The 1064942-nt window shown below is 46.0% G+C and overlaps 1 protein-coding gene across 1 annotated transcript; it reads left to right on the plus strand.

Annotated features, from left to right (window-relative positions):
* The first annotated feature begins 4310 nt into the window (after positions 1-4310).
* WHRN (whirlin) lies at positions 4311-967916 on the plus strand. The gene is made up of 13 exons (XM_086919999.1): positions 4311-5024; positions 350548-350760; positions 525617-525742; positions 716067-716272; positions 717428-717464; positions 763150-763362; positions 785870-786082; positions 800521-800553; positions 868040-868111; positions 879569-880181; positions 931940-932136; positions 951533-951655; positions 967037-967916. Exons 1-13 carry the CDS (start codon positions 4311-4313, stop codon positions 967217-967219), a joined length of 2943 nt encoding a protein of 980 aa, XP_086776125.1. The 3' UTR covers positions 967220-967916.
* Positions 967917-1064942: the final 97026 nt, after the last annotated feature.

Genomic DNA, 1064942 nt, shown 5'->3' on the forward strand with positions numbered 1-1064942 from the left:
TTGATGTTTCGCAGCACTGTAAACATGCGTGAGCGCACTTTGTTTTACTGCCTTTGAAGTATAAATGCAGATCTCTGCAGCCGAGAGTAAGTTTAAACTGGTAAACCGAGATAGTGCTCCCTGCACCGTTGATCACACCGAGCTCTCGAGATGCTTTTGTAGTTATGCATTTGCGCTGACATTTGTGGTAAGCACATTCACTGGTAAGACAGCGCAGAGGGTTAATGCACCTGCTACAAAGAGCGGAAGGCAACAGGCTCAGGAGTCATCTAACACTTCTCGTCCTGTGTCTCGTACATGAAGAGAACCATTAGGTAGAACCTGGCAGCACTGAACTTGCAGACTCTGATAACATTTAAATGCCCATCCCTGAGAATCACACAGGTGTAATAGTGGCAGTGGGAGGGGAGTGGCGTAGCTTCCATTGGTGCAGCAGGTGCAGTGACGCCGCGCCCAGAGGCCTGGGGGGCAAGTGAACACCGATTGTTGCTCTTATTTATGTGGCCAACAGCATCCAGTGGGCCCGTGTCCTTTCTTGCACTAGCGCAGTGTCACACTGGCTACGCTACAGAGTGCTGGATAATGTGGTCTTCTGTGGGGGTTACCATTACACCCTCCACCACAGCGTGCTCCAAATTGCTCTAAATGTGAGATCTCGAAAATAAACACACTGGTCCCACGCTGGACATCCATGTGTGCAGGGAATTCAGCAACGGCGCGGAAAATAAATCTTGTATGAACTTCAGTCAGCTTAAGGATTCGACAGAACATTTGGATTTTGGCCAAACGAAGTAATTCCAGACATTTCCCTGTATGTTTACCTATTGGAAGCTTTACTTGGGTGAGTGACTCCATAACCCCAGGTATGTTTCTCCTTGACTGAAAGTAGCTGCCCCGTTCACGGACCCCCGCGGCACTCCGGTCGCCAGGCCATAGATAAACCCTCCGGGCACCCCCAGCACATGCTGCAGCCCCAGGCACTGTTCTCTTCACCTATGCAGAGCTGGACTGTGTCCCTCCGTCTCCTGGCAACCGGCTCCTGAGCCGCCACGTCATTTCCTGAAGAGGAGCCGCTGACAGGGCTGAACCTGGCAGCCAGGAGCATCGGAGCCACCGGCGCTGGGGAGGGCGCCCGAGGAGAAGAGGAGGCCAGCCGGCACTTTCCGCAGAGCGCTGCAGCCTGAGGAAGCACCCCACGTGTGACCCTGGGCACCGGGGGGCACCTGCTGCCCTGTCCGTGGATCTGCGCGGGGAGAAGTGACTTCTTCAGAGGCAGCAGGTGTGGGGGAGTTGGAGCAGCTTCTCGGAGCGCATCATTAGCACTGCCGGAGATGAGGGGTCCCCTTCCCGGGGAGCTCCGCAGCGCGCAGCACACGCGGGATACTGAGCCGAGGAGAACAAACTAACTAAAAAACTTTGACAGCAGAAAGGATCGAGCCGGGGGTGCTCAGCGCGCGTTCGGATCATACAGGGATCCGAGAGCGCAGAGAAGACACGGAAACAGCTGGGGTTCGGCTTCTTGTCAGAGCGAGGGACAGCAAACTGCCGGAGGGGGTCCTGGATGCTCGGCCGCCTGGCTGCCAGGCTCCCTGCACACCACACCGCGCGCTGCGCCAACTGACAGGCGGGCACTGCGCGCAGCGCATGCACATGTACGGCATCAACAGGCGGGCAAGCACCGTGCGCGGACACTGCATCGGAAGGAGCACCGACCCGCAGAGCAGCACCGACAGGCAGGAACTGTGCACGCTCCCAAGAGGCAGCCGATCGCTGTCATACCACACCAACAGGCAGCAAGGAACAGCGAGCAGCACGAGCCGACGGCAGCAAGGGGACGTGCGTGGCACCAACAGGCACTCGGGAACTGAGCATATTGCACAGTACTATAAACCAGCTAACCTCCGCGTACAGAATCAAATAAACAACCAAGCACCGAGTAGGATTCAAAGAGGCACCCGGCAACCGTATGCACCCACAAGAACCACCCAAGCACAGTGCGCAGCTCCAACAAGCATACCGGTTCTGTGCATTGCATACACAGGCAACCTAGTCTTGTAGCTACCCATACAAGCAACCAAGAATCAACAGGTCATCGAGCACCGTGTTCAACAACAAACAGACACTGTGTGACCGGCCACTAACTGCGCACAGCGCCAACAAGAAGAGACTGTGCACAGAGCCTCCAGGCAGCTAAACGCTGCGTGAACCCCGTCGGAGAACACATCATAGTGGCGAGCACAACAGGCATCTGGGCTTCGTGCGTAACACAAGCGAGCAGGGAGGGACGCGCACAGCCACAACAAGCAGCTAGACTTGAATGACACAACCAGACCACCACCACCTGCCAGCCTGGCGCGGCGCGTGACTCCCCAAGATAGCCGGTTCCTTATGCAGCACCGTGGACAGGCGCCCTGCACAGCAACGGCCGGCCACCACTGCGCAAAGGCATAACTTTCAATCAAGCTACGAGTACAGCAAGGGGAAACCAAACTCCTTGCGCTGTACCCTCAGGGAGCAGACCTAGCAACAACAGCCAAACCAACCTACCACCTTATACACATTCAAAAGCAACGAATCACCCTTTCCACGAGCAACAGGAATTGAAACGTCTTGTATATGAACAGGTAACTACATTTCCTCAGGCTCACCAACATTCAGTCGAGCATCCCGTCCAGCAACAGGTAGCACAGACACCAATCGCCAAGTTCAATATCAACAGCAAATAAGTTCGCACAAAAGGTCGCTCGAAACGTATGCACTGGATACAGCAGAAACAAGCAACAGAGCTATCCGATTGAGCGGAGCTTACTAGCAGCACCACACCCTATGCTGGCACCTTCCAGTTGCAAGCAACCAGGCCCTCCACAATCTGGCTTTGTGTGCAGCCCGCCAGGCGAGCAACCACCCAACAAATACCTGCATGCTCTGCAGCACAGGTGCGGAACCAACAGACACAACTACCATTGAGCAGTGCCCCCAGGCGAAGACGCACCCGAATACAACCTCTAGAGTGCAAGCAGTCTACGCACCTAATGCTTCTAATGTAGCGCCAACAACCAGGCAGGCTTCTTGAGTGGCAAAGGTACAAAGACCAGCTCAATGCAGTCTCGCCATATAGTGGAGCAACTTTCACCACATCAGCTATATCCAATAATCCTGTAAAGCAACCTCAGACAACAAACCACGCTATAGAACAGCACTGCACAGCTGAGCACCCTGCGCAGGGCCCTCAGACATCACAGAAAGCTCCTCCCTACAAAGCAGTGCTTCCAGACCAGCAGCAGAGCTCCCTGCACCCCCAGGAGAACACGCATATGCCCAGCACTCCAGTCAGCAAAGCTCACTGCTCGCTGCTAGCCACAAGAGGAGCCCGGAGGGAGGCGCCCTAAGAGAACCGGGACCTGCAGCCCTAGTTGCTAGACAGCACTGAGGCCACAGAAGAAAGAGACCTCATGACCCACCACTGCTGTCCAAGGAGAGCAAAAGGCTGTATATCTTAACTTACAGCTCATGTCCAAGGAGAAGCGAACGAGAAATCTCTTAACTTGCACGCTTGTCCAAACAGAGAAGTGGACAGAGAAGTGGCTCTTGCTTAACCTACCAGCGGTGTCCAAAGAGAGGAGAGTGAGAAATCTATTAATGCAACACAGATGTCCAGGGAGAGTAGCAGGAGATACCCACTAACTTACAGCTGGTGTCAAAGGAGGGACAGAGGACATCTCTGAACTTACCACTGGTGTCCAAGGAGAGGAAAAGGCAACATCTCTTAAATTAATGCCAGTGTCCAAGTGGAGGAGAAGATATCTCTTAATTTACTGCTGATGTGCAAGTGTAGGATAAGGAAAGACTTGTCTGAATTTAACACCGGTGTCCAAGGAGAGGAAGAGGAGATCCCATGTTTCACTGTTGGTGTCGACAAAGAGAGAAGGAAAACTCATGATCTAGCACTGGTGGGAGGATAACTGAATGCGATACTGGACAGCTATCCTTCCCTTCACCCAGATTGTACTGCGCTGAGTGGACCTCTAGAGAGATGAATGTACTGGAGATCATCAGACCACTCGCTTTCACACCAGGAAGCCACGTTTTACTGTTACCTGCTCAGGAGTGAAGGGTCCATTTGTTTTTGTAGGAGGCTGGGCATTATGTGCCCGTAGGCTGGAGAATTGCATTCGCTGCTGTGTGCACCAAAGTCATCCATGGAAGCTGAGATGCAAAGGCTTTCTGCCTTGCAATGAAGATAGGCTGAAGATGCTTTGACTGCCCTGGTCCAGATAATTTAATGCATCCCGGGGGATTTTAAGGGGGCCATGAGCTCGGATTTGGAGGGTGTGTCCCTGAACTCGTCCCCTGGCACTTCCATGGGCTCTGATTCTGGGGGAGGAAGGCTACTCTCCGCCAATGTGCGGAGGTTGCACCGTGCTCTGACCGTGTTGTTAAGTGAGGCTGAACGGGAACAGTTTATCCACTGCCTGAATGTGTACCATGGTCGCAGGAATGTTTATGACCTGGTGCAAAGCCTGAGAGTGCTTCTGCGCAGCCCATCTCAGCGACAGCTCCTACCATTATTGCGCCTCGTTATCCCACGCTCCGACCAGCTACTCTTTGACCAATATACCTCAGAAGGGCCTTACATCAGACCGCCGGACTACAATGTCCCATACAGGAATGTGCCAACTGATTATGGGGCAGGACTTGGGGGTCCTGGTAGGAGTCCACCCATGGAGTATGGGACAGCCCCTGCTGACCCTACCAGGACCCCACCACTGGAATATGCCACCTCCCCGTTGCTTATGGATGGCTTGCATGGTGGGGAGATCCGACAGGTGGTTCTCAGGAGGAACCGGACCAACGAGGGTCTGGGCTTCAGCATCAGGGGGGGCTCGGAGCATGGAGTGGGAATATATGTGTCCTTGGTGGAGCCAGGTTCCTTGGCTGAACAGGAGGGACTGCGGATTGGGGACCAAATCCTGAGAGTCAATGACACGTCGCTGGACAGACTCTGCCATGGTGACGCAGTCAAGGTGAGTGTGCAGAGTTGAGATCTTTTGCATAGTTTGTGTACAAGGAAAGGACTGGGCTAGGCACCTTCTGCAGAGATGTGTGGCTGATTTTCTGTCGCTTATCCTTGTGAGGTTGATAGATGCCTACACCATTGAGCTGAGCAATTGTAAAATGTGTTATTGCGTTTCATTTGTGCTGGTGCAGCTCTCGTAAACTAAACTATTAAATTAAATTAAACTAAACTATACCATTCAGTTTATTTATTGTGGCTTCCTAAGCTCAAGAGGACAACCACATTATTTACTGCAGTCTTTGCTATTTCTGGAAAAAATACCTTCGTCTTCCTGTTTCAGACTGTTACCACCACCTGCCTATGCACACACTAACATTAATATCATTCATATGTGTTTAAGACCAATGCAAAAATCATAAAGCCAAAGACAGCAACATTGATGAATCCCTTGACGTTATATTTTCAATATTTTAATAGTTTCACACCAGCCAACACGTGTTTCGTCGTTAGGAACAGAGTGTTCGCGACTCTTCAGGGCTTTTGTTTTTCAACAAGAAACTGGCCTAGGTCGCTCCACCGGTGATAATTCCGACCCGGCAGGGCCCGTGACCATCTGAAGTTGCAGGGCAACCAAATCAAAATATCGCAACTGACATTCACAGATTCCTTGTAATCCCTGGTATAGTCCTTTAAAAAACACCGTAAATCTGTGGTCTCGAGGTGACTATCAGTGTTGGTTGTTCTTAGAACGAGTGAGCCTAAGTGAAACGACCCAGGAGACCTTCTTTATGTCCGGAGCGGATAACCCCAATTTACAAAAATGCACTGCGTACGCCGCTTCCAGTCTTCCCGGGTCCAACACACGGAACACAGTGACCCAACACTGATAGTCACCTCGAATCCACAGAGTGGATTCGAGGTGACTATGCATAGGCAGGTGGTGGTAGAAGTTATCGGTGGGTCTGTTGTGATAGACCCACTTTTGAGCGGTCCGAGGGTTTTCCCGCTCACCAGTTGCACCACACAGGCACGTAGTTCTATATACAATCTGCGTATACTTGTGGCAGAGCGCCCAGCTTTTTCTCTGAGACCTAATTAACCCTATGTACCTGTAAACCCTGTTTCAGACTCTTCTTGGTTGAAGCTCATTCTCTCCAGTGCCCTGCATCTTGTTCTTGCAGGTAATTTAGGAAGGAGGCTTCTGTTCCACAGTCCTCCGGTCACTGCATGCTGGTCCTGAAACTAGTTCTGAAGCTTTCTATAGCCTGCGTGGTGGTCCCGTTTGAATCTCCGTGGTCCACCATTCATTATATGCTGTCCATTAGTCTTTCATTCATTGCATTCTCACGCTTCACCTTTCCATTCACGTCATACTGTTCCGTCGTTGTTCATTCACTGCACAGTCTTCAGTATAATGCACGCTCTTCCATAGTCGTGAATTCCATAATGATGTTTCTCGGTATTCCATTCACTGGATGTTGTTCCTTCGACTTCCATTAACTGCAATCTGAACCCAAAGCAGAATATGTTTTCAATGCTGTATCTAAACATAGCTCGCAGGGCTATGGTTATCTGGCTGCATTTAGATCTACTTCCTTCATATTCCATTCCCTGCATACTGTACCAATAATTGCTCAGTGGTGTTTTATTCCCAGCATAGTTTATCTGGGACGATTTTCTTATTTTTCGTTCCCAGCATGCAGTTTCTAGAAATATCTACTGCCCTCTTATTCAGTTCATTTTGTTTCTAAAAATAGTCCATGGGTCTTCCACCCCCTTTCTGTTTTACCTAAAATAGCTCCTTGGGCTTCAATTCACTCCAATGCGTGTTCCTTCCAGAACAATCTCCTTGGTCCTCAATTCACCACCGTCCCCTGCTTGCTCCTTCTAGACCCATCTACTATTTTCTGTCTTCTAATCGACAAAAATGGGCGCACCAGACACTGCCTATTCACATTTCTGTATGTTTATTTCTATTCTATTGTAATTGCATTTATATAGCACTTACTACCCCTGACGAGGCTTTGAAGCGCTTTCTCGGCGAGTAGCACGCTACTCAAGTTCCCATAAAGGATTAGTGGTGAATTAGTCCGAGGAAATATGAAATTAATTTGAGTGTGGACATGTTAGTCTGTTATTGGGATTGTAAAGGATAGTGGAGGGATGGAAGAGGGAAGGGGTTGCATTTATATAGTGCTTGCTACCCCTGAAGAGGTCCTTAGGCGCTTTTTTGTTGGGTAGCACACTACTCTGGAACCCAAATAGGATTAGTGGGGAATTATTATAGGGAAATATGAAATTAATTTGAGTACTGGACACGTTAGTCTATTATTTGGATTGAAAAAATAGTGGAAAGAAAGAAGAGGGAGGAGTCTAGAAAGATTGTCTGTTTTTTGGAGTTCATAGCAGTAGGAGGGTGTTTGGAATAAGTAAATGGGAGGTGGAGGGAAAAGAGTCAGAGGGAAGGGTTTAGAAAGGCTTGTTTGGGAGATCAGAATAGTAAACAGAGGTATGAGATTATGCAAGGAGGGGTAGAGGAGGCAAGAGTCTAGAAAGGGTTATTTTGGGGATCCTAATAGTGGTAGGGGGTTTGGGATGAATGAGAGAGTGTAGTTAGAGGACATATTTGCTCACAGGTGAAGTATAACCCCACTGTTTTGAGTCTCCCAGGTCTCCAGGTAAAATTGGTTCAAATTCCCAGTACAAACTGTCCAAAGAAAATTCTTGGCATCACGTTTTATGTATTTTTACCCTCCCCACAATCCTCTGGATGAATTCAGCCTAGGAGAGGGGCTTTTCGGTTGGTTGACAGTGATTTTACTTGCTGAAAGTGGAAATGAAAACAACAATTCTCATTTTTACTTTGCTATTAGTATTCTAATACATATCATGTACTTGTGCTTATAGTTCCATCCTTATGCATATTTATATATTTAGCTGTGCTTACACACATACTTTCTCTTCATGATATGAGGTATGGTCATACATCTGTACTTATACCTATTGCCATTGGTATTGTTAACTAGTATTTGTACAGAATATATTGTGCCATTAGTATGGCACTCCCACAATTATGTTTATACCTACACCTAGGTTTAGAATCATATTTATACCTAAACACCCACACTTATATAAGTATTTGTTATTGTACCTATACTTATAATATTACTTATGTTTATGTATATTTGCACATATATTTGGAATCATGATTTTATTATTTATGATTATACCAACACTTATACGTACACCAAACATATATAGCCATGTTATGTTAAGAAGCTTCTGTAGAGCTCTCATATACTGCTGATAGTTTCTTGACGTTTGAGGAGGCCCTGAACCTGATGGACATGTCCAATATCAAAGAAGTTTTGATAATAACCAGGGGCCAGAAAGTACTAACAATTAATTTGCAAAAAGCAGCCACAAATTGTGCACTAAAAATGCCAAGGAAATCAGACTTTTGAAACCAACCTATGTACTAACAGATCAATTTGCAAACTCGCCATTTGCAGGTGGTCACAATATGCCCTACCTCACAATGACTTACTCTGATTGAATGCCGGACAGAGTTGGTGGCCTGCTGGAGTCAGCAAGAACAGCATGTCTGTGATCACATTTAAATAAAGAACTTACAAAAAAATGCTGCCAGTTTTCCTTAAAGGAAATGGGACTGCATTTAAGAAAAAAATATATGCCTAAAAAAAAGTTTAAGAGATGGCATTGGTCCTCTGAACCCCAGCCCACTCCCATACAAACTTTTTTTCATTCATAATAGGGAAGTGTTTCCAGAGTGACCCTTTACCTTTTGCCTATGAGTTTCCACCTCCTTGGCTCACACCATAAGTTGCGTTAAATCATTGCGCTCATAGGTTAGATACTGTCACGTGATTCCGAAAAATTGGTTCACTTAGAATTCTACTCTATACGTCCACGCAATCATATGTTTGGAAGTAAGTTATTCAAACGCGTTTAGATTGCGGGACTATATTTCTTGTGTAATACGCTTATTCAACGCGGCTTGATCTTGTGACATGCAGTTTGTTAAAAGTTGTACCGCTTTAGCGTTATACTTGCAACACACGCAGCTTAATCCGGTTGCATTGTAGAGTTGTTATGGCAAGAGATGCTAACACACTAGATACTGCATGAAAGACAAGTCATTCCATGTAATTTAAAACACCATGGTATTCAGCCGACTTGATGATTAGCACTGTAATTCTTGATGCAATCATGTTTTACTGAATATGTTTATATGAACTAACTAGCAGCCCGTCCAGACGTTGTCCGGGTATGAATTGCTGCCGGCCAGTAGTACATTGTTTTGTAGGATTTCGTTTTGGTAGCATTTCTTATCTGTGACAGGCCTGTGAAACGCTCCGATTTACAGTGCACTGCTGATGCACTTAAGAGTGCGCATTCAGTAGTGTGTGAACTCGAGTTTCCCTACTTTATTTTCTCTTGCAATATTATATAGCGCAAACTCGACTACATGGCATGAGCACAATTTACATTACAGAAGAACACATTCATTTGTGGTAGACACGGGGAGGCAAAGCGATTTCCCTGGAATCACAGGATGTTGAGCTGATGCCGAGATTTGAACGTAGCCCCCCAGCTCTAAAGTTCGCTATTCTAGAACTTGTGGCGGGAGGTGTGTCTAAAAGTGTACGTTGGTGCTGGCCATCAGTGAGAGAGACCTGTGCATTTTTCAAATCGGTGGTGAAAAAATATGAGTATGTTGCTGGAGATGTGGGCCGCCGTGCCACCAATGTACTTACCGGGGGAGGGTAAAAACCCATTATTCCGCAACTTTATTTCCGCATACCATCACTCCGCATACTTTCATTACGAAAGTACCATGACTCTGCAATGCCATTATAACGCATGGCATTACATTTTATATGCTTTTACCACGCATACATTTACAACGAAATTCGTTGTAAATGCATGAATGGTAAAAACATATTTTTTTAAATGTTTGGATAAGGTAAGTATGGGTATGGGGCATATGTGTTGGGGTACTGAGGTATATGTTTTGGGGTGTTTGGGTATTTTAAGGGTTCAGATATAGTTTTGGGTTATGGGGTACAGGGGTAGTTTTAGGGTTTAGGGATAGGTATGGGTTTTGGGGTACAGGGGTATTTTTAGGGTTCAGGGCTAGGTTTGTGTTTTGGGGTATAGGGGTATTTTTAGGGTTCAGGGGTAGGTTTTGGTTTTGTGGTACTGGGGTATTTTAAGGGTTCAGGGCAAGGTTTGGGGTTTGGGGTACAGGGGTATTCTTAGGGTTCAGGGCTATGTTTGGGTTTTGGGGTACAGGGGTATTTTAGGGTTCAGGGGTGGGTTTGGGTTTTCGGGTATAGGGTTTTTTTATGGTTCAGGGCTAGGTTTGGGTTTTGGGGTACAGGGGTATTTTTAGGGTTCAGGGGTAGGTTTGGGTTTTGGAGTACAGGGGTATTTTAATCGTTCAGGGCTAGGTTTGGGTTTTGGGGGTACAGGGGTATTTTAGGGTTCAGGGGTAGGTTTGGGTTTTGGGGTACAGGGGTATTTTTAGGGTTCAGGGCTAGGTTTGGGTTTTGGGGTACAGGGGTATTTCTAGGGTTCAGGGGTAGGTTTGGGTTTTGAGGTACAGGGGTATTTATAAGGTTCAGGGCTAGGTTTGGGTTGTAGGGTACAGATGTATTTTTAGGGTTTAGGGATAGGTTTGGGTTTGGGGGTACAGGGTATATTTATAGGGTTAAGATGGGTTAGTGTTCAAGGGTGTTGGGGTATTTTAAGGAGTAAGGGTGGGTTATGATTATGGGGTGCATGGGTATTTAAAGGGAGCAGGGTGGACACCCGGAGCTGGAATGTACTGATCCTGGGAAGAAAAAGCAATGAAATATTGAGCACAACGCTCGCTTTTTTTTTTCATAATCCCGCGCCCCGCACACTCCCACGCCCCCAGCACACGCAAACAGCACACGGTATGAAACATGGCATGAAGGGCGGAACGTACCACACGCCCCCAGCGTTTGTCACGCCCCGAGCACACGCCCACAGCACAACGCAGACACGCCCACAAGGGACTACTTTGGCACGGTTCTTTTACCTTTTAAATGTATATGGTGGGCGTCTGCATAGCCTATGTCCTTCTGCTGCAACTGCCCTTTCCAACACTGTATTGGGTGTTGTTGTTATTGGTGCTGTGGTTCCTGAGATTACCCGCCTCAAAGGTTTGGGCTCTCTCTTTATTATATTAATATAGATATTTAATTTTTAAGTTGAGACCTGCTCACAAGGTTTTTCTGTATTTTTTCCTTTAGACCCCTGATGAAGGGTCATAGAATGACCCGAAATGCATTAGGTACGATAAAAACTATTTTTGGATTAAACTGCCAGCTATGAATTCCATGATTCAATGATTTTGAATTGACATATGAAGCATATGGATGAATAAAAATCACAGAATAATCAACCAAGGAGTTTTTGAAAATCTTTAATGAATCGAGTATCACTTAGTGAAGAAACCTTTTTTGTTTTATGTAAAAGTGCACACATCCTAAGGAACAGATTCGTCTGCCTCACATAGTTTAAATAATATATGAGCACTCTAAGACACAGTGCTAGGATGGAGTAGCACAACATGAACTTGTACTAATAACATCGGATAAATAGATTTAAATTGAGTGCACGGAAGAAGTTAATTTTCTTATGACACATAAGACACATCTTTCTTATTGTGTGTATCTTTTATGATCTGCCTTCAGGAGATCAAATAAAGATGAATGCGGTGCAATGCCAGTTTCAATCTCCTTTGAGGAGTTGCAAACCTGTTAAGGTTTGCAACTGAAAATGTGGTTGTAAACCAATGATACATAGCAGTGTGAATCTGAATTTGACACATTAAACAACCCTCTTCTAAATTGCAATTCATAATTCATTTCTAAACTAGTTCCAGAATCACAAAATGGGTTACTTACATTTAAAAAAGCCATTTAGCTGTAGCTAATTCTGTGATCTAGCGAATCGCAGGCTTTGCGACTGCTAAATGGTTTCAGACATCTGGCCCGATCTTTGCTTGCCTTCAAAACATCAGATGACCAGATGTTTGGCACAGAGGTAATGGCAGTTTGTCCCAGGCTAACAAGTCAGCACCAAAAAGAGCTTTCCACCTCGCTGAAGTTTTTGAAAGCAAGCAATGCTAAGTAAAACTCAATTCTGATAACATGAAACTCACCTCAAAGGCTTATTGATGTGGCACAAAATTCGTTCTTGAAAGTCAACCTAGCAAAAAAACAGATAGCAAACGCCATGAGTGCAGAAGCCAAATGGCAGAATGGAAACTGTGTGTCTTATTGAGCAATGCTGAGTTCTGGACAGATAAATTGGCTGACAGTTACTCCAATAGATAGCTAAACTGATTATTAGATCATATATACATAAAAAGGGAGTGCTTAGGTAATCCCAAAAAATGTAATCTAATCTTAAATTAACTCAATACAATGTCCGTCTAAATTCATTTTCCAGTCATGCAACTTTCTCTTTCAGGTCCAGCCAATGCACAAAAATTGCTTAGGAAACCGAGTAAGTAAGATTCCAAATTTGAATAGATGTAGTGACCATTCAAACACATAGATTCTTCTAATAGATTTCAATATAATGTAGGAGCCATGGCATGATATTTCAAGGCAAACACATTCTTTAGGAAATCCAATAGCAGCCCAGCCAACGTGTTTCGTCCCTATCAGGGACTTCATCAGGGATTAAAAAGATTATTGTTCTTCTCTCTTTTAATTTTGCTTTGCTGGATATAGATATCCCATTCAAATTCTGGCGTAGAGTGAATGTATCCCCAGTGGCACCTGCTACATTATGCATAATTGCGCCAAATCACATCTACATGAATCCATATCATTTTTATTTTTTTTTAACATCATTTTTATTGCATCACCAATAGAAATGTACAGACAATATAACCATCAGTAAATATTCAGCATGTACAAGATGAGTATGGTCCAGTTCTTCTGCATCCGGGGGGTCCACCTCGTTCTCGGTGTGGGTGACCTCATCCCTGATCGCTTCTCGTAGCTCCTTACAACGTCTGACCGCTACATTAGGCAAATACCTCTGGGTTGCCTTTGTGATTTTCACCCCTCCCCCTCCCCAAATTTCGGTACCCCAACACCTCTCCAAACCAGCCTCCTACCCACCCTCCCCCGTGGTCGCTCTGCGCCAAGTTAACAGTGTAAAGGTGTCTGGTGTGGTGCAGGAGGAAGAAGTCATTCGCTAAGGTGTTTTCTCCTGTGTAGTGACAGGGTCTGCCCGGTCCAGTTCGCTCTCGCCCTCCTGCTCCTCATCATCCATATCACGGAGCGCCTGCACCATCACTTCCCATGCAGTAGCCCTCTCCAGAGCTTTCTCGTCATTCATCCTCCAGGCCATCTGGTACCGCAGAGTACTTTCACACGCGGCCCATCTCAGGCACTCCCCATACCATCTTTTATACGTGGGCCCCACTCTGGACTTCCAGTTTCTCGTGATCTCCCGCTTGGCCAGAATAAGCCCTAAATCTATAAATTTACTAGTCGTCTTGTTCCTAGGCATGTGGGGGAACCAATGAAGGACGCCTACCGCTTTAGTGAACTGGATATCCCTATCTGTCGCGCCGTTAAGGGCCCGCCCAACTTCCTGCCAGTAGTCTCCCAGAGAGGGGCAATCCCACAGCATATGACCCAGATCCGCCCCAATTGTGTTACATCTGGGGCAAGCAGCGTCGGCCACCCCAAAATACTGCTGGATTTTCCCGGGGGTGAGGTATGCCCTGTGAATGACATAAAAGTGAATTAATTGAAACCTGGCATTCCTCGAGCTCTTCCGTGCCCGCCTTAGCAACTGGCCCCAGGTCGTATCAGGTATCTCCACTTGAAGGTCCAGCTCCCACTTGGCCTTCAGGGCTACCAAAGGCTGTAAGGCCTCCCGCTGCATCCTAGAGTACAGGCACGTTACAGCCTTAAAAGTCCCCGCCGCCATCATTGTGTACTGGCAGGACATCGAGGTGCCCGGTTCCTGCAGCCCTTCCCCCCAGTGGGCTTGCATAGCGCCCGTGACTGCCGCGTGCAGCAAGTAGTCGCCCCTCGGAAGGTCAAATCGCTCCTGCAGGTCCTGGAACGGCAGCAACACCCCATCTTCGTAGAGATCACCCAGCATTTGTATTCCCGCCTCCTCCCATCCTAGCAAGCGCGACCAGTCGCCTCCATGTGGGAGGGCGGTGACCATCCCCAGCGGAATTTCGGGGGCATACATAAGGCGGACACCCGCCCGCTTACGGGCCCGGTCCCAGCAGAGCCGGATCGTCTGCTCCTCGACCGTCAGGTCTCCCACCCGGAGCTTCTGGTGCAGCGTGATGTACGCCAGAACGTGCCGCGGGGTGCCTTCCGCTCTCGCGTCCTCGGGGCCTCTATATACTCTCGCTACCTCCTGAGTAAAAATCTGCAGCTGCGCGGCTAGGTAATACCCTTCGAAATCCGGCACCGCCATACCTCCTTCATCTTTGGGGCGCAACAGAGTGTCTAGCGCTATGCGCCTCCTTCCCGTGCCCCATAAGAAAGCTATGATCAACGACCTCAGGCGTTTGAAAACAGAGCTCGGGATCCATACCGGGAGTGTCCTAAAATAGTACAAAAGTCTGGGCAGGGCTATCATTTTAAGCAGGGAGATCCTACCAGCCAGGGATAACGGCAGAGTCGCCCAGAAGTCCATGGATCCCCGCAGGGCATTAATACAGCGAGTGATGTTGCCGTCCAGTAAGTCGGCCGGGGTATGATAAACATAGACCCCCAAATAATGCAGACAGCGCGGCTCCCACCGGAGTTCCTGTGCAGTGAGTGGGCACGGTTCCTCCGGCCTCAGGGGGAACAGGCAGGATTTAGGCCAGTTGACCCTCAGGCCCGACAACCGGCCGAACTGCCCCAGTAGCTGCCGCGCCCCCTGGAGCTCGGGGCCCGCATCGGCCAGAAACATCAACAGGTCATCTGCATACAGGGAGATGAAGTGCGGCCTGCCCCTAAACGATAAACCTGCGTAATGGCGGCCCAGTCTGGCCGCCGCAGCGAAGGGTTCCATCGCCAATGCAAATAGGAGCGGGGATAGGGAACAACCCTGTCTAGTGCCACGCCTGATCGGGTATTGTCTCGAGATCAGAGTGCCCACCCGAACCCTCGCTACCGCCTCGGTATACAGGACCTTGGTCCATTTTATGTATCCGTCCCCCAGTCCGAAGCGGCGCATCACCTCATACAAGTATCCCCATTCAAGGCTGTCAAATGCCTTCTCAATATCAATGGAGAGGACAAATGGGGAGTCGGCACCCGGCCAGTCCGCACCCATCAGTCTCATAAGTCTACGAATGTTATGAGTGGTGTTGCGAGTCGGTATGAAGCCACACTGGTCACCGTGAACAAGGCCTGTCATGTGTGCCAGCAGTCTGTTGGCAAGAATTTTACTGAGGATCTTGTAGTCCGTCGTCAACATAGACAACGGACGGTACGAGGACAGAGCCGCACCCTCTCTGCCCGGTTTCAAGAGCGGGATCATGAGGGCCTCGCACATGGAGCCCGGGAGTCGACCCCTCGCCTGTGCCTCATTGTACACCTCGCGCAGCCGTGGGGCCAGGTATTCTAGGTATTTACTATAAAATTCGATCGGTAGCCCGTCAAGTCCCGGGGTCTTATTTCTGGCCATCTGCTTTACTGCACAACCTATTTCTCCAAGAGAGATGGGCCGACCCAGCTCTTCCGCCTCCGAGTCCTCCACTCGTGGGAACTGTAACCCGTCCAAGAACTCTGCAAGCTCCTCCGCCCCTCCAGTTCCACCACTCTCATAGAGCCCCTCATAATAAGCACAAAACTTATTCAGGATCCCGGGTTGAGTGTGGCAGGGCTCCTCCCCTGTCTCCTGGATCCCCATGATCGGCACTCCCCTCCGAACTGGGTTAGCGAGCCAAGCCAGCATCGACCCCGCCTTATCACCCTCCGCATGCGCCCTCGTCATGTACGCCTTCTGGTCGAAGCTACGCAGCCGCTCCAGCTCTACCGCCAGCCCCTCCCGTGCCCCGCTAAGCCCCTCCTGCAACTCAGGGTGATTCGGGCGCCTCTTCTCCAAGTCCCTCAGCCGTGCCTCAGCCTTATCTAAGTCATCTAACAAAGTTTTCCGAGCCCCAGCCGTGTGCCCAATACAGTGACCCCGCACCACCACCTTAAACGCATCCCATTCCACCGCCCTCGTGGAGGCCGAGCCACTGTTCTCCTCAAAGTACCTCTCTATGCGCTCACCCAGGGCCTCCCTGAACAACAAGTCATCTAGGGTGTCGGGTTGCAGGCGCCATGTTGGCACGCAGTTAACAGTCACCATCCAGTCCAGAGACATCAACAAAGGGTTGTGGTCCGATAGAGTCCTCGCCAAGTATTCCGCCCCGCCCACCGCGGGGAGCACACATGCCGAACAGAGAAACGCGTCCAGCCTCACATGCAGGTCATGTAGGTGCGAGTGAAAGGAGTAGTCCCTGGCAGTGGGGTGCAACGCCCTCCATGCATCCGTGAGGGCCCAGCTCTCCTGCCATTCCAACCTACGCTTGGCAACCCTATGCACTGGGGATGCGCGCAGCGGGGGATGGGACCTATCTAGTAACACATCCTCAACCGAGTTGAAGTCCCCCCCCAAGAGGACCGGTCCTGCCAAATAACCCGCCATTTTGCCCGAGATGGTAGACAAGAATGCGGGCAGGTCTACATTAGGAGCATACACATTACAGAGAGATATCACCCTGCCTCTCAGCCTCCCTTCCACCGCCACATACCAGCCCTCCGGGTCCACCAATGACTTTGTGACCTGGAAGGGGACCCCCGCCCGTATCCAAATCAGTGTCCCCCTTGCAAAAGCTGAGAATGTCGTGTAAAACAGCTGCCCCCTCCAGCGCCTCCGCAGAGCAGCCCCTTCTTGCTTATTAAGATGCGTTTCTTGCAGGAACGCTATATGAACCCCCCTACGCTTGAGGTACGCCTGAACTTTATGTCTGCGCGTCATGGATTGCATACCCCGCACATTCCAGGTCACACATTTCAACGCCCCAGTACTAGCCATCCCCCCCTACACAACCGGACCAGATAACAAAGAACAATGTCCTCACAAGTCCCGCGACCACGGGCCCACCCACCCACCCTCTCCAAACAGGAAGCAGAACCCCACCAACAACAACTACCCCCCGAGCAACCCCAACTGCTCGCAACTCCCACCCCCCCAGGACAGGCCCCCCGCAACTGGAAGTACCCCCATCCAAACCAACACTCCCGACCACCCCTCAAGGAAAGGTGGTAATGGTCGCAGTCCCCACTGCGGTGACCTTAGGGGCCAGTAAGGCGTGGCTCGATGCGATAGAACCTCAAAACAAATCAGCCCCGCGCACTCCACCCCGCAATCCCCACATTACAGTTCCCCAAAACCTCAAGTAATAGCGTTCCACTGCCACGGGCCCAGTGCCCCGGTGTCCAACCAACGAGTTCACTCCACCAGTTCAGTTCAACACGCCTCTAGTATCTCCCCCGAAGTCTGCGGTGTCACAATAGGGCCCCGGGCTCCACCAAATTCCGATTGTCCCGTCTCCGAGCCCGTGCCCGGGTCCTCTGATTCCGTGCCCTTCCCGGACTGACTCCTGGCGGCCCTGGATAAGTCCGCTACCGCCTGTAGCGCCGCCAGCCTCTCCGCCTCCGTCTGCGACATCGATGGTTTGCCGGTCCTCCTGCGGTTCTTCCTGATCCGTTGGGATTGCCTGACCGGTTGCGCCACCTTAGCCTCCTCCTCCCTGGCCTTAGCACCGTCCGTTCCCGCTTTATAAGTGTCCCACCAGTCCCAAGCGTCCGCGGAGGTCGTGAAGAATAGGGATTGTTCATCCACCACCACTCTCAGCTTGGCGGGGAACAACAGGGAGTACTTGATGCCTTCCTTGCGGAGCTCCCGCTTGATGGACAGAAAGTTTGCCCGAAGCCGCTGCGTCTCAAATGTGTAATCCGGGAACATAGTGACTCTGCTGTTGTCCACTTGAAAGGGCCCTGCCTCTCTCGCCCTCTGTAGAAGCCAGTCTCTGTCCCGGTAATGGAGCAACTTGAACACTACCGGGCGAGGAGGAAGGCCCAAGGCTGGCGGGCGCGCTGGAACCCTATGTGCCCATTCCAGGGAGAAGAAGGGGGACAATCCTTCCGGTGCCACCTCCGTCCGCAGCCAGTTATCAAGGTAGCCCACCATGTCGTCGCCTTCGATTTTTTCCGGTAGGCCCACTAGGCGTACGTTGTTGCGCCTGTTCCGGTTTTCCGCATCTTCGGCCCTCCGTTCCAGCACCTTCAAGCGGTACATCACGTCCGTCATTTGGGCCTTCATCGTTGCCTGGCCCGGGGCTAATTCCTTAACCGTGATCTCCACGGATTTCACCCTGTCCTTAAGTTTGTCATGGTCGGCCTTCAGGAGGCCCAAGCCCGTCGCCACCTGAGCTATATCTTGTTGTAGGGCGTCCTTTGTGGTGGCGATGGCCTCTAGGATACGATCTTGCATCCGCTGCAATGCTGCTTGGTCCCGCTCCGCTCCCTCCGCAGCCTCTGTATCGGTCGTACCATCTCCCTTCCCCTTCGGCTTCCCCATCTGGGCCGGCCCGAGCGGTGGCCTCCGAGTATGTTCCTGGTCGTTCTCCGAGCGTCGCCGGGGTTCGCCCTCCGGTAGGGTCCCCGGATCCAAGGTTATCTCCAAGAAACAGGAACTCTGAACGACCGTCAGCCCGGCTGGCGCCAGTCGTGCCAGGGGTCCGGGGCTTTCGTCACTGGGTCACTGCCGCACTATCGTCGCCACTACCAGGGGGCGGTTCCCAGCCCCCGCCCGAGGGTGCGCCCAAGGTCCACTCCGGCACCTAGGGAGAGGTGCGATACAACCGCCAGCACCACTGAGTTGTCAGGGAGCAGTCCTTAGTGGGTCTCCGGGCAGATGACTCCGTTGTCTCCGAGTCTCATGCCACCGCCGCCATTTTAGGGTCTGCGACTTCTCGCCTGGGTCCAACTTTCAAAGTCGATATACTGCTGTGGAATGGCTCGGCGTCGTCCTCCGTGGGCACCGGACCCTCCGCAGTACCTTCCAGTACCGGATGATACCGATTACATCGGGGATCGATCAGATTTTCAGGATATTTTCCGGGATCGGGCACGGAGCTCCGAGCTCACGCTGCCTACCTCCTCGGCATCCAAGCCACGCCCCGAATCCATATCATGATAAGGATTCTCTAGCCACAATATGAGATATCTCTATCCAGAAAAGAGTCACTAAAAGAGAGAAGACCAATAATGTTTCTATATTCTGATAAAGTCCGTGTTAGGGATGAAATGTGTTGGCTGGGCTGCTGTTGGATTTTGTGAAGAAAATGTTTAGTTTGAAATATCATGCCTTGGCTCCTGCATTATGTTGAAATCTATGAGTTGAATCTCAGTGCTTGAATGATCATTATATCAAGCCAAATTTGGAATAATACTTAATTGGCTAGTGATTTCTCCTGAGGCGGAAGCCGGGAGTAGGCCTGCATGTTTTTTAAAACTTTGAGTGTTACTATTTACCTGTTGCTTTTAACTTTGGCCTGGGCGCCCCACGCTCTCCATTACACCGCCCAGCGGAGTTTAATGCTGCCGCGGGACCTTGTGATTGGTGCCATTTCCGACGCCCATACAGGCCCCGCCCCTTTTTAGAGAGGCCACGCCCCCCATCGCCACCCTCTTTCCCCTATAAAAATGTGCATATTCCGGTCGCGCAGCGGACGAACGCAGAGGCGTGCCGATTGCGCGCCGAAGGCGCGCTTAAGGCAAGCCCGTCTGCGCCCGTCCGCGACCGACTGGGACACGGGGCACAACACTATGTGCGATCTCTAACCTATACCTCTGAACAACTGTGATCCTTCAAAAAGAACTGGCCGTTGAATCCCGCTATATTGTCTTATGTTCAAAAGCTTGGTATCGCTTCCCCTATGCCCATCACGTCCACTCCACCCTCCCCTTCCACTACTGCCCTCCTTCTCAACACAAGATCAGCCGTCAAGCATCAGACTGAGATATTTGACCTTTTGGATTCTAATTCCCCAAACTTTCTGTTTTTAACCGAAACCTGGTATAGACCTGACTCCCTGCCTAGTGTCTTGGCCTCCCTCCCGCCCCACTACTCTATGCTCCGTGCCGATCGACCAGAGAACAGAGCAGGAGGCTGGGTAGCCCTGATTGCTCGCAAGGATTTTCATTTCCAGATACTGCCCTGGCCCACACTTCCAGCAGCCGACTACATTGTAGTACATTCCACCTCCCTAAAGACCCCAATCACTTGTGTAATAACGTATCGACCACCTTAGCCATCCCCTGGCTTTCTTTCCGCTTTTCAGAACTTACTTGCCACCCTGGTAGTCAATAGTGCTTCTGTCCTTGTTCTGGGCGACTTCAATTTTTGGCCTACTGACCCCGCCGAGGACACTATCTATAAAGACTTTACTCAATTGCTCCTCAGCCTTAACTTTACTCAGCACGTCCATAGCCCCACTCACGTCCGAGGCCACATTCTCGATCAGATCTGGACTCTTAACATTCCAATTACCACCCCCACTATCTCGCCCTGTCCCTGGTCGGACCATTCCTTGCTTGCTTTTTCTCTGGATTTGAGCCATAAAACATCACTCTCTCGCCCCAAAAACACCTGGGCTAGAAATTGGCAGAAAGTCGATCTCCCTTCTCTTTGTAACTCATTAATTGTCACCTGCCCAGATCTTTCGGACTCGGATCCTCACTCCCAGGCTACCACCTTAGATCGCTGGCTCACCAAAGCCTGCAACCCAGTGGCCCCCCTGAAGCTGATTACCATCAACCGCACCCACAATGCCAACAAGTGGTTCACCCTTGGCCTCAAAGCCAAGAAATTAGAGCTAAGGCAGTCCGAACGAGCCTGGAGAAGAGCATGCTGCCCCACCCGCAGACAACATTTTATCACTGTACTCAATGAATACAAAGTAGCTATCCTGACTGCCAAGACCGAATACTTTTCTGGGCGCATCCTAGCTGCAGAAAGCCAGCCTCGTGAGATTTTCTCCACCGTCCACAAGCTGGCATCATCGGACAGAACTCTACCCAAGATTCCCCCCTCGCAGGTCTTATGCGACTCGCTTAGCGAGTTTTTTATTGAAAAGATAGCCCTCATTAAAGCCAACATTCCCCCCCTCCCCTCACCTTCTTTCCCCCCCAACCCCCTGATAACAACCGCTTCCTCACTTCCATTCATCCCCTTACTAGAGAATCCTTGCTCCTTCTGCTCAGCCGCGTCAAGTCAGGCTCCCCACTTGACATCGGCCCGGCACGCATTCTCCGTCAGTTTTTCTCCGCATGTCCATCTCCCGTCCTCACTCTCCTAAATAACTGCTTTATCTCTGGCACCGTTCCGGTCTCCTTTAAGACCGCCATAATCCTTCCTATATTAAAAAAACCTGGGGCTGACCCTTCCTCCCCGGCAAATTACCGCCCTATATCCCTTCTCCCTTATCTGGGAAAGGTAGCAGAGTCCCATGTCACCCAAGTGCTCAGCTCCTTTATAGAGAACAGCAACTACCTTGCTCCCTGCCAGGCGGGCTTCCGTCCTTGCCATTCCACTGAGAAGGTGGTCATTTCAGTCATGGACCATCTCAGAGAGGGCATTGATACTAACATCCCCCAGGCCCTGGTCCTCCTGGATCTGTCCGCCGCTTTTGACTTGGTGGACCACTGAATTCTTCTGTCCCGTGTCAAGGCGGCGGGCATAGGGGAGCAGGTTTGAACCTGGATAGGTTCCTGCCTGGAGGGCCGTACTCAGGCGGTCCACCTTGCTGAATTTTCGGCCTCGGCCAGTAGGGTGAAATGTGGTGTCCCCCAGGGCTCTTCTCTCTCCCCCCTTTTATTTAACCTCTATATCTTTCCTCTTATCTTTGCACTTCAACAAATAGAGGTCACAGTTTATAACTATGCTGATGACCTCCTACTCATCTTTAATTTTTCCTCCTCTTCATCTGGTGCCACCAGCTTCCCATCCGTCTTGCTGTTTATCCGGGGTTGGATGAACGCAAACCATCTGAAACTCAACCCGGATAAAACAGAGCTGATTCTGACTGGAGGCAGTGGCAACCCCTGGTCACCCTCCTTCTGGCCCTCTTCTTTTGGTCTTCCTCACACCCCTTCCCATTCAGTCAAGACCCTTGGCATCACACTCAATCACCACCTGACACTCCACACCCACTTTAGTTCTGTTCTCTCCTCTTGCTTTTTTACTTTACGTATTATTAGGAAAGTATCCAGATTTTTCTCTCCCTCTGCACTTAAATTGATTGTAATGGCCATGGTCTTATCCAAGATCGACTACGGGAACGTCATCTATAAGGGTGCTCCCGCTTATGCACTTCAACTCCTTCAGCTGGTGCAGAACCAGGCAGCTCGCCTGGTGCATGGCCTATCGAAATTTCATCACTCTTCCCCCCTTCTTATGGCCCTTCACTGGCTACCAATTAAACAAAGAGCCCTTTTCAAACTTGGCTGTCTCACTTTCCAAGCCCGGGCGGGCACTGCCCCCGCCTTCATTAGCTCTGCTATCACCAACTACAGTCCTGCCAGAGACTTAAGTTCCTCCACTAAATCCTTGTTAGTTATCCCCTGTTTCAAGAAAAAACGATCTGGCGGCCAGAAATTCTCGGTACTTGCGCCTACTTTCTGGAACTCCCTTCCCCCCTCTGTTAGATCCTCCCCTTCCTACACTGAGTTTCGTAAAGTCCTTAAGACCTTTCTGTTCCAGCAAGCTTTTAACCTATAGCCCCCGACATTCTCTTCAGTTCTGAAATCCTACAGCGCCAAGAAACTGCCTAGTGAATGTGCGCTCTACAAATTGTTAAAAAATTCAAAATTCAAATTCAAATTGGCTTCCCAAGCAAATTTTGTGCTTTGTCTGGACCTGAAAGAAGAAGTTGCATGATTGGAACAAGAATTTGAACTGTCAGTGTATTGTGTTAATTTAAATTTAGATAATACGTTTTTGCGAACTTTCTAAGCAAACCCTTTTTACATATATTTGTACATTTGAATTTATGATTTCTGAGCAGTAGAACCATTTGAAGGCTGAGTGGAATTGTACTTATATTACAGAATTAATGCCTGTGCAGCCGGGTAGAGCTAATACTGCTTTTGTTGGATGTATTTGATTAATAGATCAATCACTGTTTCTAAATAATGCATACATTAGAGTAATCCTTTACTATGTGTCAAGCTAGCATACATTTCAGATCAGCATTTTTTAAATAATGCTTAAGCAATTTGTCATTTTGAAATTGCAAACAAAACTCATGTCCACCCGAATACAACTTTACTGCTACCCCATTGGTTTATACCTCGTCACATTGCCCATATTCGGAAAAAGAATTTACAGTCGATCGAATCATGGTTTGGGAAAATGAATGTATGTATGTATGTAATATTTGCATATGGTGAATATAGCTAAGGCAGTGGAGTGATTAAAAAGGGTTAAATCCGGATACAGTGCACCAGGGATTTGAGAGGAGACTAGTTTGTGGACTATTAATGCATCATCAAGTAGCGCTCTATGAAGAGATGCATGTTCACTCTTTCCTGAATTAGAGCAGGATTGGATTGGTCCTGTTTGACATGAGGATCTTGTCAAATTCTGGGTGCATAGATTTGTATTTATTTTATTTTTTTACACTACTTTCTCTCTAGTCTGATGGTTTTGTTGCTGAAGGAGTGCCGGAGATGATGAGCTAACTATTTAGATAGATGGGGGTGCAGTTTGTAATGACTTTGTAAATGCTGCAGCTAGTTTCTAATAAGATGTAGGCTTGCAAGGGGCCCAGTGGAGTTCCATCAGAATGGAGGGGATGTGATCATATTTCTACAGGTCCTGGATGAGATGTTTTGTGGCGTGTTGAATTCTCTTAAGAGGGACCCGTGTGTAGTCTGTAGGCCACAGAGTACGGTTTTTGGTTAAGAAGGTCCTGAGTTGTGGGCCACTGAAAAAGATAAAATAGGTATTGGAGACAAAGCCATGTTGCTGGCTCACTTGCAAATATTTGTACTTATGGTGTAATCAATTGGTTGATTTTGTCGAGTATATGGCGCTCTTAGACGGGTCTCACACTTTTTATAATTCAATGAAGTCTCACCTACAGTGCTTAAAGAGGAGGTAGATTCACCCTACTTCCCCTAAACCGATCCTGTAGATCGGAAAAACACACTCCAAAGTTCTAGCACATGCAATCCTTTTCTATGTTTAAGAGCTACAGTAATCAGTGCATATACAAAGATTAACAATTCGCATTGGAATATATTTCTTTATCATTTTCGGCACATTGAACTCTTCATTCATTTTTTCAGCCATCTACATCTACTTGGCAATCCAAACATGGCATCTACTTGGAAATCCACTCAGCCTGCGGGGTGACTGCTGGCAGGGATCTCTGACTGTGCCAGGCGGTCCTCCACAAGGAGAGCTAATGCTATGGCCTCTGCTTGGATGACTTTGCAGGATGCCGGGCCACCTGCCAGGTTTTATATTACCCTGTAAAACATTTAGATCGGTTTAGCTAAAAAAAGGTGCTGATGGAAATTGATATCAATTGTCATATTTAGAGATCTCTTGTGCATTTAGAACCTCGCCAGGAGATGCTAGCTGCCATTTAGAAGCGTTTTGCTTAGAATTATTCTTAGAGGTGTTCTCAGCAAGGGAAATCAGTCACCGATGCCTCACCTTTCATTCTTAGCCAAAGGAGAGAGGAAGTAGAGCTGGAGATCACTCCCTCCTACTGGACACCAACTTGTGGCTTCAGAAATATGATTGCAGGCTTTGGGTTGAGCGATAGACAAGCACCTAATGTGGCTGAAAATGTATACTGCCATGGGATCTCTCTATCTAGAACCAATGGCTATTCCATAAAATGGAACAGGGTCAACCCTACAAACTTTCTCAATAGTCTAGTAGCGGGTCAATTAAACGACTTTATTATCTGTCTTGCGGATAATTCTGATCCAACCGCGGTCATTGCAGCATTCCAGAAGATCACAGCACAAATTAGCAGCAAACTCACAGGGAGAATACGAGAAGGCGCGAGGGACAAGGCCGAAGGTTGGTTCAACTCCGAGTGCCGCAAAGTAATGTAATGTAATGTTAATGTAATGTTGGCTTCTTATATAGCGCACTAATCACCCCAAAGGGTCTCATGGCGCTTGCTTTGGGAACCCGTCCTGATTTTTCCCTGTGAGATAGCCCTACTGGGCACCCCCAAGGTGAAAGCCAGGCATCCCGCTGCGGGGGCCGTAGTGGAGATTGAGCAAGCTATTGCCCAGAGTTGCAGAGTGTGAGCCCCTGATTTGAGTAGACACCGAAGCGAGAATTATCAAGTCCGTGGACATTTTGAGCTCAGGACCCTGCTGCATCGGGAATTGAACCCTGGTCCCAGTCTGACCTCTGCTTCAGGGTCTGCCTCCTCTAACCAGTGAGCCACACTTCTCCACTGATTATTTAAAACGCACTCTCACTGATTCTTGCACTCTTATTTAAAACGAACCCTAAAAAGATACCTAAAAACAAGCAAGATATTAGGTCTGCCAGACTATCTTATAAACTTACTTTACAAAAGCGGAAAAACGAATTGAAGGAGGCTGCCTGGGAAACTTTGCTCAAGGTGTGCTCCCTGAGAGACAACACTGCTTTCTGGAGAGCGGTAAATGCCCCCTTCTTTGTTGATAGGAAATCTGACTTGGTAGAAATTGCCATAGATGAGATGGTATGGGTCGATCACTTTACCGAGCTGTACAAGAAAGATGACCTGGTTGGAACAGATAGCCGTAGTGCTGGACAGTTGATAATTGCTGAGTCTGCCCCTTCTGATCTGTTTCCTTTGGAGATAGTCTTTTCCATATCCGAAGTGGAACTGGCAATTGTAGAAAGCACAAATAGGGCCAGATGGTGTTCCTATAGACATTTACAAGGATAATGCCACCTTATGGGCACCGCTCCTGACAAATGTGCTCAATAGCTGTAACTATAAAGGTTGTCCACCCACTTGGCAGGAAGCAATAGTTGTGCCAATATTAAAAAAGGGCGATCGTAACGATCCTAAATGCTACAGGCCAATTTCATTACTCGACTCTTTAATGAAACTGGCAGGTAGAATTATATTAAATAGATTACAGATATGGGCTAACGACGCAGGTGTTCTTTCTAAATTCCAGTATGGATTTAAGTTAGGTATAGGCACCGTTGAACAAGCACTAAATCTGGCTATGCTAGCAAGCAAATATATGGTGGCAAAAAAGGGCAATTTGTTTATGATGTTTGTTGACCTTCGCTCAGCTTTCGACTGCTTGAGCCACGAAGTTCTATGGGGTACGTTATCAGGTCTCGGCATTGATACTAATATTCTTAACTTCCTCAAAGAATTGTATAGAGGGGCTGGGGCAAAGGTGCGCTACGGAAAGAGGGGTGAGTGTACACCAACATTTTCAATATTGAAAGATGTCTGTCAGGGTTGCATCCTGGCACCTCTACTTTTCAATTTGTACATCAACAGCGTGGTAGACCATTTAATTAAAGTAGACGCAGATTATCCCCAAATCGATGGTGCTGCAGTGCCCATTTTATTGTACGCAGATGATGCGGTCGTAATGGCGAGAACCCAAGTAGACCTCCAGAAGGCGCTAACTAGTTTCTCAGCATATATGGGAGCTAGGGGCCTAAAGATCAACACTGGGAAAACGTTTACCATGCGCTGCTCATCTAAAAATAAGGTTTCCTGCAATACTTTTATAGATCAGTCAAAGATAGGATCCACTAGTACTTTTTTATACCTGGGGATTGTTTTTAACAAAAAAGGTATCTGGACTTCAGCTATTACCACCAGGAATTTAGTTTTTTCGAGTGCTATTGGCACATTGAAACAATTTGCCAATAATTTGGGGGGAGGCCGTTCGCATTTTGCTCGATATTTATAAGGCCAAATGCGTGTCAACGGGCATATATGGGGCTGGCATTTGGGGGGTTGCAGACTGTCAGGAAATTCAAGTAAAGGAAAATGCTTTCCTGCTTTATCTGTTAGCTGTACCCAAATCTACCTCCACCTATGTTTGCCACAAGGAACTTGCCTTGGTCCATATATCAGATCTAATCAGGATAAGTCCAGTGTTGCTCTGGTATAAGATATGGACCTCCTCTGCAACTGACTTCAATAGGGTGATCATCAAGGATTGCATTAAACTTGAGGGGTCTAAAAATATTCAGTAGCTTTCCTATGTTAAGGAATTCTTGACAAACCTAGGCCACCCTGAATTCTATAACATGCCCTCCTCACTATCCACTATTTCCAGAAAAGCACTAAAAGAATGTTGCCTTGCTTTCTTGGAAGACCAATGTTGGTGCGTAGAGGGGAAGAAGGCTTCCGTTATCCAACATCACTCCTTATTGCAGGGTCAGGGCCTGCAGATCTATTTGTCTCCCGAGCAGTCCAGTTATAACAGAATGGTACTAGGACGATTGAGAACAGGTAGTTATTATAGGCTGGTTACCTTCCCAGTCACAAACGACTGGTCGAAAAATCTAACTTATTGCCCATGCGATGACTCCTCCATGCAATCAACAATTCATTGTGTTTTATTTTGTAAATTTTAGGCGTGGGGAAGGAAGAGATATTTAATACCTCTGTTAATTACTTGGGGCATGAGACAGTGCAGACCCGGCCTATTTAAAATACTACTATTGCAAGATGAAATGACCATAAATGCTGTATCAAAGTTTTTAAAATCTATAATCAGATGCAGATCCACCATGGTTCCTTCTTGACGCGTGGAGTGATTTGTTAAGAAAATGCCTCTAGAAGACTGTACTTCATCTATACAATATGAGGCGCGGTACCAATGCACTTAAATGCCCTTAAATGCACTTCTAAGAGAATGTCCGAGCATGAAATATTTAAAAATGTTTTATATTCTGATTGTATAATCGAGTTTTATTGTGGGCATGTATTTTATTGTGCTTTTATGATTTTAACATGAAATCGAATAAAGCTATCTTTGACTTGACTTGATTGCAGGCCATACATCCTCGGATTTCTTGTCTCCAGAATTGTGTCTTTTGTATTACACCAGAGCCCTTCTTTTGAAATGTAATCCCAGTATATCTTCCATAGTGATTGGCTCTACGTGTTAGGCCTCTTGTCATCTAGAGTCTTTTGACACTCTGTGTTTGCTTTTGTAGGTGTCTGTTCTTATTGGAAGTGACCCTTACGTCTTAAAATTACCATGCTGAAATTTGCTTCTAGACACGTTTTTACTTTCAAAAGAGGTCAGGAGATGGTTTTAGTGGCCACAACTTTCATCCAAATCTTTTAGGATGGCTCATTGGAAATTCAAGCAGGCTCATTGGTATTGTAGTTCGGTTGCTAAGCTGGCACAGATTTACTTATTGGAATAGTGGTCTGCCCTTATAAACAATACACATTTGAAACGGTTTGGACAGGTTTTGTAGGAGTGGATGTTCTTGGCTAGGCATCTTTGCACAAGTAACTAGCCAGAGGAGATGCTGGCAGGGTCTCTGTGCAGAGAATGTGTTGTTAGCACAACCACTTTGGTTCGGGTCGATTTGAACACAGGATAGTGCTGGGAGGGGTCTTTGTAGAGAGGGTGGTGCTGGCTGCATCTCCATCTCTAGAGGACGGTGTGGGAGGGGTCTCTTTGTACAGTGTATGGTGCTGAGAGGGTCTCTTTTTTCAGTGTATGGTGTTGGCGGGGTCTCTTTGTACAGTGTATGATGTTGGGAGGGTCTCTTCGTACAGTGTATGGTGCTGGGAGGGTCTCTATGTACAGTGTATGGTGTTGGCGGGGTCTCTGTGCAGTGTATGGTGCTGAGAGGGTCTCTTTTTTCAGTGTATGGTGTTGGCGGGGTCTCTTTGTACAGTGTATGCTGTTGGGAAGGTCTCTTCGTACAGTGTATGGTGCTGGGAAGGTCTCTTTGTACAGTGTATGGTGTTGGCGGGGTCTCTTTGTACAGTGTATGGTGCTGGTGGGGTCTCTTTGTACAATGTATGGTGTTGGCGGGGTCTCTTTGTACAGTGTATCGTGCTGGGAGGGTCTCTATGTACAGTGTATGGTGTTGGCGGGGTGTCTTTGTACAGTGTATGGTGCTGGTGTGGTCTCTTTGTACAGTGTATGGTGTTGGCGGGGTCTCTTTGTACAGTGTATGGTGTTGGCGGGGTCTCTTTGTACAGTGTATCGTGCTGGGAGGGACTCTTTGTACAGTGTATGGTGTTAGCAGGGTCTCTTTGTACAGGGTATGGTGCTGGTGGGGTCTCTTTGTACAATGTGTGGTGTTGGTGGGTTCTCTTTGTACAGTGTATCGTGCTGGGAGGGTCTCTTTGTACAGTGTATGGTGTTGGCGGGGTGTCTTTGTACAGTGTATGGTGCTGGTGGGGTCTCTTTGTACAGTGTATGGTGTTGGCGGGTTCTCTTTGTACAGTGTATCATGCTTTGAGGGTCTCTTTGTACAGTGTATGGTGTTGGCGGGGTCTCTTTGTACAGTGTATGGTGCTGGTGGGATCTCTTTGTACAGTGTATGGTGTTGGCGGGGTCTCTTTGTATAGTGTATGGTGCTGGTGGGGTCTCTTTGTACACTGTATGGTGTTGGCAGGGTCTCTTTGTACAGTGTATGGTGCTGGTGGGGTCTCTTTGTACAGTGTATGGTGTTGGCGGGGTCTCTTTGTACAGTGTATTCTGCTGGGAGGATCTCTTTGTACAGTGTATGGTGTTGGCGGGGTCTCTTTGTACAGTGTATGGTGCTGGTGGGGTCTCTTTGTACAGAGTATGGTATTGGCTGGGTCTCTTTGTACAGTGTATGGTGCTGGTGTGGTCTCTTTGTACAGTGTACGGTGTTGGTGGGGTCTCTTTGTACAGTGTATGGTGTTGGTGGGGTCTCTTTGTACAGTGTATCGTGCTGGGAGGGTCTCTATGTACAGTGTATGGTGTTGGCGGGGTGTCTTTGTACATTGTATGGTGCTGGTGGGGTCTCTTCATACTTTGTATGGAGCTGGTGGGGTCTCTTTGTTCAGTGTATGGGGCTGGTGGGGTCTCTTTGTACATTGTATGGAGCTGGTGGGGTCTCTTTTTCAGTGTATGGGGCTGGTGGGGTCTCTTTGTACAGTGTATGCTGCTGGGAGGGTCTCTTTGTACATTGTATGGAGCTGGTGGGGTCTCTTTGTACAGTGTATGGTGCTGGAAGGGTCTCTTTGTACATTCTACAGGGCAGGTGGGTTCTCTTTGTTCAGTGTATGGTAAAGGAAGGGTCTCTGTTCATTGTATGGAGCTGGCTGGGTCTCTGTACAGTGTATTGTGCTGGTGGGGTCTCTTTGTAAATTGTATGGAGATGGCGGGGCCTCTTTATACATTGTATGGAGCTAGCGGGGCCTCTTTATACAGTGGATAAGGCTGGTGGGGTCACTTTGTACAGTGTATGGTGTTGGCGGGGTCTCTTTGTACAGTGTATTCTGCCGGGAGGGTCTCTTTGTACAGTGTATGGTGTTGGTGGGTTCTCTTTGTACAATGTATGGTGTTGGTGGGGTTTTTTTGTACAGTGTATGGGGCTGGTGGGGTCTCTTTGTACAGTGTATGGTGCTGAGAGGGTCTCTTCGTACTTTGTATGGAGCTGGCGGGGTCTCTTTGTACATTGTATGGAGCTGGTGGGGTCTCTTTGTACAGTGTATGCTGCTGGTGGGGTCTCTTTGTACAGTGTATGGTGCTGAGAGGGTCTCTTTGTACAGTATATGGGCCTGGTGGGGTCTCTTTGTACAGTGTATGCTGCTGGTGGGGTCTCTTTGTACAGTGTATGGTGTTGGCGGGGTCTCTTTGTACAGTGTATGGTGTTGGCGGGGTCTCTTTGTACAGTGTATGGTGTTGGCGGGGTCTCTTTGTACAGTGTATGGTGCTGGGAGGGCCTCTTAGTACAGCGTATTGTGCTGGGAGGGTCTCTTTGTACATTGTATGGAGCTGGTGGGGTCTCTTTGTACAGTGGATGCTGCAGGTGGGGTCTCTTTGTACAGTGTATGGTGCTGGTGGGGTCTCTTCGTACATTGTATGGAGCTGGTGGGGTCTCTTTGTACAGTGTGTGGGGCTGGTGGGGTCTTTTTGTACAGTGTATGGGGTAGGCGCGGTCTCTTTGTACAGTTTATGGGGCTGGTGGGGTCTCTTTGTACAGTGTATGGGGCTGGTGGGGTCTCTTTATACAGTGTATGGTGCTGGGACTGTCTCTTTGTACAGTGTATGGTGTTGGTGGGTCTCTTTGTACATTGTATGGTGTTGGTGGGGTCTCTTTGTACAGTGTATGGAGTTGGCGGGTTCTCTTTGTACAGTGTATGGTGCTGGGAGGGTCTCTTTGTACAGTGTATGCTGCTGGGGGGTTTCTTTGTACAGTGTATGGGGTTGGCGGGGTCTCTTTGTACAGTGTATGGTGCTGGGAGGGTCTCTTTGTACAGTGTATGGTGCTGGTGGGGTCTCTTTGTACAGTGTATGGGGTTGCCGGGGTCTCTTTGTACAGTGTATGCTGCTGGTGGGGTCTCTTTTTACAGTGTATGGTGCTGTTGGGGTCTCTTTGTACAGTGTATGGTGCTGGTGGGGTCTCTTTGTACAGTGTATGGTGCTGGGAGGGTCTCTTTGTACAGTGTATGGTGCTGGGAGGGTCTTTTTGTACAGTGTATGGGGTTGGCGGGGTCTCTTTGTACAGTGTATGGTGCTGGGAGGGTCTTTTTGTACAATGTATGGTGTTGGAGGGCTCTCTTTGTACAGTGTATGGGGTTGGCGGGGTCTTTTTGTACAGTGTATGGGGTTGGCGGGGTGTCTTTGTACAGTGTATGGTGCTGGGAGGGTCTTTTTGTACAATGTATGGTGTTGGAGGGCTCTCTTTGTACAGTGTATGGGGTTGGCGGGGTCTTTTTGTACAGTGTATGGGGTTTGTGGGGTCTCTTTGTACAGTGTATGGTGCTGGGAGGGTCTTTTTGTACAGTGTATCGGGCTGGGATGGTCTCTTTGTACAGTGTATGGTGCTGGGAGGGTCTCTTTGTACAGTGTATGGTGCTGGTGGGGTCTCTTTGTACAGTGTATGGGGTTGGCGGGGTCTCTTTGTACAGTGTATGGTGCTGGGAGGGTCTTTTTGTACAGTGTATGGTGCTGGTGTGGTCTCTTTGTACAGTGTATGGTGTTGGCGGGGTCTCTTTGTACAGTGTATGGTGTTGGCGGGGTCTCTTTGTACAGTGTATCATGCTGGGAGGGACTCTTTGTACAGTGTATGGTGTTAGCAGGGTCTCTTTGTACAGGGTATGGTGCTGGTGGGGTCTCTTTGCACAAGGTGTGGTGTTGGTGGGTTCTCTTTGTACAGTGTATCGTGCTGGGAGGGTCTCTTTGTACAGTGTATGGTGTTGGCGGGGTGTCTTTGTACAGTGTATGGTGCTGGTGGGGTCTCTTTGTACAGTGTATGGTGTTGGCGGGTTCTCTTTGTACAGTGTATCATGCTTTGAGGGTCTCTTTGTACAGTGTATGGTGTTGGCGGGGTCTCTTTGTACAGTGTATGGTGCTGGTGGGATCTCTTTGTACAGTGTATGGTGTTGGCGGGGTCTCTTTGTATAGTGTATGGTGCTGGTGGGGTCTCTTTGTACACTGTATGGTGTTGGCAGGGTCTCTTTGTACAGTGTATGGTGCTGGTGGGGTCTCTTTGTACAGTGTATGGTGTTGGCGGGGTCTCTTTGTACAGTGTATTCTGCTGGGAGGATCTCTTTGTACAGTGTATGGTGTTGGCGGGGTCTCTTTGTACAGTGTATGGTGCTGGTGGGGTCTCTTTGTACAGAGTATGGTATTGGCTGGGTCTCTTTGTACAGTGTATGGTGCTGGTGTGGTCTCTTTGTACAGTGTACGGTGTTGGTGGGGTCTCTTTGTACAGTGTATGGTGTTGGTGGGGTCTCTTTGTACAGTGTATCGTGCTGGGAGGGTCTCTATGTACAGTGTATGGTGTTGGCGGGGTGTCTTTGTACATTGTATGGTGCTGGTGGGGTCTCTTCATACTTTGTATGGAGCTGGTGGGGTCTCTTTGTTCAGTGTATGGGGCTGGTGGGGTCTCTTTGTACATTGTATGGAGCTGGTGGGGTCTCTTTTTCAGTGTATGGGGCTGGTGGGGTCTCTTTGTACAGTGTATGCTGCTGGGAGGGTCTCTTTGTACATTGTATGGAGCTGGTGGGGTCTCTTTGTACAGTGTATGGTGCTGGAAGGGTCTCTTTGTACATTCTACAGGGCAGGTGGGTTCTCTTTGTTCAGTGTATGGTAAAGGAAGGGTCTCTGTTCATTGTATGGAGCTGGCTGGGTCTCTGTACAGTGTATTGTGCTGGTGGGGTCTCTTTGTAAATTGTATGGAAATGGCGGGGCCTCTTTATACATTGTATGGAGCTAGCGGGGCCTCTTTATACAGTGGATAAGGCTGGTGGGGTCACTTTGTACAGTGTATGGTGTTGGCGGGGTCTCTTTGTACAGTGTATTCTGCCGGGAGGGTCTCTTTGTACAGTGTATGGTGTTGGTGGGTTCTCTTTGTACAATGTATGGTGTTGGTGGGGTTTTTTTGTACAGTGTATGGGGCTGGTGGGGTCTCTTTGTACAGTGTATGGTGCTGAGAGGGTCTCTTCGTACTTTGTATGGAGCTGGCGGGGTCTCTTTGTACATTGTATGGAGCTGGTGGGGTCTCTTTGTACAGTGTATGCTGCTGGTGGGGTCTCTTTGTACAGTGTATGGTGCTGAGAGGGTCTCTTTGTACAGTATATGGGCCTGGTGGGGTCTCTTTGTACAGTGTATGCTGCTGGTGGGGTCTCTTTGTACAGTGTATGGTGTTGGCGGGGTCTCTTTGTACAGTGTATGGTGTTGGCGGGGTCTCTTTGTACAGTGTATGGTGTTGGCGGGGTCTCTTTGTACAGTGTATGGTGCTGGGAGGGCCTCTTAGTACAGCGTATTGTGCTGGGAGGGTCTCTTTGTACATTGTATGGAGCTGGTGGGGTCTCTTTGTACAGTGGATGCTGCAGGTGGGGTCTCTTTGTACAGTGTATGGTGCTGGTGGGGTCTCTTCGTACATTGTATGGAGCTGGTGGGGTCTCTTTGTACAGTGTGTGGGGCTGGTGGGGTCTTTTTGTACAGTGTATGGGGTAGGCGCGGTCTCTTTGTACAGTTTATGGGGCTGGTGGGGTCTCTTTGTACAGTGTATGGGGCTGGTGGGGTCTCTTTATACAGTGTATGGTGCTGGGACTGTCTCTTTGTACAGTGTATGGTGTTGGTGGGTCTCTTTGTACATTGTATGGTGTTGGTGGGGTCTCTTTGTACAGTGTATGGAGTTGGCGGGTTCTCTTTGTACAGTGTATGGTGCTGGGAGGGTCTCTTTGTACAGTGTATGCTGCTGGGGGGTTTCTTTGTACAGTGTATGGGGTTGGCGGGGTCTCTTTGTACAGTGTATGGTGCTGGGAGGGTCTCTTTGTACAGTGTATGGTGCTGGTGGGATCTCTTTGTACAGTGTATGGGGTTGCCGGGGTCTCTTTGTACAGTGTATGCTGCTGGTGGGGTCTCTTTTTACAGTGTATGGTGCTATTGGGGTCTCTTTGTACAGTGTATGGTGCTGGTGGGGTCTCTTTGTACAGTGTATGGTGCTGGGAGGGTCTCTTTGTACAGTGTATGGTGCTGGGAGGGTCTTTTTGTACAGTGTATGGGGTTGGCGGGGTCTCTTTGTACAGTGTATGGTGCTGGGAGGGTCTTTTTGTACAATGTATGGTGTTGGAGGGCTCTCTTTGTACAGTGTATGGGGTTGGCGGGGTCTTTTTGTACAGTGTATGGGGTTGGCGGGGTCTCTTTGTACAGTGTATGGTGCTGGGAGGGTCTTTTTGTACAGTGTATCGGGCTGGGATGGTCTCTTTGTACATTGTATGGTGCTGGGAGGGTCTCTTTGTACAGTGTATGGTGCTGGTGGGGTCTCTTTGTACAGTGTATGGGGTTGGCGGGGTCTCTTTGTACAGTGTATGGTGCTGGGAGGGTCTTTTTGTACAGTGTATGGGGCTGGGATGGTCTCTTTGTACAGTGTATGGTGCTGGCGGGGTCTCTTTGTACAGTGTATGGTGATGGCGGGGTGTCTTTGTACAGTGTATGGTGCTGGTGGGGTCTCTTTGTACAGTGTATGGTGTTGGCGGGGTCTCTTGGCTCAGTGTATGGAGCTGGTGGGGTCTCTTTGCTCAGTGTATGGGGCTGGTGGGGTCTCTTTGTACAGTGTATGGAGCTGGCGGGGTCTCTTTGTACATTGTATGGAGCTGGTGGGGTCTCTTTTTTCAGTGTATGGGGCTGGTGGGGTCTCTTTGTACAGTGTATGGTGCTGGGAGGGTCTCTTTGTACATTGTATGGAGCTGGTGGGTTCTCTTTGTTCAGTGTATGGTAATGGAAGGGTCTCTGTTCATTGTATGGAGCTGGTGGGGTCTCTGTACAGTGTATTGTGCTGGTGGGGTCTCTTTGTAAATTGTATGGAGATGGCGGGGCCTCTTTATACATTGTATGGAGCTGGCGGGGCCTCTTTATACAGTGGATGGGGCTGGTGGGGTCTCTTTGTACAGTGTATGTTGTTGGCGGGGTCTCTTTGTACAGTGTATTATGCTGGGAGGGTCTCTTTGTACAGTGTATGGTGTTGGCGGGGTCTCTTTGTACAGTGTATGGTGCTGGTGGGGTCTCTTTGAACAGAGTATGGAATTGGTGGGGTCTCTTTGTACAGTGTATGGTGTTGGTGGGGTCTCTTTGTACAATGTATGGTGTTGGTGGGGTTTTTTGTACAGTGTATGAAGCTGGTGGGGTCTCTTTTAAGCATGGGCGAATTTTGCGGATCTCGAGTTCGTGAATTTTGCGGATTTGCGGATTCGCAATCCGCAAAATCCGCGAATTCCCGCGAATTTGCAGATTTTTTTTTTTTGTGTTCGCCGTGTTTCTGCCAGTTCGCGAGGGTTTTTACAATTTCGCAATTTGCGAACTTACCTGTCGGGTCGCAAGTTTTGCGAACTTGTTGTTTCTACGTGTCCAGCCTGTTTGGGACACTCTTCTTCATCACTGCCACTCTCTGTCACCACTGCCACTCTCTGACTACTCATGCCACCCTCTGGCCCACCCATGCCACCCTCTGTTTCATCACCACACCCTCTGGTTGTCCAGTGTACATTATTTTCGGCAAAGCAAAGCACACCTTCCCTGCCTCAAGTGACCTGAATTAATTTGGGGCTGATTAATGTGTCACAGAATATTTTTTTAGCTGGCACCTGCTTCCTTAGTGCGCCCTGATTAGTGATCTTTTGCACTTGCTAAGTGCTTTCATTGTTGCAAAATTAGTTACAACACCTGCCCTGCCCCAACTGACAATAATGAATTAGGGGCTGATTAATGGATTTTAACTTCCAGCCTGGCTCCTGCTTGTCTCCCTTAGCTGTAATTCAGGACCTTTGTGGCATATGTGTAACTATTCTGAGGTTCAGAGCAGGGTCACATAATAGTTTCAACTGGCAACTGAACTCTGGAGGGGCCCCTCAGGAAGCACTACAGGAAATGGCTACTAATGATGAGCCTGAACTTTTGAACCTGGTAAGTAGTTACTTTCAGTTTTGCTAAGATCGTATTTCTGCAATTTTGCACTTATTCGCGGGGCGCAAACTCACGCGAACAGTGCGAGCAGTGCGAGCAAAATCCGCTGCTCGCGGATTTGCGGATTTTGCGGGAGATTCGCGAATCTCGCGGATTGCGAATTTCCCGAAAATCCGCAAAATCCGCAAAATCCGCGAGCGGAACGGATTTTCCGCCCATGCTTAGTCTCTTTGTACAGTGTATGGTGCTGAGAGGGTCTCTTCGTACTTTGTATGGAGCTGGCGGGGTCTCTTTGTACATTGTAAGGAGCTGGTGGGGTCTCTTTGTACAGTGTATGGTGCTGTTGGGGTCTCTTTGTACAGTTTATGCTGCTGGTGGGGTCTCTTTGTACAGTGTATGGTGCTGAGAGGGTCTCTTTGTACAGTATATGGGCCTGGTCTGGTCTCTTTGTACAGTGTATGCTGCTGGTGGGGTCTTTTTGTACAGTGTATGGTGTTGGCGGGGTCTCTTTGTACAGTGTATGGTGTTGACGGGGTCTCTTTGTACAGTGTATGGTGCTGGGAGGGCCTCTTAGTACAGCGTATTGTGCTGGGAGGGTCTCTTTGTACATTGTATGGAGCTGATGGGGTCTCTTTGTACAGTGGATGCTGCAGGTGGGGTCTCGTTGTATAGTGTATGGTGCTGGTGGGGTCTCGTTGTATAGTGTATGGTGCTGGTGGGGTCTCTTTGTACATTGTATGGAGCTGGTGGGGTCTCTTTGTACAGTGTATGGGGCTGGTGGGGTCTCTTTGTACAGTGTATGGGGTTGGCGGGGTCTCTTTGTACAGTGTATGGTGCTGGGAGGGTCTTTTTGTACAGTGTATGGGGCTGGGAGGGTCTCTTTGTACAGTGTATGGTGCTAGGAGGGTCTTTTTGTACAGTGTATGGTGTTGGAGGGCTCTCTTTGTACAGTGTATGCGGTTGGCGGGATCTCTTTGTACAGTGTATGGTGCTGGGAGGGTCTTTTTGTACAGTGTATGGGGCTGGGAGGGTCTCTTTGTACAGTGTATGGTGCTGGGAGGGTCTTTTTGTACAATGTATGGTGTTGGAGGGCTCTCTTTGTACAGTGTATGGGGTTGGCGGGGTCTTTTTGCACAGTGTATGGGGTTGGCGGGGTCTTTTTGTACAGTGTATGCGGTTGGCTGCGTCTCTTTGTACAGTGTATGGTGCTGGGAGGGTCTTTTTGTATAGTGTATGGGGCTGGGAGGGTCTCTTTGTACAGTGTATGGTGCTGGGAGGGTCTCTTTGTACAGTGTATGGTGCTGGTGGGGTCTCTTTGTACAGTGTATGGGGTTGGCGGGGTCTCTTTGTACAGTGTATGGTGCTGAGAGGGTCTCTTTGTACAGTGTATGGTGCTAGGAGGGTCTTTTTGTACAGTGTATGGTGCTGGGAGGGTCTCTTTGTACAGTGTATGGTGCTGCCGGGGTCTCTTTGTACAGTGTATGGTGCTGGTGGGGTCTCTTTGTACAGTGTATGGTGTTGGTGGGGTCTCTTTGCTCAGTGTATGGGGCTGGTGGGGCATCTATACAGTGTATGGAGCTGGCGGGGTCTCATTGTACATTGTATGGAGCTGGTGGGGTCTCTTTGTTCAGTGTATGGGGCTGGTGGGGTCTCTTTGTACAGTGTATGGTGCTGGAAGTGTCCTTTTGTACATTGAATGGGGCTGGTGGGGTCTCCTTGTACATTGTATGGAGCTGGTGGGGTCTCTGTACAGTGCATTGTGCTGGCGGGGTCTCTTTGTACATTGTATGGAGCTGGTGGGGCTTCTTTATACATTGTATGGAGCTGGCGGGGCCTCTTTTAACAGTGGATGGGGCTGGTGGGGTCTCTTTGTACAGTGTATGGTGTTGGCGGGGTCTCTTTGTACAGTGTATTTTGCTGGGAGGGTCTCTTTGTACAGTGTATGGTGTTGGCGGGGTCTCTTTGTACAGTGTATGGTGCTGGTGGGGTCTCTTTGTACAGAGTATGGAATTGGCGGGGTCTCTTTGTACAGTGTATGGTGCTGGTGGGGTCTCTTTGTACAGTGTATGGTGTTGGTTAGGTCTCTTTGTACAGTGTATGGTGCTGAGAGGGTCTCTTCGTACTTTCTATGGAGCTGGTGGGGTCTCTTTGTACATTGTATGGAGCTGGTGGGGTCTCTTTGTAAAGTGTGTGGTGCTGGTGGGGTCTCTTTGTACAGTGTATGCTGCTGATGGGGTCTCTTTGTACAGTGTATGGTGCTGAGAGGGTCTCTTTGTACAGTGTATGGGGCTGGTGGGGTCTCTTTGTACATTGTATGGAGCTGGTGGGGTCTGTTTGTACATTGTATGGAGAACGCGAGGCCTCTTTATACAGTGGATGGGGCTTGTGGGGTCTTTTTGTACAGTGTATGGTGCTGGTGGGGTCTCTTCATACATTGTATGGAGCTGGTGGGGTTTCTTTGTACATTGTATGGAGCTGGTGGGGTCTCTTTGTACAGCGTATGGTGTTGGCGGGGTCTCTTTGTACAGTGTATGGAGCTGGTGGGGTCTCTTTGTTCAGTGTATGGGGCTGGTGGGGTCTCTTTGTACATTGTATGGAGCTGGTGGGGTCTCTTTTTTCAGTGTATGGGGCTGGTGGGGTCTCTTTGTACAGTGTATGGTGCTGGGAGGGTCTCTTTGTACATTGTATGGAGCTGGTGGGTTCTCTTTGTTCAGTGTATGGTAATGGAAGGGTCTCTGTTCATTGTATGGAGCTGGTGGGGTCTCTGTACAGTGTATTGTGCTGGTGGGGTCTCTTTGTAAATTGTATGGAGATGGCGGGCCTCTTTATACATTGTATGGAGCTGGCGGGGCCTCTTTATACAGTGGATGGGGCTGGTGGGGTCTCTTTGTACAGTGTATGTTGTTGGCGGGGTCTCTTTGTACAGTGTATTATGCTGGGAGGGTCTCTTTTTTGTACAGTGTATGGTGTTGGTGGGGTCTTTTTGTACAGTGTATGGTGCTGGTGGGGTCTCTTTGTACAGAGTATGGAATTGGTGGGGTCTCTTTGTACAGTGTATGGTGTTGGTGGGGTCTCTTTGTACAATGTATGGTGTTGGTGGGGTTTTTTGTACAGTGTATGGGGCTGGTGGGGTCTCTTTGTACAGTGTAAGGTGCTGAGAGGGTCTCTTCGTACTTTGTATGGAGCTGGCGGGGTCTCTTTGTACATTGTATGGAGCTGGTGGGGTCTCTTTGTACAGTGTATGCTGCTGGTGGGGTCTCTTTGTAGGGTCTCTATGTACAGTGTATGGTGCTGGTGGGGTCTCTTTGTACAGTGTATGCTGCTGGTGGGGTCTCTTTGTACAGTGTATGGTGCTGAGAGGGTCTCTTTGTACAGTATATGGGCCTGGTGGGGTCTCTTTGTACAGTGTATGCTGCTGGTGGGGTCTCTTTGTACAGTGTATGGTGTTGGCGGGGTCTCTTTGTACAGTGTATGGTGTTGACGGGGTCTCTTTGTACATTGTATGGTGCTGGGAGGGCCGCTTAGTACAGCATATTGTGCTGGGAGGGTCTCTTTGTACATTGTATGGAGCTGGTGGGGCCTCTTTGTACAGTGGATGCTGCAGGTGGGGTCTCTTTGTACAGTGTATGGGGTTGGCGGGGTCTCTTTGTACAGTGTATGGTGCTGGGAGGGTCTCTTTGTACAGTGTATGGGGTTGGCGGGATCTCTTTGTACAGTGTATGGTGCTGGTGGGGTCTCTTTGTACAGAGTATGGAATTGGCGGGGTCTCTTCGTACAGTGTATGGGGCTGGTGGGGTCTCTTTGTACAGCGTATGGTGCTGGGAGAGTCTCTTTGTACATTGTATGGGGTTGGCGGGGTCTCTTTGTACAGTGTATGGTGCTGAGAGGGTCTCTTTGTACAGTATATGGGCCTGGTGGGGTCTCTTTGTACAGTGTATGCTGCTGGTGGGGTCATTTTGTACAGTGTATGGTGTTGGCGGGGTCTCTTTGTACAGTGTATGGTGTTGACGGGGTCTCTTTGTACAGTGTATGGTGTTGGCGGGGTCTCTTTTTACAGTGTATGGTGCTGGGAGGACCTCTTAGTACAGCGTATTGTGCTGGGAGGGTCTCTTTGTACATTGTATGGAGCTGGTGGGGTCTCTTTGTACAGTGGATGCTGCAGGTGGGGTCTCGTTGTACAGTGTATGGTGCTGGTGGGGTCTCTTTGTACATTGTATGGAGCTGGTGGGGTCTCTTTGTACAGTGTATGGGGCTGGTGGGGTCTCTTTGTACAGTGTATGGGGTTGGCGGGGTCTCTTTGTACAGTGTATGGTGCTGGGAGGGTCTTTTTGTACAGTGTATGGGGCTGGGAGGGTCTCTTTGTACAGTGTATGGTGCTAGGAGGGTCTTTTTGTACAGTGTATGGTGTTGGAGGGCTCTCTTTGTACAGTGTATGGGGTTGGCGGGATCTCTTTGTACAGTGTATGGTGCTGGGAGGGTCTTTTTGTACAGTGTATGGGGCTGGGAGGGTCTCTTTGTACAGTGTATGGTGCTGGGAGGGTCTTTTTGTACAGTGTATGGTGTTGGAGGGCTCTCTTTGTACAGTGTATGGGGTTGGCGGGGTCTTTTTGCACAGTGTATGGGGTTGGCGGGGTCTTTTTGTACAGTGTATGCGGTTGGCTGGGTCTCTTTGTACAGTGTATGGTGCTGGGAGGGTCTTTTTGTATAGTGTATGGGGCTGGGAGGGTCTCTTTGTACAGTGTATGGTGCTGGGAGGGTCTCTTTGTACAGTGTATGGTGCTGGTGGGGTCTCTTTGTACAGTGTATGGGGTTGGTGGGGTCTCTTTGTAGGGTCTCTTTGTACAGTGTATGGTGCTGGTGGGGTCTCTTTGTACAGTGTATGCTGCTGGTGGGGTCTCTTTGTACAGTGTATGGTGCTGAGAGGGTCTCTTTGTACAGTATATGGGCCTGGTGTGGTCTCTTTGTACAGTGTATGCTGCTGGTGGGGTCTCTTTGTACAGTGTATGGTGTTGGCGGGGTCTCTTTGTACAGTGTATGGTGTTGACGGGGTGTCTTTGTACATTGTATGGTGCTGGGAGGGCCTCTTAGTACAGCGTATTGTGCTGGGAGGGTCTCTTTGTACATTGTATGGAGCTGGTGGGGCCTCTTTGTACAGTGGATGCTGCAGGTGGGGTCTCTTTGTACAGTGTATGGGGTTGGCGGGGTCTCTTTGTACAGTGTATGTTGCTGGGAGGGTCTCTTTGTACAGTGTATGGGGTTGGCGGGATCTCTTTGTACAGTGTATGGTGCTGGTGGGGTCTCTTTGTACAGAGTATGGAACTGGCGGGGTCTCTTCGTACAGTGTATGGGGCTGGTGGGGTCTCTTTGTACAGCGTATGGTGCTGGGAGAGTCTCTTTGTACATTGTATGGGGTTGGCGGGGTCTCTTTGTACAGTGTATGGTGCTGGGAGGGTCTCTTTGTACAGTGTATGGTGCTGGTGGGTCTCTTTGTACAGTGTATGCTGCTGGTGGGGTCTCTTTGTACAGTGTATGGTGCTGGGAGGGTCTCTTTGTACAGTGTATGGTGCTGGGAGGGTCTTTTTGTACAGTGTATGGGGTTGGCGGGGTCTCTTTGTACAGTGTATGGTGCTGGGAGGGTCTTTTTGTACAATGTATGGTGTTGGAGGGCTCTCTTTGTACAGTGTATGGGGTTGGCGGGGTCTTTTTGTACAGTGTATGGGGTTGGCGGGGTCTCTTTGTACAGTGTATGGTGCTGGGAGGGTCTTTTTGTACAGTGTATGGTGCTGGTGGGGTCTCTTTGTACAGTGTATGGGGTTGGCGGGGTCTCTTTGTACAGTGTATGGTGCTGGGAGGGTCTTTTTGTACAGTGTATGGGGCTGGGATGGTCTCTTTGTACAGTGTATGGTGCTGGCGGGGTCTCTTTGTACAGTGTATGGTGATGGCGGGGTCTCTTTGTACAGTGTATGGTGCTGGTGGGGTCTCTTTGTACAGTGTATGGTGTTGGCGGGGTCTCTTGGCTCAGTGTATGGAGCTGGTGGGGTCTCTTTGCTCAGTGTATGGGGCTGGTGGGGTCTCTTTGTACAGTGTATGGAGCTGGCGGGGTCTCTTTGTACATTGTATGGAGCTGGTGGGGTCTCTTTTTTCAGTGTATGGGGCTGGTGGGGTCTCTTTGTACAGTGTATGGTGCTGGGAGGGTCTCTTTGTACATTGTATGGAGCTGGTGGGTTCTCTTTGTTCAGTGTATGGTAATGGAAGGGTCTCTGTTCATTGTATGGAGCTGGTGGGGTCTCTGTACAGTGTATTGTGCTGGTGGGGTCTCTTTGTAAATTGTATGGAGATGGCGGGGCCTCTTTATACATTGTATGGAGCTGGCGGGGCCTCTTTATACAGTGGATGGGGCTGGTGGGGTCTCTTTGTACAGTGTATGTTGTTGGCGGGGTCTCTTTGTACAGTGTATTATGCTGGGAGGGTCTCTTTGTACAGTGTATGGTGTTGGCGGGGTCTCTTTGTACAGTGTATGGTGCTGGTGGGGTCTCTTTGAACAGAGTATGGAATTGGTGGGGTCTCTTTGTACAGTGTATGGTGTTGGTGGGGTCTCTTTGTACAATGTATGATGTTGGTGGGGTTTTTTGTACAGTGTATGAAGCTGGTGGGGTCTCTTTTAAGCATGGGCGAATTTTGCGGATCTCGCGTTCGTGAATTTTGCGGATTTGCGGATTCGCAATCCGCAAAATCCGCGAATTCCCGCGAATTTGCGGATTATTTTTTTTTTTGTGTTCGCCCGTGTTTCTGCCAGTTCGCGAGGGTTTTTACAATTTCGCAATTTGCGAACTTACCTGTCGGGTCGCAAGTTTTGCGAACTTGTTGTTTCTACGTGTCCAGCCTGTTTGGGACACTCTTCTTCATCACTGCCACTCTCTGTCACCACTGCCACTCTCTGACTACTCATGCCACCCTCTGGCCCACCCATGCCACCCTCTGTTTCATCACCACACCCTCTGGTTGTCCAGTGTACATTATTTTCGGCAAAGCAAAGCACACCTTCCCTGCCTCAAGTGACCTGAATTAATTTGGGGCTGATTAATGTGTCACAGAATATTTTTTTAGCTGGCACCTGCTTCCTTAGTGCGCCCTGATTAGTGATCTTTTGCACTTGCTAAGTGCTTTCATTGTTGCAAAATTAGTTACAACACCTGCCCTGCCCCAACTGACAATAATGAATTAGGGGCTGATTAATGGATTTTAGCTTCCAGCCTGGCTCCTGCTTGTCTCCCTTAGCTGTAATTCAGGACCTTTGTGGCATATGTGTAACTATTCTGAGGTTCAGAGCAGGGTCACATAATAGTTTCAACTGGCAACTGAACTCTGGAGGGGCCCCTCAGGAAGCACTACAGGAAATGGCTACTAATGATGAGCCTGAACTTTTGAACCTGGTAAGTAGTTACTTTCAGTTTTGCTAAGATCGTATTTCTGCAATTTTGCACTTATTCGCGGGGCGCGAACTCACGCGAACAGTGCGAGCAGTGCTAACAAAATCCGCTGCTCGCGGATTTGCGGATTTTGCCGGAGATTCGCGAATCTCGCGGATTGCGAATTTCTAGAAAATCCGCAAAATCCGCGAGCGGAACGGATTTTCCGCCCATGCTTAGTCTCTTTGTACAGTGTATGGTGCTGAGAGGGTCTCTTCGTACTTTGTATGGAGCTGGCGGGGTCTCTTTGTACATTGTAAGGAGCTGGTGGGGTCTCTTTGTACAGTGTATGGTGCTGTTGGGGTCTCTTTGTACAGTTTATGCTGCTGGTGGGGTCTCTTTGTACAGTGTATGGTGCTGAGAGGGTCTCTTTGTACAGTATATGGGCCTGGTCTGGTCTCTTTGTACAGTGTATGCTGCTGGTGGGGTCTTTTTGTACAGTGTATGGTGTTGGCGGGGTCTCTTTGTACAGTGTATGGTGTTGACGGGGTCTCTTTGTACAGTGTATGGTGTTGGCGGGGTCTCTTTTTACAGTGTATGGTGCTGGGAGGGCCTCTTAGTACAGCGTATTGTGCTGGGAGGGTCTCTTTGTACATTGTATGGAGCTGGTGGGGTCTCTTTGTACAGTGGATGCTGCAGGTGGGGTCTCGTTGTATAGTGTATGGTGCTGGTGGGGTCTCTTTGTACATTGTATGGAGCTGGTGGGGTCTCTTTGTACAGTGTATGGGGCTGGTGGGGTCTCTTTGTACAGTGTATGGGGTTGACGGGGTCTCTTTGTACAGTGTATGGTGCTGGGAGGGTCTTTTTGTACAGTGTATGGGGCTGGGAGGGTCTCTTTGTACAGTGTATGGTGCTAGGAGGGTCTTTTTGTACAGTGTATGGTGTTGGAGGGCTCTCTTTGTACAGTGTATGCGGTTGGCGGGATCTCTTTGTACAGTGTATGGTGCTGGGAGGGTCTTTTTGTACAGTGTATGGGGCTGGGAGGGTCTCTTTGTACAGTGTATGGTGCTGGGAGGGTCTTTTTGTACAGTGTATGGTGTTGGAGGGCTCTCTTTGTACAGTGTATGGGGTTGGCGGGGTCTTTTTGCACAGTGTATGGGGTTGGCGGGGTCTTTTTGTACAGTGTATGCGGTTGGCTGCGTCTCTTTGTACAGTGTATGGTGCTGGGAGGGTCTTTTTGTATAGTGTATGGGGCTGGGAGGGTCTCTTTGTACAGTGTATGGTGCTGGGAGGGTCTCTTTGTACAGTGTATGGTGCTGGTGGGGTCTCTTTGTACAGTGTATGGGGTTGGCGGGGTCTCTTTGTACAGTGTATGGTGCTGAGAGGGTCTCTTTGTACAGTGTATGGTGCTAGGAGGGTCTTTTTGTACAGTGTATGGTGCTGGGAGGGTCTCTTTGTACAGTGTATGGTGCTGCCGGGGTCTCTTTGTACAGTGTATGGTGCTGGTGGGGTCTCTTTGTACAGTGTATGGTGTTGGTGGGGTCTCTTTGCTCAGTGTATGGGGCTGGTGGGGCATCTATACAGTGTATGGAGCTGGCGGGGTCTCATTGTACATTGTATGGAGCTGGTGGGGTCTCTTTGTTCAGTGTATGGGGCTGGTGGGGTCTCTTTGTACAGTGTATGGTGCTGGAAGTGTCCTTTTGTACATTGAATGGGGCTGGTGGGGTCTCCTTGTACATTGTATGGAGCTGGTGGGGTCTCTGTACAGTGCATTGTGCTGGCGGGGTCTCTTTGTACATTGTATGGAGCTGGCGGGGCTTCTTTATACATTGTATGGAGCTGGCGGGGCCTCTTTTAACAGTGGATGGGGCTGGTGGGGTCTCTTTGTACAGTGTATGGTGTTGGCGGGGTCTCTTTGTACAGTGTATTTTGCTGGGAGGGTCTCTTTGTACAGTGTATGGTGTTGGCGGGGTCTCTTTGTACAGTGTATGGTGCTGGTGGGGTCTCTTTGTACAGAGTATGGAATTGGCGGGGTCTCTTTGTACAGTGTATGGTGCTGGTGGGGTCTCTTTGTACAGTGTATGGTGTTGGTTAGGTCTCTTTGTACAGTGTATGGTGCTGAGAGGGTCTCTTCGTACTTTCTATGGAGCTGGTGGGGTCTCTTTGTACATTGTATGGAGCTGGTGGGGTCTCTTTGTAAAGTGTGTGGTGCTGGTGGGGTCTCTTTGTACAGTGTATGCTGCTGATGGGGTCTCTTTGTACAGTGTATGGTGCTGAGAGGGTCTCTTTGTACAGTGTATGGGGCTGGTGGGGTCTCTTTGTACATTGTATGGAGCTGGTGGGGTCTGTTTGTACATTGTATGGAGAACGCGAGGCCTCTTTATACAGTGGATGGGGCTTGTGGGGTCTTTTTGTACAGTGTATGGTGCTGGTGGGGTCTCTTCATACATTGTATGGAGCTGGTGGGGTTTCTTTGTACATTGTATGGAGCTGGTGGGGTCTCTTTGTACAGTGTATGGTGTTGGCGGGGTCTCTTTGTACAGTGTATGGAGCTGGTGGGGTCTCTTTGTTCAGTGTATGGGGCTGGTGGGGTCTCTTTGTACATTGTATGGAGCTGGTGGGGTCTCTTTTTTCAGTGTATGGGGCTGGTGGGGTCTCTTTGTACAGTGTATGGTGCTGGGAGGGTCTCTTTGTACATTGTATGGAGCTGGTGGGTTCTCTTTGTTCAGTGTATGGTAATGGAAGGGTCTCTGTTCATTGTATGGAGCTGGTGGGGTCTCTGTACAGTGTATTGTGCTGCTGGGGTCTCTTTGTAAATTGTATGGAGATGGCCGGCCTCTTTATACATTGTATGGAGCTGGCGGGGCCTATTTATACAGTGGATGGGCCTGGTGGGGTCTCTTTGTACAGTGTATGTTGTTGGCGGGGTCTCTTTGTACAGTGTATTATGCTGGGAGGGTCTCTTTTTTGTACAGTGTATGGTGTTGGCGGGGTCTTTTTGTACAGTGTATGGTGCTGGTGGGGTCTCTTTGTACAGAGTATGGAATTGGTGGGGTCTCTTTGTACAGTGTATGGTGTTGGTGGGGTCTCTTTGTACAATGTATGGTGTTGGTGGGGTTTTTTGTACAGTGTATGGGGCTGGTGGGGTCTCTTTGTACAGTGTAAGGTGCTGAGAGGGTCTCTTCGTACTTTGTATGGAGCTGGCGGGGTCTCTTTGTACATTGTATGGAGCTGGTGGGGTCTCTTTGTACAGTGTATGCTGCTGGTGGGGTCTCTTTGTAGGGTCTCTTTGTACAGTGTATGGTGCTGGTGGGGTCTCTTTGTACAGTGTATGCTGCTGGTGGGGTCTCTTTGTACAGTGTATGGTGCTGAGAGGGTCTCTTTGTACAGTATATGGGCCTGGTGGGGTCTCTTTGTACAGTGTATGCTGCTGGTGGGGTCTCTTTGTACAGTGTATGGTGTTGGCGGGGTCTCTTTGTACAGTGTATGGTGTTGACGGGGTCTCTTTGTACATTGTATGGTGCTGGGAGGGCCTCTTAGTACAGCGTATTGTGCTGGGAGGGTCTCTTTGTACATTGTATGGAGCTGGTGGGGCCTCTTTGTACAGTGGATGCTGCAGGTGGGGTCTCTTTGTACAGTGTATGGGGTTGGCGGGGTCTCTTTGTACAGTGTATGGTGCTGGGAGGGTCTCTTTGTACAGTGTATGGGGTTGGCGGGATCTCTTTGTACAGTGTATGGTGCTGGTGGGGTCTCTTTGTACAGAGTATGGAATTGGCGGGGTCTCTTCGTACAGTGTATGGGGCTGGTGGGGTCTCTTTGTACAGCGTATGGTGCTGGGAGAGTCTCTTTGTACATTGTATGGGGTTGGCGGGGTCTCTTTGTACAGTGTATGGTGCTGAGAGGGTCTCTTTGTACAGTATATGGGCCTGGTGGGGTCTCTTTGTACAGTGTATGCTGCTGGTGGGGTCTTTTTGTACAGTGTATGGTGTTGGCGGGGTCTCTTTGTACAGTGTATGGTGTTGACGGGGTCTCTTTGTACAGTGTATGGTGTTGGCGGGGTCTCTTTTTACAGTGTATGGTGCTGGGAGGACCTCTTAGTACAGCGTATTGTGCTGGGAGGGTCTCTTTGTACATTGTATGGAGCTGGTGGGGTCTCTTTGTACAGTGGATGCTGCAGGTGGGGTCTCGTTGTACAGTGTATGGTGCTGGTGGGGTCTCTTTGTACATTGTATGGAGCTGGTGGGGTCTCTTTGTACAGTGTATGGGGCTGGTGGGGTCTCTTTGTACAGTGTATGGGGTTGGCGGGGTCTCTTTGTACAGTGTATGGTGCTGGGAGGGTCTTTTTGTACAGTGTATGGGGCTGGGAGGGTCTCTTTGTACAGTGTATGGTGCTAGGAGGGTCTTTTTGTACAGTGTATGGTGTTGGAGGGCTCTCTTTGTACAGTGTATGGGGTTGGCGGGATCTCTTTGTACAGTGTATGGTGCTGGGAGGGTCTTTTTGTACAGTGTATGGTGCTGGGAGGGTCTTTTTGTACAGTGTATGGTGTTGGAGGGCTCTCTTTGTACAGTGTATGGGGTTGGCGGGGTCTTTTTGCACAGTGTATGGGGTTGGCGGGGTCTTTTTGTACAGTGTATGCGGTTGGCTGGGTCTCTTTGTACAGTGTATGGTGCTGGGAGGGTCTTTTTGTATAGTGTATGGGGCTGGGAGGGTCTCTTTGTACAGTGTATGGTGCTGGGAGGGTCTCTTTGTACAGTGTATGGTGCTGGTGGGGTCTCTTTGTACAGTGTATGGGGTTGGCGGGGTCTCTTTGTACAGTGTATGGTGTTGGTGGGGTCTCTTTGTACAATGTATGGTGTTGGTGGGGTTTTTTGTACAGTGTATGGGGCTGGTGGGGTCTCTTTGTACAGTGTATGGTGCTGAGAGGGTCTCTTCGTACTTTGTATGGAGCTGGCGGGGTCTCTTTGTACATTGTATGGAGCTGGTGGGGTCTCTTTGTACAGTGTATGCTGCTGGTGGGGTCTCTTTGTAGGGTCTCTTTGTACAGTGTATGGTGCTGGTGGGGTCTCTTTGTACAGTGTATGCTGCTGGTGGGGTCTCTTTGTACAGTGTATGGTGCTGAGAGGGTCTCTTTGTACAGTATATGGGCCTGGTGGGGTCTCTTTGTACAGTGTATGCTGCTGGTGGGGTCTCTTTGTACAGTGTATGGTGTTGGCGGGGTCTGTTTGTACAGTGTATGGTGTTGACGGGGTCTCTTTGTACATTGTATGGTGCTGGGAGGGCCTCTTAGTACAGCGTATTGTGCTGGGAGGGTCTCTTTGTACATTGTATGGAGCTGGTGGGGCCTCTTTGTACAGTGGATGCTGCAGGTGGGGTCTCTTTGTACAGTGTATGGGGTTGGCGGGGTCTCTTTGTACAGTGTATATTGCTGGGAGGGTCTCTTTGTACAGTGTATGGGGTTGGCGGGATCTCTTTGTACAGTGTATGGTGCTGGTGGGGTCTCTTTGTACAGAGTATGGAACTGGCGGGGTCTCTTCGTACAGTGTATGGGGCTGGTGGGGTCTCTTTGTACAGCGTATGGTGCTGGGAGAGTCTCTTTGTACATTGTATGGGGTTGGCGGGGTCTCTTTGTACAGTGTATGGTGCTGGGAGGGTCTTTTTGTACAGTGTATGGGGCTGGGAGGGTCTCTTTGTACAGTGTATGGTGCTAGGAGGGTCTTTTTGTACAGTGTATGGTGTTGGAGGGCTCTCTTTGTACAGTGTATGGGGTTGGCGGGATCTCTTTGTACAGTGTATAGTGCTGGGAGGGTCTTTTTGTACAGTGTATGGTGCTGGGAGGGTCTTTTTGTACAGTGTATGGTGTTGGAGGGCTCTCTTTGTACAGTGTATGGGGTTGGCGGGGTCTTTTTGCACAGTGTATGGGGTTGGCGGGGTCTTTTTGTACAGTGTATGCGGTTGGCTGGGTCTCTTTGTACAGTGTATGGTGCTGGGAGGGTCTTTTTGTATAGTGTATGGGGCTGGGAGGGTCTCTTTGTACAGTGTATGGTGCTGGGAGGGTCTCTTTGTACAGTGTATGGTGCTGGTGGGGTCTCTTTGTACAGTGTATGGGGTTGGCGGGGTCTCTTTGTACAGTGTATGGTGTTGGTGGGGTCTCTTTGTACAATGTATGGTGTTGGTGGGGTTTTTTGTACAGTGTATGGGGCTGGTGGGGTCTCTTTGTACAGTGTATGGTGCTGGGAGGGTCTCTTTGTACAGTGTATGGTGCTGGTGGGGTCTCTTTGTACAGTGTATGGGGTTGGCGGGGTCTCTTTGTACAGTGTATGGTGTTGGTGGGGTCTCTTTGTACAATGTATGGTGTTGGTGGGGTTTTTTGTACAGTGTATGGGGCTGGTGGGGTCTCTTTGTACAGTGTATGGTGCTGAGAGGGTCTCTTCGTACTTTGTATGGAGCTGGCGGGGTCTCTTTGTACATTGTATGGAGCTGGTGGGGTCTCTTTGTACAGTGTATGCTGCTGGTGGGGTCTCTTTGTAGGGTCTCTTTGTACAGTGTATGGTGCTGGTGGGGTCTCTTTGTACAGTGTATGCTGCTGGTGGGGTCTCTTTGTACAGTGTATGGTGCTGAGAGGGTCTCTTTGTACAGTATATGGGCCTGGTGGGGTCTCTTTGTACAGTGTATGCTGCTGGTGGGGTCTCTTTGTACAGTGTATGGTGTTGGCGGGGTCTCTTTGTACAGTGTATGGTGTTGACGGGGTCTCTTTGTACATTGTATGGTGCTGGGAGGGCCTCTTAGTACAGCGTATTGTGCTGGGAGGGTCTCTTTGTACATTGTATGGAGCTGGTGGGGCCTCTTTGTACAGTGGATGCTGCAGGTGGGGTCTCTTTGTACAGTGTATGGGGTTGGCGGGGTCTCTTTGTACAGTGTATGTTGCTGGGAGGGTCTCTTTGTACAGTGTATGGGGTTGGCGGGATCTCTTTGTACAGTGTATGGTGCTGGTGGGGTCTCTTTGTACAGAGTATGGAACTGGCGGGGTCTCTTCGTACAGTGTATGGGGCTGGTGGGGTCTCTTTGTACAGCGTATGGTGCTGGGAGAGTCTCTTTGTACATTGTATGGGGTTGGCGGGGTCTCTTTGTACAGTGTATGGTGCTGGGAGGGTCTCTTTGTACAGTGTATGGTGCTGGTGGGTCTCTTTGTACAGTGTATGCTGCTGGTGGGATCTCTTTGTACAGTGTTTGGTGCTGGTGAGGTTCCGTGAGAATGTAACGACTTTTCGGGCTTGTTCGAATATGGACGGGTTTGGTATCTACGAACCGCAAATGACGAGTTTAGTACGTGTACACGTTTTCGCTACACTACCTGGAAGGGTTCGTCTTATTTGCGGGTTTCTCCATTTGAACCCTCGGGTTCCATTTTAGATACGGCATCCATTTTGTTTCTTGCCCTCACGTAGCCGGCGAACGGACAATGTCCGCTTGATGACCCTGGGTTTCCCAAGCTCTTGCGGAAGATGCATATTCCTTTGAGTGTGTCTTTACGACTAGGGGGATGACACGGCAAAGGCAGATGGCTCCGCTCGAGGCTCATCTTGCCGTGCCGGTCTATTGTTTCAGCCTTGCATGCGTTAGGCTCGAATCCTTTGATCCTGCGATAACGCTTCAGATATTGCCCCTACACTCTTTTCAATCTGTTGTCTGTCTTTGTCTTCCTTGCACCTGTTTCTGTCTCTTTTCTTAGCTCATTTACAACTAGAATGGAATGTGCCTAAATGTTTGATAGCGTGCTTTTACAGTTGGGAACCGGCAATGTTTCTGTAATTATGTTCTGGGCTTCTGAAAACATGAATGCAATCCTTTTGAAGTTTACTGTGGGAACTGAGCTGTAACCTTTTGTTCGCCATGTTGTGCAATGACGAAAATGTGTATAAAAGGAGCGATCCACTTTTGCAATTCGAAGCAGACTCTCAGAACCTACACTCTGTTGTACTTCTAGCGATTTCTGTATCCCTGCAGTAAATAAACGCTGATCTTTGACGCCGAAGGAAGTGTCCCGTGTCTCTGTGATTTGTACGCCGGAACAGGTATATCCACAAAGGTTTCAGGTGTTGTCCCCTGGCATCGCTGGGCCTTAAAATAGCCCAGTCCTTCAGTTGGCGCCCAACGTAGGGCGACAACAGTGGTACCGGTCCAAAGCATGATGATCGTGAGGAACTTCGTGTGAAATCTCCGAGGGAAGGTGCACCCCGCTTCATCGATCCTGTTGTCGAAATAAGTGGTCCGAAGATTTTTCCCGCGAAGATTCCCGCCTCCTGACGGCTGCGACGGACTGATGCCCTGACTGTCGACCTGTTTTGGTGCCTGGCGTAGTCCTTTGTACGGCGAGACGATTGACGGGCCTTCCTGGTGACGCCATTGTTCTTTCAGTTAAGTATTTGTGGGTCACTCCCAGTCCTTAGGTTAACGCTTTGGTTCCTTCTTGGAACATTTGTTGCTTCGTATTCTGATACTTGGTTGTTGTTGTTGAAACTTAGTTGTTTGCATCGTTCCATTGCATTTGTGGTCCTTAGTTGTTGGTTCTCTCTTTTGTTTTTTTTTTTTTCTTTGACAATTGCAATTGCCAAAAACCGAGGGTCTTGTATTTTTACGAGGATATCGTAATTCGGTAACCCTTGAAGTTTGAAACTCGGTTAGTGTGCACGATGCCTGGCCGTAGTATTTTGTTTGGTTTCCTTAAATGTTGCAACACGGATTCCCGGTTGGAGGACTCATGTCCGATACCTCCAGTTGGAACTCCGATTTATGAGCTCTATAGTCGACATGTAGTGGACCCTATTGTATATAATGAATGTTGGATCCGTTATACTAAAAAAGATGGTGTCCTTAGTTGGCCACCTCATGGTAGTTTTGACAAAGAGATTTTAGATAATCTCGAAGCAAGATTGTTTAAAAAGAAAGCTAGGCCAGCAATGTTTGATTCCTTTTGGGTATGGCGCAAAGAGGCTAGACAGAAAGAAATCAAGCAGATTAAGAAAAATAAGAGAGACGGTATCATTACGATGATGCAAAGTGCAGAACAGTATCAGCGAGACAAAGAAGAGAAGGAAAAGGATGTTTCTACCAGACAGCATCGCATGGCGGTGGATAAATGTTATCCGGTTTTGCCATCGAGTTCTGAAAAGAAGGAAGAAGCATCGAAAGAGGATCCTTTGTTATCTTATTTATTAAAATCACCACCTCCTTATGTACAGGGTACTACAGCCCCTGTAGTTCCTCCTGTTCTTCCGCCTGTTGCTCCAGCGGCTGCTGGTCAGCCTGTAGTTGGTCCTGTTCCTCCGAATCCCCTTGTTCCTCAAGTGGGCCCTGCTCCTTTACCTCCTCTTCTTCCTACTGCTCCTTTGCCTGTACCTTCTCAGTCTACTGTTACTACTACTCCTGCTATCTTGGCTACTCCCACTGTTCCTACGTTTACTCCTAATGTTGTTGCTCCTGTTTTTCTTTCTTCTACCCCTTCTGCTCGTAATCGTATACCTAATTCTGTTGCTACTCTCTACTCTCCACTTTTCGGATCGTTATTCGAATCCGATGCCTCTGAAATCTCCCAGAGACGAAGCCAAATGCCTGGAGGTAGGGAGAGTGAGACGTTAGTAACTATGGCGCGTAGGTGGATTAGACATCCTGCTAAGTACACTTCGCACATAGTTTTCGATAAGTTCTCTCAGTTTAATGAGCCCACACAAAGATTTGTGTTCGAGGAGATGTGTAAATCCTTGAGAGAAGAGTGGGATAATGATGAGCTAGATAATGTACCGCCCGATATGACTGAACTTCAGAATCAGTTTTCGAATGGTATGATTGTAGGCGGTGATGTACGACGTGCATTGGAGCGTTTGTTAGCTTTTAGATCTACAGTGCCTCCTCGAGTGTCGTTTGACGACGACTCCGATGATTCGAAAGTGCAATCTGGTCAGTATCCTATGCGAGAAGTTCCCCCAGTGTGGATGCCAGGTGATGCTACTGTCGCTCCTCCAATTTTGCCACACTTCCAGACAGTTTGGATACACCTCCCATGGAAGCGATCAGAAGTTTTGCAGGTGAAACAATCTTTGCCTGACCCCCGAAAGAATCCGGCAGGTTATTACAAGGAGTTATCCCAACTCGTGGATGCTTCTATTATGAACCTTGCTGACATTGATATGTTGTTTGGTAATGTCGTACCGCAACCGATTTGGGCGAAAATTCGTCAAGAGAATCATGCAGCTGAGTTAGGTGGTGATTGGGCTGCTCTAGTAGCGGCCGACAGACGGCAAGTTGGTGGGGCTAAGCCTGAACAGTTAATTACGGATCTGCCCCAAAGAATCATTACGCTCATGAAAACACTTATGCCAGCGATGAGGGTGAACTCGGATAAATTGTCTGCTTGTAAACAAAAGAAAGACGAGAGTGTCTCCGATTTCTTTACTAGATTTGAGGAGGCATTCATCGATCATAGTGGTCAGGATATGAGCACTGAGGGAGGTCAGCGATTGTTTGTCGATAAGTTTGTGTTAAATCTGTTGCCTGAGCTATGCAACAAATTAAAAAATTCTGAAAGTGCATGGGCTGTTTCAACCACAGCTCAAATATTAGCAACGGCTCAATATTATGAAAATAGAGAAAAAGAGGAGAATGATCGTGCAGACAAGAAAACGAAAGAGCTAAAAACTAAGGTCTTATTGCAGCAAGCGTATCCTCCACGCTCGAATCAGAATGACTCGCAACAGCAGTATCCACCGCAAGCGCAGTCTTCTAGGATGCAGTCGCCCTCTGACTCCTCTACATCCAGATCTATGCTTGGGTATAATCAGTGTGCATATTGTAGGGGTGAGGGCCATTTAAAGTTTAATTGCCCTGTTTTACGTGACCGAACGGATGGTGTCTCGGTTCGAGGAGGTCGTGGTGGTCATCAGCAGGCATCTCGAGGTAGAGGTCGTGGCACCTCTCAAAATCAAAATGAGCGTTCTGCTCCTTCATCGGACACGGACAATTGTTTTGATCAACGAAATACATCGTCTGGTAGATCTGCACAGTATCATGTGGATGACTATTATGTTGAGCATGAGATTGGTGCAGACAACCATTACTAGGACAGCCATAGACAAAGAAAGAGAGTCGTATCAGTTCCGGTTGATCAGAGAGGGCCTTACGTCGCAGTTGCCACATCGGGCGTAGTTGAGCCTTTTCTGTTGGACACTGGTGCAGCAAAAAGTTCCATCATGCATTCGAAACTCCCTGGCGCACCTTTGTCTGGCTTAACAAACGTTTCTGTTGGATTCTCTGGCGCCCCGGTTAGCAATCCAGTTTCTAGCCCTTTGTCCCTTAGGATTGGGCCACGTGAGCTAGAGGCTCCTTTGATTTTGACTATTGGTTGTGGTGAGAATCTCTTGGGTCTGGATTTGTTGAAGCGGTTATATGGGACTCTGTACTGCTCTCCTACGGGAGTGGAGCTTACATTAGGTCAGAGAGTGATCTCTCCTATGTACTTGTCAACTGATAAGCTCCCGCCGGAATTGAGTTCCGTTCCTGAGTCTTTATGGGCAACTGGTCCCAATGATGTGGGCCTACTGGACATTCCACCTTATGTCGTCCAATTGAAATCGAATGTGAGATTACCACGTATTCCCCAGTATCGTATCTCTCTTGATGGCGAGCGAGCGGTATTAGCGATCATTTCTGACTTGATCGAAAAGGATGTGATTGAAGAAACTCGGGGAAATGTGTGTAATAGTCCTGTGTTACCTATTTTGAAACGAACTGACCCATCCAAGCCTCCTGTGTACCGTTTTGTCATTGATTTGATAGAAGTGAATAAAATTGTGATTCCACAGTTTCCAGTGGTGCCTGACATTACAGCTTTACTGACCCTGATTCCAGCCTCTGCTTCCTGGTTTTCGGTGATCGATCTGAAGAATGCTTTCTTTAGCATTCCGATTGCTGAGGAAAGCAGAGATCTATTCAGCTTCTCATTAGGTGGTCGCAGTTTCAGGTTTAAATGCGCACCTCAGGGCTACTGTGAGAGTCCATCGATCTACAGTCAAGCCCTTAAGAGTCAACTTGATGCATTTGTGCTACCTGCTGGTGCGGCCCTGATTCAGTACGTTGATGATCTGTTAGTGGCTGCTGACACTGAGCAGATTTGCAAAACTGCTACAGTATCGCTGTTAAAGCATCTATGTGACTTACAACACAAGGTGTCACCTTCTAAACTACAGTATTGTTGTCAAGAAGTAACCTATTTAGGTCACTTATTGTCAAAGGAGGGAAGAAGGTTGACCCCAGAAAGAATTGCAGCGATTGCTCGAATGACTGTGCCAACAACTCAGAGAGATGTACGTGCCTTTCTAGGTATCACGTCATACTGCAGACAATGAATTCCGAACTTTTCATTGTTAGCGAAGCCATTGTTAGCTCTCACGTGCAAGGATGTTCCGACTCCTTTGCCATGGACCGAAGAGTGTCAGAAAAGTTTTTCTGAACTGTGTGATGCGTTGTGTTCGGCTCCTGTGTTAGGTACTCCTGATTACAGTAAGCCGTTTACACTATACGTTCACGAGAGAGAAGGTTGTGCGTTGAGTGTTTTGACGCAACAATTTGGTGGCAAACAGCGTCCGTGTGCATATTTTTCCTCGACCTTAGACCCAGTAGCTAGAGCATTGCCGAGTTGTCTAAGGGCAACAGCGGCAGCTGGGGTGTCCTTTCGACAGTCCGCAGGTCTGGTCATGGATAATATGCTTACAGTGTTGGTTCCGCATGCAGTTGACACTCTCTTGAATCAAACCAAAACTCAACACTTGACGAGCGCAAGGTTGTCCGGTTATGAGTTGACACTTTTGGCAAGTCATATACAGATAAAACGTTGTAATGTGCTGAATCCAGCGACACTGTTGCCGATTAATGTGGAATCAGGTGATGTAGCACCACATGACTGTTACTTAAGAACTGAAGAAGAAACGAAGGGTCGTATCGACCTGAAACACACTCCATTGGTAGATCCCGATGGTACTTTGTATGTTGATGGTTCATGCTTCAAGTTGCCGAATGGTGATGTGACGACTGCGTATGCTGTAGTGACATTGAGTACGGTTGTGGAAACTGCGAGATTGAGTCAGAATTCGGCGCAAGCGGCAGAGTTGATTGCGTTAACGAGAGCGTGTGTTTTGTCTAAAGGGAAGCGAGTGAATGTGTTTACTGACAGTCAGTATGCATTTGGCGTAGCGCATAGTTTTGGTCGATTGTGGAGAGAAAGAGGATTCATGACGTCGCATGGAACGAAGATCCAACACGGACATCCCATGAACGATCTTTTGGACGCACTTACATTGCCTAAGCAGGTGGCAATCATTAAATGCAGTGCGCATCGAAAGGTTACGGATGATGTTGGTCGTGGTAACGCGTTTGCGGATGAGATTGCTAAGGAAACGGCTAAGAATCTGACAACTCGAATGTATGTTACGAGTTCAGTGAGATGGCCGACGGAGACTGGTATGTGTGAGGACACAGTTGAGAGTGTGAAAGCGATTCAGAATGAGGCCACCGAAACTGAAAAGACTAAGTGGAAAGAAAGCACGGGGAAGGTAGACGTGAAGGGATGTTGGGTTGATTTGTCAGAATATCGGAGATGGATGTTACCGGATGCGTATGTGCTTGCCGTTGTTACTATGGCCCACGGCATGTCACATATTAGCGCGAAAGGTATATGTAAGTTGTTGTCTCCTGTATGGAAGAATGATGGGATTGCTAAGTGTGCTGAGAGAGTGGTCAAGAACTGTATGGTATGTTTGATGTATAATCCTGGCAAGGGCACCCCCACTCCACCTGGTCATTTTGCTCCTTCTACATGTCCCTTTGAAGTTATCCAGTTGGACTTCATCCATATGAAGAGATGCAATAACTTGAAGTACGTATTGGTTGTGGTTTGTGCGTTCTCCAGATGGATCGAGGCCTACCCCCTTAAGGATAATACTGCCCTGTCCACAGCAAAAGTTCTACTCAAGGAATATTTTCCCAGGTATGGCATGCCACGGATTGTATGGTCGGATAATGGAAGTGAGTTTGTGGGAAGTGTGATGAAGAGTGTGTGTAAGGGCCTGGGAATTCGTCAAAAATTTCATAGTGCTAATCCTCCTCAATCGGCGGGTTTAGTGGAAGGGTACAATGGTACTCTGAAACTGAAACTTGCCAAAATTCAAGCAACGACTGGTTTATCATGGCCTGATGCACTGCCTCTAGCTCTCTTATCGACCAGGGCGACTGTGCACTCTCGAGTAGGGCTTAGCCTATATGAGATTGTGTTAGGCCGTCCTGCGAACGTTTGGGGAGTTCCGAGGCCTAAGGAGTTTGACAGACTTGAATATCCAATGTTGATTGACTATCTTTATGATCTGACTGCTAAATTGAGTTTGATTCATCAACAGGTTTTTGAGGCTCTACCGGCACAAACAGAAGGACTTGGTCATCGGCTCCAACCTGGCGACTGGATGGTAACCCGCAACTTTGGGAGAAAACGGAATCTTGAGCCAAGGTTCGTGGGTCCCTACCAAGTCCTGTTGGCAACGAGGACTGCAGTTCGGCTGGACGGCAGGAAGCATTGGGTGCATGCCACCCATACGAAGAAAGTCCCGCTTCCTTTGCCAGCAGATAACTGGGTAAAGACAGGATTTGCCCCGATTGAGACCGAAGCCCTTCCACACTACGTGCCATTTAGTGATGCTCAACCTGTAGAGAACGATTCAGTTCAGTCAGATACAACTGTTGAATCATCTGGAACTGTACCTTCGTCTTCAGCCTTGGAGAATTCAAGTTCTGAATTGTCACCTGAACACTCGAACACTGTTTTGCCATCTGAACCGTTGTTTGAAGAGCAAACTCGACCTGGGAAATGTCGATAATTTTTTCGATCGCGTGATATGGACAAATAAAATCTAACCTTTTTGTTTTTGAATATATTACCCCCTCACTGTTGCTACGAATATTGTGGATATTTGCATTTTTTATTGATTTTGAGCTCTTCAATTTTGTTTTATACATTACGTGTGTTCCTCTTTTGTGCAGTTAGGAGACTTATATTAAATTGAATGTTTATTTGATTAAAACCTACCATCTGGGTTGGCCGTAGGGCCGTGCGGGTACCTACTTCTGTTTAGCAGGTTTCTGACACTAGGTCGGTTACTTTTGTCGATTCCTTAGAACTCCTGGGAATTGATAATCGCTACTCAGAACCAGGTGCGTCAAGAACGTTACCGACGGTCTTTAGAGGATGGAGTTCTCTAAGCTGTCGGAAATAGAGAGGATGTCGGCGCAAAGATCTAAACTGCATAAGATTTTACGAACAAAATGTTTTCTGTTTCAGGTTTTCACGTTATTCCTAACTGTTTCTATGTTATTGATGGGTGGAGTGTATTTTGGAATTCAGTCGCTATTGCCTTCCACTTCACCTACTTCTCCTTCTCATGATCTGAATTCTGTTCTCGTTCCCACTATTTCTCCACATTCCTTTCATCTTCTGCCCCAACATGAACATCGCTTATTCCAGAGGAAGAGGTGCGAGCCTGCAAGGATCTGAGTGAGGCTGAGTATAGTATGTCAGTGGGTGATAGACAGCTCAAGAGCTCGTCTCCGATCAGGATCGTACCCCACCTTGGTCATTTCTGCCTGCAAGGTCTTGGTCGAAATCCGAGAGCTCAGCTTGGGAAGAGTGCTTGTACTGAGACGTACGTTTTACCGATGCTCTCTTCCCCTGTATTCCTGACTGCCAAGGGTACCTATGTTGTATGTTATGATCGCGCTTATACGTGGTTGCCCCGTGACTTCTCGGGCACATGTTATATCGCGGATCTTTTGCCACCGACTTTTACAGTTGCCTCAGACTATCACAAGACTAGAGTTGTGAGAGGCATTATTAGCAAAGAGGACACTGCCGGTCAAGAAGCAGGAGAGTTCTTTAAGGGTTTCCTACCATTTTGGGGACCTATGGTCAATAGTAGGAACCTGAGACAGTTGACTCGTGTGGTAGAATCGACTGCTAACATAACTGCAAGTGCTCTTGGTAACCTGACAGCAGAGCTTCAAGCGGATAGACTTATGACGTTGCAGAACCGTATGGTTTTAGACGTTGTACTCGCAGATAGAGGTGGTGTGTGCAAGGTGATCCATTCGAGCTGCTGTATTTTCATACCTGATAACGCTCCAACTGTTTATCAAGCCATCTCGAAGTTGCATAAAATCTCCGAGTCCATACACGTGGACGAAGGTGATTGGACGCTTCTAGGATGGTTTTGGGGTCTGAAGTCGACTTGGGGTTGGAAAATTCTGATGATTGTAGGGGTTGTTGTGACGTTTCTGTTCACGTGTTGTCTTTGTGTACAGTGTGGTCCAGCCTTATGTGGCCTTTGTGCTACAACGTGTATAAGAAGGCCATCTGTTACCAAAGAGACATTGATGGATAGAATAATGTTCCAGCAACATCTGAACGATCTGATGAATATCGATATTGATTCTGATATCGACTAGTGCTTGCCTACATGAGGGCAAAAGGAGCGTCTGAGGTTCCGTGAGAATTGTAACGACGTTTTGGGCTTGTTCGAATATGGACGAGTTTGGTATCTACGAACCGCAAATGACGAGTTTAGTAGGTGTACGCGTTTTCGCTACACTACCTGGAAGGGTTCGTCTTATTTGCGGGTTTCTCCATTTGAACCCTCGGGTTCCATTTTAGATACGGCATCCATTTTGTTTCTTGCCCTCACGTAGCCGGCGAACGGACAATGTCCGCTTGATGACCCTGGGTTTCCCAAGCTCTTGCGGAAGATGCATATTCCTTTGAGTATGTCTTTACGACTAGGGGGATGACACGGCAAAGGCAGATGGCTCCGCTCGAGGCTCATCTTGCCGTGCCGGTCTATTGTTTCAGCCTTGCATGCGTTAGGCTTGAATCCTTTGATCCTGCGATCACGCTTCCGATATTGCCCCTACCCTCTTTTCAATCTGTTGTCTGTCTTTGTCTTCCTTGCACCTGTTTCTGTCTCTTTTCTTAGCTCATTTACAACTAGAATGGAATGTGCCTAAATGTGGGATAGCGTGCTTTTACAGTTGGGAACCGGCAATGTTTCTGTAATTAAGTTCCGGGCTTCTGAAAACATGAATGCAATCCTTTTGAAGTTTACTGTGGGAACTGAGCTGTAACCTTTTGTTCGCCATGTTGTGCAATGACGAAAATGCTAGCAATTTCTGTATCCCTGCAGTAAACAAACGCTGATCTTTGACGCCGAAGGAAGTGTCCCGTGTCTCTGTGATTTGTACGCCGGAACAGGTATATCCACGAAGGTTTCAGGTGTTGTCCCCTGGCATCGCTGGGCCTTAAAATAGCCCAGTCCTTCCCTGGGTGGGTCTTTTTGTACAGTGTATGGGGTTGGCGGGGTCTCTTTGTACAGTGTATGTTGCTGGGAGGGTCTCTTTGTACAGTGTATGGTGCTGGTGGGGTCTCTTTGTACAGTGTATGGGGTAGGCGGGGTCTCTTTGTACAGTGTATGGTGCTGGGAGGGTCTCTTTGTACAGTGTACGGTGCTGGTGGGGTCTCTTTGCACAGTGTATGGGGTTTGCGGGGTCTCTTTGTACAGTGTATGCTGCTGGTGTGGTCTCTTTGTACAGTGTATGGTGCTGGTGGGGTCTCTTTGTGCAGTGTATGGGGTTGGTGGGGTCTCTTTGTACAGTGTATGGTGCTGGGATGTCTCTTTGTACAGTGTATGGTGCTGGTGGGGTCTCTTTGTACAGTGTATGGGGTTGGCGGGGTCTCTTTGTACAGTGTGTGCTGCTGGTGGGGCCTCTTTGTACAGTGTATGGTGCTGGGAGGGTCTTTTTGTACAGTGTATGGGGTTGGCGGGGTCTCTTTGTACAGTGTATGGGGCTGGTGGGGTCTTTTTGTACAGTGTATGGCGTTGGCGGGGTCTCTTTGTACAGTGTATGGAGCTGGCGGGGTCTCGTAGTACATTTTATGGAGCTGGCGGGGTCTCTTAGTACAGTGTATGCTGCTGGTGGGGTCTCTTTATACAGTGTATGGTGCTGGTGGGGTCTCTTTGTACAGTGTATGGTGCTGGTGGGGTCTCCTTGTACAGTGTATGGTGCTGGGAGGGTCTCTTTGTACAGTGTATGGTGCTGGGAGGGTCTCTTTGTGCAGAGGCTAGTGCTGACAGTCTCTCTGTACAGTAGATGGTTGTGTCAGGGTCTCTCTGTACAGAGGCTAGTGCTGGTGTGGTCTCTCTGTACAGTAGATATTTGTGTCAGGGTCTCTCTGTACAGAGGTTAGTGCTGGTAGGGCCTCTCTATACAGTAGACAGTAGTGACAGGGTCTCTCTGTACAGAGGCTAGTGCTGACAGTCTCTCTGTACAGTAGATGGTTGTGTCAGGGTCTTTCTGTACAGAGGCTAGTGCTGGCGTGGTCTCTCTGTACAGTAGCTATTTGTGTCAGGGTCTCTCTGTACAGAGTTTAGTGCTGGTAGGGCCTCTCTCTACAGTAGACAGTAGTGCCAGGGTCTCTCTGTACAGAGGCTAGTGCTGACAGTCTCTCTGTACAGTAGATGGTTTTGTCAGGGTCTCTCTGTACAGAGGCTAGTACTGGTGTGGTCTCTCTGTACAGTAGATCTTTGTGTCAGGGTCTCTCTGTTCAGAGGCTAGTGCTGACGGTCTCTCTGTACAGAAGATGGTCGTGGCAGGGTCTGTTGGTACAGAGGCTAGTGCTGACGGTCTCTCTGTACAGTAGATGGTGGTGGCAGGTTCTGTCGGTACAGAGGCTAGTGCTGACGGTCTCTCTGTACAGCAGATGGTGGTGGCAGGGTCTGTCGGTACAGAGGCTAGTGCTGACGGTCTCTCTGTACAGCAGATGGTCGTGGCAGGGTCTCTTTGTGCAGAGGCTAGTGCTGACGGTCTCTCTGTACAGCAGATGGTGGTGGCAGGGTCTGTCGGTACAGAGGCTAGTGCTGACGGTCTCTCTGTACAGCAGATGGTGGTGGCAAGGTCTCTTTGTGCAGAGGCTAGTGCTGACGGTCTCTCTGTACAGCAGATGGTGGTGGCAGGGTCTGTCGGTACAGAGGCTAGTGCTGACGGTCTCTCTGTACAGCAGATGGTCGTGGCAGGGTCTCTTTGTGCAGAGGCTAGTGCTGACGGTCTCTCTGTACAGCAGATGGTGGTGGCAGAGTCTCTTTGTACACAGGATACTGCTGACGGTCTCTCTGTACAGCAGATGGTGGTTGTAGGGTCTCTCTGTACAGTAGATGGTCTTGTCAGGGTCTCTCTGTACAGAGGTTAGTGCTGATAGGGCCTCTCTCTTCAGTAGATGGTGGTGGCAGTGTCTGTCGGTACAGAGGCTAGTGCTGACGGTCTCTCTGTACAGCAGATGGTGGTGGCAGGGTCTCTTTGTACACAGGATACTGCTGACGGTCTCTCTGTACAGCAGATGGTGGTGGCAGGGTCTCTTTGTGCAGAGGCTAGTGCTGACGGTCTCTCTGTACAGCAGATGGTGGTGGCAGGGTCTCTTTGTACACAGGATACTGCTGACGGTCTCTCTGTACAGCAGATGGTGGTGGTAGGGTCTCTCTGTACAGCAGATGGTGGTGGTACGGTCTCTCTGTACAGCAGATGGTGGTGGTAGGGTCTCTCTGTACAGTAGATGGTCTTGTCAGGGTCTCTCTGTACAGAGGTTAGTGCTGGTAGGCCTTTCTCTTCAGTAGATGGTGGTGTCAGGGTCTGTCGGTACAGAGGATGTGCTGACGGTCTCTCTCTGTTCAGCAGATGGTGGTGGCAGGGTCTCTTTGTACACAGGATACTGCTGACGGTCTCTCTGTACAGCAAATGGATAATGCCAGCAGAGTCTCTTAGGTCTGCGGAGGGTGCAGTCCTAGTTCATTTTTACCCGAGGTAGTTGCTGACGCTACATCTTTGCACAGAAATATGCAGGCCATGCTTCTTTTGCACAGACGATGACCCCAGCAGCTTTTTGTACATGGGGATGGTTACTGTCAGGTCTCTCCAGAGACAGGATGTTGCTGGCCTTGTGCGGGACGATGCTACCGAGAGGCTTCATAGACAATGGTGCTGGCAATCGTCTCTGTGCAGAGGATGGTGCAGCCACTTCTTCTTTTAGATCATTTTACTGTCAACCTTCTTCGAGTAGAAGGCGGTGCTGTCACTCGTTATCGCCCAGAGTAGATGCAGTCAGCCCTCTTTGTGCAGGTGTTGGCGCTATTGATCTTCTTTGCACTGTGTGTGTTGCTGTTAAGCATCCTTGCATAGAGAATGATGATGCTAACCTTTGTTGCACAAACTAAGGTGCTGTTAACGGTAAACAACCTTTACAACAAAACTTTTACAACGCACTACCATTACGAAGCAACTTTTACAACGCAAACCATTACAACGCATTGCGCTGGGGGGGCGCTCTAGGATAGGCAATAGGTTTAATGTACTATCCAACACCTACCCTACTATCCACGGGACTGGAGTTGAAATAGTAAATTAAACTATTCACTATCCAGCGCCCCAAAGCACTATGCGTTGTAAAGGCATGAGTTGTAAAAACCGCGTTGTAAAGGCATGCGTGGTAAAAGCATGCGTTGTAACGTCATACATCCGCTGTTAACATTTTGGCACAGAGGACAGTGCTGTCTCCTTTCTATATACAGAGGGCATAGCTACCATTCTTCTCTGCACAGAGTATGGTGCTGTGAATCCTCTTTATACATATTATTGTGCTGCCCTTGCTTGTTGCACAAGGGATGGTGCTGTCAATGTTCTCTGCACAGCAGGTAATGTTGTTATGTTAACACTGGATTTGTAGAGCGCACAGCTACTCAGAAGAGTATCCCAACGCTAGGACAGAAAGATGCAGAGGCCAAAGAAGGAGCATCGGGCTCGCGCCAGTCGGTCATTATACTGCTCGTTGGAACAGCCATGTTTTCAATTGTTTCCTGAAAACCATAATGCTCGTGGCCTGCCTCAGCGAAAGAGGCAGCTTGTTCCAGAATCTAGCCACTAGCACTTGAAAAGAACGTCTGCCGCAGCGGGCCCCAAGACACTTAGGGATAACGATTAAGTCTTGGTGTGCTGATCTAAGGGATCTGCCAGGCACGTAGTAAGAAACTCTTCTATGGATGTAAAGTGCCCCCATGCCATGTAGAGCTTTAACGGCAAGGGCAAGTGATTTGAAAAGTATTCTGCATTGGACAGGCAGCCAATGCAGCTTCTTTAGGTGGTGGGAGATCCGGTGTCTGGGTGCGAGTCTCCGGACTGCCCTAGCTGCAGCATTCTGCACGATCTGCAGTCTATTGAGCATAGACTCCGGAAGGCCCAGATAGAGGACGTTGGCATAGTCCCATCTGGAGGTGATAAAGGTCTGAATGACCGTCTGTCTGTGCGAGGTCGGTAATAGGAAGAGAAACCCATGTAGCATCCTCAAGAGGCCGAAGCACATGCCCACTACTGACTGTACTTGGGGCGCCATAGATAAGGCATCGTCAATTTTCACTCCCAGGTTTTTTACAATCTTAACACCTTAGATGCGGCGCAAATATCCCGTCCCAGTGCTGCGCTGTCCATTGGAACTAGTACTGAATGGACGTCCAATGGACGTGCGCAGCACTGGGGAGGTAGTGCTGCAGTCGGCCAACGCCCTGACGCAGCACTTAAGAGGTTAACTGCTGACTGGGAGGGGAGACATGTCCGTGGGCCACCATTGTTGTTTCCAGGCATCCAGAAGGGGGGGGCGGGGGAGGGGGGGGACTGAAAAAAATGATTTCCGACTTTTCCGGGTTGCATTTAAGATGGTTATTTCTCAACCAGGCAAAGATTTCTCTCAAGCATTTATTAATCTTCTCCCCGTTGAGCTTCTCCCCCTTCTTGCAAGTGAAGAGCCGTTGAGTGTCATCGGCATAGGATATAATCATAGCCTCACCCGCTTCCGCCAGGGGAGCCAGGGGAGCCATAAACAGATTAAAAAGTACAGGGCTCAAGATAGATCCCTGGGTCACCCCAACCTTCAAGGGCGGCATACTGGCCTAAAATGGGGGCAAACAGACCTCTTGATTTCTATCCTCCAACAAGGAAGAGAACCACTTCAGCACCATGCCTTACATGCACAGTGTGCTGCTGGCTGAGTACCTTCACTCCTGAGATGATACTAACAAAGCAGTTCTGTACAGATAATGGTTGTACCATCCTTCTTAGCCTAGGGGATAGCGCTATGTATCGACTGCACAGAAGATGGCGCTAGAGGCGGTGCCATAAACCTTATTTGTATACAAAATGGGCCTGTCTTTGGTGTTCAGTGGCGGTCCATGATGGTGTTTGCACTGAGAATGATGCAGTCAGCCTTCCGCACTGAGGATGGCGCTATCAATCTTTTTGGTACTGAGGCTAATGCGGTCAGCTTTCTTTGCAGAAAGAACGGCGATGTGCACCTTTGTGAAAGGAACAGTGGTGTCAGAGCCTGAATATGCCCCAGTATGGTGCCAGCTCACAGTTGTATACTGGTAATGATACCGTCACAACCCCTTTGCACAGAAGATGGTGCTTTCAATATTCTTTCCATGGTGGATGGTACTGGTGGTGGGTTGTTTAATAGGTGAGGATGCCAAGCAGTGCAACTCCGAGGCTTTGCGAGTCTTATGCACTGAGATTGCCAGGCAACCACGTCCACACTTGTAATATACACACGAGTTGAATAGAAGCCCCATGCTGTACACCATTAATGTTAATTTATTTCTCAAAACACTTAAAATGTGCATTTCAGGTTGATTATATGGTAACGGTCTCCCCCTTGACTTTCAGCGTCGCTAATCACCTGCCCTTGTTTTACACTACAGCTGAACAGCCTACATTATTGACCTGCATCCATCCAGGCCTTACTTTGAGTGGTGGTTGCAGGTGGGGACCACGGGCACTCATTTTGGGGACGGAATGCATTTTTGTTTATCAGACATTGACAGAGATCGAGAGAGAAACAGAAAAGGAAATAAAAGGAGGGAGCGAAATACAGAAAAACAGACAGAGGGAGAAAAGAACCGTCAGGGAGCGTCTGATGCTGGATTCAAGACTACAATCCTGTGTATGCCTCACCCTGGCAGTCGATAGCACAACTTTGAGTATTGGCACTTAGGGCCAGATGTAGGTAAGTTCCATTTACCGATTCTAAAATACCGAATTTTACCGATTCGGTATTTCAGAATCGGTAAATGGTATGTAGGTAAGTATTCTGTAAAGTTTACAGAATCGGTAAGATTCAGTAATTACCAATTCGGTAAATACGGAATTGGTAATTCCCGTTCATTCCTATGGGCCTGGAGGCCCATAGGAATGAATCGGAATTACTGAATCGGTAATTACTGATGCGGTAATGGGGGAACATATTCAAGGGTGGCAGGGTATCATAATGACACCCTGTTCCACCCCTGAATATTGCACAGGTGCACATATAGCACACATACATGCCCTATGTCTGCCACATGGCACTTTTGAAAAAGCACAAATTTGCTTTTTTAAAGGTTTTCGATATTTATCAACAACTTTTATTTGGTGGTAAATACTGAATCCTTAACCATGCACTGCACTCATTTGAGTGCTCCGTACATTTCAGATTCGGTAATTTACTGACTCTGGGCCAGATGTAGGTCGCCAATTACCAGTCGGTAATGGCCGATTTCAGCCGTTACTGACCGGTAATTGGTTTTTGAGATGTAGGGGCCTTCATTTTACAGAATCGGTAAATTTACCATATCAGTAAATTTACCGATTCTGTAAAAATCCGAATAGGTAATTTGACAGATTCAGTAAATTCCAGATGTAGGTAGCACTGTTTACTGTGCTACAGGCCTTCAGAATTCGGTATTTTACCACCCAATCCAATTGGGTGGTAAAATACAGAATTCAGGTGTACATGCACATCTGTGCATGTACACCTGTGCCATGTGACACACAGACATGCCCTTAGGGCATGTATGTGTGCCAGATGTCACACAAGCCTGTACTTGGGGTGCTAGAGGACGTCAAAGTGACACCCCCTGCACCCTTGCAGAATTCGGAATTTACCAATTCTGTAAATACCGAATCGGTATTACCCATTGATTCCTATAGGCTTCAAGGCCCATAGGAATCAATGGGCAATACCGATTCGGTATTTACCGAATCTGTAAATTCCGAATCATACAGAATCAGTAATTCTAAATTAAGAATTACCTACAACTGCCCCCTTCCGATTTACCGACTCTTAAATACCAAATCGGTATGATTCGGTATTTAAGAGTCGGTAAATCGGAATTACCTACATCTGGCCCTCTGTATTTTAAGGAATCGGTAATTTACCGATTCCTTAAATTACCGATTCTGTAAATTACAGAATCTGAAATGTAGCCACCTACATCTGAAAAGCCTAATTCCGGTCGGTAACAGCCGAAATTCAGTAATTTCGGGTGTTAACGACCGTAATTAAGCTTCCTACATCTGGCCCTAAGTGTTTTACAAATAAAGTGCTAGTGTATCCATTATAATTGTTGTTTACTGCTCTGCCTGTTCTAGAGTAGTTCCTCTAATCTCCACCTTGTCTTCAGAGGCTGCAGGGGCTTTGGGTCGGCGGGGGAGGGTGGGAGCAATTTCCTCTCACATTATCAAAACCTAGGACCCTGATGAATGGCAGGGCCTTTGCTGAAGCCTCAATATACCCACTGCTCAAGGGTTACAAGAGGACCTTGCAAGTTCTCCCTAAGAGACATATATATAGCAGTTAATGGTGGGCGTAATTCGCACCTCCACTCAGCTTTGGTTCCCTCCCTGTATCTCCGATTCTTCTCCCCAACACTCCACCAGCCAGGCTACTCACAAGAGCGTAGGCGCTGGCTGTAGAGTGTGAGTGTATGTCCAGCCCACTAGCCCACAACTTACAGCCCAGTTGTTGGCACCAACGGTCTAGCCCACCACTCTAGACTGGTATTTAAACAGTGACGGTAAAGTGGTGAGCAAAGTGTGTGCTTGTAAATGTATAGGCATTTATATAGCGCACTACTTACCCGGAGGGTCCCAAGGCGCTTCGACCGCTGTGAAACCCTTCCTGGCTTCCCTGAGAGATGGTCCCTTAATGGGTATCTCCAGGGTGAGACCAGGCATCCCCGGCGGTTTGGTGGGGCCGTTAGTGAAGATGAGGCAAGCTAATGCCCAGAGTGATCGCTGATCAGAGTGGGCACAGAGGCGAGAGAATTATCGAGTCCGCTGACCCTGGTCCAGAAACCTGCCGCGCCGGGAATCGAACCCTGGTCCCGGGCCGTCCTCTGCTCTCGGGTCTGCCACCTCTAACCAGTGAGCCACACTACTTCACAAGGCTTGTGTGGGCCCACCTGATCACTGGTGTTCACAAGTATCTTTTGTGGTTCCTCAGCATCTTTCTGCCTGTACGTGAGAGGGCCTCTGCATATGTTTCATTTCTGTCACTGGCATATGATGGGCACCCCTAGGGTTGGCATATCTCTGCCATGAGCTCATTATCTCTGGCCTTTGCTGACCATGTCTGGCATCCAGTGAGAATCTGTTGCCTCTCAATGGCACACAGCGATGACCCATTTCAGGTGGTGACATCCCTTAGCATCTAATGGCCATCACTGGCAGAATGAAGTTATTGGTGGCTTATGGTGGCCATCAGTGGGGTCTGCTTTCTCCCACTCCCTGCTGGTTGCCCCAGGCATATGCTGAGCATCCTTGGCAAGTGAGGTAGTACCTGGCATTGCACTGTGCCTTTCAACAACAGCATGGTAAGCTGATCCAGCTATTGATACTGGTGCATAGGCCTAGGAGGGTCTGTATGGACCACAAGCAGGACCACTGGAATTATGTGATTCTGAGGCTGCGGGGTTTTCACATACTCATGGATTTGCTGCACTTGCCACATAATCCATATGCCACAGAACCTGCAGATTTTAACAAACAATGTCCGTGGGGCAAAGAGATCACATATTACTAAAAAGAAGGTAACCTGTTCCTGCGTGAAATCTCTGTCCACACTGTTACCAAAGTAAAAATGACAAAATAAAATATAATACTGTCACAAAATGTGGCGCATTACACCGCAAAATTTGCATTTTCTTTCTGCATAATTTAGTCAATCCTGCTGCATAATTTGGTCCTCCTCTGCTACATAATTCCAGAGGCTCTGCCCTTAGGACAGGATGAGTCCTTGCGAGCAATATTACATTAATTGTGAAAAATGTGGACAATAATTGTATATTAAAATTAAGAAGCTACCTTCTATGACAAAAGCGCCCTATTATCAGAAAATGACACATTTGTTTTGATGAAAGTGAGTCTGCTAAAAATGACTACATGATTACAATTAGTGTATTATTACAAAATGACCTGATGAGGTTTGGATACAAATTAATTATTTCGCTACATATGAAAATATTATTTTTTTTTGGGCCAAAAAAGTATAGTTGCAGAACTGGACTGCTCTGGAAAATAGGATGACACCTGCTGACCGTGAGAACCTTAGAGCTGGAGTTATGGCAGCTGATCCTCGATGTTAAAAGGCACTTGCTGCTCTGAAGATTATTTCATGAGCAGTGTAGGCATTTCACAATCTGTACTTTTATGACTTTCTTTACCCTGTCAGTGACTCTGCTTGGTGTCTGAGTCCAGAGCCTTTGAGATCAATGTCATCTAAGCATGGAGTCTGCTGTCTGGACTTGTGTGTCTCTCTAATAGCAGGGCTTGCTCTCCCCTCTGATCCTGTAATATCTGTCTGCCCGAGGGATGGTTTAGCTTTGTCAGGTCCCACATTGTGAGAGCATTGTATCCTTTTACTCTCATGTTATTCCCTTTCTAACTGGTTTGTCAGTCTTCAGTGGCGTCACTAGGGGGGTGCGGGGGGTGCGGTTCGCACCGGGTGACACCATCAAATGGGGTGACACCAAACTGCTAAATATTACTGTCTGTGACCAGTAGGAGACCGCTTGTTTTTTCGCTGGACGCGTATAGCCCAGGGTGTAATCCGCCTTATGCTGCCAGTAGATCGAATAGAAACAGTTTGTAACTGATGAAGTACAGTGAGTGCCCGCTGATTTGATCTGCTAAATAGATGCTTACCTGGTCTTACATGTGCCCGCCCCTCCGTTGCGCTTAAATACAGCAATGCGCTTTGCTAAAAACTTCCTAAAACAATGATTTTCAAAGTGAACACATCAGAGCAGAAGCGGCGGGCGGCTCGTTGCCTGTGAATGAAGAATGAGTCACAGTTTTGTTACTTGTTGCTGGTGATGGGGGCGAACGGACATGTCTGGACCCTCCCCCTAAAGTCATGGCCTGGAGCCGCCTGCTCTGGCCTCGGATTGTGCGCTCCACCAGGCCACAGCCTCCCTGTGCCTCCCGGTCTCCAGCGGTCAGCCGAGAGGATGCTGCCAAACGAGGCTGCTCAGCAAGTTTCCCTGGCGTTTAAGGGACTCTGCTCTTTCACTTTTTGGTGGGATGTTTGTCTTTTGGGGGATTTAGGCAGATGTCGACGATGCAATCCCTGCTTGACAGTCCGATACCACCTGTGATCGTGAGGCTGCGGGGGTGAGGGCAGTCCTCATGACCTCATCCCCGGCTGCAGCCAGACAGACAGTTTACCTTCTATAGACACCGGAAGCAACCTGTGGATTTCTCCAAGTTCTTCCGCTTTTCTTTCGAAAAGGGAAACTGTACAGCCTTTCATTGCCAGTCAGAGATAGTAATGTAAGTTGTTGCAAGAAAGTATGTTGTGTTTCACATACTTCACAGAGACATCGGGTTGTGAAACGGAAAATGAATACTATGTACCCGTATGAACGCCAGCTCACGGGTGCAGTGGCTGGCACGAGAAAGCTCAACTGTGGCACTTATTTGGCTAAAAAGGATCATTTGTGGACAGGCCTTCTGCTGAAAATCAGTTGGCACAGCAGCAGCAGCAGTTGAAAGTTCCCTGCTCGTGGCCTTTCCTAGACAGAGGTTGAGCCAGGGTGCAGGAGAGCGCCAAACAGCCGGAGTTTTCACACCAGCCAAGCCCGGCTCCCATGCATCAGTTACTTGAGTACAACCTTGGCTGTGGAATTTGCGCGCCACCGCATAACGCACCGGGCACACCGGCAATGAGTCCACGTGCGACTTTGGGCAGACAAGCACAAGGGTTCGCCATGCTGGGATGGTACTTTATTTGGTGCACCTGCCACTCTGGTCTATGGATGGTGCTGGGGGTGACAAGGGATGGGGCAATGTGGGAGTTAGCACTGAAACCATTCTGTATGGTCCCGTTATTTGGCACTGGCGGACTCGGAGTAGAGCCATGGGGTAAGTCGTGAGGGGGTGACACCATGAGTTACCAGCACTGGGTGACACCAAACCTAGTGACGCCACTGTCAGTCTTTTATTTGGAAGGGATAGCATCAAGGGGAAATGAAAGGATGCGAATATTTGAAATGCGTTATTTCATGGGAATATTTCATGGGTGCCCCTCTGGAGTCCCATTCCTTTACCAATTGTTCTGTAAAATGCACTCCTTGGCCATATCCTTTCCAAAGTTACATCTATGGGAAGCAGATTGAGTTTGGGGGTGTTCGCTCGCTCAGTTAAAAGTGGGCATAGAGTTTAGAAGTTCACTAGACTTCACACCCAATATTTTTATTATGTGACAGTATTTTGTCCCTCTCCATGAAGATAGTCTTACACTGTCTACCATTGGGAGATTCATGAACCTCCACATCTCCCAGATTTGAGTTCCCCTTTAAAGCCCAGCCTAGTGCTACGGTTGGTCTTCTAGGCACCAGCTCTCCAGTTCTCCCTGATTCCCAAATGTTTGTGATTCATTCACTCTGCAGCACGATTGGGCTATCTTACATCTGAGGACTCCAACCTCTGTGCTGTCACTGTGTGGTCTGTTGCCTGCAATACATAAACAGGTAACCCTCTTCTATTGTAGGGTCCCTGTGACTATCATCACTGGAACTATGTGGGTAGTGTTCACTAAATTATGTGGTGTGAAGGGGCTCATTATGCAACGTTTTGCCCTACATTTTGTGATGGTATTATCTCTCTATGTTGTCATTATCATACATTGCTCCAAAGGGGATCCAAATCTTTTTGAAGAAAAAAGTGTGCACACATAGCAGATCTTATTAAAACGTTATCAATCTTCTTTGTCCTGCATGGAATCACACTTTTAGCTTTCAGAGTAAAATAGTTTCTTTAAATTATAAATTGCGGTGTTCAGTCAAAAACAAACCTGAGTGCACACTTCATGGAATAAAATGCATGCCTCTTTTATTCTATCTAACCTAGTTAATTTTTAGAACATGTTTACATTGTTGATTTCACTCTGACCCTGCAATGGGCCTCTAAAAGTACCAATTTCCATTAAGAAACGCCCTTTCAAAACTGTATTTTATTTTTAAATATGTATTCATACCCACGCATGTTTCAGTAATGGATGCTGCATGGACGTCGATGCACCAAAATGGCAGCGGTGGAGGAAGTGATATCACACACCCTTTGACTTAATAGACATCAAAGGAAGTGACCTCATATTGCCTTTAACCCTGAATCTTCTCAGGAAGTGATGTGACTTGACCCTAACCTGATGACACCACAATAAGCAACATCACTGAAGTTACATTATGAATCATTGGCACAAAGGGCACTAACGCTCTGACAGAGTTGATCTCACCTCCGAACCTCCTTAATAAAGGGCCAACAATGGAAGAGTTTTTCCACAAAAATACTACAACTAAAAAGGAAACAGAGGGACAAGATCGGGATAACAGCACCGAGCACAGCAAAGTCCAGGAGGACCAAATTGAAAGGTTGATAAAAAAGGTCGGAAAAATGGGGTCCCAGGACCGGCTGGTATTCCTCTGGCCTTGTTTAGGGAGGATCCTGCCTTCTGGGCCTCCAAGCTAGCCCCACTTTTTACCTCCATCTTAGTACAGAACATCATTCCACCCTCCTGGCAAGGATCAATTCTCGTTCCAATCTTCAAAGGTGGGGACAAAAAATCCCCAGGGAACTTTCGGTTGGTCGCTCACATTGATAATGAAGCGAAGTACTTTGCAGGGATCCTGCTGAACTCATTGCGGGAATGGGCCGAGGATCATTCAATAATCCCTCCAAACGAAGCTGGATTCACAAGTAAAACTGGCACAGCGGTTAACCTTATGACTCTCTCGTGTGTGATAGACCAGGCGGAGCCTAGTACCAGACCGTTTTACATGGGATTTAAAGATTATAGATCAGCGTTCGACAAGGTCAACAGGACGAAATTATGGCTGAAGCTCTGCACACTGAACATCCCAAATGGTTTACTAAGAGCCCTCGAATTACTGCACCAGGGCACATGGGTGAGGATAAAGATTGGCGATGGTTCTAGACTGTCACAACCAATTTTTACAACAAAAGGTCTCAAACAAGGATGCGTCCCTGCCCCTACACTTTTTAACTTATTTCTATCGGATCTCCCAGAAGCCCTAAAAACAGTTAACGCTCATGCTCCCAAACTGGGCAGCCTACAGTTGTCAAACCTTTTATACACCGATGACGTGGTCCTCCTAAGTAACACAAAGATAGGTTTACAAAGGCTCATGGACGCAACTGCCACTTACTCAAACAAAAATGAGCTTCAGATAAATAATAAGAAAACTAAAATTTTGGCGGTTCGCCCGGGAAGGCCAAAGAAGATGGCATGGGTCCTAAACTCAGAAAGCATCACAGAATCTAAAAGCCACAAGTATTTAGGAGTCTTCTTAGACAATAATAGAAGATATAAAAGCCATCTGGAAGAGCAAAAAAAGAAAGGAACAGAGCTAGCTTTTGCCCTCAGATCTATCCATAAAAAACTATTTGGCCCAACATTTGCCCCAACACTTCAGGTGGCACAGGCGACCAACTAGATAAAATTATAGCTAAGATCTTCAGAACAGTCTTCCAGCTACCATCCTTGACGTCACCGGCACAAATTAGGCTGGAACTGGGTATTTGCAATCAATCGCTGGGCAGAATGATTAATTTTTTAACGTGTTGCCACAAGCTGAGGTCATCGAAAGAGGGCAGCCAAGCGGAACACCTATGGTCCAATCTGAATACAAAACGATGGCTAGCAGGGCATAGCTTCTTGTCAAGTGGGCTAAACATCCTAGGCCTGAGTGAAGTCTGGGACCTACACGTTAGCCAAAAGGAGTTTAAAAGGCTAGCAAAAATAAGTGCAAAAAAGCTCTCCTCTATGGAAGACAAGGCGAACCTTGCCAGAAGAAGCCATGGTTGGATGACGCACACAACTTATGACCAGCTGACACCTCAGAGCTACTTAACTTGTCCTTTTAACACACACACCAAACTTTGGTTCTTAAGACTAAGATTGGGGGTAATCAACTGATCGTGCCATCTTCCAAAATCGAAAAGAGTTCAAGCCCAGGAACAATGTCGATTTTGTGGCAACCATAGGGAAGACATAACTCGTGTTCTGTGCCTGTGCCCAAGTCTATTGAAAGAAAGAAGGACCCTTCTACGGAGGGCATGGAACAAGAATGAAGTTAGATCGTGCAGATCTGCAGTTTTGGCTTGCTTTGACCTACGGAACACACATTTAAACTGTTCCCTGGTGAAGTTTTTGGACTGTGTAGAAAAAAAAATCAGGGGAGGGGAGATGTCTACCCTAATCGCAGTTAGAGGTGCAGATCCACGGTCCTCCAAAATAGCAGGAAGTCTGCCTAGTTATGTAACGGTTGGAAACATCCAAATAAGACCAATATTAAAAAGGGAAGGGCGAACAGGCTGGACAACTTTTGGACTCAAAATATAATCTTGGCCACGACCACAATTGCCCTGACGGGACTGTTCCCATATGAATCCGGGGATCAGTGTACCCACAAAAGAGCTCGGACATGAGGGGGCTGGGTACTTTCTATTATTGGAACTGGGGTTCCATTTTACCAAACCTACTAAGGGTTATAATCTATCAATATTTTAACAGTGTCACAATTTTATCTTTTGTACTTTGCAAAGGTTTTTTTTTTTTAAATCATGCAATAAATAAATACTTCCCCTAAATACATTATGAATGTGTAATTAATATAAAAATACGACACAAATAAATGTCTGTTTTGGATCAGTATACATTAGGGTGATGGCATAACCTCTGAAACTGTTGGGGAGTATGTAATACAATACTTGCCCTAAATTTGACTCAGCAAAGTGAATGAACCTGAGCTGTTTTGAATAGGTTTTGGGGTAATGGGTGAAAGAATGCATTTTTAAGCACATTTTTCACATAAATCTGCAAAAAAGCCATGGGCTATGAAAGTGAACTTGTTAAATATATCAGTACTTTCCTTGGGTGTCAAGCAGGTGAAACCTTATGTACTACAGGAGTTGACCTCCCTTTTTAAAAATGTTTTCTACGGTTGTCCCCATATTCCAAAAATAACCTCCATTGCATGTAAAGGCTGTGTCAATGGGTCACAGTTAGCATGTCAAGGGGCGCAGCTGCGATCCCCAAATGAAGCCCATGAGATACTGTGAGAGTCGAGACATCAGATCTTAAAATACGCATGTGCACACTTCGTGCACTAAAACGTGTGCTTCTTTTATTCTATCTCATCCTGTTGGACTTTACTCTTTGCCACTACTATGGGTGTATAGAAGCAACCATTTAAATTATGCGACACCCTTTCTAAATAATGTTTCACATTACATATATATCCATTCCCTCTGATGTTTTTTACTAAGAGGTACTGTAAGAGTGAAGACATCAGACTAATGTGAGAAGTAAAATGGGTTGGATTTTTTTATACCCTTAGTGGCATATTGATGGATCCAGATGGATCCATTATTTACATCCTGTCTAAATTACATAATTGAATCATATTTTCCATATCGAACTATTTGAAGGGGAAAAAATATGTAAATTATGCAGCATAGGACTGAATATGTAGCAACTGTAGCAATGCATATTTGTGCAGAAAAATCTGGAAGCCCAGAATTGGAGTCTTCCAGTGGCCCTCCCCATTTCTGACTATGTGTTGTTGTTATCAGTCCTACTTTGATGTATGCCTTTATTTTGACACTATAACTGGATTTACTGCTTCTGTTTCCACTTGTAATTCCTTAGCATCTAGGACGACCCAATTAATTTCATCTAGTTCCCTATTTCATCTCCACCTTCACCCTTAACACATCTCGGCTACATGGGGATTTGATATTTCTCTTGCTTGAATATTTTGGACTTCAAAATAAATGAACTGCCCCGGACTGGGTTTATATTATTTGTGGCTCACATGTGTTATGTCTCAAAGAAACCTGGAGTATTGAACCCATCTGTGTAGAAGGGTTTACAACTGTTTTTACTGCAGCTCCTCAATGGTAGTCAGGGCGGCCTAAAGGTCGTCTGCAAATCTTAATGTCCAATGTGTTACCTATTGTCATCAAAAGGTCTGGTATTGCCTCAGCTTATTATCAGCCCATGTGGTTGTCGTTTAAGGGTGGGCCACATTTGGTGGTAATCAATTTTTACAACAATGTATTTGACTCTTCCCGGAGTGATGTTGCTGTTGTTCTTGATTCCGTTCTCGATATATTTTTGTGGCCTCTTAGATAAACTTGTACTATCCTTTGGGCTGGTGAGTTTAATATCCAAAAATGGTCCCTTTTGGCAAGGCGGGTGTGGCATAATCGATCGCATGGGTGTGCCTGTTTCACACTTTCCACACATGGTCAGTCCTTAAACTCACTCATTTTTAAACATGACTTTTTTACTATTAGAGAGAGCTGTAACACAGGGAACAATGTGCAGATTGCCTTTTTTATTGGCAGAGGAGCCCATGCTGTTATTGATCATATTGTAATTACCTCTGCTGTTAGTGAGTCTATCCTCAAGCTTAGGGTAACACCAGCTGGAGTGAGTGATCGTAATCCTTTGGTTCTATCTAGGGCTTTTTTTGCTGATAGCCTTACAATAAACACTGGTTGTTAATGCTGACTCCGTTAGATCTAATGGTGTTCGAATTAAATTGGCAGGGGCAAACCCTCTAAGTGTACTTGGAAAATTCAATTATTACCTGGGTACGGAGGTGACCAATACTAGGGTGATTTGTGCATTTGAAATCATTGCTAGATCCCTTAATGCTTTACTGACGTGATTTCCTAGACCATGGTCCTAAAGAGACATGGTTGGTTTGACCACTCGAGTACTCTGCATAATTGACCTAGGGACCACGCTGCTTTTAAACTATTTAAGAAGGACTATCATCTGGATATATTCTCTAGGGAAAAGGCACTTAGGGAAGTGGCTTTGGACCAACTTGGCCCTGGCAGCTGAGACCAATGATGCCACTCTGTTGTCGAAAACCATTAATACTGCTTTTAAAAAAAAATTATACAGCACCAGAATTTATTTCACTTGTCCTCCTCTCCTCCAAGCATGGGCTGACCATTTTTCCAAGATTTTTGGTTCACTCGAGGTGGATGCTTGTAAGAGTGCCAATCAAATTAGTGTTGGGTACCTAGAAGTTACTTTTGACAACGTCCTTAGTGCCCAATAAAATGAAGTGCAGGGTGCAGATCTTCTGTCCCTTATGATGTACCGGTTGAATGCTGTTAAGGCAAGGAGTGAACTCTGGGGCCCTATCTTGAGTCGACTATTTAGTGTGGCTATTGAAGGTTCAATCTATTACACCTGGACCAATTCCATCATAGCGCCTATTTTTAAGAGGGAGTTAGATCTGACTCGAAGTGTTATCGTCCCATCTCCATTGTGAATTTCTCTGCAAAACTGAGGATTAGGGTTCTCCTCCAGAGACTACAGCAGAGGGCCACCGGCAACTCAATTCCTTCGGAGGCCCAATATGGATTTAGAAAGGGGTTTGGAAAAGTAGAGCAGTGTGTGACCCTGGACCTGCTCATGGGAAAGTACACAAAGGCAAAGCCTGGTTTTCTTTACTTGTGCTTTGTCGATCTCACTAAGTAGTGTATTAACTGTGCAATTACTAACATCTTTACAGTATAAAAACACAAAATCAACACCCTTCAGCCACAGCTCCCACCACCCACACTGCTTCCCATCCCTTGAAATTAAAAGGCACCATGCTACCATGCTTGCAAGTCCACTAATTATTGCTTGGACCCTTCATAGCCTACAAGCTGGATGCATTTTAATTGCACGAACTTTTCCTTAAAGATGGCTTAAAAAGTGTAACTTTACCTTTAAGATTTACTTCTGTTATACTAGCATTGACTGGGAACCTGTTAAAAGTTCAATAGATTCAGATCTCCCCCTTCCAGCCACCCATCCCTTAATGACATAAAGCACCCGAAACTGGCTAAGGACCCTTCTATTGGTGAGACCCGTTTGTGCCATAAGTGGGACTTTTTGAGTCATTGCTATGAAATCGGTTGAGAGAATGGGGTCATTGCTGTCAAGAGGGTGAACAATATCTTTTGCATTAACATTTCCCCAAAAACATTAAGGGTTCGTAAGTTCTAATCCCTGAGTAGAAAGGTTCATAGGAGTAGCCAGGAAACTTGTTTATATGTGGGCACTCAGCCCTGATTCGTTGTCTTCTTCGGGCATGCCAATCGGTGCTCATCTTTTTGGATTGGAGGTGGTCGGTTGTTGCCTCTTAGTATGATTTCTGTTGTGATAGTGCTGCTGCCCTTTATAATAGCCCAGGACCTTGGTTTTGAAGTTCCAAATGTACCCGCTGCTGGGCCCCGCTGCTTCCTTTGTGGTTGAGTTATCAATGTAGTTGTCCCTCAATTGTTACATGCTTGGCCTGCTTGTGCTGCGAGGGCACCAACAAATTTTGTTCCTGATTGGTACCGACCCTAGATTATGACATCTGTAGCTGGACATCAAGTGTAATTCTGTTTGATGAATACATTTCCCTGCTCTCGCGAGTAGGCAAGTGTTTGTTTCTGAAAAGCACCAATCCGAAGCCTCCATGCAGGACCTCGTGCCCTTGACCTGTAGAATCGGGTGTAGCAGTCGGTGATGGTCACTGGCCTATTTAGGGCAGCTGCATAGAAGATATAATCAAGATTCACTGTGATAATTGCCTAGCCGACAGGTGACTGCACTGTCTTTTCGTGCCCATGTTGGATTAAAGTCTGAAATCTTAAGGGACATAAGCCACATGAACAATATTTTCCTTTGGACTTGAGCTGAGAGTAGGGCGACCAGGCGTCCCGGGTTTGCCTGGATGGTCCCGGTTTTTCACCAGCTGTCCTGGCAGATTTCCAGAAATTTAGCTCATGTCCCAGTTTCTAAAAAGGGTCGACTGAAAACGGTGAGAGGTGCTTTTTAAGCATGGGTGAATTTTGCGAATCTCGCGTTCGCGAATTTTGCGGATTTGCGAACTCGCAATCCGCAAAATCCGCGAATTCTCGCGAATTTGCGGATTTTTTTTTTTTGTGTTTGCGCGGGTTTCTGCCAGTTCGCGAGGGTTTTGTACAATTTCGCAAATTGCGAACTTACCTGTCGGGTCGCAAGTTTCGCGAACTTGTTGTTTCTACGTGTCCAGCCTGTTTGGGACACTCTTCTTCATCACTGCCACTCTCTGTCACCACTGCCACTCTCTGACTACTCATGCCACCCTCTGGCCCACCCATGCCACCCTCTGTTTCATCACAGCACCCTCTGGTTGTCCAGGCAGTGTACATTATTGTGGCAACGCAAGCACACCTTCCCTGCCTCAAGTGACCTGAATTAATTTGGGGCTGATTAATGTGTCACAGAATATTTTTTTAGCTGGCACCTGCTTCCTTAGTGCTTCCTGATTAGTGATCTTTTGCACTTGCTAAGTGCTTTCATTGTTGCAAAATTAGTTACAACACCTGCCCTGCCCCAACTGACAATAATGAATTAGGGGCTGATTAATGGATTTGAACTTCCAGCCTGGCTCCTGCTTGTCTCCCTTAGCTGTAATTCAGGACCTTTGTGGCATATGTGTAACTTTTCTGAGGTTCAGAGCAGGGTCACATAATAGTTGCAACTGGCAACTGAACTCTGGAGGGGCCCCTCAGGAAGCACTACAGGAAATGGCTACTAATGATGAGCCTGAACTTTTGAACCTGGTAAGTAGTTTCAGTTTTGCTAAGATCGTATTTCTGCAATTTTGCACTTATTCGCGGGGCGCGAAGTTGTACTGGGAAGCCGCGAACTCACGCGAACAGTGCGAGCAGTGCGAGCAAAATCCGCTTCGAAAATGAAAGTTCAATAAAGCCAAGACATTTACAATGTCATGTGGGAAAAACACTGAAAAGTGCAGGACATTTTATATCAGGGGCTCCCCAAATGTGAGGATAAATTAATGTAACTACTTGGGTATTCTTTTTTTATCAACAATGGTTCATGGTCCCAACACATTCAAAATGTTGGATCCAAAATGAGCAGAATCTGCCAGGGTGTCTGTAGGTTTTCCCGCAAACTAGGTAGTGACCCTGTTAAAGAAATGATTAAAATCTACAAGGCAAAGGCATTGTCCTCTGCTCTCTATAAAGGAGGCCTGTGGGGCTTTGTGTGGTGTTCCTCTTCTGGTTGAGGAGATGCGATACATTTAGTCCATTATTTAGAGCAGTGATACTCAAAGTACGGCTCGGGGACCACCCACGGCGCTCTTGACCTTTTGAATGTGGTCCTTTGGTGAACAGCAGCACCAGCTGCTTTTTATTTGCTAGCACTAATATTTAGAAAGTGAATTTAACCCCTTCCATGCGTTCGTCCCCCAACGGCCGTCACGCACTACTTCTGGAGTGCCGCGCACGTCCGTTGGCCGACGCGACCCCACCCACTCCGCTAAACCGCCACACTGCTGTGGAATTGCTGCCGCACTGCGGCGGAATTGCCGCCGCACTTAAGTGGTTAAGTAAATGGGCAATCATTTATTAACCTGCAAATAAATGCTTGATCGTTTATTTAACATGGTTTTGTACCTCCAGTCTTTACCCTATCCATGACCCACCCAGATCCCCTCATGCCACCCTGCTGACATCAGAGCGGCCCTCGGGCACACCACAAACTGTACTTTGTGGCCCCTGGGCAAATGTTTGTGAGTACCCATGATTTACAGCAACTGTGCTGATAATTGTAAACTAACACATTTAATAAACATTTATCTCACTGCTCAAATGCAACCCCTCACTCCAAAACAGGAGAACATGGCGCCTGCCGTCTGAGCTGATGCACGCACCGGTAATTCCTCTCCTACTACCGCAGTGACGGTATCACTCACCGTTGAGCTCTTGGTCTCCGACCTCCCTGTTTTGGCGTGCGGGAGAAGGATCGCTGACTTCGTTGTTTTTTTGCGGGCGGATGACTTGGAGCTTCGGTGCCGCCTCTCGCGCTGGTGTGTTGCCGCCCTGGAGTTGAAGTGCGGCCGCAGAGCGGCGGCCCGTGGCCTCCTCTGGGTCAATAACATCAGCGCCAGTATCGGGCGTTTTTTTGAAGCTGTGAAGGTGGACACAGAAAGCAAAGAATGCACCGAGAGTCCTTTAACAGCTTTAGTTTCCCCCACCAGTCCCGCATACTGGTGATATTATCGCGTCCCAAGGGTCGGTGTTATCTTCCCTATCTGACGCCCAGAAAGATCAGGGCATTCAATCTTCTCCACATTGTCAGGACGACAAAGACGGCCAAGATGGTGGGAGGCTTCCAGCAAAACGAGGTAACGCCACTACTAGAATAAAAGAAAGGCAAGGTAAGAAAATTGGTAGAAGGGTGTCTAGAAGGAAAAAAGGTCAACCCAAGGAAAAGGGAGAAGCGTGTGGTGATCAATCAGCAGGGGACGGGGCCAAGAACATTATAACTATCCCTGCCACATCTAAGTCAACTATTCTGCCCTGTGATAACTCAGCATTTCAAAATTTCCAAGTTAAAGGCAGAAGTATTAAAAGAGGGAAGAGCAAGGCAGCACCTAACACACTGAAGGTCACCCCCTCATTAAGGTCCTTTTTTAGGGTCTTGCCTCAGGTCTTACTGATTACAAAGCATGGGGTAGAGCGGGCTGATATGCAGCCTACAGGGTTATCAGGGGTGGACTCTGAGCTTCCCAAATTGGCTTTTATGTCTGTCACCGACTCGATCACTACTACAAAAATTGTAATTCCCCGCTATCAAAACTAACGCTGTCACCACTGCCACTGCCAGTTAGAATTTGGATGGAGCTGGGCTGGAAATAGATTCAGGTCCCGGAAGTTTAGAGCAGAGCGGGTCCCCCTCATCTCTACTTCCATCTCCCTGGAAGCTCTATTTGCATCCTTGAAGGAAGATATTAAGCAAGGGTTTGCTGTATCAGCTGCCAATCAAGGGGAGATCAGGAGCTCCTGTGAGATCCTAGAAAATAAAGTGGATCTCCTAGAACAGAATCCCTTGAACATTCAGTCGCGGAGATAAAATCCAGCTTAGGGACAGCAGAGACAAAAATCCAAGAGTTACAAAGGGGCGAGGCCGCGTTTCGCGAAAGAATAGAAAAGTTGGAAAATAATTCCCGCAGGAACAACTTCCGCATTTTGACTATCCCAGAAGGTAAAGAAGGCTCCGACTTAAGAAATTTCATGGTAAAATCTGCTAAAGGAAGCCCTCCCGCTTGATGATTCAGTAGATTCCTTGTCAAAAGATATACAGAGAATCCACTGGGATCCTTTCCGGTTAAATCCAAATCGGACTAAGCCGAGGAAAATTATCATTAACTTCCTGACTTATGCCGCGAAAGAAAATTTTTTGAATTTGGCATTAAAGATGAAAACAGTAAAAAGCAAGGATTTCACTTTTGAAGTTCGCTCAGACCTCTCAAGAGACACACTAGTAAGACAGTGGGAGCTCGGGAGAAGAATGGATCGTTTTAAGAAGATCGGTGCCACGGTGCAACTTAAATTCCCTGCCTTTTTTAAAAGAATGCACAATAATAAAATGCATAACATCAGGTCCATTCAGGAGGCAGATGAACTACTGGGCAGCATCATTAAAGGGCCCCCGTAATGCAAATCAACCACAAAACTATGTTTTGTAGGCCGAGACGTGGGTTATTACCTTCGGCTGAGTAATGGGGAAACAAAAAAGGGAAGAAGATAATGAAGAGAGAGGAAGGAAAGGAGGGGGAAGGGGAAAAAAGAGAGAGAATATTTTTACATGCACAAATACACAAAGAAGGAAATCGGGTAGAGAAAGAAAGGGAGAAAAGGCAAAAATAAGTAATTAAATAAATAAAAAGAAAGGGAAATCAAGGGAAAATGGAAAAAATGGGGATATGATGCAAGGCACACTTTAGCTTTTTCTATTTTCTTTTATTTCTTCACTCAGGTGGGTAACACATTGGGGTAAATAGGTAGAGGAGAAGGAGGTTACAGGTGCCACATCTGGACAACAACTAGTCCAGGTAAATAGGGGTTGGGTTCACCGTGGGGGGTGGGGGGTATGGGAGCACAGGGGCATAAAATATAAAAAAAACTCATTTGTTTTATTTCTCATAGGTTATGTTGACCAGAGTGTTTTAGTTAGACCAGGATTGACTGATGGGCTAAAATCAAGGTGTAGATATTGCTTTCCCTCAAGAAGGGCCTGGGGGGGTGGAGTATTTCCCCAAATGAATTCTTGCAGTTATTGTCCTGGAATGTTAATGGCTTGAGGGTGGGGTCGCGTAGAAGGAAAATTCTACAATATCTGAGAGATTCCCCTGCCCAAGTTTTGGTTATCCAGAAGACACATCTCCTCGAGGTAGAGACAAAAGATATATTAAGATCACAGAAGTGGGTGGACTCTTACGCATGCACTGATCAGACTGCAAACATCAGGGGGTGTGGATCCTTTTTAAAAATTCAGCTAAAGCACAGATTTTACAATATAGAAGGGACCCAGGGGGCAGATGGTTAATAATAAAAGTCTCTGCTAGAGAGGTTCTTTTTATATTAATCAGCTACTATGGTCCGAATTGTGACGACCCCTCTAACCTCCAAACCATCTTCTGGCATTTATTGGACTTTCCCGAGCCGGTGATATGGGGAGGGGACTTCAATATCTTTTTAGATCCTAAATTTGATAAATACCCCAGTAGTAGAGCAATCACCCCTTCGAGATCAAGGACAGCCCTCTTGACAATAATGACGCATTTGGGTCTTAGCGATATCTGGATAGAAAGGTCAGGGCAACACATGGGTGTTTCGTTCAGGAATTTCAAGTACAAACATAAGTCACGATTTTGATTTCATACTGGTCAGCCATATTCTCAGAGATAAAGTAAATGACATAACTTATTTGCCATCGGATATGTCAGACCACTCCAGTATTTTATTGACACTACAGAGCCCAGGAATTCAACAGGCAAGAGGGTGGTCCTTCGACCGTACACTCCTACTAGAACAAAATAAGGTGAGTTTCCTTTCTTGGGAAACAAACCAATTTTTAGAGATCAACTTGGGAACCAGCGACATCTCTATAGTTTGGGATACTTTCAAAGCTTTTTTGAGGGGTACAATCACCAACAGGGCAAGCTATAGATTTAAGAAATAAAGAGAAGAGATCATGGGCCTGGAGGAAGATATGAGGAAGGTGGAAATAAAATTAAATGCTCAAGAGGGAATTGGACAGAAGGAAGATCGGGAAATTAGTAGGAAACTGAAGGAACAAATGGATGCAGTCCTCCAGGGGAGGCTTATGCGTAGGTGGGACGTGAGCAAGATGGCCCACTTTGAGTATGGGGAAGGAGCTGGTAAATTACTAGCTTGGAAAATCAAACCATATCAAGGAGATCTCAGTGGGCAATGGAGAAGCCCCTATTCTTTCAGATGCGGGCATAGGAGAGGCTTTTCTGCACTATTTCCAGGAGATATATAAAGAGACCTCTACAGACGATAAATCTAAGGCTAAGTCTTGGCTGGAGAATATTGCTCTAACACCTATTCGCTCTAAACAACAATTGGATTTAGGGCAGCCCATCATGCAAGAAGAAGTGGGGAAAGCATTGGCAAGTGGGAAAAGGGGTAAGGTGGCCGGTCCGGATGGGCTTCCAATAGAATTATTTTGTGGACTTGAAGAGAGCTTAATACCAACCATAACTCTTTTATTTAATAAAATCTTTATAAATGGAATTAGCCCTCAGGTAACGTGGAATGATGCTACTGTAGTTCTCATTCTGAAACTGGGAAAGGACCCCTCCAGCTGTGGGTCTCATCGGCCCATATCGCTCTTGAACACCGATTATAAAATGTATACAACTACTTTGGCTACCAGATTGGGGGTGGTGGTTGGAGATATTCTTCACCCCGATCAAGAGGGGTTTTTGAAAGAGCGACAGTTAGCAGACCTCACTTATGATCTGGTCGGAGCAATAGATATTGCCTCCGCATATTCGCTACCTCTTGCTGCTTTGTCTCTAGATGCCACCAAGGCTTTCGATAGGGTAAATTGGATTTACCTATCGGAAGTCATGGAGAAATTCAAACTGGGCGTAACATTTTGCCGGGCTATACAATCGATTTATAAATCTCCATCGGCTAAGCTCCTGGTGAGTGGCTGTCTTACAAAGCCATTTGGTATAACTAGAGGAACCTGACAGGGCTGCCCTCTCTCCCCCTGTTGTTCAATATGTATATTGAACCATTTGCACAGAAATTAAGAGATAACCCTGATATCGAATCTTTTAGACATGGGGATTGGGAGAGGAGGGTAGCCCTGTACGCGGACGGTACAGCAGACCTAGACAGAACTCTCCCGGTAGTAATCAAACTGGTGGAGGATTTCGGTAGGGTCTCTGGTTATGAGATAAACGCTGGCAAGACAGAAGCTATGACTTGGAATATCCCAAACCCTGCATACCATACTAGTCGCAGTTTGTGCTATCTTGGGCTCACAATTACCCAGGACACTAATAAACTGAAAGACATCAATTTATCACAAACTCTTTGGGATTGTCACAAACAAATGAAGTCTCCATTCTGGGAAGAGTTATCCTAGTCAAAATGTCTATACTGCCCAAGGTCACTTTTCTCTTTAATACAACACCTCTTCATTTCGATAAAGATATCATAGAAAATTCCAGCAAGAAATTAACTCTTTTATCTCGGCATATAGGTATACCAGAATTGCATGGAAGAAACTAAGACGTAGGAGAGAAAAAAGGGGGGTTGGTGTTACCTGATTTACAATTCTATGCTTGGGCATTTCAACTCACTCACTCTCGTATTTTACTGAAAACGCCAAGTGACAAAGGGAGTGGAGCTATGTTTCTGGCCATGCTGAAAGGGGCAGGGCTGCAAGTATATGGGTTTATGTACAAGTTTGGTGACCACAAATATTTTTTAAAAATCAAGCTTAAGGTCCTGCAGGGGATTGCCAGGATATGGGTATTATTGAGGAAGGCGACAGGTCTTAGTTATTTCTCCAAACTGGAACCACTCTGGGACTCTCCAGATTCCCCAGAATGTCTTCGTGATAGACTGGCTATTCCACTTAGAGATGCTGGAATCAAAGTATGGAGAGATTTAGTCAGTAATAAAACACTTATCCTATGGAAAGATCTAGAAAGGATAGTGAGTAGTGACCTTGCAAGATTCAAATACAGCCAGTTATATAGTTGGACACAATCCCAGCTCAAAAAAGGAAAAAATATAGGGGAAGGAAACTGTTTGAAGCAACAGCTCGTGTAAAGGCCAGTGGGTAAAAAGGAAGTTTCCTACTGGTATTGGGCCATAGAACAGGAGTTTGATGGTGAATTTAAGTTGGCCGATGAGCTGTGGGATGGAACGTTTCCTAATGAACAGTGTGACCATCTATGGCAGGAATCTTTCAAAATTATTTTCAACATTGTTAATCCGGCATGGTTGAGGAGGAACCACTTATTTACGGCCCGTCGTGCATACCTATCCCCGCTTAGATTAGCAAGAATCAGTAAAGGTTCACAAGTCATTTGTAAAAAATGTGGATTGGTCGAGGTCTCGGACCTTTCATATGTTTAGAGACTGCCCCTACATTCAGACATTCAGGGAAGACGTACAAAGAACACTGGAGAGCATATTGGGCGACAATCGTAATCGACCTAAAATTAATAATCTTTGGCTTACATACCCAGATACTAGGTCCAGCCAGACGCTTTCTATTTTACTCAATTCTACTGGCAAGAAGACAAATATGCAAACATTGGGTTGATTCTGCCCCCCTCACTCACCAGGGCTGGTTGACTTCCTTGTATGAAACATCCAAAACAGACATGGCCAGAGTATGTAGCAGGAAAAAGATTGCATACTGGGACTTTTTGTTACAGTGGAGATGAGGTTTTTTTTTTTTGATCCTATGATTTTGCCAACTAGATACTCCCTGGACCAAATTAGGTTTGCCCATGGCTTATGGGACATTGAGAGGGTCCATAGGATATTTTGATCAATCTGGAGTGATACCTAACCTCCCCATACCAATCGCTGGGTAGTACCCTTCTGTCTGAAAACATATCCCTTCGGGCTTTCGGCTGATGGCATCGAGAGAAACCGAGGGAAGAGCCCACGTCATCCTAGCTCATTGAGAAAGGGTAATGTATAGACGATCAGCACGCTATAGGTATTGGCGAATGAGGGCAAACATTTTTTTTTACCCCTTGCATCTTGTTTTTGGTTCAATATATTTTTTGAAGACACATAAAAACTAAAATACATGTCATAAACCATATATGATATGTTCTAATAATACATGTATAAAAGCTGAGTTACATTTCTGTCTCTCTATTTTTTCCCGCCATGGAACCAGCATACATATTGACAGTATGATATTATTTAAGACATAACATATTCATCATTAATAACTTCAACAACATACATATTTATACAAATAGAGGAGGAAAGAACAAAGGGGGGAGATATTATAAAATATAAACCAAAAGAATAAATAAGTAAATCTAAAGTTTTGCTCTGTTTCTCCACTTTATGTGTCCCAGGACTAGTTCCAATTCAAGCTGGACCAGATCCCTTTGTACTTCATTAAGGATCTCGGACCTCTAGCCTTAGCTAGGGCCACTTCGGACTCATAAGTTTGCCGCAATATTGCCCACAATTCGGTGTTAGTCGGTGGAGTGGATTTGATCCAAGCTCTAGCAATACATAGACGGGCACTCATAATGATAAATGAGAACAATGACCCTACGTGGCCCACACATCCTTGCTTATATCCTAAAATCATTTTTTTATTAGTAGTTGGAATTCTTCCCCTAAACGTTAATAGAAGTATAAATAGGTTAGTCCAAAATTGTTTAAGCTGTGGGCAGTCGACAAACATATAATTTGCTGCAGTTACAGTTCTGTCTCAAATCCATAAAACCACTTAAATTTACCAATTATGGTTGTGAATGCACGCAGCTTGCTACACAAGTCACTGCATCCGCTAAGTTGTTCTCCTGTTAGCTGTTTTTGTGTATTTATGAAATTGGCAAATAGGAGTGGTGTGCAAGGAGCAGCTGTGAGTTATGGTATGTGTCGTGTCCGTTCATTTCTTTTACTGTTGAAGTTCAGTGTTTGTTATGTGTTTTTTGCCAGAACCATAATTCAAATTCGCCTGTTTGTTTTTGCAGTAAATGTAATTGTTTTTTTAGGATGTACTTAAGTTCCAACTCTCACAGTGCACGACCTTGAACTGTGCTCAGCGGTTGTTGGGTGCACATCCCCTCCTGCAGACAGCCTTTGGCCAGGAGCAGTGGGGGTTGGGTGCAGGAAAAGGCCTGTAACCAGCCATGAGCCTGCCTGCTACTGCGGGGCAACCCCTGCTGGCCATGGCCTTTGGCCGTATGCAGAGATGTGGGCTAAGGGTCTGTCCTGCAGCCAGGCAGCGCCCCCAACCCTGCCCGGGACACAGCCCTTTGGCCATGTGCATCGGATCGGGGGTTGGGTGCCTGGCCCCAAGCCATAGGCTACATCCAACCTGCAGCAAGTCCTGCACAGCGGGGGCTGGGCGACCTAGCTCCTGCCTTCCAAGCAAAGGTAGGCTCTAATTATAGTATTTATGCTTTCTTTGTGCTTTTTTTAGACAGTATGAAACTCATGAGTCAGATGTGACTTACGAGCCAGGAGCAAAATGACTCAAATCCAGCACCTACAATGGGCACACTGAGTGTGTGGGTCAGCCTTGACTCACGAGTCATGTAACATTTTAGCAGTTTTTTCTCTGAAGCAGTTTTATTTTTCCATGCACAAGGATATCCCTGATCACTGCTCGGGTGTCGATCACCTTTGGGCTTGGCATCTTGTTTTTTTCCACAGTGTGAAACTCATGTTTCAGAGCTAACTTGCAAGTTTCTAGATGGCAGACAAAAAAGATTTTCAGCCAATGAGGTGTGCTTAAAAAAAATATATGTATACATATGATTGACAAAGTTTGTTACTCGCGAGTTAAAATGGCAGAAATATACAAAAGTGTTAACCCTTTCAAGTCTGCTTAGGCTTTTTAAAAAAAAAAAAAAAAAAAAAGCTTATATATCAAACACTACTAAACAGATTTGCCCTAAACTAAAAAATGATCACATTCTGAGTGAAGTTTTAGTTTCATGTCATTTATGGTGTAAATTTGTCCTGGCAGTCCAGCTGTAGATGTAAGCAAAATCTTCTGAATTATATATTATATAGATACATTTGATATATTTATATATATATGTATTAATATATATTTCACAATATCCCTATAAAGGATTGTTTGAGGCTATCAAGGCACTGTAAAAAAATTGTAATTACAAATATAGGAGTTGGCCTAACAGCTAGGGCGGTCGACCTCGAATCTGAGGAACTGGGTTTTAGTCTCAGCAATGACGCTGAACATCCTGTGATTCTGGGCAAATCACTTAATCTTCCAGTGCCTAACAAAAATGAATGTGTCCTCTTGTAACGCAACTGGTGCTATGTAAAGCGCTCTGATACCCGATACCTTCGGATCAAGTTCGCGCTGTATAAAACTCTGTAAAAAAAAAAAGAAACAGCTTAAGCAAACACCAACTTCTTTTGCCCAGGAGTCAGTCTAGCTAACAGCCTATGTTTTATTGTCCTTATAATGTTGGCCTCCTTTACGTCTTCCACTACCAGTTCCATTGGCTTGTGAGACATGATCATTTTTTTTGTTCTCAATCACAAAATATTTTTTGTATCTATCTAAGTTTTCATGTGTTATTTATTTTCAGTTATAACAAGTTCCACAAATTATCGCTGTCCAGATATAGAAAATCGAAATGATCTTTAAATGCTCCTAATTGAGGTTTAAAAAGATTGACTCTCGTGGATTGGCAGTAATCTTACCCTCTCACAGGTTTAATCTATTGTCCGATCAATATTTACTTTCATTCATGTGCTTTTTTGCTGAAGTGGACCTATTGTAAAACAAAACTTTATTTTTGTTCTCCATTTTATTGTAATGTCCATTTCACACACATCATGCCAATGTGCCTTCATATTAAATTTAATTTTAAAAGTCTTCATCAAAATAAGAGTTAATCATAATACATCTTCCAATTTGTATCACCAAATAAAATCATTTCTGAGAAGTTCTTTGATCAAAGGGAATTGTATGGAATGTAGGTTGAATACTAGTGTATGTGACTGAAGTTTTGCTAAGAATTGACCGGTTCAATTCAAGTGTAAATGAAGACTCAGCTAAAGGTCCTCTTGGAACCTCGAACGAAGCTTTCACGGGAAACGATGTGGCCCAGTGGCTACATCTGTCAAGTATGTAACCTGAAGAACCAGGTTCAAATTCCTGGCAAATTTCCCTTGTTTTCAAGACTTAGCTTATGCACAGTTTCTTAAACCTTTGGCTTGGCTCAAAAAAATTATATATATATATATATGTGATCAAGGGCAGTTCCTGCCCGAAACGCGTCATGCCTACCTTAACTGCCAATGGATAATAAACCTTGGATGTGAACACTCTGAAAAAGCTGTGTGGTGGTCCGTATTTCTCTGCGGTTACAGCCTAGGAAGCAGGAATCAACCTATATATATATATATATATATATATATATATATATATATATATATATATATATATATATATATATATATATATATATATATATATATATATATATATATATATATATATATATATATATATATATATATATAAGTATATAAGTATATTGCGATCCAAGGATTCCACAGAAGGAATTCAGGTGAGCCCACAGCAGTTGCAGCAAGTAAGTTTTATTTCGGACAGAAAAGACAACGCGTTTCGACCACATCCATGGTCTTGGTCACATGACCCACGTCTCCAAAGTGCAGATATATATAGGTGCATTAACACAAAGTCATGATCATGGACATAGAAAACATTTGGCTTTCAAATCTGTTTGTGTCACAAAATGAAACTGATTGCTTTTGAAGGTGCAGTACATGTATTGATAAGCATTTGTGACTTGTTAGGGAATATGTTACATCACATATTGATTTAATGGCATGACATTCAATGTGCATTTAAAACAAAGGGTACTGTTCTTAACGTTTATATGATTGATAGTTGTCATATGTAAAGTACATTGATTGCAGGTAGCTCTGAATACAAGTAGATATACGTTTGGTTCAGGTATAACATGTAAAAGTACATTTATTTTCCTGGTGACTTTTGGTCATTATGTGTCGCAGCTTGAATGTCAGCGGAAGAGTGCCATCATATCCTTGAGGTTAATCCTCCTAGTGCCGGTGTAGTACCCGGGTGTGCTTAATTCTTGTAGGTGACTTAGAGTTTGGACTGGTGTCCATGACTCTGGTGCTTTTATCTTTGCCATAGTGGTGACATAGCGCAGCCAGTTGTGTGGTACTCTCCTGTGGGATCAAAATCAGACCGTTAGTGCTCAGGACACATTGAATCGAGTTGTGCTGACCTACAAAATGCTGATTGAGACAGTACCCTAGGATTAAAAGGTGGATTATGTGGTGAGGGACAAGTGAGGGGTGTGTGAATTAAAAGGGGAAAAGGAGGAATCAGCATGTTTTAGCGATGTGTGATCAATGTAACTGTATTGGGCATAGAGGAGTTCTATAGATGACTGTACATCTCCTCATCTTGGTTCATGCCATTGGGGAACTTGGTGCCTGCCTGTAATATGAAGAGTGACTCGCGTTTCCGGAGTGAAGCAATACGATTGCCTCCTCTCTGGTTAACACTGACACTGTCCAGAGCAAAGAATTTTGCTTTGGTCCAATCTGCCTCATGTTCTCTGGCAAAGTGTCTTGTCGTGCTGTAACTGTTGTCCCTATTGGTGATGGCTCGCCAGTGTTCCAGTATGCGCTTTTTCACGGCAAAGGTAGTGGACCCAATATACCAAAGGCCACAGGGACAGACAATAACGTACACAACAAACTCGGTGTTGCAGTTAATTAGAAGAGGTATTCTCCATTTAGTTTTTGTTCTCTCTAGAGTAACCTCTTTAACATTCGAGCTATGCTTGCATGCCTTGCAGTTTCCGCATTTGCGAAACCCCTTAGTCTGTTGTAACCAGCTGGTTTTCTTATCCTGGAAGTGGCTTTGTACTAGAATCTCTCTAAGGGACTCAATTCTTTCATACGGGACTGATGGCCTGACCCTATTTCATTTCTCAGGATGGGATCTTGCCTGAGAATGTCCCATCTGTTTTTGAGAATGTTGCGGATCTGATTGGAGTGACTGCAGAATTTGGTGATGAATCTGATCTGTTGTGTGTTCCTTTCTCGTGTGCTCTTCTTGGGGGAGATACTGTCTCCGAGTGCCTGATACCTGTCGTTTGCTTCTACTCTGGTTTCTGCCTGGTGTAATGCCTTTCTAGAGTACCCCCTCTCCTTGAATCTGAGTTTCATGTCATTTTTGGTTTGTTTGTAGGACTCCTCTGAGCTACAATTGCGCTTCGCTCTTAGAAACTCGCTGTATGGGATGCCCCATCTGAAGCTTGGGGTGTGTGCGCTGGTGGAGTGCAGAATGGAGTTTCCCGCAGTTGCTTTGCGGAAGAGATTGGTGCTGATTCTCCCTTTCTCTATAGTCAGTCTGAGGTCAAGAAAATCAATCTGTGTTTGGCTGTTGTGTCTGGTGAAACATAGGTTGACATTGTTGGCATTAATACAATCAATTAACAAATTTAGCTCACTTTCCGAGCCTTTCCACACAAAGAAATTGTCATCTATATACCACAGCCATTGGTTGACATTCAGTGCCCATTTCTCTGTCTGGTCGTTCCAGAGCACCCGCTTCTCCCACCAGCCTACCATGAGATTGGCATAGCTTGGGGCAAAGCAGGTGCCCATGGAAGTCCCTTGTAGCTGTTTGAAGTGCGCATTCTCAAACATAAAAACATTTTCTTTTAGACAAACAGAAATAATTTCGAGCAGCGTAGTAGTGTGTTGGAGGTACTCCACTTTGCGATTCCTTAGGAAATACTTGCAGGCTTTAAGACCATCCTCATGTCTTATGCTTGTATAAAACGCTTTCAGATCTAAACAAACAAGCCAATCCCCACCCCCCCCCCCCCCCCATCACAGTGTTTCTGGTTTTGTGCAGGAAGTCTGTCGTGTCTTGTATGTATGAATTCAGTTCTTTTACATAGGGGAATAGGAAATGATCCACAAATGTGCTGGTTTTTTCCATCAGGCTGTATTTTGAGGAAACTATCGGCCGTCCTGGCGGATTGGTCTCACTCTTGTGGACTTTGGGCAGGAGATATAGGGTAGGTGCGGCTGGTGTATTGTTAGTGAGGAATTGTTTTTCATCCCAACTAAGGAGACCTTGTTCAAGCCAGTTTTTTTTATTTTCCATGGTATGTGTCTTTGAGGGTGATGAGGTATTTCCTGTCCACCTTAGCGTAACAAGTTAGGTCGTTAAGCTATGCGTATATTTCCTACTGGCGGACGCCATTAGGTAGTTATAGTAAGGACCTTCTTTCTATTCAAAAAGCGTTTTTTCTTTTCCCATTAACTTTGGCGCCGGTTGACGAATCTTCGCGAAATTTTCAAACCTAGTGGGGCGCTCCGTCAGTTTCTAGCTTGAAAGTTTCGGGGTGATTCGGCAAGCGGGGGCCGAGAAAAAAGGGGGGTCCCAAAACATGTTTTCTCTATGTTAATTCCCGTAGGAAACTTTAGACACGGCTACAGCCCGAACTGCTGAACGGAATAACACCAAATTTTGTAAAAAGGTAGCCCTTCTTTCAGAAAGAACTTTTTTTTTTACCTGGTGGGCTAGTTGGCCCCCAGGGACCCTCAGGATTGAAGAGGTAGTAATTCCCCAACTTAAAACACGCCACAGGGCATGTTTGCACACATGTCAACTTAGGCCCCTCCCCATCCCTTCACCACTGTGCAAACGCGCCCCATGGTGCATTGTAAATTGGGGAATTAATTCCCCTCGAATACTGAGTGTCCCTGGGGGCCAACTAGCCCACCAGGCACCTCCAATATGCGCCAGGGAGGTGCGTTGCAGAGAGGTGTTCAGAGGCCACGCCCCTTTTTACACCTCTCGGCAATGCAGCTCTGTGGCACTTACTGGAGGTACCTCGTGGGCTAGTTGGACCCCAGGGAGCCACAGGATTCAAGGGTACTTAAGCTCCCAACTTAAAACACACCACGGGGCGCGTTTGCACAGTGGTGATGGGAGGTGGTTGGGCCTGAGGTGACATGTGTGCAAACACTCCCTGTGGTGCGATCTAAGGTGGGGAATTAATTCCTCTTTAATTATGAGGATCCCTGGGGGCCAACAACCCCGCCAGGTACCTCCAGTAAGCACCATAGAGCTGCATTGCAGAGAGGTCAGCCAGGCCATGCCCCTTCATACACCTCTCTGCAACGCAGCTCTGTGGCGTTTACTGGCGGTTTCTGGTTGACTAGTTGGACCCCAGGGACTGTCAGGATTCAAGGGGACTTAATCTCCCAACTTAAAACGTCCACAGGGAGTGTTTGCATACATGTCACCTCAGGACCCCCCCTTCACCACTGTGCAAACCGGTCCAGTAGCGCGTTTTAAGAGGTAGTTTTAATTCCCCTGCCCTATTATGTACTAGGGCCTTACAGAGGAGGTCATGCTAATCACAAGGGTACCCCAACGCATAGTGTTCCCTAGTGTATGTAGGTGTTTTCACTGTATTGTAAGTGTCTTTTAGCATAGCACTGGCTCTAGGCCTGGTTAGTCAAAGTCAATTACCACCAGTACCCGTCTGAAAATGTTGTGGGCACAGGATGATTTTTGAACAAGGCCTCTGTCTGCTCCTCTGTTGGTTCTTTCTGCACATGTCTTGCTTCTTCCTGCACTTTTCTTCATCTTTGTGGACTTCTGTTGCTTCTTTCTGCATTTCTTTTGATTCTTTCTGTGCGTATTTTCTCCTTTCTTCACATGTCCTACCTCTGTAGGCATAGTTAGAAACTAGCATTTGAAAAACCTTTGAAAATCACTGAAAAAACCATAGGTTGCAGGCACGTTATAGTTAGAAATTAGCATTTAAAAAACCTTTGAAATTTACAGGAAAAAACTGAGATTTCAGGCAAGTTATTGTTAGAAATTAGCATTTAAAAAAGGTTAGAAATTCACTGAAAAAAACATAGGTTTCAGGGGTGTTATAGTTAGCTGGGCATTTCATTCGTACAAAACCATAGAAATTCCTGCGTTATAGCTAGTTCTGCTAACTATAACTCGCGCCCCCGCAATACACTGCTGATGACGTCACATATTACATCACTCATGACATGTTCAGTGACATCACTGATGACATCATTGATGACATCTCAAATGACATCACTGATGACATCACTGTTGACATCATCCATGTGATAAATTGATGCATCTTCTCACACCCTAATATAACTTTTGATACACCCACTCTAAATTACAGACTGTCATTCTCAAAACCATAGACATTCCAACAGCAATAACTACATACGCACTCACTGATTCTTAGGTTTACACACACATCCACTCACTCAACCGTTCAGTCATTCATACTTATGGTCACTCAGTACATGACTATTACATGCACTCATACACCAATATAAACACTCACACACCACCACACATCCATAGAGGTACTCACACACCTAGTCAGTCATGCAAATAATTAATCAGACTGGGCCTGATTAACAGAACCAACTTAAGACAAAATCCTAAACTTATTACCATTTTGGTATTCACAGAAGGTACTTACTCATTTTCGTATTCACAGAAGGCACTTACTCATTTCATTCACAGAAGTTAGGAGTCCTAACTTTAGGAATCCTAAATGCCTTCTGTGAATACTGAAAGTCTTAAAGTTAGGATTTTTCTCAGTTTAGGAGTAGTAAAGTTCGGAGTCCTAACCTTAGGACTCCAAAATGCCTTCTGTGAATACCGAAAGTCTTAAACTTAGGATTTTTCTCAGTTTAGGAGTAGTAAAGTTAGGAGCTGTATTACTTTAGGGCTCAAGCTATAGAGTGTTACCGGGGAGTCTCAGGGCTTTTGTGGCTCCAGCAGGCCCCCCAGCCAGCCCCACATTGGGGGTTGGCAGGAGCAGACACCTTTCCTTTGCTCCTTCATGGGTGTGAGCTGCATTATTCTACAGCCTCACATAATACATCACTCATGACAGGGTAAGTGACATTACTGACATCTCAAATGACATCACTGATGACCTCATCCACAGAATCACTCACACACCCACTCACACCCCCATGCAACCTCTCATGCACCCACTTACAACCACTCACAAGCCCATTCACAGACCCATACAAGTATTTATTCATTTATAGAGCGCAACATTCATCCGATAGGATATCATGCCGCTGGAAGAGCGAGGTCCATGGTAGGGGTGAGGTGATGATTGATGCCAGTGTATCCGGAGCTTCGGGAAAAAATGGGTTTCAAGCTTCTCTTTAAATGACATATAGTCATCAGTTAGACGTAGTTCTAGCAGTAGATCATTCCTTTTAGTTGCAGCCAGGTGGGAGAAGGCACAGCCTCCTGCCCTGGCTTTCTTGATACATTTTGTCTTGACTCGCGCCTGGCAGCATGACCTTAGACTCCCTGTTGGGGCATAAAATTGAACTTTTTCTTGGAGAATTCTGAGACCTCAATGATGTAGGGCTTTGTGTGCAGGGCTCAGGAGTTTGAATCTGGCTCTTTGACACACGGGCAGCCAATAGAGTTGTCTCATGCATTCTGATGCTGAGCTATGCCTACTTTTATTGCATACCAGTTTGGCGGCTGCATTCTGGATTACCTGCAGGCATGTGAAAAGATAGTCAGCCATGCCCACGAACAGCGTATTCCTGTAATCCAGTTTGCTTATAAGTAGGGCCTGTGTGATGGTTCGCCTACATTCCGAAAGATCCATGGGAAGAGTCTTTTTAGGAGCTTTAAAGTAACGAAGCTTCTCCAGCACAGAGCCTGGACGTGGTCCTGCATGGTTAGAGTGTTGTCAATAAGAATGCCCAGGTGTTCTGCAACCAGCTTGGGTGCTGGGGCGGATCCCAACCACTCACTCATCCACAGTTATTCATGCAACCACACACACACCCATACAGCTACACTTATTTACCTATAGAGCTACTCACGCACCACTCGCCCATACAAGCACTCACACACTCTCATTCACCCACACAACCACTTACTTACCTATTCACACATCCATACAAGCACTCATACATCTGCTCACTCACCCATACAGCCATTACACATCCAGTCACTCACTCATACAGCCATTCAGACCCCCACTAAATCATCTATACAGTCAGTCACCCACCCACTTCCCTACCATGGAGCCACTCACAAACCCATACAGCCACTGACACACCCACTCACTCACCAATAAATCCACTCACACAGCAACTTACTCACCCACACAGCTACTCATACATCCACTTACACAATCATACAGCCACTCTCACACCCATACAGCCACTCAGACATCCACTCACACAAGGATACATACAGTTACAGAGCCAATCACATCATATATGTTAGAAGTAGTATCACTCATTAGTAGTGCACACAGTTAACTAATTTAACTTTTGTAATAGGTTAGTATATGTGTTTGACAATTATAAACTCAGAAAAATACACTCACTAGATGATGTCATCAGTGATGTCATTTGAGATGTCACTGACCATGTCATGAGCTATGTAATATGTGAGGTCGTAAGCAGTGCATTACGGGGGCATAAGTTAAAGTTAGCTTAGGTAACTATAACTGTTGCATTCCTGTGGTTTTGTATGAGTGAAATCTGAGACTAACTATAAAATGATATGATATGATATGATATGATATGATATGATATGATATGATATGATATGATATGATAAATGGGATTTGTAAAGCGCACGTTCACCAGCGGTTTCTTGGCGCTTGAGTGGGAGGGCTGAGGGGTACAGTGAAGTGAAGGAATTAGTTGTTGGCTAGGGAGAAGAGCCAGGTTTAAAGTGAACCTCTACCGGTTTCAAATATTATATCCTATTTACAAGGCTCATGTAACCTTTGTTTCTTTTAAAGTGAATATCTCTCTCTCTCTTATATGTGTGTGTGATGCGTCAGCAGTCTAATACATGTTTGCACTTTGTGATGAAGGCAAAATAAAGAAACTTTTTGGTTAAAAATAAAATTGATCATGATGTTGCTTTCTCCTTTCTGATGCAGAAACGTAAGGAGGTGATTGGGTTTATATATATATATATATATATATATATATATATATATATATATATATATATATATATATATATATATATATATATATATATATATATACATATATATATTCACTGAAAAAAACATAGGTTTGACACCAGTTATAGTTAGCTGGAAATTTTACTGACGTAAAACCATTGAAATTCCCACGTTATAGTTAGTTGGACTCACTATAACTTGTGCGCCTGCAATGCACTGCTGATGACGTCACATATTACATCACTCATGACATGGTCAGTAACATCACTCATGACATCACTGATAACACATTCCAGTGAATGTGTGTCTTTCTGAAAAATAAATATGTGTTATATATGTATATGTAAAGGTCGATGGAAGAATAAATGTTTAAATGAGTGTCTTAATGGTTGTTTTTTTAAAAAAAAATTGATTGGTTAACTGGCTTATTAAGTGTATCTTAGTGAATACATATATTAGCGAGTATTGTTTAAGTATTTAAATGTTTGTATCAGTGTTTCACTTTGTGTATAAGTGGCTGCATGGGTTGGTGAGTAGCTACATGTGTGTGTATATGGGTTATTAGATTTTTTTTTATTATCAGTATGAGTGTCTGTATGGTTTGGTGGGGGTGTTACTTAGCACATTGATGCATCAATGACTGACTCACTGTTTGTATGTGTTTTGAAGGCAGCATATGTGCAGGACTGTATGGGTGGATGAGTGTGTATATGTGTGTGTTAGTGAGTGAATGACTGTCTCACTAGTGTCTTTATCAGTAACTACATATGTTTTAATCTAGTATATGTGAGTATTGATGTATATAAGTGAGTATATGTGAGAGTGAGAGATTGAAAGTGTTCTTGTTTAAATAAGTATGTGTTTCTATAAGTGATTGTTTAAGAGAGTAAGTATGTGTACATTTCCTTAGAAGTAAGGTGGTAGTGTGTGTATAGCTGTATATGCAAATAAATGGATGTTCAAGAGTTTATTTGCATGTGTGATTATGTATGTGAGTAACTTTTGGATGACTGTCGGTGTGTAACAGGATGTATAGGTGTTTCACTACATATGATGAGTGAATATATGTATGAGTGACTATATAGAACTGTTGGTGAATGAGTGGATGTGTATATAGATGGTGGTATTACTGAATTGGTTGTTGTAACTGGTATGGGTATCTCTATTTTTTTGAAAATGTTAGTTTCTATTTTTGAATATGTGTTTCAAGGGTTACATTACACTGAAAGGAGGTCTGTCACTCTGTCACAAGGATGGTGTCATCAGTGATATCATGAGTGATGTCACTGACCATGTCATGAGTGATGTAATATGTGACGTCATCAGCAGTGCATTGCAGGCGCGCAAGCTATAGTGAGTCCAACTAACTATAACGTGGGAATTTCAATGGTTTTATGCCAGTAAAATTTCCAGCTAACTATAACTGGTGTCAAACCTATGTTTTTTTCAGTGAATTTAATAGGATTTTTAAATGTTAATTCCTAACTATAACTGGTGTGAAACCTATGGTTTTTCCTGTGAAGTTCATAGGTTTTGTAAATGCTAATTCCTAACTATAGATAGGGCCTCAAACCTCTGTTTTTTTCAGTGAATTTCAAAGGTTTTTTAATAGCAAATTTCTATTCTATCAAATATAATATTTTTTATAGTGAATCCTATATTGTATATTTATGTAATACTATTTTTTTATGTATATTCTTCATTTTTTTAATTTTTTTGTGCCTTGCAGTGCTCCCGGTGCTCGTACCGGTGTGCGCACCGGAAAGCGCTATTGCCGCGAATGAAAACATCATCGTGACGTATCGCGTAGACGCGTCCGCGTGATACGCACGGTGTAAGCGCACCCGGAAGCACCCGAGCGCATACGATCGCGCTACGTAAGCGCCCCGGGGCGCGTAGCGTAAGCGCGTCGGGTCATGTGACCTGAAAATAACACTTTTCATTGGTTCAGAACACCTTTTTTTTCCAAATGATGAAAGCCCCCACCTTTTTTCCTCATTCTCACTTTGTACTTTGACTGAGGAAGACCTGTTTGCAGATCTATTTGTACTGAGAAATAGCTACAGTAGCAGCAGCAGCAGGAGCATCTCAACCACCACCACCACCACCACAACACCACAGTGGTGGAGAAGAAGAAGAGGAGGAGGAGGAGAAGAGGCGGTTCCTGCCTGAAGATAATACCCCCTATAAGCCAAAGGAGCACATTGTCTGGGAGTTTTTTAAAATCCCAAGGGGCCTAAAGAAAGTTAATGCTCCAAAAGTTACATGTCTGATCTGTGGCACTGTACTTTCCAGGGGGAACCCTGCCAAAAAGTATTCTTTTGGCAACAATACTATGATTCGCCACATGCGACGCCGGCACCCAAACAACTATGCTGCGGCAGAGGTCAGAGAACTGACCAGAAACCCTCCCCCATCTTCTCCCAGCACCTCCCTAAGTAAACAACCCACTCCATCGGGTCCAGAGACAATGGAGATGGTCCTAAATATCCAACCCCAGTTTGGAGATTTCAAAATAGTTTGTAAATTTGGCGGGACTACAATTTACTATGGAGAGCAAAGTATTAAACTGATTAACCGTGCTGGAGACAACCACAAGTGCAAAAACAAACCTTAATTTTTTCCTGTTTTATTTTGCTCCAGTTTAACCGTTTACAATTCCCTGTTTTTTGTTTGTCCCCATAAAAATTACAAAAAAAATATAAAATTGTTCATAAAAGCCAAAAAAAGTAAAAAATGTTCCAAAAAACAATAAAAAAAATATAAAACAACAAAAAGAATTTAAAAAACAGTACTTTTTAGAACTACCTCCAATTTATAAAAAATGCTACATTTTTTAAAAACTCTGTCATTCTTTTTTCCCCATGGTACGCTCCCTGGTACGCTCCGCGGTGCGCGTACCGGGCGCTACCCCGTGCAAATCGAAAATAAATAATATATTTTTTTGCCCCGCGGGGCCCTTTTATGGCCCCCACATCAAACCTAAGGGGTCAGGGGGGTCTACCCTGCCCCCTTTTGGTTATTTCCCCCTTTGTTTTTGCCACCTCTTGTGTCTCGATCCTACCGAGACACAAGATGGCGGCCGCTCCGAACTGTTTGAAATGTTGACAGACACCCGAGAGCCAATCTGCTTTCCGCTCGCGAACTCGCGTAGCACGCTGGAGCGCGCCCCGGTGCGCGTACCGGGGCGCGCTTATAGATATATATATATTTTTTAACCTAAATTACTCAAAATCCACTGGAGCACATATCTTGAGACATAGCAAAGGCACATCGGGCTACCAGTCCCTACAATTTTGCCAAGTTTTGTGGAAATCCATTCAGCCGTTCGGGCTAAAAGTGAGTCCAACAGCCCTATGGAAATTAACATGGGGAAAACACGTTTTGGGACCCCCCTTTTATCTCGGCCCTCGCTTGACGAATCCCCCCAAACTTTCAGGGAAGGAGCGGAGCGTAGCAAGGCAAATTTAAGGAAAATTACAGGAAGATTCCTCAACCGGCGCCAAAGTTATTTCCAATAGAATGTTGCGGATTTCCTATGGAAAACAATCCTAACTTCCTAACTATAATTTATATATATATATATATATATATATATATATATATATATATATATATATATATATATATATATATATATATATATATATATATATATATATATATACATACATATATATGTATATACACATATATATATATATATAAAGTATAGAAAGGCTCTAAGTGAGAAAATTGTACATATAAAAAAAGACAAATTAAATTAAATCTAGACTATATATCTAGTGAGTAACTGATCTTATTTCCCGATGATAAATTTGAGGAATCTGAAGCAGAGTGGCTGGGCATTCTTTAGAAACGGGTGTGGAATGAGGATGTTGGATACCCGTGGGGATTCTTGCAAAATTTTTGCCTTTTTGTGCTGTCAAATACTATAAGAGAGTAAAACAAATGCATTCCCTTTTAACAGTACAATTAAACCACATATCCTGCTTGTTTCTTGAGCCTGCTTATTTCCACAGCCCTAGTTCCTGCAAGTTCTCATCGGTGTCTACCATATAGAAAGTTAGTATTCTAGTATTTCATTAGAACTGTGCCCTGCAGATAGTGTAGACAGCAATAACACAATCCCCAATGATCTCTCTTATGAGAAAGTCTGGGTTAGAGCAATGCACACTATATAAAACACTCGTAAAGAGAAGAAACCTAAACTGTATATCTGGCAGTTTTTGTGAGTGAACAGAGGAATGGATAGATTAGCTCACCCATGATTCTGAAATCGTGTGAAATTATTATAACTTTGTTTTTTTAAGATTTCACATTTGAAGAGCGGGCATTTTTATAATACTACTTGATGGCTGATACCTCTGTGTAAAAAGTTATCTCATTTATATGATTTGGGATTTGCAAAAATATCAGTTTAAGAACAGGTTTTTAGCTTGAAGGTTTAAAATAAAAATTGGAGTTTTGCCCTAAAAAACATTGTGTTGACAAATGTTTCAGATTACTGTTGACATGATGCAAAGTGCCTTTGGATGAAGATTATATTCATAACTGTGCGTTGATGTCTTTACAAAAGACTGTAGATTAATGTTGTACAGATTACATGCACATTGTGGTGCCAAGAGGGACACATTTTATTTTTAAAGGGGATTTTTATGGCATTGATTTTAATAAATTGCGAATTCATTTTGATTGTTAATTTTATGGTCATATAATATATGCATTGTTCTAAACCCAACGTTCTGATGTGAGCTCTTTTTAAGGGCAGTGTTATTGATATTTGAACCTTTCCCCTTTTTCCCTATTATTGTTATACTACTTAGATAGCATAGTATGTGCAATCAACAACAAATGATTGTTGAATTAAGTGTATAGTTCTTACAACATATGAAACAATTTTACTGAGATCGGGACGCTATGTGTCCATTTATAGAAAATGTAACCTCTTGTCAGCCATCTGGACCAGCACTCTTAACCCCTTCCGTGCTCATGATGAGCTGAGCTCGTCATGTAACGCAGCTTTTTGAAAAAAGCCGCAGGCATGTGGTTAATTTTGTGGAAAATAATTGTAGGAAACCCCTGAGAGATAATACATCGACCTCTTTCAAAAGGTCCAACATTTCTAACACAGTAATTAAGCCTTAGAATACACCACAAATTTTAAAAACATTGCGGCACCATCAATTAATAGTTTACATTGTGACTTAAATCTGTTATCTTCTTGATTCTTTTGCACATTTGTCTTGACCCTTAGTTATCCATTCCAGTGCATTTCAACAGAAGGTGCATATTGTGTTTATTAACATTTTAAATGTATCAACTACCCTCCATGTAACCTTCCACCTATTTAGCATTATGAATAAATATCCTACAAAACTTTTGTCAATGATGACCAGTATGCCAAAGATCCTGCTTACTGCAGCAATATTCTTCAAAGGGACTTGTTGACTGTGATGGGGTTAGACCCTCAGATTTTGCCCCAGCCCTCTGATTCCACCCAAGTTAATATTTACCAGGCAGTGCTCGTTTTCTATGTCTTCCTGGATCTCGCTTATATCCTTAACCACCTCCTCCAGCATCAACTCGTGAGGGACACGCCTAGAGTCAAATACCTTTGTGGTGCTTCCATAGCAAGTAATTGGTATAACAAATGACTTCATGTGATTGGTTTCTTATAGATGAGAAATATTGGTCTTTTTATGGATATTCATTCACAAGCCACTGTCTGGGGTGTCTTTCTAAAAAGCAGAGGGGAATCCCCTCTTCATGCCTACTCAATCATACGTTTCTGCTTTTAAGGTCTCTTTATGGCTCACTTCAGCGGGAAAGCTGGTCCTTCCATCTTATTTTCCATACAATCCATGCACTCCCTGTGGACATTATTTTATTGTCATTGATGAATCTCCTAATCTTTATTTATGGATGTATCACCAATGGTGATGGAGTTAGTTATTCATCTTAATGGCGGTCTTCAAACGGGGTCATCCAAGTCTGCTGGATAATTTCTTTGCAAAACATTTGATTATTTTTGTTTTCAAATGAGCCCTGCATTTTCAACATCACATATATATTTTCAGTCTCTGTCTACATATCCAGATTAGGGAGAGGGAATGAATGGAGTGTAGCATTAGGGAGTTGTGTGGATTGATTGGAGCCAGGAGAGCATCAGCAGCAGCTGTGAACAGATGCTGACAGCACTGACTGTACACACTAGGGCAGTCATTTGAATTAATGGCCACTCTGGTGAGGCAATGTAAAAGTCATGTGGTCTGCACCTGAACGTCTAGTCTGTTCACGGAAGCAGCTCAGCCCAATTCACTCTGTCACCCAGCCAGGGCTTCCCTGCCCCTTGGAGCAGGACAAACACATGTAGTGAGTGTACATGGCAATAAATGTAGTTGAGACTGTGCTTAACTTGAAAAGAAATAAGTGCTAGGGCCCTTGTCAGGAGGTCATTGCAGTTTGCACCACACATTGCCCCTCCCAGCACTGCCAAAGGCAGTACTAACACAATTTCTAATCATCAAACTGCACCAAGTGTGACAATTCAGGTCCCTCAAGCTATAAATGGCTTGGGTAGTAGTCAATAGTTATTTTTAAAGTATATAAACAACTGTTGTTTTGCTCATCTTTAAATGAGACTGACAGCGCCACCAGGTGGAATACTGTACCACACCCCGGTGTTGACAATTAAAATGTAGGTGCAGAGCACTGGAATCCACTGGCTCAAATAGGGAATTGGTTGCGCTGTACCGGAACAAAGGTAAGGTTTAAGGCCGATCTCGATGGAGCACAGGTCAGAAACGAGGCCCTGGTAGGTCCAGATCAAAGAGTTACCTCCAGACTTGGACATCTTTCTGAAGAAAAAGTATTGTTGATGAGCCATCAAAGGGGAAGCTGTAAACTGGATCTGAGCCTGGGTTTTACAATGGTTTGTTGCTGAAGAGCGGGGTGCCGGCGCGGTTGTCGACTAAGGAGGGTAATCTCAGAGCAGGAGAATTCCGACATTCATGCCCAGGCAGGCCTCAACATCGATTGGTTTGGGCTCAGCATCACTCTTGCTAAAGCCTTTTACGATTGTCCTTAGAAACTTTTCTGGAAGTCAGATCTCCTTCAGCAAGGCATGTGGGAGTAGGTCCAGCCCTCATGATAAATCGCACTGCAAGTGCAGTCCTTCTGGCTTCAATACAAAAGGAGCAATTATAAGTGACTGACACCGAGAAATAGAACAATTCCTGATGACCGGTATGATGACCGGTAAGACGAACACACATATGTTATTGGGACCTGCATATTCAAACTCAGCATCTATGTTTCACCCCAGTTTGATACCTGGCTTGAGTGTGTAGGTCTAAGTGGAGCAAAACCACACTTCAAGGCAGATTTCACCTATGTATATAGTACAGTGAAGCACTACAGGTTTTTCAGTGAAACCTTACTGACCTATCTTTGAATGACCACTAATATTATATGGTAATCCCACATGCGCAGCCTACACATGCATGTGCACGCGTGTTCCTATGTGATCAGCCCTGGGCTCATTACCCTAGTTTCTCTGCAGCTGACTGATCATAAAAGGTGCATGCTGATGCTAAACAAGCCAAGTCCTGTTACTGTGAAATTACCACGAGTATGAATTAGGTAGTGAGACTCGCGTTACGTAAAGGTCCAAAAAACGGACGAACAAAAGCAAAAAACCTGGGAGGATGAAAATGGTACACAGTGTATATGTATTATCCCATTCATCACAAATAAACTTCACCGCCTATGTAATCATGCCATCATCAATACTCTAAAGTGCTCTCATGTTGTTATGTAGCATATCCTATAGATATACTTATTAGGAGAATGAATGTGAAATGTTTGTACCCATAAGGGGTCACAAAGAGTACGGTCCGCTGACTAGAAATGTGCCTTTTAGACACAGTGGCACTGGCAACTGGTGAGTGAGATTAAGTGGAGATATTTTTTTTTATAAAGCCCAGCTCAACCATACAAGTGCAAGTGCACTGTACATTATAAAAATTTACGTGGGATGGGTTAACTCTACCTTTAATTGGCATGCAACAAAGGAAGGCATAAAATCAAAAAAGCAAAGAGAGTAGTAAATAAAGAATGCACAGGGCTGGTGTACAGAGCGGCTGAGAGGGGGGGGGAATTAAAGAAGTTAGAAAAGTTAGGAATTAGGAGTACTAGAGAACATATAAGGAAAAGAGTTTAGGACAAATCAATACATTGGAAACTTGAGGTGGAAGGATCTGAAAGGACAGCTCAGGGTCGTATGAAGAGGTGGGGTCGCCGTGACAGGAAACCAGGACATAGAGAGATGAAAGGAAGCTAGGGTGGGTCTAAAGAATTCAAGGAAGATATGACTGGGTTTAGAAGAAGACTGAGAGACTGAGAATAATAAACAGGAGGAAAGAGAAAGAAAAACTGCGAGTGAGAGTACTTCAGTGGATGAAAGATGTGTAGGCTACGTGTGTGGAGTAAGGGGAAAGTAAAAGATGTTAAAGGAGAACAAGTACAATGTAAGAAATAGGCATGGCAAAAGCAAAGAAGATTAAATTGGGCCGATTGTAAACAAGTGGATTTTTAGTCCTGTTCACAAATCAATGAGGTTTTTAGAACTTCTTCGATCAACTGAGTTCCGGATTGCAAGATGTGCTGCCCAATGTCAAAGTGAAAGGGCAGGAATCCACTGTATCTATCCAATATGGTGCCTTCCTGTCCTTTCCCTCTATGTTGGAGCTGTTTTGGTGCCTAGCACCAACGCAGGCACCCCTGCACCATGGGGCAAGGGTGCCTGTATTGTCAGCAGGGTTGCTTTTCTGCAGGAAAGGGTACCTTCCTGCCTAAAACAATTGTAGAAGGCTTTTTCCTCTTTCTTTGTGTGCGGCAGAATGCAGCACACATGGCAAGAGTAAAAAACAAAGAGAAATAAAGTTATTTCTTCTCTTTGTGCCTCCCCCGCGGAAGCATGAGGTTTTGGAGCATATCCAGGTTTACACGGTTTTGTAAATCTGGGGAAGCCTCAAAATCTATGGGTCAGTGGTGTAACCCAGGCCCTCGCAGCCCTCGCGGTGCGGGGGCACGAGCTGCCGGGGGCCCCTCAGCACAGTTCTCTGGCCCAAGAGCCCCTGAACAAATCTGCACCAGGGGTCCTCCTTGTACTTTGCAGGGGAGCCCCCTCAAGTTTTGTCACGTCACTGCTATGGGTGTTGCGTGAGTACACCCACCGCAATGCGCATGGAATGCCTTTCGAGTGCAGAGTAGGGCAACTCACGCCAGACTCCTCCTACCATCCATTTCATCTCCATCTTGCATGGCAGCAAGCTTGGCCTGTGTCTAAGTGGTGCTACAAGAAGCCCAGAGCCTCTACTTGGAGCCCCAGTTGACTACTGCCAGGGGGTGTGGGTGACCAGCAACTGCCGACCTTTGTAACAAATCTACCTGAAGAAAAATATAAAGTCCTGAGCCCCCGACAAACAAATCCATCCAACCAGTACCTCCTGAAAGTAAGCACCCAACTTAACTGGATAACTCTGGTCTATCAGCCTGAAGAGCAAGCCTAGGACCCTACCTCTAACCCTGGTGTGCCTAGGGACTGGGCATCTGGGGAGGAGGAGGTCATTTTAATCTCCAGGACAGGTTGTCCCTTGAACTACCCATCAATGAACCTAAGAATAGGATGTGTGAAATTCAAGACAAGCACGACCACCGGAAAGATATTTTGGGACGGAGAGATCCTGAAATACCAACCCGTTTTGCCATCCACTAAGTTCACACCATAACCTGGAGCAATGGGAGACAGTTGCCCTATTCTAGACTAGAAACGGGCTGTGAGGTGGCTTTGTGGGAGCAGAATGTTCCCGATTCCAGATGAACTTTATCAGTGCTTCTCAGGTTCTTCATGCCACCAGAGATGTGTGAACGGGTCAGAGGCTCTATCCTCAAGTAGCCCAAAAAGGTGTGTCGAGGGACAAGAAACCAATATATAGGCTGAATTGAAGGAGACTGAAAACGTGTTTGTGAGAGCAGTAGCCCTGGCACCAGGACAATCAAAGGAGGCTAGAGGAGATTTGTTAGGGTGGGGCATGAAAATGCACCGATGGACTTGATGCGAGGTCTGCGAGTGGGACTAAGACCCCTTCAAAAGGCTGTGCAGAGAAATGGGTGAGGGGATGGAGGCCTCATTACACACGCCCCTGCATTTTGGAAGAGAGTACCACTCAATACCGAAAACGAAAGTAATGTATTTACTGGGTGCAGAATTACTTCTCCTTTCCAAAATTCACACCTCGGATTGGAGGGAAAAAAAGGAAAAATTGCAGAGTACAGTTACACCTATTATTCACAGTGCTTAGAAACAGCAGAAATGTGGTATGAAGCACTAAATAAAAACATACTGCTGCTTATAATGCCGAATGTTGTTTAGCGTAATTAATTTATATCATTTTACATTCAAATTGAAACAATAGTTATTTACACTATCGTCTGCATATTTTGAATGATCCCTGTAAATGTTGACCATTTTTTACAGAAGTTTGAAAAACACTCCTTATTAATAAACATCATTTATTAGACTTCTCCTACTCGCTATGACTTTCACGTGAATTAAGGGGCTTGATACCGCTGTGCTTGGGCAGCAACAATAGTCCAATGCATAATGTAGAAAAATATAATGTGCAATATAGTAAAACTGACATCAAAGCTCTGTAAATTGCCTAAAAAGACACGAAATCACCGTGATGGAGAGGCGCTGCGGCAATTTATTCGTTCTGTTAAAACTGATGAGGCCGTTTGACTCTAATGGGAAGGAAAGATGACTGGCATACGAGATGATACAACACACTCACTTACTATCAACTCCATCTAAAACACGGCCAGACAGATCCAACCGAAGCCTCTTCCTGCATGAGCATCTGTGTATGCAGTTATGTTTGTTTACGGGAGTGTGTGTGTCTGAACATGCTAGACTGTGGTCACATGTTTTCTTGTACACATGTATCTGGCCATAGTTATGTTTCTTTTTTTTTCTTCATTGTGCGTTCTTGTCCCTGAAGTTATTTGTGTGTGTGTGTTTGTTTTTAGGAGTGTACTGCCATTATGTATATCTGGTCGTGTGTTTGGCTTGTGTATTTTTTGTTACTGCTTTTGTTTTATGTTGATTTGTGGGCAATCGTATGACCTCTGTGTACATATATGCGTTATTCTACGTGTGTGTATTTATATCTTGGTGTCTATGCGTAGCCGTATTCACTCCGTTTGTCTTGTCTGTTGTGTGTCAGAGTGCCTCTTTGTCTTGTAGTGTTATTTGTACATGTAGCAGTGTTGATGAACATGTTTAAGATTTTACGTACAATAATTTGCTGGAGCATACTTTATTCCTGGTCTGCTTTCTTTCTGCAGTTATGTTTTGATGTGGGTGTTTGTGTGTACGTGCAGAGCCTAGAATTTGTGGCAGCGACTCCAGTGCCTTTAGTTACGTTTTCTGTAGGAGTGTGTTCACTTATGTCGTGGTTATTTCTAATGTGTTTATATTTGCGAGTTTTCATTTTTTGTGTGCTGTTTGTGTTTACAACTGGCGTATGCACAGTGTATGTGTGGCTGCATGAATGTGCATGTGTAGGTTTCTGAGCGTATTTCTCTGTTTTAAGTTTTTTTTGGGTCACGTGCAGAGATTTGATTGTACAGGCACATTGTAGACCCTGGGGGTAATTATACTCATGCTTTAGTTCGTGTTTTTGTCTTATGTGCTGGTCTTTGTGATTGTGTTTGTTTGTGACGTGGCATGCTCCTGTCCTTTTGTGTCTTTACCACCACATTTCTGTGGCAATCTGCTGTGTGTGTGTGCTTATGTGTATGTGTCCGTGTCTGTAAGTGTCTGGATCTGCCTACAGAGGCTCACTGATGTTTGTGCTGTTATGTTTCCCAACTGTCATCCTTAACATTGTACTGTAGACTCTGATAGGTGCTCAGTTGACTGGATATGTGATGGTTCATGTCCTGCTCTAATAAACTTCTCATAACTTACCGGTCACATGGACTTCACTTTATAACACTGGCTACGAGTAAATGGGATGGTGAATGTCCTGCTCTAATAAACCTCTCACGGTAGGGTGACCAACTGGCATTGGTGCAAATTCAGGACGGTGAGTGTAAAAATTCAGGACACAGGGTCAAAATTCAGGACACAAATTCAGGACAGGAGGTCAAAATTCAGGACAATTGGATACGTTTTACAGACACATCAGAGGTCGCGCAATATTAATTAAGTAAGCCCAGCCATATCCAAACATATTCAACCATTTGCAAACCTATCCATCATGTATCCTTCCATCTATCATTTCACTCATCCATCCATTATCCATCCATCCACCCTTTCACCCTATCCATCTGTACACTCATCTATCCACTCTTCTACCCATCCATCCATTCACTCATCCATCCAGCCATGTACCCTTTCACCCATCCAGCCATCCTTTCACTTACTCATCTATCCACCCAGTCACTCATCCTTCCACCCATCCACCCTTTCAGTCATCCATCCATCCATCCACCCTTTCTCTCTCCGTCGACCCTTTCACTTAGCAATCCTTCCTTCCATCCATCCACCCACCCATCCATCTACTCATCCACTCATGAATCCATCCATTGACCCTATCACTTATTCATCCTTTCTCTCATCCATTTATCCTTTCACTCCTTCACTCATCTATTCATCCTTTTGTCCATCTACCCTCTCTGTGACTCACTCATCCATCTTTACATCCACCCTTTCACTCATCGGTCCATCCATTCACCCTTGCACTTATCAATTCATCAAGCCATCCACCTTTTCACTCATCCATCCTTTCACTCATCTGTCCACCCTTTCACCCATCCAGCAACCCTTCCACCCATACATCCAGCTATTTACCTTTTCTCTCTCCATCCTTCCACTCACTCATCAATTCATCCATCCTCTCTCATTATCCATCTATTCAATTGTTCATTCATCCATTCACCCTTTCACGAATTCATCCAGCCATCCACACATCCCTTCACTTACTCACTCACCCACCTTTTCATGTTAATTTTGAGCTGAGCCTTTTTGAGAAGAGGCCCATCAAGAACTTCACCCTCGCTGCAGGGGCCGTTCCAGGACTGGGAAAGAAGCCACTCAGGGCAGAGACAGGATCCACCACAGGAGGGGGACAGGAGCCTTCACAGGCGGGGGGGGGCAGGAGTCATCACTGGGTGGGGGGGGCAGGAACAATCACAGGAGGGGGGGCAGGAGCCACCACATGGGGGGACAGGAGCCATCACTGGCGGGGGGCAGGAGCCACCACATGGGGGGACTGGAGCCATCACGGGGGTGGGGCAGGAGCCATCACAGGAGGGGGAACAGGATCCACCAGGTTGGAAACAGGGGTGGGCATGCAGTTTTCTAGTATCATCTTGGTCTCTTCCAGACCCTCACCCCCTCCTGGACAAGACAACGAGAAGACAGGCTCTCTTTCCAAAATGTTAGTTTTGCCATCCCCAACTGTGATGTATAGTACTTAAAGGAGATACTCCATGAGAACTGATTTAACATTGTCCCCATACTTTGTTAATCATTGTGGGTGTGATTATGCCATTTCTTAATTTTATTACATTATAGACTGCATGTTTGAAGAACCGAGGTTTGTTTATAATTTAGTGACAATAATTAAGCTCTCAGTGGCGGCTCCTCTATGGGGGCGTTAGGGCGCCGCCCCCCTAATTTCTCGCCATGCGAGAAGGCAGAAACAAATGGTAGTTATTACCATGATAACTACCATTTGTTTCTGCCTTCTCGCATGGCGAGAAAGCAGAAGTTCCTGGTTGGGGGTGGGCGGTGTTATTCGAGGGCAGGGGGAGTGGCTTGCCCACTGTTGTTAATACTGTCTGTTTGGGCACCCTGAGGCCGCCCAAACAGACAGTATTAACAACAGTGGGCAAGTCACTCCCCCTGCCCTCGAGTAACACTGCCCACTCTCCCTGTTCTTTCTGTATGCTGCAGCATACAGAGGGAAAATGACGCGGGTGGGGCAGCAGCCGCACCTATCAAAAACGAGGCGGTGGAGCGGAGAGAGGCTGCCTGCCACCTTCCTGATGACGACGAGCCCAGAGGAATTCAAATGAAGCGACAGCGGGAGTCTGGAGTCTGGAGCCTCTGGACTTAAGAAAAGCGGGAATCCAAGGTAAGTTATTTATCCCACCAAGCCCCCCATCCCCTCCGTGGCAACAACCCCATTTCCACCACCCCCCACCCGCCCGTAATGCCGGCCGCGACTGCAAGCACAATCCCCATGATAGCAAATCCAGACTGAGATTCCATATGCAGGTCACAATTTGAGTTCATAGCTGCATAACTAACAACAGATAGTCAGGGTTGTATGTGGCCTAACCCGAATCATCTTTAGCTGCCACCCTGCCAAGAAAAGACCAGCGTATGTCAGGTATAGAAAATAAAACATAGTGCTCACGGTTAAAGTTTGGACACGTTGCGAAGTACTGCTCTAGAGAGATGTGGTGGATTGTTGCCTGCTCTGTTATGTGTCACCAGGGTTGGATTGGGATTAAAAATCGGCCCGGGCACGCATAAAAAAAAAATCCGCCCACATTTGCATAATGCCTTTCCTCAAATCTCTGCTTCAGCGTAATTTTACATAAAAAGGGGGGGGGGGATATGCACATCAGTTTACACTAGTGAAACACCCCTGAAAACAAGTGAGGCCACTTCTGCACAGGACCCCTGCCCCTCTCAGTATGCCTACATTAATGGGAGGCCCAGCGAGAGAAAAGGGGTGACACCTCTACTTGTTGCTGCTATATAGGAGGTAATGAGCGCTCATCTCGCTCCAGAAAGGCTACTTAGACACCCACTGGGCCGTTGGAGGTATAGTCGAACAACAGACACCGCCCAAATCAGCCCCAGGCTGCTCAAAAGCAGCCCTCAGCTGGAACTCGGACATCGGCCCCTCGGGCATTGCCCGAATGCCCCCGTTACCAATCCGACGCTGTGTGTCACACTGTGCAATTGAATGTTATTTGTGAAATGGCGATATTGTTTAATTAATGCACAGCTGACAAGAGTGCCATTGTTTCACGGTGCTCAGGTGAAAAAAATCGTGTGTGGCAGGGGAGGAGCGAAAGAGTCGAAAAAGGCAGTATGGCTTAGTAGAAGTGAATGCAGGCCAGTCTCGTTCTTTTATAGGAGAAGACATTAATTCTGCAGGGTTATTTAACTGCTTAGCGGCAAAGAATTGAAACAGAAAGCAAAGATACATGATACTAACCTGGCACCAGTATGGGTTATCTGTCAAATAGAAAACAATGCTATGTCTGTGGTAAATTGCAGGCCAGGTCACGTAGCAATGACAAGCAGGTCAAGTGGAGGTGCGCAGGAGGGGCCGATATTGGTACTAATAATTTAGCAACATTATACTTCCATCATGTGCATTGTCACAGAAACACACTAGAATGCGTGATCATTGCTCTGTGCCTCTGCAGAGAGGCCAACAATTGGATGACCATGCATTCTGCACACCTTTTTGACTCAGTGACAGGCATCGCCCTCAGCCTCAACTCCAGGGCTTAGCTCTCAATTGTGGTATGCAGGCGATTCGGTTTAAAGCATACACTGTACAAGAGTAATATGCTAAACAAACAACGAGCAAACAACCAACGTTCTATGAGTTTTCCTTTAAAAATGAATATAAGGACAATATTTTTGGATAATTTATCAAGGAAATAGTCCTGAAACTTAAACTACATTTGACAATTTTTAAAAACCTTCTGGGAGGACCGTATGAAACATCGCTCTCTCTTACGCATAAATGACTTGGTCTTAGCATCATTGCATTCAAATTCCACCAGCCACCACTGTAGGCTCTGTGAAGAGAACTACGTTCTGCCTCGGTGTAATCAGGGCCGGTTCTCGGATGTGTGAGGCCCCTCTAAATTGCAGAGACATGACGCATTTAGGGCTGTTTGCATCTGAATAGATGCCCCAGAAGCTGCAGCCCCCTCCTCTCAATCACCTTCAAGCACCTCTTAACAGCTCATCAAGGGCTGAAGGTGTGAGGGTTGCCATCCCGCTGTGCCTCTCGAATGCTGTGGGGTATCTGAGCTTTGGTACAGCATCGGAGTCAAGAAGGGAGGTGGGTGGAAGCTGTGCCCGGTTAAAATTACGGACAAATGGCGTCCGTTAAAGAAGGCTTCACGGACAACGGACAGACGGCCGAAATTATGGACTGTCCGTGAAATTACCGGACGGTTGATCACCCTACTCTCACAACTTGCCTGTCTCATGACTTCACTTTATAACACTAGCGACGAGGATTGGATGGCGCATGCCCTGCTCTAATAAACCTCTCACAACTAACCTGTCTTATGGACTTCACTTTATAACACTGGCGATGAGGATGAGATGATGCATGTCCTACGCTAATAAACTTCTCATAACTTACAACTGTCTTATGGATTTCAATATTTAACACTGGCGACGAGAATTGGATGGTGTATGTCCTTCTTTAATAAACCTCTCACAACTTGCCTGTCTCATCAACTTCACTTTATAACCGTTTCTTTTCCCACAATGACCTCCAGGCCTTGGCCTTAGACAGCACTTAAGTGTAAGGCCTATATTTTCGATGCTTTGTGAAAGGCAAGCCATCGAGCAGATACTTACTCCCTTGAAAGATGATATTCATTGCAAAGTAGCAGTTGTATCCATGCAGTGTGTTGTACCAGAATATCATTGCCAGGATATCATCTGACTTAAAACGGTGTGTTCTGTATATCATTCACAAACATTTTGCCCAATTGGAGTTAATAATACACCCGTTGGGAAGATGCTATGTCAAATGACTTTTAAGACGCAATATTATTTTAGACAATATTTCTGTACGCAGTATTCTGACATACAACCAATGGCGCAGCTTCCACCTTGTGAATGGCCTTGCTATTGAGGCGGCAGCAGCTGGTGGTTCAGGAGCTCACTATATGCCCACTCTAAATGCTATTCACAGGATTCTGGATTTTCTGAGTTTTCTACCCGGAATGGGCAATAACAAGAACATAGCAAGAACAACAAGATGATGGACAGAGTGCTGAAACTTTTCCTTGCGCGCAGTTCCATTGAGGAGCCGGATCAAGACTGATTTGCATGCTTAGGTCCAAACTGGGGGTGGCATAGTCATCAAAAGAACAATGGATTAAACCCAGATCTCTTCACTGGGTGTGAGTAGTTGAAAAGTTTCAGCACTCTGTCCATCTTCTTACAAGGAAAAAGCGGTAACTGTTAAGGTTAGAGCGCACAGCAGGTAAAGGTGTATTATAACTTGATTGTCCAGAATGGTGCTCAAAATGAAGCAAGTCGGTTACCACGACAAGAATAGTGCTATAAATAGCTCAAACAAATATATATTCCATCGAGCACTCAAATAAGTCCAATAGAAATCTTTTTCAAGTAGTGCAATTGTTATTTAATCTTGAATATTTCAATTCTTCTCTTCATTGAAATACAATCTTCAACAGTCTCCAAAATGTGCAGCCAACACGTGTTTCGTCTAGTCTGATTTGACTAATGACTTCCTCAGGGCTATGTGCCTCCTCGTTGCGCCAAACTTGTCAAACTGATGTCCTTAAATCTCGGTATGTCAATCTCGTTATCGTGGTGTTTTACCCATAATAAGGGCTTTGTGTTCGGGTGAACATATCTGTCACCTAGTGCAGGAATATCCTTGCTTCGAACCTCGTCTCGTCTTCTCGGCGTCTCGAGGAGGCACATAGCCCTGAGGAAGTCATTAGTCAAATCAGACTAGACGAAACACGTGTTGGCTGCACATTTTGGAGACTGTTGAAGATTGTATTTCAATGAAGAGAAGAATTGAAATATTCAAGATTAAATAACAATTGCACTACTTGAAAAAGATTTCTATTGGACTTATTTGAGTGCTCGATGGAATATATATCTGTCCATCTTCTTGTTGTGCTTGCTATGTTCGCCCCAAGTGGCCAAGGGTATACCCAGACGTCGGTTGCTTGCTCACTGTGCCACTGGATTCGAGCTATCCTGGCTGTTGAAGGATGATACGGTGAAACCAGTCCTACAATGCTTGTTTCCAGTCCAGGGAGAACCTGGCCTGGCAGTTCAGGCAGGCCTGTTCCCATGAGGAGCAAGGTCAAGCCTGATTTGCATGTGGCTGAGTCAAAACTGGGGTGGTGTGGTGAGCAAAAGAACAATAAATTAAACCCAGATCTCTTGACTGGGGGGAGTGGTTTAAAGGTTTCAGCACTCCGTCCATCATCTTGTTGCGTTTGTTGCTGCCAGCCAGGGTCAGGCAGGGGCTAGGGTGTGCTGCTGCCCGCAGTCCTTGATGCTCTGAAAGTAGTCTTGCGTCTTCGGCCCGGATTGGTCGGTCCGGAGTTTGGAGCCCTGATAATTCCAGACCCGGCGGTGACACATGTAATTGCTCTCGGTGAAAATTCGCCCCTCGTAATGAGATAATTGGCAGGTAAATGCTGGCCCCTGTTGATGGTGTACCTGTTGTTCCATTAATTATCTGTCAATCACCTATGACTCACCCCTTACTCATGTTCACCAGATCGTCATGGCCTGCATATAGATTGTCCTTTCAGATTTCTTTAAACATTTCCTAAATGATATGTTGCGAATGTTCATCACAATGTTATTACTTTTCTTTCTTGCGTTTCTTTTCACTAACAGCCTGACTTCCAAAACGCTACAGGAGCCTCTCCCTGTAAGAGGGGTCGTGTCCCCTTCTAAAGGAGGCAAGCTTGTTTATTGCGTAAAATGATGTGTTGAATTATAAACAGATGTGCCGTCTGTGCAGCATTGCCACTTTGTATTTTTAGTTTTAAAAATTGGGAATCAAGATCTTCACACCCATTTTTGGATGTTAATGCACTTTTCTCCTGATGCCTTGAACCCCTAGGTTTGTTTTACTGATTGATTTATGGGTTTTCTCACAAAGCATGACTCTGATACAGAGCTCTGAACATCAGATGTAAACTGAGAATGTCATCAACATAATCCGATATCTGACAATGGCCAAGGAAAAGAAAAGGGGATTTATATCGGTGAATAACGGAGTCAATAAAACATTACAGGCAGGCTGTTAGGTGCCAACCAGGGGAAAATAAAGTGGATGATAAAACGTGACGGCCCATAAGAAGACTTAAGAGCTGTGTACAATGTGTCTTGGTGTCGCTGTGCTTACACTGTGTGTCTGTGTCGCTGTGTTTACACTGTGTGTCTGTGTCGCTGTGCTTCTGTGTCACTGTGCTTACACTGTGTCACTGTGCTTACACTGTATGTCACTGTGTCCGTGTTGCTGTGCTTACACTGTGTGTCCGTGTCGCTGTGCTTACACTGAGTGGCTGTGCTTACACTGTGTGTCTGTGTCGCTGTGCTTACACTGTGTCGCTGTGCTTACACTGTGTGTCACTGTGCTTACAATGTGTCTGTGTCTCTGTGCTTACACTGTGGCGCTGTGCTTACACTGTGTGTCACTTTGCTTACACTGTGTCTGTGTTGCTGTGCTTACACTGTGTGTCATGGCTTACACTGTGTCTGTGTTGCTGTGCTTACACTGTGTGTCTGTGTCGCTGTGCTTACACTGTGTGTCTGTGTCTCTGTGCTTACACTGTGTGTCTGTGCTTACACCGTGTGTCTGTGCTTACAGTGTGTCTGTGTCACTGTGCTTACACTGTGTGTCTGTGTCTCTGTGCTTACACTGTGTGTCATGGCTTACACTGTGTCTGTGTTGCTGTGCTTACACTGTGTGTCTGTGTCGCTGTGCTTACACTATATCGCTGTGCTTGCTCTGTGTCGCTGTGCTTACACTGTGTGTCTGTGTCGCTGTGCCTACACTGTGTCGCTGTGCTGACACTGTGTGTCTGTGTCGCTGTGCTTGCACTGTCTGTGTCGCTGTGCTTACACTGTGTGTCAGCCATGTTACCTGTCCAAGTCCTTGCCGAAAGCCTAGTTTCAAATCCCTGGTTCTGGTCTCTCCTTGCCCTCTCAGGTGCAGGCACTGCCTCATTTGTACTAACAATACTTAAGTATTTTTTTTCTCTGACGACAGCCATCCTGGCAGCTCCCCACCGCCCACCTTACCAACTGTCCCGTCATCGTTTGCAGCCTCTGACAGTAAGGCGTACCTCACAGTGTTGGGGAGCAGGGGGAGCGGATTATGGAGACTTCTGCCTCCATCAGATCGGTGTATTCCTAACTTATGGGCTGCAAACGAATCAAGCGCCCAGATCCCTCCCCCTGCCCCCACCATGCAATTAACCGGGACTTACTAATGACTGTGCGTGGGGTGGGATAGAGTTTATTGTCAGTGCTCGGTCCTGTGAAATACTGGAGTAGAAGGGGTTGGTAGAGGTTTGCAGGTTCCAGTATTGGAATATCAGTAGTACTGGAGCTCAAGACTGAGATTTATTGGCAAAGGTGTGTTGTGCCTCAGTACTGGAATAGAATGGGTTGGTAGAGATTTGCTGGGTTCTTGTACTGGCATAGCAGTGGTATTACAGGTCAAGGCAAAGGTTTATTGGCAGAGATGTGTTATGCCCCAGATCTGAAATGGAAGCAATTGGCAGAGATGTGTTATGCCCCAGTAGTGAAATGGAAGGAATTGGTAGATACGTGTTGGGTTCCAGTACTGGAATAGTGGTGATGTTGCGGGTCAGAACTAAGGTTTACTGGAAGAGATGTTTTGTCCCTCACTATTGGAACATCAAAGATTGCCACCTGTTCTGGAAGAGCTCTATAGTAAGAGACGCCTTGTACCCAGTACTGGATAGCACAGCAACTAATACTCTGGACTAAGGTTTATTCACATTAGTTAGTTGGTGTTAGACCTGGCACCCTTGACATGGTGTTCCCCTAACTTTTTGCCTTCAGACTTCCTGTTTTTGCTGACTTTGTTTTTGTTGGCCTTCGGAGACTACACAATTTGCCAATGCTAACCAGTGCTGAAGTGCTTGCACTCTCTGCTCAAAACATGGTAAAATTGGTTTATGCCCAATTTTAATATTTAATTGACTTATAAGACCCTAGTAAAGTGCAATACATGTGCCCAGGGCATGTAAATCAAAGGGTACTAGTGGGCCTGCAGCACTGATTGTGCCTCCCACTTGAGTAGCCCTTTAAGCATATGTCAGGCTTACCAATGCAGAGCATGTGCTGTGATGTGAAAATCAGAATGGGCAGAATGGGGAGAATACGATTTGTTAGATAGGGAAGAGGTGGTTACAGGAAGTGTATAAAGGGAGTAGTTAGACACATGGGACTGCACATTTATTGTTTATCATAGCACATTTTGGGGAGTGAAGGATATTGGTTGGTGTTAATGGGAGCAAGTCAGTTTGAATTTAAATGTAATTGATTTTGATTACTTTTTGAGTAATAAGCACAAGGGAAATACATTTGCACGATGAATTATGGATTTATGTGATTATTATTGGTAATGTTACACAGAGGATAATTCAGTAATGGTGCACTTTCTTAAATTGTTAACTTGCAGTTACCCCTGACGAAGGGCTGGAAATAAGCCCAAAATGCATTGGGTTCCTAATAAAGAAATGCTACTTTGAATGATTCTCTGCATTTTGATCGTATTTTCAAAGAGGTCCGGATGGGCACACGTAAATGGGAAGTATTCAAAATGCATGATGCCATACATGTGGATAAGAAAAAGGACAACAAGAAATCCTTAGCAAATATTGTGGATTAAATGGGATTAATCATGAGCAAGGTCAAATGTCGAATCACTAACAGGATCTAATATTCATTTATGCTGTGCATCTGGTAGTGGAGCGTTTAGACGTTCTCCGCACAGTATTGTACTTTTAGAAAGTAGACATTTTCTTACCTTACCCATTTGGTGCCTACACCCTATCTCTGGTCACATGACTGTGTGTGGTTGGAAGTCGAGCTTTCTGAATTCCTCCTAGACAGCCACACACAATGGGAGCTTAGATGTGACTGGATGGACAATCACTGGAAGGATGGGAGGAAGGAACTGGGCCCAGCCTCACTTACACCTGAATAGGCTGTGTCTTGTGTCCACACAAAGGGCTACATACACCCTGTAGGTAGTCCAGTGCCAGGGCCAGGAAGGCGGGCCATCTGTGTCCTTCAAAGGTATTCTTCTAGAAGTTTCTCCCCACTTCATAGGCACAACTATGTATAAAAGAAGGACCTCAGACACCACCACTTCAGTACACTTACGACATGTGGATACTCTGTCAGTAAGAAAGACAGATGTGCTGCTGAAAGAACTGCCACTGTGCTGGACTACTGCTCTGAAGGCACTGCTGCCCTGCTGTGCTGACTGGCTGGACCAACATATCTTGAACCTAGAACCAAGAGTGACTCCAGGGGCTCGTTGGCTGGCCTCCTGATCTGAAGCCTCAGGGATATAACAGGCTTCCAATAACCTTACATCTGCACCTGGACTCTGCCATCTATGAGTCTACCCTGCCAAGTGGTGCCACCTCAGTCCTGCACCCTTTAAAGTGGGCTTAATTTTCTTTGCCAGCCTCTGTGGAGCCAGCAGAACCAACACATCTCCTCTACTGCACGGTGCATCCCTGAGAAGAAGCAACACATCTCCTCTGTAGCATGGACTGGATCCGTCATAAAGACTTACATTACCGCTGCAGCCCATATCAGATCTGCTGCTGTATGACACATGCTTGGTGCAGGTCATTGCATCTCTCATTTACGGCAGCCTTCACGACGGGCTCTGCATTTCAGCCTCACAGCTCCTCTGAACCGACACATCGGCCCAACTGCTAAATGCATCTCCGAATCCGGACTTCGAGTCACAAGCCCTGTCGACGTGATCCTCAACGTTGATGCAACATGACCTCGCATCACAGCCTTGCCACATTTCGGAACTGACTCATCACCTCTTTGACATGAATCAACTCAACTCCCCACAAACCAGAATGTATGATGCTGTGCTCAGTGGGCCTAGCTGGATTCCAGTAGCCAGCCTGCACTCCAATGAGGTCGACCTGAACTCATGACTTTGTCCCATTCTGGTACTGTCAGATATCCACAGTTGGCGCTTTACGCCTTTTGGTGATATTTATCAAAAACTTTAAAATTCAATATCTCTGGTTCAATTAATTGGATTCTTGTTGTTTCTGTCTTGTTTTATTTAATAATTTTTGGTCTACTGTTCCACCTGGTGTGAGATCTTTTTGTGTGATGTTTTCACTGTTTTACTGCTTGAAATGTTGCACAAATACGTTACCCATTGTTTCTAAGTCAAGCCTGGTTGCTCTGTGACAAGCTACCAGGGGGCGAGCACAAAGTAATTTGGGATTTGCAGGTGCCTTACCCTGACTAAGATTGTGGTAGCTGCTTGACCAGGGCTCACACCCCAGTCAACCTGTAAACCAATTTCAAACTGTTGGAATCAAGCACTGGATTAGCAGTAGTGCTTCTGGTCAGATGCACTGCCGGATTTTGCTTAGTTGTAGAGCAGCATTTCAATGGATGGGTACTGGCATCCATTTTCACATTCTTTCCTTACTGTGTGATCTAGCCATTAGACATTGATAGCACACAACCTCAGTTCTACCCTTTAATCATTCCTATTTTTTAATTAATGCTGGGGATAGATGGTTGAGGGTCTTCTTCTGGTTATAGGGGTTCAGCATTGAGGACAGAGGCAAAGGAGACAAACTGGGCAATATAACAGAAAAGAGAGGGGCAACCTTCACAGAGGGGGAGGTGTGGCATTAATGGCTCACACACTGTCAAGATCTGCAAGCCCAACATTGACAGGATGTTTCCCTTTCAGTATGTTTCTGGCAAGTAGCTGCTCCCACCCATCAATGTCATCCTCCTCTAGTCCAGTCCTTGTTATCCTCAAAATTCCAAGCCCGTAACCCATCAAAAGACTCTGTCATGCTTCTCGAAGGGAAACGTTTCTCACTCCATTTCTGTGCAGACGAAACACACATAAAGGCCCGTCTGGCTCAACAAAGTGTGTATACGTAAAATAGACCATTCTGAATATTGAACCAAATGTTTGGGATACAAAAATATGAAGGGGGAAGTGGTAGGGGAGGGCTCACAAGACCTTATTTTATAACCCCCCTCCACCCAGCACTATAGGATACAAGGTGTCATGACATAATGCATAGCAAACAATAGTAAACCATAATATACTCATATCAACAGCCCTGTGCTTTTAGGCTTGTTTTGCCTTCCCCGCGGAAGCTGCGGCCCCATCCAGGGTGTGGTACTGGACTCGCGTTTTAAAAAAACACTACACCAGCTTTATTAGTCCCACTCCGACTCTACATGTACATGTACAGATGATTTCTTGGGTCCATTCCGATAGCCTCTGGTCTGTCGCCTTTTTGAAGCCCATTGTTGTGACCAATCTGATGCTATAGCTTGGTAACTATCCGGAGTCCATTCTTCTCCACATTCCATTTGCCAGTTTAACGCTTGATGCTGCTAACATTTTTAAATATTTTCATTTATTTCACTGTGCACACAATCTGTTGTCATTTTAAAGTCACAAGGGAATTAACTGCTATCTCGTTGTTTCCCTGCCTGGCCTCACTTCTGGTTCTCCTCCCCGGTCCACCGTGGGTCCCTGTCCAGTTTGAGTGGAGGAAAGTGGACACTTTGGTTGGCAGTCTAGTTCTCAGCCTGTTCTGAACATAAATAGCCATGCAGAGCGGAGCGCGCAGCGGACGCGCGCAGCGGGTGCACTGGTGGCGCGCGGAAGGCGTGCCATAGGCAAGCCTGTCTGCGCCCGTCCTCGCCAGGACGCTGCCAGGAGCCAGAGACCCTGGTCGATTTCCTATAATTTTTAGCCCCCCTACACAACTATGCTATACTAAACAATAGCTCTTTAATTTACCCCCTCATTTGCCAAACGGAGTCCTGGCCATGTCCAGACGGCCCGTTCTCTTGCCGAGCATGCCAATTTCAGGCATGCTCTATCCCTCTTGATCGACTTACTAACTCCTCCATGGATATTTCACAGAGGGGGTGGCAAAACCTGCTGTGTCACATCCGATCCTTGCCCAAACACTCAATTGAGGTATGGGACCTAGTGTCCTCAGCTCAACCTGAGTTTTTTTTTTTTACTGAAACTTGGCTAAAACCCCACTCTGTGCCTGCTATAATTTTAGGTATACCAGAAGGATACAAAATTATTAGATTGGACAGGTCCACAAAAACCTGGGGTGGCATTGCCATTTTATATAAAGATGGAATTAGCATTTCTGTCGTAGACCAACGTAGGGATGCTACTGTAGAGATGTTGGACTTTAGGATAGATTCCCCCTTGCCGGCTAGATGGAAAGGGGCAGGACCCATAGCAGACTTCTCTTTGCAATTGGTTGAACTACTAGCCCCTCATATGAATGTATGTAATAATTTCTTACTGTTAGATTTCAATATCCATAGCGAATGCCGTGCCAATTCAGATGCTCAGACTCTCTTGGCTGACCTATCTGTCTTAGGCTTATCCCAGCTCAATGAAGGCCCGACTCATATAGCTGGCCATACACTGGATATTATATTCTCTAATTCTTCTAAGATCAAGTGCGATCCCCCCCAGCAACTTAGCTGGTCACATCACTCAGCTTTTGAATTTTATATTCAGGACCGCACAGATCCTAAAATCTCTAAACCAGTTACATTCTATTTGCATAGGCAATGGCAGAAAGTCTCTGGGGAAAACTTCCAAAATGTTTTTATGAGGCCCCAATATTCTGCATCTGACAATATTGAGGAAGCACTGTCTAAATACAATCCGGCTGTCTCAATAGCCATTGATCACATTGCACCTCTGAATTTTTTTTGAGCCATTCTAATCGTCCACAGGCAGTTTGGTTCACGACTCATCTGTGAACTCAAAAACAACTGTGCAGGAAGTGGGAGAGAATATGGCGTGCCTCACATAATGAGGCGGACAGAGATCAGTATTATTCTACTCTGGCCAGTTATCATAAAAACATAAAGAAAGCACGCAAAACGCACATAACATCTCATTTAACCCTGGTTGGCAACTCTGTGAAAACCCTGCATCAAATCCTCCAGTCTTTTATTAATCCTAAGGCATGCAAAAGCCTTGAGGCCCCTTCCCAACAGTTATGTAATGATATTGCTCTATATTTTACTCAAAGGATAGAGCTCATCTATGGTAAAATCACGGCAGCAAGCATTCTGCAGCAGATTCCTATGGCCTTGGACCAACTGAAAACAGCTAAGCCTCAGTTGCTAGAGAACTTTCCCACCATTACCTTAGTAGAGGTTGAAGTACTGATCCATAGATAAAGTCTGGGCCCTCCTCCAACCATATTCCAGCCAGAGTCATTCCATCTCTGGCTAAACAACTTTCCCCCTTGGTGCAATGTCTTATCAACCTCTGCCTCACAGAATTTCATGTTCCACAGGAGTGGAAGGTTGCTCAGGTTAGACCTATCCGAAAGGATTCTAAAACTCCGTGGACAGACCTTTCCAACCTCCGCCCCATCTCACTTCTTCCATTCTTGAGCAAACTAATAGAGAAACATGTCAATACCCATCTTTCCAACTATGTCGAACTGACTGGATGTTTAGACCATTCCCAGTCCGGTTTTAGGCTCAAAAACAGCACCAAATCTGCATTACTTGCAGTCACAAATAACATCAGAATGACCCTAGATAAGGGCCATTCTATGATTCTGGTGCTGTTGGACGTTCGACACAATTTCCCATAGTATCTTGTTCAAAAGATTTAAAGAGGTTGGGTTAAGAGAATCAGCCTTATTATGGATGAAGAGCTTTCTGTCTGATCATTCTCAGATTGTTAATCTAGGCTTGTTTCAGTCGGCTCCTGTGGAATTGATCAAGGGAGTACCCCAAGGCTCATGTCTGAGCCCAACATTATTTAACATCTATATTGCTCCGTTGGCCAACCTTCTGAGGATACATGGGTTCATTCCCATATCATATGCCAACAATACCCAGCTTTTCTTCCCATATAATGAATTTACGTCTGCTTTGCAGCTGGCCTTCTCTAATGGGATGAGGGCCATATCACACTGGATGAAGAATAATTTCCTCCAGTGTATCATGGGAACGACAGAGATAATGCTCTTTGGAGAGGCCCCCTTTTTATGGACCCCAGATTGGTGGCCAACTGACCTGGGCCCGCATCCCGCTCCTAAGCTTACAGTCAAAAATCTGGGTATTCACCTAGACCAGGCCCTCAGCCTAAATGAACATATTGCCCAAACAGCTGGCTCCTGTTTTCATGTAATAGGCCTACTCCGCCGAGTTTTCCTCCTGCTTCCTGATTTTACCAGCAAAACTCTAATCCAGGTACTGGCACTAAGCCGCCTGGACTATTGCAATAGCCTGTTGATCTCGGCTAACGATGCCTTACTCAGCAGATTGCAGGTAGTGCAGAACACGGCAGCACGGTAGGTCCTTAATGTCCCACCCCGGACCCCTTCCCACCCTCTCCTTGTAAAGCTGCACTGGCTTCCTATCCATCAACGGATCAAATTTAAAACATGCTGCACTATCTACAAGGCACTGCTCAACCTGGGCCCTCTCTATCTCTCCGAGAAATTCCTGCCCTATGTAGCACCAAGATCCCTTTGTTCAAGTGCTTAACACCTTCTAGTGATACCTCGAGTAAGAAAGGCTAGATTAGGAGGTAAAGCTCTCTCCTATCTCAGTCCCTGCTTCTGGAACGAACTACCTCTCCCTCTAAGACAGTGTCCAGAACATCTGCAATTCAGAATGTTGCTTAAGACCTTTCTGTTCTGTGTTCGCTGATCCTATTGGAAACTGCTGCCTCTCCTCACAGTCTGCTCCAAGCGCAGAGATACCACTTTGGGGGTCAATTCTAGCGCTGTACAAATATATAAATAAATAGTGGCTTCCAGAATGTAATTTTTGTGCACATTCTGCTACCCTGTTCCATGGTACTTTCATAGGTTAGTGCTGTAATACTTTATTCGATAAATATTTATCATAAAAGTACAAACATACATACAAAGTACATAAAATTAATCTGCCCAAAAGTACTACATTTTCAACAGAATAACATAGAGAATTTAAAATGAAGGAAAATTAAAACTATACAGTCGTTTCAGATAAGTTTGGTACATTGCCTAACAACCTAGATCGAATTATCCAGGCACCCGCAAGATATTTTGCCACCCCACAAACGATATACATTGAGGCGGTGTTGGTTGACATGATGCGCAGGGCTGATCTATGATCTTTCACACCCAGGACCCTGCACACTGGTTTCAGCCATTTGTTCCTGGCGTGCTTATATGCTGTGCATGCAAATAAGAAGTGGCAAAGGATTTCCTCCGGGCAGCTACAACCTGGACAATTTAAGTCATGCCCCCCCAAGCCTTTCCAACCTTCCATGATTTTCTTAAGGGCCAGAGTACCATATCTCAATTTCAAGAACAAGGTCCTGTCTCTGGGTAGCTGAATAAAGTCCAAAAAGGGTTCCAGCTTACACGTTGGTTTGTGTTCAAGGAAGTTGGTCGTCAGGGATCCCAAATTGGGGTTGACATGGACCTTAGTCTCAATTATAGAAAAGGAGAGAACCCTGCCTCAGGATATATAGGCCCTAGCTATGGGGTCCTGACTGATACATATGGAGGGGTGATTAACCAAGGGGTTGACGGCACATAGCAAATTCACATGGTCGAATCAAGGGGACTAAACAACTTCATTTTATGAAAATATATTTTTTTATTTTTATTTTTATTTCATGATACAGAAAATACTCTTTTTGTGGAGCAATATAGATTTAATTAGGATATATCACAGGTGCATATAAAAACAAATAGATTTAAAGGCAAAGATGTCACAACAATTCATCCTACCCAGTAACAGCCTCAATTCACACACATATACTCATTCATTTCAACCCTACTTGCACTCTCTCTCCTAGTTGCATACACCAATCGCTCTCTCATTCATTCTACTTTCCCTTGCAATTATAGCACATAGGTGGTCAAGTCGGGATGTTCATCCGGGTAGTTGGTTTTAGCTACGGGTCCTGGTGTTATGAGGGCAATAGCTGTATTCCAGGGGACATACGCCGACGCGCGTTTCGGTGACCGGCCAGTGAGGCCGCACCTTCGTCAGGGCAAGGGGCAGTATACTGGGGCAGGCACAAAGGTATAAAACTCTGTAATAGAGAGCAGAACAAAATACATTTTTACTATTCTGTTTAGTTATGTACATATTCAGAAAACTGATCTCTCTCTTTTTTTTTTTTTTTTTAAAAACACAACACCAATAATGAGTTTTCATCCACAATGATTATAACAATTTTCAAGTATTTAAGCAGACATGATTCTAATGTTTCCATCAATTACTTTTTACATTTTAAACAGTTTTGCAGCAAAAACTCCTGCATTCGGCCAGTGACTGCCACGCCACGTCAACCCTCTTAAGACACTCCCTAATGCAGATTCCCTGGTGAGTGGAATCTGGAAGGCATCATGATGGCCTTAACTGTATGGACCATGGAGTACATTTAGCACAGAACGGGACATCTTCACTTACATACAGCTGTATTTTTATTTTTTTCTCACACACATTCACTTGTATTTAGATTTATTTCCGTCTTCACCTCGGGTACACGCATGACATGAACAACCCTATAGTTACCTCCCCTGGTTAGTTAGAGAGGGTCCTAATGGCGCATGTCTAGATGTTTATGATCAGAAGAACGGTTGTTATATACTTCCTCCGCCATATAACATTGGTAGTTTCAATATTTTACCTGGTTCTTTATTCAGGTCTGCTGTTCAAAGAAGGCAGGCTTCAGAGGACCTCATCGGGTACAAAGGCGTTTACGCTGTAATAGTTTCGTAGGACTTAATATTTACTGAATATTAACAGTTAGATTCCTGTAAGAAGCAGATGGAGAACCTATTTTATTTCTAAACTAGATCATAGTTCGGGTACTTGACTAGAACCTTAGTTTTTTCCAAGTTTAGTGTCATGTAGAATTTATATAAAAATTCTTTCTTCCAATTCTTTCGTTTATTCAGTAGGAACAAATTTTATAGACTCCTACTTAGAATGAAACCTATTCATTACAGATTACGCTCTAGAACGCACCCCAAGTTGCATTTATCACCTACCTATTTGGGTATTGTGGTGTTCAAACTGGTTTCTGGGAGGCAGTTCAAGGCAGTGGTTGACCACAACAGGGCCTATCAAATAAAGCACAGTTGTATCAGTTTATGGTACTGGCCCCCCTAAATAGAAAGTCATCGCTGTGGGGGGAAAAGTGGGAGCATTTGTTGACCCATTCCAACGCCCCTCCCCATGGTAAAAGGTTTAGTCAGATACATAGCTGGGGTACAAGCTTTCAGTGTTAGTCCATTTCATTTCGAGGTGTCTCATGTCCAGCGGTATTCCTTTATATAGAGTCTATCGATTCTAGGTCCGTGGTAATCAAGGGCCTGATCCACCCATCCCTCATATTTAAATTATTATTATTCACATCTTTGAATAATTTCAATTACCTTTCAGAGTTCAAGACGGAGTTAGAACTCTAGAATGCCACTCGTGTTCAAATATAGATATTTTATCTCTCAGTGGGTTCCTGGAGCGTAGGGATACACGGTTCCAGTAGGTGCCTATATGCCTGCGAGTAAGGACAATAATTAAAGGCGGCTAGTGCCCCTCGTTGTCCCTCTTCATTAGTTTGTAGTTATAGCTATCGTTTTTACCTCTTTGTAGGCGGGAAGACGTCTCGAAAGCGGTTTCAATATTATTCAATTTCCCTGCTGTTTACAAGAGCCTTTCACGCAGTTCCAGGCCGTTTTCGACAAGAGCTGACTGCTACATTGCCTACAGGGGGATAATAGAGGAAGTTTTTAGAAGCGGGGAATATCCCTGGTGGTATTCCGAGATACGCGAGGCTCCCGCATAGCACTTACCTTATTCCAGGCCGCCTGTATCCTCAAGATGGGGTTCCGCCGACTTAGTCCGTCGGCCAGTTGAGAGATGCCGGTTCACTCGCATTTTCGGCGTCCTATTTAAGTATCGGCATATCTGCACTTCGTGGGCGTTCCTTCTCAGCTGGCCCCGATTAGAACGATGGAAACAGAGGGCGGACTCTCGCTACCTTTGTGTTCTAAGTCGCCATATTGTGTATACTACCGACGGTCATGTTAATAATATTCTGAGGGAATGTGGCGGCCATCAAAGTAAAGCCGATCGTCTCTTGTCACAATGTCTAATGTTATTGAGGAAAATAGTACCCACCGTGATAACCAACGTGTTATTTATTATCAACGGCGCTCTTGCTTTTTAGAACATTATTTTTCTCTCGCTGCCTTAATTTCCCAAGTCGCCATATGATGTATGTCGTCGACAGTCATATTAATAATAATCAGAGGGAATGCGGTAACCATCAAAGTAAAACCGATGTTCTCTTTTGCCGCAATGCCTCTTATTATATTGTTAGGTTCCTGAGGGTAAAATTATTCCCCGTAGTAGCTGGCGTATTATTTAGTATCCCCGGCGCTATTGCTTTTTAGGACATTATTTGATGTAGGCGCACCCGCAATTAGACTTCATACAGACTCAATTACAGCAATATTTAATTTTATGAATCTTATTAAGGAATCAATCAACGCAGCAAGTAGGACAGTATTCCTAAGATCTGTTATATACCCAAGCTAATTAGTAAACCTAGTTATACAGTTTCACCTTGACCCAATCAGAGGTACATCTAGTTTTAAGTTATTAAAGAAATGCCTGATGCCAGGGGCACTCCTCATTCAAGCCTTTTTTGACAGAGTCCAGATAGAAGATCCAAAAGACCTCCCGTTTCTTTCGGAGGCATGTGGGGTCAATTCCAGGGTTGGCCTTTATCTTTTCTAAGATAAACCAGCGGATTTCCATGTCTGTATGGCTTTTCTCTAACCAATGGGTCACAATAGGAGCTGCTGTCTTTTTGTTCCTTATATTTGACTTATGCTCACCTATGCGTACCCGGCATTCTCGACCAGTTTCTCCAACATATGGGAGATTGCATGGACACAAGATAAGGTAAATGATGTTATTAGTGCGACAATTGGTTAACGTGGCATTCCTGCTGACAGAGATGGTCCGTGTATTGGTGATGACTGTATCACCCACTATCGCCTGTGGACAAATGTGGCATGTTCCACATTTATGGTTGCCGTATATAGGCTCCATTCCTGTTAGGGAGGTTTGTTTGTTTGTGGGTGATTCCTGTATTTTTCCTTTTACTAAATGACTTCTTAAATTCCGATTTTTCTTGAAGGCAAAGATGGGTCGTCGGAGGTGTGCTTTATTGTCCTCCAGGTTTAGGATATGCCAGCTTGAATTTACTGCCTGCCTGATCTTGTGGTTTAATTCCGAGTGACGGGTGACGCACACCAGTTGATTCAGTTTCTCCGATTTGTTTTCCACAAACATAGCTTCCCTGTTAGTATATCTGGCTCTTTTAAATGACTCTCTGATCAATCTTGGGGGGTATCCACGGAATCGTAGTTTTTCTTGGAGTATGTCCGCTTGAGTCAAAAAGTCTTGTAGGTCCGTACAGTTCCTTCTAATCCGAAGGAACTGACTATAGGGAATGCTGTCCCTCTGACTGCGCGGGTGGAAGCTACCATATTGGAGCAAGGTGTTTCGTGCTGTCGGTTTAGTATACAGCGATACTTTAATGACATTATTTCGATGTTCAATCCAGATGTCTAGAAATTCAATTCTAGACCTACTGGTGTGGCTAGTAAATTTCAGGTTGGAATCCGCTAAGTTGAGCCAATCAATGAATTCCGTCAATTGTTCTTCTGCCCCCTTCCAGATAAAAAAGATGTCGTCAATGAACCGTTTCCAGTTCATGACGTTCTCGAAGAAGGGGGCTATTTCGTTGAAGATATTCATCCTTTCGAATTCCCCCATATACAGACAGGCAATGCTGGGGGCACAGCTGGCTCCCATGCTGACCCCGGATGCCTGTCTGTATATGGTGTTATCGAATTCAAAGTAGTTTTCAAATAATACCACTTTCAAACATTGCAAGATGAAATCAGAATTAGTTATGCCATTGTTTCTGGAGAGTACTGTCTCAATTGCATTGTATGCTCCTTGTTGTGGTATGTTTGAGTACAAAGACTCCACATCCAGTGTAACCATTATTTCTGAGTTTTCGAGAAACGGCATCCCTTCCATTTGCTGGATAAAGTGCCCAGTATCTCTTACATATGATTTTAGCTCTGTCACCATAGGATTTAAAAACTTATCGATATACTTCGATAAGGGCTCGGTGGCAGAGCCAATGGTAGAGACTATTGGTCACATGGGGGGATCTACACTGTTTTTATGAGTTTTTGGTAAACCATATATAATAGGTATTTTGGTGTTAGATGGAGTCAAATATTCTGCCTCAGATTCACAAATGTGGTCTTGGTTAACCGCTTTTTGGACCATACTCAATATCCGTTTCTTAAGGGCATTCTCGGGGTTTCTGGTGACACGTATGTAGTGGCCCGAGGACGATAGTAGATCATTCATTTTCCTTTTGTAGTCAGTGGTGTCCAGAACTGTTATCCCACCACCTTTATCACAAGGTTTAATTGTGATATTTTTGTTTGTTTCCAGATCCTTTAAAGCTTTCTTTTCTTTAATGGATAGGTTGGATTTAGGAAGGGGCACATATTTGGTCACCTTATTGATCTTCTGCATGACAGTTTTTTCAAATATATTGACCTCGGGTCCAACCATCTCCAACGAGGGTGTAAATGAAGATGGGGGTTTACAACCAGATTTGTTGTTTTCGTTTCTGGTGGGGGGAGCTTCCAGGAAAAACTTCTGGAGGCGTATTTTCCTAAAGAATAATTGTAGATCTTTATTAAGTTCAAATTTGTTAAAGTTGGAAGATGGCACAAATGAGAGGCCTCTAGATAAAAGTCGAGTAGCCTCAGGGTCTACAGTTTCATTGGATAAGTTAAATATAGGGAGCCCCCTTATGTTCGCCAATACTGCTGTTGGCGAGTCTGCACGTACATCTGCGGCTGTCCGCGACCCTGATGGTAACTCCTCGTTTGGGGGGTTCTCGGCGGGGGACGGGTGTTGCCCCGGCGATTCCCTAAAAAACGGTTAGGTTGGTAGTTACGGTCATATCCTACATTTCTGTTCCCTCTGTTGGAATTGTGTCCCTGATTAGGGTTGTGTCCTTGTTCATAGCTTGGGTCATATTCCTCTGGGGTGTCCCCCTCAGAGTCAGTTGTTTCAGAGAAGGTAGTGACCTTTCTTCCCTGTCCCCACCTAGGTGCTTGTCCTCGGGGGGCATTTTCTTCTTGGTTGGTGTAGAAATTAGTCCCCAAGTAGGGATAGGCCCTTTCTTGTGAGAACATTCGGACATCCTTCCTCAGTTTTTCTGTTTTCCTATTTAGAAGGTAGTCTGAGAAGGATTCCAATTCAAATTGAATTTCTTCAAGTTTCCTTTTTCCCTCATCTACTGGGTCTCCCTCCTTTAACTTATCTTCCAACTCCCTAATTTCTTTCTCAAGAATCTCCATCACAGTTCGTGCTGTTTCCACGATCAGCATCATCCAGTCCCTGGAGCAACGGTTAGAAATAAGGGCCCATCGCTCCAGGAACTGTCTGATTTCGATGAACATTCCAGGGATGTTCCGGACTCTGAGCCCAATCGGGATAGTGCCAGCTCGTAAATAGTCTAACATGAACTTAGCATGTAATTCTGTTCTCTTCGATTTTTTCCGGAGATTTAATAGTTTGTTCCAATCTCCATTTAGTCCCTTGGGTACAGTAAAATCTTGGTTGCCATCAACTGGGAGGCCCAACATTTTAGCAAAGTCATCATCCGTGAAGCCGAACGTTTTTATGGTGTCCATTCTAGTTTTTAGTGAGGAGAGATAGGTATAGGGCCGACAAGTGCTTGACTAGTTAGTAGGGGTCAGTCAAGGAGAGACCACTCCTCTAGATATGATGTTAATTTATTTTTCTTCCCAATTTGTTTGGCCTAAGATGGTATTAAGCACAGGTCATGCGTGTATCGCTATTGAAGTCTCAAACAAGTTATCCCAACATTCAAACACAATCACTCAAATTTCATTCATAAGTTTTCCTGGTCCATTCAGTTAGAAGAACCCAAATAAACCCCCACAGCTCAAGGCTGGGAATCAACTAAACAGAGAAGGGGGTTCCCCGTGGGTGTCTTAGTGATGTAGGCAGGTAATGAGGGGGAAGAAACCAATTATAGAAAAGGAGAGAACCCTGCCTCAGGATATATAGGCCCTAGCTATGGGGTCCTGACTGATACATATGGAGGGGTGATTAACCAAGGGGTTGACGGCACATAGCAAATTCACATGGTCGAATCAAGGGGACTAAACAACTTCATTTTATGAAAATATATTTTTTTATTTTTATTTTTATTTCATGATACAGAAAATACTCTTTTTGTGGAGCAATATAGATTTAATTAGGATATATCACAGGTGCATATAAAAACAAATAGATTTAAAGGCAAAGATGTCACAACAATTCATCCTACCCAGTAACAGCCTCAATTCACACACATATACTCATTCATTTCAACCCTACTTGCACTCTCTCTCCTAGTTGCATACACCAATCGCTCTCTCATTCATTCTACTTTCCCTTGCAATTATAGCACATAGGTGGTCAAGTCGGGATGTTCATCCGGGTAGTTGGTTTTAGCTACGGGTCCTGGTGTTATGAGGGCAATAGCTGTATTCCAGGGGACATACGCCGACGCGCGTTTCGGTGACCGGCCAGTGAGGCCGCACCTTCGTCAGGGCAAGGGGCAGTACACTGGGGCAGGCACAAAGGTATAAAACTCTGTAATAGAGAGCAGAACAAAATACATTTTTACTATTCTGTTTAGTTATGTACATATTCAGAAAACTGATCTCTCTCTTTTTTTTTTTTTTTTTAAAACACAACACCAATAATGAGTTTTCATCCACAATGATTATAACAATTTTCAAGTATTTAAGCAGACATGATTCTAATGTTTCCATCAATTACTTTTTACATTTTAAACAGTTTTGCAGCAAAAACTCCTGCATTCGGCCAGTGACTGCCACGCCACGTCAACCCTCTTAAGACACTCCCTAATGCAGATTCCCTGGTGAGTGGAATCTGGAAGGCATCATGATGGCCTTAACTGTATGGACCATGGAGTACATTTAGCACAGAACGGGACATCTTCACTTACATACAGCTGTATTTTTATTTTTTTCTCACACACATTCACTTGTATTTAGATTTATTTCCGTCTTCACCTCGGGTACACGCATGACATGAACAACCCTATAGTTAACTCCCCTGGTTAGTTAGAGAGGGTCCTAATGGCGCATGTCTAGATGTTTATGATCAGAAGAACGGTTGTTATATACTTCCTCCGCCATATAACATTGGTAGTTTCAATATTTTACCTGGTTCTTTATTCAGGTCTGCTGTTCAAAGAAGGCAGGCTTCAGAGGACCTCATCGGGTACAAAGGCGTTTACGCTGTAATAGTTTCGTAGGACTTAATATTTACTGAATATTAACAGTTAGATTCCTGTAAGAAGCAGATGGAGAACCTATTTTATTTCTAAACTAGATCATAGTTCGGGTACTTGACTAGAACCTTAGTTTTTTCCAAGTTTAGTGTCATGTAGAATTTATATAAAAATTCTTTCTTCCAATTCTTTCGTTTATTCAGTAGGAACAAATTTTATAGACTCCTACTTAGAATGAAACCTATTCATTACAGATTACGCTCTAGAACGTACCCCAAGTTGCATTAATCACCTACCTATTTGGGTATTGTGGTGTTCAAACTGGTTTCTGGGAGGCAGTTCAAGGCAGTGGTTGACCACAACAGGGCCTATCAAATAAAGCACAGTTGTATCAGTTTATGGTACTGGCCCCCCTAAATAGAAAGTCATCGCTGTGGGGGGAAAAGTGGGAGCATTTGTTGACCCATTCCAACGCCCCTCCCCATGGTAAAAGGTTTAGTCAGATACATAGCTGGGGTACAAGCTTTCAGTGTTAGTCCATTTCATTTCGAGGTGTCTCATGTCCAGCGGTATTCCTTTATATAGAGTCTATCGATTCTAGGTCCGTGGTAATCAAGGGCCTGATCCACCCATCCCTCATATTTAAATTATTATTATTCACATCTTTGAATAATTTCAATTACCTTTCAGAGTTCAAGACGGAGTTAGAACTCTAGAATGCCACTCGTGTTCAAATATAGATATTTTATCTCTCAGTGGGTTCCTGGAGCGTAGGGATACACGGTTCCAGTAGGTGCCTATATGCCTGCGAGTAAGGACAATAATTAAAGGCGGCTAGTGCCCCTCGTTGTCCCTCTTCATTAGTTTGTAGTTATAGCTATCGTTTTTACCTCTTTGTAGGCGGGAAGACGTCTCGAAAGCGGTTTCAATATTATTCAATTTCCCTGCTGTTTACAAGAGCCTTTCACGCAGTTCCAGGCCGTTTTCAACAAGAGCTGACTGCTACATTGCCTACAGGGGGATAATAGAGGAAGTTTTTAGAAGCGGGGAATATCCCTGGTGGTATTCCGAGATACGCGAGGCTCCCGCATAGCACTTACCTTATTCCAGGCCGCCTGTATCCTCAAGATGGGGTTCCGCCGACTTAGTCCGTCGGCCAGTTGAGAGATGCCGGTTCACTCGCATTTTCGGCGTCCTATTTAAGTATCGGCATATCTGCACTTCGTGGGCGTTCCTTCTCAGCTGGCCCCGATTAGAACGATGGAAACAGAGGACGGACTCTCGCTACCTTTGTGTTCTAAGTCGCCATATTGTGTATACTACCGACGGTCATGTTAATAATATTCTGAGGGAATGTGGCGGCCATCAAAGTAAAGCCGATCGTCTCTTGTCACAATGTCTAATGTTATTGAGGAAAATAGTACCCACCGTGATAACCAACGTGTTATTTATTATCAACGGCGCTCTTGCTTTTTAGAACATTATTTTTCTCTCGCTGCCTTAATTTCCCAAGTCGCCATATGATGTATGTCGTCGACAGTCATATTAATAATAATCAGAGGGAATGCGGTAACCATCAAAGTAAAACCGATGTTCTCTTTTGCCGCAATGCCTCTTATTATATTGTTAGGTTCCTGAGGGTAAAATTATTCCCCGTAGTAGCTGGCGTATTATTTAGTATCCCCGGCGCTATTGCTTTTTAGGACATTATTTGATGTAGGCGCACCCGCAATTAGACTTCATACAGACTCAATTACAGCAATATTTAATTTTATGAATCTTATTAAGGAATCAATCAACGCAGCAAGTAGGACAGTATTCCTAAGATCTGTTATATACCCAAGCTAATTAGTAAACCTAGTTATACAGTTTCACCTTGACCCAATCAGAGGTACATCTAGTTTTAAGTTATTAAAGAAATGCCTGATGCCAGGGGCACTCCTCATTCAAGCCTTTTTTGACAGAGTCCAGATAGAAGATCCAAAAGACCTCCCGTTTCTTTCGGAGGCATGTGGGGTCAATTCCAGGGTTGGCCTTTATCTTTTCTAAGATAAACCAGCGGATTTCCATGTCTGTATGGCTTTTCTCTAACCAATGGGTCACAATAGGAGCTGCTGTCTTTTTGTTCCTTATATTTGACTTATGCTCACCTATGCGTACCCGGCATTCTCGACCAGTTTCTCCAACATATGGGAGATTGCATGGACACAAGATAAGGTAAATGATGTTATTCGTGCGACAATTGGTTAACGTGGCATTCCTGCTGACAGAGATGGTCCGTGTATTGGTGATGACTGTATCACCCACTATCGCCTGTGGACAAATGTGGCATGTTCCACATTTATGGTTGCCGTATATAGGCTCCATTCCTGTTAGGGAGGTTTGTTTGTTTGTGGGTGATTCCTGTATTTTTCCTTTTACTAAATGACTTCTTAAATTCCGATTTTTCTTGAAGGCAAAGATGGGTCGTCGGAGGTGTGCTTTATTGTCCTCCAGGTTTAGGATATGCCAGCTTGAATTTACTGCCTGCCTGATCTTGTGGTTTAATTCCGAGTGACGGGTGACGCACACCAGTTGATTCAGTTTCTCCGATTTGTTTTCCACAAACATAGCTTCCCTGTTAGTATATCTGGCTCTTTTAAATGACTCTCTGATCAATCTTGGGGGGTATCCACGGAATCGTAGTTTTTCTTGGAGTATGTCTGCTTGAGTCAAAAAGTCTTGTAGGTCCGTACAGTTCCTTCTAATCCGAAGGAACTGACTATAGGGAATGCTGTCCCTCTGACTGCGCTGGTGGAAGCTACCATATTGGAGCAAGGTGTTTCGTGCTGTCGGTTTAGTATACAGCGATACTTTAATGACATTATTTCGATGTTCAATCCAGATGTCTAGAAATTCAATTCTAGACCTACTGGTGTGGCTAGTAAATTTCAGGTTGGAATCCGCTAAGTTGAGCCAATCAATGAATTCCGTCAATTGTTCTTCTGCCCCCTGCCAGATAAAAAAGATGTCGTCAATGAACCGTTTCCAGTTCATGACGTTCTCGAAGAAGGGGGCTATTTCGTTGAAGATATTCATCCTTTCGAATTCCCCCATATACAGACAGGCAATGCTGGGGGCACAGCTGGCTCCCATGCTGACCCCGGATGCCTGTCTGTATATGGTGTTATCGAATTCAAAGTAGTTTTCAAATAATACCACTTTCAAACATTTCAAGATGAAATCAGAATTAGTTATGCCATTGTTTCTGGAGAGTACTGTCTCAATTGCATTGTATGCTCCTTGTTGTGGTATGTTTGAGTACAAAGACTCCACATCCAGTGTAACCATTATTTCTGAGTTTTCGAGAAACGGCATCCCTTCCATTTGCTGGATAAAGTGCCCAGTATCTCTTACATATGATTTTAGCTCTGTCACCATAGGATTTAAAAACTTATCGATATACTTCGATAAGGGCTCGGTGGCAGAGCCAATGGTAGAGACTATTGGTCGCATGGGGGGATCTACACTGTTTTTATGAGTTTTTGGTAAACCATATATAATAGGTATTTTGGTGTTAGATGGAGTCAAATATTCTGCCTCAGATTCACAAATGTGGTCTTGGTTAACCGCTTTTTGGACCATACTCAATATCCGTTTCTTAAGGGCATTCTCGGGGTTTCTGGTGACACGTATGTAGTGGCCCGAGGACGATAGTAGATCATTCATTTTCCTTTTGTAGTCAGTGGTGTCCAGAACTGTTATCCCACCACCTTTATCACAAGGTTTAATTGTGATATTTTTGTTTGTTTCCAGATCCTTTAAAGCTTTCTTTTCTTTAATGGATAGGTTGGATTCAGAAAATTAAAACTATACAGTCGTTTCAGATAAGTTTGGTACATTGCCTAACAACCTAGATCGAATTATCCAGGCACCCGCAAGATATTTTGCCACCCCACAAACGATATACATTGAGGCGGTGTTGGTTGACATGATGCGCAGGGCTGATCTATGATCTTTCACACCCAGGACCCTGCACACTGGTTTCAGCCATTTGTTCCTGGCGTGCTTATATGCTGTGCATGCAAATAAGAAGTGGCAAAGGATTTACTCCGGGCAGCTACAACCTGGACAATTTAAGTCATGCCCCCCCATGCCTTTCCAACCTTCCATGATTTTCTTAAGGGGCAGAGTACCATATCTCAATTTCAAGAACAAGGTCCTGTCTCTGGGTAGCTGAATAAAGTCCAAAAAGGGTTCCAGCTTACACGTTGGTTTGTGTTCAAGGAAGTTGGTCGTCAGGGATCCCAAATTGGGGTTGGCATGGACCTTAGTCTCAACCCAATCCCAATATAGCTTTTTGACAAATTGTTTAGGAGGTGGACATTGCGAGACCCAAGACTCTCCCAAACCTATAGAAATTACCAACAGCTTAAGATTGTTAAGCCACTTTATCTTATTGTTAACATTAAGGGAGATTAATTCGTCCAACACTCGGGCATATTCAATTAATTCTTGAGTCCTTCTGAGGCGCACCCAAAATAACAGGGGCCTGAGATGGACTTTATCAGCAATTGATTTCTTGCCCATGTCAAAAAATAATGGTAACAAGGGGGTTGACACTGGAAGTGATACCAAATCTCTGATAAACTTGTTCTCTGCAACCATCAGAGCCCTGATGTTTTCAGTACCCCAAAATTCAGAACCGTAGACTGCCGAGGCTACAGCCTTCCCCTCATAGACTGCCAGGGCTGGAGCAAGCGGTCTGCTGATGGAGAGGCGCTGGTTTTTTAGTATCGCTCCAGACACCCTTTTGAGATTAAGTACCATTTTAGATATGTGAGGGCCCCAGGACATGTTATTGGATAACCTAACCCCCAGATAGTCAAATTCATTTACCACCTCCAGAGGTGACCCGAAAAGTGAGATATGTACCTTTCTAGACTTTCTTTTTGCAGATAAAACCATTAGCTTTGTTTTCGCTGTATTTATTGATAGACCACGCTCTTTACAAAAGAGAGAGAAACGGTCAAGCAGTTTCTGCAGGCCCTTCGGGGTCTTGGACATCAGGAGGGTATCGTCCGCAAAGAGGAGTGTGGGGGTCTTCTCTCCGGCAAGGACGGGCGCATCCGCAGGGTCCTCTCTAAAATGGTCCACCACCCCATTTATAAAAAGGGAGAACAACGTCGTGGCCATCACGCATCCCTGCCGCACCCCTCTGTTGAATGGTACCCTCCTTGTCAGTTGCCCCTGACTCCCCCACTGTATCCTAGCAAAATTGTTCTCATGGAGCTTGATGATAAGTTGCAGCAAATAGCTAGGGAGCCCCATGGCCAATAATACCTCCCAAGTTTAACACGTGGAATGACATCAAATGCGGTTTTGAGATTTATGAAAGCCAGATACAGGCTGCCCTTGTTAATAGATACTGACTTCCAATAGACCGCACAAAACCGAAACACCTGGGGTCCATTGCTCCGACATTCTGCCTAAACCCAGCCTGGAAGTGTGTTAATACCCCTTCTTCCATAAGCCATGTCTCAATTCTGCTTATAATGACCCTGCCAACTACCTTTTGTATTGTGTCAATTAAATTAATTGGTCTGTGGTTGGCAGGGTCCTCTCTATCTCCTTTTTTATAGATCGTGATTAACACCGCCCCTTTCCATGAATCCGGGACGGGGAGACCTAGCTGGATTAGATTCATTAGGCATGCTATAAAGTCTGCCCATATTAAGTGATCGTAGGATAACAAATCTCCAGGCAAGCCATCTGGACCGGCTGCTTTACCAGGAAGGATTTTTGAGATGGTATCTCGGACCTCTCGCGCAGTAAATGGGATTGCCTCGGTGGGTGAATCTATTCTTAAGTCGGACGAAGCTAATGGTATTGGATGAGCTTGAGCGTCATCATCACAGTATAGTTTTAAAAAATGGGCATGCCATTGCTGTTCACTTATGTGATTTAAAATGGGATCAGCTCCTCTACGGTCTAAAATATTAATGAATTTCCAGAAAGTGACTGAATTCTTTTCACATGCCGTGATTTTGACCTGCTGCCAGTGGTCCTCCTCCCAGTTCTTTTTAGCTAGGGTAATTGTTTTGCGATAATCCCACCTGGCCAGTCTCACTGCTCTGGAGTCTTTTAGTTTTCCTGCTAGGGCAATAGCCTTCCTCTTTTTCCTGCAGTTTGCTGTGTACCAAAGATTAGTCTTCGGGGTTCACTGCTCGGCCGAAGGCCTCCCCTTGGAAGTTTTAAGGAAATGCTTTCCTATTTTAACTACAAAGTTCTGATAATGGGCTAGTAGTTTCGGCCCAGAGAGATTTGAACTTGCCAAATCCATCGCTGACAAATAGGAAGTTTCTGTGATAACTAGTTCCCTGATATAGTTAAGTTCTCATCTTCACACTTAACCACATCCCATCTTAGTTTCCTGTTGCAGTTAGAGGGAAAGACCTCCTTAGTGATCAGCTTCGGTCCTGCACTCTCACTTAGCCCATTGGCCCAATGAATTCCCATACACAAAGGGTTATGATCACTGTCTGAGGACTGATTGATCTCCATATCTACAAGGTTGGCCCAGGATTGGACGTCTAAGAAAATATAGTCAATTTGCGATGGGGAGCCTAACCTATTATAGGTCATCGCCCCATTGCGATCAGAAATGGTCCGCCCATTAAGAGCTCTTAGGTTATGGCCCAGGGCCAGGGCATTCAGCTGTATTGCTCTGGGGTACCATTTCTTAATGGGAGCCAGATCTAAAGGGGGTATAGAATGTCTCCAGTCCTCCAAGCTCCAACCCAATATGTCCTCATCATCCAGGGGTTCGAATGTGCAGTTAAAATCGCCCCCACCAGGATTTTGGATCCAGGTGGCAGTTCTGATAACTTGGAATCCAACAGCTCGATTGTTTGTGAAATTTGGCAACCCTGTGCCCCTCTTGCATAAATACAAAAAAAATGTATTTTGCCCCCATGGGAGCTTTTCAGGGAAATATGCAAGATGTCATTTGAGGGGACACTGTGCATGGTGACAACATAGTTTAAACTAACTTTCACCCATATGCGGAGGCAACCAGACGGGCGACCTTTCCCTGAGGAAACTGCCGGAACATAATAGGTGGAATTCCCATTTTTATATTGCGGGGACAGACACCAAGTTTCCTGGAACATGCAGATATGGAAAGGATCGATAAATTCGTTCCAATATGGAGTTGCAAGGTTTTTCTTAAGCCCTCCTATGTTACAGGAAAGGATATTAATAGGAGTGCCGTCTACAGTCGGTGCAGTAAATAAATGAGTAGGACCGGGTTCCTCTTCAGTGAAACTAGGTCCGCAAGGTTCCGAGTATGGCTCGCCCTCCCTGACACTACCAACTTCAACCTCCGAAGGGTCTATCATTTCCCTCAGTACTTCTTTATCCAGTACAGTTGGGAGTGAAGGGCCATCTATCTCTTTACTAAGAATAGGGCTACAGGTTTTTGGGTATACTTGAGCCTCTCTAGACATACATACATCAGTCCCTGAAGGATCTAGCACTTCCCTCGGTGCTACTTTCCCCGGTGAAAAAGCTAGGAGTCAGACAACTGCTTCCAACCCACTATAACGATTAAAACAAGGTATAGGAGGAGGGTTATGCTGTTGTCCTGACCATGCTTCATTAAAATGGTTTGCCCCATACAGTGGCCTGCTGGTTCTTCTCGGGACTGAACTCCACCCTCCATTGTCGCCACCATCCCACTGACTAGTATTATTGTGATGTTGCCCAGACCATGCCCCGTTTTGCTGGTTGATGCCATGGGAACGGCTACCCATTATAGACTGCATTGGATTCCACCCTCCGGTATTCCTACCATTCCACTGATTTAAGTTATGGTCCAGCCAAGGTTCCCCTCTTGTTCCTCTTCCCGTGTGGTTGGAGCCTCTCAGCCAGCTCCACCTATTACTGCGATAGTCGGAAACCATATAGAAATAGGATAGAGGTTTGGCTGAAACTGAGGAGTTAATGTTACATGGGGGCCCTGCAATTATATGTTCCACCGAACACGAGTCCTCAAATGTCACAACAACACAGTCCCCTTGAATGTTTTTTTTGTTCTCGCCTACCCAGGGGGCTCTCTCTACCATGAGTACGTTACTGTGGATATTTGGTGGTAGTGGATGGTTTTGGTCTAACCAATGGCAGACTTTGTTTTTGAGAGCCCAAAAGGATTCAGTTGTTGTGGGGCAAGCTCAGGAACGCCTGTTAACACTATTACATAGGTGCATGCGTCAGGTGGTAAATTAATATTGCGGCGTACCTTAGGTTTCACAGGTGGAGGAGTTGGTGGTTTAGGCACCGGGATGGGGGGTCCTTCAGAAGTCTGGGATTTACTGGGGGCATTGGGTGGCAGTTTGGCTGCACAGTTATTGGTGGTCTTCAGAGTGGGGGTTTTAGATGGAAGTGATTTGGTGGTCACATTTTTCCCTGTTGGCTGTTTAGAGGGTGCCGGTGGTTTGGTATTGGACAGTACTGGAGTACTCAAGGCTTTTTGGACAGGGGCTTTTGGGTGGTTTTTTAGCTCCAGGTGTATAGCCTGGAGCTGCTGTTCAATCCACTGTAATCTAGTCTCCAAGGGTGTGAGTAAAGATTTCATAAGATTGGATAAGGAACTCATGAATATGCCATTTCTGTCTTCCAATCCCTCCGTGGTTTCATCCAGGCTGCTTGTCTCAAGGAGACTCGCAAGACTGGTGTTGGAAACTGAATTGTCAGGAAAACCCATCGAGGGGGATGGAGCACATGGGTCACCTCTACTCTCGCTACACTGTTACCTGGGTTGACCATGCTAACCCTTCCCTCCATATTGCCACTGGTGTTGCTGGCAATCTCTATAGGACCTCCCACTCCATCGTCAACCTCTATACAATCACTACTTCCCTTACTAGATGGTTTAGAACATTTGGGGATAGCACCCTCCCTTACGCCCCTAAGATTAGATATCTCTTCCTGGCGGTCAATAACTGCCTGGGGAATCACAGAGGGTGTAGGAAGAGCTAAGGGGGGGGGGGGGGAATCAGGGTGGGGGATTCTAATGGGGCAGGCTGGCTACTATTAGTAAAATGGCAAATAGGGGATGAAACGGTTGGATTTAGTTCAGGGGTTGGATGGATTTTTAGTGGAGTGCGTGCAGAGGCTATAATACCTAAGGAAGACCTTCTCGCATGTGCGAGGTCCTGGGACACCCTTCTTTCCATAAGGGCGATGCCTTAATCAAGTAATGAATTAGTGCGTACAATAAAGTGATCTAAAGTGCCCGTCAATTTGGAGGCACCAGCCGCGGTCTTACTACGTGTTTCACGGGTACACATTCCTATAGTATGGGTTTGGGCCTAGCTAACTAACAAGCTCAAATCAAGGGACCCACTTTCAAAATACAAAGCAAATGCAGCAAGAAAAGGTAAAACACTCACAGTAATAGTGGGCCCCAATAACTACGCAAAAAGATGGAATTGACAAAGCCAAGGGTTCTGGCCCAGACCAGACTCTACAGGCCTCGGAGGGCCACAAAGGGCCCGCCCTTTGCCCGGGCTTAGCCCCGGGCGCTCCAGCGCAGTGGTATTGTAGACCTACTAAATAGGGAGGAGGAGGGGGCTGGACAAGCAGGGAGAGCGTCCCAGGTGTTGAGGGTTAGTCAAGCAGGGACTCCTGAGAAATGGAGTCCCTGCGACAGCGCTCGCAGCCCTGCTTCTAAAACAGTTCTCCCCTGGATAGTTCTGTGGCACACGACCTCTGAGGCTGCGCACTCCCGCTGAGTCCAATCCGCGATGCGGGACCCGCGAAGCGGGTCCGGCGAGGTGATGAGTTGACAAAGGGCTGAAGAGCCGGCAAGCAGAAGTCCTTTCCTGATGCTCCACAAGGTATGGCAATATTTCAAATGGTATCCCACAGGTCAGTCAGGCACACAGGTTTTTCACCTGCCAAGGAGGGGGCGGGGCAAGCAGGGAGAGCGTCCCAGGTGTTGAGGGTTAATCAAGCAGGGACTCCTGGGAAATGGAGTCCCTGCGACAGCGCTCGCAGCCCTGCTGCTAAAACAGTTCTCCCCTGGATAGTTCTGTGGCACATGACCCCTGAGGCTGCGCACTCCCGCTGAGTCCAATCCGCGATGCGGGACCCGCGATGCGGGACCCGCAAAGCGGGTCCGGCAAGGTGATGAGTTGACAAAGGGCTGAAGAGCCGGCAAGCAGAAGTCCTTTCCTGATGCTCCACAAGGTATGGCAATATTTCAAATGGTATCCCACAGGTCAGTCAGGCACACAGGTTTTTCACCTGCCAAGGAGGGGGCGGGGCAAGCAGGGAGAGCGTCCCAGGTGTTGAGGGTTAGTCAAGCACGGACTCCTGGGAAATGGAGTCCCTGTGACAGCGCTCGCAGCCCTGCTGCTAAAACAGTTCTCCCCTGGATAGTTATGTGGCACACGACCCCTGAGGCTGCGCACTCATGCTGAGTCCAATCCGCGATGCGGGACCCACGAAGTGGGTCCCGCGAGGTGCTGAGTTGACAAAGGGCTGAAGAGCCGGCAGGCAGAAGTCCTTTCCTGATGCTCCACAAGGTATGGCAATATTTCAAATGGTATCCCACAGGTCAGTCAGGCACACGGGTTTTTCACCTGGCAAGGAGGGGGCGGGGCAAGCAGGGAGAGCGTCCCAGGTGTTGAGGGTTAGTCAAGCAGGGACTCCTGGGAAATGAAGTCCCTGCGACAGCACTCGCAGCCCTGCTGCTAAAACAGTTCTCCCCTGGATAGTTCTGTGGCACACGACCCCTGAGGCTGCGCACTCCCGCTGAGTCCAATCCGCAATGCGGGACCCGCGAAGCGGGTCCGGCGAGGTGCTGAGTTGACAAAGGGCTGAAGAGCCGGCAAGCAGAAGTCCTTTCCTAATGCTCCGCAAGGTATGGCAATATTTCAAATGGTATCCCTTAGGCTTTTGTGTACATTCTGATGACCTCTAGATCGATACCTTTCTGAAACCTATTGTGCACATTCTGATGCCATCTGCCTTGGTGCCCTCTTGGAAATTGATTCTTGTGCACATCGGGTGCCATCTTACTTGACACCTTCATGAAATGCATTCATTTACACTTTGAGGTGACACCATCCTGGAAATCATGTGTGTGAAAATGTTGATGCCTATATAATAGTGCCTTTCTGGAACTCTTTCTTTTTTGGTTGGTGTCCTATGACATAGTTCTTTTGCTCATTCTGATGCCTTCTAGCTTGGTACTCTGTTCGAACCCATCATTGTGCACATTCTGATGACCTTCATGGAACCCTTCATGCACACCTTCTGAAGACCTCTCTAATCGTTCCTTCCTGGAATCCATCATTCTTGACTTTCGGAAAGGTGGGTCTTTGGAAACCAATATTGTGTACCTTCTGACGAAGTTTGGCTTGGTATCTTCCTGGAAACCATTATTGAGCACATTCTGATCACCTCTAGAATGGATTCTTCCTGGAACTCATTACTGTGCACATTCAGATGTCAGCGAGGTTGGTACCTTCCTAGAACCCACTTATGATCTGGCTTCCTACCTGTCTGCATGTCTGCCGGGTGCAGCGATTATGTCTGGGTTTCCATTAGAGAGCTGGGAGACAGCTTTATCTTGCCAGCCAGAACTGTGGATGAGTAAATGTCCTCCCGCTTCCAATTCTCTGCCTCTCCTTGTCCAATCTTTCATGTTGGCGATAAAATTGACTGCCAAATGGGCCCGCTGTTTCTCACATTTACAGTCTATTTGCAATGAATCAGCTCGAGGCTCCTCTCGCTGCTCACAAACAACAACAGTGAGGCAGATTTTATTAGGGAGCAAAGCATTTTCTTTGTTAAAGTCTAAGCGTCAGCCCACAATGAAAACAAGTATTTAAAATAAGTGCATCTGCCATCCCTGACAGACACATACCTTTAATATATTAGCCGTCTCAGGGACGAGGGAAGTGATTGGTGCCTGCCAGGGTATCTTTTCTCATAGCCTCACTTCTCCCACAGCCCACATTGCTGGTTTGCATGCTTATAATAACCCTTAAGGTCTCGATCCTTGGATCTCATTTCCTCTCCGCAGTCATTCTTTGAAGCCGTCTTGCATGGCCGCCATGAGGCAAGTACAGAATTAAGCAAGAAATGCAAAGCCAATAGGTCTGGGTTTAACATGCTAATGCATGCAAGAGAGGCATGACCAAGTTTGCATTTGTGCATGCATTAGCACCTGAGAGCCGATGGAGGGAGAGGCAGGAAGATGTAAAATAGTCCTCCTAGATTGCAATGCATGGACTTCTTTAGAGGTGGAATGATACTCCCAATCAGCCAGTTAAATTAGGTGAAAGAAAATGCTCCATTGGGCTGAGTCAAGGTGTGATAGATAGCGCCTCAAACTGGCTGAAAGAGGCTGATTAAAAAAAAAGACAATGATTTAAAGGGGCGAGCCTAAAGCCCGCTGTATGTATACTGGAACCAGCTGGTCTGTCTAGAGAGCTGCATTGTTTACACCTGGTCTACGCCCATGGGGGCATTTGGGTTATCAGCACACACTGGCCTGAACAGATCCCCTGTTAAACCACCAAAAGGGCTGGAAGATTATACAAATGGTAGAAATGTGCAACGCAAAGGCCGTAAACATAAATCAACATACATAACATAACCCGTATAAATACATTGGTGGTAAAATCATTGCAGCTACGGCTGATATATATTACATATATAGAGGCATTCCACATTGACAAAGCCTTTTTAGCCTTCCTGCTGGCAAATTTGTCTGATGCACTGAGGAGATTACTGCTTGTAATCTTGCAAAGTGTGATGACTAATGTAATCAGGTCTGATGTGGTCACTTTTACAACAATAATAATATCAGTAGCTCAAGTTGATTTTCATTGGACGTAAGTAGTTCTTATTACAGAAAAGGTTGGAGACCCCTAGTCTAGGCTCTGCTGCCTAGGAAGCGCACCTAAAGGGTTCCCCCAACCTCAGCAGGAGGACGCTACTGTCCCATCATACCACACTAGAGGCTGGCCATTGGCTGGTGACAGGTGACGTTAGTACAAGGACACATCTTTTTTACTTCTACCCCAGAGGGGAAGGGTCTTGCTGGCCTGTAATATGTCAAATATGTGCAGGCCTGCATAACTGGGGCCCTTCCTTTCTCCACCCCTATTTTAAATCACTTTGTACTGTCATATGGTGTTTTATACTTTTGTAAAGATTTTAATTAATCATATACAAATAAATATTTTACTTACTTACTTACTCCTTTCTCCACCCCTATGATACACAGTGAGATGTGTGCTGTGGCTGAAACGTTACAGTGACAGCTGATGAACTTTCAAAGTGATGTGATGGCCATACAAACCCTACATTTTCCTGAATTATCATATGCAGTGAGTATGGTGTAGGGGTTCTCACCCGGGAAATTTCTTTAAAAAAATGGGTGGCATGGTGTATATTCCAGCCCAATATCTTTAACAAGTTGGTCAAAAACGAATCACTTCTAAGTCCTTTTGTGTTGGAACTCTCAAAAATTATTTGAAAGAATGTCTGGTTTGCTAAGCAAGCCCAGGAGAGCAGGCATCGTGCAAGAAGAGGGCCTGGGGCTTAGAGCTCTCATGTAAAAATTTGGTTAATTTATTTTGTGCGCTACAGACTCAGAGGACCCTACTGCATATGCAGGCGGTCTCTTACCTCAATGGGCCTGCATGTCAGGCTGACAGGCTGAACATTGAGGGGAAACATTGTTACCACACTCGAGAGCTGGTCCCTCACATTCTCATCTTTGTGCACTAAGACCACACTGTTGTCCAGTGCACAAACTGTGCAAGAACACCGCTCCAAGCAAGAGTCTAACTCATCTTTACTGGAAGAAATACGCCTAGTAACTAGTTATTGCTCTGCATGTTTATGAAAATATGGAACAGATTGATGTTAACCTACTACACATGTATATACATAAATCATTAGCATTTATGTGTAAGAATTCAACTGAAAACTAAAAAAACGTTATCTTATTTTAGGCATGCTTTTTTTTGTACCAGTATTTGTTTTCTCATCATATAGAACAAACCTCAATCGGTGGTAAATGTTTCCTAAAAAATGGCCAGCAGTCTAAAATGCCCGGCTTTCAGGCAGCAGAAAACAGTTCACGGGGCCTGATGTAAAAACATTAGTCAGAAAACATTGGTATGTGACCAGAAATTTTACTACATGTGTGGAATGTTGTGAACCAACCTATGTGCTAATTGCTCGGTTTGCAAAATTCCCATTAGGTGTGGACCACCTCCTGAATTTTAATGAGTTAGCCGCAAATTGCTTCTCACAATGGTTGTGGTCCCTTGTGGTCAGCAGACCACCATGTCTGTGATTGCATTTCAATAAAGTAAACCTGATTTTTATTTGTAATTTTCCACGTTGGAAAAGGGGCTGTGTTTACAAATAAAAAGTTTAGGGCCATATGTATCATCAACTTGATTTGCGATTCTGAAATAGCGATTTTTTAGAAATCGCTATTGCAGAGTCGCAAATTGGGATGTATGTACAAATTCGCAATTTTTTTGCGAATTTTTAGTATTCCTTAATTGCGATTGGCAAATTGAGAATCGCAATAAAAAAAATACTTTCCCATAGGAATAAATGGGAAGTTATTCTCAATTTGCGATTCGCAATTTAAGAATCGCAAACTGAGAATAATTTCAAGGGTGCACCCTGTTGCACCCCTGAAATAAGCATGGGTGTACATGTAGCGCACATACATGCCCTGCGGGCATGTATGTGCGCCACATGGCACTTTGAAAAATGCAAAAATTTGCATTTTTCAAGGAATTCGCAACTTACCACCAACTTGAAATTGTTGGTAATTTGCGATTTCTTAAGGATAATTTGCAAATTTATTTTGCTTCATACGTTGCATTTAAGGAATCGCTAAATGTGCGATTCCTTATATGCAATTGCAAAATAAGGAATCACACATTTTTTCGATTCCTTATTTTGCACCAGATTTTCCTTAATACATACCATTTAGCAAATTCGCATTTGCAAACACCAAAATTCTGTGAATTTCGGCGTTTACGAATGCGATTTTGCTTGATGTATATGGCCCATACTCTTTTAACCCCTTGCCTGCGGGGCTAATTCCCCCGCTGTGCTGGGGGGCGGGGGGAGCGCACAGCGCCCCAGTGCTCATGACGAGCTCAGCTCATCATGAGTGATGGTGGCCGTGTGCTCATGACGAGCTGAACTCGACACGGCCACACCTGTTTCTTCAGAATGCTCAGCACAGCAGGGGAATTAGCCCCGCGTGCGAGCGTTCTGACATGAGCACACGGCCACCGTTGCTCATGTCGAGCTGAGCTCGTCATGAGCATTGGAGGGGTTAAAGAAGTGAGTTTGAGAAAAGTTTTTGTGAGTGTTGGCAGTTGTACTCAAGATCACTGCCTGCTACCCAAGAAGGATTTTATTTTAATTCACAAAGAGAAAGGCGTTCCATGGCGCCAAGTCCCTTTTGCAAATGCATTACAACGACAGCACAGGAGTCAGTAAATTATCAATGTTTTGTGGTCAGATTACAGTTGTGAAACATTGATGCATCGTATGCTGATTTCCAATTTTAAAGCGATGCTTATAACACACTACTTCCAAACTATGAATCGGGATCGATTTGCAGTCCCATTTAAAAAGTTTACCGGCTCCTAAAATAGGATTTGTACATACTTAACCCTGTTTTACAAATGATAACATTTGCAATCACATATTAGGTGTGTATATCAGGCACTTAATGAGTGATGCAGGTCATAAAAAATGGTTCATGTAAACATGGGAGTCAAAGTACAGAAAGTGGTGGGGTGCTGCATTCCCATGATGAACCTCGAATACCCCAGGGGATGCACCTGGGGGTGGACCATTTTAGCCCCCTCGAGTGCTGAAACCTGCAAGAGTGAAAGAAGGGGGTAGGGTGTGTCTGAGAGTGGCATGAATTGAATTCAAGACTATGCTGACTTAGTATTTGGCGCAATGACATTAAATTGCACCGGCATCGGGGTACTGAGCAGCAGTTTGGACACTGGCACTCATTCTTTTACAAACTAAGCACTGCCCCTCCAATAAACAATGGGCCAACATTGCACAAGTCTTCTCACAGCAGGTGTGCATGCGTTCAACGCACGGGATATCAGGCAAAAGAAACTTTCAGCTAACTGTGCTGTTTGCTTTCTATTTCTTTGCCTTGTAAGCATGTGAGCTTGTTTTAAGGTTGGTTTGATTTCAGGTATAGAGAGCAGAGCAGGTTATGTAATACCTGGACCACCAGTTCGTGAGATAGCATTATTTTCCAGTGGTTCTCCGTCACCCCTCAAGGTTAGATAAACATCCACAGGAACACACAGAATCACAAAACACTTTAAATGCGTAGCAGTAGCACATACCCACACACCAACGGCCTGATTACGAGTCTTGTGAAAGAATCCCAGATGAAATTCTGCTACACCCGATCACAAATGACCTGGTGCTTTCGCATGTACAGCCTCATTAAGATGTTGGGTGGAGTTTCCTCTGCCCGTCCGCCTCAGTCAAGGTATTGACTGACAGCCAGTTGGCGGTCCCTACCGACTAATTAGGTTGCAGCCTAGGTTGCAGCCGAACACTGTTCAGTTGCACTCCTATACTTAACATTGGGAGCATGCATTCCAACCAGAATGCATGCTCCCATTGTATAAATGTGAGGTGCAGTTCATCCCTGCACCCCGTGGCAGGCACCTTCAGGGTCAGGGTGCAGGATCAACAAGGGAGCCTACAACCAGAGGCTATGCACCCATGGGGGTCCTGCTTGGGGCCCCCAAAGTCGAGTTCCGACAGCATTTCTGTGTCGGAAAGTCCGGCACAGAAAGGCTGTCTCCACTGGACATTGTAATCCCTGGGGTGGAAAGAGCCGCCCTTGGGATTACTGAAAGCATTCCGACTGGTGGACGGGCTCCGTCGGAGGGCAGTCCGAATGACCAGTCGCATTCCTTTATGACGAGACCATCATAATGGGTCAGTCAGAAAGGAATCCGACCTGCTGATTATGATGCGGTCGGAACGGCTCCGACCGCACCGTAATCGGCCCCCTAGTGTCCCAGGTAAGGGAACGCCCGCCCCCCATTTTACCGGCCAGAAAAACACACAATAACATTCCTTCAGAAGCTTGGGCAAGGGCACCCAAGCCCCTTCCCCACCCCCGCCAAACATTTTCTCTAACAGGTGCTTCCTCTGTCCTGACTCTACTTCCCTAACCCTCCTCTCCCCTTCGTCCCTCCTCCCTGCTTTAAACCAGTGCCTCATTGCACACGTTCACCACCTTCTTAGAACAGGTGTACAGGTGCGTTGCTGAAGCCCCTCATAAGAGGGAATGGCACTTCTGTGCCTGTCCGTTTATTTCCAATCAGAGAAGTCTAGCTTGTAATAGGTGGAATTCCAAGTTGAGATACCTGCCCTTAAAGCTAATTACGACCCCAGAAATCACGGCAATTAATTCTTTTGTACTTGGGATCAGTGCCCAACACACACAGAGTTCAGTGGCGGCATAGTACCCCGGTACACACTCAAGCCAGCATGCACAGAAGCACAACCATGGCTGTGCTGCACCGTGGGTGAAGCCTATCAGATTGCTTGGAGATCTGTGGCACTAGAGCAATAAGACTCCAGTGGATGTGAACCTCTTACTCCCCACCCTTCATTCCACAGACCCCACACACACATGATGCAGGCTGCTCTGTCTGCTGCTGGGATCTGGTATTACTGCTCTCTGAACTAGATCTGGGTCTTGCAAGTGTGCAAGAAGTGTACCTTAATAGAACAAGCAACAAACAGCAGCTTCCAAGCAGTGGTGTAGGAATGAGGGTGTGGTGGGTGCGGGCTGCCCTGGTGTCATCACTGAGGGGTTGACAAATTGTCACTGAGGGGGGTGGGGACAAAACTGGGTACCACCGGACCTTGCTACGCCACTGTCAAGAAGCGGAGACCTTTTTTTGGGTGAGACAATTGCAGCGTCCCGTGGACAGTATCAAGATACATGCCAACACAACTGCATCATGTACTCATGCGAGAAGTACCTCGAGGTGTCTACAAATAACATCACCCCCCCCCCCCCCCACTCCTCAGTGCAGCCGCCGCGGGACGCACAATGCAGGGACCGCACCAAGCAGTCTAAGGGCTAGCTACATCACTGCTTCCATGTGCTATTTTGTGCTTAGTGATACCAGAGCTGCATGTCAGCCTGGAGGTGAGAGAGCTTTGCACATGTTGTCCAGACTCCCACACCCTTTGCACATGTTGTTCCGACCCCCACACCCTGCAGGCTATCAGCTACTGAGTAAAATGTGATGGCCCGCCTGCACTTCAAAGCAGAGAAGTCTGACTTCCAACATCACTTAAGAAGACCTAGTATACATCACCGACTAGTCAAGATTACTTACATTGTCCTCGCATTGTAACAGTTATAAGCATGGGTTGAAAATGTGTTCCCCTCGCGGAATTTGCGGATTTATGGCAATTTCGCGGTCCGCGAATCGTGTGAAATTGCCAAACAATCCTCAATTCGCAAGTTTGCTAATTTTTTTTGCTTGTTTGAGCTTCAAAAATACAATCCTGCGCGTGCTGCGTTAACTTACCTTGATTCTGAGTTTGCCAACCTGTTTTCCTCCAGAGAACAAGATGGCCACCCCCAAAAACGACCGCATGGGTGAGTTCGCGGTAGCCGTGCTGAAAAAACGCGCAAACACGCAAAAATAAAAAAATCTGCAAGTTTGCACAAATTCGCTGATTTTGCGGACCGCAAATTCGCTTTCGCACTAATTCCCGTACCGCAAATTCGCAAATTTCGCCCATACTTAATCATTACAGGAAAGTGCTGGTAATATTAAGTTGTAATCTTTGTTATCACTTCAAAGTGGTTTAAATTGATAAGTGTGAGGTTATTTTTTTCCAGCTGGTCTTTAGAACCATCATGATTTCATTAAAGGCTGCTGGAGCATTGTTTGCAATATTCAGGAGAACCAGCATGAACATCCACAACTAATTGCATAACAAACACTGGCAAAGCAAATATGTCTAGCGTGTCTGCCAGCATTTTTGCTTTATCAGTGCTTGTTTTGCTGTGTAATGGCTTTTGAAAAACTTTGTAGTTGAGAAAGCTGCCGAGCCATCACCAATCTAAAGTAAAAAACTGGCTAATAGCAAAATTAATTGTTTGGTCTCAGAAAGAACACAATGCTGTAGTATTCCCTGGCGCTTAAGGGAACTTCTTTGTGTGTGAATGGGCTCCTTACGAAAGGGAATAAAGCTGCACTCACAGTGAAGTTAGCAATGTCTGGCATATGCTGTCCTATTGCCCTATAGCATGGGTACTCGCAAATCCTTTCCCAAGGGCCAAAAAGTTTGGTCTGTGGTGTGCCCGCGGGCGGCACTGATGCCAGCAGGGTAGCGGTAGGTTGGGGGAGGGTGCAGCGTACAGGACTGTAAGGTGGGTGTAGTGTAGTGAACCATGTACATCTAGTAGCTGAATTGCACTATGTGAAACTACAAAACCTGGGATCAGTCCTGGCTTCCCAATTTGACCAAATTGTGTGATTCTAAGCAATTGTTTTTTTTTTATTTCACTTTCCATCTTTTTTCTTCATTATCAAATATAAGAGGATCATGAAATACATGACTTTGGGATTTGCCCTGAATGAACCTTCCTCCTGCGTATGATACAGTAATGATAATGTTGTCCTTGCATAATAGCAAACCAGGCCACCCAAAGAGCACACATAAGGGACTTGCCTCTTAATTCACTATTGCGATTGTTGTCAGTGTTGGTGAGTGGTAGGAAGCATGAATGTTTCTTAAATTCATGTTTGAAAATTATCGCTTAATAAAAAAAAGTTCTTAATGCACTGATATATTCCGATATACTTATCATATTTTCATACTTTTGATGCAAGAGGTCTTTAAAAATGATTACAGTGTAACTAAAGTTAAGTGGTTCAGGAAGCCTTAGCTACTTCCTTACTATAACTTCAATTAACCTGAAAACAAATGAGTGCTTGTTTATTTAACAACGTTTTAATGTTAGGTCTAATTAGAGGAAACAGCAGCCCAGTACTGCTGTTAACCAGGGGGACCGCATCTAAAGGTCCGGAGGGCCGAATGTGGCTCCCGAGCCATACTTTGAGCATAACTGCCCTGGATCACTAACAGAATATCGAGGAGCAAAATATCGACCTGCCAAAATATCATGGAAAAAATATAGAATGCCAGAATATCGACTTCTAATCTTCAAACAGGTAAGTACAAAAATATCGACTCCAAAAAATAGTTGTAAAAAATATAGACAGTCAGAATATCGAATGTTTTTAATGTCTTAAAAGTAATTCAAAAATAATATAATAAATATAATTAATTTAAACGTACTTAAAATACTTAAATAAACTTAAAAATTAATAATTGATTAATTTAACTTAAATTTATTTTATAATTTTAATATATATATATATATATATATATATATATATATATATATATATATATATATATATATATATATATATATATATATATATATCCACACAAAAAGGTTGCCCAATTAGGAATTGCCACACAGCGAAAGTTTAGAACGCCTTTAATGGAGGAACACAGGGCAGCAAATAACACAGGTCCCCCTCCGTAATAAAGCCCAACGCGTTTCGAGTACTCCATGTACTCATGTTCACAGGCAAGGTAAGTAAGCAGAACAGCAGCTGCCAAGGACCCATTAATTAAGTTCGACCAACAGTCCCGCCCTCATAGGCGTGTGCACTCAGGCATTCTGGATGTTGTGGTCCCTTGGTATATTCAAACCCGTGTGGGTGCCAAATTTGCTTAAAAGTGACTCAAAGTCTTCCCCCAGTGGGGTGAGTGGGGGCTCAGCATCTCGCCATCCTGTGAAGTGTTCATTCTTCCACACGGCTATTTCCCTCCTCTGTACCTGGAAGATTCCAAGCACCGGTTCCGTGCGCCGCACGGCAGGGCGTTTCCGCGACCTAGGCTGGCCGCTTTAATGTCCACACAAAAAGGTTGCCCAATTAGGAATTGCCACACAGCGAAAGTTTAAAACGCCTTTAATGGAGGAACACAGGGCAGCAAAGAACACAGGTCCCCCTCCGTAATAAAGCCTAACGCGTTTCGAGTACTCCATGTACTCTTGTTCACAGGCAAGGTAAGTAAGCAGAACAGCAGCTGCCAAGGACCCATTAATTAAGTTCGACCAACAGTCCCGCCCTCATAGGCATGTGCACTCAGGCATTCTGGATGTTGTGGTCCCTTGGTATATTCAAACCCGTGTGGGTGCCGAATTTGCTTAAAAGTGACTCAAAGTGTTCCCCCAGTGGGGTGAGTGGGGGCTCAGCATCTCGCCATCCTGTGAAGTGTTCATTCTTCCACACGGCTATTTCGCTCCTCTGTACCTGGAAGATTCCAAGCACCGGTTCCGTGCGCCGCACGGCAGGGCGTTTCCGCGACCTAGGCTGGCCGCTTTAATGTCCACACAAAAAGGTTGCCCAATTAGAAATTGCCACACAGCGAAAGTTTAGAATGCCTTTAATGGAGGAACACAGGGCAGCAAAGAACACAGGTCCCCCTCCGTAATAAAGCCCAACGCGTTTCGAGTACTCCATATACTCTTGTTCACAGGCAAGGTAAGTAAGCAGAACAGCAGCTGCCACGGACCCATTAATTAAGTTCGACCAACAGTCCCGCCCTCATAGGCGTGTGCACTCAGGCATTCTGGATGTTGTGGTCCCTTGGTATATTCAAACCCGTGTGGGTGCCGAATTTGCTTAAAAGTGACTCAAAGTGTTCCCCCAGTGGGGTGAGTGGGGGCTCAGCATCTCGCCATCCTGTGAAGTGTTCATTCTTCCACACGGCTATTTCGCTCCTCTGTACCTGGAAGATTCCAAGCACCGGTTCCGTGCGCCGCACGGCAGGGCGTTTCCGCGACCTAGGCTGGCCGCTTTAATGTCCACACAAAAAGGTTGCCCAATTAGGAATTGCCACACAGCGAAAGTTTAGAATGCGTTTAATGGAGGAACACAGGGCAGCAAAGAACACAGGTCCCCCTCCGTAATAAAGCCTAACGCGTTTCGAGTACTCCATGTACTCTTGTTCACAGGCAAGGTAAGTAAGCAGAACAGCAGCTGCCACGGACCCATTAATTAAGTTCGACCAACAGTCCCGCCCTCATAGGCATGTGCACTCAGGCATTCTGGATGTTGTGGTCCCTTGGTATATTCAAACCTGTGTGGGTGTCAAATTTGCTTAAAAGTGACTCAAAGTGTTCCCCCAGTGGGGTGAGTGGGGGCTCAGCATCTCGCCATCCTGTGAAGTGTTCATTCTTCCACACGGCTATTTCGCTCCTCTGTACCTGGAAGATTCCAAGCACCGGTTCCGTGCGCCGCACGGCAGGGCGTTTCTGCGACCTAGGCTGGCCGCTTTAATGTCCACACAAAAAGGTTGCCCAATTAGGAATTGCCACACAGCGAAAGTTTAGAACACCTTTGATGGAGGAACACAGGGCAGCAAAGAACACAGGTCCCCCTCCGTAATAAAGCCCAACGCGTTTCGAGTACTCCATGTACTCTTGTTCACAGGCAAGGTAAGTAAGCAGAACAGCAGCTGCCACGGACCCATTAATTAAGTTCGACCAACAGTCCCGCCCTCATAGGCGTGTGCACTCAGGTATTCTGGATGTTGTGGTCCCTTGGTATATTCAAACCCGTGTGGGTGCCGAATTTGCTTAAAAGTGACTCAAAGTGTTCCCCCAGTGGGGTGAGTGGGGGCTCAGCATCTCCCCATCCATAACAAAACATATACAATATTTTCAACGTAGCATAGCGAGAGGGTTAAATTTACTATTACCACTCCAGTGAGTACAACAGTGGAGAAAACATTGGATAGTGTAGGGGTAAAAATTACTATTCCCACTCCAGAGAGTGCAACAGTAGGGAAAGCATTGGTTAGCGTAGGGGTAAAAATTACTATTCCCACTCCAGTGAGTGCAACAGTAGGGAAAGTGTTGGATAGCGGGAGATTAAAAATTACTATTCCCACTCCAGGGAGTGCAACAGTAGGGAAAGTATTGGATAGCGTAGGGGTAAAAATTACTATTCCCACTCCAGTGAGTGCAACAGTAGGGAAAACGTTGGATAGCGGGAGGGTAAGAATTACTATTCCCACTCCAGTTAGTGCAACAGTAGGGAAAGCGTTGGATAGCGTAGGGGTAAAAATTACTATTCCCCCTCCATAGAGTGCAACAGTAGGGAAAGCGTTGGATAGCATAGGGGTAAATATTACTATTCCCACTCCAGAGAGTGCAACAGTAGGGAAAGGGCTGGATAGCGTAGGGGTAAAAATGACTTTTCCCACTCCAGTGAGTGCAACAGTAGGGAAAGCATTGGATAGCGGGAGGGTAGAAATCACTATTCCCACTCCAGAGAGTGCAACAGTAGAGAAAGTGTTGGATAGCGTAGGGGTAAAAATTACTATTTCCACTCCAGTGAGTGCAATAGTAGGGAAAGCGTTGGATAGCGTAGGGGTGTAAATTACTATTCCCACTCCAGTGAGTCCAACAGTAGGGAAAGCGTTGGATAGCGTAGGGGTAAAAATTACTATTCCCACTCCAGAGAGTGGCACAGTAGGGAAAGCGTTGGATAGCGTAGGGGTAAAAATTACTATTCCCACTCCAGTGAGTGCAACAGTAGGGAAAGCGTTGGATAGCGTAGGGGTAAACATTACTATTCCCACTCCAAAGAGTGCAACAGTAGGGAAAATGTTGGATAGCGTAGGGGTAAAAAGGGAAAGCATTAAATAGTGGGAGGGTAAAAATGACTATTCCCACTCCAGTGAGTGCAACAGTAGGGAAAGTAAATACTTCATATATAAATAAAAATAATATAAATATTAATACCAATTACAAATTAATTTAAATAATTAACAATTATATATAATATATTAATTAATCAATTAAAAAAACAAATAAAAAATAATTATTATTAATAATTACCTAACACAAATTATTTACCAATTAACAATAAATTAATTAACAATTTTTAATTATTAAAAAATTAGATAAAAAAATAAAAATTAAAGAAATGTAATTACTTACAATTAAATTACTTCCCACCCTATTCCCCTATAAACCCACAAGCCACTACAGAAAATAAATTAATAAAACTAGCATAATTATCAATTAATCAATTATTTAAAATTAATTAACAATTATATTTTAATTAATTATCAATTAGTAATTAATTAACAATTAATTCAAAATAAATACCAATAAATAAATTAAAATATTTAACTAATTATAATTAAATTACTTCCCACCCGATTCCACTCTAAACCCACAACCCGCTACAGAAAATAAATGACTACAATTAACATATTTATCAAATAATCAATTAAAATAAATTACCAATTATATTTTAATTAATTACCAATTAATAATTAATTAACAAATAATTCAAAATAAATACCAATAAATAAATTAACATATTTAATTAATCATAATTAAATTACTTCCCACCGTATTCCCCAATAAACCCACAACCCGCTACAGAAAATAAATTACAAAAATTAACATATTCAGCAATTAATCATTTAAAATTGATTACCAATTATATTTTGATTAATTACCAATTAATTAACAATTAATTCAAAATAAATACCAATAAATAACTTAACATATTTAAATAATTATAATTAACTTACTTCCCACCCTATTCCCCTATAAACCCACAACCCGCTACAGAAAATATATTACTATAATTAACCTATTTATCAATTAATCAATTAAAAATAATTACCAATTATATTTTAATTAATTACCCATTAATAATTAATTAACAATTAATTCAAAATAAATACCAATAAATAAAATAACATATTTAATTATTTATAATTAAATTACTTCCCACCCTATTCCCCTATAAACCCACAACCCACTACAGAATTATATTACGTAAATATTGAAAATAATATTAACTTACTTACCTCAAATTCGATATTTTTGTTGTCTATATTCTGTCCATTCGATATTTTTGTATTCTATATTCTGTCCATTCGATATTTTGTCCATTCTATATTTTGATTCGATATTAATGCTATTCTATTCGATAATAATACTATTCTATTCGATATTTTGGTAGTCTATACTATGTCTATTCTATATTTTTTACTCGATATTATTGCTAATCGATATTAAAAACTCGATATTTTGACTGTACACCAACTGCCCTATACTGTATGCTTTAGAGGGTGGAAGAAAATCTGAATGACACAATAACAGACCAATGGATTGGCTGAAAATTCCCAATTGTAAGCATATTGTAGATCTAATTTTACTAAAAGAAAATGATCCTAGCTAAAGCAGACCTAAAAAATATTGCTTAAGGCTAAAATCAGACACACACAAACTGATGGGTAAATCAATATATTTTTAACCCCACACTTTTACACTGCATATCTTAAACTTTCAAGTGCGCTTTATTTTAAGTAGCGGAAACAACGGAGGCCTATCATAATCTCTCCTATACTAATGTATATGGATAGATATGTTCATATAGGCAGAACTTGCTCCTACTTCAGATCTGATCATATGTGTGTACTAGATTCTAGGTATATCTGTGCATTAAAACATTTATTTACAGAGAAACAAAATGGAAAAACTGCAGAAGAAAGAACTGTATTGTTATATAAAAGAAGTTCTGATAAAGAACTTGCTTTCATGTACCTGTCTACTGTAGCTCTGCTGTTTAGTAACACTGCTGATACTAAGTTCACTATTAACAAATGTAATGGTAAATCAGTTATTGCTGTTATTATTTGCTTTTGCCAAAGGTATGACATTTTCTTGACTGCAAAATGGATAGCGACCTCAAGTTCAAAACACTTTCCTGTTAAACTACTTTCTTCGCTGTTGCAGTTTTAAGTACCATTTTCAACAATGCAAAGGGTGTGATCATTTTCTGCAGTTATTTCTTGGGGATTTCGAGCGCACAAAGGAACCATTTCTTTTTAAACTATTTTCTTCGCTGAAATCATTTGTCAACCGTGCAATACGTGTCATTATTTTCTGCAGTTCTTTCTTGGGGATTTCAAGGGCACAAAGGACTAGCAAGCGGAGCTGTAAGCACGTCATTACAGGATCTAAATGTTCCCCTTGTAGACGAAGAAGTTCCATGTGGAGGACACTGAGCTCAGAAGAACCCTGATTTGTCTGGTCGTAGGAGGGAAGAAACCTCCCGAGAAATGCAAACGACAGGAGCTTAGCACTTCAAATTCCGCGCCATTGCCTGCTGACGTGACAGTTCTTCTGGTACTGTGACCAAGCCTGACCCCGCATTCCTAAACATTCCACTAGGAAATTCGTCATTACGTGCACCCACTGTTGTGTCAGCAGCAATACTTGGTGCAGTATGGGTTAGGGAAGCAGCTAAAGAGTATGTGAATATTCCGCTGCCTTGAAGGCAAATCTGGAAGTGTGGGGCCCCTGAGCCACCCTGCTGGGCACAAAGAGGGTGTTAACGCAGGATAGTGACTCCCCTCAAAGTATCTGTGCGCTGGCCTGGCACCTTTACAATCTGCAAGTACGTTATGAACCCCAAAACTAAAAAGGGATGTGGCACCCTCAGAGCATGCCCATCTGCTTAACCTGCCAGGCAGTTTCTACATACCTCTGTTCCTGGGCTCTCTGTCTTCACTTGTGATGTTCTAGGCATTGCCTAGCAACTCTGAGGCCTTGGCTGAGAGCATCTTGTTTTTGTCCAAATGACAGGCATAAGCTTGACCAGTTTCTTCCAGACCCCCCTCTGTCTTCCAAAAAGCTTGTGGAGATGCACCCTGTCCTTATTCCGGGGGAGATCAAATTGTGAAACAAGCATGTGCTTTGGTGACTGTGTGCCAACAAACCAGGATAAATGCTGGATCCAATCAGGTTGCAGTTATATTTACTCTGGCCTTCAGGGAGAGTCCATGCATAGGCCCAGACAGACATTTGTCTGGAAAAGGACCCTTCTGGATTGCCTTTTTGCTGAAGTCCAGACTTGAACTTAGCCTGTCTTCTGTTGCCTGCCTTGGATAAAGAGGTGGCTGCACTGCCCTGTGTGAGAAGAGGAGGAAGCCCCTGACTAATTGGAGAAAGAGGAAAATCCTTCTGACTGCTACCTGTGTGGAGGTCTTCTTGAGGGAGCGAGCCATTCAAGAGACAGGGGGTTCTTTGCTGTCCAGTTGGACAAGCCGACCCCAAAAATAATGTCTGTGAGCGGGGGTCAAGTAGATACCACATCTTCACTTAGAAAATATGGAAGCGGTGGAGGTGGAGAATTATACTCGTAGGTTTGTGAATTGCATTTTGTATTAAGTAACAAGTGCCACTGTAGAAGTACTTAAGGTACTACAAAATGCAATTTGTGAACCAGGCCCTGTACGTGGAAAAGCTCTTTTTCCCCCGGCAGCAGTCAATTCAACTGTACTTTATTAAGGTCAACAAATGGACATGATTCTAGTGCTGCTGTAGTCTATTTGCACTTAGTTCAGTATTTTCTTCCTTAGTGTAACCAAAATATGTCATTCCTATTAACTTAAATATGCAATGCAATTTACCCATCACTGTTGCGAATTTACTAGTGCAGAGCAAACAAGAAAACAGGTTCATTAACAACAAACATTAAGTGCAATTAAATTAAAGTCAGCAAGAGCCCATAGTTTAAAAAACACCCTAAAGTGATGTTCTTTCTCTTAATCCTGATAAACACTGTGCTACACAAACAACAAATGGTGTCCCACTGAGGGTCACAGGACTGGGGCTCCTTTTTTAAGCGGGAACTTTATTGCCTCATTAGCAGTTCTGTCAGACTATTGAAAGTCCAATTATTCAAAAGTGCTCCTCAGTTTCAACCTGACTCCATTTCAATCCCATAAGTGAGTTGGTAGCTCAGTTAAGCTCTTCTTCAGGACGGATATCCAATAACATTTGGGTCCTGAACATGTCAAAACATACATTCACATATAGAACAGTGTTTCAAGTGAGGGTAACACACCCCTCCACATTGTGGCAATTTGATCAGAAGTCGTGAAGTTTATACATCTAAAGAGGTTGTGCCCTAAGAGCTAGAGTGCTCGACCTCGAAGCTGGGGGCAACCAGGATTGAGTCTCAGCAGGGAGGCTCAACATCCTGTGATTCTGGGCAAATCACAATCTCCCCCTACCTATAAAAATGAATGTGTTTTTCTGTAGCGCAACTGGTGCTCATGCAGACCGCACTCTGATACCTTATTTATTTATTTATTTATTTATTTATTATAAAGTTTTGTATAGCGCGAACAAGACCCGTGGGTATCAGAGCGCTTAACATGAAATAAGAAAAGGAAACAAGGTTAACATATGTATAAGCAGTTAGCAAGCAATCGCAGTGAGGTAGATGACATATATATTTGTAGCACACGTGACGTTAGCATAAGTAAATATGCTATGATTAAATAATAACAAAACATGTATATATAACAAATATGAGGTAGCACGGTATAGGTTCATGTATGAGGTAGCACGGTATAAGTTCATGCAAGATGCTGTTCTCCTGTTCAATCAAATCTCCATTCCTATTGGCCTTTGGGTTGTTCCCATATCATAGGATACGTATTCCATTATAGTATTGACTATGCCTCCCATTTTGATGGCGTACTTGATCTGTACTAAGGCAGTATTATAGCAGATCCATGATCAGTGATCTTCGCTAAGTAATGTATCTATTCATCAGCAGGCTCTTCACTTCCCGTTTGAATGTTACCAGATTCTGGATCTTCCTGATGTTTGGAGGGAGTGAGTTCCATATTCTGGGGGCCGCTCCTGAGAACGCTCTGTCATAGGTTTTTTTCTTTCAGAAGAAGGCTGGTCGTAGTAGCAGCTCCCCAGCACTCCTAGATGGTCTGTTGCCACCGGACAGCTGAATTTTCTTTGCAAGATATCTTGGGGTGTTGTCGTGTAATGCTTTATGTGTGATACATGCTATCTTTATTTGGATTCTTGCTTCATATGGTAGCCAGTTTAATGCTTTCAGGTGCGGGGATATATGGTCATATTTCCTAGTTCCGGTGATAAGTCTTGCTGCAGCGTTAAGGCAGGCTTTCAATGGTGCTGTGGACATTTTTGGTAATCCAGCCAAGGTGGTGCACCCATATTCAATCCTCGAGATAACTAAGGATTGGATTGCCAATTTGAGGTCTGACTCTGTGATGAATGGTTTCAATTTTCTTAGGTAGTTCAAGTGAAAGCGGGCACTTTTCGCCATTGAGTTAATGTGGGCTTTCATGTCTAGATTCTCATCTAAGATGATTCCTAGAGATTTGGCTGAGTTGACAAGGGTTGGGGTGCAGTTTAGCGCAGTCAGGACTTTCATCCATTCCATTATTTCTGTATTCCTCTTTGGTGGAGAGATTAGTAGGAACTCTGTTTTATGTGCATTCAGCTTCAGGTGGTTTGCCGTTAACCATTGAAGTGTCATTTTTAGTGTCTCATTCATTAATTCCAATTCTTTTATGGATCCGATCTTTACGTAAATTTGCGTGTCGTCAGCATACATGTGATAGGATATTTGAGATTTTTGGAGAGTTTCTGTGAGTGGCTCGACGTATAGGTTAAACAGATCTGGGGATAATGTTGATCCTTGAGGGACTCCAATTGTGGTAGGGCAAGGAAGGGAGATTGATTGGTTAACCAGGAAGCGCTGTGTTCTGTTCTGTAAAAAGGACTCAAACCATTTCAGCACTATTCCCGATATTCCCATCCTTCAGGTCAAGTTTGTGTTATATAAATTTAAAAAACTAATAATAAATGATGATGGCCTCTGTGTCTTTCACACAGGAAGATACTGTTTTGGCAAAAGATTTGCTGAAAAAATTCAGCATATTTGACCAGTAGTTCCAGCACAGAGTTCATGCCCGATACTATTGACCATCCTGCTGCAGTTTCTGTGCTTTTTATGTAGCTTTGGGAAGGTGTACAGTACTTCGATCCTAGGTTTTTTCTTCAGGAACTGAAACTCTTACTTGCTAGTCCCCCATAAACACCACACCGATTTGGACGCAAACCGTGCTGCGCAGCTGCAAGAACCCATGCTTCGTCCCGGATCGTCGCATCGGGCGCCTGGTCTGAAGCATCATTGGGGGACGCAGGAAGAAGCCGACACATCACCTCCCCATGCGGTAAGAAATTCACACATCACCTCCTCTCCTGTAAGGAACTGACACATCACCTCCCCTGCACAGCAGTAAGGAACCGACGCATCACCGCCCCCGGAGCAAGGAACCGAGGCATCACCTTCCTTGAGTGTAAGGAACTGATGCATCACATTACCTGCGGCCCTTTTTGTTTGTGTGCACAACGCATCCAAGGTACTTTGTGTGAAAAGTGTCGCATCTACAATTTGCTTGGAACTGATCTATTTCTACCATTTTAGAATCATATTTTTATTACGGTATTGTGGATTTGTATCGTTTTGGTCTTGTTTGGTTTAGATAAAGATTACTTATTTTTCTAAACTGGTGTGGTGTCCATTTGTAGTGTTTTCACTGTATTCCTGTATTTGTTCACAAATGCTTTACACACTGCCTCTGATATAAGCCTGTCTGCTCGTGCCAAGCTACCAAGGGGGTGAGCGGGTTTTTTTTTTAAGTGTATCCCCTTTAACCTAACTAGAACGAAGGTTCCTTACTTGGACAAAGGTACCTACCTCTACCAACTAGAGACCCCATATTTCTAACAGTGTCCTACATATGAGGTCAACATGCATGCTTGAAACTGAGAAGCACAATTGAAAAATTGAACTTTTATTAGTCTAACAGGAGTGTTAATAAGACAATATAGTTTCCTCTTGAAAAAGGGGTCCAAGACTGGTGACCCTCAGTGGGGGCATCATTTGTTGTTTGTAATTAACAGTGATTCACAGGACCAAGAAACAACAACACTTTAGGGTGCATTTTATACGATGGTCTCCTGCTGATTTTAGTTTAATTGCATTTAATGTTTGTTGTTAATGAACCTGTTTTCATATTCACTGTACACTAATAAACTCATGGCAGTGACAGTTAAATTGCATTGCATAGTTAAGTTGATGGGAATGACTTGATGGTTACAATAAAGTAGAATATATTGAACCAAATGCAATTAAATTGTGGCAGCACTAGAATCATGTTCACGTGTAGACCTTAATGAAGTAGCGTTGAATTGGTGGCTTCCTATTATTGCCTGGAAATGTAGCAGACTTTATTGACAGCGCTAAAGATTAACAGGCACATGAGAAGACAACACAGTAAGATAACACGAAGCAAAATATCAACCCTGCAGAACATAAAAGGACACAACAAAACAATCAAACAGAATGAAACATAACCGCAATACAACACAAAAATAACACAACACAGTAGTTAAGCACGAAAAAACAAAACTATACATCACCACCACAACAAAATGCAACCCAGCAATTATGCACAAATATTGCCGTGACACATTCTCATCTACACAATATGCTTCCATAATACAGTGGTACAACCTGTTCACACTAAGCACTGGCTTGCTAACTGCCAAGGGCACGCTAAATCTGTTTTAAGAACCAGTCCCTAGTGTCTGGATTACTATACTGCTCTGTATCGCAGATCACCCTCCTATCCTTTTGCGATCATACAGCAGATTAACAATTGGGGGCATCATTCGATTGCTCAACCAACAGTTCATCATACCATCTCCACTGCTGGTATGTTGTACTCATAGTGGGATTCAAGACACTGCACTAAGCCAGAAAGCACATTAATTGGAGTGGGCCCACTTTATGGTAGGATAAGCATCAAGTTATATTTATGGCCACAGTCACTTATCTTGGGCTCACTCTTCTAATTGCAAACCCCAGATGCCAAAAGGCAAGGACTGTGGACTGCAAACCTGTAGTTCAGGCAGCTATTTATTTAAAATGTATTTAAAATCTTATATTGCGCGCAGCTACCCTTGGGCATCCCGGCGCTTCCAGACAACATCAGATGGTAGAGGGGACAGCATAGAGGCGTTATGCCGGAAACAGAAAGGTTTTAAGACCTTTGCAGAAACGCAGTGTACAGGGCTCAGCTCGAAGTTTTAGGGGGAGCGAGTTCCAAAGCTTTGCCGTATTAAATGAGAATCTTCTCCCACCAGTGCGGGCCTTTTTGACTCTAGGCACCATCAAGAGATGTTTCGTGTCTGATCGCAGCGTTCTGCAAGCTTTGTAGGGAGTCACTAGATTTTTTAAAATAAGGGGGCCTTTACCTGCGAGAATTTTATGAGCGGTGCAAAGTGCCTTAAAGGTCACTCTCTCCCGCACGGGGAGCCAATGCAATGCCTTCAATGCCGGTTTCGCTGATTGCGTCCTCGGAATGTCCATGAGCAGCCTTGCCGCTGCATTTTGGACCTGTTGAAGAGTCTTAAAGGTTGATTCAGGGGCGCCTAAAAAGATGGCGTTACTATAATCGAGTCTAGATGTTATAAGACCCTGAATCAGCAGCTTCCTCGATGTTACCGGTAGTAGAGGGAAGATTTTCCGAGCCGACCTGAGCAGGGCATAACATACTCCTGCTGTTTTCTTGGCTTGGGTGCGGAAAGACAAGTCTGGTTCTAGCCAGACTCCAAGGCTTTTGATCGCATCTTTGGGGGCCGGGGGATCGCCCATACATCCCGGCCAGCTGAGCGGCGGGAGAGGGGTAGTTTTACTCCCCAGCAGCAGTATTTCCGTCTTTGAGCCGTTTAACTTGAGGGAGGAATCTCCCATCCAAGTGTGAACATCTGCCAGGCAGGAGTTCAAGATGTCAGGATTGTCGGCCAGATGTGATAAGGAAACCACTAGCTGCGTATCGTCAGCGTAGCTGACGATTTTGATGTCATATGGGGATACTACGTCCTCCAGGGGGGCCATATATACATTAAATAATGTGGGGCTCAATGACGAGCCCTGTGGCACTCCACACTGGAGGGGAATGGATTTGGATCTCTCAGGGCCATCCTACACCTGGTAGGAACGATTCGAGAGAAAAGATCTCAGCCACTGCAGGGCCACCCCGGAGACCCCTACCTCAGCCAGCCGTCGGATCAACACCTGATGGTTCACGGTGTCAAACGCCGCGCTGAGGTCCAGGAGGATCACCGCCACTGACCCTCCTGAGTCCAGGATGCATCTTGCTTCCTCGACAACTGCCAAGAGGGCCGTGTCTGTGCCCTGACCTGGGCGGGATCCAGTTTGTGATGGTCGAAGGAGTCCATTCGACTCCAAAAAGGCTGACAGCTGCCTGTTGACCAGCCGTTCAGCAACTTTGCCGAGGCCTGGCAAGAGCGAGATAGGTCTAAAGTTCGCCAGATCATTGGGGTCCAGATTGGTCTTTATGGTATTAACGTCTTGAGCGCCTGCGTACAGAACCTGTCCACCTCAGATTTAGCATACCACAAAAGAATGTCCTGTCTATGCAAGCTTTTGGTGTGAAGAAGTTAGAGCCCTTCCCATAAGTGCTACGAATCCGCCTATTTGGATAATGTTTGCAAATTTTCCATGCTAACATGATCTGATCATGCCAAGATGTGGATTAGAATGAATTGCAACCATTGCCAACAAAGAGAGGTTCAGGCTGGACTGTTCCCATTGGAGCATGGTCAAGACTGATTTATATATGGCTGGGTCCAAATTAAGGTGGTATGGTTTGCAAAATAATAATGGACTGGGAAAGAGACCTGAGTTCTAACCAGTGGCTGATTATTAATCGATCCACCTCTTTCTTATATACTTTAGTATGTCGCCCAAGTGGGTTGGGTATGCCATGATATGTGTCCCATGCACACCCTGTCACCGGAACCAAGCTGTACCTGGTTAATGAGGCCTAAGTAGGGCGAAACCAGTCGTAGGTTGCCTGTGTTTCGGTTAAGTGAGGACCTGGCCTGGCAGTTCAGGCTGGACTGTTCCCATTTGAGCAGGATCAAGACTGACTTGCAAATGGCTGGGTCCAAACTGAGGTGCATGGTATGCTGAATAATGATAAACTGGGATGCAGTCCGAGTAATTCCCAGTGACTGAGTTTAATTTAAGCATTCCATTCATCATTTTTTGTATACTTTAGTATGTTGCCCTAAGTTGGATGTGTTTACCCAGACATGGGTCCTGCAGGGCCCCACTGTGTCACTGGAACCAAGCTATGCCTGGCTGATTAGCCCCAAGTAGGGCAAAACCGGTCCTGAGTTGCTTTTGTTCCAGTTTAGGGAGGCCGTGGCCTGACAGTTTGGACTGGACTGTTCACAATGGAGCAGGGTCATGACTGATTTGTATGGAAACTGAGGAGGTGGTAAATGTGTGTGGTGCTATTCTGAGGGTTGTGGTATAGAAAATGGACTTGTGTTTGAAGAGCATAACTGAATGAGTAAAGAGTTGGAGGAGCCTTTGCGACTTCCTTATTCTGGTGATTCAGCATGGGTGGGGGCCACGTACAACAGCTCCCCTAGCCCCAAACCTCCGCCTAAAGGTCCAGTGACCGCACGTCGGAAATTTTCCGACAGTTTGCACACTCAATAATTCTTGGCCCCCAGAAACTGAGAATGGTGGGGGATACCGCTCGAGGCCAATCCGCATGAGTACCTAACCTGGCTCCGACCACAACACCCGCAGTTCACCGCACTGCTGCAGGTACTATTACATTAGGTGCTGAGACGAAAGGGACACCGGCCAAATTCAATAGTGTGCGCGCTTCCAAATGATGTATTGGCAATCTACATGCCATTAATGTGCATGTCCCTTCATAGATTTACAGTCAAATAAATTAGGGACACTCAGATCTCATTCACTCAGTTTCCTTAAAGCCTTGTGCAGGCAGTGGGTGATGCGGAGCGCCCTTGGCTACGGATTTGTCGGTGTCTGGCAATGCCATGTTGGGTGAAGAGCTGAGCACCTGTTCTAGCAGTAGACACATTTCTGCTATGTGAAAGATGATAAATCAATCCTCCGAGTATAGCCAATAAATCTTTCAGCCTTCCGTAAATTTCGATGTACTCTGTACTAGGATGACCGCCCATCTGTAATGTGTACAATCCAGTGTCCATCATTTTTTTTTTTTTACTTTTTTGACAATTGCCTTTTGTCTGTAGTTACATAGAGGCCATGAGAGAAACCATGATTTCAAATGTAGCCCCTGCATGTACAAATGCCCCCTTATGCACAGCCCGTGCATGTCAACTAGCAAATAAAACTCATTTGAAGAAGATGCTGAGCCTGCAACATAATTATTTACAGTGAGCACAGGCCTTCTTTTGTCTGTGTTTGTTATGTTTCACCTTATACTTAAAGCTGTGGTTCACAAACCTCTTAGAACCACAAACCACTTTTTAGAACAACAAACTTTGGTGATCCACCTACCTTTAGCAAACATGAGGAGGGGTGTTTTTTTTATGTAACTAAAGCACCGTGTGGTAGGGCATTGCCAATCAGACAGCATCTTTTCCATTGAAATGGCCACTACCTTTGCACAGACATCAAGTTTTATTGATAGAACTTTACAGCACTCAAATGATGGGTGGAGATTGGGGTTCTGTAAATATTTATAATTTTTCCATCACTAAGTAAAAAGTATTAATTCGTTTTGATCCTGTTTAAATCTCTATTTCCAGCACATTTCAAACTCACAGAAAGTCTTCAATTATTTATTTATTTATTTTAAAAGTTTTATATATCGCTGGCTAGACCCAGAGGTATCCGAGCGCTTTACATGAGTAAGATAGTATAAACATGGCGTACAAGTAGATAAAAGATCATGAAAACAACACACGAAGTATACAAATCAAAATAGATATACAGGTGCAAGAGATAAACACTTCAAGTAATTATTGCTTCCCTAATTGCTTAACACATGAGGTTAATTTACAGATATTTACATTGTTGAGTGTTGCAAAAACATTACATCCTGCAGCCTTTCCTTTCACAATCCCCATACTCCAGGAAGGAGTGCCACATAATTCACTTTAAAAACTGTTCTCACTTTGCTGTTGGAGAAAGAAAACACCAATCCTTATGTTAAAAAAATAAGCATCGATTTGTCAGAAGACAAAGGCTGATGACTGATCTCTGTATTTGAAGCACCGGAAAGTGCGATAAGATAAATATAGAATTTAAAGTAATTTTATTTATTGCTCTAACTTTAACCGACCTACCAAAATCAGCTTGGGCAACGCTGTACTAAAAGGATAATGCTGTCTTCCACTGTCCACCTTTGGGCCTGCCTGATATTCTTGCTAGAGCAAGGACAAGGTAAAACACATCCCTGAATTTAATTAACAAGAGAACAAAGTCATTCTTCAAAAGTGGCAGAACTCATTTCTTTATTCTTCTCTGGAGTGACGATTTTATTTTTAGTTTACAGCAGGTGAGGGGACAGTACATTTGGCAGTTTGTGGTTGTGGTGTGAATCACCAGCTGTAACAGCCAGCACAAATATGTTGTCCATAGAAACATGATGTTCTGTGTCAATCTTTTTCACTGACAATGTTTTAAGTTTGTCAGTCTGAGTGAGGGTGAGAGGCTGCATTTTTGGTAGGTGTTCAACCTTATCTGAATTCTGTGCTAGAGGAGATCCTGAACCTGCTAGTTTGAGAAAAGCAGTCCCGCAGAGAAGGGAAGAGGAGAATTACAAGGAGCAAATGAGATATGGATGGACAAAACAACAGACAAAAACCCTAGCAAATGTATCCGGATAGGTGGAAAGAGAGAGGGGCAAAGGGAAAGATAATGGTACAATTTAGAAAAGAAAATAAGCATTGCTAAAGCCAATAGTTCTGTCTATAATGTGCCAATGCATGTAAATGTAACAATTAACAAATGTTGGTTTTAATTAGGGCTCCCGGTTTTGTGGAATTTCTTTTTTGAACATTTCCATCTGTATTTATCCATATTTATTTTTTACCCAACTGATCAGTATTTATCCATATTTATTTTGTGTTTTGTGAATAAATTATATGCACAATCTTATATTTCCTCATTTATTGAACTGATAAACGTGCACGCATACTTTGAAGTGTGCACGCATACTTTGAAGTGTATGGGTTGTATCAAATGAAGCAGACAAATATAACAAAACAATACACCCACAGATAAATATTAGCATTCTACTTCAAATATATGTAAACATATGCTTTATTTAAGGATATCTCGCCCTCTTTTTTTAACTCCCCATCCTGTCTATCTACTCAGCTGTTGGCCCGGAATTCATCAAAGACATCATAGAGAGTCAATGAAAAGAAGTCTAATTTTCTGTATGTTTCTGCTTTTAAAAATAAATGCAGACTGGAAACACATTCTTTTCTGTCTAGATGTATCTGTACAAATCAGTGAGAACAGAAAACTAGGAGACATAGTTATATTAAAGTTTTCCCTATCACTTTGCCAATACTGAGAATAAAATAAGCAAAGAAAGGATTGCTTTCGGACTAGAATGCATATAGGAGACAAAGAATGTCCCCAACAGTGTGATGATTGAGTGTACCTATAGATGTAAAATAGTCCAAGATGCCTTCCAATGCTGCACTTTCTGAATGATACACCAAAAAATCAAACAGCATGGGACGAGAGTGTAATACGTCCTTGTATGGAGACAAAGCCCGCACTGTCTATATTTTAAAGAATTGCTTACAATGCATGTTGCAGACAGCTGGCTGTCACGTCAAACTTAAAAAGGATAGAAAATGGAGTAAAATGGAAGTGGATGAGAAATCACTAGCAAGAAAGAAGCAGAAAGAGAATAAAAGAAAATAGGTGAAGTTAATGAAAACAGAAGAAGTAATAGGAGATAGAATGAGAAGTTGGTTTAGGGAAAGAAAACAGCGGCAAAGATAAGATAGAAGGGCATGGAGTAAAAGAAAATAGGACAATGAACCCATGGTGAGAAATAGATGATTAAATGAGAGGACAGAACAGAAATTAGAGAGGAAGGGGATTAATAGGGCATATGGAAAAGGAAATTGATTAAGAGAAATTAAATTAAATGGAGAGTCCAAGGGGAAGCAAGAGTGGAAAGAGAGAGACTGGATGACATGGTATGAGCACAAGAAATTTATGAGTTCTGAAAAGCATGTTGTGCTAAACTAGTTGGTGAAGGTGTTGTTCACCTAATTATTGCTTACAGGATGGGATGGAATGTGGAAATGTAGATACAGTACGTTGAACATCGTAGTGTAGTTAATTATAGCTGGTGTTTCTCTCAAACAACAATGGCAATCTTACTTCCTACAAGTAGGGCAGACTAGAAACCAAAAGTATCTCTTGCAAAAAAAGTTCAAACCAGCCACATTTGCCCGACGGCTTGAACTAGACCAGAGTCACTGTGTCTTGGTTGGGTCATGGAAGCTCATCCAACACTAAAATCAGCCCCTCCGTCTGCAGCCCGCAGGAGAAATGCCAGAGCGACCCAACACTTCTATGTATTATACAACCCAAAGAAATAAAATGTATTTTCATTTGTACTTATGTCCGCCTTCTATTTACACAATTTCACATTATTGCCTGACCTCTTCAAGTTTGTCTGTAAAACTGAATGCTTGTCCTGAATTTTTGTCTTGAATTTTGATCCTTTGTCTTGAATTTTTACAGTCACTTTCCAGAATTTACTTCCATGACAGGTGGTCTCCCAAATATACTCTGTAGTGTCCCACTACAATAATACACGGACACTGGTGTATATACTCAACCCTTTATTTCTGTGTCCATTCTGTTCCCCGTCCCTACTCTAACTAACTCTTTCCTGTCCTGTCCCCACTTCTCCCCCTCTGCTCACCTAGCTCCGCCCACCCCAGCTACTGGACTGCTGACTTCTGTACATCTCCCCCTTTCTTAATAAAGTAACAAATGAAATAGAGATTAGTCCATCTCTACGATCAGTCTCTTTGGAGGCTGCACGTGACGTCGGGGTCTCGCTGGAGTGGACACTATGCTTTCAGCTGGTGGTTCCTTTGCCGAAGCATGTCCAGTGTCAGGTGTGACAGACTCAGGATTATCGTGACCCTCAGGCGTGGGGGTTCTGGTTGTGCTTTCATGGTCCTCAGGAGGACATTTCTTGAAGTGAGAAGCGTTGCGGGTGACTCGCCGATTCTCTGATTCTGCGGTCACCATGGTGCCCTTTTGTTGTATAATTGTGAGAGGCTCGTCCCTGAAACGACAGTCAGTCTTTTGGCGTTGTTCTTGCTTGACGAGGACTCTGTCGCCTTCCTTCAGGGAGGGGGACCGGGCTCTTCGCTTGTGGTCAGCATATTCCTTTATTTTGTCTTTGCGGCGTTGATCTGTTGCAGCCATTTCTCTGTGTTGTTGATCTGAGAGGGGTTTCCTCAGGGCTCCGTCCCATGTTGGGATCCGATTTCTCATTGTCCTCCCGAGCATGAGAGTGGCAGGGCACTGGCCCGTCGTAGAGTGTGGAGTGGTTCTATAAGCGCAAAGGACCTCGTTCAGCGCCGATTTCAGATCTTTCTTCTCAGCTGTGGCCTGCTGGAATGTTCTCTTGATGGTGGACATGAATCTCTCCACAGTGCCGTTGGCCTGGGGCCAGAGGGGTGTGACTTTGCGGTGTTGAAAGTCCATGTGCTTCGCAAAGTCGCTGAATTCATGACTGTTGAACGGGGGCCCGTTGTCCGTCTTTATGACCTTGGGGACGCCCCACGTCGCGAAGATTTCTTCAAGTACCTTGAGGGTGCAGGTGGCACTGGTGGATGATATGAACTGGGCCACTGGGAATCTAGAGTACTCATCCATGATGACAACTACATATTTCCCTGATTGCAGGGGCCCGTAAAAGTCCATGGCAACTTCCTGCCACACCCCATCGGGTAATGGGGTCATCTGTAGAGGCGCAGGTGGGTTATTATGGCTGGTCAGTTGACAGGGGAGACAGTCTTTCAAGGTGTCCTCAACCATCTGGTCGAGGGCTGGAAACCAGACACGCTCTCTCAGTGCTCTTTTGGTGGATACGACCCCTCGATGGCCTTCGTGAGCGAGGCCGATTACTCCTTGTCTCAGTGTCGCCGGGATGACTAGTCTGTGATCTCTCAGAAGGAGGCCATCGCCAGTTACAGAGAGTTCGTCAGAGACATGTCGGAAGGCCTGGAGTTCTTTCTTGACAGCGGGGTCTTCTTCTTCCTCCTGCGGGTGGTATCTCCACCTGTTGGATTGGATGCGCTTCAGTACTGTCTGTAAGATGTTGTCTTGATTGGTCGCTTCCCGAATGGTGTGCATGGGGATAGCCGGTGGACGAGCATGCCCAGTCACAAAGTGAATGTATTCTTCCGCGATGGAGGGCGCAGTTTCTGAGGATTCTCGGGGGTGGCGGGACATATAGTCGGCTGGATTCTCTGCCTTCCCCGGTTTGTGGACGATTGTGAAAGTGTACTCCTGTAGCCGTAAGCCCCACCTTTCGATCCTGGGGGGCATCTTGCATTTGGGATTTCCGTAGATCGTGACAAGCGCCTGGTGGTCGGTTATGAGTGTGAAATGTTTCCCGTACACAACGATGTGGAAGTGCTCACACGCCCACACAACGGCCAGGCTCTCCTTCTCAGGTTGGGAATATTTCTTTTCTGGGTCGGTCAAGCTCCGACTGGCGTAGGCGATGATCCTCCTCTGATCTGAGTCATTGTCGTACTGAGCCAGGATGGCTCCTAAGCCCACGGGGCTTGCGTCCACGGTGATTTCTGTTTTCCTCCTGGGGTTGAAATAGGAGAGGCAGTCGGCCGATTCCACGGCGTGTTTGATGTCTCTAAAGGCACGCTCACATTCCGGGGTCCAATCAAAAGGCTGGCCAGCTTTTGTGAGGAGCCTCAGCGGGTGACTTACGGTGGCGTAATCACGAATGTAACGGGCACAGTAGCTCGCCATCCCCAGAAAGGAGCGGAGGTCATTGACGTCAGTCGGACTCTTGGTGTTATTGAGCATGGCGATCTTGTCAGGCTCCGGTTTCATGCCATTGGACGAGAAGATGTGATCGAAGAATTTCAAGGTGGATTGATGAAATTCGCATTTTCCTTTGTTGAGAGTCAAGTTGGCGTCCATCAAGGCGTGGCAGACACGGTCAAGGTCTCGTATGTCAGATCCGTAAACCAAGATATCATCACTGTAATTGAGGGCGTTAGGTATGTGTTGGATGACAAGACGTATCGCCTCTTGGAAAATTTCAGCAGCCGATGAGACGCCAAAACTGAGCCGCTTGTAGCGGAATAGACCAAGGTGTGTGGCAAAAGTTGTGATGGAACGAGAGCTGTCGTCCAATTCGAGCTGATGGTAGCCCTTGTTCGGGTCCAATTTAGAAAATACTTTCGCCCCATTGAGCGCTATGATCATGTCGCTCAAATGTGGGCCGGGGTGTCTCTCCCTTTCGATGGCCGTGTTCGGCAGGCGCATGTCCACACAGAGACGGACCTTGTTGGGGGTCCCTTTCTTGGGGACAATGACCACCGGGGACACCCAGGGAGTGGGGCCCTCCGTGCGCTCGATGATGTCAGCGTCCAAGAGTTCCTGCAGTTCATCTTCAACCGCAGATTGTAAGTGGAAGGGCACTCGCCGTGGATGCTGGGCCACTGGCTTGATTCGTTCATTAACGTGTAGATGAATTTGCCGGCCTTTCAATTTACCCAGGCCCTGGAATAGCGATGGAAATTTCACAGCATAGTCCGAGCTGTCAATCACATTGAAGAGGACATGCACCAAATGAAGGCGTTCAGCGGTGGGGAGGCTCAGCAGACAGTCGGCATCGGGCCCTTTGATGACGTGGATGACTGCCGGGATGGAGATGTCGCCGTGCGTGAGGGTGGTGTCGAACTTGCCAAGACACGGGAGTGGTTTCCTCGACATCCAGGTGTACACACGGACAGGCGCGAAACGCAAGTGAGGTTTTGGGTCCATGCGTTCATGTTCAGCAACTGAGATGTAGTTGAGCGACGCGCCACTGTCCATCACGAATTTGGCCGCGTGGTTGCCCACCTTGATGTTGAGACGTGGGTATCGTTTGAGCTGATCGTTGTCAGCGATGTTGATGTACTCAGTGGTGTATGAAGACCGCCTGGACGAAGATGATCTTGAATCTCTTGACGGAGAACGACGGTCCCATCTGGAGCGTCGAGACTCGTGACTGGAGTGAGAAGACGCGGGAGATCGAGTGGGTTCACTCTGAACCGCTCTGATGTGGTGACGTTTGGTCTCAGATCTCGAGGGCCGCTGCTGGCTATCACGTCCGTCATTGTCACTGCATCTTTCTCTGTGGTATTCACTACACATGGCCTCAAAATGGTTGGACCGTCCACATTTTCTGCAACGTTGGCCCATGGCAGGGCAAGAGTCGATGTGAGGGTAGTCGTATCCGCACCTGAAGCACCGCCTCGTGCGATCGGGTCGCCGATCCCTCCTCTCAGGTTCCTTCCTTCTGTAGTCCGGGCGTCGCCGGGGCGAAAATCTGGAGCGACGTGGCCTGTCACGTGGGTTGCATCTGCTGTTGTCACGATAATCCTGTCTTCCAGGGCGTCGGTCAGAGACGCGGTTAGCATGTTCATTACTGGTACCGGGTCCGGTTTCGATGTCTGCTGCATTTTCTTCAGCCTGGTCGTACAACCGGGAATTCTCTTCGATTTCTGCGAGTTCTTGCGGTTTCCTTAGTAGTCGTCGTCTCAGCGACTCCGAGTGACATCCAGTGATTATTTGGGATTTGATGGCTGCATCAGGCGAGAAATTTGTAAAGTCACAGTATTGGGACTGTTGTCGCAGCCGATGTATGAAGGAGCTCAGGGGTTCCTCTTTTCCCTGGCGCTGCTGGTGGAACTTGTGTCGCTCGTAGTCGACGTTTCTCTTGTGCAGAAAACGGTTGTTTAGCACATCTCTCACTTTGACATAGGTGTCGCCTTCTGTGGTTGGGATCTATCGCACAATCTTGCTTATCTCACACCCCCCTAGGTTGCGAAGGGCTATTATCTTGTCTTTGTCCGGCTCTATTTTGGACCCTTCAATATAGTCCTCGAAGTCCTCTAGCCATTCTTGCCATTTTAGGCCCATGCTGCTTCCAGTAGTGACTGTTAGTGGCTCCGGTGCTCGTAGATGCGTTCCTCCTTTGACTTCCTTTGGTGCGAGAGGGTTGGACATCTTGACGGTGGGTCTTCAGTGCTTGTTTCCGACTTTTATTTTCTATTATTTTGGGTTGCCGATGTACGTTTCCAAGAATTTGTTGTTGTAGCTACCAATGCTTGTTTGGTTCTTGTTGCCAGTAGTCACTTGTCGAGATTAGTTTTAGCTACCAATGCTTGTTTGGTTCTTATTGCCAGTGTTCACTTGTCGAGATTTGCTGCGTTCCCTTGCCACTGCTTGTTAATTTTCACTGCCAGTGCTTGTTTCCGGTTCTTGCCTGACTCAAAGATGGCCGCCGCTTATTCTCATAGGATTTGTCCTCCAAGCTGCCTGACCTTAAGATGGCCGCCCCCTCTGCAGTACACGAGGAGCTCTCCCTCGCTCCAGACACACACTCAGGGCCACTGGACTCACGGTTGCAGGCCGCTGCTCTTCAGGTACAGTTGAGGGGTTTTCCGCTGCTCAGCGTGGCCTTCGGGTCTTGCGCGCCGACCTGATGCTGAGTCTCACGCATCAGGCGGCAAGACTTCACTTTTCCGACGGTGTCGGTGCTGGCTGGGGGCGCTTTTGCCGCTCGCTTGTGGGGCGCTTCTCCCGCCCTCGCAGTGTCTCAGGAGGTGATGGGGCAATGTCGGAGTGGGCTCCCGACATTCACTCACGTTCTCGTCGAGTCTTCGCGCCCATGGGTCTCGCGCGTCCAGCGCGACCGGCTCCCTTTCCTCTGGCGCTTCGGCGCTTTCACTCGGTGCTCTTTCTTCTGGCGCTTCGGCGCTTTCACTGTGCGCTTCCTTTTTCTCGGCTCTTCCCGCTTCCGAGGGGTTGCCAGGTCACTCCTGGGGGCCTCACTTTGGCGCCGCAGGGTCACGGTCGCAGCGGAGCTCTGGACGCTCCACGCTGCGGGACGGGGCTCGCTCTGGTGGGTTTGCTGCAGTATCCCACCCTCGTCGCCAGTTGTAGTGTCCCACTACAATAATACACGGACACTGGTGTATATACTCAACCCTTTATTTCTGTGTCCATTCTGTTCCCCGTCCCTACTCTAACTAACTCTTTCCTGTCCTGTCCCCACCTCTTCCCCTCTGCCCACCTAGCTCCGCCCACCCCAGCTACTGGACTGCTGACTTCTGTACATACTCTACTCATGAAGGGTTGACTAAGCACTGGGATTTTTCCCAGTCAACTAAGTGCATGTCTGAAATGATCATATTAGTCATTAGCAGGTGTCAATTACTATCATAAATGTTGCTTCCTTGATTGTAAACGTCCCCATATTGTTCTATTTTATTGCCAAAATCAGTATGTAGTTCCAGTGTCTCCTGTCACCATCATTGCTTGTGCCCACAGTTACCGCAAAGTTCGCCCACATCACCATCAGAGTCAGTACTCTCATTCACCACCCATGCCATGTTACCAAATCACCTTTGTGCCTTTGTAACAATTGCTGTGCACCTAATCATCAGCAATACCAGTATCCCCATGCACCATCACTGCTATTGTGTGTTCTGTGCTGACGCCAAGGCACTCGGCCACCATCACTACCAGTGTCTCCGTTTGCCATCAGTGGCAGGAGACCCAGTCACCAATTGAACCAGCGGCCAGAGTCGCCGCCTTCAAAAGGACCGTGAGCCACCTCCACGCCAGTGCCTCAGTCATGTCCATTTCCATTGCCACTTGTTGCCATGAGGACAAATACCCCTATCCCCATACACAGAGGAAACACAAGTACATTGGCAATTGCATCTTTTAAAAGGTATATAGAAAAAATAAACACAAAAGAATACATTTCCAAAGGAAAAGACTAAATCAAAGATAAATGCAATACATATTAAACAAGCATTTGAAATGCAATGGTCTCGGCATCATTAAAGGTAGAGCTATTGGCATTGCTCATGACATTTTTTTTTCTTTAAATCACAAATAATCGGCATTGTCATTACCATTGCCAATACACAGCACTCTGCACTCAACAGCACACAATGCTCTGCACACTCACTCTGCACTCACTACTCTGTACTCACTACTCTGCACTCACTACTCTGCACTCACTACTCTGCACTCACTACTCTGTACTCACTACTCTGCACTCACTACTCTGCACTCACTACTCACTACTCTGCACTCACTACTCTGCACTCACTACTCACTACTCTGCAATCACTACTTTGCAATCACTACTCACTACTCTGCACTCACTACTCTGCACTCACTACTCTGCACTCACTACTCTGCACTCACTACTCTGCACTCACTACTCACTACTCTGCACTCACTACTCTGCACTCACTACTCTGCACTCACTACTCTGCACTCACTACTCTGCACTCACTACTCACTACTCTGCACTCACTACTTTGCACTCACTACTCACTACTCTGCACTCACTACTCACTACTCTGCACTCACTACTCTGCACTCACTACTCACTACTCTGCACTCACTACTCTGCACTCACTACTCTGCACTCACTACTCACTACTCTGCACTCACTACTCACTACTCTGCACTCACTACTCACTACTCTGCACTCACTACTCACTACTCTGCACTCACTACTCTGCACTCACTACTCTGCACTCACTACTCTGCACTCACTACTCTGCCCTCACTACTCACTACTCTGCACTCACTACTCTGCACTCACTACTCTGCACTCACTACTCTGCACTCACTACTCTGCACTCACTACTCACTACTCTGCACTCACTACTCTGCACTCACTACTCACTACTCTGCACTCACTACTCTGCACTCACTACTCACTACTCTGCACTCACTACTCACTACTCTGCACTCACTACTCTGCACTCACTACTCACTACTCTGCACTCACTACTCTGCACTCACTACTCACTACTCTGCACTCACTACTCTGCACTCACTACTCTGCACTCACTGCTCTGCACTCACTACTCTGCACTCACTACTCACTACTCTGCACTCACTACTCACTACTCTGCACTCACTACTCTGCACTCACTACTCTGCACTCACTACTCTGCACTCACTACTCTGCACTCACTACTCTGCACTTACTACTCTGCACTCACTACTCTGCACTCACTACTCTGCACTCACTACTCACTACTCTGCACTCACTACTCACTACTCTGCACTCACTACTCTGCACTCACTACTCACTACTCTGCACTCACTACTCACTACTCTGCACTCACTACTCACTACTCTGCACTCACTACTCTGCACTCACTACTCACTACTCTGCACTCACTACTCTGCACTCACTACTCTGCACTCACTACTCTGCACTCACTACTCTGTACTCACTACTCTGCACACACTACTCTGCACACACTACTCTGCACACACTACTCTGCACTCTGCACTCACTACTCTGCACTCTGCACTCACTACTCTGCACTCTGCATTCACTACTCTGCACTCTGCACTCACTACTCTGCACTCTGCACTTACTACTCTGCACTCACTACTCTGCACTCACTACTCACTACTCTGCACTCACTACTCACTACTCTGCACTCACTACTCTGCACTCACTACTCACTACACTACTCTGCACTCACTACTCTGCACTCACTACTCTGCACTCACTACTCTGCACACACTACTCTGCACACACTACTCTGCACACACTACTCTGCACTCTGCACTCACTACTCTGCACTCTGCACTCACTACTCTGCACTCTGCACTCACTACTCTGCACTCTGCACTCACTACTCTGCACTCACTACTCTGCACTCACTACTCACTACTCTGCACTCACTACTCACTACTCTGCACTCACTACTCACTACTCTGCACTCACTACTCTGCACTCACTACTCACTACTGTGCACTCACTACTCACTACTCTGCACTCACTACTCTGCACTCACTACTCACTACTCTGCACTCACTATGCACTACTCTGCACTCACTACTCTGCACTCACTACTCACTACTCTGCACTCACTACTCACTACTCTGCACTCACTACTCACTACTCTGCACTCACTACTCTGCATTCTCCCTTCCGTAGTGTAAATGCCCTTCACGGCCGGATGCAGTATGTAGGTACTCTCATATATTTCTTGGCACCTACGATGTAAGACTGTGTGTTGGATCTAGGAGGACATATATAGCAGTTTTGTTTTACTCATTGCACTAGCACTGTGCTTTTATCCTCTCTTCTCCGTTTGATTAAACACATAAGCCAGCATGTAAACATTTGTATTAATGAACACTGTGCCCCGGAAGTCAGGCACGGTCGCCTGTGACGGGGGCGGGGCCACGTCCAGACCGGAAGAGGAGGCCGGCGGAGTCAAATGCGTCTCGCGCCCGGGACTCCTGTGAGCGGTGTGGAGCCCCGGGGCGGCGCCAGCAGGAGGTTGGGCGCCGCGTGCTGAGAGCGGAGTCCCCGACATTGGCCAGGTAAGTTCCAAAAGGCTGGGGGGGCTGGGTGCACTTGTGTGTGTGCGTGTATGCTCGTGTGTGTATGTATGTGTGCGACGGTGACGGCGGGGGAGGAAGGGAGGGAGGGGGGGCCTCGGTGCACTTGTGTGTGTGCGCGTGTGTGTGTATGTGTCGGGGGGGTGTCTCTGTATGTATGTATGTGCGTGCGTGCATGGGCGCTTGTGTGTGTGTATGCGCATGCGTGTGTGGTGCTTGAGCTTCCCAGGAGACAGCGCCTGGCCACAGCGCGCGTTCACGTTTCAAATCGGCTCCAAGGATGCGCGCGGCCGAAACTGTCTCCTGGGAAGCACACTCGCTAACAAAAGATCTCGGCGAGACGCGCTTCCGCGCGTTTAGCCGAGACCTAAGCTGCAAACAGTTTGTCAACTTTTAAAAATTGTCTCAAAGAGGTATTTCACTTGCAATATTCTTTTTTTCCATTTAAAGATAAATATATCTTTTCTATCAGGCTCCATCTATGTAAAAGTGCTCTTTTCAAGTTCTTTATATTATAGGAATAACGAAGAGTGGTCTGCGAAATTTGAGTAATTTGATTTTGCGTAATTATGCAAAAAAAAGACAAAATTGTGTAAAAAAAACACAAGAACAGACGCTCATGTTCTGTTCGTTTGCATTATTCCCATTATCCTGTGCTAAATTTCTTCTGCAAATGTGGTGTCATGACACAAAGTGAGATTATGACGCACTTTCAGGAATTTTTGCATGTTTCAATAAGAAGTGTAATATGAAATTCTCAAATGTACACATTACGCCAGCGTTAGGGAAATTGCCGCCCAGGCCTATTTAAGTATTGTCAGCAATGTAAAATAACTGAAGAATATGAATCATTGGCTCTGTTTCAGTGTCTAAGAGAGACACGTGGGGATGTAGGGGGTGCTACGAAGCAGCGGCAAAGATTCAGTTACCGATGTGCTCTCCCCCAAGTAATGCTTTTCAGGCTGAGGGAGCTAATACTAGCTAAGAGAATCACCCCCTCCAAATAAACCCACCCTGATTAACTAGTAAAAGACAGCTATTCTTAGGGTGCAGTGGGACCCTCAATCTCACATGCTGTGGTGACACTGCATCACTGCAAATTATGACAGCTGTACACCTATCTGCAGGAGCTTGGCCCCAAGCTTGAGCTGTGCACAGGTAGTCTTAAAGGGACCAGACATCTCACAGACCCTACATAACATACTTTCGCAATCTTCAAAAAGCCGAACATAGCTGAGACAGTTTTGTACTTCATCCATTTGCAGGTGTCAGATCTGAAGGTAGCTTCCCAAGTATTTGCAATGATAAGATCACCTGTGATGTAATGAGTGAATTAAACCACATCAGTTCTTGTGCTTATTGACACTCTGCTGATATTTGTGACCGGGTCCCCGCTCATGAATCAATCCATATGGGTTGGTAGTGGCAGACTATGGCACAAGTGGCAGGCAATCAGGTACAGTGGAATAGTGAGTTTTTCAGTTTCAAGCCCTGATTGCTTTTAGTAGTGACCAAAACAACACAGGACGTCTCGCACCTTGATGGGGACAGACAAAAGATGCCCAGTTCCAAGGTCAGGGCAAGAGAGGGAAGGACTGACCACCTTTCCCCTGCTCCTGATCAGGCGTGCTGAGCAAGGGTACCATTGTGTGCATTTTTCTATTTTTCTTAAGAGGGAAATGTTTAAATGAGTGGAAATGCAACAGTTTCCTACTCCCGAGTGAGATTCATTAAAAGATGCCTCACACAGGCAGTGAGTGTCACTCCACGACAGATGCTCCAAAGACCAATGTATTTTTGAATCAACTATTCCACTTTTCAAAGTAATGACCTATTTATCCTCATTAAAAGATTTAAACCCACGCAAAGAATTCATAATACACGCCGCATGACTCACCGTAAACAAAGAAGGTCTATTCTGATGTATTTACTTACAGGGACTGTAAAGGCAAGCACAGTGTTGTGAGGAATACAATTGGAAGAGATGAGATGGCAAGGAGGAATGGAACAATTCTAACAGGGGTCTATAGAGGGGAGATGTGCTGACAGGAATGAAGTCCATTGGCCAAGTCTGACGTTATTGACTCAAAGCCAAGAAATCCCATAAACCGAGCAAAGCGGGTGTTTTCAATCATGCTTCTGAATTTGTATAGTTTTTTGTAGGTGTGCGGAAGGCAGGAGGGAGCTTTCAAGAGTAGAGCCTTGAGTGTGCATGCACCTTCCTCTGTAACACTTGTACCTCATTTCATCAAATGACAGAAAGTTCAAGCTTGCTGGTTTTCGTTACCTTGTCTGCCTAGATTAATAGTAGGAAGTAGAGGACGCACTTTCCTTCACCAATGGCGACAGTGTCAATGAGTTATTGGCATAGAAATTACTCCTAGGAAGAAGATCGTCTGCATAGACAAGGGTGGACTGTCAGAAGAAGACAGCTAGCTGAAATGGAGAGATGTTCTGATCACCTCACATAAGGGCGTATCAATATTTAGAGGGGAGGGGAGCGACCTCTGACCCCGCTCGCAGGCAGGTCGCTCCCCTCGCTGCTACACGGCTCAGCCTGCATTGGTTTTGCCTAATCTTGTATTTTTCCACTGTGCCTAACTTGCTTTCTTGCCCAGACTTATTTTATTCCCCTGTGTCTAACTTGCTTCCTTGCCGAGACATGTTTTTATTCCTCTGTGCCTGTACTTGTTTCCTTGCCTAAACTTGTTTTTCCTTCCTCTGCCCTGTTCTCCCGTGGCCCTATCTGTTTTTCCCCCCGCTGCGTCCCTGCGTCCCTGCTTCCCAGCTGCTTCTCCCTCCCACATCCCCTCATATGGAGGCCGCTCAGCGGCCATGCCGCTGGCATGCCTAAGGCAAGCCTGTCTGCGCCTGTCCGCACCAGGACCGCGCCCAGATCCAGGACCACTGGGCCCCGCGAACGCCCGACACCACTACAATGCCAGAACCCTCCACGTACTGCAGGAAAGAACCCAACCACCTCAGATGCATCCTTCTCAACACCTGCTCCGCCCGCAAGCACGCCGTTGAACTCTGGGACATACTCGACTCGATTTCCCTGACGTCACCTTCCTGACGGAGACCTGGCTGAACCCCACCACGGCACCCAACATAGGCATAGCCATCCAGGAAGGCTACAAGATCACTCGCAGGGACTGCACCAACGGAGCAGGTGGAGGAATCGCCATCGTCAACAGGAACACTCTCAAAGTCTCAAGCAACACCGACGACACCCTCAGCACCGCTGAACACCTGCACTTCCAGATCCACACCGACCCCAACACCACCCTGAGAGGAACCCTCATCTACAGACCCCCCAGACCTCGACCACAGTTCAGTGACTACATGGCCAACTTCCTCAACACACACACCCTCGCCTCTATGGACTACATCCTACTCGGGGACCTGAACTTCCACCTCGAGTACAATAACGACACCAACTCCACCACCCTGATCGACAACCTAGACAACCTCGGACTCAGACAACTCATCACAAAACCCACCCACTCCACTTGTCACATGCTTGACCCCATCTTCTCCGCAAGCCCCCACATCTCCTTCAACCACACCACCGAACTCCACTGGACTGACCATTGCTGCATCCACTTCACCTTCAAGAAACCCACCACGTAGCATCACACCCAACAGATGCCTCGCCGATGCTGGAGCAAAGTCACCGAAGAGCAGCTAACCACCACCTTCGCCCAGAGCCCACCAACCGCCAACCCCATCGACCCCGACACCGCCGCCCGCAACCTCAGACATTGGATCAACGACTGCACCAACACCCTCACCCCGTACAAGAAACCCTCCAACAGTCACACCAAGAAGAAAGCCAGCTGGTTCACTGAAGACCTCCGGGCCTCCAAGCAAACCTGCCGAAAGCTGGAGAAGTCTGGATCCGTGAACGAACACCGGACAGCAACGCAGCCCACAAGAACGCCACCCGCAAACACCATCACCTCATCAGATCCGCCAAAAGGCCTTCCTTCAAAGACCGCCTAGACAACAACGTGCACAACAGCAAAGAGCTCTTCAACATCGTGAAGGAACTCTCCTGCTCTCCTGGACCAACATCAACAATAACAACACCATCAAGATCATGAACACCATCCACTCCGGATCTCCGTCAGACCCATGCCAGACCACATCTTCAACAAAGCCATCAAATCCATCGCACCCCATCTCCGGAAAGACATCAACACCCCCTTCGAGACAGCAACCTTCCCGGAGAGCTGGAAGTATGCCGAGATCAACGCCTTACTCAAGAAAGCCAAGGCGGACCACAAGGACCTCAAGAACTTCCGGCTCATCACCCTGCTCCCGTTCCCGGCAAAGGTCATCGAGAAGACCGTCAACGAACAACTGACCCGCTACCTCGTGGAGAACAACATCCTGGACCCTACCCAGTCCGGGTTCTGCAGCAACCACAGCACCGAGACTGCCCTCATCGCCGCCACCGATAACATCTAGTCCCTGCTGAACAACATAGAAACGGCGGCCCTCATCCTCCGGGACCTGTCAGCCGCCTTCGACACGGTCTGCCACCACACACTACGAACACGCCTCCACAACACCGGGATCCAAGAGAAGGCCCTGGACTGGACCACCACCTTCCTCTCCGGCAGAACACAGAGCATTGCCTCCCCCTTCAGCTCTGAAGCCACCGAGATCATCTGCGGCATACCTCAGGGTTCATCCCTCAGCCCAACTCTGTTTAACATCTACATGGCACCGCTCGCCCACGTCGCCCATCGGCACGACCTCAACATCATCTCCTACGCCGATTACACCCAGCTGAACCTCTCTCTCACCAAGACCCACACACCGCCAAAACCAACCTTCACGAAGGAATGAAGGCTGTCGCTGAATGGATGAGGAACAGCTGACTGGAGCTGAACTCGGACAAGATGGAGGTCTTCATCCTCGGATCCACCCCTTCAGCCTGGGACGATTCCTGGTGGCCGACCGCACTGGGAACCGCTCCAACACCCACGACCATGCACGGAACCTAGAGGTCATCCTCGACTCCACCCTCTCCATGACTAAACAGGTCAACTCTGTCTCCTCCTCCTGCTTCAACACACTCCGCATGCTCCCCAGGATCTACAAGTCGATCCCCACTGAAACGAGAAGAACGGTCACCCAGGCCCTCATCAGCAGCAGGTTGGACTACAGAAACGCCCTCTACGCAAGAGCCTCCGCCAAACTCCTGAGACGGCTCCAAAGCATCCAGAACGCCTCTGAACGCCTGATCCTCGACATCCCTCGCCTCAGCCACATCACACCCCACCTGAGAGACCTGCACTGGCTCCTGGTCAACTAGAGGATAACCTTCAAGCTCCTCACTCATGCACACAAGGCACTCCACAACACCGGACCAATGTACCTCAACAAAAGACTCAGCTTCTGCACCCCCACCCGCCAGCTCCGCTACGCCAACCTCGCTACAGTCCCCCACTTCCAAAGAGTGACTTCCCGTGGCAGATCATTCTCCCACCTCGCCGTCAAGACCTGGAACACCCTCCCCACCCACCTACGGCAGACCCAAGACCTGCTGACCTTAAGAAAACTCCTCAAGACCTGGCTTTTTGAGCAGTAGCAGCATTCCCCACCCCAGCACCTTGAGACCCTCACGGGTGAGTAGTGCGCTTTACAAATTATATGATTGATTGATTGATTGATTGATTGATTGATTGATTGATTGATTGATTAGATCTGGGGCTGGGCCAGTTTGAGGAGATCGGTGAAGCATTGTATACTAAATCTCAAATAAATATGCACACTTTGCTGGGCACACAAAAGAAGAGGTTGCTCTACTGTGTGTGTCGAGTATGTAGTTTAGCAACTTTTAATTTGGTATTAGTATCTACTTGCATTAATGTCTGTGGTGTACAGTTCAACTAGTCTTCCATCACTCCCTTTTTTCCACATCTTGCTGATAATACTGCAGTTTTGCTGTGTTAATTTGCAGAGAAATATGCCAGAACAATTAAGCAAATAAGTCCCTCTCATTGCCAGGATGTGGAGCAACACTTCAATGATCAGATCATGTATGTTGTTGAAGCTCTTTATTGATGACTTAAACAGCAAGATGCATTCTTAAATGATCATTGGTGAACGTGTGTTGGCCATTACTTGAACAACATTGTCAACTGAGGCGCAGCTCAAGAGTGAGAAGCTTATGAGCGAGGGTGGTATAATCAGCAGACAGGTGGTATACCATGAGCCACTGGAGGAGTTGAAGCCTGAATGCTTGGCTTTATGGTCTGGATCCCCCAGCGGAGTTAGTCCAGGGCTAAGCAACTGGAGTGGGAACCATGCTGAATCCAGGTAATCATAGAGGAGATCTTATAATGTTAAATGTTCCTTCAAAGAGATCTAAGGTTTTATTATTTTGTTGCACCATAAGCATTACTTTACAGTAGATGTTTATGATCAATAGAGATCTGGCGGGGCTGAGCGCGTATGGCAAAGGCACCATCACGAACAATCTTAAGGGATTTGATATGTGGTAGACTGTGTAAAATGCCTCTTTTCATGACGAGGTGCTCCATGTTTATAAGAATAATTCAGGTCCGAAAGGACCAAATAGTCAAATACTGAGGGAGATTCTTCAAGTAGAGGACAGGTGCAAGAGGGGGTGACGAGGAGAGTACTAACAATGGAAAGCATTACTACAAATGTGCTTGCTATGTGATACACTCCTGGAAAAATCATATCCTATTTTATTGTATTACATTATAATTGCATTTACGTAGCACTTACTACCACTGACGAGGCATTAAAGTGCTTTTTCAGTGAGTAGCACGCTACTTCAGAACCCATAGAGGATTAATGATGAATTAGTATTTGGCGCCTCCGGCTGTGGGTGCGCCGAATGAGGCCTTGTGTTTCTGCATACTGAAAGTTCTCAATCCTCACCAATGGCCTAATGTAAAATGATGGGGACCCCCTGCAGAATGTGAAGGAGGGCCCCTGAGAGACCCATATCTCATAAAAATGAATTTGCCTGGGGCCGAGGGGTTTGTGGCTTCTGAAGGGCTTGGGGCCCCCTGCGCTGCAGGGGCCTGTGTTACACCACTGACCCTCACCTCAGAGGAAGTCTCCCAGGGCACAAGTCCTAAAAAAAGAAGTGAGGGACGCAGTCACCGGAAGTGACCTCACGACAGGAAGTGACTTCACAAAAGGTGGCTTGCACCATCAGACTCATTGCCTCCCCTCGCTCACCCCTTAGATGCGATTGCATCAGAGAAGCCAGCGCGTGAGCAGCGTTCTGAATGAGCTCCGATCTCACCTCAGAGAGGCCAAAGAGTGAAGTCCAGCTTTTGGGCAGGGGGGACGGCGTCCACCCGTTAAAAAAACGGTAAAATAAGTGGGGGGACGCCATCCACCCGCGTGGTACCCTGACTTGAGCCCTGCCGTCTCCACAAACTATGGGGCCGATTATGATCGCGGTCGGACTTGCGTCCGTCCGCGATCATTGAGGAGGAGGGGACGTCCGCATGGGCTGCGGAGTCCCCTCCTGTGCGATTAGGATGTGACCGCCAGGGTGGCGGTCACATCCTCTATTTTTAACTTTGCGGCGGGTGCGGCTTCAAGCTGCACCCGCGGCAATGTTAAAAATGCACGCATTGCATTTGCATGCAGAAAGAGGCAGGCACCGCGCGGTGCCTGCCGCTTTCTGCATACAAATGCAGGGGGGTACCATAGGTACCCCCCCATGTGCACCCCCCACCCCCCCCTTCACCTAGGGGGCCCGCAACGGGCCCCCGCAGTGAAGTTACACATGCTTTTCCACGGCGGAAAAGCCGCTGCGGAAAAGCATGTTTGCAGGCACATACTAATCTGGCGGACGGTGTCTGAGAGACACCGTCACCAGATTAGTGCTTTTCCTTTGCGGTTGTAATGCAACCGCGGAGGAAAAGCTGAGGACCGAAACCAGGACCCACCAGCCATCCTAATGTGGCGGTGGGTCTTTGGTGGGTCCGCTGCGGATTTTCCGCATCCTCCGGGCCGGCGGTGGCTTCCGCCGCCCGGAGGATGCGGAAAATCCGCAATCATAATGAGCCCCTATATGTGGAAAGGTTACTTTGCATTCTGATGATGTTCTCCTCCATCAGCACCTAATTACGTGGCCGCTCGGATAGTGCGTCACGCACAGTCAGCGTGGCCTGCCTTTGTCGGTATCAGCAGGTGTTGCTGGCCTCAGTGAGGTCATTTCAGTTGAATGTCTGTGACTAACCACAGGCCGCCGTCGCCCTGTGGAGCTGGGGTTGTAAGAGAAGCAGGTTTCTGGTAAATGGAATGTTTAATGTCAGGCGCGGATAGCGTCCCGCGGGGCCGGCCCTGCTCACGTTCAAGTAATTTCCATCTTCCCGCTTAGCTGAGTCGACAAAACACGGGAGAAGCGGGAAGAGCTGCAGTGATCGGAGAAGAGACTCCCTCTCTGACCTAACCACTGGGAGAGAGTGCAACAGAAGCAGTAACTTAGCAAGGAGGCCCTGGGTTCTGGTGCCAACAAGGAGATTGGGCCATTTTGCTGCTGTTGGGCTAGCCCGCTGGACGTTAGGCTCCGGTACCACTGCACCTGCTGCACCAATGGTAGCTTAAGAGGTAAAGAGGGTTGGGTAAGAGGAGAGTCTTGGACAGAGGAGGAAGGATTTGGTAGATGGCAATTGAAGATTTAAGGCAAAGGGTGCATAGACAAGTTGGACATAGGACCCCGTGTGCAGTTCACGGGTTGTGGAAGAAGTAGGTCAGAACTGTAGGTGTCCCTGGGGAGGAGATTGGAGTTTTTTAGGAGAACATTTTCTTCAATGTGTTTTTTGAAGTTTTATATTTTTAACTATAGGTCTGCAATATTCCTCACACTGGCCCGTATTACAAGTCACTCATAATTTCTGAAGGGCCAAATAATGGTATACTGGACTCTTCCTAATTACAAGCGATGCAGACAGCGACAGACCAAGGCAATATCCCACCCCCCTGCATCAAAGCAGCCACATATTCAGGGTGCAAATTTAGAGAGGAATGAGAACTAACCATGCAATCTGATCTGATTCCCTGGTTATTCCCCACTCGCAAGTGGACGCTCTGGACCCACCGTCTAATATTGACAAGGCACTCATAATGCTGGTTTCTGCCCCCCACTGCTCAGAAGGAGCTAGCAATGGAACCTGGGATAGGCACAAAGAGCACTGTACTGTATGTGGTAACCCACTGATCTACATTTCTGGCTTGTGACCAATACATTTTACATAAACCTTCGCAGCTTTGTCATTAATCCAATGCTTTTAGAATCTGTCTCTTGTAAGTGCATGTACCCTCGGTTTTCGCATTCATATCCGAACCTGTAGATCTGTCAAGCTAGTATATTAAACCACTAAAATCTGTCGAAAGGATTGAAACCAATAAAATACAGATTCCACCTGTAACTTTGGGACAGATTTATTAACCCAAAGTGGTATGCCGCTTGCGTCCTAGCCTTTCAAATTCAGGGCCATCTGACTTTTCTGCTCAATTTTTACAACTTAAAATATTTTTTCTTTCTTTGACGCTTTTCAATTTGTTTTTTTTTCTTTTGCCTGCAGTCGCTGCTTCCTTTGTTTTGTTTAAATTTTTCTTCATGTTTTCCTTCCACTCGGTTATTTAATTTGCCCTTTGTAGTGGTGTAGCCTCTTTTCCATCTCTCTTTCTTTTCGTTCCGAACCTTTGTATGTTTTCTAGCGTTTGAGATGTTGGTTGCTCCATTTCTGCTTTTCTGTACATCTTTTCTATCTCGCTTCTTTTCCTATAGTTTTTTTTTTATTTCCCTACCCATTTCTATTGCTTGCTCTTTAACTTCAATCCTTTTCTTTTCTTGCTCTGAACTGTTTTACCAACGTCATCTTCCGTTTATTCTTTCCTTTCACACATATGCAGACGGTGCGCAACATTTACAACGCACGCGTTACCATGACCTACTATTACCACGCGGTTGTAACAACGAAAGTTGTTACAACGCATTGCGCTGGGGGCGCTCGAGGATAGTAAATCATTTAATTTACTATCCCAACACCTTCCCTACTATCCACGGGGACTGATGTTGGAATAGTAAATTAAATGTTTTAAATTTGCGCCCCCCCAACGCAAGTCGTTGTAACGACTTGCGTTGTTACAACAGCGTTGTAATGGTAGGCCGTTGTAACGCGCGCGTTGTAACGACATATATCCATGCAAACAGATGAAGTGATCAGGCCTTTGCGAGTGCTACATTAGGCACTGAAGGCAACTGCCTTGCTACATGAGTGCAAGGTGCCACATTGCAATAGACCACCCTAAGAACACATTTTGCCTAGAGCTCCTGAGCTTGACAAAGCTCTTGATTGTGAGCTCAGAAGGAATGATCTAGAGAGGGCCTGCAGTAGTGATGAGAGGCCAAGAGGAGCAAAGAGCTAGGCACACGAGCCCAAGGGCTAGACCAGGTTACGAGGACCGGTTGGCTTTTGATGACATTTCCAATGTTAAATACAACTGTAGGAGATGGGTGTGTAGAGCTCAATTTGTGCAGGGGGTGGGACCTGACACTGGTTTTCAGGGACCCACGCATATTTTTCATCACCAGACTTTGACCAAGAAAGAGAAAAGCAGAAAAGAGAGAAAGAAGAAAGATAAGATAAGATAAGATGGGTGTGTAGAGCTCAATTGGTGCAAGGGGTGGGACCTGACACTGGTTTCAGGGACCCACGCATATTTTTCATCAGCAGACTTTGACCAAGAAAGAGAAAAGCAGAAAAGAGAGAAAGAAGAAAGATAAGAAAACAGTGGCAAAGGGAGAAAGCGGGTATGAAAAAGAGCCTGCAAGAGTAAGATTAAGAAACAGGAAGTGTAGGAAGGTAGAAGAAAGAGGCATGAGGCGAAATCCATACTAGCCAGCCCTGGTATTCACATACAGTAGCATTCACTAATGTCCCAGCAGGCACCGTTCTGTTTGTTAGATTTTTTACTGAGTCAACTCGGTTTGCTGGCTTTGGTGGGACTGAGCCACACTCTGAGTCTCTTCCAAGAGGCAGTGAATTCTAATTTTAGTATCAAATGAACTGCTGATTCACCAATTGGTCCTGATGTCCAGCAAAGACATACCAGCTAGAGCAATTGTGAGATAGTCCGAGTGACCATTGCCTTTAAGTGTTTAGTCGGAACCCAACAAAAAGTTGCATGATGCGGTGATGCTAAAATTACCCTGTGTATGATTGAGAATTGAAAAAGTGCAATGCATTATGGATCTTGGTGCTGTACCTTTGCCTGATTATTTTGCATTAGAATTTTATCAAAAATTCCATATTTATGAATCATTTTAGTTTATTAATGTTTTATTTACTCAATTTGTCTGAGCAATAAAGTTACTTAGTAATATGCAAATAATCAGCGCCATCACTCAATCAATCAATCAATCAATCACGGCATTTGTAAAGCGCACTACTCACCCGGGAGGGTCTCAAGGCGTTGGGGGAGAGGGGTACGTTACTGCTCGAACAGCCAGTTCTTGAGCTGCTTCCTGAAGGAGAGATGGTCTTGGGTTCGCCGAAGGTGGGTGGGGAGGGAGTTCCAAGTCTTGGCTGCCAGGTAGGAGAAGGATCTTCCTCCGGCGGTGGCTCTGCGGATGCGTGGTACGGTGGCGAGGGCGTGGCTGGTCGATCGTAGCTGGCGGGTGGGCGTGTAGAAGGTCATGCGGTCGTTGAGGTACTTGGGGCCCAGGTCGTGGAGAGCCTTGTGTGCGTGGGTGAGGAGTCTGAACGTGATTCTCTTGCTGACGGGGAGCCATTGCAGGTCTCTCAGGTGTCCGGTGATGTGGCTTTGTCGGGGGATGTCCAGGATGAGTCGTGCGGAGGCGTTCTGGATGCGTTGGAGTCTTTTTTGAAGTTTGGCTGTGGTTCCGGCATAGAGGGTGTTCCCGTAGTCCAGTCGGCTGGTGACGAGTGCCTGGGTAACGGTTTTCCTGGTTTCTGTGGGGATCCATCTGAAGATCTTGCGGAGCAAGCGCAGGGTGTTGAAGCATGATGAGGAAACGGCGTTGACTTGTCTAGTCATCGAGAGGGAGGAGAAATCAGAGATATTCCTCTGTGAAAGATAGTTTGCAAGGTAAAACTCTGCATCTTTACTTTTATGAAGAAGATTATGCTGCAAATATCTCTTGAAGAGACATCCTTCATCACTGCTGTGATTGAGCGAAATGGATTTTTCATTTGTGCGTCACAAAATAAAAAATTCTGAAATGTGGCTTATTTCACCAGAAGAATTAACATCGTGCTTGTGGCTTCATAAGTTTGACGCAATGGTTGCACTATGTTGAACTGTGTCCGGCATTGATTTTGTATCCTTGACGGATGCTAGTGGGTTCTAGACTGTGTCCTAGACTGAAGCGAAAGTGTACTAGACAGCATCCGAGGCTGCTGCTAGTGGGTTCTAGACTGTGTCCTAGGCTTTGCCTTAGGCTGATGCTAGTGGGTTCTAGACTGTGTCCTAGGCTGCGTCCTAGGCTGCTGCTAGTGGGTTCTAGACTATGTCCTAGGCCTTGCCTTTGGCTGAAGCTAGTGGGTTCTAGACTATGTCCTAGGCTTTGTCTTAGGCTGATGCTAGTGGGTTCTAGACTGTGTCCTGGGATTTGTCTTAGGCTGATGCTAGTGGGTTCTAGTCTGTGTCCTAGGCTTTGTCTTTGGCTGGTGCTAGAGGGTTCTAGACTATGTCCTAGGCTTTGTCTTAGGCAGATGCTAGTGGGTTCTAGACTGTGTCTTAGGCTTTGTCTTTGGCTGGTGCTAGTGGGTTCTAGACTACGTCCTATGCTTTGTCTTAGGTTGATGCTAGTGGGTTCTAGACTATGTCCTAGGCTTTGTCTTAGGCTGATGCTAGTGGGTTCTAGACTATGTCCTAGGCTTTGTTTTAGGCTTATGCTAGTGGGTTCTAGACTATGTCCTAGGCTTTGCCTTAGGCTGATGCTAGTGGGTTCTACATTGCGTCCTAGGCTGTGTCTTAGGCTTATGCTAGTGGGTTCTAGACTATGTCCTAGGCTTTGTCTTAGGCTGATGCTAGTGGGTTCTAGACTATGTCCTAGGCTTTGCCTTAAGCTGATGCTAGTGGGTTCTAGACTGTGTCCTAGGATTTGTCTTAGGCTGATGCTAGTGGGTTCTAGACTGTGTCCTAGGCTTTGTCTTTGCTGGTGCTAGAGGGTTCGAGACTATGTCCTAGGCTTTGTCTTAGGCAGATGCTAGTGTGTTCTAGACTGTGTCTTAGGCTTTGTCATTGGCTGGTGATAGTGGGTTCTAGACTATGTCCTATGCTTTGTCTTAGGTTGATGCTAGTGGGTTCTAGACTATGTCCTAGGCTTTGTCTTAGGCTGATGCTAGTGGGTTCTAGACTATGTCCTAGGCTTTGCCTTAGGCTGATGCTAGTGGGTTCTAGACTATGTCCTAGGCTTTGTCTTAGGCCGATGCTAGTGGGTTCTAGACTGTGTCCTAGGGTTTGTCTTAGGCTGATGCTAGTGGGTTCTAGACTGTATCCTAGGCTTTTCCTTAGGCTGGTGCTAGTGGGCTATAGACTATGTCCTAGGCTGTGTCTTAGGCTGATGCTAGTGGGTTCTAGACTATGTCCTAGGCTTTGCCTTAGGCTGATGCTAGTGGGTTCTAGACTACGTCCTCGGCTTTGTTTTAGGCTGATGCTAGTGGGTTCTAGACTATGTCCTAGGCTTTGTCTTAGGCTGATGCTAGTGGGTTCTAGACTATGTCCTAGGCTTTGCCTTAAGCTGATGCTAGTGGTTTCTAGACTGTGTCCTGGGATTTGTCTTAGGCTGATGCTAGTGGGTTCTAGACTGTGTCCTAGGCTTTGTCTTTGGCTGGTGCTAGAGGATTCTAGACTATGTCCTAGGCTTTGTCTTAGGTTGATGTTAGTGGATTCTAGACTATGTCCTAGGTTTTGTCTTAGGCTGCTGCTATTGTGATCTAGGTACCAAGATGCGTCCTGGGTTGATGCTAGTGTGTTCTGGGTACGTCTTCGGCGATGTTCATGGCTGATGCTTGGGTGTGTTCTAGGCTGTCTCCTAAGCAGGCATTAATTACACTGTTCATTGCCATAATTTTCTGGACAGTGGGTACCATAATTAGAATCTGTTTCTAGCGAAGCGAGGCTTGCCAAGGCTTTCTACTCTCAAAATACATAATGCGAATCCTTACAAGCCGAGCTCCATCTCCTGCACACAGAGAGAAGTATTGCTTCCCACCAACACCTCCCTGTCTGAAGAGATGGCCCTCACTCCAAACTGATCTAATGAGGCCGCCCAGGACCTGATTAGCAGCAGCCATCTCAATAGTTGTCACGCATGCCAGTCTTCGACATATATAAAGCATCCACCCCCGCCTCTTACCCATGAAAATAATAGAGAGCTTAAGGAGGACCCCCCACACACTTTAACAAATAAGTGAGGAAGGAGCTTGGAAATGCGCTATAATTGGTTCCAAAGGGCTCGAATAGAAAGCTAATCCATTGACCGAGATTTGCTTCTTACGACAGAGGCCACACCGGTCTCTTCAGCCCTACGTGTCACCCTGGAGATGTGAAAAGCTGTGCTGTGTTCAGGTGAATGGTGAAGACCTGGAAAGATCTGCCGGGCAAGGGTGGGTCAGCATGGAGGGGAAGTGAAGCTATTAACATCACGTTTGTACCCAGAGTTTGTCTCAGTCCTGTGTTGTCCATCTCCCTACCTTTGTCATCATTTCTTCCTGTTGCCCTCTTGGAATTATGACCAGCTTTCACTGTCATCGAAGCAATGCAGGTTTAGTAGATAAATATCGAAAACATATCTTTTTCTGCTCTGCACTGTTTACCTCACTCATCTGAACTTCCCCTACCAACCCATCTTTTCTCTCTCTCTCTCTACCTACTGGCGAAGATATATATATATATCTTCGCAAGTAGGTAGAGAGAGAGAGAATATATATATATATATATATATATATATATATATATATATATATATATATATATATATATATATATATATTTATATATATATATATATATATATATATATATGTATATATATATATATATATATATATATATATATATATATCAGACCCACTCAGAGACTCAAACACTCATACACATCCCCACTCACGCACGCTCACAAGCAGGGATTAAAACAATTTAAAAACATAAAAATTCACTAAAAAACTGAAGGTTTCTGGTATTTGTTATAGTTATAGCTTGGAAATAACATAAAAAATCTGTAGAAATTTACACAAAAAACAAAGGTGACAGGGACGTTATAGTTAGGCAAGAGCATTAAACAAAACATAGAAATTCTCTGAAAAAAAACAAAGGTTACATTTACGTTCTAGTTAGAAAATAATATTTTTAAAAAATTAGCAATTCACTGAAAAAAAACAAAGGTTACAGGGACATTATAGTTATGCTCATATTTAATTCATACAAAATCATAGAAGTTCAGCAGTTATAATTATTGCAGCTAATTTTAATTTACGCCCCCACAATGCACTGCTTATGACCTCACATATTACATCACTCATGGCATGGTCTGTGACATCACTGATGACATCTCAAATGACATCACTGATGACAAAATCCACAGAACCACTCACAGTCACACTCACATCCCCATACAACCTCTCATATGCCCACTCACACACCCACACAACCACTATCATGCCCATTCACAGAACCATACAAACACTTACACAACCACTCTCTTATCCATAGAGCCACTTACACGCTCACTCACTCATAGAGCCTGTTCATATAACTAGAACCTCACCCATACATCCATTCACACTGCCACACACTCACCCATACAGCAACTGACATGCCCAGGTATTCACCTTTACAGCTACTCACATACCCACTCACTCACCCATACAGCCTTGTCAACAGAGCCACTTACACACCCACACACATACCCACACAACCGCTTACATACCCATTCACACGTCCATACAACCACTCACACAGCCACTCACTCACCAATACAGCAATCCCACAGACACTCACTCACCCATACAGCCAATCCCACAGCCACTCACTCTTCCATACAGCCACTCACACATTAACTCACTTAACCAAACACTCCCTCAAACAGCCACTCTCTCACCCATACAGTGGTGTAGTCAGACCACCTTATTCTTCTTATTTTGATTATGATGCCTTCTCCTCCTCCTTTACCTAGAGGGTGGTAGATCTTAACGTGAAAATGGGCTAAGGTCCCCCGGCCTCCTTTACGGAAGCCTTGACCTCTACCCACCCTATTCTTAGTGATTGCACTAACACAGCCATGCTCAATTTGAAAACTGGAAATAGTGAGGCATTGGATGGCATTGGACCTCTGTTGACTCATACTATCACCCATTCTAAACCTTTAGCAGAATGGTTTAATGAAGAATTACTGGCATTTAAAAAAAATTGCAACTGGCTCGAGCATCAGTGGCATAGGAATTGCAGTGATATTGAGAGAGGTAACTTCCTCAAGGCTCTGAGGGAATATCATAAAGATCAGATCATCATGGAACCAGTTCTATGCTCATAAACTTGAGCAGGCCCGGAACTCCTCACCGGAGATGTACTCCGTAGTTAAATCTCTATCCTCCATGGAGCGGGTTTCAGCACACACCATGCCCTCAGAATGTAAATGTAAATGTATAGGCATTTATATAGCGCACTACTTACCCGTAGGGTCCCAAGGCGCTTCGACCGCTGCGAAACCCTTCCTGGATTCCCTGAGAGATGGTCCCTTAATGGGTATCTCCAGGGTGAGACCAGGCATCCCCGGCGGTCTGGTGGGGCCGTTAGTGAAGATGAGGCAAGCTAATGCCCAGAGTTGCCGAGTGTGATCGCTGATCAGAGTGGGCACCGAGGCGAGAGAATTATCGAGTCCGCTGACCCTGGTCCAGAAACCTGCCGCGCCGGGAATCGAACCCTGGTCCCGGGCCGTTCTCTGCTCTCGGGTCTGCCGCCTCTAACCAGTGAGCCACACTACTTCACAGAAGAAAACTGTAACCAGATTGCCCAATTCTTCTATGATGAAGTGGCACAAATCTATGTCACTTTTCTTCAGGAATTCAGAGAAGCTGCCTGCTTGGATTCCTGGTCCACTCTCTCTGATTCAAGTGAGTGCTTTACAAGGATATAGACCCTGTCTCTGACTGATCTGCGGATTGTGATACCTAAAATAGGATCCTGTGCACCAACAGATCCCGCCTCTCCCTCAATTTTAACAAAGGTATGGAGGATTTTCTTCAGGGACTCTGTGATATGATTAACCTATCTTTTATGACAGGCCAGATCCCCTTCAAGGGGAAACATGTCACTGTTGTCTCTCTTCTGGAAAAACCTACGCTTGGTTCGGCCAAACCAGAACATTTTAGTCCTATTTTTCTGCTCCCGATCTTTTCTAAAACAGGGAAGAAATTTTTAAACCGTCAGCTGATGAAATTTATTGATTCTAAAGATCTTTTGCGTGAGACTGAATCTGGTTTTCATCCTCAGTGCAGCACAGAATTGGCCTTAGTGTCAGCCTCTGAGTCCCTTAGGCTCATTGCAGAGAAACGTAAGACCGCGGCCCTGATAATGCTGGATTTAAGCGCAGCATTCGACACCATATCCCACCGTCTTCTGCTTGATGGGATCAGTGGCACAGCCTTAAGATAGCTGGCCTCCTTGTTTCAGAACTGGACCATCCAGGTAGTACAACAGCCTTCAACAGCCAAGGTTTTTTCATTGCACCGGGGGGTGCCTCAGGGTATAGCATCGAGCCCTCTGCTGTTCAACCTCTATAGGTTCCCCCTTAGCTGATGCCATTGACCAGTTTGGCTTTAAAATCGTGTCATATGCTGATGACCCCTAGCTGATCATAACTCTGATGCAGGATGGGGCCCTCTCAGCTGATCTTTTTAGATCTTGCTTGGACGGCTTGACTGAGTGGATGGGCCATAGCTGCCTCAAGCTGGTACTGGGGAAACAACAATCTATCTGGTCCACATCATGGTGGTGCTACGTGGGTTTTTCATCTGTACCCACGGGTTCCATCTTAGAAACGGCATCCATTTTGTCTCTTGCCCTCAAGTAGCCAGCGAACGGACGTTGTCCGCTTCGCGACCCTGGGACTCCCAAGATATTTGCGGAAGACACATGTTCTTCGTAAGTGTCTTTATGATGAGGGGGATGATACTGTAAGGCAGATGGCCCCGCTCGAGGCTCATCTCGCCGTGCCGGTTATTGTCTCAGCCGTGCATCTCATTAGGCACGTCTCTTTGATGCCTGTAGCTCGTGTTTCCCGATACCTCCCCTTTTACACCCTTTCCAATCTCCCCACTGTTTTTCATCTTCCTATACACCTGTCCCTGTTCCTATTTCGATTTGTTTTACTGCTGATTGGAATGTACTAGTGGTGGGAAGATGGGTTTTTACAGTTGGGAACCGCCAAATGTTTCCGCACTTATGTTCCGGACTTGATGAGTATCAGAGTGACCAAAAGCGACCCCTCCCGGGGATAATTGTGGGAACCGGGTTGTAAACTTTTGTCTGCTATGCAAACTTATGGGAAAATCGTGTATAAAAGGAGCGATCCACAGAACCAATTGGAAGCAGTCTCCCTGAACTACACTCGTTGTACTTCCGTGATCTCTGTGTTTCCCTGCAGCAAATAAACCTTGAATCTTTGACGCCGAAGGAAGTATCCCGTGTCTCTGTCATTCGTACGCCGGAGCAGGTTACCCACGAAGGTTTCAGGTGTTGTCCCCTGGCACCGCTGGGTCTTAAAGAACCCAGTCCTTCAGTTGGCGCCCAAAGTGGGGCTCGATCAGTGGTACCGGTCCAAGCCCGACGATCGTGAGGAACTTCGTGTGAAATCTCCGAGGGAAGGTGCACTCCGCTTCATCGATCCTGTTGTCGAAACAAGTGGCCCGAAGACTTTTCCCGCGAAGATTCCCGCCTCCTGACGGCTGCGACGGACTGCTGCCCTGACTGTAGACCTGTTTTGGCGCCTGGCATAGACCTTGGTAGAGCGAGACGATTGACGGGCCTTCCTGGTGACGCCATCGATCTTTGAGTTAAGTATTTGTGGGTCGCTCCCAGAGTTCTTGGTTGTGGTTGCTTAGTGGTTGCATGGTTCCATTGCATTTGTAGTTCTTGGTACTTTGTTGTGTTGTTTGACGACTGCAGCCGCCAAAAACCGAGGGTTTTTTGCTCTTTGCTGGGACTTGGTAAATCCCGTAACCCTTGAAGTTTGTGAAACTCGGCTAGTGTGCAATATGCCTGGTCGCAGTACTTTGTTTAGTTGTTTTAGACGTTGTGGTGCGGATTCTCGACTGGAGGACTCGTGTCCGATACCTCCGGTTGGAACTCCGACTTATGAACTGTACAGTAAACATGGGCTAGGCCCGATTACTTTTAATGATTATTGGATTCGCTATACTAAGAAGGACGGTGTCCTTAGTTGGCCACCTCATGGTAGCTTTGAGACCCCGATCTTAGATAACCTAGAGGCTAAATTGTTTGAGAAAAAGTCAAGGCCGGCCATGTTTGATGCCTTTCGGTTGTGGCGTAAAGAAGCCCGACAGAAAGAAATCAGACAGACTAAACGAAATCAGAGAGATGGTGTTGCTACCATTGTAAAGAAAGCAGAGCAATTTCAGCGTGATAAGGAGGTTAAGGAAAAGGAAGTGTTTGATAGATTACAGCGTATGACTATAGATAAATGCTATCCTGCTTTGCCTACGGAGTCGGAAAAGAAGGAAGACGCAGTTGAGGATCCCTTAATGTCTTATCTTATGAAGTCCCCACCTCCGTACGTACAGGGTACCGCAGTTCCTGTGGCTCCCCCTGTGCCTGTTCCTGTGCCTGCTCCCCAACCTGCATCCGTTCTTCCGATTGTTCCCGCTCCCTTGCCTATTGCTATTCCTACTGCTCCTCCGCTTCCACATACTCCTGCTCCCGCTACTGCTCCTGCTCTGTTAACTCCTGCTGTTGCTTCTGTTTCTACTCCTTCGCTTGTTAGTCCTGTGTCCTATGCTTCTCCCTCTACTCGTAGCCGTACTTCTCCTCTTGCGGCTAGCTTCTTTCATTCTCTCGGACCTGTTCTTGGGTCCGCTGGTTCAGATGGTCCTCAGAGACGTAGTCAGCTTCCCGGTAATAGGGAACGCGCTTCGCTATATAATATGGCGATGGGTGGGATGACGCATCCCCTTAGAAATCCACCACGTATTGTACTCGATACGTTTTGTCAATTCAATATACCAACACAAAGATTCGTGTTCGAAGAAATGTGTAAGGTTCTTCGTGATCAGATATCGGCCGATGCACCTGACGAGGTGCTGACCGCTTTGTCTGACCTACAGCTTCAGTTCTCGACTGGACTGATAGTGGATACCAACGTTCGACGTGCTGTTGAACGGTTGCTATCTTTTCGTCCCACTCCTATACCTCAAGCCTTGTTTGTTGAAGATGTTGAGAGACAGCCAGATGAGTCTGGTCAATTTCCTATGCGAGAAGTTCCACCAGTGTGGATGCCAGGCGACGCTAATGCTCAACCTCCGATCTTGCCACATTTCCAGAGAGTATGGATACATCTCCCATGGAAACGATCAGAAGTTTTACAGGTGAAGCAATCTTTGCCTGACCCTCGCAAAAATCCTGCAGGGTATTATAAAGAATTATCGCAGCTCGTAGACGCTACGATAATGAATCTTGCCGATATCGACATGCTGTTCGGCAATGTTGTACCGCAACCGGTATGGGCTAAGATTCGGCAGGAAAATCATCCGAATGAATTAGGCGGTGATTGGGCTGCCCTTGTAGCGGCAGATGGTTTGCAAACTGGTGGTGCTAAACCCGAGCAGTTGATTGCTGCTCTTCCTCAAAGAATAATAACGCTCATGAAAACTCTTATGCCAGCTATGAGGGTGAATTGGGACAAATTGTCAGCTTGCAAACAGAAAAAGGACGAGAGTGTCTCCGATTTCTTTACGAGATTCGAGGAGGCATTCATCGATCACAGTGGTCAGGATATGAGCACTGAGGGTGGTCAGCGGTTGTTCGTAGACAAATTTGTTTCTAATTTGTTGCCTGATTTGAGCAATAAATTAAAAAATTCGGAGAGTGCGTGGGCCGTTTCTACCTCGGCTCAGATACTGGCCACAGCACAGTATTATGAGAATAGAGAGAAAGAAGAGAACGACCGTGCTGATAAAAAGACGAAAGAACTCAAAACTAAAGTGTTGTTACAGCAGGCCTATCCTCCACGTTCGAATCAGAATGCCTCGCAACAGAATAGATCGCAGCCGCAATCGAACCGATCACAAACTCGTAATGACTCCTCTTCCCAAAGGTCCTCATTGGGGTACAATCAATGTGCCTATTGTAGACAGGAGGGTCATATCAAATTCAATTGTCCTGTTCTGAACGACCGTAATAGTGGTAATTCATCTAGAGGAGGTCGTGGTGGTTCACAGCAAACGTCATGTGGTAGAGGTCGTGGTGCTCAGAATGACCGTTCAGATAACTCATCGAATTCCGATAATTGTTTTGATCAACGTGGATCATCGCAAGGACGATCTGCGCAGTACAATGTAGACGATTATTACGTCGATCAGGGAACTGACGACAGTAATTACTAGGACAGCCATAGACAAGGAGAGGGAGTGGTATCAGTTCCGGTTGATCAGAGAGGGCCTTACGTCGCGGTTGCTACATCGGGCGTCGTTGAGCCTTTTCTGTTGGACACTGGTGCAGCGAAAAGTTCCATAAAGCATTCGAAACTCCCTGGCGCACCTTTGTCTGGCTTAACAAATGTTTCCGTTGGATTCTCTGGCGCCCCCGTTAGCAATCCAGTTTCGCGCCCTTTGCCCCTTACAATTGGGCCTCGTGAGCTAGAAGCTCCGTTGATTTTGACCACGGGATGTGGTGAAAATCTCTTGGGTTTGGATTTGCTTAAACGTTTGTATGCAACTTTGTATTGTTCCCCTGCGGGTGTAAAGCTTACGTTGGAAGAGAGGGTTGTCTCTCCTATGTACTTGTCTCTCGATAAGCTTCCACCGGAATTGAGTTCTCTTCCTGCATCTTTGTGGGAAACAGGTCCCAACGACGTGGGCCTGCTTGACATCTCCCCTTATGTTGTTCAGTTGAAATCTAATGTGCGGTTGCCACGTATTCCCCAGTATCGTATTTCTCTTGATGGTGAACGAGCATTGTTAGCGATCATCTATGATTTGATCGAGAAAGACGTTATTGAGGAAACACGGGGAAACGTGTGCAACAGCCCTGTACTGCCCATTCTAAAACGTACTGATCCTTCGAAACCACCTGTTTATCGTTTTGTTATCGATTTACGGGAGGTGAATAAAATTGTGATTCCTCAGTTCCCCGTTGTGCCTGACATCACGGCACTACTGACTCTGATTCCAGCTTTTGCATCTTGGTTTTCGGTGATTGATTTGAAGAATGCGTTCTTCAGCATTCCCATTGCAGAAGAGAGTAGAGACCTTTTCGGTTTCTCTCTTGGTGGACGCAGCTTCCGTTTCAAACGCGCTCCTCAGGGCTACTGTGAAAGTCCATCGATTTACAGTCAAGCCTTGAAGGGTCAACTGGATGCGTTTAGGTTGCCGGCTGGTGCGGCCTTAATCCAATATGTTGACGACTTATTGGTGGCTGCAGATACTCAGGACATTTGCAAAATTGCTACGGTGTCGTTGCTGCAACATCTCTGCATGTTAAATCACAAGGTGTCACCTTCTAAACTCCAATATTGTTGTCAAGAAGTAACCTACTTATGTCACTTATTGTCAAAGGAGGGAAGGCGGTTGACCCCAGAGAGAATTGCAGCAATTGCACGAATGGCTGTGCCAACAACCCAAAGAGATGTGCGTGCCTTTCTAGGTATCACGTCGTACTGCAGACAATGGATTCCAAATTTCTCATTGCTAGCAAAACCATTGGTAGCTCTAACGTGCAAGGATGTTTCAACTCCTTTACCATGGACGGAAGAATGTCAGAAAAGTTTTTCTGAATTACGTGACTCATTGTGTTCGGCTCCTGTGTTAGGTACTCCTGACTATAGCAAGCCGTTCACATTATATGTTCACGAGAGGGAAGGTTGTGCGTTGAGTGTCTTAACGCAACCTTTTGGTGGTAAGCAACGTCCATGTGCATATTTTTCCTCGACCTTGGACCCGGTAGCTAGAGCATTGCCGAGTTGTTTGAGAGCAACAGCGGCAGCTGCGGTGTCCATCCGACAATCAGCAGGATTGGTCATGGATAATATGCTTACGGTGATGGTTCCGCATGCAGTCGACACTCTTTTAAATCGTACGAAAACTCAGCATTTGACGAGTGCAAGGTTGTCTGGGTACGAATTGACGCTGTTGGCAAGCCACATTCAGATAAAACGTTGCAATGTTCTGAATCCGGCGACTTTGTTACCAATTAGCTCAGAGTCAGATGAAATAACAGAACACGACTGTTATTTGAGGACAGAAGAGGAAACAAAAGGTCGAGTGGACCTTAAAAACACTCCTTTGGAAAATCCAGATGGAACGCTGTATGTGGATGGTTCATGTTTTAAATTGCCGAATGGTGATGTGACTACTGCATATGCTGTTGTAACATTGAATACTGTTGTTGAGACTGCAAGATTAAATCAGAATTCTGCCCAAGCGGCAGAATTGATCGCTCTCACTAGAGCGTGTGTGTTAGCGAAAGGGAAACGTGTGAATGTGTTTACCGACAGCCAATATGCTTTTGGCGTCGCACATAGCTTTGGACGATTGTGGAGAGAGAGAGGTTTTCTGACATCGCATGGTACGAAGATTCAGCATGGCCAGCTCGTGAATGATCTTTTGGATGCACTTACGTTGCCTAAGCAAGTAGCGATTGTTAAATGCAGTGCACATCGTAAGGTGACGGATGATGTTGGTCGTGGTAATGCGTTTGCGGATGAGACTGCTAAGGAGACTGCCCGGAACCTTAGTACTCGAATGTATGTGACGAGTTCGGTTAGGTGGCCTACAGAATCGAGTATGTGTGAGGACACTATCGAGAGTGTGAAAGCAATTCAGAATGAGGCCACCGAGACTGAAAAGGCGAAGTGGAAAGAAAGTACGGGAAAGTTGGATGCGAATGGTTGTTGGATTGACTTATCGGATCAGAAAAGATGGATGTTGCCTGATGCATATGTGCTGGCTGTTGTGACAATGGCACATGGGTTAGCACATATTAGCGCGAAAGGTATCTGTAAGTTGTTGTCTCCTGTGTGGAAGAATGATGGTATCACGAAATGTGCTGAACGCTTGGTTAAGAACTGTATGGTATGTATGTTGTACAATCCTGGTAAGGGAACCCCAACTCCTCCTGGTAGTTTTGCTCCCCCTTCATGCCCCTTTGAGGTGATCCAATTAGACTTCATCCATATGGAGCGATGCAATAACCTGAAATACGTTTTAGTTGTGGTTTGCGCGTTCTCCCGATGGATTGAAGCCTATCCCCTCAAAGACAACACTGCTTTGTCAACTGCGAAAATCCTACTGAAGGAATACTTTCCTCGGTATGGAATGCCTAGAGTTGTGTGGTCCGATAACGGAAGTGAGTTTGTGGGGAGTGTGATGAAGAGTGTGTGTAAGGGCCTTGGAATTAATCAGAAGTTCCATAGCGCCAATCATCCCCAGTCAGCTGGTTTGGTTGAAGGGTACAATGGCACCCTTAAACTAAAGTTAGCAAAGATTCAAGCCACGACTGGTCTTTCGTGGCCTGACGCTTTACCCTTAGCATTATTGTCGACAAGGGCAACCGTACACTCCCGAGTAGGGCTCAGTCCCTACGAAATAGTGTTCGGTCGTCCTGCAAATGTTTGGGGGGTCCCTAGACCGGGTGTGTTCTGTGATCTTGAGTATCCAATGTTGATCGATTATCTTCATGACTTGACTGCTAAACTGAGGTTAATTCACCAACAGGTTTACGAAGCACTGCCGACGCAGACGGAGGGTCCAGGCCACCAGCTCCAGCCCGGAGACTGGGTGGTGACGTGCAATTTTTCGCGCAAGAAGAACTTGGAGCCAAGGTTCACTGGACCCTACCAGGTCCTCCTTGCCACGAGAACTGCTGTTCGTCTAGAGGGGCGGAAAAACTGGGTGCATGCCACCCATACCAAAAAAGTCCCTATTCCGTTGCCGGCAGACTCGTGGGTGAGGAGAGGCATTGCATCAACTGAAACCGAAGGATTGCCGGCGTTTGTACCTTTCAGCGACGCACAACCTGTCGGAGAATCCTCAGTGCAGCAGAAAAACACTGTTAAACATTTGTCATCAAAAGTCTCAAGACCAGAACATTCAACTGATCAACAGAACGCTGTCTCTTCAACGGATCCTTTGTTTGATGAGCAGACACGTCCTGGGAAAACCCGATACTTTTTGCGATCCAGCACTAAAGACTAATAAAAGATCCTGTTTTGTTCCTTGACAATTGCACTATCTCGTTTTCCACGATCAGTTTGAACACTCGTATTATTGTAATTATTTTTGCATATATATATATATATTGAGTTTCGTTCCTCATATTTTTGCTTCCACAGCTGAGCGACACTTTGCATACACGTAATTGTGAATAAAGGCCGTAGGGCCGCGCGTGTACTTCCTTCTGGCTAGTAGGTCTTGACATTAGGTTAAAGACCGTCTTTTCCTGGGAACTCCTAGGGATTGACTACTGCTACACAGAACGAAGTGCGTCAAGAAACGTTGCGGACGGTCGTAGGGGATGGCATTTTCGAAGCTGATGGACTTGGAAGGAGCTCAGGCGAAAAGGTTCATGTTGCAACAACTTAGTCGTACCAAATGTTTTATGTTCCAAATATTTGTATTGTTTTTGACTGTTTCTGCACTATTGGCGGGTGGGGTGTATTACACGATGTCTTACTTCTTACCTTCTGCCATACCTACTCCTAACCTTGACCCTAAACTCACTTCCACTGCTTCTCCTCATTCTTTTCATATCTTACCTGAACACGAGCAGGCTAGACGTGCAGAATTCCGCAATAATTCCTTTATTCAGCTCCTTCATCAGCACCAGTTAGTGGTTAACACTACTGATTGTTGGGTGTGTGGGTTGATGCCGCACACTACGGATAAGGGAATTCCATATCTGGTGTTACCGTATAGTTCCCAAGGGTCTGCTCGAGCATTTCAAACAATGTTTCGAAGCGCACTAGGCTTCCACCCCATTCGAGAACCACGCTCCCCCTACTCTGGTCCTAGCTCGTATCAAAAACCTTTGTCTATAGCGATTGAAGACTTAGATAGCGATATCTATGATCCCTCGCTTATTCCAGAAGAAGAGGTACAAGCCTACAGGGTCCTGAGTAGAGGCGAGTATAGTGTGTTCACTGGTGAAAAACAACTTAAAAGCTCGCCTCCGATATGGGTCGTACCCCACATTGGTAATTTTTGTCTAATAGGTCGTGGCCGAAGATCGAAAGCCCGGCTTGGAGAGAGTGCTTGCACTGAAAATTACATTCTGCCAATGGTCTCGTCCCCTGTGTTTCTGGCTGCCAAGGGTACATACTTTATCTGTCATGATCGTGCGTATGCATGGTTGCCCTCTGACTTCATGGGCTCATGTTTTATCGCAAACTTGTTGCCTCCGACGTTCACTGTAGATGCAGATTACCACAACACTAGAGTCGTGAGAGGCGTAATTAGCGAAGAGGATACTGCCGGTCAAGAGGCAGGAGACTTTTTCAAGGGTTTCCTCCCGTTTTGGGGACCTATGGTCAATAGTAGGAACCTGAGACAGTTGACTCGAGTGGTAGAATCGACAGCTAATATTACTGCCAGTGCCCTTGGTAATATCACCACAGAACTTCAGGCGGATAGACTTATGACGTTACAAAACCGTATGGTTTTAGACGTAATCTTAGCAGATCGTGGTGGGGTATGTAAGGTGATCCATTCGAGCTGCTGTATTTTCATTCCTGATAACGCTCCGACTGTCTATCAAGCCATCTCGAAGTTGCATAAGATCTCCGAATCCATACACGTGGATGTAGGGGATTGGACGCTACTTGGGTGGTTTTGGGGCCTGATGTCGACTTGGGGTTGGAAGATTCTGATGATCATCGGAGTCGTTGTAGCGTTCCTGTTCACGTGTTGCCTTTGTGTGCAGTGCGGTCCTGCCTTATGTGGCCTCTGTGCTACAACGTGTATGAGACAGCCGCCTGTTACCAATGGAACTCGGTTAGACAGAGCTATGCTACAGCAACATTTAGATGGTCTGATGAATATCGAATATGATTCCGATTAGTGCTTGCCTACATGAGGGCAAAAGGAGCGTCTGAGGTTCCGTGGCAATTGTAAGTGGTGTTTTCAACTCGCACGAATATAGTCGAGTCTGGTATCTACGAACCGCAAATGACGAGTTTAGTAAGTGTGCGCAGTTTCGCTGTGCTAACTTAAACCGTTCGTTTGCTACGTGGGTTTTTCATCTGTACCCACGGGTTCCATCTTAGAAACGGCATCCATTTTGTCTCTTGCCCTCAAGTAGCCAGCGAACGGACGTTGTCCGCTTCGCGACCCTGGGACTCCCAAGATATTTGCGGAAGACACATGTTCTTCGTAAGTGTCTTTATGATGAGGGGGATGATACTGTAAGGCAGATGGCCCCGCTCGAGGCTCATCTCGCCGTGCCGGTTATTGTCTCAGCCGTGCATCTCATTAGGCACGTCTCTTTGATGCCTGTAGCTCGTGTTTCCCGATACCTCCCCTTTTACACACTTTCCAATCTCCCCACTGTTTTTCATCTTCCTCTACACTTGTCCCTGTTCCTATTTCGATTTGTTTTACTGCTGATTGGAATGTACTAGTGGTGGGAAGATGGGTTTTTACAGTTGGGAACCGCCAAATGTTTCCGCACTTATGTTCCGGACCTGATGAGTATCAGAGTGACCAAAAGCGACCCCTCCCGGGGATAATTGTGGGAACCGGGTTGTAAACTTTTGTCTGCTATGCAAACTTATGGGAAAATCGTGTATAAAAGGAGCGATCCACAGAACCAATTGGAAGCAGTCTCCCTGAACTACACTCGTTGTACTTCCGTGATCTCTGTGTTTCCCTGCAGTAAATAAACCTTGAATCTTTGACGCCGAAGGAAGTATCTCGTGTCTCTGTCATTCGTACGCCGGAGCAGGTTACCCACGAAGGTTTCAGGTGTTGTCCCCTGGCACCGCTGGGTCTTAAAGAACCCAGTCCTTCAGTTGGCGCCCAACGTGGGGCTCGATCAGTGGTACCGGTCCAAGCCCGACGATCGTGAGGAACTTCGTGTGAAATCTCCGAGGGAAGGTGCACTCCGCTTCATCGATCCTGTTGTCGAAACAAGTGGCCCGAAGACTTTTCCCGCGAAGATTCCCGCCTCCTGACGGCTGCGACGGACTGCTGCCCTGACTGTAGACCTGTTTTGGCGCCTGGCGTAGACCTTGGTAGAGCGAGACGATTGACGGGCCTTCCTGGTGACGCCATCGATCTTTGAGTTAAGTATTTGTGGGTCGCTCCCAGAGTTCTTGGTTGTGGTTGCTTAGTGGTTGCATGGTTCCATTGCATTTGTAGTTCTTGGTACTTTGTTGTGTTGTTTGACGACTGCAGCCGCCAAAAACCGAGGGTTTTTTGCTCTTTGCTGGGACTTGGTAAATCCCGTAACCCTTGAAGTTTGTGAAACTCGGCTAGTGTGCAATATGCCTGGTCGCAGTACTTTGTTTAGTTGTTTTAGACGTTGTGGTGCGGATTCTCGACTGGAGGACTCGTGTCCGATACCTCCGGTTGGAACTCCGACTTATGAACTGTACAGTAAACATGGGCTAGGCCCGATTACTTTTAATGATTATTGGATTCGCTATACTAAGAAGGACGGTGTCCTTAGTTGGCCACCTCATGGTAGCTTTGAGACCCCGATCTTAGATAACCTAGAGGCTAAATTGTTTGAGAAAAAGTCAAGGCCGGCCATGTTTGATGCCTTTCGGTTGTGGCGTAAAGAAGCCCGACAGAAAGAAATCAGACAGACTAAACGAAATCAGAGAGATGGTGTTGCTACCATTGTAAAGAAAGCAGAGCAATTTCAGCGTGATAAGGAGGTTAAGGAAAAGGAAGTGTTTGATAGATTACAGCGTATGACTATAGATAAATGCTATCCTGCTTTGCCTACGGAGTCGGAAAAGAAGGAAGACGCAGTTGAGGATCCCTTAATGTCTTATCTTATGAAGTCCCCACCTCCGTACGTACAGGGTACCGCAGTTCCTGTGGCTCCCCCTGTGCCTGTTCCTGTGCCTGCTCCCCAACCTGCATCCGTTCTTCCGATTGTTCCCGCTGCCTTGCCTATTGCTATTCCTACTGCTCCTCCGCTTCCACATACTCCTGCTCCCGCTACTGCTCCTGCTCTGTTAACTCCTGCTGTTGCTTCTGTTTCTACTCCTTCGCTTGTTAGTCCTGTGTCCTATGCTTCTCCCTCTACTCGTAGCCGTACTTCTCCTCTTGCAGCTAGCTTCTTTCATTCTCTCGGACCTGTTCTTGGGTCCGCTGGTTCAGATGGTCCTCAGAGACGTAGTCAGCTTCCCGGTAATAGGGAACGCGCTTCGCTATATAATATGGCGATGGGTTGGATGACGCATCCCCTTAGAAATCCACCACGTATTGTACTCGATACGTTTTGTCAATTCAATATACCAACACGAAGATTCGTGTTCGAAGAAATGTGTAAGGTTCTTCGTGATCAGATATCGGCCGATGCACCTGACGAGGTGCTGACCGCCTTGTCTGACCTACAGCTTCAGTTCTCGACTGGACTGATAGTGGATACCAACGTTCGACGTGCTGTTGAACGGTTGCTATCTTTTCGTCCCACTCCTATACCTCAAGCCTTGTTTGTTGAAGATGTTGAGAGACAGCCAGATGAGTCTGGTCAATTTCCTATGCGAGAAGTTCCACCAGTGTGGATGCCAGGCGACGCTAATGCTCAACCTCCGATCTTGCCACATTTCCAGAGAGTATGGATACATCTCCCATGGAAACGATCAGAAGTTTTACAGGTGAAGCAATCTTTGCCTGACCCTCGCAAAAATCCTGCAGGGTATTATAAAGAATTATCGCAGCTCGTAGACGCTACGATAATGAATCTTGCCGATATCGACATGCTGTTCGGCAATGTTGTACCGCAACCGGTATGGGCTAAGATTCGGCAGGAAAATCATCCGAATGAATTAGGCGGTGATTGGGCTGCCCTTGTAGCGGCAGATGGTTTGCAAACTGGTGGTGCTAAACCCGAGCAGTTGATTGCTGCTCTTCCTCAAAGAATAATAACGCTCATGAAAACTCTTATGCCAGCTATGAGGGTGAATTGGGACAAATTGTCAGCTTGCAAACAGAAAAAGGACGAGAGTGTCTCCGATTTCTTTACGAGATTCGAGGAGGCATTCATCGATCACAGTGGTCAGGATATGAGCACTGAGGGTGGTCAGCGGTTGTTCGTAGACAAATTTGTTTCGAATTTGTTGCCTGATTTGAGCAATAAATTAAAAAATTCGGAGAGTGCGTGGGCCGTTTCTACCTCGGCTCAGATACTGGCCACAGCACAGTATTATGAGAATAGAGAGAAAGAAGAGAACGACCGTGCTGATAAAAAGACGAAAGAACTCAAAACTAAAGTGTTGTTACAGCAGGCCTATCCTCCACGTTCGAATCAGAATGCCTCGCAACAGAATAGATCGCAGCCGCAATCGAACCGATCACAAACTCGTAATGACTCCTCTTCCCAAAGGTCCTCATTGGGGTACAATCAATGTGCCTATTGTAGACAGGAGGGTCATATCAAATTCAATTGTCCTGTTCTAAACGACCGTAATAGTGGTAATTCATCTAGAGGAGGTCGTGGTGGTTCACAGCAAACGTCACGTGGTAGAGGTCGTGGTGCTCAGAATGACCGTTCAGATAACTCATCGAATTCCGATAATTGTTTTGATCAATGTGGATCATCGCAAGGACGATCTGCGCAGTACAATGTAGACGATTATTACGTCGATCAGGGAACTGACGACAGTAATTACTAGGACAGCCATAGACAAGGAGAGGGAGTGGTATCAGTTCCGGTTGATCAGAGAGGGCCTTACGTCGCGGTTGCTACATCGGGCGTCGTTGAGCCTTTTCTGTTGGACACTGGTGCAGCGAAAAGTTCCATAAAGCATTCGAAACTCCCTGGCGCACCTTTGTCTGGCTTAACAAATGTTTCCGTTGGATTCTCTGGCGCCCCCGTTAGCAATCCAGTTTCGCGCCCTTTGCCCCTTACAATTGGGCCTCGTGAGCTAGAAGCTCCGTTGATTTTGACCACGGGATGTGGTGAAAATCTTTTGGGTTTGGATTTGCTTAAACGTTTGTATGCAACTTTGTATTGTTCCCCTGCGGGTGTAAAGCTTACGTTGGGAGAGAGGGTTGTCTCTCCTATGTACTTGTCTCTCGATAAGCTTCCACCGGAATTGAGTTCTCTTCCTGCATCTTTGTGGGCAACAGGTCCCAACGACGTGGGCCTGCTTGACCTCTCCCCTTATGTTGTTCAGTTGAAATCTAATGTGCGGTTGCCACGTATTCCCCAGTATTGTATTTCTCTTGATGGTGAACGAGCATTGTTAGCGATCATCTATGATTTGATTGAGAAAGACGTTATTGAGGAAACACGGGGAAACGTGTGCAACAGCCCTGTACTGCCCATTCTAAAACGTACTGATCCTTCGAAACCACCTGTTTATCGTTTTGTTATCGATTTACGGGAGGTGAATAAAATTGTGATTCCTCAGTTCCCCGTTGTGCCTGACATCACGGCACTACTGACTCTGATTCCAGCTTCTGCATCTTGGTTTTCGGTGATTGATTTGAAGAATGCGTTCTTCAGCATTCCCATTGCAGAAGAGAGTAGAGACCTTTTCGGTTTCTCTCTTGGTGGACGCAGCGTCCGTTTCAAACGCGCTCCTCAGGGCTACTGTGAAAGTCCATCGATTTACAGTCAAGCCTTGAAGGGTCAACTGGATGCGTTTAGGTTGCCGGCTGGTGCGGCCTTAATCCAATATGTCGACGACTTATTGGTGGCTGCAGATACTCAGGACATTTGCAAAATTGCTACGGTGTCGTTGCTGCAACATCTCTGCGAGTTAAATCACAAGGTGTCACCTTCTAAACTCCAATATTGTTGTCAAGAAGTAACCTACTTATGTCACTTATTGTCAAAGGAGGGAAGGCGGTTGACCCCAGAGAGAATTGCAGCAATTGCACGAATGGCTGTGCCAACAACCCAAAGAGATGTGCGTGCCTTTCTAGGTATCACGTCGTACTGCAGACAATGGATTCCAAATTTCTCATTGCTAGCAAAACCATTGGTAGCTCTAACGTGCAAGGATGTTTCAACTCCTTTACCATGGACGGAAGAATGTCAGAAAAGTTTTTCTGAATTACGTGACTCATTGTGTTCGGCTCCTGTGTTAGGTACTCCTGACTATAGCAAGCCGTTCACATTATATGTTCACGAGAGGGAAGGTTGTGCGTTGAGTGTCTTAACGCAACCTTTTGGTGGTAAGCAACGTCCATGTGCATATTTTTCCTCGACCTTGGACCCGGTAGCTAGAGCATTGCCGAGTTGTTTGAGAGCAACAGCGGCAGCTGCGGTGTCCATCCGACAATCAGCAGGATTGGTCATGGATAATATGCTTACGGTGATGGTTCCGCATGCAGTCGACACTCTTTTAAATCGTACGAAAACTCAGCATTTGACGAGTGCAAGTTTGTCTGGGTATGAATTGACGCTGTTGGCAAGCCACATTCAGATAAAACGTTGCAATGTTCTGAATCCGGCGACTTTGTTACCAATTAGCTCAGAGTCAGATGAAATAACAGAACACGACTGTTATTTGAGGACAGAAGAGGAAACAAAAGGTCGAGTGGACCTTAAAAACACTCCTTTGGAAAATCCAGATGGAACGCTGTATGTGGATGGTTCATGTTTTAAATTGCCGAATGGTGATGTGACTACTGCATATGCTGTTGTAACCTTGAATACTGTTGTTGAGACTGCAAGATTAAATCAGAATTCTGCCCAAGCGGCAGAATTGATCGCTCTCACTAGAGCGTGTGTGTTAGCGAAAGGGAAACGTGTGAATGTGTTTACCGACAGCCAATATGCTTTTGGCGTCGCACATAGCTTTGGACGATTGTGGAGAGAGAGGTTTTCTGACATCGCATGGTACGAAGATTCAGCATGGCCAGCTCGTGAATGATCTTTTGGATGCACTTACGTTGCCTAAGCAAGTAGCGATTGTTAAATGCAGTGCACATCGTAAGGTGACGGATGATGTTGGTCGTGGTAATGCGTTTGCGGATGAGACTGCTAAGGAGACTGCCCGGAACCTTAGTACTCGAATGTATGTGACGAGTTCGGTTAGGTGGCCTACAGAATCGAGTATGTGTGAGGACACTATCGAGAGTGTGAAAGCAATTCAGAATGAGGCCACCGAGACTGAAAAGGCGAAGTGGAAAGAAAGTACGGGAAAGTTGGATGCGAATGGTTGTTGGATTGACTTATCGGATCAGAAAAGATGGATGTTGCCTGATGCATATGTGCTGGCTGTTGTGACAATGGCACATGGGTTAGCACATATTAGCGCGAAAGGTATCTGTAAGTTGTTGTCTCCTGTGTGGAAGAATGATGGTATCACGAAATGTGCTGAACGCTTGGTTAAGAACTGTATGGTATGTATGTTGTACAATCCTGGTAAGGGAACCCCAACTCCTCCTGGTAGTTTTGCTCCCCCTTCATGCCCCTTTGAGGTGATCCAATTAGACTTCATCCATATGGAGCGATGCAATAACCTGAAATACGTTTTAGTTGTGGTTTGCGCGTTCTCCCGATGGATTGAAGCCTATCCCCTCAAAGACAACACTGCCTTGTCAACTGCGAAAATCCTACTGAAGGAATACTTTCCTCGGTATGGAATGCCTAGAGTTGTGTGGTCCGATAACGGAAGTGAGTTTGTGGGGAGTGTGATGAAGAGTGTGTGTAAGGGCCTTGGAATTAATCAGAAGTTCCATAGCGCCAATCATCCCCAGTCAGCTGGTTTGGTTGAAGGGTACAATGGCACCCTTAAACTAAAGTTAGCAAAGATTCAAGCCACGACTGGTCTTTCGTGGCCTGACGCTTTACCCTTAGCATTATTGTCGACAAGGGCAACCGTACACTCCCGAGTAGGGCTCAGTCCCTACGAAATAGTGTTCGGTCGTCCTGCAAATGTTTGGGGGGTCCCTAGACCGGGTGTGTTCTGTGATCTTGAGTATCCAATGTTGATCGATTATCTTCATGACTTGACTGCTAAACTGAGGTTAATTCACCAACAGGTTTACGAAGCACTGCCGACGCAGACGGAGGGTCCAGGCCACCAGCTCCAGCCCGGAGACTGGGTGGTGACGCGCAATTTTTCGCGCAAGAAGAACTTGGAGCCAAGGTTCACTGGACCCTACCAGGTCCTCCTTGCCACGAGAACTGCTGTTCGTCTAGAGGGGCGGAAAAACTGGGTGCATGCCACCCATACCAAAAAAGTCCCTATTCCGTTGCCGGCAGACTCGTGGGTGAGGAGAGGCATTGCATCAACTGAAACCGAAGGATTGCCGGCGTTTGTACCTTTCAGAGACGCACAACCTGTCGGAGAATCCTCAGTGCAGCAGAAAAACACTGTTAAACATTTGTCATCAAAAGTCTCAAGACCAGAACATTCAACTGATCAACAGAACGCTGTCTCTTCAACGGATCCTTTGTTTGATGAGCAGACACGTCCTGGGAAAACCCGATACTTTTTGCGATCCAGCACTAAAGACTAATAAAAGATCCTGTTTTGTTCCTTGACAATTGCACTATCTCGTTTTCCACGATCAGTTTGAACACTCGTATTATTGTAATTATTTTTGCATATATATATATATATATTGAGTTTCGTTCCTCATATTTTTGCTTCCACAGCTGAGAGACACTTTGCATACACGTAATTGTGAATAAAGGCCGTAGGGCCGCGCGTGTACTTCCTTCTGGTTAGTAGGTCTTGACGTTAGGTTAAAGACCGTCTTTTCCTGGGAACTCCTAGGGATTGACTACTGCTACACAGAACGAAGTGCGTCAAGAAACGTTGCGGACGATCGTAGGGGATGGCATTTTCGAAGCTGATGGACTTGGAAGGAGCTCAGGCGAAAAGGTTCAAGTTGCAACAACTTAGTCGTACCAAATGTTTTATGTTCCAAATATTTGTATTGTTTTTGACTGTTTCTGCACTATTGGCGGGTGGGGTGTATTACACAATGTCTTACTTCTTACCTTCTGCCATACCTACTCCTAACCCTGACCCTAAACTCACTTCCACTGCTTCTCCTCATTCTTTTCATATCTTACCTGAACACGAGCAGGCTAGACGTGCAGAATTCCGCAATAATTCCTTTATTCAGCTCCTTCATCAGCACCAGTTAGTGGTTAACACTACTGATTGTTGGGTGTGTGGGTTGATGCCGCACACTACGGATAAGGGAATTCCATATCTGGTGTTACCGTATAGTTCCCAAGGGTCTGCTTGAGCATTTCAAACAATGTTTCGAAGCGCACTAGGCTTCCACCCCATTCGAGAACCACGCTCCCCCTACTCTGGTCCTAGCTCGTATCAAAAACCTTTGTCTATAGCGATTGAAGACTTAGATAGCGATATCTATGATCCCTCGCTTATTCCAGAAGAAGAGGTACAAGCCTACAGGGTCCTGAGTAGAGGCGAGTATAGTGTGTTCACTGGTGAAAAACAACTTAAAAGCTCGCCTCCGATATGGGTCGTACCCCACATTGGTAATTTTTGTCTAATAGGTCGTGGCCGAAGATCGAAAGCCCGGCTTGGAGAGAGTGCTTGCACTGAAAATTACATTCTGCCGATGGTCTCGTCCCCTGTGTTTCTGGCTGCCAAGGGTACATACTTTATCTGTCATGATCGTGCGTATGCATGGTTGCCCTCTGACTTCATGGGCTCATGTTTTATCGCAAACTTGTTGCCTCCGACGTTCACTGTAGATGCAGATTACCACAAGACTAGAGTCATGAGAGGCGTAATTAGCGAAGAGGATACTGCCGGTCAAGAGGCAGGAGACTTTTTCAAGGGTTTCCTCCCGTTTTGGGGACCTATGGTCAATAGTAGGAACCTGAGACAGTTGACTCGAGTGGTAGAATCGACAGCTAATATTACTGCCAGTGCCCTTGGTAATATCACCACAGAACTTCAGGCGGATAGACTTATGAAGTTACAAAACCGTATGGTTTTAGACGTAATCTTAGCAGATCGTGGTGGGGTATGTAAGGTGATCCATTCGAGCTGCTGTATTTTCATTCCTGATAACGCTCCGACTGTCTATCAAGCCATCTCGAAGTTGCATAAGATCTCCGAATCCATACACGTGGATGTAGGGGATTGGACGCTACTTGGGTGGTTTTGGGGCCTGATGTCGACTTGGGGTTGGAAGATTCTGATGATCATCGGAGTCGTTGTAGCGTTCCTGTTCACGTGTTGCCTTTGTGTGCAGTGCGGTCCTGCCTTATGTGGCCTCTGTGCTACAACGTGTATGAGACAGCCCCCTGTTACCAATGGAACTCGGTTAGACAGAGCTATGCTACAGCAACATTTAGATGGTCTGATGAATATCGAATATGATTCCGACTAGTGCTTGCCTACATGAGGGCAAAAGGAGCGTCTGAGGTTCCGTGGCAATTGTAAGTGGTGTTTTCAACTCGCACGAATATAGTCGAGTCTGGTATCTACGAACCGCAAATGACGAGTTTAGTAAGTGTGCGCAGTTTCGCTGTGCTAACTTAAACCGTTCGTTTGCTACGTGGGTTTTTCATCTGTACCCACGGGTTCCATCTTAGAAACGGCATCCATTTTGTCTCTTGCCCTCAAGTAGCCAGCGAACGGACGTTGTCCGCTTCGCGACCCTGGGACTCCCAAGATATTTGCGGAAGACACATGTTCTTCGTAAGTGTCTTTATGATGAGGGGGATGATACTGTAAGGCAGATGGCCCCGCTCGAGGCTCATCTCGCCGTGCCGGTTATTGTCTCAGCCGTGCAGCTCATTAGGCACGTCTCTTTGATGCCTGTAGCTCGTGTTTCCCGATACCTCCCCTTTTACACCCTTTCCAATCTCCCCACTGTTTTTCATCTTCCTCTACACCTGTCCCTGTTCCTATTTCGATTTGTTTTACTGCTGATTGGAATGTACTAGTGGTGGGAAGATGGGTTTTTACAGTTGGGAACCGCCAAATGTTTCCGCACTTATGTTCCGGACCTGATGAGTATCAGAGTGACCAAAAGCGACCCCTCCCGGGGATAATTGTGGGAACCGGGTTGTAAACTTTTGTCTGCTATGCAAACTTATGGGAAAATCGTGTATAAAAGGAGCGATCCACAGAACCAATTGGAAGCAGTCTCCCTGAACTACACTCGTTGTACTTCCGTGATCTCTGTGTTTCCCTGCAGTAAATAAACCTTGAATCTTTGACGCCGAAGGAAGTATCCCGTGTCTCTGTCATTCGTACGCCGGAGCAGGTTACCCACGAAGGTTTCAGGTGTTGTCCCCTGGCACCGCTGGGTCTTAAAGAACCCAGTCCTTCACTACTCTCACCCCCTACTCTCTCTCACCCACTACTCTCTCTCACCCTACTCTCTCTCACCCCCTACTCTCTATCACCTCCCTACTCTCTCTCACCCCCTACTCTGTCTCACCCACTACTCTCTATCACCTCCCTACTCTCTCTCACTCCCTACTCTGTCTCACCCACTACTCTCTCTCTCCCCTCTACTCTTTCTCACCCCCTACTCTCTCTCACCCACTACTCTCTCTCACCCCCTACTCTCTCTCACCCACTACTCTCTCTCCCCCTACTCTCTCTCAGCCCTAGTCGCTATCACCTTCCTACTCTATCACCTCCCTACTCTCTCTCACCTCCTACTCTGTCTCACCCACTACTCTCTCTCTCCCCTCTACTCTTTCTCACCCCCCTACTCTCTCTCACCCTACTCTTTCTCACCTCCCTACTCTCACCCCTATTTTCTCTCACCTCTCTACTTTTTCTCCCCCTACTCTTTCTCGTCCCTGTATTCTCTCTCACCCTACTCTCTCTCACCTCCCTGGTGTCACCTGCTACTCTCTCTCACCCCCTACTCTCTCTCACCCACCACTCTCTCTCAACCCTGTACTCCTATCCCTATAGTCTCTCCCCTACTGTCTCTCTCCCTACTCTCTTTCACCCCCTACTCTCTCTCCCTCCTACTCTCTCTCTCCATATTCTCTCTCTCCCCCTACGCTCTCTCCCCCACTCTCTCTCACCTCCCTACTCTCTCCCCTCCACTTTCTCTCTCCCCCAATCCCTCTCACCTCCCATTTCTCTCACCTCCCTACTCTCTTACCTCCCTACTCTCTCTCACCCCCTATTCTCTCTCTCCCCTACTCCCCTACTCTCTCACCACCCTACTCACTATCACCTCCCTACTGTCTCTCACCCCCTATTCTCTCTCCCCTCTCTACTCTCTATCACCTCCCTACTCTCTCTCCCCCTACTCTCTCACGCCCTACTCTCTCACCCCTACTCTCTCACCCCCTACTCTCTCACCCATACTCTCTCTCACCCCTACTCTCTCTCACCCCCTACTCTCTCACCCCCTACTCTTTCACCCCCTACTCTCTCTCACCCCACTCTCTATCATCGATGTATTCTTTATTACCTCCCTACTCTCTATCATCTCCCTACTCTCTCTCCCCCCACTCTCTCTCACCCCTACTCTGTCTTACCTCCCTACTCTCTCTCCCCCTACTCTCTCTCCCCTCCTACTCTCTCTCGACCCTTTACTCTCTCTCCCCTTACTCTCTCTCCCCTCCTACTCTCTCTCACCCCTCTACTCTCTCTCCCCCTACTCTCTCTCCCCCTACTCTCTCTCTCCCCCGCACTTTCTTTCCTCCACCCCATACTCTCTCTCCGCCTACTCGCTCTGCCTACTCTCTCTCTACTCTCTCTCACCGCCCTACCCGCTATCACCTCCCTACTCTCTCACCCCCACTCTCTATCACACCCCACTCTCTCTCTCCCCTATACTCGTTCTCTCCCTCACTTCCCAACTCTCTCTCACCCTAATCTCTCTCACCTCCTACTCTTTCTCTCCTCCCTACTCTCTCTCCCCCACTCTTACACCTCCTTACGCTCTATCACCTCCCTACTATCTATCACCTGCCTATTCTCTCTCAACCCTCTACTCTCCCTTTCAACCCTCTACTCTCTCTCCCCTCCTACTCTCTCTTGTCCTATTCTCTTAACCCTCTACTCTCCCCCCTCTACTCTCTCTCCCCTTCTACTCTCTCTACCCCTACTCTCTCCAACCCTCTCTTACCCCCTACTCTCTACCAACCTTCTACTCTCTCTCAACCCTCTACTCTCTCTCACCTCTCTACTCTCTCTCACCTCTCTATTTTCTCTCACCTCCCTACTCTCCCACCCCCTAATTTTCTCTCACCCCCTACTCTCTTCACCCCCCTACTCTCTATCACCCCCTACTCTCTATCACCCCTCTACTCTAACTTACCTCCTACTCTCTCCCCCACTCTCTCCCCTCCTATTCTCTCTCAACCCTTTTCTCTGTCTCAACCCAACCTCTACTCTCTCACCCCTACTCCTACTCTCTCTTACCCTTATTTCTCTCACCCCCTACTCTCTCTCATCTCCCTACTCTCTATCACCTCTGTTAAAAAGGGTTTCAAAGACAACCAGTAACCAAAGACCCTTTTATGTTGCCCGGCGGTATCGCCTCTATGACCCACCAATGTTAATCAATGAAGAAGCAGGCGCTGGAGACTGGAAGGCAGGAAACGAGGATTTTATTCTCTCCGGAGGAGAACACATCAATTCAGACAGCAAGTATCGTCACGAGGTGCTCTAGCCACATCTCTGAGGCCTGGCCTCTTATACTAGGGTTTATGACCTTTATTGCACATAACACATTCTCGCAACACGTTGATAGTTGAAAGAACATCCTCGGAATCTCCCCTTCAGGCTCGTTCCCACATACATTTACAGTTGGATTCCCCACCCCGGTCACAACAGGTGATGGTTGCCGCACAGCAGGGCATTCCGCCGATTCACGGAATGCATGGGGTTGATCGGATCTCATAGGGTGGGGGCTTTGATCGGTTCGAGGGTCTTTTGATGGGGAGGGGAAACTTCCTACTGTACGGGGCAGTAAATAGTATCCGCAGGGCCAGGTGGCGGCCTGGGAACAAGGAAGACAAACGGGGACACAGGAAAAAGGGGGTTTGCATCAAAAGGATCTGAGGCCATGAAAGGAATGAGGGGAGGTGTCGCGTTGGGAACAGGATGGGATTCTGTGGTGAAGCTGCGCTGAAGGGGGGTTTATGACCCAAGGCATGAGAGAGCGGGGGTTGTCAGTGTGCGGGGGGATGCTTGCGAGGTTAAGGGAGAGAGAGAGACGCGCTGGCTATCAGCGAGGGGCAGGGAGGCCATGGTGCTCAAAATGGCTGCCGCTTACGCGCACGAATGGGCTCGAAAAGGGGGCAAGATGGCGCCGATAATGTTCACCAAGTTTGTATCAATTTTCCACAGTCCTCCCTTTAACATTTCCAAGACATCTTGCTGGCCTATTTCCTATCTATACCTATATGCAGCGATCATAAGTAAGGGAGGGAGGACTTAGGCAAAGGAACTGTACATTTACATCATATTATAAAACGTCACATTGAAAAAATCTCATCATCTAGTAAGCAGGTTCATCGTTAAGTTGGTTGTAGAAAGAAAAATCATCGTAATGTAATATCAGACTAGAATTACGTAGTGAGGGCGTTGGGTACAGATCATAGGTACTTATAGTCATTCGAAATAGGAGCTGGTAAGTTATCATATAAGTAAGTCCTTTTTGCATTCGGCGGGTGCATAGTTAGTCCAATGGTGATTGGGAGAGAAAGGAGATACAGTAAAAATATCAGAGTTCTCGTTGTCTTTTGTCGTCTTCTGTCGGCACTGTTGAGCACCTGGCTTACCTATCAACAGAAATGTTCATGTGGATTGAGTCGTTGGGGGTCTGCGGGTAGGGGTGCATTTTGTTTGGTTTTCGTCAGACCTCGTAGGAGAAATGCGTTACGGATTTGGAGCAGGTGCATCTTCTTCCGTAACGCAGAGCATAGATTTGCAATGAAAAATGCAATTTGTTCCAGAATTGTGAGATCTGTTTGTTTCTTGAGTCTCTGTGGTGGACATTTCCTGTTGCTTCCATCATCTTCGAGGCGTTCAGCAGCGGGTAGAACCACATACTTCGTTCATCTTCTCTTTAGAGGCGACCCTTGGTGGAGTTCTAGGTCACCGTTCTAAGATTAACATAGTTCGTGGTCTACTTAGTCGGAGCTCCCTCCCTTCTGATGCAGGGAGTACTCTTCTCTGGGTAGCTCAGTAGGATTTGGAGGAACTTGGAAGTTTAGGTGGAAAGGTGTGGGTGTGAACAGTCCTTATGGTAGGTCGGAGGAGGAGGGGATGGAGCAGGGCCAAGTCGGGAACAGATCAGGGGGGCGGAGAGTTTGCGACAGGCGGGTCCGTAACCATGTTCAGAGAGCGGGGACTTTTTGGCACACGTTGATCATAGAGCAGGGGCTTCAGGTCAGCCCTTTCCTTAGCTTTGTCTGAGACAGTGCCCCGTCCTGCGACTCCTTACTGCTGTGGTCTCGCCTCGGCCTCCGTCGCTGATGTTCCACAATCCGCAGTCAGGCCGCGTGCTCCCACATCCGGTCTCTTTCTCCTCCGACAGTGATACCCTTAAATGAGTTTTGAAAAGACAGTCTTTAGAGATATTGCAGAAGAAGGTAATTACATAAATCTATTTCTCTCCCAACACCAAGCAACTGGGGTAAGCACTCGCTACATTTGAGATTTTTGCGGCTAACGTATAAACAATTGATGATGGGTTTGCTGGATTCCTTACAACCTCCTTTTGTTGGCTAATTCTTTGGCGCTTTGATGATTATTACGTTCATTTGTAATAGGTACGAGGTCTGGTACTCATTTATTGCATACGTCTATTATAGTAGATGTCAGTTCTTCTGGTAGAGACCCATTTCCCTAGTACGAGTCTTGCAAGGCTAGGCTGGTCTTCAGGGCCTTGTATTTCACAAAAAAAGGTGCAACGTGCTATTCACCACAGTCTGATAGGCATCCTTCTGAGGGGTGAACATAGGCTAAACAAGTCTTCATTACATAAAAACATCTTATTTTCAACAAGGCTTACTGCAACAAGTTTTTTCGATTTTCGATCTAATTTTTAACTTTGCACCCATCTTTCTAACTTTCTATATAAATCCTCGCAACCTGGTTACTACAAAAAAAAACTCGGGGGGGTGGTTTGCAATAATTATTAAACTTATCCTCGGGGAAGGCGGGATCTTATGGGAAACAATTAGGAACACAGTGAATTGGAGCAGGGGGCGTTTTTCAGGTTCTCGTTCAGGGCAGCAGATACCAAAACTGGGGACATTTTGGAAAGACGGGGGTGTCTCGATCACTTCTTACTGTTTGGGGTGTAGAGACAATTTGGAATGGGGATGGTCGCATTACCACAGACGTATTTTATCATAGAAGCCACTGACAAATAGTTCCCTGACTGTGGGTCAAATTTAGGGAACCTCAGTCGTCTTACCTGTCCCTTTCCTATTGGCCAATTTAAATTTCATCCATATTTAGCAGAAAAGGAGAGGTAGTAACGTGGTACCGATACAATTTTATTTTGGACAAATTTGTGCAAATACTTATGGTATTTGGGGCCAATCAGGAGGTGCACCAGGTCCGTCAATTAGGTGCCAGTCACTAGGGAGAGGGAAAGTGTGGAGGGGTGAAAGAGAGAGAGAGAGAGAGAGAGAGAGAGAGAGAGAGAGAGAGAGAGAGAGAGAGAGAGAGAGAGAGAGAGAGAGAGAGAGAGATATAATAGGCCAAACAATACACATGTGACATGGGGAATAACCGTGTATTGTTTGGGCTATTCAGTGCGTTACCCAACGTTAGACGTTTCGGGTCTGTGTTAGGATGTAGAAAGCATGCAGTTTTGGGACAGAAGAGCATTAGATCAGGTAAAAAAGGTCGTGCATTGGGTAGGGCGTCCTTTTTGTGTCGTCTTGCAGCGCTAGTCCGTTTTCATGCATCGGGCGTGACGTGGTTCCAGATCCCTTACGATACTCTAATCGGGATTCTAATGTAACCTGCAGAGGGAAAAAAGGAGGGAAAGGGGGAGGTGGGGGACAACATTCGAACACATCAAATGTACGGGCACGAAAGTCCTTTACTTACCGCATACTCGTACTTATCTCTTCGGGATATAATCCCTTAGGGTTTTGGTTTCCGAAAGTCAAGGGGGCGGGCAACGTGATAGGTGGTTCATGGGGAGGTTCGAGGATGGCATTAAGGATCGTGTGTAGAGAAACGCTTAAAAAGGAATCAGAGGTGCCTAGCATGAGGTACCCGGTTTTGTAGATGTATCCGGCCTTCGGGATCCTTAAATCATTCCCAAAGCTGTGAGGTTCTAAGGCATATCAGTTCTTCGTTTAACCCGGTATCTTAGTACCTTCGACCACCATATCTTAACAACATTTTATCAATCACCCCGCTTTACTTTACCCATTCTCAGAAGTCGAGGTCCTTCTTCATACGTTAGTTCCTGAGCTTAGTCGCATATTTTGGAGGCAACGTATCATACCTGGGATCCGATCATCAATCCGGGGCCGAACAACCATTTCTCGGATAACTTTAAAAAAAGAGCAGAACGGTTGCGCACAGAAAAACCCTCCCTCCGATACCCGTATTTACAAAAGTATGCGATGCCTATTCATAGTTTTCAAGACCTTTATTTGTATAATCATTCAGTACGTAAAATGTGAGAGCACAATCATAATTTGGCCTGACATGTCGTCGATGGAAGCACATACAGTAGGGGGTTATTTTGTAGCACAAGAACATGTAAAAAGGCCTAATTTATTATTTGCAAGTAACTAAAAACATTTCATTGCGTGACGAGGGAATCAGGGGCATTTTAGTTCATAAATGGAAACACAGTCAAGCTCATCGGAATCACATTTCCTAGATGTAAACCGTGGGTGTGCATCATAAGCGACGTTATGTACCAGTTACAATAAATATCAAAAATAAATCGTTCATTGAAATCAACATTTTTACGGAACCCCTCTCAAACGTTCGCCAAGTGAACCCTCCTCCCTTTCCCATCGAGTGCACAATGGTTCGTATATATATCTTAGTACATCAAGTTTCATTAGTTAAGGAACACCACGAGGCGTCCGTTAGTTTCCATTGATACCGGCGCCATTTTGGGCGAGGCCGGTTTAGTCCGGAAGTAGCACCAGAGGAAAAAAATATATCCCCGACGATTGGCGGTTGGACCAGGGTCCCTTTCGGCAGTTCAAAAGAAAACTGTGCTAACAGAGGGGCTGGTGGTGTGGACCGTCAATCAAGAGAGGGAGGGGGTAGAGTCTTTCTTACCGGGTCATGTTGATGTTCAGCCGGAACTTACTCGAGTTCGTTAGCCCATAATGTTCCTGGGTGGTTCAGACGGAAGCTGATGCAGACACGAGAGCACCGCCATCTTGTTGCTGTGCCGTGGTTATTTCATTTGAGATCAAGGCAGCTGTTCCTCACCGGAAGCCTGAAGGGGCTGAGGGCTCTTAGGACTTTGGTAGAATCTTCAAAGTCGAGGGGATGTTTGTCGATGGTGGGGGCTTGCGCCCAGGTGGGCAAGTGCCTGAGTTGCAATTTCGGACAAAGTTACTCCAGCGGCCTAGACCCGCCTTCCGAGGGCCCAGACGCCATTTTGAGACCCTGCGGTAGCCACCCTTCGCCGTACCCATCAGGAGTGGAAGAAACTTCTTTGTGATGGCGAAAGACAGAGCATCATGCTGCTGGAGCAGGACATTTTGGTTCGGGGCGCCAGGGTGCAGCAGTGGAGCCTTCGTCTGGGGAGGTGAGGGAGGCTCGTCCGTGCCGCCTTCCTCTCCCGGTGCATCCTACGCCGTCCCTTTGAATCAGGGGTGCACATGATGACCACCCTACACCCCTGATTCCGACTCTTGGGGGACCATCGTGCGTCCGGTGTTATTCAGGTAGACCCATCAGACATTGTGTGTCCTGTACTATGCAAGTATACCAGTCGGGTCTTGTATGTCCCGTGCTGCGTAAATACATGTGCGTCGGGCATTGTATGTCCTGTGCTAAGGAAATATACCAGTCGAACATTATGTGTCCTGTGCAGCGTAGGTATATAGCCGTCGCCCGGCTGGAGGACATCGGCGCCGGACCAGGGCAGGGAAGCCTCCTACCTGTGGAGGTGGAAGAGGCTCGTCCGTGTCGCCTCTTCCTCCCTGCCCACCTTGCATCCGTTCGATGGAGGAATTCGTGATGGCCGGACCAGGAGATACGAGGGAGGGGGTCATTTGCAGCCGCCCCCTCCCTACTCGCGGCCCGGGGGACGCCATCCCTGGAAGGGTAGTATGGGAAGACCATTTCATTGCCTGCTTTGTGGAGCCTCCAGTACCTTCTCGCCAGCGATCTCTTTTTGGCCCATGGTTGCTGGCAGGCCCCGCCCCACACGTGCTATGTGTTTCGGATGGGCGGGACCATCGAACTGTTACATTTCGAGGACTTCCGGAGTGAGCATAATACGTTTTATATTTCTCCTATTAGTACAGTTTGTTTTAGAGAGTGTTCTACTAGTTATTCTATTTGCCGTTGGTTGTGTGTTTTCTTTACCGTAATTAAATCCTAAGTTATATAATAGACGCTTGGCTTCCTTGAGTCCTTTCTCTAACGGGGGTTGTTTACACTGGTCTGTAATTGTGTTTGGTTTTCAGAGTGGGGGGAGCAACAGAGAGCAATCAGTCCCAGAACTCTAACATGTCGTTAAAATTGGTCTGACGAAATCTGTGCCATCGAGCATAATCAAACGGGGTGGTTCTATCTGTCCTGTCCGCACTTGTCTGATTGGTTTTTATTTCGCGCCTTTTCCCTTTCTGTCGGCCTGTCCTTTCTGTCGACCCTCCGTTCTTACCTATGCTCCGCAAAGTCGGGCATTGGGCTTTCCAGTGCCCGAGGCATTTACAGAAAGCACATTAGTTCTGTTTTAAATCTATTCGTCCTGTGCGCGGTGTCGGGGGGTTACCTTCGGGTCGTTGTGTCCCGGGGTTGACTTGTCGGCACATCCCTCTACACCGTTCTCTTTCCATGTCTACTCCTCGGGACTGTGCCATCGCTGGCCTTTCCCTTTGCCTACTAGACGTTTGGAGGGTTGTCCGTCGTGTCCCTTCACCTTTTCTGAATTCGTCGCCTTCCCTTCGTCGTGTGGCTTCTTTGCGCCACATACCGAGACTATCGAGCATAATAGGTGTTGTTTCATTCCTACGAAGGGCTATTTCTACCGTTTCTATTTTGTCAAGATCAAAGGATCCTCTCAGTGGCCACTGACTTTCTCGATCCTTTTTCGTATATTTATGCCACAGCTCACTATAGGCTATAGCGATCAATCCATGCTTCATGAACATGTCCTTATTAGGGGTGCCTTCCAGCGGAGCCGGATGGTTCATCTCTAATAAGCGGTCCGGGTTAAACAGGCTACTAACCAGTGGGGAGAAGACAGGCATGACGGATCACAATGGGATAATAGTCAGCACTACCTATCTTATCACTGTGCGCAAAGACTAGACAGAATATTTCTATTCTACGTTGTTTGCACGTAGTGAATACCTCATGAACCAATCTTGAGCAATCAATGTTAGGTCAAAAATAAAAAATCAATATGGTCAATGGGGAGAATAAGTAGGCTCGCAAAGGTTCGCGTCACCTACCCTTTCACTATCTGTAAAGAGGGGACCTATTCTTCCCTGTTTGCAGACAGAGAATCTCCAGAAAACAATCTATAACAGTTAATCAATGTGGGGGGGGGGGGCAATTGTTCAGTGGGGGAGAAAGATAGGTCCGACGGGTGCGTACCTATCCTTCGCTGTTTATAAAGGGAGAGCCTGTTGTTTCTCCGTTTGCAGACAGTGAATCTCCAATAAATTAACAAAAAGTAATACTAGTATTTTCTCATCAATTATCAATCACTTTCAATTATCAATCACTTTCGCAATTTGTCGTGTTTACACGACCTTACCCGGACCGCATGGACAGTTTCTTGTCTTCCGAATCCAGCGCCCGATCGTCCTCTTCTCTTCGTACTTCTCGTGGCACTCCTGATGGTTCCCAGTCAGGACCGCAGATCACTCGAGAGAGGTCTGTTCGGAACCAGTGAAGTTCGGATGATCGGCTGTCAGACGAGGGTCTATCGGACAGGGTACCTTCCGATCGTTGCAGTCGTTCACTCTGTCGTCAGGACCTCTCCCACTGGATCCACGAGTCGCTGATGGGCCCCACGTTTGGGACGCCAATTGTTAAAAAGGGTTTCAAAGACAACCAGTAACCAAAGACCCTTTTATGTTGCCCGGCGGTATCGCCTCTATGACCCACCAATGTTAATCAATGAAGAAGCAGGCGCTGGAGACTGGAAGGCAGGAAACGAGGATTTTATTCTCTCCGGAGGAGAACACATCAATTCAGACAGCAAGTATCGTCACGAGGTGCTCTAGCCACATCTCTGAGGCCTGGCCTCTTATACTAGGGTTTATGACCTTTATTGCACATAACACATTCTCGCAACACGTTGATAGTTGAAAGAACATCCTCGGAATCTCCCCTTCAGGCTCGTTCCCACATACATTTACAGTTGGATTCCCCACCCCGGTCACAACAGGTGATGGTTGCCGCACAGCAGGGCATTCCGCCGATTCACGGAATGCATGGGGTTGATCGGATCTCATAGGGTGGGGGCTTTGATCGGTTCGAGGGTCTTTTGATGGGGAGGGGAAACTTCCTACTGTACGGGGCAGTAAACAGTATCCGCAGGGCCAGGTGGCGGCCTGGGAACAAGGAAGACAAACGGGGACACAGGAAAAAGGGGGTTTGCATCAAAAGGATCTGAGGCCATGAAAGGAATGAGGGGAGGTGTCGCGTTGGGAACAGGATGGGATTCTGTGGTGAAGCTGCGCTGAAGGGGGGTTTATGACCCAAGGCATGAGAGAGCGGGGGTTGTCAGTGTGCGGGGGGATGCTTGCGAGGTTAAGGGAGAGAGAGAGACGCGTTGGCTATCAGCGAGGGGCAGGGAGGCCATGGTGCTCAAAATGGCTGCCGCTTACGCGCACGAATGGGCTCGAAAAGGGGGCAAGATGGCGCCGATAATGTTCACCAAGTTTGTATCAATTTTCCACACCTCCCTACTCTCTCTCACCCCCTACTCTCTCTCATCTCCCTACTCTCTATCACCTCCCTACTCTCTCTCACCCCCTACTCTCTCTCATCTCCCTACTCTCTATCACCTCCCTACTCTCTCTCACCCCCTACTCTCTTTCATCTCCCTACTCTCTATCACCTCCCTACTCTCTCTCACCCCCTACTCTCTCTCATCTTCCTACTCTCTATCACCTCCCTACTCTCTCTCGCCCCCTACTCTCTCTCACCCCCTACTCTCTCTCACCCCCTACTCTCTATCACTGCCCTACTCTATCTCAGCCTCTACTCTTTCTCTCCCCTACTCTCGCTCCCCTCCTACTCTCTCTTCCCCTGCTCTATCTCAATCCTCTACTCTCTCACCCCCTAGTCTCTCTCCACTCCTACTCTGTCTCCCCCACTACTCTCTCGCCCATCCTACTCTCTCACCCCTTCTACTCTCTCACCCCTACTCATTCTCCCCCTACTCTCTCTCCACTCCTACTCTCTCTCACCTCCCTACTCTCACCCACTACTCTCTAACTCACCCCTACTCTCTATCACTGCCCTACTCTACCTCAGCCTCTACTCTCTCTCTCTCCCCTCCTACTCTCTCTCCCCTCGTACTCTCTCTCCCCTCGTACTCTCTCTCCCCCTACTCTATCTCAACCCTCTACTCTCTCACCCACTAGTCTCTCTCCACTCCTACTCTGTCTCCCTACTACTCTCTCGCCCATCCTACTCTCTCGCCCATCCTACTCTCTCCCCCCTCTACTCTCTCCTCTCTTCCCCACACTATCTCCCTCCACGCCTCCTTACGCAGCCTGCCCCCCCCCCCCCTCCCCTGCTCATCCATGCGCGCGCTCATGATGCTTTTCTCCAAGTGACACTGATGTTTGGTTTCATGAAGTGATTGCGTGATACTGATTGCAATTAAGGGTCGGCAATAACGAGGCAAATGCAACAATATCGATCGACAGATCCCTTCGGACATTAACATGCACGAGCTCTCTGACTGACTCTGGATAGCCTCACGTTAAACGGGGAGAGGGGGGGGGGGTTGGGGGGCAGAGCGGCGAGCTGTTGGTAGCCCTCCCCACCCCTCTTCACACGTCTGTGGTTCACCTCCTGCGCGCCGAACACCTTCAGAAGGTAATAAAAGTCACTGCCGTCATGTGCCCTCTGAAGCCTATCTTCAGGGCTTGCTTTAAAACACACGAGGCGAGAGGCTTTTTTTGCCTTTCTTCTTGTATTGCATCGCTTCACGTCCTGTGCATCTTCCCGCCTCTTGTCAGGTCCCAAAGCGCCTTGCAGGCGGCAGGTGAGCGGTTCTGATGTGCATGGATGTGACAAGGGCGTGGGTAGCCCTGTCACCTGTCAGTCCTGAGTACTGGGGTCGTGCAGAGAGGTCCATGGGATGTGCTCACTTGAGGGATGTGATGGAAGCGCAGACGTCTGAGGATAACTTTGTGAGCAGTATATACCAAGCTGTCAGGACTGTGCTTCTAGAGCTCTTTGTAGTTTGGTTATTTGAAAAGCCAGGGCTTCTTGGCTCTTCTGCAATGCAGGTTGCTGTCAGTGGCTCGAATTTTCTTTGGCCCTTTGATCCCATATATGCCATATCTTGCTCCCCTGCTTGTTTGTCTATATAACGTCGCATCTTTCTGCTCGTTTATTATTCCCTTCTTATTCTGCGGGTAAGCCTATTTTTTATTTATTATTTCATCGTCACCATGTTATTGAGTATACATTTACCTCATACGTTTGCCTTGTCATTTTATCTATTTTTTAAATGTAATATATACATATCCGTAGGGCCGACCCCTTCACCCCTAATCTCTTACCTTTAGCATTTTACTCTTAAGAAATTATTCTTATTCCTTTTCCCTGGTATCCTTTCCTTGTTACTCTTAATAGTTACCTCTAAATCCTTACTTTCTTGCTCCTAACCCCTGACCCCGTTAACTTCCTACTCTTACCCCTTAATCCGCTGTCCTTAACCCATCAACCTAACTAATTACCTTTACTGTCAAAACCTTACAGTTAACCCCTTCTTTTTAACCATTCCTGTGTCCCCTTTCGTTTATTTCTAATCCTTTACCCTTAAACCCCTTATCTCTTTATCTCTAACCCCTTACCTCGGTACCCTCAACACCCTACTCCAACCCTGTCCTAAAATAAATCCATGTATCTACTTGTATATTATTCCATTGTGTAACTTACAATGAAATGTCAAATGATAAGTTGGTTTACAATGAAAATGTAGTCCTCAAGGGAAATCTCAGAAGGGAATGGCATGACAATAACATGAGTGCAAAGTAATGGTGGCTTCCTTTTTCTTCCTTAATTTACATGCATATACTAATATCTTTTTACTAAAAGAAGCCACCTTCTCTGTGGGTGTAGGAATTGTTAGAAGTGGGGCTGTTCCTGACCTGAGGTTTCGGCTTTGGGTTTATATCCTGAGTTTCAAGTGCAAGAAGCTAGGCCCCCCAGCCCGTGGACCGCCAGATCTGTAACACTTAGGGCGTGCCTGAGTGTGGTCACATTGTGCACCCCTGCAGTTCGCAGTGAACCATAGTGCTAGACGTGTTCAGTTACCCAGAGGCCTCGGGCAGGGATCTCTGCCTACTTCCTTGGTGAGAAATTCACCTAGGGTGCTTCTTTGGTCTCTGCCATTTCAGCAAATATGTGTTAAAGTACTGGGCCCTTCTTTTTTGGGTGTGGCTCGGTGACACAGCTGTCTTGACACTATTTGTAGGATATTGGAGTATTACTTGAGGGGGTAACAACCCACCTCAAAAGTAATCACAATACTTGTCAGGATGAGCCACTACATTCACTAAATATACCTGTGCTTAACCCTCTTGTAGCTTGACACAAAGCAGCCAGGCTCACTTTGGAGGCAAGGTACAAAGTATTTATGCGGCACACAAACAAATAAAGTGAAAATACAACACAAGAAAGTTCCCAAACTAATTTAGAAAAATAAAGATTGTTTTAATAATAAAATGACACCAAAATGACACAAACCAGTAAGTAGATCCGCAGATATGATTTTTTTTTAAGTTTGCATTAAAAATAGCACCAAAACGCACTAAGAGCAAACTGTGGTATCTCGGCGCACTACACTACAGTTTACAACTGGTTAGCAGGGCTAGTCAAGAAAAAGGTAAAAAAGTCCTAGAAGGAAGGGAAAATTTCCAACACTAGTGTTACTAGTTCTTCAAACTATTCATAGAGTGGCCTTTGGCTGCACTCAGAGAAGCCAAAGGTCATTATGTTTCTCTCCCATCTCATGCTCTTGGTTGCTTGATGTGTTAATCCACCTTCTGTGCAGTGCTTGCATTGAATGCATGAGAGACTGTTTTACATTGCAAAAGTGCACTCAATCATCATACATGAATTCTTTTTATCTCATATTTTTTTATCTCATACAATCATTGATTATAGAAAATGTATTGCAGAAGACGTTTTTAATGGTTTAATCAGATATAATTTGCAAGTCAAACAAACACGTACACTTATCTTTACACACATACATACACACACACACACACACCCACACACACACACACACACACACATATGAATGTTGGTGCACAATCCAGGCGTTTAAGACAAAGTATGCACTGGCAAAGCCAATGGGCCTGGGCGTATTGTAGAAATTTACAGAGACACAGGATGCCCAAATGCAATTTGTATTCATTTGCAAATTAAAGATATATCCATTGACATTGCGAATGCTTGCAAGAAATTGCTCTTGGATCAGGCCAGTCCCACACTAAGAAATATGCACCAATGAGGTAGATAAAATGTAAATGTCTCTGGGCTGAAAGACACAATTTTGGGTTAGGGGTGACGTTTTGAACTTGTTCTGACTGTCACAGAAATGTTGAGGTATGCAAGAGGAGGTGATTTCGAATCTCAGAGACTAAGTGTGAGAGGAGTCATTGCACAAATCCCACATTTTATGTACCCTCAAACCACACTGTATCTAGTGAAATCACTTACGGATTGTTGTTAGGTAGTACAGAAAGGTGGAGGCTAGCGCAAAGAGCAGACAGGAGGAGCTGTGCATCAGTGGGGGAGCGACCTGGCCTGCAGGCAGTGTCAGGGGTCGCTCTTACTGCCGCGCGGCGGCCGCCATATAAGGGGATGTGGGAGGGAGGAGCAACTGGAAGGTGGGAGCGGGGTGGCGAATAGGAGCGCGGTGGGGGCGGGCCGCAGGGGAGCAGCAGCAGGAAAATGGGCCGGGGAACACGGAGGAGAATGGTGGGGTGGGGGGGGGGGAGAGGAGCTGAACAGGAGGGAATAAAAAACGGCAAAAGAACGCGGTACAGACAGAACAAAGATTACAGAATGCGCAGAATCGCCAAAAAAACACTGGGAAGGAATTGCAGGCACAGGCAGGCAGTCAGCACGATCATGGGCACAGGAGGATCAAACTGGTGATCTGCATTAGCAAGGGGGAGAGGCACTGGCAGACAAGACGAGCGGTGCGTCAGTGGGAGAGCAACCTGGCCTGCAGGCAGGGTCAGGGGTTGCTCTTACTGCCACGCAGCGGCCGCCATATAAGGGGATGTGGGAGGGAGGAGCAGCTGTGAGGTGGGAGCGGGGTGGCGAATAGGAGCGCGGTGGGGGCGGGCCGCAGGGGAGCAGCGGCGGGAAAATGGGCCGGGGAATATGGAGGAGAATGGGGGGGGGGAGAGGAGCTGGACACGAGGGAACAAAAAACGGCAAAAGAACGCGGTACAGACAGAACATAGAGTACAGAATGCGCAGAATCGCCAAAAAAGCACATATACTTGTCTTTAGGCACTTTAGCTTGAGTGATTCTACTTTAAACACACAGACACTTGTCTTTGGGCACTCTGGCTTGAGTGATTCCAGTTTAAACACACATAAAACATGTCTTTGGACACTTTGGCTTGAGTGATTCCAGTTTAAACACACAGACACTTGTCTTTGGGCACTTTGGCTTGAGTGATTCCAGTTTAAACAGACATACCCTTGTCTTTGGGCACTTTAGCTTGAGTGATTCCAGTTTAAACACACATAAACATGTCTTTGGACACTTTGGCTTGAGTGATTCCACTTTAAACACACATAAACATGTCTTTGGACACTTTGGCTTGAGTGATTCCACTTTAAACACACATAAACATGTCTTTGGACACTTTGGCTTGAGTGATTCCAGTTTAAACACACATAAACATGTCTTTGGACACTTTGGCTTGCGTGATTCCAGTTTAAACACACAGAAACATGTCTTTGGACACTTTGGCTTGAGCGATTCCACTTTAAACACACATACACATGTCTTTGGACACTTTGGCTTGATTGACTCCAGTTTAAACGCACATAAACATGTCTTTGGACACTTTGGCTTGAGTGATTTCACTTTAAACACACAGACACTTGTCTTTGGGCACTTTGGCTTGAGTGGTTCCAGTTTAAACACACATAAAACATGTCTTTGGACACTTTGGCTTGAGTGATTTCACTTTAAACACACAGACACTTGTCTTTGGGCACTTTGGCTTGAGTGATTCCAGTTTAAACACACATAAACATGTCTTTGGACACTTTGGCTTGAGTGATTCCAGTTTAAACACACAGAAACATGTCTTTGGACACTTTGGCTTGAGCGATTCCACTTTAAACACACATACACATGTCTTTGGACACTTTGGCTTGATTGACTCCAGTTTAAACGCACATACACATGTCTTTGGACACTTTGGCTTGACTGATTCCACTTTAAACACACATAAACATGTCTTTGGACACTTTGGCTTGAGTGATTCCAGTTTAAACACACATAAACATGTCTTTGGACACTTTGGCTTGAGTGACTCCAGTTTAAACACACATAAACATGTCTTTGGACACTTTGACTTGAGTGACTCCAGTTTAAACGCACATAAACATGTCTTTGGACACTTTGGCTTGAGTGATTTCACTTTAAACACACAGACACTTGTCTTTGGGCACTTTGGCTTGACTGATTCCACTTTAAACACACATAAAACATGTCTTTGGACACTTTGGCTTGAGTGATTTCACTTTAAACACACAGACACTTGTCTTTGGGCACTTTGGCTTGACTGATTCCACTTTAAACACACATAAACATGTCTTTGGACACTTTGGCTTGAGTGATTCCACTTTAAACACACATACACTTGTCTTTGGGCACTTTGGCTTGACTGATTCCACTTTAAACACACATAAACATGTCTTTGGACACTTTGGCTTGAGTGATTCCACTTTAAACGCACATACACTTGTCTTTGGGCACTTTGGCTCGAGTGATTCCACTTTACACACACACCTGTCTTCGGGCACTCTGGCTTGACTGCAACAATTCATTCAACTTTTCTTCAGATAAATCAGTCATGTGTAGGGTAGTGTGCAAGACGACTACCTTTTCTCAAAATCGTTGTTGTCGTGAAATATAAGCAGGACCTCTGGAATTATGTGGCAGGGGATGACCAAATTATGTGGCAGAATTGACGAAATGATGATGGTAGCAAAGGCAAATGATGAAGCATAATGTGGCACATTATGTGGGAAAGAAACACTTTTTTGTCAAAATCTGCAGATTATGCAGCAGATGCTGGATTAAGTGACATATAAGGCAAATCAATAATTATGTGGAAAATGCAGCAGCTGCAGAATCGCATAACTTTAGGGATTCTGCCTATGAGGGAAAAGAGTGAGATGTGTCACTTTGGTTTCTGCAGTAGTGCTGAGAAAAGGGCAGCCTTCTAAATCATTCTCCCTTTATCGTATTTCCTCTCTCACCTTATCCTTTCCTCTTCATGCACTCCCATTGATTCATTCATTTATTCTGTCACTCTCTCCTCTCTCTATTCACGGTCCTTGTGCCTCAGGTATGGCTTGTATTTGGGGTTTCATTTATCTGTGTTGATGTACGTGTAGGTAGTCACATAATGTGATTTTAGCTACAAAGCTATGAAGCACTGTGCAAAGGTAGGGGTTGTGAGGGCTGTGATGCAGACAGCTCTGGAGGGATTGCTCGCCTCTGTCCTTCCTTGGAAAGGTCACCAGTGGATGAGGGATTGCTTTAATATGGCAGTGTTGAGTTCCTACATGAAGAACGTAAGGGGGAGGGGGTCCCGGATCCCTGCAAGGAAGGAGTTTAAGGTCCTAAGCATGGAGCAAGAGTGGCAAATAGCCAACCAAAAATCTTGCTCTTTCTTGCCAGAAATGGAGTTGTAGGTGAAGAAACATACTTTGAAGGTGATTCGGGCTGTTAGAGGCAGCCAGAAGGCTTTGGAAGGGTGGATACGATTCTGTCAAACTTCCTCACACCCCATTGATCTGTCAGACAGACTGTTACAAAGACTTGATAAGTGTTTCATTGATGCAAACCCCCGTTTGGTGGAAAGTTCTCACCACCCTTTTTCATATTTAAAGTAGCCATGTATAGTTTAGGGCAAACACTGGGTCACCCTATCCTTCACTAGGATAGGGTGAAGGCTCTTAAGAACAAAAATATTAACTCCTGTCAAAATCAAGTCAAAAACACCATCTCAAGGCCAGAAACTATTTATTAATTAATAACTACAATGTATTAATATAGCCACAATTTGCCAATTTAAAATAGTATTACAAGTTAAATCAATGTCCCTACCACAGGTTATGTGGTCTAGTTTCAAACAGTATGCAGAGATTTTGCCAGTCTGTGGTTAATAGCAAAAGAAAAAAATATGGACAGACTGCTGAACAATGAAAATGTTTACCTTAGTCAAGAGATCCCAGTTAAATTCATCATTCTTTTGCTCACCATGCTACCCCAGTTTGGACCCAGTCGTCTGCAAATCAGTCTTGACCCTGTTCTTCATGGGAAAAGTCCAGCTCGAGCTGCCAAAGCCAGGTCCTCCCTGGACTGGAAACCAGCATCCTAGGACCGGTTTCAGGGCATCACCCCTCATCAGCCAGATTAGCTTGAATGCAGTGAGCAAGGGAGCCACGTCTGGGCATATCCTTCCCACATAGGGCAACAAAACCAAAAGAAACAAATGACGAATGGAATGCTGAACAATGCAAACATTCACCCCTAGTCACAAAGATCTGGGTTTAATCCATCATTCAGTCAATGGTTAACAGCACAAAAACTGTTACTCCTCTTCCCCTTATGCGTCCTCTAGCTCTTCCATAACAGCTATTGCCCCATCATATCCATGCCACTATGGATTCCTCTACCCCTACCCTCTCAGGACCACATCACTCCTCTACTCCTGACTCTTCCCACCCTAAATACTTCCACTCTCTTACAACACCTCTGAACACCCAGACTCCCATCTCTCGGCTCACTCTCATTCTCCCTTCTGATTATTCTTTCTTGACACTCCCCATGGTTTGTGGGCCATTTCTGCCAACTCACTAATTAGCGAAAATATATTTTGTTATTTCATTTCTTTTATCAAAAATGTTTTCATCATGATACTGTATTTATAATTTTTTTTTACTATATATAAACAACTCAACACAAAACCTTTCAAATAATACTATAACCATATCTCAGTGGAAAATACAATAAAACAATGAATAAAGAATATCCCCAGGTAAAGGAACACAGACCAAACTCACACATTCACATTCATACCATACTCTCGCACTCCCAACACAACCTCCACACTGATTACATATATCTTGTGAGCTTAACTATTGAATGACATAGTAGTCTAGGTGACCAAATACAACAACTGCATATAGCAGGGTCTAACAAGGCAGTGGTCGACGCGTTTCGGTGGCTGAAGAGCGATAAAATGCCACCTTCCTCGTCACCTGTCAGATAAGGAACCTTAAAAAAGCAGCTCCACCTGGGGAAGAAAGACACAACTAGTGATGTAATTCCACTGTCATCTATTATAGTCAACTCGGTTGTTTCAATTATCCAGATCTTCAATATGCTGCAACGACTGAGGACAGTAATCTGCCACTTCTCATGAGGATTGCCACAATATTAAGCCCTACTCTCCTGAAACGACTGAAGACAGTATTTTGCCACTTCTCATGAAGATTGCCACAATAACAAGCTCTACTCTCCTTTCTGAAGGCGGAATTGCACCGGAAGATCACTTCTCCAATTCGTAAACGTAGGGCACACAAGTTCTCGAGCAATCGCAGTACGACGTCACTTGTGGGACGCGGATTTGCTGTTCAAAGCACCTTCTATAACTCCATGTACATGTCGTATCCTATAGCAATAAGGGTCCGCTATCACCCTCACTGTCCGGAGCAATACTCCAATGCCTCGGAGCGATGGAACCACGCACCTTGCCGGGAGTGGGATGTAGGTGCCAGCTCCAGTACACCTAACCCGTCCATACGCCCGTCGGGAGTACGGACTAGGGGTGGGCGGACATTTCCTTTCCGCCCACGGAATGTGTGAAAATTTGCACCTTCCGCAAAGAAGGCGGAAAAACGGGGCAAATTTCCAAACATTCACAGGCAGAACGGAAGTTGGCCGCCCACCCTCCTCCCGCCCGCTTCCCGCCCGCATCCCGCCCGCCTTAATAAATTATATTTAAAGAGTAAAATAATAACTTAAATAAAACTTACCTTAGTGCGCCGCAAACTTCCCCCATCGCGGCTTCATCTTGTAAACTGCGTATGCGCGGGAGCCTGCGCATGCGCATTCCTGGCCAGGACTGCGCAGGCGCAGGCTCCCGCGCATGCACAGTTTACAAGATGAAGCCACGATGGGGGAAGTTTGCGGCGCAATAAGGTAAGTTTTATTTAACTTACTATTTTATCCTTTAAATATAATTTAATAAGGCGGGCGGAAAGCGGGCGGCGGGCGGAAGACGGCAGGCGAGTGGGCTCGCGTAACGGAAATATCGCGGAGAGGCATGGAGATTGGTTCAATCTCTGTGCCTCTCCGCGTTAGTCCCTTCTGCGACTTGCGCCCACCCCTAGTATGGACGGGTTATATGATTATATTATTATTTAAAAGGTTTTGTGTTGAGTTGTTTATATATATTAAAAAAAACTTATAAATACAGTATCATGATGAAAACATTTTTGATAAAAGAAATGAAATAAAAGAATATATTTTTGCTAATTGTTTGAGTATTTGGTTATTAAGGGTTTTTGAGCTCAAGTTTTGTATCTGTGTCAAATCAAGTGAAAAAGGAATATAGGTTGAGAGGGAGACTTTTTTCTTGTTGTGTCATAATTTCCCCTCTTCTCATTGACCTTGCATGTTTTTTACAGGGGGTCCATATCATATTGCATGCCACCTCACTAATACCACCACAGCTCTGTTCGTGCCCCCATGCGCACATGTGCTCCCACTCATCGCTTACTGCAGTGTCTTATCTCCATCTCACCATTCCCCCTCTCCCCTCTGGCCTTGCACTTCTATGGCCCCTCACTAACTATTGCTGTCCACACTTTCTACTCTCCTACACATAAAAAAAACGATTTTTATTTAAAATCGAAAAGGGTTCAAGGGAAGGGGAGTAAAGGAAAAAGAAAGAAAGTGGATATACAGTGAAACAAAACAATACTGCGCCAAATGACAACACATTATAATTTGGTCAGGTGACAATTTCATTGAATGACACATCATTATCAATTTGTGAGACTTTCCTCTACCTCTGTATCTCCCACTACTCTCCTAGAACTCTTCTAGGTGGCACTGGAAGGGTACACAACCCTCCCAGCACGTCGTTCCATTTACCCCACACTTTCACCCATTTCCTGAGGCATCCTCTATTTGTGTTATCTGTCTTTTCTGCCACCACATATGTGTCCATGTCCTTTTCCTAGACTTTAAGACATGGGGGCACTGCCACACTTAATTGCGAGCTATTTTGCTTTTGGTACCAACAAGGCCCAACTTCATCCATATTTTTTCTAATTTTTGTGATAGTTACTTCCTCCCGTATGTTCAAGTGGCACCATGTTGGCGTTGGGGTTATCTATGTTTCCCACATCTCATTAATTTTTGTTACCACTGCACTCCAGAAGGATTGTATGACTGGGCATTCCCACAGAATATGGATACGGTGCCCCTTTCATGACACAAACGGCGACAGTTCTCAGTGTGTGCTCGCCCCAATTTTCATGAGTGTAGTGCAGTTGTAATAGACCCCGTGTAATATTTTAAGTTGGATCAGTCTGAATCCAGCCTTAATGGCTTCTCCTCCACTTTTGTTAAATCATGTCCAGCTCCAAGAAGCCGGTTGGTGAATGTGCACTTTATAAATGAACATAAAATGAACATGTCCTTCTGATCCTTGCAGTCATTCCCCCATCATGGTTCAACCATTGCACTTCTTAGCCTTCTGGACACTTCCCAATCATCATTTTACTCTTCTTGCAGGTTCCGCTCCCTTTTATCATTCTCCTGCTTTATGTTGCCAAAGTCCCTCTTTTTCCCATGGTCGCGTCTGCCTCATCGTTCTACCCGTGTCTCCCTTCCCCTCTGGTCCATCCCACAGATCTGCTCTGATTCCACTTCCCTTTCATCATTCTACCCTACTCCATCCCATTGTCCCATCTGACTCCTCCCCTTCCTTCTAAGGCCCTTGGGGTCACTCCCCATTCCATGCCCTTCTAGCCCTTGTCGTTGCTCCCCCTAATCTTTCCACTCTTGCCCCTCTGGTTAATTTAACCACTCGCCTTGCATCTTTTACCCTTACCCCTCAGATCCGTAGGTTCAATCTCCCACCATCTTGCTACTCTTACCCAAGGGATACCTTCAGCCACTCACCTAGCATCTTCTCTCCCAGCGCCTTAAACCCTTGTCTTCACTTCTTCGCTATTTTTCTACCCCTGATTATAGGGTCCCTTTAGCTCCTCATCGAGCATTATTTCGCCCTCCCCTCCTAGATTACTGTGGTCTCCTCCTCACCATGTTATTACTAGGCCTGGGCGCAATTTAAATGATGCTGGCATAATTTGCATAATTTTGAGAATTTCACATTACCCTTGTTATGTGAAGTTCCGAAGTCGCTTTTTTTCATTCGCAGCACAATTACAGTGTGGGTACAGCGACCAGAAGTCAAGTGGCTGTTTTTAGTGCTATATTTACCACAAAATGCATCCTTGTGTCCATATTCGATGTGAGTTTTGTTTCACGCTAAAATCTAGCACTAAATGCCACAATTTTCATTTTGTGTTATTATACGTAATTATGCATAATTTTCCAAAACATTCGGATAATTATGTGAAAGCAAATTGCATTAATTTTGCACAACTTTCCTTTCTTTCTTTCTATTTATTTATTTATAAAGTTTTATATAGCTCGAACAAGATCCCATAAGGATATCAGAGTGCTTTAGGAAGGACAATAATGCAAAAACAACATCAGACTTCACCCACTCATCCAGCATAATTTTACCTATCTCTCTTGTACTCTTATGTTTATTCCCTCACCGTCTTTCGACCCTTATCATTTCTTTTGTGATCCTTTCCGTTAGGCCTTCATCATTCTACCCATGCCATGAAACCAATTGGTGACCGTGCGCGGTAACAAGTTCTTTTAACATAACATAACATAACATGCCCTTCTGGTTCCTATGTTTCCCCTCACATCACCTTTCTACGCTTTCTTTTTTCCTTCTTAGTCACTCTTCTCTATCTCTCCCCTTCATCTGTCTTCCGCCATCTACCTGAGCCCTATGACCGCCTCATCATCTTCATACCTTGGACTTTCCTGTCCCTGTCACCACTCCCCATCCTTTCTTGAGCTCTCCATGGAGGTTCTTCTTGTAACTAACTTCCTATGAAAGAAACTTGCTGGTCATAGATGCATAGAGTGACCCTGCAGCTAGTTCTTTCTGGAGGTGTATGTCCTATATTTCCTGACAACGCTCTCCAAAGGAGAGATCATTGTCTATACTTGGGCCAATTTATAAAAGCATTTATGAGTGCGGGAATTAGTGCAACAAAATGACTCTTTTATGTACTCTTAAATGCCTTCCTGACTCAGTCCTGAAATGTCCAACTCCTTATTAGTAAAGGTGCCACAAGGACACTGTCCTTTCCGTTTATATTATTTTCATGTTACCATTTTAGATGTTTTAGGGCCAATTCACAAAGGTATTACATTAAGAATTGATCAAACATGAAAAAGGGGTTTCCTGGCACTGATGGCGTGATTCAACAAGATTCAGGGAAAACCGAGTTCAGGAGAAGAGCCAAGGTTTTGGTCGGTGGGACCGTGTGTACAGGAGCATTCTGTGGGACAGTGCATGTGGTTCTATGCGACCCTGTGTACAGAGGAGGGCTGTGAGGCAGTGTTTAGAGGAGGGTGCTGTGGAACTCTGTGCACTGGAGCAGTCTTGTGGGACCGTGTTTACAGAAGGGCTCTGTGAGGCACTCTATATGGGAGCAGTCTGTGGGACAGTGTGTACAGGAGTATCCTATGGGATACGGAGTAAAAAATGTAGTCTGTGGGAGAGTGAGTATGGGAGAATTCTGTGGGATATTGTGTAAGGCAGTGATCTGAGGTACACACTAGATGGACTTATGGCAGTGGCATATTGCAAGCGAGGAAAATGGCTCCCTCTATCGTGGCTAATGAAAAGCCATAACTGATGTGCAGTGGACCCACACACACCTAGGCCTGGTGCCACTGCACCTAATGCACAATGATCGCTAGGACCCTTCTGCACCCTATCCTGGTCTCTTAGTCACTTTTATCCTGGATGTGACCCAATGATGAATCATGCCACTAACCTAAGGGGTGAGGGTCTTGTTTTAAAATGCAAGTGAGTTAGGCTAATGACACTCCTCTTAAGGTGTAGAGACATTTGGTCTGAGGATACCTTTGTGTAACATAAAACAGTTAGGAGGTGGTATCCAAGGACCACTCTTGAGACCTCTCACTCCCAGGGTAATTATAAGAGTGGTAGGATCGCCCACCTAGCGCTGAGTGATAGACGGTGGAGAATATTTAGAATATAGAAGAAGTGGTCGATGGGGAGGGGATAGACAGAGAGAGGGACAGGGAAGAGGTCGGAGAGTTAGATGTCAGGGGTTCTTGAAAAAACTGATAACAGACACGAATTAGGGAAGGTCTTGTAGGTGGTGGAGAAGTGTGGCTCAATGGTTAGAGCGGCAGACCCTGATGCAAAAGTCTGGCCCGGGACCAGGGTTCAAATCCTGCCTCGGCGGGACTTAGGCTCAATTTCCTCGGACCTGTTAATTCTCACCTCGGTGCCTAGTCTAATCATGGGTCCCACTCTGCAACTCTGGGCAATAGCTTGCTTAATCTCCACAACGGCCCCAACAACGCTAGGATGCCTGGCTTCACCTTGGGGGTGCCCAGGAGTGGACACTTCACAGGGAAAGGCCAGGAAGGGTTCCTCAGTGGTAGTCGTACAAGCGCCGAGATGCCTCCGGGTAGTCGTACGCTATATAGGTACCTCTACATTTACATTTGAGGGCCTATGAGAACGAGAAGGGATGGAGGTGAGACTGAAATAATGAAGAGGAGAGAAAAGGTAATCAAAAGAGAATAGAAGGAATGATAGGCTGACGAAAGGGAAGAGTGACCACCCTGCACCCCCCCCCCCCTCCTCCACCCCACCCCACCTCAGATAGGCATGCAATGAGTGAGATTATGTAAGTGCGCCGACTTGAAGGGGACATGCAGCATTTATCGATCGAAGCAAATGAAGGACTGCATTGGAGAGGACTCGAGCAGAGCCTCTTGGGCCTGTGCCAGGAAGAGCTCGTCTCACACTGAGCCAGACCCCTCCCCCGCCTTCCGTCTGCAAAGCCCCCTCTTATAGACTGTGGTGGAGTCCTCTCACCTGCTGTCGGTGTTTATGAGCTGCGGATATGAGGGACTCCTTAGATAAGAGGCGCCCTTCTTATTTATTTATTTATTTATTTATTTATTTGTGCGTTTTTATATAGCGCAGACTTTACCCGAAGGTGTCAGAGCGCTTCACAATAGGAACAGAACTGATACATGAGAACATTACAAGTGAACAAAATACAAAAGCAAACTTTACATTAAATGAAGCAATAATGACAATCGTGAGCCAACAAAATACAAGAGGTAGCAAACGGTGCATTACAGGAGGAAAAAGTGACGTGTGCAGGTTACAAAAGCGTACAAGGTAAACAGAGGTATAATACTGCAATATATGGAGGGCCCTCAAGCACACGAACAAACGTTACGTAGGCCATCCATTCCCAACCCCCCTCCCTCCTGCCTCAAGTTCTCCATGCATGATAATGTGCGCTCGAGATCTCCCTCGTGCTGCAGGCCTGGGGAGAGCCCTAATGTCCCCAAGCTGTGCATGAGGGACACGATGCCTGTCCCAGGAAGGGCCAGTCACATAATGTGACAGAGACCCGGCCCCAGCCTCCAGGTGCTTGGCCCCGCTCATAGACTGTGCTAGATACGCCATTCACTACTAAAGAGTCTGCTTTTCAATTGAATTAGCAGAAAAACATTTAGTTTGATGCTTGTATAACTTTAAAGACTATCCAATGGGACACTGAATACACGTTCACGTCTCTGTGTGTATGAGGTACACTCATTCTGGCAGTGTTCATGTCCTGCAAGGTATATGGACACAGAGATTCTTCTGCCACTGTGACCTGCCAGTGGGTGAAGAACCGATGGGCGGCCATTGCCAATGTTCTGCATGGGGTGGTGAGGGTGGTTGTGTGTCATCGCTGGCAATGTGGGGTGTGTGAGTGCGCGCGCACGCGCGAAGGGGATCCTGTCTATGTCTGTGCACTTCAACTTAGGGAACCATTCCTGCCAGCTAGAATTCTTGCCGTGGATTGATTGTGAGAGAGGGCGCACGTGCAAGTCTTTGTTTTGACCCCTTCAGAGCTTGATTGTCTGCTGATGCAGATCAAAATCTCTCTGGGTGACGATCTGTGCCCCTAGAGGGTCAGTCAACATCATGTTTAAACACCTCTTTTCTACTGTAATGTGTATGCTATTTCAGCTGTTTGAAATTAGAGGCATTTAAATGGACCTGGATATCTTTTTAAGACTACACAGAACACACACTTTGTGGAAAGCTGATCTGACTGCAAGTACACTGAATACCATCTCTTATGACCTACTTTTATGGAGACAAAAGTCATACAAAATATCATCCCAGAATGCACTTGGCATGGGCGCTAGAAACTCAAAAGTAGCTTAGTGTCTAATCCTCTTTGCTTATATGCAAATCTTTCCCTCCCCCACCTTTCTTCAGAGCTTTGCTTTGAAGACTGCATTCGGGAAATACTCTCAACACTCGCTCCCGGTTTTAGGTTATCCTCCAGAAATCGGGTGCCTTTGGTATCAATTAGATGGTGAATAACAGAGGAGCGTCACCTCCAGGTGCCTCTCACCCTGGCCTCTGCCATTCACTAATTTCCACCTGAAAGTAAGAAGAGAAACATTTACTGTTAGAGTGGATGGAAAGCTGAGTCCGCCTCAGTGATATCTGAGCTGGCAATGTTCAAAATACCATACATGTCAGCAGAGAACCTTCCCTCTTGCTGGACCACCTTGCCAGCTCTTAAATTATATATAGTGCAGCTTCACTTTAATAACATAGAAGAAAGCAGTATGCTTCATCCAGCCATCATCAAGGCAGTAGGAAGGTTGTCAGAGCAGACCATCATCTGCATATTTTAGTTTTAAAGGAAAATGAGTGTACCTTCTCAGCAGATTAGTGAAAGCGTTCAGTTTACCCCCCTGTCTGATCATTGAAGGCACACAGAGCTCCAACTCTCCATTCCTTCCTTGCATAGAAAGGTTTCAACATAACTTAGGTGTGTCCCTTGTTTGTGTTGTTACCTACATGACTGGCCTGAGTCCTTTCCTGTAGTATATTCAAGGTTCTGCCCATTCATCAGTGATCATTTCCGGATTCTTGGTACTTCAACCAGCCTCTTTCCTGTGTCATGGTGGTCCTGCCGGCACCCGTGTTGCTTCCAAAGAAAGACCCCAAAACTGGGATCTTTATTTGCAGTAAAAACAAAACTAATGTACCTCACGTGCTGGGACTTTTTTTTACCAGCAAAAGGGGGTATGTGTGGACAGTCATTGCATACATGATTACCATGGCCAGGAAGGAAAGGGACAGGACTGACTTCAGGGGGGCAACACAAAATAGGGTGTCCATTAGCGACCACCATATCCACTGGTGTTGATGCCACACAATAGTTTTACCAATAGGACCTCTACCGTTGTCAAACTTGCCTTCCTCTGACTTCTAAATGAGGGCATGGAACCAAAATATAGTCAGACGGTCAATATTTCTGTTTTTGATAAATTTTCCATTACTGCCTAACTTTAAAAGTGGAGTTTTAAACCTGGTAGCAGTAGTTTAAAACACAATGTAACCTATAGAAGGTTTTGACTTCCTGGCTCGTATATTTGGAGGCTTTTTTTTGGCTTTTTTCCGACTTAAAAACGTCTTCAAATTACAGGAATAGGCTCAGTTTTTGTTCCCCTTACTATTCTATTTGTCTTTCTTTCCTCCCGCTCTGCAGTGAGCCTTTACAATTACTGGTGTGTCATCCCATCTCCTGGTACAAAGTCTCTCCTCTCCCGAAGCTCAATGTCCGCCTCTGGGTAACCCTGTACAATTCACCTAAATGAAGAGACCGAAAATAAAGAGTTCAATTTATATACAGGGAGGCTGTTAGTGTCTGTTCTAGAACAAATGTTGGAAATTGAGTTACTGGTTGAGGGGGTGAAACCCTACTCAAGCAGCCGCCACGGTTTCTGTGAGGCTGAAATCACAAGCAAACTTCAAACTAACATGTTCTCAACCCTCTGGTTGCTTGTCACAAAGCTGTCAGGCTTACCGTAGAGACACTGTTTAACCCCTTCGATGCTGGTGTCAGAACGGTTCCGTCATGCACGTCGGGTGAGCTGTGCGGATGACGGAACCGTTCCGTCATGACTCCGCCCAAGCAAGGCGGAGTCAGCATGGGCAGGGAATTCGCGCCGCAGCGATGCGTTTAAAGTATTTATGCTGCACTTCAAACATGAATACATTGAAAACACAACTCAAGAAAAATCCCACACCAATTTAGAAAAATAGAGTAACATTTAATATATTAATTGGGTCCAGAATTAAAAACAAAAATAATCAGTAGTACCAGAATTATGCCATTTCAAAGTTTTAAGTACCAATGGTGCCTAGAAACCCAGAGTTCCACCTGTAGTTATCTGGTCACGCTGGACTTAGACAAAGTCACAAGTTCAGACTGACCACAATGGAGTATGTGCTGGCTACAGGGACCGAGTTAAGGCAGCTGAACAAAAGTATCTTAGATCCTGGTTGCGGTGTGATGAGAAGTCCCACATTAAGGATGTGTCATGCAGCAGAGGTGATGCAAGGTCCTTGAGTGGAAGTGCGTCGGGCAGCAGCAGTTCCGAGGAGCTGCAGTGGCGACGTGCTGTCCATTCAAGGAGATGCATTGCACAGCGGCACTACAGAGGAGCTGCAGTGGCGATGCCAAGTCCTGTTCGGGGATGCTCGCACAGAGGTTCCGATGCAGAGACCTGTGAGGCAATGTGTTGCTCTGCATCGGTTCTTCTGGGACCACAGATGGGCTGGCTGAGCATCTTTAAGCTCAAGACAGGACGGGCACCGCTTTGGGTTACAGGACTCAAAGCTGGCAGAGTTCAGGTGCTGGGTTCAAGGTTGTTGGAGCCTGTTCTGTCCCTGAGGTTCTGATCAGGAGGTCAGACAACTGGCCTTTGATGTCACTCTGTGATCCTGAGTTCATGATGCTGCCCCAGTCCTTCACTCAGGCAGCAGGGGAACAGAGTAGCTGTCCTTCTTGCAGAATAGCGCAACAGTTCTTCTGAGTTTTCCACAGGTCCAGAAGTGTACTGAAGATTTGGGTTTGAGTGTCCAAGATTTTAACCCAGTGCCCACTTTGAGGTCGGAGAAGGTTCTGCAGGTTTGCACCTCCAGATGTGTCTGGAATTTCTTGCCTTCCTGACCCGGCCCAAGCTTGTCTGGGGTCATAAACCACCAGTGTCAAACCCTTTGCGGGTGGTCTCAGGCAGAACCTTGGTGATATGGTGGGGGCAGCTCCAACCCCTCATCAAGTCAAAGATTGCCCATCCTGCCAAATCCTATTGACCGATGTCTTATTGTCTGGGAGCAATACACAAAGACCAGCTACCAGCTTCACCTAGTCAGGGGACCCAAGGAAATTTGCAGCAGACACCAAATGGTTGGGACAAGTAAATGCAAACTTTTTTAAAGTGGCATTTTCAGAAATGTGACTTAAAAGCCCAATTTACCCTTAACAAGGATTTTATATTACAACTTGTTAGACACCAAACTCGATATTCCTACCTGCTCCCAATTAAGAGTTATCACTTGCTAAGTGTAATAAGTTAACCCAATGTTTTCATATGAGAGAGGCAGGCCTTGTGGTAGGGAAAACATATTTAAGAGTTTTCTACTACTAGAACATGTAAAACTTAAAAGTGCATGTCCAACTTTTTAAACATGTTGCACCCTGCCCATGGCTGTTTAGGACCTGCACTAAGAGTGACTTATATGTATCTAAAAGGAAGGTTTACGCCTGGCATAAAGTTTATTTTGCCAGGTCGAAATGGAAGTTTAAACTGCACACACAGTCTGTAATGGCAGGCCTGAGACATGTTCACGTGGTTGCTTAAGTGGGTGGCATATTGAATGCTGCAGGCCCACGGGTATCATTTAGTTTACAGACCCTGGAGACATGCAGTATTACTTTACTAGGGATTTACAAGTAAATAAAATTTGCCAGTTGGGTGTAAGCCCATATTTAAAGAAGAGAGGACAAGCACTTTAGCGCTGGCTAGCAATGGTAAAGTGTGCAGAGTCCTTAAGCCAGCAAAAACGAGGTCAGCAAAAACAGAAGGCTGGAAGGCAAAACATTGGAGGGAAAACCACACCAAGGATGTCCATTCGAGCAGCAGGGAAATACTAGGTGGCTGCCACGAGCATCCCCACCAGATATGCTGCTGGATTGGCAGTGCAAGCTGTAAATGTGGCCTAAATTATAGGGGTGTGTTACCTTGTGTAGTACAATAATGCATACGTTGGCTATAATGTTTACATTGACTGCAATTCTTGCACTGGGTTTTGCTAAAAGTTGAGACTCCACCCTCAGGGCTCCCTATGACCTCATGTAGAGAAAGCTAGCTTAGAAGAAGTTGTCCTACTTGCAGATCTCTGGTTATTCTCTAGGATCACTGAGTCGGACCCCCTTCTCGTGCTACCACAAAGCAATACACATTGCATTCTATTTGCACCACTTCTCATAGAACAGCTTTTACAATTCACACAAGTATTTACCCTTGGGTCATTTCTACCTGATTCCAATGCAGCTTGGAACTAACTCACTCATCGCTTCCTTATTGGTGCAGTGGCAGCTCATTCATAATGGGCTTTTGGGCTGTGCCCAACCAATTATGAACAGATGGGCAGCAGGGATCTTTAAAAACAATCATCCTTCTATTTTTAGATCTGTAAAAAGACATTCCTGCTATTTAAGCAAAGAACATAACCGTACACTCCTTGCTTAACTGAGCAGCTGCCGATAACAAAAGTGTTCTGTCCTGTCTGCGCGTGGTAGGGCGTTATGGGAGCACGACCCCTTAAAGGCAGATACAGCCATTGAAAGGTTCGAGGAAGAAAGGGTGAATGATGAATGCCCCATGCACTGCAGCGGGGGCGTTTGGTGCAACAGCCCAACGTGACCACGTCAGACATTCTGGAAAACATCTGACGTGCAGCAGTCTTATTTTCCTTGCCCTGGTTTTTGTTTAATAAGCTTGCTTCTGTGCAGTGATGAAAAGACATCCTCTGTTTGAGAGGCCTGTTATTACAGAAGATCACCTTTAAGCTGGAAGCAGATCAGCAGCGCACCGCTCTGTGAATGATGACAGCTGTCAGTTTCGCATGAGCCGGGCAACACGCTGATCCGATGAGGGCCAACTTAGAGACCTCGGTCGTTTGGTTTGATTGCGTTTCCACCCAGCAAACTGTGATCCTGTCCAAATCACAGTTACAAACAAGTAATCTCTCTTTACTAATTTGTAAAAAAAAAAAAAAAAAAATGGGGCGTCAGGAGGAGTTTCAGTTTTGATTTTGTCTTATACAGGAAGCCTAATGCTGCAATGTGGTATAACTTAGCTGTGGTACATGCACATTTTGTACTCAAGGCGCACAACTCTCAGAAGTGGCTCTGGGAATACGGTCAGACTGGGTGCACTGTTAAATGAAGAAATCCATATGCGGACCCACTTCCAGCAGGCATTGTGTAATTCTGCTTTAAAAAGATTTGCCGAAAGTCAACAAATGAAAATATCGGGCGAGGGGGTGGGGGGCATAAAGGTCTGATAGCTGCAATCACTTAATCTCATCCAAATAGTTCAGAAAACCGTTCAAGGCAAAAATCAGCTCGTTTTTTAGGTCTCGCCTGTCGATGCGCATGCACATCGAGCAAGGCGAGAGTATTGGGACTTATCCACTCTTTATCCACACTGCGAGGAATCGTGGCGATTCCTTGCAGTGCCCGTGACTTTTAAGCTCAATGCGCATGCGCATTGAGCTTAAAAGCGCGTGCACGTCCGTCTTTGTTTACCCGCTCCGCCCCCTCCCCTTCCCGCCGTGTTGCATTTCTCCTCCCCCCTCCCCTCTCTTCCCTCCGTCTTCTTTGTTTATTTTACCCGCTCCGCCCCCTCCCCTCTCTTCCCTCCGTCTTGTTTGTTTATTTTTGTTTTATATTTATATAGCCAATATTTTAAGTGCTCGGCTTGCACACGGGATGGCAGATCCGAGCAAGACCCTTAGCTCGCCCACCTCCGTCCACTATCTTGCAAATCTCTTCCTGGGAGCAACAGTCGCGACTTTTCACAAACGCAGCTTTGTTTCTGCCGATCTGCATTATTTTTGTGCCTTGGAGTGAGTAAGTGAACGTGATTAAATCAGACGCTGTAATCACGCCCTATACGATGTTTGGTAGGATAATGCTGGTTTTAACGAACGGATTGAAATACTTTATTGGCGAAGCAAACACCACAGGATTAAGCGTTTAATTTTGCCGGATTCCGAAGTAATTCTAATTTGTTTCTCAAGTGCGCTCCGAGCAAGACCCTTAGCACGGCTATCCCGGTTAATTTCTTGGCTCGCCCACCTCCGTCCACTATCTTGCAAATCTCTTCCTGGGAGCAACAGTCGCGACTTTTCACAAACGCAGCTTTGTTTCTGCCGATCGGCATTATTTTTGTGCCTCGGAGTGAGTAAGTGAACGTGATTAAATCAGGCGCTGTAATCACGCCCTATACGATGTTTGGTAGGATAATGCTGGTTTTAACGAACGGATTGAAATACTTTATTGGCGAAGCAAACACCACAGGATTAAGCGTTTAATTTTGCCGGATTCCGAAGTAATTCTAATTTGTTTCTCAAGTGCCCTCCAAGCAAGACCCTTAGCACGGCTATCCCGGTTAATTTCTTGGCTCGCCCACCTCCGTCCACTATCTTGCAAATCTCTTCCTGGGAGCAACAGTCGCGACTTTTCACAAACGCAGCTTTGTTTCTGCCGATCTGCATTATTTTTGTGCCTCGGAGTGAGTAAGTGAACGTGATTAAATCAGGCGCTGTAATCACGCCCTATACGATGTTTGGTAGGATAATGCCCTCAACCCCTCAGCCTCACCCTCACTCACCCTCACCCTCACTCACCCTCACCCTCACTCACCCTCACTCACCCTCATTCACCCTCAACCCCTCACCCACCCTCACCCTCAACCCCTCACCCTCAACCCCTCACCCTCACTCACCCTCACCCTCACTCACCCTCAACCCCTCACCCTCACTCACCCTCAACCCCTCAACCTCAACCCCTCACCCTCACTCACCCTCACTCACCCTCACTCATCCTCACCCTCACTCATCCTCACTCACCCTCACCCACCCTCAACCCCTCACCCTCACTCACCCTCACCCACCCTCAACCCCTCACCCTCACTCACCCCCTCACCCCCTCACCCTCAACCCCTCACCCTCACTCACCCTCACTCACCCTCACCCACCCTCACCCTCACTCACCCTCAACCCCTCACCCTCACCCTCACTCACCCTCAACCCCTCACCCTCACCCTCACTCATCCTCACCCACCCTCAACCCCTCACCCTCACTCACCCTCAACCCCTCACCCTCACTCACCCTCACTCCCACTCACCCTCACTAACTCTCTCACCCTCACTCACCCTCAACGCCTCACCCTCACCCTCAACACCTCACCCTCACTAACCCTCACTCACCCTCAACCCCTCACCCTCACTCACCCTCAATCCCTCACCCCCTCACCCTCAACCCCTCACCCCCTCACCCACCCTCACTCACCCTCACTCACCCTCAATCCCTCACCCTCACTCACCCTCAACCCCTCACCCTCACTCACCCTCAACCCCTCACCCTCACTCACCCTCAACCCCTCACCCTCACTCACCCTCAACCCCTCACCCTCAACCCCTCACTCACCCTCACTCACCCTCACTCACCCTCAACCCCTCAGCCTCACCCTCACCCTCACTCACCCTCACTCTCTCACCCTCACTCACCCTCAACCCCTCACCCTCACTCACCCTCACCCTCACTCACCCTCACTCACCCTCAACCCCTCACCCTCACTCACCCTCAACCCCTCACCCTCACTCACCCTCACCCTCACTCACCCTCAACCCCTCACCCTCACTCAACCTCAACCCCTCACCCTCACTCACCCTCACCCTCACTCACCCTCAACCCCTCACTCTCAACCCCTCACCCTCACTCACCCTCACTCACCCTCAACCCCTCACCCTCACTCACCCTCAACCCCTCACCCTCACTCACCCTCACTCACCCTCTCCCTCAACCCCTCACCCTCACTCACTCACCCTCAACCCTCACCCTCACTCACCCTCACTCACCCTCAACCCCTCACCCTCACTCACCCTCAACCTCACTCACCCTCAACCCCTCACCCTCACTCACCCTCAACCCCTCACCCTCAACCCCTCACTCACCCTCACTCACCCTCAACCCCTCACCCTCACTCACCCTCACCCTCACTCACCCTCACTCACCCTCAACCCCTCACCCTCACTCAACCCCTCACCCTCACCCTCACTCACCCTCACCCTCACTCACCCTCAACCCCTCACTCTCAACCCCTCACCCTCACTCACCCTCACTCACCCTCAACCCCTCACCCTCACTCACCCTCAACCCCTCACCCTCACTCACTCACCCTCACCCTCACTCACTCACCCTCAACCCTCACCCTCACTCACCCTCAACACCTCACCCTCACTCACCCTCAACCCCTCACCCTCACTCACCCTCAACCCCTCACCCTCACTCACCCTCAACCCCTCACCCTCAACCCCTCACTCACCCTCAACCCCTCACCCTCACTCACCCTCAACCCCTCACCCTCACTCACCCTCACCCTCACTCACCCTCACTCACCCTCAACCCCTCACCCTCACTCAACCTCAACCCCTCACCCTCACTCACCCTCACCCTCACTCACCCTCAACCCCTCACTCTCAACCCCTCACCCTCACTCACCCTCACTCACCCTCAACCCCTCACCATCACTCACCCTCAACCCCTCACCCTCACTCACCCTCACTCACCCTCACCCTCAACCCCTCACCCTCACTCACTCACCCTCAACCCTCACCCTCACTCACCCTCACTCACCCTCAACCCCTCACCCTCACTCACCCTCAACCTCACTCACCCTCACTCACACTCAACCCCTCACCCTCAACCCCTCACCCTCAACCCCTCACTCACCCTCACTCACCCTCAACCCCTCACCCTCACTCACCCTCACCCTCACTCACCCTCACTCACCCTCAACCCCTCACCCTCACTCAACCCCTCACCCTCACCCTCACTCACCCTCACCCTCACTCACCCTCAACCCCTCACTCTCAACCCCTCACCCTCACTCACCCTCACTCACCCTCAACCCCTCACCCTCACTCACCCTCAACCCCTCACCCTCACTCACTCACCCTCACCCTCACTCACTCACCCTCAACCCTCACCCTCACTCACCCTCACTCACCCTCAACACCTCACCCTCACTCACCCTCAACCCCTCACCCTCACTCACCCTCAACCCCTCACCCTCACTCACCCTCAACCCCTCACCCTCAACCCCTCACTCACCCTCACTCACCCTCAACCCCTCAGCCTCAGCCTCACCCTCACTCACCCTCACTCACCCTCAACCCCTCAGCCTCACCCTCACTCACCCTCACTCACCCTCACTCACCCTCACCCTCAACCCCTCACCCTCACTCACCCTCAACCCCTCACCCACCCTCACCCTCAACCCCTCACCCACCCTCACCCTCAACCCCTCACCCAACCTCACCCTCAACCCCTCACCCTCAACCTCAACCCCTCACCCTCACTCACCCTCAACCCCTCACCCTCACTCACCCTCAACCCCTCAACCTCAACCCCTCACCCTCACTCACCCTCACTCACCCTCACTCACCCTCACTCACCCTCACTCACCCATCCTCACCCTCACTCATCCTCACTCACCCTCACCCACCCTCACTCACCCTCACCCACCCTCAACCCCTCACTCACCCCCTCACCCTCACTCACCCTCAACCCCTCACCCTCACTCACCCTCAACCCCTCACCCTCAACCCCTCACCCTCAACCCCTCACCCTCACCCACCCTCACCCTCACTCACCCTCAACCCCTCACCCTCACTCACCCTCAACCCCTCACCCTCACCCACCCTCACCCTCACTCATCCTCACCCACCCTCAACCCCTCACCCTCAACCCCTCACCCTCACTCACCCTCACTCTCACTCACCCTCACTCACTCTCTCACCCTCACTCACCCTCAATGCCTCACCCTCACCCTCACTCACCCTCAACACCTCACCTTCACTAACCCTCACTCACCCTCAACCCCTCACCCTCAACCCCTCACCCCCTCACCCTCAACCCCTCACCCCCTCACCCACCCTCACTCACCCTCACTCACCCTCAACCCCTCACCCTCACTCTCCCTCAACCCCTCACCCTCACTCACCCTCAACCCCTCACCCCCTCACCCTCAACCCCTCACCCTCACTCACCCTCACTCACCCTCACTCACCCTCACTCACCCTCACTCACCCTCACTCACCCTCACTCTCACTCACCCTCAACCCCTCACTCACCCTCACCCACCCTCACCCTCACTCACCCTCACTCACCCTCAACCCCTCACCCTCACACAGTGCAATAGGTCTCGGAGCATTTGAGTTAGAGCTTTTAGAAATGTTTATGGCTTTTTTTTTTTTAATTCTTTAGCATTGGCTACAGGAAACAAAAATGCTAAAGATTTACAAAAAAACCCATAAACAATTCTAAAAGCACTAACTCTAATGCTGCGAGACCTATTGCATTTCCAATGCTTGTATTTTAGTGTTGCCGGCCCAGTGAGCGAGTCGGGAGGGACACAGTGATTTTATTTGGGCTGAATTTTGGTTCTATAGTGGTGGGGTCGTGCGCAGTAGGCTGCAGGCAGCGTGTGCGCACTGAGCAGGTTCATTTATTGCCACGCCCCACAAGTACAACTCCAAGAGATCTGAGGGTCAGTGAGGGTCATAGGTTCATCAGCCTAGGACAGGTCCAATCTGAGAGGACTGCAAGACTCCCATGTTGAGAGCATCATGGCCCCGACATGCAGCACTCCATATCACTGGCTTACTCTGTAAATGCTCCCGCTGCTCTTCTTGGAACTAACTAGCCCCCCATGCTGTACATCCCTAAGGTGCTGCTTCCCTACGCCTGTGGTACGAGAATCAGCTTCACGCTGGAGGCCATTGAGGGCTGCTAGTGCTACTGATGGTGAGTGCTGATGTTACAGGGGTGAGAGGGCACAGAGAGGTGACAGGAAGCAGAGCATGTCTGCACTATGAAGCGGAGCATGAAACCACCACAGTGCATGTGCCTGGTCATAGCTCTGAGCTACAATTGCTAAAACACATCATCATTTCTCACCCACATGCAAAATGCTCTCAGGTGCGTGCGTCGCTCACAAACCAGTGAACAGCAGCTTCATGCATTGAACACATGCAGAGTTACAAACCACGTGTTCTAAGGATGCCTCCCCCAACACACATGCTTTGGAAGGTGGTTTGCACTGTTTTGAATCCAGAGTTCTAGCCACAAAGTTTTCATGGATTTCTTTCAAAATGATGACCGAAAGACGCTGTTACTAAGTGCAATGTCTCTTTTTTTAAAGCTATATTATAAACTGATAATTACACTAATAGTCAAACTAAACTGCATATTTTTGTTTTAATTGCTCTCATTTGGATTTGCCCTGCTCTCATTCCTTTTCCCAATGTTCTTGTTCAATCACTTTCCACACTCCTTCCTCCTCCATTTCTAGGGCATGGACACACACTTTTTGTTAATCGAACCCTTCTAAAATCAGTATTCATTCATTTTTTGGTTCTTTCATCTCTTCCATTTTTCTTGCTCATATAAGAAGCAATTGAGACGTATGTGTTGATTTGTTGAACCCTGCCCGTCCTTGCAATTATAGAATGCATGCCAGCAACAAAGCTTAGAACACTAATACCCACACTTGACTTCATTCAGTTAACTGCGAGATACCAGACTTTCCACATCATATACGACAAATGACCAGCTGACTAGAATGGTCTTAAATTGAGGTGCAAACCCTTGGGGAAATATAGTGTTTATTGAGCAGCGAGCTGCTCAATGGAATTCCACATGAAGTGCTGACATTCTGTGAAACAAAGAGATAGATCTGTCAAGTGGGGATCACATGTAATCCTGACCTAAAAAAGTAAAAAGGCATCAATTTTCAACATTGGCTCTCTTGTATTCCTTTGGAATAGGGACTGTAGAGCACCCAATACTTGCTACTGTCATGCTGCTTCACTTCATCCACCATTTTGCATGGAGGCACCCATATTGCATCTGCCCAGGGTCCACTAAATCAGCCTTTGCCACCATGTGCTAGTTTTCTGGTTTTCTGGTACTTGCGAGTCAGCAGTGCCAGTTGAGGATGTGGGTGGGGCAACTAGAGTAAGTAAGTGGGTCCACTTGTGGAAGTGGGTGGAGCCAAGAGAAAAGGGTGTGGCCTCCTAAAAAATATTTGAGCACCTGCACTTCATATTTTACAAATTAAGCACTGACAATACCAATAGCTCAAACTTTCCTAATGCGAGACCTATTGCATTGCAAATGCTTGTTCTTCTTTTTTTCAATATTCACAAAACTAAAAAGACATCTTGTACCCATTATTTGGTGATTTACTTTCTTTAGAGAATCCTGCTGGCATGCTCTAATGTTATTTTGTCGTCTTAATGCTATTTCACTGAGCTTCTCAAGCAAAAGCTAAGCATAGTTGCATTATAACACTTTATCAATGAGGACTGTCACAGATCTCTCCAAACGATGATTAACAATCACAGACAGGGTTTGCCTTGCTTGACTTTCGTCAGTGTGGTGGTTTCATATGGGTTACGTGTAGGGACGTAGAGGAGTCGAGAGCAAATATCAGGCACTCTCGACAAAATGCAGTGCACAGTGAAATCGAAACATAACCCATTATAGTGTAATGTAAAACACTTTCTGTGGCAAATGGTGAGCACTCTAGAGTCATAGCAAGGGTGATATGGACCATAGTGCAAGGAAGGGAAATGGGCCTCTCTCGGCCTAGCTGGGTAAACTGACACTTCAGACCTCTGGGACCCGGTGCCACTGCACCTTCTGCACCAATCATAGCTGCAACCCTGTATTCTTGGCTTGGTTGAACTGTAGCTGTCATAATGGCACCAATCCTTGACATTTGCTGGCATGATTGCAGCCATATCCATTGTAATGGCTCTCACTTTTGACCAATTGATAACATTCCCACTATAATTCTATTGGGTCCTGCCATAGTGGTGGCCCAGAATTAATGGCGCACATCCATTTTGAGACCAACCTTGGCGTGATTATGGCAAGCCCTGGCATAAGAGTAGCCCATTCCTATCAAGTTGTGGGTGATTTTGGCATCACTGCCAAAATGTTGTCATACTGGCGCCAATCCTTTAATGGGCATTCATGGCAGAATGCTAACTACCCCTGCCATAATGGTGGTGAACAACCCTGAAATGTGTTTATAGGTGAGTGAGAATCTGTTCAAGTCTAACAGCATCACATGTAAGTGCTCCATGACAATGACGAGGCTTGCCTGGCATGCAATGGAAGTACTGGATCATTTTGGGGGAGATGCCGCTGGATTCACCTGAAAGAAGTGAGACTTGTTGGCATTGCTTGCTCTTTGCAACAGACTCAGGTGTTTACACCCTCCATTTTCAAGGTTCTCCTGCTGCCACTGCATCGGTGTTAGAGTGTCTGTCTACTGTGCCAGTTGGTATTCCTATTCAGGCAGTAGTGCTCCCCTTGTTAATTCGATCAGTCATATAGAATTGGGATTTATACAGCACACGTCTACACCTTTTCAAGGTCAAAAGTGCTCTCTGTGTTGTTGTATAAGTAGCTACTTGTTGGATTTGGCCCTTTTTGCAGGGTCATCCCTGAACTTTTTGCCTTCCTCCTGGTATTTTTTCTGAACTGGTGTTGGTGGTTTTAGGACTCTGGGCACTTTATCACTGCTGTCCAGTGTAAAGTGCATGTGCTCTCTATGATAAAACAAGGTAATATTGGTCTACACCTCTTTGGCGTATTTAATTTACCTATCAGTCCCTTGTAAAGTAGTATCTCAGATACCATGGGGCAGTAAATTAAATGCTACTGCTACTTTCACCGCTGCTTGCTCCACCCACCAAAGTAGCCTTTCAAACTTGCCTCAGGCCTCTGCCATTGCAGGGCCTGCGCGTGCAGTTTACTGCCGCTTTGACGGGCACATAAAGTGGGTATCACGTCTATGACTCCACTTTTACTACATATCAGTCACCCCTAAGGTAGGCCCTAGCTAGCCCTATGGGCAGGGCGCAATGTAGGTAAAAGGTAGGACATGTGCCTTAACTGTGTGGCATGTCCTGGTAGTGACAAACAGCCATTTTGATTTCTCACTACTGTGAGGATTCCTCTCATAGGAATGCATTGGGGATTACCTGATAAGTGTGTCAGTGGCAATTCCTGATCTGAGAGGAGTAGCGTGATCAAGTTTGGTATATTTGGAATAGTGGTAATAAATGATGCGCAATGGTGTTCGCAGATTTATTATCACTATTGTAGAAATGCCACTTTTAGGAGTGGGCATTTCTGTGTGCTCTGTGTCTTTGTGCCTGCCTGTTGTGTATTGCAAGTCCGGCTCTGGAGTGACAGGGGCTAGGGAGCTGCATTGGCTGCAGAGGGGCTGGGTGAATCCGCACTAGGCTGAATAGGCCCATGTGCATTTGGAGTGGTGGGAGGAGTAGCACCTGGGCCTGAATAAGACAGAGCCTATCTCGCACAATGCTGGCTCCACTCCCCTGTTGTGTGTCTAGGGCCAGGACCTACACTGTCAATGGGGACTGTTGGGCACTTGTTAAGTGCCCCCCAGAACTAGTTTAAACTGGGTGCCCAAGCCCTGTGCCAGGGCAGAACAAAGAAAATAACTGGTATAAGTATTGGGGCTGTGACCCCATGAGAGGTATGCTGTTGGTGCTTACTTGGGACTTGTGGCCGGCATGCTGTCGGGCTGACAGGAGGAACCGCCACTGGGGACTGACCTGCTGTCCTGCTTGGCAGCTGGAGGGTCTGCTGTCCTGTCTAGGAGACCCAGTGTGCTGGCCTGCCTGTGTCAGCTCTGCCTTTGCCCTCACCTGGAGAGAAGCGCTGCCTGCTCTCTGCTGGTGTCTGGGAGGGGAGACCGGCGGAGCGCAGCATACATTGCAGATTGCCCTAGGCCTGGGCTTGGAACTCTGCAAGGGTTCCCATGTGCTCGAGTTCTGGCAGGGGCTCGTGTTGCAGTAGCGTGTGGTGAAGAGCAGTAAGGCCAGCTTGCAGCTGGAGTCCCTAAGGAGGTGTTTTATCTGCTCCCTGAGGCGCCCGGACCTTACGGGGTCCGCAGGCCAGAAGCACGGTGGAAGCACTTCCACTTGTTGCCTGTTGAGCCCAAGGAGTTGGCTCGAAACCTGAGCAGGCAAAAGCGGCTGCAATCGCGGACTGGAAGTCAGGCTGAGGGCGCCTAACCTGAGGTGGAGCCCCCCTGTGGAAAGGGGGAGCCCCATGGGTGTCGTCCGCCGTCATTAGGGGCGAGGCCGGCCATTAAGGAAGGCCCGCCGGAAGTCAGGCAGAGTCTATGCCTGACGGTGGGTGGGGCCCACTATCGCAGGAGAGAGAGGCAAAAAATCCCAAAGTAGGGCGGGAGCCTACCCCGCGTTCGTAGGCCTTCTGTGGCCACTGAAAGGAAGTCAGGTGGTTGCGGCCTGCCTGGGAGCAGGACCGGAGGTGAGTCCAAGTCAAATCCTCATGGGCTCCTGGAGAAGTCCAGAGGAGGGTCTGCTCACCGTCGAGAGAATGAGAAGGCCCGGTGCGGAACCCTGTTGTTGTTTCATTTTTCTTTTGCTGTTCGAGTGGAGCCTTGCGGGCTCCTCCCTTCAACTTCCCGCCCCCGCCTGGAAGAGAAGACCGGGTGAGGGCCTTGGGTACACAAATCGCACTGTCTGGGGGCACGGCCGCGGGAGAGCAGTCTAGGTCTCAGGGCCAGGGTGCCCCTTCCAAGGGAGCGGACCACCTTGTTGTTTTCCAGGCTTGAGGGGCCAGTGGATGTCCTCACTGAGGTGCCTTCGCAGCACCACGTCACTCCCGCATTTTCCTATCTAGTTGCTGCTGCACTGCATGGTCTCGGGCAGCTGTACGCACACTGACATCTTGGGGGTATAACAGAGGAAACCTCAACGGAGGCTCCCACTGCTCCGTGAGAAAGAGGAGTAATTATTGGAGGGGAAGGGATCCCCTGCATTACTGCATTGTGCATGGAGTAGGCGAGCATGTAGCCCGGGAAGCACTAGGAGTTGTCCCAGGGGCTGTGTTTTGTCCTGATGGGAATACCTATGGAGTGTTCTTTTACCTGAGGTGCAGAATGTACTAATGAACATGATTTTATGCCTATGGACTGGTAGTATGCGCACCGCTGTAGGTGGTTAAGATGGTGCATTACTGATGATGTTTTATGCCCTAATGCAATTGCCATAAGGGTAATAGGCGTTTCCATGAAATGTTGATGATTAGGATGTATGCCTAAGATGATCTATGCATAATGTGTTTATGCTACATGCAATGTTACGAGTAGTTACTGGTTGGTTGTGATTTTCACTACGTGTGTAATGGTTATGACAGTGGCCCAATTAGCCCTGTAATGTATATAAACCCCTGTAAAAGTCATACCTAGTGCCAGGGGCCCCGGTGTATATATGTGATTATGTTCTAATGTAGTTTATGAGTAATACAAAGGTTATTTTTATATAAACTTGTGTGGATTTTCTTTTGTGGTGTGCCTAGTGTTTCGCTGCTGTGTAAGTGTTATACGCAAATGCTTTACACATTGCTTCTGGGATAAGCCTGACTGCTTGAGCCAACTACCAAGGGGTGAGCAGGGGTTATCTTCAGTGTGTAATTCCCTTGCCCTGACTAGAGTGGTGGTTTCTGTCTGGCTTAGGCGCATGCCCTAGCCAACCAGAAATCCCATTTCTAACACTACTCCATAGGTATTATTTGTATACCACTTCATAGACTCGAGTAGGTCATCCAATCCCCATGCTGTAGAGCAGCACAGGGATTGGTCTGAGGGGGCTGGAAAGATCCTACTCTCATGCCATGGAGTCTGTGGGGTTTCTCCAGCCTGACTGCTGAAAGCAGCCAGGCTGGGGAAACCTAAGTGTGCATGTGTGTTTTTGGACGGCCTGACGCAGCCGGCTGAACACATATGTTCCCGTAGGGAGTGCACATGCACTTCTCCTCCCCCCTCCCATGCCCCACCCCTCCCTGCACAAGCTGACTGAGAGCCAGCAAACGAAAAAATAAAATGTTGCTAGAACATCATTTTATTTTTCATCTGCTGGCTCTGAGCCAGGCAGTGGGGCGACGCTTCTCCACCACTGTGGAAGAGCCGTCGCAGTGTAGTGCTTTAAATACATTGGTTCCTGGGCACTGTACCTTGGATCTTGTAGAGACAATTTGAAAACCTCTGTACTGGAGCTCCAACAAGGGTAGGTTTTGGTGTGTCAAAGAAGCTTTTTGCTACAGGAACATTATCAGTGGGTGTCTCATTGACATGGTGGCGCAACCAATGCCATGGTCGAACAGCGGGTATATTGGTGAGTCTTGTGGCTCAGGGGTTAGTTCCTCTACTCCAGCAATCTATGTTTGATCTCCTGGGCCCTGGTTTATATCCTCGTAAGTTCACTCAGCCATTTATCCTTTCAAGGTATTGAGTTTGGAGAACAATTAACATCTTTTATTCAGGGCCAATATGTCCCAGTGGTCGAATGCGTGCTGCTCAAATAGACATATTACGTTGCTTTATGTTATACCCTGTTGCAGTAACAATGCAAGCATTCGAACCAGATGTTGTGGTGGAAGGATGTGTCTAAGAACAATGTCATATGAAGAGGAAACATGTTTACACACATTTGATGTAGTAGACGGGCAGTGCTTCGCCATTGCTATGGCGACAGAAAAGCAGCTCTAGGTAATTTCTATGGCAACTGAGCATGACTTAGCAATAACTGTGAATGCAACAGGGCAGGTGTGTGGACCGGGTGCAAGAGCAACAGGGCGCTCGAGCTTGTTGCTGGTGTACATGGACTCGGTGGTTCATTCAATAAAAGAAAAAGAATAAGTTGTCCTCTTGGCCATCAGACACAGATGGCGGCCGAGAAACTGATTCATCTGCTTGTCGCCTGCAATTAACGCGTGACCCTAATCTTATTCATTCCAGTAACTAACCGGCTGGTAATGTGAATCTAGAGGGGGGAGGATGCTTCAGTGCAGCGAGGCCCCCTTATTGCAGGGCTGGGGAGAGGATGAGAGGTTCGAGGGGGGGGGGGCGGGGGGGGGATATAGAGGGGAGGAGGAAAGGCTACAGAGGGAAGGGGGGAGCTAGACAATGAGTAGGAATGCTGCTGAGAGTTGTAGGGAGGGTCGAAATGGCAGACGAGAGTCTACATATGAAGACTTAAAAGTGAGGGAAGGGATGTAGAGATGGAGGAGAAAAATCTAGGGGATGTCGAAAGGAATTAAGAGAGGAAAGAATTAAGGCCAGAGAAGAAGGAAAGGACATAAGAGAGTTAAGAGGGCTGGAGATGGATGGATGAATGAAGCTAGAGAGGAAGAAATGGAGGTCAAAGAGGGCGACTGTTAGTCTAGAGAGATGGAAAAGGAGGATTCAGACGGAGAAATTGAGGTTAGAGATGGATGATGCAAGAGGAGAGGCTGGAGAACTCAGAAGCGAACCTAGAGCGGGAGGAAGAGAGGCTGGAGCACTGAGAAGGGAACTTAGAATGAGTGGAAGAGAGGCTGGAGCACTGAGAAGGGAAGCTAGAGCGGAAGGAAGAGAGGCTGGAGCACTGAGAAGGGAACTTAGAATGAGTGGAAGAGAGGCTGGAGCACTGAGAAGGGAAGCTAGAGCGGAAGGAAGAGAGGCTGGAGAACTGAGAAGGGAACTTAGAATGAGTGGAAGAGAGGCTGGAGCACTGAGAAGGGAACTTAGAATGAGTGGAAGAGAGGCTGGAGCACTGAGAAGGGGGGCTAGAGCAGGAGGAAGAGAGGCTGGAGCACTGAGAAGGGAACTTAGAATGAGTGGAAGAGAGGCTGGAGCACTGAGAAGGGAACTTAGAATGAGTGGAAGAGAGGCTGGAGCACTGAGAAGGGGGGCTAGAGCAGGAGGAAGAGAGGCTGGAGCACTGAGAAGGGAACTTAGAATGAGTGGAAGAGAGGCTGGAGCACTGAGAAGGGAACTTAGAATGAGTGGAAGAGAGGCTGGAGCACTGAGAAGGGAACTTAGAATGAGTGGAAGAGAGGCTGAAGCACTGAGAAGGGGGGCTAGAGCAGGAGGAAGAGAGGCTGGAGCACTGAGAAGGGAACTTAGAATGAGTGGAAGAGAGGCTGGAGCACTGAGAAGGGAACTTAGAATGAGTGGAAGAGAGGCTGGAGCACTGAGAAGGGAACTTAGAATGAGTGGAAGAGAGGCTGGAGCACTGAGAAGGGGGGCTAGAGCAGGAGGAAGAGAGGCTGGAGAATGAGAAGCTAACATTGAGCCGGAGGGAAAGGCGCTGGAGGACTGAGAAGGGAAGCTGCAGCGGGAGGAAACGAGGATGGAGAAATGAGAAGGGAAGTTAAAGTGGGACGAAGAGAGGCTGAGTTAGGCTGGAGAACTCAGAAGCGAAACCTAAGTGGGAGGTAGAGGGGCTGGAGAACTGAGAAAGGAAGCCAGAGCATGTGGAAGAGAGGCTGGAGAATTGAGAAGCAAACCTTGAGCGGGAGGGACAGGGGCTGGAGAACTAAGAAGGGAAGGAAGAGAGATTGGAGGAATAAGAAGGGAAGCTTACCTGGGTGGAAGAGAAGATGGAGAACTGGGAAGGGAAGCCAGAGTGGGAGGAAGAGAGGCTGGAGAAATATGAAGGGAAGCTAAAGTGCACGGAAGAGGGGCCGGAGAACTGAGAAGCGAACCTTGATCAGAAGGGAGAAGGGCTGGAGAACTGAGAAGGGTGCTAGAGTGGGAAGAAGAGAGTCTGGAAAACTGAGGAGGCAAGCTAGAGCAGGAGAAAAGAGGCTGGAGAAATAAATAAGAAGGGAAGCTTGAGCTGGTGGAAGAGTGGAAGGGAACTTAGAATGGAACCTAGCGCAGGGGAAGAGAGGCTGTAAAAATAAGAAGGGAAGCCAGTGCTGGTGGTAGAGAGGCTGGAAAACTGAGACGGGAAGCTAAAGTGGATGGATGAGAGGCTGGAGAACAGGGAAGGTATACAAGGAGAAAGGTAAGCTAGAGGGAGATAAAAGGAAACTAATAGCTTAGTAATGCTAGAGAGAGAGAAGTATGGAAAAAGGTATAAAGGCTAGTGAAGGAAACCAGCGGGTTAGCCTGCACAAGACAGGAATAAAGGAAACAAGCATTGAAAATGCAATATGTCTCGCCTCTGATTAAGTTAAAGCCAGTTGATTTGCTAATGGTATTGTATAGCAAAGCAAATGGCATTAACTTAATAAATTGCGAGACCTATTGCATTTTTAATGCTTGTTCTCATGGGTGCTGAGCCTGTCCAATAAGATGGCACCTGTGTTTTAATAACTTGGCGTGTTTCACAAATGATATGATCGTCCATAACTGTTTCGCGGCTGTTCACTGGCCATTGCGGATGAGTTGACTGCTAATGGGGACGTGCGCTTCATTGGAATGACTTTGTCCTCCACAGTGATCTTTGTGGGAGCGTTGGCTGTCCCCAAGATGGTGCCTGTGACTGTTCTTGGCCCTTGCAATCAGGGCTGTGGCCATCTGGTGGTGCTGTGGCATTGATATTGGTCGTTTCACTTCCCTGTTGCTCCAGGCAGGGGGGAATCTCATCTACACTGCCAGTTTCTTGGTAGACTAGCCTGCAGAGTTTTTGCCATACCACTGAAATAGGGGGCCGGAATCTGCGTGCTCCTTGCACAGAGTGACCTTCGACCAGCTGGGGAGAGATGAGTACCAGATAGCTGGAGGTTTAGGCGGGCAGCATTCCCCAATACCACCTGAGCCTGGTGTTGCTGATGGAACTTTGACTATGCCCTCTGGCAGAAACATTATATGTTATAAACTGCGTTGCCCGAATAACATGGCGGATGCCCCGTGGAGCTGTTTTGGCAGCTATAGAGGAGATTGACTTTGGTTTCACCCCTTACCTGTCACCTATACAGTGGACTTTGGACATTGTTTTTACTCGTCTCTCTGCTGTGTTTCCTTTCCCTCCCCCACCTTCTCCCTCTGTGAGCCTGCAGATAACTCCCCTTTCCAGCCCTACATAACCTTGTTTGTTTTTCTCCTACCCCCCTGTCGCGAACCCTCACCCTCACACTCCATCATGCTCCGGATAACTCGTTTTATATTTTATGCAATGTTAATGAATGTAACTGTGCAACTTGTTCTTATGTAAAGCGCTTTGATACCTCCTGATCTGGCCAGCGCTATATAAAACTTCTCAAATAAATAAAATAAAGGCGCTGCCCAAGGCAGCGCGCTCCTTCCCGTACCTTTTATCAGGGGCGACTCTACAGGTGTCATGCATGGGGCTTGACGAGGCCCCAACCACCCTTTGCATTCACCGGATCTCAGTCCTGGGCAGACAGACATTCATTCCAGGACCGGAGTGAATCTAGTTCAATGCATCTCAGCGGCTCCTGGGCAAAGGGCGCCTTGAAGGTACCAGTGCTTGGAGCATCCCTTGGGGCTGGTTCATGTCTCCTGCCCACAGCTCGTTCCGCCCCCTCAAACTTGCCTGACATGGTCCTGTTATGGACTGCACCAGGACAGGCCGGAGCAGCTGGGAGACCTCAGCTCCAAACACTTTGAATCTTAATTGATTCAAGGTTGTTCTCTTGTTAGCAGGTGATGGAGGAGGAGGAAGGGGGGTGGGGGGAATTCCGGAACCGTGTCACAGGGGGTCCCCCTCACTAGGCCTGGAAAAACACTCCCAACTCGAAGTTCAATGCTGCTGGGCCGACAAAGGGCCTGCAGTGTGCGGGGAAGGGGGAGGGGTGGTATGTGTTCCCTGCCTCACTCCCTCTCCCCCAGCATGGGAGAAAGTTTGTGTTTTGTCTCGCTTCAGCCGCACCCCAATTTCTCCGTACTGGGCACCCCGCGCCCCCATACAGCAGACCCCAGCACACAATTGGACACAGATCTCTGTGTGCACCAGGGGACCATGCACCTAGGATGCCGACACACCCAAAAGAATGGGCTGGAGAGGCCGTCACCAGAGCCACACCCAGGGACACCCCCGGATATCTTATCCGAAGGCTGCGCCCCTGTACACTAACCAAGGAAACTTCTGCCAATCCCTGCTAAACTCATGAAGGATGAACCCCCTCCACTTCATGCACTCCTGGACGGAGACTTCCTGCCCCACTGAAGACGAGAGGGGAGGGGCAGACAACCCTCTGACGCCCCCATTGCAATTCTTGCACCATGTAACGCACTCAACCCCGCATTCACCCAACTCATCCAGGGAAGTGAACGCCCCCACCCAGAGACGTGTCCGACATGCAAAGCAAAGGCAGGGAGCCCTGACCCACCCCCGCCAGAGCAGCACCCACTGCACAGACAACAACTGCCCCCACCTGAAGACAGGATGAGACCCCATTCCCAGCAAGTACATCTGCCAACGAGAAGCAATGAAAAAGGCAACACCCTCCAGCCCTGGTAACTACGCCCCCCCCCCCCCCTTCAGAACCATTGACCGGTAACAACCCGCCCCTCCCAGACAACTCATGGGGGCCACTCAGAAGCACCAACAGTAACAAGCCCTCTGCATTCCCACACACAGGACTACCCCCCCCCCACGAGAGAGTACCGCTAATAGCGCCACTGAACACTGAAATTAGCACCCCCACTCCCCACTTAAGCCCGTTACTGAAAGCTACTAAAAAACATAAAATCTCGCCGAGCGAGCTGCGCATGTGCGCAGCCAAGCTAGCCGAGACCTAAAAAAGGTGAGGTGGAACAATAAGCAGTTGGCTAGCTAAAGGCAGATGGGTAGAGGAGTGGACACAGCAGATAAGTATGCAGCTCGTAGGCACATTGTTAAATGGACACAACTGTATATACTGAGCATGTAACTTCTCAAACCTTTTTCCTCAATCTTCTCCCTAGTGCTGTTTCCTTGCACTTTCTTTCTCCGAACCACACTAGAGCCCTGACTGGTTCTTAAGATTCATTTTTCTTTAAGGGATGCTGTCTGAGCTATGGTTCATCCGGGTAGACTTTGAGTTTGAAACCCATTAGTTTTTGTTTATTTTCAGATATAGAACTCTGGATGGGTGGCTTTCAATAAAGGTTTGTTATTCACTAAGGATTTGTTAGTGGCGTCATCGACTGAGAGCAACATTTCAATTCTTGAAATAAATAACTTTTTATACACATAACACTTCAGCCCACAGTTGTGCACCTCTAGGAACGGTAATAAATAGGCGTACTCCTATTTAGTTTAATGGTATTCATTATTTTGACTTGGGATGGATGGAAGGCTCGGTGGGATTTAGTGATATTTTCGACTTGTGACCTGCGGAATTCTGCTGGAATGGAGGCTTGATTGTGTCTGTCATTGTTTTGTATAATGAGATGTGCAACACATATCCTTGTGGTCAGTGGTCTAGGGTCCCATTTGCTTTGAAGTTCCCTGTTGCTGTCTGAGCTTTGGAACCATTCCGGACTTGCATGTCAGTTTTTAGACACAGGTGGAGATATTTCCTCCGTAGTATAAGTTTTGCTCTAGAGCCCTCCAAAAGATCTGAATCGCTCTTGCTCCAGAAATAGAGATTCCTGCATTGCCCGTAGAACTCAGTTGAAAATTCTGGCATCCTGGTCAATGCATTTTCTGTTGAAACTGAACGTTTAGGTGTCTTTGATAATACTTATTGTCTCCGAAACCCCACCCGTTGGTCCATGAGTGCCTTAGTTCAAACATTTGATATAGTACCCTGCTAGAGCCCAGGGCGCCTAGGGCTCACAGTTGAAACATTTGATATAGAACCCTGCTAGAAGTGAGAGTGTTTTGCTCTTACAATTCAGACATTCAATATAGAACCCTGCTAGAGCCGAGGGTGCGTTGCGCTCACAATTCAAACATTTGATATAGAACCCTGCTAGAGTTGAGGCTGCCTTGCGCTCACCGTTCAAACATTTGATACAGAACACTGCTAGAGCCGAGGGTGCATTGCGCTCACCGTTTAAACATTTGATATAGAACCCTCCTAGAAGTGAGGCACCTTGCTCTCACCATTCAAAACATTCAATATAGGACACTGCTAGAGCGGAGGTTGTGTTGCTCTCATCTGTCAAACATTCGGTATAAAACCCTGCTAGAACTGAAGCCACCTTGGGCTTAGCGCTCAAACATTTGATATAGAACCCTGCAAGAAAAAAGGGTGCCTTGCACTCACCATTCAAACACTTGATATAAGAACCCTGCTAGAAGTGAATCCACCTTGCGCATACCGCTCAAACATTTGTTATAGAACCCTGCAAGAAAAGAGGGTGCCTTGCACTCACCGTTCAAACACTTGATATAGAACCCTGCTAGAACTGAAGCCACCTCGCACTCACCATTCAAACATTTGGTATAGAACCCTGCTAGAACCGAGGGTGCCTTGCACTCACCATTCAAACATTTGATATAGAACCCTGCAAGAAAAGAGGGTGCCTTGCACTCGCCGTTCAAACACTTGATATAGAACCCTGCTACAACTGAAGCCACCTTGCGCTCACCGCTCACACATTTGATATCCAATCCAATCCAAAATTCTTTATTTCGGCCTTTTGAGACCACAAAAGATGCAGTAAAAGCATATAAAACACATAGAAGCATACATTATAAAAACAGTGCAAGGAAGCGTAGGACTAATTAATTCAGTTTATACATGAATCTTGGAAACTAAAAACCCCATAACTGCAGTTAGTTGCGGTCCATTTCACATTTAGAGATTAAGAGTTATCCTTTCAGCATTTTTCCCCTTATCTGCCACATAGCCATTAAATACTTGGCTACAGCAAAAACAATAAAGTGCAGGGTGCTTGTCTTTAGAATTCTGTATGATTGTAGATACTTTCTGAAGCCCAGATTCCTACAGAGTGGCACTATCCAGTACTTTCTCGGTCTGATGTAGGCAGGGCAAAAAAACAGCACGTGTAGTTCGTCCTCCACCTTCGTGCTGCAACAAGGACAAATTTTATCATCCAGCATTGTCCATTTACTCGTAAAGGCTTTAAGGGGCAGTGTGCCAAACCACCACTGGATAAAAAGTTTCCTTGCAGGAATAGGGAATATAATATCCATGTATCATTCAAAGTAAAAATAACTTTTGGTGGTCAGAAATTGTTCAGAGAGAGTGCCGGTTTTCAGGGCAAACACAAGAGATGTTAGGCTCTTGTCCTTAAAAGTCTTGTTGAGCATTTTGCGGGACACCCCTAAACAGCCTCTTTCGGGATCATTCCATAGATCAGCCAGTCCCAGTCGATAGAATTTTCGTTTTACATACGCCACCCATGGAATTCTGTCGCAGGAGTTAAGACTCAGAACGTGCTTCAGATCTTGTCTATAGTGGGAGAGTTCACTAGTAGACCAAAGCCTATGCCAAAACCTCAATGGCTTTAGAGCCAGTTCAACGCCTATTGAAGGGAGCCCCAGATCTAATCTCAATGGTAATAAGGGTGTGCCTTGTGGTAAAGCCAGCAGACGTCTGAGGAAATTATTTTCCACCTTGACAAGTTCTGTCCCAACATTATGGCCCCACAGCTCGCCACCATAGGATGATGCTGCTCTGGCTTGGGTTTTGTACATCTCCAAGGCTGAACTAACTGGTTTGAAGGTTGATGAATTCGAGACCTTCAGAATTGCCCCCACCATTTGGGATAACTTTAAATGGGATCTTGCTATCTGAGGACCCCAGGATAGATTTTCGTGTAGAGTTACCCCCAAATACTGGAACGTTCTAACCCTTTCCAGCCTATCAGATCCCAAGGTTGGATTAGGCCTAGTGGTTGTCGAGGGATTGAATACCATGAATTTGGATTTTTCTGTGTGGATCTCAAGGCCATGCGTCCTGCAGAAATCCCCAAACCCATCTAGTATCCGTTGAATCCCCATCGGGGAATTGGAGAGCAGGAGGGTATCATCGGCAAACATAATTGCCGGAACCCTCCTGCCTGCCAACCTTTGATATAGAACCCTGCAAGAACTGAAGGCGCCTTGCGCTCACCGTTCAAACATTTGATATAGAACCCTGCTTGAGCCGAGGGTGCGTTGCTCTCATCGTTCAAACATTTGGTATAAAACCCTGATAGAGCCGAGGGTGCCTTGCACTCACCATTCAAACATTTGTTATAGAACCCTGCAAGAAAAGAGGGTGCCTTGCACTCACCGTTCAAACACTTGATATAGAACCCTGCTAGAACTGAAGCCACCTTGCGCTCACCGCTCACACATTTGATATAGAACCCTGCAAGAAAAGAGGGCGCCTTGCATTCACCTTTCAAACACTTGATATAGAACCCTGCTAGAACTGAGGGTGCCTTGCGCTTAACGCTCACATATTTGATATAGAACCCTGCAAGAAAAGAGGGCGCCTTGCGCTTACCGCTCACACATTTGATATATTGAACCCTGCAAGAAAAGAGGGTGCCTTGCGCTTACCGCTCACACATTTGATATAGAACCTTGCAAGAAAAGAGGGCGCCTTGCATTCACCTTTCAAACACTTGATATAGAACCCTGCTAGTACTGAGGCTGCATTGCGCTTACCGCTCACACATTTGATATAGAACCCTGCAAGAAAAGAGGGCACCTTGCGCTTACCGCTCACACATTTGGTATAGATCCCTGCAAGAAAAGAGGGCGCCTTGCGCTTACCGCTCACACATTTGGTATAGATCCCTGCAAGAAAAGAGGGCACCTTGCATTCACCTTTCAAACACTTGATATAGAACCCTGCTAGAACTGAGGGCCCCTTGCGCTCACCGCTCACACATTTGGTATAGAACCCTGCTAGATCTGAGGGTGGTGTGCACTTACCAATTTTGTAGTATAAAAATGATAAAGCCATGTTCTCACTGCACTAAAATAGTTTTCTTTGGTTGAATTTGCAAATCAACCATATTAAAGATGCGGGAGACTGTTTTGCAAGTGCAACAGACACCTCCCTGAAGCTGTAGTAGCCAGGTGGTACCACGTTATTTTATGTAGTGCGAAGTCTGATTTTTCAATGCCCCTCCTCATTGCTAGAAATTATAAACCCATTGAAAGGGTGACACAAAGTGAAGGCTGCTACCATGGGGGAATTCGTTTTTGTCTCCTGTGGCATCAAACTACATCTGGGTGTGTTAGATATTGTTTATTTCTTGCTCCTGTTGTGAGAGGCTTGTTAGTAGTTCTGTGTTCTTGCTCTTTGTTTGTTTCTGGTCACCTTGCCAGCTGAGTCTCAGTCTCAGTCTATCTCCACAGCACTCTCAGTATGGAAATGGTCTTGCAGCCTCTAGCATAGTAATATAAGTAAATGGGATGAGGCATGTGTGTTTTGTCTTGTTGGAATGAGGTGTTCATGCCTGTGTCTTCATGTTCATTGATATTACTTTCACTGCTGCTGTGTGGCATAGGGTTGGCTACATATTTCTTACCGTCTCCTTTGACTGCACAAGATCTTACTCGTGCTTATAGATATAGTGTTGTGGTGTGGGTTTGTGCGACTATGTGGGCTATATTGAGGGATGGTGTTGTATACAAACAATGGTGTTTTTGTGATCTGATTTTTGTAGGATTAGTTGATGCGGTGTGTTGTGGTATTATGATAAGGGATGTAAGAAGTTGCGTAGTCTGAAGCCTCACAACTGTGTTTGGGGTGAAGTTCAGTCAACTACAGTAGAACACAATTACTGATCACACAATAAATATGAATGTCCAAATAAGGGCATTACTAGACACAAAAATACTTTAATAAATCACTTACAATTATAACACAGTAATCGTGTTCATCTGAGCCAAGTGGAGTTTTTAATTATGACTTGTAGGGCGAATTTACTGAGTTTCATACTTCACATAGCAGAACACAGTTTCTCGCATTTGAGGTGAGGTGGCACAGTTAAAAAATGTGCAAATACTACAAAAGAAATAGCCAAACGAGGTGAGGTGGAAAGGAGTTGGATACTCCGATCTGATGTTGACACTAAGCATGAGCGAATTTTGCGGATCTCGCGTTCGCGAATTTTGCGGATTTGCGGATTCGCAATCCGCAAAATCCGCGAATTCCCGCGAATTTGCGAATTTTTTTTTTTTTGTGTTCGCCCGTGTTTCTGCCAGTTCGCGAGGGTTTTTACAATTTCGCAATTTGCGAACTTACCTGTCGGGTCGCAAGTTTTGCGAACTTGTTGTTTCTACGTGTCCAGCCTGTTTGGGACACTCTTCTTCATCACTGCCACTCTCTGTCACCACTGCCACTCTCTGACTACTCATGCCACCCTCTGGCCCACCCATGCCACCCTCTGTTTCATCACCACACCCTCTGGTTGTCCAGTGTACATTATTTTCGGCAAAGCAAAGCACACCTTCCCTGCCTCAAGTGACCTGAATTAATTTGGGGCTGATTAATGTGTCACAGAATATTTTTTTAGCTGGCACCTGCTTCCTTAGTGCGCCCTGATTAGTGATCTTTTGCACTTGCTAAGTGCTTTCATTGTTGCAAAATTAGTTACAACACCTGCCCTGCCCCAACTGACAATAATGAATTAGGGGCTGATTAATGGATTTTAACTTCCAGCCTGGCTCCTGCTTGTCTCCCTTAGCTGTAATTCAGGACCTTTGTGGCATATGTGTAACTATTCTGAGGTTCAGAGCAGGGTCACATAATAGTTTCAACTGGCAACTGAACTCTGGAGGGGCCCCTCAGGAAGCACTACAGGAAATGGCTACTAATGATGAGCCTGAACTTTTGAACCTGGTAAGTAGTTACTTTCAGTTTTGCTAAGATCGTATTTCTGCAATTTTGCACTTATTCGCGGGGCGCGAACTCACGCGAACAGTGCGAGCAGTGCGAGCAAAATCCGCTGCTCGCGGATTTGCGGATTTTGCGGGAGATTCGCGAATCTCGCGGATTGCGGATTTCCCGAAAATCCGCAAAATCCGCGAGCGGAACGGATTTTCCGCCCATGCCTAGTTGACACCCCCTCCTAAAAACTCTATGTTGTTGCAAAAAGATTCTGCCCCACATATTCCTTGTGGCATGCTTCACCATAGAGCCCTTCATCTGGAATGACCCTGCATCTGGATGGCCTCAACCTATGTAGTTGCTCTTGATATTATAATTCCAAGGGATCTCATGAAGAAGACGTGGTTAAAATACCTGGCAGGCTTAGCCAATTATATCTTTATTGGTGTGACCCTCTGGTAAGGTTAAAAACCGAGTGACAAATAGCATGCACCTCAGGTAGGGGTCATTGCGGGTCACAGCTGTGACCCCTGGATTGCCCCTTTCCTGACCTGGCACTGCCTTTTTGACCCCTGGACTCAGAGATTGCAAAACCAGTGCCAGGAAAACAGGGGCAGCTCGTCTTTATGGGTATGGTTGCCACTCCAATATCCTTGTTTTCAGTCCGTTTTTTGTATTACAGTAATGATCAATAATGTCATATTTTCACTATTGGTGTAATAAAAATAAATGGAGTAGAATTAGCTGGAATATGACCCTTTCTGGTAGCTGAGGTAAGTAAAAAATGCTTATAAATGTATGTTATGTGAGTGCTTGCAGATGAGAGTGTGCTTATGTGTAAGCATGTGTGTGTGTGTGTGTGTGTGTGTGTGTGTGTGTGTGTGTGTGGGTGCGTGCGCGTGTGTGTGAATGAAAGTAAAGGTCAAATGGCGTGTGATATCACTTCTGCTACCCCTGGCATTTTTGGCATTTTGGTGAATTGATGTCCATGATAGATAAAGATGAGGATTACACCAATGTCATATCTGTGCCGATTTACATGTTGCGGCCAATTTTAGTTGTCTATTAGGGTTACACAGCCTTCGTCAGCACAAGGATCTCTCCAAATTCAATGTATCCTAAACCGATGTGTGAATCACCTGTGCGAAAAAATCACACTCAAAGTGTGCACCCACTTATGTATTCAGATGTTCTCTGCATAGAGGAAGCCAGGCTGTAGAGGTTGTCCGCATATCGGATCACAGTATCCAACTCATTTCCACCTCACGTCTGTTGGCTACATCTTCTGTGGCATTTGTAGATATGAGGATAGGAAGGTGATATGGTTAACCATTATCCTTCTGCCTCCCTCTGCATTCATGATATATTCATGGTGTACTTATAATAATCATTACAACCATATATCTGGTATAGCGTGAACATGACATCAAGTCGTTAGGGGACTTCACGGTACTTGTGTTCTCTGTTCCTAAAAGCCCCTCCTGAAATTACACAACGAAGCAGGCAGGCAGTGTTGTGAGAATGCGGGTCCTGACCCTGTTGCGAATCCAGAATCCTCTTGCTACACTACAGAACAGCACTCCATTTTCTCTATTTTTTTCAAATCTGTCAGCTTTGTAATTATTGGAAGTGGGCAAACTTTCAACAACAGCTGTGTATGGTATCGTGATTAATGTTGATACTCAAGTCTTTTGTCATAACCATTCGAGAGAGACAATGGAGAAGAACTTTTGGAGGCAGGGCTCTTTCAGAGGTCTGTGGTCCTGTTGGAGTCACTGTTCTGTGGACCACATCTCCTACTGAGGCAATGGATCAATGCTATCCTATGAGAGCTCAGCGCCACATAGCATGAGCTAGTCACAGTGCGGAGAGCCTTCAACGTTGAAGCCTATGGCGATTCCTCTCACTTTCTAGGGAAAGTTGAAGCAGATATTCAAATCAAAGAGTGCTTTGAGAAGAAACGTGCAATGGAGTTGCACTACAGGGGGCTTCAAAGTTAAATATATGGATGCGGAGGACTTTGAGAACTGGTATCATTTCTCCGGTGCTAGCCGCACAGGGTCAGTGGTACAAGGTGGAGGCCCCATTTGATGCTAGTGGCTTCGTCTGGTTCCCAACCCAACAAAAGATTTTGCAATCCAAGCATAAAAAGGACTAACTTTGAGGTTGGTGTGAACCTTGAGAGGATAGGCAGAAAACACCACTGATTCAGAAGTCTCTGACCAAGTGTGATGTTCATATAAGTATGGATCATAGGTTTTATCAGTTATTCAAGCAACCTACTACCAACTAGAGACTGAACCAGTGTTAAACATTTCCCTCCAAGCCATCACTCCTGCCTGTTTAGCAGTTGTTTCAACAGTGTAGTATTGTCTATTTATCTGGTGTGCATTTATTTATTTATTTATTTGAATGTATGTTCTAGCAAGGAATTTCTCTCTTTCTTGGAACACACAGTGAGAAAACATTCCCTGCTTATTGTCATTGGCACTGGGTGCCATTGCCAACCCTGTCTGCGGTTGCAAAGCTTGATGCCACGTTAATTTTCGTTAAACTGTTACAAAAAAAACACATCAGTGCACATCATATATAGTCTCTTTTATCCATATTCATGGGCTTACAGAGCTGCAGAACAGACTCCTTACGCAGGAGTATTCTGCTCATAGGCAAGTTAAACCCTGATCATCTCATTTTCACATATTAACCCTGGCATCCACTCAAATGCAAGTGCATGGTGTTTTATTTTGTGGCCAGTGGTAGTTTTCAGTAATATTTGTGTCCCTTGGTCTACAAATTATAGCACAAACCTCACCTCGCGGACAATAAATTACTCAAACTCAAACCTCCTTTGTCGGATCTCTTTCATGCTCACATATTTTAGTTGCTGATTTGCAACCTTTCATTTCTAGCTCAAAACCACTGAGAGTAAATCAGCCAAGTAAATACACTGCTTTCTGTTGCCCTCTCTGTGTGCGCAAATGTGCAATTGAGATGAAGGTGGCCATGGTAGAGGGTCAATGCCTAACGCATGTTTCTCTGCGTCCGTGAGGAGGAGAGGAGTGACGAGAGTAATCACTGGTGCTGGAGCTACAGATGTGGGGGTTACTGTGACAGCCTCCAATTCTAGATCTGTTATGGGAAGGGAGTATGTATGTATGTATGTATAGCATACTTATATAGCATGAACTGTCACCCAAAGGGTATCCTGGCGCTTTGACTCCAACATTACAGCACACGCAGAGAAGAATCACACAGCCCTAGGAAAGAGGTGGGACTTCAGACCCTTTTAGGGCTCGGCCTACATCCCACAAAGTGGGTGTGGCTTCAGAGCCCTCTAGAGAGGGACTTCGCCAATCTAACCTATGAATTCCAGAGAAGCGCATGATTTTCGCTCGTTATTTATGGCAGCTGCATGGCAATTGGCCCTCGCATGGCTTTGTTTTTACAAGCCAGCACGCAATAGGCCATACATAGTCTGTAGAGTTGCTCCGCTTCCTGCATATTCCGCACCAGAAGGCTATATTTTATCAATTGCCAGCTGTCAGGGGCCGTGGTAATTGAAGCCAGATGCCGGGCGCACGCGCACCATTCTCCTGTTTTCAGGGCTCGGGGCTACGGGCGCTCGCCTCTCCCAGCCTGCTCATATTGTGTGCACTGTGCCTAGTCAGGATTAAGACTGTAAGCTGCCATCACTGCAACCCGTTCTGCTTCTCTTTTCTGTGTTCTCTTTCTACTTTGGAAGCTTCAACTTGACTTTATCGATTTTCAATTTACATTTAAAGCACACCTGCCGCCACACAAATTTCCAACTCAGCCTAACAGCTCTATGCTCCTTTTCTACGTAACGCGTTCAGAGACAGTTATCATATTTTAAAATGAATACTTTCACTGTGTTCAAAGTCTTTGATCTCAGCACAGAGCATCTTTCAAATGCACACGCACCGTTACCTGCATGCACCTAACGCTTTCTCGTGCCTGAGATCCTCTCCATTGTTCATCACAGGGAAGAGTGCAGAGTGTGAGTGCAGATTCAGATTCAGAGTGCAGATTCAGAGTGTAGAGTGTGAGTGCAGAGTGCAGATTGTGAGAGCAGAGTGCAGATTGTGAGTGCAGATTGTGAGTGCAGAGTGAAGATTCAGAGTGCAGAGTGAGTACAGAGTGCAGATTCTGAGTGCAGAGTGTGAGTGCAGAGTGCAGAGTGTGAGTGCAGAGTGCAGATTGTGAGTGCAGAGTGCAGACTTCAGAGTGCAGATTGTGAGTGCAGAGTGCAGATTGTGAGTGCAGAGTGCAGATTGTGAGTGCAGATTGTGAGTGCAGTTTGTGAGTGCAGAGTGAAGATTCAGAGGGCAGATTCATAGTGCAGATTCAGAGTTCAGAGTGCAGATTCAGAGTGCAGATTCAGAGTGCAGATTCAAAGTGCTGATTCAGAGTGCAGATTGTGAGTGCAGATTGTGAGTGCAGAGTGCAGATTCAGAGTGCAGAGTGTGAGTACAGAGTGCAGATTCAGAGTTCAGAGTGTGAGTGCAGATTGAGAGTGCAGAGTGCAGATTGAGATAGCAGAGTGCAGATTGAGAGTGCAGAGTGCAGATTCAGAGTGCAGAGTGTGAGTACAGAGTGCAGATTCAGAGTGCAGAGTGCAAGTGCATAGTGCAGATTCAGAGTGCAGAGTGCAGATTCAGAGTGCAGAGTGTGAGTGCATAGTGCAGATGCAGAGTGTGAGTGCAGATTGAGAGTGCAGAGTGCAGATTGAGAGTGCAGAGTGCAGATTGAGAGTGCAGAGTGCAGATTCAGAGTGCAGAGTGAGAGTACAGAGTGCTGATTCAGAGTGCAGAGTGCAGATTCAGAGTGCAGAGTGTGAGTGCATAGTGCAGATTCAGAGTGCAGAGTGTGAGTGCAGATTCAGATTCAGAGTGCCGATTCAGAGTGCAGAGTGTGAGTGCAGAGTGCAGATTGTGAGTGCAGAGTGCAGATTGTGAGTGCAGATTGTGAGTGCAGATTCTGAGTGCAGAGTGCAGATTCACAGTGCAGATTCAGAGTGCAGATTCAGAGTGCAGAGTGCAGAGTGCAGTTTGTGAGTGCAGAGTGCAGATTCAGAGTGCAGATTGTGAGTGCAGAGTGCAGATTCAGAGTGCAGATTCAGAGTGCAGAGTGTGAGGGCAGAGTGCAGATTCAGAGTGCAGAGTGTCAGTGAAGAGTGCATTTGTGATTGCAGAGTGCATATTCAGAGTGCAGATTATTATTATTATTATTATGTTTCTTATATAGCGCCAGAATCAACCCCCGAAGGGGTATCTCCGCGCTTGCTTTGGGAACCCGTCCTGGCTTTTTCCCTGTGAGATAGCCCCTACAGGGCATCCCCAAGGTGAAAGCCAGGCATCCCGCCGCAGGGGGGCCGTTGAGGAGATTAAGCAAGCTTAATGCCCAGAGTTGCAGAGTGTGAACCCATGATTAGGTCAGGCACCGAAGCGAGAATTATCAAGTACATGGACATTTTGTGCTCAAGACCCTGCCGCTTCGGGAATTGAACCCTGGTCCCGGGTCTGACCTCTGCTTCAGGGTCTGCCTGCTCTAACCAGTGAGCCACACTTCTCCAGATTGTGAGTGCAGAGTTCAGAGTGCAGGGTGCAGATTCAGAGTGCAGATTCAGAGAGAGTGATAGTGACTGCGGAGTGACAGTGACTGCAGTGTATGAGTGTGCAGGATGAACACATGGATAAAACACATTGCCATTTACAATGCCATTACCTCTAACTCAAAACAATCTGAGACCTATTGCATTTCCAATGCTTGTTGAAATGAGTCAACTCATTCAACTTCCTTAAAGAGAGTGGGAGAGCATTCCATAATTTAGGGGCAGTAGGCTTTATATTTCATCCTCTGTTGCTACCCCATAATGCATCACTGCCCTGCCAGTCTGTCCCTCTCTATTTCCACCATCATTTGTTTTATCAGGGGGAGCGACCTCTTTTGGAGACATCAGAGTCAGGATCATGGGAAGAAGATCATGTGCTGGGGCATTTGATTTATTGGGGGGGGGGTCCAGCTCTTAACAAGACTTGCCTCTCTGAACTGCTTTTTACTGCAGCAAACGGTCAAAGGGGATTAGAACACTGGAATGTGGGGAGCTCCATCGAAGATAATAATGTGGCTCCGGGCTTATAATGGCTGGTACAAGCCTTCTGCTACAAGATGCTAATGTTTGTCTTCCTTTTCCTCCCTTTCTAACTTAGAACATTCTACCCTTAATGGGTGGAATGTCCTAATAGCCTTAAATCCCTTCTACTTCAGGCTATACCAGTTGTTAAAGGCCCTCTCCTTCGTTCTACATAACTCTGGCTTAAGGCCTTTAACAATCTGCATCCGGCAGTGGACCATAGCGCTATATTAGAACACTGGAATGTTGGGAGCTCCACTGAAGACTTTGGTCTCATAATTGCTGGTATAAGAGTTCTGCTCTAACATGCCAATGTTGGTCTTTATGTTTCTCCCTTTTTAATTTAGAACATTTTGCCCTTAGGGGGTGGAACGTTCTAATAGCCTTATAGCCTATGTTCCTTCTAAGCTCCGTGCCTGTGCACAGTGTCATTTTCACCGAGCATGGGGTCTTAAGGAGCACGCAAAACTGCTGACAGACGTGCTCTCGATGGCCGGCTAATGAGCGTAGAGTAAGGGTGATCATTTTCTTCCTGAATGTGCAAACTCCCCCCCCACCCCCCCCCCCCCCCCCCACTATCGACATTCTCAGAAGACCAAGTAACAAACTGTTTTTGAAACTGCAATGGCAGACAAGATTTACACACTTTGCAAGAGAGAGAATAAGTAACATGTTTGTGCGGGTTCTACAATTTTTTTATAATAAAAGCATAAGCTGTTTTATTTACATGCTTGTATTTCAAAGATGTTGCTACTGTGACAGCCTTGGCTGTTCCAAGAAAATAGTGTGATGTTCAACCTAATTTAATTAGGGAGGCAGAGAAATGCCAAGCTGTAAAGGTTGAAAATTACTGCCATAAAATAATCTGCATCTCAGACATGCTGTTCTCCACCTCTAGGAAGGACATTTCCAAACTAACATTTCTAAGGTAAATCAAATAGACCAACTTTGTCGAAAAAGTTGAGATATTACATTCTTTTCTGTGAGCACATTTGAAAAAAGCTGTTCTCCTGTTCTTTTACACACACATGTAATTTCTCCAAATTGCTCTTAACAATACAGTTCCTGTTTGGAACTGGTACGTGTACAGCAGAGGTTACTGCAAGCAATTAGTGGGAAAAAAATCACATCAAATAAATACTCAAAAGACAGTTGGCAATACCATGATTGCTGAATGGAAGCAGAAGTAAATCCAAGCTGTAGTTAAAAATAAGACCCCTAAGGAAAATGAAGTAACCTGAGTGTGTGCACCACTGAGTTGGGTTATAAGTATTTGTAACATAGCGCCAACAAACCCTTGGATGAACGTGTATTTCACAAATACTTGCATGGTTTCCTATCTGGTACACATTTTATCCCAAACATTGGCATACAATCTGATGTGCTTTGAACCTGCATTCTCTCCATCCCTTCTTCCCACGAGTTTCTCTGCTCCTCCAGCTTTATGGAGGATACCATGCTTGATGCAGGCAGCACTGAGTTACATTTGATGGTGCTTGGGTCACAGAGCGATGTTGGTCTAGGAATGGGATTCCGCACTGCACTAAAGTGACGATGCTGAAAGAGTGGTGAGTCCGTTCTGCACAAGTCATGATGCAAGGGGGGGGGGGCAGAATTCCCATCATATCAGAAGTCAAAAAATGAGAAGAGGATGGGCTAGATTCAGCTTGGCAAATTCAGAGGGTTGTCGGAAAGGAGGTCCTAGAAGAAGGAGTCCTAAATTGCTTTAGACCAAAACAAATGATTGCTGTGTGTGCAGTACTACTCCCAGAAGCCACATTAGTAATTCAAAGCATCTATTTCTTTACAGTACAATGTAGAAAAACATCAATTTTTAAAAGACTAGGAACACCAGTGTTGATTCCACGATTGGACCTTCCAGTTGATTGACATGAGTTTTACCTTGGTATAGGATTCAATGCAAAAGTTAGTGGGGATCTAACACCACAGAGAGGAACCGAAGCTTACTGCCTAGTCTGCTCTCTTCGAATTTATTCAAGCCATCTTTTGAGCAGTGCTTGAACTGAAATCACATAGGCAATACAATGCCATGTTAGCTCTTTCTTTCTCTCATCAGATCAGTCAGTTTTCAATCTGATGGGATCAAATGTGTAACCCCCAAAACCACTCTCAGCTTCGGTGCATCACATGATTAAGAATACTGCCACTGGTGGGGCACAACCCAAACAATATGCTGAATCAACTAGGAATTCATCAGAATCTGAAAAAAATACCTTTAATCTACTCTGAAAATGGCTTCAAAGTCATCATAATGTAACAATTTATGCTTTACAAGTCACCAAAAGAAATGAAAGCAAAAATAGGCACATGCTCCACGTGTTTACTCATTATTGTGCTGTGCACTGCAAATTAATTGTGGGGTAGTTCTCAGCCTGCTGAGCTAGGAAGACTCGTTTTTTCTTCTGCACAGCAGTCTCTCTCAATAAATACTGTTTCAATCCAGTTCTTTTTCTGTCCACTGCTGTCACCAACCCTGAGCAGCATTTTCCTCTTTGCACAGCTGTGTCCCATAGTTACAGCTGTATCAGATCTTGTTCTCTCTCTCTCACTGCTACTTCCCTGGCACTGCTTCTTTAGTCGTGGTCTCATTCTCTTTGTGCAACCGTCTCTCTAAATTAAGGCTCTCTTATCTTCAGTTCCCCATCACTGCAGTCTACTGTGTCAGTTATACACCCTGGGCAGGCTCTTTTCTTCCCTGCACAGCTCTCTCGGCCGCAATCCCTTCTTTTACTTGTGTCACATCAGGGAACCCCAATCCCCGCACAATCTCTTTTTTTTGTAATGTTATCTTCACATAGTTTGCTAGGTTTGCTTCTAATTACCTGCTTGCCTCACTGATGTTATCCTCATTACTGCCTATAATATAAAAGATGCTCCATGCTTACATTCACTTACAAGGATTGTATTGTGTCTCTTAATTCTAAATCTCATGCACCCATCTCAGTCTAACAAGGATGGGGAAAGGGATGAAATTGAATTCTCCTTGGCAGCTCTCCTCCTACTCCTACAGGTTGGGCTTTGCAGAAGCTGCTCTGTGATAGTCCCCCCCAATGTCTCTGACTTGGTGCATGGTGCGTTGTATGCCTCTGTTAGTACAGGGATATCGGTATGTCTGTATTAGTGTAGAATGGTTCCTTTGTGCAACTGAGCAGTGTGCGGCAGGATGAGCAGTATACTTGTGTAGGGCGAGGAGTGCAACTTTGTGAATTTACTGTGCGTGCAGGGTTAGTGGTGTGCATAGTGCATGCTGGAAGGAGTGAGAGTCATCAGAAGTGCTTAGTGAAGTGATTGTCTGTATAAGTACAGAGTGAGCTGTGTGAATGTAGGGTCAACAGTGTGCCTGTGTGAGAATGAGGAAGTGTTCAGTCTGTGCAAGGCGAGCAAAGCATATTTTGTGTGCAGGTTGAATAGTGTGTATTGTGAGTGCAGTGTTGCTTTATGACTGTTCAATGAGTGGTTTGCCTGCATGAGTGCAGTGTGAGTAATGTGAGTGTAGAGTGAGTGATGCACATAGGAAGATCAGAGTGAAAAGATTGCTTGCAGAGTGTAGACTGAGTGGTGTGCCTGTGTGAATGTATTGTGAGTCATGTGTCTGTGTGAGTGTAGAATAAGCAGTATGTCCAAGTGTGTGTACAGTGAATAAGGTGCCTGAATGCAGAATTTAGGTGTGATTATGAGAGCATCTGAATGCGAGGTAAGGGAAGTGCCTGAATGTAGCGTGAGCAAAGTGTCTGTGTGAGTGCAGGGCAAGCGGTGAGTCTTCGTAAGTCTAGGGTGAGGAGTGTGCTGTGTGAGTGCAGCGTGAGTATGTGCCTGAGCGCAAGTTTCTAGCATGTTTTGTGAGTGCAGGATTAGGGGCATACTTGTGTAAGTGCAGGGTGCACACATTGCCAATGCTTGTAAGACAATTTAGCAGGGAAATGTGCTTTCAAGGAACTCTAACTTCTAAATGTTTGGGGAGGTGTCCTTTCTAATCTCAGGAGAAAGTAGTATACTTTTTGCTAATATCACTCAGTTGCACACACAAACAAGAAATGTGTGCACACAAATAGGTCACTGCCTCACAGAGAGAAAAATAATTGGAAAGAACACTACTCGTAGCCCTTCTACCTCGGGCTATACCTGTTGTTAAAGGCCCTCACCCTCGTTATAACTCGGGTTCAAGACCTATAGCAACAAGTATTGCCCTCAGCAGTTGGTTATAAGACTAGATTAGAACATTGGAATGTTGAGCACTCCATTGAATGTAATGATGAGGGTCAGGTCTAATAATGGCTGGTGTAAGCCTTCAGCTCCAAGTTTCCAATTATTGCTAGAACATTCTGTCCTCAGTGGGTGTAATGTTGTAATAGCCTTATAGCTCTTCTGCCTTTGCTATACAGTTGTTAAAGACCCTCTCATTCCTCATAGGCCTGAGCCTGCAGTTTCAGGCTACAACAAAGGCCTTTAACAACTGGAATAGCGGGAGGCAGCGTACTATAAGGATATCTTAAAGGGAAAAACTTTTTAATTCCTGTTATTTTCAATTTACTGATTCTACTCTGTGGCGTTAATGCATTTTCGTCACTCTATTCGGCCTAGATTCTTCAATTTGCATAGTTGATTTAATCTTTCAAACAGTTAAAATGCTTAAAATTACATTTTTGGTTGAGCAATAATATATTTCCTGATGTTTAGATTCAATTCCACAACCAGACTTCAAGGGCAGACTCTTTCCCATGTCCAGAGATTGAGAGAACCAATGACAATTCCAAAAGTGAGCCCGCAAGGGTGTTCACGACTGACCTGGATTCAGGCTGTTTTGGTCTGAGAAGCAATGCTGGGCATTCCAAAGACTCATTGACACTCCTGGTTCACTTGGTTAAACAGGCAGTTCTTGCTAATTGGAGGCAACGTGATTGTTGATTCTGATACAGTATAACACAACTGAAACATAGACAAGAACGGGGCGTAGCCTGAGAGCGAAAGTTGGAGGTTGCTCTGTGAGAAAGCTTTAGCAGTTGCTGAACTAATCCTTAATATTCTGAAAACTACAGCACCTTGGCCTGCTCAGATGCCCCCCATTACAAGAGTTTTGTCACTGCTGTTTTGGATGGCCTATTTTAGCAGTGTGGATTTGAGAGTGGAGGTGGAGGGAGAAGTTAGGTTGGCCTGCCCTTGCAGTTGTGACCACATAGGGAGGTGCCACCTTGTTGCCGGGCTCAGCGGCCATTCCTAAATGTGCAGGCCTCTGTATGTGCCAGGGTTCAGCTCCTGCATCAGATTTACCACACAATCTGCTGCGGTGAAGGAGGCCGGAAGTCTGCGCCTCTTTCCCCGCCCTGCAGAGGGCCAGAGACTGACCACTAGGATTTATGCAGTACATGGTGAGGATGCCTACCTGCTGACTAGGAGTTGCTTCTGAGGCGGTGAGCTCTACTGTCCGCAATTGTGCCAGGAGAGGAAGTATCCTAGGGCACAGTAGTGGTGAGCTGGTCCTGAGAGCAGCCCAGAACTGCACCGCTCTGGGTAGTTCATATAAGACAATGACTGATCGAGTGAAGGATGCAGTGGGGAGAGCCAGATTCAACCTCCATCTGGTGGACTGTCCGGGAGCAGAGGGCACACAATCGGAACGCTTCCTTAAGAAGGTCTGTGCTCTTGGATGCCAGTATATGCACTGTCAGCATGCTTTGTGGAAGAAAGGACCCACTAAGGCTTAGTGCAGGGTATCCGGATGTGCCTCCACCAATGGGCACCAAGATGCTTAATTATAAGGATAGAGTCTCAATCCTAAAAAAGCATGCTCAAGAGATACATTTCTCTTGGAGTCCTCCTAGACATTGTTTATGAACTACATTAAATTCTTACAAAAACAACAAAAGTCTGTGGAGGTGTCAAGCAAATGCTCAGGGCAACGATCCTTAATTTTTTCCAGCCCGATTGAAGGTGTTCTTTAACTCTAAAGCCATCTTTTTTGACACTCCAGAATATGCATGGGATTGAGTAGCTTAGTGGAGGCAGCTTGAAAATAAACTCTATTAGAACATTGGAATGTTGGGAGCTCCATTGAAAACAATGGAGTGCTCTGGGCTTATAATGGCTGGTATAAGCCTGGAGCTCCAACATTCCAATGTTTCTTTGTTCACAGCTCTGGCTGTGAACAAAGGCTTCAGGGAACCTGAGGGGATTCCAATCCCCTCACACTCCCAAAAGGCTTTGTTTTTTTGTTAGAACATTCTGTCCTCTAGTGACAGAATGTTCTAATAGCCTTATAGCCCTTCGTAGATGGGCTATACCGCTTTTAAAGTCCCTCTCCCTTGTTAAAGGCCCTCGCCTTCGGCTCGGGGCCTTTAACGCTGGAGAGGGCCTTTAATAGCCGGTATAGCCCTCTACGGTGGGCTATAAGGCTATAATGACTGAAAAGAGTTCGAGATCCTTTTGCTGAACATGCTCTCCGCACTGGAAATAAGGAACAGAGAGGAAAAATACCTTGTCGTTGAGGCCCACGGAGGGGCGTGCACAGAGAGTCTAGCATTATGGACCAGGACTCTTTTACCCTGATGAGCTTTCTGAGTCTGGAACTTTCGTAAAGGACAAAATGTGACTTGACTACACATTCCTTTTTTCACCATTTTTAATAATTATGTTCCTCCGCTTCCTTTCCATTATGCTTACAACCTTTGTGGAAACCCAATACTTTCTCTACTCATCACAGTCGGGTTTTAGGGCCAGGCACAGTACTGAGACCACCCTCCTAGGAGTCATGGAACATATTAGATGACTCCTGGATGAAGGAGGTACAGCTATGCTGATTTTACTAGACATCAGTGCGGCCTTCTACACTGTGTCCCACTCCATGCTCCCAGAAAGGCTGAAGACAGAGGGTCTCCAAGGAACAGTTTTAGCCTGGATGATCTTGTTTCTGAGTAATCATTAATTTCAGGTTTTCTCAACCAGTGGCAGATCAGAGGCATGTGCTCTAACCTCAGGATTTCCCAAGACTAACCCTGCTCTCTTATGCAGATGACATGCAAATTATCTTCTCCCTGTCATCTGCACAGGGGCACTGCACCAGGACCCTGAACCTGTGTTTGAGTCGGATCTCTGCCTGGATGAACAACAACTCACTCAAGCTCAACGGCTAAAAAAAATGAGATAATGCTACCAGGCAGGAATCCTCCACTATGGGACCCATAGCATTGGCCAGAGGTTCTCGGTCCTCTCCCTGTGATGTCCCCCAAGTTAAAGAACCTTGGTTTCTGGTTGGATGAAAGTCTATCAATTAATACAAAGGTGAACAAGGTGGCTGCCACATGCTGTGCTGAAGTGGGCAAAAATAAATCATTTGGATGAATCCTTCATCAGCCCAAAAAACTGTGATCCAAGCCCTTAGGCTTTCAAGAAATGACTATGGGAACATCAAATTCAAAACAAGCTTTATTCGATTTAAAAAAAGAATAATTCATAAAAGCACATTATATAACATATTTAAAATATCCCGTTTAAAACTAGTGTATGTTGTTGACCAGATCTTATACCATAATAAAATAGGTTGTATCTTTATTAGACCTGATATATATGGCATCCCTAGCTCTGAATGGCAAATATAGGTGGCTGTACTGTTTGGAACTGCCAATAGGTATCTATAAAGGGCATTCTCAATTAGCTGCAGGGGCTGAGAATCAACATAGCCCCAGATGTCGGCACCGTACTTAGCAATTGAAGCATCATGTATCTAGGAGCGGACAAGTCAGCCATTCGAGGCCTACAAGTCCATAACTCTGCAGCCAGACTCCTCTAACATCTCCCTAAATCTGCCGTTGCATCAAACCTCCTCTGTGAGCTGCCTTTACTCCACGGCCGGATTGGGACTCTAAACCAGCCCTGGAAACTACATCCGACCGGCCCCTGGGGGGAATCGGTGGGAAACATTGAAACACCGCCGCTGCGCTTTTGCTACAGGGGGCAGTATAGCAGCCCTTGTGCAAAACCGGCCCCCAGTAGCAAAAAAGGTCCCCACTGGTCCAAAACCAGCGCTCATCCTTCCGACTCACCAGGAAAATGCCTGGTGCCCACTATGGCCAGTCCGGCCCTGATTGGCTTGCCGTGGATAAGAGAATACAGTTCACAGCCTTGCGCTTTATCGCACAAGGCCACATCTGATACAAACCTGCAATACATCCAAGACCTGGTGGTGCTTTAACAATCTGCACCCACACTTCGATCACTTAATTGGTCCCTCTACAGAGTGCACAGAATCCACCTGGTAGATATGGGAGGCCGATCCTTTGCATACTTGGCCCCGTAGTCATGGAATTCCCTATAAAAATCTTTGTGAAGCTGCTCTTCTCTGACCCTGTGCCATAAAAACTTGAAGACCTGGTTGTTTTAAATCTGTGGTCTTGCTGTACTCTACCTTTGTCCAGCGCCGGGAAGCCCTTTCTGGGTAGCCGAGTGCTCCAAAAGATGCAATAATAATAATTATAATAATTCACACCTGAGTGAACCAGGCTTTATTCTAGCCTTATCACTTACCACGGCCATTATAAACGTGGGACATTGTATTCCAACAATTGTAAATACAGTGTGTGTCCCCCTTTGTAAGACAATTTTCTTTCAGCTCCCCTCCTGTTTCGCAAAAGTTTTGGTTTTCTTTCTTTTTTCTTTTCTTTTCTAGATCCCATATACAGACGACCCCGACCCCCCCCCCCCCCCCCCCCCCCCAACAGCCCCATGCCTTCTCCCCCACGCCCAGGCTGATTAGGATTTGCCGGCATGGAGGTGCATGGACTGTTGGGCTTTGTTAGTTTATTATGACTGACTTTTCTTCAGAGAAACGTGGCAGGGGTCTTTGAAGCCTTAACTCCCACTGATATATGTATTCTCCTGTTCTTCCATATCTGCAAGCCTCGTTGCCCGCACTATATTTATTTCTTAGAATGATAACGGGTAAAATAATAGGATTAAGCTGAATGGGGTCCGAAAAGCTGCCAACCATTACTCATTCAAAATGTTGCTGCTTCAAAGACCCACCTCCTCTGTCATTGTCCCTTTTTATATTGGTATGCGTCCCACAAGGTCTATCTTGCAGGCTTCACCAGGTGGCCTCTCTCCATAAAAAGGAGTGATCCATTTCGAGTCCATAAGACTTGATAGCACTCCCAGGGTAGGCACCTGATGCTTTAAGGAACATGGAAGGGTCGCCCGTTGATATGTCTCAGTGGATAGGCACCTCCTCCTGTGTCTGCCTCCATCTTTCTAAGGCTGGGACCCATTTACTTCAGGCTCTGCCTGGACTACTCATAAATGGAAAATGCTTCAAATGAAATAGAGCAGCTAGACTAGTATAGAGCTCAGCATAGGATCCGTACTACTTCAGGATTGTGTTACATCATTGGGGATATATTTGCATGCAGTTTTTCCCACCCGAAACAATGAAACTTTTTTCTCAGAAGTTTATCGCTCCTTCTCCCTTAACAACTATTTTTCATTGCACTTTCTGACTTTTACTTGGTATCGGTGTCTCTTCTTCCACTTAGCCTACCAGATGACTCTTCCATTGAGCTTTCACTCGGGGCGCGGGCGGGCTCATGTGGGGAGGATGTGGAGAGTAAACTCATGATGGTTGACTAACTATGATTTTCTACACAGCAAAAATCTGTTGAATCTAATTTTACCCCAGCCATTTGGATGCCATTCAAACCAGGGCTTAGGGCCATGGCAAAAGGGCATATCTCTAGCATTAAAAAAGATAAGCGCAAAGTTATCACTCTCCTGGAGATGAGTTCGACAGATATTATTGTCAATTTTGCATACCCTGGGACTAACTGACCTTGCAGGCCCTGCAACATGCTCAAATCCCGCCTTATATAGATGTTGACAGATGAGTCCAAGAAGCAATGGGAGGCTTCCCAGACGACATATTTGGTGATGATAAAACGGACAAACTGCTTCCCTGGTTGGGTGGTGGATAGTGTTGCGATAGGCTCGCGGCACTACTATCCCTCAGTAGCTCAATCAGACTCATGTACCATGAGGTAATGTGACTTTTTGGACAATAATTTGTGTTGAAATTTTTTATTGGCATTTCATAAATACAACACAGAGAGAATATCATAAAGTAGCAGATTCTATAATACTTAGCAGAAGGGAAATATTAATAAATGCAGTTATATATAAAAAAACAAATATATCAGAATATTGGAGAATAATTTGGACTGGTTGCAATCTTGTAATCTGGTCCAAATAACTTGTGTACTGAGTGCAGGGGGTTTTGACAGATGTACACTGGACACCAGAATGTCTGAAACACAAAGCTTCAGGGACCACTGCATCTTTGTACCTGGGGATTCTTATGGTGCATGGAGTGGCAACATGCTCCTGATGTTGGGCCCTCTTGAACATGATCTTGATCACTGGAAGCCTCTTCTATTATTCACCATGGAATTCACGGCCATGGTTAATATGGTTTCGCTCCCTTAACTACTATTTGTGGTACAAAACTATCCATTTCGTATTCCCAACAACTTTCTCTTGAAAACAGTAGCATTACTTTGAAACTTCCTTAGTGGAGGTGAAATGCGAGGCAGGGCGGGGGAAGGTCAAGGCTCCTGGGCCTCATGGTCAAATGTTATCAATCAACCTATGATGGTGGATTAAGTATATTGATGATGAGGATGATGATGATGAAGATGATGAAGGAATTTGCAAAGTGCCGGAATCGCCCCTAAGGGGTATCCCGCACTGGAGGAGTGGAAAAAGCAGGTTCAGAGCGATCTGTTACAGAAAAGTTCTGCCTTCAGGAGTTTCCTAAAGTGGAGGAGATTGGTGCACTTATGTAGTTGATTGGTATTGAATTCCAATATTTTGGAGCAAGATAGGCAAAAACTTTTCCCCCAGCTCACAGTTTTCTGTAGTGGCGATCAACAAGCAGAGCATTTTCCCCTGAGCGAAGAGATCTGCCAGGTAGATAGTGCTTAAGTTTTTCCGCCAGGTAACTTGGGCCTCTCCCATGTAGTGCTTTGTGGACTAGACTGCAGATTTTGAACTTGGTTCTCTGATGGATGGGAAGCCAGTAAAGATGCCTCAGCAATGGCCGGGAAGAGGTACTTGGGGGCATATTAAGAGCCACCCAGGCTGCCGTGTTCGGAACCACCTGCAGTCTGTTCAGCAGGGATTTGTTGGCGGACGCAAGAAGGGCATTACAGGAATCGAGGCTGCTGATTACCAAGGCTTGAATCAGGGTCTTGCGGATAGATAGAGGAAGCAGATGAAACACTTTCTCGAGAAGACTCAATGCGTGGAAACAAGTACCTGAGGTAGCCATGTTGGACATACAGATCTACTGCCGTGCCCATCTCCTTGTTATCAATGTTTGACTCCCAGTCTGGCCTGGCATACAGGACCAAATGATGGGCCTCGGATGAAATCTGCCCAAAAATATTATTGATATACGGGGAGGCCTCCTACACATATACCACCGTCCACTCAATTAGTATTTAGAAAATGAAGTAGATCTCTCCTTGCTGTATTCTAGAACCGTAAACAATTGGAAGAGACCCCGTTGTGGGTGGGAATGTTTCCCACATGTTACATACAACACTTTAGTGCTTTACTAGATGGTACTATATCATCATCTCTGCAGATGCATCAAGCCATTGCCATTTCTCCATCCTTACAAAGTCTTGCTAAAATTCCTGATTTCAAACCACTCGATGCAAAATTCACAACTTAATCACTGGGGATCAAGATGATTTCACACACATACAGATCTCTTATCTATAATTGGAAGATGGAAAGGGGTTCTTCTATGGCCTACCTTAGGTGGTACCCAACAGAGCAAGACCCCTTCCATGCAATCGGCAGTGGTCTTAACAGGGCCCTGATGCAGGAGTTGCGTTGACATGTGCCTCTGTACCCTAAATTGGCCATTTGCCACATTTTTGAAGTCATGGACTCCAATTGGTATATCAAATATCTTTTTTACTTCGATTTTGTTCCCGCCCAGCAAGACACTGCTCAGCACTGTTGGGCGGCCTCTCCTCTCCTCTAGATGGTTGTTGGTGCAGGGGCATGATCAGTTACATGGTTTTAGAGAAGTTCTTTATAATGCCCGAGGCTGCCACCCTAAAGATGACCAGGTCTGGGGGCCCTGGCAGTCAAAATTTGGTACTTCAATGTGACAGTCATAATGTTGTAAACATACTTAAGTCGAGGGTTGGGGGTGGGGCATCCCAGGCGTCCTAGTCCTGCTTTATGTTTTATACTTGATCTATGATAATCACAATAATTTCATTATGTCTAATAATATAAAAACAATAAAGAAATGTTATATGGAAAATGCACACACGAAATGTGAATGTCCTTTTAGCATTATGATTTGAATAAAAAAATACTTTAATCTATACTAATATAATAAAGAGAGCCCAAACCTTGAGGCGGGTAATCGCAGGAACCACAGCACCAATCCCAACACCCAATACAGCGTTGGAAAGGGCAGTTGCAGCAGAAGGACATAGGCTATGCAGACGCCCACCATATACATTTAAAAGGTAAAAGAACCGTGCCAGCAAAGTAGTCCCTTGTGGGCGTGTCTGCTTTGTGCTGTGGTCGTGTGCTGGGGGGCGTGACAAACGCTAGGGGCGTGTGGTACGTTCTGTCCTTCATGACATGTCTCATATCATGTGCTAATCCCACCCTGCTCCCTTTAAATACCCCTGCACCCCATAATCATAACCCACCCTTACTCCTTAAAATACCCCAGCACCCTTAAACACTAACCCATCTTAACCCAATAAATATACCCTGTACCCCAAAACCCAAACCTATCCCTAAACCCTAAAAATACACCTGTACCCCAAAACCCAAACCTAGCCCTGAACTCTATAAATACCCCTGTACCCCAAAACTAGCCCTGAACCCTAAAAATACCACTGTACCCCAAATCCCAAACCTACCCCTGAACCCTAAATAAACCCCTGTACCCCAAAACCCAAACCTACCCCTGAACCCTAAAAATACCCCTATACCCCAAAACCCAAACCTAGCCCTGAACCCTAAAAATACCCTTGTACCCCAGAACCCATACCTATCCCTAAACCCTAAAACTACCCCTGTACCCCATAACCCAAAACTATATCTGTACCCTTAAAATACCCAAACACCCAAAACATATACTTCAGTACCCCAAATCATATACCCCTATACCCATACTTACCTTATCCAAACTTTTTTTTTTTAAAACATGCTTTTACCATTCATGCATTTACAACGAATTTCGTTGTAAAGCATATAAAATGTAATGCATGCGTTATAATGGCATTGCAGAGTCATGGTACTTTTGTAATGAAAGTATGCGGAGTGATGGTATGCGGAAAGAAAGTTGCAGAATAATGGGTGTTTACCCTCCCCCGGTAAGTACATTGGAGGCACGGCGGCCCACATCTCCAGCAACATACTCATATTTTTTCACCACCATTTGAAAAATGCACAGGTCTCTATCATTGATGGCCAGCACCCACATACACTTTTAGACACACCTCCCGCCACAAGTTCTAGAATTGCGAACTTTAGAGCTGGGGAGCTATGTTCGAATCTCGGCATCAGCTCAACATCCTGTGATTCCAGGCAAATCGCTTTGTCTCCCCGTGCCTACCACAAATGAATGTGTTCTTCTGTAATGTAAATTGTGCTCATGCCATGTTGTCGAATTTGCGCTATATAATATTGCAAGGAAAAATAAAGTAGGGAAACTCGAGTTCACACCCTACGGAACGCGCACTCTTAAGTGCATCAGCAGTGCACTGTGAATCGGAGCGTTTCACAGGCCTGTCACAGATAAGAAATGCTATCAAAACGAAATCCTACAAAACAATATACTACTGGCCGGCAGCAATTCATACCCGGACAACGTCGGGACGGGCTGCTAGTAAGCACATAAAATTATAATATAAAAACAACGAAAAATAACGACAGTGTTATCGAGCCCTGACACCTGCAATGATTTTGGGAGCATTTCGGTTTTGAGGTAGGGTCCTACTTTGTGGTTCACGGGGAGTTTCACCTGCACTGTGTCTTTTGACGCTGTCGACCCTCTCTTGAGATGTATTCTCTGACCTGCTGCAGGGCACTCTGTGTGGCTTCCACTGCTCTCTTTGTCTTTGGATCTTCTTCTCTGACTAGACTTCCAGTGATGAGTTGGGCAGAGATCAGCAGACCCTCTGGCCAAAGTACACATGATGGAGGGGACGGGGCATGGAACTCGGATCCCCGAAGCACCAACAGCCCAAGTGGTTCCACTTGAGTAAACCGCAGAAGTGGACTCACGGTTTACGTGCTCCAGTTTGTAGAAGTTGGACAGCCGCCCAACCACTACCACTGAAGTCTTCTGCTGATGGACAGCCAAGAATGCTGGCGGTCTCACAGGGTGTGGAGTCCCAGGTCAGCCATCTTGTGCAGAGGGGTTGGGTTGATGCTTAGAACAAGTACTTCTCATTCTCCCAGCATGCTGTGGGGTCTCACAGAGGTGCTGCGGCTCGACCCATCTCTAGTCTCCGTCCTCCATCTTCCCGAAGGGGCCGCTTGCCAGCACCGTGTGTGCGCTCTCTCTCCTCTGACAGTGAAGACGGAAGCATGAAGCGCTCTGACCGAAGTTCTCACTTGTGTGGCAGAGAAACTAACAGCGTCAGACACATGTTGCTTTGGTGACAAGTTATTGTATTTTTAGTTATTATCGTCAATTTGTATGATAAACCACGTGTAGGAATGTGGGCGATTGAATGAATATATTAATGTCAGCCCAAGTTAGAAAAATATGTTTTGATGTAATTGATTTTTTACTAGGTTTGAAAATTACGTTGTCTTTCATGCATACATAAGATGTCTAACTGTAACGATGGTATCATTTGATGAAGTGTAAACTTTTATTCTGAAGGCGTTTACACGCTTTTGTGAAAGTGGCACTTAAATATAATTCTGAAATTGAACTTTGAAATTGAAGAAGAAAGGGACAGGGGATCTGGCGTTGTTGTTGTTCTAGCAGGCACGCAATCAAGCTTTTGATAGGCACACTGCCATGCCCTAAATGACTCATCGTTGACACACGTTTATAGGTTCCTGGCACATTGAGGCTGGGTGATAGGGCCTTGCTGCGAGACTGGAGATGGGTGCTAGACCCACCTCCTCCTCTTGGATACAGTCATTAGCCTCCCTATCAATAAATGATGTCACCAGCCAATAGCTGCACAATAGGGGGGCCAGTGATGATGCTTGTTCGATAGCACACAGTTGCTGGCCGCGTTTGGCCGTCCGCGTTATCCCAGCAGCTCATGTCCCCTCAAGAACACAACGCAAGGTGCCCCTTTTGGTTGCCTCCCTGTTCCAGCATTTGTATGGAACTCTTCTCTGGAGCACGACAAGTGAGGACTAGTCAAGCCCCTCTTACCTGCCAAGAAAATAGGAAAAAGCTAGGGAAAGTCAGTATGATAAATTTGGTATTGTATTGAACATTTATCTCTATTGCCTCTGTGTCTTAATTTTTTTCTAATATATATTTTATTGATTTTTTACAAATCCACACAATAAACACCAACCAAAGCATATCAATTCAGCAAAACCCAGCATCCATCAACAGAGCAATCCCTCCCCAGTCTTCTTCAACTCCTCCCACTCAGAAGAATGATCACGCTTTACATCCCTTACCCCCATATAGCCCCGGACCCCCCACTTGGTGTATTACTTGATGTTGTCATTTAGGGTTGTTTCTTCTGGTCCCAGTTAGGAGGTGCTGTCTGGTATAATAATGCTTGATGTTGTGTTTCGTGGCATGGTGTGCTTTTGCATGTTTGGTCTCGGAAGGGATGGAGTGGTTTTCTGTGGTGTTTTATGGTGTAGTGGGAGTTGTGCAATAGAATGTATTGAGGTGAAGTGCAGAATTGAGTTATATTGTGTTGTGTGCTGTAATGTGATGTGGTATGGTGTTGTATTGTGTAGATATTGATTGTGTGATGTGTTGTTTGGCTGTGTGTTAATTCATGGTCTCATGTGCCAAAGGTTTTGGTGATAGGACATGTGAAATATGATTTAACACAGTGTGTGGTGGCGTTGTAAATTAGCAAGGTGTGATATTATTAACCTGTTGTAAGTTGTGGCAGTGTGCGATGTGGTGCTGCCTGGTGTAACGAGGTAGCTGATGGTATGGCATTTTGTAGTTTAATATAGTTCTGAATCGTGTGATGAGATGGTGGATGCTATGGGATTTTGAGATTTGGCATAGCGTGATCATGTCTGATGTGTTATTCGATAATGTGATGTGGCAGTTTTAGGTGTGAACATATGGGGCCGTATTACAGATGACTGCGCCAGCGCTTATTGTCACTGTGTACCAGAGTATGTGCCCAACGGCATTAGAGGATCGGTCTGTAATGGGCCTTGATGTTGGCGCAGACTTTGAACTCTCTGTTTATGTGCGTTTGTGTCTGTGCGCATATTGTATTAGCTCACAGACGCAAATGCACATAAAAACAAACATACTTTGGCGCACAGCGACAATTAACTCCGGCCTGTAATACGGCCCAAGGTATTATGTGCTATGGTCTGATGTGTTAAATGACATTTGCTTTGGTGTTGTGGCAATGTCCTACGTGGAGTGGCATGGTGTATGGTTGCATAAATGTGCTTTATTGTGGAGTCATGTATGAGAGTGGTAAATCATAGTATGTGATGGTCTTGTGTGGAGAGTTAAGTTTTCCAATGAGAGGAGAAAAGTTGTTTTTGCAGTTTTAGAATGCATTGGTCATTGATTGGTGTGGTGAGATGCTCAATCGTGATGTGAGGTGCTGTGTTAAGGAATGTGGTTCTGAGTAATCTTATGCCCGGTAGGTTTGGTGCGCGGGGTGGCGTATGTGTACTATTCTGCTGACCTGTTTGATAAGGAGGAAGGTTGTGAGCTGTGCTGCATGGTATGATGTCATCTAGAATGTTATGCAGTAGTCTTTGTGTGGTGTGTGGTTGAGTCCAATGGATGGGTGTAGTGTCCTGAGATGTGGTGTTGCATGGAGTGGCATAAGATTATATGAGACCAAGGGACATATGTATCATCAAACCAATTTGCATTTCCAAAATAGCGAATTTTAAGAAATCGCTATTTTGGAAATGCAAAATGGTATGTATAAACAAAATCGCTTTTATATAGCGATTCCTTACCATTCCTAATTTGCGATTAGCAAATTGCTAATCGCAAATTACCCATTCATTTCTATGGGCCAGGAGGCCCATAGGAATGAAGGGGCAATTTGCGATTAGCAATTAGCTAATCGCAAATTAGGAATTTTTTCAAGGGTGCAGAGGTGTCTCAAGAAAACCCTGCTGCACCCCTGAAAAAGACATTTGGGGGCATATGGCGCCCATACATGCCCTAAGGGCATGTATGGGCATCATATGGCACCTTTGGTTTGTTTGAAAAAAGCATTATTAAAAGAATTTGCAACTTACCACCAACTAGAAGTTGGTGGTAATTTGCGATTCCTTAATGGCAATTTTTGCATTTTTTTTTCTTTGATACATTGCATTTAAGGAATCGCAAAATTTGCGATTCCTTAAGTGCAATCGCAAAAAAAGGAATAGCAAATTTTGCGATTCCTTATTTTGATGCAAAAATGTTTGATACATCCCATTTAGGTATTTAGCATTCGCAAAGGCCGAAATTCGCAGAATTTCGGCCTTTGCGAATGCTAAATAGTTTGATACATATGGCCCCAAGTGCTGTACAACAAGGGTGCTGGTGTGCTGTAGAATGGTGTGGTGAGGCTGTGTGTTGTTATATGGTGCAGTCTAGAGTGAATCCTGCTGAAGCTATAGTTTTTAACAGCTTTTCTGCTCCGGATTTTTGTTGAAACTGTGGCAGCCGTCATTATTGTATTTCTTCTGGACTCCTGCTGCAGCTTTGGGTTATGCGGACCCTTGTTAATGTTTTGCGGTAGAGCCGTACTGCGGGTACGGTTGACCGTTATTCATGTGAGGATTTTCGTTACTCTTGGGCAGGTCAAGCCTAATCTGGCATCACATTATTAGATTATCTCAGAAACATAAAGAACATTTTGTCCGTAGAACAACAAGCCTAACACAATCATGTAGTTGTAAGCTTTGGAGTGTTCCTCGCCAGTCCTAATAAGGCGCCTGAAAGGCAGCTCAGTCTTTCAAAGGGCAGGCTGTGTTTCTTCTGAGCAGCTATGGAGAGCCATCAGGTAAAGATCAAAGATGTCATTTAAAACAACAAATATAATGCATGGTGAAAAAAACAAGTTGTGATCCTGCTAATCAACAGAATCTGTTCACAGACACTGAAAAAGTATCTTGAACAGCCCCCAGCTGCAAACAAACAACTTAGGTGTAGTACAGTTTTTGTTACAAAGGTTCAATAATCCTGGGTGTTTTTATTTTTCTTATAGTAAATGCTTACATGGATGTCCACAGTGAAATAAACACTGTGAGTACTACTGGCCGATTTATTTTGTCCTCACGCAATGCGACTTTTTCAAGGCAACAACAGTCGTTTCGCGTCTGAGTTGTCCCAAGTTAAGAAGAGAAGTCCAGGGTAGTAAGATGAATGTGTACACAATGAAGAAAGGAATTCTGCTCAAATCTTTAAAAAGCTACATGGAAAGGACCAGCAAGCGATGCCTATCTGTAGGTTTAACAGAATTAGTAGTGTCGGATGCTGGATTGAAGTTGACATACATATGGCATAGGTCTACAAAAGGTAAACGTATGTAAACTTCAATTCAATTGATGCCAATAGCATCAGACACTATTAATCCTATCACAAAAGGTAAACTTTCAGCAAAATATCCTACGTAGGTTTTCTAGCTCTGTTTGGATCTGAGTAAAAAGTGAAAATTATCTCGCTGGGTGGTGAAATGTTTTGGGCAATGCAAATAAAAACTGCACTGGTGAAGGCAAATGTAAACCAAGAAACATGACATATGTAGAAACCTTGCTTTCGCCTATCTTCAGCCCTGTTGGATGTTTTGCCACTATATGTGCAGTTTAAGAACCAAGCAAGAGTGGTGATGGTCATTTTAGGTATTGCTTGCTGACAGCACATGCACTCCCGCTGCAAGTGGTATTGTTTCCAAGTAAGGGTTTGGGCCCTGCCCTTTGCTCACCATTCGTTGGCTTCATTGTCACTCTTCTTTGCTACATCCTAATTGGCCAGTGTGTGGAGCATGGAGCAAGCGCAGATTGCTTTCTCTTGATTAATGTCTGTCTGCTGCTCTCACTGAGTTTGAAGTACTGCTTTTTCTTCCCCTCCCACTCTACCTTCTCTGTGCTGCCTCCTGTGTACCCACCCCTCTCTGTTGTCATTGCTTTCCTGTACTCCCAACCACTTTCCCCGTCCTTGGTCGCGCGTCCTGCCCGCCTGTAAACTATGCAATGCATGTTTATTGACATGGGATGGTTTTGAATAAACATTCAATAGGATCAAAGTGTAGACTTTCCTATATTGTATCATTCCATTCAAGAAGGACTGGTTGTTTTTAGCACAACAGTGGACCGTTTAAAAGAGCATCCACCATCCTTTAAAATCTGCGATGTGGATGCATGTACAGCGGCATGATGCCAGCTTGCAGGTAATTTTGCGAAATCCTGCTCATCAGAACACACATACTTTCAAACTCTTTGTCTCACAAGCATCTTGCAGCACTCATGGAAAACATACAAAGTCTTAGCACATCACCTTCGTTTTTGGAAACGCCGGTTGCATTGGCAATCTCCCACCCACTCCTCTGTTTTGCTTTTTCACTCATCCTTTATCCATGTACCACCTCACATTCCTCCCACCCATCCACATTGCCTTTGGTTGCCCATAGCCCTATCTCCTTTCCCCTTCCTTGCTTGTCTTCTCCCCCGTCCGTCCTGTCTGAAGAAAAAGCGACATGACGCAGCATCAGTGCTGGCTGCATCATAGCACGTTTTGTTCTATGCTTACTTTTTGCCATGCTGCATAGCCACTGTGCTGTACAACATGGCTAAAAGAAATTGCAAAGCCAATAGCTTTCGCATGAGTGAGACCTATTGGCTTTGCCAATAATTGTTTGTCTTTGGGAAAGAGGAACTGCATGTGTGCTTGACAATGTCTTTTTTCAAGGCATATGCAAGGACTGTGGGTCTTGGAGCCTACTCCATTGTTTACCATTGTTTTGCTGTATCATCACTCTCATTTCTTTGCTTCTCTTTGGGTAGCCCGTGCCGGCGTTCCTTCCTCTTCCTGTGTTTATCTCTCTGTTGGAGCATGGCCCAAGATCTGCTTCCATGCCCAGTGAGTATCCTTCTGCTACTTGAGCTTTTGGTCCAGGGATACTTTTTAGGGCTCGGCCTACGTCAACCCTGCGTCAGCAGGGGAGGCGGAGCTCCGAGCTCTTATGTTATAAAATAAAAAAAAGTTTCTTTAGGGGTCCGGGCTGCCACATTCCTTAGTGCGCGCGCGTGTTTTTTGGCATCTGCATAGTGATTCGTCTTCGCTGTGCTGTGTTTTTATTATCCTTGACGCGATAGGCTTAATGTAATTTGTCGGTCGCCATGTTGGCATTTTGTGTGTGGTTACGCGCACAGCAGTGCATTAATTTCAATTAGGAGCTGTCAGGGTGCCGCGATAATGTAATGCAGATGTTGTGGGCGCGTTCACCAGTCTGCAGTGACTGGCGCGCGTTCGTGCTTTTCTTGTGTTTTCTTTCCGTGTAGGGCAGACGTGAAAGGCATGGTCTTAAGAGCAGAAGGCCATATCTCGCCATCACGGCGGAGATAATTCAAAACATATGCCTGGAGTGGCGCGCGCACGAGGCCGAGAGCTGAGCAGGATGAGGGCAGAGTAGTGAGGGCAGAGTGCAGAGTAGTGAGGGCAGAGTGCAGAGTAGTGAGGGCAGAGTAGTGAGGGCAGAGTAGTGAGGGCAGAGTAGTGAGGGCAGAGTGCAGAGTAGTGAGTGCAGAGTAGTGAGTGCAGAGTGCAGAGTAGTGAGGGCAGAGTAGTGAGGGCAGAGGAGTGAGGGCAGAGTAGTGAGGGCAGAGTAGTGAGTGCAGAGTAGTGAGGGCAGAGTAATGAGTGCAGAGTAGTGAGGGCAGAGTAGTGAGGGCAGAGTGCAGAGTAGTGAGGGCAGAGTGCAGAGTAGTGAGGGCAGAGTAGTGAGGGCAGAGTAGTGAGGGCAGAGTAGTGAGGGCAGAGTAGTGGGGGCAGAGTAGTGAGGGCAGAGTAGTGAGGGCAGAGTAGTGAGGGCAGAGTAGTGAGGGCAGAGTAGTGAGGGCAGAGTAGTGAGGGCAGAGTAGTGAGGGCAGAGTGCAGAGTAGTGAGTGCAGAGTGCAGAATAGTGAGGGCAGAGTAGTGAGGGCAGAGTAGTGAGGGCAGAGTAGTGACGGCAGAGTAGTGAGGGCAGAGTAGTGAGGGCAGAGTAGTGAGGGCAGAGTAGTGAGGGCAGAGTAGTGAGGGCGGAGTAGTGAGGGCAGAGTGCAGAGTAGTGAGGGCAGAGTGCAGAGTAGTGAGGGCAGAGAAGTGAGGGCAGAGTAGTGAGGGCAGAGAAGTGAGGGCAGAGTAGTGAGGGCAGAGTGCAGTGTAGTGAGGGCAGAGTAGTGAGGGCAGAGTAGTGAGGGCAGAGTAGTGAGTGCAGAGTAGTGAGGGCAGAGTAGTGAGGGCAGAGTAGTGAGGGCAGAGTAGTGAGGGCAGAGTAGTGAGTGCAGAGTAGTAAGGGCAGAGTAGTGAGGGCAGAGTAGTGAGGGCAGAGTAGTGAGGGCAGAGTGCAGAGTAGTGAGGGCAGAGTAGTGAGGGCAGAGTAGTGAGTGCAGAGTAGTGAGGGCAGAGTAGTGAGTGCAGAGTAGTGAGTGCAGAGTAGTGAGGGCAGAGTAGTGAGGGCAGAGTAGCGAGGGCAGAGTAGTGAGTAGTGAGGGCAGAGTAGTGAGGGCAGAGGGCAGAGTAGTGAGGGCAGAGGGCAGAGTAGTGAGTGCAGAGTAGTGAGTGCAGAGTAGTGAGTGCAGAGTAGTGAGGGCAGAGTAGTGAGGGCAGAGTAGTGAGTGCAGAGTAGTGAGTGCAGAGTAGTGAGGGCAGAGTAGTGAGTGCAGAGTAGTGAGTGCAGAGTAGTGAGGGCAGAGTAGTGAGTGCAGAGTAGTGAGGGCAGAGTAGTGAGGGCAGAGTAGTGAGGGCAGAGTAGTGAGGGCAGAGTAGCGAGGGCAGAGTAGTGAGGGCAGAGGGCAGAGTAGTGAGGGCAGAGGGCAGAGTAGTGAGTGCAGAGTAGTGAGTGCAGAGTAGTGAGTACAGAGTAGTGAGGGCAGAGTAGTGAGGGCAGAGTAGTGAGGGCAGAGTAGTGAGGGCAGAGTAGTGAGGCCAGAGTAGTGAGGGCAGAGTAGTGAGGGCAGAGTAGTGAGGGCAGAGTGCAGAGTAGTGAGTGCAGAGTAGTGAGTGCAGAGTAGTGAGGGCAGAGTAGTGAGGGCAGAGTAGTGAGGGCACAGTAGTGAGGGCAGAGTAGTGAGGGCAGAGTAGTGAGGACAGAGTAGTGAGGGCAGAGTAGTGAGGGCAGAGTGCAGAGTAGTGAGGGCAGAGTGCAGAGTAGTGAGGGCAGAGTGCAGAGTAGTGAGGGCAGAGTGCAGAGTAGTGAGGACAGAGTGCAGAGTAGTGAGGGCAGAGCAATGAGGGCAGAGTGCAAAGTAGTGAGGGCAGAGTAGTGAGTGCAGAGTAGTGAGTGCAGAGTAGTGAGTGCAGAGTAGTGAGGGCAGAGTAGTGAGTGCAGAGTAGTGAGGGCAGAGTAGTGAGTGCAGAGTAGTGAGTGCAGAGTAGCGAGTGCAGAGTAGTGAGGGCAGAGTAGTGAGTGCAGAGTAGTGAGGGCAGAGTAGTGAGGGCAGAGTAGTGAGTAGTGAGGGCAGAGTAGTGAGGGCAGAGGGCAGAGTAGTGAGGGCAGAGGGCAGAGTAGTGAGGGAAGAGGGCAGAGTAGTGAGGGCAGAGTAGTGAGTGCAGAGCAGTGAGTGCAGAGTAGTGAGTACAGAGTAGTGAGGGCAGAGTAGTGAGGCCAGAGTAGTGGGGGCAGAGTAGTGAGGGCAGAGTGCAGAGTAGTGAGTGCAGAGTAGTGAGGGCAGAGTAGTGAGGGCAGAGTAGTGAGGGCACAGTAGTGAGGGCAGAGTAGTGAGGGCAGAGTAGTGAGGCCAGAGTAGTGAGGGCAGAGTAGTGAGGGCAGAGTAGTGAGTGCAGAGTAGTGAGGGCAGAGTAGTGAGGGCAGAGTAGTGAGGGCACAGTAGTGAGGGCAGAGTAGTGAGGGCAGAGTAGTGAGGGCAGAGTGCAGAGTAGTGAGGGCAGAGTAGTGAGGGCAGAGTGCAGAGTAGTGAGGGCAGAGTGCAGAGTAGTGAGGGCAGAGTGCAGAGTAGTGAGGACAGAGTGCAGAGTAGTGAGGGCAGAGTAGTGAGGGCAGAGTGCAAAGTAGTGAGGGCAGACTAGGGAGTGCAGAGTAGTGAGTGCAGGTGCAGAGTGGTGTGTGCTGTTGAGTGCAGAGTGGTGTGTATTGACAATGTAAATGACAATGCCATTTATTTATGATTTAAAGAAAAAAAAAGAAATGTCATGAGCAATGCCAATAGCTCTACCTTTAATGATGCCGAGACCATTGCATTGTAAATGCTTGTTTCTTTTACTTCCAGCACTCCATAAGTGTGCATATGCTTATAGGCCCTCTCCTACCTGTTCTTCTTCTCCTTCCCACCTTCTCCTGTCCGTCATGTGCCCCCATCCGCCTTCCTCCCTCTATCTCGAGTGTTGCCCTCTCCGGGTCATTACTTACCCAATTCACATCTCCACTCCTGCGTTGTTGCCCCATCATTGTTACTTGCCCTGTCGTATTACCCCAGTCCCACGTTATTATTTAAACCATTGTCTCCTGCTCCTGACACCCTCCTCCTGTTGATCCTTCCCCCACCCCCGCTTGCAGCCACGCTGCTGTGCAGCATGCACTGGCGGCCGCCACTAACAAAGAGTGGTGGACTGATGAGGGGAGCACGGGGGAGCGGGGGAACGGGAGAGTGAGGCCAGGTTGGAGACACAGGATGGGTAAATTATAATTTTAAAAACTTACCTGACGCAGGCTCCCCCTTTTCATCACTCCTGCTGGCCTCTTCCTGGGTCCCAGCAACCCCTGCGACAGACTCCCAACAGAGCAGCGCAGGGATTGGTCTGAGCAGGCTGAAAAGACTGCTCAGACCATGGAGTCTGCGGGGGTTTCTCCAGCCCGGCTGCTGAATGCAGCCAGACTGGAGAAACCTAGGTGCGCATGTGTGTTTTGGTCACCCTGAGACGTCCGGCCAAACACACATGAACACTTAGGGAATGCACAAGCACTCCTCCTCCACCCGCCTATAGGGCATAGGCGGGTGGAGGAGGAGTGCTTGTGCACCTCCATGCACAAGCTTGCAAACAAAAAATAAAACGATGCTATAGCATGGTTTTATTTTTCGTTTGATGGCTCTGCGGCAAGCAGTGGGGCGACGGTCATCCACTATTACGGAGTAGCCGCCACTGGGCTAAAACATATTGTCAAATTCAAAAGGTCCCGCATAGGCGGGACCTTTTGCTTGGCTTTGCCAATGCTTGTTGAATGTTATGTCCTGTCCCCCCCAGTAAATGCAGCGGTGATTTGCATGTGCCATAGAACACTGCTGAGGGCATGGCTCAGCATCTGTTTTAGCTTCATCTGCAGCTTATGGGTTTCTTTCGAGGTCCCTCTGGAATCGCGCAGCCCCTGAATGTCTCTGGTTCTTTCTCCTAACTTTGAGATTATCCTTTGCCCTTCACCCCCAGCCTTCTCCCACCTGCCACGACTCCTTTCTTGCAGTATAGCGCTTGTGGCTCCCAGCGTCTCCCCAGCGCTGACGACTCTTCCGGCTTTCTCTGTCACGCTCATACATAAAACATATTCTAAATTGAGATTCCATTTCCCTGACAGCCATGTCACGAGACCACAGGGTTCGTTTATTACGGGGCTCTGTAAATCCATCATGACGCCTCTTTCCCCGAGGTATGCCACTTCTCTGAGACTTTACATCATTTGCCGACTGGATCAAGGACGCTTTTTTTGCTCCCACTCTGGAGCGCCTGACCTGTAGCCCGACTAACGTGCTCGCCGCAGAAGATTTCTGTTTTAATAAAGTAACCTCCCTGGGGCTGCCTTCAGACGCGGTGCGGGGAATTTCTGTGCACGAGTCAAACCAGTATTTCTCCATTGGAGCGCTCCCCATCCCCTAATGAAGAAGCCATTTCCGGATTTTTCTTGTAATTTGGTCTCACGTAGGAATGCTGCCCTTATGCAGCTGGCACACTTCACTTTAAGGTGGAGGACATGGAAATATTTTAGAGTTAGAGAGGGGTTAACATTTCTACCTTTTCTGCTTCTTCCGTCGACCCTTGTGGAACTCGTTGAAACCTTTGTAATTTAATTAATCAGATTTTTGCTCTTTTTAATTTCAGTATGATTTTTTGGTCTGTTATATATATATATAATGCAAACTTTTCAGGTTTTGATGTTATTAATTCTTCCTATGTGCACAGTAAGGAAATCAGTGTACTACAGTAGGTATTGCATGACACATATTAACGCATATCACAATTTCCGAAACTTTCCATTGCCTGTATGGTATCGCTTACAGTTTCTCAAATTCAACAAATTTAGGAGATCCACTTCCCCGCCCACATATCCTGCATTTTCAGAATTCCTCCTCAGCTTTGGGTGCCTCGTGTTTTTATGTCAAGGGCGAGACATATATTCGCAAAAATTAATACATTGTGGGCCAGATGTAGGAGCCCAAATACCGGTCGGTAACGGCCGAATTCGGCCGTTACCGACCGGTATTTGGTGATTAGGATGTAGGGGCATCATCTACAGATTCGGTAAATTTACCGATTCGGTAAATTTACCGATTCTGTAAAATACTGAATCAGTAATTTTACCGATTCGGTAAAACCCAGATGTAGGTGGGACTCTTCTGAGTCCCAAAGGCCTTTCAGATTCGGTATTTTACCACCCAATCCAATTGGGTGGTAAAATACCGAATCCTGGTGTGCATGCACACCTGTGCAATGTGACACACAGACATGCCCTTAGGGCATGTCTGTGTGCCACATGGCACAAAAGTCCGGAATTGGGGTGCTAGAGGGTGTCAAAGTGACACCCCCTGCACCCTTGCAGGATCCAGTATTTACCGAATCGGTATTGCCCATTGATTCCTATGGGCTTCATGGCCCATAGGAATCAATGGGCAATACCGATTCGGTATTTACCGAATCGGTAAATACCGAATCCTACCGATTCGGTAATTCTCAATTTGGAATTACCTACATCTCTCCCCTTCATATTTACCGACTCTAAAATACTGAATCAGTAAAATTTGGTATTTAAGAGTCGATAAATATGACTTACCTACATCTGGCCCTGTGTTATTTGAAATCAAGACTTTATAATGAAGGAACAACCTTGCTCTTTTCAGGATACCTATTGCATGCTTGGGTTGACTCACCTTTGCAATTAATTAAAAATCGTTTGTTTTTCTTGCCCTATTTGTCTTAGCTAGCTTGTGATATATGCTGTGATTTCACTTCTTACCTTTAATGGCTTTAGCTTTACTTCCATTTAATTAGGTAAACACTACTTTATTAGGGAACATACCATCCGGGCTCTAAAATGAATTCTAAGAAGCCTCCTCATCACTTTAGTTCTTCGAAACAAAGCTATCTCCCTTTTGAGGAAGGTGGAATATTAAAACAAAATATCGAAATCTCTAAACTAGTTTATTTTCATCACGGAATGATGGGTGTCCTTTTTCCATGCTTGTGAAAAGACAAGGTGTAAGGAAAACAATGTACCACACTCTGAGACACTGATGTTTCGCGCCATGCATCTAGAGTAAAACTTCTGGTTCAAATAAAGGAGACTATGCATCCACTGCTTTTAAGGAGAGGAAAGAGGGTCTGTTATCCAGTAGCTTCTCGACTGAGTTCGCTCTTGAAGAAACCTTTCTTGACAGCAGATGATACATTATGTCCATCTCCTTATTGACATTCAGAAAAATTGGTGGAAAAGTAATTAGCATGTTAGCTTCTGGAGTCTGTATGGGGTAGGCATACTTCTTCCTTGATAGAAATTGGGATTTTGGTTGGCAGAGTATGCACCCTGTCCAAGCAGAAGCCATAATCCTAGTCAGAGTAAATCACTACACAACCTAAATTATCCTGTGCTCACCCTCTGGTAGCTCTGCACAGAGCAGTCAGGCTTAATTTAAGAGGCAATGTGTGCAACAGTAAAACAGTGAAAACACCACAAAAGACTCCCGAACTGTTTAGAAAATAAATGTAATTTTAAGATAAAAAGATCAAAATGATGATAGTCCATTCAATAGACATTGAAGTATGAGGTTGTGCGGAATCAAAAAGTCAGAGGAGCGATTAGCAACAATAGGCGCTTAAGGGATTTATCGGGTCGCCCTAGGCCAGGATAAAGTCATGAGTTAAGGCCAACTGCGAGTGAGCGCTGTCTGGCAGCCGTGAGCTCCTTGGGTCCACTGAACAAAAGTACCTTTGATCCAGACGATGTCATTGCTACGAGGCTGCATAGATCCTGCTGTGGATGAGGTGCATAAAAGTCTTCCACGTGAACCCAGTGATGCACGAGTCCACTACATGTTGAGCCGAGTGTGTGCTGGTTCTGACCCACACAGAGAGGCATTGATCTGATGCAGATGTGTGAGTGTGAGTTGACGAGCACCTCAGGGCCTCATTTCCAAGGGTCCAGGACTGGGTTAGCACTACTTGGAAGGGCAGACTCATGGCTCATAGAGTACAGGTACAGATGCAGGTGGTTCAAGTCTTTGATATCCCTGAGATCTGGGATCAGGAGAAATGAATGAATGAACGAATGAACATGAGGATAGCCCGCAAGTCCTTGGAGTCACTCTGGTGTCAAGTCTGTCTCATCCAGTCGGTCGATCAGCAGGCAGCAGGGTGGCTCAGCACAGCAAGGTAGAACTCTGCAAAGCAGTGGTCCAGCAGCATAGCAGTCCTTTTAACAGCACCACAACTTCTTCCTGGTGGTGTGGTCAGGTTAGGAGGTGTACTGCCTTGGTAGTGTCAGTGCCTTTGAAGTGGGGGGGACTTCAAAGAGTGGTCTTTGAAGTGCACATATCTCCTTTAAACTCAGCCCTGTCTCCAGACTAGCTATGGGGGTAAATTGGTGCTTTGTGTAGGGACAGGACACTACCTATTGATGTGTAAGTGTCAGCTCCTCACTTCCCACCTGCCCAGGAAGACCCAACAGAATGCAGATGTATTTAGACGGGTACTCAGACACACCCAGCCTTCCTGGGTTTGTGGCTGTCTAGATGGAATACACTAAGTGTAGGTGTCACCCACTCCAGACATGTATTTGAGACTGGCTGCGAACCACATAGAGCTGTAAGAGCAGAGAAATATCCACTTTCTAAAAGTGGCATTTCTAAAATAGTAATGTTAAATTCAATTTTACCAGTAAAGAGGATTTATCATTACCATTCCAAAATATATCAAACATAATGCAGCTACTCCTTTTTGATTAAGAATTACAGCTTAAAAGTGTATCGAGGAATTCCCAATATTACCCATTGAGAGGAGTAGGCCACACAGTACTGAAAACAAATTGAGGACATGTAAAACTTAAGAGTACATGTTCTACCTTTTACTTAACAGTACACTGCCCTTAGGGCTACCAGGGCCTACCTTAGGGGTGATATTGGTGTAATAAAAGTGCAGGTTAAGGCTTGGCAAGTAGCTTTAAATGCCAAGTCGAAGTGGCAACAAACTGCACTCTCAGGCCCTGCAGTGGCAGGCCTGAGACATGGTTAAGGGGCTAGGTATATGGGTGACACAATCAGTGCTGCAGGCCCACTAGTATCATTTAATTTACAGGCCCAGGGCACCTGTAGTGCACTCTACTAGGGACTTATAAGTCGATTAAACATGCCAATTGGGGATGAACCAGTATTACAATATTTAAGAAAGAGAGCAAAAGCACAAGCACTTTAGCACTGTTTAGCAGTGGTAAAGTGTGCAGAGTCCTAAAGCCAGGAAAAACTAGGTTAGAAAAATGGACGGAGGCATGCAAAAATCTGGGGGAAGACCACCCTAAGGCTGTCACATCTAATGTGTTTCCCCCACCTCAAATTGAGGAGAGCTACCCAAACCCTTTGGACCTCTCTTCGCAAAGGCAGAAGAATCTGTGGAGATCATCCGCATGGGTGTGGTCTGTCCCCGGGCGATGTTCCACCATAAAGTTCCTTCCCTGTAGGTAGATGGACCATCTCAACAGTTTGGAATTTTCATTCCTCATCTGCATGAGCCATCCGAGGGGTCTGTGGTCTTCTGAGCTCAGAAGTGAGTCCCAAACAGGTATGGTCACAATTTCCTTAATGCCCAGATCAGCACAAAAGCTTCTCATTCAATGGCACAACACCTCTGTTCTTGTGAAAATAACCTCCTGCTAATGAAGGCTATGAGTTGGTCTAGGCCCACCACATTCAGTTGTGCTATGACTGCCCCAAGACATGCTCTGAACGTCTTCGTGATGAATTCCTTGGAGAAGTTAGGGGCCCTGAGAGCAGGTGGTGTGTACATGGCTTCTTTGAGAGAATCAATGGCTTTGTGACAAACCTATGTCCAGATCACCAATCTGGGCTGCTTCTTGGAAGTCGGCTCTGTTCAGGGGGCAACAATGGTGCCATTGACTTTAACCCCTTGCATGCTGATGATGGCCCCAGCTGTCATGCACTACGGCACTCGCGTGCTGATGACGGCTGGGGGCCGTCATAAACCCGCCCACTTGCGATTTTGCCGCACAGGCGCAGACTCGCGGCCGCATGCAAGGGCTTAACAAATCTGCGGTAGAAGCCAGTGATGCTTAAGATGGCTCTGACTTCTGTTTCGGTTCTAGGTGGTTCCTAGGCCATGATGGTTTCAATCTTGGCCTGGAGGGGCTGCCCAGTGCCTCCACCTACCAGGTGTCCCAAAACATCACGGAACTTTGCCCAATCTGGCCCTTACCTGCCTTGATGGTTAGGCCTGCCTATTGCAAGGCCTGAGGCCCCTCATGGAGGTGATGCAGGTGTACTTCCCAGCTGGAACCGTAGACGTCAATGTTGTCCAAGTAGGCGCCACAAAAAACCTCCTTACCAGCCAGGACAATGTTAACCAACCCACGGGAGTTAGCAGTAGCATTCTTCAATTCATGGAGCATTAACCGGAATTGGTAATGCCCCTTTGTGGTTGAGAATGCTGAGCTCTCTTTTGTCCCCTCATTCAAGGCGAACTGCCAGTACCCTGATGTCAAATCAAAAGTACAGATGAGCCTGTCAGTGAGTTCATAAGCTCTGGGGATGGGGTGTGCATCAATCCTTGTGACAAAGTTAAGTCCTCAGTAGTCCACGCAGAACTGGAGTTCTAGTTTGGCGCATGGCGGGCCAGTCTTTGGTACCAACACCATGAGGCTGGACCAGGGACTGTTAGAGGGTTCAATCACCTTTAAGGATAACCTCTTGGAGACTTCCTCCTTGATGCAGGCTCTCATCCTGTCTGACAAACAGTAAATTTGTTCGTTACAGGGAGGACCGTCTCCTGTGTTGACATCATGGATACACAGATGTGTGAGTCCAGGGGTGAGAGAAAATAGTGAGGCACTGTCCCAGCAACTGGTAACAATTACTTTGCTGTTCTGGGGTCAGGGTGGTAGAGAGGTTGACACCCTCCACTAATCCATCGTGCTCCTGTGCAGAGAGGAGGTTATGGAGAGGTTCACTCTCCTCTTCCACTCCCTCGTCTGTCACTAGGAGCATGCTCACTTCAGACCTCTCTAAGTGAGGCTTCAGTTGGTTCACATGGAACACCCTTAGGTGGTTCCAAAGGGTCTGGGGGTACACCAGGCAGGTTATCTCCCCTTTTCGCCCCTTGATCTCATATGGGCCCGTCCAGCAGTCCTGGAGAGCTCTGGGCTCAACTGGTTTCATGACCCATACCTTTTGGCAAGGTTGATTCTTCTAGTGTGGCCTTCTGGACGTGCCAGCATGAACGTCAATTAATGATTTGCTAAATGATTGGTTAGAAAGCAAATTTCCAAAGGTTAAATTGGTGCGTGTTTCAGTACATTGTAACCAGGGAAATTCCAGCTTTAATTTTCTAAATATGAAGAGATATTTCACATTTGAATCTTTCTGGGCCTCAAAACAAACGCAATGCAATGGATTTGAAAAGGTACACTCACGCCATCGTTTGATGCTCACAATAGAATGCATAGACGCATTAGTCATGTAATGCTTTTTTCCTAACCGAAAATTAATGTTGTCAATAGCATGTTGCGACAGCCGTTCACGTTTTTCCAAAACTGTAGAGAGTAACATTTAAACGCTATGCTCATTTTAAAGATCATTCTGAAGAAAACAACCACTAGAGTTGGAAAGCCTCAGGGTAAAGCATTTTTTAAAGCTGGTTTACAAACCTGCCTGTTGGCGCCGTTGCAAGGTGTCCTGGCTCACCGCTGTTTGAATTTTCTTTATCAAGTTGGCAGTTCTGTAAACTGTGCTCAGTGCCCCAAATCTGGTTAATAAAGATTTTGCAAACTAGTAAATAGTTCTATATTCAGGTGGGTGGACGAGACTCCTTGTCAATTAACTATACACGGTGATGGGAAATGGCACAGTTTTCCATTGCTAATATGGTATATGTTTGGACTACGTTATGTATAATAATACTATTTTTAGTTTTGGGAGTTATATATAGTGCAAAGTAAACTCGATCCGAAGGTATCAGAGTGCTTTACATGAACACCAGTTGCATGACAGGCGGAGACATACATTTTTTAGGCACAGGGAGTTTAAGTGATTTGCCCAGAATCACAGGATGTTGAGCCGAGACGCGAACCCAATTTCCAGCTTCAAAGTCGGCCGCTCTTGCTGTTACCCACATCCGCACCTGCTGCGGGGCAAACGCATGCCGCAAATCAGAGCCGGCTTTTGCTAAGACAGCACCCCGTACAGAGAGAAATGTGGTGCCCTTACCGTTGCTAATGCTATCGAATTAAATGAAACAGCTGGAGCCCCTTTCGTGTTTCCTGGTCAGTCCCAGGCTGAGCAGTGACTGACCCCTGAACGCAAACATCTCTGGGCCGCCGCCAGCGCACTCAAATCACTGTTAGTTTTGCTGCCTTACGCTGATGAGGGCGGTGTTGATGTGTACCAGCAGGGGTGAGAGGATGAAGGGAAGTAGGGCAAGGAACGGGGCTAAAAACATTACCCACAGTATAATGAAGGATTACATCTGTTTTAAACCTTCAAACCTCTTTAAACTTGCAAATGAGACAGAATTGAGCACGCAGGGGCACTGACAAGACTGGAGCAAGAGGACAGGGGTGGTGCTGTAGAAATAACCAAAATGCATCCAGCTCTGTGTGCCCCCAGAATATTGCAACCCGGGCCTTGCTGATTTCCCATGCTAAAGGCCAGCCCTGCTGCCAATGTAGCACGAAGAGCTGTTCCACTTCATTGTTCGCCTGCTGCTTAATATACTGTTTGATAAACTATTTTTAGCTGCATTCAGTCATAAATAAAAACTGCAGGCGCTTTGTGGTGATGTAGGATTGGAAAGGGCTTGTTGCTCTGGTAGTGAATGATTCCCGCTGGCTCAGTACTTTGGTATTTCAATCTGCCCTACGGGTCCACAACACTTCTTTGAGCCTGTACACTACTTGTCTTGAGCACGTGTGCTATTACTATCCCACCTGTACGCATTTGTGCTACTTTCTCATCCTCAAGCCTGTGTGCTACTTGCTCCCTCTCAAACATGTGTGCTACTTGCTCCCTCTCAAACCTGTGTGCTACTTGCTCCCTCTCAAACCTGTGTGCTACTTGCCTCAGGCCTATGTGCTACTTGCCATTGTAGAACCAGTGTCCTGTTTACCACCCACCCCCATATGAAATTGTAAGCCATCAAACCGCCTTTAAACCTGTATGCTTCATGCCCACTCTCGAGCCTGCTGTCTACCTGCCTGGAGCCTGTGTACTACTTGCCTCCTCTTCAAACCCGAGGACCACTTGCCCACTCTTGAGCCTGTGAACTTGCCTACCCCTGAGCCTGTAAACTATCCACCCATCCCTGAGTCTGTGTGTTTAATGCTCACCAATAGACACCTCTTAATCCAATGCCAATGTTGAAAGAATACAGCTATAATCAGGGTTCAGTGGGCCCCTCAGGCATCTTGCCCTGGTGCCACTGCACCTGCTGCACCAATGTAAGCTACCCCCACTGAACCCCGATTATTGCTGTATTTGAGTGGCCATTTCCTGTCTTGCACTAGGGAACATGACTGATGCTTTAAATGAGCTTCATTTAATGCTGTCAGATTATTTTGAGAAGGAGAGTACCTGCACTTCTCAGCAGAAGTGCGACATTTTTTATTGGAAAGTAATGGCATTTCTGAGATACAAACAGGCACTCTGGCATAGGGTTTAGAAACAGAATGGAGGCAGCACCAAGTATGAAGTAGACCAGGACCACGTAGTATCAAAAATAAATTCTTTTATTTTTTCATTTATAAGACAGCCAACGCGTTTCGCTCCCCAACCATGGGAGCTTCGTCAGGGCAAGGGTGTTATCAGATCTTGAAGCGACGGAATGACGTCAGTGAAAACGTTTGACCAAAACAGTACGGATGAAAATTAACAGCGTCCTGTTAGTGCGGTGTCCCCATGACGGGTCGATCGAATCCATAATGGGGACACCGCACTAACAGGATGCTTTTAGCATTTGTGGTGGCAGCTTATTATGGTCTGCGCATGTGCTTGTCTTTGGACGCCAAAAATTTTACATTAATTTTCATCCGTACTGTTTTGGTCAAACGTTTTCACTGACGTCATTCCGTCGCTTCAAGATCTGATAACACCCTTGCCCTGACGAAGCTCCCATGGTTGGGGAGCGAAACGCGTTGGCTGTCTTATAAATGAAAAAATAAAAGAATTTATTTTTGATACTACGTGGTCCTGGTCTACTTCATACTTGGTGCTGCCTCCATTCTGTTTCTAAAGTCTTTGTCTGGATTTCCAGTAGGACCAAACCGCAGCAGGTCCTGGAGGTTATCAGCACAACAATAAATTGGACATTTGAGGGACATCGGAAAATAGAGGTGCTGGCTGCCAGATCCGCTGTGGAACTTTTTTCTTTGGACTCTGGCATTGAAGGACTGGGTTATTTAAGACCCAGCGGTGCCAGGGGACAACACCTGAAACCTTCGTGGGTAACCTGCTCCGGTGTACGAATGACAGAGACACGGGAATCTTCCTTCGGCGTCAAAGATTCAAGTTTTATTTACTGCAGGGAAACACAGAAGTCACAGGAAGTACAACGAGTGTAGTTCGGGGAGACTGCTTCAAATTGGTTCTGTGGATCGCTCCTTTTATACACGATTCTCCCATAGGTTTACATGGTACACAAAGGTTTACGACTTGGTTCCCATAATTATCCCCGAGAGGGGTCGCTTTGGTCACTTTGATACATTCAAGGTCCGGAACATAAGTGCGGAAATATTTGGCGGTTCCCAACTGTAAAAACCCATCTTCCCACCATTAGTACATTTCCAACCAGCAGTAAAACAGATCGAAGAAGGAACAAGAACAGGTGTAGAGGAAGATGGAGACAGTGGGGAGATTGGAAAGGGTGTAAAAAGGGGAGGTATCGGAAAACACGAGCTACAGGCATCAAAGGGACGTGCCTAATAAGATGCACGGCTGAGACAATAAACCGGCACGGCAAGATGAGCCTCGAGCGGGGCCATCTGCCTTACAGTATCATCCCCCTCGTCATAAAGACACTTTCAAAGGACATGTGTCTTCCGCAAATCTCTTGGGAATCCCAGGGTCGCGAAGCGGACAACGTCCGTTTGCTGGCTACCTGAGGGCAAGGAAACAAAATGGATGCCGTATCTAAGATGGAACCCGTGGGTACAGATGAAAAACCCACGTAACAAACGAACGGTTTAAGTTAGCACAGCGAAACTGCGCACACTTACTAAACTCGTCATTTGCGGTTCATAGATACCAGACTCGACCATATTCGTGCGAGTCAAAAACACCACTTACAATTGTCACGGAACCTCAGACGCTCCTTTTGCCCTCATGTAGGCAAGCACTAGTCGGAATCATACTCGATATTCATCAGACCATCTAGATGTTGCTGTAACATAGCTCTGTCCAACCAAGTTCCCTTGGTAACAGGCGGCTGTCTTATACATGTTGTAGCACAAAGGCCACATAAGGCAGGACCACACTGCACACAAAGGCAACACGTGAACAGGAACGCCACAACAACTCCGATGATCATCAGAATCTTCCAACCCCAAGTCGACATCAGGCCCCAAAACCACCCAAGTAGCGTCCAATCCCCTACATCCACGTGTATGGATTCAGAGATCTTATGCAACTTTGAGATGGCTTGATAGACAGTCGGAGCGTTATCTGGAATGAAAATACAACAGCTCGAATGGATCACCTTACATACCCCACCTCGATCTGCTAAGATCGCGTCTAAAACCATACGGTTTTGTAACGTCATAAGTCTATCCGCCCGAAGTTCTGTGGTGATATTACCAAGGGCACTGGCAGTAATATTAGCTGTCGATTGTACCACTCGAGTCAACTGTCTCAGGTTCCTACTATTAACCATAGGCCCCCAAAACGGGAGGAAACCCTTGAAAAAGTCTCCTGCCTCTTGACCGGCGGTGTCCTCTTTGCTAATTACGCCTCTCACAACTCTAGTTTTGTGATAGTCTGCGTCTACAGTGAACGTCGGAGGCAACAGATTTGCGATAAAACATGAGCCCACAAAGTCGGAGGGCAACCATGCATACGCACGATCATGGCAGACAAAGTACGTACCCTTGGCAGCCAGAAACACAGGGGACGAGACCATCGGCAGAATGTAATTTTCAGTGCAAGCACTCTCTCCAAGTCGGGCTTTCGATCTTCGGCCACGACCCATTAAACAAAAATTACCAATGTGGGGTACGACCCATATCGGAGGCGAGCTTTTAAGCTGTTTATCACTCGTGAGCGCACTATACTCGACCTTACTCAGGACCCTATAGGCTTGTACCTCTTCCTCTGGGATGAGCGACGGCTCATAGATATCTCTATCTAAATCTTCTATCGCTATGGACAAAGGCTTATGATACGAGCCAGGGCCAAAGTAGGGAGAACGTGGCTCTCGACTGGGGTAAGAATCTAGTGCGCTTCGAAACATTGTTTGAAATGCTCGAGCGGACCCCTGGGAACTATACGGTAACACCAGATATGGAATTCCCTTATCCGTGGTATGTGGCATCAACCCACACACCCAACAATTAGTAGTGTTAACCACTAACTGGTGCTGGTGAAGGAGCTGAATAAAGGAATTATTGCGGAATTCTGCACGTCTAGCCTGCTCGTGTTCGGGTAAGATATGGAAAGAATGAGGAGATGCAGTGGAGGTAAGTTTAGGGTCAGAAGTAGGAGTAGGTATGGCAGAAGGTAAGAAGTAAGACATCGTGTAATACACCCCACCCGCCAATAATGCAGAAACAGTCAAAAGCAATACGAATATTTGAAGCATAAAACATTTGGTACGAGTAAGTTGTTGTAACTTGAACCTTTGCGCCTGAGCTTCTTCCAAATCCATCAGCTTTGAAAACGCCATCCCCTACGACCGTCCGCAACGTTTCTTGACGCACTTCGTTCTGTGTGGCAGTAGTCAATCCCTAGGAGTTCCCAGGAACCGACGGTCTTTAACCTAGCGTCAAGACCTGCTAACCAGAAGGAAGTACACGCGCGGCCCTACGGCCTTTATTCACAATGTATATGCAAAAAAATGTCTCTCAGCTGTGGAAGCAAAAACACATATGGAACGAAACTCAATATATATATACAAAAATAATTACAATGATACGGGTGTTCGGACTGATCGTGGAAAACGGGATAATGCAATTGTAAAGGGGCAGAACGGGATTTTTATTTGTCCTTAGTACTGGAACGCAAAAAGTATCGAGTTTTCCCAGGATGTGTATGTTCATCAAACAAAGGATCCGATGAGGGAACAGAGTCCTGTTGATCAGCCGAATATTCTGGTCTTGAGTCTTTTGATGACAAATGTTCAACAGTGTCTTTCTGCTGCACTGAGGATTCTCCGACAGGTTGTGCGTCGCTAAAAGGTACCAACGCCGGCAATCCTTCTGATTCAGATGAAGCAATGCCCCTCCTCACCCACGAGTCTGCCGGTAATGGTATAGGACCTTTCTTCGTATGGGTGGCATGCACCCAATTTTTCCGGCCTTCTAAACGAACGGCAGTTCTCGTGGCAAGGAGGACCTGGTAGGGTCCAGTGAACCTGGGCTCCAAATTCTTCTTACGCGCAAAATTACGCGTCACCACCCAGTCTCCGGGCTGGAGCTGGTGGCCTGGAACCTCCGTCTGCGTCGGTAATGCTTCGTAAACCTGTTGGTATATTAACCTCAGTTTAGCAGTCAGATCATAAAGGTAATCAATCAACATTGGGTACTCAAGATTACAGAACACACCCGGTCTAGGGACCCCCCACACATTCGCAGGACGACCGAACACTATTTCATAGGGGCTAAGCCCTACTCGGGAGTGTACGGTTGCCCTAGTTGACAACAAAGCTAAGGGTAAAGCATCAGGCCACGAAAGACCAGTCATAGCCTGAATCTTCGCTAGCTTCAGTTTAAGGGTGCCATTATACCCTTCAACCAATCCAGCTGACTGGGGATGATTGGCGCTATGGAATTTTTGATTAATTCCAAGGCCCTTACACACACTCTTCATCACACTCCCCACAAACTCACTTCCGTTATCCGACCATACAATCCGAGGCATTCCGTACCGAGGAAAGTATTCCTTCAGTAGTATTTTCGCAGTTGACAAAGCAGTGTTGTCTTTGAGAGGATAGGCTTCAATCCATCGGGAGAACGCGTAAACCACAACTAAAACGTATTTCAGGTTATTGCATCGCTCCATATGGATGAAGTCTAATTGGATCACCTCAAAGGGACATGAAGGGGGAGCAAAACTACCAGGAGGAGTTGGGGTTCCCTTCCCAGGATTGTACAACATACATACCATACAATTCTTAACCAATCGTTCAGCACATTTCGTGATACTATCATTCTTCCACACAGGGGACAGCAACTTACAAATACCTTTCACGCTAATATGTGCTAACCCATGTGCCATTGTCACAACAGCCAGCACATACGCATCCGGCAACATCCATCTCTTATGGTCCGACAAATCAATCCAACAACCATTCGCATCCAACTTTCCCGTATGGCTGAGATACCCGCCACCCCCTCTCGACACAATCCCCAAGGATGGGAAACCGGAAACGGTTCTGAACTTTTGGAAGGCGGGAGGGAGTGACCCTCCCGGCCGTATTTATTAAAATATGAAACAAAATCAAAACATTAAAATAACAGTTTCATATTATGTACAATTTCATTTCCACATTACGATGTTTGGCTAACCTTAACATATTTCTAATACAAAGGTTCTCCTAGCCGAACTAACATCCTACAAAACATTTAACTTGAAACTGTACATCCTAACTTTTAAGGGCCAACGGCAAGGTCGTAACCGGTGTCAGATCCCTAACCAGAAATACCCCCCCCACTTGGGAGGGGCGACCGCACAGAGGCGTACCTCAAGTGCATCTACCAATTTCCCTTGACTTGACGGGGGCCCCAATGAACTCGACGCCATTTAAAGGTCGTCCGAGGACTCGTGTGAGGTGTCTAGAAGGTAGCGTAAACCCCCTCCCCACCCCACACAACTTACCACATCTGCCGTCGCAGGTGTCCTGGCCCCGGGAAATTCCCCAGGAGGGGCCCGTAGCCCCTCCTATCCAGGAAGGGGCCTTGACCGCCTTTCCTTTCCTTTCGGCGGCCCATCCTTAGAAGGGACCGCCTCCCCGTTGAGGGGCCAATGGCCACCTCCCCCGAGCGCTCCCATCCGTAATGGGTGACGCCCCCCCATAGGGATCTTCCAATTACTGCTCACCGATCATGACCTTACCGCCCGACCAAAATAAATACAATTTAACTAAAATTACTAAATTACTAAACAACCATAACTATTTCACGTATGATTACTGATCAAAACTAGTGCAGAATTACTTTATTTGAAAAAACATACTGTAAATGACCATTCTTTATTGCATACTCAAAATAACACGACAATCATCACAACCTGCAAGAAATAGAGTTACCACATCAAAACTTTATTTAAAACAACTGGCTGTCCTCAGGGGCTGGTGGGTGGGTCAAAATTGGCTCTTCGTTCCGTCTCGAGCTCACGTGCAGCGGGGAGGTGCAGCTTCAGAGCACAGGAACAAGAGGATGCTTTCTTGGCTTGTTGCTCCTTTTATCCGTCTTCGGGCGGGCGTAAACCCGCCTCCGCCTGCCTCCGGGGGCGTGGCCAGCCGCGTCAGTGTCTAGGACAACCCACTCCAGGGCGGGAAAAGGCGCGCCCCGGCTACGCCGCTTCGGGCATACCAGCCGAGACTCGCCTCCCGCCCAAGATGGCTTCCCGGGGGGATCGGGGTACTCCACCATACGTTCGGGGGGACCGAATGGTCGCCCCTTTCCATATGGCTGAGATACCCGCCACCCCCTCTCGACACAATCCCCAAGGATGGGAAACCGGAAACGGTTCTGAACTTTTGGAAGGCGGGAGGGAGTGACCCTCCCGGCCGTATTTATCAAAATATGAAACAAAATCAAAACATTAAAAAAACAGTTTCATATTATGTACAATTTCATTTCCACATTACGATGTTTGGCTAACCTTAACATATTTCTAATACAAAGGTTCTCCTAGCCGAACTAACATCCTACAAAACATTTAACTTGAAATTGTACATCCTAACTTTTAAGGGCCAACGGCAAGGTCGTAACCGGTGTCAGATCCCTAACCAGAAATACTCCCCCCACTTGGGAGGGGCGACCGCACAGAGGCGTACCTCAAGTGCATCTACCAATTTCCCTTGACTTGACGGGGGCCCCAATGAACTCGACGCCATTTAAAGGTCGTCCGAGGACTCGTGTGAGGTGTCTAGAAGGTAGCGTAAACCCCCTCCCCACCCCACACAACTTACCACATCTGCCGTCGCAGGTGTCCTGGCCCCGGGAAATTCCCCAGGAGGGGCCCGTAGCCCCTCCTATCCAGGAAGGGGCCTTGACCGCCTTTCCTTTCCTTTCGGCGGCCCATCCTTAGAAGGGACCGCCTCCCCGTTGAGGGGCCAATGGCCACCTCCCCGAGCGCTCCCATCCGTAATGGGTGACGCCCCCCCATAGGGATCTTCCAATTACTGCTCACCGATCATGACCTTACCGCCACAGGCCGGATAGTTGACCGGCTATCCGGACCCCCCACACCAACTCCTGCCTAAAGGTCATGTTTTAAACTCTTTAGCCAAGCTATGAGGTCTCCTATGAGTAACTCATTCCCCACCCGGGACAAATGGACCCCATCTCCCAGATACATACTGTCCCCCTTGATACAACCATGCGGAATAGAATGCAGTGTACTTGAACGAAACAATCTACCCAATTTGTTATTTACTTTCTTCACTGAGTGATTCAGAGCAGAAACCGAATTCGCCCCCCGCCACACTTTCCGTGGAATCATATGGGACCATGCAATTGTGCACCCTGGAACTCTTCTCGCCAACCAACTTACTGTGGAGAGTATTGCCTCGAGAAGAAGTCGTCTACCAGTGGCCACCAAATCGTTGCCCCCAAGATGGACTATGATTATAGACGGCGGTGACCTCGTCCGCCCTAACAAACCCTCGAAAAAGGATTGAAACTGGTCAATACAGAGCCCGCCCCTTCCGTAGAAGGTCACCCTGTACCCGTATTCCCCAGCCATGTGAATCATGTCACCTGCTTTGAATACGTCCGCGGCACGCCTCACGTATGAGTGGCCCACGACCCACACCTCTCTTTCCGCAGCCGGTCATGTCTGACCGCTGGTTCCCAGGTGTCGGGTCGACTGCACAGTACGCCCCGCCTCGTAAGCTTGCGAAACTGTAAACCAAACAAAACAAGAAGCGTGAGTACATCATTACAGCTTCACAACATGTGCAACCGCACATACCTTTTGTAACAATTCGAGGACCAACGCCCCAAACGTTTCACTTTTTCCACACTCAGACCCCTGGCTGTAGCCTCAGTAGCAGCCCCTATCCGAAAGGAATGGGTCCCGAACTCGCCGGGGTTCAAGCCCGCGGCCGAAATTGACATCGCAAGCACCCGCTGGAACTGAAACCTCCTCAGTGGGGTGGCGTCAGCGTGTCTCAACAAGGTCCCCCCCCATGATGCCACCCTCTGCGCCAAATATTCCTCTACGCAAACAACAGGGCACATGGGAGACCCGGGAATCCTATGTATGACTATGCAGTCCCCAATCGCACCCTGATCGGTCTTGGACCTGACAAACGAGACAGTCATCGTCTCCACCTTAACCTGAATGTGCTCTCGGCACAGTCCCCCCACCGTATCCTGCTTGTTCTTCGCCACCAGTTCGCTTACCCGCATAGCCCCATGGAATGCTAGCGCAAAAGCGGCTCGGAATAACACTGTTTCATACTGGGATGAACATGTCGCAGGGAGTACAGAAAATAACAGGGCCAATCTATCCAGACCTATCGGGTGTCTCTCATCTACTCTGCGACCCTCCAGGCGTTGCCACCCACGTAGCGCTTTCTGTACCACGAAAGACGCTGTCGGGTCCTGGATCCCATGAGCCCTTGCCATAAAGGAAATGGCGGCCCGATGCCTCTGGGCCGTAGCTACTGATTTGCCTGCCTGATGTAAAGACAGCAAAAATTTTACGACAAGCTCTTCCTGGCCCCAAAGCTCCCCCCTAGCAGAACCCAAAAAGGACCAATAGGAACGAAACGCCCCTTCATATGCCTTCCTTGTCCTGGGTGCTAAACTCTCTCCCACGAGGTTTTGTAGTTCGGGGCACCGAGAGACCAGAGAGCTTCGGGAAAGGGTGCCGCCACCGGGTCCGCTGTGGGCAGAAAACCCCAGAAGGCCTGCATACGGAAACGAGAAAGCGCATCAGCCGCTTGATTCAACACCCCCGGGACATGTCGTGCCCTAAAGAGCACATTCAACTGCATACACAATAACACAATTTCCTTGAGCAGTCTCAGAATCCATTTGCAACGTGCTGCCTGACTATTGATACACTCAACCACGGTCATGTTATCAGACCAGAACACCACAGAGTGATCCCGGAACCCCTCAGGCCATGTTTTTAGGGCCACCAAAATAGGGAAAAGTTCGAGAAAAGCAATGTTACTCGTCAGCCCGCACTCGTGCCACCATGACGGCCATTTTTGAGCCGACCATTGCGTACCGAATATGGCGCCAAAACCTATACTCCCCGCCGAATCTGTCCACAGCCCCAGCTCCTCGGAGGACACCGCCGGTTTGTTCCAGACAATTCGACCATTGAAATCCGCCAAGAATGCCAGCCAAATGCGCATGTCCTGGCGAATCTCTGCCGAGAGCCTCGTGCGGTGGTGTCCCTCCTTAAGGCCGACCATGGCTTGTGCAATCGAGCGGGAAAAGGGGCGGGCCATTGGCATTACTCTGAGGGCAAAATTCAACTGGCCCACCGTTTGTTGCAATTGATGCAGGTTTACCTTAGACTCTCGAATACAAGTTTCAAGTGATGCCCTGAATTTTAACACTTTTTCTTTGGGTAACCGAAAACAACCTTCCTCCGAGTCGAGCTCGATCCCCAGAAACTCGAGTGAAGTCGAGGGACCCACAGTCTTACCTGGTGCCAATGGCACACCAAAATGATTCATTAGAACACAAAATTCCTTTAAAGCCTGTCCACATTCTGGGTCCCCGGCTGCCCCCAGGAAAAGAAAGTCATCGAGATAATGCATAACATGTTGAAAACCCGTCTTTCTTGTGAATACCCATTGTAGAAAACAGCTGAACTTTTCAAAATAAGCACAAGATATAGAGCATCCCATTGGCATACATCTATCCATGTAATAGCGACCCTGAAACATGAAACCAAGAAGACGCTGATCGTCTGGGTGTACCGGGAGCAACCGGAACGCTGACTCGATGTCTGATTTTGCCATCAGCGCCCCGGGCCCCAGGCGATTCAACATGGCGACGGCCTCATCGAAAGATGCGTACCGCACCGAACACACTTCCGGGTCTATCGCATCATTCACGGAAAGACCTCGTGGGGCTGACAAGTTATGTATTAGCCTAAACTCACCCGGGTCCTTCTTGGGGACCACCCCTAATGGGGAACAAACAAAGTTAGCAACCGGTGGAAAATCGAATGGACCGGCAACACGCCCTCGAGTCACCTCTTTCCCAATCTTTACCTGTACCACCGCTGTAAGCTGCAGGACCGACAGTTGGTTCTTACAACTTGCTTCACCCCGAAAATCCCCCACTGGAATGCGGAAACCATATGAAAAACCGTCTCGCAACACCCCAGCGGAGACATGATCCGGGTATTCGTTGAGCCAAGGAATCATTGCCATGGTATCAATCGGGGTAGGTAAAGGCGCCCCTCGGACTATTTTAGACCTGTTTGGCGCTTCCCCTACCACCGTTATCACCCGTTTTGGCTCTGCACATGGTCTCAGGATGGGAGGACTGTCCACACCCCCCACATTCATGTCTAAACTTGCATGACCCCTGGGGCCTCGTACATTTTCCCCTGTTAAAATTCCAACAAATCCCCCTTTTACCTGCGTTGCCACTCGACTTCGAGTGGTGCTCGTTACCTGCACCCGTCCGAAAGGGTGTCCCAGAGGATTGGCGGGAAGACTCACCCCCGTTACTCCCCGACAATGGTACTTTTAACATGCCTGAATTCTCCATTTTTTGCCAAGAAATGGAGTCATAACAATCCCATGTTAGAGCTGGGTCGTGCTCCTTAGCCTTCCTAAAAATATTGTCATAACAAAACCACTGATTGCCCTCGTACGCTAGAGAATACTCCATGATACGTGTCTGATAAATAGGCAACTCCGTCAACAACTCAGGCCTTCGCTCACCCATAATGGAGGTAAAAATGCCAAACGCTCTGCCCCAAGTACCTATGTTTTCGTCGACCTTAAAGGCGGCCATTTTTGCGCGCCAAACACTCGGATGCATAAGCTCTTTTTGGCCCTTCACATGCTCCATCTCGTAATGGTCAGTAAGCAAAGAAAACATGTTCACATACTTATCGGCCCAAATCTTTTCCTTAATTTCAAGTGGAACATGCTGGGCCACTTTCTCCCTTCGTGAGGGTACAGACCCCTCCCCCGCAATCGGCAGTAGCCGCTTACCTGAACTAGGTGCTGTACTTGCTGCTGAACTCGCGCCTGCTGCAATCTCAGCCACCGGAACCTGTGGGGGAACAGAAGATGGTGCCTTCGCAGCCTCTCTAGATTCCCGCAGTTGTCTCATTACTGCCCTGGCGTCGTCAGCCGTGGTGCCCTCACCATCTTTTCCCAACCACGCTGCCAGTTGTGCCGCCAACTCGGGAGGCATATCTTCCCCGTTCACGGGGGTGACCACCACGGGGCTCGGATGCCCCTCCTTCGGAACCGGGGTTGGCTCCTCTATCGGTGTATCGGGAACCGGGGCCTCCCCCCCAGGTGCCCCCCTCTTGGACCTCTTGCCTCTCCCGCTAGGGACTACTCCCGGCAATGCTGGTCCGACGATTCGCTTCGGTCCTCCCTCCCCGTTCTTTACCGCCATCTGCTTCTTCAAATCGGCTACCTCCTTTATGAGCATGCGGAGCATCTGATCGGTCCCGACCCGCTTTCCGACCTTCTTGCCCGGCATTCTCCAACGAAGATATCTGAAAGAACAAGAACAAAATTACAACGCTCAAAATTGGCTCTTCGTTCCGTCTCGAGCTCACGTGCAGCGGGGAGGTGCAGCTTCAGAGCACAGGAACAAGAGGATGCTTTCTTGGCTTGTTGCTCCTTTTATCCGTCTTCGGGCGGGCGTAAACCCGCCTCCGCCTGCCTCCGGGGGCATGGCCAGCCGCGTCAGTGTCTAGGACAACCCACTCCAGGGCGGGAAAAGGCGCGCCCCGGCTACGCCGCTTCGGGCATACCAGCCGAGACTCGCCTCCCGCCCAAGATGGCTTCCCGGGGGGATCGGGGTACTCCACCATACGTTCGGGGGGACCGAATGGTCGCCCCTTTCCATACTTTCTTTCCACTTCGTCTTTTCAGTCTCGGTGGCCTCATTCTGAATTGCTTTCACACTCTCGATAGTGTCCTCACACATACTCGATTCTGTAGGCCACCTAACCGAACTCGTCACATACATTCTAGTGCTAAGGTTCCGGGCAGTCTCCTTAGCAATCTCATCCGCAAAGGCATTACCACGACCAACATCATCCGTCACCTTACGATGCGCACTACATTTAACAATCGCTACCTGCTTAGGCAACGTTAATGCATCCAAAAGATCATTCACAAGCTGACCATGCTGAATTTTCGTACCATGCGATGTCATAAAACCTCTCTCTCTCCACAAGCGTCCAAAGCTATGGGCGACGCCAAATGCATATTGGCTGTCGGTAAACACATTCACACGTTTCCCTTTCGCTAACACACACGCTCTAGTTAGAGCGATCAGCTCTGCAGCCTGGGCAGAGTTCTGATTCAATCTCGCAGTTTCCACTACAGTATTCAATGTTACAACAGCATATGCAGTAGTCACATCACCATTCGGCAATTTAAAACATGAACCATCCACATACAACGTTCCATCTGGATCTTCCAAAGGAGTGTTTTTAAGGTCCACTCGACCTTTTGTTTCCTCTTCAGTTCTCAGATAGCAGTCATGGGCTGCTATTTCATCTGACTCTGTGCTAATGGGTAACAAAGTTGCCGGGTTCAGGACATTGCAACGTTTTATCTGAATATGACTTGCCAGCAGCGTCAACTCGTACCCTGACAACCTCGCACTCGTCAAGTGCTGAGTTTTCGTACGATTCAAAAGAGTGTCGACTGCATGCGGAACCATCACCGTAAGCATATTATCCATAACCAATCCTGCTGATTGTCGGATGGACACCGCAGCTGCCGCTGTTGCTCTCAAACAACTCGGCAATGCTCTAGCTACCGGGTCCAAGGTCGAGGAAAAATATGCACATGGACGTTGCTTACCACCAAAAGGTTGCGTTAAGACACTCAAAGCACAACCTTCCCTCTCGTGAACATATAATGTAAACGGCTTACTGTAGTCAGGAGTACCTAACACAGGGGCCGAACACAATGAATCACGTAATTCAGAAAAACTGTTCTGACATTCTTCCGTCCATGGTAAAGGAGTTGAAACATCCTTGCACGTAAGAGCCACCAATGGTTTCGCTAGCAATGAAAAATTTGGAATCCATTGCCTGCAATACGACGTGATACCTAGAAAGGCACGCACATCTCTTTGGGTTGTTGGCACCGCCATTCGCGCAATTGCTGCAATTCTCTCTGGGGTCAACCGCCTTCCCTCCTTTGACAATAAGTGACCTAGATAGGTTACTTCTTGACAACAATATTGGAGTTTAGAAGGTGACACCTTGTGATGTAAGTCACAGAGATGTTGCAGCAACGACACCGTAGCAATTTTGCAAATGTCCTGAGTATCTGCAGCCACCAACAAGTCATCGACATATTGAATTAAGGCCGCACCAGCCGGCAATGAAAACGCATCCAGTTGACCCTTCAAGGCTTGACTGTAAATCGATGGACCTTCACAGTAGCCCTGAGGAGCGCGTTTCAACCGGAAGCTGCGCCCACCAAGAGAGAAACCGAAAAGGTCTCTGCTCTCTTCTGCAATTGGAATGCTGAAAAATGCATACTTCAAATCGATCACCGAAAACCAGGATGCAGAAGCTGGAATCAGAGTCAGTAGCGCCGTGATGTCAGGCACAACGGGAAACTGAGGAATCACAATTTTATTTACCTCCCGTAAATCGATAACAAAACGATAAACAGGTGGTTTCGAAGGATCAGTACGTTTCAGAATGGGCAGTACAGGGCTGTTGCACACGTTTCCCCGAGTTTCTTCAATAACGTCTTTCTCGATCAGATCATAGATGATTGCTAACAATGCTCGTTCACCATCAAGAGAAATACGATACTGGGGAATACGTGGCAATCGCACATTAGATTTCAGCTGAACAACATAAGGGGAGATGTCAAGCAAGCCCACATCATTGGGACCTGTGGCCCACAAAGATGCAGGAAGAGAACTCAATTCCGGTGAAAGTTTATCGAGAGACAAGTACATAGGAGAGACAACCCTCTCACCTAACGTAAGCTTTACACCCGCAGGAGAACAATACAAAGTTGCATACAAACGTTTTAGTAAATCCAGGCCCAAAAGATTTTCACCACAACCAGTAGTCAAAATCAACGGAGCTTTCAGCTCACGAGGCCCAATTGTAAGGGGCAAAGGGCGTGAAACTGGATTGGTAACAGGGGCGCCAGAGAATCCAACGGAAACATTTGTTAAGCCAGACAAAGGTGCGCCAGGGAGTTTCGAATGCATTATAGAACTTTTCGCTGCACCAGTGTCCAACAGAAAAGGCTCAACGACGCCCGATGTAGCAACTGCGACGTAAGGCCCTCTCTGATCAACCGGAACTGATACCACTCCCTCTCCTTGTCTATGGCTGTCCTAGTAATTACTGTCGTCAGTTCCCTGATCGACGTAATAATCGTCTACATTATATTGCGCAGATCGTCCTTGCGATGATCCACGTTGATCAAAACAGTTATTGGAATTGGATGAGTTATCTGAACGATCATTTTGAACACCACGACCCCTACCACGTGATGTCTGCTGCGACCCACCACGACCTCCTCTAGATGAGTTACCGCTGTTACGATCGTTTAGAACGGGACAATTGAATTTTAAATGACCCTCCTGTCTACAATAGGCACACTGATTGTACCCTAACGAAGATCTTTGGGAAGAGGAGTCATTTCGAGGTTTTGACCTATTTGATTGCGGCTGCGGCCTATTTTGCTGCGAAGCATTCTGATTCGAGCGCGGAGGATACGCCTGCTGTAACAACACTTTAGTTTTGAGTTCTTTCGTTTTCTTATCAGCGCGGTCGTTCTCCTCTTTTTCTCTGTTCTCATAATACTGTGCCGTAGCCAATATTTGAGCCGAGGTAGAAACGGCCCACGCACTCTCAGAATTTTTTAATTTATTGCTCAAATCGGGCAATAAGTTAGAGACAAATTTGTCCACGAACAACCGTTGACCACCCTCAGTGCCCATATCCTGACCACTATGATCGATGAATGCTTCCTCAAATCTCGTAAAGAAATCAGAGACACTCTCATCTTTCTTCTGTTTACAGGCTGACAATTTGTCCCAGTTCACCCTCATAGCTGGCATAAGTGTTTTCATTAAGGTAATTATTCTTTGAGGGAGAGCAGTAATGAGCTGTTCAGGCTTAGCCCCACCAGTTTGTAGTGCGTCTGCCGCAACAAGAGCAGCCCAATCTCCACCTAATTCGTTTGCATGATTTTCCTGACGAATCTTAGCCCATACCGGTTGCGGTACAACATTGCCAAACAACATATCGATATCGGCCAGATTCATTATCGTAGCATCTACAAGCTGCGACAATTCTTTATAATACCCTGCAGGATTTTTACGAGGGTCAGGCAAAGATTGCTTCACCTATAAAACTTCTGATCGTTTCCATGGGAGGTGTATCCATACTCTCTGGAAATGTGCCAATACCGGAGGTTGAGCCTGAGGATTAGCTGGCATCCATACTGGAGGAACTTCACGCATAGGAAACTGACCAGACGCATCTAACTGACTCTCAACATCCTCAACGAACAAGGCTTGGGGTATAGGAGTGGGACGGAAACATAACAACCGCTCAACAGCACGTCGAACGTTAGTATCCACTATCAGTCCGTTTGAGAACTGAAGCTGTAGATCAGACAAAGCGGTCAACACCTCGTCAGGTGCATCGGCCGATATCTGATCGCGCAGAACCTTACACATCTCTTCGAACACGTATCTTTGTGTCGGTACATTGAATTGGCAGAACGTCTCAAGTACAGCACGTGGAGGGTTTCTAAGAGGATGCGTCATCCAACCCATCGCCATGTTATATAGCGAAGCACGTTCCCTGTTACCGGGAAGCTGACTACGTCTCTGAGGACCATCTGAACCAGCGGACCCAAAAACGGGTCTGAGAGAATGGAAAAAACTAGCCGCAACAGGAGGAGTACGACTACGAGTAGATGGAGAAGTATAGCACAAGGGACTAACAAGAGAAGGAGTAGAGACAGAAGCAACAACAGGAGTTAACAGAGCAGGAGCAGTAGTGGGAGCAGGAGTATGTGGAAGTGGAGGAGCAGTAGGAATAGCAGTAGGCAAAGGAGCGGGAACAGTCGGAAGAACGGGTGCAGGTTGAGGAACAGGCTGAGGAACAGGTACAGGGGGGACCACAGGAACTGCGGTACCCTGCACGTACGGAGGTGGTGACTTCATAAGATAAGACATTAAAGGATCCTCAACTGATTCGTCCTTCTTATCTGACTCCGTTGGCAAAGCAGGATAGCACTTATTTATGGACATACGCTGTAGCCTGTCAAACACTTCCTTTTCCTTAACCTCCTTATCACGCTGAAACTGCTCTGCTTTCTTTACAATGGTAGCAACACCATCTCTCTGATTACGTTTAGTCTGTCTGATCTCTTTCTGTCGGGCTTCTTTACGCCACAACCGAAAGGCATCAAACATGACTTTCTCTCAAACAATTTAGTCTCAAGATTATCTAAGATCGTTGTCTCAAAACTACCATGAGGTGGCCAACTAAGGGCACCATCTTTTCCTAGTATAACGGATCCAGTAATCATTAAAAGTAATCGGACCTAGCCCGTGTTTGCTATGGAGCTCATAAGTGGGAGTTCCAACCGGAGGTATCGGACACGAGTCCTCCAGTCGGGAATCCGTACCACAACGCCTGAAACAACTAAACAAAGTACTGCGACCAGGCATCTTGCACACTAGCCGAGTTTCACAAACGTCAAGGGTTACGAGATTTACCAAGTCCCTGCAAAGAGCAAAAACCCTCGGTTTTTGGCGACTGCAGACGTCAAATATCACAACAAAGTACCAAGGACCACAAATGCAATGGAACCATGCAACAACTAAGCAACCACAACCAAGAACTCTGGGAGCGACCCACAAATACTTAACTCAAAGATCAATGGCGTCACCAGGAAGGCCCGTCAATCGTCTCGCTATACCAAGGTCTACGCCAGGCACCAAAACAGGTCTACAGTCAGGGCAGCAGTCCGTCGCAGCCGTCAGGAGGCGGGAATCTTGCGGGAAAAGTCTTCGGGCCACTTGTTTCGACAACAGGATCGATGAAGCGGAGTGCACCTTCCCTCGGAGATTTCACACGAAGTTCCTCACGATCGTCGGGCTTGGACCGGTACCACTGATGCAGCCAACTGAAGGACTGGGCGCCAACTGAAGGACTGGGTTATTTAAGACCCAGCGGTGCCAGGGGAAAACACCTGAAACCTTCGTGGGTAACCTGCTCCGGCGTACGAATGACAGAGACACGGGAATCTTCCTTCGGCGTCAAAGATTCAAGTTTTATTTACTGCAGGGAAACACAGAAGTCACAGGAAGTACAACGAGTGTAGTTCGGGGAGACTGCTTCAAATTGGTTCTGTGGATCGCTCCTTTTATACACGATTCTCCCATAGGTTTACATGGTACACAAAGGTTTACGACTTGGTTCCCATAATTATCCCCGAGAGGGGTCGCTTTGGTCACTTTGATACATTCAAGGTCCGGAACATAAGTGCGGAAATATTTGGCGGTTCCCAACTGTAAAAACCCATCTTCCCACCATTAGTACATTTCCAACCAGCAGTAAAACAGATCGAAGAAGGAACAAGAACAGGTGTAGAGGAAGATGGAGACAGTGGGGAGATTGGAAAGGGTGTAAAAAGGGGAGGTATCGGAAAACACGAGCTACAGGCATCAAAGGGACGTGCCTAATAAGATGCACGGCTGAGACAATAAACCGGCACGGCAAGATGAGCCTCGAGCGGGGCCATCTGCCTTACAGTATCATCCCCCTCGTCATAAAGACACTTTCAAAGGACATGTGTCTTCCGCAAATCTCTTGGGAATCCCAGGGTCGCGAAGCGGACAACGTCCGTTCGCTGGCTACCTGAGGGCAAGGAAACAAAATGGATGCCGTATTTAAGATGGAACCCGTGGGTACAGATGAAAAACCCACGTAACAAACGAACGGTTTAAGTTAGCACAGCGAAACTGCGCACACTTACTAAACTCGTCATTTGCGGTTCATAGATACCAGACTCGACCATATTCGTGCGAGTCAAAAACACCACTTACAATTGTCACGGAACCTCAGCATAGGGTACCTGTCAGTGCTTAATTTGACCCAGCGGTTGCAGGTGGGACCCACAGCTACTCAATTTTGGGCACCAGCACTTATTTTTCTTCATCAGACTTTGACCCAGAACAAGAGAGTGAAATTCACACAAAGGAAGAGGAAGCAGGAAGAGAAAGATAGAAACAAAAGTGAGAGAAAGCAGGGGTGAAAAAGAGCACACACAAATGAGATAAAGGGTCAGGGAGTGTCTGGCAGTGAAATAAAGAGTTTAATTCACCATAGAGCTCAAGGGGTTCAATGTAGGCCAGGTCAAGCCCCCACTCACTGAATATTACACAATCTGATTACCTGGTCTTAATTTGATGGAACAAATAACTTCTGACCACTTCTGTATGTGTATTCACTACTTTTTATGTAATACACTGGCACTTGTCGAAGTCCAAGCTATGCCACAGTCACTCCCTGCTCTCTCGTGTATCGTGTCCCACATCTGTACTCATCTTCATGTGTGATGTGCCATAAGTCATTCTACACCAATGTGAAAAGAAATTTCAACATATGTGTGATATATACAAAATTTTGAATATGCAATTAAACAACAAAAATGTGACAATAAAATGTGTACAAGGTATGGAACACCTCACAGAAGTAACCCCTTCGGAGTCCACTGATAGGTTCTCACCAGTGGACTCTGGTTCTCATCATTAGGGCTTCCATATCAACAAAAATTGTGAAGACAAAAAACTTTTATAAATCTAAGCAGTCTGCAAGTGTTGTGAGCAAATACTATCACTAATTCGTGAGTTGTGATAAGCTATAGGACGTGTCTCCCTATTGCTTAACTCCTGACCCCTAACAAAGTGGTACCTACTTGTTCTATTAAAAATTAGCTAAACCATCACTAGCTACCATTCTTTATTCTCTGCCGTGGGTTGCTCGTTTAATAGACACTCAGTTGCTGTCTAATTTTAGAGGGCCAACATGCCCTCTTTGGGCATACCGTTGACCCATACTATGTGTTGCGGTTGTCAATCACCAACTACCTTCGGTTACTCGGGTGTATGTTCGGGCGGCGTTTTTCATCGACCGATCTGTCACCGGTATGCCCAAAGAGGGCATGATAGCGGTACTCATTGATCGCTGATATAAAGCAGAAAGGTGAGATCTGACCCTTGCCCTGAAGAAATTGCCACAAATCATAATAGGCAATGAAACATGTTGGCCCTCTAAAATTAGAAGGCAACTGAGTGTCTTTTAAACGAGCAAACCCACAGCAGAGAATAAAGAATGGTAGCTAGTGATGGTTTAGCTCATTTTTAATAGAACAAGGTAGTCCTAATAGCAGTAGGTACCACTTTGTTAGGGGTCAGGAGTTAAGCAATAGGGAGATACGTCCTATAGCTTATTTTATCCAGTTAATCACAACTCACTGATTAGGGATAGTATTTGCTCACAACACTTGCACACCGCTTAGATTTATAAAAGTTTTTTGTCTTCACAATTTTTGTTGATAGGGAAGCGCTAATGATGAGAACCAGAGTCCACTGGTGAGATCCTAGTCCTAAAGTCAGCAAAAAAGAAGTCAGAAAAATGGAGGGAGGCAGGCAAAAAGGTGGGGGAAGATTATCCTAAGGCTGTCAGATCTAACATGGCTCTACAGTCATCATCCAGCAGTTTTTGCCTGGGTCATGGTCTGTAGAGAGTGGTAATTTCAGTAGTAGTCAAACTGCATAGAATCATGGGTGGCAGCAGTGTCTGTGGAATTGGCCTGGACTGTCAACAGTATTTGACATGGTGAACTACCACATTCTATGGTGGTGCCTACGCGGGAAGTAAACTGGAGGTAAATCAATTTACTGGATGTTCACTTTCCAATCAGTTCATCTTGAGGCTATTACATCCGCACCAAGACAATTGTGTAGAGGCTTCTGCATGGTTCCGCTCTCTCCCCTTCATTGTTCAATATTTATCTGGTCCTGTTGGCCTGACTGTTTCATGTGTTAGGTGTCACCATGTTCATGCTTGCAGATGCCTCCCAGTAATTGCTGAACATTAGAAGGGTAAAGGATTCGGCTTCTGGAAACTGTGTAAGGCGGCATGACTCCCCCAGATAGATAAAAACTATCCCAGGCAACCTTCCTCAAAATCTGAGATTTCTTTACATATAAAAATCAGTTGTATGTTTGACACACCACTTTTGAGCCTGAATCTGTGAATGCCGCCTTGATACTACTACTGTAGGGAGAATCCAAATAATGTTACTATACATAGACATCTAATAGACTGTTCAAATTTCCTCAGTGACAAAGTCATGTTTTTGCACCATATGTATGCTGATGACACTCAGATCTACATTAAAACCTCATCTCTCGAAGAGATTCTTTCCCTGAACGAAGCCCTGAAACTCACTGTTCAATGGCTTTCCTCCAATCATCTCAAACTCAATGATAAGAAAACTGAATTTCTCCTCCTAATACCAACACTGAGATTCAAACATGGATCAACACTATCACAGCCTTTAATTGCCCACCGACCAATGTGGACTCGGCCAAATCCCTGGGAATTACCCTTGACAGCAACCTGAACATGCGGGACCACATCAATTCGATGCCAAATCAGCCAGATTCCACCTGAGCTACCTTAGGAAACTGAAACCCTTCCTTGATGCTCCTGGCTTTCAAATGGCTGCCCAAGTACTCATCATCTCTAGACTGGAATGTGGCTGCTCTACCCTCTCAGGTTTACCCAAGATCACCCTGGCACCTTTAAAAGCCTGCCTCAATGCGGCAGCGAGACTACTTACCGGCTCAAGGAAATTCGACAATATTTCCCCACACCTGAAAGCTCTGAACTGGCTTCCCTTTGAAGCAATACTACAGCTCAAGCTTGCATGCATAACACACAAGGCTTTATACTCAAACTCCCCTGCATATCTTTCACGGAAACTTGTGATTTCCAGAGGAATCAGAAACTCCCAATTGCTGCCAGAGACCTCTTGCTCCAACCTCCAACCTGCACGCTTTTGGGGAAAAAACATTACAATCGGGCTTTCTCCGGAGCCACTCCAAGAATATGGAACCCTCTCCCACCTGACATCAGAAAAATCCCTTCTCTGGCCCGCTTCAAAAAGGATGCCAAGACCTTCCTTATAAGTAAATTCCTTGTTTAAATTTTGCCCTCAACCACCACTATGGCCCTGATCTACGTCTGTCTGTTGCCTCCCCTCGGATTACCTATTCACCCCATCCAGAAATCAGGGGTCTTGAGTAATGGTAAATGTAATCTGTAAAGGCGTGTATCATCTTGAGTAACTGTAAATGTAATTTGTAAATACGTGTCCTTCTATCTCTTTACCTACTATCTTTTTTTTTTTTTACTTGCCGATTCTATGCCTTTTTGTACAATGCTATGGGGTCAAGTTCGCACTCTATAAAACACAGTAATAAATAAATTATGTTTTTAATTTCTCTTTGTTCAGGCCCACGCTCAGAAAACAACATTTGTAGCTATGAATACTGTGGTATGTAAGTCAATTCCCTTAATAAAACATATGAGCAGAAAGGAAAAAAATAATAAAACCCTTGTTGCTTTAGTCGCCTTCGATGAGCTCAGCGTCTACTCCAGGTGTATCCCAGAGGAGGAAAGGCCACACACTTGAGGTCTCCTTTCCCCTTCACTGAACTTGCAGTCTAAAAGTAGCAATGAGGTTGTCCCAAGAGAGATGGTGCGAGCTGCTCAGTACCTGCCCATGAATTGCGCATGATGGATCCGATCCAAACATTTGTGACTTGTTTCCCACTTGCATTACTGCAGTTCTCCTCCAAGGTCCCTGGCTTTGAGCCAGCTTATGGTTTGAAGAGAATGGTTATTTGTCTGTTGTTTCCCTCTACCTGTCGAATTGTTTTGTACTTGCACTGTTTTCTGAGTTTGGACTAGGTTCGATTATAGTTTTTCTGTTATGTCAATGCATGTTCAGGATATCTTAAGGATTTGTGGGGGCCCGGGGCCAATTGCATATTGGGTGCTCCTGTTTGGAACAGTTTTGAATTTATGATCCGATTTCAGCTCTGTCATGCCCTCTTTGGCCAAGTCACTGACAGTGCACAGGCCCACTCGTCCAAATTCTAAAGATGTTACACCTAATATTAGTGGTTAGTGATTCCTGTTTTTAATATTGTAAACAGCCGCAGCAGCTCACTAGTATTGTTTCAAATAATCTCTGTGACATCCTCCCATTTCTCATATATGAGGTCCTGTTTTGATCTAAAAGAAACTTTATATATGGAGGTTGCGCAAAACAAACACATTTTTTCTGCAAAATGCCTGTAATAGACTTTCACACACCACTCTTAAAAAATAGAGAGAAACAGTACTTAAAACAATCTGTTGAAGAATTATTCAAGGTAATCAGGGCAAGCCTCTGCAGAACAGAGATGGCTCTATCAGGGGCCCCTGGAAGGCTGTCTCTGTGGAACTGCCATCATCAACCTGCCACCAACTTTGTTGACAAGTGTTAGTCTTACATCTATATTTATGGTTTGACGTTTTTTGTTGTTTTTCTAAAATCTCGTTGCCCCACTATGTTATGTCTACTGATGATGGAAAAACTAGAGCGCTTGCAGTGTTCAGCCACCAAAGGGCTGGTCGTCTTCCTGCGGCTGCAGGAACCATACACTGGGTGGAATGAACAGAAAGCTTGTGTGGGACCAAAGGTCAAATACTTGGGAGGGGAGCAGGGATCTCACTTAGCCCCACCGGTGGTTGCACTTATGTGGGAAACTGTATTTGCAGGGCAGGTCAAATGAGGGTAGAGGCACTCATGTCATATTAGTTCCTTGTGTGGTGTGTAAGCTGCCCTCAGATCAATATACGGAAATACATGAGGGAAGGCGCTAACATGAGAGTAGAAGAAGCAAAGAAAAGTGGGGCGGGTTCTGTCCCTTGGATGTCAGAACTAAGGGCCTGATTATGGTGGCGGTCAGACAAGCGTCCGACCGCCATCTTGTCGGCAATGGGACCAGCCGACAGGGAGTCGGAGGTTCCGCCAGACAAATTACGATCCGGCTGCCGTGGAGGTGGTCGGAAACACACCTCTTATCATTGAGGGTTTTGCTGTGGCCCGAAAAAGGGCTGCAGCACAAGCCTCACTTCTAAGAGCCATGTTTGTAAACATCCCTGCATCTTTTAGCTGGCACTATGCGGTGCCGACCCCACGGTGCAAGGATGTTTAGGGGGGCACCGTAGCTGCCTCACAGACTCCATAGCAGAGGGTCAGGAGGGAAGAGGGGCCGGCTAGGGACCCCCAAAGTCACTCTCTGCCTGCCTTTTCATGGTGGGCAGACCGCCATGAAATGGTAAGCGGAAAGGGACATTGTAATCCCTACGCTGGTGCCTGAGCAGCCCCCCCCCCCCTAGTGTAGAGATTGCAGTCCCGCTGACGTGCTCCTTGAGCCCGTCATATGCAAGGCGGACGGTCCCTCCGCCAGATGCCTCTGCCTGCCGCATCCAGATGCGACGGGCGGACCTGCAGGGTCCCACCGCCATTGCAATCAGGCCCTAATAGCACTAGGAAAAACACAATACAATCCTGAAAGTGTGCCTAAAAATGGGAACACAGGCTACAAAAATATAACCAAGTCAGTCTTGGGGCTAGCTATATATCCTGTGGAACTGACATCCATTTGGGACTCAGTGGAATAACATTCAGGATATGAGCTTGGGGGAGACTAGGTGAGTTAAGGGTTCGGAGCTGATATCTGTGGGAGACCAGCAAATCACAGGTTCGGCCACTGGCAGGCTGACTCAAATCTTCATCTTTCCGAGACTTATTATCTAGTGCAGTTTCACTGGGTAGTATGAACATATGTTGTTTTCAACACTGCAAACTGACAAAAGCATGGCTAACAATGTGTACATAAAGGCAAGTTACTGTTCATAAACCGGATATTGAGGAAGTATTTCTGAGGATTGTCATGGCAGCAGTGCCGGGGGAGGGAAGGGTTAAACTCGAAGAGACATGACAAGTGCAGCATGCTCCGTCCAGCCTGACTGCTTCCAGGAGTGTTAGTTTGCTGTAGGGTTGTGTTAAGTTTTGAAAGTTCAAAAGTGGACACGGGAATAGACTTATAGAACCCAGTGCTTAATTTGTAAAAAAAGAAGTGCAGGTGCCATGGAGGCTACAACTCACTTCTTCCTCCGGCGAGCCCCACTTTCAACACTCCCTGCCTCAGTCTCTATCTTCTAACCTTGATCTGTTGTCCTTCCCCTAAGTCTTTGCTCTAAGAGTCTATCCTCTCACCTCTCAAATTGTTTTCTATCATCTTTGTAACACCTGGTGTGTTACCTTATTCCCTGCATTTCTGATTTGCCCTCTATTCATTCTAGCCCTGCCCTTTTTCCTCTTCACTTTTAGCCATGCTCTGCTCTCTCTCCCCTCGATCTTGGCTCTTTACTATCACTCTTCTAGCAGTGATTAGCTGTGTCTCCGTTTTATCATTTGTCTGCTTTTTTTCCTCTGTCCTACATTCTTTCATTCTATCTTCTCTCTTCTTAATGCTCTCTTCTTCACATCATGGCTGCTTTCTCTTTGTGTTTGATTTGCTCACCTTTTCTTCTACTTAGCTCTGTCTTATCTCACTCCTGCTCTCTCTCTTATCTATAACACTGCTTCTGCCTGTGACCCCTGTCATCAGCCTGTCAGTGTCCCTGCTATTTTCAACTATTTTCCTGTTGTCTTTCCTAAAGAAGTGGAAGATGCCATGTTTTACTTTTTTATCTACACTGAGTGCAAAAACAAAATGTACACCAAATGAAAATGCTTTTTTGCATATATTAATCAGTGCAGTATGATTGGGTTTATTGCGGAACATGCGGCTGCTCAAGCACAGCAGGGGATGTCACTGCTAGTGCTGCCTGTAATTAGTAGGTCCAAGGATGGCGATGGCCTCGGCATCCACTGCTCAGCTTTCTGTAACCCTGCCTGCTACAGCACAGGCATTGTCCCCAGCCGTAATGCTGCTAATGCCGGTAAGTATGGCTGTGGTACCTACTGGACTGACGCACGCTCAGCAATTACCCTGCTGGGATGCAGCGCACAGATTCTACAGGTGACGCCATGGCGCACAAAAGTTGAGTTGGGCCACAGCTGCATCGAGCACGTTGAGGATAGCAACAATGCCGAGCTGCAGGATATGCTACTCTGGATACGCAGCAAGTGGAAAGTCCACACTTACTTTCCTTTATTCTTTTTCAAGAACTCTCACTCCCAAGTTCCAAATGCGCTCTCGTTGCTTCCTTGCCTCAACTCCATCATAAGCCAGCCCCAGCTACAATTATCCAATGGGAGGCTTAGTTCAGGCAGTGCAGCAGACTAGGGGAATAGAATGCAAGCCATAGTTTGTCAATGACTTCTTGGATTTGTGATCGGCGTGATGACATCATCACTGACGTGGTGATGCACAACCATGCCTGCCTGGACTGGCGTATGCTGGCCTTTCTATGAACATTTACCAGCCAGTCACCCTGCAATGTATGTTATTCTTTTAATTTTGAATTTGAACAATTAATATTGAGACCACCACCTGCAGGGTCAGAAATTGAAGCCCTGTGAAAGAAGTGCCGGTGCTGAGCACCTGAAAGCACCTGCTCAAATTAAGCACAGATAGAACCCCCTTATCAGTACCCCTCGACCCTCTCCGCGCTGTGTGCTCCTGTCAGGAGTGACACATTCCTACGAGTGTAGCATTCTTTTGTTACACGAATCCCCTAACCTCTGTTCTCCGGGGGTTTCAGGGCTTACTTACAGACGACAGATAAGGTGGTCTAACGTCAACACACCCAAACTACAACTCCCAGAACACACTAGGTTGTACAATGAAAGTCGAGGAGTGTTGATGACATGAAGCAAGGAGACAGCCCTGCCTCTTCTGGTCTGACTCCAGTCTCAGGATTCGCTGTGCTGTAACCAGACCCTGCAGACTCTCTGGGTCAGAACCGCTGTCTTAGAACTTCCAGTGCTACCTCCATGGAGCAAACTCTCTGGGTCAGATTCCAGGGGTAGTCGCCATTCCTGGGAACTCCTGGCCAGATGTACTATTCACTGCTTACAAAATACTAGTGTCAGTTTGCGACCAATAGTTTTCCGACCAATAAATATTTTAAGAGGGGGACGAAAAGCAGAATCGGAAATGAGTCACATTCCGACCTACCTAATTAATATTTATTTATTAGGTAGGTCACAAATTGCAACTGAATCAGACGGGCAACAACCACTGGGAGGTGACCTGCAAGGGTCAACAGACCACCCTGTCTGCAATTGAAGTTCAACACAGCAAACTTTTTATTTTTATGTGCAGCCCACTTTCCATAGAGAGGAATATGGCTGCATTTTTTAAAAAACTTTTCTTCCCAAAGTGTGTTTAAGATTCTTGGAGACCACTGCCTACACATCAACAAACCTTTTTTTAATGTATTTTTTTAATTTGTTTACATTCGCACAGGTGGAGTGGGCCCAAGGTGACCCCTTCCATTATGCAAATGTGCTAGCACCTCCTTTTAGGAGTCAGTAAATTTTCAATGTTTTTCCGCAACTGGATTTTGCTTGTAAAACATTGATACATAAGATACCGCTTTGGCATTTGGAAGGGACGCCTAAAACACGCCCTTGCAGATACTGAATCAGTATTCATCGGGAATCCCATTTTAGAGTCTCAATAACTTTTTCGACTCCTAAAACGGGATTCATACATACGGAAAAACATTTTAACTGTCACAAAGTACCGAATCGGAACGTTCGCTATGTTAACCTGGCCCCTTGACATTTGACCTCCATTTAATCAATGTAGTTCTTTGGACTCCACTTTCAATATTTTAGGTGATCTCTTCCTTACAATGAAATCTCAAGGCCTGGCCCCCAGAATCTGGATTTGCTCTTATAGCTGCCCATGTGAGAATGCCAAGGGTAATTATGCCTCAGTTTATGGTCGTACTGTGCTGTCTCTCTATGTCATGCTGTTTGCTTGTATAGCGTTGATGATGCCTTTAGGCCACTTCAAATGGCTGGGACTACAGGCCTGCATTTCAAGGACATGACCTTGGAAAGGAATCTAACACAAGGACTTTAAAAGAAAACGACAATTTCTTTGAATGGCACATGAGAAATATGATTCTCCTTTGATGTTTAACTGGATGGGACCATGGTATTAACCGCTTGCGTGCGGCAGAAATTCCAGCCCTGTGCTGGACATTCCAATCGCGGGCGTGGTCGTGACGGAACCATTCCGTCATCAGCACAGCCCAACCGTGACTCATGATGCAATGGTTCCGTCACGAGCATGGAAGGGGTTAAGGACGTCTGGTCCCAGACCTCAAGTCAGAGCCTTGGAATCCCTCAGAAATGAGGGACTGAGGGTGGAGGAGATTCTCTTCTAGGCGTGCTGGCTTAAAGAGACCCTTTCAGACTGCCCTGGGTTCTACAGCAGAGTAACCCCTGTTTGCACGAGGCTCTGGGCTTCCTCTCTAGTGAAGGGGTGGGGTTAGAAGGAATCCAAGATACTCAAACCTGGATATCGAATTGAATTCTGGTCATCCTTGTTATTTATAGACATTTTATTGGTCCTAGACGCTAAGGTTGGACTTGGCATCCAGGTTTTGTTAGTGCCCCCTGGCAGGCTTCCTGAAGGTGGTGGTAACATCTGATGGTGCCCCTACAGTGACTTCTAGGTGCATTGCTTGGATTGCCTAGACTCCTCTATGCAGACTGCGGTCCACTGGCCAAATAGTTGCCTGAAGACCTAGACTATGTCTGACTTCAAGTGCTCCCCCATATCGCAATCACCCCCTTCTGTTACTTCTATGAGCTCTACGTGGGTTCTGTAAATTATCTTTCAGGCTGCTGTCAGCTTTCGAAGAAGTAGCTTTTAAACCTAGATCATGTTTGGTTGTGCATACTCACCACATGACTCTCACTCTCTAGAGTGACTTCTAGGCGCTTTACCAGGATACAAGAAGCTAGACAGAATATACTAGACCAAGCCTTTTGTAATACCTTAGCGCCCACCTTTTGTAGTAAGGTAATGAGTATCTATGATTTGTTCGTGACTCAACCGGTATTGGATAATTTTACCCAGTCTGCACTCCCTGATGCTGGAAAAGGGATTCTCAGGACTCTAGTATTCCCATAATTTCCTCTCCTCACTCTTCACGCTCTGATGCCGAAAGAATGGGTCCTCATGACCCCAATGTTCTTTACTCTTCACATCTCCTTGAGTTTCCGCCCATAACGAGTGAGCAAGACATCAAATTTCTTTCCGTCACCAATTCTGGTTCACCATTGGACCCGTGCCCCCCCTCCCCCTACACTCAACGACCGAGTTAGTGGCTTGTCATCTTACTGAGTTATACAACCTTGTCTTCAAAACTGGAATCTTTCCTAAAATGTGGAAAAATACATCTATTTTACCACTTCTAAAAAACTAAGCCTGGACAAATCAGATGCAGGAAAACTACTGGACAATTGCCCGACTGCCTCCACCAGCAAAACTTCTGGCAAAAATATATGAATCACGTACTGGCCTCATTCATCAACCATAATCACATTCTGGACCCTTCACAGTATGTTTCCGGAGTGGTCATAGCACTGAGCCTGCTCTGATCACGGAGTCAGAAGAAATCAGGCGCTCTGTGGATAACGGGGGCATGGCGGCCTTGATATACTGGATCTTTTTATTGCATTTGATACGGTAGTTCATACCCTCCTAATACATCGCCTCCATGAAATAGGCATAGCAGGCACTGCTCTATCTCTTTTCAAATCCTTCCTTACGGACAGGGAACAATTTATGGAAGTGGATGGTCTCAGGTCCAAGCATTTTAAACTTCCATGTGGGGTCCCTCAGGGCTCATCCCTAAGTCCAACTTTCTTTAATATATATGTGGTCCCCCTCACTAGACTGATCAAATCTCTTGGCTTTGCCATGGTGTCGTATGCCGACGACACTCAGATTATAGTTTCTATCTCAAACAACACTGGGGAGACTGCTCACAACTTTCACGCCTGTATGCAACAGGTGAGCAGTTGGATGTCAGAGAACTGCCTCAAGCTGAACACTATAGGACCGAGGGTCTCCTTTTTGGCAGAGATCCATCCATCCATCCATCCATCTAGTCCTGGTGGCCCTCGGAGATGCCCCCCCCCCCCACTCCTGGCACTAAGGCGAAGAATCTGGGAGTCATTTTGGACACCACCCTGTCCTTCTCCCATCATGTGAAAGCGATCACTTCATCCACCTGCTATACATTGAAGATTCTGAGGAACATATTTCCTTACATACTGTCGGACCTACAGAAAACTGTGGTTTCTGCTTAGTCTTGTCAAGGCGTGACTACTGTAACGGCTTTCTGATCGGCATAAACAAAGCACTTCTTGAGAAATTGCAGGTTTTACAGAACTCTGCTGCCCGTTTGCTCTCTGGTATCCCAAAATATTTCTCGGCCAAGCTGGCCCTCAAAGCTCTACATTGGCTTCCCGTGGAAAAGCAGATTAATCTTATGGCCCTCTGCACCGCCTTTAAGGCACTGCATAATCAGGGACCAGCTTATTTGATGGACCGCTTCCGCTGGTATACCCAGACCAGAAACTTGAGATCCTCCTCACACATGTTAGTGGAGGTCCCCAAACCACGTTTATCAAGCCTGGGTGGTAAAAGCTTTTTAAACATCACAACCAGATTTTGGAATCCTCTGCCTTACAAACTTAAAAACTCACCTGACTTGATTTCTATTAGGAAAGCCTTGAAGACCTGGTTATTTACTGCAGAATTTCTGTCTTTTCAGACTCTAGCCTTTAATTTAATCTCAGTGATGGCCTGATGTTGGTTGACAAGTGCCTAGACACCCCAGGGTATTAGCCGCACTATCAAATAAAAATAAAAACATTTTTTAGATTCCCCACAGCTGTCAGCAATTCAAGAAGTGGTTTGGAGACTTAGATCAGCTCTGAGTGCAAGTGCCTCCCTCTACTTGTGTTATGCGGTGTAGAATACCAAACAGATCTGCTGTGACTGTTCCACCCTAAAAGAAGAGGACCTTTGCTGGAATAATTGCCAGCCTGGGAGAGCTGGTGGGTTGCCACCCATTGATCCATTGTTCACGGTCGATGCCATGTTCCTGCACCATGCCCACACCCTTAAAACGTTATAGGAGCTCTGACGGATGAGGCCTATCAGCCTGTAACTTATATGTTTCAACCTCTTTGGTGGTGGAGCAGGTCTTCTCAGGGCACTGTTACCTCCCGGTCTTTCAACATCCAAACGGCGATCAACTATACACTAGTCCACCCTCAAAACACAGCATGCAAAATTGAACACGTGGAGCGTAAACAATTCTTGTTCTAAAACAATCCAAGGATAGGGGATTAACCTGTTATAAATTATGTCCATCCGCCTAATTAGCTACTGATGTTGTTTGTTATTCTTTATCCTAAACCACGGGAGAAAGAACCCTACTTGAAAGGTTGAGTGAATAGCTCAAGGACAGTCTGGCTAATCGTAATGGGCCCCTTAGTTCTCCTTGTATGGGCAGGTGGATTGTCCCCAGCTGGTTTCACCACAATCTTATCACATGGGCTGTTTAACCAAGGAGTGCATCACTCCAGATAGTCACTCAAGATCAAACAGCATACCGCAGTTTTATGGTATTCACTAACTCCTGCTACTATATTAAAGACAATTGGTGGTGTTGGCCGGATGCTGAAGTGCCACACTCACAATCGTGGGGACCCTATGTCGATAAGCCCATTAACATATGTAAAGAAAAGAAAAAGAAGAAAGAATGTGTATAGCCGGCCTAAAGGAAAAAACTGTTCAAAATACCACACACCGTAGATCATTCCCAGTTCATTTAACGTATTTAAATGTATATTTGTAGTCCTTGTACAGGCTTTACCTATCATAATAGATGGCCTACTCAAGCACAGTCTCGCAGTCTTTACCTGGGCTTCCTGCTGCTTGAAGACCACCCTGTGTGTGCCACGTCCTGCCCATAGGAAATCTACAGAGTTCCTCTGCTCTCCATTTCCATAATATGGATCTGCTCTGTCAGTGACGTCACCACTGACAGACTGTACATTTGTGTTTTCCTTTCACTTGACCAGGTTGTGACACACTCTTAGTTTCTGTTTGTCTATTGCCACAAGGGGGCGAAATACAAGTATCAATTTACATTTAAGCCCCATAGTAAAAGAGGAAGACGTGCAGTGTGTTTACCAGGGCATTCCTCTCCAAGCAGTTGCATTAAGTGCTGCTGTTTCTACTTTTGTGAAGTGCTATTGCACATCTTGTTTCTCTTTTAACTCGGATAGTTCCCTCTTGCAGTTTTGGTGGATATGGTAATATTAACTCATACATGCAGGGATTACTTGGAGAACACTGGTATTTCAAGTACATAGAGCAGTATTTTCATTATTGCGGATGACAAAATATTTGTGAGTTGGTTCCTGTCTGCAAAGCAGTCATGAAAGGACTCCTAGCAGGCGCAAATGGATTTACTACTGTGGATTTGTTCCCCTCAAGGCGAAGAAATGCACAGTAGTACATTGCAGGAAATGGGTGGGAAGTTGGCATTACAAAGCACGGTTGTGCCTTGTAAGTTTTTGAATATCGCCAACATTCACAAATTTCCATAGAACACCTTCCCTCCCTGAAAATAGTAGGTAATTTACTCCAGACATTAAATGTAGTAGCTCGCCTTCCGGGATATGTAGTGGACCAGTTCAGTCCCTGATCTGTTGGAGAGTAGAGAAAGGGCCTTCTCCAAAGGTGGTCGTTTTCTCTACAGAGAAGAAAAGGTGCTGATGCACAGTGGGCTTTATGGTTGTTGTGCTTAAATCTAAGTTATGTAGATTTCAGCACAAAGGGGCTATGAGCCCGTGTGTGATGTGTCACCTGACATTCTCAGTAGTTTTTGAAATCTGCAGCTGGAGCAACTTTTCAGGCGTGCTGCTGGGAATATTTGTGAAATTGAAAAAAAAAGTATCTCTGGCAGAGATAAACATCTTTACATGCACTTCCAAGTTTTTCTTTGTGTGCCTTGGGCCCACTGTGATGATATAGAATGAAATCCGTCAATCCATGTCGACATTTTAGGGGAACATCATACCCTCTGGGTTAACTATGGAATACATTCACTGGCACAGTCCCTAGAGGAAGGAGAACTCAAGGCATGTTGCAAACATCAACTTCAATATGACCTACGGCCAAGGAGGAATGTCCTTTTAATGTTTCTACATTTCCTAATTCTGGGGAAAACCTGTAAAGGTATAGGAAGGCTGTAAAAAAATAAGGAAAAGGGTTTGACTTTTTTTTTAAAAAAATCATGCATGTTTGGCCAACTAACTCCCCCAGCCACATAGAGATCCTGATTTCCTGGTGAGATAAAAATTAGATAGTGATTGTAGTGTTTTGTGACCCTTGTGGTCATTTCTGATCTCCTTACAAAGTTACATAATCAGTTGAGAGGTGTTTGGGTGTCTCTGGTTCAATAAAGTTTATGACACGGTGTATTAAGTTAACATTTGAATGCCAAAGTACAAAGATGTGTGTTCCTGAGCTCCATGTGTGGTGTTGTCATTTGCGTGCTCCAGAGCTGGGGAGGACGTCACAGGGATCTCAATGAAGGAGTCGAGTAAGCTAGATAATGTGGCACGTTCAACACAACTCTATGCACAGATTGCGCTAAACTCCCACCTGTATCCGCAAGATCTTGCCTGTAGCTGACAGCTAATGCTCCAGATGTTCAACTGAAGAAGAAAAGAGGGCAAACAAGTTAGGTTAATACCCAGCATTATATCATTTGTGAGTAGTAATATTTCCGATCAGCTTTGGGAATAATTCAGGAGTTCCCACAAAATCTTAAAATAATCTTTCTAGGGCTCCTAGGTCAGCAGATTCAGCATTTAATGAACCGGGAGAATCTAATGGGGTCACTTTTGGCAATTTCACTAACAGTTCAGAAAAGGAATAATCAGATAATGGGAGCTGAAGGTGAGGATATGATGGCTATGGAAGACAGTTGCTACAGAAAACTAAGGAAATGGTTGAAAAAGCGGAAAGTCGGAGAGAAACAGTAAATTACCAAGTTAATTGTTTCTTTACTAATATTTCTCATTTTGTATTGTTGGCAGGTACTGCGTTTCTGCATAAATACACATCCAACTATAGACATAACAAAAGTCTACTATCACATTTAAAATAATTAAGAATGCATCTATATTTGTTTATTTGCAAGATGCTTGTGTGACAGGATAAACAACTAGATTCATTCAGACAACCAGTCAAAACTCTGACTCCTCAGTAAGTCTCTCATGTGCCTGCACAGGGGATTGTCAAGCACATCACGTCCAAACCTCCTTTGACACTTCACAAGGATGATCTTTTTTTATAGGTATCGCATACGTAGGCTCACCAGGCCACTCTGTCACTGTATCATATTTCTCTAAGATGCTTTGCTAAGGATGTCTCTGGTATCTCTCCTATCCCTGCTCCAACAGTTTCTATGCACAACTTTGACATATAGGATATCCCTCCCTGACTCACCAACCATTCAATCTCTAACATCTCTGCAAGCCTGTCTTTATTTTACATACAACCTTCTCCTGAATGTGTTTATAACTTCTGTAGTGTCATATTGTAGAAAAACGTTACATGTGTTAAATTCCACCAATATCTTTCAGGTTCTGAAGGGTGCTAAGAAGTTGGTCCTGTCAGTTCTGTCCATGGGACGAATACCCGGAGGCTATGTTACCAATCACATTTACTCCTGGGTGGATCCACAGGGCCGAAGCATCTCACCACCCACTGGTCTCCCAAGGCACCAAAATGGGAACGCCCAGGAGGGGGGCCGAAGAAGCAATCTGCAACTTCTACAGGACGGTGATGAAAAGAAGGTAAGTTTGGCTTTGAATACCTTATGATGCATTAATTTAGGGTTAGGATCTGGAGGGGGAAGAATAGCATTTTAAATGTGAAAACATGGGGGTGGGGGGGTGACAGGCAAACTAACATTTGTTGAGAGATTAGGGAATATAAGAAAATAAGGATTTAGTGACTTGTTTGGTCAGCAGTGACAAGGGCAGAGTGACCATCGAGAATGATTCTAGATATGTACTGGGTCAAGTAACATTTATCCAGCATTGCATTACTGAATGACCGACCGTCTTCTGATCAAAAGGAAGCGGAAGAGAACGCTTATTTATCCAGGGAGACAAAAAACGTGTTGTTTGACATACGAAAACAAGGATGCTCATTGTTGATTATTGACTGGAAGAAAGTTTGAGAACATTATACCAGAGAGAAACCATTAGAATTGACAATGTGTTTTTTTTTATATAATTTAAAGTTGTGTGCGACTGTTTAGTTCAAAACTTGCTATCATGTGTGGTGGTGATTTCAAAGAAAACATGCAGAATTACCACCTCAGAAAGATCAGAAAAAGCCCTTTGTAATTGGACGAAGACCTGGAAAAATAGTTGAAGGTCATGGATAGAGTGCAAGAATCCTACAAAGCCTTGTTACCAGGGAAATATAAATCTCTCGTGGTTGCAGAATGCTACCCCATCTGTGACACATGGCGAGAACCCAGTTAATATTCTCCCTGAAGAAGCCCACCTGAATTTGGGAGGATGTTTTTCACATTGAGAATGATAATGGAGTGGAAGAAAACTCAGAATTAATGTTTTCAATGAGTCTGAAGGAGAATTTTTTGCAAAAATAAGAGTCTCTGGGTCACAGAGCAAACAAACAAGGGAATGTGTTTCTGGGATCAAATGTCATGAGTCATTTTGCATCAAGGTACAATATTACCCCAGTCAAAATTCGTATAATTTCCTCTGCAAAAATTACATGAAATCACATATGATGCGGACAGCAATCGCTCGCATCCAATTCATTTGTGTGATTCCTGTGCTCCCACAGTTCCAGTTTTACCACAATAAATTATTGTTTACCAGACATGTAATGGGGGCGGGTAGTGACGTAATCGTCGGCCTTACATGTACAAAACAGAATGTGAAAAACTGGAAATTATCTAAAATTACACCAGCAAGAAGGACATTTCACCCCCTTAAATACAAGTATGGGCAGGTGTAATTCATGAGAGAAGACGCAAATTGTAATGCCAGTGTCACCGTTTCCGCTGAGCAGGCTGATTATAACAGGGTTTGCCCGAAGTGCCAGGGTGTTCCTCGGAGGGAGGCACATCCGGTAAGCAAAACTAGCATGAGCACAAATTGTGCCAATTATTGGTTATTATAGTCAAGCATGTTACAAAGTAATGAGATTACATTTCACAATGACCCATAAGGACTCGATTTGGAATTGAAAGCAGGACTTGCAAACGTTTGTAAATGCAGTATATGTAAGAAGGATTGTGCCAAATAAACCAAAATGGGAGACATAAATATCATCTTATGAAAAAAATAAAAAAAAGCCTCTCCATTTTCCTCCAAAGGATGGCGCCGCTATGCTGTACAGGATTCCATAGAAGAACTGTGTCAAAAGACCGAATTTTAATCTAATGCTGTTTGGCCGAATCATGCGGTTCCTATTATCATCCTAAGGAATATTTTCATCTAAAGTGAAGACGAAGAGACAGTAGTTGTTATCGGCACCGGCCAGTGGACATTCTGGGCCAAAAACCACATTGTGCCAAGGATTCCTGCCAACCAATAGACATTGGACTGTAAAATGCCTGCTCCGCTCACAGGAAAGCTCCTAGGATTGGCATCGAAGAATACAAAAATGTTGATGAACATCAAAAGATGTTAAGTGAGAAAATGACTGAGCAAAGATGACTACTGATGGAAAATAATTGCAGCCACCATTTCCAAAAGTGGATTACAGTTTTGATGTGCTCAAACCATTACTGTTCCATATAAGGAAGGAGGCCGGACTGTCAAGCAGTCGCGGCTGCTCCTGTGAATTAGTAGTGGGGCGGGGAGGATGGAAGGAAGGGGGTGAAGGGGGAGAAAACAAATCACTTACCTGCCAGCCAGCTGGCCGCCGCTGCCTCTCTTCCTGGATTCAGTTGAAACAGGAAGCAGGATAGGCTCCCCTAAGGCAATCACAACACTGCAATGCAGCCTTGTGATTGGTAAGCACCCAGGCTCCCCCGAGCCAATCAGCGTTGTGATTAGTCTGAGCGCCCAAGTTTGGCGCTCAAATGGGGAATGGAAGCCTGGGCATGTCCTCCACTGGGAGGAGAACATGCAAAGTGTGCATGAATGTTTGGCCGGGCCTAGAGGGTGCAACCACTCCTCGCCCCTGCACAGCCTAGTCCTGCCCCACAAAACTGTCACAGCACAGAAAAATAAAATGATAATAACATCTCCTGAAAGGCAGTGGGGCAACATTCCTCCGCATTAGCGGAGGAGCCGCCCCTGCTATCAAGCCACAGGTGTGCAGGAGGATATAACCTCTCCCCACCAGCAGGAGCAGGTTCACGCCATTTAAGTAGTGCAGCATTAGCTGTTCACTTTCCACTGAAACGACCTCCACCCAGTGGTCAAAGTGGGTTGGATCGGCAGGATACTGTGTGCCCCAAGTTTTTAAATTTAATAAAATCCATTCCCCAACTTTTTTATTTTAAAAATGTTTCCTGACCCGGCAGATATAACCAAGGCCTAAAGGTAAGGCTCGGCCATTAGGGGACGGGCGGGCTGGGAAGAAAATGAAGAAGGACTCTCTTTTCCTTCTTGCCAGTGACAGTGTCCACTTCTGCTGCTCTGCCTCTGGCAGCTGTTCTCAACCCCCCTCTTTCTTTCTCTTCTTCCCTTGCTTTCTTTCTCTGTCTCGCTACTCAAGAAACGGCTCTTAGCCTCTCTTTTCTCTCCTTTCCTTCCTTCGTTCCCCTTTGAAATGGACCCATAAAAGAAAGAAACACTTTTGCTGGAAATGTCTTCATTTTCTGAAATGTTTGTATTCCAAAGTGCAGCCTCAGGACTGAGAGAAACAAGCATTTGAGTGTTTGAGCTATTGGCATTGTAAATGACAATGGCTTTTATGTATGTGTTGTTTTTAAAACAGATAGATAAAAGGCATTGTCATTTACAATGCCAATAGCATAAACTCTCGCAAATGAGAGACTTATTGCATTGCAAATGCCGAGAGAGCGTGTCCTGCCTGCGCTATTTGAGAAAATAGTGCTTGGAGGCTGTAATTAAAGCCTACCGAGCAACGCATAACAGGCATTGTTGCCATAGAAGGTTACAAAATGAGACAAGCCGGTACTAAGGAGGGACTACTAGGCCTTTTGACAAATGAACAGCCACAGTTTACAGTGGACAATGACACAAGGCAATAAGAAATGTGGGCGGAGAGTGGGAGGAGCTTCAAGTCCCTACCTCAATACAGCATGCATCGCAGAGCAGCGCTGCCCTGGCTCAACACTCCACTCTGCACCATTCTATTATGCACCACTCCACTCTGCCCTGCACCTCACCTCCACTCTGCCCTGCCCCTCTCCACACCACTTCACTGTACTCTGAACCCATCTACTCTACTGCACTCTATAACATTATGCTCTTTGCCACTCTACTCCACTCCGCGCCACTCCACTTTACAAGACTGCAATCAGCACTACGCCACTCTACACCACTCTACTCTATGCCACTGCACTCTACCCTGCACCACCATGCTCTGCCCTGCCCCACTCCACTTTGCCACTGCACTCTACCCCACTCTACGCCTCTGCTGTCTATGCTATGTCACTGTTCTCTAAACCACAGCACTATACACCAATTCACTCTACACCACTGTACTAAAAACCAATGCACCCTATGCCACTGCACCTACACCAAATACTTTGCACCATTGCACTTTGTGCCACTATACTCCACAACATTCTACTCTGTGCCACTGCACTTTACGCCACTCCATGCTACGTCACTCTACAGCATAGCACTCTAAGTCACTGCACTCTACATCACTGCAGTCCACGCCATTCTATTCTACTCTGCTCCATTAAACTCTTCTCCACTGACACTCTACTCCACTCTATGCCACTCCACTCTACAGCACTCTGCCCCACTCTATGCCCTTCTACAACACTACCCCACTATAAGTCGCACTACGCAACTCCCTCTATGCCACTCCATGCCACTTTACTCCACTTTATTCTATAACACACTACTCCACTCCCTTCTATGCCACTCCACTCTGCTCTACACCACTCCACAACACTCAACTCTACGCCCTTCCACTCTAAGACATTCTACTTCGTCAATGGCACTCCATAACATTGTACACTACCCCATGACACTCCTCTCCACACTGCTCTATGCCACTCTATAAGATGCCACTCTACTCCACTTTGACACTCCACTCCACTCTCGTTTACTCCACTAACTTTTAGCCAAGCTGAACAGCAGCCACTCTGGTGTACAACATTGCTAAAACATATTGGCAAAGCCAATAGCTCGTGTATAGGCAAGACCCATTGGCTTTGCCAGTGTTTGTTTATAGCACAGATTACAGCTGACAGCCAAGCACAGAAAAAGCACACTCCATTGTGCCCAAGTAGTGTGTTCCTGCTTGGAGACAGCCCCATTGCTACTGGCTGTGAGAAGCATCCCTTTAAACAAAGGCTGTTTCCAGGGAGCATTCTAAGGAGGGCCCCCAAACCGGTTCTGACATTTAAGACAGTAGATCCACATCACGGAGGCCAGCCATTGGAGGAGAAGGGAGTCACTCCAATAAAGCCCTGTCTCTTTCGAATTCGGGGGCGTGTTTTTGGCGTTCTTTCCACCTGTGACGTCATCCGTCACTCAGAACGCCAAAAACACACCCCCGAATCCGAAATTTTTGGATGTTTGCAGCCGCCATTGTTGCCCGGCCGCTGCTGAGTCTTCCAGTGAGTGCTTGTTCCTTGTTCTCCTTCCCTTCCACTCCCCTTGTCGTCTCTCTCCCTCCCTCTTTCCCTCCGGGAGGAATTCGCTGCTGATAATATCGCTGCTCTGTGATTTCACTCTGCTTTAGCCGCGGGGTCCAGGTGAGGCTGTTCTGCACATACCGCGGTGGAGGGATCTTGACAGGTGAGCATGGGGGGCAGAGCAGGCGTGGGACGCTGGCTGGACCCCCTCCCCTTACCCCCTTTCGTGCTTCGACGTGAACCCTGTTCGCTGGAACAGGGGGGCAGTGTGGTGAAGGCGATTGCGTAATAATCCTGTTCCAGGTCTCCCAAGGCCCTGGCATGCCAGCCGCTCATTGTTTGGTTGTGCTTAATGGTGATTAGCTTAAGGCTGATGTCTGGGCCTCTGGCATTATCTGGATTGACGCAGTGATGTCATGCATGAGTTTGGTGCCAAGGACTACCGTTGTAAAGTTTGGCGAAGTGGTGATGTGCAAGACATTGTGTTCCCAGAGTCGCTACGTTTGGGTTATGTACCATGATGAGATGCAAGATTTAGGGTGGTCATTGTGTGTATCATCATAGAGGTGATATGCAGGAGTTCGGGTATCCACAGCGGCAGTCTGTGGTTTAGGGCACTGGTGATATGCAGGAGTTCGGGTATCCGCTGTGGCCAGTGTTTTGTTTAGGGCAATGGTGAAAGTCAGGAGTTCAGGTGTCCGCAGTGGCCCGTTGTGGTTTAGAGCAAGTTTGGGTGTCTAAAGTTGTCCGTGTGTGGTTTAGGCCAGTGGTGATATGCAGAAGTTTGGCTGTCCGCAGTGGCCAATGCTTGATTTAGTGAAGTGGTGATATACAGGCCTTCGGGTGTTCGCATGGGCCAGTGCTTGGTTAGCGAAGTGGTGATATGCAATAGTTTGGATGGCCACAGGAGCAGTGCTTGATTTAGTGCAGTAGTGATATGCAGGAGTTGGGTGTTCGCAGTGGCCAGTGATTGATTTAGGGTAGTAGTGATATGCAGGAGTTTGGGTGCCCACAGGGGTAGTGCTTAATTTAGCGCAGAGGTGATATGCAGGAGTTTGGGCGTCCGCAGTGGCCAATGCTTTATTTAGCGCAGAGGTGATATGCAGGAGTTTGGGTGTCCGCAGTGGCCAGTGATTGATTTAGTGCAGTGGTGATATGCAGGAGTTTGGGTGTCCACAGGGGCCAGTGCTTGATTTAGCGCAGTGGTGATATGCAGAAGTTTGGCTGTCCCCAGTGGCCAATGCTTGATTTAGTGAAGTGGTGATATGCAGGCCTTCGGGTGTTCACATGGGCCAGTGCTTGGTTAGCGAAGTGGTGATATGCAATAGTTTGGATGGCCACAGCATCAGTGCTTGATTTATTGCAGTAGTGATATGCAGGAGTTTGGGTGTCCGCAGTGGCCAGTGATTGATTTAGGGTAGTGGTGATATGCAGGAGTTTGGGTGCCCGCAGGGTCAATGCTTTATTTAGCTCAGAGGTGATATGCAGGAGTTTGGGCGTCCGCAGTGGCCAATGCTTTATTTAGCGCAGAGGTGATATGCAAGAGTTTGGGTGTCCGCAGTGGCCAGTGATTGATTTTGTGCAGTGGTGATATGCAGGAGTTTGGGTGTCCACAGGGGCCAGTGCTTGATTTAGCGCAGTGGTGATATGCAGAAGTTTGGCTGTCCGCAGTGGCCAATGCTTGATTTAGTGAAGTGGTGATATGGAGGCCTTCGGGTGTTCGCATGGGCCAGTGCTTGGTTAGCGCAGTGGTGATATGCAGGAGTTTGGATGTCCGCAGGGGCAGTGCTTGATTTAGCGCAGTGGTGATATGCAGGAGTTTGGGTGTCCGCAGTGTGGCCAGTGCTTGATTTAGCGCAGTGGTGATATGCAGGAGTTTGGGTGTCCACAGTGGCCCATTTGTGTTTAGTGCAGCTACGATATGCAGGAGTTGGGTGTTCGCAGTAGTTAGAGTGTGGTTTATTGCAGTGGTGATATGCAGGAGTTTGGATGTCCACAGTGGCCATTCTGTGGTTTAGGGCAGTGATGATATGCAGGAGTTCGGGTATCCGCAGTGACCAGTGCTTGATTTAGATCAGAGGTGATATGCAGGAGTTCGGTTGTCCACAGTGGCCCGTTTCTGTTTTAGTGCAGCGATGATATGCAAGAGTTGGGTGTTCGCAGTAGTCAGGGTGAGGTTTATTGCAGTGGTGATATGCAGGAGTTTGGATGTCCACAGTGGCCATTCTGTGGTTTAGGAGCAGTGATGATATGCAGGAGTTTGGGTGTACGCAGGGGCCAGTGCTTGATTTAGCGCAATGGTGATATGCAGGAGTTCGGGTGTCCACAGTGGCTTGTGTGTGTTTTAGTGCAGCGATGATATGCAGCAGTTGGGTGGGTGTACGCAGTGGCCACTTGATGTGGTTGCACCACCTCACAGTTTTAACATTGCTGCAGCTGCAATAACCATTAGCGGACTTTTTTTTTCTTTTGCCTTTCATGCGGACTGTTAAATTTTCACATGTCACTGCAAATATTTAATACACTGGTGCTTGATACTTGCAGGGAGATAACATTCGAGGGTGGGCAGGGACGAAAAGGATTTGTTTTGAAACTTTTAGCGTTCTGCCCCTGAGAAATCAGTGGGCGCATTGTTGTGGTTCTCTGTGTGTGTGGGGCTCTGTGTGTGTGGGTAGGGCTCTGTGTGTGTGGGTAGGGCTCTGTGTTTGTGGGTAGGGCTCTGTGTGTGTGGGTAGGGCTCTGTGTGTGTGTGGGTGGCTCTGTGTATGTGTGTGTGTGTGTGTGTGTGGCTTTCTGTGTGTGTGGCTCTGTGCCCGCAAATAATCACTACTACTCTCTAATGCTCACCTATTGCCATTGTAAATGACAATACCATTTATTTATGTTTAAAAAAAAATGTCATGAGCAATGCCAATATCTCTTCCTTTAATAATGCTGAGACCATTGCATTGTAAATGCTTGTTTTTTAAGCTGCAAATAAACTCCCAACATTTGCCTTGGTTGGTGGCACACAGCCCAAAAGGCTGCTGCAGGGGAAGAGCAGATGCCAGACCTCAGTATGACCAAGTGCAGACCCTGGGTGCTCATTGTCATGTGAAGTAAGACAATGGACCAAACTGAGCCGGCACAGCATGTGGTGCGTCTCCTCCCATCCTGAGTCACTGAGCGGGACAATGAGGCCTCAGGGAGTCACAGCACCACAGCTAGCACTAGTGAAGGTGGGGATGGAGTGAAAGGGGGTTTGTGCGTGTGGAGACAGATTACAAAAGGTGGCCATTTAAGAGGCTCTACTTTTGTCTCCAGCAGCAGATAAATGAGCCTGAGGTGTTTGCTGCCACCTTCAAAACTGTGAGGGGCCCCCCTTTTCAACTGAGAGAAAATATAAAAAAAAAATAAGGCTAGCAATCAAACTGAGCAAAAAAAACGTTGTTGACAGCTCAAAACAACTTTTTTTTACATCACTGTGAAACCTATTCATCCTGGGGCCAAATGGGAAAGGGAGTAACAAAACGAAATCAAAGACAAAAAGAAAAGTGAGACATGCCAAGTGAAGAAGAATAACAACAAGAAGGGAATAGAAAGGAATTAAGAGAGAGGAAAATAACTCCCCCGATACTAAGTAAGCAACATTTTATGAAAACGAATTATCCACAAGTGTGGCCAGTTCTTCATTTGGAGCCTAGGCCTAACTTTGATCCTAATCCAACTGTGTCCAAACCCTTCCTTTTTAGATAGCGTTCTCCAAACCATGCTGGCACTGAAGAAAAATATCTGAATATGCCCGAGCTAGTTTTTCTAGAATGGTCAAAAATTTAATTTTGAACCAGGCATTACTGTTTTCATATTAAAATTACGATAATCGGCCATGGGCCCTCTGTAATCCATTTTCTTAGAATTGTGTGCAATGGGTAAACTAATGTAAATTTCACTTCCGGTTTACAAAAACAAATAAATACTATAATTTAAAGATTTATGAACTGCTGCTGTTATTGTTTTTTGTTTTTTTACCACTGGAACCTCAGTTCACTCTGGAATGCTTCGCAGCACATCTATGTTTTAGAGAGTCATAGAAGAAAGAAAAGAAGGGCACGCTTAGACAATAAACTGAAAGCGAGGCCGGGCCCACCAAGTGACGATCATTTTAATTGCCATTCATCTTTGACAGGAGAGAAGAATTTTTTTTTTTTTTTAAATGACTTCACGAGCAATGTTATTTTTCGATTTAAATTTGTTTATAACTTATCATTCATTCCCTTCTCCATATACTTGGTATACGTATGAAGAAGCTGTTGGCTAGTCAATTTACCACTTTCTGGAAGAGTTGAAGTCTTTATTGAGACGAGAGAACTTGATTTTGAATGAGACAAACGTAGTGAGAGAGACTTGGCCATCTGAAATAAGACAACATTCTGCAATTCTACAATGTGGACACTGGAGAGCAACATTAAATTTAATATCAAATGTTATCACATTTACAGTCAAACTTGCTGTTTAACTAGTTTAATAAGTATAACTTATATACACGCGTTAATAAGGTCTATCTTTTTTCCTCTCAATCTTGCAAAACGAAGGTACACATTTAAAATAGTTGCCTAGTTAAGTAAAGTAACCTTACAATGCAAATGTTTGAGTTTTAAGGGCGATGGAGATTTTTTTAAATTCGAAAGCACGGTGCTTCTTCTCTGTGTTGTTGCAAGGGTGTAAACAAAGCATTGTTGCCCGCTTTACAAACAAGCCCGCGAGTGGTGCGCGCGGGCGCGCCACTGCGAGCCATCAATCAATCAATCAATCAATCAAGACATTTGTAAAGCGCACTACATACCCGTGAGGGTCTCAAGGCGCTGGGGGAGGGGGAACGGGTGCAGCTACTGATTGAAGAGCCATGGCCTATTGGTGTCTATTACTCGCACCAACGCGTAATAGACACCAATAGGCCATGGGCGAAGCAATGCGCCCGCCTTTGGCCAATTGCTTGTAGTCTTTTATAAAAAGACGCATGCAAAGGCCAATCGCGCAGCACAAAAGGAATCGCACACGCACGAGTGTGTGTGATTCCTAGGTCAGTTTGAATACCCTGTTTTTTCACCCACTAAAGGTCTTGTGCTGCGCATGCTAGGCGCGAGACCTAAAAAAGTTTAAAATATGAAAAATAAATAACCAAATAAAGCACAATAGAGTTGTTGCAAAGTGACCAGATTGGTTTTAGTCGCACCCAAATACATTAGCGCCACTTTACAGAATTTTAAAGTCAAGCACTACTTTCGTTTTCCCTTCTTTCTCTGAACAGAATTGTTTTTTCCTGGTGGGGAAGTACATCATTACTGAAGGTACTGCACTACATGGTTGATGTGTGGAATGGTAAATGTTTATTATGATCCTTATCACCTGCTTTCCTAATTTTAGTTTATAAAATGCAGCTCTGTGTTCAGGGATGTAGTCTTTTTAAAACATACTGCTTATGTTTTTTTAAAAGATTTAGCACTGGACATTGAAACAGGTCCCTTCTGGGCCCTATAGTCATGTCGTTAACCTTTCAGACAAAAACACTCATTGTTTCTGAATAATTAGTGTTAATTAGTGTTAAAGCTTTAAAATAACTGTGTTGTTCCTGCTTACATTACTTAATCTTGCATTCCCTATGAGTGATTGCTTTTTCCAAAATATTGTTACTTTTTCAGGTAGCATATTACTCTTGTCTAGTGCGGAATTTGAATTGAGTCACATCCAGGTGTTTATAGCACAGCACAATTGGGTTGTAGCTAAATGCAATGAGAATCTCTCAGTGGGGCATTATGATGGTCACTGGGGGAGAGGATGTGGCACTATGGGCAGAGCTGCCAAATGTGGTACTGGAGAATCAGGTTCCACCTTCATGACCAGTCCACCAGACCAATCTCCTGGGGGAGCACATTCCCATGATAGACCCAGGCCCGGACTGGTGCTTTCGGGCACCGGGCAATCCCCCGGTAGGCTGGAGGGGGTGGGGGGCCGGTTTTGGATCAGGGGGCCGGTTTTGTGAGTGGGGGCCGATTTTCGGTCCGACCCGACCGGTACAGCGTGTCAGTGTCAGTCTGACACTGACACGCTGTACCGGTCGGGTCGGACCGAAAACCGGCCCCCTGATCCAAAACCGGCCTCCAACTGCCAGTACTGTACTCACTCAGTCTTAGAGTGCCGCGCCGCCCATACACTGCAGCAGGCAGCAACAGGCCTGATTGTCGAGTCGACCTTTGCACTGACGTGCGGTGCAACCTAAAAAAAAAAACGGAAGCTTAACATGGGGGAGAGGGAGGTGCCTGACTGTGCGCAGCGCGCAGTTATGCCCTGCCTCATCCGGCGCGTCTGCGCGCCGCCTAGGGTGCTGTCTTTCGTGCATGCAGGTTGCAGGCCCTGATCACGAGAGCCAGCCAGAGCCAGGAGAGGTCCGGAGCGCCAAGCGGCCACCATAATTTAATTTATTGTACTGTGGTGGGATGGCTAGGCTAGGCCCAGGGCCGCTGGCACGCTGCCCGCCCCTGCAAGTAGGCAGCCCTCCTGTCCTGTGTCTGCCACCAACAGCACAAGCACGGTCCGACCCGTGGTCCGTGAGTGACGGTGTGACTGGCCGTGAGTGAGTAAGTGTAACCGCACCGGGCTACTTGTTCTCGGAGCATTTTAGAGTATTTAAGAAACATTTCTCCGTTTTGTTTTTTGTGGTAGCTGTTAGGTTATATTGAATTTCCACCTGAGGTCGTTTTCCGTCGCTTTTGCACGAATGTTAACAGAATAACACCTACACCAATGATTCCATCCATTATTTGTCCTCTTTCACTTTACCTATAACAATAGCAACTGGAATTATGGAGCAGTATTTAAGTAAATTTCATGATGTTGTCATTTTTACGCATAGCAACACTATCTAATTAAATATGTCACCTTTGTAATATTGGTTTAACACCCAAATGTGGCAATGGACAACTGAGGGATGATCAGTCAACCAATGTAAATGGCCTACACTGTACAGGAACACGTTTCCATGCTTTTAGTAACTTTTGAACCGTTTTGGCTAGAAACATAATTTTTTGTTAGCATCTGCAAATTGTGCTGCACATGATGGATTGTGTGGCAAATGCGTTAAATCTGTAACTGTGGGAAATGCAGCAGAATCACATAATTCCAGTTTTCCTGCCTATAATTGATGTTGCAACCCAGTGTCTTTGGGATATTTTATATAATTGCATATCACACTAATGAAAGGCCGGGCTGTGTTTATAACCGTTTCCAATAGCTTATGTATTATATGGTTGTGTTATTGATTGTTCTAGTAATAGTTTATAGGGTCAAATCTGAACTTACCCTGGTAGTATGATGCCTTCAAAATAGCCTTCCCGTCTTTATTATTTTTTATATTAATTCACTTCTATGAGAACAGTTGTTTTTAACTTAAGTTTAATATGAAAGTAGCATGATGGAAAGTGACATTAGCACTGTGGATAGGCACACTGTCTTTAGGGCATGAAAGTTGCATCATATTAGCAGATGGTGCAAAGGAGAGTAAACATCCATTGGAATGAAGCCGTGAGGGTGTTAAATATAGACCAGGTATAAAACGGAGTATAGTGCATGGATCTGAAGGGGCTTAATATACAGAGGGGCAGTGCGAGTGCTAAGATCGGAGCAGGGCAGCAGGGGCTGATACTGGACCAGGGGGCGAAGAAGGCTCATATTGAGGCGAAACAGTAAAGAATTAAGTGTGGACTGTATCTTGACTGTCGGTCTTTAATGCAAACACTGAAGTTGGCTCAAGACAGCTTAATTAACCCTTGGAAAATGCAATTTATCCAGAGGCTTGCCAGGTCTTTGCGAAGCCTTATTGGTGAACTGATAGCACAGGGAGCTGTCAGGCCTGAGTTCCCATCCCCCGCTTTAATGCGGTTTCGGTGTGAATTGCAAAGAAAACATAATTTTGGGTGGATGTGTTTAGTAATCTTGTCCTAAGGAGTGTGCTGTGGCAGGCCTCAGAGGAGGGTATTTTGTAAGAACTAGTGTGTTCTCAGCAGAGGCCGGGCCCAGCAGCAGGCCGATTGATCTCACAGGCCCCGCGCTCTGCATGCATGTGGACGAGAGAAACCAATCGCGGCAACAAGAGAAAGGCCTCTCCCCCTGACCACCTGCTCCTCAGCTCCCTCGTTAAGATGTTCCCCTGTTAGCTGTCTATTTTTACTGTCTTTTAAGTCGGAGTCGTCAGCTAGAGCCTGCCAGTGCCCGGCCGTAGCTGCCAAGGTTTCAGATTGCTATGTGTGTGACATTTTCATAAGTTCAGTGTACTTATGAGTTACTATGTTCCCCTGTTAGCTGTCTATTTTTACTGTCTTTTAAGTCGTAGTTGTCAGCTAGAGCCTGAGCCTGCCAGTGCCAGGCCGTAGCTGCCAAGGTTTCAGATTGCTATGTGTGTGACATTTTCATAAGTTCAGTGTACTTATGAGTGACTATGTTCCCCTGTTAGCTGTCTATTCTTACTGTCTTTTAAGTCGGAGTCGTCATCTAGAGCCTGAGTCTGCCAGTGCCCGGCCGTAGCTGCCAAAGTTTCAGATTGCTATGTGTGTGACATTTTCATAAGTTCAGTGTAATTATGAGTGACTATGTTCCCCTGTTAGCTGTCTATTTTTACTGTCTTTTAAGCCGGAGTCGTCAGCTAGAGCCTGAGCCTGCCAGTGCCCGGCCGTAGCTGCCAAGGTTTCAGATTGCTATGTGTGTGACATTTTCATAAGTTCAGTGTAATTATGAGTGACTAACAGTCACTCATAATTACACTGAACTTATGATGACTGACGTTTTTCTCGCAAGATGACAGCAACATATATCAGAAATTAAGCAACTTCATATTCTATTCAGATTTTTGTACAGTCCACAGCCTGAGCTCGCGTGTTTGTAGGCACTTTCGATGTGGTAATGAAGGAAAAGGCGCTTGGTGAAATAAAATATTGCCTAGCGCCACAAAATGTGTTCAGCCGGGATTGATGCCATGTATCACATTGTACAACTAAGCCACAGTATTGGGATCCCTTTTGCTTTGGCCGGCCGAGCAGAGCTCTGCTCCCTCTGGTCTTGAGGGGTCCAGAGGACCTCGAGATGAGCCAGAGACAGGCATCTGTCTTGACTCGAGCCTGGCTGGAGCTTCAGTGGCTTGCCCAACTCTACATCATATAGCGCTCACCAGAATGGGAACTTTAATTATATTTCATTAATACACAACAACAACTCTCTCTTAAAGACATTGAAGAGCTGAACCGGGGAGTTGACCCAGTTCACCATCTATTCCATCCATACATTATTTTGTACACGGATCCCAGTAGGTGCTGCTCCCAATTCACAACCCTACCTTACTGGAGTGGTTGGGCTCAGACACGAGGCACATGATGAATATTCATGAGCGCTTTTTACACATGCTGTTTTATACACAGTGATCTTTAAAGTCTGGCTGAGGTTTGCTGCTTTGCCACATATTGTAAAGGTTTCTGGTCATTTCTCCTCAGGAGTACATGTCAATGTCAATGTCAAAAGCTCTTGTATAGCGCACTTATCACTGGAACGGTCTCAATGCGCTTTGCAGGAGAAAGGCATTGACCCCCCGGAGCCAGATAAGCATAGGGGGACTTTATTTAGGAAAAAGCCACGTTTTTAAAACCCTTCGAAACTCCAGATGGTTAACAAGGGATAGGATGTGGGTGGGTAGTTTATTCCAAAGTTGGGGGGCCACATATGAAAAAGAGTGGCACCCATTCCTAGCTGAACGAGCTCGAGGCTGGGTCAACATGAACCTAGAACTAGAGCGAAGAGTTATAGATGGGGTATACCAGGCCAATTTTTTTATTAAATAGGACGGGCCAATCCCATGTAAAAGTTTGAGTTAAATTTAGGATTTTGAAATTACATCTTTGGCGCACGGGGAGCCAGTGCAACTGTTTAAGGGAGGATTTAGAAGCAGACCTGGGAGGCAGGCCCAGCACCAGCCTTGCTGCCGCATTCTGTATAGTTTGCAATTTGGTCAGCAGGCTCGCATTAATGGAAGCAAACAAGGCATTTCCGTAATCGAGCCTACTGACAATCAGTCCCTGAAACAGAGGCTTTCTGGCTTCGACTGGGAGCCATTAAAAATTTTTTTCGCAGTAATCGGAGAATGCCAAAACAAGTTCCAGCCACATGATTAACGTGAGTCTTCATGGAGAGATCCCCGTCAAGCATAATCCCTAAATCTCTTACAGCTTCTTTAGGCTCAGGGCAAGGCCCTAAATCCGAGGGCCACCAGTCCTGAGACCAGAAGGTCTTGGCCTTGCCAAATAATACAATTTTGGTATTACTGCAGTTGAGTTGGAGTTTGTTTTCACTCATCCAGTTTTTAATGTGAGTCATACAATGTTTAAAACTGGAGCAGGTCTCCTGAAGGTTAGATTTACAGGTGATAAGTACCTGCGTGTCATCTGCGTAAGACACAGTAGAGAAGCCATAAGATTTTATAATAAGGGCCAAAGGGCGAAGATAGAGATTAAATAATAAAGGGCTGAGGATAGATCCCTGTGGGACCCCAATGGAGAGTGGAGTGGTATCGGATGAGAAGGAATTCATCCTGATGTAGGAATGACGGTCCTTGAGATAGTCCGCGAACCAGGCCAAGGCACTGCCTCTGACACCAACCTCCCACAGTCGATGTTTCAGGATGCTGTGGGAGATGGTGTCAAAGGCAGCGGAAAGATCCAATAGTACCAAAAAAGCTGATTCACCCCTATCCAAGGAGAGTCGAATGTTATCCACTATTTCTAGGATTGCGGTTTCCGTGCCGTGTGCGGCACGGAAGCCAGATTGTGACGGGTCCAGAAGTGAATGAATTTCAACATAAGAAGATAAACGTTTATTAACCAGGTATTCCAGGACCTTTCCAAAATAAGGTAACAAGGAAATCGGTCTGTAGTTGGAAAAAATAGAGAGGTCACTGTTAGAATTTTTAAGGATTGGTCTGACATCACCAGGGTTATTGTTGCTAGGACATGAGACAAGATCCTGGTTATATTCTTTGACTAGAATAAGGCCATGGGACTGTAGGACTCCCACCAATGAAGGTTTGGACTCAACCCCTTGGATTATAGGCCTCAATTAATGGAGGCATAGAACTCTAACCATGAGACAACTTAATTTATAAGATTCAACTAGTCTATAGATGCTAGAACTCCCCACCAAGGTTGTGGCCTAACGGCTAGGGAAGTCGTCTTCGAAGCTGGGAAACTGGGTTCGAGTCTCAGCAGGGACGCTCAACATCCTGTGATTCTGGGCAAACCACTTAATCTCCCTTTGCCTAACAAAATGAATGTGTCCATCTGTAACACAACTGGTGCTCATGGAACTTGGCTTATACCTTCGGGTCGAGTTTGCGCTATATAAAATAAAAAAATTAAAATAAAAAAGAAGGAAGATAGGACTCAATCCAGGAGAGAATTAAACTCCTCGGAAGAAGTATAGACCTCAAACTACAGGCAAATGAGTTTAAAGTCAAGCAAGGAATGACTCCCACCAGTGGAGGTGGGTCTATCATAGAAAACCGTGCCAGAAGGATCTGAACTGAAAAAAAGCAAGCGCTCAACTGATGGAAGGATACGACTCAATTAGAGATCAAATGTTATTTTATTTTATGTTACCTAACGGTTGTACTTGCTAGACAGGAGCAAGCCACTGAAAGCTCAAACCAGGCTTGAGGTAAATGCCGGCTCTGGCTCAGCTCGGGTTCATCTTAGAATCTTGAGCCCAAAAAGAACGAAGGTTGTGTGTCCTAGTGGCTACAGCTAACAACCATGTAACATGGGGGGGAACAAGGTTTAAATCCTGGCCTCAGCTCTGCATTCTGTAAATCTGACAAATCTAACTGCAACATTTAAAAAACAGCATGCAAGGTGGTCTTTGTCTGTTAAGCTTTCACAAGTGCGCACTATGTAAAACCGTAGAAAATAAAATGTGGATTCTGACTGTCACCCACACGCTAATCTCCTCTTCCAAGAATTAAGGACAAACCATTAATCTTTGATGTCAGAAAGAGATACCCATCAAGTGGCTTAACTGCACAGTGTGAAACTCAAAAATCTGCTATCAACCCCGGCTTCCGTGGTTGACCAAACAGTGTAATCCTGAGCAAATATTTTGCCTCCGAGCCTCCTTTTTCATCATTATCACATATCAGAGCACCTTCAAATAAGTGTGTTTGGGTTGTGTGCAGTACAAAAAACCTCTTTTGTGATTGACTTAATGTTACTCTCTGTATGATAAGAATTTAGGCCACATATAGGGTAGAAATGACAACTCACTTGCTTCTTAGTTCACTAATAGCATTTTTAGCATGGCATGGGCAGGAATATTTGTAAATGTCTGTTTAAAACCTTTCGCTTGCAATAAATACTTCTCAATGCAGAGATACAATCTGATGGACTAAGGTGAAATACTCAATATTAAAGAAACACTTTTTTTTAATTTTGAAGACAACTTATATTCTAATATGATGTTTCTTGCATGATTTTCAGGGCTCAGCTTGCGCATGAGCTTTTACAGCCAGAGCCCACCCTTGGCTTGGCTCTGTCTCGGCTCTCCCTGTTAATTTCTTTGCTTGACCACTTCTAGTACTTGTAGACATATCACAGTAGAGTGTGGATAATTTGATCTTCCACCTAACCTGTGTTACTAGAGTCTGCTAATCCACCTGCATGGGTTCTTGGTAGATCTTGTTAATATGGGGTGTGTCTGCTCTTTCCTATGTGTTATTGGAATGCTTATAAAAGTGGGTGTGAGAGGTGTATGGGTTTGATGGCATTGTTGAGAGTTTTCATGTTAGTTCTAAAGTTATAATCAGGCTGCTGGTTTGGTGACCTCTATCTCTCTCTCTATATCTATATATATATATATATCTATCTCTATATATATATCTCTCTCTCTCTATCTCTCTCTCTCTATATCTCTCTCTATCTCTCTCTCTCTCTCTCTCTCTCTCTCTCTCTTAGCTCTATCTCTCTCTATCTCTCTCGCTCTCTCAGCTCTTTATCTCTCTCTCTCTCTCTCTCTCTTACCTCTTTATTGCTCTCTCTCGCTTTGTTTTGGCTTTTCTGTCGCCCAAATTTTCTTGGGGGGTAGAAGTTCAACCCCCCAAACTCACCCTAGTGGTTGCTCACAGCGCTTGCTCGCTACACATCATGTGGGGGTTGGTCTCACTTTTACTTTGTTCTTTCTGATTCACTACTTGTGTCTATTTTTGGTGCTCTCTGAAAGAATGCCTATGAATACATATGACTGGGTGGGTAACCTGATGTTCTTTAAGGTCATCATCTATTGTTTACTGTGCTTTGAAAGTTTATACAATTTGAATATGTAATGAAAAATGTGCTGTAAAATTCACCATTTTGGTCTGTCGTTTTTGAAAAATTTCTTGGGGGGAGAACCCCCCCAAACACCCCTAGTGCCCGTCGGGCTCGCTCGCTGCGCTCGCTCGCTACACGCCGGACGGGGGCTGGCTCGCTACGCGCCGGAAGGGGGCTGGTCTGGCAAAATTTGCCAGGGCTGCTTTCACTTCCCAGTCCGGCCCTGGATAGACCTTAGAAGGCAGGCACTGCTAGACCTTAGAAGCCCTGGTGTCTTAGCACCAGCAGGTGAACCTAGCTGTGGCAAGTGTGGGTTAAACTTGAAGCCCTGTCCACCACTATACAATCCATGCTTAAGTTCACCTCTTGTCTTGCGGGCAGGCCTACGAAACAGCGCATTTTAGAGCAACACACTGAGGTCACAGGGCCCTTGAGGCGAGTCCACCTCACCCATTGGTACCTCATTTGACCTGGTTCAGCAGTAGTAGTGCAACTCCCCAGGGATCGTCAATGCACACCTAACTAAGTTCACAAACTTCACACTCTTTCTGTTTAATGTACACACACTTTTAACATTTGCTGCCTGCTTTGGGGCCACTGGAATTATGCAACAATCGAAGACATAATTATGTTGCAGTGTTGACTAAATTATGCAGCAAAGAAAGGCTGCAGCTTAATGAGATACCTTTTCTGATGCTGTATTATTTTGACATTTTTACGCATACTAACAGTCGCTGCAAAGATTTTGCCTCATTAGTACCAATGTAAGATACAAATACAGCAGTGAGAAAGGTGACCTGTCAACCTTTGCAAAGGTCCCTCTTCTTCGCAGCAACACAAGTTACAATTTTTAGTAACTTTTGATCCGTTTGATCTACAAACAATTTTTTGTTAAAATCGTCAGAGGATGCAGCAGATGATGTATTATATGGCAAATATGGCAGAGCCATAATTATGTGGAAAACATCTGCAAACTAGGATATTTTGCCATTCATGTCAAGCTGCTCTTGTGGAAAACGGGAAGAGAAGTGCTGATGACAGGAACTGCGTGGCTCGGAGACAAACCGCTTGTGATTTCACTTTTAAGCATATTTGGGACATTCTGTGATTGGAAACGTATCTCACTTTGTGAAGGTTTTTTAAAGTCAATAACTCATATTAAACCTTAAATAAATATTTGTATCCATTGGTTGAATTAAATAAAGTAATAAACTGTATCTGGTCAGTGAAATGCCAAACAAATACTAAAAATTGGGATGTTTTGCTCTTTCTGTCCACATTTTTGACTCAGCGCATTGACCCAATAATCTGGTTCTTCCCGCCCTCTAATTCTCCTCCCCAACTTTGTTTTCCCACTTCAACAACTGCCTCCACCAACATGGTGGGATCTGCCTTGTGGAAAAAACTTGGTAAAGCTCAGGCACTAAATAGGAGGTGCAAAAGGCCACACACAATAAATCAATCATTTTACCATGCACTTTTCTTTACAAGAACATAAAAACAGCAATCTAAAAGTTACAGAAAGTTGATTAATCAAAAGAAAATGAAAACATTATTTCAGTTTTGTCCCCAAAGAAAAAAAAGTACTATAATTCATGCCTTAGACCAGCAGTTTGACCATGTCTCTCAGATTTACATCTGGATATATGAAGCGAACTGTAGTCTTACTTCTGTCCTTCTCTCTTGAAGGACTAGATATTTTGCAGTCCAATACTTCTTCCAAAAGAACTCAATATACCTATTCAACTGTAGTTATTCTTCCATGGGGAGCTCTGTGAAGAAATTGACACCAAACCTTCGATTATGGGTCATATGAATATAGACCAGAGTTTTTCATCATAAGTATACCACTTCTTTGTCTTTTAATTTGAAGGGATATTTCATCATAAACAAGTAGGACATTCGGTCTTTTCCCATTCTGACCCATGCAAACCTTCTCTTGGGTTGACTTATTCAGGGTCCTGGTACAGTCATTGATCCAGGAGAGAGAAAAGCGGTCAATCACCAAGCCATCTTGCTCCCTGATTCTTTCTTCTTCCAGTCTTATAATTCCCTTTCCCAAGCGCCGGTACCCATCACTGCCCTGGAGAGCGAGAGAGGGAGAAGCTGACAATTACCAAGCTATTTTGTTTCTGATTCTCCTTTATCTTCTAGTCGTGGTTTTAGCGTTATCTAGGGTTTGTAAGGAGGTGTGTCTAGAGCCTCCTTCCTGTCGCAGTCTGTGGCTCATTTCTACCTGTTTTCGAAGAAAGGGCAAACGCTGAAACTCTCCCGGTATTCAGTAGTTCCATACGAGCTTCTTTCTAGCACCCCTCCTTTAAAAGTTTGCCGCACCACTCCAACAGGGAGAAATCATGTCTGCTCTGTCAGTGTTTGTTTTGTCATTGGTAAGAAGTCATGGGTCCGGTCAATACATGGCAAGCCTTTTTTATCATGGCCTGCAGACCAAGGCTGGCCCCTTCCCACCTGGCAATGCCTCTACCCTACCCACAGGAACCACCACCCCCTGCGTAATACCCAGAGACCTGCGTTACATGGTAAAATGGTGCCCTTTTCTTCTGTCCTCCAAAAGTCACTAAAGTTCCAGACCTAGGATCTCCCGTAAATTTCTATTAACAGTTTCCCCAATGGGTAAGGTAAGGGAAGTATCTGGACTCATAAGAGGCTCGATATGCTACTCGAGCTGCAGTCCTTCGTCCAGGAGCCCTGGTTGTGCTGATCCAGCCGTAGTCCTTTTTGTTTGAACCAAACCGTGGTCCTACTGTAGTCCTGCTGCCATGAAGGGCGGATATGCTACTTCAGCTGGAGGTCTTCTTCCAGAGACAAGGGCCCCTTGTCAGAGACAGACATTCATCTACTGATGCTGATCCAACTACAGTCCCTCTTCATACAGAAGGACTTCAACAGGATCAGTATGCCAGAAGACTGTGATTCTGGGAGAGACCACTCAAAGCTGTACCCTAGCTGGTCAATGGCAAGCATGGTGGGTTTAGGGGAAGCCTGGGGATTATATTTACATTGCTTTGACTTAATCGCATTTCCTCCAGGTATATTTTTGTAAAATATAACCGGCCGCACATTTTTGATGTGATGTACTACACTAAGGTGTGTGCCACATGGCTCATACTGAAAAAACTCTGTAAGGGCAATTTCACTGTACCTGCATGCATGGTGCAATTACTGACAATAAATGTGGATCCAGGAAATGTGGCCTGTTAGTACAGGCAATTACAAGGCTGTGATGTACTGAGATTTTTTCCAGCAGGTAAAAGACTCTTGCAGGTTTCTCTATAAAACCTCTCAGATTTACACAGAGGGCATCAGAGAAAATGGTGGCAGTTGGCAACTTGACTAATATAAATGGATGTCATTTTCTGTGGTATCGCTTGGCTTCTCACCTAACCCCGACCCTGGCATGGCCTATACACCTCCTGCTTCAGTGCTAGGATATGGGCTGGACTGGCCGCAGCGGGCACCGGGCATTTTCTTGTAGCAGTGGAAAATCGACCCCCCTGTAACAAAGCTTCTCAGTAGCCCCCCGCCCGCTCCGAGTGAATGTGCCAAGGCTAGTTCCTGTTCCCAGTCCGGCCGTGGCCAGGATACCCTCCCGGATGAGTTGTGCGCTGTTCAAATAAACATAAGACAACACAACAGCCCAGTGCAGTTCTTGGTTTAAGAGCTAGGGCCAGCTCAGCCATCTGGCAGACCACCTTCCCCTACACTCGGAGTGAGGTGAGGCACGTAGATAGAAGACCTGTTCACACTCCTCTCTAAATATGACCTTTTATTTGAACCAATGTTATTTGAATCAACTCTTAGATGGAACATGTCTCCTATTATGGTTTTTACTGAAACGAAAATTGTAAATATTTTAGAAAGATGTAAAAATGTTATGAACATTCATTAAAACTAAAAGGCAGCCACAAGGCACAGGTGACAGTGAGGAATCAATACATCGATTTAAAGTTGACATTGAAGATGGGTTTTTTGATTCATACAGGATTCGAGCCAGAACCATGAGAAAAGCAGAACAATTCAAAACAACTCACTGGGGTGAAGCCCTCACCTCAATCGCTCAGTTCAATAAATGTGTTAGAGGGGTGATTTAGCTAGATGAGTAGGATGTGGGTGGGGAGAGAGGTTGCAAGCCTATCCTGTCCATCAGAACAGCACAACTCAAAACAGCAGCCCGTCCAGCAGCAGGGACCAAAGTCTCTGTCATCCATTGAAGACACTGACAGTCCTGCCAATGGCGCTCTTTAAGAGGACTCTGTAGTACATTTCCTCTCCACTGTTCTTCTCTGGATAGACTGTACTATGATATCTGTGACATCATAGAATGCCAGGGTGTCCCTCTGGCTCACAGTGTCTCTCTCTAACTTACTGTGGCTGTTGGTCATCTCAGGCTGAGCTGCTAACAGCTGGCTCCTGGTGGGGTTTTACTTATGATCTTGACCTGTCTACCTTACTTGGAAGGAACTTGCAATAAAGGATCTTAACTTACACAGTGGACTGTACATCATTCATTTACCACAACTCTCTACATTTTTCAAGCGTAGATATGTTAGATAGAGGCTCTAAAATAGAAAAAATATAGACAGAGAGAGAGAGGTAGGTAGGTAGACAGACAGACAGACAGACAGACAGACAGACAGACAGACAGACAGACAGATAGATAGATAGATAGATAGATAGATAGATAGATAGATAGATAGATAGATAGATAGATAGATAGATAGATAGATAGATAGATAGATAGATAGATAGATAGATAGATAGATAGATAGATAGATAGATAGATAGATAGATAGATAGATAGATAGATAGATAGATAGATAGATAGATAGATAGATAGATAGATAGATAGATAGATCACTACTATGCAAGTATCTTTGGGTGGAGAAGTTGGAATAAAGGGCAGTAGGGAGGGACTGTAGTTTGTTAATATTAAGTCCACTTGCCCAGGATAAGGGTGACTGGCACCAGTGTCTTGTTTCTTTCTCACACGTGACACAGTGCAAAACCCCTGCAAGAACTTAGCTGCATTTGAAACCATTTGAAAATATGAACATTTGCTATCTGTAATGGTATGCAGCCTTCCTGCCGCGTCCCTCTTGTCAACAGACATTTCCCGCACCTGCTGCATTGTTTCATTGCACGGTGCAGAGCATGTGGCAAAATGCCATGGCTGCGGAGGGCAAGTGCAAGTGGAGGTGTGGGGGTCACCTCCCATAAATAAAATGAAGCAGGTGCATGGGGATTATCTTCTGTGGAGAAAAATAAAAAGAAACCCAGGGTAAGAGGGGAAAGGGCACCAAAATCACTGTGGGGCAAACAGCCGTGCAGACAGTGCATCGGTGTTTGTTCAACGGTGAAATAAGTTGTTTGTCCAACGGTGAAATAAGTTGTTTGTCCAACGGTGAAATAAGGTGTTTGTTCAACGGTGAAATAAGGTGTTTGTCCAACGGTGTTTGTCCAACGGTGAAATATCCACAACTCATCTCTAAGCATGAAACTTGCAGCATTGACAGAGAACCTCTAGCAACCTGCAGCTTCGAAAGCACGGTGTCTTTGGGTAAAGTGAAACAGAATCACGGGCACAGTGGTCTATAAGTTTCTGTCTTGTACATATGTTCTTAGCGGACTGCTCCTTTTCTGATCATAAGCGTCAATTCACCAAAATATGAGTAGAGGAAATTACATCATGCATCCTGATGACATCACAGAGGTGAGTGCCCTGAGCCAGGGCCGGACTGGGAACCCAAAGTAGCCCTGGCAATTTTGTCAGACCTGCCCCCACTCTGGGTGTGTGCAAGTGTGAAGCACTGTTGCTTACCAAAACCAACCCCCAGCACCGCTGCTTTTGTTACTAGGGGGCCAATATTGCAGCATATCTTAAAAATCAGCGCCCACCATTCCAAAACCGACCCTCCCCCTTCTAGCCAACCACACGCTATGGCCAGCCCGGCCCTCCCCTGAGCCTCTCAGCAGATTTATGCAGAAAGTGAAATCTAAAATCATTAATACACAAGGTTTTGAGCCCTGTTACTTTCTCTTCCTGCAGCTGAATTTTTTTGTTGCAGTTTTATATAGCGCAAACTTGACCCGAACATATTAGAGCAGTGGTTCACAAACTTTTTACTCCCGAGGACCCCCATTGAGTCACCACTGGAAGCCAGGGACCCCCAAGCAATTTGTATGTTTTAAATTTCAAATAATAAAACAGTAATTTGAAAAAAACACGTGTGCAAACAAAACAAATACTCAAAGTACTAATGATTTTGGGGCCAGATGTACGCCCATTTCATTTAGCGCCTCGCAATTGGCGACACATTACGAGTGGAAAATTGCGAGTCACTAAATGAAATGTACAACAATGTGTTTAACACTGTTTGGGATTCCCAAAGGGGGTCGCAAATTGCGAGGCTCATTAATATTAATGAGCCTCTCACAATTTGCAAGCCCATTGGGAAGTCCAGCCCTCGCAGGGATGCTGGCCTGTTGGGCTCAGCAGGCCACCATGTCTGGGACTGCTTTTAAACAAAGCAGTTAAAAAAATGCAGCCCGTTTACCATGCATTTAAAAACAAAATAAAATAAAACGTTTTCGTTTCATTTTCTAAGGGCAGGCAGAGGTCCCTGGGATCACTGCCTGCCCTTAAAAATAATTTTGCATGCATTTGCAAAGGGGAAGGGGTCCCCAGGGGACCCCTTCCCATTTGAGAATGCATTACCATCTACTTGAAGTAGATGGTAATTGAAATGTTTTGTGACCGCAAAACATTTGTACATGGTTTTGAGATTCGCTATATGGAAGGGAATGCCCCTTCCAAATAGCAAGTTGCAAAACGTATTTAGTGAGTCACAAAGAAACTGTGACTCGCGAAATAGGCTATGTATATGGCTCAATAGGTTTTTGCATGCGCAAACGGGTTCGCGAACCGGTTCGCGCATATAAAAACGGTTCGTACATCTGGCAGTAGTATTTTATATTGAAGTAATACCCCCTCTGTCACAAGTCTTTCATTTGTTTTATAGCATCTCTCATACCATTGTAGGATGTCAGAGCACTTTACATCACACACATATAGAGACATTGAATCGTACATGTAAATCAGTGTGTATATAAAATGTTTAACCCCTTCGATGCTTATGACGGCCCCCAGCCTTCATGCATCATGGTGGGCGTGTGCTGATGACGGCTGGGGGCCGTCATCAACCCGCCCACTCGCGATTATGCCACACAGGCACAGAATCGCGGCCGCGCCCAAGGGGTTAAAGAGTGCTTGGTCTGGAAAAGCACAAACTCAGGATTCACAACATAACACAGTGGCTAGCACTGACTTTAACGTTAAAAATGTATTTACACCCAACTAAATCTTTTTAGCAGCATCAGGATTATGAATAACTGGGAAAACCATAAGTTACTAACTGGTACCATGCAGTTTGCAAGCAGCTCTTTGATGACAGTTTATAGGTCTCTCTGCTAGATTACGATGGTCACTTATGAAGTGCACAGTAACAAAAGAATGTCTGTGACAAAAGCAGTAACCACAAACCTATGCATATAAAATACAGCTTTTTAAAATGCATGTTACACGTTCTTTGCAGTAGGCACATTAACCCTCTGTGCTACATTAGTTAAGTCAAAGCTGCCACTGAACAACACTCTCCTCACTCTCCAGCAGGTACATTAATCACTGGCATTATCTTGACACTTTTATTGTTGCTGGAAAGCTGCTAATTATACAAGAAACTTTTCTCTGCTTTTAAACTACTGCCCCCGGACCCCTTGGGAATGTGTCACGAACCCATGGGGGTCCGCGGACCCCAGTTTGGGAAACATATTGTATTAGAGTGCTTTACATGCGCACCAGTTGCATTATAGATGGACACATTCTGTTTTTAGGCAGCAGCAGAATATGTGATTTCCCCTTGCCTGCTTTTCCCCTTACGTATTTATGCTTATTGTTTATCTCAACCTTAGAAGTAACTATGTTTCCATGCTCTAATAACTATGTAACCTTTGTAATGATGTAACCTGTAACTATGTTCTGATGCTCATGTAAAGCGCTCTGATATCTCCGGGTCTAGCCAGCGCTATAAAAAACCTTTAAAATAAATAAATAACTAAATAAAATACAACCAGACTCGAAACTGGTTTCCCAGCTTCAAAGTAATCAACTTTAGCTGTTAAGCCACATGGCTGTTAAGCCACCCCTGAGATGCAGGCTAGCAAGCGCAGCACCTGGAGTGAAGAAGGCCAAGATGGGAGTAGCAGCTGCAACCCCTGGCTGCCCGTCCCCCCCCCCGACGGCCATGCCTCATTTAAGTGTTCTCTTCTTTTGAATCCACTCAGAAGCCGCTATTCACTAAAGCTGCCTTCCCCCTCCCTCCCCCCTGCAACCGTCTTCTGTGCCTCCCCTTCACACCTCTGTCCACATCTATCATTTTCAAACATCAAAGACTAGCAGACTGAAGTGATGCTCACTTCACGCCATCTGCCAGGCGGCGCCATTAGCTCTCCCTCCCTTTGATGCAAGTTCTCACCTTGATTATTATCACCGCTTCTGAGGGTCACTTGTGGAGGAGCTTGTTATGAGTAGCTTCCAACAGGAGGGGCCCTGTCTTTGCAGCGTGTTTGCCTCCTGCATGCAGATGAAGGACTCTGACCTGCATCGCCTCCTTCGCACAACTCCGCCGTGGTACCTCGCTCGTGTGTGCAGCCCAGCAGTGCCTAATTTGAGACAGTGGGGGCCACCTGCAGTCCTCTTTGGGGACCAGCACTTATTTTTCTGCATCAGACATTTACCGAGAGCAAGAGGGGGGGAAACACACAAAACGGAAAGACGGAGAAACACTAATTCAGAAAATCTGTCACAAAGGGAGAAAGCAGGAACTTGCAAGAGTAAAAGGACAGCGAGTACCCGGCAGTGGATTAAGGAGCCCTGACTGCGGTGGATTCAGGAATACACTGGCTTAGTATTCAGAACCTCACATTTAATGAATCCGCCTGGACTGCTGAGCAGCACTCTGGGCACCAGCACTTATTCTTTTACAAATTAAGTACTGCAGCCCACACACAATCCAAGTGGTACCAGCACCTCACATACTTGCCAACTCACCCAGTGCCACTGTGTGACACACAATATCGGCTTCCATCACACAGTCTCCCGGTTAGGAGCCAATATCACATGGTGGCGGGGAAATCGAGCTGGAAACCATTGTAAACAGCGGCTTTCACTTCGTTTTCAGAGGCCTCGTAGGTACTTCTTGGCACAAGGCCCCTCCCCCTTCTCACACGGTGAGATTGTTCTTCAAGTTGGCAGGTATGGCCTCAACATAATCAGCCCGGATGATTCAACTCACTCCAGGTGTGCAATCATGCATCTTACAAGTGTCTATGACTGAGCAGCCACCAACACTCCTGGAGATACGGACGTCTGGAGACACCCACACACCTAGCCACAAGCAGGGCACGGTGGGGGGAGGGCACATGCAGTTAGACAGGCATCTACCAACTATTTTCACAGGGTGAACACTGTCCATCATGTCAACAAGAGGGACCTTACTAAAATATGTGGAATTTGTTCTGGTGTTGGGGGAGGTGGGGAAGGAACACTTTTAGCAGCGCCTGCATTCTGTCTGCTTTCATTACAAGCAGTGGGCAGGCAGTGGGCTCTCTTATTTTAAATTCCAAAACCCAAAATAAAGGTCAAAGTTAAGGGGCCAGCAGGCCTCCTTTTGTTGGAATATCCTGGCAAGGAGCTATCGTGAGCCTCACACCTAAATGGAATGGAGGGGAAACAAAGGCACACAGCTTATCAATTCACAGGTACTTAAAAGAGGCATGGTTTTACTGTGTTTACTGTGTGCACTCCCTGGATATAAGAGATATGCATGCACTGTAAGTATGTCAGAGGTGTTGTTCTGTCCCAGTGTTTACACAAATAATGTAAACATTATACATTGACAATAAATCACATATGTGCAAATCAATGTACAGGATAGGATGTGTTATGTAAGACAGTGAGCTACAAGGTTTAGAAGTAACATGTCCTTCATAGCGCACAGTGCTATATTACTTGGATGACAATGTATGAACTGCAACAAACAAAAATACATTTGTGTTAAAAGCAGTATTCCACTTACCTAGCTACATAAAGTAATACAAATCTGCCATATGCATGTTACATGATTTGGTTTGCAAGAGACATATTAACCCTCTTTGCTATTTTCATTTAAAACTGAGACTAGAAGAAAACACAGATCTCTTCAGAAAATCTGTTGACCTCCAGAGCTATTTTACCATTATTGTTATTCCATGATATTTACTGGGCACACAAAGATCTCTGCAGCAGGAGCATTAACCTCAGAAGATATTTTAAAATGAAGACTTTGAAACCAATTAAGCAGAACAGATTTACTGACACATTTCTTCTTGCTTCCAATTTCTTTGCAGCAGAGTTTGAAAACAGTGTATAAAGTGAGGCCCAGATTTTGTGTTGGGGTTGCTTCACTTGTTTGGCACAACCCTGACACAAAATCTCACTTGTTAAATCTCTTGATGGGCCCAAATATACTCATGATGGAACTGCTATACACATGTCTGAGGTGGTAAGATCTGATGTCACTTCCTGTGAGGTTATAGGTTGTGATGCAACTTCCGGTGATGCCATGTGTGATGTCTCACGCCATGATGTCATGCATCATGATGCACTTGCATACTGCCTAACCTGGTTGGTACTCCCATTTCTCTTTTTAGGGCTTGTGCCCTGGATACAAGAGTGCATTGCTAAGGTTTGCACCAAGTTATACATAGGCTGTGCTTTACATCCATTCTCTGCGTCATGTTTTGTGTCTCTGCCATTCTGTGTACGAATAGATATTCTGTAATTCTGTGTTACTGAGCCAATGCGAGTATGTTTGCTGGGAAATAATAAACTGGTTTGAATAGTTTATGGAGGAGGACTGTGGTAGTCATGGTAATGAGTATTGTGCAAATTCAAGTGCTTGTTGAATCCGCGTCAACAGTGACTGTGGTGAGGGTTGTAAGAATGCAGATAGAAGTGTTGGGAATTCCCTTTGCAAGTCAGACTAGCAGGGCTGTGGAAAAGACAGAGATGTAGGCGGTGACATGACAGCTGAGTTTGTGGGAAGACTTGCAAGGAAAATAATTCGAGCAAACTGAATAATAAAAATGTCACGTGAATGAACTGTGAACGATAACTGGAATATATTTTGTGTGTGTACTTCTATTGGTTAATGTGACTGTGGTGTAGTGTTGAGGCCAACATGAAGTTGTTCATTGGCATCCATGGCTGGTAACATTCCATGCCTCAAACCTGTATTCTGAGTTCTACATCCTGTTATGAAGCATGTTGGGTTGGGTTCTGTGGGCAGCTGGCGAGGAGACATTGGACTGGAAGCTAATAACTGACCTTTCCTTTACCACAAAAGTGGCGTCTGTTTTTTGCCTCTACACAGCAGAACCCTCCGCATCCCCCATCTGGACGAGGCTTATAATCCCTTAGAGAGCTCACTCCAGACCTGCAGCACCATATAATAACTTTGTCCATGCAGCCTGTTCCAGTATCTGAGGAGACCTGATATATCCATATCTGTTAATGCATCTCACTCCAAGCCTGCAGCCCCACACACCATCTCTGCCCTTGATGCCTGCTACAGCATTACAGGGGCCCGGACGTATCCAGCTCTGTTAATACATCTCTGTCCTGGTCTGTAGCCCAATACAGTATCTCTGCCTATGTAGCCTGCTACAACATGGCAGGGGCCCTGACATATCCAGCTCTGTTAAAGCATTTCGCTCCAGACCTCCAGCCTGCACACCATATGTTGGGACCGGAAGTATTCTGCATATCTCTAGAGTTAGTGCTTTCCCTGTCTTATGCTGATCTCCAGGCAAGTCACTTAAAAGTTACTGTATGCTTTCTGGATCCCTACCTCAATGAGCATTACAATCATACGTGTCCACTGAGGGTCTCCCTGTTTACATGGATTGTGACCCGAGAGCTTGGCTCTGAGGTTGAGGGGAGGCATGCATAGTGCACCCCTATTTCACAGAGTGGCTACTGCCCTCTCTCTACACAGGCTGTGAGAGACCGACAATGGTGGGATTGGCAGCAATAAATCTACAGTCTCTCATGCCTGTGGCCCTCTTACCTTTTGTCTACCTGACATGTGTTTGAGAGGCTGTGTGTGTACTGGGGAAGGATGGTGAGTTGAGCCATTGTGTGTAATGTGAGCTGTCCTGCTGGACGTTCCAGCTCCCTCTTGGCCCTCCCAATTCCTTGGGCAGTCCTGGTGGGCTGTGGGTGGAAACTCACTCTTATCTGTGTTTAGCTGCCCGTACCCTGCTAAGAGGGACCCTTTCTGTTGGGAGATGGTCAGGCCGACTCTGGGGAATAGCCCAAGCTATTTTGAGGGAAGACAGTAAGGCATCCTTTGCATGCTTTGGTCACACAGTGAACATGTCATAAATGTGCAGTGTGATTGGAATGGCACCTAGGATTCAAAATTAGTAGGCCCTCTGATTAGATCAGCCACCAATGAGAGGGAATACAAATCTGGCCCTAGCAGTCAGTTGTTGTTCTAGACTGGTCTATCATTCTGAAGAGGCAGCGCACACCGGGTCAGTCCAGGGAAGCCAACCGCGACCCGCAGTGTGAGATAAGAAGCTTGCTCATGGCGTCTGGAACTTGATGATGTTTTCTCTATGTCTGATGGATTATGCTGCAAAGGAATATGCCAGTTTGACGAGGAGCAAGGGCATCAGCAGCATCAGGCAGAGAACCAGCTGTTCCTGTGAGGCTTGTGGAGCTGACACTTTGAACAAGGAAATTTCAGGTGGCAGCTTAAGATAAGGAAGCTTGCAGCACATCAACAGAGACAGAGTCAGGCGGTAAAGCTTGATCCCAGTCCTTGAAGGTGAGATCACTTCGCCCAGAGCCCTCTCCTGTGCTGTGATAGCCTGTTTGGAACTTTCAGTTACAATCTGTATCTGGGGAAGTGTGTCTGGTGGTACAGCCCCCACCTTTCTTTTTGTGATTTTGGGGGATCCTTGACACCACTGGTGCTGTGTCCTCGCTCAAGATGGGAGGGCACTTCAGTTTCTTCGAGTGGTGGGTTATGGGGATGATCAAGAACCTTTGACTTCACATCATATGCTTAAACTATATCATTTCAATACAAGGGTTGATATCATGGGTCTAGCGAATGAGAGCAACCCTGTGCAACATGGTCTGTAAGATGCAATGCTAATTGAGTTTCTACATGTAATCTGTGTTTTTATAGTGGTTAGAGTCTAGGTGCTATAATACTGTTTGGGTATAAGGCGCTCTATAAATACTAAATATAAATACACACAGCATCTCTGCCTATGCAAACTTCTGCAGTATCACAGGGGCCCTGGCATATCCAGCTCTGTTACTTCAACTTACTCTGGCCTGCGGCTGCACATACCCAGACCAGCCAAAGCAAACCATTCACGTCCAACAGCCTCATGCCGCACTTCTCTGGATACAACTCACTTTATTCCTACAGAACACCTACATTTCTAATTCTTCTGATGTTGTACTGACTTACCCATCCCCCTTGGTATTCTTCCGCCCTGGCAATCCAAACCAAAAAGCCCATATCTCCGTTCTGTGAAAGCAACCACACTTGCAGCTCATCTAATATAGAGGCCACGTCCTGGCGGCATCACCCAACCCACAATGATAAGGAAGATGTCTACATGCCTGCAAAAAATAAAACACACACACTTTCTCTCTGATTTCACCTTTCTCTTCCTCTCTCATTCAATCTCTTCTCATGCTACTCTCTTCCTTCTCATTCGGTCTCCCCCTCACTTGTTTTTTCTCTGTTACTCACTCTCTGTCTCCATTAAGCATGGGTGGATTTTGCGATCCACGATCCGCGGATTTTGCAGATTTGCAAATCGTGGATCCGCAAAATCCGCGGATTTTGCGGATTTGCGGATCCGCGGATTTGGGGCGGGGCTTCCATGCGAGTGCACATGCTTCTTGTGTGTATAAAAGGTCAGAGAAAGATCAGTTCAGCAGATGAATAGAAATAAGCTCCTGGTCACAGAAACAGCACGGGTATTGCGCTCGTGAAAGTCACGGATGCAAAAGCCTCTATCCAGCATCACAGCTGATTTTCCACGGTAGAGTTGGGAAGAAGGCACACCTGTCCAGCCTCGACGACGCTCACGATTGTTTTTGGGCTAATGAATGAGTCACTGAATTTGAGCATCAACTAGTCCGAGCGACCATGTGTGTGTTACTATGCAATCGCCCCGAAGGGCGCAGGGGTCCCTTGAGTGAGCTGTCCATCATAGTGGGTGAATGGCGGGAAGACGTTGCAAACCGCGAGTGTGTGGGCGGGGCCAAACGGGCAGGGCTACCATGCGAGTTCACACATGCTTCTAGTGTGTATAAAAGGTCAGAGAAAGATCAGTTCAGCAGATGAAGAGAAATAAGCTCCTGGTCACAGAAACAGCATGGGTATTGCGCTCGTGAAAGTCACGGATGCAAAAGCCTCTATCCAGCATCACAGCTGATTTTCCACGGTAGATTTGTGAACTAGGCACACCTGCCTCGACGACGCTCACGATTGTTTTTGGGCTGATGAATGAGTCACAGGAAGGGCATGTTGTAAATATTTTAGGATGGCGCCGGCAAGCTGCCAACGCCATCCTAAAATACTTACTAAATTAGCTTCAACAGGAAGCTCTAATAGATAAAATCGAGCACCTGCTTTATTTTATCTATTAGAACTTCCTGTTGAAGCTAACTTAGTAACTATTTTAGGATGGCGCTGGCAGCTTGCCGGCGCCATCGTAAAATAGTTACAACAGGCCAGGCTTCAACTTTTGCCCCCGGAATAATCCGCCGCTCGCGGATTTGCGAATTCTCGGTAAATTCGCGGGAGTTCGCGGATCGCGAATTTACCGAAAATACGCAAAATCCGCGAGATTTTCCGCTCATACTTAGTCTCCATCTCATCTCACTCTCTCTGTTATGTGTATTTGTAAACCATTAGAGTTTCCTGGTGCTGAACAAGCATGTGTGCCTAGCCCTGCCTATGGCAGATTATTTCACTGAATGCCTCCCATTGCCTCAAATCGATCATGCCAGCCACAAGGGACAAATCAGCCACAGGAGCAGGAGGCATGCCCCCCCCGGCCCCCCTGCCCCTCCCTCCACTAGACTGTGCTTCACAACATCAGCAGCCTCATCCCTCTGAAGGAGTACCGCCGCCGCCCCCTCCCCCTCCCGCCTGATCCTTGCATTGCAGCAGCTCCCCAGTGGACTCATGAGGCACCGCAAGCCCTCCCGCCCCTTGGACCATAAAGTCCAATTGCAAGAACACAATGCGCGGAGGCAGGCTCTTCCGCCTGCCCCCGCGGGTGGTCTCCTTCCAAGCCGCGCCCGCCCCCGCACCAGCACATGTTCCTCCGGTGGCGGCGGATCCTCCTGGCAGGCAAGGACCCAGCCGCCACCTGCGGGGCCCTCGTGAAACCCACACACGCCTCCCCAAGGACGCTGGGGCGGAGGAGATCCTCCCGCCCCACGTGCCCCAGCAACATCAGGGCTGCTCTCACCTCTTCGGCGGACACAACTGCCATGCTCAGACTGCCGCCTCTGCACAGAAGAAAGCACCCTGAGCCACCGACCAGTGGCTCCCGAAACTGCTGCACCACGGCGAACTGCACCGGAACCTGGAGAGCGCCCTCCTGACCACAATCGGTAAGCTCCACAAATGTAGCCTAACTGCACATGTATAATGCCCTAACCAAACACTCCTACACTACACCTTGCAAAAACGTTCCCCTCCTGATGGTGCCGAGCTCAGGAAGAGGAAGGTGCCTTCCTCCCCTGCGCTCTTATACCCACCCCCTAACTCTACCCCTTACCCCTGCCTGGTCCTACCCTTGTGCGAATGACCACGGTGGAAGACTAGTCTGCGACTCTGCTTCCCCCGGGGCCCGGCAATGCCTCAGAAATGCGCTTAACTACATTGAAGAAGCGTGCGCATCTCTGAGGAATACAAAGAGACGCGCCAGCAATGACACGCGTCCTTGAAGTAGTGTGGCTCACTGGTTAGAGGCGGCAGACCCGAGAGCAGAGGACGGCCCGGGACCAGGGTTCGATTCCCGGCGCGGCAGGTTTCTGGACCAGGGTCAGCGGACTCGATAATTCTCTCGCCTCGGTGCCCACTCTGATCAGCGACCACACTCGGCAACTCTGGGCATTCTCTTGCCTCATCTTCACTAACGGCCCCACCAGACCGCCGGGGATGCCTGGTCTCACCCTGGAGATACCCATTAAGGGACCATCTCTCAGGGAAGCCAGGAAGGGTTTCGCAGCGGTCGAAGCGCCTTGGGACCCTACGGGTAAGTAGTGCGCTATATAAATGCCAATACATACATACATTTTAAGGATAACATTTGTACCGTATTTGAAGAAGTGTGTGCTTTGCTGTAGCGCTGAAAAGGTTTTCCAAAACAAAATGGCAGAGACGTCAATGACGTGAGAGCTTAATGATGTGCGTGGTGAGCGTGTTCCTCCCAACACCTCCAGCTCGCGCCCAAGTGCTTCCTCACATCCAGCTCACGTCAGGGCAATAAATTCTCCCACAAAGTTGGCAAAAACAGGTAAGCCGTCAAACCTGAACACGAGGTGTATACGAAGAGCTTGCTGCATCGCCCATGGGCCTCATGCTGAGTTGTATCTGGAAACACCCTTGCCACACAATACGATGACGCTGCATGCTGTTGGATTCACAGCTACCTCCGAACGGGGCAGTGGATGGCTGGCCTCCTCGTCGCCAATTCTTGCATCCTCTGAGTTGTAGAGGGTTTTATTAATTCAGATGGTTTCCTTCAATAAGAGCTTAGCTATCCCTGGCCAGTTCTAACATAACTGGCTTCACTGGAATGCCTGCTAGATACAAAGGATGCAAAATGCAAGCTGACCCCCACACTTCACATTCCCTTACAGGGTTAATTCCACTTGACATAATAAGATGCATAATCTCAACTATAGACCTCTTACTAATTGTTGGGGTCTCCTTCCATTCTCTGGACGTGTGGAGAATGGAGAGAAATTAGAGGACCAGGGCTTCGGGAGGAGACGGTAGAAGGAGGTTGGAAGAGGAGCTATCTCACTCTCCTGTTGACTACCAAATAAATGATTTATCCTCACCAAGGTGAGGATAAATCATCCACGCGTCCTTACACTATACTAAATACGGTTCCTCAAATATTGGGGAAAGCACATGAAACGCACACAGTTGATTAATTTTTTTATCTCTAGTTGAATAAACATTGAGAAACCTGTATACATTGTTGGGTTAGTTAGATTAATTATTCAAACGCGGGTTCCAAAACATTTGGACCAGTACATACATTTGGAGGAAGTCAAATTTACTGTTCTACGTCAATGCTCAAAACATTGGGGAAAGTGTGCATAAATCACTGGGCGATATTTACTATTTTAACTCCAGTCCCCCAAACAGTGACGTAATTCATACATTTGGCCAGTGATGTGATTTATTATCTACAACCAATCCCACAAACGCTGGAGAAAGTGTATCAATCATGGGAGCAAGTTAGTATTCTAACACTGATGCTGCAGACATTTGAGAAGAGTGCATACAGTAATGGGCATGGGGGAGATCAGATTTACTGTTCTAATTAAAATCCCACAAATACTGGGCAACGTTGGGGGAATGGGTCAAATAAATACCCCTTATTCCAAATCTAGAAATTGTTTCCAATATGGGGACTCATCTTTACTAAAATTCTTTATGGAAGCACTTTTAAACTATAGAATAAAATAATGTAAAATACCAAAACTTAAAAAAATCTTTACAAATATGATAACGTTAAAAAAACCTTTACAATTAACATAACCCATGGAACATATAAACTAAATTAAAAATAGAGGTGGGTGAAACTTACAGAGTTACACTCTGCAAAATTCCATGGAGTTACATAAAAACTCAGCGAGATTCTAACAACGAGCGGAAGATATGCATGTCGCACTGCCATTTAGCGTGAGTAGAGTGAGCAGTGCTGAAAAATAAGTGCAAACAGCACCATGCGGTACTCGAGAGCTTGAGTTGATTTTGCTGCCACACGACTAGAAATTACACTCCAGCGATGGCAAATCTACTTGCCCGTGACCGCCCGCAACCACCCACTTTGGAAGATGGTGCCAGGGACATCACAACTCACTCACTTGCATTTCTGGAGATTGGCGGGAGACGATTCTGCCAGGTGACAATTGGCCAAATTGACGGGAACTCCGCTTTTCAAGAACAGTGCAGAGTCACCAAATTCTGCCTATTACGTGGGTGGAATTAAACATTGCGCCCTCCTATAATAACATTTAAACCTCACAACCCATAAAACAATAAAATAAAAAAAATACACTCCAAAATATTTGAACAGCTATATTTTAGAAACAAAAAATTAAATTACATTTTTTAAAATAATAAAACCTATTTAAAAATGAATGTGTTTGAAGAAATACAACTCACAAAAAAGTAACATACTTTTATAATGAACACTGCCCACCCAAGCCCCCCGTAAACCACTTAAACTGTAGCATACATGCAAGTTAAAATATGAGAAACAGAAAATAATCCATATACTCACATTTGAACCTAATATATTTTTGCTGTCACAATATGTTTACTAGATTATTGTGGTTTAATGTGATGTATTGTGATTTAAGGATGTCACAGCATTAGACACCCCTGCTCTTACTCCATCCAAGTTGTGGGGGTTCCAAGGTAATGAAATACTGGTTGATCTCAGGTTTTTAATTCAAATCGAATCACATCAAAGAAGGCTTTTTTCGATTGAATAAACAAACAATCATAAAAGATCAAAGTTAAAAACAATCTTCCAATTCATACAGACATAATTTCATTATTAATTACTATCATAAAAGTTAAAAAAGATATTACATTTACAAAGCCATCATACAATAGGTTTGTTATAAAAGTCCATAACTCATTAAAAGCAATTAGGTACACTGTTGTTTCCTTAGACTCAAAACAACTTTCAGGAAAGTTGTTAATCTATAAACAGTGTGCTCATTCTCCAAATGTTGGAGAGCCAAAAAAGCAGGACGGCATTGACGTAGCCTGCAGTGTTTCAAAATAGGAACAAGAAATGAGCTCCTAGGTGGTGAGTAAAACCTACAGAAAAAAGTAACATGTATCGTGGATTGTGGGGAAGTATTATCGCAAGGGCATGGTTGGAGGTTTTGAGGCCAGTCGTTCCTTGTAGGGAAAGTAACCAGTCTGTGAAAACCCCCCAGCCTAAAACGAGTTAAAAGAAATCTATCATAGGCACTAGGTACAAAAGTTTGATAGGGTTGAATATTAGAAGTAGTTAAAACCATCTTATTGCGCAGGGCTGTGGGTTTTATTTTCTCACATGACATTCTGATGGTGTCCAGATGGAGAATACCCTCACGCTTTAATTCCTTCCTTGTTATTGCCCCGATTGTAGTAGGATTAGTAAAGTAGTCTAGATGGCCAAGATCCTTAAAAAAAAATTCAACATAGTTTAACCAAGGAATCCTCATTGCACCTTCCAGTTTCAAAATGTCAATATAGATGTCCCTGTTATATTTGGCCTCAATTTTTGTCCAGAGTCTGTGCCATAACAGAACAGGCTCAAGCCTGATTCGATCTTAAATAAAAGGTAAACCCAGCTCGGCGTGACAGATACAAGCTGAGGTACTACTCAGGACCGATAAGATGTATCTTAGGCAGAAGTTCTCTACTCTCTGGATTGGTAGCGGGTCAACATGCCCCCAAACCCCACTCCCATACACTGCAGCTGAAACACACTTGGCTTCATAGATTTTAATAAGCTCCTCTGGGGGTTTTTACCTATTTTTTTCACAAAGGCAGTAAGAGCAGAGGTAGTTCGTAAAAGTGCTAGTTTTTTGCTGCAGCTGCCTACACTAAGCTATCATTATGGGAAAAAAGAATTCTCAGATAAGAAAAGGTCTTTGTAACCCCAATCTTTTGTCCAGCCAAATACAACACTTTCTATTTCTTTATTCCAGAGCTGCAGCGCATAATAAACGTTTTGGAGGAGTTTACCCGTAGGCCTAAGTCATTCATAAAAAGGGAGACACTATCCAAAATGCGCTGAAGGCCTACTTGCGTACGGGACATCAGCACCGCGTCGTCTGCGTATAGGAGGGCTGGGATGGGGCAGTGGAGCAGGTAAGCTGGCAAACCCAGAAACAGGCTGTTTGCATAGTCAAGTTTTGATGTAACCAGCGCATGAGTAACAGATTTGTGGCTCTCCTTCAGATCAAATAAATCATTCTCCTAATTGTTTTAATGTCAGAAACAGCTGGCAGACACAGATCTGACCCAAGGTTCGAACAAATAGTTGGAATCAAATTTGACCCCCAGGTTTATTACCAGTGCTGAAGGGGAGGGTGGCCACCAGTTGAGGCCATCAGGCTGACGGTTAGTGCCAAAAAAGAGAATCTCTGTTTTGTCAGAGTTTAACTTGAGGCAACTCACATTCATCTATTTGCCTACAGCCCTCAGCATCCCTTACACGCTGCTAAATGCCCCAAACACCTTCTCCTGAAATGTAAACAGCAGCTGTGTATCATCTGCATAGAGAGGATTCTTATGCCCCGGGCCTTCACTAACTTAGCCAAAAGAGCCAAGTAGAAGATAAAAAGGGTTGGGCACAGGGCTGAGCCCTGAGGTACCCCTCAATCGAGTGGTTTAGCTGCATATGTAAAAGGAGGCCAAAAAAACCTTTGAGAGTGGTCCTCCAGATAAGATTTCAACAAGGCCCAAGCTGAACCTTGAATACCAATATCCTATAATCTGTCCAGGAGGATACAGTGGAAAACCATATCAAAGGCCGCTGACAAATCAAAAAGGACTGCCATGGCTTCCGAGCCCTGATCAAGATTGACCTTAATGAATTCAGCGACCTCCAGGAGAGCAGATGCCATGCTGTAGCCCGCATGGAATCCCGTCTGAGTATGATGGAGTAAGATGTTGTCTTCCAAAAAACTAGATGTTTGAAGGTTAACCCACTTCTGTAACATTTTGACAGCCATTGGAAGCAAGGAAATAGGCCTAAAATTGCTATGCATCTTGGGGTCCGCATTCACCTTCTTCAATAAATGTAACAGCATAGCTTGTTGACAAGCCCGAGGCACTATCGCTGCCTCTAGTGAAATATTAAGCAGCTTGTGAAAAATGTGACTAATTACAGGGGCGGCCATTTTGAAGATGTCTGGAGGACATGGCTCCAAAGGAGAACCAGACATCAGCTGGTCAGCAGAGAGGAAGTTTCCAAAAGCAATACTTCCAAAGTGTCCAAAATCATATGCTTAATGTTCTGTACAAGAGCCACACAAAAACAGATGAAATATATCTTGCCTCTGTGGATCAGACATCTTTAATGAGACTACGGCTGGATAGAAAGAGACAGAGGGGGAGGTATTCAGAGAAGAGGGAGAAAGTTCTCTTTCCCAGGGGGACCCTTGGATGGTGGGAGTTCCGTTTGCTCATGCCTTAAACGTCTCTGCTCATGAGAGCTAAGAATAAAGGTTGTTCCCCGTTCATCTTTCCTCCCACTGACACGGACTCGCGCAAAGCACCTGTGAACCCTGCTCATCTCATATTTCCTTGCCACTGCTGTGGCTGCTGAGGCCAGCCCCAGCAGCCCAGGGATTGGGGGAGGTATGGTCAGCAGAGCCAATGATGGGAGCCGCTCTACGAGAGGAAGAGAGGATGCAGAGAGAGGAGGAAGGGAAAGACAGAGAGGTGAAGAAATGGACAGGGAAGGATGAACTGATGGGCAGACAAAAGAGGGCAAAATTAAGGAAGAGAGTGAAATGGAATGTTGGAATAAAAGGGGAACTGGAAGTGGAGAATCTGTATAATGCTAGACGCAGTAGGATATGTGGCTGGAAAAAGTGACCCAATAATGAGACAACTAATGAGGCACAAATCTTAACGTGCTTCGAAATTAACGATCAAATATTGGTAAGTTTGGCTCCGTTATTAACATATTAACAGCAAACCTATAAATAGGGTCTAGGTGGTTTAGTAAGTGTACCACGAGGAAAGGCAATCTGGGAAAATGGGGAATTCTGTTCTCTGGTTGGGTAATAAAAAACAGCTTTTATTGGGGTTCAGCGGGACCCTTGCACCCCAGGTCCTGGTATAAATACACCTGTTACTCTCATGAAAGGTACACCCCATGCACGCCCTAAACAGTGGCAAAATGAATACTGAATGCAAATGGGCTGTACAATGTGTATGCAAACCTGTCCCGCAAGGCGTTTGGATGGAAGTGTTTTTCCTTTCACTTTCTGGGACGGCGGCACTTGAGCCGGAAGCTCGCGCCCCTTGTTGGACAAGGCTCGGGCTGCGACAGCCGCTGCATTCTAATTGAAGCCCTGCCTGGAGGGTCCTTGTCCTGCCTTGTATCGAGTGCCCACGGCTGGTAGGTCCGTGGGATTGCAGGGAAGAATATATTACCACACCTGAATGCTTCAGTGGTCCTGATGAAATATTCATAAGCACAACTGGACAGCGAGCCGCGCATTCTCATTTACAAAGGGAGGAAAACAGCCTCAAGCAGGGCCAGATGCTATGGGATTATGGTTGTGTGTTCTGCACCCCATACATGCTGAGATGCTGCTGCATGTGTGCTCTGTATCCCTCAGATGAGACACTGCGGCATGTTCTATACGCATCCATAAGTTGAGCTACTACGATATGTGTGTTCTGCATCCCTCATATGATGAGGCGCTAAGGCATGTGTGTTCTGCATCCCTCATATGATGAGACGCTAAGGCATGTGTGTTCTGCATCCCTCATGAAATGAGACGTTAAGGCATGTGTGTTCTGCATCTCTCATGAAATGAGACGCTAAGCCATGTGTGTTCTGCATCCCTCATGAAATGAGATGCTAAGGCATGTGTGTTCTGCATCCCTCATAAAATGAGACGCTAAGGCATGTGTGTTCTGCATCCCTCATGAAACGAGACGTTAAGGCATGTGTGTTCTGCATCCCTCATAAAATGAGACACCAAGGCATGTGTGTTCTGCATCCCTCATAAAATGAGACGCTAAGGCATGTGTGTTCTGCATCCCTCATGAAATGAGACGTTAAGGCATGTGTGTTCTGCATCTCTCATGAAATGAGACGCTAAGCCATGTGTGTTCTGCATCCCTCATGAAATGAGATGCTAAGGCATGTGTGTTCTGCATCCCTCATAAAATGAGACGCTAAGGCATGTGTGTTCTGCATCCCTCATGAAACGAGACGTTAAGGCATGTGTGTTCTGCATCCCTCATAAAATGAGACACCAAGGCATGTGTGTTCTGCATCCCTCATAAAATGAGACACCAAGGCATGTGTGTACTGCATCCCGCATGAAATGAGACGCCTAGGCATGTGTGTTCTGCATCCCTCATAAAATGAGACGCTAAGGCATGTGTGTTCTGCATCCCGCATGAAATGAGATGCCTAGGCATGTGAGTTCTGCATCCCTCATGAAATGAGACGCCTAGGCATGTGTGTTCTGCATCCCTCATAAAATGAGACGCTAAGGCATGTGTGTTCTGCATCCCGCATGAAATGAGACGCCTAGGCATGTGAGTTCTGCATCCCTCATGAAATGAGACGCCTAGGCATGTGTGTTCTGCATCCCTCATAAAATGAGACGCTAAGGCATGTGTGTTCTGCATCCCTCATAAAACGAGACGCTAAGGCATGTGTGTTCTGCATCCCTCATAAAATGAGACACCAAGGCATGTGTGTTCTGCATCCCGCATGAAATGAGACGCCTAGGCATGTGAGTTCTGCATCCCTCATGAAATGAGACGCCTAGGCATGTGTGTTCTGCATCCCTCATAAAATGAGACGCTAAGGCATGTGTGTTCTGCATCCCTCATAAAACGAGACGCTAAGGCATGTGTGTTCTGCATCCCTCATGAAACGAGACGCTAAGGCATGTGTGTTCTGCATCCCTCATGAAACGAGACGCTAAGGCATGTGTGTTCTGCATCACTCATAAAACGAAACGCATAGGCATGTTTGTTCTGCATCCCTCATGAAATGAGACGCTAAGGCATGTGTGTTCTGCATCCCTCATGAAACGAGACGCTAAGGCATGTGTGTTCTGTATCCCTCATGAAATGAGACGCTAAGCCATGTGTGTTCTGCATCCCTCATGAAACGAGACACTAAGGCATGTGTGTTCTGCATCCCTCATAAAACGAGACGCTAAGGCATGTGTGTTCTGTATTCCTCATGAAACGAGACCCTGAGGCATGTGTGTTCTGCATCCCTCATGAAATGAGACGCTAAGGCATATGTGTTCTGCATCCTTCAAAAAACGAGACGCTAAGGCATGTGTGTTCTGCATCCCTCATAAAACGAGATTCTAAGGCATGTGTGTTCTGCATCCCTCATGAAATGAGACGCTATGGCATGTGTGTTCGACTTCCATACTAATATCATAAAGAGAGAGCCCAAACCTTTGAGGCAGGTAATCTCAGGAACCACAGCACCAATCACAACACCCAATACAGCGTTGGAAAGGGCAGTTGCAGCCGAAGGACATAGGCTATGCAGACGCCCACCATATACATTTAAAAGGTAAAAGAACCGTGAAAGCAAAGTAGTCCCTTGTGGGCGTGTCTGCATTGTGCTGTGGGCATGTGCTGGGGGCGTGACAAATGCTTGGGGCGTGTGGTATGTTCCGCCCTTCATGCCATGTCTCATATAGTGTGCTAATCCCATCCTGCTCCCTTTACATACCCCTGCACCCCATAATCATAACCCACCCGTACTCTAAAAATACCCCAACACCCTTAAACACTAACCCATCTTAACCCTATATATATACCCTGTACCCCCAAACCTATCCCTAAACGCTAAAAATACCCCTGTACCCCAAAACCCAAACCTACCCCTGAACCCTAAAAATACCCCTGTACCCCAAAACCCAAACCGAGCCCTGAACCCTAAAAATACCCCTGTACCCCAAAACCCATACCTATCCCTAAACCCTAAAACTACCCCTGTACCCCATAACCCAAAACTATATCTGAACCGATAAAATACCCAAACACCCCAAAACATATACCTCAGTACCCCAAAACATATACCCCTATACCCATACTTACCTTATCCAAACATTTAAAAAAAACATGCTTTTACCATTCATGCATTTACAACGAATTTCGTTGTAAATGTATGCGTGGTAAAAGCATATAAATTGTAATGCCGTGCGTTATAATGTCATTGCGGAGTCATGGTACTTTCGTAATGTAAGTATGCAGAGTGTTGGTATGCGGAAAGAAAGTTGCGGAATAATGGGTGTTTACCCTCCCCCGGTAAGTACATTGGTGGCACGGCGGCCCACATCTCCAGCAACATACTCAAATTTTTTCACCACCCATTTGAAAAATGCACAGGTTTCTCTCATTGATGGCCAGCACCAACATACACTTTTAGACACACCTCCCGCCACAAGTTCTAGAATTGCGAACTGTAGAGCTGGGGAGCTACGTTTGAATCTCGGCATCAGCTCAACATCCTGTGATTCCAAGCAAATCGCTTTGTCTCCCCGTGCCCAGGCCCGGACTGGCCATAGCGGGCACCGGGCAATCCCCCAGTGCGCCGTACGGCCCTGTAACAAAATCGGCTGAAAACTGGCCCCGGCAAAGTGCTCGACCGCCCCCCCCCCCCCCCACCTCCCCCCATCCGAGTGGGGAGGGCGGACCAGCCGAGCACTTTCCCAGGGCCGGTTGTCGTTCCCAGTCCGGCCCTGCCCGTGCCTACCACAAATGAATGTGTTCTTCTGTAATGTAAATTGTGCTCATGGGACGGGCTGCTAGTCCCTCATAAAATGAGCCACTAAGGCATGTGTGTTCTGCATCCCTCATAAAATGAGACGCTAAGGCATGTGTGTTCTGCATCCTTCATGAAACGAGACGCTAAGGCATGTGTGTTCTGCATCCCTCATGAAATGAGACGCTAAGGCATGTGTGTTCTGCATCCCTCATGAAAAGAGACGCTAAGGCATGTGTGTTCTGCATCCCTCATGAAATGAGACGCCTAGGCATGTGTGTTCTGCATCCCTCATGAAATGAGACGTCTAGGCATGTGTGTTCTGCATCCCTCATAAAATGAGATGCTAAGGCATGTGTGTTCTGCATCCCTCATGAAATGAGACGCTAAGGCATGTGTGTTCTGCATCCCTCATGAAATGAGACGCCTAGGCATGTGTGTTCTGCATCCCTCATGAAACGAGATGCTAAGGCATGTGTGTTCTGCATCCCTCATGAAACTAGACGCTAAGGCATGTGTGTTCTGCATTCCTCATGAAATGAGACACTAAGGCATGTGTGTTTTGCATCCCTCATGAAACCAGATGCTACCTGCCAGATTCATCAAAGACCCGTTTTGCAAGTCTGTAATAGCGATTCATAAGGAATCGCTATTAAAATGAGACCTTGGCATGCTTGTTCTGTATCCCCCGTAAAACAAGATGCTCTGTGATGTGTGTTCCATATCGCTCATAAGATAGGATGCTCTCCGATATGTGTTCTGTGCCTCTCCAAAGAAGACACAATACTGTGAGATGTGTGTTCCCTTTCATCAGCAAGATAAGACATTATGGGAAGGGTTTTATACAACCCCCATAAGATGGGACAACATTGCATGTGTGTACTACATCTTCTCTATAAAGAGACACTACTACATGTGTGCTCTGTATCCCTCCATAAAATAACATGCTACAGCATGTGTGATCTATATCCCACTTAAAATGAGATGCTTTATCATGTGCGATCTATATCCCGCATAAAATGAGTGTCTACTGCATATTTTTGGGTGCTTTCTTCCCCTTGACATTTTCAAAGTGGAGTGTGAGTAACCAGGTTGTGAAAATTTCATGGGTTTGAAAGTTATGCAGGCCAGTTTACATGTTATTCTTAATACTGGTGGAGATGGGGGGTGTTCTTTAGGAACTGAAGGGGTCAAACTTTCAACAGCTTGACAGCAATATTGGTACTGAATGAAGGATAGCAGTGAGTGGGTACACCTGTCACGACCTGAATACATACAACTGAAGGGTAGCGACATCCATACCTCGGGTCAGCTCAACTCCTGTATTAGGCATCAGGTTTCGGAATGGAACAGTGTAAATGCCTATAGATTGTACTGCGGACATACATTCAGAGACGTTTTAGGGCATAGGCAAAGTGGATTCCCCTGGAGGGGACCTAGAAATTAGCCAAAATACAGCAAAAGGGTTTGTGGGGATAAAATCACTACTTTCTCAGCTTTTAGGAAATGACACAGTTTTGGCATTTTTCTGGAACATAGCCTATTTTTGCTATTTTTCTGCTTTCAACCCCCTTCCAGTTAATGGTAGAAATGGTAGAAATGGGTATGAAAGCAATAATGGATCCTGGAAAAGTTTACAGTTCAGAAAAGTAAACCACATTCTGAATTCAGCAAGGGGTCATTTGTGTATATTCTTCAAGGTTTCGTTATAGAAACTAACAGTTAAATCTAGGAAAAATTGAAAATTAGTTGAAAAAAACAGCATTTTCTGGCAACTTTTTCACCTGTAACTTCTTCTAATTATGACAGCCCTTTGAAAGCAATACACCTTACATCTGCTACACAGTATGGGTTGTGGGTATATATAGGACTTGTTAGTTCACCAAGAACCAGATGAACCCAGAGCCAAAAACTGAGCTGCGACTTGCAATGGTTGTTTATTATGTACCTGGTATATAGCAATTATTCTGGGTAAATGTATAAATGGAAAAATCGGTATGAAAGACACCTATGGATTCCTGAAATGGGAACGAAATATAGGGTTTAGAAACAGTAGATATTTGCAAATTTCCGAAATTGGAAACACTCATATTAGCCTGAGAAGTATCGGTCATTTTTAAAATTACTTCTTTTTTATACATTGTCTTTCTTTGGAAGGCAGAATAGCATCGAAAGTCAATAGGAAATAACAGTTGCTCTACAAATCTGAATTACCCTAAGTCTCTCGATATAAATGGTACCTCACCTGTGTGGGTAGGCATGGTGCCCACAACAGGAAACGGCTCAAAACGCAACCTAAACACACCGTATTTTCACAATGAAAAATTATCCTTTTTTTGCAAAGTGCCTACCTGTAGTTTTTTAACCCTAGCTCTGCCGGCACCTAGGGAAACCTTTCAAACCTATACATTTTTGAAAACTAGACATCCAGGGGAATCCAGGATGGGGTGACAATTTCACGGTGAAAAATGACCCTTTTTTGGCAAAGTGCCTAGCTGTAGTTTTTTAACCCTAGCTCTACCGGCACCCAGGCAAACTTATACATTTGAAACCTACACTCCAAGGCGAATTGAGGATGGGGTGACTTAACTGCCTCTCACCAGGTTCTGTTACCCAGAATCCTTTGCAAACCTAAAAAATTGTCCAAAAAACAAATTTTCCTCACATTTCTGTGGTGGAAAGTTCTGGAATCTGCGTGGATCCACAAATTTCCAAACACCCTGCGTTCCCCACAGTCTCCCAATAACAATGGTGTCTCACTCGGGGGAACACTAGGTTGTGGGACATTTGTGTCAGCCGGGTGGTGCCACAACTTTACCACACAAAAATGTGTTGGAAAAAGTGATTTATTTCAGTTAAATTTGAGGTTTGCAGGGGTTTCTGGGTAAGAAAACATTGTGGGATCCAATCAAGCCACTCTCCCCTGGAATCCTCTGGGTGTCTAGTTTTCAATAATGTGTGGGTTTGGTAGGTTTCCTTGGCTGGCCGCCGAGTACAGAACCGAAAACCCAGGTGACCCTCCTTGCAAAACCAGGTTGTTTTGTGATAGGCAATTTTGATGTCACCTCACTTCGTTTTGGGCCCTTGCCTGTCGTGGGTACTTGAGACTCCTACACGAGTAAGGCACCTTTTTTATCAAGAGACCAGGAGGAATACTGGGTGGTAGGAAATTTGTGTCAGTCCGGTAATGCCACACCTTTCCCACACATAAATGTGTGGAAAAAGTGATTTTTTCAGCAACATTTGAGATTTTCAGGGAATTCTGGGTAAGAAAACATTGCGGGATCCACGGATGCCACACCTCCCTGGAATCCCTCGGGTGTTTAGTTTTCAGAATTGTGTGGGTTTGGTAGGTTTCCCTAGCTGGCTGCCGAACACAGGGCCAAAAGCCCAGGTGACCCATTTGCAAAACTAGGTTGTTTTGTGATAGGCACTTTTGATGTCACCTCACTATGTTTTGGGCCCTTGCCTGCCGCGGGTACTTGGGTCTCCCACGCGAGTGAGGTACCATTTCTATTGGGATTCTTGGAGAAAGGCGGGGGTAGGAAATTTGTTGTTTCTTTCTGCAGCGGAACATTTTTGTGAAAATAATGCAATGAAAATGTGACAGACATTTTGAGGTTTGCAGGACATTGTGGGTAAGATAACGTGTTGGTATCCTCAAGAGAGACATCACCATGTACTCCCATGGGTATTTAGTTTATGACAATATCTACAGTTGGTAGGTTATTCTAAGATGAAAAGTACACCTTAGCAGAGAGACTAAAAAGACAATGATTACTGCACAGCCATCTATTCCTCAAGCACACACACATACTGGTTTGATTTGGCACAAGGGCGAGTGATGGCTCAGTATATAACACTTTATTAACAAGAGATTTCACAAAAATGAAATGCACTGTCAATAATTAAAAGGACAAAAAACTGAACCAGTGACTCGCAGCTCGTGAGCTGTAAAGCCACAGCAAGGCCCCAATCAATTTACAGGCCATTCACACACTTTTCATACATGATACACATAAGAACCATTCACACCACCAGGCACGAAGCCAACACATTACAACATTTACAAAAAGGGACAAGGTATATCCTGCTTGAGAAAGACAGAAAAGACAAATATTTATGCACAACCACCTATTATTCAAGCACACAGACATACTGGTTGAATTTGGCATGAGGGTGAGTGATGGTTCGGTATATACAGTTGTATTAATCATAGATTTCATAAAAATGAAATGCACTGTTAATAATTGAAAGGAGGAGAAACTTAACCATTGACTCACAGCTCATGAGCTGTAAAGCCACGACAAGGCACCAACCACTTTACAGGCCATTCATACTTCGGACACATACAAAACCATTCACACCGCCAGATGCGGGCCCAGCACATTACAACAGTCACACCAACAGACAGCACCTTTCAAGGGCCCATCACTTTCACACGCCCACATTCCTGACACACCAACCATACCAGCTGGTGGATTGCGTGGAGTGGCATTTAGCTAGCAGTGTGTGTAGTGACCAGCAGCAAGTCACTACGCACACATCACCAGCCAAGGGCCAATCCACGCACACCGCCATCCAAGCGCCAATCCATACACACTGCCAGCCAAGTACCAGTCCACTCACCGCCAGCCAAGCACCAGTCCACGCACACCGCCTGCCAAGCGCCAATCCACGCACACTGCCAGCCAAGCACCAGTCCACTCACCGCCAGCCAAGCACCAGTCCACTCACACCGCCAGCCAAGCGCCAATCCATGCACACTGCCAGCCAAGCGCCAATCCACGCACACCGCCAGCCAAGCACCAATCCACACACAACGCCAGCCAAGCGCCAATCCACGCACACCGCCAGCCAAGCGCCAGTCCACTCACTGCCAGCCAAGTACCAGTCCACGCACATCACCAGCCAAAAGCCAATCCACTCACACCGCTAGCCAAGCGCCAATCCACGCAAACCGCCAGCCAAGCACCAGTCCACTCACCGCCAGCCAAGCACGGTGAGACGCCAGTGTTTGGAGTGCGCCGCTGCCACTCTAACTTTTGGAAACTTGTTGGCGAGTAGGAAGCCCTTACAGCTACTCCGCTCAACCCATGTGAGTTGAGGACTAAACCGGCCAAGGGTTTTTACGCCTGATTATTCAACTATTGGATTGGGACGTCACTATTAAGATAATATACTCATGGAATAAGTTTGAGGAATTCTCACAATTAGAACACACAGTATCTACTTGATTGCATCTTTGGACTCGGACATTGCCTCGCGTTTCCATTGAAATCCACCTGGGAACATAAACCCATCAGATTCACTGTGCAGGTTCTGGTATCTGGGCTTAGAATACAAGCCATTGGACCACATGAAATAATCCTTATTTTGAGTAAAAAACGACTACTACCTCTACAACAGGGGTCAACAAGATAACCCTGGTTTGCCCCGTCTTTTATGTCCTGAGGAAGACTCGCATGGCCAAGGCACAACTGACCGCAAGGCCGCAAGACGAGTCGAAACGTCGACATTTTGGTTAATACCTGGACCACTACCTATATCCTCCCCCTGTGATATAGTGCAGACAATGGTTACATCTTATGTCTATTAACAATGATTTAGAAGTCTATTTGGACTATTTGAATGTGGTCAGGTTCTTTGATTCAGCATTTTTGGGCTGATTTTTTGAAAAGCAGAAATTGTTGTTTTTATTAATTTTGTGTGATTTCTTTTTCTTTTCACCCTATCACTGGCACTTTCTTTGACACACCTTTTCTACTGCACGCTCTATACGGGGCAACTATTACTATAACTCTAGATGTATATATAAACATTTAAAAATACATAAAAATTTGTAATTCGCAATACAAATGCTATATATGACAATTGATTAAATATTGCATATATTCTTGGACCGTGGTGCTGTTATTCTTATGTTTTTTCATTAGTTGGGTTGAGTAGCGACAAATTGTATATGCTCTCTAATCAATTATGGTTTGATTCATTTCATTTATTTCAAGTTATAGGTCTCGGACCATTGTATGTTGTTATCAAGCACCAGTCCAGGCACACCGTCAGACAAGCACCAGTCCACACACTCTGCCAGCCAAGCACCAGTCCACGCACACCACCAGCCAAACGTCTATCCATGTACACCACCAGCCAAGCCCAAATTCACACACACTGCCAGCCAAGAGTCACCCACGCACACCACCAGCCAAGTGCCAGTCCACTCACCGCCAGCCAAGCGCCAGTCCACGCACAACACCAGCCAAGCGCTAGTCCATGCACACCATCATAAAGTTTTTTTTAAACAAGAAAGAAAACACAAACCAATTGCAACTAAATACAAACTAGAACTAGAAAAACAACAGAAGTAACTAAAGACATCATTCTTTTGCCAAACGTTAAACTGAATAACTATATAAAACCATACAGACCAGGCAGTACACTATTAGTCTCATGGTTGCTCCCAAAAACTCTTTTGAGCATGATACAATCTGAAACATGTGGGCAAACAGCCCAGGATTAGAAGGACAATCGGCACAGTGCATACGACTCTCCTTCCGCACACTTCTTCGCAAGCAGACTCTAAATCTCTTACAGGGATTGGTTTTTTTTGGGAGTGGGAGGAATTAAATCAGAAAAATGGGCGATTTTCAATCTAGCCACATCCTCCACCATTCCAACTCTAGGATCACTTGCCTGTTCCACAACAACAAGGCTGCCTATCACAGACTCCTGAAACTGAATAAAAGTCAACTTTGACGCAGGAGGACACTTCTTGAACACAACAAAAGCATTGAAAGTTGCTAAATTGAAGAGATGGATGGCCAACTTCTTATACCAAATGTAAGCCTTACGAATAGCAGTGTAAGGTTCCAACCTCTGTTCTACTCTGTCATCACCACCCATGTGCTTATTGTAGTCAAAAATGCACACAGGTTTGTGCACTTCAGCAATCTGACCCCAAACAGCCACAGGTGAAGTACTCTCATCGCGGATGGTATTCAGCATGTACACATCTCTCCTGTCCACAAATTTCACAGCTAGTAGTTCATCACTATGCATGGAACTGCACTGTCCCCTCTGACTTTTTTTGCAAACAAGCTCTTTTGGATAACCCTTACAGTTAGAGCGGATTGTGACACAAGCAAAAGTGTCCTCTTTGAACAATTCCTTAAACAATTGCACAGCAGTGTAAAAGTTATCAAGGTACAAATGGTGGCCTCTGTTAAACAGTCCTCTAGCAAGGTCCGACACAATTTTCTCTGAGACTCCAACAGTGGACGGACAACCAGGGGGGTCAATAGTGGAATTCCTACCAGTGTACACTCGGAAATTAAAAACATATCCTGTCCTACTCTCAGACAACATATACAGCGTAATACCATAACGTGCCCTCTTGCTAGGAATGTACTGCCTAAAAACCAAACGGCCCTTGAACAGGATCAAAGACTCACCCATAGATATTTCTTTCCCTGGAGTATAGATCTCTGAAAATTGATCTAAAAAGTCATCAAGAACAGGCAGAATCTTAAAAAGACTTTCACAGTCAGGGTGATCTTGTGGCAACGGCAAACCATTATCAATAAAATGCAGCATCCGAAGCAACAGTAAATACTGATCACGAGTCATACTTGCAAGAAATATGGCTGTTGCTATCAAGGGACTGGTAGACCAATATGAAGACATGGACGGCTTCCTTATCAAGCCCATCAATAGTCAAACCCAAAAATTTCTTAATTTCTTCCAGATTTGTGGGAGTCCACCGGGTAGATCTAGAGTAGAGCCTAAGTCTGGCTTGTTGTCCCTGAAAAACTGTTCAGCATACAAATTAGTCTGCTCAACAATCTCACCCAAAAATACATCATCCATAAACAAATGAAAAAACTGTATAGGCAAAAATAATTCACAATCCACTCTACACCCTGCATCACCACTAGAGGCAGGCAACACCGGCTGCACCACATTTGGATCAACCCAGAGTCCAGCACTTCCAATGGGAAGCCTTAAAGCCCCAGGCTGCAATCTAGATTCCTCTTGCACCATCGGCACAGCAGTGTCCTCCTCTAAAACAGGCACTTTATCCGCACGGAGAGTAGCTTCATCCGTACTGAGAGTAGCTTCATCATCCGGGGATTGATTGTGGAGAGAAAACTCACTGCCTAAATATTTCCCTCCCTCCTCTCCCTCAGACGCACTGTCAGTCTCAAAATCCTGCTCCGAGGTAGATTCAAGAAGCATACCAACCACCTGCTGAGCAGTCATTCTACGGCTAGCTATAATGCATACTAATAAAGGTAACTTGTCAACCAAGTCAACAACAACAAATCCTTTGTAAAAAACAGAAATAAACAAAAAGTAGCTTTAGCACAATGACCTATATACTCCAACACTATACCACTCACTTGCCAAAAGCAGCTTGACTCACCACCACCTACTTTGCACAGTAAGGATCAAGAATATCCCACTAAAAAAGAAAAAGGAAGACAATTACACATAAGACAATGCAAAACACATCACAAAAGAATTCCATGCTCAGAACACTAACAAATATGCTGCCATTATGACGCCACTTACAAAAAAATTCATTCATACATGACAATAATACTCATTTGGAGTAAACACAACAAAAGTGTTTTCCTTACCAAATAAATGCAATTACGCAAAACTGCAGAACAACCACTGCCGAAACCGCAAACAAGAATCAAAAGCGTAACACTAGAATAAAAAGGAGAAAAAAACATTACAATCACATATGCAAATAATGCACCAGTCTACACACAACCCACCAACCAAGCTAAGGGGTAGGTGGGCCTAACAATATAAATAAAATATTAACCCCCGTAAAAAGGGGAGCAACCCTTGCCCAAGAGGCCACTCCCCAACACCAACATTTAAAAAGCCCTGGTATCTAGTGGCTTCTACCCCTCTTGGGGGCAGTTGGGCATAAAAACATACTGCTGATCTGCCACCCAGAGAGGGCAGAAGTGGCCCGACTCATTCTCCCATAAAGTGGAGTGACCCTGGCTCAAGGGGCCGCTCCCCAACATAACAAAAAACCATCTCTGGTGGCCTAGTGGCCATATCAAAAACAAATCCACCGAGCTGCCCCCCAACATCCAAATTAATGCTCCCCAAAGGAAGGCGACCCTTGCCCAAGGGGCCACTTCCCACAAATTAATCCCTGGTGGTCTAGTGGGCCATTAAATAAAAAATGGCGAGATCTGCCCCCCTAGGGGGGGAACAGACAGCCAAAAACATTGCCCCCAAGGGGGAGCGACTCTTGCCCAAGGGGCCACTCCTCACAAATAAATCCCTGGTGGTCTAATGGGCAACTACATAAAAAATGGCAAGATCTTCCCTCCTAGGGGGATGCAGACAGCCAAAAACATTGCCCTCAAGGGGGAGTGACCCATGCCAAGGGGCCACTCCCCACAATATAATCCCTTATGGTCTAGTGGGCCACTAAATAAATAAATATGGTGAGATCTGCCACCCCGGCGTCAGACACATAAAAACAATGTACCAAGTAATCAAAAAGTGGGAATGGACACTTGTAACTACGTGAACGTAGGTTAAATTGAATCACCCTCATAAACGCAATGTTATTTGTGCGGTGTATATCGGTTCTCCGCCCCACATACGCGTTGTGGCATAGTCATTGGGTGTCCAAAAGTGCTGTATGCCTACCTCATCCTGAGGTAACCTCTGGTTCGTGTAGTAGTGTCCAGAGAAATGGAGGACCCCTCGAAAGATAGGAGTGGGTGAAGGTGATAATTAAAACACAAATACCTCACCAACAGAACTTTAATATAAAATGTGAGACTTTGTAATTAAAAATAAATGGGTATAACTTTGGATCGTGTTACTTGATCTGGTTTTCTAAATCAGCAGCGTCGACATGTTTCTGCTCCTTCTGTGCCCAGCCGGGTCTATGGTCTGTGGGTAAAAACAATGCCCCCAAGGGAAGCAACCCATACCCTTGCCCAAGGGGCCACTCCCCATAAATGTATCCCTGGTGGTCTAGTAGGCCACTTTAATTTAAAACAAATGCTGCGACCTGCCCCCTAGGGGGGCAGACACAGCCAAAACAAATTACCCCCAAACAGGGAAGCTACCCTTGCCCAAGGGGTCACTCCCCACAAACCGGTAATCAGTTTCAATAAAAAAAATCCCTGGTGTCTAGTGGGCATTCCTGCTGCATGATCGTACAGCAGGAATGCTCAAAAGAGGCATCAGGGGAAAGGAAAACCTTTTCCTTTCCCCTGATGGCTCTTTTTTAAAATCCCCCTCCCACAAGGAGAAACTCACCTCCATGTTCTCCAACGCGCTGGAAGCAAATGGCTTCCAGCTTCTTGGGAATCCCTCAATGACGTCAGCGCGCCTCGCGCGCTGATGTCATTAATGACGTGGAAGGAGGGGCGGGGGAGGCAGGGGAAGGGCTTCCCCTGCCAATCCCCAGTGGGGGCATGTAGGTGGGCGGCCCACAGGGGAGCGCTAGCGCTTCCCCCATGGGTGAGTGCTAGGACAGCCGGTAGCCATCCTGAGCACACGCCCACCGTGGTTCAGGACGGCTCCCGACCATCCTGAGCACGTAAGGGGTTAAATAGCTTCTGTTTTGGTACAATTGAAAACACTGCTCACTATTCCTGAATATTAGATGTAAACACATTTAGAATTTGGACTAGTGTAACTGTGAGTAAACAACAAAAGTTCCCTTGGGGTATACTTACTATTCAAATACTGAAATGCTCGACACTTTCCTCATACATACTTCACATGACACCAGTGGTAACAACTATAATGAAACTTTTGCAAAGGTAGACATAAGCTCAACAACATAAAGTTATATAAAAAACGACTGTTTTATTAATGAAAAAAGACAATAAAATCACGCTAATTTAGTGAATGATGTACATCACATGAATATAAGAACAATTAATAAAAACCCATGTGCATAAAATTTGTGAACAAAGGTACAGGAGAAATATGTAAACAAAGACAGCCCACTATGTCTTTTGGATAGTCAATTCATAAACGTTTGGATCAACTGGGAGTTAGAGTATCCTATTTCTCCGGAAAGGTTGACCAATCAGAATTCTGATTGGTCAACCTTTCCGGAGAAATAGGATGGGTTTTTATTACTTGTTCTTATATACATGTGATGTACATCATGCACTAAATTAATGTGATTTTTTGTCTTTTTTCATTAATAAAACAGACATCCTTAACATGTCCCTGCAGACATTGTGCTTTATCTGGCCTGTTTTGTTAAAGGCAAAACATGGCGTCCATTACTTGTGTAAATAAACAAACAAGAGGTACCTGGTCAGATCGCTTATCTATGAGTTGTGTCGTGCCAAGGAGACCACTACACCAAATTATCCTCCCAATGATAATACTGAGATTAGAAAAAGTCCCATCAGCCCACCCTTATTGGTGGAGTGTCGTCATGTGGGATATGGACCATGAACCAAGATTTTCTCGTAATGCACCTAATAATGATGCAGAGATAGGTTCTGGAAGGTGATCTTCTTAACCACAGTATTACAGAGGTAGGACCAATGGAGTGCAGTGCTGGTGAAAACCAAACATAAAGGTGATTTTAAAATTGGCTCCTGGGACAAAAAATATGTTTATTCAGTATTGTCCAGGGTCAAGAGTAAAAACAACGCCTATAGTCTTAAAAAATGGCTATGTCATGGCGTAGTGCATAGTGGTCGACATGTTTCAGCTCAGGGGACAACTAGTCCGAGCTTTCTTCAGGACCTTAAGATGTTATGCATCTGCACTATTAGAAACATGAAGTGTAGTTAACATTTTGGATCAATCCTACCGGATCTTTGAGCCCAAAGTATTCCCTGGTAGTCGTCCAATTGGTCTTGAATTTCCTAAATGGAAAAAAGTGAATGTGAGAGGCAATTTGTGAGGCAGTGGCACTTAGAAAGACACAACACAACCAAGAATAAGCAGTGGCTGCAGAAAACTTTTCTCAGCCCTTCAGAAGTTGCATATGTCTTCTGATTTACAACTAAGTTAGTTACACAGTGTTCATTAATCTATGTTATACTCACCCAGCAATCTCTGGGAAAGCGCCTCACCTCACCCGGCTCCCACTCGGGAAAGAAAGAGGCCCCGCTCTGTTAGAGATGGAAAAGTATAGTGACCTCTAATGAACAGATCTATTGAGGTACAGAGTGTGTATGCTCTACTTATCCATATACATATTTAGACACTAACTAGAACTAGTGGATTAAAAAGAGACTCAACCCAGACAGAAATACATGGTTGTGACTAGGCTAGGGAAAAAAACTTGATGAAAAAGTTGATTCCATAGGTGGGCTGTAGATGTAAGCTAGACCCACATGCAGAGATTAGAGTAGAAGAGACCAAAACAGGCTAAGTTGGTGCAAGTAGAACAGCCAAACTAAAATTAAGTAAACCACAGAGTTAGAAGTAGATTAAACAATGTTGAAGCTTAATCTTGCTAATTCCAATGTCTCAGGGTCAGCTTAGGCTATACCTGTCCGTCGGTACCCCAATGGCCAGCGTCCAAATGGGAGTGGAGGTGGTCAAAGCTATGTGGAATGGTGAGTTAAATACACCCTCTAATTGGTTAATTATCGAGAAACGCGCGAAAAACGGCGTTTTTTAGTAAACACAGCCTGCCCATTGGTTAATGCTGACTGGCTAGTGTTACTGGTGGCAACTAGTGTTAGAAGCGCGTGCGCTTAAAAGTTAGCGCTGTCAAAACATGCTACCGAGCATGCGCGTATTGTATCTACAGACGAAGTCTGAACGTGCATGCGCCGTGCAAGGGCGCTCCGCGCATGTGCGGCGTAACGCCACCGCTCGCGTGTAGCAGCGGTAGCGGCAGTGTCAGAGGGATTCAGGCAAGGTGTGCGCATGCGTCATGCCAGCAGTGTAGTGCACAGTTTTAAGAGGGAGCCACCTCGGCGTGTTAATGCTGTAGCTGTAATGTTACAGTTGCACGTTACAGTAATGTGTACGCTGAAGTCGGCGGAATGTTTATGAAGTTAATATCTACCACAGCTGAACAAGAGCTAACAGAGGATTTCTAAACATATAACAACGTGATATGAATTGTAATCCGTGTTGCTCAGAACAAAAATAGATAAGCTTAACAAAAGAAGGCAGGGATGCTGATCCTGGTGAGGTGTATGCTCAGAAATCGATCATACAGCTATAACTTATCACAAGTGTCATTGGCACAACATGGTTAGTTGGTTGGACTAGTGGGCATCATGGAAATAAACAATTAGTATTGTTCAGACAGATAAAGGGGGGTGTGTGTAGGGGCAATCCTATTTGGGGAAAGCAACAGTAAAGAGAAATGGATATAATCCTCGCACACACTGGCTAGACACGTGGTCATATATCTGTGACTGTTATGTATATTGTTAATATAGCCATGGTTGATTATAAAGATGACCATGGTATGTCATCGTTGAGCCCTTTGGAATCGCTTTGTAGCTGGAATACCCATTTCTGCTCTTTCTTGAACAGGAATTTGGAGACGTCATTTATATGAGTGGGGATATATGGATGTTCTAGAACCACCCATCTCATGTCTTCTGCTGTATGTTTGTTGGTAAGGAAGTGGTTGGTCAGTTTGGTTGCCTGTTTGTGTCGCCTGATGGTGCTCTTATGCTCACCAATTCTGATTTTGATTTTCCGGGTTGTGTAGCCAATATATCTAAGAGAACAAGGGCAGGTGATCATATAGATCACGTTCTCTGTATTGCAATTAGTGTGTTTTTTAAGGACCCAAGTCCTACCTGAACCCAGATCAATGGTGTTGGTTTTACTAGTCTGAGGGCAGACACTACAAGATCCACATGCATGGCGTTGCACGCGAGACTGGCTCATATTAATCATTAATACGGCGAAAAGGGTGGCAGACGCCATCCTCATAGAGATCCAGACTCTGGAGGGACAGATCAAGGCCACTTGCACTACTTTGTTTAAAAAACGTATGGATGAAACCAACAAAGCCAATAAAGAATACAAGGACAACATACTCACAAGCAAGATGGACAAATTCAAAAAGGATCTTGAACGCTTTTCCTTAACTAAAGTCTACCCCTATACTAGCGACAATTATACAGCCCCCGGGTTTAACAGCAGAGGCAAACGATACGGGTCCAACTACTCCACCTCTGGATCCGAGTCAAGTGATTCGGATACATCAAACCAAGCGAGTACATCTGCCGGCTTAGATGGGCAACAACAACGACCCTTCAGAAGAGGCGGTAGACAGAGAGGAGGGAATCATAACCAATACCCAGGCAATTATCAGCACTCTGGACCTTGGTGGCATCCAGGGCCTTGGGGTTTTCAACCCCCACCATTCCCGCAACAAATGAATCCATTTGGACAACCTCCACAGTTTTTTTCCTAACCAGTCTTTTTTAGGACGTGGCCGAGGACAGAACCGGGGCAAAAGAAGAGGACAACAAACGGTTCAATGGGACCCCGACATCTCAGTTCCCAACACACGGAGCAGGAAGGCAGCTCAACAGAGCAGCAGTGCAGAGACGACAGGGATCTAATAGTGAACTTAAGCTCCCGTATTTTGACACCGGCTGAACAAACAGTCCTGGGAAAAGGCCTCGGCTTTGTCCCCACAAATAAAGGGGATCCTTTTTTGATGCGGACTGAACTAGAGAAATTCTTTCGCAAGGTGCGCTTACATTTCTTTTTTAAAGATAGAACTGAACCTTCTGACAGCAGCAGTGATGAACCCAGGAATACCGGGTTGCGACCAAAATCCACCTTCACCCCCCTGAGTCATCAAGTGCCATTGCTTGTAACTACATTCGAACAAGCAGTCAGACATGAGGTTGCACTAATACAAGACAAGGAGTCCACAACCTTCAACAACTTTTCCAAAGTAGAAAGACAGGCCGTCACCAGTCTTACTAAAGATCCTACAATCATTATAAAACCGGCAGATAAAGGGGGCGCGACAGTAGTTCTAGACATGGTCCAATACCGACAAGAATGTCTTAGACAACTGGACAACCAACAATTCTATCACCGTCTGACTGAAGACCCTACTCCTCGCCTACTTTTAATGATCAAAAATCTGGTAGATGAAGGATTGAATGAAGGGTGGATCACATCGCAGGAGGCAAGATTCTTGGTAACAGAGAACCCGGTAACTCCTGGTTTCTACTGTTTACCCAAGATCCACAAGGCCACCAGACCACCCCCGGGACGTCCCATCATTTCCGGGATTGGCTCCCTATTGGAGCCTTTGTCTACTTTTGTAGACGTCTTTCTTAGACCTCTTGTTAAGAAAATGCCCACGTATTTGGAAGACACTGCCGATGTACTACGCTTACTACCTGACATCGAGTTTAATGTAGAGACCGACATACTAGCCAGTTTTGAAGTCGAGTCCCTCTACACTTGCATACCTCAACAGGACACTCTTGACACCATCAGGCACCTTCTATCATTGGAAGAATTAGACAGCATCACACCTGTGAATTTCATTCTTGCATGCGCAGAAATCGCCATGAAAGAAAATTTCTTCAAATTTGAGGACCAATTATTCCTCCAGGTCTCAGGGACGTCAATGGGGAGCGTTTTTGCCCCTAGCCTCGCCAACCTCTATGTCCATCAATTTGAGCAAGATCTTGTCCTCCACCATAGCAACCCCTTCTTCCACCAAGTAGTGCTATGGAGGAGATATATACATGACATTTTGATGGTATGGCGAGGGACTGAGAACGAGATCGAGTCCTTTCACCAATGGCTGAATGAACGGAACCAGTTCCTCAAATTCACACTAGAACATAGCCGTGTCAGACTCGCATTCCTAGACCTGTCCATTTTTCCTGAGGCTGGTAGTCTACAAAGTGAATTATACACCAAACCAATGGCGAGAAACTCTCTGCTGCTCTTCAACAGCCACCACCCACGCTCGTTGAAGGAAAACCTTCCCGTGGGACAGTTCCTCAGAGTGAGAAGGAATTGCTCATCCCTAGCACTATTCAACCAACATGCAAAGACCCTTTCAAAACAACTACAAGAACGAGAATACCCAGCACATCTGGTGAAAAGGGCATGGAAAAGGGCCTCTAACAACAACCGCGAGGCACTGTTGGATAGACGTCCTCCCAAACCACCTCTAGAGAGACTCACATTTGTAAGTACCTTCAACGCACAGTCCAACAGACTTCAGAAAGCAGTGCGTAAACACTGGGGGATTCTCAACACCACCAATGCCAATATCCCGTTACCGCTCTTTTCATTTAAAAGAGCACAAAGCTTACGTGACACATTGGTCCATACAAGACCCAGGATACAGAATACCGTAGGACCAGCCACTCTGTGGGATCTCCCACCAGTCACGGGGCACCACCCATGTGGATCTTGTAGTGTCTGCCCTCAGACTAGTAAAACCAACACCATTGATCTGGGTTCAGGTAGGACTTGGGTCCCTAAAAAACACACTAATTGCAATACAGAGAACGTGATCTATATGATCACCTGCCCTTGTTCTCTTAGATATATTGGCTACACAACCCGGAAAATCAAAATCAGAATTGGTGAGCATAAGAGCACCATCAGGCGACACAAACAGGCAACCAAACTGACCAACCACTTCCTTACCAACAAACATACAGCAGAAGACATGAGATGGGTGGTTCTAGAACATCCATATATCCCCACTCATATAAATGACGTCTCCAAATTCCTGTTCAAGAAAGAGCAGCAATGGGTATTCCAGCTACAAAGCGATTCCAAAGGGCTCAACGATGACATACCATGGTCATCTTTATAATCAACCATGGCTATATTAACAATATACATAACAGTCACAGATATATGACCACGTGTCTAGCCAGTGTGTGCGAGGATTATATCCATTTCTCTTTACTGTTGCTTTCCCCAAATAGGATTGCCCCTACACACACCCCCCTTTATCTGTCTGAACAATACTAATTGTTTATTTCCATGATGCCCACTAGTCCAACCAACTAACCATGTTGTGCCAATGACACTTGTGATAAGTTATAGCTGTATGATCGATTTCTGAGCATACACCTCACCAGGATCAGCATCCCTGCCTTCTTTTGTTAAGCTTATCTATTTTTGTTCTGAGCAACACGGATTACCATTCATATCACGTTGTTATATGTTTAGAAATCCTCTGTTAGCTCTTGTTCAGCTGTGGTAGATATTAACTTCATAAACATTCCGCCGACTTCAGCGTACACATTACTGTAACGTGCAACTGTAACATTACAGCTACAGCATTAACACGCCGAGGTGGCTCCCTCTTAAAACTGTGCACTACACTGCTGGCATGACGCATGCGCGCACCTTGCCTGAATCCCTCTGACACTACCGCTACCGCTGCTACACGCGAGCGGTGGCGTTACGCCGCACATGCGCGGAGCGCCCTTGCACGGCGCATGCGCGTTCAGACTTCGTCTGTAGATACAATACGCGCATGCTCAGTAGCATGTTTTGACAGCGCTAACTTTTAAGCGCACGCGCTTCTAACACTAGTTGCCACCAGTAACACTAGCCAGTCAGCATTAACTAATGGGCAGGCTGTGTTTACTAAAAAACTGCGTTTTTCGCGCGTTTCTCGATAATTAACCAATTAGAGGGTGTATTTAACTCACCATTCCACATAGCTTTGACCACCTCCACTCCCATTTGGACGCTGGCCATTGGGGTACCGACGGACAGGTATAGCCTAAGCTGACCCTGAGACATTGGAATTAGCAAGATTAAGCTTCAACATTGTTTAATCTACTTCTAACTCTGTGGTTTACTTAATTTCAGTTTGGCTGTTCTACTTGCACCAACTTAGCCTGTTTTGGTCTCTTCTACTCTAATCTCTGCATGTGGGTCTAGCTTACATCTACAGCCCACCTATAGAATCAACTTTTTCATCAAGTTTTTTTCCCTAGCCTAGTCACAACCATGTATTTCTGTCTGGGTTGAGTCTCTTTTTAATCCACTAGTTCTAGTTAGTGTCTAAATATGTATATGGATAAGTAGAGCATACACACTCTGTACCTCAATAGATCTGTTCATTAGAGGTCACTATACTTTTCCATCTCTAACAGAGCGGGGCCTCTTTCTTTCCCGAGTGGGAGCCGGGTGAGGTGAGGCGCTTTCCCAGAGATTGCTGGGTGAGTATAACATAGATTAATGAACACTGTGTAACTAACTTAGTTGTAAATCAGAAGACATATGCAACTTCTGAAGGGCTGAGAAAAGTTTTCTGCAGCCACTGCTTATTCTTGGTTGTGTTGTGTCTTTCTAAGTGCCACTGCCTCACAAATTGCCTCTCACATTCACTTTTTTCCATTTAGGAAATTCAAGACCAATTGGACGACTACCAGGGAATACTTTGGGCTCAAAGATCCGGTAGGATTGATCCAAAATGTTAACTACACTTCATGTTTCTAATAGTGCAGATGCATAACATCTTAAGGTCCTGAAGAAAGCTCGGACTAGTTGTCCCCTGAGCTGAAACATGTCGACCACTATGCACTACGCCATAACATAGCCATTTTTTAAGACTATAGGCGTTGTTTTTACTCTTGACCCTGGACAATACTGAATAAACATATTTTTTGTCCCAGGAGCCAATTTTAAAATCACCTTTATGTTTGGTTTTCACCAGCACTGCACTCCATTGGTCCTACCTCTGTAATACTGTGGTTAAGAAGATCACCTTCCAGAATCTATCTCTGCATCATTATTAGGTGCATTACGAGAAAATCTTGGTTCATGGTCCATATCCCACATGACGACACTCCACCAATAAGGGTGGGCTGATGGGACTTTTTCTAATCTCAGTATTATCATTGGGAGGATAATTTGGTGTAGTGGTCTCCTTGGCACGACACAACTCATAGATAAGCGATCTGACCAGGTACCTCTTGTTTGTTTATTTAGTGGATATTAGGGGTTTGAGCTACCGTGGTCATTAAATTTTCCCCTGTTGACCCCCCCACCCTCTTTTTCTAGTCCATTACTTGTGCCCTGGCTGAGGATGGTGTTTACTGGGCATACCAACTTGACAGGATGAAGTGTGTAACGCTTTTGCGGTGCAGGATTTTGGATTTCCCATCCCGACTTTCCAATAAGTGCATTGGCCTATATTTTTGTAGTGCTGTGGGAGGTTCTCTGTATCACCCTACTGCCGCATTGTGGAAAGTGTCTCTGAGTTGTAGCTTGGTTGTTTTGTGTACACTGGGTGTTCTGTGTCTACATATTCAGTGTGTGGGCCAGAAGTATATTCTCTCTTTGCCATTTTTATATTTTAGTGGTGCTGTTCATGGTGTTCAGTCTTGCCACAAATAAAACGTGCAGATAGAGGGTTCCTGCTGCTGTGTGTTGCTTTGCCGATCACTCAATCTGCTGTTTTTAATGCCTCTGCATTGTGAGCTCACCCACCCAATGCAGCCAATATAAAGTGTTCTTTCACTGTTTTCTTCAAATGAGTTAGGTGTTTGTATGTATTTAATCAATGAGTTTCTTTTGTAAAGCACTACATCATAGTGGCCATTAATGGATGGCTCTACTCCATGACAAGCCACAGATCTGCAGTGTGATATTTTTACTCCATGAAAATTCATAGTATTTGAGCTGTCTTTGAATTAAATGCACACTAAAATATATTTTCTGATGTTAGGGTAATAGTATTGTTGGAGCTCCCCTTTAAATTAGTAAACATCTGCATTATTCTGACTTTCCTATGCTGACAGGGCACCCCTTGCATCTCAGATTCTCTCAAATTCACCACTTTTATGGGCGCAAACAGAGCTAAAAGTTTTCATCACAACTGGCTTGATATTTATGCTGCTGGACTTGTTTTTTCATTAGTCACTTAGAAATATTAGTGCCTTCAAAAATGGAATTGTTTGCTTAAACTGGTTTGATTTTTATGCTGCAGGACTTGTTATTGTTTCACCAGTTACTTTGAAATATTTGTGCCTTCAAAAAGTAAATTGTTTGCGTAAGGGTTTGATTTTTATGCTCCTGTGTTTCCAGTCACTTTGAAATATTTGCACCTTCATATGCACAAACCAAAGGGGCATAGGTTGACTAGACAATTTATTTGTGTATGCTGCTGCCTGCTGTACTTGTTATTAACAGTCACTTTGAAATATTTGCACCTTCATACACAAGCCAAAGGGGCATAGGTTGAATAAACTGGATTTATTTTTGTTTGCTGCTCCCTGCAGTACTTCTTATTGTTTTAACAGTCCCTCTGAAATATTTGTACCTTCATGAACAAAACAAAGGGCCATAGTTTGATTAAACTGGCTAGTTTTTCTTAAGATGTGGCCCCTGTTTTTGTTTGACAAGTCACTTTGAAATATGTGCACCTTCATGCACAAACCAAAGAGGGAATTGTTTGACTAACAATGCTTCATTTTTGCTGGTCTGCTGTTCTTGTTTTTATCATGCACTTTGAAAGTATTTTCACCTTGATGCAAGAAAAAAGGGGATTGTTTTACAAAACATACTTGATTTATGTATATTGCTGGAATGGTGATTGTTGTATTATGCACTTCAAAAGTATTTGCGCTTTTTCCATTGCTTCACCAAATAAAATTAGTATAGATTCTGTCTTTAGGTACTTGCTAATATGGTTTTTTAAATTCTGATGCGTTATTTGTGATGTTGTTTGCACTTGTCTGTAATATGTTATGTGTGCCCTAAATCTTGAAATTAGCATTATTTACACTACAGACATAACTACGAACAGACAAACATCTGCATCAATGTTCTGAAGCATCCTAAATCTAGTTTGCATGCCTGTTTTTGTCCAGCTTATTACGAAAGCAATGATGGTAGGAATTGAAATTACTTCCTCAGTTCAAATTAAATACTACTATAGAGTGGATATCATGCACAGCCCCTGACAGACGCAAGTTTGTGGCATGCAGATAATTCACATCAGTTTATTTCTCTTGGCGCGGCTGGATACTGAGTTATATCTTGTGTACTCCTTGTGTATATTGTCAGCCATGTCTGTGAAATTGCAGGCTTGGATTTAGCTTTCAAATTGTGGAGTTATTTTCCATCAATGTCAATTCTAATTTAGGCCTGTATGTATTTGTTCTTTGTTCTTCAGCAATAGGCAGTTCCTGAGACAGTACGACGGCCCCTTAACATTATTCTGATTGCTGTCTCAGTTAAATAATCTGCCCTTGACAATAATGTTACAAATGGCATAACTGATATGTTAAGAGAACTTTGAGCAAGACAATATGGAGTAATTTCATTAAACGCTGCAGATTTCAATTGTAAATATACCAGTTTTTTGGTTGTAAGGCAAAGTGATGGGCTGGGGGTGGGCTACCCTCCATGTACTTCGCAGGGGGGCCCACCCAAATCTTTGTATGCTACTGAAAATGAGATGCTACAGCATGTGTTGTATATAGATATATCTCCATGAAACGAGACAATATGTTATTTGTGTTCTATATTACATATAAAATAAGATGCAAAATGTGTGTTTTACATCCAATCATAAGATTGAGACCCAATGGCTTATGTGTACTTTATCCCTTATAGGATGAAACACTATGGCAAGTGTGGCCTATCTCCCCCATAAAAAGAAAAGAAAGCCATGTCTGTTCCATATCCCTCCACAAAATGAGATGCTACTACAACATGCATGTTCGATATCCCTGCTAAGAATTAAGCTACAAGATGTACATTTTTATATCCCTTATATAATGAGATTCACTGCATGCTTTTTCTATATCCACCAAAAAACAAGACACTTTGGGAAGAGTGTTCCATTTCTGCCATTGTTATATTCCATGTAGGCACCCTATATAGGCGCAGGTAACACTGCTACCTTTCACCTATATCCTTCCCTACATTATATACATAAAAGTTCAGAGGGACTGACCTTTTACCTAGATACAACATTGCATTCAGAACGCAGGTTTTCCTAGTTCGAATCTGATACATTATGCATGAGGTTTCTTGTAGGCACAGCAGAACTGACAGCAGGACGAACATCTCCTGTATAATATCTCTATATATAGTTCAGGCCCAATTTCACCCTTTAGGCCGACACAGTAACAAAGTAAGGTAGGACCCCTGGGGAGACCTGTGGGTCTATATACATCATGTCTTTCTTAGAAAGACAGAGACGACCGTGACTTCCCGGCTGACACACTGACCAGAGACGCTGAGGTTCCTGCATGCAGACACTCAAGCTGGCAGTGGTCTAACATCCCTCGCTGGGTGTCCAAATTTGAGACCAGGACGGAATCCCATATTCCCTCATTCTCAGGTAATGGGGTTGACTAGATCCTAGAGGGATTCTTGGCATAACACCAACACAGCAGCTAGGTACATTTAGGTACATCTAGTTAGGGAGGCATTGTAGGAGTACACATTTATTATCATGTGTTTTATGTACTTGTGTATATTCATGATCATTACAAAATGGTAGAACTGTACCATACCTTTACTTTCGTAGTACTGCTAATCATATATCTCTGCTACTGTCTAATGCAGAGCTTTCCAAAATGTGTGTCCCAACACATTACTGTGTCGCCTGCAAATGGTGGGTGTGTCGCGGGACGACACTGATATTACCGGGCACTTAGCACATAACTGCTGCTAATTAAGAGGGAGGGAGACAGAGAGAGAGGGAGACAGAGAGAGAGGGAGACAGAGGGAGGGAGACAGATGGACGGAGACAGATGGACGGAGACAGAGGGACGGAGACAGAGGGAGACAGAGATAGAGGGAGACGGAGGGAGACAGAGAGCCAGAAAGGGAGGGAGACAGAGGGAGGGAGACAGAGGGAGGGAGACAGAGGGACGGAGACAGAGGGAGGCAGAGGGTGACAGGCAAAGGGAGACAGACAGAGGGAGGGAGACAGATAGAGGGAGACAGAGGGAGGGAGATGGACGGAGGGAGGGGGACAGAGAGAGAGAGAAACGATGGGAGACAGAGAGAGAGGGAGACAGAGGGAGGGAGATAGAGAGAGGGAGACAGAGAGAGAGGGAGACTGTCAGAGTGAGGGGGACAGAGAGAGAGAGGGAGAGAGAAGGAGAGATAGAAAGAGGGAGTGAGACAGAGAGAGAGAGGGAGGGAGACAGAGAGAGGGAGGGAGGCAGAGACAGACAGAGACAGATAGAGGCAGAGACAGGGGCAGACAGACAGAGGCAGAGACATACAGAGAGACGGAGAGGGAGACTGAGGGAGGGAGACTGAGGGAGGGAGACAGGGACATACAGGGACTCAAAGAGACAGGGACATACAGATAGAGGCCGAGACAGTGGGGGGAATTGGGAGGGAGACAGAGAGAGAGAGGGAGACAGAGAGAGAGGGAGACAGACAGAGGAAGACAGACAGAGGGAGGAGGGTGACAGAGGGAGGGAGACAGACAGAGGGAGGGAGACAGATAGAGGGAGTTAGAGGAAGGGAGACAGACAGAGGGAGGGAGACAGAGAGAGAAGTAAACCGTGGGAGACAGATAGAGGAAGACAGACAGAGAGAGGGAGACAGACAGAGAGAGGGAGACAGAGGAAGGGAGACAGAGGAAGAGGGGGACATAGAAAGAGGGAGACAGAGAGAGAGGGAGACTAAGGGAGACAGACAGAGGGAGACAGAGGGAGACAGAGGGAGAGAGAGAGACAGAGGGAGGGAGACAGACGGACGGAGACAGAGGGAAGGGGACAGAGGGACGGAGACAGAGAGAGGGAGACAGAGGGTGACAGAGGGAGGGAGAGGGAGGGAGACAGAGAGAGAGGGAGGCAGAGAGAGAGGGAGACAGAGGGTGACAGAGGGAAGAAGAGGGAGAAAGAGGAAGGGAGAAGGAGGGAGACGAGCGAGAGAGAGACAGCGGGAGAGATAAAGAGAGTGGGAAAGAGGGAGGGAGACAGAGGGAGGGAGTCAGGGGGAGACATAGGGAAGTAGAGGGAGGGAGACAGAGGTAGGGAGACAGAGGGAGTGAGACAGAGAGAGGGAGACAGAGAGAGGGAGACAGAGGGAGGGAGACTGAGGGAGGGAGACAGAGGGAGAGAGAGAGGGAGACAGAGGGAGAGAAAGAGGAAGACAGAGGGAGAGAGAGAAGGAGAGGGAGGGAGACAGACAGAGGGAGACAGAGGGAAGGCGACAGAGGGACAGAGACAGAGAGAGGGAGACAGAGGGTGACAGAGGAAGGGAGAGGGAGGGAGACAGAGAGAGAAGGAGGCAGAAAGAGAGGGAGACAGAGGGTGACAGATGGAGGAAGAGGGAGAAAGAGGAAGGGAGAGGGAGGGAGACTAGAGAGAGAGAGAGACAGAGGGAGAGAGAGAGAGAGTGGGACAGAGGGAGGGAGACAGAGGGAGGGAGTCAGGGGGAGACAGAGGGAAGTAGTGGGAGGGAGACAGAGGGAGGGAGACAGAGGTAGGGAGACAGAGGTAGGGAGACAGAGGGAATGAGACAGAGAGAGGGAGACAGAGGGAGGGAGACTGAGGGAGGGAGAGCGATGGAGGGAGACAGAGGGAGTGAGACAGAGGAAGAGAGAGAGGGAGACAGAGGGAGAAAAAGAGGGAGACAGAGGGAGAGAGAGAAGGAGAGGGAGGGAGACAGAGGGACGGAGACAGAGGGAGGGAGACAGACAGAGGGAGACAGACCGAGGGAGACAGTTGGAGGGAGAGGGAGGGAGACAGAGGGAGAGAGAGGGATGGAGACAGAGGGAGGGAGCGAGAGAGAGAGGGAGAGAGACTGAAAGAGGGAGACAGTTAGAGAGAGAGAGAGATGGGGAGACAGACAGAGTGTGTGAGACAGAGGGAGACAGAGAGAGGGAGAGAGGGAGGGAGATAGAGAGAGATAGATAGAGAGTAGGCCTGGGTGGTAAATTCCATTCTGCTCGCAGAATTAACGAAATTTGGGTAATTTCTCGTTCCACAGAGAATGCAGACTTGCCCAAAATTCTGTGTTCTGTGACTTTGCGAAATTATTTGCTTGTTTGAGTGCTCAAAGTGCGTGTTCGCAAGATATTTCCCCCGAGCACGCAAACAACGATTGCGAACAGGAAATTAGCATTGCGAACAAGCAATTCCGTGTGTTCGCGGAATTTCTGTGTTCGTGGAGATTTTTTACCATTTCCCAGAGATTTGCGTAACGCAATTATGCAAATTCCACCCACCCATAATAGATAGAGGGAGGGAGAGAGAGAGGGAGGGAGACAGAGAGAGGGAGGGAGAGAGAGAAAGAGAAAGAGAGAGAGAGAGATGATGTGTGCGTGCAGGGTCTGGTAGCTCAGTGGACGAAGGCATCCGCTGCAGGGGCCTGTGTTCAACCTCATGTCAACAAATTTGCTGGAAAATGCACAATTTGCCCACTTTTATTTTTTTAAAAATTTTGGGGGGAGAACTTCCCCAATCCCCCCTTGAGTGGTTCGGGCTCGCTTGCTCGCTACACTGCCTTACTGTGTCCCAAAACGATGCATATCTAAAAAGTGTGTCACCAACATAAACATTTTGGAAAGCTGTGGTCTAATGGTGGTTACAGCCAATCTATTCTACACTAGAATAACAACTGTTCAATAAATTCTTATTGAAACGCCCAGACTGTTTATTCTGTGTATCTCTTAGAGAAACTAAGTGAGCACGAGTGACTTAGCGAAAGGTAGTATATTGTTTCCACGATTCTGAGGGATCAGGGTTGTCATGTTCTGAGGTTGCCAGAAACTATTCTCTCCCCGATAAGAGGAGATTATAGTGGCACTGTGAGCTAGCTGATTCAAACAGGCTAACATATCCGGTGGGGAGGCTCTGAATCAGTCTGCCACCAATCCCACAGTTTGTTATCCAAACGCACAGATCTTGTTTAGGGTATATAGGAACTACATGACACCATGAAATGAGAAGCTCTGTAAAGCGTTTTCCACACCTCTCTTAAAAAAAGAGGCTATGTGAAGTGTGCTTGATATCCTTGGTAAGATGAGAATCTCTGGCAATGCGTTTTTTTATCCATCTTAGAGTGAAATGCATGGCCTGCTTGTTTTATTCCCCCATTCTATATCTCCCCTATATATCATATAAAATGAGACAACATGGCATGCTTGTTCTGTGTCCCCCAAAGAAAATATTCTATGCAATGTGTGTTCCAATCCCTCATAAGATGAGAAGCAAAGCATGCGTGTTCTGTATTCCCCAATAGACAGGATGCTATGTGTTCCATTTCACCCATAAGGTGGGATGCTCTAGGATGTGTGTTCCATGCCTCTCCAAAGAAGACCAGATACTATGCGATTGCCCATTAAATCATTTACAAGATAAGACACTATGGGATGTGTGTTCCCTATCCCCCATAAGAGGAGACTCTTCTGCATGTGTGTTCTGTGTGTCTCCATAAGATGAGACACTACAGCAAACTTGTTCTGTATTCCTCCTCAAATGAGTTGTGTCCTCTATCCCCCATAAAATTATATGCTACGACACATGTGTCCTATATCCCCATGAATTGAGATGCCTTGACCTGCGTATTATATATCCATTCTTAAGATTAGATGCTAAGGCATTTGCGTTCTACATCCCCTCATAAACTGCTACAGTATGTATGTTCTCTGTCCCTCCAAAGATGAGCCCCTATGGTATGTGTGTTCTATATCCCCACATAATGTGACATTACAGTATATGTATTATATATCCCTCTTAAAGCAAGACTCTTTTGTGTTTATGTTCTCAATTCCTCCTAACATTAGATGCTTTTGCATGAGTGTTATATATTCGGCATAAAATTAGAGACTAGATCATGTGTGTTCTATATTACTCATAAGATGAGATGCTTGCCATGCTTGTTCTATGTCGCAATAAAACAAGATGGTGTGTGATGTGAGCTTCATATTGTCCTTAAGATGAGATGCTCAGGTGTGTTTTTGTATGCCTATCTAAATAAGACAAGATGCTATGGAATGTGTGTTCTTTATGCCCCATAAGTTGAGATGCTATGGGATGTGTGCTCTATATCCACCATAAAAGGAGACACTACTGCATGTGTGTTCTGTGTCCCTCCATGAGGTAAGATGCTACTGCATGCATGCTCTAGCTCAGTGTTTCCCAAACTGGGGTCCGTGGACCCCCAGGGGTCCCTGACACATTCCCAGGGGGTCTTCAGGCAGCAGTTTTAAAAGCACTCGAAAATTCTTTTTAGAATTAGCAGTTTGAGCATCAACAAAAGTGACAAGATAACACAAGTGATTAGCGTACCTGCTGGAGAGAGAAAAGAGTTTTGTCCAGTGGCAGGTTTGACTTGTAGCACAGAGGGTTAATAAGCCCGCTGCTAAGAACATGTACAGTGCATTTTAAAAAACAGAATTTTATGTGCAAAGGTCAGTGCATTACTTATTTTGTCACAGAGATTCTTTCGTTACTCTCAGCTCATAAGAGACAATCATAATCTAGCACAGTGACCTGTAAACTGTCATCAAAGAGCTGCTTACACGCTGCATGGTACAAATTAGTAGCTTATGTTTTTTCCCAGTCTTTCATTATCCTGATGCTGCTAAAGGGGTTTATTTGGGTTAAAGTCAATGCTAACCACTGTGTGGGGTTCTGAATCCTGAGTTTGTGCTTTTCCAGACCAAGTACTCTTTAAAAATGCCTACCAGTATGAATAACATGTGAATCCTACACCTTGTAGTCCCCTTTGCCTTATTTAACATTTTCTCTACATTGATTTACAAGTATGATTCATTGTCTCTATATGTGTGTGATGTAAAGTGCTCTGACATCCTCCAATGATAATGAGAGATGCTATAAAACAAATGAAATACATGTGACAGATGTGCTATGGAGAAATGAGAGGCACTGGAGAAGGGTGATAATAAGGGAGTCATTGAAGAACCCCAACAAAGTTTGTTGTATCTTTTAATGTTGGAGATTTAAATCCTACAAATTGCTGGGGGTCCCCGGCTTCCAGTGGTGAGTCAATGGGGGTCCTCCGAAGTCAAAAGTTTGGGAACCACTGCTCTAGATCTCTCAAAAGACGGGATTCTATGCATGTATGTTCTATATCTTTTATAAGATGAGAACCTATGTCACAGCTTTCCAAACTTTTCATGTTGGTGACACACTTTTTTGATATGTATCATTTTGGGACACAGTAAGGCAGTGAAGCGAGCGAGCGAGCCCGAACCACTTAAGGGGGGATCGGGTGAGTTCTCCCCCTAAAGAAAATGTTAAAATAAAAGTGGGCAAATGGTTCATTTTCAAGCAAATTTGAGAACATGGGTTGAACACAGGCCCCTGCAGAGGATGCCTTCGTCCACTGAGCCATCAGACCCCCGCATACACACACCATTCTCTCTCTCTCTGTGTCTCCCTCCCTCTCTCTATCTCTCCCTCTCTCTCTCTCTCTCTCCCTCCCTCTCTCTCTCTCTCTCCCTCCCTCTCTCTCTTCCTCCCTCTATCTGTCTACCTCTCTCTCTCTTGCTCTAACAGTCTCTCTCGCTCTCCCTCCCTCTCTCTACCTCCCTCTCTCTACCTCCCTCTCTCTCCCTCCCTCTCTCTCCCTCTGTCTCTCTCCCTCTCACTCCCTCTGTCTCCCTCTGTCTGTCTACCTCCCTCTGTCTCCCTCTATCTGTCTCGCTCCCTCTATCACCCTCCTCCCTCTGTCTGTCTCCCTCTGTCTCCCTCTGTCTGTCTCCCTCCCTCTGTCAGTCTCCCTCTGTCTCCCTCCCTCTGTCTCCATCCCTCTGTCTCCCTCCCTCTACCTCTCTCTCTCCCTCTCCCTCTGTCTCCCTCTCCCTCTGTCTCCCTCTCTGTCTCCCTCTCCCTATCTCTCCCTCTGTCTCTCTCCCTTTGTCTCTCTCCCTCTGTCTCCCTCCCTCTGTATCCCTCCCTTGCTCTCCCTCCCTCGCTCTTCCTCTCTTGCTCTCCCTTCCTCCCTCTGTCTCCCTCCCTCTGTCTCCCTCCCTCTGTCTCCCTCTCTCTGTCTCCCTCCCTCTGTCTCTCTCCCTCTATCTCCCTCTCTCTCCCTTTCTCTCCCTCTCGCTCTCCCTCTCTCTCTCCCTCTCTCTCCCTCTGTCTCTCTCCCTCTGTCTCCCTCCCTCTGCCTCTCTCCCTTGCTCTCCCTCCCTCGCTCTTCCTTCCTTGCTCTCCCTTCCTCGGTCTCCCTCCCTCTGTCTCCCTCTCTCTCTGTCTCCCTTTGTCTCTCTCTCTGTCTCTCTCTCTCTCTGTCTCCCTGCCTCTGTCACCCTCTCTCACTGTCTCCCTCCCTCTGTCACCCTCTGTCTCCCTCTCTCTGTCTCCATCCCTCTGTCTCCTTCCCTCTGTCTCCGTCCCTCTGTCTCCCTCCCTCTGTCTCTCTCTCTCCCTCTGTCTCCCTTTGTCTGTCTCCCTCTGTCTCCCTCTCTCTCTCTCTGTCTCCCTCTATCTGTCTCCCTCTGCCTCTGTCTCCCTCTCCCTCCATGTCCCTCCCTCTGTCTCCCTCTCTCTGTCTGTCTACCTCTATCTGTCTCCTTCTCTCTGTCTCCCACGGTTTCCCTCTCTCTCTGTCTCCCTCCCTCTGTCTGTCTCCGTCTGTCTCCTACTGTCTGTCTCCCTCCCTCTAACTGCCTCTAGCTGTCTCCCTCCCTCTGTCTGTCTCCCTCCCTCTGTCACCCGTCTCCCTCTGTCTGTCTCCCTCTGTCTCCCTCTGTCAGACACCCTCTGTCTCCCTCTCTGTCTCCCTCTGTCTCCGTCCCTCTGTCTCTCTCCCTCTGTCTCCCTCCCTCTCTTCCTCCCTCTCCCCCCTCTGTCTCCCTCCCTCTGTCTCCCTCTCTCTCTGTCTCCCTCTGTCTCCCTCCCTCTGTCACCCTCTGTCACCCTCTCACTCTCACTCTCTCCCTCTGTCTCCGTCTCCCACAACGTCTCTCTGTCTCTGTCTGTCTCAGTCTCTGCCTCTATCTGTCTGTTCTAGTCCCTATTTCAGCCTCTATCTGTCTGTCTGTCCCTGTCTCTGTCTTTCCCTGTATGTCCCTGTCTCCCTCCCCCGGTCTCCCTCTCTGTCTCTCTGGCTGTCTCTGCCTCTATCTGTCTGCCCCTGTCCCTGTCTCTGCCTCTATTTGTCTCTGTCTGTCCCTGTCTGTCTCCCTCCCTCTCTCTGTCTCCCTCCCTCTCTCTGTGTCCCTCTCTCTCTCTCTGTCTCCCTCTGTCTCCCTCCCTCTGTCTCCCTCCATCTGACTCCCTCTTTCTGTCTCCCTCTATCTGACTCCCTCCCTCTGTCTCCATCCCTCTGCCACCCTCTTCCCTCTGTCTGTCTCCCTCTATCTGTCTCCCTCCCTCTGTCTGTCTCCCTCTTTCTCCCTCCCTCTGTCTCTCCCTCTCTGTCTCCTTCCCTCTGCCTCCCTCCCTCAGTCTCCCTCTCTCTCTCTCCCTCTGTCTCCCTCTCCCTCTGTCTCACCCTCCCTCTGTCTCCCTCCCTCTCTGTCTCCCGCTCTCTGTCTCCCTCTCTCTCTGTCTCCCTCTCTCTCTGTCTCCCTCTCTCTCTGTCTCCCTCCCTCTCTCCCTCCCTCTCTGTCTCCCTCTCTCTGTCTCCCTCTCTCTCTGTCTCCCTCCCTCTTAATTAGCAGCAGTTATGTGCCAAGTGCCCGTTAATACCAGTGTCATCCCGCGACACACCCACCATTTGCAGGCAACACAGTAATGTGTCGGGACACACAGTTTGGAAAGCTCTGCCCTATGTCCTAGCTTTTCTGACACATAAGACACTAGAGCATGTCTGGTTTATATTCCTTTAAAAATGAGACTCTACTGCATGCATGTCATAAAATTAGACGCAATGGCATGTGTGATATGTATTCCACTTAAAATTAGGAGCTACGGCATATTTGTTCTATATCACTAATAAGATGAGATGCCCGGCATGCTTGATCTATCTTTCAATAAAACAGGATGCTGTGTGATGTGTGTACCATGGTGCCCATAAGATGAGATGATCTGGCTGTGTGTTGTATGCCTCTCCAAACAATACAAAACACTATGGGGTGTGTTCTCTGTATCACCCATAAGACGTTAACCTAAGGGATGTGCATTATAAATCCTCCCAAAGAGCAAATGCCCTGGGAAGTCTATACCTCTCCAAAGAGTCGATGGCGGAAACTACATTCATGTTTTATACCCGCAGGATGAGACACAATGAGGCATGTTCTATGTCACTCCATAGGACATGGGGTGCTGTGGTGTGTGTGTTTTATATCGCCCATAAGATGAGATGCTATGAGACGTATACTGTAGATCACCTATAAGATAAGACCCTAAGAGATGTGTTATATAGCCACCCAAAGAATAGTTGCCCTGGGAAGTCTATACCAATGGTAGGAACAGCATTTATGTTTTATAACGCCAAGATGAGAGACAATGGGACGTGTTCTGTGCCAATCCATAGGATATGTGGTGCTATGGTGTGTGTGTGTGTGTGTTTTATATCCCCCATAAAATGAGATGCTAAGAGATGTATGCTGTAGATCACCTATAAGATTAGACTATATGGGATGTGTTAAATATCCAACCCAGAGTAGATATCCTGTGAATTCGATACGTCTCCAAAGATCAGATGCTAGCTACAGCATAAAATGCTCTATACCACCAAGAATAGAAACAATGAGATATATGTTCAATATCGCTCCATAGGATGTGGAGTGTTATGGTATGTGTGTTTATTGTCCTCCATAAGATCAGACACTATGGGATACATGCTCTGTATCCCTTACAAGATGAAACACTAAGTGATGTGTGCTATATATCCCCCCAAAGAGTGGATGCCCTAGCAAGTCTATACGTCCCAAAATATCAAATGCAAGCTACAGCATTTATACTATACCCCCAAGATGAGACACAATGCCATTTGTGTTCTATGCCGCTCCAAAGAAAATGAGATGCTATGGTGTGTATGTTTTATATCCTCCATGAGATGAGGCACTACGGGGGCGGGGAGCTGTGCTTTATATCCCCTACAAGATGAAACAGTTAAATGAGACCCCTTGTGATATCTGTTTTATACCCCCATGGTGCATTCTTTGTACCCCTTAAGAAGGGACTCAATAGGATGTGGGTTCTATACCTTCCATAAGATAAGGCGGGTTGAGATGAGTCTTATCCAAGGATGAAACACTATGCGATGTTTGTCTGTGGTGCGATCATTCATTTATTTGAATTTTTTGTTGTGAAAAATAAAACAAAAGTAGTTCCATCATGGGGAAAAGAGGTAGTCTTTTTTCATAAAAGGTTTTATGCATGAAAGCTCTTTGTGTATTGCTGCAGACAATAGCCCCTTCACCCCTGGTTCATCAAAGTGAGACATTTACGTTATATTTCCCTTTTCCCTAGCAGATTGTCGCCTTTTTCATTGCTTGTTTGTAGCACTCAACACCTGAAATTTGACTAGTTACTTTTTGGAAAGTCTTAGGCGATTACTCCAGGTTTACAGCAATTTTAGTAACGTTTGATTCGTGTAAACCAGAAACAAATTATGCAGCCATGGATTGATTGAGGCCTATTTCTGGCCATTCACATTCATGTTTGGTTCCTTTTACTGGTGTTAAAGCTGTACAGGTGCACGGCCACAGAGTTATCCTGCTATGCATCAAGGGCCATTGAGGAGTATGGACAGAGTGCAGACATAGCAGCTCTTAGCCAACTTGGCCATTCCACTGTCTCTGCCCCACTGACCGGCTGTAAGAAGTAGAGAGCTCATGGTAGAGTTGAAAGTTCATAAAGTCTGCAGATGATTCCGAGTCATTATCTCACAGGATAGCATTAGCTTTGTGGACACACCTTGTTTGATTTTTATACCTTAACACTAAAGCCTTACATTTGTGTTTGTGGTGTGTCTTAGTCCCAAAATGTGCACTGGCCTTCGGTGTGTGTTTTATTTCTAAATGTACTTGCCCTTCACCCCTACTTTATTATTTTTAAAGATATCACCCTGACTGGAAATATAATTTATTGAACATACTTGTGCCATAAAATATTACTTTATTGAATGTAATTACTTATGCCATATAGTATTTGGGTGCCAAATTATCCGCCGCCATCTTGGAGGTACGCTTCACTGCACGTCTCCATTTGTACTTCTGCAGTAAATGTGGAAAGGGAGTTACATTGTTCTTTAATCGGAATGTAATAGTGCCTGAGGCCGCGGGGCTCCAGAGGTAATATGGTAACTCGCTATAGGCACTATTGAGTAACAACTGATTACTAGTTACTCCTGACCTCAAGAGACAAACAGACATTCACTGGCATGACTGGATAAATCACGCCTGCCGCTACCATGCAGCCTAAACCACGAATACGTCTTAACCACGCATTCCTTTACCATGTAATTTTGTGGTAAAGGCATGGATGGTAAAGGGATATGCGTGGGTAAGATCGTGACCCCCTCCCCTAGCTACAAACTGCCCGCCCCTTTCCCCGCCCTGAGGCCTAAATAGCCCGACCCCCTCCCAACCCCCATGCTGTCGCTAACCCTCTCAGACGCTCTTGTGCTGTCCCTACATCTACCCCAACCCCTTCTACTGCCCTTAGGCCTAAAACCCAAACCACAATTTTTAAAAACTACCCCGCCCTCCCCTAAGCCCTAAAGACTACCCCGACTACCCATTCCATTCCCTCTGCCTTGAGGCCTAAAATCGTGTCCCTTCAAAAACACTATCCCGACCCCCGCCCAGCGCTGTATATAAAACTACCCCAACACCTACCACTGCCCTTAGGTCTAATACCCTAAGCCCCAATTAAAAAAACTACCCTACCCTCCACAAGCCCTAAAAACTACTCCAACCCTCCCCCAGCCGTGTAAACTACCCTGACTCCCCCAGCCCTGAAAACTGCCCGACCCCCCAGCCCTGAAAACAACCTCTGACCCCCCAACCCAGAAAAACTACCCCTGAACCTCCCAGCCTAGAAAACTACCCCCACCCCCACCCAGAAAACTACCCCTGCCCAGCAAACTAGCCCCAAACCCCCAGCCCAGAAAACTGCCCCAGCCGAGAAAACTACCCCCAACCTCCCCAGCCCAAAAAACTACCCCCACCCCATCCTAGAATACTAAACCCAACCCCCCAGCCAAGAAAACGAAACCCCACCCCCAGCCCAGAAGACTACCCCTGACCCTCCAGCCCAGAAAACCACCCGTGAATAATCAGTATGCCCTATGTTTGATGAGCCCTGTACAGGCAAATGCCTAGAAATCTCTTTTGAAGCTATACAATTGCAACACTTTGTGTTTACGTCCTGAAGCTCTTTTGAATACAGTATTTTGTCACTGTGTGCTGCCACTCCTGGTGTGGCATTACGTAGTGCTAAAATAGAGTGGGCCACGGAGCACCCCTAGGTGATCTCAATGTGAAGCCCCTCAAAGAGGAACCTCCCTGGCAGAGTACAGCTGCCTGCCTATTTGGTAGGACAGTGATTGGAATAGTGAGGTGCCATCCCTTTCTGTGCCAATGAGGGTGGGGTTTATCAAGCACCCCTCACCCACTATCTGTAAATGCAATATGGTCATATATGCTTGACCTTTTTCCTTAAACAACATGCATGAGCGTGGATGTGGTAAAGGTGATTATGCTGCATGCCTGTGGTCCTTGTTACCAGGGTGGGTGCTTCCCAATGTGTTCCCACAAGGCAAGGTCACACATTGAGTCCCTGTGCTAACTCCAGGTTGCCATGATTCCTCCAGGGAAGATTGGTCATTGCTGTTCTTGATCCTCCTCAAATCCAAGAAAGGTCTGCATTGTTCCTCGTGTTCCTGACCCTTCTCCATACCCTGCCTCAAGAGTGTATTGTTCAACTTTTGGCTGGAATCTTTATCAAACTCCAGTTGAATCTGATTGTGGCTTGAACATCTCTTCCAAAACTCTATAGATTCATCTAGCTCTCAATTGACTGTATCTTAAAATATGAAACAAGCACATCTCCGTTTGTATGCCAGCCTCCGTTCACCTCCCCCAATATCTGGATACTAATCTCACCCCTAATGGGCAGTACAAAAGGATCTATTGGATCTTGCACTTGACCAAACTTTTGCTGGTGGTCCTTAGAGTGGGAAACGTCATGTGGCTCTTTTCCCTTCAGCCTGCAGAGGTTTCTGTTAAACGACTGCCACTAGGGCTCAGGACCTTGTGCAGTGCCCTACACTTTATATTTTCCAAATGACCCCAGCCACTGCTGTTCTAAGCAACACTGTACCCCTTCCAGTTGGCTTTCTTTCTTAAAGATGCCTTCCATGGGGTCAAAGAGGTCCGGTCAGCCTCCGCAGTCTCCTGCACTGTCTCCCTAATAGACCCAATTGACTGAGGCAGTGCAATGCTCTCTGTACCTTAAAACAGATTATTGCCTTCATCTTCCATTCAGTCACCGGAACTCTGCCAGTTTCAAAAACACCTGGTCATCCTGTACATCACTTGCACTCCATCTCTCACAATAGTATCTTCATTGTGTGCAAACACCTGCACTGTAACTCCCACATAGGACTCCTCCCCCTGTATATGCTGCACTCTAGCTCTTCTAATAGACCCCCCATCCCTTGCAGTCATGCACTCTCTGTCTTTTCCACTGTCACGTCGCTTGCACTTATCCCGGCTCTTCCATTGACCTGTCACACGTCCATTCAGGCAGGATCCTTCCTGGTTTCTTCAGCATCCCACGTTGTCTCTTAACCACTCTCTATAGGACTGCAGCTAGTGTAGGCATTGAACCTGTTCAATGCCAGACTTATATTTTGGGGAATCGCCTCCAGGGTGAAAGAAGAGTCCATTATAGTGACTAATTCCAAATTTGATCCCGGAAACCAGCTCTGACCAGGGCAGCTGCTGTGACAGCACTACATCTGTATGGCCTGGTACTACCTATACCCCCTCCTTCCTTGTCAAGACCCACATAATATCAAGAACAAGAGTTTCTTTGGAAAAGGTGGTCGTAGATAACCCCTCGGCCGTATTTATTAACAAACAGTTAAAACAATTAATATTAACAATATTAATAAAATCACGCAGAAAACATAAAATTGACATTGATTACATTGATAGGTACAGATGTCAGATGGCTAACCTTAACATAACTCTAATACAAGTTATTCCAATCAGAATCCAAACATATCATCATCAATAATCATAATGGCAATTACTGTTCTGCGTATCCATATTTGAGCCTACGGCAAGGTCAATAACTGGTTACAGATCCTTATCAAGTTAAGCCCACCCTCCAGCCGGAGTGTGCATGCACACTCCGGCTGGTCCCCCCCCTCCCCCGGTTATCCCTGTACCCTCGGTATACTCTCTCCATCAGGGGCCCTTGCAGTTCTGCGCCCTTTACTGGCGCCATTGTGCATGCACGGGGTGGCCAACCGGCCTAGGAAAAGCGTAACTCCCCACTCCCCCGCACCCATCCAGCCAAAGAGGCTGTAACTGCCCCTGGAGTTCTAGGAGGGACCACTTGTCCCTCCCCCTTGGGTGACCCCATTTAAGAATGGTGTCGCCCGCTAAGGACCTTAAATTTACTGCTTACAAATCATGACCATACCGCCTGACCAAGGAATAGCACTAAAACACGACAATATATTACCTTAAAAAGGGAAAAAGCACGCTACTTGACATAACACAACACAGAATGGAAACAAATCATACACTACAAAACCTTTGCTTTAGGGGATGGTGGGTGGGGAATTAAAATAGCAGCCTCCTAGCGAGGCTGGTTTCGCAAGCTGGGTAGCGCAAATTGCAAACAGGACGATTCCTCTGCTCCCCATTCTTTTATGGCCAATTTTTCCCAGACCGGTTCTAGCTGGCCTGGTGCTGGCCACTCGCGTGACCCGGAAGTGATTCGCATTACTTCCGGGTCACACCTTGGACCCACGACCAATCAGACTTGAGGTGTGCCTGTCACGTCACTGCTGTGTGCGACAGACCCGCCTCCCGGGTCGTCAGGGGCCGACATGACTGCCATACTCTCAGCGTGTCCAATGCCAGCCCCGCCTTTTCTCTTTATGCGGCACCTCATATTGATACTAGTAGGAACCACGACTACTATAGGCAGAATGTGGGTTGGGGCATTTGCCTTTTGCTAAGAGCAGCTGATGGCCCAGATCACGAGATGTAGAGAAGGTCAAGGTTTCTGCAGCCAGTTTATCCATTCAGTGCATGCACGGCTACACCTAGCTCAGTTCCCCTGGTAGCACGTATTACACTTGACCTTCATGTACTCATTGTTTACTTACTTGGGGAGACCTTCAGCTGCCAGGGAATGTATACCTGTCTGGTTCAAGATGAAGAAAGACGAGCTCTAATTATTTTTTAATTTTATTAATTAAAGATTTATTAGACACAGCAGGCTGCCCGCCAGCATGCGAAGAGGAAGGGAAGTTCATAATAGCAATGTGTACAAAAAACATTTTTGCTATGACTTGATATCCCGCTCATTACCACAAATCTTTTTTTCAATAGTCCTTGTAGGCTTACTGGGTTTTCAGTTTTTTTGTGTATTTTTAGACAGTTTTGTTGAAGACGCAATGGATTCCAAGTTGATGGTGTCTTTTGAAGAGAGAAGGGGCCGAGGACACATCGATCAGAAGTACATTAGCGAAAGAGGCGCAGAGCGTTCTGATTAGTGGTACCTATCGACATTTTGATTTATCCCAGGGTCAGTTCCCATCTATATCATGTTTTTCAGCTGGTAGCCTCTGAGACCTTCAGTGTGCCAGCTCTAACTTGCCACCAGCCAGAGTAGTGCCCTTTTGTTGAGGAGCAACATTCTTTCATCTCCAGGGAATAATCTCTGTGGTCGAATGTGGATGTCTTCCTGGTTGGTGGCTGGGTGATTAGATAGTTGAGGAGGAGCCTTTTGCTGTACCTATAGGCATGATATTTACCACACTCCCTGAGTAAAACCCTGCATGGTCATTCCTCCTCAAAAAAACTTTTAACTCTTAATAAAAGTGTGGTTCCTGTGTGTTAAGCATACAAGGGTACCCGGGTAATATGAACTGATGCCTACCATAGCTCCCCTCTCTGCCTCTGTGTGTGTGTGTTCAATGTTGTAGCTGGGTTGCTGTGGTCCCACCTTGGATGGTCACTTGTTTAGATGGCCTCCTTTGTCCTTCATGTTTTAGGCTCTTTCCCCACACCCTGCATGCTTCAAGAGTTTTTCCCATCTAATTCAGAGTTGGAAACAACTCAGACCGGTTTCAGTATTCTAGTTCATGTAAAAGGTAGTGCATACACCATGGTCTCAGGCAGGCAAGGCAGGTGATTTAACCAGCACCTTGGCAAATAGGAGCTGCACCTCCGACTAGGTTCTTCACAACTGAATATATACTGAACCACTTGGGCCCACACAACAGAAACATTTCAGCTCAAACTTGCCTGCCACTCTGTATGGATGCTTCTAGGATACTTGTCTCTCTCCAGCTGAGAAGAAGCTTGGAAATATGGTTTGGTAAGTGGGCTGCCTGCCTGTCTCTCCCCAAGTGAAGCCTGGATAAGTAGTACAACCATCACAAGTAGCCAGTGAAGAATCCACAAAAGCCTGTCTACTCTGCTTCTAGGATTCATGGAGACCCCTGGTTAGGGGGATGCACACTTTAGATAACCCCTGCTCACCCCCTTGGTAGCTTGGCACAAACAGGCAGGTTTATTCCAAAGGCAATGTGTAAAATATTTGTTCCAACACTCACAGTAACACAGTTAAAGCACCACAAATGAACACCACACCAGTTTAGAAAAATAAAATATGATTATTTAAACTATACATGACCAAAATGACAAAAATCCAACATACACAGTTAAAAACATGACTTTCAAAAGGTTTCAAGAACTTGTATCATAGAAAACTATGGATGCATGACTTTTACACAAAGTACCTGTAGTTGCGTCAAAATTCACAAGGCCAAACAGCCGCAGAGTGAAGAAGCATTGAAAACAAAGAGATGGGTCAGTTCCTGAGACCTTGGGAAGGTGATGCGACAGTTCTGCTGCATGCAGAAGAAGTGATGCATTGAATCCGGTCAGTAGGGGGAAGTGCTGCATCGATTCTCAGTGACGATTCTGGTCCGCAGGTTATGCGTCGGGAAACCTAGCCGCACAGGTGCGATGCATGGAAATCCGGGATGCGTCAGGAATCGTTGCAGGGGCGAGCTGCTCTGCATCGCTTTTCTTCAGCTGCGATCAGTCGATGCGTCAATTCCTGCAGCGGTGACAGGCTTTGTCGGTTTTCATAATGGCGCAGTGATGCGTGGAAATTCTTCTTGCGCCATGGATCTGCATCAGAAAAACAGCCATAAGAAAAACAATGCGTCGATTTTTGCAGTTCTTCAAGTTACCTCTTTCTTCCAGCTCCCAAACAGCAGCAGCAACATCCAGAGGTCCAAAACTAGCACAGGCACCTCTTGGCAGGTCAGAACTCACAGCAGCAGAGTTCAGAGGAGCTAGGGGTGAAGTCTTTGTGTCCCTAAGACTTCAGAACACGAGGCCAGCACACACAGGCCCTTGGAGATCTCCTTCACGTGGGGGACACAGCACACTGCAAATTCCTTCTCCTTTCCTTGGCAGAAACAACAACTGCAGGCCAACCCCATACAACACACAGCAAATGGGCTGTACTTCTCCTTAGTCTCTCCAGCTCTTCTCCTTGGCAAAGGGTCCTCTTGAATTCCAGGGATTATCTAAAAGTCTGGGCCCATCTTTTTATACAGTAAATCCCTGTGTCCTCTCATGTCCCAGGGCTCTGATCCAGTCCAAACCAGTTCTGGAGGGCACTTAAAAATCTCCTTACAGTGCACAACACTCCCCATTCTAAGTGTAAGCCATGGCCCCAGACACACCACATTGGGGCGGAGCTATAATTGTGGAAGTTAGGTACTTCCCTGTTCGGGTGCAGGTGATAATCCTCCCACCACTCCAAACGCAGACCAGGCCTTTTTAGCCTAGTGCTGACTCAGCCACACTCTCTGGAGCAACTTCACCTCCCCAGCGCCTGTCACTCCAAAGCCAGACAGTCAATACACAACACAGCAGAGGCACACAAGATGGCTAAGCAAGAAAATACCTACTTTCTAAAGGGATATTTTCAAACACAGAATGTAAAAATCAGCCTCTCTAAGAGATGCATTTTAACATTCCGAGTCCAGGCATACAACACTTTATTTTCCTACCTTGCTCCCAGGGGTAGTTATGTTTATAAGATGTCATAAGCAAACTCCCCATTCTATCCAATGGGAGCAGGAAGCCTTGCAATAGTGAAAAACAAAATTGGCAGTATTTCACTATCAAGACATGTTATACCTACCAGTACATGTCCTACCTTTCACATACACTCCACCCTGCCCAGGGGTACATTGGGCCTACCATAGAGGTGTCCTACATGTAAGAAAAGGGAGGGTAAGGGCCTGGCAAGTGGGTGCACTTGCCAAGTCGACATGGCAGTTAACATACTGCGCACAGGCACTGCGATGGCAGGCCTGAGTTACCTTTTCAGAGCTACTCATGTGGGTGGCACAATCATTGCTGCTGGTCCAGTAGTACCCTACATCACCGGGCGCCAATTGAGTTCGAATAAATTGGAAAATACTCTGGACCCGTAAAATCAGTAAAACTAAAATGGGTGGTCGTGCGTTCTCCCATTTATCCCCATTCCACTGGAAAAAACTGCCAGACGAGATTCAAGCCTGTTCAAACCTTGCAAAGTTTAAGAAACAGCTCAAAACGTGTATGTTCTAACTATCACTTGCAACCTGCAGTGTGCCACCAAGTCGCAGAGAGATCCCCTTGGGGATGATTCGTTGTGCCATACAAGTCCTAATAATAATAGCATTTAATTTACAGGCCCTAGCACACTCAGTGCACTTTATTAGGGCCTTATAAGTAAATCAAATCTGCCAATCATGGATAACCAATCATCATAACAATTTACACAGAGAGCATATACTTTCTAAAGCCAACAACAACAGGTCGGGAAACAAATAGGAGGAATAAGCAAAACGTTTGGGGATAACCCTCCAAAAAGGGCCATTTCCAACAACCATTCATTCCTATCTGCCCAGCAGAATGCATCAACATTTTGGCGGAACCACCTTTAGTAACTGACAAATTACTTAGCTTTGCCATCAAAACTGCAATGATCAAACAGGATGCTGCTTCCACCAACCTGAAAGGCAAGAGCTCTGAAAATTTCCAGAAAAATGTACATACACTATGCACATTTGCATTGAGATATGAAATGTACTTAGCACATTTGCCTCTGTTCTTTGGCAACAGACAAAACAGACTCATTTGACCGCCTCTTCGGTCCGCTCATACAACATGCCCTGCATCCCAGCGTCATGTCTAATGCATATGCATGTATTCGCTTGTTTACTTTTTCTGCATTGCATGGTCACAGTTTGAGCACTGTTCAGGTCATTTATTTAAAATATTTATTTGATTTTTTTACATGAAAATAAATCTGTTCTTCCTTACTTTGGTTGTTTTTGCAATGTATTTGAATATTCCTGAACTGCTTTTGTGCTTATGGCTTATTGCCACTGCATTATGCAACCCTTGATTTGAAAACTGCATAAGTCTACAGTCTTTTTGATCACAAGGTGGGAGTCACCACACTGCCTCTCATCCAAGCACAGTTCAACCGATTGGATCCTGGTAAATGCAGTATGCTTACTGTTTCTTTGATGCTTATATTGCCTCTGTTTCCTGCCTAGCACAAGGGGCATGCCATTGTTTTCTTTTCTTGTGGTTCTATTTTTGAGGCAGGATGTATAGGCCTATTTGAAGAGAGCACATGGTGTAATTACTTCCTAGACATAATTGAGGAGCAACTATAATTTGTCTCAAAAGCATCCTTTGACTGTCTCCGGGCCTCTGCCTTGGCTTCGACCTCTGCAATTATTGCTCATCACCACATCTGGCTCGGACATTGAAGGCCGATAACTCTCAGTGGACCTTGGCAATAAAGCCAAAAATGCTGTAAACCTCTATCATATAATTGGTGGCATATCAAACAGGTGACAAACAGTAGCAAACATTTGGGTCCCTTCAGGCCATGACAACTACCCAGTCTTAAAGCCTGTTGTGCTCATGCCATCCTTCTTAGCCCATAGACCTAGATTTCAGCATAGAAAGAAGGAGAGAGCAAGAGGTTCCAGTCTTTCGGCTTATGTAAAACTCAGCAGCCATCATGACAGTCCCTTTACCTTACCAGTGGATTACAGTACTATTGGGTGTCCTACTTGGAAGACGTTATACTTCCAAATTTGACTATAACAAAGAGGCAACCAAAATAAAGCAATAGTTGTGGAGAGAAGGTATCATGTAGACATTGCGAACATAGCGATAACTCGAACGACTTCAGTCAATAGACTAGACCTGGTTTATAATGAGCAAAAGCCAAAGTTAAAACATTTTGAGGGTCTCAAAGAGAGTACACACATTTATGAGATGATGTACTTATTACTCTTGGAGGAGGCTCTTGTCCATCACTTAATTCCCAAACCAAACATAACATTTAAGAGCAGGTTGACGCCGGAGAATATTTTATGCCCCAGTGATGCATTTAAATACTAAAGTAATATAACTGAAGGTAACAAAATGATCGACCTACTGGGTTTCTTTAAGTGTGACAGCTGTATTTTGCCTGTACTATGGAATATTGCAGGTGAATTATCGACAGGGCAGACCATCCTTACTAGATCTTGAAAGACACAATATCATGGCCAGGGAGGAGTAAGGATTTACCATTCTTTACTTCACATCTACAGACCTTGAAGATATATATCACCAAGGTATATATGTATGGAGTTACATATAGAAATTCTGTACAAACTTACTTTATGATATTTTGTCCCTTAATATTCTGGTGATGACATTCTCTCCTGTCGATATTCTGCTGGTGATATTCATGACCTACACAATGTATTTCTTGTCCTTATGTTAATGATAAAGCGAGAATGTTGACATTCCAAACGTGAAAAAAGTTATATCAAGGATTTTCTGAACTGCATCAATACTTTTTGTTACTATATTGTTTTCGGATTAATGTGGGTTCTGCAATCCGATCTGTTAATGAAAGATGGAAAGAGCATCACTGATCCTTGAACAAAACAGTTGCGAACTACCATTGTCACTGCGCATTCAAGAACCAACTTGAAAAAGCAACTTACATGACATAAAGTGTCTGCAAAATTGACACCATGAAACAAATATGGAGCGTGTCTAGATTTATACACTGTGCTGTTCATGTTATGGTTTCAATGGGGACAATGAGATGCATTCCTTTTACTGATTGAATTTTAGGTTGTTTTCTATAGTTACTTTTGTTGAAGGAAAGTTCGCATTGGACTCAAATTCTACTCAGTTCATTAAATATATTTAATTACCGATACAAAGTCAGTTGTAATTTATTACAAACTTTGTGAATCATAACTGAGCAAATATAGTAAATTCTGGGATGGAAGACGCACTCCATGTTAAATATGATAAAGGCAGAGCGCACCTGATGTGGGTTGCAGAGGTATGTTTGAAAGTAGATTGTGGTTTAAAGTCAAAGCCTATTCTAAATTATCTGTGAGAAAGGCCACCGCTAGACGATACATTAACCACCTGTGGCTATCTAGGCACATACTCATGATAATTAGTTGTAATAAAGTTTTGTAGACAAATTTTGTAAACTGTGCAAGTTTATTTCCATAATTTCACAACAAATTTTCAGGCACTGCAGATTATTGAATAACGTATAATGAAGGGATGTCCCACCTAGATGGTTAATCTCATACTGGTCTTGCTAGCGTGGCACTATGGTTGCATTCCATTATTCCCATCTCAGCATTGTGTCTAGTGCATTTTGCTAAACTACTGAGTGTTGTCCATAGGACCTGACAGAAGGTACATTACAGTGTTAAATATATACCTGTCAATCTCTTGACTTAAACTTGTGGGTCACATGAATTCTTCAAGAGAGGAATCAAATTAAAATGAACAGATAATAGTCCACAGGGGTATCATGTTGAATTACGTCAACTTCACAATATATATAAATAACTGCTGAATTTCACTGGTTTTGTATGGGTGAAATCTGAGCCTAACTATATCGTCCCTATAACCTTTGTTTATTTCATTGTATATACACATTGTTAATTTAACAGACCTGAAGTTGAACAAGGAAGAAGCTCACACTTTATCTTTGGCATTTTTATTTTGTATTCCAACTAAGTTTGATTATGTACAGACAAGAATAGATTGCTTTAAATTTATCAGAAAACTAAAATCGAAAAAGGTTTTTGGGACTAAAAATGCAATTCAAACAAGCAATCTACAAGGTCAAATAGAAAGTGGTAATTTAGCTCTTTCTGATCTAAGTGTATTGCTTGATATGAACAGTTTGTTAAGAGAGGACTAGATAGAGGCCTCAGATGATTGGTTTATCCAGGACCAGGGGTTACATGCTTTTGGGAGGCCAAATACTCCATTTAGACCCAAATCAATTTTTCTCCCGGTTATGCTAGGGATTCAATAGATACGTTTGCTGAAGTGGTAATCCAGAATCTCAAGAAATTGCAAGCTAGCAGTCAGACCACCAAGAAGGTGCATGAAAAAAATAGGTAGACAAATTATAAACAGCTTGTGCAAAAATCCATCCAAGAAAGAACATAGTGGTGAGCAAGCAGATAAAGGTGGTAATATTGTGCTACGGCCTCTGGCTTTATAGATGGAGGCGGCCAAGACACAGTTGGGAAACGTTGACTGCTATGAGAACATAGCCAAAAGGGAAGCTTTGAGATTCAAGAATGAATATTATATTGAACTTTGTAGATGGAAATCTTTGGGCCTTTTAACACTTTCCTAAAGTAAGTGAACCTGTGGTACTTGTTTTTTATCTGTTGTCTAAGGTACATAAAAATATGACTAAACCACCAGGCCGACCGATAATCGGCAGCCTTTTTGAGAATACATTGAAGTATGTTGATTTTTTTTCTTCGGTATTCATTCAGGAATTTGTCATCATACGTAAGGATACAGGGGATTTTCTACGTAATTTTATGATATCAATTGGTAGGATGACTATATATTTATGACTCTACATGTAGCATCGTTATATACGATCATCCCCCATGAGGATGATATGAGAGCAGTAAAATATTATTTAAGCTCAAGGACTCTTACTTTATACAAACGTACAGAGATGATTTTGGAAATGATCCATTGGTGCTTTAGTAAAAAACATTTTTTATTTGGCACAGACCTTTTCGATCAATTGAGAGGGACGGCAATGGGCACCTGCTTCGCTCCCAGCTATGCAAATGTGCATATGGGCTGGTGGGAGAAGCAGTTGCTCCCAGCGACGTGTTCAGAAGAACTATTGGAGAATATTGCGTTATGGTCCTGTTTTATTGACGACCTGTTCATCATCTGGGAGGGACCAGTGGGCCCGGCTGAAGAATTTGTGAAGAAAATTTACAAAAATGAACTTAATTTGCCTCACACATTAGTCAGGAATCAGTAGAGTTTTTAGATCTTACTTTTTACATTGAATAAGGGATACTACACACAAAAGTGTTTAGGAAGAGCACCACAGGCAACACAATTTTACATGCCCGTAGATTTCACCCAAACAATCTGAAATATAGCATTCCCTCTGCTGAGAACCTGCGTTTGCAAAGGAATGGTAGCGAAACAACACAGTTAGAGCACACACAATTAGATTTAGAACAAAGATTCTCAGCTCTAGGGTCAAGTATGAATGTGCTAAAAGAAGCTAAAATTCAAGCAAATCTGAAAGAGAGGGACAAGCTTCTTTTTACAGATGATGTACAGGGTTACACCAAACAGAAATTATGGTTCATCCAAACATATGAAATCAGACATGGAGAAGTGAGGTGTATATTCCAAAAAACTGTCATCTGCTCTGCATTGAACTAGTCATTGGCCAAAAGTTGCACAAGAAACCCTTAATGACTTTTCGAAGGGCGAGGTTGGGGAGGCATGACCTGGTAGTAAGCCATCCAGAGATGAGAGTGGTGTAACATGCCACAGATGTAAGGCTTGTAAATAGGGAGTTATTATCATGCAGTTCCCTATACCACCAACGGATTGATCATGGAAAATCCAACCATCCTTGCACTGCAGGAGTAATCATGTGGTTTCTGTTCTAAGATGCAGTTGTCAGAAACTATATATATGGTGCACTATTTTGAGTGTACACCTAAGAATACTGCAACACAGATCAATTGTGAATAAAGATCCCACGTATCCAGTGACAAGGCACTTCGAGCAATTGCATGACAACATCCTGGATTGCTTGCAATATTTGGCTAAATCAGGTGCCTTTTCACAGCAGAGGTGGGAATAGGGAGAGCTGTTTTAGACAGTTTGAATTAAAAAAAACATTTGAGATTCAATACGAAGGTTCCTGCAGGACTTTAATATTGAAGAGGACCTTCACGTTCACTTATAATTTAGAATTTCTATTAAATGAACTTTGCAGTACAGCTAGTCTGTAAAATGATTTGGAGATATAAATGCAAAGGTTTTAACTATGAGCACATGTCACTTTAGATGAATTGAGTTGAACAAAAGAGCAGCTAAAAGTAATTAGGTAGAAGGCACTTTGCACTTTGATAAGAGCCCAACACACCAACAATTATATGAAATTCAGACGTTGCACCTTTTTTGTAGATAGGATATTGACCTATTTATTCCAGCAATTCTGTATTTATTTTCAAATTACAATTGCATCTGAAATGTTTCTTGCATTTGGCACTTCATAAAGTAAGGATCTACTATTTGCACTATATTTATGTGAAAATGTTTACATGTAGATACAGGTATTGTATTTTTGTGTACTTGTATACATTTGGATCCTGCCTAGAAGATAATAGGATTGCCAGTAACAGGTGCAGTATCTATAGGTGCAACAAAACTTCAATAATTGAGGCAAAAAAAATTGTTTCTGTACACTATGTGTTTCTGGTGAAAGAGCACTGGCCCTTTATGAGGAGAAGCCTGTGATTATTCCCTAAGAATAGGTAGAAATGTTAGAAGGCTTGTTTTGCACTAAGCACTTTAAAAAAAAGAAATTATTTAATTGGGGCACTGGCACTTTAAATTTCTTAACACTTGTGTACATATCAACCTGTAGAGAGAGGAGGAAGAAAAGACAATGTGAAGCGCTGTCAACAAATTTGATATGTGTAATTTAATGCTTGTTGTTTTACAACTACGATCCTGCAATGCTTCTCACAATGTTAAAAGTTCACAATAAATTTATGTTCATGCACAGAGTTTTTAGATACAAACTTTGCTTTGGAACAAAGTCAGTGGATATGACAATGTTGGTATAATAAGTCTAATATGGAGCGGATTGTTAAACTCACTGTTTGATTAAACGAGTGCAAGTTCAGATAATGAATTTTAGGGAAAATAATACTGTTTGGCGACATACATTTATTTGACCTTGAAAATTTTTATTGTTGGCGAGAATGTGAATAAACTTTGCACTGTCACCTTAAGTGCTGTTCAAGTATATAATGCACAAAATGGCATTGATAAGCAAGTGTAAGAAGAAGAAGAAGAAGAAGAATTCTTTATTGCTCAGTTCATTAAAACCATTGCAATCAGCATATTTACATGTAGGTGAACTTAAAATAAAACTTTTGTCTAGTAAAATATAACTATCAAACATTTCAATTAAATAAACTTTAAAATGTTCTAAGAACTTACTTGAGCAAAAAATATATGTTGGAAGGCGATTAGGCTTTCGATTATCTAAATGCTAAGTCATTTTGTGAGCAGGAAGAGAAAAAAAGAATAAAAGGCAAGCTCGCAGACTCCCTGCATCCTTTACAGATTCTTTGGGGTTCGTAATCCATCCGTGGTAATTGTGGCTTGAGTTTGTGGTAGCGGCTTGATGGGGCGGTAGTCGGAGTTAAATGTTGTGTGGGTTAGTGTCTTCCGGGCTCTCCCTTCTGTCGTTCTGCTTCTTACCAGCTTTTTCCAGGAATTTTACCAGATGACTTGCTAATTGGATGTTTTTTCCATCAAAGCATGCTTTAAGCAAGTGTAAGGAACCTCGAGTAAACTCCTTCCCTTCATAGATAAATCTGTATTTGCTTTAACTGCCAAATGTGTGTGCATAACAGCGCTGTGATCGCCCCAACACAGCATTATCATTGAAATTGGAACAAGGGGGCAACACCTGTGCCCCTTGCTGCTGCACTGCGAAAATGAGGAACCATATTTCACCAAGTAAACCAAAGTAATCCATTGTAATCCAATTGAAATTTATAAAACTGATAATCCATGTACTCCATTCTTATTAAATCACTTCAGACAGAGCCAGGTTGAGATGGAATGTTTTATTCCGCATTTTTAAATGCCAAATGCTGCCGAAAGCTTAAACATTGACACGTGCTTTCAACCTTCCTTAGACCAGTACAGTAAATAAACCTAATGCATTTCGAACATTTGTTCTTCTTCAGGGGTACTGCAAATAAATTAAAATGAACTGTATCAACAATAATACAAAAGTACAAGACATTTCATTTCTAAAAAACAGTAACGTCAGCTACAGTTTTACCGAGGTCTGCCACTGGATTTCCATGTTTCCTACCTCCCCTCTCGAAAACCTGTGCTAACAAAAATATAATTCAGAAAGAAATGACAAAGATTTCCTTGCCCAAACTCCCTTGTTATGTTATAAAACCATCATGAAACAGTGTACATTTACCTTGTGAAACCGGCAACTCAAATCTGCGTGTCTTCCCTTGTTTGCAAAAATCATCAACTTTCCTCCTTCCACAACTCTTTCTTAAATCCTGTTTGCCCACGTTTTCCCCATTGGACCTTAATTAGACCAAGTCCCGTGCCCTGCTGTATCCTTTGGTGCTCATGAGCGAAACTAAAAACTACCCATCCCATAATGCACTAACCCAGGAATCAAACACCATATGGCATTTAGGCAGTGTTGTGAGAAGGACCGTGGAGATGGTTGAAACCCGTCACCCCTGGACACAATAAACTGCAGAAATAAACCTGAGTGCATTGGGACCTGTTTATTTATTTGAAACGGGTTTGTTGATTTATACATTCACTGGAAAAAAAAAGGTTACAAGGACGATATAGTTAGGCTCAGATTTGACCCATACAAAATCAGTGAAATTCAGCAGTTATAGTTACCTGATCTAACTTTAATTTAAGCCCCACAATGCACTGCTTATGACCTCCCATAATAAATCACTCACGACATGGTCAGTGACATCACTCATGACATCATTCACAGAATAACTTGCACACCCACTCACATGCCCACACAACCACTCACATGCTCACACAACCACTCACATACCCATTCAAAAACTCACACACCCACTCACTTATCCATAGAGCCACTCACACACCCACTCACTCACCCATACATGCACTCATATAACAAGTCACTCACCCACACAGCCACTGACACAGCCACGCTAACCCATTTCTTCAACTATACAGCCACTCTCACACCCACTCACTCGCTATATACAGCCACTCTCACACCCACACACTCACCCATACAGCCATTCACACAGGCACTCACTCTTCAATACAGCCACTCACACACCAACTCCCTTAACCAAACACCCACTCAAACAGCTACTTACTCACCCACACAGCAACTTACATACCCTGTCACTCACTCATACAGGCATTCAGACACCAGTCCACTCACCAATACAGTCACTCACACACCCACTCACCCATCCATACAGCCACCCCCACATCCACTCACACATCCATACAAGCACTCAGACAAGCTCTCACTCATGCATACATCCACTCACAGAGACACTCACTCTCTAATACAGCCACTCCTACAACCAATCAATTAACCAAACAGCCACTCAGTAGCCCATACAGACACGTACACCACCCTGCCTGTCCAGTTTCCATGCCCCTATCCTCTCCCTCCTGCCTCTATGGTCCATTTTTCTGCACCTCCTTTCTGCCCTCCATGCTCTCTTGTGCTGCAACTGCTCTTCCTGTGTGGTCTGTTTTAAAGCATCTTTTCCTGTCCTCTTTTGTCTGTGTCCAACCCCTATCCCTCTGTTCTGTCCTACATGGTCCTTTGTACATGCCCCATGTGTACATGCCCCTGTCCACTCCCTCTTCCCCACCATGGCCGTTGTGCTTCCACTAACCCTCCTGCTTTCCATTCATGGTCAGCTTGCTGCCCCTGATTCCCTCCCACCTTCCCTTCGTTGTCTGTGTGCATGCCATTACAGTCTCACTGTTGCCTTCCATGATATGTTGTACTTCCAGTGCCCATCCCGTCTGCCCTCCATGGTCAGATTGCTGCTCCTTCCCTGCCCTCTTTCCCCCAGCCCTCCGTTTTCCATGTGCAGACCCCTATCTACTCCCTCCTGGCTTGTCTGGTCCGTTGTCGTGCCCCTGCCCTGTGTGGTCTGTTTTGTAGTCCCTTGTCCTGCCCTCTTTTGTCTGTGTCCAATCCCTATACCTCTGTTCTGTCCTATATGGTCCTTTGTATATGCCCCTGCCCCCTTCCTCTTGCCCACCATGGCCGTTGTGCTGCCACTAACCGTCCCACTTTTCATTTATGGTCAGCATGCTGCCCCTGATCCCTTCCCACCTTCCCTCTGTTTCTGTGCGCTTGCCATTATAGTCTCACTGTTGCCTTCCAAGGTGTGTTGTCCTTCCAGTCCCTATCCCACCTGCCCTCCATGGTCAGTTTACTGCTCCTTCCCTTGCCCCTTTCCCCCTGCCCTCTGTTTTCCATGTGCAGACCCCTATCTCCTCCCTCCTTCCTTGTGTGGTCTGTTGTCATGCCCCTGCCCCATCTTCCTACCCTCCATTGTCCGTTATACTGCACCTGTCCCTCCTATCCATCTGGTATGGTCAGCCTGCTTCCTTGCCTCTTTCCCCCCTGCTCTCTGTTTTTCATGTGCATGGCCTTGTCCCTTCCCTATTGCTTTTCATGGTCCGGTATGCTGCACTGCCATCTCGCTTGCCCTGTGTGGTGTATTGTGCCGCTGCAACCACTGATGCCTGCCCTGTAAGAACGGTTTGGCGTCCCTGCCCATCTCCCGCCTGCCCTTCGTTATCAGAGTCCATGTTCCTACCCGATTCCTCCTGCCCTCCGTGATCCAATGTGCCTTACTTGCCAACATTTTGAAATTGGTAAAAGGGAGATATTGAAAAAGAAAAACCTGGGGAAATGATTTTCCCTATTGACTTACATTGAAAAAGATGAGATTTCAGACAGAAGGCAGCTAAAATAAATCCCCTTTGGGCTTAAAAACAACAGGAGTCTCCTGCCGAAATCAGTTCTGTTGGAATGTATGGTTGTACTGCCACTGCCTCTTCCTTCTGACCTCAATGGTTTTTTATAATGCCACATGCTCTCTTGCCTGTACTGCATGGGTAGTTTGTTGCCCCTGAACCCTTTTCCCCCACCCTCCATGGTCCGTTGCGCTTTAACTGTCCCTCCCTTTACTGCCCAGCGTGGTCAACTTGTTGCCTCTGCACCATTATCCATGAGAGGGTCTTATTCCCATATAAATTATGGTTAGTGCTCTAAACAACCAAAATGAGAACATATTTTCTGAGTTCTCAAATAGCGACAAAGTGATTTTGAATAATTTGCTGTCTTTGTGGTTTTTTTATCCAGTTGATCACCTGATTATATGTCCGCCCTATCAAACTGCAACAAAACAAAAAAATGAAGTGTTTTGAACACTTTTATCTTTGGGCTATACTCTGGCTACATTTGGGTGATATTTGTGCTATATTTGGGCTTTTTTTTTCTCTGGTGGCCATCTTGGGAGCTTTATTTGTTATGAAGCACCCTTATTCTATGTCAGGACCGGAGGTGAGGATTATGCATTTATTTCTTCACTTTATTAATTCAGCAGCCTTCAAAGAACATAAGTAAGAAAAAGCATTAAGACCACATACCCATGAACCATAGTCCAATCGTAACACAGTCCGATGCATATAAATGTGTGACAGCCCTTCCTGTTTCTCTTTCTTCACTGCTCGTCAGTTAAGTCATTGCCTTCCTAACTATTTCTCATTAACATGATCACTACTTAATAATTGCTTTGTGGTTTAGTACAAGATTATCACTGTGATAACTGGACATTGTTCTATCCTTCACACGCAGTAGGCATTTGCCCGAGCATGCTGCATGATCCCACGCAGGTCCTGAAGGGGCACTGTTTCGTGCCGACTTTGATCCCGTCAGGTGCGTCGCGGCTTGTGGGGGCAACTTGGAAGCTCTCTTGTCAAGCTTGCACGAGTGTTTTGAGGAAACCCTGCAGTGGATTTCCGTTTGGGTATTCCCTCAGGTTTTTCTCTACCAACCCTTGCATTTCTTACACCACCATTGGTTGTTTCCATACGAGTAGCTGATCAGTGAAAACGCCACCTAGTGCCGATGACATCTTACTGCAACTGTTTTATACAGTAAAAGAGCACTTGCGAGGGGGCTGTCCAGTGTATTTTTTGGGCGTGATATTACAATGTTTTGTGCTCACACCCTCAAGTGATATGGACCAGTGCAGAGACCATGGATATTCCTCTTTTCAAGAGGTCGGAGAGGCGTGGCCTACCTAACGCCTCCCTGAAGAGGTGGACCAAGCGCTTTCCCAGGTGATTTCTAGAGAACTGGCTCTCCTGTGAGTTCAAGTCGATAAACTGGCCAAGAGCATCCCGGGGGTGTTTAGTGACCCTTCATCGTTAGGAGCAGGGCCAAGTGGAACTGTGGCAGGGAAAAATGCCTCTAAGCGTGACTTAGGGCACATGGAAGGTTTCGAAAAGCTTAGAAAGACCATAAGAATGTGTTCACGCTTAAACATGCATCCTACTGGGAGCAAGACAAAGCCAGAGAAAATAGAATCTTGGTCGCTCCAAATTTAGACATCGATAGTGGGACTCCCTATAAATGGGAGGGTGATTCGGATGGGGACCTCTCCAATGAGGATAGGGACTTGGTTAGACCATGGTGCATGGGATCCAATTTCTCAGATTTCTTAGACGGGGACACTGGACATTCAGATATGTTTAATCTCACTGGTATTTATCATCCCGGTCGTTCGAATGGACCCTACACCGAAAGGTAGGGGACCACATAGCCAGTAAGACCCGCCAACTTCTGGAGAAGGAAGGCAAGGTGAGACTTAGAGCAGAGTGTGCCCGAATCTCTCTGAAAGGGAAGGTGGCGGCCATGACTGACATAGATGCCAAAATGTGCACCTTCTTTGGCAAATACATGAGGGAGCCTAAGAAGGGAAAGATAGATCATGGAGGACATGCCAAGATAAGTTTCTAGACGTGGTCGGACCCCTCACGCAAATCATTCAGATAGCAGAACAGGCTAAACAGTCGGACGTTCCCATGTCTATGGAAAAATTGGCTCGTTGGGTGCAGAGGGCTATCTGCTTTCTGGGCAACGTGAACAGCAAAATAGCGGATGAAGGAGGATATCTTGTTATCAAGATAGACCCTAATCTTGGGGAGTTAGCAAACTCAGAAGCCAGGGCCGTAGCTCAATGTAATGTATTTGGGGAACCCTATGTCAAGGAGCTAGGTACATTTGGGGCAACCTTCTCTGCCCTTGACAAGGTGCAATCCTCCATTATAAAGATCTTTCCTGGGAAGGTTTCTGCAGAGGCCGCATGAGGCTGGGGCCTCTCCTCTGGATGGTTGTACCAACAAGGACCCTCTAAAGGTCAGGTCATGAGGGACAAGAGCTGGAACGATAGTCGGCAGGGAACTTTGTACACCAGCAAGGGATCAGGCAGAGGAAAGGGTAACTGAGCCAGCAAAGGAGGTGCAATTGTGCCAAGAGGAATTTCCGGTATGCAGTGTCCTTTCCTCTCCTCAAAACCTATGAGGGAGACTTCTAAAGTATGGTCACAATTGGAGGATTTCAGTGAACCCACTTGTCCGCCAAACGGTTTGGGGCTACCACATAGAAATCTACAGAACTGCAGTTTAGGAGGTACACCGAGACCTCTGGTCTTCTCAATCGAAGAGATGAATCGATTAGGACCACGACTCACCACCACCCGCAACAGGCCCCCCGCAGGAGCTGGAACAAGATCACTACCAACCAGCTCACCACATCACTGAACCAGAACCCTCCCGCCAGATCAACGGACCCCAACCAAGAAGCCAACAACCTCACACAGTGGATCACCAACTGCGCTGACGACCTCGCACCCCCGAAGAACCATCCCAACAGGCCCGGCAGCAAGAGAGCCTCCTGGTTCAGCGACGACCTCAAAAACTCCAAGAAGAACTGCCGTACCCTCGAGAAAGCCTGCTAGAAAAACCCGACTACAGACAACATGACCGCCCTCAAGCACGCCACCCGCAAACACCACCAGCTGATCCACACCACCAAGAAGACAGCATTCAAGGATCGACTAGACAACAACGCACACAACAGCAAGGAACTCTTCAGCATCGTCAAAGAGCTCTCCAACCCCAGCGTCGGAAACAACGACATCACTCCCTCACAAGACCTCTGCGACTCTCTCGCCTCGTTCCACCGCAAGATCGCAGACATACACAACAGCTTCGGTGCACAGACAATGCACCCAACCTCAGAACCAAGGCCCCCACCACCACCCTCCGCGCCTGGACCCCGATCAGCACCGAAGACCCCATCCACACGATGAACACCATCCACTCCGGATCGCCAACCGACCCATGCCCCCACCACGTCTTCAACAAGGCCGACTCCGTCATCGCACCCCAGCTCCGGGACATCATCAACTGCTCCTTCAACACCGCCACCTTCCCGGAGAGCTGGAAGCATGCCAAACTCAGCGCCCTCCTGAAGAAACCATCAGCAGACCCCACCGACCTCAAGAACTACCGCCCCATCTCGCTCCTCCCGTTCCCGGCCAAAGTCATCGAGAAGACCGTCAACAAACAGCTTGCCGCCTTCCTCGAGACGAACAGATACCTCGACCACTCGCAGTCTGGCTTCCGAGCCAACCACAGCACCGAGACCGCCTTCATCGCAGCCACTAACGACATCCGAGCCCTGCTCGACAACAGGGAAACAGCGGCCCTCATCCTCCTGGACCTCTCCGCAGCGTTCAACACTGTTTGCCACCGCACCCTAGTGCAACGCCTCAGCAACACCGGAATCCAAGATAAGGCACTGGAGTGGATCATCTCGTTCCTCGCCGGAAGAACGCAGAAAGTCCTCCTCCCCCCGTTCAGATCCGAGGCCACAGAAGTCATCTGCGGCGTACCACAAGGATCATCACTCAGCCCCACCCTCTTCAACATCTACATGAGCCCCCTCGCAGCCATCGCACGCCAACACAACCTCAACATCATCTCCTATGCCGACGACACCCAGCTGATCCTCTACCTCACCAACGACCCAGCCACCGCCAGAACCAACCTACACGAAGGGATGAAAGACGTAGCCGAGTGGATGATGAACAGCCGCCTGAAACTGAACTCAGACAAGACGAAAGTCCTCATCCTTGGATCATCACCCTCTGCCTGGGACGACTCCTGATGGCCCCCCGCCCTGGGCAGCGCACCCAAACTAACGGACCATGCACGCAACCTGGGCTTCATCCTGGACTCCTCCCTCTCGATGACCAGACAAGTCAACGCCGTCTCATCATCATGTTTCAACATCCTACGCATGCTCCGTAAGATCTTCCGATGGATCCCCAATGAAACCAGGAAGACGGTCACACAGGCACTCGTCACCAGCCGACTGGACCACGGAAACACCCTCTACACCGGAACCACAGCCAAACTGCGGAAAAGACTCCAACGCATCCAGAACGCCTCTGCACGACTCATCCTGGACATCCCCCGACACAGCCACATCTCCGGACACCTGAGAGACCTGCACTGGCTCCCCGTCAGCAAGAGAATCACGTTCCGACTCCTCACCCACGCACACAAGGCCCTACACGACCTGGGCCCCAGGTACCTCAACAACCGCCTGACCTTCTACACTCCCAGCCGCCAGCTACGAACCACCAGCCACGCCCTCGCCGCCGTTCCACGCATCCCAAGCGCCACCATGGGAGGAAGATCCTTCTCCTACCTGGCAGCCAAGACTTGGAACTCCCTCCCCATCCACCTCCGTCGTACCCAAGACCACCTCGCCTTCAGGAAGCAACTCAAGACCTGGCTCTTCGAGCAGTAGCGGACCCCTCTCCCCCAAGCGCCTTGAGACCCTCCGGGTGAGTAGCGCGCTATACAAATTTCTTGATTGATTAGATTCAGAGATGACAGACCTTCTAAACTAAGGCACTATTTATTGGTTAGTACTTCATTCAAATGGGTTTTTGAACAATTTATTTTTCATAGAGAAGAAGAAGAAGAGATTTGTGCCAGTCATTAACTTGAAAGAATTCAGTAAGTGGCTGGTGTACCTTCACTTCAAGATGGAAGGTATCCATCTTCTAAGAGACATACTCCCAAAAGGGGATTGGATGGTCACAAGGACGCCTACCTCTCGGTTCCCATTTTTCCACCTCATCGGAGGTTTCTCCTTTTCTTATGGAGGGGACTGGTGTACGAGTTTTGGGCTCTCCCTTTTGGCCACTCTTTGGCCCCATGGTGCTTTAGCAAGCTCCTGCAAACAGTGTTGGAGATCCTCCACACAAGGGGAGTACGGATGATCATCTTTCTCATGGACCAGTCTCAACTGCAACTCAGACACAATCTGTACATGACTATTGCGCTCCTCCAGGAACTGGGTTTTGTCATCAATGAGCGGAATTCTGAACTGATTCCAACCCAGCAGATGACCTTCCTGGGATTGCTCATAGATTCGGTTGAAGCATCTAGAGCCTCCCAACTTCTACGGTCTCCAAAATACAGAAGTTACTCAGAAGCGTCATGAAGCGGGACAGAATCTTTCTTTAGCAGCTGGTGAGGATAGTGGGACTCATCTCGTTATTCATACAAGCTCTTTTCTCAGGGCCAATGCACTACCAAGCCTTACAGAGACAGAAAGCGACACACCTATGGAGGGGGATAACTTACACAGAACTAATCTCCTTGTCAGCCAAAGCCAGGATGGGACACCAGTGGTGGATTGACAACATGGATGCCTGGGACGGATAGAGCGATCTTCGGTACAACACCAGACATGGTCATAGAATTGGATACCAGCCATCTGGGGTGGAGGTGGGAGCAGGTGCAGTGAGGTATTGATGGGAGGCAAAGGGTCAGAGGAAGTACTCCAATTACACATCAATTGCCTGGAACGCCTGGCCAGATCCTTTCTGGTCAATTCCCCACCAGGGACACAGTATCTTGTTGTATTCTGTTGCAGATGGACAACATCTTGGTAGTCCAATACATTAATCGGTTGGGAGGCACTCACTTCGAACACCCTGCCAGATATGGCGAAGGACTTCTGGCATTATTGCTTGCAGAAGCATATTTCAGTGAAAGCGGTATACCTTTCAGGGATATAAAATACTGTAGCGGGCTGGAACTCCAGGAACTTCACGGACAGCAGTGACTGGCAGTTGGATCGCATGACTTTCCAGGCCCTGATGGACAGATGGGGTCTATGCGACTTGGAACTGTTTGCATCTCAACTGAACCATCAGTTAGCACGATAGGTGAGCTGGAGACCAGATCCAAAAGCAGTAGCAGTGGATGTTTTCCTCCAGGACTGGTTAAATGAACATCCGTATGCCTTTTCACCATTTATGATTCCCAGATTAGCGGCTCAGGTCAGAAGACAAACTGCAACACTGGTATTAGTGATCTGGAAGTTGCAGGCATTGTTTCCGACGTTGATGGAACTGTCATGGGATCTCCCAATAGAACTGCTGTTTTTCCTTTCGATCCTCCGGGACCATCAGGGTTGACTGCATCCAATGGTTGTCCAGGGACATCTCTCCTTCATGGTATGGAGGATTTCTGGAGATGCTGTAAAGAAGACCACCATTCAACAGACACTGCAAACTTTATCCAACAGGCGTGGGCTGCAGGCACCATCAAGAGATATCTCTTGGCTTGGAGATCATGGCGTTGTTGGTGTTTGGAGAAACATCTGGATCCCTTGGGGGTCGAAGTTGATCATATATTTAACTTTTTGGGAGATTTCCCACAGTCAGGCTGGCATTACCTTACAGCCAATTCCTTTAGGTCAGCTGTCTCTGCCGGACAATATACCATTGACAATATACCTGTTGGGGAACACCCTGGGTTTGTAAACTAATGAAAGGTATTCGCCTTTCTAGACCACTGGAACCCAGATAATCTGGCCTATGGGATGTTAATATGGTATTAAGACTCATCTTGAGTTGGCAAGATAATCAGCCATTGTAACGAAAGAGCTTCCTGCACAACTGGTCATTTTATTATATTGAATATAGCGCAATAGGGTTTCAGATGTTACGGCATTGGATATTTCAGCTAGCGTTTTCATGTTTACCATATCTAGGAGAACTAAGACTAATACCATGTCAGTATCTTACCCTGCTTTTCAGAGAATCCTAAGTTATGTGTGGTAAGATGCATTAAGGCATATGAGGCTATGACAATACAGATTAGACTGGCAGGTAAGAGGCAACTTCTGATTGCTATGCGGCAGTCGTTTAAGGTGGTATCCTCACCTTCCATTGCCAGATGGGTACGAAGGATCATGACAGAAGCTGGTGTGGATATACAAATGTGTGGGGCTCATTCTACAAGAGGGTCATGGCATCTAAGGCCATAAAGGTTGGTGGCAGACTGGAAGACATTAGTGCAGCGGACTGATCGGCATTTAAGAAGTTTTATTTCAAACAGATTTTGGAGGCCCAACTCTGGTAGTAAGTAAGCTTTGAACATGCATAATCTTCATCTCGGGGCCTGACCTAGAATGAAAAATTTCCAAGCTAACGAGAAGGAAAGATTTAGTTCTATTAAGGACAAAGAGGCAAGGATTATCACACCTGGGGACATCACAGAATGATATCCTGGTCCTCTCTTTGGTACTTTGTTATCTGTAAGTAAAGTTAATAATTGATTATGTTATGTAAATGTATAGCTACTAAACTTGATTGATGTTTTCTCATTTACGCTGTAAAACAAATCAAATGTTTTGGAGCAATAGATACGACAAAGACTCTGGTAAACTGTTATAAAATATTGGATAATGTGGGTTACCTCTCCGTTTTTGTAGGTAAGGATCAGAAATTGGAATAGGACAGGCATTCAAAGTTAACTTCCTCCAGTGAAGAAGAGGAACAGGAAGTGATGTCACACATTTAAATACATCAGACTGTGTTATGATTGGACTATGGTTGTTATGGAGACTCATCCCAGTGGTTCATGGTCTAAATAGTCTTTTATTTAAATCTTAATTATGTTCTTTTAAGGCTGCTTATTTAATAAAGTGAAGAAAGAAGTGCATAATCCTTGCTTTCTTGTCTTTAAAAGAATTAAAACTTTCCTTCTAGGTACCTAGGAGATTTTTTGTTCACTCATTTACTGCAGAATTTTCAGTGGAAAGTGCTTTCAGTTTTCTGCTTTGACTCCATCAAGATGGCATTCATATGTGCCATACTTTTTGCATTAAGTCCGAATGTTGCTCACTAGAACACTGTAGTACAGCTACTGATCACTAGGGAATTAACTGGCAGTTGCTGGAGTTGAAAGTGCATTTTCAGTCTGCATGTCAGAATGTTTTAATGAAATAGAAGAGGAAGATATTTGAGAACTCACTTAAAATGTGTCCTAATTCTTTTTTCTACAACACTAACCACAATTTATTTGACAAACTGAACATCCTCCTTTTGTTCCTTTCTAAATTAAATATTTTAGGTTTTACCAGTTTGATTCAATCAATATTGCTTCTGGTGTGCCATACATTTATCATCAGTAACACTGTTAGCGCTCTAGTTGTTCTTTAAAACACTGGGAGCTTGCAGTGGATCACAAAGGGAATCAACTGACTGGCTGCTCCTATTGAAAGTACATGATTTACTGAGAATGTCAGACTTAATTTTCATATGGCTGAGAAAGATAGTGTGAATTTACAGAAAATATGCTCAAATTTTAGCTTCTGGGGCACCTTCTATAAACTCCATGGGAAAATCATGAGAAAAATAGTTTTCTCTCAAACATGATTCATGAAATCCCAGCAGAAGGCTTTTTCAAGGGTAAAAGCACCTTAGAACACACCACAATTCCTAAAATGAGTATGGTACCATCAACAAATGATTTATATTGTAGCTAGAATCGGTAATCACCCTTTATACATTCTCCTTTTGGTGACAGTCAAAACCTGCTATTCACTAAAATGGATTTCAGTGGGGTGCCGTCATGTATATTAGTCCCAAGATAGCTGCCAAAATGTCCTGGTTGAAGTGTTGGCAGCCAATCAGATCACGCCGTGAGATCTGTGCTTAGGCTACGCCCGGATATACAAATTTGGTTTTCCTTTAATATCTCCCAAACTACCAAACCGATTTCCACCAAATAATAAACCCTGTGATCTCTGGAACAAAATCTACTTTGCTGACTTATTTGGTGTCATACCGTCCAGCGGTTCAGGTTTCAGGCGTATTTAAATAATCTATGGGAATTAACATTGGAAACGCACTTTATTTGACCACTCCCCTTTTTCTAGGTCCCCGCTTGATGGTTCGCCCTGAAACTTTCGATGCATAACTGGATTTATTGGCACACTTTTTTGGCAAAATGTTGTGAAGATTCATCAACCGGTGCCAAAGATATAGGCAAGTCAAAAAAACTATTTTCCTATCCTATGGAACCATAGTCCTAACTATAACTACCTCCTGGTGACCACCAGTTTTATATATACATACACAAAATAAACCGCTGAAAACTTACCCTTTGCTTTGTGGCTTCTACTATGGGGACAACTCCTTTTGTGCTTGTATTGTTGCAGCCAGTCCTGCCGTGGTGGAAGCCCTGCCGTGTTTCATGGCCCCTGTGCTGGCACCAACCGACATCAGTATAGGAAGCAGAGGGCGCGGGGAGGGGAGAGTCGAATGGTGTCTCTGCCTTGTTGAAACCTTCATCAACCCACTGAGGAATTCATTGCATATTGTTTGTGATTACAGGCAAGACTCCACTGTGAGGATATAAGCAGGCACTACTGCAACCGGCAGGCAGCGGGACTGTGTCCGCCCACTTGGGCGTGTATTGGACTTAATACAGGCGTCCTGAACCCACTTGCCATTTTTACTACGTCAAGCCCATGAAGAAGTGCGCGCAGCGAACGAATTGCGTTGGCAAGATTGACATTGATCCCTGATGTTTGTTCTCACTCTGCAGCGACAGCTCTCCCAAAATAAACCGCTGAAAACTTATAACCGATTTCCACCAAATAATAAACCCTGTGATCTCTGGAACAAAATCTACTTTGCTGACTTATTTGGTGTCATACCGTCCAGCGGTTCAGGTTTCAGGCATATTTAAATAATCTATGGGAATTAACATTGGAAACGCACTTTATTTGACCACTCCCCTTTTTCTAGGTCCCCGCTTGATGGTTCGCCCTGAAACTTTCGATGCATAACTGGATTTATTGGCACACTTTTTTGGCAAAATGTTGTGAAGATTCATCAACCGGTGCCAAAGATATAGGCAAGTCAAAAAAACTATTTTCCTATCCTATGGAACCATGGTCCTAACTATAACTACCTACTGGTGACCACCAGTTTTATATATACATACACAAAATAAACCGCTGAAAACTTACCCTTTGCTTTGTGGCTTCTACTATGGGAACAACTCCTTTTGTGCTTGTATTGTTACGGCCAGTCCTGCCGCGGTGGAAGTCCTGCCGTGTTTCATGGCCCGTGTGCTGGCACCAACCGACGTCAGTATAGGAAGCAGAGAGCGCGGGGAGGAGAGACGAATGGTGTCTCTGCCTTGTTGAAACCTTCTTATGAGTGTAATTCAATGAATGTATATAAGCACAAGAAAGGGAGAAAGGTGAAAAGACAAATCTCATTAGATTTTTTCAGGAAGCCCTCACTCACCACCCTGGGTGGTGACATGCTTCATCATCGGGCCCACCGGGAGAAGCCGAATGCCTCCCCGGTGTGCTACTGTGAGGATATTAGCGGCACTACATCAACCAGCAGACAGCTCTCCCAAAATAAACCGCTGAAAACTTACCCTTTGCTTTGTGGCTTCTACTACGGGGACAACTCCTTTTGTGCTTGTATTGTTGTGGACAGTCCTGCCGCGGTGGAAGCCCTGCCGTGTTTCATGGCCCATGTGCTGGCAATAACCGACGTCAGTATAGGAAGCAGAGGGCGCGGGCAGGAGAGTTGAATGGTGTCTCTGCCTTGTTGAAACCTTCATCAACCCACTGAGGAATTCATTGTATATTATTTGTGATTACAGGCAAGACTCCACTATGAGGATATTAGCAGGCACTACAGCAACCAGCAGGCAGCGGGACTGTCTCCGCCCACATGGGCGTGTATTGGACTTACTCAAGGTGTCCTGAACCCACTTGCCATTTTCACTACGTCAAGCCCATGAAGAAGTGCGTGCAGTGCACGAAAAACGTTGGCAAGATGGACATTGATCCCTGATGTTTGTTCTCACTCTGCAGCGACAGCTCTCCCAAATAAACCACTGAAAATGTACCCTTTGCTTTGTGGCTTCTACTATGAGGACAACTCCTTTTGGGCTTGTATATATATCCGCATCGTGAACAAGGCAGCGAGAAGCTGTTAAAACGCGTTGATGTATCATCACTGCAATAGATAATTGAGTGACTAAATCTTTGGAGTGCCGGCTGATTTCTGTAAAAAAACGGCAATCGTATTTTCTGATATATATATATATATGAACCTGGTGAAAGTCCTTATCAAATATGCTGTCATAGATCGGGAAAAGCTGTTGGAGGACATTAAGGGCTTGAATGAGCAGCTGGATGCTATCACTGAACCTGATATTAAACTTTTGATAACAGCTACTCGCAAGGAGATAAGTGAAAGGCTGCACAAACACGAAGAGCGCATTAAAATAAGAAAAGTGCATAAATTTGCGAGGGATTTAAAGGACTATGAGACCGGTCAGATTTACACATTCTCCCGCAAATATGACCGCGCCAAGCAGGTTAAACTAACCAAACAAACAGCAAGTGGTGGTGGCAGCATGGTTAGAACCAACCAGCTGGAGGAGCCTAATGAAAACTCCGATGCGGAAACAATCTCTCTGGCCAGTACATCAAGTACGTCCCTCTCGGAAATCAGTAATGTGGAGGGCCAAGCAGGAAGAATATTAGATCTCGGAGAAGAGATTGATTTTTTAGTGGAGGACCGGCTGCAAACATTGCGTCCGAGACTGAGAAAGAATCAAAACGCAAAAGGCGCAATGCAAGACGTCACGCAAGACGTAAGAAAAGAAAAGCCTCAGCAGCAGCAACAACAAAAAAAGAAGAAGCAATGGTTCAATAAAAAGAAACAATGAAGGATTGCACCATTACTAATCTTTCCGATGTAACATTAACAGCAGCAGAAGAACAATTACTAGCTTTAGGACTGAACTTTTGCCCTGAAAGTTCATTTAATTACACCAACACCAGAGCGGATGTCTTCAAGTTTATTCGCAAATTAAAACTAAAAAAGTTTTTTTCTTCGAAATCCTTATCCAAAGAAAAGGAAAGTAATGCCAAACGGAATACCAAGATTGTGACCAACGTTACAGCCCCAGCAGCACGAGATGCTAGGCTGCTACTTACCTTATGTGATCTGGGGGAAGCTGTAAATCCAATGCCAAGCAATGGAGCCATTCCGAACACACAGAGTGAACTCTTCAATGTGGATATTTGCCAAAAATGAGCTGGAGAGAGTCCGTTCAAACCGGTAAGCACGTTTATGCCTGTTATGCCAAAAGACGCGGTAGACATATATCACGAATGTGTTATAGAAGATCTGAAAAAGTTAAACCGTGTGGTGCAGGCACAAACACACAATAACAATGCCATGGTGAATCAATACAATATGCTAATGAAAAAACTGAGTCAAAACCAGGAAGTGGTAATAAATAAATCGGACAGGGTGGGAATATTGTTTTATGGAGGAAGGATTATTATACTGCCGAAGCCATGAGACAATTAAATGACCCTAATTGTTATGAAAGATCGAACGGGATGGCATATAAGAGAGCAAAAGACGATTTGAAAAAAATGCTTATCTCATACAAAAGAAATAATTCGATCTCACAAACTGAATTTGACTATTTACATATCGAACATCCTGTGATACCCATTTTGTATTTGATCCCAAAAATACACAAACAGAAAGTTCCTACACCGGGCCGACCTATCATAGCGGCAATCAATAGTGTTGGAGAAAATATTTCTCGCTTCATTGATTTCTTTCTGCAGGACATTGTAAAAGACTTACCTAGCTATCTCAAAGATACAGGGGACTTTTTAAACAAACTGAACTCCATCCAGTGGCAAGAAAATTGGTGTCTGTTAACTCTTGATATAGAGTCATTATATACATCAATAGATCACTCCAAGGGTCTGGAAGCTATTAGACACTATCTTGGTTTACGATCTTGTGAATACTATACACACAACAAAATGTTATGTGAACTAGTGCACTGGTGCCTTCATAATAACTATTTCATGTTTGCTAAAAATGTATGGAGACAAGTCCGAGGTGTGGCGATGGGATCGTGCTTCTCCCCCAGCTATGCGTGTTTACACGTAGGCTGGTGGGAGGAGCGCGGTCTCATCAACACACCGGGATTGCATCATGTTCAATACTGGAAACGGTTTATTGATGACGTGTTCTGTATATGGGAGGGGGATGAGGAAAGTGCTCGTTCCTTTGTTGATGCACTTAACAAGAATAATGAAAATCTTTTCTTTACGGCTAACATCAGTAAAGTGCAGGCGGACTTTTTAGACGTCCATATAACCGTTGAGAATAATGCTGTCACTACATCTTTATTTCGCAAACCTACGGCTGGTAACAGCATACTTCATGCCAGTAGCAAACACCCACAACATGTGATTGCGAACATTCCATATGGTGAGTTGCTGCGTGTTAAAAGGATCAGCAGCACTCCTGAATTATTTGAGCAAGAAGCTCAAAATACTATCAGCAGACTTAGAGCGAGAGGCTATAATGAAAACATTTTGAATAATGCCCTGAGACGTAGCCGTGACAAACCTAGGGAAGCGCTACTGAGATCAGAAACATCAGAGCTAGAATCTGATAACAATGCCCCTCGCATGATTCTGACCTACAGCAAACAAGAGAGACAAATCAGGTCAATTGTTAAGAAACATTGGTCCATCCTTATGACGGACGGTTTCTTGAGTGATATACTTCCCAGCACTCCTACAATAACTTATAAGAGGGCCCCTAGTATGCACAACAGTCTAGTCAAAAGTAGTCCAGAGCTAGGTAGTGGCAGTGCCTGGCTTAAACAGAAGGGTTTCTTCAAATGTTCCTTGTGTAGGGCGTGCAAATTTGGTGTTAATACCACACATTACAATACACCATTCAGTTCCATCAGAAAAACCATCCGGGGTAACTATAACTGTCACAGTGAGTATGCAATATATGTCCTGACATGCACCTGTGGCCTTCGTTATGTGGGCAGTACCAAACTACAGGTACATGTCAGGATTTTGCAGCACCTACGTGCGATAGTGAATAATGACAATACTTACCCGGTAGCACGCCACTTCAGGTCTACCCACAACAATGACTTGTCCAAGTTAACGTACTTTGTCATAGATGTGGTACCTCCCCTCAATCGAGGAGGAGACAGAGAAAGATTGTTGAGGAAAAAAGAAACCGAGTACATAATGGAGCTGGACAGCAAATATCCCAATGGGTTAAATACAACGGAAGATTTGCATCATTTGTTGTGATTTTGCACATGATCATTATTATCTGTTTGTTCATCTGAAAATATTTCACTGATAAGATATAGAGTGAATATTTATGTGGTCTTTCATGTTTATTTCTTTCAAGGTCTTGCAGAACTTAAGAACAAGTACAAATACAGAAAATTCTAACTGCGCTGAAGTTGCACCCTGTTTGAAACATGTTAAAATATTTTATCTTATATGATCTAGATAAGAATATATTTGTCTTTGTAATTATTTGTCTCTCATGCAAACTTCATGTATATATTGTTGATGAGCCAGTTTTGGGTATCAACAAAGGTTTTTTTTGCTTTCACTATTTCACATTATCACTTATATGTAAAAATCACTTTTGGGTTGGTCGTATGAGTTGAGGCACTGGTAGCATACACTTTTTTTACTCCAGTTACAAGTATAATTCCCTCCAATGAATTTTGTGACAATTTGATGTATTAAGTATTTTGATACTGGGTTATGGAGTCATGATTTTTGAAAGTTGTAAATAGCAATGTAAATAGATTATATGTAAATCTTTGTACATAGGATATGAGTATATATATAGTTACATATTTTTCTATGTGTAAATACTTATTTTTGTATTTAGGTTGGAGTATTGTCCCAACTAATTTATTTTTGTCATGACTTTACATACCTGGAGTATTTGATGTCAAAGTTAGTGTTTTTGCATTCATGCAGCTATATATTGTTTCAGTGCCTTTCATTGTTTATTTAATGTTGGTGTGCACTTATTTAAAACAAAGATAGTTAGTTTTTTATGTCTATACACGATGTGACTCACTGAGAAGGTGGAGCATCACATAGCAAAAAAAGTGTATAAAAATGTTTGCTGACCAGGTGGGCGGTGTGTGAACAAGAGCACTAGTTGCTCGAAACGCGTCACCTGAGAGGTTGGAATTAAATCTCCCTTACTGCATCCTTCTGGGTCCGTGTCTTCATTGTTGGCAGGAGTGTGCTGATTGAAGATTTGTTTATATATATATATATATATATATATATATATATATATATATATATATATATATATATATATATATATATATATATATATATATATATATATATATATATATATATATATATATATATATATATCAACAAAAGTCCGCCAGTCTCCCAGCCACACATAGTGGCGGGCTCGAGTGAGGAGGCGACCCTCGTACTATTTCCACACAACAACTTTACCTTCAAAGAAGTTAACTCGAGCCCAGATCCTTTTTGTGTGAAGTTTTATTTAACACAAAATGTCAAGCAACACCCGACGCGTTTCGGTGCAGCCGCACCTTGGTCACGGGTATCAGTGTTTTCTCCCATCACAAGTTTTAAGGTAAAGTTACATCAAACAACATAAACGTAGGACTACTCGTCCTCACACAAGTGTTTGTTTTACCACCGTTTGGCGGCCATATTTGAAAGTGTTTCTGACCACAAACGTAATATACATCGTGTATATACAAAAATTATAAGGACAACTTAACTCCTGAGAACTGTAAACAAAGTGTTGTAACCGATTACAATCTGGGAAATTGTTGCATTTAAATGCCAAAAACATTCAATTCTGATTGGCCAAGTGTCTAGTTGTCTATTTTTGCCCAAGTGGGCAAGTATACCTGGCTCAGATATTTTTCACATTACAATTCAGCCCCAGTGGGCGTTGATTCACTATGCAAAGTGTAGCCCCAGTGGGCATACCAACTTCAAAATAGTTCTATTAAAGTGTCCTTAAACTCAAAAAAGTTTTTTCTTAAGTAAACTAGATGCATTTTCATGTGTTTCCATCCAATTAAATCGGCAGCAGCCAGTGGTTTCAAATCCTCACTGTGCGGCGACATATGTGTCTCCTACAAACATAAAAAAATACAATCACTTTAAAGTATACACAAATATTTAAAACAACTTCGAAGACAGCTTGAAGTTAATGATTTATGAAGGATCCATTCGTTAGAGTATCGTGCCTGTCTCTCAAGTAACTACTTCTTGTTTAATCATGTTGTCTACTGCCAGGCTAGGGGGACTGCGATGGGAACCTGCTTCGCCCCCAGTTACGCGGGATTGTACCTGGGCTGGTGGGAGGAGCAGGTGGCCAGTAACATCTTGGCCTTTACCCAGAACGTAGTCCTCTGGGCCAGGTACATAGACTACGTGTTTTGTCTGTGGAGAGGCAGTAAAGAAGCAGCTATACAATTTGTCAGGGAATTAAACCAAAATGAATGCAATTTACAATTTACCAGCACTATAGACAAACAGTCTATTGAATTTCTGGATGTTTTGGTGTCAGTGGACAAAGGACGACTCATTAGTAGACTGTATCGCAAGCCTACGGCAGGCAACAGCATACTACATGCGTCGAGCTGTCATCCGAAAAACTTGATTTGCAGTATACCTTTTGGCGAATTGCTGCGTGCAAAAAGGAACTGTGCAACCAACGCAGACTTTTACAAAGAAATGAGTGTAATGAAAGAGAGATTCAGGGAGAGGGGCTATTCGGCCAAAGTGGTCGAACAAGCCTGTAACAAGGTCAGAAACGTAAATAGGAAAGATCTTCTCATCCCCAAACCATCAGGTGACAGTGAAGAAGGACCAATTAGATTTATTACCACATATTCGGACCAAACATGGCAGGTTAGAAGAAGTCTTAAGAAATTTTGGCATCTACTCCAGCTAGACGGGACATTAAAAAGTGCTGTAGGGAATCAACTAATGATTACCTTCAGGAAATGTCCGGCCCTGAAAGATGTGCTCTGCAGCAACATGGTAAAGAACAAAAAAGATACCAAAGGAGTAAAGGGTTTCTTTACCTGTCGCTCGTGCAAAGCCTGCAAAAACAGTGTCAATAGGAAAGAAATAACCCTATCCAAAAATAACAGACCTTTCAGTATCCAAAAACATCTGACGTGTAAATCTGACCACTGTGTGTATGCATTGCAATGTCCATGCCCCTTGACGTACATTGGAAGTACAAAACATCCAGTCAAAAAACGTGTACTAGAACACATGAGGGCCATAACTAATGAGGATAAAAATTACCCCATTGCAAAACACTTTAAAGACTTTCATGGTAAAAATCTAAGTTTATTTAAATTCTGTGCTTTAGACAGGATCTCACCATCGGAACGAGGTGACAGACTCAAACAATTACGACAACTTGAGTCCAGGTTCATAATTAAATATGACACTGTGCAACCTCTAGGGTTGAATAAAGATGAGAAGCTATCTGTCCATTTAACCTAGGAGCCCATTTAATGCATTCACCATACTGAGATACTCTAATGAATGGATCCCTCATAAATCATTAACTTGAAGCTGCCTTCGAAGTTCTTTTAAATATTTGTGTATACTTTAAAGTGATTGTATTTGTTTATGTTTGTAAGGACACATATGTCGCCGCACAGTGAGGATGTGAAACCACTGGCTGCTGCCGATTTAATTGGATGGAAACACATGAAAATGCATCTAGTTTACTTAAGAAAAAACTTTTTTGTGTTTAAGGACACTTTAATAGAACTATTTTGAAGTTGGTATGCCCACTGGGGCTAGACTTTGCGTAGTGAATCAACGCCCACTGGGGCTGAATTGTAATGTGAAAAATATCTGAGCCAGGTATACTTGCCCACTTGGGCAAAAATAGACAAATAGACACTTGGCCAATCAGAATTGAATGTTTTTGGCATTTAAACGCAACAATTTCCCAGATTGTAATCGCAGTTACAACACTTTGTTTACAGTTCTCATGAGTTAAGTTGTCCTTATCATTTTTGTATATACACGATGTATATTACGTTTGTGGTCAGAAACACTTTCAAATATGGCCGCCAAACTGTGGTAAAACAAACACTTGTGTGAGGACGAGTAGTCCTACGTTTATGTTGTTTGATGTAACTTTACTTTAAAACTTGTGATGGGAGAAAACACTGTTACCCATGACCAAGGTGCGGCTGCACCGAAACGCGTCGGGTGTTGCTTGACATTCTGTGTTGAATAAAACTTCACGCAAAAAGGATCTGGGCTCGAGTTAACTTCTTTGAAGGTAAAGTTGTTGTGTGGAAATATATATATATATACAATGTTACAAGAGGCTTGGCGAGGAAAAGTGCACACAGCGTCTGGGGTAATTGACTTTGAAGCGGACATATCTCAAACCCCACACACAGCAAATAAACATCATGCAAGTGTGCTGTGAATTAACGAACTTTATTTAAACTTGCAAACATTACCTTCAAGTATGGCGTAGCCCTGTTTCAACTGATACACCTTGGGATCCAACCAATCAAGAGAGATGTGCTTCTCTTTAAAAAACGGAAAGCTGTGTGCGAGCGATTGACACCCTGAACACCTTGCGCACTGATGAAAGCCCACTGCTGAAACGCGTCTGCGAAATAAAGGTGTTTTTAAAACTTTCCGGAGTGCCCGTGTGTGCCTTGCATACGTTGGAGCTTATATCTACAAGTGAGTCCCTTCCTCACTACAACGAGAGCACCCGCCTGGAGTTCGAAGTCTGCCACGAAGGATCTTGGAGCGTTAAAAATATACAGACGCTGAACCGTCTCTTCATGGAAGGGCCCGTGACCATATGTCAAGAATTATCCCAATTCAAGGTACAACTTTAATTATTGTTGCCTGCGGTCCCGACCTGTTACAAGAGGCTTGGCGAGGAAAAGTGCACACAGCGTCTGGGGTAATTGACATTGAAGCAGACATATCTCAAACGCCACACACAGCAAATAAACATCATGCAAGTGTGCTGTGAATTAACGAACTTTATTTAAACTTGCAAACATTACCTTCAAGTACGGCATAGCCCTGTTTCAACTGCCACACCTTGAGATCCAACCAATCAAGAGAGATGTGCTTCTCTTTAAAAAAACGGAACGCTGTGTGCGAGCGATTGACACCCTGAACACCTTGCGCACTGATGAAAGCCCACTGCTGAAACGCGTCTGCGAAATAAAGGTGTTTTTAAAACTTTCCGGAGTGCCCGTGTGTGCTGTACCTTGCATACGTTGGAGCTTATATCTACAAGTCAGTCCCTTCCTCACTACAATGAGAGCACCCGCCTGGAGTTCGAAGTCTGCAACGAAGGAACTTGGAGCGTTAAAACTATACAGACGCTGAACCGTCTCTTCATGGAAGGGCCCGTGACCATATGTCAAGAATTATCCCAATTCAAGGTAGTACTTTAATTATTGTTGCCTGCGGCCCCGACCTGTTACAAGAGGCTTGGCGAGGAAAAGTGCACACAGCGTCTGGGGTAATTGACATTGAAGCAGACATATCTCAAACGCCACACACAGCAAATAAACATCATGCAAGTGTGCTGTGAATTAACTAACTTTATTTAAACTTGCAAACATTACCTTCAAGTACGGCATAGCCCTGTTTCAACTGCCACACCTTGAGATCCAACCAATCAAGAGAGATGTGCTTCTCTTTAAAAAAACGGAACGCTGTGTGCGAGCGATTGACACCCTGAACACCTTGCGCACTGATGAAAGCCCACTGCTGAAACGCGTCTGCCAAATAAAGGTGTTTTTAAAACTTTCCGGAGTGCCCGTGTGTGGTGTACCTTGCATACGCTGGAGCTTATATCTACAAGTGAGTCCCTTCCTCACTACAACGAGAGCACCCGCCTGGAGTTCGAAGTCTGCCACGAAGGAACTTGGAGCGTTAAAACTATACAGACAATGAACCGTCTGTTCATGGAAGGGCCCGTGACCATATGTCAAGAATTATCCCAAATCAAGGTACAACTTTAATTATTGTTGCCTGCGGTCCTGACCTGTTACAAGAGGCTTAGCGAAGAAAAGTGCACACGGCGTCTGGGGTAATTGACATTGAAGCGGACATATCTCAAACGCCACACACAGCAAATAAACATCATGCAAGTGTGCTGTGAATTAACGAACTTTATTTAAACTTGCAAACATTACCTTCAAGTACGGCGTAGCCCTGTTTCAACTGCCTCACCTTGAGATCCAACCAATCAAGAGAGATGTGCTTCTCTTTAAAAAAACGGAACGCTGTGTGCGAGCGATTGACACCCTGAACACCTTGCGCACTGATGAAAGCCCACTGCTGAAACGAGTCTGCGAAATAAAGGTGTTTTTAAAACTTTCCGGAGTGCCCGTGTGTGCTGTACCTTGCATACGTTGGAGCTTATATATATATATATATATATATATATATATATATATATATATATATATATATATATATATATATATATATATGTACATCACAAGTTGCTCTTAAGGAAACACCACTCACGGGGGAAAGTTTAACTACCTTTAATGGTGGAGAACAGTGTAGCAGCATCTAAAACTCCTTCCATTAAAATCAAATGCCCAACACGTTTCAAGCACGGCTGTGCTCTTGTTCACGGGCTGAAAGGTGAGTAACAAAACCGGCAAGTTACAAAGGCTCCTTTATGCTGATAGAAATCCCGCCCTGGTGGGCGTTTATCCAGAGGCATGTTGGTCTTCGTGGTCCTTTGAATGTTCCTCCCCAGTGGGTGCCGATATGCCTCAAGTGTCCTGAAATGTTCCCCCAGTGGGTTTGGAGGCGTAAAGTCCTGCCAAACTGCCTTCTCCGCTCCTTTGTGCTCGGTAGTTACCAACCACCATGCTAGCAGAGGGGCATCTCCGCGACTGAGCGAGCCGCAAAAAATCCACATCACAAGCTGCTGTTCAGGAGATGCCACTCACGGGGAAGTTTAAACACATTTACACACTCACTTGAGGCATATCCGCCAAGCTCCTTGTCCTGTTCAAACTCCAGTGGGTATTTGCATTATGCCACCAAGGTTCCAGGCACAAGTGAAATAAAAACAATTGTTCCTTTGTAGGTAAAAGCGCTTTAGGTTCGCTGAAGTGCTGCCGAATATATACCCGAGGCTCAGGCCCCTCTGTTCCAAGTCAGGCTCGGGTTTACCAGCATGCAGGATCCGCAACATCAGCGGCGGGATGCTTTCATGGCTGGACAGGCCGTATACATCACCGAACGAGAGGTTGCCCCACTGAAGCCATCACACGCAGAGGGGTATCAGCACAAATGCCCCAGGTGGCTGCAAACTCATTGTGCCTTCCACCCTTCATATTACAGTTAAATGCGTTTCAAGTATCTTGTACCCTTGGTCACTGGCAATTCATTCACGGCTATCATGTGCACGGACACTGCAAAAAGTATTAGGTAATATGAAGCGTGGAAGGCACAATGAGTCTGCAGCCGCCTGGGGCATTTGTGCTGATACCCCTCTGTGTGTGATGACTTCAGTGGGGCAATCTCTTGTTCTGTGATATATATATATATATATTCAGTTTTAACCCAGGCTGGTGTTGGCGCTCTGTTGATGGCGTGGTGCAGTTTTCTACAACTGGGTTAGTCGTTGCAATATCGCTCAGGGTTCCCAGCAGGGAAATGAAAACGCACTCTCTCGTCTCAGTTTAATTACAGCGGTTTATTTCAGAAACCAGTTGGTATATATATATATATATATATATATATATATATATATATATATATATATATATATATATATATATATATATATATATATACATATATATATATATATTAATACCAAATGCCCTGAGCATTGAGAAGGCACACGTCACCTCCCGCCTTCCAGGCTTGTTGTGCAGCTTACATCTTGCTTCCCCTGCAATCTATTCACCTTCGCCGACGCGTTTCGGGGCTCACGGCCCCTTCTTCCTGGGCGTGAACAAACGAGCTCTGAGCCTGCATTAAGTGATTGCTTTTTTATTTCACCTCAGCCCCGCCTCCATTGTCACATGTTTAGGTGGTAACACGGGGTGTTGTGGGGCACGTAGTTTCCCATGCAGGATTAAGTTCGAGTTTTCAAGTTCAATTGAAAGGTCCATTAATAACTCTGAGTGAGTTTCGGGGAGGTATGTTGTAAGCCCATTATGCACCAAGGGGGATGACGCTGTCAAAAGTTCGGATAAGTTCCAAGCTGCAGCTCCGTGCAGTAGATGGGGGGCGTTTCCTTCAGCTGCCGGTGGTGCTCTTCTCCACGGCCGGGCCGCCGTGCGTTAATCTTAATACCAAATGCCCTGAGCATTGAGAAGGCACACGTCACCTCCCGCCTTCCAGGCTTGTTGTGCTGCTTACATCTTGCTTCCCCTGCAATCTATTCACCTTCGCCGACGCGTTTCGGGGCTCACGGCCCCTTCTTCCTGGGCGTGAACAAACGAGCTCTGAGCCTGCATTAAGTGATTGCTTTTTTATTTCACCTCAGCCCCGCCTCCATTGTCACATGTTTAGGTGGTAACACGGGGTGTTGTGGGGCACGTAGTTTCCCATGCAGGATTAAGTTCGAGTTTTCAAGTTCAATTGAAAGGTCCATTAATAACTCTGAGTGAGTTTCGGGGAGGTATGTTGTAAGCCCATTATGCACCAAGGGGGATGACGCTGTCAAAAGTTCGAATAAGTTCCAAGCTGCAGCTCCGTGCAGTAGATGGGGGGCGTTTCCTTCAGCTGCCGGTGGTGCTCTTCTCCACGGCCGGGCCGCCGTGCGTTAATCTTAATACCAAATGCCCTGAGCATTGAGAAGGCACACGTCACCTCCCGCCTTCCAGGCTTGTTGTGCTGCTTACATCTTGCTTCCCCTGCAATCTATTCACCTTCGCCGACGCGTTTCGGGGCTCACGGCCCCTTCTTCCTGGGCGTGAACAAACGAGCTCTGAGCCTGCATTAAGTGATTGCTTTTTTATTTCACCTCAGCCCCGCCTCCATTGTCACATGTTTAGGTGGTAACACGGGGTGTTGTGGGGCACGTAGTTTCCCATGCAGGATTAAGTTCGAGTTTTCAAGTTCAATTGAAAGGTCCATTAATAACTCTGAGTGAGTTTCGGGGAGGTATGTTGTAAGCCCATTATGCACCAAGGGGGATGACGCTGTCAAAAGTTCGGATAAGTTCCAAGCTGCAGCTCCGTGCAGTAGATGGGGGGCGTTTCCTTCAGCTGCCGGTGGTGCTCTTCTCCACGGCCGGGCCGCCGTGCGTTAATCTTAATACCAAATGCCCTGAGCATTGAGAAGGCACACGTCACCTCCCGCCTTCCAGGCTTGTTGTGCTGCTTACATCTTGCTTCCCCTGCAATCTATTCACCTTCGCCGACGCGTTTCGGGGCTCACGGCCCCTTCTTCCTGGGCGTGAACAAACGAGCTCTGAGCCTGCATTAAGTGATTGCTTTTTTATTTCACCTCAGCCCCGCCTCCATTGTCACATGTTTAGGTGGTAACACGGGGTGTTGTGGGGCACGTAGTTTCCCATGCAGGATTAAGTTCGAGTTTTCAAGTTCAATTGAAAGGTCCATTAATAACTCTGAGTGAGTTTCGGGGAGGTATGTTGTAAGCCCATTATGCACCAAGGGGGATGACGCTGTCAAAAGTTCGGATAAGTTCCAAGCTGCAGCTCCGTGCAGTAGATGGGGGGCGTTTCCTTCAGCTGCCGGTGGTGCTCTTCTCCACGGCCGGGCCGCCGTGCGTTAATCTTAATACCAAATGCCCTGAGCATTGAGAAGGCACACGTCACCTCCCGCCTTCCAGGCTTGTTGTGCTGCTTACATCTTGCTTCCCCTGCAATCTATTCACCTTCGCCGACGCGTTTCGGGGCTCACGGCCCCTTCTTCCTGGGCGTGAACAAACGAGCTCTGAGCCTGCATTAAGTGATTGCTTTTTTATTTCACCTCAGCCCCGCCTCCATTGTCACATGTTTAGGTGGTAACACGGGGTGTTGTGGGGCACGTAGTTTCCCATGCAGGATTAAGTTCGAGTTTTCAAGTTCAATTGAAAGGTCCATTAATAACTCTGAGTGAGTTTCGGGGAGGTATGTGCATAATGGGCTTACAACATACCTCCCCGAAACTCACTCAGAGTTATTAATGGACCTTTCAATTGAACTTGAAAACTCGAACTTAATCCTGCATGGGAAACTACGTGCCCCACAACACCCCGTGTTACCACCTAAACATGTGACAATGGAGGCGGGGCTGAGGTGAAATAAAAAAGCAATCACTTAATGCAGGCTCAGAGCTCGTTTGTTCACGCCCAGGAAGAAGGGGCCGTGAGCCCCGAAACGCGTCGGCGAAGGTGAATAGATTGCAGGGGAAGCAAGATGTAAGCAGCACAACAAGCCTGGAAGGCGGGAGGTGACGTGTGCCTTCTCAATGCTCAGGGCATTTGGAATTAAGATTAACGCACGGCGGCCCGGCCGTGGAGAAGAGCACCACCGGCAGCTGAAGGAAACGCCCCCATCTACTGCACGGAGCTGCAGCTTGGAACTTATCCGAACTTTTGACAGCGTCATCCCCCTTGGTGCATAATGGGCTTACAACATACCTCCCCGAAACTCACTCAGAGTTATTAATGGACCTTTCAATTGAACTTGAAAACTCGAACTTAATCCTGCATGGGAAACTACGTGCCCCACAACACCCCGTGTTACCACCTAAACATGTAACAATGGAGGCGGGGCTGAGGTGAAATAAAAAAGCAATCACTTAATGCAGGCTCAGAGCTCGTTTGTTCACGCCCAGGAAGAAGGGGCCGTGAGCCCCGAAACGCGTCGGCGAAGGTGAATAGATTGCAGGGGAAGCAAGATGTAAGCAGCACAACAAGCCTGGAAGGCGGGAGGTGACGTGTGCCTTCTCAATGCTCAGGGCATTTGGTATTAAGATTAACGCACGGCGGCCCGGCCGTGGAGAAGAGCACCACCGGCAGCTGAAGGAAACGCCCCCCATCTACTGCACGGAGCTGCAGCTTGGAACTTATCCGAACTTTTGACAGCGTCATCCCCCTTGGTGCATAATGGGCTTACAACATACCTCCCCGAAACTCACTCAGAGTTATTAATGGACCTTTCAATTGAACTTGAAAACTCGAACTTAATCCTGCATGGGAAACTACGTGCCCCACAACACCCCGTGTTACCACCTAAACATGTGACAATGGAGGCGGGGCTGAGGTGAAATAAAAAAGCAATCACTTAATGCAGGCTCAGAGCTCGTTTGTTCACGCCCAGGAAGAAGGGGCCGTGAGCCCCGAAACGCGTCGGCGAAGGTGAATAGATTGCAGGGGAAGCAAGATGTAAGCAGCACAACAAGCCTGGAAGGCGGGAGGTGACGTGTGCCTTCTCAATGCTCAGGGCATTTGGTATTAAGATTAACGCACGGCGGCCCGGCCGTGGAGAAGAGCACCACCGGCAGCTGAAGGAAACGCCCCCCATCTACTGCACGGAGCTGCAGCTTGGAACTTATCCGAACTTTTGACAGCGTCATCCCCCTTGGTGCATAATGGGCTTACAACATACCTCCCCGAAACTCACTCAGAGTTATTAATGGACCTTTCAATTGAACTTGAAAACTCGAACTTAATCCTGCATGGGAAACTACGTGCCCCACAACACCCCGTGTTACCACCTAAACATGTGACAATGGAGGCGGGGCTGAGGTGAAATAAAAAAGCAATCACTTAATGCAGGCTCAGAGCTCGTTTGTTCACGCCCAGGAAGAAGGGGCCGTGAGCCCCGAAACGCGTCGGCGAAGGTGAATAGATTGCAGGGGAAGCAAGATGTAAGCAGCACAACAAGCCTGGAAGGCGGGAGGTGACGTGTGCCTTCTCAATGCTCAGGGCATTTGGTATTAAGATTAACGCACGGCGGCCCGGCCGTGGAGAAGAGCACCACCGGCAGCTGAAGGAAACGCCCCCCATCTACTGCACGGAGCTGCAGCTTGGAACTTATCCGAACTTTTGACAGCGTCATCCCCCTTGGTGCATAATGGGCTTACAACATACCTCCCCGAAACTCACTCAGAGTTATTAATGGACCTTTCAATTGAACTTGAAAACTCGAACTTAATCCTGCATGGGAAACTACGTGCCCCACAACACCCCGTGTTACCACCTAAACATGTGACAATGGAGGCGGGGCTGAGGTGAAATAAAAAAGCAATCACTTAATGCAGGCTCAGAGCTCGTTTGTTCACGCCCAGGAAGAAGGGGCCGTGAGCCCCGAAACGCGTCGGCGAAGGTGAATAGATTGCAGGGGAAGCAAGATGTAAGCAGCACAACAAGCCTGGAAGGCGGGAGGTGACGTGTGCCTTCTCAATGCTCAGGGCATTTGGTATTAAGATTAACGCACGGCGGCCCGGCCGTGGAGAAGAGCACCACCGGCAGCTGAAGGAAACGCCCCCCATCTACTGCACGGAGCTGCAGCTTGGAACTTATCCGAACTTTTGACAGCGTCATCCCCCTTGGTGCATAATGGGCTTACAACATACCTCCCCGAAACTCACTCAGAGTTATTAATGGACCTTTCAATTGAACTTGAAAACTCGAACTTAATCCTGCATGGGAAACTACGTGCCCCACAACACCCCGTGTTACCACCTAAACATGTGACAATGGAGGCGGGGCTGAGGTGAAATAAAAAAGCAATCACTTAATGCAGGCTCAGAGCTCGTTTGTTCACGCCCAGGAAGAAGGGGCCGTGAGCCCCGAAACGCGTCGGCGAAGGTGAATAGATTGCAGGGGAAGCAAGATGTAAGCAGCACAACAAGCCTGGAAGGCGGGAGGTGACGTGTGCCTTCTCAATGCTCAGGGCATTTGGTATTAAGATTAACGCACGGCGGCCCGGCCGTGGAGAAGAGCACCACCGGCAGCTGAAGGAAACGCCCCCCATCTACTGCACGGAGCTGCAGCTTGGAACTTTTCCGAACTTTTGACAGCGTCATCCCCCTTGGTGCATAATGGGCTTACAACATACCTCCCCGAAACTCACTCAGAGTTATTAATGGACCTTTCAATTGAACTTGAAAACTCGAACTTAATCCTGCATGGGAAACTACGTGCCCCACAACACCCCGTGTTACCACCTAAACATGTGACAATGGAGGCGGGGCTGAGGTGAAATAAAAAAGCAATCACTTAATGCAGGCTCAGAGCTCGTTTGTTCACGCCCAGGAAGAAGGGGCCGTGAGCCCCGAAACGCGTCGGCGAAGGTGAATAGATTGCAGGGGAAGCAAAATGTAAGCAGCACAACAAGCCTGGAAGGCGGGAGGTGACGTGTGCCTTCTCAATGCTCAGGGCATTTGGTATTAAAAAAATATATATATATATATATGATAATCAGCTCCTTGCAGTTCAGCTTAGCGCATCCACGCCAGCAACGATGGAGATGGACCGACCAGGTACAGCAAGATGGTAAGTTTATTTTCACAGAGAACAGCTACGCGTTTCGGGCCGACTTGCCCTTGTTCACACTGTAATTGTACTGAAAACAATTGCGTTTTTTATATGCTTAGAAAGTGAACACACCTCTAATGATTACATCATAAGTCACATGATCATAGACCTAGATAAAAAGAAAAGAACATTTTCACTTTTGCTCTTTCTTTCTAGTTGTAAAACATAGTTTTTGCAATAACGGGATCTAGAAGCGATATAGCCAGGCTCTGAGCTGGGATGGTGCAGTGAGCTAAAAAACGGTGATGGATCAAGCCCTGATCTTTGGACTGGGTAAGAGTGGTCTGCTTAATTCAGACACTCTGTTCATCACCACCCCCTTTTCTGAATCACATTAGAAAAGCAGCAATTGAGATAAAGTGCATATAAGATTGTGTAAAAGATTGTGCAAAGAAAGCAAAAAGTGCATACTGCATAGTCAAGAAGTCATTCAATATCTGCAACTATATATACCCAGGTCCCTGAGATAGTTGCATTAACATCTACTAAAACATCCTTAAAAAGCAGTAAAAACATGTACATGTGTATGTCAACCACGGTTCTCAACAAAATATGTGTTGAACCATGTATGGACATTAAAAAGAGAGATAAAGAATCATCATACATTTATAAATAAGGTATACAAATATCTAAAAATGCATAAATAGTGTAAGTAGAAACATAGTAGAAATTTTCAATTGGAATGAAGATATATATCATGTTATCTGAAAATAAAGAAGAAAAGTACAATGTATTTAGATGAAGTTCAAAAACTGTGTCATAGTATATATAAATATCTCTATACCATAGTGTTAAAGTTTTGTTTATATATATCATTTTTATCTCATATATCATAAATAAATCAAAAATAGAAAATAGAGAAACGCTAGCTTTGAAAAGAGTATACATTTATATGGCAACTGATAGTAATGTCACACTCAATAATAGGGATCCTGACTATTGAGTGTAAAGTTGTTATACAATATAGATGACATAAAAGAGAGCGAGATGTATAAAATATACAATAAATTATATAAAATGATGCATCTCTTCTGTGGTATTTAATCCATTAGGCCATCTACTGTCAAATTCTAGAATCATTTTGGTTTCCAACTGTCTGAGCATAAGTTCTCGATCACCCCCTCTTCTCAGTAGGGGAATGGCACTCACCACAAAGTACTTGAGACATGACACATCCTTGTTATGGACATTCTTGAAGTGGCGAGCAACAGGATAAGCCGAATCACTATGGATGATAGCTCTCAAATGCTGCAATATCCTGACGTGCACCTGCAGCCTAGTGCTACCAACGTAGTTTAAGCCGCAGGTGCAGGTCAGGACATATACAGCACAATCAGTTTTGAAATTATAACTTCCAGTGATAGGCTTGCCTTCAGGGCAGAAAGGGGTCGAGTAACGAGAGGCATTTATCCCAAATTTGCAGGCTCGACAGCTTGAGCATTTATGAAAACCTTTAGCAGGCTGAAGCCATTTTTTATTCTGCTTAAGTTCAGGTGCTGCCTTGTCCAAGGCAGATCCCATGTTTTGAGCCCTCCTGAAAGTGATCACAGGGGACTGGGGAAGCATAGGCCCAAGAATGTTCTCACTTAGTATTATGGGGCACTTCTTTTTCATAATGGATTTAAGTTGTCTATCTTCTTTGCTAAAGGTAGTTATCAAGCGTGGACAGTTGGAATTGGAATTTGGTTTAACAGAGATAGCTTGAGTATCACTTTCCTGATCATTTTGTTTAAATAGACTTTCTCCGGTTTTAAGTTTGGACTTATCAATGGCCAGTTTAAGTATGTCATCAGTATACCCTCGTGCTTTGAAACGGACAATCATATCACTAAGGCAAGATTCGAAATCAGTGTTGGTGCTGCATATCCTTTTTAATCTTAAGATTTCCCCGTAAGGGATGCTGGAGATAGTGTGTCTAGGATGCATGCTACTCGCGTGTAAAGTAGTATTTCCCACGGTAGATTTTCTGTGCAATGTAGTATGGATAGATGAATTAGATACATACATCTCTACATCCAAGAATTGCATGTTCGTGGCATGAATATGGGCTGTAAAGTTTAAATTTAAAGAGTTGTTATTTATCTCTTTAATAAAATCATGTGCTTGCTCACTACTTCCATCCCATAAAATAAAGATGCCGTCAATATAACTTAAGTAGCATCTGATATGCTCATGCATCCATTTGTTGTGTCTTGTTGCGAGGACCTGTTCTTCCCACCAGCCAACGTGTAAACGCGCGTAGCTGGGGGAGAAACAGGCCCCTATTGCAACTCCTCGCAATTGCTTGAAAACATCCTTACCAAAAAGAAAGAAATTGTTATATAAACACCATTCAATCAGTTTTAAAATGACTTTGTTATGTTCATAATACATAATGGGGCACTTGGCTAAGAAATTACCTACTGCTGACAATCCGAGGGGGGGGGGCAATGTTAATGTAGAGTGACTCTACATCAAGAGTGATAAGCAGCATGTTAGGACTACATTTTAAGTTTGCAATTTTGGTTAAAAACTTAGACTGCTGTAGTGAAAATTATACTTATGTCAGTTACATTACATAAAACTGGTGACTTTGAGTGTTTTTTGGTTTTATAACTGTAGGTTATTTTAAGATTAGAAGACCTGCTTATAACTTCACTTTGACCTTTATTTTTTTCATTGAATTTCCAAGGTTTTCTTAACGCAATTTAAAATTTTACTGCCTTACTTACATATAATTTTACTTGATCCTTTGTTTTTTTATAGCAAATTTCTTTTTTTTTAGGTAAAGCTAAATCTTATTATGATACGTCTGAGGCCAAACCCCAGATGCGCACGGCCTTTAGCTGTGCATGGCGTGGTGTTGCCCGCAGCCAGGCCCTGCACCAAACTTCCCAGGGGTGGTTTACTTGCCCACAAAAGTCCATCCAGCCACAAACCTGCACCCCGCATTTTCTTTTATTTTTAAATGTTGTTTTTTGGTCCAGTGAAAATCCTGAAGGACTACGGCTGCACCACATGCGGAAGCCGAGCTGGCTCCTGCTGCAGTCCCACTGGACCTCGACAAGGTAAAAAGACCTTTGGGCAGGTCCCACTTAGACCCCAAAGGGGATCAGAATATCCCTACCCTGCCTCCTTCTATGTGTTTTTGATCATTTTCAGGACTGTGGGACCGAGTCTATGAGTCCTGTAACGGCGGCTGCAATATTTTTCTTCATCTTGGGTCTGCAAATCACAGTGCTTGGTCCCGCATGCCCAGCCAATCACAGTTCTGTTTTCATCCTACGGGAGTCCTGTGGGAGTCAAGCGGCACTAGAAATGGCTATTTTTGAAACCTTTATTTCTCTAAAACAGCTGAACAGAATTACACCAAATCACTTAAAGCACACTTTCTGGATAAATATCTAGCATTCTGCTAAATGTGGGGTAATTCTGTTCAGCTATTTTTGTCTGTATCGCTGTTCAGTTTTCACTGTAGAACTTTTATGGGACAAAATTGTTTTGGCATCCCACCCCCTTCTATCTTGGCCACGCTTGATGGTTCACCCAGAACATTTCCACGAAGGAGCTGAGGTGAATAAATTCTTTTTTTAGGGAATTTTCATTTTGAAGCCACGCTCCTCACCTTTGCGTTTCCTCGACCCAGCCTGCTGTGAGCCGCTGCTGCTCGCCGGACCCGCTGCACGGGTCCCGCTTCGCGGGTCCCGCTTCGCGGTATCACAGCGGCTGTTGATTAACCACAAGGGGCATCACCTGGTGACCGGCAGGGCTGCGAGGGTAGAGCGGGTGGACTCCATGGACCAGGAGTCCCCGCGCGCCCGTTTCCAGCTGGGCTCCTCTCCCTGCCGGCCCCGCCCCCATCACAGTAAGTCTTAAGAGGCTGCTTGACTTACCATCGGCGGAATTTTCATTTTGAAGCCACGCTCCTCACCTTTGCGTTTCCTCGACCCAGCCTGCTGTGAGCCGCTGCTGCTCGCCGGACCCGCTGCGCGGATCCCGCTTCGCGGTATCACAGCGGCTGTTGATTAACCACAAGGGGCATCACCTAGTGACCGGCAGGGCTGCGAGGGTAGAGCGGGTGGACTCCACGGACCAGGAGTCCCCGCGCGCCCGTTTCCAGCTGGGCTCCTCTCCCTGCCGGCCCCGCCCCCATCACAGTAAGTCTTAAGAGGCTGCTTGACTTACCATCGGCGGAATTTTCATTTTGAAGCCACGCTCCTCACCTTTGCGTTTCCTCGACCCAGCCTGCTGTGAGCCGCTGCTGTGAGCCGGACCCGCTGCGCGGGTCTCGCTTCGCGGTATCACAGCGGCTGTTGATTAACCACAAGGGGCATCACCTGGTGACCGGCAGGGCTGCGAGGGTAGAGCGGGTGGACTCCACGGACCAGGAGTCCCCGCGCGCCCGTTTCCAGCTGGGCTCCTCTCCCTGCCGGCCCCGCCCCCTTGGTGACCTTTGCAAAGCTACAAAGAGGAGTTGACATACCCGCTGCGCGGGAGCGCGCGGGAGGGCGCCGGGAGAAGCCCGGGACAAGGGCAGGACCGTCTGTGGCCGTCCGGGGCCGCAGGAGGCCGGGCTGGGCTAGGTTATTTACATCTTGCTTGTTGTATGCAATGTATCCTTGCACTGTGTATAGCTAGCTGTGGTTTATAGTTACTACACCAAGCGCCTTTAATCTGGACAATCCTCCTTTAACATGAGTCACTCTGCTCCGCCCGGTGTGAGTGTCTCTGTTCTGGGCCCCCTAGATAAATTCTTTAAGAAATCCGCCAAGGAGGTAGATATGGACTTACTTCTTGCTGAAAGAAGAGCTGAGCGTCGACGCTCAATTGAGCAGTTAAAGAAAAATCCACTGCCAGTCTCAAATAATACTCTAGATCTTGCCGCCCAAGGTTTGAGCATTATTGAGGCCGATGCCACTGATCTTAACCTTACCCCTAGTATATTTAGGTTTCCTGCTATCTCCCCGCCCTGTAGTAGTGCCACCTGCGGAGGTCACCTTGTTTGTGCCCCTATTGATCACTCAAACATTATTGAAATAAACATCCCCGAGACCCATATCAGGGAAGTAGAACCAACCCCTATGCTGTCCAACATGTCTCAGGTTTGTATCGTCCCAGGTGAGATCATTCCTGAAATGAGTGGATTAAAGTCAAGAACCACGTCTGACAAGGTTATAGGGGTTGTTCACTCCCCACCAAGGAAGAAAAGGAGAAAGGGAGGGGTAAAAAGGAAAGGGCGTAGCTGCCAGACTTCCTCACCACCCCTACCTAACCCAAATAGTGAGCCAGGGCCTCCAAACATAGTAGAGCCTCTACCTTCAGATACACGTGAACATGCATCCCCAGAGCTAGTAACCATAGGGGTAAATGAGGTGTCCCTTGGTATTTTGGAGAAGCTTATTAAATCATACATGCTTCCCCTGCTAGAACGTGTGAGGACTATGGGAGAAAAATTGGACCGCCTTGTGGCGACCATTGAGTCTACACATAGCACTGGCTTGGATAAGAACAAGGGTCCATCTAATAAACCAGCCGGATCATCCTTTGTCGCTGGCAAACCACCTAGCACTACCAGCCAACACACTACTCATGCTACCAAAGTAGCCACTATTTCTAACAAAGCACCTACTGTGGTTGCGAAACCCACTCCAACATTACCCCCTGTGAAAGCAAATCCCAGTGTGGTAGTCAGCAAACCACTGGCTAAGGGAGTAGCTCCTCAGACAAAGAAAGGGATGGGCAAACCCGCTGGCTCAAATGGTAAAAACAACAAACCCCTACCATTGAAGAGAAATGTAGATTTGCCCCCAGACTCACTAAACTTTGTTATTGTTATGACAGGTGTGCCACCAGTTCAGGAGGGGGATACAGAAAATGAAGAAAGTTTAAAAAATAAAGTCATCTTTTGGCTGAAAACAAATAGACCCCTTCCTCCCAACCTTAATGGGGATATCGTCACGGTCAGAAGATGTCAGTGGGTTGGGGTGCGACCTAAGGACATAGAGGGGGACATAGTGATCATCAACTTCAGGGACCACAGAGTTGTATCTCAACTTACAGATTGGTATGTGGGTAACAATGAGGGAGGGATTTCCACAAGGAACCTAAGTTACTTCTACCCCGAGACTTTGATCAATCCAAATGACCAACCCCTTGGCAGAAATAACAAAAACACCAAAAGCCTCCTTAAATGGTCCAATTTCACGCCAAGTTTCCATGTACCCCAATTCAACCCAGAGGCGCTGTATCGCTCCTATATCCACTCTACCTACAACTGCCCAGTACAAACGCCGGGCTGGGCTAAGTCATACACCCAGCCCACTGGCCCCCCAGCCCTATTGGATCTGCCATTCTTAAATAAGCCCCCGTATCCTATGGCTCCCTCAGCACCAGCCTTTACACAGTCACTGCAGCATCCCAGCTTTTTTCCAGCAAATCTTTACGCCAACAGGCCCACCCACCCCAAAGACCTTTGGAACATCCCCCTGAGAAATGTATATGACCCACTCTCAGGGTTGTCGTCTAATGATTGACAAGCACTAGAGAAAAGTGATGACGACCCATACAATCCGTGTGTGGGAGATGACTTGAGCATCCTCCCATGTCATGTTGTGAGTTTTAAAGACTCACTCCACTGCTGTGAGGAGGGAAGTTTAGTTTACCCAAGAGAGCTAGTTATATCAACACCGTCTCTTGCCACAATGCAATCTAAGGTTATTTCTCCCACGGGTACATCTCCTGTGCAAGTAGCTCAGGTTGGGTTAATAAGCTTGACAAGGGAAGGGTTGTTCACAGAGGCACTTCCATCTGAAGAATCTTCCTTTCAACCCTGTGAACCCCTCCCTATAGACACAATAGTCGCGTGTGCTCAAGCTTGTGTTAAGGGTACTACTTTGGGATGTTGGAACGTGGCTGGTATAGAATCCTGTATATGTATACCTGACTGGGCTGACTTCATTCGAAAATGTGATGTTTGGTGTTTTCAGGAGACATGGTCAACCCTTCCAGTTTTTCTCCCAGGTTTCCTGAGCTTTAATAAACCCGCAGTTAGAGGCCAAAGAGGCAGGGCCATGGGGGGCCTCACTATTTGGGTTCGTCAATGTGGAGAAGTGTGGCTCACTGGTTAGAGCAGGCAGACCCTGAAGCAGAGGTCAGACCCGGGACCAGGGTTCAATTCCCGACGCGGCAGGGTCTTGAGCTCAAATGTCCATGGACTCGATAATTCTCGCTTCGGTGCCTGACCTAATCATGGGTTCACACTCTGCAACTCTGGGCATTAAGCTTGCTTAATCTCCACAACGGCCCCCCGCGGCGGGATGCCTGGCTTTCACCTTGGGGATGCCCTGTAGGGGCTATCTCACAGGGAAAAGCCAGGACGGGTTCCCAAGGCAAGCGCGGAGATACCCCTTCGGGGGTCGATTCAGGCGCTATATAAGAAACATAATAATAATAATAATCTGTAGGGGTCTCTGTGAAGGAAATTCATATTGACTGTCCTGATATTTTAATAGTTAGCATGAAATCTAATAATGGTCTGGACATTTTGTTGTTTAATGTATATGCCAGAGGTACTCCGGGTGGTCGTGTATCATCCACCTTAACATGCTTAGATGAATTCCTTAACTCTACCCAATCAGTGGGTCATGTGGTTGTAATGGGTGATTTTAATACTTGTTTTGAACCTCTGAGCAGGGAGGATGGGTTGCTAACTGAGGCAGAGGACATGATGTGGGGTATTCCACAACTCGAGTTACCTCCGATCACTAAGTGGTCCCAATGCGCCACTTTCATTAAAGGTTTATGTCTGAATTGGGGGCTGCGTGCCCTTAACGGTCGTACAAGATCGGATAGGTTGGGCAACCCAACATTCTTCAATGGCAGGCATAGCAGTCGCATTGATTATATCTTAGTCGACACAACCCTGTGGCCCATAGTATCGGACATGACAATTAAACCACGACCAGAAAGTGATCATGAACCACTCATAGCAGAACTGAAGGACTTTAGTTTTGCTGGGCCGATTGTGCGACATCCCAATACCGTTCAAGAGGCCATGGTATTAACTAATGATATGAGGAGGGTTCGTTGGCCAAAGGTAGCTGTAGATGTGAATGCACGTAGTAAAATAAGAACTCTGGTTTCTAATTCTCTAAGGGAACTTGATAAGTGTGACAACATGAATCGGACAACCCCTAAAATTTCAGACATTCATGCCAGCCTGTTTTTGTCCCTAAAGACATTATTTGTTAAATATGTAGCCAACAAGGGTTTAGGAAAGGCGAGGAAACCTGCTAACTGGTTCAACGAAGAGTGCGGCAAGTCCCATTCAATCTTGTTCCAAGCTTTAAAATCTAAGAACCCAGCCCTAATCAAAACCAGCAGGAAGGCTTACAATGAAGTTAAACGGCGGGCTAAAGCCGCATGGGATGATGAGCGCTGGGCTCTCCTAGCTGAGGCCTGCGGCTCTAGGAACCTCCAGCAATTTTGGCACCTCCTCAGATGGGGACAGTCCCAGGATGATCGTCCCAGCCCCGCTTCTGTTGATCAACTAAAATGGGTGTCCCACTTTGAGGAACAGTTTAGGTGTCTTAGGGATGGGGAAGCCCCCATTAGTTGGCCATTAACCTTTGATACCCTTGTGTTTTCAGCCAAAGAGGTTGAGAATGTCTTGAATGCTATCCCTAGGGGCAAAGCGCCCGGTCCGGACTGTATCCCAGCAGATATTTTCCAGCAGGACCAAGACTTATGGGTACCGTATCTATTGTATTTGGCAAACACGCTGGCTAGGGGCGCCAAGGTACCTGATTCATGGGCTGGTGCCGAGATCTTGCCCATCTTTAAAAAGGGTGATCGGTCGGTTCCTTCGAACTACCGGCCGATCAGTCTAATTGATGCGGTACAGAAGATAGTATCCCGACTTGTTCTTTCTAGGGTCCAGGCATGGATCGAGGAATTTAACGTTCTCACCCCCTTCCAAGCAGGGTTCAGACCTCATGTAAGCACCCTGGATCAGGCTTTTCGTTTTATGCTCCTCCACTGGAAGACGATTACCCTGGGTAAAGGGAATTTATTTGCGGCATTCGTTGACCTTAGGTCTGCGTTTGACCTTGTCCCGAGGGCTGGGCTCTGGAATTGCCTACTAGAGATGGGTATGCCTCCCACTCTGGTCCGCCTTATAGTTAACCTCCACACAGGGACTTATGCTTTTGTAAGATGGGGCAAACCCGGAGAGGTGACTAAGAACTTCCCTGTGTCGAAAGGTGTCAGACAGGGATGTGTTTTGGCACCCACCCTGTTTTCTCTATATATTAATAGAGTTACCAAGTATTTTGACGGCTTTCCCACTGATACTCCAAGTTTGGCTGGCATGAAAATCCCCCTGCTCATGTTCGCTGACGACACTCTCTTGATTTCACAAACTAGACAGGGCCTACAGCTTGCACTGTCGAGGTTTGAGAGTTTCTGCAGCGAACATGAGCTGGAGGTAAACGTGGCCAAAACTAAATTTATGGTTTTGAGGGGGCATAAACAGGTTAAGGCTAAGGTTACCATGGGGGACACCCCCCTGGAGCAGACAAAGCACTTCACCTACCTGGGAGTCACCTTCAGTGACACCCTGAGCTGGACCCACTGTAGTGTAGTTCCTAGTTTCCCACTAGGCCCTGCGCATTGGAATAACATAAACAGTAGTATCGACGTGGAACTGCTTATATTCCAGGCCTCCACTGACTATGCTAAACTTAATTGGGTTGTGTTACCAACTAGCTCAGAGGTCACTGGAAACTTTCTTCTCTGCATAGGAAGTGATCAGCTTCCTTGGCACAGACAAGAAGGGATTCAGCTTTCCAACAACCGTGCAACATGACAACTTTGCTCCTCAGATCAAGAGTCGATCTCTAGGGTCGTGTGAAACAATAGACATAGATTTCACTCAGTCAGTCTAGTGCAGTTTACTTTCACAGTATGTAGAGAATAGAGAGACGGGCGTGTATCAATAAAGGGTTGACATTTATTGAACAGTCTTTCTTCTCATACAAGAGAAATGTATTGCCACAATTGCAATAACTGTTATTATAAAAAGTACGTACAGTAAGATAAGAATAGCGAAATAGAACTGTAAAAGCATTGATATGGTTTCTTAGCCATACAATGGTTTAAAAGTAATAAAACATTTATACAGTTATATATACATTAGGCTAACATACTCAACTGGTGCTTCTAACTAAGCCTACCCCAGTGTGCCTGACCTAAGCCTAACACGTGAGAAGGGGAGTAAGTAAGTAGCTTAAGTTAAGTTGATTTTGCCAAGGTTTGTTTCAAGAATTCTCGTCTAAGGGTTTAGTCAACACCATACCTCTGAATAGAATGATGGAGGATTGGTATCTCCTTCAGGGGTCTCTCTCGATATCCCAGTCACCTGCGAGGGTAAACTGGAAGCGCCGGGACTGGATTTCTCTGCACGAGAAAGGCAGCGGCTTCTCTCAGCGCGTCGAGGAAGGAGGGGTGACAGCGTCCGCGGGCAGCTGGGCTGGATGTCTTCGCAGAGGACGGCTGCACGGCTCCTCAAGCGTACTGCACCATAGGTCGCGCTGTAGCGGCGATAATGGTAATCAGTAGCTTCACCACCACAGGATAGCAGGCTGCAGCGACAGGCAATGCTCAACAGCAGTTAGCTTCGCTCTCACAGCTCACAGCTTCGCATTGCTTAAGGCAACGTTGGTAATATTTATACCTGACAGGTGCCGGGTTTGACGCAAGTTTGCTGGACATAAGACGTCAATTAAAGATGTCACTAGGAAGTGGCAGCTATCAGTTGCTCATTAGAGTTCTATTACTAATCAAAACATAGCAAGCGGGGATTTCCAGGTTTGCTAAGTTTTTATCTTGTTGAAGAACTCGGAGTGTTATCTAGGAATATCAGATAGTGACTGCTGCTCTGTCATTGCACTAATTGGTCGCAAAGGAAGTAGCAGAGAGTCATGCTGGAATGTGGCTCTGTGGCTCTGCTCGTGTGAGGCCAGAGATGACTTTACAGAAAATCGTACTTGAACGGTTATGCCAATATAGGGAATAAAGGGCTTTATAGCCGAATAGGGGCATAAGGTCACAGTATCGATCAGGAACCTAGATAAGCACATGACACCCACTCCACGAATTCATGTCCATCAAAATTACTAAAACTAAGCAATTAGATGTATGTGTAACATTGCCCACCCCAAAATACATAAATGCATTCGAAATAGGCGTACTTGTAATACATGGAATTTAGGTACTGTACGTTTTTTTTTAAAAGCATAGTAATCATTCAAAAAATATTGCATATGAAATCAATGAACGATTATGCATAAAGAATTACACATGAAGTATCTCTGACAGAAGAAATGCGAGATAAATCATCACATAAAAATGCATTGTAATAATATGTGTGCTAGAGGCTGGTGTTATGTTGTTATGTCTCTAGATGTGTTTAGAAATAGAAGTGTGAAGCTTCTGTTCTCTAAGAATAGTTTTTACGTTAAGCAAAGAATTGTTCGTGCCAAAAAAGAAAAGGGTCAATATTTGAAAAATTGTCCAATTCAAAGAAAAAATCAGTTTTACCAAAGCTCCTGGCAGTTTTATGTTGATCAAAACTGAAGGCCGAATTCAGAGTTCATGGGAACGCCGTGTGTCGGAAAGCTTCTCAAAGTTATTGTTTCTCTGTGGGTGAGAACATCGTATCAGACAGGCTCGCAAAGAATTGGTCTACAAAATCAGGTGATAGTTCAACCAAATTAGATAGCGCTGTAACTTGGCAGGTGTGAGAATGATTGCTGTCATCGAAGGCAGGATCAGCAATGCTCACAGAACGTTGTACCTGGATGATGTTGCCTTTGTCACTCGCTCCACTGTTACCACTTGGCTGTAGTACAGGAGTCGCCACGAATGCCGTCATCAGGATTGGTAGCCGCTGGGGACAACACAATGCGTGAGCCGTTATTGGACTTAGCAAAGTATCGACGTCCATTGGTACTGCTGATGGAAGTGAAAGACAGATGTCCAACACGCATTCATCGCCGCAAAGCATACACCGTAGCACAGGTAAAATGCAATTTTGCCATATTGGTCTGAATGAAAGGAACCAGGTCATGTTTAGGTCTCTCAGCCTGGCCAATCCGAGGACGTTAGTTATCCTGTCCCTGTAGCGCATTGCTAGGATTGTCTCTTCCATTCCCATGGGAGCTATGTCTGAGCCGAGGCTTGCCATAACGTAGCAGAAGGGTCAAAAATAGAATCCCTGCGATGAGTCCAAAAAATAGTGGAATACCACCAAAGATGGAGTGCACAAAATTAGGAAAGATTCCCAAAATTGCCTGGAAGGGTGTTAGCAGTCCCGTAAAGACTGTCTTAAATATGCCTGGGATGCTTGTAGCACTAGACATGTTAAGGAGTTGGTCGAGCATTTGTACGAAATGCACGGGGCAATTTGTTGATAAAAGGTCATGGACCTCAGTAGCCGTCCTTGCGACTAGAAGATCATACGTCTCTTTAGATGACGTTATAGGCACTGTTGTCTGTAAAAGCACAGATTTCATTTTGCTTAATGTATCAATTCGTATAGAATAGAGATTCAGACGAGGCCAGAGGGGAGTCACTAAGTCTGGAGGCCCGCTCGGGAACAATGCTTGCATGCAACATTTGACCATGGACGTTACTTGTACTAGATAACTTTTTCCGGGCGCGAGGCCACAGCACCTGTGATCCGTTCTTAGAATGTAACTCCCGTTTGCGAGTTGCATAAAGAAGGGCTCTATCTGAGTTGCAGGTGTGACTAGCTGCTGGCATGAAAGGTTGTTTGAATTGCCATCACATGCTCCGTGTAAATTAATACCCTGACACAAAAGTATACCGCTTAGTGAGTGTTTACAGTTGTCACCACTAAGAAATACATTTTTGTCGCTGTCACTATAGCAAGAATGAGTGTATGGTAATTTCCATTCGGATTTTACATATCCCTTACCCAATTGTTCATACTGGCCAGCAGGTATGTATTCAAGGCACTTTTTAAAGCGGAAAGTTGTTATCGGAATTGTGATAATTCCGTGTATTATCCATTCAATGACAGGACTCTCTGACATTGTCAATGGTAATCTCTCGAGTTTCTCGATGCTCAAGATTGTATAGTCTGCTCCTTTCTGTGCCAAACTGATCTGTTTATCAGTAAGGTTAAAAATGGAAAATAATGACGTTGTGTTTATCAGACGCCAAGGCACATAGCCTGAACGAAGATTTTGCAGCGTCCAGCCTAATTCTATAATAGAGCGTAATTGAGACTGGCCATGTTGTAACATTAGCAAATCTCTGTCTATCACATCAAAGGCAGAGGATACAATATTGTCCAAAGAATATATTCTGGAAGACAGAGTCATTAACCCATTGTCTACCACAGAAAGTGATTTTTCCAAATTAATACGATCAATTTCTCGTATTTTTTCAGCAGTTTCAATTTGCTTTACTTTCCAAGCCTCGTTGTAAGCAGCATAGATGCTGGTCGCTATGAAACGCTTTTGACGCTGTTTGCGTGGTCCAAGAATGAAGTCGCGCAAATCAGCACCATCTTTTAATAAAGACAAGTGTTGCTTAATTTCAGCCAGTGTGGATGTAGTTAGCCATTCAAGGCAGAGTTTCCCTACACTGTATGTTGTTATAATTCCTGGATGTTGTCTCTGGGAATATCTAGGGTCTAATCTGGTCATTTTTAAACCCTGTGTTTTATTCAGGAATCTATCTTGACAGCTATTTGTGTCTGTAGGCCAGATTAACCACTTTTTCCAATCAGGATGTGTTCTGTTGAAATGTAAAATGTGTAACACGTCTAACTCATTATCTGCAGTTGTATTCTCAGCTATTGGCTTTGGTATAGACGGTGTTTTAAGGTCTTTGTTCTTAGCTAGGCCAAGACAAGATGTTTGGTGTACAGTGTCATTTAAAAATAACATTTGTTCTGGTATCATGCAGGTTCTAAATAGTGCTTCTATGCCTTGCACCTGCCAATCTTTTGTACCCCAAATTGATTTTGTTTCAATATTATTTTTCCAATAATCAAAACCAAATGTCATCATTTTGTCATAAAATGCTTCTGAATATATCAATTTAGAATTTGTCAGCATTGTTTTAATTCCTGTTTTATCTAACAGTTTATAATAAAACGTTTCTGCATCACTGGTGTTAAAACCTGAAAAGTATTTGAATTTCTCAAAAAATGCTTTAGAACTGCTTTTAGGTGGTGTAGAACAATGTTCCCATTGATTATACATAAAAACATTTCTAGGCTGTGCAGATTTATGCAAGTAATGATCCCCATAGTGGGTGTAACAGAATAACTGCTCATAACTAGATGAACCTTGTAAATAATCATGATCTGTGAATCTAGCTGACATTACTAAATCAGACATCATGTCATTAATACTGTTAAAGTCCCAATCATCAGAGAATGTACTTGGTGTCAAAAAGTCACTTAAGGAAACCTTCAGTTGATGAGGATACTTCAGGATTTCGACCGGACCATAGATCTCATAGTCTATTTTCTCCCATACTACCCCACCAGGTATTGGAATTGCTGTGACATTTACTGTTGACAGTTCTCTTTTCTTCACGTGGGATGATCTGTGTGGTTTCAGGACTAGGTTGATGTTCTGAATTGCTGTGTCCATTGTAATATATTTTCCTTCAATGAATTTTCCCAAACACAGTACCATGACGAGCCAAAGCAGGAGGAAAAATACACCTAGACCGAACCAGAACTCTAGCCAAGGGGAAATTAGGTAGATTTCCTTCAGTTGATGAAAGAGTTCCGTTGCTTTTTCTTTAAAAGACTTTTTTGTTTCTGGCATCACTTCGGGGTCATTTAAATCTTCAGAGAAGTTGTCGAAGTTGATGAAATAACCAGAGGCAGTTCTGTCAATTGATGGGATTGTTCTTTCAATCTGTCTCTCGGTAGCACTTTCTGATGCCACATCATTGTAGACTGGTGTTGTTTCTTGACGAACTGTTTCAATCTGTGTTTCAAGAGGCACGAGTTCCATGGCATTATTGCATAGTCCTTCATTGTGCACTGCAGGCTGATCGAATGTGATGAGTCTTTCAGTTTGAACCTCTTGGATTGTTGCAAGTTTGGGTATTCTGTTGTTTCTTGGGAGTCCACTGGGCCTACTGTTGATTATAGGCCACATGCTTGTGGTTTTACCAGATCGATGGACACGATTCTGTTCTCCTTTTTACCAGCAAGGGGCGGTAGCACAACTGATCTTGTTCCGGTGACTGCTAAGACAGGTACTGCTTTTCTGTAAGAAGGCCCAAATTCCTTCTTCACCGCGATCTTTTCTCTGACTAGATCCCCAATCTTTGGAATCCAGACAGGCCTTGCTGGGGCTGTTGCGGGTGGTGCCTCGTCAGTGGTACTTGGCTGTTGCTTTAATTTTATGTTGCTTAATTATTTTCTTATTTCATTCAGTTCCTGTAAAACAGCCAAACGGTCTTTTACTTCAAACTCCTTTGTTTCTTTTTGTACCACTGACATCTGACTATCGAGGTCCTGAACGCGCATTCTTATTCCGAACAATAGTTCGTATGGGCTGAAACCTTTTAGAGAATTTCTTGGCATGTTGTTAAGACTAATCTGGACACTTATTAAATGTTTGACCCACCCAGCGCCTGAACCTAATACCTTCGCTGTTATAGATTGCTTTATATCCCGGCTTTTTCTTTCTACCACACTTGTGCGACGGACAAGAATACCGCAACCCAATTCCCATGCTGGCCATGGCCTCCTTATAAGCTCGAGAGCTGAAAGCAGGACCCTGGTCAGAATGGAACGTGGTAATTGCGTATATGCCGATATGGACTCGCTAATCTTTTATAACAGTTCTAGCGTCAGCCGAGCGCTGGGGCCGCATTATTTTAAGTGCATTTCGTCTTAACTATTAATAGGACGCAGGACGGGGTGTAGGCAGCGTTACGCTCTTTCGGATTGGTAGCCGGTAGCAAGGTTCGCTACTGCGATCCCTATTACAGTTTTCACAGTTGTTTGCATATATTTGGTGTTCTACACTCATTCCCGGCCACCAGAATACTGATTGTAATTCAGTCAGTGATTCCTTGATCTCTCTGTGCCTTAGACCCAAACCCATGTGTGCGTCTGCTATTAAAAATATTCTCCTGTTCATGTTTGGAATTACTCTATCCCCCACTCCAGGGATTCGAGCAAAAGGAACGGAGTTTGCATCGATTATGTATGCATAATTGAGTGGATAGTTTACGGGTAGTGCTGCACAGTCGCCTTTTACGGTCATTTTTACCGCTAGCATGGTTTCCCCGTCTATATACTTATCTGTACGCTTTTTTGTGGCTACGGAAGCCCGTTTAGTTGCTTCCGCGGTGGCTGCATTAGCCAATGAATTCCCTGCAACGTGAACGCCATCACGTCGTAGACTCTGTGCGTGAATCACGTGAGTCTTTTGTAGTTCTTTGTGTAAAAGAGCTACCTCGTTCCAGAGCAATTTATGCTTTATTGTGGCACCTGTGTCATCTTTGTAGTCGTTTTCGATCCAACTCTGCATTTTATTGTTGTAAGAATTGACGCAAAAATGAGAATCGCACACGATAAGTGTGGGGAATTCGCGTTCTGCATTTTCGAGCGCCATCTTTAAAGATCTGATTTCAGTTCTCTGAACCGAACAGTTTCTTACAGATTCAGTTTTTGTTACTTTCGGTCTGAATTTACCGCACAGCCAACGACCTTTAATGATCGCACATGCTGCATCGTAGGATTTTCTCTCTACGTTGAAATGCTGTACAAAGCTATCTGTATAGATTATACATGCGTATTGTGGGAGAGGCAGGATTTCGATTGGCAGAGGATATTCTTCTTCATATTCTAAATCATTCAGTTCTTTGTATTGCGGGGCGAAATAGTATTTCACATCTTCCGCTCCTAGAGAATCTATGCACTGTATCCATTTCGGATCCAGTGACACTGTAGGCAGGTTTACTGGGCTGAATAGCGCTTCGAAGGCGGATTCCGCTGTAAGGATATTAATCCGTTTGCCGTGTGCTAGTTCTCTTTCATTTGCTAATACGATTTGCACTGCGTTCACAGTTCTTTCTGTGTGACTGAATGTTTTTTCTGCTTGTGTGTACAAGTGAGATTTAATTGAAATTGGTACCTTTTCTCCCTCATTAGAGGTTAGGTATGTGAATCCGCATCTTCCTGAGATGACTCGGATTACAAGATCGATCGTGTTGTCACGTGTATCTAATTTTGTTTTTGCTAACATGTCTGTTTGCAGTGATCTCAAAATTTCTGTGTGTTTTTGAGTCCAATTGATTTGTTTTAAATCAGGTTTAATTAGTTCGTAGAGAGGTTTAACCCTCTCTGCGTAATTTAGTATGTAAGTTCTTCCGAAATTCAGAAAACCTAGTATTGATTGTAAATTCTTCAGCGTTTTTGGAGCTTGGAGTACAGCGCACTTCTCTAAGAAGTTGTCCGCCAGGCTTTTCCCTTCACTTGATAATTCGTACCCTAAGAACAGTACTGTCAGATGGGCAATTCGAGACTTTTTAAAGTTGAATTTGTAACCCTCTGCTGCGAACCCAAGTATAATGGTGTTCACTCTTTTCAAGTGAGTATCCAAGTCGTCGTCTGTGAGATAAATATCATCTACGTAAGATAATGCTTCATCATCATAGAGTTGTAGTAACTCTGTTACCCTAGCTGAGAATAGTCCTGGGCTGTTCTTGAACCCCTGTGGGAGTCGACAGAATTTTTTCTGCGACCCAAATGCGGAGAAAGCGGTCAAGTATCTGCTTTCTGGTGCAATGTTTTGACAAAAGAAACCATTAGAAATGTCTAATGTCGTTTTATATTTTTTCCTAACTATGTTATTCATTAGGGCTGCACTATGCGAGTTTTGTACTGCAAAAGTTTTGCAACATGTATTAAGATGTCTGTAGTCCAAAACTAGACGATATGAATTGTCTGGCTTGGAGACAGGAAACAAAGGATTGTTCATTTGAGAGGTGCATGTTTCAATCACCCCCTGGTACTCAAGTTGATCTAAGATCTCCCTGACTTGTTTTTTAGCTTCTTGCTTTATGGGATACTGCCGTTGGGCAGTTGGTTCACTTTTTAGTTGGATTTTGTGAGGCGTTGAATCCTCATCCCATCCTACATGATTTTTATACAATGCAGGTGCCTGGGCTACTGCCCATTTCCTTGCATATGTGTATTTTTTGTGAATCGGTATGTGATTCGAGAAGGCAGGCATAATTACCTCTTCGCCACGAGGGCACTCCCTGACAAACTCTGGGGGCCAATCTTTTTCAGCTAACAGAATATCATAGCCTTTCGAGAGCTTATCCCAAAATAGACCCTTAATTTTCCTAGTCTTATCACCCTCCATACGCAATGTTATTTCGTATATTTTATGGGGCTCGCTAAGTCTGGCGTCGGCAGTTTCAACCTGAATGTATTCATTCGTGTCCACTGTCTCCAGATGACTCATCAAGATCTTGCGCGCTATACTGATTTCTGCTGCACTGTCCAACATTGTCAATGCCCACTCCCCGTTTTTCAACTGTGTCCTCAGTATTCTCGGCATGGTTGATTACTCTAATACTGGCTACCTTCTTTTTAGGAAATTGAGATTTCTTATTTTGAGCAGGTTCCTTGTCTTTGGACTTGGTGTGCTCTCCTGGGTCTGACCGTCCTCTTCTTTCCGAATTCTGTGGAAAAGATCGAGAGGGACGTGTATCAATACTTTGATATCTATCAGGTTTTTTTATATTATCCCTATTTCTAAGGTTATATCTTTTCTCAGAGGGCTCCCGTTGGGGAGACTGGCGTTCTCGAGTCGGAGTTCTTTCCCTCCGTCGAGGAGACCTTCCTCTGGACTGGAAAATTTTTTCCTTGGGAGTGGATTGTTTATTTCCATCCCAGCTCTTTTTAGGAGTGTTTAAATTATTTTTAATAAATAATTTTTCAGGATTTTCGAGCAGTTGGGGCTTAACTGGTTTTCCACCCAAGCTGTCTCTACCTAATTCTTCATAGCATTTTTCTATGATTTTTGCAAGCTCAACAGGATCTTTTATATCTGTTTCCCTCAACTTCTGGCGAATCGCCACAGATGCTGCTTCTCCCTTTACATTGGCTAATAATATAGCCGTGACCTGCTTGAAGTCTTTCAGTAATTTCATACCTAGATTTAAAGCTGGTTCTGGACCGAATTCATTTTGAATCTGTTTTAGCACGTCTGGTATTACCGCCATAGACGGAACACCGTGTGTTTTTGTGTAAATGGAAGCAAAGACTGTACCCCAAGTGTCACAGTCCTCCATGTGTGGTGCGATTCCCATAGGAAGGCAGATGGTCAAGATTCTGTGTTTCTCAATAGGGGTAGTATCAGGAAATACTGCCTCTATTTGAGTGATTTTCTGGGCTAACCAGAAAGGAATTTGTTCCCGTTTTACGGGTGTTTTACCAAGACATGACTGTATGTTCTGTGGTGTAATTTTATTTGTGTTCCCCTGATGAGGGGTCAGCTGGTGTGAATTAACAGCTGGCTGGACTGTTGCAGTCCGTATTACATATTGGACTAATTGCCTATGTATTTTTATTAATGTGTTTAGCTGTGCTAACAGCTCTTCTCTAGACATTTTTATAATGTCAGGATGTGGTGTGTAGCTGGCTAGAACCGGCCACGTGGCTCCTGGTCTACCTAGTGGACCGAGCCTGGTTATGTGATCATTGTGTTTTAGGGCGCCATTAAACCAGAGCAGGTGCTCTTGAAATTTAAGTGGAATTTCAACCTCCTCGAAAGGGGCGTACTCATCCGGAGGTTCCTCTATTTTGTAATAGTGAAACTCTTGTGTTATAGCGTTTACCGCTGGAAAGTTTATCCATGAATAGAATACCTCTGTCTGCCGATACTCGTGAGCCTCTATCACGAAAATTACTGTACCACCTTGAGGTGTCAGTCCATGTTCTATAAGTTTTAAAGTTATAGATCTTCTTAACTGGACCGGGATGATAATAGCATCCGGGTCTGCCTGTAGGAGACTCGAGTCCTCCTCTATTAGTATGGAAGCCAGCCTAGCTGCTTCCCTTTCTTCTTCACTGTCTGTCATTTTAAAAATGCAGGCTTTGCAGAGTAGGTCTCCAAGGAGACAAAGATTAGATGCACAATATTTTGGAACACTGTATCCTTCAACGTTGAATAAACCAGAGCTTTACATAGGAATCTCTTCCTACTAAGGTCGGGCGGATTTTAACCTTTCACCCACTCCAGACGTCTATTGGAGTATTTACGGGAGAAAGGGGTGTGAAATATGCACGACTGAGTTACTCTACAAGTCTTACGTTAGTTTATCGCCTTACCAAACGTTAGGGCGCCATGTAGTGTAGTTCCTAGTTTCCCACTAGGCCCTGCGCATTGGAATAACATAAACAGTAGTATCGACGTGGAACTGCTTATATTCCAGGCCTCCACTGACTATGCTAAACTTAATTGGGTTGTGTTACCAACTAGCTCAGAGGTCACTGGAAACTTTCTTCTCTGCATAGGAAGTGATCAGCTTCCTTGGCACAGACAAGAAGGGATTCAGCTTTCCAACAACCGTGCAACATGACAACTTTGCTCCTCAGATCAAGAGTCGATCTCTAGGGTCGTGTGAAACAATAGACATAGATTTCACTCAGTCAGTCTAGTGCAGTTTACTTTCACAGTATGTAGAGAATAGAGAGACGGGCGTGTATCAATAAAGGGTTGACATTTATTGAACAGTCTTTCTTCTCATACAAGAGAAATGTATTGCCACAATTGCAATAACTGTTATTATAAAAAGTACGTACAGTAAGATAAGAATAGCGAAATAGAACTGTAAAAGCATTGATATGGTTTCTTAGCCATACAATGGTTTAAAAGTAATAAAACATTTATACAGTTATATATACATTAGGCTAACATACTCAACTGGTGCTTCTAACTAAGCCTACCCCAGTGTGCCTGACCTAAGCCTAACACGTGAGAAGGGGAGTAAGTAAGTAGCTTAAGTTAAGTTGATTTTGCCAAGGTTTGTTTCAAGAATTCTCGTCTAAGGGTTTAGTCAACACCATACCTCTGAATAGAATGATGGAGGATTGGTATCTCCTTCAGGGGTCTCTCTCGATATCCCAGTCACCTGCGAGGGTAAACTGGAAGCGCCGGGACTGGATTTCTCTGCACGAGAAAGGCCGCGGCTTCTCTCAGCGCGTCGAGGAAGGAGGGGTGACAGCGTCCGCGGGCAGCTGGGCTGGATGTCTTCGCAGAGGACGGCTGCACGGCTCCTCAAGCGTACTGCACCATAGGTCGCGCTGTAGCGGCGATAATGGTAATCAGTAGCTTCACCACCACAGGATAGCAGGCTGCAGCGACAGGCAATGCTCAACAGCAGTTAGCTTCGCTCTCACAGCTCACAGCTTCGCATTGCTTAAGGCAACGTTGGTAATATTTATACCTGACAGGTGCCGGGTTTGACGCAAGTTTGCTGGACATAAGACGTCAATTAAAGATGTCACTAGGAAGTGGCAGCTATCAGTTGCTCATTAGAGTTCTATTACTAATCAAAACATAGCAAGCGGGGATTTCCAGGTTTGCTAAGTTTTTATCTTGTTGAAGAACTCGGAGTGTTATCTAGGAATATCAGATAGTGACTGCTGCTCTGTCATTGCACTAATTGGTCGCAAAGGAAGTAGCAGAGAGTCATGCTGGAATGTGGCTCTGTGGCTCTGCTCGTGTGAGGCCAGAGATGACTTTACAGAAAATCGTACTTGAACGGTTATGCCAATATAGGGAATAAAGGGCTTTATAGCCGAATAGGGGCATAAGGTCACAGTATCGATCAGGAACCTAGATAAGCACATGACACCACCAGATCGAGCTCATGACCCTGAAACATCAACAGTTGGGCGGAGCCTTGATTAAGGAACACAAAGGGTCATTTACGAAGCCTATGTCGCCGCTGATGAAGATCTATGGAGGAAAGGTTTTATCAGCGGTGCTATATGGTGCAGAGCTATGGGGTGGAAGCAATCTGGAGTCCTTGAAATATGCCCAAAACAAGTTCTTAAGGATGGCAACAGGTCTGCCTCAGTCAACACCATTAACCCCCCTATTATATGATCTGGGGTGCCACTCGGTGGTCGACCATGCAAAATTTCGTCCTTTATCATTCTGGCGACGCCTGTGGACGACACCAGAACTACATCATTACGCAGAAGCTTGTCTGGAGGTAAAAAATAGACCTGGAGCCACTAAAATCGGATGGTTGAGAGATCTTAGGGCCAACTTACTATACCTGGGCCTTAGTGAGTTGTGGTCTTCGCCCGAGACAGCCAAATTCCCATCAAAAAATGAGCTCAAAAAATGTTACTGGGAATGGGTGACGCACAACATCTTCTTAAAAACGAGTTCGAGCAGTCTTTCGGGACTGTTTATGGTACATAAAGATTCTCCCATGTTAGAAGGGTATTGGGAAATTATTACTAAACCTCTGGACCGCAAACTTTTTTTTCAATTTAGATGTGGTTCACTTCCCATAGGCGACTTTACCAAAAAGTGGGGATCGGATAGATCGGGGTTCTGTGCTAACTGCCACGGCACCGGAGAAAGTCTCACTCATTTCTTGTTTGTGTGCCCACTATACTCAGCCCCCAGAACCAAGTGGCTCAAGCCAGTATGTAGACAACTAGGCACCAGATCGGCTGCTGAAGCTTTGAGACTGTTAAAAACTAATCTGGATCCGCTTATTGTTGTGGGGGTTGCTAAGTTTCTTGGGTGGGCTTGGGTGATCAGATGTAGGTTTATCAAAAACAATTTTGCTGAGAATGTCTAAATTTTTGTATACACTGTGGTAGTATGGGCGGTCGTACTGGACACCTTTTTAAACTTTTGTATAGTTCTGTATGAAGTCAACTCGATGTCGATGATTTAATACTGGTTTTATATGTTTTATGTGTATTGTGTATTTATGTCTTTTATGATGAATCAATCGAATAAAGACTTCTTGAACTGAATAAATTCTTTTTTAGGGAAAGTTTTGTGAAGATTCATCAGATGGTGCCACGGTTAAGAGCAAAACAATAAATGATCTTCCTATGGAAACTGTGACTCGTGTAACTACACAGTGACTATATATCTATAGATATAGATATAGATGCAGAGAGATCTATATAGAGCGATACGGTCTCTAAGTCTGTGGCACCCTCTGCCATCTGGTACTCACTATAGGCAGACTGTAGTCTTTGTGATCTTGGAAAAACCTCAACAACAGTACTCCAAGAATTTGTGTTTAACAGTAATCTCTACTTTATTTCATGACAGAGAAGTTAAAAATGCTAAAAATTTCGACCTGTGAAAGTCTTAGTTACGGCCATGATTCCTAGTATTGTTTAGGTGGGTACATATACTTTTCTTATCCTGCTGCAAAGTGGTATTCTGGGAAACAGAGTTTGTTAGAACACTTCAGAACTGTAATCGTTGGCGGTGTCATGGATTATACTTGGCTCGCAGTTTTATGGTATTTGTTTTTTCAATATTTCCACCTGTATTTAAACATTCATTTTTGGGCCTTCCTATTGGTATTTATCTAAATTTATTTTGTGTTTTGGGAGAAAATGGATTCGCAAAATGGCATATTTCCACATTTTTAACACCTATGAACATGGATTCATAATTTGATGCCTATTGCAATTTTGCAATTTAAATATTACCATTATACTTCATATAAATATTAACATATGTTGTATTGTAGGAAATCTTACTGTTTTTTAATTCCCCATAATGTGTATCTGCTGAGCTGTTGGGCTGTGATTTATGAAAGACAGCATGGGGAGTCACAAAAAAAGCACAATTTTCTGTATTTTTTCACTTTTAGAAATAAATACAGACAAGAAACACATTGTTTTCTGTCTGTATTTATCTGCAAAAATCAGTAAAAACGGCACACTAGGAGCCTTAATTATAACACATGGATGAGTTTGTGTGAGCTCACTTAGCTCATACAAAATGCCTTGCAATTAAATATCCAGGCTGTCCTCACAATTTCTGATGTATTGAAATGTACTTGATTTATTTATTTCCCTCCTTAGCACAACGATGTAATTAATACCTTGGTAGTTAGAGATTGTCAAGTTTGAAATAAACCATTTCAGTGGTTTTATTTAATTCTAAAGATTCTTTCATTTTAGTCATTCATCTTTGTATCGATTTAATGTAAAAATGTTATATTTGACTACATATAGCTTATTTTCACCAGAGTGGATGTATTGTGGGCTGTATAGATCCACTCTTTTTTCACCACCAATCTAGGTCTAATGGTTACATCTTTGATTGTAGCGGCTTTAGTTATATCGTTGTATAATGTAGCGCTAGGTTATTTGAGGATGTCATCATTGGCGTTACAACTTTATAAATAATGATCTCTAGGCTTTTCACGTGCCTACATTACATGCCACAATTTTTGTTTTGTCGTTTGATACGACAATCACTCCTTCCTCATCCTTCCCTTTGTTCTTAATAGGCTTTATGATCAGGTTATCTGTATATTTTGCATGATTTAATTGATGCTGGTGCAATTATAGGTGGAGATGCAGTGATAGCACCCTGGCATATCTCACAGCTGATCAGCCAAATTCAGGGTCTCAGGACTGAAAATCCAACGAGACCTACAATTGATTTTCTCCCGAAAATTCATACATTTCTGATCAGCCTCCCTGGGAGAACCATAGAACCGGCCACCCGACTCAACGCAGCTTTTGCATCATTTGAATCACATTGGCCCTCATAACAAACCGTCTCTTAAAACCAATGAGGCCAATAACAGCAGTTAGTGCCCCATCGAAATTATGACTTTCAATTGGAGTTTTCAGCTCATAAATGAAGCTGAAAACTCCGGGTGAAAGCCTGGCTAACAAAATTAAATATTACAGGTGTGAATCCGACCTAGAATGACCAATTCCTGGATATCATTCGGCAATAAATGAGCAAGGTGATCAGACTGAGTGAAATGGCAGTTCTCATGGTGGATTAGTGGAGACACCATACTAGAATTCAAATTAGTTACTTTGTTTGATGTGTGGCAAAGGGAGAGAGCGTGCATTTCCGGCACAGCAAACGAAGGCAAACAACAGCTTGATTTTAGCAGTGTTTTTTTCCAGTAGATCAATCTCTCAGCACGGTTTCATAGATCAGTGCTTGTTTTGCTCTGGGGCAGACAGTGTGCTGGAAATCTAGCCAGCATGATACTGTGGAGAAGCATTGAGGCCGCCGAAAGAGAAAAGGGACTAAAAAGCAAATGAGGGGAGCTGATGACGCAGGAGAAGACTCAGTAGAAGAAGTGACGAGGAAACCTAGAGGGACTGAGGGGCATCGCAGGAGTCAGACCAGTGGAAAGAGGCTTAAGAGACCGCCAGAGGATGAGGATCGTGAGAGGGTGGAGGAGACACTCATCAGGCTGAGGAGACTGTGAAGGGAGTTGACATTGCTTCAAATGGGCCGGTAGCGCCCTGTACCGAGTATCAGCACTTTTTTATTTTGAGGAGAGTACCGGCACTCAGGGTCGGATTGGGATCACAATTTGGCCCGGGCACTGACGAAAAAAGTGGCCCACGTTCAAGGGGCGTGGCATACATTTAATGGGCGTGGCCTACAGTTAAGGGGCGTGGCCCACATTCAAGGGGCGTGCCCTTTCATGAAACACTATTTGGTTACTCTTTGAGGTCTAATTCATAGACAAATATTTAGTAAATTAAGCCTTTTAAAGCTTACAGAGCAAGTAACATTGGTAAAGACTAGGAGCACTGCAGGTCGGATAACTGAATACTTACATGCAGTCTTAACGCCCTGCACAAGGTCGTTAGATACTCTTTCCCAACCAGCTAATCATCACATAAATCAGAAATCTAGTACAAAGTCAAGGAGAAAGGGTAAGACTGTAATCTCTGGGAACAGAACATGTAATAACAAAAGTAAGAATTCACAAATGAGGAAAAGGCAGTCTGGGGTGTAAAGAATGCTGAAAAAATGTATCTGTACAATCTAGTCATAAATTTATTTCACAGCCAGCAAGTGATGTCTATATACAAAAAACAGTTTTATTCACATCTGTTGCTGCCCTCAAGTCTGGGCCATGAGGAGACTCAGGATTACTCAATTAACCATGAAAATGATATAAAATCTGCAAAAAGGAATTCTAACCTGAACATGCTAGAAAAATTAATTCTTCTGCACAGAGAAAGAAGTGCCAAGTTTGCAAATTTTGCTTAGGCCTTGAACAAGGCCTAGCATAGAATGAGGCTAAACAGCTCTCTTTTGAGAAATCACATTACAAAAAGTCTTAGACATGTCCTGAAATCAACACACAAACATGTTGCCACATTAGAGTGCAGTCAGACCTACACACTACAAACAAAAACTAACCAAAACTTACTAATTAATATTTTTGGCATATAGAGAAATATGCCCCTTGTCTGCGTTTTGGATGAGGCCATTAAAATAAAGTTACATTATTAACTGGCACACAAATGAATCAGTAAATTGTGCAAAGAAATGGTAAAGAAAATGGTTCCTACCGGTTCCTTTTTGCGTCAGAGGAAGGGATCGGCTAGCAACACATTGCATTTCTGGGTGCTGGATGTGGCAAGTCAAGTAAACCTTTGAGGAAGACCTACTGCACTGAGTCTAGTGCAGTATTTTCTGGATTCGGTGGGATGACAATTGAGGCACATTCGATGTAGCTTTGAGTACTGCTTTACTCAGCCTACTTTGGTCAGCCCTGTGGAGAGTGGGATGCCAAGGGGATTAGATGGCCCCTCTTGAGTTAGAGCTTGGCAGTGTGGTGCATCTGGTTACAAGAGTAACCAAATAGAAAAGGCAGGGTGAACACTATGTAGTTCTGTATGGGAGTGTCAGGACTAGGGTGACTAACTGGCATGGGTGCAAATTCAGGATGGGGAGTGTAAAAATTCAGGACAAAGGGTTAAAATTCAGAACAAACCTTCTGGACAAAAGGTACGTTTTACAGACCCATCAGAGGAGGTTGCACATTATTATGTAAGTAAGTAAATAGACAACCATTTAAGCACTAGTCAAAATAAGTTTATATCAGGTTGAACCAATCTTGTACTTCACGGTTTTTCAGTATGCACGCAGCTTTGATCAACTGTGCAGGTCTTTTTGTGATATTTCATATGATAATAATCTATATATACGGTTACAGCACTGGGTTGTCCAGTCTGATATTTTGTTTACAATTCATGGTTCTGAGCAGGCATGTTTGGTGAGAGAAATGGTTGGGAAGATCTGCTTGGATAGTCATTGTGAGATGTAAAGTGGCAAACATAAGATGCCGCTAATCCAGATCCAAACATATTCAACCATTTGCAAACCTATCCATCATGTATTCTTCCATCCATCATTTCACTAATCCATCCCTCCATCCACCCTTTTACTCATCCACCCATTATGTACCCATTCATCCACTCTTCCACCCATCCATCCACTCATCCATCCATTTACCCTTTCACCCATCCAGCCACCCTTTCACTTACTCATCCATCCACCCAGTCACTCACCCTTAGACACATTCACCCTTTCAGTCATCCACACATCCATCCTCACTTTTTCTCTCCATCCACCCTTTCACCCAATCCATCTCTTCACTCATCCATCTAGCCATTTGCCCTCTCACCCATCCAGCCATCATTTCACTTTCTTATCCCTCCACCCAGTCACTCATCCTACTCAACCTATTCACCCTTTCAGCCATCCATTCTCCCTTTCTCTCTCCATCGACCCTTTCACTTAGCCATCCATCCTTCCTTCCATCCACCCAACTATCCATCTACTCATCCACTCATGCATCCATCCATTGACCCTATCACTCATCCATCCTTTCAATCATCCATCCATCTTTTCTCTCATCCATCCTTTCACTCCTTCACTCATCTATCCAATCTTTTGCCTATGTACCCTCCCTTTCACTCACTCATCCATCCTTACGGCCACCCTTTCACACATCTGTTCATCCATTCACACTTTCACTTATCAATTAATCAATCCATCTATCATTTCACTCATCCATCCACCCATTCTCTCTCATCATCCATCCATTCACCCTTTCATTCATCCATTCACCCTTTCACTGATCCATCCAGCCATCCTTTCACTTACTCTCTCACCCACCTTTTCACAATAATTGTGAGCTGCGCCTTTGTACGCAGAGTTGCAGACAGAAGAGACTCATCAGGAACTCACCCCTCGCTGTAGTTCCTAAAGCAAAGGGAGGCGTTCAAGATGCCCCTGCACATAGTCAATCTGAAACCTTGGAAGTCATGAGTCATGCATGATGCACAGTGCCAGGCCCTGAGGTGTCTGTGACATGGTCTTGTTTCCAGGGCTTTAAGTGGGATGACAAAACTGAGGGGTCTCTCCAAAGGGGGTGTTCAATGTAATTACAGGCTTAGCTTAAAACACCTAAGCTACAAATCTGTGCTTAGCATAGTGTGCCGCCCGACTGGTATTTTGCTGCTTCTCTCATTGCGTTCAGATATATAATACAGCAAGTAATGTTACACCTACAACAAGCCAGAACTATAGGTTTTGTCAATGGTTGTTAGTTGCATAAAATAGAAAAGCTGCAACCATGACTTCCTTGAATGTAATATTGAAAATGCATCAGTTCTAAAATGATGACACCGAGAAAGAACTATAACCCTTTTTTTTAAATGAAAGGTGTTGAGGACACACTGAATGGGCTTAGGAGATACCGAATGGGCTGAGGGGAATGTGAGGAGAAATATGAAAGGAGACTCACTGGACATGGTGCTGATGAGACACTGCTGGCTGATGAGCACATCCGGTGTTAGACGGGTAAAAGGCGGTTCGAGAGAAAGAGAGGATCAGGACAGTGAGAGAGTGAGGATAGACTGAGTGGGCGGAAGAGACGTGTGAAGGAAGCTGATGTAAGAAAGGAGACTGACTAAGCATGGTGCCGAAGAAGTGCAAAGGTGCTGAGGGACATCTCAGGTGTTAGACGAGTGAAAGAGGGCTTAAGAGAAAGAGAGGATGAGGACAGTGAGAGGGACGAAGAGAGGCTACGTTGGTTGAAGAGACTTGTAAAGGGAATTGATGTATGAAAGGAGGCTGACTAAGCATGGTGCCGCGGAGTCATGTTCGAGGCTGAAGAAAAACTCAGGTGGCATCCGAGTGAAAGAAGACTTAAGAGAAAGAGAGGATAAGGACAGTGAGAGGGACGAAGAGAGGCTACGTTGGTTGAAGAGACTTGTGAAGGGAGCTGATGTATGAAGGGAGGCTGACTAAGCATGGTGCTGAGGAGGCATGTTATGGGCTGAGGGACAACTCAGGTAAAAGAAGACTTAATGTAAATGTGTTTGTATTTATATAGCGCCTTCTACCCAGAGGTCTCGTAGCGCTGTATTCATACCGCTGTGGAACGCTTCTTGGCTTTCTTGTGAGATGTCCACTCCTGGGCACCCCCAAGGTGAAGCCAGGCATCCAAGCGCTGCTGGGCCCGTTGTGGAGATTAAGCAAGCTATTACCCAGAGTCGGACCCATGATTAGACTAGGCACTGAGGCGAGAATTATGAGGTCCGGGGAGATTGAGTTCAAGAGCCGCCGACGCAGTAATTGAACCCTGGTCCCGGTCCCGGACCAGACCTCTGCATCAGGGTCTGCCGCTCTAACCATTGAGCAACGCTTCTCTTAAGAGAAAGAGAAGATGACTATAGGGCAAGTGATAGAAGAGAGACCTAAATGGGCTAAGGATAATGCGAGTCGAGCTTAGGAATACAAGAAGACTGATTGGACATGGTGCCGAGTAGAGAGTGGAAGGCTGAGATGCATATTGGGTATCAGATGAGTTAAGGAGGGTTAAGAGAAAAGTTGAATGTTGATAGTGGGAGTGCTCAGGAGAGACCAATGTGGATTATTATTATGATGCAATTTGTAATGCGCTACCTGTCCCAGAGGGTTTCCCGACCTGGATGGGAAGAGATAGGTAGAACTCAGGATAAGTAGTTGTGCTGAGGAACAACAAGAGCCTCATGAGAGAACGACGACAGCTGTCGGACTGGTGCTGATGAAAGATTGAGGGTCACACGGAGAGACAGAAGAGCAGCTGAGGACAAGGTACTGAGTAGAGAAGAAATAGAATTAAGAATACACTGGGGGTAGGAGAAGCAGTCACTGTATGAAGAGAAATGGTGCTGAGGAGAAAAATTGGTCCAGAAGAGACACTTTCCATTATCGCCTTACAAGATAATTTACATGCACATAGAGACATTTGTGCAATGACAGTTTTGAACGTGCTGAGACACTTGCGCACATAGACACATCAAAAGACAGCTATTGGGGAGATGGAATGATTACGGGCAAGATAGCTTATTTTGAGGGTTTTATTCCATAATCCCCTGCTCTAAATCAGCCCACTTAAGAGATATAACTGAGCTGGATAATGAGATTATTAAGCTTGTCATGATGTTCTTGGATTCCAACCACTTTACCATCTCCTGCAGTAAGTCTTGACTGCTCCCTGTTGGCACCTTTGAAGGGATAAGTTCACAAAATGATTAATTCTGGCATCCAAATGGAATTAAGTAGTCCTAAAATATGAAACACCAAGGGAAAACGATAGCATCCACCACAGATATTGCCCTGTAGCCCCCTACTGCCCGAGGACTTAACGAAAAAGTCTTGAAATCTACTTCTGCCTTATTCCCATTCTTTGAAAATCTTTGGTGGCGAAGAGCTTAGAAATAGGCAAGTGCCAAAAAAAATCTCGACAGAAAAACCCTAACAAGTGGGGCAATTCCCTTGGGTTCGCAGACACCACCCGTAACCTTAACATCTAATCATTTACCACTTTACCCACATATGCTTGAAATAAACATTGAATTATAAATCTGGGCAGAGCCTACAATGCAGTGATATTTCTGTCAGTGGGAAAGTCCATTGGTCTTTGCATCAGAATCACTGCCACCCCCAGGTGAAGTCTAGGGAATTACTTAGAAATTGTGCATCCAGTGTAGACACTGGGACTTGTTCACAAAGGTATTTTGGTACTGGAAGCTATACTTCTGTACTATTATTTTGTGTACTCTTACACGTATTGTGAATTGCTACCAAGACATCTAAAATGGGAATATTCAGGGAATATTATTGTAAAGTAGTACACACAGAAATGTGCCCTCTTACTAATAGGGTGTTGGGTGTCTCAGGGTCGATTCTCGAAGAATGTAAACATACAGAAAAGCGTCCTCCTGCAGTGGTCTCTTTCCCTTACTCATAAATATTGTTGTGTGTCTGCTCCAGTGTTTTGAATCCAGGCCTCTGTTTGTCCAAATTGAGCGCTTTAGGCACTCATATTTTTAACCTAGTGCTCTGCCCTCATGATTTTTTCAAGTCTGGATGTATTTAGAAATAAGCTAAGCGCTGAAAGTAACTTTGTGGTAAACAAAAAAAACAACTACAAACAAACCGGGCTGGTTATTTCTTCAGTGGAAAGTGGGGAGACATGTCCTTTCTAATGGTCTGTTCACCAAACTATGCAAGAGTGCTGCATTACAAGCTCGGCCTCCACCTTAACAAACTGATCTTGAGTACATCTCACTCTCCTGATCTGACAAGACGTGTGCACCTTGAATACTTTTGAATAGAAGAAATAAACCCCAGAGCGGTTCTTAGTCTCAGAGTGTGCCCAGAGCAGGCTTTCCATTCACACATTCGAGGCTGCGTCGCGGCAGGTGTCCATTCTCTATTCGAGTTACTGAAGGTGACCGTGTCCCTGCCGCTGCGTTGTGCCGGACCCCTCCTGTGCGTCTGCTCGCCCCCTTCTCTCTCTCTCTCAGCCACAGAGAGGCATCTCTTTCAGAGCTTCTGTGGAGCGGAAACAGGGAGATGTGCACACCGGGCCAGGCCGCAAGAGATGTCTCTTCAGGGGGCTCGTCTGGGCGAGTAAAAGCAGGACATTTGGTGTCATTCAGCAGCTAAGCGCAGGCAACAGGACAGACCACCCACATGTGGAACACATCTGTAAGAGAGGTGTGGTGCAGCGGCCAGAGCGGCAGACTCCAGAGCGCGGGGCTCGTTGCCGGCGGTAGCTCAGTTCAGCATCATGTGACTCTAGAGAATAGCTCTCTTAATCTCCCCGATGGCCCCCAGCGCCTGGATAACCTTGCGGGTGAGAACCACACTTTACAAATGTTGATTATGTTATTTATTTATTTAAAACCAGGAGGGTTATTCCCCTCCCCCCACCACCAGTGGGAGGTGAAGTGGGTCAAGGAGGCTGATGAGAAAAGAAACAAAGAGAGGCGAGAGTAAAAAGATCAAAAGGTGAAACTAGGGCGATAAAGATGGGGGATGTGGGAGGAGGCAGCTCACCTGCTGGTCCAACATCCCTGAAATGTGAGCATTTTAAAATGCATGCTGCGGCAGGGAACATGGACATGGCGAAAGTTATCGAAAAGGACGTCAACGATTAACTGACCAGTTTCCTCAAGGAGAACAGCATCCTGGACCCTTCCCAGTCCGGGTTCCACACCAACCACAGCACCGAAACTGCCCTCATTGCCGCTACCGATGACATCAGGACCCTGCTTGACAATGGAGAAACCGCATCCCTCATCCTCCTGGACCTGTCAGCCGCCTTCGACACGGTCTGCCACCGCACACTACGAACACGCCTCTACAACGCCAGAATACAAAAGAAAGCCCTGGACTGGACCACCTCCTTCCTCTCCGGCAGAACACAGAGTGTCCACCTCCCCCCTTCCGCTCCGAAGCCACCGAGATTATCTGGGGCATACTCCAAGGCTCATCCCTCAGCCCAACATTGTTCAATGTCTACATGGCACCGCTCACCCACATCGCACGACGGCACGACCTCAACATCATCTCCTACGCCGACTACACCCAGCTGATCCTCTCCCTTACCAAAGACCCCCACACACTTCCAAAACCAACCTCCACGAAGGAATGAAGGCCGTCGCCGACTGGATGAGTAACAGCCGACTGAAGCTGAACTCGGGCAAGATGGAGGTCCTCATCCTCGGATCTACCCCCTCGGCCTGGGACGACTCCTGGTGGCCGACTGCACTAGGAGCACCCCTTACACCTGCGGACCACGCACGCAACCTAGGGGTCATCCTCGACTCCACCCTTTCCATGATGAAGCAGGTCAGCGCCATCTCCTCCTCCTGCTTCAACACCCTCTGCATGCTTCGCAGGATCTACAAGGGGATCCCCACTGAAACAAGAAGGACGGTCACCCAGGCCCTCGTCAGCAGTAGACTGGACTACGGAAACGCACTCTATGCAGGAGCCGTGGCCAAACTCCTGAAACGGCTCCAACGCATCCAGAACGCCTCCGCATGCCTGATCCTCGACATCCCTCGTCGCAACCACATCACACCCCACTTGAGGGACCTGCACTGGCTTCCCATCGACAAGAGGATTACCTTCAAACTCCTCACCCACACACACAAGGCACTCCACAACACCGGACCAGCGTACCTCAACAGCTGACTCAGCCTCTACACCCCCACCCGCCAGCTCTGCTTCGCAGACCGGGCCCTCGCCACCATCCCCGCATCCAAAGAGTGACCGCCAGTGGCAGATCATTCTCCCACCTCGCCGCCAAGACATGGAACATCCTCCCATTCCGCCTGCGGCAAACCGAACACCTTCTAACCTTCAGGAGACTTCTCAAGACCTGGCTCGTCGAACAGTAGCAGCTACCCCCCCTAGCGCCTTGAGACCCTCACGGGTGCGTAGAGCACGTTATAAATGCTATAATTGATTGAGACAAGAAAAGTAGGACAGGGGCACCGAACTGGGCCAAGGAGCCAGAGACCGGGAAAGGGGAACACTCACCCCAGGACCGGCCTTAGGCATGTACAAGCTGTGCACCTGCACAGGGCCACCAAACCTCAGGGGCCACCACACCAATATATATCCTTAATATAATAATGCTCTGAGGATGGGTACATATCTGCGTGGTGGCCCCTGGCAGGGATTTGGCGACTTCCGGCTCTGTTCCACTTCCAAACACCCTGACCCCCTCCTCTTCACTGGCCTCCGCGCTCCGCCCCGCCAGACCATCTCTTCCGGGGCCCCCTACCTACGCTCCCTGCCCAGGGCCACCATGAGCCTAGAGCCGCCCCTGCTCACCCTGGGATGAAGTGTCACAGCCACTGGGATAAGGAAATGTTGACAGTAGGTCTGATGCAAAACTTGTGAGCAGGCAGACGCTAGGACATGCAAACACAAAGGGGCAGGAAGACATGAAGGATGGAACAGATAGGTATGGATGCAGACATTAGGACATGGAGTCACTGACAAAAATAAGGGATGGGCGAAGGTTTTCCTTCACCCGCTAAGTCAGGAGAATGTCATCTAAGTGAATGAGGGAGGCAAAGATGTACCCACACAGGCAGCACACTGGACTGAATTTGTTGAGGATGCACAGCCCAAGAATGGTGGGATGTGCTGAGGTTGTGGCCGGCCCTCAGCAGTGTGGCTGGGGAAGGGGATATGCAGAAGAGCAAGGGGGGGTGTGGTGGGGGTCTCATGCTTTGGGGATTGTGCAGGGTTCGAGGACAACTCTGAGGAGCAGGGTGCAAACTGTACCCAGTCTCTGAGCTTTTCACCCACAAGTCATTGCTACCAGGTGTGTCACTTTAATTACCTCCAATGAAGCAAACCAAGACTACAATACACAGAATGCATTAGGTTATCACTTTAAAGTTCCTCAATGGAAACAGTGTGAAAGAAATGGCATGTGGTGGCTACCCTAGAGAGGATGTTTTTTTTCTTTTTCTGCTGACTGAGGGTGTCCTCGGTGTGATGGACCTTGACCCTGGGGCATCTCCGTGGCGTGGAAATCATAGGACAGAGGGCAGTTTCAGCAGTTCACATGCTGGCCACTCCATGTTTAAGTCTCGCCTATTCTATCCCGCAGGGATAAATAGGTGAGATTATAGTAGGTGGAAAAGAAAAGTCTACCTAGCTGCGGATCGCGTACAGTTCATGTGAGATATGCGCGTGCACATCATCGCCACTCACATCACACATGACCATTTGTCTGTGCCTCGGCATCAGACTTCAAAGGCTTCCGCTCCTCGCCCCCGCATCAAACTTGAAAGGAATTCACACCCCCGCCACAGCAATGCCGCTCGCGGCCATCTGCTTTGCTTTTGGCCATCTGCTTTGCTTTTCCTGCCTTTCGTCATGGCGCCTCTCACAGCTGCCCCTCCCCCTTCCCCACCACAGAGCGCGTCTCACGGCTGTGTCCTCTTGCTTTCATTTTCACGGCCTCTTTCACGTACACACTTTTGTTTTGTTTAATTGTGGCGTTGGCTATCTGAAATCAGTACAGCACTCGTCGATTGGTCCCTGGAGACTCTTCAATGCGATACAACTTTAGCCAACTTCTTAATAACATTGACAGGTCGTATAGCGAACAACAAAAAGTGAACGTCTGACGGGTAATTGCATAGTGTGCGTTACTCAGAACATACCTCTGTTGCATCCATTTTATAAGCCTTGAGAGGCTGTGTGGCTAGGTGCTCCTGCTACACGCTTCATCTATGCTTACATATAGCTGTTGTTTCTGCCTCTCGTTCCATGTACACAAACTGCCTTAGCTAATAAACTGCCCACTGCTTCTCAGCTGCCTATCTCTTCAGCTGATGTGCTGCTCCTGTGTATGTCTGGGCCCTCGTATAAATACTCTTGGGATCATTGCCCACGGTTTCACAGAACGTGACTCTTAAATCTATAGATACCTTGGTCTTTTTTTTTGCCAACCTAGTATAAGGCCTCTCAAATAAGGCATAACAAGGCTTGCTGCTGCAAGGGAGCATATTTGTGTTTTGGGTATTACAAAAGTATGGGCCACGCTAAAGCTTGACTTTATAAAAGGGCTAAATGTGCAGCTGACAGTAGTACGCCTAAGTCTGAAAATTGGTGCGACCCCTCCCTGTGCAAGCCGCCGTCCTTGAGGTGCTTGCTGCACTCATACCTGCTATGTCACCTTGTTAAAAACCTTGCTAAGCTACAGCTTTTTTTAAATACTGTAACATAAAGTTCATTACATCATATTATTTTCCTTTAAAACAAACTCTTAAAATTGTAGTTCTAACTAGTAATGTTGTTTGCTATTTTTCACACAAACACTTAACAGTGATCTGGCACACTATTTAAAAGCAACATTAGTTATCTGCTAAAAAGGGGGTTGTTGTGGCCTATCTACTACATGCTGTGAAGTGTTCCTTCTATAGCCCTTTGCTTTGTATTGCAACAACTCCCACGAGAGGAACTAGGCAGCAGTTTTACTGGCACCATGTGTGCTTCGCTAATTAAGAAACACACAACAAATGCATGCTCGCTTTCACGGTCGGCTATTGTAATATGCCTCCTTTGTATTTGTGTCTGTTGTTTTACTTACTTATAGTAGCTGTGTATTGTTTGTTTAATGTAACAAATATATAAATGCCTACAAAAGTTTGTGCATACGTTCTTAACAATTGTTTAATGACTTTAAACAATCTATGTAGGCTTTGTATTATTCTGGATACAGCATTTTTGCTTACATACGGCCGTCTCTCACGCAGTGCCTTAGCTGATAAACTGGCCTCTGCTGTTCAGCTAGCTACCTATTCAGCTTATGTGCTGCTCTTGTATTTATGTGGGCCCTTGCATAAAATTCCCTTGGGTAGCAGCCAGTGGTCTCACAAAATGGCGAAAAACACACGACAAATGCATGCACGCTTTAGCTCCTAAAATAGTTACATGGCAATAGTGTGCATGGGCCGAAAAAATGGCTAAAAGCGGTGGGCAATGTGCTGACTTGCTAGGTATAATGCCTGTCATAGTAGGCATATGAAGGCTTGTTGCTGCAAGGGGGGCGTACTCATCTTTTGGTGCTACAATACTATGAGCCACACTAAACCTTGCCTTTATAGAACAGACAGATTTACAGCTGGCTTTTGTTTTGCTTTCACTTTTTTATATTTTCCGTGTGCGATGTTGCACTGTACTGTCAATTTTTTTCTTTACTTTTAATAAGTGTGCTCGTGCACTAGGTTGCTCTACACTAAGCTCCAAAGCCGCACAACCGTTATTCGCTATGAAGTTGACTGCCCTGCTGCGCTCGACTCTCTTTCCCCCTCCCCCTTTAATAGGCTTCTCTGTGATTATACCTCTCTGTTTTGTTGTCTATCTATCTATCTATCTATCTATCTATCTATCTATCTATCTATCTATCTATCTATCTATCTATCTATCTATCTATCTATCTATCTATCTATCTATCTATCTATCGCCTTCACTCTATCTATCTATCTATCTATCGCCCTCAATCTATCTATCTATCTATCTATCTATCTATCTATCTATCTATCTATCTATCTATCTATCTATCTATCTATCTATCTATCTATCTATCTATCTATCTATCTATCGCTATCACTCTATCTATCTATCGCCCTCACTCTATCTATCGCCCTCCCTCTATCTATCTATCGCCCTCACTCTATCTATCTATCGCCCTCACTCTATCTCTCTATCTATCTATCACTGTGAGAAGTTGGCCTGATATATGATGTTTCCAATTCTGGAACCACCTTGTATCAGTCCAAACAATCCCTTATGGTGTCTGGTTGTAAGTCAACCTTATAGACAAGCTATCCTAGTGGTAGCATGGACTAAGCAGCCTTAAAGGCTAAACTCAAGAGGTTGTTTTAAGCGAGCTGTTTTACCAATCACAATCCTGTAATATCAAATGTACAAGTATATATTATAAAAATATATGTGTTTATTACTAAAATAATCCCCAGTACTCTTTATGAGCAAAGGGGCACAAGCGTTAAATGAAAAGCACAGTATAACATATGAAAGTTGCACAATTATGGATGAGGGCGGTTGGCCACTCAAACCATATACTAAGAAAGTGGTATAAGAGATACCAATCGAACAGTGGTTAGGCCTAGGGCCTAGGGAATCGCTGGGAGCAGTCGGGACAAGCAATGCTGAAGTCGGGAAAAGACCGCGGGATTCGGGTGCAGCGCTTAAAGCACACGCATGCACCAATGCAAAGTCAATGGTGCGTAAAAGTTAGACAAATAGAGTTTAAGGATACTTCCGCTGAACCTAGATGGACAAAACTTTAGACACAGACCATAGAGGTGTGTACCAGTGTGGGAACACTGGTGTTGCTGAGTTACCTCACCCACAGGAAGCGGGTGCATAGGGTCGAAGTGGCATCGGGTTTCGTCACGCAGGTTGTTGGTGCTTGAAGCTGAAGATGCTGCAGGCGATGTGAAGGAGAAGTGTCCGGTGGGATCCAAGGGTGGATCAGAGTTGTAAAGTACCTGAAAGCAGAGAGGACAGAGTCTGGGTCACTCAGCAGTGACCAGGGTGGAACCAGGACAGAACCAGGCAATGTCGGGCGCAATCAGGTGGTTGTTGAGGAGCTTCTCTCCGCTGCCACGTGGGCTCTGGGGCATCTGCGACGTCCAGGAGCGGGTCACACGATGTCCAACGCAGGCTCTCACCGTCGGCGCTGTTGGCTTCAAGATCGGAGCAAACAACACTTGGCAAGAGCAATCCACGCGGGATTAGAAGATTGCTTCTCCTTCGGACCAGGAGGGTCAGAGCAGGTGCTCCTTTTCAGAGGAGCGGGTGCAAGTCTGGAGCAACCAGAATCACCAGTCATATTTTGGTTTTCGTCGGCACAGGGGCCACAAGCCAGCTGGCAAGTGACCGGGCCAACGCGTTGAGCCAAAGAAAGCAGAAGGGCCCCATGCAGCACTCATCGAGTGTAGAGGGGTGAGCTTCAGTGCAAAAGTGGCTCAGGGTTGGGGCTTCTCAAACCCCGATGTACAGCTTAGAGGGTCACTCGTGGGCTGCACATTCAGTGTCTCGTGGTCTTTTCAAGATGGCGTGGTCCACGCTTCCTGTCGCCTCCACGGGTCTCAGCTCTGCAGGGACTGTGGATCGGGCTGTAAGAAGGCAGGCAAGTTTGATCTCGTTGATCTCTGTCGCTCGAGTTCCGGCAGGAACTGCAACAAAGCAGACGTCGAGGTGCTGGATGGTGCCTGTTTGCACAGGGTGGTCACTCCTTGACCACAAGGGAGATTCTTCAGTCTTCTACGTCGAGTAGGATGTCGAAGGGTCCAGAGTTTTGTTTCCAATGTTTCATCAGGATAATCTGAGTGCGTTGGCACAGCTCCCATTCTTATACCAATCTAGGGGGCTGGATTTCCTGCTAGGTCCCCTCCTATGGGTGGGACCCAGGAAGGGGGTGGATATACCCCTTTCCCTTTGATCCAGGCTGCACTGGGACTGGGGCTGGTGTGCCCCAGAACCGCTTTGGCCGGATTATGCAAGGGGCAGCCTTGTGCTCCCCAGGCAGTGTCTGGTTTCTTTCAAACCTCCCTGCTACAATCCACTATCTCCTGTCTGGGGTGGTGTGACACCTCCCTGTGACAGGAAAGCCTTTGTCCAGGCCTCCTGTGCTGAGTTTCGGTCAGCAGCAGGAGGTCAGACTTGTGTCTGTGGCAGAAGCATCCATTTTGTGGATCTGAGGCTCTTTTAAAATCAACCGCGTTTTAGCAAAGTAACATGTCGTCTCCCTCTAGAGGGGTGGAATGCTACCCCCGTCGCCAGGACTGGCGAGGGGGTAGTATTCCAAATCGTATGACACCTTACACGACATGTTTTGATAAAGCCAAACCAAAGTTGACATATAACCGCGAGGATTGTAATGCACTTAATAGTATATGGTATGGCATTATCCCGGAACAGCTTAGGGAATTGGTCCCGACAGCTGCAGACAGGCTCAGCTCATGCTAGAGCACCATCTCACATAAAACCAAGCACTCTGCCTCCAGGATTGTTAAGGCCTGCCATGGAAGTGACTGATAGGTATATATGTGTCCAGATAGGTTTAGATATAGGCATACTATATCTAAGCAAGGGATGATTACACCACCTTGCCCCAGCTGAGTGATCAGCCAGTTGTGTCAATTTTAGATAGCCAGCCAGGGGTGGCAAAAGTTATGCTGCAGCCCCTGGTAGGCCTTGGATGCACCTATGCCCTGGGCACCTATAGTGCTCTGTACAGGGGCTGATAAGGTGACCCAAGCCAATCTAGTTATGCACCCAGGGTACATGGAATCCATTTTACAGAGAGAGCAGATAGCCTGGGGCCCTGATTAGCAGGGAACCAGGCCAACTAAGTCGAAAACCAGCTAAACACAAGGCAAAAAATCTGGGGTAACCATAGTCAGGTAGCCACCTTCCTACAATCACCCTCACTCTAACTATCCCCCTCACTCTATCTATCTGTCTATCTATCTATCGCCCTCACTCTATCTATCTATCTATTTATCTATCTATCTATTTATCTATCTAGCTATCTATCGCCCTCACTCTATCTATCTATCTATCTATCTATCTATCTATCTATCTATCTATCTATCTATCTATCTATCTATCATCTATCTATCTATCTATCTATCTATGTATCTATCTATCTATCGCTATCACTCTATCTATCGCCCTCACTCTATCTATCTATCGCCCTCCCTCTATCTATCTATTGCCCTCCCTCTATCTATCTATCTAGCGCCCTTACTCTATCTCTCTATCTATCTATCACCCTCACTCTATCTATCGCCCTCACTCTATCTATCTGTCTATCTATCTATCGCCCTCACTCTATCTATCTATCTATCTATCTATCTATCTATCTATCTATCTATCTATCTATCTACCTATCTATCTATCTAGCTATCTAGCTATCTATCGCCCTCACTCTATCTATTGCCCTCACTCTATCTATCTCTCTATCTATCTATCGCCCTTACTCTATCTATCTATCACCCTCATTCTATCTCTCTATCTACCTATCGCCCTCACTCTATCTATATAGCACCTTCACTCTATCTATCTATCGCCCTCACTCTATCTATCTATCTATCTATCTATCGTTCTCTATCTATCTATCTATCTATCTATCTATCTATCTATCTATCTATCTATCTATCTATCTATCGCCCTCACTCTATCTATCTATCTATCTATCTATCTATCTATCTATCTATCTATCTATCTATCTATCTATCTATCTATCTATCTATCTATCTATCTATCTTTCTATCTATCGTCCTCACTATATCTATCTATCGCCCTCCCTCTATCTATCGCCCTCCCTCTATCTATCGCCCTCACTCTATCTATTTATCTATTGCCCTCACTCTATCTATCTGTCTATCTATCTATCACCCTCACTCTATCTATCTATCTATCTATCTATCTATCTATCTATCTATCTATCTATCTATCTATCTATCTATCTATCTAACTATCTATCGCCCTCACACTATCTATCTATCGCCCTCACTCTATCTATCTCTCTATCTATCACCCTCACTCTATCTATCTGTGTATCTATCTATCGCCCTCACTCTATCTATCTATCTATCTATCTATCTATCTATCTATCTATCTATCTATCTATCTATCTATCTATCTATCTATCTAGCCATCTATCTATCTATTTCCCTCACTCTATCTATCTATCTAGCCATCTATCTATCTATCTATCTATCTATCTATCTATCTATCTATCTATCTATCTATCTATCTAGCCATCTATCTATCTATTTCCCTCACTCTATCTATCTATCTATCTAGCCATCTATCTATCTATCGCCCTCACTCTATCTATCTATCTATCTATCTATCTATCTATCTATCTATCTATCTATCTATCTATCTATCTATCTATCTATCTATCTATCTATCTAGCCATCTATCTATCGCGCTCACTCTATCTATCTATCTATCTATCTATCGCCCTCACTCTATCTATCTATCACCCTCACTCTATCTCTCTATCACCCTCACTCTATCTCTCTATCTATCGCCCTCACTCTAACTATCACCCTCACTCTATCTCTCTATCGCCCTCTCTCTATCTCTCTATCGCCTTCACTCTTTCTATCTATCGCTCTCACTCTATCGATCGCCCTCATTCTGACTATCTATCTATCTATCTATCTATCTATCTATCTATCTATCTATCTATCTATCTATCTATCTATCTATCTATCACCCTCCTTCTATCTATCTATCGCCCTCCCTCTATCTATCTATCGCCCTCACTCTATCTATCTATCGCATCACCACAGCATCACTCAGCACCACCACAGCATCACTCAGGGGCACCACAACATCACTATGCGCTACCACAGCATCACTGAACGCCACAGCCTCACTCGTCGCCACCACAACATCACTCAGCACCACCACAGCATCAATCTGTGCAACCATTCAAGAACAACTGGTTCAAATATGTTCTCTCAATGTTTCAAGCTTTATTACAAATGTCACAAAAAGATGTCAATATTTCAATTCTGTTCTTGGATTTTCGTCACAATAAAATACATTGAACATAATCTTCACAAAAGTTATTTACAAAAGTTTCAGCTATTGCCATTATAAATTACAATAACTTTTATTTAAGTATTAATTATTAAAAAAAATAAAAGCCAATATCAATACATCTAAGTCACGTAAATACAATACATATTGCATTACAAATGCTATAGGTGTCACATTTGCGAAAGTTAAAACTATTGGTATTGTAAATGACAAAGCTATTAATGTTGCTATTTTCAAAATCAACACATAAATAAAAGCTTTGTCATTTACAATACCAATAGCTCAAACGTGCCAAATGCGAGACCTATATTGCATTGCAAATGCTTGTTGGATGTGGAAACAACTTCCCACTGCAGCCAAGGGCCGTTGAAGATATAAAGACGTATACATTTGCAAAGTTTTTAAAAAACACTTATGCAAAGTTGTGACTCACCTTGATGCAACGGAACACACTTCAAGTATGAGTAGTGGGAGTGCATTAGACTCCACATCAATGCCCACAACATTATGAAGTACAGAAAATGGAACCTGCTATCTCCATAGACGCACAAAAACATTGCAAGGCCCAAACTGTTAGGGCAACACCAAACTTCTAAGAGCATTGCGCCCTGCCTACACTTACTGGGGCGTTAAGGAACCTCGCAATACCGAGCCACCAACTGTGCAACCAGTGTAAAAAAAACTGACAGTCGATGTATATCTGTCTGCTTTATAACTGTGACACACCAGTAAGCGCCAAGAAGCCATGCAAAAGGTTGTTGTTGTCCGTTCACAGGCCTACACATTAAAGTTACATATCCATTTTAAACAATAAAGAAGCATATATTGCGTTTTCTTCCCCCGCCAGGTCACTCCTCATGAACTTTTAGGTAACGACGTTGACAGCTTTATTTGGCAAGCATTGTGGACATGCAGGTCCCTTAACAATATTAGGTTGATTTAGTGCCCTTACAGACCAGACAATGTAGGGCTCTCTTATTTTTTTGTGTTTGCTGTTTCAGAGCGAACTCAACCGGAAGGCATTGTAGCGCTTTGAATGAGCACCGGTTACTATTTCACAAGGACACATTCGGTTTTAAGCACAGGAGAGATTGAGTGATGTGCCCAGAATCACAGGATGTTGAGCCGGGCGCCGAGACTCGAACCTGGTTCCCCAGTTCCAAGGTCGGCAGCGCTCATCATTTCAGTGCAGTGTGTGAAGTACTGCTTGCTAGTCACGGTAATTGGTCCGCGGCGCTGTCCGCTGTCCGCTGTCCTTCCCTGGCATACGCCGGCCTTTGGCGCGCACTCTCGTCTCATTAGCAGCCAGACACGGGCGGCATAAGGAAGATGTGTGGTCTCTACCAGCGGACGGAGCTGTATTCTAAGCAGACCCGGGCTCTCAGCCCTCGGACGTGAGGCACAGGTGCGGTGAAGGCAAATAATGAAAGTTTTTTAGGCCCCCTCCCCCGCCCGCTAATGCGGCGCTGACTGGCGGGTAATCTCAAGGTCGCCTCTTGTTTTCCTGGGCTGTCAGGCGGCGTCAGTGTTGTGCGGCTGCCCGGGGCTCGCAGGCCAATGGCCCGGTATTGTTAGCGGGGATCGTGTCCGTTTATCCCGAGGTCCTGGACGGCCGTCTCAGCTGTGCAGGGGGTGGAGCAGGGACGGGCTGCTGCAGCTTGGGGTGAGTGACGGCCCAACACCAACTAGCACGCGTGAGAGATGTGTCTTCTGTGCATCGGCGTTAATTCGCGAGCCTGGGGCCCCAGCAGTGCTCAAAGGCCGCATGACGTTGTTTATGGGGTTTTCCCCCTCCGCACTGCTGCTTGGAAGGAGAACACGGAACAGGGCTTCGCAGGACGAGTTGAATGGTCCTGAAGACGTGGGACGGACAGGAGTGCCTGAACACCATAGGCGCTTTAGCGAACTTGAGTCAACTCACAGACAGCAAATTCCCCCGCCATGCACTCTATACCAGTGGGAGCTCGACGTGCTGGCTTCTGGAAAAAGAAATGTTTATGCACAAGAAGTTAAGCAAAAAGGAAACCTTGAGTATATACAAAGTGCTAATGAAAAGTAATATTCTTTTTGGGGCTGCAAAAAAACCTAGCATCCTTGTATGTCATCAGTAAGACGCCCCAGGTACACTCCTGTCTAGTACAGGGTGCCCCCCTTAAATCCTGACACCTTGAGGGCAGTGAGAGGAAAAGGAAAGGAGAATCACTAATACATTCTCTAATCCCAACTCAAGATCGATTGGCATCCAACGTCTCAGACAACATCACGCATTAAGGGTATCCCTTTTCTGAGAAGAAGGGCTGTCCCCCCAGAACTTGGCAACCATGCTTCCTCATGGGGTCTGTTGCCTCAGATGGGCTCAGCCATCACTGGGAACTCCTGATATCCTGAGAAGGGATCCAAGATGCACACCAAAGGAGAAGTAAGATTTTCAAAAGAATCAGTCCTCAGTATATTTATTCAGGGTGCCTCTGATGATATTAAAATAAAAGATTGTCTGTCATGAGATGTCAGTCATCCCCACATTCTATAGCCAATATGTTTCAGGCATACAATGGAGCCGCTCTGGGTTTGTGGCCTTCTTCAGGCCTACTAGATCCTTAACTAAGCTCCCCCTTGCTATATTGAGACATATGAGAGTGTTGGGGACAGAATGAAAACAAGCATTTGCAATGCAATAGGTCTCGCATTAGGAAAGTTTGAGCTATTGGTCTTGTAAATGACATTTTTTATTTATTTATGTGTTGGTTTTGAAAATAGCTAAATTAATAGATATGTCATTTACAATGCCAATAGTTATAACTTTCGCAAATGTGACACCTATAACCTGGGGTTGCGCTGAGTGATGCTGTGGTGGTGCTGAGTGATGCTGTAGTGGTGCTGAGTGGTGCTGTGTTGGTGCTGAGTGGTGCTGTTTTGGTGCTGAGTGGTGCTGTGGTGGTGCTGAGTGATGCTGTTGTGGTGCTGAGTGGTGCTGTGGTGGTGCTGAGTGGTGATGTGGTGGTGCTGAGTGATGCTGGGGTGGCGCTGAGTGATGATGTGGTGGTGCTGAATGGTGCTGTGGTGGTGCTGAGTGATGCTGTGGTGGTGCAGAGTGATGCTGTGGTGATGCTGTGGTGGTGCTGAGTGATGCTGTGGTGGTGCTGAGTGATGCTGTGGTGGTGCTGAGTGGTGCTGTGGTGGTGCTGAATGGTGCTGTGGTGGTGCTGAGTGGTGCCGTGGTGGTGCTGGGTGATAATGTGGTGGTGCTGAGTGGTGCTGTGTTGGTGCTGCGTGGTGCTGTGTTGGTGCTGAGTGGTGCTGTGGTGGTGCTGAGTGGTGCTGAGTGATAATGTGGTGGTGCTGAGTGATAATGTGGTAGTGCTTAATGATGCTGGGGTAGCGCTGAGTGGTGCTGTGGTGGTGTTGAGTGGTGCTGTGGCGGTGCTGAGTGGTGCTGTGGTGGTGCTGAGTGATGCTGGGGTGGCACTGAGTGATGCTGGGGTGGTGCTGAGTGATGCTGTGGTGGTGCTGAGTTATGCTGTGGTGGTGCTGAGTGATGCTGTTGTGGTGTTGAGTGGTGCTGTGGTGGTGCTGAGTGGTGCTGTGGTGGTGCTGAGTGGTGCTGTGGTGATGCTGAGAGATAATGTGGTGGTGCTGAGTGATGCTGTGGTGGTGCTGAGTGGTGCTGTGGTGGTGCTGAGTGGTGCTGTGGTGGCGCTGAGTGATGCTGTGGTGGCGCTGAGTGATGCTGTGGTGGCACTGAGTGATGCTCGGGTGGCGCTGAGTGATGCTGTGGTGGTGCTGAGTGGTGCTGTGGTGGTGCTGAGTGATGTTGTTGTGGTGCTGAGTGATGCTGCGGTGGCGCTGTTGTGATGTGGTGGTGCTCTGGAGGTGCTGAGTGGTGCTTTGGTGGTGCTGAGTGGTGCTGTGGTGGTGCTGAGTGATAATGTGGTGGTGCTGAGTGATAATGTGGTGGTGCTGAGTGGTGCTGTGTTGGTGCTGAGTGGTGCTGAGTGATAATGTGGTGGTACTGAGTGATAATGTGGTGGTGCTGAGTGATAATGTGATGGTGCTGAGTGATGCTGGGGTAGCGCTAAGTGGTGCTGTGGTGGTGCTGAGTGATGCTGTGGTGACGCTGAGTGATGCTGTGGTGGTGCTGAGTGGTGCTGTGGTGGTGCTAAGTGGTGCTGTGGTGGTGCTGAGTGATGCTGGGGTGGCGCTGAGTGATTCTGTGGTGGTGCTGAGTGATGCTGTGGTGGTGCTGAGTGATGCTGTGGTGGTGCTGAGTGATGCTGTGGTGGTGCTGAGTGGTGCTGTGGTGGTGCTGAGTGGTGCTGTGGTGGTGCTGAGTGGTGCTGTTGTGGTGCTGAATGATAATGTGATGGTGCTGAGTGATGCTGTGGTCGTGCTGAGTGATGCTGTGGTGGTGCTGAGTGATGCTGTGGTGGCGCTGAGTGATGCTGGGGTGGCGCTGAGTGATGCTGGGGTGGCGCTGAGTGGTGCTGTGGTGGTGCTGAGTGGTGCTGGGTGGTGCTGTGGTTGTGCTGAGTAATGCTGGGGTGGCGCTGAGTGATGCTGTGGTGGCGCTGAGTGATGCTGTGGTGGTGCTGAGTGGTGCTGTGGTGGTGCTGAGTGAGGCTGGGGTAGCACTGAGTGATGATGTGGTGGTGCTGAGTGATGCTGGAGTGGTGATGAGTGATGCTGGGGTGGCGCTGAGTGATGCTGGGGTGGCACTGAGTGATGCTGTGGTGGTGCTGAGTGGTGCTGTGGTGGTGCTGAGTGATGCTGTGGTGGTGCTGAGTGATGCTGGAGTGGCGCTGAGTGATGCTGGGGTGGTGCTGAGTGATGTTGTGGTGGCACTGAGTGATGCTGTGGTGGTGCTGAGTGGTGCTGTGGTGGTGCTGAGTGGTGCTGTGGTGCTGCTGAGTGATAATGTGGAATGGAAGGGAAGAAAGAAAGAAAGAAAGAAAGAAAGAACGAAAGAAAGAAGGAAGAAGAGAGGAAGGAAAGAAAGAAATCTATGAAAGGGAGGGAGGAAAGGAAGAAAGAAATGGAAGAAAGAAAAGGAAGGCAAGAAAGGATGGAAAGGAAGGAAGGAAAGGAAGGAAGGAAATGACAAATGAAAAGAAAGAAAGAAAGAAAGGATGAAAGGAAAGAAAGAAAGGATTCTAATTGCAAGTGTCAACATGAACAGGCTTGTTTTGAAGATGTAGTCCCCAAACTTGAGATTCCACGACAGAGAGGGGCTGTGAAGGACGGAGAGGCAACAGGCAGAGGCCACGTGCGGCGGACATCAAAGGAAGAGTGGGAGGGGAAAAAAATGCATGAGCGAGCGAGAAAAGCCATTAAACACCAGGGGGGGCGGAGAAGCAGATTGCCTTCAAGCTTTCAAGTCTTTGCGAGGCCAAGCGCGCACCTGGGGAAGCTTCATGGTTGAGTGCACAACATGCATTGCACGAAATCCGGCTGGTTTCAGAGATTTTCGTTCAGTAGTAATAGGTTCCGAGTTTCAAATAATTTGACCTAAAAACATGAAAGCATTCTCACTTTTAATGCTGTGAATCATAGCTGTTTCTTAAAAAATAGAAGACAAAGGGGAACAGATAAAATGGTCATAGTGTCCATAACACACAGTATACCAATTCACTGCACTCTAATAACACATGATAGAACAAATGGCTTGATTCACCTTATACTACAGGAAACAAAGCCTCACGGGCTCAGGAAGAAATATCTTACTGTAGTCACACACTAAAGGAAACCGAGCATGAGCATCATGCTTTCAGTGCTAGTCCATTGCAGGTAGGTATATGTTATACAAAGGATAAGGAAGGATTCTCAAGACAATAGTGAAAACTAAAGAGTGGAGAGCAGCCCAAGTAGCACCTCTATAACTGTGGTAAAAGGGGAGTCTGTGCATCTCACCCCAGGACGTAGCCGTGCTAAGACTCAAGCAGCCCTGCGCCCCCCTGCATCGTCCAGATCACCCAGGCAAAATAGGCCAGCTTAATAGCCATTTAAACCCAACATAGTTGGTTTTGCTTTGGCCAGTCTTCCTATAAGCTACAAAGAGGGAATAAGAAGACATGAACTTCTGAGTCTTATCCAGGCAAGTGAAGAGGGTCTGCTGAGCTTCAAGGGAATGCATATTTACCCATCTCCGAATCAAGAAAAGTGATCATCAAGACAATATCAAGGGAGCCATGAATATAAGAGAAGACTTTAGAAGGGAAGAAATGTGGCCTAGTGGCTAAAGCTACTGACTTTGGAATTGGGGGACAAGGTTTGAATCTTGGCCTTGGCCAATATCTTGTGATCCTGTTCAAATCACCTAACCTCCCTCTGGCAAAAAAATATGTAAAGCAATGTGATTTTCTATTGGTGCTTTAGAATGCCTTCGGGCCAGTATTGCCCTATACAAAAATGCAAAAACAGTAACTATATAAGACTTCAAAAAAGAGGTAGGACTAGGCTGCAGAACAAGTAACACACAATGGCAAAGGGCAGTTTAATTGCATGAAGTTATGGACCGATGCCAGCAACACTAAAGGCACAAAGCCACCTGTCTCTGCAGCCCTGTTTGCTCAATTTGCAGATCATGAGGCGAAACCAAGCGAAACTGGAGGAGAGATTGCAAAGCAAGAAAGGGGTACTGAAGAGATGCAGGGTGAAATGTAATATGGAAAGAGACTCCACCACCAGCCAGAGGAATGCCAGGAATCAACTAATATGAGACCAAAAAGGAAACCACAGAACCACAGGTATGCCTTCCCTGAATCCTCTCCAGCACCTTCAGGTGATAGAGAATGAAATGGAAGGCATAACACAGCTTGGGCACCATGAGAAGTACAGACTACCCATTCTCCAAGATTCAGATGTAGGTCTCTGTGTTAAACTGGGGAAGCAGGCCACTGGCTGCAGAGACAAAAATATCTTCCCAAGGCAGACCCTTCGCACAAGCAATCATCTGCAAAACCTCCTAAAACACGGCCTACATGACCAAGGAGGGCAAAACCGCACTCAGTCGGTCTGCCAAGGGACACTCTCACCTGGGAGATATTATGCCCTCGGGGAGAACAGATGTTTTACACAGGTGCAAATGTCCTACAGCACCTCTGCAAGCAATGAGCATGCTTGTGCTCCCTGGCAGTTCATATAGGCTTTCACCACCTGTTTGACCATGTGAGCCAGGACTGCTTACCACAGGAGGTAAGGAGTAAACTTGTGATGAGTCACCAGTTTGAGGAGTGATGAACCTCGAGTGTTGTCCAATGACCCTGCAAATTCATATCATTTAAGGTGGCTCTCTACCCTCTGAATGGCATCTGTAATCAAGACAAATGGAGTCAAAGGTGACCATGAACACCCACCTGCAGGTGTGCTTGGACATGCCATGATACCAGGACATATTTTATCTCTAGGGTCAGTGGAACAAATCCTTCTTAATCTAAATTGTCCAGATTCGAGAGAGAAAAGAGATGAAGATTGTGTATCTTGGGCTTCAGGCGAAGACAAGTAAAGAGAACCTTCGCTGTGATGCCAGCCTTGAAGCTCTAAACACCCACACACTCGTCGACCAATGCAGATGGACCTACCAGCAGTGAAATGGATGGGTCAGACACTATGACTTCAGGGCCCCGGTCCCTTCCCCCACACTCCAGCAGATGAGTCAAGTCAAGGCAGCTTTCAGTACTATGTGGAAAGCTGCAGGGGAGAGATAGCTCCTGTCACCACAGTGTCCCCTGTTTCCACAGCTGTAGAGGTGGGAGATGTTCTAAGCCACCCCACATGCCCTGATGTATGCAGCACAAGTGAGTATAACAACTCAAGAAGAAACAACCTCTTCATTTAGGGATCAGCTGTAGTGGAAGTTCTGCTTATTCCCAACAAACACAATAAACCAACATGCAAGGCTCAGCTGGAGGAATTACTGCCAGAGTTTACGAACATATGTAACTCTTTTGCAGAATTTCATGGATTTCCATGAAAATTTTGTAAAGTTACACAAAATGAGGCTTTCAGAGCAAAATGTGGATTGCTAATATCCTGCATGAATTTTTTTTAGAAAGTGCTCACCTCTCCTGAACGTAGATTCATGCTCAGCAGACTTGTTCGAACAGAGAGGTCAGAATAATATATACTGAAATATCATCTGACATAAATATATTATCTTACATTTTGTTAACACAAATATTGTCCCATTGGATGTAGACTTTTTATCATTAACTCCATTACAGCAATGTGTTATAGGTGAACATATTTAGAATACAATATTTCTGTCAGGCAGTATTTTGACTATGATATTCCGGTACCAAGTTGAGCAGAGACGTCTCTCAGTGAAAACAATTCTGTTAAAGCCAGTTTCCAGCTGGTCTTGCACAAAAATGTTTATACCAGATACTCAATTGATTAAAAAATCTTCAGCAAAATTGTGCAACATGGAATTTTGCAAATTTCTTGTGACATGATGTTAAGAAATCTCACTGGCATTTTTAAAATTTAACTAGGCCTAATCACAGCTGCCACAGGACAGAATGTAATTCCTAAATAAATTCACTGGTGGTAATAGCAGAAGTGGACATCCCACTGATGGCAAATGTACCATACTGAACAGGAATTGGGAGATTTAACTTTATTGGCTAGGTCTAAATCAGGATCTTTTTCTGTAGCCCTCCATTGAAAAACATTGGCTGCCTGATTTGGAAAACATAGTTGGCATTACAGCTCCAGCCCATAAAATTGCAAAGTTTGAGCTCATCAGTTTTCTGATACCAATGAGCCCTCACTTTCAATTGAATGGGCACGCTAAAGTTCACACTGCTTACGAAGACCCTACATGATATTGTCAGAAAAGTAGACGTAAAAAAAATCTACTGTATTTGAAACTGATAAATTCACTCTTGATCCGACCACCTACTGAACTTAGTTTGTCAGTTGTGACTGCTCCTCCCCTGACCTCTTTTTATCTCTTCTTACAGGTGAACCTCGTCCTGAGTGAGGGACGTTCCCTGGGACTCATGATCCGCGGCGGGGCCGAGTATGCTCTTGGCATCTACATCACCGGTGTGGACCGGGGGTCCGAGGCTGAGAGCGCTGGACTGAAGGTGAGTGTGGTACTCATGCATCTACAAGAACTGAAGCATCTCAGTCGTCTGCTTTCTTCTGTTCTCAAAGTGTGTTTGGACTGAAGTGTAGGGCTGGCTGTGCTGGGCCGTGGTCATCGTGTCACGGACCCTCGGCTTCCAGTGGTGGACCAGCCCGTGGTAGTATCCAGAGACTTAGTGATGGCACAGTGGCCTTGAATTCTTTTTAAGAAAATCTTTTAAAAACAATTGCCTGTAAAAATAACCCTGACCAATTGCATCCATGTTTTAGACTGTACATTGTATGTAGTGGATCCTACAATAGCACTATGAACCTCACAACTTAGTAAATAAAAAGAGAGGAAAAGGAATAGCATCTCAGCCTTCCAGTCACCGTCTCATCATTTCAATGCTTGTCTAGAAGGTAGCTTTAGGCTCTTTTCCCTGACTTTCACAGAATTAATATCAGCATTTTATTTGTAATCCCCCATGGTGGAATAAAATGAAGATGAACAAGAATGGAGGAAATATTGTTCTTAACTCTTTTTTTAATTCAGTTTGGCCAAGGTTCGCATCGCCCTTAGAAGGATGGCTAGCAAATTAATCGGGCCGTCAGCCAGTCATTTCTATATCGCCATTGCTGTCCCCTTCTTGATCTCTGACTGCCTCTCCAGTTTGTGCTGGCCAATGCTCATACCAGTGTTTGCGCATAAACATTTAGGGAACAATTAAAAAGGTGGACCTATACTATACAATAACAATGTGTGACCAGAAAGGTTATTATTATTCCAAAATATATTCTTTTATTGTACATAATCTGATATATATATATATTTCATATTATTTATATTTTATGTAACATTGTTGCTTATAAATAGACGAATAATAAAATACATGCAGAATATGACATGAAGACTGAAAACAAATGTGTAACAAATGATACACTTGATACAGAATGTATACCAACTGTATGATTGTGAATAACATACTCAAAATCAAGATAAGGTAGACAATTTCAAATTTTTACCAAAGTATCCAGAAGAAACAAAAGTGGCTAACATAATTTGAATCTACGCGCGTTTCGGCAGGACGCCTTCTTCAGGTAGCCATGAGTCTTGTGCGAATGGTCGAGATAAGGAAAAAAGGAAACAACATTTCTTTGAAAATTGTCGTCCGACATTTGAATCTGGGCCTTAAATATTTTCACTGATGAACTGTTGCAACAATATGTAAATACTTCAGCTCCATATCCTGAATAGATGCTTCTTTAGATAGAACGTTATGCCCCCTGAGTTCTCTAAAGAATATAGTAGATATTATTGCAACCTCCTAAGTGCGTTCAGGTTCCAGTTACTTCCAAATCTTGCTAATTGGTGAACGAAAATGATGTTACTATTTCATACTCTTCGATCTCAAGATGGGCCAAGATGGTACCCTGACTAACGGCAAATGTCTTGTTACCCGTTGTAAAGACGAGTGATATTATGTAATTCACTGTGCGGTCCTGGAGCCAGTAAGCAGTGCGAGGACGTTCACTCGTAAGCTTAGCTATAACTGTACATCGTGATGTAAAATAAAACATTTTTTCTCACATCACACGTTACCGTTATAGCAAATACAGAGGGACCGTAGACATAAACAAGATGGCAGCCCGACCAGTTAAATAGAAGACGATTACCTTACATGTGAACCTCCTCTCACTGCTTACTGGCTCATTACCTGAGGCGCAACTAGAGCCACAATTCGGGAGGGGGTGCTAAGAAAAAATATCGGGGGGGCTGAAACTTTAAGCAATAGGCAGAGTGAAGCTGCAGGGGCTCTTGGAAGAGGTGGCACAACATCAAAGCCCCATTAACATTAACATACACATGGTCTTTTAAAGACCTGTGAAGTGCTCGGGTGTGGCTGTGTGTGTGCTCGGCAGCCGTCTGAGCCCGGGCTGCCATACACGATGGGGGGGCTGAAGCCCTTTGATTCGAATGGGTGTTGCGCGCCTGTTCGTTACACTATCCTGGGTCAGGGGCGGCCTTAGGCATGTGCAAGCTGTGCACCTGCACAGGGCCACCAAACTCCAGGGCCCACCACACCAATATATATCCTTAATATAATAATCCTCTGAGGATGGATACATATTTGCGTGGCGGTCCCTGGCAGGGATTTGGTGTTCCACTTCCAAACACCCTGACCCCCCCCCCCCCTCTTCACTGGCCTCCGCTCTCTGCCCCGCCTGGACCACCTCTTCCGGGGCCCCCTACCTATGCTACCTGCCCAGGGCCGCCATGAGCCTAGAGCCGCCCCTGCCTGGGTGCAGTGTCTCCATGACCGCACAGTGAACAACATGAAATATGGGACCAGAGCGCAACACAGCAATAAAATGGTTCTGTGTTCAACAATTACTTCTGCAAGTCAACTCTTAGGATGACAATATAATTGCGCCACATGAAATGGAGAAAACTTGAGCCAACTAGTTCCGAGTGGGAGAAGGAACCAATTTATACTTAGTTCGTTTTTTTGCCTTTTTGCTTTGACCAAAAAGAACAAAGGTTTTTTAACACCTTCTCACTCATCGGTCATATGGAAAACTGAGTGTGCGCACACGGGGCGGCCATTTTGCTAGAGTCAAATGGAGGATATTATAAAAGGAGTTGCCTTAGTGTCAATGTTTCACATGTCATCTTCATAAAGTGACTATTCTAGGTTGCGACAATACTCACTTTGCTGTCCACACCAGAGGTAGAGCAGCGAGGAGCAAATGGGTGTCCAGGGTGGGTTTGTAACAAGCAGGAAGAAAGAAACAGACAGTTTCTGAAAACAGGGATACGTGGTCCGCGTCAAGGGACTAATGTCGGTGTGCTGGCAACTGTGAAGGAAAACGTATATATTCAATGTGTAGTATGAAAAAGGTGAAACAAAACATGCTTCACCATCTATGCCTACTTCTGTCAACATTTATCTGTGTTCAGCACCTCCTACAAGCTTAGCAATTTCCATAATCATGTTGGGCTATAGAGTAGCGCATGTGTTTTTTCCGACATTCAAAAGAATTCATTGCGGCATTTTTGTTAAATCATTGAAGTGACTGACAGTGTGCTCATTCTTGGTGGTTTCTTCTTTTCTCCGACTCCTTGGCTTCCTCAGTGACGGATCGCCTTTGCCGTATCCAGCATATAAATTAATTGACTCCGTAGCGGACGGACACTCCATTTTCCTGACCCTGTGGAATTTACACGGTGGGACGCCAGAGCCGGCTCGGAGGGCTTCCCTATTGTGAATCTACACTTGCCCTGCCTAATCTTCACTTGGGCTGTGCGCTCTCAAAATCTGGGAGCTCTTTATTTGTTCTTTGTATCGAACATCTGAACGTTCAAGACCTGTTGTCCGTGACCTGTGCCCTACTCCCATTCATATGGATTTTAATTCAGGTTACTCCTTTATTTAAGGAGTATACCCCCGCATAACCAATTATTTGGAATTTGGACCGGGTAACCAAATATCCAGAACAAGATACCCTTATATGGAACCTATGATTTATTTGCGCCCTGACGAAGGAGTTTAGGACCATCAAGTTCCTTTTCCGAAACGTGCGTCAGCGCCTTTTTTTGCTTCTCCTTATATTTTTTTATTATTGGTTGAAATGGATTGTTATTTACAATATACCCTTTGAATTTTGTGTGTAGTGAGTTTGTGATTGTGTTGAAATTGTTTGTGCAGATGGAGTGTTTGAGTGGTTTTGACTGACTGGGTATGTCTGGCTGTGTTCATGATCCATGGGGGTTCTTTTGTGCGTATATAGTATAAATATGTATATATAGATAATTTGTTGTGTACTGTGGTCACAAATATGAATGTATACTGCTATTATGTTTCAAAATATTAGAAAAATATGTAAATAAAAAGTGACAATATTTTATGAATAACTTTTGTTTGTGGGACAATGTTTCTTAATATATGTATCTAGGATGTACCACCTAGTTTAAAATATTACTAAGTGAGGGGCTTGTTCTTGCTATGGTTTCTTCTTTTTGTACATAGGGCCAGATGTACGCCCAGCAAGTTTGCGACTCGCAAAACTGGATGTACAACAGTTTGTTTTACACTGTTTGCCTTTCTCAATGGGGTCGCAAATTGCGAGGCTCATGAATCTTAATCAGTCTCTCGCAATTTGCGACCCCATTGTGAATGACTGACCCCCCAGGTTTGGGGGCCTGCTGCGCTCAGCAGATCACCATGCCTGGGACTGCTTTTAAATAAAGCAGTTTTTTTTTAATGCAGCCCATTTTCCTGTAAAGAAAACGAGACGCATTTAAAAAAAAAAAAAACGTTTTCGATCATTTTAAGTGCAGGTAGTGGTCCCTGGGACCACTGCCTGCCCTTAAAAAATATTTTCAGAGCCTGTCACAAAGGGGAAAGGGTCCTTCCCATTTGCAAATCCATTACCACCCTCTTCAAGAGTGTTGTAATTTGCGAGTATTTTGCAAACGCAATTGCGGTCGCAAAACATTCATACATGGGTTAGTGAGTCGCTATTTGGAAGGGAACTCCCCTTCCAAATAGCGAGTTTCTAACCACTTTTTTGCGAGTTGCAATCCATTTGCGACTCACAAAATTGTGTTAGTACATGGCCATTCCAATTTTAGCATGCGCAAGTGGGTTGCTGACCTGTTTGCGCATGCTAAAATTGGTCGTACATCGGGCCCATAATAATTAAGAGGTGCAATAAAAATAGCACCCTTTGTTAGTTTTTTGCAGGGCAAACCTTCTTAAATTAAAAAAGGGGAAAAGACCAAATATGTACTGAAATATGAGAATTTGGAGCAGCATGCACCAAAATCCACCTGTCAATCTCCAAAACGTCCGAGTAGATGATAATTATTGCAATAGACTTCTTTGAAACTCCTCTGTGTTGGAATTTATCCAATTGTGATAATAACGCATCCGACCCGACACAGGCCACTTTTAGTGTGATATTTATCTTTATTGACTAGCGATAACTGTTACACTTCTCTGGTAACTCCCCTCAGCATCCTAATAGAACCTAGGTCTTGAACCAGTTGGCCACTACTACCAAGGCAGAGCTGTCACAGTTATGGGGTCTATCCTTAGCATTCATAGCACCAGTCACCTGCAGGAAGACCTGCGAGACATCCTGGCACTGATAACTGACGTTCACAATCTGGAGGACGGACTGACATTACCCAAGTCTGTAGCACTCCTATGACCTACTGTAGGATGAAAAGCTGAGCAATACCTCCTGTAGTTATAATTGCATTTATATAGCGCTTACAACTGCTGATATGGCTTGACATGTGTTTTACGCCAGACACATACTACTCAGAACCCCAAGTTAGTGGTTCATCCAGTGTTATTGGTTAGTTGGTTAGTGGGATTAGTTTTGTGTGCTTGACTCTTTGATACAAACCTGCAAAAGTTCTACTCAGGTTACTTCAACAGATGAATGAATGCAGCCATCAACCACACAATATGGAAGTTAGGGTGAAGTAGGCACTTTAAAAATAAAGGTCATTTTTTATTTTTTGGTCAGAAAATATCAACCATTGCAGATGTTAAATTTAAGTTTAACTAAGAATAGGAAGTGAAGTTTGAAGATTCAGAATACTTCTAGGCAGCTTTTTTTTCTTCAAGAATAAATTGTGTTGACAGATATACAGAACACCCCCTTTATCTTTGTCACAGCGTAAACAGGTGACAAGGTTTATTTGCTTTTATTTCAGCCTGTCTCTTGAAAATCATGGGGATCCGGCTTCACAGCTAATTTTGCATTTATTTTACAAACCACAAAATCGCAAAAAGCTGGAGGGTATGATTGTGTGGTTCTTTGCTTTGCCGTGCTCATTAGAGCCTTTTGAAATACTTTACTTTGAAGTGGCTTTGTCGTTAATTGCTGATTTTAGGATTGTATTTTTCTTTTACATGATAGACATTATTGCCTATCAGTGTTTAATTTGTAAAAAAAAAATAAGTGCCGGGGCTCTCATCAGAGGACACTGCAGCTTGCACCACACATTGCCCCTGCCATGCTGGCAATGATAGTAATAGCACAACTACTGACCATCACACTCCTACAAGTGTGACAATTCGGACTATTTCAGGTCCTCAAAGCTATAAGAATGGCGTGGGCAGCAGGTAATAGTCATTGCACTTGTTGTTATCAGTGTTTACACCTTGGCACTTTCTCTGAATAAGGTCCTTCACTCCCGTATTTATCGACACTTGTAAGATGGACCCCACAGTTGCACGTTAGTCCGTTGTCTTTTATTACCAAACGGAAGTGTTTAGTACGCGCCTTTAAAGATAGGGTTTGTGATTGCTTGGGAAACGCTCGGACGAGGTTTCTTTCATACGGAAAGGCCTGCAATAGAGAGTGAATGTTCCACGTTTTATACGTTTTTGAACCTCTTGCACCACGGACCCATTAATTAAATTTCTGACACCGCTAATTTTCACCTTGGCTTTTTTGTTGCATTGAATGAACACTAGAATTTCATACCCCGCAAAGATTAACTCGTCTACATTTGGGGTTACCATCAGGGCTCGAGTCGGGGTACCACGCGGGTGGACGGCGTCCCCCCACTTATTTTACCGGGTGGACGCCGTACCCCCTGCCAAACCGCTGGACTTCACTCTATGGCCTCTCTGGGACAAGATTGAAGCTTACAGCACGCTGCTGACGCGCTGACTTCTCAGATGCAATTGCATCTAAGGGGTGAGCGTGGGGAGGCAATGAGCCAGATAGTGCAAGCCACCTTTCGTGAGGTCACTTCCTGTTGTGACGTCACTTCCGGTGGCAGCGTCCCCCCACTTCTTTTTTTAGGACTTGTGCACTGGTTACCATGACACACGTAGTGACAGATGAGAGACATGATCCACTCAGAGGCATGTCCTTGGAGTGACATTCCATTTGTGCAACAGCATGACAACCACATGGCAGGTGATTTACTTCGGCATGAAGTTGTGTCACATGAGTGATATGTAATAGTTCCTGTTTGATAAGCTGACACCAGATAGCATCTCGTTCATTTATATTGATTATGACACAGCCGTATGGCTGAGATATGTTATTTCCTCATGGTTTGTATATATTTGTGTTTCTGAATTGCTATCCCCTGATGAAGGGACACCCGGGCCCGAAATGCATTGCGATGGGATGACAATTTAAATGATTTCATTGTTGAAATTTACTTTATGAAGATAATTACTTTATGAAGAAGCATGATCATTAACCAGGTGGGATGAAGAATGATTGAACACCACCTTGGTGCAATAAAATATCACTATTGAACTATAACCAAAAGTAGTTTTATTGGAATGAAGATAGCCCCTTTAAATAGGGGCATCAGCAGGGCTGAAGGGGACGGACCCCAAGTAAGGGACGGTGTCTGTTGATACATCTGAAAATACTCCAGGATCAGAGAGTAAGACCCTTTGCAGCACGGTACAAATAGAGTAAGCGACTGAAATTTGGAGAACTAGGAGTGCGTGATCCTATATACATGTGAGTAAGGAATCAATAGCTGTAATATATACAAATATATAGAATGCTTTACTGCAGAATAACTAGCAAGAGCGAGTAGTAAGGTTTGAGCATAGGCAAACCAACAAATCAACAGAGGTATGTGAGGGCCGGGCGGGGTGCGGGTGTTGATGTGTCTATAATCATAATTCCGAAAACTCAACAGGCTATCAATTAGTTGCATTAAATAACAACTAGCATTGTAAAAGTCAATAGGTGTGACTTTAATATGATAAACTACGTAAAAACAGACATTTAGAAATGCTCTTTAGCACCTTTTGGCTTTGCAAATGCTTGGATAAAAGCAGAGATGGGCAAGTAACTGAAAACTCGAGCCAGGCTAGGAGCCTGAAACCTGGCTCTGACACAGCTCGAGGTCCTGTGTGAACCTGCGGTACGAAAGGGGGTGGTGATGGACGGAGCATCTGAACCAATCAAACACTCACCCAGTCAACAGATCTGAGTTTAATCCATCACCGTTCTTTAGCCCACTCTGCCTCCCCAGTTCAGACATGGCCTATTTGCAAATCAGTCTGACCCTGTGCCTCATGGGAACAGTCCAGCCCAAACTGCCAAGCCATGCCTTCCCTGGACCGGAAACAAGCTTCCTAGGACCGGTTACTGGCATTCCAGCCGTCTTCAGCCAGGCCTGCTTGAATCCAGTGGCAAAGTGAGCAAGGGACTCACGTCTGAGCATACCCTGCCACACTTATGGCAAACAAAGCGATGCAAAAGGGAGTGGTGATGGACGGAGCATCTGAACCAATCAAATGCAGCCAAGATGTCATTACAGCCTGAGCTGCCGCCTTTGGAGTTGGAGAACCGGTTTGAGTCTCAGCATTGGCTCAACATCCTTTTATTCTGGGCAAATTATTTAATCTCCTCATGCATATAATAAAAGAAACAATGAATTTGACCTTGTGTTATGTACCTGGTGCTCTAGTAAAGCGCACTACACAAATGGGAGTCTAGAGGGAAAGTACTCAAAGTACTCAAACTACTGTCCCGACTGATGGCCTCCTCCAGTTCTACGATCTCCTTAAGTACTTCTTCACTTAATCTCTGAGCTGTACTTATTATCAGTATTAACCAGTCCCTGGTACACTTATTAGCGATAAAGCTCCAATCACGTCGGAACTGTTTATCGTCAAGGAAGATCCGCGGTTCGATTCTCACTATTAGACTTGCAGGTGAGGCCCCATTTACGTGGGCCAATTTGAGGAGCACATCATCGAATCAGACATCAATCCCTTCAGAGACCACATACGCCTCTGGAGGCGATACATTGATGATGTGCTCCTCCTTTGGACAGGGGAAGAAACCATCCTGGTCCAATTTTTAAACTGGCTAAACACTCAAGACAGTAGTCTGCGTTTCACCTGGAATTACCACCACACAAAGGCAGTCTATCTTGATCTGGATATTGAGGCTTCTGGAGGAGGTTTTCATACAAGTGTGCATCAAAAGCCGACCGATAGAAATTCATTACTGTCATACCGGTCATATCATCCAAGAGCACTCAGGGACAATCTCCCTGTAGGACAATTTCTCAGGTACAGGCGAAACTGCTCATCAACAGAATTATATAAGGAACAAGCAGGAGTCCTGAGTTCGAAACTGGAAGCCCGTGACTACCCACTGAAAGTAGTCAAGCAAGCCCAGAAAAGAGCCTTGAACACACCGAGAGCAGCCTTGTTAGAGACACAAGTCAAAGAAAAGTCAGACTGTCTTCCTGTAGTCATGACCTATGATCCCATGGCTACAAAGATCCGCCAGTCGATCAGGAAACACTGGTCTCTACTTTCAACAACGGACTTTAAGATGCCACCACCACGATTCGCTTTCCGAAGAGCGAGTAACTTGAAAGACAAACTGGTTCACACCAGGATTGTTGGAAGACGAGAAGCTGAGAACACCACCATCCCTAAAGGACACTTCCCATGCGGGAGCTGTTCTGTATGCCCCATGACAAAGAAAACCACTAACGTGACTCTTCAATCTGGAAATACTTGGTCACTGAACCACTTCAGTAACTGTAACACAACCAACGTGGTATACAGACTAAAATGTGAGTGTGGTCTGGAATATATCGGACTCACCACACGCAAGATCAAACTCCGCATCCAGGAGCATGTCAGTACAATAAGGATTGGAAAACTGACTACGAAGTTAGTGCAACATTGTCACCGCAATAAACACACCTTTACCTGGGTAGTGTTGGAGAGAGTGATGGGCGATGCGCAGTCTGTGGAAAGACGATTGATCAACAAGGAAGCTCGCTGGATATATCAAGAGCAAAGCGAACAGAGAGGGCTGAACGAACTACTGGAATGGAATAAGTTGCGTTAACCACCTGAAGAGCAGTCTTCCAGCGCAGTGGTCTGCTGTCCCTTCGACTGGTGGCACTCCTCCATCCTAAATTAAAATGACCATTAGGTGTTAACATCTTAAAATATAACATCTACATTAGAGACCCTGTGAAGACTGAATATTTACATCCCAGTAGAACTGTGATTTTCATCATATCACATTTGACTAGGCTAAACATGTGATAGGCCCTTATTAGAAGTTAACATCTTAAAAACCCTGTTATGACTGAATACTTCCATCTCAGTAGAATTGTGATTCTCATTATATCCCATCTGACTAGGCTAAACATCTGATATGTCCTTATTAGCCTATAATAATCTTTCTCGCCCATGGACCTTCACACTCCTATTACAGGGTGTTAATTGCCATTACAAATCCTTAATACATTACAACCTTGTGGAATTTGTCAACATTTGAATTCTACTCTAGCTAAATACGGGACACGTCTAACTGCACCGGTTTATTTCAAAAGTGTAGTTATTTCAAAAGTATAGTATTAGCTATAAATATTGGCGTATATTGAATAATAAACATTGATTTAATGGCCATATTCCATCCCATTCCAGGCTTAATTGTCCGTTTACAAATGGCCGTGTCGTTCCTTCGAAGACCGGCATTTAGTATTAAGAGATCCTGGGTCCAATCACAGTTGCCGAAAATCGGCAACCGGGCCCCGTGTCATCTGACACTGGGGACCAATGGAAATGCGCGTTATGCGACTTAGGAACCAATCCGAGTCCCGGGAAACCAGCAGCTTTGGCCCACGTGACCAAACATCGCGGACCAATCCCAGCGCGAAAACACTCGTCTCCTAAGCCGGTAAATAAGCATCGTTTCAGTCGGTCGGCGCTCGAGGGTTGAGAGGACGCCGACCGCTACTCTGACACCGGTAACACCTACCTTAATTGTATTTAGGCTGTATACAATGCGCAAGGTAGGAGTGAGCTCTAATACTGAAATAATTGAATTCTCCGTGTTTTTTACATTCCAGTAACTTTCGTGAAACGGGGAGTAAGGACCATGCTCACCTAAGGGAGCTGGATTCCGATTTTAGCATAACTACATCACTGGTATGAGAGACAAATCTGCATGCAGGGTAATAATGGAATTCTTACATTTATTTACCTATACAGCATGGTGGTTTGATAGATAGTTTGACATGCAGAACATAGAGAGGGATACCAGGTGACCATACTTTTGTTTGTTTATGTTACAGCACCCAAGCTTCAGTGTCTCTTGCAGTGGCATTTAAAATGTATTGCCCTGAAGAAATTGCCAAAAAATCAAAGGCAATGAAACATGTCGGCTGTAAGTAGAGAGTGAATCGATTGGTAGTATTTCCTCTCTTCTTTTTTAGTATATGTGTGTTCACTGCTTTGCAACAGAGAAGGGAATGAGAATAAAAGTTTATGGCCCCAGTTGCTCAGTGACTTATATGTTAAATGTTACATGTTGTCAGTTTTGTCACATATAAGTTGTGTCCACTGCACCATTCACTGTCCTTTTATTTTTGAGGTTCGAGACACGTTTTTGGTTTTAGCTTGATGGCACCGATGATGAGAACAGGGCCATCCTGGTGAGTACCAACCAGGGGTCCCATTGGTGGTGCGCCCGTGAGGTGCCATCTCGCTTTTTCACACATTTTTTGTCTGTGCTGTCCTGTTTGTATCAATCAGAGAGGTTGTTATTTTAAAGAGGCAATAGATTGAAACATCTTAGGATTTTCTTTAGACGAAAGAGATCCCGTGGATAACGAATTTCGACCATGGATGTTTACAGTCCAGCAAATGAATATTGCCATGAGAATTAGGACTGGTGTTGTTTATTAGCTTTTAGAGTGGAGGGCGTCCTAGTTCTGCTTGTCTTTCCCTCTAGACTCCCATTTGTGTAGTGCCTTGTGTACGGCGGCTCAGCCGTGAGAGTACTCCTATACAACCTTACGTCGTAACTCTGATTTTTTATAGCATAAGTGTGGTCACCTTAACCTGGCTTCCCTACCACTCACTGCACAATCAAACCACCAATAAGCCTGCATTCTGAGAATGGACAAAAATTGCCTGGCTTTCACGAATGAACAGATCGCGGCAATTTTTGCACGCCCATCATTATTTGAAGGGAATCCCCTCTCTGGTAATAACAAAGTCAGAGAAGAATGGGAGAAATTAAGTAATCTGAAAAAGAAACACATAAGAATTGCCCTGCATGGGGCTCTTATGACTGAATATTATCAGGCTGGGGCCTCACCTGCAAGTCTAATAGTGAGAATCGAACCGCGGATCTTCCTTGACGATAAACAGTTCCGACGTGATTGGAGCTTTATCGCTAATAAGTGTACCAGGGACTGGTTAATACTGATAATAAGTACAGCTCAGAGATTAAGTGAAGAAGTACTTAAGGAGATCGTAGAACTGGAGGAGGCCATCAGTCGGGACAGTAGTTTTACTGACGCAAAAGACCATCTGCAAAAAATTCAAGACGATCTGGAAGAGTATAAACAATACATGATAACACAGAAAATAAGGGGATTGCAGCGTAATTTACAACGCTACACACATGAATGGGCCTTCCCCTACGTCAACGATTCATACTACGAACCGGCACAAGAACAACAACAGCCACAGCAATTCGGAGGAGGGAGAAGAGGCAGAGGAGCCAGATTCCAACCACAAAGGCGAACACCTGCAAACTGGACCTTCGATAATACATCCAGTGAGGATGAGCCTGAGCCAGGACCCAGCACCAGCAGAGTAAGATTCAACCAATCGGAAGCTTCCAACACTGACCTGAGTACCTTGCTACGGAGTTTTTTAGAACAGGGACAAGCGTCCAACAAGGGACCGGGACAACAAGGGAAAGGAAAAGGACGCGGCAGTCGGCTACCACAACAATGGCAAACATTCTCCCCACGACTGACACGGAGCAGGGGAAAGAAGCCACTGTGATAAGCATTGTGGTCAACTTGTCCGACCATCAACTAACAATGGAGGAAGAACGTGTACTTAACAAAGGGCTGGGATTCGTTCCCACCCCGATCCATGATGCTTTCAAATGCCGGACTGAGTTTCATGAGACCATGAGAAAGATTAAACTGAAGAAATTCTTCGCGAAACAACCATCTGAAGAGAGTAAGGGCTTCAATACCAACCTAAAGAAACCTTCAACTTTTTGCCCCCCTACCGGGACATTAGGCCCTGAAGTGGCAGTATTCGAGGCCAAAGTTCTAGAGGAAATTGGAAGAATAGAAAATAACAGCAAATCAGGTGGATTCAAAAACATGACGAAAAGTGATTGGGAGGCAATGAAGTCCCTCCAGAGGAATGACAACATCACTATAAAAAGCGCCGACAAAGGCGGAGCCATCGTTATATTAAACACCTGTGATTACGAGGCTGAAGTTCGCCGTCTACTTAATGTGAGAACCAACTACCAACCTCTCACCAAAGATCCCACTCCAGATCTGATGAAAATGATAACAGATATAGTGGGGACTGCGAAGGAGAAGAAGTGGATAAGTGCAAAGGAAGCTGAGTTCCTCGTTAATACCAATCCCAGGACCCCTGCCTTCTACATCCTGCCGAAGATACATAAGCCGGCCCGGCCTCCGCCGGGTCGGCCAATTGTATCCGGTATCCAATCCATTCTGGAGCCCTTATCTCAGTTCGCTGATTACTTTCTCCGCGAATCAGTGGTAACCCAGAAATCATACGTCAAGGACACCATGGACATCTTAAAAGTCCTGGACCAAATAACATTTGATCCTGCCAACGAATACATCGTGACTATAGATATAGAGTCCTTGTACTCATGTATCCCTCAGGATGCCGCACTAGTGGCCGCATCTAGAGCTTTGGCCACACAGGAATGGTTCTACGACGCTCCACAAAGCTTTGTGTTACAGTGTGTGGAAATCGCTCTCACAAGAAACTTCTTCTGCTATAAAGATGACCTCTTTCTACAAGTGACGGGAACGTCTATGGGGGCTACGATGGCACCTAGCCTTGCCTGCATTTACGTGGGCCAATTTGAGGAGCACATCATCGAATCAGACATCAATCCCTTCAGAGACCACATACGCCTCTGGAGGCGATACATTGATGATGTGCTCCTCCTTTGGACAGGGGAAGAAACCATCCTGGTCCAATTTTTAAACTGGCTAAACACTCAAGACAGTAGTCTGCGTTTCACCTGGAATTACCACCACACAAAGGCAGTCTATCTTGATCTGGATATTGAGGCTTCTGGAGGAGGTTTTCATACAAGTGTGCATCAAAAGCCGACCGATAGAAATTCATTACTGTCATACCGGTCATATCATCCAAGAGCACTCAGGGACAATCTCCCTGTAGGACAATTTCTCAGGTACAGGCGAAACTGCTCATCAACAGAATTATATAAGGAACAAGCAGGAGTCCTGAGTTCGAAACTGGAAGCCCGTGACTACCCACTGAAAGTAGTCAAGCAAGCCCAGAAAAGAGCCTTGAATACACCGAGAGCAGCCTTGTTAGAGACACAAGTCAAAGAAAAGTCAGACTGTCTTCCTGTAGTCATGACCTATGATCCCATGGCTACAAAGATCCGCCAGTCGATCAGGAAACACTGGTCTCTACTTTCAACAACGGACTTTAAGATGCCACCACCACGATTCGCTTTCCGAAGAGCGAGTAACTTGAAAGACAAACTGGTTCACACCAGGATTGTTGGAAGACGAGAAGCTGAGAACACCACCATCCCTAAAGGACACTTCCCATGCGGGAGCTGTTCTGTATGCCCCATGACAAAGAAAACCACTAACGTGACTCTTCAATCTGGAAATACTTGGTCACTGAACCACTTCAGTAACTGTAACACAACCAACGTGGTATACAGACTAAAATGTGAGTGTGGTCTGGAATATATCGGACTCACCACACGCAAGATCAAACTCCGCATCCAGGAGCATGTCAGTACAATAAGGATTGGAAAACTGACTACGAAGTTAGTGCAACATTGTCACCGCAATAAACACACCTTTACCTGGGTAGTGTTGGAGAGAGTGATGGGCGATGCGCAGTCTGTGGAAAGACGATTGATCAACAAGGAAGCTCGCTGGATATATCAAGAGCAAAGCGAACAGAGAGGGCTGAACGAACTACTGGAATGGAATAAGTTGCGTTAACCACCTGAAGAGCAGTCTTCCAGCGCAGTGGTCTGCTGTCCCTTCGACTGGTGGCACTCCTCCATCCTAAATTAAAATGACCATTAGGTGTTAACATCTTAAAATATAACATCTACATTAGAGACCCTGTGAAGACTGAATATTTACATCCCAGTAGAACTGTGATTTTCATCATATCACATTTGACTAGGCTAAACATGTGATAGGCCCTTATTAGAAGTTAACATCTTAAAAACCCTGTTATGACTGAATACTTCCATCTCAGTAGAATTGTGATTCTCATTATATCCCATCTGACTAGGCTAAACATCTGATATGTCCTTATTAGCCTATAATAATCTTTCTCGCCCATGGACCTTCACACTCCTATTACAGGGTGTTAATTGCCATTACAAATCCTTAATACATTACAACCTTGTGGAATTTGTCAACATTTGAATTCTACTCTAGCTAAATACGGGACACGTCTAACTGCACCGGTTTATTTCAAAAGTGTAGTTATTTCAAAAGTATAGTATTAGCTATAAATATTGGCGTATATTGAATAATAAACATTGATTTAATGGCCATATTCCATCCCATTCCAGGCTTAATTGTCCGTTTACAAATGGCCGTGTCGTTCCTTCGAAGACCGGCATTTAGTATTAAGAGATCCTGGGTCCAATCACAGTTGCCGAAAATCGGCAACCGGGCCCCGTGTCATCTGACACTGGGGACCAATGGAAATGCGCGTTATGCGACTTAGGAACCAATCCGAGTCCCGGGAAACCGGCAGCTTTGGCCCACGTGACCAAACATCGCGGACCAATCCCAGCGCGAAAACACTCGTCTCCTAAGCCGGTAAATAAGCATCGTTTCAGTCGGTCGGCGCTCGAGGGTTGAGAGGACGCCGACCGCTACTCTGACACCGGTAACACCTACCTTAATTGTATTTAGGCTGTATACAATGCGCAAGGTAGGAGTGAGCTCTAATACTGAAATAATTGAATTCTCCGTGTTTTTTACATTCCAGTAACTTTCGTGAAACGGGGAGTAAGGACCATGCTCACCTAAGGGAGCTGGATTCCGATTTTAGCATAACTACATCACTGGTATGAGAGACAAATCTGCATGCAGGGTAATAATGGAATTCTTACATTTATTTACCTATACAGCATGGTGGTTTGATAGATAGTTTGACATGCAGAACATAGAGAGGGATACCAGGTGACCATACTTTTGTTTGTTTATGTTACAGCACCCAAGCTTCAGTGTCTCTTGCAGTGGCATTTAAAATGTATTGCCCTGAAGAAATTGCCAAAAAATCAAAGGCAATGAAACATGTCGGCTGTAAGTAGAGAGTGAATCGATTGGTAGTATTTCCTCTCTTCTTTTTTAGTATATGTGTGTTCACTGCTTTGCAACAGAGAAGGGAATGAGAATAAAAGTTTATGGCCCCAGTTGCTCAGTGACTTATATGTTAAATGTTACATGTTGTCAGTTTTGTCACATATAAGTTGTGTCCACTGCACCATTCACTGTCCTTTTATTTTTGAGGTTCGAGACACGTTTTTGGTTTTAGCTTGATGGCACCGATGATGAGAACAGGGCCATCCTGGTGAGTACCAACCAGGGGTCCCATTGGTGGTGCGCCCGTGAGGTGCCATCTCGCTTTTTCACACATTTTTTGCCTGTGCTGTCCTGTTTGTATCAATCAGAGAGGTTGTTATTTTAAAGAGGCAATAGATTGAAACATCTTAGGATTTTCTTTAGACGAAAGAGATCCCGTGGATAACGAATTTCGACCATGGATGTTTACAGTCCAGCAAATGAATATTGCCATGAGAATTAGGACTGGTGTTGTTTATTAGCTTTTAGAGTGGAGGGCGTCCTAGTTCTGCTTGTCTTTCCCTCTAGACTCCCATTTGTGTAGTGCCTTGTGTACGGCGGCTCAGCCGTGAGAGTACTCCTATACAACCTTACGTCGTAACTCTGATTTTTTATAGCATAAGTGTGGTCACCTTTACCTGGCTTCCCTACCACTCACTGCACAATCAAACCACCAATAAGCCTGCATTCTGAGAATGGACAAAAATTGCCTGGCTTTCACGAATGAACAGATCGCGGCAATTTTTGCACGCCCATCATTATTTGAAGGGAATCCCCTCTCTGGTAATAACAAAGTCAGAGAAGAATGGGAGAAATTAAGTAATCTGAAAAAGAAACACATAAGAATTGCCCTGCATGGGGCTCTTATGACTGAATATTATCAGGCTGGGGCCTCACCTGCAAGTCTAATAGTGAGAATCGAACCGCGGATCTTCCTTGACGATAAACAGTTCCGACGTGATTGGAGCTTTATCGCTAATAAGTGTACCAGGGACTGGTTAATACTGATAATAAGTACAGTTCAGAGATTAAGTGAAGAAGTACTTAAGGAGATCGTAGAACTGGAGGAGGCCATCAGTCGGGACAGTAGTTTTACTGACGCAAAAGACCATCTGCAAAAAATTCAAGACGATCTGGAAGAGTATAAACAATACATGATAACACAGAAAATAAGGGGATTGCAGCGTAATTTACAACGCTACACACATGAATGGGCCTTCCCCTACGTCAACGATTCATACTACGAACCGGCACAAGAACAACAACAGCCACAGCAATTCGGAGGAGGGAGAAGAGGCAGAGGAGCCAGATTCCAACCACAAAGGCGAACACCTGCAAACTGGACCTTCGATAATACATCCAGTGAGGATGAGCCTGAGCCAGGACCCAGCACCAGCAGAGTAAGATTCAACCAATCGGAAGCTTCCAACACTGACCTGAGTACCTTGCTACGGAGTTTTTTAGAACAGGGACAAGCGTCCAACAAGGGACCGGGACAACAAGGGAAAGGAAAAGGACGCGGCAGTCGGCTACCACAACAATGGCAAACATTCTCCCCACGACTGACACGGAGCAGGGGAAAGAAGCCACTGTGATAAGCATTGTGGTCAACTTGTCCGACCATCAACTAACAATGGAGGAAGAACGTGTACTTAACAAAGGGCTGGGATTCGTTCCCACCCCGATCCATGATGCTTTCAAATGCCGGACTGAGTTTCATGAGACCATGAGAAAGATTAAACTGAAGAAATTCTTCGCGAAACAACCATCTGAAGAGAGTAAGGGCTTCAATACCAACCTAAAGAAACCTTCAACTTTTTGCCCCCCTACCGGGACATTAGGCCCTGAAGTGGCAGTATTCGAGGCCAAAGTTCTAGAGGAAATTGGAAGAATAGAAAATAACAGCAAATCAGGTGGATTCAAAAACATGACGAAAAGTGATTGGGAGGCAATGAAGTCCCTCCAGAGGAATGACAACATCACTATAAAAAGCGCCGACAAAGGCGGAGCCATCGTTATATTAAACACCTGTGATTACGAGGCTGAAGTTCGCCGTCTACTTAATGTGAGAACCAACTACCAACCTCTCACCAAAGATCCCACTCCAGATCTGATGAAAATGATAACAGATATAGTGGGGACTGCGAAGGAGAAGAAGTGGATAAGTGCAAAGGAAGCTGAGTTCCTCGTTAATACCAATCCCAGGACCCCTGCCTTCTACATCCTGCCGAAGATACATAAGCCGGCCCGGCCTCCGCCGGGTCGGCCAATTGTATCCGGTATCCAATCCATTCTGGAGCCCTTATCTCAGTTCGCTGATTACTTTCTCCGCGAATCAGTGGTAACCCAGAAGTCATACGTCAAGGACACCATGGACATCTTAAAAGTCCTGGACCAAATAACATTTGATCCTGCCAACGAATACATCGTGACTATAGATATAGAGTCCTTGTACTCATGTATCCCTCAGGATGCCGCACTAGTGGCCGCATCTAGAGCTTTGGCCACACAGGAATGGTTCTACGACGCTCCACAAAGCTTTGTGTTACAGTGTGTGGAAATCGCTCTCACAAGAAACTTCTTCTGCTATAAAGATGACCTCTTTCTACAAGTGACGGGAACGTCTATGGGGGCTACGATGGCACCTAGCCTTGCCTGCATTTACGTGGGCCAATTTGAGGAGCACATCATCGAATCAGACATCAATCCCTTCAGAGACCACATACGCCTCTGGAGGCGATACATTGATGATGTGCTCCTCCTTTGGACAGGGGAAGAAACCATCCTGGTCCAATTTTTAAACTGGCTAAACACTCAAGACAGTAGTCTGCGTTTCACCTGGAATTACCACCACACAAAGGCAGTCTATCTTGATCTGGATATTGAGGCTTCTGGAGGAGGTTTTCATACAAGTGTGCATCAAAAGCCGACCGATAGAAATTCATTACTGTCATACCGGTCATATCATCCAAGAGCACTCAGGGACAATCTCCCTGTAGGACAATTTCTCAGGTACAGGCGAAACTGCTCATCAACAGAATTATATAAGGAACAAGCAGGAGTCCTGAGTTCGAAACTGGAAGCCCGTGACTACCCACTGAAAGTAGTCAAGCAAGCCCAGAAAAGAGCCTTGAATACACCGAGAGCAGCCTTGTTAGAGACACAAGTCAAAGAAAAGTCAGACTGTCTTCCTGTAGTCATGACCTATGATCCCATGGCTACAAAGATCCGCCAGTCGATCAGGAAACACTGGTCTCTACTTTCAACAACGGACTTTAAGATGCCACCACCACGATTCGCTTTCCGAAGAGCGAGTAACTTGAAAGACAAACTGGTTCACACCAGGATTGTTGGAAGACGAGAAGCTGAGAACACCACCATCCCTAAAGGACACTTCCCATGCGGGAGCTGTTCTGTATGCCCCATGACAAAGAAAACCACTAACGTGACTCTTCAATCTGGAAATACTTGGTCACTGAACCACTTCAGTAACTGTAACACAACCAACGTGGTATACAGACTAAAATGTGAGTGTGGTCTGGAATATATCGGACTCACCACACGCAAGATCAAACTCCGCATCCAGGAGCATGTCAGTACAATAAGGATTGGAAAACTGACTACGAAGTTAGTGCAACATTGTCACCGCAATAAACACACCTTTACCTGGGTAGTGTTGGAGAGAGTGATGGGCGATGCGCAGTCTGTGGAAAGACGATTGATCAACAAGGAAGCTCGCTGGATATATCAAGAGCAAAGCGAACAGAGAGGGCTGAACGAACTACTGGAATGGAATAAGTTGCGTTAACCACCTGAAGAGCAGTCTTCCAGCGCAGTGGTCTGCTGTCCCTTCGACTGGTGGCACTCCTCCATCCTAAATTAAAATGACCATTAGGTGTTAACATCTTAAAATATAACATCTACATTAGAGACCCTGTGAAGACTGAATATTTACATCCCAGTAGAACTGTGATTTTCATCATATCACATTTGACTAGGCTAAACATGTGATAGGCCCTTATTAGAAGTTAACATCTTAAAAACCCTGTTATGACTGAATACTTCCATCTCAGTAGAATTGTGATTCTCATTATATCCCATCTGACTAGGCTAAACATCTGATATGTCCTTATTAGCCTATAATAATCTTTCTCGCCCATGGACCTTCACACTCCTATTACAGGGTGTTAATTGCCATTACAAATCCTTAATACATTACAACCTTGTGGAATTTGTCAACATTTGAATTCTACTCTAGCTAAATACGGGACACGTCTAACTGCACCGGTTTATTTCAAAAGTGTAGTTATTTCAAAAGTATAGTATTAGCTATAAATATTGGCGTATATTGAATAATAAACATTGATTTAATGGCCATATTCCATCCCATTCCAGGCTTAATTGTCCGTTTACAAATGGCCGTGTCGTTCCTTCGAAGACCGGCATTTAGTATTAAGAGATCCTGGGTCCAATCACAGTTGCCGAAAATCGGCAACCGGGCCCCGTGTCATCTGACACTGGGGACCAATGGAAATGCGCGTTATGCGACTTAGGAACCAATCCGAGTCCCGGGAAACCGGCAGCTTTGGCCCACGTGACCAAACATCGCGGACCAATCCCAGCGCGAAAACACTCGTCTCCTAAGCCGGTAAATAAGCATCGTTTCAGTCGGTCGGCGCTCGAGGGTTGAGAGGACGCCGACCGCTACTCTGACACCGGTAACACCTACCTTAATTGTATTTAGGCTGTATACAATGCGCAAGGTAGGAGTGAGCTCTAATACTGAAATAATTGAATTCTCCGTGTTTTTTACATTCCAGTAACTTTCGTGAAACGGGGAGTAAGGACCATGCTCACCTAAGGGAGCTGGATTCCGATTTTAGCATAACTACATCACTGGTATGAGAGACAAATCTGCATGCAGGGTAATAATGGAATTCTTACATTTATTTACCTATACAGCATGGTGGTTTGATAGATAGTTTGACATGCAGAACATAGAGAGGGATACCAGGTGACCATACTTTTGTTTGTTTATGTTACAGCACCCAAGCTTCAGTGTCTCTTGCAGTGGCATTTAAAATGTATTGCCCTGAAGAAATTGCCAAAAAATCAAAGGCAATGAAACATGTCGGCTGTAAGTAGAGAGTGAATCGATTGGTAGTATTTCCTCTCTTCTTTTTTAGTATATGTGTGTTCACTGCTTTGCAACAGAGAAGGGAATGAGAATAAAAGTTTATGGCCCCAGTTGCTCAGTGACTTATATGTTAAATGTTACATGTTGTCAGTTTTGTCACATATAAGTTGTGTCCACTGCACCATTCACTGTCCTTTTATTTTTGAGGTTCGAGACACGTTTTTGGTTTTAGCTTGATGGCACCGATGATGAGAACAGGGCCATCCTGGTGAGTACCAACCAGGGGTCCCATTGGTGGTGCGCCCGTGAGGTGCCATCTCGCTTTTTCACACATTTTTTGCCTGTGCTGTCCTGTTTGTATCAATCAGAGAGGTTGTTATTTTAAAGAGGCAATAGATTGAAACATCTTAGGATTTTCTTTAGACGAAAGAGATCCCGTGGATAACGAATTTCGACCATGGATGTTTACAGTCCAGCAAATGAATATTGCCATGAGAATTAGGACTGGTGTTGTTTATTAGCTTTTAGAGTGGAGGGCGTCCTAGTTCTGCTTGTCTTTCCCTCTAGACTCCCATTTGTGTAGTGCCTTGTGTACGGCGGCTCAGCCGTGAGAGTACTCCTATACAACCTTACGTCGTAACTCTGATTTTTTATAGCATAAGTGTGGTCACCTTTACCTGGCTTCCCTACCACTCACTGCACAATCAAACCACCAATAAGCCTGCATTCTGAGAATGGACAAAAATTGCCTGGCTTTCACGAATGAACAGATCGCGGCAATTTTTGCACGCCCATCATTATTTGAAGGGAATCCCCTCTCTGGTAATAACAAAGTCAGAGAAGAATGGGAGAAATTAAGTAATCTGAAAAAGAAACACATAAGAATTGCCCTGCATGGGGCTCTTATGACTGAATATTATCAGGCTGGGGCCTCACCTGCAAGTCTAATAGTGAGAATCGAACCGCGGATCTTCCTTGACGATAAACAGTTCCGACGTGATTGGAGCTTTATCGCTAATAAGTGTACCAGGGACTGGTTAATACTGATAATAAGTACAGTTCAGAGATTAAGTGAAGAAGTACTTAAGGAGATCGTAGAACTGGAGGAGGCCATCAGTCGGGACAGTAGTTTTACTGACGCAAAAGACCATCTGCAAAAAATTCAAGACGATCTGGAAGAGTATAAACAATACATGATAACACAGAAAATAAGGGGATTGCAGCGTAATTTACAACGCTACACACATGAATGGGCCTTCCCCTACGTCAACGATTCATACTACGAACCGGCACAAGAACAACAACAGCCACAGCAATTCGGAGGAGGGAGAAGAGGCAGAGGAGCCAGATTCCAACCACAAAGGCGAACACCTGCAAACTGGACCTTCGATAATACATCCAGTGAGGATGAGCCTGAGCCAGGACCCAGCACCAGCAGAGTAAGATTCAACCAATCGGAAGCTTCCAACACTGACCTGAGTACCTTGCTACGGAGTTTTTTAGAACAGGGACAAGCGTCCAACAAGGGACCGGGACAACAAGGGAAAGGAAAAGGACGCGGCAGTCGGCTACCACAACAATGGCAAACATTCTCCCCACGACTGACACGGAGCAGGGGAAAGAAGCCACTGTGATAAGCATTGTGGTCAACTTGTCCGACCATCAACTAACAATGGAGGAAGAACGTGTACTTAACAAAGGGCTGGGATTCGTTCCCACCCCGATCCATGATGCTTTCAAATGCCGGACTGAGTTTCATGAGACCATGAGAAAGATTAAACTGAAGAAATTCTTCGCGAAACAACCATCTGAAGAGAGTAAGGGCTTCAATACCAACCTAAAGAAACCTTCAACTTTTTGCCCCCCTACCGGGACATTAGGCCCTGAAGTGGCAGTATTCGAGGCCAAAGTTCTAGAGGAAATTGGAAGAATAGAAAATAACAGCAAATCAGGTGGATTCAAAAACATGACGAAAAGTGATTGGGAGGCAATGAAGTCCCTCCAGAGGAATGACAACATCACTATAAAAAGCGCCGACAAAGGCGGAGCCATCGTTATATTAAACACCTGTGATTACGAGGCTGAAGTTCGCCGTCTACTTAATGTGAGAACCAACTACCAACCTCTCACCAAAGATCCCACTCCAGATCTGATGAAAATGATAACAGATATAGTGGGGACTGCGAAGGAGAAGAAGTGGATAAGTGCAAAGGAAGCTGAGTTCCTCGTTAATACCAATCCCAGGACCCCTGCCTTCTACATCCTGCCGAAGATACATAAGCCGGCCCGGCCTCCGCCGGGTCGGCCAATTGTATCCGGTATCCAATCCATTCTGGAGCCCTTATCTCAGTTCGCTGATTACTTTCTCCGCGAATCAGTGGTAACCCAGAAGTCATACGTCAAGGACACCATGGACATCTTAAAAGTCCTGGACCAAATAACATTTGATCCTGCCAACGAATACATCGTGACTATAGATATAGAGTCCTTGTACTCATGTATCCCTCAGGATGCCGCACTAGTGGCCGCATCTAGAGCTTTGGCCACACAGGAATGGTTCTACGACGCTCCACAAAGCTTTGTGTTACAGTGTGTGGAAATCGCTCTCACAAGAAACTTCTTCTGCTATAAAGATGACCTCTTTCTACAAGTGACGGGAACGTCTATGGGGGCTACGATGGCACCTAGCCTTGCCTGCATTTACGTGGGCCAATTTGAGGAGCACATCATCGAATCAGACATCAATCCCTTCAGAGACCACATACGCCTCTGGAGGCGATACATTGATGATGTGCTCCTCCTTTGGACAGGGGAAGAAACCATCCTGGTCCAATTTTTAAACTGGCTAAACACTCAAGACAGTAGTCTGCGTTTCACCTGGAATTACCACCACACAAAGGCAGTCTATCTTGATCTGGATATTGAGGCTTCTGGAGGAGGTTTTCATACAAGTGTGCATCAAAAGCCGACCGATAGAAATTCATTACTGTCATACCGGTCATATCATCCAAGAGCACTCAGGGACAATCTCCCTGTAGGACAATTTCTCAGGTACAGGCGAAACTGCTCATCAACAGAATTATATAAGGAACAAGCAGGAGTCCTGAGTTCGAAACTGGAAGCCCGTGACTACCCACTGAAAGTAGTCAAGCAAGCCCAGAAAAGAGCCTTGAACACACCGAGAGCAGCCTTGTTAGAGACACAAGTCAAAGAAAAGTCAGACTGTCTTCCTGTAGTCATGACCTATGATCCCATGGCTACAAAGATCCGCCAGTCGATCAGGAAACACTGGTCTCTACTTTCAACAACGGACTTTAAGATGCCACCACCACGATTCGCTTTCCGAAGAGCGAGTAACTTGAAAGACAAACTGGTTCACACCAGGATTGTTGGAAGACGAGAAGCTGAGAACACCACCATCCCTAAAGGACACTTCCCATGCGGGAGCTGTTCTGTATGCCCCATGACAAAGAAAACCACTAACGTGACTCTTCAATCTGGAAATACTTGGTCACTGAACCACTTCAGTAACTGTAACACAACCAACGTGGTATACAGACTAAAATGTGAGTGTGGTCTGGAATATATCGGACTCACCACACGCAAGATCAAACTCCGCATCCAGGAGCATGTCAGTACAATAAGGATTGGAAAACTGACTACGAAGTTAGTGCAACATTGTCACCGCAATAAACACACCTTTACCTGGGTAGTGTTGGAGAGAGTGATGGGCGATGCGCAGTCTGTGGAAAGACGATTGATCAACAAGGAAGCTCGCTGGATATATCAAGAGCAAAGCGAACAGAGAGGGCTGAACGAACTACTGGAATGGAATAAGTTGCGTTAACCACCTGAAGAGCAGTCTTCCAGCGCAGTGGTCTGCTGTCCCTTCGACTGGTGGCACTCCTCTATCCTAAATTAAAATGACCATTAGGTGTTAACATCTTAAAATATAACATCTACATTAGAGACCCTGTGAAGACTGAATATTTACATCCCAGTAGAACTGTGATTTTCATCATATCACATTTGACTAGGCTAAACATGTGATAGGCCCTTATTAGAAGTTAACATCTTAAAAACCCTGTTATGACTGAATACTTCCATCTCAGTAGAATTGTGATTCTCATTATATCCCATCTGACTAGGCTAAACATCTGATATGTCCTTATTAGCCTATAATAATCTTTCTCGCCCATGGACCTTCACACTCCTATTACAGGGTGTTAATTGCCATTACAAATCCTTAATACATTACAACCTTGTGGAATTTGTCAACATTTGAATTCTACTCTAGCTAAATACGGGACACGTCTAACTGCACCGGTTTATTTCAAAAGTGTAGTTATTTCAAAAGTATAGTATTAGCTATAAATATTGGCGTATATTGAATAATAAACATTGATTTAATGGCCATATTCCATCCCATTCCAGGCTTAATTGTCCGTTTACAAATGGCCGTGTCGTTCCTTCGAAGACCGGCATTTAGTATTAAGAGATCCTGGGTCCAATCACAGTTGCCGAAAATCGGCAACCGGGCCCCGTGTCATCTGACACTGGGGACCAATGGAAATGCGCGTTATGCGACTTAGGAACCAATCCGAGTCCCGGGAAACCGGCAGCTTTGGCCCACGTGACCAAACATCGCGGACCAATCCCAGCGCGAAAACACTCGTCTCCTAAGCCGGTAAATAAGCATTGTTTCAGTCGGTCGGCGCTCGAGGGTTGAGAGGACGCCGACCGCTACTCTGACACCGGTAACACCTACCTTAATTGTATTTAGGCTGTATACAATGCGCAAGGTAGGAGTGAGCTCTAATACTGAAATAATTGAATTCTCCGTGTTTTTTACATTCCAGTAACTTTCGTGAAACGGGGAGTAAGGACCATGCTCACCTAAGGGAGCTGGATTCCGATTTTAGCATAACTACATCACTGGTATGAGAGACAAATCTGCATGCAGGGTAATAATGGAATTCTTACATTTATTTACCTATACAGCATGGTGGTTTGATAGATAGTTTGACATGCAGAACATAGAGAGGGATACCAGGTGACCATACTTTTGTTTGTTTATGTTACAGCACCCAAGCTTCAGTGTCTCTTGCAGTGGCATTTAAAATGTATTGCCCTGAAGAAATTGCCAAAAAATCAAAGGCAATGAAACATGTCGGCTGTAAGTAGAGAGTGAATCGATTGGTAGTATTTCCTCTCTTCTTTTTTAGTATATGTGTGTTCACTGCTTTGCAACAGAGAAGGGAATGAGAATAAAAGTTTATGGCCCCAGTTGCTCAGTGACTTATATGTTAAATGTTACATGTTGTCAGTTTTGTCACATATAAGTTGTGTCCACTGCACCATTCACTGTCCTTTTATTTTTGAGGTTCGAGACACGTTTTTGGTTTTAGCTTGATGGCACCGATGATGAGAACAGGGCCATCCTGGTGAGTACCAACCAGGGGTCCCATTGGTGGTGCGCCCGTGAGGTGCCATCTCGCTTTTTCACACATTTTTTGTCTGTGCTGTCCTGTTTGTATCAATCAGAGAGGTTGTTATTTTAAAGAGGCAATAGATTGAAACATCTTAGGATTTTCTTTAGACGAAAGAGATCCCGTGGATAACGAATTTCGACCATGGATGTTTACAGTCCAGCAAATGAATATTGCCATGAGAATTAGGACTGGTGTTGTTTATTAGCTCTAGTAAAGCGCTCAAATACTTTCAGGTCGAGTTCATGCAGTAAAAAAACGCACTAAGAGATAAAAACAAAGTGTTTTTAGTGGGTGATATGCACAAAGGTAAACCAGAATCCCTAGATAAACCGTGGCTTCCGTTCTTAAATTGTGTGATCTTAGACAAATATTATATTTAAGCAAATCTTTATCTTGTAAGGAAGCCCTTTCAAGTTTGTGAGTTCAGAATACTAGGTGTACAAAAGCCTAATGGGTTTGATTTAATAGACTATTATGTTGCTCTATAACAGTCTAGGCCTTGTACAGAGTTTAAATGACAACTGTCTTGCCTCTGATTTGACTAATAACTAATAGTTTGTTTAAAAACGATCACTTTTGATATGTATTTCTCTGTGCAGTGCTATAATGTGCCGTATTAATGTCTGTTTCCCCTTGTTAAAGACATACATATTTTTAATTTGGAAGATACTTTACCATATTTGATGTGTGTTGTATGATTTACATAGCAACATTTAGAGGGCTCGGCTCATGCAGGGGCTCTAAGTTGCAAGATCTAAGATTTTAGTATGCAAGTTTTACATCGAATTCATACAGGGGGTAAAGAAATCAAGTTGGCAAACAAGGTGAAGAATGAGTTCACTTTTCAGTCGTAAAAAATGGTACACAGACAAAATATCGATTTTTAAATATCGATATACAAAAATATCGAAGTTTAAATATCGATATACAAAAATATCGAAGGTAAGTAATATCGACAGTCTAAATATCGATATTGGTATGATATCAGTAAAATCGAAGTTGTAAATATCGATGTCAATAATATCGAAATTAATAACTTTGATGTTACTAATATCAATTTTTAAATAAATTTAGTGTATATTATATTGTATTTATTATGTTTTATTATTTATTTTTAATGTAATTTAATTAAATATTGTCTTTTACTACTGTAGCGGGTTGTGGGTTTATAGGGGAATAGGGTGGGAAGTAATTTAATTATGTTAAATTAATTATTAGTTAGTAGGAATTATTAATTAATTAATTGAGAATTAATTTTTAATTATTTTTAATTAATTGATTAATTGATAAATATGTTCTGTAGCGGGTTATGGGTTTATAGGGGAATAGGGTGGGAAGTAATGTAATAATAATTAATTAATTGATATATGTCTGTACATATTTTAATTAATAATTAATTGGTAATTAATTTCTATTAATTAGTTAATTAATTAATATAATTTTTTTACATATTTATAATTATTAATTAGTTGGTAATTAATTCAATATTAATTATTTAATTACATTAATTATAGTAATTTTTTTCTATATATAATTTATTGTTATTCTTAATTAATTAATTGGGCAAAATAATATTAATTATTAAATGAAATTAATTACAGCAAATGTGCTAATATATTTACTTTATTGTTATTGTTAATTATTAATTAATTGGTAATTAAATAATATTAATTAATTTTGGCTACAGGGGTATTTTTAGGGTTCAGGGTCAGTTTTCAGTTCATGGGTAAAGGGGTATTTTTAGTGTTCAGGGTCAGTTTTCAGTTTTTGGGTAAAGGGGTATTTTTAGGGTTCAGGGTCAGTTTTCAGTTTTTGGATAAAGGGGTATTTTTAGGGTTCTGGGTCAGTTTTCAGTTTTTGGATAAAGGGGTATTTTTAGGGTTCAGGGTCAGTTTTCAGTTCATGGGTAAAGGGGTATTTTTAGGGTTCAGGGTCAGTTTTCAGTTTTTGGGTAAAGGGGTATTTTTAGGGTTTAGGGTCAGTTTTCAGTTTTTGGGTAAAGGGGTATTTTTAGGGTTCAGGGTCAGTTTTCAGTTTTTGGGTAAAGGGGTATTTTTAGGGTTCAGGGTCAGTTTTCAGTATTTGGGTAAAGGGGTATTTTTAGGGTTCTGGGTCAGTTTTGGGTTTTTGGGGTACAGGGATATTTTTTGGGTTCAGGGTCAGTTTTGGGTTTTTGGGGTACAGGCGTACAGGGTAAAAACAAAAAAAATATTACATTAAATCAAATAAATTAGATTAAAAAAAATTAAATTACTTTAAATTTTTAAGTGTTTTATTTATTTTAAATGTATATGTATTAGTTTTAATTTTGTTTTAATATTTTTATTTAATAGTTGTAAAATTATATGTATTTAAATATTATTTTAACATTATTATTAATACATTTAAAAAAACGATATTTTTGATTCCGATATTTTTGTACTACGATATTATTTTTTCGATATTTTTGTACTTACCTTAATGAAGATCGGATTCCGATATTTTTGCTGTCGATATTTTTGCTCCGATATTTTTGCATGTCGATATTCTGTCTGTCGATATTATGTCAGACATTCGTAAAAAATAGTCCCTCTTGCATTCAAATTGAAGCTTTCCTTAAAGGATACATTCAAACCACCAATAGCATCATGTGAGAGATCGAATTATTCTGGATGGAGCTAAAGCCCACTCTGAGTAAATGTTAAATAATAACAGTAGGTTATATAGACAGCTGTGATGTCAAGCCAGATGTAAACGTGGTCAAGTGTGGTATCTTTTCCGAGAGTGCTGTAGTGATGTCTTCATGAATGGGGAGTGAGAGCACCGTTTTTCCTCTCTTTTCAAGCACATTTATGGTATTGCAATTTTTCCCGTAAATACAATATCTCCTCAATACATATTAGCATTATTCCCCTCAAAGTAGCCTGGAGGCAGTGAAGCAAAGCCTTCTCCCCATACAACGCACACCGGCCCTAGACTTGTGATGTACCCATGAGTGGAGCACCTGGGCTGGCTAGTGTGCATAAGTACAGTGAAGGGGGACAGATGCTGTGGCGTCATCTTTGGTGGAAGGATTTGAATTCTGCCTCTCCTGCCTTAACTCTGGTCAATCTTATTTAATGGATTTCTGACAGTGTGCAGCTCCCACTAACCATGTTCCTGGCTTAATCACTTGAGGTACATAGGAGTGGCACGGGGTTGGTGATTCTGCCAGGCACTGGCTCATCACAGGCAACAGGAACCAGAAAGGGCCCTTGGCCCTGCTATTATTCACCCTATGGTCTCTTCATCCGCCTACCATAGGGTATCCACCTGTCCTGACTGGCGGCACACTGTGCACTTATTTCCTTCACTATTCTCAATTCTTTCAGATTTCATTCTATTCAGTGCAGTGATCTGTCTCTCAAATTGTACTACTCATAATAAAATATCTAGATAATAAAATATCTAGCCACACCCCTTTCCCTATGGTTTCTTCCACCACACTTCATTTTACTTTGTGTTTCCTAAAGTCAAAGATGGACAGCCTCACACACACTAAGGTCACTACAAGGAGTGACAATGTCTCTCTTCCTCTTTTAATCTATCTCACTCAATCCCTGTCGTCTCCTCCTTGTATCTCATTCTATAATCATATTTTTATTTTTTTCCCTGTTGAGCTTTCTGCATTCGGATGATTAGATGTTGATTTATCTTCTTTTCTCCCAAAACTCATCTGAATTTGGCAGGAAATGTGTACTTATATATCCAATTCTCTGCAGCGTTTGTGAACAATATTATCATGCAGTGAAATCTCCCTCCTCATCCCCATAACAGGTGATATTACTCTGGGAGGAGGGGGTCGGTGTGTGTACGTCAAGTTTAGGCACTGGTTACAGTGTTACATTTAAGAAGGGGAAATCTTAAATCCAAGTTGGGAGGACCTTGCAGACTCCAGCGACATTTCTACGTTGAATTCCATAGTGAAGAGGTGAAAGGCGGGTCTCCATTGGCCTGCATTGCACTCCATTTGTTTCTGTCTGTGGGAGTGGTTTCCGTAAACCCTGCACAGGGACCACTCCCATTCCATGAGACACATGCCTCTTTCTGTGTAAGTTGGAAGTATATTTAACATTGATTTACAGCATAAACCTCTCCATGTGTTTTATTGCGGCCATAAATCACTCACAACAGGCCTTTCATAAATCACTTCTGCCAGTTGCTGATGTATGATAATTTGTACAAGCCTCATCAAGCCAAAAATCACTTTACTGTATCACAACATATCATAGTCTGTCAGTTATAAATCACCATGCCATAAATCCTTCTGATTGATTGGGAGGAAATGGAGCAGGCGTTATCCCTTTGTGTGAGTGTGGGGGGGAGGATACTACTTTTATCCCTTGTAGGCTTAACTCACTTGACCCTTCATTATGTCCTGCCCCCCTATGGACCTGCTCTGCGATTAGCATGTTTTTTGTACAGGGCCGGACTGGGAAGAGCAACCAGCTCTGGCAGATTGCTGCTCGTCCGACCCTGAGGGGGGTGAGGTGGGGGGGTGGGGGAAGTGTGCTAGCAAGACGCACCACTCCTGCTTTTGTTACAGGGAGCTGATATTGTAGTACTGATACAAAACCGGCCCCCAGTGACAAAATCGGCCCCCAACCCTCTGGTCCACCGGGGAAATGCCAGGTGCCGGCTACGTTTGTGTTTCGTGTACCCCTTCCTCTGACTGTCTTATCCTGCCATAAGACATCCCAAGGTAAGCAGCCTGGCTTGCCACCCCGCCCTGTTGGGTATGGCCTACCCATCATGCTTGTGTTCATCTCTTTTTTTACTACCTCTCCTTTAACACAAAATGTACTGGTTTACTTATTCTTTTGTAGGCTTGGGTGGGTGTTCTTGCAATGCACTGTCCAGCCTCCCAGATGGAGGTGTGGGGTCCCGGCTTTGGCAGCCCCTTTTAAGCCCTCAAAGTCCTCTCAAGGGCTATTTTCAAAAGTTGCTTCAGCCTCCTATTGGCCGATTGGGGTTTGCACTTTTTGCCTTCATTTGGAGCCCTGTGCACCCCTCCCCCTCGCCTGTGGGTGGGATTGCCATATCCTTACTCATTTTTGCTCCCTTCCAGGAACACGACCCTTTGTCTGGACCTTGTTGGGTTTTCCTCTCTGGCCCCCCTATTCTACCTGGGGGTGCAGGCCTTCACCCCATGCCCTGCATACAGACTACTCCCAATCAATAATCTTTCTGTATAGATTGGAAGTATTGACTGCAGTTTATTATGCCCTGATTTACAGCATGTGCCCCTCCATGTGTTTTATTGTTACCATAAATCACTCACGACAGGCCTATCATCAATCACTTCTGACAGTTGCTGACGAATGATAATTTGTACAAGCCATAAAATCACTTTTATGCATCACAACTTGTCATAGCATATCAGTCACAAATCTTTCCAAATATCATCCCGATGGTTTGGGAGGAAATGGAGTATTTGAGGTGGCATTTCCTTTTGTTGGTGGGTACTTGTCTTATCACTTGTGGGCTTAACTTCCTACCTTTGATCGTTCGTTGTGTCCTGTACTCCGGCAGACCTGGGCTATTTTATTTTATTTTTATTTTGAAAGTTTTATATAGCGCGAACAAGATCTTCGCTGATATCAGAGCGCTTTACAGAGGAGGGGAGCATATATACACAGATACATCAATAGTGTTAAAAGTACAGTGAAGTGATATCATAAACAATCAAGTAAGTCAATTTCAAAGTCAAACAAAAATGCAAAGGGTTCAAACAAGTAGTACAGATGAGTATCGAGTCTTTGAAGTTGATCCCCAGTCGTGGTTCAAGTGCATTTAGCCATGAGGATCGCTTTTACTTCTTTCTTGAAAAGTATGGTAGAGGGGATGAGTCTGATTTCAGGGGGGAGCGAGTTCCAAATCCTGGGAGCCATTCCTGAGAAAGAGCGTTTATAAGTTTTTTCCTTGCGGAATCTTTTAGGCTTTAGCAAAAGATTGTTTGTGCCTCTAGTGTTTCTGGAGCTATGAGTGCCATGTTTCGCTTCACCCTCCTTCGACTGTCTTACCCTGCCATAAGGCATCCCAAGGTAGGCGGCTTGGCCTCCCGGGTGTGGCCTATGCATCATCCTTGTGCTCATCTCCTTTATACCGCAACGCCACCGGCGGGCTCACGTCCTAGGGCAGGTCGGTATGCGCTGCACACCCTTAATTTCTATTGGTGGAATCGCTGAAAGGTGATCCTCCTTTGGCCTGCATCCATTGGTGTTTATGGAAAAAAGTGCTGATATTTGATTTCCTACTGTTTTGACTTTGATCCGTTCATTTCTGTTGGACAAAGTATTTAAAAGTTATTCTCCGGTGTCTTGCACCATACTCTTTTTATTTCTATTCAAGGGCTTGGAGGACGGTGATGCCCCATTGACTTTGACTAGACTCCATTTTTATTGAAGGTTCCTATGAAAGGTGATTTTCCATTGACTAGTACTGCGTTTCAATCTTCATGATTCTCAAGTGATTAGCACTCCGCTTTTTTCTTTTTGATTGGAAGAAATTGTCAAAGATGATTCTCCATTGGCTTTTCAATTCATGCTTTTTATTTTATTGAAGGGAATTGCAAAGTGTGACTCTCTGTTGACCTGATTTGTATTCTGTCTGTTTCTTTTGGGAGAGAGCTGCTCCTTTCTCACCTTCTTCTACACTGGATTAATATCTGAGACAGAAAGTGGTGAGTTCCTTTTTTCCATTGAGGCTTAGAGACTTTCATTGACATCTAGTCTGATAATGCAATTACTCATTTTTTATTTATCTTCTATTGATCCTGTTAGAAGACCCGGGCAAAAAGGAGGCACTCTTGGACAAGACTTATAGTCCGATCACTTTATCGGTACAAGTGGTAAAAGGCTGTTCTCCAGTGATCTATCTTGTTTTGCACCTTCTCTTTTTTCTTCATTCTTACCAATGTGAGCTGTCTTCTCTCTGACCCACACATGTCTCTTGTTTGATGTGAATTATTCTGGGAAAACTCGGACAACAGCCTGATGAGATGAACATTTGCTCATGATCACACAGAGTGTCAGTCACTATTTTGGCGACGACCTAGGTTGTCTTTCTTAGTCACTTCACCATGTTAAAACTAAGCATGGGCGAATTTTGCGAATCTGGCGTTCGCAAATTTGCGTATTTGCGAACTCGCAATCCGCAAAATCCGCGAATTCTCGCGAATTTGCAGATTTTTTTGTTTTTATTGTGTTCGCAAAGGTTTCTGCCAGTTCGCGAGGATTTTGTACCAGTTCACGATTGCGAACTTACTTGTCGGCACGCAACGGTCGCGACTATGTTGTTTCTACGTCTGGTTCATCATCATAGGTTCACAACACCCTCTGTTTCAACACTGCCACCCTCTGTTTCACCCATGCCACCCTCTGGTACATCAATGCCACCCTCTGGTTCATCATCATCACTGTAGATTATGGGGGGAAAAAGCAAGCACACCTGCCCTGCTTCAACTGACATGAATTAATTTGGGGTTGATTTAATAATGTGTCACTGTTTTAAAATTCCAGTCTGGCACCTGCTTCCTTATCTGTAATTTGCTTTCTGTTGCAGTGCAATTTTTTTTCCAGGACCTTTGTGGCCTACTTGTAGCTATTCTATGATCCGGCTGTGAGGGTCGGAGCACGGTCATACAATTGTTGCAACTAGCAACTGAACTCTGGAGGGGCCCCAGTCAGGAAGCACTACAGGGAATGGTTACTAATGATGAATTTGAACTTTTGCACCTGCTGAGTGAGTGCTTTCAGTTTAGCAAAACTCGTTTTTCTGCAGAACAGCAAATGTAATGTCCCAAACAAACTTACTTGTCAAAGTTTATTTCTAATCCAAAAGTGATCCAAAGAAAGTCAAAAGGCCTCAAATCCAAAAAAGTTCAGGCAAATGTCAACCTGAGGAGTTGTTCTGATAAAAATCATCATTTTCAGAAGGTCTATGCTGCTTGCTAGTGGATTTCTTGTGCAGAATTGCAAATTTTGTAATTTCGCGAGTGCGAGATTGTTGCTGCCCGCCGCACCTACATGTTCGCAATTGCGAACTTACACCGCACGCCGCAATATTGTATCACCAAGAAAAGAAAATCCGCTGCGTGCGAATTTGCGGATTTTCGGTAAATTCGCAAGCGTTCGCGGATCGCGAATATACCGAAAATCCGCAAAATCCGCGCGCATAACGGATTTTCCGCCCATGCTTAGTTAAAACCAGGGAGAGGGAAAGACTTTGGACACTGGTGTCATTTTGAAGAAGTGAAACACAAACCGAGTTAGGGCTGAGCTTACAGTGGTTGTGTGTCTTTGCTTTCTCAGTACTTTTAACAAGAAGACGACGAGAAGGGAATACAAGGGAAGGCTAAGAGAAAAAAAGAGTTTGATGAAAGAAAGAACGAACAATGGAATTGGAAAGTAATAAACGGAGTAGGAAACGGGAATTAGCAAACAAAAGAGTATGAGCTGGAGAAAGAGGACATAAAGAAATAATGGACACAGATAGAGAAAAAGAAGTGGTTAGAAACATAAATAACAAGGAAGGAAAAAAGAGAAAGTGAGAGAAAATGAATTAGATTGAAAGAATGGCGAAAGATAAAGAAGAAAGCAAAGAGGAAAAGACAAAAAAAACAATATTGATAAAAAAAAAAGGGATTCCTGGGGAATCTCAGATGTAAAGTGTACTAATGGTAGGTGGGTGTTTGCTACCCATGGACGTTACACGACAACCACAAAGAAAGATGAGGGGCTACTTTTTGACAATAACCTTCCAAAGGGCTACACAGGATGCTGGAAACCCTGCACCACAACAAGGGAACAGCGATTTGTTCAACGAAAGTTTTGGTATTAGTAACAATAAAGATTTGGGGCCAGATGTAGGAAGCCTAAAACCGGTCGGTAACGGCCAAAATTACCGAATTTCGACCGTTACCAACCGGTATTAGGCTTCTCAGATGTAGGAGGCCATATTTCATGATTTGGTAATTCGGTAAATTAAGAAATCGGTAAATTACAGAATTCTTAAAATACAGATTCTGTAAATTACCGAATCTGTAATGTAAGGAGCACTCAAGTGAGTGCTTCTTACATTTAAGTATTCATAATTTACCATCAACTTTTAGTTGGTGGTAAATAACAAATTCCTTTTTAAAAAGCAATTTTTTGCTTTTTATTCAGTGCCATATGGCAGACATACATGCCCCTAGGGCATGTATGTGCCACATGTGCACCCATGCACTATTCTTTGGTGGAGAAGTGTGGCTCAGGGGTTAGAGGCGGCAGACCCGGAAGCTGAGATCGGCCCTGGTCCAGGGCTCAATTCCCCGCCTCGACGGGGGTTGGGCTCGATAATTCTCGCTCCGGTGCCTACTCGACTCACGGGTTCACACTCTGCGACTCTGGGCAATAGCTTGCTTAATCTCCACAACGGACCCTCGCGGCGGGATGCCTGGCTTTCACCTTGTGGATACCCTGCCGGGGCTATCTCACAGGGGAATACCAGGACAGGTTCCCTAAGCAAGCGCATAGATGCCTGCGATGTGGGCGATTTGCGCTATATAAATACATGTACATTTACATTTACATTTACAACAGGGTGTCAATGTGACACCCTGCCACCCTTGAAAGGGTTCCCCCTATTACAGATTCGGTATTTACCGATTCAGTATTTACCAAATCGGTATTTACCAAATCGGTATTTACCAAATCGGTATTTCCCATTCATTCCTATGGGCCTTCAGGCCCATGGGAATTATTGAATCGGTATTTACTGATTCGGTAAATACCGAATCGGTAAATACCGATTCTTAATTACCAAATCTTACCGATTCGGTAATTTTTACTGAAAAATTATCTACATCCCATTTACCTATTCTTAAATACCGAATCGGTAAAATTCGGTATTTAAGAATAGGTAAATTGAGATTACCTACATCTGGTCCTTGGTGTTTATGAAGCCTCCTTAAACAGGAAAAGTATGATGAATTTTGAACTATATAAGCATGTATATATTATGACTTCCAGGGAGCCGGAAGGAAATTAAAAGGCAGCTACACACATGTGAATCACTCACGAGCCATTTGCCTTACAGGGTCATAGCAGCAAGTTCTTTGCACACCGTAGTAGAACTTCGGGTCAGCAAAATTGCAATTTACAGTGAGAAAGGTAGCAGCATGAGGGTAGGACATCCACTGACCTGATTCCAGAGGAACTGACACTACACATTAGTGTCTACACAAGCCTTTAATGATGCCGTGCAACCTTGACCCTAATGGGGTTGTGTTTTTAGACCTACAGGTACCACTTTTTAGGGTGCTGTTAAGGTGGTCACTTCCTCACTTCACTTTATTGTTGACCACCACCAAAAAGTGTAGATAGATCCTATTTGGTCCTGAAGAATTGCTGTCTAATAGATGAATGGGCAAGAAACATGTTGACCTTTTCTACAAGCGCATAAACTTCACATCTTTAGAGTGGAGATACGCGCCTTTTCTACTTTTAACTAGGGTAGGGGCCACGTTTCATTAAAATTATTTTGAGTGGACCACCTACCCTATTTTACCCCACAACCCTACAGATCACTATCACCTACCCTCAGATAGGGCACTCACACGTACTTCACCCATTGGCGTATGGAATAAAGATCTCCGCCAAGAAGGCCCCATCTCGGGTGCCGATCGGGTATTGCAGCGCCGACCCGATAAAGAGCAGACCCGATGATTAAGCGAGACACCCATCTGGCTGGGTGTGTGAGGGTCTTTTTCCAAAAGGAGAGGATTCTTCTCCCTACTTCTTTGACTCCACATCACAATGTGGAGCTCATGATTACACACTACCTCCTGCCTTGAACATTAGGAACTGTATACCACTTTTGTAGAGCGGGATGACTTTGCCTCCATAAATGAGATTATCTTGCACAGTATTTATACCATTATGGTGAAATTTCCTCTCTCAAGGGTGGCTATCTGCATTTGAAAATGGGCACTATCAAAAGTAGAAGAACATCCACAACTCGGAGTTTGTGGGTATTCACAAACTCGTTGAAGACAGTTTTAACCCTTGTTCTGAGCATTTGAAAGTGCATTATCACATGCAGGACAAGCTCAGCCCTGAGCAGGTGTGTGTGCCTAGCCCTACTTTTTGTAGGTTAGTTAATTGAAAATGAAGGTCTTCAGCTTCTTGTGGAATTCATGAAGACAGGAGTAGGCTCTGAGGTGGAGTAGGAGGTCATTCCATACATTAGGAGTGGCGCAAGAAAACACTCATCCTCCTGATCTGGTTCTGAGTGGTATGAGTTGGATGTTGGTGAGTAGGAGTGCTACAGAGCAGAGGTGTCTGGATGGTTGGTGGAAGGAGATGTGACTGTTTAGGTAGGTGGGGTCTGAGATGTGAAGTGCCTTGAATGTGTGTGTTAAGAGTTTGAGTTGAGTGTGTTTGTGTTTTGGAAGCCAGTGTAGTTCCCTGAGGTGTGGTGTAATGCGAGTTCTGTGTTCGAGGTTAAGGATGAGTATGGCTGCTGATTCTGGGTGGTCTGTAGTTCTCTAATGAGTTAGTTGGTGATCTCGGAGTTCCCATAGTCCAATTAGGTGATGACTAGTACATGAGTGACAATTTTTCTAGTGTTGCTTTGGAGCCATTTGAAGATCTTCCTCAGCCTCTTCATTGTGTGGAAGGAGGATCCACTGATGACGTTGACTTGTGCAGTCATGTCTTGTTTGCTGTTGATGATTATTCCAAGGTTCCTGGCGTGGGTGTGGGTCTGAGTTCTGCTGGCCACCAGCTGGACTCCAATGGTAATATGTTCTTGCTGAAGATCACTGCTTTGGTTTTGTTCTTGTTGAGCTTGCGACAATTGGCTTCCATCCAGTTAGCGACCTCTGTTCGCCGGGGCACTATAGAGTATCGGGCCCTAAGGATGGGGTCCCCAGAGCTGTTGTTGGTTCGGGAAGAGGTGCTTCTTGCCCTACTCCCTACATTAGAAGCAGCACTGGGGGTTGGGGCCCCCGGGGCCTTTAGATGTTCGAGGAGTGGGGTTGGAAGCCCCCTCCCCTTTAATTTAATGAAATATCGGCCTAGGGGATGGGGTCCCCAGAGCCTCAACAAGGCTTGAAGATGGGGGGCTTCACATTCCCCCTTCCCTTTTGAATTGATTTGGACCTGAGGGTTGGAGTAAAATGCTCGGGGAGGAGGGCGATGTACCCACCTCTTCTTTTCAAACCATTGCATCGCCACTCCCGGCCGAAAGCCCACCCCTAGGGATTCATATTTTAAAAGCGCGGAAGCTCACACTTATTTTATGTTATAATTTTTTTGCAGATTTGCGCAAAAAATTTAATAACATATATATTTTTGACCATGGGGAGGTCTCTCTGGGGCCCTCCTACCAGGCCTAGGGGGGGCCGAATATCCCTACAAAATGACATGGGTATATCAAGGTTTTTCTTTTTTTACTTTAGCCGCGCTGCACACATAGAAAAGGCTGTGCAGCATTTCTAAAAACCATTAGTAAAGCCAATAGGTCACCAAGGCGAGAAATCTTGGCTTTGCCAATGCTTGTTGAGTAACGCTTTTCTACAAGAAGCTTTGGACGTAGATTCCAATGTATGGCATATTCAGTTGTATTCACTCATAGTTGGTAAAAAGGTGACATAGATCAGTAGGGAAGGTGACTGGTGAAACATGTAACTATTTAGTAAAAGGGCATTACTCATTATATATTTTTTTTTTATAGGCTAGGTTGTGTATGGGCCATTGAGATCTAAAGGTAAAACCTGGGTGAAGAGTGTGACATGAAGGTGGGGGTAGGTCCTCAAGCCTGATGAGCTTGGTCTACAGAATCAACCTAAATGTTGGAAAAGATTATTCATTTTGAAGCTCACTGGAGAGGGTTTTCCACACCAAAGGTACTAGAAGTTCAGATGAGGAGCAATTCACTTCATTAAAGGTTAGAGCGAGAGGTTTATTGATTGCTGTATGCTCAGGTGACAAGTACCCGGTTTTGTAGTGACACGCTTCCGGGGAGCTAACTGATAGGGGATTTTTTGGAGCAGAAGGAGTACTCTGGAGGGTCAACAAGGACACAAGCTAAGCATGCTCATGGTGAGGGCATTGATCAACAAGTTAGAAGTGTGAAAGGAAAGGGGACAGCAAACTTTCCAGATGTCAGGTAGTTGGAGCTTGTCATCGGTGGCGTTGGAGTCGATGAAGATGATAAGCCCCAAGCAGAAGTCAAATTGCATAATATTACCTCTGACATGTATTATAAGGAAATTGCAAGTCACCAACGAGTTGAATGAACTTATAAAGTACAAGGCCGAAGACTCTCAATAAGATGCAACACTCAAACAATTCCAGAAACTGTTCAGGAACTTTTTTTAAATGGAGCAACTGCACATGCGTGTTTGTCCACAGGTAGAATATTTCTTTTTGGTGCAACCCCTTGCTGTAGACGTCCACCGTTTTTGGGATTTTGCCATTGGTACTAGAACCCTGAATAGAGATTACCCAAGATTATTAGCCAATATTATTTGCTCCTCTGTAATATCATATTAATGACCAATGTTACCTCAGGGTATAATGACTGGATTTGCGTAGACGGTAATTGAAAGCAAGAGATGCTTTTAAAATAGTATTTTACTGCATGCCTGAAAATTAGGTTTGAAGGCAAAAATCTATAATCCCCATTTCTACACATGCCCTATAATTCAACGACCACGACGTTCTAAGTGAAGCCCTGAGTCTATCAGGAGAAGGGGTCTTTCCCCATGATCCTTCCATTTCCCTCTTTGGCTTGCACCAGTTGGAATTATAGAAGCAAATTGACTCAACATATTTCCAAAGAGGCAGACTCCTAAATAATGCTGATTTAATCTACTCAAAGCACTTAACACACCTGCTGCCAGACCTGCTGTTGAAGAATAAGCAAGATTAAAAATGGATCTCTCTTTTGTGGTATCAAGTTTGTGAAACATTCTGAGAACTTTCTTGGAAGGAGGGTTAAGTTCCCAGCTGTGACTCCATGAGAGTTCTCTTGCAATCAAATCAAATTGTTGGATCGAAGAATAGGCTTTGTGGTGGTACCCGAGTCTCCTATTGTCGCACTTTACCTCCTTTCAGGACTGAGCTAAAGATTGCTTTAGAGCAAACTAGCTCCGCAGCGATATTGCATTAGCTCTATACATGGCAGAAGTCATGCGGAGGCCTTGTATTATAGTTCCAATCAGTGTTGAGTTTCCTTTCAATATGATGCATTTCCAGTGGAGGGCCTCCTAGGTGTTCAAAGTGGAAACATTGTTTGTGTAGGTGCATTCACTTCCATGTACCATTAGATCACCTATTCATATTTTTAAAGAGTTTTATTGGAAGTGAAATTCTAGCTCCACATACATTGTTAAAGATTTCAATTCATTCTCTAGGGTTTGTTTTTCTCTAATTGTTGTAGAGGTACAATGTGTGGTGTAATTAGCCTGTCAACTCACCACTTAAAAGTGAGATGATGATAAATGTATTTAACAAAAACGAGCAGGGAATATATCTGCTGAGATTGTAACTAAAGATTTACTGGTTTTATTTGAACACTTTTGACCTGTAATAAGGTCCTGGGCCCTGTAGTCTGGAGCCTCTCCGTGATTTGCTCCTTTGGTTGCCAGTGGTAGACACAGGTACTTACTTCTGGAGCCCCGGACACTTGAAAGCCATTCTACAGACAGTGTATCAGGAGCGGCTCCTCCAGTAAGGTGCTGGAGCGTCGCCCCACTGTTCTCAGAGCAGGAAAAATAAAATGATAATAACCCATTGTATTTTTCGCTTTGGGGCTGGGTTAGGGCGGGACTGGGGTCTCATGGGGAGGAGTGGTGGCATACTCTAAGTGGCTGGCCATCTTGGGCCAGCCAAAAAGTCATGCCTGCTTTGCATACTCCCCAACAGGCTGTAATGCACAGTTTGGTTGGGAACATGCACAGGCTCCCACTGCCTGTCTGAGCACCGAACAACAATGCTCAGACCGATCACAGTGATTGGCTTAGGGAAGCCTATGTGCTTCCGGGACCAAAGCGAAGGAGAAGGCGGCTGTGAGAAGTGCCCGAAGCTGAGGAGAGATGGCGGCCATGAAAAGGTAAGTGTTTTTTTGTTCCCCCCTGCCCCTGTACCCCTGCCACACCACCCCTGTTCCTGCCAACCGCCACTGCAGTGTATTACAAAAAGGTTAACTGACCATTCAGGCCCACTCAGAAATGAGGCTAATGTTACGTCAGTGTCTTCACAATGCAAACATGTAACTAAAACTAAAAACTACTGGTCCAATCATCAGCCCTGCATGCGCCCGGTCATCTCTTTGGTTTAGCCTCGGGTAGTTCAGCAGGGGTGGGGCAGACTGCACAACAAACAGCCATGGTCTGACAGTGCACTTGCGATGTCAAACTCTTTCTCTGACTCAGCCGTGTCTGCTAGCCCACAGCACTGCCTTGCCACTGTGCTGCCCACCAGCCTTGTCGGCTGGTCCTGAGCAATGCTCCTGAACCCAGATTGTCTGAGTTACAGACCCCACTCGTGGACAAGGAGTAAGGAGCCGACAGTTTAGTCTGCCCTTCTGCCTACTCCCTGGCCACGTGTAATAGGGTAGGCCTTCTTGGCACGGAGCCTGAGAGGGACACTGGACAACAACCCAAACAGCAGAGTCCACCAGTGCCAGGTTGATACAGACCCTCCATGGACAATGTCAGTAGCCAGCAAGGGGGAGGACAAGGAGACCACAGCCAACATGACATGGTTGTGGCTATAATAATTATGGTCCGGTCAGGTGAGCCCTTGCCCGATGAATGTGCGCACTTTTTCAAGAAAACCTCTAGGTTTCCTTATCAGTACTTGAAACTTCAAGTTTTTCAATAAAGATCATAGGCTATTTTTTTCAATGCTTCATCTCTTCTTTATTTCCCACCAACAATCAATTTTGTTGATTTAATCAAATCCAACAGACATTACGTGGACCTCCAATTATATATAATCCATGAATTTAACAACCCAATGCATTTTGGGTCGTTCCAAGGACCCTTCCTCAGGGGTCTACAAATAAAACAAGAAGCTAATCCGTCCATAATTCGTAATAAACACAAAATACACATAAATTCAATGTGATGCTGTCAGTGGCGTAGCTAGGCAGACCCATGGCTGTCCCTGCCTTTACTGCCCGCTGCTTCGCAGAAGTGCTGGCGGGGTATTTCCTGCGTTTGCCACCCCGAGGCAAACCCACTTGATACTTGCTACGCCACTGGGTTGTGTAAGTAGACTGGAAGAAGGTCTTGCCACAGGCTGGCGGTCATCCTCACCCACAATATAGTCTGTCCACGTGGCGGTGGACCTGACGAGAGGACAGGCCTGTTTCAGAGACCCAGAGGTCAGTGACAGTGCTGCGGGTGCTGCTCCCACCTAGGTCGGAGGGTTTAAATTGTCGATAAGTATAAATCAGTTAGGCAGAACTGCTCATATAAACCAGACAATACAAATCATATTATAACAGGCGAATCAATACACAATAAAAACGTTTCAATATGCTTTAATAAAAAACACTCCTGAGTGATTACAGTAATAGAAAAATGTATTTGGGATAATAATTCATAGGTATCATTAATTGTCTTAACTTCTCTCTCTTGTAAAACTGGCCACACCAGTGGTGGTCCTCAGTGGTGGTAGTCTTCTTTGAAAGATTTTGGAGCATCAATATATAAAAAAAAAAAATCAAGTATCGTCTTTAAAAATAGTGACAAGAGAATGCTGCACTTGAAAGAGTGCCATGAACATGGCTGCAGGGAAATGCTGAAAGGAAAATGGCTCAGAATCGCAAAAAAGTAAAGGTTTCAGCATGAACCATTCTAGGTTTTTATACTTGCTGTTTAAATGGTTTATTGTCTGCATCACCCAGTGCTTTCTATTTTGTTTCAACGGATGCTTCTTTAGGGAGACAGGTTTATCTGTTTCATGTATTTATTGCATTGGGTTCTGGTCCTGGTATTTTGTTGAACCACACAGCTACCAAATCATTTTACCGGTAGATGTTTATTGGGAGTACGATTTCTTCATTCTGTAGATCTCTCAAGAGAGACTTAGGGCCAGATGTAGGTAGGCGTTTACCGGGTGGTAACGGCCGAATTCGGCCGTTACCGACCGGTAAGAGCAATTTGACATGTAGGTCCCTGTATTTTACAGACTCGGTAAATTTACCGATAGGTAAATTTACCGAGTATGTAAAATACCGAGTCGGTATCATTACGGATTCCGGTAAATTGGTATGTAGGTGGGACTCTTCTGAGTCCCACAAGCAGTACAAAATCGGTATTTTACCATCAAATACTACTTGATGGTAAAATACAGTTTCTGGTGTGCATGCACATGTGTGCATGCACACCTATGCCATATGACAGGCAGACCTGCCCTTAGGGCAGGTATGCCTGCCACATGGCACCCGAGCCTCTTTTGGGGGTGCCAGAGGGTGTCAAAGTGACACCCCCTGCACCCTTGTGACAGTCGGTATTTTCCGATGTGGTAAATACCGACCGGTAAATGCCCAATCAATCCTATGGGCTTCAAAGCCCATAGGAATGAATGGGCATTAACTGGTCGGTATTTCCCGCATCGGAAAATACCGACTGTTTCCGATTCGGTAATTGCACATCTGCATTTACCTACATCTCGGTACTTTTATTTTCCGACCTCTGAAATACCGAGTCGGTATGACTCGGTATTTAAGAGGTCGGAAAATAAAATGTACCTACATCTGGCCCAAAATGTGCCAAGGCCGAAAAATATTGAAGTTTCAAGATTGCTAAAGCCTGCTACACTAGACAGACACACTTTTAAATTAAGACAGAGACCAGAATGCATTCCAAAAAACAGAAATAGAGCTTAACCTGTACACTGCAGGCACACACTTTAGGTGCAGGGGGTGTCAAAGTGACACCCCCTGCACCCTTGCAGGATTCGGTATTTACCGATTCGGTAAACACCGAATCGGTATTGACCATTGATTCTTATGGGCTTCATGGCCCATAGGAATCAATGGGCAATACCGATTCGGTAGTTACCGAATCGGTAAATACTGAATCCTACCGATTCGGTAATTCTCTTTTTGGAATTACCTACATCTCCCCCCTTTATATTTACCGACTCTTAAATACCGAAGCGGTAAAATTCGGTATTTAAGAGTCGGTAAATATGATTTATCTACATCTGGCCCTAAATATTTTATTTAATTCACAAACAAGTGCAAAAAAATCAACATTTAATTTTAATGGGAATGTTGAAGCTTTTCTAAATTTGATTGTGGCCACTCATCATCCATACTGTATCTTGTTTGATGCGCTTGCACTGCTCCCAAAAACCAATCTGAGGATACTTGCTTAATTTTTAGCCTTCAATTTTAAAGTTGTGGTCTTTAATTATATATGCTTTATTTAGCTGTTAATATTATTTTATTTACTTTTCTAAACAATGGTGTCCCCCTGAGTAGGCTCTCCAGACCCCAAAGGAGTACTCAGACCGCAGGTTAAGACCCACTGACTAATACTGTTATATTTGCTGAACAACTGCATGTCTCAAATAAAAAGAGATTACCAAAATGGGTTTGATAGCTCTTTCAAATTGGTACAGACGAGAGACAGGAGCAGCTGGCAGAGCAACAGAGAAGCAGGGTGAGGGGGTAAATTTAAACAAGCATTTGCAGTGCAATAGGTCTCGCATTAGGGAAAATTTTAGCTATTGAAGTTGCAAATGCTAATGGGTTTTTTAGTTTAAAATTATGCCAGCAGTAACATAATAAGAAATTTCACTAATGCAGCCTCTGGTACTGCACCCTTTCCTTAAGACCTAATTTTGGAATTCTATTACCCAGTATCTTAAAGAAGGAGCGCAAGCATTTACGAGCATTTTATTTTTAGGCTTTTGTAACCTTTGCAGTATGCTGCACTTTAACTTTATATGTTTTAAATTAAAGTGTGCCGTGCCATTAATGCTAGAAAAGTAATAAAATAGAAATGAAAGGCGGGCATCCGCCATGGTAATGAGTAATGCCGACAACAATGTAAATGCGGCAGTCGCCTTTTTTGTCTATTTATTTACTTTTCTAGCATTGACGGCATAGCACGCCTTAACTTTTAACATTTAAAGTTAAAGTGCGGCATACTGAAAAGGCTACAAAATCCTAACAACACATGCTTGCAAATGCTGTAAAACTTCATAGTGCCAATATCGGCCCAGACCCAGACCTTTCTTCATACAACACACCCCTCCACCAATAACCGACACAACACAAGTTGATGGAGAAAGTTGTTGCAGCTTTATTAGCACATACATTATGCCAACATGTTAGGTTATCTTACGGGCGATCCAAGAGCAGGCCGCCCCGCGCGACCCGCCCACCTGATGAGCCATAACCCCCCGGGGTGTTAACCGCGGGGGCGTTATCAGTTTTGAGGGAAGGTCTAACCCCTCCCCTCGGCGGACCTCTATTCCGCCCCTTGCTCACGCCCCTCCCCCTGGGGGGGGCGGAGCGTTGTGGCAACCCCCGGTTGCTCAGGTCTACAACCGCCCGAAGGACTAACGGGGCGCCGTCGGTCCTCCAGGTTCCATCACAGCGTGGATCTCCCTGGAGATAAATCTGCTCTCGCACCCTTCCGGTGCTCCTGTAGAGGGTACCCCTCTGTACCTTCCTGCATTGGATCGCCCTGTAACTCCGCCATGGCTCTGGGTGTGGCCGCCGCCGCCCCAGAGCCCCCCCACCTACTAGCTTCCTATTAGTACAACCTGCTGCTCCTAGTGCTTTCTGCTATATCAACCAAAGATCGTCATATCAACTTCCATTAAATGAAGCCAGTCTACATCAAGGCGCACCGTGCCTTTGGCAAGTAGCAACCCAAGCCTGATGAAACAAGTTCTCCTATGCTTCATGCCAGTTCCAAGTTGTCGGGCGACACTATCCACCTCTCATTGGCGCCAAGGACCTATTGCACTACAATTGCAATCACCGTTATCCCTTGGCTCAGGCAAGGACAAGTCTGCTCTCTTCCTCAGCACCGCCAAGCTGGCACGCAACCAAACTTCCTTCTCACTTCTGCCGCCCTCCGGACAGGGAACTGTGACAGTGATGTCCCTGAACTTCACACTGTCTAGCATATGGCCTCCCACCCTTACTTAGACATACTGGGGACATACTCACCATCAAGGTCCCGCCAGACGGCTCACTCCCATAAAGCCGACCCTACTGTAGGCTAACAAACCCCTCGCAATGCATAGCCTCACTGGGGCGACACGTAACTTTCAACCCATGGGGATCTAATTGTAAGTCCACGACCTCTCAACTATGCCTGCCAACTCCTCATGAGACACTTGTACAAGTCTTCCCCCTGTGCCTGGCCTTCGAAGGACCCTATGAAGCTTGTAACAAGCAGCCTGTCCAACTGTATATACAAGTTGTGCAACTAGAAGAACTAATCCTTCCTCGCTCTTACTTACTGGCATGCGAACACTGCCAAAGGAATCCCTACTTCAGTACCAGAAAACAACTAAATAAATACTGTGTAGGTGAAGGCTTACACGAGCACCTAGCCAAGGGCCCTCCAGTATCAGCCTGATCCAAAGTGGAGGCAGAGCTGAGAGGTCTTAGTGGGATCAGACTGGAGGAGGTATGTGGGTGTCTAATGCAAGCCCAACATTCTGTGCAACCTGATAATGCATCCTATGGTGCCAATGAGCCAAAGTAAAGGAAACTAACAATGCTGTGGTACGACTATGAGATAGTCTCAGCGTGGGCCATGATGCAGCAGTTAATGTGTGGCTTATGCAGGCCCAACTAATCTGCAGGGCTATTCAGCTAGTTCAGGTGATGTGCTGAATATTGCCTGGCCTATAGCCGCTATGCCAATTGCCTCCCTGTAGTATTACAAAAGGAGCACTGCACTTATAACAGTCAATGCTGCTTGGTTGTCCAAGATAAGGAAGCAACAGTTAAAGCTTTCTTGCATATAAACTACAAACCAGCCACCCCTCTTCAGAGCTATACACGTACAACTGCTATGTGTGACATATCCATTATTTTAGTGCACGAAGAGTGACATTGAAAGACTAAGAAAGGGACTATCTTGCTAGCAGACAACATTGAAGAAGAGGGAGACCCAAAGTCAGAATTACGCCCATCTGACCCCCAAGCATTCTAGGCAGACCAGGGATATAAGGCAGCGGACGCCATCTTGCCCTGAATTAATTCTGCTTATATATCACGCTTCGGCGTACTTCCGGCTTACGTGTACTCTCAGCTGCAGATCAGCTGCAGGGATGAGAAAACCCAGCATTGCTTTCTCAGCTGAAGAGAAGTGGATATTCTTAATAGGATGTTTCAGGCCCTTCTCTCCTAAATTGAATACACATAGCCCAAGGACTTGGAAGCAACAAGGGTGAACTGTTTCATGTGAGGAAACCGCGAGGAGAGTAGGCAGCTGCTTTTAACACCCATTACTGCTGTGGGCAGTATGAAAGCATGTTGAGATTACTGGATTTTGTTCAAGTAAACAAGCAGAGGATTTTATTTTACCTCAGTCTGTTTATGCAGGAGAGATTTAGATTCTGACACATTATTTGCTCTTCAGCTTATAAAACATGAACCAAACATTTCCCGAGCAACAGCAAAGTAAACAAGACGTACCTCGCAGCATGGCATCTATGCTCTAGAAAATGGCCTAAATGTAGTTATAGCGATGCTGATAACATCTAGTGTAAGGTTAAAAGTAAAGCATGTGTTGGACTGCTTGTTCTGAGGCAGTAGTAAATTTTAAAAAACTAATGTCCTCGGAGGGGTGGTCATGCAGTTTTGGGGTGGCGAGAGACAAATTAATAGAACAAAAAACAAACAGACATCTGAGATGAGGTTGAGGCATTCAAGCAGTAAGGGGAAAGGGTGGAGCTGTAGCCAAGGAGGGGGAGCAAGCATTAGCAGCTGTTTACAATTCGGAGGAGAGGGATCAAGCTGGGCAAGGGTGAGTTCATGAGCCTAAACGAAAAAAAGAGAGCTCAGACTGTAATAAATAACATTTAAGAGGGGCATTCCTCATGGGAGGTTACAAAATAAAAAAGGGAGGGACTAGTGACCATATTAACCAATGAAAAGCAGCCATTTCCAAAGAACAGTTAAAGGAGCCAATTAGAAAGATGAGTTTTGCTTATTGCCCATATCCTGAATACAGCATGCCTTGAAGAGACAGTGCTGCTTAGGCGAGACCTAAAAAATAGCGATGTGGAGGGGTGGGGCAATCACGCCGCTGGTGTGATCAAAGTTTTCTCACAAGTTGTGAGAAAACTTTGATCACACCAGCGGCGTGCTGTTATTTTCGAGCAGGACGGCAAATTGAGAGCACATTTCCAAAAATGAAAAAGGGAATAGAAATACATCATTAAGGAGCCTACCTTCATGGTGGTGGATTATATATAAGAACACTGGTTGGCGGCAGTCGACAATAGCAAGGTTGTTCTGCCTGGCCACGTTTAGAAATATTTGGTTTGAAATCCTTTACGCCTTAATTCCCTGCTCTACTTACAACCAAGTTTGATACAAAGAATAAAACAGCCCTGATGAGAGAGCAGCGACACTGTGCCTGATCTCGAAACGCGTCAGCACTTTCATAGGGTGGAATAAAATGTCATCTCTACGACACTAGGACCGGCTGGTCCAGTATTGATTTTTTTAAGAGCCATTCACTTGCTTATAATTCCCCCTTGATTGGTTTTTCCTATTTTTCTCATTTTTTGATTGTGATGTTTGTTCTAATGTTGTTTGTGATGTATTCTTAGTTTTTTGTAATGTTTGATGCAAGAAATTTTCTTTTTGTACTGTGTAAAGAATCTGTTTTTTATGTATGTACAAAGTATATATAGGTGTACAAATATTTAATGTATTGTTGTTTTCTGGCATATAGCTTGTCATAACTTGAAAAAGATAATAAACATTGACACTAAGTAGGATATCGAGGGGGATCACAATAAATTGATCTCTTCCTTCCTAATAAGCTTGTAGAGATTTTGTGGTTCGGGCAATTTGTGTTATATATTCTATAAAGGGTCTAGCCCCCACCACGTGTTTATGGACCTATCCCCTTTTGTTCTTAGATTTTAAGGGAATGAGGCACCTCTTATCTCCTCTGTGTGCAAGTCAAGAAATTTCACAGCAGCGATATGGGCAGGTCTGGGGAGAAGGCTTCCAGGGGTCTCGTCGCTTTTGGAATCATTACTATAGTGGCTTTACAAAGGTCTTGGGGCAGTTGGCAGTTTTGAATAGCTTTGTTGAACAGTGCAAGCAAGTGGAGGGTGGGTCACTACAGAAGCAAATTTGTAAATGTACACAGGGAAGCCGCTTGGTCCCAGAGTTTTCCCAGAGTGCAACTCTCTGATAGCCTCACCTATTTCTTCAGTGGTAATGGGTTGGTCTAACGCATCCTGGTTGGAGGCCTTCAGCCTCCTGACAGAAAAGTCAACAATCAGTGGGCTTGTGCATTCCATCGCTGAGATGGGCCATGGGCATAGAAGATTTTGTAGTATTTGGCAAATATGCCTGTAATACCTCTTGTTATGTGAGTTGTGTATACAGGAAGACCAAATCTGCATCTCTCTTCCTTCTCTTTCCCTTGATGTATGTCATGCTTCTTCTCCCTTACAACTGCTTTAAAGGCCTCCCAGAGAGTGGCTGATGGTTGCATCTTGCTTCAGTGTTGTCGCTGAAATCTTTATCTAAGAGCCACCAATCGGTTAACTGCCAGATGCTCTGCAACCTGTCGATCGGGCCATATAAGCAGAGCTGAAATAGTGTGTAGTCTGGGATACCTCTGGTCAATGTATCCAATCCTGAAACATCACGTTTACCCACTGTGGGGAGGAAAGAATGATCAATGCATGAGAAAGAATTGTGTGTGCTCTGAAGAAGAAGTTGAAGGCACCAACCTCCCTGTGCCACAAGTGCCAAATATCCTCCTGACCCAGGGAGGCCACCCACTGATAGCTTGAGGGATCACGGTATAGTTTGTCTATGAGGGTGCAGTGTAACCTGTTGTGATTCCATGAAACGTGGAAGTTCCCTCCCGATTATGAGTTTACCCAATACTGTGTGTAATAGGTGGGATTTGAGTTGTTTGAGGGTGTCATCAAGTAGTTTTGGGGAAACATATACTGAAAGGAAAGACCTACTCTGCCCATGCATTGAACCCGATATCAAAACATATTTATCCAGTCTGCCTGACTCTGTCCATCCTACTTCCATGTAAAAGGACTTGTGAACGAGGCTAGCAGTAGTCACCCTCCAGCCTAGATTCTGAAGTAACACCATTCTGATACACCCAGAAAGGTGCAGTTAGTGCCCATGAGGTGTGTCTCTTTCAAAAATAGGTTTGGTGTATGCCATTTGATGAGTTGCATGACTACTGCCATCTTTTTTTTAGTTATTCAATCCATTGACCTTCCAGAAAAGGACCTTGTATCCCTTACAGTCTAAACTGCTGCTGCAGTCAGCCATGTAGGTGTGCCCTAAATCATTGCATGCTGCAACTTGTCTGCCGTCTGTCGACTAATAACCAACCACTTAACAGAAATCCCAACCTTTCAATTTCCCCCACCCTATACTTCTTTCCCAGAAGCATATGTCACCTCAAATGGTGTAAATTTGTAAAAGGTAATAAACCACAAGAAGACAAAGAAGTAAGAGGGACAAACAGTGCATGTCCAACTTGGGCTGATGGAGTTGCTCTGGCTGGCACCGCTGTCATCTTTGGATATCGTATAAGCACAGATGCGGTATCAAGTTAGATGATCTGTCACGGATTTCATCGGGCCTATTCAGGATCCTCAGTCGTGTCTTTTCCTGTGAATATGAGCAGTGCATTTTAGGATACTTGGCCCTCAGATCTTCTGATCAGTGTCTCCAGCTGTGTCTCTGACCCCTGGGTTCCACTGGCTCCCATTCTATTTTCTGTTTGTGCTGACATTGTATATAGCACTATACACTACATGTTGTGACATGCTTTGGATCTTTATAACTTTGAGACTTAGGGCCAGATGTAGGTAGGCATTTACCGGTCGGTAACGGCCGAATTCGGCCGTTACCGACCGGTAAATGCAATTTGAGATGTAGGGCCCTGTATTTTACAGAATCGGTAAATTTACCGATCGGTAAATTTACCGATTCTGTAAAATACCGAATCGGTATTTTTTCCGATTCGGTAAAATTGATATGTAGGTGGGACTCTTCTGAGTCCCACAAGCATTACAGAATCGGTATTTTACCATCAAATACTATTTGATGGTAATATACCGATTCTGGTGTGCATGCACATGTGTGCATGCACACCTGTGCCAGATGACAGGCAGACCTGCCCTTAGGGCAGGTATGCCTGCCACATGGCCTGAACCTTTTTTGGGGGTGCTAGAGGGTGTCAAAGTGACACCCCCTGCACCCTTGTGAAATTCGGTATTTACCGATTCGGTAAATACCGAATCGGTAAAGCCTATTGATTCCTATGGGCTTTGAAGCCCATAGGAATCAATAGGCTTTACCGATTCGGTATTTACCGAATCGGTAAATACCGAATTTTACCGATTCGGTAAAAGGGAACATCTGGATTCCCTACATACCAACCCCTCACATTTACCGAATCTTAATTACCGAATCGGTAAAATTCGGTAATTTTCGGTAATTAAGATTCGGTAAATGTTACTTACCTACATTTGGCCCTTATTGTATTGGGTAATGTTAACCTTTGTTTGTGCTTGAAAGTTGGTGTATATATTGCTCTGACTAACATTAGGATGCTTTTTTCACAGGCATGCCCCTGACTAAGGGACCACTCAGTCCCGAAATGCATCGGGCCTTTTTCAACACATATATGGATTGATATAGATTGATTTTGTGTTTCTATTATGTAATTTGTTTCAAAACCTATGTAGAAAATTGCTAACTTAGTTTATGGATTGTATTAATCTCATTTGTTAAAAATATGAGTATGTAAAAAATATGAATACAATGAATACAGAAGTATTTTGACGAATTATTTTTGAGAAGAGTATTGTGTTACTTTATATACTGAATTAAGAAGCAGGGTTCAGTTATAAAACCTAGGGGCATATTATCAAGCCTGTGCGCTAAAATTATCGCCGCTTTATCGGCCGAAAACGGCCGATAAAGCGGCGATAATGGGCTTGATAATATGCTCTATGGAATTCCAATCGAAGCCCATGTTAGATGTCTTCACATCTAACATGTGCTTCGATTGGAATTCCATAGAGCATATTATCAAGCCCATTATCGCCGCTTTATCAGCCGTTTTCGGCCGATAAAGCGCCGATAATTTTAGCGCACAGGCTTGATAATATGCCCCCTAGTGCACGAGGCCAGCAAGTTCTCTTGCTTGTACTTTTCCTTTGATCAAGGTACTCGGCCAGACAGTGAGTGCAGCACCGTAGCACCGTTAATACTAGATATAGTGATACTAGTTTAGTTGTTCCAAAACAGGAGAGCACCTTCAACCCCCTTGGTTCTCCCATTCTATTGAGCCATTATGTTGACTCCTGGGTGAGTCTGTGGCCAGGGGTTGGTCCACCCAGACTCAGGCGCTCTTCGGTGTGTAAAAGAAATAAGTCTTATCTTTTTCCATGACCTTTAGTTTGGTGAGAAACAGAATCATGTGCTTCAACTCTGGAGCTCTCTCCTTCTTTGTCACCTCTGTAAATGACCTGTACTTTGAGCATGTAGTCTGGAAAGACCATAGCCATCTCTGATCCACAGTGCAAGTCCCCTGCTTTCTGGGCTACATGCAATGTTGCACTTCTTTCTGCACAGTTAAAAGTGCGAACAATCAAGGAACTGGGCTGCCCCCTAGGAGAGGAGGAGGGCAAAGGGCCAGAGATCCATGGGCTCTTTCAGTTATAAAACATGAGGAGGCATGAGTGGGTATGATCTCAGTCAGGTGGCGAGGAATTGTGCGAGAGTTGGGCACTCCGCCCCCTCCAAGACCTCCACAATCCTGATGTTCTTGCGTCTCCATCTTCCCTCTGCCCAGTCCTCCAGCTGCTTAACCACTTTTTGCAGGTTTGTGACCTTGCTCTGGAGTGTCAGAATGGAATCTTGCACTGCTGAAATTCTTCCTTCCACCTCGGTCATCCTGCAAACCATATTCCACATGACCTGTCTAAGAAGGGATAAAATTCGCCAATCTTCCATTCCAGCGACGTGCGCGGGTCTTGTATAGCTTGTAAAATAGTTGATGTGGGGTACAGAGGTAGTCCTTCCCATACTGGCCATGGCACTGTAGTAGTTGTCTGTTTGTCTGGGATCATGTTGAGATTGGTAAATGTATCTATTTTACCCTGCATGGGCTGTGGTGCAAGCGTATCCATGTTCACTTCATTGTTCCAGGATCACAACCGCGACAGGAGCTGTGGCATTCCACCTGAGAGTCACCGCAGGCCCATGGCCAACTGGCTCCCCATACCAAGATGGAGGAGAGTGGGGCTGGGTCTCAGCACAACATCCTCTGAGCTCCTCAACCCAGGGGCCCCTTATATCCTGTGCAACTGTAAATGAGGCACTGATTCAAGTCTGTGAGTGGTGGAAGCTGGGCCGATGAAGCTTCACCCAACCCAATCAGGGTGGAATCTCTTCAGTTCTAGGTTTCTCACCACTTGTCACTTCTTCAGGTCTAGTCTGTTCCCCACAGCCCCACTATTGCATACCAGATCCTACGAGAAGGCCCTTCAAAGGAACAGATGAGCACCAGCCCAGTTGGGCCTAGAAATGTCAAGCTAAAATCAATCAATCAATCAATCAATGACACTTATAGAGCGCGCTACATACCCGTAGGGTCTCAAGGCGCTGGGGGGGGGGGGGGAGCCGCTACTGCTCGAACAGCCAGGTCTTCAGCTTCTTCCTGAAGGAGAGGTGGTCTTGGGTCAGGCGCAGGTCGGGAGGGAGGGAGTTCCAGGTCTTGGCGGCCAGGTAGGAGAAGGACCTTCCTCCTGTAGTCGCTCTTCGGATGCGGGGGACGGCGGCGAGGGCGTGGTTGGCTGATCGGAGGTGGCGTTTGGGAGCGTAGAAGTTGATCCGGCTGTTGAGGTCGCTCGGGCCTTGGTCGTGTAGGGCTTTGTGTGCGTGGGTGAGGAGGCGGAAGGTGATTCTTTTGTTGACGGGGAGCCAGTGAAGGTCTCTCAGATGTCCGGAGATGTGGCTGGTTCGTGGGATGTCGAGGATGAGTCTGGCTGAGGCGTTCTGGATCCGCTGGAGTCTCTTCTGGAGCTTGGCGGTGGTACCGGCGTAGAGGGCGTTGCCGTAGTCCAGTCGGCTGGTGACGAGGGCCTGGGTGACGGTCTTCCTGGTCTCGGTGGGGATCCACCAGAAGATCTTCCGTAGCATGCATAGGATGTTGAAGCACGCCAAGGAGACGTTGTTGACTTGCCTGGTCATGGAGAGGGAGGAGTCCAGGATGAAGCCCAGGTTGCGTGCATGGTCTGTCGGTTTGGGTGCGGTGCCCAGGGCGGGAGGCCACCAGGAGTCGTCCCAGGCAGAGGGTGAAGAGCCCAGGATGAGGACCTCCGTCTTGTCAGAGTTCAGTTTCAGGCGGCTGGTCGTCATCCACTCGGCTACCTCTTTCATCCCTTCGTGCAGGTTGGCTCTGGCGGAGGCGGGGTCGTTGGTCAGGGAGAGGATCAGCTGGGTGTCGTCGGCGTAGGAGATTATGCTGAGGTTGTGTTTGCGTGCGATGGCCGCGAGGGGGCTCATGTAGACGTTGAAGAGGGTGGGGCTCAGAGATGATCCTTGAGGGACGCCGCAGATGACTTCGGAGGCCTCTGACTTGTACGGTGGTAGGCGGACTCTCTGTGTTCTTCCGTCGAGGAAGGAGATGATCCATTCCAGCGCCTTGTCCTGGATTCCGATGTTGCTGAGGCGCTGTACTAGGGTGCGGTGGCAGACAGTGTCGAATGCCGCGGAGAGGTCTAGGAGGATGAGGGCCGCTGTTTCTCCATTGTCCATCAGGGCTCGGATGTCATCGGTGGCGGCGATGAGGGCGGTCTCGGTGCTGTGATTGGCTCGGAAGCCGGACTGTGAGGGGTCGAGGGATCCATTCGTCTCGAGGAAGGCGGCCATCTGCTTGTTGACGGTCTTCTCGATGACTTTGGCTGGAAACGGGAGGAGCGAGATGGGGCGGTAGTTCTTGAGTTCGGTGGGGTCCGCTGTTGGTTTCTTGAGTAGAGCGCTGAGTTCGGCGTGCTTCCAGCTCTCAGGGAAGGTGGCGGTGTCGAAGGATGTGTTGATGATGTCTCGCAGGTGGGGTGCGATGACAGCGTCGGCCTTGTTGAAGACGTGGTGAGGGCAGGGGTCGGTCGGTGATCCGGAGTGGATGGAGTTCATCGTGCGGATGGTGTCTTCGGTGCTGATCGGGGTCCAGGCGTGGATGGTGGTGGTGGGGGGTGGTTGTTCGGTCATGGTGTGCGTTGGTTGGTTGTTGAAGCTGTTGTGTATGTCCGCGATCTTGTTGTGGAAGTATGAAGCGAGGGAGTTGCAGAGGTCTTGCGATGGGGTGATGTCGTTGTTTCCTGCGCTGGGGTTGGAAAGCTCTTTCACGATGTTGAAGAGTTCCTTGCAGTTGTGTGCGTTGTTGTCCAACCTGTCCTTGAATGCTGTTTTCTTGGCGGCGCGGATCAGCTGGTGGTGCTTCCGGGTGGCAAGCTTGAAGGAGGTCCTGTTGTCCGGTGTAGGTTCCCTTCTCCAGACTTTCTCGAGGGCTCGGCAGTTCTTCTTGGAGCTCTTGAGTTCGTCGGTGAACCACGGGGCTTTCTTGCTGCCGGGTCTGCTGGGCGGGGTCCTCAGCGGGGCGAGCTCGTCCGCGCAGATGCTGATCCACTTCGTGAGGTTGTCGGCGGCCTGGCTGGGGTTCGCTGAGCTGGCAGGAGGGTGCTGGCTCAGGGAGGTGGCGAGCTGGTCTGCTGTGATCTTGTTCCAGCTTCTGCGGGCGGCCTGTTGCTGGTGGTGGTGGGTCGTCGTTCTCTTGAAGGTGAAGTGGACGCAGCTGTGGTCCGTCCATTGTAGCTCTGTGGCGTGGCTGAAGTCGATGTCTGTGCTGGAAGAGAAGACTGCGTCGAGTGTGTGTCCGGCGAGGTGGGTGGGGGTGGACACCAGTTGCTTGAGTCCAAGACTGCCACCTCCATCCAAGGGCTTTGTCCCCCACCCATCCCCCTGTTTATAATTCTGCCTTGATGGGGGAGGCTGCTGCCTGACCCATGCTCATCTGTACACCCCAGATGTGCTCACCACCTTATGCGCACTGTTCCACCAGGTGGCGGGACTCACCAGTCAGCCTTTCATCCTGGCCACAGATAAGGTACTGCTGGTGCTGCCAGTGATGCCTCCACGACTGAATGAGACCTCAGGTGCCAGTCGCTACCTCAAGCAGTGTGGACGATCTGTGCACCGATGTCTCTTGATGGGGGGTACCTTACCTGCTGCCTCTAGTATGCCTCTCATCAATGGGGGAAGGGGCTCCCACCTCTCAACTTCTGGTCTGTCCAGTACTGCTGTCACAGCCCAAATGGCCTGATGAACAAAGAGGCACTTTTGTGGGACAAGTAGCGAGACGGCATACAGGGAATCTGACCTCCCCAACTATCGGCATCAGCACCCCTTCAGCAAAGAGCCTCTGGTGCCATGGCCACCAACATTTTTTTCATGAAAGGGGAGGGGGTCATGTCACCCTCTCCCCAAGCCTTTTTAGGGCCCCATCCCACAGGGCAATTTAAAAAAATTAATAGGTAGGTAGGATGCATGCCCCCCCCTTCCCGAAGGCTTATTAGTCCCTGGGGACCCATTCCCAAAGGCCACTACTGTAATTAAAGGGGAGGGGTCACCACATGGCCCCAATCCCTGAGCCTTGTTAGACCCTGCAGAACCCATCCCCAAGGGTCATTTTTTTTTAATTAAAAAGGAGGTGGGCCACATGTCCCCCTCCCAGAACCTTGTTAGGCTCCAGGGATCCCATCTTCCAGATCCATTAATCCAGTTAAAGGGGAGGGCCCATGTGGTTCCCCCTCCCCATGCCGTGTTAGGCCCTTTGGACCCCAAACTCTGGGCTGTTTATTTTAAAAGGGGGACACGTGGTCCCCCTTCCCGAGCCTTGTTAGGTCCTGGGGACCCCATTCCCCAGGGCCACCACTAAAATTAAAGGCGAAGGGAGGGGGCCACTGACAATGGTGGGTGCCCTGGAGCCCACCCAGGGTACCTACCACATACTAGTTGGGGGCCACGAGGGAGCCCTAAAGTCCCCGCAGCCCAAGCCAGCCCCCACATGAAGCAGGAGACAGAATTGCCCCCATGCGGGGAGAGCAGCTACTAATGCTACTCCCTCCGGGCAGGAGCAATATTTTGATCTGTTTCCCCACCTGCATCAGTGCGGGCCTGGCCTCTAATGTGGGTGCTGTGGTCCCACCCAGGGAACCCACTCACCAAAGATGATAACCTTGGGGGGGATCCTGAAGGCCCTTGTGGTCCCTGTCGGCTCCCCGCCTCCTGCGGAAACCAGCATTGCTTTTACAGATACAGATCTGCTAACATGCAGCTCCATGTGTGTAAAAACAATTGTGCTCCGCTTTGAGCAAGCAATAGCAAAATGCTCTTGCTCGCTCAAAGCGGAGTACAGTTTACTGTGGTTTGGAGTGAGCGGGCAGCTCCCTCCAAGCCATAGCAAAAAGATATGTCCCAGGGGTGGGCATCCCGGAACATAGCAGGAGCCAGCCCTGGGGGGGTGACTGTCCCAAGTGCCATGTTTTGCTCCAGCCCCGGGGAGGTGGCAGTCCCTGGGGCTGCGGAGGGGCCACACGGGGTCCTTTCATTCCTATAGATCATTTCATAAGGAAGGTGGTGGTCCCTGGGGCTGCAGGGGGGCTGCGCATACTATCACATATGCTCCCAGGACTTGGCCCACCCTGGGCTTTTAGAAACACAAGCGTGAGAGCACACTCTTGTTTTTTTTTGTTTGTTTTTTAAATCACACATTTGTGAATTCGTCACGACATGGCAGTAAAAATTAATTTAAAAAAATGTTGGCGTGGTGGAGTCCCAGAGGGACCCCAAGACCATGGCTTTGGGATCAGGGTATTCCTACCCTGCCCCCTTTTCCTTATTTTCACTTTTTGGGGGAGAGTCAGTGAAGCTGAGTCCCAAGATGGCTGCCGGCACTTCCTGGTTGACGTGTTGGCAGCCAATCAGAGCTGTGCATTTACCTGCATGAGCATGTCTTTTTTTGCAAAGGCTTCGCAGCCAGAGATATCAATCTGCATAACAGCTTCTAGATTTCTGACAAATTTGGTGTAATTCAATCCAGCTGTTCGTGCTCAAGGTTCGACTATGCATCCTATGGGAATTAGAAATGGGAAAACACTTTTTTTGAGCCCCCTTTTTCTCAGTGGATCACCCTGAAACTTCCCATGTGCAACAAGACTTACTATGAAACTTTTTAGGGAAAATGTTGTGAAGATTTATCAACTGGCGCCAAAGATATAGGCAAGTCAACAAATGCTTTACCTATGGAAACTAGGTCCTAACTATAACTACCTACAGGCCAGCAGGTAATATATATATCTTTATAAATAAAAATTTAACTGTTCGTTTGTTCAAAATCTCAAATCTCTGAAAGTTCTTCACCAATTGATTTGAGATTTTGACACAACGTTGCATTCGAATATGCACGTGTTTTTATATACACAATGTTGGATTTGAATAGGTGTGTGTCAAATACACGCGTGTTTTTAATCGAAAGCACAAACAGACACATAAAAATGTCAATGTGCATTTGATAAAAATGTGACATCTACGAAAGTTCTTCACCGATTGATTTGAAATTTTGACACAACGTTGAATTCGAATAAGCGCGTGTTTATACATACACAACATTGGATTCGAATATGCGTGTGTCAAATACGCGCATGTTTTGAATCTAAAGGACGAACAGACCCTATTGATTGGGTTGCTGCCCAACAACTACAATAGACGCATAGAGACAATAGTCTACATATATTAGGATGGACAGTTGGTGTCAGGATGGCAGACTGGGAAGTGGGTGGAAGGAGGGGGGAGGAGTTGGTTCACTTGGCAACAATAAGAAAGCCTAGAGACAATAACCAACATATATTAGGATGGACAGTTGGTGTCAGGATGGCAGACCGGGTAGTGGGTGGAGGTAGGGGGAAGGAGTTGGTTCACTTTGCAACATTAGCACGTGTTTATATATACACAACCTTGGTTTCGAATACGTGCTTGTCCAATAGGTACGTGTTTTTAATCGAAAGGCCGAACAGACCCTATCGATTTGGTTGCTGTGCAACAAATACAAGGGACGCATATAGACAATAGTCTACATGTATTAGGATGGACAGTTGGTGTCAGGATGGCAGACCGGGAAGTGGGTGGAGGGAAGGGGAGAGGAGTTGTTTCACTTTGCAACCAGAACAGACCCTATTGATTTGGTTGCTGCGCAACAAATACAAGGGACGCATATAGACAATAGTCTACATATATTAGGATGGCAGACCGGGAAGTGGGTGGAGGGAGGAGGGAGGAATTGGTTCACTTTGCAACATTAAGAAAGGACGCAAAGAGACAATAGTCTAAATAGATTAGGATGGGCAGTTGGTGTCAGGATGGCAGACTGGGAAGTGGGTGGAGGGAGGGGGGAGGAGTTGGTTCACTTGGCAACCTTAAGAAAGTTGGTTCACTTTGCAACATTAGCTCGTCAGACCGGGAAGTGGGTGGAGGGAGAGGGAAGGAGTTGGTTCACTTGGCAACCTTAAGAAAGGACGCATAGAGACAATAGTCTACATATATTAGGATGGACAGTTGGTGTCAGGATGGCAGACCGGGAAGTGGGTGGAGGGAGGGGGGAGGAGTTGGTTCACTTAGCAGCCTGAACAGACCCTATCGATTTGGTTGCTGCGCAACAAATAAAAGGGACTCATATAGACGATAGTCTACATATATTAGGATGGACAAAAACATATTGTATACCCACAAGCATTGTGAAATTAAACATATTAGAAATGTGCGCTTACTCTTTTCTTTCCCTTCAATTTAACCAGACTGAGCCACAGCAACGCATGTGCGCGTACGTCTAGTATATATATATATATATATATATATATATATATATATATATAGGTATGTGTAGGTTAAAGATCTGCACTTGTGGGGACTCACAATCAGTTTCTTTTTTGCCAGGGCTCACCTCAGAAGAAGCTCCAAGATGTAATGAAACGCATCAGGATCGCCCAAAATTGCTTGAATAAATGCTTTGAAAGCACTGTGTTGCTTGTGCGGCTCATCGTTTCCTTGAAGGGGGAGAAAGTGTTGTAATATATATATGTATAGCATGCAAATGCCTAGTACAATATCAGTTCCTGGTATAAGCATCCCTAGAGGGTCAAATCCAACTGTATTATAAGAGTTCTGCTGATCTTGTGCACAGAGGTGCATTATGAGAGCTAAGTGAATGTTTCATAACTCATAATAAATGGCATAGTGAGGATGCCTTGGTCCTGAAGAAACCAAAGAAATTAGCAAGAGGGTAATGTCCCTCTTAGTCAACTGATTGGATATTAAAAGACAGCAGCAATTGGGGTGCAGTAGTTTCTATATATCCTTAGGTCTTGATGCAACTACATTTGCTGCACTGATAGCAACACCCCTGCATAAAATAGCAGTGCCTGTGACAAATAGAGCTGTTTGTTATAAACACTACTAAAATGCATTACATTTCAACTGGAGACATGATTTGAGAACAAGAAACCCCATGCCAAACAGGACTATGGGCCTGATGTATCAAAGGGTTTTATCCACTCTTTGTCTAAGCTAAGGATAAGTGCATTGACAGATAAGGACCTTGGACTTTTCATCAACATAAACCCATTGGACCATGCACCAACCCCTGACTAATGACGTTGTCTTCCGCAACTTGTTGCACCCAATTACTCTCCTGCCATTGATGTTGGCTATGTGTAGAATTATGTAGCCCCAATTAACATAACAAGAACTCTGTGAATTTGCTCTTTCTCATCCCTTACAAAGAAAGGTAGCCCAGGGTTAGAAACCGGGTAGAGTGGTACAGAGCGGGTAGACTAAACTCCGGAGGATTGTGTAAAGCATCTGCACAGCACATACTCACTGGCGACACACTAGGCACACTACAAAAGAGACTCCACACCAAGTTGCATGAAAATACCTTGTCTATTCTAAAAACACATTAGAATGCAATCACAGGTACATATCTACCGTGCCAGCCCGCACCGGGTAGCAATTCACAGGGAAATTATTTACAGGGCAAGGCCAATCGGGCCACTGCCAGAACTATCATAGCACAAAGGGGGGGAAATGTAAGAGTATCAATAAATGTGTAACAGCCAGTAGCTCCTGGCAAGTCCATGCACCTAGTAACATCCTATTAGCACAAGGCAGGAACATAAAGCATCATAACTTTAGAATCGGGCATAAATCGCCTTTGCCGTAGGCCGGGAATAAAAACATCAGGTTAGGCATAGGAATGCAAAACGTATAATCATATTAGCATTGGCATAAAATGCAACATTAGGCATACCATCACACTATGCGTAAAAATGGTCATAGGTCACATTGGGCATGAACATCAAATACATTATATCAGACATAAGCATAGATCACCATAGCACGATCCTAGGCATAACCTTAGGCATAGGAACCCCTAATGTATCATATCAGCATAAACAGAAACACATTATGCATAACACCAGCAATATACGCATTAGGGGGGAAGCATTAGGGCACTGTGGCCCGGTTGGTGAGGGAGTCCCACAGGGACTCCCAAAACAAATGTGGCCCACAATGATGGAATAGCCAGAGCCCAGCCCCACTCCTTTGCCACTGGTTCGGCTAGCTGGCACCAAAACAGTTGGGCTCAGTGTCCCTATGCTTCTGGGAACACAGAGGCTGCACCCGGGGACTCCTCTCTCCGCTACTCTTTCGCCGCCGGACTTCTTCTGGTACTGCGCTCGACCCGCGGAGCTCTCCCCAGCATCCAAGGGCCCCGCCCGGTGCCCTCAGTGCCTCTCTTCACCCGGGTCACCCCTCGTGGGGCCCGGGACTTCTGGTTTGCCGCTTGGGGTGGCAGGGTAGGCTCCTGTCCTCCCTTCCGCCCGTGCTTCTTGGCTCCGGCCAGTGGTGGCTTCCATTGCGCGGCCCGCCTACCTCCAGGCAGGCTTCACAGCTTTTGCGTTGGCAGTGCTTCTCCCCAGGCCGCAGCGGTGATGCCTGTCGGCAATGAGGGTTAGGCTCCCTCTCATGTTAAAGCACCAAGCGGGGTGGGCACCCACTCACAAATAAAGGCAGATGCAAGTGGGCCCCCACGGAAGAATGCACACACGTGGGTTGGGCACCCGCTTTATTTTAAGAAGTGCATAAACACTGGGTGGGCACCCGCGAAGGACCACAAAAGCGGGGTGGGCTCCCGCTATTTTTAAAAGCATAACCGCGCTGTGGGCACCCGCTCCTCCTGAAAACGCGGGGCTCTCCCTGGCACACTGGAGCCCCGCGGGGAATGTGGATTCTTCTCCTGGGGACAGGACGACGGAGGCGCCCAATAGCAGAGGGGCTCCTGCTGGCTGGATATAAAGGCTGGGGGGAATCCCACACACCGGGGTTCCCTCGTAGCACTTTGGAAGCACAGCGCTGCAGGCGTCAGCTCCTCCTCACTAGCAGTCTGAATATAGCGCTCACGAGGCGCTAGGTCCCAGGCATGCAGGCAGGGACCCACACAAGCAAGTAGCGCCCACGCTCCACCTCCTTGGAGTGCAGGCAAACGAATGGTGGCGCTCACGAGACGCTAGGGCAGGAAAGCAGGAAGGCAGTGCTGGGCAAGATTAGCGATCAGTGGGCACTCATTGGTACAGGACAGCAGTTCCTAGGAACAGTCAACACCCATATTGTGGCACTCCTCCTGGCGCAGCAGTCTTCACTCCAGTAAAGGGCTCTCACTGGCCCTGTGGACAGCAGAGGGGTACAGATGGGCACAGGGGCCAGCACACAGGCCCTTACGGCGGTACCTCCTGTCAGAGTGTCCCCTCTCAATCAAAGTCCACCCACAATCCTTCACATGGAGTCTCAGCTCCTCTATATATACACTCCTCACCCCACCAACCAGAAAGGGCCAGAAACTTCTAGAACGTCCTCTGGAGAAACCGGTCCCAACTGGTTTTGGGGAGGTGTAGAGCAACCTGTCTGCCAGGCTTCCCTCCAAAAGCTGGGGTTGTGTGAGACGGACAGGCACCAGGGGAAGGAGTCAGCCTTGGTCACTTCGAGCACTAGACCTGCAACCAACTTCAGGCAGGCAGGCACAAAGCAGACAGAAAAGGTGACTTCTAAATGTGACATTTCTAAAGCATTGGAAATAAACCTGAGTACACCGATACGCAGCATTCATCATTTTCATCTCACACCACACATGGCCTGCATCTTCTACCATGAGGTAGATATGCTCTAAGGGGCTGGGTTCCTAATATAAGCCTATGGAAGGCAGCAGACCACACTTGCACTTTGCACTGCTGACCAGCGCTAAAGTGTCCAGAACCTTGAAACCCACCAATACCATACAGCAAAAAGGCTAGGGGGAGGCAAAAAAAGGTCCGGGATGACCCTGCAAGTAGGGCCAAGCTAGAGGTGGCTGTGCACCTGTTTAGATCACTAGCAGACTAGTTACATGCTGTTCATCACTGGTATGTACAAAGGGTGGGAGAAACATGGCTGATTATTCTACCCACAGTCTACTAAAACCCCTCCTCTCTAATCCATCTATCTATTCCTGTCCTCTGTGCAAACACAGGCTCTGATTCATATCCTCTCCCTACCACCCGCCCCCCCACCCCACATCGCGGACCATGCATTCACAGTATTCATGTGAACACCGCATGTAATCGCAGCTTGTCGGGGTGAATTCATGTCTCTTAGAATAGACTCACTGTGATTGACTCACCTCTACCAGGAAACTGAAGCAAACAGACTCTGTCGCCTGCTATTCATTTGATGTCTGCGTATTTCAAGTAAATGACAGGGATGATCTGAGTCAGGGGCACATCACGAAGCAGAACAAGCACAGACAAAGCCAATATATCTGGTTTTAATGTGCTAACACAGGCATTCACAAATGCACTTTGCATGCGTCAGCACATTAAGAGCCTGATTTAGCGTTTGGCAGAGACGATATCCCCTAGCAACTGTGACAGAGTACCCTCTCCACCAAACCCTCTATGCGCCTGACCAATTTACAAGCAGGTGGACCTTTAGTATCTCGACAGAGCCTATCTCTGTTGCCGAGATGATGCTCTGACAGTCTATGGTCAACTGAGTTTTGGTAATTCGACTGCCCACCCAATTTAGAGAGGGTGGCCAGTTGGGCAGTTTTCACTGTCCCTCACTGCAGGGTAAAGCCTGGTGGTAAGATACAGTAGAATGACCCCCACAGCGTGGCAACTCCCATTGCATGGGGGGGGGGGGTATGATTTTTCAAAGACCAGCTCTCACTTTGGCAGTTTCCTTATGCAAAACCAAAAGCATATTAAAAGTTTTACGCATGTCTATCAGTTTGACGGTACTGTCCGTCAAACCTTTAACACATTGACATAAACCCCCGGGACGGGGATGTATGTCGTTACTACGCATGCTTTTACAACGCATGCCTTTACCACGCAGGTTTTACAACGTAAGTCGTTACAACGACTTGCGTTGGGGGGCGCTGGATAGTGAATAGTTTAATTTACTATTCCAACTCCAGTCCCCGTGGATAGTAGGGAAGGTTTTGGATAGTAAATTAAACTATTCCCTATCCTACAGCGCCCCCCAGCGCAAGTCGTTGTAATGACTTGCGTTGTAAAAGTTGCGTGGTAAAGGTACTGCGTGGTAAAAGTTACGTTGTAAACGCTGTTCGCCCCAGGACGGCAGTTCCTGCTAATGACTAGAGATATCCGCTGGGTCAGTGGATATGTTTCAACGTAGAGAATGGGTACTCCATCAAGGTGATGGAGTATTTTACTTTGTCGTCCTGAGAGACCACAAATTCTACCTTGCACTATAATTGGGCCCTAAGTCCAGGCCTCTTGTCTTTGCCAATGATTGTTTTTACTGCCTTGTAGAGATGAGGAGCCCAAGCATGGTTCTACCCTGGCTCGAGCTGATTGGCTCTCTCTCAACCCTTGTCTCGTGGAGACTGGCGAGCCAAAATAGAGCTGAGTCAATCCTCATTGGTCACTGCCCTTTTCCTTCCCTAAAGCAATGACTTCACCTAGGACGATGAGCAATTCAAATCTGCGTGTTTTTCACCTGTGTGTCTGCAGCTGAGTTGCTATTTCTAGGTGCATCACTGAAGACCTTTAGCTGAAGAGCAACCTCTGCGTGATGTCAGAGCCCTCTGGTCCAATCGCTGTCATTGCTGGCCTTCTCTCTCTGTTCTGTTTGGTAAGGCCGGAGAAAGCAATGCCATTACCATAAATGTAGCCTCCTGCCTTCCCTTATGCTCAACTTTGAACTTTCAAAAGTCAGTTTGACATTCTAAATATTGCCAGATTGAATTAAAATGTCACACTTGTATATATTTACATGCATTAATAATTGAGGTCATGAAATAGTCGAACATAAAGCCTTGTCCAATGGTAGTAAAGGGAAGCGAGAATGGGATATCCATCCACTGGCTGAACAGCAAAACGTGCAACCAGGAAACCTTGTTCAAAGCATAGTTTACCCACTCTACCAAACCGTGTGATCCTCTACAAACCACCTAACTTCACTCTCCCTTATTTCGACTGATTGTGAAATTTAAAACACATTGAAGGACGTAATTTAGTTCAGGGTGTGAGCTGTGCAAAAAACCCGTTTTGCGAGTCTTAAGGAATCGCTATTACAGACTCGCAAAACGGGATTCATGTAGAAATCGCAAAATAAAATGCGATTCCTACACATTCCTTATTTGCGATTAGCAAATTGCTAATCGCAAATAAGGAATAACTCCCCATTCATTCTTATGGGCCAAAAAGCCCATAGGAATGAATGGGGAGTATTCCTTATTTGCGATTAGCAATTAGCTAATCGCAAATAAGATAGCGATTCAAAGGGTGCCAGGGGTGTCCAGAGGACACCCTGTAGCACCCCTTAAATGCTAATTTAAACAGGTGTTGGGCAACATGCAACTTAGAAAAATGCTTTTAAAAGCATTTTTCTGAGTTTTCGCTATTTACCACGAGGTTTGACCTCGCGGTAAATAGCGGCCCGAAATTGCGATTTTGCAATTTGAAAATGGATGATGAATTGCATTTAAGGAATCTCAAATAGAGATTCCTTAAATGTAATTCCTCGCAAATTTGTGAATTCGCTATTACCGAGTTTTGCATTTGGGATGATGAATCCCAAATGCAAAAATTGCGCTCGCAAAGGGCCAGATTCTGAGAATCTGGCCCTTTGCGAGCGCAATTCTCCTTCATGAATCTGGCTCTATGTTTCTACTCTTACCACAGCAATATAGGGCATACATAGAGCGCACCCGATAGACTGCCATATTTTGGTTCATTCATGGGTGTGTCATCAGGGCATTTGTGGTGGAGAAAAGTCATGTTAAAAACTATTTCTTGTGACAAATGTCAATGCAAAGATATAATATTATGCACTAAATTGAAACAAACCAACTAAAAAATACCTCTTTTTTAATTTAAAAAGGCGTTTTTTATATTTTTACTTGGTATTTCCTGTGCCATTTCTGAGCCAAATCTTTTGATGGTTTGGCTCTTGCGCTCTGCGTTGGATTTTAGCTCCAAGTCAGACCTCTGGGTCAGCTTCCCCCGCGCGGTGAGAGCCAGGAATACCAGCTCAGACTTGATAATGTCATGATTCAGTATTTGATAGCATGCATTTGATATCATTTGCAGAATAATATTTAAATGTTTTTTAAAGACCATCTAATCCGTTGAACAAATGACATAACTACAGCTTTGTTAAACTGTGCGGTTCGCAAAATAAGATGTAAATAGATACTTGCGTAACCTTCCTGATGAGTAGCTATTGTTATTTTTGCAAAAAAAGAAGCGTTTTTTACACCTTTATCGGTTACTCGGTGGCAGCCTTAATGATATCTAACGCGAGTTAATGCTTGTGCACTTTGCAATATTTTTACATAAATGTTCAAAGCACAGATAATAGCCGCAGCAGGCACTGGTACACGGCATTCTGAAAATATTCCTTATAAAAGTGTTTGTACCAGTGCAATGACAATGGCAACCCCCTGCTAACCCCTTCATGTGGTCGTCATGCTTTTATGACACAGAAAACGAAATAAAAACAAATTCAGTATCCCGCACAGATGCTTTATGAGTGTTTTAAAAGATCGACAGATTGAATGACATTCAAATTTTTTATGTTTTTTGGAAACCAGAACATTGCTCTGTGCTTTTTGAAGTTAAAAACAGTTAAAATCGCAGTTTCTTTGGGAGATAATATTAATTCGAATATAAATGCAAGTTCGGTGAAGGCCTTTTTAGAGGTGGCCACAAGGAATGACTGGAATCTTGGAAAAGACTTGAGTCGAAGTTTAATCGGTGAAGGTGAATTTGCTGAGTCGTATCTTAAAGACATTCATGATTAGGTTGTCAGAAGAAGAGGGGTAATGGGTCCATGGTCCCAGCTGGCCTGTAGTAATAGAGCTGAAAAATCCACGGTTTACTTGTTCATGGCAATGGGAGACCCCTTTCCCATTGTGAGTAATACCTTTGATGAAGTGCCAGAACAAGTAGAAATCGTCACACTTGTTTTCTGGAGAAATTCCACTTTATTGCTACGTTAGAGGATCTATTTGGTTGTTGACCCGTGTGTAGGCAGAGTCAATTACAGCAAGCATAGATCATAGGATAGGTGAGACATAGAAAGCCAACACGTGTTTCGCCCCCTCTGACGGACGACCGGCCTAGGGGCTTCCTCAAGGCGTAATTAGGGTATGACAAGAGCGTGTCCTGCTTGGAATAGCGAGTCCGGGAAACATTAGCGAGTTCGACGTCCGGTCACTGACGTCTCGTTTTTGTCAGTGTGACGATTTCTACTTGTTCTGGCACTTCATCAAATTCTTGATTAGGTTGTCTGGCTGATTCCAATCGTCTGCTTCTTGTTTACCGTGTATGTGTAATACAAAAGAGTGAATGTGACAAAAAATCGTGATGGTTTATTGTACTTTTCCAATGTAAAATAGTCCCTCATGCATTGTATTGGAAGAACTTCCTCGGAGGCATAACGTTATGACAAATAAGCCAATAATAAAGTTAGAGCTTTTTGTGCCTCTCAAGTCCTCTCTAGGGAGTTAAAACTGTGACTGACCGCTCCGGTGTCATCCGGGAACATGCAATGCCACTAGGGGGCAGTTTTCAGCACGTGGCGTGGTGTAGTTCCACAAGCAGGCGGTATTTAGTTCAGGACAGCAGATGGTGTAACTCCAAGAGCAAATAGTGTTCAGAAGATGATGCAATATCAGGACCAATGGTGTGGTTTGGCAGAATGGATTTTGTACACCCCAGGCAGGTGGTGTTGTTCATTACAGGAGGTCTTGCAATTTATAACCACAAACAGATAGCAGTAGAGCACAGGAAACAGTGCTATGCCACTAGGAGGCAGTGTTTAGCATGGGGTGTGGTGTAGTTCAAAAACCAGTCAGTATTTATTTCAGCATTTGAGATGCTGTAACTCCAAGCACATGCAGTTTTCACACTGTGAGCACTTTCTGCCCACTTCCTTCTAGTATTTATCATTTTTTTTCAACAGCTTGTTTGTGAGTGAATCATGGATTTTGCTGATATTTGAGTTCAGAATGTTTTCTATTTTACATTGAGGCAGTGAAATCCAAAGTGTGTTTTGGTCTCAAGTTGTAGTAATATCCCTTTTGGATTTTCAGAGAGATCAAGGTTGTATTATGTGTGAGAGTAGTGCAGATGGAAAACTTCAACATAATGTTTTTGAACTATCTGCTCCTTTGGAGGTTGATATTGAGTTGTCCATGCCTTGTTTATATGAATATGAGCAATGGGTGGTCTGGCCAAGAGATTGGCGTAATATTAAAATTGGCGAGTGAGATGATGAAAGCGAGCATTATGTCGGACTTGTGTCCAGTGGAATGTTTTGGGAGATTTATATGCTGGGTGATTGCTAGAGTCTTTATGAGGTCCAGTAGATTGTGTAGTAAGGCTGTATTTTTGTCAATGTAGGTGTTGAAGGTTAAAATGATTATGATGCTATTGATAAGATCTTGAAAGTCTTTCCAGTGTTCCTGAAATTCAGTTTGGAAGTTAATGTGTTGGTGAGGTCTGTATATGAAAGAGACGATTCATGTATGCTTATTGAGTATTTTAAATGTGATTATTAGATGTTTACAGGAGAAACAACAATTTGTGGTTAAAGGTGTTCAATCAAAGATATTTGAGTATATAATATCCAGGAACACTGGAATAATGAGTCAAAACAGGACCAAATTATGTGGCAGGGTTGACTAAATTATGTGGCGACAAAAGTCAAATTATTCAGCCCATTTTGCGATAGTATTGCTTCATCGTTTTGTAATTTGTACACATTAACACGGTCTGAGCAAAGCTTTTATCTCATTAGTACCATTTTAACTCATAAATGCTGCAATAAGCAGCTTTTGTGAAGGGCCTTCCACTGCGCTGCAACATGCATCGCCAAGCCTTTTGGAATTTTTGATCTATTTGAGCTAGAAATTGCGTTATTTTGTTATATTCTGCAGAATATAATGGTTTGTGCGGCAAATGCATCAAATCCATAACTATGCGGAAAACGCTGCAGCTGCGCAATCAATAACGCGCCTTTTTCATTCGATCGGATGGCAGCGTGCTCTTGGGAAGTCAGGGGGAGGTTTCCATTCAGAGTCACAGTTGATATAGCACTGTTCAAAGGAGGTAAATTGAAGCAGGAAAATTTGCAAGCTATGTGTAAACCTTTTCACAGCTTCAATCGGAAAATCCCCTTGGGCCCGGTTTCCTTATACTGATCTCCTACAATTTACTGACTGGCGCTGACTGATCTTTCTTTTACTGCCTGCAGAGCGCGGCAGACACTTGCTCCCAGAGCAGCAGAAGCCCCCTCCCCCAGATCAATCTTCAGAGGACTCCTGCAGTCTGAGGTCTTTCATGCGGGTGAGGGGTTCCTGCCCTAATGCTCTGGCTAAGTGAAGATGGGGCTGTGGTGGTGACACACTGAGCCCACTCCTGACTGTTCCCAAGTAGTTTATTTAGTGTGACACCTCCTCCTTCCCTAAGTGTGCTTTCTTCTATCGGATTTTTGTACAGGGCAATCCATCAAAGCTAGACGTCCCAAGGCGCTCAGACAAACGGATGTATAGATTAACCGCTGCTCAGCACAAAGTGCGGCTTAAACGTCGTGTTTAGCTGATGATGGAAGGGCTCATTAAATGGGTAGGCGTCCAGAAAGGAGGAAAAGGGAAGCATTTTCTGAGATAAGCAATAAATATCATTTCAGGTGTATTAGTTTATGCGCTCTTAAATTAATACTTGCCGGGCTCCGCAGGGAAAGCCTGGATGATATAGCTAGACATTCTGCCACCCGGGGCTACCCCTGTGCTTGGTGCCCGGTGCAGGTAAGAGGGGGTTTATGCCAAGGGATGACTTGTTGGGGGGGGGGGGGGGGGGGGGGGGGGTTTGGCAGCTGACGGACAAATTAATCTGGGGGTAGGGCAGAGGGGTGGTAGTCGACGGACCCGGCTTGCTCACCTCCGCCGCCCCCAAAAACAGTGCCCCCCCCGGCTACGCCGGGGAGCAGCCGTCATGTGTTGGTCCGTAACAGAACATAATACATAACAACACAGTGGGGTCAAAGCAAGGACCAAATAAAGTCTGATGTTTTGGCATGAGAAATAAATAACAGGTCATATTTATTCAAAGTAAAACACAGAATGATTGTCATTTCACAATAACAAAAATGTCAAGCCTCGGTTGTAGGAAGCTGGCTCTGGATATGCTATACTATAGTGAGGTATAGTGTGCACAGAGCCCAGTGGAACCCCAAAGGTAGGCAGAGGTGAAAGAGGATATCACCATACTCTCTATTTGTGGTAGTGTGGGCGAGCAGTAAGGCTTTATCAGAGGGTAGTGTTAAGTATTTATTGTACACACTCAATCAGCAAATAATTGCACACACTCAAAGGCCAAGACCAATTGGCGTTGTATAAAAATATTCTTTTAGTGATTTTATTTCCTTGAACCAAGCAAGCCTGAACCAGGTAAGTGATGTATACTTTGCTGTAAATATACAGTTTGAATTGCAGTTGTATATATACTTTGGTCTGGGACAGTAGCATTACTGGTAATTCAAAACTTTGAAATATTGTACATATACTTTGTATTGGCTTTTCAATAGGATGTCAAGTAAATTTACTTTACAGCTTACTTTTCTTACACAGTGAAGTATACCTGGATATTGCACTAGGGCATTTCCTGTAAACAGAACAGGTAAGTAAAAGTGTTTTGGTTATTTGTTTACAGTTTTAGAGACTTTTATAGGTTTTCCAACCCCACACACAGACACTTTTTCATTGAAAACCAGTCAATGTTATCCTATGGGAGAAAATAGTGTTATAGGTTCAGTGATAAGTACTTTGTTGTGGGGGTTGGGTCGCTGGGTTTAAACTCAAGAGTTCCCCAGGGTTGAGTATGGACTCTCAATGCCCCCTCAGTGGCAACAGGGTGGCCGGGTGCAGAGTGCCGAGGCCCAATGTTACCCAATAAGGGATTGGGGGCCTACGGTTGGTGGCTGCTTACAAGCAGGCCACAAGGTTGTGGGAGCAAAGCTCCTGGACGTAAGCTCATGGCAAATGGGGGTTCAAGACAGCACCAAAGGTGCACCCTCTGCGCCACTAGGGCGGCCGTGTGCAGAATGCAGTTTTGGCGTCTGGCGCCCAGTTACTTTCAATGGGGTTTCTCCGGTTTGCAAACACACTGCAGGCTCGTGACGAAGGTCTTCAGGGAGCGACCACCACTTGGAGAGGTAAGTGGTGAATCTGGGGGTTGGTTAGACACCACCGGTTGGGCTGCCCAAGGCCGTGGGGTGTCGAGTGCAGGGGTGTCTTTTAGGGTCGGATCTTCTTACTGGCTCCTGGTCGTGGTTGGAGGGACCTTTCGGATTTAGGCTGCAGGCATCGGCTGGAGGCTTGAGGCAGGTCAGGCATCTCTGAATCTTCGGTCAGGATCACCGGGGAGACCTCCTTGTGGTGTTGGGCCATTCAAACTTGGGCGACGGGTGCAGACTTGCAGATTTCGTCAGACTGGAGTCTGTGGGTGAACAAATCCTTTGTTCACTGGAGACAACGTCTTTCCTTTGGAAGGCAGGGCAGGTCCTCGGGGTTCTTGTCGTTTTTCAGGGTGCATTTTTCATTAAATCCCTCACTGGCATCAGTGTGGGTTTAATGTGCTGAGAAGTTTTATACCAAACTTCCCAGTTTTCAGTAAAGCCATTATGTTGCCGTGGAGTTCGTAATGACCAACTCCCAGTGCCATATACTCTTAATGGCATTACTGCACTTACAATGTCTAGGAATTGATCTATACACTGTAGGGGTACAGGGCTCATGCACCTGTACCCTCACCACTCGTAAAGTGCCCTAGTGGCTGACCTATGCCAGGGCAGTGGGTTGTAGTCATGACACACAGGGATGTGTGCCATGTTGACTCTTCACTTTGTTCTGCACCAATACACGCAGCCTGCAATGGCAGTGTGTGTGTGTGCAAAGGTACAGGGGCTCCAGGGGTGGCACCATAAGTGCTGCAGCCCTTAGAGGCCTTCCCTGGCCACAGTGCCCTTGGTACCCATGGTACCTTTTACAAGGGACTGACATGTGGCCAGGGAAGTGCCAATAGGGAGTACAAGGTATGGTATTGGGGAAAGAACACAGGACCTGGGAACCTGATTGGCAGGGACCCAGGGCACATCACGTCAAAGTGCATCAGTAGTCTGGCAAAAAGTGGGGGGGTTACTGCAACAGAAACCCAACTTCCTACATTAGTGAATGTTCAAAATTCCTTACAGTACAAAAATAGCAACTGCAAATTCAGAACATTATGCAAATATTTTAAGTAGACTCATGATTCAAAGCACAAGCAATCTTCTTCACACAGCATTCTCTACCACCTTGGGCAAAGCTGGTGATGATACATGTTTAACTTCACTACTCTTAAGCAGGCACAGAATCTTGCCAGAGGAGTGCCTGGCAAGGCCTTCTGACATTCTTTTGGGAAATATGCCTGCGCAATTGGGGCATATCTTGGTCTCCTGGAATTGGCCCATCTCCCCCAACCCGAGGGCAGTAAGGGGAAGTAACCTATACTGGGCTGGTTCAGCCACGTATTTGCCCCTATGACCTTAGTTTGAAGGGTCATCTAAAAACCACCCCTAGGTCTAGTAGCTAAAAAGAGGGCAAAAAGTGTGGGAGGGGGGGGGGGGGTAACTGCAACAATGCCCAGTTCCCTGCAGGCATGCATCCGTGTTAATAATAATGATAAATAATTCCCCCGACATGAAGGGAGTTCACTTTGGCCCTTCTGAACTCAGAACATCAGCATAAGCTGATGATATTTCGATTTTTACGAACTATCCAGACTCAGCTGTACCGCATATTATAAAAATCATACATTCATTCCCTGCCTTCTCAGGCTACTCCATAAACAAGGACAGAACTGGGTGTTACCCCTTAACCCCTTCGCTGCTCATGACGAGCTCAGCTCGTCATGATGCACGGTTGAGCTGTGCTTATGACGAGCTGAGCTCGTCATGAAACAATAGAATTCAAAGCCTTCCAGCACAGGAGGGGAAAAGCCATAGCAGCCAAGGTTACAAGGCTAAGCTCTCGCAACTACATGTGTAGTAACAAACAGGGTACAATGACCAAAAGGAAAAGAGGCACAGAAGCAGATTCTTTAGTGTGTATCTCCTTGTCACAGCAAGATGTAGGTTTTATTTTCTCCAGACTTGAGAAATGTCACATTCGCCGACACGTGTTTCGTCGTGTGCGGTTGAGTCAACACGACTCTTCAGGGCTTAATCTTCAATTCCAAATGTATGGGTTGAAGTAAGTCTGGACCTTGTTGTTTATGTTCACTATATAATTAGTCGGAATCAGAATTATCAGTAATATGGAAGCATCTAACCAGTAAGGTCACACGTGTGGTGAATATTTTGTCTGGTTGTGATCCCGCCTCACTGGTTAGTGATGAGTCTCGTGTTCGTACACGAGAGACGACCGCCGGGAACTACCAGAGGAGGGATTGCCTACTACGGTACAACGCCGAAGAGGAGACGCACCCGTTTCCTTCCTGAGCACAACCGAAGAATCCCCTCCCGGCTTCCGCCTGAGACGCAGACGTACTCAGAGTGCCAACACTCGAGACTCATCACTAACCAGTGAGGCGGGATCACTATTCCTTTTGGTCATTGTACCCTGTTTGTTACTACACATTTAGTTGCGAGAGCTTAGCCTTGTAAATTTGCTTTGTCTGTTGACTTTTTTGGACGGTTAAGGGTGTTTGCCGTCTGCGCTACACGCACTACACAACAACATTTTATTTATTTTCACACACTGTAACGTACTAACTTAGGCAGTGCGCCCTTGGGTTCCGAATCTTCTAAAAACCCCTTTTCAGTTCATAGCAGCCAAGGTGTTAATACTCATTGCCATTTCCTCCTGTATTGGGGACTCCGGCCTTCAGTGACACTCCAAGTTCATTAAATTGCTGGGCATATGGTTTTGTGGTGAATTATCATATTTGGTTACGTACAATGAAGAAAAAATAAATCCATAAAGTTAAAGTGTTACTTTGAAAGTGGTCCACTAAATAAATTTCATGGTGGGGTAGGTTGGAAACCTTAAAAATTATGGGCACTCCTTTAGTAAACTTTCTCTCAAGCATGCTCATATCTAACCTGAGCTTTTAATCTTCCCAACTGGCTCGATTATTAGACTGCATTCTAATCTGCTCAAGATGCCCAACGAATTGATGAATTCTTTGATAAAATACCTTTGTGGCTCCTTATTGAATACTGTCTCTGTTCCATCTTTTCATTGATTGCACCATTTATTATGTCTCACCGTCCTCGAACTCATTCAAAATGCATTATCCTCGAAACAATCAAAGCCTTACAAATGCTAGATGGAAACCGCTACTACAACATCAACAAATCGTATGCCATGTCCTTATGGAATGATAAAAAAAGAAACAACAAACTCAGCCACTATCGACCCTGTTTGGCACCCAAAAGTATTATTCAGGTCTCGGATCAATTCCCTTTGCCATCCTACTAAAGAAGCATTCCCTTTCTAATCTAGACTTCTATGACTTTTTGAAAATTAAGTCAAAGATCTCTAAACTAGGCCTTCTCCAGAAACCAACCCTGCTCAATTTCCCCACCGAAGTTGCTTAGGTGGCCATATGGAGTCTAAGACATATCATGCTCTGACCAAACCCAAAGGTCATTCTGCCCCACCCTTTCAAAAGGTGTGATCTATATATTTCCCAGACTCAGGTAATCTCCCTTCCCCGGAGGAGGCCTGGCCCAAAATTTGCTCAAATTTGCTCCGGAACAAACTTATCCTTTTGTTGACCCAAACTACTTTTTTGCCTCCCATTATCTTTATTGGACCCCAGCTAAAGTATTTCAATTAAAAATGATAGATTATAATATCTGTTGGTCATGTAAAGAGGCCAGTGGGGGCCAGGAGCATATGTTTTTCGCATGCATATGGCTGAGTAAAATATCCAACACAAAGTTTTTTTAGATTTTTCTTCTACAATGCAGGGCGCATATGAAGCACTACACTACTCCGCGGGGGGTTTCAGATACAGATCTAGCTCTCCTGGACCTTTTATCACTATTGCCCTCAAAATCATCCTGCTGGAATAGAACTCAACCAGCATTGTATCTTTCCATGCACAGTGGGCATTGGCTACCTATGGAAGTACACACAAAGACCTACCTAGGACACCAGGGAATCCTATAATCTCACAGAAAATTTTGGGAACTCTGGATGATTTCATTACCAATACACTATAAGATTTTTGTTTACCCGAGGTCCACTCTTACTGAGCGGTACTAACGGTGTTCTTTTGCGCCTCTCATAGACCGCATGGTTTCCCCATCTCCTACACGGATTCCTCCCATGACATTGTACACCCCCCCATTCCTATTTTGTTCTATTTACTTTCATTTTCAGCTAAGGGCGCTTTCCTATTGTTGCTCCTCCCCTTTCGTTCATGGCTTCTGTGCCTAATTTTTCCTTGCAACTACAGAAATGTGAAGTGTTGATGTCCGTTCGTTATGCTTATGTACACTACGTCTTACCACCTTGAGGTGCTATGCTCCAATGACATATTGTCTGTCAATGTTAGCCACTATGTCCATATAATCTGCATGTAAGCACCCGTCTATCTACGTCATCATTGCTGCTTGTATGCTTTACTTTTCTGGAACACAATCAATTCTTTAGAACACAAAAATAAGATTTTGACACCCTCAAACATATGAGCTCTGAGTATTCACAACCTAATCTTTGACCCTTTCCCACCCTGCAAACAGAGATGTACTCTTTGCTTGTTTCTAGTCCAGGGAGGACCTTGCTTGGCAGTTCAGGCTGGACTATTCCCATGAGACACAGGGACAAGTCTTATTTGCATATGGCTGGGTCCAAACTGGGGTGGCGTGGTGAGCTAAAGAATGAAGGTTTAAACCCATATCTTTGTGACTGGGGGTGAATGTTTGCATTGTTCAGCATTCCGTCCATCATTTGTTCCTTTTGTTTTTACTCTTTGCGGGGGCAGAAGTAAATTCCTTTCTGGGATTCAAAAGGAAATGGAACACCCACAGACTTAATGGAAGTATAGGGAAATGGATGTTTCCACAGACAAAAGTGAAGTTAAAGAAGAAATAAAAGTTGTGTGTCCTCTCATAAGTTCACTGGTAATGGCAATGCACAAGGTTTATTGAACCTTTTTGGTGTGTAGGTTTTTCCTCGATGTCGAAGAAGACTTTTACATTCAAACCTTGCGGCAGCGGCCATTGCGCCATGTTGGTGACGGAGCCCCACTTAGTTTGTCTATGTTGCCTGGAGAGTGACCACGACTCGATGTCATGCTCCGACTGCCGGGCCATGGCTCCAAAGGCTTTGAAAGAGCTGTCTCTAAAGCTGTTTGCGGGCCGGTGTTCACCTGCATGTTCCCAGTCCTGGTCAAGGGGCAGGTCCTAACACCGCTGCGGATGTCCTAAGTCCTCGTCCTCCTCTTCGAAGTCATCGAGCCTGTCAGGTAAGAAGCACAAGAAGTCAAACGTCTCCGTGTCTGTCAGCTGACATGACAGAGGAGCCTTGACACCCAAGGCCTCATTCTGCAAAACCTGTGCCGGGATAGACTCTGCTCTTCCCTGCCTTTCCAGGGAATGAAGTGACCCCGCCCAGTTCTTGACTTCTGTGATGCCATGTGCCTGATATTTCGGTGACCTGAACCTCCCGGCGTGCCTTCAGGCCCCAGCGGCTCATGAGGGGCTCCATTGGGTTCTGCACCAGCGGTTCCGGCCTTGGCACCGATCCCCCTCAATGGATCCGGTGGTAGATCCAGACCGGCATTGGTTGTTCCCCTGGGACCATCCCCAGCACCTGCCCAGCGCCGAGACTCCAGACACTGCCAGCGCCATCCCCATTATCATCCCCGACGACCTGGAGCCAGATCGGCGCCTATCAATGCCTATTCCGGCACCAGCAGCACCTTTGGATCCTAGGTTAATTCTTCAGCCTTCTTTTGAGGGGCTAAGAATAGGGGATTATTGGGAAGGATCGTTGGAAACTTTACAAGAATAGCCTGAGCACAAAATGGACTGGTATGAGGAACTGGGTGAGGACAGTGGCCTGGATACCTCCCCAGAATCTGGTTTGCTTTCTCCCCCCACCATGGCTACAGATGAGGGAGCTTCATATGCTATGGTGGTGAGAAGGGTAGTCGAGGTTCTGGACCTTCAACTCCCTTTGGTAGAAGTCAAGACGAACATCTTGACAGAGGTCCTGCATCTAGGTGTCTCCACCTGAGAACCTCTCCTGCATTTCAACGAAGCCTTGACTGATGTCCTTCTGGAAATCTGGTCCAAGCCCAGCACGGCCCCCTTTGAATTGGACAATTGCCCACCGTCGTAGCCCTGCTCTGCGCGACCCAAAATTCCTTACCAACCACACTATCCTTGAGTGTTTTATGGTACAGGCCTCTACCTCACAGTATGTCTTTCCCTCTGCACCCCTGGCAAGGAATCCAAGAGACTGGATAGTTGAAGCAAGAAGATTTTTTTCTTCTGCTAGCCTTGCATTACGTTCGATGAACAGTGCATGTCTTTTGGGCTCTTTTGCCCACTCCCTGTGGGAAATGGTTGCGCAGGTACTGCCACGGGTCCCAAGGGAGGCCCGGGACATTCTCTCCCAAGCAGTATCAGATGGGAGAGATGCAGCAAAGGTTACTATTCATAATGGGCTTGACACTACTGACTCACTGGCTGCAGGATGTGCAGTCCTTGTTTTCCCGCTATACACCAATGTGCGACCTGAGGTCGGCCACTCAGGGGTTGGTCAAACTTCCCAAGATAAAGAAAGCAAGATGGGGAGGAAAACGTTTTTCCTTCCTCGCAGCTAGGTTATGGAACTCAATTCCCGGACACCTGAGAAAGGTAACTAACCAAACGTTGTTCTGGAAAGAAATTAAAACCTGGCTTTTTACTCAACGTTAAGTCTGGTATGCATTGTGTTCTGTTCATTTGTCTCTAGCACCAAGACACCTCGGCAGTAGCACGCTCTACAAATATTTTCATTCATTCATTCAATAGTGTCATTGATGGTGGCTGTTTGATGAAATGCGTGGCTCGCTCAAAACTTCTGGCTTTTCTGGGGATCTCCAAGCTTCCCTTATGGACATGCCCTTTGATGGCACCCATCTCCTCGGAGACTAGACAGACATGGCTCTGGAGCACTTTAAGGACTTGTGGCTACAGCCAAGTCCATGGGCCTATCAGTGCCCACCTGTTCCCAGTCTGTTTTTCACTGCTTTCATGGCCCCTCAAGACAGTGCACATCCAGCAACCTCTGCGCAGCTGTGGTCACGGCTCCTTTTGACCCGGTGTGTCAGGGGGCCAGAGGTCTAGTCAGTCCACTCCTCCCCCTAAGTCTTTCTTACCCAACCTTTCAAGATCATGGGCGGCCGGTTGGTGGCAGGATCAGCCATCACCTCCACCACTGGCAAAACATCAGATCAGACAGGTAGGTTCTTCAGATAGCCTGAAGGGGCTACTCCCTCCCTTTCAAGACTATCCCTCCCTCCATGCCTCCATGCTTCTGACTTATGACCGGCTGATGGATGACCACCTAAACTTGCTTCAGTAGGAAGTCAGGACTCTCTAGGAGAAGTGAGCCATAGAAAGGGTTCCAGCACCAGAAGTTGACTGTGGTTGCTATTCCCACTACTTTCTGGTCCCAAGAATGGACAAGGGCTTCATCCTATTTGAGATCTGCAAGCCCTCAACTACTTCCTCAAAAAGGAGAAGTTTAAAATGCTCACTATGACATCATTCCCGGCGCTGACGATGCCACGTGAAACCGACCGATGACAAATACCGCCGTGCAAGGGTATTGCTCAAGCAAACGTCTTCCGTATCCAGCCTGATATTCTAAGGTAAGAAAGCTGTGGCTCTACCACTTAAGGCGTTACCGAAGGTGAGTAACTTGTCCTTTAGGGAGAGTAAACCTTTGCCTCAGGTCACACATGGAGAGTTGTAACTAACAAATGTCCATCCATAACTTGGCCTCTGGGTATAATTTTGTACATTTTTATGGGAAAGCTGGGCTCATGGTCTCCCCCAGAGCAGAAGAAGAAGTTCTGCCACCATTATTTACCAGCATGCTGCTGGCACTCAGAGCCCCCCTGCACTCCCTGCACTCCAGGGCACAAGTCCTAAAAACAGAAGTGGGGGGACGCTGTCACCGGAAGTGACGTCACAACAGGAAATGACGTCATGAAAGGTGGCTTTCACCATCTGGCTCATTGCCTCCCCTCGCTCACCCCTTCGATGCGATTGCATCTGAGAAGTTAGCGCGTGAGCAGCGTGCTGTGAGCTCCGATCTTGTCCCAGAGAGGCCAAAGAGTGAAGTCCAGCGGTTTGGCAGGGGGGACGGCGTCCTCCCGGTAAAATAAGTGGGGGGACGCCGTCCACCCGCGTGGTACCCCGACTCGAGCCCTGCTGCACTCCCTTTCCTGCCTCCTTGACCTCTGCCTCACGCACTCTGTTGCGCGCGTTACCGCTAGATCATAATGAGGGGAGCGTCTTTGCATTCCATTTCCCCTCCCCCAACCCCACCCCACGGTGTCCCCCCTTTTCAAACACCTACACATATTATCACACAAAGCTTCGTTCGCTTGTGGTGTTTTAAAAAGTGACACGTTCCACCTCATTAATGCTGCAAATCCACTTCATATAAAAACATTAGCATTTCATCCTTGATATGGAAAGCTATTAAAGATTCATAATCACTAGCACAGCCTTTCAGCCCCTCAGGATTGGTGATTGTTTCAGCGCTCGAGCGATAAGGTGCTATCATAGACGTGTCATCTGCCACCCTTCGCTTGCAAGCCGCCTCCATTACTGCGAGACATGCGTTCTGCCCATTATATTCGTCCTGCGCATTCATGAAGGGCGAGCAGGCTGGCAGAGGAGGGGCGAGCATGCCAACATGGTCCTTCATTAGGAATATACACCTTCCTATACCCTTGTCTGTGAGGAACGAGAAAATCGTGCTACCTTGCACAGCGGCCTAACAGGAGCTCTAAAGCCCCCATGGAAAATGGTCCCTACGGGTGCTGGTGTGGAAGTACAAGACAGCTGTAACTGGAGATCAGTGGGCCCCGCCGACCCCTGGCCACGGTGCCACTACACCTGCTGCACAAATGGAAGCCTCGCACCTGCCCTTAAAACCACTTGCATGTATTTGTGTTTTCTCTGCACGTTTTGATATAGTGTGAGCGTCCCTCTATCTTGAAGACGTTCTCCGGCGGATTATGTGTTGTGACATTATGTCCTGATTCCAGGTTTTGCACCTTAGGATGAGAGAAATCATATGGTAAACCCTGAAACAGCATTTTTGTCTTCGTTAAGACATGTGGTGCTCCGAATGGGGAACAAAAACACGTGCAGAGAACCGCAAGGCATGGTATCAGCAGGGCACAAGCCCTACAAAAATGAGTCAGGGGCTAATTAGTATATTCAGTGTCGTCACATGTAGTGTCCCCACATGTAGAGATGTCACAACCCTATAATATCGCTCTGGCCTGCTTTTCAGTCAAACCAGAGACACATTTTATGGAGGGTATAAACAGACCCCCCCCCCCCCCCCCCCCCAGTATTTAGCAATTTGCAAAAATACTCCAGAAATCTGCACTTTTGTAAAAATGCTCTGATTTTTACGAAAGTGCCCGCCTAATATGTTTAAAAAAAAAACGTTTACTGGCCCCATGCTGCCACGAAGCCAGTAAAGGGGAGGGTGAGCAACAGCAAAGGTGTTAAATTCCTCTGTCGCTTGCCTTTGAAATGCACCTAGCCCCCTCCCAACAATTATCCTGCGGTCCACCTCACACATTTCTGTGCCTCTGCAGACCTTGTGGGTCATTGAAAGGCTCTCCTGTCCCTCACCCTCCACAGCACTTCTCTCCCTCAGCTCCCCATTGTCTCCCTTTAACCCCTAACCTCCCCCATGTCTTTTAATTTGTTTTAGGTCTAGCGTAGCAGAATGCATGCGCTGCTCTGCAAGGCATGCTGTGTTCAGTATGTGGGGTTTCACTCCGCCCCTCGCTGCTGATTTGTTCACATCAGCGGTTTTCCAAAAAGCTTGCTTTTGGTTAGTTTATTAACTTTATTTGTCCCATTTATGTCTAGCCTAGCAGCATGCATGCATGCACTGCTCTGCAAGGCATGCTGTGTTCAGTATGAGGGGTTTCACTCCGCCCCTCGCTGCTGATTTGTTTACATCAGCGTTTTTTCCAAAAAGCTTGCTTTTGGTTGGTCTATTAATTTTATTTGTCCCATTTTCTGCTGTGGTACTCCTCCCCTGGCATACTGGCCTATTACTGGTATCCTTTCTCCAAAGTGTTTTTCCTTTGGTCTTTGTGCTTTGTTCCACATTGCAGCAGTATTTTCGTGGCATTGCTCAGCACCCGCTTTATTCATGCAGCACTGTAACTTTTACATACTCAGTGCTGTGCCCACTTGAACTTTAATATAGTAAGCGCGGCGGGCACTTTAAATGGTCCCATGCAGTTTTCTGCTTGCCCGTGACTGCTCTCGTTATAGCACACTACCATTTCAGAGACAATGCTGATGGACTGATTGCTTGCTGCTTGTTTCGTCTCCAATGCGCCACACCCCTCCTGGTCATCATAGAATGATCCTGATCTTACGGTATTTATTGTTTATAATTTAGTTAATTGGGAATTTGTTTCTTCGTCGTCCTCTTTGAGTGCCCTGTCCTCTTTCTACCCCCATGGATTAGCTCTTTTCAATGAATAGCCCCTTCAACAACTCAGGAATCAATGCTGGAAGTTTCTCTGCTTCCGAGCATGCGCAGGGCAGTGGGTTATTGGCGGCTAGGGTTGTGTGGATGGGGAAGAATTCAGCCAGAAGGAGAACGAATGGCCAAAAGGTATCCGGGTGGAGGCAGAAACTGTAAGAACTGTACCGAGTGTGGCATTGGATTCGTGATGCATGTTTTACGGTTACAGAAGTCCAAGGTGCTTAATTCTTCTCACTTCAGTGTTCTCACCATGCCTAGGCCATGAGATTGTTAACTTGCCGCATAGGTCTTCATTGAGCTATATACCATCAGATTGGGCATTGCTTCAGTGTCCTACATACACCTGTAGTAAGCACACTCTGTTGTTTATGTATGGCAAACATAAAGTACTGGTAAATAAAGTGTATTCTTCTTCAACACCTGCACATACTGTAAAGTTGTGGTATTGTTTGTGAAAGCCTTGTTCCATGATAAGCTAACCCATACTTAGCGAGGGCTTATATTGGTTATAGTTGGCAATTGTAGCAATATACTTTGAGTACAGCAGAGAGGGCTTGAAGCAGAATTAAAACAATCATTTGCAATGCAATAGATCTCGCATTAGGAAAGTGTGAGCTATTGGTATTGTAAATGACAATTTTTTTTAATATGTGGTGGCTTTGAAAATATATAAATTAATGGCATTGTTATTCACAAAGCCAATAGCTTACACTTTCCTAATGCGTGTCCCATTGGCTATGGCAATGCTTGTTGGTAGCAAGCAAGGACAGTGCTGTTGTGGTGCTGAGTGATGATGTGGCTGGGCTGAGTGATGTGGTGGTGCCCCTGAGTGATGTGGTGGTGCCCCTGAGTGATGTGGTGGTGCCCCTGAGTGATGTGGTGGTGTTCCTGAGTGATGTGGTGGTGTTCTTGAGTGATGTGGTGGTGTCCCAGAGTGATGTCGTGGTGTCCCAAAGTGATGTGGTGGTGTCCCCGAGTGATGTGGTGGTATCCCCGAGTGATGTGGTGGTGCCCCGAGTGATGTGGTGGTGTTCCCGAGTGATGTGGTGGTGTCCCCGAGTGATGTGGTGGTGTTCCCGAGTGATGCGGTGGTCTCCCTGAGTGATGGGATGGTGTCCCTGAGTGATGTGGTGGTGCCCCTGAGTGATGGAGGGTGGAGTTAGAGAGTGGAGTTGGAGGGTGGACTTGGAGGGTGGACTTGGAGTGTGGAGGGTGGAGTTGGAGGGTGGAGTTGGAGGGTTGAGTTGGAGGGTTGAGTTGGAGGGTGGAGTTGGAGTTGGAGGGTGGAGTTGGAGTTGGAAGGTAGAGTTGGAGTTGTAGGGTAGAGTTGGAGGGTGGAGTTGGAGTTGGACTTGAAGGGTGGTCTTGGAGGGTGGAGTTGGAGTTGGAGGGTGGAGTTGGAGGGTGGAGTAGGAGTTGGAGGGTGGAGTTGGAGGGTGGAGTTGGAGGGTGGAGTTGGAGGGTGGATGGTGGTGTTGGAGTTGGAGTTGGAGGGTGGAGTTGGAGGGTGGATGGTGGAGTTGGAGTTGGAGGGTGGAGTTGGAGTTGGAGGGTGGAGTTGGAGGGTGGAGTTGGAGGGTGGAGTTGGAGTTGGAGGGTGGAGTTGGAGTTGGAGGGTGGAGTTGGAGTTGGAGGGTGGAGTTGGAGTGGAGGGGGGAGTTGGTGTTGGAGGGGGGAGTTGGAGGGTGGAGTTGGAGTTGGAGGGTGAAGTTGGAGGTGGAGTTGGAGGGTGGAGTTGGAGTTGGAGGGTGGAGTTGGAGTTGGAGGGTGGAGTTGGAGGGTGGAGTTGGAGTTGGAGGGTGAAGTTGGAGTTGGAGGGTGGAGTTGGAGTTTTAGGGTGGAAGTTGGAGTTGGAGGGTGGAGTTGGAGTTGGAGGGTGGATATGGAGTTGGAGGGTGGAGTTGGAGTTGGAGGGTGGGGTTGGAGGGTGGAGTTGGAGGGTGGAGTTGGAGTTGGAGGGTGGAGTTGGAGGGTGGAAGGATTCAGAAAAGGAAGCGTCCATGTTCAAATACTGTTGGAGGGTTGCGTTGCTCAGTTAACTCTTTAGCATGCCGTTTTACAAAATAATCTTTCATTAAGGTCTTATAAAGATGCTCCAATGCTTCATAAATACATATATAGTATAATTTGCATCTGAGTATATAAACCAATATTGGTGAATTATTTTTTATTAGACCGTAGAAGATAACAAGACATTTATTTCGATACAGAGTTACTGTTTATCTCCTGTGTACTATTGTGTAGTAGCTGTCCTTTATAGTAAATGGGTTGCTTCTGATTGTTTTTAATCAAATCGCCTTTTTTTCAAGATTGCTACTGGGTGAAGTTTAGGAATGGGGCGGAAAAATGTCGCGTTGGTCTGTCTTTTATTTTGATTGCAGGTGACGTCATTAGCTGACAAACACAATGCAGAAAAATACTATTCTTGTTAAATGTTGAATTGGAAACCGCCCCGTTCTATGAGACTTTGAGTTGAACGCTAGAACTGTATTTCTTTGCAAGAACAGGATAAAACACTACCGGATAACGTCACTGGGAGAGATACATGTTCCAGTTCCTGTGTTGTCGCCTACGAGACGCAGCAACAGTTGTGTGCGAGGCACGCTCAAGGTGAAGTTGTATTTTAGATGCAAGCGCACTGCCAGAGGTGTGCTCCGTGAGAACATGCCGTTTTAAATAGCTATGGCCTTAATTCACAATAGGCTGAACTCCAGGTTGGATTGGGGTTAAAAATCAGTGTACACACGTTAAAAAAACAAGCTCTCTGCATTGTTGTGGCGGTGGGGCGGGGGAGTGGGAGCGCATTCCTTTGAAGTCTGATGCCGGGGTGGGGGAGCTGCAGCCTTTGAAGTCTGATGCCTAGGCACAGACAAATGGTGGTGCGCGATGTGCACATGGGGCGGGGGAGGGCAGCCTTTGAAGTCTGATGCGAGGCACAGACAAATGGTGGTGTGTTATGTGGCTGACGTGCACGCGCCTGTCTCACATGAACTGTTTGGGATCCGCAGCCGTTTTGGTAGACTTTTCTTTTCCACGTACTACAATTCTCGCCAGCAATGCGCAAGCGCATTGGCAGGCGAGACCTAAAAACAGGGACAGGGTGCCTCTGAAAGAGGTGTGGTCCATGTTATTAAGGCATGGCTTTAAAAATCATAAACTAAATATCTGCGCTTCCCATAGTTCAACTGTATTTTGCTCTCAGCTCTCTGTTATTGCATCCAAATATGTAACACAACAAGTGACAGACACCTAAAATCAACCAGGACTATTTGCATTCTTGTTTCTTAATGTGCTGCATGGCTAAACTCTTATAAGGTCCCAAAGGCGAGACCTATTGGCTATGCCAATGCTTGTTTTACATACCCTCAACCTTCTCTGCCACCAACCCTTCCACCCCCCCTCCATCCCTGCTGTCCTGCACGCATAGGTTGTCTGATGCCAAAAAGAGCAAGTTTCATATTGTAATCTGCTCTCTTTGGCATCAGACACCTTCCGATTCAAAGCGCTGTGCTGCTGGAGACTCTGCAATGTGACAGACTGTGACAAAACATAGTCTCCAGCAGCACAAGCCTCTAGTAGGTCTGTGGCGGGCACATTTTTTGCCCCCTGCAAAAATCCTGGAAATTTTGAGGTTTTGGGCCACAAATGTTGCTTTTTTTGGCCGCTAAAGCTGCCACCCAAAGCCGCAAAATCCTGGTGGGGGGGGTCTGTATATATGAATGCAACTATATATATAGAATGTATATATTCATACATAGCCAAGCATACACCATCTCCAACTTCTTGTTTGTGAACGCAAAACAGTGAATGCATTAGACAATATGCCTATGCTTAGGAAGTCATCCATACATTTATAAACATTAAGTAATTTGCAGTATGAAGTAATGGACAAAATAGATATGCTTTATGTGCATGTACAAAATTATTGAATAAATATATTGTTTAGAAAGTTATTTGTTCTTAACATTGACATGTACATTTGGAGCCAATGAAGGTGGTACTGGGTGATAAATAAGTTGAAGGTTGTTTATCATACATGAAAAAAGATTACATGATGCATGAGTTTGTAATATGAAGGGCCCCCCTGAATGCATGTGTGCTTTACAAAAACAATACATTAATCCAACTCACACAGGAAGGTGAAAACATTTTTCAAGTCGGTATAGTTATAAGCAGCATAGTATATTGTATACCATAGTATATTGTGTAAATAAGCGTGGAAATAGGTAAAAATAATAATACGTTTAAATTGTTTGGAACTTGGTAATTACAATTTTAAACTTGTTTACAGAGTAAATAAAATGCAGGATATATTTTTTAGGACTGGTTTGACAGTGTAGATGTCTACTGACTTATTGTTATTTATGTTCTAACATTTTAACTGGATGGGATTTGCCTCCTCCCCATAGGAACACAACTTTGTCACTTCTTTTTATTGTCTCTTTGGTGTATAATTTCCTCTCCTATGGAGTCCTTGAATTGCCAGGCACAAGAGGTAATTGTACGTCTAAAATATACATTCAATTATCACACATTCAATTATTTACATGATGCAGACATTATATACTAGGTCTGCCCTTTGTCAGCTGCACTGGCTTCCAGTGCAACAAAGAATTTGGTTTAAGGCCATGTGCACTGTGCATAAGTCGATCACCGGTAATGGCCCCCCGGTGATCATGCCTATGCTGCAACCCTATCAGGCTCCTAGGACACTTAGATCTAATAACGAAAATCTTTTGACGGTTCCCAGGATTCGTCGGGCACGCACGGGTGGCTGACGTTTCGCCTTTCATGCTGCAAACTTGTGGTATCGGCTCCCCAATCCCATCCGTCTGGAACCTAACCATCTCCTTGTCAGGAAATTGCTGAAGACCTTTCTCTTTCCTTGAGTAGTGGAATGTTCTCCTGTCCTAAATGCGCTGGGATGCTCTAGGGTAGCCATGTGCAATAGAAATGCGTATTCATTCATCATTCATTCATATACTTGAAAGAATCATGTTTTCATCTTTATTTACTGCAGTAGACTTTTTGTTAATCCTCGTCTCGAGTGTGAGCCTAAGATGGTTGACTTTTCTGTTTTACTTGGAGATGTCCTGAATCCGAGATAGACACCCCAATTTTACTTCCTCGCTCTGTTCCAAGCTGTTTCCTTTGTCCGTCAGTCTGTCCCCCTGATGCCTCTCCATCTCTCAGACTGCTCTCTAATCCACAGTTTGCCTTCTAGTGTCTGAGGGTAGATTTTGGTTTATGATCAATAATGGAGTCTGGTACTTTTTTTCTCCAGAGCATCAAAGTTTGAACTTCATAGTCACTGTTGTTACCCCGCCTTTACCCAGATTTCTACTCGCTGAGGCCTTCCCTGGCTGCCTTATCAGTCTTTCAATTTGCTGCACGACTTCCTGTCTCTTTAAAACATGTCTCTTGATCTCTCCTGAGTCTGTGAGCCTGCATACCCGCGTCTCCTCTGTCTCAAAGCCTGTCAGCTGCTCTTTCCTGTTTCTACTTGTCAGGCGCCTGGTGCCCCATCAGTCTTGAGGACTGTCACCTGCTTGCCCCCCCATGTGCCCATTCACTTAGTCTCTCAGCATATTGTGTTGTGCCTGCCTAGTCTCAGCTTGTCAACCCCACAAGCCTGTCGTCCTAGCATCCTCGCTGAGGCTAAGCCTGTCGCTTCTTCAGTGCCTGTCGCTGTCCCTTGGTACCGTGCCAAACTCTGGGTTTAGCTAATGATCAATCATCCACACCAATTTGTGTGCCCCCTGTAAGTCTTCAGTTTTCACAGCGTGCCATGTGGTACTTCCTGAGGCTGAACCTCTCCAATGGAGTGTCTTCGTCCTAATCCAGACCCTTCTCACAGAGCTTGGGGGAGGGGGGGGGGGATCAGCTGCTGCTACTGTACTGTACTGTGCTACTGCTCGAAGAGCAAGGTCTTGAGGCGCCTTCTGAAGGTGAGCAGGTCTTGGGTCTGCCTCAGATGGGTGGGGAGGGTGTTCCAGGTTTTGGCGGCAAGGAAGGAGAAGGATCGGCCGCCGGAGGTTGTTCGTTGGATGCGCGGGCAAGGGCTAGGCTGGTGGAGCGGAGCTGGCGGGCGTGGGTATTGAAGTTGAGTCTGTTGTTCAGGTAAGCTGGTCCGGTGTTGTGGAGTGCTTTGTGTGCGTTGATGAGGAGCTTGAAGGTGATCCTCTTGTTGACAGGGAGCCAGTGTAGGTCTCTTAGGTGGGGGTGATGTGGCTGCTTTAGGGGGTGTTGAGGATCAGTCCGGCGGAGACGTTTTGGATGTGTTGTAATCGCCGCAGGTGTTTGGCCTGGATTCCTGCGTGGAGTGCATTGCCTAAGTCCAGTCTGCTGCTGACGAAGGCTTGGGTCACCGTTCTTCTGGTTTCGGTCGGGATCCACTTGTAGATCCTGCAAAGCATGCGGAGGGTGTTGTAAGATGGCGTTGATCTGCCTTGACATGGAGAGGGAGGAGTCAAGGATGAATCCTAAGTTGCGTGCGTGGTCCGTGGGTGTTGGAGCTGTTCCCAGTGTGGTCAGCCACCAGGAGTCCTCCTATGCTGAGGGGGTGGGGCCGAGGATGAGGACTTCCGTATAGTCCGAGTTCAGCTTCAGGTAGCTTTCCCTCATCCACTCGGCGACGGCCTTTTGGCAGTGTGCGGGTCCTTGGTGAGGGAGAGGATGAGCTGGGTGTCGTCGGCATAGGAGATGATGTTCAGGTCGTGCTGGTGGGCCACTTGTGCGAAGGGGGCTATATAGATGTTGAACAGGGTCGGGCTGAGGGATGAGCCCTGGGGTACGCCGCAGATGATGTCAGTGCTTCGGATCGGAACGGTGGGAGGTGGACTCGTTGGGTTCTGCCAGAGAGGAAGGACGTGGTCCAGTCCAGGCCCGCCTTCTGGATTCTAGCTTCTTGGAGGCGTGTTCTTAGTGTACGGTGGCAGACCGTGTCGAAGGCGGCTGACAGGTCCAGGAGGATGAGGGCTGAAGTTTTGCCGTTGTCTAGTTGGCGCCTGATGTCTTCTGCGGCGGCGATGAGGGCTGTCTCTGTGCTGTGGTTTCGTCTGAATACGGACTGTGATGGGTCTAGGAAGTTGTTGTCCTCAAGGTAGCGAGTCAGCTGCATGTTGGCGATTTTCTCAATGACCTTCGCCGGGAAAGGGAGTAGAGAGATGGGCCGGACGTTTTTGAGGTCCTTGGGGTCCGCCTTGGGCTCTTCACAGACATACAGTCTGCATGTGCTGTCTCAGCACTGGCATCCTTGGTATTTCACAGCACAGCTATCTATGAAGTCAAACTACTTCTGATGAATAAATCTCTCTCCTGATCCCAGCCCTGATGCAAGTTGATACGAACCAGAAGCTACTCATCAGCCAAGGGCCGTGTTGATCTCTAATCAAGAATGACTAACACAATCATGACCTTAAACAAGAACTAACAGCATATACGATCTCTTCTTAGATACTCATTTATATGTGACTAGCGTGCAACATTTCTTATGATGTAGCTTTTGTAAAGCGCTCTGATAGCCTCATCAGGTCTAGTCCGCGCTGTATAAAACTCTATAAATAAATAAATATCTCTCTCACAGTATTGAGGGCAAGATACGTGAGAGGGGCACAAAGCTGCAAGACCAACAAGTGCCTCCCAATAGCCCCCGGGATCCGCTGGGTATTCCAGTGCTGTGGGACCTTTCCTATATCTGCCCATCACTGCACTTGTAGGACAGCATCATCTTTGGTGGTAGGGTCTTGGGGGGCTGAGCAAGCCAAGGAAGGCTTGGCTGTGATGGAGTTTCCTGTTTGTGTGAGAGTGGAGGAGGGACTGGTGTCAGATCCCTGCCCTGCTGCAAGCTTCCTGTTCAGAAGGTCTTTATCCAGGGCACCGAGGATGTTGATGAATCCAGGTAAGTGAGATTCTGGGATTTATCATTCCAGGCTTGAGAGTGGTATACGAACTCAGGAATGGGAGGACTAGGTCTGGGAGACCAGTAGGAAGAACGGGGTTGTAGGCGTGCCCAGTGGTATGTTATGTTATCATAAACCAGATTGAGTGGGAATCCTCGATGTTTGGAATAAATCCAGCTGACCATGCATCTGAAGCTGAGATATCTCATTGGTGGAGAGAGAGATGTCACCGACCCTGAGAGCTTGACTTGGAGTTATGCCACTTGGCCACAAAGCTTGCATAGGTGGCAAGTTATCAATAACTATATCCAGGCAGAGCATAAATGCAAAGATGCATCAATGTACAGAAACCGAACGAGAAGCTTGTCAGCTGATCTAGGAGCTTGGATGTGAGAGAGGTCACGTGATCAGAGGAAAGGGATATCACGTGAACATGTGAGCAGATGCAACAAGTCAGTCTTGGTGTGTGCTGTCGTTCCAACTATTAGTCTTGTGACATGTTTGATTACATTTCAGTAACTTCAACCGCATCCCTGCAGTCAGTACAACCTTTCCTCCTCCATCTCTCCGAGCCACCGCTCTGAGAATCAATAGATTTCGTGCCCTAAATATGGATTGTGGCCTTTGCACGCGCTGCAGTGTATCCGGGCTTCCTGTACAGCTTGGAATGAGTGTGAGGAAAGGGCAGGAGATGTTAGATTTGCAGAGGTAAGGCGACGCAGGAAGATGGCGGATCAGCTGAGATATGCAGTCTGCCCTTTCCTCGTGAATGCATTGACATTTCCTTGACAGGCGCATGTAGACACTGTGCATTTCATGTTCAATTTCGCATGACATGCGGTGTGTCTGGGCCTTAAAAGCGGAGTTAGGTTTTTAAAAGATGTATTTAGACGCCTTCCATTAGCAAGGTGCTCTGGGTTCAAGCTTCCCTAGTTCTACAGCCTGCCCTGCAGGAACGTGGGAACTGAAGTATTAGGCCATGTGGGGACTTGGGCATCTTTTTCTGAAATATACCATGACTGCTAGGATAGGGACACTGTTTGTAGGTTGGTCAGGGGCAAAGACTGTAGCAGGCCGTACGTTCTGGATGTCGGCACAGCAGAGAGTCTGCTCTTTATTGTGTCTGTGAGGTTTACTAATGCCGCAGAGGAACAGACTCTTCGGTCATCCAAGCCCATGGATGCAGAACTAGGAATTATGCTGTTGACTATGGTAATTTATTATAAAAAGTAGGATGATGGTGATTTATAATAATGATTTTCTATGTTTTTATGCTAATTTATTAGGATTTATGCTGGCAGTGATGATTATTTTTATGATTATTGCATTGTTGCTTGTGGCCCTCATAAAGCGTCTTTAGCAAATGCCTGGAGCCTGAATCCGGTTATTCACTTCAATGACTTTTCAACTCTGTGGCACAAAAGTTGGTTCCCACTCTCACATTGCCATATAGGAATCCTTAAAAAAGAACAGTTGATGGACAGAATGCAGAATAATGTCATACATTCACCCAAGTACAGAGATCTGGGCCTAAATCCATCGTTTTTTTGATCACCATGCTATTCCAGTTTGGACCCAGCCATATGCAAATCAGTCTTGACCTGCGCCCTATGGGGACAGTCCAACCTGAACTGCCAGGCCAAGTCCTCCCTGGACTGGAAACCAGCATCTAGGACCGGCTTTGGGGTTTCACCCCTCATCAGCCAGGATAGCTTGACTCCAGTGGTAAGGAGAGCACAGACCAAGCACAGGACCCACGTCTGGGCATAACCATCCCCCTCGGGGTGACAAATGCAAAAAGAACAATTGATGGACAGAATGCAGAACAATGTCATACATTCACCCCAGTACAAAGATCTGGGCCTAAATCCATCATCATATAGGATTCCTGGGCTCCGTTGCCGGGGCTCATTGGAACCAGCCAGTGTGTCACCGGCTCTCTGATCAAACAGAGCAAAAAGCTTCAGGTGGGGACAGAGAGGGACGGTGAATAGGGCGGTGGGGTGAGTGTCAGAAGACTAGGTATTATTTTTATATATTTGGACTGGGGAGGATGGATTGACAAGTGAGGGTGTGAGTGGGTGGCAGGCCTCCATGCATTTTCAGATCTGACTGGGAAGGGTTGGTAAATGCAGAGGGTGGATGGCAGGACAGCAGGTTCATTTTTTAATTTTTGGGGGGATGTGCCATACATGCCGGGGTTCAGAGTGACCGCATAGACAGCCTCATCTTCGCTCTCTTTGGTAATTAAATGCCATGGTGTGGGTTCTTAGGTTGTGTGTGGGGGAATTATATAGAGACCCAGGCTTGTTGAATGATTCCACTCTTTGGTTCTATATGTGGGGCCCGGCTCCTTTGCTCCCAGGTCAACCAGGATTTGGAAACTGCAGTTATGCAATATGAAACTTCTATGTGCCTTTCTTCTGCAAACTACCACTCCACTGCATTTTGCCCCCTTTATATAAAACTGCAAATAAATCAATAAATCACCCCAGTACTCTATTAAATGTATGTCCTGTCAGTCCTTGACTCTATAAAACGAAAAGCTCTGTCATGCACGTGGACTCAAAACCCTCTAACCACGAAGGCTATTATATCACTTACACGCTAAGCACTGTGATTGCTGTTAACCATGAAGTCTGTGTTGATTGTTACTTCATGGTAATGCGCGAGACCACCAGGCCAAGGCTTACAAATCATTGCCCATTTACCTCAAAGGGGACATGTTTAACCGCATGCTTGGGAGCTTGGTTTATCAGATTCTGCACCAGCCCTTCTAGTTGATAACCGCACAGCTAAGGATGATGCACAATCTGTTTTACGTGAAATTTTAGAAAAATTCGCTTGCTGACACCTTATATGAAAGTTAGCAAAAAGGCATACCGCGTGATCAAGAGTCCTACGAGATACCAACAGTACACTAGTTTGAGAAGAAATTGTCTCTCACAAGACATCATCTGCTCAATCCAGTATCCTTTGGACAAAAAGTTTACGAATTACACATGCCTAAAAAAAGTTTTACCCCTGGCTCCGTGGAATGCAAATTGTAGCTGGATCTTTTTCAAAAGGGTAGTGGCCCCCCATTTGGACTGGTAGGGTAGTTTGCTCCATGCAAATTCTAGTTCAATGCGTGCCCTCCCATGAATGTTTAGTTCCGACTGAGGCTGACATCAAATTCAATACATTTCAATGACGTGAAGCATATTTGGCCCCACAAAAATGGCAGAGAATGTTTACGTTCAAAACCATAAAAGTGTATTAAATATATGCAGAGTTTTAAACTCAAATCATCAGGATTAATTGTAATTCAATAGCGAATACATGAATGCATTAGTGAATATATATAAAGCAATGCAAAACCATATGAGCAAAGGCAAACTAATGTAAAGTTGTTCAAATAAAATGAAGCAAATCCGTTCTCCCATGAAGGAGAACTCCCTACACTGCTAAGGTAGAGGGAAGTCAGAAAAATCTAAAGAGAAGTCAAGGTACCAGATTTCTGTCAGAAAGCCTCTGAAAGGTTGTAGCAAGAATCTGCTCTAAATGAGGGGGAAAGGGAGTCTGACTCTGAAGCCATGCAGAAAGGAACCTGAACCTGAACCTGAAAAGATTTTGAATCTGAAAGAAAGTGAGAAGGCATGAGAATCACTAGTGCAGAGAGAGCGAGACTGAAGGGAATCTGAATGTATACACTGCAAACACATTCCTAAAACTGCAGAATTGTAACCTTATCAGTAACACTTATGTTCTCAAACAGTCAAGTGAATACAGAACAAATACAGTTTCAGTCTCATTAAAATATACAAAAACTTTTCACAAGCACGCTTCAACTGTGACCTTCAAACTAGCAGATAAGACAGCGCTGCTTTCACTCCCTGGTGCAGCTAAAAATCCTCCATTCAAATAAAACAATCCTCCAAAACCATTAAGAAGAAATTATTATTTTCTTTATGAGAAGCGAGAAAAAAAGTGTCATGTTTTCAATGCTGCTTTACCTTTTTCACTAGAAAATAAATGATCATGTTCCACAAAGTAAGATGGTAACGCTGGCCATTTTTAAAACACTATATTAACTAGAGTCAGTTTAAATGTGGAAAATTACAATGTTTCATTACATTTGCGTATTGCAAGCTATTGTCAATATTTGTGCAAAGCATTTAATTATGAAAAATCTTCCCCACTACTCTCCAAAAGCTAAAATGTAGCTGTTTATATAGCACTGATTTGTGTTTAGTTTATCATATGAACAGTCCGGCAAGATTTCTGAGCACCCACCAGAAAACCATTGAGATTCCAAATGATGCCCAAGACCTGCATAATAAATGCCCAGAAGATTCCAACCGAGACAGGCACATTTTAATGATCACTAATAGGGTAAAAAAGGCAAGTCCATTGCAACAGAATACCACGAGACCACCCGCTTGCGGAATGGTGCACTATGTATGGTTCTGGTCCCCCTAAACCAGAATCCCCATGCAGGGCTCAAGATAATAAATTGACTATTATCTTGAGAACATCCCATCTAAGCTGGAATTTTACACTCACTGGTCTGGGGACACAGACCCGTCTAACCTCTCCAGTCAATATAAAGCAGACGACCATGGAACAGTGGTCCATATATATCGCCAGAAAAGCGCATCAACACCCATCAGGGGTAACAAGTGCTACATGAGTGCAAACCTTTTCTCCCCTTTTATCCCTCCGCTATCCTTCTTACTCCAAATAACTGACTAATATCCGCCACTGAAATTACTTCATATTTTACCATATTAATTCACCCCTAATCGCCATTGGGCTTCCTGAATAGCGTGCGTCAACACCCCATCAAGGGTAACAAGCGCTATATTAATACAAAACTTTTTCCTCCTCTATCCTTCTGCTATCATTCCAAATAACTGACTAACCTATACACCACTTAAAATGTACTTGCATGTTTCACTATACTAATTCAACACTATTTCTCTATGGGTCTCGGAGTAGCGTGCTACTCGCCGAAAAAAGCGCTTCGAAGCCTCATCAGGGTTAGTAAGCGCTATATAAATGCAATTACAATACAATATATGAATGGCTCTGGAACCACTGGATGGATTTCAATGCAGTCAATGCTTCAAGAGTCAGGGCGACCTCAATCAACTACCACTCCAAATTTCAGTAATTTGGGGTTACCCTTGTTGTATAAAATTCCAGAATTTATGCCATGCTGCACAATGACAGGCTATCTGTGGTGACAACTTATTGGAACTGCTCCATTTGTGGTAAAGAATTACGCGAATGCTTTGAAACAATGTGAACAACAGATCGCAAGCAGCTGTTGTTCAGGGTGATTTAGTTTCTTTTTCACAATTATGTTCGTGTGAAATGCCTCCTCATGGCCAAAGAGGAAACAATGACAATTCATGGTAAAATTCAGCACCAAATTCCAGTGTTGGATTTAACATAACTAGGTGTAATATTTCCAAAGGTTTGTGTAATTACGCAACAGCACTTTACGCGAATTTCGAAGGCCCTCAGGAACCTCTCCTGTGATGGTTCCAACTATTTGCCGGTGAAATGTTTATTGGGTTACAAGCGACATCTCATAGAGCTGTAGATCAGGGTGCAAGAGAAGATAGCTGGAAGTACTCTTGCAGAGGCACTTCAAGGTTGCCAAAGGATTTATTTATTTATTTATTTATTTTAGGCGTTTTCTATAGCGCTAGCTGGACCCGAGGGTATCAGAGCGCTTCACAACATGTACATTAAAGAGCAGAGACCAGTACAAATAATTGAAATAACAAGACGGTAAGGGATGGATAGCTGAACCCGAGGGTATCAGAGCGCTTCACAACATGTACATTAAAGAGCAGAGACCAGTACAAATAATTGAAATAACAAGAGGGTAAGGGATGGATAACAAACGCACATAGAAGGGAGGGGGGAGGAAAGGGGGTAGGGGGAGAATAAATCGAACAAGTCTCTGAGCGGGTTTACTGATCCGAATGGTTACTTGGTTCAGGGCAGTGACGTCTGCTATCTGATCCTTTGAGAGCGTTCGAGGAAGAGGGCTTTGAGTAAGATCTTGAATTTTGGAAACAAAGGGGTCGTCCTGATGTGAGGGGGAATGGAGTTCCAGATTTTTGGGGCGTTTCCAGCGAATGATCTGGATGAGGTTTTTTTCTTCCGTGATTTCAGCGGGATGAGTAGCATGGTGTTGGAGCTCCTGAGGCTTCTGGACTGGCCGGCCCTTTTGAGTTTGGCGGCTAAGTATTAAGGTTTGCCTGTGTGCAGGGCTTTGTGAGTGAGGCAGGCTGTTCTGAAGCTGGCTCTCAACTCAATAGGGATCCATTTAAGTACTTTGGTGGCGGGAGTGATGTGTTAGAATTTCCTGGTACCGGTGACTATCCTCACTGCTGCGTTGAAGATTGTCTTCAGGAGGGCAAGGTGTACTGCTGCTGTCCCGGTAAGGGTTGCAATCTCATAGTCAATTATAGAGAGAACCAGCGCTGGGTTGCTTGTTGAAGGTCCTTGGGGGGGAAGGAAGGGTTTAATTTTGTAAAGTAGTTTCAGGTTGAGAAAGGCGCTTTTGGCAGATCGAGAAATATGATTTTTCATATCCAGTTTCGGATCTAGGGTGATGCCGAGGGATTTTACTGATTCCGCCAGGGCGAGGTTGCCATTGAGGGCATCAATTGCTTTGAGCCATTCTTCAATTTGGGGGTTGTCGTTTTTGTTGGAGATGAGGAGCACTTCTGTTTTCTCTTGGTTGAGTTTCAGGTGATTGTTTGTGAGTCAGAGTTGCACCTCTTTGAGCATATTATTAAGTCTTTGGATGTCATCCATGGAAGTTGTCTCCAGATAATGTTGCGTATCATCAGCATATAAGTGAAAGGGGATGTTGGATTTCCTGAGTAGAGAAGTGAGGGGTTCCATGTAAATGTTGAAGAGCTGCGGGGAAAGTACTGATCCTTGGGGGACACCTCTGATGACAATTTTGATTTTTTGTGAACGGTTGTGGAGAAAGGAAGAGAACCAGTGTAGGACCGTCTCCTGAAGGCCAGCCCTCTCTTGCAAAGCTTTGATGAGCAATTTATGGTCAACTGTATCGAACACGGCCGATAGGTCCAGAAGGATGAGAAGATAACAGTTGTCCGAATCTAATGATTTGAGGCTGTCATCAATGATATTGAGGATTGTTATTTCAGTGCTACAGCCTTTTCTGAAGCCGGATTGATGAGGGTCAAGGAGATTGATATTATCGAGATGTTGGGTCAGCTGAGGGAGTACACATCTTTCCAAGATTTTGGAAAGGAGGGGTAGATTAGAGACGGGTCTGAAGTTATTCAAGTCCTCAGTGTCTAACCCCTGCTTTTTCAACAGAGGAGTGACTTGGCCTACTTTGAGGCAATCTGGAATGCTTCCAGAGCTCAGAGAGCTATTAATAATCTTGCACCATACTGGGGCTAGGACAAGCTTCAGGTCTTTGATCAGGTGCATGGGAAGCTGATTGAGGGCGTGTAAAGAGGGTTTAGCATTGGAGAGTAATTTAACTATCTCTTCTTCCTGGATGGGGATGAAGGAGGACCAGTATTTAGTGGGCATCAAGGCTTCGCTCTCATGATTTTTATACACTAAGTTCACCGTGTGGGGGGGGGGGGCTTTGAACCAAGCAAGAGGCCTATCCTAGCAATTTTCTCATTGAAAAAGTTGGCGAAGATGTTGCAGCATTCTTTGGATCCTAGTGTTGAGGATGTCATTGGTTTTGAGGTTTGGTTCCTGATGATGTTAAAAAGCTCTTTAGGTCGATTTTTCGCATTGTCTAGAGCTGCGCGGAAGAAATCAGACTTTTTATTTTTAATGTGGGTTTTGTAAGACCTGCGGGCTTCAAGGAGTTGCTCACGATGGAGGGTGGAGGAGTTGTACCTCCATGTTCTTTCTGCCATTCTTAGAAGTCTTCTTTGTTCATTGATGTCGGAAGTGAACCAGGATCTGGAAGGAGTCCCCCTGGTTTTTTTTAGTTTCAATGGGGCAAGCTGATCCAAGGTTAGTGTCAGATTGGAGTGGTAAAGAGAGGTGAGTTCAGTGGTTGATAGGTGATCGGTGGGGATAGGGAGGAGCGAGCTAAGTTGATCTTCAAGGTCAGCTTGGGAATCTGTTCTGTGTTTCTGATCCATTTGGGGGATCACGCTTGGGGTGTTGGGATTGACCCGTTTTATTGATATGAAATAGAATTAGGTGGTGATCGGACCAATCTAAAGGGAGGATGTGTTCGACTGAGATAGCATTGGTTTCAGCGATAATTGCGTCAAGGATTGCTCCCCTTTGGTGAGTTTCTTCTAGGCAATGTTGGGTTAGATTATTTTCTGTTAGTAGGTTGTTTAGGAATTGTATGAGCGGGTTATGTGTTTAGTTCCATCTGAGATTGAGGTCACCCAAGATTATGTTGTTAGAGTTGCCTAGAGCGCAATGGGCAATTAGGTCGGAAAGGTGTATCACAAATTCAGTGGAGTTGCCTGGGGGGTGATATAGAAGATGGGCCAGGGTGGGCCTGGTATCGTGGGTTTTAATGGTGACTGATAGACATTCAAAGGAGCTGTAAGAGCATGAGGTAGTTTCCGAGATAGTGAAGTTGCTCTTGTGGATGTTTGCTATCCCCCCGCCTCTGTTCCTTATTCTGTCTTTATTGATCAATGAGAAACCAGGAGGCACCAACATGTTGAAACTGGGGAGAGAGAGATTGTTAAGCCAGGTCTCTGTGATGAAGGCAATGTCAATATCATGGGAGAGGAAGGTTTCTGCGAGTTATGTTGCATGTTTGATGGCAGATCTGCAATTAAGGAGCATGCAGTTGATGGGGGGCCGTTCTTTGATCCTGATCTCCGTGGGATGTGCTCTCGGAAAGTTGGCTAGGTGAGCTGGGGGTCTGTGTATTTTCGGGGGAGGGTGGTTAATTCTAAATCCGGTGATTACTTCTATCTTGGATTTGGGGGAGGAATTTACACCGGGGTTGTAGGATGTCACTAGGTGTGTCACTTACTGAGCGGAAAGAGGGGATGTTGATCTTCTGGGTCTTTCAGAGTGCTTGTTAATCACCTTCGTGATGGACCGAGGTTCTGGGAACTGGGACCTGGGAGGGATGAGAGGTTCAAAGGTGGGTGGAACCTTTTCATGCATGTACTGGGGGGTAGAAAATTGCGCAATGGGGGTCATGGAGGGCTTTTGTGTCCTGGTCAGGAGTGCTAGTGTTTCATTCAGGCCTCGGATCAGGGATTCCAGCTGCGTAATTTGGAGGAGGAGGCTTTGTGACGTGTAATCCGGGGAGGGTGGGATAGTATCTGTGGCAACATTACCCTTGGGGGAGGGGGGCGAGTCGCAAAGGAGAGGGAGGGAGTTAGGGGCAGCATTGCTCTTGGGGGATGAGGGTCGGGCTAGGGCAACGCTGCCCAAGGGGGTTGGGGGGGTTCCCAGTCGTGACCGTTGTTGTGGGAGGGGAGGGAGACCAGGTCCTGATGTTTAATGAGTGAGGAATTGTCAATAATGGTAGAGGGGGGCTTGCGGGCCGGCTTAGTACCTGCTCTTGTCAGGCGCTGACTCTCACGTGGTGGGGGCGCCGCCTGGTTGGGTGGAGGCTGGGCTTGCAGGCCGTGTTCAGACCCAGATTTCAGGGAGGGAGTGGTGGGGCTAAGGGGGGTGTGTTGACTCCATGAGTGAGTATGAACGTTGTTCACTGTTGGAGAAGTGAAATGGGTGTTGCTAGGTGGTGAAGAGGGGGGTATCGATGCGGAGGAGAGGGGAGACCCGAGCCTCCTTTGTCTAGGAAGGCTCATCGGGGGAGGGATGGCATCTCTCCAGTTAACGTGGAGCTCTTGGGGGCATTTTTTAGGTGGAGGAAGAGGGAGTCGAAGACCACAAGGTTAACGCTCTTGGCCTGAATCAGGACAGTGCCATTGGCGTAGATGATTATGGAGATGTTGCTGCTCATCGTCACTAGGTTCGAGAGAGAAGTCTTCAATTTGCGACTATAGGGGGTGATGGTAGTTTTGGGGATGGAGAGATGTGTGTTAGGGATGCTGAACCAATTGTCCGGTCTATCAGTGTGGAAGATGAGGTCCATTTCTATCTGTCCTCTAGAGGTGCAGTGGTTAGTGTCTACGAAGAGTGTCTCCTGGTGTTGTCTAATCAGTCAATGTTTGAAGTTTTTCTTCGCTTTGCTTGAGAGGTGGGGGGAAAGCTATTGCGTAAGAGTTCGGTCCATGGGGAGTCAAGTAATTAGTTGATTGCTGGGCGGCACTTAGTTGCTTGACCAATGTCACTGTGTCGCTGGGTGACCGGGGGTGGGGACTCTCCACGGGGTAGTAGGGAGGAATACATAACACAAGAAAACTGATGGTCTAAATACAAACAAAGGAAGGTATATGTAACCATAGACACAGAACAGAAGTAAGCCAAACAACCCACATTGAATGTTTCATCAATCTAGCTGTGAATAGAGATAAAAGGTTGATAGAGCCTTTGCGACTTCATGTCAGGAGAAACCCTGAGGAGGGCAGAAGAATAAGGATTTCCATCAACTGCCCTTGGTGGCCAGTGTCATCATTTGGAAAACCAAAGGCGCCCTATGTCACCTCAGCTCTTCTGGCAATGAGCCAAATGTTGGTAGACTAGGCGTATAGTGACAAGGGAGAAAAGTGCAGTGCAAAGAATATAAATGTGAGTGAATTAAAAAAGTTACAACAGTGGTCCAAAACCCTTTATTGATGACCACTGGTGGACTTATTAAAAAGTACAGTGTCGGTTTCGAACAAATCTACCGAAAATGGTCTACTAGTTTCAGCCGCTATGGATATAAGAACCCCGGCTTTCTTCAGGACCTAATTAATTTTGCTACTGCATTAAGTATGGTGATAATAGAAAAAACTAACAAATATCACAGTGTTAAATGTATGTGACCAATCACAATACCTCCATACAGGATGTTTGATACTTCATACCTATCCTGTATGTGGTAAAAAGCCTCACCTCACCTGGCTCTGACTCAGGTCGAGAAGGAGGCACCGCCCTCACCGTTGGTACCCCGGGTATGTCCTGAGGCAGGGGGAGGAGGTAGGAGGTTGGTAGCCATATGACAGGAGGCACTGAAAAGGCCTGTCCCATCACTAGATTTCTGCTGCCACGTGCAACTTTCCCACAAAGTCTGGGCGGAGAAGGCAGGAAACCCTCTGTCAAAGAGAGAGGCATTTTGGCTCCTCCGTTGACCTTAGAGCATCACTCTAGAGCAGTGGTCTTCAAACTTTTTAATGCGGTTAACCACCCCTGGAAAAAAATCATCGGACCTTCCTTAGAATATTTCACAATTATTCTATTAAATTTTATCTATTAAAAATAACCATAGTGTGTGGCTGGGGGGGTTTGAAGAATATTTGTAGGCCCTTCTCTTTTGAAACATACTCCCAGCTAGGATATAAATGATAACAAATGTTAGAGATGGCCCATTACAGAGCATAATGCATCTTGGCCAGAGCCTGAAGGCCCCCTGGGGGCCCGCCCCCAGTTTGAATACCCCTGCTATAGGGGCTCAGTCCATTTAGGACCCTCAGTGAGCTTGAATGTTTTTTAGGTGTGCCGGGTGAAAAACTGTGAAACACTAGCAGGACAGCACAGGTCTCCAACGCAAGGGCGGGAGACTTTTCATTCCAACACTGTTCTGTTGAAGTACATTGAAGGAACACCTTACTTGCAAGTCTTGGATGATTTGATTTTGTGCAGTGGAAAGGGGGCACTGGCAAAACACCCTTTTGGGTCTTCAGTTCTTTGATTCTGTGGGATCAAATTATACGTCGGGCGCCTATGGGTCTTGTATTCTTTGACTCCATTTGAGTGAATGAAATCGAGGGACTTGATTGAGTCACAGAAATGTAGATCTTGCCTTTTCTCCCGTTTTAGAAATGGGGGTCTCTAGTTGGTAGAGGTAGGCACCTTTGTCCAAATAGGGACCCTTGCTTCTAATCAGGGTAAGGGGGAAACACTCCTAAAAAAAAACCTTCTCACCCTCTTGGTAGCTTGGCATGAGCACACAGGCTTATCTCAGAGGCAGTGTGTGAAGCATTTGTGAATACATACAGTAATACAGTAAACACTACAAATGGACACCTCACCAGTTAAAAAAAATAGTAATCTTTATATATAAACCAATACTAGACCAAATGACAAAATTCCACAATAGAGTATTAAAAATATGATTCTTAAAAGGTAGAAACAGTTCAGTTCCAAGAAAATGTGGGATCCAACACTTTTACACAAAGTACCTTGGATGATTTCGAAAAATGCAAGCAAAAAGGGTTGCAGAGAAGATGATGTGTTGGTTCCTTCTCCCGGGGGAGGTGATGCGTTGGTTCCTTACTGCTGCGCAAGGGAGGTGATGCTTTGGTTCCTTACAGGAGAGGAGGTGATGCGTCGGTTTCTTACTGCGTAGGGAGCTGATGCGTCGGTTTCTTACTGTGTCCTCTGATGATGCAACAGACTTGGGGCTTTGATGCGATGCTTGACGATCCAGTGCAATGCGTAGGTACTTCTTCAACTGGGCCTGCGTTAGAATCGGTGTGGTGATTTGTGACGTCGGAGATTAGTGCACAGGATTCATCGCACGGCAGACACTAAAGCCTCAAGCAGGCGCTGTGTCGATTCTTTGGTGGCAGCGATGCATTGGAAACACTGGTGTAATGAAACTTGAGGAGACCTCCCCGCAAGGTATGTAGGGGCCCCCCCTCCGGGCTCAATCAGGAGCTCTCTGACCAAAGTGCTGTGCTGAGGGGACCCCTGGAGCTTAAGTGTCACCCTGCACCGCAGGGGCTGAGGGGGCTTGTGTTATGCCCCTGGTCGGAAATCTTCTCTCGCACCACTAGGATGCTCCAGAAACAGGCGATGTGCCGCTTTTCACAGTTCTTGCCTTTTCCAGTCCCAAAACAACCTCCACAGGCCTGTAACACTGGCAGGCACCTCTCAGCAGGTCAGAACTCCCAGCAGAGAAGTTCAGGGAGGACTGGGGGTGGAACAGGAGGCAAGCTCAATTCAAGCCCTTGGAGATCTTCTTCAAGCAGGGGACACAGCAAACAGCAAAGTCCTTTCTCCTTTCCTTGACTTCAAGTAGCCACTACAGGCCAACTTCAGACAGCAACTAGCACATGGGCAGTATTTCTTCTCAGCTTCTCCGGCTCTTCTCCTTGGCAAAGGTTCCTCTTGATTCCTAGATGAGATCTAAACGTCTGGGGTGTGGACTCCTCTTTTTATACAGCAAAATCCTTTGTTCTGTGGTGGCAGAGAACCCTGTGCTCAGTCAAAACCAATTCTGTCCTTCCTGGTGCAGCTTCCTGGCAGGAGGTGGAGGCACCATTGTGGAAGGCAGACCAGGCCCATTCAGGTAAAAGGAAATCTGCTCCCCCTACTCTAAATGCAGCCAAGGTCTATTCAGCCCCACCCCGACTCATCCAGACTCTCTGGAGCCATTGCACATCCCCAGCCAATGTCACTTCAAATCCAGACAGTCAATACACATCCTAGCAGAGGCACACCGGATGGCTAAGCAAGAAAATACCTACTTTCTAAAAGTGGTACTGTCAAACACAGAATGTAATAATCACCCACACTAAAAGATGCATTGTAACATTCTGAGTTCAGGCATACTAAACATTATTTTCCTACCTTGTTCACACACACACCAGGGCTTGTTCTACCTTTCACATACACTGCACCCTGCCCACAGGAGTACCTTGAACCTACCTTAGGGGTGACTAACATGTAAGAAAAGGGAAGGTTAGGCCCTGGCAAGTGAGTGCACCTACCAGGTCGACATGCACACAGGCTCTACAATGGCAGGTCTGAGTTACCTTTACAGGCTGCTTATGTGGGTGGCACCATCAGTGCTGCAGCTCACGAGCAGCGTTTGATTTATAGGCCCTGCACACACACTAGGGACTGACTAGTAAATCAAATATGCCAATGATAGAATCACCAATAAATAACATTAATTTACAAAGGGAGCACTTGCACTTTGGCACTGAACAGCAGTGGCAAAGACCCCAAAGCATCTAGACCAGCAAACAGAACTAGAAACAGCACTAGAAACAGACTTTGTGTCGGTCTTGGGCTGTGAAACGTACATTAGGACGAAGCTGAAATCGCACTGTGCCTTCGCAGCTCTGACAAAAGAACAAAGGCATCTTTAGCACAAATTCGTTCAGCACGCAAGTTGTTTCAACAACTTGCTTTAGGGGTGGCGCATTGGTGGAATGGTGTTGGATTTAAAGTCCAACACCTCCCCTACTGTTGCACAGACTAGACTTCAGTTGAAGTAGTCAATTAACCCGTTCCGTGCTCGTGACGGAACCACTCCGTCACGAGCCACGGGCGCGCTGTGCTCATGATGGAGTGGTTCCGTCACGCCACAGCCGCTCCGCCTACGCTGCATCAATTCTGCGACTGCGCAGCTAAATTAATGAGCGGACGGGGCCGTGACAGAACCACTCCGTCATGAGCACAGCGCGCCCGTGGCTCGTGACGGAGTGGTTCCGTCACAAGCATGGCGGTACCGCGCGACCCTCCCTCCCCCCCCAGCACCACGGCAGAATTTCTGCCGCGGCCAAGGGGTTAAAGTACTCCAAAATCCAGAGCACCCTTAAGGCAAGTCGTTATTACGACTTGCATGCTGAACAAATGCTTGCAAAAGGCATGTTTATTCAAATTACGGAGTTCGGAAGGGATGCATGCTAAACGCATGCAGAATACCATCATACAGTCTCTTGGGCTATATGATCATGTGTGGAGAACTGTGTGGCTGTGCAGGTTGCTTTTGGTTCTTTGTCTCTCTTCGGTTGAATGACATAGAGCACATGTGCTGTGTAGAATTTAAATCATTTCATTATCTGTGCCTCCCTGTCCTACAATGAAATAGAGGCGCAGACGGTCTGTAACTTTTGAATTCTTTGACTCAACTGTGATTGAATGGCGTAGGGACACAGGCTGTTGGGGGTTCTTTAATTCATGCATTGCTTTAACTACTATGTTATAGAATTACTTAGAGACGCAGGCTTTCTCTGAATCTTTTTTTCTAAATCATTAGTTTATTAATTATGTGTCATTAAATGAAAAGGGTGTAGAAGCTGTCTGTAAATCCTGGGTTATTTGACTCCATGCAATTTAATGACATAGAGGCACAGGCTGTTCGTCAGTCTTTAATGCTCTTATTACACGTGCCTCCGCGTTATACAACAACATAGAGGCACTGACTGTATGTAACTCTTTCGTTTTTTGGCTCTGTGATCCAGTGACATGGAGCCGCAGTCTGGCTGGTCCCCTGGAACCCATGACAATCCTTCAGGCTAGCATTATGCACCAGGCTCATTAATGCTACAGCAGCGCGGCTTTTTATACAAGAATAAATGACATAAAATGTTTCATTCTCCCCACAGGAGACACCCCCTGGGCGCTCCCTGTTCCTCCTCTTTGAATGCTGCTCTTAGAGGGCCAAGTACCCTCTTCCCACTGTCTGTTTTACCTGCTTGGAATATAAAAGTTCCTTTAATTTTCTTTAATGGGTATTTTCAAATACTTTGATGCATTCTTCAGTAAAATGACTATTGTATTGCTCGTAGATGGTGCATTTTCAAGGTGAAACTAAGATTTAAAGCGACATTTAATTTTTTCAGGGAAGCATTCAATTTCATAAAACACATTGAAACGTGTGTTATTTTAATTGGACCTGACTGCTCTCCGGCATTGCTTATGTCATTCACCACCAAGATACCAAAATTAAGGTGAGGGTTTAGGGTTTTCTCTTGCAGTCATGGTGTCTCAGGGCCTGCAGAGCGGGCCGGCTTTTGCACTGGTGGTGCCTGGTGCGAAAATATTTTTTGGTGCTCCACCTAATGACCCCCTTCTCCACAGGTTTCCTCAGCACCACCCTCCAACAGTGCCCCTCATCTCTCCATAGCCACTCTCTGACATGCATTTCATTTTTTATGGAGCTACTCATCGTTCACTCACACTCAATGCTGTGGTCTGCATGGTGCACTTTCTTTGCAGCAGGCACACAAACCCTCTGTTCTACTTTATGATTAGTCAAAAGTGCCACCAGAAAAAAAACTCTCACCTCTCTCCAGTAGAAACATTCATCACCAGAGTTACCTTGACATTTGTAAGGTTGTCTGAAAACTGCTGGACACAAAAGGAACTCTGAAGCACATGTTTTAAACCCATGAGTTACTTTTAAACACAGTGTCAAATTAGTGGGTCTGCAAGGCTCGCTAGCAAGAAATTTGGGGCTAGATGTAGGTAGAATAGATTTACCGATTTTTAATTACCGAATTTTACTGATTCGGTAATTAAAAATCGGTAAATCTAAGGGGTGGGTATGTAGGTATTCCAGATGTGCTGGAATACCGATTCAGAAGAATTCGGTATTTACCGATTCGGTAAATACCGAATCAGTAATGCCCATTCATTCCTATGGGCTTTGAGGCATTTTGAAACATTTCGGACTGCTATATGGGAACAGGCTGGTGTGTGCTCAGGAAGCATGTAGGTAAATTAGATTTACCGATTTTTAATCACCGAATTTTACAGACTCGGTAATGCCCATTCATTCCTATGGGCTTCAAAGCCCATAGGAATGAATGGGCATTACTGATTCGGTATTTACAGAATCGATAAATACCGATTCACACAAGGGTGCAGGGGGTGTCACTTTGACACCCTCTGGCACCCCCAAAACAGGCACAGGTGCCATGTGGTAGGGGCAGGTCTGCCTGTCACATGGCATAGGTGTGCATGCACACATGTGCATGCACACCTGAATCGGTATTTTACCATCAAATTGGATTTGATGGTAAAATACTGATTCGTTAAGGCTCCTGGAACTCTGAAGAGTCCCACCTACATCGGAGAATTACCGAATCGGTAATAATACCGATTCGGTATTTTACAGAATCAGTAAATTTACCGAATCGGTAAATTTACTGATTCTGTAAAATTGTGCCCCTACATACCATTTCAGGTATACCGGTCGGTAACAGCCGAAAATACCGATTTTCAGCCGTTACCGACCGACCTACATCGGGCCCCTAGTATCTTAATAGTACAATCTTCTAGGGGAACTTGATCTACTCCTTGGGTTCATTCTGTCTTCATAGTAAAATATTGTATGGTAAAACCTCAGTTTCTTTGTCTCTGCAAAGTAAAATGTCCTATAGGAGCAAGCTTGGATAGACCCTGAATTCCCTTGGCTCTACATACGAGAAAGTCCTGTAGGAACTTGCCTACTTGGGCTGTGGGTTCTGTTGTCCCTACATGGTAGAATATCATACGGGGACACTTCGGCTGCTTGGGCCCTTTATTTTCCTCTGCCTCTGCCTAGAAGAATGAGATAAAGGAGCATGCTAGCTAGAGCACTCGGCTCCTTTCCGGCTGTTTTATAGGCACGAACTATCTGGGTTTCGATTAGTGGTACCTTATGTCTGCATGGTTCTCTGTTCATAAAGAACGGACCGGCTTGTACCACATGTCTCCGCAGGGTAGAATGGTCTATAAACTGCACACAATTTGAAAAATCTTTTGAAATGTAAGGCTTAGTGTCTGTCTTCTAAAATTGTTCTGAAGACACATACTATTTCTTCAAAATCTGTATATTTGATAATCCTTGTACGTGACTGATAAAACTGGAAGCGCCAAGACACCTGAGGTTATACGTGTGCTGTATACATTTATTTAACATAACATAACTTCATGTGTTAGAAAAATAAGGCCCAGTTCTACCAATGCATTTCAGCACTATCACAATGGGCTTTCTTAAGGGTAGGTATAAACAGGGATAATGCAAATCAAATATTGTGGCATTGGGTTGTTAATAAGACAGTTAAAATGTAATATCTGTAGTATTGTATTGCACAGTAAATGTTAAATTCCATAGGTGATAAAATATTTTGTTGTAGTCAGTCAGGCCCTGGGCATATCTGTAACTGTATGCCTACCCTGAATAAGACTCAGTGTTTGGGATGAAACGTGTTGGGTGATTTGTGGCTTATTTACAAAATTAATGAAATTTTGAATCTGGCATTACAGAAGTAGTAAATATTAATATTTTGAAAAAATATCATGTGCCTTCCTAACAATTTTATGAGAAAGACATTAACTTTTACATTTCCAAAAATATTTCAAATTTAGTGTAGCCTATAATTTGTGACATGTAGTTTGTCTCTCAGTTCTTTGCTTGTATAACTGGATATAGTGATCTTTTGCAGTGGGATTAATTTTGCTTTGCATTGGAATGTGAATAATTTATGCTGCAAACTGCAATTTTGTAACAGGTCATTGCTAAATGTCCTATAGAAACCAGATAGCTTAAGCTCTGCTTTTCATTGCCTCTACATAGCAGCATGTGTTGACTTAGGCCATGGGTACCCATGCCTTCATGTGAGAATGTTTTTAAGAAGCAGCTTTGCTTGTGCCCATTGCTTTGTCTATGCATAGACGAATGTCCTCTCGGACCTATGGCTGAATCACCTTAATGCTCCTCATCTACGGTTCCCAGTCAACCTGTCTCAGTTCAAGGCCTAGTATGCAGTCTACTTGTGACTCCGGCAAACAGCTGTCAAGCTCGGGCAGCCACTTCCTGCCAGTTCAGAGTAACCATGGACATAGGGTGGTCCTTCTTCGCACTATGGACATTCCTAACCCCGCAGACCTGACCCTTTAAGTATTGCTCTTGCGAAACCAACAGGTCCACAATCTGTTCACTGATGATTCCTGAAAATGCTTTTAATAACCTACAGGGACCACAAGCTCACTATCAGAGGCCATCTCCCAACTCAGGGACACTATGACATACTGTAGCCCTCTCTCCTGGAATTAGCCGCACTGGCAATCCCCGAGGACTGGCCACCCATGGCGAGCTTTCTAGTACAGACAGAATCCCCTCTACTAGCCCTGCCTTCAAGCACTTCCAAAATAGTCTTCCAAAGAGGGTGAGACCAAGATACCACTGGAGGCAAATTATGTACAAAATAACAAAAAGAGTTACTATTCGACCACTTGGCTTCCCAGAGGTAGGGGGGTTGGGGCAGAATGAGTTACCCTTGAGGTTAGTGCACACTTCCTTCCGTGAAAGGGAGCCTCAGACTCATCTACCTCTTTCTGGTAAGGCAGCAGCTGGCTCCTCAGTGGCACAGATTTTCAGAGCGTGCAGGAGGTTGGCATCCAGTGCTCCCAGGATCTTCTGAACAGCTTCTGGTAGATGCCTCACATAAGGAAAGTACAGGAATGCATGCTGCCCAAAGTCTGTGCTTCAGGTAACTAGCTCTCGCGGTCAAGCCTTACGTGAACCTCAACTGGAAGGTTCCAGAAAGTCATAGTAGCAAAAACATCGACCAGGAGGAACGTTAAAACTTCTTCTTTTCTCCACTTGATGTTCATTTTATTTGTATTAAACCTATCTCTTGAACATCGATTATAAGGAGTCGAAATTGCGCTACCCCCAGGGGTATCATGAGTTTGTTCCACAGCACAATGGGGCATCTACATGGACTCCAGTGTTTACATTGTCAGCGGTATGGACAGCCAGGGTGCTGCCTGGGGTGCAAAGCCCTCGCGGGTTAGCACAGGCCCATTGCTTCATATGAGCTGAGTACTGATGAAAGTCAACACGTAAATTGAGTAGGTGGCAAACCATGGAGCAGGCACCGGACGATAAATCCATTTCCTGTAATATCTCTTTTGTCCTTAGGGTTCAGACTAGATACTTTAAACTACCGTCATTTTTCTCATTTTCACTGTGATTGAATTTTATTGGGTTTATTAAAGTGTAAATTCTTTTGAAGTAATAGCCCTGGCTGGCCATTTCGCATTGGCTGTGTGTGCAATAATTGTGTTAAAATGTATCTGACTCAACCTTCATGTCACCTCCATGAGATAGGCCTTGACTAGACTGCGACACTGCCCAGGAGTGTCCAAGAGGCCTTAAAATCGACCTTTCCCTCTCAGACCAAGGACAAATCCCCCTGGTCAGCATGGAGCAAAAACCGCCTCACAGTCATAGTGCTGGATGGTATCTAGAGCTTTAGGATCAGGTGAGCAGCGGTTGTATGATCCAGAGCCGGCCTTTGCTAAAATAGCGCCCCAGGCGCGGGTGGATAGAAATGTGGCGCCCTTGCTGATGGTACTGAATTACATGAGGCAACATGGGGTCCCTTTTGCGTTCACCGGTCAGTGCCCTCCCCCGCTCACCGAAATCACTGATAGCTGCCTCACACAGATGATGGTTTTGTTGATGTGTGCCAGTAGGCGTGAGAGGGTGAAGGGAGGGCAAGGAGGGGGGATAAAAAGGGTGTTAAAAAACATCAAACAATCAAACTGTAGCCCTACCTCAGTAAACACACCATCCACTTTACTGACCGAAACAGGGGTAAATGACCACAATGTCAATTTCTATATCCTAGGTGTGTGTGTTCACACTATTCCTTAGGCCAGGGTGTCTCAGTAACTCAACACGAACCAAGTAAAATCACAGGCCAACACTTACTAGAACAAATATACTAGAAAAAATGTGGGGAGTAGAGAGAGTACCTCACGGTCGTAACACCCGAGGGGGTTGCCGGTTTAGCAATATCCAGTCTACCCACTTCTCATCATCGGTTACTCTCTCTACGTGAAGTAAGAAACGTGCACACAAATCTACTAGTACACACAGTGAGAATAGTGAGAATAGTGACATGGAAAAAAACACACACAGTACACAGTGAGTGGATTCAGACAATACTGTGAAAATATATATACATACTAAGACCCCAAGACAATCAAAACAAACAGTTAAGTAAAACCTGGAGAAGTCTTGCTGGCCGTCTTATTCCTTTATTCTGATGCTGCAAGACCTTCCATTAAAAATGGTTTAATGATATACCATATCCTCTTCTTTATCAAGCCAACATGTTTCGTTGCTATAAATTCAGCAACTTCACCAGGGCGCAAAAGGGGTTCACTATTCTCGAACTTCACGTCAAGATTTGTTTGAACAAAAGACCTGTGTAAATAAAAAACAGAGCATATCAGTGATTGTACTGTTCATGCTGCACCTCTGTGGCAAGAGAGTGCAGTTAGGACGTTCCAAAATACACGCACAAGTGGGAGTAAAGGCTCTTTTTTTACCTTATGGATGCCCAGCCATTATGTACCGGCAACCATCAAATTGACACTGTGTCGCGTCATCACGTGTCTCACAGTGACTCGTTCTGGTAGGAGCCACCTGTATTGGGTTAAACGAACGAAAGTCTATGGACTGACCAGTTTGTATACTAATGGGCAATTGTCATAAAGATAGTACTGACTTGATTATACACTAATGACTGAACCGACCCCCTCATATGAAGGAAGCGGCACCACAAGAGTTTACAATAATTTAAAAAGTCATTTCCACCTCTCGGTGGCTCTTTAGTCAAAGAACCCAGTCCCGAAAAAGCTGTTATCTCATGTGGGTACACCACTCCTGATATTCTGAAGACAGTGGCGCTGTAACTCCTAACAAGTTGCCTGCCTTACCGTGTTTAGTGCCACCAACGAACACAACACACACAACCCGTTAAAGCATCCAAACTGCCAGCACCCCAGTAACCATCCCATAAGCACGTTCACTCTCACAGATACGGCCTTACTGATGCCGAGTCCCTCCGGCGCTTCCAACGATCCTCCCCGGTTGGTGTTGGGAGGACCAGGAAGTAGCCCGAGGCAGAGGCCATGCCCATGCGCCGGCGTAACGCAGCGTAACGTGCGGCCATATTGGTAAGGGATCCTAATGATCACGGGCCAGTAACTCCCATCGTTCTTTACATAATTTCAGAAGTTCGTGTGTGATCACAAATTATAACAAGAAGGAAGGGCATATAACAATTATCAGATGGTGTAAGGTATTTGTTATTTCAAAATGCTAATTACGGGATCGGTCAAATTATGGTCACGGCGATGACGCAACCTCGTGTGGAGTGGCCATCTTGGAACAGGAATGTTCAAACTGATTGGCCACAAAATATAGGAGTACACGGGGCAATTCTAGAGGTTAGTGTGTAGTCATAGTTGAGGAAAGGGCATGTTATCTCTGATTCAATTTAAAATTGATCAAGGGGCATGTTAGAATATTCAATATCAACAGTTTGCATGCCGCAGTGTGATAACGAGAGAACATTTCAAAGGGGGCTGACCTAGTACATACAGGTATTGGTAATAGGGAGGATGTGCTGCAGGTTCTAACTTGCCAGGTATATGCAGCTTACTATCTATGATATAAAAAGTGTATTTGTCATTAAATCATAGTGGTCACCGCCTGCTCACTTTGTTCCTCTCGATATTTTCGTTCAGTCCCTCCTGATCCGCCTTCTCAGAAAAAATCCATTTCACCTCTTTTCTTGCTAGAATGCTGTCCAGATTATGTGTGTCCCCTACCACCTTTTCCAGGACAGTGCATTTTAGGCTATGAGGCTGAGATCCTTAAACTTCTTGGGGTACGGAAAAACTACCAACCTCTAGTGCGTGATCCCACCCCCGAACTCACTGAAATCATTAAGAACATGGTGGCAGATATGTTGGCCAAGAAAAGGATCACCTCCAAGGAAGCGGATTTTATCATTAACAACAATCCCAGGGTACCAGCATTTTACATCTTGCCAAAGATTCATAAGCCCCAACGTCCTCCCTCGGGACGCCCGATCGTTTCCTGTATTCAATCTATACTCGAACCCCTGTCCCAGTTCGCGGACTTCTTTTTGAGGGAAGCTGTGGTGACACAAGAATCATACGTGCAGGATACCACCGACATACTCAACATCCTGAAAGATATTGAGTTTGACCCTGAAAGTCAATTTCTGGTTACAATTGACATTGAGTCATTGTATACCAGTATCCCCCAGGATGCCACGCTGGTGGCATCCTGGGGGATACTGGTATATGGTTTCAGTTGAAAGTTGAAAGAAACTTAATAAAGCGCACTGCGACCAGCGGCTTCCTGGCGCTGAAGTAGAGGACTGAGGGGGAGGGAAATCTTCCAAGAAGACATCAGCCGGAGTACGCTTGAGAAAATAAGAAGGTCTTAAGGGCCTTACGAAATTGTAAATAAACTGGAATAGATCTGATGCACAAAGGAAGGCTGTTCCAGAAGCGCGGGGCTAATACCGAGAATCTAGTGCCTCCAGTTTTAGATCTACGGAAACGCGGGATATTGAGAAGAAACTGATTGGAAAGGCGGAGGGCACGGTTGGGGGTGTAGGGACAAATGAGGGAGTTGATGAAAGCCGGAGCGGTATGAGCACGAGCCATGAAGGCCAAGCAACCTATCTTGAAAAGGGATCTCTGGCAGACGGGAAGCCAGTGAAGGGATTTCAAAACAGGAGTAATGTGATGGGATTTGGGAAGGTGGTGGATAAGCCGGGCGGCCTGATTCTGGATAGCCTGAAGCCGGCGTAGTTCGTAGGCCGGAATGCCCACGTTTATGACACACCGCAGACATTTGTCCTGCAATGTATTGAATTGGCACTAACAAGAAACTTTTTTGAACACAGGGGCCAATTGTACCTTCAAACATCGGGTACTTCAATGGGGGCCACATTTGCCCCGAGTCTGGCCTGCATTTATGTGGGCCAGTTTGAGGCGAATGTGGTCAACCATCCGTCCAATCCACATTTAGGCAATATTTCGTTATGGAAACGTTATATTGACGACGTCCTCTGTATCTGTTCAGGTACAGAGGACCATCTGAATTTGTTTCTACATTGGCTGAACCAGGCAGATACCAGCTTACGGTTCACCTGGACCATTAGTAACATTTCTGCAGTCTACCTGGATATGGATATTGACGCAAAGGACCACAGACTCATGTCTAGTGTACATCACAAGGAAACTGATAGGAACTCCCTCCTACATTATCATTCGTTCCATCCTAGGGCCCTCCGTGACAACCTTCCGGTTGGGCAGTTTTTGAGATACCGGCGTAAGAAGTTTTTTTGGATCAATCAGTAGAATTAGCCACCAAACTCCATCAAAGGGACTACCCAAAAAGAGTGATTAAACATGCACAGAAGAGGGCACTCAATACACCCCGAGAAGCACTTCTGAGCGCAATAAGAAAGACAAGCAAATTTGCCTCCCTGAGGTCACGACGCTTGATCCACTCTCAACGAAGATCAGGCAAATCATTAGAAAACACTGATCTATACTGGACACCAACACAGAGAAAATGCCGACCCCACGTTTTGCTTTTAAGAGAGCATCTAACTTACGTGATAAGTTGGTACACACGCGTGCTCCGAGTATCCCCCAGTCCAGTACTGTCCCCACGGGATATTATCCATGTGGCAGTTGCTCAGTGTGCGGTTTAACATCAGCTACAAAAAGTGTCACACTACCGGATGGTCGAACCTGGTTCCTAAACCGGTTCAGTAATTGCAACACATCCCATGTAATTTATAGACTCACATGTAGTTGTGGTCTACACTACATTGGACTTATAACCCGTAAAGTCAAAATCCGCATACAGGAACATCTGAGCACAATAAGAGCGAAGAAACTGACCACAAGTTTGGTTCAGCACGTCAATGATGCAGGTCATGACTGTAAAGCTCTAAAATGGACTGTCCTGGAAAAGGTGGTAGGGGACACACATAATCTGGACAGCATTCTAGCAAGAAAAGAAGCGAAATGGATTTTTTCTGAGAAGGCGGATCGGGAGGGACTAAACGAAAATATTGAGTGGAACAAAGTGAGCAGGCGGTGACCACTATGATTTAATGACAAATACACTTTTCATATCATAGATAGTAAGCCGCATCTACCTGGCAAGTTAGACCCTGCAGCACATCCTCCCTATTACCAATACCTGTATGTACTAGGTCAGCCCCCTTTGAATTTTTCTCTCGTTATCACACTGCGGCATGCAAACTGTTGATATTGAATATTCTAACATGCCCTTTGATTAATTTTAAATTGAATCAGAGATAACATGCCCTTTCCTCAACTATGACTACACACTAACATCTAGAATTGCCCCGTGTACTCCTATATTTTGTGGCCAATTAGTTCGAACATTCCTGTTCCAAGATGGCCACTCCACACGAGGTTTCGTCATCGCCGTGACCATAATTTGACAGATCCCGTAATTCGCATTTTGAAATAACAAATACCTTACACCATGTGATAATTGTTATATGCCCTTCCTTCTTTTTATAATTTGTGATCACACACGAACTTCTGAAATTCTGTATAGAACGATGGGAGTTAGTGGCCCGTGATCATTAGGATCCCTTACCAATATGCCGCAAGTTACGCTGCGTTACATCGGCGCATGGGCGTGGCCTCTGCCCCGGGCTACTTCCTGGTCCTCCCAACACCAACCGGGGAGGATTGTCGGAAGCGCCAGAGGGACTCTGCATAAGTAAGGCGGTATCTGTGAGAGGGAACGTGCTTATGGGATGGTTACTGGGGTGCTGGCTGTTTGGATGCTTTAACTGGTTGTGCGTGTTGTGTTCGTTAGTGGCACTAAACACAGTAATGCAGGCAACTTGTTAGGAGTTACAGCGCCACTGTCTTCAGAATATCAGGAGTGGTGTACCAACATGAGATAACAGCTTTTTCGGGACTGGGTTCTTTGACTAAAGAGCCACCGAGAGGTGGAAATGGCTTTTTAAATTATTGTAAACTCTTGTGGTGCCGCTTCCTTCATATGAGGGGGTCGGTTCAGTCATTAGTGTATAATCAAGTCAGTACTATCTTTATGACAATTGCCCATTAGTATACAAACTGGTCAGTCCATAGACTTTCGTTCGTTTAACCCAATACAGGTGGCTCCAACCAGGACGAGTAACTGTGAGACACGTGATCACGCGACAGTGTCAATTTGATGGTTGCCGGGACATAATGGCAGGGCATCCATAAGGTAAACAAAGAGCCTTTACTCCCCCTTGTGAGTTTATTTTGGAACGTCCTAACTGCACTCTCTTGCCACAGAGGTGCAGCATGAACAGTACAATCACTGCTATGCTCTGGTTTTTATTTACACAGGTCTTTTGTTCAAACAAATCTTGACGTGAAGTTCGAGAATAGTGAAGCCCTTTTGCGCCCTGATGAAGCTGCTGAATTTATAGCAACGAAACATGTTGGCTTGATAAAGAAGAGGATATGGTATATAATTAAACCATTTTTAATGGAAGGTCTTGCAGCATCAGAATAAAGGAATAAGACGGCCAGCAAGACTTCTCCAGGTTTTACTTGCCTGTTTGTTTTGATTGTCTTGGGGTCTTAGTATGTGTATATGTTGTCACTGTATTGTATGAATCCACTCACTGTGTGTGTTTTTTTCCTTGTCACTATTCTCACTATTCTCACTGTGTGTACTAGTAGATTTGTGTGCGCCTTTCCTACTTCACGTAGAGAGAGTAACCGATGATGTGAAGTGGGTAGACCGGATATTGCTAAACCGGCAACCCCCTCGGGTGTTACGACCGTGAGGTAGTCTCTCTACTCCCCACATTTTTTCTAGTATATTTGTTCTAGTAAGTGTTGGCCTGTTATTTTACTTGGTTCATGTTGAGTTACTGAGACACCCTGGCCTAAGGAATAGTGTGAACACACACACCTACGGTATAGAAATTGATATTTTGGTCATTTACCCCTGTTTCGGTCAGTAAAGTGGATGGTGTGTTTACTGAGGTAGGGCTACAGTTTGATTGTTTGTGATTGAGTGGGGGGCAGCCTTACCTCTCCTCCCGCTACACCCTTTGAGATTAGTATGTTAAAAAACATCGCCTGGCGTATGGTAATCTATACTACTATTATAAAGGAAGAACTTTGAACCTTTGAGGCGGGTAAACTCGGGAACCACAGCGCCAATCCACACACCCGATACTTTGTTGTAATCATCAGGGTGTGCAGATGGACATAGGCTATATAAACCTAATAAATATACGTTATTTAAAAAATGTACCGAAAAAAAAAGTAGTCCCTTGGAAGAAGCGCTGGCCGCTACGTGCGTGCTGACATGAGGAGCGCGGGGAGGAACGGTGTCCAGGAGCGCGAGGGGGACCGGCGGACATGGCACGGGGAGGAGCGGTGAGGAGCGGCGGACAGGCGGTGAGGAGCGGTGAGCGGCGGAGAGGTAGGTTATTTATTTATTTAGGAGCGGTGAGCGGCGGAAAAATGAAGCAAAAATGACAATCGTGAGAAAGAGGAAGCAAACGGAGCATTACAAAAGTCAGCCAAACGGTGCATTACAGGAGGAAAGAGTTACGTGTGCATGTTACAAAAGCGTACATCGTGAGCAAGAGGAAGCAAACGGAGCATTACAAAAGTGAGCCAAACGGAGCATTATAGGAGGAAAAAGTTACGTGTGCATGTTACAAAAGCGATACCCACGGACAACGTCGGGGCGGGCGTGGGCCCTGAAGCCTAATTGCTCCCGGACAACGTCGGGACGGGCTGCTAGTGAAAGACTAAAAGTGGAGCATAAGACAGAAACGAACAGGCAGGGACGTGGCTGGAGCAAGATGAGGAGACGGGTGCAGTTGTTGGCATAGCCTTAATACACACAGCTCCATGCACCCCCACAGAAATTATTGCCCTGGGCCCAGCTTGCCCATGCTTAAGGCCGGCCCTGGCTCCAATCTACATACTACTGCGTCCTCAATATGACCCACATGTCTCAGGGGTAGGCACGGTACCCTACACACGGACTCTACATGCCTTTCTGTAGCAGGCATGGACTCCCCTACACAAAAAGACTACACTGCACAAAGGCAGTGCTGTGTAAAGTTGCACTTTTTGCACATACAAAGTCACAATTCACTGTGCGCAAAAAGAACCTTGCAATTTACAATGGGTAGCATGCCGTGCTCTGCATGCACTACAACCTATTGTGAATCGAAAGTAAGGGGGACATGAGATGTGAGCCTCCTCTGACCCGGTGGGAATCTACAATGCTGTTGCAGATGCAACGCCCTGAGTCTTACAGCCTCGGTAGGGTTTAGGAGCCTCGACAGAGCAGAGCTCTTCCACTGTGGCTTGAGTAGCTCAAGTTATGCATGGATGGAGGCCGGCAGCAGCTTCTGGGCCTGCTGCCCGCTCCACTGATTGACGCCAGCTCTACAATGGCCGCTCTCTGTGACAAGGGTCACAATACCAGTGTTTCTGAACCTGAAGGAGCACAGAAGCCTTCTGTTCTGTGAAGATCCACCTCCCTCGAACCTGAGTATCAAGAGTGCAGCAGGTGCAGTTGTACTGGGACCCAGAGTTGTTTAAAGGGCCCACTGTACCCAAATATATATTTTTTACTGCTAAACCAAGGGATAGGAACCCATTTTCTTTACTTGCATTAGGGTTCATGGCACATCTGGTACATCACTGCTCAGTGCTCCCTCCCTGCCACCTCTGGAGTAAAAGCCCCCTCAATGGCATGTATGAGGGGTACCGTCCCATGAAGTGCTCCTAAACACCTTTAGTTTTTTTGCCAAAGCTGATGTTTTGGCAAGCACTACCTGCATCTCTTCCACTTGGCAGATATATTATCATTTTCAGAATATGTCTGGCACATCCTTGTTTCCTTAAACCTATTGCAAAGAGTGCCCTTGGGAGAGGGTCAATCCCTTTGGAGCAGATATGGCCTTCCAGGACCTGGCCCAGAGGTGGCTCCGTCGCCCCTCAGGAGCAAGATGCAGACAGATGCAGACCGATGCCTTCTGTCTGTGACATCAGAATCAAACTATTGTTGATGTCGCTGTTCCTGCCGCGTACCCCGCGCTGCATGCTGGTGCCTCACTGGCTCCAACGCCTTGCTGATGCTTGCTGCTGATCCATCACGTGATCATCGGCACCGCCTAATGCTTACTTTCCTGTCCTACTGCTAGCCTGATAAATTATGAGGCATGTTTTGTGAGCCTCCTGACAGAGGCTCAGGGTCAAACCTCTAGTATTGATACCGTCCAATCCTGGGACGCGAGAGGCTTGAGGGCTATTGATCTGCAACCAGTGCCCGCGTGTCGCAACAATGTGAGTGAACTTCGATGGTCGCGTAGCTGGCGGCAAGTGACTGACCTTCAGCTATCCACTTAATCACAGCTGTGAAGTGAGACGAGCGCAGTGTATTGATCCAACATCCGATCGTGGTCAGCCTGCTGGCGTCATATCCATGCCCAACCTCGGACCAAGGACAGAAGGAAATCAAAGGCCCTCTAGCCTTTCTGGCCCCAGGCCCATGTCCCACATGTGGTGGAAAAAGGCCTAAATAAGGCTGCCACCAAGGGGTAGAGTAACATGGAGTCCAGTGAAGCAAGAAGCCTATCCTACAGTGATATTGTAATACACAGATATCAGGAATTCAGAGCCGGTCCTCGGTTCTTGCCGTTGTAGTGTTCTAACATTCAGAGCACGCAATCAACTGTATTATGTATGTATATTGGTTTTTTAAATGTTATAAATATATCTTTAAGGAACGTTAAGTAGAGAATGTTCTTAGGTGATCATAGGAATTCTAGAATGTAAATTGTAAGATGCATTTGACGCTGGAAAGCATTGATGGAAGCCGTGGGTTTTCATCTCTGGAAATAAATTACTTAATTCTACTCTTCTTTTGCCTACATCCTATACATCAACCCATTTTGAAATAGTATTCTGAAACATTTAAACGAGGGAATCACGAATTCAGGACTAGCCCTACACGAGGGCAATGTTAGGCAGCTGACAGAAAGCGACACCACAAGGGGGCACCGGGCTACAAATATGGCTGAGGGTTTAAGGCACCATTCTCTTTAGCCAAGGACTCTGAAACTTATTGCACCAGAGCTTCAAGAACTTAGTTCTTGCAGCATTTAAAAAAAATGCGTTCTTTGGCATTGCGCTTTGGCACTGGGCAACATGTGCACAAAAAAGCTAGACAGATAAGAGCAAAAACAATTTGACCTATAGCGCTGGCGACCAGTGTTGATTTTGTGAGTGCATTTCTTGTTAGGAGCACACCCTGCATTAGGAAGAAGTGGGGTAATGGAAAGACCATACTACTGTTCTCAGAGACACATCAACCCGGTGCAATTGCCTTTCAAATGGATGGCCATAGGTTATGCATTCTTTAGAAGAGGCCTTGAACTGTAAAGCCTCTTGCTCCTTAAGAACCCTGTCTAATTCGAATTGAATTTAAGGCTCTTTGCCTGTCTTTTAAAATTCTTAAATTTGCGTCTCCTGGGCTTTTGGCTAACTTGCTGACACCTTATGTTCCTGGACGCCAGCTGCGCTCTTTGGGGCAACACTTGGCCGCGATTCCCCATGTGAATCGTCTCCGTACCAGGCGGCGGTCCTTTCGCTGTTTGGCAGCCAAGTTATGGAACTCTCTGCCCTTTCAGATTCGTAGTATGGATAGCCTGCTGGCTTTCTGTGAAGCTATTAAGACTTACCTCTTTCCTGCTACCTAATCTTGTTTTTCTAGGTTCACTCCCTCTTCTGCCGCTCTGCCCAGTTTCTAAGCCTCTATGTCCTGTAACTGCTAGCGCTGTGACGCCTCTTTGCTGAGGCAGCTGTGCGCTTTATAAACTCAGTTAACATAACATACTAAAACATATTTCCTTCTAACTGCATCAGGGACAGTCATCTGGGGTAATATTGCATCTTATTACTAGATTAACCCCTTGAATGCTCTTGACGAGCTGAACTCGTCATGAGCCACGTCGCTACGGTGCTCATGACGAGCTCAGCTCGTCATGAGCCATGGAACGCTTGCATGCGGGGATAATTCCCCTGCTGTGCTGAGCATTCCACGGGAACGGGTGTGGCCATGACGAGCTCAGCTCGTCATGAGCACAGGAGCGCCATGCCTCATGACGAGCTCAGCTTGTCATGAGCATGTGAGCGCTGTACGCGCCCCCCCCCCCCCCCCCGCACAGCGGGGGAATATCCCCCGCAGCGAAAGGGCTAAGCTGAAGTTTGTCTGCGAAGCAGTTCTCCTTACAGGTTACTCAAGGTTTTATAAACAGAGATGTGTGGTGGTGGAGTCCCAACCAGATGCTGAAATGTGCGCTCCTATGGAGTCAGGACAAGGAAAGGCATTGATTTCCAGCTATCCGAAGTATATGGCAGATGATGCCCAGATGAAAATCTATGGATGTTACAATTGTAGAGTGGAACTGGGTTTGCTTATCTGGACATCCCTCATTTAGCTGATCCTTTTTGAGTGAACAACAAATACATGAATATTTCAGTTGGGAAATACATTTCCCCCAATCCCTCGAAGGCAGTGGGACTAACCCCAGTAGAGGGGTGGAGTCTGCGGGCTTGAATTCTGGGCAGATTGGAGGATCTTTGCTTTCACCGATGTCATAATCAACAATATTAGACAACTAAAGTGGGGTCCTATGAGAAAAGGGGGGACAATTATCTATCCATGGTGGTAATGCGGGGCATTTACAAGGAAGAAAGTGGAAACAAGTGAGTAATGGTCCTTTTTATCAGTTAGTATCACCAATGGGGTTGTCCAGTCATCACAGTCTAGTGCAACTGAAAGAGTAAAGTCTTCATGGAGCTATCAAAGCACCTTTGGGAACAAAGCAGTAAAAATGAGAGTAGTCGTCTGCCAGTAGAGCTGCCCGTACCCTTCGGGTTCAGAGCCGAAACACTGGTGATGGTTTGCTTGCACTAACTATGCTAGTATTTATTCTGTTTTCGGGTCTAGACTGTACCTTTTGGGGTTGTCAGACTGATAAGAATGGGCATCATTGCTTCTCTCATGTGAGGAAGCTCCCAAAGCGCACTCTGACTCTGGGTATTATTTTAAATGAAACTGTGCAGTACCACTATCAATATATGGTTTATTAGTTGATTAAACCATAAACAAGTACAAAGCGTGCATTGAACGTATTTTCAGGATTAAAGAACAAGGTATAAAAGTAAACTTTGCATGTCAAATTATTTTACAAAAAACAAAGACGGATGTAAAAGCCAACAATACATTTCACAATTAAAATCACCTTTTACCTATAAAAAATGAAAAAAGCCTGAATAGGTTAATATCCATAAAGTGCATGGCTTGGATGTGGCTGCCTGGCAGAGAATACCCCAAGACCCCTATCAAGCAGTGGGGTGCTACCGTTCTTGACGCACCCTTTAACAACCCATCCACAGCCTACAAGAAGCACACTCACAACTATGCATAAAGTGCCAGGCGCATTTATGCAGCCTACGTACAGGCATGAACTCAACAGGCGGGAAAGGGGGAGTGGCATACCACTAGCGGCCTACTTTTCATTTAAGCGTATCGCACATCTGCACTGACGAGCCTGCTGTTGACTATGCAGTGGACAAACCCTCATTCGAATGGGGCAGAAGCCCTTTACTCTTGCCTCCTTCTTCTAGACGTAACCTCAACAACGCAGGACAAGGGATTGGCATGCCCCTAGAGGCCCACCTTTGGCCTAAGCGTGCGGCACGCAAATGAGCCTACGGTTGAGCCTACTGTGAGGTATTCTGGTGAATTTATTCGCCTGTAGTTTGCTTGCTTCATCTGTATTTGTAAGAACTGCACAAAATGAGTCCAGCAGCCTGGTTTTTGCAACGATGCTGTAGGTTTCCACTTTCTGCCTTTGGCTGGAAATCCGTGGAACAGCATGTGCTGTTTCCATGAGAATCCCTATGGCTGGCCCTGTGAGAGTAATTGGTAATGGTCTGTTGTAGGTACAGGTATTAGTCTCAGCGGGAGGGACCACAAATGCGTTGGGATGAAGTCTTCATGCTGGGACAGGCAGGGAGGGCGGCATCTCTACGCGTGTCGATGCACGACTAGCCTTCTGAGGATTTGATGCATTAGGTGCTCCACTCGCCTGGTTCTCAAGGCCCTAACAGCAGATGCCTTGATTGCAAAATGGCAGTGCTGTATCCTTGTCACAAAGAAGCAGGAAAATGGTGCCTTTTAGCGACTGAATGGTTTGGAAGGATTTAATGGTTTGGAGAGGATTGGGTCTTACGGCTAGAGCTGCCGACTTTGGTGCTAGAAGCCAAGGTTCGAGCCTTGGGTCGCGTCCAAATCTTGTGATTCTGGGCAAATCACTTAAGAGCCCGATGTAGGTAATTTTATTTTACCACTTCTTAAATACCGAATGATACCGAATCGGTATTTAAGAAGTGGTAAAATAGAGGGGGGGGGGGGGGATGTAGGTAATACAGAATCGGTAAATACCGAATCGTTAAGATTCGGTATTTACCGATTCTGTAAATACCGATTCGGTAATGCCCATTGATTCCAATGGGCATTGAAGCCCATAGGAATCAATGGGCATTACCGAATCGGTATTTACCAATTCGGTAAATACCGATTCCAGCAAGGGTGCAGGGGGTGTCACTTTGACACCCTTTAGCACCCCAAATACAGGCATGTGTGCCATGTGGCACACAGACATGCCCTAGGGGCATGTCTGTCTGTCACATGGCATAGGTGTGCATGCACACATGTGCATGCACACCTGGATTCGGTATTTTACCACCCAATTGGATTGGGTGGTAAAATACCGAATCTGAAAGGCCTGTAGCACTGGAAACAGTGCTACCTACATCAGGAATTCTCCGAATCGGTAAAATTACCAATTCGGTATTTTACCTAATCGGTAAATTTACCGATTCTGTAAAATATAGCCCCCTACATCTCAATCACCAAATACCGGTCGGTAACGGCCAAATTCGGCCGTTACCGACCAGTATTTGGTGACCTACATCGGGCCATTAATCTCCCAGTGCCTACCAAAAAAAAGAAAAATGAATGTTTCCTTGTGTAATGGAACCGGTGCTCATCACGGCTGGACTGGGAACCAAAATTGGCCCTGGCAAACTGCTCAGCTTGCCTTCCTGGAGGGGGGGGGAGGGGGTGCGGCCGAGCTGTTTGCTAGGGTCGTTTCAGCCAATTTTGTTACAGGGGGACGATATTTCCGACCCCTGTAACAAAAATGCCACCCCAGGGGCCCCAAACCACCCCCCAACTTGGCGTTCCACCGGGGAAAGCCCTGTGCCTGTTGGGGCCAGCCGGCCTGGTGCTCATGTAAGGCTCTCCAATCCCTTCGAGTCGAGTTTGCGCTAAATAAATCTGCAAAAAAAATAAAAAATGATAAGATCCAGGCAGAATGCGTACGTATCAATTGTATGCCTTGCCACCTCCAGGAATAACAAAGGAGAGCACACCTCCATCAGTAATGAAGAGAGGCCCATCTAGAAACTTACCTGGCTACAGAAATACTGCATTGATAGCTATAGAGCGCTTCCTGCCCCTGACGAGACGCTGGAAAACTTTGCAGATGGTAATAGCAAACAGTAAACAAGCATTAGGAATGCATTAGGGCTCGGGTTTGTTTTAAACAGAGAGATAATGGCATTGTAAATGGAAATGTGTTTTAGGCACTCTGCACTACCACTCTGCACTCTGCACTCTCAATCTGCACTCTGCACTCTCAATCTGCACTCTGCACTCTCAATCTTCACTACCACTCTGCACTACCACTCTGCACTACCACTCTGCACTACCACTCTGCACTACCACTCTGCACTCTGCACTACCACTCTGCACTCTGCACTACCACTCTGCACTCTGCACTACCACTCTGCACTCTGCACTACCACTTTGCACTCTGCACTACCCCTCTGAACTCTGCACTCTCAATCTGCACTCTGCACTACCACTCTGCACTACCACTCTGCACTCTGCACTACCACTCTGCACTCTGCACTACCACTCTGCACTCTCAATCTGCACTCTGCACTACCACTCTGCACTAACAATCTGCACTCTGCACTACCACTCTGCACTACCACTCGCACTCTCAATCTGCACTCTGCACTCTGCACTACCACTCTGCACTCTGCACTACCACTCTGCACTACCACTCTGCACTCTGCACTACCACTCTGCACTCTGCACTACCACTCTGCACTCTGCACTACCACTCTGCACTCTGCACTACCAAACTGCACTCTGCACTACCACTCTGCACTCTGCACTACCACTCTGCACTCTGCACTACCACTCTGCACTCTGCACTACCACTCTGCACTCTGCACTACCAAACTGCACTCTGCACTACCACTCTGCACTACCACTCGCACTCTCAATCTGCACTCTGCACTCTGCACTACCACTCTGCACTCTGCACTACCACTCTGCACTCTGCACTACCACTCTGCACTCTGCACTACCACTCTGCACTCTGCACTACCAATCTGCACTCTGCACTACCAAACTGCACTCTGCACTACCACTCTGCACTACCACTCTGCACTACCACTCTGCACTCTGCACTACCACTCTGCACTACCACTCTGCACTCTGCACTACCACTCTGCACTACCACTCTGCACTCTGCACTACCACTCTGCACTCTGCACTACCACTCTGCACTCTGCACTACCACTCTGCACTCTGCACTACCACTCTGCACTACCACTCTGCACTCTGCACTCACAATCTGCACTCTGCACTACCACTCTGCACTACCACTCGCACTCTCAATCTGCACTCTGCACTTTCAATCTGCACTCTGCACTACCACTCTGCACTCTGCACTTGTACTCTGCACTACCACTCTGCACTCTGCACTACCAATCTGCACTCTGCACTACCAAACTGCACTCTACACTACCAATCTGCACTCTGCACTACCACTCTGCACTCTGCACTACCACTCTGCACTTTGCACTACCACTCTGCACTCTGCACTACCACTCTGCACTACCACTCTGCACTACCACTCTGCACTACCACTCTGCACTACCACTCTGCACTCTGCACTACCACTCTGCACTCTGCACTACCACTCTGCACTACCACTCTGCACTACCACTCTGCACTCTGCACTACCACTCTGCACTCTGCACTACCACTCTGCACTCTGCACTACCACTCTGCACTACCACTCTGCACTACCACTCTGCACTCACAATCTGCACTCTGCACTACCACTCTGCACTACCACTCGCACTCTCAATCTGCACTCTGCACTTTCAATCTGCACTCTGCACTACCACTCTGCACTCTGCACTTGCACTCTGCACTACCACTCTGCACTCTGCACTACCAATCTGCACTCTGCACTACCAAACTGCACTCTGCACTACCAATCTGCACTCTGCACTTACACTCTGCACTCTGCACTACCACTCTGCACTACCACTCTGCACTACCACTCTGCACTACCACTCTGCACTACCACTCTGCACTACCACTCTGCACTACCACTCTGCACTACCACTCTGCACTACCACTCTGCACTCTGCACTCCCACTCTGCACTACCACTCTGCACTCTGCACTACCACTCTGCACTCTGCACTACCACTCTGCACTCTGCACTACCACTCTGAACTTTGCACTACCACTCTGCACTACCACTCTGCACTACCACTCTGCACTACCACTCTGCACTCTGCACTACCACTCTGCACTCTGCACTACCACTCTGCACTACCACTCTGCACTCTGCACTACCACTCTGCACTCTGCACTACCACTCTGCACTCTGCACTACCACTCTGCACTCTGCACTACCACTCTGCACTACCACTCTGCACTCACAATCTGCACTCTGCACTACCACTCTGCACTACCACTCGCACTCTCAATCTGCACTCTGCACTTTCAATCTGCACTCTGCACTCTGCACTACCACTCTGCACTCTGCACTTGCACTCTGCACTACCACTCTGCACTACCAATCTGCACTCTGCACTACCAAACTGCACTCTGCACTACCAATCTGCACTCTGCACTTCCACTCTGCACTCTGCACTACCACTCTGCACTACCACTCTGCACTTTGCACTACCACTCTGCACTACCACTCTGCACTCTGCACTACCACTCTGCACTACCACTCTGCACTACCACTCTGCACTCTGCACTACCACTCTGCACTACCACTCTGCACTACCACTCTGCACTACCACTCTGCACTCTGCACTACCACTCTGCACTCTGCACTACCACTCTGCACTCTGCACTACCACTCTGCACTCTGCACCACCACTCTGCACTCTGCACTACCACTACCACTCTGCACTCTGCACTACCACTCTGCACTCTGCACTACCACTCTGCACTACCACTCTGCACTCTGCACTACCACTCTGCACTACCACTCTGCACTCTGCACTACCAAACTGCACTCTGCACTACCACTCTGAACTACCACTCTGCACTACCACTCTGCACTACCACTCTGCACTCTGCACTACCAAACTGCACTCTGCACTACCACTCTGCACTACCACTCTGCACTCTGCACTACCAAACTGCACTCTGCACTACCACTCTGCACTACCACTCTGCACTACCACTCTGCACTCTGCACTACCACTCTGCACTCTGCACTACCACTCTGCACTCTGCACTACCACTCTGCACTACCACTCTGCACTCTGCACTACCACTCTGCACTACCACTCTGCACTCACAATCTGCACTCTGCACTACCACTCTGCACTACCACTCGCACTCTCAATCTGCACTCTGCACTTTCAATCTGCACTCTGCACTACCACTCTGCACTCTGCATTTGCACTCTGCACTACCACTCTGCACTCTGCACTACCAATCTGCACTCTGCACTCCCAAACTGCACTCTGCACTACCAATCTGCACTCTGCACTTCCACTCTGCACTCTGCACTACCACTCTGCACTACCACTCTGCACTCTGCACTCTGCACTACCACTCTGCACTACCACTCTGCACTACCACTCTGCACTACCACTCTGCACTACCACTCTGCACTACCACTCTGCACTACCACTCTGCACTCTGCACTACCACTCTGCACTACCACTCTGCACTCTGCACTACCACTCTGCACTACCACTCTGCACTCTGCACTACCACTCTGCACTCTGCACTACCACTCTGCACTCTGCACTACCACTCTGCACTACCACTCTGCACTACCACTCTGCACTACCACTCTGCACTCTGCACTACCACTCTGCACTCTGCACTACCACTCTGCACTCTGCACTCTGCACTACCACTCTGCACTACCACTCTGCACTCTGCACTACCACTCTGCACTACCACTCTGCACTCACAATCTGCACTCTGCACTACCACTCTGCACTACCACTCGCACTCTCAATCTGCACTCTGCACTTTCAATCTGCACTCTGCACTACCACTCTGCACTCTGCACTGGCACTCTGCACTACCACTCTGCACTCTGCACTACCAATCTGCACTCTGCACTACAAAACTGCACTCTGCACTACCAATCTGCACTCTGCACTTCCACTCTGCACTCTGCACTACCACTCTGCACTACCACTCTGCACTCTGCACTACCACTCTGCACTACCACTCTGCACTCTGCACTACCACTCTGCACTACCACTCTGCACTACCACTCTGCACTACCACTCTGCACTCTGCACTACCACTCTGCACTACCACTCTGCACTACCACTCTGCACTACCACTCTGCACTACCACTCTGCGCTCTGCACTACACTCTGCACTCTGCACTACCACTCTGCACTCTGCACTACCACTCTGCACTCGGCACTACCACTCTGCACTCTGCACTACCACTACCACTCTGCACTCTGCACTACCACTCTGCACTCTGCACTACCACTCTGCACTCTGCACTACCACTCTGCACTCTGCACTACCACTCTGCACTACCACTCTGCAATCTGCACTACCACTCTGCACTCTGCACTACCACTCTGCACTCTGCACTACCACTCTGCACTACCACTCTGCACTCTGCACTACCACTCTGCACCCTGCACTACCACTCTGCACTCTGCACTCTGCACTACCACTCTGCACTACCACTCTGCACTCTGCACTACCACTCTGCACTACCACTCTGCACTACCACTCTGCACTACCACTCTGCACTAGCACTCTGCACTAGCACTCTGCACTAGCACTCTGCACTAGCACTCTGCACTCTCACTCTGCACTCTCACTCTGCACTACCACTCTGCACTACCACTCTGCACTCTGCACTACCACTCTGCTCTCTGTACTACCACTCTGCACTCTGCACTACCACTCTGCACTCTGCACTACCACTACCACTCTGCACTCTGCACTACCACTCTGCACTCTGCACTACCACTCTGCACTACCACTCTGCACTACCACTCTGCACTCTGCACTACCACTCTGCACTCTGCACTACCACTCTGCACTCTGCACTACCACTCTGCACTCTGCACTACCAATCTGCACTCTGCACTACCAATCTGCACTCTGCACTACCACTCTGCACTACCACTCTGCACTCTGCACTACCACTCTGCACTCTGCACTACCACTCTGCACTACCACTCTGCACTCTGCACTACCACTCTGCACTCTGCACTACCACTCTGCACTCTGCACTACCACTCTGCACTCTGCACTACCACTCTGCACTACCACTCTGCACTACCACTCTGCACTCTGCACTACCACTCTGCACTCTGCACTACCACTCTGCACTCTGCACTACCACTCTGCACTACCACTCTGCACTACCACTCTGCACTACCACTCTGTACTACCACTCTGCACTACCACTCTGCACTACCACTCTGCACTACCACTCTGCACTACCACTCTGCACTACCACTCTGCACTCTGCACTAGCACTCTGCACTCTGCACTACCACTCTGCACTCTGCACTACCGCTCTGCACTCTGCACTAGCACTCTGCACTACCACTCTGCACTACCACTCTGCACTCTGCACTACCACTCTGCACTCTGCACTACCACTCTGCACTACCACTCTGCACTCTGCACTACCACTACCACTCTGCACTCTGCACTACCACTCTGCACTCTGCACTACCACTCTGCACTCTGCACTACCACTCTGAACTACCACTCTGCACTACCACTCTGCACTACCACTCTGCACTCTGCACTACCAAACTGCACTCTGCACTACCACTCTGCACTACCACTCTGCACTCTGCACTACCAAACTGCACTCTGCACTACCACTCTGCACTACCACTCTGCACTACCACTCTGCACTACCACTCTGCACTCTGCACTACCAAACTGCACTCTGCACATAACGTCGTCACCCCGAAGGCCATCTCCTGCTCCCAACCATCGTTGTTTACAATGTCCCTATCCTTCACCACAGCACAGAGCACAACGGCGCCTTCCCTCATAGACTGACATACAGCATGGTGCCCAGTAGGACTGCGCCAGATTTATATTTAACTGGTGTCGCAGCCGCCCAAACTCACACTGTGAACCCGAAGTAGGGCATGAAAAGCGCACTCTTTACCTCTTACTGAACTCGCCACCCGTAACCCTCAAATGTTCACAATAAGCCTGAAAGTTAAAATCTTTTTAAATGCATAATTGTTGGAATGAGTGAATGTTCAATATCATCCGAAATTGCACTTTCCCACTTATTTTTATCGCAGCTAAGAGTGACAGTCAAATGTACAGCTGGTACCGTGTTCTTCCCTCGTTATTCCACTTACCATGTCAGCCGCTTAAATAAACAAACTGGCAAGCCAGCCCGAAGCACCCACCACGTCGACCCTGAAGTATCACCTCACAGGGCTATCAGTGCTCTAAAACAAACTCGCTTTACATTCCGTGTTCAAACAAGGAGCTGCAAGCTGGCTGAAAACTGTAAACCTTTTATTCCAAACAAACATTTTAAATTTCGGTAAAAGCATTTCAGCTATTCAAACATTTAAATTAGCCGAGTAAACCTGAGATGAAAGGAGCAATAAAATAATGCATGGCGCGCGCCCACCAAAACGCACTGCAGAATGGTGAACGCGCCCACAGCATCTGGATTCCATTACAGCACCTCCCTGACAGCTCCTAATTGAGATTAATGCACTGCTGTGCGCGTAACCACACAGAAAATGCCAACATGGCGACCGACACATTACATTAAGCCTATCGCGTCAAGGATAATAAAAACACAGCACAGCGAAGACGAATCACTATGCAGATGCCAAAAAAACGCGCGCGCACTAAGGAATGTGGCAGCCCGGACCCCTAAAGAAACTTTTTTTTTTTTTTATAACATAAGAGTTTGGAGCTCCGCCTCCCCTGCTGACGCAGGGTTGACGTAGGCCGAGCCCTAAAAAGGTAATGGTGATTTAAGCCAGTTTCATCCCTTAAAAACCAATTCATGGTTAATAAATCCATATGACAATCTTTAATTAGCTGCTAGTGTGCAATGAGTGCTGCACACAATGCCCAACACCCTGGTACCCAATGGGTGTTACAAGTATTGTCACCCAAAAAAGGTTAGGATTAAATTCCAACAATATGATAGCACTGCAGCACTATCAAGCAGTGATAGCAAAGAATTACACTTTTTCACAAGAATAAAGAGTCCATACATGCATTCATCTCCTCCCAGGTTTTAGTCTCAACGTTTCTGGTTTGATTCACAAGGTTTCCAACCTTTAGTGCGTATATGCAATCAACAGCCTCTAGGTTTCTTCCAGCTTTCAGCAAGTATCATAGAAGAAACAGCAGACACGTGTTTCGTTGGAGACAGACATGTTTTAAAGCTGTAATAAGTATAAAATGCATAATTCAAATTCAACTCGATTGTGCATTCGACACAATGCATTAAACCAACTAATGGTGTCTGTCAAGTCCAGCAAGTGAACATAGGATAAGGAATATCACCCAAAATTATTTTGTTTATTATAAAGTAGAAAGAGGGGTGCACGTCTACAATTTAGTAATCACGATGAAAAGCAGATAGGAAGAATAAGTGGCAAACACCACATTTAAGGATCAGAATGACATTTTAGGTGAAATTGATCACAGTAGTAAGGTGCTATACGTCTGGGGAACATATAATCCAGTTTTTGTTTAGTAAAATATACCTCACCACAGAGAAATGAGATGCATTTAAGGAAATTGGGTTAGCAGCAATTAAGCTATCCCAGCTTGAAGAGACAGTCTCCAAATAGTGGCCTTTTGCATACTGGATTTGAAATTGAAAAACTTTACACCCTTCTTAATTTTAATTTATGGTTAGAAAATCTGCTCAGCTGTTTCTAACTTTAAACCAAAATTGAGTAAAAAGACACTTTTCGATTACCTAGACAAACTGCAAGTTCCTTCAAATACATTCATTACATCAGTTGAAAAGGCTTGTGTACTACTGTATATCAAGACAAAAATATTGAGCTCTGAAATTTAAAAGACATGCCTTACTCCTCTAGATATGTCTACCTCTCTATAGCCACCAATGGCCAAATACTCTCTGGTCCAGGACGTCACACTCTGTGTGATGCAGTTCTTAAATTGAGCCAGTGGTTTCAGGTGCTCGGCACTGGCACTAAGTTGTCAACACCGGCACCTATGACAGTCTGCCACATGGTAGCTCTGTTTGTGTAATTTAGAGATGAGCAGAACTACAGTTGTTATTTAATTGAATATACATCAAAAATGACTTATACCTGCCACTCAAGCAATTCTTATAGCTTTGGTAGCCTGAAATATTCAGAATTCTCACATTTGCGGGAGTGTGAGGGTTAGTAGTTTTGTAGGTACTGTTGCTGGCAGCACTGGAAGGAGCAATGGGTGGAGCTGCAGTGGCCTCCAGACGAGTGCCCTGGCACTTCTTTGTTTACAAATTAAGCACTGGTGTGATGTGAGCTCTCCAAGTTCCAGCTGCAGGCTCTATGTGTCTGACTTAATCAAGCAGCCTTCACTCAGTCGGCCAATTCACCTGATCAATCGCAGCACGTATCACGCAATGACACTGCCCAGCAGCCTTCGGCTCTCCTTCCCCTGTTGCTAAGGGGTGCCTAACAGGTATGTCACCTATGAGCCATGTTGCTGCAGCACTACCATCTGATTGGCCAGCAGGGATACAGTAGAGTGCTTGCTCGCCAAATCTAGACATCAATTTTGGTTTAGCATTGCACACAGTCCTCAATTGTTCTCTCACAAAAAGTGATTCCTGTACATAGCAAACATCAGTGTCACATGTTGAGGAGGACTGATTTGGTACCTGCATATAACACATTGATATTGTCAGTATAATGTGACTCCCTTCTGGCTCGAGAACAATTGTTGAGGTTAACGAGGGATGGTACTAAAGCAGTGATACTGAAAGTAGGGCCTGGGGGCAGCATGCTGTCCTCCTGACCTCTACATGTGACCCCTGCCCAACAGCAGTATTGGGCTACTACTGTTTACTTGACTCAGCACTATGATTAAAAATATGGTAAATAAACAGATAAGCCTTTATTGAAACACTAGCAGCCCATCCCGACCTTGTCCGGGAGCAATCAGGCTTCCCCGACCCCCGCCTGCCCCGACAACAGACAAGCAGCCCGGGCCCCCGGCCGCTCCATCCCCTGCCTGCCCCGACCCCCGCCTGCCCCGACATTGACCCCCGGATGTCACAAAGGCCCAGTGTTGAGGCGCTCTGCATAAATCTCCATGGCAGATGCTGTAAGTCCCCGCCCCCCGCCTGCCCCGACCCCCGCCTGCCCCAACATTGTCCCCCGGAGCCTTTCCTCAGCCGATGTAAATTGTACCCTTCTGTTTTGTTGTAACTCCCCGTCCCCCGCCTGCCCCGACCCCCGCCTGCCCGACATTGTCCCCTGGAGCTTTACCTCAGCCGCCGCTTCTCAGTTCACCGCTCCTCGCCACTGGTCACACGCTCCTCCCGCTGGTCCGCTGCTCCTCACCTCCTACCCCGCGCCATGTCCGCCGCTCGTCACCGCTCCTCCCCCGCGCCATGTCCGCCGCTCCTCCTCGCGCTCCTGGACGCCACACCTCCCCGCGCTCCTGACGTCAGCACGCAGGTCGTGGCCGGCGCTACTTTGAGGGGACTACTTTTTTTATAATGTAAATTTTTTAAATATAACGTATTTTTTAACTTTATATAGCCTATGTCCATCTGCACACCCTGAGGATTACAACAATGTATCGGGTGTGTGGATTGGCGCTGTGGTTCCCGAGTTTACCCGCCTCAAAGCCTCAAAGTTATTCCTTCATAATAGTAGTATAGATTAACTGAAGTTAAAGAAAGGAAGTAACTTGGTTGTCCTGCACTGCTTAATTTAGGAACACCTTCATTTTTAAAGACCTATTGGAGCAAAAGTGTAATATATGATACTGTCTCTTCAAAAATCAAAAAGTGTATTTCATTAACATGCACCACCATTTCCCCTTAGCACATCACATTATATCAGTGCTTTGAGAAGTATTCTCTTTTAAAGTGATCATTTTCAAACATAAATTAAGAAACTTTACTTCTTCCCCCCACCCTGAAAACAATGGCAATAGTGAACTAAGATGTAAGTTAGTTTTGTGCACTCTTTGGGTAGCCTGGTTGCCCATTCTGCATGAACAACATTATAGATTTTGAATCAAACACAGGAGAAGGTTTTCTACAGAGTAGATCCCGAAGTCATGCATTTTGAGGTTCTCATATGCGATAATGTAGAACAAGCACTGGCGTTGCCAATAGGTCTCGCAGTAGAAAAGTTGGAGCTATTGGTTTTGTAAATGACATTTTCTATTTATGTTTTGTGATTTACAATGCCAATACTTTTAACTTTAGCATATGTGACACTTTTAGTATTTGTAATGTCACATGTTTTGTATTGCCTTTACTTAGATGTATTGATATTACAATTAACATTGGCTTTCAATTTTTTTAAATAATTAATACTTAAATAAAAGTGATTGTAATTTTTAATGGCAATAGCTTAAACTTTCGTAAATAACTGCTGTGAAGATTATGTTCAGTGACTAAAATCCAAGAACAGAAGTGAAATATTAACTTTTTTTGTGTCATTTGCAATAAAGCTTCAAACATTGAGAGAACATATTTGAACCAGTGATGCTGTGGTAGTGCTGAGTGATGCTGTGGTGGTGCTGAGTGATGCTGTGATGCCCCTGAGTGATGCTGTGGTGGAGCGATAGATAGATAGAGGGCGATAGATAGATAAACAGAGTGACGGCGATAGATAGATAGACCGAGTGAGGGCGATAGATAGATAGACAGTGAGGGCGATAGATAGAGTCAGGGCGATAGATAGAGTGAGGGCGATAGATAGATAGATTGATAGAGAGTGAGGGCGATAGAGAGATAGAGTGAGGGCAATAGATAGAGTGAGGGGAATAGATAGAGTGAGGGCGACAGATGTGTGTGTTTGTGTGTGTGCGGTTGTGTGTGTAGTTGTTTGAGTGGTTGTATGTGTGAGTGGTTGTATGTGTGGGTGGTTGTATGTGTGAGTGGTTGTATGTGTGGGTGGTTGTATGTGTGAGTGGTTGTATGTGTGAGTGGTTGTATGTGTGAGTGGTTGTATGCGTGTATGGTTGTGGGGTTGTGTGTGGGGTTGTGTGTGTGTGGGTGTTTGGGGGTGTCTGTCACCCTCATGCACGGAGGTAAAAACGTATTAACATTTGAGGTAAAAATGGGGGGCAAATAGACATTTAGTGGCTGATTTGTACACAGTGAAAGTGGTTTGTTTGCTCTGACAAAAAAATTGGGTGTAGGTCATTAAGAACTGAGAACCTAGTCTTCATGAGTCCTAGAAAAGCAAGAGAGTTGGGTCGAAGTAGAAGACCATGTAGAGAAGCACAAGGCTTTGCGCCTATAAAAGTGTTTGTTTTAGGTGTGTGTCTGAAGAACAATAGTGAAATCTTACTGAAGACTGGGTGGTTATTTCAGATCTGCTGCTGCACCTTAGGTCGTGAGATCTGTATTGTAAAATTAAATATGGTAAACTTACTTTCTCTATGTAGAATGTTTAGAGTCCAATAGGTTTTCGCCATAGAGCTCTACAAATTAGAACGCCCATTTCACCTACAAACATGGGTATAATACAATCCTTACTTATATGCAAAACTAAGACAAAAAAGGTAAAGTAGTTCCAATTTTCCTTCTACCCACTAAGTTATTACTTTAATAATATGTGGATGAGAAAAATATTTATTTTGGGATATACAGCTTAAAGATGCGCAAGAAGTTCACTAATAGATCCTCTTTTCGCGTAAGGGTTAACTGTCAGAAATAATGATTGAAGGAGCATGTGGAGACTGTCAGGGACCTAACAGGGGAGAAAAAAAGTTGTGCAGTCCAAGAGTTGTACAAGCACAAAGCCGTCAAAACCTTTTTAGCACAGTCATTAATGGCCAGAATAAAGGCACCTTGAAGATGCCACCCGAGAGCAAAACGCCTATGTTAAGTAAATCATATCACAGATATAGGAGCCCAAAGAATTTGTATGTTACCAATGTAGGAACAAACATCACAAAGAGAAAATTATAGGAGCAAGCTGTCGTGCAAAGGCATGGGTAAAATACCAGCAGATAAACATCAAGGGGTGTGCAGGTGGAGATACTTAGGGGGACAGTTTTATAGGTAACTTGTGCACATCGAACAACTGAAAAGATATTCAGAAATAAGAGGCAGACAAGAGATTTGCATAGACTGGCCTCCAAGAACCAAGTTAACGCTGAAAAAGTATAGCCACTACAGAAAGAAGGGCTGTTTAATTAGAGGGAGATCTCGAGAGGGCGGACAAACAAACAAACGGTGTGGACGATGCCAAATGCAAGGAGTCTCGTCTTCGTTCACAACACCAAGTTGCAACCAGAGGAGGAGGAACAGAATTAGAGGGAGATCTCGAGAGGGCGGACAAACAAACAAATGGTGTGGACGATGCCAAATGCAAGGAGTCTCGTCTTCGTTCACAACACCAAGTTGCAACCAGAGGAGGAGGAACAGTTACAGTTTCCAACTCTGCTCGGGTTAACATTTATGCTCCAACAGCTTGATGCTGCACCAATTACAAGATGCGGTCTCCAATATCACTAGTGGTAGCAACTTAAGTTATTAAAAACGTAGAGAACTCTGAAAGTTAAACTGTACGGTGCCCTTTGATGTGCTGCGAGCGGCTGGGAAACTGAAAGTACGGCCGGCCGGCTAGCCATGATTAATTAGGGGAGGGTAAGCGTGTTAGGGGAGGAGAAGCCGCAGAGCGCACGCTGGGCGAAGCCCTTTGATGTGCTGTGCAGCCGTGAATGCGCGTGCTTGTTTGGTCACGTGATTCACGTGAACTTAGAGAAAACCGCACGAACGAAACCCTTGGTTTCACGAGCGTTTTGAGGACATGAATTCTCGCTACGCTCAATGCGCTTGAGCGCATTGATAGGTCGCGAGACCTAAAAAGGAGGGAATGTGAGCTAAAACAATTGCCTAGGATCACACAATTTGGTAAAGTGGGGAAGCCAGGATTTATCCCAGGTTTTCTTGCTTCACATTGTGCAATTCAGCCACTAGATGTTTATGCTTCACTTACCCTACACACACCCTACTACCACAACCCCACCAGCAGCGGATGCCACCAGAGGGTGCCAGGGCACCGCCCACCTCATTTTTTCAAGTTATGTGGATGGTAATTGCAAAGAGCAAATATCACCCACATAAGCTTTTTTAAATTAAATAAGGGCTTTAAGCCCATGCTGGGTGCTGCTTAATTGCCTGGCTGCCTCTCGCACTTGCTGCATGAGAGTCAGGTAGCCAGGCACTTTTGAGTTGGACACTCTAGTGAGCATGTGTCCCTCAGCATGTCTTTTTTGAAAAAAAAGCCTATGCAGGCTAATGGCTGACCTAGCAGCAACCCAGGTCTGCAGTGTTTGGGGGTCTGAAGTGACCTCCAATTCATGATTCTAGCAACTTCATATTTACCAGCTGTCCTGGGCGTCCAGGGCATAAGCCCTGTGTTCCCCGGTCTGCCTGTCAATCACTTTCACAGGCTCGTGTTAGGAAAGGGTGATGCTTGCAGCCTGTGAAAGACTGCAGGCATGTGACTCGAGGTCCCAGAGTCATGAGACTCTGTGTCCTTGAGCCACATGCATGGTTTTGCATCTTGGCACCCCCAGGCCTCCCAGATACTGGACTGGAACAGAGGCAGCACACCCAGTTACGGGCCGCAGTACGTATTCCAGAGCAGGATTTGCCAGGTAAATGGGGGCGTATGGAGGCCGTCTTTCATGCCTGCCAGCCTGTGGTTCGTTTTTACTGTTTTAGAAACAAAAAAACAAACCCCAGGCTGGCACAGCAGAGCACACATCCGGGACTCGTGTTTAAAAGTGAATCTTTTGTGTGCTTTTATCATGCTTGCCATTTTACTTTAGGACATTAGTTTATATCACTACACTGAGAGGCATTTATCAATTCTGTTGATAAATGTCTCTCAATATAGTGATAAAAGCTGATGTACTAAAGTGAAATGCACATGCATGATAAAAGCTTACACAAGAGCACTTTTAAATATGTGAACTCAGGATGTGCGTATCCTGAAGTGACATATTTAAAAGTGCTCTAGTGGCTTGTAAGCTTTTAACATTCAATTGAGTTTCACTTTAGTAAATCAGTTAATATCACTATATTAAAAGGCATTTAATAACAGTCGGAATACATGCCTCTCAATATAGTGGCATGGCCTGAATACTAAAGTGAAACCTTCCTGCATGTTAAAGGCAAACAAGAGAGCGCTTATAAATATGACAAAAGTGCTCTAGACTCTTGGAAGCTTTTAACAAGCAGGAGCATTGCACTTTCAGTTGCTATCAGTATAGTGAGAGGCATATATTAACAGTTTTAATAAATACTGCTCATTATAGTGATGTATAAACAAATGTACTAAAATGGAAAGCTCCCACATGTTAAAAGCATCCAAGAGGTGCCTCACCCCTTTCAAGTTCCACCAGCCGCCCCTTCTCCCCCTCCACCACCAAAATACCCTTCATGACCGCCACCGTGCTAGCATCAATGTGGCCCTTGGTCACATCACAAACCAAGCTTTGTAGTCCCTGTGGAAATGTTTGTGAGTACTCATGTATTAAAGCTCGTTCAGGGAGGCTCTGCCAAAGACCTCCTGCCAGGTGGAAGTGTGTCTTACATCCTTTTTTTGTGTTAGATGAGTTTGTGGCTCAGCATGAGTTGGAGTGAAGATTATATGTGGTCTCTCAATATGTGAGGGAACCCTCTGCTAGTGTCACAGTATCATGCAAGATCTGGGTGTCTGTGTCTTGTAGTGTTAAGATGCAAAGTGCTGGCAGAGGGCCTGCCAGAGCCTAGAGACTTAGAATCATTTTCATCTTTGGTATTGTGAAGCATCTGCTTATTTCACCACCCGCACGACCACACCTTTGGGATCTGCTTTATCTATAGAGACACCAGTAATGGTGCAGCAGGTATGATGCCTGCATTGCCTTTAGAGATACCACTGATGAATGTGTACCTCTCAGGAGGAGATTGAGTGAGATTTAGAGAATTGCAACCAGGAGACTGTAAGGCTGACATCAGGGGGGACAAGGCAAAGAAATTGGGTAACCCTGGAAGAAGGTACCATAAACAAAGTTCATGGATTCTGGATGGTGGACCTACCATGGACATATATTGATGTCAAGGAAAGCTTTTTCCTGGTTCCCACCTATGGCGGTGATAGTGCCTCGCTTGTACAATATTCACCCCAAATGCATCTTATCTGAGCGGAGAGCAGATTGTTACAACCTGCCTGTGTGAACCAGGGGATGGACGTGATGGGGCTGGTGGAGCAGGACTGGACTGTAACTGTCGTGCCCACATGATGGCACTAGGACCCTGGGGCTCAGGGTCAGGGGGACAGGGACACCCGACACCACATCCGGTCAGGGGGTGGGGGTCAGGGATCACTCGCCTGCAGGACCTCAGGGTGAGAGGTCAGGGGACCACGAGCGCTGCCCAGACACAGCGCAAGCGCGACATGCCGATACCTATGTACTACAAATAAAGACCGATGCTGACCACCCTACCGTCTCCTGTGTGTTCCTGAGCATAGCGATGCGACAACTGGCGACGAAGGCGGCGACATCGACCTGCGTAAACTTGTGCACCTCGGCGGACAGGATCGTCTCCAGGGGACCGGTGACCAGGATCTCGGCGTGCCCAGAAGTAGAAATCGGCGAGAAAACGGAGCGCAGCGACACGGGAGTCCACCCCGGCCGCTGCGAGGAAAGGCTGCCTGCCCCGGTAAGCGCTGTGCAAGAAAGCGCAAAGTTAAAGATTTGCCGCGAGCTCTCATGAGAGTCTCGGCGCCCATCTTAGAGTCAGGGGAGAGAGCCGATCAGCGAGCGAAAAAGGCTCGGCGGCCATTTTGGAGTCAGGCAGCAATTCTATTGGCTGCGAAGTCCCGCGAGACCATCGGCGGACATTTTGAAACTAGGCAAATAAGCCAATCAGAAGCGAGATTGGCTCAGCGGCCATTTTAAGGCCAGGAAAAATCGACCTGCCCAGGAAAGTGCCGATTTTCAAGGCAGGAAGGCAGAAGTGCACAACAAGCACAGGCAACAACAAGGAATGACACAAAAGGACAGATAAAGGGGCATCAAAGAAAGAAATAAAGAAAAATAAAGGCAACAGAACAAAGGAAAACAAGGAGTAAATAAAGAGGCACAAATGAAAGAGAATTAAGGGCATAAACAAGGAGAAGACAAAAAGAGAACAAGGAAAGAGACAAGGGGAAAGAGAATAAAGGCACAAAGGAAGCAAGGAAGCAAAAAAAAAAAAAAAAGAAGCAATGGCAGACCCGAAGCCAAGTGCGCAATACAGAAGACCACTGCCATTCAGCCTATCTGAACCGCAAACAGGGATAAGATGGGAGAAATGGCTCAGGCGTTTTGAAAACTATGTTGACGCAACATATGTCACAGCGGCCAAGAAACGAGGACTGTTCCTAAATCTAGTGGGCGATGAGGTCGAGGATCTGTTGGTGACACTGCCAACTGCAGACATTGACACCTATGACAAGTTAACAAAGTGCCTGACGGACAAGTTTGATCCGCAAAGAAATATCGATTTTGAGAGGTATAGCTTCATGATTGCCTTCCAACAGGCTGAGGAATCACTAGGCGACTTCGCAACGAAGTTGAGGAAACTAGTGACTCACTGTGAATTTGACAAGTTTGATAACGAGCAGGCCATAAGACTACTAATCATCGCAGGCTGTCGGGACATAGAATTCCGAACAAGAATACTGAAAGAACCGATAGCGTTGGAGAACATCCTCGCACTAGGGAGGGCAGAAGCGCGAGCAACAGCACACGCAAAAGAAATGGAACGTGGCAAAGGAAGAGGTGGATAACAAATTCATCGGATGGCGAGCAACAACAAAACAGGAAACTGGAGACAGGACAGAGGCGGCCAGGCAGGGAGGAAGCAGCAAGAAGGAACGTGGTACAGATGCGGACTTGAGTTCCCACACCGAGGCCCGTGCCCAGCATTTGGCCAGACGTGCCGAAAATGCAATGGACAAGACCATTACGCAAGCGTATGTCAAGGGGCACAGTTCAGGAATGACCGGTGAAGAACAAGTAGAGGAAGGATGCCGACGCGCAGGCACATCAGGCATGTCGAGACAGAAGTAAGGAGTTTGTCCGCAGAATCAGGGGAAGAAGGCGAAGAAGAGAAAACGGAGCGGTAAATACCTCATGACAGAGGTCAACACAGACTCAGAGGAAGATGAAGAAGAGCGCGACGAAATAATATGCCTGGTGGACAAGAAGAAAATAAAGAAAACGGAGTCCATAACAATAAAAGTGGGGCCACACAATACCACGTTTGTGTTGGACAGCGGCGCAACGTGCAATATCATGTGCGTCTCTGAATATGAGAAGATGAAGGTGAAGCCGACTCTGAAGCCATCCCTAGTGAAAGTATTCACATGGGGGGCAAAGCGACCAGTGATCAACCTGGGGAAATTCAAAGAGGAATTACGATACAAGGATCAAAGGCTAATGGAGCAGATACATGTGCTCAAAGGAGACATCCCAGCACCATGCTTGTTGAGCAACGTCACGGCACAAGTGATGGGGCTGATGGAAATGACGTATCAGATGTCAGAAAAAAAAAACATTCTAAAAGAATATCCCAAACTGATAGAAGGGTTAGGAAAGCTGAAAGGGCGGCAGATAACTTTGCACATAGATGAAACAATAAGACCAGTTGCGCAACATCACAGAAGGGTGCCCATACACCTACAGCCACAAGTCGAGGAAGAGCTGGAGGCCCTACTAAAACAGGACATCATAGAACGAGCGGATGGACCGACACCGTGGGTGTCACCCATCTTGGCCGTCCCAAAGAAGGACAAATCGAAGATAAGAATATTTGTGGACATGAGAATCCCGAACAAGGCAATTGAACGTGAGCGACATCCAGGCCCACATCTAGACGACATGATTAGCTGTCTCACAGGCACGAGGAGATTCTCGAAACTGGATCTATGCAAGGGGTACCACCAACTTGAACTAGACCCTCAGTCGTGATACATCACGACGTTCTCCACCCACCTCGGACTATTTAGGTACAAACGGTTGAGTTTCGGGATCTCATCGGCTGCAGAAATCTTTCAGGAGACAATTCGTCAAGTCATCAGGCCGGTCAAGAACAGCCTGAACTACAGTGACGATATCCTAGAGTTCGGCAAGTTGGACGAAGAACATGACACGGCCTTAAGGGAGGTATGCTCACATCGAGAAGAAGCAGGTCTAACGCTAAATGAAGACAAATGCGAACTGGGGCGGAATGAGCTAGTGTTCTTCGGTCACATCTTTTCCAAAAAAGGAATGCGGCCAGACCGCAGCAAGGTAGAGACACTGGAAAAAGTAAAGAAGCCCACAGACGTGGCAGAAGTGAGATCGTTTCTGGGGCTAGCAAGTTACTGCGCGCGCTACATTAAGGATTTCGCCACCGTCAGCGCGCCACTGAGAGAGCTGACGAAACAAGGACAAAATTTTCAGTGGACCAGCGAGTGTGACAAAGGGTTCGAAGAGATAAGAAGGGCAGTGACAGCAGTGGATCATTTGGCCTACTTCGACCCGAAGTAATGCACAGAGCTGACAGTGGATGCAAGCCCGTGTGGCTGGGAGCAATTTTAGCACTACATCAGCCCGGGAGAGATTCCCCAAGACACATCGTTGCGTACGGGAGCAAGAGTCTGACAGACGTTGAGAAAGGATATTCACAACCCAAGAAAGAGAGTCTGGCAGTGGTATGGGCCCGTGAACATTACCACATATTCGTATACGGAAAACCGTTCACGATCGTGACTGACCATCAGGCCTTGATAACAATCTATGGCAACCCGAATGCAAAGATACCGCCAAGAATAGAAAGGTGGGGAATCAGGCTCATGGACTACAATTTTAAAATTATTCACAAGCCAGGAAAAGAGCAAAACCCAGCAGACTATGTGTCAAGGCACCCCCTGCCACAAAACTCACAAGCGACCACAATGGCAGAAGAGTACCTGAACTTCGCACTGAAACTCAGTACACCGGCAACAATAACAGAGAGTGAACTAAATCAAGAAACGAAACAGGACGCCACCATGCATCCAATGAGGCAATGAGGATCAACAGGGCGCAACGATGGAGACACGTGAACAACCACATGTGCGTCGGAAGAGGAATAGACAAAGAAGAACTGCTGGCATTTAAAAGAATAAATGAGCAGTTGTCAGAATGCGAAAATGGAACAATAATGAGAGGCACGAGAATAGTGATGCCCCAAACGCTAAGAAGAAGAACAGTGGAGTTGGCACACGAGTCACACCGGGGCATGGTAGCCACTAAAAAGATTCTGTGAGAAAAAGTGTGGTTCCCGGGACTTGACAGCATGGTGGAAGAGATGGTGACAAAGTGCCACGTATGTCAAATAACAGGACCACCGTCAAAACCAAAACCCCTGCAAATGTCCCCGCTACCACAGGCGGTGTGGATCGAGCTGGCAGTAGACTTCTACGGGCCGTTAGAAACAGGAAGCTATTTTCTGGTCGTGATAGACGAGTACTCAAGATTCCCCCTAGTAAAGCCAGTGTCATCAATGTCGGCGAACGCTACGCTACCAGTGTTGGATGACATTTTCGCAGCATGGGGCTCGCCACAGACATTGAAAACAGACAATGGCCCACCATTCTCAGGCGAAGAATTCAAAAGGTTCATGGCGTACCTAGGCATACATCACAGACGAATAACGCCACTGTGGCTTTGCAAATGGGATGGCTGAGCGGTTCATGGGGACCATCAAAAAGGCGGTGCAAAGAGCAAAGCTGACCCAAATCTCGATCGGACAAGCCCTGTGCCAGGTACTTAGGGATTATCGGAACACACCACACAGTTCCACGGGGAAGTGCCCCGCTGAACTGGTACTAGGGCGAGTGAGCAGAACAAGACTGCCGCAGATGAAGGAAGGAGAAAAAGCGGAACAGAAAGACGTCGCCATCAGAGACAAGGGACAGAAAGCAAAAATGAAACAGTACGCCGATCAAAGAAGGCATGCAACGCCTCACAAGCTAGAGGAAGGGGACATGGTGCTCGTGAAACAGCGGCAGGTGAGGAAGTCAGACAGTGCGTTCGCAAAGGATCCGCTGAAGGTGGTGAAAGTGAACGGGCCCATGATCACAGCTGCTGCCGGCCAACACCAGATCACAAGAAACAGCTCCCACTTTAAGGAAGTGAAAACTGAACAAGAAGGAGACACGCCAAAGAAAGAACCTGATTAGAGAGACTTGGCAGGAAGATCCATCACCAGTCTTCGTAGAACAGCGACCAAGGCGAGAATGTAAAAAGACCAAGAGACTGATCGAAGAGATGTGAGGGGACTGTTCCTCCACACATATCTCTCTCTCTCTCTCTCTCTCTCTCTCTCTCGCTCTTTTCTCTATCTCGCTCTCTTCTCTATCTCTCTCTACGATCACTATCACGAGTCACGAGGACAAGTGGCAAGAAACTTTGTTTGCAACAAAGGGGGAGATGTCGTGCCCACATGATGGCACTAGGACCCTGGGGCTCAGGGTCAGGGGGACAGGGACACCGGACACCACATCCGGTCAAGGGGCGGGGGTCAGGGATCACTCGCCTGCAGGACCTCAGGGTGAGAGGTCAGGGGACCACGAGCGCTGCCCAGACACACCGCAAGCGCGACATGCCGATACCTATGTACATCTACAAATAAAGACTGATGCTGACCACCCTACCGTCTCCTGTGTGTTCCTGAGCATAGCGACGACAGTAACGAGGCTAAGATGGGGAGGGATCCGTGCTCATGCTGCAGTGGGTGTTGTCAGATACTGCAGTCCGGGTGCAGCAGGAAATGAAGCTGCGAGCAGAGGCTGCTGATGGTCTTGGCACCGGCGAGGCTGATGCATGCGATAAGGGAGGCAGAGAGAGAAGAAATATTCCCTTTTCTCCTGGGCATGATCCTTGCAGGATGGATGGCTTGACGCTGGGGAATGTGTGTGTGACGTTCTGGTCATATATAATACCATTGACACCTGGCCATGTCACCTGCAGTGCTCTTGATAGAGGTTTTTTGTGTTTAAAGAAATACATAATTGTATTAACACGATGTAATTAACTTATAATGAATTTGAGATATTTTTTTGAGACACTTTGTTTATTTTAACATTGAAAATGTAGGCCTCAATTTAAAAATGGCTGTGCTGTCTGCAGCCATCTCATCCTATACCAAGTCATTTCTCTGTCCTTGCCACACCATGCACTCAGCACATAATAGTTATTGTGTAAACACTGTTTTGAAATGCAGCGCCATTCTCTCATGTACAGCAGGATGCTTTGTTCTCAAGACACGTTTTCATGCTGTGTTAGCACAGTGAATTGTTTCAAGGTTTCAACTATTGGGAAACAATGCTTTCTCATAAGAACCGTTCATTGCAGCAACATTTCAACAAAAGGGGAGCGGAGGAGCAGAAGGGAAGGACGCTGCATTACACGAATCTGTGGGATAGTGCCGACAAACGGGATTTCAAACCTTATCATTTTTCCTTTAATATGATGGGATGGGATTGTGAGACCTGTGCACATTCAGATCAATTTTATGATTCCAATATCTAATTTCCTTTAAAAGAGGCTACATCCTGAGGGTGATGGAATCGCTCTCTCCTTATCTTTAGAAGAGGTCTGGCCTCTGATTTATGGTTTATTCACTTGAGCTGAATTATGCTTTGTTCCCCATTTTCAAATATTGCATTTTATTCTGAACGTCATGCTCTTATAGGACAAATGACTAACTGACTGACTCCTTGCCAGGTATGTTGCTACTTGCTTTCTGTAATGCCTTCAACTTTTAATAATGCTTCATGGCTTTCCCTATAATACGCGCCGGTCTTTATTGTCAAGCCGAATGTGCTTTACATTTAATTCTGAAATGTTATTTGATTTTGGATTAATTTGAATGACCAGATCCAGAGAGGAGCAACAAGACCCTAAAGGGATTAACACGGCCCCGGGTACAATCACAAGTGCTTTAATTTGACAGTAGAGAAAAGGCGGTACATCACTGTCAGCTGCTCTTTCCCCTGAAGACATGACTGAAGTACTGTCATAAGGGTACAAAGACTGCAATACCATTAAAGAAATAACGTTATCTAAAGCAGATAAAATGCATTTGCAGGTACCAACCAGGTAATTTCCCCCTGAGGCTGATTCTATTTATAAGCGAATTGGGTTGTAAAGCACTAAATATACCAGGTTGCAGGGATGGCTGCTGAAAGGGGTGTTTTTTTTCTTTGCTTAAGGAGTGTTCCATTCATTTTACTCATGAAGCTTCTACTCTGCAGTTTAGGCACCAGCTGTAATCATGGTTAGTTTGAGTAGACGCATCAAAATGAAGTAGTGAAAGGGTACACTTTTTGCAAAAATACCTTGTACTTCTGTATACCTAATGGAGGTAATATCGAAGCCAGTAGGCAGCAGCGCAAGTAATGTAAATGCTCTCTTAGCTATTGTTTTACCTCCCAATTATTCACTTTATTTTCTACAGCATTTTCTCTTCTGTCAGGTTTGGTGTTGGCAGAAAAAATATCTGCTGTTCAAAGAAAACATGGAGGTTAAGTGATGCATTGCCTGACCGCAACAAGATTCATTCAGCTGGCCCCTTAAGTTTCCCTTTTGCATGACATTGATTTTTTGTTTGGAACCCATTGTTTCTGGAGCAAAAAATAATTCGGAGCAATAAAAATGTGTTAAAAGATTACCTAAAAAACTAATTTGCGTCAAGAATGTGACACACGAAAAAACAGCAGAATGTTAAAATCAGTAAAAAAGTCAGCTTGTATTAAATCAGCAGTAAATTATTTCAGCAAAACTATTACAAGTTAAAATTTTAAAGAAGTGTATTTTTTACCATTTATCGTTCCATTTATTTAGAAATAGCAACTAAGTTGCCATGTTATGGATGAACACCTTCAGGTAGTTCTGCTTTTTTGGCGGAAATAATTTAGGATTCTGTTTTTAGTTTCTCTTTAGCTGTTCTAGGAGCAGGATTAAAAATTGCCTCATGTGATGCAATTATAATTACATGAAATTGTAATGCCATTGTTTAAAATGTAATATGTGTAGATGTCCACTAAGTTATCGCACTTTTTTGCTCCACAACAACGTATGGAGTATATACATTCTTGTACATTAATGAATAACAACACAATCTCTATGTGGTGTCCTTAGATGGTGGAACACAGCGTGGATGTATGCGTGGTATGCATAGAGGTCAGAACTAAAAAATATATGAGAGCACCCCTTCTTACAAAAGGGACAGGGTTTAGATACTTAACAACAATAATGAATCCCTCTTGTGTATCATTTATTGGGGATAGAATGTGGCCTAATGGCTAGGGCGGTCGACTTCGGAGCTGAGGAACCAGGTTCGAGTCTGGGCAGGGACGCTCAACATTCTGTGATTCAGGACAAATCACTTAATCTCCCCAAGCCTAAATATTAATGTTCCTGTCTGTATCGTAACTGGTGCTCATGTAAAGCGCTCTGATACCTTCAGGTGTAGTTTGTGTTATATAAAACTCCACAAAAACAAAATATATATGTAGTCACATGCCCATCAACTCTCTTCTTATGCAGGAATCATTTACTCAACAGTCTTTCACTCATCCATCCATGCAATGAGGCCTGTTTGATGCAAAAATATCTGTCTTTTATTATAATAATACAATTCTTAATATCTAAAATATCACAAAATAATAGTATCTCACAAACAGTCTGAAATGTCCTCAAATTGGATACCATCAAGCACAATTCTGGGTATAGCGTTTTTTTAAACCTGAATTGTACTAAACGGATTCCAATACATTTTTCCAAAACATAAGTTAAATTTTTTGGTTGTGTTTAATTTTGCACTAGAGATTTGACCTAAAATGCTTGTGTTCATATTTGCAAACTTACTATTTCTTTCATATGAAAGTGCAACACGCCAAGGATTTAAGGGCCAGATGCATCAAAGGGTTTTGCTCATTCTGTGTCTATGGGAAAATCTGTTCATGCATATGGCCCTAAGTGTTTTGTGGGCACGGTGATAATGTGTGACCATGTATAATAAAGAATAAAATACTCCCTGTTGTACATTATAACGCTTTTGCAAGTCCCCTTGGAGTTCCATGGCTTTCTAAAGGATCTCGGCCTTCTGTCTCGTTCCTCTATATTGTCTCGGATGTCCGCGGTGACTTGCAATATCCTTATAATGTAAGACAAAGGGGTATTTATTCACACATACATTTAAGTAGGCTATATTGTTAATAACCTACTTTAATAGGTGTATGATGCTGTGAAGGGGACATGTTAGTACCCAAACATACGAAGGGCCTAGTCAAAGGCTACATTTCCTATTGATAAATATCCCTGTTTATTGTTGTTGGTAATATCCAACAAATATTATATGTTAATGCCTAAAAGAATGGGAACAGGAAAAATATATTAGACTCTGCATGAACAGGTTCATGCCCTGCCCATGCAATTTCTTTTTCAACATTTAGTCACAATAAATAGTGCAGTTTCAGAAAGGGTCTATTCATGCCTCTTCATTGTGCATGAGCATGGACCTTGTACACCAGTATGGACTAAGTTGATACAAATACCAATTCCATCAGCTGTATTGACAGAGCTAGAAAGCTAGAAGTGTTGCAATATATCATTGGATTTCAGTGCTTTTGCGAAATGGTGATCCTATAAAATAAGTGAATGTGAAGAAGGATGTGAGGAGCACCTGTTAGCACGCTCGCTTCATCTTTATCATTTCCACAGCTAATCTGCCAGCTGTTTTGATCCAATAGGGATGCTATATTCTATGAATGGGAGGAATGGGTAATACTGAAGCAAGGCCCATGATGTACCTGTATGATTTTCTTCTCTCAAACTGAAAAGAAGAAGCAATTTCAGCAAAATCCCAAAGATCACTGCAGTAGAAATGCATTGTTGATAGTGGTGTGTGAAATAGTTTTTTTTTCTCGTGAAATTTCATGAAAATTTACAAAATTTTGCAGAATTATGCTTTATATTGAAATACGTTTCAACCGTATCTTTTTGAGCATGTGGGCACTCTGCATGAGAAAGTCTTTCGAGATACAGGCTGGAGTCTGGTTTGAACAGAAAATTTCTTTTGGCAAGACATGTTCTGTGCGAACCACTGACCCGCTGGTATCTCACAAGACTGTTTTAGCGAGGTAGGCAATTTCTTTAAAAAGTAACACATGAGGGACGTGGCCAAGATGGCGGCGAGATAGGATGCACAGTTCCGGCTCTCCCGTCGGCGACCCAGCAAAGCACTGATTTCTAGCCACCTACAGCGCCTAAACCCTCTTGGAGCAGTGTCCCGGAACTGTAAGGGGTGCGGGCACTGGCGAAGAGACAGGCAGCTCGTTGGACCGCCATCAGCTATACCTCAGAGCCGGAGACGCCTCGCCCTCGAGTGGCGGGGTTACGGCCTGCCGTCGCAGATGCAGAGCATGGGTAGCTGAGGCTCTAGCGAGGCCTGACTTGCCTGTGTGGATGGATACTGGCAAGCACGGGCTGGACTGCGAGCCTGGTAACAGCAGTAGAGCGACGACCAAGACTAGGCGCGTACCCCGATTGGAGCTGGCACCCACGCGTTCCTGCCGAAGCGTCGCTGTCGGTGCCGTGCCCGCAGGGCCGGGGAGAGTCCTGGCGGCAAACTAGCGTTCCGAGGACTGACCGGCTCCTGCCAACATATCCAAAACTCTTCACACCCTGCAACTGATCGGACAGGTGAGCGGCCCCAGGGAAAACTCACAGTGCACGATCAGCACTGGGGGAGCGTGAAGGAAGGAGGAGACCGTTGTGCCGACGCTACAGGGCAGACAGGGTGCCCGGGGTGCGGCAGCGGCCTACTTAGCTGTGACCTTTCCTCCAATCTGGCCTAAGTGCAGGGATTTTTCTGCGTGACAGCCTCATTCCCACACATAGCGGTTCGCCCCAGAGGGCCCCGGGAGTTCCTGTCTGCCATCTTGGAGAAGCAGTACCACAACAGATGGCCATTAGGAGTCTTCCTGGGCCCCAGATCAGCACACTCCAGCCCCCACACTATCCGCGGTGGTTAAGACCTCGAAGATACGCAGTGCACAAGAAGGGGTGCGAAGGGGAAACATCCAGCTGCCTTCAGAGTGCCTAGAGTGACGGTGACATACTCAAAGCCCGGGGCTCGACCCCAACGTTGCCCCAGGGACAGCTAAGAGGGTGCCCCAACCCAGCACCTCGCAGGGACACACCTCACGCAGTTAGCCGATGGCCCTCGGGCTGGGAGACATCAATACGACACTGCGCCTGGTGGTCTTCTGATGCAGCCTTCTAGCCACCCTGGGTCCCCCCGATACAGGCCCAAAACATACTGAGAGGGGCAGAGATACAACGGCCCGCTGTGCCCCCAGAGTTACTCCACAAGCAGCCACATCGCTCTCCCACCACGATCCAGGAGCTGAAGCGGACCAAGTTTGGCCTATCCTGGTGTGTTGGAGCCTCCTAGGCGGGGGGGGGGACAACATGTCCTCCACTCATGGGAGGAAGGACAAAACACTGAAAGACTTATTCACACGAGCCCAGGGTGGAGACCAAACAGGTGCCGCACCGTCAGGAGACGATTCTTCCTCGGGGATGGGCGACGGTGGAGAGGAACCAGTGACCCGGGCCTTTCTGAAGTCCCTATTTATGGCGATGCAGGACGATCTGCAGACGCTCAAACGCGATCTCACTGTTGAAATGAAATCTGTCCGCAGAGATATGGATATCATTGGCGAAAGGGTCGCTGCGCTAGAAGACAAAGGTGATAAGAGGTACACAGAGATGACAGCCCTTCAACAGGAAGTCATCCGAATTCACGATCAGCAGGTGGACCTGCAGACACACCTCGAGGACCTGGAGAACCGCTCTCGCCGCCCTAACGTTAGAATCCGCGGGGTGAGGGCCAACGAAGCTGGCAACATTTTCAAATATTTGTACGAAAAAGCAGCAGCGGACCTTAAAAAATGCCGCACATAACCTCCAGTGCCAATAAGTCTAAGATCAAGTCGGTTTGATATTGTGCTGCCAGCCCCGACACCAGCTGCTGTTTGGCGTCGCTGTGCTCTCCAGATCAGTTAAATAGTTTTTAGGTATTCATGGGGGCGCACCAGAATGAGAGTCCAAAAAGAATAAGTAGAGAAATGTTCTTTATTTATCTTTATTTACCTATTTCTTTAAAAAACTTTTTGGAGTATCTGGAACCAGCCATGCCGAGACGCCGAAACTGACGACGGTCATTACAGCACTTCACCCACCTAGAACAAACATAACCAGGGACGGGTTTCTTTTTGAAGTACCAGAACTACCTTTTTGGACAAGATCTACAAAGTCCACTACAACAAGAAAAGAGAAGGGAAGATAGATACTCCAAAAAGTTTTTTAAAGAAATAGGCTGGAATAACGACCGAGAAAATATCAGTGCGATCACAGAGGGATCCTACAAAGGACAACTTACCGAAAATATCCATAGCGCCCTGAAGAAACTCCTTGGTAGGGAGTGAAACGCGTTGGCTGATCTCACTATATATTTTATTAATGTGCCTTTTCTACTGAACAAAGATAAATAAAGAACATTTCTCTACTTATTCTTTTTGGACTCTCATTCTGGTGCGCCCCCATGAATACCTAAAAACATTTTCAAATATGTCAGAGAACTTTTCAATCACATCCTGGGTAACCCCCCGGATGCAGAACTCAAACTCGACAGAGCACACAGGGTAGGTCTTCCACGCTCCGATAAGGCCCTGCCGGTGGACATATTGGTCTGTGTCCAAGACTTTTGCACCAAGGAGGATATCCTCCAGAAGGCCAGATTAATGCATCCGATCACGTTTCGACATCAGCACCCCGTCCTGTACCAAGTCCTAGCTGCACTCACCCTGCAGATACGGAAGACCTTCCGACCCATCATACCACTTACGCCAATGTAACATTACTTATAGTTGGGGACTCCCCTTTTGACTCATCTTCTGCCTGGAGGGTAAGCTTTACCAACTCCGTTCACTCTCGGAGGCCAGTCGCATGTTGGGGGTTTGATATCCCGGATGAAGAAGATGGCGAGGGCAGCCCCGCCCGTGGATCCGCAGACGGACGGCCGCGATGGACACAGCAAGGGTGTTGTCTCCGACCCAAATGACCAGATCCCACAGTAATCTTGCAAGGACAGAAAGCAGCTCTGGATGCCCTGCTCGAAGCCCTGGCAAAAACACAACCTACATGAAGGGCATACGGTCCAATGACTGTTTCCCAGTACCAAATCTCTCAATGGGTGGCTGGCGGGAGGGCGGAGAGCCGTCCTTGCCATGACACGACCCCCATGACGACCTTCAACCGATCATCTATGGATGATGGACTATATTACACTTTTGAACATTCTTATTTCTTGAATCCTCCCTATGTGGATAGTTCTTCCTTGGTTTCTTGTTTGGGGTTTTTGTTTATTGGTTTTGGGATCCCTCATCCACCCTTTTTTTTTTGGTTCCCACAGAGCTACACAATGGGAGCGCCCATCCGCTGCTGATACATCCTCTCCACGATCCTGGGGGCAGGTTTCGCACCCTTGTACTGCTTCTTCATGACCTACTACCGGGTAGATTCCCAACACTACTCTTACAATCCTTACCCTGAATGTGCGGGACTTAATAACCCCGTCAAATGCAAGGCGGTCCTTTCCTCCCTTGAGAATGCCAAAGCTGACATATGCCTTTTGCAGGAGATGCATCTCTTGTCGAAGGACTGCCACCGCTTAAAATCCTGCATGTTTCCGACTCAGATGTTCTCCTCCGGCCCGACTAAATCTGCAGATGTAGCCATCTTGGTCTCCCGCGCGTTTCAGGGGAAGATCCTTCAGAAGGAGGCTGAAATTAGGGGGCGACTCCTCACTTACAGTTTTACCGTGGGAGGCCTGACTTTTACCATTGGGTCGGTATATGCCCCTAATGAGGGACAGGAGAAGTTTTTACATGAAGCGCTCTCAGAGGCCACAGTGATGATGGAACGTAGGATCTTGCTAGGGGGCGACCTGAATTTGGTCTTTGATAATATCCTAGAGAGATCATGCCAGCGAACAAGTCAATCAGGCGCGATCTCTGCGGCGTGTCTGGCGCGTCTACGGGATCTAGGCTTCAAAGATCTCTGGCGCTGCTTCCATCCCATGGACCTCGAGTATTCCTATTACTCTAGTGGATATAAAACGTATGCTAGGCTTGAATTCCTTCTGGGTTCATCACCTATACATGCGCTAGCGACAGGCGTAGAGATAGGTGTGGCTTCTCTATCTGATCATGCCCCAGTAATTGCTACTTTTACACTTCCGCCATTGCAGCGGCCTACCTGTCAGTGGCGCCTCCGCGACACCCTTTTACACTGCACAGCTGTTGTCGAACAGATTCAACACACCATTAAAGATTATCTCTCACACAACGCAAATCACGATACTTCCCTCTCTACTCAGTGGAACAGCACTCAAAGCTGTCATACTCGGGGAATTTATAGCCATCTCTACAGCAGATAATGCAGAGCGTAAGCTTAAGAGAGACGATCTTACTCAGAGAACAAGGGAGTTAGAACAGATGCACCAGCGAACAGGGACACCTTGAGTGTGGCACCAATTGAGGGCCATGCAACAGCAGCTTGCATCTCTAGACCAGGATAGAGCTGAATACGCAGCTCTCCGCTTGCACCATTCTTATTACAGTGGAGGAGACCTGTGCAGTCGCCTCCTTGCCCATAAGCTTAGGGAGGTCAGGCAGAGGCAGGGGGTTCCAGAGATTTGTTGAGGGGATGGTAGGCGAGTATCAGAGGACTCCGAGATCTCTGAGGCCTTCTGAGACATTTACGCCCATCTATATACCAGCCAAGCACTGGCTGGACAACGCTGACAGCACTGACTACCTCATGGAGGCCAAAGTTCACTTTGACCACAGCTCAGACAGACCATTTAGAGAGGGAAATACGAATAGAGGAGGTTAATCTCTCCTTAACATTGATATTAAATTATATACTGGAATTTTAGCTGCTCACCTCTCCCCCTATATGCCTGGGCTTATAGAGCCGGACCAGGCTGGTTTTATCCCCCAGCGCCAAATGAGCGACAACACTAAACAGGCTCTCCACTTCATTGAGAAGGCCTCCCGCACCCAGGGAGAATATATGTTGCTCAGCATTGATGCCGAGAAGGCCTTCGAAAGGGTCCATTGGCCGTACTTGGAACACCCATGTGGGGATGGGAGATAAACTCAGAACACACATCCTAAACTGTTATCGTTTTCCCACAGCCACGGACCGGGTTCATGGCCACACGTCGTCCCGCTTCCCTATAGGTAGGGGTACCAGGCAGGGGTGCCCCCTTTCGCCCCTCCTCTTTGCGCTCTCTATGGAGCAGTTGGCCCACCACTTTTGACATAACCTGGTGATAACAGGGATCAAATTTGGGGGGGATACCCATACCATTAGTCTATATGCCGATGGCGTCCTGATTTCACTATTGAATCCAATTTCTGCACTGTTTTCTGGGACTAGACGCCTTTGCGCAGGCTTCGGGGTTCAAGGTTAACACAGACAAATCTGTAGCGCTTGACCTCTTCCTGTCACCTACCACCTGAGCATGTGTGCAGCAACAACACCCTATCCAGTGGGCGTCAGATACCGTTTCCTACCTAGGGATCCAGCTAGCTCCCTCTATCCCGCCCACAGCTACTGTTAATTATGATCAGCTGCGATCGAGAATCCGCAAGAAACTTGGTCAATGGAAGCATTACCCACTCTCCAGGCTGGGCAGGGTGGCAGCCACTAAAATGACTATATTACCTCAGATATTGTATCTATACCAGACCCTGCCCCTCCGCCCCCCTCCAGGCTGGAACCAACAAACCCAATCCGATCTCGCACAATTTATCTGGAACGGGCGCAAACCGGAGGGCCGTCTCGGTGTCCCTGACCTTCAACTCTATTTCCAGGCGACACATTTACATCACTTGGTTGAACGGAACCGGTTGGAATCGGAGAAACATCAGCTCTTATTTATTTAAGAACTAGTGAAACAATAGAAATATATTTTGCGATTAAAACTAATTGGCCATCTCATGTTTCTAGGGTTTGTAATTAAGGGCAAACTGCATAGAAGGTATTGGAAACTTCAACTACCTGCGTGAATGGTACTCTTGAAAGATTTCGTGACAGCATAGGAGCAGAAACCGCGCCTTAGACAGAAAATTAAGTCTTATTATGCTAACATCCAGCCAGGAAATTCCATAATCTTATCAGCTGCAAAGGTCAAAGCTCTTAATCAGAAACCTCCATGTACAGTCATGTGAACTTTATTGTAACATTATTACATTCTGTTATCATAAAATCCTAAAACGTACATATTCTTTCCTGGCTAAGCCGCACAGAGCTGCTATTGCTAGAGCTATTAAAGGCTCTTAAAATGGATAGCAAGCCTGTCTTGATTGGCACTTCTAGCAAAAATCTTTATTAACTGCAAGTTAATCAAAATTCTGAAGCGCGAGAAGTGATAACCTGCTTCAGAAGAACCAAATCACCCTCAAGCCCAGGAGATTTCATTGTCTTCCTGAGCAAACAAGAAATACATTCATGACTCTTAACATTGATCCACAAAGCTATTTATGGCATTTCCCCTGATCACCTAAAAAATTGAGTTAACCTGCACACCCATGCACACTGTGATGAGAGGATAAACTTCCCTTGTTGCCCAAAAAATTAAAAGATCCTTTACAGGTGGTCACACTTTTCTGCCTAGCCAGGACTTAATGGAACTCCCACAGTCCGCAATTTCAAGGAAACAACTTCCAAACTTAGTTCAGGAAACATATCTGAAGTTCCTCTTAGGGTCTTCCTCACCTCCTGACAAATTTCAGTTGATTTTAATGCCTAGATTTGATGACGTGGATTTGAGAAAAGACAAGTCACCACTGAGAGGGAATGCTGGATGTCCTGATTTGGGCTGTTGCTAAGGACCTGAGATACTTTAGCACCAATAATAAACACTTATAAATTCTCGAAGGAAGTTACTTCAGAAAGTAGAGCACATCCCTGCAGCAGTGGGGCTTTGAAAGCACAATGGTCATTCGAGCATCACTTCGCTGTCTATTTATTTCCATTTCACTCCTGAGTGATGCTACACAGAGACCAAGAGTTAGCTGCGGTTTGTTTGAGAAACCTCTGACTTGGTTCAAAACTGTGTGCTAGAAACATATGGAGTTCTCAACTTTATTTATAGTCCAACTTCAACTTTGTAGAAACTTTCAGTCAAATTAAGAACTCCTAATTACCTCACAGGAAATTATACTAGTGTGAAGGCGAATTGACTCCAGAATAACGAAGGCCTTGATTACAAACGTGTTCTTCAATTGAACTCCCCCACAAACACCAGGATGTGCAGGGGTCACATTTAGAAGTGGTGTGATAGACCGCACCCCCTCCGGATTTCCCCCCTAAATCAAACGTGCCAAAACAGCTGAGGAAATAGCAGGAAATGTCGATTCTGGGGAGGAAAGCAACACATTTGCTCATGTACTCTTTAGGCATACACTCGTAACTGATGCTATTTCATTGCACTAGATGAATTCAGAACTGCATGGCATCGGATTGCATCTGGTGATGATAAATCTCCGCGCCACTTGTAATAGACGCCCTATTAAGTTTTCCACGTATTGAAAATAAGATCACATAAAGGCAAATACTGTTAATCCAAATATTAACCTCATTCATGTTTGGGAGGCATTTTAACAATGCATCTCCAATTTTTTTCTTCACAGGAAATACGTCAGTAACTTGATGAAGTTCCTAGTGGTGTGCTTGGCCCTGCTCGCCAAGATATAAGTGTAAACCGTCGCGGCTCCTGCAGGTAAGTGCGTCGGGCATGGCGTGGGGTAGGTGGAAGTCGACGGAGTATGGAATAGGGAAAATAAAATAAATAAATAAACCCTATTCTGTCGACTGCCCCTTCCCCTTCCCCAGCCCGCCCGCCCCACCGCGCTTACCTGCAGGAGCCGCTGCTGTAAATTGCAAACTGTAGATTCTTGTAGTATGGATGTGCATAGAGCAAGGTTTTTGCAGTTGTAATTCGAGACAAATAAGGTATTCGTTCCACATAACATTTATTTTATTTTAATTATTGAAAAATGTATTAAGGGGAATACAAGGCTGCTGGTTTCTAAATGCATCCTTCTTTTCAATTTTCTTTTGTAAGTAGAAGTTTGTAAACAAAACAGAACAATAAATATAAATTAAATGTGAGTATGACACAAATACTTTGTGCACAGCAAATTAGTCTGGGAAAAAAGATCCACCAAAACTAATTTGCGTTTCCTTTTAATTTATGGGCTTTCTATTGCACTAGACAGACGGGAAGATATTGGAGAGCTGAACAATTACAAAACAACTTGATATCAATGCAAATTGTTTTCACATTACAGAAATGGATGAATAGATTATAACAGAGAGGAAAGAGGAATTCAGCAGATTAAATATTAAAAGTGGGAATCAGTAAAGGCTGCAGCAGGTGATTTGGTCTAATAATGGGCAGCAGGGTCGGACTGGCCGTAACGGGCACTGGGCATTTCCCTGGTGGGCCGGAGGGGTGGTGGCTGGTTTTTTGCCCGCGTGAGCCACTTTTGTCGCTGGGGGCCGGCTTTGCAGCAGTGCTGCAATAACGGCCTCCTATAAGGAAAGGGGGAGCGGTGCTTCTTGTTAGCACCCTCCCACCCGCTCCTAGGGCCGGTTGAGCAGCAACCTGCCAGGGCTGGTTGCTGTTCCCAAACCGGCCCTGTGGGCAGAGAATGTTGGAGGGCAATTTCAGACATGGAAGTAACTGTTGGCTGAACTACCTCTAGGGGTTTGGGCTTAAATACCAGAGAACAATGACAGATTGATAGGCCGTTTGCCAGAAGTCCTAGCATTGCAGGCTCCTGAGAGAGGCTGCCTAAGTGCCACATTCTACCGCAAAGCCTGTGCTATAAGCGATCTCACACTTCCTGTACGGAAAGCAACCTCTCAATGGCTGGGGGACAACAGACTCTTTGCTGGGGATTATTGGGGGACTTCAATCCCCAACAGCTACTGCGGCAGGAGGTGTCCACGTGTATCCCGGCCTGCCCTGCCACCACGCTTATCAGCACACTTTAAATCCTGCGAGAAGCCAGAGCCAAGGGCGGGCCCATCTGCACCCACCTGTGGCCGGACAAGGCTGGCTGGGCCACCCCTCTAATATTGTTGATTTAATTTCCAGAATATTCTGGTGAGGTTTTCTTCATACTTTCAGTTCCTCAGAATGGGCAAGCGAAAGTAAACTCACCAGCGTTGACACAATGTTGGAGTGTGCTATTGGAGTTGTGTCTAGTGAAATTGCCTTCACTGAGCGTAGGTTATCGTTAGAACAAGTGAGCAGGTTTGGAGGGGGTGGGGGGGGCAAACAGCACTCATGCAGCTCATGATCCTAGTCTAACAGAGAAGGTCGCCTCACGAGGTGACGGAGATATAGTATCCTGCTGTGGCTCTACTCTCACGTACAGCGCCACTGTTGCCACAGTCACTACAGGATCTTCTCCACACCCTTGAGGCTTAACAGCCCTGTTTCCCCCTCTGAAATGGCTACTAAATGGAAAAAAATCAAGTGTCCATGTCGCAAGGGTGTAACCACAGTCTGTCCCACCTGGCCCTGGAAGGGAGGGGACTTCCTTTTTTTGGGATCTGTTGATTTAGAAAAAATAAGCCCAATTAAGATCAATCACAGACCTCCTGGGACTAATAGATCCCTCCTAGCATCAATTTTTAATACCCACAATTCCCTCAAGACAAATCACCCTGCAACCTAAACTCAACTGCCTTTGATTCTAGAGGGAGGATACTGGGGAGCTCGGTGGCAAACCAACGGCAGGATCAAGTAATTCTATGGGCTAAGGCTCACCCCTCATCTATTTCACTGAGTGATGTGACCACTTGGGTGTTACCCCTGGCAATTGGGGATTTTTCTGTAGGTGCTGGACCTAGTTTAATAGCTCTCCCTCAGTCACAGATCCCTACCCCGACAAACCCTCTTCCCACCCAATGCAGCACGCAAGGTGCGGTGGCCGTTCCTCTAAAGGCCCATAGACAGACACATGCCCCCGCTCAAAGGATACATCTCCACCCTAAATCTACCCCATTAGTGGCTGTTTAAGTGAGCGGTGGAATCCACTCACAACCTAAATCAGAAAGCTATACATTGGTGTACTTTTAAAGGAGGGATGGGTGGATATGATTCTGATAACATCATCATGGCCAGACGGGTGGGTTGGATAGGTCGTGGTCACAAATCAGTTGAGGGGGACTGTATTGTGCTAAGTTTTAGCCGTCCTGATGTTGCTGGGCATATGATCCAGTGCTGTGCTTTTAAGGGTGTGCAGGGTTCAGGAATTAAGGTGCTTCCGTTGGGCTTTTTCCATCCCCCTGCAGCTGCATATGGGCGAGGGGACCTTAGAAATGTACGTACCCAGCTCAGTGGCAGGATAGAACTATCTGATTGGCTGGAGCAAAACAATGTAACCTCCTGTCTTCAGGATGGGTTCAGACAGGGGAAAGGTACACTTGATCAGTGCCTCAACCTTCATTTGATAATTGGCATATACACTGTGGCCAAAAGAGGGCAGATCCATTTAGCTTTTACTGACCTATATTCGCCCCTTGGCAAAAATACACGTACCTCTTCTGCCATCTCTCCTCAAGGTCTCTCCGCTTCTCTTCCTGACTCCGAGTCAGAAAGAAGCAGGAAGCAGACAGGCTCCCCTAGGCCAATCACAATTCAGCAATGCAGCGTTGTGAATGGTCTATGTGCTGTAGTTCAGTGCTCAGATAGGGTTAGGCAGCCTGTGCATGTTCTCCACCCAGGTTGTTTATTACAGCCCAATGGAGAACCACACCAACATTTTAATTTTCCCTTTTACACTGCTCTGAGAGCGGTGGGGAGACGCTCTTCTGCCTCAGTGGAGGAGCCGCCCCTAAGCTTATCCCTGCACTCACATATGCTGATGACACCGTTGTGATAGCCAGGACAGCGGTGGGCTTTCAGCAACTACTTAACTCCTCTCCAGAGTTCATGGCTTCCCTAGCCATTAACACTAACTACTCCATATGACTATTAGTTATAATATTAAATCCCCCAAAAACACTTGGAGAAAGCCAGGAAGTGACAGAGTTTCTACCTTCGTGTCCTAGTTGGTTATTTTTGATGAGAAGGGTTTCTGGGCCCCTCAAAGAAGGGTTATGAGAAATGTGTTGGCTAAATCAGTAGCCTCAGTCTTCGACTTTGCGAAAAGACCGGGAACTAACCCCATGCAGGCGAGGGTAAAGGTTTATCAAGCTAAGTGTTTATCCATCACTAGTTATGGGAGTGAGTTATGGGGTTATAAGGACTGCAGAGAGATCCAGAGAGTGGAAAGCAATTTTACAAGAAGATTGTTGTCAATTCACCAGTCGGTAGCCACATTTATAGCCCACGATGAGCTGGGATTGGAATATATCTCTGTTAAGTAGTCTCTTTCGCCTCTAGTTAGATGGTTTAAAATCTGGTCAAGCACAGAGTTAGATTTGAACCAGGCAATCATTAGGGCCTGCCTCTCTTTGGGCAATGGTTATGTTATATAAAAGAATCACTAGAGATACTGGGGCGTCCATCTATATAGGGATCTCCCAAAACAATTACTAAGAGAGAACTGCCTTCGATTAAAAAGCAATATATTGTAAGAGCTAAAACTGACAGAGAAGACAGTGAACTTTTGAAACCCTCTGTCAGGGAATACAATCTTTTGAAAATTCTGCCCATCTGTGGAGCTGTATCTGAATGTGGAACACTCCACCATTGCTTCCTGTTAACGCGTTTTTAGATTGAATCGTTTGCATTGGCTCTTTGCAGAGTCACATGGTAAACATAATATGGAAGATCAGGGACCTTGTTCATGTGATATGTTTTGCTCCAAGGCACAATGTACTTTGCCTTGTTTTGCTAACACTACACTGTGCTGCAATAGGACTATATTGTAGCCTTGCTTAAAGGAAGGGGATTTTGGCAAGTAGGAGCAGCCCTGGTTTACCTTCAAATGCTACTGGGCTCTTTAGTTTGCTATAAGGTGGCAAGCTTTTTGTCAGGCGCCCTTTAGTGAAATGCAGAAGTCATCTGTGAATATTTTAACTTTTCCTTGTGTTCTTAATATTGATGAAATGTTTTTTTTTTATGTCAATATGACATTTTCACTTATTTGTTATTATTGTGTATATCATATGCTTTTATGTTTTTTATTAACCGAATAAATAATTTTGAATTGAACTGACTGCCCATAGGGCACATTTTAATTTGCTGGCAAGATGGATCATTGCGTACGTACATGCTGCTGATATAGGTTGTGATCTGCAGGTCACTAGTTTACAGCAAGGCCCACTCAGCCATCCATCTTCCAGGGTTGGTAATTTGAGTCATGTTTAATTCTGCTATAACTTGAGTTATTTACATCACAGAGGAATGGCAGGAGGGTGCTAGGAAGCTTTATCTAAAGAAAACAAAGCTCTGTTATTATGTTCCCCACAAGGCTAGGTAAGACTGTCTGCCCTTATATCGTTGCCTACATCAAGTGTTTGCCTATGTCCCTCCAGCAACCTCACAGTGTCTATCTGTGGTCTACCCACACCTCTGACCATCGTCACACTGCCTGTCCACGTGACCACCCTGATTACACCGAGGCAGCACGTGGTTCTCTTCACAGACCTTAATTACTGTCACTAAATTGTAAGCAAACCTCGATTCTTCAAACATGCAGTCTATAATGTAAGAAAATAAAGAAATGGCACAATCGCACCCACACTGATTAACAAATTATGGAGGACAATCAGTTCAATCAATTCTCTTAGAGTATCTCCTGTAAGTACTGTACATCACAGTGGGGGATGGCATTTTGGACAGAGAGCCTGTCTTCTCGTTGTCTTGTAAAGGAGAGGAGCCCAAGATGATACTAGAATACTGCATGCCCACCCCTGTGTTCCCTCTCCTGTGATGGCTCCTGCCCTCCCCTCAGTGATGGCACCTGTCCCCCCATGTGGTGGCTCCAGTCCACCCCCGCCTGTGATGGCTCCTGTCCCCCATGTTGTGGCTCCAGTCCACCCCCACCTGTGGTGGCTCTTGTCCCCCCCTGTGGTGGATCCTGTCTCCTCCCTGGGTGGCTTCTGTCCCAGTCCTGGAACGGCCCCTGCAGCGAGGGTGAAGTTCTTGATGAGCCTCTTCTCAAAAGGACTCAGATCAAAATTAATATGGAAAGGTCGACGAGTAAGTAAGTGAAGGGATGGGTGAATGGCTGGATGAATTAGTAAAAGGGTGAATGGATGAATGAAAGATTGAATAAATGGCTAATGAGACAGGATGGATGGATTGATGAGTGAGGGGAAGGATGGAGAGAAAATGTAAATAGCTGGATGTATGGGTGGAAGGGTAGCTGGATGATGGATGAGGGGAAAGATGGATGAGGGGAACGATGGATGGATGGATGGATGGATGGATGGATGGATGGATGGAGTGGATGGATGGAGGGGAAGGATGGATGGATCAGGAGATGGATGGATGGATGGATGAGGGGAAGGATAAATGGATGGGATGGATGGATGGGTGAGGGGAAGGATGGATGATGGATGAAAGGAAGGATGGATGAGGGGAAGTATGGGTGGATGAGGGGAAGGATGGATGGATGAGGGGAAGGATGAATGGATGAGGGGATGGATGGATGAGGGGAAGGATGGATGGATGGATGGATGAGGGGATGGGTGAGGGGATGGATGGATGGATGGATGGATGAGGGGATGGATGGATGGATGAGGGGATGGATGGATGGATGGATGAGTGGATGGATAGAGGGGAAGGATGGATGGATGGGTGGGTGAAAGGATGGATGGGTGGATGGATGATGAGGGGAAGGATGGATGATGAGGGGAAGGATGGATGGATGGATGGATGATGAGGGGATGGATGGATGGATGATGAGGGGGTGGGTGAAAGGATGGATGATGAGGGGAAGGGTGGATGGATGTATGATGAGGGGAAGGGTGGATGGATGGATGATGAGGAGAAGGGTGGATGGATGGATGATGAGGGGAAGGGTGGATGGATGGATGATGAGGGGGTGCGTGAAAGGATGGATGGATGGATGATTAGGGAATGGATGGATGATGAGGGGGTGGGTAAAAGGATGGATGGATGATGAGGGGAAGGATGGAGGGATGGTGAGTGGGTGGGTAGAAAGATGGATGGATGATGAGGGAAAAAGATGGATGGATGATGAGGGAAAAGGATGGATGGATGATGAGGGGAAGGATGGATGATGAGGGGAAGGACGGATGGATGGATGATGGGTGGGTGAAAGGATGGATGGATGGAGAGTCGGTGGGTGAAAGGATGGATGGATGAGTGGGTGGGTGAAAGGATGGATGGATGATGAGTGGATGGGTGAAAGGATGGATGGATGAGTGGGTGGGTAAAAGGATGGATGGATGGATGAGTGGGTGGGTGGATAGTGGGTGGGTGAAAGGATGGATCAGTGGATTGGATGGTGGGTGGGTGAAAGAATGGATGAGTGGGTGGGTGGATGGTGGGTGGGTGGATGGTTGGGTGGATGATGGGTGGGTAGGTGGATGAGTGAAATGATGGATGGATGGATTGATAAGTGCAAGGGTGAATGAATGGACGTATGAGTGAAAGGGTGGATGTAAGGATGGATGAGTGAGTGAAAGGGAGGGTAGATGGGCAAAAGGATGAATAGATGTGTGAAGGAGTGAAATGATAGATGGATGAGTGGATGAGTAGATGGATGGTTGGATGGATGGATGGGTGGATGGATGGATGGAAGGAAGGATGGCTAAGTGAAAGGATCGATGGAGAGAGAAAGGGAGGATGGATGGATGACTAAAATAGTGGATGGGGGAAGGATTAGTAAGTGAAAGGATGGCTGGATTGGTGAAAGGGTAAATGGCTGAATGGATGAGTGAATGGATGGATGGGATAAAGAGTGGATGGATAAGTGTACAGATGGATAGGGTGAAATGGTGGATGGATGGATGGATGGATAATGGAGATGAGTGAAAGGATGGATGAGGGGATGGATGAAGGGATGGATGAGTGAAATGATAGATGGAAGGATACATGATGGATAGGTTTACAAACGGTTGAATATGTTTGGAAATGGCTGGGCTTACTTATATACTATTGCACGACCTCTGATGTGTCTGTAAAACGTACCTATTGTCCTGAAGTTTTGTCCTGAATTTTGACCTCCTGTCCTGAATTTGTGTCCTGAATTTTGACCCTTTGTCCTGAATTTTTACACTCACCGTCCTGAATTTGCACCAATGCCAGTTGGTTACCCTAAACCCAGTCTCCCCACACTACCTGGTCACATACCTTTCCACGTGACCCAGTCTCCTCACACTGCCTGATCACGAGACCCAGTCTCCTCACACCACCTGTCCAAGCGACCCATGCTTCTCTCTCTCTTTATCCCCCCCCATCTGCGCCTACATTTTCATACTATTTCTCCCGTTTTACTGCCCCACACCCCTCTCCCTCCCGGATGCCTCAAATTCCTCTCGCTCTCTGTCCATCTGCCATGAGATACATCGGGGTTCTGGTAAGTGGGTTCAGCGGTAGCACACTTGGTCTGAGTAGAGGCGCTATTTGAGAGTCGAGGGCTCTTCACCCTCAGTCTGTAGGTCCACGCGTGGCTCCGTGTTGGCCGCCTGACCTCTCGCTGTGTAGGAGGCTCGAGGCTGACGTCACACCATGAGAGAGGGGTCCTTACAAGCAAGGGCTGCCGGGAGAGCCCTTTGCCGCGGCAGCCCCAGTCCCTCTCTTTTCCTTCCCATTTTCACTTGCTGCTATCGTGTCGCTATCGATGTATTTCTTTTCAGTTTTTATAAAGCGTAAACGTCTCCTAGGTGAATGTCACAGCGCTCTGCAATGACGACGGAAAAACACATTATTAGACAATTTCAATTCAAGGTAGACGGCTGAACTGTGTTGAAATATGGATTCGAGACTAGCTGCAGCTTTCCAGGGGAAGGGAGAGGAGCACAGAGGAGAGCAGCTGTCATCATCAGGACCGACAGGTGGGTTGTGTGCAGTATGTGATGAAAAGCAGGGCAGACAGGCACAGAAGTGGGAGCAAGAGTCGGAAGGAGGCCGCCGAGGCGAAATTTAATTTCGCCGACGAAATCCACAATTTTCACATACCATGAAATTAGCAAAATTACTCAAAACATTGTATTCTTCAATCTTAAATAGTTTTTTGCCACGGGAGACTGGAGACACAGCAACCAGAGTTATTTTCTGCTCGAATCAGCGAGCCTTGCATAACGTTTCGTGGTTTGGGGCTCAAAATGGAACAGGGCCAAAACCAACCGAGTGTGAAAATGGGGGTACGACTAACCTGAGGAAGCATGGCCTTGCGGTGACACAAAGATGTACAAACTAAACTGCGGAAGAGAACTCTAGCAGTGTTTATTTCCCCGTGTGATGACAGCGTACAATTCCAGAGGTCCCAGGCAGCCTTTCATCCTTCTAAGGTCGATGAAATAAGAGCCATGGAAAGGGGCATCGCTGTGTATTCTACCATCGACAGAACGCGACTCTGTCAATTAACAAGCACCCCTCAAATTCACATGTTATCTTGTGTTTTAAGCGTTAACGATTGGAGCAGCACCCTGAGGAGGAACACTGAACAGTATCATTTCAAACATCATATCAACTTAGAGCTGATGGCATGAGATTTTAATTGTGATTCTATATTTCTAAGGCTATGCTGAAAACAAAGGTACTTATCTGACAGAGATCTACATTCCAAAAATCAAATACATGATTTGTCAGATGTGTAAGAATCAAAGAGATCCCTGAGGGGAAGAGAGGCCGCAGAGACATGCCCATAGTGCCACCTGTGCCACCTTTGCCCTTGAACTCCTTTTATCCTGGTCTTATACCTGCCTGGCCTGCGTGTTGTTCATCATTAGCAGGTTGCAGGGCGCCCCCTTCGCTTTTGTAATTGGCTGAGTGATCTACTCCAAGCCCAAGGGTGGCTGAGATGAGCCTGTGTCTGTGCGTGCTGTAAACCATGTGCAGCCCCCTCCTGTTTATTGCTGCCCAACCCCCTTCCCCCTAACCCCCCCCCCCCCTCCCCGCTCCCCGCCTCTCTACAGCAGGCCCGGACTGGGAATCAAAAGCAGCTCAGCAAATGTCACTCCAGCCCTCATACTGGAGGTAGTGAGCAAATCTGACCACTAAAATAGGGGGGGGGGGGGGGGTGTATGGGGGCTGGAGATTATTCTCTAAGCCCAGGAGGTGAACTCCGCTCTGTTTGTGGAGTTTTCTGCACTCTGTGCTCTGCGGAGCATGCAAGTTCAGAAAAACTCTTCACCATGTAGTGGAGCGGAGTTTTTTTCCTTTCTCGCGCTCCCCAACATCAAGTTGGTGAGTGCAAGCGAGGAAAACCCACCGCGTGGCAGGATTTTTCCTCGCTCACCCTCCCCAATATCAAGTTGGTGGGTGCGAGCGAGAAAAATCCACCTCCTGGCGAGATTTCTCAATGCGGGCGGTCTGATTTCTCAATGCTGGTGGTTGCGTTTGGTTGTGACCGCTCGCATTGGGAAACCTTCTGTTCGCGTTGAGAAATTTGGCTCTTGAATAGAAAACTTACTTGAGCGGCAGAAAAGAAGCTGCGTCCGCTGCGCATGGTGCTTTTCGCTTTGATTTTCCAGTGCAGGACAAACACTCAGCACTAAAAATCAACTCGAACAGACATGACCAAGCACATTCCGCCACTTGCGGAACTCCGTAAAGTGCGTCAGAGTTTTTTAACTCAGGCTTACTATTATTCTCCCTTCCACCAAGGCATTTTTAAAACACATTACATGGTTACCTGTTCCCATTTGGAAATTACAGCTTATTGAAAGTGATAAGGTAACTCCTAGATAGTCCTAATATTATAGTTGCTTTTCCCAAGGTATTATGCTGTGTTGATGGTTTTCGTACCCCTTTTGTCATTATTGGGGTTCTTCTTAGGATTTTGACTGGATATGCTCTGTGAACAATTATATAGAATTTTAGGTTAGTTTCATTTTTCACTAACCCTCTCTCTCCACTTATTTTACTTAGCCATAGTTGAAAATCAATAGTACCTTATGCGTACTGGGAATCTTCTGTGGCTTCTTGGTGGTTTTTATTTGTCAAACGTCCAATCAACGGAGCTGCTGATATAGCCACGAGTAATGCACCACAAATGTATCCATTGCGAAACACAGTAGTAAGTTCTTCATTGCAGTGTTCCATTGTTTCTAGCTTACGGAGAGGCTTCACGCAGATTAGCGGCCTTTCAATGTTGAACAATGTATCGAGAATTCTATATTATAGTAATAATATTATATATTATTGTTCACAGAGCATATCCAGTCATTGTCCTGAGGAGAACCTCAATAATGATAAAGCATATGAAAGTTTAAACAGACAGTTGGTTGATGAACTTTTAGAAAGTTAGCCTTTTTCTGCCTTAGCCATTTGTGCCTGCCGCCTGTCTCTGGTTCATATGACTAGGTGTAGTTCATCTGGTTCTGGTTCATATGACTAGGTGTAGTTCACAGTTCGGCTTTGTGTATTCCTCCTAGATAGCCACACACAATGGGGAGCTTAGGAGTATCTGGATGGGCCATCACTATCAGAACTGGAGGGAAGAGCTGAGCACAGCCCCACTTACACTTTAACCCGTTAACCGCAGCGGTAATTCTGCTGCGGTGCGGGAGTTTCCTTGCGCTGGCGGGGCCGTGCCGGCCAATGGACCTGCGCAGCACTACGAAGGTAGTGCTCGCGAGGGTCATTGGCCGACGGCAGCAGGGAAGGGGTTAATAGGATGTGTCCTGCCTCCGCATAAAGAGCGCAATGGTTTAGCGCATTCTTGTTTTGGTTTATTAATCAACTGATTCATCTTCAAGTTGTTAGTAAATGAAATTGGACCACTATAAATTCTCATATGTAAATATTGATATCACTGTTTTTTTTGCACCGCATCTTGCTGGTTTCACTTGTCACTTTGCGCAGTTCACTTCTTCACGAGCACAAATTTGCATTAGTGGTACAGGTTCCAAGCCATTTAATGTAATACAGTGCTTCTTCCCTAATTTAATATTGAATATAATCTGCTCCGAGCAATTACTGCATAAATCATCGATGTCTCCATTGCTTTCCTGCAACTGTTGTGCATGCTCTTAAATATTTGCCTCCAAATATTACCTGTTGAGACATTGTTATTTGTTGCATATGCTTATTACCCAGGTCTCAACTGGGTTTACGGGTTACCTCCTGTAGTCTGTTCTTTCCACGTAAAGAGCTGCAGACCCCCTGTAGTAAGTCTGAAGCCAAGACCAGGAAAGCAGGACACCTGTGCACGTCAAAGGCATGCCTCTGGAATCTTCTCCCCACACCAAAGGCACAACTAGGTTTCAATACTGGACCTCAGACACCAGCACTTCAGTACACTGCTGGATCTGTGGATCCTCTCCCAGAAAGAAGGACTGCTGTGCTTCAGAAAGCACTGCTGCTCTGATGGATTGCTGCCCTGCTGCTGCCCTTTTGCCAGGCTAAGAGGGATTGTACCGTCATCCCTTGAACCCAGAACCCCAGAGTGACTCCAAATGCTAGTTGTCACGCCTCCAGATCTGAAGCCTCAGGGACACAACAGTCTTCCAACAACTTGTCACCTTGATTCTGCCATCTTTAAGTCAACACTACCAAGGAGTTTCTCCCCAGTCCTGGACCCTTGAAAGAGGGCTTAAGTTCCTCTGCCAGCCTTTGTGGATCCACAGCAGAACTGAAGCATTTACTCTACTGCGCTGCTCAAGCCCGAACAGAACCAGTGCTGCATAGATTGGACCTGTCGCAAAGACCTGCATCGCCCCTGCAACCTCTTCAGGACCGGCGCTGTACAACGCTTCATCTGTGCAGGCCCTCGCAACCCTCATCAACGGCAGCCTCAACGATGATGCCGGACTCCGCCTTGCAGCTCCTCGGAACCGACGCATCGCCCCAACCGCGCGATGCATTCTTGACGCTAGACTTCACATCACAAGCCCACATTGGCGGATCCTCGGCAACGACGCAGGGCCTCACATTGCAGCCGCACCTCATCTCAGAATTGACACATCGGTTTGGCTGCGCGACACATCTTCAACATGGATCCTCACAATTATCTGCATACCAGGATTTAAGGAGCTTTGTTCAGCAGGCCTAACTGGATGCCTGTAGCCGGCCTGGCTCCACCATGGTCAGCTGGAACTTGGGACTTAGTCCTGCTCACAGTTAGTGCTTCAAGCTTTTTGGCGCTATTTTCACTAAAATCTTGAAAATTGCATATCTCAAGTTCTACTCATTGGATTGTTGATGTTTTGGTCTTTTTTTATTTATTAAAGAACACTCTGTTTCAATCCTGGTGGTGTTTTCACTTTATTACTGTTTGATGTGTTGCACAAATACTTTAAACATTGCCTCTAAGTTAAGCCTGACTGCTCTGTGCCAAGCTACCAGAGGGTTGAGCACAAGTTAATTTAGGGTTGTCTTGTGCCTCATCCTGACAAGGACAGTGGATGTTGCTTGCACAGGGCTCATACTAAAGACAACCAAGAACCCAATTTCTTGCATGATTAACTAACAATAATGTTTCTTCATCATAGAGAAACAAAACAACTGAATTGTCTCTTCGGTCATTAATTAAACTGTCATGGCACCAAGGCCACAGTCCAGTGATTCTAATGAAGGCCACTCAGCTCTGTGATATAATCTAAGGTACTAAAGTGAAACCATCCAAAATAAACTTTGCATGTTAATATTTAAACCTCAGCTATAAATAAAGCAGCAGTCAGCAACGCTTGCTGTGGGGCACTAGGTTCAGGATGAGCTAAGCGCTGTTTTCCTCAGCCCCCATGGGGGTGCTTTTTCAGACAAGATGTAATGAAGATGAGACTGCTCAAAATTATGATAGCCGCCACCAATGCTTTACTACAAGCGCACAATCAGTGATGGTAGCAAGGCAGGAGATGTTTTGCTGTTGGGTGTGTGGTTTGTAATGTAATCTATGTGGTCTTGTAAAGCGCACTGCTGCCCTGAGGCGTCGTGGCGCTGTAGACCGCTGGGGAACCCGTCCTGGCTATCCCTGTGAGATGGTCCCTACTGGGTATCCCCAAGGTGAAATCAGGCATCCCCGGCGAATGTGGGGGGCCGTTGTAGAGATGAGGCAAGCTTATGCCCAGAGTTGCCGAGTGTGATCCCTGGTTAGAGTAGGCACCGAGGCGAGAATTATCGAGTCCGCTGACCCTGGTCCACAACCCTACCGCGTCGGGAATTGAACCCTGGTCCCGGGCCGTTCTCTGCTTCCGGGTCTGCCGCCTCTAACCAGTGAGCCACACCACTCTCAAGGTCTTTGAATTCCCTTTTCCCACTCCCAGTCAGCTATGAGTGTGGCTTGGCAGCATGGCCATGGCTTGTTTCATAGTGCAGACTAAGATTACAGTGACTCGCCCTGCAACACATGCTGCACGTGGTGAGAGCCTTGCCAAAAGCACTGGGCAGGGCCTCTATGGGGAGTGGGACCAAAGAAAATATGCACAATCTCCCCTCACCCCACACACGCCCTGCCTGAGGCTGGTGAACATGCCCTGTAAAACATGGATTGTCTCACAGTTTCTATGTGAATGAAATACCTATATTGGGAAGATGCCTGGACCCAGTGGCAATATTCAAGCACCAAAATATGTTGATGGAAAAGAGACATAGTACCCTCCAGTTTTTAATCCTGCGTTAAGGAGAAAACCGTAAACAACATTTTAGCTCTCCAAGATACACTTTTAATATAGGGCTCACAGTTTAATAAAGGAAGAACATAAATGTTGACATAAGTGGCATAACGTCACCCAAACTACGAAACCCATTATAGGCGACTGTACAACCAGTTGAATGTTTCCTAGTGCAAGATATGGAACTCACTGATGAAGCATACTGCACTGGATAGGTGAGTTTTCGTCATCCTAAATGTATGTTTTTTCTATAAGAGGTTTGACTGTTTCTTCCAAGAGTTTTGTACGTCTCGTATGTTTAAGGAAATCGTTCAACAGTCTTTAACCCCTCTCACTCCCTCCATGTTTTAGTTATGTGTGCTGTATTTATCCTGTTTGTCAGAGATAATCATGCTCTGCTACTGACACCTCTCGTTATTACCTTTTTCCATGTTTAATGGAAGATTGGGCTGTTGCAATACATATTGTACCTTTATAGTGTTGTGAAGCTCAATATGAAACTTTCCACTAAAATAAGAAAACAACTATTCACTTACTAATGCTTTTTTATTGCATGATGTAAGTGAAAGCGTGAACCCTTACAAAATATGACAAAATATGTGTGCGTAGTTTACGTTTGGATTTACATGTGAAACAGGCACTTTTTTAAAACCTAGCTGAGAAGTGACCAATTCTGTCAGTTTAGTCCACAGCACTTTGCATATTGGGAGTTTGAGTTAATGATTAAACTGTTAAAACCAAAGCTATAAGCCCCACATTGCAATATGGCATTGATTGAATAAAAATGAAAATTTTATCGTACCACATATCCAAGCACCATAGGGCAGAGATGTGAACCACAAAATAACATTTCATTTCTGGCTGTCTGCTTTTTATGGCGAAGCCTACTTGACAGCAGTGCTGTCTGGTTGCGAAAAGACTTATGGTGGATATTCCGAAAGCTTCCCTGGGAATGCTTTCCACCCATAGCTTACCATTGGCTTTGTGGTTCATAACTCACATTTTCTTGTATTCTATTTCCCCCCTTTCTTTGCTTTTTAAACTGTCCAACATTTATTTGCCCTTCCATGAAGCATAGACTGATCAACATCGCTCTTTGTATTCTTCCACAAGTGGTTGCGCTCTCTGTAAACAGGCCATTACATTTTTTTCTTATCCTGTCATAATTGCAGTGCTCTCAAAGACAGAGGTCAACTGTCACACTCTGTATTCCAAGGGAGCTTGGTGTTTACTTTTTTCTCTGACTTCAAAGTGAGAGGATTTAGGTGCCTATCTTGCTGGATACTGGGAAAGAAAACTTTTTTTTCTAGCACACAATTTTTTAGGTCTCGCCTGAGCCAATCGACTTGTGCATTGCTCCGGCAAGATTATAGTAAGCGGAAAAGAAAAGTCTACCACAACGGCTGCGGATCGCATACAGTTCATGTGATCTATGCGCGTGCACACCATCACCAGCCACATACCACACCACCATTTGTCTGTGCCTCGGCATCAGACTTCAAAGGCTGCCGCTAGCCCCCCGCCCCCCCACCCCTCCTCACCACAGCAATGCCGAGAGCTTATTTCTGGACAAAAGTGAAAGCCTACCGTGCTTGTTTACAGTAGCCTTGCTGCTCAAATGCGGTTGCTGTGTTGCCATCTCTCTAGGGACACTCAGCTTGAAAACACGTGACTTGCTAGCTGCAATGCTACATCTGCTATGCTTTGCCTTTGCGTTGCTTTATAAACAAAATGCTTTGCCTCTAGACACGTTGATCCCTCGCAGACTTTGCTGACTCTGCGCCTCCTGATTCTGAAACTGACCAACGCATTCACCACACAGTCTCTTCTCTCTGTCTTATGATGTCTGCACTGCCACCATTTACTTCGGACCCTCACCCTCACACACCCTCACCCTCACACACCCTCACCCCCATCACCCTCACCCCCTTCACCCTCACCCCCTTCACCCTCCCTCACCTTCACACCCCTCACCCTCACACACCCTCACACACCCACACACCCTCACTCACCCTCACACACCCTCACTCACCCACACATCCTCACACCCCTCACCCGCACAATGATCTCACCCTCAATCAACCTCACCCCCTCACACCCCCATACACCCTCACCCTCACACACCACATCACTCAGAAACACACCACCACATCACTCAGGGACACCACCAAATCACTCAGGGGCACCACCACATCACTCAGGGGCACCACCACATCACTCAGGGGCACCACCACATCACTCAGGGACACCACCTCATCACTGAGGAACACCACCACATCACTCAGGAACACCACCACATTACCCAGGGACACCACCACATCAATCAGTGGCCCCTCTCAGGGGCACCACCACATCACTCAGTGACAGCGCCACATCACTCAGGGACACCACCACATCACTCAGGAACACCACCACATCACTCAGGGACACCACCACGTCACTCAGGAACACCACCACATCACTCAGGAACACCACCACATCACTCAGGGACCCCACCACATCACTCAGTGACACCACCACATCACTCAGGGACACCACCACATCACTTAGGGACACATCACTCGGGGACACCACCACATCACTCGGGGACACCACCATATCACTCTAATACACCACCACATCACTCGGGGACACCACCACATCACTCTAATACACCACCACATCACTCAGCCCAACCACATCATCACTCAGCACCACAACAGCACTGTGCTTGCTTGCTACCAACAAGCATTGCCATAGCCAATAGGACTCGCATTAGGAAAGTGTAAGCTATTGGCTTTGTGAATAACAATGCGATTAATTTATATATTTTCAAAGCCAACACATATTTAAAAAAATTCATTTACAATACCAATAGCTCACACTTTCTTAATGCGAGACCTATTGCATTGAAAATGCTTGTTTTTAATGTCTGTAAATGAACTATGCAAATGTTTTCGGAATTTGCAGGTATATCAGAATTAGGAAAACAAATTAAGTGTGGCAGAAACAAGTATGTTAATAAAATCAAAACAAATCAGTACACTAGGTGATGCCATTTCCACACATTATTGTTTGTGCACTGTATAATTTCATCAGTAAAACTGTATGTGCAAATGTAATGGTCATTTCAGTTTAAAAGTGTTGTCTGTCATGGCAGTGTGCTAAGACACCATGGATACTCCACTCTAAGCCACTCCACGACACTCCACTCTACGACACTCCACTCTACGACACTGTACTCTACGACACTCCACTCTGCGACACTCTACTCCACTCCTCGCTATGACACTCCACTCCACCCTACTCCACTCCACTCTATGCCACTTCACTCTAGACCACTCTACTCTGCTGGAGGACTCACCTCTCTATGACAATACACTCCACTGTACACCACTCCACTCTATGACACTCTACTCCTCTCTACGGAACTCCATGGTGCTTTACTCCACTACGCCACTCAACTCTGGCACTTTACTCCACTCTACACTAGTCCACTCGACTCTATGGTAGTCCACTCTACTTTACACCACTCCACTCTGTGCCACCCCACTTGGCTATACTCTACGACACACTATTCCACTCCATGCAACTGTACGCAACTCCACTCTAAGCCACTTCACTCTAGGGCACTCTACTCAACTCTACTCTACTCCACTCTATGACTTTACTCCACACTACAGTACAATACTCTGTGCCCCTCCAGTGTACACCACTCCATACCCCTCCATTCTACAACACCCCACAACACTTTACTCCACTCTCCGCCCGTGCATTCTCTGTCCTCCACACTCTATGCCCTTTGTCCTCTCTGCCCCCTGCCCTCTACACCCCCTGCCCTCTGCACCCCCTCCAAATCCCTCCACTCTGCACCCCTCTTCTCTATGCCCTTCCACTCCATTCCACGACAATCACTGCATGACACTCCAGTCCATGACACTCCACTCCACTCTACAACATCTGCCCCACTCTTCATCACTCTACTCCAGTCTACAACACTCTAATCCACTCTTCTATATGCCACTAACCTTTAGGCATGCTGAACGGCAGCCTCGCGGGTGTACGATATGGCTAAAACACATTGGCAAAGCAAATAGCTCTTGCATAGGCAAGACCTATTGGCTTTGCCAATGCTTGTTGTCTTGTAGGCAATCACAGGTTAAACAGCCCAGTGGATGGGGTCGTGGGGGCGAGGCAGAGGCAGCCTTACAGATACTAATACCAGCATCTCTCTTATTGCTAATCGGCAAACATCAGTACTCCTTAGAAAACCTGATAAAGGCGTAGTTTGCCACAAGAACGTGAGATGAAGCAGTTAAACGTGTCAGGAGACACGCAGGGCCCTTATTCACAAAGCACCTCTGCATGCGTATCAGAGGCCCCTTACTCCTGGTGGTGGCCCTGCAGTCATGGTGGGACCTCCGCAACACTGTTTCTCATTGCGAAGGTTCCGTCACTAGTGCAGGCCCCCGCTACGACCGCAGGGTCTCCGACATGACTGCGGAGGCACTTTGTGAATCGGGCCCATAGAAAGGAAAAATAAAAAATCCTGTCACCCCTTTTCCAAAGCATATACTCGGACTAGAACTTAGAGGGTGCCCCTACAAAACTACTGTGATACCCTGCGCTGGAGAAGTGTAGCACACGCTGTAGCTGCTGCCCCGTGAGGGCCGCCAGTGATTTGAGATCCCTTTTCTGCAGTGTGACAGATTCCAAGTGACAATGGAATTCCTTTCTAAAAGAAGCCTCTTATTCACAGAAAATCTTAATGAGCCAACATTTACCTGGGGTGCTGGTATGGACGTTGGGGAAAATCTTAACTGGAGCTTCCTGTTTAAACATAGTGGCAGCCGGCATGACTCGCAGATGGTGGGCCGGACGCGTGGGGTTCGCGAGGGGGGAGTTGTGAGGGGTGAGGTAGCGCGGAGGTGTTGCGCATGTTGGAGATATTTGTTTTTTTAAATTCAAAATTAAACTTACCTTGCTACCGGCCGGGTCCCGCGTCGATGCGCCTGCACTCCTCGTGCACATCGAGGAACAGGAAGCAGGCCCCACTGACCAATCACTACACTGCAATGCAGCATTGTGATTGGTTTTGAGCGTCCTGGTTCGACGCCAAACCAGGGAATGAGGGCCTGAGTATGTTTTCCATGCAGATTGTAATGCAGCCTGCATGGAGAACGGGTAATGTGCGCATTCCTGGTTTGGGCAGCCTGAGAGGGCCGACCAAACAGTCGTTGCACACTTAGGAGTGGGCAAATCACTCCTCTCCTGCCCTGCTCCAAGAGCAGAACAGTACCCCGCAATGCTGCAGGAAGCAGCATAAAATTAAAATAACGCAAAGGTATCATCTTTTTATGTTTCTGCTTCACATTGGTTAAAAGCAGTAAGGCAACTCTCCTCCACTATATCGGAGGAGCCGCCACTGTTTAAACAGCAAGGAAATATTGTAGGGTCAATCGAGAAGGAATAAAGGAGGAGTCGCAATGGGATAGTAACCTTCTTACAGTGCTATATGTATTAGAGGAGCAACACTATTTACTTGAAGTGTGATATGAACTAAATCAGGGGAAATTTTAGAAGGAAACTAGTGGGGAAATAAACCAACAGAGAGATTTCACTGAAGAAAAAGCAGAGAAAATTAGAGTTCTCCAACAGAAAAAGCATTTTTATGGTATCCCATAAAAAACTTTTTTTAAAGTAATTTCTGCCACTGCGTAGTTGGATAAAGTTAATACATATCACAGCGTCACAAATATATAAACTTTTCACAACTCTTTCAGAAGAATTTAAAATTCGCACTGTCGTGGGCATTCGTTACTTGGCAGTATCAGTTTCTAATGCAATGCATTTGAATGACCAAATACTACTATTTACTCTTGAATATTCAAGGGTATCTCAATTGAGCAACCAAGGTTAACTCTAGTAGAGGGTACGAGATTTGAGATAAAGTCGATAAACCTATCACACAAACCAAACTCAAATGACCAGTCAGGACTGCCAAATTAAAAGAAATGTGTATTTATTTCCAAGCAATTAAAATACAATGCAAAATATTTACAACGTTGAAAACTAGTGGCCGTATTTCCCCACTTTGTGAATATACAATCCCAAACAATTTTGTATCAACAAGATAAGATTGAAGTCTCTGGGCATTGTTACCTTATGAGAACGAGTTTGTGAATACTTAACAATCTTTTGAAATGTTTCAGTCTTGGGTCTTTCCTATTCAGGCTGAACTGTTCCCATGAGGCACAGGGTCAAGACTAATTTGCATATAGCTGGGTCTGAACTGAGGTGGTGAAGTGAGCTAAAGAACGATGATGGATTCAACCCAGATCTGTGACTGGGGGTGAGTGTTTGAAAAGTTGCAGCGCTCCGTCCATCATCTCCTTGTGTTTGCTCAGGTCTTTCCTATTACTAGTGTATCTCAGTGACTAAAAGTGATAGAAAATTGAAACAAATGTGTCCATTGTTCAGCAGTACGCCTATCCTTTGCTTAATTTTTTCAAGGCCTGAGATGCCAGATAGGGCAGACAATTAGGTTCGGGGGCATTTATCCAAGAACCTACCAAAAGTGTAAAGAAGCCCAAAGCCAGATGGTCATGGTTGGAATGCAGTGGGAAGGTTTTCATGGGACCTGAAGCACCCACTGGGCAGAATAGATTGCACCTGTCACTCCTGATCACTAAAACTTAGGTTAACAGTTATACCACCCCTTTAGAATAGAATATCATAAGACTCGTACATCACAGCTGGGGGTATATAAAGGATTACAGAATCACACATACTAAATACCCACGGCGGAAGGAAAACTCTTGTATCAAATTCAGATGGAATAAGAGTTATATTGCATCCCATAGTTTAGGGCCTGTAAAGAGGCAGTGCTAGATCATCACCAAACACAATCCTTTAATGGTCCAGGCGTGAGTCTGACCCTGATGACCGAGGTCTTCACAATATTATCCTTGGTTCAGGTACATCCAACTCAACTCATAAACCTTACCACTCAGGTTTTGTGCCACACATGGATAAGTCAGATGGTCCTTGCACCTGCTCAAATTGTGAAGTAGCTCCCCTCGTCTTCAATGCAGAACATTCTTCCAAGCAGAGTACAGTAGGAAGTCTTCTCAAGATCCTAGGTTTATAGGATTCTTCCCAGACTTGGAAGAAAACAGCAACATCATGTTTACTGGTCTGACATCTCTCTGTGTTGATGCTCCAAATCTTATTCAGAATCTTACTCTGATGTCTACACAAATATAGTAAGATAGATCTACAAAGGCCAGTTCTTATCTAGTTCTGAGAGACACCAGCGGACCAAAAAATTGGTCAAATAAAAGTTGTTGTCTGTACAAAATCCATAACTCCAACAAGTCAGAGAAGGACGCTTTTCCTAGGCTTGTCCAAGCCGATAGGTGGTGCCGCCAACTGAGTACAAGGATGTATATTTCAATAGAGACAGGTCAGGCTTCTTGACTGGGTATCCTTCCATTTTTAGACCGCTCACAGAGTTGGACGAAGGATGAAGCAACTGGGCATTATCTTCAGCAATGCAGAGTACAAACATATCAATGCCCCAATAACACGTTAGGTAGAGTGGATTCCCCAGGTGGGCTTCCGCTCCACCCAATTACATCTGGCCCGGTATTCCCACTCTCGGATTTCCCAAGTACGAGAACCCAGGCCGGATTTTACTGGCCGGAAAATCCAGCCAACAACATTACATTAGGCTCAGGCTGCAAGATCAGTCAAGCCCCTTCCGAGAGCTCCTCTACTCTCATTGGCCATCTGCACAGAACAGGTGACAAATGGGAGCAGATTAGTCCTTGGACTGGAGACCATGCACGCAGATTTAGACCTGGTAATTCAGGGCCAAAATGTAATTATTCTTCCTTACCCCATGACCTAAGTCTGCCACCTCGTAACTGGTGCCCAAATGGGGTAGTTTGCAACTAAGGTATGGTGGGGACCTGTCAGGTAGCCAGGTTTTTGGGGTCCAGTCCTTTGTCCTTTAGAAGGGTACTTACCTGGCATGATACATATATGGATTAATCTACCCTGCCCATCGGCTACAGGGCTCTGCAAGTGGAAGCCCCACAAAGGATGCCTACGGGTGTCACTCCCACAAAGGCGAGTTCGAGGAGAACGCCGACCGTGTCAGGCTGTCACGGTGTCTCATGCCACATGAATACTTCACACATACACTGTTAGAACTGGCTATTTCTGGTAGGCTAAGGCGGTCGCTAAAGCCAGGCAGAAACCACCAATCTAGTCAGGGCAAGGAAGTCACACGCCAAGATAACCCCTGCTCACCCCCTTGGTAGCTTGGCACGAGCAGTCTAGGCTAAACTCGGAGGCAATGTGTAAAGCATTTGCGTCAGCGCACAATAGCAACAACATACTAGGTACACCACAAAAGAGACTCCACACAAGGTTATTATAAAAATACCTTTTGTATTGTAAAAGCACATCAGATAAAATCACACATATACATGGTGCCTGAATATACATTCAGAGGAGTAGCAAAGAAAGAAAACACATGATGTATAGACCTACACATTCAGCGGTGTTAAGGACAGAGCACATGATGTAATCACAATACATTCAGGGGTGCAGCGCAAGAAGACACATGATGACTAAACATTCAGAGGTGCAGCGCATGAAAAGAAAGACACATAATGCATCAAACATTCAGAGGTGTCAAGAGTAAAGCAATAGCGCAAAAATCACATGAGGCCTAAAAACCTTCAGAGGTGCAGGAATAACACATGATGCAAAAGATCACATTCAGAGGTGCAATAACCATACCATTGCGCAAACTCACATAAGCCACCACCTGTGGCAGTCCCTAGGCCAATGGCCTTGTTGGGGCTCAGACGCCCTGAGTCTCAGTGTCAGGGTGCGCTGCCATGCAGCGCCAGTCTCAAAGTACCAAAAAGCCTAAACGTGGCAGGTGCCCACTAAGTGCTGGGCACCTGGAGAACAATAAAACTGCGCCAGGGCCCTCACTGGCCCTTAGGCGCCAACTGCGCCACTGCTGGAGCCACACAGGCTCTGGGCATAGCACATGCCCCAGACGTTGGAGCCTCAGAGGCTCTAAAGCAATGATGCCAACCGTTGGAGCCCCACAGGCTCTTAAAGCAATGGTGCCCTGATGAGCCTCACCGGACTCTAGCCCTCGCGCTCGGGGACAGGAAGGGACGAAACCGACAATATGCCCCGAAGTCCCCCCTCTCGACTATGGCCTTCTCTGGAGCCAAACGTTGGAGCCACACAGGCTCTTAAGCAACAGGCCCCCTGGAGCCTCACCGGACTCCGACACGTTGGGGCGACCCACTGTCAACTGGGGCCGCTCTTGAAGCCCTCGTGGCTTCACGCTGACAGCAGGCGCGCTCTCAAGAGCCCCTTGCGGGCTCTGTAATCACGGTGGGGCGACCCACTGCCATTCGGGGCCGCCCTTACTCGGCGCCTTGACCGGCACCGCACGGAGCTTCCCCCCCCCCTGCAGCCCTTCACTCACCGGCTCTGCTGCGGGGAGGCTCCATCATCGCGCCGCTCAGCTTCCTCACTCTGCCCAGCCCTCCGCCCAGACTCACCGGGTCTCCTGCGCGGCGGGGGCGGGGCTCGGCGGCAACGGAGGAGCTCCTGCTCCTCGCAGACTCTCCTCGCTTGGCCCGGTCCCCAGTCTCGGGACCGGGACGCAGAGTGGAGCCAGCCAGGCTCCCGGGGCAGTCTCTTCTCTCGCTGCAGGGCTCCCTCGGCACACGGGAGCCCTGTTAGCCGGCCTCCACCTTTCTTTCTCGCCGCCTCGTCTTCCCTGGGTCACGAGCGATGGGCCAATCCCATCGCGGCTCCTCGCCGAGCCCCCAATGACTCCAGAGCCTCTGCAGGCGTCTCGACCAACCGGAGCGCGACTCTCCGGGCCAGTGGCCAATCAGGGCGCGCCTCTCCTCGGGTCTCGGCCAATCCGGTCGCGGCCCCTTCGTGGTTTGTTTCTCTCCGCGGCAGATCGAGGTGGGCACTCGTAATTAATGAAGTAAATACGGCCAGGACTCCTCAGCGCGTCCAGCGCTATAAACGAGCATGAAAGCGCTCCTAAGCGCTAGGAAGTCCAGAAAACGCGCCCTCAAGCGCTTAGGGAAAATGAAGCGCTCCAAAGCGCTAGACAGCAGGCAGAGCGCTCCCAGGCGCTCAAGGCGAAGCACAGCGCCTCCAGGCGCTAGGAACCAACTCCAGCGCTCTCCCCAGGAAAAGGCAGCTTCCCCATGCTGCCAACTTGCCAAGGTCCCAGAGCTTCCCCAGGGGCAAAGCCAAGTCCCCCTTCAGCCCAGGCAGGGCAGAAGGGTCCCCCAGGAGTCCAGGAATCCAGGCACCCAGGGGCTGGGCAGCGCCCACCCCTGGTAGATCCAAGTCAGCCACAAGAGCTAGAACAAGAACAAGTTGGAGGGAGACACAGCTCCTTCTTATACCCAGGAATGCCTTTGAAGTACTTTGTGCAAGGGACCCTGAGTGCTGGAATGTTTCTGGTTTTCGTCTTCCTGACAGCTTCAGGGCCAGAGGTGACAGTGGGCCGTCAGGAAGGAGAGCTAGCAGGGTGGGCGACAGGCACGGCCCGGCACCACCAGACGCTCTTTCCTCCCACCCCTGACAGCAGAGGGGCCTTTCATCCACGGCTGACTCAGACCCCCTCCTCTGGGGCCTTGCAGACCCTGCAGACCCTGTCCTACTCAAACCGGACAGTCCATCCACCAGCAGGTCCAGGCACTCCTGGGCAGACTCACCAGCCAATCACACGCTAGCACCAACATACACAATTATGCCAACTTCCAAAAGTGGTACTTCTAGACTAGACACAGTCATGCTGCATACATCATTTTGCAGCATTCATTCTCACGAGTTCACACATATCAAACTCGACCCCTGCACTCCCCACACAACAGGAACTACCATGGGCATACATATTCCCCATTCATTCCTATGGGAGGGCAGTTCACTCACTCTTCATACAGAGAGCTCAAGCACTTTACACTGTACCACAGTGAAAAAAGTGCGCAGAGGCCTAGAATCACCAACACCAGGTTCCAGAAACAGGCTAGGAAAAAGCAAAAAGTCTAGGGGTGAACCTGCCCAAAGGGCCGGGTCCAACACAGCCCCCTTCCAGCCAAAACGCAGGGTAGACCAATCACTCCACTGATGGGCTTCACTGCTTTGGGCGACAAAAACCACGGACACGGACCTGCACAGCAGGGACACCCTCCGGTTTTTCGCCACTCTGAACCTACCTGGTTACCTCTAAACAATAACTCTCTGACACAACTAGGATACCCCACTGGTACTCACTAGTCATCCACAGCCAAGACCATCCAAATCACAGGTCCTAACCAATCCACAGAGCGGGGGGCAATAACCCCTGGCACACAATAGCCATTCTCCACTCCCTCTCTCAGTGTAGCTACAACTACCACTGATCCAACAACCTAGGGTCCACACCCCCAAGCTGACCAGAGGTCTCGGGTAAGAATGCCCCACCCTACCTCTACTTCTGGGTTTCCGCACCCTCACAGAGAAGCACTCACCAGAACACAATTCTCCTACCAGATCAGGACCTCACTCCATCACTGGTCTACCACCTGGAAACTATTTCACTTCTGAGGTACAAAGCACACAGCACAGTTCCTCTCCAAGCAGGTGGGGGGACACAGTCCACAGCAAAGTCCCCTTTCCTCTACCTTAGTGGAAACAACAAACTGCAGGTGAGTCCCAGAACACACAGCAAGGGCAGCCCCCTCAGTCTCTTCAGCTGATCCACTTGGGCAGAGATTCCTCTTGACCTAGAAGTTTCCTAATCTCCCAACCTAAGATCTAAACCCTCAGGTTGCACCGGGGTCAGAAGTAAGGACACCGTCCCTCTGCGCCCCCTTCCAGTTCCATTACGACAGGCCCAGTATGTCTCAGGCTAGACAGAGCACACGCCAGCGGCGTATCAGCGACACACCCTCCTCCAGTACTCCCTATCACAGGGTAATTCTCAGTATGTCCCAGGCTAGACAGAGCACACGCCAGCGGCGTATCAGTGACACACCTTCCTCCAGTACTCCCTATCACAGGGTGATTCTCAGTATGTCCAAGGCTAGACAGAGCACACGCCAGCGGCGTATCAGTGACACACTTTCCTCCAGTACTCCTTCCAGGTCAGGCCACAACCCCAACCCGGCTTTCCCCCCTCCTCGGGGAACAACCTCCAGAGGCCCCACAAATGGTTAAGCACTCCAGACGGTCAAATGCTCAGCGAGCCAGGACTTCTGCACCCTCCACTTAGGAGCGGTACTGCCCAACACTAGGACCGCCGGAGTTCTGGTTACAGACACTCCCCGTCCTCTAGACACAGGAAGATCCTCCTCAACTGATCTGTATGTACAGCCTAGGCCCCTGACCTGGCGCTCCCTTAGGGAACCCTCCGGGCCCTGAGATAAGGTTTCAGGCCAACGTGGGACACACCGTCCCACACTCACTCCACCTCCACTGAGACCGGACGTGAGCCCCTACACCCTACCCTTTCTACTGGGATCTAGCTGGGCTACACATGAACCTCTTCACCTACACAGGATCATCAGACCCACAAGCCACTGCTTTTAGAATCACTCCCTAATGCCACTGCAAGACATCTAGCACACCGCCAGACGTCCACCTTCTTGTCCAGTTCCTCTGCAGGACCTCCTGCACACCTCCAGAGGTACACCTCAGGTGCAAGCTCTTTAGCAAAAAGAAAACTCACACCAACTCCTCCAGTTCAAGACACCACCCATCCACACACTCCCCCCCCTCGGACTGGTAAGGCAGTTTCTACCACCCCTGATTCCTCAACCTGACCACACGTGACACAGGTACCAAACTCTGGGAGCGGGGAATGGGATTTCACACGCACTGGACAAATTTAAGCTGCCACCACTGGATCCTACCACACTGGGGAATCCAGACACACACACTACACTCAGGGAACAACCACCCCCCTGAGCTAGTCTTTTCTCCTCACACTCCTTCTCTCTCCTATCTACCCACACACACACATGGGGATAGGATTTGGGATTGGACACTGGACCCAGCAAGGGATTCCTAATCTATGGGAACCTCCCCCTCTACTGGCGTCCCGCCCTGTCACTTTCTCTCATCTGCCGCTAAACATAAAGCGCAGAAACACATTTGAAAATGACACTCTTGAGGAAAAAAAAAAAAATCAAAAACAATAATCCCAAACATGTGACTATCTGAAAGAAATTGCAGAGTTTTGTAATGTAGCCAGTTGTCGCTATGGCACTGCACAAACACAAGTTCCAAATCCGCACCGCTGACCCACCAATGTTAGAACTGGCTATTTCTGGTAGGCTAAGGCGGTCGCCAAAGCCAGGCAGAAACCACCAATCTAGTCAGGGCAAGGAAGTCACACGCCAAGATAACCCCTGCTCACCCCCTTGGTAGCTTGGCACGAGCAGTCTAGGCTAAACTCGGAGGCAATGTGTAAAGCATTTGCGTCAGCGCACAATAGCAACAACATACTAGGTACACCACAAAAGAGACTCCACACAAGGTTATTATAAAAATACCTTTTGTATTGTAAGAGCACATCAGATAAAATCACACATATACATGGTGCCTGAATATACATTCAGAGGAGTAGCAAAGAAAGAAAACACATGATGTATAGACCTACACATTCAGCGGTGTTAAGGACAGAGCACATGATGTAATCACAATACATTCAGGGGTGCAGCGCAAGAAGACACATGATGACTAAACATTCAGAGGTGCAGAACATGAAAAGAAAGACACATAATGCATCAAACATTCAGAGGTGTCAAGAGTAAAGCAATAGCGCAAAAATCACATGAGGCCTAAAAACCTTCAGAGGTGCAGGAATAACACATGATGCAAAAGATCACATTCAGAGGTGCAATAACCATACCATTGCGCAAACTCACATAAGCCCCCACCTGTGGCAGTCCCTAGGCCAATGGCCTTGTTGGGGCTCAGACGCCCTGAGTCTCAGTGTCAGGGTGCGCTGCCATGCAGCGCCAGTCTCAAAGTACCAAAAAGCCTAAACGTGGCAGGTGCCCACTAAGTGCTGGGCACCTGGAGAACAATAAAACTGCGCCAGGGCCCTCACTGGCCCTTAGGCGCCAACTGCGCCACTGCTGGAGCCACACAGGCTCTGGGCATAGCACATGCCCCAGACGTTGGAGCCTCAGAGGCTCTAAAGCAATGATGCCAACCGTTGGAGCCCCACAAGCTCTTAAAGCAATGGTGCCCTGATGAGCCTCACCGGACTCTAGCCCTCGCGCTCGGGGACAGGAAGGGACGAGCACCGACAATATGCCCCGAAGTCCCCCCTCTCGACTATGGCCTTCTCTGGAGCCAAACGTTGGAGCCACACAGGCTCTTAAGCAACAGGCCCCCTGGAGCCTCACCGGACTCCGACACGTTGGGGCGACCCACTGTCAACTGGGGCCGCCCTTGAAGCCCTCGTGGCTTCACGCTGACAGCAGGCGCGCTCTCAAGAGCCCCTTGCGGGCTCTGTAATCACGGTGGGGCGACCCACTGCCATTCGGGGCCACCCTTACTCGGCGCCTTGACCGGCACCGCACGGAGCTTTCCCCCCCCCGCAGCCCTTCACTCACCGGCTCTGCTGCGGGGAGGCTCCATCATCGCGCCGCTCAGCTTCCTCACTCTGCCCAGCCCTCCGCCCAGACTCACCGGGTCTCCTGCGCGGCGGGGGCGGGGCTCGGCGGCAACGGAGGAGCTCCTGCTCCTCGCAGACTCTCCTCGCTTGGCCCGGTCCCCCGTCTCGGGACCGGGACGCAGAGTGGAGCCAGCCAGGCTCCCGGGGCAGTCTCTTCTCTCGCTGCAGGGCTCCCTCGGCACACGGGAGCCCTGTTAGCCGGCCTCCACCTTTCTTTCTCGCCGCCTCGTCTTCCCTGGGTCACGAGCGATGGGCCAATCCCATCGCGGCTCCTCACCGAGCCCCCAATGACGCCAGAGCCTCTGCAGGCGTCTCGACCAACCGGAGCGCGACTCTCCGGGCCAGTGGCCAATCAGGGCGCGCCTCTCCTCGGGTCTCGGCCAATCCGGTCGCGGCCCCTTCATGGTTTGTTTCTCTCCGCGGCAGATCGAGGTGGGCACTCGTAATTAATGAAGTAAATACGGCCAGGACTCCTCAGCGCGTCCAGCGCTATAAACGAGCATGAAAGCGCTCCTAAGCGCTAGGAAGTCCAGAAAACGCGCCCTCAAGCGCTTAGGGGAAATGAAGCGCTCCAAAGCGCTAGACAGCAGGCAGAGCGCTCCCAGGCGCTCAAGGCGAAGCACAGCGCCTCCAGGCGCTAGGAACCAACTCCAGCGCTCTCCCCAGGAAAAGGCAGCTTCCCCATGCTGCCAAGGTCCCAGAGCTTCCCCAGGGGCAAAGCCAAGTCCCCCCTTCAGCCCAGGCAGGGCAGAAGGGTCCCCCAGGAGTCCAGGAATCCAGGCACCCAGGGGCTGGGCAGCGCCCACCCCTGGTAGATCCAAGTCAGCCACAAGAGCTAGAACAAGAACAAGTTGGAGGGAGACACAGCTCCTTCTTATACCCAGGAATGCCTTTGAAGTACTTTGTGCAAGGGACCCTGAGTTCTGGAATGTTTCTGGTTTTCGTCTTCCTGACAGCTTCAGGGCCAGAGGTGACAGTGGGCCGTCAGGAAGGAGAGCTAGCAGGGTGGGCGACAGGCACGGCCCGGCACCAACAGACGCTCTTTCCTCCCACCCCTGACAGCAGAGGGGCCTTTCATCCACGGCTGACTCAGACCCCCTCCTCTGGGGCCTTGCAGACCCTGCAGACCCTGTCCTACTCAAACCGGACAGTCCATCCACCAGCAGGTCCAGGCACTCCTGGGCAGACTCACCAGCCAATCACACGCTAGCACCAACTTACACAATTATGCCAACTTCCAAAAGTGGTACTTCTAGACTAGACACAGTCATGCTGCATACATCATTTTGCAGCATTCATTCTCACGAGTTCACACATATCAAACTCGACCCCTGCACTCCCCACACAACAGGAACTACCATGGGCATACATATTCCCCATTCATTCCTATGGGAGGGCAGGTCACTCACTCTTCATACAGAGAGCTCAAGCACTTTACACTGTACCACAGTGAAAAAAGTGCGCAGAGGCCTAGAATCACCAACACCAGGTTCCAGAAACAGGCTAGGAAAAAGCAAAAAGTCTAGGGGTGAACCTGCCCAAAGGGCCGGGTCCAACACACACCCAGACAAGTAACACACAAAGACAGTATGCAGGACCCACACAATAAATGCCACGACGTTCCACTGTTCCACTGTTCCTGAGTTAAGTATGTGCTATTTAAACACCTACACATACAACATACACACACATCCATGCTGAATAATGTTAAGAGTGGCTTCACAAATTTTCCTTGAGGGAGTCTTTAGACCTTTTCCTAGAGTACAAAAACCTGTGTCTATTCACTATAAAATAAACTGTTAGCATTGGTTGTATGACAGGCACTCATGTCTTTACCAGGCATGCCTTTACCACGCAATTCTGTGGCTAAGGCATGTCTGGTAAAGGGATATGCTTTTGTCTTGCTTTCTGTCCAGACGGTTCCTGTTCTTGCTCATCCGGACATCTATACCACGCACTGCCTTGCCCACGCATCTGCATGTTTAAGGCTTATGCGTCATTAAGGCAAGCGTGGTTCCACTTGTGGGCCCGCCCGCATTGTTAAGACTGTTTTCCGCTAGCATCAGTTACCTCATAGCTTGGTGAGATGGCAGTAGATATCTGCCATTATGTGTGAGGGTACAGTTTGTGTGAACCCAATGACTAGAGCAATTAAAATATGGACCACCGTCCAGACATCACAGACTGATGATTTCATAGAAGAAAACAACATCAGGGCAGGTTAGAAAAAGTCGAAGACGGGCAGGCTCTCCAAGCTTCCCTTAAAGTGTGAGGAATGTCATGCATGCTCTAGCCTTTAGGCAAAAAAGGAGATTTGGCTTGGGCAGTGAAGAATTGAAATTTGACTGACCGTGCTCACCAACCTTTCATAGGGATCTGCCTCCCAGGAAATCTTGTTGTCTTCCTATAGACTAGCATGCCTCTACATATAGACATGAATCTATCATTATGTTTTTTGCCCATTGTTCTCATCCTCAAATGGCAATGAACTACTCTGTTAAAATGAAAATAACTCATGATTGCTAAGCTCAAGTTGTTTTTTTATGACCAGAACCCCAAGACACCCCCGTTGGACCATACTTATATAGTGTTCTTTATATGTTTGAATTATGTAGTTCTTGTATATTTTGTTTTGAAACCACTCCTGATTGCGGAGTAAAAATATTAGAAACTAACACATACAATACTACAATTAATTCCTGTTTCATTTCTCATTTAGGTGGGGGATCAAATCTTGGAGGTCAACGGACACAGCTTCCTCGTCATCCCTCACGACGAGGCTGTGAAGATCCTCAAGTCTTCGCGACATCTGATGATGACGGTGAAGGACGTTGGGCGCCTTCCACATGCTCGCACCACTGTGGATGAGACCAAGTGGATCCCGAGCTCTCAGATTGGGGAGACGGCAGTGGTTTCCTCTGTAGGGTGAGTATGTCTGTCTCGTTTATCAGAGCATCACTGTACATTAGGAGCTCTGTGGGGAGTATGCAAGGACACAACAGCACTAGGCCAGACCATCACAAGGATGTTCACAGTGGTGGTAGGTCACACCATCACAAGCTTTCTATTGGTTGTGGTAGTTTACGCCATTGCAAGAACACTTAGAGTACCACTAGACTAGACTGTTATAAGGACATTCCACGCACCTCTTGGGGAAAGCATCCTCAAAACACTCTCTCTAACATCAAACATTACCATGGTAAGAAACTGAGAGGTGCACTAGGGTGTACAGTCAAGATCAAGGACCTCAACTATTTACTGGGTGTGGGCGGAATTTGCGTAGTCGCGCTAGGCAAAGCTCTGTGAAACAGTAAAAATCACTGCGAGCACGCAAAAGTTACGCGAACACGCAGAATTGCTTGTTCCGCCGGTTCACAATGCTTTTTCCTGTTCGTGAATGCTGTTTGCGTGCTCGGGGAGAAATATCTTGCGAACATGCATTTTGAAAGCGCGAACAAGCAAAAAATTCCACGAAGCAGCGGAAATTTTGCCAATTATGCATTCTTCGCGGAACGCGAAATTACCCAAATTCTAAAAATTCCGCAAGCGGAGCGAATTTACCTCCCTGGCCTACTATTTACCGACCCTCCTGTAGTCTGATGTTGGGGCACTTTCAGTCTGTGCTATTCAATGTCAGGTAGGGAAAGGCATTCAGGCTGTTCCAGTGTCACATAGGGCACTTGAAAGTGCTGTTGTGAAAGTGAGAAAGACTCCTTCAGCCTTTGTCACCTGGAGAAAGACTCCCTCAGTGACTAGTTGTGACAGATTGCTGCATAGACTCTCCCAGTCTGAGCTAGTGGTAGACAGGAGGGCGTCCTTCCATCACTAGGCGTCATACAGGGAAGGAGTCTAGGATGAGCTGGGTTTAGCATCACCTGGTCATTTGAAACGAATGGTACAGTATAGAGCATTTAAACTAGTTTCCCTCAGCATTCAAGGGCCCTCTGCATTGTTTGGTCTTAGAACTGGCATCACCGGGGGACCACACTTCCACGTCATCACTAACAAATTGATTAGATTTTCTGCTGAGAGCCTGTAATGATGCATTCCTGGTGCTAATCATAGTGCTACTTTTTCCAGGATGACCCGGGACGCCTCCGCAGAGGGAACATCAAAGGTAAGACCATAATACCCTGATGTTAGAAATCCATTCCAGTAGATTAGAATGCTGAGTAGATTGCTTGTTCACTCTTCTTGGCATCCGTTCTTCTGCTGTCTCCTTCATTCCTCACTTGGTCTGTATCCCTTTCTCTTATATAAAAATAAGTTAACATCACCAAAGGTTTATCCACCAAGGTATTACTGTTTCTCTTGTACAGTAATTTATTGTTGCCTAAATGTCCAAAGCAGACGGAACAGTGCATGAACTAGTCTCCTAAAATGTGGAAAATGTCAAGGGGTGCCCTCTTACTATGCAATCTTTTTTTATGGTATGTGTGTTTACCTTCATGAAAGTGTGCACTTTGAATTGCAAATTTTATAGCAGCTGCTATTGGTATTTTTAGTACTTTTTGCCTGTGCCAGTTTCCTTATAAAAGTAGATGTTAGCCTGCTTCTTGTCTAATTGCAATCCCACTGCTGATTCAGGCTGGACAACTGCTTATTTCTGCTGAAATGACAAGCATGTATTCAATAGATGCTGTATCACCATTTTCCATCCTTATAGGTCTGACTTTAAAATTCAGCTGTCTGCATGGCGTATTGTTACTAATTCTTTGAAATATACATTTATTTATTTATTTTATTTTAGGTTTTTATAGAGCGCGTAGTCACCCAAGGGTATCCCAGCGCTAAACCTCGTGGTCCTGATGGAAAGGGTACGGGGGTGAAAGTAGTTTACGGGAACAGAAAGGTTTTAAGAGATTTCCTGAAGCGGAGGAGATTGGGTTCTGATCTAAGTTTCAGGGGGAGCGCATTCCATTGTTTCGCTGTGTGGACTGAGAAACGGCGGCCTCCTGTGCGGGCTTTTTTCACCCTGGGAACCACAATAAGATTTTCATGGTCCGATCGAAGCGCTCTTGTCGGTCTGTAGGGTATGATCCAGTTGTTGAGTATTGGTGGGCCTGCGTTATGAAGTACTTTGTGGGCCAAGCATAGGGCCTTGAATCTCACTCTTTCCCTGATCGGAAGCCAGTGTAGTTCTTTCAGTGCGGGTTTAGCTGACGTTCTGGCTGGGGTATTTGTGAGCATCCGGGCAGCGGCGTTCTGGGTTTTTTGTAGTATTTGGAGAGTGGTTTCCGGGGCTCCTAAGTAAATGGCGTTGCTGTAATCCAGCCTGGACACAATTAGGCCTTGGATCAGCAGTAGTCGGGACTGAAAAGGGAGTAGTGGGAGCACCTTTCTCCATGATCTTAGTAGGCCGTAACAGGTGCCAGCCGTTTTCCTTGCCTGCGTTCTGAAGGTGAGATCTGTCTCTAACCATACTCCTAGACTTTTAACTTCCATCTTAGGGGTAGGGGGTTCACCCATACAGACGGGCCAGATGTTTGGGGGTAGAGTCAGTGATTTTTGGCCTAGGAGAAGGATCTCTGTTTTTGACCCATTTAATTTCAGTGCTGAGTCGCTCATCCATTGATGTATATTGGAGAGGCAGTCATGGAGATTGGAAGGCTCTAGCTTGGGGTGAGAGAGAGTTACCACCAACTGAGTGTCGTCAGCATAACTGACGATGGAGACTCCGAATGGAGAAACCAACTCCTCCAGTGGGGCCATGTACACGTTGAATAACGTGGGGCTTAGTGATGAGCCCTGTGGCACACCACACCGGAGGGGGATGGCTGGGGAGCGGCCTTCACATTCCCAGACTTGAAAAGAGCGTTGGTAAAGAAAGGACGATAGCCATTTCAGCGCTGTGTCTCTCACTCCGATGTTTTCTAGGCGTTTGGTAAGGACCTGGTGGCTGACAGTGTCGAATGCCGCGCTCAGATCCAGGAGGACCACTGCCACTGATCCTCCTGTATCGAGAATTTCTCTGGTCTTCTCCACTGCTGCGAGGAGAACGGTGTCAGTGCCCTGACCTGGTAGAAAACCCGTCTGGGAGTTCTTGAGGAGATGGTTGGTTTCCAAGAATTGCGACAGTTTTTTGTTTACCAGTTTCTCTTCGACCTTACCAATCCAGGGGAGGAGGGAGATTGGTCTATAATTTGATAGATCCTCAGGGTCTAGTGATGGTTTCTTAAGGAGCCCTTTCACGACCGCTTCCTTCCAACTCAAAGGGACTTCACCTTGGGCTAAAGAGGTGTTGATTAGGGCGGTCAGCGGGGGGACTATGGTATGGATTATGTCTTTGAGAAATCTTATGGGTACTGGGTCACTGGGGGCGCCACTCTTGATTGAAGCAAAGCAAAGCAAAGATTGAAGCAAAGAGTGGGCTTTAGCTCCAACTGATGGAGTATCACCCTCTCACTTCATACTATTGTCTATCTGGTGTATTATTCACCCTTCCAGGAAGTGCTTTCTTTGGAATTCATGAGAGAATATTTTACATCTGAAAAGTACTGTCAGTCATCACACTGTGACATTCAGTTTTTTGTCCCCTTTACATATTCTATATAGAAAACAATTCTTATTTTGTTACTTTTTACCCATTATTGTTAAAGCCATTGAACAGACCTTAATGTGATAACCAGCATTTGTGCATTCAATGCATGTAAACAGCATTTTGGAATGTCCGTGTTAACATGTGTTGGCACATTGTAGCCAGATATGTTGGCTTTATTCATGCTTGTTTCCGTGGGGTTTAGGGTCTTCAAGTTAAATTATATGCAAGCATATGCAGCACTTTATTTGAGGCGGTGTTTGGCACCGGCACATAATTGCTAACACCGGCACCTACCACAGTCTGCCACATGGTGGCACTGTTTGTTTTATTCAGAAATGAGCATAACAAGAGTTGGTTATTAATTCAATATATGTTAAAAATAAATAATACCTGCCACCTCAGCCATTCTTATAGCTTTGGGGGCCCAGATTAGTTTGAAGTGTCACACTTGTAGGAGTGTGATGGCTGGTAAACGTGTTTCTACTGTCATTGGCAGCACTGTCAGGGGCAATGGGCGGTGCAAGCTGCAGTTGTCTCCGGACGAGGGCCCTGACACTTATTCATTTTCAAATTAAGCACTGGCAAGCAATAATGCAATGACAAGAATAGAATGGAATAAATTACAAAGTGAAAGCCTGTCTGGATAATTTTTGCCTCATACATTACAGAGAGTGAAAACCTTTAGACCTTACTATGTACATGTATGTATAGACCGCAGTCTTTGAAAACTGTCATAATTTTTTTATTTATAAAGTTTTATATAGAGTGAACATGACCCTAGAGGGGATGAGGCCACTTTACACATGAGAGGAAGGCAGGATATATTTGTGAAAACAGAAACTCTTCACATATATGCACGAAGAATAGTAAGTTTGACATCTATAGAGAATAATCAGTGTGGAAGTCATACACCATACAAGAATAGCAGACAGGTATTCAGTCAGTAAAACATGAGGTGTTATCAATAAAGCATACAGTGATTTTCTTCGGGCAAAAACGTGTTAATCAGAAGTGTTTTCACTTCTTTTTTGAAAGAGGAGGTAGACGAGATTATGCGGTCATCCGGCAGCAGAGAGATCCATATCTTGTGGGTGATACCCGCTAAGGCTCGGTCACACATTTCTTTTTGTGGAAAATCTGTGCTTTCAGTAGCATGGAGCTCCTACTTCGTGAAAATCTGCACCCCTCCAATGCTTACACAATGGCTTAGCATTATAGCAGGGGGGCCATACTGAAGAAGTAGAGAAGTGGAGAAGTGTGGCTCAATGGTTAGAGCAGCAGACCCTGATGCAGAGGTCTGGCTCGGGACCAGGGTTCAATTCCCGCCTCGGCGGCTCTTGGGCTCAATTTCCCCGGACCTGATAATTCTCGCCTCGGTGCCTATTCTAATCATAGGTCCCACTCTGCAACTCTGGGCAATAGCTTGCTTAATCTCCACAACGGCCCCAACAACGCTAGGATGCCCCCTTGGGGTTGCCCAGGAGTGGGCACTTCACAGGGAAAGGCCAGGAAGGGTTCCTCAGCGGTATTCGTACAAGCGCCGAGATGCCTCATGGTGATTCGTGCGCTATACAAGTACCAATACATTACATTTTACATATACTGTGCAAAGTATTCCTAAGTGCTCTGTACTAGAAAGCATGACGGAATGGGTAAAAAGGGAACAATTGATGGGAAGTCATCATCACACAGTAATCTAGGTGCAGGCGATAAGTGTGTTTCTGGCAGGGGTTTATAATCCAATATGAGAGCCCTTCATCTATTCAAATAAGCATGGCCTGGGAAATAGGCTGAACATGATCATGCCTTTATTTACAGTCACTAGCCCACATTTGACTTCACACGGCACTGAGTGTTCACAGTAACCCTATTCTTAAAACTGAAAACCATCATTTATTTTATTGTCGTACAAACATTGTTGCACCTTAATCACAATTCTAAGGTACATTATACAATCCCATAACAAATTACATTCTCTGAAAACTTTGGGAACCTCACCAGCAACTTTGTGACTCGCAAACATCCAAGGACTGTACGTGTCAATCAATGAAATCCTAGATTTCCATACATTGCTCATAGGATTGTTCTTATTGAGAGCGTGCTTTGCTTCGTGCACATTCTGTTGCAGATTCATGTACATGAAGAACTCTGATGAATCTTTGGTTCCAACTGAGGCTAACATTGAAATTAAATACATTTCAATAACATGAAGCACATTATGCTCCACAAGGAACACAGCGAGGTTAAGTTTCAAACCATAAAGGTTTATTAAAGTATTAGCAAAGTTACAAAAGCCAAATCATCACATTAGTTGTACATCAATCAGGGTAAGCTCCTCCTCAGGAGCGGAGGAGCATCGCCCTGCCTGCTGCGAGTGCATGTCAATGCCATTTTATTTATTTGCCACCGCACTGGTTTACACTGCTTTCATTGCGAGGGTTGGGCGGGGCTCAATTATGTAAATGCAGGATGGCAGCACTGGTCTACAGTGCGCATGTCTGGTTGGCCTGCCGTTTTGCGAGGGCCAGCCCGACATGCACACTGTAGACCCAGCAATCCAAAGGCTGTGACACAGCCTGGGGATTGCTGACACAGGTCCCCAGCCTCAAAATGAGTGCTGGGTGAGCCTGCACCTACCAATCCTGGAGCTGCTTTCACAGCATGAATGCAGCTACAGGATTAGTTGGAGTTGCATTCCACAAGCAGGAAGGAAGTCCTTCCCTTTGCTGCTCGTGGACAGCAAAGAGAAGTGCCGCACCGGTTGTGCCCCCGCTCCCGAATTTATGGTGAATCGTGCACTTTCGCGCCCCAACATTTTTTTATTAGGTCCAACCTAGGCAGCGTGCATGCACTGTCTGCAAGACATGATGCAATCACTATACGAGGGTAACCCCGCCACCCGCTTACCATGGGCTGACTTCAGCACCACTCTTTTTTCCTGAGTTCTAATTAGTTTGCACGCCTGATAGATCACTTCAGTTTCTACCTGAGGAGCACCGCTCAACTAAAGATTTATTTTTAGATTTGTAACCAAACTTTGGATCAGACATGAGATTCTGAGAGATTCTTGCACTATTAGGCGGTGCCACAAGGAGCATATGAGGTGTCCCACGAGTGCCACTGGATCAGGAGCTCTATCGCACCCACGTCCTACTCAGGAACTCAACCTACACCACCAGCCATCTTTGATAGAAGGCAGATATTCACCAATGTATGCACTACGACATTCATTGCCAGAATATAACAATGAGTAGATAAAACATATATCAATTACCTTTCAAGGCTAAAAACCTATTATCTATTTATAAAATGTTTCTATATTATTTTTGAAAAAAATTAGATTTTTATTAGAACAATATAAATATAGATAATCTGGTAAAACATTATATAATACACTGACTTTATTTCGCTTAACAATTGCCCCTCTTCCTTGGAAATTAGTCTAGGGAACAGAATCTAGCACCATTCCAAAGTGGCTTCTGCAATTGCTTAATGGAGTTTTGCGAAGGTAGTCCTACTTTCATGTTGACCATTTATCCCTAGTCAGCAACAAATAAAAGAGGGTCAGGCGAGCAAACATTGCCCTTTCTGTTGGTGATTGTGGCTTGTAGGTGCCCCTTTGCTAAGTGTTTCTTTCGGTGTTTCAGGTAGGCTTGTGCGCTGTCAGCGTACTCGTGTTCCTTATAGCAGTAGTTGCTTATAGAGTAGCCTTTACATTTAGACTGCAGTGTTTCCCTTCAAATCAATCTAACCCCTGCACTGGAAATCTATTTGACTATAATTATGGTTCAGTAACGTGGTTCCGTTATCAGATGATGGCGGCTTTGCCTGACTTCCTCTTTGCCTGACTTCCTTTTTCTACAGCATGCACCATGATGGAATCAGCTGCAGCTTGTTTTCGGGCTGCCGTTGCCCCAACCATCTGACTTTCCTCCTCACTCTTCCCCTGCCACTAAGTGGAAGTCAGCTCTGCCCAAAAGCACGCTCTTGCATAACAGTTGCATTTCATTTCATTTATAGAGCTAATGCGATTTCGCAGCATTCTTTTGGCTTTCTTTAAAACTGTGCAACATGAGAATCACTCTTGTTCTTTTTATATTAGCGTGCACTTTTTCATTTACAATGCCAATAGCGCCAGCTCCAACAAATGCAAGACCTAATGCATTTCCAATGCTTGTTTGAGGTAGCCGACACTGACATCAATAACCAGTACAGGAGCATGCTAGTTAATATTTTCAAAGAAGCAATTCAAAAGTTCACCCATAAAGAATCTGTGAAAGGTTCTGTTGAGAAATCAGGAAAATGGGCACCTGCCTAAGAGTGATGCAAAAAAAAGCTTCTGGGAGTCAGGAAATAAACATTCTGCCACCAAGGCATCTGAAAAGCATCTGCTCTCTAAAGACAAGTGAAATGGCATCTGAATCTCCATCTACATTGCATTAGCCTAAATCACACAATTCTAAGAGCTAATACAGCTACACATGTTTCCCACACATCAGACCAAACCGGTTAAAGCACAAACTAATAATATAACCTCATTATGTTCTCAAGCAACTGCACAATTAAGGCTACTTTAAATATCCTTCAAACTTGCAGTAATCAACAAAATAATGTGTTACGTTCAGCTAAGCTGTGCTCTGCAGGTGCATCGCAACAGCTTATTAGCACACTCTACAAGGATTGTGGAAAAGAAAACATTTCACAGGAGAACAGAACACCAAGATCACTTTAAGATAAATTATTTGGCGTCGACTTTACCTGAAATGTTAGGAAAGCAAGATGGTAACAGACATTGGCAATTTTAGAAAGTGGTCCACATTAGCGATGAGCACTTTAGACGAGAAAAATACACTACATTTCTGTGTTCCATGTTATTGTCGCTGTAAGCGCATTTGAAAAAAATTGGCTTCAACAATGCCAGCATTTGATAGCAGTAACTACTGCGAAAGTATAACAGTGAAGTGTTGCACCCACCAAGGTTGCCCACTGTCACCTCTCCTGCTTGCCCTGGTGATGGAGCCCTCAGCCTGTAAGGGGGTGTGTGCAAGGGTAAGAGATTTAGGGAGGTGCTGTAACACAGTTTCTCAGTATTTTGGCAACACTTTAGTATTTCAGATGGACCTCTCCACACGTTATGCATGCTCGATGAATATGAGAAACTATTCTGCCTTTGTACGAACTGGTCAACATTTTGACTGCTTTCTATTGGCTTGTGATCTTGCAATAAAGAACCCTGTTCATTTGATCTGGGCCTGAAATTGCATGTAATTAAACTTAAATACATAGGAATCAAGATAACTTCTGACAATGCCAGTTATATATTAAATTACATATAGTATTGACATCGGCTGAGATATATAGATCCATGTTGTTTTGATGGAATCTCCCTCTTCCTATGGTGGTATGGGTAGCAGTGACGGCTGGTGACACTTGAAAGAGATGGGCTGTAAAAGTTTTGGATGAGTGTTATGTTGCGAGTAAAGCGAGTGAACCCAACGGGCAAAAGGTAGGTTTGACGGTTCTCCCCCCACTTCCCTCCGAGGAATTTTTTCAAAGAAGCAGCAATTGGCAGCTGTTGTTTGGCATATTTTTGCCAGCTTGGTGAAGTGTAGACCCTATATGTCAGGGCCTAACTGGTGCTGGGCATGCTTTAATACTAGTGCACACTGCTTGGTGGGACAAACAAGAGAAGAGGACCACGGCCTGTGTTGGCATCCACCTGTAGCGTTCGGATGTGACACTAACATCCCAGCAGCACGGCACACAGCCTCTACGGTGCAATCAGATAGGAAACAAATAGGGCGGTGGAAGCACAGTCTGCACTGCTATGAATGCTTCAGGTTTTCACAACTATCAGGATTGAGTCTTGCTCCAACTCACAAAATAATGTAAGCATTGGCTTCCAAGGGATAATTAATGTCAATTTAACATCCTACAGTAAGATGGTCTGACAGGGCAACTGGTTATGTGCCTTGGGAACTGTAGAGGATGCCCTGCCTGCCTCACTGTGATGCCTGAGGAGGGTTATTTATTTATTTATTTGAAGAGTTTTATATAGCGTTGTTCTGCAGTACAAAACACAGACAAAACGAACTAGGTGGGAAGTACAATGAGTGAATGAAATGAGTGCTGCATTTCCTGGATTGAGGGAGCGGATAAGGCGAGACACATATGTGCACATTTCTTCAAAATAAAAGTGTGATGCACTGATGCACTTTCTTTGTTGTAATGGTGCAGGCACAGTTACTACAGATGGAATATCAATAGTCCACTGTTAAGTACCATTCTTTGGTTGACCACTGATGGAGAGTGAACGCTAGTGTATTTTGTTCACTCGTCCTTTGTGATGTTCAATATTTCTGCGAGTTCGGCAAGCCCCCGAATTCATGTAGCTCGGTCCTTCCAGAGATCATGTTCAAGAGATGAGTTCAGTTTCAGTTTCTGTTTATTCTTTGGTGGACACAATTCCAACTTGCCTCTATACTGAATATTTTTCCGACCTGCTGTGGTGCTTTATTCGTACCACAGTGCTGTAGGTAAAGGTTTCGCTGCTGACGCTGTTCTCGCTTTGATTTGATTGGCTGGGTTGCCTGCGACTGGTTCCCTGTTGAACTGGAAGCAGCAAACAAAAGCTATTATCAGTGCTTCGTACTAAAACCTGCAAAAGGGCAAACTTTTTATATACTACTTACCAGCAACCCAGCTATCTGGGTTCGTGTTACGTATTGGCATTGTTTGCACCCTGAAAAGGTGTGCGGGGTGCTAACAGTGCCAATGCGCCTCATTATGGTGAATGTGCTGGCCCCAGGGCAGAGTATTCATATGAAAACACGGAGCAATCGCTCCGTGTTTTCACAGTGCAGGCAGCCCTTGCCTGCACTTTCAAAGGGGATTAAAGATTCCCTTGCAGGCAGGTGCAGTCACTGACTGCACCCACCTGCATGGAGATGTCTTGGGGGGGGGGGCATGGGACCCCCTTTACATCCTGCAGACAGCTGCTTTCAGGGGGCACACTGACAGTAATCCACCTTTTAAATGACGCACTGTCAGTGTGCCTCCTGAGGGCTTCTTTGACACAGCACTCCTCTATGCAAATGAGGGAACACCCTCTGTTGATAGTGCTGGTGCTTTAAGTGCGCTAGCGCTATTGGTATTATAGAAGGGGACACACAAGAGTCTGCACTCCCTTCTATAATACCAAAGTGCCCCGGGGACGCGCAAAGCGGGCGCAAATGCCCGTTGCTCTGCCAGGCCACCTTATGTAATACCGTCCCTGGTGGTGTCAGTCAGACGCATGGCAGCCTATACAGGGGCCATGAAAAATATATTCACCAAGCGCCGAGCAGTGACACTACAGCTTGAGCAGAAATGTACCTTGCAGCCAGCTTGTGGGCCTCCATTGTACAAAGCTCACCTAAATGTAAACACTGAATATCTCAGAAGAGGAGTTCTACTGGCCTGTGCCGCACAAAGCTTCAAAGAAACTAGAGACGATTTTCTTTCAATGCCACCAAGTGGCCTGTGGGAAGATGGTGGCAAGACAGATATTCACTGATCCAACCCCGCATTTCCTTGTGCTCACTCATCATGGAGACAAACCAGCCTGAACTCACAACCAATCCATGCCTTGCTCTAATGCTGTTTTTACTAGTAAACATAATGAGAGCAAAGCAAGGATTGGTGTGAGCAGAAGAACCCAACGCTCCGAAGAAGACTATGGTAGCTGTGCTGTGTTTCCTCCTGGCTCCTTAGCAGGGCAGGTTCAATAAGCCTAAAGCACGCATGTTTGTTTGGCCACAGTAATTGGCCTATCAAACCAGACATGCGCACCAGGCTTTAGCTGCTGACTGCCCTACCCTGATTACACATGAAAACACACCGCTGCAGTAAGTAATCTATGACACTTTCAGGTAATGGCAATGCATGTCAGGGCTTGTAACAGTGGGGGTGTGTCAACGCCCCCATGCCCTAATGAAGAAACCGCTGCTGTTGGGTAACCACGTATTAAATGTAATAAGGTAACTCCAATGTTATCCAACGGGAAAAGTAGGCCTCACAGTAATAAAACTCACAAATTTGTTTTTCACTACAACCAGGACATGTCAAATTAAACAAACTACCTTTTACATGCAATGTAGTCTGCCCTTTGGGCTGTTTAGGGCCTCCCTTAAGGGTGACTTATAGGTATTAAAAAGGTAGGTTTAGACTGGGTAAAAGGTTTATTTTGCCAGGTAGAATTGGTAGTTTATAACTGAACACAGGCTGCTGTGGCTGGTGTGAGGCAGGTTTCAAGGGGCTGCTTATGCAGTGGCACAATAAGTGTTGCAGGCCCACTAGAAGCATTTAATGTACAGAACCAGGGTACATGTATTACCACTATACTAGGGACTTAAAGGGAATACATTAAATGTGCCAATTGGGTCTAAGTCAATTTTATCATGTTTAAAGAAATGAAGGCAAGCACTTTAACCAGTAGAAACGAATTTCAGAAAACAGGATGACAAAAGGTAAAAGGTTTGAGGAAAGACAACACCAAAAGCTGTCAGGCCTAACACCATATTGCAATCATTTCCAAGATTGTCCAAAACAGGAGTTACAGTTCAGAGCTAAAAAGGGTAGAGATTGTAGGGTTCCCCCCACCCCAGACAGCAAATGGAACAGAACACTGGCATATTTTGAAGTAACAACAAGTATGCTAGAATCGATTTTAGAAAACTTCAATATCTTTAAAAAAAAGTACTGCATGTTCATCATGCTCCAGAAAATACATAGTGGTACACCTGCAGCATATCCAAGATGTCAGACCGATGGGGTCACCGGCTTCTCATGATCCGGCTCTAGAGAGTAGTACAGATAGCATGAGGGAGATACAGGATGCAGCGGAAACATGGTTGCACTACATGTCAAACAGTGTGGACTGGATCTGCATTCCATTTCTGGGCTTAAACTGTAGACAATATTAGATAGCACTTGGCCCAACAACAGGTCAAAGGTGCATCGCTATTCAGTGGAACCGACCAAAAGGCTTGATCTTCTGGTTACTGGTGGTGGAGTTACAAATGTTTATGGTTCGCGCAAATCCGAAACTTGAAACTGTCTTTGAGAAGTAGAAAGAAATGTATAGACGCACTGCGTTCTGCCTGCATTGAATGCCTCCACCAGGCTGCTGATTCCATTAACGTTGAAGGTTCATGCTTGCCACAAGTGCAGCCTACCCGCCTTGAGTATAAGTAAACACACTCATTGATTGGCGGTACTAGGCTCCTTATTGGCACTGTTATATTGCCATCGTATTTTATTATGGCCTCCTTCAATATAAATATTTAGAAAAGCAACTATTGCTGATTTGTGCAATAAGTACCACATGTCGTTGTCCTCTTATTTTCACTTTGAAAAGTTTTTCCAGACGCACTTTCACTGCCTCACTTGCAGCAGGGGTGGTTTCCTCATTAGGGATCTAAGGCTGTGCCCCTCTGAAATTCCTGCATCTACTGCAAAAAATATTAAATACATCGATTTATTTCGAGAAATGATCCAGTCTGGGCTGCCTGTCGCAGGCTTCCTGCCCTACCTTGATCTGAACAAGGAGCCGTAAGGCAGGCTGGAAATCAACTGGCTGCAATGTGACGCATGACACAGGGCTTATCTGTTTAAATGCCTTCAATTTAGTGGTAGTCTATGATAGTATTCACTGTAGGCCAGTGACACTGCCAGCGTCGCGGTTTGGGTCGCTGCAGGCTGTGTCGCTGCATGAGGCCAGACATCCGTCATTCACAAACAGAGATCCCACCCTTTCCCAGTCGTCACAGGGAAGGTCTGGATACAAGCACCGTATGTGAGTTTTAGTGCCTTGAACTCAGTAATGGTAATTGTTATAAGGCAAAACTTGTATTAGGTATATTGTGCTGAGACACCTGGCCATGCTGCAATCCCTCAATGTGACACCCCAGAGTGTAGGTCAGGTGGGCAACTAGAGCCAAATTTCGTGGGGGGCGGGGGGGGCTGAAAACTATTTGGGGGGGGGGCTAATTCTTCCAGCCGTAACCTGAGCGGCTGTAAAAGGGGATGAAAACACAACAAAAGCCTAATTTACAAGTACACGTCTTTTAACCCTTTCGCTGCTGATGACGAACTCAGCTTGTCATCAGCTACGGCGCTCGTATGCTGATGACGAGCTGAGCTCGTCATGTAAAGTGGGTTTTTAAAATCTGCAGCACACCGCGGTAAATCGTACCACGGTTAAGGTGTTAAAGACCTGTGAAGTACGTTAGGTGCGGCTGCAATTAGACGTCGCCAGCTCGCGAAGCTGTCTCAGCCCAGGCTGACACAAACGACAGGGGGGCTGAAGCCCGGTGAACCCAATGAGTGTTGCGCGCCTGCTGTAGGTCACTGACCCCTTTAGAAGTGGAGCTGCTGTATTTGTTCCCCGCGAAGTTGATCCAAAAGACGTGCAGGGCTTTTGACCCCTTGTGAAGTTGCTCCAATATCCGAGTCATGTGCAAAAAAATAAATATGTGCTAATAGTGTTCTGATTTGTGGAATACATTAAATGTTATGAGTGTGCAGGCGTAGAATATGGGAAGCATACTTGGTATTTATTAAGGTCCTTTTCTATTTATATTTATCTGTGTAATGGTTGTAGAAAGTTCTATCCCCTCTCTGGGCATGTTTGGATTTTGAAGACAGTTGCACGCTGTAGTATAGTTGATGTTTGTGGTTTTGTAATTCTGGGATTCTGGCTCTGTCCTATGGAGTTAAACCGTACATTGAAATAGGTCTCTGTCAGGCCCTATCTTCATGTCCTTAACAATAAAGCCAACAAAAGTAAATCTAAGTAATTTCACATAATTTTACAGAAATTTTACGTATTTGTACAAAAGAAAATTATGTGAATTTTGTACACTCCTAAGTATTACGTGTGAAAATATTCTCCAAAGGGTGAGTTGTGGCCAATCCTGGTTGGGAATACCTTCTTTTTTTTTTTTTAAATTTTTGTAAACCTTTATTGTGCATAAAAAGTGTACAAATACGGGCCCACATCCGTCAGGCCGGCCACGATACTTTCAGCACAAGAGCGAACAATACAGATTCCCAGCGGCACCAGGATAACTAGTAACAATCACGGAGTAATTCGGCAAACGATTACGTGCCACCAGGAAAACAGGAGCAGTGAAGGTTAGTTTTTTTAAAAAATGTTTTAGGTATAAAACATAAACAGTGAAGAATAGAGATCAAGGAGTACTGAGTCTGTGTTGTTACTTCACATCATGAATAGGCAACAGCATAGTATGAGATCACCCGTATAAGCTAGCATCTGAGACAACATGGCGGATCAAGGCAAAACAACAGGAGCGCAGACTGGCAAACATACGCCACGCATAGCGCCACCCACTCCCACTAATCTTCCCTCGGACCCAGGACAGAAACAGATAAAGAAAAGCGCAGAAAATAGAAAGGCCCATAGAAACGAGCTATATGAATATAAAATCCCCCCCCCCCCCCCCACCCTACATCAATGCGGATGCTACGGCCTACCCCCCCCCCACAATGTGCCTGTCGCCCACTAAGAACCCGAAATATAGAGAAAGAAAGGAAGAAATAGAAAAAGAGTTCCCTAATACTGGAGGAGGGCCCATTCTAAATCACCCGAACTCCCCGGCCATCAAATCTCTTCACTCCCCACAATAACAAGTAAAGCTTCAATACATATAGAAAGCAGGGAGAGATACCAGAAATCGCATCAGCACGCGTCGAGGAGGCGTCCCGTTCCGGGCCCCCACCCATCCCTCAAGCACAGTCAACACAAAGAAGGTCACTCCTAACCCTGGCCAGATTTCAAGCGTCCATCCAAATATGGCCCCGGATAACACTCTGCCCCAGATAGAACAAAGGGAAAAGATGGCCGCCCTCTACATGGACAAGGTCCCCCTGCACGGATTATACACACCCAGTCACAAACCATGGCAGTGATCCAGAATAATGTCGCACCCAAGTCCACCCAATGCAGCATAAAACAGCAACTTAAACCCACAGCATCACCGGTATGGGCAGCGTAGAAACATAGTTGCATCCCCAGCTGAGCCACAAACGAAGGCAGGGGTACCTTGTCAGACAGTAAAGGCTGAGGCAGGCAGGGAAACAAAGTAACGTCCACGATATGGGCTGGCGGCAGTCCTGCAAAGAGCACAGTCTCAGGATGTTTCTCCAGCTGATAGTTTCGCTGCAACAATGTTCCCATGTCGGTTTCAGGAGAGGCTCGGTCGATCACACAAGGGGGGCCAGCTGGCGAGGCATTCTCCGGCCCGAGAGTGGCTGCATCCAGCTTCTCACTGAGCACACAGAAGCGATCATGCCAGTCCGCCCTTAGCTCGGCTAGCGCTGCAAGGATGGAGGCATGGGTGATGGTAGGCGGCCGATCCAGTGAATCGGCAGTGCGAGGAACGACAAAGTAATCCGACCGCCACTTGAGGTCATGGAGGGCGACATCTTCAGGGGCAGGGACTGAGTCCATCCGTACCGCGGAGGAGACGACCGCCATATTGTACACCAACAGAGGGTCTCCGCTCATTCGGGTGGGTCACACGATAGGCAGCTGGGGTGCAATCTCCAATGAATGCCTGAGCTCTCCTCATTAGCGCGCACTGGATCCTGTAGGTCCCGTCGTGGCAACCCGCCCCGGCGTGCAGCAATGGCGAGGGGCAGCGGTCACTTCCACCTCATCGACTTCAAAGCAGCGCGGCTCACCTTAACACCGCCATGAGGGGAAAGCGCTGTGAACCCAGAGCCGGTCGAACAGCACTTCCAAAGGAGGGATCAGTGCGGGCACCTGGCAGGCAGTCGCAGCGGGGGGCGCAGGCACACCACCCGTAAGCGGGATCCGTGAAGCTCCGGCCGTCTCCAGCTGGGCACATCGACCCGGGGCACTGGTCCAGGGCTCGGCACCGGTCGTCGAGAAAACCGCCTTTACCACCAGCAATCAGGCAGGTAGGAGCACCGGAGAGACGCCACCAGCCACAGCGCGCCTCGCTCGTCCTTTCGCGGCTACTTTGCCGCCGGATAGTAATCAGGATAGTTTAGCAGCAAAACAGGCTCGGGGAGCCGGGCGATTACACGTCCGTCCCCGCCGCCATCTTGGCTCCTCCTCCGGGAATACCTTCTTAAGTTGGTAAACACCCACTACCATGTAAGTTTGTGGATATTAACTGCTTCACTGCGGTGGCTATTGCGCCGCAGTGCTAAGGGGGTGGGGGGGCCGCGCGGCGGTCCCGTGCTCGTGACGGAACCGCTCCGTCACGGCACGCAGGTGAGCTGTGCTTGTGACGGAACGGTTCCGTCACGGCCCCGCCTGCGCTAGAGAACGTTTGCGCAGGCGCTGAATTCACGCCGCGCAGGCGCTGCGAGAGGGCCGTGACTGAACGGTTCCGTCACCAGCACAGCACACCCGAGGCTAGTGACGGAACGGTTCCGTCACGAGCATGGGAAGGGTTAAAAAACATGTGGCAGACAGCCGTTTCCCTAGCCTCCACTTGGAGCCACGTAAAACCCATAATAAAACCCTGTGTCTTTTACACAGTTGCCCTCACCTCTTCTTCCCTGTAGCACTGTTCGGCCTGGGAGTCAGTAAGTAGCAGTTCTGCTCCTGAAGTGTGCTTGGTTGTCTCTGAGTCAGACTCTGTCTTTCCGCCCAAGACACCCTTTTCCTGACTGGCTATACCTCTTTGTCTCCTTTGAGAGGCACCTTATACCTCTCTGTGACAGTTCAGGTATCTCTGTTTCTTCCTGATCACCCCCCAACCAGTGCTTCTTTTTAAACATACCAATGAAATGTTGCAAAAGATTTTTGCTGCTCTTCATCTTTCCTTTACTTTGCTTTTTCGCCCTCAACAAGAGGAAGCCCACCTGTTACATGTTTTTTCATTGCTTCCCTGACCCTTTTAGCAGTGGCGTAAGGAAATTTGAGGGGGCCCCCCTGCAAGATGCATGGAGGGGCACCCCTCCTAATTTTGTCAGGAACTCTCAGGCGAAATTACTGTGCTGAGGGGGCTCCCTGGTATTAACCAGCTGATATAACTCCATGTGTGAGTCTCAGCACAACCATGCCTGGTACTCGCGGCTTCCTATGTCGTAGCCGTGTCTTCCTGTGTCCTGTCTACCTGTCTTCCTGTATGCTCAGTACCTATGCCATCTGTACCCTTGTCTCGCTGTGTCCACAGCACCCCATGTCTTCCTGTGTGCTCTGTATCTGTGTCTCCCTGTGCCATCAGTACCTGTGTCTTGCTGTGTCCTCAGTACATGTGCTCTCTGTGTCCTCAGTACCCGTGTCTTCCTGTGTCATCGGTACCCGTGTCTTCCTGTGTCCTGTCTACCTGTCTTCCTGTATGCGCAGTACCTATGCCTGCTGTACCCTTGTCTCCCTGTGTCGACAGCACCCCATGTCTTCTTGTGTCCTCGGTATCTGTGTCTTCCTGTGTGCTCGGTATCTTTGTCTCCCTGTGTCATCAGTACCTGTGTTGTGCTGTGTCCTCAGGACATGTGTCTCCACGAGTCCTGAGTACCTGTGTCTTCCTGTGTCATCAGTACCCGTGTCTTCTTGTGTCCTCTGTACCAGTATTCCTGTGTCCTCAGTACATGTGTCTCCATGTGTCCTCAGTACCCTTGTCTTCCTGCGTCCTCAGTACCTGTGTCTTCCCGTGTCTTCAGTATTGTCATCCTGTGTCCTCGCTACCTGTCTTCCTGTATGCTCAGTAACTATGCCCGCTGTACCCTTGTCTTCCTGTGTCCACAACACCCCATGTCTTCCTGTGTCCTCTGTATCTGTGCTCCCTGTGCCATTAGTACCTGTGTCTTGAAGTCCTCAGTACATGTGTCTCTCTGTGTCCTCAGTACTCGTGTCTTCCTGTGTCATCGGTACCCATGTCTTCCTGTGTCCTCGCTACCTGTCTTCCTGTATGCTCAGTACCTATGCCCGCTGTACCCTTGTCTCCCTGTGTCCACAGCACCCCAGTGTCCTCTGTATCTGTGTCTCCCTGTGCCATCGGTACCTGTGTCTTGCTGTGTCCTCAGTACATGTGTCTCTCTGTGTACTCAGTACCCGTGTCTTCCTGTGTCATCGGTACCCGTGTCTTCCGGTGTCCTCGCTACCTGTCTTCCTGTATGCTCAGTAGCTATGCCAGCTGTATCCTTGTCTTCCTGTGTCCACAGCACCCCATGTCTTCCTGTGTCCTCTGTATCTGTGTCTCCCTGTGCCATCAGTACCTGTGTCTTGATGTGTCCTCAGTACATGTGTCTCTCTGTGTCCTCAGTACCCGTGTCTTCCGGTGTCCTGTCTACCTGTCTTCCTGTATGCTCAGTACCTATGCCCTCTGTACCCTTGTCTCCCTGTGTCCACAGCACCCCATGTCTTCTTGTGTCCTCTGTATCTATGTTCTGTGTCTTCCTGTGTGCTCGGTATCTTTGTCTCCCTGTGTCATCAGTACCTGTGTCTTGCTGTGTCCTCAGGACATGTGTCTCCACGAGTCCTCAGTACCTGTTTCTGCCTGTGTCATCAATACCAGTGTCTACTTGTATCCTCGGTACCAGTCTTCCTGTGTCCTCAGTTCATGTGCCTCCAAGTGTCCTCAGTACCCTTGTCTTCCTTCGTCCTCAGTACCTGTGTCTTCCTGTGTCTTCAGTATTGTGTCATCCTGTGTCCTCGCTACCTGTCTTCCTGTATGCTCAGTACCTATGACGCTGTACCCTTGTCTCCATGTGTCCACAGCACCCTGTGTCTTCCTGTTTGCTCGGTATGTGTCTCCCTGTGTCCTCAGTTCATGAATACATGAACGTGCCTCACTAGGGGTATATCAGTGGAGCAAGACATAGTTCTGCTGTCTGTGGCCAAGTGAGGGATAGGTCTGCTGTCAGCATCGAGCGAGGGTGCAATCAGCTGAGGAATGGATAACTGATGTCTGTAACAAGCGAGGTAGCGCTGCTGCTTGTGGTGAATGATGGAAAGCTCTGCTGTCGAGGCAAGTGAGGGGGCGGCTCACTGTGCCGGACTCTGGGAGTGGGGAGTGTATTCTCTGTCCCAGGGCCAGTGTGCAGACACCTAGGCAGATTGCAGGGGCACGGAGCCCCGCCACTGGTGGGGGCGTCCCCTAGTCCCTCCTGGGAGCTGTGGGATGGGTGGGTATCTGCAGCCACCGGGGATTTGATAAATGTGTAGGAGGAGGGATACAACTCGAAGGACGACTCGATCCACCGCCACCCGCCACCGCCACCCCCCACCAAGCTTCCCCCTCATTGCTGCTGCTGGGCGCCCCTCCTTGCTCAGCTCTACTCCCCTTCAAATGTGAGGTGTACCGACCTCTTCATTAATTTACAGTCCTGTCTCGCTGCGGAACTGGCTGCCCCCCAATCAGGGTCCTGGTGCCTCTGACTGAAGAGAAACAATATCTGTTGATGCTTTGTTTCTCTTCAGTCAGCGGCAGGGGTTCAGAGCAGGGAGCAGGCTGCAGACTGCACCTGCTTTAGAGGGAGAGGCTTCAGCACAAGCCTCTCTCACTGCTCTCACTGAAGAGCTGAGGGCCCCCTTCATTTACTGAATTTGGAATGCCCCCCCCCCCGAACCGCGGGGGCTGCGGGGGGTGTTTGTTACGCCCCTGCCTTTTAGGTCTTGCCTCAAAGACCTTAGGTCTGTTGGCAAAAGCCTGGCTGATATGGGGTGGTATCCCGAAACCAGACCCAGGATGCTTGTTTCTGGTCCAGGGAAGACCTGGCTTGGCAGTTCAGGCTGGACTGTTCCCATGAGGAACAGAGTCACTGATATGCATATGGCTGGGTCTGAACTGGGGTGGCGAAGTGAGCTTCAGAACCATGATGGATTAAACCATGATCTGTGATTGGGGGTAAGTGTCTGAAAAGTGTCAGTCCGATCCATTATCTCCTTGTGTTTGCTTTGTACGCCCTAAGTTGGCAGGGTATGCCAAGACATGGGTCTCATGCTCACTTTGCCACTGATTCAAGCTAGCCTGGATATTGAGGGGTGCTACCCCGAAACCAGTCCCAGGATGCTTGTTTCTGGTTCAGGGAAGACATGGCTTGGCAGTTCGGGTTGGACTGTTCCCATGAGGAACAGGGTAACTACTGATTTTCATATGGCTGGGTCTGAACTGGGGTGGCAAAGTGAGCTAAAGAACGATGATTGATTAAACCCAGCTCTGTGACTGGGGGTGAGGGTCTGAAATGTTTCAGCGCTCTGTCCATTATCTCCTTGTGATTGAAAAGCAGCCTTTAGCTATAACAAAAACATACTGTGAGCTTATAACCCGTCTGTTGCTTTTTATTTGTTGACTTTATTCTCCCTCTCATTTGATTACTTCTTATTCAATGGAATGTCTTTCTCTTCTTGTGTTTGTCCATCTCATGGAGCAGAGCCTCTTTTATCATCCTTTTGATTGGATGACTTTTAGTGATATACTCTTCCACTGCTCAAATTCAGATCTACTTTTTTGCTTTCAGCACTGGATGAGTGTGCGTGTGTTTTCTAGCTCTCACCAATATGTGCACTGCTTCCCCCGCAAACACTCGCACCACACATGCTCTCTGTGGTTCTCCCTCATCCCAACGCCCCACCCCCATCCATTGCTTTCCCCACCCTCTCCCTGGCTTTTCCTATCAATATTTTTTGGTCCTGCCATGGAGACCAGCATCAAACCCCTCTATTGCTCCCTGACCCCCTACGCACTCTATATGTTGTCCCCACCCCTGCCACACACTCCACTGTTTCCCCCTCTTCCACCTCAGGGGCCCTTTCTTTTTTTTATTTATTACTTTTTGGGAGCACAGAGCAGCTGTCATTTGTTGACAGGCTGCTCAAAGGGTCTTTCAAAAAGGGATTCACTTATGTAAATGACATCTGTTTAATTTATCATTTCAACTGGTGTCCACTATCTTGAATCAGTAAATAAAGAAATGGCATCTGCGTCGTTCCATAGGTGCATGCATGTGTGGTGTTGCATGAGCACTTAAGTTATTATACATGAATGCACCTATGAAGGGATGCAGCAGCTGTGTTGTAGCGCTTTTCACCTTTTTTAGGCCGAAGCCTACCACACATCGCAGATGTCTTGTTTGCTGATGGCATCTGGGGGGACAATCGGAAAGCCTCCCTGAGAATGCATTCAGCCCATTGCTTACAATTCGCTTTGTGGTTTGTGATTCACATTTGCTTGCTTTCTATTTCCTGGCTTTATTTGTTTTAAGCTGTCCAGCTTGAGTTCATCCCTTCACTTGCCCAAAACCTATTTACTCTATCATTCCACCATTACTGAATTTCTTTACATAGGCCTTTAAATCTTGTTCCTATTTTGTCACATTGGCTGTGCATTCAAAGGCAGAGATCAAATGTCACTGTCTTCCAAGAGAGCTTGCCGTTCACTTTTCTACCTCTTACTTCAAAGTGAGAGGATTTATTTGACAATCATGCTGGCTACTTGGGTGTGCTGTACGGTGTTGACTTTCTTTTTCAGCACAAAACAAAATGTAATTGTCTGTAAACAAACAGATATTTAAGAATATGGAAAGTACAAGTGAAACACATTTTTGGTAATAGTGATGTGTGAAGAAAACAAATATTTGAATACGGTCAAAGCAAAATCAATATATTAGATGATTACATTTCCACACATTCTCATTTGTGCACTATATACTTTTATCAGTAAACCTGTATTCCTGTGAAAATTTAATAAACATATTCATTTCAATTAAAGATGCATTGTCTGTAATAGAAATGTGCTCCCACACCATGTATCTACCTCTTAGCCCCCTTCCACTTTACTCTGCATTACTCGACACCACTGAACTCTACTCTGCAATACTTCACTCCACACTACGCCACTCCACTCTGCGTCACTACACTATACTCTGCACCACACCTCACTACGCCACTCAACACTGCGTCACTGCACTATACACTGCACCACTCCACTCCATGCCACTTCACTCAACGCCTCTCTACTCTCCACCACTCAACACCAATGTACTCTACCCCATTCTTGCTCTACTATGCCCCCCTATACTCTACGCCAATCCACTCTAATCTACTCTGCACCACTGCACTCTATGCCACTTCACTCTGCTCTGAAACAATCTACGCCACAGCACTCTACGCCACTCTATTCCACTCTGTGCCATTCCAGTCTACACCACTCCACTCTATGCCATTGCAGTCTATCCTGTGCCACACCACTCCATTCTACCCCACTGCACTCTAGACCACTCCATTCTACGCTGCTGCACTCACCACCAATGCACTGTAAACTACTTTACACAAAACCAATACACTCTACACCAATCTACCCTGCATCACTGCACTCTATGCCACTGGCACTCTGTCACTTCACTCTGCTCTGAAACAAGCTACGCCACCGCAGTCTATGCCACTCTATTCCACTCTGTGCCATTCCACTCTACACCACTCCACTCTATGCCATTGCAGTCTATCCTGTGCCACACCACTCCATTCTACCCCACTGCACTCTAGACCACTCCATTCTACGCTGCTGCACTCACTACAAATGCACTCTAAACTACTTTACACAAAACAATACACTCTACACCAATCGACTCTGCACCACTGCACTGTCTGCCACTAGATTCTACAGCACTCTATGCCACTGCACTCTGCCACTCTACTCTTCACCTTTGCACTCTACTCTTCACCTTTGCACTCTACGTCACTTTACTCTGCACCATTCTACACCAATACAGTCCACACCAGTGTATTCTACTCAAAACCACTTCACTCTGACACTCTACTCTGCAACACAGCACTCTCTGCCTCTCAACACCACTCTAATATGTGACACTCTAGTCTGTGCCACTGCACTCTACACTCTATGCCTCCCTATGTAGTCTACATCAATGCACTCTGTCAATGCACTCTAAGCCACTACTCTCACGACAACTACACTCTAATACACTCTATGCCGCTCTAATCTACTGTGCACTACTGCACTCTGGCGCAGCTCTCTACACCACTTCACTCTATGCCTCTCTACTCTGTACCACTCTACTCTGTGCGGGTGCACTCTACTATGCCATGTGAACTCAATGCCACTCTACCTTGCACCACTGCACTCTACAATACTGCATTCTACTCTGCATCACTCAACGCTATGCCACTCTACTGCACTCTATGCTGATACACTCTCCGTCACTGTACTCTGCATCACTCCACTCTATCTCACTCTAATCTATTCTGTATCACTGCACTCCATGCAACTGCACTCCACACCACTCTACTTTATGCATCTGCCCTCTACGCCACTACACACCTCTGCACTCTACTCTGCACCACTCCACTCTACGCCACTTCACTCAGCTCTGCAACAATCTACTCTACGCCACTGCGGACTACACCACTGCATTCTATGCCACTCTACTCCATTCTGCGTAACTCCACTCTGTCATTGCATTCCTGGCCACTGCAGTCTACTCTGCAGCACTCTACTCTAAGTCACTGCACTCTATGCCAATTGGCTCTACACTAGTCTACTCAAATCCAATTCACTCTACACCAATCTACTCTGCACCCCTGTACTTTACTCCACTTCACTCTAGTCCACTCTATGCACTCCACGATACTCCACTCTATGACTCTATACTCCATTAAACTCTACTCCACTGTATGCCCCTCCACTTTACAACATCCTACTCCACTCAGCGACATTACTTCACTCTGCAATGCTCTACGCAACACCCTCTTCTCCACTTTTAGCCATGCTGAACAACAGCTAGGCTGTTGTACAACTTGGCTAAGACATCTTGCCATAGCCAATTGCTCTTGCATAGGTGAGGCCTATTGGCTCTGCCACTGTTTATATTGGATGAAACTGCACAGCTTAAACTAACAAAAAATGTTGCTGATTGCTGCATAGCATTGACAGGTCCAAAAGGTAAGACGTATTTGTTTAGTCAGTGTTTGTTCTTTCCTTGTTGCTTTCTGTTTTCCTGAACCTTTCCTACCAGACATGGAAGTGCTGAACTTTTGAAGGTTTTTTTTTAAAGTAGTAATGTTTTCGAAATTTTATTTTGAGAAATGTTAATTTATACGTTTTCGGCTAATATCCTATGCATTAGTTGCAATTTTATACCCCAGAGTAAGCCGTACGTGCCCCAGATGTCAGTGTCTCATTTACGTTCCAGATTCCAAGTTTCTGCTTCCATGAACCAGCCCAGACATGGAACAATACCTCCATTCCCACAGAAAAAGCCGTGGTGCCACCTTCCCCATGGGTGAGGTATCCAATAAACAAGCAAAGATACTGAGGCACTGACGCGTGCGACCATCACAACATTTTGGACTCAGGGGTGGCCGGTTGCCGCTCCCTGGCATGTATGGCGGTGCCAGCCCGACCGGGGTGTCTCGCTCAATCGATTTGCAGTTGCAGCCCGCGATGTTGAGAAAACGAGCAAAGCTGACTTCGTTCTTCCTGTTTCTGCGGACCTCGCTTCCTTCCCCGCGTGCTGGCGAAGAACCCCGTGGATGGCTTGTCGCATTCCCTCCTAAGTCGCGCGCCACTCTCTTTGATTGGTGACGTGAGCCCCCGCGCGTCTTTTAAAATGGAAATCAGCCTCGCGCGCGGCCTGGCAGGTGGCGTTAGCCGATAACGCTTTAATATATTCTTGCTTTTTTTTCTGCAAATATGTTTCAGAATTTTCTTCTGGTGTAAATCCCCTCCGTTCCTGACCCGCTCCCCGCCGTCCCTGAACTGCACGCCTGAAGCTGGGTGAAAGGAAACCTTTAATCTTAAAATGTAGTTTAGAAGATTTAGGCTTCTCTGTGTATTTCTTCCCACTGCAACACTTTATCGGGAAACTGCAAGCCCTGTGCTGATTAGCACATTCAACCGCGAAGACAAAGTTTGCTAGGCCTCAATTATGTCTGCCTGTATCCGAGAGACACCACTTTCTTGTTAAGAGCAGAAAGTACATTTCGGAAGTGAGCAGGGCCCGCGGAGCAGTGCTGGCCCTGGTTACGGTGTTCATACAGGTCGGGGTTGTGGTATAGTAGGCCAGCCATGGCTTTAAGTGGAATGAAAAAACTAGGGGAGTCTGTAAAAGGGGCGTGGCCGATTAAATGAAGGCCGTGTATTAAAAATACACAGGCTAAAAATATGTGCTGAGCATAGTGTACCGCCTGACTGGTATTTTGTTGCTTCTGCCATTACATACAGATATACAATACAAAAAGTAACATAACACCTACAACATTTCAGAGCTATTGGATTTGCCAGTGGTTGTTAGTTGTGTAAGATAAATAAGCAACAACTATGGCTGTGTTGTATAGAATATTGAAAATGCTTCGGTTCTGAAATGATGAGTGTGAAAGAACTATAGCGACTCTTTGAATTTACCTCAAGGGCAGTGAAGAGTGGTACTGTTGAAGTTAAGATTTTTTTTTCTCATAAAAGGAGAACCCGATTGAGACCTGTATCGGTGCCTGCTTTTTAGAATGCTGATGCTGAGCACCGGCAAGACCCGGCCCATTTAAAGCCCCAATGCCAGGTATGGCTTGCTTCCTGTTGCAATTGCAGGGATACAGGAGACCAAGATGAAAATACAGTGTCCAGTGTTCGTTATGTTTCATATCAGAGTAATCTCGGTTTGCCACTCGCCAGGTTGCGGTGTATTGAGAGAGCTATGTTTGACTTCTGGTTGGAATAGCAGCAGTTCTCCAAGTCCACACTGAGGTGATTTAAGTGAGCAGGAAGAAGATGATTTGGCTTTGTTGGCCTTCTCATTGAATTTGAAGGAGTTCTACAGGTCGGGGCTGAGGTGACTCGGGTCGGGTGAGCTATTCCTGGTTGCATATCGGAATGGTTGGGGTTCTCTGGGCTGAGAATGAGGTGAGTTGGGCACAGCATGTTGGGCTTTTTTATTGGAATTGCAGGGGTGCTACAGGCCAAGACTGAGGTACATTCGGCAAGTCATGTTTGACTTTGTATTGGAATTTCAGGGGTTCTGCAGGCCAGGGATAAGTGTAGTGGATGTAGAGAGCCACTCGGGCTCTCCACTACATTGTAACTTTTCCCCCACGCACGCACGCACAACCCCGGGGCGGGCTCGCGCCGGGGTATAAATAAAGATGCGGAAGACCGCTCGGGGTCTTTCCGGCTAACCCATACCGAGTGTCCATAATCGTTATTATATTGGTTATTTGCCACGTGTCGGGGCCTACCTGACAACTCCACACTGGCGACGAGGCCGGTTGATTCCCCACGTGTTACTGCTGCCGCCTGCTCGCTGTGCTGCCAGTCTCCGGCTGCGGTGCCCACCCGCTCCATTGTGCCGGCTCAGCCCACGCCCGAGACCCGCCCACGCGTCTCCCGTGAGGGAGCGCCTTCAGCTGGCGGGACTCGCGGAGCCGGTGCGCTGCGGTGTCCTCCTGCGGGTGAGTGTTCCTCGGCCCCGCCTGCGCGATCCCCACGCTTCCTCCATTCGCCGGCCGGCGTGGAGGAGAGGCGCCTGCGCCTGACGAGGCCCCGCTGCTGCACCACGTGGCCACGGCCTACACCCTCTGGAGAAGGCGCGCGAGCGGCGCCTCTGCCCCGTGTGATCGCGAGGCTCCTCTCTCGGCCTGCTGGCGCTACGCCCGCCTACGCTACACACGCCTCCATCAATCATTGGCAGCAGCAATATTAGTACCGGCAGTCGGACTTCCTCTGCAGCGCCTCCACGCGCATACTGCCACCTGTGCATCATCAGCTGAAAAAAAAAAGACATTCAAACCTGAGTTTAAGGGGGAAGGTACTATACGGCCACAATCAAGCCTTGGCTAAGCCAACCTGCCTACACCGGCAATCCCAGGCGCCCCGCCTGCATCTCGGCCCACACACCTCGGAGCGAGTCCTCACGGCACTCCATCACGTGGCGCCCCAACACCACGTTGACACCGGAAAGCACCAGAAAACTGCACATAGAGCCTCACGACGCATAGAGCATCACCATGAACCAAAACGCGACGGGAGCCCCCCAAGACGGGGCTGTTCAGCCCCCATCGCCGGCAGTCCAGCCGCCACCAGTAGTGCCTGCAGTCCTCCCACAGGCCCAAGCACAAGGGGGAGCCCAAGTCCCAGCAGGACCCCCTACACCTGCACTTCCTACTCACCTGCATGCCGGCGCGGCGCCCATCCCGCCTTTCAGTGAAACCTCGGACCCAGCGACCGCTGCACTCCGATGGAGAGCGTGGGTCGGGCGCCTCAATTTGTACTTCAAAGGAACCAGGGAAACAGACGGGACTGTAAAGAGGTCACTTCTCATCCTCTACGGGGGGCAAGAAATCTACGACCTGTTCAAATCGCTCCCCAATACCGGGCCCGAGCATGACTATGATGCCGCTGTCGCGGCCCTCAACGCCCATTTCGACCCACAGCTGAACAATGACTTTGAAAAGTTCAAGTTCAAGCGTGCCTGGCAAACTGAATCTGAATCTGTCGACATGTACTATGCTCGACTCCGTCGACTGGCGAGCACGTGCCCATTCACCGACCCCTGGGAGGAAATCAGGGATCAAATCATCGTCGGATGCAAATCAAAGCTGCTAAGAAAACGAATCCTCAGGCAACCAGGAATATCGCTCGACGAAATACTCATCCTGGCCAGGTCACATGAACTGTCCGATGCACGGGCAGAAGAGATGGAGGTGGCGTTGCGCACCCCGGTCATCATCCCAACAACGGCGCGGACCCCGACCATCAAGGAAGAGCGGGTAGATGCAATCCACAGGCGATTCCCGCCGGTAAGGCAGAGGCAAGGCCCACCACGGAGCAACCGCTGTGGATACTGCGGCGAAGACCATCCTGCTACCGCCACGTGCGGCGCCAGAGGCAAGACATGCCTCAAATGCGGGCGCCTAAACCATTTCGCCACCGTCTGCCGGGGAGGAAAATTCAGATCAGCAGGCCCACGTGCCCGAGCGGTGACACAGCGGATCCAACAGTTGTCACTTGATCACGAGCAACCCCCACCTGACACCGAGGCACAAGACAGACGACCCAGGTACGAGGACGACGAAGATGACGAGGTCTACGTCATCTCCTATGTCAGCCGAGCGTCTACGAAACGAAGGCCTCCCCCCATGTGCTCCATCACCGTTGACGGGACGAGCGTCAACGTGCTGATAGATACCGGAGCGTCCGTCAACGTCATGGACTCGGAGCAATATGACAAAATGTCCTCGAAACCGATACTGGCACCGTCTATGGCAAGAATTTACACTTTTGGAGGTACGGTACCGCTACCTCTTCGAGGGGTTATCCAAACCACCGTAGTCAATGGGGAATACTCTACAGAAACCAAGTTCCACATCACGGAGGGCAAGAAAGGCACCCTCCTGAGTTGCCACACCGCGGAAGATCTCGGCCTGGTATTCTTTGCCAACCAAGTGCACCAGGCACATGCGGACTTCATGCTAAAAGACTTCCCTGAACTGTTCAAAGGCCTCGGCAAACTCAAGGGACGGAAGTTCAAACTCCACATAGACACTGCCGTCAGGCCCGTCGCACTCAGACATAGGCGGGTACCGTTCAATCTCCGGCCACAAGTAGAAGAGGAACTACGGAAGCTCGAAGAGCTGGGGGTAATCGAGAAAGTGTCCGGACCGACACCCTGGGTCTCCCCATTGGTCGTCGCCACCAAGCCGAAGCAGCCAGGAGCCATTCGCTTATGCGTGGATATGAGACTCCCGAACACCGCCGTCAAGCGCGAGAGGCATATCACCCCCACCATGGATGATATCATAGCCGACCTCAACGGGGCGAAGTGGTTTTCGAAGCTGGACCTCAACTCAGGTTACCACCAGCTAGAGTTGGAGCCAGCCAGCAGATACATCACCACCTTTTCGACGCATGTAGGGCTGCGTCGCTACACCCGGCTCAGCTTCGGCGTATCATCGGCGGCCGAAGTCTTTCAAAACGCCATTCGTGAGGTGCTATCAGGGCTGACGGGCGTAATCAACCTGAGTGATGATATTCTAGTATATTCGTCAACCCTCGAAGAACATCACACCAACCTAAGAGCGACTCTACAGAGGCTTGCTGACAGTGGGCTGACCCTACACCGAGCCAAATGTGCCTTCTACCAAGAATCGGTGGACTTCTTCGGGTATACGTTCACCAGGGAAGGCCTCAAAGTAGACCCAAAGAAAGCGGAGGCGATCAAAGCGGCCAGCACGCCTCGAAATCCAACTGAAGTGCGCAGTTTCTTGGGCATGGCCACGTACTGCGGCCGGTTCATTCCGAACCTGGCTGCCATCGCGGAACCCCTCCGGGCTCTCACCCGAAAGAACCGAACTGATTGTGGACGCTAGTCCTGTGGGACTAGGAGCCGTTCTCCTGCAAGAGTATGGTCCGGAAGAATGGAGACCGGTCGCCTATGCCAGCAAGGCACTGACCGACACAGAGACCCGGTACGCACAGATAGAGAGGGAGGCCCTGGCCATCAAATGGGCCTGCCAGCATTTTCATCTCTACCTCTGTGGACAGGAATTCACCGTGGTCACGGACCACAAGCCTCTCCTACCCCTCTTCGCTGGAACCTCAAGATTGGCTCCCCCACGGATCGAACGGTGGGCCGTCCAGCTGCAGGGATACCGATTCAAGGTTGTGTTCCGGCCCGGGGCTCACAACCCCGCTGACTACATGTCACGGCACCCGGACGTCACCCCACAACAGCCACCCACCGAGGACGGAGAGGAAGTGGAAGAGATAGTGCACATGGTCACGCAGGCCGCGTGTCCAGACAACATGACGCTCAAGGAGATTGGAGACGCCACTGCAGAAGATGAGACCCTCACGAAAGTACGCCGAGCCCTCGAAGATAACCGCTGGGCTCGCTTCCTCGATGGCGCCGCTAGCCTCCGCCCTGAAGTCAGCCATGCAAGACAGCAGCTATGGCAGGTACGCAGCGAACTCAGTGTGGGGGAGGAAGGAGTGATCCTGCGAGGGCACCTCATCATCATGCCAGAAAGCCTCCAACAACGAGCGTTGAGCCTAGCCCACGTGGGACACCAAGGCATGGCGAAAACGAAAGCCCGCCTAAGGAGCAAGGTGTGGTTTCCAGCGATGGACAGCCAAGTAGAGGCGATGATACGGTCCTGCCATGCCTGTACGATCACCGGGGGCGAGCCCCTTCCAGCACCCGTACTCACGGAGGAAGCGCCTCGGGCGCCCTGGACCCAACTCAGCATCGACTTCGGCAGCTTCCCGGGCGGAAAGCACATGCTGGTACTGGTAGACTCCTTCTCGAAATTCCCAGTAGTAGAAGTCATCGCATCGACAGCTTTCCCACAAGTCAAGAAGGTCCTAAACCGCGTGTTCGCCACGATGGGACTTCCCGAGGAGATCAAGTCCGACAACGGACCTCCCTTTCAAGGGAGAGAATTCCAATCATATCTGGAGGCCCTTCGAATTAAACACAGAAAGATCACCCCGCTGTGGCCTCAAGCCAACGGAGAAGTGGAGAGACTGATGCGAACGATAAACAGAGCCCTTCGGATAGCGGTGGACAACGGTGAAGACCTAGAGATGGCCCTAGACCAGTTTCTAGGGGCTTACCGACAGACACCACACGCGACGACCAAGTGCGCCCCAGCCCATGTGCTGTTCAAGCGGGCCCCCAGAGATGGCATACCCACAACAAGCGCATGGATGCCGGAAGAGAGGGACGCCGAGGCTACCCAAGCGCGGAGGCGAACCACCAACACCAAAGCAAGCCTGCGTCGCCGTGCCAAAGAACCCGACATCCAAGTAGGGGACACGGTGGTCGTCAAGGATCGCCATCCCGGATGGAAGTTTCGAACGCCAGTTGAACCCGAAGTGTGGCGAGTGGACAAGACGCAAGGGACAATGGTCACTGCCACAAGAAACGGACAGACCGTGACACGAAACATCTCGTGCTTCAGGAAGGCAACAGAAGCAGCCGCCGGACATCAGCGGGCGGAAGAAACGGAAGCGGAAGAGCTGGCGCTAGAGGACACAGACTTTCCCAGGTCCCGAATTCCTCTGCCAGGACCGTCAAGAGGAGAGAGGCAACCGAGGCCAATGTCACCCGGCCCCGGCGTCAACCAAGGGCATCAGAAGCGAGCGTCGATCCGAGGGCAACCCCGGCCAGGGTTGTCGAACCATCAGAGACCCGGAATCATCGCTACAGCCTCAGGCCCAATCCGATGCCCAGCCAAAGGCTCAGAGACTTTGCATGGACATCCCCTTGAACGTGGTCCGAGGACCGGAGAGCTGAAAGAACTAAAACAAAGGAGGGATGTAGAGAGCCACTCGGGCTCTCCACTACATTGTAACTTTTCCCCCACGCACGCACGCACAACCCCGGGGCGGGCTCGCGCCGGGGTATAAATAAAGATGCGGAAGACCGCTCGGGGTCTTTCCGGCTAACCCATACCGAGTGTCCATAGTCGTTATTATATTGGTTATTTGCCACGTGTCGGGGCCTACCTGACAACTCCACAGTGGACACGCACCATGTTTGGCTCAGCATCAGAATAGCAAGGGCTGGACCCCAGGATGGAACTATAATTCACCAAAATCACATTCTGTTTTGTACTCGAGTAAGCAGGGGTACTATAGGTAAGGACCGAGGTAAATTGGGTGAGCTATGTCTGGCTTGGTTTGTAATAGCAGGGTTGCTAGAGACCATGACTGAGGTCAAGGAGGTGAGGCGAATTTGACTTTGAATTGGAATAGCAGGGGTGCCACAGGCCAGAACTGAGGTTGGGCGAGCCATGAAATACCCTAACAAAGGCCGCCTTGGTGAACGCCAGATCCCTGGTGAAACACAACACCGAAGTAGCAATCTTGATCGACGCCTACAATCTGGATTTGCTGTTCATAACCGAAACATGGGCAGACAGAGCGTCTAACATTGACCTGGCGTTAGCAGTACCAAAGGGCTACTCGCTCCTTCGCGCCGACAGAACTGGGAAGCGAGGAGGAGGCCTAGCCATTATTAGAACGGACACCCTGCATGTGCAGGGACTCGAGAGGTTGAAATCCCCTGAGTGGGAAAACTACCTTTTAATATCCACATCACAAATAACTATACGTTTTCCGGCCTTTTACTGTACAGGCCGCCAAAGGCTAACATCCCCCTGGCACAATTATTGGGACCCGCTCTTGAGGCCAGCTTATCCAGGGCAGATTTCACGATTCTGGGGGACTTCAACATCCACCAAGAAAAAGTGGATGATAGTAATACGAGTATCTTTCTGGAGACCATGACCATTTGTGGCCTATCCCAATTAGTGAAGCAAGGAACTCATTCCGCTGGGCATACCCTGGATGGAATATTCACATCCAATCCTAACATCACAATAGGGGATGTGATGTCTGTCCCCTGGTCTGATCACATAGTAATCCATCTTTCCTTGAACCTGGGCCAGACTAAGGTGGTCAGGGCACCCCGGGAGGGGGAGCGCCCTTACCAGGACTGGGAAAAGATCGATATAGCTGAACTACACGCACGGCTCAGCTCCACAACATTAGAATTAGACAAAGACTGCGACACAGCCTCAAACCAGGTAGAGAACTGGATTAAAACTTCAGTTCTGACAGTCGCCCCCATTAAAATTAAAAAAAACAAAAAGGAATAAACACTCCGAACCCTGCTTTACAGAGAAATTAAGTCTGCAAAAACAGGCTTGCAGGAGGGCAGAAAGGAGATGGAGGGCGAGCTACTTATAAAAAATGGATAATGGAGTAAAAATTGGCATTTTTTGTAAAAAAAAATCAATGAGGCCAATGACTCCTGTAAACAACTGTTCACTACGGTAAAAAAAACTAGCAGAGCCCGCGGCCAAACAGGTCACTGGTAGCAAGGACCTGTGTAACAAACTAGGACAGTTCTTTACGGACAAGGTGTGACTAATATATGAACCTTTTCGCCAGCAGCACATCGTCCCAGATTCAGGGGCTGCCAGGCAACCGGAGCACATCACCCAGGACAGCCACTTAGACCCCAACTCCCCCACTTCCAAATTCAAGTTTTCAGTGCCCTCAGTAGAAGAGATCAGACTGCTGGTTCTGTCCATTAAATCCGGAGGCCCTTTGGACCCCTGCCCGCCTAAGGTCCTACCCATGTTCCCGATCTGCTGAGTTCCCAACTCCAACCACTCTTCAGCAACATAATTGAGTCCAGCTGCTTCCCGAAAGCATGGAAAGCAGCCTCGGTCCTGCCTTTACCGAAGAAGCCTAGCCTTGACCCCTCCATTCCAGCCAACTTCCGGCCAATCTCAAGTATCCCTTTTCATGCCAACATTTTTGAGAAACTGCTAAACTCCCAACTGGCAGGCTTCATCAGGAGCACACATGCCCTAGACGACTCCCAATATGGGTTTCGAGAGGAGCATGGGACTGAGACGGCATTGGTGATGGCAGCAAGGAAATAAGGGGTATACTGGATACAGGAGGGAAGGCCGCCCTCATTTTGCTAGACTTGTCGGCGGCCTTCGACACTGTAAACCATGATATCCTTATTAACAGGCTGAAGGATTTAGGCCTTCATGCATCTGCTACCAACCTGATGGCCTCCTTCCTGGGAAATAGAACGTTCTCAGTCCAACCTGGGGAATTTGTCTCAAGGTCCTTCAGCCTGCCCTGGGGGGTCCCCCAGGGCTCGAGTCTGAGCCCATCCCCTTTTAATCTATATGTTGCTCCCTTGGCCGCCATCATCCGGAACTGCGGGTTCATCCCACTATCCTATGCAGATGATACCCAAATAGTGGTGCAATATCAAATAACACCTCAGAGACCGCAGATAGATTCAGGCTCTGCATGGACCAGGTCAGTCAATAGATGCAGGACAACTGTTTTAAACTAAATGGTGACAAATCGGAGGTTATGCTGATAGGGCCTGAGCCGGACATCTGTCCCAACCTTTGGTGGCCAGACAGCCTCGGGAATTGTCCTTTGCCGGTGGACAATGTGAGGAATTTGGGTGTCATATTGGGCTCCAAACTTACATTTGAAACACAATAAACAACCTCTGCTCAACTGTTTGGTATACACTTAAACTCATCAGGAAATTGTTACCATACATCCCACCAGACACCACTAAAACCCTGGTCACCTTGCTAGCATTATCTAAACTAGATTATGGCAATGCGTTATATGTAGGGCTAAGAAAACAGTTGCTACTAAAACTACAGAGGCTACAGAACGCGGCAGCCAGGTTGATTCTCAACATTCCCAAATTCGACCCTGTAGCCCAAAAGATCAGAGGACTAAATTGGCTTATGGTAGAAAAAAGAATTCAGATCAAATCAGCTTGCCTAGCCTACAAGACACTACATGGTTCTGGGTCACGTTTCCTAAATAACAAACTAAAACCCTATGAACCAATCAGGACGCTAAGATCTAGTAGTGACAGCCCCTCACTGTGGTCCTTCCGAAAGAACCTAAAAACCTGGCTTTTTTCAGCTTAGCCCAGGGGGTACCAATTTCACTGTCAGGCAGCTCAATTCAGTGACAGCGCCAAGACGCCCTCGGGCATTCGTGCGCTCTACAAATCACAAAATCAAATCAAATCAATCAAATGCTTTGCTAAGGGCCTTATTACAAGTTCGGCATTCTAAAGGATTGCCAAATCTGTGGTGGCGGTCTGTGGACCTCCAGACTGGTGATCCACCCACCACATTCGGTCTGCCACCAGGTATCCACAATCCCTGGCAGTGGTGCAGCAGTCTGAGGCATCAAATATGATGGAGGTGCCGTTGGGGCGTTCTCTCACCGCCGCACTTTTCATGGCGGTGCGACTGCCATGAAAAGTGTGGCAGTGAGGAAACAAAGGGGGCCCTACAGACCTCCCTTGTGCCTCTGGTTTGAATTTCCCATTGCAGTGTCTATTTTTAATGCACCGCCATGGGAACGCCAAAGAACTGCCCGCCAGAGACTTACAAAGTTGTAATCTGGCAGCGGGCAGGTGGGGTGGGGCGACAGCGTGGCAGCCTTATTACCACAACGCCAAAGTCATAATAAGTGTTTGAAATGCAGGGGCGCTGGAGGCCTGGTTAGAAATACATTTGTCCAAGCCATGTTGTGTTTTGCTCTCAAATAAGTAGGTCAGTACTGATGTGAATGGGGTGGGCCGCATTTGGCTTTGTATTGGAATAGCAGGGGTGCCACAAGTCAGCACAGAGGTAAATTAGGTGGGCAGTGTTTGGCTTTGTAATCACAGAAATGCTACAGATCATGGCTGAGGTACATTGGGCAAATCGCGATTAGCTTTATCTTGGAATTGCAGAGGACATGCAGCTCAGATGTGAGAAGCAATGGGCAGACTCAGCCTTCATGCTGGAATAGCAGATTCTACAAGTCTGTACTCAGGGCTGACATGAGCTGGACAAGCTTCTGTGTGCTGTGTGTTACACTAACAAGGCAGCTTCAGATCATGACTAAGGTGGATTTGGCGAGCCATGTGGGCGTGGTATTGGAGTGTGGGAGAGTGGGTGCCACAGGCAGCTCTGGGTCTGGGGGGCAGGCCCTCACAAGAGAAACTGCTGGATCACCCAAACCTTTTCACTAGTGGAATACCTCAGTTTGCTTGTGTTTTTGTAAACACTTCACATGGACCTGCAGCCCTACTCTCAGAGAAACTTCCAACATAGCGAGGGATTCTTTGGTTAATGTAAGACCCTGGGGACGGCTGTGAAATCAGCCTGTGGAAGCCAGGGTTAATCCCACTCCTACAGAAAGCACAAATGAAGAGCAGGGTATCCCTGAGACACTCCCTGTATGATAAAAGGAACAGCAATCTCCCACTACGCGGTAGTAAAGTGGTATGTCAGAAAGAATTAAAAGTCAAAGGAAAAGTGCATACATTTAGAACATATGTCTTGGTAGCATTTTTATTCTTAACATGTGGCAGTATATGAGGAATAAATTAAAAGTGAATAAACAAAATATTTCATCTTGATGTCGATTTAACTAAAGAACATTATAATTTTGAAGCCAGTGAATGGGCGAGAAGAATTGTGACAAGGGCTTTATACAACACTATTTCATTGGCTGGTAACGAATGAAGTATCCTTGGAATAGGAATGATGTGATCTTTAGGTATGGCACCAGTCAGTAGCTGGTCAGCGACATTTTGTATGAGCTGAAGTCTTCTAAAATATTTTCCTCCTGGCAGTCCTAGGTAGATGGTATTTCCATAGTGCAACCGTGGCTGTAACTACAGGGGTTTGGTACCACGGTGCAATATAAAGGAGTATTTTGTACTGACGCTGGCTACCCTGCATTTCTCTGTTTCGAGTAAGGCCTAAATCTAAGTGAATACACGCATTCCAGATGACTGTAGCTGTCCATTTCTTTGCAATCACAAGTTCCATTCTTAATGAATTCAATGTGATAAGATTATAGGCCATCCATTCGTGTACGCCAACTATGACATCAGTTAATACCTCCAGCAGCCAAACAGACATGCAAAGGCATGCCTGCAAGGCTATTAGCAGGGGTGCCACCAGCACAGATGTAAAACTGTACTCACTTAACATATAGCAGGGAGGCCAACAGTAACATGTAAATATTAAAAATAGAAGGGTAATTATAGACCATGGGGCACTCTACATTATACCTGACTTGGAATGACTTAAAGACAGAAAAGAGTCTGTGCGTAATCTGTAAAAAATGGCGGAACTATTTTTTGGTAAGATTATTAAGGCTAAAATCCTTCAATATGGAAGGCAACAGTGAATATTTCAGAGGAATTAAGGGCTTTGAATAAGTTAAAAAAGACCACAGCCACTTTTAATCCGTGGTCTACTAGCCACCAAAGACCATCCACGGCGGAAGGATGTACCAGGTCTGTGCTATGACCAGATCTGAAGCCTGCTTGAAGATGGTGCCATATATTATGGGTCTTGACAAATGTGTGATACTGTGTAAACACCACTTTTTTGCAAAGGGTTCACAAAATATGATCACAAGACTATTGGACAGAAGTTGCTAGGATTCTCTATTGAAAGGGAGGCTTTTTTAACAAGGGCGCGACCATTGCTGCGTTCCACTCTGACTGGGGGATACTCAGATTTAGGAACCAATTCCACAGACTGGCAATACTTGAAATGAGGAGCGGACCCAGTTGTTTCATTATGGAAGCTGGGAAGATATCAGATGGGCAGACTGAGAGTCGTGTTGGGGATAAAATGTTAACAACTTCCAAGGCTAATGTCTCTGCAAAGTTGGAGAGTTTGTTTTTGTTTTACTTTAAGACAGGTGAAAGCGAAATAGGAGAAGTAAGGGGCGCTACCTGCTCAATCTGGCATCTAATGTTATCAATCTGGGTGGCAAAGAACTACTGTGACAGCAGTGCTTAAGTTGAGCTGGTGTTTTCCGGTGCTCAGCACTGCACTTAATTGTATTGTATTGTATTGTGGTATACTTATATAGCGCAAGCCTGTCACCACCAAGGGCATCCTGGCGCTTTGACCCGTGATCCAACAAATTCAGCGACTCAGCCTGTCCTAGGGAAGAGGTAGGTTTTCAGCGCCTTTCTGAAGGCTAAGAGATCCTCAAGACTTCTCAGGGATATTGGCAGGGAGTTCCAGAGTTTGGCCGCCGCTACTCTGAACGATCGGCCACCCATCCTCACTCTCTGGAAGCGCGGAACTATAAGTAGCCTGGATGAAGAGGAACGCAAAGCTCGGGATGGAAGGTACCAGGCAAACATTCTCCGCAAAGGGATTGGGCCCAGGCCACGGATAGCCCTGAACACAATGCACACTGCTTTGTAGCGAACGCGTATATGGACCGGCAGCCAGGGGAGTTCCTGTAACGCTGCCGTGGAAGAGCTGTGGTAGGGGCGGGAAAGGGCGAGTTTGGCAGCTATATTTTGCACCCTTTGAAGCTTGCTCAGAAGTGTTACCGGGGCCTCCAGAAGTAGTGCGTTACAGTAGTCAAGTCGACTTAGGATGGTACTTCGCACTACTTCTGGTCTGGCTTGCTCAGGGAGGAGGGGTAAAACCTTGCGTAGCATGCGGATCAACATCATGCACGTTGAGGTGGTCTTATTTACGTGCAGATCCAGCTGCAGGTTGGGCCCAAAAATAACACCCAGGTTACGTGCCGATTCTGCGGCTGACACCGTCTCTGAAAATGACGGGGGCCAAAAATCGTCTGGGAGATCTCGGGGAACTCGGTCATTGGAGCAGTACAGGACCTCTGTCTTAGTTCCATTGAACTGTAACGAGTTCAAACGGAGCCATTCCGCTGTAGCCTGCATGCACCGGTGGAAGGTCTCCAATGGGACTGCGTCCTGTCCCTCCAGTGAAAAGACCAGCTGGGTATCATCCGCATAATTAAATGCGGAGATCCCAAATGATTTAATGAGCTGGACTAGAGGGCGGAGGTATATATTAAAGAGTATAGGGCTGATGGCTGAGCCCTGAGGTACTCCTTGTCCTACTCTCCGCTCCTCTGAACTGAAGGGAGGGAGCGAAACCCGTTGCTGACTGTTGTCCAGATAGGAGATTAACCAGTCCCTGGCCTTATCTTTGACCCCGCACTCTTCCAGCCTCGAAATCAAGGTAGAATGGCTGACCGTGTCAAACGCGGCCGACATGTCGAGCAGCACCAAAAATGCTGCCCGACCACTGTCGACTCGCGCCCGCAGATTGTCTAACACGGTCACCAACGCGGATCCCGTCCCATGAGCTGGGCGAAAACTGAATTGCGTCTCGTCCAGCCAGGTGTTCCCTTCTAAGAAGCCGGACAGAGTGCGGGTAACCAATTTTTCCATGATTTTGACTGGAAAAGGAAGCAGGGAGATTGGCCGGTAATTGGAAAGGCAAACAGGGTCGAGCGTAGGTTTTTTTAAGAGCGGAGATACCACTGCCTTCTTCCAGCAACCCGGTACCGTCCCTGTTTCAAACGACTGGCAACAGATGGAATGCAAGGGCTGGAAAAGATCCTCTTGAAACACCTTCCAGAGTTTTGGAGGAAGAGGATCAAGAGGCGAGCCGGATGAAATCGTAAGGGCTAGGCTGCCAAACTCCTCCAAGGAGGGAAGGGGAAAGCTACTCAGCTGGGGTCGACTGGCCTCCATCGCCGGAGCTCCCAGGCTGAGGGCCGGATCCAAGGGGGAAGGGGGACAGCTACTCAGCTGGGGTCGACTGGCCTCACTCGCCGGAGCTCCCAGACTGAGGGCCGGATCCAAAGAAGTAGAGGGGAAGCTACTCAGCTGGGGTCGACTGGCCTCAATCGCCGGAGCTCCCAAACTGAGGGCCGGATCCAAGGAGGGAGGAGGAAAGCTACTCAGCTGGGGTCGACTGGCCTCACTCGCCGGAGCTCCCAGGCTGAGGGCCGGATCCAAAGAAGGAGAGGGGAAGCTACTCAGCTGGGGTCGGCTGGCCTCCATCGCCGGAGCTCCCAAGCTGAGGGCCTGGTCCTCTGGTTGGGGTCGACTGGAAGACGTGGCCGGAGCTTCCAAACAGAGGTGAGCAACCCTCTGCAGGGGTCGACTGGCCATCTCCTCCGGAGCTCCCAAACCAGTGGTGGAATTAACTGGGTCCTGCAAACCCTCCAGGATTTTGCGGATTTTCTCCTCGAAGGCATCAGCAAGTGAGTCACAAAGAGCTTGCGATGAGGGGACGGCGCTAGCCACACACGTAGGGTGGGCAAGGTCCCTAACGATTTTAAAGAGGGCCTGTGCCTTGTTTGGGGCCTGATTCAAGGTGGATTCAAGATAGGTCGCTTTAGCCAACTTGATCTGAGCCTTGTATTTATCAGCATCAACACCGGTGCTTTTCATGAGCACCTGTTAAGGACACATTCATTTTTGGTAGCCACGGGGAGATTTAGTGATTTACCCAGAATCGCAGGATGTTGAGCTGACACTGAGACGCGAACCTGGTTCCCCAGCTCCGAAGTTTGCAGCTCTGGCGATTATGCCACATCCTCTACCCACTTTCATGGTTAGTAGTTGGTTCTGTTTTAGGCGGTGCTAACAGGAGAAATGTGCTAGGACAAGCTGCATCCTGACGAGAGCCCCAGCACTTATTTGCTTTACAAATTAACCACAGTGTGACAGTTTTTTTTTTACAAAGCTTTCCAAGGCTCAAATTGGTGTGTAAAAGAGGACATCAATTTTGCAATTACCCTGAAGATATCTTTCGATGTGTTAGTTGCTAGCATAATGCGGGTGGAATAGTAGATTTGTTTAGCTGAAAAAAACTTGTTTGTTTGTATGAGGCTATGGCCATGATATAAAGTTGTTTTATTTTCTTTATTTATTTCTAAAGTTTTATATGCCTCATGGTGTAATTTGGCCACCATTTCATTTCCACCATCCTAGCTTTGAGCTAACAGGTGTGTAGTTAAGGTGTAAACCAAGGAGGGCTCTCGTGAGAAAACATTTTGCCGCATCTGCAGGACTCCATGGGTAATGTCTTGTCAAAGTAATTTGTTAGATACTGATTAAAAGTGGCTAAAGGACAAGTTAGGTTATTTGAATTGACCATAATGGGGTTGGAGGCAAAGATGGATGTCAATACCCTGCTTGCTCTTCAGATGGAGAAGCATCTCCAACAACTGCCTGTTGGTATGATCTTTCTACTATTTGTTTTCTTTATGTTGGATGCGTTCATAGTGAAAAGGACTTTGAGATCGTCTCATTGTGGGAACACTACACAAGGGCCTATAGAGCACTGTCTGTCAGAGGAAGCAAAAAATGCATCTAGATGTTTTGAAAGATGAGTGGGTTCACTGTTCTTTTCCGTTATATTCTAAATCTTGTGCTCTTTCAAAAATCAATGGTGTGTCCTAACCAGGATTTCTAGGCGATAGTTGAATGGAGGCTAAGGCAGAAAACTTTTAGGGGTGGAGGAGGCGATAAAATAAAAGCGAATCATTGTTATGTAGCCAATTTTGTATTTGCAGGCAAGATCTTCTTCTTGAAATGCAGTTTGAAAATGTTGGTGTTCAATACCTATGTTCTTTTTAACAATAATAACCACCCTGTCTCTGGTTGCATTACCATGATCAACTCTCAAGATCTCATAGTTAGGTGGTAATAGCTCATGCAGTATATGATCTGCATTTCTCACTTCCCAAGCCTCAGTCACACATCTGAGCTCAAGATCTTGGAATCCACCAAGAACAGCAATCTGAGGTTCTGTTTCGCCATTGAGGTCACATTACACAACATAGCGCTCAGATTATATGCGGAAGATGACATAGGAGATGGTGTGGAAGTATTACATGGCCTGTAGTGGGAGACTTGGCACAGAGGAACATTGTGATATGAATTCTCAGATTTTAGAGAACTTTTGATTGCATTAAAAAGAATGAGATTGGTTGAAAACAAAATGTGCAGTTCATTAGTACTATAGATAAGAAGGTGAACTACATCACCATTAAGATTCCTGATCTGTGGCAAAACTTGGTGAGTTGGGCAGTATCTCTGAGGGTGGGTGGAAGAGAAGTAAGATTCTGCGCAGCTCAGAGTAACAAGATAAAATGAGTTTGCACTGATTGAGCTTTTTACAAAAGTGTAAGAACTAATGGTAAAAATGAAAACTACCCCTAAATCACTTTTGAGACCACAAGCAGGTGGTGGATTTGCCATTCACCTATTTTGTGCGATTCGTTTCCAATTTGATTTCATAAGAGTCACACGTCTAAACAGACTGTGGCACCAAGCCACCACTAAACATATTGAGTACTAGACCATGGTACAATGAGTGCTGAAGCATACAGCCAATACGGCCAGCACCAAGGATAGGAGGATTCTGCTCAGCTTGGCGAAACAGGCACCTAACTGCCCGATGGAAAGAGTTTGACTTGGTTAAGGCAAAAATAACATGTAAGGACAAATTGCAAAAAACTGAGAACTAGCCACAAATCCCTTTTAAGACCACAGGCAGAGGGGACCACTTCACCCACCTAATTCATGTGATCCTTTACCAATTTGCTTTTCAACAACCAGGAGTCTAAACAAACTGTAGGACCACAGCCATGACTAAATAGTCATCACTGGCTTGACAAATTGGAAACAAGAGCATGACACAAGTGAGAAGTCAAGCACACAATTTTGCGCATACAGAGAAATTGGGATAATTCTGTGTGGCTCAGGAAAACAAGCACCCCACCCACCAATAGGAGAGGTAAAATGCTTGCATGTTACCCATTCCACCATTCTTATTGATGTTCCAATCATAAACCTTTATACAGCGAACAGGAGTGAGAAGTATACCGTCAACCTGCAGGGACACAGGGTCATGCTATGAGCATGAGCTTACACGTACTCTTGATGAATGTGTGACTACCGAGTCCGTCCTCTCCTGGTACCCCTATGATGTCTGTTGAAAAAGAAGTAATTTGCAACCATACAAGGAAAAGGTCCTATAAATATGGTCTGTATGGTTATGTGCATGTTTTTTTCTATTTAATTGTACAGAAAATTAGCAATCACAAAAAGCAGGGTTAAAATGAGGTACTGAGGAAATCCTACTGACACTTCATCGGCTATATAAAGGCTGAAACATGTCGACCTAACGGATGCCTGGGAACACTAATTCCTAAAAGCATCACACCGATCTATTTTAACCTAGCCCTAGATCCCAGAATAATACATTTGTTACAAAGGATTTGAAGGCTATTTTAATGCACTCACTCAACCCTGCCTTCACTCACTTCTATCACTCAAAGAGCTCCACTTTCAAACGTGTCGAGCCCACCCATTTACTTTTGAGGGTCCAATGATATTTATATATCCAAAACATCCTAAAACAGAGGTGCTGTCTCCTGGAGAAGCTACTTATGATCATCCCTGAAGGGATGGGGCCATAATTATCAAAGTTGCATGTGATACCTAATGTATTCTTGCCTAAACAGTGAGAGAGAAGGGTGCACAATGGCGTCCAGTCTTAAAAGACAGCAATCGTGCGCAACACCATGAAAACTTACACAAGATTAGAAGAGAGGGAAAGGGGGGAAAGATAGACACCGAAAGAACAAGACATAACGAGAGAAAGAAACTGAGTGAGAGTTAGAGGGCAAGAAAAGTGATAAGAGAAAGTTTGAGGGGGACAGAGTGAAAGCAGGAGACCGCAATGAAAGGAGAGAGCGAGAAAGAAAAGAGATGAAAAGAGAGAGAAAGGATGAGCGAGAGAGAAAATGAAAGCAGGAGAGAGGAGATAAAAAGAGGGACATAGGGAGGAATTAGCCATTCCACCAAGACTACTCTCCTTTACGTCTCTAGTAATTTTCAATTTCTTTGTATGGTAAGCACTTGTTTTATCCTTCTTAACATATGTACTTATTTTGAAGAGATGGACACCCTATTCCTTTTTTTAACTGTTTCCAGTTGTGGTCTTTCTAGCACTGCCCTGTTTAGGTTTTCTTCTTATTTCTCTTGTACTGGTTCAGTCTCACTGGCTAATATATATTCTCCCTCTCTCCACTACTTAGTGGCGATCCCTTCTTTTCTCTTTCCACGTCTGTCATCTTTCTATGTCGCTTTTTCCTTTACTCCTTGTCGTGACTTTAGCTCTAAGGCAAACAACTCTTCATTTACTTTTCTTCCATCACTCAATCTGCCACAATTTTGTCTCTGCCTGTCTCTAAACAAAAAAACTCTTGAATGTTTCCAAAACACTGCATCTACACTCTTTAAAAATTAAGAAGCTTTGCTACCACACAGCATCCCTCTTTCCTTTCCCTCTCCTTCTATCTTCTTTACTGTCTCCCAGATGGCCAGACTGGGAACCCAAAGCAGCCCTGGCAAATTGTGTCAGACCAGCCCCCGTACTGTGCATCAAGCGAGCCTGACCCTTAGAAAAGGGGTTTTTGGGAGGTTCTACCCAAGAAATTTGCAGACAAAATTGTGCATTTTACCATACGTTTGTCATTAAATATTCAATTGCATTAGCTGTTAAAGCATAGTAAATGATGACCTTACTGTGCCCCAGGATAAAACAATCTTTGTTTGGACTGTTCAATGATTGTCTCACTATCACCTTCCAACAGTAGCTCTCATCTCTCAGATGTCCATCTCTCTCACATGTATTTTGTTTGTTTTATAGCACCTCCCATACCAGTGTAGAGTGGCAGAGCACGTTACATCACACACATACAGAGACAATGAATCACACATGTGTAAATCAGTGTATAGAAAATGTTACATAAGACAAAGGGGACTACAAGGAGTAGGGTTCACATATAATCCATACGGGTAGGTACTTTTTAACAGTCCTTGGTCTGGAGAAGCACAAACTTAGGATTCAGACCACAACACAGTGGTTAGGGTTGACTTTAATAATACAAATGTATTTCTACCCAAACCTACTTTTTTACCAGCATCAGGATAATGAGAAACTGGGAAAACATAACTTTGTAACTTGTACCATGCAGCTCGCATGCTGCTCTTTGATGGCAGTTCATAGCTCACTGTGCTAGATTATGATTGTAATGTATGAACTGCACAATAACAAAAGAATCTCTGTGACAAAAGTAGTAATACACTGAGCTATGCGCATCGAATATTGTTTTTCGATATGCATGGTACACATTCTTTGCAGCAGCCATATTAACTCTAGGTGCTACCTTAGATGAGTCAAAGCTGCCACGAGACAAAACTCCTCTCTCTCTCCAGAAGGTACATTAATTATCAGAGTTGCCCGAAAACTCTGAAGTGCTTCTTAAACTGCTGCACTGCTATAAAACCAGCCCCCACTAACAAAACCAGCCCCCCCCCCCCGCCCCCCGCTCCTCCAGCCTCCCAGGGAAATGTCCGATGCCTGGAACAGCCAGTCCGGCCTTGGTGTCTGATCTTCACCACTCCTCGTCATCTTGGAGTCTGGATACCACGTCCAACATCTCCTCTCTACCTACTTTCAGCTTTACAATGTTTGCAAAGTTTATCCATGTTTAATTTTTTTGTCTACCAAGGCTTAGTCTATCTCTTATTCCTTGCCTTGACTCTTCTGTACTCATCACACTTCCTGCTTATTCTCTTACCCCTTTTTTAATCATTTCTCAGTTCTGCTCCTCACCTCCTCTTTAAACTCGCACCTGTGCTCACCTTGTTTTCATAAACCGGTTTCCTTTCCCTCATTATCTCCACTTTATTTATTAGGCTTTCATTCCTTCAGAACTTCACTTAAGTTGTATCTCTTTCACTAGTGTTTTCATGGAAGTTTTATCTCAGCACCTTCATAAATCGGCTCCACTTTGAACTGTACCCTGGAATTCTATTTGTTAAATGGGGACCATTTTCTCTTGAACCACTTTGTAATCTTATGAGTTTGTGTTCTCTGTACGACAGTTTGGCATAAACAACATATCAATGTGAATAAATAAATTAGTACATATTGGTTCATAAAAATAAACTTCATTCCAACATAAATCCCACTTGCGGAACCAATCACAATTTCATGTTGCTCTGACAGCTCTCCACTGTGCTTTCACTGTCCTCTGCTCCTCTGTCCTCTGCTCCTCTGTTGGCTTCTGTTTGTTCTAACGCCATTACTATCCCAAAAAATCGCAATCCTTGCACTGTTTCTTCCTTTTCGACCATGCAGTCTCTAAACACAAATTGCCTCCCTGTAATTCTAGTTGAGTTTTCGAGTCAGTAACACCAGTTAAGTGCCAGGTTTGCATTGCCGTTCATTCGTTTTCTTTTGGAGAATCACTTTGGCTATGCATTCTTAAGAGGCAAACCACAGTTGTATGTGTTTAGGGCACCTCTTTAACTCATCTCCAGTCTGCTTTCCATGTAAAATGTTTTACTCTTGGATAAGTTTATGCACAAGCCTACTTAATGGAAATCATTTAGAAAGCCTTCCTCTGAAAGTCTGCCATACACTGAAAGAAGTGAAAAAAAGGAGACCCAACCCTGGGCATCTGTGTCTCAAAGTTTCCATGAGTGCTCTGTACCTGGCTAAACTCTCATGAAAGGCAATGCTTTGAACACCCATGGGTCTACTATAGTAAACCTCTAACAAAGCTGGGTTTATTTTCATTATACTTCTCCGTTGGCTGCAAGAGATTTCGCGGTGTACCCAGGTATCTTCAATCTGCCCCTAGCTGGTGGAGTGTATTTTGTTTTCACTAGTAGTCTGTTCTTATTCTTTCAGTCCTAAGTAGTCTGAATTTCCAATGTCTTCTGATGTGTATAGTTGTTCTTACATATCAGCATAAAGAATATTCACCAACCTAATTATTGTGTCTTATAAACCCTGTTGATAATCAACCTGATGTGTCTTCTCACTTAGCCGGTGTTTTACCGAGGCCTGGCCGGCTCGCAGGTGACCCTCAGCAGCATGGTGAATCAGAGCCGGCTGATGCTGGAGGAGAAAGCCAGACACCTGCTGAACGAGCAAGAGCGGGCCACCATGGGCTACTACCTTGACGAGTACAAGGAGAACAACATCTCTGCGGATGCCTTGGTCATGGCTCTCTTCGAGCTGCTCAACACTCATGCTAAGGTAAGATGGCCGGGAGCAAGGTTCTCATGCACAGGCCCAAGAGTAAGACTCTGCGAAGAACAATCCTGGAGAGAGTCTCCAAAAGCAAGGGCTACGGTGAAATTATGAAGGTCAAGCAATTTGGGGCTCTGTGGTATTATAAGATAGGATTTGCCAGTAAAATATCATTATAATATAGCCTTATAGCCCGCCGTAGCGGGCTATACCGGCTATTAAAGGCCCGCTGAATCGTTAAAGGACCGAGCCGAAGGCGAGGGACGTTAACGAGACAGCAGGACTTTAATAGCCGGTATAGCCCTGCTAGGAAGGGCTGTAAGGCTATTAGAACATTCTGCCACTAGAGGGCAGAATGTTCTAACAAATTAAACAAAGAGTTCTCGAAGCTCGTGGGGATATAAATCCCCTCGAGCTTCGAGAAGCCTTTGTAGAAGATTGGAATGTTGCTCTGCGGGCCTTTACCGGCCCATAGAAGCAGGGAGCACTCCATTGTCTGCAATGGAGCTCCCAACATTCCAATGTTCTAATAAAGTGTATAGATTTAAGCCTTGATTTATAGATTCCAATCTGTATGAGGCCCAGGTTTCACGAAGTGCTCAAAAGTATGCCACTCTAGCACATTGAGTAATTATGCACCATTCATGATAAAAAATGTACCACAAACGCATGCGAACAAAAGAATGCGAGTGGCTATTGTTTGCGGTGCTTAGTTGAAATGCATCCTCATGTCAAAAATTGATGTGGTTCATGAGTAAAATGATTATAGTTGTGAAAGAGTTTCCCTTCCTTAAACACCACTTTTGTCAGTGGTTATGCCTACGTTCAAGGCTACTAACCCCTGCCTCCCCACCCACCACGAGTTGTGGAAGTTGGCACATTTGAATTAAACCATCCTATTCACCCCCCACCTTGAGAGTGAACTTCGGAGTAGTGAAGACACTCTGTAACGAAGTGTGGTCACATTTTTAGTATTTGCTGTGTCATCCCAGTAACTTACAAAAAACACAGTTGATGGACAGAATGTAGAACAATGTCATACATTCACCCCAGTACAAGGATCTGGGCCTAAATCCATCGTTTTTTTGCACTCCACACCACCCTGGGTTAGACACTGGCTATATGCAAATCAGCTCTGACCCTGTGCCTCATGGGAACAGTCCAGTCCGAACTACCAAGCCATGTCTTTCCCAGACCGGAATCAAGCATCCAAGGACCGGGTGGTGTGGAGTGCAAAAAAACGATGGATTTAGGCCCAGACCTTTGTACTGGGGTGAATGCAAGACATTGTTCTGCATTCTGTCCATCAACTGTGGTTTTTGCAATTTTCACCCCGAGTGGGCTGGGTCTGCTCAGACGTGAGTCCCAGGCTCTCCACATCACTGGAGTCAAGCTATCCAGGCTGAAGAAGGCTGATAGCCAGAAACCGGTCCTTGGATGCTTGATTCAGGTCTAGGAAAGACATGGCTTGGTAGTTCGGGCTGGACTGTTCCCATGAGGCACATGGTCAAGGCTGATTTGCATATAGCCATTGTCTGACCTAGGGTGGTGTGGAGTGCAAAAAAACGATGGATTTAGGCCCAGATCTTTGTACTGGGGTGAAAGCAAGACATTATTCTGCATTCTGTCCATCAACTGTGTTTTTTGCAATCCCAGTAACTTAGGCATGCTTACAAGTTGGACACCATAAGCCATTCTACACGTTGCTCCTATGGGGGAGAGGACACCTACCCTCGCAGCTGAAAACTTCTGTCTGCTAGAAGCCTCTTTAGAACTGTTCAAAGTAGAGCTCTAAAGCCTTAAGGGCCCGCGTTTGAGGAGTAAATCATCATTAACCATCAGTGCCGGCTTTAGGGCAGAGTGACCTGTGCCATTGCACGGGGCGCCAACGTTGATGGGGCTGAATGTTAGGCTGAGGAGAGGTAAGAGCAGCCTCCGGAGATCTTTGAATGTGCTGCATTCTCAAGTGGATAATAACCACAACATGCTAACCGTGCACTTAATGGATCAATCTGTGATTTGTCTAGTGATAGTTGTGACTCATGGTGAAGTACAAAATAAGTTCCTGATGCTCAGCACAATGTGTAGCATGCATATCACAGATTTGTATTTTTTGTAGATAGCTCAGTGGGTTACTGATAGCTCAGTGAGTTACTGCTTCTGGCATAGAGATCATTCAGTTATGTGCACTTCATAGGTTGAATCCTTCCACTATAGCTCAGTGAGCTATAAACTGGCGCCAAAATGCTGCTTGCAAACTGTAAGGCAAAGGTTTAGAATATTTTTGTTTTATTCTCAATCTTTCATCATACTAGAGTTGCTAAAAGAGGATTTATGTGGATAGTACTGCATTTATATTGGTATAAACAACCCCCAACCACTAAGTTATGTATTATATCCTGAGTTTGTGGGGCAGCTTGACGAACTCTTTTGCATCAGAAAGATTACACAGCCTGGTGCATGGTGTTGTTTCGGGATTTCATGCCAGTGCAAATCCTGAATTGTTGAAAAGGAGCCCCAAGTAACATAAAGAAGCACTAGCCTCTACATTGCGTGACTTTGTGCCAAGGAGACGTAACAAGGGTGGTATATGGACATTCCCATGCAACCTCTCACAGAGTTTAATGCTTATCGATATCTGCTATCATTGGTAGAAGAAGGAGATTTGCATCAAACCTTTACAACTCCTCCAAGCAGATGTAACTGTTAAGCACACATTCAAAGTGTTAAGATGTTAAACCTTGTCAAAGCACCGAATTTTGTATTGGAAGACCACACTTCTATTACAACAACTTAAGAGTTCCATTTTAGTAAAAACCTATGCTTGACACCAAGTGCACAAGCACTATGGTGAAAGGGTTTGTGCTTTGGTGCAAGGCAGCCTAAGTTAAGTCAACGCTAAGAGGAAAATTGCGGCGCCATATCTTAGTAGAGATGGCACTCTTGTGCTTTCTACTTTTCATGCAACACAGCCCAGCAACTTTGGTTACTGCTCTGTGTTGTGTGCAAACTTAGTAAAACTGCCCCGTTGTTTCTCCAGATGAAGCACCATTAACATATAGGGCCACATGTATCATTGTTTCAAATAGTGATTACCTAACTTCGATTCTCTGTTAATCGCAATTAGGTCATCGCAATTTGAATGTATGAAACCCCATGAGTTTCATTTAGCATTTCTTAATGGGTCGCAAATCGACCACTGAAGTAACAAAACTTGAGGCGGCACCCCTGCAAGCTACTTGGACGGGCCCCTACAGACCCATTAAGGAGCTCTCTGGGCAGAGTATTGTGCGACGGCGGTCCCCTGAAACTCGCTGGCCCCCCTCCCCGCGGGGGATGCGGGGGCCTGTGTTACGCCACTGGAATCGACCTACTTCTTTAATATTAATGAGGCGGTCACAATTTACGACCCATTAGGAATTGCTAAAATCACAGGGATGGCGTCCTGTTGGGGTCGGCATACTACCATGTCTGTGATTGCTTTTAAATAAAGCAATCATTTTTATTTTTTAAATGCAGCCCGTTTTCCTCTAAGGAAAACGGGTTGCGTTTAAAAGAGAAGTACAGCACCCTGACACCCCATATTGGTATGAGCAGCGCTATAAGAGAAATGAAATACATCTGAGAGGGGCTAAGGAGAGATTGGGAGCACCATTTGAGTAGGGAAGAGGGGGAATTCGTGGTAAAGGATGTCCCCTGGGGTTGGGGAGGGCGCCAACAAAGATTGCCTAATTGGTGCTACTGATGCAAAAAACCGGTGCTGATGACTGTAGGCCGTGGTCCTCCTTAAGCGCCATTTCCGTAAGATGTGAAAGCCGCGTCAAACTCCTGCTTCTCTATTCACCACATTCTATTCATCGCACCTTCACATCTGTCATCTGGGACTCACTGTGCTAATGTCTCTAATTACACTAATTTCAATATGCATTCAGCCGAGATGGCTAATGAGGAATTTTTGGAACTAATAATCATGCAATTAATTTGAATATGCACGGCTGACATTAATAAGCCAGCTTTGCTTGTGGTTGCTTATTGATTGCTGTGTCATATCTTTTGCATATTGATGAGCCAGAGAAGTAAAATGCGGACCCAGTGCTGGCTTCCTGAGGGAGTTTACAAAATGGCCTCCCTAACATTCCCGCTCGAGTTAGCATTCCGTGTAATATTTCTCTGGGAAACACGATGGAAACAGCCCTAACATAACAGTAGGTTAACGCTTCCACAGGTGCAGCCTTCATGTTATAACATCAAACATTAGTTATTAATAATACGAATTTTACAGGGTGGCAGTAAAATCAGTCATTCATAGTGCCTCAGCGTCACAAGACTGTTTGAAAGCGCTAAAGGATATGCAGATTATCACATCACCAGATAACATGGTATGTTCTTCCTTTGATAAGAAGTCCACTTTAGTCTGTTTTTCACAAATGCACTTTCGGCCAGTGATAAGGAAAATGGATCCCCTTCTGGTATATTTTGAAATGAGACCCATTAAGGTGGATGGAGTTGTTATTTTTTAAGGGAAGTGTTTTTAGCAGAAGCGTTATATGGACTGCCTCGCCGGGGCCTCATTTTTAGGAGACTTTAGTAAGTGGGCTTCAGAAAATTCGCCCACACGCTTTGGCTTGTGGCCTAGATCTTGCGGTTACGCGCGCGCGGGTGCGCGCTTTCGAGCACAGGCACCATCTTGCGGGCATTCTTACCGCGCGGCCGCGTCACTTTCACGGCCGCGCGGCCAATGCGTTTTTAGGTCTCGCCCTGGAATAGCATCCGAAGGATGCGTCCAGGGTCGGAGACTATAGCGAGCTGACACGGGGGAATGAGGGACAAAAAACTGTCACGCGCTTCTCCCCGGCTGGATTCAGCTGCTTGCACGCGCACCAACATTCACGCATGCGCACATCACAGCCACACGCATACACAGCACTCACGCATGCGCACATACACACGCATACACAGGCACACCCCCGTCACCTACACGCATACACAGAGACCCCTCCACACACACCAGCCCCTCTCCTCTCGGCTCCACACACACGCACACGCATTTACACTTACACAGACACGCAGGCACCCAGACAGGCAACCCCCCCCCCGTCACACACACGCATACACATAGACTCCAGGACACATACACATACACACACACATGCACGCTCACACACATACACAGTCCGCCGCCGCGCGCGCGCACACAGATGCCCCCCCCAACAAGGCGAAGCCCCACTCACCGGCATCCTCAGTGCAGCGGCTCCCACCGGCAGCAAGACTCTTCTTCCCTTCTTCGGCACCGGGGCGCAGGGTAGGCTCCTGCCTGCTCCGGTGCGCCAAACAATCGCGGCTCTTCCGTGGGAGGCGGGGTAGGCTCCCGCCCTCCTACTTCCGGTTGTCCCGCCCGGCCTGCCTGACTTCCTGGTCGCAGGCCGGCGCAAAACGCTGCCTCCAATTGGGGGAAAGGGTAGTAGGACTACCGGTTTTGGCAGCCATCTTGGAGTGGGGTCATATTCCTTGCAGATAACTAGATAAATCAAGGGAAGAAATCCGCCATCTTCAAGGATGGAACAAAGTTTATACTGTGGGTCTGTCACAGTTAGTTGCTAGGTGCCAAGTGCATATTTGATCAATTGAAACGGCGGAACGGCGCAGTGATAGTGAAGGTGCTAATTTATATAAAGCTAATTGTAGAAAAATGATTGTATTGATGGCAAAGATGCAACAATGGTTAAGTTACTCAATGATTACAAACAAACAACAAACAAATAACTTGCATTGATTAATTCATGTTAATGTTCATTGTGAGTATGGACGATGCCGTGAGGGCAACTCAAGTCTCTCAAGCTGAATACTGAGTGCGTGCAGAATGACAGTGCGTGCAGAGTGACAGTGCGTACAGAGTGCGTGCAGAATGACAGTGAGTGCAGAGTGCGTGCAGAGTGACAGTAAGTGCAGAGTGCGTGCAGAGTGACAGTGAGTGCGGAGTGACAGTGAGTGCGGAGTGACAGTGAGTGCAGAGTGACAGTGAGTGCAGAGTGACAGTGAGTGCAGAGTGCGTGCAGAGTGACAGTGAGTGCAGAGTGAGTGCAGAGTGACAGTGAGTGCAGAGTGACAGTGAGTGCGGAGTGACAGTGAGTGCAGAGTGCGTGCAGAAACAGTGAGTGCAGAGTGCATGCAGAGTGACAGTGAGTGCAGAGTGACAGTGAGTGCGGAGTGACAGTGAGTGCGGAGTGACAGTGAGTGCAGAGTGACAGTGAGTGCGGAGTGACAGTGAGTGCGGAGTGACAGTGAGTGCAGAGTGACAGTGAGTGCGGAGTGACAGTGAGTGCGAAGTGACAGTGAGTGCGAAGTGACAGTGAGTGCAGAGTGACAGTGAGTGCAGAGTGACAGTGAGTGCAGAGTGACAGTGAGTGCAGAGTGACAGTGAGTGCAGAGTGCGTGCAGAGTGACAGTGAGTGCAGAGTGACAGTGAGTGCAGAGTGACAGTGAGTGCAGAGTGAGTGCAGAGTGACAGTGAGTGCAGAGTGACAGTGAGTGCAGAGTGCGTGCAGAGTGACAGTGAGTGCAGAGTGACAGTGAGTGCAGAGTGACAGTGAGTGCAGAGTGACAGTGAGTGCAGAGTGACAGTGAGTGCAGAGTGCGTGCAGAGTGACAGTGAGTGCAGAGTGACAGTGAGTGCAGAGTGACAGTGAGTGCAGAGTGACAGTGAGTGCAGAGTGACAGTGAGTGCAGAGTGAGTGCAGAGTGAGTGCAGAGTGACAGTGAGTGCAGAGTGACAGTGAGTGCAGAGTGCATGCAGAGTGACAGTGAGTGCAGAGTGACAGTGAGTGCAGAGTGACAGTGAGTGCAGAGTGACAGTGAGTGCAGAGTGACAGTGAGTGCAGAGTGCGTGCAGAGTGACAGTGAGTGCAGAGTGACAGTGAGTGCAGAGTGACAGTGAGTACAGTCACTCAGCACCACCACATTATCAGTCAGAACCACCACAGCATCACTCAGAACCACCACAGCACCACTCAGCACCACCACAGCATCACTCAGCATCACTCAGCACCACCACAGCACCACCATAGCACCACTCAGCACCACCACTGCATCACTCAGCATCACCACAGCCCCATTCAGCACCACCACAGCATCACTCAGCACCACCACAGCACAAATATGTTCTCTCAATGTTTCAAGCTTTATTACAAATGTCACAAAAAGATGTTAATATTTCACTTCTGTTCTTGGATTTTGTTACAATAAAATACACTGAACATAATCTTCACAAAAGTTATTTACAAAAGTTTAAGCTATTGCTATTATAAATTACAATCACTTTTATTAAGTATTAAAAAAAATTAAAAGCCATTGTTATTTGTAATATCAATACATCTAAGTCATGTAAATACAAATGTTGCATTACAAATGCTATAGGTGTCACATTTGCGAAAGTTATAACTATTGGCATTGTAAATGACAAAGCTATTAATTTAGCTATTTTCAAAACCAACACATAAATGAACATTTGGTGAATTTCCATTAAAATATTTGACTTTTTTACTAAGATATTATTATACTGTTTTATGCAAACAAAATTTAGATACTGCATAAATAACTTTAATAAAACATATTTTATATGAAGCTTTTTATGTAAAAAAAAAACTATAGCATAAAGCAAAAAACAATTGCCATTTACAATGCTAATAGCTCAAACTTAAATAATGCGAGACCTATTGCATTGCAAATGCTTGTTTTTTTACTTTTAGCGCGCCTGACTCTTCTCGGCAGCTTATTCCCATTAAATTAGTTTTCTGATTTTAAAAACAGCACATCCTATTTCTCAACCTAAATACATATCACTAGTGCATTTTTAAAGACGAGTAGTACAACATAAGCAGTCGACATTTTCCATCTCTTTTACAAGTGCAAAGATCAGCCTCCCGCCCTTCACTCGTCTCTCACTGGCTTGCAGATTCCTCTAGACTCCCGCCCAGTGGCTAAAAGCCGTGTCTGTCTTTTCATGGCAATGCCTTTTAAGCTGGACTATGCGAAAAAGTATTAACGGATGCTGCCGACGTTAGAAAAGAAGCAGCTATTTTGTTCGCAGTGTGTTCACTTGCAGATGTGACGTGAAGCACTGCAACAATAAAGCACTTTGGAGGTTTACCCCTCCTGCCGACGTCGAGTTCAGTCATTAATCTGCAAGTAAAATTCAAGCTGGACGGATCAACCTTTCATCCGCTCGAGGTCGATGGCATGACTGCAGCGGAGTTGGTGAATTAACATACTCCATGCCTGAGCTCTGAACACCTCGACGCCAAGATAATCCAGTCAGTGGCGTCACTAGGGTTGGTGTCACCCGGTGCGGATAACTCATGGTGTCACCCCCTCACGACTTACCCAATGGACCTCCTCCGCTCCGAGTCTGCGCAAGTATTTCAGCATCCAAATTGTCAAAGCATCCACAAGTTTCCTTCAAGCTACAAGCTTGTCTGGCTCCTGCTGGCTACGCTACAGATACCGAAGCAGACAGGCCCTGACCGCCGGCCAGCTCCTCACACGGGATCATGGTGCTGCTATTTCATTGGGGGTTTTGAGTTAGGCACACAGTTAGTGCCTGGACATCATGGTGGTGCCGCCTGGGATATGCAGTGAAATTCAGTACCAATTCCGACCCCCCCCCCCCCCCCCCCCCACGCTGGTATTGATAGTTACTTAACCAGACCTACATTTCTGCTTACAGCATTCACTTATTCGTCAATACATTGTGCCATCCAAAATTCACAAGTTTATTATATGATCAGCATTTTACAAAAGAAGCAATTAAATAGCAATAGAATAAAACACATACTTCCTATTACTTTTATGAAATGTGTAAGTAAAAAAAAAGACTCGGTGTCAAGAACAGGAGATGCCCGTCATCTTTCATAGCAACCAAGCTTATGTGACATTTTGATAATTTCATTATAAATATGAGTCACCCAGGCAGGCGTTTGCAATAGTTTCAAGATTGTTTGCAGCAGTTTTAAGATTGTTTGCAGCAGCTTTAGAATCTTTACTTAGAGTTTCTCAATGCTCAAATAGGTCTAATTTCTGATATTTATACGTTTCCCTAGTCTTCATTGCTTGATTTTTTGCTCGCAAGAAAGTGTCACTCATAACATTTGAAATGTCACTCATAATTATCCTGAAATTATGAAAATGTCACACATCGCAATCTGAAACCTTGGCAGCTATGGGTGTACACTGACAATGTCTTTCCTGTGATATTTCCCGGGTCTGAAAAAATAACCCCGGGTGGGCAGAGTACAATGGGTCCGGGTATAAAGAGAGTTTCTGGCTCTGACTGTCCTCGGGCGGGCCTGGCTTCGGGGGCAGTCACGTCTTACCTGGGCCATGAGTGCTGGCACGCGCCCAGGAGGAGTAGAAAGACAGACACAGCAACACACATAGATAATGTAGCGAACACCAGCTCTGAAATAAATCATGATTAGATCGCTCATTGACACGCCTCTTTAAAGCTCTCCTTTTTTATAGCACTGACTGTCTGTCTTCTTGGCCGGCCTTGGGGACTGTCTGGGACTCGGAGTAATGCGATTGCGATCAAATTGTGTGCCACTGCACTGCCACATTTCTAACTTCATTAATATTTAATAAATGTATTAATGATATTTCTCTCTCATTAGTATAGCGTCACATCTTCTTAGACACACCTAATGCCCTTCGACCAGCTTCGCACTATTAAAAACTGCCCAAAAAGTGATAAATTACATCTGCTGTCTTTAGAGGTAAACCAGCGGCATAGGAACCCTTCACTTCCTCACTCTCGGGATTAGAACTGTAAAGCGCCTCACACTTGTCAGTGGCTAGAAATAAACGACGTGAGCTTTTCTCTGACAGATGAGAAGAAGCGATTCACAGCAAGGTGTTTGTGTACGTGTATGTTCGCACAGGCTGCCAACAAGTGTATCGGACTAAGAGACAGGTCGAGTGTAATAATAAACGCTTGTGATGCCAAATGGTGTTTGCACTGTACGGCATCAAGCACATTAAAAGAATGGCCACTGAAAAAAATTTCAAATGTGAGTGCTTCAGGAAACGGATATACGAAGCTATATGCAAATAAGATGGTGCTACTGCCTAGTGGTTACATTTTTGCCTACGGTACTACTAGTATGAACCTGGGGTCTTCCGATTCCAAATTCACCCTTCGACCACATTCTGAAATACTGGACAAACAACTTCAAGTAAGTCTGTCTCACCTCGGCCTCCGGACCCAAGAACTGAAGTCAGTCGCAAATTTGAAGGGGAGACGACGGCGCTCGTGATATGAAAGGTGGGGTGACACTTGACTTTAATTCCTTTAATTCTAGCAGCGCAGCACACACTCCCCTGCGCTGCCATCTCGTCTCCTCCCACAGACGTGGTGCTGGGGCGCGACCACCGCGACGCGTCAGAGGACGGAGAACAGCGTGCGGGGGCTGTCCCAGGGCCGTCATTGGTAGCCTAAAGTTTGACGGCCCTGGGACCCACAAACTGGGTACGCCACCGCCGCGCATCACACCATTATCACATCACGTCATCACCAGTATAGGTGGTGCGTGCATGCGTGGTGCGTGGCGACGTGCTGAAGTGCACTGACTGCAGTATAATATTTTTATTTCTAAGCAGGTGCGCACCGTGCAGGTGCGCTTGCTTGCGGCCAGCGTAACCAGATTGGTGTCACCCCATGATGGGGTGACACCCGGTGCGGTCCGCACCCCCCGCACCCCCTAGTGACGCCACTGAATCCAGTGTACTGCGTACCTGCCGCAGAAATCTGAGCAGTTTGTAGATCATAGATAGGTTGGAACCCTGTTGGAGCCAACACAGCCTTTCATCCTTCTGATGTAGATGAGATTAGCACCAGTTTTGACAGTACACAAGTCGCATGCAGCAGATAACTGCATCTAAGGTATGTGTTCTGCCTAACTGAAAGTAAAACATGCATTTCTTCACGGGCCTTTTATAAACAAGGATCAAAGGTAATTCACCTCAGATTCAGGAGATTTAATCCTAGCAGCACCAGGACAACCTGATTGGGTGTTTGTTGCACTTTATAAATATGCTTCATCATCAGTCGGAATATGAACCGGTAGATCTATTTTTGGAATGACTTCCTGATTAAACATAGTGCTATAATAGACTTTTATCCTTTCTTTACCTTATCAGTCAAATACAAAAAGAAGAAGGTGATGGACGGATGGAATGTTTGAATTGATCTCAGCCACTGGCAATGGCTCGAGTCCGCATTCCAATCCATCGATTTTCTCCCATCATGCTCCCCCAGTTTTTTAATCAGCCATATGCAAATAAGTCTTCACCCTGCCACTCATGGGAATAGTCCAGCCCGAGCTGCCAGGCCTTAGCCTTCCCGAACCAGAACTCAAACAACCAGGACCGGTTTTGCACCGGTTAGAGGTTATTTCTTTTTTAATGCTTTTTTTACCTCATCAAGTTTATCCCTTATTTCTTCATCTTTTTTTCCAAGCTCAATTTGTTCCTATTTTTTCACTTTTTCACTATTCTCATTATTTTCCTGATAAATCTTTTGTTTAGCATGTCAAGCGCCGCTGCCTCTTTCTACTACCACCATCCGTCTTTTATCCTTTATTTGATTTTTGTGATTTTATTCTTTGTGGTTTATCCTATAATTTTCTGTCCCTCTTATTTACCCCAGTCCATTTCCTGCAGTTGTGTTTGTTTCCCTTTTTATTAAATCTCTGCACCATTGTTTGCTCTTGCCTTTTTCGCAAATCCTCATTCATCAGTCCCTTTCTTCCTCTGCCCCATTTTATAATTTACTTTCTCATTTCTTCTCCCCATTCTTGTATTCCTATCTTCCATGTGAGCCAGGTTCACAACATTAGTGGGTTCCGGGACATGTGAGTATATCCATCTAGGCCTGTTAACAAGCATTGCTAGCAGTATAATCAGATCCATGTGCTGAAGAGGAAAGGCCTTGGAATGGCTGCAGTCTCCAGACCCCATACCCATAAAACCTGTATAAGCCATTTATTTTACATATTTTTATGAATGACATCAAATGAGGTTAGATTTAAAAGTGGTGTCTTTTTAAACATTCTGTTTTACGTCTGCCATGTAATAAAAGACAAGAAATGCAAACATTGTTTTAAGAAGCTATACACTTATGCTGTTACGCACTCATGCTCTTATCCGTGATATATATAGAGCTCAGCATTCATTGAAAATGTACCATTGCGCATGCATCTACTTGTCATATATTAAAGAATGCATGCCATAAGTGCATTTTTCCATTAAGAGTTATTGATAATGGTATGTTTTTTGGTCTGCCTAGAGACAGCCTCATATAAACAAAAAAAATATAGATTAAAATGTGTACATATATACATAGACAGAGGAACCTTGAGGAAGCCTTCTTCATTTCTTCATCCATTGATCGGTTCCAATGTCAGTCACATTTCGCCCGCCCACCACAGTCTACAGCATTGGAGCATGGCAATGTCTACTTCCGCCACGGGCTCTTTTGCACTGGAAGTGACTGCATTTTGCCTAATCATGTGTCCACCCTTGCCAGAAGAGAGATGCACTCATGTGCCAGGAATGGTGCGTCAACACTTTACTTTGCAAATGCTTTTTACTTTACCCCTCCCCAGACCCCTATCATGTAGTGCAGTCTTTTGACTCTGAACCATTCTGATTGGGCATACTATTTCATAAGCGGATGATTATCAAACTAAAGAGGCTGACCTCATGTGGTGCAAACAAGGTTATCTGAAATTACCCAGTACAAATATTCTGTGGATCCCAACGCATGTGCCCCTGACATGGTTTGTTAGATTACTGTTTTTCCATGAATAACAGCAAAGCCTCAGCCTGTGCTACTCTTCTTCCAGAATCTGTCAAGCAGCAAACCTCGTATTAATGGGGACGGGGCAGCTCTATACACCTTCTCAGGCAATCTCATTGCCCATTTTCTGTTTCCAATGTATTTTTTTGTCTAATGATGGTCCACGCAACTCACCCCTTTTGCCTCTCCTGGAAATTGTATTAATTTGACTCTGTCCAATTCGTCAAGTGATTAACAGTTCGCTTTTGATGACAGTCAGTTCCTGCACAGGCCTAGGCGGGGGTAGTATCAATCTCCTATACATGTCCTAGAATCATCTCAGCAATTAGTGGTTCATTGGGGGTTCATTACAGTGATAAGATACGGAACGCCATATTTTGGCCTCCTTCCATTAGCATTTGCCCAGTATTCATCTCTGTTGTAAGAAAAACTAGCATTTGCAATGCAATAGGGTCTTGCATTACTGAAAGTTTGAGCTACTGCTGTTGCATTATGATTTGCAACGCTAATAGCTCAAACTTTCAGTAACTTTCTCAAGCATTAGCATAGCCAATAGGTCTCACATATGGGACCTAAAACGTGCTTAGCCACGCAACAGTTGATGCTGTTGTACCAATGATATTATGCTGCATACCAAAATACTTATAAGGTCCCAAAAACGTGACCTATTGACTATGCCAATGCTTGTTTTTAAAATGCAACAGCTTTCACTGGTAATGCACATGTGCAGAAACATTACCACTTCTCTTGTTGATAGAAGTGTTTTCCTCAGGTGTGTTTTTATAGAGACGCCTCTTGGGTAGAAAAAAAGGCGTCTCCACTGCTCTGGGAAGTGTCTTATGGTTTATTAGGTTTTAGCATATGAAGCAACTTTCAGTCACCCACTAAGGCTTCTGCTATTTTTAAACAAGTTCTCTCTCCTGTTTAGGCTCATACTATGTAAAAATAAGAACTCTCTTTTGTTTAGCTTCATTCTATATAAAAAGAATTAATTGTATTGTTTAGGTACACCCTATGTAAAAAGAAATACTCTAGCCTGTTTTTGTTCATCCTGTTCATATGTAAGTGCTCTCTAATGTTTAGCTTCATCTTATGTAAAAACAAGTACTCTCTCCTGATTTGGTTCATCCTATGCATATGTAAGTGCTCTCTCATGTTTAGCTTCATCCTATGAAAAAAAACAAGTAATCTCTCCTGTTTTGGTTCATCCTATATATATGTAAGTGCTCTCCCCTGTTTGGGTTCATGCTATGTAAAAAGAAGTACTCCTGTTTTGGTTCATCCTATGTAGATATAAGGGCTATCTCCTGTTTGGGGTCATCCTATGTAAAGAGAAATACTGGCTACCCTGTTTTGGTTCATCCTTTGTATATATAAGTGTTCTCTCCTGTTTAGGTTCATCCTAAGTAAAAATAAATACTCTCTTCTGTTTGGGTTTATGCTACGTAGAAATCAGTACTCTCTCATGATTAGGTTCATCCTATGTAAAAAGTGCATTCTCCTATTTAGGTTCCTCCTATGAAAAAATAAGTGCCCTCTCTTATTTTGGTTCATATTATGTAAAATAAGTGCTTTCTCCTGTTTAAGTTTTTGCTATGTGAAGGGAAGTGCACTCTCCTGCTTAGCTTCATCCTATGTAAAAAGAAGTACTCTGTACTGTTTAGGTTCATCCTATGGAAAAATAAGTACTTGCTCCTGTTTAGGTTCATCCTATGTAAAAAGAAGCACTCGCTCCTGTTTATGTTCATCCTATGTAAAAAGAAGCACTCGCCCCTGCCTAGGTTCACCATATGTAGAAAGAAGTACTCTCTCCTGTTTAGGTTGATCCTATGTAAAAAACAAGTACTCTCTCCTGTTTTGGTTCATCCTATGTAACAAAAAGTGAGCTCTCCTGTTTGTGTTGTGTTCACCCTATGTAAAAAGAAGTACTCTCTCTTGTTTAGGTTCATCCTATGTAAAAAGAAGTGCATTCTCCTGTTTAGGTTCCTCCTATCAAAACAATAAGTGTTGTTTAGGTTCATGCTATGTAAACTAAGTGCATTCTCCTGTTTAAGTTCTTCATATATGAAAATAACTGCACTCTCCTGTTTAGGTTCATCCTGTGTACTGTTTAGTTCCATCCTATCCAAAAAAAAGGACACAGCCCTGCTTAGGGTCACCCTTTGTAAAAAAAAGTACTCTCACCTGTTACGATACATCCTATGTAAAAAACGAGTACTCTCTCCTGGTTTGGTTCATCCTATGTAACAAAAAGTGCTCTACCCTGTATGTTTTGTGTTCATCCTATGTAAAAAGAAGTACTCTCTCTTGTTAAGGTTCATTCTATATAAAAATAAGCACTCTCCTGTTTTGGTTCATACTATGTAACAAAAAGTGCATTCTCCTGTATGTGTTGTGTTCATCCTATGTAAAAAGAAGTACTCTCTCTTGCTAAGGTTCATCCTGTATACAAATAAATACTCTCTACTGTTTTGGTTCTTCCTATGTGAAAGGAAGTGCACTCTCCTGTTTAAGTTCTTCCTATGTGAAAGGAAGTGCACTCTCCTGCTTAAGTTCTTCCTATATGAAAGAAAGTGCACACTTCCGTTTCGGTTCATCCTATGTAAAAAGAAATACTCTCTCCTGTTTTGGTTCATCTTATGTAACAAAAAGTGCTCTCTCCTGTTTGTGTTGTGTTCATCCTATGTAAAAAGAAGTGCAATCTCCTGTTTAAGTTCTTCCTATGTGAAAGGAAGCACACTCTCCCGTTTAGGTTCATCCTATATAAAAAGAAGTACTCTGTACTGTTCAGGTCCATATTATGTAAAAACAAGTACTCTCTCATGTTTTGGTTCTTCCTATGTATATGTATGTGCTCTCTCCTGTTTGGGTCAATCCTATGTAAAAAGAAGTACTCTCTCCTGTTTTGGTTTATCCTATGTATAGGTAAGTGCTCTCGCATGTTTAGGTTCATTCTATGTAAAAACAACTACTCTCTTCTGTTTGGTTCATGCTATGTAAAAATCAGTACTCTCATGTTTAGGTTCATTCTATGTAAAAATAAGTGCATTCTCCTGTTTAGGTTCATCCTATGTCAAAAAGAAGTACTCTTTCCTGTTTAGGTTCATCCTATGTAAAACTAGTACTCTCTCCTGTTTTGTTTCATCCTATGTATATTAAAGTGCTCTCTCCTGTTTATGTTCATTCTAAGTATAAAGAAATACTCTCTCCTGTTTGGTTCATGCTATGTAAAAATCAGTGCTCTCTCATGTTAGGTTCAACCTATGTAAAAAGAAGTGCATTCTTCTGTTTAGGTTCCTCCTATGACAAAATAAGTGCTCTCTCCTGATTTGGCTCATGCTTTGTAAAAGAAGTGCATTCTCCTGTTTAAGTTCTTCCCATGTAAAGAAAATGTACTCTCCTATTTAGGTTCATCCTCTGTAAAAAGAAGTACTCTCTACTGTTTACTTTCATCCTACATAAAAAGAAGTGCTCGCTCCTGTTTAGGTTCATTTTAAGTAAAAAGAAGTACTCTTTCCTGCTTAGGTTAATCCTATGTAAAAATAAATACTCTCTCCTGTTTAGGTTCAACCTATGTAAAAAGAAATACTCTCTCCTGTTTGGGTCCATCCTATGTAAAAATAAGTACTCACTCCTGTTTAGGTTCATTTTAGGTAAAAAGAAGTACTTTCTCCTGCTTGGATTCATCCTATGTAAAAAGAAATACTCTCTCCTGTTTAGGTTCATCCTATGTAAAAAGAAGTACTCTCTACTGTTTACTTTTATCCTATGTAAAAAGAAGTACTCTCTCCTGTTTAGGTTCATCCTAAGTAAAAAGATGTACTCGCTCCTGTTTAGGTTCATCCTAAGTAAAAAGAAGTACTCTCTCCTGTTTAGGTTCATCCTATGTAAAAAGAAGTACTCTCTGCGGTTTACTTTTATCCTATGTAAAAATAAGTGCTCTCTCCTGTTTAGGTTCATCCTAAGTAAAAAGAAGTACTTGCTACTGTTTGGGTTCATCCTATGTAAAAAGAAGTACTCGCTCCTGTTTAGGTTCACCCTATGTAAAAGTGTTCTTTCCTGCCTGCTGTTTCAGGTTTTCACAGTGAAGACTTAGTAAGCAGTAGATAATAAGTAGCACCCAGGAAGGCAGGAGAACAGTTTCCTTTTGCCACAACTAGTAGCTCATCCCAACAGTAGCCCAGCTAAGACCGCTCAGGGAATGCAGGATAAAGATTCTCAGTCGCTGGACAAAGCAGCAGCTTTCATCGTTTTCTTCGGGACCCAGGGACGGTCTGGCTGTGGCGAGCACCTTCAGGCCCGGACTGCCCGTTGCAGGAACCGGACAATACCCCGGTGCGCCGCAAGGGTGGGGGCCGGTGTTGGGCCCCTGGTGGCCGTTTTTCTTACAGGGCCGTTTTTGCAGCATAACTGCTAAATCGGCCCTGTAACAAAATTGGCCGAAAACCGGCCCTGGCAAAGAGCTCGGTCGCACCCCCAAACCAACCCGGGGGGAGGGGTAGGCGTCCGTGCACTTTGCCAGGGCTGGTTTTGGTTCCCAGTCCGGCCCTGAGCACCTTGCATTTTTGCTGTGGGCTGGAATGGTGAGGGCCACTTTTGGACCTGTGGGGGGAGTTATTGTTACTGGGGGCCGGCTTTGGAGCAGTGCTGCAATATCACCCCCTTTAACAAAAGCGCAGTGATTCCCCGATCTTTATAACTTGCAAACTACATTTAGGATCTATTGTGCATTGAAAGGCAGCGGTGACGTGTACGACGCGCCCTTTCCTCCTTCAAGTGTAGTACATCAATTCATTGCAACTGCAATTGTGGTCGAAAATCATTGCCAGGTTGTTGACTTATCAAAGCTGTTAGTTCTGATACACAAAGTAGAAACTGGTAATAACAGAGTTGTCAGTTTGTGAGCAACTGCTGGGAGCATCAGAGAAGCAGAACATGGTCCAGGAGACCACTACATGGCCCCCCATGCCTTTGCGGAATGTGTTTTATTTTTATCCCAGCCTGTCTCCTCCAGTGTTCTGGGCCAGTGGGGAAAAGGGGCAGTTTCATCTCTAATACTACCCACTGGTTCCAGAAAAGTGCAGGCTTGGACTAATGTTGTCAGATGTGGCTTCCTCTTGCACAACTGAGCAAATGTTTCCACTTTCCGAAATAATAAATGACCTGTGAGGGTGCTTACATCTGTGTTTTGAACACCAGCTGCCCCACATGCACACATTGTGTGATCTTGAGTAAGGACCTGAGTAAGAGGTCTTCCTGTGCCTTGTTTCCTATGTCTTACTATGAGTGCCGCGGTGCAGTTCATTGTGCGGTTTGCAAGTACCTGCCCTACAAGTGAATGCATCACAGCCAAGCAGCAGCATGTGACAGTGACACAGGCACATGTTCAAAAATAAAGTTATTTGCACACTATGAATTGTTTTCAGACAATTCGTTTTTGCATTTTTGTGAGTTGCCACTCATAACAGTGGAAGGATTTGTTTATTTTTCCCCTTCACATTGGTGATAACATAAAATTAGAGACATGACTTTTTTTCAGTTCTTTAAAAGTTCTTACAGACTTATTTTCCATGAATCATAATCGTCTTTTATGAGTCTGCAATCAAAGCTCTTATTCTGGGGGATTGTCCTGGGGATCTAGGTGCACATTTGGGGGTCATGTAGCACATTTGTTTTTGCACAATTGTCAGTTCTGCTGCACATTTAGTTTTAAGCATTTTTTTAACGCAGATAATACTTCACAACTTGTGAACCCTCTCTGAGATTTATCCATCCAATGGACAAACTAAACATGGTTGTAAACCACAAGGACATGAAAATGAGGCCATTAAGTTATATCCTCAGACAATTTCAGATGGGTTTATTCATCTGTGTGAAAGCATGCATCCAACATTAAAAGTCTAATTAAAATGTTATCTGCAAATACATTGTGGATTTCTGTAAGACAGATATTGATGAAAGCTACTTAGAGCTTTTCAATGTGTCTGAACTTTGACAGGCAGAGGGGAATTGTTGCATCATGCGAATGAGTAACTGATGCCCTTCCGTGTGAGCAAGGTCAACATTCATGCTCTCATCTTCCTGAGTTGCTAGACTGAATGCTGTTGCCCTCCTACATGAACACACACATTATACCAGTAACTTGGTTGTTACAGCAATTACAGATACATTTAAAATGTATTATTTTAAATAGAAAAATTCTGTATTATGTCTATGTGACCATATGTCAAATTTAGAGAAATTTGATGAAGAGAATGCTAGGTGCAAATACGTTGTGGATTTATGGAAAACAATAATTAATGGCAGCAACTTAAATGTTCAGAGACATGTTTCTGTACAGTGTTGTAGGAACCTTATTTATTGCCCTACAGGTTTAAAAAACGTTTTCTACCTGCTCAGTGGCCTCCTGGGTGCCATATAATACACCACGCCCTATGACACCCCTTCCCGGGCACGTAGAGGGCAACCATTTTGTCTTAAAGGTCAACGACCTTTGGAAATCAAGGATTTGTCTCCCCTGCTGTAATGAAAAGGATATTTGTATCGAAGACACTGTAAACTGATTCCTTCTTAAGGAAATTTAGGGTGTGGGCTTGGTGTCCAATAAAAGTGCTAGTGTAAGCACTTTGGACAGTATATTTCTTCAAAACAATGATAACATCTTACATTTTGCAAAGAATTCTCACTGGGTCCATCCGAATTCTCGCTTACCCACTTGAAAATTAATTTGCCGTTCTTTCTGTCACTTATCCCTGTGTGTCCTGTACTGAGCCTCTGCCGGGGTTCTTCAGTCACTTCGGCTGTGCATCGCCAACGACCCTCCCTTAAGTCCAAGCTTGTGGAGTGGAGCACAAAAGCCGTTCTCATTATGACTTGGCTACTAGCGAGGCATATTGATCACTTCTGCGCGCTCACCTCTCGGCTCACCGCCAAATACCTGCTTTTCAGATCAGTTTCAATTAGCTTCAAACAAGCTAGAGAAGGACTTTCAAATTGTCCAGGAGCTCTCCAGCCGTGATGCTGGGACGGCTGTAATCCCTAATTTGATGGAGCTTTGCCTCAGACTTTATCACTACTTTGGCACCAAGATGGCTGTAATAAGGAAGGATGACTGTCTAGGGTAGGTTCTTTTCCCCATCTTTCTCTACAGTTGATGATGTGGCTCGAGTTGTGCATCAATGTGTATCAGTGCTGAAAATGGGAAAAAGGACTCCCGAAAATAACAGGTTGGATGATTGGAGGCTGGTGCTCTCAAGGTATGGCACGCATTGAGTGTGCATGGGTTGTACTGTGGGCCCTAGTGCCTTGTATGCTGGCATAGGCACATTGTAGTGCACACAAGTCATTATGATTATCGGGCCAGAATCCTGTCCTAGAATAGGAATACCCTGTCAATAATGTGTTTTTATAATCCTATCTCCGAGGGCAGTTTTTGATCTTCTTTTTCTTGTACAACCACTACTTCACCAAACTCCGGTTATCAATTCTTTAGAACTCATCTCACTTCGCTCCTCTCAGGAGTGGCTACAGTTTTGTCATGACTATGGTCATCCCAGTTTTGTAAATTTGTTGAATTGACTGATTTCCTTGAGAGGTTTTGTTCCCAATTGTCATAATTTGGTTGAGTCCCCACAAATGTCCACTTTGAATCCTAAATGCATGATAGCTGCTGACGTCAAGGGTTCATCTGTGTCTATTTTTGGCTCCTAGGTCTTGGACTGCTATCAGTGTGTGATTCTTCCATGTTCTCCATCTTTTTTGATCAGTGACGTACAATTTTCTCAGGTTACCTCACTGTCCTCATGCCAGTTCAATCTCAATCGTTTGCCGATATGTGTTCATGCTCCTCTTGTCCTTTTGATATTAGTCACATCCTCTACATGTAAGAGATCAGCAACTAGACGGGCAGCCACTGGCTCAAATGAGCAAAACACACAAGATGATGGACGGAATGTTGCACAATGGCAAAACATTCACTCCCAGTCACAGATCGGGATTTAATCCATCGTTATTTTGCTCACCAAGCCCCCCCAGTTCAGACATGGCCATATGGCTCAAATGAGGCACTGATAGATCGTTGAGCATGGTTATAGGCATCCATCCTTATTTATCTCTGTTTTTTTGCTTTGTTCCAACAAGATGAGACATTGTCTGGCTTATATTACTGTCACCTGATCTCACTTGGATTAGGGCAATGCCCTGTATCCAGGGCTGACCACATGTTTGCATACCTGTCCATAGCTCATACACTTTGCTTCTGCTGCACCACTCTTAGGGGTGCTCAAATCCACATGAACTTTGCCACTGTGTTCAATTTTGCAACAACTTTCTATCTATGGTATGTTCCTGTTATTTTTTAGAGAAAATATAGTTTTTTTTTTCTTTAAGCCCCACATAGTAATCTGCAACCCGGGTTATTCTAAAAATTCCATGGCAAGCAGGGGAGGTGATGACGTTTCTATGTGTTGATGTGTAATAACACTCCACTCTATATCAGAATTTTCAAAATGTTTGTGTCGACCAGCAGAAGAAATTGAGTCTTAGGACTTCTCAGTTACCCAATGATGCGCACTGCCGTAGCAATTGCACTGCATATTAATGTCAGCACTGCCGTAGCAATTGCACTGCATATTAATGTCATATCATACACTACCGTCAAACCTGTTCAGGAAATCAAGAGTGATCAGTAAAGATTGCTAATGTGTAAACCTGTGATGGTGATTCTAAATGGAATTTCAAAGCAACAAGCCTTACGGCAACACAGGCAATTGTGGGGCTTTTGGAAAGATGATGGAGAAGTGGAAATAGGGGATTGATCCTGGAGAAGGTTGGTCTCATTACTCAGTAAATAATGCAGCTGTGAAGTGAGTGCTTTGTTCTGGCTGTGAATCCATCGCTCCAAGACCTTTGAAATTAATTTTCTGCGTTGTGCCCTTTTGGTTGCCTGTAGACTGCAGGGCAAGTATATACTGTGATCGACCCCAGCAAAGAGACTGGAGTGGGAGCTATCCTGCTCTCCTCATTTCTCTGCTAATACCTCTCATGTCAAATGCTACTGTATATACACAACTTTGCACATTGATTGTAGAGGGCTGAGGACATGATTAAACTGTTTATGAAGAGTGTACCTCCATGTGATGTTTCAAGAGTAATGCATGGGAAGGGAGGGGTAGATTGTCTGTTTCTGAAATCCTGAAGTCCTGCAGTGAAACCTTTGGAAAATCAAGCTGTAATAATGTGAAGAGAGGTTTCATAGACTGATCCGATTCTTGCCGGGAAACTCTGAGGATCAACAATTTACATTGTAAATAGCAGTTAGCCAGTCCTTGGTCTCCTCTGAGGATCAAAGTATCACTTTGTAAAGATCTGTAAGATGATTTGGGGCTTTCATCTGGTCAGAGTGTCAATAAAGAACTGCAAGTGCATCCTTGGCTCCTCTGAAAATCAAAGTTTCTCGCTGTAAAGAGCAATATTTTAGGCCTGAAATTTGGCCCCTCTGTTAACTAAGGTGGCCTATTGATTGGAGGGGTGTCTTAGACTGATCCAGGCATTCGCAAAGAGTCAAATTTCCCTGTACAGATGTCTAGGGCTGAATATATTTGCAAATATTGTCAAGAAGTGATTGATAGAAGGGTTTAATGCATCTATTCCCTCCTTCCACAGTTCTCGCTCCTTTCTGAAGTCCGCGGTGTGATATCTGCTCAGGATTTGGATCGCTTTGACAGCCTGGTCTTAAAGAGGGAGATTGAGTCAATGAAGGCCCGGCAGCACTCCAGCACTGGAACTGGCACAGATTCTCACTCTGTGACATCTTACGGAGACTCTGTGTCCTCCACGGGCAGCTATGCCACCTCGACAACTGTCAGCTCTGCACGGGTGAGTGTGGGCATCTCCAATACAAAGGTGGTCCTTCTAAGAAATGGTTTATGTTTTGTATTGTTCTCTGTCCCTACTGTGTGGCTTGCTCTGACAGTGTATTTTTGTGCTACCATAAGGCTGTAGGGGTCCGCTCACGCAATTGATCATTTAGTGGTACATCTAGTTTTCCATCCTCCAGACACATTGAATGTCCATTGACTGCAGGTCAGAGGACAAGGGACTGTTTTGATCAGCATCAACATGCACATATGGCGTCACCCATCAGTTCCAGTCTCCATCCTTTAGTCTCCCATGGACTTCCAGCATCTTGTCTTTTGTCGCACAAAGTGTGATCATACTTGTTTTTTTACAGAATTATGCTCTTTTTGATTGTCCCATGATACGTAAGCATATATTTCAGTGGCCTGGAGGCTGTCTAGACCACCAGTGTCCTTTATTTCCAAAGAAACTCTTAAACATGCCTCCCTCATGATGATAAAAAATTCTGGATCTTTTTCCTGAAGAATCTTTCTGCCGAACTGCACAGAAAGCTTTGGCCATCAGTATTTTCTTGCTATTTGCATGCTCTGCAATTCTAACTCAATGCCCATTAAAAAGTCAGATACTTCAGTGTCTGGTCATCGTTGAATTTCAGCTGTCATAGAAGTGGCTAAACTTCATAGCGAAGAAGTATTAGCAACAAGTACCTCATAATGACAGAATATTTGGACAATTCTCATCTGTCATTATTCATCTAACCCCTTATTGTGGTGCAAACATAATTCTATCTTCTCCTGAAACAACCACATTAATTAGATGTATTAACCTGAGCGTTAGTTTGGTAACCACCTTGTCAGTGCTAGCACTGTTAGACTTGGCATCTTTTGGTGTGGTTTCTCCAGTCTTTTTGCTTCTGACCTCCTGTTTTTGACTGTGTGCTGAACTTCTTTTTTGCTAGTGTTAGGACTATGGGCACTTTACCACCGCTGACCAGTGCTAAAGTGCATGTGCTCCGTGTCTAAAATATAATGACATCTGGTTTCTCCATGATTGGCATATTTGATTTAGTGATAAGTCCCTAGTACAGTGCAATACATGTGCCCAGGACCTGTAAATCAAATGCTACTAGCGGGCACGCAAAACTGATTGTGCCTCCCACATGAGCAGCCCTTCAAACCTGTCTTAGCCTTGCCCCTGCAGAGCATGTGTTTGCAGTTTTAAACTGTCATGTCGACCCGCCAAGTTCATCTACTTTCCAGTCCAAACCTTCTCATTTATTGCATGTAAGGCACCCTTAAAGACGGCTCTAGGCAGCATTATGGACTGGGTGCAATGTATTTAAAAGGTTGGACATGTACTTTTGAGTTTTACATGTCCTGGTAGTGAAAAACTGCTAAATTCGTTTTTCACTGCAGCAAGGCCTATCCCTCCCATAGGTTAGAATTCAAGCTGCATTGTAACTTGTAAGTTTGGTGTCTCTGGATCATCATTATCATAATTAAACAGCATGCTTATTATTTTCAGTATATTTCAGTATATTACAACTATTTATCTTATTAGATTTTGTTTCTTCAGTGGGCTGCACATTCTTATCACACCCTTGTAATTTCTGTTGTTTTCGATGCACACGTTACTTCAGTCACCATTTTTTCACATTTCTTGTTCAGATATTAACATTACCTTCCGTGTTTCTTCGCCTAGTGCATTCTTACACAATCACATGTAGCATCGTGGTTTACACCGGTTCTCTCCTTTTAGACGTCACTCGGCTTGTATACCTTTTTAGGTCTCGCCTGTCGATGCGCATGCGCATCGAGCAAGGCGAGAGTATTGGCACTTATCCGCTCTTTATCCACACTGCAAGGAATCGTGGCGATTCCTTGCAGTGCCCGTGACTTTTAAGCGCAATGCGCATGCGCATTGAGCTTAAAAGCGCGTGCACGTCCGTCTTTGTTTACCCGCTCCGCCCCCTCCCCTTCCCGCCCCAACCAGGCTCTTGTAGGGCGACGCTTCACCAGCACTTCCCTCCCACTCGCTCACTTCCCTTCTCTCCCGCCCCCCACCCGACTTGAAATTTCATTCGGCCGCGCTGCGTTACTCCTCCCCTTCCCGCCCCAACCAGGCTCTTGTAGGGCGACGCTTCACCAGCGCTTCCCTCCCACTCGCTCACTTCCCTTCTCTCCCGCCCCCCACCCGACTTGAAATTTCATTCGGCCGCGCTGCGTTACTCCTCCCCTTCCCGCCCCAACCAGGCTCTTGTAGGGCGACGCTTCACCAGCGCTTCCCTCCCACTCGCTCACTTCCCTTCTCTCCCGCCCCCCACCCGACTTGAAATTTCATTCGGCCGCGCTGCGTTACTTTTACGTCAACATGGCTTCTAGTTTGTGCTCTCCCTTGTTTCACTGCTGTCTGTGCCTGCCCTGCTCCTCGCAGCTGCCCCGGACGTTGATGACTGGTCTCCGGGAACACTGGATGTGTGAGCTCTATCAGCGCGGCACCCTTTCACAAGCGCCGTGTGGCTATGCTTTATTAACGCCCTAACAGCCAGCGTTATTTTTCTAAACTTGTCTTGTAGTATGCCAAACATGACTCTTCAGGCAAAGTTAACACTTTCTGCGTTATAACGGCGGGCCAGAGAGAAGGCTGCGCTGCTTGGCTCAGACCAGGGGGGCACTGCTGTCTGTGCCTGCCCTGCTCCTCGCAGCTGCCCCGGACGTTGATGACTGGTCTCCGGGAACACTGGATGTGTGAGCTCTATCAGCGCGGCACCCTTTCACAAGCGCCGTGTGGCTATGCTTTCATTGTTGTGTGTTTTCCCTGCTGACTCTCTGCTCCCGCTCCCACTGCCCCCTACCTCTTCCCTTTCTGTCAGTCACCGGGCTTCAGCTTGTTGTTTAAGAGAGGCCGGTGCATTCTCGACATTACCAGTTTGTGGAAATAAATTAAACAAATGAGGCAAAACACATATTCGCAATTAATTGTACATCTCAGTAACATAGGCAATACGATCATCTCTGCGCCCGTTTCACAAACGCTCAGCTGGTTTTGCTTTGATATAGGGTAGGGAGTGCTTTGTTATTAGGCCTCATTTTGTCCATCCTTGTTTTTGATCTTCTAAGCGTTTTGTGGCAGTTTGTAACAAATGCATTTACTGAGAGCCATGACGTTTCTGAACCTAACCACTGAATAACCGTACTGGAGGGGAACCTGCTATAGTGTTTTAAAATTGTATTTGTTATCTAGTGGGTGTTTCTGGGTGTATCATGTACGTCTGCTTTTCGTGGGAGATGTTTATCTATGTGCTTTAAACTATCCCTGGCTTAACAGAAATTGGGGGGGGAGGGGGCAATGCATGCAGACAGAATTTAGAGGGTTTTGATAAGGGCATGTAGTAAGTCCTTCCACGCATTCCTCGCAGATATGTGGTACTTGGTATCATGTTCTGTTTTGTATGAGGGAGACTTATTACCATGTTCCACTCCTTAAAGTACTATAAAGCTGCCTCTCAGAAGAGGAGGCCCCATTTCCCACGTGTGAGCGCAAACAGCTGCTGACCCTCTTGGGCTGAGGACGTTGAACAACCTGTCCCGTGGGATGCCTTCATCGTCCTCCAACGGCACATAAGAGGCTGCAATTGACCGGGGTCCCCACTTTTGGGACGCCCATGTCACCCTCAACCCCTCACCCTCACTCACCCTCAACCCCTCAAACTCACCCTCACTCACCCTCAACCCCTCACCCACCCTCACCCTCACTCACCCTGACCATCACTCACCCTCAACCCCTCACTCACCCTCAACTTCTCTCACCCTCACTCTCACTCATCCTCACTCACCCTCAACCCCTCACCCTCACTCACCCTCACTCACCCTCAACCCCTCACCCTCACTCACCCTCAACACCTCACCCTCAACCCCTCACCCTCAACCCCTCACCCTCACTCACTCACCCTCAACCCCTCACCCTCAACACCTCACTCTCACTCATCCTCACTCAACCACCCTCAACCCCTCACCCTCAACCCCTCACCCTCACTCACTCACGCTCAACCCCTCACCCTCAAACCCTCAACCTCACTCACCCACCCTCAACCCCTCACCCTCACTCACTCAACCTCAACCCCTCACCCTCACTCACTCACCCTCACTCACCCTCAACGCCTCCCCCTCAACTCCTCACCCTCACTCACCCTCACTCACCCTCAACCCCTCACTCACCCTCAACACCTCACCCACCCTCACCCTCACTCACCCTGACCATCACTCACCCTCAACCCCTCACTCACCCTCAAACCCTCACTCACCCTCAACCCCTCACTCACCCTCACTCTCACTCATCCTCACTCACCCTCAACACCTCACCCTCACTCACCCTCACTCACCCTCACTCACCCTCACCCTCAACGCCTCACCCTCAACCCCTCACTCACCCTCACTCTCACTCATCCTCACTCACCCTCAACCCCTCACACTCACTCACACTCACTCACCCTCAACCCCTCACCCTCACTCACTCACCCTCAACACCTCACCCTCAACTCCTCACTCACCCTCACTCTCACTCATCCTCACTCAACCACCCTCAACCTCACTCACCCTCAACCCCTCATCCTCAACCCCTCACCCTCAACACCTCACCCTCAACACCTCACCCTCAACCCCTCACCCTCAATCCCTCACCCTCAACCCCTCACCCTCACTCACTCACCCTCAACCCCTCACCCTCAACCCCTCACTCACTCTCACTCACTCTCACTCACCCTCACTCACCCTCACTCACCCTCACTCACCCTCACTCACCCTCACCCCCCACAGCCCCTCACCCTCACACACACCCTCACCCTCACACCCCTCATCCTCACTCACCCTCACCCTCACTCACCCTCAACGCCTCACCCTCAACCCCTCACCCTCAACCCCTCACCCTCAACACCTCACTCACACTCACTCTCAATCATCCTCACTCAACAACTATCAACATCACTCACCCTCAACCCCTCACCCTCAACACCTCACCCTCACTCACTCACGCTCAATGCCTCACCCTCAAACACTCAACCTCACTCACCCACCCTCAACGCCTCACCATCACTCACTCACCCTCAACACCTCACCCTCACTCACTCACCCTCACTCACCTTCAACGCCTCCCCTTCAACTCCACACCCTCACTCACCCTCACTCACCCTCAACCCCTCAATCACCCTCAACACCTCACCCTCAACACCTCACCCACCCTCACCCTCACTCACCCTGACCATCACTCACCCTCAACCCCTCACTCACCCTCAACCCCTCACTCACCCTCAACCCCTGACTCACCATCACTCTCACTCATCCTCACTCACCCTCAACCCCTCACCCTCACTCACCCTCAACCCCTCACCCTCAACCCCTCACTCACCCTCACTCTCACTCCTCACTCCCCCTCACCCTCACTCACCCTCAACCCCTCACCCTCACTCACCCTCAACCCCTCACCCTCACTCACCCTCACTCACCCTCAACCCCTCACCCTCAACCCCTCACTCACCCTCACCCTCACTCACCCTCAACCCCTCACCCTCACTCTCACTCACCCTCACTCACCCTCAACCCCTCACTCACCCTCACTCTCACTCATCCTCACTCACCCTCAACCCCTCACCCTCACCCTCACTCACCCTCAACCCCTCACCCTAACTCACCCTCACCCTCACTCACCCTCAACCCCTCACTCACCCTCACTCACCCTCAACCCCTCAACATCAACCCCTCATCCTCACTCACCCTCACCCTCACTCACCCTCACTCACCCTCACCCTCACTCACCCTCACTCACCCTCACCCTCACCCACCCTCACCCTCACTCACCCTCACCCTCACTCACCCTCACCCTCACTCACCCTCACACTCACTCACCCTCACCCTCACTCACTCTCACCCTCACTCACCCTCACTCACCCTCACTCACCCTCAACCCCTCACCCTCACTCACCCTCAACCCCTCACCCTCAACCCCTCACCCTCACCCTCACTCACCCTCAACCCCTCACCCTAACTCACCCTCACCCTCACTCACCCTCAACCCCTCACTCACCCTCACTCACCCTCAACCCCTCAACATCAACCCCTCATCCTCACTCACCCTCACTCACCCTCACTCACCCTCACCCTCACTCACCCTCACTCACCCTCACCCTCACCCACCCTCACCCTCACTCACCCTCACCCTCACTCACCCTCACCCTCACTCACCCTCACCCTCACTCACCCTCACCCTCACTCACTCTCACCCTCACTCACCCTCACTCACCCTCACTCACCCTCAACCCCTCACTCACCCTCACTCTCACTCATCCTCACTCACCCTCAACCCCTCACCCTCACCCTCACTCACCCTCAACCCCTCACCCTAACTCACCCTCACCCTCACTCACCCTCAACCCCTCACTCACCCTCACTCACCCTCAACCCCTCAACATCAACCCCTCATCCTCACTCACCCTCACTCACCCTCACTCACCCTCACCCTCACTCACCCTCACTCACCCTCACCCTCACCCACCCTCACCCTCACTCACCCTCACCCTCACTCACCCTCACCCTCACTCACCCTCACCCTCACTCACCCTCACCCTCACTCACTCTCACCCTCACTCACCCTCACTCACCCTCAACCCCTCACCCTCACTCACCCTCAACCCCTCACCCTCACTCACCCTCACTCACCCTCAACCCCTCACCCTCAACCCCTCACTCACCCTCACCCTCACTCACCCTCAACCCCTCACCCTCACTCTCACTCACCCTCACTCACCCTCAACCCCTCACTCACCCTCACTCTCACTCATCCTCACTCACCCTCAACCCCTCACCCTCACCCTCACTCACCCTCAACCCCTCACCCTAACTCACCCTCACCCTCACTCACCCTCAACCCCTCACTCACCCTCACTCACCCTCAACCCCTCAACATCAACCCCTCATCCTCACTCACCCTCACCCTCACTCACCCTCACTCACCCTCACTCACCCTCACTCACCCTCACTCACCCTCACCCTCACCCACCCTCACCCTCACTCACCCTCACCCTCACTCACCCTCACCCTCACTCACCCTCACTCACCCTCACCCTCACTCACTCTCACCCTCACTCACCCTCACTCACCCTCACTCACCCTCACCCCCCACAGCCCCTCACCCTCACACACACCCTCACCCTCACACCCCTCATCCTCACTCACCCTCACCCTCACTCACCCTCAACGCCTCACCCTCAACCCCTCACCCTCAACACCTCACTCACACTCACTCTCAATCATCCTCACTCAACAACTATCAACATCACTCACCCTCAACCCCTCACCCTCAACACCTCACCCTCACTCACTCACGCTCAATGCCTCACCCTCAAACACTCAACCTCACTCACCCACCCTCAACGCCTCACCATCACTCACTCACCCTCAACACCTCACCCTCACTCACCCTCAACCCCTCACCCTCACTCTCACTCACCCTCACTCACCCTCACTCACCCTCACTCACCCTCAACCCCTCACTCACCCTCACTCTCACTCATCCTCACTCACCCTCAACCCCTCACCCTCACCCTCCCTCAACCCCTCACCCTAACTCACCCTCACCCTCACTCACCCTCAACCCCTCACTCACCCTCAACCCCTCAACATCAACCCCTCATCCTCACTCACCCTCACCCTCACTCACCCTCACTCACCCTCACCCTCACTCACCCTCACTCACCCTCACCCTCACCCTCACTCACCCTCACCCTCACTCACCCTCACCCTCACTCACCCTCACCCTCACTCTTCCTCACCCTCACTCACCCTCACCCGCACTCACCCTCACTCACCCTCACTCACCCTCACTCACCCTCACCCCCCACAGCCCCTCACCCTCACACACACCCTCACCCTCACACCCCTCATCCTCACTCACCCTCACCCTCACTCACCCTCAACGCCTCACCCTCAACCCCTCACCCTCAACCCCTCACCCTCAACACCTTACTCACCTCAACCCCTCACTCACCCTCACTCTCACTCATCCTCACTCACCCTCAAACCCTCACCCTCACCCTCACTCACCCTCAACCCCTCACCCTAACTCACCCTCACCCTCACTCACCCTCAACCCCTCACTCACCCTCAACCCCTCAACATCAACCCCTCATCCTCACTCACCCTCACCCTCACTCACCCTCACTCACCCTCACCCTCACTCACCCTCACCCACCCTCACCCTCACTCACCCTCACCCTCACTCACCCTCACCCTCACTCACCCTCACCCTCACTCACCCTCACTCACTCTCACCCTCACTCACCCTCACTCACCCTCACTCACCCTCACTCACCCTCACTCACCCTCACTCTCACTCATCCTCACTCACCCTCAACCCCTCACCCTCACCCTCACTCACCCTCAACCCCTCACCCTAACTCACCCTCACCCTCACTCACCCTCAACCCCTCACTCACCCTCACTCACCCTCAACCCCTCAACATCAACCCCTCACCCTCACTCACCCTCACCCTCACTCACCCTCACTCACCCTCACCCTCACTCACCCTCACCCTCACTCACCCTCACTCACCCTCACCCACCCTCACCCTCACCCTCACTCACCCTCACCCTCACTCACCCTCACCCTCACTCACCCTCACCCTCACTCACCCTCACCTTCACTCACCCTCACCCTCACTCACTCTCACCCTCACTCACCCTCACTCACCCTCACTCACCCTCACTCACCCTCACCCCCCACAGCCCCTCACCCTCACACACACCCTCACCCTCAACCCCTCACCCTCACTCACTCACGCTCAACCCCTCACCCTCAAACCCTCAACCTCACTCACCCACCCTCAACCCCTCACCCTCACTCACTCACCCTCAACCCCTCACCCTCACTCACTCACCCTCACTCACCCTCAACGCCTCCCCCTCAACTCCTCACCCTCACTCACCCTCACTCACCCTCAACCCCTCACTCACCCTCAACACCTCACCCTCAACACCTCACCCACCCTCGCCCTCACTCACCCTGACCATCACTCACCCTCAACCCCTCACTCACCCTCAACCCCTCACTCACCCTCAACCCCTCACTCACCCTCACTCTCACTCATCCTCACTCACCCTCAACACCTCACCCTCACTCACCCTCACTCACCCTCACTCACCCTCACCCTCAACGCCTCACCCTCAACGCCTCACCCTCAACCCCTCACTCACCCTCACTCTCACTCATCCTCACTCACCCTCAACCCCTCACACTCACTCACACTCACTCACCCTCAACCCCTCACCCTCACTCACTCACCCTCAACACCTCACCCTCAACTCCTCACTCACCCTCACTCTCACTCATCCTCACTCAACCACCCTCAACCTCACTCATCCTCAACCCCTCATCCTCAACCCCTCACCCTCATCACCTCACCGTCAACACCTCACCCTCAACCCCTCACCCTCAATCCCTCACCCTCAACCCCTCACCCTCACTCACTCACCCTCAACCCCTCACCCTCAACCCCTCACTCACTCTCACTCACTCTCACTCACCCTCACTCACCCTCACTCACCCTCACTCACCCTCACTCACCCTCACTCACCCTCACTCACCCTCACCCCCCACAGCCCCTCACCCTCACACACACCCTCACCCTCACACCCCTCATCCTCACTCACCCTCACCCTCACTCACCCTCAACGCCTCACCCTCAACCCCTCACCCTCAACCCCTCACCCTCAACACCTCACCCACACTCACTCTCAATCATCCTCACTCAACAACTATCAACATCACTCACCCTCAACCCCTCACCCTCAACACCTCACCCTCACTCACTCACGCTCAATGCCTCACCCTCAAACACTCAACCTCACTCACCCACCCTCAACGCCTCACCATCACTCACTCACCCTCAACACCTCACCCTCACTCACTCACCCTCACTCACCTTCAAACGCCTCCCATTCAACTCCACACCCTCACTCACCCTCACTCACCCTCAACCCCTCAATCACCCTCAACACCTCACCCTCAACACCTCACCCACCCTCACCCTCACTCACCCTGACCATCACTCACTCTCAACCCCTCACTCACCCTCAACCCCTCACTCAACCTCAACCCCTGACTCACCATCACTCTCACTCATCCTCACTCACCCTCAACCCCTCACCCTCACTCACCCTCAACCCCTCACCCTCAACCCCTCACTCACCCTCACCCTCACTCCTCACTCCCCCTCACCCTCACTCACCCTCAACCCCTCACCCTCACTCACCCTCAACCCCTCACCCTCACTCACCCTCACTCACCCTCAACCCCTCACCCTCAACCCCTCACTCACCCTCACCCTCACTCACCCTCAACCCCTCACCCTCACTCTCACTCACCCTCACTCACCCTCACTCACCCTCAACCCCTCACTCACCCTCACTCTCACTCATCCTCACTCACCCTCAACCCCTCACCCTCACCCTCACTCACCCTCAACCCCTCACCCTAACTCACCCTCACCCTCACTCACCCTCAACCCCTCACTCACCCTCACTCACCCTCAACCCCTCAACATCAACCCCTCATCCTCACTCACCCTCACCCTCACTCACCCTCACTCACCCTCACCCTCACTCACCCTCACTCACCCTCACCCTCACCCACCCTCACCCTCACTCACCCTCACCCTCACTCACCCTCACCCTCACTCACCCTCACCCTCACTCACCCTCACTCACCCTCACCCTCACTCACTCTCACCCTCACTCACCCTCACTCACCCTCACTCACCCTCACCCCCCACAGCCCCTCACCCTCACACACACCCTCACCCTCACACCCCTCATCCTCACTCACCCTCACCCTCACTCACCCTCAACGCCTCACCCTCAACCCCTCACCCTCAACCCCTCACCCTCAACACCTCACTCACACTCACTCTCAATCATCCTCACTCAACAACTATCAACATCACTCACCCTCAACCCCTCACCCTCAACACCTCACCCTCACTCACTCACGCTCAATGCCTCACCCTCAAACACTCAACCTCACTCACCCACCCTCAACGCCTCACCATCACTCACTCACCCTCAACACCTCACCCTCACTCACTCACTCACCCTCACCCTCACTCACCCTCAACCCCTCACCCTCACTCTCACTCACCCTCACTCACCCTCACTCACCCTCAACCCCTCACTCACCCTCACTCTCACTCATCCTCACTCACCCTCGACCCCTCACCCTCACCCTCACTCACCCTCAACCCCTCACCCTAACTCACCCTCACCCTCACTCACCCTCAACCCCTCACTCACCCTCAACCCCTCAACATCAACCCCTCATCCTCACTCACCCTCACCCTCACTCACCCTCACCCTCACTCACCCTCACTCACCCTCACCCACCCTCACCCTCACTCACCCTCACCCTCACTCACCCTCACCCTCACTCACCCTCACCCTCACTCACCCTCACCCTCACTCACTCTCACCCTCACTCACCCTCATTCACCCTCACCCCCCACAGCCCCTCACCCTCACACACACCCTCACCCTCACACCCCTCATCCTCACTCACCCTCACCCTCACTCACCCTCAACGCCTCACCCTCAACCCCTCACCCTCAACCCCTCACCCTCAACCCCTCACCCTCAACACCTTACTCACCCTCAACCCCTCACTCACCCTCACTCTCACTCATCCTCACTCACCCTCAAACCCTCACCCTCACCCTCACTCACCCTCAACCCCTCACCCTAACTCACCCTCACCCTCACTCACCCTCAACCCCTCACTCACCCTCACTCACCCTCAACCCCTCAACATCAACCCCTCATCCTCACTCACCCTCACCCTCACTCACCCTCACTCACCCTCACTCACCCTCACCCACCCTCACCCTCACCCTCACTCACCCTCACCCTCACTCACCCTCACCCTCACTCACCCTCACCCTCACTCACCCTCACCCTCACTCACCCTCACCCTCACTCACTCTCACCCTCACTCACCCTCACTCACCCTCACTCACCCTCACTCTCACTCATCCTCACTCACCCTCAACCCCTCACCCTCACCCTCACTCACCCTCAACCCCTCACCCTAACTCACCCTCACCCTCACTCACCCTCAACCCCTCACTCACCCTCACTCACCCTCAACCCCTCAACATCAACCCCTCACCCTCACTCACCCTCACCCTCACTCACCCTCACTCACCCTCACCCTCACTCACCCTCACTCACCCTCACCCTCACCCACCCTCACCCTCACTCACCCTCACCCTCACTCACCCTCACCCTCACTCACCCTCACCCTCACTCACCCTCACCCTCACTCACCCTCACTCACTCTCACCCTCACTCACCCTCACTCACCCTCACTCACCCTCACCCCCCACAGCCCCTCACCCTCACACACACCCTCACCCTCACACCCCTCATCCTCACTCACCCTCACCCTCACTCACCCTCACTCACCCTCACCCCCCACAGCCCCTCACCCTCACACACACCCTCACCCTCACACCCCTCATCCTCACTCACCCTCAACGCCTCACCCTCAACCCCTCACCCTCAACCCCTCACCCTCAACACCTCACTCACACTCACTCACCCTCAACCCCTCACTCACCCTCACTCTCACTCATCCTCACTCACCCTCAACCCCTCACCCTCACCCTCACTCACCCTCAACCCCTCACCCTAACTCACCCTCACCCTCACTCACCCTCAACCCCTCACTCACCCTCACTCACCCTCAACCCCTCAACATCAACCCCTCATCCTCACTCACCCTCACCCTCACTCACCCTCACTCACCCTCACCCTCACTCACCCTCACCCTCACCCACCCTCACCCTCACCCTCACTCACCCTCACCCTCACTCACCCTCACCCTCACTCACCCTCACCCTCACTCACCCTCACCCTCACTCACTCTCACCCTCACTCACCCTCAACCCCTCACTCACCCTCACCCACCCTCACCCTCACTCACCCTCAACCCCTCACCCTCACACAGTGCAATAGGTCTCGGAGCATTTGAGTTAGAGCTTTTAGAAATGTTTATGGCTTTTTTTTTTAATTCTTTAGCATTGGCTACAGGAAACAAAAATGCTAAAGATTTACAAAAAAACCCATAAACAATTCTAAAAGCACTAACTCTAATGCTGCGAGACCTATTGCATTTCCAATGCTTGTTTAACACACTGTTCTGATGATGAAGTGACTATAGCCTCGGGCCCTGAAGTTACATATAGTTTTCCATGTATGTTTTTTTCCTAGACATCTAACCCCCTGAAGAAGAGCCAAGCTAGGCTCGAAATGCATCGGGGTCAATATGCACTGTATAGAAGGATGATGTCTACAGTTGATATTATACTTGTGCAACCAAGAATCATATTGGAATAGCACAACTCTTCTGTTTGGATAAATGAATATTTGGAATAAAAAGATGGCAAAATAAGCCTTCATTACCTTATGTCGTAAAGACTTATTAACACTTTTTTCAAGTCTAATTTTGGTGTGTCCCACCTTACGCGTGTAAGGTTTCTCAAATATCTAAGCACAGCACCTCTTGGACGGGAGGTGAACCTCCTGAGCACCCCCACCTTGGCCATTTGGATCTTACATTCTTGGCTACCTTCATGACCTAGTGAGTGCAGCGGACCCCTACACTTTTGATCTCCTCTGGTTGATGTCATGAATATATATCTGTAAAAAAGTACATGCAAAATTGTACAGATACATTTTTTACATTTGTGAACTTGGTTTCTCTGGTTTTTGTTTCTGTTTTGTAATAAGTTTTTTCACATCTTGGTTTTGTTTTATGTATTTAAATTGTTTGTGTACATATCCAAAGTGATAAAAGTGGACCCTTTTATAGCAAAAAATGAACCAGGATTTTATGTTAATGAATGAAAGAATCATAGTAAATAAATACAAGGGCCAAGTAAATTGGAACGTTGGTCCTATTTTCAGATTAGTTTGTCGTGCAAATAAACAAATAGAACCTATTTTGGATAGTACTTTTAGAAAGTTGGCATTTTCTTACTTTAAGCATTCTGTGCCTCTGCCTGTCTCTAGAATGCACATCTGGGTTGGATGACAGTTGGGCTTTGTGAATTCACTCTAGGCAGACTATGTGCTGAGACTGGATAGACAGTCAGTGCTGGGGCTAGCTAGAAGAGATGGACTGTGTGCTGCTCAGCATGAGTGTGGATTGTGCCTACGCGTAGGCAGATGCGGACTGCGTGCTTGCCTGGGCTATTCTGCTTGAGATTGCACATTCCATAGCCCTGTGGGTTTCTTTAGAGCAGATGTTTGCAGGATATCACCCATTGGCTGGTATGATAGTTTTCTGTTATTTCTCCACTGTCTTGCAGCTTGTCCCTGATGTGTTGTTGTTTGCTTGTCTTTCTATTTCTCCCACAGGAGCGGCTGCTCTGGTTAATAGATCTGATGGAGGTACAGTATGTTTTCTGAGGGAATTGGGACTGGGGGGTGTTGTGGGAATAGGAAGGGGAGGGTTGTCTTTTCAATAACAGAGAAGTGATGAAGATTCTGTGTGGGAATGTCCGGGCAGGGGGTGGCGAGCCGGTTAAGATGAACATTCATTTGTTTACAGCAGACAGCTGAAATCAGCCTTCCCTCTGGCTCGCTCGCGCACAATGGTGAGCATCTGAATAGATGGCCTATTTCTGGCAGTTCTGCTAAGTGGCTTCCTGTGGTGACTCTGCGTCTGGCCAGTTACTTGTCAGCTCATCTTCTACCGTCATCCTCCCCCCTCCTCGCCCACGCTCTTCCCTTACGCTATTTCATCCCCCTCAGACTTTCCCCTTCCCTCTCGTATCTCTCTTGTCTTAACTCTTCATTCCCTCTTGTATGCCCCAATCCTCCCTCTGTCTCTCTACCCCTCTTTGTGTCTTTGCCGCCCTTTGTCTTATTTCCCTCATATCCCTCATACCCTTTAACTCATCTATTCGCCTCTACTATATATAGACAACCTTTTCGTCCCTCTTAGGTCTCTGTCTTGTATCTCTCCAACGCACTCTCGTTTCTCTACTCCCTCACATGCCTCTTATATGTCTATTCTCTCTTCTACCCTCCAAACCCTTTCTTTCATTTCTCTTCCTCTGTACCTGTCCACCCTCTCTAGTCACTTGCTCTTCTGGCATATCCTATTCTTCTTCTTTCTCAATTACCCCATATATCATACATTTAAACCCTTTATGTTCATAGAGTATCCTATGTTATCTCCTTTTTGCTAGCACAATCTGACGTCAGACTACACCTGTAAAAACATGCTACTTGCTTGAAGTAGCTTATTACATTTGAATATTGATCTCGTATTGCCCTGCACTCAACATCTGTGCTCCTGCTGGCTTTAATGGTATGTCCCTCTGATTCCTACTCTCTCCACCACCCCACACACAGGAGGAGGGAGCCCCACTGTGGTACCAGCAGCAACAGTACTCCTGTTAGAGCATTAAAGACCCCGTAACATAGGCCAGGTTTTAATGCATTTGCCAGTACATAACATACTTATTAATATGGTATGTGGGACAAGTACATTAACATGTAACACAGTTTGTGGTTGCCCACATCACAGGAAAAAATACGAAAAGTAAGCTTTGGTGAGATGCTTTTGACAAGCAGATCTGTGACTTATTCTTGTAGTACTCCTGGCGTACTACTGGATTCCAAGAGTGCGCAATATGTACATCAGGAAAGAACATGTCCATTCGAAGAGCCAAAGAATGGAAAAGCAGGTAGTCTGACAAGTCTCGGGTAACACCAGCCTAATCACCCATAGCTTGGGTATCCCTTGCGCCCTGTTACCCAGTGCTTAATTTGTGGCTAGGGTTTCTGGTGCTCAGCACCAGCACTTCATTGTCAGCACCGCTGCTCATGACGGTCTGCCACATGGTGGCCCTGTCTGTGTAATTCAGGTCTAAGCACAACACCAGCTGGTCATTAATTCAATATACATTAACAATGACTGGTATTTGCCGCCTAAGCCATTCTTATAGCTTTGTAGGACTGAAAATAATATTAATGGTCACGCTAGTAAGAGTGTGATGGTAGGTAGTTGTGTTGGTACTGTCACTGGCAGAGCTGGCAAGGCAATGGATGATGCAAGATGTAGTGTCCTACTTACTAGGGTCCTGGCACTTATTCTTTTGCAAATCAAGCACTGCTGTTTTATGTACTACACACATATGGCTGGGGGGTGAGACCAGTGTGGGTGAGGCAGCCTGCAACCATGCTGTATCTTGCTTTCTAAAACAAACATGTGGTCTCACTTATTATATAGCGTAAATGTCCCCACACTGTAAAATTAAAACTGTATTGCAATCTATCTCAAAGTTCCATAACTTTAAAAAGGTTTTCGGCCTCCTGCCTCTCTGCTGCCGCTGAACTTTTTTATGCAGTATCTTAATATTCTTATCAGCTTGCGTAAAATGAATCTTAAAGCATCAGGCAAAGTATATTTTCCCATTTGGGTACAAACTTTCCAGCATCAACAATATCATTTTTGAAGACATATGATGCCCTTCTACTGCTATTTGTGGTTTTGCTGGAAGTTAATTGCCTATAAAGACCTGAATGTAGCAGCAGCTCTGTTAATTATGTACATTTTAATGTGTGTCTGAGATATGCTTTGTTGAATCTACAAACAATATTCATTTTCCCAAATCTTAAAAAAATAAGATAACTTACCTGACTACAGCCTGTGTTGCCGCCGACTCTCATCCAATCCTCTGCATCTTCTTGCCTTCTTCCTACCTGGAGGCCAACAGCAGGAAGCACCCAGCTCCCAATCTCCCCTGACCAATCACAATGCTGTATTGTGATTGGTCTGAGCGCCGTAAAACGGCGCTCAGACCAAGCTTGGTAGCCCGTGGCATGTTCTCCACCCAGGCTGTAATGCAGTCTAGATGGAGAACATGGCAAGTGCGCATCACTGGTTTGGGTGGGCCTGAGAGGGCCGGCCAAAAGGTCATGCACACTTGGAGTCAATCAATCAATCAATCAATCAGGGAATTGTAAGCACGCTACTCACCTGTGAGGGTCTTAAGGCGCTGGGGGGGTGTGGGGTGTGTGTAGGGGTGAGGGTCCGCTGGTCTGTTTTAGGCAACGAGCCAGGTCTTGGGAGTCTTCCTGAAGGTGTTAAGGGAGGGGGCGCATCTGATGTCTGCCAGTAGCTAGTTCCAGGTCTTGGCTGCAATGTGACAGAAGGATCTTCCGCCTGCTCTGGCTCTGTGGATGCGCGGGGGTTTGGCCAGTGTGAGGTTGGAGGATTGGAGGTTTCTTTTGGATACTTGGAAGTTGATTCTGTCGTTGAGGTATTTAGGTCCGTTGTTGTGTATGCCTTTGTAGGCGTGGGTGAGGATTTTGAAGGTGACTCTTTTCTCCACGGGGAGCCAGTGGAGCCTTCATAGGTGTTGTATAATGTGTTCTTGTCGGGGGATGCCGAGGATGAGTCTGGCTGCGGTGTTCTGTATGGTCTGGAGATTGTAGAGTAGGGACTTGTTAATGCCGGCGTACAGTGCGTTTCCGTAGTGCAGTCTGCTGGTGATGAGTGCGTGGGTGACTGTCTTCCTTGATTCTGGGGGGATCCATTTGAAGGTCTTGTGAAGTATGCGGAGGGTGTTGAAACAGCTGGATGTGACGGCGTTGACCTGTCTGTTCATGGTGAGTGAGGAGTCGAGTATGATGCCAAGGTTCTTGGTGTGGTCTGACGGGGTAGGTGGGCTTCCGAGGGCAGTCGGCCATCAGGTGTTGTCCCATGCTGACAGGGGGGTTCCAAGGAGGACTTCTGTCTTCTCGGCGTTGAGCTTCAGGCAGCTGTTGGTCATCCAGTCTGCGACGTCCTACATTCCTTTCTAGAAGTTGAGTTTGGCGGTGGGGGTCTCTGGTGAGGGAGAGTATGAGCTGGGTGTCATTGGGGTAGGATGCAATGTTGAGGCCGTATTTACAGACGATGGTTGCGAGGGGAGCCATGTAGATGTTGAAGAGGGTCGGGTTCATGGATGAACCCTGTGGGACTCCGCAGGTGATTTTTGTAGGATTGGATAGGGAGGGTGGTAGTCTGATTCTCTGGATTCTTCAGTGAGGAACAATTGGATCCAGTCCAGGGCTGTTCCTTGTATGCCAGAGTCATGCAGCCTAGCGACTAGTGTGCGGTGAGAGAGGGTGTCAAAGGCCACTTACAAGTCGAGTAGGATGAGGGCTTCAGAGTGGCCTTGGTCCAGGAGGGTGTGGATGTCATCAGTTGCGGCGAGAAGAGCGGTCTCGGTGCTGTGGTTGGTTCTGAATCCGGATTGGGATGGGTCGAGGATGGCGTTCTCTTCGATGAATCGTGTCGGTTCCCTGTTGACCGTTTTCTCTGCAACTTTGGCTGCGAAGGAGAGGAGCAAGGTGGGCCGGTAGTTCTTGAGGTCGAAGGGGTACGCTGTGGGCTTTTTGAGCAGGGGCCTGACTTCTGCGCGTTTCCAGTCATCTGGGAATGTGCTTGTTTTGAAGGTGGTGTTGATGGTGTGCAGTGGCGTAACGAAACTTGAGGGGGGCCCCCCTGCAAAGCACAATGAGCGGCCCGGCCCACCACCTACCACTTTGCCCCTCCAACAAAAACAAGCAGTAGTCACCTAACGCCGCATTTTCAGCACTTATCTGTGCATACTTCTAACAGCAAATATAAATAGAATGCACTTTAATTGTCTTTGTGGCTGCCTGAATGATGAGATCCATGACTGATAATAAAAGGGAACAAAGACAGAAAAGTCACATTACAAATGAATACATACTTTTTTATTTATAACCCTATTTAGTGCCAAGACGAGGTCTTTCCAGGCTCTTCAAACATATGGCTGGCATTTTTCTTTTGGCAACCCTACTTTATATTCCTTTTCATGAAATGCATTCTCATACTACAACAGTAAATGTACAATTTATGAAGTAGGACTGTTATGAGGCAACTCAATGGTGCAACTAACACCGGCGAGAGAGTGTAGTGCTGCCTGTGTGCGCTACAGCATTGGTGGGGCCCCTGGAGGCTGGAAAACGGGGGCTGCTGGGGGCATGCCTACCAAGGTTTCAGATTGCCATGTGTGACATTTTCATAATTTCAGTGTAATTATGAGTGACATTTCAACAACTATGAGTGACTCTTTCTTGCGCATAAAATTAAGCAATGAAGACGATCAACACTTATAAATATCAGAAATAACACCACAAAGACCGTTCCGGTAGAAACACGTCAGTCTTTTTAATAAACTTTTGAATATACTACTACGGCAACTATATCTCAGAATGCAAGCTTTGCTCTGTGTGTGAATATTACGTAGGGCTGTTTGCATTTTTATGGCGGGATATGCTCCCACTGCTGTGCACCATCCCTGACAGGTGGATGCGATCAGAAGACTGTAGTCCTTTCATATATAAATATTTATAGCCTTTCTTTCATGCATCCATCAATCATTATATCCATGGATCAATCTACACATTATTTAAACTATTCATCCTACACTCTTCCCAATCTGTCTATTCTTCACCCTTGAAACAATTGATCTTTCACTCTTCATTTCAACATTCCCTCTATCAATTCATTCTTCCACTACTCTATTAATTAATTCTTTCATCATTCCCTTCACCCTTCCATCCTGCCTTTTCTACCTTATTTCCTTTCATGTTTCTTTCCTTCCAGTCTTTCTTTGTCTTTATTTATATAAGCATCTGCTATTTCACATCCTTAATTTTTCTTTCGCTCATATTAACTTTTTCCATTTGTCCCTTTATCATGGTGTTCCCCCTAATTTCTCTTTCTCTATTTCCTTGCTCCATGTTAGCCCACCACCTACACCCCTCTCTCATGATATTGCCTAACAGTATTATTCATGAGCATCTTGTATGCAGGGCTGAGAGAAGAGGCCCAAAAACACAGGAGTAGATTGTTTGGCAGATGGGATGTAGGACGGAGCAGGAATGCTGGCACAAAGGGAATCAAGGGTTTGAAATAGTATAACATTTTCAGAATGACAGCCATAGTGAAATTGCTAACTGGACCCATAGTTTATAAAATTAACTAAAATGTACCGTACAAGTTACTTTTCTTTGCCAGTCAAATATAGGCTGGAAAACATATTGCTAGAAGCAAAGTTGTGCTGAGTTACAGCAATGGCGTAATAGTTATCGGGTGGCATACCAGTGTGTGAGTTATACACACAGGCATTTTCATGCATTAAAGTATTTTACGCTGTTACACGTACGATTCCCAAACCCATAAAATATTCGAGGTTGTTGCAAACTTTTGTCATTAACAAATTCGATTTAAGGGCATTGACTTGCTAAAACAAGCATTTGCAATGCAATAGGTCTTGCATTTACGCGAGTTTGAGCTATTAACATTGCAAATGGCAATGCCTTTCATTTTTGTTTTTATATATAAATAAAAGGCATTGTCATTTACAATGCCAATAGCTTAAACTCGTGTAAATGCCAGACCTATTGCATTGTAAGTGCTTGTTAATTCTGGCCTCTGGTGACGCGCTGTGTGATCTTGGGCATGCCTCTATACTTCTCCCCGCGCCTTCTTCGTCGATTATTCTTCAGGGGTGCTTAGAACCGATGTCAGGAGTTGTATAAATGTATTCACACATGACTGATAGTCGCCCGCTCCATGACCCTTGTAACTTCTCCCAGGTTTTGTCACGTGCCATGGGAGCACCCAGATGCAGAGGAGCAGAGAGCGGCTTCAGGTCTGACTCACCTGGAGTCCTCGTGAGGGCAGAGGGCTGCCAGTGGGCATCTTATGATCCACAGCAGGCCTGGCTCCAGGAATTTTTATTTGGGTGGGCCAAAGGTACATTCGGGTGGGCCACTACCGTCCCAATTTGTCGCTTCTGGAGGTAGTCTACAAGCTATAGGTTACATCATATCTACTTGCCAACAATCACTATGATACAAGGATTGCTTCTGTGTGTATACAGAACATGTGGAGAGTTATTTATTGGTGTCCCACCCCTGACCTCTTTCTCTGTAGATACCTTTACTACAACCCTCCAACAGTGCACCCCATCTCTTCGTAGCCCCACCCCCTCCTGACCTCCTCCTCAGACTCCCTCACTACCACCCTCCACCAGTGCCCCTCATCTCTCTGTATCGCCCACCCTCCCCCCATGACCTCCTCCTTGGATTCCCTCAATGCCACCTTCCAACAGCGCCCCTCATCGCTCCATAACCCAGTCCCCCATGACCTCCTCCGGGGATTCTCTCATTGCCACCCTTCAACAGTGTCATCTCTCCGTAGCCCCTCTCTCATATTCGATTTCATTTGTTGTATAGCGCTATAGCGCTACTCATAGTGTAGCCTACTGATTAAATTGTATATCTGCCAAAACAAACCCTTTATAGCGACATTAGAGTAATGAAAGAGTAGGGAAATTCTAACTATATTGAAACACGCAAAAAAAAGTTCTAAGTTTACCATTCAGGTTTGTATGCAGCTCTTTGATAACAGTTTATAGATCACTGTCTTATTTTAGGATTGTAACTTCTGTATTGCAGGTAACCCATTGAGCTACCCACATTCACATAAAATACAGTTTATCTGCATTTAAAAATTAGGAACAGATGACAAAATATTGCTTTTTAGTAGTTGTGTCTTGCATCTGTCATGATAACGATACAACAATATAAATTAAATATACGCAGCATACACGCAGTATGTGTCTTGCTGGGCCCTCACAGACCTTTAGAATATTAACTAATATACACACATCCTCGAAGCATACACAAAGTATATATCTAGCTGGGCCTTTGCAGATTTCTAAAAAATTAAGCAATAGCCACACATTCTCTTACCTGCTCTGTTCAAACTCTGTGCCACAGCCGGATCTGACAAACAGCTGAAGGGGTCAGCCTGACGTCACTGCTAGGGCAAGGTTCATGTTTGGGTGGGCCAGGCCCACCCGGCCCACCCTCTAGAACCGGGCCTGATCCACAGGTAAGGTATTCTTGGCAGGACCTAAAGCCGGGCCCGGGAAATACCACACTGGCGCTGGCACTGAAAGGGGCCTTTCCAGTGTCATTTCTGAAGTAACTCATTCATGTGTTGCCAGCTCATCCCTGCACTGCCCGGATGCACGGACTCACTCCGGACATTGGCAGGGTTCCAGCCTCAGCGTCTATATAGTGTCTTGAAGACGAAGCGGCCCGTGAGCTGCTGAAGCCTCTATTTATCCCATTCTCTGACAACACATTACACGCGGTTCAAACATCTGAGATCTCTGCAGGTTTTCACTCTGCCTCTCACTCTCTCGAGTGTTGAACTCCTGGGCCTTTCGGGGGAATTTAGTACAGCGACAACTTTGTGCCTTGGTACTTTGCAAAAATCAACGTTGTGGTCACAGGTCAAGATGGCGCAAACACGGCCGGAAATAACCGTGCAAGCGCTACCGCGCATGCACCATTTAATTATGAACAGCCTCAGAGGCCGTGCCGTGCCGGGCTTGCGCGCCAGCCATATAATGAATTAAGAGGCAGGCGGGCGTGCGCACGGCATCATTTAATTTATGGGGAGGTCGACCGGGCGTTCATGAAGGCTCAGCTGAGTGAGGGGTCCCACACCGGAGAAGGGAAGGGGGCCTGTGTTACTCCCCTGCGCCAACCAATTATTTAATGAAGATGCTGCCTGGCCGTGGCGTGCGCGGCTGCACGCACCATTTAATTAATGGGTGGGGCGGCCGGGCGTTAATGAAGGCTCCGCTGAGGGGGCCCCTGGAGCGCGGGGCCCCCTCCGCTCCGCAGGGGCTGCGGGGGCCTGTGTTACGCCCCTGATGGTGTGTTGCAGTTCTGGTGCAATGGCGGCCGCAGCTCTGTGGTAGATGTGAGGAGGGAAGGGGTCAGTGGGGGCCACCGAGTGGATGCCTTTATTGGTTGAGGCAGTGTCCTCAGTCGTCATTTGTGTCCAGCTGGAGATGGTGGGTTGGCTGGTGTCTTTGGGGGTCAGGGGGGCGTCTGTGGCGTCTGGAGGGTGGTCGACTAAGTTGTTGTAGAGGGTTTTGATCTTGAGGTGGAAGTGGTTTCCCAGCTTGACGCACAGGTCTTGAGTCGGGGTGATGTCTGTGACTTGGCTGTGTGGGTTGGTGAATTCCTGAATGACGCTGAAGAGTTCCTTGTCGTTGGTGGAGTTGGTGAGGATTTTGTTGTAGATGAAGTTCCTCTTGGTGGTTCAAATTTGGTTGTGGTAGTCCGTCATGGTGTGCTTGTAGGTGGAGTAGTTTTTGGTTGTCTTGGTGTTTTTCCAGTTCTTCTCCAGTCGTTTGCAGGTGGGCCTGGTTTCTTTGAGGGTGGTGGTGAACCAGGCGGCTTTCCTGGGGCGCTGTTTGTCGGGGTTGCGTAGTGGGGCGAGCTCATCTGCTCAGTTGGAGATCCAAGTGTGGAGTTCTCTGCCTGTGCTGTTTGCGTCGGGTGTCCGGGTATGGCTGTCTCGGGTGAGGGTGGAGTTAAGCTGCTCGTTTGTGACTTTGCTCCAGTTCCTTCATGGTGGGCGCGTGGTTGGTTTGGGTGACTTGGGATTGTCGACAGTGAAATATACACAGTGGTGGTCGGTCCATGGTGGTTGTGTTGTGTGGCTGAAGTGGGTGTAGTTTCCTGTGGCGAAGATGGGGTCGAGGGTAAGTCCTGCTGGATGGGTCTGTGTGGTGATGAGTTGTTGTGAGTCCGATTGTGGTGAGGTTGTCATGAAGGGTGGTGGAGTTGAGGTTGTTGGGATTGTTGAGGTGGAAGTTCATTCCTCCAATGAATATGTATTTTGTTGACGCGATGGCCTGGGGTGCGATGAAGTTGGTGATGGTGGTGGCAAAGGGTGTCCGTGGGCCGGGGGAGTCTGTAGACGAGGGTTCCTCGGAGTGTGGCATTGGGGGTGATATGGATCTGGAAGTGCAAGTGTTCGGTGGAGGGGAAGGTTTCGCTGGAGGTGGTGAGGTGGAGGGTGCTATTGTGGGCGATGGCAAGGCCACCTCCCAGGTGGTTGGGGCGGTCCTTCCTCTGGATCTTGTATCCTCTCCCTGCAGTGCTCTGGGTCACTGCAGATGGAAAAAGAAAATGATAATAAGGGTACGTTATTATCATTTATTTTTTTTCACTGCTCGGAGAGCAGTGGGGCCCTGCTCCTCCGCCTTAGCGAGGAGCTGCCACTGATTGCCAGGTTTACTCTTTAATAGTCTTGAACGAATTAAAGATATGGATTGAGGAGGACATTACCATGCCACTCATCCAAGGGTGTTTTAAACAAGGCCTGCCCACAATCAATGAAATCTTTCTGCTGAAGCACATCATCGACAAATATGCCACAGCAAAACCAGGAAATTGTTTTAAATTTATGTTGAGTTTCTGACTGCAAATGATATAATAAATGAAGGAAAACTTTGGCAAAAAGTCAAAGACTTGCAGACGCAAAAGAATCTACTAAAGACCATCATGGCTAGGTACTCTGAACATCTAGCCAGGTGCTGTTAGGTTTAAAGGGAAAATAATTCAGACAACCAGAGGTGCTAAACAAGGATGCCTATTAGCCCCATCCTCTTCTGCTATACATCAGTGATCTTCAGTAGCAAGCAATGGTATCTTGAATAGATGCCCCATCTATTCAAGATACCCCTGCGCCTCTTCTACTCTCATCCGATGATTCTATGTTTTTTGCTCTTAGCTCCACTGCACCACAATCCCATTTGATGATGAAGGTCTACCGCAAAAGAAAGGACTGAGAGATAAATATCTTCAAATCAAAATTCATGTTTTTTCCTGAGCACCAACCACACAGCCCCAGGACAAACTTCAAGTTGGAAAATACTAACCTCTAGGAAGTCAATGTGTGCTCATACTTGAGAGTCCAAGTTGCTAACTCCTTTGGCTGGAATGTGCTTGTTCAGGTGGCATTTGTAAAAGCTGAAGCAGTAGGAAGACAATCAAATGTTTTGTAAGGAGACACATCAAAGCTCTCTAATGAGGTTTAAAAAGTTGTGTCTGCATTGGCACAAGGCTTGTTTATGATGCAAAGTATGAGGTCTCCACCCTAATACCCTATCAATCAATCAATCAAAGCATTTATATAGCGCACTACTCACCCGGAGGGTCTCAAGGCGCTGGGGAGGGGGGGTCCGCTACTGCTCGAACAGCCAGGTCTTGAGCTGCTTCCTGAAGGCGAGGTGGTCTTGGGTCAGACGGAGGTGGGTCGGGAGGGAGTTCCAAGTCTTGGCGGCCAGGTAGGAGAAGGACCTTCCTCCTGTTGTGGCTCTTCGGATGCGGGGGACGGCGGTGAGGGCGTGGCCGGTCGATCGGAGCTGGCGGGTGGGAGTGTAGAAGTTGAGGCGGCTGTTGAGGTATCTTGGGCCTTAAAACTGAAGTAAGTGAAACAGCCGCCAATAAACGATCTGATGGCAAAAAGGTACAAATGTGTTCTTCCAGAGCACTGCCATTTGGTAGATGGTAGGGGATGGGGTGGAATTGCAGTTTCTTCTTGTTCAAGGTGAGGAAGATTCTGGGCAGTGCCTTTCCTCTTGTCTGTCCCTGATTACTTCTTCAAAAAGGTTGATGACAGCCAGGTGCAGAGTTCTCACACTTCATTGTGCCTTTTATGTGGATACTCCTGCCTGGAGCGAGCAGCATTGCTTCCTGCGGTGAGTGCCAGCACCTTTCACAAAGCATATTTCTGAACTACAGTCCGAACATGAAATTTGAAATAGAACTCTCTTCACGTTGGAACATTCTCCTCTCTGAATGAAATGTTCTAATATATCATAACCCTTCTGCCATGGGTTGTATAAGTTATTATAGGTTCTCTCTATCATTAAATGCCCTTGGCTGAAACTCAAGCCTATAACTCGAGTAGAAAACCTTTAATAATTTTGATAGCCATTGGTAGTAGACTATAATGATATATTATGTTTGTCCTAGATACTATTAGGGTGGTTTTACTATTTTATGTTGGTGTCTTTATGTCTTGTAGAGAAAGAGACATTTTCCCAATGCTAAATAACTTAAGCTCCTGTATGTCTTGCCAGCACTTTCAACTCTCTGTCCCCTATTCTACCTCACAAACATTCTCTCTGCCATTTCTCTAACGGCATCGTAAACCTGACCAGTCCACTCTTATATCTTGCAAATCCTCTCTCGTCTCTCCGTCCCCTATATATCTTGCCCAGCCACTTTTTATGCCTTAATTCCAAACCAAGAGAACCTTCAGGGTGGGTGAACTATACAGGGCACTGGTCATTCTTCTGTTATGATGGAGGAGCGTCGCCCCACTTCAAATTCATGCCTGAAAAATAAATTTATAATAAAACTGTTATCATCATTTCATGTTTCATCCTCAAGGCTGTCAGCCAAGCCGACAGAGCATCTGAGCCAGTCTTAATGTGGGGCCAGATGCAGCAGGTGGGGGGGAGTGGTGGGCATTGCAGGTGCACGTCAGTTTGTCCGACTGTCTTGGGGCTGCCAAACTGACATGCACACTTAGATCTCTCCAACAAGAGCTGTGTTGCACAGCTGGGTGGAGAACAGGCACAGGTTTTTAGTCCCTGTTTGAGTGGAAAACCGGCCTGCTCAGACCAATCCCTTTGCTTCTCTCATCCTGGGTAATATTATTATTACCAGCATGAGAGCAGCACCTGGAGATTGGCCTAGGGGAGTCTGGGAGCCTGTGCAGTGCACCCCCATGGACATCCGGGAGTCGGTACAGGAGGAGAAACACTGAAGCAGTGGCTATCCAGCAGCAGTGCTAAGGTAGGATGAGCAGAAACGTTGCTTTTTAGCATTTCCCTTTGCTAAAACAAAGCTAAACTTTGCTTATTAGCGCTTTGATTCACTTGTCTGCACTTACTTGAAAGTCAATCTCCACCCTCTCCCTCCTTGACTAATTAACATTTCTTTGCCTCCAAGAACAAAGAACACCAGAATCTGATTTATTTAGCAATTTATATTTTTCACACTAGTCTGTTTAAAAACTGCGACTGGTTGTTATACCAGTAACACCCCTGCTCTGTACACCCCTCTCGTTAACTGACTGATTCCATAAGCAAGGCTAGCGGGAGGCTTGGGCAAGACATTCAGTTTGTGTCAACTATAACCAGGGAACGAGTTGGGGGATACATGCTGGTACACAATGTCCACCTACTATTTTGACAGGGTGGAAGCCCTCCCCCCTGCTAGGAAGTTGGGCCCCACAGAAATATGTTGAACGTGTCCAAGTGTAAATACTCCGGGACATGTTCATCATCTCCTGTACGTTGTTTGCTTTCGATTCCCAGCAGCAACGTGCAAGCAGCGAGGGGGCTTATTTTTTAGATCTCGCTTAGCGGTGCAGCGCATGCGCTGCTTGCCTTGGCGAGATCAGAACTATTGTCGTCGGTTTTGTGTTCGGAAGGGGGACAGGCATCAGCGGTTGGTGGTGGGAGTGCTACCGGGCGGTGATGTGGGGCGGGGGAGGGGAGTGGCAGGGTCGAGGTTTAGTAAACTATGGAATATGGCCACATACAGGTAGGTAAACATATAAATAAATAAAATGAAATTTGTGTCGCGCATTGCAGCGCCAAATGCGATGCACTGCGCACTACAAAATTCATTTTATTTATTTATTTATATGTTTACTTACCTGTATTTGGCCATATTCTGTACTTTACTACCCCCCACCTTGCCCCACGTCACCGCCCGGCAGCTCCCACCACCGACCACTACTGGGGACAGGAGCTGTGCATGCGCCCAGATAGCCTGGTGATGTGCACATGCGTTTCCTCTCAGACGATTTCAGCTGCTGCTTGTTCTGCAAGTGCGGCACGCACATCACTTCACCCTGCCTTCAAGTGAGCAGGCTTCTGTGCCCAGACAGGTGATGTGCACATGCGCCCCAGAGAGGAACTGACGCTGCGTCAAGGGTCTGTTTCAGGTGCACAACTTGGGGATGGTTGTTTTTCTCAACTGTGGACGTATTTATGCCTGGTCAGTTTAAACCCGTTTCCAACAAAATTCAGAACAACGAAAAAAGGGCTCCCCTCCACCAGCGCACCACAAATGTTTATAGCCCATCAACATTCTTTCACCTTGGTATAGAGAGCACCTGGTGCATACTGTGCCCTGGGTAGAGGTTTTTCTTGATCTTTCACGGCATCCTTCCACATCACTACCCGTGTCCGTGTGCTGGTTGCACTCATGCCAAGGCCAGCTCTCGTGCTCTTAGCAAACAGGAGACCTTACTGCGGTACCACGTCTGCCAGCGTTAGCAATTTAGCAAACACCCAACCGCCTGTCCAAAGGCAAACATTCCTAGAGAACAGCCCTTGCCCGTCCGTGCACGCTCAGGAAAGGGAGCTGGCAGACACATCAGGTTTCAAAACACCATCTTCTGGAGGACCACAGACCCTCTAAGCCCCTCTTGACTGCCAGTTGCAGATGGCTCGACCTTCTGACGCTCATGGATTGCTTGGGTCTTGTCCGTGACAGTTCTCTGCCACCACGCCTCAAACATTGCCAAACACAAGTGAAAACTACAACACATCACAAAGCACCACAATCCTTAGTGCAACAGCATGGGGTTACAGTTGAATTTGTGAGGATTGTTATGTTCTAAGTGCATTAAATAGCCCAGCCCCTTTGTGAGGCACCTGCCACTGACCCTACTATACAACCAGACCGAAGACGCCACAGACTCTACAGATGCCTGTCCGTTACTTGCTTTACATTGATGGGCTGCATTTTGACAATCCATCAAAATTCTATGCGCTAAGCTCTAAGAAGGCCATTATCGGACGTATTTGGCGCTACACAGTGCAATAAAATAAATTTATTTATCCATTGTATCGCGCACCGACTGTATAGTTTCATGAGAGCACCAAGTGCAGCTGATATTTTGTCCTTTGCTTTGGGGTGTTCCCACGTGGGACCGAGGTGCTGGTAAGAAGCTTACTAATGCATTCAACAAAGATTCCTATATTTCAAACGCACCCAGAGCTAACACTTCTGTGAAAGGTGTTCGCAGCCCCAGCGCGGAACCAGCTCTTGCTCAACCCAAGCCTCTTTCACATACTGAAAACCCCTCCACCGTCCATGTAGCTGGCAGCTCCGTGCTCAGAGGTGTACCTCTGAGCACAACCACCCGATGTGCCCACAGCACTCCCACAACCCAACCGCACAAGGAGACAGCTCACTCACTGGGCATCCTCGGAAGCACTGTGTTCCCCATGCGCAAGGATGGTCAAGGCAGTGCTGGCAGTGTAGCTGCTGCTGAGGTGGGTCCAGGTAGCCTCAGTAAAATGTGATAACTGTGTCTCGTTGCAGTTGACCAGAGAACACATTCATTGGCTTCCCCACTTATCTGCTGCTCTAAAATTAGTTCTGTGGCCGAGCTCTAGTTAACACCTGCTAAAGTTAAGCATTGACTGCTATATTGCCTGCACTTGAAGCTTTAATTAATTCTCTTGGACTCACAAGTTCTGTTTATCATTTCCCCACCACCCAAACCCACCAGGCCTCAAACTAGAAGACAAATAGAAGATACCACTATTTGCCCCCGTTTCCGAGAGGAGGGAGAAAAGGCTGCTTTGCTTAAGTGCATTTTTCAGTCAAGGGGCCCTCCCAGATTCGTAATGTTAAAAATATTCACAGCCCTTTGTCTGTGATTTACTTAAAACAATGATTTTTATTTTTACCTTGTTGTAATCAAAAACGACATAGAGGTGCGACAAACCGAGGGCACCCGTAGAAAGATTTGATTGACAGCATAAATGTTGTTTTACAGTTAATTGCACTTCGGTTAAATCAGAAATCTTAGCACAAAAATTCCAATTATAAGCATTTTTTCATTGTCTCAAAACTGTTAAGTTGGAGCTTGCTATTGTATGGGCTACTTGGGTGATGTACTTCTAATAGTTCATGTTGTATTTTGATTAAATACCTTTGTTTTATAACTTCTGTACATTTCAAACAGCACAGCATACACCATATATGCAGACGTGTACAGAGTATCATGCTATTATTCACTATTGATGAGGAATAGGAGTGGCATCAAGGTTAGACCTGGATAAAATGTTTTTAACATCAACAAAAGTGGTGATGGTCCCAAATTTGTGTTTGTTATGCAAAATTCCTAAGAATTTTGCATGATGTAATTTCTTATTGCTTTTTTTCACCAAGTGTATGCCTTGTATAAAAATGTTTCCTTACAGCAACCTTGGAAACTGATTTCCTTTGTACTCAACTTTTGGGAATGATTTTCAAAGCTCAGACTACGAGGCTGTGAAGAACAGAAAACTTGTTGCAGGATCGGTAACCCTTGGAGCGGGGCAGCTGCTGTGACCCGCATCACTTTCTACCCAACTATGTCTACAGCAGCGGTGATACGTGGCAAGACGGTCTCTGCTTGAGTGCATGCACCGATTTTATGAATTGGGGCAGGCAGGACTCTATATTTGTTCTCTTTCGGGGGCGGTTGAAAGGAGATGAGTGGCTCACATCTGTCTAGGCCACAAAGGTCAGCTCACATCTGAGCAGTAGCAGGCATGTAGAAGATGAGCCCATAATTCTATCGATGCCCAGGCTGCTGGCGCAAACCGCCTCTTAGTTCCCATGTTGAATAATTACCAAATAAAGAGACGGGCGCTGGAAGCAGGAATCAAGAACAGAGTTTAATTCTCATGAGGAGAGCCAGTCATTTCGGACACGAAACACAGTGTCTTTCAGGAGGTGCTCTAACAAGTGAGCTGAGACTCTTGCTTTTATACCTTACAAAACACTTGATAGTACAATCAGGACAGTATGACGCAAAAGAAAGACATCCCTATAATCCTCGTGTCAATCCTACCCCACATATGTTCACAATGGGGACCCTTGACCTGCTGATAAGAGGGGAGGGCAATCACGCAGCTGAGTGTTCCGCCAACAGTTTAGGATGTGTGCGCCTGATCATAGCCCAGGGGGTGGGGTGGCCAGGATCAATAGTGGATCCTTTGAAGAGGAGTGACTTCATACAATAAGGGCAGTAAATGGTATCTCCTGGCTTAGGCGATGGCCTCGGACATGTGTGGTCAGCCGGACTCGGGGGAAGGGGTCATCAAAGGAGTGGTATTCATGCTGCGTGGACAATCGAGCGCGGAGGGAAGGCTTGTCAACAGAGGGGCATTCATGGAAGGGAAGGAGGTGTTGGTCAGGCGCGGCCGTGGCTCTCAAGGACAGGGTTTTGCAGAAGAAGAGGGTTTACGGCTTGCCCATGTGAGGAGAAGGGAGGGGTAGCCAGGGTGGACACAGGGACAGAGTCACAGAGAGAGAGAGAGAGATCTGATGACCCGTACATGAGAGAGCGGGGGCAGTCAGGTGCAGCTGGGGAGGGCTACGTCAGCCAAGGCGAAGGATGCCTCTTCAAGAGGGAATGGGGGGGGGGTTTTGTGCGAGTCAAGCAGGAGAGTTGCCTTTCACAGCAGGGTCGCGCAGAGGGTGGGGGTTTCATGGTCTATGCATGAGAGAGAGGGTTTAAGATACGCGCAGGAGGGAAGCCGGGGGATTTCAATGGGTAAAAGGCCATGGTGCCTAGAATGGCTGTACATATGCATAGGGGTATGGGCTCTTACTGGCAGAGTGATACGGTCAATGGTTTACGGTATTCATGGTGCTCACAGGGAGAGGAGTGGGAGAAGAAGGGGAATGAATGCTGTCTATGTACATCAATTTCTTCAACTTTCACAGTCGCCCCTTTTTACATAACAGCAGTCATTTTTGCAATTGATGGGTTTACAGGTAGACAGGCATCGTTGATGAATTAGCATTTTGTCGATACTAGCATTTGGCGCACAATCATAGACAGTCGAGGTGATGGGCAGAATGCAGCACATAGGAAATTGCATTTTCGTTGTGTTCCTGACAATAAAACGCACTACATAGCATAAATCTTTCTAACTTAAAAATGTGACCAATGAACAGTTTCGACCAGGTAGTTGAGAGCGGAATTCAGTTCAATACACAAGATTTCTTTGTCACAGTGTCTTTTTATTATTGAGCCATCACTGGTAGGCTCTAGTCCGTGTACTATCGTTGGCGCTGTTGAGCACCGGCGGTGGAGCTATAGGTCCAGCTCAGTTCTATCCTTACGCGTTGCAGGGTGCGGTCAGTCCTCTGCTGTTAGACCACAGTCCTGTTCCCTAAATAATCCGTTTGGCGGCGCCTTATGCTCGGCACCTATATTTCTGTGGCAACACCCTATTCCCATATGAAGGCAGTTCTTCCTTTTGGCAAAAAGTCACGTGGAAAAGAGGGTGAGTGTGGTTCAAATGGTCGATAGGAGAGAGAGCGAGCGGAGTTGGGTCAGAGTTCCTGGGACACACAAAAGGGACCAAGGGAGCAAAGGATAACAAGCAGGCAGGCCCATCAATCGGGCCCAAAGAAGGAGGACGGAGACTCCAGGCACACGTGGGTTAGCAGACGGAGGGCTTCAAGGCGGTCCGTCATTTTTCATTTTCCACGTTGAAATTGCGGTCTCGTCCCGTATCTTGTTGCTCTGCAGCTCCACCTTTGGTCGAGGTCACACGTGTCCCAAGATCTGCAGTCAGGCTGTACGTCACATCTGACCCGTCTCCTTCGGTGATCGTGAATCTTTGAATAGGTACAAAACAAGGTTTTAGAGAAATGGCAGAAGAAGATATCTACGCATGTGAATTCCTCCCTCAATTCTATGCATTTGGGAGATACGCTCATTGGTCACAGTCAGAGGTCCATTACCAAGCAGTGCATGTGTCAGCATTCCTACTGAGTTCATGGCAGGTTTATTCATCGTCCTATTTATAACTCAAGTGAGGATAAATAAGATTCCCATCAACTGTTCATTACATCATATTCAACATTACAGAGCATTTCCCTTCAGGGCTGGCTAACCTTTTTCAACCAGGGCGGGGGTGCCATCATCGAGAGTCAGGCAAAACAAGTTTTTCTCGAGGGTCAACAGTTACTCATGGTCATCATGTTTATATTCAGGACAGCAACTGGGGTCTATAAAAATGGGGCGGGGATGCTTCGGGCACTCGCGCTTAGGTGCAAAAAGGGGGGAGGGTGGGGCAATCTGGGCGTTGGGGGTCAATCTAGACGTTGGCGTTCGTCTCTGACGAGCAGAAAAATAAGGTGCCATTGACATACAGTTCCCCTATAAATGGCCAAATTGGGGGACCTTAGTCATCTTACCTGTCCTTTCCTTCTCAGCCAATTCAAGTTCATTCATTTTGCAGAAAGGAGAGGCAGTAATATGGCGAGATATAATCATTTTATTTTCGGTCAATTTCGCTGAACACCTTCGCGTTCAATATGTATCAAATCAGACTGGTGCCGGTGGGGCACAATTTTACCAAAAAGAGGGAGAGAAGATAGGGAGACTCTCATAGAGTGTGAGAGTCGTCCGCAACCTAAACGAGCCATTCGGTACACGTATGACATGTAGAGAGAGAGAGAGATAGAGAGAGAGAGAGAGAGAGAGACGTGTACGAAAATAGGTCATTTAGTGCGCTCACAACACGGAACAGCAAAGGTCAGGTAACACGTAAACACAGGCAGAGGGAAGACATAAATCCGTACATTATATACACACAAAACTCGGACAGGGAAGACAACACATGTACTACACATATATAAGACATCCACGACAAACAGAAAACGACAGGTGGCCAACAAAATTCATATTATATCCTACGTATCTTTACTATCCTATTTATCTACGTGCTTAGCTCTTTCTACCCTTCCCTCCTTTTCCTTCTCGCTTGTTATCCCTGCGAGCGTTCTCAATTGCCAATACTTACACCTCGGTTAGTCGATCAGAAATTAACCTGGTCACGCTATTTACCCATGGTTGGATCTTAAACCATTTTTCAGTTCCTTCCTTTGGTGGGAAGTTCTCCAGGCTGAGGCAACGGCAAGTATTTGATCGGGAGAACAGTCGGACAGCTTGGCTACATCTATAAGAGTGTGAGAAAGGGGGCAGTGCATTTTGAACATCAGCAACATTTCTAACTTCCCAGACGGGTGGTGCCGTGGCAACCCTTACCCGTATATTTTTCTTTGTCCTTTCCCTACCTAGTCAAACGTCCAGTTACATTATTTAACGCGTCATTTCTAGTCAATTTTTCGTCATTCAGTACCTGTCCAGTTTCTATGTCAGTCCATCCTCTCAGTCGCTATGTCCTAAGGAGGAACAGTCATGTTAAGTCTACGTCTTTTAAAAACTTATCGTTATAACGACTACACACATATTCCCTCTTTCCCTTTTCGTCGGTGGTCCGACCATCGCTCTCCCACACTTCAGCCGACGTTCTGACGTGACCTGCAGAAGGGAGGAAAAAGAAGGGGTGGGGGGGCAGCATTCAAAACACATCAGCATGCAGTAGTCCGAAAACGTTTTTACCTACCACATACTCGACCTATCTCCACGTACTGCATTTCTTTACCATCTCGGCGTTTAAGCCCAGAGGCACCAGTGGTCAGATAGATAATCATCAGCGATCTGCGTATCTACATGAGTTACTTGGTCGCAACCCCTCTGGTTGGGTGCAAGGGTAGCGGTCAGGTGGCATTTCTGTGGTCTCGATTTAAGGGCGACTAAAACACTTTTCCGGCTGCTTGTCACACATAATGTAGCTGCTAAATATCTGATCCCTTTTGATCTACTTCTTTCATCATACTTATTCTTCGCTCACAGTAGTAAGACATCCAAAACTCATTAATGCAACTGCTACAACCATGCTTTCTTTTTCAAAATACTTTTAATAAAAAGCGTTGAGGTACAAATACAGGCCCACAACTCAGTGGGCCGGCTATGAAGCAGATTGAAACTGTACATAAGAAGAACGAAGTTGGTGGCAGTTCATTGCATAAAGTGCAGCAGTGCAATAAAATAGTATTAAACTTCCCTACAGAGCAAGCATGATGCATGTCAGTAATTCATCTTTAATAAATTCATTATCCAATGTTCATTCATTACCTAAATTACACCAATTCGTTTTCCAAATCATAATCAGTACCCACCCTAAGTCAGTTCATTGTCCAAGCACATACTCAATATCCTTCGTATCTACTTTCATTATCCAAGAAAACTACATACATATCTCGGGGCAAAAAGCTGCGTGGTCAGGGTGCAATAAAGTTTATTCAAAACGTCTCATTTTGTGTCGGCGCCATTTTGGGTGGGGCCAGGCGAGTTCCAGCGCAGTCAGAATGTCTCTAGTCTCGCATGGTTGGCCCAGAACCTTCCGTTGGCAGTTCAAAAAGTTTTGTGCTATGTGGTTAACAGTCTAACAAATATGGACCATGAGTCAAAGAGTGAGGAGGGCGGCAACAATTTTCCTACCGGGTCATTCTGGTGTTCGTCCGGAACTGAACAAGTCTGTGCCGTGGCGGTATTTTAGCCATTTCCAATCCGAGGCTGGCGCCGGCAGGAGTTGCACCGATGTCGTGGTTCCCAGTGAAGGGGGCGGGGGCGCCCATGCGGAGGGATCGGGGTGCCCCCCGGCTCTTATAGAATCTTCAAGGTTGAGGAGAGAAGGCATGGGGCGTGTGCCCGTCCTGGGCAGAAGACCGCTTTTTGATGTTGACCCTCTTTAAGTAAGAGCATTGGGGTGTCGCTGGAAGCCTCCACCTGGAGGGAGGTGGGGGAGGCTCGTTCGCGTCACCTCCCCCTTCCAGCGACCCCGCGCCGTTCCTCGGCTCCGTCGCTTCGATATTGGCCGTGCCAGCCATTGAAGATGGGGGGGGGGTCGGTGGCTGAGGCAAGACATCCCCCCCTTTTCTCTTGACATGTGGCGGGACTACCTGGAACTGTCCAGGCGTCGACATGTGGCGGGACTACCTGGAACTGTCCAGACGTCGACATGTGGCGGGACTACCTGTAACTATGCAGGCGATGGCATGTGACGGGACTACTTGCAACTGTCAGGCGTTGGGTGTAGTTGCCGCCATTATAGCACAAAGAAATGCCGCCATCCTCGCTTTGGCTTCGGCCGTCGACGAAAGCCGGATCGGGTGAGAGAGAGGGGTGGTCGGTGGCCGAAGCAAGACAGCCCCCTCTCTCCCCGCGGCCTGCAGGGCGGCAGAAGAGAAGAGATGGAGAGGTCCTTGCCATTCTTTGGACCGCCTGCCCAACATCATCTCCTCCTGACCGTGGCCAGGCGAGCCCCTCGTGCCTCGAGGCCTCGCCTTCCGGATGGGCGTAACCGCGAACCTGTTGCACTTCGGGAGCTTCCGGAATGGGGGTAGGTACCTATTGAATTGTTTCTATTTCATGTGACCGTTATTTGGGCGTGGCGGGAAATGAGGCAGACATGTTGGGAGCAGGAATAGGCAGTGAAGCCTAGCTACCTCGTGGCTATTTTTGCTTTCAAACTTTTCACCATTTTACATTTCTTATTACGAACTATTTCTACTGTTTCTTATTTTTAGTGAAGTCAAAAGCTCATCAGGGGGTTACTGACTTAGCCTGATTTCTTTTTATTTTTCTTTCTCTTCCTTAGCGTGTTTCGAGCTAAAGCTTTCTGTTAGTAGGGAACGGTGATCACTTCATATTTTTATGTGTCCTTTTCACTAGGGGGTACTTCTGGACGGACCAGACGAGTTCCCTCCAATAAAATGGTCCGGGGTGGAACTAGATTATCGATCAAAAGGGGAACATATGTTCCTTCATTAGGGTATCATCCTGGACAGACCGAGCGATGTACTTCCACTTACTAGGGTAGCCTCCTGGACGGACCAGATGGTCTACTTCCATTAAATGGCCCATGAGCGGGGAGCATATGTCCTCCATAAGGGTAGTCTCCTGGGCGGACCATGCGAGCTACCCCCCAAATAACCAAACAGTGGGGAGTGGGTAGGACTGACGAATTCACAAAGGGGCATAACCTACCCTTTACTACTTGCAAAGACTAGATAGAATATTTCTACTCCACGTTGTTTGCAGGCAGAAAATACCTCAAACGAAACAATTCCTGGAACAACAATGTCCAGGCAACCAACCAATCAGTGGGGAGAAAAACAGGCATGACGGATTACAACGGGGACAAACGTCTGCATTACCTGCCCTTCGCTATCCAGAAAGGAAGACAGAATATTTCTACTCGTCTCAGTTTGTAGACAGGGAAGATCTCAAAGAGCAACAATCGATTATTAATCGATTTCAAACAATCCAGTGGGGAGAAAAGTAGGCATGACGGATTACAACGGGGACAAAAGTCTGCATTACCTACCCTTCTCTATCTGCAAAGAGGGACGACGTTCCTATTCGCCGCTGTTTGCAAACAGAGAATGTCTCGTTCTCAAAAGAGAACCAATATGTCAAGTAGCATTCAAAGCTAAATGAACCAATACCAACAATATCAGTATACAAATACCGATTTCAATACAAACAATCAATCAATCAGGTGGATAGAACCACCCTACCAATCAGGCGTAAAAACACCCTACTTAATCTTACCCGGACCGGACCATACGGACAGTTCTTCGACTTCCTCCTCCAGCGCCCGATCGTTCTCTTACTCCATGTAGCATTCCTGTGGGATTCCAGTCAGGACAATAGGTCACTCAAGAGAGGTCCGTTCAGAATTGGTGAAGTTCTTTCGATCGGCAGCCGGGCGAGGGCCCTCTCAAGGCAGGCATACCCCGATCATTTAGATGTTCACTTCTTCGTCTGGATCTCTCTTACCGAACCTCATGTCACTGATGGACCCCGCGTTGGGACGCCAATTGTAGAAGATGAGCCCATAATTCTATCGATGCCCAGGCTGCTGGCGCAAACCGCCTCTTAGTTCCCATGTTGAATAATTACCAAATAAAGAGACGGGCGCTGGAAGCAGGAATCAAGAACAGAGTTTAATTCTCATGAGGAGAGCCAGTCATTTTGGACACGAAACACAGTGTCTTTCGGGAGGTGCTCTAACAAGTGAGCTGAGACTCTTGCTTTTATACCTTACAAAACACTTGATAGTACAATCAGGACAGTATGACGCAAAAGAAAGACATCCCTATAATCCTCGTGTCAATCCTACCCCACATATGTTCACAATGGGGACCCTTGACCTGCTGATAAGAGGGGAGGGCAATCACGCAGCTGAGTGTTCCGCCAACAGTTTAGGATGTGTGCGCCTGATCATAGCCCAGGGGGTGGGGTGGCCAGGATCAATAGTGGATCCTTTGAAGAGGAGTGACTTCATACAATAAGGGCAGTAAATGATATCTCCTGGCTTAGGCGATGGCCTCGGACATGTGTGGTCAGCCGGACTCGGGGGAAGGGGTCATCAAAGGAGTGGTATTCATGCTGCGTGGACAATCGAGCGCGGAGGGAAGGCTTGTCAACAGAGGGGCATTCATGGAAGGGAAGGAGGTGTTGGTCAGGCGCGGCCGTGGCTCTCAAGGACAGGGTTTTGCAGAAGAAGAGGGTTTACGGCTTGCCCATGTGAGGAGAAGGGAGGGGTAGCCAGGGTGGACACAGGGACAGAGTCACAGAGAGAGAGAGAGAGATCTGATGACCCGTACATGAGAGAGCGGGGGCAGTCAGGTGCAGCTGGGGAGGGCTACGTCAGCCAAGGCGAAGGATGCCTCTTCAAGAGGGAATGGGGGGGGGGTTTTGTGCGAGTCAAGCAGGAGAGTTGCCTTTCACAGCAGGGTCGTGCAGAGGGTGGGGGTTTCATGGTCTATGCATGAGAGAGAGGGTTTAAGATACGCGCAGGAGGGAAGCCGGGGGATTTCAATGGGTAAAAGGCCATGGTGCCTAGAATGGCTGTACATATGCATAGGGGTATGGGCTCTTACTGGCAGAGTGATACGGTCAATGGTTTACGGTATTCATGGTGCTCACAGGGAGAGGAGTGGGAGAAGAAGGGGAATGAATGCTGTCTATGTACATCAATTTCTTCAACTTTCACAGTCACTGCACATGGGGGCGGCCACGCTGTATTACCTATGAGCAGCAGACACCTTGGTCCCACTGCACAACTCATTTCAACCCATGTGTGCGAGTATATAATTGCGTTTGAATAAATAAAAGGCATTGTCGTTTATAATGCAAATAGCTCAAACTCTCTCAAATGCGAGACCTATTGCATTGCAAATGCTTGTTTCACCTCCAGCTGAGCAACGTTAAAGACAGAATTTAAGGGGCTATCAAGCCTCCTTTTGATCGAGTATGGGACTGGAGACGTCCTGGAACCTCACAAATGCAAATGCACCAGTGAGGAAACAAAAGCACACAGCTTGTTATCTCTTCACAGGTGCATGCACTGTAAGAATGTCAGATGGGTTGGTCTGTCTCAGTATTTACACAAATAACAATTTAAATAACACTATTTTATTTCTTTTTATAGCTCTACTCATCCCAATGCAGAGTGTTAGAGCGCTTTACATAACATACACATTATACAATACAAATAAATCATGTAAGTGTGTAAATTAATGTACAAGATGTGTTACATGAGACAGTCAGGGTTACAAGGTTTAGGAGTCAAATACCCTTCATAGCTCACTGTGGTCTATAAGAAGGATTACAATGTATTAACTACAAGTAACAAAAGGATCTCTGTGTTCAAAGCAGAAATCCACTTACCTATCTACATGAAATAAAAGTATGTGATCAGCATGTTACATGATATGCTATGCAGGAGACACCTTAAAAAAACAATTTTTTTTTGTATTTCCATTTGGCATATATTATAACATGCACATATCAGAGCATCACTTCGAGTGAGGTCGCTTCCTGTGATTCCACGTGGAATATCACGCGTCGTGATGTCATGTGCTTTGAGAGGATGCGTCATGATGTCACTTGCATACTGCCTGACTTGGCCAGTCCCCCTACATCGTTTTTTAGGACTTGTGCCCTGACTATAATCTACAAAATGCAAGAGAGCAAAATAAAGGTAACAAAATAGTGTGTTTAAAAATGATGCATGCAAAAAGGGTGTATGGCTATACGATCGTACACAAACGAGTGGTGAGTCAAACTGTACGCAAAATAACTTTTTTTGAAATCGGTCATGCAGGATATATATATACAACTTCCTCCAAGCGGGGACTGTGCTCACAATTTCACAATAGGATATTCTAGTTTTGCAAAAACTGTTGTTACTCAAAGCCCAGGTCTCCTATAATGAGACCCCTCCTCTGCAGAGAGCGGTAAGATCACTTTGGAGACAGTATTTCGAAAGGCCTCACGCGCCCACCTTACATGCACGTACCGTAAACTCGGAGAATGTAAATCACATTTAGAGCCACCCCACAGCTTTGTTCTGATTTATGGAGTGTCACGGCGCGCGGTTTAGGTAAAAACATTTTCCGATGTGAGCATCGATTAATAATAATAACAGTGATAACAATACAATTGTTGTCAGTGGTGTGAGTGTTGGAGACCGCATCTGCAATGTTTGCTAGTTTTCTCTTTGTATGGCTAGTTGACAGAAAATCCAGATATTTGCGGTCCACGTGTATTTTCGCCCGTATTATCCCAGGTCAGGCCTCCTCTGCTGACTGTGTAGCCTGAGGCAGCACACGCCTCTCTCCGCCGTGTCCTTGTTCAGCTGTTCTACCTCTCTGACTCCTGCATTCTGTACCACATGGATGTTACCTGCGTCACATGTATTTCTGAATGTATGCATTTCTTATTAAGTTAATCTATGGCAAAGGGGAGAGGGTGTGGCATACCACCAAGTGCTACCTACTTTGGAATTGGGAAAACAGGTTTTATCCTCGGCGTCGGCTCAACACCTTGTGATTCTGGTCAATTCACTTAATCTCCCCCATGCCTAAAAAAAGAACAAAAATGTAATGTGTGTTTGTGTGTAATGTAACTGGTTGTGCTCGGGTAAAGCGCTACAGTACCTTTGGGTCAAGTCTGCACTATATAAAAGTGCAAACAAATATTACTACTATTAATATTAACAAGATATTAGTAATTTATCAACAATAATACACATTTTAACTGTGTATAAGGGACGCTGTAGAAGCTGAACTATCACTAAGCGCTTTGATTATACATACTGGTACCAACACAATGGGGCTCCTTTACTCAAGCTGGATGAAATGCTGAGTCAGCCCTGCCGAGGCTGTGGGCGGCTGGTACTCATTTCAGCAAGGACGGCCTCCGAAGCCTGATGAGAAAGTGTCTTGATGTTAAATGAGGTCCCGGATGGAGATGGGTGGTGCAGGGGGGTTTCTCTCCCTCCCTCAGACCACAGGGACAATCCGAAGCAGTCAGACAGCCATGAAAGGCCCAGAGACAATCATGGGGCTCTAACTCCCTCAGAGCCAGGACAGGCCGCTGGACAGGGCCGGACTGGCTGCCGGGCGTCTTGGCATGCTGCCGAGCTGGGGGCTGATGTCACTGCAGTGGGGGCTAATTTCGTTGATGGAGACCTGCGTGTGTTTCGAAATAAACAAAACAAAATGAATTTCGTTCAGCGCAGGCAGGTCCCCATCAACGAAACCAGCCCCCAGCTCGGCAGTATGCCAAAACGCCTGGTAGCCAGTCCGGCCCTGCCGCTGGACACCTGATGTGTGTGGTGATGGGAGGGCAAATTCTCCCAGGTTAATGGTTAACGCTGATTCTGCTGCATCTTGGAGCTTCTCTGCCGGCCCCACCCCTCACCGAGGACCCCCGGCAGATGTACAGTGGCTGACAGGACGAATGGTTAAACTGGCTCTCCCCATGCCACCCTGAGGGCCTGAAGGATTACAGAGGCTGACAGGACGAATGGCTACCAAATCTGTCTCCCCTCAACCCCCTCTGCAACCCCGAGACCCTCACTGAGGAGCCCAGAGGATGCACTGTTCCTGACAGGGTATCTCATAGGCAATCTAATCCATCAGTCAAAATAGTTTGTCTGCCCATACACCTCACCACGTTCAAATGTCACTAGCCGCCACTGATAAATGGTATTATTGAATAAATGAATCTACAACCACTTACATATCACTAACACTCTCCTTTAGCTCGGCTGCCCCTTATACATCTGGACAATTGTTTCAGCTCTCCATCCCCTCACACCCTGCCAACCCTCACTCTCATCTTTCTGTTCAATCCTGTATCTCTACAACAACCTCCCTTCTTCTAGTCTATGAATCAGATCCCCATTCACTAATTTCCCAGGCATCTATACATTTCAGGTCTTAGTCCCTCTACTATTTTCCCATCTCTTTACTCACTTTTCCAACCCCCTTTCTTTTCCACCTTCTGACTCATATCTCCAACCCCTCATACTTGGGTAGAAAAATATGTGCTCTCATTCCCCCCAGCTTCTTTCCACCACACCTACTATCTCATCTCTCCACCGGAGGTATGACGTTACAACGCATACTTTTACAATGCATACCTTTACAACGCATTTTTTACAACGCAACATCCTTTACAACGCATTCCATGACAACGCATGCCATTACAATGAATTTTCAAAAACTACCTTTACAATGCATTCCATTACAACTCATACTACCTTTACAACGCATACCATTACAATGCATACCATTACATTGCATGGATAGTGTAGGGGTAAAAATTACTATTCTAACTCCAGGGGGTGCAACAGTAGGGTAAGTGTTGGATAGTGTAGGGGTAAAAATTACTATTCTTACTCCAGGGGGTGCAACAGTAGGGTAAGTGTTGGATAGTGTAAGGGTACTATGCGTTGTAATGGTATGCGTTGTAATGGCATGTGATGTAATGATTGCATTGTATTGACATGTGTTGTATTTGTATGCGTTGTAGTGTCATGTGTGGTAATGGTTGCGTTGTAATGGCATACGTTGTAAGAGATGTTGCGTTATAATGACTGCATTGTAATGGTAGTGCGTTGTAAATGTTGCGTTGTAAAGGTTGTTTCCCCTCTCCACCACACAAACCCTTCCAAACCTATCTAATATCCAAACCGGTGATATTTTGCCAACTCTTGCTCTGTTCCCCTCAAGAAACATTTTGAACTCTTATCTCTATAATGTCCAACATTGCAATTATGCTATTTTGTGCCTTGTACGTTATATTGTGCTGTTTTGTGCTATCCTATATGGTACATTGTGCTATGCCATGTCTTGTTATACATTGCCTGTGATGTGATGTGCTATATATTTAGGTTATGCTGTGTTTCTTATGCTAACATTCTCTTATGTTCCTTTTTTGGGTTTTGCTTTCGGTGTAATGTTCTCCAATCTTTTCTCTTCTATGTACAAAATAAATGGCTTTGTCCTATCTCACTGCACTGTGATGATTCCCCTCCCCATCTATTTACTCTCTAACTCCCCAAACTCTTCTCTGTTGCAGCTCTCCAGCGCTACCAACCTCTCTCTTTTACCTGGTCTCTTATTGCTCAATCCCCTACATAAGTTTTAAACCCCGCTTTCAATTTTTCTGACCTCTGTGTATCTCTCCAATCCCCTCTTTCATTTCTCTTCAACCACCTGGCGCTCCATCCCCCTCACACACCACTACCATTCAACGCTCTTCTGTCCACAATCCCTCTGTTGTAAACTCTTATAGGGCCCGATTCACAGAATGAATTTAAGACTCAATCCTAAACTTACAACTATTTTGGTATTCACAGAATGAATTTACTACTTTTGGTATTCACAGAAGTTAGGATTTTGTCTTAAATTTGTCTTAAAACAGACTTAAGACAACATCCTAACTTCTGTGAATACCAAAAGTAGTAAGTTAATTCTGTGAATACCAAAATAGTAGTAAGTTTAGGATTGAGTCTTAAATTCATTCTGTGAATTGGGCCCTTAGACACTGAGTCTCAATATCCACATTTCACCAATCCCCTAATCTGTCTCTAGGGCCAGATTAGCTATTCAGGCATGTGCCATTTTCCCAGTGGGTAAGAGCTGCTTTAGGGGCTGAGTGGACTGCCAGTATCCTACCATGAACGTTTTAGCTACTGTATTTGAAAACACTGTTGGCCTGCTTTAGAGTTTGCTGGATGGGGTACCCCATCACACACGTGGCGGATATCCCACCCACTGCACTACAGTAGAGTGTTTCCTATGGCACTTGCCATAGGGTTGATGGTATATCCATCACGTATATGACGGAGCATCCCATTCGCCAAGCTCTAAATCATGCTCCATATTTTAATTTGCACTCTTCAAAACCAATTTAACAAAACATTTATTTGGGAGGGAAACCCACACACACAACCCGTAGAGACACACAGATTCCTCCACCCTGCAGCAACCAGATAGTGCTGAACATCTTAGCTTCCCTTCCCCCACAGTTCATGCAGTTTCTGAAACACAGATTATTATATTTGAAACATACGGGCGGGTAATACACATCTGAAATTGCCATATGGTTCAATAATGCACATCTGAAACTGCTACCAGGGAGGGTAATTCACATCTGAAATTGCTGGTTCAAAGAGAGGTAAAAGGTGTCTTAAAACTGGCTCATTTGTAATGAATAATGAATACATTAGTACATATTTCAAAATAAGTAATCTACTTGCTCAAACATGGTATCTGACCATTTTGCTGCCTTAAGGTAGCAGGAAACAAGCATTGGGAAAGGTAACATGTGTGGTTATGGCGACTGACCTTTTTCGATTTTCCAATTTTTATTTTGTTTGCGACTGGTTATAGTTTGAAGGCATCGATTGTATGAAAACAAGCATTGTCCAAAAATATAGATTTTTTAGGTTGGAGCACACATGGCATCAGTATTCTCTGACTGAAGTGGGCTGGCTCTGTGCCCCAGGCTATGCTGTGCTGGGTAGCAGCAAAGTGTGAATGATGGAGGCAAGCACACGAGTGACAAAGGAGCAATGAGCACAGCAACGCAGGGGGTTTGGCAGTGGAGAAGCACATGAGAGAGTTTGCAGAATGAACGAGACAGAAACATTGAAAGAGCTGGAAAATCATGCAATCTAAAGGGCAAATAAGGCAGGTCCCTGAAAGTGAGCAGGGGCAGAATAGAAGCCAGATTGGAGTGCTGGCAAAGACGCTAAGCTCCAGTGGAGGGAAAACACAGCATGGACAAGCTGGGACAAGGAAATACATCAATTAATAAGCCAGAAAATGTTCGTTGCAATAAAGCCAACCAATTGTAAGCAATTGACACCTATTTGTTATTGGTAAGCACACAATAAATCTTTTGCAATCGGACAGCATGCACTCTCTGGTAGACTCGACCTAAAATGCACATCCATAGTTAACATTAAGTCTCAAAACCTCTTAAAAAGATCCCTTTCTACTTTATATCCGTAAAAACAGTAATCAATATTCTTTCTTTTACTGTGTCTGTTGTGCACCGCCTTTAGCATGAAGCTGTAATAACACTTATAAGTGTATTGCACAACATTTTGGAGTACTGAAGTGTTTTTCACTCTACACTACGAAGTACATGTACAGATGTGTTTTTTTTATAAAGATTAGACCCCTACATGGGTCCCACTGGATCCTACCACACTGACAAGTGGCTGGGGGTCTGGGTGTTCCTACTCTACTCCCTTAAGCCCTATTTTCTAAACATTTTTAGGATATAGGGACCGAGTGCCGCAGTCCTGTAATGCAGCTGCAACATTTTCTTTTTGGTTGCTGCCAGGCAATATGATCACTCAGTACCAGGAGACCAGTCTCAGTTGCAAAGTACCAAAACAGCCGAAGCGAGTAGAAGCTTCCTTGGCCAATGAGCGGGTCCTACAGTTTTTTCAGTTTTTGCTACCGGTGGGCTCATGCAGGACCAACCGTCCAGATATACCTAACTTTTTATCTCCTTCATGCCAAACCCGGGCACCAATTTAAATGAAAATGTCTTTAAAACAGCTGAATAGCTGTACAACAAATCATAAAAAACAAGCCTTCTGAGTAAGTTCCAATTTTGTTTCCAGATTTGGTGCAAATCCATGCAGACGTTTTTTTCTGGTTCAGAGATCAAAGATTCATTTGGGAATTAAGATACATTTTTGCTTCCCACCTCATCTCACTTTTTCTCAATTTGTACTAAAACTATATATATATATATACTCTAGTACGGTTCCCATTACGTAGGTATAGTTAGGTCTGCTTTTCCATTGACTGAGCGTTTTTTTGGTTTGCTATTAACTTTGGCCTTGTTTGATGAAACATGGAAAAAAAGTCATCCACCTCAACTTCTTCCTAACAAAAAAGTTTTGGGGTTATCCGTCAAGCAGGGATCAAGAAAAAAGGGGGTCCCAAAATGTTAAACCCCCATGCATTATTCATAGACTTTTTTAAGACAGGTTATAGAAAAAAACGTTGAATGGAATTACACCGAATTTGGAAGGAAGCTAAATATTAGTCCGCAGATTGTGCTTTTCGTGATTTGGTGTAAATCCGTTCAATAGTTTTTGAGAAATTAAGGGTAAAAAATAATTGTATATTTTGGCAGTTAGGCTCACAAGAGTCTCAGAGACTCTATCCCAGGAGCGCCAGTATAAAAATGGAGTGTTCTGTTTGGCCCAGGGAGCTTTTTTTCCCTTGGGTCATCTCGCTCCCATGGGAGTCAGACTCCAGTGAGAGCGAGTGCTCTAATTGGCTGCCAGCAACATGAGAAAAATGTTGCTGTCAGCAATTTCAGGGCTCAGGGACTTAGGGGTCAGATGTACGACCTGTTTTTGCATGCGCACATGGGTTTGCAGCCTGTTTGCACAAGCAAAAACCTTCAGGGCCATGTACAAATCCTGTTTAGGGAGTCACAATTTAATTGCGTCTTTCTAAATAGTATTTGCGACTCGAAATTAGGAAGAGGCGTTCCAAGGGCGTCCCTTCCTAATTGCGACTCGCTACCCCATGTACGATAGTTTTGCGACCACAATTGCGGTTGCAAATAATCACAATTTACCACCCTCTTCAAGAGGGTGGTAATGCACTCACAAATGGGAATGGGTCTCCTGGGGACCCCTTCCCCTATGCAATTGCAGTGGAAAATATTGTTTAGGGGCAGGCAGTGGTCCCAGGGACAACTACCTGCTCTTAAAAAAAGGAAATGAAAACGTTTCATTTTTCCTTATTTAAATGCATCCCGTTTTCCTTTAAGGAAAACTGGAGAAAAATACAGCAAAAAATGCTGCAATCCCGTGAGACTCTTGCAGGATTGGGAAACAAAATGGTGGTGAGCCTGCATTTAATTAAATGTAATTATATTAAAATGTTAATTATATTTAATTGTATAATGCCCCAGGGAGCCTACCCCTAGGGCCAAAAACAATTATTATGAAGAGGGAGGATGTGTGGATCCCCTCCCAAATGTAAATTTGGAGAAAGAGGAAATTCCACTTGCAAATGGAGGGGTGCACATTTATGCTTAGACCTACACGGTCTTTATCCAATTATTCATTCTCAATAGAAAATCCATCAAGATTTACCTTAATTTCGAACTTGAATTTATTTGTTTCATTATTTTCAGTTCTTCAAAACTGCAATTTATTATCTGTGACGGCTTTAGCTTATACATTCAGCATTTACCCAATGCATTTCGGGTCCTAATAGACCCTTCCTCGGGGGTCTGTGTAGAAAGACACCATTACATTACAAAACAAGGAAAATAATGAGCCACTCAGCTACTATTCACACAAAACTGATCCAGAGAACACAAATATAAAAAAGAAATAATCGGTAAGACACACACAAAGAGTGATCCCCTCCTAAAGCCATTAGAAATCCTGAGGAGGCCAATCTTATTATCCTGTTATTTATGTGGAGGGGGATCGCAAGACCTCCCTTGCCAAGCTTGAAAAGGCCCAAGGGAGCCCATCCTGGGGCTGAAAATGTATGAAATGGGGAGCGGGCCAAGCAGCCCCCCTCACTGAGCCTGAAAAGGGCATGTGGAGCCCACTTCCAGGGATCCTTCCTTTTAGGGCAGGGTCCCTGCAGCCCCGCTCCCCGAGCCACTTATGGCCCTGGCCAGATCAGCTGCCATGTCATGGGGTGCCCACCTGGTTATTTTCGGGGTTTCTTTTGCGCTGTGGCAGGGGGGCAACGCTCCTCCGCCATAGCGGGGGTGGTACCCTAGCTCCATGGTTTCTTCAGTTGACCCTCTACTGAAAGCTTTTCTATTCTATGGGATGCGTAGGATTGAGGGAGACACCACGAGCATTGAATGTCCCTCAACATTCTCCCCAAATCATCCTCCTTTCCCCTTGCCTCACTCTTCAACCTTTCTACCTTTTAGCCCCCTCCTTTCCATTTTCAAATCCTTATGATGGGCTGTGGATCCGTTTCTAAGGAAAAACAAACACAGTCCTCCACCTTTTCACACAAACTACTGCAACCTTTAAAAAATATATATATATATTTTACCCGTCTAATACATATTAGAAATTGTATGAACATGTTGTCTTTTATTGTTCAAACCCACCCTATGATATCCATGCAAACCAATGTTTTGGCTAAAAACATATTTCTTGTTAAACAAGTTATTAATTCTTTTGATGAAGCACCAAAAGGGAGTTTCACCAGACTGGTGTAATTGGACTAGTATTGTTAAATGTCACTTTTCACCACACCAAGAAATTAGGAGGTATATCTCTGCTCAGTGTACATTACCACCAACTTCTGCTTGTTTGGGTCCCTATAATGTATAAGGCGCACTTTCTGTGTGTGCTCCACGGCGCATCTTAAAACATGTGCGCGGGCACAAACAAGGAAAGTGCACGCTACTACATTGAATGTTCTGCCCCCAGGGCAGCTGCAAACTCACGCTGCCCTACGTACAGCGCATTCACGCGAAAAACAGAGCAGCTTTGAAGCAGTCGCTCACTGTTTCACTGTGCAGGCGGAAAATCGCCTGTTGTTTTAAGTGGAATTAGAGATCCCCTTTCAGCCTGTAATCAGATGTCTGGGGGATCCATAGTGCCCTCTTCCCCCCTCCAGAGGGGTACCATCTGGGGGCGCACTGACAGTGCGCCATCTTTTAGGTGTCGCACTGACAGTGCACCCCCTGACAGCACCTTTGTCTCTGCGCCCATGTCTATAATACGGCAGGCGCAGAGGCAAAGGGATTCCCTCATTTGCATGTGGCCACGCCCCCATGCGAATTAGGGAAAGCTCTACGGTGATTACGCTGGCACTATATGTGCACCAGTGCTTTCTGTATTACCAAAGGGGCTGCACAAGCATCTGCAGCTCCTTCTGTAACAACAAAGTGCCTCTGGAATGCGCAAAGCGGGCGCTAACGCCCGGTGCGTCCTCAGGGCACTTCCGTAATAAGGCCCGATGTTCTCATCTCTTGCTCATTTGCCCTCCCAGCGCACATTCATTTGAGAAAGATTATATCTGTTCCTAAAAGATGTCAAAAGCATCTAGCCATTGAGAGAAAGGACCTTCGGCAATAACATCCCGGTACTCCATCAAGCAACGTTCTGCCAGTATTGGCTCAATCAGTCAGAGATGAGAATCTACACTGTACTGTTCTTTCTGCAAAAAATACCATAAAGAAACTATTCTTGGATTGATGATGGCAGGCATTGTGTGTAGGACGTACTAGGTGGCCTGCAGCCAAGCAAGGTGCAGGCCTGCAGTGTCTACAGGGAGGACGTGGGTAGGACTTAGAGTCCTTGCAGTAAAAACACCCACTTCAGAGAAGATCATTATGAGGTTTTCTTGACCTCTCTAAAGACATGAGGCTTTTTTTATTATTTCATTAGCTAAAACAAAATGAGGACAGTGCCATATAGCATCCCATAATGGTACAAAGAAATGCATAGTAACATGGTGGAGAAAGAAGGATCTCTAAGGTTACATCAATACAGGAAGGTGGGGGGATCCTAGTGGTCGGTTTTTGCACATAGGGTCCATGATCAGCATCATATTAGGTAGCATCAAGAGAAGCAGTTGCAAAAGTTGAGAGGGGTTCAATAACAGACCTGTTTAACCCCTTGCCTGCTTATGACGGAACCACGACATCATGAGCTACCGGCAGCATGTACTCATGACGGCATGGTTTCGTCATGCGGCTGCCGCTCCGCCCAGGTGGCATTAATTCCCCGCCTGTGCGGGCAATTTAATGAGCAGGCGTGGCTGTGACAGAACCGCGCCGTCATGAGTACACGCCGTCCGTGACTCAGTATGGTGTGGTTCCGTCACGGGCACAGCAGCGCCGCGCTCATCCCCCCGCGTCACGGTGAAATTAGCGCCACAGCTAAATTGTAATGCTGATTGTAAACAGTAAGATCGACCGTACAAACACACTTCCATTATAACGACCTACATAATATCAATGCCAATGTTACTTTTGTCCTCTTGCCCCATATAAAGTGTTTTCAGTGTATCTGGATCGGGGGATGTTCAAATCTCAAGAGGCGTTTCGGGGGAGTCTGCTTCCCTCCAATGGAGAAAAACCAAAGGGGGTGATGGACGGAGCGTTGACAATACAAACACTTACCCCCAGTCAACTGATCTGGGTTTAATCCATCATCGTTCTTTAGCTCACTCCGCCACCCCAGTTCAGACATGGCCATATGCAAATCAGTCTGACCCTGTGCCTCATGGGAACAGTCCAGCCCGAACTGCCAAGCCATGTCTTCCCTGGACCGGAATCAAGCTTCCCAGGACCGGTTTCTGGCATTCCAGCCATCTTCAGCCGGGCTTGCTTGAATCCAGTGGCAAAGTGAGCAAGGGACTCACGTCTGAGCATACCCTGCCAACTTAGGGCGAACAAGGAAAAACCAAAGGGGGTGATGGACGGAGCGTTGACAATACAAACACTCAACTCCAGTCAACTGATCTGGGTTTAATCCATCACTGTTCTTTAGCTCACTCCGCCACCCCAGTTCAGACATGGCCATATGCAAATCAGTCTGACCCTGTGCCTCATGGGAACAGTCCAACCCGAACTGCCAAGCCATGTCTTCCCTGGACCGGAATCAAGCTTCCCAGGACCGGTTTCTGGCATTCCAGCCATCTTCAGCCGGGCTTGCTTGAATCCAGTGGCAAAGTGAGCAAGGGACTCACGTCTGAGCATACCCTGCCAACTTAGGGCGAACAAAGAAAAACCAAAGGGGGTGATGGACGGAGCGTTGACAATACACTCACCCCCAGTCAACTGATCTGGGTTTAATCCATCACCGTTCTTTAGCTCACTCCGCCACCCCAGTTCAGACATGGCCATATGCAAATCAGTCTGACCCTATGCCTCATGGGAACAGTCCAGCCCGAACTGCCAAGCCATGTCTTCCCTGGACCGGAATCAAGCTTCCCAGGACCGGTTTCTGGCATTCCAGCCGTCTTCAGCCGGGCTTGCTTGAATCCAGTGGCTAAGTGAGCAAGGGACTCACGTCTGAGCATACCCTGCCAACTTGGGGCGAACAAAGAAAAACCAAAGGGGGTGATGGACGGAGCGTTGACAATACAAACACTCACCCCCAGTCAACTGATCTGGGTTTAATCCATCACCGTCCTTTAGCTCACTCTGCCACCCAAGTTCAGACATGGCCATATCAAATCAGTCTGACCCTGTGCCTCATGGGAACAGTCCAGCCCGAACTGCCAAGCCATGTCTTCCCTGGACCGGAATCAAGCTTCCCAGGACCGGTTTCTGGCATTCCAGCAGTCTTCAGCCGGGCTTGCTTAAATCCAGTGGCAAAGTGAGCAAGGGACTCACGTCTGAGCATACCCTGCCAACTTAGGGCGAACAAATAAAAACCAAAGGGAATGATGGACGGAGCGTTGACAATACACTCACCCCAGTCAACTGATCTGGGTTTAATCCATCACCGTTCTTTAGCTCACTCCGCCACCCCAGTTCAGACATGGCCATATGCAAATCAGTCTGACCCTGTGCCTCATGGGAACAGTCCAGCCCGAACTGCCAAGCCATGTCTTCCCTGGACCGGAATCAAGCTTCCCAGGACCGCTTTCTGGCATTCCAGCCGTCTTCAGCCGGGCTTGCTTGAATCCAGTGGCAAAGTGAGCAAGGGACTCACGTCTGAGCATACCCTGCCAACTTAGGGCGAACAAAGAAAAACCAAAGGGGGTGATGGACGGAGCGTTGACAATACAAACACTCACCCCCAGTCAACTGATCTGGGTTTAATCCATCACCGTCCTTTAGCTCACTCTGCCACCCCAGTTCAGACATGGCCATATCAAATCAGTCTGACCCTGTGCCTCATGGGAACAGTCCAGCCCAAACTGCCAAGCCATGTCTTCCCTGGACCGGAATCAAGCTTTCCAGGACCGGTTTCTGGCATTCCAGCCGTCTTCAGCCGGGCTTGTTTGAATCCAGTGGCAAAGTGAGCAAGGGACTCACATCTGAGCATACCCTGCCAACTTAGGGCGAACAAAGAAAAACCAAAGGGGGTGATAGACGGAGCCTTGACAATACAAACACTCAACTCCAGTCAACTGATCTGGGTTTAATCCATCACCGTTCTTTAGCTCACTCCGCCACCCCAGTTCAGACATGGCCATATGCAAATCAGTCTGACCCTGTGCCTCATGGGAACAGTCCAGCCCGAACTGCCAAGCCATGTCTTCCCTGGACCGGAATCAAGCTTCCCAGGACCAGTTTCTGGCATTCAAGCCGTCTTCAGCCGGGCTTGCTTGAATCCAGTCGCAAAGTGAGCAAGGGACTCACGTCTGAGCATACCCTGCCAACTTAGGGCAAACAAAGAAAAACCAAAGGGGGTGATGGACGGAGCGTTGACAAACACTCACCCCCAGTCAATTGATCTGGGTTTAATCCATCACCGTTCTTTAGCTCACTCCGCCACCCCAGTTCAGACATGGCCATATGCAAATCAGTCTGACCCTGTGCCTCATGGGAACAATCCATCCTGATGGATTGAACACAGATCTGTTGACTGGTGTGAGTGTTTGATTGGTTCAGATGCTCAGTCCATCACCACCCCTTTTGTACCGCTTCCCTCCAATGGAGCCAGTGTGTAATCAGAGCCCAGATGTCTTTAGGTCTAGATGTGGGGGGCATTAGCTCCCAGTAAATGGATAATTGTTCCTGAGTGAACGCGACATCTTTAATCCATGCATCTGTAGAAGGAGTGGGACGTCTACCCCAATGCATGGCCACCCTACATTTAGCTAGTAGAAGCAACATGGCCAGGAGCCTTCACCCTCCTGCGGGGGTTCTCCTTCACAAACCCAAGCAGGCCCACCAGGGGAGTACCCGCCGGTGTCAGGCCAGTGATATCCTGAATGATATCGTAGACCTTGACACAGAACTTGGCTATAGATGGACACGGCCATGTGACGTGTAGAAAGGTGGCCCGAGAGGCACCGCATCACCAGCCATCAACATCTGCCTAAGGCCCATATGATGGAGTTGTAGTGGGTTGCGATGGATACGGTGTAGAAACTTGAAATGAATACATCTTAGTCTTTAGTTAGGTGAGGAAAGTTCCAGCTGACCGCAGCAGAAAAGCTACTGTTAATCTCTGATTGGTGTAATCACATCTGCACACCCGTTTTCCAATGCTTTAGGGGTGAGTATCGAGGAGGAACTCTGTGTGATGCTGTATATACGTGTTATCGTGTTACGCGGGGAGGGTTCAGTGAGCATATGTTCAAGCACTAAGAGAGGAGAATGGGGTTGCCGGAAAGCTTGATGTAATGCACGGCATGCAGCTCGTAGTTGGTCGTAGAGTAATATGTCTGAGAATTAGGGTGGAGCACCCTTGACTGGTTGCAGGGAAGTGATGAACTGGTCTTCAGGGTGTAAGTCTGCGAACGTGTTCAAGTGTAATTTGCTTGTCTGTTTAACTGGTCCGAGATCTAGTAGTGGTGGGAGTTGTGGATTGTGTGCTAGTGGGATAGATGGGGCATAGTGTATTGTAGGGCCAGCTCTACTACGCAACCCATCCCACGCCCATCTCATGTTCACCGCTGTGTTTACATCTTTGCCTGGGTTCTTGTAAGCCTGATAGAGTGCAGTGTTCTATGGAGTGGGAGCGGCTATATCCAGCTCTACCACAGCATGAGATTGATATGGAGACGGGTAGAGCCAATAGTGTAGATATTGGGCTTGTGCGCAGTGTGCGTATAACACGATGTCGGGAACTCCCATTTCCACCCTGTTTTATTGGAAGTGTGAGTATCTCTCAAGATATTCTAGGTTATTTGCCTGCCCAGGCCAGTGTCACCATAATGGAACGGACGCGTTTGAAAAAAGCAGATGTGAGAGGTACTGGAAGGTTAGCAAAGAGGTACAACAGTTTGGGTAGGGCAATCATTTTCGCTATGGCTATCCGGCCTGCAAGTGATATGGGCAATTTGGACCAGATGGCAACCCGCTCCTTCAGCTATGTGAGTGTCTGGAGGTAATTTAAGGACCAAAGTTCCTGTATATCTCTGCTCAGCCAGATCCCCAGATATTTGACCGGGCCTTCTGCCCAACTCAATTGGCATTCAATTGGGAATGGTTCTGTACTGTCTGTTAATGGAAAAAGTATAGATTTGGACCAGTTGATGTGTACTCCAGATAGTCCACCAAATCACGTAAGCTCGCTGATCAGGGGTGCTAGATTCTCGTTGGCGTTACAGATGTATAGAGTGATGTCGCCTGCATACAACAAGACGACCAGACCTCTAGTTGTGAATCCCATCCCCCTATTTGCGTGGTGTTGTCGCAGCTCCATTGCTATGGCGAATAGAAGGGTTGGTGGGGGACATCCTTGACGTGTGCCCCAAGTCACAGGGAAGGGATCCAAGAGGAGGTCATCAGGTCAGACCCAAGCAGTAGGGCCTGTGTGTAGAAGCTGGATCTGCTTTATGAAAGTGGAGCTGAAGCCAAGTCTGGTCAATAGTGCGAAAAGGTATGTCCACTCTGAGGAATCAAATGCATGCCTTGGTAGCATCTAGGAGAGGTGCCAGCACCGACACCTGGGGGTCCAGATAGTGTAAAACTGAGAAAAGTGTGCATAGGTTGTGTGATGTGAAACGTCCAGGTATGAAGCCAGACTGGTCAGGCCTTACTATTAAAGGAAGCAGTGGCTGTAGCCTGTTGGCAATTAGTATAGCATATATTTTATTGTCGATATTTATTAGAGATAGAGGGCGATATGAGTCTCGGATGTTGACTGATTTCCCAGGTTTAAGAAGCATATTGATTACAGCTTCCCTCATGGAGGGGGTCAATTACCTACTCTGATGGCTCTTGGTAGGCACCCAAGAGGTGTGGTGCTCTCAGTGAGGCATAGGATTTAGAGAAGTGGGTGGTCAGCGCCGTCCAGTCCTGGGGCTTTGTCCCCTGCTAGGCATATGTATCACTTATATGATACTGTCAGTGGTGAAGGGTTCGTCCAAATAATGGTGGTGCGCCCAGTCTAGCCATAACAGCTGGAGTGAATCTAAGTATTCCCCTGGCAGTTGTCATGCAGTTAAGATTGGAGGAGCACAGTGCGGCATAGAAATTGGTGACAAATGTGAGTAATGCTTCCGGAGACCTCAACGGGGAGGAGTCGATATCTAATAACTCAGTGATGCAAGTGGCAGTGCGCGGGAGTCTGAGTGTGGGGGCCAGTGTCCTACCCGGTCTGTCGCCCTCCCCAAATTTCCTGGCCATGGTAAATTTTAGGCCTGGGCAGTAAATTCCGTTCCGCTCGCGGAATTTGGGTAATTTCGCATTCCACGGAGAACGCAGAGTTGCCCAAAATTCAGCGTTCCGCTGCTTCACGGAATTTTTTGCTTGTTCGCATTCTTAAAATGCGAGTTCGCGAGATATTTCCCCCTGAGCACGCAAACCGCGTTCGCGAACAGGATAAAAGCATCGTGAAAAAGCAATTCCGCGTGTTCGCGGAATTTCTGCTTATTCGCTGAGATTTTTTTACTGTTTTGCGGAGCTTTGCGAAGCGCATCTACGCAAATTCCGCCCACCCCTAGTAAATTTCCCTAAAAAGCGGACTGCTCTCTGGCCTTCGTCTACATATTCGGATATTTTCTCTCTGAGATCTGCGAGATGTTCTGGCTGGTTTGTTTGATAATAAGTTGCCTCAGTTGTGCGAATTTCACCCTCCAGCCTCTCCAGAGTCTGTCTAATGGCCTTCTGTACCCCAGCCTGTTTGGCGATGCAGACGGCCCTTATTCCTAACTTAAACGCCTTCAAGAGTGTAGCATGTGAGGACACTGACCCTTAATTTATTGTAAAGTATTCTACAGTCTCCCATCCGTATCTCCTCATGGAAATCTGTATCAAAGAGTGAGTCTGAGGGCAAGCACCACACAAAAGTGCAAGGGACAGACTTGGGCACTGATAATCGTAGTAGTACAGGTGCGTGATCAGAAAGTGTCTTGGGGAGATGTTCAACTGAGGATGTCCAGGTCACGAAGTCATTAGAGACAAGCCAAAAATCGGATCTAGAATATGCCATGCTGAAATATAGGTAACCTCACGGGTGCCAGGGTGCGACTGTCTCAAAACATCCACCAGGGCGTGTGCCAGGGTGAGTGGCTGCAGCTTAGCCGTGGCCCGGGGTTGTAGGCTGTTGAAGGTGCTTGATCTATCAAGTGTGTTATTCAAGATAGTGTTGAAATCACTCCCATATCAAGATGCTGTGACCAAAAGAAGTTATTTTGGACCACGCTGTGCCAAAAAACATAGGATCATCTGCTTTGGGCCCGTATACTGCCACTAGAGTGAGCCGTCTTCATCCCAAACTTCCATGGATCACAACATATCTGCTCTCCGTATCAATGGACAATGCCCGGTGTAGACCAGCCTAACCCACTGTGCACCAGTATAGCCACGCCTCTCGAGTAGTTGGAGTATGCAGCAGAAAAAACATCTCCCCATCTTCAGGCATGTAGTTTGGATGTCGAGGTGCTACTGAGGTGTGTTTCCTGGAGGAAACAGATATCTATCTTGAGTCTAACTAAATATGCTTGTGTTAAGCGTGTTTTCCTGCTGTCATTTAGGCCACGGTATGCATGAGACTGATGTCATGTTAAGTAGGCAGTTGTAGAGGTGTCAATTTGGACTCGCGCTTCTGCTCATGCCAATGTTATAATGTTAGTTATGTTTGTGCAAAGTGGCTGCTCTGAATTTGTGAGGCACGGACATTTGTGCATGTGGTGGTAGAAAGAACCAGGACCCCTTGATTTTGCAACCCAACCCGAACCGAGAAATTAAAACTAACCCATCCCTCCCACCTCCCACACCAACCCCCCCAATTAGGTTGAGAATAAGTACCCACCCCATATCCAACAAACAGCCCCAACTCGTAATCTGACATAATAACGGGAGTCCTCCCTTGGGGACTAGGTGTCGCCGGCATACCCTGCCATGAAATCTGCCATAATAAGGGGAGCTCACCCTTGGGGACTATGTGTCACCTGGCCATCCTGCCATGTGGGGCAGGGTGACCTGGGGCAATCAGGTACAGCATTGGGTAGGCAAGAGACTGTTAACCATAAGCACCAGAGCAACACAGTTACGTTCAGAAAAGGATACCATTTGAGCAGAGTGCAAATTGGTGTAGTATACAGCTCAGTGCCAGGTAATCTATTAAGCAGGTCAACATCGGGTGTGGCCTATCTCACTCAAAGGTCTCTCATAAGGCTCAGCCTCACCATCCCTTGCCCATATCTTGACAGCGACTGTGTCGTTCCAAAGTCTGGCAGGCCTGCCGGGTTCGTCCGCCCCGCCCGAAGTAGGCACGGTTTGTAGGTCCACAGGACAGCGCAGTGCAGCAGCGTTGAAAGGCAGGCACAAGGGCTGGAGTGTAGGGTACCGCTATACCCTTGCCCGCCTGGCCCAGTCCCACTCCAGCTCACTAGGAGGGCCACACTACAATTTATGCTCTTCACCCTCGGAAGAAAGCGACTCGGAACAATGTCTCTGTGCCCTAATCTGAAGAATACACATCTAGGTTTTCCAGTTCTTCCTCACAGAAGAGGCTCTTGGGCAGCGCTAACACTGGGCAAGTGGTTCTTCTATGTGGGAGACCTAGCGGGGCACACCTATAGTTAGGTTGAAGCCTAGCGTAAGACTACGCACATGCGCAGTCTCGGCTGGCGAGATTTAGTGTTATCAGGGAGATTTCACTAGCGTGCTTTAAGCCCCGCCCCTCTTTCCCATTGGCCGGCATCACTGTTCATGCTTAACGGTGGCCAGCCATTGGGAAAGAGGTGTTCGTGACGTACACTTTTCTCTTTGTCGGACGGCCCACTTGGACGGGCTCGTCCGACTTACTTCTGCTGTAAAAGGTTTCTAATCTTTATGGGGCCATAGGTGCCATAAAGATTAGAAACCTTTTACAGTAGAAGTAAGTCGGATGAGCCCGTCCAAGTGGGACGTCCGACAAAGAGAAAAGTCTCTGTCTGGCAAGCGCTTGTTTTTAGTGTGCCAAGGTGAGGTTCTTTGATAATTGTAAGTGGTGTTTTCGACTCGCTCGAATATGGTCGAGTCTGGTATCTATGAACCGCAAATGACGAGTTTAGTGGGTGTACGCGTTTTCGCTGTGCTAACCTAAACCGTTCGTCTGTTTCGTGGGTTTCTTCATCTGAACTCACGGGTTCCATTTTAGATACGGCATTCATTTTGTCTCTTGCCCTCAAGTAGCCAGCGAATGGACACTGTCCGCTTCGTGACCCTGGGATTCCCAAACTTTTGCGGAAGACACGTGTTCCTTTGAGGGTGTCTTTATGACGAGGGGGACGACACTGCAAGGCAGATGGCCCCGCTCGAGGCTCATCTTGCCGTGCCGGTCTATTGTCTCAGTTGTGCATTCATTAGGCACGTCTCCTTTGATCCCTGCAATCGTGTTTCTGATAGCACCCCCTTACACTCTTTTCAATCTGTTCGCTATCCTCGTTTCCCTCTGCACCTGTTTCCGACTCTTCCTTGATTCATTTACTGCCGGAATGGAATGCACTAATGGTGAGAAGATGTACTTTTACAGTTGGGAACCAGCAATGCTACTGTAATTATGTTCCGGGACTCTGAATACATGAAAGCGACCCCCTATGAAATTTTACTGTGGGAACTGGGTTGTAACCTTTTGTTTGCCATGTTGTTGTATGACGAAAAACTGTATAAAAGAAGCGATCCACAGATACAATTTGAAGCAGTCTCTCAGAACCTACACGTTGTGTACTTCTTATGACTTCTGTGTTCCCTGCAGTAAATAAACTTTGAATCTTTGACGCCGAAGGAAGTGTCCCGTGTCTCTGTCATTTGTATGCCGGAACAGGTAACCCACGAAGGTTTCAGGTGTTGTCCCCTGGCACCGCTGGGTCTTAGAAAAACCAGTCCTTCAGTTGGCGCCCAATGTGGGGCGGCATCAGCGGTACCGGTCCAAAGCCCGACGATCGTGAGGAACTTCGTGTGAAATCTCCGAGGGAAGGTGCACCCCGCTTCATCGATCCTGTTGTCGAAACAAGTGGCCCGACGACTTTTCCCGCGAAGATCCCCGCCTCCTGACGGCTGCGACGGACTGATGCCCTGACTGTCGACCTGTTTTGGCGCCTGGCGTAGACCTTTGTACAGCGAGACGATTGACGGGCCTTCCTGGTGACGCCATTGTTCTTTGAGTTAAGTATTTGTGGGTCGCTCCCAGAATCCTTAGTTGTTGTGGGTGCTTAGTTGTTGCATGGTTCCATTGCATTTGTGGTCCTTCGTATTTTGTTCTTAGTTGTTGTATTTGACGGCTGCAGTCGCCAAAAACCAAGGGTTTTTGCATTTTGCGGGGACATTGTAATCCGATAACCCTTGAAGTTTGTGAAACTTGGCTAGTGTGCGCGATGCCTGGCCGTAGTACTTTGTTTAGTTGCTTTAGAGGTTGTGGTACGGATTCCCGATTGGAGGACTCATGTCCGATACCTCCAGTTGGAAATCCAATATATGAATTATATAGTCGACATGGTGTGGGTCCTATCACATTTAATGATTGCTGGGTCCGCTATACTAAAGGTGATGGTGTCCTTAGTTGGCCACCTCATGGTAGTTTTGAGACCCCAATTTTAGATAATCTTGAAGCTAAATTATTCCAAAGAAAAGCAAGGCCGGCCATGTTTGATTCCTTTCGGTTATGGCGTAAAGAAGCCAAGCAAAAAGAAATCAAACAGCTTAAACGTAATAAGAGAGAAGGCATTGTTACAACGATGAGAAATGCAGAGCAGTTTCAGCGAGACAAAGAAGAGAAGGAAAAGGAAATTTTTGATAGATTACAACGTATGACAGTGGATAAATGTTATCCCGCTTTACCGACGGGTACTGATAAGAAGGGAGAGGAAGCAGTAGAGGATCCTTTGTTATCATACCTATTGAAGTCGCCACCCCCATACGCACAGGATACTGTAGTGCCTGTGGTTCCCCCTGTTCCGCAACCTGCTGTTCCGGCAGCTGTTAATCCGCCTGCCGCTGGTCCCGTTCTTGTGAACCCCACTGTCCCTATTCCTCTACCTGCTACTGTCCCTACTGCTCCATCGTCTATACCTTCTCAAGCTACCTTTCCCGCTACTTCCACTCATGTGGCTACTCCTACTACTCCTGCTCCTCCTGTATTCGGTTCTTCTATTGTTACCCCTTTACTTCTCTCCTCTTCACCGTCTGTTCGGCGACGTATTCCTAATATTGTTGCCAACTTTTACTCTCCTCTTGGACCGATTCTTGGGTCTGCTGATTCTGATGCTCCCCAACGACGAAGTCAGCTTCCTGGTGGTAGGGAACGTGATACGCTAATCAACATGGCGAGAAATTGGATTAGGTATCCCCTTAAGAATCCTCCACGCATAGTTGTTGAGACTTTCTCTCAATTTAATGAGATTCGTGTTTGAAGAAATGTGCAAATTCTTACGCGATGAGATATCAGTTGATACGGCAGATGATGTTCTGGCCGTTTTAACTGAACTTCAGCTTCAGTTTTCAAGTGGTATGATAGTGGGTAGCAATGTTCGACGCGCTGTCGAGCATCTACTATCTTTTCGTCCCACTGTGATGCCTCGTGCATTGTTTAAAGATGAACATGAGGAATGGATGTCGACGCCTGGTCAGTATCCCATGCGTGAAGTTCCACCAGTGTGGATGCCAGGTAGGTATGGGCGGAAAATCCGTTCCGCTCGCGGATTTTGCGGATTTTCGGGAAATCCGCAATCCGCGAGATTCGCGAATCTCCCGCAAAATCCGCAAATCCGCGAGCAGCGGATTTTGCTCGCACTGCTCGCACTGTTCGCGTGAGTTCGCGGCTTCCCAGTACAATTTCGCGCCCCGCGAATAAGTGCTAAATTGCAGAAATACGATCTTAGCAAAACTGAAACTAATTGCCAGGTTCAAAAGTTCAGGCTCATCATTAGTAGCCATTTCCTGTAGTGCTTCCTGAGGGGCCCCTCCAGAGTTCAGTTGCCAGGTGCAACTATTATGTGACCCTGCTCTGAACCTCAGAATAGTTACACATATGCCACAAAGGTCCTGAATTACAGCTAAGGGAGACAAGCAGGAGCCAGGCTGGAAGTTAAAATCCATTAATCAGCCCCTAATTCATTATTGTCAGTAGGGGCAGGGCAGGTGTTGTAACTAATTTTGCAACAATGAAAGCACTTAGCAAGTGCAAAAGATCACTAATCAGGGCGCACTAAGGAAGCAGGTGCCAGCTAAAAAAATATTCTGTGACACATTAATCAGCCCCAAATTAATTCAGGTCACTTGAGGCAGGGAAGGTGTGCTTTGCTTTGCCGAAAATAATGTACACTGGACAACCAGAGGGTGTGGTGATGAAACAGAGGGTGGCATGGGTGGGCCAGAGGGTGGCATGAGTAGTCAGAGAGTGGCAGTGGTGACAGAGAGTGGCAGTGATGAAGAAGAGTGTCCCAAACAGGCTGGACACGTAGAAACAACAAGTTCGCAAAACTTGCGACCCGACAGGTAAGTTCGCAAATTGCGAAATTGTAAAAACCCTCGCGAACTGGCAGAAACACGGGCGAACACAAAAAAAAAAAAAATCCGCAAATTCGCGGGAATTCGCGGATTTTGCGGATTGCGAATTCGCAAATCCGCTAAATTCGCGAACGCGAGATCCGCAAAATTCGCCCATGCTTAATGCCAGGTAATCCTGCTGCTAATCCTGCTATCTTGCCACACTTCCAGAGAGTGTGGATACACCTTCCATGGAAACGATCGGAGGTTTTGCAGGTTAAACAGACTTTGCCTGACCCTCGCAAAAATCCTGCAGGGTACTACAAAGAGTTGTCCCAATTAGTGGATGCTACGATAATGAATCTTGCCGACATCGACATGTTGTTCGGCAATGTCGTACCTCAACCGGTTTGGGCGAAAATTCGTCAAGAGAATCATGCAGCCGAGTTAGGCGGTGATTGGGCTGCTCTTGTGGCGGCTGACGTACGACAAGTTGGTGGAGCTAAGCCCGAACAGCTCATTACTGATCTTCCCCAAAGAATAATTACCCTTATGAAGACACTTATGCCAGCAATGAAAGTTAATTGGGATAAATTGTCTGCGTGTAAGCAAAAGAAGGACGAGAGTGTCTCCGATTTCTTTACAAGATTTGAGGAGGCATTCATTGATCACAGTGGCCAAGATATGAGCACTGAGGGAGGTCAGAGATTGTTTGTGGATAAATTTGTATCGAATTTGTTGCCTGAACTTAGCAACAAATTGAGAAATTCAGAAAGTGCGTGGGCCGTTTCTACTTCTGCTCAGATATTGGCTACGGCTCAATACTATGAAAATAGAGAGAAGGAGGAAAATGATCGTGCAGACAAAAAGACGAAAGAGCTAAAACCGAAAGTTTTGTTACAACAAGTGTATCCTCCGCGCTCGAATCAAAACGATTCTCAACAGCGGAATAGATCGCAATCGCAGCCCGCTAGGTCGCAATCGCGGAATGATTCCTCTTCGCAGAGATCTATGCTTGGGTACAATCAATGTGCCTATTGTAGAGGTGAGGGTCATTTGAAATTTGATTGTCCGGTTTTGCGCGATCGCAATAATAACAATTCATCTAGAGGAGGTCGTTGTGGTCCTCAACTGGCTTCGCGAGGTAGAGGTCGTGGTGTTACTCAGAATCAAAATGAGCGCTCTAATAATTCCTCTGATTCCAATAATTGTTTTGATCAGCGTGGATCATCATCAGGTAGATCCGCACAGTACAATGTGGACGATTATTATATCGACCAGGATACTGATGACGGTAATTACTAGGACAGCTATGGACGAAGGGAGGGAGTAGTATCAGTTCCGGTTGATCAGAGAGGGCCTTACGTCGCAGTTGCCACATCAGGCGTAGTTGAGCCTTTTCTGTTGGACACTGGTGCAGCGAAAAGTTCCATCATGCATTCAAAACTCCCTGGCGCACCTTTGTCTGGCTTAACAAATGTTTCCGTTGGATTCTCTGGCGCCCCTGTTAGCAATCCGGTCTCTTGCCCTTTGCCCCTCACAATTGGGCCGCGTGAGCTGAAAGCTCCCTTGATTTTGACTACTGGTTGTGGTGAAAATCTTTTGGGCCTGGATTTACTGAAACGTTTGTATGCAACTTTGTATTGTTCTCCCGCGGGAGTAAAACTTACATTGGGTGAGAGAGTAACCTCTCCTATGTACTTGTCCATTGATAAGCTCCCACCGGAATTGAGTTCTCTTCCTGCATCTTTGTGGGCAACAGGTCCCAATGACGTGGGCCTGCTTGACATCTCCCCTTATGTTGTCCAGTTGAAATCAAATGTGCGATTACCACGCATTCCCCAGTATCGTATCTCCCTTGATGGTGAGCGAGCATTGTTAGCGATCATCTATGATTTGATCGAGAAAGACGTTATTGAGGAGACTCGGGGAAACGTGTGTAATAGTCCTGTATTACCTATTCTGAAACGCACTGATCCATCTAAGCCTCCTGTTTATCGTTTTGTCATTGATTTACGGGAGGTGAACAAAATTGTGGTTCCTCAGTTCCCTGTGGTGCCTGACATTACGGCTTTACTGACTCTGATTCCAGCATCTGCTTCTTGGTTCTCAGTGATCGACCTGAAGAATGCTTTCTTTAGCATTCCGATTGCTGAGGAAAGCAGGGATCTATTCGGCTTCTCGTTAGGTGGCCGCAGCTTTAGGTTTAAACGCGCTCCTCAGGGCTATTGTGAGAGTCCATCGATATACAGCCAAGCCCTGAAGAGCCAACTTGATGCGTTTGTGTTGCCGGCTGGTGCGGCCTTGATCCAATATGTCGACGACTTATTGGTGGCTGCGGACACACGGGAGATTTGCAAAACTGCTACGGTGTCTCTGTTGCAACATCTCTGTGATTTACATCATAAGGTGTCACCTTCTAAACTGCAATATTGTTGCCAAGAAGTAACCTATCTAGGTCACTTATTGTCAAAGGAGGGAAGAAGGTTGACCCCAGAGAGAATTGCAGCGATTGCTCGAATGACTGTGCCAACAACTCAGAGGGATGTGCGTGCCTTTCTAGGTATCACGTCATACTGCAGGCAATGAATGGATTCCAAATTTTTCATTGCTAGCGAAACCATTGGTAGCCCTCACGTGCAAGGATGTTCCAACTCCTTTGCCATGGACGGAAGAATGTCAGAAAAGTTTTTCTGAATTACGTGATGCGTTGTGTTCGGCCCCTGTGTTAGGTACTCCTGACTACAGTAAGCCGTTCACACTATACGTTCACGAGAGGGAAGGTTGTGCGTTGAGTGTTTTGACGCAGCAATTAGGTGGTAAGCAGCGTCCATGTGCATATTTTTCCTCGACCTTGGACCCAGTAGCTAGAGCATTGCCGAGTTGTCTGAGAGCAACAGCGGCAGCTGCGGTGTCCATCCGACAATCTGCAGGATTGGTCATGGATAATATGCTTACGGTGATGGTTCCGCATGCAGTTGACACTCTCTTGAATCGAACGAAAACTCAACACTTGACGAGCGCAAGGTTGTCCGGTTACGAGTTGACGCTTTTGGCAAGTCATATTCAAATAAAGCGCTGTAATGTCCTGAACCCGGCGACGTTGTTGCCTATCAATATGGAATCAGACGAGGTATTACCACATGATTGTTATCTGCGAACTGAGGAAGAAACGAAGGGTCGTGTTGACCTGAAAAACACTCCATTGGAAGACCCCGATGGTACTTTGTATGTGGACGGTTCATGTTTTAAGTTGCCAAATGGTGATGTGACGACTGCGTATGCTGTGGTAACCTTAAGCACGGTTGTGGAAACGGCGAGATTGAAACAGACTTCTGCACAGGCGGCAGAATTAATTGCCTTGACGAGAGCGTGTGTTTTGTCGAAAGGAAAGCGGGTGAATGTGTTTACCGACAGCCAGTATGCTTTTGGTGTTGCCGATAGTTTTGGACGATTGTGGCGAGAGAGAGGTTTTATGACATCGCATGGTACGAAGATCCAGCACGGACAGCTTGTGAATGATCTTTTGGACGCACTCACATTGCCTAAGCAGGTGGCGATTATTAAATGTAGTGCGCACCGTAAGGTGACGGATGATGTTGGTCGTGGTAATGCGTTTGCGGATGAGATCGCTAAAGAGACTGCGAGAGACCTTGCAACTAGAATGTATGTGACGAGTTCGGTAAGGTGGCCTGCAGAAACTGGTATGTGCGAGGATACTGTCGAAAGTGTAAAAGCGATTCAGAATGAGGCCACCGAAACTGAAAAGACCAAGTGGAAGGAGAGCACAGGAAAGTTGGATGCGAATGGATGTTGGATTGATTTGTCGGAGAATCAAAGATGGATGTTGCCGGATGCATATGTGCTAGCTGTTGTGACAATGGCACACGGTTTGTCACACATTAGTGCGAAAGGTATCTGTAAGTTGTTGTCCCCTGTATGGAAGAATGACGGTATTGCTAAATGTGCTGAGAGATTGGTCAAGAATTGCATGGTATGTATGATGTACAATCCTGGCAAGAGCACTCCTACACCCCCTGGCCACTTTGCTCCTCCTACTTGTCCCTTTGAGGTGATCCAACTGGATTTCATCCATATGGAGCGATGTAATAACCTGAAATACGTTTTAGTTGTGGTTTGCGCATTCTCCCGATGGATCGAAGCTTATCCTCTCAAAGATAATACTGCTCTGTCCACAGCAAAAGTCATGCTGAAGGAATACTTTCCTCGGTATGGAATGCCACGGATTGTATGGTCTGATAACGGAAGTGAGTTTGTGGGGAGTGTGATGAAGAGTGTGTGTAAGGGCCTTGGAATTACACAAAAATTCCACAGCGCCAATCATCCCCATTCAGCAGGTTTGGTTGAGGGGTACAATGGTACTCTGAAACTAAAACTCGCAATGATTCAGGCTACGACTGGTCTGTCGTGGCCCGATGCCTTGCCTTTGGCTCTTTTGTCAACTAGGGCGACTGTACACTCTCGAGTAGGGCTCAGCCCATATGAGATTGTGTTCGGCCGTCCTGCAAATATTTGGGGGGTTCCTAGACCCAGTGCATTCACAAATCTTGAATATCCAATGCTAATTGATTACCTTCATGATCTGACTGCTAAACTGAGGTTAATTCATCAACAGGTCTTTGAAGCACTGCCGGCGCAGACGGAGGGTCCAGGCCACCAGCTCCAGCCCGGAGACTGGGTGGTTACCAGAAACTTTGGCCGGAAGCGAAACCTTGAGCCGAGGTTTATTGGACCTTTCCAAGTGCTACTTGCCACGAGAACCGCTGTTCGTTTGGAGGGACGTAAGCATTGGGTGCACGCCACCCACACCAAAAAGGTACCAATACCTTTACCAGCGGACTCGTGGGTGAGGACTGGCATCGCTGCATCAGAAACAGAAGCTTTGCGGAATTTTGTGCCGTTCAGTGACGCTCAGCCTATGGGAGATACTTCAGAGCAGCCAGATAACTCTGTTGAACCTTTGCCATTGGAGAATTCAAGATCTAAATTAACGTTTGACCGACAGGACTCTGTTCCACAATCTGATCAATTATTTGAAGAACAGACTCGTCCTGGAAGAAGCAGATATTTTCTTCATTCCAATACTAGAGACAAATAAAAATTATTTTTGCTTTCTTCTTTTTTGAAATTCACGTTACCCCATTATCACTCTGAACATTTTTGAACAACTGTGGTTCTTGTCAAAATTCTGAGTTCTTTTCCACACATGTGTGTTTTTCCACAGCTAGGAGATTTTGTATATATTGTTTGATCAAAAGAACCTTACATCCGGGTTGACCGTAGGGCCGTGCGGGTACTTCCTTCTGTTTAGTAGGTCCTGACACTAGGTCGGAGGCCGTTGATTCCTAGGAACTCCTGGGGATTGACCATTACTACACAGAACGAAGTGCGTCAAGAACATTGCGGACGGTTTTAGAGGAAGGCTTTCTCAAGGTTGTTGGAAGTGGAGAAGACTCAAGCCCAAAGATTCGAACTGCATAGGGTTGTACGTACCAAATGTTTTGTGTTTCAGGTGTTCCTACTGTTTCTAACTGTTTCTTTGTTACTGGTGGGTGGAGTATACTATGCGATACAATCATTATTGCCTTCTGCTTCACCTACCCTTTCCTCTGAACCCAAACCTACTTCCACTGTTTCTCCTCATTCCTTTCACATCTTACCCCAACACGAGCAGGTTAGACGTGCGGAATTCATGAATAATTCCTTTGTCCAGCTTCTTCATCAGCATTAGTTGGTGATGAACACTACCAACTGTTGGGTGTGTGGGTTAATGCCACATACCACGGATAAGGGAATCCCGTACTTGGTCCTTCCTTACAGTTCCCAGGGTTCAGCTCGAGCATTCCAAACTATGTTTCGTAGCGCACTAGATTCCTACCCCCATCGAGAGCCACGCACTGCAGATCATGGTCCTGGCCCGTACCACAAGCCTTTGGCAAGAGCGATTGCCGATTTAGATAGGGATATCTTTGACGCATCGCTTATCCCAGAGGAAGAGGTGCGTGCATACAGAGATCTGAGTATAGCATGTCAGTGGGTGATCAGCAGCTTAAAAGCTCGTCTCCGATCTGGATCGTACCCCATCTCGGTAATTTCTGTCTGAAAGGCCTTGGCCGAAGCCCGCGAGCTCAGCTTGGGAGGAGTGCCTGTACCGAAACGTATGTTTTGCCGACGGCCTCTTCCCCTGTTCTTTTGACTGCCAAGGGTACATACTTTGTTTGCTATGACCGCCCATATACATGGTTGCCTCGTGACTTCTCAGGCACATGTTATATTGCGAATTTGTTGCCGCCGACCTTTACTGTTGGGTCGGATTATCACAAGACCAGAGTTGTGAGAGGCGTGATTAGCGAAGAGGACACTGCCGGTCAAGAAGCAGGAGACTTCTTTAAGGGTTTCCTGCCGTTTTGGGAACCTATGATCAATAGTAGGAACCTGAGACAGTTGACTCGAGTGGTGGAATCAACCGCTAACATCACTGCAAGCGCCCTTGGTAACATCACAGCAGAGCTTCAGGCTGACAGGCTTATGACGTTACAAAATCGTATGGTTTTAGACGTTGTCCTTGCAGATAGAGGTGGAGTATGTAAGGTGATCCATTCGAGTTGCTGCATTTTCATTCCTGACAACGCTCCAACTGTCTATCAAGCCATCTCGAAGTTGCATAAGATCTCCGAGTCCATACACGTGGACGTAGGGGATTGGACGCTACTAGGGTGGTTTTGGGGCCTGATGTCGACGTGGGGTTGGAAAATTCTGATGATCATTGGGGTTGTTGTAGAATTTCTGTTCACGTGTTGTCTTTGTGTGCAGTGTGGTCCTGCCTTATGTGGCCTCTGTGCTACGACGTGTATAAGACGGCCACCTGTTACCAAAGAAGCACTGATGGATAGAATAATGTTGCAGCAACATCTGGATGGTCTGATGAATATCGAGATTGATTCTGATTCCGACTAGTGCTTGCCTACATGAGGGCAAAAGGAGCGTCTGAGGTTCTTTGATAATTGTAAGTGGTGTTTTCGACTCGCTCGAATATGGTTGAGTCTGGTATCTATGAACCGCAAATGACGAGTTTAGTGGGTGTATGCGTTTTCGCTGTGCTAACCTAAACCGTTCGTCTGTTTCGTGGGTTTCTTCATCTGAACCCACGGGTTCCATTTTAGATACGGCATTCATTTTGTCTCTTGCCCTCAAGTAGCCAGCGAACGGACACTGTCCGCTTCGTGACCCTGGGATTCCCAAACTTTTGCGGAAGACACGTGTTCCTTTGAGGGTGTCTTTATGACGAGGGGGACGACACTGCAAGGCAGATGGCCCCGCTCGAGGCTCATCTTGCCGTGCCGGTCTATTGTCTCAGTTGTGCATTCATTAGGCACGTCTCCTTTGATCCCTGCAATCGTGTTTCTGATAGCACCCCCTTACACTCTTTTCAATCTGTTCGCTATCCTCGTTTCCCTCTGCACCTGTTTCCGACTCTTCCTTGATTCATTTACTGCCAGAATGGAATGCACTAATGGTGAGAAGATGTACTTTTACAGTTGGGAACCAGCAATGCTACTGTAATTATGTTCCAAGACTCTGAATACATGAAAGCGACCCCCTATGAAATTTTACTGTGGGAACTGGGTTGTAACCTTTTGTTTGCCATGTTGTCGTATGACGAAAAACTGTATAAAAGAAGCGATCCACAGATACAATTTGAAGCAGTCTCTCAGAACCTACACGTTGTGTACTTCTTATGACTTCTGTGTTCCCTGCAGTAAATAAACTTCGAATCTTTGACGCCGAAGGAAGTGTCCCGTGTCTCTGTCATTTGTACGCCGGAACAGGTAACCCACGAAGGTTTCAGGTGTTGTCCCCTGGCACCGCTGGGTCTTAGAAAAACCCAGTCCTTCAAAGGCCGATTTTTTTTTATCTCAATCCAACCCTGTGCATGGGTTTATATAGAGCACGTCTAACATCAGAATGAATTTAGCGCTTGTTGCTAGAAACCTCTGTATCAGGCATAAAAAGTGGTCCCAGTGACATGAATAACAAATGTGTCAGGTGCGTGCCATATATCCTTTTGCCTCAACTCACTTGTGGGTGAGCATGCTGGGCAACGGGCTGAGAGCGTGGGGCGGAATCACGGCACGGGTACATTAATAACTGGGTGGGTATCTGAGTCTCTGCCTCCTTGGGGCGGAGCCAGGCACCGGCGCCGCCAATCAGCGTCAGCCTCAGCAAGGCCACGGCAAAAGCCTGGAGCGCTGCTCTACACCCACTGCTTCTTCACACTCTGTATCCCAATTCCCAGTGACACTGCGGCGAGCCACGGACTACCCAGCATGGAGAGCCACTCCCCCCACTCATTCGAGCCGGACAACGCAGCACTCCCGGGGGCACCCATGTGAGTCGCTATTGTATGCTGGTGGGCGGAGGAGGGATGGAGAAAGGGTGGGGGCTGTGGAGCCACTCTGTGGGACTGGGCAAGGGGGCGAGACTGCCACATCCATTTGGGATCACGTCGATGGGCACCACAGCTTCTAACGGGTAAAAAACTAGACCACACCACAGCAGTTTGTTTGCTTGACCCTCCTGTTCAAAAATGCATATAGTGAGAGGAGTAATTATTTTAATGAAATGTGTTCATAATATTAAAATATCCTTGAAACTAATTAGAAAATATCTATGGGGGAAATATGTTTCTGTAATTGGTGTAGTAGTTGCAACAGTCTCGAAGCACTTTTCCAGAGTTGCCCGTATGCCACCAAGTGCCTCCACGTTATACCTGCCTGCCTAGATACAGCTCTCTGAACCCAAACACTAGAATCCCATTCCCTGCCTTCCATTCCACTGGTCATTACAGGGGCTTTTTAGCCAGTGGTGTTTGAGGTGATGGTTTTCCTTTGAGACTGTTGCCTGGAATATCCTCGATTTGTTGCTTTTACTCTGACCTTTCATCGCGTTTAGGTAGAAATTTCGGAAGGGTAGTGGCTAGCCCCCTGCACCATCCTTTCTCATCCTCACGCACAGCCAGTGCATCTTTCTTTTTTTCTGTCTTGGAAAGTGCAAATTTCATTTTTCTTTTTTTGTTTACCCAAAATGCAGCTAATTGAAGAATGAATCCCTCCGAGAGCTAGCCCTGTTTTTCCCCGTTTTACACGGCGCATCTGTGTAACATTTGGTACTGGAGATCAGAAGGGATAGCCCGACAGGACCTCCGGTGGTTAATCCTCTGTACCACCCTTTAGGTGTACATGCACAATGCACCTTAGTCTTCGGGAAACCACCACTCCACTATTTTCCAGGAAACGTGCACATCCGCCCCTGACCTCTTTCGCATCTTTATAGTGCTTCAGCAGTCAACGTTTGCCGTAAAGTTCCGTTTATAGTGTGGTATAAACATGATTGCCATAGCGGCGCTGCAGTTTGCACTGTTGTTGACATTGTTGTACGTTTTTGTTTTTCTTGGGTGGTTAGACGAGAATGCACAGTGCTGTTCAGACACACATGCTTCTTTGGTTTCCTTTTAGTTCGCCTTTATTTGATGAAATATAGCTGCAGTCGAGATATAGTGGGTCCCTCGTACATTCATGCACTGCTGCCTCTGGCCTTGCTGGACTTAAGATGACTACATCCCTACTTACAATTCTTGCAGTTCCTCGTTTGACCTTCGTCTCTTCACGCTACTTCCCTCCATCTCGCATCTCATTTCTCCAATCAATCAATCAATCAGTGGTTAAGCGTGACTACTCACCTGTAAGGGTCTCAAGGGGGTGGGGGATGCAGGTTCCGGTCCATCAAGGAGGGGGTCCGTCGAAGAGCCAGGTTTTAAGGTTTCTTGCGAAGATGGAGAGCAATGGTCTGTCAGAGGTGGAGCAAAGGGTGTTCCAGGTTCTGGCTACGAGGAAGGAGATGAAGCGGCCTCCCGATCTTTCTCCCTTTCAGTCTCGGTAATTAGTCCCCAATCTGGTCTGACTCCCACGTTCACATTTTTCATTCCATTCCTTCTCTTCTCTTTCAATTTCTCCATCATCCCATTTCTTTCTGCGTATATCTAAGCTTCATACTCCTGTCTCCCAATCTCACACTTTAATCTAGCGTTCCTCTCTATTATCATACTTCTATTCTATTTCACATCTGTATATTGAATTCTCCTTCTTATCACCTTTTATTTCTCCTATTTTTCTTTCCCCATCTCCTATTGCCTTATTTATTTCCTTTCTGGCTCGTATCTCATATCCCCATCTTTCATTTCCTTCTGCTTTCTACTTTTTACCCTTTCCTTTTCATTCTTCCATTTCCTCTGTCTTCTCCCTATCTCCCTCTTGCACTCCTTTTTTCTTCACACTCTTCCTACCTACTATCATATATCCTTCTTCCGTGTATCTGTATTTCCATCTTTTTCATTGCTTCAGTTCTTGCTGTCTTTTTTCCTTTTCTCTACTGCACAATCTGTCCTAATTCCTATCGGAGCAGTTGGCAGGTAACGGGGGTGGTGAGTTGGGAGGGGGGTGGCGGGGAAAATACTCCCCCAAAATAAACTACTTACCTCCTAATAGCCGCCGTGACTGTCTCTCCAAGGTCGTGTCTCCTTCTCCGGCGAATCCCAGAAGCAGGAAGCACACAGACTCCCCTAAGCCTATCACAACGCTGCAATGCAGTGTTATGATTGGTCTGAGCGCCATGGTTCAGCACTCAGACGGGGAATGGGAACCTGTGCATGTTCCTCACCAGGCTGTGCATTACAGCCTGGTGGGGAACATGCAAAGTGCGCATGACTATTTTGCCGGCCCAAGATGGACGCTCTAACAGCCATGCACACTTGGGAGTGTGGAAACACCACTCCTCCCCCTGTGTCTCCAGCCCCACTCCGCCTACCCCAGCCCCGAACCTATGAAAAATAAAATGATAATAACGCTATCATTTTATTTTCCCTACTCTGAGAGCAGTGGGGCAACACTCCTCCTCCTTAGTGGAGGACCCGCTGCTGTTAAAGAATCATTATAAAGTGACCAATAGATGAAATCCGCCCTTTGTGGTGCAATTCAGCATTTAGACTAATAAGCATGAGGGTGCAACTTCAGAGTTATTGGGACCCAAGGCACTAGACATTTGAATGCTTTGGAGACATGAAATGGTTGCATGGTGGTTATGTGTACAAATTCATTCTGGTCAGCCTGGTGGGGCGCCCCTCTGAAATAGTCAGTCCGGTGACGTAGATTCTGCCATAGAAGAATTGCATCAGCCTTCTCTGACATGGCTACACAAGACCGGGACGCTCACTGGAGGGAAGATCAGGAAGACTTGTGTAAGAGCATGACTAGTCCTCGACCCATTCTCTGCACTGATTCTTACACTGGTGAGTAGAACAGACACCTCCGAAAGGCATCAGCAACTACGATCATATTTTCGTTTTCAGAACACACTCCTTTTTCTACAGATACAATAGAATATTTACTACGCAGAAAAAAAATCCCAGTTAGAGAAATAATCACAAAGCAAACATGAGAATACTCTAATAAAACCCACACTGTACACGTCTCTGATAGAGAACAGGGTCTCCAGTAACAGAGAAGAAATGAGGGAAAAAACAGAATGTACAGCACTTACCTGTCAATAAAGGAAATTAACATCCTGTGAAAGGTGAAAGACATTGCAGGATGAACAAAAGATGCCACACAACACATTTATGACAACAAGGAGATGAAGGGACAGAGACAGTTTTTTTGAAGTCTCTCTCACAGAGATGGAAAGAAAGAGTACTTGCAGAAATAACAGTACAGAATTTCTTTATTGGAGAAGTCATCCATGTAACATTTCACTTTCATTTGACTCTGTTTGCAAGAGTAAATTCTTAGAGAGTTTTGGCCAGCTCAGCTTCCAAATTTATACCTGGCGAGGAGGTATCCACAAGGCTCAACAATCGCATCCCTACTCTTCAATGTCCAACTTGCACCTCATTATGCCCTTGCTGACCTTGTGAACCCCCTGAGCCTCATATGCTACAGCAATACATACAATACCCAGATCACCCTAAAACTGGAACACAATGCTGAGGCATGACATTTGGACTAGAGGAAAGATTTCATTGCCGTGAATTGTTAGATGCTAGAGAACCCTCTCAAAATAAATGCCTCAAAAACTGAAATACTCACCTGTGGTCCTTGCCTAAACTATAACTCTATATACTTGAGGTTTATGGGCCTGGGACAGCCTCCTGTGACGTTTAGTGAAAAGAGTAATCTTAGGATTATAGTAAATTTGAAATTCATTTCAATTTCAAATAAGCAAAGTGCCTTGGGACTTAATATATACTATGAGAATACATCAACAAATCTTCACCCTACCTAGGCCAATTACTGAGGATACAAGCGTCACTGAAATTCCATTTAAACTATGAGAGTGGCTTTAAATCAACCACTGATCGGTACCCTCTAGAAACTTAATCTGCAGCCTACAACTAATTCGGAATGCAGCAGCTAGGTGAGTCCTCAATCTAAACAGACAGGACCACTCACTAAGCTCTCCGCTGGTTAACAGTGTCAAGAAGAATATCCTTCAAAGCCCCTCACGTAGCACATCGGGTGATCAATGGGATTCAGGTAACCTTCTTAAATCCAAATTCAGACTATAAACAAGCATTGAAAATGCAACCGGTCTGGCCTTTTATTAAGTTAAAGCCATTTGCTTTGCTATACAATACCATTAGCAAAGCAAATGGCTTTAATTTAATCAAAAGCTAGACCTATTGCAATTTCAATGCTTGTTCAAGCTCTTCCTCAGAGGAGTGTCAGTGGAACAGTGTTTTCTAGACCTTGCTGTGAGAGGGATTCAATCAGTTTTTGCCTCTTTCCCTTAGAGGGATGTTAAACAATGTCTCCTTAGCAGAGGTCGAAGTGGCCACAGGCACGGGGAACTGCAGTCCCAAGCTTTATTAATTTGATTGAACAGTTCCCATACTTGTTTTTATTTAAAAAACTACCATCCCTGAATGGTTGAGCTGCAACAGATGGAAAGCAGGCCAGAAGGGTCTCGCCTACTGTGAGGTGAGAGGAGGGAGACGCAGCTAAAGAAGAAACAAGGCTTCTCTCCAGGGTTCCTGATCCTGAAAGAAATGTAAGTGTGCCATTTTATTTAATCAGAAAATCAAAAAGGCTGCTTGGGAGCGAGTATATGCCTTGATTGATACAAGCTGTCCTTTTATTGGCAACCTGTAAAAAATGGTTTTCATTAGGTAAAGTCTACTTACTTTTAAAAACATATCTTTTGAAAGCACTCTAAACACTTAACCACAATATTTTTGCGACAGCCTAGTTATACAGTGTGCAAGTTTTCTTAAATTGTGAATAATACATTTTTCAAAGAAATGACTTACGTAATCAGAGGGCTCTCTAATAAGTCCGGGCCAGAACTCCGCTCCGCCAGCGGAGTGTGCAGAGATTTGCCTACTCCGCATTCCGCATAGAACGCGGAGTATAGGGCAACATTCCTACTCCACAGCGGAGCAGAGTTGGCCAGCCCCCGCCTCCACCCCGCCTATTAAAAATAGTTAATACTTTATTAAAAATGAAAAATAAACACTTACCTGTACTGCCGGCGTCTCGGGCTGCCCTCCTCCTCTTCCTCGCCGCCTCTCTGACTCCTACTTGGGTTGATCATCTTGCGAGAACTTTGCATGCGTAGTTCTGCGAGATCTGCGCATGCGCGTGCATCCGCAGTTTTTGCAAGATGATCGGCAGAAGTAGGAGAGAGACGCGAGGAAGAGGAGGATCGAAGCCCTGGGACACCGGAAGTACAGGTAAGTGTTTATTTTTTCATTTTTAATAAGTATTATTCATGTTTAATAGGCGGGTGGAGGTGGGTGATGGAGTTGAGTTTGTTCCCAACTCCGTGGACCTCCGCGTAGTCCCTCTCCACCAGCTCTGCCCGGGGTTACTCTCTATCCATGTTTTGGAACTTTTAGCACTATAAAAACCCATTAATATGTCCCCCTTGCATGAACCAGGATACAAATCAGTAACTGTTTGGTTACACCTACAGACAACTGAGGTGATCGCACTAACCAACTTTACTATGCAGAAAAAAGTTTTTCCCACAAATAAATTAAAGTTACATTGAGTTGTCATTTATATACAGTTGCATGTAAGTGACAGTCCAGCAAAATAGTTGCAGAGTATTTTGTTCTTTTTAGCCATGTCTGACCCTGGCCCCACACTGATGGTACTCATGATCACAGTTCCTATACTTTCCATAGGCACTTCCACCATTGCTCTCTGCAACCAAGAACATGCACAGTGCTCGTGTTCACTCAAGTCTGAGCTGAGCACCTTTACCAGGTGAAGCTCATTAAAGAGGGTTAGGGGGTGGGCTATAATTTTTTACGTAGACGACAAAATATTTTTTTTTGTGAGATCTCTCCTCATGCCATTCGGTCATGTTATGTTATGTTAGGGGATGTTTTGTATAGCGCTTAGCTACTCCGAGGAGTGTCCCAGCGCTTCTGACCTAAAACAGACACGGGACGGACAGAAGGGGAACAGGCACTACTGAACAAACAGCCAAGATTTTGAATCCTTCCTTCCATGTCATTTGAGGCCTGCATCCTGTCCCCCTCTCCAAAGAGCCCAAAGAAAAAAGATGGTGCCCACTGAACCATGGGCATAGGAATTACATCCTTGCCCCTCGTACCCCGGGGGCACCGTCAAGTTGCATGGTCTGTGGAGTCTGGGCGCAGGGCATGGCTTTCAGCTGTGCTGTGGCTGTCATACGCGTCCTGAGCAGATCCCTGGGTCACTACAGCCCACAGGGCACGGCCACTAGCTGTGCCCAGCAGCCCCTGGGAGGTGTTTCCTAGTTCCCCTGTCACAGGCTGCAGGGCAGAGCTTTCCACTCTCGAGTCCAAGCAGAGAACCTTCATGTGGCGGGACCTGCAGTGTTACCGAATCACAGTTTCCTGTACATTTATTTACTGCATTAACTCTGAGTTAACTTTGTACATTCAATATAAAATATAATCTTCAAGAATGATTGGCCTTCCAGGGTTTAGTACAGGGGTGCATTACTCTGTTTCCTAAGTGGCACTGATATACTCTGAGGCGTCAAAGGGAAAGACAGTTCTGAAACAGCATTTTACATACTCATACACAATGCATATTCACTTATGCCTGCATCTATTTCTGCCCATGTTAATCACATATAGCATCTGACTAATGCCCCGGCTGCAAGCGGAGTGGAATTCTCAAGTTGAATTCTGCTCGGTTAAGAGTGCACCATTGAGCCCACATCTGGGTTTAAGAAGTGCAGGAACCGACCCAATGTTATCGACAGGAAAATATGGTCAGTAAAATTGCCATGGGAAACATCTGCAATGCAGCCGGGCCCCACCCAGGGTCGGACTGGAACAAAAAATAGGCCGGGGCACCAAAAATAGGTGTCCTCCCATTATTGAATCGGCTAGCTCAAAAAGTGGCCCACATTTGCAACTAGCGCAGGTTTGAACTTGTAAGGAGATATTGTACAGGGGTTTTGCAAGGTATGCATGCATTTCTGCTTGCTACAGTCAATTTTTGTTGTAATTTGCCAACTCGGCGATGCAGCGAACGCAAGGTAAATAGTTTTATTATTTATTTACTTACTTTACTCCGTTCCGTCGTATGCCCGAGTCCACTACCCCCCACCCTGCCCCACTCCACTGCCCCCCCAGCACTCCCTCGTCGAGCCGCCACTGCACCTCACCAGTAGCGTGCAGCGATAAAACGCTGCTTTTGTGCACGGCGCAAGAATGGGTTTCCCAGAAGCAGCTGGCCATTTCGTTTTACTTTTGTATAAAAATTAATCTTCCCTCACCCTCGCCAGATCCCACACATACAAATAGGTCTGTCGATGTGTCATAGCTAGAGTCACTGCTTCCTGAAATATTGAGTCTTAATGTGAGTTTGAAATGAACATTGATATGTTGCTTCAACTTTGTGTGCACACTGTGATGTGCCTGCTTCAATTGCTGAAGGTGTCATCTATGATCGATTTATGTGTGAATTTCTGACAGGGGACTTCTAGCGAGGTATATTTCATTTGCTGAGTAAATATCAGTTTTGCAGCTTCAACAACACTCTGCGTGCAGTAATCTCCTGCTTTCTGTAGAAGAAATGTCAACTCCTACATGGCAGAACTGTCCAAGAGTTTGGGTGGGGGTTGCGTTTTAGATGTTTGATAGCAAGCAAAGCACATTGGTAATCCTGTTTTCAAAAAGTGTTGAAATCTCTTCAAAGGGCTCTAAGCCGTTGTAAGAACTATAGAAAAAGCAGTAATCTATGTTCGTCTGACATCAGCTGGTATCAATAGCTCTGCACCCCACAGACACGTCCCCCAATGCACTATTCAATGTGTTTGATTCCTACTCAGTTTGACTCCCCCATTCCTGTGTACAATAAGCTCACTACCCTACTTCCTACTTGTCGCCGCTGCCCTCTCATATCTCTGCATCACAGGGCCATGTATGTAAACCTTACGGTGAATTGGGACAAGAAGGCGCCTCTGCTTAGCTGCATATTTAGCCATCTCTTTCTTGCTGATGCGTCCAGTTCGGATGTATGACGTTACAACGCATACTTTTACCACGCATACCTTTACAACGCGGTTTTTACAACGCAATCCTTTACAACGCATAGCGCTTTGGGGTGCTGGATAGTGAATAGTTTAATTTACTATTTCAACTCCAGTCCCCGTGGACACTAGGGAAGGTGTTGGATAGTAAATTAAACTTATTCCCTATCCTAGAGCGCCCCCCAGCGCAATGCGTTGTAATGGTTTGCGTTGTAATGACTGCGTTGTAATGGTAGTGCGTGGTAAAAGTTTCGTTGTAAAGGTTGTATACCGTCCAGTTCCTATACTACAGGAATATGGGGCTTTAGGTATCCTGCTATAACGTTATCATAGCAAAAATATCAGCCAGCACAATGTGGACAAGGTAAGCCTACATAGTTAATATCTTCAAGGTACGTAAATGTGGAGTTCGGAATAATGAATCTATACTTCCTCTATTATATACGCTTACCATTTTCATATTTTGGTCTTCAGTATTTTGTCCACAATATTCTTGTGCCATGATATTTATACCCTCGATATTCAGTAGTACAATCACTTTCAAGGTATGTAGATGTGCAGTTAAGAATGTATTGTAATGATATATATATATATTTTCAAGGTATGTAAATGTGCTATTAGTAATGTACTGTGGTGATATGTAAACTTTCAAGGTATGTAGATGTGCAATTAAGAATGTATTGTAATATGTATAATTTCAAGGTATGCAAATGTGCTTTTAGTAAAGCACTGTGATGATATATAAACTTTCAAGGTATTTGGATTTGCAGTTAAGAATGTATTGTGATGATATATAAACTTTCAAGGTATGTAAATGTGCTATTATTAATGTACTGTGACGATATATTAACGTTGAAGGTATGAAGATGTGATAGAATAGCAGATCTATGCTGCACAATGTATACTTACAACAAGATGTTTTGGGTCTATTTTTGTTGTTGCTATGATGTTCTTGTAGGACAAAATGTCTTCACTTGATATACTACAAAAGCAAGCATTAGCTAACTTGGCCTGTCTCAGGGGCTATAACCTATACGATCGTTGATAGGTCACTATAGATCATAACTTTTTGGGGGATTCTTCTTGGTATTTGCATTGCTCCTAGCATTTCAGCATGAATTACTGTACAAAATAATACTAAGCGAAAGCTAATAACATTAAAGTAGGATGTCCATCCATTCATTGGTGAGGGGGGGGCAAGGAAAGGGAAAGAATGTGTCATAGATGTCTTATAACATACTGTGACAGGCATGAATAACAATGATAGCCATAGGCGATACTGGGATTCCAGTCTAAAGTGATGTTTTGGGCTCAAAGGGTGCCTCCAAGGGAATAAAGTATGGTTTGAAAGTTATTTTTTAAGGCTCAGGCGGAGTAAAGTAGTATCATATATAGAGAAGTGTAGAAACGTGCATACAAAGATAATCTTTCAGGAATGCAGCTGTAATCTGGACCTGTGTAATAAGGCAACCGTCAAGAGATATGCCAAGGTTGGCGACTTTTCAGATGGTTCCAGAGGAGCTCCATTTATACGCTGCATGGTCCACTGATAAAAGTAGCCCAGCCCTTCAGGCCCAGAACATCATTCCTTCAGACTGAATTCATTTCTTACAAATTCAGCTCTAAATCTGGGGTCACCTCCTGACCAGTGAGTCAACCAGAGACAGGATTTTAGGTCTTCATGGACAACGGATAACAAAGTACACGTCCATCATAGCAGGAGAGTGAAGAAAAGACACGCGCCTGTCTATCATCAGCTTCAAGATGTGTCTAGATCAGTGTTTCCCAGACTGTGAGTCGCTGCCCACTGGTGGTTGCCAGCCAAATTGTTGTAGGCTGGGAAAGATCAAGCACTACATAAAATTCCTTTAAATTCTGTATTTACCTTGTCACATAACTTTGCTTCAAGGGCATAGGTCAAATATTAGGCTATGTCTTCTGGCAGATTGCTGATTGGTGTTTACAAACTTCTCTCTCTTTCCAGTCAGAGAAAAAAGTGAATTATGTGAAAGGAAAGGCTGCAGGGTGCCTTTTTTTTTAATACACAATACATTGTAAATACCTGTAAAATTAATTAACTTATTCAGCAGTTCGGATAGCAAAAACTAAGCACATTAATTTTGTAGTTCTGAAGTGTGATGGAAACAAATTTTAATAGGATCAAAACAAATCAAGATATTCTACTTGGTGATGTACAAATGATACTTTTTCACTGAAACCCAATTTCCACACATTATCATTCTTGTGCAGTATCTTTTTATCAGTAAAACTGTATGTTTATGTTATGTAACTTGAATGGCCAGATCAATGGAGAATGTGCTGGTTGTAAATGACAGTGTCCTACCCCACAATGCTTTAGTTACATTAAAAAAATCTCTCACCTCATGTACATTAACCCCTTGCATGCTGATGACGGAGCGGTTCCGTCATCAGCTACGGGTGAGCTGTGCTGATGACGGAACCGTTCCGTCATGACTCCGCCCGCACAAGGCGGAGTCAGCATGGGCGGGGAATTCCCGCCGCACGTAAGGGGTTAAATATACGTGGCTCCCGAATGTTTATCGTTGTGAAAATTGGGTCATGGTTTTAAAATGTGTGGGAAGCACTGGTCTAGATAGCATATCCCCAAAGTCTAACATAAATAATGAATAACAAGGAAGAGAAAGGTTTAGTGTGATGTGACTCCTGCTGGTGTTTTACGTGTTGAGTCCGAATCTAGGTGCTACGAATATTCGAAAAAGACAGATACCTCAATGATGTCTTTTTGCTATCTGAGGGGTGTTGATGGCCTTGGTGTTGGCACTCTGATTCACTGCCTCTTGCTGCACTGTCTTCTGTGCAGTACCTCCATCTCTACAGAAGAAAAAGATGCTGGTGTCAGGAGCATTAGGTGTTAAAGCGGGGCCTTACAGCCTTGCTAGAAGCTCTGGGGTCCACTTTTCTGACTTGTCCACCTGTTGTGCCCCATGTCTGTACCTGCTTTGTGGTCCCATCCTCAACACACACACATGAAGTATGCCTCCTAAATTCCATCATATCTCCTTTTAGCATTAAATTCCACACCGCTGTTTAGCCGCCTGCCACCTCCAAGTCTTAGATTTTCTCTTGTGCTGTCGGAAGACTGATGCCTCCTTGCTGACCAGCAGTCTGATGTGTGATCTGCTGGGTTTTCGTTTGAATCTCAGTGCCACAGTAGATCAGTAGGCCATTGTATGAGCCACCCGGGAAGCCGGCAGAGCTTGATGCCTCAGGCCTCTTCTTCCAAAATGCATTGTTAAGGCTGTGATTTCCTTTTATTCTGCTCTGCCATGTCCCCTGTGTCAGAAACATCCGAATAAATGCTTGATCCGCAGACACTAGTGCACTGTGTCCTGTCCTTTCCTGGTCATACAGAGATGTCACAATTCTGCATAGAGCTCAGCAGACCATCTGTAGCCTAATGTTAGACCTTAAGGGATATCTTTGGAATACATCACCACACCTAGTCTGTCTCTCACTTACTCTGTTGTGCCTCATTCATATTTTTTCCACTTGCAGAATAATGTCGACCCAGAGGAGAATGGGGAACCCATGCAAGCTAGCGTTAACCCCTTGCCCGATATCTCACTGGTGAGTTTGTCTCCAAACATTACTTCCAAACGCCCCTTCACCATGCTGACTAAAATGGATTCACAATGGCTACTGGTATGAAGGTTTGGATTATGGGATCTGTAAAAGCATGAAGATGCACAAAGAGATTAGGACTCTGGAATGTGTGAATTCGACATCTGTATTATGTAGGTTCCGATACTGGAATGTAAAGTTAGGATTCTGTACTCTGGACGGTTCTGATTCTGACTTTAGGGCTAGGATTCTGAGTTGTGGGGTTTCTAATCCCATCAATAGGGTTAAGATTTCGATCTTTTGAGATTCTGAGCTGTAGGTTTCTGATTGGGGGGAATAGAATTTAATGTTTTTGATTGTGGACTTTGGAAGATGGGATTTTAGTTCGTGGGTTTAGGATTATGTATTTGGGGATCTAGGATCACAGATTATGGGGTGAAGCTCACGTGCTGCATGATTGGATTCTCTCTGTACCCATCAGGTTTCTGGATTGTGAGATTATGGTCCTGGTTTGTTGGGTTAGGATCCTGGGAGTGGGATGCATAGATTTTTTTATTTGTGGTATGATGTTTCTAGGGAACTTTGATTATGTTTCGGGCTATTGGGTTATATTTTTGGGCTCTTAAAGGTTTTTTCTGGGTTCTTTCTGGGTTATGGTTTAGAGTTCTGGTCCATTTCTAGGCTTACAGGGTGTTTGCTGGGGGATTCTGGGCTGTGCATTGGTGTCATATTTGTTGGCTATAATTTGATTTCTTACATCTGGGTTATGTGTTTGGGCTGTAAGCTAAGATTCTGTGCTGTGGTTGTTATGAGTCTGAGATGAAGAAATTAGGGCTAGCGTTATGTTCTTTCAGGGCTTTGGGTTATATGCAATGGCCACAGGTTATATGCAGGCTAGGATTTTGGGCTCGGTGATTTGCCTCTCAGCTGTTGGTTAGATTGAGGGGCTATGTTTTAATTTTGGGATGTGCAAGCTACCCTTATGTATTGTAATGGGTAGTGAAGTATGACCCAGACCAGTATAGGTAAGTATATAAGGATGTATGTGCAGTATAACAGACAGGCAGGATAGTGCTTCAAAGGCATTCCGTATGAAGCCCCTTAATCAGCTCGTGTCTTTCTTCTGCCCTCTCCGTTTGTCATATTCCTCCACAACTGGCTAGTGGTCACCTTCGCGGAAATAAAGAAAGAAAAGTGTAGGTCTTAGATAACTGGCTAAACATTATGCTGGGATCCCCATACTGACACCTTGGTGAAGCACAAAGTGCAAGGCTCAAAGGCCAAACTGAGCGTTTCCTGACTTGGTTATATGGCCACCATTGCGTTCCCGCCATGCAATAGCACTCACATGTACGGAACAAGTTGTTCATTTAAGTGCTCCCCACCTTCCATGATAAACCGTATCAGTTACGTGTGGGAAGCTCCCTTGTGCTCCCTGCCTCACCAGTTCTATCCCAACCAAGTACCCACTTGCCGCCACCCACCAATTAACACTGCGTTCACCCCTTTGAGTCACTTGCCTGAGGCCGCTACTCTAGATTAGAGCTGCAGCGACCTCGTCTGTATCGCCTTTCCCTGGAGTATGGTGCAAGCCGTACTCTCCTCCCAGTGGGCTCCAAAGCTCTTTCAAGACCACTGCTATTCCTTGGCTGGTGATCGCTGGAACATCCCTCGCCGTTCTCCACAACTCCTCTTCTGACAGGCAGGTCCCGCTCTCGTCCTTCAGATTGACCTTCCTCTCACCCCTATCCTGTAGCTCTCCTCCATGCTCGTAAGTCGCACTCTTTCCTCCAGTGCCGCTTCCTCCTCCACTCCTTCGCTGTGCACACCTGACTCTGTCTCAGCCCTCCTATTAATGGCGTCGGTGAACTCAAGGGGTGTATTCTGGCTGATGACTAGCACGCTAGCCTTTGATCTCGTTGTGCCCCCGGGGTCCACGCTAGAGGCAATTCCTCCCCCTTTTCTGACTTCCTGGCCACAGTACACCCCAACCAGGAATGGCTGATTGGGCCTTGAGGACATAGCAGACCGGTCTAGGAAATCAGCATTGCCTTGAAGTCTCCCAGGATGATGAGGTGTCGGGAACAAGAATAGTTGGGGGACTAAGAACAAAGTAATCAGGAGTTGGTGTCTTAATTTCAGGCCGGCCAGACCAGAGGTGCATGATCTGTGAGCAGTACAAAGGGTCGGCCCAACAAATAGTAATGCACTGCTTTCATAGCCCAATTGATTGCTAGGCACTCTTTCTCTATAGTAGTGTAATGTGTTTCCCATAGCAAGAACTTTCTACTTATACACGCAACTGGGTGAAGACGAGCAGCCTGGTCTGGTTAAGATAAGATGGCCTTGAGCCCTCTGTCAGAGGTGTCCAGCTGTAGGACAAACTGTTGATTAAAATCTGGGCAAATCAAGACAGGGTCCCCACACAAAATGTCCTTTGGCAACTCGTAGCTCTGTTGTTGGGTGGGAGACCATTCAATAATCCAATTTGGTCGGTTCTTTAACAACAAGTCAGTTACGGGGGATAGCCATTGCGGAAGAACTGGGCATAAACCAATGGTAGTACCCTACTAGTCCAAGAAATGACCTGATGCCTTTCTTATACACAGGTGGGGGTAGGTCTTTGATTGCCTTCACCCTGTCCACCTGGGGGATAATCTTTTCTTCCTGAACATGGTACCTTAAGTACTGGATGGAAATGGTAGCCAGGGTACACTTCTCTGGGTTTGCTGTGGGGCCGGCTTTCCATAGGGTCATGTGAACTGCTTCAAGATGAAAGACATGCTGTTTCCAGGAAAGAATGTAGTTGACTATGTCATCCAAATAGGCCGTCGCATAATGGTGTTGGGCACGCAATAGTATGTCCCTTAGTTGTTGAGAGATAGCTGATGCCCCGTACAGGCCAAAATGTAAACCCCTGTAATGGTATAGAGCAGATGGTGTGTAAAAGGCTGTTTTATCTCCAGTATTAGGGGATCAATGGGATTTGCCAAAACCCTTTTGTGAGGTCGAGAGTGGTGAGATAGGCGGCCATACCCAGATTATCTGCCAGTTCATCTACCCTGGGCATTGGGTACATATCGAATTTCGATTTGCTATTTCGTTGGCGGATACAAAATCTAGTAGTTCCATTAGGTTTTGGGACAAGAACCACTAGTGAGCACCAGGAACTGTTGGATGGCTCGTTAATCCCTTCTTTCAGCATATTGGTCACCTTGGCTTCCACCGCCCCCATCTGGCTTCGGAAATCATCTCAACTGGACCACCCACTTGTATTCAGTGATGATGTTGTGCTGTACCATTGTGGTCCAGCCTGGCTTTAATGAAAACACATCCCTGTATCTGCCCACGAGGGCCTGGAGGTGTGCCCTCTATGAAGTAGCTAGGCTGGGACCTAACTGTACCATCTCCTCCTGCAGGGACGTTTCCTTTAGACTAAAGGAAATTTCCGGCGGATGTGTGTCTGTCACAAGCAGAGCTGGTTGGACAGCCCTATCCGGAACATTGTCTCCCTCCCATTTCTTAAGGGAGTTGATGTGGTATATCTGCCCTTTTGCTGGACATTGGGGTACCGCCACTCTATAGGTCACAGGAGTTACCTGGGAGATCACTACATATGGTCCCTGCCACTTTGCCAATAACTTATTATCTGAAGAAGGTAACAACACCAGCACTTTCTCCCCCACCTATAGTTTACTGACCTTGCTATTGTGATCATACCCTGTTTTTAGTTTCTCCTGGTCTTCCACCACGTTTTGTCTGACATATTCCCACAATGTTTGAACCTTATCTTTCAGTTTGGACGTATATTCCAGTACCCCCAATCCCTTGTCTTTTTCCCACCTCTCTGTTGCCATGTCTAACAGGGTTCTGGGCAGTCTACCAAAGACTAGTTCAAAGGGGCTTTTCCCCATTTAAAGGTTAGGGCATGTGTGCTTATAGCAAATAGTACCAGAGGTAGCGTCCTCTCTCAATCTCTCCCTGTGTTGGATACCAGTTTCTTTAAGATGTTTTTAGTAGTGTAATTGTATCACTCTGTCAGCCAGTCCGTCTGTGGGTAGTACACAGATGTCCACATCTGCTTAATCACTAGCATTGTGCAGACCTGTGTCATTAGCTTGGACATGAACAGGGTCCTAGGTCAGTGAGAAGCTCTTACGGACAACCCACCTTTGTGAAGAGTTCAATCATAGCCTGGGCCACTGAGGCTGTTGTAACGCTAGATAAGGATATAGCTTCAGGATACCTTGTAGTGTAGTTCATCAAATTGAGTACATATTAATTTCCTTGGACTGAAGCTACTTATAGACCGACTATGTCCATGCCAACCCTCGAAAAGGGAATGTCAATGATGTGCAAGGGTCTATACTGGGATTTTGCCATATGGGGAGGATTTACCACTTGACTTCTTGACACTTGGACTCCAATCAGCACCGAAGACACCGTCCGCACGATGAACTCCGTCCACTCCGGATCTCCGACCGACCCCTGCCCTCACCACGTCTTCAACAAGGCCGACGTTGTCATCGCACCCCACCTGCGAGACATCATCAACACCTCCTTCGAAACCGCCACCTTCCCTGAGAGCTGGAAGCACGCCGAACTCAGCGCTCTACTCAAGAAACCCACAGCGGACCCCACCGAACTCAAGAATTACCGCCCCATCTCGCTCCTCCCGTTTCCAGCCAAAGTCATCGAGAAGACCGTCAACAAGCAGCTGGCCGCCTTCCTTGAGACGAATGGATCCCTCGACCCCTCACAGTCTGGCTTCCGAGCCAACCACAGCACCGAGACCGCCCTCATCGCCGCCACCGATGACATCCGAGCCCTGATGGACAACGGAGAAACAGCGGCCCTCATCCTCCTAGACCTCTCCGCGGCATTCGACACTGTCTGCCACCGCACCCTAGTACAGCGCCTCAGCAACGTCGGAATCCAGGAGAAGGCTCTGGAATGGATCATCTCCTTCCTCGACGGAAGAACACAGAGAGTCCGCCTACCACCGTACAAGTCAGAGGCCACCGAAGTCATCTGCGGCGTCCCTCAAGGATCCTCGCTGAGCCCCACCCTCTTCAACGTCTACATGAGCCCCCTCGCGGCCATCGCACGCCAACACAACCTCAACATAATCTCCTAAGCCGACGACACCCAGCTGATCCTCTCCCTGACCAACGACCCCGCCGCCGCCAGAGCCAATCTGCACGGAGGGATGAAAGAGGTAGCCGAGTGGATGACGACCAGCCGCCTGAAACTGAACTCAGACAAGACGGAGGTCCTCATCCTGGGCTCTTCGCCCTCCACCTGGGACGACTCCTGGTGGCCTCCCGCCCTGGGCACTGCACCCAAACCAACAGACCACGCACGCAACCTGGGCTTCATCCTGGACTCCTCCCTCTCCATGACCAGGCAAGTCAACGCCGTCTCCTCGGCGTGCTTCAACATCCTACGCATGCTACGGAAGATCTTCTGGTGGATCCCCACCAAGACCAGGAAGACCGTCACCCAGGCTCTCGTCACCAGTCGACTGGACTACGGCAACGCCCTCTATGCCGGTACCACCGCCAAGCTCCAGAAGAGACTCCAGCGGATCCAGAACGCCTCAGCCAGACTCATCCTCGACATCCCACGAACCAGCCACATCTCCGAACATCTGAGAGACCTGCATTGGCTCCCCGTCAACAAAATAATCACCTTCCGCCTCCTCACCCACGCACACAAAGCCCTACACGACCAAGGCCCGAGCTACCTCAACAACCGAATCAACTTCTACGCTCCCAAACGCCACCTCCGATCAGCCAACCACGCCCTCGCCGCCGTCCCCCGCATCCGAAGAGCGACAACAGGAGGAAGGTCCTTCTCCTACCTGGCCGCCAAGACCTGGAACTCCCTCCCGACCGACCTGCGCCTGACCCAAGACCACCTCTCCTTCAGGAAGAAGTTGAAGACCTGGCTGTTCGAGCAGTAACGGCACCCCCCTCCCCCCAGCGCCTTGAGACCCTACGGGTAAGTAGTGCGCTCTATAAATGTCTTTGATTGATTGATTGATTGATTGATTGATTGACATCTGTCAAGGGCAGCACAGAACTGGTGAATATCTGTGGGCCAATAAAACCTTCTCTGGAGATATTCGTCCTTTTTTTCCCTCCAGTAGTGTCCACTCCCAGCCTGACTATGGGCCAAAGGTAGGACCTGTTTCCTGAAGCGAAGAGGAATGATCAATTGCGTCACAACCTCATCGGCTTTCCACACTTTTTTAAGTAATAGGCCTTTGTTACACAAAATTGTGGTCTTACCAGGCTTCTGCCTGTGCTAGGTTGGTGTTGTCCCTCGGGGCTGTACGAAAGCTATGCTGTTCTACCCCTGCATCAGCTGTATTTGATGAAACATGAGGAGCGTTCGTTTCTCAAGCCAACACATATAGCCTATTCTAGTTATGTTTTTCCCTGCGAGTTGGCTTTTCTTTACACTTACCCCCATCTAGGGATTCAGTTCGAAAGAGAACCTCACTCAACTACTACATACCTTTGACCGGTCTACCCGTGGATGAGAACAGGAGGGGAAAATCCTCATAATGAATTCCCGGAATCATTTCTTCAACCAACTGAGGTATCACACCCAATGTCACAGTCTCTGGGTGTCCTCTCCAGGTTATGGATCTTCTGGTATCTGGAAGGGCTACCACCGGCCCACAGAACCCCTCCCCTGGAATACCCTGCCTCCATTGGCTCTGCCTGTTGTGTTTTAAGTGGCAATTGCATGCTATGTGGCACCACTTTGTGCATTGAAAACACTGTGGTCCCTGTCTGGACTCCCTCCCTAGAGGATGGGGTACAAAACAGTTTCCTGAAGGGGGGTCTTTTGAACGACTTTTAGTGAGGGATTTCTCCAGTTGTGGTTTATGGTGGGTGCTATCCAGGGTTGTCTAACCCAAAAATCGGGTGACCTGCAGAAAGTACAAGCCAGATCTAAGATTATTTGGACAGTTATGTTGGGATGTTGTCTTATCAAGGCTCGGTGGGACCTGGAAGTGCTTCCAGAAACTGTTCCATGAGTATTCTGTCGAATACTTCTTCCATTGAGGCACTGGAGGGCTTCAGCCAGTGATTACACAGATCCTGAATTCTATAGAACAGTGCTCTGGGGTTGTCTTGCAAGTTCCATCTTTCCTTTCTGAACTTTACCCTATAATACTCGCAGTTGAATCATAATCGTTCCAATATAATCCTCTTGAAATCCTGGGAGGAGTGATACCTGCTGGATTGGCAGCCTGGTAGACTGTTTTCAGTTCACCTGACAAAAGGGGGGAAACATACTGACCCCATTGTTCTGGTTGGTCACACGGCCGAGGTAGCGTCCTTCTCAAAATTGGTGAAAAAAGTCTGAGTCCTCTCTTACTTTTGGAGCACTGATCTAGGAACGTTTGGGTGTATCTTGGTAGTAGCAGTGGAATCGATCAGCCTCTAAATAGCTGTATCCTGATCCTGTTGTTTGTTTGTTATGACTGAGGACTGGGAAGTTATGGCTGTTTGTAATTTTTCTCTGTCCGTGTGGGTTGCCTTGGTTTGCTGCTATACAAAAGGTTGTAGGTGGCACGGCCCCTCGGCCAGCTGATCGATCATGTCATCCATGGTCACTGGTTGTGCCATCTCCACCTTCCAATTGAGGAATAGAATGCTATCCCACTTCTGACACCACTGTAACCGGAAGTGAAGTATGACCCAGACAAGTATAGGTAAGTATATAAAGATTTATTTACAGTATGAGAGACAGGCAGGATAGTGCTTCCACGACATTCCGTATGAAGTACCTTAACCGGCTCGCGTTTTCCTTTGGCCCTCTTCATTTGGGCTGTTCCTCTACAGCCGGCTAGTTGTCACTGTCTAGGAAATACCGAAAGAAAAGAGGAGGTCTTAGATAACTGGCTAAAGGTTATGCTGGGATCCTGACGCCAACACCTTGGTGAACCACAATGTATGAGGCTCAACAGGCAATAATTAGGGTTGTGGTCAAGTTCACTGTTGTTTAGTAGTCGGAACAAACTGAGCCCTTCCTGACCTGGTTATATGGCCACCGTTGCCGTTTTCACCATGCTATAGCGCTCATGCCTTCTTACCACCGTGTGCACAGAACAAGTTGTTCATCTGAGTGTTCCCCACCTTTCATGATAAACCATACCCGCTACACTTGGGAAGCTCCTTGGTGCTTCCCGCCTCACTCATTATACCCCAACCAAGTACCCACGTGCCACCACCCACCAAACACTACATGCACCCCTTTGAGTCATTTGCTTTAGGCCACGACTCTGGATTAGAGCCACAGCAACCTTGTCTATATCCCCTTTCCCCTGGGTGTGGTGCATGCCGTCCTCTCATCCCAGTGGGCTCTTAAGCTCCTTCGGGACTGCTGCCCTTCCTTGGCTGGTGATTGGTGGAACACCCCACACCATTATCAGCACCTCCTCCGATGGGCAGGTCCTGCTGTCATCCTTCGAATCAACCTTCCTCCCGCCGGTATTCCATCGCTCTCCTCCATCCTCCGCGATCATAAATCACTGTCCTTCCTCCAGTGTGGCTTCATTTTCTACTCTGTTGCTGCCCACACCTGACTCAATCTCAGCCCTCCTATTAACGTCCTCAGTGAACTCAAGGGGCATGTTCTGGCTGATGACTAGAATGCTAGCTAGTCATGTCTTTGTGCCCCGGGGTCCACGCTAGAAGTGATTCCCGCTACTTCTCCAGACTCCTGGCCATATGTTTTATATGGGTGCTGATAATGGAATGTAAAGTTTGGATTCTGTGCTCTGAACAGTTCTGTATTGCTCAGATTCTGAGCTGTGGGACTTCGAATGCAAAAAGACCAATTAATGGACAGAATGCAGAACAATCTCATCCATTCACCCCAGTACAGCGAGCTGGGTCTAAATCCATCGTTTTTTGCTCCCCATGCCATTCCAGTTTGAACCCAGCCATATGCAGGTCAGTCTTGGCCCTGCTCCCTATAGGAACAGTCCAGCCCGAACTGCCAGGCCAGGTCCTCCCTGGGCTGGAAACAAGCATCCTAGGACCGGTTTTGGGGTTTCACCCCTCATCAGCCAAGATAGCTTGACTCCAGTGGCATGGACAGCACAGGACCCGCATCTGGCCATACTCGTCCCACTCGGAGTGACAAATGCAAAAAGAACAATTGATGGACAGAATGCAGAACAATGTCATATATTCACCCCAGTACAGAGATCTGGGCCTAAATCCATCGTTTTTTTGCTCACCGTGCCATTCCAGTTTGAGCCCACCCATATGCAAATCAGTCTTCACCTTGCTCCCTATGGGAACAGTCCAGCTCAAACTGCCAGACCAGGTAATCCCTGGACTGGAAACAAACATCTTAGGACCGGTTTTAGGGTTTCACCCCTCATTAGCCAGGATAGCTTTACTCCAGTGGCATGGAGAGCACGGGACCCGCACCTGAGCATACCCTTCCCAATCGGGGTTACAAATGCAAAAAGAACGATTGATAGACAGAATGCAGAACAATGTCATGAAGTCACCCCAGTACTGGGGTAAGTGAGCTAAAGATGGATTCAACCCAGGTCTGTGTCTGACGGTGAGTGTCCGAAAAGTTTCAGTGCTCCGTCCATCATCTCCTTGTGTTTGCTTGGTTTGCCTTAAGTTGGCAGGGTATGCCAGACGTGGGTCGCTTGCTCACTTTGCCACTAGATTCAAGCTAGCCTGGCTGAGGAGGGGCGTTACCCCGAAACCGGTCCCAGGATGCTTGTTTCTGGTCCAGGCAGGACCTGGCTTGGCAGTTCGGGCTGGACTATTCCTATGAGGCACAGGGTCAAGACTGATTTGCATATGGCTGGGGTGGCGAAGTGAGCTAAAGAACGATGATGGATTCAACCCAGATCTGTGACTAGGGATGAGTGGCTGAAAAGTTTCCACGCTCCATCCATCATTTCTTTGTGTTTGCTTTGTTTGCCCTAAGTTGGCAGGGTTTGCCCAGACGTAGGTCCTTTGCTCACTTTGCCACTGCATTCAAGCTAGCCTGGCTTATGAGAGGTGTTACCCCGAAACCGGTCCCAGGATGCTTGTTTCTGGTCCAGGGAAGACCTGGCTTGGCAGTTCGGGCTAGACTGTTCCCATGAGGACCAGGGTCAAGACTGATTTGCATATGGCTGGGTCTGAACTGGGGTGGCGAAGTGAGCTAAAGAACGATGATGAATTCAACCCAGATCTGTGACTAGGGGTGAGTGGCTGAAAAATGTCAGCGCTTCGTCCATCATCTGCTTGTGTTTGCTTTGTGGGGCTTTTAATGCCTCAGTAGAGTCAGGATTCTGATCTCTGGAGATTCTGAGCTTTAGGGTTCTGATTCTCAGTAGTAAAGGTAGGATTCTGGTTTATGGAAATGCTGATTCTGAGCTATGGGGGTTCAGATTCTGAGCATCAGGGTTAGGATTACAGGTCAGTCCGAGTTAGAATTATGGACAGACTAAATCTAATTTTAATCTGGGAAGAGAAGGTTGAGATTGTTGTTTTAAAGGTACAGACTTCGGATTGTGGAGAATAAAATTTAATATTTTTATTCAAGGCCTTGGAAGATGGATTTCTAATTCGTGGGAGTTAGGAATCCTAATTCTGGGGGTTAGAAATATCTATTTGGGGAGCTAGGATCATGGTGTACGGGGTGAAATTCATGTGCTGTAAGATTGGATTGTCTCTGTGTGCATTAGGTTTCTGTATTGTGATATTATAGTCCTGGGTTGGTGGGTTAGGATCCTTGGCTGGGAGGCATAGATTTTTTCTTTGTGGGATGATGTTTCTGGGGATGTGGGGTTATGTTTCAGGCTGTTGGTTTTATATTTGTGCTGTTAAAAGTATTTTTCTGAATTAAGGTTTCTGGGCCGTTGGTTAGGATTACAAGGTGTTTGCCGGGGGATTCTGGACTGTGCAGTGGTGTCATATGTGTTGGCTGTAAATTGTTTCTTCTGATGTGTGTGTCTGGGCTGTGAGCTAAGATTCTGTGGTATGGGTATAATTGTGGGCTGTACAAATTATGTCTTGTAGTGTGTTATTTCAGGGCTCTGGGTTATATGTAGTGGCCATGGGTGATATGCAGGAGAGGATTTTGGGTAGCATGTTATGGCTCTTGACTGTTGGTTAGATTGAGCATTTTGGAATGTGAAAGTTAGAATTCTGGGCTAAGAGGGTTAACTCATGTAGCTTGGATTCTGGATTGTGATTGTTACCATTCAGGACAGCTATGGGTTAGTTATCTATTTTGTGGTCTGGGGTCTGAATTGTCATGATGAATTACCTTTGCGTTATTTCGGTGATAGGTTAGAATGTTGGGTTATGCTCATTGTGTTATGTTGAAGAGTTGGTTACCCGCTCAGTGGTTGAACTGGTAATGGGTTTGACTTTGGTTGAAGAATCTAACAATTTCCTGTGTGTTCTTGTGTCCCGGCAGGATGATGTCTCAAACTTCCATGAAAGCCCTCCCAGTTTCCGGCCACCACCTCCTCCACCCATGGACCCTGATCCATCCTCCAGCGCCCGCCAGAGGGAGATGGCCATGGATAAGGCCAAGCGTCCCTCTTCCGAGTCCTCCCAATCTGGCCTCTTCTTCACAGCTCCTCGCAACCCCACCCCACCCACCAGCCCCCTGGAGCGAGAAACCGGAAGCAAGGGGTTCTCCTCAATGGGGACATCTACCGAAGAGTCACCCACTGCCATCTACGCCACCATCTCCCCAACCAACCACAGCTCTAGAAGGCAGATGGCTGCCAAACTTGCTTTAATCACCCACGTGCCCATCGGGCCATTCCCCAGGGTTCAGTCTCCCACCCGGCAGAAGGCTGAATCCCCTGAAGCCCCCTCGGCGGTGAATGGCCTCCCTAGCTCCCCACCGCCGGCTTCACCTCCTCTGCCGCCTCACCCATCCCACCCTGCGCCCCCGCCGCCACCGTCCGACAAGGGCAGCCCGCAGTCCGTCAACAACCAGCACTACGTCATGGTGGAGGTGCACCGGCCGGACAGCGAGCCTGACGTGAACGAAGTGAGGTCACTGCCGCAGTCTCGAGGTGAGTGTGAGTCACGTGCCTGCCGCGCACGTGCTGATGCATGACCATCACCTGCCGCTCCCGCGAGCCTGCAGCCTATGGAACGAGCTCCCCTGGGGGGCGCCCTGTGTGCAACAGATCTTTCTCTGGGGGGAGGGGGGCGCCCTGTGTGCAACAGATCTTTCTCTGTCAGTCTCCGTTATGTGCTTCAGCATGTGTTTGTCTGTCAGCAGTTCTCTCGTTGCGCACCAGCCACAGTCTACCTACACAGCTACTTTCTGTTTTAGTCTGTGCATCAGGTCTTTTTATCTGTTCATTTATCTCTGCCTTCCCTCGTTGTTTTCCATGCAAATATGTACGAGTTCTTTCTGCGCTAATGCGTTTTTTGTCTTTTTCTATAGTTTTTTTTCCTATTGAACTAGACTAGTTGGTCCCAATTTGTAGTGACCTTCTGCCACCGTGTGGCGAGAATAGGAATTGAACATATGCAATTATTCCAAGGACATAGTACTGCTTGAATTGCTCCCCAGTCGTGTATGCTTACTGTCTCTTTTTCGGTCTCGCCTTCAGACAGCTTTTAGCTTGCGGTTGCTGAAGATCTATTGTGAAGTATGCACCAAGACCGGTCTCTGAGGCAAGCCTTTTACAATTAGAACGTATGCATATTACTGTAGTTTTCTACTTTGCACATACTCCTCTATTTTATTACTTATGAGGTAGTTTGCAACACGTTTTTCTGCCTCTCATAAAAAACCTTTTTTCACAATTTGTTCACCTCATTTGTGCTTTATATGGTTTTCTGTTTATTTTGAAAAACCTTTTGGGATCGAATATACTTGGTGAATAAGATCTCAGTTAACATGTGCTTGTTGTAGACTGTCTTTTGAAAAAAGTTTTTTTATGAGAGGCAGAAAAACGTGTTGCAAACTACCATAAGTAATAAAATATAGGAGTATGTGCAAAGTAGAAAACTACAGTAATATGCACACGTTCTAATTGTAAAAGGCTTGCCTCAGAGACCGGGTCTGGGTGCATACATGATTTTTGAGTGGAGGGCGACCCGCGGTTTCTTTTCCCTCTGTGCTCCTTATTGAATATATGAAGATCTATTGTGGCCAGAACCATTATTTACGGCAGGTTTTGGATCAGCCCACTGTTTATTATTGGTTGGTTTCCTTCTCTTTCTCTCTTTCTCATTTACTTGCTTCTTATTCATTGGTTGTTCTTCCTCTTCTTGTGTTTGTTCCTTCCCTGGAGCTTAGCTTTTTTTTATCATCCTTTTGGTGGGATGACTAATATTCTTCAACTGCTTACATTCAGAAAACAATTTTTTTTCTTTTTATTTCAGTGCACCATGGGAGTGCATGTTGTTTCTCTCCTCTCCTCCTTCAAATACTCATCTGTGTTTTCCATGTTGCACTTCACTGCCCCTCATCCTGCTCATTGCTTCTCCCACCCCTCCATGTCAGGCTTTTTTTAGGTCCCCTTTTTTCGAACTTTATATTTAAATTTTGCCTGCAAGATCCTCTGTTGCTCCTGCATATCTTGTTGCTCCCCACCCATCCTGCTGTGGCCTTGACCGCCCCTCACCCCCCACCCCCAATTGATTATCCTCATTGTTGCTGTCTTTTTTTGCTCAGTAGATCTGATTTGCTGCTCGGGTCACTCTTATTTGGGCCCCATTTTAGTCCGGATAGCTATCCCTTTAAATATGGGCCTTAATCAAGAACCCAACGGAAATAGATTGAAATTAGCAGGATGTAATTCCTACACTATAATATACCCCTCTAACCTATCCAGTAATGCAGCCAGAAACTTCAAATATATATTACTTAGAAAAACCCCAGAAATGCTGATCTCGGATCCATCTTCAACATAAAAAAATGTATTATTTTTAATTACCTGATTTATTTCATGAGAAAAATTGCAAAATTGCACACTGCCATGACCAAGATGTTCAACACATAAAAAATAAGAAATATTCTCAATGGTACTCTGCTTTTGGTCGTTCCCTTACAAAGATTAGGAGCTCAACTAAATATAACTACCTATAACAATGGAATTGTACTTATACAAGCATCCAACCTGATTAGAAGAAATTCAGCAGCTATCTTACCACCCTAAAAAATCTCCTATCTAACATCTCCTATCTCACAAGATTCCAACAATCCATTGACGCACAGATCAGCAGTCTCTCAACTAGGACAGCCCTCTCGATCCCAGAAGATTCTCAGCAGCCAAACCCTACCTCAATGAACACGGACTTCCAAGATTATAGTTCATCGTACACAAGAGGCACATTGATTATCTGTGCCAATATCTACACAACATCAATTCTTGACAATAGTCAATCAAATGATCATTCCCATATGGACAACGATAATCAATGCTTCTCTGCCTCACGGTTCTTTGCCAGACTACCTAAAACAGGAGAAATCCTCCTGATCATTACATTTTTTTTTTTACAAATAACCTTTCCTACCCAAATAATCTTCATCTGCTGACCAATATGCCCCTATTAGCCAAATTGCTCCAAAAAATGTAAACTTGTAAACTTGTAAACTTGCCGATTTATAGAGCGCGAATTGTTGAAATGAACCAACACATTGCTAAATGTAATCTACTAGACAATTGCCAATCTGGGTTTAGACCAGATCACAGAACTTAATAGCAATACTACATATAGTGGATGATGCCCTACTGACACTGGGTCGTAATGAAACATGCCTAGTAGTTCTACTTGATCTGTCATCTGCTTTTGACATGGTAAACCATGAAAAATTGCTGTCCTGTCTTGAAAACAGGATGGGGTTATTGCGAATTGTGCTAGAATGGTTTAAATCCTTCTTGCAGAACAGAACGCAAAGATTTATTGTTAATCAGGATCTATCATCAATGTCCCCTAATTTGATATAAGTTTTGCAAGGCTCAAAACTACTTCCATCTCTATTTAACCTATATGTCGAACCACTAACTGAATTTCTACAGCACGCTAATGTCTCCTTTCACATGTATGCAGATGACACCCAGATCTATGTTAAGATTTCTTCGCTGGAGGAGATCAAGAGAGTGATGCATTAAAGGTGACCTCACAATTGTTAACTAGCAACCATCTTAAACTAAACACAGAAAAAACAGAACTCCTATTAATATTTCCCCTCAACCCCCAAAAAGCTCCCCTGATGTTAAGGAATTGACCAAACTGTTCCCTGCTCTAAATTGTATCCCGGTCCAAATCTCTTGGAATTATGCTTGATTAGATTCTATACATGCAAACCCACATCAACTCTATGGCAAAGAGTGCCTGCTTTCACCTGAGCTACCTTAGAAAATTGAAACCATTCATCACAAACAAACCTTAAGTTGGCAATCCAATACTTAGTCATCTCAAGGATCGAATATGGCTGTATGACACTAACAGGATTGCCAGTTGCCGCCGGCATGACTAGCAGTTGGGGAGGGGGGGGGGGTAGGAGGGCGTACAGGTGCAAGGGGTCACGCAGTAAGGGGGTCGCATGGGGCGGGAAGGTTTCATTTTTTAAAAACGTACCTTCGCCGGGCCTGTCCCGCGTCGTCGGCCCAGCTTCATCCTCTGAAACAGAAAGCAGGCTGCTTCCGTGCCCTCCCCTAAGTCAATCACAATGCTGCCATGGCAGCGTTGTCATTGACTGGGACGCCACCGCACAGGCGTCTATGGGGAGGTCATTTTCTCCATGTAGGCAGCCTACATGGAGAAAATGGAGAGTGCGCAGGACTGGTTTAGTCAGCCCCAGAGGGCCGACCAAACAGTCAGGACCTAAAGTGTTGGGCTAGCCACTCCTCCCCTGCCCTCGGGCAGGCCCGCCATGCCACCCGTCCACCCCCAACCAAACTCTTCTGCTTTCTCGCAGTGCGAAAAGCAGAGACATAAAATGGTATTTATAATACCATTTTATGTTTCTGTTTCTCAAACTGCGAGAAACCACTGGGGTGACTCATCACCACCCACATGGAGGAGCCGACCCTGAGGATTACCCAAGATCTCCACAGCTCCACTAGCATGTCTCAATGTGGCCGCAAGACTCGTAGCAGGTTCTAGAAAATATGGCCAAATCTCTCCACACCTGATGGCTCTAAAGTTACTGCCATATGAAGCCAGAATACAACTTAAACTGGCATGTATTAGACACAAAGCACTCCACTACAAAACACTGATGTACCTAGATCAGAAAAATGAGATATCTGGAGGAGGCAGATCTTCTTGAAGCACCAGCGACTTTGTGATGAAACCTCCTATCTTTCAGAAAAAGAAAACGTATGACAGAGCATTCTCCAGAGCTGCCCCTAGAATCTGGTACTTCCTTCTTCCAAACATTAGAAGAATCCTGGCCATGCCAGGCTTCAAGAGGGAAGCAAAGATTTTTCTATTGAGCAAATTCCTACCATAATCAAGTTAGCTAATGTGTTGTCTAGACCTTGTGGATATCAAATCATCTCCCTCCAGAATAATCCAAGGATGCATCATAACAGACCTCACTAATTATCAGTGAGTTATTTACTAGTGATCAGACAGATGCTTATGCCCCAGTATTACACTAATGTGTAACGCTGCAGTCCTTACTAATTATTTGTGAGTGAACTTATACTTTACCTTCTTATACTCAATTGGTCCACATGTTATATTTGGATGGATTTGTTTTATTCATGTTATCAATGTATTTATTTTATTTGTGTTAGGATACCTCCTTACCCTGTTTTGCCGTGCAATTGGTAAGCGCTGTACTACCCAACAGGTCATGTTCACACTATACAAAACTCTGAATAAATAAATGTGACAAAAAATGAAGGTCAGACATGCTAGATAAATGTCACTTGAGAGCTGTGCACATTCAACCATCTTTTCTGAAGCAATCCCAAAAAAATGAATAGGGTCTCTAAATCCTGATGTAACAAGTTTAAAAATGTATCCAGGTATTCTTCAAAACAAACTGCGGACCCCTTTATAAAACCACAATCCTAATTACTCAATCTTCTAAAATGTCAGCTCCCGTCTCCCTTCTTTAAATTTCAATCCACCATGTATTTTGTATAGTCTTTTGTATAGCTTCATCCAGGGCCATTTCTAGGTGTTTTGCCACCCTAGGTGACAATTGAAAAATGCTGCCCTCTCCCTTTTACTACCATCACTCTCTCCCCCTGTCATCCAGGCTAGACACATTAATGCATTAGATATAAAAGAACTTGTATTCAACATTAAACAATAAAACACATCAAACATTAAATAACTAAACAAGGACTGTTCATGATATATTTTATTTTGTTTTTAAATTTCTCTCTTCTAACTTCAATGGTGTTTTAGGTTCTTTCTCTTAATCCAATAGTACCTTCCTTGCCTTTATTTTAGCAAAGTCTTTAAGAAGTTCTCTAATGTCAAGCTGGTAAGCCATGTCTTTTTCTACTGAAATTGTGGCTAGTCCCATGAGTTTCTCTTGGCTCATGGAACTGCGCAGATAGGTTTTTATTAATTTGAGTTTTGAGAAACTTCTCTCCGCACTTGCCACTGATATTGGTAAAGTCAAACGGATATGAAGAGCTGCGAACAAATTAGGAAAACTATTTTAAATTAAATTGTAAATAAATAGAATTCCTATTAAAACTTTTTAATCGGAGCCCGGAGCAGAGCAAGGAGAGGAGCTGGAGCAAGTATTTTGTTGTGGAGCGGAGCAAGTCAAAAAAATGTTGCTCCAAACCTCTGCTACATATGCTTACACTTTGCACTTTACAGACATAGTCATACATATGTATGAACACAATGTGCTTTTGAAAGTCAGGGTTTCCCCGTTTTACATCTTGCTACACAGAATTTTTCAAATCGTCTTACTGTTAATAAATTAATTATTTTTCGCTGTTTGTTTTCTCCCGGCCATCACAAAATCTAAAATATTAAGCTGGTGCCATTTTGTTTCTCGCAGCCCTCACACTTTTTCACAATTATATAGGTAGGGTGGTAGGAAATAATATAACATAGTACTACTTATCTCTTTTATATGAAACAAGAATTGCACTTAACTTTTAGATATGTTGAAAGAGAAGTACAAAACCTAGCTCTAGCACAACGACTATGCCTCAGACACGATCGTTTTGCGGCTCGATCCTGGGACTTCTGGCGCTGTCTCTAGCAGCGGCTCTCGACCGTCGATGCTTCGTCCTAGAGGCTCTTCCTGCGTGATGATCCAGTGGAAAGCGGCGGTTCAGCAAGCATTGTATGATGTCATCACACAGGTCCCATCGGGTCGAGAGTGAAATCGCAAGTCGGTATCCGAAATCGAAAGTCCATTTCAGAAGTCCTTTTTGCCCGAAGTCCTCCCCGTCGGCGAGACTCGCATATTTATAGTGGCGAGCACGGCCCCCGCCTGTGGCGCCGAACGTGACATAGAATTGTAGAAGGCGCTACCCAATGCACTTTTGAGGTCGAAGGCCGTTTAAGGCGGGAATTCCCAAACTCATGTTTGTTTACGTTTCGTACTCATTAGCGTCTCTTTACTTTCTTCCTTTTAAGGTAGGTAGAGGCAATGTTTGCATTAGTCAAAGTAAACACTTATTAAGTTAATTGTTCTGTATCCTTCAGAAAACAATTTGTTGTTTGAATTTTTCCTCCATTTCATTTTTTTCTCCTAATTTGCTACATTTTTTCACTGTTTGAGTTTAAATTAAAAACAATTGCCGCCCTAGGTGGGCGACTTGTCTTGCCTAGCAGTAGAAACGGCCCTGGCTTCATCCAGTCCCATTTAGAAAGTTCAGTCTATCCCGTATTGCTTAAAACATCCTATCCTGTCCTAAAATCCAATTTTGTTTGCCCTCTTGAAATTCCCACCAAGCCCCTTTTAAGGAGCCCAATTTCATCCTCTCCTTGAAAGACGTAAGCAGTGCTACATCCCTGATGTACCTAATTTACCCCTACTTTCAGTCATATGTCTTCGCTGCTCTGAAACAGTGAAGAAGCTGCCAGAGAGCTATACACGAACATCAGTTAAAAATATTGTAAATAATCAAGGTTGCACTAAACAATGCCAGGCAATACTCAAGTTAAAATCCAGAAAGAGTCATTACAGAGGTATATGATAAAAAAGATATTAATTCCACAGCAAGTGATGAGCTTGTGTTAGCTGGGAATCAAAAATGGAAGCAAGCTTTCTTTTAATGAAGTATTAAGAGTTTGGACAGGCTCCCACACAGATAAAGGTCATACTTTTAAAACCAATATGAAACTTAATCACCTCAGTTTTAATGGGATTAGGGTTTCACCAGTTGCTACTTGGCACTTTTATAGACTGCACTCCTTCATTAGTATTGCATAGTTCATTCATGAGTGCACAAAGGAAATGACAAAGAAATGTACACTTTGATGTAACATTAGAAGCTAGAAACAAAGAAACACCAAGCATGCGGCAGGGCAGTAAGCAGTATATTAAAACAGTCAGATACAAATATAATGTTTTGGTACATAAAATGCCAGTTCATTGCAAACTCTAGGTGTACAGCTAAATTTTGGGAATATTGAAATCAAATGTTAAAATTCACTGCGTTTTTACTTCCAAGGACGCTAAAAAGTCTGCAAACAGATAAAACATAAATTTAGAAGTGCCTTTTTGGAACCGTGCTCAGTCTCTCTCCCAGTTTCGCTCCCTGGCCATGTTTCCAATGCTGTTCCTGCAATAGATAGGGATTCTTCTTTACCTCAAGACCAAGCCTTTTTGTGGTACAAGCCCAACTTCCTTTAAAAATAAGGCAAAAAAACATAAAATGACAGGAACAGGTTAAAAATACACTAAAGCAAACAGCTAGCAAGTGCACTGTGGAGCTCATATAGGCCATTGGTAGAGGGAGGGCATGAGCTGGCACCCCCTTCAGATGACTCCATACCCCATGATGTGTGCCCACATTTTAAATACCACTGTTCTAGCGTCTGTTAAAACGACCTCATATACCACTATCCCACATGCAACTAACAATGTTGCTTTCTGCACTTCGGCATCCTTAGTGATCATGGTATTTCAAAAATCCACTCTATGGCCCAGATGTATGTACATTGGATTCACAAATAGTGGTCACTGATTGTGCACCAACTTTCAGCAAATCCAATATATTTAGCAAACCAACATTTGTACTAATAGTTCGGTTTACATAATACCAGATGGCTGTGTATCACTATTCGACTTACCTCATTAATATAAAGATGTAGATAGCAAATTGCAAACTACTACCATTCACTGCCATCACAGGGATAGTGGCCTGCTGAAGTCAGAAGACCACCATGTCTGTGATTGCTTTAAAATAAAACAATTGTTTTAAAAAAACTAAAAAAAACTCTGCCAGTTTTCTTTAAAAAGCAGACCTTGTCATAGTAGTCCCTAGCACTGAAGGAAATTACACTGAACCCCCATTGAAGTATATTATGGAGGCAGTTTTAGTAAATTAAAAGGCCATAGCTAATACCAGAACTGAAATACAATGGATGCACCACCAATAGTTATGCTTATATTGTATGAAAAACATGAACTAGAAGAATAATTGAGAGCAGGGCTCATTTTCATTTGCAGAGTTTCCTTGCTCATCTACTTTCCTTTCTTAGGCCTTTCTGGTGAAGAAGCTGTTTAGGCGTGGCAATTTGTACAAATAAATCTAGAATTATTGCTGTGTCCATTCGTAAGCCATCCATTCTAAAGGATGGTCATAATTCAAAGAGGCTTAGCCTAAACAGATATGAAGACCAAGTAATGGTGGTCTCCCATATAACGGTTTGTAAACAGTCTTTGTGGCCTCACCTTTTCACCTTGAGTCCCAGCTGCTCTCTTCTTCTGTTATCAACACGACCTCAAAAGACGAGTCTGTTTTCAACCTGACCTCCTGCTTCAGGTATCCCATCAACATTTTCCCCAAGGCTTCTAAAGACAGAGATCTTCCTCAGGCCAGTTTCTCTTCTGCTGCAACATCACAAGGCATGATCTATAGGGCTGCTTTAAACAGAGGCAGATGTACTCCTTGGTGGAAGCCATTTCGAGCCCTAGACCAGAAGACAAACAGTGGTCTCTTCAAATTCGGCTTCAATATAGTGCTAGCAGATACTCAGTCTACCAACACCTCTCAGCCAATATCTGATCACAAAACCAGAAAGAAAGTGAGGTTGCCATCTTTGAAGAGGGTCGATTGTGCAGCTTTCCAGGAATAATTTGCCAAGAGAGTTCTTTGGTGTACTGCAAAGCAAGTGTTTCTGCGTGAAGTTCCTTCTTGCATGAGATGTAGATGGCATTGGGTCTTCCTCCAAGGAAGCACTGGAGATGAAATCAGTTGAAAGGGGCAGTGCGTGGCTTTGACTCAGAAGGATTCAGCTGCTTGAAACACATCCTTGGTTTGCTCCATTTCATGGTCTTGTGACTGAGGCCATGTGTCCTGCATGAATCTACTTAAGATCAAGTGGTGTATTCCCACTTTTATGTTGTCAGTTTTCTTCTAGCTAATTTCGAATGTCGAATAAGGTAAACAAAGTTCTTGGGTGATATGCTCAAGCCACCTATTGGGGCGTAACACAGGCCCCCGCAGCCCCACCGGTGCGGGGGGGGGGCACACGCTGCAGGGGGGGCCCTCACTCTCAGTGGGGAGAGACGGCTGCGCTGCAGTGCAGGCAAGCCTCAGTCTTGGTAAATTAAATGGCAAGTTAAGTCCGCGCAAAGCGTGAGGCCTCCCGATGTCCCTAAAACAAATAAATGGTGCGCCGCACCGACAGCCTATAACTATTTAATTAATTAATTCATGTAATAGTGCGCAGTACGCCCGGGCCAGCTCTTCATAATTAAATGGTGCATGGTGACGTGACGCGCTGTTGTCTATGCGTCTTCGCCGCGCCCCACGTCTTCAGGGTGGTGGGGGCGGGCCTGGTGCCACACAGTCATGGCATTATAATTTAAAGTGCGCGTGCCACGATAATTATAGTAAACAAGACTGATTACTACTAGCCTCGTCCCGTCTTCTGCTGCAGCCAGGTGAGTGTTGTATGTCCGAAGCAGCCAGGCAGGCAGAGTTGGGCTGGTCTGAAACTCGAGCCGTTGCCCGCTGCCCTTGGGCCTGGTGGTGCCGCTCACCGTCCGTTGGAAGTGGAGAGGCTCAGAGAGGTGGGCAATAGAATGGAATCCTGCCTGGTATGGGCCGCCCGGATCCCCATCCCTCCCCCTGCTCAGGCAGTTACATTGGCTCCCTGTCCAAAAGAGATCTGTCTTTAAGATATGCTGTCTTGCCTTTAAAGCATTCGGAGGAGAGGGACCAGCATACCTCCATGATAAACTTTTTAAACAAGTTCATGAACAAAATTTAAGATCTAATGATCTAGTTCTCATGAAGATTCCACGGATTAGGCTAACCCGGACAGGCGGCAGAGCCTTTTCCTATATTGCTTCTAAATTTTAGAATTCCTTACCAATTGCTTTGCGGCAATCTAGTACCTACTTGATCTTCAGGAAACAATTTCTATTTTAACTAGGTCATGATGTAACACGCTCTGTTCTTGTCTGCCGGATTTCTATTGGTACAGCGCTGAGATGCCCCTGGGTGAGTCATGCGCTATAGAAGAAGTCAATAACATAACATAACATAACATAACAGAGGCAGCACTCAGATAATGCAGGCCGGGCCTGCTTGGCTCAGGCGCATGCAGGCCGGGGACCCACTTGTCTTTCCATATACAAGCATCTTACTGCCCAGGGAGCAGGGCGGCCCTAGGCATGTGCAAACTGTGCACCTGCACAGGGCCGCCAAACCCCAGGGGCCGCCACGACGAGGATCCGGGGCCCCTCAGCTGAGCCCTCCGGTAGAGAGCTGTGTCTCTCTCTCTAAAGCAGCTGCTGCTGTCTGCAGCCTGCTCCTCGCGCTGCTGACCTTTGACTGAAGAGAAACAAAGTATCAACTTCCATTGTTTCTCTTCAGTCAAAGCCACGAGCCAGGGCCGGAAAGAGGAGGGGGTGGGGGCCCTGAGATAGTGCATTCTCCTCAGGGCACTATTCCTTTGAGAAGGGAGGAGGCCAGGGCTGTGAGGGTTGGGGGAGTGGGGGTTGTCAGGGTTTGGGGGCCTACATGGGCTGGGAACCTCTTAATGTGATTGTGGCACCCTTAAAAAAACTGCTTCCCTGCCTACCCCTACAAGTTATCTAAAGACACAATTACAATGTTGAAGCTGGCTCTGTGTTTCCACATCAGCATTTTAAAAGCATGCTTACATTTTCTGGATGATTTTAGCCGGCTCGACTACGCATGTCTAACATTGCGAAAGTGAAAGCGATTTGCACACCCCTCTTGAGTGGGCCTCGGTAAATGTAGAGAGCTGGCATGCTGGGGAAGACGCAGTGTTCTGCTGTGTGCCTTGTGCACAGGTTGGCCCATGGTGAATTATAATTATTAGAAAGAACGCTCCAGAATCAGAAGCACTTCCTCAGCCACCAAGTTTGGGACAAGGAACGAGACAGTGAGTAAGTGTATTTTTATTGTTGAAAGGTGAAACAGAGGTCTCAGTGGAATGGGATAACGGGCCTGCAAGTAAGGGAAGATTATCTGATCTCTGTTCAGACAGCCTGTAGGTCCTTTCTCCAACATACGTGCCTGTGTAATATAGTTTGTAATCACTGTGACATTTTTAGGAACTTTTATACATAATAGAAACTGTGTTTTCTGACAAGTCATGGTTCTTTTAAACAAAATACAATTTTAATTGCTTGCTTTATCGTAGTCCGTTTCACGCTCACCCTGACATCTGTTTAAGTCCTCCGAGTCATTTGTTATTCTCTCGGTGTACCAAGTCAACCTTCCCTCTGAGTTCGGTAAGCTGAGTTACAGTGACAATCGTTATGCACAGCACATAGAGGTGTCAAAATGGCATTTGTACAAACATTAATTTTATTGTGAGAGAAAAGCATCCTCATTAAAACATGAATGCATGTGAGGGTGATGTGCTCTCTGCCCACCCTTGTTTGACCGATATATTGTTGGTAGTTCTTAGTATTTAGTGTGTATCCTTGGCTTGGGATGGTGGCACTTTCCTTGTATAGCCAGAGTACATATGGATACTGGATGAAAACTGCAAACTGATAGTAGAGCACCTGCCATGCATTTACTAAAAATAAAAAGCTTGTCTATTAGGTCAAAATTATTTTGTTTGAAGAAAGTGATCAGCTTACGTTTTGGAGTCCAGGCGGAGGGGGAGAAGGGTGCAAGGCAGAGGGGAGAAGGGTGCAAGGCAGAGGGGAGAAGGGCAGAAGGCAGAGAGGAGAAGGGCGCAAGGCAGAGAGGAGAAGGGCGCAAGGCAGAGAGGAGAAGGGTGCACGGCAGAGAGGAGAAGGGTGCAAGGCAGAGGGGAGAAAGGTGGAAGGCAGAGAGGAGAAGGGTGCAAGGCAGAGAGGAGAAGGGTGCAAGGCAGAGGGGAGAAGGGTGCAAGGCAGAGAGTAGAAAGGGTGCACGGTAGAGAAGGGTGCAAGGCAGAGGGGAGAAGGTTGCAAGGCAGAGGGGAGAAGGTTGCAAGGCAGAGGGGAGAAGGTTGCAAGGCAGAGGGTAGAAGGTTGCAAGGCAGAGAGGAGAAGGGTGCAAGGCAGAGAGGAGAAGGGTGCAAGGCAGAGAGGAGAAGGGTGCAAGGCAGAGGGGAGTAGGATGCACGGCAGAGAGGAGAAGGGTGCAAGGCGGAGGGGAGAAGGGTGCAAGGCAGAGGGGAGAAGGGTGCAAGGCAGAGGGGAGAAGGGTGCAAGGCAGAGGGGAGAAGGGTGCAAGGCAAAGAGGAGAAGGCTGCAAGGCAGAGGGGAGAAGGGTGCAAGGCAGAGGGGAGAAGGTGCAAGGCAGAGGGGAGAAGGGTACAAGGCAGAGAGGAGAAGGGTGCAAGGCAGAGGGGAGAATTGTGCCAGGAAGAGGGGAGAATGGTGCAAGGCAGAGGGGAGAAGGGTGCAAGGCAGAGGGGAGAAGGGTGCAAGGCAGAGAGGAGAAGGGTGCAAGGCAGAGAGGAGAAGGGTGCAAGGCGGAGAGGAGAAGGGTGCAAGGTGGAGAGGAGAAGGGTGCAAGGCAGAGGGGAGAAGGTGCAAGGCAGAGGGGAGAAGGGTACAAGGCAGAGAGGAGAAGGGTGCAAGGCAGAGAGAAGGGTGCAAGGCAGAGGGGAGAAGGGTGCAAGGCAGAGAGAAGAAGGGTGCAAGGTGGAGAGGAGAAGGGTGCAAGGAAGAGGGGAGAATGGTGCAACGGGGAGGGGGAGAAGGGTGCAAGGTGGAGGGGAGAAGGGTGCAAGGTGGAGAGGAGAAGGGTGCCACGGGGAGGGGAGAAGGGTGCAAGGCAGAGAGGAGAAGGGTGCAAGGCAGAGAGGAGAAGGGTGCACGGTAGAGAAGGCTGCAAGGCAGAGGGGAGAAGGGTGCAAGGCAGAGGGGAGAAGGGTGCAAGGCAGAGGGGAGAAGGGTGCAAGGCAGAGAGGAGAAGGGTGCAAGGCAGAGGGGAGAAGGGTGCAAGGCAGAGGGGAGAAGGGTGCAAGGCAGATGGGAGAAGGGTGCAAGGCAGAGGGGAGAAGGGTGCAAGGCAGATGGGAGAAGGGTGCAAGGCAGAGGGGAGAAGGGTGCAAGGCAGAGAGGAGAAGGGTGCAAGGCAGAGGAAGGGAGGGTGCAAGGCAGAGGGGAGAATGGTGCAAGGTAGAAACGGGTGCAAGGGGGAGGTGGAGAAGGGTGCAAGGGGGAGGGGGAGAAGGGTGCAAGGGGGAGGGGGAGAAGGGTGCAAGGGGGAGGGCGAGAAGGGTGCTGCAAGGCAGAGGGGAGAAGGGTGCAAGGCAGAGGGGAGAAGGGTGCAAGGCAGAGAGGAGAAGGGTGCAAGGCAGAGGGGAGAATGGTGCAAGGTAGAAAAGGGTGCAAGGCGGAGGTGGAGAAGGGTGCAAGGGGGAGGGCGAGAAGGGTGCTGCAAGGCAGAGGGGAGAAGGGTTCAAGGGGGATGGAGATGAAGTTAAAAATGTGCCCCCCCCCTGCCCCCCCCCCCCGGAAACATTTCTGCGGATGCCCATGGAACGCACACTACTTTGTGAGAGAGAGTGGGAGAGAGTGGAGAGAGAGAGTGTGGAGAGAGAGAGTGGAGAGAGAGAGTGTGGAGAGAGAGAGTGTGGAGAGAGAGTGTGGAGAGAGAGAGTGTGGAGAGAGAGTGTGGAGAGAGAGTGTGGAGAGCGAGTGTAGAGAGCGAGAGTAGAGAGCGAGAGTAGAGAGCGAGAGTAGAGAGCGAGAGTAGAGAGCGAGAGTAGAGAGAGAGAGTGAGGGTGGAGAGTGAGGGTGGAGAGTGAGGGCGGAGAGTGAGGGCGGAGAGTGAGGGTGGAGAGTGAGGGCGGAGAGTGAGGGTGGAGAGTGAGGGTGGAGAGTGAGGGTGGAGAGTGAGGGTGGAGAGTGAGGGTGGAGAGTGAGGGTGGAGAGTGAGGGCGGAGAGTGAGGGCGGAGAGTGAGGGCGGAGAGTGAGGGCGGAGAGTGAGGGCGGAGAGAGAGAGTGGAGAGAGAGTGGAGAAAGAGTGGAGTGAGGCAGTGGAGAGAGAGTATAGAGAGAGTGGAGAGAGAGAGTAGCGAGAGAGTAGAGAGAGAGAGTCAGTGGAGAGAGAGTGGAGAGAGAGTAGAAAGAGTGGAGAGAAAGAGAGTGGAGAGAGAGTAGAGAGAGTGGAGAGAAAGACAGTGGAGAGAGAGTAGAGAGAGAGTGGAGAGAGAGAGTGGAGAGAGAGAGTGGAGAGAGAGTAGAGAGAGAGAGTGGAGGGAGAGAGGGTGGAGAGAGAGAGCGGAGAGAAAGAGTGGAGGGAGAGTAGAGAGAGAGAGTGGAGAGAGAGTAGAGAGAGAGAGAGTGGAGAGAGAGTGGAGCTATACAGTGGAGAGAGAGAGAGTGGAGAGAGCATGGAGACAGTGGAGAGAGTGAGCAAGAGAGTGGAGAGAGAGAGTGGAGGGAGACAGTGGAGAGTGTGAGCAAGAGAGTGGAGAGAGAGAGTGGAGGGAGACAGTGGAGAGAGAGTGGAGAGAGAGTGGAGAGAAAGACAGTGGAGAGAGAGTGGCGAGAAAGACAGTGGAGAGAGAGTAGAGAGAGAGTGGAGAGAGAGTAGAGAGAGAGTGGAGAGAGAGTAGGGAGAGAGAGAGTGGAGGGAGAGAGAGTGGAGGGAGAGAGAGTGGAGGGAGAGAGAGTGGAGGGAGAGTAGAGAGAGAGTGGAGAAAGAGTAGAGAGAGAGAGAGTGGAGAGAAAGTGGAGCTAGATAGTGGATAGAGAGTGGAGAGAGAGAGAGAAAGTGGTGAGAGAGACAGTGAAGAGAGAGGGAGTAGAGAGAGAGAGAGAGAGAGAGAGAGAGAGAGAGAGAGAGAGAGAGAGAGAGAGTGGAGGGAGTGGAGCTAGACAGTGGAGAGAGAGAGAGAAAGTGGAGAGAGAGACAGTGGAGAGAGAGAGTGGAGAGAGAGAGTGGAGAGAGAGAGAGAGTGGAGAGAGAGAGTGGAGAGAGAGAGTGGAGAGAGAGAGTGGAGAGAGAGAGAGGAGAGAGAGAGAGGAGAGAGAGAGAGAGTGGAGAGAGAGAGAGAGTGGAGAGAGAGAGAGAGTGGAGAGAGAGAGAGAGAGAGTGGAGAGAGAGAGTGGAGAGAGAGAGAGAGTGGAGAGAGAGAGAGAGTGGAGAGAGAGAGGAGAGAGAGAGGGGAGAGAGAGCGGAGAGAGAGCGGAGAGAGAGCGGAGAGACAGTGGAGAGAGAGTGGAGAGAGAGTGGAGGGAGACAGTGGAGAGAGAGATAGAAGAGAGAGAGAGTGGAGAGAGAGAGTGGAGAGTGGAGAGAGAGAAGAGAGAGTGCATAGAGAGTGCATAGAGAGTGGAGAGAGAGTGGAGGGAGAGAGTGGAGGGAGACAGTGGAGGAGACAGTGGAGGAGACAGTGGAGGAGACAGTGGAGGAGAGAGTGGAGAGAGAGTGGAGAGGGAGTGGAGAGGGAGTGGAGAGAGTAGAAAGAGGGTGGAGAGAGTAGATAGAGGGTGGAAAGAGAGTGAGACAGAGAGTGAGAGAGTGGAGTGAGAGAGTGGAGTGAGAGAGTGGAGTGAGAGAGTGGAGTGAGAGAGGGAGAGAGAGAGCGGAGAGAAAGAGAGTGGAGAGAAAGTAGAGAGAGAGTGTGAAGGGAGAGAGGGTGGAGAGAGTGGAGAGAGAGAGTGGGGAGAGAGTGGGGGAGAGTGGAGAGAGAGTAGAGAGAGTGGAGGGAGACAGTGGAGGGAGACAGTGGAGAGAGAGTGGAGAGACAGTGGAGATGGAGTGGACAGAGTTGAGAGAGAGAATGGAGAGAGAGAGAGAGTTGAGAGAGAGACTGACTGACTGACTGACTCAGAGACTGAATACTGACTGACTGAGAGACTGACTGGCTAGGAAACTGACAGAGAGAGAGAGCAAGATTGGCTGACTAAAGAGTGACTGACTGACTAACAGAGAGAGAGAGACTGATTGAGAGTGAGACTGACTGGCAGAGAGAGAGACTGACTGAGGTAGAGAGATACTGACTGACTGAGGTAGAGAGATACTGACTGACAGAGAGAGAGGCAGAGACTGACTGACTGAGAGAGATAGACTGATTGACTGCGAGAGAGACTGACTGACTGAGAGAGACTGACAGAGAGAGAGAGACTGACTGAGAGGGGGACTGACAGGGAGAGAGAGAGAGAGAGACTGACTGAGGTAGAGAGAGAATGACTGACTGAGAGAGACTGACTGACTAGGAGAGAGAGAGACTGATTGGGAGAGAGCGAGACTGGCTGACAGAGAGAGAGACTAAGAGAGAGAGAGAGAGACTGGGAGACTTACTGGCTGAGAGAGAGACTGTCAGAGAGAGATAGACTGACAGAGAGAGAGACTGACCGAGAGAGAGACTGACTGAGAGAGATTGACTGACAGACTGACCGAGAGAGAGACTGACTGAGAGAGAGATTGACTGACAGACTGACAGAGAGAGAGACTGACTGACAGAGAGAACAGAAACTAAAGAGGGCCCATGGAGCTTTGTTTACTTTTCTGTTGTCTCCATTTCTTGCTCTTTCCATAACACCTCAAGCAGTAAATAAGAGGCCGTCGAAAGTCCAAGGTTAGACACGCCTGTGATGTCACTGGGTGTGAAAGGGAGTGACATGTCGCTTTTGTCACCCATAACATTTTGGCGAATCGATGTCCATGAGGGTCCGGACCCCCTCTTCCGGGGCCCCCACCTACGCTCCCTGCACAGGGCCACCATGAGCCTAGAGCCGGCCCTGCAGGGAGGATATCGGTTTTCGAGATGGAATAAAAGAGAGAAGAGAGCAGTATTTTACCACAGTGGAATCTTTCCAGGAGAAGGGGGGAAGTAAGGGTGGGCTAGAGCACAGGACGCGCAGCGCGCAGACCACATCACAGAGGCGATGTCGATAGGGCCAATCTGCCAAGGTTACATGAATTATAATAATGAGAACCTGTTGATATGTATAGTGCCTGCTGCTGCAGCTAGCAGCTTCGCGGTGCTGTAAATAATTGCCGCGGCTATTATCCTGCTCCTTGTTATTCATTGCATTGTCCTGGGAATGATGAAAGCCTTTGTGTGTCTCCTCGTAGGCATTTCATTGCATTTATTTCATGCACAGCCATAGCATGATTCTCTCAGAGACCAGCAGGCTTCGACATCCAAGAAATGCCAGACATAGCAGTATTATTTTTAAACGTATGTAATCTAAAACAAACATTTACAGATTCATTGTTACCCAAATACCCATGTGCTTCTGACATCCTTCTGCAGCCCTGTATCATGAACTCTGGCTTTAAACATGCCCTCTGCCACCAAGACACAGGGGAACATGCAAACAGTTACTCAGGCAACTATTGGGGTGCCAGCATAGGTTTAAAATGCGGTCCTTTCCCACCAAATTCAAAGCAAGTGAAAGAGAACATATTGGAAAATCAATATAAAACCATATATTCCTTTTCTGCTCTTGGAGAGACATAGGAAGAATGCAATAATGACACACTGTATAACATCATCTAAAACTTTAAGTTGCTTGTAACCCTTTTTTAACATATAAGAGTCATGGGCAGGTCTCTTCCCCAGGGTAATGTAGTCCCTTTTCTGTCATTTAAAGCATCGATTGCCTCTTACCCATGGCTACAGGGGGAGGAACTGCAGATTTATTGGACCGCAGATTATCTTTCTGAATTCTGACAATTGATACCATGCTCTCATCACCCCAGCACTTACATTTCAGAAATTTTAAACCTAACAGTAGGCGAGCGCCTCGACTTGGATAAATTGTCTACAGTAAAGTTTACCATCTATTTTACCCACTGCTCTCTCTGAGTCTGTGGTCAAACACTATACATCATAAAAAGTGGAATAATTAACTCTTACAGTTATTTAAGGTTATCTAACAGAGATACTTCTTTTTAGTGAGCCTTCCTTCCTTTAGTCGGAAAAAAACCAATTGGTGGTCACAAGAATCAGGCACATCTCCAACTCAGGTAGCATTTGCAAAAAATGTAGGAATCTGCTTTGGTTCCACTCTGTCTTTTGTCTCTCAGATCAATGGACTACGTTTGACTTTCTTCTATTATCTAGGCTTAAAGTGTAAGCTTCTCCCTTTACTTCTGTCAGAATAGCGTAAAAAAGTGGTACAGACTGTGGTGTTATCCCAACTGGACCATTGCAGGGTAGTGTATCTTAGCCTGCCTAACAAACTTCACAATAAGCATCAGATTATACAGAGCAGTGCGGCTAGGCTATTATTAGGTATTAATGCCAACCATTCTATCTTCCTGTGACCCACGTTGATTACCACTACGAAAACAGCTCATATTCAAGGCATTACGTAAGATCCATAAGGCCAGGTTAGGAGAGGGGTCTGGTTCCATCTGCTCTACATTTTTGGACTACACCCCTACCCGGATTCTTTGCTCCTCGTGCCATAACCTGCTGGATATGCGTAGAGTGAAAAAAACTCATGTTGAAGGGTGGGTTCATGCTTTAACCTAAATACAAAGTTTTGGAACATCTCCCTCTCAGCATGAGACATGTCACGTGCCACCACTCTTTCCGGAAGCAAATCTAGATCTGGTTATTTGAAGATATTCTCTTTGTCTAATTTACCAATTTCTTGTTCCCTCTCTTAGTTGTATTGTCACTTTAGCACCAGGACGCTCTCGCGGGTAGCAATTACACTTCATAAAATTTTCATCATTTCATTCATTCAAGTTCCTTAATCCTTGTCTTTGTGCAGCGGACAAAACTTTTATAAACTCCAAAGCAAGGAGATGTTCCTTTGCCAAGTTAGGTATTCATGTGCAAAACCACGATAAATTGGCTGTGAGTAACACAGCCAGATTAGCAAATTCACATATAATGGCTATTGACTGTCCATTTACCACCAACTAGTGTATTTAATGACAACAGATGCCCTCATGATAACTGCCTTGACAATATTTACATTTATTTTAAGAGCATTCCTTACAATTTTATCCTCCATACTATGTCATTTAAGCTCTAAGCTAATTTATGTTAAATTCAATACAATCAAATCAATGGCATACATCAAAATAAAATAAAAAAAAGAAATGTTTATTATCAGGAAGTTAAGTTTTGGTGAAGAGACCACAGACATGGCATATCAACCATATATACTCGCTGAAATGTGCATTTTGGATTTATTTACAGATCTCAACATGACATGAGTCCATGTGTTGGAGTAGGGCGTCAATGGCAGTAATAAAATACCTTTCGTCTACGTTTTTTGCCCCTCAATATTGATCTGGCAACAGACTCAAAAGCAGATGTAAAATCTACGAAAATCCAGAGCCAAAACATTGTCCCAAGTCCTTTTCCCTAAAGCTCGATTGTTCAATAGGAATTATATAGTTAGAAAATGTCAGCTCTAAAAATGTCAACAAATAGTTGGAGAAAATATTTCCCTTCGAATCTAACCAGGTTGTCAACCTATTTACAGGGGGTAATATATGGTGGTCAGCAGGAAGTCTCCCCCCCCCCCGAATCAGCAAGGATAGCCTCAGACATTGTAGCCACCCTTAATGTGGTGGAGGTAGTTCGTTTTTTCCTGGCTGGCAGGGCTCAGCATGGTTTCATCTCCTAAGGCTGATAAAGGCAGATAGCAGGTCCTGTCGCCACAATGACAGGGGTCAGCAAGATGGGGCCCACCCAGGAGTCAGCAAGGATAGCTTCAGACATTGTCACCACCCTTTATGTGGTGGAGGTAGTTAGATTTTTCTAGGCTGGTAGCTAGGCCTCAGAATGTTTTCATCTTCTAATGCTGATAAAGCCAAATACAATAGACTCCATCAACGCACTCAGCTGGTGAAGCTGGCATTCAGAGGGCTAAACAAACTGAGAAATACCAGTTATGTGCCGTGCTGCCCTACTAAATCTGTGCCATGCTGGTGTCCAACCAAATCTGTGCCATGCTGCTGGCCTAGCCGAAACAGTCCACGCCTGGTAAGCCTCTTTCTTACCCTGAAATGTCATTTGTTACTAATGAAAGTGGGAGTGGTTCTGGGAGGACATTCCAGATGGCCAAGAGGATGCTAGACAGAGCAGGGATCTCTGGGATCTATGAAACATTTTAGGTGGCATGGAGGGGTGAGGATGGAAGGGTGAGATGGGGCAAGCCGATTGGCTCTTGTGTTGTCAGGGCTGGAACCTACTAAGGCTTTGTCTCTCCCGCTTTCATGTGCAGGGTACCAGTCTGGGTCGGATCTGAGCAACGAGCTAGCCAGGGCTCGGTCAACTGATTCTCGTCCTCGTTTGAGAGCCACGGAAGTGGACTTGCTGCATGAGGCGCTTGCGCGGCTCAAATTTAGGATTACTTTGGCCTACCAAGAGTAGGTGAAAATAAATCTAGTCCTTTTAAAGTTTGTGCATCTTCTGCCAAGCTCAACTGCCTTGACTGCTTTCCACTTCTCTTCCTCCTCCATGGGGCATACTTGTTCAGCAATAATCAGTGTCCCCATGCAGGGCGCTCTGGCTTGCTGAAGAAGTGACTGTTTAATTTTTTTTTGTTTTAACTGTTGTCATTGCATTAAATCTCTCTTGTTCCAGTCTGGACAGCTGCCTCAGTTCACGCCACAGAGCGCTCAGAAATGGAGGCAGACGTGTGTTTACAGTCACTTAGGGCAGCTTGTAAAATTCCGAGCCCAGTTTGCTGCTGCTAGGGCGTGCTTGATGGACTCTGGCATTTGTGTCTGTTCCTTTAGGCTCCCGAGATTTCAGCAGGAGTTCGGCCACTTTCCCTTCCTATACACATTCTGCATAAGTCTGACAGACCAGCCCTTGATGAATTGACACATTTAATGTGGTGAGAAAGTTGGGGTAACACATGCAAGGTGATACCATGATAGGAGGAGCAGAGAGAGAGGGGGGTGGCGAGAGAAGGGGAGTTCTCATTAGAACTTGGAGAAAGACAATATAGAGGCATTTCATTTAAATGTTGGGAGGTTTCAAATCAAAATATACTAGATTTCTCAGTGGTAGCGCAAAGTGGCAGGTGGTGGGCTGGGGTGCCGGGGGTTGGGCTCCCTCCATGTGCTTTGCAGGGGGGCCCCCTCAAGTTTCGTTACGCCACTGCCTATTGAGGATCAGTGCTGTGTTTATCCAAGGGGTGCCCTGTTTTTTAGGTTGAGGATGATATCACTTGATATAACTTCTCAAAGTCACCAAATAGGGAAACACTTCTTAGAGGTCTGGGCTCTCCTCTCTGCATTTGACATCATACTCACAATTTCTCCCCTGCGCCCTTTGTAGGACACACTGCTGTGGTTTTTAGTGAAGGAGTCACACCAACCGTCCCTGCAAGCCAACTGCAGCTCTAATTTTTAACAAATCTCTGTCCATTTAAACTCGCTACATGCTTTATATATATATCACAGGTAATTGAAATTCACATTTTCCCTTTAATTTTAATGTCTTTGATATTTCTTCATTAGAGGCCTTTATGTCTGACAGCTGCACTGTAATGCTCCCTTCCTGTCTCCGAGTTTCAGCCCCACCAATTCCAGGCTAGCATCAGAACCTGCTGCAATCAATTCAAAGTATTCTTTAAAAAAAGCATGAATTCAATTAATATAGTTAATAAAATATTCACTTAATGCAATTTTAACATGTCAAACTTTTTTGAATCGTAATAGTAGCCGACAAGTATTGACTAGCAGCAAATCATACTAAAGAAGATGTAAGCATCTGTAAATACAGAAGCGCTGGCCTACATTGTGCAATTTCTGGTGAGGGAGCGTGCAAAATGTGCAGAAAAATAAAGTGCAAGTTGCATTGCAAGGATTCATAGTCGTAGGAGCAAAGGCAAATCCTGTCTTGTGTCCATCTACCCACAGGAAATGATGATTAATATGGAATGGGCCGCATCCTAAAACAATGGTCCTGCTTCATGCACATTAAAAATCATAAGGTTCAGTCATAAATGTAGTCTTGACCATAATGTATGAATTACAGATGGTGTAGACAGTACGCTGATGGAAACTAGTTTTACCTCCAAATGGATACTTCTTTGGGATGGCCTCTGGAAAGTCAAACATCATTGGTTGGGACTTCCCAATTGAGGGCTTTGTGGCTTAATGTAAGTTAACCTTCTTGATTTGCTATGGTCATCCATTAGTAACATATCTTTGACGATCAGTCTTTTCCGGGTAGTACTGGGATTAAACTACATGGTGATCTACTGCAAGAGAGTCAAGAGATGGACTCTGTCTGAAAGATACAAATTCCCAAGCTCTTCCTGACAGGAAAACTGTGGACAACTGTGCGGGACAGAACAAAGTAATTGACAAAAATAGATTTCATCAATTCGTAGAGGACCAAGATTAATATATGCCCAACCACACACACCGTGAGAGGGAACGGAAATACATTGAGATTGTTAAAAGCTCCACATATGTGGGATGTGTTTCTTACCTAATATGTGAGCAAAATAAAATACACATAAAAAAATCACACAAAGGACCTTCATTTTAATTTTACAATTTATTTCCTAGAGTATGTGTTAACAAAAGCCACGACTAAATAAGTGAAGTCTTCAACCTTTTCTAAATGATTAACTTTTACGGGGGATTTTCGAGATGTGACAGATTTTGAACTAGTAACCATAACAAATGTCTTACTAAAATTGGTCCTAAGGTCCTGGTCATCCATGTAAGACACTAAGCCATCAAGCAACCCTTTTAAAGCATTAGCCGTCCTTGCGAGTAAAACGACATATTCTGTGTATTGTAAAATCTGAATTAAACAAGTTTCTATATGGGGCACGTCCGTGTACCATGTTTCTAAAAACATTTAAATAATTTATATAAAATACATAGTATTGGGGTTAACACGCACTCTTGTCTAACTCCCCCGGCCAATTTAAGTCTCATTGGAGTCGCGCTTAGTATTATAGTGGACCTTGGCATTAAGGTCACTGTGCAATTGTTGCAGAAATTTTCAAATACTTGGTCAACACCCATAATGGCAAGAATGGAGCACAGTTTTGTCCTATTAACTCAATTAAGGACCAAACTGAGGCCCATAAAGTGCAAATTAAATGAGCCTTTATTTACAACAATTCAACGAAATTTAGACATTGCTCTACGGTGATTTACAGTGCTCAATTTTGGGTTAGCATCATACGTACAAAGGATCGCACTGACAACCCCACCTTCTGAAGAAGACACCAGCCTCCCTAGTCTACCAGTATTAACTCTTGATTAATTGGTTTGGACAGGAAAAGGCGGAGCTTGTGATGTTTCACTCTGTGCAATAACATGGAGTTACAGAATAACTCCGGGAAATTTCGCCGAGTTCCGCTGGCAGGCGGCGTATTGCTCTGTTACCCCTAGTTGGCACCATTCCAAGGGGTATGTATAGCTGCAGCCCACCTCTGAGGTGGAGCCATGCCAAGCTGCATGAAAGGCAGCGCAGGGAGAGAGAACGCCTCCCCTGGGCCTTCGCAGCACATGAGACGAAGGGCTAGATGTATCAACATACCCTTTTGCGATTTCCAAATAGCGATTTTTAGGCAATCGCTATTTGGGAATTGCAAAATGGCATGTATGTAGAAATTCGCTATTTTTTAGCGATTTCTTAAAATTCCTTATTTGCGATTAGCAAATTGCTAATCGCAAATAAGGAATAATGGGCCAGATGTATGAAGCTCAAATGGGTTTGCAAACGCCGAAATTCGCACTTATTTGAGCAAAATGGTATGTATGTAGCAAATTTCAGTACAAAATAAGGAATGGCAAATTTGCGATTCCTTATTTTGCGATTGCAAAAATGAAGGTCAGTCTGCTTCAGAGACTGATCTTCGACTTTGGTGATTCCTTGCGTGTCGCCTGCTAGAGGCAAGAAGACATTTTGGTACCCCTGAAGAAGTGTTCTTGGCGTTTTCCAGTGACAAAGCAGGGAGCTGGAGTTACAGCGAGCCATAAGCGATAAGCTGCGTTTTGTGAGCAAAATGCTATATGCGCGGAATGTGGGTGCGGCCATGTTGGATGTAGATTACCGCACATGCATTGCAGCTTTCACTACCCCTATCATATCGAGCAGTCTAGTTTTCTTTTTACTGTGTTCCTTCTGTTATGCTTAGAGCACATTAGCAGTTGAATTGACATACCAAATGAATATTTAGGATGGCACGCCAGTAAACTCTGCACTGCTGTGGAGCGCGGAATACAGTGCTTAATTTGTGCCGGTGCTTTCCGGGGCTTAGCACCGTCACTTATTTCTTAGGGCCGGGTCTACATATTGACTCACTTAATTTCACACAGGTGACGGTCTTCCTGGTGAACCCCGCAAAATATTTCAAAATGAATTCCGCATGGACGCATATCTTATTATGAGGCACTTTTCCACCTCTCTGGGGACGGACTGCCGAGAGCACACAGCGGAGCAGTGCCTGCCCATGATCCTGCCTATGGGGGATAATGATCGTTCTCCCCTTCTGCAATCACGTCCTTCTTGCCAAAACAAAAGCAGCGCAGCCTCTAGGGCAGATCAGAATTTTCGACAGGCACCTCCCCCACTCTCTAACGTCCGTCCGTCGCCTCTCTGCTTCTGCTTCCTGAACCTGCAATGGATCTGACGTCACTCGAATAGTTTCAAAAGGCGGGCATTTTCTTTTCCAGAGGGAACATTTGAAACGAAATAATACAGTAGCTCCTGGCCTGCTCTGCCTGAACCTATCAGGTAATGTGAACTTTCTAATAATTTAATTTCTGCTGTGACTGAGACCCTGCTCATGTCGGGTGTAATTGAACTCATAGCAGGCAAATCGGATTGAATCATATTTTACAGGGATATTTTGCTTGTTTATGATCTAAAAATATCTTATTAGAGCGTTATCAATTTTACTTTTACTGGGCTGGGGTTCTGTTTTTGAAACTGTGTGGGGGCTACGAGCCAATGGTGCAGAATACACGCAGAGCAAGAAGGCCATGTTTGGCAAATTTTGTCAGTAACACATATCTCAAATTAGAAATCCGGCAGGGACAACACAGCCCTTCATCCCGCTAATCATAATAAAGGAATCCTATTTAGTTGGTAAGAATGCAGCCTCTTCTGTGTGCCGTACATGGTCAGTACCCTGGAGGGCTGTAGAGCTCAATCACCTGGGTTTTCTTAACTCCCAGAGACCCAGCTGCCTTCAGAATACTGCAGATTAGCAAGCATTTATGGAAAATGCAGTTCATTTTATATGCTTAAAGTCCACCTCATGCATTGCGGTCTGCCATGTTCTAATTTGGCGCTCTCACCGTACATCTGTGTTAAAAGCACACACCTGAGAAAAATCAACCAATAAGAAATGTATTCCCCACACAACTCTGTCCTATATTAGTTTGATAGCACTAAATACCCTCGCTACAATTCTGACCTCTTTCAATGTGCACCCGTCCAATTATTACATTACTGCTCGCTGTGGGTTATTTTTTACAAAAAGCTATAAAATTGTTCTCTTTACCTATGGTTTATTTTTTAAGGCAGACTTCAATTTGAGTTCGATTTTTTTTTTTACATTAGTGCACTCCCTCCACAGGTTATTACATACATGCATGCTTGCGGGTACTTCCCTTCATCCGGTGGAAAAGCCTTCCACATATTCTGCACTTGCAGTTCTTCTGCATTGCCCTAAACTATAGGTTTTTTTTTTACAGTAAAAAATAGATCTTCAGTTTTTGGATGCGATGTCCGTGCTTCAGTATAAGTGCGTGTTTATCACTAATAACATGTTTACTTATAAGCTGCATCTTTAAACATACATCCTTAACTGAGGTCAACCAGTCAATAAATTCAGACTATTAGACCTCACCAATTTTGACCAAATATTGTATATCTGTAGTCTTCCCACAGTACACACCTTTTGTGTTTGTCATATTTTCAACACTGACTCACTTATTTATGCGACTGTTTTGTAAACAGCTGCCTTCTGCCATGTTTAGACAGTCATTAGTAATTATTAGGTTCCCTCTGTACAGTTGTAGGGTTGAGGTGGCAGACGTTTTCTCTTTACCTCCGTCATCCCCACTCTCTTTGTCAAGATAGTGTAATCGTTGTGGAGAAGTGTGGCTCAATGGTTAGAGCGGCAGACCCTGATGCAGAGATCTAGCCCGGGACCAGGGTTCAATTCCCCGCCTCGGTGGGTCTTGGGCTCAAAAAATTCCACGGACCTGATAATTCTCGCCTCGGTGCCTATTCCAATCATGGAGTCCCACTCTGCAACTCTAGGCAATAGCTTGCTTAATCTCCACAACGGCCCTAAGGATGCCTAGCCTCCACCTTGGGAGTGCCCAGGAGTGGACCCCTCACAGGGAAAGCCAGGATGGGTTCCACAGCGGTATTCGTACAAGCGCCTTGAGACCCTTGCGGGTGAGTAGTGCGCTATACAAGTATCAATTTACATCGTTAATCCATTTTTATGTAAACCTGCTATTTGCTCAAAATCTGATCTTCTTTTTGAAGTAACTGGACCTATTTTGGGTAAACGCTTTTTTGTCAGCCCTGATTCCCACCCCCACCCACCCTCCCATTTACCGACAACCCTTCCTTCCATTCACCACCCTCACCCCCTTTCCCTACCCTTCCATTCACCACCCCCACCCAATTGTCAAAGGCAATAGTTCGTCCATTAGCGAGACCTATTGGCTTTGCCAATGCTTGTCATCTCTAGTTGTTTAAACTATGGTGCCAGCCAGACATGCTGCACAGATGCTGAACAAGTTCATAGTGTAGACAGCTAGGGAGTAGTGGGGGTTAAAACCAACAGATCGGTTTGGTATGAGACAAACACAGAGCATCTTGGGTAGCTTCGAAAAATGTCAGAATGTATGCAAGATCTGTGGGGTTTTGGAATGGTCTGGTAACTCCTGGGCGATACTTATTGCAAAGCATGTCTGGCTTCCTAGTTGAATTTTCCTCACCACCCTACAAGGCTGCTTGCGTATATGTTTTATTTACTTAATTGTTTAACACAGTTTAAAAATTAGATCTTAACAGGTAATGGAGCCCTTTGTTCTGCCACCACCCTTTGACACTGCTAGCTGACATTAAAACATGTACTCTTATATGATGGAGAGAGACAAGTGCACCTGAGAAGGGCTTAGGGACGTCCACTCCAGCCAAAAGCTGGGAAGAGTGTGAGTCCAAAACTGAGAATGCGTTGTAATTTACACTGTGGTAGTGCTTGAGACAGAAAGGAGCATTGCTCAACCGCCTGTGATTCCGGGAAAATCACGTCATCCGCCCATGCCCATCAAGCAAATGAATGCTTGTGTAAACCGCTATAATAATCTGCAACAAAAAAAAGGGTGAAGACGAGCTGGAGAGTAAAGGTGCAGTGAGTAGCCTTGGCCTCCGGGCCATAATCCAGAGAAGAAAATGACCTCCCAGGTAGTCAGCAGTGCAGTAGAGGATGTGGGTGAAGCAACTAGCGTCAGTGGGTGGAGCCACTGGTGGAAGTGTGTGGAGCCGAGGGAAGTAGGTGTGGGCTCCTAAAAAAATTGAGCACCTGCACTTCATATTTTACAAATTAAGCACTGGCGGAATAGTTGCTGAACAGAGGAGCAAATCTCCGGCAGTGGAGTGCAGTTCACAGCCCTCCCCTATTTGGAGATTTTTGAGGAAGGAGGGTAGCTGAACGCAAGGGCAAGAAAAAGTCACCCACCTTTACATAAGTTTGGTCCATTTATTCTATAGTGCTGTCTTATGTTTCCAAAGCTAGTCTTCTTTCCCTTACTCAACTGCAGTTAGGTAGCCTAACACTGGACCTCTCTCTCTTAGAATTGTCCTCATGGAAATTAGAACTTCACCAATGCACAGATTTCACCCCATTAGTGCCAGTTTAACACCCAAATACAGCAATTTGGACTTTAAAGGGGACCAGGCGATCTTTGGAAAGGGACTTCCTCTGCGTGGCAATATGTGTCACTGCATTTTGATTGTAAATTTTGATCCATTTGAGATAGAAACCCTATTTTGTTATTAAAATCTGCAAATGTTGCAGCAGATGATGGATTTTGTGGGAAATCCATCATTATGGGGCAAACGCCACAGTAGCATCATTCCAGTGGCACTGCCTATGTACTGTGAAATTGCTTCCATAACTGTGGGCTTTACAAAATGTACCCTTGCCCCTACCGTTTGAATGTCTAGACCGCAGTGCTGTCCCCAATGGTCTTAAAATCAAACTTCTATGTTTTTAGTTTAAAAAATGCCAAAACTTAATTTTACTCCTCCGGGAGAGATTTCACAAATATGCACCTCATACCGTTTTCATGCAGCAGTTCTGTTTCTATTTAGAATGCGTTACAAAACATGAAAATAAAAAAAACATAACGTAAGAATATGTATGGGGACAACTCTCTGGGTTTTCTGTAGGTTTCAGGTATATTTATCAATTTGTTAAATAATTGTTGAGAGCACAGTTGTGCTTGCAGTGCTAATTCGCATTGCTTGTGCCATTGCATAGCTATCATGGAGAATGTGATGTTGAGAGTCTAGAAGAGGTAGTTAGTCTTTGGAGCACAGCGGGAACCATCTTGATGAAATTTTGAGGTCCAATCTCCGAGTCAGTAATTGTGCTGAGGCCTTCATGAGCTTGAAGATACCAAATAAGTGGGGTGTGAAAGACATGTATTTTACTTGTGTTATTCCCTAAAGTTTTGGAAAAAGTATACGAAATTATGCAAAATGCAAATCAGGCATTTAGCGCTATATTTTAGGGCTCAATGGATCCTTGTGTCCATTTTGGATATGAGGAAGCATTTCATGCAAGAAAAGTGCAAAAAAACACAAGTTCCAGGAACAACCGCTGCTGGTCTGTTGTTCATGGGGTAGGATTGTTAACCAAATGGATTAGAAATTCCACAATGCATACAGCATAATGGTGTCATTTTGTGACTTTTTCGTATCAACCATAAATGGAAATACTGGAAATTACACGGGATTACACAATTTTCACCCGGGCCTACTGGCAGCTCTACGAGCCATACAGTGGCACTGAATAAATATTTGTTTGCATAACACAGGACACTGTAGAACCCAGGCGGCCGTGGGGAGAGGCGAGGCCGTGCAAACTAGGCAGGTATAGTCTGCTTTTGTCAGTTGTGCTAAAATCCCACCTGTGTGCTAAACATGTAGCAGCAGAAGGGGTGACGAACTGAGATTATAGAATGCGACACATGCCCCTATGACAAAACATCTTTAACACCACATTTATGTACATTCTTGGAGTGCCCTCAGTGAGACATGAGCGAGCGCTTAGGTGGCCCCTGGAAAGTCCCATTAACTGAAATCTCACCACAGTGACTACGTTATCTCTTTGAATCCCCTTACGTCCTCCATAATTCATGAAATGACCGGATTATGCAAAACACCCCAGCCAGGCCTGGTCCTGATTGCCGTAGCTCAGTCCCACCACCAGCCACCAGAAGCTGCTCAGTGCCCCTAATTGGTTGCGACTCCTGTGTCTCGTCTTTGTCCGGAGCGGGTTGACTCTGGCTGTCCTGGGGCATCTGCTACGAGGCACAGCAGCAGAGGGGTCCGTAATGTTCACCCTTAAAGAAAGGCGTCCTTCACGGTCACTTGCCAGGAAAGCCGGTGATGTCAGGGCCATGCGCAACGTTTCGAAAGCCACATCTCTCTGTCCTAGTGCGGGTGTAGTTTTTTTCTACCGCATTCAAATCTGTCTTTTAAAATGATCTTTTACCGCCACCTAGTGTAGTAATATGGAATGTTCACGTTCTTCAAATAATGAACGTGAGCTGAAACTGGGTGAACGTGTTAAAAATTCGTCTGCAAGATTCAATCTCTCCCTGGGAACATCTTTACAATGGAGTACTCCACAGGCAAGGTGTAACTGTAAGTATCTTGTCCCTACAGGCGAAGTATATTAATTATGCCATCTTTTCTATTCTGTTATACTGATTATACTCGTGGTGCAGGTAAACTTGAGCCGACGGTCGAATTAATAATGCCCAGCTTAAGAAAGGCTTTTGAAGCAGCTTAAGGAAGGCTTTTAAAGCCAGCAAGATGGCCGAGCAAGCTAAATAGTTAATGATAACATCTGAGGGTCAGGTGCAGGTCAACAGGTTGAACCCATTCAATGTGAATACATGGAATTCCATTAAATTGGAGCATAGCAACAACTTTATTTACAAGGCTAAGAAATGGCAGTTTTACACCCTGAATTTCTATTAAACATTATGTTATTATTTGAACTAGATCCACTTACCACTCAAAGGCGAATGGAGTCATCCACCAGCAATTTTTGGCAAGTATGCTGGCCAATATGGATTTTTTAAGCGATGGGGCTGACACCTGTAAAAATCTAGTAATTTCACGACCATGTAAGGGGTCGTTTGGGTTTTCATTAAAGGAATTTCTATAAAGGTTCAAGTGTTATTTTTTTATGCAGATTAAGAAAGTTCAAACGATGAGGCATGAAGTCCGTGGATTGGTCTGTATGTAACTTATTTTGAGAAATACTAATGGGAAATTACAGTGTGTGACAATGTTTTCGTGTTAAAATCACACAAAATTCACTATCATGAGGGTCTCTGCTCCTATTTGCCATCTACCCTGGGGGGAGAGGTAGGATTAAGTGTGATGGGAAAAGGGAAGAGAGGGAGCGTTTTTTTCTTACGGGGAAGCCTTGCATACGCTCTCTGTTACTAAAAAAACCCACAGCATAAGCCTTGACTGCTGCTGCTGCCAAACCCTTGCCATTTTTTTGCAAAACAAATTGGCTTAGGTTCTTCTACACCTGCTACACCGGGGTGTAGAAAAACCTAATCACTAGTAATCAGGTGGAACAAAAATAACATCTAAAGTGCGGGTGTCGGCCGAAAGCCATTGGTAGGCCCACCAGGTCTGCTCGCACCAGATCGATTTCCTTTATTAGGTCTCGCTGAGCAGCCTCCATACTCTCTTGCTGCTAGAGGTATTGTACACAGAGAAGGGCTTGGAGCCCTTCCATTACTTACCATTTGCTGGTTTGCTTTTTAACTGCCTCCTAATTGGCCACCATATGCCTCATATCATTTCTTTTTATTTCTCCAGACTGTACCAAGTACTGATTGATTTCATGTGACCAGTGTCCTTCCGCTGTCCTTCACTGCTCGCGCTGTGATACAGGGGGGCTTTTTTTTTTGTTCTGCCCGTCATATCCACGTCTATGCTACACATTTTGGTTGCTTTTAACTTCCATCCTATCGGTTTGTGTGTTATTGCCTTAATTTGTTTTGGAATTCGGAGCTTCCTTTTACAGCACCAGGCGAATGGCATGGAATATTAAAGCAGTCCATATGAATGCATGTTTTGGGCTGTACATATTTTCTGTGCATCCAAAGTATATGTCTGTTTAAAGCGTACAGGAGTCTGAAGCTGGACTCCCATAGACTTTCCAGTCAATTGCTTCAGGCCAGGCTTCTGCTAAGCAACATAAACGATTTAGACACATCTATGTCTTTTCAAACATAAAACATGTGCTTTTTAAAGTGCCTCAATTTCGGCAGCACTGCAGATAAATCCATTTCTCCTTAAAACCTGAGTCCTCAGTCTCGTGTGTATTCCACCTCTTCTTTGCACATACAAAGTATGTGTATGTTTAAAGAGCACAGTTTTCTCATCAATAATAATTTTACAGAAAATGCTGCAGTGATATTATCAATTATGTCATTGAAGATACCATGAGTGATGTAATATGTGGTGTAATTAGCAGTGCATGGTGAGGGTGCGAGCTATATTTACCTTAGGGCACGAGTTGTACTTTCTTCAGATAACTCTAACTATAAGTGCTGAATTTCTCTGTTTTTATGTATGTAAAATGTGAACCTAACTATAACATCCATGTCACCTTTGTTTTCTTCAGTGAATTTCTAAGATTTTTTATAATTCTATTTCCTAACTATAACGTCCCTGAATCTTTTGGTTTTTTCAGTGAATTTCTAAGTTTTTTTAACGTTAATTAATATTTAATTACCTTACATTAATCCAAATCCCACCATGCACTGCTTTCTGCCATGCCCAGTTGAGAGTTGGGTGCAGGGCCTGGCCTGTAGCCAGACCCTGCATGCCAAAACCCGCAGGTACCCAACCCTGCGCCGCGCATGGCATTTGGATGTGCGCAGTAAGGGGGAGGTCCAGACGCTGGCCCTGGCCTGCGGCCAAACCCCCCCATATACACCATCCATTTAGTAAAGGGGGAATTCAGCCCCTCACCTGGGCTGATTTCGGCCCCAAGGCCCACATTTCCAAGGGCCCGGCCATCAAAAACAAGGGGGAGGAGGTTGTGGTGTGGCTTCCCTTCTCGGGCCTATATCGGACCCAGGGACCTCATTCCCAAGGGATTAGACAATTAATAATTGGAGAGTGGGGTGCACAGCCCTCTCCCCAGGCCAGTTTCGCCACGGGGACCCCCATCACCTGGGGTCAGTGGTGGGTGACCTGGAGCCCACCCAGGGCACCAATTGTCTCATTGCTGGGGGCTGCGGTGGGAGCTGCAATGCACCATGGCCCCAGTTGGCTAGCCTCCTCCAGCTGCTGCTGGCATTGCTCCCACATGCATAGAGCTGCAAAAATACTGCTCCCTGGGTGTTGAAGCAGTTTTTTCATCCGCTTCACTATGGGCAGGGAAACAGATAAAGTACGCCCCCAGCTGGTGGGAACATTTTATCTGCTCCCTCTCATTGGGTGCTGACTTACTGTTTGTTCTCAATTGTCAGGAGCTTTACATTGATACTATCAAGAGAAGCAAACAGAGTTTTCCCTTTCTGTACCAGTAGGCACACTAGGGCATAGCTGAGCCTGGCCCTGAGGGGGTGCCGTCCCCAGGGTCAAAAACAGCCTGAAGAGGGGGGTCGCATGGCACCCTCCCCATGTTTAAAAATTAGGCTGGCCCCGGGGAGGTGGTAGTCCCTGGGGTGGAATACTGCCCGGTAGGTGACCCCTTAATTCATTTGTCCAGGCCCCAGGGGCAGGTAGAGGTCCCTAGTGAAAAAACAGACTGGGGAGGAGGGACAGCTATGCCCCCCTTCATGATAAAAACTCCCCGCCAAAGACCTGGCCCACCCAGGATGTATATAGAAAACAGGCACAGAAGACCATGCTTTTTTTCAATTTTGCAGTGAATTTGTGGATCCACAGTGATTTTGCAGTAAAATGTTGAAATCCCACTATCAGGCTTAAGCCTGAAGTGATCTCACTATCAGGCTTAAGGGATCAGGGTATTCCTACCCTGCCCCATTATGTTTTAGTTTTTTTTTTATTTCAAAGTATTTTAAACAGATACATTAGCATTTCTGTTACAAGGTTATCCAGACGTAGATTGTGATTACAGGTACTTTGAAATGTATGTTTAGCTAATCCCCTCTACATTGACTTGCTGGAAAATTAGGCAAATGATAATAGAAAGAAAGAAGCAGGAAAGAAAGGGCTGAAAAGAGGATACACGAGAGGTTCTGTAGCAATGAGCCTAATTGGGCTTATAGCCGTGTGACAAAGCCGACACCCCACTAGTTAGCTTGTGGCAGGATTGGTAGTCCTATAAGGCCCCCCAACGCCTTTTCAGCCCTGGTGGTAGCGTTCCAACTGGCTCGCCCCCTTCCCCCGAGAAGAGGGGGAGGGAAACGGAATGGTTTCAAGGGGGTTCGTAAGAGTCTAGGTACTTATCGAGTGACTTCCACATCCCCCTGGTTGCTGGCCTCCAGGGTGAGTTTTGTAGAGCAATGTTATCCACGCCTCTGAGGTGCACCACCCTGTTGACCCAGCCTTTGTATGAGGTCTTAGTTGTGTCTTTCCAGTTGGTCAGGACCATTTGTACTGCCGCGGTCAGAAGCAGGTCTAGTAGGTCTTTGTCATGCTCCGATCTTATCCCTGTGGTCATGAATGCGGTGGCGAGGGAGAAAAATTCAGATTTTAGTGTGCAGCCCAGTGCTTTATTTATGAAACCAAAGATGTGTTTTTTCACCTTTTGTCTTGGGACTTGGCTGAAACCCTGACTTTGAGTGCTGGCTCCGTCTCTCATTAAGGAGTTTGGGGAGATTTCTTGAGGTGGCGCTGTTTTTCTGTGCACCACCAGTGATTTGGCAGCACACCAGCATGCTGCAAACTTTTCTTTTGGATGGATATATATATATATATATATAATATATATATATATATATATATATATATATATATATATATATATATATATATATATATATATATATATATATATATATATATATATATATATCGCAGAATACACAAAGACAACCAAGGCAATGTCACACTTCTTGCAGCAACGTAGACACGGACCAAGGATTCGTGCAAGGTATTTTTATTTCCTGTTGTTACCGCCATAACGTTTCACCTCCTACGAGGCTTGTTCACATGGCAATGTGTTACAGGTACGGGATAGTTTTTAAAGTGACAGTGCTGTTTGAAAAGTGCAGCACGTGATAGCATTGCTAATAGACATAGATAAAATAATTATTACTGCATGTAGTTTGTAATCGTATTGGTAACCCACATATATATTTCAGACATGTCCTATTCGGTATATGCCCAAACGATTATTACATAGACATAGCTCACACTAAATATTGATTGTAAATACATAAATAAATAAATATATAAATAAATAGTTATTTATACATATTTAAAAAAGATGTTAATATAAATGCTTAATCGTAGTATTATGTTAAATACATCACATATGGCTTAAAAACACGTTTTAGCTGCAGTTAAAAGCATGTTTGTGCGAAATGTGCAAATTGAGCATGTTTTCTGAGCCGGGACCATGTCAAGATTTTGCCTGCCCATATGCGTGGCCCCCTAATCTATGGGTGGGGCTTTATTGTGAACAAAGTCTAGTTAATACGTTGGAATAGGGCTATAGTTTAGTCTGGGTTGCATGGAGTACATGGTGGATGAGGCGTCCATCGTGACTGTCTGGTGATTTCCTCCCAATGCATTGGAAATTCTGCTATGCTTCACAAATGGCGTATTCCGGACGGATGCGTCCAATCTTGTGTGCCTGTGACCCATTGATAATATTGGGTGTGTATGATATCCATTGAATACCCAATGTTAATGCTTAAGACAGCTCTGACAGAATTATGGAGAAAATAACGGGATGAATCCCTAACTAATGTTGTCCGCATCAGAAAGTATTAAAAATCCTTGTGTCCAATATTCTGAAAGGCATACTGGAGTATAGATTATAGTCACCCATAGGATCTACTACCACCTCATCTATGTGCTGTGCAAAAAGTGCTAATATAGTGCAAAGTGATCAAAAATCAGTTTAAAAACTGAGGGTCAACCAACATCCGTTGGATATAGTGATAATGCAATTTCATGGATAGATCACCTATTTATTATTCCATGTAAAGTTTTGTGACTACATCTTATTTCAAAGTGGACTTGCATATTTAATGACCCCACAGTGTACATAGAGATTTGTAAAAAATGACGTTTTGGGCAATTCTGAAAATTGAAGCGTACAGGAAGAGGACACTTTCCTATGGGGACAGGGCTTAGAAGTTACGTGGATGGAAATGTCTTATTCTGTCTATTGTAACAGGAATACTCATGTCATAGTAATGACCCCAGATAAGACATTGGTATCTTTATGGTGTAGTTAGGAAAGACATGTATGCAAGTCCTCAGTAATGTTAAAGCCCCCAGGGCTCTTGGAATCGAGTTGGAGGATGTACCGTGTTTCTAGCTTGCGCAACTTCGATTCCCTGTCTTCGCCTCTCCTACTGGCAATGACCGCATCTATGACAAAGAATTTTAGACCTGAGTTGTCGCTGTTGTGTTTGTCTTTAAAAGGCCTAGCTACCGGATAGGTGTTATTGTGGTTAGATATGGCCCGCAGGTGTTGCAAAATGCGCTTGTGGACAACAAGCTTGGTACTGCCCACGTATTTGAGACCACATGGACAAATGAGGACGTACGCAGCGAAATCGGTCTTACATGTCAATAGTTTGGTAATCTGGTGGTCTTTGTGGCTAAAAGCATCTTTGTATACTTTAGTATTGCTGCCATGGATGCATGATTTACATGTCTTGCATTTATAAAAACCACTGTTAGTCTGTAGCCAGGAAGTTTTTTCTATGACACCTGGGCTGGTGTTAACTAGACGCTCTCTCATGCATGGTGCTCTACTATATGTCAAAGATGCAGTGCGGGGAAGTGTAGGGCCAATGACTGGGTCATTCTGGACAATAGACCAGTTACGGTTAATAATTCTGTAAATGTCTGCGTGTTGTTTGTTGTAACGTGATAAATCTGAAAGGGCCAGGTTGTTTTTTCACTGGGTTTGTTATATTTTCCCTTGTGTCTTTGTCCTGTGGGTCCTCCTGACTGTATCTGTTGAGGAGAGTTAGTCTATCTAATGACATGGATTTTGTGATGGCTGTGTTAATAGTTTTTTCAGTGTAACCTCTCTCTAGGAATCTGATTTTGCTTTCACATTGTGTTGTTTACAGATCGCTGATGTTGCTGCACACTCGCCTCAGCCTCAGCATCTCTCGGTAGGGGATGCTGGACATTAGATGGGCCGGGTGTGCACTAGTGGCGTGGAGAATAGTATTACCCGCTGTACTTTTGCGATACAATCTGGTCTCTATTTTCCCATATATATATATATATATATATATATATTATATATATATATATATATATATATATATATATATATATATATATATATATATATTCCTTACACCAACTTTTGCATCAAAAGAAGTACGCACGAGGCCAAATTCGTAAGCGTGATAATTTATTTAAACAAAAATGTCAAAAACACCAGACGCGTTTCGGTGCAGCCGCACCTTGGTCACAGGTCCAAAGTGCGGCTGCACCGAAACGCGTTGGGCGTTTTTGACATTTTTGTTTAAATAAATTATCATGCTTACGAATTTGGGCTCAAGCTTACTTCTTTTGATGCAAAAGTTGGTGTAAGGAATATTTGAGGATCGCCTCCTCGCTCGAGCCCGCCGCCATTGAGAGGCTGGGGGACCGGCGAACTTTGTTTGAAATATATATATAACAAAGCCAGAAGGGTCCTTCCGGGATCGGTTCCCTCGTCAGGTGGCGCGTAAAACGGCGAACCCAAGCCGTTCAATTTCAATTAAAAAATCCACAAGTTGCTTCCAAGCAAATGCGCACTTTGGGGATAATCTTTTCCAAAAAGTATTTTATTCTAAGGTAACGCCTAAGGTTACCTTAGAATAAAATACTTTTGGCAAAGATTGACCCCTGAGTGCGCGTTTGCTTGGAAGCAACTTGTGGATTTTTTAATATATATATATATATATTAATCACCAAAGCAATCCCGTTACCGAGGGCACACTTTGCACAGCTGGTGCAAGTTTCAGGGACGGGCTTTCCCTGTATTTTCATTCACCACCAAAAGAATTATACTCGCACTCCACCAGGGTATCGATTATAGCAGGTTTTATTTTCTCAATGTGCCATAACAGCACACAGCCTTTAACCTACGTGTTTCAATCTCACGATCTTGTTCACGGTTACAAACATTTGTCCTTCTTTGGTTTCAGTCTTATATACCAGTTTGTCATAGCAAAACTATTATGGTGCATTATGGTTCTGGTAGTTACTATTCAGTTAATACATAGCTACTTGTGTTGCAAAGGTTGTGCGTTATTACATATTAGTTTCTGACGATGATATGCACAGACGTGTATTTGTCTTAGCTTATTCACAATCATAACACTTATAATTATTAAAGCGTCACAGCGCAATTCATGCGTAATCTCTCAGTGAGTTAAATTATCGCATGCATCAATATTATAGTTGCATCATATATACCTCTTCGTCTGAACATTGACTGCTAGACCGTTGATTGCGCATTTGAAATTGTATAGGGATTTAGTGCCCAGTTTCTAAGACAATTATACACTTGTACAATATTAGTCACCTGAATTATTATCTCGGACCCTTTAAAGAACTTGTACCGATCTGTACTACTTATTTGACCCCGTTGCTTATCTGTATTATTTGTATTATTGATGTTCATGACTGTACTGTTTGCTCCTCTGAACTACCTGTTTGACTATGCTCCCTCATGTACCCCTTCTGTGTAAAGCGCTCTGATATCTGCAAAGATCTTGTCCGCGCTATATAAAACTTTAAAAATAAAAAATAAATAAATAAATTGTTTTACTTTGCATTGAACATATAATTTCTAGTTGCTCAGAGATGCACATAAAGTTTTTCGTCCCCATTTAATCCATAAGGGCTTTTTGTTGTAAATCGAATGATTAGTCTCGATTCGAGTCGGCGTAAGGTCATCAGTCTATTTCCACCTCTCTCTTTTACTGGCACTGTGGCTAATCCGCTGTATGTAATGTTCTTCCATGTCTTTTTTTCATTTTCATGGGTCAACATGTGTTTAGTAATTGCATAGCTTTGGTCACAATTTTCAATTGCTCGAATATGTTCCAATATTCTTTTATGCAGAGGGCAGATGGTGCTTCTGATGTATCTTTTGCCACAAAAGCATTGTAACAAATAAACCACATGTGTTGTTTTGCAGGTAATTGTACTTTCCTCAGTAAAGATTTTTCCTTTTGGATCCTTTAATTTAGATAGAGTGCTTCCCACTTGGCAAGCTTTACATTGGCTGCATTTGGTAAAGCCATTTTGTCTACCATCTAGCCAGTTATTTGATTTTTTCTTCAAAGTGGCTATTAACCAGTTTATCCGACAATGATGGTGCTTTTCTAAATGTCATTTGTGGGTATTGACCAAGTCCTTTATCTATGTCCGGATCTTTTTGCAGGACATACCAACATTTTTTTAGTGTCTTTCGTATTTTGTGGCTCTCCTTAGTATACGTAATATCATTCTGATTGGTTCCCTTGTGGTTGGTTCTTTTTCTGATTCTCTTTGTGGGATCAATGTTTCATTTCAACTTTTTTCTCTTGCTCTCTTTTCGCCTCATTGGATGTCCCGTTGTTTTATATCCTCTTCTGCTGAATCTGGCTGCCGTTTCTTTGAATTTTTTATCCATTTCTCCTTGATTCGAACAATTCCTTCTGGAAACATTAATGGCGAATGAAAATCTGGAAATTAAACCCGCCGACAAAGGCGGGAATATAGTAATTCAAAACAAGGAGGATTACATTGAGGAAGCAATGCGCCAAATAAGTGATAATATTGATGCATGCGGTAATTTAACTCACTGAGAGATTAGGCACGAAATGCGCTGTGACGCTTTAATAATTATAAGTGTTATAATTGCGAATAAGCTAAGACAAATACACGTCTGTGCATTAATTGTCAGAAACTAATATGTAATAACGCACAACCTTTGCAACACAAGTAGCTATGTATTAACTGAATAGTAACTACCAGAACCATAATGCACCATAATAGTGCTGCTATGACAAACTGGTATATAAGACTGAAACCAAAGAAGGACAAATGTTTGTAACCGTGAACAAGATCGTGAGATCGAAACGCGTAGGTTAAAGGCTGTGTGCTGTAATGGCACATTGAGAAAATAAAACCTGTTATAATCGATACCCTGGTGGAGTGCGAGTATAATTCTTTTGGTCGTGACACGATATTTGGGTATAGCAAATCTCTGATACATTGTTTTTTAACTTTGAATTTCTAGGTATGCTGCATATACACACAATATTTGGAACTACCAAGCCCACTGGGGCATGACACCTACAAACATGAGCTATGGACTATCTTTGTCAACTAAAAGAAGTGGTGAACTGTATCTACTGTGCCCACTGGGGCGAGACGCTTTCATTTACTCATGAACTTTAAGAACCGTGTTCATTTGGATATTTTTCACGCTTGAATAGCATGAATCCAATTAACTAAAAAACGGGCTTTATTTTGATGAAACGTCAAGCTTGACAGATACTGTTTCTTTGTTTATTGTGAAAGTCATTTATTTCACATGAGTTCCATAAATCAAAAATGTGTATTATGATTTGCAACCCGGTAGCACGACACTGAAAACCTTGTATGCAACAAAGTAACTTTTTCATGTTTATTCGTGATCACCTGCACGTGAACCATGTCTGTATCACTTTAAGTAATGAATGGCCACCAAAATACTTTACCCGTGAGCAAGAGGCGCAAGCTTCGAAACGCGTAGGGTTTTTCCGTGTGCCAATAAATATTTAGCACTTTGAACGAACATTTGGGCCCCGGCTCTGGTGTGTTGCTGATTTATTAGCTCGAAACTACCAGGAGTTTGTTGATATTTTGGGAGGTGGCGATCCCGCCGGGAAGCCCGCTGCGAAAAGAGGCTGGAGCAAAACGCTAAACGAGTGTTTGGAATATATATATATATATATATATATATATATATATATATATATATATATATATATATATATAGGGGAAAATAGAGACCAGATTGTATCGCAAAAGTACAGCGGGTAATACTATTCTCCACGCCACTAGTGCACACCCGGCCCATCTAATGTCCAGCATCCCCTACCGAGAGATGCTGAAGATCTAATTTTCCCTGAAACTGTGGTGAAAGAATCGGATCACAACAGCAAAAATCCCCCGAGGTTAATAACTGGGTACAACAGATACCATAGTAATCTCCGTAAGATCCTGAGAAGACATTGGCCCCTAGTCCGTGAAGATGCAAACATAGGTGAAACAGTGGGAAAAAGTCCTTTAATAACATTCAGAAAGGCTAAGTCAATGAGGAATGAGATTGTTTGCAATGCACCAGCACTCAAAAAGACTAAAAACTGGCTAGATTCCCAAAAAGGTTTAAAAAAATGCTCTAAGTGTAAGGCGTGCACTCACGGCGTGAATACCACCAAAGTTCACGTTCCGTTTAGGATCAAACCATACATGTTGAGGGACTCGTTCACATGCAAAACAGACTTTGCAGTATATGTGCTAGTGTGTACATGTGGCAAGAAATATGTAGGCTCCACAATTCATCCAGCACATGTGCGGATCTTACAGCACTTGCGAGCAATCACTAACAATGACCCGGCGTACCCAGTAGCCAGGCACATCCATGAGGCACATCAAGGAAATGCTAATAACATCCAATATTTTGTTATAGATAGCATTCCGAAAAACATAAGGGGAGGTAACCGTCCATTGGCGTTACGCCGCTTGGAGTCAAGGTATATCATACTTTTGAACTCTAAGATCCCATTCGGTCTGAATGCGGACGAAGCCTTAAGTGTTCACCTCTAAAATAGCATCTCTGTCTGTTTCCTTTCCCTTAGTACCATTCGTATAACATCTGCAGTTCACGTACTACACAACTCACGGGTTTGCACATGGGCACATCAGAGCACACTACAGACATAGGACTATGTCAGTAGAACACATCACCTTGTTTTATTCATATCTAGCACATTCACCAACACATTAACACAATTCTACTACCGGTCCCCTAGCAACTCACTCCATTTAGAGCAGGACTTTATGCACGATGTTCCTATCAGGTCCTCCCGGCAAATTCTAGCCAAAACTCCAATTCAGTACTGGTTTTCGCAAACCAGTATGTCACTATAACTCAACTAACCTAAGGGATTCTTACACATTCATGTGGCTCACTGGTTTTTTTAAACTACCGTGCACTCGAGATCCCGAGCTATACCTGGCTGCGCTCTCCCACTTGGGCAAACATAACACCAGAGAGGATATCTTAGTAAACACGGGATAGAGTATATGCGTATCCCGCAATATTGTCTAAATCACATCGCTACACGCAGCAACCACTTACCCAGGGGCACATGTAATACGTAGTATGTTTCCGGCTCCTCTGGCTCCTCTTGGGAAAGTACTTGATCTCCCAACACATGTACACAGCGTCCGCTTGAGGCTTCAGCGAGACAATACCACACAGGCAAACCAGATGGGCTACTATGGCAGGACCTTTTAATGGGAACATCCATGGCAGGGACCAACAGGAATATGTAGCATGTTGTGTTAACTTTTCTTTCTTTCACTACTGTTATCACTAATGGGTATAAGATGACCTTAATTCATCTGTGACTTTCTTAACATGCTGTATGACGAAAAGGTCATAAATATTGAAACACATGTTTTTGGTGAAATACGAACAGATGTAAAATGTTTCTAAAAATAATGCTCTCTCTGGGTGTAAAAAGTGTGAAAAGACTATTCAATACAGTTTCAGCCACAATGTAACCATGGCAACATCTGGACCTAACCTGTAACGCTAATTGAATGACACAACCAGTTTTCTGTGCAGAAATGTACGCCCTATACTCAAAGGCAGATGTAGTGAACAAGGCGGAAACGCCGAAACGCGTCTAAGCAGTAACTGATCTAAGAATAAAAGTTTGGATTCAGATTCACGGAGTCAGCGCCTTCTTTAATCGTGAAGTATGGTATGAAAGAATATATATATATATATATATATATATATATATATATATATATATATATATATATATATATATATATATATATATATATATATATATATATATATATATATATATATACGTATATACGTATATACATATGTATGTTTTGGAAGTCGATATTCAAGTCACAATAATTTTACACATCAATATTTGATCAGATTCTGGTAGAACATCTGATGGTGGCTCTGAATGGATCTTGTTAGATGGTTCACATGGGATTGCCCTTCTCTTGTTTGGTGATGGCTGTTGATATAGTGTACTATTGTGCAGTGACAGTTTCTGTCTATTTTGTAGCTGGTGTTTGCTTTTACACTATACATTGTCTATTTTGCTGCTGACTATTGCTAAATCATTTTTGTGCTTTGTGTCTCCTTGGGCTTTTCTTTTTTGGTGCCAGCTGCTGATGCTAGCTTTGGCTCAGGTTTGCTCTTGTTTGGTACAGACCATTGCACTGTGCTTTCCTGTTTAGTGCTAGATGTGGCTCTGGAATTCTCTTGTTTGATGCTGACAGTGTCGATGGGCTTCACTTATTCAGTGTTTGCTGTACCTCTGATATGATCTTGTCTGGTGCAGCTTTAGTTATGGCATTCTCATATTTTGGGTGACTTGCTCTACCCTTTGTGTTTGTAGCTGGGTATACCTATGGTTTTTCCTTTTAGCATGCTGTCTGTGGTTCAGCCCTTCCCTTAGATGATACACAATACTACTCTGGCACTCTTGGTTAATGTTGGCCTTCTGTTGCTTGGTGCCTTTTTTTGACTTTTGTCATTGCTGTTGTTGCTAGCTGAGACTCGGCTGCTGTTGTTTGTTTCTGGCTGTTGTTCAGGTCGTCTCTTGTTAGGTGCTGGTTGTACGGCATTGCCTTGTTTGGTGCTTGCAGTAGGTCTGGTTTTCTCTCGTTTAGTCCTGGCTTTTGATCCGGGTTGCTCTCATTTGTTTTCCTTTGTGGTTTCTATCATCTATACTTTGCTCCTCTCAATGACTGTATCCTACTCTTGGTCGAACCTAGTGATGTTTAGGACTGCCTGCTCCTTTTTAGGTTTCGCCTAGCGGAAGCTGCGCTCTGCGCAGCTTTTCCGCGCAGGCGAAATCCTGTTGAGAACCGTAGGGTGCTTTGGTTCGGCCCTCGTCGTTGATTGGCTGGCTCCGTAAACGGAGCCTTGCCATTGGACGAGGGGCCTGTCCGTCAATGCCGGACCAGACACGGGGGCGTTCCCGACATTCTTTGGCTTTTGCCGACGTCACGGGACGCCGGGAACGCCCCTGTGTCTGGTCCGGCATTGCCGGCACCTCCCTTGCTCCCCCTCCCGCTTGTTTCCTGGTGTGGGAAATTAAACAAAGGTTTCTTTCTTCATACTGAAGCATCAGTGTGTTCCTGCAGATACTGACCTCGGTGGAAATGACAATGTTCCTTTAAGACGGCCTCCCACCATGAGGCAGCCTCGGCAGCGGCGAGGTGCGCCCTGTCTGCCTTGATGTCACGACAGGCAGAGGCCACCCCTTCGGAGCTCGCGGAGGCGGGCGTGCTGTTTCAGGAAGTGACTCGCTTTCACTTCGCTCGCAGCGGCTCTTCGAGACTTCAGGAAAAGAAAGTTGGGCAGAGCTGCAAGCTGGTCAGGCTGCTTCCGAAGGCAGGACCATGGGGTAAGCTCACGCGCTTGGCGTGCCTCTTTCAGCCCTGCTGTTCCACATGGGCCCGTCTCTAATAGAGCATCGTGTCTCAAGTAGGCAAAGGCTTGCATTATACGTTCTTTGTCAGACCTAAGAACATTCGTAACCTAAGACCACTCGCTCTTGTTCCCAGTAGGTTGGAAGGGCTTTCCAAGTGCAGGCGGCTCTCTGTCTGTCCCAAGGACAGAGGGCAGTGACCTGGCTCGTTGCTGCCCTATGTCCCGGGTTAAGTGCTGTTTGCTTGTTGGGAGCTGGCTTCCTCTCTCCAGATGTTTCTCTTGCTGCTGCGTCGAGAGCGCTGTACAAGTGCAGACTAGCACACATCTACAGTTCAAGCTTTCACAGGGGCAGCAGCAGGGTTTCTTGTAAGACAGCACCAGCAGTAACTTGTACACAGGATAGTACAACAGACTTATCTTCTGACACCCTACAGGGAAAAACCATGTGTAGTATTTACACCCTGCAGCGGCAGTGTTAGTAACACACATTGCTTACGATGGACAGGCAGGCACTTCTATAATTTGAGAGTACCAGCACTTTTCAGAAGAGGTGATGCACGTATATTACTAGTATAACGGCACTTTTTTGGTAGCATACGGGTGTTCTAGGATAGAGAGGGCCGGCAGTTTTACATTTTAATTTCAGTGATTGTGTGTTCACGTAGGCGAATAGGAGGCTCGCGTTTTCGGGGCTGTGTGGCGAATTTTAATGGTTGTAGCTTGTAATGAGCCAATTGTGATTTCCAAAAAATTCAAGTGCCCCAAATTTGGTACCACATAGGGTATTCCGGACACCTCTGTGAAGCCATGCAGCAAGTACACCTTTGTTTTAGCAAAAATACTTGGAATGCATGAGCGCAGGCGTCCATATTGAATTCCTGCAGATTATTCCACCCCTCTACTTGTGCAGCCAAGGCAGTACCGGTTAGGACCAGTTGTGACTTTGGTTTACTGGGAACCGCATTGACCCCACCATGTTCTACCAGGCTCACCAGGTTCTGACAGCCACTCAGTGGCGATGTGCCTTTTTCTAAAACCATCTTTCTAGACCATTTTTGACGCTGCAGGCAATACAAACTTTGGTTAACGACTCTGGAGGCCATTCCCAGATGTTGGCGAAAAAACAGCTGATTGAAAGTGAGACCTGCTTTGTCTAACGTGATGTGTCTGTGTTATAAAGAGCAGAGCTGTGAGGCGGCACCAGTTTGTTGCGTGGTGCTTTGTGCTGGATAAGCTGGTCTTGAAAATCACTGTCCGTATAACTGAGGCACAAACTGTTCCATCAGTAATCTTGCATTAGAGATTGCTACAGAGTGCAGTCTACAGGGCGGGCCTCGCATGCTATTCTGTCCAGCCCCCTGGGGTGTCTACAAACAGCAGGTGTAAACTTTTGTCTACTGCTTGTGCAGTGCATGCATCACGAAACTGCATTGTGTTTTGATGTCCCCATGGTGGCCAGAGGTTTCTGGCAGAATCGCCATTGCTGCTCTTTTTAAGGAGTGGATCAGATTTAGCGTTGCAGAAACACACCCGATACCCTCAAAGCCCCCCCTTTGAGAAAAGCACATAAGCTCAGTTTCTGGAAGACTGCCTTGAAGCTCCTGTTGTAAGTGGCGGATATAAGTAGCCTCTTTGTTGACATCGACTGAGATTGTCCCAGAGTTGGTAGGGAAGTTCGGCTCAGCTGACACAAATCCAGGGGTCAGAAGGTCCAGGAGTGAGTCCAGAGAAGGCCTGGCATAGGACATTCTTGAGTTTTCTTTTGAGCTTAGAACAATCTTTTTTTGTTGTCTACAAATCCGGTTCAAACTGTTCCAAATGTTGTGGATCACATGTTCTCAGAGTTTTTCCATTGGCATCCGTTTTGTGGAAGGACATGGGAGTGATCTGTTGTCAGATGCTGATCTCGGGTTGCCAAAAAGGCTGTCATTTTGGAATAGTGACTGCTTGCCTTTGACACTGTACAGAGCTGTGCTGCCTTTTGGTTAGGTTCTCGCCATACAGAATCCACATATACACACACACACACACACACACACACACACACGTACACACACACGTACACACACACACACACACGTACACACACACACGTACACACGTACACACACACACGTACACACACACACACACACACACACACACACACGTACACACACACACACACACGTACACACACACACACACACACACACACACACATATATATATATGAACACAAAACTCCCTCCAAAGGAACGAGGCAGAGACCCAGGAGGATACAGTTGGAAGCAACTTTAATGAAAAAACTGGCGAATGCATTTCGGCAGACCACTGCCTTCCTCAGCGCCCAAAGCGTCCCAACTGTGCATTCACAGCATAGTGGTGAGTTCAACCCCCATGTACCTTGTTGGAGCAGGTACGCTCCTCCCCCTTTCAGCCAATTTCCACACCTGCGTTGAGTCCCGTTGTGTAGAGGGACTTCATTTCCCAGAATCCAACAGTGAGACCCTTGGGAATTGTGCGCGGGGCGAACAAGAAACAGTTTGTCAAGAGTCAGTGCGGGGGGTACAACGAACAATGTCCAACCACTGGAACAAAGGAAAAGGACTGTGCATTTGTAGATGGGGTTTTCTTCATTGCCTACCATACACATTTCTCATGCCTCATTTCCCCACCTACTTCCTGCGAGCATAATGCAGTGGTAGTCCCTAAGACAGGTAGCCAACCCTGTATATCAAGGTATTAAAGAGATTTGTTGGCTTTTATATGGGTCAGTACAATCAGTGTTGTCACAATATGCCGCAAAAATCCAAGCAGACGTCATCAAACAGCAATATTTTAGAATGTCTATTTGTGGTGATTGTCACTGATGCAGGAGAAGGTAAACAAAACTGTTTACTTTCTTCCCTTCACTGCACGTCCCCTTTGAAGGCCCCGTATGCTTGTCAAACTATATATGTGTGTATATTTTTTATTGTGGGGAAGGTGCAGCGTATCATTTAAAGACCTTTAAGTGTAAATAAGTTGCAATCATTAGAAGTCTGTGAGGTTTTCTTGTGAGTTTCATTGTTTCATTGGCGTGCCTCTGTGGGCAGAGGAACATGTAATTGAGCTTTACTCCTTCAATAATCCTAAAAAAAGCCTGAAACTACTCTTTATTATACTAGACCATAGGGTTTCGGATCTAGTTGGGCAGACGCTCGTGGGCTCGGGTTCTGTTTTTGAGTCCGTGGCAGAATTGCTAGTACACAAGTCAGTTGTCCGTTTTGTTACTCTGCCTGGTCTAAAAAGTTTTGTGTACGTGTGCATAGTGATGGTGCAATTGTACGGACATGTAAGAGAGTCTGTATTTGACCAGACAGGTATAGATGCTCACAGTCCATGTACATATTGCTATATCGGGACAGTCCAGACTTCCACTGTAGACCCCTGTTGCAGCCTGTTAGATTACAGATCCAACAACACAAAGCTGCCTTAATAATCCTTCAGTCCAGAAGTAGGACGTGGCTTTGTGCCAGTCGAGTGCAGATGTTTGCACAACTACTTTCAGATGCTTGACCCCGGGCTTCGTGCATGTCTGTTAAAGTACAGAGAAAGATGTATTTACAGTGTTTAAGTTTGACATAAAAAGTAATATTTATTGGAGGAATGAGTCTGGCAGCTGCATACGCTGGCGGTACTGATGGTGGAGTGGGAGAAGCTCAGCTTTGTGTAGTTGAGGAAAGCCCTACTTGTGTATTTAAATGCCTTCTCCTATTGGAGAGAGTCCTGAAAGCTGGAAGTCACCCCCCCCCCCTTTGCCCAGGTCTTATTTCTGCCAGCTGGCAGTGGAAATTGCTCATTGCAGGACCACAGCGAACTGTTCTTAATGTCATTGTGCTGTTTCTTTGTACTATTTATTGTGATCTCTTAATTCACCCTGGATGTTCACCTGGTGAACGTGTGAGCCTGGCAATGGCTGCCTTGAGGATTCGTATGTTGGGTGCATTCTGCTGTGCGCTTTTGCATTCCATCAGTTGTTGATGACGGTTGGAGTCCATTCTAAACTTTGTAGGAAATATTTCTACTGTGGTGGTGCTGTCCGTCAGCTAAGATGAAAGTGAATTTTTATGCCCCTACATGCTGCTCAGCCCCAAAATATGTTAATTGTAGAGAATCATTTCAATGCTCATGCAAGTACTGATGCCTTTTTAGGAGATTTGAGAGCTAAGGTCTCAGATTGAGACTCATGCAGGTTGCTACTAGTTGCAATCCAGGAAGGAATTTCCTAATGTTAATAGAGACTATAGTCCAGACCTAGGTTGTTTTGTTTGATATCAGGGTCTGTTAAATGTTCTGGTTCTCAGAGCAACTTAACATTTAGTTCATGTTGTCTGGAATTTGAGGCTGATGTGCCAACAGGTGCTTATGCAACTGTTTGAGTCTCTGACCATCCATGACTCCTTTATGGTGGATACAAGAATGCTGCCAGCGGCATACAAACTCCTCAGAACTTTCCCAGTTATTACTATTTACATGGTGTGTACCTCTTGGGGATTTTATATGGCCTCCAAGGTGAAGAACATTGGAATTGTGATGAACTTCAACTTTGCCATAAACAGGAAGCTTTTCATAAGACTTGCCCTGTTATTTATCTCCGAGAGAAAGTCCTCTTTCCTTGCTCGCTATTCCCTTATACACAATCTTTGCAACCCCCCGCACCCCAGTATATTTTGGACAACAAAGGGATGAAAAGATATGCACACTCCAAATCCAAGGACTCTGGCAGAGCACGTTGCAGCTTTGGGGGCAAAACAGTTTTAGTACAACAGTTGTTCTGTGGCATGCCTACCACAGGATTGCAGAAAACAGCAAGAACACATACATTTTAGCAACATTTTTTAAACCTTCCAGTTTAATGAAGCCTTTGACGTTCTATCTTAGGCCCCTTATCTCTCTCTTTATGGTACTTATTGGGTGCACTAAAGTCCAGCTTATGAATCATGTACCCCAAGATGAAAAATATCATAGCAACATTTTGATGTGGCATGTGTGCATCTTATTGTATTATTTTAACTTGTTTCTTGGTGCCTGTCTTTACCTAATGAATAGAGCATCAGGACGGGACAGGGCCTGCTCAAATCATTTTCTCAAACAAAAGTAAGGCTCACCTGCACCCTAAGCCAATGAAGACTTTTACACTGAAGGGCATCCTGAGGTTCTTTACTCCTCCCTTTAGTACATAGGCGATGATGCTGTTTTTACAGTCATTAACGAGTGACTGGGTGATGGTAACTTTAATTGCGACATGGAATATTTTATTTTTAGTATTTTACTTTTAGTTCCCTGCCCCCTCGCTGTGCTTGCTTCCCTGCCCCACTACTTCGAGAGAAAGCCCCAGGCTGCTGAAAGGCCGGTGTATGTTGGAAAAAAAACAAATAGGGCTTAGAAAAACAAACGCCTCTCTGCGTGGCTTCCCGCCGGTGAGGGGCGAGGGCGCGTTTCGCCAGGGACCCCCATTGTCATGCGGGAATGTGCGAGGGACTTTCTTCTCATTAGGAGGTGGGGGGTGGAGCGGCCGCCGGGGCAGGGCGTGGTGCTCGGCAGGAGATGCAGAGATAGAAAGAGAAAGGGGGCTCTGTGCCCTTTTCCGAGCCGGGCTAGCCTTCTCTTGTCACTCACCTGGGAATATTTTAAGTGCGCAGTATGGAAATTAGCGAAGACGCTCGTTTTTATACTTTTTGAACCCAAAGCTACTCTTTTTGTTTCTGAAGGAGGGATTTAATTAAGCTATTTGTATTCCAATAAAACACATTTTAATACATTTATAGTACAGATCCAGTAAAAAAAGGTAGCATTCTTCATATATTTGATTAGGCAGGAACACACCCAAAAAGTTCACACTAGTAGTTTAAACTCACTATTTCTAATCATGCATCTTTACTGCTGTTCATCTGTAAAGCTGTAATCATACATATTTTTTGTATTTTGCTGCTTTCACGCCGAGACTATATTATACATAGGGGCCCATACGTGCTCTTGAATATACATTGCGCCACCTGGCAGCTCTGCGACACGAGCTCAGAGGATACTGCCACTACAGTAGCTCGGAGTGTAGTCTGTAAACAGAAAGGTGGGAATAAAGCAAGTGTCAATTGCAGAATAATTGGTACCACTTGGTACCACTGCACCAGCCACACTACTTCCCTACTGACCGTTCTCCACTTCAGCCCCGTCTAAATTACAATTCCTGCTTGTGACCCTTTTGCCTGCTTGTGCTTGTTTTCCTGACCCTGTTGCCTGCTTGTGCCTCCGTGTGCCCCTGTTGCCTGCTTGTGCCTCCGTGTGCCCCTGTCGCCTGTTTGTGCCTCAGTTTTCGTGCCCCTGTTGCCTGCTTGTGCGCCCCTGTTGCCTGCTTGTGCCTCCGTGTGCCCCTGTTGCCTGCTTGTGCCTCCGTGTGCCCCTGTCGCCTGCTTGTGCCTCAGTTTTCGTGCCCCTGTTGCCTGCTTGTGCGCCCCTGTTGCCTGCTTGTGCCTCCGTGTGCCCCTGTTGCCTGCTTGTGCCTCCGTGTGCCCTTGTTGCCTGCTTGTGCCCCTGTTGCCTGCTTGTGCCTCCGTGTGCCCCTGTTGCCTGCTTGTGCCTCCGTGTGCCCCTGTTGCCTGCTTGTGCCTCAGTGTGCCCCTGTTGCCTGCTTGTGCGTCCGTGTGCCCCTGTTGCCTGCTTGTGCCTCAGTGTGCCCCTGTTGCCTGCTTGTGCCATGTGGGTGTGTGTGGAGGGCTCTGTGTGGCTGTGTGTGTGGGGAGGTTTGTGTGGCTGTGTGTGTGGGGAGCTTTGTGTGGCTGTGTGTGTGGGGAGCTTTGTGTGGCTGTGTGTGTGGGGAGCTTTGTGCGGCTGTGTGTGTGGGGAGCTTTGTGCGGCTGTGTGTGTGGGGAGCTTTGTGTGGCTGTGTGTGTGGGGGGGGGCTCTGTGTGTGTCATTTGCGAGAGATAAAGCTAGTGGCATTGTAAATGACAATGCCATTTATTTATGTTAAAAAATACATAAATAAAAATAATGTCAAGAGCAATGCCAATAGCTCTAACTTTAACAAAGGCGAAACCATTGCATTGTAAATGCTTGTTGCTACTGGCTATAGGATTGTCTTATTTGGGACTGGCAGAGGCGCTAATTGTCCCTTATTTGATGCTGTGCTAATTTTGATCCATTTTTGTCTGTACCTTCAGCTGTACTCCCGATGTCCCCACCAACCTCCACGCTTTCTCAGCTATCGGACAGCGGACAGACCCTCAGTGAGGACAGTGGCGTTGACATTGGAGATGGTGTAAATGGGAGCAAGGACAACAGCCCAATTCCCCTGAAAACCAGGAACATTAAGGATGTAAGGAGGAATGAAGGACAGGCAGAGACCGCACCAAAACCAGTAAGTACCTAAGGGGGAGAGACTCATTTGTTGTCTGGATGAAAGGGACATGCTTTGGATGAGGAGGAGAAAGCAAGAGATGAAGTTGTACAGCTGGATGTAAAACCAAGAGAAGAATGGGGTAGCACAAGAAAAATGGGGAACAAGGATAGAGAGAAGCTGATAGGCTAAGCAAGTGGGCAAGACAATTGTTGAGGAGAGAGAAACATGAAGTGAGAAGAAGGGCAAAGAGAATTTAGGTGTAGCGAGTAGGAAAGGCATTGGATGAGGATAGTGATGGAGGTGATGAGGGAATGTGAGTATGTTGAGAAAGGAGCAGCATAGAGAAATATGTTGTTTTGGGACGATTTATAAATAGCAAAGACAATGTGCTGTGTGTGAAGTATTACTAGAGAAGAAAGGGAAAGTGTGTACGAAAGGATATTGGTGAAAAAGAAGATGAAATAATGATGAGGAGAAGATGAAATACTGATGAGAGGAGGAATAGAAGAAGGAAAACGTAAGGAGACAAAATAGGCTAGGATGAAATCAGCAGAGGAAGCAAGTGAAATAGAAGAAAAGCAACAATGGATGAAGTGGGACAGAGTAAACTGTATTTGAACAGAGAGAAGTGTGAAGAGGGAAAAAACGTAAAGGACTGGTGGTTCAATTAAAAAGCATTTGGCCAACTAACTAAATCATCAATTATGAAGTAAAAATCAATCACTGTAGTGATAGGGTCGAATTTTTTTTATTTTTTATTTTTTTATTTTTGCGATTTCTAAAGCGCCTGGTGACCCGTAGGCATCCCCGCGCTATTCAACCTGTAAAGATCCAGAGGAGGGAAGAGGGAGTGCCCTATTTGGGGAACAGGAAGGTTTTGAGTTTCCTGCGGAACACCATGTGGGAGGGTTCCAGGCGTAGACTGAGAGGGAGTGAGTTCCACGCTGTGGAGGCTTTGACCGAAAAGCGGCGACCGCCGGTACGAGCCTTCCTGAATTTGGGCACCGTAGCAAGGTGTTCAGCGTCGGAGCGAAGGGGCCTTGAGGCTTTATATGGGGTGACCATATTTTTAAGCGCGGCAGGGCCAGCTACATTGATAAGCTTGTGGGTAGTACATAGGGCCTTGAACTCTACTCTCTGGCGGACCGGTAGCCAGTGTAGGGCTTTGAGGGCGGGCTTGGCCGACACTCTAGAGGGGAGGTTCATAATGAGCCTGGCCGCCGCATTCTGGGTGCGTTGGAGTTTGGCTAGGGTATACAGAACCGTGAGAGGCAGGGATGAGCAGTTTCTAATACTTTCCTGGTGCCCAGCAGATGATTTTTCCATGTCACATCGTCTGTGGGTCTTCAATCCTAATGAATGTTTCAAGCTGGCATCCTCCCCCACAGGATCTCATCTGGGGTTTGGTTTTACTGCATCATTGATGGATGTCTGGACACTAGACACTGGATCTTAATCCATTTGAGATTTGAAATGTACATTTTCTCTTTTTCTGAGCTGTGTGAATACTTTCACATAGCTATTTGTATGGTCGAATCCATTGACCAGCATTTTAATTACATCGATTCTATGGAATTTTCCTGGAATTTCTTTAAATGTAGGTAGGAGCAGGAACACTGTTGGGAAGCCCAAAGCAGAAATTGATTGTTCTACCAACTCATGGGTTGAGTCAAACCTATTGGCGAACTGGAGGGAGAACACAAATTCTGAGCTGTTACGGGTGTTCATCTCTTCTCTGCCGTCCCTAGGATATTTTATTGGACAAAAACGTCCACCAGGAGCTACTAAATAACAACATTTCTGTTGAATTAACCTATGACTAAAGGATTTATATGCTTCCTTCTTCTTCCATTGTGATCATGTCCAACTGGCGCCATAGATGATTTTACGAGACATCTCAGAGTCTAAAAGTTTCATTGTTTAAAGCTTCTGATCAGATCAGAATTGCATACTCTGCCATCCTCCTCACCTGTGTTGACAGGCCACTGTAGAACATGTGGGCTTCCTTTGAGTTTCTTCATATGAAATGATGAGTTGGCCATGGAGAAAGGCAGGCTTCATTCTTACGCATATAATGAATAGTCTTCAGTATTGCTGATCTCACCGCCAGGAATATGGCCTCTGGAATCCTCTTAAAGATCTTAAGTGTCTCTGAATTCAGTATGCATATTGGTGTCACAACATATTTCAGGACAGAGGCCGACACTACATTGGTAGTCATCAAAGCTGATACTCGCTAAGACGTTGCTGTTTAATCTTTTTATCCAAAAGAAAGCAACTGCACGGCAGCATCATCGAAAAGGACTGTGCCTGCTGCATTAAATGCCTATGGTGATCACCACACCCAGTAAGAGTGCCGCAATCCTACTACAAATAGGTCAGACTCAAGCAGAAGGAGGATGGAGCTTAGTTAGCGTCTAAGCCTTTATGACAAGAACAATTAACATCATACTCCTCTTCTAGAGTTCAGTGCCTCACTAGGATGGATTATGAATGATTTTCCTTTGCAGACAAAAATTAGTGTAGACAATTAGGTGCATAAAAATGCCTTCCAATTCCAAAGTTTAAGATGTTTCTTTAAAGCCACCTTCAATATCAAAAAACATTTACAACTGTTCCATCCTGGCGCAGAAATCTTGCTTAGCAAGGAATTTAATGTATTTATTTCAATTTACTTTATGAGACACACCACTAACTAAATTGTCCCTATTTGCTGATTAAAAGATGAGTAAATACCAAGTACCATAAAATGTACTCCATAATTTCATGAGAAACAATGTGAGAACCTTGACTTAGCCAAGGATCAAAAGAGCGTAAGTAAGCACACTGCAAGGGGTGAACATATGGATCTTCTACTGCCACAAAAATGCAATCATTGCATCCATCCTTAAAGGGCTTTCCTAGATTTTCAAGAAAGAAATGTACTGGATGTTCAGTTTTTCACTACACTTGAAGAGTAACTCCTTACCGAAATCTGTTTTTGTGCACAGCATTGGCTTACGCTCAGCATACTTTAACATCTCTGTGCTTGACATTTCTTTTGCTAATCCAGTTTTATGATAGATGATCAAATGACATTTCGATTATGTTTAAGCCAGCCTTGTGGGTGTTCACCAAATGCCTGTCCTTCTTTATATGTAATCTGTGTTGGTCCTACATGATTTTGCATGTGGGATGCCAGTAAAAAATCGAATCCACTCGGAGTACATTATTCACATGCTGGGGATTTGTTCTAACAAGAGAAAGCTCTTTCTCTGTCTGTTGTAGAGCATCCCGTTCATCAGAGAGCTGATTGACGTTGAAGGTATACCTTTGGCTTGAAGTTGAATGGATACAGTGTCTGCACACAGTGATTATTTCTTTCCATATATCAGCATCTCCTTCATCAAATTCTGGACCGCCTTAGGACGCATGATGAGCGTTTTCCTTTTGCCCTTTGCCTACATTAGAGTATTATCTGTACAAGAGTGCCTCTGCAATCAGTGGGCTCAAGCATCATCCCTCCTCTGGCAGGCTCCTCAGCAAATTGTGAGTATCTGGTGTAAGCTCTACACAGACCTTCTTTCAAGGAAAGGATTTCACCTTCTTTGCATGTGGAGCCCATTCACAACATCTGCCAAGAATAGAAACTAGTGGTAAACGTAATGGGGCAACCCACTGTCCCTCAGAACCTGGGTATACGTATTTGAAAGAAAAAATTAGTTCTGTCGGGGTATCAATTACTTAGGACAAGTAGCAACAGCTTACTTGTAACCAATATGAATGATTTTCAAAGAAAAACAAATAGAGATATAACAGACACCAACATATTTTGGATCAATAATGTATTAAGAGAAAATCAAATAATAAAGGCTGTCTCAATTTACTATTTCAATTGCAATGTGACGTACATGACTGTGGTGAAACAGTGACATGTGGTGAATGGTGATAATTTAGTCCACTATATACAGAAACAATTGTGCAAAGATTTGATAAATGTCCTTATTATTCGCACATATGCTTAATGATCCAATGACGAATGGGACTGTGATCATAAGCGTTGTGGAGACATATACAATACGCCGACATTTTGACCCTGTGTATCGCGCAAAAGTGAAAATGTGTCAAGGCGGGTCTTCCTCAGGGCAGGAGGGGGGAGAGATGGCAGCCTAAGGATTGATTGAAAGAGCAGCGTCAGGTGAGTGGTATAAAACAGAAGTGTGAGTTCACTGTTTGGCTTTCAAGGCATAAAGCTTACCCAAAAGCAGATTCCTAGGTAGCCCTGCGAATAATAATTTCTTGGTCAGGTATGGGTTGGAGAATGAATCATAAGGCTCTCCACCAGCCGGTTTGGAGCCTATGGGAAAGTGAAGAACTGAATCAGTGACTGACAATAGTGCTATTGCTGAATTTACAACACGAGTCTTGGAGGGCTGTGACATACCTCAAAGATATACTGTATTTGACTTCCTCCCGTCGGTTGGAGTCGTGTTTGTTCCAGTCCGATGTGTTTCTAAAATAAATAATGAGCAGTGCATAAGTCATGGTTTTAAAATAACACGAGAGCGCAAAGCGCGCTTCATTCAAGGATCCCTAATTAGTTCTCACCATGATCTGGAATTCAGGCCTCCTTCCGGTTTATTTCCTAGAAACTAAGCAACAGCCCCTCTCTCAGCTCCAACGTAGGGTGGTGATGGCTATTTTGAAGGTTTTCCTGCAGATACCACTGAACAAATGCATGTGGATAAAGACCGGCAGTTTTACATTACTGGTTATTCATGGCATGTCAGAGTCTCATACCAGCTCTACTAAACTCGGTCCTCATTCTAATAACCCTTAAAGGGGCTCCTATAGAGAACAATGGCTAGGCATCTCATGAAAAGGAAGCCAGTCAAGAAGAGGACTACAGTACATTGTCATTGTCAACTATGGCTAACCTGAAGCTTCTTAACTTTGCCTTCATATTTCCAGAGGGGCTCAGTGGGAAAAGACAATTTTCTTCTTTTTGAGGCGATTTTTCTTCTTTTGCTCCTATACTTCAATGCATACATTTATCCAGAAACCAATACACTGACATAGGCCAGCCATGATTGATAATCAGAACATCTTGATTATTGATGAATGCTTGAAAGATCTTAAAAAGTAGGAAGGACTGTTCCTCATTGCGAGAGAGCCTCACTATATGAAATGAAATGAATGAAGCTTATATAGCGCATGACTTACCCTGGGGCATCTCCGCGCTTGCTTATGGAACCCGTACTGGTATTCCCCTGTGAGATAACCCTGGCAGGGTATCCACAAGGTGAAAGCCAGGCATCCCACCGCGAGGGGCCGTTGTGGAGATTAAGCAAGCTATTGCCCAGAGTCGCAGAGTGTGAACCCGTGAGTCGAGAAGGCACCGGAGCGAGAATTAACGAGTCCGTGGAATTTTTGAGCCCAAGACCCGCCGAGGTGGGAAATTGAACCCTGGTCCAGGGCCGAACTCAAGCTCCAGGTCTGCCGCCTCTAACCCCTGAGCCACACTTCTCTGCTATATCTGACTATGAATTTCTTGCACATTCTGATTGAAGCTGAGAGTTCTTGTAAGTAAACTCGTTTAAATGGAAGATGTTTGTATGTGCTGCCTCACAGTGACCAAGATTTTATTTCTGTTGATATAAAAGCAACTCTCCATTTTTATCATCCCTTGAAAAAAAGACAGTTCCATTGTTCCTCCACTAGGGCCACTCGTGTTTATTCTATCATTTAGGAGTTGTTCCCCGTTTCCAATACTGTTGTAAAGAAAATGTGTGGCTGCTTGCAGTATCTCAGTCATCTGTGTATTTCACTCCATCAACAAGCTTGTGCATCAGATGTTAATTTGCTGTTGACGCTTCTGTTAACTCTGTGGGCCCGATTCACAGAATGAATTTAAGACTCAATCCTAAACTTACTACTATTTTGGTATTCCCAGAATGCACTTACTACTTTTGGCATTCACAGAATGCACTTACTACTTTTGGTATTCACAGAATGAACTTACTACTTTTGGTATTCACAGAATGAACTTACTACTTTTGGTATTCACAGAAGTTAGGATTTTGTCTTAAGTTTGTCTTAAGACAAACTTAAAGCAGACTTAAGTTAGGATTTTGTCTTAGTCTGTCTTAAGTCTGTCTTAAGTCTATCTTAAGTCTGTCTTAAGTTTGTCTTAAGACAAACTTAAGACAAAATCCTAACTTCTGTGAATACCAATAGTAGTAAGTGCATTCTGTGAATAACAAAATAGTAGTAAGTTTAGGATTTCATTCTGTGAATTGGGCCCTGTGTTCGGAGCCAAAGCATGTGGGTAATATGAGACACATTGTGTAAAAAGTTGTTTATATTAGGAATTAGTTCACCAAGGAGAACCTGTAAAAATTAGATCATGTCACTACCCCCTATACTATAGAAACGTATTGCATCTCAGTAAGCCTCACAAAATACCCAGATTGGCTTCACTTCCTTATACATGTGTTTATGGCATGTACTGAGTACTAATCTGACATGGGCAACAAAGAGCTTCCCAACAAACAGGTATAATCAGGAACGCTTTGATATGAAAACATGAAGCAAAAAACACACGCTGTACACATTTTCTCAATAATTTCTTATACTTCTACCTTATTGCATATTAACCTATACTGTAGAGCATGCAGTGATTCTAGGAAATATTACATGTTTCTAACATTAGTACTAACGTTTTGCCATCTACTTTAGAGTCTTGTGCATTTCTCCTCTTCGAAGTGCGAGTACACTGACGCCAAGACAGCTGTAGGAGGTGGAAAATCTCTTTGCAGACGGGGAGGATATTATATTTACTTGTTGTTGTGGGGTTATAGATGCCCCTGCTCTTCTGTTAATCTGCTTATCTGCAGCTTCTACCCCCAGTTCTGCATCCTATAACTACAGTTCTGACTGAGCACTTTACTCTGGATAAACAGATCAATCTCCTACGTTATCTGTACCTGTCTGGAGTGTGACCACCTCTGCCTTCTATTGATACGATAGAGTTAACGCAATCCTACATATTACGTCTCCCCTGCAGGCTGTAAGAAATTTAATCAACCAGCAATTTGGAGACTCCGTGTTTGTTGAAAACACTTGGATTCCATATGGGACTCCCCAATCAGACTTTCTAGAAACTTAATCAACCAGCAACTTGGAGATTCCGTGTCTGTTGAATATACTTGGCATCCACACGGGACTCCCCTATAAGACTTTCTAGGCCTGACGAAGTTCATACGAGAATGAAACGCGTTGGCTGAGGCCGTTTAAAGAATTGGAATAATAAAAGAATTTTTTTAAACATCACAACTTTCTTGGACTTCTACTTTTTGTGCACCATCCCTACTTATAAGAATTTCTCCTTAATGAGCCTGTCAGAACACCCCATTGTGCCAAAACGATTTTCAGCTTCAAAAAGGAATCTCAAGTGGGGCCCGGTGGCAGAGGAGTTTGCAACCTTATCAATATAAACCAGATACAAAAAAAATGCACATTGGAATAATATATTGAAAGGTCATGAAAAGGATGATTCATTATTGTGTGCAAGGGTCCGATATCAGATTATTTGGCGTATTTTGAACATTCATCTGTAAAATGCTATTGTTACAAGTAAGTAACTATTACATTCTGGTGAGCAGTGTGGAGGTGACTGACAACGGAAGGAAAGGCGCTCATTATTGAGCAGAGGAGAAAGAAAAAAGATCCTTGCTGCTGGCCAGTGGCGTCACTAGGGGGGTGCGGGGGGTGCGGAGCGCACCGGGTGACACCATCACCTGGGGTGACACCGTGACACCTCCGTTTGAACCACGGACGTGTGCGCTGCAAAAGCTCGCATCACTGGCGACGCCTGCAGTGCTCTGCTCCAAGATATATGTTGCTGCCAGTGCCAGCAGCTGCCCTTCATAAATAGTTAATCACTGTGAGAGAGACTGAGAGACAGCAGCGCTAGGTGGCTACAATGTAAAGATCCTTCTGCTGGCTCCAGGTTGGCGCTGCAATTTCCTGCCGCGCCGTGTAAGTTTATACAGTTATGCTGCCAATTAATTACGAGGGCGGCCTCGGGGGGGAGGGGGCCTTGCCGTCACGTCCGGAGGAAGTAGTGAGCACACTGAGGCAGAAGCGGCAGGGGACTCAAATCGAATCAGGGAGTCCTTGCCGTGGCGTCAAAAAACAACCAAATTACCATAAAACCAGCCGACAAAGGCGGGGCAATTGTATTACAAAACACCACGGATTACAGGAATGAATGTCTCCGTTTACTAGGGGACACAAGAAACTACGCCAAACTGGAAGAAGACCCAACAGAACGTCTAAGGATCTCAATTGCATACCTGACAGAGGAATGTCAAGCCATTGATTGGCTAAGTAAAAAAGAAATTGAGTTCTTAACAAACAAAAAACCAACAATACCATACTTCTATACTATCCCCAAAATACACAAGAGATTGGAGAACCCACCAGGGAGGCCCATAGTCTCGGGGATAGGCTCGATTCTAGAGCCACTTTCACAATTCGCAGATGCTTTTCTCAGACCTCTTGTTCAGAAAACAGACACATACTTGAAGGATACCAAGGACGTACTGTGCCTGTTACAAGACTTAACCTTTGACGCGACATCCAGCCTTCTGATAAGTCTGGATGTCGAAAGTCTATATACCAGCTTGCCACACAGAGAGACTTTACAGATTCTAGAGGAAGTATTATACGAAAGTGAATGGGAATTCCATACTCCTCGCCATGTAGTACTTGAATGTTGCCAACTAGCACTGTGTGAAAACTTTTTTCGCTTCGAATCTACCCTTTATAAACAACAACATGGGACCAGTATGGGCAGTACTTTTGCGCCGAGCATAGCCGGGTTGTACGTCCATCAACTGGAGAAAAATAAGATACTGAATGAAAGGAACCCACACAGACACCAGATCCTACATTGGAAACGCTATATCGACGATATTCTGTTGATATGGCAAGGCACAGAAGAAGAGGCGCAGACCTTTCTCTCCTGGCTTAATACACAGGATCCCTTCCTCAAGTTTACCTGCTCAATGAGCAAGTCCGATCTAGTTTTTCTAGATCTAAACATCCATGCTGAGTCAGGCAGACTGGTGACTACAACCCATTTTAAAGAGACAGCAAGGAACTGTCTCTTAACGTTTGACAGTTTCCACCCTCGCCATCTCAAACAAAACCTGCCATTTGGACAATTCCTTCGTCTGCGCAGAAATTGTAGCAAAAAATCTGACTACCTAACACAAGCGGAAGACTTAAGCAACAAGCTGAGAAACAGAAAATACCCAGAAAAATTAATCAAAGAGGCTAAAAAACGGGCAGCAAACAACAACAGGGAAGCATTACTGGAACCAAAAGAGAGAACGCAATCAGAGGACAAAAAACCAATCTGCATCACCACGTACAATCAAGTTTCTGACAGTGTGTCCAAAATAATCAGAAAACATTGGCCAATACTTAACAGCGGCGGCCTCCACATACCCACTCCCATGTTCAGTCATAGGCGGGGTAAAAATCTAAAGGATTATTTGGTACATACCCGTCCAACACCCACAACCCAAACAGTGAGATCCCAACCACTACCTGATGGGCATTTTCCATGCAACAATTGCAGTGTTTGTCATTTGACTTCTCCAACCAAGAGCGTGACTTTTAACAACAACACGAAATGGGAACTAAAGGGTTTTTCAAATTGCAATACAAGTGGGGTTGTATACCTAATAACCTGCACGTGCAACCTTCACTATGTAGGAATGACCACTAGGAAGGTCAGTACTCGTATTGTAGAACACAGAAGCAACATCCGGTGTAAGCGAGCAACAACAAGAATGACCACCCACTTCATTGAACACAACCACACCCCAAATGATCTAACGTGGGTAGTCATCGAAACAGTGAGGAATAAAGACAATCTGGAACGGGTCCTCCACGAAAGAGAACAAAGATGGGTGTTTCGCCTACATACGGACACCCAGGGACTTAATGATGAAATCCCTTGGGGAGCCTTCCGCCCATAGACCACCCTTTTTCTTTTCTGAATAAATTCGAGATGGTATAACCATACCTACTTTAACATCATGGTAATACCTCCCATTAGAATCTGCATACTTGAGAACATAACCCATCACCTTGAACACCTTTTTTTAATAAAGATGAAGCACAGACTTCCCTGAAAAGACAGCTACCAACCTTCCCACCTCCAAATGTAAACATAACCCGTTTTTTCATGAAAAAAGCCTAGCCCTTTGCAACAAATTCCATCCAACCGAGAAAAAATACCTGTGTTCTAAATTAGTGTTTTATAACGCCCCAATTAACAGTATCACTGGTAAATATTCCTTATTGTGCAACCCAGCCTAATTCGGTAGAAATTTTGTCCTTTTGGTAACATTCGCGCTAACCGCGATCACATACCATCAAGATGGCCGCCCAAGGTGAGCGCTCTAGTCTCCCGGCAACCCGGAAGCACGCGCGTTTAAATGCACCGCGAGCCCGATTTCAAATCAGTATGCGGTCCGGCGAGGAGATACCAGGTAGTACCGAGCGGGTCTGCCGATAGGAAGTAAGTGTACTAGTGGCGATAGACTGCAAGGAAACCGGCATTTCCGAGTGACAACTGGGGAAAGGGCCTTCTAACTCTAAACTTTGATAACCCTTTTCAGCAATGTTTCCACGAGGCGTTCCTGCCCTTGCCTAAGACCATGGGGTGTAATTCTATACTCATTTATGTAAATATAACCACCTGCCATTTTTTCTTCGTGTGTATATGTTGTGTGTGTTTTGTCAATAGTCACCTTTAGTCTGTGTGTTTTATGTGTGAAACCACTAAACCACTTTATTCACAGTGATTTATTTCTCTACACCGGTATGACAACTAGCACGCATCAGTATGATGTCATGGGCACACTCACGCCCTAGCTAGAATGAGATGCATGTGAGTTGTTCCCCTTCTTGGAAGGGGTTGTCCATCAAATAACAACTGTTATTCTATTTTACAGAAATCGAAGTGAAACACAAAACGTATGTATAATAATACGCATGTTTATTGACAACAGCGTTCACTGCAAATAAGTATTTTTTAGCAATACTTTTTCATTTGAAAAACAGGAGTGGCAATACAGGGCTGGACCCTGTATGGTCCTGAAGAAAAGCTTAGGGGAGCTTGAAACATGTTGACCTTTAACACTGATCTAACTCAGTAAAAGTTAGAAGACAGTGTTACCCCTTTTTAATTTTTTATACCACACTAGGAGCGAAAATAAATTGTTGAGGCCCACTAGCACGGTATATTTTAATTCCACACCCACTCCATCATCATTACACATGCACCACACATAGTCATCTCACAAAACTAGTGCTCCAGCGTAGTCGCCTTGTCGCAGCACGCCCCTTTTCGTAGAGAACTGGGATGGCCCCAATGATGAAGCATGTCACCGTGGGGCAACCCCGGTGAGTGAGGGGACTCTAAAAAGAAATTTTTCTTTTTCTTACACATCTTTGGTACACACTGACTCAATAAGCAGTGACCATACGAACACCTACCAGGTCTCTGGACCCTTGACATAGGGTTCCTGTATTTCGTACACAGACCGGAGGACGACCTGGTCTGGTTTAACCTCCTTCTCCCTCCTCTTTTGTTTATGCATTCAGCAGCCACGGGCTGCGGGAGTCTTTTTCTCTAAAACGTAGATCAATAGACTGGTATACACCAGGTTGATCTAAAGACTAAGACAACACACACGTAGAATCACAAAAAGAACCATGGCACAGAACACAGGACTATCCTTCTCGGAGGATGAAGTAGATAGAGCCATTGCCTCCATGTTACCACATACAGGAGCACCCACAGGAGAAAACAGCGATGCGAGCCAGTGTTGGGACGAATTGACTGAATTAAAGAGAACACAAATAAAAACATTGATCCATGGCGTCATGATGGCGGAGTATTTACAAGCCAATACAGCACCAAGGGGCCTCATAGTCAGGAATGAACCTTTTATATTCCAGCACGACAAACAATTCAAGCTGGACTGGTCACAAATATCCTGGCATTGTACCAGAGATTGGCTGGTCCTGATTATCAAAACCGCGACCAGATTAGTAGATTCCCTAAAGGAAGAGATAAATTCCATGGAGATACGCCTCAAGTCTTTTCAAACTCCAGCAGAATTAACAAAAAGACTTAATGAGCTGAATAAAACAATGTCTGAATTTGAAATCAGCCTAAAGGATTCAAAATACATAAAATTATCCAAAGATAAAAAAGCATTTGCTCATGAAAAAGTGTATCCCTACATTAGGGACGATTACAGAACCAGTAATAAGAACCCTGGATACAACACTGACAGTGATGGCTCGGACACAGGATCAAATAGCTCGGGGGGATCAAGTAATTATAACACCACCCCCAACAGAAGACCCAGAAGAGGAAGAGGGAATACAAGGGGTTTCAGAGGAAACCAAGCACCGATGTGGCCCATGTATCAAGACCCATACAATTATTGCCCTCCGCCCCCGCCTTTTTTCTACGGCCCACCCATGTACAACCAACCCAACTACCAAAACTGGGGAAATGACCAAGGAAATCAAGGAAACCAAAGGAAACCTTTTTTAGGGAGAGGCCGCCAGGCACAAAGAGCAAAAAACAAACCCAACCAGGGAGTACAATGGGCAGAACCAGTGGTGACAACAACACGTCACACGCGGAGCAAAGGCCCGCCGGAACCAACCACGAGCACCAGCTCGATTTAGTAGTAAATCTATCCTCACTATGCCTCACGGCTATGCAGATCCAAGTGCTCAATAAAGGCTTAGGATTTGTTCCCACCCCAACCACAGACAAGTTCAAACTATGCTGTGAATTGAAAGAATTCCTGAGGAAGATCAAATTACAGGTTTTCTTTCAAGACAAAGACTCAACAGAACAAACAAAGAGTGACACGGGTTTACATAAAAAATCAAACTTTGTCCCTCCATCACACAACCTACCTGTGGAGGTATTAACCTTTGAAAAAGCGGTCATGAGAGAAGTTCAGGAGCTAGACCCGCGAGCTATAAAGGTATTTCATAACACCAGTAAAGCTGAACAATCTGCGCTACAGGAACTGTCAAAAAACAACCAAATTACCATAAAACCAGCCGACAAAGGCGGGGCAATTGTATTACAAAACACCACGGATTACAGGAATGAATGTCTCCGTTTACTAGGGGACACAAGAAACTACGCCAAACTGGAAGAAGACCCAACAGAACGTCTAAGGATCTCAATTGCATACCTGACAGAGGAATGTCAAGCCAATGATTGGCTAAGTAAAAAAGAAATTGAGTTCTTAACAAACAAAAAACCAACAATACCATACTTCTATACTATCCCCAAAATACACAAGAGATTGGAGAACCCACCAGGGAGGCCCATAGTCTCGGGGATAGGCTCGATTCTAGAGCCACTTTCACAATTCGCAGATGCTTTTCTCAGACCTCTTGTTCAGAAAACAGACACATACTTGAAGGATACCAAGGACGTACTGTGCCTGTTACAAGACTTAACCTTTGACGCGACATCCAGCCTTCTGATAAGTCTGGATGTCGAAAGTCTATATACCAGCTTGCCACACAGAGAGACTTTACAGATTCTAGAGGAAGTATTATACGAAAGTGAATGGGAATTCCATACTCCTCGCCATGTAGTACTTGAATGTTGCCAACTAGCACTGTGTGAAAACTTTTTTCGCTTCGAATCTACCCTTTATAAACAACAACATGGGACCAGTATGGGCAGTACTTTTGCGCCGAGCATAGCCGGGTTGTACGTCCATCAACTGGAGAAAAATAAGATACTGAATGAAAGGAACCCACACAGACACCAGATCCTACATTGGAAACGCTATATCGACGATATTCTGTTGATATGGCAAGGCACAGAAGAAGAGGCGCAGACCTTTCTCTCCTGGCTTAATACACAGGATCCCTTCCTCAAGTTTACCTGCTCAATGAGCAAGTCCGATCTAGTTTTTCTAGATCCAAACATCCATGCTGAGTCAGGCAGACTGGTGACTACAACCCATTTTAAAGAGACAGCAAGGAACTGTCTCTTAACGTTTGACAGTTTCCACCCTCGCCATCTCAAACAAAACCTGCCATTTGGACAATTCCTTCGTCTGCGCAGAAATTGTAGCAAAAAATCTGACTACCTAACACAAGCGGAAGACTTAAGCAACAAGCTGAGAAACAGAAAATACCCAGAAAAATTAATCAAAGAGGCTAAAAAACGGGCAGCAAACAACAACAGGGAAGCATTACTGGAACCAAAAGAGAGAACGCAATCAGAGGACAAAAAACCAATCTGCATCACCACGTACAATCAAGTTTCTGACAGTGTGTCCAAAATAATCAGAAAACATTGGCCAATACTTAACAGCGGCGGCCTCCACATACCCACTCCCATGTTCAGTCATAGGCGGGGTAAAAATCTAAAGGATTATTTGGTACATACCCGTCCAACACCCACAACCCAAACAGTGAGATCCCAACCACTACCTGATGGGCATTTTCCATGCAACAATTGCAGTGTTTGTCATTTGACTTCTCCAACCAAGAGCGTGACTTTTAACAACAACACGAAATGGGAACTAAAGGGTTTTTCAAATTGCAATACAAGTGGGGTTGTATACCTAATAACCTGCACGTGCAACCTTCACTATGTAGGAATGACCACTAGGAAGGTCAGTACTCGTATTGTAGAACACAGAAGCAACATCCGGTGTAAGCGAGCAACAACAAGAATGACCACCCACTTCATTGAACACAACCACACCCCAAATGATCTAACGTGGGTAGTCATCGAAACAGTGAGGAATAAAGACAATCTGGAACGGGTCCTCCACGAAAGAGAACAAAGATGGGTGTTTCGCCTACATACGGACACCCAGGGACTTAATGATGAAATCCCTTGGGGAGCCTTCCGCCCATAGACCACCCTTTTTCTTTTCTGAATAAATTCGAGATGGTATAACCATACCTACTTTAACATCATGGTAATACCTCCCATTAGAATCTGCATACTTGAGAACATAACCCATCACCTTGAACACCTTTTTTTAATAAAGATGAAGCACAGACTTCCCTGAAAAGACAGCTACCAACCTTCCCACCTCCAAATGTAAACATAACCCGTTTTTTCATGAAAAAAGCCTAGCCCTTTGCAACAAATTCCATCCAACCGAGAAAAAATACCTGTGTTCTAAATTAGTGTTTTATAACGCCCCAATTAACAGTATCACTGGTAAATATTCCTTATTGTGCAACCCAGCCTAATTCGGTAGAAATTTTGTCCTTTTGGTAACATTCGCGCTAACCGCGATCACATACCATCAAGATGGCCGCCCAAGGTGAGCGCTCTAGTATCCCGGCAACCCGGAAGCACGCGCGTTTAAATGCACCGCGAGCCCGATTTCAAATCAGTATGCGGTCCGGCGAGGAGATACCAGGTAGTACCGAGCGGGTCTGCCGATAGGAAGTAAGTGTACTAGTGGCGATAGACTGCAAGGAAACCGGCATTTCCGAGTGACAACTGGGGAAAGGGCCTTCTAACTCTAAACTTTGATAACCCTTTTCAGCAATGTTTCCACGAGGCGTTCCTGCCCTTGCCTAAGACCATGGGGTGTAATTCTATACTCATTTATGTAAATATAACCACCTGCCATTTTTTCTTCGTGTGTATATGTTGTGTGTGTTTTGTCAATAGTCACCTTTAGTCTGTGTGTTTTATGTGTGAAACCACTAAACCACTTTATTCACAGTGATTTATTTCTCTACACCGGTATGACAACTAGCACGCATCAGTATGATGTCATGGGCACACTCACGCCCTAGCTAGAATGAGATGCATGTGAGTTGTTCCCCTTCTTGGAAGGGGTTGTCCATCAAATAACAACTGTTATTCTATTTTACAGAAATCGAAGTGAAACACAAAACGTATGTATAATAATACGCATGTTTATTGACAACAGCGTTCACTGCAAATAAGTATTTTTTAGCAATACTTTTTCATTTGAAAAACAGGAGTGGCAATACAGGGCTGGACCCTGTATGGTCCTGAAGAAAAGCTTAGGGGAGCTTGAAACATGTTGACCTTTAACACTGATCTAACTCAGTAAAAGTTAGAAGACAGTGTTACCCCTTTTTAATTTTTTATACCACACTAGGAGCGAAAATAAATTGTTGAGGCCCACTAGCACGGTATATTTTAATTCCACACCCACTCCATCATCATTACACATGCACCACACATAGTCATCTCACAAAACTAGTGCTCCAGCGTAGTCGCCTTGTCGCAGCACGCCCCTTTTCGTAGAGAACTGGGATGGCCCCAATGATGAAGCATGTCACCGTGGGGCAACCCCGGTGAGTGAGGGGACTCTAAAAAGAAATTTTTCTTTTTCTTACACATCTTTGGTACACACTGACTCAATAAGCAGTGACCATACGAACACCTACCAGGTCTCTGGACCCTTGACATAGGGTTCCTGTATTTCGTACACAGACCGGAGGACGACCTGGTCTGGTTTAACCTCCTTCTCCCTCCTCTTTTGTTTGTGCAGCACGGCAGCACACACAGACAGTTTTTGTTCTCACCAATGATTGGTGACTGGTGTTCTGAATTGGTGATCTGACTCACCCGCGGCCCGTCCGCCGCCAAAGACAGTGGTGGTGCCTCAACAGGCAGTGAGTGCAGCAGAACCGAGGCCATGATAAAATGCGAGGCCTACTCCAGTCCTTGACTCGAGGCCTGGACCGCTGCTCACCGTGCAGGCAGGGAAAGTCGTCCCGGCTGGCTGGTGTAAGTGTGTCACACTGACTACCTATTAAGTTAGTACCAGTTGGATGTTTCAGACAATAATTGAAAGTTGCTTGTATTACGGTCTCACTCCCCCCTTGATATTGAAAGACACCAGCTCCTGTTCATCAGGTGCGTGCTCACAAATATCACTAGCGCACTGTTGTAATTAGCGATTGTTAACTAATGTACATTCCTAAAGCGGCCGCGGCGCGGCTTCTTTAGGTAATTTTTTTATTCTAGCGCTCGGGCCGACTCGACCGAACAGAATTGTATTTATATGAAAAAGGAAAAGAAACCAAAAGCTTATTTTCAAAGGATTTGGTAACGTGTCTTTGCTTTTACTCATTTTCTGTCAATGGGGGCATTGAGTGCTGATCCGAGCCAAGGTGCTGGAGTCGCACACCAGTCGCATTCCCTGTCTGCTGTTTATTTGTTCCACTGAAATTGTCTTCAGACGCCAAATATCACGCATTCATAGCTGTCAAGTTTTCAGATTGCATATGAAAACATTAGCAACGTTTAGTGCTTTTTTTGTATAAGTGCCATTCCATGGCTTTTGTGTAACATTTAACGTGAAACTTAATTGTGATTAAAAACAAACAGCAAAAATCCCTGTACACAATACATATCAGAAGTATTCCCTGTTGCCGCAACATGAAGCTATAAAAGCAAGTTCCACTTCATCTTTTTTTCAATTTTTCTTGCTTTCACTGAGGCACGGCTGCTCACTGGCACCAGGCTGCCACTGAATTTAAAGGAGCCTGCGCCTGTAGAGAGCATGGACTCCCATCACAAGCTAGAGCGCATAGATTGTGTAACCATCTGGGTCTGCAGTCCAGCCACACGGTGATCCGACATGCTCTGTGCAGGAGAAGTCCAAAAACATGCAACGCTCCCTTGGTAACCTGGGCAGTCATGAGTGGAGGGAGGGGTCCCAGGGGCGGAAGCCGAGCAGTTCTTCAGAACTCCCTGCAAAGACTACGCTATTCACGAGCCCCAACCCCTTCTGTGAACTTTATACTAGGCCCACCCTGTGATTAAGTGCCTCTCGCACACTATCAAAAGCAGCGTGGACGCAAGTGCCATAAAAGTACGAGGCAGTCAGACACGCTCCGTAAAACAAGTCTGAATTATAATGCTATCTGGCCAATATACACATACTCTCTTCAGGCGCTTCCTCCTACTAAATATTTACTTCGTGTCCATGTGCCAATGTCCATCATGGGGTAAGTCGTGAGGGGGGTGACACCATGAGTTTCGCACTGGGTGACACCAACCCTAGTGACGCCACTGCTGCTGGCAGAGGAAAATTGGGAAAGGCGGAAAGATACAGTGGTTGTTAGGTGAGGGGTGATTGAAAAGGATGCAGAAGAGGGGACGTTGAACCTAGAAGTGCGTGAAGGAGTAAAGGAAGATACAATTGAAAGAAACAAAGATCTGCAAAGATGGTGCTGTGTCAGGTCAAAAGAAGGGGCAAAAGATGATTGAAAAGGGGATGGTAGACATTTCAAAAGACAGATTGGTAAAAACAGAAGAGGTAACACTAGTGAAGAAAGGTAAGAAGGGAAGGGGAGACAATGTGATGATTGATGAAGACTCAACAACAGACAACTGTGAATGTGCATGAAATATATACATATAAATTGGTAATACGAAGAGGGATTTTTCAACAGTTAAGAAGGAGGTGTTAAAAGGGGAATAGATGTTTTGTGTATGAAGAAAAGGCGGGCGGTTTTTGAAAATAGCTAATGAGACACTACTAAGAAGAGAACTATGGGCTCGAAAACAAATGACACCTCTAGTTTTGCAGTTTGGAAGGTGGGTGAAGAAAGGGGGAGGCTGCAGAGGACAGACTCTACGGGGAGTAGCGCGGATGTCGACACTAAAGTGTCTTAATCCACTGTCAGAACAACTGGGAGAGAGATCTGTAGTATATAATCTATTGATGCAATGTCTGTTGTAGGACTGCTCACTCATTAATGTGGGCACTGTCTGCCAAAAGCTTGTTGCTTTGTCAGTTGCCACATATCTGTTTCCATCACATGTTTAGAGAAGCTGCTCTGCATGCAGCCTTACTGTGATTGTCTTTCACTTTTTGTGGTGGATCAGCCGCCAAGCTGGCAGAGTGTACCCTTATATCAGCTCTGTTGTTTGACACATTTACCAATTCTGCCCTCCTCTCAATCACACCCTAAGTGATGTGATTGGGTGATGACTGAAGACGTAAGGGGGTTGGTGAATGAGTATAGCTAATAGGCTTATGTAGCGATTGGGACCATATTCCTCAAGTTGGTACTCTCAAGTGTAGATTGCTTTTGGCTTGTGTTCGGTGGCTTTTGTCTTGTGCTCATTAAGATACCGCTATGTGCTCATATCAGTAGAATGCTGAAGAGGGGAGCATAAGAAAACCTACTCAGTCCGGGAACACTTTTGACTAAGCAAAGCTCGTGGGAAGTTTTAGGAACCTCTCTAAAATGAGGGCAGAAGATGTACAGGTGGGTGACCTCAAGGCAGGAACCTCTGGGTGGCAATGGCATACTGATTGTTTTCCTTTTATTGCAGCCTGGCATGCTGGCACCAACCACTGCACTGGTTCGTGTGGCCAAAAGTGCACCAACACTAGGCATCGCCATCGAAGGAGGAGCGAACACCCGTCAACCACTACCTCGGATAGTCACTATACAGGTAAAGGCACTGTAGTTATCCGGTGCATAGCCAGGGTCACTGCAATGATGCGGCAGGAGTGGACTAAATTATGCAGCACGTTTGAGTAAATTATGTAGCCAGAAAAGGCAAATTATGCTGCGTAACGAAACACATTTTTTCACAGTTTTACTTCGTTATTTTGTACTTTTTACACTTGTTAACACTGTCTGGGCATTGGCTGTACCTCATTAGCTGCAGTTTAATACCCAAATATAGCAATAAGCAACAGAAAGCTGACCCAGCAAAATCCTCCCACTGCACTGAAACACGTGCTGCTGCGTTTCCAGTAACTTTTGAACCATTTTTGCTAGAAATTTTATTTTGTTAAAATCTTCAGATTATGCAGCAGAATGTGGATAGTGTGGGAAATGCGGCAACTCTATATTTATTTGAAAATTGCTGCAACTGCACAATCGCATAATTTCAGTGGCCCTGAGCATAGCCAATAAGTATGCTAGTGATACAACCCTGGGTTTAGGTAGTTACTGGACAAATGATACTGCCCTGGAATCTTCACTATATATGTTTAGCTAATACGGCTTATGATCCAATTAAGAATAATAGTAATAATTATTATTATCTATACTAATATAATAAAGAGAGAGCCCAAACCTTTGAGGCAGGTAATCTCAGGAACCACAGCACCAATAACAACACCCAATACAGCTTTGGAAAGGGTAGTTGCAGCCGAAGAACATAGGCTATGCAGACGCCCACCATATACATTTAAAAGGTAAAAGAACCGTGCCAGCAAAGTAGTTCCTTGAGGGCGTGTCTGTGTTGTGCTGTGGGCGTGTGCTGGAGGCGTAACAAATGCTGGGGGGGTGTGGTACGTTCCGCCCTTCATTCCATGTCTCATTCTATTCTATTCTATTATTCTATTAAAATTATTTATAACGCGCACTATCACCATCGGTTTCTTGGTGCTCATTGACATATATAGCGTTGATCCAGGGTGGGGGATTAATCATAAGCAGCTTGAAAGAGCAGGGTTTTTAAAAGTGTACGGAAACAGTCGTACTTTGGGCAGAGACGGAGAGAGGAGGGTAGGGAGTTCCAGGTGGAGGGAGCCAGGACAGAAAAACTCAGGCCACCGTGCTTTTTTCTTTTGAATCTGGGGACCTCGAGGAGGTTTAGTGATGCTGAACGAAGGGCTCTGGGAGGAAGGTGACGGGACAAGGCCGAAGAGATGAACCTGGGAGCTGCGTCCGATAGGGCCTTAAAGGTAGTGCATGCCAGTTTGAAAGTGCAGCGTTTGGAAACAGGGAGCCAATGCAGACTACAGAGGAGGGGAGTGACATGCTGGTGTTTGGGCTGGCAGAAAATCATATTGTGTGCTGTGGGCGTGTGCTGGGGGCGTGGCGTGTGCGGGGTGCGGGATTACGGGATTACGGGAAAAAAAAGCAAGCGTTTTGCCCAATATTTCATTGTTTTTTCTTCCCAGGTTCTGTACATTCCAGCTCCGGGTGTCCACCCTGTTCCCTTTAAAATACCCCTGCACCCCATATTCATAACCCACCCTTACTCCTTAAAATACCCGAACACCCTTAAACACTAACCCATCTTAACCCTATAAATATACCCTGTACTCCAAACCCCAAACCTATCCCTAAACCCTAAAAATACCCCTGTACCCCAAAAACCCAAACCTAGCCCTGAACCCTATAAATACCCCTGTACCTCAAAACCCAAACCTACCCCTGAACCCTAAAATACCCCTGAACCCCAAAACCCAAACCTAGCCCCGAACCCTTAAAATACCCCTGTACCCCAAAACCGAAACCTACCCCTGAACCCTAAAATTACCCCTGTACCCCAAAACCCAAAACTAGCCCTGAACCATAAAAATAACCCTGTACCCCAAAACCCAAACCTTGCCCTGAACCCTAAAAATACCCCTGTACCCCAAAACCCAAACCTACCCCTGAACCCTAAAATACCCCTGTACCCCAAATCCCAAACCTAGCCCGAACCCTTAAAATACCCCTGTACCCCAAAACCCAAACCTACCCCTGAACCCTAAAAATGCCCCTGTACCCCAAAACCCAAACCTAGCCCTGAACCATAAAAATAACCCTGTACCCCAAAACACAAACCTTGCCCTGAACCCTAAAAATACCCCTGTACCCCAAACCCCATACCTATCCCAAAACCCTAAAACTACCCCTGTACCCCATAACTATATCTGAACCCTTACTCCTTAAAATACCTGAACACCCTTAAACACTAACCCATCTTAACCCTATAAATATACCCTGTACTCCAAAACCCAAACCTATCCCTAAACCCTAAAAATACCCCTGTACCCCAAAAACCGAAACCTAGCCCTGAACCCTATAAATACCCCTGTACCCCAAAGCCCAAACCTACCCCCGAACCCTAAAATACCCCTGTACCCCAAAACCCAAACCTAGCTCTGAACCCTTAAAATACCCCAAACCCCATACCTATCCCAAAACCCTAAAACGACCCCTGTACCCCATAACTATATCTGAACCCTTTAAATACCCAAACACCCCAAAACATATACCTCAGTACCCCAAAACATATACTCTTATACCCATACTTACCTTATCCAAACATTTTTTTTAAAACATGCTTTTACTATTCATGCATTTACAACGAATTTCGTTGTAAATGTATGCGTGGTAAAAGCATATAAAATGTAATGCCATGCGTTATAATAGCATTGCGGAGTCATGGTACTTTCTTAATGAAAGTATGTAAATGTAAATGTAAGGTGTTTTGTAGCGCGCTCAATTACTACCGGAGTATCCTGGCGCGAATGACCGCTGGGGAACCCGTCCTGGCTTTCCCTGTGAGATGGTCCCTTGCTGGGTATCTCCAAGGTGAAGCCAGGCATCCCCGGCGTCTGTGGGGGGCCGTTGTAGAGATGAGGCAAGCTTAATGCCCAGAGTTACCGAGTGTGATCACTGCCCAAAGTGGGCACCGAGGCGAGAATTATCAGTCCGCTGACCCTGGTCCGCGACCCTGCCGCGTCGGGAATCGAACCCTGGTCCCGGGCCGTTCTCAGCCTCCGGGTCTGCCGCCTCTAACCAGTGAGCCACACCTCTCTACGAGTGGAGTGATGGTATGCGGAAAGAAAGTTACGGAATAAAGGGTGTTTACCCTCCCCCGGTAAGTACATTGGTGGCACGGCGGCCCACATCTCCAGCAACATACTCCTATTTTTTCACCACCGATTTAAAAAATGCACTGGTCTCTCTCATTGATGGCCAGCACCGACATACACTTTTAGACACACCCCCCGCCACAAGTTTTAGAATTGCGAACTTTAGAGCTTGGGAGCTACGTTCGAATCTCGGCATCAGCTCAACATCCTGTGATTCCAGGCAAATCGCTTTGTCTCCCCGTGCCTACCACACATGTATGTGTTCTTCTGTAATGTAAAGTGGGCTCATGCCATGTTGTCGAGGTTGCGCTATATAATATTGCAAGGAAAAATAAAGTAGGGAAACTCGAGTTCTCACACTACTGAATGCTCACTCTTAAGTGCATCAGCAGTGCACTGTGAATCGGATCGTTTCATAGGCCTGTCACAGATAAGTAATGCTATCAAAACGAAATCCTACAAAACAATATACTACTGGCCGGCAGCAATTCATACTCGGACAACGTCGGGACGGGCTGCTAGTTACAATTATAATCTGGATTAAAATATTAATAATAGTAACATTAATAATACTGTTTTCATCTAGCCTATTATTATTACTTTCATTCAGCTTATATAGCCCAGAATGTAGACTATATACAAAATATTACTATTTGATACTGGATGTCATAAAACTCCTTATTAATCATTAAATAATCTAGGTACTCTTGATTGTTTCCAAATTCCAGAAGTTCCCCATTTATATTACACAAACTACTTAAAACAATCCCAAAAACCTCGTGTTCCTGCCCACATGTGTACAACATGCATAGTGGATCTGTGTATCTAGCTGCATAGTTCTATTTTTGTACTCTTACATGTACAAAACTGCTGCGTTATTTACAATACACATGGTGTACACAAAGTAAGCATGCCCTTCTTCTCTAAGCAATGGTATTGTGAAACCTACTCTTACTCCCTGCTAAACCATACATCCTCACCTATGTACAAGATAAAACTATTTTACACAAAACATAATAAAACAGTAAATGATGTTAACACTAATATTGAAGATCCACGACCTTCTTATGTTTGTCTTAGAGTTTAAACATCATACTTTTCTTTTGCCTTCCATTCATCTTACAGAGTCCCTAAAAATAGGCTTCCTTCCTTATAGCATCACAAAGAGCAAACCCAGTCATGACGTGGACAGTCTTCTTATATGGCACAGCAACCTTGCCTATACCCTCCTACCACTCCCTGCTTCCCATAAATGGGAGCTTCACACATTCCTTGACTAAAAATGTGCCATCTTAGATACAGTATTTCACTTGAGTATAATTGATACAGGGGTAATTTCCATTGTATATGCTCACAAACATTGTCTTTGAGATCTGGTGCACTTCTTTATACATCCTCAACACTATTGGATGCTCCTCTTCGAAGTACACTTTGCATGAACTTGGTGACCATTCTGGTCATAACATTAGTTAAGAATTCAGTTCCAGCCATTTAGAAGAGTAGTCTCCTCACGAGCTGCACAGTTGAGCAACTTCTCCATACTTTAAATGAACCCAAAATATTCAAAGATAACATGTCCAACCACAACAAGGCAATCCCTGAATCTGCTAAACCCCCAATAGACAGTACTTTGCTCACATCTTCTTTCACGTTCATGAATGCCCACTCAAACTTTGGGAGCTTTACTGGGTCATTGCACTAAGAACTAGAATTGCATTATGTTGTACATAACTATCATATTATTTATGTAGCTAGAAGCATCTGGTAGGAAGGGAAGGGCATAACAGGAGTGGTTGATAGTGATGGAGAGAACGAAGACTGACCCATTTATAGTCGGCGGAAGAGTGATGCAGGCTTGACGAGGTCAGGTGGGGATGGAACATTGCAAACCTTTAACTGACTGCAAGCAGCAGAGGGCAGCCGAGAGCCATGTTAACACTCTCAATGAGCTCCTGCTGGTTCAAAATGGGAAAAAATCTTTAAGCCTGCACTCAAGTCACACATGGTGCTCCACCAACACATTCATTTAAAACCAGAAGTCCATTCTGCAGAAAGAAGGTATATCTCCCCTGCACAGATCTCTGCGCTGCCTTCCTGTCTATAGCAGAGTCTTTTTTAAAGTTAAGACCATTTTGCATAAAGCTTTCCATCAAAACATTCCTGAGATTTCTGGCTTTTAAATTTGAGCAGTAAAACTGAAAACCGATTCAGTGCTCTTGCAACAAAACCTTTCGTGTGGTTCCTAATCCAAAATCTGTGACTATGGTGACGCATCCTTTTCCATCACGCAGCCCGTCACTTTTCATGTTCAACTCAATCTGATGAATTAAAAAAACACCTAGCATTTTACTCTATAATCACTTTTACACTTTTTGCAAGTTCTTTTGTTCTATACCTATTCTTTGGTTCACTGATGAGAAGGAATGTAATTAGGGGGCAGACAAAGACCGATAAAAGCAATCCTGGGAGTGAGAGAAAGAAAGGGTGGAGCTGTTAGCAGGTTGTAAGAAACTGACAGAAGGCGGAAAGCACCTTATGAGACTTGTTTTATTAGCCTGTTGTGAAAAAGGGTTTGTGAAATTGCTAGTATGAAAAGTACCTCAATGAATATTACAGTCATAAAGAAATCGTTTTCCCCTACCCATGCTTTTTTCGAGTGGCTTTATAAATACTTTACAACGAATCTAGCAAATCCCTTTAAGGAATGCTACAATGTATCTTTATTCTTGGGTCTCGCTGCCTTTCTCATTGACTTCACCCATTCTTCCCCAGGTGTTATCCTCAATCTAGAAGTTTTATTACCCACATGTGTGACGTGATATGTAACCCAGATATCTTAATAATTATGGGACATGTTTTGAGCATTTTTTTTAATGTCACCCACATTTGCATCATGTTCTGTTCTGAATTAAATTGTGGTGTATTTTGGTGCAATGCAGAGACCTGTTATATTTATGCGAAGCAGGGTCTAGCTTTGCCTTATCTGGTGTGTAGAACAGTGTTAATTTTCCAGTTTTGATGTGTTTGTCTCTAGTATTATTAAGGAATGATGAATTAGCAAACTCCCTTAGTTCGATACAGTCAGTGTGAAACATATATTTATTGACCTACCAGGCTTAGCTATCTTTATGAAGGCGGACCCCTTTAAGCTTCCATGGATCCAATGGTTCCCTCCTTATGTAGCCTTTTTAATCCATCCACCAGAGGTTCTCTCTGGCTCAATAACAACCTCTTGATTTTGTGCAGTGTTTGTGTTGCATCTTTCTTAAATCTGGGTTTATGCTGGAGCCCAATAACACGCAAAAGTTCATCACTGGCCACCTCGCTCAGTTATGCTTTTCATACATTGTGCTCACTAACGACCTCTATTTCCAAAAACTATTGCTCATAATTTGGGTGTAATACAATGCACACTCTAAATAAGACCACCAAAGTTACCCTAAACTCTTCAACCTAAACTTTACATTTTGTTTCTCACCCACCAGTGCCTGGAACTCGATTTTTTTTACATTGAAATGTATTGTCATTCTCCCTATCTAGTCCATAGTACAAGTGTGGCTTGAATTTAATTTATTTATTTATTTATTTATTTATTTATTGGCATTTTTAAAGCGCAGCATATACCCTGGGGTGTCTTGGCGCTGATTAATTTGCCGGCTAGATGTTAAGCTGCCTTGCTCAGACCACTATTCTATACCTGGAACTTATTTATTAAACAGCCAAGTTTTTAATTTTTTGCGGAATTGGAGTAGTGTGGGACACGCCCTAATGTCCTGGGGAAGAGTGTTCCAAAGATTGGAAGCTGCCACCACAAACCGTCGGTCTCCCCACATCACAGTTTTGGTGCGGGGTACCATTAGTTGGTTGCTGTTGGTAGAACGCAGTTGGCGTGTGGGTTGATAAGGTCGTAGATGGTCTTTAAGGAACTGCGGGCCCTGTTTATTTAGAACTTTGTACACAATGCACTGAGATTTAAATCTGGCTCTGTTCTGAATCGTCAGCCAGTGTAATTTAGAAATGGCATTGGATAGAGGAGCAAACTTAGGAATTCCCAGAATAAGACGTGCTGCTGCGTTCTGTATGGTCTGCAGTTTTTTTATAACTCTTACTTGGGCGTTGATAAAAAGCCCATTGCAGTAGTCTAGGGATGTCAGGACTAGTGAGCTCACCAGAGTTTTAATGGCGGTGGTAGGAAGATAAGGACTTATCTTTCGGATCATGCGTAGTTTGTGGTGGGCTATAGAGGCCACTTTGCTAGCATGGTCCATGAAATTTAAATGGTTGTCAAAGGTTATTCCTAAGTTCCTTACTGTAGTCACTGGATTAGGGGGGGCACCAAAAGTTTGGGGCCACCATGAGGCAGGCCATTCTGGTGAGAGTTGTCCAAAAATCATTACCTCGTTTTTTTCCGAGTTAAGTTTTAGGCAATTCGCTGCCATCCACTCACCTAGTTCTGTCAATCCTCTCTGGAATCTTTTAGCTACCTCCTCTCCATCACCTCTTATAGCCAACACCAATTGCGTGTCGTCCGCGTAGGAGGTTAGGCTCATCCCATGTGCCTTGATGACATTGGCCAGGTCCGACACATATATATTAAAAAGTGTCGGACTCAGGGATGAGCCTTGAGGTACCCCACACGGTTGTGACAATTTGGCAGATTGGTAGGGGCCAAGAGTGACAGCCTGCGTTCTCTCAGAGAGAAAGGAGGCGAGGAGAGCTCTTGCCGTGGAGGAGATGCCTATTTTTCCGACACGGTCGACCAAAATACCATGGTCGACCGTGTCAAAAGCTGCTGAGAGGTCCAGCAGTGCCAACACCGCTGTACCGCCTTGGTCTCTTATCATTCTTATGTCTTCGGATGCTTTAATAAGGGCAGTTTCAGTCCCATGCTATTTCCGAAATCCATACTGAGTATCATCTAACTTCTTGTGGGTTTCTATATACTCAGTTAATTGTAGGTTCATGGCCTTTTCCACCACTTTGGCCATGAACGGGAGGCTGGCGATGGGTCGGTAGTTTTTTAGTTCTGACTTATCAGCTCCTGGTTTTTTTAACAGTGGTTTGAGCAGTGTGGTTTTTAGATTATGGGGATATGTCCCTGAGAGCAGGATGGAATTGCAGACTTGTGTCAAGACTGGTATGATAGAGTCCATCACCGGTAAGAGCGCCGATAGTGGGCAAGGATCCAACTTAGATCCAGCTTTGATTGTCGACACAATTTTTAGTACTTGATCTTCTGTCAGTGGTTGAAAGTCCGTGAAGGATGAAGTTACTATCGGTATTGAGTCTTCCTGACTAATGTTGGGATCCTTAGTGTGCGTGATTTTTGCCAGAAAAGGTTGATAAATATCATCCACCTTCTTGAAAAAGAAGTCGGCCATGGCGTCACACATGTCTTGGGTTTGAGGTGGGGTCAGGTCAGGAGTATTGCCCGAGAGCACTTTAGTTATATCATATAATTTTTTGCTAGAGTTCTTTGCCTGCTCAATTTGCATCATATAGTACTCTTTTTTTGCCTTTATAATCATGGCTTTGTATATTGCCAAAGCCTCCTTGTATTTGGTTTTACTTGTAGGATTATAAGACTTTCTCCATTGTCTTTCCCAATATCTGTTCTGTAGTTTTTGTGCTTTTAGTTCATCCGTGTACCATGGTGCGGTAGGGGTGGACCTGTTCGTCGATAGTTTCTTAGTGGGGGCTAATGAGTTCATGGCATGTCCCAACCAGTCGTGGAGTTGTTGTATGGCCAGGTTGGGGTTAGCCGAGATTAGCGGGCGAGTATCATCCAGGTGGTTTTTTAGATCCCGCTGGTTGACATTGTGCCAGGCTTTAAAGGTTGTAGGCTGGGGAAGAGAAATATCTGTGACAGGTTTTTTATCCATAGCCAAGGTACAAAAAACCGCATAATGGTCTGTCCATGGCAGCGGAAGGATGTCACGTACATGGAGCCCCTGGGCACTAGAGAATATGGCGTCCAAAATGTGTCCAGCTTGGTGAGTAGGTGAGGTAACCAGCTGATGTAGCCCCAAGACTTCCATATCCGTAATGAGAGCTTGAGTCTCCTTGTTGTTATTATCGTCTAGGTGGAAATTCAGGTCACCTAATACTGTGATCGAATCTTCTAGTGCTAGAGATTCCAAGTGTGTGCTAATACTCGTTAGGAAGCCAGTTTTGACTCCTGGGGGCCTATATATAAGAAGCCCTTTAAAGTTGAATTGTTGGCTAAGTTTAATAGAAAACATCATGGCCTCGCACGAGGTATCATGTATTTGAGTTACTATTACCTCCAGGTTTTCTCTAGCTATAATGGCGATCCCTCCGCCTTTCTGTCTAGGTTTATCTTTCTGTCTAGGTCTGTCTTGTCTATAGGCTTTGCAGCCTATGGGTGTGGCAGAGACCATGTCCGGGCCGGACGAGTCATCTGTCCAAGTCTCAGTGATGAAAAGTACATCTAACTTGGTATCTGTTATCAGGTCGACGATTTCTTGGCTATGTTTACATAGGGACCGTGCATTAATGAGGGCAAAGGCAGCATTATTTGATTTAGGTGTTTGTTTTAAGGGGTTCTTCTCACCTTGCGGCAGTGTCGTGTAGAGGCAGTGAGGGCAACATAATTGGTTTTCTTTCTGCATGTTGCAGAGATCGAATGTGGCGCAAGCGTAATTCCTTGGTATTCTGAGGTTGAGGAGAGCGTCCTTGGGGTAGACCGAGCTTGCACCTGTTAGAATCGAGCCAGGGGTCGTGGCCCTCGGCCCGGTCCCGGCGCGGACGGGCGCAGACGGGCTTGCCTTAGGCGCGCCCGCTGCGCCCGCCCGCTGCGCGGGCGGGATGGTGCCTTGTTTTTATTCATTATTGGGCGGAGGAGGGTGGGAGGGTTCTATCGACTGCAGCGCTGACCTTCCCTCACCAAGATGGCGCCTCGGGAGGGTCAGGTGAGGTCAGGGCGCCTTCTAGCAGCGCGCTCTGCCTGGCAACTAAACGGCGACCTCTGGTGAAGTAATCTCACCCACGAGGTAATGTTAGGTTAAAATTGCGCTTTTTAAAATATAATACAATTTTTAAAAAACCGTCCTTTCAAGTAGCGAGGAGGTGTAGTAATTGTAGGTCTTGATTGGAATAGAAAGATTCCCCCGGCTTCCGCCTCAGGGGAGAGCAAATCGCAAATTACCTTGCCAACCCTGTCCCTGCCTTAAGTATCCTGGGAGGGCGGGAGGGTTCTATCGACTGCAGCGCTGACCTTCCCTCAACAAGATGGCGCCTCGGGAGGGTCAGGTGAGGTCAGGGCGCCTTCTAGCAGCGCGCTCTGCCTGGCAACTAAACGGCGACCTCTGGTGAAGTAATCTCACCCACGAGGTAATGTTAGGTTAAAATTGCGCTTTTTAAAATATAATACAATTTTTAAAAAACCGTCCTTTCAAGTAGCGAGGAGGTGTAGTAATTGTAGGTCTTGATAGGTATAGAAAGATTCCCCCGGCTTCCGCCTCAGGGGAGAGCAAATCGCAAATTTTAAACTTCGCCCAAATATTCATTGTATCACAATAAGAAAATGGTCTTTTAAATAATACCACATCTTCACAATAGTCATGTAAGTACACTCTCTGGATGTTTACCTTCACCTTACTCTTGCACGGTTTTGCAAAATGGCCGCTGAGCCCTCAAAGGTGACAAAATAGGAGGGTTTGTTCGCTAACAAATCTGAGCCAAGATCCCTATTTTCGATGTCAACTACAACTCACAAAGTTCTTAACTCAATGGCATTATTCACACTGTACCTCCATGCTCTACCTTTCTTTATACTGTAGCCCCTGCTTGCATTCCATCATTCTCTTTCAGTTTTATGAGATGACAATATTGTTAGCTTATGGTCTCCATTTCCACGTCCATAGGATGATCCACTGAAAGGTGTCTGTACAATTAGAAAAAATTCCCGAATATTTGCAATAGTGCATGTTTACAGATCTTGCAGGCGCTCATCAGTGAAGCTTTCAGTTACACATCCTATCAAAGGGCATTCATGACATAGCATAGTTATGTGATGGATGCCTGACTTTAACGCCCTAAGAAACAATGGTATCTCTCAAGAACTATGTTTATCTTAAGATTGAGATATAAACTTTTCTTACAAACTTCAACTTCTTTTGCTTCCCACTCTTTAGGAATGGATAATTGAAGTAATATTATTCAGCTCCTGGGCCTAAACAGTGTACAAATAGACATTTATTTTCTAAATTAAAATTTCTCCCGAATACCGATTGTTACTTAACTATGAAAAATATTTTCCAGGGTATTATGTATATGTATCCCAAACAAAAGCATTACCAGAACTTTAACAAACACACACACATACATGTTTTCATTTAAACATGCCTGTTCTATAACTACCCCAATCAGCAGCTTTTTATTCCATATATAGGGTTGCACTTGCTCTCCTGTGCACGCGTGGCCTTGTACAAAACTTTCTCCCAACCCTTCCATGGTGCTGCCTCTGCCTTGCATACGCAGTCGCCTAGGTGATCTTCTATATGTTGTTCATTCAGTGCCCCCCAGCAGACATCCCATTTTAGATTTCACATCCACAGTTGCACTGACCCTACACCTGTACTTCCGAGGAATTCCCAGTCCTTACATCTATGACCAGAGGATGACTTCATGAAGTTCAGAAAAGATCTGAAGACAACTATTTTCAGCGGCGTTTGGTTAGTGGCACCTCATCTTCCCAATGATCAAAGTCAAGTCTTCCCACCTGGCCTTGGACTTCTATTGTAAGGGCTTTACCATCTTCGGATTCTTACCTGCATTGTTCAACACTCCGTCCATCATCCCCTTTGGTTTTGCTTTGTTCGCCCTAAGTTGGCAGGGTATGCCCAGATGTGGGTCCCTTGCTCACTTTGCCACTGGATTCAAGCTAGCCTGGCTGATAACGGCTCATTGTATGTATGTATGTGTCTTGTAAAGCGCACTGCTGCCCTGAGGCGTCGTGGCTCTGTAGACCGCAGAGGAACCCGTCCTGGCTATCCCTGTGAGATGGTCCCTACTGGGTATCTCCAAGGTGAAACCAGGCATCCCCGGCGAATGTGGGGGGCCGTTGTAGAGATGAGGCAAGCTAATGCCCAGAGTTGCCGAGTATGATCCCTGGTTAGAGTAGGCACTGAGGCGAGGATCATCGAGTCCGCTGACCCTGGTCCACGACCCTGCCGCGTCGGAAATTGAACCCTGGTCCCGGGCCATTCTCTGCTTCCGGGTCTGCTGCCTCTAACCAGTGAGCCACACCACTCCTTAGCCAGAAACCGGTCTCAGGATGCTTGTTTCCGGTCCAGGGAAGACATGGCTTGGCAGTTTGGGCTGGACTGTTCCCATGAGGCACAGGGTCAGCCTGATTTGCATATGGCCATGCCTGAACTGGAGTGGTGGAGTGAGCTAAAGAATGATGATGGATTAAACCCAGATCATTTGACTGGGGGTGAGTGCTTGCATTGTTCAACACTCGGTCCATATCCCCTTTGGTTTTGCACCCTTGCAGTCACTCAACTTTAACCATATGTAGTGTATTAAATATGGGCAGGGTTTCCATTGTCCCTGTTGTGCTTGAAAACAGTAAGCCTACAATCTGAGTTTTCCACTTTAGAAGACAGCAGGCCATTTCTTGAAATGCTAAGGAAATTAAAGAGGGCTGTTTTTCTCCTGCCAACTCTACTCTGCTCTTTGAAGTTAGCCCAAGTCCGGTCCTTGTCTTTTAGGCTGACGTTTTTCTCAAGGCCTGGTGCTGTGTTGTATTAGACAGCTTGATGCTACCTTCTCCTAAGGGCCTCTAGTAGTTTCTATTTATATCTCCAAATGTAGGACAAGGTCAGAGCCAGGTATTTACAGCACTGACAGAAGTTCACTAGCACTGTGACCCTTCTCGGGGCCATAGCATAAAGTTCAATGGTCCTCCTTATGTCTATATCAAATAGCACAGATATGACACTCCAAATGGAGTTACCAACTCTACTGGGATATTTCTTCTATCTCTTTTCTCATTACTCCATCACTTTTCCACTAAGGAATTCCCTTGTAGGGTTTCACAATTCCTGCATTCCATCGTGTTATATGTAAAGCAGCACACATCTGACTTTTAAAGAACTTTCCGAACTTTCCGTTTTTAGGTACTTATTTTACATTTAAATACAGTCATAAACAAATATGTTTTTCCTGTCTGCATTCATTTTTTTTTAAAGTGGAAAACTACAGAAAGTAGATATCCTTTTCCGGGACTATCAATTGGGGACTGTAAAACTGATAAAATGTCAGTAAATAGATGGTATTCACAACAGAGTACCAGAGGGTCAGTAAAAAGACAGGCTAGTTAAAGAAGACAGAACAGGTGTAGCGCTCCCACTATCCATATGATTTCGGGGCAAATGCTAAAAATTATATATATATATGTATATATCTCTATGCCAGATCAAAATCAGTATCTGGTCTCTGGCTCCCATCAGTCACCGCTCGGAACCGCCCTTCATCATTTGGGGCCCCGAGGACCAACACTGTACCAGATCTCGGTATATTAACAGAAAGAAAAGATCTTCCTGTACGTCTGTGTGTGTTGGTATTACGGTTAGAACCATATATGTTGGTGAAGTAGCTGATGGGGTTGGAGAGAAATCTACAGTGCAGTGCAAGAAAAACCAGGAAAAGAATAAGGGTGAATAAAATTGGTTTAAGGAGCAAAAATTAATTTATTAGGGTTTAACTCCTAGCACCAATGTTAAAAAATAGCTCAGACAGGGTGAAATTATAACCTGCCTAGTGGTGTGACGTGGTCGACATGTTTCAGCAAACCTTGCTATTAGCCTTGCTTTCTTCAGGACCTATTAATTACAGCTACTGCAAACAAAAAACCCAACGTGACAAATAAGTAAAAGGGTAAAAGGTAGTGTAGGAACGACACAGAAAAGTCACCTGAACCTCCAGGTTGTGTCCGTTCCAGACCTCTTCTTACACTCAGCGACGGGCTGAAAATAAAAAGCATGGCGTGAGCTAATCCCCCCATACCTGTCTTCAACAAACCTGTCTGATATACCTCGTGCAATTCATCCACATAGGTGTAGTCCAAAACCTGGACTCTTAAACAGGCACACTGACCAAGTATTAATGAAAACGTGATGAATGAAACATTTCAAGTCTCACAGGGTACCCCTTACCTGATTAGTAAGAGATATACACCTCACCTCGCCTGGCTGCGGCTCAGGACTGGTGAAGCACCGCTCTATAAAAAGGGGTGAATAAATTCAAGATCAAGAATCATTCACCGTGTAGAGCCTGAGTTTGATCAAAGAGAGCACTAATCGTAGTTACATGTTAGCAAATCATGGGGAGTGGTGTCATAACCATATTCACATAAAATGTATATATCTGATGTTGCAAAGTATCTGTTACTGTTGGACCCAAATATCAAGTGTGCAGAGCCAGGTAGTGCAAAGCCAGGTAGTGTATGGCGGTAGGTATCGTGTCACCGCTAGATTATAGAGTGTGCCCAGTGTTGTAGGACTCAAATGCCAGAAACGATCGTGTCATAGCGTGAAACCCGCCAAATTCAAATGTTTCTAGCAGCAGTAACGCGTTCCCCATTAATTACAGGGCTGTGAACGCGTGGGAAAACAGGGACCAAATGGACCCGTTTACTAACGGCTTGCCTGCTTGTAAATAGATGGTTACAGATGCGCAATTGTGTTTGTAGTGCAGTGCTAACGTTTTCAGATGCGTGTGTTGTCGAATTATATTTGGCTGTATGTAGCACAAATTCATTGAAGCTTTCAGCATGATGTACATTTATTTGTTATATAAATATGGGATATGCGATTTGATTTTCTCACTGAACACAAAATAAATTTGAATACATTCTGATAAGTAAAAAGTAAATATGGATTAATGCTAGTGAAAATATTTTTAAAAATATATAACCGGGAGCCTCGCATTTGAGTCCACTTTGACTAGACTTTTCAGATAATAGGCACATGGCAATTATCTTACAGGTAATACTGGAATGGTTATAGATTTATAGTACATGGGTGCTACTCCCTGCCTACGACACTGACTACACGTGTAGTCTGGCCTCCGCTGCAAACTGTTACTGTACCGATATGCCACCAATACAGGCTGCCAAGGTATAGGAACCACAGTCCCCACCACAGAGAGTTGGGTTTGAGATTAGATCCCATCTGACTCTCTCTTTTTTCTTTTTTCAGAGGGGTGGGTCCGCTCACAACTGCAGGAAGCTGAAGGTGGGCCAGGTGATTCTGGAGGTGAACGGGACTCCGATGCAAGGGATGGAGCACCGGGACGCCGCCCGCGTCATCGCTGAAGCCTTTAAGACCAAAGAGAAGGATACCATTGATTTCCTGGTGACAGAGTTCAACGTTGCCCTCTAGGAACGATGGGAGAATTGGAAGAGATCAATGGAAGAGAAGGAAGGGGTCCAATCCGGAGAGCAGCTGGAGAACGGACTGGAACGGACCTACAGAGATCTGCGTCATAGATCTGTGTCGTGTGTTAACTTACCTTAATCACACGCTAATCTGCATACCGTGCAATTGTCCGCGTCCATCCAAAGTGTTCCTACCCTGCTCATGGCCCGCGCGCTCGCCCTATACTGCGTGCTGACTCCCTCCCACTCCAGCGCAGTCAAGCTTGGTACAGGGTGCCCAGAGAAAGGTGGCACACCCAGGGGCATCCTCCTGAGATGCCAGGTACAAATCAGATGACTCTGCGTTGGGATATCCACCTACCCTGGTGGGTCAACATTGCATGGGTTGCTCTGCTGTTCTCAGCAGAGATGTCTCACACAGTCCCATGCGGAGAGATGGATCACAGAGAATGCATGGCGGGGGAACAGTACGGCGATAAAAGAAACAAAGGAGTAGACACAGGGGGACAGGAAGCAGAGCAAGAGAGAGGAGGAAGGAGAAAGAAGGAGACAGGCACACGCTAATAAACAGAAGAAAAACCTCTAGACATCTGAGAATGAAAGATGATTCAAACACAAGAGAGTGCAGGGAGAGGAAACAGTACTGAGACTAGCAAACAAAGAAAAAGAAATGGGAACACATGAAGAGAGGCAATACAGAGAAAACAAAAAGCAAGACAGACGAGGGAAGAACCTAGAGGAAATAAGATATAGACATGCACCATGAGGCAGATTGAGGAAATGACCAGCAACATTGCTTTACATCACACTCATTGTGAGAGTCCAGCAGAACCTCAAACTAATTGTGGATCTAGACATAACCACTTTCTGATGCCACCCTCAAAATATTTCCTTCACCCCAATGAATTTCATTGGAAACTTCGAGTTGGACCAGTATCTCCCTGTATGTGGACTCTCAATTAAACTTTGCACGGTTGAGGGGGAGCTGTGAGAGAGAGAGGCACATGGAAAGGAGAGAAAGACACAACAAGCTACTAAATAAGGGAGAAAAAGACACTAAGAGGCAGAGAAGTGGAGCAGTAATAGAGAAGCATAAACATGAAGAGAAGTTGGAAAGGGGTAGAGTGACAAAGCAAATAAAGAGTGCCCAGAAAGGGATAAAAGATAAAACAGGGACAGCAGTAGAGAAGAGGCACACACTACTGCTGAGAGGAGTAAAAAAAGGAAAGAGACATTAGGAAAGGCAGGATATTGTTACACAAAAAGACGGCAGCAATTAAATAGCGAGAAAGCGCAGCGAAGTGGGTGTTTATAGTGGGCTGGTCCCACAGGTTCTGGTGTAGATATGAAGACACCGTAGACCAAATCAGGTACATGTAGAAGATGTTTATTAGTTCTTCAGATGCAGGTATCATGGTCAAGATAACAGCCCCATCAGGAGCAGCCTACTAGCCGCTCAGCCCATCCTTAACTGAAACTATCATGCATCCAACATTCCACCCACACTAAGATTCCAATGAGAATACTCACACTGGGCTGAGCAGCTAGATACAAGAACATACATACAACATGAGGATACCACAGTGTTCCTTTTTTTAAAGTGTGTATTTGTACAGATGTTTCATTTCATGTCTGCATGTCAAAATGGTTTGGGCATCTTTATTGACACTGCTCTCCATTTTCACAACTAAGTTGCTGAACTGCGCATGTGCACTTGTGGGTAAAGCAATTTTTATATGTGAACACATTCACAAAAAACAAATTTGTCCTTGCACAAAATGGAATGTGTTTGCATGAATTGTAGTGAGTTCGTACCTCACGATGCTGGAAAGGTCCTGGCTCTGGGGGTGACAGTGACCTTGATGGGTGTGCATTCCTCAGTCATATGTGATGGCACAAAACTGTCTGGGTGCACCTGTCTCTTTCCTAAGGTGCCCTGCGTGAGTTCTGCATAAAACACTTCTCATGCATTCCATGGGCTCCTGTGTTAGGGATGTCTTTTCTACCCCTAAGCAAGGGGTAAATATGGAATCATGTATGTTCCCCTCCACTGGAACTTAAAAACTGTTGAGGAGAATGTGATAGATGGCCAAGGTGGATGGAGGAGCTGCAGAGCGACACTGCCCCGTGTGCTGTGGTGCCTTTTATCTGCCTTCCAATCAGCTGGGGCCCAGAGGCACCATCATTGCGGCATACGATAGGGCACACAACACCCTTGCTGCGTCACTGAAGGGCCTGCCATGTGTGGTTCATGAGATGGAACGAATAATGATGTGTGGAGCGCACACCTGCTGCACTAGTAATGACGGAGAGCCTGACTTTTCTACCATGGACGTGCCTACGTAGGTTTGGGTCTCCCGGAAGTGGGTCTGCATTCTCCATTTCCCCTTAAATTGGGAGGAAAAGCAGAGAAAAAAAAATTCCAAATGTCTGCAGACTGGATTGTATACTATTCTAAATCTAGCTCTCGAATATATAGGGAAAATGTATGTTCAGGTGCGTCTGCCTGCAATCTCTGCAAGCACTGAGTGTTAAAATACATACTTGTCAGTGCGCATGCGTGCAATGCATACAAATGCTAGGTTGAGGTGTCAGGGCAAGGATTCAGTGGTAGCTTCAACAAATAGGGCAGTTTGGACTGTCTACTCTGCCTGGTGCTGGCCCCTTATAATGTTACTGTTAAAATGCGCCCACACATTCGGCATTACCATTTGCTCATTGCAAAGGCTGAACTTCATTTGTATGTATTAGGCACAATAAGTGTGAATTTGCCATATGTTGGTTGTTGCTTTGTTGTCAGGGCAGTGCCTGTGTGTCAGCATATGACGTGTCAGTTTATGCAGCTACTAGCCTTTGACTAAGGTCAGGCAGAGGCAGTATATAAGGGTATGCTCGTAACCGGGTACGTTTATTTCGTTCTGTGGTTGTAGATTTTTGTGTTTTTGTATTTGGTAAACTTCTATGCAACAGAGCCTATGTGCATCTGAATTTATCTGGCATTTTTTTTCTGTGGTAGGATGGGCATGACTGTGTGTGAACACGTGCAGCCAATTCTTGGGCCAACACTCGGCATGGGGATGAATGCATGTTAGTGGATGTGTTAGTGTGAAATAAGTTATAATGGGCCTACCTCCTTCACCTGCCACTCCTCACACTTTCTGCAACCTTCTTCTGCCTAAATGCGTGGTACCCAGCGGGTGTTCAAGAGCGTCGGGTCAGACCATGTATTCAGGATACTCACATAGAGTAAACTTGTAAGGAATTATTTTAAATGGGAATCACTTGCTTAGTCGTTGGGTATCATGAACACCTCACCTGGGTCAGGCCCTTGTGGGATAAGGTGGAGTACCTCTAATCCTAAACCCTGACCCATGCTTTGCTCTCCAAACTATCCTCCAACTCACTCTCTTCACTCCCTTCCTCTCTTCACAACCTCGCCCAACTTCCACTACCCATCCCTCTTTGATCTTCCTTTCTCCACTCTCACTCGAATCATCCTCTCTCTAAACCCTCTCCCATCTTCACCCCTTCACATTCCTCCCTATGCTCCACACCCCTCTTACTTCTTGTTCTGTCCACTCCCACGCCTATCATCCTCTCTGCAACCTCTCCTACTTTCCTCTCTACACTTCTTCGTTCACCTTTCTCTCTGCACTTCCTTTTCCATCTCCCGCTCTGCACTTCCTCTCGGCATTCCCTCTTCCTTTCTACATTCCCTCTTTCACCTTTCTCTCTACAGTCGCTTTCCCCTCTTCACCCCCTCTTCCATCTTCCTCGTTTCACAGCTGTTTCCTCTCTTTACTCCCCCTTCTATCTTCTTCTCTTCAGTCTATCTTCCTCCTTCCTCTCTACACTCTCTTCCATCTTCCTCTCCGCACCCCTTCTTCCATATCCCTCTCTACATTCCCTCGGCCATCTTCCTCTGTTGACCTCCACCTTCCTCTCTACAGTCCTTCTATTTTCCTCTCTACATTCCCTCTTTCATCTTCATTGCCTCTTACATCTTCCTCTCTGCACTCCCTATTCCATCTTCCTTGCTTCACTCCCATGTTCCATCTTCCCACTTCCTCCATACAATCCCTCTTCCATCCTCCTCTCGCTATACTCCATCTGCAATCTTCATCTCTTTACTCCTTCTTACATCTTCTATGTACTCACCCATCTTACCTTCTCCCTTCTGTATTCTTCTCTCCACTCATCTCCACAGCATCATTATCTTTCTTTTCCCTCATTTACGTTTTTCGTACTCAATTTTCTTTCCTTTCTACCACTCTTAATGACTCCATTCCCATTTCTCCTTCTTCCATCTTTTTTAATTCTATTTACCATCTTTGCCATTACTCTTAAGCACTATACTGCCTCCTTTCCTCGTTTCTTCTCCCTCTATTCATCCTTATTACTCTATTTTCCTTCCTTTCCATTACTCCTAAGCACTTTTCCTTAAAACTCGTGGGATGCCACAGACAAGTGGCTTACACACCTCTTTTACAGCAAGGACTTAGAAATAATGGTGGGTTCTAAAATCTATAATCTCTCAGAAACTTTGCTCTTGTGTGTACTTTCTAGTTGGCCATACTCTAGTCTGTTCCTTCTAGTTCAGGCTATCGGATCCCTTATTTACATAGCAGAGTCCACAATGCTAACATCTCTTATGCCCCTCTCTGGAAGTATCCCAGTCTCTGCACTTGCCCCCTTTCTTATCTTGTTAAGCATAATATAACCAGCTTTAAAAGTTGCCACTTTTACAAGTTCCAGTTCTCAAAAGTTGCCCCACATTGTTTGTGCTGGAATTGGTTTTGGCCCACGCACCCCTATTTAGTCTACACTCAGTGAGATTGTGTTTTAGAGCCTTGAATGTCTACCTTCTCACATAGCCATCCATTTTCTTCTATATAATCAACATAAGCAAAGGAAAACTGCCTCTAGACACCTTGATCACTTATGTGATCAAATTGTGGAGATGTGGATTACCACATTTCACCTGGCGGCGGTCATCCAACAGATGACAGAGTTCTTCAGCAAGTACTACACTGGAAGGAGCTAAAGAACGCCGTGATCTCCCTTGTCATCCATGGCATAAGCCCACTTCCATTAAGGCTGAACTGCCAGAAAGCTACTTTGCAGGCACCTTTTTCCCTGGGAGGTGTGGCTTACTTAGGCTGGGTGATACAATTTATTTGTGACTTCCATCCACTGCTTCTCCTTCCCAAAGACATCTTGATGCTGTGCAGCTCTCACAGACTCAAACTGTTTCTGCTCTGAGATGTACATCTCATACCAGAGCTCTTTATTCTGCTCCTAACTTAAAATGTGCAGTAGGCAAATTGCAAATTACAGGCGCAATGCAGTTTGACAGTATGAAAAAGGCACATCAAAATAACAAACTCTAGAGGAACAAAGATTTGCAATGCAATAGGTCTCGCACTTGCGAGAGTTTAAGCTATTGGGATTGTAAATGACAATGCCTTTTATTTATCTGTTTTGCTAATTACCACATAAATAAAAGGCATTGTCATTTACAATGCCAATAGCTCAAACTCTTCTAAATGCAAGACCTATGCAAAGAAGCAGCCCCCATTGTCCCAGCTCCTCAGAAAGTGAAAGTGCGCATGGCACGCTGAATGTTGCACGAAAGCAAGTGGTGCCTGCAGTAGGAGAAACTCATTAAAGAAAATAGTGCTTAAAGACTAAATAAGAGATATCATATAACAACAGAAGTAAAGGGGCCAGTCTTCGTGGGAGGTTACAAATGAAGACAAGGCAGAATTAAGGAGGGACTAACAAGTTGATTACTGAATCAGAAGCCAGCATTTACGAAGGACAATGACATAAACCAATGACAAATGTGGGCAGAGAGTGGGCGGGGTTCTATTCCATACTCCAATACAGCATGCCTCAGAGCAGCGTATGCGCTGCCCAGGCCTGACCTAAAAACTACGCTCAGGCAAAGGCAAATGTCAATCTGGAAACTCCACGATCTACTTAAAGGTCAATTTTCAGAATCTGTGCAAAAGTTGGCTTGTGCACTAACAACGTTGTCACCCCCTCTTTACATGCCTTATTGCCCCAGTCAGAGGGGCTCGTTCTGCACCACTGATCTCTATTCTTTAGTTTAGCAACCTAGTTTCTGAGTGCATATCCTATGTTCACTTGAGCTCAGTGAAATTCAATCTGAATGATTTGGAAGCACCTACAAGGATGTTTTCCAGATCTCAGTATAAGTGCAAGGGGCTGAGTTTCTTTTACTGGCTTTGGCCAAAATCACCAAATCTCATTTTGGCCTGTTGATTCAATTTCATCTTTCATTTCAATTCTTAACAGGCATTTTTGTTTTTTCCTGCAAAACTCAGTCGCTGAAGCCAAGTTTGAGGATGTGTAAATAAATTTCATCAGACGCCCCACCGGTTGCGGGACACTCATTTGTTTTTTTCAGTCTTTGCTCATAACCCTTTGAAAGTCGTACATCATCAATAGGAATGTTGTCCACTCCACTCTAAAAGTAAATTAGTGCAGACCATCTCTAGTTGCAAGACTTCCTTTTAGTTTTTGATAACACCAAATTAGTTTCTCCTACCTATCTCCAATTTCCCCCTAAATTGTATCAGAGTTTCATATTAGTCAAGCCATAGTGTCTCCCACTTTCTTTCTGACCCTCCTACAATGCACAAAGAAAGAAAGCTCATTTGTCTAGATTTTGAAAGGTGTCTCAAAATTACCATTAACAAATTATTTGGCTTAATTAAACAGGGAATTCATCTCTGTGACCCTATCCCCAGTAGGCATTACTGCCCATTCAGAAACAGTATCATAACACCTTGTCAGTCATTTATTGTGTAAACACAAAGCCGACAATATATTTGTATTGCAAACACACATGTGGAAGTGACTTACAGGACTGATCATCACAGTGGCAAAGCTCTTTGAAAACATCAGTTAGATCGGTTTCAAAAAGGCTGACTAGTCACATTACTTACAGTCATCATGCTCTTCACTCTTACCAGGGACCTGGAAAAATAGTGACTTGTGCAAGTTGCTCATAGAAACACTTCTCACAAATGATCCGACACTCCACCCCTTCGTTGACTACAACTTTAAATTGAAACATAAGTTAGGGGATTGAGGTGTGGGAAACGTGGCTCAAAAGAGGTCGTGCTTAGACATGCACCTGTGCACAGGCTGCTGTGCACTTTTTACCTCTTTGCATTGCTTATTTCTGGTCCGCTGACTTGTGGTAGGGACATCCCACGAGTCTGAAAGTAAGTAGCCTGTACCTGTTCCACTTTTCTCTTTCTCCTACTGTCTGTCTCCTTAGTACCTCTTAGCTCTTACTAAAGATTGACTCAGGTCCCACGTTTTCTTATCTTTCTAAAACTAAACTCCTTTCACTTGGGCTGAGGGTCCTTTAACACTCCAAGACGTGGGAGTTGAGTAATTGGAGTATTATGAGTACAATGTATGTATGCGTGTGTGCGTGCAAATGAGTTTGAGGTCATGTTTGTGTTCATGTTTTGTTGTTTGTGTGTGGCTGTGTTCGCACATGTATAAGAGCAGGTGTGCATATGAGGATCTGGTCATTATTGTCTGCCCATCTTGTTCTTTGTATGTATATGTGTGTATGTATGTGTGTGGTGATCCCTGCATCTTCTGGTAATCTAGTGAGGATTGTACGTTGATCTAATCATCTTCAAGCAATCTACTGATCCCAGCATCTTCTGGTAATGTACTGAGGGCTGCATGGCAATCCTAGCATCTTCTGGTAATGTACTGAGGGTAGCATGTTGGCAGACTTTTCCCAGATGAAGTTGAGGCATATGACAGCCTAGCTAAAGCCCCAGAGCAAATTGACAATTCCGTGGCATCTTTGCTAAGGCCTGTCTATCAGGTACTAGATCATTTATTTATCGTGGAGAAGTGTGGCTCAGGGGTTAGAGGCGCCTGACCCGGAAGCTGAGATCGGCCCTGGACCAGGGTTCAATTCCCCGCCTCGGCGGGTCTTGGGCTAAAAATTCCACGGACTCGATAATTCTCGCTCCGGTGCCTTCTCAACTCACGGGTTCACACTCTGCGACTCTGGGCAATAGCTTGCTTAATCTCCACAACGGCCCCTTGCAGCGGGATGCCTGGCTTTCACCTTGTGGATACCCTGCTGGGGTTATCTCACAGGGGAATACCAGGACGGGTTCCCTAAGCAAGCGCCGGGTAGCTGTGCGCTATATAAGCTCAAATACATTTACATTTACATATTGACTTGTGAAGGTTTAAAAACCACAAACATCACCCAGAAGCCGTAGACAGTTTACACACACCAAGTCAGAAGGTTACAAAATGAATGTGCAGGCTGCGAACAATTACATAATAAGTGTTCAGAAAAGAAAGCATTTGAATCACATCAGCAAGCCTAATATACAATAGCTTAAAATGCAAGAAAAAAATATATGTCCAAAAATACAAACAACTGGGAATACTCTAGTAACACGAGAGTGAAACAGTGGATAGGTAGCTAGAGGAAGATGCCAGAAGACTGCATGAAAGAATGAGCATTTTCATAGAGCACAAGGCTTATCCTAGGAGCTTCCTGGCGCTAGGGTGAAACAGTACCAACAGGCTACGTGTTAGATTTTCCCAAACAGCCAGTGTATATTTTTTTCAAAACAGTGACTACATGATCAATGTGTGTAGTTCTGCCGAAAGACTGTCTGGTGCCCTAGGAGCCAAAAACGAAGAGTGACTACTGCTCCAAGAACATTGAATTCTGGCAAGGGAAGGGGGTTGTAGAAAAAACTGTCAAAAGGTTTTAAGTGCAGGTGAAATGAAAGTTTTTGGAAGAGGAAAAGCTTTGGTTCTTAAAGGTAGCTAATGGTGAGCTTAAGACTAAGGCTACTAATGCTGTCCGAGACCTGGCAGGATGCCTGCAGAGCAGGCTGATGTGCCTGTGCCAGCCTAGTTAATATTTTGCAGGTTTTTTCCAGAAAAGAGTTTGATTCTTTTTTTAGTGCCATCCATGACCCGACATGCTGCCCACACATGCCTCGCAATCTGGCTCTTGGTCACGCGCGGCCGCGACTGGGTGAATTCCACACACCGCTAAGAGGACCTCACTCTAGTCTCTGTCTGCCCTAGTATTGATCAAGCCTCGTAGTTGCTATTGGCCTCAAATATGTCTCAACCAATATAAGACAATAAATTGTATTTCCCACAAAGACCTGGAAGACCAGGGTGAGCATCGAGCGATTATGCTAACTCCACCAATGCCTGGTAGACAACTCTCATTATTTTTGTAGCCTAATTCTCAATCACAGTCAAGCAGTGCAACAAAAATTTATTTAAGCAAGTTCATGTAAGGTACCATCTGCTTGTAAAGATCTAAACACTCATACAAGTAACACTACCAGCATAATCATTAAAGCAACTGCACCTAAAGAAGTGGGATTCAAAACACCACACACTGAAGTCATTGCTCACACAGGACAGTACATTTAGCAAGGTATCACTGATATGTTTTGAAGGCCCCCACTCTTCCACCATGACCTCCATCATACCCCACTTACCAGGCCTGGGTGTTATTGTTGGGAAATTGTGGTTGTAGTCTCAGCTGTAAATCCCACAGAAGGACTTCTTCACCCTACAAACAACTCCTGCATTGTTCACGATACAATACTTCTGGGGTCCTTGTCGGTGCACTGTGTTCACTTCCCTTCACATGGGTCCCCAGAGTCCCTGCTCTAGTTGCCCTGGAGCTCCTGCTCTCTTTGCTGTGACTACCTGCGGGATCCTTGCTCACCCTGCCATGAGCATCTCCTTCTCTGTTGTGTCTTGTAAAGTTTCCGTACATTGCAGCCAATCTCATGCTATTTATATACAGAGCTTGTGAGTTTACTTTTTCAATAAAATCTACCTAATAATTAAAAAGAACCTTCCCCTGGATGGGAGCTTGTATTTTTGTCTGATTCTTAAACTATTGATATCACCTGATTATTTATTTAATGTGGGACTGAGTCTCGAAGGCGTCATGGAGATACAATTGAAGTTGACCCAGCAAATATGGAAGAAATGCATACTGGAGCGGCACTACAAAGGTTGGTCGCAATGGTACGGTTCCTTGACGGAAGAGATGTCATATTGAAGGTGAGAAGGGACAATAATCAAGTGGGTTGGAAATGGGTTCCAAGTCTCCATCCAAAGTGGGTGACCGGATAGTCACGGCTTTTAAAAAAACGTCAGTAGAAATAAGTGGACAGGATGGCGGATGAGGTCTTTTTGAGTATGGGTTAGACATAAGAGATACACTTTCATTTGCTGGTTGAGAAGGGCATTGCCTCCATTGGTATGACATCTTGAAATGGGAAGTTTTGCTACAGTCTTTCTAAGGAGAGCATCGACAAATGAAGGGTTGACAATCTGTCCATAAAAAACAAAACAGAGTAGATACTGGAAACCTTACTCTCAAGGCCATCAAAAGCCAGCGCCCACTGGAAAAGAGGCCGACTAATACTGGGCTCCGTTTTTCATGAATATCCGGTGGCTTTTACTGCCCTTTCTACTGGGTCATGGGCCATTGGCTTGCTCATGGAAGGTAGTTCGGTGTAAGGAGTCTACACAAAAAGCACAGATTTCCCTATATAACCTCATCTGGTCTTTATATCTTCTTTAATTCCTTATCCTACTCTATTTTGACCTGCTGGGCAGCGTACTTCACTCATTGCACCATTCATATGTTTTTTCCTATATAATAAAATGTTAAAGAAGGAATATATATGTGTAATTAAAAGGAATAATATCAATATTTATTACTTTGCGGGAAAACATGTAAGTTATGATAAGGGACAAAAATGATAAATGTTCTTTGAAATCTAAAGCTGATTTGCTAATGGAGCCTGTTAGAACTGGCTATTTCTGGTAGGCTAAGACTGACGCCAAAACCAGGCAGAAACCACCATTCTAGTCAGGGCAAGGAAGTCACACGCCAAGATAACCTCTGCTCACCCCCTTGGTAGCTTGGCACAAGCAGTAAGGCTAAACTCGGAGGCAATGTGTAAAGCATTTGCGCCAGCGCACAACAGCAACAACATACTAGGCACACCACAGAAGAGACTCCACACAAGGTTATTATAAAAATAACTTTTGTATTGTAAAAACACATCAGATAAAATCACACATATACATGGTGCCAAATGGCACGGGCAATATTCACAGGGATTATGTACACAAGACAGGGCCTCATGGGCGCCTGTCAAAATCAGATATAGAACTTCTAGATAAAATGTAGAATATCAAATCACTTCTAGAATAAAGAATAAATGTAACATAAAATAATAACCAAAGATAACCACCAGTAACCACTGGTAACAGGAACCAGGACCTTACTAGGACCACCTGTACTAAGAAAGAAGAACCACCTAAGTATCACACAGCATTAGGGGTCTAAGAAAGGATACATTACCCATGATGTAATAAACCTACATTCAGAGGAGTAGAAAAGACAACCACCTAAGAATAACCACATTTAGGGGCATAAACCAGAACACCTTACCCATGATGCATGAACACATTCAGAGGAGTAATAAGGAGAAACACATGATGACTAAACATTCAGAGGTGTTAAGAATAGAGCACATGATGCAATAAAATCACATTCAGGGGTGCAGCGCAAGAAGACACATGATGACTAAACATTCAGAGGTGCAGCGCATGGAAAGAAAGACACATAATGCATAAACATTCAGAGGTGCCATAACATAAGTCAATAGCGCAAAAACACACAGTAGGCAATTACTATTTAAAAGCATAGAAATCACATTGCGCCTACACTACATAAGCCACTACCTGTGGCAGTCCCTAGGCCAACCGGCCTTGATGGGGCAAAGATGCCCTGGGTCCAATGTCAGGGCGCGCTGCCACGCAGCGCCAGTCCAAAGTACAAAAAGCCTAAACGTGGCAGGTGCCCACAAAGGGCTGGGCACCTGGGCATCGCAATAAAATAAACTGCGACAGGGTCCTCACTGACCCTTGGGCGCAAACTGCGCCATGCTGGAGCCACACAGGCTCTAAAACAAACACTGTGGCCAAACGTTGGAGCCCTCAGGCTCTGCAGACAATGCCCCCTCAAGCCTTCTCATGGCCCTGGACAACGTTGGGGCGACCCGCTGCCAACTGGGGCCGCCCTGGCTCTGCGCCGTTCACGGTGGAGTCCCCTACGGGGGACTCTAATTTCTCAAAATGCCCCCAGAGCCTCTCAGGGCTCTAAATACGAAAAATGGGGCGGGGAGCCTCTCCGGGCTCCGTGCACGTTGGGGCGACCCACTGCCAACCGGGGCCACCCATGAAGCCTTCATGGCTTCCTGCTGCACTAGGCGTAACGTTGGGGCGGCCCACTGCCATCTGGGGCCGCCCTTGAAGCCTTCGTGGCTTCTCTTCATCGAGCGCGAGCTCGCGCTACTGCGGGGGAGGGGTGGACACCGACAACGTGTCCCGGCGCCCCTCCCCTGCTCTGCCCCACTCCGCCCGGCCCCAGCCCAGACTCACCGGGCCTCGGGGCGGCTCCTCCGGACGGCGGCTCTTCTCTGCTGGCGGTGGGGGCAGGCACCGACAATGTGCCTCGCGCCCCCGCCGCTCCTCTCCTCACTCCGGCCTCCTCCTCAGATGCCGCCGGGCTCCCTCAGCTCACGGGAGCCCGGCCGAACCGCCGCAATACGTCCTCTTCTCTCCCTTCCTTCCCCGGGCTCGCGGTCGCCATTCCTCGGCACCCGGGCTGCGGGGGCGGGACTTCCGGCCGGCCGCGCTGGGATTGGCCGGCCGGCCAGGTACAAAAAGCCTAAACGTGGCAGGTGCCCACAAAGGGCTGGGCACCTGGGCATCGCAATAAAATAAACTGTGACAGGGTCCTCACTGACCCTTGGGCGCAAACTGCGCCATGCTGGAGCCACACAGGCTCTAAAACAAACACTGTGGCCAAACGTTGGAGCCCTCAGGCTCTGCAGACAATGCCCCCTCGAGCCTTCTCATGGCCCTGGACAACGTTGGGGCGACCCGCTGCCAACTGGGGCCGCCCTGGCTCTGCGCCGTTCACGGTGGAGTCCCCTACGGGGGACTCTAATTTCTCAAAATGCCCCCAGAGCCTCTCAGGGCTCTAAATACGAAAAATGGGGCGGGGAGCCTCTCCGGGCTCCGTGCACGTTGGGGCGACCCACTGCCAACCGGGGCCACCCATGAAGCCTTCATGGCTTCCTGCTGCACTAGGCGTAACGTTGGGGCGGCCCACTGCCATCTGGGGCCGCCCTTGAAGCCTTCGTGGCTTCTCTTCATCGAGCGTGAGCTCGCGCTACTGCGGGGGAGGGGCGGACACCGACAACGTGTCCCGGCGCCCCTACCCTGCTCTGCCCCACTCCGCCCGGCCCCAGCCCAGACTCACCGGGCCTCGGGGCGGCTCCTCCGGACGGCGGCTCTTCTCTGCTGGCGGTGGGGGCAGGCACCGACAATGTGCCTCGCGCCCCCGCCGCTCCTCTCCTCACTCCGGCCTCCTCCTCAGATGCCGCCGGGCTCCCTCAGCTCACGGGAGCCCGGCCGACCCGCCGCAATACGTCCTCTTCTCTCCCTTCCTTCCCCGGGCTCGCGGTCGCCATTCCTCGGCACCCGGGCTGCGGGGGCGGGACTTCCGGCCGGCCGCGCTGGGATTGGCCGGCCGGCCAGGTACTTCCGGGTCACCGCGGGCAGTGCGGCGGCCCGATTCAGGCAGGCAGGCGGGCAGGCATTAAAGATATCGGCGTGGGCAGCCGAACTAAAAGCAAAGTTGGCAATAAGCGAGGTGGGCACTCGCAAAGTAAATAATCCAATAAGCGGGGTGGCACCCGCCAATCCTCACGCAAAATGCGTGCAACGAAACGCTCAAAATGCCGCCAGGAGCGCTCTCAAGCGCTAGGATCACAGCACAGCGCTCCCAGGCGCCAAAGGTCCCCAGAGCAGACCCCTACAGCAAGAAGGGTCCCTAGAAAGCTCAAGAAGCCCAGCAAAAGTCCTTAAAGATGCAGCCAGGCAGGGGGACAGCCAGGAAGAGTCCCCCAGCAGTCCATCAGATGTCCAGGAGCTGGGCAGAGCCCAGGGATTCCCCTGAGCCCCAGCAGCAGCATGCCCCTGGCAGATTCAAGTTGAAAACAAGTACAATTTGGAAGGGGATACAACCCCTTCTTATACAGTGCAAAACCTTTGAAGTTCTTTGAAGTCCTTTGAAGCAGGCAGTGTGAGAACCAGCTGGACTGGTTTAGAGGGAAGTCCCCTTCAGTATCAGGGACAGAGGTGTCAGTCGCCCAGCGGGAGGTGGAGCCAGCTTTGTAGTTACACAGGAATAGCCCTTCACTATCAGGTGCCATCTCCTCCCACTTCCCTGGCAGCAGATGCTGCCTTTCATCCATGGGCTGACTCAGACAACCTCCTGGGCTCTCCAGCCCCTGTCATCCTCAAACCAGACAGTCAATCCACAAGCAGGCCCATGCACTCTGGGCCAGGCTCACCAGCCAATCACACGCTAGCAACAACCTTCACAAATATGCCAACTTCCAAAAGTAGTACTTCTAGACTAGACACAGTCATGCTGCATACATCATTTTGCAGCATTCACTCTCACGAGTTGATACATACCAAACTCGCCCCTGCACTCCCCACACATCAGGAACTACCATGGGCATACATACTCCCCATTCATTCCTATGGGAGGGCAGGTCACTCACCACACATACAGAGAGCTCATGCACCTTACACTGTACCACAGTGAAAAAGTGCGCAGAGGCCTAAAATCACCAACACCAGGTTCCATAAATAGGCTAGGAAAACGCAAAAAGTCTAGGGGTGAACCTGCCTAATGGGCCGGGTCCAACACAACCCCCTTCCAGCCAAAACGCAGGGTAGACCAATCACACCACTGATGGGCTTCACTGCTTTGGGCGACAAAACCACGGACACGGCCTCGCACAGCAGGGACACCGTCCAGTTTTTCGCCACTCTGAACCTACATGGTTTCCTCCAAATAATAACTCTCTGACTCAACTAGGGTACCCCACTGGTACACACTAGTCATCCACAGCCAAGACCAGGCCATAGGCCATCCAAATCACAGGTCCTAACTAATCCACAGAGTGGGGGGTAGTAACCCCTGGCATACAATAGCCATTCTCCACTCTCTCTCTCAGTGTAGCTACAACCACCACTGATCCAACAACCTAGGGACCATACCCTCAGGCTGACCAGAGGTCACGGCAAGAATGCCCCACCCTACCTCTACTTCTGGGTTTCCGCACCCTTACAGAGAAGAACTCACCAGAACACAATTCTCCTACCAGATCAGGACCTCACTCCATCACTGGTCTACCACCTGGAAACTATTCTACTTCTGAGGTACAAAGCACACAGCACAGTCCCTCTTCAAGCAGGTGGGGGGACACAGCACACAGCAAAGCCCCCTTTCCTCTACCTTGGTGGAAACAACAAACTGCAGGTGAGCCCCAGAACACACAGCAAGGGCAGCCCCCTCAGTCTCTTCAGCTGATCCACTTTGGTAGAGATTCCTCTTGACCTAGAAGTTTCCTAATCTCCCAACCTAAGATCTAAACCCTCAGGTTACACCGGGGTCAGAAGTAAGGACACCGTCCCTCTGCACCCCCTTACAGTTCCAGTATGTCTCAGGCTAGACAGAGCACACGCCAGCGGCGTATCAGCGACACACTCTCCTCCAGTACTCCTCCCAGGTCAGGCCACAACCCCAACCCGGCTTTCCCCCCTCCTCGAGGAACGACCTCCAGAGGCCCCACAAATGGTCAAGCACTCTAGACGGTCAAATGCTCAGCGAGCCAGGACTTCTGAACCCTCCACTTAGGAGCGGTACTGCCCAACACTAGGACCGCCGGAGTTCTGGTTACAGACACTCCCCGTCCTCTAGACACAGGAAGATCCTCCTCAAATGACCTATGTACAGATTAGGCCCCTGACCTGGCGCTCCCTTAAGGAACCCTCCAGGCGCTGAGATAGGGTTTCAGGCCAACGTGGGACACACAGTCCCACACTCACTCCGCCTCCACTGAGACAGGGCGTGAGCCCCTACACCCCTACCATACTACTGGGACCAGGCTGGGTTACACATGAACCTCTTCCCTTTTACAGGATCATCAGATACACAAGCCACTCCTTTTGGAACCACTCCCTAATGCCTCTGCAAGACATCTAGCACACCGCCATACATCCACCTTCTTGCCCAGTGCCTCTGCAGGACCTCCTGCACACCACCAGAGGTACACCTCTCCTGCAAGCTCTTTAACAAAAAGAAAACTCACACCAACTCCTCTAGTTCAGCACATCACTCATTCGCACACTCCCCCCCCTCGGACTGGTAAGGCAGTTTCCACCACCCCTGATCACTCAACCTGACCACATGTGACACAGGTACCAAACTCTGGGAGCGGGGAATGGGAATTAACACACTGGACACATTAAAGCTGCCACCACTGGATCCTACCACACTGGGGAATCCAGACACACACACTACACTCAGGGAACAACCACCCTCCTGAGCTAGTCATTTCTCCTCACACTCCCTCTCTTCCATCTACCCACACAGGGACAGGATTTGGGATTGGGCACGGGACCCAGCAAGGGATTCCTAATCTATGGGAACCTCCCCCCTCTAATGGCGTCCCGCCCTGTCACTTTCTCTCATCTGCCACTAAACATAAAGCGCAGAAACACATTTGAAAATGACACTCTTGAGGAAAAAAATCAAAAACAATAATCCCAAACATGTGACTATCTGAAAAAAAACAATTGCAGAGTTTTGTAATGTAGCCAGTTGTCGCTATGGCACTGCGCAAACACAAGTCCAAAATCCGCACCGCTGACCAACAATGTTAGAACTGGCTATTTCTGGTAGGCTAAGGCTGACGCCAAAACCAGGCAGAAACCACCATTCTAGTCAGGGCAAGGAAGTCACACGCCAAGATAACCTCTGCTCACCCCCTTGGTAGCTTGGCACAAGCAGTAAGGCTAAACTCGGAGGCAATGTGTAAAGCATTTGCGCCAGCGCACAACAGCAACAACATACTAGGCACACCACAGAAGAGACTCCACACAAGGTTATTATAAAAATAACTTTTGTATTGTAAAAACACATCAGATAAAATCACACATATACATGGTGCCAACTGGCACGGGCAATATTCACAGGGATTATGTACACAAGACAGGGCCACAAGGGCCACAGTCATCTTCAGATATAGCACTTCTAGATAAAATGTAGAATATCAAATCACTTCTAGAATAAAGAATAAATGTAACATAAAATAATAACCAAAGATAACCACCAGTAACCACTGGTAACAGGAACCAGGACCTTACTAGGACCACCTGTACTAAGAAAGAAGAACCACCTAAGTATCACACAGCATTAGGGGTCTAAGAAAGGATACATTACCCATGATGTAATAAACCTACATTCAGAGGTGTAGAAAAGACAACCACCTAAGAATAACCACATTTAGGGGCATAAACCAGAACACCTTACCCATGATGCATGAACACATTCAGAGGAGTAATAAGGAGAAACACATGATGACTAAACATTCAGAGGTGTTAAGAATAGAGCACATGATGCAATAAAATCACATTCAGGGGTGCAGCGCAAGAAGACACATGATGACTAAACATTCAGAGGTGCAGCGCATGGAAAGAAAGACACATAATGCATAAACATTCAGAGGTGCCATAACATAAGTCAATAGCGCAAAAACACACAGTAGGCAATTACTATTTAAAAGCATAGAAATCACATTGCGCCTACACTACATAAGCCACTACCTGTGGCAGTCCCTAGGCCAACCGGCCTTGATGGGGCAAAGATGCCCTGGGTCCAATGTCAGGGCGCGCTGCCACGCAGCGCCAGTCCAAAGTACAAAAAGCCTAAACGTGGCAGGTGCCCACAAAGGGCTGGGCACCTGGGCATCGCAATAAAATAAACTGCGACAGGGTCCTCACTGACCCTTGGGCGCAAACTGCGCCATGCTGGAGCCACACAGGCTCTAAAACAAACACTGTGGCCAAACGTTGGAGCCCTCAGGCTCTGCAGACAATGCCCCCTCGAGCCTTCTCATGGCCCTGGACAACGTTGGGGTGACCCGCTGCCAACTAGGGCCGCCCTGGCTCTGCGCCGTTCACGGTGGAGTCCCCTACGGGGGACTCTAATTTCTCAAAATGCCCCCAGAGCCTCTCAGGGCTCTAAATACGAAAAATCGGGCGGGGAGCCTCTCCGGGCTCCGTGCACGTTGGGGCGACCCACTGCCAACCGGGGCCGCCCATGAAGCCTTCATGGCTTCCTGCTGCACTAGGCGTAACGTTGGGGCGGCCCACTGCCATCTGGGGCCGCCCTTGAAGCCTTCGTGGCTTCTCTTCATCGAGCGCGAGCTCGCGCTACTGCGGGGGAGGGGCGGACACCGACAACGTGTCCCGGCGCCCCTCCCCTGCTCTGCCCCACTCCGCCCGGCCCCAGCCCAGACTCACCGGGCCTCGGGGCGGCTCCTCCGGACGGCGGCTCTTCTCTGCTGGCGGTGGGGGCAGGCACCGACAATGTGCCTCGCGCCCCCGCCGCTCCTCTCCTCACTCCGGCCTCCTCCTCAGATGCCGCCGGGCTCCCTCAGCTCACGGGAGCCCGGCCGACCCGCCGCAATACGTCCTCTTCTCTCCCTTCCTTCCCCGGGCTCGCGGTCGCCATTCCTCGGCACCCGGGCTGCGGGGGCGGGACTTCCGGCCGGCCGCGCTGGGATTGGCCGGCCGGCCAGGTACTTCCGCGTCACCGCGGGCAGCGCGGCGGCCCGATTCAGGCAGGCAGGCGGGCAGGCATTAAAGATATCGGCGTGGGCAGCCGAACTAAAAGCAAAGTTGGCAATAAGCGAGGTGGGCACTCGCAAAGTAAATAATCCAATAAGCGGGGTGGCACCCGCCAATCCTCACGCAAAATGCGTGCAACGAAACGCTCAAAATGCCGCCAGGAGCGCTCTCAAGCGCTAGGATCACAGCACAGCGCTCCCAGGCGCCAAAGGTCCCCAGAGCAGACCCCTACAGCAAGAAGGGTCCCTAGAAAGCTCAAGAAGCCCAGCAAAAGTCCTTAAAGATGCAGCCAGGCAGGGGGACAGCCAGGAAGAGTCCCCCAGCAGTCCATCAGATGTCCAGGAGCTGGGCAGAGCCCAGGGATTCCCCTGAGCCCCAGCAGCAGCATGCCCCTGGCAGATTCAAGTTGAAAACAAGAACAATTTGGAAGGGGATACAACCCCTTCTTATACAGTGCAAAACCTTTGAAGTTCTTTGAAGTCCTTTGAAGCAGGCAGTGTGAGAACCAGCTGGACTGGTTTAGAGGGAAGTCCCCTTCAGTATCAGGGACAGAGGTGTCAGTCGCCCAGCGGGAGGTGGAGCCAGCTTTGTAGTTACACAGGAATAGCCCTTCACTATCAGGTGCCATCTCCTCCCACTTCCCTGGCAGCAGATGCTGCCTTTCATCCATGGGCTGACTCAGACAACCTCCTGGGCTCTCCAGCCCCTGTCATCCTCAAACCAGACAGTCAATCCACAAGCAGGCCCATGCACTCTGGGCCAGGCTCACCAGCCAATCACACGCTAGCAACAACCTTCACAAATATGCCAACTTCCAAAAGTAGTACTTAAGACTAGACACAGTCATGCTGCATACATCATTTTGCAGCATTCACTCTCACGAGTTGATACATACCAAACTCGCCCCTGCACTCCCCACACATCAGGAACTACCATGGGCATACATACTCCCCATTCATTCCTATGGGAGGGCAGGTCACTCACCACACATACAGAGAGCTCATGCACCTTACACTGTACCACAGTGAAAAAGTGCGCAGAGGCCTAAAATCACCAACACCAGGTTCCATAAATAGGCTAGGAAAACGCAAAAAGTCTAGGGGTGAACCTGCCTAATGGGCCGGGTCCAACAGAGCCGAATTGGAAGGATTCTAGAAAAAGAAATTCTGGGGTTGGTGAGGAAGCAATCCATTGTTCATACCAGGATAGTCCATGTTGACAAATAACCAAAGAGGAGATTCAAAGTACATTAGAAATTTTAAAATAATCGAGGACGTTGAAGTCAGATGGAGTGTGTTTGCATCTTTAGTAAATAAAATGTTCAGCACAGAATGACTCCCAGATACTTGCAAATAGAGCAATATTAGTGCCAATTTGTAAGAGAGATAAGATGCCCGTGTTAAACTGCTTCTTACCTAGGGCATGTTCTAGGAATTCTGAAACGAGGAGGTCGGAATTAAATCTGGGTAGGCTGATGGCAGGTCTAGAGGAATTTATAGAGTTCTGGGTAACCTTACCTCTGTCCTCGATGGAGAGGGCGGCACTGGTAAAGATGGGCTGTTTCCCAGATCTCTCTCTGTTTTTCAGGCCTGTTTGTGCATGTATCCAGAAAGGTATTTCACTGTATTGGATAAGCTCCTTCCTAAAGATGCCTGGTGGAGGAAGCAACACAGGGTGAAGATACAAACTCTACAAAAACACAGTGATTGTGGGTTTCATATGCCAAATATGCGTCTCTCTTATCTGGCAGCCCAATTGCAATTCAACACCTGCTGGTTAGGAGATGAACCCAGTATTGCTACAGCACAGTTGGAAGGTGTAAACTCGGTGATTTGCATGAAGAACTGACTATTCTCAGACCAAGAGGGAAGAAAAGGTAGCCAATGGTGACTAAGCTGGAAACCACGCAACAGGCGCATGTTTTGAAAATGATCAGGGCAATGGCAACGTATGTACAGGAGACAACCTTGTGGTGCATTCGAGAGGTTAAAAGTGCTGCTGAGGACATTAGTCTTAAGAGATTGAGACATAGTGTTTTCGGCGTATTAGAAGATTGGAATGTTGGGAGCTCCATTGAAGACAATGGAGTGCACCGGGTTTCAATGACTGGTAGAAGGCCGGAGCATCAACATTCCAATGTTTGTTCACAGCAACAGCTGTGAACAAAGGCCTCTCGGAGTCCGAGGAGATTTCAACCCCCACAGGCTCAGTGAGGCATTTGTTTTACAAATTAGAACATTCCACCCTTAGGGGCGGAATGTTCTAATAGCCTTAGAGCCCTCCTTAGTGGGCTTTGTCCAGCCATTTAAGGCCTGCTCCCTTGTTAAAAGCTCTCACCTTTGGCTCAGGCCTTTAACGCTGGAGCGGGCCTTTAATGGCTACCGCGAGCTCTAAGGCTACATTAGAGACCTGTTCTTAAATGGAATATTGTTATTTGGAGATGTAGCAGGTGTTCTATGTTGCTCAATCACGGTTCCTCCATTCTATGTGGCTGATCAAAGCATCCAAGGACACGTATCCTGAAGCCCCCTGGCACAACTGCCAGAGTAGCTATGATTCTTGAGCTTTTAATAGGCAGTAGAGTGATACTGCACCCTTACAGATCCCTCAGGGATGACAGCTGGGAGAATGTGTTCACCAACAGATCGAATTTGGACTGGGATATAGGGGGATCATAATATCTGAGAAAGATGGGGCATGATGTGCAAAGGTGCTTAGGCTTCCATGACAAAAGCAAAGGCTACATTTAAATGCACCCAACATAATGTGCTACATCGGAATTACCTATCCCTTTAATATTTTTTCGAATGAGTCCTGGGAGAATTGATGCTTGTAATAAATGTGAGATGGTGAATGCAGTTTTTTTCCAGTTTCCATTAATTCTAATGTGGTGACCCAGTAAACGTCAGGACCTGGGTAGCAGTTAATACATTCAAAACCAGATCCTGTCTGTAACAGCGACTATTCTGGAGAACCTATATTTTTTTAGGTAAAGCAACACATGATGAAAAAAAAGAAGAAAAGCACATAACCAGGAAGGAAATTACTGCACGCAGCACGTATCATGGCAAACTTCAATGAAGTACTCTATGTAAATGTCATTTGAGGTTGCTCCAACATGTGCAACAGTGAGACTTAAGTGCTCGTGCAGAGAGACATGTGAAGGATAAGGTGGCTAAAGATAAAAATACAATAAAAAGGTTGGAATTTGCAGTGCTCAAGCCACCTGACGGCTGTCTGTCAAGCCAAGTTCAATCCAAATCAGAGGGCAACTAGAAGGAATTCTCAGTAGTTCAATGGTGAAATAGGAGCTTTAATCCAGACACACACAGAGTGTCGACGTTTCAACCCAATATAATGCAGTTACCATCAGGAAAGGTCTTCATCAGGACGTGGGGGGAGGGTGAGCAGCCTGCGTTATAGTGGCAGGAATAAATTGAAAGAAGGCCAGACCTGGCTTGTGTTGAAATACTAATGGGTGCCTTATTCATGCAAAAGCTCACCCTGAGTTGCATGAAGAAACAACTTTCAAATAGGGTTCTATTAGAAGTAGAGGGATGGCAAGCCTGTTTGTCTCATCAGTATCTGCATTTGAAATAATGTAACTCAGTTTATGGCTTTCAACATACAGGATTCAAGCAAGGAAAGAGTGAACATCAATAAGCCACTCACCTATGTGCACCCAACTTCAGTTTCACAATTAGTGGTAGGAACCCTTCCAAAGAATGGGCTGATAGTCATTACTAAATGGGAGAAAACGATAATTAAAATCTATTCCAATGCAAAATATGGCAGTGTGAAAAACTAAAGAAGCGGGCAGGGAAACTCTTACCAATAGTTGCTGAGTAGTGAGGAAACCATTCCTTTTACTTTGACCTAAATGGGCTGCAAACGGGACACAAAGCATAGTGGAAAAAAGTTCCCTTTTAAAATGTGGCAGCTTAAAAAACAAGTATTTGCAATGCAATAGGTCTTGCATTTACGAGGGTTTGAGCTGTTGTCACTTACAACGGCAATAGCTCAAACTCTTGTAAATGCTAGACTATTTCACTTCAAAGAAGCAGCCACCATTGTCCGGGGCTGCTTTAAAGAGAAAGCGCCCATGTCGCGCTGAATGTAAGGAAAGCAGGTTGCGCCTGCAGTAGGAGAAACTCATTAAATAAAATAGTGCTTACAGACTAAATAATGTTATACACAGGTGTAATTAAACAGGGGTTCTATGTTCTCAGACAGTCTAAAGAGACATAGAAGGCTCATGAATGAATCTCAGATAATGCATATGGTCTGCATGAGAGATAACTGGCTAATGAATCACTAAAAATAGTGTGCAGTGACTACTGTTGCACTCACTTGTACAGACAATCATTCTGAACATATACAACACAGTTCATGAACTTTAGAACATGTGATTAGTGTAAATGGGGAAACCCAGGGTATTGCTGGCTGTACACTCTCTGGAGGGTCTTAGACCAGTCGGGCCCACCTGACAAAATGAATTAGACTATACAGGGGGCCACATGTATCCACAACAGTGTACAAAGTATATCATGGGTGAAGAAAACAAATACATCTCTAGACTAGACTTGAACCGAAGTGCCCGACTATCGGGATACAATTGGTCAAACTAGCTTTAGCCTTACACAATAAAAAGAGATGCTAGCAAAGGTACATGCATCACGTTTGTCAGAGGTCACTGCAATGGTACATACATCAATTTTCTCAGAGGTCATTGGCAGAATCCCTTGACACCACAAAAGGACAGACACCATAATCCCCCAATGGCTATCAACAACTCAACCATTGTTTAATATAGCTGCCTGTCTAGAAATGTCCTCAAACTCATTAAACTCATTGGAGACTGTATCAAGAAGATGTATCCTCTTGCATTCTTGCATATTTAGAAAATTGAAGATATCCCAACCCACTGGGTTAGTGATGATTTTTTTCCATGATGAACTGCTTGAGACTGATAGAGCGCAATGGTGCTCTTTTATTTGTAGGGATGCATTATAATATTGAGTAGTTTGCACCTACATTTATTATTTTGTTATATTAATCTGTGATAGTAGAATGTGTACGGTAATGAAATGTGATGTGCTAGGTATATTGTCACTATAAACGTGAAGAAAGTTGCGTTACAGTATATGTGGGTGTAAGCTGAAAACATAAACTTGTAAAATTGTGCTAGAAGCGTGCACTTATTAACGCATTTGATGTGCCCGTGTAATGTGTTGATTTAGAAACGCTCAGTAAAAGAGTTCATTTATATGTAAATTCATGAGGCCTATGTGCTATCCTCTTATGTTGGCCGCTTTTTGTAGGCCTGAGATGTATTCTCTCTGATGTTCTCGCATTTTAGATATAATAATTGAATTTCATGAGCATGTTGGATTTTTTCCTTTCTCACGTTTCGGTTGCAGGAGGAGAACCCCGTCTTTGTTAGTTAGAATAACGCTTTTGTTTTAGGAGTTAGGTTCGAGGAGGAGAGGATACATTCATACAAGGAGTGCTGATAACGTGAGATGGTGGTCTTTCTCACTGAAGAAGGCCTGGAAATCAAGGTGATCGAGCCAGGAGCTGGGAGTATTGAAACTAAATGGAAAATCACCTATGAGGAGTACCCAGCTGGATGAGGTGCTCAGAAGACGAGCAGTGGGAGTGATCTGAGATTTCGGTGTTGGAATTAGGGACAGTGCCCCGGTGGTTGAGTCAGGAGAGGAGATCGATGGTGAGGAAGGAGCATCTTAGAATGAGCTCTTCAGTCTTTGGCTACTTGGCCCATACAGCGCGAGTGTACATTTTAGGAAGTCTTCACGCGCTGACACCCTTTTCCTGACTTGCCTTGGGAATGCTAAGTAAGGATGTCACGTTAGTTGTAGTGTAGGTACAGACTAATACCTTTTACTTAAGAATATTCAATGAAGTATGAACTAGACATGGGGGCACCTATTGCCTGTGTTCTGGTCTTGGAATTCGTCATCCTTTTCATGATCCAAAGATTGAGAATTGCCCATAGGTTTGGCTTTGTGTTGGTTCTGATGTACTTCTACAACCTGGTTTTGGAGTCCTTGTATGTCAAGCTAATTTTGGCTTTGTAATAAACCCACTAAACTTGAAACCTGGGGCCTCATTTATGAGGCGGTGCGTCACTTTTACGCCGCCGGTGCGTCACTTTTTGTGATGCACCAGTGGCGTAAAAAAGGTGCCTTGTTGCGCCATATTTACAAAGTGACGCATCCAGGTAGATGTGTCACTTTGTAAACCTCTGCGCCACATTATACCTGCGTCAGGTATAATGTATGCAAGTGGGGCGTATTGACGCAAGGAAGGGTCGTAGAAGTGACACAGTGAAATCTATGAGATTTCACTGCGTCACTTTTAGGATGCCGTTGCGTCAAAATCTTGCGCCTGCCTCACAGCAGGCGTAAGACTGACGCAGGCCCTTTCACATGGGGCTTGCCCCATGTGAAAGGACGCATTGCTGGAGTTGCGTCACTTTTGTGACACAATCCAGCAATGCGTCACTTTTGCGCTTACAGATACGTCAGAAATACTGGCGTATCTGTAACTCCTTGCGACATGATGCGTCATACATTAAATATGACGCATCAGGTATGTCGCAAGGAGTGCGCACTGAGAAGTGAAGCATCGCTGCTTTCCCTCAGCAACGCGTCATTTCTCATAAATGAGGCCCCTGGAGTCTGTGATTCTTCTGAGTCATAAATCATTGTTCTTTTGATCTGATATTAAAAGTTATTTCTCCTCTCCACACTTCCAGGCAGACATCAACGGTCCATCAGCCGAGGGTCTAGTGCAAATTGGAAAAGAGAACCCAGCCCTATCAAGACTCTCTACAAAGTGGTTAAGTGCAACAAAAAGTTCAACTAGGGGGGCACCCTGCACCTTGCAACATATCCTGCGGCAGTGTTGTAATATTCTTGCCATAACTTTCTGGCACTATGGCCTACATACCATTGGTTGCAGGGACATTCGATAATGTAGATTACCTCCATGCTATTGCAATTGGTATGGCTATTCAGGATGATTATACTGCCATTACGCATGACATCTTTCAGCGTCAGTGCACATGCCTCTCTGAGTACAACAAATGCTTACCACTACCCTCTGATAAGCCTAACTGCTCGCTACCACAAATAGAGCCTTAGTATTATCTACTTTAGCCTCTGTTAGCCAATTGGGAACTTCCTGGACTCTCTACACAGTGTTCTTCTTTTTAGTGCTATATATAGAGAGCCAGCTTCCAACACCGTCGCAACCTCATATTTGTCAGTAACACACTCTATGATGCAAACCCACACAGTATAAAGAGACAGCTTTCAACACCGCGCAACCTCATATTTGTCAGTAACACACTCTATGATGCAAACCCACACAGTCAATCTATTATCAATTAGAATTCAACTATAATTCTTAGTAAAGTAGGTTCTATCACCAGCCAACAAATTTTCGCACAACCTGATTGAAGGCTGTTGTAGGCCTACCTATGGTTCATCAAGAACATAACTAACCATTGCTTCCTTCCCACTGCCCAACAAGCAGCCTAGCTGTGCAAGTTTGTAGATGCTCTAGGTCTGAATCCTGCTTGGGGATCCCTTATGTGCCCCATGCTTGTTGCCTGTAGTTGAAATATATTAGCCTACAGAAGATCTTGGAACCTGTGCCTAAAAAAGTGAGTGACAAGCTGATGGATTGGAATGATTTACGTTTCTAAATTTGAGAGCTAGAACACATGGTCGCCCCACAAGAACAGTTGTGAAAGGATCATCTGGCAGAAAGTCGGGTACCAGAATGGGCTTTATTTGATTTCTGTGCAATAACAGCATTTAACTCTTTTGTACATCTGTCATGTGTCTGTTTCATTTCTTTCTTGTTTTACTATATAATGATTTGTCACTGTACTGATCAATCAAGGTGCCTGAAACAGATCCCCTCTATCCTGAGTAGGCCGGGTATCAAACACTCTTCGGCCTCAATGTTACCACAGGAATTGCCATCATAGGACCTTTGATCCTAAATTCCAGGAAGTGATGTTAGATGGCCTTGGTCCTAATGTCTATTGTATAATTCAAAGAGAAAATATATTGATGAATCACATGGAGAGCCACAACAAAGAGATTTAAAAATAAAATAGCGGACATGCCCATCAGTATTGCTCCATATGAACCCTATATTGAATATGAACTTAGGGGGTCATTACGATTGCGGTAAATCTGCATACTCCGGGCCGGCGGAAGCCACCGCCGGCCCGTAGGATGCGGATTCACCGCGCCGGACACAGAAAAGACCCCCAGCCAGATTAGGATGGCTGGGGGGTCATTTCTCCGTCCGGCGCTTTTCAGCCGCGTGACCGCGGCGGAAAAGCTCTCATATGGTGGCGGTGTCTGTCAGACACCGCCAGCCATATTAGGTTTAGCATTTTGTAATGCCTTTCCACGGCGGCAATGACGCCACGAAAAGGCATACGGTCTTTTCTTTGGGGGCCCATTGCGGGCCCCCAGGGTGAAGGGGGGGTGGGGTAAGTCATTCCTTATTTGCGATTAGCAATTTGCTAATCGCAAATAAGGATGCGATTTTAAGGGTGCCAGGGGTGTCCAAAGGACACCCTGTAGCACCTCTGAAATGTAAATGTAGACTGATGTTGCGCACATACATGTCCAAAGGACATGTGTGTGTGTAACATACAACTTAGAAAAATGCACTAAAGTGCATTTTTCTAAGTTTTCGCTATTTTCCACAAAGTCAAACTTCGCGGTAAATAGCGGCCAAAAATAGCGATTTCTCAATTCAAAAATGCCTCATGAATTGCATTTAAGGAATCTCAAATAGAGATTCCCTCAATGCAATTCCTCGCAATTTAGCGATTTCGCAATTTGCGATTTTTGCATTTGGGATGATGAATCCCAAATGCAAAAGTTGCGCTCGCAAAGGGCCAGATTCTCAGAATCTGGCCCTTTACGAGACGAATTTACAATGATGAATCTGGCTTTTGGGCCCTGCAGCCCTAAATTACGAGTGTTGTGATATTTATCACATCCACAGAGTTTTTCCGAGATAAATTCCGGGAGGTCAAACCTGCTGAAATGTATCAAGGGAAATAAGTTTGTAAAAATAAAAAAAGGAAAAACATACGTTATTCGGTATGCTAAATTCCAATTTTATGTGTTATTCCTCATTTTAAATGAAATAACTAGTAATAAGGGTTACTTAATGCACATTTTAAATTCCGATACCCCTGGTACCACATTTTAAAAGGTGCGATATTGAAGGAAATGGGAAATAAAAACTTACCTGGTCAGGTCGGTCGGCCGCCGTCTCTCCTCAGTCCTCTTCCTTCTTCCTGTCTCCGACAGCAGCAGGAAGGACCCTAGTTCCCAGGCTCCCCTAAGCCAATGCAGCGTTGTGATTGGTCTAAGTGCCGTGGTTCGGCGCTCAAGTGGGGACGGGGAAGCTTTGCATGTTCCTCACCAAGAACATGCAAAGTGCGCATGACTGTGTGGCCAGCCCAAAAGGGCAAGCCAAGCAGTAATGTGCATTGAGGAGTGCATACCACTCCTCCCCCTGCTCTGGCCAACCGCGCCCGAAAGCCACTGACTTCAAAAGGAAAACTAAAATGATAAAGGTACGTTATTATCATTTAATTTTTTTCTTTTGAGCATTGCAGCAACGCTCCTCCGCCCTAGCAGAGGAGCCGCCACTGCCTGCCGCTGCTCTCATGCTGGTGATGCCGCCACTACCTGCCTGCCGCTGCTCCCATGCTGGTGATGCCGCCACTGCCTGCCGCTGCTCTCATGCTGGTGATGCCGCCACTGCCTGCCGCTGCTCTCATGCTGGTGATGCCACCACTGCCTGCCGCTGCTCTCATGCTGGTGCTCAGCACCAGGATTGGTTAGGGAAGTTGGCTGGGCCCCGCGTTGGAGAATGCCTGGAAAGGAGAAGACCAGTGGAGGGGAACTCTTGTATCAAGGCGAGTGTGCTTTATTTATTTATTTATTTTCGCCACCCACCTCACCACTCACGGTACATGCCAGCCGCCACTGCTTTGAGCAAGCACCACACTGCATGCCATTATTCTTAAGTTTATTCTTGTAGTGGGGGAGGTAAAACCTCAAATTTCAGAATGTAAAGTGTAGTTAGAAAAATATCAAAAACTAGCTGGAGATGCCTCACATTAGATGGAAGTCCCTTTTTAGTGGTTAGGGAGTTTTGCCTTCAAAACAGCAGGCCCCGTTTTGACTAGACCGCATTGTAAAATATAAAAAGTAATAAAAAAATGTTTGTTTACGATTGTTTCTTTTCTTCAAATCAAAGATTAGGAAAGTCAAGGAGAAGACAGATGGATTGCCTAATGAGATGTAGATAGGTGTTTGCACCAAAGTGCAAATTAGCAAACATTTTAAACTCAACGAAAACAGGCAGTATGCTAAAAGAACAGTATTGCATATCAAAATAAAAGACGCAGCGGGCACCAATAAGTATGTCCTGGGAAGGAGTAAGGGGGAGGAGCGCGAGGACAGTGGGAGGGGCAATAGTCAACTCAGGGCGACATTACATTCCCCCGCCCCACATACCCAAACCCGCAAAGGAAACACAGACAATTATAAGTTTGGGTAAAAACTGCTGCAGGATTTATTTACATACAACATATGTAAAGATGGTGGGTTAGCTTACGGGCGATCCAGGACAGGCCGCATTCTCGCCACCTGTCCGCCTGATTGAGCCAAACAGCACAGTGGCGAACCACCCAACTGCTGTATAACAGAATAAAATACTGACACACCCATTTGCTGGGCGTGACTAGGCAAACCCCCGGCTGCACAGGCCCACAACCGCCCGAAGGACTACTGGGGTGCCGACACGGATTCCTGCACCTCCCATGAGGTTCCAGGTTAGGCTCTGGCACCCCTATGTGCCCACTGAAGTACATCATTTGCACCTCTCTTCTTCCGGATCGCCCCGTAACTCCGCCTGCAACGAAAAACAAACACGTTACCAAAAACCCCCCCAACCACTACCATTGACACTCTGGGTAAGAGGAAGGGAGGGAAAAGAGTGTTCAGCGAGGTCGCGACGTCGTCCGGACGGCAAAGAGGATCCGGGGAAGGGCGCCGAAGCATAAATACCCCAGAAGCCCCTCCCCACCGTCCGGACGAGATTCTCGGCCGGCCGCCTCCTCCAACCGGAAGGCGGAGGTGCCGGACATAACAGTGGGGGCGGGACCGCCCTCCTTGACTAGGTACCCGCCCTCTTGATGGCCACTGCGTGGCCTCGGGCAGGCGCATAGTCAACTCAGGGCGACATTACATTCCCCCGCCCCACATACCCAAACCCGCAAAGGAAACACAGACAATTATAAGTTTGGGTAAAAACTGCTGCAGGATTTATTTACATACAACATATGTAAAGATGGTGGGTTAGCTTACGGGCGATCCAGGACAGGCCGCATTCTCGCCACCTGTCCGCCTGATTGAGCCAAACAGCACAGTGGCGAACCACCCAACTGCTGTATAACAGAATAAAATACTGACACACCCATTTGCTGGGCGTGACTAGGCAAACCCCCGGCTGCACAGGCCCACAACCGCCCGAAGGACTACTGGGGTGCCGACACGGATTCCTGCACCTCCCATGAGGTTCCAGGTTAGGCTCTGGCACCCCTATGTGCCCACTGAAGTACATCATTTGCACCTCTCTTCTTCCGGATCGCCCCGTAACTCCGCCACAGCCTGTGCAGTGGTAACCGCTGCCGCACAGGCCCCCCACCAATGTCACCTATACTACCTGCATCCTTTGTTCATGAGTGCCTCTTTCAAGTCCAACAAAAAGAGGTCTAAGCCAACCGGCGTGAGGTGGACACCATCCTCCTCGAAGTACCCCTTGACCTTTTCCTGAATCAAGTCATGTTTAATGAAACCCAGCCCTCTGCGCTGCGTGAACTTTTTCATGGCCGCATTTATGCGCCTTCTAGTTCTCTCGATTGCCTCACTGGACTTAGCACCCCGCCAGTGTCTCCTGGGCACTAATTCGGACCACCAGACCTCGCATTCGCGCAACATGCTGCCAATGATACCCAGGTCCGTTTTCATCCTGAGAAGCAGAGCAGACTTCCCCTCAGAGGTAATGTCGTTGCCACCCAAATGTATTATTAAATGATGAGGAAGAGGCCCCCCCCGGGAAAGGATCTCCTTCAATCGAAAGAGCAGGCTATGCCAGCGCATACCAGGATACCCCAACCACACACACTCTATCTCTGAGAAGGTACCAGTCCACTGTCGGATGGCAGCCCAGCGCGCCAATCTGCTGACCATAGAATGGCCCAAGACCCACACGCGAGTACCTGTCAAAGAAAGACGCGATATGTTCAAGGGTGTTTATTCAATACACATGTTATACAAATATGAAGCACAGCAAACAAAATCAACAACACTGAAAAGGAAGGGGGGGGGGATCACGGCCTAACATAACGCCTGTAACAAGCAGATTCCCAACGTCCCACCAACTGCACCTGCCCTGGGGACATCCCAGCGCGGAAAGCTGAAGTGGCAGCCCCTATGCGGAATGAGTGACTCGAGAACTTCTTCCCTACCACCAGCAAGCCAGCCCTGTCAAGGCAAGCCAACATGATCTTGTCCATTTGATACTTCGTTAAAGGGCTGAAATCGGCATGCACTAGGAGGTAACCAGGCCCAGACGGGCGTAATGCTAGGAAGGCTTGCAGCAATGCCACGGGGCAGAAGCGGGAATCCCCAAGGGGGGAAAGTCTAATCAGAGACCCTTTACCGGCCTGGTCAGTTTTGGATCTTCTCAGCTTAACAGACAACCCACCCTCAAAATAGATATCCGCCACCCCCAGGGCATCCATAGAGGTATCAGACTTAGAGCGAGCCAGGGTTGGTGCTGCATGGCTCTGGTTGGACCTGGTGGGGAGACATCTGACCTTCCAGAGCACTATTACCTTCTCCTGGTCATCCCTGGCGTTGATCAAGCCAGGAGCTGCATGGCGGTGGACCGGATTCTGCTTGTCGGTGCCTGCGAACTCAGGGGTAGCTCCTCTACTTCAAGAGAGACTATAGTTAATTTGTAGAAGTGCCAGCACGCTACCAAAGACTTTAGTAGTTTTCCAGCTCTCAGGATGACTTACTCTGTCGCGACTGTCGAGAAAGGGCTGAGGGTGGGCAGGGTTATGTGCCAAATGTCCACAGTTCTGCTGCAGTTCTCGCCAGGCAGTGCTTCTTCTTCATCCTTCTTCTCTTGATCTGTCGAATCTGAGTTCTTGGGTTCAGGGGTGCCACATACATACTCAATTTAGGAGCATTTAAGGGGAGTGACAGGTAGTAGCCAATGAGCTACCAACCTTTAGGGTGTCAACACCCTCTATATGACCACTTACTTTGGGAAGTGGGCATAGTCCAGACCCTAGGATGCTAATTCCATCAAAAACAAGTTGGAGGTATCTGAAAAGTGGGATCCACGTCAGCTGGCCCACACTAGGGGTGGTGCTGGCTGAATGTAGGCACATCTCCTAATTTTGCCGCCTGTCTTGCCACCACAAGTGGGAGCAGGACAGGGTGGTGGGCATCTCCCCTATCTGGAGAGGCCCGGGTGGCATAACAAAAGTGGAAGGGCCTTTAAAGCTTCCCGCCCTGGAATGCACATCCTGCATGGAGGAGATATGAACACCTCCTACCACAGCAGGCGTTGTTCCTGACCTCCAAGAGCAAAGGCTCTCACCTCAGAAAGTCCGAAACCTCTCTATGGTGTCTATCTGGTTGAGACCAGTTACTCAACACATTAGTAATCAGTGGGTTTTCAGGGGGCATCTCTAGGTGCCCTCTGGGTGCATTGCTTAATAAATCCGCCACTGGCATCAGTGTTGGTTTATCAAGACGAGGTATTTTGTACCAAACACCTTGGGTAAAGTGAAGCCATCATGTAACTGGGGAACCCATAATCACGAGTGCCCTGCCCATGTACTCGTCATGGCTTCCCTGTGCACTTGTAATATCTTAGGTTTAGCTTAAATATCACAGGGACACATACACTCACATAGATATGACCACAGATGGGGTATAGTGCGCCCTGCCTTAGGGTTGTAAGGCCTCCCGTAGGGGTGACGTACCTTTATCACATGCAATCATTTGCTGGGATGGCACACAGGAGTGTATGCCTTGTCGACTCTTCATGTTTTGCTTCACCAAGACACGCAGGCTGCGAAGTCAGTTTGCATGAGCTTGGTGAGGGGCCCCTTAGAGTGGCACAATTTGTGGTGCAGCCTTCAGGGAGCCGTTTTAATTTCAAGACCCTAGGTAGCTGAGGTACCACTTGCTAGGGACTTACAGGGATCCTAAAGGGGGTGCCAATTGTGGAAAAATGGTACAGTTTAGGGAAAGAATACTGATATTGGGAACCTAGTTAGCAAGAACCCAGTACACTTTCAGTAAAAGTCGCACCAGATACCATACAAAGAGTGGGGGAAGCATATCAAAAAGGGCAATTTTCGACACACCTTTACAGGAGTTCCAGAGTTATAGAATGACCATCAGAGATGGCAGGTCATTTTCCGTTGTAGCCCCCTCAGAATGGAACCAGCACCCCTATCCTCCCACCTCCTTAAGAACAGATGCAACACAAGTACTGGCTCTTCTCCCAGAAAGATTACTTGTCAGACCCTCCTTTCTCATGCACCCAGCTCTGCATAATAGAGGCATTCTATTTCTGATGCATCAGGACACCCTTTTTGGGGCAACAGAGATATTTACAAACACAATAAATATAAACTACATATGCATTATGTCCATGGCACTTGTATTACAGCAAACTGGATATCCATTACATTTGTGATGGAATAGCCCGCCTGCCAAATTCTAAATCAAACCCTCAGTCTTCTGTAGTACATCTCCTGATTACCAGATTCCTGGATGGTACAGCTCCTGGGTGTTCCACCATATATTGGACCCATTTATATTTACTGTTCTGATTCTGGACATCGAAAGTCATGGTCGTTGAAGAAATTGGTCAGCGCTCCCAATTATTGTCAGTTGCATTTGTTTGCATTCATTTATTTGCTGAATGTCCCAAAAAAGAGATGCTCAACATCGGTTGGGGAGAACGGAGCTTAGGAATTTCATGGTTGGTGGTAACAGAAAACCAATAGTTGGAGATGAGAGATAGGGAGGGAGAAGTATCTTGGTGTGTAGGCGTTAGTAGTTGATGGCTGTTTTAATGGTGCCTCTGGTGCTTGGGAAAACTATTCTAGAAGAGAGCTCCCTGGAGGTAACATGGATGAAAAGTTGAGGGGCACAAAAAAGTCAAAGGTCGAGTGTGGGGGCTGTGGTGGGATGTTGAATTTGCAACCTGCGGTCACTAGCTTGGCATTTAGCAGGGGTTGGTTGACAACTGTTTGCCATTTCAGAATCACCCTGAGTGCCTTAGTAACTTAAAAAATTCAGGTGCAAATGCTGACTGAGTCAAATTTTAAATAATGGGTGCCATACAAATTGCGCTTAGTATGCTTGGACACCAAAATAAAATAGCGAGCCAGATAGCTAAAACAGTGGGCCACATTTCCAAATCAAGCCAGTTTTGAACTTGTAAAGACACACCATATAGGTATTTTAGCAGGAAATGGAAACTGTATGCACTTGTGTTTGCTACTGGCAATGTTTGTGGTAATAACGGGGAAATCAGCGGTTAAAACTGCACCACCTGGCCATAAAACAGGTCCCGAAACTGATAAAAAATCGACCAACACACTGATCTGTCAGACCAGCCCACCAGGCACTGCCTGATTGATCAATAGGCCAGTCCGACCCTGGCTGGTTCATATTTTTACCTTGTCAGACAGGTGGGTATTTTCACCCAAGGCATCGCATATACCTTAAAGCAGCCAAACGTCTGCCAGGGAAGGAGTTCAAGAACTTAGAAAGGAGTCGCGCTATCATTCCCTTTGTGAGCAGACCTGGGAGGCGGAGGTGGGAACCATGCCACGTGCCACAGAATGCTGGAAACATCCTGTGATCTATTTATAGTCCAGTATGCATATGGAATGGAACACTCAACAGATGCATTAGTCTCACCCACATGGTATGGATCATTAATAATAACAAAAGAGAAAGTATCCACGTCGCCAAGTGAAAGCTTTAGTGGTACATTGAAGGGAGGAGGGGATGGAGGCTTCTGCTCAGGCTGAGGAAGGGGAGGTGAGAAGATGAAACAAAGGGGATTCTACCTCCCATGAAGACAGATAGTCATTGCACCATTGTTTTCAGGGTGAAGGGGGGGGGGGGGGGTTAATACATGATGAAAGAGAATAGGGCATACGTCGAGGGTGCTCTGAGAAAAGAGATGGGTGATTGATGTTCGTTTCCCAGCTAAAGAGAAAGAGGATTGAGAGACATGGGGGCATATTATCAAGGGGGTTTATCTCTGCTTTTTTGGCTTTAAAAGCCAAGAAAGCGGAGATAAAATTATCTCCCTATTACCTAGCTGTCGCTAACACCAGTTAGCGACAGCTAGTAGGAGATAGCGACCATCTTGGGCCCCACTTTACATGTCAGTGATATTTATCACTAATGACATGCAAAGTGGGCGTGCCAAGAATTTAGCGACTGAAAACAGTCGCTAACATCGCTATCTCCTATTACCAACTTTTGGAGATATTCGCGCAAAGCGCGAATATCTCCAAAAGCTAACACTTGCCCTGAGCAGTTCTTAGCCATGTTATCCAATGGGAGGTGGATAACATGGCTAAGAGCATTAGCTCGGTAATGCATGAATATCGCTGACTTTTCAGCGATATTCATGCATTGCGGGCGATTTTTATCGCATTTGCGATTAACCCTGGTAATACCAAGGTTTATTTGCGGTAAAAATCGCAGCAGCTCAGCGGTAAATTTTTGTCTCTAACCAAGCAATAGCGATAATTATCGCTATTGCTTGGTAATATGCCCCATGAACTTTAGTAGACCCGCATCCCTCTTATTAACACCATGTATCAAATCACTTTAGTTCAACAGTGACAGCCACCTCCCCAAACCTCCACCACCACCAAGAAAATACAGTCTGAGATCACAACTCGCCGTTCTGCATGTAAAATCTTACACTCTGGAAACACTCTTTTGTGAAACAGTCCAGGACCTGGCCCTTCTGCAGGGTGTGAATATCCATCCTTATTAGCTTTCCCAACACATCACTCCCTCCTCTGAAAAGCGTGCTCTGCATGGCACCAGGCCACATCAAATGATAATTCAGTCACAAAGCTCTAACCCTGATCAGGTTGTCTCTACACGCCAGCGTCATCTTCAGAACATGTGTCATCATTTCTAAAACATCAAGGACAAGGTCATCGCCCAAGTTGGCAAATAAGATGACAGTCACTGGCAAACATCCAGTCCCTGGGCAGACTGGAGCAGTTAGACTACAAGAATGAGGAGAAGACAAGCAAGGATGCTCAAAGGTCACCTCTAGACTGGGGAACAAACTCCCTCCCCCAGTGAGGGTTTCCTATCACTCAGGCTGTCGAGACAACTGATCCAGACCCACCCTTTCAGTGAGAACCTCTAACGCCGATGATGTCTGTGTGTGTACATGCGTGCATGTGTGGGACCCCCCCCCCCAAGGCAATTTTACTTAGTTTTTCATATTTAACATAAACCTAATTATGAGCCTCCAAGTACATGTTAAAAATAGTTGCATCTCTTCTCCCTGGGAGGGAGCACAGTTGTATACATTGACAGGTTGTTCTAAATCCGATCATGTGAGAGGCATCAGGTCTCAGCACAACTGAATACTTGTCTTTGTTTATCTTTGACATGTCGTATATGGGACAGAGAGAGAGGGAGCAACTCCAAGTGTGTTTCAAAGCTACAAAAGGACATGGAAGGATGTATGTCGTTACTACGCATGCTTTTACAATGCATGCCTTATCCACGCAACTTTTACAACGCAAGTCGTTACAACACTTTTGTTGGGGGGCGCTGGATAGTGAATAGTTTAATTTACTATTCCAACTCCAGCCCCCGTGGATAGTAGGGAAGATTTTGGATAGTAAATTAAACCATTCCCTATCCTACAGCGCCCCCAGCGCAAGTCGTTGTAACGACTTGCGTTGTAAAAGTTGCGTGGTAAAGGTAGTGCATGGTAAAAGTTGCATTGTAAACGCTGTTCCCCGACATGGAACTCTGTTGTGATGAACCCAAAGCAAACCCAACGCAGAAGCTGCCAAACCCAACACAAAGTCACTGAACCCAACTTTTCAACTGGACACACCAAACTCCCCTACCACAAATCTACGCCCCTGGCAAAGAGTGAGATCTTATGTCAAGAGTCAGAGTAGGGAATGAGAGGCTGTGTCTATGTACAAAGGAGGAGAGTGGTATACCACACCCTGATGCACAAGTGAGTCGTGGAATCCAATAACCAGTTATAGTAAGCAACTGGACATTCTGGTGTCCAGATAATCTGCTCAAACACAGAAGAAGGGTACGGGTTTCATGGAGTGAGCTATTGTGTGCAGGTACAGAGAGCAGGGTGGTATTACCATATCCTTGGCAGAGAAAGGGGTGGGATTAGCTGCCCAGGCACATATGACATCATGATGTATCATGTCACTTCTGATTTTTTCTAATGTGAGACTTAGAATGATTTATTGACTTTTTGACTATTCTGTTGAACTCTGCAATCTGAGACTTAATTAGATTTATTCTCTACCACTTGATTTTGTAATAAAACTCTGGAACTTTTCCCTGATCTAGAACTCAATTATTGAATGGGCTTTACAGCTTATTATATTACTCTGCTAAACTGCTGTTGGGTGAGGGTTTCTCTTTCGCTAGATCAGCCTGGAAGTGGAACCTCCTGAGGTAAATGGTGATATTTTGAAATATTGGGGTGTTGTGTTTATTGGAGTACAGTGCTCCCACATATGCGTCTCCATCAAACAGTTAATCCAGCGTGAAAAGTGGCTTGATTTTTTTGTTGAAAAGATTTATTAATTCCACCCATGGCCATAGGGTTTTCAGGCAGTCCTATATCATCCCAGATTAGTTAAAGGGAATGAATATGCATTCTTTGCCCTTCCGAGGGGAGGTTATCCGAGAGACACTACAATAACATCTCATATATGGCAGATCCTCTTTCTTGGAGGTGAACATATGGTGCATTAGTGGAGATCCCTTTGTGTTTAAAAGAGCACTATCACAAGTTATGATTATTTTATACCTAATAAGACATATAAGCATTATTTTCACATACAACCAAAGTCAGGTTTTGATGACAGTGAGGGATAAACATAATTAGGTTGTGCCTTAAGTTGTTTTTCACACCGGATACAATTCATTAGTTATGTAGGGTTCTCGTAGGGAGCCACTAGCGTGAATACCTGGGTTCACCGCTATGCTGTAGCAACAGTTGTTAACAAAAGCAGGTAATTGTTCTGATTACATCATAAAGGAATCCAAGGCTGCTCTGGAGAGTCCATCTCTAGGAGCCCGTCCGAGCAGCGCTGGAAGCCAGGGAGCACCGCTGATGGAGGAAGAGCACAGAGTAGTCGATGTGGGTGGCAGGAGGCCAGGTATTTGTCTTTTTATTTAACATTTTGGACACAGAAGAGAGGCCACGTTATGGATGGTTCTTCCATTGCTCCTTTGCCCCTGCTTAGTAGTTGAAAGCAGATGCTTTGGGGGGGGCCATACATAAAATACAATTATAGATGGGTTCAAATCGAATTACCGGCTTGTTTTTCACCTTGGTGTTCTGATAAATGTCTTAGACAACTCGAGATTCCCTTTCATCTATTTGTTATCACTCAGAACACCTCTGTGAAAAACACCCCTAAAAAACAGTTACCACCTATAAGCCTACATATTCAAACTTCAAATGAGCATGGGAGATAATGGTGCTCCTTGCATGTCTATGCATTTCAGCCTGTGCAATGGGGTCCGGCGGGAACAGAGGCACGGTACTGCAGTTTTATAAAAGGGAGAACGTTGATTATATGTTCAAGTTTGTGAAAGGCACAGTACAGAGTCCACGATCAACCCTATCCCAATTTTGGTGGGGTTTTTCTTGTGGTCACTCCTAAATTTAAGTCTTTTTTTCTTTCTTGTGGGTGCAAGCCAACACCTCAACCAATGTCTCTTCTCCTTGTGGTGTCCTAAAAAAAAAAACAAGCCTCAGTATAGGTTCACTAAAGAGATTTGTCGCCACACCATTGTGTGCCTCTTCTGTCTTTCCTTTTTCTCTGGCTATCTCCTTTTGAAAATCTTCCTGGGTCTTTCTTAGGGAGACTGTAAAATTTAAGCACACCTATGCTACAAATTGTCTTGTGGATATAGTGGCGTCTGGTAGAGGGGTGGGGCCCGATGGTCAATCTACTTCAAGTTGGGGTTAGCAGGTCTCTGTGGTCTCAAAGTGTAGTGCTAAACAGGGTTTTAACTGCAAGTGCCTTCCCTCCTCTCCTCTTCCCCCTTCCAGGCTCTCAACTCCTTCTCTCTACTCTACCACTTTTCCGTTGGTGACTTCCCTAGTTCACACCCTAAGGCGGCATGCTTTCTTGCACTCATTCCCAGGCATTTCATTTCTGAGAGTACAGCACCCGCATGAGAATGCCACGACCCGCCTGGGATGTAGCTCAGCATCAACATTGGACTGGGTGGGCCAGCAACTCCTGTCTTGGCCCATCCTTCTTGGTTCTGCGGCTCCTCCTAGTCTCTTGTGGCCTGTGGTTCCTCTAGGAAATGGCACCCTTCTTGTCTCTACTCCCTCTTCAGTGGTGTCAGCATTCGTCTCCTGTTCTGGGATTCCCTCAAAGCCTCACTGGGGTTACCTTTCTGCAGTGTCCTTGATGTACCTCGTGCTCTTCACCTAGACGCCATTTCCTGTTGGACAGGAGGTTTTGTCTGTCTTCTATATTTGTACCCCTTGCCTCAGAGGCATCAGGAACCCCCTCTTTTTCAGTCTAAGTGGGGGTTGCTGCTGGCTCCGATGGCATAGTAAGCTGAATGGCACCAAAATATTTAATTTAACTGGCCTCTTCTTTCTGTAAGTATAAAGACAAAGCCTCATTAAACTCTTTAGGGGGATCCTAGGGCAGAGCTGAGGGGTAGAAGATAAGGGCTGCTATGTGAACCAAAGTAAGTGATGCAGACAGATAAAGAAATTATGAAAATATTAAAAAAGGCAGAGCATCGAATAGAGTGAGTGCAGGATAGAATGGAAAGATAGGTGGCAGATAGAAATTGGAAAGGAGAAAGTGGAAAAAGAAGGTAGGGGTGGGCGATAAATTGTGCCTCGTTGACGGAGTTCTCGGTGTTTTGTCACCTCCATATATGCTTGTAATGCAGAGTTCCAACAGAACTCCGCAAACTACAGTTTGGCGAAGTTTTTTCTTGCAAGCGGCTCACCAATGTTAAGTTGGTGAGCGAAAATCGCCGTTCCTTGGCGTGATTTTCGTGTGCTAGGACAGCACCAGGCGAGAATTTCTCAACAGGGGCAGATGCGGGCAATCGCGACCCTTCGCAGTGATAAAACTGCTGCTCACAGTGAGAAAGCTGCTTCTCAAATAGAAAATCTACTCGAGCGGCAGCAAAAAAACAGCGCACCACGTGGTGCCGTTCGCACTGATTTTGCAGCACTGAACCAGCTCCCGGAGTGTTTATGTAACTCTGCAGAATTCCGCAGAGTAACACTCCGCAAGTGTCACCCACCCATAGTAGGAAGTGGAAGGAAGGGAATGTGGACAAAAAAATGGAAGAAAGGAAGAGTACGCGAAAGGGACGTAGAAAGGAAGGGTTCCTAGATGAAAGGATCGCTGGAGGGGTGAAAGGATCTGTTGGTGAAAGGATTTATGGAAGGAGGTCTGAAAGCACGGTTGAAAGGATGAATGGGGGAAAGGATGAAAGAGTAAAAGAATGGATATGGATCGATGAATTGATTGATGTGCGTACAGGATGGGCGATGGATGGACTGGTGGAAGAATGGATGGATGGAATGGTGACTGAATGGATGGATTAAAAGATCAAGCATAAAGGATAGAAAAGGAATGATGGCTGGGTGGTGAAAGGATAAATGTGTGAATGGTTGGATGGAATGGTGAAAGGGTGGAAATATGGATGGCTGGACGGGTGGAGGGGAGGGTGGTGTGTTGAATGGATAGACGGATAGACGGATAGAAGGAGAAAAAACTATTGTGTGAAGGGTCGTGTGGTATCTATGGTTCTGTCTCTCTATATTCTCTCCTGTCTCTATTGCCTAGAACGCTCTCTCTAGGTTCTTTGCTGAGTATTCTACCTTTGTCAGTTATTGCCTGGTTCCTGTTCAGAGCTGACGTTGCTTCGTGCTTGCTGTGAAGGTTGCTAATTAAAGAACCTTTTCTACACCAACTTCATCTCTGCCTTTCATTGGAGTTTGGATATAACATTTGGCGACGCTTTGGGATTTTTTCCTGGATTCCTTCACATTCCCAGCATCCACTGAAGCACTGGGAGGCCTCCTCGACCATCTGAGGCATCTCTCCCAAACAAGATCTTGTCAAAGCCATTGTCGATAGTCCCAGTCCGGAAAACAAAGATCAACTTAGATCTTTCCTCGGTGTTTGCGAGTATTATTCAAGATTTGTGGATTGTTTTGCCTTACAAACTGAACCTTTAAGAAAACTACTCAAGAAAGGTGAAAAGTTTGTGTGGGATGATTCTCTTAACAAGACTTTTGTGCACTTAAAGAACCTCATTGTTCAAGCCCCCTCTCTTCATTCTTTCAGAGATGATATTCAATCTGTTGTCACGGTGGATGCAAGTGGCATCGGTTTAGGGGCTGTCCTCTCTCAGTTGGTTGATGGTGTGGAACAGACTGTTGGCTTTGCTTCCAGATCCCTTTCTCCTGCAGAGCGCAGATACAGCACCATTGAGAGGGAAGCTCTGGCTTGTCTTTGGGCAACTAAACATTTCGAGACTTACCTCTGGGGTAGAAGATTTATTCTGGTGACCGACCACAAACCTTTGGTGTTCCTTTTGTCCAACAAAGACCACAGTAATCTCAGTCCTCGTTTAGTCAGGTTACTTTCTAGGATGTACGATTTTAATTTCTCCATTTCTCATATCCCTGGTGGCAAAAATACCCGTGCTGACTTCCTCTCTAGGTGTCCCCTCAAGGATTCTGAAAACTCTTCTTCCCTTTGTGAGGACTCTGAGTGTGTTGTAGGCATGGTTGATGGTTTGTTGTTCTCTGAGAATATCATCAGCAAGGTTGAGTGGTTGGATTGTGTTAAATTGGACAAGGTCCAAAATTTGGTCAAGGATCATGTTATCAAGGGCTGGCCCGATGACAGAAATCTTGATTCTGGGTTACGTTCATTTGCTAAAGTTAAAGATGAACTCACTGTTGAGGATGACTTTTTGATGAGGGGCTCTTTGTTGATTCCTCCTAATAAACTCAAACTGAAATTGTTGAATTTGGCTCATCTTGGTCATTTAGGGATCAATGGTACCAAGAAAAGGCTACGACTTTACTACTGGTGGCCCAATCTCGATGCTGATGTCGAAAATTTTGTTGGTAGGTGTTCCTGTTGTTTTGAAGCTGACAAGTCCCTCAAGCTTCGGAATACCCCCCTTATTCCTGTTCCTTACCCTCAGGGCCCTTGGGAGAAATTAGGCATTGATTTTATTGGTCCCATGTACAACTTGAAGCCTCATTTAAGATTTGCCATAGTCTTGGTGGATTATTTTTCCAAGTGGGTTGAGTGCAGGTTCATGTCTGATCCTTCCACGGTTGGTGTCATTGACTTTTTGGATGACCTTTTTCACAGAGAAGGTATCCCTAAATTTCTAGTCTCTGACAATGGTGTCCAGTTTAAGTCCCATGTCACTCAAAAGTTCTTATCCAATCTTGACATCAAACACTTGACTGTTGCCCTTTACAGTCCACAAGGAAATGGAATGGTCGAAAGGGTTAACAAAATGCTAAAAGACACCATCCAGTTAGCCTGCATGCAAAATTTGGATGTTTCCAAAGCTGTTAAAGAAAGGTTGTGGAGTTATCACAATACTCCCCATTCCACAACTGGCATTACCCCTTTTGTCTTGTTAAAGAAACGTTTTGGCTCCTCCAAGCTTAGCCCTTCCTGGGTCCTTGACAAGACAAAAGTGGATGAGAAATTACCCAATATTGATCAGGTTCGCAACAGGGTTGTTTCCATGCAAAACAAGATGAAAATTGCTTATGATGACAAATTCAAAACTAAAGTGGTTCCTTTCAATGTGGGTGATTCCGTCAAAGTCAAAAGACCCCTGAAAAACAGTAGTCATACTTCAAAATTCTACCCTACTTCTAAAGTTATCAGAGTTTCCAAGAATGCTGTGTTACTTTCTAATGGGAAGTGGTGGAGCAAGAGAAATGTCGTTATTGTTAATCCTTTTGTTTCCAAGGACTTAAAAGACCAAGAGAACAGCTACTTTTCTACTTCCTCGTCTTTGGATTTTCAGCCCTCCACCTCTTCTCCTCAAAGAGACTCTGGTGTCGATGATTTGGAACGTCCAGGTCCTTCTTCCCTGCTGTTGGATCAATGTTCTCCTTCTGTTCTCATCAATGATGGTTGTACCTCTAATGTTCTTCCTGTTGGTTCTGATGATCTCATCAATGATGGTTGTACCTCTAATGTTCTTCCTGTTGGTTCTGATTCTCCCTCCAATGTCATCTCTGCTCAATTTGGGCTTCCTCCTGCTCTCAGGCGGAGTTCTCGCAACACTCGTGCTCCTGCTTATCTAAAGGACTTTTATCTCTAATCTGTTTCTTTTTCTCTCTTCCTTTCTTTTCTCTTTTCTTTCTTCCTTTTCTTTTTTTTTTTTGTGGGAAAGGGAGATGTGTGGTATCTATGGTTCTGTCTCTCTATATTCTCTCCTGTCTCTATTGCCTAGAACGCTCTCTCTAGGTTCTTTGCTGAGTATTCTACCTTTGTCAGTTATTGCCTGGTTCCTGTTCAGAGCTGACGTTGCTTCGTGCTTGCTGTGAAGGTTGCTAATTAAAGAACCTTTTCTACACCAACTTCATCTCTGCCTTTCATTGGAGTTTGGATTTAACAGGTCGGAGTTACTTGCTTCGCCCACTGTTTGTCATTAGAGGTTAGGTTGAAAGTGGGGATATGTTTGTTCTCTTAACCTGCCTACTTCGCTTCCGTGTCGTCCTTCCTCTATTCCTCTCTTCACCTTGTTCTGACCTTCTTTGTTGTCGTCTTTCCTGTGTTCCTTTCATCCCTGTTTCTTAATCGCTCTCCTCCTTTCCTCTTCCACGTTATGTCGTGAGACGACAGTGGGATGGAGCAACCACCCAGGCCAGGAAACCAGGTTGGTCCTGCCCGCAGCATCCCAGCCTGATAATGGTGTTTAGGGCATTGCTCACGGTGGGAGCCCCCCCCCCCCCTTTACAATGCAGCAGTGACATGGCAAACTAGGCTATTATAGAATCCTTCTGAAGGGTAAAGTACATGGCTATAAGAGAGTGTATAATTAGCAACTAAGAGTTTATGGACAAGATGGCAGTAAAACCTAGGCTCTTGAAATGTAATTTGTAACTTGCATTCAAGATGCGTTGCTGCTACGAAGTTGTTACAAGATGGGATGGCTTGACATTTTACATTAATTGCACATTTGCCAATGCACCTTACGCAGTGGTTCTACGCTGGGTTCTATAGCATCGGGCAAATGTGAAATTAATTAAACGCTTCAAGATATTACATCTTGTAAAAGTTTTATAGCTGGAAGTGATTTAGAATGCAAATTGTGGATTTAATTCCTGAGGTTGTTCTTGCGACTCTGCTCGTAAAATCTCTATTGCCAATTACATGCCACGGTTGGCCCGGATCGGGACCCGTACTCACAACACAGGTTGATTGTCTGAGTCATCAATTAAGTGGTTTATTTAAGTGAAGGGGCCATGTAACATGATCTAATTCTCTCAGTCGTTGCAGCCTTGAACACATATTACTGATTCTATGTGTTCTGTATGGCCTTATCAGACACAAAGCTTTACCATATTAATAATGGTTTCTCTTGCAATCAGGGACATCAACCAATGTCCCAGGCGCGTATCTCATGTGTAATAATTTGCACTCATGATGTTCTCTGTTCTAAAGATAAATTAAACAAAACGTTTAATATATTTCGAAAATGTAAGTTTCAAGGGATTTGTGATCAACTTGTTCAGCAGTTTTTTGAACTAATAATTAATGAGCACTAATAAATATACATTGTTAACAGTATAGAGGTCGTGTACCCTTGACGTAGTACTTATTGGTATACATTAAGTCCATGGATCAAACATATACATGAAGGTATTAGAATTACTCTCAAGTTGTTAATTGGTTTTGGACTTAATTCTCGTCTGTGGGCCTCATTTATGAGGCCGTGCGTCAAATTTACACCGCCGGTGCGTCACTTTTTGTGACGCACCAGCAGCGTATAAAATGTGCCTTGTTGCACCATATTTACAAATTGACGCATCTAGGTAGATGCGTCACTTTGTAAACCCCTGCGCTACATTATACCTGCGCCAGGTATAATGTATGCAGGGGGGGCGTTCTGATGCAAGAAAAGGTCATAGAAGTGACGCAGTGAAATCTATAAGATTTCACTGTGCCACTTCTAGGACGCAAATGCGTCAATTTCTTACGCCTGCCTCTCAGCAGGCGTAAAACTGATGCAGGCCCTTTCACATGGGGGTTGCCCCATGTGAAAGGACACATTGCTGGAGTTGCGTCACTTTTGTGACACACTCCAGCAATGCGTCACTTATGCGCCATACAGATACGTCAGAAATACTGACGTATCTGTAACTCCTTACGCAATGATGCGTCATACTGTAAATATGATGCATCATTGGTGTCCCAAGGAGGGCGCAATAAAAAGTGACGCATCACTGTTTTCACGCAGCGATGCGTCACTTTTCATAAATGAGGCCCTGGGACATTAATTGAGGTTCCGTGATTCTGAACCTGTTCAATAAAGGTCGTCGGATAATGACGATTTTGGTATCAGTGGACCGCAAATGACCAGTGCGATCAATGGAAACACTACGTATTCAGGGATTTCGTTCGAACCTTCGGGTTCCATTTTGTGTACGGCAGCCATTTTGTGTGGTTGCCCTCACATAGGCCGATGACTACGGCCGAACGAGTCCTTGGGACACGTACACCTTTACCTGACTTTTGTGTGACCTGAACGAGCTGACTCCCTTGCCCGAGGCTGACCTCGTTGAGCCAGTTCCTTGTTAGGCAGCTGGTCAGATAGAGATCAAAGAGCAGGACATTGCTGAGTTTATGGTACATGCACACACCCTTCTATCTTGCTTCTCATCTGTTCCTGTTCCTTCATTTATGGCTTAATTTCTGATATGGGTTGAGGTCTTTTATTATGTGTCCGTCCGGCCTGTTCGAGCAGGAATGTTGGATTTTGCTTGGTCATTTCTGGTGGGCTGGACAACAGAAAGTGGGTTAGTCGTCATGCGATATGTCATCATCTGATTGGTTCGTTTGTATGTAACTGATGCTAGCCAGGAATGTGAATTTTAGCATAAAAGACGATGTTTCGCGCTATGAATTTGTGCAGTCTCTAGCGAATCACCTGTGTTGTGCTTCGTAGACCTCTGTTCCTGGTTGCAGCCAATAAACTTGGTCTTTGACGACACCGAGAAGTATCCTGTGTCTCTGTATTCTAAGACAGGTGAACCCGAAGACATCGGGCTTTTCCCCTGGCGCCGCTGGGTTCTAAAGCCTGGTTCTTCAGTTGGCGCCCAAAGTGGGGCGACTTCAGCGGTACCGGTCCAAGCCTGAAGATCGTGAGGAGCTTTGTGTGAAAATTCTGGAGGAAGGCCTGCCACTTCATCGACCCCTGTATGTCGTCGTGGTCCGAAAGTCTTTGCTGCGAGGTACCCCGCTTTCCGATGGCTACGAAGGACTGCTGCCCTGACTGTCGCCCTGTCTTGAAGCCATTAGACGATTTGTAGAGCGAGACGATAGACGGGTCTTCTGGCGACGCCATCGACATTTCAGTTAAGTATGAGTGGAGCGTCTCCCAGTCCTTAGTTTTGGTTTGGAATCCCCTTGGCATTCTTTGATTTGAGACCTGCAGGCCTCAAAGCCGAGGGACTCGTGTATTCGCAAGACTATCGTTTTTAATATTCCCTTGAAGTTTGAAGCTAGACTAGTGAGCGAAGATGCCTGGTCTTAGCAGACTTGGAAAGATATTTTGTTGTGGTTGTAATAGGGATTCCCGATTGGAGGACTCCTGTCCGGTTCCTCCGATTGGAACTCCGACCTAGGAGCTCTATATAAAACATGGAGTGGGCCCTATCGCGTATAATGAGGTATGGATTAGGTATACCAGAAAAGACTGTGTCCTACAGTGGCCCCGTTATGATAGCTTTGAAACAGAGATTTTAGACAATCTCGATGTTAAATTGTTCAAGAAGAAAGCCCGGCCGGCGATGTTTGACTCTTTCCGCTTATGGCGAAAGGAAGCCAAACAGAAAGAAATTAAGTTAGTGAAGCGAAATAAGAGAGAACGAGGTATGTCAATGATGCAAGCTGCTATACAGTTTAGGGATAATGAAGAAGAACAAGAAAGCGAACAGTTGCTTAGGCAACGTAAACTGGCGGTAGACAAGTGCTATCCAGCTTTGCCGCCTCAACAGCAAGAAGAAAAGAAAGACCTTGGGAAAGATCCTTTAACTTCACCCCTATTGAGTTCGCCACCCCCTTATGTGCAGGGTGCTACAGCACCTCCACAAGCTGTAGTTGCACAACCTCACGTTGCTTTGCCTCCTGTGGTTCCTCAAAAGCCAGCTCCTTTTTCGTTGGCTCCTGTTCCTTTGGCGCAGCCTTCTCAAGGTCCGCCGACTTTGCTATCTCCTTCGTCTGCTACTCCTACGCCTGTATTGTCTACTCCTTCTGTTACTGCTCCTATGCATGCTTCTGCTCATCCTGTTTTTCCCCCTGTTCTTCTGTCAACTTCTCCTTCTGTTCGACAGAGAATGACCGATACTGTTGCTGGTCTATTTTCTCCTCTTCTTGGGTCATTGGGTATGTCTCCTGTTGCTGAGCGTAAGCAATTGCGTAGCCAATTGCCTGGTCCTGATGAACGGACAGTGTTGGATCACTTAGCGCGTAAATGGGTTACGTATCCTTTGCACTATAGTCTCGAGTGTGTTATGGATGTTTTCCGTCACTGGGGAGCACCAACACAGAGATATGTTTTTGATATGATGTGTTCTTTTTTTCGTGAACAATGGGAAGATGGTGAGTTAGGACAAGCGCTGCCTGAGTTGTTCCGTCTACGGTCTGAGTTTGCGAAGGGAACTTTGGTGGGTATTGAGGTTGAGAAAGCAGTTGCGACGTTGTTGTCGTTTAGGAGTGAATCTCCTCCTCAGCGACTGTTTGAGCCTGATTCTTCAGTTAGGAGAAAGGCGAGACCGGGTGATGCACAAGCTGTTCCACCTGTTCTGCCACATTTTCAGCGTGTTTGGGTACATGTTCCATGGAAGCGTGCTGAAGTTTTAGCCCTTAAGCAGACTTTGCCCGATCCACGTAAAAATCCAGCAGGGTACTATAAGGAATTAGCTCAGACTGCGGGATCATACATTATGAATCTGGCCGATATAGACATGTTGTTTGGAAATGCAGTTCCACAGCCTTTATGGGGATTGATTCATCATACGGATAATGCACAAGAATTAGGTGATACATGGAATAATCTTAGAGACACGGATGCTAGACAAGTTGGTGGAGCTAAACCAGAGGATGTGATTGCTGACCTCCCTGGTAGGATTATTGATTATATGAAGACTTTGATGCCTGCTATGCGTGTTAATTGGGATAGGTTGTCTGCGTGCAAGCAGAAGAAAGACGAAAGTGTGTCCGACTTTTTCACTAGATTCGAAGAGACGTTTGTCGACCATAGTGGCCAGGATGAGTACGGAAGGTGGTCAACGGTTGTTCGTTGACAAGTTTGTACATAATTTGCTTCCCGAATTGTGCACTAAGTTGAAGGATTCTGAGAGTGCTTGGGCTGTTTCTACGTCAGTGCAGATTTTGGCTACTGCCCAGTACTACGAGAATAGAGATAAGGATGAGAAAGAGAAAGCGGATAGGAAGACTAAGGAATTGAAGACTAAAGTTCTTCTACAGCAAGCTTATCCGCCCTGTAATATTCAGAGCGATTATCAGCAACCTCAGCAATATCAGAGAAACTCGCAAAGGTTCGAGTCTTCTCAACAGCGTTTTCCCGTAGGCCCTAATCAGTGTGCGTATTGCGAAGAAGAGGGTCATTTCAAGAGTAGTTGTCCGGTTCTGTTACAACGCACGAATGGTGCTTCTGGTGTGAGAGGTCGTGGTGTTCAAAAAACTCCTAGAGGTAGAGGTTGTGGTCAAAATGCGCGTCCTTTGCCTCCACAGAATTCTATGAATAGTTTTGATCAGCAGAATGGTGCATCTGGTAGGACGGCTCAGTACTATACGGACGATTACTATGTCGAAGGTGAGAATGTGGATGGTAATGATTGCTAGAACATCCATGGACAAAGAGAGGGAGTTGTTTCAGATCCAGTAGATCAGAGTGGACCTTATGTTGAAGTGATTGCTTCAGGTGTGTCAGAGCCTTTTCTGTTGGATACTGGTGCTGCAAAGAGTTCTATTACGCACTCTAAACTCCCTGGCGCACCTTTGTCTAGCTTAACGAATGTTTCAGTAGGTTTTTCTGGCGCCCCGGTTACGAATCCGATTTCTAGTCCGTTGTTTTTTTCTGTTGGACCTTGTGAATTTGAAGTACCCCTTATTTTGACCACAGGTTGTGGTGAGAACTTGTTGGAATTAGACTTGTTGAAGAGATTGTATGCGACGTTATATTGTTCTCCTTCAGGAGTACACCTTCCATTGTTTAAGAGAGTGATCTCTCCGATGTATTTGTCTAAAGATCGACTTCCATCTGAATTGTCTTCTCTCCCTGATTCTCTTTGGGCTACTGGTCCTAATGATGTAGGTCTCCTAGAGATTCCGCCATATATTGTGATGTTAAAAGCGAATGCTAGATTGCCACGTATTCCCCAATGTCAGATTTCCAGTGATGGTGAACGAGCACTTTTGGCGATCATCTATGATCTGATTGAGAAAGGTGTGATTGAGGAAACGAGAGGTAATGTGTGCAATAGTCCGGTTTTGCCTGTTCTGAAAAGAACTGATTCTTCACAGCCTCCTGTATATAAGTTTGTGATCGATCTCCGCGAGGTGAATAAGATTGTAGTTCCTCAATTTCCTGTTGTACCTGAAATCCCCGCTTTACTGACTATGATTCCGGCTACAGCCACGTGGTTTTCGGTGATTGACTTGAAGAATGCTTTCTTCAGCATCCTGATTGCCGTGGAGAGTAGAGATATTTTTGGCTTCTCTTTAGGAGGACGAAGTTTCCGGTTTAAGAGCGCTCCTCAAGGCTATTGCGAGAGTCCATCGATCTATAGTCAGGCTTTGAAAACAAAACTTGATTTGCTTGTTTTACCTGATGGTGCTGCATTCAGTATGTTGACGATTTGTTACTTACTGCAGACAATGAAGAGATCTGTAGAGAGGCTACTTTGTCGTTGTTACGTCATTTGTCTGATTTCCATCATAAGGTGTCTCTTTCGAAGTTGCAATATTGTCGACAAGAAGTTACCTATTTAGGTCACCTCTTATCGAAGGAGGGAAGGAAACTGACCCCAGAAAGAATTCAAACTATTGAGAAAATGAGTGTGCCTACGACACAGAGAGAAGTATGTGCTTTTCTAGGTATTACGTTGTATTGTAGACAGTGGATCCCTAATTTGTCATTGCTTGCAAAGCCTTTGATAGCTCTTACTGTTAAGGATACTCCAAATCCTATTCCTTGGACTGACAAATGTCAGAAGAGCTTTTCAGAATTGCGTGATGCTTTGTGTTCAGCTCCTGTGTTGGGTACTCCCGACTACAGCAAGCCGTTTACATTGTATGTCCACGAGAGAGAGGGATGTGCATTGTCAGTTTTGACTCAACAGTTCGGCGATAAGCAACGTCCATGTGCTTATTTTTCGTCGACTTTGGATCCGGTAGCTAGAGCATTGCCGAGTTGTTTGAGAGCTACAGCGGCAGCGGCTGTTTCTATTCGACAGTTTGCGGGTTTGGTGATGGACAATACACTGATTGTGATGGTTCCACACGCAGTGGATACCTTGTTGAATCGCACTAAGACACAGCACTTAACTAGTGCTCGGTTGTCGGGTTACAAATTGACACTGTTAGCGACTCATGTGCACATAAAGAGATGCAACAAGTTGAATCCAGCTACGTTGTTGCCGATTTCAGTTGAGACAGATGTTGTTGAACAGCATGATTGCTTCCTTAGGACAGAGGAAGAAACGAAAGGGAGAATAGACCTTAGGGATACTCCTCTTCCAGAATGTGATGGTACCTTATGGGTTGATGGTTCGTACTTTAAGCTTCCGAATGGTGATACGACTGCGGCATATGCTGTTACGACTTTGCATACGATTGTTGAAGCTGCACGTATCCCACACAATTCAGCGCAAGCAGCAGAGTTGATTGCATTGACAAGAGCGTGTGTGTTGTCAAAAGGAAAACGAGTGACTGTGTACACCGATAGCCAGTACGCGTTTGGTGGGGCTCATAGTTTTGGACGTTTGTGGAAAGAACGTGGGTTCCTGACTTCACATGGAACTAAGATTCAGCATGGTCAGTTGGTGAATGAACTTCTTGAATCTCTTACTTTGCCGTTACAAGTTGCGATTGTGAAATGTAGTGCGCATAAGAAAGTTACTGATGATGTTGGTCGTGGTAATGCGTTTGCAGATGAAGTCGCGAAAGAAACTGCGAGAGATGTGATGAATCAAATGTATGTTGCGGGTCTAGCGAGATGGGTTCCGGATAAAAGTATGTGTGAAGATACGATTGAGAGTGTGAAATCCATCCAAGCTGAAGCTACAGAGAAAGAGTTGAACGAATGGAGAGAAAGCAAGGGTAAATTGGATTCGAATGGTTGTTGGATTGAGTTGTCAGAGCATCAGCGATGGTTGTTACCCGATGCGTATGTACTTCCAGTGGTTACGATGACTCATGGATTGGCTCATATCAGTGTGAAAGGGTTTTGAAAGTTGTTAGCTCCAGTATGGTAAAATGTTGGTATTCCTAAGTGTGCAGAGAATCTGGTTAAGAACTGTATGGTTTGTTTGATGTACAATCCTGGTAAGGAAACTCCAAATCCAGCTGGTCATTTTTCCCCTCCAACGTATCCGTTTGAGGCTTTGCAGCTAGATTTCATCCACATGGAGAGGTGCAACACAGTGGTGTCACTAGGGTTGGTGTCACCCAGTGCGGGTAACTCATGGTGTCACCCCCTCACGACTTACCCCATTAATCCATGATGGACCTCCTCTAGGAGATGTATGGCCAGCTCTTCTTATAAGTCTCTACCACTTTATACAAGAACATCCCGGCACTTCTCATCAACTAAACAGAGATTTCAATGGGGAATAATGCACTGTTCTGCTCTACTGCACTTTTATTGGGGCGTGACCAGCAATTCTCAGCAGCTCTACGGAGCTTTCAATGAACACTTCTCTGCAGCTCTACTACACATTATTTGGGACAGTGTCAGCACTTCTCTGCAGCACTTTTGTTAGGACAGTCCCAGCACTTCACAGCAGCTCTATGGCGCTCTCAGTGGAAGGTGCCAGCACTTCTAAGTATGTCTACAGTACGTTTAGAAAGAAAGACAGAAGCTGTCTGGGTCAAGGCACAGAACCCGCCGTCTCCGCAAGGCAGTCAACCTCGCTCGGCTTGTAACACGATATTTAATGCCAACTGTACACGAACACTTCCTGCTCTGGGGAGTAATAGCTGCGAATCCTTCCCCTAATACTAATTGTTAAAATGTCGACATAGATAACTTCCAATCCCAGCTTCCCCAGACCGGCATTGTGTGATCCGAGGATTCTTAAAAGCACCAGTTTAAACTTCTACGCACGAAAGCAAATCGAGGTTAGAAACAAGCGGAGTCTGTAAATTGAGGTGTTTTTCATCCACTTCTACAAGAATGGTGTCGTCTAAGTGCATGATGCCATTAAAGAACAAGGGGACGTAGGTTAAAATCCTGGCTCAGCTGATGACCAAAATGTATTATCCAAGGAAAACGTCGATCTTATTGTGGCGCAGTTAGTGAAAACTGGGAGCGTTTAGAAACAGGTTTAAAGACGAGCGCTATAAAAACGGGAACATTCTGTTCAGCTTAGAAATGCATTCCCTCAATATCACATGGTGTTCGAGTCAGTCCAACTCGTTGGGTTAATGCGCCCACCGCTGAAATCTGTATGCAAATAAAGTTCACGTATGAATCCCGGAGCCACTTCACGTTAGTGACATTTCGAACGTCGTCAACGTCGTAGCCTAATGGACAATAATCATCACATGGGGGTGTCACCCCATGTCATGGTGTCACCCGGTGCGGTCCGCACCCCCGCACCTCCCTCGTGACGCCACTGGTGCAACAACCTGAAATATGTGTTGGTGGTTGTTTGCTCTTTTTCGAGATGGGTGGAAGCCTACCCTTTGAAACATAACACTGCTTTGTCCACAGCGAAAGCCCTTATTAAGGAATTTTTCCCTAGTTATGGTTTGCCGAGAATAATTTGGAGTGACAATGGGAGTGAATTTGTGGGTTAAGTGATGAAGAGAGTGTGTGATGGATTAGGAATAAAGCAGAAGTTTCACGCTGCAAATCACCCCCAATCAGCTGGATTAGTAGAATGCTATAATGACACCCTTAAGCTAAAACTAGCCAAGATTCAAGCGAGTTCTGGTTTACAATGGCCAGACGCCTTGCCATTAGCCCTTCTGTCCACTAGAATGACTGTGCATTCACAAATGGGACTTAGTCCATATGAGGTAGTGTTTGGTCGCCCGGCAAATATTTGGGGAGTGCCGAGGCCGACAAAATTTAGCGAAATAGAGCATCCTGTATTGCTTGACTAACTGTACGAATTGACGGCTAAATTGCGTGTTTTGCATCAACAGGTTCATGATACACTGCCACACGCTTCCGAAGATCCAGGACACGCCATTGAACCTGGTACCTGGGTCCTGGTGAAGAATTTCCAGCAGACCAAGAACGAGCAGCCCAGCTGGAACGGCCCCTACTTAGTCCTTTTGGCTACCCGTTCCGCAGTATGAGTGCACGGTAAAAAGAACTGGATCCATGGCGTACATTGTAAGAGGGCCCCTTTGCCTCTGCCGTACGACCGGTGGGTCCAGAAAGGACTTCCTGACTCTGAGACTGAGACCGTGCCTCATTTTCTGCCTTTTAGTGATGCCCGTTTGATTGGAACCAACACTGAGCGAGAAAGTGACGATCTTCTGCAAGAAGCTGTGCCTCCGTTGAATCGTTTGGACACTTCTGAACCTGAGCTCTTATTCCGTGAACAGTCATTGCCTGGCAAAGAGCGTTATAATTTCTTTCTTTACTGATTTTTGAAGGTTAAGCTCTCCTCCGAGGAACTATTTTGATTTTTGTTTTTCGAACACGCATCCGGGTTCAGCTGTAGGGTCGCAGTGCCAAGTCTTTGGAGTGCAAGCCGAAGACGTTAGGTCGACGGTTCTGGTTGGTCTGAGGGAGTTTCCCTGGACTGAGAGACGCATTCCTTAGCACAGAACACCCTACCGTCGCGAGCAGCAATTAGAGAGGATGGAGTTTTTCGAGATGGAGAGACCTGGTGAAAGAATAAGCTTTAAGAGCAAAAATTGTAAATAATGAGCAGAAAATGTGTTTTAATATTGTGTTTGTTTATGTTGTTTAGCTTAATGATGTTTTTAATTGGATATGTGACATTCTCTTTTCAAGTGACGTTTGTGCCCACTATGCAACCTATGCCTCCTTCTACTGTTTCTTCGCATTCTTTTCACCCTCTGCCCGAACATGAAACTGTTAGAAGACTGGAATTTGCTAATAATTCCTTTGTTCAGCTCCTGCACCAACACCAGCTAGTGATGAACCCGAACAATTGCTGGGTGCATGGCCTTATGCCCCATACTACCGATAAAGGTATTCCTTACCTGGTTTTGCCTTTTAGCTATAATGGTTCTATTTGGGCATACAGAACGATGTTCATTTATGCTCATGGAGTCTATCCCCAACGTTCCGTGAAAGATAGTCCGAAGACTAGTGCTCTGGTTAAAGGTATAGTCGACATGATTAGAGGAATTCGTTCCTATGAGACTATCCCGAGAGATGAGACACAAGCATACATCGGATGGAACGCGACTGGATACGGAGTTAGTCTGAGTGTTAACCAGCGAGCGAAAAGATCCCCTCCGATTTGGATAGTGCCCCATCAGGGTCATTATTGTCTGCAAGGTAATGGCAAGAATCCGAGAGCTCAGTTAGGGAAGAGCGTCTGTACTGACGCATATGTTTTTGCGTCTTAGACTTCCCCAGCGTTCCTAGCAGCTAAGGGTACCTATTTCATCTGTTACGATAAAGTATATACATGGTTGCCCCCTGACTTTTCAGGCACATGTTTTGTTTCGTTCCTGTTGCCTCCCACATTTACAGCTACGGCAGATTACCACAAGACGAGAGTTGCTAGAGGTGTCTTCAGTAAGGAAGATACCACAGAACAAGAATTAGGAGATTTCTTTAAGGGTTTTCTGCTGTTCTGGAGACCTATGGCTAATAGCAGGAACATTCGACAGTTGACGAGAGTGGTTGAGTCCACCATAGTCGAGACTGCCGGTGCACTTAGTAACTTGACCGCTGAGATCCAGTCGGATCGCCTTATGATTCTTCAGAACAGAGTCGCGTTAGATGTCATACTTGCAGATAGAGGAGGGGTATGTAAATTTATTCAATCGAGCTGCTGCGTTTTCATTCCAGACAACGCTCCGACAGTTTTTCAAGCCATTTCCAGGCTACATAAGAACTCCGAGTCTGTACATATAGACGAAGGAGTTTGGGATGGTTCTGGGGATTGTTATCCACGTGGGGATGGAAGATTCTGATGGTCATTGGGATGATCTTAGCTATCCTTTTCCAGTTCTGTCTTTGCGTACAGTGTGCTTCTGCTATATGTGGCCTTTGTGCTACTTCATGTGCAAGGAGACCTGTTCAGAGAGAGTTGTTAAGTACTAGGATGATGCTACAGCAACATCTTGATGATCTGATGAATATAGACCTGGATTCAGACTGACATGGGTTTGGGTTTGTTGCCTATGTAAGGGCAAAAGGAGGGTCTGAGGTTCCGTGATTCTGAACCTTTTCAATAAAGGTCGTCGGATAATGACGATTTTGGTATCAGCGGTCCGCAAATGACGAGTGCGGTATGTACGAGTGTTTTTGTCATAATCGATCAATGGAAACACTACGTATTCAGGGATTTTGTTTGAACCTTCGGGTTCCATTTTGTGTACGGCAGCCATTTTGTGCCGAACAAGTCCTTGGGACACGTACACCTTTAGCTGACTATTGTGTGACCTGAACGAGCTGACTCCCTTGCCCGAGGCTGACCTCGTTGAGCCAGTTCCTTGTTAGGCAGCTGGTCAGATAGAGATCAAAGAGCAGGACATTGCTGAGTTTATGGTACATGCACACACCCTTCTATCTTGCTTCTCATCTGTTCCTGTTCCTTCCTTTATGGCTTAATTTCTGATATGGGTTGAGGTCTTTTATTATGGGTCCGTCCGGCCTGTTCGAGCAGGAATGTTGGATTTTGCTTGGTCATTTCTGGTGGGCTGGACAACGGAAAGTGGGTTAGTCGTCATGTGATATGTCATCATATGATTGGTTCGTTTGTATGTAACTGATGCTAGCCAGGAATGTGAATTTTAGCATAAAAGACGATGTTTCGCTCTATGAATTTGTGCAGTCTCTAGCGAATCACCCGTGTTGTGCTTCGTAGACCTCTGTTCCTGGTTGCAGCCAATAAACTTGGTCTTTGACGTCACCGAGAAGTATCCTGTGTCTCTGTATTCTAAGACAGGTGAACCCAAAGACATCGGGCGTTTCCCCTGGCGCCTCTGGGTTCTAAAACCCGGTTCTTCATTATCCACCATGTATAAGGATGTGGGCACAGTGGTGAAATTTACCTCCTCCCGCTTTCGCTTTCTGTCATCCCAGTTTACGTCATCTGTTAAAAAAGCAAGTTAAAATGTTTAAATTCAGAACAACCAATCATTCCGTGAGAAATAAAATAGAAAGCTATCACTTCCTGAAACAATGAATCTTTCTTCTGTACAGGAGTGTTTACAGACCACTTTGATCGAGTTCTACTATTTCACGAGATACTCTGCATATGTTGAAGACTTTAATGCGTCTGGTTGTTCACGTGTGAAATAATATGACACTCCAAGCTTTTGTACTTAATTGCCTCTCTTTCTAATATAAATTGCTGAACACAATCAGTAAATATTTCATACTAAACTTTATGTTGCAATAACTAATGAGTGCCTGAAAGTGTCTGCAGGCACTTTAAGATAGGCCAAGTAACCAGCTAAGCAATGTGTATCCAATGTTTGCATTCCTAATACTCATTGTTCAGTCCAGTATTTAAACGTACAGAAGAGTGGCTTTGTGAATGCTATGTGCTCCACTTCTGCTGCACTTGAAGATCTGCTCTCTCAGTACTGAAAGGGGATGAAGTACTCTGCACAACTAAGGATGCCGAGCTGCAGTTGTGCAGTGTGTGTCTGTGATCGGTGCAGAGCAGGGAGAGGTCTTATGACCAGGTACAGCTGTGAGGTAGACCCTCCCAGTAACTTGTAAAGCTGGATATGTGACCTCCTATGCTCTGGTACAGTACGAGGCGTGACAACCTATCTCTATGTACAGGTATTGGTTATGCGACAATTTGCACACGTGTAGCGCTATGAGTTGTGAGACCTTCTTTGCATGCACTTTTAAGAGGCATTTGATTGTCTGCCTGAACTGAACAGAAAAAGAGGATGGGATTATATGTCCAAATGCAGTTTCGAGTCAATACTTGCAGTCAGGAAATAAGGCAAAGCTAGAGAAGATGATCTCACACACAGGAATATCTATTTGTTGAGTCCCAGTTAAAGCTCAAAGTGTGAAATTGTGTGCCCAGGTATAGTCTGAACTGAAAGATTCTGTAGTTGGGGAGAGGTAGAAGGTGTGCGATCAAAATCCCAGGCATAGTTATGAGTTGTGTGGTCCTATGGCGGGGGACATAAAAGTGAGTGTGTACGTGTGTAGTTATGAGTTCTGAGATCCTGTGCCCAGGATGATGTGATCTTCTCGGTTATAGATTTGAGTTGAAAGATCTTGGCCCCAGTAGAGGGATACGATGTGAGTGTCTATGCACCGGTGTAGTTATGGGCAGTGGATTAGTTACCAAATACAGCTAAAATGGGTCAAGGTCTCCTGCCAAGGCATGGTTATGAGATGTTAGGTCCAGTGCTTAGATTAAAGCAGAGGTCTTCAAACTTTTTGATGTGGAGACCTCCATTGTCAAACTTTTTTAAGCATAAAGACCCCCTTCTGACAAAAATTTCTAGAACCTTGTACTCTTCATCATCGACAACTATCGACAACTGTAAATGCCCCGAATTCCTACAGCAAATAATTTTTACTGTGGGGAAATAATGTTAAACAGTGTTTAGCCAACCAAAGGTCAGTGAGCATGGGGCTGTATTCAAAGGTGTAGCTATAAACAAAGGGCCTAATTTTTGAGGAATTGGCGTATTTATGAAATATGGTGCATTCCTGTCCTTCTTCCTTGTGTTGGCGCACAAATTGCTGCCTAGCACCAACACAGGCAGGATTGTTTTTGTACAGGAAAGGGCACCTTCCTTCACAAAAACAATCTAGAGAGGCGTTTTTCTATTTCTATTTCGAGCTGCAGAATGCAGAACACATGGAAAGAGGAAAAAACTAGAAGAAATTAAAACATCTCTCCTCGTTACATCTCCAAAGGGGAGGCACCTGTTTTTAAAGCTCCCCATGTTTACGTGGTTTTGTAAATATGGGGCAGCATCAAAATCTATGGGTGTTGCATGGGAACCCCATACAAAGCCCATGGGACACCTCCTTGATGCAGAGTATTTCAAAGCAGTGACTGATGGAGCGAGGTGGAAAAACAAAATTTTGTATACCCCTCGTGAAGTCACTTGCTCATAACAATAACATGAATTCATTGTGTGGTTTTGAAAACTAACCAACGTAGAATAGAATGCACACACAATTACAGGGGGAAAAACTAATTGCTAAGTGCTGCAAACTATAATCAACTAACTAAGTGATGTTGTCTCGTTCAAAACTAAAGCAGAAGCTTTAAACTAACCAAAAGCGGCAGGAATATGCTTTCTGTTTGTTTATTTGTGGCAGAAACATGAAGACTGGTGAGTAAATCGCGCATTAATGTTACTTTATTTTGCTAGGTAATAACTAACAGGGATACCTGAGTATGGGGGGAGGTAAACAGAAGGGTTACATTTCAACAATTAACATTTGATTGTGTTTGTTTCTATAATCGTTCCCGTTCTGGCCTATGAGGCCTAGAACAAGATGGAAGTTTTTTGTAACTCCGAGATTGAGATGCAGTACGCATGCGTGTGATAGAAAAAGCTGCAAGTCGAGTATGAGCTGCTTGTGCTGGCGTGGAATGGTTCAAGGACAGTGTGCCCTGAAAGTCCAGCTGAGTGCCAACAAAATGGGCGTCGGTGATGAGAAAGCGTGAGAAAGTAGACCAATATTGCCATTTAAAGGACAAGAATAAAGCGGATATGTTTTGAACAAAGAACATTTTCATTGAAATGATCATGCAGAAATAAAACAATGAGATGATGAGGTTATGCTCATCCACCCCTTGGACTAACCAATCAGAACTGTTGAAGACCCCAAATGTTTCAGAATTTAGATAGTTTAGCTAGAGAAAAAGGGTATAAAAGAGTATGTCCGGACTGTGTGTCCTGACCTGCTACCAGAATGCTGAATTTTCCCGAGCCGTAACAACTTCGAAAATTTCTGAACTTTAACTTTTGCTTGAATGAATATAGAGTCATTAGATGAGGTTAATAGCTAGAGAGAATAGGGAGGTAAACTCTGGGAACTAATATGTCTTCTTGCTAATACTAATGTCCTATAATTTCAATAATAATGTACTTATTTTCTGGGCTTTGATTTAAACTGAATAAATGTATAAGCTAAAAAAGTCTTTCTTCCTTTGAAATTAGTTGCATTGAAACGAATTTATAAGCGAATAAATAATGGTCATGCTAGAAGATTTTCTTTAAATAAAAATTAGATAAATGAAGACTTAAGCTGGTCTTGTTCATCCTTAGCCTAATTTTTACTAGCAGATCCAAAGACCACTGATGATGGTGTTTCTAAATAAATTGTCTCTTTAACAAAACCATGGTAAACAATTTGAACTGTAAGTGTACATATTGTGAATATAATTAGGTAAATTTAACACACCGCTATGATCCAGCAGCTCTCCTTTGAATTTCACCGATCCATGAAGTAGAAAAAAAAAGAGTGTGTATGAATGACTCACAGTGTTATGGGCCCCACTGATGAGTAAATGTGTGATTTGAAACTTCAAAGAAAAAGGTGACGAGGTTTAGAAAATATTTCCGGAGTAGCGCTGCATCAGTAAAATACTTGGTAGCAGAGGATGGTTGCTATAGAATTAGCTATAATAATGTATAAAGTAATGTATACAGGATTTGATGTACAGAATTATGACTAACATCTGTTGAGTTTGTATGACGTTATATGTGGTCTGAAAAGGCTTCCGGAAAGTGTGGGAAGCTAGTTACTCCGGCGGCAGGCAGAGGAAGTGTGGCAAGTGAAGTCGCACATCGCACAGTCTGTTTCAAAAGGTAGTGGTATTGTCGTATATCACAGTAGTATCGTCGTATATCACAAGTTTAGGGACTTTATGTGTGAAAGGATAAATGCATACCGAGGACAGCCTATAAAATCCTAGCCTCCAAGCACAGGGATTATTGTGTATCCTGATTTAAAACTTACTGCTGAGAGAGTAATAGAGCTTAACCCGAGCTTGAGAGAAGGGTAAAGGTAGAGGGAAGCGCTGCTTTATCTGCAAATGTAAAATTCTGTGGTAGAGAAGAGGTAAGCGCTGTCTACTGGAAATACAGAATACTTGTGCGATTGAGAAAACTATCACTTTGGTTTAGCGAAACAGACGAATGGAGTTGTTTTATGTAGTTACTAACTGATTCAGTTGTATAAAAGTGTAAATACAGCTTCTCGATAAACCTTGTAAAGGAGGGGTCAGTCAAAGCTGCAGAAGCCAGAGCAGGGCTGAAGTCAAAAGTGTCACGCAGGGATTGGTCCTCGTGACCAAGACGGAGTAAGGGCTGATTGGTGCATCAGTAAAAGCAGCGAGACTATGGGTTAAGCACTAAGACAACATATCTTGTTCTAATTGGTGCGATAGTGGGAACCGCGCTGTGATAGGCTGGTGTTACAAAGCAGTATACGGTAGAGTCCGCAATCTTTTGAAAGACAGGAAATAATCAGAAAAATTGAGTTTTATTACGGAGAAGAAAAGGAGAAACCTTCATGTTTTAAAAGATTGAAAAATGTATTCAAGAGAGACAAGGCGATAGTGACAAGAGAAGGGAAATTACTTCCTTCGCCAAAAATGCCTGCTTCTTACATGATGACCAAATATGGCCATCATACATGTATTTGGCTAGAGAATTGGGCTAGATATACCAGGAATGATGGTGCATTAGCATTTCCAGAAGTAGGATCTTTTAGTTTGGCAGTTTTGCGAATTTTGAGAGAAAAGATGATGAAGCTTGAACCGAGACCTAGACCGACTCAATTTGAAGCACTAGCTGAATGAGAAGATGAAATGCATGAGTTAGAGCGAGAAAGGTTGGAAAATCATCGAGGACCAAGAGGTAGATTACGTGGATTATGGGGAGAAACACATGAAAGCAGGATGCGAAGATGGAGAAATGCTGACATGTGTGATGGAATGTATCTAGTTAGATTGGCAGATGAAATAGAAGAGCAAAATGCACAGAGAAAAGGAATAATATGGAATCAGGAAGGAAAAATTATGGAGATGGTAAATCAGAGGATACAGTGTTGGAGGAGATATTAAATAGGAGACCACCGCCATATCAACCAGGTTCTACATGGACCACTCCAAAAGCTCCACCAGTAGAGGATAGATTTTCTGAAACCCCAAAACGATTTTCAAATTTTAGAGACCTTCCAGAAAGAGTAGAAATGAGATATGATTCAAGCACCCCAGTGATAGAAACTAGACTTACAGGTACTCCTAGGCAAAATGATGAAATCAGAAAAAGTGTAGCAAGAGTAGAAAGACAAACAGAAGAACACCCAAGTACTTCTGAATATATACGTTCTACAAATGAATTAACCAAAAGGATACAGGAACTTACTGAAAATATAGAAGCTGTAACAGTCCCGGTGACAATAGATCCTGTAAATGCAGTGTTTGAAAACCAGAAAGTAAAAGAACCAACTTTGACGATTTCTTTAAACTAGAGTTTACATAAAGTAAAAGAAAAAATGTATCCAGATTTGTCTGAAATTAGGCGAACAAGTAACACAACACCACCTGATTTGACTTTTAATCAGAGCCTACTATGTAAGTTTCCAACCGAAGCAGAATCTGATTCTGCGACACCCGAAAGAAATGTAGAGAAAATAGATTTAACACAAACCCCAGTAGGACCGACAGAACAAGAATTAAGTGATTGGCTTAAAACTCTGAAAGTAAAAGAACATGCACCTAAAGTATTGGATGTGGCCAGACTAAAAGTTGATATGGAAGAATTAATTATTGGAACAATTGGAACTGACAGACTAAAAACATATCAAGATGATGAATTAATGTTCATGTGGAAAGCAAAATCTATAAATGACCAATTAGAATGATTAGCAAGTGAATAAGATGTAGATTTTGCAAACAATAAAACATTACAGAAACCTTACAGAGTAGATTTTACAGAAAAGGATATTGAAAACATGAATACTGCAGGAAGATTAACCCAAATAAAATACCTAATTGTTTTATTAAGAAGATGGGGAGATGTGAATAAATGGAAAGTAAAATGGGCAAGGAAAAGAGAGGAAGCTAGTGATAAATCTACATTAGCGTTCCCTGTGAGAGAAAAAGACAGTAGTAAATGAATTTCCTATGAGAGAAATACCTGGAGGAGGATATGTACATGTTCCTTGGACTAGACAAGACATATTATCATTTACCAATGATTTCCCCAGATTGAGAGAAAAACCAGTAGAATGGTATCGACAGGTGGATAGATTTGTAAAGGTTTCAAAGGTACTATGGTAAGATCTAGATGGATTATTTGACCTAGTAGTACCATCAGATTTATGGTCTGAGGGCAAAATAACAGTGAACTGGCCGAAAACTGAATATCCTCAAGACAAAGTGACAGGTGCTCCTTCGCCTGAAGTGATTAGAAAATATGAACAAGTAATAGTGTTTTTGAAAAATAAAATTCCACCGAAAGAGACGGATTGGGTAAAGATTGACAGGACTTTGCAAGAACCAAAAGAATCTGTACATGCATTTTATGAGAGGTTGTTGTTAGTATTTAAACAGTATAGTGGATATGAGGAACTAAATGAAAAAGATATGAGTCATTTTGTGTATAGATTTGTGTTTGGATTAAGACCAGAAATAGGAGACATGATTAAGCATAATTTGATGGGATGGCAGTCATGTTCAGTGGACAAGGTATTGAGAGGCATGCAAAATATTGTAGTGATGAGATTGAAGAGAAAGCCATGTGGGCACAAGTAAAAGTAGCAGAACATCAGGTGGCACAAATGGAGAACAAAAGTGCAGATGGGAATCAGGGAAAAGTGAAGGGAAGTTTCAATAAAACTAATTTGGTAGGGAACATAGAATAGCTTAAGTAAAAATATCCTTGTCATAATTGCGGCAGGATGGGGCATTGGAAGAACGAGTGTAAGTGTCCACCAAAAGTTAATCCTGAAAATACATCATTGAATCCGCAGGTGCAGAATGAGGTGATTCAACAACCACCGCAACAGCAGCAGGTAGTTACTCAGCAATGTCAGGTGCCACAACCGCCACTACCACACAGTGTAAATCTGCAGAGATACAGTACAGAGACAGGATTCAGCGGAGGCGAACAAATAAACCGATCACCCAGAGTGAATGTGAGTCCACAGTATTGGTTACAAGAGGATGGCAGAAGTAAGTCGGATGATAGCTTCTGACGGTGCCTGAGGGAGGAAGGAGAGTGTGTCTTTGGAGCCACTTTTGAGGTAGATCAGTCTGGTCCGTTTGTGAATGGAAAAGTGAATGATGTAAAAGTAACTTTCCTAGTGGACACTGGTGCTACCCGTTCTACTGTTAGATCAGTGGGAGTTCAAAATCTTCTTCTCTCCGGAGAGAAAATCCAAGTTGTAGATGTAGCTAATAGACAAATTCAAACCTCCTTAACAAAACCAGTTGAGGTAGAAATCGGAAATTTCAAAGACTTGCATCGATTTGTGGTGTGTGACAGTAGTCCAGTTAACCTGTTAGGTAGGGACATTCTCTGTAAAATGAACTGTGCCATATATTGCTCACCTAATGGCATAGAGCTCCAAACCCCAGATGAAGATAGTTTGGATAAAATTACCATGGCGATGATAGAATCGGGAAAGAACGAATTGTTCACTCTGCACTCTGGAACTCACTGCCTCCAGAACTAAGATCCCTCACCAGTCACCTGATTTTTCGGAAAAATTTAAAAACATACCTGTTCCCCAGTAACTAATTGCCTCTCTTCCACCACTGGATACACCATTATACATCATTTCCTTTACAGCTACAGCGCAGAGATACCCCTTCGGGGGTCTATTCTGGCGCTTTACAAGCATATAAAATAAATAAAATAAGAGAGATAGAAAGCAGTCCTTGTAACTCACCGATAATGGGATTGAAAAAGCCGAATGGAACATTTAGGATTGTACAAGATCTTAGAAAGATTAATAAAATCATTGTCCCATGTTGTCCAATTGTACCAAATCCAGCAGTAATTCTATATCAAATTCCACATGATGCAGAATGGTATACCGTGATTGATCTGTGTAACGCGTTCTTTACCGTTCCATTGCACCCAGAAAGCCAGCCAATATTTGCGTTCCGGTTCAAAGATCGCATTTTGGCATGGTGCCGAATTCCTCAGGGGTATACTGAAAGTCCATCCATTTTTAATCAACTGTTAAAGAAGTCTTTGGAAAGTCTGAACATGCCTGGAGAATCTGTATTAGTTCATATATTGATGACCTGTTAGTGGCATCAAAGACAAAAGATGAATGTGTGTCAGATACTGTTGCATTACTAAATTGCTTTGCAGAAGAGGGACATCAAGTGTCTCCATCAAAATTACAATTTTGTCAGAACTAAGTGCAATACTTAGGTCATAAGATTGCAAAAGGAACTAGACAAGTCACTGCAGAAAGAATCAACATGATACAAGGAATGCAGCCACCAAAAACACAAAGGCAAGTCAGAATGTTTTTAGGAATGGTGGGTTATTGTAGACAGTGGATTATTGGATTCTCACTAATAGCAAAGCCCTTGCAGAGACTAACAAAAGCAGACATCAGAGACCCTATCGTACTGAATGAGGCTGAAATGGAAGCATTTGAACAACTAAAAACAAGTTTGTGTGAAGCTCCAGCTTTAGGGAAGCCTGATTATGAAAAGGAGTTTGAGCTGTATTGCAGTGAGCGAGAAGGATGTGCATTGTCAGTATTAATTCAGAGACATGGAAAACTGAGGAAACCAATTGCATATTTCTCAGCTGTTTTGGATCCAGTTGCAAAAGCCTTACCAGGTTGTTTAAAAGCAGTAGCAGCTACAAGTGTGAGTTTGGAACAGAGTAAAGGAATAGTGATGGGATTTCCTGTAAGGGTATATGTACCTCATTCTGTGGAGATTCTCCTCACTAGAACAAAAACACAGTACCTTACAAATAACAGGATGACAAAATATGAGAAAACAATTCTAGGTGCAGATAATGTGACAATTTCTCGATGTGTGAATATAAATCCATCTACATTGTTGCCTGATGCTATGGAAGCTGAGGTGAGAAATGAAGTTGATCACAAATGTTTAGATGTTCTTGACTACTGTACCAAACCAAGAGCTGACATCAGAGATGAGCCATTGCCTGAATCTAATTACGTGATGTTTGTTGATGGTTCATGTTTGAGAACAGAGGAGGGTGCTTTGAGCGCTGCATATGCTGTATGCACAGTAGCAGATGTCCTGGAAGCATCTTGTCTGAAAAGAATTTGTTCTGCTCAAATAGAGGAATTGATTGCTTTGATTCGAGCATGTGAACTAGGAAAAGAGATAAAAGTTACCATAGTGACTGACAGTCAGAATGGATTTGGGGTTGTCCATGACTATGGACAACTGTGGTCCCAAAGAGGTTATTTGACTTCTGCAGAATCCCCCATCAGAAATTCTGAATTTGTAAAAATGTTGATTGATGCTATTCAGTTTACTGATAACATTGCAGTGGTAAAATGTGCTGCGCATAGAAAGGGGGATGATTACATTACCAGAGGCAATAGGTATGTTGATTCCATTGCAAAATATTGTGCCAGAAATCTTGCATCCACAAATCGGGACAGAAAAGAAGAACATGTTTCAAGTCCTTTAATGCTAACCACAGTAGTTGAGACTTGGCAGGAAGTAAGACGGATGCAGGAAGAAGGTAGTGAAGAAGAGAAAAACATTTGACTAAAAGCAGGGTGCAGACAAAGAGAAGAAGATGAAATCTGGGTTTACAAAGATGAAAGACCATTAATGCCTGATAACCTGATTTCAAATATGTCCGAATGTACCATGGTCAAGCTCATGTTGGGAGGGATGCCATGATCCGATTGTTCAGACAGACATGGTACAATCCAAAGTTTAGGATGATTGCAGAAAGCCTGTGCCAGAGATGTCTGGTATGTCAACAGTTCAATCCAAGAAGAAAAACAATTGTAAGTTTGGGAACCATAGGACGGGGGGGAGGTCCGTTCACACAAATGTGATTGGATTTCATTGAATTGCCACCATGTAACAGACTCAGATATGTGTTGGTAATAATTTGTCTGTTCTCTCGGTGGGTAGAAGCTTTCCCCACCCGGAGAAATGATGGAGTAACTGTTGCAAAATTATTTTTGCGTGATATCATACCACGATACAGATTTCCAGTCACAATTGAAACAGATCGTGGAAGCTACTTTCAGAATGAACTATTACAAATGATTTGTGAGGCACTGGACATTCGTCAGAACTGCATTGTGCTTACAGACCAGAGGCTTCAGGCGTAGTTGAGCAAGTGAATGGAACAATAAAAAACAGAATTGCAAAAATGTGTTTGGCAACAGGACTAAAATGGCCGGACCCATTGCCACTTGTTCTGATGAAATTTAAGGAGCATACCTGACCGAAAAACTGGACTGAGTCCACATGAGATTTTGATAGGTAGAGTGTTGAGACAAGCATTTGTACCAGTTGATAAACTGTTAACTATTAATGATGACATCATACTGGATTACTGCAAAAACCTGTCTGACGTGGTAACTTCTGTGTTCCATCAGGTGGGAACTTAGTCAAACACGAAAGAGAAACATACAGCACATGATCTAGTCCACAGCTTTCCAAACTTTCCACGTCGGTGACACACCTTTTCGACAATCTTCATCTTGTGACACGGTAATGTGAGCGAGCGCAGCGAGCGAGCCGAACCTCCTACAGGGGGTTCTGGGGGTTACTCTTGCAAGAATATTTTGAAAAAATAGTGGGCCAATGGTGCACTTTCAAGCAAATTTGAGAGGCAGGAAGGTTCTAACAAAGACAGTGACTAGCAAAACTGAGTGTAAGCAAGGTTAGGTGTGTGCCTGAAACAAGAATATAAGCATGCCCACATTGACACATGCCCCATTGATTTACAGCACAAAAAGGGAGGGGGGTGCACACACTGCCAACCCTTCCAACCATGCACAAAGTACACCTGATGCCTTGCTGAATATGAGTTATACAAAAATCCGTTCAGGACCAATCATGTAACTTATCAGCCGGTCTCTGCGCATTAAACTCAGGTTAGACTGCTTTTCTCAGCGCAGCGCGCCAAAAGGCACATCTTCCTTACTTCACCGTGCCTTGCTATCCATCTCTCTCCCATCTCTTCCTCTCCCATCTCTCTCTCCTCTCCCTCCTCTCCCTCTCCCTCTCTCCCTCTCTCTCCTATCCCTCCCTCCCCCTCCTCTCCGTCTCCCTCTCACTCCTCTTCCTCTCCCTCCTCTCCCTCTGTCTCCTCTCCCTCTGTCTCCTCTCCCTCCTCTCCCTTCTCTACCTCTCTCCCTTCCTCTCCCTCCTCTCCCTCTCTCTCCTCTCCCTCTCTCTCCTCTCCCTCCCTCTCCCTACTCTTCGTCTCCCTCTCACTCCTCTTCCTCTCCCTCCTCCCCCTCTGTCTCCTCTCCTCCCTCTCCCTTCTCTACCTCTCTCCATCTCCCTTCCTCTCCCTCCTCTCCTTCTCTCTCCTCTCCGTCTCCCTCTCACTCCTCTACCTCTCCCTCCTCTCCCTCTCTCTCCTCTCTGTCTCCCTCTGACTCCTCTCCCTCTCCCTCCTCTACCTCTCTCTCTCTCCCTCCTCCTTCTCTCCCTCCTCTCCCTTTCTTCCTCTCCCTCTCCCTCTCCCTCTCCCTCCTCTCCCTCTCTCTCTTCCTCTCCCTCTCCCTCCTCTCCCTCTCCCTCTCCCTCTCCCTCCTCTCCCTCTCTCTCCTCTCTCCCTCCTCCTCTCCCTCCTCTCCCTCTCTCCCACTCTCCCTCTCTCCCTCTCTCCCTCCTCTTCCTCTCCCTCTCTCTCCTCTCCATCTCTCTCCTCTCTTTCCCTCTCCCTCCTCTCCGTCTCCCTCTTACTCCTCTCACTCCTCTCCCTCCTCTCCCTCTCTCCCTCCTCTACCTCTCTCTCCCTCTCTCTCTCTCTCTCCCTCTCTCTCCCTCCTCTCCCTTTCCCTGCAGTCTCTCTCTCTCCCCCTCTCTTTCTCTCTCTGGCTCTCTCCCTCAGTATCTCTCTCGCCCTCTCTCTCCATCCTTCAGTATCTCTCTCTCCTCTCTATCCCTACTCTCTCTTTATCTCTCTCTCTCCATCCTTCAGTCTCTCTCCCCCTCTCTATCCCTCCTCTCTCTTTATCTCTCTCTCTCTCCATCCTTCATTCTCTCTCTCTCTCTGTTTCTCTCCCTCGGTATGTCTCTCGCCCCCTCTCTCCATCCTTCAATATATCTCTCTCCCTCTCTATCACTCCCTCTATCTCTGCCCCCCCCCCCCCTATATCTCTGTGGCACCATTTCGCCCTTACCCTTCTCTCAGGAACTTCTCGCGTGAGCCGCGCCTGGAAAAGTATTTCCTCTGCTGTTCAACAAAGTAGACAAATACAATTATGTAATGTTTCGTAAATAAATGCTGAGGTCATAAGATAAAAAGCCCATGGACCTGAGGCTGGACAGAGTCCCCACCTCTCTGCTAACGCCTGAGTTTTGTAAGTAATAAGATGCAGCGCCTTGAACCAGTGCGCCAAGCAGAGACTCCTTCCGAAACTGCTCGGAAGCTGCCACTGCAAGTGTCTGACAAGGTCAAGGAGCAGGAATCCTGTTCGCAGCAGCCGGTGCCCCTGGCTAATTTCAGGGGGGGGGGTTAAACATTAAGCAGTAGTTAGAGTGACGCTGCAGGGGCTCTTAGAAATGATGAAGCATCAACAAAGCCTCTTTAACATGCACACGGTCTTTTGAAGATCTGTGAAGTGCTGGGGTGCGGCTGTGAGCAGGCCGGGAAGCTCTCTGAGCCCAGGCTGCCACACACGAGCGGGGGGGGGGTCATTGTCAGGCGACAGACCCACAGAGGCGACACAGTACTGTGTCGCGCCACACACTTTGGAAAGCTCTGATCTAGTCCCTGGAGATTGGGTTCGAATAAAGGTACACCGAAGAAGAAATTGCTTGGTACCTCGCTGGCAAAGACCAAGACAGGTTATTTTGGTCAGCACGACTGCAGTTACATGCGCTGGAGTAAAAAGATAGGTGCATGTCAGTCATACCATCCGTGTGCCTGAACCTGAAAACCCACACGAAGAAGGTGAAAGTACAACTGATTCTGATTCTGAAGGAGAACCAGAGAGAAATCCAGATACTGAAGCTCGACAAGAAATGTCGGCATTTGGAGGTATCAGATGCTAGCTCTACATCTGAAGGAGAAGGTGAAATTGTTGAAATACCAAATTTTGAAGATCGACCTGAAAGTCGAGATTTGGTTGAAATTGATACTAGTAAAGACATTGGAGATAAAACTAGTAATCAAGAGAATACTAAAGAACAGTCAGAAAGCTCTGAAAACAGGAACCAAAATCATGACACTGGAAAAGAGGAAATAACTCACGACAAGGATGAGATTCCAGATACCAGTTATGTAGATGTTCCTAACAGAGTGAAGGTGCTAAGTAAAGAGAAAACAGATTCAGAAAAAGAAAAAGACATTAAAAAGTTCATCATAAATGAAACTGTTGAACATACTGATAGTTAAACTGATGAGGAGATGTGGAGATGAAACTCAATTGAAAAAGAGTTAGAGGAAAAGAGCTTGGAGAGTGGAACATAACACTACAGAACCAAAGACAAAAAGAGCTCGTAAGGGAGACAATTGTCCTAGTGAACATGATAGACTAAAATTCTAACTGGTTAACAAAGCAAGAAAACCAGAAGATCAAGTTAATGAAATAACAAGCCAGAAAGAGTTGTTGGGAAAGAAAATAGAGGTTGTTCAAAGGCCAAAAAGAGTGAGAAGACCAAACCAGAAATATAAATCACCTGAATGGACTTGCATGTTTTTGTCTCCTATTGAGGAAGTAAACAGCAGCCAAGAAAACCTGAGCTGTCCAGGTCAAGAAAAAGAAAGTGAGTAAAAGAGACACAAAGAAAGAAAAATAAATATTTGATGTGACAATTGCAAAGTAAAAACAAGACTTGAAACCTTGGTATAGGAAAAACGCTATGAGCGTAAAGGTAAAGCCTGTTAAAGACAGACTGAACTGTGAAAAATTGCTGAAATCTCTGTGTAAAAAAAGGATATATATGGCTACTAATGATGTAACTACGAAATGTTCCATTTTTAGAAAATGGTGTAGAATGTGGTTAATATGCACTGGATTATTAATGTTAGTATGGTTGATTTTAGCTATTATTATTTCCTTTAGAGAAAATTTTGAAAAGTCGAAACCAAATGGAACTATAAACAAGCAAACTAATGAATTTAAGACTGATAAAGTACATGTGTATAAACCAGAAATTCATCAAGATAGATCGATTAGCGATTTTTCTAAGAACAGTTTTTTAAAGATTATTATCTGAGTATGCTAGAACTATGGACGCAAGTGATTGCTACGTCTGTGTGAAATTGCCAGCATCAGTTTCAGAGGGGGTGACCTACCACCATCTTCCACTTACATATGGAATCACATGTAGGGTAATTGCAAGTTTATTTTACAAAACAGGTAAATTAGAGTATTATTATTCAAAATCTGATGATTTTTTGCACGATTTAGAGTTATAAATGAAATGAACAAAGTTAAGCCCGCAAAAGTTATGGGAACATTTGTCTTAAAAACCTCAAGAATTGACTCATGATTATGCTTTTGACATAATTTGACTTGTAAAATGAGGAATGAAGAAAAAGCCTTTTAATATATGGTTGAAGAAAGGACTAATGCATATAAGAGGAATGAAAAAATGAAACATGCTAAATCTAAATATTGGGAATCTGAGGATGAAAAATTAAATGGACAAAATATAAATGTGGCCATAAGCATAGATACCCCATCATTAGGGAAATCTTTAATTCGTAGAGACAATACTGTATATGACACTTATTTTGTGCGAGCGATTCAATGTGAAGACACTTATCGTACAATAGGGGGTTGGGGATTTAAAGGTGGTAATGACCCAGTTTTTCCTGGAATCTATTTTATTTGTGGGAACAAAACTTATCATAAATTTCCTGATCACTGGTATGGGTCCTGCTATGTAGGCCTGGTCTTTCCTAAAATTTTCCACGTAGATAGAGGTACTAATGGAATACATGAGATTGGTAAACCTTTAAGTGGTAGAAAAAGAGAGAGTGTAATAGAAATAATAGGTGATGTTTTTGGAGCACTGATACCAGCAGTGGGAATATCTTTTAATGCAAACAGAATTCGAAAATTGTCAACGCTAGTAGATAGTTTGTCAACAGATACTGCAGGTGGATTCTTAATGGTAAACACTAAAATGATTGCTATGAGAGCTATAGTGATGCAAAATCATCTTGCTCTTGATATAATTTTGGCAAAAGAAGGGGGAGTCTGTGGAATTTTGAAAGTACAACACTGCTGTACTTACATTCCAGATAAAAGTCAAAACATTGAGAGATATATTAAAAATATTACAGAATTGCACAAAGAAATTGAACCACTGGAGGTTGATGGCGTCCTTGAACGACTTGGTAGAAGTTTTTCGGCAGTAAAACATTGGTTACATGAAATAGGTAGTTCTATTATAGGTAAGGTACTAATTCCAGTAACAATGATAATAATAGTGATTCTGATATTAAGATTATGTTGCATGATTAGAAAGAGAAGAAAGGTTAAGAGGTCAATAAAGAAGGTGATTCAAGAAAAACGGGAAAGAGAACGTGAACAGGGTGATATAGAGATGGAAGAGCTACAAGAGGAATGTTATCAAGATAGTAGAAAAGTAGAAGATACTAGAGTATAGTTAATACTAATCAAAAGAACTTGAAACATGTTAAGATAAAATTAGCAACATTTTTGGGATATTTGGTGATAAATCACCAAAGGAGGGAGTTGATGGAGCGAGGTGGAAAGACAACATTTTGTATACCCATCGTGAAGTCACTTGCTCATAACAATAACATGAATTAATCGTGTGGTTTTGAAAACTAGCCAAAGTAGAATAGAAGGCACACACAATTACACGGGGAAAACGAATTGCTAAGTGTTGCAAACTATAATCAACTAACTAAGTGATGTTGTCTCGTTCAAAACTAAGGCAGAAGCTTTAAACTAACCAAAAGCGGCATAAATATGCTTTCTGTTTGTTTATTTGTGGCAAAAACATGAAAAATGGTGAGTAAATCACGCATTTATGTTGCTTTATTTTGCTATGTAATAACTAACAGGGATACCTTAGTAAGGGGGAGGTAAACAGAAGGGTTGTATTTCAACAATTAACATTTGATTGTGTTTGCTTCTATAATAGTTCCCGTTCTGGCCTATGAGGCCTAGAACAAGATGGATGTTTTGGTAACTCGGAGATTGAGATGCAGTACGCATGCGTGTGATAGAAAAAGCTGCAAGTCGAGTATGATCTGCTTGTGCCCGAGCGGAATGGCTCAAGGACAGTGTGCCCTGAAAGCCCAGCTAAGTGCCTACAAAATGGATGTCCGTGACGAGAAAGCGTGAGAACGTAGACCAATATTGCCATTTAAAGGACAAGAATGAATCGGATATGTTGTGAACAAAGAACATTTTCATTGAAATGATCATGCGGAAATAAAACAATGAGATGATGAGGTTTTGCTCATCCACCCCTTGGACTAACCAATCGGAACTGTTGAAGACTTCAAATGTTTCAGAATTTAGATAGTTTAGCTAGAGAATAAGGGTATAAAAGAGTATGTCCGGACTTAAGAAAAAAAAAAGCAGAAACTTTCTTTTTCGATTTTCACCTGTGTGTCCTGACATGCTGCCGGAATGCTGATTCTTCCTGACGCGTAAGAACTTTGAAAATTTCTGAACTTAAACTTTTGCTTGAATGAATACGGAGTCATTAGCTGAGGTTAATAGCTAGAGAGAATAGGGAGGTAAACTCTGGGAACTATTATGTCTTCTTGCTTCTTGTCCTATAATTTCAATAATAATGTACTTATTTTCTCGGCTTTGAATTAAACTGAATAAATGTATAAGCTAAAAATGTCTTTCTTCCTTTGAACCTAGTTGCATTAAAACAAATTTATATGCGAATAAATAATGGTCATGCAAGATTTTCTTTAATTAAAAATGAGATAAATGAAGAATTAAGCTGGTCTTGTTCATCCTTAGCCTAATTTTTACTAGCAGATATAAAGACCACTGATGGTGGTGTGTCTAAATAATTTGTCTCTTTAACAAAACCATGGTAACCAATTTGAACTGTAAGTGTACATATTGTAAATATTTAGGTTAATTTAGACACGCCGCTATGTTCCAGCAGCTCTCGTTTGAATTTCACCGATCCATGAAGTAGAAAGAAAAGAGTGTGTATGAGTGACTCACAGTGTTATGGGCCCCACTGATGAGTAAATGTGTGATTAGAAACGTCAAGGAAAAAGGTGACGAGGTTTAGAAAATATTTCTGGAGTAGCGCTGCATCACTCCATATCTACGAGGCCAATGCAGGTGACTTTGCAGTGCCTCATAGGTATGGTTGAGAGGCGTGCACCACTGGAGGGTCAAAAAAAGTGATGGTCTGGCGATGCAAGCCTCTCATAAATAAGCTCCAGAATATTCTGGGCCTTACTTATGAAGGCTTGCCACACTTTTATGCGCCATTGCGTCACTTTTTGTGATGCTGAGGCGGCATAAATAATGCGCTATGTTGCACCATATTTACAAAGTGGCGCATCTAAGCAGATGTGTCACTTTGTAAAGGCCTGCACTACATTATACCTGTGTCAGGTATAATATTTGCCGAGTGGGCGTTCCCCCACCATAAAGGGTCACAGAAGTGAAGCAGTGAAATCTATGAGATTTCACTGCAACACTTCTAGGACGTTATTGTGTTAATATTGTACACCTGGCTCACAGCAGGCGTGAGACTGATGCTGGCCCTTTCACATGGGGCTTACCCCATGTGAAAGGACACACTGCTGGAGTTGCGTCTATTTTCAGACACACCCCAGCAATGTGTCACTTTTGCCCCTACAGATACGTTAGAAATACTGACGTATCTGTAATTCCTTACAACATGGTGCGCCGTACAGTAAATGCTGCACATCCATTGTCACAAGGAGGACACAGTGAAAACTGTTGCATCGCTGTTTTGTTGCAGCGATGCATCAATTTTCTTAAACGAGGCCCTCTCTACGTTTTTGTGGTCTTTTACAATCAGGTATCTACATAAAAAATAATGGGCAGCGTAAATGAAAAACAAATTAAAAAGTTGTTACTCAGTGGAAAATGCATTGTAGTACTTTATGAAACTTCTATTAGTGAATGCACTGCAGAGGTCTGTGTGTAACCAGAGAGCCACCGAATTGGGTTGGTTCAGTGGAGACTAGTGATGTGTATTATTAGTGCTATGAGGTCACAGCCAGTGACACAAAGCACTGTGAATATGTAAGTCATTATTTCATACTTACATTACACACTGTGTAAGATAGAATGCTGCAAACGTTGGAAAAAGTTTTACGATAAATTGGTGCTTTCAAAACGTAGATTTTAGTAATACCAAAGTGTGTAATGCAATTTTTTTTCATAGCTGTCCCTTCAATGCCTCTTTAGGGGCACTAAGGGCTGTCTAAATGCAGTTAAAATTCAAAGCAAGCACTTCTCAGCCCAGTTGTTAACTCATTGCATTTCCACTCCGAAAAACAAATCTTTGTTATCACAAAGCTTGGAGTGATTTGATTAATGAAATCCAGAACTTACTGAATAAATTCTTGCGGCAACATATTTAATACAGTCCTTCCCATCTAGTGTGGCTCGCCGTCTGTCCTCATGCCTAATTGCCAGCAAGGCTTCCTCTTTTAGCCCGGGGGGCACCCTCCCAGCGTGTTCCTGTATCGCGTTAGTTGGAAGGCACATGCGGTAGTGGCGCATTCATATGGCCGGGATGCCTGTCACCCCCTCCCAACACAATCCCCAAGGATGGGAAGACGGACGCAGTTCTGAACTTTTGGAAGGCGGGAGGGAGTCACCCTCCCGGCCGTATTTATTAAAATATGAAACAAAATTAAAACATTAAATAAAAGTTTCATATCATGTACAATTTTCATTTATTACATTTCGATGAAGACATGTTCATTGGCTAACCTTAACAAATCTCTAATACAAAGGTTTCCTAGCCGAGTCTAACATCCTGCAAATGCATACATTCTAAATTAAAATTGTACAACCTAGCATTAAGGGCCAACGGCAAGGTCACAACCGGTGTCAGATCCCTACTACCAAAACTCTCGCCCTCACGGTGTGAGTGGCGGCCGCGCAGAGGACTGTACCCTCCGTGCCAACTCCAATTTCCCTTGTCTTGTTGGGGGCCCCTATTTCAGCTCGACGCCATCTTAAAGGTCGTCCGAGCACCCGTGTGAGGTATCTGTAGGAAGGACAGCGTGGACTCCCCCCCACCCCACACTCTCTCTCACATCCGCCGTTGCGGATATCCGGGCCCCGGGAAATTCGTAGGAGGGGCATATAGCCGCCTCCTCCCCTGGAAGGGGCCTATGGCCGTCTCCCCTTAGGCGACCCATCCTTAGTGGGTGCCGCCTCCCCCCGGGCGCTCCCATCCATAGTGGGTGGCACCCCCCTCTAGGGACCTTGAAATTACTGCTCACCGATCATGACCTTACCGCCCGACCAAAAATAAATACGACATTTGTTTACCTACTAAGGGAGAAAAATATCATCCTGACTACTTGTATCAATTGTTTACACCTCAGGAGAACAGTACCTACAAACAGAAATTACATCCTTAAACTAGACATTCATTTTCTTTTATACGGAGGGAAAGAAGATGTTATCAGAGCCAAAGCTTTATTGCAAAACTAACATTGCCATAAGGGGCTGGTGGGTGGGTCAAAATTGCTCCTTGTTCCGTCGAGGGCTCACGTGCAACGAGTGGGTGCAGCTTCCAAGCACAAGAACAAGAGGACGCTTCTTCGGATTCCCGCTCTCTTTATTCTTCTTCGGGAGGGCGTGTACCCTCCGCCGGTACGCCTACTGGGCGTGGCCATTGGTGTAGGTGTCTAGGACAACCCCTCTTGGGCGGGAAAAGGCGCGCCCCGGCTACGCCGCTTCGGGCATACCAGCCGAGACACGCCCCCCGCCCAAAATGGTTTCCCGGGAGGATCGGGGCACCCAACCATACGTTCGGGGGGCCCGAGTGGTCGCCCCTTTCCATATGGCCGGGATGCCTGTCACCCCCTCCCAACACAATCCCCAAGGATGGGAAGACGGACGCAGTTCTGAACTTTTGGAAGGCGGGAGGGAGTCACCCTCCCGGATGTATTTATTAAAATATGAAACAAAATTAAAACATTAAATAAAAGTTTCATATCATGTACAATTTTCATTTATTACATTTCGATGAAGACATGTTCATTGGCTAACCTTAACAAATCTCTACTACAAAGGTTTCCTAGCCGAGTCTAACATCTTGCAAATGCATACATTCTAAATTAAAATTGTACAACCTAGCATTAAGGGCCAACGGCAAGGTCACAACCGGTGTCAGATCCCTACTACCAAAACTCTCGCCCTCACGGTGTGAGTGGCGGCCGTGCAGAGGACTGTACCCTCCGTGCCAACTCCAATTTCCCTTGTCTTGTTGGGGGCCCCTATTTCAGCTCGATGCCATCTTAAAGGTCGTCCGAGCACCCGTGTGAGGTATCTGTAGGAAGCACAGCGTGGACTCCCCCCCCACCCCACACCCTCTCTCACATCCGCCGTCACGGATATCCGGGCCCCGGGAAATTCGTAGGAGGGGCATATAGCCGCCTCCTCCCCTGGAAGGGGCCTATGGCCGTCTCCCCTTAGGCGACCCATCCTTAGTGGGTGCCGCCTCCCAGTGGGAGGGGCCAATGGCCGCCTCCCCCGGGCGCTCCCATCCATAGTGGGTGGAGCTCCCCTCTAGGGATCTTGAAATTACTGCTCACCGATCATGACCTTACCGCCACAGGCCGGATAGTTGACCCGCTATCCGGCCCCCCCACAAACTCCTCCTAAAGGTCATGCTTCCTCAAACCCCTTAGCCATGCTATGAAGTCTCCTATGAGTAAGACATTCCCCTCCCGGGACAGGTGAACCCCATCATTGAGATACATGTGATCACCCCGAATACACCCATGCGGAATGCTATGCAACTGCGCAGAGCGAAACAATCTACCAATTTTGTTGTTAACCTTCTTCACCGAATGGTTCAGAGCTGACACTGAAAGGCCCCCCCGCCAAACCCGTCTGGGAATCATGTGGGACCAGGCAATCGTGCACCCCGGGATTCTTTTTGCCAACCAGCTAACGGCAGACAAAATTCGCTCTAGTAATACTCGCCTACCAAGTGTCACCAAGTCATTGCCCCCCAGGTGTACTATGATTATAGATGGCGGTGACCTCTGCCGCCCTAAGAGACCCTCAACAAAAGATTCGAACTGGTCAATACAGAGCCCGCCCCTTCCGTGGAAGGCCACTCTGTACCCGTATTCCCCAGCTGCGTGAGTCACGTCACCTGCTTTGAATACGTCCCCGGCCCGCCTCACGTATGAGTGGCCCACGACCCACACCACTCTCTCCTCAGCAGGCGATCCATGACCGCTGGTCCCCTGGTGCTGGGCCGACTACAAATTCCGCCCCGCATGATATGCTCGCGAAACTGTAAATCAGACAGAAGACAAGAAGCGTGAGTGCATGTAACTTGACTTCACAACATGTGCAATCGCACATACCTTTTAAAACAATTCGAGGACCATCGTCCTAACTGTTTCACCTCTTCCGCACTCTGACCCCTGGCTGTAGCCTCAGTAGCAGCCCCTATCCTAAAGGAGTGGGTCCCAAAATCGCTCGGGTCCATGCCCGCCGCCGCGATTGTCAGTGCTAGCACCCTCTGGAACTGAAACCTCGTCAGTGGGGTGGCATCGATGTGCCTCAGCAAACTCCCCCCCCCCATGTATCCGCCCTCAGTGCCAAGTATTCCTCAATGCACCTTATCGGGCACGTGGGGGACCCTCGCATGCGCTGGACAACAACACTGTTTCCCATAGCTCCCTGGTCAGTTTTGGACCTAGCTATCGTGACTACCATCGAATCACCCCTAATTAGGATGTGATCCCTGCACAAGCCTCCCTCCACATCTTTCTTATTCCTTGCAACCAGTTCGCTCACCCGCATAGCCCCATGGAACGCTAATGCGAAAGCTGCTCGGAACAGAACTGCTTCGAATTGGGAGGAGCATGTGGTGACTAGTTTCGCCATGAGTAGGGACAACCTTTCTAAGCCAATCGGGCGCCTCCCGTCTTGCTTACGACCCTCGAGGCGCTGCCAGCCACGAAGGGCTTTCTTCACAAAAAAGGAACCCGTTGGGTCTTTTATGCCATGCACCTGCGCCATGAATGAAATGGCCGCCCTATGCCTATTGGCCGTCGCCGCTGATCGGCCTTCCCTGTGCAGTGCTACCAGGAACCCTAGAAAGGAATCCTCCTGACCCCAGTTCTGATACCCTGTCGGACCCAAAAATGCACAATAGGAACGAAACGCTCCTTCGTATGCCTTCCTCGTCCTGGGGGCTAAGCTTGCTGCCACGAGGTCTTGTAATCCGGGGCACCGACTAGCCAGAGTGCTTCGGGGAATGGTGCCGCCGCTAGGTCCGCTGTGGGTAGATAACCCCTGAACGCCTGCATATGTGAACGAGAGAGTGCATCAGCCGCATGATTCAGTACACCCGGCACATGTTTCGCCCTGAACTGTACATTCAGTCTCATGCAAAGCAGCACAACTTCCTTCAACAATCTCAAGATCCATTTGCAGCGTGCTGCCTGATTGTTAATGCATTCGAGAACAGTCATATTGTCAGACCAAAATACCACAGAGCGGTCTCTGAACTCGTCCGGCCATGCCATCAGAGCAACAAAAATAGGGAATAGCTCGAGGAACCCTATGTTACCTGTGAGACCGCTGGTGTGCCACCACGTCGGCCATGTTTGCGGCGACCATCGATTACCAAAGATGGCGCCGAATCCCACTCTCCCCGCCGAGTCGGTCCACAAACCCAGCTCGTCCGAAGACGCTGGCGGCTTGTTCCACACTACTCGACCGTTGAAGTCCGCCAGAAATGCCAACCAGATGAGCATATCCTGGCGAACCTCTGCAGACAGTCTCGTGCGGTGGTGTCCCTCCTTGAGACCAACCATAGCTTGTGCAATAGAGCGTGAAAAAGGGCGGGCCATTGGTATCACTCTCAAGGCAAAGTTAAGCTGACCCACTGCTTGCTGTAGCTGGTGCAGGGTCACCTTCTCTTTACTAAGGCATAGTTCCAGGGAAGCCCTAAATTTAGCTACCTTTCCCACTGGCAAACGGAAACATCCCTCCACAGAATCGAGCTCAATTCCCAGAAACTCGAGTGAAGTAGATGGTCCGACCGTCTTACCTGGTGCCAATGGCACTCCAAACTCCCCCATGAGGGTGCAAAAGTCCTGTAGCGCCTGCGCACATTCCGTGTCGCCGGCTGCTCCCAAGAACAGAAAGTCATCTAGGTAATGCATAACATGCCTATGCCCTGTGGCCTCGGTGAATACCCACTCCAAAAAACAGCTGAATGTTTCAAAATAGGCACAAGAAATGGAGCAACCCATCGGCATGCATTTATCCATGTAATAACGTCCTTGGAACACAAAACCTAGCAAACGCTGATCCTGTGGGTGTACCGGGAGCAACCGGAACGCTGATTCGATATCTGATTTCGCCATCAGCGCCCCGGGGCCCAGGCGATTTAACATGGTGACGGCATCATCGAATGATGCGTACCGCACCGAACAGACTTCTGGGTCAATAGCATAGTTTACTGAGAAACCCCTTGGAGCAGACAGATTATGGATCAGCCTAAATTCCCCCGGGTCTTTTTTGGGGACCACCCCTAATGGGGAACAGATGAAATTTGCTACTGGCGGGTGCTGAAATGGGCCAGCGATTCGGCCTACGGTCACCTCTTTAGCGATTTTCCTTTCCACCACACCTGGATTATGTTGTGCCGAAAGCTGGTTTTTACAAAAAGGTTCCCCACGAAAATCCCCCGCCGGGATGTGGAAGCCATATAAGAATCCCTTCCTCAACACCCCGGCAGAGACATAATCAGGGTATTTGTTTAACCACGGAGTCATAGCCATGAGATCAACGGGAGTGGGCAATTGTACACAACGACCCCCCTCAGTCTTGTTTGGACCCTCCTCTACCTCCCGACCCGCCATTTTTTGACCTGCATGAACTCTCCGGGTGCGAGGAATTCCCACAACCCGCACATGCATGTTTGAACTTACATGCCCCTTGCGGTCTGGTGCAATTGCCTCTATTGAAGCCCCAACAGACACCCCGCTTTCCACCATTCCCGCCGGTTCTCGGCTGTTGATCGCCACCAGGCGCTTGCTCGAAAGGGCACCGCAGGCTGGCGGCGGGAAAACCCCGACACATTCCCACCTGGCGAGGACGTCCTCGCCGCGCCAGGCAGGAGCTTCTTCTGCCAAGAAATCGAGTCGAGCCAATCCCATGTCAGAGATGAATCATACTCTTTTGCTTTACGGAATTTCATGTCGTAACCCATCCATTCATTCCCCTCATATGTTTCATAAAAATCCATTATACGTGCCTGATAACAAGACAATTCGGGCAATACCTCGGGCTTACGCTAGCCAATAATCGCAGTAAACATTGCAAAGGCCTTGGCCCAATTTGTTATCGTCTCATCCACCCTGAATCCCGCCATTTTGGCTCGCCAGACACTCGGGTGCCACAAATCTTTCTGTGTCTTAGCATACTCCATCTCGCGATGGTCAGTCAACAACGAAAACATATTAACATATTTGTCTGCCCATATCAATTCTTTTGTGGCCAACGGGATATGTTGAACCACTCTCTCCCGTCTTGAGGGCAATGAGCCCTCCCCCGCCACTGGCAAAGCGAGCTTACCCGGTTCGGTCGTTGTTCCCGCCGTTTTCTCGATGCCACTTGCCGGTCCTTCCGGGGTCACCTGTGGGGAGACAAGAGGGAGATTCGCCTTTGCGGCATCTCGTGACTGCCGCAACTGCTGGATTAATAACTTGGCCTCTTTGGCCGTGTCTCCGGGTGCCGTAGCGCCCCCTGCCTTTTTGTTGAGCCATGCGGCCACTGGGCGGCCAATTCGGGAGGCATATCCTCGTCGTTGGCGGGCGTAATCACAACCGGAATCGGTTGACCCGCGTCTGGGGTTGGTACTGGGGCATCAGCTGGTATGGCAGGGCTGACCGGGGGCACCTCAGGGACCGGAACCTCCCCTGGCGCCGCCCTCCTCTTGACCCGTTTCCCTCTACCCTCGGGGACGACTCCCGGCAATGCCGGGCCTATTACCTTCTTCGGGTTACCAGGCTTGTTCATTGCGGCCAGTTGCTTCTTAATGTCCGCCATATCACGACCAAGCGCTGGAACTTGACCGATGCTTCGTTCTATTCTCGTCATCCTGTTCACCAACATGCGAAGCACCTGGTCTGTCTCGGAACCCTTTCCTGCCTTCTTGCCAGACATGGTTCGATTATCTACTCTGGGTCGATCAAGACGGTCCGGGACTCTTCTCTGTAAAGTCACTGAAAGAGAAACACAAGAATTACAAGTTCTCAAAATTGCTCCTTGTTCCGTCGAGGGCTCACGTGCAACGAGTGGGTGCAGCTTCCAAGCACAGGAACAAGAAGACGCTTCTTCGGATTCCCGCTCTCTTTATTCTTCTTCGGGAGGGCGTGTACCCTCCGCCGGTACGCCTACTGGGCGTGGCCATCGGTGTAGGTGTCTAGGACAACCCCTCTTGGGCGGGAAAAGGCGCGCCCCGGCTACGCCGTTTCGGGCATACCAGCCGAGACACGCCCCCCGCCCAAAATGGTTTCCCGGGAGGATCGGGACACCCAACCATACGTTCGGGGGGACCGAGTGGTCGCCCCTTTCCAATCTTTCTGTTAGTTACTGGAAGTCAGGCTCCTGGTACACTTCTTTATCGCCTTTCGGGGGATTCAATCTGTCTTTTTCAATCCTGGGGTACTGACTCCCAGTGCACTCTCCTCTACCGTTGCTCAGTAGCGTTATTCAGCTGGGATGGAAGGCAGTCTCTTTTGGGCTTTTCCTGAATCTCCATTATTCTGCGTCTTGTGACGACGAGTATCATGGGATTTGCAGCCAAACAAAATGTTACAAATTTCAGACATCTCATTCAGGCCTATTGGCCTGTTTCCTTGTGTCTTTCACTACGGTGCCCTTAGTCATTTTAAAGCATTTGTGTAGTGGTGTCACACATCCTGGTGCTGGCCCAGGGGACCACCTTGATGGAAGAGGGCCCTTCTTGGGGGATCAAGGTGCGCTGCTGTACACAGGTTTTGTTTTTGAGGACCTTGAGGGAGTGGAGGGAGGAGGGCTGCAGATGAATTCCCCAGCCCATATGAACTGGTTATTTCATCGGCTTGGAGGAGGGAGTTCTTTGGTTTGTTGAGGGGCATAGTATGTGTTGGACACTTTTGTATGTTGCTTTTTCGATGTAAGTGGTTTTAATTCCATGGGGCGCCAAAAAGACACTTTTCTATGTGAATGTCTCTGCGATATTGCGATGAGCAATTTGGTTCATGATTGATGTTTATAATTTATTTAATCAGTATTTTCGATTTAAAGTAGTTGTACTTTTTGTCCTGTAAGTGTTGTCAATTTATGTATACTGTACATGTTTCACTTGGTGCTTTGATATATGAGCTTATCAATGAAAATAGATTTAAATGAAGTAACATTAATAAAATAAATAAGCCAGAACTAAACACAAGCATCCTTTACACTTTTACATTTGCATTTCATTCAGATAGCAGCTGATAACAATCTAAATAACCGTCCGTTGCTAAAGGAGAGCACACGTTTTGAAATGCAGGGACAAGTGAAGCTGGGGAATGTGCGACTCCCTTGCCAGGACTCCAGGTCCCCCCGGGGATCGTGCCCCACAGTTTGAAGACCTCTGGATTAAGGTATTCTGAAGCTATCTCTTTTTATTTAGTTAGTATTAGTGATATCCTGTCCCCAGAGATCATTATACATTTCTAGGTCCGCTGCCTGGGTATAATCTCAAGGTGTAAACGTTACAGGTGTTGTGGGATCCTGAGATTAGATGGAAGAGAGAAAAGGTTGACTTCTGTGCCAAATGGAATCAAAGAATAATTAACGACAGATGGAAGATGAAGCTAAAATTAGGAGAACTAGATTTGGATGCATCTAGGAGAAAGTGAGATTCTTTGGGATCATATGCTGATAGTTGAGGGTGCAATGGCTCAAATCCTGTCCCCATGTGATGTTGCCAAACCACTGGCTGCAAGAGGATTTGTGTTACTGTACCGCCAAAGGGGATTTCAGCTCCACGTCCACAGAAATGTTAAGATCCTATGGCTGCAGAAGGTTCAGGGGGCTGGAGTTATGCTCTAGGGACCGAGATCCTGTATAGGTGTGACCCTTTACCCGGTCACTCTACTACTGCACGGCCCCCTGCTGCCGCTGCCTGCTTGGCTCTCTTGCTGCCGCCTCTCCTTAGGGCCCCTGCTCTCCAGGCTTGCCCTCGCTCCCCAGGCTTGGCCCCGCTCTCCAGGCTTGCCCAGGCTTGCCCTCACTCTCCCCCGCTTCGCTTTCCCACTCTTTCCAACCCCCCTCTGCTCCCCGCCGCTGCTCTCCTGCGGCCCGCCCCCTTCTCCTGTCTCCCGCTTCCCATTCGCCGCCCCGCTCCCACCTCCCAGCTGCTCCTCCCTCCCACTTCGCCATAAATGGCGGGGACCGCCCATACGCTCAGCGGGCATGGGCAGCGGATGCGCCGATTGCACACCAAAGGCGCGCCAAAGGCAAACCCGTCTACGCCCGTCCGCGCCTGGACCGCGCCCAGCGCCAGAACCCCTGGACCCCACCAGAGCCAGCCAACCCGACTGAGCTACGACGCCGCCACCCTCCATGCACTCAACACCAGCCGACATCCAGCCTGCTACCAAGCCACCCCGAAACGCACCCACCGAACCTTCACCTGCCACGCTTTCTACTTCGCCTGCACTCGGTCCTGCACCGCACCAGCCAAAACAGCCGACAACAACAACCACCTCAAGTGCATCCTGCTCAACACCCGCTCCATCCACAATCACCATGTGCGCCTGGACTCAGGTAAGCATGGAAGATACCACCCACACGATGAACACCATCCACTCTGGCTCCCCAGCCGATCCCTGCCCACACCACATCTTCAACAAAGCCGACTCCATCATCGCACCCAAACTTCAGGACATCATCAACAACTCCTTCATATCCGCCACCTTCCCGGAGAGCTAGAAGCACGCAGAGTTCAGCGCCCTCCTGAAGAAACCCACCGCAGACCCCTCAGACCTCAAGAACTTCCGCCCCATCTCGCTCCTCCCCTTCCCTGTAAAAGTCATTGAGAAAACTGTCAACAAACAGCTGACAGCCTTCCTGGAGACAAACGGCTCCCTCGACCCATCGCAGTCCGGATTCCGAGCGAACCACAACACCGAGACCGCCCTCATCGCGGCCACTGACGACATCCGGACCCTGCTGGACAACGGAGAAACCGCCGCCCTCATCCTGCTCGACCTTTCGGCTGCATTCGACACAGTCTGCCACTGCACCCTGACAACCCGCCTCCGCCACGCCGGGATCCAAGGAAAGGCCCTGGAATGGATCACCTCCTTCCTCTCCGACAGAACCCAAAGAGTCCGTCTCCTGCCCTTCCTCGCAGAAGCCACCAAGATCATCTGCGGCGTACCTCAAGGCTCCTCGCTCAGCCCCACCCTCTTCAACGCCTACATGAGCCCCCTCGCAGCCATCGCACACAAGCACAACCTCAACATCATCTCCTACAATGATGATACCCAACTGATCCTCTCCCTCACCAACTACCCCACCTCCCCCAGAGCCAGCTTCCCGGACGGAATGAAAGACATCGCAGACTGGATGCCGCTCAGCCGCCTGAAACTGAACTCAGATAAGATGGAAGTCCTCATCCTCGGCCCATCCATCTCCGCCTGGGACGACTCCTGGTGGCTCCCTGCTCTGGGCCCCCCACCCAAGCCCACAGACCACGCACGCAACCTGGGCTTCATCCTTGACTCCTCCCAATGGCCAAGCAAGTTAACGCCGTTACCTCCTCCTGCTTCAACACTCTCCGCATGCTCCGTAAGATCTTCCTCTGGATCCCCACTGGAACCAGGAAAACGGTCACCCAGGCCCTCGTCACCAGCCGTCTGGACTACGGGAAAGCCCTCTACGCTGGGACCACCGCCAAACTACAGAAAAGACTCCAGCGCATCCAGAACGCCCCAGCACGACTCGTCTTGGACATCCCCCGACACAGCCACATCTCCGCCCACCTGAGGGACCTGCACTGGCTCCCCGTCAGCAAAAGGATCACGTTCAGACTCCTCACCAACACACAAAAGGATCTCCATGACTTGGGCTCCGAATACCTCAACAACCGCCTTCAGTTCTACACGCCAACCCGCCAGCTCCGCTCCGCCAGCCTCGCCCTCGCCACCGTCCCACGGTTCCGCAGAACCACCAACGGAGGAAGATCCTTCACCTACCGGCGGCCAAGACCTGGAACACCGTTCCCACCCACCTACGACTCACCCAGGACCATCTATCCTTCAGGAATCAGCTCAAGACCTGGCTTTTCGAGCAGTAGCAGCCCGCCCCCCCCCCCCTCCAGCGCTTGAGACCCTAGCGGGTGAGTAGCGTGCTTTACAAATACCCTTGATTGATTGATGGTAGAGAGAAGTGCCATCCTGTGCCTGATATGCAGGGGTCTTGCATCGACTCTAAAGTTAAGTGCTATGGGATATAGGTGCCTTCATGCGCATGGTGGAGGCTGAAATTGTATTGAGGAAGAAATCCTGTACTGGAAAGGGAAGAGAAATGTGTGCTTTTTAAGCTTATGTCTTGCATTGTGCTGAGATCATTTGCTTGGCGGGTGTAAGAAATTGGGTTATTGGTTGAGGGGGATGCAATCCCTACTCAGTCAACACCACAATCCTTGTCAGGGTGAACCACAAAAGTCACTAAATTAACCTGTGCTTAACCATCAGGTAGCTTGGAACAAAAGCATTAAGGCAATGTGTAAAGTATTTATGCAGCACACAAACAGTAATAAAGTGAAACCACAGTACAAGAAAAATCCAAACCAATTTAGAAAAACAAATAACACTTTAATAAATAAGATGATACTAGAGTGACAAAAATCAATCAGAAGCACTAGAGATATTGAAAGCATCACTCGCGTTCATCTGGTCTTGCTAGACCAAGGGAAAGTCACAAGTTCAGGTCAACTGTGATGAAGCTGGGGGAGGATACAGGGACCAAGTTTAGTCTCAATGAAAACAGTCCCTTCTCAAAGTCTGGTGTAAACAGTTCTGTTCACAGTCAAGGTGCCAGCAAAGAGCAAGGACAACATCACAGATGGTTATCTTGGTAGCGTGAAGGGCAGGCCTGTTGTCATGGACAGTCATTGCTGGAGCTTCGCGTACCTAGCACCATGGTCTGTTGTTGCTGTACATATCCTCCTTTTAGCATGAGATAAAACATTTTCTAGTAGCAATAGAAAAATAGAAAAATAGGAAACCATAAACAGAAATACAAATTCACAACAATGAATCCTTATGAGCACTCCATTTTATCAACATCAGGAAAGGAAACAGTAAGGAGGGAAAAATTCTCAAAAATGCCCTTGTTAATATTCATGAGACCTCTAAGTCTTTTTGTACCATAATTGCAGCATTGGTATCATAAATCGATATTTTCCTTTTAGGGGTGAGAATAGTGGTGTAATAGGAGCAACAGAAGGAAGGCACTGAATAAGGGCACAGCAAAGCACCAATATCACAATCGGGTAAATGACTTTTTCAAGAATCCAGCCCCAGCTACCAAAAAAAGACCAACTCCAGTTTCCAATTTCCATTCCCATGACATTCTCGAGGATGTCTAAGATGTGTTTGGTAATATTCTTTTCCATATTCTTGATCCCACCTACACACTGGTCTCCCACTACCGCGCATACACCACCACTCTTGGCTAAAATAAAATCAACTGCATATCTCGTCTGTTTTGACTATATTCGCACACTCTCCAACTGAGTGGTGATGTCGCGTGAAGCTGCCACGGTAGTATTAGATAAAATTTGCAATTTGCACCCAAAATATTCTCTAGCTTTATCACCCCTAGAAAATTGAAGAAAGCAAAGTGCATGTACCGTGAAGTGTTGAGGTTGTACTAGCTGTTTGACATACCCTTTTTATATCCATTTTACTTTTTATTCATTATGTACTTTTTAACCGTGTTATTTTGTTTATGGTTTTAATTGACTAATAAACTAAACTAAACTAACTGAACTCACCCCTAACCATAAAGGTACCACACAATGTGAAAATTGATGAGAGGATATATCCAAAGGTGATCCCATTACAATAATTATTGACCTCTATATCGGTCAGTCCCTCACAGAATTTTTCTCTAAAGTCCGAATTAACCCAGCGTACATTAGGCTTAGCATATTTTCAGGGCACACCTAAGTGCAATACATCCCAAGAGCTACATCATCTGTATCATTATGGACTTTGGCATATGTACCGTTAGACAAGAAGTAAAACCCCGTGTGTGCATAAATCGGTCCTTCATAATCTACTGCAGCATATGTAGTGTTCATTCCAAAAGTACTCAGATCTTTGTCATTCACTAAAGGGATCGTATTCTTGTACAGCACTATTTCAGAACAGTTGATATACAAAGAAGAGTCTGTGCTATTCACGATAGAGCAGCAAGCAGGATAATAACCAGCCTCCCGGGTGACTATCAATTCCTCGTAATGCCAGCCCACCAAAGTAACATTCTGTTCTTCCATATAAAAATTGTCACAATATGTATTGTTATCACAAACAGGATAACCTGTTCCCAGTGGCTTTCTATAATATAAACCAGGTCCTGGATAGCTGAAACCAAAAACTCCCTTCACTTAGTGTTAATTGCGGTGGACGAGTATATGTATAGTAAACTAGTGACAGATTCAGTGGGGTAACAAGCTTTCCCATCTCCGAAGAATCTCCTGTGTGTGTCTAGAAATACATTACTCAGGCTGTTCTTTTATTTCTTTTCAGGGAATAACTTTACCCTTACTGCATAGGGGTATAGTTTGATCATTTTCCAAAAACCATGACACTCCACACAATATTATTATCAGCAAGAAAAACACATATTGTTTTCCTTTTTCGCATCCACACCATATCATGCTGAGCAACAAGAACCATTGGCTGCTCTTCCTCAGCAACCTGTCTACCAAAGAGATGCATAACATGTAATAAAGGGGGCCAAAATACAAAAAGACATACAAGTTCCCAGAGTCCATCAGAGCCTCACTGGTACAGGCTCCTAATGTCCATCAATAAGTTGGCTCTCTTGAGCACCGGTGGTGGAGCTTGCTCTGTCCTAAGCTCTTTAATGTATCCCACGACGATCCGGATGGTATACCTTCAAGGTATACTTCTGTCTTCCCTAAATAATGTTCAAGCAACTAAGATAAAGTAAACAGAAAATTCTCCACTAGTTTCTGTTAATTCTGTTGGTACTGTAACTCAGTCCTAGCTACCTTAAGCAGTCCATCCCTAATCTTTTTTCTCCTTAGACTCAGTATCCCTCAGCCGAGGGCGCAAATTGTACCTGGTAGCCCCAGGCACTATGTGTTCAGTGAACAAGGGCTCTTGGATAATTCTTATTTCTGGGGGAACAGCCTTGTTTAAAGCATCCTCATTCTCCTTGTCCGTTTGCATCCAGGTCATCAATCAATCAATCAATCAGTACATTTATAGAGCACGCTACTCACACGTGAGGGTCTCAAGGTGCTGGGGGAGGGGTGGGGGTGGTGCTACTGCTTGAAGATCCAAGTCTTGAGGTGTTCTCTGAAGGTAAGATGGTCCTTGGTCAGTCGTAGGTGTACGGGGAGGGAGTTCCATGTTTTGGCTGCCAGGTAAGAGAACAATCTTCCTCCGGTGGTGGTTCTGCGGATCCGAGGGACGGTGGCGAGGGCGAGGCTGGCAGAGTGTAGCTGGTGGGTGGGGTTGTAGAATGAGAGGCGGTTGTTAAGGTATTCGGGGCCATTGTCGTGGAGTGCTTTGTGTGCGTGGGTGAGGAGATGAAGGTGATCCTCTTGTTGACGGGGAGCCAGTGAAGGTTTCTCAGGTGAGCGGATATGTGGCTGTGGCGGGGGATGTCGAGGATGAGTCATGCGGAGGCGTTCTGTATGCGCTGGAGTTGTTTCTGAAGTTTGGCTGTGGTACCTGCGTATTGGGTGTTTCCGTAGCCCAGTCGACTGGTGACGAGGTCCTGGGTGACGGTTTTCCTGGTTTCGGTGGGGATCCACCGAAAGATCTTAGGGAGCATGCGCAGGGTGTTGAAGCAAGATGACGAGATGGCGTTGACTTGCTTGGTCATTGTGAGGGAGGAGTCCAGGATGAATCCCAGGTTGCATGCGTGGTCCGTGGGTTGTGGTGCGGAGCCCAGCACAGTGGGCCACCAGGATTCGTCCCAGGTGGAAGGGGATTGTCAGAGGATGAGGACCTCTATCTTGTCTGAGTTCAACTTCAGGCGACTGAGTTTAATCCATTCTGCGACGTCTTTCATTCCTTCCTGGAGGTTGGTTTTGGCAGTGGCTGGGTCTTTGGTGAGGGAGAGTATCAGTTGGGTGTCGTCGGCGTAGGAGATGAGGTTGATGTTGTGTTTGCGTGCGATGGCGGCGAGGGGGCTCATGTAGATATTGAAGAGGGTCGGGCTGAGCGAGGAGCCTTGGGGTATGCCACAGATGATCTCTGTGGCCGCTGAGCAAGAAGGAAGTAGGCAGACTCTCTGGGTTCTGTCGGAGAGGAACGAGGTGATCCAGTCCAGGGCCTTTCCTTGGATCCCTGTGTAGAAGAGGCGGGATATCAGGGTGGGGTGGCATACGGTGTCGAAGGTGGCCGAGAGGTCTAAGAGGATGAGAGCGGTTGTTTCTCTGTTGTCCATCAGGGTTCCGATGTCGTCGGTGGCTGCGATGAGGGCGGTCTCGGTGCTGTGGTTGGCTCAAAATCCGGACTGGGATGGGTCGAGCGAGTTGTTTGCTTCGAGGAAAGCAGTCAGCTGTTTATTGACGGTCTTCTCGATGACTTTAGCCGGGAAGGAAAGAAGAGAGATGGGGCGGAAGTTCTTGAGGTCTTCGGGGTCCGCTGTGGGTTTCTTCAGAAGGGCGTTGATTTCTGCGTGCTTCCAGCTCTCAGGGAAGGTGGCTGGCGTGAAGGAGTTGTTTATGATGTTCCGGAGGTGGGGTGCGAGTATGATGTGGGCTTTGTTGAAGATGTGGTGGGGGCAGGGGTCAGAGGGGGGACCCGAGTGGATGGTGTTCATGACGTGGGTGGTGTCTTCAGTGCTGATGGGGGTCCAGGTGCTGAGGATGGTGGTGGGGGTCGGTGGTTCAGTGGCTGGCGGCGGAGTCTGGGGTCCAACGCTGTTGTGTATGTCTGTGATTACGCGGTGGAAGAACGTGACGAGGGAGTTGCAGAGGTCTTGTGATGGTGTGATGCTGTTGTTGCTGGCGCTGGCTTTGGAGAGTTCTTTGAACGATGCCCTTTTGGTGGTGCGGATCAGCTGGTGGTGTTCGCGAGTGGCGTTCTTGAGGGCAGTCATGTTTTCGGTGGTCTGATCGTGGCGCCACTGGGCGTCACTGAAAGGAACAAACCTGAGCACCTATTCCCACAGCCATATCCCCAATACCGTCTTTGACCCACTGGTCATATGATAACGGCAAAGGAATCCTCCAACAATGGGTCCCTCTGGTGTGGAAGGTAGAGATTCCTGCACCTGTTGGTAAATATAACACAAACTGTCTGTTAACTGCCCAAGGTAATCAAGCAACACAGGGCACTCAATATCGGAGTACTTACAAGGATGAAGGATGCCCAGACATTTGCCAGGCGACAAAACACAACCTCGTAAGGAGACAATCCTGTCCTAGCAGTTGTTTTTGTTGACAAAAGAGCTAATGGTAAAGCATCTTGCCACTTTAACCTTGTTGTCTCCTGAATTTTTGCCAGTTTCAGTTTGAGAGTACCATTGTACTTCTCAACCAAACCCGCTGAATGTGGATGATTGGCAGCATGAAATTTCTGTTTTACATGCAGACCATCACAAATCAATGTAATCACTTTCCCATTAAAATGACTTCCGTTGTCACTCCAGATAATTTGGGGGCTAGCCGAACTGAGGAAAGAACTCCTTAAGGAGTACCTTCGCAGTCGGAATGGCTGTATTATCTTTAGTGGGGTAAGTCTCAATTTACTGAATGCACAATCAACTACCAAAACATACTTAAGATTATTGCATCTCTCTAATTCTATATAATCCATTTGAAGAACTTCAAAAGGAAAAGTGGGTAGTGTGGCCTTACTAGGTGGTGTTGGGGAATCCTTCCCTGGATTACGGATCATGCAGACCATGCAGTACTTTACTAAATGCGCAGCTGCCCTGGAAATATTGTCATTCTGCCATCCCGAGGGCTAACAATTTACAAATGCCTTTTACACTAATATGAGCTGGACCATGTGCCATAGTAACCACGGGAAGAACATATGGATCTGGCAATATCCATCTCTGTTTCCTGATTTATCAATCCAACATTCTTTCTCATTCAACTGTGCTGTACTCTCCTGCCATTCCGCTGATTCTTCTATTGTGGCTTCACTTTTTATCTCCTTTACCCTCTCAAGGGTATTCTCAAACATAACACCTTCTGGAACCCACGTTGCTGAACCTGCTACAAACATGCGTTTCATCTTTGTTGGGGTAGTTTCCTTAGCTGTCTGATCTGCAAAAGCATTATCCCTAACCACATCATTAGTAACCTTCCTGTGGGAACTACATTTAATTTTGGCCAATTTCTTCAGGAGCATTAAAGCGGACAAAGCCTCAATATGAGGTGTCCATGCTGAATCTTGGTGCAATGAGAAGTAAGGAACCCTCTTTCAGCCCAGAGTTGCCCAAAATTATGCGCCACCACGAATGCAAACTGTCTGTCAGTATAGATGTTGACAACCAGTCGTTCGCTCAATTCACAAGCTCAAATAGGTGCAACGAATTCAGCAGTTTGAGCTCGGACAAGACGGAGGTCCTCATCCTGGGCTCCTCTCCCTCCGCCTGGGACGACTCCTGGTGGCCTCCCGCCCTGGGCACCGCACCCAAACCGACAGACCATGCACGCAACCTGGGCTTCATCCTGGACTCCTCCCTCTCCATGACCAGGCAAGTCAACAACGTCTCCTCGGCATGCTTCAACATCCTACGCATGCTACGGAAGATCTTCTGGTGGATCCCCACCGAGACCAGGAAGACCGTCACCCAGGCCCTCGTCACCAGCCGACTGGACTACGGCAACGCCCTCTACGCCGGGACCACCGCCAAGCTCCAGAAGAGACTCCAGCGGATCCAGAACGCCTCAGCCAGACTCATCCTCGACATCCCACGAACCAGCCACATCTCCGGACATCTGCGAGACCTTCACTGGCTCCCCGTCAACAAAAGAATCACCTTCCGCCTCCTCACCCACGCACACAAAGCCCTACACGACCAAGGCCCGAGCTACCTCAACAGCCGAGTCAACTTCTACGCTCCCAACCGCCACCTCCGATCAGCCAACCACGCCCTCGCCGCCGTCCCCCGCATCCGAAGAGCGACAACAGGAGGAAGGTCCTTCTCCCACCTGGCCGCCAAGACCTGGAACTCCCTCCCGACCGACCTGCGCCTGACCCAAGACCACCTCTCCTTCAGGAAGAAGCTGAAGACCTGGCTGTTCGAGCAGTAGCGCCCCCCCCCCCCAGCGCCTTGAGACCCCACGGGTATGTAGCGCGCTTTATAAGTGTCACTGATTGATTGATTGACTGATAAGGGACCCGTGATGTCTCTACCACCGTGCGCAACATAGTGATAGCATAAGCTGCAGTGGGGGTGCCATCTGGTAATTTAAAACAGGAGCCATCAACATATGGTTCTCCTTGGGGGTCAGATAAGGGAACATCAGTCAGGTCTACCCGTACCTTTGTCTCTACTTCCGTCTGGAAGATAAAATCATGTTTATCGACTGCATTATTCTCAGAAAAGAGGGGTAGTAACATGGCTGGGTTCAGAGTGGCACATCTTTTAATTGTAATATGCTTAGCAAACAATGTCAATTCATAGCCAGTAAGACGTGCACTGGTGAGGTGCTGTGTCCTTGTCTTATTCAAAAGTGTATCCACCGCATGGGGTACCATAACTGTGAGGTCAGTATCAAGTGGGAGTCTATCTGATTGTCTGATTAAAGTGGCCACAGCTGCGACCGCTCTCAGACAACTCAGGAGGGCCCTTGCAACAGGATCAAGCACAGCAGAAAAATAAGCACAAGGCCTCAGCTTAACCCCAAACGTTTGTGTTAGGACAGAGAGCGTGTAACCAGCCATCTCGTGGACATAGAGCACAAACGGTTTATTATAGTTAGGTGTGCAAAGCACTGGAGCCGAACAAAGCCCAGTTTTCAATTGCTCAAAAGACTGCTGACATTCAGGCATCCAAGGCAAAGGCTCATGCACTGCTTTCGTTGTTAATGCAAGCAAAGGTTTAATTAGTAGTGAATAGTTAAGTATCCACTGGCGACAGTAGGAAGTGATACCTATAAAGTGACTAGACTCTTGAGGCGGAAGCCGGGAGTCAGGGACCGCATTTCTTTTATTTGCACCATTTTTAGTAGATCGTAATGCTATATGAGTGACAATCTAAATATTTGTTTCTCTTTATTTACTTTGCACCATTAGTTGATCATAAAGCTAAAACTGTGTGGCATTTTTAATAATTACTAAACGCTGTGTTAGCCCGCCTTTATTTTAAAATAGCTCTTTGTCCCTACCTCCTCCTTTGCTCAGACAGTCCACGCGGCTCTAGGTGGCCGATTAAGGGCCTCTCGAATGCGGGACTCGGCACGACCAACTTTTCTTAGGCGCCATATTGGGCGTACCACAGGCTCAGCGGACTAGTGTTTAGGGCGATTAGGCCCTTCCCTACATATAGAACTGAAGCCTTCAGAACACGGGGATAGTGACTAGACTCTTGAGGCGGAAGCCAGGAGTCAGGGACCGCATTTCTTTTATTTGCACCATTTTTAGTAGATCGTAATGCTATATGAGTGACAATCTAAATATTCAATTCTCTTTATTTACTTTGCACCATTAGTTGATCATAAAGCTAAAACTGTGTGGCATTTTTAATAATTTCTAAACGTTGTGTTTGCGCGCCTTGATTTTAAAATAGCGCTTTGTCCCTACCTCCTCCTTTGCTCAGATAGTCCACGCTGCTCTCAGTGGCCGATTAAGGGCCTCTCGAACGTGGGACTCGGCATGACCAACTTTCCTTAGGCGCCATATTGGGCGTACCATAGGCTAAGCGGACTAGTGTTTAGGGCGATTAGGCCCTGCCCTACAAAATGCCTCTCCCACCTTGGCCGCTCAGCGGACGAGCGCTGCGAGCGCAACGATGGCGCACCGGAGGTGCGCCATAGGTAAGCCCGTCTGCGCTCGTCCGCGCTAGGCAGTGTTCAGAGCTCGGGATAATGGGAGATGACCATCAGGTCCCACTCAGATACTCTAGAGACGACCTGATGCACATGAGACAAAAGGTAGTTACACCATGCCTACACTCTGTGCCAGGGGATAGCCCCTCTAACCATTGCCTTCATTGCTCGTATAAGTTTAAGCTGGCTGAGCCGTGTCAAGCCACTGTTATCACAATACGTATGGCCTGCAGATCGCTTCCAAAACACGCGGTAGAAATATATCAAACTCTAGAAAACCTCCAGTTGGAAATCCTCTTTCTGACCGAAACATGGTTAGGACCTGATTCAGACCCTGACATTGTTAAGTCCCTTCCACCGGGTTTCCTTATCCAACATATAGACCGATCAAAAGGGAAGGGGGGGGGTTGCTATTATTTATAGGGACCACCTGTCCTGCCATCTACAGGGCAGCCCCCTCTCTGATTGCGAAAATGTCCTGTTTATGATCCAAGTCTCCCCATGTAAATCCCTTTCGGGACTTCTTATCTACCGCCCCGCCGGGCCCAATAGGACAATTTGGTAGTTCACTTTTGGAACACTCAGGGATACTGGCCGCCACCCACTCTAGTTTTATAATTCTAGGTGATCTCAATATCCATTTTGAGAAAGGCGAAGATAAACTAGCCTCTGACCTGCTACTAGACCTTGAAACCCACCAGCTCAGACTGGAAAGTCGGTATCCCACCCACACGCTAGGCCACCTCCTCGACCCCATTTTTTCCAACATCCCGGATCTGACAATCCTAGCCCCTACCCCGATACCATGTTCTGACCATTTTTTAATATCACTGAACTGGCGAATCTCCATCGTCTCTCGCCCCAGGCCCATATTGAGCAAACCTACACGCCCCTGGGCCAAATTAGACCCAGAAAAATGGAAGCACAACTTGGAGCTCTCCTACCCAGTGCTAATCTCAGATCCTTTAATAGCAGACTCCGCATTCTCAAAATGAATTGGAGAAACACTGGATAAAACCCTCCCCAAAAAATCTACCGGTAAACCGCGAGGTAAAACTACCTCACCTTGGTTCAACAAGGAAGTACGTCTCTTAAAAAAGTCCTGTAAAAAAATTGAAAGAGAGTGGAGAAAAAACTTTGATCCCATCAAGAAGTTAGAATATAAACACATGATTCTTAATTATAAAAAGACCCTCAAAATGGCTCAGTCCAACTTTTTTGAGGAAAAAATTAGGCTTTCCGCTAATTAATCACGGGAGACCTTTCAAATTGTTAAAAAACTCCTAAAAACCCCGGATCCTCCCTCTCCTGTGGAACCTTCAGTTAGCCGATGTAATGAATTACCCGAATTCTTTGACTCCAAAATTAAAAAGATTCTTAATTCCCTCCCTCCACAAACACCAGACATACTTCTTTCCTATAATCAGGTCGAACTGGCTCCTCGGGCATCGGAGCCGCTGCTTACTCAGTTCGCTCCCCTGACAGTAGATTCACTTTCCCCAGTAGTACAATCTATCAAAACTGGATCTCCATTTGACCCGGCACCTTTTAACATCCTAAAATCAGTTGCCCCAACGATCCTGCCCGCCATGGCGGACTTGATTAACATCTCCCTTTCCCATGGTATTGTCCCGCCAAGCTGGAAAAAGGCAATTTTCAAAGCCCTGATTAAGAAACCCCACCTAGATCCCTTGGAGTTAAGCAATTTTCGACCAATCTCATTGCTGCCAGGCATCAGTAAGGTCGCGGAAAAATGTGTCAATCGTCAACTCTCCAACTACCTCGAAGTTAATGGTCTTCTTAAACCCTCACAAACGGGCTTCAGGCCGGGCCAGAGTACGGAGACCGCGATGCTGGCGGTGGTCGAAGAGGAAAGAAAGATCATTGACGCAGGAGGATCAGTGGCAGTGATCCTCCTGGATCTTAGTGTGGCCTTCGACACCGTCAACCACTCGATACTGGTCCACAGACTTAAGGAATTGGGTATCTCAGGGCCGGCACTGCTTTGGCTGGAATCCTTCCTGAATGACCGCTCTTTCCAGGTAGCGGACGGTAATTTTATCTCCAAGTCAACTTCTATACACTGTGGGGTCCCTCAGGGTTCATCCCTGAGTCCGACCCTTTTTTTT

The sequence above is a fragment of the Lissotriton vulgaris genome, chromosome 5 (genome assembly GCF_964263255.1).
Source record: "Lissotriton vulgaris chromosome 5, aLisVul1.2, whole genome shotgun sequence".
Taxonomy (NCBI): Eukaryota; Metazoa; Chordata; class Amphibia; order Caudata; family Salamandridae; genus Lissotriton; species Lissotriton vulgaris.

Excerpts from the sequence above, each read along its gene's own strand:
- WHRN (XM_086919999.1), top strand. The coding sequence starts at position 4,311 with ATGAGCTCGGATTTGGAGGGTGTGTCCCTGAACTCGTCCCCTGGCACT. Across the intron at positions 763,363-785,869 it reads TGCTCAACACTCATGCTAAG|TTCTCGCTCCTTTCTGAAGT; the intron begins GTAAGATGGCCG and ends CTCCTTCCACAG. Across the intron at positions 868,112-879,568 it reads CCTTGCCCGATATCTCACTG|GATGATGTCTCAAACTTCCA; the intron begins GTGAGTTTGTCT and ends GTGTCCCGGCAG.